Source organism: Drosophila yakuba, chromosome X, assembly GCF_016746365.2.
Source record: "Drosophila yakuba strain Tai18E2 chromosome X, Prin_Dyak_Tai18E2_2.1, whole genome shotgun sequence".
In the NCBI taxonomy this organism is placed as follows: domain Eukaryota; kingdom Metazoa; phylum Arthropoda; class Insecta; order Diptera; family Drosophilidae; genus Drosophila; species Drosophila yakuba.
The window spans coordinates 10477857-11588381 of NC_052526.2; the positions used below are offsets into that span (position 1 = coordinate 10477857).

General features: G+C 42.4%; 141 protein-coding genes, 9 long non-coding RNA genes and 1 pseudogene across 326 annotated transcripts in view; 69 read left to right on the forward strand and 82 right to left on the reverse strand.

The window, feature by feature from the left end:
• Positions 1–12416: 12416 nt before the first annotated feature.
• On the reverse strand, positions 12417–43506 carry LOC6524934. Of its 6 annotated transcripts, none has more exons than XM_039370121.1 (5): positions 43302–43506; positions 41330–41668; positions 23161–23291; positions 15586–17659; positions 12417–15398 (listed from the first exon to the last, which is right to left on the reverse strand). In XM_039370121.1, exons 4-5 carry the CDS (start codon positions 17539–17541, stop codon positions 13368–13370), a joined length of 3987 nt encoding a protein of 1328 aa, XP_039226055.1. In that variant the 5' UTR covers positions 17542–17659; positions 23161–23291; positions 41330–41668; positions 43302–43506; the 3' UTR covers positions 12417–13367. The 6 variants fall into 6 exon arrangements, with proteins under 6 accessions (XP_039226055.1, XP_039226053.1, XP_039226071.1 ...); XM_039370119.1 differs by having other exon boundaries at positions 43276–43506; XM_039370137.1 differs by lacking the exon at positions 23161–23291 and having other exon boundaries at positions 43276–43506.
• On the forward strand, positions 23328–27096 carry LOC26534856. 3 transcript variants are annotated; one of them, XR_005559960.1, is made up of 3 exons: positions 23328–25541; positions 25748–26318; positions 27022–27096. It is a non-coding gene; the product is annotated as an uncharacterized LOC26534856 (long non-coding RNA). The 3 variants fall into 3 exon arrangements; XR_005559959.1 differs by having other exon boundaries at positions 23328–25304; positions 25373–26318; XR_001453824.2 differs by having other exon boundaries at positions 23893–25541; positions 26085–26318.
• Positions 43507–104470: 60964 nt separating the features above from the next.
• LOC6524940 (protein disconnected) lies at positions 104471–110738 on the reverse strand. The gene is made up of 2 exons (XM_002100744.3): positions 110206–110738; positions 104471–107333 (listed from the first exon to the last, which is right to left on the reverse strand). The coding sequence occupies exon 2, from the start codon at positions 107247–107249 to the stop codon at positions 105501–105503; it is 1749 nt and encodes a 582-aa protein (XP_002100780.2). The 5' UTR covers positions 107250–107333; positions 110206–110738; the 3' UTR covers positions 104471–105500.
• A 79954-nt stretch (positions 110739–190692) lies between these two features.
• Positions 190693–192008, reverse strand: LOC6524942. The gene is made up of 2 exons (XM_002100746.3): positions 191470–192008; positions 190693–191329 (listed from the first exon to the last, which is right to left on the reverse strand). The coding sequence occupies exons 1-2, from the start codon at positions 191937–191939 to the stop codon at positions 190873–190875; spliced, it is 927 nt and encodes a 308-aa protein (XP_002100782.1). The 5' UTR covers positions 191940–192008; the 3' UTR covers positions 190693–190872.
• A 383-nt stretch (positions 192009–192391) lies between these two features.
• LOC6524943 (katanin p80 WD40 repeat-containing subunit B1) lies at positions 192392–201829 on the reverse strand. Its single transcript, XM_002100747.4, has 10 exons — positions 201456–201829; positions 200617–200744; positions 200334–200551; positions 195477–195818; positions 195212–195347; positions 193644–194711; positions 193455–193582; positions 193305–193394; positions 193170–193244; positions 192392–193104 (listed from the first exon to the last, which is right to left on the reverse strand). Exons 1-10 carry the CDS (start codon positions 201487–201489, stop codon positions 192870–192872), a joined length of 2454 nt encoding a protein of 817 aa, XP_002100783.1. The 5' UTR covers positions 201490–201829; the 3' UTR covers positions 192392–192869.
• Positions 197066–199936, forward strand: LOC6524944 (peroxisomal multifunctional enzyme type 2). Of its 2 annotated transcripts, XM_002100748.3 has the most exons (3): positions 197066–197209; positions 197518–198310; positions 198647–199936. In XM_002100748.3, the coding sequence occupies exons 2-3, from the start codon at positions 197602–197604 to the stop codon at positions 199732–199734; spliced, it is 1797 nt and encodes a 598-aa protein (XP_002100784.2). In that variant the 5' UTR covers positions 197066–197209; positions 197518–197601; the 3' UTR covers positions 199735–199936. The 2 variants fall into 2 exon arrangements, with proteins under 2 accessions (XP_002100784.2, XP_039226099.1); XM_039370165.1 differs by lacking the exon at positions 197066–197209 and having other exon boundaries at positions 197508–198310.
• A 303-nt stretch (positions 201830–202132) lies between the features above and the next one.
• Positions 202133–203401, forward strand: LOC6524945 (proteasome subunit alpha type-7-1). The gene is made up of 3 exons (XM_002100749.4): positions 202133–202350; positions 202428–202657; positions 202724–203401. Exons 1-3 carry the CDS (start codon positions 202249–202251, stop codon positions 203139–203141), a joined length of 750 nt encoding a protein of 249 aa, XP_002100785.1. The 5' UTR covers positions 202133–202248; the 3' UTR covers positions 203142–203401.
• An 807-nt stretch (positions 203402–204208) lies between these two features.
• Positions 204209–213203, forward strand: LOC6524946 (ethanolamine kinase). The gene is made up of 5 exons (XM_015190493.2): positions 204209–204389; positions 206843–207245; positions 211247–211818; positions 211908–212357; positions 212595–213203. The coding sequence occupies exons 2-5, from the start codon at positions 206844–206846 to the stop codon at positions 212674–212676; spliced, it is 1506 nt and encodes a 501-aa protein (XP_015045979.1). The 5' UTR covers positions 204209–204389; position 206843; the 3' UTR covers positions 212677–213203.
• A 325-nt stretch (positions 213204–213528) lies between these two features.
• Positions 213529–216020, reverse strand: LOC6524947 (vesicle transport protein GOT1B). The gene is made up of 5 exons (XM_002100751.3): positions 215863–216020; positions 215709–215800; positions 215446–215624; positions 214709–214790; positions 213529–213712 (listed from the first exon to the last, which is right to left on the reverse strand). The coding sequence occupies exons 1-5, from the start codon at positions 215885–215887 to the stop codon at positions 213668–213670; spliced, it is 423 nt and encodes a 140-aa protein (XP_002100787.1). The 5' UTR covers positions 215888–216020; the 3' UTR covers positions 213529–213667.
• Positions 213843–214557, forward strand: LOC6524948 (cytochrome b-c1 complex subunit 7). Its single transcript, XM_002100752.3, has 3 exons — positions 213843–213999; positions 214116–214163; positions 214229–214557. Exons 1-3 carry the CDS (start codon positions 213960–213962, stop codon positions 214474–214476), a joined length of 336 nt encoding a protein of 111 aa, XP_002100788.1. The 5' UTR covers positions 213843–213959; the 3' UTR covers positions 214477–214557.
• Positions 216021–216234: 214 nt separating the features above from the next.
• On the forward strand, positions 216235–220972 carry LOC26534649 (RNA-binding protein cabeza). 5 transcript variants are annotated; one of them, XM_039377825.2, is made up of 7 exons: positions 216237–216399; positions 216473–216604; positions 216670–216763; positions 218462–218496; positions 219369–219529; positions 219610–220085; positions 220368–220972. In XM_039377825.2, the coding sequence occupies exons 1-7, from the start codon at positions 216393–216395 to the stop codon at positions 220666–220668; spliced, it is 1206 nt and encodes a 401-aa protein (XP_039233759.1). In that variant the 5' UTR covers positions 216237–216392; the 3' UTR covers positions 220669–220972. The 5 variants fall into 5 exon arrangements, with proteins under 5 accessions (XP_039233761.1, XP_039233762.1, XP_039233759.1 ...); XM_039377827.2 differs by lacking the exon at positions 216473–216604 and having other exon boundaries at positions 216235–216399; XM_039377826.2 differs by lacking the exon at positions 218462–218496.
• A 329-nt stretch (positions 220973–221301) lies between these two features.
• On the reverse strand, positions 221302–223866 carry LOC6539986 (endoplasmic reticulum resident protein 44). Its single transcript, XM_002086820.4, has 7 exons — positions 223623–223866; positions 223360–223444; positions 222678–222769; positions 222167–222560; positions 221830–222096; positions 221562–221760; positions 221302–221494 (listed from the first exon to the last, which is right to left on the reverse strand). The coding sequence occupies exons 1-7, from the start codon at positions 223677–223679 to the stop codon at positions 221350–221352; spliced, it is 1239 nt and encodes a 412-aa protein (XP_002086856.1). The 5' UTR covers positions 223680–223866; the 3' UTR covers positions 221302–221349.
• A 90-nt stretch (positions 223867–223956) lies between these two features.
• LOC6539987 (myotubularin-related protein 4) lies at positions 223957–230299 on the forward strand. Of its 5 annotated transcripts, none has more exons than XM_002086821.4 (15): positions 223958–224107; positions 224979–225102; positions 225167–226152; positions 226310–226500; positions 226559–226754; positions 226825–227010; positions 227077–227241; positions 227308–227434; positions 227497–227602; positions 227669–227997; positions 228052–228622; positions 228707–228857; positions 228920–229024; positions 229267–229469; positions 229948–230299. In XM_002086821.4, exons 1-15 carry the CDS (start codon positions 224093–224095, stop codon positions 230141–230143), a joined length of 3651 nt encoding a protein of 1216 aa, XP_002086857.2. In that variant the 5' UTR covers positions 223958–224092; the 3' UTR covers positions 230144–230299. The 5 variants fall into 5 exon arrangements, with proteins under 5 accessions (XP_039233757.1, XP_002086857.2, XP_039233756.1 ...); XM_039377822.2 differs by having other exon boundaries at positions 223985–224223; XM_015189338.3 differs by having other exon boundaries at positions 223985–224199.
• Positions 230300–230799: 500 nt separating this feature from the next.
• Positions 230800–233353, forward strand: LOC6539983. Its single transcript, XM_002086822.4, has 3 exons — positions 230800–231058; positions 231169–231891; positions 232075–233353. Exons 1-3 carry the CDS (start codon positions 230906–230908, stop codon positions 233116–233118), a joined length of 1920 nt encoding a protein of 639 aa, XP_002086858.1. The 5' UTR covers positions 230800–230905; the 3' UTR covers positions 233119–233353.
• Positions 233354–233765: 412 nt separating this feature from the next.
• Positions 233766–235265, reverse strand: LOC6539988 (lambda-crystallin homolog). The gene is made up of 3 exons (XM_002086823.4): positions 235080–235265; positions 234630–235008; positions 233766–234385 (listed from the first exon to the last, which is right to left on the reverse strand). Exons 1-3 carry the CDS (start codon positions 235115–235117, stop codon positions 233855–233857), a joined length of 948 nt encoding a protein of 315 aa, XP_002086859.1. The 5' UTR covers positions 235118–235265; the 3' UTR covers positions 233766–233854.
• A 1551-nt stretch (positions 235266–236816) lies between these two features.
• On the reverse strand, positions 236817–239737 carry LOC6524949 (IWS1-like protein). The gene is made up of 6 exons (XM_039370641.2): positions 239522–239737; positions 238164–239456; positions 237951–238107; positions 237528–237891; positions 237063–237470; positions 236817–236991 (listed from the first exon to the last, which is right to left on the reverse strand). The coding sequence occupies exons 1-6, from the start codon at positions 239538–239540 to the stop codon at positions 236869–236871; spliced, it is 2364 nt and encodes a 787-aa protein (XP_039226575.1). The 5' UTR covers positions 239541–239737; the 3' UTR covers positions 236817–236868.
• A 470-nt stretch (positions 239738–240207) lies between these two features.
• LOC6524951 (WASH complex subunit 4) lies at positions 240208–244127 on the forward strand. Its single transcript, XM_039371661.2, has 9 exons — positions 240208–240345; positions 240410–240912; positions 240972–241178; positions 241233–242333; positions 242393–242645; positions 242701–242855; positions 242909–243335; positions 243396–243601; positions 243660–244127. Exons 1-9 carry the CDS (start codon positions 240321–240323, stop codon positions 244101–244103), a joined length of 3321 nt encoding a protein of 1106 aa, XP_039227595.1. The 5' UTR covers positions 240208–240320; the 3' UTR covers positions 244104–244127.
• A 368-nt stretch (positions 244128–244495) lies between these two features.
• Positions 244496–246847, reverse strand: LOC6524952 (peptidyl-prolyl cis-trans isomerase). Its single transcript, XM_002100756.4, has 2 exons — positions 246575–246847; positions 244496–245065 (listed from the first exon to the last, which is right to left on the reverse strand). The coding sequence occupies exons 1-2, from the start codon at positions 246830–246832 to the stop codon at positions 244640–244642; spliced, it is 684 nt and encodes a 227-aa protein (XP_002100792.1). The 5' UTR covers positions 246833–246847; the 3' UTR covers positions 244496–244639.
• Positions 245311–246568, reverse strand: LOC120320837. Its single transcript, XR_005560420.2, has 2 exons — positions 245790–246568; positions 245311–245726 (listed from the first exon to the last, which is right to left on the reverse strand). It is a non-coding gene; the product is annotated as an uncharacterized LOC120320837 (long non-coding RNA).
• Positions 246848–247987: 1140 nt separating the features above from the next.
• Positions 247988–249751, reverse strand: LOC6524953 (27 kDa hemolymph protein). The gene has a single exon (XM_002100757.4). It carries the CDS (start codon positions 249477–249479, stop codon positions 248571–248573), a length of 909 nt encoding a protein of 302 aa, XP_002100793.1. The 5' UTR covers positions 249480–249751; the 3' UTR covers positions 247988–248570.
• Positions 249752–249818: 67 nt separating this feature from the next.
• Positions 249819–251848, forward strand: LOC6524954 (XK-related protein 6). 2 transcript variants are annotated; one of them, XM_039372339.1, is made up of 5 exons: positions 249819–250212; positions 250274–250429; positions 250602–250732; positions 250916–251068; positions 251714–251848. In XM_039372339.1, the coding sequence occupies exons 1-5, from the start codon at positions 249983–249985 to the stop codon at positions 251800–251802; spliced, it is 759 nt and encodes a 252-aa protein (XP_039228273.1). In that variant the 5' UTR covers positions 249819–249982; the 3' UTR covers positions 251803–251848. The 2 variants fall into 2 exon arrangements, with proteins under 2 accessions (XP_039228273.1, XP_002100794.1); XM_002100758.4 differs by lacking the exon at positions 251714–251848 and adding an exon at positions 251143–251594 and having other exon boundaries at positions 249821–250212.
• A 249-nt stretch (positions 251849–252097) lies between these two features.
• Positions 252098–254609, forward strand: LOC6524955 (calpain-C). Its single transcript, XM_002100759.4, has 2 exons — positions 252098–252831; positions 252894–254609. The coding sequence occupies exons 1-2, from the start codon at positions 252101–252103 to the stop codon at positions 254203–254205; spliced, it is 2043 nt and encodes a 680-aa protein (XP_002100795.1). The 5' UTR covers positions 252098–252100; the 3' UTR covers positions 254206–254609.
• LOC6524956 lies at positions 254509–256916 on the reverse strand. 3 transcript variants are annotated; one of them, XM_015190502.3, is made up of 4 exons: positions 256787–256916; positions 255977–256321; positions 255598–255913; positions 254509–255490 (listed from the first exon to the last, which is right to left on the reverse strand). In XM_015190502.3, the coding sequence occupies exons 2-4, from the start codon at positions 256315–256317 to the stop codon at positions 255194–255196; spliced, it is 954 nt and encodes a 317-aa protein (XP_015045988.1). In that variant the 5' UTR covers positions 256318–256321; positions 256787–256916; the 3' UTR covers positions 254509–255193. The 3 variants fall into 3 exon arrangements, with proteins under 3 accessions (XP_015045988.1, XP_039228296.1, XP_039228288.1); XM_039372362.2 differs by having other exon boundaries at positions 255598–255910; positions 255977–256719; positions 256787–256904; XM_039372354.2 differs by having other exon boundaries at positions 255977–256719; positions 256787–256901.
• A 298-nt stretch (positions 256917–257214) lies between these two features.
• LOC6524957 (HIG1 domain family member 2A, mitochondrial) lies at positions 257215–257883 on the reverse strand. The gene is made up of 2 exons (XM_002100761.3): positions 257647–257883; positions 257215–257564 (listed from the first exon to the last, which is right to left on the reverse strand). Exons 1-2 carry the CDS (start codon positions 257789–257791, stop codon positions 257401–257403), a joined length of 309 nt encoding a protein of 102 aa, XP_002100797.1. The 5' UTR covers positions 257792–257883; the 3' UTR covers positions 257215–257400.
• A 2653-nt stretch (positions 257884–260536) lies between these two features.
• LOC6524958 (high mobility group protein DSP1) lies at positions 260537–267146 on the forward strand. 3 transcript variants are annotated; one of them, XM_039372333.1, is made up of 7 exons: positions 260537–260554; positions 261194–261306; positions 263118–263573; positions 263657–263818; positions 263894–264057; positions 264189–264363; positions 264430–267146. In XM_039372333.1, the coding sequence occupies exons 2-7, from the start codon at positions 261283–261285 to the stop codon at positions 264610–264612; spliced, it is 1164 nt and encodes a 387-aa protein (XP_039228267.1). In that variant the 5' UTR covers positions 260537–260554; positions 261194–261282; the 3' UTR covers positions 264613–267146. The 3 variants fall into 3 exon arrangements, with proteins under 3 accessions (XP_039228267.1, XP_002100798.1, XP_015045991.1); XM_002100762.4 differs by lacking the exon at positions 260537–260554 and having other exon boundaries at positions 260576–261306; positions 263097–263573; XM_015190505.3 differs by lacking the exon at positions 260537–260554 and having other exon boundaries at positions 260576–261306; positions 263121–263573.
• Positions 267147–267780: 634 nt separating this feature from the next.
• On the forward strand, positions 267781–273864 carry LOC6524959 (1-phosphatidylinositol 4,5-bisphosphate phosphodiesterase gamma-1). The gene is made up of 4 exons (XM_002100763.3): positions 267781–269378; positions 269670–270141; positions 270199–271052; positions 271109–273864. Exons 1-4 carry the CDS (start codon positions 268074–268076, stop codon positions 272177–272179), a joined length of 3702 nt encoding a protein of 1233 aa, XP_002100799.1. The 5' UTR covers positions 267781–268073; the 3' UTR covers positions 272180–273864.
• A 156-nt stretch (positions 273865–274020) lies between these two features.
• Positions 274021–276287, reverse strand: LOC6524960 (splicing factor U2AF 50 kDa subunit). Its single transcript, XM_002100764.3, has 5 exons — positions 276132–276287; positions 274982–275545; positions 274825–274913; positions 274642–274764; positions 274021–274568 (listed from the first exon to the last, which is right to left on the reverse strand). The coding sequence occupies exons 1-5, from the start codon at positions 276142–276144 to the stop codon at positions 274107–274109; spliced, it is 1251 nt and encodes a 416-aa protein (XP_002100800.1). The 5' UTR covers positions 276145–276287; the 3' UTR covers positions 274021–274106.
• A 198-nt stretch (positions 276288–276485) lies between these two features.
• On the forward strand, positions 276486–278604 carry LOC6524961. Of its 2 annotated transcripts, XM_002100765.4 has the most exons (8): positions 276490–277289; positions 277353–277461; positions 277519–277654; positions 277715–277859; positions 277912–277988; positions 278045–278160; positions 278214–278328; positions 278400–278604. In XM_002100765.4, exons 1-8 carry the CDS (start codon positions 276643–276645, stop codon positions 278498–278500), a joined length of 1446 nt encoding a protein of 481 aa, XP_002100801.2. In that variant the 5' UTR covers positions 276490–276642; the 3' UTR covers positions 278501–278604. The 2 variants fall into 2 exon arrangements, with proteins under 2 accessions (XP_039228261.1, XP_002100801.2); XM_039372327.2 differs by lacking the exon at positions 278214–278328 and having other exon boundaries at positions 276486–277289.
• Positions 278605–278810: 206 nt separating this feature from the next.
• Positions 278811–287444, forward strand: LOC6524962 (protein no-on-transient A). Its single transcript, XM_002100766.4, has 5 exons — positions 278811–279252; positions 280129–281410; positions 281611–281913; positions 281982–282037; positions 283112–287444. The coding sequence occupies exons 1-5, from the start codon at positions 278902–278904 to the stop codon at positions 283217–283219; spliced, it is 2100 nt and encodes a 699-aa protein (XP_002100802.1). The 5' UTR covers positions 278811–278901; the 3' UTR covers positions 283220–287444.
• A 1271-nt stretch (positions 287445–288715) lies between these two features.
• On the forward strand, positions 288716–297059 carry LOC6524963 (furin-like protease 2). 6 transcript variants are annotated; one of them, XM_015190509.3, is made up of 16 exons: positions 288716–288867; positions 290521–291454; positions 291523–291627; positions 291689–291764; positions 291837–291946; positions 292245–292379; positions 292436–292595; positions 292649–294176; positions 294235–294422; positions 294496–294652; positions 294709–294983; positions 295114–295399; positions 295472–295671; positions 295736–296023; positions 296088–296311; positions 296375–297059. In XM_015190509.3, the coding sequence occupies exons 2-16, from the start codon at positions 290651–290653 to the stop codon at positions 296798–296800; spliced, it is 4962 nt and encodes a 1653-aa protein (XP_015045995.1). In that variant the 5' UTR covers positions 288716–288867; positions 290521–290650; the 3' UTR covers positions 296801–297059. The 6 variants fall into 6 exon arrangements, with proteins under 6 accessions (XP_015045995.1, XP_015045993.1, XP_015045996.1 ...); XM_015190507.3 differs by having other exon boundaries at positions 291837–291937; XM_015190510.3 differs by having other exon boundaries at positions 291689–291946.
• A 519-nt stretch (positions 297060–297578) lies between these two features.
• On the reverse strand, positions 297579–300709 carry LOC6524964. Of its 3 annotated transcripts, none has more exons than XM_002100768.3 (5): positions 300373–300707; positions 298810–298997; positions 298417–298678; positions 298137–298355; positions 297579–298074 (listed from the first exon to the last, which is right to left on the reverse strand). In XM_002100768.3, exons 2-5 carry the CDS (start codon positions 298995–298997, stop codon positions 297775–297777), a joined length of 969 nt encoding a protein of 322 aa, XP_002100804.1. In that variant the 5' UTR covers positions 300373–300707; the 3' UTR covers positions 297579–297774. The 3 variants fall into 3 exon arrangements, with proteins under 3 accessions (XP_002100804.1, XP_015045997.1, XP_015045998.1); XM_015190511.3 differs by having other exon boundaries at positions 298810–299011; XM_015190512.3 differs by lacking the exon at positions 298810–298997 and having other exon boundaries at positions 300373–300709.
• Positions 300710–301141: 432 nt separating this feature from the next.
• Positions 301142–304596, forward strand: LOC6524965 (trimeric intracellular cation channel type 1B.1). 3 transcript variants are annotated; one of them, XM_039372377.1, is made up of 4 exons: positions 301142–301216; positions 302932–303250; positions 303303–303575; positions 303644–304596. In XM_039372377.1, the coding sequence occupies exons 2-4, from the start codon at positions 302973–302975 to the stop codon at positions 303921–303923; spliced, it is 831 nt and encodes a 276-aa protein (XP_039228311.1). In that variant the 5' UTR covers positions 301142–301216; positions 302932–302972; the 3' UTR covers positions 303924–304596. The 3 variants fall into 3 exon arrangements, with proteins under 3 accessions (XP_039228311.1, XP_002100805.1, XP_015045999.1); XM_002100769.4 differs by lacking the exon at positions 301142–301216 and adding an exon at positions 301331–301565; XM_015190513.3 differs by lacking the exon at positions 301142–301216 and adding an exon at positions 301332–301569.
• Positions 304597–304694: 98 nt separating this feature from the next.
• LOC6524966 (negative elongation factor D) lies at positions 304695–307308 on the reverse strand. The gene is made up of 5 exons (XM_002100770.3): positions 307153–307308; positions 306324–307036; positions 305817–306263; positions 305268–305749; positions 304695–305202 (listed from the first exon to the last, which is right to left on the reverse strand). Exons 1-5 carry the CDS (start codon positions 307213–307215, stop codon positions 305171–305173), a joined length of 1737 nt encoding a protein of 578 aa, XP_002100806.1. The 5' UTR covers positions 307216–307308; the 3' UTR covers positions 304695–305170.
• Positions 307309–307570: 262 nt separating this feature from the next.
• LOC6524967 (serine/threonine-protein kinase ATR) lies at positions 307571–315627 on the forward strand. Its single transcript, XM_002100771.4, has 5 exons — positions 307571–307865; positions 307926–310137; positions 310190–310483; positions 310551–315251; positions 315310–315627. The coding sequence occupies exons 1-5, from the start codon at positions 307639–307641 to the stop codon at positions 315433–315435; spliced, it is 7560 nt and encodes a 2519-aa protein (XP_002100807.1). The 5' UTR covers positions 307571–307638; the 3' UTR covers positions 315436–315627.
• Positions 315628–315717: 90 nt separating this feature from the next.
• Positions 315718–319358, reverse strand: LOC6524968 (phospholipid-transporting ATPase IF). Its single transcript, XM_002100772.3, has 7 exons — positions 319058–319358; positions 318872–318997; positions 318266–318812; positions 317794–318208; positions 317120–317711; positions 316270–317062; positions 315718–316204 (listed from the first exon to the last, which is right to left on the reverse strand). Exons 1-7 carry the CDS (start codon positions 319257–319259, stop codon positions 315718–315720), a joined length of 3162 nt encoding a protein of 1053 aa, XP_002100808.1. The 5' UTR covers positions 319260–319358.
• A 1683-nt stretch (positions 319359–321041) lies between these two features.
• On the forward strand, positions 321042–329761 carry LOC6524969 (phospholipid-transporting ATPase IF). 5 transcript variants are annotated; one of them, XM_015190514.2, is made up of 10 exons: positions 322338–322510; positions 325260–325467; positions 325548–325673; positions 325734–326280; positions 326346–326760; positions 326827–327578; positions 327641–328137; positions 328197–329010; positions 329071–329397; positions 329456–329761. In XM_015190514.2, the coding sequence occupies exons 1-10, from the start codon at positions 322475–322477 to the stop codon at positions 329667–329669; spliced, it is 3936 nt and encodes a 1311-aa protein (XP_015046000.1). In that variant the 5' UTR covers positions 322338–322474; the 3' UTR covers positions 329670–329761. The 5 variants fall into 5 exon arrangements, with proteins under 5 accessions (XP_015046001.1, XP_015046002.1, XP_015046000.1 ...); XM_002100773.3 differs by lacking the exon at positions 322338–322510 and adding an exon at positions 323664–324691; XM_015190515.3 differs by lacking the exon at positions 322338–322510 and adding an exon at positions 321042–321226 and having other exon boundaries at positions 326346–327578.
• A 554-nt stretch (positions 329762–330315) lies between these two features.
• Positions 330316–332494, forward strand: LOC6524970 (TNF receptor-associated factor 3). 3 transcript variants are annotated; one of them, XM_015190518.2, is made up of 6 exons: positions 330316–330373; positions 330952–331380; positions 331447–331595; positions 331652–331911; positions 331966–332081; positions 332137–332494. In XM_015190518.2, exons 2-6 carry the CDS (start codon positions 331027–331029, stop codon positions 332443–332445), a joined length of 1188 nt encoding a protein of 395 aa, XP_015046004.1. In that variant the 5' UTR covers positions 330316–330373; positions 330952–331026; the 3' UTR covers positions 332446–332494. The 3 variants fall into 3 exon arrangements, with proteins under 3 accessions (XP_015046004.1, XP_002100810.1, XP_015046005.1); XM_002100774.4 differs by lacking the exon at positions 330316–330373 and adding an exon at positions 330404–330880; XM_015190519.2 differs by lacking the exon at positions 330316–330373 and adding an exon at positions 330711–330822.
• Positions 332485–337434, reverse strand: LOC6524971 (annexin B11). 3 transcript variants are annotated; one of them, XR_005560294.1, is made up of 9 exons: positions 337336–337434; positions 335338–335401; positions 334469–335059; positions 333934–334315; positions 333630–333859; positions 333363–333572; positions 333230–333298; positions 333054–333171; positions 332485–333011 (listed from the first exon to the last, which is right to left on the reverse strand). XR_005560294.1 is itself a non-coding variant. In XM_002100775.3 (8 exons), the coding sequence occupies exons 2-8, from the start codon at positions 335347–335349 to the stop codon at positions 333106–333108; spliced, it is 1560 nt and encodes a 519-aa protein (XP_002100811.2). In that variant the 5' UTR covers positions 335350–335401; positions 337336–337434; the 3' UTR covers positions 332485–333105. The 3 variants fall into 3 exon arrangements, 2 of the variants coding, with proteins under 2 accessions (XP_002100811.2, XP_015046007.1); XM_002100775.3 differs by having other exon boundaries at positions 332485–333171; XM_015190521.3 differs by lacking the exon at positions 334469–335059 and having other exon boundaries at positions 332485–333171.
• A 617-nt stretch (positions 337435–338051) lies between these two features.
• Positions 338052–353529, forward strand: LOC6524972 (zinc finger protein hangover). 3 transcript variants are annotated; one of them, XM_002100776.4, is made up of 8 exons: positions 338052–338857; positions 344446–344775; positions 345982–346125; positions 346281–348060; positions 348631–349595; positions 349664–350284; positions 350540–351884; positions 351968–353529. In XM_002100776.4, exons 1-8 carry the CDS (start codon positions 338525–338527, stop codon positions 352096–352098), a joined length of 5649 nt encoding a protein of 1882 aa, XP_002100812.1. In that variant the 5' UTR covers positions 338052–338524; the 3' UTR covers positions 352099–353529. The 3 variants fall into 3 exon arrangements, with proteins under 3 accessions (XP_002100812.1, XP_015046010.1, XP_015046009.1); XM_015190524.3 differs by having other exon boundaries at positions 350540–353529; XM_015190523.2 differs by having other exon boundaries at positions 338053–338857; positions 346281–348072; positions 350540–353529.
• A 333-nt stretch (positions 353530–353862) lies between these two features.
• Positions 353863–356322, reverse strand: LOC6524973 (cell cycle control protein 50A). Of its 2 annotated transcripts, XR_001453825.2 has the most exons (7): positions 356162–356322; positions 355674–355942; positions 355229–355424; positions 354839–355174; positions 354609–354774; positions 354440–354528; positions 353863–354307 (listed from the first exon to the last, which is right to left on the reverse strand). XR_001453825.2 is itself a non-coding variant. In XM_002100777.3 (6 exons), exons 1-6 carry the CDS (start codon positions 356220–356222, stop codon positions 354262–354264), a joined length of 1074 nt encoding a protein of 357 aa, XP_002100813.1. In that variant the 5' UTR covers positions 356223–356322; the 3' UTR covers positions 353863–354261. The 2 variants fall into 2 exon arrangements, 1 of the variants encoding a protein (XP_002100813.1); XM_002100777.3 differs by lacking the exon at positions 354440–354528.
• Positions 356323–356573: 251 nt separating this feature from the next.
• On the forward strand, positions 356574–360429 carry LOC26535301 (protein DDI1 homolog 2). The gene is made up of 4 exons (XM_015190525.2): positions 356574–357177; positions 358494–358977; positions 359038–359323; positions 359388–360429. The coding sequence occupies exons 1-4, from the start codon at positions 356940–356942 to the stop codon at positions 359766–359768; spliced, it is 1389 nt and encodes a 462-aa protein (XP_015046011.1). The 5' UTR covers positions 356574–356939; the 3' UTR covers positions 359769–360429.
• Positions 360430–360543: 114 nt separating this feature from the next.
• On the reverse strand, positions 360544–361897 carry LOC6524974 (eukaryotic translation initiation factor 2 subunit 1). The gene is made up of 2 exons (XM_002100778.4): positions 361092–361897; positions 360544–360945 (listed from the first exon to the last, which is right to left on the reverse strand). The coding sequence occupies exons 1-2, from the start codon at positions 361784–361786 to the stop codon at positions 360612–360614; spliced, it is 1029 nt and encodes a 342-aa protein (XP_002100814.1). The 5' UTR covers positions 361787–361897; the 3' UTR covers positions 360544–360611.
• Positions 361898–362825: 928 nt separating this feature from the next.
• Positions 362826–363543, reverse strand: LOC6524975 (histidine triad nucleotide-binding protein 3). Its single transcript, XM_002100779.4, has 3 exons — positions 363276–363543; positions 363022–363212; positions 362826–362948 (listed from the first exon to the last, which is right to left on the reverse strand). The coding sequence occupies exons 1-3, from the start codon at positions 363463–363465 to the stop codon at positions 362910–362912; spliced, it is 420 nt and encodes a 139-aa protein (XP_002100815.1). The 5' UTR covers positions 363466–363543; the 3' UTR covers positions 362826–362909.
• A 268-nt stretch (positions 363544–363811) lies between these two features.
• LOC6524976 (eukaryotic translation initiation factor 4H) lies at positions 363812–368850 on the forward strand. Of its 2 annotated transcripts, none has more exons than XM_002100780.3 (5): positions 363812–363962; positions 365091–365396; positions 365549–365835; positions 366644–366928; positions 367266–368850. In XM_002100780.3, exons 1-5 carry the CDS (start codon positions 363931–363933, stop codon positions 367430–367432), a joined length of 1077 nt encoding a protein of 358 aa, XP_002100816.1. In that variant the 5' UTR covers positions 363812–363930; the 3' UTR covers positions 367433–368850. The 2 variants fall into 2 exon arrangements, with proteins under 2 accessions (XP_002100816.1, XP_015046013.1); XM_015190527.2 differs by having other exon boundaries at positions 363813–363962; positions 365549–365736.
• Positions 368851–374160: 5310 nt separating this feature from the next.
• On the reverse strand, positions 374161–442807 carry LOC6524977 (sodium channel protein para). 50 transcript variants are annotated; one of them, XM_039375248.2, is made up of 32 exons: positions 442679–442807; positions 436884–437509; positions 434651–434739; positions 434276–434463; positions 431381–431413; positions 426577–426732; positions 426282–426487; positions 422133–422261; positions 418062–418153; positions 417688–417964; positions 417260–417569; positions 415728–416036; positions 412207–412269; positions 410387–410567; positions 410114–410325; positions 409938–410037; positions 409635–409703; positions 406760–407013; positions 404901–405074; positions 404539–404701; positions 402186–402373; positions 401843–402047; positions 399093–399274; positions 398102–398584; positions 396758–396931; positions 392795–392917; positions 390957–391079; positions 389764–389958; positions 388897–389142; positions 386551–386821; positions 381716–382020; positions 374161–380031 (listed from the first exon to the last, which is right to left on the reverse strand). In XM_039375248.2, the coding sequence occupies exons 4-32, from the start codon at positions 434420–434422 to the stop codon at positions 379027–379029; spliced, it is 6375 nt and encodes a 2124-aa protein (XP_039231182.1). In that variant the 5' UTR covers positions 434423–434463; positions 434651–434739; positions 436884–437509; positions 442679–442807; the 3' UTR covers positions 374161–379026. The 50 variants fall into 50 exon arrangements, with proteins under 50 accessions (XP_039231182.1, XP_039231153.1, XP_039231124.1 ...); XM_039375219.2 differs by having other exon boundaries at positions 401804–402047; XM_039375190.2 differs by having other exon boundaries at positions 401804–402047; positions 406760–407037.
• Positions 442808–448855: 6048 nt separating this feature from the next.
• LOC6524979 (ileal sodium/bile acid cotransporter) lies at positions 448856–450710 on the reverse strand. Its single transcript, XM_002100783.4, has 2 exons — positions 449405–450710; positions 448856–449342 (listed from the first exon to the last, which is right to left on the reverse strand). The coding sequence occupies exons 1-2, from the start codon at positions 450428–450430 to the stop codon at positions 449007–449009; spliced, it is 1362 nt and encodes a 453-aa protein (XP_002100819.1). The 5' UTR covers positions 450431–450710; the 3' UTR covers positions 448856–449006.
• Positions 450711–451117: 407 nt separating this feature from the next.
• Positions 451118–456737, reverse strand: LOC6524980 (actin-related protein 2). Of its 3 annotated transcripts, XM_015190535.2 has the most exons (8): positions 456580–456737; positions 456164–456364; positions 455343–455453; positions 454488–454502; positions 453223–453438; positions 452947–453156; positions 452451–452879; positions 451118–452386 (listed from the first exon to the last, which is right to left on the reverse strand). In XM_015190535.2, exons 2-8 carry the CDS (start codon positions 456209–456211, stop codon positions 452216–452218), a joined length of 1200 nt encoding a protein of 399 aa, XP_015046021.1. In that variant the 5' UTR covers positions 456212–456364; positions 456580–456737; the 3' UTR covers positions 451118–452215. The 3 variants fall into 3 exon arrangements, with proteins under 3 accessions (XP_015046021.1, XP_002100820.1, XP_015046020.1); XM_002100784.3 differs by lacking the exon at positions 454488–454502; XM_015190534.2 differs by lacking the exon at positions 456580–456737 and having other exon boundaries at positions 456164–456500.
• Positions 456738–459586: 2849 nt separating this feature from the next.
• LOC6524982 (serine/threonine-protein phosphatase 2B catalytic subunit 2) lies at positions 459587–462991 on the reverse strand. The gene has a single exon (XM_039375387.2). It carries the CDS (start codon positions 462312–462314, stop codon positions 460569–460571), a length of 1746 nt encoding a protein of 581 aa, XP_039231321.1. The 5' UTR covers positions 462315–462991; the 3' UTR covers positions 459587–460568.
• A 650-nt stretch (positions 462992–463641) lies between these two features.
• LOC6524983 (serine/threonine-protein phosphatase 2B catalytic subunit 3) lies at positions 463642–491027 on the reverse strand. 2 transcript variants are annotated; one of them, XM_002100787.4, is made up of 2 exons: positions 490752–491027; positions 463642–471300 (listed from the first exon to the last, which is right to left on the reverse strand). In XM_002100787.4, the coding sequence occupies exon 2, from the start codon at positions 471047–471049 to the stop codon at positions 469280–469282; it is 1770 nt and encodes a 589-aa protein (XP_002100823.1). In that variant the 5' UTR covers positions 471050–471300; positions 490752–491027; the 3' UTR covers positions 463642–469279. The 2 variants fall into 2 exon arrangements, with proteins under 2 accessions (XP_002100823.1, XP_039231316.1); XM_039375382.2 differs by lacking the exon at positions 490752–491027 and adding an exon at positions 490249–490398.
• Positions 471321–477597, forward strand: LOC26534860. The gene is made up of 4 exons (XM_015190536.3): positions 471321–475268; positions 475315–475470; positions 475535–475702; positions 475755–477597. Exons 1-4 carry the CDS (start codon positions 475206–475208, stop codon positions 475908–475910), a joined length of 543 nt encoding a protein of 180 aa, XP_015046022.1. The 5' UTR covers positions 471321–475205; the 3' UTR covers positions 475911–477597.
• A 442-nt stretch (positions 491028–491469) lies between the features above and the next one.
• Positions 491470–492539, forward strand: LOC6524984. The gene has a single exon (XM_002100788.3). It carries the CDS (start codon positions 491715–491717, stop codon positions 492411–492413), a length of 699 nt encoding a protein of 232 aa, XP_002100824.1. The 5' UTR covers positions 491470–491714; the 3' UTR covers positions 492414–492539.
• A 90-nt stretch (positions 492540–492629) lies between these two features.
• Positions 492630–496976, reverse strand: LOC6524985 (structural maintenance of chromosomes protein 3). Its single transcript, XM_002100789.3, has 5 exons — positions 496848–496976; positions 496657–496771; positions 496439–496578; positions 493258–496377; positions 492630–493194 (listed from the first exon to the last, which is right to left on the reverse strand). The coding sequence occupies exons 1-5, from the start codon at positions 496860–496862 to the stop codon at positions 492982–492984; spliced, it is 3603 nt and encodes a 1200-aa protein (XP_002100825.1). The 5' UTR covers positions 496863–496976; the 3' UTR covers positions 492630–492981.
• A 236-nt stretch (positions 496977–497212) lies between these two features.
• Positions 497213–498751, forward strand: LOC6524986 (ubiquitin-conjugating enzyme E2 G2). Its single transcript, XM_002100790.4, has 4 exons — positions 497213–497512; positions 497575–497656; positions 497738–497997; positions 498129–498751. The coding sequence occupies exons 1-4, from the start codon at positions 497470–497472 to the stop codon at positions 498245–498247; spliced, it is 504 nt and encodes a 167-aa protein (XP_002100826.1). The 5' UTR covers positions 497213–497469; the 3' UTR covers positions 498248–498751.
• A 1368-nt stretch (positions 498752–500119) lies between these two features.
• LOC26535661 (inositol polyphosphate 5-phosphatase K) lies at positions 500120–502081 on the reverse strand. 2 transcript variants are annotated; one of them, XM_015190537.3, is made up of 2 exons: positions 501888–502081; positions 500120–501820 (listed from the first exon to the last, which is right to left on the reverse strand). In XM_015190537.3, exon 2 carries the CDS (start codon positions 501813–501815, stop codon positions 500289–500291), a length of 1527 nt encoding a protein of 508 aa, XP_015046023.2. In that variant the 5' UTR covers positions 501816–501820; positions 501888–502081; the 3' UTR covers positions 500120–500288. The 2 variants fall into 2 exon arrangements, with proteins under 2 accessions (XP_015046023.2, XP_039231322.1); XM_039375388.2 differs by having other exon boundaries at positions 501883–502081.
• A 572-nt stretch (positions 502082–502653) lies between these two features.
• LOC6524987 (nuclear pore complex protein Nup153) lies at positions 502654–513544 on the forward strand. 5 transcript variants are annotated; one of them, XM_002100791.3, is made up of 8 exons: positions 502654–503888; positions 503955–504470; positions 504529–504773; positions 504997–509431; positions 509494–509649; positions 510422–510562; positions 511453–511520; positions 512607–512735. In XM_002100791.3, exons 1-8 carry the CDS (start codon positions 503742–503744, stop codon positions 512698–512700), a joined length of 5802 nt encoding a protein of 1933 aa, XP_002100827.2. In that variant the 5' UTR covers positions 502654–503741; the 3' UTR covers positions 512701–512735. The 5 variants fall into 5 exon arrangements, with proteins under 5 accessions (XP_002100827.2, XP_015046025.1, XP_015046026.1 ...); XM_015190538.3 differs by lacking the exon at positions 511453–511520 and having other exon boundaries at positions 502659–503205; positions 503292–503888; positions 512607–513544; XM_015190540.2 differs by lacking the exon at positions 510422–510562 and having other exon boundaries at positions 502656–503888.
• An 869-nt stretch (positions 513545–514413) lies between these two features.
• LOC6524989 (serine/threonine-protein kinase PAK mbt) lies at positions 514414–518561 on the forward strand. The gene is made up of 3 exons (XM_002100793.3): positions 514414–516079; positions 516154–516425; positions 517207–518561. The coding sequence occupies exons 1-3, from the start codon at positions 514915–514917 to the stop codon at positions 517681–517683; spliced, it is 1914 nt and encodes a 637-aa protein (XP_002100829.1). The 5' UTR covers positions 514414–514914; the 3' UTR covers positions 517684–518561.
• Positions 518562–518658: 97 nt separating this feature from the next.
• Positions 518659–524975, reverse strand: LOC6524990 (nucleolar protein dao-5). Its single transcript, XM_002100794.4, has 3 exons — positions 524697–524975; positions 519323–519837; positions 518659–519225 (listed from the first exon to the last, which is right to left on the reverse strand). Exons 1-3 carry the CDS (start codon positions 524711–524713, stop codon positions 519077–519079), a joined length of 681 nt encoding a protein of 226 aa, XP_002100830.1. The 5' UTR covers positions 524714–524975; the 3' UTR covers positions 518659–519076.
• Positions 524976–527299: 2324 nt separating this feature from the next.
• LOC6524991 (rho-associated protein kinase 1) lies at positions 527300–541555 on the reverse strand. Of its 5 annotated transcripts, XM_002100795.4 has the most exons (12): positions 540941–541554; positions 540607–540883; positions 540400–540539; positions 536648–536793; positions 536333–536589; positions 531377–534011; positions 531025–531299; positions 530731–530924; positions 530471–530664; positions 530300–530405; positions 530014–530238; positions 527607–529685 (listed from the first exon to the last, which is right to left on the reverse strand). In XM_002100795.4, exons 3-12 carry the CDS (start codon positions 540459–540461, stop codon positions 529601–529603), a joined length of 4179 nt encoding a protein of 1392 aa, XP_002100831.2. In that variant the 5' UTR covers positions 540462–540539; positions 540607–540883; positions 540941–541554; the 3' UTR covers positions 527607–529600. The 5 variants fall into 5 exon arrangements, with proteins under 5 accessions (XP_015046033.1, XP_002100831.2, XP_015046032.1 ...); XM_015190547.3 differs by lacking the exon at positions 527607–529685 and adding an exon at positions 527300–527497 and having other exon boundaries at positions 540607–541555; XM_015190546.3 differs by having other exon boundaries at positions 530731–530897; positions 540607–541554.
• Positions 534264–536301, reverse strand: LOC26535700. Its single transcript, XM_015190549.2, has 2 exons — positions 535637–536301; positions 534264–535584 (listed from the first exon to the last, which is right to left on the reverse strand). Exons 1-2 carry the CDS (start codon positions 536031–536033, stop codon positions 534353–534355), a joined length of 1629 nt encoding a protein of 542 aa, XP_015046035.1. The 5' UTR covers positions 536034–536301; the 3' UTR covers positions 534264–534352.
• Positions 541556–542007: 452 nt separating the features above from the next.
• LOC6524992 (40S ribosomal protein S19a) lies at positions 542008–543066 on the forward strand. Its single transcript, XM_002100796.3, has 3 exons — positions 542008–542096; positions 542396–542466; positions 542551–543066. The coding sequence occupies exons 2-3, from the start codon at positions 542396–542398 to the stop codon at positions 542948–542950; spliced, it is 471 nt and encodes a 156-aa protein (XP_002100832.1). The 5' UTR covers positions 542008–542096; the 3' UTR covers positions 542951–543066.
• An 848-nt stretch (positions 543067–543914) lies between these two features.
• Positions 543915–544520, reverse strand: LOC6524993 (probable small nuclear ribonucleoprotein G). The gene is made up of 3 exons (XM_002100797.3): positions 544374–544520; positions 544162–544309; positions 543915–544099 (listed from the first exon to the last, which is right to left on the reverse strand). Exons 1-3 carry the CDS (start codon positions 544403–544405, stop codon positions 544049–544051), a joined length of 231 nt encoding a protein of 76 aa, XP_002100833.1. The 5' UTR covers positions 544406–544520; the 3' UTR covers positions 543915–544048.
• Positions 544521–545049: 529 nt separating this feature from the next.
• On the forward strand, positions 545050–554563 carry LOC6524994 (probable G-protein coupled receptor Mth-like 1). Its single transcript, XM_002100798.4, has 2 exons — positions 545050–547619; positions 551960–554563. Exon 1 carries the CDS (start codon positions 545557–545559, stop codon positions 547615–547617), a length of 2061 nt encoding a protein of 686 aa, XP_002100834.2. The 5' UTR covers positions 545050–545556; the 3' UTR covers positions 547618–547619; positions 551960–554563.
• Positions 554564–555644: 1081 nt separating this feature from the next.
• On the forward strand, positions 555645–556160 carry LOC6524995 (uncharacterized outer membrane protein YpjA). Its single transcript, XM_002100799.4, has 2 exons — positions 555645–555816; positions 555879–556160. Exons 1-2 carry the CDS (start codon positions 555769–555771, stop codon positions 556158–556160), a joined length of 330 nt encoding a protein of 109 aa, XP_002100835.1. The 5' UTR covers positions 555645–555768.
• Positions 556161–556199: 39 nt separating this feature from the next.
• On the forward strand, positions 556200–557620 carry LOC6524996. The gene is made up of 2 exons (XM_002100800.3): positions 556200–556341; positions 556398–557620. The coding sequence occupies exons 1-2, from the start codon at positions 556255–556257 to the stop codon at positions 557484–557486; spliced, it is 1176 nt and encodes a 391-aa protein (XP_002100836.1). The 5' UTR covers positions 556200–556254; the 3' UTR covers positions 557487–557620.
• On the reverse strand, positions 557549–559411 carry LOC6524997 (nuclear envelope integral membrane protein 1). Its single transcript, XM_002100801.4, has 2 exons — positions 558529–559411; positions 557549–558461 (listed from the first exon to the last, which is right to left on the reverse strand). The coding sequence occupies exons 1-2, from the start codon at positions 559261–559263 to the stop codon at positions 557808–557810; spliced, it is 1389 nt and encodes a 462-aa protein (XP_002100837.1). The 5' UTR covers positions 559264–559411; the 3' UTR covers positions 557549–557807.
• A 313-nt stretch (positions 559412–559724) lies between these two features.
• LOC6524998 (CAD protein) lies at positions 559725–573472 on the forward strand. The gene is made up of 8 exons (XM_002100802.4): positions 559725–559986; positions 560991–561762; positions 561839–565096; positions 565163–565267; positions 569903–570042; positions 570800–572627; positions 572697–573080; positions 573147–573472. The coding sequence occupies exons 2-8, from the start codon at positions 561004–561006 to the stop codon at positions 573354–573356; spliced, it is 6684 nt and encodes a 2227-aa protein (XP_002100838.2). The 5' UTR covers positions 559725–559986; positions 560991–561003; the 3' UTR covers positions 573357–573472.
• On the reverse strand, positions 565468–569884 carry LOC6524999. Its single transcript, XM_002100803.4, has 2 exons — positions 568495–569884; positions 565468–568408 (listed from the first exon to the last, which is right to left on the reverse strand). Exons 1-2 carry the CDS (start codon positions 569109–569111, stop codon positions 565759–565761), a joined length of 3267 nt encoding a protein of 1088 aa, XP_002100839.1. The 5' UTR covers positions 569112–569884; the 3' UTR covers positions 565468–565758.
• On the reverse strand, positions 573459–580774 carry LOC6525000. Of its 3 annotated transcripts, none has more exons than XM_015190550.3 (4): positions 580423–580774; positions 574647–574725; positions 573918–574047; positions 573459–573865 (listed from the first exon to the last, which is right to left on the reverse strand). In XM_015190550.3, exons 2-4 carry the CDS (start codon positions 574720–574722, stop codon positions 573679–573681), a joined length of 393 nt encoding a protein of 130 aa, XP_015046036.1. In that variant the 5' UTR covers positions 574723–574725; positions 580423–580774; the 3' UTR covers positions 573459–573678. The 3 variants fall into 3 exon arrangements, with proteins under 3 accessions (XP_015046036.1, XP_002100840.2, XP_015046037.1); XM_002100804.4 differs by lacking the exon at positions 580423–580774 and adding an exon at positions 577177–577416; XM_015190551.3 differs by lacking the exon at positions 580423–580774 and adding an exon at positions 576189–576343.
• A 1155-nt stretch (positions 580775–581929) lies between these two features.
• On the reverse strand, positions 581930–587797 carry LOC6525001 (protein rhomboid). Its single transcript, XM_002100805.4, has 4 exons — positions 587268–587797; positions 583193–583554; positions 582776–583118; positions 581930–582702 (listed from the first exon to the last, which is right to left on the reverse strand). The coding sequence occupies exons 1-4, from the start codon at positions 587505–587507 to the stop codon at positions 582394–582396; spliced, it is 1254 nt and encodes a 417-aa protein (XP_002100841.2). The 5' UTR covers positions 587508–587797; the 3' UTR covers positions 581930–582393.
• LOC6525002 lies at positions 583745–584688 on the forward strand. 2 transcript variants are annotated; one of them, XM_015190553.3, is made up of 2 exons: positions 583745–583881; positions 584007–584688. In XM_015190553.3, the coding sequence occupies exon 2, from the start codon at positions 584055–584057 to the stop codon at positions 584598–584600; it is 546 nt and encodes a 181-aa protein (XP_015046039.1). In that variant the 5' UTR covers positions 583745–583881; positions 584007–584054; the 3' UTR covers positions 584601–584688. The 2 variants fall into 2 exon arrangements, with proteins under 2 accessions (XP_015046039.1, XP_002100842.1); XM_002100806.3 differs by having other exon boundaries at positions 583753–583881; positions 584028–584688.
• Positions 587798–588123: 326 nt separating the features above from the next.
• LOC6525003 lies at positions 588124–589181 on the reverse strand (annotated as a pseudogene).
• Positions 589182–589202: 21 nt separating this feature from the next.
• On the forward strand, positions 589203–591515 carry LOC6525004. The gene is made up of 2 exons (XM_002100808.3): positions 589203–590937; positions 591000–591515. Exons 1-2 carry the CDS (start codon positions 589232–589234, stop codon positions 591277–591279), a joined length of 1986 nt encoding a protein of 661 aa, XP_002100844.2. The 5' UTR covers positions 589203–589231; the 3' UTR covers positions 591280–591515.
• Positions 591516–591540: 25 nt separating this feature from the next.
• Positions 591541–592120, reverse strand: LOC120320554 (kinesin-like protein Nod). Its single transcript, XM_039370464.2, has one exon. The coding sequence runs from the start codon at positions 591880–591882 to the stop codon at positions 591541–591543; it is 342 nt and encodes a 113-aa protein (XP_039226398.1). The 5' UTR covers positions 591883–592120.
• A 1215-nt stretch (positions 592121–593335) lies between these two features.
• Positions 593336–594212, reverse strand: LOC120320985. Of its 2 annotated transcripts, none has more exons than XR_005560532.1 (4): positions 594132–594212; positions 593853–593894; positions 593724–593800; positions 593336–593574 (listed from the first exon to the last, which is right to left on the reverse strand). It is a non-coding gene; the product is annotated as an uncharacterized LOC120320985 (long non-coding RNA). The 2 variants fall into 2 exon arrangements; XR_005560533.1 differs by having other exon boundaries at positions 593853–593866; positions 594132–594209.
• A 193-nt stretch (positions 594213–594405) lies between these two features.
• Positions 594406–596350, reverse strand: LOC6525007 (transcription factor grauzone). Its single transcript, XM_002100810.3, has 4 exons — positions 596133–596350; positions 595396–596066; positions 595142–595339; positions 594406–595085 (listed from the first exon to the last, which is right to left on the reverse strand). Exons 1-4 carry the CDS (start codon positions 596256–596258, stop codon positions 594449–594451), a joined length of 1632 nt encoding a protein of 543 aa, XP_002100846.1. The 5' UTR covers positions 596259–596350; the 3' UTR covers positions 594406–594448.
• Positions 596351–596568: 218 nt separating this feature from the next.
• On the forward strand, positions 596569–597110 carry LOC6525008 (enhancer of yellow 2 transcription factor). Its single transcript, XM_002100811.4, has one exon. The coding sequence runs from the start codon at positions 596725–596727 to the stop codon at positions 597028–597030; it is 306 nt and encodes a 101-aa protein (XP_002100847.1). The 5' UTR covers positions 596569–596724; the 3' UTR covers positions 597031–597110.
• On the reverse strand, positions 597076–599443 carry LOC6525009 (transcription factor grauzone). The gene is made up of 4 exons (XM_002100812.4): positions 599227–599443; positions 598024–599162; positions 597580–597964; positions 597076–597520 (listed from the first exon to the last, which is right to left on the reverse strand). Exons 1-4 carry the CDS (start codon positions 599350–599352, stop codon positions 597179–597181), a joined length of 1992 nt encoding a protein of 663 aa, XP_002100848.1. The 5' UTR covers positions 599353–599443; the 3' UTR covers positions 597076–597178.
• A 109-nt stretch (positions 599444–599552) lies between these two features.
• Positions 599553–600487, reverse strand: LOC6525010 (receptor expression-enhancing protein 6). Its single transcript, XM_002100813.4, has one exon. The coding sequence runs from the start codon at positions 600370–600372 to the stop codon at positions 599647–599649; it is 726 nt and encodes a 241-aa protein (XP_002100849.1). The 5' UTR covers positions 600373–600487; the 3' UTR covers positions 599553–599646.
• A 202-nt stretch (positions 600488–600689) lies between these two features.
• LOC6525011 lies at positions 600690–601423 on the forward strand. The gene is made up of 2 exons (XM_002100814.3): positions 600690–600947; positions 601010–601423. The coding sequence occupies exons 1-2, from the start codon at positions 600704–600706 to the stop codon at positions 601357–601359; spliced, it is 594 nt and encodes a 197-aa protein (XP_002100850.2). The 5' UTR covers positions 600690–600703; the 3' UTR covers positions 601360–601423.
• Positions 601424–601531: 108 nt separating this feature from the next.
• On the reverse strand, positions 601532–602343 carry LOC6525012 (transmembrane protein 242). The gene is made up of 3 exons (XM_002100815.3): positions 602184–602343; positions 601839–602080; positions 601532–601778 (listed from the first exon to the last, which is right to left on the reverse strand). Exons 1-3 carry the CDS (start codon positions 602248–602250, stop codon positions 601647–601649), a joined length of 441 nt encoding a protein of 146 aa, XP_002100851.1. The 5' UTR covers positions 602251–602343; the 3' UTR covers positions 601532–601646.
• Positions 602344–602627: 284 nt separating this feature from the next.
• Positions 602628–610239, forward strand: LOC6525013 (DNA-directed RNA polymerase II subunit RPB1). The gene is made up of 4 exons (XM_002100816.4): positions 602628–603052; positions 603666–605909; positions 605974–608218; positions 608336–610239. Exons 1-4 carry the CDS (start codon positions 602972–602974, stop codon positions 609433–609435), a joined length of 5670 nt encoding a protein of 1889 aa, XP_002100852.1. The 5' UTR covers positions 602628–602971; the 3' UTR covers positions 609436–610239.
• Positions 610217–611138, reverse strand: LOC6525014 (peptidoglycan-recognition protein SA). The gene is made up of 3 exons (XM_002100817.3): positions 610790–611138; positions 610558–610676; positions 610217–610496 (listed from the first exon to the last, which is right to left on the reverse strand). Exons 1-3 carry the CDS (start codon positions 611092–611094, stop codon positions 610312–610314), a joined length of 609 nt encoding a protein of 202 aa, XP_002100853.1. The 5' UTR covers positions 611095–611138; the 3' UTR covers positions 610217–610311.
• A 2057-nt stretch (positions 611139–613195) lies between these two features.
• Positions 613196–616447, forward strand: LOC6525015. Of its 2 annotated transcripts, none has more exons than XM_015190554.3 (4): positions 613196–613327; positions 615423–615585; positions 615654–615839; positions 615903–616447. In XM_015190554.3, exons 2-4 carry the CDS (start codon positions 615469–615471, stop codon positions 616080–616082), a joined length of 483 nt encoding a protein of 160 aa, XP_015046040.1. In that variant the 5' UTR covers positions 613196–613327; positions 615423–615468; the 3' UTR covers positions 616083–616447. The 2 variants fall into 2 exon arrangements, with proteins under 2 accessions (XP_015046040.1, XP_002100854.1); XM_002100818.4 differs by having other exon boundaries at positions 613240–613333.
• A 2041-nt stretch (positions 616448–618488) lies between these two features.
• LOC6525016 (death-associated protein kinase related) lies at positions 618489–672373 on the reverse strand. 2 transcript variants are annotated; one of them, XM_039372051.2, is made up of 6 exons: positions 672223–672373; positions 671544–671835; positions 620970–621182; positions 620734–620909; positions 620341–620659; positions 618489–619890 (listed from the first exon to the last, which is right to left on the reverse strand). In XM_039372051.2, the coding sequence occupies exons 2-6, from the start codon at positions 671675–671677 to the stop codon at positions 618720–618722; spliced, it is 2013 nt and encodes a 670-aa protein (XP_039227985.1). In that variant the 5' UTR covers positions 671678–671835; positions 672223–672373; the 3' UTR covers positions 618489–618719. The 2 variants fall into 2 exon arrangements, with proteins under 2 accessions (XP_039227985.1, XP_015046041.1); XM_015190555.3 differs by having other exon boundaries at positions 672155–672372.
• Positions 672374–673853: 1480 nt separating this feature from the next.
• LOC26534630 (protein PXR1) lies at positions 673854–675412 on the forward strand. Its single transcript, XM_039372061.1, has one exon. The coding sequence runs from the start codon at positions 674037–674039 to the stop codon at positions 675303–675305; it is 1269 nt and encodes a 422-aa protein (XP_039227995.1). The 5' UTR covers positions 673854–674036; the 3' UTR covers positions 675306–675412.
• Positions 675413–675594: 182 nt separating this feature from the next.
• Positions 675595–676597, reverse strand: LOC6525018 (signal peptidase complex subunit 2). Of its 2 annotated transcripts, XM_043206921.1 has the most exons (3): positions 676421–676597; positions 675695–676298; positions 675595–675624 (listed from the first exon to the last, which is right to left on the reverse strand). In XM_043206921.1, exons 1-2 carry the CDS (start codon positions 676457–676459, stop codon positions 675738–675740), a joined length of 600 nt encoding a protein of 199 aa, XP_043062856.1. In that variant the 5' UTR covers positions 676460–676597; the 3' UTR covers positions 675595–675624; positions 675695–675737. The 2 variants fall into 2 exon arrangements, with proteins under 2 accessions (XP_043062856.1, XP_002100857.1); XM_002100821.4 differs by having other exon boundaries at positions 675620–676298.
• Positions 676598–676779: 182 nt separating this feature from the next.
• Positions 676780–678384, reverse strand: LOC6525019 (ubiquitin-like modifier-activating enzyme 5). The gene is made up of 2 exons (XM_002100822.4): positions 677970–678384; positions 676780–677796 (listed from the first exon to the last, which is right to left on the reverse strand). The coding sequence occupies exons 1-2, from the start codon at positions 678245–678247 to the stop codon at positions 676863–676865; spliced, it is 1212 nt and encodes a 403-aa protein (XP_002100858.1). The 5' UTR covers positions 678248–678384; the 3' UTR covers positions 676780–676862.
• Positions 678385–678638: 254 nt separating this feature from the next.
• Positions 678639–685053, reverse strand: LOC6525020 (cytochrome P450 4g15). The gene is made up of 6 exons (XM_002100823.4): positions 684366–685053; positions 683576–683773; positions 682893–683075; positions 679697–680424; positions 679345–679636; positions 678639–679241 (listed from the first exon to the last, which is right to left on the reverse strand). The coding sequence occupies exons 1-6, from the start codon at positions 684562–684564 to the stop codon at positions 679078–679080; spliced, it is 1764 nt and encodes a 587-aa protein (XP_002100859.1). The 5' UTR covers positions 684565–685053; the 3' UTR covers positions 678639–679077.
• A 570-nt stretch (positions 685054–685623) lies between these two features.
• LOC6525021 (TWiK family of potassium channels protein 7) lies at positions 685624–702984 on the reverse strand. Its single transcript, XM_002100824.4, has 8 exons — positions 701974–702984; positions 687512–687673; positions 687326–687449; positions 687121–687270; positions 686713–686904; positions 686532–686647; positions 686373–686465; positions 685624–686311 (listed from the first exon to the last, which is right to left on the reverse strand). Exons 1-8 carry the CDS (start codon positions 702217–702219, stop codon positions 686156–686158), a joined length of 1239 nt encoding a protein of 412 aa, XP_002100860.1. The 5' UTR covers positions 702220–702984; the 3' UTR covers positions 685624–686155.
• A 453-nt stretch (positions 702985–703437) lies between these two features.
• LOC6525022 (serine/arginine repetitive matrix protein 1) lies at positions 703438–707094 on the reverse strand. Of its 2 annotated transcripts, XR_006245140.1 has the most exons (5): positions 706724–707094; positions 705287–706609; positions 703974–705119; positions 703656–703899; positions 703438–703591 (listed from the first exon to the last, which is right to left on the reverse strand). XR_006245140.1 is itself a non-coding variant. In XM_002100825.4 (4 exons), the coding sequence occupies exons 1-4, from the start codon at positions 706836–706838 to the stop codon at positions 703817–703819; spliced, it is 2667 nt and encodes an 888-aa protein (XP_002100861.1). In that variant the 5' UTR covers positions 706839–707094; the 3' UTR covers positions 703438–703816. The 2 variants fall into 2 exon arrangements, 1 of the variants encoding a protein (XP_002100861.1); XM_002100825.4 differs by having other exon boundaries at positions 703438–703899.
• Positions 707095–707646: 552 nt separating this feature from the next.
• Positions 707647–731690, forward strand: LOC6525024 (ecotropic viral integration site 5 ortholog). 4 transcript variants are annotated; one of them, XR_006245112.1, is made up of 10 exons: positions 707648–708195; positions 723054–723498; positions 723831–724866; positions 724937–725051; positions 725276–725293; positions 725724–726391; positions 726454–726571; positions 726643–726741; positions 727377–727677; positions 728805–728940. XR_006245112.1 is itself a non-coding variant. In XM_002100827.3 (9 exons), the coding sequence occupies exons 2-9, from the start codon at positions 723267–723269 to the stop codon at positions 728940–728942; spliced, it is 2424 nt and encodes an 807-aa protein (XP_002100863.2). In that variant the 5' UTR covers positions 707647–708195; positions 723054–723266; the 3' UTR covers positions 728943–731690. The 4 variants fall into 4 exon arrangements, 2 of the variants coding, with proteins under 2 accessions (XP_002100863.2, XP_015046045.1); XR_006245113.1 differs by lacking the exon at positions 725276–725293 and having other exon boundaries at positions 707647–708195; XM_002100827.3 differs by lacking the exon at positions 727377–727677 and having other exon boundaries at positions 707647–708195; positions 728805–731690.
• LOC6525023 (sphingosine kinase 1) lies at positions 716480–719579 on the reverse strand. 2 transcript variants are annotated; one of them, XM_015190560.3, is made up of 2 exons: positions 719420–719579; positions 716480–718557 (listed from the first exon to the last, which is right to left on the reverse strand). In XM_015190560.3, exon 2 carries the CDS (start codon positions 718476–718478, stop codon positions 716553–716555), a length of 1926 nt encoding a protein of 641 aa, XP_015046046.1. In that variant the 5' UTR covers positions 718479–718557; positions 719420–719579; the 3' UTR covers positions 716480–716552. The 2 variants fall into 2 exon arrangements, with proteins under 2 accessions (XP_015046046.1, XP_002100862.1); XM_002100826.4 differs by having other exon boundaries at positions 719298–719579.
• Positions 727575–728794, reverse strand: LOC120320655. The gene is made up of 2 exons (XR_005560177.1): positions 728010–728794; positions 727575–727948 (listed from the first exon to the last, which is right to left on the reverse strand). It is a non-coding gene; the product is annotated as an uncharacterized LOC120320655 (long non-coding RNA).
• Positions 731691–731925: 235 nt separating the features above from the next.
• Positions 731926–738192, reverse strand: LOC6525026 (glutamine synthetase 2 cytoplasmic). Its single transcript, XM_002100829.4, has 5 exons — positions 738030–738192; positions 737712–737896; positions 733261–733601; positions 732965–733156; positions 731926–732899 (listed from the first exon to the last, which is right to left on the reverse strand). The coding sequence occupies exons 2-5, from the start codon at positions 737893–737895 to the stop codon at positions 732507–732509; spliced, it is 1110 nt and encodes a 369-aa protein (XP_002100865.1). The 5' UTR covers position 737896; positions 738030–738192; the 3' UTR covers positions 731926–732506.
• Positions 738193–741199: 3007 nt separating this feature from the next.
• LOC6525028 (odorant receptor 10a) lies at positions 741200–747301 on the forward strand. Of its 6 annotated transcripts, none has more exons than XM_039370907.1 (6): positions 744348–746104; positions 746224–746411; positions 746471–746760; positions 746818–746970; positions 747024–747093; positions 747160–747301. In XM_039370907.1, the coding sequence occupies exons 1-5, from the start codon at positions 745566–745568 to the stop codon at positions 747087–747089; spliced, it is 1236 nt and encodes a 411-aa protein (XP_039226841.1). In that variant the 5' UTR covers positions 744348–745565; the 3' UTR covers positions 747090–747093; positions 747160–747301. The 6 variants fall into 6 exon arrangements, with proteins under 6 accessions (XP_039226850.1, XP_039226841.1, XP_039226839.1 ...); XM_039370911.1 differs by having other exon boundaries at positions 744350–746104; positions 747039–747093; XM_039370916.1 differs by lacking the exon at positions 744348–746104 and adding an exon at positions 741200–741491 and having other exon boundaries at positions 747024–747163.
• Positions 747302–747357: 56 nt separating this feature from the next.
• LOC6525029 (gustatory receptor 10a) lies at positions 747358–748775 on the forward strand. 2 transcript variants are annotated; one of them, XM_002100832.4, is made up of 2 exons: positions 747358–748430; positions 748546–748775. In XM_002100832.4, the coding sequence occupies exons 1-2, from the start codon at positions 747363–747365 to the stop codon at positions 748702–748704; spliced, it is 1227 nt and encodes a 408-aa protein (XP_002100868.1). In that variant the 5' UTR covers positions 747358–747362; the 3' UTR covers positions 748705–748775. The 2 variants fall into 2 exon arrangements, with proteins under 2 accessions (XP_002100868.1, XP_039226856.1); XM_039370922.2 differs by having other exon boundaries at positions 748550–748775.
• Positions 748776–748918: 143 nt separating this feature from the next.
• LOC6525030 (putative gustatory receptor 10b) lies at positions 748919–750485 on the forward strand. Its single transcript, XM_002100833.3, has 3 exons — positions 748919–749212; positions 749278–750000; positions 750110–750485. The coding sequence occupies exons 1-3, from the start codon at positions 748973–748975 to the stop codon at positions 750266–750268; spliced, it is 1122 nt and encodes a 373-aa protein (XP_002100869.1). The 5' UTR covers positions 748919–748972; the 3' UTR covers positions 750269–750485.
• Positions 750485–752284, reverse strand: LOC6525031. Its single transcript, XM_002100834.3, has 3 exons — positions 752018–752284; positions 751751–751945; positions 750485–751683 (listed from the first exon to the last, which is right to left on the reverse strand). The coding sequence occupies exons 1-3, from the start codon at positions 752091–752093 to the stop codon at positions 750608–750610; spliced, it is 1347 nt and encodes a 448-aa protein (XP_002100870.1). The 5' UTR covers positions 752094–752284; the 3' UTR covers positions 750485–750607.
• A 585-nt stretch (positions 752285–752869) lies between these two features.
• On the reverse strand, positions 752870–792639 carry LOC6525032 (disks large 1 tumor suppressor protein). 35 transcript variants are annotated; one of them, XM_039370798.1, is made up of 20 exons: positions 792491–792633; positions 787922–788609; positions 785248–785379; positions 780404–780528; positions 779357–779533; positions 774529–774702; positions 768167–768190; positions 766605–767156; positions 765842–766544; positions 764517–764604; positions 764246–764459; positions 763758–764171; positions 763593–763695; positions 762629–762703; positions 761619–761663; positions 759684–759764; positions 757084–757233; positions 756650–756932; positions 756496–756587; positions 752870–756429 (listed from the first exon to the last, which is right to left on the reverse strand). In XM_039370798.1, exons 2-20 carry the CDS (start codon positions 787938–787940, stop codon positions 756323–756325), a joined length of 3558 nt encoding a protein of 1185 aa, XP_039226732.1. In that variant the 5' UTR covers positions 787941–788609; positions 792491–792633; the 3' UTR covers positions 752870–756322. The 35 variants fall into 35 exon arrangements, with proteins under 35 accessions (XP_039226732.1, XP_039226733.1, XP_039226734.1 ...); XM_039370799.1 differs by having other exon boundaries at positions 792481–792602; XM_039370800.1 differs by lacking the exon at positions 792491–792633 and adding an exon at positions 789368–789408.
• Positions 780831–785071, reverse strand: LOC120320651. The gene is made up of 2 exons (XR_005560175.1): positions 781108–785071; positions 780831–781048 (listed from the first exon to the last, which is right to left on the reverse strand). It is a non-coding gene; the product is annotated as an uncharacterized LOC120320651 (long non-coding RNA).
• Positions 792640–793097: 458 nt separating the features above from the next.
• LOC6525034 (mitochondrial import inner membrane translocase subunit Tim8) lies at positions 793098–793833 on the reverse strand. The gene is made up of 2 exons (XM_002100837.3): positions 793639–793833; positions 793098–793571 (listed from the first exon to the last, which is right to left on the reverse strand). Exons 1-2 carry the CDS (start codon positions 793726–793728, stop codon positions 793395–793397), a joined length of 267 nt encoding a protein of 88 aa, XP_002100873.1. The 5' UTR covers positions 793729–793833; the 3' UTR covers positions 793098–793394.
• Positions 793834–794162: 329 nt separating this feature from the next.
• LOC6525035 (tyrosine-protein kinase hopscotch) lies at positions 794163–800992 on the forward strand. The gene is made up of 10 exons (XM_002100838.4): positions 794163–795883; positions 796117–796277; positions 797024–797230; positions 797438–797757; positions 797826–798288; positions 798413–798762; positions 798846–799282; positions 799405–799583; positions 799647–799811; positions 799983–800992. Exons 1-10 carry the CDS (start codon positions 794822–794824, stop codon positions 800170–800172), a joined length of 3534 nt encoding a protein of 1177 aa, XP_002100874.2. The 5' UTR covers positions 794163–794821; the 3' UTR covers positions 800173–800992.
• LOC6525036 lies at positions 800968–802654 on the reverse strand. The gene is made up of 2 exons (XM_002100839.3): positions 802348–802654; positions 800968–802277 (listed from the first exon to the last, which is right to left on the reverse strand). Exons 1-2 carry the CDS (start codon positions 802554–802556, stop codon positions 802118–802120), a joined length of 369 nt encoding a protein of 122 aa, XP_002100875.1. The 5' UTR covers positions 802557–802654; the 3' UTR covers positions 800968–802117.
• Positions 802655–803088: 434 nt separating this feature from the next.
• LOC6525037 (segment polarity protein dishevelled) lies at positions 803089–805845 on the reverse strand. Its single transcript, XM_002100840.4, has one exon. It carries the CDS (start codon positions 805387–805389, stop codon positions 803530–803532), a length of 1860 nt encoding a protein of 619 aa, XP_002100876.2. The 5' UTR covers positions 805390–805845; the 3' UTR covers positions 803089–803529.
• A 604-nt stretch (positions 805846–806449) lies between these two features.
• Positions 806450–810950, reverse strand: LOC6525038. Its single transcript, XM_002100841.4, has 2 exons — positions 810300–810950; positions 806450–809852 (listed from the first exon to the last, which is right to left on the reverse strand). The coding sequence occupies exon 2, from the start codon at positions 809837–809839 to the stop codon at positions 807065–807067; it is 2775 nt and encodes a 924-aa protein (XP_002100877.3). The 5' UTR covers positions 809840–809852; positions 810300–810950; the 3' UTR covers positions 806450–807064.
• Positions 810951–811044: 94 nt separating this feature from the next.
• LOC6525039 lies at positions 811045–811537 on the reverse strand. The gene has a single exon (XM_002100842.3). It carries the CDS (start codon positions 811430–811432, stop codon positions 811124–811126), a length of 309 nt encoding a protein of 102 aa, XP_002100878.1. The 5' UTR covers positions 811433–811537; the 3' UTR covers positions 811045–811123.
• A 222-nt stretch (positions 811538–811759) lies between these two features.
• LOC6525040 (uncharacterized protein C1orf131) lies at positions 811760–812464 on the reverse strand. Its single transcript, XM_002100843.4, has one exon. The coding sequence runs from the start codon at positions 812353–812355 to the stop codon at positions 811807–811809; it is 549 nt and encodes a 182-aa protein (XP_002100879.1). The 5' UTR covers positions 812356–812464; the 3' UTR covers positions 811760–811806.
• A 263-nt stretch (positions 812465–812727) lies between these two features.
• LOC6525041 lies at positions 812728–813466 on the reverse strand. The gene has a single exon (XM_002100844.4). The coding sequence runs from the start codon at positions 813359–813361 to the stop codon at positions 812744–812746; it is 618 nt and encodes a 205-aa protein (XP_002100880.1). The 5' UTR covers positions 813362–813466; the 3' UTR covers positions 812728–812743.
• A 229-nt stretch (positions 813467–813695) lies between these two features.
• On the forward strand, positions 813696–816956 carry LOC6525042 (mannosyl-oligosaccharide glucosidase). Its single transcript, XM_002100845.3, has 2 exons — positions 813696–815465; positions 815534–816956. The coding sequence occupies exons 1-2, from the start codon at positions 813707–813709 to the stop codon at positions 816427–816429; spliced, it is 2655 nt and encodes an 884-aa protein (XP_002100881.2). The 5' UTR covers positions 813696–813706; the 3' UTR covers positions 816430–816956.
• A 12-nt stretch (positions 816957–816968) lies between these two features.
• On the reverse strand, positions 816969–821830 carry LOC6525043 (transmembrane protein 68). The gene is made up of 4 exons (XM_002100846.4): positions 821201–821830; positions 820968–821106; positions 817836–818502; positions 816969–817771 (listed from the first exon to the last, which is right to left on the reverse strand). Exons 1-4 carry the CDS (start codon positions 821244–821246, stop codon positions 817652–817654), a joined length of 972 nt encoding a protein of 323 aa, XP_002100882.1. The 5' UTR covers positions 821247–821830; the 3' UTR covers positions 816969–817651.
• Positions 821831–822156: 326 nt separating this feature from the next.
• Positions 822157–827439, forward strand: LOC6525044 (kinesin-associated protein 3). 2 transcript variants are annotated; one of them, XM_002100847.4, is made up of 9 exons: positions 822157–822507; positions 822933–823050; positions 823796–823961; positions 824013–824321; positions 824385–824521; positions 824585–824773; positions 824837–826312; positions 826382–826638; positions 826704–827439. In XM_002100847.4, the coding sequence occupies exons 1-9, from the start codon at positions 822203–822205 to the stop codon at positions 826846–826848; spliced, it is 3102 nt and encodes a 1033-aa protein (XP_002100883.1). In that variant the 5' UTR covers positions 822157–822202; the 3' UTR covers positions 826849–827439. The 2 variants fall into 2 exon arrangements, with proteins under 2 accessions (XP_002100883.1, XP_039226112.1); XM_039370178.2 differs by having other exon boundaries at positions 824022–824321.
• Positions 827440–827523: 84 nt separating this feature from the next.
• Positions 827524–835965, reverse strand: LOC6525045 (receptor-mediated endocytosis protein 6 homolog). Its single transcript, XM_002100848.3, has 7 exons — positions 835822–835965; positions 833303–833471; positions 833099–833245; positions 829290–833032; positions 828389–829237; positions 828219–828315; positions 827524–828154 (listed from the first exon to the last, which is right to left on the reverse strand). The coding sequence occupies exons 2-7, from the start codon at positions 833447–833449 to the stop codon at positions 828014–828016; spliced, it is 5124 nt and encodes a 1707-aa protein (XP_002100884.1). The 5' UTR covers positions 833450–833471; positions 835822–835965; the 3' UTR covers positions 827524–828013.
• A 66-nt stretch (positions 835966–836031) lies between these two features.
• LOC6525046 (protein BUD31 homolog) lies at positions 836032–837183 on the forward strand. The gene is made up of 2 exons (XM_002100849.4): positions 836032–836242; positions 836314–837183. The coding sequence occupies exons 1-2, from the start codon at positions 836149–836151 to the stop codon at positions 836652–836654; spliced, it is 435 nt and encodes a 144-aa protein (XP_002100885.1). The 5' UTR covers positions 836032–836148; the 3' UTR covers positions 836655–837183.
• Positions 837184–838623: 1440 nt separating this feature from the next.
• LOC6525047 (protein sisterless A) lies at positions 838624–839768 on the forward strand. The gene has a single exon (XM_002100850.4). The coding sequence runs from the start codon at positions 839051–839053 to the stop codon at positions 839618–839620; it is 570 nt and encodes a 189-aa protein (XP_002100886.1). The 5' UTR covers positions 838624–839050; the 3' UTR covers positions 839621–839768.
• A 1898-nt stretch (positions 839769–841666) lies between these two features.
• Positions 841667–843542, reverse strand: LOC120322134. The gene is made up of 3 exons (XR_005561886.1): positions 842105–843542; positions 841998–842030; positions 841667–841919 (listed from the first exon to the last, which is right to left on the reverse strand). It is a non-coding gene; the product is annotated as an uncharacterized LOC120322134 (long non-coding RNA).
• LOC6525048 lies at positions 842658–844777 on the forward strand. Its single transcript, XM_002100851.2, has 2 exons — positions 842658–843441; positions 843515–844777. Exons 1-2 carry the CDS (start codon positions 842705–842707, stop codon positions 844602–844604), a joined length of 1827 nt encoding a protein of 608 aa, XP_002100887.1. The 5' UTR covers positions 842658–842704; the 3' UTR covers positions 844605–844777.
• A 5087-nt stretch (positions 844778–849864) lies between these two features.
• LOC6525054 lies at positions 849865–928654 on the forward strand. Of its 10 annotated transcripts, none has more exons than XR_006245091.1 (8): positions 849865–849968; positions 854390–854779; positions 855195–855257; positions 913499–913690; positions 917585–917658; positions 923385–923597; positions 924235–924460; positions 927228–928654. XR_006245091.1 is itself a non-coding variant. In XM_039372680.2 (8 exons), exons 1-8 carry the CDS (start codon positions 849911–849913, stop codon positions 925357–925359), a joined length of 2067 nt encoding a protein of 688 aa, XP_039228614.1. In that variant the 5' UTR covers positions 849865–849910; the 3' UTR covers positions 925360–928654. The 10 variants fall into 10 exon arrangements, 3 of the variants coding, with proteins under 3 accessions (XP_039228614.1, XP_002100893.2, XP_015046079.1); XM_039372680.2 differs by having other exon boundaries at positions 924235–924324; positions 924373–928654; XR_006245087.1 differs by lacking the exons at positions 849865–849968; positions 854390–854779; positions 855195–855257 and adding exons at positions 887433–887590; positions 902916–903884; positions 904361–904402 and having other exon boundaries at positions 913499–913699.
• On the reverse strand, positions 854658–858113 carry LOC120321388. Its single transcript, XR_005560997.1, has 4 exons — positions 857609–858113; positions 856549–856788; positions 854848–855607; positions 854658–854787 (listed from the first exon to the last, which is right to left on the reverse strand). It is a non-coding gene; the product is annotated as an uncharacterized LOC120321388 (long non-coding RNA).
• Positions 858025–862807, forward strand: LOC120321216. Its single transcript, XR_005560839.1, has 2 exons — positions 858025–859281; positions 862579–862807. It is a non-coding gene; the product is annotated as an uncharacterized LOC120321216 (long non-coding RNA).
• Positions 901628–902327, reverse strand: LOC6525052. The gene has a single exon (XM_002100855.4). The coding sequence runs from the start codon at positions 902176–902178 to the stop codon at positions 901744–901746; it is 435 nt and encodes a 144-aa protein (XP_002100891.3). The 5' UTR covers positions 902179–902327; the 3' UTR covers positions 901628–901743.
• An 18392-nt stretch (positions 928655–947046) lies between the features above and the next one.
• Positions 947047–947627, reverse strand: LOC6525055. Its single transcript, XM_002100858.3, has one exon. The coding sequence runs from the start codon at positions 947494–947496 to the stop codon at positions 947134–947136; it is 363 nt and encodes a 120-aa protein (XP_002100894.1). The 5' UTR covers positions 947497–947627; the 3' UTR covers positions 947047–947133.
• An 18983-nt stretch (positions 947628–966610) lies between these two features.
• On the forward strand, positions 966611–967508 carry LOC6525057 (spidroin-1). The gene has a single exon (XM_002100860.4). It carries the CDS (start codon positions 966818–966820, stop codon positions 967286–967288), a length of 471 nt encoding a protein of 156 aa, XP_002100896.1. The 5' UTR covers positions 966611–966817; the 3' UTR covers positions 967289–967508.
• Positions 967509–968291: 783 nt separating this feature from the next.
• On the forward strand, positions 968292–969379 carry LOC6525058 (farnesol dehydrogenase). The gene is made up of 2 exons (XM_002100861.4): positions 968292–968909; positions 968974–969379. Exons 1-2 carry the CDS (start codon positions 968334–968336, stop codon positions 969148–969150), a joined length of 753 nt encoding a protein of 250 aa, XP_002100897.1. The 5' UTR covers positions 968292–968333; the 3' UTR covers positions 969151–969379.
• A 3007-nt stretch (positions 969380–972386) lies between these two features.
• On the reverse strand, positions 972387–982444 carry LOC6525059 (cytoplasmic dynein 1 light intermediate chain 1). The gene is made up of 8 exons (XM_002100862.3): positions 982209–982444; positions 981651–981833; positions 975671–975861; positions 975206–975606; positions 974913–975142; positions 974745–974856; positions 974494–974679; positions 972387–974434 (listed from the first exon to the last, which is right to left on the reverse strand). Exons 2-8 carry the CDS (start codon positions 981740–981742, stop codon positions 974165–974167), a joined length of 1482 nt encoding a protein of 493 aa, XP_002100898.1. The 5' UTR covers positions 981743–981833; positions 982209–982444; the 3' UTR covers positions 972387–974164.
• On the forward strand, positions 975883–980259 carry LOC6525060 (armadillo repeat-containing protein 2). Its single transcript, XM_002100863.2, has 7 exons — positions 975883–977479; positions 977550–977748; positions 977819–977956; positions 978027–978652; positions 978714–978897; positions 979015–979245; positions 979314–980259. Exons 1-7 carry the CDS (start codon positions 976884–976886, stop codon positions 980133–980135), a joined length of 2796 nt encoding a protein of 931 aa, XP_002100899.2. The 5' UTR covers positions 975883–976883; the 3' UTR covers positions 980136–980259.
• Positions 982445–983094: 650 nt separating the features above from the next.
• On the forward strand, positions 983095–983991 carry LOC6525061 (protein quiver). Its single transcript, XM_002100864.3, has 2 exons — positions 983095–983267; positions 983486–983991. The coding sequence occupies exons 1-2, from the start codon at positions 983207–983209 to the stop codon at positions 983875–983877; spliced, it is 453 nt and encodes a 150-aa protein (XP_002100900.1). The 5' UTR covers positions 983095–983206; the 3' UTR covers positions 983878–983991.
• On the reverse strand, positions 983949–987637 carry LOC6525062. The gene is made up of 4 exons (XM_002100865.4): positions 987216–987637; positions 987098–987133; positions 984897–986385; positions 983949–984710 (listed from the first exon to the last, which is right to left on the reverse strand). The coding sequence occupies exons 1-4, from the start codon at positions 987351–987353 to the stop codon at positions 984568–984570; spliced, it is 1806 nt and encodes a 601-aa protein (XP_002100901.1). The 5' UTR covers positions 987354–987637; the 3' UTR covers positions 983949–984567.
• Positions 987638–988093: 456 nt separating this feature from the next.
• Positions 988094–991698, forward strand: LOC6525063 (GTP-binding nuclear protein Ran). Its single transcript, XM_002100866.3, has 3 exons — positions 988094–988218; positions 990345–990844; positions 990966–991698. The coding sequence occupies exons 2-3, from the start codon at positions 990410–990412 to the stop codon at positions 991179–991181; spliced, it is 651 nt and encodes a 216-aa protein (XP_002100902.1). The 5' UTR covers positions 988094–988218; positions 990345–990409; the 3' UTR covers positions 991182–991698.
• Positions 991699–992033: 335 nt separating this feature from the next.
• Positions 992034–992733, reverse strand: LOC6525064. Its single transcript, XM_002100867.3, has 3 exons — positions 992582–992733; positions 992349–992511; positions 992034–992231 (listed from the first exon to the last, which is right to left on the reverse strand). Exons 1-3 carry the CDS (start codon positions 992673–992675, stop codon positions 992150–992152), a joined length of 339 nt encoding a protein of 112 aa, XP_002100903.2. The 5' UTR covers positions 992676–992733; the 3' UTR covers positions 992034–992149.
• A 393-nt stretch (positions 992734–993126) lies between these two features.
• Positions 993127–994251, reverse strand: LOC6525065. Of its 2 annotated transcripts, XM_002100868.4 has the most exons (4): positions 993999–994220; positions 993730–993932; positions 993485–993617; positions 993127–993425 (listed from the first exon to the last, which is right to left on the reverse strand). In XM_002100868.4, exons 2-4 carry the CDS (start codon positions 993821–993823, stop codon positions 993305–993307), a joined length of 348 nt encoding a protein of 115 aa, XP_002100904.1. In that variant the 5' UTR covers positions 993824–993932; positions 993999–994220; the 3' UTR covers positions 993127–993304. The 2 variants fall into 2 exon arrangements, with proteins under 2 accessions (XP_002100904.1, XP_039228847.1); XM_039372913.1 differs by lacking the exon at positions 993730–993932 and having other exon boundaries at positions 993999–994251.
• Positions 994252–995078: 827 nt separating this feature from the next.
• On the forward strand, positions 995079–995734 carry LOC6525066. Its single transcript, XM_002100869.4, has 2 exons — positions 995079–995392; positions 995450–995734. Exons 1-2 carry the CDS (start codon positions 995094–995096, stop codon positions 995556–995558), a joined length of 408 nt encoding a protein of 135 aa, XP_002100905.2. The 5' UTR covers positions 995079–995093; the 3' UTR covers positions 995559–995734.
• A 130-nt stretch (positions 995735–995864) lies between these two features.
• On the forward strand, positions 995865–996422 carry LOC6525067. Its single transcript, XM_002100870.3, has 3 exons — positions 995865–996008; positions 996071–996179; positions 996254–996422. Exons 1-3 carry the CDS (start codon positions 995942–995944, stop codon positions 996342–996344), a joined length of 267 nt encoding a protein of 88 aa, XP_002100906.1. The 5' UTR covers positions 995865–995941; the 3' UTR covers positions 996345–996422.
• Positions 996423–996476: 54 nt separating this feature from the next.
• LOC6525068 lies at positions 996477–998626 on the reverse strand. The gene has a single exon (XM_002100871.4). It carries the CDS (start codon positions 998435–998437, stop codon positions 997586–997588), a length of 852 nt encoding a protein of 283 aa, XP_002100907.3. The 5' UTR covers positions 998438–998626; the 3' UTR covers positions 996477–997585.
• Positions 998627–999441: 815 nt separating this feature from the next.
• LOC6525069 (kinesin-like protein Klp10A) lies at positions 999442–1007662 on the forward strand. Of its 3 annotated transcripts, none has more exons than XM_015190596.3 (5): positions 999442–999619; positions 1000396–1001614; positions 1002892–1003138; positions 1003205–1004017; positions 1004079–1004340. In XM_015190596.3, the coding sequence occupies exons 2-5, from the start codon at positions 1000581–1000583 to the stop codon at positions 1004130–1004132; spliced, it is 2148 nt and encodes a 715-aa protein (XP_015046082.1). In that variant the 5' UTR covers positions 999442–999619; positions 1000396–1000580; the 3' UTR covers positions 1004133–1004340. The 3 variants fall into 3 exon arrangements, with proteins under 3 accessions (XP_015046082.1, XP_002100908.1, XP_039228853.1); XM_002100872.4 differs by lacking the exon at positions 1004079–1004340 and adding an exon at positions 1005585–1007662 and having other exon boundaries at positions 999444–999619; XM_039372919.2 differs by lacking the exons at positions 999442–999619; positions 1004079–1004340 and adding exons at positions 999670–999783; positions 1005585–1007662.
• LOC120321164 lies at positions 1004478–1005459 on the forward strand. Its single transcript, XM_039372947.2, has one exon. The coding sequence runs from the start codon at positions 1004482–1004484 to the stop codon at positions 1005322–1005324; it is 843 nt and encodes a 280-aa protein (XP_039228881.1). The 5' UTR covers positions 1004478–1004481; the 3' UTR covers positions 1005325–1005459.
• A 272-nt stretch (positions 1007663–1007934) lies between the features above and the next one.
• LOC6525070 (signal recognition particle receptor subunit alpha homolog) lies at positions 1007935–1010124 on the forward strand. The gene is made up of 3 exons (XM_002100873.3): positions 1007935–1008154; positions 1008218–1008862; positions 1008947–1010124. The coding sequence occupies exons 1-3, from the start codon at positions 1008038–1008040 to the stop codon at positions 1010036–1010038; spliced, it is 1854 nt and encodes a 617-aa protein (XP_002100909.1). The 5' UTR covers positions 1007935–1008037; the 3' UTR covers positions 1010039–1010124.
• Positions 1010125–1010211: 87 nt separating this feature from the next.
• On the reverse strand, positions 1010212–1011795 carry LOC6525071 (26S proteasome regulatory subunit 6B). The gene is made up of 3 exons (XM_002100874.4): positions 1011636–1011795; positions 1011495–1011578; positions 1010212–1011436 (listed from the first exon to the last, which is right to left on the reverse strand). Exons 1-3 carry the CDS (start codon positions 1011669–1011671, stop codon positions 1010315–1010317), a joined length of 1242 nt encoding a protein of 413 aa, XP_002100910.1. The 5' UTR covers positions 1011672–1011795; the 3' UTR covers positions 1010212–1010314.
• A 558-nt stretch (positions 1011796–1012353) lies between these two features.
• On the forward strand, positions 1012354–1024488 carry LOC6525072. The gene is made up of 3 exons (XM_002100875.3): positions 1012354–1016081; positions 1016141–1021304; positions 1021368–1024488. The coding sequence occupies exons 1-3, from the start codon at positions 1013399–1013401 to the stop codon at positions 1023988–1023990; spliced, it is 10470 nt and encodes a 3489-aa protein (XP_002100911.2). The 5' UTR covers positions 1012354–1013398; the 3' UTR covers positions 1023991–1024488.
• A 72-nt stretch (positions 1024489–1024560) lies between these two features.
• LOC6525073 (heat shock protein 60A) lies at positions 1024561–1028401 on the reverse strand. The gene is made up of 3 exons (XM_015190597.3): positions 1028243–1028401; positions 1025464–1026834; positions 1024561–1025399 (listed from the first exon to the last, which is right to left on the reverse strand). The coding sequence occupies exons 2-3, from the start codon at positions 1026832–1026834 to the stop codon at positions 1025049–1025051; spliced, it is 1722 nt and encodes a 573-aa protein (XP_015046083.1). The 5' UTR covers positions 1028243–1028401; the 3' UTR covers positions 1024561–1025048.
• Positions 1028402–1028706: 305 nt separating this feature from the next.
• Positions 1028707–1029929, forward strand: LOC120321165. Its single transcript, XR_005560752.1, has 4 exons — positions 1028707–1028773; positions 1029015–1029299; positions 1029366–1029727; positions 1029802–1029929. It is a non-coding gene; the product is annotated as an uncharacterized LOC120321165 (long non-coding RNA).
• LOC6525075 (apyrase) lies at positions 1028750–1032612 on the reverse strand. 2 transcript variants are annotated; one of them, XM_015190598.3, is made up of 8 exons: positions 1032238–1032612; positions 1031819–1032044; positions 1031561–1031758; positions 1031099–1031501; positions 1029551–1029708; positions 1029392–1029491; positions 1028959–1029310; positions 1028750–1028905 (listed from the first exon to the last, which is right to left on the reverse strand). In XM_015190598.3, exons 1-8 carry the CDS (start codon positions 1032369–1032371, stop codon positions 1028806–1028808), a joined length of 1671 nt encoding a protein of 556 aa, XP_015046084.1. In that variant the 5' UTR covers positions 1032372–1032612; the 3' UTR covers positions 1028750–1028805. The 2 variants fall into 2 exon arrangements, with proteins under 2 accessions (XP_015046084.1, XP_002100914.1); XM_002100878.4 differs by lacking the exons at positions 1028750–1028905; positions 1028959–1029310; positions 1029392–1029491; positions 1029551–1029708 and adding exons at positions 1029811–1029977; positions 1030040–1030394; positions 1030481–1030577; positions 1030633–1030790 and having other exon boundaries at positions 1032238–1032490.
• A 1185-nt stretch (positions 1032613–1033797) lies between these two features.
• LOC6525076 (lanC-like protein 3 homolog) lies at positions 1033798–1036281 on the reverse strand. Its single transcript, XM_002100879.3, has 2 exons — positions 1035891–1036281; positions 1033798–1035753 (listed from the first exon to the last, which is right to left on the reverse strand). The coding sequence occupies exon 2, from the start codon at positions 1035671–1035673 to the stop codon at positions 1034414–1034416; it is 1260 nt and encodes a 419-aa protein (XP_002100915.1). The 5' UTR covers positions 1035674–1035753; positions 1035891–1036281; the 3' UTR covers positions 1033798–1034413.
• Positions 1036282–1036507: 226 nt separating this feature from the next.
• Positions 1036508–1038295, reverse strand: LOC6525077 (growth hormone-inducible transmembrane protein). Its single transcript, XM_002100880.4, has 6 exons — positions 1037882–1038295; positions 1037709–1037820; positions 1037436–1037577; positions 1037015–1037351; positions 1036759–1036885; positions 1036508–1036692 (listed from the first exon to the last, which is right to left on the reverse strand). The coding sequence occupies exons 1-6, from the start codon at positions 1038099–1038101 to the stop codon at positions 1036611–1036613; spliced, it is 1020 nt and encodes a 339-aa protein (XP_002100916.1). The 5' UTR covers positions 1038102–1038295; the 3' UTR covers positions 1036508–1036610.
• Positions 1038296–1038469: 174 nt separating this feature from the next.
• LOC6525078 lies at positions 1038470–1039346 on the reverse strand. Its single transcript, XM_002100881.2, has 3 exons — positions 1039180–1039346; positions 1038977–1039115; positions 1038470–1038913 (listed from the first exon to the last, which is right to left on the reverse strand). Exons 1-3 carry the CDS (start codon positions 1039259–1039261, stop codon positions 1038658–1038660), a joined length of 477 nt encoding a protein of 158 aa, XP_002100917.1. The 5' UTR covers positions 1039262–1039346; the 3' UTR covers positions 1038470–1038657.
• Positions 1039347–1042027: 2681 nt separating this feature from the next.
• On the forward strand, positions 1042028–1056317 carry LOC6525079 (protein sevenless). 3 transcript variants are annotated; one of them, XM_015190599.3, is made up of 12 exons: positions 1042028–1042184; positions 1043775–1044595; positions 1048145–1048219; positions 1048684–1048749; positions 1048885–1049280; positions 1049352–1049591; positions 1049647–1049975; positions 1050032–1054689; positions 1054752–1055029; positions 1055093–1055287; positions 1055346–1055794; positions 1055873–1056317. In XM_015190599.3, the coding sequence occupies exons 2-12, from the start codon at positions 1043900–1043902 to the stop codon at positions 1056189–1056191; spliced, it is 7701 nt and encodes a 2566-aa protein (XP_015046085.1). In that variant the 5' UTR covers positions 1042028–1042184; positions 1043775–1043899; the 3' UTR covers positions 1056192–1056317. The 3 variants fall into 3 exon arrangements, with proteins under 3 accessions (XP_015046085.1, XP_002100918.1, XP_039227003.1); XM_002100882.4 differs by having other exon boundaries at positions 1055349–1055794; XM_039371069.2 differs by lacking the exon at positions 1043775–1044595 and having other exon boundaries at positions 1042039–1042184.
• Positions 1056318–1059809: 3492 nt separating this feature from the next.
• LOC6525080 lies at positions 1059810–1061575 on the reverse strand. Its single transcript, XM_002100883.4, has 3 exons — positions 1061284–1061575; positions 1061097–1061211; positions 1059810–1060149 (listed from the first exon to the last, which is right to left on the reverse strand). Exons 1-3 carry the CDS (start codon positions 1061402–1061404, stop codon positions 1059999–1060001), a joined length of 387 nt encoding a protein of 128 aa, XP_002100919.1. The 5' UTR covers positions 1061405–1061575; the 3' UTR covers positions 1059810–1059998.
• A 2758-nt stretch (positions 1061576–1064333) lies between these two features.
• On the forward strand, positions 1064334–1065457 carry LOC6525081. Its single transcript, XM_002100884.4, has 3 exons — positions 1064334–1064866; positions 1065016–1065148; positions 1065213–1065457. Exons 1-3 carry the CDS (start codon positions 1064701–1064703, stop codon positions 1065319–1065321), a joined length of 408 nt encoding a protein of 135 aa, XP_002100920.1. The 5' UTR covers positions 1064334–1064700; the 3' UTR covers positions 1065322–1065457.
• Positions 1065458–1067920: 2463 nt separating this feature from the next.
• LOC6525082 lies at positions 1067921–1070733 on the forward strand. Its single transcript, XM_002100885.4, has 3 exons — positions 1067921–1068268; positions 1069784–1069904; positions 1070451–1070733. The coding sequence occupies exons 1-3, from the start codon at positions 1068028–1068030 to the stop codon at positions 1070572–1070574; spliced, it is 486 nt and encodes a 161-aa protein (XP_002100921.1). The 5' UTR covers positions 1067921–1068027; the 3' UTR covers positions 1070575–1070733.
• Positions 1070734–1074745: 4012 nt separating this feature from the next.
• Positions 1074746–1076062, forward strand: LOC6525083 (uncharacterized protein CG1552). 2 transcript variants are annotated; one of them, XM_015190600.3, is made up of 3 exons: positions 1074746–1074928; positions 1075142–1075295; positions 1075486–1076062. In XM_015190600.3, the coding sequence occupies exons 1-3, from the start codon at positions 1074781–1074783 to the stop codon at positions 1075736–1075738; spliced, it is 555 nt and encodes a 184-aa protein (XP_015046086.1). In that variant the 5' UTR covers positions 1074746–1074780; the 3' UTR covers positions 1075739–1076062. The 2 variants fall into 2 exon arrangements, with proteins under 2 accessions (XP_015046086.1, XP_002100922.1); XM_002100886.4 differs by having other exon boundaries at positions 1075142–1075256.
• Positions 1076063–1078735: 2673 nt separating this feature from the next.
• On the reverse strand, positions 1078736–1087874 carry LOC6525084 (SET domain-containing protein SmydA-8). 4 transcript variants are annotated; one of them, XM_039370161.2, is made up of 5 exons: positions 1086454–1086621; positions 1080016–1081061; positions 1079736–1079858; positions 1079215–1079408; positions 1078736–1079156 (listed from the first exon to the last, which is right to left on the reverse strand). In XM_039370161.2, exons 1-5 carry the CDS (start codon positions 1086544–1086546, stop codon positions 1078939–1078941), a joined length of 1674 nt encoding a protein of 557 aa, XP_039226095.1. In that variant the 5' UTR covers positions 1086547–1086621; the 3' UTR covers positions 1078736–1078938. The 4 variants fall into 4 exon arrangements, with proteins under 4 accessions (XP_039226095.1, XP_002100923.1, XP_039226096.1 ...); XM_002100887.3 differs by lacking the exon at positions 1086454–1086621 and adding an exon at positions 1083036–1083403; XM_039370162.2 differs by lacking the exon at positions 1078736–1079156 and adding an exon at positions 1087724–1087870 and having other exon boundaries at positions 1079323–1079858; positions 1086454–1086657.
• A 306-nt stretch (positions 1087875–1088180) lies between these two features.
• LOC6525087 (E3 ubiquitin-protein ligase HUWE1) overlaps positions 1088181–1110525 on the forward strand; it is a 104474-nt gene continuing 82129 nt past the window's right edge. The window contains exons 1-2 of the mRNA XM_002100890.4: positions 1088181–1088278; positions 1090424–1090711. Coding sequence (XP_002100926.2) covers positions 1090471–1090711 — 241 coding nt within the window. The 5' untranslated portion in view covers positions 1088181–1088278; positions 1090424–1090470. The remainder of the gene's footprint in view (positions 1088279–1090423; positions 1090712–1110525) is intronic.

Sequence of the window (1110525 nt, forward strand, 5' to 3'; positions counted from 1 at the left end):
TTGTAAAATGGTATAAATTCAATAGAGCGTTTAGAACGTTTTTTTGACAAGGCTTTTTCTAAAAATATTGCATTTTCTTAATATAAGATAGTACGGCTTAAAAGTACTGTTTAAGCAAAATCAGTTGGTATGGCAACGCTCGTAAGCCATTTACACCGTGCGTCGATTTCCTGTAGAAAACTGCGTAGAAATCCGTGAAGCGCCATCCAGCGGAAGGTATAGTTCTGCAAGAGCGCTCCGCATTAGCAAGTTTTGGAAACATTTCACCGCCATCTGTTGTTGTTTATCCAAAACACACTTGAGAAAGTATGTTACAAAAAAATATTTTTTTATTAAATTACTATAATTTTAGGGTTAGCCGAAGTCGAGAATCTGTCACTCCAACAATTTTGCAAAAATTATTAAATTTCTTTCTTGCTAGCTGATTAACGCGTATCTGATAGTCAACATGAATACGAATGAAAAGCTATAATGTTTTTAAGTAGTTTATGCAGGCAAATAAGTCAAAGAAATGTGAAGCACATGAGAAATAGAATCAGAAACTTTAATTAATATGGGCATACCTAACTCGCAAGTTTATAATTAGTTATTTTATTTTCACTAATAAATCACTATGAAATGGAACTCAATTGAATTCACTCTGGTTGCATTTGGTTTCTTTACATAATATACTTATCTAGTAATGACCCCGATTGTAAGCAAGCAATTAACCAGCATTTTACAGAGCTATCCTTGGATTATCGGCTTGCATTAGTGTGAGAACTGTTCCAAAAGGCGATTTTGTGGGCATGCCCCGCGGAGATCCGTGGACAATGCCAAGGGCATGGCCTCCGTTCGCTTAACTGGCAATCTGCGCGTAATGATGGTTCCAGGATTTAGTCGGCCAATCAATCGATGGTCGCATAGAGTTTAACATTTCCCTGGCGCGCTTAATTCGGGGGTTCGGTTACGGTACTCGAATTGCCCGATTTCGATGGCGAATGGACTTATGGACTGAAAGTACTGATGAACTGATGGACTGATGTCTGGTTTGTGGTGTTTTAGGTGCCGGCGTATCGCATCAGCCTCATATGCATATATACTCTTTTTTATTTCACAAGCCGGGAATTTCGTTTTTCGTCTTTGGCTTTAGCTTTACCTTTGGTATTAGCAGCGACTTTGACTTTGGCTTTACCCACATAATTGGTCTTGGGGTTGGCCTCGCCATGGATGCTCCATGGATATGCTTACATATTGGTATCGGATCGCTTCGCATCGCATCTCATCGCATCGCATCGCATCGTATGCCGACCAATTTAGGTGGGCCCCCAATTTAAGTGATAATGATTATGCGTTTGCGTCGACTTCCCATATTCTCCCAGTTAGGAGCTTCAGTTCCCAGCTAAAGTCTGAGCCAAAACGCAATCTCGCAGGTCCCGAATCTCAAAACTGAGAGCCATGGCCAAAGCCAAAGCCAAAACCGAAACCAAAACCCAAGCCAAAACCCAAAGTTAAACCCAAACCAAAACCAAAACCGAGCCCATGCTATGGAGTTACTGTGATTTGTGGTTAGTTGCAGCTTCTGTGCTACGTTTAAGCCATTGGAGCTGTCAGGTCTACGTTTGACTTTAAGGCTCATTACGTCAAAAAGAGGCAGTGAAAAAGTATCGTTAAAACCTTTGGCGATCTGTGGGAAAATTCTCTTCACCATAATTTGCATTGGGCTCAATTAAATTTGCTTTGCTGTGCTGTGGCTGATGCTGTTGCTGTTGCTGTTGCTGTTGCTGTTGCTGTTGCTGCTGCTGCTGCTGCTGCTGCTGCCTTGTACCCCCAATTCATAATATGGACATTAACAGGAAATTGATGTTATTGTCCCGAGCCGCATGCATGAAGTTCGCATTTTGCACTTTGCATTTTGCATTTGGCTACCCATATATGTATGTGGACACAAAGAAGCTACCTGAATTATCCAAGTGTCCTTCTAATTGCATTTGGTTGCGGGCTAACATCTCCTCACCACAACTTATTATTTTAATGGCCTCAGTTGCCCTGTTTGATGTGCTACCAAATTTTCGTACCTTTTTTTTTATTGCATTTCTTAACCAATAGTATTGCAGTTTAATGCGAAATTTGCATGATTAGAGTATAAATTTATTTGCATGATTACCAAATTATTAAGTTCATTTAAATTTCAATGAGTTTTTTTTTTTAAATTTGTAATCTGAATATACAGTAGCAATTTTTAATCGACAATATCTTTTATGATTCGAGTTAAATTTGTAATGCGAAGAAAGCCAGGTACTCATGAAAATAAAAATATAATCAAAGAAGCCGTTGCTCAAATGAATGCTAAAAGTGTGATTAGAAAGTGCAGATGCACTTCATCCATCTTCTTGCTTTAATTTCCCAACTATAAACACACTTCCGATATGCTTCATTACCAACTGGATGGCCGTTCACAGTGATAGTCCATTTCTATTGCCAATCAAATCCATCTTCGGAATGATCTTGCGATTTTCCCAACCGCCAAATGGGCTACAGATCTGAAAAGCACCTCTAAACGCAGAGTTTAATATCTGCATTATTACATCCCAGGAGAACCGTGAAAAAACCATAAAAAAATGAACTTGTAGCCAAACCCACGAGTCCCACCAACGCCATTTCAACGCCTCTCCCCCGATCCAGAATGCAGTATTCGCCACTGAGTATCCAGTATCCAGTATCCAGTATACAGTATACAGTATCCACTACGAAGTACCCCAATGCACCGTGGCCAGGCACACCGTTCAGGTTGCATTTATGCACATAGAGCGCCAATTCCCGCTCCACCCAGTTCAGACGTCTTGGAGCGGCAGATGGAGCTGCATAAAGCGGTTTGGGGGCCCAGCATTAAAGCTCCCTAAGTTAATGAATACTGTGTTTCATAGCCTGCCGCAGAAGGCCGAAGTAGTCTTTTACAGCTTCCGACTGGAATCCGTTTTGGGCACTGAAAATCAGCCTTAATATAGCGCACAGAAGACTGCACTGAGAGAAAGAGGGGTTGGAGATAGTTGCATATGCTATTTTAGATTACATCGTTTACAGTTCAATATGAATCTGCTTTTGTCAAGCTTATTTGCATTTTACATACAAACCTAAAAATGCTATTAGTAAAATTATCAAATTATCTGTCTTAATCTTTCAGAAATTTCAGCCTTCGAAATCTCGTTTCTTATGGTTCATAAAGGTAAGTGAATAAATGTGAATTCTAAGGCCAAGATCTATTTCTCTATTAATATTTTATTTAATATTAAAATATTTTAATCATTGTGCAGTTCCTTATGTATTATATTATTTAGAGAGATTTCCAAGAATGTTATTCCTAATTTGTAAGGTGAAAAATCAATTTGAGAGTGTTTTTTTTCACTGGACCTGATGCTTTCTAGCAAATGGATTCCAAGGAAGGTCGTGCAGTGCAAAAGTGCCGCCGACCGATCTCCTCCACAACCGCATCCGCACATAATCATCATCATCGACATCCACATGCAGCGAAAAAATGAGGAAAAATTGAAAAAAAAAAAAAAGAAAAACAAAAAAGAGGCAGCAAGCAAGTGTAGGCGTAATTGTTTTATGTTGATCGCTTCGCTACCCAAACTCTTTTGCTTTTACCACGATTGACTGCATGTGACGATGTGTATGTGATATGATCTATAGTAAAACTGGATATGGCTTTCAGCCATTTAGCATCGCAGTTAAATCAAACTGCACTTGATCCGTAAAGCGTATTCGTCTCATTTCATTTCCTCTTCTTTTCCCCTTTTTTTTTTTGTTTTTGTTTTTGTGCTGTAGTCAGCCAAGTAAATGCAAGAACATTTTCAATTTTATGCTAATTAGTTTGAATTGGCTTCGGCTGAAAGGCAAAAGGGCCCAATGCAAAATAATGGCCAAGTTGAGAGCGCCTTCAGTGGCAGAATGGCTGTGAATAAAACGCCTACCTACACAGATAAAAAAGGGAAACAACTCGATATCAATTTGGTATTGGATATGTATTTGCATTTTCTTTTGATCTTCTTGAGGAGATGGAGTTGGCTGGGACATCTTACCATTGGAATTGATAGTAAAATGGTGACGGTCAAATGTGAATCTTTAAGCATTCGTAGCTCTAAGGTGGAAGACATTAGGTGTACTTTAGTACATTAGGTGTAGATTAAATCAAGAAAATCAGTTGCTGAACTAGTTAAAGCTTGTAAATGCACAACTTTTTCATTCTACATATATAGTTTGATCCATCGATCCATCATTAAATATGCTGCAGTATATTTTGTATTATTACTCGGCCAAATAAAATAAAGGAAACACGGGTCGCATCTGCGATATGAGGGCCACTTAAGAAATCAACAATAATAACTCTGCATGAAGATAAGCCTCAACATCGACAGCAACCCTTTGTCTTTTTGGGTGACTGGTGAAAAACTCTGGTTATCCGATGACCATAATTCGACCCGACTGGTCCGCTCCACCATCCATCCATATGTATATACACACACACACACACACACACATATATATGTTTATATAATACATATATAAATGTTTTCGCAACCTGACCCTTCGCTCTTATCGCTGTAATTCCAACGGCATACAGCGAATTAAATGCTTAGTTGAACAAAAAGGTTCTCGCACAGCCTTTTCAGCAATGTTAAAGACTTTTAAAACTTGCCAAAACAGAGGGGTCGCATAAAATATCGACAATTTGATACCCTTTTGCAAATATACTTACGCAATTATACTTGTGCTTTTCTTTTTATACCTATATCATATATACTTGAATTTCATTGTTTTTTAAGAGTTTTTAATTACAATAGACACTTTAGAAATTGGCAATGTTCTGCTCCATTATATTTCTTTAGTATTTAGGCTTTGGCTGCTTTTTTTGCTCTCTTGCTCTTTTTTAAAAGAATTGAGCAGCAAATGTGAATAAGAAATATTTAATACATCACCCGTGGCTGTGGCAGGACAATAAAAGGAGTCGGAAGTGCTGGAAGAAGGGACCTGGGTCAGGTGTGTAAGCCTTAGCGGTTAAAATCGCATTGACGTGTGTGCCAAAAGAGCGTAAAACCTCAAACACGTTGTTAAACTTTTATGCGTTACTGTTGAACCGGAAACGGAAATCTAATAGACCAAAGCATGCATAAGTGATGAAGCGAGAAAAAGTGGCCCAAAAACCCATCAAATCGAAGGGGACGAAGATGGAAAAGGAAAACCCTTTTCAATGCTGCCCAAAATCTTATCAGCGGCCAAAAGTTTTGCACGTCACGTTTCCCACTTTGCCAAGCTTGGGATTTTCCATTTTTTTGTTGCTGTTTTCCTGTTTTTTTTTTTTTGCTTCCATCATTTTTGGTTCCCCTTTTTAAGCTTGACCTTTGAGAAAAGCAAAGGGTCGAGCGAGAGGCGTCTTTGAGGCAAAACTTTGCCACAACCTTCCAACCTTCGCGCACTACCCATACGGTTAAAGGCAGTTAAAGGATGTGCAGATAGCCGGAGGATGGGGGCAGGATGTTGGGTGGCACGGCCTTGATATTGTGAACACATGTTACGGGGTAGATTACCTTGTCAATCGCTTCGTTGAACGATTACTTCTCCAACGTTGGCAACTGAAAGCCATGCAGAAAACAAAAAACTAAAAAAAAAAAAAAGAGTAAGAGAAAAAAGCTAAGACAGGAGACCAAAGTCATCCGGTTTTTGGGGAATAGATTCATGACTTCCTTCCTGTTTTATCTGGTGTACAAACTAGAAGGCATATATTTCACCACCTCGAGGATCTGATCGCGCGGGACCAGACACAAAAAAAAAAGAAAAAAGGAAAAAGTTCCAGCGATGACATTGTTTTATTTCTCATTTCACAGGCTATACAATAAAACCCACCTCCCTGCGCTCCAGCGACGGTAAATGCTTTGGTTTGGTTTCGTTTCTCTGCCGAATCCGCATCATTGCTTCCAGTTGCACCCCGTGGTGCAAACATTGGCGCCCGAGAATCCAATTCAGACCGTTTTCGCTGCTCCTCTTCCTGCCAAGGTGTAACACCAAATCCTCTACCATTTCATGATTTTACTTCCTTGTCAAACGAATAATTCTTAATTCTTAGTCTATCGCCAAAGTAGTTACTATTTTCAACTCTAAACTCTAATGCTGTTCATATATTAAACACAACCCTTTATACATGTTATTTTTAGTTGCGAAAATTAAGAGCGAACCAAGTTAAATAATATCTATATAAAATGAAACTGGTTGTTCGATTCAAAAATCTGAAGCTCATTGGTGAGGCGACGTGGCGGAACCAGCGAATCGCGATGCAGGCAAAAGGACCCAGGTCATTTGACTCGCTCTTATGCCATTTAAATGAATGTGACGACAGGATGCCAATGATCGTGGTCGGCCGGTGCTCGGTGCCATTTATTTTCGAGCAAGTCAATTATAAATTATGATTACAGTGATCACAACGTTTATGGCATGTGGCTGTGACATTACATTCCCATCGCGTTTGCAATCGCATTCAGATGGGCTTACCTCTTTATTCCATCGATTAGTTGAGCATTCGAGTTGAGGATTTTTAGTTAGCACATAGATATACGAAATATAGGGGTGTAAAGTTCATTTTACATAGCCCATTAAGTATCGCCGAGTTAGCCGGTCGGTCACAACATTTTTGTCGTTAATAATTTAAAATGAACTTTGTTGGGCTGTTGTTTGTGGGCTGCCTTTCATTCGCCATTCGCCATTCGCCATTCTTCATTCTTCAACGCCAAGTGGCCGTAACGATTTTAGACGATTGACAGCTAAGAAGCGGGTGTCCACACACAGAGAGAGAGCCTTTTGCCCTTTTTATCAATGCCGACAGGTTTGCAGCTGTTGTTGTTACCTTGCCGCCAATGTATCTGTCTCTGCTGCTAGCCAGTTATGTTTGTCATATTTTATGGGCCGGTTACCTCTGGCAGCTCACTGCTGCGACCCACGTCCAATGACCAGCGTATCCAGCGTATTCAGTGTGTCCAGTGTGTGTCCAGTGTGTGTCCAGTTTGTGTCCAGTGTGTGGAGTACCCATTGTCCCGGTCGTAGCCCCCGAGATTCTCTTCCTGTGGCCACTGGCCAGCCACATAACCGCAAGTCCGCCCCCTTTGCTCGAGTGATATATATGACAACGGATTTTGTTTTAGTGGCATGGGTGACAATCCCTTTAGAAACCTTAATTTATTCACGCATGTCGGCGAAATGTGCCCCTTACACGCAATTCAAGAAGAGCGGCTAGTCAGTGTGCAAGACGTCTTCCCAGAAAACAAGGACGGCGATAAAGACAAAGACAAAGACAACAATAAGGCAGACAGTTCTCTCTAGAGGCATCCATATAAATGCTACAATATTGTCGTAAACATGAATATTTACCCTTAAACGTATTAGGTTAAATGTTTTAATATTCATTGGCAAACCAAATGCTGTTTTATGAATCATTTTCTACGCCTACGTTTTGTCTTTGACCAACATGGCGGATGAGTAATATTAGGGTGTTTAGGATTACACTTTTAAAATCGCCTCTAAAGTCACTCACAATCTTGAATCAGCAAAACAAATAAAACAACTCATTGCGGGTTCTTAAGGAACATGACTTTGAGAACAGACTGAGATTTTCCCCCACCATGCCACCTTTGTCTCATGCCATTTGTATTACCTTTATTAACGATACTATTCACTATTAAGTCAACTCCTTATCCAACCCATTCCAATATTCCAGGGTAAGGGTGTGCGTAACACATTCGCTTGGCCTAATTGACTGCATTATTTATGAGATGTGCCCAAGACATGGGATTCTTGGTCGGACATGCAGGAACCACAGTGGACAACTCGAAAAGGGGTTGACATATACATATGGTGGGCCACTCGCCCGTTGGGTTCAATCACTGGTCGGTGGGGTGGTCAGTGTTGGGTGATTGGAAGTGGGAAGTCGGAAGTCGGAAGTCCGGACGGAAATCGAAGATGTGGGTGCTGGGATTACACTATTTCGTCTTTTTTTGCGGCCATAAAATATGCACGAAGTCAATTTACCATAACGGAATGTTGCTGCTGTAATCCTTTGTGATTACACTGTTCAATAAGTTTGGCATATGCTGCAGAAAGTATAGAACCTCAACATCATATTTACTATATCAAATATAATTTCGAAATTAGCTTTGGAAACATATTACAAGTAAAGACATAAAAACATGAGATTAAATCAAAAATTGCCTATATTATGCTACATTTTTGTAGGAGTGTAATCAACTGACTTGGCGATTGATTTGCGAGACAGCAAAAGTAGTGAGGTCCATTAATTAAACGAAAAGTTTTGTGATACACGTGCTGCCCTCTTCTTGTTAACAACAAAATCCTTTGTCAAAGCCCAAGACCATTGAGCAAGTATTGTACGTGTATATCTATGCTGTGTAATATTACGCAGAGGCGATGGTCCCTGAGATTTAAATTCAGATACGAATCTGAAAGTTACTCGCACATTTGTGATATACAGCCATTTTCGCGCCGCGTGAATCTCAATCCTGGACAGGGGAAAATAAATTACTTTAAACGGTTCCGAATAGCAAATTGCTGATTGTCATTTCAAAAGCCACACATATCAGTGTCAATGACTGCGGACCAGGAACCTGGAGCCTGCAACCTGGAGCCTGAGACATTGGACGCTGGACGCCCTGCATCTCTGCTGGGCCCAGAAAGATTATGGTCTTGGGGTCTTCAAGATTGGGAAACCGGACGCTGTGTGTGTGACTGAGCGAACTTTAAATGACGAATGACCACAGCAAAACGCAGAGTGAATCGGGATCACAAGATGTGAGACCAGAACGGCAATAATACGAGCTTGGGACTTGGGACGATTCGCGGGAATTGAGATTGGGATGAATTTTTATAATTGAGCTGAGCAGATTTTTTAATCCCTTTCTGTGCTCCACTGCTAGTTTCGTTTTGGGGCAAGATTGACCCACGGCAGAGGCAATTCTCGGGGCAGAAGTGTTCCCCTGAGGCGGAAATCTTCCTTTAGCGGGTCAACAAAAAAAAAAATCGGAAATTGTAGATCATTTAAATCGTTTATCAACCGAAAGTATTCCCTTGAGCCTTACAGTTTAATACTATTTAGCTGATTTAGCCATTTGCAACCATTAATAACCAACTCGCTAGCTTAATCAGCGATTCAAGTATTTTGTGCAATCTATCAGAACTTGACATGCAATGTTCCTACGTTCTCAACGTAAAGTGCAGTTTTTGGTTTTTTTTTTGTTTCCTAGAGCATAAATATCAACAATTTTCTTCACCGATCTGCGCTTGAGATTGACCAAAACTATTCCAGTGGATACAGTAAACCACCGCCATTGGCCTGAATTATTGACATCTGGTCCCATGCCATCAATCTCGCAGAAGATTATAAGGACTATTGGTGTTGTTGCTGCTGCCGTTGCAGTTTGCTTCTTTTTTTGTGCATTTTTTTTTTTGTCTGTTATTTTTTGTTTTGTATTTTTTTCTTTTTTTTTTTGTGCTTCTGAGCCAACCTTCTATCACACAGGTACACTGCATTCGTGGAGTTGTTCGGGGTCCAACTTTAGCCCCGGCCAAAGGCAATTTCACCGTCTGACCATCGATCCCTTCTGTTTAAGCCGCATGCGGTGCACTATACTATGCCATACAATACCATTCTATACCAAACCATACCATACTATACCAATATGAAAGAAGAAGTTCGGTTGACGATGCTGCCAACGTCAATCGCTGGACTTCAGTTGGGATGTTGGATGTTGGGGCGGTGGAGAACTGCCATCGTATCGAGAGCGTGTAGCAAAATTCGTGCCGTGACCGCCCCTTTCAATTCTGTATTATCAGATTAGCTTTTTTTTTCTTTTTTGTGTGTGTGTGCGGTTGTTGTTGTTGTTGTTGTTCATAAGCCATTTGTTGTTGCAGTTTTTAGTAGTTGGTGCAACAGCAACAGCAGCAGCAGCATCAACGGCTGCTGCACTGCAGTAATGCTATTGACCGCCAGCATTAAATTACGATTGGGAGTCGTGGCAGCCGGCCACAAGATGCCTATGATGCCGATGATGACACTGCTCGTTTACGAGAACTCTGGGGCTGCTGGTATGCGTCTTTGGGGTCTTTGAATGTGAATTAGAGCCGGGTTAACGTTCACTCCACGACAGGTGCACTTAAAGAAGCACTGAGGCCAGACCGTAAAAAAAATACGAAAATACCCACAAACGAACGAAATCGCTATCTGGAAGTGAGGCATATGACCACGGATGAACTTACTGCATCAGATCAATTAGACAGTTTCCAAGGAGTTCTTCAGTGGTTATAGAGCAAAACAATCTGGCCAGATTTTTACTTGCATTAGAGGATATTAATTGGATATTAATGAGATTTAGAAAAAACTATAATATTTTCCTATTTATTTATATGTTCTATATATTTCAGCTGAAGTTCTTAGTAATCACTAATATAACAGTTTATATATTCTATATATTTCAGCTCAAGTTCTTAGTAACCACTAATATAACAGTTTATATATTCTATATATTTCAGTTCAAGTTCTTAGTAACTACTAATGTAACAGTTTAATTTGGAAAATGATACTGAAGAGGTTGCTGATATGTTGAAATTCAATTAAATTAATTTCAGGTGGTACCTTATGTAAATGATAAATTGTGCTGCTATGCATGACATTATAATTATCTTAAATATGCGTATTGACAGTGAGATTAGGCAAAGTTTAAAAAGGTTGAGAAGCATTTAAAAGGAACAACACATTCGCCGTGCCCCCTGTGTGTGTTGGCCGTTTTTGTTGCCATTTGCTGCTTGTTTTCTGCGTGTTCGCTTCGGGCTGAACGATAACATTGTGGCAATTTTATTTACCCACAATCTGTTGTTTTTCCTCATAGAACTCGAGACCGGGGCGCCAAGAGCCAACAGGATAGCCAGGATAGCCAACTGCAGGCCTGGCTAGGAGCTGTAGTTGGAGTTAGAGTTGGAGTTGGAGATGGAGTTGAAGTTGAAGTTGGTTGGAATATAGTCAGTGGCACAGACAGGGACCCAAACCGAGTACGAGTCCAAGTCCGCATACGGGTACGAGTCCTGGCAAACAGGAAGGAAGAGAGCGGATTTCAGCGGAAGGAAACACTAAAATGTTACTTTAAATAAATTGCACCACACCGGAGGCTCGGTTCGGTTTGGTTTGGTTCGGCTCTGCTATTTTCTAGACACAAAAACCTCTCCTTTACTGTCCTCGAAAAAGGGGGAGGTCATTGAAATGTGGCTATATGGCTGTATAGCTGTATAGCTATATGGCTATATGGCTACATGGCGATATGGCTATATGGCCATGCCGATGGCAATGGCGATGGCGATGGCGATGGGGATGGTGATGGTGATGGCAATAGCTAGATGGTGTTACTACCAGTATACTCGTGCCAATGTATTCAGCCTGGGGTTGGTGGGTTTGCCGGGTGTGACATGGCCAACCACACACATGGATTCGGATGGGATGGCACCCATGTGTACTTCTATGTATCTACATATGTCTGTGCATATACTATATCCCTACGTATGTATATATCCATATAATAGATAGGAGCGAGCGCACACCTTCCTAAAAACCCGGACGGACTGCATGTGCAGTATCGTATCTACTGGCGCACCGCACCGCACCGCACTGCATTTATTTATTTGGACACTAACGCCCTCGCAGCCAGGGCAGCAAAATTTACGAGCTTCCCTTAATCGATCTAAAATTAAACGGCTTGCTGGAATCAACCCTTTTTCGTGTGGAGTAAGGCAGCAAAAAACAGCGAACTTCCACTTTCCACCTTCATGCATTTTAGCTATCTGCAATCCTAATTGTTATCAACAATTTGCAATTCTTCTTCCGCAAAACTATCGCTCCAAAGCGCTCAAGTTCATGCGAATTTGCCTTTTTCCTGTGCAATTCGTTTATGTGCCAAATTTATGGCTTGAATGCACATTACATTGTCTAAAAGATACGTGCATAACATTATATATGTATGTGCAGATAATGAAGCAATGTCAAAGTACCATCAATCTTCTTAAACTAGGCTCAGAACAATGGAAAACTTGTTTTTTCTAGAGAAAATTGGATCCATTTATACACAAATTTATTCTTAAAAGCCAAGAAAGTATCTAAAGGAAAACAAACAAAATAAATATCAGTAATAGAATTGCAAAACAATAAACAGGAGATTAACTTAATAGAGAGAATAACCTAAGTATCGGAAAATTCTTATACAAATTGCGTAGCCATAAAAAAATTGTTTTACTTTGTTTTCTTTTTTAAAGCAATAGTTGTCAGTTTTAAAACTATACCCCGATAAATGCATCGCAGAGTGAAGTTCCAATTCCCAAAACACAAACAGAGATTTAAGAATTTTTCAGATATTTTATTGCAAACATATATAGCTTAAATATGAGTTGAAGGTATTTGTCTGGTTACTGTTTCAGAACTAACTAACCGACTACATAATTACTTTAGGATTTGTTTGTAATAAAAAAACAACAAAACGGTTCATATTTCTTATTTTTTTTTTTTTTTGTTTATTATTTTCGATGTTGGATCTTGAGGACTTTGAATGAGTGATCCTAACCCAGCAGTTCGGTAAACGGCAATCTGTAATCAAATTTTGTTCGTTTCCTCATATCAAGCGTTTCGTCGTTGGTTGACTCATATTATTTGCATTTGCATTTGCATTTCCATTGCCATCGTCATATCATCATATACAACACACTTAATATTTCAGTTACAATAAAAAAAAAAAAAAAACGTTACTCACGATACCAGTAGGCGCTGCTTAGAGGCTACTTAACTTACATAATCGAGTATCACTAACAATATGTATCGTTATTTATTTATTTAGTACTTGTTATTTCTTTGCCATTTATAAATTCTCTACAACACGACGTACTTGTACACAAAACATCAGTTTTCATAAGTACAATTTAAAAAAAAAGGGACTCATATATATAGTATATATATGTATATATATATATTGTATGTATATTTATGTATAGAAAAAAAAAATGCTAGTTGATCCATCTAAATATTTTTATTTTAGCATTAGCCTAAGTGAAAGTGTTTTCGTATTTATGAGCGGCAGACGATCTTCGATCTTCGATCCTCGATGTGAGCATGAGCAATGCAATTTCCATATATATAAAAATTAATATATATATATATATATATATAGATGGATGAAGATATAAACCTATCCATAGGGATCTGCATATCTGACTTCCAAAGTGTGTGCGCCGCATGACATGGGGGGCTCTTAGTGATAAAATGCCAACGCCTTGGCATAGTACGAGGTACATGGTCATGATATGCGATCGGGACTTTGCCGCTGGCCCGAATCCTCGGTGATGCCGGTGGCATCGACGGCATGCGCCGGATGTGCACAGTGATCCGGTGATCTGGACTGCGAACGTGATCTCTTCGGCGGTGGCGTTATCGAGTGCTGTGAATTTGAATCGGAGGAGGTGCGTCGACAGAAGGGACTGAGTCCGCCCATTCCGGCGGCAGCGGCGGCTGTATTGCCAGCACTGGCGGCCAGCATGTGGGGCGTCAGTTGGGGGAATCTCGGCATGCGCGGCAGTCCGGCAAAGAGAAGCGGACTCGCTGCGCTGCCGTGGCTCAAAAATAGGCGGGGACTGGGTGGCGAACCATCGCCGGCGATCAACGGATAACCAGCGTGGCCATGTCCAACGGCGAAACGATGCTGCAGTGCCTCGAAACAGAGCGGTACATTCAGTCCATGGGCATGGGCACCGGCGCAAATGCGTGCCAGGATCTCCGCCTGAATGCTGCCCACCGCCGCCGGATTTACTCCACCAACACCACCACCACCACCGCCGCTAGCCGCTGAGCCCACCATCGCCGAGTGATGGAAGCCGCTCTTGTTGTTATTCAAATTGAGACTCATTAGCTCCAGGAGCGGATCGGTTGCGGGCATCACGGGTGCATGGAGTAATCCATGATCATCGCTGGTCGACAGCAGCTTGCGATGCAAATTGAGATTCGAACTGTGACGATCGCGGCTGCGTTTCGAGGGAAATGCGGCATTGCAGCCATCTATATTGCACTTGTGGTGCAGCTTGAGGTGGACGCTCTGGTGGTGCGTCTTGAGATGAAAGTGATTTTGGAATATCTCACCACAGGCGGTGCACTTAAGGGGATTCTCCTTATCGATGGGCACTTCGGGCACCTCCACTTCCGTTTCCGTTTCCGGTTCCGGTTCGGCTTCAGCTTCGGGCTCTGTTTCAGTTTCCGGCTCCGGTTCGCGCTCCTCGAGCGCACTGGCACTCAATCCGTTGCCACTTTCACGGCGCACACTATTGTTAATATTATTATTATTGTTATTATTATTATTGTGATTGGCAGTCTTGTCGCTGGACTCCTCCGCCAGGGACTCATCGCCGCCCATCAGCTCCTGCTTGATGCGCACATAGCGATTCTCATCCGCCTCATAGTTGATCTCCTCCAGGGGCTCCAGTTTGATGGCGGCCGCTGCCCGTGACAGATCCAGTGTGGTGTCCGCCGGCGATGACTCTTCCTGTTCCTCTTCCTCGTTGTCGTCCTCCTTGTCAGCTGGCCTCGTTTCCTGCTCCTCCAGTTTCATTTCTGGCTTGGATGCCGAGCCAACAGGATGTGTTACAGGTTCCTGCTCCAGCTCCCGCTCCCGCTTGCGTTCTTGACCCTGCTGCTGTTCCAGTTCGGCATCGTGATCCTGATCCGGATCCTGTTCCGTCTTAATGCAGAGACCCACCGGCCTGAGATCACCGTAGGGCGTGAGGGGTGGCGATGGTATCGACTTGGTGGACTCGCCCACCTCCGATTCTTTGGCGGATGCGGCGGCCTGCGCGGGCAGACGCACCTTCTTAATGGACAGATCGGCGGCCACATCGTAGTCGATTGAATTCTCGCCCGAATTCTCATCCGATTGCACAGGACATCGGACTGGATTCTGGCTCTTGCGTTTCCGTTTATTGGCCGCCATTTGGGCGAGGGCATGGGCGTGCCCAAGCGAGTGGGCGTGTCCGTGCGAGAGGGCGTGGGCGTGGGCATGGGCGTGGGCATATGTGTGGCACTCCTCAAGGCCGGACTGGACAACCTTGCCCGGACTGGATTGCTCTTTGGTTTGACTCAGGCTGGATACCGCCGATGTGGAGCGCTCGTCGCTCTCCTCGTTCTCATTCTCATTCTCATTATCGTTATCGTTCTCGTGGTCCAGCGGCATGCTATCGATCTCATCGCCAACCACAACGATGCCATCGGGATCATCGTCATCTTCGTCCTCATCGCCGTCAGCCTCGTCGTCATCATCGTCGCCGGCCATGTGGATGCCAACCTGCAAAAGAACAATGGAAAATGTAATTGAATACTTTGTTGAAAACTATAAACAAAGTTATATGTCTAGTCTAAGGCAGACTAATAAGGATTTTAACCGAGCTCTAAGATATCGAAATACTATAACTTATCTGGACAACATGTCGGATGAGTAATATTTATTTACTCAAAAAGATTTTGTAACTTACCTCCAGTATCTCGTCGTCGTCCTCATCCTCAGTGTGCTCGTTCTCCAGCGCCAGCTTACGTCGTTGTCCCTCGAAACGTCCGGCATCCAAGTAGGATCTCTGCAGATAATCCTGTCCGTGCTTCAGCTCCAGGGCACCGACTCCCGCACCAGATCCCGCACCCGAGCCGCCCATCGCATGATGCCGCATATCTGGTGGCGGCGTCAGCAGCGGGAAGCTGCCGAATGGTGCCAGTCCCGCCATGAGACCGTTGGGCGCCTGGAGCAATAGCGGATGCGGTTGCGCACTGCGTCCATCGTGCGGCGAGATTTTGCGTCGCAGATGCGGCGAATGGAGCTTGGGATTCGGATTGGCGCTATGGCGATTCCTCGATCGCCTCGAGCTGAACATCATGCTGCATCCGTCCACCGTGCACTTGTGCATCTCCCTGAGATGCACCGCCGAGAAGTGAATCTTCAGAGCGCCCTTGTCACAAAAGGTCTTCAGACAGACATTGCACTGTACTCGCTTCTTGCCCGTCACCGGATTGATGAACTGGGTGCCCAGATTTGCGGGCATCGAGCCCCATTGCCGCTTGCCACCGCCAACAGATCCTCCATTTCCACCACCCCCACCACCACCACCACCTCCTCCGCCCGGTGAGTGTGGCGTCTTTCGACTCGCCCGCATGTTGGAGGATAAGGCCAGGCGGGTCATACGCTGCGAACTGGACCATGAACCCGAAGCGGATCCCTTATCGCTGCTCCGTTGCTGCTTGCCGCTTGATTCCTCCACGGATCCTGCACCCGAACTGGAGCCCGAACCGGACCCAGAACCTGAGCCAGAACCCGAACCCAAACCCGCCTGATGCTGATACTGGCCAACACCTGATGGCGGCGATGGTGGGGATCGAGAATCGGGCGGCGGTGGAGGCGGCGGCGGTGGCGGTGGCAGGTGATAGGCCATGGCCATTGCATTGAAGAACTGGTTCCGATGCAGGTGGTGCTGATGCTGCTGATGCTGCTGCTGCTGCTGCTGCTGACTGTGGTGATGGTGTTGTCCGAATTCCGTGGGACTCTGCGGCAGCGGCAAGGGACCACCAAAGGCACCCAGCGCCGCCGCCGAGCTGATTTTCCGAAAGTCAAACGGTTGCATGTTCTGCAAATCACTCAGCGGATTCATGGGATTCGGTTCGTGCGTGGGCGTACTGTTGCCCGTTCCAGTGCCCGATCCGGTGCTACTACTATTGTTATTATTATTATTGTTATTATTATTCCTACTTGCCGCCGCCGATAGCTTCTGCTGCAATTGATTCTGCAAATGCAGCTGGGCATGGGCCAGCTGCGAGAAGTGAACGCTCATCGATTGCGCCGACGATTGTGCGTGCGACGATGTCTGCTGGACGCTGCCGGAGGAGCGGGACGGCGACTGGTGACCACCGGCGTTCGCATTCAGGGCGAGGGGATGGCGCAGCGGTAGCGCCAGAGGCAGCGGATGCGGATGCGTATGTGGATGCGGATGCGAATGCGAATGCGAGTGCGGGTGGATGGGATGCGTCGTCAAGGGCAGCGGCGGCAGGGGCGGCGAACTGCGGCGACTGGGGGTCATCACCATTGAAGCGGGTGATGATTCGCGGCTCAGGTGCACGTTCCCTCCACCGGTTGGCAAATGTGGGTGGTGCTGATGGTAGTGGTGGTGGTGATGGTGGTGCTGGTGCTGGTAGGGGAGGTGATGCTGGCTCTGTTGCCTCTCATGACCTTGCAGTGCGTGGCGATAGGAGGCGGTTACTGTGGCGGCGGCGGTGGCGGGCAGGTGGTATAACAACGATGACGATGACGACGTCGACGGTGGTGGTGGCGGTGGCGGAGTAACCGAACCGCCGGCGGCTAAACGATGAACTTCAGAGGCGGCGGCGCGTGGATGCGGTTGCGGATGCGGATGATAGTGCGGCGAATGCTTCTCGTGGCCAATATTCATCAAGCGGCGGCTTAGGAACAACAATTAATCTGTAGACTTTTGACGATACATTGGACTAGATGCGGCATTTAGGTTTCCAGGTGTTGTGGGTGCTGTGCTTTGGACTTCTGTCGATTCGCTGCAAGAAGAGAAAAATGCAAAATATGTATTAAATATTACAATGATGCGTATCGAAATCTCGGAATATTTAACTATACTTTAGTCTTTTATATGTCTACTCCAAAAAACACAATGAAAACCTAACGGAAAATATGGAAAAAGTACAAATTCTTGACAGTAAAAGCGTTTCGTTTTCATTTTGAGAAATCAATCATTTATTAGTAATAATATTTTTGTTTTTAATGCACGGTACTTAAGTGTTATTTATTTCTGTTATTTATTTACTTAATGTCACATTGGTATTCTTATTTGCTGCCAGCAATAGTTTATCTTCAGCATGAAAGTCTGGCAAAAGTCGAGTGCCAAAACGTATATACTTATGTATACTATATTTGTACACTGCCCGTACCTGTGGCATTATAATTTCAATTAATTTCGCCCGAGTTTGTGGTGACCAAGTGTGTGTGGCATTTAAGCGATCTGGGGAGCAGCGTGTCTGAGCGCCTCGCAGCCACATATCTTCGACCATCTCAAACATTGTCAAGGAGTTTCCACCGAAACCGCCTAACGAAGTGGCCACAACTCGATGGAGCGGACCGCGGACCACGGACCACGGACCATCAAGCCATCATGCCGTCATACCATCGGACCTCCCAGACACCACACATCATCCACAACCACACCGTGCATACACGAGTACAGATGATTATTGAAAATAAAAATAAGAATAATGATGTGACAAATTCTGAGTGGTCACTTCACGTCTCTAGAAGGAGTGATGGCAAGGGAGCTGAAGAGTCGTCTTATGGCAGAGGGACACTTGTACACACACACACACACAGAGAGCAGCGGCGTGACATGACAATGTGATAGTGTGTGCAGAAGACGCTCTTCGCGCTGTCGTCTACGGCCACTTGAAGTCCCCATGTCACATTCTTCTGTGCCGGCACCACCACCACACAAGAGCCAGACTGAAGACTCAAGACTGGCGATCTTCGATACGTTACGATACCTTACGATACGATCCTATACAATCCGATACAAAACGATCCAATCTGATGGCGACCCGACTAGATCCGAGTTCGAATTCGTCGCCGAGTTTCCGAAATCGAATTCAAATCGATAGGGAGGCCTGTGATCGTGATATTCAACTCAACTCAACTTAACTCCACTACTACTGCCACTACCACTACCACTAGCACTTCCACTTCCACATCAAGATGAAGATCGAGGCCGAGAGATCGCGATCATTACGCGCGACCTCTTGATGATCCCATGTGATGAGTGCCGTGCCGCTTGCGACGAATACTTAAATATTCAAGAAGGCGGTTCAGCGTGCATGCGAACAAATCCGAAGGATTTGGATTCAAAACAAACAGAATTCAGTTTTTGCAATGATATTGTAATACCAAGCTAAAACTTAAACGTTTTCTGCTTACTCAAAATAGGAATTGCACTCTCTTTCTTCGATGTCGTATTATATATACATTTAACAAATAAATCCAATGGGAAAGAGTAGAAGTAACAAATTCACCCAGGGCGACATGCAATGATATATGGCAAATGACAAATTGTGCGATTAAATGTGTATCAAAAATTGCAGCTATTGAAACTTTCGCTGCTATTATTATTATTTTTTTTCCCCATTTTTTTTTTTTTTTTCATCTCTCGCCTGACTTTGGACAGTGCCATGTGGCATTGGGGAACTTTTGCATGATATATGTCATCTTGGCAAGTCATTTAAATGGTATACAAATTGTTTTTTAATTGCCACCTGTTCGGGCTGCTGTTGTAACGACATTTATTACGATTACGTTTCTGTTCGGTTCGGTTAGGTTCTCTGAGTATGGAACTTTTTTTTTTTTTTTTTTACCGGCATTTAGAACCGGAGATGCACGACGCGGCAGCTTTTAATTGCTTTCAGTTGATATTTAATTTGATATTTTTTTTCTTACTTATTTTGCCTTCTATATTTGTGATTTGACACGTTCCGAATCTGAGAGTTCTGTTCTGAGTTCTCAGTTCTGAGCAAACCAGTTTTACATCGCCATCATATGTATGTTGTGCGAGCTGTGTGTATATGAACCCATCTGCTCTGGGCACTGATTGCATAAAAGTGACAGTTTGCAGCGAGAATTATTGGAGCTTTGTTGTCTGCCTGTAATTGGGGTTCATAGTCCAAAGTAGCTGGACGGCATTTTCATTGTATCTATATTTTAAAGATTGATATGTCAGATATATGTAATCATTATTGTTTCTTTCATTGCTAACCAAAAATGAAGACTATAGAATTGTATGCTATTTAAATAGCATTACAATTAAACATTGCAGTGCATCAGATAAAGAAAGATATATTTTCCAATTGGGGTAAATATGCTTGTTCAAAGATTAATTTGTATTCAATTTTTTGGAATGCATGACGGATGCATACCTTAGTGCTAAGACCTTATTTAAATCTTATTTTGGGATGAATTAAATAAAAAAAGTGGTTAAGTGAGATTTATAAGCCAAATTTGTTACGGATGCCTAACTGAAAGCAAAAAAAAAAACTGCAGCTCAGCCAAATACAGCAATCATATGTTTGTTAGCACCGATCGATGCTGTTGGGCAATTTGTATCCGAAGGTTTCATCGACATTTATGAAGCTCTGGCGAGAAGACAGACGAGAATCTGTCCGAGATGAGAACTCCTTTTAATTTCGTATTTCACATGAAACTCATTTTCGTCTCATAACAAAATTGCCGCTAAGCTGCGAGCTGTTTACTCCGTGTATCCCCCGAAACGAACAAAGGAGAAGAAAAATGGCATTCCAGACACCAATCATGATTATTATTGGCTTTATCGCATAGAATCGGCGGCGGCAGCCGTCATAAGGAACATTTTCTTAACGCATTTCCAAAGTCATAAAGCAGCGGCCGGTCATAAATGCGTGTTAAAGTCGAACAACAGAACGTTTTCTCTTATTATTTCCTCTTTTTTTTTTTTTATTTTTTTGTTGAAATGTCAACCATTAAACATGAAAAAACCGATCCAAAGCGATTCAAGGCGATCGTTCTCACAGATCCAATCCGATCCCACAAGTTTCAACAAAAGAGCCCGAGCCCCATTCCCCGTGACTCTATACACTATTTTGTAAAAATTTATTTATGAAACACATTAAAAGTGTCAACACGGCTTGCCGCACATGAGATATGTTTGGCAAGTTGCCTTCTCTGTCAAAGCCGCTGTTTAAAGCCAACCAACCGCCCTGCCCCTCGATATTTTTTGTCCAGATCCCCAGTAGTATACCCTCCTCCCACCACCAAACCCGAAGACCGAAACCCCAATCCCAATTCGAAACCATGGCACCACTTCAGTTCTGATTATGAACGCCTCTGAATCGCCCCGACTGCTGCCGAACAGGGCTTAACAAAGTGATTCCAACATAAACTTACTACTTTTCTGTTCTCTGTTCTCGTTTATATTTTTTTTATGTTTTTTCCTTTTTTTTTTGGTTTGTTGCTCTTTTTTTTTTTGCTGTTAGTATGCAAATCCCCGGTGGGATCGTTGACGAAAGCCGCTGGGCTGCCCCGCCGGCAAAGATTCACAGGGAGAAGAGCGCCAACATGGAGCAGTGTTCAATGGCAGGACACGAACATGAACATGGATCTGGGACCTAAATCAGGGATTCTGGGGTCCGCAATTGGTACTGCAACATCGGGTTGGGCGACAAATGCGGCATTCGTGCAGAGAAAATATTTATTTTCATGGAATTATAAGTGATAACACTTAAACTCTTGTAATTGCTGGCTTGTTCATCTTTTATTGCATCAACACTTGTGTCTAAATCATCTGAACTTATAGTTTTAGTTACAAATAATATGGTTTGTTATGTAGTCAAACTTATTCCACCTAATGCACTAATAGAATTCCACTTTATTATGGGATTGGCAAATGAAAACGGAAACTTCTTGATCGTTGAGCAGGTGAGAAACCAAAATCTAAATTACACTCACAAAAAATGTTTCTCCTAACCTAGCACGTGCCTATAAAAATCAAACCAGGAAGAGAACCAAGACTTAACCTTACACAGAAAGAAATAACACAGTATTGAACACAACAAATTAGGGAAATTTACTAAAATAATTTGGTGCGTGCCACTTGCTCTTGAATTCTAAACAGTATTGCTAATAACTAGAAAAAAAAAGGATTGTGGCGTCTGCATTTTGCATGCACTTTTAAGTACATTTGAATCTACCTACTATTTTCTTACGGTGCATGCTCTGGCGCTACTTGGAACCTCGGCCGACTGTCGCTGCCGATCAGACGTGATGTTTGGGTTTGGGTCGCCTGGCAGGGGTCCGCACTGAATGCTCCCCGGATCTGGTTCCCCGTATCCTCGACCTGATTCAGTCGGCCAGAATGGTCGTAATCCGGGGCTTAGACTGTGTTTTAAGTGGATAGGTCGGTTAGCCCTCAAGCGCAAACACGAAGCCGCATCAACATCATCGGATGGAAAGTGTGATGTTGGGGCTACTGGATCTATTGGGGTTTTCTGACTGCAGCATCTGCTTTTAAACGCTCTTTTTTTTATTTAAGAATTGAGAGCGTTTAAGTGGAAGAATCAGTGGTTTTCAGTTCAATTTAGCGAATTTCAGCTAAAGTTGGGGCTGACAGCCTTTGAGCCTTTTTAATGTGACAAAAAGTTTAGGTATTTTAAAGGATAAAGAAGCTCTCCCGAATTCAAAGGTTTACAAATTTTTCAAATTTAAAAATAATATTTAGTAAATAAAGCAAATTATGCTTGCTAAATAACATTTTTCCAGCAATGGAGTATATTTCAAGATATTTTATCGTTCAAGAGACACTAGTGATCTGCCTGTTTGATTTTTTTTTGTATTTTGTGCTTTTTGTTTATTTACTTATCGGTTTTTTTTTTGTGGGGCGTCACCAAGTTGATGTCCAAACTGCGACTTGAAATGCGGACCATCCAGCCAAGTTGGCACAGGCTATTCAAGCCATCTCATAGGCTTGGCCGTGGCATTTTTGGTTAAAAGAGCCTCTACCGAAAGTACGCCGAACTGATCTCAAGTGAACCACAAAAGCCATTCTTGTTTGTTGCCGGGAGCAAAATCAACGATTGATTGAAGGAAAGGAAAGGCAAGGAGATTTGAGGCTGTGGCCACAAAAACTGTGGCCATAACCATCGAGGCTAAAATAAAAATACAACAACAAAAAAAAAAACTAAAGCTAAAAACTGATGATAAAAACCGAGGCTGAAACCGAGGCGGCGGCGGCTTTGTTCATCTGCTACAAGCATCGCATTTAATGAGATTTATATCAGTTTTTAATAGCTTTGTGACTCTATTGTGCCCGGGCCGTATCTAAAGCAAATCTGGAGTCATCTTGTCGGGGCGATAGAGATATACAAATTAGTCTGCCGAGACATTGTCGAAATAATGGCCTAAAAGTGACCGCTGGTATGAGGAAGTCAAGGAAAGCGAATATCATCTACTCGCATACTGGCATACTGCAACTTACGTCTTTTTGTGGCCGTGAACCGACTTCCTGAAGTGCGTTGTATATGGATATAGATATATTTATATATACAATATATAAATATATAAGTCTTCGGCTTGGTATAGATCGGAGTATAGAGTTCGACGGCAGATCTAAAAGAAAAAACAAAAAAAAAAAGAGAGGAAGGCGATGAAAAACGAGTGGTTAGCTATAGCCGATCACGATCTAACAACAAGTTTTGATGATTTATGCCAACACGTCCGTCAAAATGTCAAATTCTTGGGCACACATCAACAATTCGACACATTTCACACATCGATGCCAAAAACCATATCTCTTCGAGATTGCCGCAATGTTAAAGTCAACGTTATTTGTATGTTTCAGCCCCACCCCACCGCCAGTCCACCGAAAATTGTGTTAATTTAAATCAAATGACAAAATATAATAAACGACCATAAAATTTAATCCGAGTCTTCTCTAAAAAGGTACGAAGAATGTGTCAAGTGATTGAGCACACAAAAGTTGTCCCAATGATCATATAGTCGACTAATGTAGTCACTTTTTGGATAGATAAAAAACCGAAAATTTAAACCATTACAATCATATTGTATGCGTACTTATTCAGAGTAAGTATTACTTTACGAGGCTCACTAGGCGTATACGCAATTATATTTGAATTACGTTACTTTTGCTCATCAGCTGCTATTTTTAACAAAGTTAAATTTCGAATTGAACATTTATTTGAAATCAGAACAAATGCAACCGGAAAAGGTACAAAATGTGGTGTGTAATGTAGAGTGCTTGACATAAAGCATGTCTACGTATGACACAAAAGCGAAAAATGAAAACCAATTAAACAAGCTAATCATTTTATTGTCATTAGCACCGGCAGCAACAACACTTACAATGAAAAAAAAGAAGAAGTCAAATTTAAACGGCTTATTAGCATTACCATTTAGGTGTTATCGTCAGTTATGGCCATTGTGTGTTTGTAAAGAGAAAACCAGTGCCCATGAATGTGCACACTTTGTATATATACCCTCAAAGTACGTAAACAGCATAGCATCTGATACATGTATGTTTCTTCGAATGACTGGAACACGCATTTTATTTATCTAAAAACCTATTATTTTTTTTCAATTTGTTCTTTTTCTTTGTTGTAAAAGTAGGCAGGGTATTCTGTACATCGGCATGCATTCACTTGCTTATCGTGTTTACTTTACTTAAGTCTTGGACAGTTAACAGCTTTAGCTGTGCAAACATTGGGTCAACCTATTAGCGGAATTATCAGCTTCGTACACGTATTATACTTGTGACAGCAGCGCATGTCAACCAGGCAAATCAACATGCTTTAAATATATAACGCAATAGTCTGATAACAGTGTAGCATTGCATCACCTCGCTTTTTGCAGGCCACATTATTTTGAAAAATTCACTTGAGTTGCAGCAAAAAGTAAAACTTTAAAACCTCTTCACTTTCCATTTCGCAATATAAATGTTGCATTTTTTCACAAGCAAACAGCAACCCCGAATTAAAATCACGCAAACATAAAAGTCGCTTATTTTAGGTTTGGAAAAAAAGGAAAAGAAATATATGTATATATAGGCGGAATACCATATAGTTGGGTCGCTGAAGTATTGATTGATTAATGAACTGAATATTTCATGTGTCCGGTGGTGCCTTTTATTTTCCCTTACTGGTGGCATTATCCTTGGCCAGAGCGCAACGTCTGGGTCTTGATCCTTCCGCCCAGCACGACTATTGCTGCCCCGTTGACATTGTAATTGAATCAATAATAAAATCAAAATGTACGACGATGACAATGACACTTGGATTTCGATTTCGATTTCGACTTCAACTCCGACTTTCCGTCTCCGTCTGGACAGAAACCCTTGTTCTCCGTTCTCCGTCCCCCGTGCTCCGTCTTCCGCGTTCCCGTCTGTCTCTGAATCCATGTCCGTGTTCGTTTCGCTGTCCGTGTCATCGTGTCATCATTTCAGCATTTCAGCACAAGGAACGGGAACGGGAATGGCAACGTCACCATCGCCGGCTCTCGAGTGCCGGACCCCCCTTTTTGAAATCCGCTGGGTATAGGTGTAGGCATCGAACTTGGTTTACGATTCGGTCGGGTCAGATCTACTCCATATACATATGTGGGTACACAGTAAGAAATTCGATATGACTCAAATAAAAAAAAATTCGATTGAGAGCTTATTCATATTTGGTCCACAGGCTTAGACTTGTTTACTGATCTGGTACTTGATTGTAATTTATTCAAAAGATTGTGAAAATACTAGAAGACACCAAGAGTTCAGATGGGAACTCAGACTATCACTGGAACACTAAAAGGGTGTATTACATTGGAATTGGAAAGTGCCCAGAGACATTGTGACATCAAGCGGTGAGTAGTGAGCTCTTCTGATATGGTTGTTGTTTGCAGCGCGAACGTCAATGCTCAATCAATGACTTCGACTGGCTGACTGGCTGTCTGACTAGCAGACTTTCCTCGCCGAGTGCATGTGCTTGTGCCTGTGTCTTTCGTTTTAGAATTTGTTATAATGTGTTCGAGTATATACATATTTCATTTCTGAACTGTCTCCCTGACAGCCCACGAACGTTTTGAGTGACGTACAAAACGATGTCGTGTTGTCGTGCCACGGATTCGACTTCGCGTCCGACCAGGTTGACTTTTTGTCGTTTCTCCTCCGCTTTTGGCGTTTAAATATATATGGCATATAGTATATATAGTCTCAGTCGCAGTCGGAGTTGAAGTCGAATCGACCGACGGACATGGCAATGGTGACTTTGACTTGAATGCGCCAAGCGAACGATTTCTCGAGTGGGACGTCAAATCAGCTGAACTTTTCATTAAGGCCTTTTGAAATTTCGGCATTAACCCTTTGGTGAACCGTCCCTGTCACCCTGTCGTTTTATTATTATATAGCCGGTGCTGTTGCAAATGATCAGGGAACCCATTAGCAGTTGATCCGTGCCGTGCCAAACCAAACCGAACCGAACCCACAAACTGAAGAAGCTCCTCGGCAAACGACTTGACTTTGTCAGCCAAATGACAACACGGTATAAATCACAATAATATGTTCTATGTCAGAAGTATGGCAAATCTGGCGGGCTTTCGACCACAATCAGGATCTCTATATAGAAACAAAATTGGCAGAAGGTAATCCAAACTGGTGATCTGAGAGGATACGGCGCTCCTTATTAAAGTCACCTAATCTGTTGGCAATAGCCAATAATATAGCCTATAACATAAATATAATAGCCTATAACATAAATATAATAGCCTATAACATAAATATAATAGCCTGCATATTCACTCATACCTGAGTGTCTTAACCTAATCATAATATAATAATAATAATAAAAACTTAATTATATAAAACATAATCATAACAAACTTAACCGTATAAAACTTATCATATAAGATATTTTGAGAATATATATAATAATATAATAATATAATATAATATAATATAATATAATATAATATAATATAATAGAATATAATATAATAATATAATAATATAATAATATAATAATATAATAAATAATAAAATAATATAATAATATAATAATATAATAATATAATAATATAATAATATAATAATATAATAATATAATAATATAATAATATAATAATATAATAATATAATAATATAATAATATAATAATATAATAATATAATAATATAATAATATAATAATATAATAATATAATAATATAATAATATAATAATATAATAATATAATAATATAATAATATAATAATATAATAATATAATAATATAATAATATAATAATATAATAATATAATAATATAATAATATAATAATATAATAATATAATAATAATTTACCTCCTAAGTGTGGACATACCTAGCCAGGTCCATGATGCACTGCATCCAGAATGACGACGGGATACCCACATGGCCTCTGGAACCACTATCACACACACCCACACTACTACTTTTTCTATCACATCATAACTTCCGGTCGACTGATCTATGAGCTGTGAGAGCGGCTATCCCATGAGGATTGAGTCAGAACTGGTTGGGAATTATAAGTATTGGTGGACGAAATTTTTGTTACATTACATTTATTATGTAAATTAAGTAAATTACAATGTATACAAAATAACTTTTGATATGTTTAATGTTTTGCGTTGAATGTTACCTATGTTTCAATGTTGCAAATTCATTGTTGCACATTCAATGCTGCAAATTCAATGTAAAATGTTTTTTTTTTGTCTTTCAAACACCTTGAGATATGCAAATATCTGTGTCAAATATTTTTACATTGTTCTTGATCAATTTGAGTTAAACTTAATTTTGTATGTGACTACGAGGATATTTAAAATGTAATCCTTGCTAGCCAAGAGTTCAATCTCAACCAACTTAATGATACCATTTCATTATCAGCTTACGTCTGACTTCCAACTCTTTTGTCAACACTGGTCCCGAGGCTATCAGGGGAAAAGCGACCAGGACAGGGTCTGGAAATGGGACTGCAATTGGGGACCTGGCATTGGCCTGTGCGCGTTTGTTTTTTTTGTTTTTCTGCCAGGTTTTTTTTTATTTTTTGAAAGGCAGCCGTCATGGCGGTGTCAGTAGTTTTGCCGGCCGGCCGGGCGAACAGAGCCGAGCCGAGTTTTGCTGAGCGGAGCTGAGTCGAGCTGAGTCGAGCGACCAGGCCTCATACTGGCAGACAGTCAGTCAGCCAGTCAGTCAGCCAAGTCAGCGATTCACAAAGGAAACACTTGAGAAGTGAACATGTTAACGGGAGAAATAGTTCGTCGCCTCCTCCAATCCAAAACCGAGGCCGCAAAGGAGCCGGCATGGGATGGTATTCAGCATGGAGTATGGAGTATGGAGTATGGAGTATGGAGTATGCAGTATGCTATATATGCTATATGGTATGGGTATATGTGCGGCCATATATGGTGGTGCTTTTATAATGCTGCAGGTGAGGAAGAAGGTGCATTGTGTCGCCCGAACCCGTACCTCAAAACTCAAACCCGAAGCCAAAAACACTTGCGAGAGTCACTCGAGAGCTGTCAATCCGAAAAAGCTGAAATAAAAACAACAAAAAAATGAGGAAAAACGCCAGCGAATAAGGTAAATACAAATGGGCGGCAGACGACGTCGGCGAGAAGGCAAAAAAAAAAAAAAAAAAAATAAACACACAAGCCGAAAAAGTCAAGGGTAGCGTCAAGTCGAGTGGAGTCAAAAGGCCCAGTTCCCAGTTACCACACTTCTCAGTCCTCAGTTCTCAGTTCTCGGTTCTCAATCCTCGCTACTCAGTCCCCCAATCATCCAGTCCCATTCCCATTCCCATTCCGAATCCCAATCCTCATTGCCCAGAGTTCCCATTTTCGATCCGAAGCTGGATCTGCTGGACACACTCGTAGCTGGATCGCTGGATCGCTGGATCGGTGGATCGGTGGATCGCGGCGCAACGTTATTAGCTCTCGTACCAGTTTTCATCCAGGGGCGTTCCGCTCGGAGGGCATTAAATGATTATCTGGCTCTGTCATGCCACTGAGATCGGTCTCGAAAATTATGCGAATTTCATACTTTAGGGGGCATGTTCTCCTTGTTTCTGTCTGGTCTGTCTCTTGTGTTTATGTTATTTCTCGTCTCTACCGTACACCGTATACCGTATCGTGCGTTCGCATTCATCTTACACCGTGTGTCCCGTGTCCCGGGTCCTTTACGTTTCAGTTTCAGTTTCGACTTCTTCATCTGATATCGATATTATTACTACTCGCTCGAAATGTAACCGAAGCGATTTGATTAAGAACCACATTCGGCAGCAGGTGTAACTGAAGAAACGCCATCGTTTGTGTTTTGGTGCTGAGAAGTTGTTTTGTAGAACACTGTGCAATTTAGTTATATCTAATGGTCAAATTCACACTTTAACATTTTATATAAATTCAAAAGCTTGTGCTACCAGTTTATAGATTTGCATAGAAAGATGCCTGGATGTGGCCATCGCGGAAATGGCAGCTGAAAGGTTTCCTAGGGGGCAGCTGCTGATCGAGGATGGATGCATCCCGTAGATGCCCGTAGAATAAAAGATAGAGCGAAAAGCTCTTTTTATCGGACTCAAGATCGTGGCAACCAGCCACTAGCGGCACTATCAAAACGAAAAGCCCTGCAGTGTCCGGCAATAGGATGCGAATATGAGATGGCAACAAATTGCCATATGGCCATGGCAATGGGTGTCTGTGATCGTCATATTCGGGTAATATTCGCTCGTAAAAGTATCACCGACCATGTTTTTCACAATGAGATAGATCCTCCGCCCTGGAAGTGAAGACGCCACCGCCAAAACGACCATATAATGTGAACAGCAACAGAGGGCTGTGAACCGAAAACAGCAGGAATATACCTCAGTCCATGACCAAACCATTCGAATCCATTCGAATCCATTCAGCGGGGTAGACCTCATACGGTGCCAAAGACTCGAAATACCCAGACTCCAAATGCAAAGTCAGTCGCAATTTCAGGGCTCACCTGCCTGCCACATCGATGCTGTGCATTTCCATTTGCATTTCCATATACCCCTCGGCTCCCCCGCGATTCCTTTGCCAAAACACTCGAATCCATTCAGATCTCGGGACGCATCAAGCTTGTCGTCTAACACGACACCTAGTCCAGGTGAATTGTATCATCTGGAGCGGGGATTTCTGATTTAGGAAAGGTTATTCAAAGTAAAAAAAAAATTATTTTCAATGAAAGGGAATATTTGGCGCATTTGGTTGATTAAATTGCCTTACTATCATTTAAATACACTCGAATTAATTCGAATGAGAAACAACAAAATGTGTATGCGTCTGCACACAGGAAAGAAATCACATTGTTCATATATAAACTTAGAAGGCTTTAGCATAATAATTCTAAGAAATTTATTGTCATTTTTATTCACGTGGTTCATTGCCAGCCAAGCTGGGAAAGATGAGAGCGAAGTGCCGATGTCCCTCTTCCAAGTCAGTTCAAGTCCACGTCCAAGTCCGCGTCCATCTGCATTCCCATGGCCTTTACCTTTCCCGCTCCTGCTGACAGGTTGGCTTATTGAGCCCGAGACAAGATAAGTGCTTTTGTCTCTCCCCCCTCCCTCCCTCTCTCCCTCCGTTTTCGTTTTTGATGCCTGCTGATCTACGGCTCTGCACGCGGATGCGAATGTTAGCGCGTTTACATCCACATTCACATTCACAGCCACATTCACATCTACATTCACATCCATACATCCATACTCACAGCCATACTCACAGCCATACTCACAGCCACACTCACAGCCAAGGAAATGGCGGGTTCAGTTCTCATTCGCACATTTTATGATGGCCCGAGATTGCCATACTTTCTAGCTCTGCCTCCGTTGAGTGATTGAATTGGATGGGTTAGGTTCTACCATATACATATATATATGTAGTATACATTGGTTAATACTAAACAAAAATATTAAAAAAAAAAACAGTCTCTATGGCAGGTGTCTCGTCTAACTGTTTGATTTCGTTTGCCATTGTTTTTCTTGCTCGTTTTTGTATAAACCCCCTTGTTTTTTTTTTTTTTGGCATTATCAAGCCGCAGTCATGGACCCGTCGCATCACATTGCTTCGCCATTGTGCAACGGCGGTAACTGGTTTTCCAACCATCCATCCATCCAGCCAGCCAACCATCCAACCATCCAACCATCCGTCCAACCGTCCATCTGTCCATCTGTACAGCCGCCCAGGCCATCCATCCATCCATCGGTCCAGCCTTCCCCTTCGCTTTATCTTTTAGCGAGAATTGCCAATCATTCGCAGCCGCAATAAAATTACATGAGTAAAATGTGTCCGCGAGCATTCGTGGTACTTGATCGTTTTTTTTCAAGAGTGCGGTAATCGGTTTCAATTTCATCTTTATAGTGTTATGAAACCCAGGGTTCGCACACAGCTTTTTAGTCGCCACCACCTTCTCAACGGCCAAACGCAGCTCGACAAAAGGAAGAGTGCTTCGGTTCGGTTTGGTTTTTTTTTGTTTAGTTTGAATTCAGTTTGGTGTGGTGCGGTGTGGTTCAGTGCTCGGTGGGTGGACACTGGCGTTGGGTGGATGAGTATCCATCTTTTAATCGGTAACATCTTGTAGCACACTGTACCGAATTTGGCAACAAGTATTGGATGGAATCGAATGCAATGGTGCAAAAATGGTGCACAGGATAATAACATATTAATTAATTAATCAAAGCCTCTAGCAAATCTAACAAAAACATTCCTCATAAAAATGCTTTCAAATCCTTCAGATTGGTTTTATTATAATGTAGTCTTTCAACTACGTAACTTCTTTTTATATATTTACCATTTACCTTCAATGGAAATCAGACTATTGCTAAGCCTCTGCCCAAATCTAATGATTTCAGGCTACACAGCGAGAAAAACCAATCTTTAACAAGCAATACCTTCTTAATACACCTTCTTTTGGCCATGCACAAGATCACTATTCCCAAATTGGTCATTTTGCTCAGTGTGCTCCACCCGCTCCTCCATATTCATTTGACCGTTCTTGCCGTCCATGCCGCTGGGCTCTGCTCTATTGCTCCTCCATTTATTTAAGTTGGCTGGAGCTGGGCTGGAGCTGCAGCTGGAACTGGAGTTGGGAGTCAGGAGTCAGCAGTCAGCAGTCAGGAGTAGAGAGCTGGGATCCCGGCCTGCGACTCGGACTCGGAGTTGAGCCTGTAAAAAGCAATTCACTGTAATTGCTTTGTGACTTATGGCCCGGCCCAACTTGCGCGTTCATCGCTTTACCGATTGCTAGTCGGCAGGTAGCTGCCGACTCCACTCAAAGGCCCCTCCTCCTCCACCATCACCACCACCACCACCAACTCCACCTCCACGTCCTACTCCTCCAAAGATTTCCACAGTGTCCCTATTTTTGTGCTTTGCGGTCTTCGCTTGGAGAGGCTGCGTAGCCTGGCCAAGTGGTAGTGGTAGTGGTAGTGGTAGTGGCGACTTGACCTTGTCATGCCATTAAATAAAATCAAACAGAAACTGAACTTGGTCCGAGATGTTCCCGCCAGTTTGCCAGTTTTGCCAGTGTGTCCGCCCTCTCCTTCCGGCGACCCTTTTGGGGTACCAGGTAACGCCCTCTTCTCTTCTCGAGGAATCGCTAATCCCACAGTTCCATCTACGCCATCGTCTTCTCTCCATCGCGCCTCCATCGTCTTGCCACATAACGAGTTGCTATATTTTGATGGATTTGCCCGTTCGAGGTGTAAATATTAAACAACAGCCAGTGCGAAAACGTACAGTATCCACCGAACCGATGTCAAGAATGCACAGCATGCACCTTGCCCCTCTTGGCCACATCTTGCTAACTGGTTACTGCTGCAGTTTGCCGTTTGCAGTTTGCAGTTTGCCGTCTGCAGTTGTTAAACTTGATGACTGATGCTCATTGAATCTAATGCAAACGAATACCGCCTCAAAAGCGCACTTTTCTCTGTGGAAAATCAGCCTCTATTGTCATTTGCAGACAATTATTATCTAGACCTTTCTTTTATTTGGGCCTTGGCTTCGGTATGGGCTAATAATAGTTCAAAGTGATATATTGTTGGTACCTAATATGGTATATGGCATATTATAGGCTTTAGTTTCTTGATCTGCACAAAAACAAGCGTGTCGATCCGGACATGTCCATTTGTTGGTCCGTATGGTTAAGTTTGCTTAAAAGTGGCCAGCCACGCCCCATTTAGATGGTCCCATCGTTCCTATGACAGCCATATATTATATATGTATAATTAAGAAATCGGCCCTTTTTCTGTCTCCGTTTTTTTTTTTTTTGTACTCAAGCGACACTGCACACTGTGCAAAAATGTGCAAATGTACTAAAGAAAATTGCACTTTTAACAGTTGTGTTAACTGATGATATTGGAAGGCTACAATATGAAACACAAATGCAATTTAAAGACAAATTACTCTTGTGGTGTGTTATACATACTTCAAATCATGAAGGTCGCCACAGCATAAGCCAATCTTTGATTCATATACTGAATTTAATATGGATTGAAAGTGGAAACTCGGGCTAATCAACATATCAACGAGTATTGTGTTCGTGTGTTGTCCCATGCGGTGTGCCAATTTTCAGCAGATAATGGCGAAGAATATTGGCAATACAAGAAAAAAAAAAAAAAAGAAAAAAGGGAAAGGGGAAAGGGACGGCGATAATAGGAACATCGGGATACAGAAGGGAAAAGCAAAAAAAAAAAAATAATAAAAAAAAAAACAAAAAAAGCCCGAATGGAGTGCGGATCACGGGCCAAAGTTGGGATCAGCTAATACGCTTTGCTTGGACTCGGCTTGTCATTAGCTCACAGCTGCCAGCGTGAGTTCAATTACAGGCTGGGTCCAGACCTCGAAAGCCGAGACGGACTGGACTGGTTGTGCAGGTCGGCAGGAAATCGCATGCCATTACAAATTGTCCACATCAATAAATGGTGGCGAACGAGTGTGCACCGTGCGCTGCACAGTGGGGCAAAGTGGTATTCAATTCAAATTTTAAAACTTAATTAATAACTTTTGAATGATCGCAACAAATCGCTTATCAATGCATCACCGAGAAGTGGCTTCATTTCTGGTTTTTATACATTTCGTTTTGTTTACCAAAATTAACATTCTTTGAACCACTGTGCTCTGCACTTGTCACCATGTTCTCACCAAGAGAGCGAAAAGAATTTGTTTCACTGTATAAGGATCACAATAGAAAAGCTACCTTGTATTCGAAAAAGAGTTCCTCTGAAAACAGAAAACACTTTTAAGATTCGCATCAAAAACACGAGAGTGGCGTTAATCCTAACAAATAGCTTTTAAGGTGTCACAACAAATAATTAAAATCAGTTAGGGCAATATTTTAAAGAGCTGGCATTTTGTTTCGTCTTTGGGATTATCTCTTCTTAACATTTGTGAAGCTTATAATCCAATAATTTCTTCATTGCCCTGCCAGATTTCTCTAAGTGCAGACCTTGCTCCAGGCGCGAACTTAGTCTTAAGGAAAATTTGTGGTCAAGTGGGGGAAATGTCTGGGGCAATCGAAAATCTTTGGCTTTATGCCTATGGCATTCATCAGTTTGCCTCGTTAAGAGCGGGTTCCTTACTTATCTTTGATTTGCCAAAAGCACAGCGAAATTCCATTAAATTCCATTAAAATAAGAGTAGAAACATAGATGTATGTATGTATATTACATGTGAAAATAAGATACGTTTGTGACCTTAAATATATTTTGTAGATTTCGGAAAAGGTGACTATACCACCTATAATTCACATAATAATATCAGGGCCAACAATGTTATTAGTGTGTGAAAATAAAAGCTCAGTTTTACGGCATTTGCGTTCATGGAAACTGTTTGGCATGCGTGTTAATTTGAATATAAAAGCATATTAAAAACGCGCTGCAACGCGCTTAATTTCTCAAGCCACAAAATGCATGATTAATTCATTGCGCGACAGCCAGTTTTTCCCAGAGAATTGTCAACCGGGCAGTTTGACGATGGAAAATGCACTTGGGAGACAATGATTTTCTTTTCTTTCTTTATTTTTGGTTTAGGTCTTTTTTTTGTAGAGATAGAGAGAGAGAGAGCAATTAAACGCCGAGCATGCCGAGGTTTACTATGTGAAAAGAAGCCATTAAGGTCGCGCATGTCACAAATTAGCCGAAATTAAAAACATTTAATCTTTCGTGCCCAGGCAAAGTGAAGACGACAGAAGATCGAGACGCAGCCGCCATACCGCCATCAGTCGAGAAAAACCCACAAAAAGCTACAAAGCAACACAGCAACAGCAACATTCGGCAGAATAGAGACAAAGCCATCAGACAGCAGCCACCAGACAAACAAAAGCACACCGCCCGTCACACGAATAGCCTCATCATCTAGAAAGCAAATCAAACCGAAGCAGTTAACCCAGCTGGCAAAATGAATGCGTCATTTAGATTGAGCTGATAGATAATGTTGAAATATTGTAAATATAAATATATATAGATTTCCGCTGTAGAATATAACATGTTATGTTTCCCATCACAATGTGATGTATATAAGCTGCAAATTCCAGCTTAAATTTCAAATTACTTAGACTTAAAGAACTGCTACTTTTTAAGTTGCGAAACTAATGGGCTAGTTAACTCACTATTTATCTAATTATTTATTATAAGCTCAAGCCACTATTGAAGCAACCAGAGCTGTGCGTTTGGGCCACTCACGCCACTCAGTTGCTACAAATAGATTGAGTTTTACGAGGAACAGAGATGGCGATAGGGAAAAGAAGCCCTCACGAGATAAGTTAAGGCCATCGTGTAGATTCCCAAGTATTCTGTTTGGATCACTGCTCAGATGGCGATATCAATGCCCGACAGACAAGAAGCCACCTGATGGTAATTGAATTGCGAGCCGCTTCCCTTCCCCTCTTGCCAAAAGCAAAAAATACAAAAAAAAAAAACAGAAAACAAACAAAAAAACAACAACAACAAGTGGGGCGCTGGCACACGATGCAGTGGATCTTAATCAAAGGAAGGCAAAAAGCCTTGATTTGGATGTCAATTCCATGTACGAAAACTAATCACCAAAGCCTCAATTCCGGCATGAATGCGATATGGCAAGAAAGGGGTATAATTGCTGGTTAATAAACACGGCCGGTGTACGGGGATAGATTAGTTGCAATGTATGCAGGATAGTTGATAGTGGGTAGGGGGAAGGGGGTAGGGGGAAGGGGGGCATTTCCTTCGACCCCATAAAGTACCGTTGCAAGGCAACATGGCCACAAAAGGGTCCTTTGTGCAGTTAAAAGTCTCATTGTACTCGTGCATGGGGTACAAGCAACCGTTTCCTACCCCATAAAGCGTATAAACTGATGTCCGTCCGTCTGTTTCGGTATAAACATTGGCAATTCGGAACCCAAAATGGCCAGTTTTCATATTATGTAACAGACTGGCAAATAATTGCACTTATATATATATTTTTTTTTAAACCACCTATTTAGAACTCGAAACTGAATTGCTAAAAATAACTATTCAAAACTTGATATTTAAATGCTAATAATTTGCGGCAGTCACGATTATTTAGACGCAGCCGTATGGCCACTTTGCTATAAATGTATATACATATATATGCAGATATATATATGTATATATTGATATTTTTCAAGAAAAAATCAAAGTGTTCCATTGTCTGAGGGAACCGATCACAGTGGCCAGCCAGCCAATCTCGAGGCCGTGAAAGATCTTTTGAGATCTGAGAACTGAGATCTCTGACCAGCCAGACGGCAAGGTCGACACCATGCCTTAATTATTAATACACATAAGGCTATGTAATGGCTTAATCGAAATGCGGGAAAGGAAAAAAAACAAAAAAAAAAATCGATTAGATCGAAAAATAATGATCTACTATTTTGGGTATTTTGTGCTTATAAGCAAGTTCGGCCTAAGTTTCCATTAAGACTTCATTCTTAATCTCTATAATAATTACTGCGAAGTAAAGAAGATAAATATTGAGAGTGTGAACCCCCTAAGGTTTTGAGTTAGCTTGAGTCTACACTGAGCCTTGTTAGCAATGCCATTCATTTGCTTTCAACATTTCCTGTACCAATACATATAGCTCTTATATATTCGACTGATTCGCATCATGCTTGCATCAGCTGGTAATAACATTGATATTTTGCCACTTCTTTTTGGGCGCCGCATTGCCCCATTCAACAGTGCCCTTTAATCGGGGCTTATTTCTGAGTTCGTTATGGTAATGAAAATTGGACAATAAGTGGCCGTACGGATGAATACAAAACTGAAGAGAATCTTTTTGCAAAGCAGCAATAACAAGAACATGAACAACAGCAACAACAACAACAGCAACAATAATAATAACCAAGAAGCCGAAAACAACTTGAAGTCGGTGGAAAATTCAATTTGGTGCCAGCAGCAGCAGGAGCAAAAAAACGAAAACAAAAAAAAAAAAAACAAAAAAAGCGGCAAGAAAACACTGCAAAAGCGAGTGCAATAAATTGTTACATTCGCGGCACGACGCGCACCTGACACATAAGCTCCAAGTTGTCGTCTTCATCTGCGCGTCTTTTTGCCGCACAAACCCAAAGAGGAGAACTCGACCCGAAGGAGTTCAAGCTATACCTTACCTTATACCAAATACATATGCACATATATATCGGATATATGTATACATATGTACATATAGCCAAACCGATGGAGAACCGAGAGACGATTACGATCTGGCCAAAAACTGTTGCCAACTCGATCGAGCACTTCGAGCGGAAGATTGAACATCTGGTGGCTTGCTGTGAGGTAGCGGAGGCGGCGGCCCATTGGATCACAGTGGGCTATTTTGATCGTTATGATTTCTGCACACTCCAAGGTGTTATTACGGCGAATTTGGCTGGTTTTCCTGGGCCACTTTCAGCATGTTTTGGCCATTGCTTGATGTCTTGGCATCAAAAAACAACACACACTTGCCAGTAGTAAACCAACATTCGTTCTTGAAACAAAATCATTTTGCGCAGCCTGGGCTCAAACTCAAGTCTGCAGATGATCGATTTCTCAAACATGCAAAGAAATCATTCATAATATATAGTTTACGATGCTCGGCTCCATCCAAACTTTCTGGTTTCTGGCTTGTAACTTATGGATCAGCGTTGTAATAAATCGTTTTCGAACCACTGTCCAGCGGTGGCTGCTCTGCAATTATACGCTGGCATGGCTGGCGGGGGTGGTGGAATGGAATGGGTTAAGGTGGGGAATGGGAATGGAAATGGGGATGAGGATGAGGATGAGATGGTCAGCGGATTATACGAGCCGGCGCTGGGCAGCAACAATTACGATGACGAGGTCGGACTTGGCTGTGGATGTGGATATGGATATATATGCGGTTGATGTGGCTGTGGATGTGGATACCTTGACTCTGTGGCTGTGGATGTGAGAACAATGTCCCATGTCCTCCATTATTGCATCTGCGCGGATTCGTGTGTTTTGCTGTTGCCGCCGCCTTTGCAATCTTATTTTATTTTATGCCACCGCGGGCAAGGGATCATCGAGTCGCATCCATGCATTCTTGGTGTCTTCAAAGGTGGAGGCAGGCACAAATCGAGCAAAATTATTACTGTCCTGGCTAGTGAAGGAGTGAAGGAGTGATTGAGATCATTGGATTGCATCTCTATATGCCCCAATTTCCCATCTTTTCTTACGACCACTAGCGTTGGGTGTTTCAACCTCATTTTAACTTGAGTTCGCCTTGGGCACTTTGCGTTGATGCATAGAAAAGGGGAGCAAATACTTAAGGTACAAATGACCAAAGGATGGGAATTGCCGATATATGGGTAGAAACCATTTTGGGCCAGGAGAAAATGTTAAATTCCTTTGATTTTACTGAACGAAAAGTTTTGTAAAATCGTTTTAAACCAGTTGATGCTTTTGATTGTAATTACGCCAAGTTTTATCAATCTAAACATTCTACATTTTGTTATGTTAATTAATATAAAATTACTTCTGAACGAATAATATTTTCTACAAATTATCTGTGTTAATTCAACAATGATATAATGAAATCGTAACCCATTCACTTGTAACACTGTAATCAGGTGTCAGAGGGTCTTTAGCACTGTTTACCTTGCGGTCGGATCGGCCATTCGGATCGGTCTTACCAAGCTGGAGTTGGAGCTGCACCTGGAGCTGGAGCTGGAGGCACTGAGCCATAGGCCTCCGTCTCCGTCTCCATCTCCATCTCCATCTCCGCCTCAACTCAAACTGGCGCCCATTGTGGACGCCTGAGCGACAATCTTTGTCGTCAGCCAAGCATGAGCCCAGTTGCTGGGAGCGGGAGAGGCGGAGTGGGCGGAGGTGTGCCTGTCATTCGGTCTTTGTCTCTTGACTGCCTTCCCCAATAACACTGAGAAAAATCCGTATTTCTTTGCCCAACAAAGCAATATACTGTGCTCACACATCACCGCACGAAATATCCCTTAAAAACATCGATTTAAATGTAAATCGCTGGATTGCAAAATGTAATTGCGGATCAAGTGAAGAAAACCACACAAAAACATTTTTATAAATTGAAATTTGCGATTTACAAGAAGTCATGTTACATGTAAATGTATGCAGATTAATAAAATAATTACGGATAATGTCTGCACATTAACCCAGAAAAGTTTCATTTAAATGTAAATTGTGAATTAAGTTGCTGAAATGGTGTTGCACCAGAGAGTTGCAGTGAAAAGATGCGAATTGAGTGGAAAGGTGTCTAGAGGTTGTGGCTGGAAAAGTCAACTGCCGTTCTATTGCTAATTATAAGCATGGTGTAAATTTACAATGCTTGTGTTTACAGCTCACGAACAAACGATTATATGACTATATAGTTATGGCCTCCGCTGTGACTCGCCACTCGCGTACATACGTATATACAGATATATATATATATATATGCATATATATTTCGTATATAGGTATACATTTGACAAAGGTTCTTGGTTGCGAAGACAAAAGGCGAACGTCGGAACCATTCAGGTATATTCCCATATATTCATTCACTTGCTACCGTTCTGAATTCCTTGTGTCGTCATTTGTCATTTTTAAAATGAAGAACCTAGATACGTGCACATTTCACTTATTACTTATTGTTCATCACTTCTGCGAATAGGAAATCAATGTTTAGGCAAAAACCTCCACCAAGTACAAACATACACGTGCTCACCAACACAAATGCACACAAGAACACACACACACACACACTCGCATACACAATTTAAGTATTATATGCGCGGAACCGACCTTGAGATTGAATAAAAAAAAGAGAATTAATAAAACCAAAATGACCTGTTTAATTCATGAGAAAATCCAGATGGAAGATATGGCTGGGAAAAAAGCGGGGAGTGCTCCTTTGAGGGAAAATCAAGGCTGAATGAAAGAGCTCGGAAATCACTGGAAAAGATGGGCGCATAGCGCTTAGGGGGAAATTATCGTTCAACGCCATTTCAAAATTTGCTTATTCTTTCCATTTTTTTTTTTTCGGAGAACATGTTGAGCAAATGATACAGTTTTCAGCAAGTGAAAACTAATTGCATGGCAATACGTTAGTTGCCCAATAAAAAGAATGAATATTTAACATTCAAATTTCATTTAATATCAAGTAAACTTTTTGTATTGCCAACTTGATAGAAGAATAGATCAGTATGATCTTTAAATAATTCTAATTGGCCAAGATGGTTAAAGGAATTACTTTTTTCCGAAGCACTTTCAAAAGAAACATTAAAATCAAGCTCAACATTAGTTAAGCATAATTAAAAAAATTAGTTACTGTCAAAAATATATGAAAAACATAGACTAGAAGTAAAGGAAAAATTAGAATGTATTTATAACATATTTAATCGAAATTCAAAAGTGTCATATACATTATGACACATTCATAGATCCTGGTCACTTAGCGACCAATGCTCAAATGGCAACATTTTGACACACACAGATCCTGATAAGCAGGTTTGCCGGCAACAACAATGCGCAATCTCACTTACAGATAGGCTAATTAAATCGCACTTCATCAAATGGAGATAGTGAAAAGTTGACAGGGAACACGGAACCGGTACAAGTGGCATGATCGTAATAAATACGAAAGTGCAAGTCGCTTTGCAGCTCTAGCAGCCAAATTAAATAAATTTATGCTTATTTACTATTATGATAGTCCACATCCACATTTATTTATTTAAATTATCATTTAACACAAGTTTGCTATGTAAATTGGACTGCGTACTAACGTGTTATTATTAATCCAACCATTGATAAGTTCAAATCAAAGCTCCTATAATTTTTAATGAAAAACACATTTAGTCAATTTATTTCTGCAGGCAACATGTTAAGAATTTTTTAAACCTTAAATAAGAATAGAGTATTTTTTTATTCATGTAATAGCCTATTCACAAAATTACGTATACGTTAAGTAAGCCCGCAACATAAACTAGCATGTGTCACCTAAAAATGGCATACTATCTATTGGTTCAATAAAGATTGCATATTAAGAAATAGTATAATAAGGATATCCTTTTTTGAAAAAGGATACAGTACTTCCAAGTAATACAGGCAATGTCCTTTTGATAACATTTCAATGATATTTAACGATAATTTCTATGGTATGTTTTTCAAATTTCTTTAGATTTGCTTACCTTTAGAATCGGTGTTAGTGTGCGTTTGGTGTCGGTGCGTTTGTAGCTGCAGTTGCTTTTGCTCAGCTTGTAGTTGTAGTTGATGCTGTTTTAGTTGCGCTCACAGACACACACACTCACACACACACTTGCATACTCGCACACATGCAAGCCCACGTGCGTGTGCACGAGATTTATTTGTTGTTCTCGAAATGCTCTCTCCGCCTTATTTGTTGTTAGATCTGTTTGATTTGTTGTTTCAAATTCGTATTTTGTTTTTCTTAATTGCTGTTATTTAAAATACGTCTTCTTCCTCCTTTTCGCTGCTGCAGTTCATGTTGTTCAATTTAATTAACTGGGCTAAAATACATAAATGTATGGCATATTACGTTTTATTCCGGCACTGAATTTTGGTATTGGTTTCGATTTTGCATAGCGAAGTGTTGGTCATTTTGTACTAAAGTTCTTTTGGGTATTTTTGGTGTGCTATATATCATATATATATATTTTTATTTAGCTTTGATTTTTTTATTTCTCGTGGGTGTCTCTTGCAACATTCTGAATTTCCGTGCGAAGAGGACGGACGACAGGCGGAATTCGCAGTGCCGCCGCTTTTGAAAACGGTTATAAAATCGCGCGACAAACGAACGAGAACGCTGCTTGCTTTTTTGGACGGCGAGGCGAAGTCGCGTTGCGTCGCTTTTAGCTGCTACTGCTGCTTCTTCTTGCCCGTTTGCGACCCACCCGATGTGTCGCCATTTTTCGCTGGCCAAAAACTTTTATGCACTTTGCACTCTCGCTATTGCCAATCGGTCGCTCTCTCGCTCTCGCTCGCACTCGCGGGCGCCAATGCACATGCAGTTGTTGCTATCTCGCTCGCTCACGCCCTGCGACACAAACAAACCAGCAACGCAACACACACACACACGTACAAACCGAGTCATACACACACAGTTATACAGATAGAGGGACACCCACACAGACACACACACACACACAGAGACACCCGCGCACGACGACACACAATCAAAAACCCATTCGGCTACTATCGCCCACCACCACCACGCCCCCTTTTGCCCACTCTCTCTCGTTCTAATAAAAGACCCCCCCGCCCCTCTGCGCCACCCTCCTCCCATTCGTTTGCCTTTCGACCAATGACACTCGACGACAATATTAGCGAGCACACACATACACTTACGCACTCTCGCACTCACACACACACACACACACTCGCATACACGCACACGCAAAAAAACGAGTCACAAAAAACGAATTGTCGACGCCGACGCCAACAGCGCTGCCGGCAGAGATGCTGGGTATGTCCCCAAACGAAGGAAGGCAAACGAAAAAAAAAAAAACAACAAAAAGAAGGCAGAAAAAATATATCAAAGAGAAAAAGGAGCGCGTGCATGTGTATATGTGTATGTAATCCAATCCAAGCAGTGGGCGTGGGTGGGTGTAAAAAACGAAGGCACAACGCACTTTGTGTGTGTGCAAAAAGCAAGGAAACCAATCCAAAAGACGCAACGACAAGCGACAAAACGACAAGCGACAAACGACAAACGACGACGGGCGACACTTGGGCGTGGGTGCGAACGAGATGGCGCGACTCGGCAATTGGAATGCAAGGGGAAGAACATGAAGCAGCTGGGAGCCGAGGTATAAAAAAAGTAAATAAATAGGAGGCACACGAAGCAGGACATTCGCTGTTATCCTGGAAGACAGCCCGAACACCCCCCACCAACCCAACCACCCACTCCTCCCTTCATTTTTTTTTTTCTCACACCCACACACACAAATGTCCTGCGAGGGGCGGAGCACCAATACCAATACCAATTCACTTGAATCCTTTTTTAGTTGTTTTTTGTTATTTCTTTGGTTTTCATATTTTTTTTAATGGGTAGCACAGTAGAAACAGTTGTGAAAACAATAAAAAAAAGTACAAAACTTAAAATGTATAAACTAACGGTTTTAGCGACGGCAAAACACATACGGTTTTTCGTTTTTTTTTTTACGTTTATTTTTACTTTTTATTTTGAATTTTTTTAGGTTGCTTTAAAAAACGGCGACAAGGTATTTTGTTTATGCGAACGCTGGGTCTACAATTCCGATTCGATTCTTTTCCCAACCGATTCCCGATTACCGATTGCGGTAAATGTGCGGTGCGATGCGATGCGGCAGCGGCAAGTCGACTTCACTGTTTGAAATCACGTCGCCGCCGCTTTTGCTGCTTTTGCCGCTTGGCGCTCTGCTCAAAAAAAGTACAAGAAAAAAAAACAACAATACCAACAACAACATCGAGAGCAACGAACGAGTCTGGGAGCCAAACAAAGCACGCACACACACGCAGCGCCTCTATTTACATGTGAATTCTCTGGACACTCGCACACCAGCGCACAGAAGCGTACACACACACACACACACAAAGCACCGTACACACTCTAACGCGCTGTCCATTCGCTTGTATCGCCGGCTCCCTCGCACTCGCGCGGAGAGACCCAAAAGGCAAGCAGTTGCAAGCAGTGTTCGCATCTTAAGAGCGACAAGAGCGCGAAGAGAGCGCTAAGAGAGAGTCCTGCGATTTGCTTATAATATTTTTGTGTTCTTCCCTATCATTTGGGTACAATTATTTATCAGTTCAAATTATTAATGGGCAATTGCCAGTTTTCCGTGCGAAATGCTGGTTTAGCGGCTTATTTTTTGGTTTAGATAAAGATAGATATATTTTTTTTACGAAGTATATGTATAAAAATGTATATTGTATATAATATACAATATAATCATAGATTGATTATAAGTCTTTAAAGGAGCCATTGCTGATATATTTCCAAATAAGTTTGAACTTCTAAATCTTAAAGCTTTAAGTAGGAAATTGTATAACTTAAATGCCCTTGATTTGGATTTAAAGTGACATTCTGCTAAATCATTATCCAATTAATCAATTACACCTTTCATTTCCATTTTGAAAGACTTCCTAGTTAACATAATAATAACAAAATTACACAAATAACTTGTGTATTGCATGAAAATAACAATAAATGCGTTTTGGCTGCCAATTAAATGGATTTTCCTTTGCTTTAGCAAGTTTTCCAACAAAAGGAAGTTTTATGGCTTCATTTAATTTACGTCATAAGATTCTAAGTAGGATAATTTCTAGCATTGTAATATCAACGGTTTAATTTTTGACTTAAATAGCGGAAATGCCTTGGTCCAGATGAACATTTGTCTTGCATGCCGAATTTAATAGCATCTATAAGTGTGGTAAAATTACCGGGCAATGCTAACTTATGTACGGCTGCAAATTGGCGAAGAGCCTTGTTATACGCCTTAAAGCGCTTAACTGCAATCCTTTGCGAAACTCTGGGGAGCCCCATTTGGGGAATTGAATGCAGGAACCAAATGTCAATTGCATACAAATGGGATAAATTTATACCCCCTCCCTATACACACAGATATATAAAGATACATATATATGTATGTATATATACCCATATATACGTGTTCTTGGATTTGTAGACACATTTTGTTTATTGGATGCGAAAGTAAATACGTGAGTGGTGAGTGTGTATCCCCATGTAGAAGTTGCACATGGAGCTGTGCCCACAAGATAGGCACTCACACACACACACACACACACACACACACACACAATTGCTGGGAATATATATATCAGTGTGTATGTGTGGGGTGGGGGGGGGTCAAATATCCTTAACCAAAAAGGACCTGCCCCACGTCCATAGAGCGCTCCCGTTCCCCCGCACAAGCACCCAATCCGAATCCAAAGTCCGACAGAGTGCGGTGATCTCGAGGGAGGATGGGGTTGGGTTTTGGTTTGGTTCGGTTCGGTTCCACAGGACTCCGTGTGACACATGAAAATGTGTCGCCAGGACCTTCCCTCTCTCTTTCTCAATGTCTCTCGCTCGCCGTCGCTCTTGCTCTCTCTCTCTCTCTCTCTCACTCGCACTCGCGCTCTCCCGCTCTCGCTCTCTCTTTCTGGCTGTCGCTCTTTGGACCAGGTGCACCTACTCCCCGCTTTATTGGTCGAAAGCGGAATGGATGGTTGCGCATGGCAAAGAGAGAAAGTCTATCGCTCTCCCTGTCGCACAAGGGGCATCTTTCGCCTTTCGCCGTCGGCTAAGCAGTGCGCCACCACCCATCACCTATATGGCCACCCACCTCCCACCACCCACCGTCTCCTATCGCATTTCGGTGACTACTGCCCAGAGGCTAGGGTATCCGATTTGCGTCCATCATTGCCTTTTTATCGCGCATTAAAGCTAATCTCAGGTAATCCCAAGGTCGTTTCCAATTAGGTATATTGTTTTCTATTTGTTCTATTAAGTTCAAGCTAAATGAAGCTTATTATTTTTATGGTGCAATTAAAAAAATATAACTGTGGACATAACAATGCAGGTTCTGCTACAAAATATATTTAATATATAAAAACTTTTTAAATTAAAAATACATATATTTGAGAATTGAAACTATATTCACTTTATTGGTTATTAGTTATTTAAATCAAAGGGAAAATGTATTTTTCTAAATGTAGGTCGCCGCAGCATACCCAGTTTCAAATTGCCAACTGTCGATGGTGAGATAATTCTCGGTCCTATATTGACAAGTGTCTGGAAGAGCCAGCAATGCTCCTCCTTCAGGTGAACTCGACTGCGAAAAAGGGCCAGAGCTGAAGTTAAAGGTAAAGCTGGGAAATTACATGTCTCGGTATCTAAACGCACATTAACCATCGCTCTTGCAACCTCTCTGCAAAATCTTTTCCACAAGCCACTTTTTTTGTGGGACCAGTGCGCAGCGGCTGGGCATTTTCCTCCTGCCTCCTCTTATTTAATTTCGATCGATCACTTAGGGAGGACGAATAATAAAAAATAGCCTGAACATGCCGCGGGCCAAAAACGTAGCTCTTTTCCTGCAGATAACACGGATACGCATATATACATATGTATGTATGTATATACACTCGTTCTAGGCAGCTCCAAAAAAGTTCTTAAGCACTCCGAAAAAATAGTTGCAACTTGTACTGTAATTAAATAAAAACCATAACCATTTATAAAACCATATAACCATAACTATAAAAAACAATTTATTTGGCTGCGAGTGAATTTCTTTTTTATTTGAGTAGTGGTAACAAAAGTCTTTCCTTAGCACCGCTTTTATTTTCTTTTAGAATTGGTACATTACTTTTCAAGCCACTCTTGAAATTCCCATTTGCATTGTGAAAAAATCTCTGCGGAGATTGCCTCAGATTTGTGACGGTCATGCGTGGCATTTGAACTTGTGCAATCCAATGCTGCCCCATATGTGGCACTCAATGCTCCGATACTCAATACACAACACTCACTTGGCCAAGCCTGTAGAAATCAATTAAGCCAAGTTCTCACGATCCGCAGTGACTTAGTTGAGGCCCCAAGCTGGGGTTTTAGCAGATGTGCACATCGTCGTGTTAATGGAGATTTCACAAGGTGACGGGATGTGGTGGGCTGTGGTGCTTTCAAGGATTGTCTTCATTCTATTTGTTGACTACTTATTCAAAGATTACTTTCTCTCTTCAGCCACGAAAGTTTATTTGTCGTTTGATTGGTTTAGTACAAGAAACTGAGTTGTTTTTTTGATATTAATTATTATAACTAACACATTGCTGCCACAATCGATGTGGTCCACAATGCTATCGTTAGCTTTGCAGTGCAATAGCTTAAATATGACGTCCAGTGAAGTATCATATGTAGTGTAGGAATGAGTGAGTATCAGCAGTGGGTGGCTAGACAGGTGGAGCAATCGAGGGGAATTTGGCCAGGTGCAATATACTTAGGGCGCAATCGATCGACCAGCTTCGAATGCTTTTATCGGCAAAATAATCGCGAGGGAGAGGGTATGGTTCGCTGGTTGGCTGCTTCGCTTGGGGGAGGATCAGGCTGGGACTTGGAGGAACTGGAGGTTCAGCTGATGCAGCTGATGACCTGCGGCGATTCGAATTTCCGTCTGGACCAGCTTCGATTGCATCTGCGTTCCGTTCCGTTTCGTTCGACCTGTAAGCCAAATCCCAATAAACTGGGCCCAAATGTGAGATGAGATCTTGCCGCGGATGAGGCAAGAGTTAGGGTGAGGGTAAAAAACGTAGAGAGTGTGCGGTAATGGCATTTCGAGTCAAGTGGCTGAGCGAGGATTGACTTAGGGCCAGCGACAAATGACAAAAATCCCGCACCTAGCTGTCATCTGAAGACCAAAAGGGATCGGAATTGGTTTGGAAAACGGGGGGTGTGTGCTCTGCTGCAGGTCCTCAAAAAAACAAGAGAAAAAAGAAGAGAAAAATAATAATAAGAAAAATAAAAACCGATCTGGCACATATGTATGTATGTCTACCTTCACCTTCACACAATGGGGGGATTAGTGCCGTAAAACGTTTACGCAGGGCAATGGGCATTCTTTGAAATTCGGCAATCTCATTGTTTTGCCAGCCTCGGTGGCGCATCCTTTTATTTTAGCTGTGTGTCCTTTTAAGCTCCTTACCCTCCGATTTTACCCATCACCTTTTCTCAGGTTTGGACACAGTCAAGTGCGCAATTCACCGAGGTGACAACGCTAAAAAATCGGAACATAAATACAAATAAATCAACAATTTGTTGACTCGTTGTCTCGTCCCTACTTAACCCACAATCCAAAGTATATTTTTTTCCCCAACTCAGCCACTTCTTTTCCATTTCCATCTATCGCAATTGCATTTCAGTTAAGTTGCGTTCGTATCGCTCTGGAGTCGATAGCGTTAAGTATCTGGGCAATTGGCAAATTTACGAGAATGTTGATTGGGCATGCTTTAGTTGAAACTGTTGGGTTCATTCTATATTACACAGGGAAACTTACGTTAAGTTCAAAAATATAAAAATATATATTCAACATCAAGTCTATATATGAAATAAATATATAAACATACAAACAATATTGTTACGATTTTGTTTGATTTTTTAAGTATTTAACTAAGTTGGTTAATGAAATGTTAAATCCGGGGTATTTCTTTATTTTTCCTTCCAGAGTAAAATCTGTTTGCTATGCACTTTTTTCACAGTGCAATTGAAACTTAATTGCAGATAGATAACATTCAAAAGTCCCAAAGTATAGGTTTAGGTTTAATTGAAATTACGCGAATATAGTATACCCATTAGTAGCAAAAATAAGATGGTAAAAGAAACCCTAACTTGGAAATAAAATTTCTCTAGAAACAACAATGTAGAGAGTTATAGAGAGTTTGCATGTTCAAGCCAAATTCGATTTTGAAATGCGAATACTACCCCATAAGTGCGATATACCCTTATGTTTAACAAATAACGAGTGTAATTAACAGTAGATAAATTAATTGACGGCACGGCCACACAAATTGTGCTTAATGTGGAACCGATATAGTCAAGGCGATGGGCGCAATTTTGATAAGCGATTAAACGATTACCCATTAGTCGCGACTTAACGGTCCCAGGCCCCTTTTTGTATCTCCTTGTCCACGGATCTTGGATCTACCAAGGGATCTCTACCCGAAACCCAGTCAAACCTTCATTAGCGGGGTTTCGGGTGTGTCACATCACATGACGCTATTACAACGAATATTACGAATTAACCCTCGTTCGCGATCCATGCCATATGGGCCAGCACTTTCCCTCCACGGCCACAGCGACTTTCCTCAATTTCTCGGTCCTTGTCCTTGAGGGTCAGTTGGGCTGACTGACCAGACTTGCCATTGCCCTTGCCCAACCACAACTGTTGACCACAACTGCTGAACAGTGTTGGCCACTTTAATTACACCACAAAAGAAGCCAAGTGACTAGCTAAATTTGGCGGTAAAAAGTAGCAAGAACTTAAATTCTATCATAAATAATAGCCCAAACTGTTGATAATACCAAAATGATGCAGTATGGGGTTTATTTATAAACATCATTTTATGTTGGTTTCATTAAAATTACAGTATTTATTTATATACATATGTATTCTAGGTAGCTGTTCATTGGAACTCTATTGCCATAGGGAATTAATAGTTTAAAATAAACATGACTTAACTTCCCTGTTTGCAAAATATCTGAAATTATACAATCGTCAATTTATAACTGCAGATGATACTTGAAATACTGCTAATTGGAAACTAGCCAACTTGGCATCACTGTCAAGGATCCGCCAGGCAGACTTCTAAAGCGAAGCTCAATGAATGCAATATTTGTCATGGTCATTATGAGTTATAAACGATATTTTGATCCCTAATCACTTTTTCACCGCAGGCACACACGGAGACACTCTCAAGCTGTCAACGCATTCGTTTCACGTGTTACCAAATGTCTGTGTTGGGATCCGACTTTCTGTGCCATATACATACATACATAGGTATTGGTATTGGTGTTGGTGTTGGTGTTGGTACTAAGGTATTGGTATTGGTGGTGCACCCTGTCCTTTATCCGAACCCTAAAAACACCGAGGATGCCCATCCTTCCAGCCTTCCTGCCGCGACACTGGGACAGATTGTCTTTGTGGTTTTTGTTGTAGTTTTTCGTCGCCGGCGGTGGAATTAAAGGAACAATTGTTGTAGCAAGGGCAATTATAGATTATCACCTGGTTGCCATCCCGCTCACTCCCGCACCGGAGAATCGGAGAATCGTCGAAAAAAGAACCATAAAGATGACACCACATTGTTTTATCTTTATCGCATAATTGCGGTCAATTCTCCTTCGATCGCCGAACGCTCTTTTGCCTCTTGACTTGGATTTCGGCATTGACTTTGATCATTTGCCGTGGCCACATTCACCAGGGCTCGAACTCTAACTCCAACTCCAACTCCAACTCGAGCTCTCGATCGGCTTGGATCGACGAACGGGGGAGGGCTATTGCCATGGCTATATGGTTGGCTATATGTGGCATGGTTGTATAGTTGTATATGGTGGTACCCCCACATTAGAACGATGAGAAGGCGGTGCGGGGAGTCAAGCCACCGAGCGCACACATTTATCTTCATGTCAAAAATTAACGCTGTTGAAAATCGCCCGGACTTACGAACAATACGCCTTTCTATTTCGTTTCGCTCAGAGTCTCGGAGTTTTAGAGTTTTGGAGTTTGGATGTTTGGTACTTTGGTAGTCTGGTAGTTTGGTGGTTCAGAGTTCGGAGCTCGACGTCTTGTTCTCAGGCCCATTTCCCATTTCCATTTCTACTTCCATTTCCATTCCCTGCCCCAAGGTCTATTTTCATGAAGGGCGTAACGAGTCTGTTCCAAATGGTCCACTCTGCTACCTAAACACCTCATTTGACCTCAGAGTTCTGTGTTAAAACAACAAAGTAAATCTGCATTTGGAATGTTAGTAAATTATGACCGGAAATTGAATAGATAAATTGGTTAAAAACTTATCTAATTTCTTATACATTTATTGTTTACGATAATAGTTTTTAAAACTGGCCAGTTAGTTGTTATATGCTAAAGTTTCGTTCTTCTGAGTAGTTAAGCAAGTAATTATAGATTAGAATTTTAAATACAAACGCTGAGAACTGCACTACTAGAACTCCACTATTACAGCATACCCACGATATCGCGAAATGTGAAAATACATCGATTTGTTGGCTCAGTGCTGTGCTGTGTGGTTGGTTATGCGGCATGACAGTTTTTATGGTGAAGCGACTTAAGTTAATTAACGAATCAGCAGATCTGTGATGGGGACGCAAGAGCGACCAATGCTGGGAGTCAAATTCACACTCGCCACAAGCTGCAGTTGTTCCCATTGCAAAGGGTTAAGCTGCGGCCAGAACTCGATTTGGAATCTAAAAACTGGGACTTAGGACTGTGCAAGTTGGCAGTTGGCAGTTGTGAGTTGGGAGTTGGGAGTTGGAAGTTGGGAGTTGGAAGTTGGATGGGATGGACACCGTACTAGACACACCATCGCAAATTGTTTACAATTCGAAAATTGTTTGTTGACTCTTATCGGCGAGTGCATCTTAACGAACACGCAACACCTGAGCAACCAGGCCGTGTGTGTTTTTTTTTTCTCTCTTGTATTTCGAATTTTTGCGCTTTAGGTTCTCTTTCATTTGGCTTCATTCATCGTGCCCAAATGTCATGCGATGGCCAAAAGGACCCTGACCGCTAATTACAGCCTCTTGTGCGGGAAATCGCCTCACGTGATGCTGATGGGGATGGGAATGGGAATGGGGATCGGGATCGAATGCTATAGATCACCGATCCCACATAAGGTGGCCCATCTGCAGATGCACAGGGAAAAAATGCTGCAAGTGCCGTTTTAATAAATGCATGTGGCAGCTTATAATGTGCCTTGTGGCCTTGAAAATATTACACATATGTAGAACATGTTTTTTAATAACGAACATATATTTCTGAATGTAAGAAAATGGTTACAAATTCTATAAATTACATTAAATATATTTTTGGTCATAAGAAAAAGTAAATAATGTAAATCTAAGATGTTTCAAACATCCCCGTTTGTAATTTGTAAGTTATTATTTTTTTTTGTTTTTTTTTCCCGCTTGCAGAACTCGGTCACCCGGTGCATATTCCCAGTTTTTAGCAGTGTAGCTTTCGCACACAACCCGAACTTATAAAAAGGCACTGAAGACCACACAGCGATGGAAAAGCTTGCTTCCATTTGCAGTTTGACAAACTTTTTACATAATTAGTGCGTGTGGAATGCACATTAGGCACAGTTCAATACCAAATGATTTTCTTAAACTGAATTCGATTTTAAAAAGCCTTCGTTACGTTTTTTCAGTAAAATCTCTTGACACTTTAAAAACCCTCCGCGTGGTGTGCTTATATAAGTACGCACTGTTTGTTATAGAGTAGAGTAGAGACATGCAACATATGAGCGGGATAAGTAGTTAGTCGAGAGCCTCGGCGATGAAGCCTCAGATCCCGAGGGGTATTCCAAACTCCATGCCATGGTCTTCAGTCTGAAGAATGCGGTGGTGGCAATGTCTCGCTGTCATGCGAAAGCATTTCGCCTAGGTCGTCGCTGTGCGTTGACATTCGTCGTGCCCAGTGTAACATCAAGCGAACTAACCAACTAACCAACAACTAACCAACCAACCAGCGAACCAACCAACCAGCGAACCATCAACCGTCAACATCGCGGCCCTGTCGCATAATATGATAATATGATAATATGCAATCGCCCCAGGTAGAGACAACAAAGGGATCTGTATCTGTCCGCGACAGATACTACTTCTACTACCAACTCAACTCAACTCAACTCAACTCAACGGCGAAGGCGAAAACGAAGGCGAAGGCGAAGGCGTTTGCGTGTCGAGCGACATCATTTGCATAACAATGCTGGAGATAGAGACGATTCAAATTTTTGGTCTCCCAGAGCAATTTTCACGACGATACTGCGACTGTGACCGCGGCTCCCTGAGGCACCTGTTCGCATTAGTACACCCGGTATTAGTACTCACACCTGTACTCTCTGTACAGTATGTATGTACATGTGTACACGGAGGAAATTCCATTGGGGACATTACTTTGTTGTCATCTTTTGAATTATTCCATTTGTACACTTTAATAATCAAACTGAAAGTGAATACTGTGCAACATCTTAATGAATGCGAGTAGTTAATATCGAATATCTCCGCTGACTTGGCACTGAACTCGAATGTAGCTTACAAATGCAAGAAAACGTTTATTTATAAACCAAATATCCTTAGCAATAAATGAGTAGTTTAGGCTGATATGTAACTATCTTCAGAAAGGGTGTACAGTGATAATGGAAGAAGGTAAAACACAATGCTTAATCATGGTATTGGTATAGTTTGTCCGTTTCCAGGACCTTTTGTTATCATTAATTTGCTTGTTTTGAACTTGCCAAAATGAAAATCAGCTGTTTTCGGTGAGCTTAGTACCAGTGCCCCTTGATCTCGATATATGGTCTCTCCACTCCGCTCCACTCCACTTCATTCCATTCCATTCGATTCTACTCCACTCCATACCACTCCATACTCCACTCCATACTCCACTCCACTCGGATCAACTCGACTCGGCTACGTTGCGTCGCCAATGCGGAACGGACCGAGGGCCGAGTCGAAGTCGAAGTCGAAGCCAGAGTCGGGAATCGCAATTGGAGGGCCGATCAGCAGGCCAGATTGGCCCAAACCACACGACACACCAGCCTAGCCAACCAGTTGTTAAATAATTTATGCGCCACCTTCACCGTCGCCGACAACGTCACCTCCTCCACGGTGCACTGTGCGAAAATACTGGGCGATTTCACAAAATTCTAAACTTAATGCAATACCAAATTGATCAAGTTCAATTACTCATCTTTTAGGAACTACAAAAATATTTACTAATAATTTGTCCATGAAAATACATTTATTTTGCTCTGCAGATTTCGCGTTTATGTTTTAGGACGATTTTGAGTCAAAATAATTTAGATATTTTAGAGTTTTTCTCAGTGCTAGCGACTCTGAATGCTTTAAGACGCAACTGCGCCGCTCTATAGGGAGAATTATTTGCGTTCGCCTCCTTGCGTTTACTAATTAAGCGAGAGAAATATTCAAAACCTTTTCCATTGTTTCAGCGATTTTCAAGTTCAATTTACATAACATTCCTAACCGCCGTCGCCCCATAGCATTCAGCTTTTTCATTATTTTAAATTAAGATCGGTTGCCCCACAGACTGCAGCTTTGACTCTTTTTTTTTTTCCTCTCCCGCGTTTTTCCATTTTGCCAGTTTGCCATTTTTCCAGATGCGAGTAATAACGTCGCAGTCATGAATTGATAATCGGATGGCAATGCAAGAGGGCTCAAGGGCATTGCAAAAAAGGCGGGAAAGGTCACTGCCGAATGGTGGACCCATCAGAGGAGGAGGGTAATGTGTCAAATGAGCACCCTGGGGTACCGATTTTCCCAGGGGATTTCACTGTAGCGATCTCATACTGCCGCTCAACTGGTGGCATTTGCTTCTGATTACACTCAAAACAGTGTAAGTAGATACTAAGCTTATTATCTTTTACCTGTAAAGAGATAAAATACGTACTAACAGTTGAAAACGAGACAGAGTATTTAAAATGTACTCATCATACTTTGATGATGTGTGCCTTTTGTTTGCGCTCCGTTCCTTTGTTGTTTGAATATGGCGTGTATCCTGTTTAGCAAACAACAATTGGCAGCTAGACAGGCTGCGGTTCAATCAAGGAAGCAACTGTCTCGATTCCCAAAAAAAAAAACATTAGATGAAAAGTGAAGAGCTAAGTAAAGTAAAGTGAAGTGAAGCCCCTCGTAAAAAAAAAAAAGAAGACCGATGAACCGGAGCGCCCAGACAATGCATCGCCAGACGGACGGAACGGCCTTCTCATAAATGATAATAATTTCTGTAAATAAATATTGTGCAATCATCGCAGCGTCAGGAGCGTGCAGGAGCGGTATCGAAAGCAAATCCCCTCACTCCTCACTCCTCAGCCCTAACCCCTAACCCCTAGTTGCCATTATTATTATGCTGTCATAATTCCAAATAGAAATCCCAATCCTCCTCGCCCGCGATCCCTTAATCAAGCAGAAGGAGCAGCCCCTAATGACGAGCACAATGTCGAAGACAGCGAACAAGCGCCATCTGTTTTCTCCTGGTTCTTCGAGTTCTCCGGGCCAAAGTCCCTCCAAGCAGGAATCGGATGGCATCGAATGGAATGGAATCGGATGGCATCGAATGGAATGGAATCGGATGGATGGATGGATGGATGGATGGTCGGCCCACTCGGAAACTGAAGATACTCGTAGAATGGATAGAATGCCAGTGCGAGTGCGATTTCCCATTGTTGCCCTGCACACTGGCCGCCTCCTTCATTGTTTGGGCACTTACGCAATCCTGGCCAAGGACATGGGTACCATCGATACACATATTCCTATCCGGGTGGTGGATTGGTGCCCATTTCGCTCTGCTTATATCTGAGTAAGTATGGAGATATTACATAGTTTGTTAGGTGTATATAAAGTACCACATGAATATGTTTGATTAAGGAAGCAATACCCTGAACGTTTAATATTTATTATTTTCCACCGCTTTTTGTCTTATTATTCAAGCTTTCACAAGGGAAACAGAAGCAATTTAAAGGATAACAATAAAATCGACTTTGTGGCTATTTTTTCGGTTCTACAAAGCTTTTTTTTTTCGACTTAAAGCGGATTTTGAACTCTTGCTAATCCTTTTTTTATAGGTCGATAAATACTTCTACTCCATTAGAGTACGATTTTTGTAGCCCTTATTTTTGTCGTTAATGATATATAAATTTGAAACATTGTATGCAACATGAAAGCAGAGTAATAATACCAAAATGCATTTCGGTGGTTTAAAGCACACTTTAAACGTTTTAAATGAAATAAATGATAAATTAAAGTAACACATTGTATCAGAAGAAAATCAACAGTTGAATTGGTATAGCGTAAACCTGGAATCTGGACAAAACCACTCATTAACCGCCACGATATACATCCTTAACGATGTTCAGCGAACTGGAAGGCCAATTACTCATGATCCACGAAGAGTCGTAGATGGTGATTCAAGTAGTGGAAAAGAACAGTACACTGACCAGATCGGCTCTATATAGTATGGCCTGTATATATCTGCGAGCAAGTGTGGCATGACAAAGACATGCCAATGATAGTGCAATGCCTACAAGCCTACAACCATATATGTATATATTTATATACATATATATGTGGTGTTTCTTGGTCCCCTTCCATTGCGGCCATACCAACGTATCTAATTAAGTCAAAATTTATGCGCGTGTTCAGTGAGGACGATGAAACAAACGGCAACTGCAGAGCTAAAGACGTTAGTTTTTCTTTCTCTTCTGTTATAATTTTGTTGTTTTTTTTCTTTTTTAGTTTTTTTTTTTCCCCCGCTTAGTTGCTGTTGTTAAAGCTTTAATTGCGACTGGGCAGAGTAATAACTGCGACTACGAAATCGTAGCACTCGCCACACTGCCGCGTGACAGGGGCGCCGTTGTGAGGGGGTATGTTTGAAAAAGGGGCTGCTGTGGATGGGGGATAGGCCTTCTGCCGCTGACAACCACTTGTGGCCATGGTCCATGGCTATGGTGGTGCCCATGGCGAATATCTCGGAAACTGTCTAAAATGTCTGGCTGGGATTTCATCTTCTAGGTTGTAAGCCCTTTTCAATGATATCATTTTTAAGTCTTTGCTGCTATGTTCCATATTTTTAATAAACATCTCAGTTTTTTTTTTTAATCTGTAAATCACATAAAAATCAAAGTGAATAGATTTGTTTGCTATTGCTATGTGACACCATACAGACACAGGCATACAAACACATATAGACACAACGGTCAAGCACTCCGAATTGGCTCCTCCCATTTGAACATTTGGCGAATGTATGTATATCTGCGGCAAGACAATCTCTGGGCATTATGAATCCAGTTAACATATTATATTTAAACCGTTCGTTATGATCTTAGCGCTCGCTTTTGCAACGCCCTGATTGCTTCGCTATTAATGCAACGGCCAGCGAGCAGGTGGAGCCATCCATTCATTCAGTTCACAATATGTATGTGGCTTCGACTTTGGTTTTGGCTTTGGTTTTGGCTTTGGTTATACCCGTAGTTTTGTAGCTTTAAAGTGGAAGTCTTGGCCAGCCATGTTTTAGCTTTAGTGGCAGCACCTCATATCGGTACCACCGAATCCAAATCCAAATCGGAGTCGGAGTCGGAGTCGCACTTAGTTACGCTCAAGTGCATCGCAGCCAAAACCGCTCGCTGTTTCGCTGATTATAGGACGAGTCTGTTGGGTTTCTTGTTTGTTAGAGGCCCACTCCTCCCCCCCCACCTCAATTGTTGGCGAATTAATCCTACAATTAGGAAAATTCATTTCAAGAAGAACACACAGAAAAGAGACGCTCTATCAATGTATAGCAGCTCAATGTATTAAATACTTAAAGAGTACTGCTTAATAGGTTAACAAACTAAGTAGTAAGGTCTCAACTTAAGGGCAAAAGACTACTGACTGGTACTTACTATATATACTATATATAATATATTATTTAATATTAGTATTAAATTATTGATACATCATAGTTACTTGGGTCTTATTACTTTTTTTTTAAAGCCTTGTTAGCAATTTGTGACACTTGATATGCACTTGCAAGCTCAAATAAAGCAGAGTAATAAAAAGATCAACAAATGGCTGGCCCGTTTTTTGTTTCACTGCTGTTTGTTCTGTGGCTCCCCCTTTCCTTTTGTTTGTTGTCAGTTGGTTGTCCGTGGGTAATCCTTGTGGCTGGCGCAATCATGGCAATCATCTCACATGTTGGGCCCAGACCGCGCGGCACTTGACTGGGATTCGAATTGAAATGGGCATCGGAATCGGAATCGGCATGGCCATGTACATGGGCTGAGCATTGGATTTGGAATCGAAATAGACAGAGGAATAGGAAGGGCAGCAGCAGAAGCAGAAGCAGCAGCAGCAGCAGCCCAATATCATAGCGAACATGGCAGGCAATCCAACAAACTTCAGTTGCGGAAGCCGCAGGCAGTGCCATCGGAATTGACAATGGTAATTGAAACGCGTACGGTGAGTGGGTGAGTGAGTGAGTGCTCTCGGGGAAACTCTCTCGCTTATCGTAATAAACCACTTAGGGCCAAAAGTATTTCAATGTGCTGTTAGTTTCGACCCCACCAATAGAGATCCAAAAGTGTGCGCTCTTGGCTTTTTAATCGCATCGGGATGAAGCAAATGCGAGTGTTATTATATTGGAACGGAAGTAGCCGATTCCAAATTAGAGAACCCAACACAGTACACAGATGTTGTACGCTGGACTTTTGGGCTGCAGATTTACTTTTCTGTGGCGTTGGGGGGTTGGGGGCTAATGAGTCGCTTGGAGTGTCGCACGTGCGTCTACTTTGGCTCTTGATTGCCGGAATACTTAAAGACCGAGGTCTCAACCCCGAATCTCCCTGCACCATTCCACAAAATTTGTTTTCCCTATTAGGCGAGACATTAAGTAAATGACCATTCAAGAGCCGGAGTTCTTTTTTTCCTCGTTTTTTTTTTTTGTCTTTTTTCGGTGGGCTGCTGCACTGATAATCAGATAAGCAGACCACCGGTGGTCTTTTTGGTATTCTAAAGCAGCACATTTCAGTTGCATTTCAGCGGAATGTCGAAGTTCTAGCCCCTCTGCGTTGTCAATCTTTTCTGGGTAGCAATTCCGAATAAATGATGTTGAATGCCACACGTGGGCCACATGCGTTCCACTCTGGGCAACATAATCTGGCGTAGGAGGATCCCCCAACCCAATGGAGCTATGTGGCCAATTCGGGATCTCTGGCAGTACATGGAAATCGGGCGGTTGCAGCCTAGAATGCATAAAGTACCTCTATGAAGCAGGGTAATTGAATCGTAAAAGTCTAATCATTTGGGTGTTTGCATTTTGAAATGGGAAACAATGCTCAAAATATTTTAGCTTGAAGTGCTTGCAACCTGTAATTAAGATAATAAAATTCTTTTTATTTAAAATATTTTTATGCTACCAACAAGTCATCTCTAAAAAAGTTTTCATTCACTTGCCGCTACTTAAATTAAGTAATTGAAGTGTAAATTCCTCGAGATTGCAAGATGCCCTTCTGTTGCTAACATTTTTATTTGTTTTCCGGTTAAATGAGCTAAACTCCACATTTTGCACTGCATGTTACACTGCAACATTTATGTTGAAAAATGTATCTGTCGCTTAATGGCTTAAGTTTACTTTGAAATAATATTAATAGAACTCCAAGGATAACTGCCGTATATGCAAGTACCAAAAGCATTCGATTTATCATAGTTGAAGTATACTTTAGGTATTATTTTGAGTGTAGTCCAGTAGTGTGTCTAGTTCCGTAGTGCTAAAGTAGGCATCCCCGCATCCAAAACGCATTCAATGACATTCGCAGACATTGGCAAATCAATGCCAGAATGCACTCGCTCCCATAAACATGGAGCGTAAATTGATTTTAAGAATTTTCGCGCGTGCATTTGTTCTGCCCTTCATGCGTTAAGTGAACAACAGTGTTTACTGCTTAATGATCAGCTGGCGAGCAGAGGAACCACAACCAGAACCACAACCAGAACCGGCACAAGAACACCAACACCAATCCTTTCGACTTTGACTTGGACTTCTGGTTGCCAGCAATTATGACTATTTGCTCAGCTCAACTCAACTCAACTGAACTTAGCGTCGAGATCATTGTCTTTGGATCTGTTACGTTATGTTGGCACTTTGGCAGAAGTACAGAGACCAAAATGCTCTGTGTTGCATAAAAAAATGGGCCAGGTCAATTTACTACTTCCTTACTTTCTTAAGTTGATTGCAATAGTACGTACTACAATTACCAAACATATTTGCAGAAATAATTGGCCACAAGCAATTTAAAGTTTGTTTAAAGATCGCTAAAACCCCATTCTGAAGATCTTAGCTCAAACAACCATCTAGTTTGTCTCAGTGTGCTCAACTATACGTTTGGCTTAGTTGGCTATGCAGCTGCTGGCTCGAGCAGCGCAGCAAGGGCCTTATGGGCTGGGTTTATAAATACACATATTCACACTTTCACGTTCGAATTGAGCTAATTGAAACGTATCTTCATTAACTGCATCGGCAAAGACCTCCGGCCATCTGGTTGTAGTGCCACCAGCAGGCGCAGGTTATGGCCTGTATTAAAACAAAAAAAAGAATAAATATACAGGAAAACCAAAATAACAAGAGACACAAGAAGTCAGTGCCATGGTCGTGGGTCGTGGTAATGCCCTGCCCCCTTTTTGCGATTTTTCCTCCCGGCCAAGACAAACACTCGTAAGTTTACTCGCACTTGTACTTCGTATTTGTGGCAGGTTGCCAGCGAGGAATGAGAAATGGGGAATCAGGAGCCCTGAAACGAACACCACACAGAGTCAAATGGAAAGCCGATATCAATAATATAGCCCCGCATTGCTTGCTATTTATTTATGACTGAAAAATGAATTAGAATTAAGGAAACTTCAGTCTTAGGCTCAGTATGAATGATTTGAGAACGAAAACTTTAATGGGTTTTTACATAAAACATTTGACTATGTTTAGTTAGTCCAGAGCACTGCATAATATATTTTCGTGTATTTTTAATTAATTAATTCCGACATTGTATTTGTAACAATAAAAAGCGATTTCCGGGTGGTATTTCTGGTGATTTCTGGCGAAGAGCTTTCCGCATCCTTGTTGGCAGGGTTTTTGGCGGCCATTGCCCACAGGTATGTACCTCGTACTGTAGCGTTTTGTTAAATTATTTTTATGAATACTATGCACCATGATGAGGATGAGGAGGCGTGGGTGGTTGCAGATCTGAATGCCCAACGTCGAGGTCAAGTTTCCGAGTGTCCGAAGCTCAGAGTTCACGTTTGTTTCATGTTTGTTTTTAACGCAATGGCGACGACGGTTTTGATGTTAGGCCGCTTGTAGTCAAATTGGTTTGCCTTTGTTTGGTCCACATAATGGTCTGTGTAAGGTAAAAAAAAAAAAAAATACAAAAAAAAACCAAATCAAAAAACCAAAAATACAAAAAAAAAAACTCAAGCGGAGCCAAATGAAAAAGGGGAAAAAATTCACAAATTACTCTCATTTCGTTAAAAGGGCACAAAGGCTTCGGCAGCGGCGGCGGCGGCGGCAGCAATAATAAAACGACATAATCATCGTCGCCGTCATCTTATCCGTGGTTAAAAAATTAATAATTTAAATTTATGGAAAAAGGAAAGAGAATGAAGCGACGAAGTCATCGCCAAAACAACTTCAAAGCTGTAGTCTATTATAAAGCAACATGACTCAAAACGGACACGACGACGACGACGAGCTCCGTTTCTGTTTCTTTTTCGTCGGTTTTGTCGGTTTCGTCGCAGATTGGATGTGTCCGTGGCACAGTGGGAGATTTGGCCAGTTTGGCTCGGAAAAAGTCAATACTAATTGTTATTTTGAGTGAGCAAAATCAGCGAACAACACATATACCGTGGTGTAATCAGGGGATTGAAAGATTTGAATGAATAAAGCCCTTTGAGTTATTATACTTTCCAATTAGTCAAGTTATGGTATTTTTAAGTGCAGCATGTTTTGCAGATTTATGCAGATGAAAATAAAAACTTTTCGAGACAACTTAAATATTGCCATCGAATTGGCCAAGTAATCTGCACTCGAAAAGTGCAGTTTGTGCGCTGCTGCCATTGAAACTAAACCACTGTGCAGTGATGGCCAATAAATAAAGGGAATACTGATTGCACACCTCGGTTGCGGCATTCCCAGGCTCCCACATTGGAACCTTCCTATTTGCGATTAGATACGAGTCTTCAAGTCTGCCTTCGCGTCGTGGACATGGGGTGCTCCCATGGGCGGCTTATCAACGGGTTTTTTTTTATATTTTTGCGGAAACTTAATGACAAAGTCACACGCTTTGATTTCGCATTAAAACATTAAAAATAACAAAGCTGGTGATGGCGAAGGGGGGAATATAAATTAAAGAAAATGATTAATTGGTTTCGACGAATCAACGTAAGGCTACCAATAGCAATACCAATTTGGTCTGGTTTCATCTTGGGACCCCAGCCTTATCTCAAAATGAAGCTCGGGTTCTCACACGAGACTGTCCTGAATGGGCAGTTATGAAGGCTTAAGACAGCATACATAATGGGAAATTGGGGGAACCTCTAGACTAATTTTCAGAAGAACATCACAATAAATTAACAAATAAAAGTCGGCCTTCCAAATGGATTTGTCCATACGTGTGTATCCTTATGTACAATCAAATAAAGGCAAATTTTTTTGTGGCCGTGTTCTTCCTTTTTGGCCTTGTCTCCATGTCTCCGTGTCTCCGTGTCTCCATGTCTCGGTCCTCGTCCCAGTTTCTCAGTTCCTCGTTTTCGGACCAACTTGATTATTCCTCCAATAATACGAATGTGGCCAACGAGCAAAGGAAACAATCTGGCCAACATTTACTGTCGCCGACGTCTCGAGTTGGTCTCCTCCTCCAGTTTTTTGTTTTGTTCTTTATTTCATTTTTTTTTTATTTTTACCCTGTGCCATATACATACGTAGTATTATTCGCCGGTTTTAGGGACTCCATTAAAATAAGTGCCTAATTTCATTTATCCTTGCTGGTTTGTCCGTTGGTTGGCTCTTTGCTTGATTGACTGGATGGCTGGTAGGATGGCTGGCTGATTTTCAGTCAGTCTGTCTGTCTGTCAAGTTATAAGTTACAAAAATCGCCAAAATGGATGCCTTTTTACGTGAAATCCGGACGCACCACCATCACCATCCGCACATCACAGATAAGCAAAAAAAAAAAAAATGTGGATCGACAAAAAGAGCAACATCCGTTGCATTCGAGGACCTCGTGTGTCTTGGTCACGAGAATATATCAAAGGGGACGCTATGGCTAAATCTGCCTGCTGCCTTCGGGGCTCATAGAATGAATCTTAATGAATTTCGATTCGAAATGTGCAGGAGTCGCCGCTCGACTGCCGGTGGGTGTTACCTTCTGGCAGTAAAGTCCAAAAGTGGCATCTAAAAACCCCAGACACATATGAGTATATATATGTGCATACATATATGTATCTGAATATATGCACATTGGTGGACACAGTTTTTAAGCGCTTTTCTCTGGCTCTTTCATCTCCCCATCATCGTCCAATCTGTGGGCCTTTTGTTGTCCTTCTTATTGTTATAGCTTGGCTTTTTTTTAAGTGTTTTTGTTGCTATTTTTTTTTTCAATATTTTTTTAAGGCACTTCAACCTCGTAAGCGCCGCCGCCGCCGCCGCCGATCGATGATCGTTCCTCACATTCACACGGATCAAACAAAGACACCACGAATTGAGGAGGACGAGTTGAAAACCTACCAAAAACACGCAAATTGCGAATGAGTATGAGTATGAGGATGTCTGCTAACCATGGCCAGGTCACGCCGTCTCCTTTCTCGTTTTTTGTCGAGTTTTTGGCAACAAACTTTAACAAAATCGTCCACTGCACGCACTGCTCGGGTTACCCAAAAAACCAAAAACCAAACACCACAAAAAAAAAGGAAGAAAACAAAAAACAATCAAATTAGAGGCAGAAACTCCGCGAACATTGTATCTGATGGCAAGTCTATCGGTGGAAGGAAATTAAAATGGGATGGGAATATGAGAATCTGCATCGATGGCATTTAAAGTTAAATTCATTATTTACGCCCTAAAAAAAGGGGCAGGAAATGTGAGGAAAAAAATAATTAAAAGAATTCAAACGGTCTGCAGAAAAATGTGCCGATCCAATATAGGATATTAAAATATCCTTAGAAATGGTAAATAATATGTAACAAAATAATACATAATATGTGTAACGAAAAGCATTTAAAAGAAGCTTGTTTATATGAAGATCCCTTCAATTTGTTGAAGGCATGTTATTTACGATTTTTTGGTGATATAAAGAAGTGCTGTTCTGTTGAAAATGAAGAAGCATGCCACGATGTTGCAAGCCTTTTGTATACATGTCGGAATTAATGTGACTAGCCATATATACGAGTATGAAGGTACAAAATTGTTTTGTCGGTCGGTCGTGTGTACGAGTTAAATTTGAAGTGTTAATGGCGCGTGAGTCAACGTATTCCTTGAATCAATAAACATACACGAAAAAAACAACAGAAAGATTAGGAAAAGAAATCATTTGCGTTTTATATAAACGAGCTACCGAAACGATTTGTAACGATACATTCCTGCGTAGCAGTAGCAACTGTGTATGAAACAGAATGTCTACATTTGGTCGCAAGTACCGACTACCAAAAATATCTTTAAGTGTCTTGTATTTGTTTACTTCCAGCTAAATGTTTACCCAAAATCGAAATAAAAAATGTGTAGTAGGCATTAAAGTTTTGGACCGCTATTTTTCACGTGGCATATCCCCACACACACTCACACACACAAAAATCTCCACTAACTCGAAGACAAGTGGAATGGGTCTATCTGGACGTTTGGACGTAAAGTTTGAGGGAAGTGAGACGATTAGATACATTCGTGAAGATTCTGGCAACGCCTGGCCACCACTGTGAAAAGAACCTGGCCAGATTGGCATTTACTGCTGGCACTCGCTCGCATTCACCCGATCAATCCCTGGCCATAAACAAAAGTCCAACACTCCAACATTCGGCTAAAAATACAAATGATGCTGCCCAAATGTACACATCTTAGCAATGCCCACTTTGAACTCGTTTTTTACATATGCACATTTACATAAGGGAAAAATCACCATCAACCATTGGAATGTGCAGTTCCCAAAGAATAATTAACAAACTGATCAAATTGCTGCCATGAAATGAATGACATTCATAGGCTGTGTGTGTGTGTTCTTATTGGCTTGGGAAATTCAAAAGAGATTTTCAAAATCCATCATTGCAACAGGATATGAGTGGCCTTGTTATTATTTTCTAGTAAATTTCCATTTTCGAAGGCTCTTTCAAAAGTTAAAGTAATTTGTGTGGCACATAAATACCCATTTTGGTTGCTTATTGTTTATTTTTTTCGCAACACTCAAAACGAAAAAAAATGATATTCTCTGTCAGGTGATAAACCGATCAAATTGTTAACAGAAGGTATTTCTAAAGTCCCAAGCAAATGCTATTGGTTCTCATGATTTTCATAATGTTTTTAACATGAATTTCAATGCTTTGTATATTTCTACCTCTGGAAAGCAGATGAAAAGGGTATATGGTAATCTAAGGAAAATGTGGAAGAAGCTCAGAAGACTACACTAGGTTGATATAGCCTAAATGTTAACTTAAAGATCTCTGATTCAATCGAAAATTAAAGAAATTTTAAGGAGTTTACCACATCACGCCTTGAAGTAGGCAACACATTTTGCAGCACTAGGTATCTTTTGTTCGGTAAACTCCACAGTATTGTTCCTTCTCCTGTTTTTATTGATGATTTTTGAATATTGGCCGAAAATTGTTTTTCTGTTTTTGTCAACTATAAATATAAGTATTTTGATCAGAACATTCGAAGTATTGGTCCGAATATGGAATGTCATACCTCGTTGAGCTCGTAATTAAATTTCCAATCAAACTGTGTTAAAAAATGAAAGTTGAATTTAAAAATTTTTTTTTTCAAATTTTTGACCACGATTTTTGAATGTTTGCCGAAAATCGTGTTTCTGCGACTATAAATATCAGTATTTTGATCATAACTATTGAAATATTGGTCCAATCATGGAATGTCATACCTCGTTGAGTTCGTAATTAAATTTCCAATCAAACTGTGTTAAAAAATGAATGTTGAATTAAAAAAATTTTTTTTTTCAATTTTTGACCATGATTTTTGAATGTTTGACGAAAATCGTGTTCCTGCGACTATAAATATCAGTATTTTGATCATAACATTCGAAGTATTGGTTCGAATATGGAATGTCATACCTCGTTGAGTTCGTAATTAAATTTCCAATCAAACTGTGTTTTCAGAAAAAAATAAAAATTTTTTCACATTTTTTGCAAATTTTGATGATGTTACCCCTTACAAAAAATGCGAAAATTTGGCCAAAAATTATTTTAACAAAGTCGTTCAAAAAGTGATTTGGTTGGTTAGTATTGGTAATTAGAAGTACAAAAACGTAATTCTTTTAACTCTTTGACCATTTTTAGCCAAGTTATACTGAAAATATCAATCGTAAATATTGCATTTTTGCTAAAAGCGTTTTACCTTTTTTTTTGCGATTATTAATATCAGTATTTTTTCACTGCCAAGCCTCTAAGAAGGCTTAAAAGAAAGGCTTTTCCCAAAACAATTGGACAGCTTTAGAGCCCCCTAGATGTTTAAGATTTTGTTGTTAGTACTCCCGCGATAAGTTAGAGGTTTGGTTATATTAATTTTAATTGCAGTTTAATTGCAATGTGATGGTACTAGTATCGTCGCTTCAATAAAAGTAAAAAAAAAATTGTTCCTTCTGGCTTTTCATTAGAATTGGGATTTATATTTTTCTTTAAATATTCGTAGGGTGTGGGGGTGGGCCAAAGAAAAATATAAACATATTGGAAAAGATACAAACAGCGTATTCTTTTGCCTGGCAGAACGAATGCGTGCACGTACTACGAGTATAATAAAATCTCATCGGCAATGACTTGAGGTGAATTCGCGTCGAAGAAGGGATATGGCGTACTCTATGTATATAAATACATATATATCTATGTTCAGATATTTCTTCTTCTCTACTTTTTTTTGTTTGGTTTGGTTTTTGGGGGTGTTGGGGCTATTAGGTAGAGACCGCTATTTGCGGCGTTTTGTTTGCTTATTCATAATTGTTATTAGAGCACATTTTTCATCGTAATTTCTTTCACGCGAAATAGTAAAAAATAAAGACATCTAAAAAGTTCCCCACTGTGTTTTTCTGTTGATATTGTTTTGTACGTTGTACATTGCCGTTCTTTGCCGTACTTCTACTTCTGCCGTTGATGGTGTTTTGCTTGAGTTGAGTGTGCGGCATTTGGCTGCAAAGGCCTATTAGTGCGCCTTGTTCGTACCGCTCCTATGATTTTATTTTCCACGTACTATGGCAACACATTCCCTATGATTTCGATTTACGCAGACCTTATGTCCATTATACTCCGTCGCCGACCTCGAGCGTTTTTCATTTTTGCTTTTAATTCATTAATGACTTTTGTAAGTGTATCCCTCGCAATTAGTCACCCATATATGCATGCCAGCAATCTCTGCGGTCCACCCGTTTACGATTATACTATATATATAGAGAGAGATATCTGTGTATGTATAAATATCCCACCTAGTCGAATCGAATCGAATCGAATTGAATCTTACAATCCACTCCGATTCACCGGACACACGTATAGTATGTCTGTATCTGTATCTGTGCGCAACACCGTGTGCAATTGCCTCAAAACAACAAAAGACAGCAGAGCACAATACCTAATTGTTAAGTATCAACAAAGTATAAATCTAAGATGCAAAGCAAAGCAAACCGAAAACCAAACGAAGACGATTTAATTATATGAAATCCACGCATATTCAAAATTGCCTGCCGCGGAATAAAAACAAAATAGACAAAACACATTCAATCCAAAATGTATACAAAAAGTAAGATATTACCATTAATATAGGGCAGCGCGCCGACAGAGACCAAGTGCGAATGATGTGCAACAGATGGCCCCGCCGAATTCTCGCTGCTTGCGTTGGCGACGTTCATGATTTGGTGCACTCGAAGAAAATGTGCCCAACAAGGAGTTTGCCAACTTGCAGTGGCTTTCTTTTAGATACCTACCTACTTAACTCTAAAAGATTGAAACACTCTTAAATAATGTTTAAGATAACCAAAGCATAATTACCCTCATACTTATCGGTTATTTAATAAATGCAAAAGCAGGAAATCGATTTTTTTTTCCAGTGCAGAACAGCAGAAGATGGCGGGTATCAGTGGTTTGAGAAAAGTCCGGTAGCTTTCACCGTTCGCATGCATCACTTTGCCACTCCGCCCCAGAAAATATCCCCCATTTCCCCAATGGCCACATCCACATCCACATCCACATCCAGATATCCAGAATATTGTCTGTCTAAATGCGAATGTTTGGATCTGAATGCTGATTCTCGAAAAGAACGTCGGCGATATAGAACCGAAACTACAGAAGCATCGCCAGATCAGCAGGGGAGTACAAGTCGTGGCATCGATCGGTGAGCACTTAGACACTTGAGTTGTCCAAAGATCCATATCCATGCGTACATATATGTGGATGCATGGGCAGAAGGGTTGTGCGGGGAAATGGATCTGAACTGTTTCATCTTGAAATGTAAAATGTACGAAGCCACAGCAGGTTGTCTTCAGGCCAGAATCGGATGCAGATATAAACATACCCACTCCCATTTCGATATTTATACACTTTCCGATTGCCCTTCTATTTCTACTTCTCCACCTATAGATGGATAGATTTTTGGGCACACTGGGGATAAATTGTTTGAGAACTGACTTTTTATGTAAGTTATTTCTACTGATTAAATGGGAAATCACAAAAATCACAGGAGTTAAGGCACGCGAGTCCAGCCGACTTGCTTGCTGTTTTCAGCATTTATATTGTATTTTATCCTAAAGTATATTATGAACACTTTAGTTTCTTTGATAAGCTGTTGCACAATACAATCATGATTCTTACAAAAGCGGGCATAATCAGCTGTGAAAATGCTGAGATGGATCTGCTGGATCCCTTAAATTCCATACGCTGTGATTTTTTTTGTTTTTACGCAGACCGGATCGTAAAAAGGTGGGAAGGTTGATAAATTGAATTGATTGATCGCGCTAGAAAGCGGCATGAATAACAGCAGTAACAAGCGGTAATCACAGAATAGTTTCCACTGATTTTGAGTTATGGGAACTTTTTCGATATTCCAAAACGAAATTACGGCTCAAATATCATTAATGGTGCGATGGTCATTCCAAAGCATTTTGGGCCTGGCAAGGTTAGCTCCCATGCTAACACTTAATCAAGGCACCGACCGTTGAACAGTGGGCAAAGAAGGCCAAAAAGTGCACAAATCAAAGACTTATTATTCGATTTTAGTTCAGTAATTTGGTTGTGTTTTTTCAGTGGACTTACTGCACTCATTGCCATTTCAAACAATATGCTGCCTACTTAAAAGGGCAAGGGCTAAATGTACATTTGGTTTGTTTTAATACTTTGGGTAAAACTTCTTAGTTCATAGAGGTATTTAAATTTGTCTAATATAATATGTATAAATATAAGAACTTAACAAATATTCCTACCATTCCACAGTTTGATATTAGAAGATACAAACGGCAGAAAGTCGGGTTCTCCCAAAACTCAATTTTTGTTGGCCATTAAATGTAATGACAAGAAAGGAAACTTATATTTCCCTTTAGCTATAAGTCGTATTTTCATACATATGCTAAAAAAAGCCTATGCCCACTATAGTATTTCTCTATGATTAAAAGTTAGCAACTAGTTTTTGGAAATAAAATGCTGGAAAAGAAAACTCTAGTACACTTTTGAATTACTTTAAAGTTCACACAAAATGATGTTTCCAAAGTGTAACCCCCTACCATTTCGTGTTTATTATCACCGCCAGATCTACAGACTCCTGGGGCCAAATTCTACCTGACAAATCTGTTGATTTATCAAGCGGACACATTCGACATTTGACAAAAAGCCTTTGCGGTCGCAGCTGAGTCTTAATCACCTTGTAATAGCTGGTAAGTGCATGACTTCCAACATTTTTATCTGGATTTCCGACACGTCCCCATCATCTGCTGTGCATTTTCTTCTCAACCGACAAGCAACAACCAATTCACTGTGACTCTGTCGGGTTTTTAATTATTTTGTCACTAGCTTATCGGCGGGGCCATCGACAAATCTTGACAAAGACATGACATGGAACAATTTGTTCCGAGCGCCGTGCGATTGTGACAAATTATTGACAACAGTATCAGCGGTCTGAGAACGAAGGCGCCAACGCAGACCCCGGCCATCCAATCCAAATCATGCCGACCATACCAATCCAATCCAATCCAATCCCATCCGATCCCATCCGATCCGATCCGATCCGACCATCCAGTCAAATAGCCACCGACCAAGCCCGATTCTTGAGGTATAAGCCATCAATCTCAATCTGATAATGACGCCGCTGAAGCGCCAGAGTGCCCGATTGTCGGGCTAAAATACAAAAAAAATTCGAAAAAAAAAATAACACAGCCAAACTACAAGAAAAAAACACACTGACGCACTTTGAGATGAAATCAAAGTCACTCACTCATACACATGTACATTGTCGGGGATCTGGGCTCTGAGATCTAAGTGTTCTATAAGGAGTGATTCCCAAGTCGACTCGTCTGGGATTCCGTCTCCTAGAATGAAACCAGTGATGGCAATTTATTGGCCAATATTGGTAGCCTACTCAAAAGGCCAATAAAAAGTGTGTGCACATTTTCTATGATTTACTACGAATTTATTAAAATAAATATTTAATAATTATGTCACAGTAATTATGCCTGTTTTTAATAGTACACATAGTGAGACAACTTAATATCGCATTTCGTGCTTTATAGAACAAATGTAGTTGTCGGGAAAATGGCCATATTTTCAGTACTGGCTGCGATAGCTACTGCAAACCACACAGTACAGGGGCGGGCGATTCTTTACATAATTATTACGTTTTTCCTTATGCGGGGAAAAAAGTGCTCGCTCATACATAGAATAAATGGGCGGAGAAGGAGAGTCTGAGTTGCAGACACAATGCCATCATGCCAGTGGCCACCATCCAGGTCCACGTCTCAGCGTTGTCCAGTCGAAAAGAGTGTGCGCCAAAAGTAGAAAGTAAATGCCGATGACTATGGACTAATCTTAAAAATGACGGGAAAATGTCAGTCACTATCACAGATCAAGCGTAGAAAAAATCATTAATTTAAATTGTGACCATCTACCTCGACATCGACATCGACTTCGACTTCGACATCGACATCGACCACGGCCCAGAACATCGGCAATGCCAAACAGCTTGGCTACAACATCGATACCAAACCGACCGACCAACCAGCCAACCAACCGACCAAAAGACCCACCAACCAGCCAACCACAACTACAAAGGCCAAGAGACGGGGCCACTGAAGACCGTCGATTGCCATATTGTCGAAATCAAATTGACCGACGAGGCTGGTTTTTTGGGGCTGAAACCTGGGACTGGCACTGCGATTGTGGCCGAAATGGTGGGTCTGCTGCTTTTTTTTTTTTTTTTTTTGCCTTACTTCTTTTTGGAGAAAGGCGAAAGTGTGTGAGTTCAATTTGGTGCGCGAGTGTGAATGTGATTGGCACGTAGTGGTGGTCAGCATGTCCCATGCTGAGTCTTACTTATAAACAAATCTAACAAATCGATAAAAAATCATTTACGCAAGTATATACTAGTTATCTGCTAAAACGACAGTCGTGAAAGTCTTATTCAGATAGCCATCTGGGGGTGAAAGATACAAAAAAAAACCCATATAGATATACCTAAGAATATAGGACAGAATATCGGATCGAATGTACAGAAATTGATGCGGGCCAATGAATAGATATATAGATATAGACAAACGGACGTATAAACGGACAGATCTTTATGTACAAATCTTGCAAATCTTTGATCTTGTTCCATTGCGAGTGATACCCAAGACCTACATTGGTTATATAAATGGAGTTCTCCTGCAGAGAGATCAACCGGGCTGGGGTCACCACTCCATTCTCTACTATCATTAGGAGGAGCGTTAAAATGAACCTGGCTCATATAGATACGACAAAGCCGAAACTTTGCATTCGATGGTGGAGAGGGGAAGCGAACACAACTTGTACGGCAAACAGGGCGCACAAGTTGGAGAAAAAGATTGCGTGGTATGGGTATGAGTTATTGTTCGTGGTGCTTCGGTAATCTGGAGGACTGTGGCGATAAAACATCAAAACAAAATTCCGAAAGAAACGATTAATCTTTTGGTCATTTTCATTTGATTGACGGATGGGAAGTAAATACGAGAATGAGATGGAAATATAAATGAAATATGCGAGATTTCAAGTGAGCCATAGTAAGACATATTGGGTTGGATTGGATTCGATGGGATGGGATGGTATGGTATGGTATGGTATGGTATGGCAAGACGAATTATACTGGAGCCCAGCAACTAGCACAGATGATCAAAGGGGGTTACGCGTCTGCCAGAAACAAATGCATTTTGGGCAAAGATGCTGAATGGTAGTTACCATTTACCATTTACCATCTACCAGTTACCTGATCTTTGAGACCAACCGCAACCCAGTTTCTAGGCTTTGAGTATCGTGTGTATCGTCGATATACTCGTAGATGATCATAAACGACTATACATACATATATGTATGTGGATTCCACGTAATCCAACCCAAAGCGAACGAAACTAAAACAAATTCAAGTCAAAGAGAAAAGGAAAAAGGAACGCCTACCGCGGAAGCAGACGTTTGACTGCCCGAACCCGGCAATTATCAAAATATGTGCATTAATAATGCGTAGGGGAATGAATCAGCTGCCGCCGCGGTGATCTTAGGTGATCTTACCTTACCTCCGTTGTGAACTGAAGGAGGTGAGGAGGTGACGACCTCAGGAAAGACACCGAACTATCACTCTGGTTCGGGGTGGACGACGTCACCGCCATAGCCGTCGGATACGCCCAATGCAGATAGCCATCCGAGGGTAGACACTAACCGAAAATACTGTTGCCCAACGCCGGCTATAGCCCTTCGATCCTGTTGTGATTTATGATGGTCTGCAGGGAATACTTCCTAAAGCCATATCCGTTTCTTGATGTTGGACCAGTTTGGGGACTCTTTTAATGGCAATGGGGATAATAATATTTAAAATGCTTCCTTTTACGGTGCCACACTTCAATTCGATCACCTAACTCACCTGGTTACTGATCATCCTATTTAAAAGATGCAGGTACGTTCTATTGCGTGCCTTAGGTTTTGTCAAGACCAAATATAGCTTAAACTAAGGACAAGCATGGGTTTTTTTCTCAGTGCAGAGAGGCCCGAAGGGCAGACCTTGTCTGTGTCCCTACCTTCTTCGCCGACTAAAAGTTCCACGGTCACGGCCATGGTCACGAAAACGTCTGCGGAAGGCATTTCAATCTAGAGACTCTACCCGCTGTGAATGCGCTAATTAAAAATGTCCTTCGACAGGGACTCGCCGCAAATATTGGTGGGCGTGGTCAAATATTGCAACAAAAAAATCAAAAAAAACTTTAACGAAAACAATAAAAAATAATGTGGTTTTCTTTTGAATACTGAGACGAGTTGCAAATTATGACCAAATAAAAGGGCATGCATTTGAATTACAAAATGCACTTTTTAGCCATGAAAAATTAGTAAACATCAATCAAATAATGTTATACACTGTTCTTTTAATCAAAGTTGAAGAGGAAATTAGTAGACATATCTAGCACAACGTAGAGAAAAAGAAACCAAGAGTAATTAAACAAATTCAAGGCTCTGACTTGATTTTTCTTTGTGCACCATTGTACTCTGCGAATTTCAATAAAGTAGTTTTCGTCGTTGATTAAACCTCATTCGTAAGCTCATATAAAACCCATAGTGGTGGCTGCCAACAAGATACAATATTATTAGTCATCGAGTAGCACATAATCGAATGCCTTCGAAACGCTAAGGTCCCCTGTCAATTAAAGTTTTTACATATCTACATACATATTTGTACTGGACGCAGACCACAACCCCCACTGGGTCGTCAGTTTCGCTGTGGTTAGATCATTTACTTGTCCAGTGTTCGTTCGGTCATCAGATGACAGCCTCCACCCTCCCCCCCCCAAAAAAAAAGGAGAAAAAAAAATATCAAAATCGAAACCAAATCGAAAATCCGAAAGACCGAAAATCAAAGGAAAATGAATTTTTATACGAGTGAGTAGTACGAAAGCAGCGAGTCATGCGGGCCAAAAAGTTTCGGAGCTCTCCGTTTGATAATGTGGTAATGATGTAAATGATTAATTTCTTGAATAATTCGAAAAATCACGAAAACGTAATGAGAACAAATTATGTGGCGTCCGTCTGAGGCGAGGAGTCTCTGTAGAAGCCCCATTCCCAATTCTTATAGCTGTTTGCTTTTGTGGTTTCTCTGGAAGTTCTGGTCAACCGAGAGCAATGTCTTGGGCTGATTACGAATGTAAATTTTGTTCGTATTAAACACATGTATTTATGGACCGTGACCGTGACTGAAAAGGGGGTAGGGGGGTGGCTGCACCTGCCAATAAATATATGCAACTTCATAATATGGGTGACAAAAGTCTTACGGTGGCAAGTGCAATGTCTTGAACTTGAGAAAGAGGTCATTATCCACCAAAAGACCCCGCCGACTGTCTGTCTTTTTGTGCAGGGGTTGACAACATGGGCCAAAGTAGAGCTGCTGATTATGTATTCATGCATAAGTTAATATGCCTCGCTGGAGGCATATTACACCCCCTCATATTCCCCCTAATGCCGACAGGCTATATAATGTAGTGGGCTTATGTTTATGCGCCGATCCCGAGCGTGTGGTTCGAATTAAAAGTCGTTGGACGCTCCCGTTGCCGTTTAGTTGGAAATGTTGCGGCGTAAAACGAATGCGCGAACTACTGCGGCATGAAATTAAATCCAACTTGGTACCAAAGTATACCACTCCATATGTATTTGTATCTCAGACGACCAAGACCAAGACCAAGACCAAAACGGCGACGACGAAGAAGACGACGACGTCGTCGCTATCTTGCATATCCAAGTGGACTGCAGTCCAGATCCGTCAGATATTCAACAGATGCACATGCATGTGTGTCCGAGAAGCCGAAACCAAGCCAAAACCAAACCAAACCAAACCGAACCGAAACCGAGACAAAGAAAACTTTTCTCTCCAGTGCCGCACAGTTGTCCAACCGTGCCATCATCATCATGGTGATGGCGATGGCGATGGTGCTGATGATCATATGGATGTGGATGTGGATGTGGATGTGGATTGTCCATGTGTCCATGTGCATAGAGAGGGCACTTGTTCAGTGCCCCAGAAACGAACGGAACGCAATCCGAACGCAAACGCAAACGCAAACCAAAAACGCTGAAAACTTAGCGCTAAAACGCTGTAACGCTGAAACGAGCCAACGATGATCGCCACATTTTCTTCATTTTTCGCTCGCTTTTTTTCTACTTTACGTGCCCGGCCAACCCTCCTTCTTCTTCTGCTGCTTCATTTTTTTTCTTCTCTTTTTTTTTTTTTGTTTTTCCTTATTAATGAGCATCGTGAAAAGTGCGACCAAATGTGACGTTTAAATATTCATGAATCACCAACTATATCGCACAGCCAGTTCCAGTTTCTTCACTCGGGGTTCCAGTTTATCTACCCAACGACTTCCGTCCACCGGACTTCAGACTTAAGAGTTCAAACTTTACATATTAGACCAAATTGCCGAAAGCGTTTTCTTTCTTTTTTTGTCCCCTCTCAGCACTCTCAATTAACTTCACGACTATATTGTCTTTCAGATAAGCTAATAAGGCATTGAGAACTTAAATTACTTAAGATGAAGCCATCACCCAGGCAGTGATAACTTTTCCCATGAACATAGAACAGTAAGCTATGGTCATCGATATGAATATGACCTGCAATTAACTCAGCATCTTGTCTTAATTTATCAGCAATCTTGACCGATTTGGCTTAAATTGTAAATAAAATGTGCTGCAAAGGGGGAAGGGGGAGGGGGCGGGCAAATGTTCTAGATGCGAGTATATGCTGCGATTGACAGATTCGTTTACGCAGCCAGAGGCTTGACATTTTGATCGCTATCTTATATGCAAAACAAACAGGCCTTTGATTGCATTGAACATTATGCACCCCGACCATAAAGTCGGCTACCCCAAATGCCCCGTGGATGTGGATGTGGCTGTGGATGTTGTTGTGAATATGAATGTGAATGTGAGTATGGATATGAGTGCGGATGTGAGTGTGCTGGTGCTGGTGCGGCAGGGCTAATGACTGCGGATTCCGAAAGCGCCCAAATTAAACCATCATAATTTGAGTAATGATTGAAAACCCTAGGGTATTTCGCGCATATACTTACTTGCGTACACACACTTACCTTGTAGCGAATTTTTGTTGTTATATTCATATTTTTCATATTTTTTTTTTTTTTTTTTGGTGTTGTAGCGAAGTTGAGTCCTCTGCGTTGGGTTAATTTGCATATGTAAATGTGCGTTGTCCTCGTCGTCGTTTGTCCTCATCGCTGGCTGCACTGCCTTTGAAGTTCCCAGGCTGTGTGCTCGACTTTTCCCTAAATGAATTTCGTAATTTGCATCGCCCAAGTGTTAAATAAGTCGTTTATTGCGCATTAAAGGACAGCCAATTTCCACTAAATTATATTTGCATACCTATATACGTATATACATACATATATACAAGTTAGCCAGGAGCCACCGGTTGGCTAACAAGATGATGATGGATCATGTGCCGCGAAAGTAAACAATATTTTGCATCGTTTAAGGAAGCAAATGACACACACCCTAGGCCATGAATCTAATCTGTTACATACGAATACCAATAATAGCGCATGTAATATCTAAATGGAGTAATTAAACAGCTGCAAAGGCATTTGGACTATTGACTTTATAAGTAAGAGGACCACCAACTAAGTCGCATGAGTTCAATGAAAAGTTGTTAGTGGCCAGTTGCTAGTTCATTTCATATATCACGCCAATATCGGTTGGCCAACACCCTTTCCTGGCCTGGTCAGTTGGCACACCGATTGCGTTGGCCAGCTCTATTCGATTGTATTCGCCACCGTGTCGCCATCGCAATCGCCATCACCATCACCATCACCATCGCGATGTTGCATCAAATTCGCTGTAATATACTGACGTCTTTTGGTGTTTGCTGCGATTTTCTGGCGATCCACTTGAGTTGCAGTGGGGCACAACTCCCCTGAGTTTTCAGCCGGACACTTGGTCTGGTGGTTACTCAACCTCTGACGACTTTCCGACTCTTTGACTTGCCAAATCCCCCCCATTCGAGCAATTAATGCTTTTGGGAAATGTATCCAACAATTTGGACACCCACATGAGCTGACAAAATTCGAAATATATGTACGTATATACCATATGTGTGTGTGTAGTTTTTGCGGAATCCATCGGAATAGTTGCGAATTGTTCGGTGAGATGCGGAATTAATCATGGCAGTGATTCAGCTCGGTTCTGTCAAACGCAAATGTCACATTGATGAATGATTATCGTAATTAAGCGGATAACGATGCCAGATACTTAACAAGGACTCTGATATTGACTTCCCTGGAATGGTGACATGTGAAACAATCCCCTTGCTGTTCTCTTTCTTCCCAATCAAAGGTCACAGGCTGCTGCGTCTGTCAAGTCTCTTAAAGCCAGTGGCTTGGCCGAAAAATTCAAGACAACTCAAATCACCCCGCCCTTCAAGTTTCATTTGTGAATTAATCTGGCTGCCTTTTCGGCTGCATGCATACCAACATATACAAACTAGAGCGGAACGGGCCGGACATTGATGTCTAAAAGTCGGAATTTGTTGGATGTGCCATTTTACGGGTAAGCAGCTAGCGGCAAGCAGCAAAGCCATCTGCAAATTAAATTGTAAATTTTCAATGCTCCTGGGACAAATTTCAATCTTTTATGTGTGTGTGCTACACGTCTGCGGCAAAGGCAGCACAACACGGAGGTTTCCAAATATGCCAGCCACGAGATACAACGACAGCCTTCCTCGTTTTGAGGTGCCACTGCCACTGCCACTGCCAGTGGCAGACTTTCGACTTTCCACTCTTCAGTGGGTGGGATGCATCCCATCGCAACCCATCGCATCCCATCGCATCCCATCGCATCCCATCGTATACTCGTATGCATTGTCTCCGCAGATCCAGCCGGGGACTCACTAACGGCATCTGGCGGAGTCGCGTTCTCCCGTCCGGATGAGGAACTATACACAAATTAGTACACTGTGAACAAATGCAACTCCATTCAACGGGCTGCGTTCTATAGTTCTTATCAAGTTATCAAGTTATTAAGGAAAGATATTGCAGTGTTGCATTTGCTTTTTTCTCAGTGCAGACATCTGGGCACGACGCCTTGGGTGCATTAGTGCCGGCGACGGAGACGAAGACGAAGACGGAGACGGAGACAAGCCAGGCGGATATGCTCGGAGGCTGATGGTGGTGGCCCTATCCCTGCACCTTCAATATGCTCCGCATTTTCGGGGATCCACGGGTGGAGGGGGGAGGGTGCGGGGGGCCTCTCGACAAATGCCATGCAATGTGCGGGCGCCAATGGCAATAGCATCGGCATCTCCAGCAGCATCAGCAGCAGCAGCAGCATCAGAATATCTCGTTCAGACACAGATGGAGGGGCATGGAAGGGTTGTAAATGTTTATGGTAGTGTCTTGACATTTGACAGTTTGTTTATTTTATTTCGTCACATTTTTGTGATGATTTGTAGGCGGTTTAGCGCCAATTACTCCACCAAACTTTTACAATGCAGACTGGTAAACGGCAGTCTTTAAAAATAACACATTTGGCGCCAATTACCAAATGACCTAGCCACCGCCGAATGTTCTCAAATGTCAGGGTACAAAATATCGCTACCTTTAGCTAGCTAGTTCATTTTCTTTGGAATAAACGCAAAAATATTTAATTGGAGTGCAAAGAATTTGTGGACATTCAATGGGAAACAAAAGAGTCAGCCAAATGGTTGTCTTGGCCAGGCTGTCAAGTCGTCTTAATGGGAATTCCAGCAGTGAAGTTGCCATTTCGCCTAATCCACCTTAATGTGGATAAATATCTCGTGTTTTTTTTATTTTTCGACTGGGGTGTGCACTTGATCGTGTCAATTTATCTGTCAAACGCGTTGTCGTTTAACTTCTGTGACAGAAACGCGATTACTAACGTTCCATTGTCATCCATGGAGTGGAGGGAGGACAACAAAATGCCTCGATTCCTCGTTGCTGGTGGCGTTGACGAGCCAGTTGGCCTGGCCATTAGAGATTCGATTCAATTCGTAGCCGAGCCAAAGAGAAGAATTGGTTGAGGTGACACGGCCGAAACAAAAAACAAAAAAAAAAGAAATACCTTCACGGCGTGTTCAAGGCTAATTCTGTCACCTGTCAGCAGCACTGTCTAGAGTCGTAATCGCACTCGAAATCGGGCTAAAATGGTACGGATATATATGGTATGCGGCATATGGCATATGGTATACACGTATGTATGTATATGTGTGGCGATTCTTTAAATTGTCACCGTTTGATGACTTTGACGGACCCGGCCCGAACGCAATTGTCTTGATTTTTGAGTGGCAGTATGGAATGCCGACTGAAGTGCTCGACATTTTGGGCGACAAAACAGGCGGTTTGTATGGGGCAATTTAAGATCTCTCCTATATGGACATCTTTACAACTGAAATGTGGGTCGAAAGCAAACTTTTTAGTTTATAAATTATAATTAAGAAGCGATTTATGTGTAAACCACATCAATTTAAGTGAGGAAGCAATAGTTTTAGTAATTGCAAAATGAAACCTACTTAATCAAAGTATATAAGTCACTCATATAACTAATTAACGTTTAGGCAATATATGAAACTCACTTTGACAAGCCATTTCAGAGTTATGTATATACTGACCTCCTTATTAGGACTCACCCTAAACTGTGAAGACGAAAGTCCTGGAAGTGCGCAACCCTTAATCACGTTTTCCTTTTATTTTAAAAACCAAATGAAATTTATGAGAACGTTTCGTACAGCATTTATTTCAATTTAAGAACCATAAAATATAGTGCCCACCACTAGCTTCGATTCCGGCATACACTTTAACGATCAATCGCGTTTATTTGGCAGCTGCTCACGGAATTTAAAATGGCCTGTATTTTGCTTTCTTCCTTTTTTTTTTACTTTTTATCTGAGTAATATGCGGCAGGGCGAGGCCTTGGCAATCTGTGGTCAGTCCGACAATCCAATAAGATAAAAAGCTACTGGAAAAAAAAGGAAAAAATAAGAAAAGGACATGCTGCTGCAGGACTCGGTCCTTCGGGCTAACTATGCAGAAACCGAGCTTAACGTTCCGTCCGAGCTTACGACACCCGTGGGAGCAGCCAATAATTTCAAATCAGACATACACACACCCACACACCCGCACACCCACATCCTCCACCGCACACGAACTCATAAACACGTAAGAACCCTGCCCCACCCCCCACTCGTATATATAATACGTATATATATATTTTCCAGATCTCATGAATCAAATGGCACACATCGGGCATCCTTGAATGGGACCCCCTGTTCGTTCGTTCGTTCGCATCCGAATGGAAGGATTCTGAATTCTATATTTTATTAGGCACGTAACGTAGCTCAGAAGTTCTGTAATGCTTTCCAGCATGTGGGAGATTTTTCAATTGAAATTGAAATCGGTTTATCAAAAGTTTTCATTCAGCATATTTATACGTTATACTCGTACCATTGCCAAGTTTTTCACGTACCGCATCCATTTCAATGTATCGATTATGGTGGGGCTTTTATTTCATCCAACCACCTATAATTTCGGTCAAATTTAGCATCGAATGCTTTTTTTTAATGTCCGTTAATGTATCCTGGTTTTCAAGATACTATCGTTTATGTATCCTGGTTTTTAAGATACTATCGTTAATGTATCCTGATTTTTAAGATACTATCGTTAATGTATCCTGGTTTTTAAGATACTAGCAGTGAACTTACCCTTGACATAATACAAGAAACAAACAACCATTCCTTTAAAGGTTTTTTAAGTTACTTTATTTTTTAATGTTAAATATATCCCTATTTTGTATAGTTGTTATAGTTTACTGTATTATTTAATGTTAAATATATCCCTATTTCTAAAGTTGTTGTTTTATTTTATGTTGACCTTATGAATTAAGCATTGCTTGCTTCTTTAATCTTTTGATTTTCAAATTGCAAAGCCGGTTAATCCTTCAAAAAGGACGAGAATTTCAAGTTGTGCTTCTGAAATGGAGCTGCATTGAGTTTTTTGAAGTAGTTTCCCCATCTGCGACTGCTGATCCATTGGACTCTTTGAGATTGCGACTTGCCAAAAGCAAGTGAACTCAAGCACATGTATGTTAGAGTTTGCAGGCATTCATTGTTGCCCAAGATGGGCAAATATGGTCAAAAAATCATTTGAATGGGCGGTGGTCCAGGAGTAACCACAAGTAACCAAGTATCTAGAGGTAACGAGTCATATATTGTCTTCTTGGCATTCTGTGGCCTTCTGTGGCCTTTTGCGGCTGCCGTCCGTTTTGTCGTTACACCTTTTCCCCGAAGCGAAATAAAATAAAATATTTCAAATGACCACGTCTTGGCTATTTTCCGTTACATTATGGTAAAATATTGCCCTGACTTACGGTCGATACAGCCGTCTCGGTTTTCGACTTGGGTTTCAGTTTGTTTTTTTTTTAGTTTTTTTTTTTTATTTTTGTCTTTGGTTTGGGTTTTCAGTTTTTGGGTTTTTGGGAATGTGGGCAGTCAGTCTGAGCTGAGCTGAGCTGAGGTGGTCTCGTGTCCGAAAAGCGGAGCGGTAGAGCGGATCGTTCTCCGGCGGAGGGAAAGCGTGAAGCGTATAAAGTCATAAGGGTTTATGCATGAATTGATTGCATCAGCGTGTGCTGGTGGTAGTTGTAATAACGAAATAAGAATTATATGCCTTGTGTAGCAATTCGCTTTAATAATCTATGAAGTGGATGGGCAGTGGCTTCTTGCCACTTTCGCCTCAAGTGTGGCAAGTGGCAAGTGGCAAGTGGCAAGAACTTTGTTATACTCCTGCAAAATTTTTTCCGCACCCCCCACCCCCCCTCTATCCAGTCTGTCTGTGGCTTTCCATTGTGTGCGCTTCGGTCAGTTTGGAGTTGGGAGTTGGGAGTTGGGAGTAGCAAGTCCCAGTTGCATTGACATGTGAGATATTTGACATAATTAAATTTTGATACGAGGCCATGGAACTTGAGGGCATTCCGAATGGACAAGTTGGACAGATTTACTCCTTGTTGTTTTCTTATGTCGTCCTTTCTTAAGACAATTCCCAGTCTCACGTACTAAATGCCACATACTTCATACGGACAACAGTACTTCAGTGTGCTGCTGCTGGTAAAAAGGAAAAACGACAGCGGCATTCCACTTGTCATTAACCTTGTTATTAAAACACTTTTGTTTATGACCATAACATCTGATGTCCGATGTCCAAAGGGCGTTTCCTCGATGACGGCACGGGGATGGTGGCATGGTGGCATGGTGGCACGATGGTCAGTGGTCAGTTCGGCGAGGGGGACAAGTCGAGCAAATAACTTACGTGCCTCTCATTTGTCTCTTTGTCATTGGATGTCCGAGGATGTGCGGCGAAGTCCGAGGATATTTGACCAGCACGCAAGCAAACACTTGGAGAAAAATCACTGATTTAATCGTAAAATTAACAAAAAAACCAAAAAAACCAAAAAAATTGGGGGATTAAGAATTTCAACAGCCTTTTTGGTATGCGCCCAGTACTTAACAGATATTTGTGTAAAATTTCGAAGCTTAATCTCACAACTTTCTTGCGGTGTACCGATGGCAGGGGACATGTTTACAAGCTCTAGTGCGGGACAGGACAACACCTTGCGCCCCACTTCTGGATCTCAGGACTCTGAGTCCTGTTTACTGCGTCCGCCGTTGGGTCGTGGGTTCTGTGTTTTGGGTTAGGGGCTCTGGTGTTCTGGTGTTATGGAGTTCTGGGGTACTTGGTCCTTGGGACAGGACGTGTGGCCGGCTTCCGTCAGTCGGCGACCATTTGTTTTCCGGTGATCATCGCAATGTAAGCGAAATGAGTTCAATTTGTTAGTGCTGCAGACACACACGTACTAAACACACTAATTTGCGGCATCGCTTCTGGACATATCAGCAATTTGTTTCCAGCAGCTGTCCTCAGCCGAACTTTTACAGGACTTTCGTAAATTTCTGTTCCTGTTCCTGTTCCTGTTCCTGTTTCGGTCAGTCCAACTCAAAGTTGATCCGTCGAGCGTTGACCATATTTCATCAACTCGACACCCGCCAAGCAAATCGACAAAACCAATAAAACAAAACAATTTTGCGGCCAAAAAGCGAGTGAGCTTTTCTGCCCCGGAAAATACATAGGTGTGTTTTTATTGAGGGGTTGTTGAGGTTATTAAATGAGCACACACACACACACACACACACACACACACAGCACATACATTTTAACCATCAGAGAGATGAGTTGATGTGCCGCATGGAATGTGGCTTTCAATTTGTGGCTACCGACTCATTATGGCCCACTGGCAATGATGATTTACCCAGTCTGTCTGTCTGTCTATCTGTCTGTATAGACTATCTGTCCCATTGTCCATTTGTCGGACAACCACTGAAAGGGTCTTGCTCCAGATAAAAGGAATATTGTCTCCATTGTCGCCCAGTTTCCGAACAATGAATGCTCCATGTCTTGGCTATAGAGCTTGAAATCTGACCCGCTCACGACCAACTTCCAACTTCCAAATCCAAGCCCAGGAGCTTGGGCAACAGAAAAGAAGATGAAGTCGGCCTTAAAGCGTCTCATGGACACCCCAGCCACACGAGATCTCTCGAACTCGGCAAAAAGACGATCATGCCAGCAAACTAGGGAATACCCTGTAGCTTGTCAGTTCTCTAGATTCTCACAAAGAAAATCGAAAATCTTGACTTTAAAGCGTTATGATAGCAGTTAACTAAACCATTGCAACTTTTTTTTTGTTGTAATATATAAAGTATTTTTATAGTTGAACGCAATGAAATCTGCGCTTTTGCTAAAAAGCAGCAGCCACGTTTCTGCTCTACACCAAACTCATCAAAGTAATGTCCGCGAATGTAGCGAGTACCAATCTTATCTGCGAAATGCAACAGTTGCAGCAGAAGTCAACCGAATGGTGGTCCCATTTGTTACTGTCTTGAGCTGGGGATAGTGGATACTCATAATGGAAACGAGCAGGTTCCGCGACAAAGTGTAATATGATGCCACCGTTTTCGCTGGCTTTCGATCAGGACAATGACAAATCAGATATGTAAGTGGGTCTTCACGAATCGGTCCTCGGATCAGTGACAATTCCCTGGGAACGGACAACGATTTGCCCAGCATCCGAGGCCAATGGACATTCCCTCTTTATCTCTTGATACATTTTCCTAGTCTTACCTTCTCCACAAACGGCTCTTTCAATTCCAATATTATGCAATTAAATGTTACCAATATTTTAATTGGTTTCTTTTATACTATAAAATTGTGTGCAATAAATTACATCTTAAAGGTGATTTTCTTACCAATATAAGGTTGAATAAACAATGAGCTTTAAGCAAATTCTACCCTTTTTCAAGGCCCAATTCGTTCAGTGTATAAATTATAATTTGTGCTGCGGCCTTTAATAATTCCGGCACACGAAATTGCGTAGAAACTCATTAGCGGAGCTGCAGAAAAAAGGGCTCAGGATCAGACAGCGGGCTCAGCTTCTGCTCCAACTCCAACTCCAGCTCCAGCTCCAAATTGAATTCGTGTACGATGGGCTTTAGTAGTTGTTTATGCAGGAAAGGCTGGGGAAGGGATATTATTTATGAACCCGATGGGAAATGGGGGCGAATGTGTCGCAATGCCCGCCCACTTGAAAGGCAGGGAAGGGTGCCAGTGCCAGTGCCAGTGCCTGAGAACCCGTAAGCCCAGGAGCCCGGGGAAGCAGGATTCCGGATACGGACAACTCCGCCACCCTCCCTTTCGCCTTTCCGGTGGCACAAGTGGGAATACGGCGAATACCCCGAGCACGGCTGCAATAAACGAAAGTGTTTTCCGATATAAGGAGCGCTTTTAGCCTATAATGTGGTAATCGCTCGCGTAAAAGGCGACAAATCATTTAAGCCCGGCCCAACCCTTTTATCCATGCCCAAAACTGGGCAGTGAATGTGAAAGTGGTTGTGGATGTGGATGTGGATGTGGATGTGGATGTGGATGTGGATGTGGATGTGGATGTGGATGTGGATGTGGATGTGGATGTGGATGTGGATGTGGATGTGGATGTGGATATCTGGAGGCGGTGGAGAATGGCCTGGTCCTGGTCCGAGAATATACATAAGCAGCTCACCGTCACAAGGGTGACAACATCAACATGAAAAAGGGGCAAGGACTCTCCACCCTCAGGGATCTCGATTCGGGAAAATGTATATGAGCCAACCCTTTGAGCCTGCCCCGTAGCTGCTAATTTCAATGTGCCTCGATGTTGCGAGTCCTTTGAAATTGGGCATCATCGCTGGTAGCATCATACTCGTTTAATGCACAGCGACAAATAGGAGGTGACTTGATACCTAGTTCTTTTCATGCAATGGATTATTGCACTAGAATTTATTTTTGTATACCAGTTGGACAAGAGAATAATATATCTAATGTTCCAATGCCTGTTGTGGTATTTAATATATTTTTGTAGTTCGTAATTCCATATTATTATGAATAAATACACCATTTTTCGCTCAGTGGAGCAACCCAATTGCGATTTCTGCTAAGGGCCAATTCGATTGGGCCATGAATCTTTTCCGCCCGGTGGCCGTGCCAAAACATAAAAGTGGAATTTGTTTTTTATGACATCTTTATTCGTGCTAAATAAATACTAAGAATGCCGGGGGGACATTTGTCGAACCCAATTGACCCTCAACCCATTCACCCAAAAAAAAAAAAGTAAAAAGAAAACGAAAACGAAAAAAAAAAGGAAGAAAAACCCCAGCCACATTGATTAGCAAGCCGTTCATGATAAATATACCATTATGCAGTTATCGTAATTGCGGGTTACAAATATCCAATCCATTACCGCACCGAGGTCGATAGCCACCTTAATGATTTCACTGAATATAATATATTATATATGTGCCCCACATATCAGGCCATAGAAGCCCAGAAGTAAATTATCCGCAACTGGGCCTCCCTTAAGAATTCAAGTCAAGGAGTTTTAGTTCTTTAGCTTTTGGCTTTTATGTTTACCGGCATCAAATGTAACATAAATAGATAGTTCATGTGTCCGGTTACCAAAACACTTGTTAAACAACTTTAAGTTTGAATAATTAACGACTTAATATCGATTTAATAAACACTTCCATGCTACAACCTACAATGTTTGTAGTATTAACGCTTCAATTTTTAGGATTTGTTTCTAAAAGTTACATAGTAAGAATGGTAACTGGCAGTTAACTTGTTCTCAATATTACTCCTATTCCAAAACAAGGACTAAGACAGCTCTGCCGGACCATTGGAACCTGGATAAGGCACTTATGAAAGGTACCAATGAGCCCGCAGTGCTGCAGTAATCAAAGCTCAGATTGCCGGCAGGATTTAAAGTCTTGAGGATTAATGAGAAAAATTCCTGTCAAGCCATTAGGGGATTTCAGGTTTGTCCTCTACTTGAGGACATCTAGAAATATTATTTTAGTATGTTTGGACCACTCTAAGCTCACACATTTTACCAGCAAAACTGTGCCATCGAAATGAAATTCGTTTTACGATAATTTACTCAGCTCCTTTCCGAACAGGAACCACTTTTATACTGAATGGCATTGCAAAATATGTTTCAAAGGCTTTGATATTGAACCGCCCACCTACCATGTATTTTTTACATCCCAGTTATGTATATTTGCCTTCTCACGGTGACCAGGGAACATCTGTCACCATTCTGCGATGGGAAAGACAAAAAAAAAGTGGCCAAAATGAACACAAAGCCTTGTATGTCATCGTGAAAATATAAATAAAGTTATCCAAGTAAAGCGATGGAATCCACCTTCGAGCCTTTGAGTTTATGAATTTTCGATTAATCAACGCTTGAATTTCGTGCGTTTAAGCGCGGCAGAAGTAGCGATGACATATCTGACAGGAAGAAAGATTGTGTAAAGTGCCGGCCGGGCTGGCTGTTTCGACAATTTCATTAATGGTAATTTGCATGTTCAACAAAGGTTGTGAAATAAATAGCGACAAGAAATCAGGAACAGGCGTAAGAGCCATGTAAATTGTATCTGCCGCCCTCTGGTAATTGTTCCCGGTATCCGCCCCTCCGGGAATCAGATGGCCCGAGTCCTTCGCATTCGCAATCGCATTTGTATACTCGTACCTATATATACGGGTGGGCTGGTCCTGGGACACGCCCGTAAATGTCGTCGAGAAGGAGGTTGTTTGCCGGCTGTTTCAAATAAGCGAGGAGTAGCAAGCACACCAAGTACACCGAGGTCCCAAGTCCCAAGTCCCATGTGAGCAGTGAAGTTTTTTAATCAAGCCTCCTGTCAAGTGTTTGCAAAACAAATATCGCGCTTATCCATCAATCAAAACACGCAATATGGCAGCGGCAGCGGCAGCGTAACTTTCCACAACTAAGCGAGGCACATCTACTACGTCCAGGCAACAGGAACGCCAGCTCCGGCCCAGAAAAGCAAGTGGTTCTGCTACTTGCTTGCCCTTCACTTCACTCCACTCCACTCCACTCTACTCCATCCCCATGCCCAACTCCATCTCCATCTCCATTGCCGACGACCAAGTGCCAAACCAAATGGAACGGAGCGGAACAATAAAGCGACACTGTCAAACATTTGCATACACGACACCAGCAACACCAGCAACAGCAGCAACATCAGCAACAGCAGCAACAGCAGCAACAGCAGCAACATCAGCAACAGGAACAACATCGGGATATCACGAGGGGAATCCCCATTTGGAGTTGCAGTACGGGCTCTATTTCGCCTCCCCCCGGAATCGAAACACTCTCACGCAGATTTTGCCCTGTGATGCCACGGATAACAAAAAAAAATAAAGCACAAAAAATATGAAAACAAAAAGAAAGGAATGTGGCACACACACCGGCTGACAAAGGTAATAATACAGAGGGAAGGGGAAGGGGCAGTGGAAGTTGGGGTATTGGGATTGGCAACTGATTGAATAATTTAATTTAGTTCTCATAAATTTATGATGCGCGGCTGATTGAGTTTTTCCAGGTGCCACAATTTGGCGGTACTGGTGGTGGCAATTATGATTTTATCACGATGCGAGATCTTATATTTATTAGCTAAATTCGGGGAGTGGGAAAGTCATTTTACAGGTGTATAACATTTACACACAACTTTTTGGGGGTATATTTTATTAAGGAGTATGTTTTATTTTTAATCAAAATGGTACGCTTGATTTACCAGGTAAATTGGGATAGGGGTGTATAATTTATATAATTTATTTAAGAACTGAATGTTTCATAGTTCCGTTTAAACAAGGAAATGTGGCATTTAGCAGGCTACTAAAAATCGTTAAAAATAATATAAAAATGATACAATCTATATAACAAAAAGGTTTAACATTGTATAATTTCTCTTTATTATTAATAAATACAACTAATACTGTGTGTTACTTTATTTTTGTGTGCAGTAAACAAGCATATTTAAAAATTATTTAACATTTTGACAACATTATTTCGCCTTTTTGTAGATCTTGTGTCATTAATATGAGATGAAACTGCGACTTTGCTCAACCTGCGAAATGAGCAGAATGAGTTATCACGGCAGCATGATGTCAGGCCTCACTTGTTATTAAAATCCGGAACGGCGCCTCACATCCCCCAGTTGCCCTCCCTTCCCGCCGTTTTTCAACAAAGTGAAAATTTATTAAACTTCTAAATAGTGTTGACAAAGATGTACGAGAGTATGACAGGCATGACAAATAGTTTACCACTCCCGGTGCCCAAAAAAGCACACAAGGAACACCCCGTAACACCCGGGAACACCCGGGAACATCGCTGAATCTCGTGCTCATACTCACACTTTGTCGCTTTGACAGCAGCAATTTAAAGTGATGCCGATGCCAGTTTTTCCCCCCCCCCGAACCAAGTTCCCATTTTTCGCCGTAGTATTGTGGGGGGGGGTTTCATTTTGTACTCGGTTTGGGGTGCCACCAGTGGTGTGGCACTGGTGTGACAAAGTGGCGTGAGATTTTTGGGCCAAGTGGGCGGGACAAAAGAGCCGGGGAGGCGCCACCAGGCCACCCACTGCGGCAGCAGCCTCAATTTGAACATCATTAAATGAGTTAATGCAATTTAAGACTCTCGACATCTGTACGTATCCGTATCCATATCGCCATCGCCATCCCCATCTGCAACTCCTTTATCTCATATACACATACATATATTTAACGTATATTTTTGAGCTTCTGGTAAAAAGGGTGGGCTGCGGTTGGACCCGTGGCCCATGTTGTTGTGGTCACTTTTTCCACATTGTTTTCCTACTGCCAATATGTATTCGTATCTGTACCCGCATCGGTATCTGTATCTGTAGCTGAACGTCTATCTGTATCTGTATCTGAATGTGTATCTGAATCTGTATCCTTCAAGCAACACATTTTTACACTGGCATTTAAATTTTTTTCGATGCTGTTTAATGGGCTTCGAGCAGCAGTTGTAGTAGCCCCCCCTTCAACCCAATAACCACCCACTGGTTTCACCATCCCCCCAGGAAAATATTGCTTTCCGGCAGCATCCGTTCATCTTCCTGGTTTTTTGGGTTTGGGGTTGGATGAGGACCAGGAAACCAGGGACCGGAGACCGAGTCAATCTCGCATCATTCTTCACAGCGTTTAAGAATCAATTTCCAACACAATACAACCGACAAGTATCAACAGCACATTTTCCCATTTTTCCCACAACCCCCGGTTCGGAAAAACACTTTCCGCAAAAGGGGTTTCCGTTTGGCAAATGCAAATGGCATTGTATCAATTTGCGAAAGCGCCGCTTTCTGACAGAGAGTCCTCAAATGTGTCTTGAATGGGTTCAGGATTATTTTCGCTTTGTGCGTCAATATCGTTCTTAAAATAATACCAAATATTAGCTAATTCTATCAAACGATGGCTGTTAAACTCAATAAAGTATTTGGTAATTACATTTGAAAGTAAATATTCGAAATACTTTCATAAAGTACCATAATGCTTAAATGAATTTATTTTTAGAAAAGAATCACATAAACAATTAGTTTCAATTTGCAAATTTGGAGGTTTTTCTCACATAACAGGTGCATATCAATTGAAACAAGCCAAGTGCATTTTTCAGAAGATTTTTTTTCGTAATTGTAATGGTAATTGTAATTGGGGAACCGGGTCGTTTTTGCCATTTCACTGAAACCAGAGATCGTAGAAATATTTTGCGAGGGAAACTCGCGCTTTGTAACATAATTGAATGCACCGATTGCATTACACAATTGCATGCGAACTGCAAGCGGCAGGATTTTTGCCGTTGGGGTCGCAAGCTGCATCCAAAAATACATCTGTTCGTGACTAAAAACTGAAATATATCAGAGGGGCCGTCGATTGATTCTACACCCATGTGTCCAAAGAGTCACGGTCTGGAGTAGCCGACCGATTCGGGTTCGCTGGAAATAGTGTCCAGTCGACCCGTTTGCAAATATATCTGGCTCAATAATAATCGAATCGAATCGGATCGGATCGGATCGTATCGTATCGTATTGTATCGTATGGATCGCAACGCATAGCTGAGAAGACCACCAAGAAGGGGTATGAATGGAACTTTTAGGGGGAATCCGTATCCGTATCCGTATCCGTATATGTGTGTATGTACGAGTTTGTAGTTTAGGGGTCATAAAGTCGAAAGAAACCGCACGCAGTTTGGATTGACCGGTTTATGTATTTATTCAGCCGCTCGATGGCAAACTTCGCATTTGGTGGTCCCGATTCCGATTCCGAATCCAATTCCAATTGCGATGCCAAACCCCATGGCATCTAGCAGAAATATATATTTAAAGTTCGAGTACAACATACTCGTGGTCCGCAATGCACACATGTCGATTTAAACGGAACAACAAATTGTGTGTCCGATGTGGATATATGAATGCGACGACACGTCTAAAATCGGCGACTGTGACTAATGGAAAAAAGTTCGATAGTAAATTGATTATATTGACAAGATGGGCGGCATGCCTTCAAATCATAAATTCATAAGCTATTAACACACAAACAAATTGAAAGTCGCATTCGATGTCAATTGCTGGTGATTCACGGCCAAAATGGAAATGGGAATGGAAATGGGAATGGGCCCCAGGTCGCCGATGTGTGGCGACACTTTGGTAAAAGCCTTCTGTCACCACGAAATCGCTGAAAAGCATTTGACAACTAATTTCTCAAGGTGTCGACACCTTGCCAACACCCAAAATCCACCCGAAAATAAGCCCCCAACCACCCACAAAAGCAAACCAAAGCAAACAAAACAAAAGGAAAAGAAAAAGAAAAGAAAAGAGTAGAATAGAATAGAAAAGAAAAGAATAGAATACCCATTTTCAGTCTGACATCGCATCGCACTCGCACTAACTAAACGCACCGCAATCTAATTGTTGTAGGCAGCATCCACGGTTCTTTAATTGAACACATCAACACCAGCTAAAAATACGATAGATGTGTATGCTGCGAGTAATCGATGATGGCTAAAATGGAGTGGGTGGTGTTCGTTCTGTGGAGCTCGGTAGTTTGGTAGTTTGCCAGCTTGGTGGCACTCATGGGGGGCGGGGGCAACTTGCACCATCTTCGACGTACTGCTGCTCTTCTGCCTCGTGCTGCAGCACTGAGAGAAATGACTACCAGAAGGAGCTGTGTTTAAATAAAAGCAAGGGATTGTTACTAGTATGTTAATTTATATTTTCAAATTAGTTTGGTTATCTTAAGTACGAAATCAAGTTGCGCTATTCAAAGAAAGTTAAAGCTTAACTTCTTAGAGAGCTCGACCAGAGTTCAGTTCCCTGAAAATGCAGCCAAATAGGGAACTTATTTTGTCCAGTGTAGCGCGACGCAGGCAAATGTGGTGTGCGCGGAAATGTATGACATCGCTGGCAGGAGGAGGGTTAGGATTTGGATTTGGATTTGGATTTGGAGTTGCAGTGGGAGATGGTATTGGAGCTGGAATGGAATGGGTTGGAGTGGGATGGGATGGGATGGGAGCTGGAGGATCCCCGATCCGGCCGTGCGTTGTGGTGAACGTGCAGTGCAATAAACTGTTATTTGATGGGAGTTGGGAGTTGCGAGTTGGGAGTTGGGAGTCGTTGCAGTCCAGATGGTCGACGCTTCGTGCGATTCGATTTACTCCACTGGCTCAGCCGTTTATCTTTGCAGAGCGCACTGAAAGAATTGGGTAGGCGTATCGCGGGTCAGGAACATGTCAATATAATTTACATGACATTCGGTCATGAAAGCTGCTAATTACTTTCCAAACTTGTGGATATGTGCAAAAAGTTCTTTCAAATGGCAGACAAAACAACTTGCTTAATATATGAAAAATTGCAGTTTTTCCCACTCAAGACACTATTTATTGGCCATCAATTGCAATCATTTCATATTTATTAGAAGTCAATGTCCTTTACATTCTTTATTGTTGAACGGGGAAAAAAGATCTGTGTTTAGTTGCCCATCGGTTGTTTGTCACTTTCGTTCATTTTTAAATGACAGCAAACGTAAACTTTTGTCGCTCGTGGTGTAAACACACACAGCCCAGTATGAGAAAACAAATATTCGTATATCTAAAAGTCACATTGTTGACGTTGTTTTTGTGGATGTCGTCGGTGCTAAAACTGGGAGCTATAGTGCACAGAGAGAAAAGGGTAGTCGGTTTTAATAAAGTGCAATCAAAAGTATTTTATAGATGTTAGTTAGTACTAATGCGCTCTATAAGCATTGAAGTTCGATTGCATTTACATATACGCAGAAACCAAAAAGTGGCAAAAGTCGGGCGCCAGGAACTCGTAATCCTGCGCTCCTCCTTTGCCACGATAATCGATGCATAATAAATGGCATCACTGTCCCATCGGAGAGATCATTATCAGAAGGCCAGAAAACTACCACTAAACGTCACTTTTTTTAAGATCAAAGTGCTGTTTGCGCGATTTAAGTATGCGCGCACGCATCTTCAATTAAAGCCATCGACGCTGGGATCTTCTTAGTTGGATCTGAAGTTGAAGTTGGAAATTAATCTGCGGCTGCGCTTTGCTGCAACGCGATTCTTTGCCAGAGAGTTGTGGGTCGGACCACCGAACCCGATTCTTCGCCAGCGATTCTTCTCGTGGCTCTGCAGATCTTGGATCTCGAATCTCGAATCTCGGATCAGCTCAGCTCAGCTCCACTGACGACAAATTAATTTGGCAGAGGGCGGTCGAGTCGATTCAGAAACTCAATCTGAATCGGAATCGGAAACTGAAACTGAAACCAAAACCAAAGTCGAAAAATCGAATGAAAGGGAAGTCTGGGATGGAGAGACAGAGTGGAACCAAATGCACTGCAAGTGGTTGTTGTTGTTGTTGTTGTTGTGTGTGTGTGTGTTATCTAAATATTGTCATTGTCACAAATTTTTAAAAAGTTACGCTAATGGATTACACGATTTTCGCATTATCGCTTTGTTACCGCGCCGATCGCAATCGCATGCGATCAGCAGCGAGTGCTGTTGCTCTGTGGTGAGTGCCCACCGTACAGATGCATCGGATGCATCATCGGTAGCAGTGAGATGCTTCTGCATCTCCGCAACTCCGCATCTCCGCATCTCCGCAACTCTGCATCTCTTTGCAGCATGGCATTGTATGTAAAACTACTACTGCCGCAGGACAAGGACCGCCACCAGCACTTTGCGATATATATTCCTCGTCGGTTCGGATACGTGCCGAAAACCTCCTGGTGCCGACCTCCACTCGAATCGCGTCCAGATTAACGGGGGCCAACTTGAGCAACTTGGCTTTTGGATTACAAGCAGGAAACGCTGCTGCTGCTGCTGCCGACTCGTTTCGGCTTTTAAAAAAATAAAAAAAAAAGGCGAATATAAACTGCCCATGAGCATTATGCCAGACACTTTGTCTTTGACAGCACCCAGGTCTTGGCTGCCCAATTCCCGATCCCCCCATCAACCGATCCCCGATTCCTTGCCAAGTGGAGGTGCGAATCCAGTCCTCTCTTATCAGCGGCAAACAAAAAAAGGAAAAACTAAAAAGTAAAAAAGTAACTGGCGAAAAAAAACACAGCACGTTCCATTGTCGCTCCGCGTCGATCTAATCTGCAAATTGCGGCCACGCCGGCTTGATCTCTCTTTATCGGTTCGGTTTGGTGGGGTTTTCGGTGGGGTTCCATGGGGCTTGGGATAGTACACGATCGTAAACTAGCGATGCCGATGCCCCAATGGAAACCATGTGTCATACAATCTGCGTAATGGTCTTCTAGGACTCGCTTTTCGTGAGATACGAGATGTCAAGTCACTGGGAAACAAGTATTCATGTGCATTGAACTACGTGTATTGCTGAAGGAATGCAAAGTACGGCTAATAGATTGCTAAGAACATAGTACTTACATATATTTTTTTTTATGTATAAGAACTACTTTTATTTAATATACTGTACTCCACTGTATGCGTAATGAGATAAATGCAAAAAGGAACTTTGTGTGCAATTGCTTTACAATCTGGTAGTTATTTTTAACTAACTTAGCATGGGAGTGCTTCCAATCGCTAACAGAAACAAATCTAATCGAAATGACATTACTTAACCCTAGAAAAACCCTTTACTGGCAAAGTACTCCGACTCCATTTAGCACATTTGCCAACAGCGGATAGTTGGCACCATTAAAGTGGAGTTGCTGCCTAGTTTTGGTGGCAATTCTCAAATGGAAAACTTCTACTTGGGATGCCGACATATGGACCGAGCTGCCAAATATTGCCGTTTTATGCTAATGAAGTGGTTTAAGTAGCCACGAAGGGGTTAAACCCGCTACTAATCGGTTAAAAGCCAATTGAAGGCCACTGACATGAATCAATTGCCGGGTGGGGGAAACTGTTTAGGATGATTAAATTTGTGATAGAATTGATTTCGGTCAGGCTCGTTTTCTTTGTCGTCTGGCAAAGGCAAGCGAATGCCACGCCCCCCTTTTGCGAAAAATAGCATTCAAAGATGAATAAACCGAGTGGCTTCTCCACTTTAATGTTGCAAAAACAAAAAAATGGGGAAAAAATGTTAAAAGGGGAAGACGAAAGGCAGGAAATAAAAAGGGAAAACATTTCGCATAAAAAGCAAATACAACGCGGGGTAAAAAAACACCAGTAATCACGTGTGTACATAGAGAAGGACACGGCTTGGGAAATGGATGTTGGGATGTTGGGATGCTGGGAAGCTGGGCAGGATGCCCCAGGATTTCCGGCAATCCTTTGGAGGAGGGATAATAGGGTGGTTAACGCCACATATACAAATAGGCATAGGTCGCCGGCGTCGTTGTACATTTGTTTCTTTTTTGTGGTCAAATACTTTAGCATGTAAATGTTAATTCATTGATTTTTATAATGCGAATCCGTATCCATCCATGGATAATGCCCACTGCCCCCATCCACCTCTCCCAACATTTTTTGAGTGGCCGGTGGCTGTGCAAACATTACGAATCCAGCAACAACCCAACTGCCCAACAACCCAACAACCCAACATCCCAACATCCCAACAAACAAACAAACAAACCAATAAACCAAAGTGGGTGGAGTTCGGTGGGGTAAGGACAAGGCAAGCATTTGGCTTTGATCTTCCTTACTTACTTACGTTTCATCACCAAAGTCGTTGTCAATAAAGGCTAAAGTTAATGGGTAAACACACGGATTCGGCTATTCGAGGACAGTTCGCAGCACAGAGTTCAGAGTTCAGATTTCAGATTGGACTGGCGGCATTGGGGAAGAACTCGGTCTCCGTTTGAGTTTAGTTTCGAGAGTTCCAGCTCGAGTTCGAGTTCGAGAGCCGCAAAAACTAAAAAAAAACGCCAAACTTCTGACAAGAGAAACATTGTTGATGCGGTCGACAGTCAAATATTTGTGGCTTAAGCATTTTCCTTTGTACCGTCAGCTAATTTTCCTAAACGAATGCCCACGCCCCTTATTTCAACAACACAGATATTCTCGATTATTTTACGATTTTGTGTACCACTCCTTTTCGAAATGTTTCGTATATTTGCAGCTCAAATAAATTCTAACAGCTACATAAAATACGACTAATTAAAGATTATTCTACAGATTTTATAAGTACAAGTAGTAAAATGTACTCGCATGGCAAAGTTATAATATTGCCATCAATCACAACATCGCAATGTAATCTAATATTAGTAAGTACTTTTCGGATTGTCTGCTTTACGCATTGCGGCAATCACAAGATTAAAACTAATGTGTTTTGGTTTTTTAGTTATAATATGTATATTTATAAGTATCACTTTAAGACCTGATATAAATGCCTTGAAGACTTTCTAATCAACGTTAGCTTTATTATCTGAACTTAATCCCATATTAGTTGTCGCTTTTCCGGCTTATGCTTTGTGGAGACCAAGTTAAATGAAGTCATATTTGGCTGTCAGGCCGCATTTCGTGGGTCTTGAGGTCTTGAGGTCGCGTACGCGGTGGTTCGCTTGCCACTCCCCCACACTCATTTCCACCACCCACTTTCGGTCCATTTCCCTGCGGCTTCCGGCATTTTCAGGTAAACCAAATACAAGGCGACCTTACCAACGTTACCAGCCAACGTTTCAACCACACTCACACTTGCATTCACACTCATTCACCCACACTCATACTTATACTCACACTCACACTCACACTCACCTGGCCGGCAAGCTTAATGAAGCTTGTGTAATTGATTTTATGTTTGTTAAAAACGGCAGAAAAAGAAGCAACGCGCTTGCACTCGGTTTGCCCCGATATTCATGGCATTCAATTTGAATTGAATCGCTCAAAAACATTGCATACACACACACACACACACACACACACACACACACACAGGCCAAACAAAAAAAAGCAAAACTTATTTTTACTGAACTCTGGTCAAGCGAAAATGCCCGCAGCGGTCAAAGTGCATGAAGTACCCGGCTGCCAGATGCGAAAATGGAAAAACACAACTTAGACTCATTCGTCTGGCCAAATGGAGGAGGCTTTCCGAGGACCAAAACCCCATTCAGTTTCCATTCCATTCCAGATCCCAGTTGCCAGTTGCCATATCCCAGTGCCCACTGGTTGATGGACTCGCATTCAAAGCAACGAGTTATGAGCGGGAAAAAATAGCATTTGATACGGCCATTGCGTCAACAAGATGATTTTTTGATTTCTAATCAGGATTCTGATAATCAGGAATGTGAAGCACAGGGTTGGGTAATCGCAGAGCTTTCACGGCAATTGATTTAAGTGGTAATGGGTTAAAAGATATTGTAAAATGAAGAAAAATTGTAGTTTATATAGAACATACATATAGAGATCGATTTTATCGAACCATGTCTGGTGTACGTGTATGTTTTCCGATACTTTGAAGGCAAGTTTGTTTAATGAAATACAATAGGAAGCACCCATCCATTTCTCGTCTGCCAGCATGTGGCGATGGATGTATTATTGAAACGGATGCCCGGACAGAAGTGACATTGATGTTGGATGGAATTAGGATCTATTACAGCATTAGCTATCCCCAGTCGCCAAGAAAATAACAGAATCTTAAGAACGCAGCTGAATGCAGCCCTTTCGAATTTCGTATAGCTATGGATATGGATATGGATTCGGTTTGGTTTGGTATCGGTTTCTGGCAAAGCCAATTAGCACTTACCCACTACATTTTCGGGCAGGAATCAAAGGCACCGTACTCATCAGTCTATATCTACATATATATACGAACTTGTATATATGTATTTGCGTTTGTTGATATAACACACAGAGATCCTTTAGCGACACATCCGAAATACATGACATCCACAATGCGCACAGATCACATTATCGTTATCAGTCGAACCTCGTCCCTCGTTCCGGGATCCTAACACATTTCTACTCCGCCGAATGTGTTAATTGCACTTGGCTGTGTTTTTCCTGAAAAGTGATCCTTTTGGCCTCTCCGGCCAGCCATTTGTCCCTTTGGCCAGATGAGGTATCCAGATAAAACGGCACTGCCGCCAGCGCAGTAAACCTTGGACGAACCTAAATCTTGGCAAACACAAACAGTAACCCAAAAACCAGAAGAAGAAAAAACACCGACACACAATATTGGGTCGTCGTAGGTCGTAGGTTGTAGTTCGTAGGTTGTAGGTCGTAGGTCGTTTTGTCGCACTATTGTAAACTGAAATTCAGTAGCATGTTTTCACAACATGTCGCCCAATTTACCCTTTCACGGTTTTTCTATTTATCTTTTACTATTCCACAGTATTTTGTTGTTCTTTTCCTCGTTTCGAGGCTGCAAGCGTGTGGAAATCGAAAATGCTGTTGGAAATCGAAATTGAAATTGAGATGGAATTGAAAATGGAAATGCATCGTTTGTTGGCACGATTCGAATGCACAAATTGATAAATTCGTGCATGTTTACGATCACATGTGTTTACACACCTGACAAGTATTGCTTAATGAAAAGATGTCACTCGAATTTTGTGATAATCACACTATATGAAATTTGTGTTCCTTACTAGCATGAACATGTGACGAACGCACATTCAAAACATCATATTTCGTCACGAAATTTGAAATCACATCTTTTGTATATTTTTTACCTCGTTGGGAAGTTTTGTGTTTGTTTTATTTAGCCAAATGCCAATTTCTTAGATATATTCATATTAGGTATGTGGGTTCTTTCATGATAGATCTACTCCTTATCAGTTTTGGTTAGGCAGTCTGACCGACGGAACCATGGGGATCGTACACACATCCGATGCCCTTTTATTTCGAGCCCGGTTTGTTTGTAGAGCCGCTCACACTTTTATCCAACGCCGTTTGTTTGACGTGTAGTTCGGGGCTACCGACAACCGGCAACCGACTACCGACGGGCATTTCTTCAGTAGCTGTTCTCAGTATTGAGCATTGGTTCCGGAAAAGATCAGAGGCGCAGCAGTTGGCCAAGTCTTAACTAGTAGTACGCGTATGTGTGCATTGCGTTTTTATGGTTCTGCTAATTAGCATCCGAACAGACGTTCGATATGCGAGTGTGTGGTAGTTGGAAGGAATCGTGGAGGGCTGCCTCCTCCTTCACCATCCACTCGTGTCTAAATTGATATTTTCCCAATCCTACAAACTCCGAACTGCGTGTCTTGTTATCTTGTGGCTGGTAGATCATCTCACCTTCCCCTTCGAACAACAAACACACATCGTATTTAGCCATCCGATGATGCGTATGACAGGCACACCGCCTTTCGTCATCGAAGGGGATGAATACACATGGAGAACGGGGGGGGCAGATAATGTCTAATGGCTCGATAAAAGTCCTTGATGGCGATTATGACAAGGTAACGTAATACCAATTATCTGTCTCGTTTGGCATAGAAATTATGTGGGCTCTAATTATATCACCTGTGTTCTTTTATAAGTGAATAATGTGGAGGAACTTTGATAGTCTTTAAATATTTTAAATCATTTGTAAGTTTAATTTCTTTTAAGAAATGTTTACTTGATACTTTTCTTAGATAAAAACGTTGCCATACTCGGTTTATGTGATATATTGATCTGCAGCTTTGTGTAGTTCGCATCCTGTGTTTTTCTCAGTGCACGTAACTCCTGATACTGCTGGGGTGGACCCACTGTTGTTGGGGTATATGTTATTGTTTTTGATGTGGCTCCTGCTCCTGTTCCTGCTGCTGCGCCAGTTCCTTGAGGATGAGGATGAGGATGAGGATGCACACACTGAGCGACGGGCAACCGTTGATGATGCCGCGCGGCCGTTGCACAGAGTGTGTGGTAGCTGCAATTTGCGCAATGTAATTTAATTAATGACAAAAAAAAAAAAGCCAGCGAAATATGCAAATCGCTTTCCATACACACACACACACACACACTGGTACCATATTAAACCACGCCGCACCAAACCCAGCAAAGCCACCAAACCATGCCCCTCGTGTTGCAGCGTACGCACAAAGGGAGGCAGTCGTGGAGCTGTGGAGCTGTGGAGCTGTGGAACTGGAGACGGCCAACACCTTTGGCTGCCCCAACTGGCCACGCTGGCCGGGCTCAATAATGGCTTGGTGGTGCGCGGATGATGGGTGCAGTGGTGCAGTGGTGCGGTGCTGCTGTGCTGCTGTGGTGCAGATTCAGGGGATTCTGGGGATTCGGGGGATGGGGCGCCATTGGCTGCTCGTGGCGCTGGCGCTGATGTTGATTATGTTGTTGACAACGGGCGTTACGCACTTTACGTGACTCACTCCCTGCCTCCGTCTGTCTGTCTGTCTGTGTGTGTGTGGATATTACGTAAATATTTATATATTGCAGCAGGTAAAATAATATATACATATATGTATATATATATATACATTTAATATATATATGTATGTACCATATATCGAAGAACATGCGTGCACTGTATGCCAACACACATTCATCCGTGCAAATGCACACACATGCCCGCGGGTATTACGCGCCAGTTGCCGGCGTGTTTAAATTGTTGTTCGCAAAATATTTGCATTGCTTCCTTGCCGGCGAGGCGTACGCAAATAGCCATTTAAGTAATTACTGCACTTAATTTTTAATATTGATTTTTCAAATTTATTAAAACTTAATCAATTGTTTAACCAGATAATGCCCCATGTGTGTGTGTGTGTAAAAGCAAACAATCGGCCAGAAATCCATGTTGTTTGCCCCACGACAGGTGTCAAAATCGCCCATGGGCTTTGATTTCAACTCCAACTGTTTGTGCACCGAATGTGGGTGGTATTTAACCATTTATTAACCGCATATTTGCAATTTGTAGCACTTTGGGTAAGTTATCAGATGGAAACATGCGTATGAGCTACGCATTATACTTTAGTAATGCTTTGGATCGACTCTCTCCACAAATGAATAATAATATTTAACATACTATATATTTGCATAGCATTTAAAGCCACTCAGATGGCATGCAAATCGATGTAGTTTGGCCCTACAACAAAACTATTAACTGGGTAATTAAGAGGACTGGAGTAAGTGGTCCTAGAACTCAAGTTTCCCGGAGGTCCTAGCAATGTGACAACATGGAATAGTTGTTCCCAGTTAATTGGGATACTGCCTCCAGGGGCAACTTCGTGTGCTCATGTGAATGTGATGGTTATAGTGAATGTGAGTGTGGTTGTGTGCGAAGACAACCCATCATGTTTCCATGAAATGTAAATTAAAATGTCGAATTTACTGCCCAAGTACTGAGGTCGTTGTTAGTTGTTGTTGCCCCATTGTTGTTGTTGTATCTTCCAACCGAGTGGACAAGTGAGTAAGAACTGAAGAACTAACGAGATTCAATCAGCGGCCACTTAAGCAGCGGTTTCTTGTCATTAAAATTAAGTAGATTTACTTACTCGGAATCAAAGTTAAAACCCAACTACTGTCGTCTGCTGCTGATCGCAAGATTGTTGTTATTTCTCCTTCGTTTGCCTTGTGATATGTGTACAATTACCCAAAATCGAAACAAATTTTATGCTGCTCCCAGGCAGTAATTTCATTTATAAAACGATCTATTTAACGATTGCTGGCGCATCCAAAAAAACCAAAAAAAAAACCCAAACAGAAGCACATGAATGAAAAGTCACCAAAGTCGTCTCGTAACACAAATCCAATTACTACTCTGTCAACTGGAATGGAAACTATAATGAGCACTTTGATGGAAATTAGGTGGCTTTTTATCCGATCGGGTTCATTAAAGGTGACACTCTCTCTCCAAATATGTTCTTAGAATAATAAATGCGTTTAAAAGAAATGCTCTTTCAAAGGAAAATGTTAACTTGCACGTCTTTGAATCAGCTTTAAGAACTCAAACTTAAGCAGCGTATTTATGAACTGTCAAATTGTGAATTACATTCGCATTAGGGTAACACTATGCTGTCAATCCTTTAAGCACTTCCTCAGAAGGGTGGTGCACCCAATCCCTTGCCAAAAATGTTGATGCGGAAGAGTCGCATGTGTCACTCGGATGTCATATGGATCGCGTGACGAGCATTGGACATTGCGATTTTGGGCCATTTCTGGATTCGCGTCAGTGTGGCCAACGTAAGCAAGTTGATCATCCTATTTCAAACGTCAAGTTACTCGGCTCGACTGCTCGACTCCAACTACTTGACTGTCACATCTCAATAACCCTCGAGTGGGTTTCAATTGTCTCCAGAAATAAACGTATTTGCATCCCTTACACACACACAAACACACACACACACACTTGAGTCTATCCCAATCCCATTTTAAATGTTAATTTTTAACGCATTGTGAATTTTTCTAATATTTCATAAAACCAAAAGTCTACAAAACGGCAACAGAAAAGATTTGCCTAACGCCACAGCGAATATGAAATGCACTTTCTTATAAGTTTCAAATGTGTAAACTTGAAAGCTAGTTAAAAGTTTTATGATGGCATAAACATATCACACTTGGTGGGTATGCATACGTAATTTGTGGCAAAGATTTCCACTGCGCATCCCATGAATATGTGAAAGGGTATTTCAAAGGTTGACAGGCATGAGCAAACCTTTTTTTCGGTTTGCCATTTCCGTTCTGTCTTCTCCACACAACGCAAAGTACTTGAAAAAAGTTACACACCCCAACCCCATAGCGTACATACAACACCTCCCTCAACACCCCGCTGGTGAAGCCATCTCCAAAGGCATCTCAAAGGCTGCCTCGTGACATCATCCAATTGAAAAACTTAAAAGTAAATAGATCCCAAGAGATGAGACCGCACCATTCCATTCCTTTCCAATTGCCATTGCGTTCCGTTGTCTTTGCTTGACTGTTCTGTTTGTCTCAAGTGACATCGTTGCCAAGGATCATCTCATAATGTGGCAAGCGTTTAGCTTCATCCACCCCTGCACCATCGCTCTCCATCAGATTGGGAATGGGCATGAAAATGGGTATGGGTTATGGGTATGGGTATGGAATGGGTATGAGATGGAGATGGAGGTGGAGATTGGGGATTGGCTTAGCTCAGCTCAGCTCAGCTCAGTTTAGCTCATGTTTTTTTCGGGATCCAAATTCTCGAGTTCTTAGCTGGGAGCTGTGCGCTGTGCGCTGTGAGCTCTGCATTCAGAACGCTGAGCACGGAACTCTCGACTCATATCCTTCGCTTCAAACCACTTGACATTTTCACAGTCTCGCATCCATGTCAATTTTGCGGTTTCGGTTTCATACACATCATACAAACATGTGGATGCGAGTGTGTGTGTGCTCCATTATCCACATGAATGTGGAATTTTGAGCTTGGATTTTGTGGGCAAACACCGACAGCAATGATATCTTAAGCGTTCTGTATAATAGTTGGTAAATAACTATACAACTATGTAGGTCTGAATCCTAAAACCCAGACTATTTTGCAGTTTGGGCAAATGACTGAAATACTATTTGTACGATTGCATTCAGCTTTCTATGGCATGTAAAAGATAGAATAGAACAATATTGAAACAAACCGAATTTGTTTTTTTAATCACAAAACCATTCTTTGGCCATTATAGAGCTGAACCGCATTTTGAGCAGGCATAATTAGTCTCTTTAAAGTAAGCCGTGTCCGAGGTGATTGGAAAAATAAGTCAGAGAATTTTGTGGTAGCGAAGAGCGCGGTGTTAATATCGTTGCGTTGCGTTGCGTGTTTCATAGAATCGTAAATTTGTGCGAGAGGCGAACGAGAATGAGAATGTGAATGTGAGGTTCCTACTGCCGTCTACTTAGGGTCTTTCTATTTGGCCACTTCACATATACTACACCCGATGTATCCGTATCTGTATCTGTATCTGCATATACATATTCGTATCAGTATCTGTATCTGTATCTGTATCTGTATCGGTGTGCGTGCGCCTGAGTGTGTAATCCGTCCATAAGTGGCCTCAAATGCCTATCCATAATGATGATGATGATGTGGTTGCCGCTGCGACCAATAGTTGGTCATTCATCACGACGATTCGCGGGGGGAGTACGACGATATGTACAAGTATTCGAGTATTCGAGTATAGGAGGAGTATGCTATGCTATGCTATGGTATGGTATAGTATGGTATGGTATGGTATGGTATAGTATGGTATGGTATGGTATGCTATGCTATGGTATGGTATGGTATGGTTTTGGAACCGTAAAGTATGGTTTGTGTTTTGGTATGCTATAGTTGCGGAGCCGAAAACAATTTATGCCGCATGTCACGCCTTCTCGAGAGTCCGTCGGCATTTCGGATACTCATTTGCGCAAACGGGAGGGACAGACAGACACTTTCGAGGGCGTTGCCCATTATAGATCTCATCAGACCAATACCATATACTACATTTGAATCTGAATTCGTTGAGACAAACAAATTCGTATGCTTTTCGCCGGGCAGATGCGTTAGCTTGGTTTCTGATCTAAATGAGCTACGCACATCAGTGTTTTCCTTTAAAAAAAAAAAAAAACATTACCAAATGATCTCAGATGGGCAGTAACATATCTGAATTAAATGGCATTTAACGAAAATAGCAATTTGGTAAATATTTACCAAAGGTCTTTTTATCTTTCCATTGCGAAAACAAAATCGCCATAAAACCGATGACTCACATTATATGCACATAAAGTACCTGATTTATTTTCATAGCACTTCATCTAGTGAAAACATGAAAATTATGTATCCGCCCGGAGAACCAATGAAAAAGGCATCTTTTGATTACATGTTTCTTCAATTTTGCCGTTGTTTATTTGTTAATAAAAAACTTAAAATCTTGTTGTAATACAGTACACAATCGTCGGGAGGAATTTTCGTTTGCGATAGCAATAACATTTTTCATTCACCTACGATCTATCAACCTTTTCGATGGATTTTTATAATTTTGTGTTTAGGGTTTGGTTTTTTTTTTTTTTTTTAGGGAGCGGGTGAATCTCTTCTGGGTTTTTTTTTTTATTATTTTTCAACACACGGGATATGTTTCAATAGAATTTGCTTGCTGTGTTAGTACATCCAAGTTATACAATACAATATAGTTTTATTGGCTACGAAAAAAATTGTCTTAAAACTATTTAATATATGCATTCATAATATATATTTCGTTATAAATATCAATACTTCGTTGTACACCGATAGAGGGGGCAGGGAAACGGAACCCGTTCCAAAATCCCCGCTTCTGCACTGCCCAGCCCGCTTTTCAGATGACAGACTTTTTCTTTTCTTTTTTTTTGGATCCGATCCTGGGATCCCACACACACACACTCACACACACACACACAGTCATCCATCTGCACATGCACACTGAGGAACGGATTGAATACTATACACTTAGATGTCGCACTACAGTATACATTATACATAATACATTATACATAGGTTTTTCCCAAAAAAAAAAATCCATATAACACATGTACGAGCAGAAAAAGCTTAGTTTTGGAGCAATTCCAGTTTTCAGAGGGGTGGGGGCATTGGGTGTTGGTGGGCACACATATGTATGTATGTATGTATATGTATGTAGGTGGGTGTTGCGGGGTCGCGCCTGAGGAGGAGTGCCCGCCATTTAATGGTCAAGCTGTGGCACAGCCCCACCACCTAAAGCTCCACTTGTTTTTTTGCTAATGCTGCACGCCAGCAGACGTATTCTTCTTCTTATAATACGTTTTACACAAAAAAAAAAAAAAAAGAAAAACAAATTTGACTAAGGAAATCATCTAGATATCATCGCCATGGATCAGCAGTCTGTTCTTTAGGTTTAGACGGAAATCGGCGCATTTGTGGCCGCCGGCGATTGCTGTTGCGGCTGCTGTTGGTGGTGCTGATGGTGGTGGTGGTGGTGGTGGTGATGACCCATGTGGTGACCCAGATGATGGTGCTGCTCCTGATGGTGGTGGCTCAGGGTCAGGTGATGATGGGGCTGCTCCTGCTGGTGCTGCTGCTGAAGCTGATGATGGTGGTTGTATTGCTGGTGCTGCGTCTTCAGCAGCATGGAGCGGTACATTTCGGAGAGCAGGCTCCACATGGGCGGCGAGTCCTTGGCCAAATCCACGGGCGAGCTCGCCGGCAGGAAGGCGGTGGGCGGTGCCTGACTGGTGGCAGCGGCAGCAGCTGCGGCAGCAAACATCTGGGTCTGCAGCAGGCGCAGATGATGATGCTCCTCGAGGTCCAGAACGGGCAGTGGCAGCATTTGCCGCCGGCTGCTCAGGTAGGCACTGTCGCTGTCCGGATCCAGTTCCATTTTGATGCTCGCCTGTGGTGGATTGGCGCTGGCGCTGGCGGAGGAGCTGGAGGCGGAGGAGGCGGCGGCCGTGGAACAGGCGGAACTGGAGGCGGTGCTGTCGTGACGCTTCCGCTTGCCCAGCAACTGATCCATGGAGAAGGCATCGCTGGGCGAGCGCTTCTCACGCTCACGCTCCAGGTCATGCTCCTGCTCGGGCTCCTGTTCCTTGTCCGATTCCACGTCATGTTCCTGCTCCTTTTCCGCCTCTTGCTCCCGTTCCCGTTCCCGTTCCTGCTCCTGCTCCTGTTCCCGATCCTGCTCCGACTTGCGACGCTTGTGCAGGCTAAAGTCCAACGGCTGGTCGGCTCCTCGCTCCTCGTCGGCGGCGGTGCTACTACTGCTGGCCAGGCTCAAGCTGCAGTGCATCTCCTCATCCTGCTCGTGATCGCGTTCGTGATCCTCCTGATCCTCGCTGGAGGCCGCCGGACTGGAGCTATTCGCCTGCATGTCCACGTACACAAAGTCGTTGTCATCCTCGGGATCAGCATCCTGCTCATTGTCCACCGATGCGGAATCGGCATCCTGACAGCCGTTGGAAAGCAGACTCAAGCCATGGAGACCCGCCTGTCCGCCGAACATGACGTACGGATGGTGGCCATGATGCGGCGGCGGCGGTGGCAAAAGTCCGGGAAAGGCAACCGGAAGTCGTCCGGCGACAGCGGCCGCTGCCGCAGCAGTTCCGGGCGAGAAAACCGGAAATTGCTGGGCTGTGCGGCCATCGTGCGGCGAGATCTTGCGCCGGATGTGCGGCGAATGGAGCTTGGGATTCGGATTGGCACTATGGCGATTCCTCGAACGCCTCGAACTGAACACCATATTGCAGCCCTCCACCGTGCACTTGTGCATCTCGCGAAGATGCACGGCCGAGAAGTGAATCTTGAGGGCGCCCTTGTCGCAGAAGGTCTTGAAGCAAATGGAGCACTGCACTCGTTTCTTTCCCGTCGCCGGATTGATGAACTGTCCAGCCAGATTGATGGGCGGCGAGCCCCAGCGACGTGGCTTCAGCGAAGATCCCGAACCGTTGCCTGATCCTGTGCCAGAACCGCTGCCCGATCCTGCGGCCGATCCCGAACCAGAGCCACTGGATCCGCCGGGTGAGCTGGCCGGAGAGGCGGCATTTGGCTGCGGGTGTGTCGGTAGATGGGTGTGCACATGCTGGTGGGAATGTGGGCCATGGCCCAGCAGATAAGCCGGTGACATGAACGGATTCATTATGTGCTCCATGTCGTCTGTGGTGGATTTTGTTTCTATGGTGGCGGTGGCTGTGGCTGTGGCTGTGGCTGTGACTGTGGCGATGACTGGTGGTGCCTGGCAAATAAACAAGAAACAGAAACGAATCGTTAGAAGTGTCAATCAGGGAGTGTCAATCAGGAAGTCACTGAATCGGTCAGTCCTAATCGAAAACTATTGCCAGGGTGGCTGGGCAAATCCGATTGCGCAACTACAACTGGGAATCGGCAACAACCTTATCGCCGCAAGTCAGCAGGGCAATTTGTGGAATGGTCAGTGGTGTCGGGGACATGGACATTGGCTCCTGGACCTGGGACATTGGTCACTGTGGTCATTGATGCGCAATTAGAGTGCTAAAAGTCAAGACAGTCGAACAAGTCAAGGGGAGCAAAGTTTATTTTGGCGGAAGGGGAGGGCTCAATTAATCAGTGGATTACAACGATTAGCGGCTAGTTGCTAAAAGAAACAAAATCCCAATTTAAAAGGAAGTGTTTAAAGATGCCAGCCGTATGCTTCAAAAACCAAAACAGATTGCTAATCAAATGGATTATTCATTCAATTCCGTGTCACTCGAATGATTATAATCGATACACTTACGATATAGATTAATATCGGCAGCGAATGTATGTACATAATATATATATATATATAGATTTGTGCATTGGAAAGCATCGAAATTCCCAAGTGAAAGCTCCCAAGGAGCTTAGCCAACTTTGTGCAAATCTTGGCCAGATTTATTGGTAAGACACACACTACTTGCAATAACTCAGGCAAACGAACATTTATATCGGTGACACCAACGGCGGCATATCTTTCATCTTCGACCTATTAATACAGTAGAGCAACTCAAATTGACTATATTACCTACATATATAGTCTTGATTTGGCTACGAAACTTGAACTCCCTAATGAGCCTACGCCGTTTTTATATGATTTAAACATTTTGACTCCAGTTTGTTTGCACTTTTGCTTTGATCTGCCGAAGAAGTGCAGCGTAGCCAAGACCCACTGTACACTCACACTGGCGCAGTGCGCGTGTAAGTGCACATTGCCTCATTTACTTGAGCGAAATCTTTTACAGCTTTTTCGGTTCTTCTGGCCATTAAAATCGCCTCTGACAACGTCGACGGCGACGACAACATGCGGCGATCAGTGTCGGACTTCGACTTTGGATCCGATCCGATCGGATCGGTCGGAGTTAAAGCCAAAACCAAAACCAAAACCAAAGCTAAAGCCAGAGCCAGAGTCAAAAGAGCTAGCTCTTTTTTATTGTGGGCTCCGTTCGCTACCGTAATTGTGAGCAGTCGACTTGACGTATAAAAAACAGAAACAAATCAGGGGTAAAAATACAAAAAAATACAAAAAAAAAGTAGTGAACCGAACCCAGGGGCGTCACAAAACTGGGGACAATTGCGGTGAGATGCGGATGACGATGTGATGATCGTGTGTGCGATGTCGTGGCTGGCTATCTGGATTCGATCTCCAAAGTCCAACACACATTCGCATTCGCTTGCCCAATGCCAGTTAAAAAGTTAAGCCGAAAACCACATACGACTATGGCTCACACATACAGACGCACGCACACACACACACACACACACACAGTTGCAGAAAGCCAGGAGATGGTCGCTTTTTATGGGGCTCATTAGTAACGATGACAACAATAGCATTAAAATGAGTGTATGTACACACGGCGAAAATGCGAAAAAGCGAAAGAATAAAAAAATACACAAAAAGAGCGAAAAGGGTAAAGAAAAAACTTAATTGTCAAGTACTTGGAAGTAATAAGTTTCTGACTAGGTGCCGAAAATATTGTTACCATATTCGTTGCCATTCAGGAAATAGAGAATGACTAAAGACGTTGAAATCATTTTCTAGATCATAATAAGTTCACTATATCATTTGAGTTAAGATCTACATAAATATAACCAAAGTTCTAAGTATCATCACTAACTTGCGTACGTGAAGAATGTGCAGTCGAGAACAACAAGCTCTTTAGTTTCTCTCAGTGCATGCGGTCGACAGATCGAGGTGAGTATGCATGTACATGGGTAATTATTTTTGTCAAACGCTTAAAATGTCTTAAGCCACCGATGGCGAGAGGGGGGTGATGTTGGGCAGCTGGGGAGGGGAAAAACCAATCACAACTTTTGATGGCTCTCGGACGAAACGTTTTTTGATTATCGGCAGTGGCAGTAGTGGCAGCAGTGGCAGCAAAATGTTGAAAGTCCCCAAGACAAGAAACGACAAGATTGAAGAATTCCAAGACTTGGGAGACGCTATAGATGGTGGATCCAAGATCGGCGGAGTAGATGGGGTTGGAAGATGCCGAGATGTGAGCAATCCGGCGGGTATAATTGCTGTTGTAGTTGCTGTTAATAGTAGTACATTATAATAAGCAGGAGCCGACGGGCAGAGGGGGGGCGTGCAAGGGGCTTGCGATGGTCCGAAGATGACAACTCCGATGGTCCGGTCTACGGACCTCAACGAGAAAAACAGAGCTCGAAAACCGCAGACAAAAATCTTAATTACAACTTTGACATTTCGCGTTTCCCCGAAGACATCACTTTTTTTATTCGTCGAAGCTCACGCAGAAAATAGACAAAAATGGGATTACGAACATTGGGAGTAACACGCTAGTTTCAATTTAGCAAAGTTTGGATATTATAGGAAATCCTATCAAACAGCATCTAGTTCCCCACGAAAATATACTGCAAGTTACTCAATGTCACTCGCCTATTTGATCTGAAAAGGATCGTGTTGTACTATCAAAAGAATCCTTTTATTGCAATCTAATCTATTAAATAATCCTTTTATTTGTAAAGAACCAGGTTTCCTTTTTTGCATATAGTCCACTGATCTCGAAAAATATTCACTGCGTCTTCACTTTGATTGGAATTCTTTGCTTGAAGTGCCGACGGCAAACCAACTTTACTCGAACTATACATACCTCTTGCTAATTTAGCAGCTAGTTGCGGATATTTTATTGTATTTTGGTGTATTGCTGTTTTGCGTTTATTTTTTTTTTTGATTTGTTTTAGCTTTTTGTCACTTTGTCACAGGTTTGTCATTTAAAAAAAGGGTTGCTTCCGAGTCGTTGTTTTGTTTTGTTTTGATATTGTGTTGTGTAAAAAGTTGTTAAATTCAGTTGGTAGAATTCACTGTTCGAGCTGTGTGCTGCTGCTGTTGTTGTTTTCATGCCCGTGGTGCATTTATTTTTGTTGCATTTTGCCGAGATATTAAAAAAGTTGGTCGTTCACAGTTGACGATGACACAGACACACACACACACACACACGCGCTCGTACGCACGCACACTAATGCACTGGGGCGCGCGGCAGAGTGAACTGGGCGCGGATATGCGGATGCGAATATGTGGAGTGGCAAAGTGGCAAACGAAGTAGCGACGAAGATGCGGATGTGCGGAGAGCAGGGACAGCAGAGATCCACTTCTTCGAATGTCGTGGGTGACACTGATTGTCGATTTGTCGTTTCACCAACGAATTTGTGCGGCGACTGCGACGCCGGCAGCGCTGCGGGCAGAGAGCGAGCGACAAATGCGGCGACACCGACACCGACACACCAACTGACTGACACACACAAACACACACACACAGCGTATAGAAAAACACACACGCACACGCGGGGTGGGTGACATTTGGCTCTCTCTCTCGCTCGCTCTCCCGCTCGCTCTCGCTCCCTCTCTCTGTCGCTCTTGCACCTGGAAGAGTGTGAGAGAGCGCGCTATTGGAATTGGCCTTCGTCACATTGTCGTCGATGGGTCATTAGGCGCTCGCTGAGGTGCGAGCGAGAGATCCGCCCTCACTTGAGGCCATCCCGCTCGCCCAGTCGGCAAAGCAGTGCGCGGCAAGAGTAGCCACCGCTCTCTTACTCTCGCCACAAAAGAGCGCCGTCCAGTGCGTGCGAGCGGTGCGGCACGCTCGTGCGGCTATCTCGCGCCCGCTCGCACACTGTCGTCTGAGTGGACGAAACCGTTTCGTTGGGTTGACACATGCGACATGCGACGTGTGTGTGTGTGGTCAGTGCGGCACACACATTTACACGCACTGCCGCCAGCCAAAGAGAACGCAGCGCTCGCTCTCGCCGCTTGCTGGTATGGGTGCCCTGGTTCGATGGTGTGAGTACATGGCCGGGCACACTATAGTGTGACAGAGCGAGAGAGAGAGAGCACGAACGCAAGAGCGCAAGAGGGAGAGAGCAACGAGAGTGAAATGGCAATGGCCACAGTATACAGTATACAGTATACAGTACACAGTACGTAATTTGTCGCTGCTGCGACGTCACTTTTTGTCTTGGGCTTCTCCTCTCTGCTTCTCTTCTCGAAGGTTCTTTTGAAATTTTTGTCATTTGATGTCTTGTCCACTCGGTGCTGTGCCCTCTCGCCGTCCCTGTCGCACCCGCACAAATGGCCGCATTGAGCGGCTCTCTTTGTTTTGCGATTGCGCTGTGCATGTGTGTGTGTTTGCGTGCGCGTTTGTGTGGGTGCCAGTGTCGCTGTGTAGGTGTATCTGTGTATGGGTGACACTTTGGCAATGGGGGCGATTCGCTTCGATTTTTTTTTCCCTGTCGCCCCACAGCACCAATGGAATTCGAGCACTGGTGACAAAGAAGCGTCGCTGCTGCTTCCTCTTTGCACCCCCATCCCCTACCGCAGCCCCTCTCCGCCCCTATCTCCATGACCGCCCCCCACCCCCGCACTATGTACCTATGCATGCATGTATTACTTATGTAAATCGCACAGCTTCGGTGTGTAAGTGTCTTATGTGATAGGAGCACCTACACACGTACACGTACATATACAGCTCCTTGTCGTTTCATTGTCCTTTTCATTGCAGAATTAAAATAATTCCCACCCAACCACACCATCCCATTATATGTAGCTATTTGCTAGACGTTGGAATGTCCCACATAAGGATACAAACGCACACAAACATACATATGTACATGACCACATTTGTGCTTCAATTTCTCCACACAAGCGTCCGAGAAAAGTTCTTAAAGCGAAGCAAAAGCTTAGAGATCCAATTCATTCCCATTTGCATTAATCACCCAAAAAAATAGAACAATAAGGACCGCAGTATTTTGTTGCATACCCACAAGGCGTTAGCATCGATGTTGGACTTTCAGGAAATGGTCAGGACATCACCATTCATATACATATACTAAAAAAAACACTCTCGGAACATTATATTTGATTAAGTATTACAAATTACGCATTGCTGCAATGATCCATAAGGTTTTGACGAAAATTTCTTTAAACTTTATTTCCTATTTCTTAAACCAAATCGAATTTTAGTTTTTGCATCTATTCTACACCATATAAAAGCACTTTTTTGAGTTTATCTGCTTAAATTGTTTTCTTGAAAACTTAAAAGGCTGCTTAAATAGAATGCATTATTCATAACAACAGCCTTAATGCTACATTTTATCTACTATTTCCTAATGATATTATTTTACACACTATAAATACTTTTTTCTTAAACTTAAGGGCACAATTTAGGTGATGTAAAAATGGTTCAGAAGGTTTATAAGTAGATTAGTCATAAAAATCATTTTTCAAAGAAGTTTTCACAGAATGTACCATCAATTTCAATGACAAGTGCAGTCCCCTTGGTGTTGCCTGGATTTTATTCAACAAGGTGTCCTCAAATTGCCTGATTTGAGAATAATATCTGATAATATTAATGTGTGGAGTGCCTTTATAATCGATTCCCCAGTGCTGAGTGTCACTCTTCAATTCGGCGCCGCCAACTGGCTTTTGTGATTTGATTGATGTGAGTTCGAAGGTGAAAAGTCAATCCTCAAAGGTGTTTTTTTTTGTTTTTTAATTTTGTTTGAAACGAATGGAAATGTCTTGTCGGGGGTCATCTCGATGTCGCCCCCCTTTTTTTTTCATGTTGGACAGTGCTAGTCAACACTTTCGTTTTTCCTTTCTCTTCTATTGTGTAGCGAAATGCTTTCATTAATCAAAAATCGGAGAAATAAATGCTCATTTCTTTCGATTTATTTTACCGGCCCCCTGCCAGATTTGATAAATAATTGCTATCTTATTATGTCGATTGTCGTTGCTGTCGCCGCTGGAATCAAAATTCAGGGACTTCAGTGACTTCAGTGACTTCAGGGTCCCACAGATCCACTGTCACCGGGCTAAAGTCAAGAATAAGATACTGAATCAGAATCACAATCACAATCACAAACACAATCGTTCAGAATCGTTCAGAATCGGGCACAAAGTTCTTTATTAACACGGGGATAGCACGGCACCCTTTGTGCCCGAACACCGAAATCGAAACGTAATCGAGGTCCGAGAGCCGAGACGAAATCGATCAATCATTTTTCACACTTTGTCGTCCAGGTTCTCATTCTCGTTCTCATTCTCCAGCCCAGTGCCATTACCATTACCATTCTCCGTCCTCTATCCTCTATCCTCATGCCCATATTCCATCCAGATCGAACCATCAAGTGGAGGCCCTGTGGATTACAAAGATCCAACGACTATATATATATATATATATATATATCTCATCTCTTTCTCGCCGTACTTGACTTCAGGTCAATAAATCGTTTCAGATTTTTTGTTTCGGTTCTCTTTCCTCTGATTTCTTTAAATACGATTTACGCTGACACAAATGATATTAAAAATCCATTAATAATTTTTGACCCTGCATCGATTTCGATTCCCGATACCCAGCTATACTCTTTTTACCCACACACAAAACAAAACAAAAAATAAACGCCCTAAGCCCGAACCAGAAACCCAAGCTAAATATCAACCTGAGTAACCGACTTTTGATACTCATATGGAACTGCAAAAGGCCATGGGAAGTTGGCCAGTTTGCTGGCTTTGCTCTCTTCAGTTCAAACAAAGGCGTCACAACATCTCACATTTAATTACATTTTTTCTCTTTCCAGATCAGTTTGCTTCCACGCCCCCAAGCTCCCCTCCAAAAATACGAAAAAAATACAGAAAAAGTCAGGACAGCTCATTAGTTTTGGGCGATTTATCCGAGAAAACTCAAGCAACTGTTCAGCTAACTGATGATGTGTGGCTGGAAAGTTAGATCTTCAAATGGTTGTTTGTCGAGTGAAGGATTTTCGAAACGAATCAACATGGCACAGTTAATATAATTATCCTTGGTAAGCGAAAAAAAACCGGGGCATAATAAATAATGTTTGTATATATATAGAGCATCTGTAAATTGTGAGTCTGTTTTGTGGTCCAGCATTTTAAATTAATTGCTTCTTTTGCTGTTTGAACTTGGGCGATCCTAACGATCTAATAATATCTTTTGAATGTAAATAACTGATCTTGGAAATTGTGGGTCTATCAATATAATTTCGCCTTTATTTGTGAAGTAAAATAATGCCACTAAATAGGAGTTAAATATTCACATAACCTACTAAAGAGTCGATTATAATTGTTCGCAAAAGGTCAGTTCCGTTGCGATTTAAGCCGTCGACTGTGTGAATCCTGTGTGAATAAGTCCTTGCTGGGTCAACCCGCATATATAATTCACAGGCAGTGCGATTCATTAATGTATATTGAAGTGAGGCAACGACGACGGCTATGGCGAAGTTGAAGGTGAGGTGGTGCAATTATCGCACAATCCTTCGACAATTCCTCAATGAATGCGTGAAATCCGCGCGGGATGGTCCGCACATGAGACATAATAATAATGGTAGATGGTAGATGGTAAATGGTAAATGGTAAATGGTAGATGGTGAATCGGTGGCGGTGGCTCTCTACTCGGGCCCTTGGATATTGCACAATTGCAAAATTCAGGTAGAGTGGGAACCTGGAAATGGGAACTGTGAACTGTGATACGGGGAATTCATAAAGGACACGGGTCGGGCCAGTAGTTTCCATTGTGAGTACTCAATATACTCCCTTTTAGCCGGCGCGGCGGTTGCCATGAATATGGTACATTATGTGCCCAATAATTAAGTGAAAGGGTTACAATGCCTTCATGAGAACTCTGCTAACCGGGTGATAAAACTCTGTTCAGCTTGGAAGGGGTTTCATTGCGTTGCGTTGCGTTTCGTTTCGTATCGTCTTGTTTTTGCTTCCAACATGTCGGCGAAATATTTCATAATGGCCGATCATAAAAATCCAGAAGAACATTTCAGGTACAAATGCCAGGATGCAGGACAATCAGGACGAGGAGTTTGTTGAATGGGAGTGCCGCCAGCGATGGGAAGGTCGTTCAGTAAGCTCGGGAATGGAATGAATAAGTAAATAATTGAACTACACAGCTCCGGTCACCCACGAGTCCATAATGAGCTGGCATAATAAAAAGGACCTTCGCAGGCACGAAAACATATTGTGTGTCCATAAACCTAAGGGAATTATTGAATCAGACGAGAATTCTTTTGTAGACTTAATGAAAACGTAACTGCCATAAATTGGGTTGAGTTTTAATTTGTCATTAAAATGAGTTAAGAAACGACAATGTTTTGTACTAATTGTACATATTTGTAAATACATTTAAAGTATATCAAAAATAGTTCAGTGAAAGAAATCTTTATACTTTCCGTTGGTCAGTGTCCTGAGATAAGATTTTTGCAGACCACAAATGATATCAATATGGTTAGTGTATTTCACCTATTTGGTTGAAATGAATATGTATCTGACAATGCTTAGCAATTACGCCATAATTACAAGAGATACTCAAGCCCAGATACTCGAGCACAATGAGAACGGCAACAAAGGAAGGTTCCTTAGGTAATACTCGGTGATTTTTGGCAATCCATTGTGTAGCCCAAGAAATATATAGAGAGATATGGGATCGAATCTCATCTGTTGTTTGACTTGGTGGAATATTATGATTTCCCATATTTTCTGCAGATGTTTGACGGAGATTATCCGTTGATAAAAATGGCTGTTCGATCGTATTTCCGCTATTATACAATGCATCCATATTCATACAATGGGCAACGGGATTAGCAATCGATCCTGGCCCACCCACATCTGAAGGACTCGAATCCCGTATTCTGCTGGCTGATCCAAGTCGTTTCAGATGCCAGATGACTCTGACCAGCAAAATATGTTTAGGTCATCGATATGCCAGGTTTGAACCCGCTTTATTATGGAATTACTGGTGTTCTTTTCTTAATTAATAAATATTATTTACAAGCAAAATTACAACAAATCGTTACCCAATATCTAATTAAGTATACAGTATATTGAGTTTCAAAGTTAAGTTTTAAGATATTAACAACAAAATGGCTAAATGGCATTAAAGATGTAATAAGAATATTATGAAGCGCAAATACACATATCAAAAAAATATATTTAAAAAAAAATAAAACAAAAACAAGACAATGTCGTTAAAGCAGTTCTTTTATTATACATATATTTTTTTTTTTCGAAATATTTTTATTACAAACCCTAACCAAGCGAAAATCAACGAAAGCTGTCCAGTTGCCATTTTGAATAAATTTGTTTGCTCCTTATTGAAATTGAGCCTTGCCCAAAATCTCAACAGCTTGAATCCTTTCGGGGTATATTTGATATCTGGAATCTGGAATTCATTTAGAGGCATGGGTTTAATACATTTTCCACTCACACAGATGCCGACAAGCCACACCCATACTCATGAGTAAATATCCAGGAGAGACCTCACATCGAGCAATAATTATGCATTTTTTGGGGTAGGTTTTCCGCAGATTTTCTATTCCCTGCTACTGTGTATTGTATCTGTATGTGTGTGTGTGTATTGCTGTGTGCTTGTGTGTGTTTCTGTGTGTGTGTGTGTGGGTTTGAGGATATGTTTAGTAATTGCTCGTAGGTCGGTACAAACTATTAAAGGACATTAGAGGTTGCACCCTCGCGGGCACATCAATGTATTATGTATGTACGAAACACACAAAGTGATTCAGTGATTCGGGCACAAGTTTCATCAAGCGCCCTAACGATGGAAACCAGATGAGATACCATATCCAACTACCATGTACCATCTACCATGTAGCATCTACCATCTACCATCGAAATGGGTACTGCCACCCCAGATGCGGAATATGGTATATGGGATGCGGGATCTGCTGGGATCTGGACGCACTCGTCCACTCGACTCTACTATCTGGGGATTATTTGTGTGGTTTACAGTTTTTAATTATGCACCGCGACATGCGGATGCAGTGGTATTATAATGGCCATGGATCCCCAGACCGCAAGTTTGACGAAAAATTCAGGGGAGTGAACTGAACTGAAGTGGTTTTGGTTTGGTGTGGTGTGGTGTGGTATGGAACACAAATGGAATGCATCATCCAAATCACTCCCTGCTTTTTGGTTTGGTGCCCAGTCACAGGACTCTCCATTGTGTACGATGTCCTGGTAGAGTGGGACAATTGGGGGATATCTGTACCATGTAAAGGACACAAATGGGTTGAAAGGGGCAGCTTACTTTGAAAACCAGTGCTTCAACTATGGGGTTTTTCAATTTGCACAGAAACATGATACAATTTTGACATGCTTTCAATTGGGTTTACACATTTCTAAATATCTTTATGTATATATTAATGTATTTTTCTGTTTAGCGCAATGCTTGAGAGTTAGAAAGTATTTCTTTGAAATGAAGTAGGTACAAGTTAACAAGATATGATGTTAACTTGTACCTACTTCAGTTGATATCTACTAATATTTATGACTTGCATTACTGCTCTTTTATAATAAAACTGGTATAAAATAAGTTTTGAACTCTATTTTTTAGAGCACAGCTTTCAGTTTTGACTGCAGTTTTCAGTATGGAGTCTGTAATACATATTTTCTAACACATTGACTTACTTTTGCAGCCTCGCATATGCATATTAACCGCACTACAAAAGTTTCTCAGAACACAAGTAGCTGAACCAACGGACTTGTATCTTCTGTAACTTCAGATACAGATGCACATTAGAAGGGCCCTATTAGCCTCTACTACTCGAACGGCGTAATGAAATTAGATTCCGTTCAGGGGGGAAACGCGCGGGGGGATTTCATAATAGTCTAATAGTCGGAAGTGGAACTCCTGGCGCACGACAATTTCACCTAGATGGGGACAAGGCTAATTTAAATGAGCGAACAGACGCTTTTCCGCTTTTCCGGCGACCGCTCACTTCCGCTTTTCTTAGTCGACGGGAAAAATTATAACAATTTTGTAACCGAACTCGGGCGAAATTTCCTTTTGGGAATTCATAAGCAGAATATTCAGTATATATTTATATATATATATATATATATATATATATATATATATATAGGAACAGAGGGGAAGGGGGGAGAGGTTGGGTGGGGGTTTTTTATCTGGTTTCTGAGACACAGAGACGACAGAAAGGGTTGCGCTATTCTATTATGTTATTCTACGGCTGTTTCCTACCGCCTGTATCTAATTTGGCCATATTATGAATTTAACCCTTTCGTGTTTGCTGGATATTTAAACAACTGTTTGCACAAAAGTTTAGCCTAGAAGGTCGTCGCTGGCGGCAGTCGTAACGGTAATGTTAACGGTAACGCAGCCTCCTCATAATTTCCCCCCACCCCCCCACCACCCAAACCCCCCAAATTGATTCTACGTAATGCGTAGAGACAACCCATCCCCCATCCTCATCCTCATCCAGTGGCTGGAGCTTAGACCACCACCCCGTTTTACTGTCTGGTGATTCAACTTTAGCTTCTGTCTGCCAGAAAGTGAACTTTGCTTTTGGCCTTACTTTTGCTACACTGACAGAAACGAAAACGTAATACAATATGCATGTCAATAAATACTTGCTGTTACAGTCATTGAAAATCCTGGGAAAACTAAATGCAAGCATATACAATTTAGCTTAAATTGCATGTAGATATGTAAACCATCAACTATACTTGGCTTTCATTATGTAATTAACGTATTTCATTCTTTATTATACCAAAAGAAATTGTGTGACATATTTGATTCGTAAGTTTTCCATCTTTACCTTAATTATTGTATGTTTAAGCCTCGTTTCTTGAATACTTTTATAATACTTTGCTTATATTCAATGGGCAAATAATGATGGATTAACCAAATAAGATTTTTGGTTTATAACTTATAGATAGAATACAGTTGCTACTATATGGTTTCCAACTATTAAAAAACACTTATGCCCACTTATGCATAAGTTTGTCTTAAGTTTATTAATTAAACGCTTGTGGCTTAGTGTGTGCCAAAGATGATACATTTATTTTGTTTCGCTGTATTAATGGGTTGACTGCGATTTCCAATTGCTATTGCGACCCATTACCGTGGGGTATTCGAGCGGTGTTTTCATTTACTGGGCCTGTGTTTTCGCCGAGCTTCCTTTGTTCTTCGCCGGAGACCTCCTTTTGCCAGGATCTCTTGGCTGTGGACGTAAATGTGGAAGTGGATGTGGATGTGGATGTGGATGTGGATGGTCTGTGGATACCCGATGCTGGATATGTCGCTGATGCTCCTTTCAGTTGCTTCGCTGCTGTTTGCTCCTTTGGCAGTTCGCGACTTACGACTGCTAATGATGCCTTTTCCAGCAATTTAATTGTTAAACAATGAAAACGCTTTTGATTACAAGAAAAACAACGGGCTTTCGGGCAACCATCTGGGGTTTTTGGGTTCCGGGGCTCCAGAGTTCGGGCTCCTTTTGTTTTGCTTCGGTTTTGCACCCCATCCCAGTCGATTTCATTCACAAGAAGAGGCGGGGAGATATTGTCTTTGCCTCCCGCGGCAATTTCATAACGCAAAGGATGCAGGACGCAGGACGCAGGACGCAGGATGAAGGAGTAACTGGAATGGACCCACGGACGGAAGGATGTTTATTAATTTTTACCTGAGGTTATCTATTTGTCGCGCTATGCTCTGCGTTCGGCCTTTTTTTGGGGTTGAACCGCGTCGAGATGCTGGAAAATGCCTAAAAGGGGGAAAAGTGAAATAAAAAAAAATATATATATAAACGAAAATATGAAATTATAAAATGGTAGCGTTGCTGGCGTCGTTTTCGCTGCCCCGCAATTTTCATGCTCATTAAATAATTTCTACTCATGAAAGTTCCTCCTTACCCCAAAAGTATCCCCATCCACCATCTGGATTTCCATCCGCTGTTCAGAGGACCAGAATCAGAAGTATCATAGAAGCATCTTTCTGAATGGGCTCGACTCTGCGCTCGGCGGCTCAGAAAGGTGGGCGTTAAAAAGTTTTTATTGAAAGTTGTAATTTAAATTTATTAGGTTTCACATTTTAATTAATGCACACTTCTGCGTCTCAGCCTCGTTGCCGCGTTATGAGCTGCCAACAAAAAATAAAGAAGAAAATTATAAACACGGAATCGTGGTGGATATTCTGCAAAGACAAATTCATGGATTTTTTGCCCAAAAAAAGTTATAATTATTAAAGCAGGCTGCTTTCAATGCCACTTTAGATACCAAATTGTATATCTCTGTTGTTTTCGAAAGTAGCTCAGAGTTTGTTCGTCTTATTTCAGAAACAAGGCAAACCAAATGCTTTAGAATAAACTATTATTTACATAATACCAGTTTTTAAATATTACATGCTCCTTAAGTTAGTTAATTATCAAGCAGAAATGGGTGTATCTATTGTGAAATCATGATAAAATAAATCGGTAATTATAAAATGGCGATAATGCACCGGCGGAATCAACCGGAAACAGCGGTCTAACTTTCCGAGCAGTCCAACAAGTATTTATTAATACAAATTAAGATGTTATCGACTTAAATTGAATTGTGTTTGGCTTGGGGACCACCCGCCCAACAACAAAAACTGAGCCGCTTAATTTACTCGAAGGGAGCAAACGAAGGCAAAAAAAAAAAACAAAACAAAACAAAACAAAAGGGCAGCAAAAAGCGCAGACGCCCATGTAACCAAAAAGGGGGGTGGAGAGGGGGGCATTCGAGATGATGGGGCGAAGGACACGCGGATCCAATTGCAATTCCCAATGCCAAACAAAGCACAAAACACAGAGCGGAGCGAATTATAATGCGAACACAAAAGTTCACAAATTAGCAAATTTAAGATTCTTTTCGTTTGGAGGGGGTGAGGATGGGGGATGGTGAAAAAAGCCAAACAAACAAGACCAAATAAAGCGCAAACGGACTGAATTCCTTCTGCAAGGACTTGCCGTCCACTTTGCACACACAAATTTACAAATGTTTTCTCGTGTGGAACAGACATAAAAAATGGGGAATAAAAGCACACAAAATACACAGCCAACCAACAGAAACACCAGTGAGAATTGAACCGCCGACGACGTCTTTGTCCTTGTCATTTTGGCTGTCATTGTGTGGGGGGAAAATGCTGCGGAGGGGGGGGAAATTCTATGGCGGGGGGAGCGGTTGAGTTTTCCAGGAGCCAGTCCAAGTGCCTCAAGAGGCAAGCGGAGAAATAAAAAGGCCATTGAAAAGCCCACCAAAATGAGGGGCGAGCTAAAAAATAAAAAAATAAAAAAAAAAACAAACACCAAAATGGGCCAGCAATAATAAACAATTGTGCGATGGAAATCCGCGATTGTAATCCGCAATTTTTACGGCTTTTGGATGGGATGCCCAGAAGGGGGATTGCTCTTTGGTCTCTGGATGTTGGATACCAGATTCCGGACTGCCAGAAACCTGGATTCACGTCATTTCCGTCACCAGGAGGCGGCGGCTAACGGTGGCAAACGATGGCAAACGGTGGCTATCGCCCAAACACCATCTTTATTCATTTTTGAAAACAATCGCATCGCAATCTGTTAACAACGAGCTGTGGTGGCAACAAAAGTAACAGCAAATAATGCCGCAGAGCAGAACGGTAGAGCAGTTGACTGACTAAATGACTGCGAAAGGACGAAAAGGACGAGCGGATTTCCCCGCTGCGAAAAGGACAAAAGGCACCTGTACAACAAAAGGTGCCCGCTGATCTGGCCCAGCAACCAAGTAAATCTCCATTTCCACATCCGAACTCGATGCACCAAAAGAATCCTGCGTCCATCGGATGCAAAGAACCAAATGGATGTGTTGTACATATGTATTTGTGTGCAATTAACCCCTTTTTTTTTGGAAAAGGGGTCGCACGAAAATCCCGAAAACCAATCGGAAGTCAGAGAGCGAGAGCAGGGTTAGAAATCAGATACAGCCCCTATTTGCCCCCTATTACAAGCTTGATTTTGTTATCAAATATTTAAATATATCAGTTTTATCTAGTTGGGAATATTAAATGTATCTATTCAGATTACCAATGTATCTATTATACATATGTTCCCTATAACAAGCGTGTCGAATATGGAGATGGTGTTCGTTATGACAAAATTATTATTAAAAATATTACCCCATTCAATAATAAATATTATTGTTATTGTATTAAATAATTTACTTCCATACATATAACTCTGCTTGTTTTAACTGTAATACAAAACTTTTTAATATTTTATAATACACTTTTAATAAGTTTTGAGCGCAAAATAAGATAGAAAAAACAGTTGAATCCTCGGGCGCAATTAATGATGTAATTATCCCGCATTAAGCGCTTCATTTGAATAGTAAATATCCTCCCAAAATATTCCCACGCTGATAATGGCACACTAAAATAAAGATAACATTTTCACCTGCGTAGCCCGCATATTGTAACACTGACAAATACGCATTTATTAGGCTTATATATGTGCATGTGTACACGGGTATATATACATTTGAGCCGACATCTCTGTATATCCGAGCTGTTAACAGTCCGCAAAAAATGGGCTTTTGACACGAGAACATCCATTATAAGCGGTACTTAATTGTGTTGTGCTGTGTTGTGTTGTGTTGTGTTCCCCGGCACTAGAAAAAAAATAAAGGAGGCATGTGTGCATGGACCACTGGGGGTCACATTGGAAGCGTGTCCTGCCACACTCTCGCACAATGTCCTTTGCCCTCTGAGCCCCAAAGGCCCCTTTTTGCCATCGGTCAAGGATAATGGCAACGACATTTCGATGAAAACGCCACTCGTGGGGGAGAAGTTACTATGTACGCTGCTGTTGGGCAGCCTTTAATTTGCCGTTTAAGTATGGAATTGTTAATGGCTAGACAAGGGAAATGTATTCAAATGTGTGGGAAATTAAATGAAATTGTTGAAATACATCTAAATTCGTACACTTCTGCACTTCTTAGGAGGAAGAAGAACAGATTACCCAGTCGATCTTTACAACATATAATTCTTTATAATTTAAAATGTGTAAAACCATTACAAAGCTATTATCAGTCGAAAAAACAATTATTTTATATAAAATATAGCGATTTTTCTTAGTATAGTTACCCAAAAACTTAATGATTAAGCCATGAAATGAATCCTTCATTTGCCGCCGATCAATCAGGGCTACTATCCTGTTTCATTCACAAAAAAAGTCGGCAAAACAGACTGTACATCAATGTGTGCAATTGATGGAGGATTTGTTTCCTGGCCATTTTCGAGCTGTTCAGGACAGATGACGTCGAGTTGAGTGGCCAAGGGACCCAGGCGAATTGAACTGAACCCCCGCAAGGAGCGCGGGATCATAATATATGGGAATCAGTTTGGAAAATGTTTCACATAAGTGCCTTTCGTACATAAGGACTCTTTATGAGGACCAAAGCAATTGTGATCGGCGGCGTGCTTGTTGAATAGAGCAAAGAAACAAATCTCCCAGCTCATCATCATCGCTATAATGGTAATCATCATCATCATCATCCCGGTATCGCAGTCTTCTCAACATTTATTTTTTAGCTCAAGCTAATGTTTATTTAAGCATTGCGGGGTGTGTTTCCATTTTTTCATTTCATTTCATTTCGTTTTTTTTTTTTTTCCTTTTCTCACTGAGATTGGCAATGGCCGATTTCTATATCACTCCATATTATTCCCATATAAGGACGACGATGGTTGTGACAGCGCGGCAGGATGACAGCTAGGGCGATGAGGATCCTCGAGAGATTATAAAACTGTTCGTTCACCCTTGCTCTGATTTCGAGTGGCTCACAAAATGTCTCCCATGGCAGGATGTTTCCTCATTTTGTATGGCCCTTTCCCCTCGAAACTCCCAACTGCCAACCACCCGATGTTTTGTTGATTCAATTCACATAAGTCCCTGCATTCGTACATATATTTGATTGCATTCCCTTCTTCCATGCGAAGCACTCGTCCCAGTTGGCAGGCAGAACGACTATAGCATAACGCGATTAAAGAGGTATATAGCCAGATATATAGCATTCAAACTGAACATAACACCCCCTTTTTGACTTATAATAGTAGGTATATTGAAGCTATATTATATTTCTGTGAAACTAATCTTGTCTAATTGTCAAATCTTTGCACAGTTTTGCACAAACTTTTAGCACACTTTATAATTATTAAATGCAATGACATAATTCAAATATTCGAACTGCAAATGGCCTTAACTTGTATCTTTCTTTTGCAAATATCCAGGGTATGCTATAGGCGAACTTCCCCAGTAGCTTTAAGGTTATGCACGATTTTATTTTTGAATTCATTGAGGCTACTCTCGAATCGCCACTCGTTGCCAGTTTTTCTGGAAGCCCACAAAAGGGATGGGCTGGCAAAGAAAAGGCAGCCCTGAGTCAACTACGGATTAATTAAATACTCATATACGAAAATGTTTGGCTGTATACATTGGTGGACTGAGACTGGTACTGGGAACTGGGAACTGGAAACTGGGAACTGGAGTTGGTACGGGGACTCCCATGAATGGAGTGGAATGGACATGGTCGTCCTGGCCATGGTCCTGCAGCATGGTCCGTGCTCTTGTGTTCTAAAGCGAATGCCATTGTTTTTTATAGCTCAATGCACATCAGTCCGTCGTCCTGCACAATGGCCAACACACACACAAACAGGCAAACACGCAGGCTCAGCCCCAGAGTCCTGCAATTCCCGGAGTCCTGGAGTCCTGGAGTCCTAGGGCTCTGCTCTTTCTAAGGACACATAGACACACAGCCCCAACAAACACACACACACACACACACACCCACTCAACCCACTCGGCAATGCACATGAATTCCAATTATGTGTATGATTTGCAGTGTTTGCTAATATTTGCATTCCCCTGTTTACCTTTGGATGCAATTTTGTCAGCTTCTTTCATTGGGGCTTTTCGAATGGTGGTGAATAGTGGTTGGGGTGCATCTTCTATTTAAATTGTTTTTAAAGCGGCGCACAAATGAATTTATAAAATCTATTAGAATGAAAGCAAGCCCCGGATCTTTATTGCGATTACAGACTAACGATTTGTGTGCAAACGTATAAAAAGGTAAAAAATATAAAAAAATATTTAGTTCCCAACTGAAAATGAATATGCAATGCTTAAGGTGGATGCACTTCACCCAGAATCCACACATTTCCGATTCCAGTTAAACATCATGGAAAACTAGGGACAAAATGCCAACCATCTTAATGCACGGAGTGCGTTCGTTGACCATTGAAAAGGAAGTCACGCGTTTTTTTAAGAGAGATAATTTGATATGTGACCACAAACTGGGGCGCATGACGTTGGTCAACTTTAATTGCGGATCATCAGCTCTGTGATGGCTTTTCGGGGCGATCTTAGCTCATATAATATCTAGGGTCGGTTCGAACACAAAAACTAGTTATGGAACACATCCCGTCTGGGTTTGGTTTGGCGTGACCTGCAATTAAGCGCCTCAGATGTTCTACAGCTCTTCAAAATGACACGAGTCTCTTTGTCGCCGTCCTCATTTCAGTTTTTAATGGAGCTTTCGGCTCGGGGAGTGCAGACCCTAATTGATCTGGTTCCTATTAATAATGACAGCACAGAGGGGCTTAAATCTGTTGACCTCCCTCGGCACAGATTTTAATTCAATTAGTTTACAACGTTCTGTGCACTTGCGTCTTTTGCTTTTTCACAAAAGGAATGGATTCTCACTGGCACATAGGTTGAAATTTAATTAAACGATATTTATCATTAGAAATGGTAAATCTATTTGAGGGCGTTCAATTCCATCTACGCGTATGTAGCAGTGATTTGGCAACGATTTTAATAGATTTTCCTAGATTTTCTCATACATTTTCGAGGCGGACTTGGGATCGTGATTAATTTGAGAACGGCGGAGGCTTCGCCGGTTGCTTGGCAATGCTTTTTACCTAATGTCTGATGGCCAGGTGGCACTCATCTCCTCCATCTCCTCCAACTCCTCATCTGCAGCCTGCTGCCGCTACCCATTGATGTGAACCTTAATTATAACGCCATCGAGCTGCGTCATCATTTACAAAACGCCACCAACCACAAGACCGAATCAGGGCAGCCATTATTATTATTATTATTATTGCTATCGCTATTGCTATTGCTATTGCTATTGCCATGGACGGGGCTGTTTAAGTACATAAGCCAGGGAAAATTTCCATACACCCATCCATACACCATACCAACACGATACCAACCATATATTGCCTTGCCCTTATGTGCGACCCCGTGCGAGGGTTTGATTTCCGTATAGATGTACATTTTTCGCCCCTGTCCCACTCCAAATCAAAAAAATTGGGTTCAACTCGAGTTTCAGCGGAGGTCCAAGCGTTCAAAAGGGTTGAGATGCGTTCCCAACCGGGAAGAGTCCAGGAATGGATTCATAGTATTCTATCAATTAATTTAATTGGACCCAAGTTCTAAGTCACATTTTAATAGTTGGCTCAGAGTGTATAACTTGGATCTAAGCTTAAAAATAAATGCTATTTCGATGGTTTTCCTAACAATGGTTCTTCACTCTAGTTCAAATAGAAACTTCGCGGCGTACTTTGAATTCTGCATATTTATTATTACAACTTTTCATTGCACAGCATACAGTTTTGCTTTCAAGTCATCCGCATATTTGTAGTAGGGCCCATTGTACCTGGCCGATAATCTATGTGTTTTCCTAAATTAAGACAATTATAATTTTGCCAAGTTCGGGCAGCGTGGAGCGGAAAAACAATGCGGAGATCAGAGGGAATGCAGGTGGGATTAACGTGGAAAAGTTGAGATGCGGGGAAATGCTAAAATCGTTCGGTTAACACAACAGATCGGAAAAGAGAAAGAAAAGCCATGCGAGCCGACCATACCAAGGGCCATACAATGCCATCGATTTCTGTCGACAACAATGGCACAGTGTTGCGAATGAATAATTAAAATAATAGGTCAAGCGGGTCGAACAAAGGCCAACAATGCCGATATCCTTGCTGATCCTGTTCGTGGCCCTCTGAGATGGTAGCGCCATGCGCTAAGGCTAGGCGCACCGAAACAGGTTGGTTAGCCTGGTTATCCTGGTTATCCTGGTTATCCCGGCCATCCTGCCCTATAGACGTATGCACATACGTACCTACACCTAGGCCAACTTACCTTCCCCCTAGGGGTTTAACTGCCAAAGACAAAGGACTCGAGGCGAACAAACGCAGCAGGCAAAACAATGCGGCAAAGCGTTAAATACGTACGTTTTCACCAGCCAAATGGCAAAGAGACGAGAGAGGGAGAGAGCGAAAAATGAGCAAGTGAGCAAGTGAGCAAGTGAGCAAATGAGCAAAAGGACACGGTAGCAGCGGCAGGACAAAGGACACAAAGGGGCAAATACAACTAATTATCCTATTCACCTATTCACGTGCGTCCCTTCGTGTGCGTGTAATTACTCAGTCTGCATCCTGGCCAGTATCAGTGTGGCACGGCCAAAGGACCTCGATCTGCACTTGTCAACCGCGCAGCTTCGATCTCTAATCCTGCCAGGTCCTTTCACTCTGTGTTCCTGCCGCTGGTCCAATTGCTCCTACTCCTGCTGCTGCTGGTGCTGCTGGTGCTGCTGCTCCTGGTCCCAAACCGAGAAGCCAATTACCGATTTTATCTGGTAACCTGTAAACGGTTGCCCTCGAGTCCTCTTGTACTTTTTGCGCACAGCGGAGACACTTGGATGACACTCGTCCTTGGATGATCCAAGCGGCATATGGTTGTGATCATCAATCAATCATACAGTGCCTCATCAAGTACCTGTTTCCAAATGTCGAGCTCCAGCCGTGTCCAAAATTGAGTAGAGAAATGTGGAAAATCAAAAAATCAAATACATACCTATCTCCTCGAATACGAAATTCTAAAGACAAAGTGCCGAGGTGACCTGGTACTCCCAAGATGAATCGACGGTTTGTTCGCACCCCGTCGATAAGCAGTTAATTATATTTACTCCCATCCTGTTTTTAACCATCCAAAAGGGCGTTGCAACTCGGCGGCTTTGCTTTGTTTCCTGCTGCACATTATTTTCCAAGTAGTAGTTGTGTATAGTACGCGTGTCTAGTTGCACTTTTTCCCAAGTTTCGGCGCCAAGGAGCATTAATCAATGACAGTCAATACCATCCATCCAGCCATCCATCCATCTATTCGAACTATCCATCCAATCTGTCCGCTCAACACGGCGGCATTCATTGCAACATTACCGTAAAATTTTAGTTTTATCCACATATATATTCATATATGTACATGCCTCTTTTTTCGGCGATCGGAGTGGATCTCTGCGGAGCTCAAAGGGAAACCGTATAAATCATAATTACATTTCCAAATTATTCATCGTCAATCAACATAATGAAATACGTTTTTGGGCTCTCAAACTTAAGTAATCTATTCCACGTGAGCCAGCACTTTCGATCAATTCCGTCTTATTCGATCCAGTTGCAAGCCAAAAAAAAAAAAAAATATTTGGAAAAAAAAGTGGGAAGTGTCGCAGCATGAGATTAATTACAAAACCCATGCCTTTATTCAGTTTTGCCCACTAATCAACGAGGATATGACCAAGCTGTTTTCACGATCATCCAGCGGGCTTTTCGTGATCTGATTTTGGAATCTCCAAACTGGGCGGTTTATGAAATTAAAGTTCATATCGAATTCTTATGAGGAACACACGATTGTATTCCTATCTTATCGATTATACATTTCTGGTAATTACTTATAAAGATCGTTTCAAATGGGAAACTCTCAATCTCTGTGGCATTCACAGTTTTATTAAAGATAATAATTCCAGAAAAATGTGTATTCTTTATATAACTTTTGATTTGAATATTTGTGTATATATGTATAGTGCCTATTGAAAGCATTACTGACTTACAGAAAAAAAAAGGCCAACAAGCTGCAGAGGAAAGAGTTTTTACCCCATTTCCCGTCCATTGGCGCCATACAAACATGCATTTTAAAATAATTAGATTCGAACTCGAACCCTTCGCCCTGAACCACTCATTTTGGATGAAGGGTATACAACGTACGGAGCGAATAATACGCAATTAAATTGAGGGGTGTGGCCAGTGTCCTCATCCCTTTTGCCCAGACGAGTCAACGAAAAATTTCATTAACGAAATCACTGTCGACGCACTCGCACTGGCATTCAAATTCGAATCTACGTTCACATCCACATCCACATCGTTCATCGTATGCATACAATGATTTTTAAGAGCCATTTACATTTGAGTAATTTCATTGGGGTGTGTACATATAGCGCACAGATTTTGATTCAGCCCCTTTCCAATAATCGTCGAGAATGTTTACATAGACCCGTTGAGTTCAAAGAACCTACATATGGGCCATTCTTTTCTCTGGTTAGATTATTCATTTGCCAGCAAATTTGTCGGAAATAACTATGTGTTCACCAAAATCAGCCAGCGTTTCAACAGCCTATAGCTGGTTTGTCTTCAAATTGGCTTGCGTACTCTAATTTAATGGAAACATAAATTAAGTAAATTTTAAAGAAAAACCAGAGGTTATTGATCATGTTCAAAAATATATATGCTTTATTAAACAGTAATGGAAATATTATATCAACTTATTCTAAACATAGTACAAAGTTTAGCGAATTTACCATTGTAGGACACCATCACAGCCTGAAAGTAGGCAATTTAGAATGAGAACAACATATCATCTCGTGGCGCCATCTGTGGGCAGATAAGTAAACAACCGCTGTGATCAGGAACGAACAGATCGCCACCTATGTTTTGACAATTGAACTTCAATTAGCCACTAATCGTCATATGATTTTAACTGACATATTAAATTTGCCACAATGACTGATGAAACAAATTAAAGGCAATCATATTTTTGGGTTTGAGGTGACCATTTCCACGTACCCAAACAAATGCAAAAAGTGGAAAAACAGGAAAAAAAAAGAAACCATCACACACACAGGATCTGTCTAAAACAATCAAACGTTCTAGGTTACTTCCGCTTAATTAATTTCGAAACCCTAAATTCAGCTGTGCCAACAGAGTTTTCCGCTGCCCCAGCTCCCGGATCCCAGCTGGAATGCCCCTGGGCAGTGCACACATTTCCGTAACGCATGGAAATGAGTCCCATCCGGACCAGAATTGCCGTATGGAAATTGTTTAACATACAATTTGCGAGTGAAAACTTTTGTCACTGAGCACCCAACTGCCCCACCCACGCACACTTTTCATAATGCGCAAATGAAAATGTAATTAAGCAATTTGGTGAAGCCAAAATCAGTCGCCAAGTCCCAGAGCGATAAGCAATCAGCTTAAACATTCCACAAAACCAGTGCCAAAGACCAGTTTAATCGAAAATCACAGGGGTCAGAGGTCAGGGGTCAGTGGAGTGTCTGAAGTGGCTGAAGTGCGTGCACGGACATTCCTTTATGCAAATTACGTTCAATTGATTGCGCAGGAAACAGTTTTTATTTCGATATTCCGCTGTCGCAAATATGTATACATTTTACTTAGATGGGCCACAATCGCTTTGATGTCGCTCATGTGAACAGTGCCTGGCATAACATTTTTCTTTCGCAATGGGTTACTCAGGCCACAAAAGTTGCTCCACTGCCTGGTGCCTTAAATAATTTGTGCCACAGCCAAAGTAGGAAACTTTCTGCTAACGAAATGCGAAAGCCTTAAATCTGTAAACTATTAGAGGCTAACTACAAATTAAAGCAATGCTGTCATGCTCTTTAATCCGGAAATCCATTAAAGCTGGAGTATTTGTGGAATTTTTAATATTTACACCCGTTAATAGACACCCGCGCAGAAGGGTATAATAGATTTGTTGACACGTATGTAACAGGGTATCTGATAGTTGAGGATGATGGTTTGGTATTTAATTTGATCAGAATAAATAAATGGCTAAACCTATGTTACTGCATACTTTAAGAGACCTTCATAGGTGAGTTCAAATAGCAGCATTGACCACATTCCTTGGCCCAATGTACGTTCCTAAATTCCTAAAGTTGCCATCGCTAAAAATGGGAAAAACTGGCCAATATTTGCGCTCTGCACGACTGTTGGCCAAAAACATGAAGAGGGAGGGAGTTGGGGGGCCATTGTATTGGCCTTGTTGCTTCCTAACCGTTAATCGTCCTCAATTGCCTCTAAAAGCAACTTACACACGCTTTTCACGCACAAAAGACGCCGAAAGCGTTCCCTCATTGGCAAAAGCCCACAACAATATTTGTCTTTGACCCTATTATTTACTAAATTACCTTTTCCTTACGGCGAGGGCTTATGAACCCCAAGACAATCCCCCCCCAAAATACCAGACATATGTCGGCCTTTTCGGGGGTGTGAGCTGTGCAAGTGGAGTCGCAAGGCACTCGATAAGCCACTCGCCAGCATCTGCAGGTGAAATTATTTATTTTGCTCGGGTTAATCCACTACAAAAACAACTGAACTGAACTCAACTCAACTCAACTGCTAAGTTCAACTCTCCGCTAACGAAAACGAAAACCGAAGGGTAATGAAAAGGGGGAAGGGGGGGAAAGCGGGCGGACGGGAAAAAGCGTCGGAAAATTCGAGCTGGCAATTGAGAAAAGCGAGGAAAGCGATGAAAGTGAGCAGCCCCGAGGAGCTAAGCGTATGTGTACAAAGTGATTATAATTTCTTTAAGTGATTTCAGCCTTACCTTGAGGTATTTCGGCTTAATTGAAAACATTTCGTTAAATGGCTTCGAAGACCGTGTTTGTGGTTGAATGCTCCACACTTTTGAACCACTGTTTGCAGTGATTAGCTTTATAAAACACTCATTGTACGAATAAAACGAGTCGTATGGGTAAGCTTATGGGTGTAGGTCACGGAAATTGTAGTTTTAAAAGGACATAAACCCTTAATGGTTGTGTAGGTAAAGTATAACCATAACAATCTAAAAATTGTTACCTTCTCACTTCTATCAATGTAACCGATTGCACACGACGACTTTTAAATTATTATTCATCCACTAATCAGTATTTTAGCCATAACAATGCAAATAATGTTCCAAATATGGAATGGCATTATAAATATCAATATTTTGATCAAAACTTTCGAAATATTGGTCCAATCATGGAATGTCATACCTCGTTGAGTTCGTAATTAAATTTCCAATCGAACTGTGTTTAAAAATGAAAGTTGATTCTAAAATTTTTTTTTTTCCAATTTTTGACCATGATTTTTGAATGTTTGCCGAAAATCGTGTTTCTGCGACTATAAATATCCGTATTTTGATCATAACTTTCGAAATATTGGTCCAATCATGGAATGTCATACCTCGTTGAGTTCGTAATTAAATTTCCAATCGAACTGTGTTTAAAAATAAAAGTTGAATTTTGAAAAATAAAATTTCCAATTTTTGACCATGATTTTTGAACGTTTGCCGAAAATCGTGTTTCTGCGACTATAAATATCAGTATTTTGATCATAACTTTCGAAATATTGGTCCAATCATGGAATGTCATACCTCGTTGAGTTCGTAATTAAATTTCCAATCGAACTGTGTTTAAAAATAAAAGTTGAATTTTGAAAAATAAAATTTCCAATTTTTGACCATGATTTTTGAACGTTTGCCGAAAATCGTGTTTCTGCGACTATAAATATCAGTATTTTGATCATAACTTTCGAAATATTGGTCCAATCATGGAATGTCATACCTCGTTGAGTTCGTAATTAAATTTCCAATCGAACTGTGTTTAAAAATAAAAGTTGAATTTTGAAAAATAAAATTTCCAATTTTTGACCATGATTTTTGAACGTTTGCCGAAAATCGTGTTTCTGCGACTATAAATATCATATTTTGATCATAATTTTTGACCATGATTTTTGAACGTTTGCCGAAAATCGTGTTTCTGCGACTATAAATATCAGTATTTTGATCATAACTTTCGAAATATTGGTCCAATCATGGAATGTCATACCTCGTTGAGTTCGTAATTAAATTTCCAATCGAACTGTGTTTAACAATGATTTTTGATTTTTGAATGTTTGCCGAAAATCGTGTTTCTGCGACTATAAATATCCGTATTTTGATCATAACTTTTGAAATATTGGTCCAATCATGGAATGCCACACCTCGTTGAGTTCGTAATTAAATTTCCAATCGAACTGTGTTTAAAAATAAAAGTTGAATTTTGAAAAATAAAATTTCCAATTTTTGACCATGATTTTTGAACGTTTGCCGAAAATCGTGTTTCTGCGACTATAAATATCAGTATTTTGATCATAACTTTCGAAATATTGGTCCAATCATGGAATGTCATACCTCGTTGAGTTCGTAATTAAATTTCCAATCGAACTGTGTTTAACAATGAAAGTTGATTCTAAAATTTTTTTTTTTCCAATTTTTGACCATGATTTTTGAATGTTTGCCGAAAATCGTGTTTCTGCGACTATAAATATCCGTATTTTGATCATAACTTTTGAAATATTGGTCCAATCATGGAATGCCACACCTCGTTGAGTTCGTAATTAAATTTCCAATCGAACTGTGCTTAAAAAAAAAAGTTGAATTTTGAAAAATAAAATTTCCAATTTTTGACCATGATTTTTTAATGTTTCCCGAAAATCGTGTTTCTGCGACTATAAATATCAGTATTTTGATCATAACTTTTGAAATATTGGTCCAATCATGGAATGTCATACCTCGTTGAGTTCGTAATTAAATTTCCAATCGAACTGTGTTTAAAAATGAAAGTTGATTCTAAAATTTTTTTTTTTCCAATTTTTGACCATGATTTTTGAATGTTTGCCGAAAATCGTGTTTCTGCGACTATAAATATCCGTATTTTGATCATAACATTCGAAATATTGGTCCAATCATGGAATGTCATACCTCGTTGAGTTCGTAATTAAATTTCCAATCGAACTGTGTTTAAAAATAAAAGTTGAATTTTGAAAAATAAAATTTCCAATTTTTGACCATGATTTTTGAACGTTTGCCGAAAATCGTGTTTCTGCGACTATAAATATCAGTATTTTGATCATAACTTTCGAAATATTGGTCCAATCATGGAATGTCATACCTCGTTGAGTTCGTAATTAAATTTCCAATCGAACTATGTTTAAAAATAAAAGTTGAATTTTGAAAAATAAAATTTCCAATTTTTGACCATGATTTTTGAACGTTTGCCGAAAATCGTGTTTCTGCGACTATAAATATCAGTATTTTGATCATAACTTTCGAAATATTGGTCCAATCATGGAATGTCATACCTCGTTGAGTTCGTAATTAAATTTCCAATCGAACTGTGTTTAAAAATAAAAGTTGAATTTTGAAAAATAAAATTTCCAATTTTTGACCATGATTTTTGAACGTTTGCCGAAAATCGTGTTTCTGCGACTATAAATATCAGTATTTTGATCATAACTTTCGAAATATTGGTCCAATCATGGAATGTCATACCTCGTTGAGTTCGTAATTAAATTTCCAATCGAACTATGTTTAAAAATAAAAGTTGAATTTTGAAAAATAAAATTTCCAATTTTTGACCATGATTTTTGAACGTTTGCCGAAAATCGTGTTTCTCCGACTATAAATATCAGTATTTTGATCATAACTTTCGAAATATTGGTCCAATCATGGAATGTCATACCTCGTTGAGTTCGTAATTAAATTTCCAATCGAACTGTGTTTAAAAATAAAAGTTGAATTTTGAAAAATAAAATTTCCAATTTTTGACCATGATTTTTTAATGTTTGCCGAAAATCGTGTTTCTGCGACTTAAATATCAGTATTTTGATCATAACTTTTGAAATATTGGTCCAATCATGGAATGCCACACCTCGTTGAGTTCGTAATTAAATTTCCAATCGAACTGTGTTTAAAAATAAAAGTTGAATTTTGAAAAATAAAATTTCCAATTTTTGACCATGATTTTTTAATGTTTGCCGAAAATCGTGTTTCTGCGACTTAAATATCAGTATTTTGATCATAACTTTTGAAATATTGGTCCAATCATGGAATGTCATACCTCGTTGAGTTCGTAATTAAATTTCCAATCGAACTGTGTTTAAAAATGAAAGTTGATTCTAAAATTTTTTTTTTCCAATTTTTGACCATGATTTTTGAATGTTTGCGGAAAATCGTGTTTCTGCGACTATAAATATCCGTATTTTTATCATAACTTTCGAAATATTGGTCCAATCATGGAATGTCATACCTCGTTGAGTTCGTAATTAAATTTCCAATCGTGTTTAAAAATGAAAGTTGAATTTTGAAAAATAAAATTTCCAATTTTTGACCATGATTTTTGAACGTTTGCCGAAAATCGTGTTTCTGCGACTATAAATATCCGTATTTTTATCATAACTTTTGAAATATTGGTCCAATCATGGAATGTCATACCTCGTTGAGTTCGTAATTAAATTTCCAATCGAACTGTGTTTAAACATGAAAGTTGATTCTAAAATTTTTTTTTTTCCAATTTTTGACCATGATTTTTGAATGTTTGCCGAAAATCGTGTTTCTGCGACTATAAATATCCGTATTTTTATCATAACTTTCGAAATATTGGTCCAATCATGGAATGTCATACCTCGTTGAGTTCGTAATTAAATTTCCAATCGAACTGTGTTTAAAAATGAAAGTTGAATTTTGAAAAATAAAATTTCCAATTTTTGACCATGATTTTTGAACGTTTGCCGAAAATCGTGTTTCTGCGACTTAAATATCAGTATTTTGATCATAACTTTTGAAATATTGGTCCAATCATGGAATGTCATACCTCGTTGAGTTCGTAATTAAATTTCCAATCGAACTGTGTTTAAAAATGAAAGTTGATTCTAAAATTTTTTTTTTTCCAATTTTTGACCATGATTTTTGAATGTTTGCCGAAAATCGTGTTTCTGCGACTATAAATATCCGTATTTTTATCATAACTTTCGAAATATTGGTCCAATCATGGAATGTCATACCTCGTTGAGTTCGTAATTAAATTTCCAATCGAACTGTGTTTAAAAATGAAAGTTGAATTTTGAAAAATAAAATTTCCAATTTTTGACCATGATTTTTGAACGTTTGCCGAAAATCGTGTTTCTGCGACTTAAATATCAGTATTTTGATCATAACTTTTGAAATATTGGTCCAATCATGGAATGTCATACCTCGTTGAGTTCGTAATTAAATTTCCAATCGAACTGTGTTTAAAAATGAAAGTTGAATTTTGAAAAATAAAATTTCCAATTTTTGACCATGATTTTTGAACGTTTGCCGAAAATCGTGTTTCTGCGACTTAAATATCAGTATTTTGATCATAACTTTTGAAATATTGGTCCAATCATGGAATGTCATACCTCGTTGAGTTCGTAATTAAATTTCCAATCGAACTGTGTTTAAAAATGAAAGTTGAATTTTGAAAAATAAAATTTCCAATTTTTGACCATGATTTTTGAACGTTTGCCGAAAATCGTGTTTCTGCGACTTAAATATCAGTATTTTGATCATAACTTTTGAAATATTGGTCCAATCATGGAATGTCATACCTCGTTGAGTTTGCCGAAAATCGTGTTTCTGCGACTATAAATATCAGTATTTTGATCATAACTTTCGAAATATTGGTCCAATCATGGAATGTCATACCTCGTTGAGTTCGTAATTAAATTTCCAATCGAACTATGTTTAAAAATAAAAGTTGAATTTTGAAAAATAAAATTTCCAATTTTTGACCATGATTTTTGAACGTTTGCCGAAAATCGTGTTTCTGCGACTATAAATATCAGTATTTTGATCATAACTTTCGAAATATTGGTCCAATCATGGAATGTCATACCTCGTTGAGTTCGTAATTAAATTTCCAATCGAACTGTGTTTAAAAATAAAAGTTGAATTTTGAAAAATAAAATTTCCAATTTTTGACCATGATTTTTGAACGTTTGCCGAAAATCGTGTTTCTGCGACTATAAATATCAGTATTTTGATCATAACTTTCGAAATATTGGTCCAATCATGGAATGTCATACCTCGTTGAGTTCGTAATTAAATTTCCAATCGAACTATGTTTAAAAATAAAAGTTGAATTTTGAAAAATAAAATTTCCAATTTTTGACCATGATTTTTGAACGTTTGCCGAAAATCGTGTTTCTGCGACTATAAATATCAGTATTTTGATCATAACTTTCGAAATATTGGTCCAATCATGGAATGTCATACCTCGTTGAGTTCGTAATTAAATTTCCAATCGAACTGTGTTTAAAAATAAAAGTTGAATTTTGAAAAATAAAATTTCCAATTTTTGACCATGATTTTTTAATGTTTGCCGAAAATCGTGTTTCTGCGACTTAAATATCAGTATTTTGATCATAACTTTTGAAATATTGGTCCAATCATGGAATGTCATACCTCGTTGAGTTCGTAATTAAATTTCCAATCGAACTGTGTTTAAAAATGAAAGTTGATTCTAAAATTTTTTTTTTTCCAATTTTTGACCATGATTTTTGAATGTTTGCCGAAAATCGTGTTTCTGCGACTATAAATATCCGTATTTTGATCATAACTTTTGAAATATTGGTCCAATCATGGAATGCCACACCTCGTTGAGTTCGTAATTAAATTTCCAATCGAACTGTGCTTAAAAATAAAAGTTGAATTTTGAAAAATAAAATTTCCAATTTTTGACCATGATTTTTTAATGTTTGCCGAAAATCGTGTTTCTGCGACTTAAATATCAGTATTTTGATCATAACTTTTGAAATATTGGTCCAATCATGGAATGTCATACCTCGTTGAGTTCGTAATTAAATTTCCAATCGAACTGTGTTTAAAAATAAAAGTTGAATTTTGAAAAATAAAATTTCCAATTTTTGACCATGATTTTTTAATGTTTGCCGAAAATCGTGTTTCTGCGACTTAAATATCAGTATTTTGATCATAACTTTTGAAATATTGGTCCAATCATGGAATGTCATACCTCGTTGAGTTCGTAATTAAATTTCCAATCGAACTGTGTTTAAACATGAAAGTTGATTCTAAAATTTTTTTTTTTCCAATTTTTGACCATGATTTTTGAATGTTTGCCGAAAATCGTGTTTCTGCGACTATAAATATCCGTATTTTTATCATAACTTTCGAAATATTGGTCCAATCATGGAATGTCATACCTCGTTGAGTTCGTAATTAAATTTCCAATCGAACTGTGTTTAAAAATGAAAGTTGAATTTTGAAAAATAAAATTTCCAATTTTTGACCATGATTTTTGAACGTTTGCCGAAAATCGTGTTTCTGCGACTTAAATATCAGTATTTTGATCATAACTTTTGAAATATTGGTCCAATCATGGAATGTCATACCTCGTTGAGTTCGTAATTAAATTTCCAATCGAACTGTGTTTAAAAATGAAAGTTGATTCTAAAATTTTTTTTTTTCCAATTTTTGACCATGATTTTTGAATGTTTGCCGAAAATCGTGTTTCTGCGACTATAAATATCCGTATTTTTATCATAACTTTCGAAATATTGGTCCAATCATGGAATGTCATACCTCGTTGAGTTCGTAATTAAATTTCCAATCGAACTGTGTTTAAAAATGAAAGTTGAATTTTGAAAAATAAAATTTCCAATTTTTGACCATGATTTTTGAACGTTTGCCGAAAATCGTGTTTCTGCGACTTAAATATCAGTATTTTGATCATAACTTTTGAAATATTGGTCCAATCATGGAATGTCATACCTCGTTGAGTTCGTAATTAAATTTCCAATCGAACTGTGTTTAAAAATGAAAGTTGAATTTTGAAAAATAAAATTTCCAATTTTTGACCATGATTTTTGAACGTTTGCCGAAAATCGTGTTTCTGCGACTTAAATATCAGTATTTTGATCATAACTTTTGAAATATTGGTCCAATCATGGAATGTCATACCTCGTTGAGTTCGTAATTAAATTTCCAATCGAACTGTGTTTAAAAATGAAAGTTGAATTTTGAAAAATAAAATTTCCAATTTTTGACCATGATTTTTGAACGTTTGCCGAAAATCGTGTTTCTGCGACTTAAATATCAGTATTTTGATCATAACTTTTGAAATATTGGTCCAATCATGGAATGTCATACCTCGTTGAGTTTGCCGAAAATCGTGTTTCTGCGACTATAAATATCAGTATTTTGATCATAACTTTCGAAATATTGGTCCAATCATGGAATGTCATACCTCGTTGAGTTCGTAATTAAATTTCCAATCGAACTATGTTTAAAAATAAAAGTTGAATTTTGAAAAATAAAATTTCCAATTTTTGACCATGATTTTTGAACGTTTGCCGAAAATCGTGTTTCTGCGACTATAAATATCAGTATTTTGATCATAACTTTCGAAATATTGGTCCAATCATGGAATGTCATACCTCGTTGAGTTCGTAATTAAATTTCCAATCGAACTGTGTTTAAAAATAAAAGTTGAATTTTGAAAAATAAAATTTCCAATTTTTGACCATGATTTTTGAACGTTTGCCGAAAATCGTGTTTCTGCGACTATAAATATCAGTATTTTGATCATAACTTTCGAAATATTGGTCCAATCATGGAATGTCATACCTCGTTGAGTTCGTAATTAAATTTCCAATCGAACTATGTTTAAAAATAAAAGTTGAATTTTGAAAAATAAAATTTCCAATTTTTGACCATGATTTTTGAACGTTTGCCGAAAATCGTGTTTCTGCGACTTAAATATCAGTATTTTGATCATAACTTTTGAAATATTGGTCCAATCATGGAATGTCATACCTCGTTGAGTTCGTAATTAAATTTCCAATCGAACTGTGTTTAAAAATGAAAGTTGATTCTAAAATTTTTTTTTTCCAATTTTTGACCATGATTTTTGAATGTTTGCCGAAAATCGTGTTTCTGCGACTATAAATATCCGTATTTTGATCATAACTTTTGAAATATTGGTCCAATCATGGAATGCCACACCTCGTTGAGTTCGTAATTAAATTTCCAATCGAACTGTGCTTAAAAATAAAAGTTGAATTTTGAAAAATAAAATTTCCAATTTTTGACCATGATTTTTTAATGTTTGCCGAAAATCGTGTTTCTGCGACTTAAATATCAGTATTTTGATCATAACTTTTGAAATATTGGTCCAATCATGGAATGTCATACCTCGTTGAGTTCGTAATTAAATTTCCAATCGAACTGTGTTTAAAAATAAAAGTTGAATTTTGAAAAATAAAATTTCCAATTTTTGACCATGATTTTTTAATGTTTGCCGAAAATCGTGTTTCTGCGACTTAAATATCAGTATTTTGATCATAACTTTTGAAATATTGGTCCAATCATGGAATGTCATACCTCGTTGAGTTCGTAATTAAATTTCCAATCGAACTGTGTTTAAAAATGAAAGTTGATTCTAAAATTTTTTTTTTCCAATTTTTGACCATGATTTTTGAATGTTTGCGGAAAATCGTGTTTCTGCGACTATAAATATCCGTATTTTTATCATAACTTTCGAAATATTGGTCCAATCATGGAATGTCATACCTCGTTGAGTTCGTAATTAAATTTCCAATCGAACTGTGTTTAAAAATGAAAGTTGAATTTTGAAAAATAAAATTTCCAATTTTTGACCATGATTTTTGAACGTTTGCCGAAAATCGTGTTTCTGCGACTTAAATATCAGTATTTTGATCATAACTTTTGAAATATTGGTCCAATCATGGAATGTCATACCTCGTTGAGTTCGTAATTAAATTTCCAATCGAACTGTGTTTAAAAATGAAAGTTGAATTTTGAAAAATAAAATTTCCAATTTTTGACCATGATTTTTGAACGTTTGCCGAAAATCGTGTTTCTGCGACTTAAATATCAGTATTTTGATCATAACTTTTGAAATATTGGTCCAATCATGGAATGTCATACCTCGTTGAGTTCGTAATTAAATTTCCAATCGAACTGTGTTTAAAAATGAAAGTTGAATTTTGAAAAATAAAATTTCCAATTTTTGACCATGATTTTTGAACGTTTGCCGAAAATCGTGTTTCTGCGACTTAAATATCAGTATTTTGATCATAACTTTTGAAATATTGGTCCAATCATGGAATGTCATACCTCGTTGAGTTCGTAATTAAATTTCCAATCGAACTGTGTTTAAAAATGAAAGTTGAATTTTGAAAAATAAAATTTCCAATTTTTGACCATGATTTTTGAACGTTTGCCGAAAATCGTGTTTCTGCGACTTAAATATCAGTATTTTGATCATAACTTTTGAAATATTGGTCCAATCATGGAATGTCATACCTCGTTGAGTTCGTAATTAAATTTCCAATCGAACTATGTTTAAAAATAAAAGTTGAATTTTGAAAAATAAAATTTCCAATTTTTGACCATGATTTTTGAACGTTTGCCGAAAATCGTGTTTCTGCGACTATAAATATCCGTATTTTGATCATAACTTTCGAAATATTGGTCCAATCATGGAATGCCACACCTCGTTGAGTTCGTAATTAAATTTCCAATCGAACTGTGTTTAAAAATAAAGTTGAATTTTGAAAAATAAAATTTCCAATTTTTGACCATGATTTTTAATGTTTGCCGAAAATCGTGTTTCTGCGACTTAAATATCAGTATTTTGATCATAACTTTTGAAATATTGGTCCAATCATGGAATGTCATACCTCGTTGAGTTCGTAATTAAATTTCCAATCGAACTGTGTTTAAAAATAAAGTTGATTTAAAAATTTTTTTTTCCAATTTTTGACCATGATTTTTGAACGTTTGCCGAAAATCGTGTTTCTGCGACTATAAATATCAGTATTTTGATCATAACTTTCGAAATATTGGTCCAATCATGGAATGTCATACCTCGTTGAGTTCGTAATTAAATTTCCAATCGAACTGTGTTTAAAAATGAAAGTTGAATTTTGAAAAATAAAATTTCCAATTTTTGACCATGATTTTTGAACGTTTGCCGAAAATCGTGTTTCTGCGACTATAAATATCAGTATTTTGATCATAACTTTTGAAATATTGGTCCAATCATGGAATGTCATACCTCGTTGAGTTCGTAATTAAATTTCCAATCGAACTGTGTTTAAAAATAAAGTTGATTTTGAAAAATAAAATTTCCAATTTTTGACCATGATTTTTGAATGTTTGCCGAAAATCGTGTTTCTGCGACTTAAATATCAGTATTTTGATCATAACTTTTGAAATATTGGTCCAATCATGGAATGTCATACCTCGTTGAGTTCGTAATTAAATTTCCAATCGAACTGTGTTTAAAAATGAAAGTTGATTTAAAATTTTTTCCAATTTTTGACCATGATTTTTGAATGTTTGCCGAAAATCGTGTTTCTGCGACTATAAATATCCGTATTTTGATCATAACTTTTGAAATATTGGTCCAATCATGGAATGTCATACCTCGTTGAGTTCGTAATTAAATTTCCAATCGAACTGTGTTTAAAAATAAAAGTTGAATTTTAAAATAAATTTCCAATTTTTGACCATGATTTTTGAATGTTTGCCGAAAATCGTGTTTCTGCGACTATAAATATCGTATTTTGATCATAACTTTTGAAATATTGGTCCAATCATGGAATGTCATACCTCGTTGAGTTCGTAATTAAATTTCCAATCGAACTGTGTTTAAAAATAAAAGTTGAATTTTGAAAAATAAAATTTCCAATTTTTGACCATGATTTTTTAATGTTTGCCGAAAATCGTGTTTCTGGGACTTAAATATCAGTATTTTGATCATAACTTTTGAAATATTGGTCCAATCATGGAATGTCATACCTCGTTGAGTTCGTAATTAAATTTCCAATCGAACTGTGTTTAAAAATGAAAGTTGATTTTAAAATTTTTTTTTTCCAGTTTTTGACCATGATTTTTGAATGTTTGCCGAAAATCGTGTTTCTGCGACTATAAATATCCGTATTTTGATCATAACTTTCGAAATATTGGTCCAATCATGGAATGTCATACCTCGTTGAGTTCGTAATTAAATTTCCAATCGAACTGTGTTTAAAAATGAAAGTTGAATTTTGAAAATAAAATTTCCAATTTTTGACCATGATTTTTGAACGTTTGCCGAAAATCGTGTTTCTGCGACTATAAATATCAGTATTTTGATCATAACTTTCGAAATATTGGTCCAATCATGGAATGTCATACCTCGTTGAGTTCGTAATTAAATTTCCAATCGAACTGTGTTTAAAAATGAAAGTTGAATTTTGAAAAATAAAATTTCCAATTTTTGACCATGATTTTTGAACGTTTGCCGAAAATCGTGTTTCTGCGACTTAAATATCAGTATTTTGATCATAACTTTCGAAATATTGGTCCAATCATGGAATGTCATACCTCGTTGAGTTCGTAATTAAATTTCCAATCGAACTGTGTTTAAAAATGAAAGTTGAATTTTGAAAAATAAAATTTCCAATTTTTGACCATGATTTTTGAACGTTTGCCGAAAATCGTGTTTCTGCGACTATAAATATCAGTATTTTGATCATAACTTTGAAATATTGGTCCAATCATGGAATGTCATACCTCGTTGAGTTCGTAATTAAATTTCCAATCGAACTGTGTTTAAAAATGAAAGTTGAATTTTGAAAAATAAAATTTCCAATTTTTGACCATGATTTTTGAACGTTTGCCGAAAATCGTGTTTCTGCGACTATAAATATCAGTATTTTGATCATAACTTTGAAATATTGGTCCAATCATGGAATGTCATACCTCGTTGAGTTCGTAATTAAATTTCCAATCGAACTGTGTTTAAAAATAAAAGTTGAATTTTGAAAAATAAAATTTCCAATTTTTGACCATGATTTTTGAACGTTTGCCGAAAATCGTGTTTCTGCGACTATAAATATCCGTATTTTGATCATAACTTTCGAAATATTGGTCCAATCATGGAATGTCAACCTCGTTGAGTTCGTAATTAAATTTCCAATCGAACTGTGTTTAAAAATAAAAGTTGAATTTTGAAAAATAAAATTTCCAATTTTTGACCATGATTTTTTAATGTTTGCCGAAAATCGTGTTTCTGCGACTTAAATATCAGTATTTTGATCATAACTTTTGAAATATTGGTCCAATCATGGAATGTCATACCTCGTTGAGTTCGTAATTAAATTTCCAATCGAACTGTGTTTAAAAATGAAAGTTGATTCTAAAATTTTTTTTTCCAATTTTTGACCATGATTTTTGAATGTTTGCCGGAAAATCGTGTTTCTGCGACTATAAATATCCGTATTTTTATCATAACTTTCGAAATATTGGTCCAATCATGGAATGTCATACCTCGTTGAGTTCGTAATTAAATTTCCAATCGAACTGTGTTTAAAAATGAAAGTTGAATTTTGAAAAATAAAATTTCCAATTTTTGACCATGATTTTTGAACGTTTGCCGAAAATCGTGTTTCTGCGACTTAAATATCAGTATTTTGATCATAACTTTTGAAATATTGGTCCAATCATGGAATGTCATACCTCGTTGAGTTCGTAATTAAATTTCCAATCGAACTGTGTTTAAAAATGAAAGTTGATTCTAAAATTTTTTTTTTCCAATTTTTGACCATGATTTTTGAATGTTTGCGGAAAATCGTGTTTCTGCGACTATAAATATCCGTATTTTGATCATAACTTTTGAAATATTGGTCCAATCATGGAATGCCACACCTCGTTGAGTTCGTAATTAAATTTCCAATCGAACTGTGTTTAAAAATGAAAGTTGAATTTTGAAAAATAAAATTTCCAATTTTTGACCATGATTTTTGAACGTTTGCCGAAAATCGTGTTTCTGCGACTTAAATATCAGTATTTTGATCATAACTTTTGAAATATTGGTCCAATCATGGAATGTCATACCTCGTTGAGTTCGTAATTAAATTTCCAATCGAACTGTGTTTAAAAATGAAAGTTGATTCTAAAATTTTTTTTTTTCCAATTTTTGACCATGATTTTTGAATGTTTGCCGAAAATCGTGTTTCTGCGACTATAAATATCCGTATTTTGATCATAACTTTTGAAATATTGGTCCAATCATGGAATGCCACACCTCGTTGAGTTCGTAATTAAATTTCCAATCGAACTGTGTTTAAAAATAAAAGTTGAATTTTGAAAAATAAAATTTCCAATTTTTGACCATGATTTTTTAATGTTTGCCGAAAATCGTGTTTCTGCGACTTAAATATCAGTATTTTGATCATAACTTTTGAAATATTGGTCCAATCATGGAATGTCATACCTCGTTGAGTTCGTAATTAAATTTCCAATCGAACTGTGTTTAAAAATAAAAGTTGAATTTTGAAAAATAAAATTTCCAATTTTTGACCATGATTTTTTAATGTTTGCCGAAAATCGTGTTTCTGGACTTAAATATCAGTATTTTGATCATAACTTTTGAAATATTGGTCCAATCATGGAATGTCATACCTCGTTGAGTTCGTAATTAAATTTCCAATCGAACTGTGTTTAAAAATGAAAGTTGATTCTAAAATTTTTTTTTTCCAATTTTTGACCATGATTTTTGAATGTTTGCCGAAAATCGTGTTTCTGCGACTATAAATATCCGTATTTTGATCATAACTTTCGAAATATTGGTCCAATCATGGAATGTCATACCTCGTTGAGTTCGTAATTAAATTTCCAATCGAACTGTTTCTGCGTTTCTGCGTTTAAAAATGAAAGTTGAATTTTGAAAAATAAAATTTCCAATTTTTGACCATGATTTTTAAACGTTTGCCGAAAATCGTGTTTCTGCGACTATAAATATCAGTATTTTTATCATAACTTTCGAAATATTGGTCCAATCATGGAATGTCATACCTCGTTGAGTTCGTAATTAAATTTCCAATCGAACTGTGTTTAAAAATGAAAGTTAAATTTTGAAAAATAAAATTTCCAATTTTTGACCATGATTTTTGAACGTTTGCCGAAAATCGTGTTTCTGCGACTATAAATATCAGTATTTTGATCATAACTTTCGAAATATTGGTCCAATCATGGAATGTCATACCTCGTTGAGTTCGTAATTAAATTTCCAATCGAACTGTGTTTAAAAATAAAAGTTGAATTTTGAAAAATAAAATTTCCAATTTTTGACCATGATTTTTGAACGTTTGCCGAAAATCGTGTTTCTGCGACTATAAATATCAGTATTTTGATCATAACTTTCGAAATATTGGTCCAATCATGGAATGTCATACCTCGTTGAGTTCGTAATTAAATTTCCAATCGAACTGTGTTTAAAAATGAAAGTTGATTCTAAAATTTTTTTTTTTTTTTTTTTTTTTTTTTTTTTTTTGAACGTTTGCCGAAAATCGTGTTTCTGCGACTATAAATATCAGTATTTTGATCATAACTTTCGAAATATTGGTCCAATCATGGAATGTCATACCTCGTTGAGTTCGTAATTAAATTTCCAATCGAACTGTGTTTAAAAATAAAAGTTGAATTTTGAAAAATAAAATTTCCAATTTTTGACCATGATTTTTTAATGTTTGCCGAAAATCGTGTTTCTGCGACTTAAATATCAGTATTTTGATCATAACTTTTGAAATATTGGTCCAATCATGGAATGTCATACCTCGTTGAGTTCGTAATTAAATTTCCAATCGAACTGTGTTTAAAAATGAAAGTTGATTTTAAAATTTTTTTTCCAATTTTTGACCATGATTTTTGAATGTTTGCCGGAAAATCGTGTTTCTGCGACTATAAATATCCGTATTTTTATCATAACTTTCGAAATATTGGTCCAATCATGGAATGTCATACCTCGTTGAGTTCGTAATTAAATTTCCAATCGAACTGTGTTTAAAAATGAAAGTTGAATTTTGAAAAATAAAATTTCCAATTTTTGACCATGATTTTTGAACGTTTGCCGAAAATCGTGTTTCTGCGACTTAAATATCAGTATTTTGATCATAACTTTTGAAATATTGGTCCAATCATGGAATGTCATACCTCGTTGAGTTCGTAATTAAATTTCCAATCGAACTGTGTTTAAAAATGAAAGTTGATTCTAAAATTTTTTTTTTCCAATTTTTGACCATGATTTTTGAATGTTTGCCGAAAATCGTGTTTCTGCGACTATAAATATCCGTATTTTGATCATAACTTTTGAAATATTGGTCCAATCATGGAATGCCACACCTCGTTGAGTTCGTAATTAAATTTCCAATCGAACTGTGTTTAAAAATAAAAGTTGAATTTTGAAAAATAAAATTTCCAATTTTTGACCATGATTTTTAATGTTTGCCGAAAATCGTGTTTCTGCGACTTAAATATCAGTATTTTGATCATAACTTTTGAAATATTGGTCCAATCATGGAATGTCATACCTCGTTGAGTTCGTAATTAAATTTCCAATCGAACTGTGTTTAAAAATGAAAGTTGATTCTAAAATTTTTTTTTCCAATTTTTGACCATGATTTTTGAATGTTTGCCGAAAATCGTGTTTCTGCGACTATAAATATCCGTATTTTGATCATAACTTTGAAATATTGGTCCAATCATGGAATGTCAACCTCGTTGAGTTCGTAATTAAATTTCCAATCGAACTGTGTTTAAAAATAAAAGTTGAATTTTGAAAATAAAATTTCCAATTTTTGACCATGATTTTTGAATGTTTGCCGAAAATCGTGTTTCTGCGACTTAAATATCAGTATTTTGATCATAACTTTTGAAATATTGGTCCAATCATGGAATGTCATACCTCGTTGAGTTCGTAATTAAATTTCCAATCGAACTGTGTTTAAAAATAAAAGTTGAATTTTGAAAAATAAAATTTCCAATTTTTGACCATGATTTTTGAATGTTTGCCGAAAATCGTGTTTCTGCGACTTAAATATCAGTATTTTGATCATAACTTTTGAAATATTGGTCCAATCATGGAATGTCATACCTCGTTGAGTTCGTAATTAAATTTCCAATCGAACTGTGTTTAAAAATGAAAGTTGATTTAAAAATTTTTTTTTTCCAATTTTTGACCATGATTTTTGAATGTTTGCCGAAAATCGTGTTTCTGCGACTATAAATATCCGTATTTTGATCATAACTTTCGAAATATTGGTCCAATCATGGAATGTCATACCTCGTTGAGTTCGTAATTAAATTTCCAATCGAACTGTGTTTAAAAATGAAAGTTGAATTTTGAAAAATAAAATTTCCAATTTTTGACCATGATTTTTGAACGTTTGCCGAAAATCGTGTTTCTGCGACTATAAATATCAGTATTTTGATCATAACTTTCGAAATATTGGTCCAATCATGGAATGTCATACCTCGTTGAGTTCGTAATTAAATTTCCAATCGAACTGTGTTTAAAAATGAAAGTTAATTTTGAAAAATAAAATTTCCAATTTTTGACCATGATTTTTGAACGTTTGCCGAAAATCGTGTTTCTGCGACTATAAATATCAGTATTTTGATCATAACTTTCGAAATATTGGTCCAATCATGGAATGTCATACCTCGTTGAGTTCGTAATTAAATTTCCAATCGAACTGTGTTTAAAAATAAAAGTTGAATTTTGAAAAATAAAATTTCCAATTTTTGACCATGATTTTTGAACGTTTGCCGAAAATCGTGTTTCTGCGACTATAAATATCAGTATTTTGATCATAACTTTCGAAATATTGGTCCAATCATGGAATGTCATACCTCGTTGAGTTCGTAATTAAATTTCCAATCGAACTGTGTTTAAAAATGAAAGTTGATTTTAAAATTTTTTTTTTTTTTTGAATGTTTTTGAACGTTTGCCGAAAATCGTGTTTCTGCGACTATAAATATCAGTATTTTGATCATAACTTTCGAAATATTGGTCCAATCATGGAATGTCATACCTCGTTGAGTTCGTAATTAAATTTCCAATCGAACTGTGTTTAAAAATAAAAGTTGAATTTTGAAAAATAAAATTTCCAATTTTTGACCATGATTTTTGAACGTTTGCCGAAAATCGTGTTTCTGCGACTATAAATATCAGTATTTTGATCATAACTTTCGAAATATTGGTCCAATCATGGAATGTCATACCTCGTTGAGTTCGTAATTAAATTTCCAATCGAACTGTGTTTAAAAATGAAAGTTGAATTTTGAAAAATAAAATTTCCAATTTTTGACCATGATTTTTGAATGTTTGCCGAAAATCGTGTTTCTGCGACTATAAATATCAGTATTTTGATCATAACTTTCGAAATATTGGTCCAATCATGGAATGTCATACCTCGTTGAGTTCGTAATTAAATTTCCAATCGAACTGTGTTTAAAAATGAAAGTTGAATTTTGAAAAATAAAATTTCCAATTTTTGACCATGATTTTTGAACGTTTGCCGAAAATCGTGTTTCTGCGACTATAAATATCAGTATTTTGATCATAACTTTCGAAATATTGGTCCAATCATGGAATGTCATACCTCGTTGAGTTCGTAATTAAATTTCCAATCGAACTGTGTTTAAAAATGAAAGTTGATTCTAAAATTTTTTTTTTTTCCAATTTTTGACCATGATTTTTTAATGTTTGCCGAAAATCGTGTTTCTGCGACTTAAATATCAGTATTTTGATCATAACTTTTGAAATATTGGTCCAATCATGGAATGTCATACCTCGTTGAGTTCGTAATTAAATTTCCAATCGAACTGTGTTTAAAAATAAAAGTTGAATTTTGAAAAATAAAATTTCCAATTTTTGACCATGATTTTTGAACGTTTGCCGAAAATCGTGTTTCTGCGACTATAAATATCAGTATTTTTATCATAACTTTCGAAATATTGGTCCAATCATGGAATGTCATACCTCGTTGAGTTCGTAATTAAATTTCCAATCGAACTGTGTTTAAAAATGAAAGTTGAATTTTGAAAAATAAAATTTCCAATTTTTGACCATGATTTTTGAACGTTTGCCGAAAATCGTGTTTCTGCGACTATAAATATCAGTATTTTGATCATAACTTTCGAAATATTGGTCCAATCATGGAATGTCATACCTCGTTGAGTTCGTAATTAAATTTCCAATCGAACTGTGTTTAAAAATGAAAGTTGAATTTTGAAAAATAAAATTTCCAATTTTTGACCATGATTTTTGAACGTTTGCCGAAAATCGTGTTTCTGCGACTATAAATATCAGTATTTTGATCATAACTTTCGAAATATTGGTCCAATCATGGAATGTCATACCTCGTTGAGTTCGTAATTAAATTTCCAATCGAACTGTGTTAAAAATGAAAGTTGATTCTAAAATTTTTTTTTTTCCAATTTTTGACCATGATTTTTGAATGTTTGCCGAAAATCGTGTTTCTGCGACTATAAATATCCGTATTTTGATCATAACTTTCGAAATATTGGTCCAATCATGGAATGTCATACCTCGTTGAGTTCGTAATTAAATTTCCAATCGAACTGTGTTTAAAAATAAAGTTGAATTTTGAAAAATAAAATTTCCAATTTTTGACCATGATTTTTGAACGTTTGCCGAAAATCGTGTTTCTGCGACTATAAATATCAGTATTTTGATCATAACTTTCGAAATATTGGTCCAATCATGGAATGTCATACCTCGTTGAGTTCGTAATTAAATTTCCAATCGAACTGTGTTTAAAAATAAAAGTTGAATTTTGAAAAATAAAATTTCCAATTTTGACCATGATTTTTGAACGTTTGCCGAAAATCGTGTTTCTGCGACTATAAATATCAGTATTTTGATCATAACTTTTGAAATATTGGTCCAATCATGGAATGTCATACCTCGTTGAGTTCGTAATTAAATTTCCAATCGAACTGTGTTTAAAAATGAAAGTTGATTCTAAAATTTTTTTTTTCCAATTTTTGACCATGATTTTTGAATGTTTGCCGAAAATCGTGTTTCTGCGACTATAAATATCCGTATTTTGATCATAACTTTCGAAATATTGGTCCAATCATGGAATGTCATACCTCGTTGAGTTCGTAATTAAATTTCCAATCGAACTGTGTTTAAAAATAAAAGTTGAATTTTGAAAAATAAAATTTCCAATTTTTGACCATGATTTTTGAACGTTTGCCGAAAATCGTGTTTCTGCGACTATAAATATCAGTATTTTGATTATAACTTTCGAAATATTGGTCCAATCATGGAATGTCACACCTCGTTGAGTTCGTAATTAAATTTCCAATCGAACTGTGTTTAAAAATAAAAGTTGAATTTTGAAAAATAAAATTTCCAATTTTTGACCATGATTTTTGAACGTTTGCCGAAAATCGTGTTTCTGCGACTATAAATATCAGTATTTTGATCATAACTTTTGAAATATTGGTCCAATCATGGAATGCCACACCTCGTTGAGTTCGTAATTAAATTTCCAATCGAACTGTGTTTAAAAATAAAAGTTGAATTTTGAAAAATAAAATTTCCAATTTTTGACCATGATTTTTTAATGTTTGCCGAAAATCGTGTTTCTGCGACTATAAATATCAGTATTTTGATCATAACTTTTGAAATATTGGTCCAATCATGGAATGCCACACCTCGTTGAGTTCGTAATTAAATTTCCAATCGAACTGTGTTTAAAAATAAAAGTTGAATTTTGAAAAATAAAATTTCCAATTTTTGACCATGATTTTTTAATGTTTGCCGAAAATCGTGTTTCTGCGACTATAAATATCAGTATTTTGATCATAACTTTTGAAATATTGGTCCAATCATGGAATGCCACACCTCGTTGAGTTCGTAATTAAATTTCCAATCGAACTGTGTTTAAAAATAAAAGTTGAATTTTGAAAAATAAAATTTCCAATTTTTGACCATGATTTTTTAATGTTTGCCGAAAATCGTGTTTCTGCGACTTAAATATCAGTATTTTGATCATAACTTTTGAAATATTGGTCCAATCATGGAATGTCATACCTCGTTGAGTTCGTAATTAAATTTCCAATCGAACTGTGTTTAAAAATGAAAGTTGATTCTAAAATTTTTTTTTCCAATTTTTGACCATGATTTTTGAATGTTTGCCGAAAATCGTGTTTCTGCGACTATAAATATCCGTATTTTGATCATAACTTTGAAATATTGGTCCAATCATGGAATGCCACACCTCGTTGAGTTCGTAATTAAATTTCCAATCGAACTGTGTTTAAAAATAAAAGTTGAATTTTGAAAAATAAAATTTCCAATTTTTGACCATGATTTTTGAACGTTTGCCGAAAATCGTGTTTCTGCGACTATAAATATCAGTATTTTGATCATAACTTTTGAAATATTGGTCCAATCATGGAATGCCACACCTCGTTGAGTTCGTAATTAAATTTCCAATCGAACTGTGTTTAAAAATAAAAGTTGAATTTTGAAAAATAAAATTTCCAATTTTTGACCATGATTTTTGAACGTTTGCCGAAAATCGTGTTTCTGCGACTATAAATATCAGTATTTTGATCATAACTTTCGAAATATTGGTCCAATCATGGAATGTCATACCTCGTTGAGTTCGTAATTAAATTTCCAATCGAACTGTGTTTAAAAATGAAAGTTGAATTTTGAAAAATAAAATTTCCAATTTTTGACCATGATTTTTGAACGTTTGCCGAAAATCGTGTTTCTGCGACTATAAATATCAGTATTTTGATCATAACTTTTGAAATATTGGTCCAATCATGGAATGCCACACCTCGTTGAGTTCGTAATTAAATTTCCAATCGAACTGTGTTTAAAAATAAAAGTTGAATTTTGAAAATAAAATTTCCAATTTTTGACCATGATTTTTGAACGTTTGCCGAAAATCGTGTTTCTGCGACTATAAATATCAGTATTTTGATCATAACTTTCGAAATATTGGTCCAATCATGGAATGTCATACCTCGTTGAGTTCGTAATTAAATTTCCAATCGAACTGTGTTTAAAAATAAAAGTTGAATTTTGAAAAATAAAATTTCCAATTTTTGACCATGATTTTTAATGTTTGCCGAAAATCGTGTTTCTGCGACTATAAATATCAGTATTTTGATCATAACTTTGAAATATTGGTCCAATCATGGAATGTCAACCTCGTTGAGTTCGTAATTAAATTTCCAATCGAACTGTGTTTAAAAATGAAAGTTGAATTTTGAAAAATAAAATTTCCAATTTTTGACCATGATTTTTGAATGTTTGCCGAAAATCGTGTTTCTGCGACTATAAATATCAGTATTTTGATCATAACTTTTGAAATATTGGTCCAATCATGGAATGTCATACCTCGTTGAGTTCGTAATTAAATTTCCAATCGAACTGTGTTTAAAAATAAAAGTTGAATTTTGAAAAATAAAATTTCCAATTTTTGACCATGATTTTTGAACGTTTGCCGAAAATCGTGTTTCTGCGACTATAAATATCAGTATTTTGATCATAACTTTCGAAATATTGGTCCAATCATGGAATGTCATACCTCGTTGAGTTCGTAATTAAATTTCCAATCGAACTGTGTTTAAAAATGAAAGTTGAATTTTGAAAATAAAATTTCCAATTTTTGACCATGATTTTTGAACGTTTGCCGAAAATCGTGTTTCTGCGACTATAAATATCAGTATTTTGATCATAACTTTCGAAATATTGGTCCAATCATGGAATGTCATACCTCGTTGAGTTCGTAATTAAATTTCCAATCGAACTGTGTTTAAAAATGAAAGTTGAATTTTGAAAAATAAAATTTCCAAATTTTGACCATGATTTTTGAACGTTTGCCGAAAATCGTGTTTCTGCGACTATAAATATCAGTATTTTGATCATAACTTTTGAAATATTGGTCCAATCATGGAATGCCACACCTCGTTGAGTTCGTAATTAAATTTCCAATCGAACTGTGTTTAAAAATAAAAGTTGAATTTTGAAAATAAATTTCAATTTTTGACCATGATTTTTGAACGTTTGCCGAAAATCGTGTTTCTGCGACTATAAATATCAGTATTTTGATCATAACTTTTGAAATATTGGTCCAATCATGGAATGTCATACCTCGTTGAGTTCGTAATTAAATTTCCAATCGAACTGTGTTTAAAAATAAAGTTGAATTTTGAAAAATAAATTTCCAATTTTTGACCATGATTTTTTAATGTTTGCCGAAAATCGTGTTTCTGCGACTATAAATATCCGTATTTTGATCATAACTTTTGAAATATTGGTCCAATCATGGAATGCCACACCTCGTTGAGTTCGTAATTAAATTTCCAATCGAACTGTGTTTAAAAATAAAAGTTGAATTTTGAAAAATAAATTTCCAATTTTTGACCATGATTTTTGAACGTTTGCCGAAAATCGTGTTTCTGCGACTATAAATATCAGTATTTTGATCATAACTTTGAAATATTGGTCCAATCATGGAATGTCATACCTCGTTGAGTTCGTAATTAAATTTCCAATCGAACTGTGTTTAAAAATGAAAGTTGATTTAAAAATTTTTTCCAATTTTTGACCATGATTTTTGAATGTTTGCCGAAAATCGTGTTTCTGCGACTATAAATATCAGTATTTTGATCATAACTTTTGAAATATTGGTCCAATCATGGAATGTCATACCTCGTTGAGTTCGTAATTAAATTTCCAATCGAACTGTGTTTAAAAATGAAAGTTGATTTAAAATTTTTTTTTTCCAATTTTTGACCATGATTTTTGAATGTTTGCCGAAAATCGTGTTTCTGCGACTATAAATATCGTATTTTGATCATAACTTTTGAAATATTGGTCCAATCATGGAATGCACACCTCGTTGAGTTCGTAATTAAATTTCCAATCGAACTGTGTTTAAAAATGAAAGTTGAATTTTGAAAAATAAAATTTCCAATTTTTGACCATGATTTTTGAACGTTTGCCGAAAATCGTGTTTCTGCGACTATAAATATCAGTATTTTGATCATAACTTTCGAAATATTGGTCCAATCATGGAATGTCATACCTCGTTGAGTTCGTAATTAAATTTCCAATCGAACTGTGTTTAAAAATGAAAGTTGAATTTTGAAAAATAAAATTTCCAATTTTTGACCATGATTTTTGAACGTTTGCCGAAAATCGTGTTTCTGCGACTATAAATATCAGTATTTTGATCATAACTTTCGAAATATTGGTCCAATCATGGAATGTCATACCTCGTTGAGTTCGTAATTAAATTTCCAATCGAACTGTGTTTAAAAATAAAAGTTGAATTTTGAAAAATAAATTTCCAATTTTTGACCATGATTTTTGAAGTTTGCCGAAAATCGTGTTTCTGCGACTATAAATATCAGTATTTTGATCATAACTTTCGAAATATTGGTCCAATCATGGAATGTCATACCTCGTTGAGTTCGTAATTAAATTTCCAATCGAACTGTGTTTAAAAATGAAAGTTGAATTTTGAAAAATAAAATTTCCAATTTTTGACCATGATTTTTTAATGTTTGCCGAAAATCGTGTTTCTGCGACTATAAATATCAGTATTTTGATCATAACTTTGAAATATTGGTCCAATCATGGAATGTCATACCTCGTTGAGTTCGTAATTAAATTTCCAATCGAACTGTGTTTAAAAATGAAAGTTGATTTTAAAATTTTTTTTCCAATTTTTGACCATGATTTTTGAATGTTTGCCGAAAATCGTGTTTCTGCGACTATAAATATCCGTATTTTGATCATAACTTTCGAAATATTGGTCCAATCATGGAATGTCATACCTCGTTGAGTTCGTAATTAAATTTCCAATCGAACTGTGTTTAAAAATAAAGTTGAATTTTGAAAAATAAAATTTCCAATTTTTGACCATGATTTTTGAACGTTTGCCGAAAATCGTGTTTCTGCGACTATAAATATCAGTATTTTGATCATAACTTTCGAAATATTGGTCCAATCATGGAATGTCATACCTCGTTGAGTTCGTAATTAAATTTCCAATCGAACTGTGTTTAAAAATAAAAGTTGATTTGAAAATAAAATTTCCAATTTTTGACCATGATTTTTGAATGTTTGCCGAAAATCGTGTTTCTGCGACTATAAATATCAGTATTTTGATCATAACTTTGAAATATTGGTCCAATCATGGAATGTCATACCTCGTTGAGTTCGTAATTAAATTTCCAATCGAACTGTGTTTAAAAATGAAAGTTGATTCTAAAAATTTTTTCCAATTTTTGACCATGATTTTTGAATGTTTGCCGAAAATCGTGTTTCTGCGACTATAAATATCGTATTTTGATCATAACTTTCGAAATATTGGTCCAATCATGGAATGTCATACCTCGTTGAGTTCGTAATTAAATTTCCAATCGAACTGTGTTTAAAAATAAAAGTTGAATTTTGAAAAATAAATTTCCAATTTTTGACCATGATTTTTGAACGTTTGCCGAAAATCGTGTTTCTGCGACTATAAATATCAGTATTTTGATCATAACTTTCGAAATATTGGTCCAATCATGGAATGCCAAACCTCGTTGAGTTCGTAATTAAATTTCCAATCGAACTGTGTTTAAAAATAAAGTTGATTTTAAAATTTTTTTTTTCCAATTTTTGACCATGATTTTTGAACGTTTGCCGAAAATCGTGTTTCTGCGACTATAAATATCAGTATTTTGATCATAACTTTCGAAATATTGGTCCAATCATGGAATGTCATACCTCGTTGAGTTCGTAATTAAATTTCCAATCGAACTGTGTTTAAAAATGAAAGTTGAATTTGAAAAATAAATTTCCAATTTTTGACCATGATTTTTGAACGTTTGCCGAAAATCGTGTTTCTGCGACTATAAATATCAGTATTTTGATCATAACTTTCGAAATATTGGTCCAATCATGGAATGTCATACCTCGTTGAGTTCGTAATTAAATTTCCAATCGAACTGTGTTTAAAAATGAAAGTTGAATTTTGAAAAATAAAATTTCCAATTTTTGACCATGATTTTTGAACGTTTGCCGAAAATCGTGTTTCTGCGACTATAAATATCAGTATTTTGATCATAACTTTCGAAATATTGGTCCAATCATGGAATGCAACCTCGTTGAGTTCGTAATTAAATTTCCAATCGAACTGTGTTTAAAAATAAAAGTTGAATTTTGAAAAATAAAATTTCCAATTTTTGACCATGATTTTTGAACGTTTGCCGAAAATCGTGTTTCTGCGACTATAAATATCAGTATTTTGATCATAACTTTCGAAATATTGGTCCAATCATGGAATGTCATACCTCGTTGAGTTCGTAATTAAATTTCCAATCGAACTGTGTTTAAAAATGAAAGTTGATTTTAAAATTTTTTTTTCCAATTTTTGACCATGATTTTTGAATGTTTGCCGAAAATCGTGTTTCTGCGACTATAAATATCCGTATTTTGATCATAACTTTCGAAATATTGGTCCAATCATGGAATGTCATACCTCGTTGAGTTCGTAATTAAATTTCCAATCGAACTGTGTTTAAAAATGAAAGTTGAATTTTGAAAAATAAAATTTCCAATTTTTGACCATGATTTTTGAACGTTTGCCGAAAATCGTGTTTCTGCGACTATAAATATCAGTATTTTGATCATAACTTTCGAAATATTGGTCCAATCATGGAATGTCATACCTCGTTGAGTTCGTAATTAAATTTCCAATCGAACTGTGTTTAAAAATAAAAGTTGAATTTTGAAAAATAAAATTTCCAATTTTTGACCATGATTTTTGAATGTTTGCCGAAAATCGTGTTTCTGCGACTATAAATATCAGTATTTTGATCATAACTTTTGAAATATTGGTCCAATCATGGAATGTCATACCTCGTTGAGTTCGTAATTAAATTTCCAATCGAACTGTGTTTAAAAATGAAAGTTGATTTAAAATTTTTTTCCAATTTTGACCATGATTTTTGAATGTTTGCCGAAAATCGTGTTTCTGCGACTATAAATATCCGTATTTTGATCATAACTTTCGAAATATTGGTCCAATCATGGAATGTCATACCTCGTTGAGTTCGTAATTAAATTTCCAATCGAACTGTGTTTAAAAATAAAAGTTGAATTTTGAAAAATAAAATTTCCAATTTTTGACCATGATTTTTGAACGTTTGCCGAAAATCGTGTTTCTGCGACTATAAATATCAGTATTTTGATCATAACTTTTGAAATATTGGTCCAATCATGGAATGTCATACCTCGTTGAGTTCGTAATTAAATTTCCAATCGAACTGTGTTTAAAAATAAAAGTTGAATTTTGAAAATAAAATTTCCAATTTTTGACCATGATTTTTGAATGTTTGCCGAAAATCGTGTTTCTGCGACTATAAATATCAGTATTTTGATCATAACTTTTGAAATATTGGTCCAATCATGGAATGTCATACCTCGTTGAGTTCGTAATTAAATTTCCAATCGAACTGTGTTTAAAAATGAAAAGTTGATTTTGAAAAATATTTTCCAATTTTTGACCATGATTTTTGAATGTTTGCCGAAAATCGTGTTTCTGCGACTATAAATATCCGTATTTTGATCATAACTTTCGAAATATTGGTCCAATCATGGAATGTCATACCTCGTTGAGTTCGTAATTAAATTTCCAATCGAACTGTGTTTAAAAATAAAGTTGAATTTTGAAAAATAAAATTTCCAATTTTTGACCATGATTTTTGAACGTTTGCCGAAAATCGTGTTTCTGCGACTATAAATATCAGTATTTTGATCATAACTTTCGAAATATTGGTCCAATCATGGAATGTCATACCTCGTTGAGTTCGTAATTAAATTTCCAATCGAACTGTGTTTAAAAATGAAAGTTGATTTTAAAAATTTTTTTTTTCCAATTTTTGACCATGATTTTTGAATGTTTGCCGAAAATCGTGTTTCTGCGACTATAAATATCCGTATTTTGATCATAACTTTCGAAATATTGGTCCAATCATGGAATGCCACACCTCGTTGAGTTCGTAATTAAATTTCCAATCGAACTGTGTTTAAAAATAAAAGTTGAATTTTGAAAAATAAAATTTCCAATTTTTGACCATGATTTTTGAACGTTTGCCGAAAATCGTGTTTCTGCGACTATAAATATCAGTATTTTGATCATAACTTTCGAAATATTGGTCCAATCATGGAATGTCATACCTCGTTGAGTTCGTAATTAAATTTCCAATCGAACTGTGTTTAAAAATGAAAGTTGATTCTAAAATTTTTTTCCAATTTTTGACCATGATTTTTGAACGTTTGCCGAAAATCGTGTTTCTGCGACTATAAATATCAGTATTTTGATCATAACTTTTGAAATATTGGTCCAATCATGGAATGCAACCTCGTTGAGTTCGTAATTAAATTTCCAATCGAACTGTGTTTAAAATAAAGTTGAATTTTGAAAAATAAATTTCCAATTTTTGACCATGATTTTTGAACGTTTGCCGAAAATCGTGTTTCTGCGACTATAAATATCAGTATTTTGATCATAACTTTGAAATATTGGTCCAATCATGGAATGTCATACCTCGTTGAGTTCGTAATTAAATTTCCAATCGAACTGTGTTTAAAAATGAAAGTTGATTTAAAAATTTTTCCAATTTTTGACCATGATTTTTGAATGTTTGCCGAAAATCGTGTTTCTGCGACTATAAATATCCGTATTTTGATCATAACTTTCGAAATATTGGTCCAATCATGGAATGTCATACCTCGTTGAGTTCGTAATTAAATTTCCAATCGAACTGTGTTTAAAAATGAAAGTTGAATTTTGAAAAATAAATTTCCAATTTTTGACCATGATTTTTGAACGTTTGCCGAAAATCGTGTTTCTGCGACTATAAATATCAGTATTTTGATCATAACTTTCGAAATATTGGTCCAATCATGGAATGTCATACCTCGTTGAGTTCGTAATTAAATTTCCAATCGAACTGTGTTTAAAAATGAAAGTTGATTTTAAAAATTTTTTTTTCCAATTTTTGACCATGATTTTTGAATGTTTGCCGAAAATCGTGTTTCTGCGACTATAAATATCCGTATTTTGATCATAACTTTCGAAATATTGGTCCAATCATGGAATGCCACACCTCGTTGAGTTCGTAATTAAATTTCCAATCGAACTGTGTTTAAAAATAAAAGTTGAATTTTGAAAAATAAAATTTCCAATTTTTGACCATGATTTTTGAACGTTTGCCGAAAATCGTGTTTCTGCGACTATAAATATCAGTATTTTGATCATAACTTTCGAAATATTGGTCCAATCATGGAATGTCATACCTCGTTGAGTTCGTAATTAAATTTCCAATCGATCTGTGTTTAAAAATGAAAGTTGATTCTAAAATTTTTTTTTTCCAATTTTTGACCATGATTTTTGAACGTTTGCCGAAAATCGTGTTTCTGCGACTATAAATATCAGTATTTTGATCATAACTTTTGAAATATTGGTCCAATCATGGAATGTCATACCTCGTTGAGTTCGTAATTAAATTTCCAATCGAACTGTGTTTAAAAATGAAAGTTGAATTTTGAAAAATAAAATTTCCAATTTTTGACCATGATTTTTTAATGTTTGCCGAAAATCGTGTTTCTGCGACTATAAATATCAGTATTTTGATCATAACTTTTGAAATATTGGTCCAATCATGGAATGTCATACCTCGTGGTTCGTAATTAAATTTCCAATCGAACTGTGTTTAAAAATAAAAGTTGAATTTTGAAAAATAAAATTTCCAATTTTTGACCATGATTTTTGAACGTTTGCCGAAAATCGTGTTTCTGCGACTATAAATATCAGTATTTTGATCATAACTTTCGAAATATTGGTCCAATCATGGAATGTCATACCTCGTGGTTCGTAATTAAATTTCCAATCGAACTGTGTTTAAAAATGAAAGTTGATTCTAAAATTTTTTTTTCCAATTTTTGACCATGATTTTTGATTGTTTGCCGAAATTCGTGTTTCTGCGACTATAAATATCAGTATTTTGATCATAACTTTTGAAATATTGGTCCAATCATGGAATGTCATACCTCGTTGAGTTCGTAATTAAATTTAATCGAACTGTGTTTAAAAATGAAAGTTGATTCTAAAATTTTTTTTTTCCAATTTTTGACCATGATTTTTGAATGTTTGCCGAAAATCGTGTTTCTGCGACTATAAATATCCGTATTTTGATCATAACTTTTGAAATATTGGTCCAATCATGGAATGCCACACCTCGTTGAGTTCGTAATTAAATTTCCAATCGAACTGTGTTTAAAAATAAAGTTGAATTTTGAAAAATAAAATTTCCAATTTTTGACCATGATTTTTTAATGTTTGCCGAAAATCGTGTTTCTGCGACTTAAATATCAGTATTTTGATCATAACTTTTGAAATATTGGTCCAATCATGGAATGTCATACCTCGTTGAGTTGTAATTAAATTTCCAATCGAACTGTGTTTAAAAATGAAAGTTGATTCTAAAATTTTTTTTTCCAATTTTTGACCATGATTTTTGAACGTTTGCCGAAAATCGTGTTTCTGCGACTTAAATATCAGTATTTTGATCATAACTTTTGAAATATTGGTCCAATCATGGAATGTCATACCTCGTTGAGTTCGTAATTAAATTTCCAATCGAACTGTGTTTAAAAATGAAAGTTGATTCTAAAATTTTTTTTTTCCAATTTTGACCATGATTTTTGAATGTTTGCCGAAAATCGTGTTTCTGCGACTATAAATATCGTATTTTGATCATAACTTTCGAAATATTGGTCCAATCATGGAATGCCACACCTCGTTGAGTTCGTAATTAAATTTCCAATCGAACTGTGTTTAAAAATAAAAGTTGAATTTTGAAAAATAAAATTTCCAATTTTTGACCATGATTTTTGAACGTTTGCCGAAAATCGTGTTTCTGCGACTATAAATATCAGTATTTTGATCATAACTTTTGAAATATTGGTCCAATCATGGAATGCCACACCTCGTTGAGTTCGTAATTAAATTTCCAATCGAACTGTGTTTAAAAATAAAAGTTGAATTTTGAAAAATAAAATTTCCAATTTTTGACCATGATTTTTGAACGTTTGCCGAAAATCGTGTTTCTGCGACTATAAATATCAGTATTTTGATCATAACTTTCGAAATATTGGTCCAATCATGGAATGTCATACCTCGTTGAGTTCGTAATTAAATTTCCAATCGAACTGTGTTTAAAAATGAAAGTTGATTCTAAAAATTTTTTTTTTCCAATTTTTGACCATGATTTTTGAATGTTTGCCGAAAATCGTGTTTCTGCGACTATAAATATCAGTATTTTGATCATAACTTTTGAAATATTGGTCCAATCATGGAATGTCATACCTCGTTGAGTTCGTAATTAAATTTCCAATCGAACTGTGTTTAAAAATGAAAGTTGATTTTAAAATTTTTTTTTTTCCAGTTTTTGACCATGATTTTTGAATGTTTGCCGAAAATCGTGTTTCTGCGACTATAAATATCCGTATTTTGATCATAACTTTCGAAATATTGGTCCAATCATGGAATGCCACACCTCGTTGAGTTCGTAATTAAATTTCCAATCGAACTGTGTTTAAAAATAAAAGTTGAATTTTGAAAAATAAAATTTCCAATTTTTGACCATGATTTTTGAACGTTTGCCGAAAATCGTGTTTCTGCGACTATAAATATCAGTATTTTGATCATAACTTTCGAAATATTGGTCCAATCATGGAATGTCATACCTCGTTGAGTTCGTAATTAAATTTCCAATCGAACTGTGTTTAAAAATGAAAGTTGATTCTAAAATTTTTTTTTTCCAATTTTTGACCATGATTTTTGAACGTTTGCCGAAAATCGTGTTTCTGCGACTATAAATATCCGTATTTTGATCATAACTTTCGAAATATTGGTCCAATCATGGAATGCCACACCTCGTTGAGTTCGTAATTAAATTTCCAATCGAACTGTGTTTAAAAATAAAAGTTGAATTTTGAAAAATAAAATTTCCAATTTTTGACCATGATTTTTGAACGTTTGCCGAAAATCGTGTTTCTGCGACTATAAATATCAGTATTTTGATCATAACTTTCGAAATATTGGTCCAATCATGGAATGTCATACCTCGTGGTTCGTAATTAAATTTCCAATAGAACTGTGTTTAAAAATGAAAGTTGATTCTAAAATTTTTTTTTTTCCAATTTTTGACCATGATTTTTGAATGTTTGCCGAAAATCGTGTTTCTGCGACTATAAATATCAGTATTTTGATCATAACTTTTGAAATATTGGTCCAATCATGGAATGTCATACCTCGTTGAGTTCGTAATTAAATTTTCAATCGAACTGTGTTTAAAAATGAAAGTTGATTCTAAAATTTTTTTTTTTCCAATTTTTGACCATGATTTTTGAACGTTTGCCAAAAATCGTGTTTCTGCGACTATGCGACTATAAATATCAGTATTTTGATCATAACTTTCGAAATATTGGTCCAATCATGGAATGTCATACCTCGTTGAGTTCGTAATTAAATTTCCAATCGAACTGTGTTTAAAATAAAAGTTGAATTTTGAAAAATAAAATTTCCAATTTTTGACCATGATTTTTGAACGTTTGCCGAAAATCGTGTTTCTGCGACTATAAATATCAGTATTTTGATCATAACTTTCGAAATATTGGTCCAATCATGGAATGTTATACCTCGTTGAGTTCGTAATTAAATTTCCAATCGAACTGTGTTTAAAAATAAAAGTTGAATTTTGAAAAATAAAATTTCCAAATTTTGACCATGATTTTTGAACGTTTGCCGAAAATCGTGTTTCTGCGACTATAAATATCAGTATTTTGATCATAACTTTCGAAATATTGGTCCAATCATGGAATGTCATACCTCGTTGAGTTCGTAATTAAATTTCCAATCGAACTGTGTTTAAATTGGTCCAATCATGGAATGCCACACCTCGTTGAGTTCGTAATTAAATTTCCAATCGAACTGTGTTTAAAAATGAAAGTTGAATTTTGAAAAATAAAATTTCCAATTTTTGACCATGATTTTTGAACGTTTGCCGAAAATCGTGTTTCTGCGACTATAAATATCAGTATTTTGATCATAACTTTCGAAATATTGGTCCAATCATGGAATGTCATACCTCGTGGTTCGTAATTAAATTTCCAATCGAACTGTGTTTAAAAATGAAAGATGATTCTAAAATTTTTTTTTTTCCAATTTTTGACCATGATTTTTGAATGTTTGCCGAAAATCGTGTTTCTGCGACTATAAATATCCGTATTTTGATCATAACTTTCGAAATATTGGTCCAATCATGGAATGCCACACCTCGTTGAGTTCGTAATTAAATTTCCAATCGAACTGTGTTTAAAAATAAAAGTTGAATTTTGAAAAATAAAATTTCCAATTTTTGACCATGATTTTTGAACGTTTGCCGAAAATCGTGTTTCTGCGACTATAAATATCAGTATTTTGATCATAACTTTCGAAATATTGGTCCAATCATGGAATGTCATACCTCGTTGAGTTCGTAATTAAATTTCCAATCGAACTGTGTTTAAAAATGAAAGTTGAATTTTGAAAAATAAAATTTCCAATTTTTGACCATGATTTTTGAACGTTTGCCGAAAATCGTGTTTCTGCGACTATGCGACTATAAATATCAGTATTTTGATCATAACTTTCGAAATATTGGTCCAATCATGGAATGTCATACCTCGTTGAGTTCGTAATTAAATTTCCAATCGAACTGTGTTTAAAAATAAAAGTTGAATTTTGAAAAATAAAATTTCCAATTTTTGACCATGATTTTTGAACGTTTGCCGAAAATCGTGTTTCTGCGACTATAAATATCAGTATTTTGATCATAACTTTCGAAATATTGGTCCAATCATGGAATGTTATACCTCGTTGAGTTCGTAATTAAATTTCCAATCGAACTGTGTTTAAAAATAAAAGTTGAATTTTGAAAAATAAAATTTCCAATTTTTGACCATGATTTTTGAATGTTTGCCGAAAATCGTGTTTCTGCGACTATAAATATCCGTATTTTGATCATAACTTTCGAAATATTGGTCCAATCATGGAATGCCACACCTCGTTGAGTTCGTAATTAAATTTCCAATCGAACTGTGTTTAAAAATAAAGTTGAATTTTGAAAAATAAAATTTCCAATTTTTGACCATGATTTTTGAACGTTTGCCGAAAATCGTGTTTCTGCGACTATAAATATCAGTATTTTGATCATAACTTTCGAAATATTGGTCCAATCATGGAATGTCATACCTCGTTGAGTTCGTAATTAAATTTCCAATCGAACTGTGTTTAAAAATGAAAGTTGAATTTTGAAAAATAAAATTTCCAATTTTTGACCATGATTTTTGAACGTTTGCCGAAAATCGTGTTTCTGCGACTATGCGACTATAAATATCAGTATTTTGATCATAACTTTCGAAATATTGGTCCAATCATGGAATGCCACACCTCGTTGAGTTCGTAATTAAATTTCCAATCGAACTGTGTTTAAAAATAAAAGTTGAATTTTGAAAAATAAAATTTCCAATTTTTGACCATGATTTTTGAACGTTTGCCGAAAATCGTGTTTCTGCGACTATAAATATCCGTATTTTGATCATAACTTTCGAAATATTGGTCCAATCATGGAATGCCACACCTCGTTGAGTTCGTAATTAAATTTCCAATCGAACTGTGTTTAAAAATAAAAGTTGAATTTTGAAAAATAAAATTTCCAATTTTTGACCATGATTTTTGAACGTTTGCCGAAAATCGTGTTTCTGCGACTATAAATATCAGTATTTTGATCATAACTTTCGAAATATTGGTCCAATCATGGAATGTCATACCTCGTTGAGTTCGTAATTAAATTTCCAATCGAACTGTGTTTAAAAATGAAAGTTGAATTTTGAAAAATAAAATTTCCAATTTTTGACCATGATTTTTGAACGTTTGCCGAAAATCGTGTTTCTGCGACTATGCGACTATAAATATCAGTATTTTGATCATAACTTTCGAAATATTGGTCCAATCATGGAATGCCACACCTCGTTGAGTTCGTAATTAAATTTCCAATCGAACTGTGTTTAAAAATAAAAGTTGAATTTTGAAAAATAAAATTTCCAATTTTTGACCATGATTTTTGAACGTTTGCCGAAAATCGTGTTTCTGCGACTATAAATATCCGTATTTTGATCATAACTTTCGAAATATTGGTCCAATCATGGAATGCCACACCTCGTTGAGTTCGTAATTAAATTTCCAATCGAACTGTGTTTAAAAATAAAAGTTGAATTTTGAAAAATAAAATTTCCAATTTTTGACCATGATTTTTGAACGTTTGCCGAAAATCGTGTTTCTGCGACTATAAATATCAGTATTTTGATCATAACTTTCGAAATATTGGTCCAATCATGGAATGTCATACCTCGTTGAGTTCGTAATTAAATTTCCAATCGAACTGTGTTTAAAAATGAAAGTTGAATTTTGAAAAATAAAATTTCCAATTTTTGACCATGATTTTTTAATGTTTGCCGAAAATCGTGTTTCTGCGACTATAAATATCAGTATTTTGATCATAACTTTTGAAATATTGGTCCAATCATGGAATGCCACACCTCGTTGAGTTCGTAATTAAATTTCCAATCGAACTGTGTTTACTATAAATATCAGTATTTTGATCATAACTTTTGAAATATTGGTCCAATCATGGAATGCCACACCTCGTTGAGTTCGTAATTAAATTTCCAATCGAACTGTGTTTAAAAATAAAAGTTGAATTTTGAAAAATAAAATTTCCAATTTTTGACCATGATTTTTGAACGTTTGCCGAAAATCGTGTTTCTGCGACTATGCGACTATAAATATCAGTATTTTGATCATAACTTTCGAAATATTGGTCCAATCATGGAATGTCATACCTCGTTGAGTTCGTAATTAAATTTCCAATCGAACTGTGTTTAAAAATAAAAGTTGAATTTTGAAAAATAAAATTTCCAATTTTTGACCATGATTTTTGAACGTTTGCCGAAAATCGTGTTTCTGCGACTATAAATATCAGTATTTTGATCATAACTTTTGAAATATTGGTCCAATCATGGAATGCCACACCTCGTTGAGTTCGTAATTAAATTTCCAATCGAACTGTGTTTAAAAATAAAAGTTGAATTTTGAAAAATAAAATTTCCAAATTTTGACCATGATTTTTGAACGTTTGCCGAAAATCGTGTTTCTGCGACTATAAATATCAGTATTTTGATCATAACTTTCGAAATATTGGTCCAATCATGGAATGTCATACCTCGTTGAGTTCGTAATTAAATTTCCAATCGAACTGTGTTTAAAAATAAAAGTTGAATTTTGAAAAATAAAATTTCCAAATTTTGACCATGATTTTTGAACGTTTGCCGAAAATCGTGTTTCTGCGACTATAACTATCAGTATTTTGATCATAACTTTCGAAATATTGGTCCAATCATGGAATGTCATACCTCGTTGAGTTCGTAATTAAATTTCCAATCGAACTGTGTTTAAAAATGAAAGTTGAATTTTGAAAAATAAAATTTCCAATTTTTGACCATGATTTTTGAATGTTTGCCGAAAATCGTGTTTCTGCGACAATAAATATCAGTATTTTGATCATAACTTTTGAAATATTGGTCCAATCATGGAATGCCACACCTCGTTGAGTTCGTAATTAAATTTCCAATCGAACTGTGTTTAAAAATGAAAGTTGAATTTTGAAAAATAAAATTTCCAATTTTTGACCATGATTTTTTAATGTTTGCCGAAAATCGTGTTTCTGCGACTATAAATATCAGTATTTTGATCATAACTTTTGAAATATTGGTCCAATCATGGAATGCCACACCTCGTTGAGTTCGTAATTAAATTTCCAATCGAACTGTGTTTAAAAATAAAAGTTGAATTTTGAAAAATAAAATTTCCAATTTTTGACCATGATTTTTGAACGTTTGCCGAAAATCGTGTTTCTGCGACTATAAATATCAGTATTTTGATCATAACTTTCGAAATATTGGTCCAATCATGGAATGTCATACCTCGTTGAGTTCGTAATTAAATTTCCAATCGAACTGTGTTTAAAAATGAAAGTTGAATTTTGAAAAATAAAATTTCCAAATTTTGACCATGATTTTTGAACGTTTGCCGAAAATCGTGTTTCTGCGACTATAAATATCAGTATTTTGATCATAACTTTTGAAATATTGGTCCAATCATGGAATGCCACACCTCGTTGAGTTCGTAATTAAATTTCCAATCGAACTGTGTTTAAAAATAAAAGTTGAATTTTGAAAAATAAAATTTCCAAATTTTGACCATGATTTTTGAACGTTTGCCGAAAATCGTGTTTCTGCGACTATAAATATCAGTATTTTGATCATAACTTTTGAAATATTGGTCCAATCATGGAATGCCACACCTCGTTGAGTTCGTAATTAAATTTCCAATCGAACTGTGTTTAAAAATAAAAGTTGAATTTTGAAAAATAAAATTTCCAAATTTTGACCATGATTTTTGAACGTTTGCCGAAAATCGTGTTTCTGCGACTATAAATATCAGTATTTTGATCATAACTTTCGAAATATTGGTCCAATCATGGAATGTCATACCTCGTTGAGTTCGTAATTAAATTTCCAATCGAACTGTGTTTAAAAATAAAAGTTGAATTTTGAAAAATAAAATTTCCAAATTTTGACCATGATTTTTGAACGTTTGCCGAAAATCGTGTTTCTGCGACTATAAATATCAGTATTTTGATCATAACTTTCGAAATATTGGTCCAATCATGGAATGTCATACCTCGTTGAGTTCGTAATTAAATTTCCAATCGAACTGTGTTTAAAAATGAAAGTTGAATTTTGAAAAATAAAATTTCCAAATTTTGACCATGATTTTTGAACGTTTGCCGAAAATCGTGTTTCTGCGACTATAAATATCAGTATTTTGATCATAACTTTTGAAATATTGGTCCAATCATGGAATGCCACACCTCGTTGAGTTCGTAATTAAATTTCCAATCGAACTGTGTTTAAAAATAAAAGTTGAATTTTGAAAAATAAAATTTCCAAATTTTGACCATGATTTTTGAACGTTTGCCGAAAATCGTGTTTCTGCGACTATAAATATCAGTATTTTGATCATAACTTTCGAAATATTGGTCCAATCATGGAATGTCATACCTCGTTGAGTTCGTAATTAAATTTCCAATCGAACTGTGTTTAAAAATAAAAGTTGAATTTTGAAAAATAAAATTTCCAAATTTTGACCATGATTTTTGAACGTTTGCCGAAAATCGTGTTTCTGCGACTATAAATATCAGTATTTTGATCATAACTTTCGAAATATTGGTCCAATCATGGAATGTCATACCTCGTTGAGTTCGTAATTAAATTTCCAATCGAACTGTGTTTAAAAATGAAAGTTGAATTTTGAAAAATAAAATTTCCAAATTTTGACCATGATTTTTGAACGTTTGCCGAAAATCGTGTTTCTGCGACTATAAATATCAGTATTTTGATCATAACTTTTGAAATATTGGTCCAATCATGGAATGCCACACCTCGTTGAGTTCGTAATTAAATTTCCAATCGAACTGTGTTTAAAAATAAAAGTTGAATTTTGAAAAATAAAATTTCCAAATTTTGACCATGATTTTTGAACGTTTGCCGAAAATCGTGTTTCTGCGACTATAAATATCAGTATTTTGATCATAACTTTTGAAATATTGGTCCAATCATGGAATGCCACACCTCGTTGAGTTCGTAATTAAATTTCCAATCGAACTGTGTTTAAAAATAAAAGTTGAATTTTGAAAAATAAAATTTCCAAATTTTGACCATGATTTTTGAACGTTTGCCGAAAATCGTGTTTCTGCGACTATAAATATCAGTATTTTGATCATAACTTTCGAAATATTGGTCCAATCATGGAATGTCATACCTCGTTGAGTTCGTAATTAAATTTCCAATCGAACTGTGTTTAAAAATAAAAGTTGAATTTTGAAAAATAAAATTTCCAAATTTTGACCATGATTTTTGAACGTTTGCCGAAAATCGTGTTTCTGCGACTATAACTATCAGTATTTTGATCATAACTTTCGAAATATTGGTCCAATCATGGAATGTCATACCTCGTTGAGTTCGTAATTAAATTTCCAATCGAACTGTGTTTAAAAATGAAAGTTGAATTTTGAAAAATAAAATTTCCAATTTTTGACCATGATTTTTGAATGTTTGCCGAAAATCGTGTTTCTGCGACAATAAATATCAGTATTTTGATCATAACTTTTGAAATATTGGTCCAATCATGGAATGCCACACCTCGTTGAGTTCGTAATTAAATTTCCAATCGAACTGTGTTTAAAAATGAAAGTTGAATTTTGAAAAATAAAATTTCCAATTTTTGACCATGATTTTTGAATGTTTGCCGAAAATCGTGTTTCTGCGACTATAACTATCAGTATTTTGATCATAACTTTCGAAATATTGGTCCAATCATGGAATGTCATACCTCGTTGAGTTCGTAATTAAATTTCCAATCGAACTGTGTTTAAAAATGAAAGTTGAATTTTGAAAAATAAAATTTCCAATTTTTGACCATGATTTTTGAATGTTTGCCGAAAATCGTGTTTCTGCGACTATAACTATCAGTATTTTGATCATAACTTTCGAAATATTGGTCCAATCATGGAATGTCATACATCGTTGAGTTCGTAATTAAATTTCCAATCGAACTGTGTTTAAAAATGAAAGTTGAATTTTGAAAAATAAAATTTCCAATTTTTGACCATGATTTTTGAATGTTTGCCGAAAATCGTGTTTCTGCGACTATAACTATCAGTATTTTGATCATAACTTTTGAAATATTGGTCCAATCATGGAATGTCATACCTCGTTGAGTTCGTAATTAAATTTCCAATCGAACTGTGTTTAAAAATGAAAGTTGAATTTTGAAAAATAAAATTTCCAAATTTTGACCATGATTTTTGAACGTTTGCCGAAAATCGTGTTTCTGCGACTATAAATATCAGTATTTTGATCATAACTTTTGAAATATTGGTCCAATCATGGAATGCCACACCTCGTTGAGTTCGTAATTAAATTTCCAATCGAACTGTGTTTAAAAATGAAAGTTGAATTTTGAAAAATAAAATTTCCAATTTTTGACCATGATTTTTGAATGTTTGCCGAAAATCGTGTTTCTGCGACAATAAATATCAGTATTTTGATCATAACTTTTGAAATATTGGTCCAATCATGGAATGCCACACCTCGTTGAGTTCGTAATTAAATTTCCAATCGAACTGTGTTTAAAAATGAAAGTTGAATTTTGAAAAATAAAATTTCCAATTTTTGACCATGATTTTTTAATGTTTGCCGAAAATCGTGTTTCTGCGACTATAAATATCAGTATTTTGATCATAACTTTTGAAATATTGGTCCAATCATGGAATGCCACACCTCGTTGAGTTCGTAATTAAATTTCCAATCGAACTGTGTTTAAAAATGAAAGTTGAATTTTGAAAAATAAAATTTCCAATTTTTGACCATGATTTTTTAATGTTTGCCGAAAATCGTGTTTCTGCGACTATAAATATCAGTATTTTGATCATAACTTTTGAAATATTGGTCCAATCATGGAATGCCACACCTCGTTGAGTTCGTAATTAAATTTCCAATCGAACTGTGTTTAAAAATAAAAGTTGAATTTTGAAAAATAAAATTTCCAATTTTTGACCATGATTTTTGAACGTTTGCCGAAAATCGTGTTTCTGCGACTATAAATATCAGTATTTTGATCATAACTTTCGAAATATTGGTCCAATCATGGAATGTCATACCTCGTTGAGTTCGTAATTAAATTTCCAATCGAACTGTGTTTAAAAATGAAAGTTGAATTTTGAAAAATAAAATTTCCAAATTTTGACCAGGATTTTTGAACGTTTGCCGAAAATCGTGTTTCTGCGACTATAAATATCAGTATTTTGATCATAACTTTTGAAATATTGGTCCAATCATGGAATGCCACACCTCGTTGAGTTCGTAATTAAATTTCCAATCGAACTGTGTTTAAAAATAAAAGTTGAATTTTGAAAAATAAAATTTCCAAATTTTGACCATGATTTTTGAACGTTTGCCGAAAATCGTGTTTCTGCGACTATAAATATCAGTATTTTGATCATAACTTTTGAAATATTGGTCCAATCATGGAATGCCACACCTCGTTGAGTTCGTAATTAAATTTCCAATCGAACTGTGTTTAAAAATAAAAGTTGAATTTTGAAAAATAAAATTTCCAAATTTTGACCATGATTTTTGAACGTTTGCCGAAAATCGTGTTTCTGCGACTATAAATATCAGTATTTTGATCATAACTTTCGAAATATTGGTCCAATCATGGAATGTCATACCTCGTTGAGTTCGTAATTAAATTTCCAATCGAACTGTGTTTAAAAATAAAAGTTGAATTTTGAAAAATAAAATTTCCAATTTTTGACCATGATTTTTTAATGTTTGCCGAAAATCGTGTTTCTGCGACTATAAATATCAGTATTTTGATCATAACTTTTGAAATATTGGTCCAATCATGGAATGCCACACCTCGTTGAGTTCGTAATTAAATTTCCAATCGAACTGTGTTTAAAAATAAAAGTTGAATTTTGAAAAATAAAATTTCCAAATTTTGACCATGATTTTTGAACGTTTGCCGAAAATCGTGTTTCTGCGACTATAAATATCAGTATTTTGATCATAACTTTCGAAATATTGGTCCAATCATGGAATGTCATACCTCGTTGAGTTCGTAATTAAATTTCCAATCGAACTGTGTTTAAAAATAAAAGTTGAATTTTGAAAAATAAAATTTCCAATTTTTGACCATGATTTTTGAACGTTTGCCGAAAATCGTGTTTCTGCGACTATAAATATCAGTATTTTGATCATAACTTTCGAAATATTGGTCCAATCATGGAATGTCATACCTCGTTGAGTTCGTAATTAAATTTCCAATCGAACTGTGTTTAAAAATAAAAGTTGAATTTTGAAAAATAAAATTTCCAATTTTTGACCATGATTTTTGAACGTTTGCCGAAAATCGTGTTTCTGCGACTATAAATATCAGTATTTTGATCATAACTTTCGAAATATTGGTCCAATCATGGAATGTCATACCTCGTTGAGTTCGTAATTAAATTTCCAATCGAACTGTGTTTAAAAATGAAAGTTGAATTTTGAAAAATAAAATTTCCAATTTTTGACTATGATTTTTGAACGTTTGCCGAAAATCGTGTTTCTGCGACTATAAATATCAGTATTTTGATCATAACTTTCGAAATATTGGTCCAATCATGGAATGTCATACCTCGTTGAGTTCGTAATTAAATTTCCAATCGAACTGTGTTTAAAAATGAAAGTTGATTCTAAAATTTTTTTTTTCCAATTTTTGACCATGATTTTTGAACGTTTGCCGAAAATCGTGTTTCTGCGACTATAAATATCAGTATTTTGATCATAACTTTCGAAATATTGGTCCAATCATGGAATGCCACACCTCGTTGAGTTCGTAATTAAATTTCCAATCGAACTGTGTTTAAAAATAAAAGTTGAATTTTGAAAAATAAAATTTCCAATTTTTGACCATGATTTTTGAACGTTTGCCGAAAATCGTGTTTCTGCGACTATAAATATCAGTATTTTGATCATAACTTTTGAAATATTGGTCCAATCATGGAATGCCACACCTCGTTGAGTTCGTAATTAAATTTCCAATCGAACTGTGTTTAAAAATAAAAGTTGAATTTTGAAAAATAAAATTTCCAAATTTTGACCATGATTTTTGAATGTTTGCCGAAAATCGTGTTTCTGCGACTATAAATATCAGTATTTTGATCATAACTTTCGAAATATTGGTCCAATCATGGAATGTCATACCTCGTTGAGTTCGTAATTAAATTTCCAATCGAACTGTGTTTAAAAATAAAAGTTGAATTTTGAAAAATAAAATTTCCAAATTTTGACCATGATTTTTGAACGTTTGCCGAAAATCGTGTTTCTGCGACTATAAATATCAGTATTTTGATCATAACTTTCGAAATATTGGTCCAATCATGGAATGCCACACCTCGTTGAGTTCGTAATTAAATTTCCAATCGAACTGTGTTTAAAAATGAAAGTTGAATTTTGAAAAATAAAATTTCCAATTTTTGACCATGATTTTTTAATGTTTGCCGAAAATCGTGTTTCTGCGACTATAAATATCGGTATTTTGATCATAACTTTTGAAATATTGGTCCAATCATGAAATGTCATACCTCGTTGAGTTCGTAATTAAATTTCCAATCGAACTGTGTTTAAAAATGAAAGTTGATTCTAAAATTGTTTTTTCCAATTTTTGACCATGATTTTTGAATGAATTTTGAATCGAACTGTGTTTAAAAATGAAGGTTGAATTGAAAAAAATTTTTTTTTCAATTTTTTAATTATGTCAAAAATGCGAAAATCGATCCAAAAATTAAGCATTGGTTATTAAGTGCACAACACAGTAATTATATAAGCTTTATCATATTTTTATGATTATGAATTAATGATAATAAGCCTACTCAATTCATTGTGAGTTCTGAATTTATATTTACGTATACGTATTTCTTTATGTGTAAAAGGTAAAAGGCCATAAACGAATGGACATTCCATAGAGGTGACCCTAAGCGAACATTTTCAGCTAGACCATAATTCCTTGACAACGGTTTGCATTATTCACATAAAACTTTATAGCTTCGGCCGGTTTCAGGATGGAGCTCCTTTCTATTTTCACCCGTTTCCTGGCCGTCTTGTCTCGGTCTCGTCCTGTGCCTGTGCCAGTTCGTCGTCCTGTGCCGACCCGGCATTTGCATTTTAAACATTAATAGGTGCATAATTTACAAAAAAAAAAAAAAAAGAAAGAAAAGAAAAGGCGAAGCAAATGAGGCCGCTGTGGACTAACAACGGGTTAATTAATAATTTCCAGCCTTAAAACACGGCATGTACTTATTCGGAGATCCATTCGACAAATAGCCACTCTTTAAAGAGAGGGTTATGTCGTCTTTAAGTCGCAGCCCTTCATTTTTTTTTTGTTGCTGTTGTTGCTGTGGCGCCCCCCAGTTGCTCATCCTTTTTTATATTTTAATTATTATGACGAGAATGTCCAATAAGGCGCGTCAGGACTTTTAGAATCCTTCCCCCTGGGTGGAAGTAGATGCGGAGTCCACCGAGCGGGTTACCCAAATCCGAGTTCTTGAGGGCAAAGTTTTCGAGTCGCCAGCGTTTACTTACTATCCCGCTCCTGATGAAGCCTCCCGTTTCCGGCCATCCGAAACTCACATTCGCAGCCAAGTCCTTTTGGAGTCCTTGACTTGGTGCAAATATTGTCTGGTCTGGTCTGGTCTGGCATGGAGCTGGACTGGTTTTTGGTCTGGTTGTTGGACAAGTTTGCTCTGCTCTGCCGTCAGGAGATTGTCGTTTTTAATCTGCAGCGCGGTTTTTGGCTGGAGTTGGGGTGGCTCTTCATTTAAGGTAAGGGTAGGTATGTAGGTACATATCTCTGGGTGGGTGAGTGGGTGTGTGTGTGTGGTGTGTGTCTGGGGTGCCAAAATGATTGCGAAATTGAATTTTCAATTTTATTTTTCGAATAAAAAATTCAAAAGCCAAAGAAGCAAGTGTACATGGCTGCTGTCGAGGCAAAAAGGCAAAAAGGCGAAAAGTGAAAAGCAAAAGGCACTGGCCTGTATCCAAAAAAATATTTATTGCAAGTAAACTTTTATTACAATTTGTGTTTATTTGCTCAACCTCTTTTCAATTAGAAACCAGAAAGTCGAGTGGATGGCATCGTAAAACAAATCAAACGAATGTTCGGAAAAGTGTAGCATCTGAAGGATAATAGCGATCGAAGTGACTTTTCAACTACGTCTGGGTATTCTATTGGTTTTTCGGTCAGCAGACTTAACACCCTCTGGGTGTTTACATACAATTTTCTACCAAAAATCTTTATTAAAACGTTGGCCAGACAAATTGAGTCGATAATATACATTTAAACACATAAAACCTTTATAAATTTAATAAGTAAGTAATAACATCGGTCCGAGCAGACATGAGATGGCGGAATTGCATCGATGGAGCTGAGGTTCAACCTTAAATCCACTGAGTCTGGTGCTTCCTGGTTTAATTAATGAGAGTGACTTGTGCTACTGCGCCCACTGCCCATTGCACAGTGGTTCGAGACCACGGCAAAAACTGGTTCAAAATGTTGTCACATGAATAAGCAAAATAAACATAACTATCTTTTTACATAGAAGAATGTTTATGAAGCCAGCAAAATGAAGGCTTAAAACCACAGTACATTCTATGGATTAAGTCACTTATACAAAGTTTCTCTTTTGACCAGTTTATTGACCATTTGACCACTGTCCGTTGTGCAGAATCAGGGTTTTTGACAAATCATTATGCGAGAACAGGGATCCATATTGCATATTGAGACAGACCCCTCACATTTCCCCAACACACTGATTGTTTGCCAACACTTAGCGACTGGATTTCCAGGACACACGAGCAAGCACCCAGCACCAATCACCAATCACCAAGCAGCAAGCAGCAAGGACCAAGGACCAAGGACTAACGAGCGCATAACGAAATGACAGAGTGTCCGCGACACGATGATGTGGCAAAGGAAAAGCAAACAGGATCGAAGCAGGAGGAGTAAAAACAATGCAAATCACGCAAACCACTGCCATGTCGAACCAATAATTGAAAAGTCCTAACGCCAAATGGCCACGACAGTCATCAATCTTTTAGGTGTGTTAGATGTGTTTCCCATTCTGCGCTACTGCTACTACTTCTACCACTGCTGCTCCTCCTGTTTTCATATTTTCGCCACATCTATTGCGTGTTTTGTGTCTTCGAATTGGGAACGTACATCCCCGAATGGGACCGGATTTAACACGGAATCCGTTGCACTTTGTACTCCCCAGTGCTACTCAAACTTCCTCCTCCGCCGGACACTCCCACACTTTCATGTGAATATGTTTTGTGTGGCTATGTCTTTCGAATCCCACAATTCGAAACTACACTAATCAGGTTAACTACACTGCCATCGGCATTATGGATGTCTGAACACAACGCAGTACGGAATGCCAGTCAAATTTCATTGATTTTACAAACACGGAAGGTGGATTGTCATTCTCAGCAACTTATAAACATTCCGCCTTTGGCGTTTGACAGCTAAACGCTTTAATTAGAAAGAAATATGTATACTTTTCTTAAATGTAAAAGTAGAAGAAATTCCATTTTAACTGCAGCCTTCTAAGACTTTAGTTCGAAAGCTAAACTTTAATGTGTATTCCAGAAAAACTACCCGATTGGCGAAAGTTTGATGCCCGGCCATTTCCGCACTTAGTGTCCTTAGAGTCCTGCGGCCGATAATGTCCAGTTACGCGAGTGGAATACGGATATTTTGGGGCTGATTGAAAGGGTTGGCCCCCCAGTCATTTTCGCTATAGTGTCTCCACTATTGATTTTCTCTAACATCTCAACATTCTGCTACCACCGTGTGGTTGTATATTTTTATATTTGGGAAAAAAATCCCGGTGATTTACCGCGACTTCTAATGAAAACAGCAAAGTTAAATCGTAGGTAAGGAAACGCGGTCATCCCAAAAGTAATATTTTGCTTATGTTTTTAATGTACAATTTTGTGGCTTTTAGCGTCTGTCAGGTGGTGGAGGCAAGCCCAACTTTTTATAGTCTGCGACGGTTGGGGTATACATCTCAAATGGTGGTTGTGAATGGGCAAAACTTGTTCTTTGATGCACACTTTTTTTTCTCAGTTTTTTTTCCTTTGTTTTTTTTTTTTTTGAGTTCTACAAAGGAACTTGCGGCACACAGCAGCTGTGTGTGTTGTGGGGAATGGGGAATGGGGAAAATCCTGGTTGGAGGTTAGAGGTTGGAGTTCTAGATGGTGCGACGGACATTAAGTAGTAGAATGTTGTCTTTATAACACTGTGAACACAAGCAAACACAAGAAAAGCGGCGGCGAAAAGGTCACAGCATGCCCCCCGGTACAAAAAGCCAAACTCAAGTCAAACCGACACACACCCCAAGAAACAATTTTTCAATAAATTAGGTTTCTCAGCAGATTCCGCGCCGTTTGCCCCACACCTCCCACCTAAGTACTATGGAGGCCAAGCCATCTATAGCTCCGCTCTGTCCATCCATTTACATTCGGGGGTCCAAGTCAAGTCAAGTAAAGCAATTCACCCCATATTTGTTTTCTGGCTTTTTGTACGCAAACGAGGAGGTAACTTCCTTCCACCTCGACCTTATCCTGTCATCTTGTTAAAAAAAAAAAGAGTCCTACGGGTATCGCCGAACGCCCGGGGTCGTGGAAATATGCTTTGCTACTGACGCCGCTGATTTATGCCCTTTTTAATGTGGCCAAAGTAAATGTCATTTAATTACACCCGATTTAATGGAATTTTACGCATTATCGGTACATTTTTCGAAAACTTCCTGTCCGCAGTAACTTCCGCCTCTCTCTCTCTCCATCTCCATCTCCATCTCCACGATGCCTCGTAATTTTGTGCCTTCCTTCCGTTTGGCCGAAAGTCAAAGCAAAATTAAAGTAATGCAAAGTAATGCTGCGGGGCAGGCCAGTAATTCGGTTGAAACGCTTTCGGAAGGTTACGCAAACAAAGACTCAAGTTGAATGGAAAACGCGACACACTTCAAAGGAATGCCCAGAATTTTTGAAAAGAAAATATTTGTGCCCATCGCAGTGTATTCAGATTGTATCTCCATCAACTTGTTTTGATTACCATTCAGCGAAGGCAATAGAAATTTATCTATTCACTCAAATCAGATTGCAAATAGTCGGAAACATGACAAGTTAAATGCGATTTCAAGCGATTGGCAGTGATTTTATCATTAATAATATTCAATATCTTTTCGTATTCATGTGGCGTGTGTTTTCAATTTGAAATGACATCGATTATATCTATGGTTGGTTATAGCTATAGTTGAAAACAATATATGCAATCAACTATTTCTGCTGGCCGGATGTGATTTAGTTCGATTTATCTGACAAATGATTCATGCTCTAGTTTAAATACGAAAGGAAACAAGAAAACTCCCACAAAGGACACAATGCTAAACTCAACTCATTCCCACACATTTCCATTTCCAACTTTTGTTTTTCTTTTGCATTTTTCATAAAAGGAGGAGAAAGCAGAGAGGCGAGTTCTGTGGACATTAAAATGCCACAAAACGTTTTATAGTAATTTTTCATCTTTGTCGACGGTCTGCCAGCCCCAACCGCTGCCAAAAAATACCTCACATCGCAACGTTTGCGATTCAGTTTTCCAGTTTTTCACTTTTTCCATTTTCAGTTCGGTGGAAGGAGTTATGTAGGTGGGGGGTTGGGTATGAGGATGAGGATGAGGGTTACACGGCGCTATAAAGCCGCCGACATTTATGTTGATCTCGTGCGGCGAAATAACACCGCGCTCCGCACCCATTTGCTGATACATTTTTATCTTTGTATGACAAGTTAATAATGTGTCAGTCCAGGCGCCTTTGTCGTCCTTTAAGGATGGACACGGAAATGCGGAAGTACGGAAATTCGAAAGTACGGATATAGGAAAAACCCGGGGTTGCTATGTAGATTGCTTCGCATTTCGTAACTTCACCCACGGCATCAAATAAATTCTGGCACGCCTGTTGGTTTTTTTTTTTTTTTTTTTTTTTATTGAAATTTTGTTGCGTCCGGAAAAGCCTTAGGTCCAAAAGTATTTCCTTCAAGTTTTAACGGATTTATTGTGATTTTTGGGTCACGTGTCTGCTGAGGAATTTGTTGAGCCTCGTTCGTTGATAATTGATTTTCATTTGATTCATTCGCTGGAGGTTCAAAATGGAAACGAAGGGATGCAAATGGATTAGGGTAAGAAAATGGGACAGTTTTCGATAGATTGCTTAAATATCATCCACCAGCAGTGCACAAATAGATTTAACTACATGCTAATAAACTTGTATTTTAAATTAAGATACATCATTTGCATTACATTATTATTATTTATAATATACTAATTAAAAAGATAGCAGAAAATGCATCCATTTGCAACCCACTTATTTTCCGCTCAGTGTTCAATATTGATTTCGTTGAAAAATTATCGAGAGGCTAACAAATTATAAATCTACCCACATTCGACAGTTTCGAGGCGCAAAAATTATTTCACATTCATATCTCGAGAATTACGACACCCCTGGGAAATTGGTGTTGGTCAGTTTGCGACATCTACCCCAGGATACCAAGGATACCCGGGATCCCAATCCCGATATCCTCGCATCCGAGGGTCTTCGAAATGCCATTTTCAGTTTGTATAAATCTTGCATCTGAATCACTGGCCAAGAATGCTTAATATGCAAGTCACACGCGCGAAAATGCGATAAATAGATTATGGATATGGGCAGGCAAAGAAAAATAAAATAAAGGGGGCAGTTTTCTTTAAAATGCTGGACTTTACCAGTCGTATTCTTCTAAAAGGAAAGAGTACACAAAAAATATTCAAACTGCCAGAATTTGTATTTTGTATATACTAAAATCATCTAAATTCTAAAGTAATTAATAAATGTTCTTAGTTTATTGAGAATTATTCCGGTAAACCACCTTGGTATTTTCCAAAAATATTAAATGACAATTTGTTAAGTATTTTAGTGAGCTGCGCCTTTATTTGATATTCTTTTGCCACCTTCAATCTCTTTCATCCAACGAATATTGTAAATCCCCTGCTCCACAAATCGTCAAACTATAAAAGCGAAAATTGTTTTTAAGCTCAACTCCCCGGCGACTGCTAATCAAAGGAGCATCTTTGATGTTATCTGCCAACCGCCTTAGCCGTAATCCAATTGGCAAGCCGATTTGGCCATTTGGCCATTTGGGGGAGGACAAGTCATTTGTAAATTGGGTTGGGCTATAAAATGTTCATTTTTACCGCTGCTTCATTGCCGTAAAAGAACTCATTTATTGAATGCTCAGCCACACTGAGCTCAGTTCCGTTCCCTGTCTAAATTAATGTAAATTTGCATTGGCCAAGGCATTTTGCGCCAGGGGGATATCTAGAAAATATGGTATCTACTGGGATCCACGAGGCCAAGAAAAACACAAAAAAAAAACGAACCAGGAAGCTGCTGTGTGACCCTTCTAAACGTTCTATAATTCGCTTATTATGCGCTCGATGCTGCTCACTTTTATGTTTTGCCACATTTCCTGGCACCCAAGTCCTCCTCCTGCAGCCAGGACATAAAGTTCGCACCCTCGCCCGCTTTCTGGTGGGCACCCACTTCCTCAGCTTCCTCAGCTTCCTCAGCTCCTGCAGCTTCCTCAGTTTTTTTGGCCTAACCCTAACCCAATGCCACTGCCACTGCCAATGCCAATCGCTATTGCGAGGGTGGAAGTGAAGCTGTGCCCTGTGGTCACGACCCCGTCCCCCCATCGGCGGTTCATATTTAGTCATAATTTATGTCGCTCTGGGTGTGGAGCTCTTCCGATGCCCCGCTGATGATGCTCTGCATCTTCTCGGTTTCCGGCTTTTTTGCTTTTTTGGGCCAGAGGCAGAGGAACCAGCAGCGTGGAGAACACCTTCTCGGCGGCAGCGGTTGATGTGCTTGCAAATTTATTAAAATTCCACCGCCAGATACATTTTATGGCGGCAGATCTGTCAAAAGTGCGATGCAAGTGCGTAGCCAGAAGAAATGCGTTAAGTCGACGAATTCGCACTTGAAACATGGCAGGAATTTCACGTTGGTTGGGCGCAGTTTATACTGGCTATGTATACAAATAAATACTTACTGACAAGCCGGGCAAACAGTTTGATTATTATCAAATACAAAAGAAAAACAGATTTGTACTTTAAATGGTTCTTATATTTATTACATTTATTTAGCTTGTAAGCATATTTTCTTGTGCACTGCGACACAAATGCACTTTACCTTTAATTCGACCATTTCTATGCAGCTATTTCGAGGCTTGCGATTGTTTAGTAGCCATTTCTCTCAGTGCAGCAATGTGTGTGTCTGGTTTTGCTTACTGTTGACTGCCAGCAACAAAGCAACAAAGCAACAATGGCAACATTGCGTCCCTGCGTGGCCCGCATATTACGAATTTCCTCTGGGATTCCGGGGCACCAGACATGAGGCATCAGGCATCAGGCATCGGGCCCCGTTCGTTTGATATTGTAATGCGCATAATAGGATTTTTATGACACCTTCTTCATTGGGGCAGCCGTTGCCAATGGCACTGGCTGCGATTAAACGCCATCGCCATCCGTTTCCGCTTCCAGTTCCGCCAAAAGCGAAAAAAGGAGATGGAAATGCAGATGGAGATGGAAATGGAGGTGGAGTTAGAGGTGGAGTTGGAGAAGTGGAAGGACGATGCCGCTTGTCACCAAAGTTGTGAATTTTATCGGCCGGATGTGTGCGGCATGTGGTTTCGGCTGGATTTGCATCAGATCATGAATTTCGGGTGATGGTAATGGCCACATTAGCATCGACTACACGCGTTTATTGGCGAGGTAAGTGCATGTGCTAAATTTGTAATATGCAAATTTCGTTTGAGGGGCGGCAGAGTCCTTGAACCACCCGCCATCCGCCATCCGCCATCCACCATCCACCACCCACCATTTACCATTCACCTATCACCTTTGGCATTTCATTTACACTTGTGCTGCATATTTTATTTCCATATTTTGTGTTGTACCTACACGGCATTATTGCACACAAATGGCCAGTTAGGCATTAAGGTGTATGCTTATGGCTGTGACTGTACGGCGTCGCTTCTCCTGGGGGAGATTTGAAATCCGGATGAGACTGAGACCAAAGCTGAGGATGAGGATGAGGCTAAGGATGAGACCCAGATCCCAGTTAGGAGCTCCCTCTGCCGCCAGCTTTAGTCTTTCTGGGGGACTGGGACTGTCGTAATGGGCCTTTGGAATTAATTTTGGTACGTTTTTTAAAGGTGTCGCCCCATGACACTGAATTTTAAGCAGTTGTTCTTCTGCTTGGTTTATGCCACGCAATCACTCCATGAAAATGAAATGAAGTGAGTGCTCACAAACATTTTTATTGCCCTAATGGCGTTTGGAAATTTCAAGTTAACTTCGGAGTAGAAAGTATGGCTTAAATAACCTACAACTTTGGAACAAGAATACTTTTTTAAAGCACATGCACAACTTCTTTGGATACTGCATTATTTAAATATGCATCTTATTTGAAAAATGCGAATGATTTCTCGCAAGCTAAGCTGCAATTTAAGCGCAGATTTCCTATCTTTAATTAGATATGAACAAGCTCAATTGATTTGGTCTGATATATACCTTTTAATATAACCTGACAACACTTGAAGAGTTGAGTTAACGCAGTAATTAGAAATAGGTATTTGCAGTAGCTGATGGAAGGACTTGTGACAGTTGAGACACTTGATATTTCGTCACTCCTTGGGATTCCTTGCAGCTCCCCAAAAAGGTTGCCCCAAAAACTTCGGCTGACTCCTTGAGGAAAATAAATCGGTGGCAGGACTTCTTAATGTTACTTTTTGATGGCCGCGCCGTCCAAGCGAAAGGACTGAATAAATATTTTTGCTGTAGAACACGTAGCGGAGGGAATTACGCAAAATGCGGTTAACAATTGTAAAGAGGGTGAAATCAGTCCTCTGTAAATAATTTCACTTTACATCGAAGCCGAAGAAAACGAGGCGCGGCAAATTATTTTTGGGAGCGTACAAATTGTCGAGTGATAAATGGTCTTAACAGGATTCTATTTATATTTATTTTTCGCTGTGCTATGCGAACGGGCAAGTTACTCTTCATTACATTTTCTCGCCGGCTTTGTCGTTTCAACAAGAAAGAACAGCAAAATAGAATGCCAGCCCGGCGTCACTTTATTTTGGCATAAAAGTGTACATAATTTGACATTGACAATGCACGGGGACAACAACAACAAGTGCGCGGGTGGTGTGTTTGTTTTCGAAGGTCCTGAAAGACCTGAAAATCCTGAAAGTCCTTTAAACAGGAACACGGAACAGGAACAGGAACAGGAGCTGTGGCCAAATGGGCGAAGCTCTCGGGCGCAAATTGATTAATTGGTTTGTGAGCGTCTAATTAAATAAAGCGGTTCAACGCCCGCTACCAAATAGATCCGGCTCGTGGGACCCACGTCACTATGCCCTGCTTTCGAGCAACAGCAGCCCATTTTTTTTTTGCTGCTTTTGTTGTTTTTTATTAATGTGACGGCTATTTGTTTCTAGTAAGCAATTACAAAGCAATTTTATAGCAATTACCTTCTTCTAACAGCTTGGGACAAGGCCTTTTAAAGCTATATTTTGCGGGTGAAGGGGCCAAGCTAACCACACCCAAAATCCCCCTCCCCCCCACCCCCTCCAACTTTCACTTCGAAAATGGGAAATTATTGCCCGGCTCCTTGAAATATGCAACTCACCCCGCCTGTTCCCATTTTCCGCCTCCGTTCCTCTAATTTTGTAACGTAATTTTGGCCTTATTGTGGGACAGATGTGACCAGGGCATGTGCTGTGAAATATATCTTCTGTTTTTGGCGCTTTTTCTACACAGATTTCCGCTGTTTTTGTTTTTGGATCGGTAAGCGGGGAAGGACATTAGCCGCATCACCTGTAGGTAAATGTTTTCCTTTAATATCTCAGTGATTTTACGGTTTAGGTAGCTTAAAATATAGTACTATGTGTACTAATGATGTGACGGTATCTTCAATCTTAAAGTTCTTACGCTGTTTTTCTCGAATAGTGCCGAATAGTGCAACAAGGCACTTAAGATAACCTGAGTTAACATTTCAGAGTTTTAATTAGCCAAACAATATTTGGTACAAACATAAATCGCTACGGTTCATTTGGTTGGTATGAAACTGATAATTGCTCGTTGGTTTTTATGGCACTACAATTAAACGTGGCCCGTATGTTTAAGAGCAAATATCGGCGATGAAATGGGCAAAGCAGGTCACCGGAATGGCGAAATCCAAGCCACTTGTCTTGGCCAATTCTGGCACATTCCACTTTGCCACTTGCCACTTGCCACCACATGCCACTTGCCACTTGCTACTTGCCACTTGGCACTTGGCAGTCCTCATTTGTATGGACAGCGGCAGATTCCCGCAGGCAATGAAGGCGAAATCAGGCATTATTCATTAGTCGCCGCCAATCGATGGATGCCGAATAATTTTGTGGACAAACAAACGGGGCAAATACATATGTAGAGCTCACAGAAGCGAAGGAGTGAGCTGATTTTTGGTGGCAGGGGAAAAGAACATTTAAAGAGCTCTACGCCAGCTACATTTTGATCGAACTCATTCGATGCGGATGGGTTGGCCCTTGTCCATTGTCCATTGCCTGCTTAATTGACACACACAGAGTTTTATCTGTGGGAAAACTAATTTCCTAGGCGTACTGTCTTCGGTGTGCGTGTGGGGCGAGTTTCGTTTCCTACGCGAAAAACTGGCTGTGTACATTTAGAAAAATCTGGGCTATGCAATAATATAAACTATGGCATTTTCAGAAAACAACTCAAAGTCTTCTCCTCCAACTGAATGAAAAGCAAAGTACGGAGTTAGCATGTAGATGCATACTATGAAAGGCTAGTGAGTTTAGAAAGCTAGTTGAGGTCTGGTCGAGTTTTTCTCTCAGTGCACGTGAGCTATGCCTGTGCCTGCTGATAAGCATTTCATGTCACATCCTTAAGGGCTTCCACTCACTCGCACCACGCGGCAGACATCGGAGTTCACATGAGGACGACATGGTGGATATGGAGGATATGGAGGATATGGAGGACATGGAGGACATGGAGGCAGTGGCTCGGGCACACCCTCCCTTTTGTCTTTACTGTCACCGTCAGCGGCGCTTAAGATTGCTTTCAACGCTTAATTGCTTTTTTTTGTGCGCTGTGCGATGTGCGAGTCCTTTTGATGTGCCAATGTGGAGAAGGCGGGCTTTTGTCATGGACCCGAACGTGTTTCATATATATATATATATATATATGTGGGTATAGTATGGTGTACTATAGTGCGTAGCATTTTCGCAGGAAGGACGTTATTTCAATTTCCGCCTTGCCGCTTACTGCTTTCTGCTTTCTGCTTGCTGCTTTCCCTCCATTTTCGGTCAAACATCCCAGACACGCCATTATTGTTTGACGTGTCAGTGTTAATGAGTCATTGTCCATTAAGTTTGCTCATTTCAAACGGGCAATTAAATTCGACTTTATTGCACTTCACTCACCCACTCGCCCACTCACAGACGAGATCGAACCCCAAAAACCGAATCGAATCTGACTAACGACTCGCCATTCTGCTCGCCAGTGGAACTGCTGCTCTTGGAATGGTTATGGATTTGGATTTGGATTTGGATTTGGACGAGAAATGGCCGGACAATAAATCAGTTTGTTTATCTAAATTAATGCCGCTGCTTTGCTATGCAGCACTTGTCATCCAATGTCACATGTCATGCAAGTCCCCAGGCAAAACTAGCCATAGTTTTTGCCAGAGGCCATATAAATCAGAACGCAAGAAAACAAAATATGAGGCATGGTCGACATAAATAATTAACAAACTCTGACACAAATGATAAATTTTTTTCGCACAGCACAGACGACGGAATATTTATGACAAACCAGCAGATACAAACATACACACTACTTGTTTCGTTTACTCGCAATGCCCATGGCACTTGACACTCGAGTGGCCAGGGGCATCCTATCGCCTATCGTCCATTCCCTGCCCTCCTCTAATGCTCTTTGCCTCTAATCAAGGAGCAAGGGATGCGATCTGCCCCTTGTCGGTGATTTACGAGCTCCCCAATCATTCGGGACACATAGCCAAACAAGTAGATACCGAATACTATCCGTACAACCTACAACATACAACATACAACCAACAACCAACAAGATACTCGTAGTAGAGAGAACATGGCATCATAACTCGTCATTGCATTTGATTTTATTTCGGCGTTATTTATTTGAATTATTTATTTATCCTATTATTGGGACGTCGAACAAGTTTCGCTTTCTTCCTGGGGGTGGTAATCTCTACGCTGCCTTCGGTATCAGTAGGGTGGAGTTCCAGAGTTCCGAAGTTCCACGCCCCGCAAATTTGACATTACGAACGAAGCGTTCCCTGTGCATGAATATTCGTAATATTGCCCAGCATATGTCCATATGTCCATTTGCGTGTCCTGCGTCCTGGTCACAGTGCCAATCAATAATGCGGACTGGGCTGGATAAAGATTTATAGGTTTTGCATTTGCCCACCGCACGCACCACTCCTTCCACAATTATACTTGCCCCACCCCTCGCAAATCCCCAACCAGCCACACCCACACACACACACATGGCATCCAAAGGACGAAGGATATATCTGGCATATTTGCACCACCCATCCAGATGGGACACCGCTTTGGGACAGACTGGCCAACTGGTAATTACAAACAAGAATAAGTGAGCAGTTATTCATGCTGGATGTGCACGAGTATCCGAAAGATACGAGGATACAAAGGCAAGGGCCAAACAAACTGTTTATCCCACCGAATTGTATTTATCAAATGAGCAGTATTATTAATGAGCTGGCCGGAATGCAGAAGGTCAATCATAGGTGTTATAATACGCTTTTCCGGATAAATGATACATATTTAATTTCACTTTCATTTTACCCTCAGTCCACTTTCGCTTGATTTAATCAGAAAGAAGGTTTGTGCCGCTTTGTCAATTGTACCTCAAGAGTTTTTCATTCAAGTTCTAAACATGAAGAAAAGTATTAAAACTTGCTAAGAGAAACCCTAGTTTACTGAGAATCTCCTAGAAGTTCTTTAAAGTTATTTCTTAAACAAGGAACTGGAAGTTACTCCGGCGATGATTAGCTTCCTGGAGCACATTGGGCGCCCCATCGCATTGGGCGCCACCACATCAATTAAGGGCATTCAACTTGGCCACTCCGCCGTTGACACTCTAATAGGGAACTGGAATTTTTATAGGTTTCTTTATGTCGTTTGTACCTTGGTTGCCTAATTACGTGCAAGTCTGCCCCGGGGTAGACAAATAAATTTTCGGTGATTTGTTGACATGTGGATGCGGAAGAGAAGGCATTACTCTCAACTGTGTTCGCTCCACGCAATAAGTAACTAGAGCGCATTTAACTATTCGGCGATTACAGCTGAAACACTCCGCAAGGAGTGGAGAATGAATGGCTTCATCCGTACTTTATGTCCCATCAAAAGTACGCCTACTCCATGAGGTGGTCAAGAATGGTTACTCCACAACCGTCCAAAATCAGTAGCATCCAGATGGAGAAAGTGGCTGTGGCAGTGGCAGTGGCAGCCATGTGGAAATACTGGCGAGACCGGGGCCATAAAGAAAAACTTCATTTATTCGGAGGGAAATAAATCTTTTAATGCACATCGGAGAGTCGTTATTCGGGCATTGTTTTCTCATTTGCCACAACACCTCCAAATACGCCCCCAAAAATCATGGGGCATATGTCGTGCCATTTGGCCATCGAGGTCCTTCAGGTAAAGGAACATCCTGCACATCCTGAACTAAAGCATCCAGCGCTTGGGCGAAAAAGGCCGACTTCCCTGTCAGAGCAAATGAACGTTGAATGGCTATTTCAATGATTCTAATTATGGAGCCGCCCGGCGCAAAAGTTTGTTAAGTATCGCGTGCATCATTGTTATTGTTTTTCTTGCCAAACCCGAGATCCACAAAGCAGCCGAATTGCCTTGTTCCTTGGATATATGTGCGTACGCACAGCAGCGGGCAAGAAGCTAGGTGCCTATGGGTCTTAGAAAATTCTAGGGGCTTTTGTCGAACATTGGGTTCATTTGTTTATTTGTAATATAAATACATGTTAAAGAAACGGGTTTAAAAAATATATAAACGTAAGAAAATCCATTGAAGTTTTCCATTGAAGTATTACGTTGCCCTGCGCTGTGCGAATCCATCCTCGCCTGTTACATTTCATTCGATGGGTGGTGTGCGCTCATTAGGTGGCCATCCCTGCCACCCTCACACTCACACTCACATCCATTTCCAATTCCAGCGCAAGTCCTTCGCATAGTCATGCAAAATGTCCCACAAGGACGGCAATTGTCCTGCGCTCCCGGATCCATGGGTGTGTGCCTGAGTTCATGTGTGCGTGGCTGTGACCTGTGAAAATGTCCGTGTCAAGTTGTGAGTAATAACACGGAAATGCCGCAGGAAAAGGACGGCGAAGCACAGCTCGTAAAATGGACAAACGCAGGACAGACATTCGCGCGGCTTCAATCATGTAGTAGACCCGGAAATACCCTGCCTTCAACAGCACAAGAAACACCATTTTGGTATATCTGTATCTGTATCGCTAGGAAGAGTGGGCATAAGTAATCTATTCATAAAGCACTTAAAAAAGGGCTTAAATGGGGAAGGGAAAATTGAATGTAATTTTCAGCTTGTATTGCTGTTTTAATAATTGCTCCTAAATTAATTTGTGACAAGAGCTATGTGAGTTTTGATTGATGACATAAAAGGAAGAGTTCAGTTTACGCCATTTGGCAACTACATTCGCCGATTCTGCCCGACAAATTTCGGGGCAAAAAAAAGGACATTAATTAGCAGTACGTGTTCATGCATTACAGAAGTATTTGTTGTCGCTGGTATTGGGCACCATAATAGCTCTTCAGCTCCTCTTGTGTCAAAACGACGAGGAGAACAAGGAGAACAACGAGAACAAAACCCAAACACACATAAAGCTCCAGGATGAATGGCCTTTTCGACCTTCCATGTACGTAGATATACTCGCAGCGAATTTGCCATAGATATATGCACGTTTGTGAATAATTACGAATGCTTCTCTTTACATGCAGAGACAGCGAAAAAGTTAAATTACACAAATCGCAAACTTTAATATCCCCCCAAGTCCGCAACGAAACAAAAGTCAAAGTCAAAGTAATGGCGTTGCGTAATTAACGAGACTCTGGGGATCTCGAACCGATGAACGTCATTTTGCCGGGTCTTCAATAAATCCATATCCGTAGATGAAACTTGGTCAAAAGGAAAGCAAACCTGGGAAGTTGTGAATGGGCTTTATTTGCTTTGAAAGTTTTTTACACGTTCAAGTGATGAAGACTATCTAAAGATTTCTTTCAGTTTAAGTGGGTGAACTTTTGGATTATAATTGATTTTGTTTGTATAATTTGTTTGGATTTAGAATTAATATATGCTTTTTGAAGTTAATTTCTTGCCTAAGTCCGTTTAACATTATGGAATGCTATAGCTTATGCACTTATATTTATCCTATGAATCGACAAAAAAAAATACCTTATAAGATAGGAGAAGTGAGTGAAACAATTTATGTTTAAATATATGCGAAATCATCAAAATTGCTAATAAGCTTAATTTTAAATTAATGTGGTGTAACACTGAACTGGGTGCTCATTTCCATGGGTGACAGATACAAATGCAATCGAATAATGAATTACAAAAAAAAAAGAAGCCTAGAATGTAAATGCCCTTCTACAACGTCATTTTATAGGTGGTAGAATTACTCGCTAGGGGCCGCTGAATGTTTTTGATTTTCTTCTTGTTCTGCTTGTAAGGAGCTGAGTTCCGATCCTCTGGCGATCCACTGTCATGGTATGGTGTGCGCACAATCTCCGGCAGGTGGGCGTAGTATACGATTCGTTCGTTACGAACCGGAAAATTCAGATCTGACTGCTTCGAAGAGGCGTACTTGCTGCTGCTATAGGAATCGATGGGCGGCGCCATGGGTGCTTCACCGATGTATCCGCGGCGCAATTTCGGATAGTCCCTCAATGGTGGGGCATCCGGATAACGGTCGGGATACATAACGTAGGGTTCCGGGTACTGCGGTATCCGGGGACTGTAGCTATCATACGGATCGAAGCGCTGGCGGTGCATATACATGTCCTCAAAGTACTGTGGATAATTCCTATGGTATTGCTCATCATATCTGTAAAACAATAGATAGTTTCCAATAGATAATCACAAATTATAGTAATAGAATATTTCAATATTTGTTTATTGTTTTTTGTTGAACTTCTTACTTAACACAGATCTATATGGATCTATCATTTTGCGATCGTGACTCACCTGTCGTAGCGGCGGATATAGGGATCGTAGGACCTGGATGGGTACATTGGCGGAGCACTGGCCAGCAGTTTGCCGGAGTAGTCGCCGTACCAGGGCAGTGGCTTGTGGGCGGCGATTCCATTGACCGGCCTGTTCAGCGAAGCCAAATTCCCCTCGCCATGAATCTTAATGGCCGAGGAGGCGCTAAGGTCGTTATCGGCCGCATAGGGATCCGCCATTCGTCGCGGCCCCAGATAGTAATCGTAATCCTTGTAGCCCAGTGGTGGCTTCTGGTAACTCATCTGCTTCGGTTGCGTGGAATCCAGCATGCCCATGCCCATGCCCATAGTGTCCACCACGCTGCTGTCCTTCGTCTCCAGATCCGGACTGCGGTCAAGGTCCTCGAAACTGGGATTCGCCGCAATGCAGTTGGCCAGCAGCAGTGGCAACAGACAGCGCATCCAAACGGGGATGACTCTATTCGCGGACATCGTGCAGAAGTACAGCCGATGCGCTCGGAGTGCCAGGTCGAAGTGCTCCACTAATCGCTGCAAAACTCTATTGAAAGGTTGGGCATTAAACGCTACAATGATTCGGCGACATGGTAAGTTGAACTTCAAAGCCGTTTGTTCTTGCTGCTTTGTTGGTCATCATTCTATTGGAGCAGTGAACCGCAATAGTACATTCCCCGATTTCACCGCTTGCACAAAAATAAGCATAATAATATCAACAACCACCCTATAGAACTTCTCCCAATACACAAGTCTGTGTGCTAAATACATGTAAACCCACAAGTTTAGTTGCAATTCGTCAAAGAGATAAATCAGGTAGCTTTTAACATATGTGCCTTGGATAGCCATGAACTTTTTTAGATTAGTTGTAAGCGCTGAAAAGTGTACTTACGTAAAAGAATATTTGATCCGAAACCAATAATAGAATCCACTTATGTTTTCTTTTATATATTTTCAAATTAGACTTAGGTGTAGGTAAATAAGTATTACATAAATTAGTTTGCATAACAAATTAATAGTACAAATCATTAAATAACTGAGCCCATTTTCTAATCATCATGGCCGGCTGAAATTAGCTTGTGGCGTAGGAAATCATAACTTCGCAGTGCTCAAGTAGACTTCATCGCAACATGATGATGAAAAGAAGGCCGTAGGGTTAATGTTTATGTGGTGGATAAACAGCGTTCGGAATAGCTCGTCTTTGAGCAGCAGTTCCGGAAACGATTGTTTCAAATTCCTTAGTTTGGCAGCTTAGAGCGACAAATGAGGCCACTCCCCACGACACTGGATTTCGTAATCAGGTTTTGGGAAGCTGGTGGTTTTCTTCTGTTGACGATCTTTGTTGTACCGTTCAAGTTGTACCGCTGATTTGAACGCCGAGGAGCATTTACAGCCGGATATGCGTAGCCCTTAGAAAATAATTATGTTTTGTAATTGTGACAGCGTGGACCCAAAGTGGGTGCTCTCGGGCAGGTTCTTGATTTGCAGCAACCACCGCTGGCACTCGGCACACTTCCTCTGTCGATCCTCGCGGGTCACATCGACGCCCAGGCCATTGGCAGCCCAGGAATCGAGGTTCTCCTGAATGGTTGGCAAGAAGTTCGACAATATAATACGCAGGGTATCACAGGCTCTCGTAAAGTGGCTAGGATAAAGATTGAGGTTAATTTGGTGTTATCTGTACTATACTTTATTGGTATCTATACTTACAACTTATGCTGGCTTTGCAAGAGTTCGTAAATCTCTGGCAGCACAAACATGCAGAAGTCCAAGTTCCACGAGGACCTATAAGTGGATTTTTAACTTCAAATGCTATCGCTTTAATATTTACATTATAACGCTTACGGTTTCTCCAGAATGGCTCCGAGTAGATCTATGAAAATGGATTTGCCACAACTCTTTGCCTGCCTTAATGCGCCCAGCACATCGTGAGCCCTACGTGATTACAAATCGATTGATACTATTCTTGAAATCTAACGTTCATTCAATACTTACCTTGTTGCATGCCGCAGCAAATCCAGGCTAGACTGGCGATTATTCAGCTCTTGCAGCACAGCCTCGTGTGATCTCAAGAGCATATCAAAGTCGTGATCATCCATTATGATGCGATTGTTCATTGGTTGCTGTTGGAATAATACAAAGTTGATTAATGAAGTGCACAAACCAGAGCTTTAAAACACCCACATTAATTGGCTTTTCCTGAGTTTTAGCCTGGTGCGACGTACGCATGTCCAGGGTTGTGCGCGATCGCATCGGTGGCTTTGTGAAGATTTCCACGTTGATATTTTTCTGTTGATTGTTCTCCTTGCTGAACTGGCTCTGGGCGGTGCCCATGGGCCGTTTGTTCTTATTGACGACATTCGAGGAGGAGGACTTTTTCAGTAGCATGTTGTCGTCCAGCTTGTGCAGTTCCATGGAGCTAACCGAGGAGACCTGGCTTAGTTTGCTGCTACCAAAGATGCCCGTGGACGTCTGCTTTGCGCTGCCCATGTTGTTCGTTGTCCTCTTGTGCAGGGTGGTGGTAGTGGTCTTCTTGATCGACTTGGACGAGGCGTTGATCGTGGAGGTGGCGGGCACTGGCTTATAGTTATTGGTAATGTAGTTCACGTTCTGATTGACCGGAAAGTCCTCGGCCATTTCGTAGTTATCATAGTTATTGAGTATCGGCGGATTGCTATCGTTCAGATTGAACTCCAACTGCTGCACATCCGCCTCCTCGTTCTTGTCCAGCGAATAGATGTTGTAAATGTCCGGCTTGTGCAGCGAACTGGGTTCGTTCAAGGACATCAGGCGGGTATCGATGGCGCCGTAACTGCCACCATAGCTGGCCATATTATCGGGCACTCTGGAGTACTTACCCTGCCGCAGGGAGGAATCGATTGCACCGCCATAGACGACATGATGCGGCGCCAGGTCCGACGACGATCCTGCTATCGATGCCAAGTGGACAGGTGGCAGCGAGGACATCGGAGACGTTTCCGCCGACTCCAGCACCGCTTCATTCACAACCTCCAGACTATAGTTGGGCGAGGACAGTCCACTCTTGTTGTCCTCGTGCTCCTCCTGCACCTGAGCCGGCTTGGCGCCGCCCACTGACAGCCTGAACTTCTGGTTGCCACGTGTGAAGCTCTTTCGGTTCGTCGAATTGTGCTTAAAGTTGGGTAGAGAGTTCGGCGGCTGATAGAACGGTATCACTCGATCCAGACTGATGGTGTTGATTGAAACGGTGTCGACCTCATGACAGCCACAGATCTGCAATGGGAAGGGCAATGGATGTGATTGCAAGTTCTATAGTTTCTACAGCTATTTGGCTAAAACAGACCAAAATTTACGCAAAAAATCAGAAAAACTATTTTCGCCAAATTTCAATATTTACGATTGGTATTTTTTGTATAACTTGGCTAAAAATGATCAGAAAGCTAAAAAAATTACAGTTTTTTACTCCTAATTACCAATATTAACCATCCATATCACTTTTTGACCCAATTGGTTAAAATCAATTTTGGCCAAATTTTCGGATTTTTTGTAAGGGGTAACATCATTAAAAATTGCAAAAAATGTGAAAAAACTGGAGTCCCCATTTTTTTACACAGTTCAATTGGAAATTTAATTACGAATTCAACGAGGTATGACATTCCATTTTAAGCCTATTATTTTTAATGTTATGGCAAAAAAACCGATTATTTTTGATGGTTAGAAACGCAGGATAACGAAATTGTTAATTTGCTTGAAGAGTAGGTGTTTTCACTTACCAACTTATTGTTGACCACTTTCATGTCGGCCAAGGAGGACCAGGTGCTTTTGATGTGGTCTAACTCACGATCCGGTTCCCATCCAATAACCGAAATACCCGAAGAACTGCCGACAAAAAGGCACTCGCCATTGTCACTGAAATAAATGAAAAAGAACATCCAGATTGTAAGAATTTATGCACTGTTTGGCACAATAACGAGGTTTTCCAACATTTGTTTCATACATTAATTAATGATTAATGATCAATTTGATCGCGGGACTCACCTGAAGGTTATACATTTGATGGCCTGGCCATAGAAGTGCGTGGTCTGCGAGACGAGCTGCTGGTGTTCCAGATCGTAAATGGACACGGTGCCATCGACGCGACCGGCGGCCAGCAGGAACTCGAACGGATGGAATTGTACGCATGTGATGGCCGTAACCGGCGGATCGGCTATGAACTCCATTATCTGTTTGCTCTTCCGTATGTCCCAGATGAGTATGGAACCCTCCAAACCAGCAGAGGCGATCCAAAGACCATCCGGGGAGAACTTCACGGAATTCACGTGCGACATGTGACCCCGACACACCTTAATGCAGTTGTTCTCGTTCTGCACGTCCCACAGTCTGAAATGCAGAGATGTGAAAGTTATTTAGTTGGTTAGCCATCGATTATTTAAATAGGATGAAACAGGATTTTATTAATTGCAATGCTTACATTTGAATGCTAAATCGTTGTATTTTGGTTTATGCCTATGCGACCATATCTTTAAACTAACACAAAACCACATATTACTTCTTACTGGGCCACCAAGAAATAAAATATATACATAAATTTATTATTTTTGAAAATAAATAAAAATTAAAAAATACTAAATACCAAATAATACTAAATGTTAAGTAATAATAAATACCAAATAATACTAAATCCTAAGTAATAGTATATACTAAATAATACTAAATACCAAATACTAAGTGATACTTAATACTAAAAATTACCAAATAATTGGTGCCCTTCTCTGCGCTTCTCAAAAGTTCTACTTAAGCAAACAACCTTTTCAGGGTTTTTTTTTAAAATACCAAGTGAAGGTTGTGATTTTAGTGGCCGCAGAAAATATCAATAATGTGCATTCGACAAGTTAAAGTGCCTGAGCCAGCTATTTTTGAGTAGCTTCGACCAGCTGTGAGCTCTGACGTGGAAAGAGAAAAGGAGCTGGGCAAAAGAGAGAGACGCTTAACTTTTGGCGGGAGGAAGAATCCGACGTAACCCAAGGTAAGAAGAATTATGATATTATTTTTGTTTAAAGATACGGCCTTCAAAATACATAACTTTTAAGATCTCAAATGTAAACGTGTAATTTTAAAAATAGCTGCTTTTGCGGCAGAATTAGTTATGAATTATCAAAACTTATTTTAAGATTTGATTCACTGTAAACAAAACGCGATAGTCGGAGTGTGCTTGATAGTTTAAGAAATATATACAATTTCGTATTTCGAAATATTACTGTTCAAAGACTTTGAAAATTTTGCCACCAAAAATTGTGTGACACCTTTTTATATGAATTCTTTTTTATTTTGAACGCCGGTTTTCTGGATACTAGACCTAAGCGCTAATTTAAGATAATTCATCACTCAATATGTATTCCACCAGTTAATATCTTAATTTCGTGTTGTTCTGTGTTAAATAAAGAGACAAATTGAATTGCAAATGCTGGAGTTAAATATAATTTTCCTAATTTCCCATGTTTAAATTTTAACGTTCGAAATACAGAAGTGGTTGGAGACACTGCTACCGCCTAGCAGAGTTCCGAACCGAGGTTTGTGTCTGCGATGCAGTGCTTTCTAGTATTGTACTACTTTACAGTGCTCGTCAACGTAAGTATTTTTTAGTGCATTTTCGTGGAATGAACCATTGCAAAATTATCTTGCCAGCAAATAGTAATGCACTTTGTACCAGTGATACTAAGTTAATCTGTGCATTTGGGCGTACTTATCGCACGGTTTAATCTTCGCAAATTGTAAGTGAAGCGTGGTGACTTTCCGAACTGCATGTGTGGGTGTGGGCCACTCACACAGTATCTGTGTTGTCGTCACTCTGCAATGTATCTTGTATCTCGGCTTTTGGGGCTCTGGGGCCATCCGCAGCACTGGCGTTGAACCATGAACCCCTGGACTTGGACCATATCACCAGGGTAACGTTCTTCAGCCGAAGAGCCCAGAGTTACACTCACATATGCAGTGGTTGATAGCATTATCGCTTGAGATTAAGCCGATTGAATAGTGCTCTCCATCCATTTTCGATTATAAACCAACCAGTTATTTTCAGCGTTTCATTGAGAGCGGTGCCCCAGAGACCGGAGTTGTGCAACGAAACCAGAAATTGCGACTGCGATTGCCCAACAGAAAGACCATGTCCTCATCCGATGGAAAACTTCGATACGACGGCCGTGTGGCGGTGGTGACGGGAGCTGGCGCCGGTTTGGGCCGGGAGTACGCACTGCTCTTCGCGGAGCGTGGCGCCAAGGTGGTGGTCAACGATCTGGGTGGCACCCACTCGGGCGAGGGTGCCTCGCAGCGGGCCGCCGACATTGTGGTGGAGGAGATTCGTAAGGCCGGCGGCGAAGCGGTGGCCGACTACAATTCGGTGATCGATGGGGCAAAGGTCATTGAGACGGCCATCAATGCATTCGGACGCGTCGATATCCTGGTCAACAATGCCGGCATTCTGCGCGACAGGAGTCTGGTGAAGACCAGTGAACAGGACTGGAATCTGGTCAACGATGTGCATCTGAAGGGCAGCTTTAAGTGCACCCAGGCAGCATTCCCGTACATGAAGAAGCAAAACTATGGCCGCATCATCATGACCTCGTCCAACTCGGGCATCTATGGTAATTTCGGACAGGCCAACTACTCCGCCGCCAAGATGGGTCTCGTCGGATTGGCCAACACGGTGGCCATTGAGGGAGCCCGCAACAACGTTCTTTGCAACGTCATCGTGCCCACAGCAGCCAGTCGTATGACCGAGGGGATCCTGCCCGACATCCTCTTCAACGAGCTGAAGCCCAAGCTGATTGCTCCCGTGGTGGCCTATTTGTGCCACGAGTCTTGCGAGGATAATGGTAAGTGGGATCGGAAGTTATCTCAGAATTGACTGTCACCTACACGTTCTTTGTAACCTACCACTTCACTAATAACAAATTCCTATCGTCTGTTGCACATCATATGAATTTGTATCAGTTTATCCCTTTAAGAATTATGAAAATTATGCAATTTTTGGCCAACCACTCCTAAGGCATCTATACTATGTTCAGTAGTCCAATCCAAAAGTTTAACTTAATCTGCCTGATTAGGGAAATTCATACTGATAGCGTTTAAACTTAGCCCGTTTATCAGGAATATATGTGTGTATGTATATAAAGTCTATTAATTGATTTCTTCTCTTCCCCGATCCACAGGCAGCTATATCGAGAGTGCCGCCGGCTGGGCCACCAAGGTGCACACCGTTCGCGGACAGGGCGCAGTGCTGCGTCCCTCGCTGGATGACCCAGTGACCATTGAGTACGTGAAGGATGTGTGGTCCAAGGTGACCGACATGTCCAAGGCCAAGCACTTGAACGCCATCGCAGAAGCCTCCGGCACCCTGCTTGAAGTGCTTGAGAAGCTCAAGGAAGGCGGCGGCGATGCCGTGGAGGATACATTTGAGTTCAATAGCAAGGAGCTTATCACCTACGCCCTGGGCATTGGGGCATCCATCAAGAACGACAAGGACATGCGCTTCCTGTACGAAAACGATGCCGATTTCGCCGCCATTCCATCTTTCTTCGTTCTGCCCGGTCTTCTGCTGCAAATGTCCACCGACAAGCTGGTCAGCAAGGCTTTGCCCAGCAGCCAGGTGGACTTTACCAACATTCTGCACGGTGAACAGTACCTCGAAATCGTCGACGATCTGCCCACCAGTGGCACTTTGTTGACCAGCGGCAAGGTCTTCGATGTTATGGACAAGGGATCTGGCGCCGTGGTCGTCACCAATTGCGAGTCTTTCGACGAAAATGGTCGCCTGTTGGTGCGCAACCAGAGCAGCACTTTCGTTGTCGGCGCTGGCAAATTCGGCGGCAAAAAGGAGCCCATCGCCGGAGTCGTTCCGCTGCAGCCGGCTCCCAATCGCCAGCCGGACGCATCCGTTCAGTACGCGACGAGCGAGGACCAGGCGGCGCTGTACCGCCTGTCCGGCGACAAGAACCCCCTGCATATCGATCCCCAGATGGCCCTGCTGGCCGGCTTCAAGACACCCATTCTCCATGGACTCTGCACACTGGGCTTCTCGGTGCGCGCCGTGCTCGCTCAGTTTGCGGACAACAACCCTGCTCTGTTCAAGGCTGTGAAAGTTCGTTTCTCCGGACCCGTGATACCGGGCCAGAGCTTGCGCGTGGACATGTGGAAGCAGGGCGCACGCATCAACTTCCGCACCGTGGTGGTGGAGACAGGCAAGGAGGTCATTTCCGGCGCCTACGTCGACCTAAAGAGCTCACAGGCCAAGCTGTAAACTGATCACCAAGAGACATAGTCTGCCTTAAACGCGATGCATCATCATTGACTTTATAATTCGGTTTGCGTCCGTTTACTTTGTACATACAAACAACAAATATGCCTAGACATATGCAATTATTAAACACCCGTGGTGGTAGAAGTATTGTTTTTCTTACACTTTTATAAAACTCCCAATAAAACATAAAATAACTGACAAAGCAATGTGGTTTTCAATCATGGAAATAGATCTGAATAGTTACCAAGATAAAAGTCGATAAATAATGTAAACTTTAGCTTAGCATCCCTATTATCTTTGTCCGATTCTGTGCAATGTAGTAAATCAAATCGCTTTACTTTTATACATATGTCAAATAAGATCTGTGCATTATTCCGATATATATTAATTTATACGCAACCACCTTATTTCGTTTCTGTAGATTTAAAAACCAAAATTAATGTATTCTATAGGATTTAGCACAGCTAAGAAAGGGAGAGAGAATATCGCCTTCTCTTTTCAATCTACGAACATACTTTAAATCTGCAGTTGATAAGCAAACTAGAGTTTCCTTCTGACTCATGGGTGATTCAGATTATTTATATCGAGTCTTGGCTCACCTGACGGTGGTATCATTGCTCCCGGACACCACATATTCTCCGGATGGGTTAAAGTCGAGAGTGCGAACACTCTTCATGTGGCCATTCAACGTGGAGTAGATTTTCTGTGAATTCAGATCCCATCTTCGGATTATGCCGATGTCGTCGGCGGAGTAGACAAAGTTATCCTTATATGCAAAACGCACACAATCGATGGAGCGATTGTGGCCCGTCAGAGACTGAAAGGAAAGGGTCACAGATTAGTTATGTAGAAGATAGTAAGGTAATAACAGGTTGAACTTACCATAAAACACTCATTCTGGCCAATTGCCCAAAGGTTCACATTGCGATCCTCTCCTCCGGTGACCAGCACTCGTCCAGTTTCGCCAAGATCCAGGCTCGTGACCCTGCTATCGTGTGCCTTAATATCATCTGCAATGGATAACCGTAGAGGTTAGATCATTTTGCCCAGTTTTCATAATATAATATGATATGATGATATTCACGTTAAACTACAACAGCCTTTTACTATTTTTTTGGCATAGTAAAGGATTCAATAAATAAATTTATAAATATCTTCTAAATATCTTGTGCGTTATCGACATTTATGAATGACAACGATTACTAACAATTTGAATAACAAACAAAATAGATAACGTTAATCTATGCTCATACATATGTATGTATTTATATGTAAACGTACGCACTTCAAAGAATTTGAAAACATATTCCCTGATTAAAACCTTTCTGAACTTTGTATTATTTGAAACGTTGCAAAAAGTATAACAATTATTTTAAAGTTTGAAGAAGCCGTAAAATGTTTAATTGATATTGATATTGCGTTGTAAAGTGGGATATTAAATTTCCTTAAAACGAACCACTCGCCTGCAGCTGCACTTTATTTACTTATTTATATACAGATATTTGTACATATGGGAATTTTCCTATTGGATACTTGCATTGTTTATGAGAACGCGTGGTAATGTTTTAAAAGTGGCAGAAGTTGCATGCAACAATAGAACTTACGATACTATTTCAAACAAGCACACACACACACACATACGCGCCGTCTTATTTGTATGTTCGTGTGCGTGTCGTTTGTGGGAATATACAACGGTACTTTCGAACATTCGGTTTACTTACAGATCTTCGATATCAGTTTTCTGGGCAGCGCCATAATCAATCAAATTGTTGTTATATAAATACGCTGGCAGCTGCTAAATTCGGCCCGAATGCCAGGTTTTCGAATAATTATTATCTTTTTGTAGCAGGTGTGAACCAAAGTCTCTGTGATCAGCTGTCTGGGCTCCCGTCTTTTTTGGGCAAACAGAAATTCACTTATTTACGAAACGAACAACAAAACGCACTGAAACAAAATCACACGGTGTGTAAAACCTTTACGAGCCGATATCACCGCGATCGCATTGTATAAAAACTTATAGTCTAACTGTTTAATCGGGCGATTCTGATTGACAAAAACAAATGCACATCACATTGTAATTACAGTGACGACGAGGGCTGCAGCAACTATCGATGAACGCCGATTACCAGGGCCGCAAGTGCGAGTGCATTTTGTGCATTCAATGCGATAGTTTTTGTTAATAATTACTAACAGACAATTGAACTATATTTGGCATATAAGAGAACAATTATAACTTTGAGAACTTGAACCTGTAAAACAACTTAGAAACGTATTATATTGAAAATGCATAAGTATTATGATTGAAATAAAAACTATTGAATTGTTACTAAACGATAGTAACGTTATGGCTTTCACACCGAAATGGTATTATTTTGGTAGTTTTCATCGCACCACTGCTGCGGTCACACTGCGGCATTTACTCAAAAAAGCATCATCATTGCCTGCAAATTCGAGAAGCGAAGAGCTATAAGTTTATATTCTGGAAGTACCTCAGCTGTTGAATAAACCAACAAGATGTCCTCACGCTACGATCGAGCTGTAACCATATTCTCCCCCGACGGTCACCTTCTGCAGGTGGAGTACGCCCAAGAGGCCGTCCGCAAGGGATCCACAGCGGTAAGTGCAATGTAATCCCAGTCGCAGTGCCGCAAAACCGAAACAAACCTGGACATGTTCACTTTTTTGTCTCGCAGGTCGGAGTTCGCGGCGCCAACTGCGTGGTTCTTGGCGTGGAAAAGAAGTCGGTGGCCAAGCTGCAGGAGGATCGCACAGTGCGCAAGATTTGTATGCTCGACCACCACGTTGTGATGGCTTTTGCCGGTCTTACGGCCGACGCTCGCATCCTGATAAATCGCGCCCAGGTGGAGTGCCAGAGCCATCGTCTCAACGTCGAGGATCCCGTGACTCTCGAGTACATAACTAGGTAAGTATTTGTGAAATAGTTGCGCGCTAAATTGGTTCCTTTACGGTTTTTGGCCTTTAATTTCAGATACATTGCCCAGCTGAAGCAAAAATACACGCAGAGCAATGGTCGCCGTCCCTTCGGTATATCCTGCCTCATTGGTGGCTTTGATGCCGATGGCTCTGCTCATTTGTTCCAGACCGAACCGTCGGGCATTTTCTACGAGTACAAGGCTAACGCCACCGGGCGCTCGGCAAAGGTTGTGCGAGAGTTCTTCGAGAAGGCTTACGACGAGAAGGAGGTGGCCACCGAGCACGGAGCCGTCAAATTGGCCATCCGTGCCCTGCTCGAGGTGGCGCAGTCGGGCCAGAACAATCTGGAGGTGGCCATCATGGAGAACGGCAAGCCACTGAAAATGCTGGACACCAAAGTCATCGCCGATTACGTTAAGATCATCGAGAAGGAGAAGGAGGAGGAGCTCGAGAAGAAGAAACAGAAAAAGTAACACTCAGCAGCTGGGAAACTTCTTCGATGGAAGGCCTTCGCATTGAACTGTTTTCCAAATGTATCCGGCGAACCAATCTGGTATCGCCGCCCACATTTTGTCTGCTCCTTGTGGCAGGCCTGATTTGACTTGGAAAACGGTTCAAATCCAATTCGGTAAACCGAATGCATACTTTTTTTAAACTTTCTATTCTTCGGAACCCTGTATAATGGTATGAAACTATTTGATTTGTATAAAATACATGCGTCATCATACATTAAGAGAAGCTCCAGTTGGATATTCGAGTTTGGTTCTTGCACCTGGGGTTAAAGACTGTTCAGGGAAGGCTTATGGGCAAGTTATAAAGTAAAGTTTTAAAAAAAACATTGAAAATACTCATGATTTCCGCAAAACAATACCAGTATGACAATGCATATAAAAGACAGCTCATCCGAGACAGTAAAACAAATTATATTGCTGTACATTCCGAATTTAATAGATACTACAAAAGACGAAAAACAGACAAATTCGGCTTGAGAAAAAAAAGGTCCCTTTGCATTCAAATAAAATTTAAAATTGGCGGGCTCTTGTGAATGGCACTTGCATTTGAAAAACGCAACTAGAAATGCAATGACAGTCTGGCAACGCCGTATATACCGGTAGCTCCATGCTTAGGCGATTTTGTGAGAAACCCCTTTATAAAAAGACTGCTCAGATAGAAAGCTTTGAAATATTTCCCTAGTTTGAAAAACTCAAGATCTAGTAATAGAAAACACGCCAATAAAGTGCCGGTTTGACAGTCTGGCAGCACTGTTCTCGCCGAAAAATTTGCCTGCAAAGAAGGGAATTCTATGTTTTCAATCAAAAATCAACTAGTCGGCTAGTTCAGAGTCCCCACTAAATCTATTCATCATAAGAAAACCACTAAAACGCGATAATTTCATTAAAAACTCTTTGCAGTTCAGTGCAGTGTGACCAGTTGGTGGCTAATCGCAAGTGCCCTCGTGCGCGCGCCAGTTCACCAAGGCGTTTTGGTATTCCCGGCAGACGGAGCGACCGGTTGAGGGATCCGATTGTTCCATCGATAGTTCGGCAGCTATATATTCCAAGACGGAACCGAATCGTTTACATCGCCCGCAGTTCGTTCCCCAGTCAAATTTGTGTGTTGTGTGCGCCAATTTCAGCGGGGGCCAAAATCAATAATCTGGTTGTGTGATTTTCGCGGCTTTTTTTTTGTGTTTTCTTTTAAAAAACAATCAATACCCGAAGGTAACGTGTGTAGACAACTAACAATTCACCTCAGTGTGCGTTTGCATTCGTTGACGCTTGACATATTGGTACACATTTTATTATTATTTTACCTTGTTTCTCGTTTTCAAAACTGAAATTGCATGCGAAACACGAATCAAATCGAATCGAAACATTATCTGAATTCAGAACCACCGAATCAGAATCGAAATCGGTATGGGAATCCTTTAAATCAACCAACAAATATCGCACCGGGTTCAAAAAAGGATGCACGGTTTGTGGGAGGGGTCGTCGTGAGGAAGGGGCCGTGGACAGGGGGTTCTTAACCCAGAACGCGCGTAAGGCCCCTTTGCACGACCTAAATTCCGAATGGAATCTTCGATTTTGAAACTCAAAAGACGTATATTAAGTAACTGACAAAGTATATTAGCTTATCTGTATTTTAGTTTTATAAATAACATTTTAGTTTCCGAATTGAAGTAGTATTAAGGGATGTAAAGGTCCTATCGGAAACTTTGCCCGTGCAGGTGGGCCCTAATCCCACCTACTATGCACACACATGCAGTTGTACCCTTGCACGTACATATGTAAATTGCCACTGTATGCGTAAACTATTGGCCTGGCTAAAAAACCAAAATAAAGATGAAAGAATAAAGAAAGTGCGAAACAAAAAACATGTTAATATTAAAGCAAATGTCGCGTGCTAAATTATCCCCGCCCACCTGTCTTATTGGGCACCGGTTTTTCACCTGATTTCCGATCTTACATACGTTTGCATGTACATAATGTACACTTGCATTGCTCAACACATGATTTGCGTGGAGTAGGTACACATGTATGTACATATATGTACATTCACATATTCACAAGATTAGCATTTTACGCCCTAATTATTTGTGCGCGAGTGTGGGTGCATTCCCCTGCTCCAGGAGCGGAGTCAGGGGGGTCATTGGAAGGGGGGTTTTACCCCTAAAGAGCTCTGATTGCAACCAAATTAAGTAGATACAATTGAATTCCGATTTCAAAATGCCTTGGACCAAATTAAAAACGTAGCCACCCCTTCGTTCCGCCCCTGTATTTTAAGACATTGGCTTAGCACTGCGATCTTATTGACTTATTTCGACCCCCTTACCTTATCCCATGCAAATATACGTATGTTGTCTCGTTACCTTCTCCGATTTATAGTCATCGCCTTACGCACCTTCGTGTATTTCGAGTACACACGTCTACGTGTACTTTTCGCCCGGCTGTGCCGAATTCGAATACATTTACAGTGCGGGCCATAATAATAGTACCTTTAGCGTAAATAGTTGGTTTTTGTTCCAGGTGTCAGTATTACCAAAATGATTCTATCACATTACTTCGAGATGTTTTCTTAAGGTTTTCTTAACATCGCAGTTGCTTCTCATAAATGGATAAAAAGTTTATATTTAAATTAGCGTTTCTTGATATAGTCGAAAATGAAGACAAGATGATGGATCTAGTTAGTAGATAATGTCAACGATAAGCTCAAAAAAGAATGGTAATCAAAATGCGCACGTCATACCTACATACATACATCATACACTTGCATGGATATGTAATTAGAACTGCATTATGTATTATTATTAACTATTAACAAGTTATTAGTTTGCAAAACGTATCTTCCATCACATTACTGATTAAAGTGTATCATTAAGGCTGCTTTTATCTATGTATATTGCGAATTTTGGTGTTTAATGAGGGTAAAATAGCATGGTATCTATTACTGGAATAAAGAACTTCCTGTATCAAGTCAAAACCAGTTAACGAAATGACTATCAAAATTTCAAGGTTTCCGTAACCATTTTATATGGACTATATATATTATTTGCTTGACAAATTAGCGGACATTTTCTCGTATAATTGTTAATTGCACATTTGGGACTCTAAAAGTGTGATCGTTATGTAGAATATTTTTATTTGACTTTGTGATGGGATTTTCGTTGCATATTTGGCATAAAACTAGCTTGAAATCATTTTTTTAATTTCCAATGCCGTGTCGAATCCCCAAAAGCTTTAGTTTATTAACTCTCAAATGGCTTATTGAGATTACATTTAATGTTAGCTTTTCAAATACGATTCCACTCAATGAATGAGAGTTTCACTTGAATGAAGTGGAAGTGTTTGGGCTATTTGCCACATGACACGCAGATCCTACTAACTGGGTGCGGTCTTCTCCATCCAAAACTCTGGTTTCGGTGCGCATGAGTGAGAGGACATGGGCGTAGTATACTTACTGGATGCGGCTACTGGTCGAGGCTGGTTTTTGGCTCATTTCGCTGTGGGTCTTTGGGGGTTATCATGCTGGTTTGGTTGGGTTCTCGGTTGGTTTTGCATTCGGATGATTAGCTTTTAACTAACGCTACCTACTCATTTTACATGCTGTTGTTATTGTCGTTCTATGTGTATGACCCGACCTGACACTTTCGTATTTCACATATATAATACAATAGAATGGGCACAGAAACCAAGAGCAACAGTTACACAGGACAGATTTCAACAAGTGGCGGCAACCCCAAAGTGATGAAAGATTCTTTATCCTTAGTTCGTCAGACGGTCAATCAGCAAACGCTATCGCAATCGAACCAGGTCCAGAACCAATTGAATTCACATTCAAATTCCAATTCGTATCCAAATCCAAGCGAGAGCGAAAACAAAAACAAAAACCAAAACGAAAACAACGAGCACGAACAAAATACGCGTGATATTCGAGCAAAACAGGAGGATAAATCCAGAAAAGAGGCGATTGTACCCTTTGTCCCCATATTTGTTGAGGAGGCTGACGTGATTCAAGGGGCCAAGGAACTGTTGAAGGTTATTCGACCGACCTGGGACCTCAGCCACGTCGAGTTTAAGGTAACGTAAACCCCATCAACCTTCGAAATTACCTTACCTTACCCCCACTACAATATCATAATCCCAAACGAATCAAATCAAATGAAATCACAGAACAATGCAAAACACTATACAATGCAAAAAAACGAAACCATCAATGTCATATTCTCTACATTCTCCATCAGATCAGGGTAGTTCGCAGATCGAAGATCGTTATCCGGCCCAAGAAACGATGGTGATGACGACGCTGTATGTTTCCTTATCATTTATTACGATCACTAACTGGTGTGCGGAACGTGGGATATTATATAGTACATACATATGTATATAGAGATATAGAGTCGTAGTAGTTGCTAACATTGTTTGAAACAGGGTTATTGCACAACAACCAACCTTCCAATTGTAATAATTATATAATATATGTACAGTGGCGTGCAAGTATGAGTACATGTTTGCAACTTTTGACTGTTCGCATAAATAAAAAAGGTATTAGTTAAGCAAATGAACCCAAAATTTTACTGTTGATTCTTTGATTATTTATTTACAAATTCGTAAAAAAAAAATAACAATAATGTAATTCTTTTCGTTAGGAAAAAAATAAAATTTAAATTAACTCGCATGTACTCAATTATGCTCAATTTGAAGTTTTCAACAAAAGTTGGACAGCTCATTCAACTGAAAGTTTAATTTTAGAATTTACCGTTTGTTTTTAAGAAAGTTTAATATAAAAGTATAAATATAAAAGCTTTCAACCAAAAAGGTACGAATCTCCACGTGTTTTTGGCTCTTAACTATTAAAACAAATAATATGAAGAAATTGCCAATAAATGTTGAAGATTCAGTGATAAACCTTACTGAAAATGGATTTTCGACGCGTATAATAGCTGGGAAGTTAAATATAAGCCAATCAGCAGCCATTCGTGTTCAAAAAAGGCGAAACGCGGTACCCAAAATTCAAAGAAGAAGTCCACGTCGATTGTTGACCGATGCAGATGCGCGGCTAATGATGCAAAATATTAAAAAGGATAACAATTGTAGACCCAAGGATGCGTCTGCAGCTATAGGCAAGCCTGTCAGCCAGTGGACAGCGTGTCGAGCACTTAAGCGTATTGGATTCGTTTCCGAATTAAAAAAAAAGAAACCGTCCTTGTCCGATAAAAATATAAAAGCACGGCTAAAATTTGCGAAGGCACATAAAAATTGGCAAGTGGACGACTGGAAAAAAGTTATATGGTCTGATGAATCAAAATTCAATCGATACCAGTCGGACGGAAAACAATATTGTTGGAAAAAGCCTGCAGAGTCGCTGCAAAGACGGCACCTACAGGAAACAGTAAAACAAGAAGGAGGAAATGTCATGGTCTGGAGCTGTTTTACCTGGTGGAGCATTGGACCAATAAAGAAAATAGAAGGAACTATGAAAAAAGAGGACTATTTAGATATTCTGCAGACCCATCTTTGCGATTTTGTTGACAAATGCGTTTATAATGAGAGTCATATCACATTCCAGCAAGATGGAAATCCGAAACACACGTCCAAAATCGTGAAGGAATGGATCGGAAATCAAGATATTAAGTTAATGGAGTGGCCAGCTCAGAGTCCTGATCTCAATCCAATCGAAAATTTGTGGTCGATTGTGAAAAGACGATTGGGACAATCCGAATCGGTTGCAGCAAACCAACACGAGTTGTGGCAACGAATCCAGCAAGAATGGAAAGCTATTCCGAAGGAAATTGTTCAAAATCTGGTGGAAAGTATTCCAAATCGAATAAAAAGCGTCATCAGAATTAAGGGTCTTTGGACTAAGTACTAAAAGATAAGCTTTTGTTGAAAAATTCAAATTGAGCATAATTGAGTACATGCGAGTTAATTTAAATTTTATTTTTTTCCTAACGAAAAGAATTACATTATTGTTATTTTTTTTTTACGAATTTGTAAATAAATAATCAAAGAATCAACAATAAAAATTTGGGTTCATTTGCTTAACTAATACCTTTTTTATTTAGGTCAACAGTCAAAAGTTGCAAACATGTACTCATACTTGCACGCCACTGTATATATACAGAACAGCGTACCCGCTGCCGCCTTGATAATTGTAAATAGACATTGTTATATCAATGGAGCGAGACCCATAGGATTGTTATTCGAAATTAACATTAACAATTACGCTGGTGTTGGTGTGTTAGGACTGCGAGAGTTTCTGCGAGTCTCTAAGCAAAACTACAAAGACAGAGACTTCAGACCCCGAGTCGCAGTAGAAACTTGTTTGCTAATCTAGCCCTCGACTCCGGGGGATAAACAATAAGTGTTCCCTGCAAAACGGAGCGGGGTAGAAGGTGTGAGCCAAGAAGTAGGCCTTCGTGCCAATTAGTAGTCGTCGGTTCTAATGAAATCGCACAATACTTTACTTTACTCTATACCTTATATGCTGGCAGAGAAGGTGTCGAAAGCAGGTGCATTGACTCGAGTGTTTTTACAGATAACCATTACCGTCCGTCCGTAATTTACGGATGATCCAAATAACCGATAACCGTACGTTGTACGTTGTACGTTGGTATTTTTCCTTTGCGTTTTAAGGGGCTTGATTTTGTTTGTCCCAATTTGATATTGGTACGCCGTCCAGTTAGAGTTAATGTTGTACAAATGCCTGAGGCTGTTTTAATCACTCCGGTTTCGAAATGGGGCGTTCTTGCCTTATCGGCACCCACTTGTACGCCTTGACCTCGCTATCTGTTGTACACGCCGCACCACAAGCATGACGTCTAATTGGTGTACACAGCTTGTCCGTAACTCACTTATCAGCTTTATGGCAGCTCCAGTCGGAATTGCCAAGTGCTGAGTCTTGCCAAATCGCTGCTGCTGGTGGGCTATAAAACGTGGTTCATCCCTTGATCAGCGACTAGTGCATAGTACATGGTACATAGTCTAAATCATGTCGTGTCCGTTTTTCAGATATGTATATGTAGATACTTTAGTAGCCGCTTTTTGGTCGAGTGAAAAGGACTTAAGTAGGGGAAGCATCCTTGTGGAGGCTCAAAGATTTGGCGCCAGTCAGGCGATTTACATATCGTCAAAGTAGAGATAATAAAAGCTTCATAATGAATACTTGTTGAAAAGGGGAAAACTGAGTTGATTCATGGACCATGGCGTCATAGTTACGGTTTCTCAGCAATAAACAAAATGTTTGAGTTTTACTTAAGTCGCACGGTTATTTATGCCGCACAACTGTCATGGTAGTAATGGGTTAACAAATATATACAATTATTGACATTTTCATAGCTGCTAGAGTTTAAAAGCTATATTTATGAAGTGGAAAATTTACAATATCGCAACGATCTAAAACACACGTGTTTGTACTACTACCACTTTAAACTTAAGTGCATTAAACACTGAGTAAAGGAAATTAAGTGGAAAATATTGATTACTTTATTCAATTAACTTTTCAATCAGTAAAATGACTAAAACTAATAGTTTACGTAGATGGAAGTGATTGAACTGAACTAATTACTATATTCCTACTATTATTTCCTTCGCCCACACATTGTGGGCTTTTCGCTTTGAATATTGTGAATTTAAATTGTTTAGCATTCCATTATCTTATCTGTTTCTGTGTTTTCATTATAAAAAGCACCGTATGCGTATATTTCAAGACGAAGGTGGTCTTTCTGAGACGCTTAGCACGCAAATAGCTGGTGTCACAAAGTTTATCACCCATGTGCTTCACTCTTTTTTATATACGTACATAAGAAGCATGTGGAGACGATAAGGAAGGTGCCTTAAGCCCTTTACTGTAGCTCTTGAGCTGCGGCTTAAAAATCGAATTCCCGAAACCGTTCCATTGAATGCTACTAATGAACATTTCCATATAGCAATTGGTATTAGGTGATGCAATAACTTCACGTACATAATCAAAGCACACAAATCACGTAGCTTCCACTGACTAGTAATTAATTCTAACCCATTCACTTGATCTTGATGTGTATGTACACGATTTAATGATGTTGTTCTCTGGCTTATTTTAGAGTTTTACCGATGGCATCACAAACAAACTGGTCGGATGTTTTCATAAAGAGATCTCCAAATTGAGCGATGAAAACGGCGGACCGTATCTACCTATCAAGACGAAGACTCAGGGTCTGTCGCCGGTTCAGTCCGAGGATCCAGTCATCATCGAGAAGGACGATGATGACTACACAGACGATCGGGCAGCGGACGATGGCTCACCTGTACAGTACTCCGATAACGTAGTGCTGGTCAGGATATACGGCAACAAAACGGACCTACTGATAGATCGCAAGGCGGAGACGCAAAACTTTCTTCTACTGCATACGTATGGGCTAGCGCCATCGCTGTATGCCACGTTCAAGAACGGTCTCGTCTACGAATACGTACCTGGAACCACCCTGAATACGGACAGTGTGCTCTGTCCAGAGATTTGGCCCTTGGTCGCCCGTCGCATGGCCGAAATGCATCGCAAGGTGAGAAAGCACGGGGAAAGTTCGGCGACCAAACCCATGCCGATGATTTGGAAGAAGACGCAGAGCTTTCTTGATTTAGTACCTGAACGTTTTAGTGATGCTGAAAAACACAAAAGGTACGACACTTGATCCTTCGTCTCATATTCTCTTGAAATTCATTCATTCGTTCATTGTTTTATTGCCGGGTTTATCCCTTTGATTGCAGAGTGAAAGAAACGTTTCTACCTATCGGCCGCCTGCGCGAGGAGTTCAATAAGCTATATGAATACCTTGAGGCTCTGGACAGTCCGATTGTCTTCTCCCACAACGACCTTCTGCTGGGAAATGTGATCTACACGCAAAGCCTGAATACGGTGAACTTCATCGACTACGAGTATGCCGATTACAATTTCCAGGCCTTCGACATTGGCAACCACTTTGCGGAGATGTGCGGCGTCGATGAGGTCGACTACTCCCGCTATCCCAAGCGCGAGTTCCAACTGCAGTGGCTGAGGGTCTACCTCGAGGAGTACCTACAGCGCAGCCACATTCAGAACGATGAAGTCGAACTGCTCTATGTCCAGGTCAATCAGTTTGCGCTGGCATCGCATATCTTCTGGACGGTGTGGTCCCTGTTGCAAGCCGAGCATTCCACTATCGATTTCGACTACGTAGGGTGAGTATTGCAAAGTATATAGACTATAGCATAAAATTGGGAATGCAGAATGTATTTAAAAGATATTTCCTTTATACATATATACCATATATGTATCAGTTTTGTAAATGAGAGTAATCAACATCTATTACACATCCATTATGGATTTGTTATAGTGTACCCTGCAATACCTGATTTTCCCCCAATTACCGCCATTACCAATCGATACTAATGACCAATTTCTCTCTTCCCATGTAGCTATGCATTTCTTCGCTATAATGAGTACTTGGCTCGAAAGGTGGAGTTTCTGTCATTGACTGCAGCTAAGAACAATAAGTGATTTCTCTCTCCCGGCCACTCAGCGCATTGGGAGTTACTAAATTATGTGCCCAGTGATATATGTATAAACTAAGGCTGGAACGGCTCTCAATGTTATACATATGTATATATATAACGTGTGTTCAGAAATCAGAAACAAAACCGAAACAAACTTAAATTAGTGTCGTGTTCGTGCCAGCCTTAGTGTATGTACAGTGCTCACTCGAAACAGTGGACTAATGAGAACCAAGGGTGTGCACTGAATCGAATTTGTTCACTATAACGAATCACAACAATACAAAATTTAAAATATTAAAAAAAAACACCTCGTTTTCGAAAACACAAAATTTGATTTTTTTTTTTACTAAGTTAGAAAGTTTCTAAAATTTCATAAAATAATCGTTCACTTTTACTAAAAGTTCACATATTCGAGTGTTCACTCTTAAGGGAGGGCACTGTATATATAAAGAATTTGTATATGTTCTTTAATTTGTATAAATTGATATTTTGTAGTCATAATAAAGCGAAGGTATGTACTTTAAAATAAAAGCACTATCAATCATTTTAATGAGGGGTTTACCGATGGCAGAAGCTTATCGCAAAAAATTGGGGAAATAATATTAAAATGAAAAGTAGGGACTTCCGCTTGGTAAAGCACTCCGCTAATTTTCAGGTTTTCAGTTTTTAGTTAACTATTTTCGATTTATTGAGGTCATTAATAATATACAATACCCGATTTACAAGTTAAGTAAAAGTTGTATCTTCAGACCATTTTTAAGATTCAATTAATTAATGTTTTTTGTTAAAATAAATAAAGCTCAAATTGAGCACATTTCCATAGAGATCCCCATAATAAATTATAAAAGATGAATCATTCGGTTTGATAAACTAGAAGTATTTTGTTTATGAAGGCGGATTTTTACATGGACTTAAATGGGTTTACAAGAATTTGAATTGATTTTATTTACTTTATACAAAAAGTCTTCGCAACATGGTCCACTTTGGAGATGGAATTACACTGTAGTTCGGTTGCCGTCTCCTCCAAGTTTTTGAACAATCTAAAAAAATACAAAAGGGTAAAACGTTAACTAAAAAAACAAATAATTTGAATGCGATGTATCGATAACGCATTGCAGTGTGTCTGTAGAATATTACGAAAATCGATTTGTGCAAACACAACCATAGTGCATGTTGATCGATAACTGGGTGCGATAACTATCGCGAGGCACATCTCCAACGTTCTCATACCTAAAATAAAAAGGTTGGAGGAATATCTCTTTCCCGACTTCTAATTTTACGTAAACCATGTCGAACTATATTGCCAGAAAGGGACCCGCAGTTCTCTGTAAGTATTATGAACGGGTAACAATCGGACACGCGTTGAATGCAACAAATTCCGTAGCGCAATAACCCGGAATATTATGATTACGTAAATATCTAATGCGAATTTTTTCCCCACAGCAAATCTGGGCAGATGGGCCTACAATCTCTCCGGATTCAACCAATACGGTAGGACTACTATATAACCTAGTGATTTCTAACAGCTGAACCTTGGTGTTTACCGATTTCTGCAGGTCTGCATCGGGATGATTGTCTGTATGAGAACGAGGATGTCAAGGAGGCTGTGCGCCGATTGCCCAGGAAGTTGTACGATGAGCGCAACTACCGCATCATGAGGGCCCTCCATCTGTCCATGACCAAGACCATCCTGCCCAAGGAGCAGTGGACCAAGTACGAGGAGGACGTCAAGTATCTGGAACCCTACCTCAAGGAGGTCGTGAAGGAGCGCGAGGAACGTGAGGACTGGGAAAAGATCCACTAAACGCGCCACTAAATCCCTATACTTTGGACTTGTAAATGTTGAAATACATAGCTTAGATAAATACCAAAATTGGCTATGAAATCGAGTCTGCGTGGTCGTTTGGGAATGTGGACCCTTCAGTTTATTCAATGGGCATTCGCGTCAAGGCGAAATGAGCTCGTTAAATGATCATGAGTATGGGCTAGTTGCTATGTTATATTTTTTTTTTATGTGAAGCTCCATGCTACCTTACCTTTTGCATAAATGGCAAATTTAACAGCGATCCTAAAACCGGCACTCGGCCCAGGAAATTAATAGCCACGGGGAAGAAGCCGCTGAAAAGATAAAACAAAAGAACATTTAGAAGAAGTGTCAGGGTGTTTAAATAAACATAGGTCTAAAAGTAAAAGACAAATCCCTAAAAGAAATTACTTCCTCTTGTAATTTGAAGTAAATTTCTTATGATATTCACTTAATATTTGCCGTACTTTGAATAGATTTCCATTGATTATTAAGATATATAAGAAGCTGGTCTTTAACATTCATTAGAACGGTATTTGAATTGATGAAAATACGTAAATATATTCGGGTAATTCTTTAGTTGTTCCATTCGTTGGTCGTAACTTTTTTAAAATCTTGCCATGCACAAGGTAAAAAGAGAGAGATATACATAGGCAAAATATATAAAAACACCGTAGAAACAGCGAATAATTCCTATTTCTGCTTTTTCGAGCATCTATAGCATATGATCGAGCCTACTTCTAACGCCAATCTAAAGAATTAAACTTGTTAGTTGCTCTTTTCTATGAAAGACATGAAATCGAAATCCGTATGACTTGCAGTTTTTCAACTAAAATATAAACGAAACTAAACCCTGATTTGAGAATGGAATATTTAAAGCGGGTAGACCATGTGGACTGTGTAACCGGTTAGCCCCGCTTAAATGACCTCGGACAAATCCGACTGAGCCTTGGCCAGAGAGCTACGAACCTGAAGAGTGCGAAAAATCCATAGGATTCAATAATCATGCCGAAGATGGGGAATCCCAGCAGGACGATGACGATTCCACCGAAGAAGGCCGTTGTGCCTTTGACTTTGTGCCGTTGGAAGAAAAAGCGCAGGGTGCGCTCCACGCCAATGACGCAGCCGAGGCCCGATATGAATAGAATCTGCGGGAAAGAGGCGATTGCTATTATTATAGTGCTCGAAGGGTGTGCTACATGGGGTGCATTATGTGCATGTGACGAACGTACATTGCCAATGGCGAGCAGGCCTTTATCGAACAGCAGCAGCATGCCGAGAAACAGAAAAGAAATACCAAAACCAGCCAAGCCGATGCCAATTTCTGCGGGAAGATTTCAATAAGCGGTTTAGTTGCGCTGATGGCTATCACGTATCAATACTTACTCTGCAGATCTGTAATTTCGATCATTTTGTGTTTGGCTCTGATTTAATTTGATTTCAGAAAAATTAAATCCACGTAAACACCAATTTAATTTCAAAGCACGAACAGCTGATTGCCACTTTCATTCAAAGTTAAGTGCTAACGAATGTAAACAATGTTTGCAGGGCTGCAATCGATTCAGTGTTGTAAAGCGATCAAAGAGTCGATCAATTATGAAATACCTTTTGGGTTCAGTTTATTTGTATCCAAATTTAAATTGTAATATGTTAAATTAGGATACAAATATATGGCATATTTATGTTCCATCCCACACATTCCGCAATATCGATATCTATCTCGATAGGAGCTACGATACACGCATATACCAGCCTCCGTCAACGCACATCCCTAATTAATTTTCACACGCCATTTTACAATTAAATTTGTAACGATCTGACGCTTTATTTTATTCGGGCAGTTTGTGCGCAGCGAGTTATTGAAACTCCTGTGATTCTATTTATTGAAAAGAGACTGCACACATAGTTAATTGGTCATGGAGCGTAAGTAGAGTTTTAAAACGCGCACAAGTCGCACCGTGAATACACTGAAAACACTGAAATATGTGCACTCTAGGTGGCGGTTATGGTGGTGGTGCCGGACAGGGATATAACAATTTCGCTGTCCCCCCACCAAACTACCAACAAATGCCAAATAAAACGGGTAACTACAACGAGCCACCTCCGAACTACGGCAAACAAGGCGGTGGTAAGGCGTGCATGTGAACTCCATGTTGCGAATCACGCACCAATATCAACACATTTATGTTTAAGGTTATGATTCCGGTTCCGGTCATCGTGGTTCTGGTGGAAGCGGCGGCGGTGGCGGCGGCGGCTCATGGAACGACAGAGGAGGCAATTCTTACGGGTATGTTATCCCCTTTTAGTATTTCGGTACCGATCAGTTACAGGATTTTCAAATCATGGGTAGTAGACTTCTACGGGGGTTTTTTAAGTGTTATAAGAGAAGTGTATGCATATATAAACATTTATCAATCAATCCAGCCAAACCGATGAGAAAAAAAGACCGAGCCAATACTTAAAACACAAAGCGTAATGTAAAGATGTTGTAGAAATGCAAGCGATGCACGGTGCTGCATCAAAGTGTGAAAATGCTCATAGCCATTCCTGCAAATAACTTGTTCGTACTGGTTGAAAGCGCAGAAAACATCAAATTACAAAAAATTTTAGCCCACAATTTGGCTATTTATTATTTACCCCCATGACTGTATTTCATGTACGTTTTTTTTTGTCATCGAAAATTTCTCTAAAAATATTTGAAACTGGTATTCAAATAATGATTCAAATGAGTCTAATGGTAAAAAAAAATGACCCCCTGGGGAAGCCAATATTTCTGCAATGAATAAATAATACTGGTGGTTCGACAGCCGTTGAAATTCGAATAATAATGGTCGCCTAATGAAATCTATGATGAATTCCTTGATATTTGCATAGAGAATCGCGCACATTTTATTATTATCGTTTCACATACCTATGTACACTATATCATCCATTCCTGCGTAAATACGATATAGAAACAGCATCAACATGTTCAAAATGAACATTCAAAAAATGTGTGAGTTTATGACATGATGGTAAAAAAAAAAAAAACAAGATCAAACATGACACAAGTGTAATCAAAGATATAATATAAAGCTATGACCTTTGAAAAACTATCATATTACCCAATATCAACCAGCAATCATATAATCTAAAAATAAATAAATGTCGCAAGAGGCAAAAACAACAAGAAATTCAGTAAAATAATTATTAAATGCAAAGTTCGGAGAATTGGTGTGGTTCTAAGACTCTAATCATCTTAAGGTATTTACGTATACTCAAATAATTCAACAATTTCAATTACATACTATATGGTCAATATATATTTATATACATAAGAAAGCAATGATTTCGCGTCTAGGATAGAGCTACCTCTAACAAACTAAATGTAAGATAATTTTAAACACTTTTTTTTTAATCGCATTGACAGATTTAGTTATTAATGTTGTTTTTTTATCACATAATAAACCTGAAACCTCCCCTAATCTAGGTCCTGCCTCGTTTTAAGATAAATTATTATTTTTTTATAGTAGATAAGCAAATAAACAGGTAGTGTTTTTGGTTTGATAGCGATGGTATCTAGGTGTAAGATATTTTCTACCTAAGTGTATTTAAATGGGTCGAACGTCTTTCGTCCCTCTCATTTTTGAGAATTTAGTAAATAGAGTCTGTTTCGGTAGTAGACTAATGCAAACGTTATTAAATTAAGATTATGTGGTTAAGAGTACATGTGCCAACATTACGTTGTCCTCCTTGGCAGTTTGATCAGTGATTGCCGCCGCACTTGGTTCTAATTATTAAGATGGAAAGCAACAAAATGGACATTCGCTGTTTGAACGTCGTCGTCACTGACCGAACTGCGCCGGGTGCTCTATACATGGCATTAGAATGCCATAAAGTCGGACAAGAAATATGTATTGTAAAGGGGTCCTAGGCGTATACCTCACCATACTGCATTAAAACCAAAATCAAAGCATTAAATAAGTTATTCAATATCCTCTTTTAGAAATGGAGGCGCCAGCAAGGACAGCTACAACAAAGGTAAAAATAATGCAAATAATTGCAAACATATCGAGTAATGTATACCAATATTTTTCTACATATTGAACTTGAACCCAAAATCGAAATAGAAGAAAAAAAAAAACCCAACCGGTTAGAACATGAAAAACAGAGTCTAATTCCAAACCAAAAAAGTAAAAAAAAATGAATATGCATAATAACAAACATGTTCCTTTCCTGGCGGCATTCTTGGTGGGGCCCAATTGCCCATTTGAAATTCCGTCGAAAAGTCCACGCGTCGTGGCCTTTAAAGTGTATTTAGCGTACTTATATTCAACTCGTTGATCTCTGTTTGATCAATAATGGTTAACGACCGACTCGGCCTGCTAGGTGTAATTTAATGTTTAATTTCTGTAAAGTGTTGTATACATGTCAAAGCGTTGTCACGAATCAAAATCAAGGTTTCCTGTAAGGTGCATTATTGGTCGGGCTAACTCCTGGCAATTTGGGGTCACCTGTTTGTGTTTTTGTGTGCCAGTCAGTCAGTCTGGCTTTGAAAGCTCAAAAGCCGACCGAAACCTGTTCAAAGTGTTATCATGTTACCATGTTCTCTCCCGGAGTCGTCCACCCACAGAAGGTTTTCGAAATACACCTCAAAATTCTGGTTTCCACATATAAGTATAATCCTGGTTAAAATATCACTGAACAGCCAACTATAGGAGTATCTGTACCATATGCGGGCGTGTACCTTGGCCCTCACCTTCGTTGCGTTTTTGGTGGTTGATGTGAGGGGCTAAATTCTAAAAAGAAAGAAGAAAATACAAAAAATAAAAACAATAAAATAAAGTAGCAGTTCCATTCTAAGCTATACCCTGACTTGCCAGCTCGTCCTAATATCCCATTCGTATTTGTAGGACCCGGAGGATACTCGGGCGGCGGCGGTGGAGGAGGCGGGGGCTCCGGTGGCGGCGGCGACATGATCACCCAGGAGGACACCATCTTTGTCTCTGGCATGGATCCCTCTACCACCGAGCAGGATATTGAAACTCACTTTGGAGCGATTGGAATCATCAAGGCAAGTAGTCATCACATTATCCGTCTGTAGACACGTTTTAACATTTGAATCGTTCTATCCTTTTTCATCTGACTTAACAGAAAGATAAGCGTACAATGAAGCCCAAGATTTGGCTGTACAAGCACAAGGAGACCGGCGCCTTCAAGGGTGAAGCCACTGTCACCTACGATGACACTAATGCCGCACAGTCCGCCATTGAATGGTTCGATGGGCGCGACTTCAACGGCAATGCGATCAAGGTGTCGCTGGCCCAGCGCCAAAACAACTGGAACAAGGGCGGCGGTGGTCGCGGAGGATTTGGCGGACGTCGTGGTGGTGGCGGCGGAGGAGGAGGTGGCGGTGGTGGTGGCGGAGGCGGTGGTGGAGGACGCTTCGATCGAGGAGGCGGCGGTGGCGGTAATGGAGGTGGCGGTGGCGGTGGCGGTGGACGCTTTGATCGTGGAGGAGGCGGTGGAGGTGGTGGCGGCGGCGGCGGCAATGTGCAACCGCGTGATGGCGACTGGAAGTGCAACAGCTGTAATAACACCAACTTCGCCTGGCGCAACGAATGCAATAGGTGAGCAGAGTTTAGACATACACTTCTAGACCAACTTCCATATTCCATCATATCATAATTCTCAAAAAACCACACATGCCTACAACTATGATTGAACTCAAAAAGTAGACGAAACACTAAAAGTGTTTGAGAGGCAATCGTAAAGCAATTTTTCCTGATAAGGGGCACATAATTGCCACATGAGTTTATCTGATGGAGTATGAGAACTAATTTTGCTTTGGGGAATCACAAATTGAGCAATCTTTAGTATGTTACGATAGTAATAATCACTCCCATTTCCAGATGCAAGACTCCCAAGGGCGACGACGAGGGATCGAGCGGTGGTGGCGGCGGCGGATACGGTGGTGGTGGCGGCGGAGGCTACGACCGCGGAAATGATCGCGGATCCGGCGGCGGTGGATATCAGAACAGAGATCGCGGCGGCAACTCGCAAGGAGGAGGCGGCGGTGGCGGCTACTCGCGATTCAATGACAATGGCGGAGGACGGGGTGGCCGAGGAGGAGGTGGTGGCGGCGGCGGCAACCGCCGCGATGGTGGTGGACCCATGAGGAACGATGGCGGCATGCGTTCTAGACCATATTAAGCGCATGGCAGCCGATGGAGGCACCTATTTTTTTCACTTTTACGTATTAATTGTAGCGAGTACCCCTTTAAATGTACTTTTAAATTTACCAGTCAGAGCCAATTATAAATTATAATTGCCAGCACACATCTTCATTTTAACCGATTTTCTAGCCAAACCGGTTATTGCTCGTTTTGACTGAATTATATTATATAATTATGTAATCTAATTTAACAATTGTAACTGTAACATGGTACATACAAATAAATATATATATATTTACATATAGCTCATATATATGTATATGTATATATATAAAAAATCAGAGACCCTGCGGCGACTTTGGGAATTACCATTTAAAGATAACATTCTAGCAATCCAGCTTTTCTGACTAAAGGGATTTCTAAAGAACTCGACAAGTTCGCCTTGCCGAAATATTATTCGTATTCGTTGAAAAGAAATGAGGAACTTTACAAGTCACGCGCACAAGGCGTGTATAAGTGGGCAACTGCTCTCGCAATAACCCAGGTCGATAAATCCAGACTTTTTATTTTTAGAATTGTATTAAACAGAAACGAGGTTGCACCCGCTGTTTACATGCTCGATTGATAGCTGCTCACCTTCATCTGCTCGCGGAGAAGGTTGTTTTGTACATTTTTGTATTATTTTCTTTTATTTTCAATATACATTATTATTATTATATTACAGTTCATCTTTTTCTAGCAGGGTGTAGCGATGCTTGGATGGTCCAAGTTCCTTGAATTTTGACTCTGGAGGCGAAGTACCCTTGCCAGTGTGTGGGTCAGGTTCAATTTCATTTGAGGGATCCGGCCCGTAATGAAATTCCCTGGAAAGCAGAGGAGATCGTTTTTAGTTTTTGTGCCTTGGCTACCACTAGGTTCTGGAGTAATTACCTGTGCAGCTTGCCACTGTAGAGATCCTGCAGGAACTGCTTTAGCTTTCCCGGCGAGTACATGTCGCTGAAGTGGGGGAACAGATACATGTGCTTGAACGAGTCGATGGCAATCAAGGGCAAGTCATCCTCGGATTTACCCAGATGGTGTAGAGGATGCGCAAATCGTTTGCCATCAGCGGTCAAAAAGTTGACGTTCTCTGCAAAGTTTTAAAAATTCATCGTCAAATTAAATGCTCATATGTAAACAGAACACCTGCACATCTTACGTTTCTCATCCAGCAACTGACGCTCAATGATCGACTTGTAATCCTTGATTGAGTTATTATCAGTGGGGTGATGGAAGAGAATTAGGAACGGCAGACCCTCCTCCGTAAGTTCCTCTGCATTCTCGAAGGTAATTTCTCGTACCAGTGGTACACACTTCTCTTGGACCCAAATTTTGAGTTCATCGAAATTTTGTAGGCTTCCAGTGTAGGTCTCATCGTTTTCATGGGAGAGAGCTACATCGGGCCTAAATACTATAATGGGTGTGCCTGAAACAAACCAATCAAAAGTTGGCATCAGTATTGCCTGGCATATCGCAGTGTCTTTGATGGATTTTACCAGGAGGATGCATGGCCTGGGCGGCTTCTCCGAAGCCGACGTGAAACTGGCAGTCTTCCTTTAGGTTTGTCGCCACCTTGCGGAATATGTCGTACTCGGGCTGGTCCCTACGATCGAAGTAGCCCAGGATAAGGCGCTTCTTGGAGTCCAGGTTCTCCAGATCCTTCAGCGATTTAAACTCCTGGATGGGATCCTCCAGCTGCTTCTTAACGAACTCAAGGAAGGCTTCGGCCGAACGCTGTCCTCGATATTCGCGCTTGCTGAGCTGCCCATTGCGGACAATTTTTAAGGTTGGATACTTGTTTATGTGGAACCGGGACGCGATGGCCGTTTCCTTGTCGCAATCCACTTTTCCTAGCACCACCTTTCCAGCCTCTGGGAACTCCTCTTTAATCTGCAAGAGATATCCAATCCAATTGAATGCCACGTATTTGTTCGATATAAATTAACTATAGACATATGTAAGCATCGCATTGTTTGTAAGCTTTTACTGCGCATCCATTTGACTCACCTTATCAGCAGCTTCCGCGAATATAGGTGCTAAAATATTACTAAACCGACACCACTCCGCATAAAAATTAAGGAAAACCAATTCATTAGACGCTGCAAGAAAATAAAGCGTGTTTAATGTAAGCAACAAACTGTGTGTGAAATTGTTGTCTGTGTATTCCAAGTGTGGAAAACAAGCAAATGCATTCAGATAATAATATTAATAATATCGTAGTATAACTTCGAAGACTAACTTCAAAGTTTTGTAATAAATTGATATCGCCACTATTTTTAACAATAATGCAAATTTATATTTAAAAAAATTTAACCAATAGGGCTATGCTAAAATATAGTTTTATTGCAAGATTATATATAGAGCATATCCCAAATAAAATAGCCTTTTAGGCAAGGAACTTTTTCGGGCTAGTGCCCATTTTGGCGGACTATCGAACCGATAGATCACAGTGCAGCATGGAAAATAAACCGCCCTAATTAAGTTGTATCCAAATTTCGCACCTTGTCCTTCGCGAAACCGCATAAAACTTATCTTACCACGTTGGCAGTGCCGAATTGAACGAGCCACTGATTTTGTTTAGTGACACGTCAATGGGGCAGTCGGCTAATTGATTCCCACTCACGCTGGCGGCGGGAATGGCATGGGGAATGGTGGATGATGGGGATGAATGGCTGTGGACATGTCTTACCTAGGGTCATATCGATATTATCACTGGTCATGGGTACGGCTCCGGCGCCATCAGCCGGCTGTGTGTGCTGGAGTAGCTGTAGAATCTGCGAATTCCATAAGATGTCAGTTCTGGTTAGTTAGTTATTTGGTTAGGGGGAGCCAGAAAAGCCGGGGCTGTCTGGCCGGCCCCTCCCCACAATGAGTCCCCGCCCGCTGATTGAGCGGGTTAGCCATTCCAGTGACCAGAAACATGACCAGACAGAACGGAACACGTCGACTCACCGCAACTAGGGCCACACAGGGCCCAAGCTTTCCGATTCCGATTCTGGCTCCAAACATTCTCGTTCGGCTTCCGAATGGCGAGTGCGGCTGGCGAGGAGTGGGCGTGGAATTGCGTGCACCGGCAGAGAGTCCAAGCGATCGGTTCTCTTTTTTTTTTGATTTCAGTTACACATCAGCTGGAATGGAATGCAAACGTACGCACAATTTATAAGTTTTAACAATTTTTGGTTGATTTTATCGGCTGGCCAGTGTTGGTTAGTCTCGAACCGCACACTTCATTGCCAATCGACTATGGCGATAGCTTAGTCACATGACTTGGCCATCGCTAGCAGCAGCGATAAAAGCGATAGCAGCAAACAACGATAACAATTTCAATGGAAATGAAACAAAAAGTGTCTAAATGAATACATATGCACACATATGTATGTGCAACAACATTTGCAAATCTTTGTTTATAATAGCTGACGCTTATGGATTTTATGGTGGTAAATAGAGCGAGAAAATCTAGAAGCCAAGCGCGTTTTCAATTCGGCAATAAGTTTTGAGCTAAATACCCTGAAAGTCTGCTGAGCGAACGGTTTGTGGAATCCAAAAACCAAATGTGTGTGCATACATATGTACGATTGTAATGTGTTATTGTTGCTCCCCAAAATATCGAAACATATACATACCTACATATACGAATATACATATGAGTTTATGTAAACATACACATGCGTAAATGTTTAATTACTTTGTTTATGACAACATATACGGCCATTAGAATACGTTGAGTACGATAATCGGCCATTTTTCGCCTATTGGCTATGGAATCGTGATAATCTAGTCTATTGGTATATATGTGAGTGCGTATGTAATGCAGCAATATACATATATGTGCATACTATGTATTGCGCACCTTGTCGAACTACAACTGTGTGTGCTCACATAAATGTATGTGCATTGTACATTGTACATCCATACGTGCATATATGCAGTGCATTATCTATATTGCCACCACGACACTCAAAAACTCAAATATTAACTTCGATTTGTTCTAAAAGTGTTGATTGTGCCCAAATTATCATCCCAGTGACATTTATTTGGCTTTGTTTGCGCACTGCCTAATGCACATGTCCATAAGTATGTACATAGTATTATTTATTTATTTATGGTAGCCACTATACTATAGGTATCGAATCGCCCCAATAACGTCGCACACACACTGATGTGCGTAATTATGTATTCGGATGGTGGATATATGATATATATGCACCTATAAGCGATAACCGGATTTCCAATGACACCCAAATCGCCTTGCCTAAATATAAGCAAATAAGTAATTTCGAATACGTTACATGCTAAGTATTCTTTTAGCCGATTCACACAATGTCCGATGGATCGCCGCCTCCATCGATTTGCTTTATCCGTGCTGCCGAATCGTATCCAAAATCACAAATGGAGAAGGAAGACTCCCAGCTGCTCGTCCCGTTTCAAGAGTGTAGGTGCTCCCCCATATACTGTAACTTAAAACACCTGCTAATCCATAGTATATATCCCACCAGTGGCCGGCGAATCGATTAAGTACCTGGGACGCACGGATGATGGCATTCTCGCCCTGTCCAATTACCGGATATTCCTCTCCAAGCTGTCAACCGGCTATGAGACCTACGTTCCACTGGGCCTAATCGAAACCGTACAGGTGCGGGATTTGTTCCAGCTGATTGTCAACTGCAAGGATGCCAGCACTGTGCGGTGCTCCTTTCCGTCAGCGGAACAGTGCTCCGACTGGCAACGCCGGATCCATCTTATGATCGGGGTTCCCGAATCACTGGAAACACTCTTTGCCTTTCCATTTTACTCCTGGACCTGCGATGTGATCGGAAGTGGTAATGGAAGCGGAATCGGAAGTGGCCAGGCGAACGGAAACGGCCTAGTGGCCAAGGATCGCGCGCTACACAATGGCTCTGCTAAGCCCGCAGCCACCGTCACAGCGGCCAATCCTTTGCCCGATCCTGCCAGCGATACCATCTCTGCCGCCATGAGCAACCGCCTGCAACGATCCGTGCGCTATGAAAGCGACTTTAAGAACGAGGTTGCCCGCTTGGGATTCGATCTGAAGGGCTCGTGGCGCATCTCAACGGCCAATGCCGATTTCAAGCTCTGTCCCTCGTATCCACCCAAATTGCTTGTGCCCTGCTGCATCACCGATGAAATGCTTCACAACGTGGCCAACTTCCGGGGTTCGCGAAGGCTACCGGCTGTCGTCTGGCGGCACCAAAAGTCGGGTGCCATCTTGGCCCGGTGCAGCCAGCCGGAGGTCGGTTGGCTTGGCTGGCGCAACACACGGGACGAGCAGCTCCTCAAGGCACTCGCCGATGCATGTGCCTTTGACAGGGGCGAACACGCCAGGCATTCCAACAGCGCCAATGCAAAGGCGCAACCAACAAAGGGCTCCAAGGAGACCAACGGCCAGTCGGGTTTATCCGGCAAGAGTTCGCCATCTCTGGACGATTCCTCGCATGAGGAACTCACGCTGGATGAAATCAAGGTACGTTTTGGCGTTTATAACCAGATTAACCGGGTCTCCTTGGTATAAATAATCACGTTTATAAATAAACTACTTAACACAAAGCAGTAAAGAAGTCAAAATGCCAAGTGCTAATTAAATAAATTAATCCTTGTTCTTCAATTGTATTTTCTTTCAGAAAATCCTCATTGTAGATGCTCGCAGCTACACCTCCGCAGTTACAAATCGTGCCAGAGGTGGCGGATGTGAGTGCATCGAGTACTATCCCTGTGCAGAGATAGAGTTTATGAACCTGGGCAATATCCACGCCATTCGAAAAAGTTTTCACGCTGTCCGACAGCTTTGCGCGTCGTCTTCAGATGATCCCAAGTGAGTTTACTAAGGGTAGTTAACTGCTATGTGTACATATGGAATCATTATTTTACAGCTGGTACGGACAGTTGGAGAAAACCATGTGGATGCAGCACCTTTCGGGCCTGTTGGGAGCCACCATGACCGTTGTGCATACCATCGAGAAGAATGGACGTCCCGTCCTTGTGCACTGCTCAGATGGTTGGGATCGCACTCCACAGATCGTGGCCACGGCACAACTGTGTTTGGATCCCTACTACAGAACTGTCGAGGTACAGAACTGTTGATATACATATTTTCTGTTCTATAGTTTAAACTTTACCTACTTGCTTCTATTTGCAGGGGTTCCGCGTTTTGGTCGAGCGTGAATGGCTGAACTTTGGGCACAAATTCGCCGATCGTTCCGGAAATGGTCCCAATTCCGATGAAGTTAACGAGCGATGTCCAGTTTTTCTGCAGTGGCTTGATCTGGTGCATCAAATACACAGGCAGTATCCATGCAGTTTTGAGTTCAGTATAAGCTACTTGGTAAGCGTTGCAATGAAATTTCGTATGGTGTAGTGCCCATTAAGCCTTTTTTTATATATCTTTTAGATCAAACTGGCGCAACATTCGTTGTCCTGTCTGTTCGGCACGTTCCTATGTAATTCGCTCAGAGAACGCATCGAGAATTCAGTTTTCGACCGAACGTTTTCCGTGTGGCCATTTTTAGCGGAAACTATGTATAGAAATCCTCTCTATAAGCATGAGACTGAAAAGGTAAATATCATTTTGGTATGCACTGTCAAATTGAAGGGCGATGCTAATGATTTTTATATTTTTTAGGTTCTTTGGCCGGCGCACAGTGTGCGGTTTTTATATTTTTGGTCTGATGTATACCTTGGTAGTTTAGGGAACAAAAATGGAACTGATCTGCCATTACTAAGTAATGAAAGACAGAGCGGACACAATGGTGAGTAACGATGTACCCCTAATAGAAATGTACTCACTTTCATTTACTTAAATAACCAATAGGCCTCATGGCGAAGACACGATCTTCAGAAGACTTAACAACGAATGAGTTGGGACAGAGCACCATTTCCAGGAGGTCTAGTGATCCTAACCTGACCGTTGAATCCATGTAGGTCAACTAATGATTATTTGATCGGACAGCAAAATGAAATTCGTTTTTTTCCGTTCGATTCAGTGTTACAGATTGCTTCAATGCAAACAGCAACTCAATGTTTGACATACGATCTGAGGCCAACAACAGTGTTAGCGCAAACGTCCAAGAATGTCCAAGTGTTAAAGACTCCAAAGAAGTAGAGCTGGACGTAACGGATGCAACTGAAATAGGTCCATGTGGCCGTTCAAATAATCCCATTCCAGAGTTTCATAACGACCAAAGCACAGCTTCTAACCGTGATATATTGGAAGTGGAAACACAATCGCAAAGGCGAAGTTCCTTGGAGTTCTCACATCAACAGATACCTGGATCCGGGCGACCTGTCTTCATTTTCGGTTCATCCGAAAACGGTAAGTGATATTAGCAAGAAAGAGAACTTAACTTAACTATCGTAATGGTTTCAGATCCAAATCCAGTTCCTTCAAAATCTGAAGACACAAGTGATATTTGTCGCGCCCTATGGCATGGCGCTATTGAAACCAGCACTGATACCCTTATTCCCGCGGAGCCCGTACAAATACCAAACAGCGACAATAGCAGTAGAGACCACATAACACCCCCAATGGAATTGGTTATTGGTGATAAAAAGCTGGAGCCGACTACCACTGTCCAAACCAGTAAAATCAGTCAGAGCTACAATAATTTGCCCAAGGTACACATAAGACCGAATGCCGTGATATGCCCGCAGCGAGTAGACGCTTTTCCACATCACCTGGACCTACAAGTGCCAAGGGAGACGACGGGAAACCCGGACCGTTGCAAGCCGGATAAGTTAGCCAAAGATGCGAATTCCAATGGAGCCCTGCTGGCATCCGATGGCTACCACGCAGAGGAAAGTCTCTTCATGTCTCCCGACCTCCAGCGATTCGTGGGCCAGTCGCCATTCGATGCTCCCTCTACGGGCGGACGAATACGGCGAAATACCTTCGGCTCGAGCTACAGTCGCGACATGAAATTCACAGCAGAAAACGGCAGGTGAGTTGTGTACCGTCTCACCTTATGGCGCTTCTTCAAAAGACAATAAGTGTATACTAAAAATACAAAATCTACTTTCTACAGCGCACACCAATTCCCTTCGTCGGGCATCATATCGTTGCCCCCAACACCATTTCAGGAGAGGGCGCAGTTCACTATATCCTGTCCAGATGGCCTGGCTCATGGACTCAGCGAACAAAATATAAGACTCCACCAAATCGTACAAGAACACAAGGTAAAATCCAATATATCAACTGGTTTCATTACATTATTTAAAATACCAATACTCGTTTTTAGCTACGTGAGGAAATGCTTCTGCGAGAAATTCACGGTATGCGGCTGGCTTTGTTGGAAAAAGGTTGCCCCAGTTGCAACAGCATCGTTTCGACAAATATGGAACATGTAAATAATGATCTATTTTGATACTCGTTTTAGATATAACATGCGTGCATATATTCTTGAGAAGCGTGGTTGATGTTAGATATAGCCCCTCGTAGCAAAGTGTGTGCAAATACGTTTAAAATAGGGGCATATTCTATAAAATAACATATTGTGATGTTTCAATCGAGGGCAATATTGTATTCTAATCATAAGTAACAATGTGCATTTACTTTCAGTCGTCTAATTATTTAACTCTTCTTTAGGAAAATGGATCGGATATCGTTGAAAATGCTTCAACATGTTCCTGGGAAGCCGTCGAAGAACGTAGCGGTCCCCCATCGTATGCACCTTCCTCGATCCAAGAGAAAAAAGCCTCCAGTGTCCTATGGGTACCAGATCATGCCGTTTCACGTTGCTCTAGTTGTCAAACTGAGTTCTGGCTTGGACGAAGAAAACATCATTGTCGGTGCGCATCCAACACTTGAAACCTTACTGTTTTACTCTTAATAGATTTTCAATATGTATGATTTTTAGCTTCAGTTGAATATTTCCATTTTTAGCGATACTAAATTCCTAGACCTTAAAGTCAGTTAATAAGACTCTCGTACCTTCTTTATGACTGTGCAATACTACGATTAAATTGGACTATTCAATTCTTTTGATGCTCATATTCAACTTAAGTTGAATGCGTGTTATAATTTTTGTTATTTTACTGGGATACATGACTATACTAACAGTGTAAACTATGCTAATCAAGAATATATAAAAATCAAATAACAATTCATTTAATTTTTTAAGTTATTTCATTGTAGCTTAAACTATTTCAGCAAAACAACCCAGTCAGTTGATAAGCCACTAACGTATATTATTTAACTATTTTGTCTTATACACAAACGTATTTTTTGAGCAGTTAATAAAGCAAACACTATTTAATTCAATTACAGATCATGTGGAGAAATTTTTTGTGCTGACTGCTCGGAATTTTGGGCGCCGTTGCCAAACGAAAAGCTTTTTAATCCAGTTAGGCTATGTGGATCTTGCTACACGACCGTCACAACAAATGTCCAAGAGTATGCTGCAGTACCTGCAGAATCCGAATCCCAGGTGAAGGACGAGGAGGCGTCTTCTGCGAATTCCTAAGAGCTTTTCCCAATTAACTTAAGTCTCCTCTGTTGTATCAATATGTACATATTATTACTCAAAAATATTTATTGCATATGTGTTAGCACCATAATAGCGAAAAGTTCATCTGTGCGTTTATATAGAACACGAAATTATACAATTTTGTTAGAAATATATATGTGGATATATGGAAACAATTGTAAATTCAAATACAATCTTTAAACAAAAAATCAAATTCATTTATTGAATTACCAATGGGTCGAAATGGAGTATACGATAAAAGGGGTTTTCAAAATTACCAAAAGCCTTTAGAATATCGTAAAAAAGGAATTAAATAGTGTGAAAGGTGTGTTTTCTTAACATTCCGATTAAATAAACTTTAATGCTCCTTGGTGTTTTTTTTTTATATTTCTATACTGAAGACTTATTTTAAACCAGAGTTTTATTTTACATAAAAGGACAGAAAGTCTTTCCTATTTTCTGTACAATTGTTGTTTTATATTTATATTTTATAAAATATCCTAAAAGAATAGTTTATATAAAGTTAAAAAACATTAAAAAAAAACATATAGACGTGGTTATCGTTATCGATACTGAACCGGTGTGAACAGACCATAAAAGCTGCAGGTGAAATCCTCGGCTCAGGTAACATATGTATATCGATAACTATTAACCCATACAGTCGTAGAAGCGCCAAACACGGCGTTGTTTCGAAGTTTTTTTTTTGTATTAGTTTCCTTTCTTAAATTGTTGATATTTGTGTTCGAATTGTGTGCGAAGATGTGTGATGTCCGAAATCTAATTGACTTGTCCGAATGGGATGAGCCCACCAAGGAGCCGTTGCACGAAGAGCCGGAGGACTCTGTGGTGGCCACGAACTTTGAGGTGCCCTACGATCCCTTCGATCTGATGGAGAAGGAAGCTTGCATCAAGGTAAGGTTAGGTTGCATACCACTGGGATCCCCAATGCTTTGGGTATAGATCTTTACTGGTCGTATTTATTCATGCAATTCACTTAAAACTCCTTTTTCCACCAATTTCAGGGCATGACCTTGACGTCGCAGATCAAGGAAAAGGTGTCCAGTGCCGAACGACAGTATCCGGATCTTGAGAGCGAGAGTCCTCCGGTTTGCATGCAGACGGATGCAGCGACTGCGTCCGGACCCGGATCAGGAGAAACAACTCAAAAGCGGCGCTCGAACAGCTCGTTCCAGAAGCAGCTCCTTAAACTTAATGCCTCACGATCCGTGGTGAACACACCAACCCATAGTCGATCCAAAACAGAGTTTGAGAGAACAATTCTGAACGAAAACCTGCAGATGCTGGCGGCAGAGTCGCCATTGAAGCTTATCGAGGACGACGACGTCCTGTCGAACAGTATCAACTTCGAGGAAGACCTAAAAATGCTACGCATTCCGATCCTAGACGCGCTTAACAATGCAGAACCCAATGCAAAAGCCGAAGAAAATCAGGGAAACGTAAACAGAATGGTTGACGTGCGGCAAGAAAGTCAGGAAAGTCCACATACCCCAATCGAAGACCGATCAAATGGCAAGAGTTTGAGCCAACTCCTGGAGCAGCTGAAGATCTTGGCACACGAACACGTCGAGAGGTCCAAGTGGCATCTGTTTGACACGGCAATTGAATCCATTGCAGCGGTCATCTTTGGACCCGGTGGCTCTTGTCCGGAAGGTAAAAAGGGCGAAGCAGCTATATCATCGCCGTACTCATACACCCGCCAAGGAACATTTGATCTCGAACTTCAAGTAAGTACTACATTTAGTCCTTTACTGAAAATAATTGTTAACATTTGAGGTCTAAAGCAGAAGATACATCTTCATTGCTATTTATTATAGGAATACGCATGTTTCCTCTAAGATATTGGATTGTGTGTCGTATAGCTTTTTAACAATAAAGCCTTATTAAATTGTTTTATTTCTCCAATTCAGGGCAAGAAGACAAAACGTTCCTTGGATGCTAACCACATAGAGGAGGAGGAGATCGATCCACCAGGAAGTGACGTTCAAAACTTTCCCGATGCCATGGTCTGCTCAACAGCCACATTTGATGGCGAATCTCGTCTAAATCCATTTGATAGGGACTCGCTTCCATCCCTACCATCGATAACTTCGATACCGTCCGTGTCAGAAGCCAGAAAGGAGCCGTTTATGACGGAGTTGGTTGACGAAACACTCGCCCAGCAGATCAACCAGCTGCTGGAGCGGCACAAACTCGCAAACACTGGCATCAGCGATCACGAACAACAACACGGAGTTGATCCCAGGACAGTCATACTGTTGGTGAACCCCAGCAACTACAGCAGCACTCAGGTAGCATGCAACGTTTCTACCAACAACGTTGCCAAGACCAAACCAATGCCTCTAAGTGAGTCCAACGCGGCGGTCTCCATGCGCCGTCGATCATCGTCACTTTCCATTCAGGACAAGTGCAAGTTGCCCAGGGAAGTCCTGAAGTCCGATCGCCAGGTGGAAAATCTGCCGCCGCCCAGGGAGGTCAAGAACACAGCCACTGTTGGGCCAATGGCTGCAGCAGCTGCCTTCCGCCAGCGGAGCAACTCCTTCTCCACGCCCAGTAATCCGTCCACAAAAGCCTACGAAAGCAGGCGCACACTAATGAGCAGTCGCTTGAGGAATCCATCCATTAACGAATCGATGGGCAAACCTAATGGAATGCTTAAAGTGACGAAGCCCATCAAGCCGGTGGTTCCAATTATGAAAGTGACTGCAAGCAACGAGTCCACCTACCTGAATCCGGTCCATCCACGTATACCTGAGACGCCCATATCAACTAGGACCAAGCCTATCCAAAAGATATCCTGCACGAGCACACCACTGCCACAAATGCGCATCCAGCAGCGCAGATCCCTGAAGCCAATGGCCATGACCGCAGGATCGGGATCCATGTCAAATACCTCCTATTCAACGCCCAGCATTAGGGGGCCTAGTTTCTGCAAGAAAACCGGCTCCGGATAGACAATGCATTGCGTAGACATGGGGAGCACTTTCTTGGCCCGTGGGCGGTGGCGCAATGTCGCCTGAAAGTGAATTAAAATGTGATGTCTGAGGTCAAGTTGGTAACCTTGAAGATAAACCGACAGTGTGAAAACGGCTTGGCTATCTCCCCCCATATTTTTGTTTCTTCCATTTATTTTTTGCCCGACGTCACAAGATAAAGCGAACTGATATGCAGTCTGCACTCAATACTAGACTTTACCAAATTAGTTTGCGTTTCGAAACGGATTAGCAGTGTTGCCTGTCCTGTATATTTACTTTTCACTTGAACTGATCGAACTAATTAGTTAAATTATCTTTGTGAATGCCCACCTATCATCCACTTAGTTACCTATCATCCACTTAGTTACCCTAATCCAAGTCCTTATTGTTTCGGAATCACACTAAAATAGAATTTATCAACCACGTGTTCGCCAGCATATCACAGGACAACAGCGTTTAAGACAGTTTAAGTCGTTTGACCACAAGTATCCTACGTTTTAAGGATTTGTCTTTTATATATTACCTAGAAGTAGCTAGATAAGACGCTTGCAAAGCACACTCTCTATTATTTTCCCATCTCACAGCTGTCTTGAGAAAGCAGTGAGGAATAATTCAATAAAAAGAGATTATCAGTTAAGAAATTTCCGTATATTTAACGTACATATGTGGCGCTAGCATATCACAACAAAAAAAAAAACAGCAAGATAATAATGAGTTACTGGTTGAGCTTGTTCTTGAGAATGCTCAACTGGGTAAGGCAGTTGTCGCGGTAGTTGCGGCGTTGGGCCAACTGATCCAGCGGCACCATCTCGCCCAGCTGCTTGGCCACCTCGACGGCGACGGGGCCCTCCATTTTCGGTGTTGGTCCCATTGTCTCGCTGACGGCATAGATGGTCTTCGAGTAGCGCTCGAAATAGTTGGCCATGCCCTCGGCATTCAGATGGGCCGTCTCCAGGGGACCCAGGAAGGCGTAGCGCGGTCCCAGTCCATTGCTCATCACGCTATCGATGTCCTTGACGTTCAGGATGCCGGCCTCGACCAATCGCCATGTCTCGTTCAGGATGGCATACTGGATGCGGTTCAGGGCGAAGCCCTCGATCTCACGCGACAGCGTAACTGGTTTCTGGCCAATCTCCTCCATCAGGGCACGGGTCTTCTTCACCCATTCCGGTTTGGTCCACGGTGCGGGCACGATCTCGACCAGGGGAACGTAGTACGGTGGGTTGACGGGATGCGAGACCAAAACCTGTTCACGAAATCAAGCGTAATTGGTCTTAGTCATTGCGTTCTCATCGAAACCAAAATCGAAATAAATGCGAATCTAATTGGGCACAAGGACGGCGCAGCTTTAAAGTTATCAGCGGCGGGAATTTATCTCTTTGCTGAATGTGAACTATTCTAAAACATTGCCATAAACGACCATGGCACACTGTTTACCAACCCAAGGTGGAGATACCAATTGGTTTGCTAATCTAAAGAATTCAACTCACATTGGCCTTGTTTTTCAGATCCGCGCTGAAGAGAGAGGGCAGAAAAGTGCTGGTGGAGCTGGACAGGATGGTGTTGGGTCCGACGACGGCATCCAACTGCTTGTAGAGGGCCTTTTTCAGGTCGAGACGCTCGGGGATGCACTCCTGCACGAAGATGGCGCCCTTGACCAGCTCCTTGATGTCGTTGGTGCCCGAAATGCAGGCGAATTGCTGGGCGGCGGTCAGCTTGCCACGGAGCAGTCCCTTGGCCTCCAGATCCAGCAGCTCCTTCTGCGTGGCAGTCAATGCGGTGGACACCTGCTCGGGCAGGATGTCGAACAGCACCACCTGGTAGCCCACCGAGGCGAACAGCATGGACCAGGAGCGACCAATCAGACCGCTGGAAACGAAACACTGCCAGTGAGCACCTGGATATCCTCGCGAATCGCCTTTTCGTTATGTCCCACTTACCTGCCCACAATGCCAATTTTCTCGTTCTTCTGCGACATCTTTGTTTATTTACTTTTCCGATTTACTGCTGCTGCGGAGTTGGAATTGAGGAGCTATGGAGGAGCTATTGCTGTCGACCGCCACTTGGCACAGCGTACATGCGTTTGAGCAATTAGACGGCAGCGCAACCGGTTTAATATTCGGCGATAACAACCGCCAGAGGTGAACCCAAAAACGAGAACGAGAACCCAAGTGCTTGTGGGGTGTTGGGAACGCTTGATGGGTGTCGGTGGAGATTTCCGAGGAGATAGTGGGTCGTGCGATAACAATGCCACCCCGATGGGCAATTGGACGATGCTGCCACGCCCACAGCGGTGTATACACATCTTGGCAGCTGCCTTGCATGTGGTCTACTTGTCTCTTGCTCCCAATTTAGAACCCAAATGTGTGGTACTTCTTGTTACAAGAAATATGTATTAAATGCAGATGGTAAACTTGAAAACCAAGAAATATGCATCTAATTGATTTATAATTCCATTTATAATTAAATGGAAAGAAACTTTGTAATATACTTAAGAAAATTTGATGTAGTTAAGCCCACATGCAAACCATGGTACACTTAATGTTGGTAGCTAAGGAGCTAGGTACAAAGTACGGGTACCTGTACCTCTTGCAAACGGTATTTTCCACGTGGGGGAGATAATCCATCGAGGAGCAACCGATTTCCTAGCGGGTGTCACTCGGCAAAACTGTGCCAAGATGCCCTTAATTTGACTTTTATTAATAATGCCATTTTATAATGTTAGCTACTACGGCGAGTATCTTTGTGATTGTCCATACGCTTATGTACTTGCTACCGGCACAAAAATAACCCCGCAAATTGTTTACTAAGCTTTTTGAGCTTTCGCCGTCTTAAATATAAGGCAATTGAAATTATAAATATGTTTGTAGAGCAATTGGAAAAACTACGTCAAGTATATTAATCTGATTCAAGCTTAATCAGCATTGCAAGTGAATTCGTTTTAAAACTAGTTTTAATGTACGTTTCTTTTTTCGCTACTCTCCTGCTTAAAATGGAAACCATCTGAGAATCTTTTTGGTTGGGCGATGCGGAAAGCCAGTCATAATCTCCACTGACATATTTATCATTTACTTTCATGTGCTACGAGCTATTTCTTACGGTAAAAAAATTTAACATTTAGATTCCTCAATCTTTGTTTTTTTCCACATAATAAATTAAACGCGAGTTCTTAAGATAAGAATGGAAAACATGATCTTTGAGTATATCATACGGTTTCTTCGTGTGTTATTTGTACAAATGGACCACCCATCCCAAAAATATAATAACCTTTTCAAGGGTATACAAAAAGTACTATTCTTCTTTAAGGACTCTTAGTTTTTTTTTCGTTTAATTAACGAATGGAGATGAGTGTATTAAAAGTGCAACTTGTATTCTCATTTTACTGTTTCCAAGTTGTTTAACTATTTTATTTATTTAATGTGCTTTGCTGAAAGCTGCAATATCTAATCGGTAAATGCACATTACTTCTATTACACAAGTGCATATTTACAACTGATTTTGTGGCTTCCTGATAAGATTGCAGCATACCTGATAAGAACAGCCTACATGGCTCTCCCATCTCTTTCCTTTTGACTTCGAAATCTAGCTCATCATTTTAATTGTCTCAAGTGGACCCGCATAATACAAAAGGCTAGCTTTCTCGTGTGGAGTTATATTCAAAAATATATATTTTAAAATTTTGTTCTATGATTTCGATTTTATTTAATTTAAAGTTAGCTAGAATGCTGCTTACAGTGCCATCTTTCGACCCTCTATCGATATCTCAACTGCCCTTCGGCTCTCCTTCAGTCGTTTTGAGTCCAGAAAACGTTTCATATGCTTCTCGTAGCGGTTTGGCTTGCGCTTGGTTGACTGAAATGTCCAATGAGATCAATGATTAAAATAAGGAATCGAAAGCGAGAGCTTAATGCTGGGCAACTAACCGTGGAGATTTCACCCTCGACGGTTGACTTAGGGCGGATGACATAGTCCTTGTTGGAGGGCATGGGAACACGAGCGCGCGCCACCCAGCCGGGATCTCCAGGACGCAGCAGCTTGTCCTCGTTGGAGAAGGTCTGATTCAAGGTAGGTGCTTTGCTGCTGGAGGAAGGCTCTGGATCTGGACTCTTATGCCGATGACGCGACATCTGCGCCAAATCACGCTCCTGACGCTCCTCCTTGCTCATCGCTGAGAAGTTGCAACTGAGGTTGAATATCGGACGGGCCCACTCGGAAATCAGGCGACCAGCGCGATCGCGATTCGTCTTGGTCTCCTGGGGGTGTTTGTACAAATACATTACAGCCTTGCCAATGCCCGACTGTTTCAAAAGTCCCTTTTCAATGGTAGGAAACTAAAGGAAGTGATCACATGAGAATCCATAATACAACAAGACTAGCATGTTACTCACATCTGATAATAGTTTAAGAATACTCTCGCGTATCTGAAGACATGGCAGACTTTTGTTTGGCAGGGGCGCTAGCCAATCTGTAAGTACATTGAGTATATTGTGCTCCAAGAAGGCCAGCTGCAAGTGCTTCTTGATCAGCTGTGACATCACTTGCTTCAGCATTGAAATCTTCTTCGTGGCCGGCTGACCCATCATGTTCAGCTGACGGTCATCGTCCGAGGCGTTCTTCATACTGATGATAAGCTGATCAATCAGATCGTCGTTGTCGTTGATCAGATCAATATCGCGCTTGCGACGACGCACTCGCTTCTCTTCCTTCTTTCTCAAGAGCATAGCATCAAAGTCCGAAATAAAGTTACTGTTTCTGCAATAGACGTAAATGTGGGCTTAAATTATATTAATTTGAAAGAAATAAAGTCTTACTCTGGTTCATTTGAAATTGGTGTGTTCTCATCGTCAGAGCTCTCTGTGATTTTATCTTGTGATTTCTCTTTGCCTAGGCCATTTCCCTGTTCATCCTCCTCTTCATTGTCTGTGTCCGTGATTTTTACGCGCTTCTTTGTCACCTTCGGTCCTTCGTCTACATTGAAATCACACATTAATTACGAGTCTCTAAAAGTTGTAGCCCATATTTACCATCAGAATCGCTGACGGCCAGTCTTTTTCGCCTGGAAGCAGTCTGGGATGTGGCACTACCGGACCGAGACCGAGATCGGGATCCCTTTCGCGAACCACCGCTAATGGAGCGACTGCGGGAACGGGAACCGCTTCTAGAGCGTCTCGATCCACTCCTGGAACGTCTTGATCCGCTTCTGGAACGTCTAGATCCGCTTCTGGAGCGCCTGGATCCGCTCCTAGATCGCCTAGATCCACTTCTTGAGCGCCTGGAACCGCTTCTAGAACGTCGGGATCCACTTCTGGAGCGCCTGGATCCACTTCTGGAGCGCCTCGATCCACTTCTTGAGCGCCTGGATCCGCTGCGGGATCGTCTTGATCCACTTCTAGATCGCCTGGAGCCCGAACCACTGCGCGAACGCCTGGATCCGCTCCTAGAACGCCTGGACCCACTGCGGGAGCGTCTAGAACCACTGCGGGAACGGCGAGATCCGCTACGTGAGCGCGCCGATCCACTGCGAGAGCGCCTGGATCCGCTCCGTGAGCGCCTGGAGCCACTACGGGAGCGTCGAGAGCCACTGCGAGAGCGCCTCGAGCCACTTCGAGAACGCCTTGATCCCGATCCACTGCGAGATCTTCTAGATCCAGAGCCGCTTCGCGAACGTCGAGAACCGCTCCGCGATCTATTTGAGCGTCTAGAACCGGATCTACTGCGAGATCGCTTAGAGCCGCTGCGGGAGCGACGTGATCCACTGCGGGATCGCTTAGATCCACTGCGTGAGCGGTGCGAGCCACTACGTGATCGCTTAGATCCACTGCGGGAACGCCTGGAGCCACTGCGGGATCGTCTAGAGCCGCTGCGCGAACGTCTGGATCCAGCAGGCGAGCCCGGAGCTCCGCCAGAATGCCGGGAGCCGCTGCGGGAGCGAGCGGAACCGCTCCGCGAGCGCCGGGAACCGTTCAGGGATTGCTTAGAGCCACTGCGCGAACGCCGGCCACTGGCTGCCGAGTGTGCGGATCCGCTACGAGACCGATGGGATCCACTTCGCGAGCGGGAGACGCTCTTCCTGGTAGCACTGCGACTACGACTGCGACTACGTGAGCGGTCGGCGATGGCCTCGGCATTATCATCACCATTCTTGGGTGCTGGCGAAGGGGACTTGCTCTTGCCCTTTTCTTGCAATACTGAATCCAAATTGGTTGCGTCGGGATTGGAATCTGGGATTTCCTTGAGCACCGCTTCTGCGGCCGTGTCTGTTGCGGTCTTCTCGAGAGCCTCGGATATGGTCTCGGCTTCGTCTCCGCCGGCCTTTTCTGAAAATGAAGTTTATAAAATGGTTTAACTAGAATTCCAATAAAGAATCAATTTGGTAATCAACCTTTTTCAGACGTTTCCATGCCGCGCTATAAACTATAAAGGAAAAATTTTGAAAAACACGCTTCACAACTAAATTTGCCAAATCAGTTGGGCAAACGGCTTTTGAATTCAAAGATAATACATTAACGCACTAACTAAATATTAATTCTTGCAATGACTTATAAAATACGACGCGATTTGATTGCTCGGCATTTGACAGGGCCAGCGGAACGAATGGAATTGGAACGGTAACGTTTGTGTGTGTACACATACACTCATGCACACACGCTGTTTGGGGCCCTTACACACGGCAAATCTTTATAATCGATAACAAAACTTATATGATAAGAGTTATACAGACATTTGAAATAACTTATTTTATAAAAACATTTAAGTCCATACGTAAAAGATTGAAGAAAAATAAATAAAAGTATAAAATTAAGATAAATGCTTTGAATCCTCGGCAATCGATAACCAACCGAATTCCCTTTGTAAAAATTAATTTTATTAATGCATCAAGATAAAAACTAAATATTGCATGTAATCGTAGTCATTACGACTATGTATTTGTACCTCTATGTCTTAAATCGAATTATATATGCTTTAACTATTATACAATGGTCTAAAGTTAATAAAATATATATATCGATATCGCAATCATTTGCAACTTCTGATGAAAAAACGTAAGGTGTCACTAGCTTGTTGTAACAAAGATATCGAACATTTACCGTTATCGAATCGGAATCCACCCACTTGAAATGCCCCATCCCTAAATTACTAATAAGAAAATCAAAACAATAACATTTTCAAATTTGGCAAACATGAAGGAAGAGCAAAGCTCTATGTGTACGCATGGAACGCCGATGTCAGCTATCTAGTATTATTCTAATCTATATATTTTCCATATCAGCTATGTTTGCCGAGGATATCTTAAGAGATTACGGCTCCTTCATATCGGAGCACGATGGGAAATTGAAATTATTGCGGGATAAAGTGCCTAATTCAGATGTTTTGGAGCCTGCACCGTGTATATCTATGTCGCCAGTTGTCGAGGTGAACTTTATGGGCAATGACTTCAAGGTTCCGGACAGAAGCTTTGAGGAATCGGAGCTTGTGGCCAATAAGCCGCTGACAACTCTGGCAAATCTGTGCAATCAGTGCAAAAATCTGTCCAGAAAGGCGAAACGGTTTCAGCTGGCATTCCTTTTCATCGACTTTCGATTGGATGATTCCCCAACATCCGAGGGTTCCTCCGGCTTGGAGGGATCCTTGGTCCGCATGAGCAGCTCCATGGACTTCTTTTGCCAGGTCTATTTTCTGCTCAAACGCATGATTGTGATACTCCAAAATATTTGGAGACAAATAGCCGCATCTGTTAGCATCCCCATGGACATCAATGAAGTCCACATATTCGTAAGTTAAAGATCTAACTCAAATGAAGTGCATTAACCAGTTTAAGTCGAATCTAACAGGCTGTCTTTGATGCTATGGCTGAGTTACTGGAACACATAGTAGTATTCAATGAACTGGCGAATCAATCAAAGATTTCCACCATGTGGGCGCTGTACAAGAAGTGGCTAATGCACCTGTCCAATAGCCAATCCACAAACTTGGAGCTCAATGGCCTCAGTTCATCTCTAGTGGATATAGAGAATCTGATCACCAAGGATTTCTTTCGAGTAAGTTCAAGGGAATCGAGAATGGTACCGCTTAAATGCATGTTTCTTTAACAGATTCTACTGGACAACCTGATGGAGTTGAAGAAGCAATTTAGCCTGAACAGTGTTAGCCCCATCACCCAGCATTCCAATGCCTACATTCGTAAGAAGCTTCTCGACGTCGATGTGAATCAGAGCAACGAATTTAAGAACTACGAGGATCCCAAGCACATAGTTCGCCTTACCACCTTCGTGGTGGTGGTCCATGAGCTGGGGATCCAGATGGAGGGAAAACTGGTCAAGAATGCTGTCGACTTGGTGGCCAGGCATAAGCAGGTGCCCCTCAATCGAAGCGTTTTCTGGTCGCCTGCCGGATTCCTCTTTCTACATGCCAAAACCCTGATGAAGTCATCAGCCCGATCCCAAGATGGACTTGCCCCAAAAGTGCATAGCACAGTTGTGGAGAAGTTTAGGCTTAGCGATCAGAAGATGTGTCGCCAGTTGGGCGTTCAAATATCGCTGTGGTCCATCAGAATGCAGAGGGTATTCGATGCCGGAGTCTTTGGGCATCTCAAGACTTTCATGCAGTTGATTCTCAATGGTCACTCCTATGCCGATCAAGTTAGCCTGCTGGCTGTCTCGCTGATCAACCGGAATGTGGCTCTGATGACGCCAATGACCAGGAACGATTGGTTCGTCGTTGCTCGGTTGCTGCAGTATCTGAAGGTCATTCAAAAGATCTTTGAGTCAAACCAAATCAATTTCGTGCGCTTTATCAGCTCGCTGATACAGTGGCAAAAACAAAAGATTATTCACCTGCTACACACAACGAAAAAGAAGATAGTTGACCTCAAGTTGCTGCAGCGCAAGATGAACTTTTTGGCCACAATGAAGCTGGCCGAGAGGTCCATCATGGGATTTCCGTGCAAACAACGATTGACTTTCATAAATCTAGCCCTAGGAGAGTTTCTGGATAATCGCCTCCTGCCCGCCGACAATCAAAAGTTGATCAAATCGATCCTGCACCGAGTAAATAACATCAGCGACTTTATGCGGAATATCGGAGGACAACTGAACACGTCGGACTCCTCGAGTCTGGTATATAATCACTGGTTCCTGAACACTTCGGTGCTTAAGGAGTACACCGAACTGCAACGCAACCCCTACTCCTTACAGGTGAGTTTTTAACCCAGTATGTAGCAAAGCAACTTCACATGCTTACCATTCATCTGCAGAACCTAGTATCCGTGAGCCATCACCTGGACAAGATCATGGCTATGTTCAGGGGTTCAAGGTGTCCCAAGCAATCAGCGAATGACTTGATCATCGAGTTTTTGAGCAACCACCTGGAGTTCTTTCTGCGGATGGAGGCTCTTTCGCATCTCTTCCAGAACCAGGATCAACCATTTCAGCAAAGTGCCTTGGACTATCGCCTCTGCATTAATGCAGTTTCGGTTGAAAATCAAGGAGATTACCATGTTATAAGGGGTAAGATAAAACCATGTGTTTCACTGATCAATTTATAATAGCTTGTTTATTTCAGATCACCTAGAGAACTATTTTACTGCCACGTTCTACAATTTAACGACAATCGCTCCGCACGACTGGAAATCGTACGAAAAGATGCGTCATTTGGCCAACAAGGTGCTGCAGCTGCGTCCCATCGATGACCACCTGCCCAACCAGATAATTGACCAGGTAACCGATCAAATCCCTTCTATTAACCATATTAACCTTTCTTGCTTTGAAAGGGCATAGACGTGCTGCAGATCATGCGGAATATACACACTTTCGCCTCTTCCTATGCCTACAATATGAACCTGCAGGTGTTCGTGGAGACGCACAGCAGGAGCAAGCACCTGGACATCATAGGCACCCGGCACGTGGCCAACTCGGTGCAGACGCACGGCACCGGGATTATCAACACCACCGTCAACTTCATATACCAGTTCCTGCGCCAGAAGTTTTACACCTTCTCCACCTTCCTCCACGACGAGCAGATCAAGTCGCGACTGCTCAAGGAGCTGCGTTTTCACTCGGAGCAAAAGTACAGCAAGACCTACCAGTCGTATCCCTACGAGCGCGCCGAGAGCTTTCTTAAAAAGATCAGAAGGCTGGGCTGCTCCAGCAATGGCGAAACTTATATGGATCTGTTCAGGAAGGTAATCACACAAGTCGGTAAGTCTATGGCTTTAATTTAGCGAAATGGTTAAATATATTAATAAATATTGCTTTTAGGTAATGCTGTGGGCTATGTGCGCCTTCTGCAGGCGGGCAGCAAGCATGCCAACTTCCGGAATCGCTCGTATAAGACCAGATTCGACAGCAACTTTAGTTGCGGAGGCTCCAAAGTGCGCGCTGCCACGGAGGGCTCCATTAAGGAGTACGAGAAGAGCCTGGGTCACATGAAGGAATGCTACTCGGATAGCACAAATTACTTCAAGGTACAGTCAACGATCTTACCACATTACTTAGCAGCTCAATCCATGATTTATTTTGCAGCTTCTTTTGCAAGGCTTTCAGCCCTTCCTGTGCAATCCGCATAACCACCATCTGCGAACCTTCTACCTCATCACACCGGCGCTCATCATGAACTACATTGACTACCGGGTCAAGCAGAAGATGAAGATCCACAAAAAGGACCAGACCAAGGTCTCGCTGTTCGAGGATGGCTTCGCCATCGGCCTGGTCTACATCCTCAACATGCTGAACCAGCAGACGGAGTTCCATGAGCTGGGCTGGAGCCAAACGACCACGCAGCACCTGTACGCGGAACGCTGCAAGGTGCGCGACATTTTGGCAGGTCAGCAGCGGTCGGCGCCGGAGCAGCCGGACGAGAAGCTCTTCCAGACGGTGGCGATAACCGAACGACATGTGAACGCCTACGAGCATGAATACAATCTGCTGTACGCCACTCTGAGTAGCTCCGAAATCTTCTTCCAATAAACAAATATCCCATATACCACCAAACCAAAACACAGAATTTAGTAGTTGGTTGCCGTTTATTTAGATTTATTAAGACGAAAATACAATTCCGATTCCGGTACATAGCGTAGAACGTTGTTATATATGCAATTAGATAATCAGCATTACTATTACTATTATTAGTAAGCCAACATCAAAAGATCAAACACTTTTCTAAGTCCCCTGATGTCTCTCGTCTCATTGTTTTTTTTTCTTTCTCAATGGAAATGTGAAAGTTACAGATTCAATGCATATCTTATATAGCCAATTAAACGCTGTCTGACATTGGGAGGCTCTAATTTAATTCAATTTTGGCCCCCACATACAATTGAATGGCCAAAAACAAAAGCCCATTGGGAATATAGTTAAACATGTCTATTGAAAATATGTTGGTTGTATTGTATTTTTCTCGTAATATTACAGTAATTGGTAAAAAAAAAATGTTTTGGAGAAAATGCAAATGGTTTTCGTCTTAACAGATTTTTCTTCTTGTAATGTTGCTTTTGCATCGCACATTCTTAAAGAGAACCAGAGTTAGCCACCATGATCTTCTTGGAGGTCTTGCCGGACTGGGATCCATAAGATTCAATCTTCTTGACCACATCCAGACCCTCGACGACCTCACCGAAGACGACATGCTTGTTGTCCAACCAGGCGGTCTTCACGGTGCAAATGAAGAACTGGGAGCCGTTCGTGTTGGCGCCAGCGTTGGCCATCGACAGGATGCCGGAGCCGGTGTGCTTCAGCTCGAAGTTCTCATCGGGGAACTTGTTGCCGTAGATGGACTTGCCGCCAGTGCCGTTGTGGTTGGTGAAGTCGCCGCCCTGGCACATGAAGTTGGGGATGACGCGGTGGAAAATGGAGCCCTTGTAGCCGAATCCCTTCTCGCCGGTGCACAAGGCGCGGAAGTTCTCGGCGGTCTTAGGCACGACATCGGAGCGCAGCTGCAAAAGGCAAACAATATGCAAAACTGGGTTAGTAAATAAGAAATTAATATTGGCAAAATACACAAACAAAGCACGACTTTCAAATGGGTCAACCATTAAGTTTCTTTTTGTTTGTTTATCCCGAGCCGGACGACCTTGAGACTATTTACATTTATCTTTTTTTTTTTTTTGAAGACTGGACACTTTTTTGTTTAATTCATGTTGAGCGGGAATAAACAATCAGCTGTTTTCTTGACGCCGCAGACGCCGCAGACGCCGCGTTTTTGTCTCGTTTTTCGGCGCCATTTTTAGCCCTTTGATAAAATAGCACGTTTTTGGTATGCTTACACATACACCCATAAATGTGTGCATAACTATACCAATGGAATAAATACATAAATATGATGTACGGAACTTGCAGTGCACTGGAATTTGAGCAATTTTCCAATTCATGCAGTAAGAGAGACAATTGTGTAAATTAGTCAAGATTAGTAAATACTTTTTCTATTGCGGCTTCTCTATAAATTTACAAATTTTTAGTGTAGAGATTTGGCGTAAAGTACAGACTTTTTCTCGCACTGTACACATATACATATGCGTACATATATCCTATTGGAAGAAAAATCCTAGACATGTGGGCTTGGTTTACTTCGCGGGCAATGACTTTATTCCCAGGCCACTAAAAATACACATAAAACATTTGCTTTTCTTTTTCTCTATTTAAACATGATATATACATTACATCATCGGCGGAATTAATAGTGAGTTCATGCTTGGAAACGGGTTTACAGAACTCGCGCATTCACACCCGAATATCTCTGTGTGTACACTGTACATCTGCGCGTACATACCCGCATACACACATGTACATATGCGAGTGACCGCTTGGAGGTTATGTTCGTGTATTGATCTGCATGAGTGTATGGGTATGGGGCTACACACACAATCAACACGCCGGAATGTACATATAGCACACACGCGCATATGCATTTAAAATACCGGTAAAAATTGCACACCATTTCAGCCAAAGTTTGCCGACACGTCAATTAAATTAAGGAAAATTCCATTCTATAAAGATAATGCCACCAATCGGCCGATTTGCGGGGGGTGGTGGTGGTGGCTGCTTGTCTGCCTGCTCGAAATTCCGCGATGTAGATATAATTATAGAGATTTTCCGATTAAACGCGCCTGTCCAATTGGGTTGGAAAATTCAAATTCACCCAGAGCGCATTGTCATGCAATTACTCATGGAAAATAATTGCACTTGTCGCTGGTAAATTAGAGGGCGACTTTGCGCTGTGTGTGTATATATTTTATTTTACAAAGTTCTAATTCCGTAAAAAAAAGGGAAAAACTGTATGTACTTATCACCCGCGGCATATAATGTAAAATACATAGGCTTAATGCGCGAGAAATGGCTTTATAGAAAATCACGTGTTTTTCACTTTCTGCTCAAATTTTACAATAAAAAAAATAAAAAACTCAACTTAAGTTTTAAATTTAAAAAAAGAAAAGCAAATAACTCACCTCCATGATGATCCGACCGAGGGGCTCGTTGTCGGCCGTCATATCAAAAAATACCCTAGGCAAAGTACTCATCTTCGACGCTTTCGAATATTCGCGAACAATCTGAATTCCAAATTGCAACTGACCCCTATTCGCACTGCACGCTGACGAAGCTAGGGTTATAGATTTTTTAGCTAAAATGGCGGACTCCGCAATCTGAAATGCCGCTGCCGACCTGTGCCGAAACTGTCGAATCAGAGTTGCACCGAAAGAGACCATCGTGTATGGCGTGCGGCCGTATGTACGATACTACGATACCGTTCCATGCGTTCTATTCCGCCCGTTCCGCTGCTGCTGCTGCGGTCGCAGCTATTGTTACATCACTTTGCGGCGCCCATAAACGCACTTTTTGCGGTCCATTCCCCGCCCAGCACGCATAAATGGTCGCGTTCATGCGCCTATTAATAATTATTATTATAAAAATATACATTTATTTACACTCATTTGCAACCTTTAATTGAAACAACACATACGCTTTTATTCAAAAAATATCGTGCAAAAAATCACAGCGTCGTGATCAGCGCCTATGAAGACTTTTTATTATTTATAAAGAATTATTAAAATATAAAAACCTATTTTTAAAACTGTGCCATCCTGCATCGGCACATTTGTCACGTTTTGAAAAACAGTTTAAAAATATAGACAATACAGTAGTCAATGAGAAATAACCGAAAACAAAAAAATTGTAAACTCAAAAGTCACAGTGAAATCACGTAATCATTTTAAGCATTTTTTAAAGCATACTAAATGAAAGCCCTATATGTTATTTAATGCATATGTAAACTTAGATGTAATAGTAAATTTAAATTGTTATATTATTTTTTAATATTAATTAATATTCGATAGTTCAATTAAGCGAGTCACATTTTCAACTTTAACATTTAAAAACTATGTTTAGGCCAACACTATTGCTTTTATACATTATTATAAATAAAAATAACTAACGCTGCTAATAAAGTGCAATTATTAGCGATATAAAGAACTAGGTTTTTATAAAATTAATATTAAAATTTCATTTGGAGAAACGATGGAATGATGATGAACAAACTAGATGAGAAAATTGCACGATAAAAAAACAATTGAACTAACAAAACAACGTTTAAAAATACTACGGTCTTTTTTAAGATTATTTTTCGATGATTTTGAATGATTACTCTCAAAAAAACATCAATTATCGAAACTATGTTTTCAAATTTTGTTCAACGTTCTGCCGCGAAATTCAAAAATCGCGCCCGCAGTGAAAACTAGGTGGTGATTCATTACTGAAAACGAAATGAATGGAATTGCATGGTCTCTACTGCTCTGAGTACTTTTCACCACCTAATTGACCTTTAACTCCCAAGTATTAATGAGCTCGTAGTACTATCAAATAAATTTATTTTCAAATTTATCACTTTATTATTACAGTAATGATACGTATATTCATTTACAAAACTTTTCCATTCATTTTTCATACATATATAGCATTTCATTTCCAAAACCCATACCCAATCCACTGTGAAATAGTGAGATTACCATAGCTGCCCTCAGAGAAATACGCGATTTAATACAAACCCAACTCGAATCAGAACCATTAAATTTATATAAAGCATTGAGATGAACGCACGACAAAGGCCAGAAATTCAGAATCAGACTCAGCAGTAGAAGCAGAAGTATAAGCATCGTTTACAAATACTACACATAGAAAAAGGCAATTAATTACATAAATTAGAAGCACCAAACCACAAACGACATAGCTGCCTGTCTGGCCTGTAGTACCTTGACATGCGCATCGACGAAAGCGGTTGAACTATGGACACCTGTTCCACGGCAACATGCATACATATTAATATAAGCGAAGCAAAAGCTTAAAAACAGTGATTATCGCTTTGGAATGGGACTGCCAAAGTCGAAGCATTGAGAAGGCATTTTAAAGATTCGGATTCGAGATATATAGCGGACTAGCCTAGACTTAGAACTAAGGAGACTTTTGAAAAGCGAATCGCAGTATAAGCGAAAAGATGCCCACAAATGATGGCCACATTTGTTGGAATGCCCGACTTCCTCCGCTGGCCGCAGCCGCAACGAGTGGCGATTTCTGATTGTCTCGGCACAGTGTTTGGTTCCTGATGAAGGTGAACATGGACTCGACGAGATTCGCGGGTGATATGTCCGAGCATTGCTCCAGTTTTTTGACCACACAGGCCTGCAGTGTCAGCATTTCGTCGCACTGCTTCTGCCCGACCGTCAGCTTGGGCATGCTCTTGATCCGGTTCTCCTGCAGATCGGAAAGGTTCAGGTACTCGGAGAACGTGTCGTTCACGCACTGCTGGATGTTGTCCTTCTGGGACTCAATGCATTCGGGTCCCTTTTCGGCGATGAAGAGGGCTATCTTATCGCCATCCTTGTGGCAGACAAAGTTGAGCACACTCTGGATGATCTGCTTGATGACATCCTGACCCTCGCGCTCCTCGGGCACCAGACATGGCACCAGTTTGGCCGTAAACACATCCACACACTCCACGGCATTCGAACGCCGGCTGCAGTACTTGTTAAAGACCACATCCAGTTCGCCCTTGGGCGACGCCTCCTGTATCTCCTGCTGCATCGCCGTGTAGTTGACGATGCCATTGAGGCACTCGGTTAGCACCATAAATCCGGATTCGATCTCGCCGAACGCCTCGCCGCCCGCCTCCTCGCCGGCCACCTCGATGCATTTGTTGCGGATTAGCTCCTTGGCGTCGTTAACGCTAAAGTTTGACTTGCTCAGCTGGTCGGGCAGTTGGGTCTGGATCTGGTCCAGGTCCAGCTGGGCCATTATGCCAGCCGCTGCCAGTACCACCAGCCAAATGGCGCATATCGCTTGGCTTACATATGTCCTGTTCATGTTGGCTGTATTTTTTGCTCTCCTCTTTGTGTTTTTGCCTTTTGCTCCTCTTCTATTCTCCTTTGATCTGCTTTTTGCACTTTTCTTTGTGGTTTTATTCGCATCAAACCTTTATATTATTGTTATTATTATATTATTGGTCAATGTCAATCCGTTTGGCAGAATGTGCATTTGGGCAATTGGAAAAACTTAATTTAATTAGGAAATCACTGGATGGAATTCCCAATTGGAGATTCTATCCCACCCGTTAGGCTAGAGATGGCACTTGGGCGATGACCCTATCGATGCACAAACTATGTACCGATAACATCGAACGATCTATATCCAGTTCAAATGAACAAGTTCTTAAAGAATTCAGTCTTTATTCTAATCTTCAATGTTTTAAATCGAAAACCTGACTCAACTCAACAAATTGCAGTGCAGAGTAGTTTGAAGGTCGAGGCCTTGGATATATTGTGGAATAGGGTGTCACATGTGCAATATCTCAGCTGGAAGGAGGAGTTATGGCCTCCGCGGAACAAAGAACCGAGGTGGACGCCCTCAGGATGGAGCCGATCTCAAAACTAAGCATGCTGCTCACTCTGGTGTCCATTCTGTGGCGGTTCGTCTCGATCTGCATCAATTGGAGCCTGGCGTATACGTACTTTATGGAGGAGTCGTACGGCTACTGCGCCTGGACCATTGGCTCCATTCTGGTGCCCATGACAGTCACATCGGTCATATATATACACACGTACGAAATCGATAGCGTGTACTTCCCCCGAAATCTACAGATCACGAACTATGCATTTCAGCTTGAAATACACCCATTCGGGTGAGAAACGCATCGTGGAACGAGGGATATACTCAAATGTTGTGATCTCATATCTCTTTCGCGATGTCTACGCCCTCAACTATGCTCTCAAGTACTCGATGGCCAAGGAGCGGGATGACAAGCAGGAGGAGATCGGGTGAGTACTGAGTGCAATGTCAGCTTGTCGGTCTTGTTTACCCATATATGTAGTATGTATGTCTAATAGTTTTCAGTAGATTTATGCCCTAAATGGGTGTATTGCCGATTTAGTTAGTCGAATGGCCATTTGATCTTTATTGAAAACGAAAATCGAAATTCGTATTTTGCAGATACTACCAAAAACTCATGACGGAGGAGTGCAATGTTAGTTTCGTTCGGCTTTTCGACTCGTTTCTGGAATCAGCGCCGCAGAAAATATTACAACTGGCTATTGTTTTGCAATCGACAACGGAGTTCACATGTAAAACTTAAATAATAATACTACATCAGCAGTTCTGACGTTTACTTTCGGAAATCAAAGTCAATTCGGGCAGTGCATTCGTATTTTACCCTAGCATTTTGATTGTATGCAACGAAAGTGAAACTCGGCGTGGAAAGTCAGTGGATGCAAGTAGCTATTAACCATTCAAATTACTTTCCTCAGACTACCGCCGGATTGCGCTCGTCGTCTACTTTGGCAACATAGCGTGGTGCATCCAGGCGTACAATCACTCCAATCGCCTGGCTCAACTGGACAAGCATGATATCGCGGCAAAGGGACGATTTCTTCAATTTCTCTTCCTGCTCTGTCTCACTGGTAAGTGTAGCACTTGGCAGTGGTGCTTAGCATCGGTAGTAGTATGCCTGTAGTTATTTGATTTTGTTTTGTAGTTTCGAGAACGCTTTGCATCGCATATGTGGCCAGTTTGTTTCCCATCGAAACAGTGATCATCTGTGCGGCACTCGCTTGCTTTTGCGGCACCATTGTATTCCTTGTGGACTCGCCAATGATCGCCGAATCCCGCCTCATGAACTACCTGTACTGCCTGTGCTTCGGCGTAGTCTACCTGTTTATATTTACGCCCGTCAAGGATGCGCCAACCAAATACAAATACGCCTTTTATCTCACATTCTGTTTGTTGCAAAATGCAATCGCCTGCGCCTTGTACATTCCTCTATACCTTGCCACCACCATTATTGCCTTGTATATTGTCGGCATTGCTCTGCTGATATTCTACTACACGTACTGCCATCCAAATACCGTGCGAACTTATTTTTAATGTACTGTAGTACCATTTTGTATAATAAACGTTTGTATGCCACTTTTGTTGCGCCTTTGAAAATAGATTTTTCTATCGATATTTCAGTCTCGATTACAAGTAGTTAGATTTTGAATTTAGTTAGTATCAGTCGTTGTTATTTAACAATGTTCACTAACTTCGATGATTGTCGGGCGAACTAGTGCCCAGATATTGGCCAGCAGTGCATCATTGGCCATTCCAGCTGCGCATGCGCAACAACGAACCCAAGATGGTGGAGTTGTTGGAGTAGCTGGAACCAGTTGGCGGAATCGGAATTAGGAATCTGGAATCGGTGGCTGTGAGTTGAGCTGGGAGCCCAATTAAAACGGTTCCCGCTGATGAACCGAGCGGAACCGGTTCGGGATCGCAGCTAGACTTGGCTAAGCTAGTTGGCATTGTATATTTCATGCAGCTCGTTAACTTTCACTTCGGCTACGAGGGGCGGAGACCAAGGCAAATCGCAATTGAGCACTGGGACTTGGAGTAGCAGCGATCAGGATCGGGTTCACGAAAGCGGGAGTGATGTGAAGGATATCAACGCCCAGAAGATGGCATCCAAATACGAGCGCATACTAAGCGATTGCAGGGCGAAGAACGTGCTGTGGGAAGACCCCGATTTCCCCGCCGTCCAGTCTTCGGTCTTCTACTACCAAACACCGCCGTTCACCTTCCAATGGAAGCGCATCATGGATCTGGCGGATGGTGGCTCCGGTACGGTGGCTGCAACCAGTGCGGGACCAGTGTTCCTTAACGAGACGGCCGAATTCGATGTGGTGCCTGGCAAAATGGGTGATCGCTGGCTGGTCTCCTGCCTGGGACTGTTGAGTTCCCTGAGGAACCTCTTCTATCGCGTGGTGCCCGCCGATCAGACCCTAGCCAGTGCCCATGGCGTCTTTCGTTTCCGGTTGTGGTGGTGCGGCGAGTGGGTGGAGGTGCTCGTCGACGACCGTCTGCCCACCATCAATGGGCGATTGGCGTTCATGCAGCCGCAGGCATCCAATTGCTTCTGGGCCGCCCTGCTGGAGAAGGCAATTGCCAAGCTGCACGGCTCCTATGAGGCGCTCAAGTATGGCACTCGTTCCGACGGACTCACCGATCTCCTGGGCGGCGTGGTGCGGCAAATGCCCATATTGGCGGACAACATTCGGCCGCAGACGCTCAAGGAGCTCCTCACCACCACCTGCATTGTCACCTGCTTGGCGGACAAGAGCGGCACCGTGGCCAAGAAGAATCTCGCCGAGCGCATGCCCAACGGTATCCTGGTGAACGTTAACTACAGGTAAGCCATGGGCAAATCTATATTTTCCCAACTACAACGACCTTTTCTCTTTGATTCTACAGACTTTCCAGCCTGGACAAGGTGAAGACCCTGATGGGTGACTCGGTGCAGCTGGTGTGCCTGAAGGACACGTTCTCCAGCAAGCCCTTTGGCGAGAAGACGCACTTCCTCGGCGACTGGTCACCGATGTCCAAGACGTGGGAGCGAGTGTCGCAGGTGGAGCGGGCGCGTCTCATCCGGCAACTGGGTCCCGGCGAGTTCTGGTTGTCGTTCTGCGACTTTGTGGAGATCTTTAGCACCATGGAAGTGGTGTACCTGGACACGGAGACGTCCAATGACGAGGAGATGCTTAAGAGTCGTCCGCTCCACTGGAAGATGAAGATGCACCAGGGCCAATGGAAGCGTGGCGTCACCGCCGGTGGTTGTCGCAATCACGAGTCCTTCCACATTAATCCGCAGCTGTTGATATCGGTGCAGGATGAGCAGGATCTGGTGATTGCCCTCAATCAGCACACGGCCGTGGAGCCGAAGGTGATTGGCTTTACGATGTACACATGGGATGGCGAGTACATGCTCAGCGAGTGCCTGCAGAAGGACTTCTTCAAGAACCATGTGAGCTACCTGAATTCGGACTACGGGAACACGCGGCACGTTAGCTATCATACGCACCTGGAGGCGGGTCACTATGTCCTCATACCGACCACCTATGAGCCGGCGGAGGAGGCACATTTTACGGTCCGCATCCTGGGCACCGGATCGTTCCGACTCTCCTGCCTGGAGACGCAGACCATGATACTGCTGGATCCGTTTCCGGCACTCAAGAGCACGGATGCCGAGCGATGCGGCGGCCCGAAGGTAAAGAGCGTGTGCCAATATGAGCCCGTGTACATGCAACTGGCCGATGAGAACAAGACCATTAACTGCTTCGAGCTGCACGAACTCCTGGAGGCGTGCCTGCCCAATGATTACATCAAGGGATGCGCCAACATCGACATCTGTCGCCAGGTGATCGCACTGCAGGACAGGACCGGCAGTGGCCGCATCACCTTCCAGCAGTTCAAGACCTTCATGGTCAACCTGAAGTCCTGGCAGGGCGTCTTCAAGATGTACACCAAGGAGAAGGCGGGCATTCTGCGCGCGGAGCGACTGCGCGATGCCCTGTGCGACATCGGTTTTCAGCTGAGCACGGACATCATGAACTGCCTGATCCAGCGGTATATCCGCAAGGATGGCACACTCAGGCTCAGCGACTTCGTTTCGGCCGTCATCCATCTGACCACCGCCTTCAATCAGTTCCATCTGAAGAACTACGGCCAGGTGAACGTGATCGAGGTGCATCTGCACGACTGGATTAAGAGCATACTGAGCTGCTAATCTCAGTGCTGCGGGCGCGGAACCCGCTCCACTAAATTTCCATCAACACTCTCTTTTTTTTTAATCCTAAGATTTATATACTGGTTAAGGATGATGATGATGACGATGCTGCTGGTCAAAAGCCAGTTTCGCTTGAAAGATTTCTTAGTTTCTTCCATTTGAAAATCAAAAGAATGTCTTTCTTAATCATACTCTATACTCTTCTTTAAATCTCCTAATTTATAACTAGTTTCTGGAACTAGAGTTTAAACCCATATCAATATTATTTATATGGAATCGAGCGAAATGGGCAATGCGATCGCAGATGTTTATGTACTACTGAGAATTTTATTATTATTTATTGTTCTTATGGCTAACAATTAAACGAGCGCTGAAGGCGAGACGTGTTCAGAGTATTTTCAAAATCTATGTATGTTTATTTATTCCTGACCCCAAACCGGGTGAGAAGGACTCCAAGTGATAGGTCTATATGCAGATACAATAGTTGGCCTTTCCGATCAGCGTTAGTTGGATTATCTGATATAGTTATAGTTGCGGGTATTATTTATAAAAGACGTGTGTGTAGTGTGTAGTGTGTAGTGTGTAGTGTGTAGTGTGTTTACAAGCGAGTATTTTGTGCACGAGTATTATACATGGTACACCAGCGGATACAATCCATAGTAGGCTTAAAAGATGATCGCATGTGCGTGGTTCTCTACAGTAAAATGGGTAACGATTCCAGCGCAGCTGCAGTCCGGCACTCGGGATGCTCATGCTCCTGGCTCGATAGCTTCATGTGGCCAACATTTGTGTTCCTCGAGAACAGCCCACACTTGTGCCTCACTCTTTAAAATAGTCTAAAATATCAGCGTGTAATCACTACGATCTGCAGTTAGTGATGTGGACGACATGACCGGATCTCTCCTCCATCCCCGAGCTCCGGAATCCCAATCCCAATCCCAATGGACTCCATCCAATGAAAATGTACCATACCCAATTGACAGCACATTTACATGGAGGTGCCATTCTGGGAGGAGGCATCGCTGATGCGACGAGACAGCGTCGTCTTGCGGCTGATGGACTTGGAGTTGCCGATCTGGTTGGCGCTGGAGTGGTAGTTTGAGCTCGATCCTCCACTGGTCGGGGTGTCGTTCAGTGACTCAACAGTGCGCATCGCCGACCGCTTCAGGGAGCCAGTCACCTCGTGCGGCTCCTGGTAGCCCGAGTCCATGTCATCGTGGTAGGAGTCCATCAATGGCGTGGGATCCTCGTAGTCGTAGTCGACAAAGCCATTATTGTCAAAGGACTGCAAATCAATCATAAGTAGGGTTTTTCCAATAAGTTTTTCTTTCACAATCAAAGACGCCCTAAAATAGGCCACGTATTGTGGCCACTATACTATACAATCCCTACCTTGACAAAGGACTGCGAGTGCTTCTCGTAGCCACGGAACACCTGGCTGTGCGACTTGCCGCGATAGTCTACCGATTCGTAGTGCCCGTCCTGGGAGTTCTCGATGATGAAGTGCCGGGTGCCGTGGGGCGTTAGGGTGGCCCACAGGAGACGGCTGTCGTTGACCAGCTGGCTCTGGAGGAGATCCCGACTGTTGGCCGTGGCGCAGGGATACAGAATTCCGCCGGATGTGAAGGCATTGGATTTGGTCGCCTCGCCCAGGGCATTAATAGCCGTCTGCTTGATATTGGCGTCATGGTACGAGAAGAAGGAACTGCTGGAATCCCCAAAATAGCTGTAGAAATACAAGCAACATTTTGGTGCAACCATCAAGACTTACTCTCTGCATCGCATCACAATGAGGGCCAGGAAGCAGCCGAACACGAAGATCCCGATGCAGGAGGAGACGAACAGCCAGACGCTCTCCAGACTCTTGGAATCACTCCTGACCAGCTCCATCAGCGCGTTCCCGCTCTCGTTGTGCTGCATCCCATGGCCGCACATGAAGGCGGCGAAGCACGGCTGCGACTCATTGGAGGGCACCAGGATGTCCACCGTCGCCGGCTTGGAGATTAGGAAGGACGGCAGCGGTGGCGGCGGCATCGATAGTATAAAGTCCGGCGGTGGACCGGCCAGCTGGTCACAGCTGCCGACACAATTTCCAAAGAGCATGTTCATCATGAAGCTTAAAATGCGTCCAGAGCACACAAATATGTAATTACCATCGAATCAATGGCGCATACCCCAATCTAAACCCGCCGTATAATCATGTGTATCTGTGTTGTGTTCTTGGATTCACAACATCGTTTTTGGGGGTAGGTTTTCAACTACTAACTAGCAAACGACTAATCGCAACCATAAACCCGTAATGAAATAGTTTTTATCATTTCAGACCAGACTCTCTAGTAGGTGCTACTAAAAAAAAAGGTGCTACCAATAAGTTTGGTTCGAATACACAAGTACAAACAAAGCCATTAGCTGGAAAATTCCTTTGCATCCCCACGGGTGTTTTAAAATCCTTTTTTGGCCCCTCGATTGCACCAGAGACTTTCGGATTTTGATGACAGCAAGAATGTAGGAGCCCTTTGGGGAACCCATTAACAGGAAATTAACTATACTGCAACATTTGAGACTGAAAACACTTTCGTACCTTTCAACACAATGCCCTGACTTGTGTCAAGGAAATCCCAGTCAGAACTGAGTGGTAGTAACTATCCCAAATACTTGGCTCTCCTCTCCAGCTCCGTCAGAGGTGCGCGCGCATCTCCCCCGCAGAATGGGAAATGCCAGTAACTCGACGATACCTTCGAGTCCGGGACACTTACCCCCGTGCCTTTGGACACACCCAGGTATGCTCCTGTATATGCATGCACAACTCTAAGGACCTTTCAACATTAAACCATAGATCATTAAGTGAACTAAAAAATCACTAAACATCTCTAAACTCATAATTTACATGATATGTATTATTTATTTGAATCTATTGTTTCATCACAGCTAAAACTATCACATAAATAGTAGCCCCTTAAGATTTTTGGTTTCCCACATTTCAGTACAACAAATTGAGACATTATAAAATTATCATCTATAGGTATCTTTTAGATACTATCTATATACAAGTTAACGTATATTTAAACATTTATATAAGTTTGCTGTCGTAGGTGGTAGCTTTTTGTAACATGGGACTCAAAAAAAAAAAAACAGAATACAACTGAATGAAAAAATTCAGCCTATATATTTAGAATCATAATAATATTGTTATAGTTATTTTTTATCAGTGTATGTCATGACAACGCCGACAACTAGGGCCATAACGGTAAATCCCTGAGCAGCAATACGAGTTCGCATCATCAGCTGCGACATCTTCCGATTGCCAGTGCGAAAGTTGTATAAGCCAGCTGTAAGCGCCGCCGTCGTAGCCAAACATCCTGAATGCAAAAATAATAAACAATTGCAGCAATAAATGGATGTGTACATTGTTTGTTTACATAACCCGGCAAACACACTCACCCAACGGAACCAGCGGATTCTCCTTGATCTTGCGCTGCAGCTTCTCCTTAGTCGTTTCCACCTCGGCAACGGGTCCCAGATCCTGGCGTAATTGTATCCAATCCAGTTCCTCCTCCGGAAGCGAGACTTGAATTTTGTTTGACATATCGCGTTTAGTTCCGGGAAATATTAGGAAAACGGCATCAAACAAGTCAAATTCTATTATTCATTTGGAGATGACACCGACGCATATGATGTGCGTGCGTTCACACTATTTAGCCGATAGTTTTCGCACGGCGATTATATGAAAATGAAACCAGCAATACAAAAACGTTATTTTTAAATTACCAGAGATCTTTCCTACTTCGCATTATTAAAATGAGATACCTTAAAAAGGATTATATTTGTCATTATGTAGCCATATTTAAAAAAAATTTTTTGATTTAAAGAAGCAAGAAAATGGATGGTATATTAAAGGAGCCTTTCTTGGGAGTCTATAAAAATATAAATCAAAAAAATATAACGGGTGTTTTTTTTAGAGGTATAGAACTTTAAGTTGGCATTACTGTTCAAGATGGCGACCGATTTAATAGCTGTCAAGTGATTTATTCTCAGTTTGGTTTGGCAATTCGTCATGAATAGACTCACGCCTGAACAACGCTTGCAAATAGTGCAATTTTATTTCGAAAATAATGGTTCTGTGCGGAATACGTATCGCGCACTACGTCCATTTTATCGTCGACAAAATCGTCCATCAGAGCAGTTAATTCGATTAACCATGGACCGTTTTCGCACCGCGTTTACTCTTATTGATAACTCGCATCCCCAGAGACGCCGTACGGTGCGTACAGAAGAAGCTATTGCTGCTGTAGAGCGTAGCATTGAGGAAGACCCGAATGAGTCCATCCGCCATCGAGCACAGGAATTGGATCTGTGTCCATCCACTTTATGGAAGATTTTGCGGAAGGATCTTGGTTTGCGTGCTTACAAAATCCAACTCGTGCAAGAATTGAAACCAAACGATCATCAAGCAAGGCGTAGATTCGTCGAATGGGCCCAAAACGAGATTGCTGTTGTTCCCGATTTTCATAAGCGAATTTTGTTTAGCGATGAAGCGCACTTCTGGTTGAATGGCTACGTCAACAAACAAAACTGCCGCATTTGCAGTGAAGCTAATCCTCAAGTGTATGTCGAAACACCGTTACATCCAGAAAAACTGACTGTTTGGTGCGCTGTATGGGCTGGTGGAATCATTGGTCCGTACTTCTTCAAAAACGATGATGGCCAGAACGTTACAGTCAATGGTGATCGGTATAGAGCCATGATTACTAACTTTTTCATTCCTGAATTGAACGACCATAATGTCCAGGAGCTGTGGTTCCAACAAGACGGCGCAACGTGTCACACAGCTCGTGACACAATCGATTTATTGAAAGACACGTTTGGTGACCGCCTAATTTCACGTTTTGGACCTGTGAATTGGCCTCCAAGATCTTGTGATTTAACACCGCTAGACTACTTTTTGTGGGGCTATGTAAAGTCATTGGTCTATGCGGATAAGCCACAAACGCTAAACCATTTGGAAGACAACATTCGCCGTGTTATTGCCGATATACGGCCAAATATGTTGGAAAAAGTCATTGCAAATTGGACGTCCAGATTGGACTACATCCGAGCCAGCCGTGGCGGTCATACGCCAGAAATCATATTTAAAATGTAATGCCACAAGATTATCTTTCATGTCAATAAAATTCATGTCAATCGAATAATCCATCGTTGTTTTATTGCAATTTAAAGTTCTATACCTCTAAAAAAAACACCCGTTTTTTTAATCGTTTTAATCGTTTTAAGCAAATCTTTTACAAAAACTAAATACATTTCTGAAGTTTGCGTATACGTATAATAAAAATCAAATTAAAAAAAAAGAAAATATTTAAATGGCCAATATAATTGAGAATTTTGTTTTTTGGGTTTTTGTGACCTCATACATTACATTTGTACATACACATACATATGCATTATTGGCTCTCTCTGTAAAACTAAACTCACGAGAGCAAAAGAGAGAGCGAAGTACAGTCACACAAAATGAAAATGTGTATGTAGCGGGTCGCTGCGATGTACATATGTTTGTGTGTTCCACACGTATGTACATACAGCTGCGTTCGTGGGAATAGTAGTGCGAGAGCATCAAACGGTTTTTTCGTATTCCCTTTTGTTAATTAATCCTTTGCTTTGTCTTCTGTGTCGCAAAAGGCGCAATGCAGTTATACTACATATTATATTTTAATCTTTCAGTTTCTACTGTACTTAATTCTTTTTAAGAGAACATCTAATTTTCAGTCGATCATATGAACTAATCATTAAAAAAAAAGAAGCATTTTTATGATGGAATATTTATATGAAACAATCAATTTAGAAAGTAGCGGTCATCTGCACTGCTATTAGCATGAACACAGTTGTATATGCTTGGTTATGTATCAATGTGTTTGCATTGATGCATATCGGTTTTGTAGAATTCGTACAGCCAGGCGTACATGCATACGTCGCATTAACGAATGTAGCTGGCAGTTAAAAATAAGATATGTATGTTTAAAATAAATTTTGGCCCTAAGAACTGTATAATGTACATATGCATACATACAGTTCTGTATTTTTCCCACACTCCACACGCTCCATAGTTTGTATGTTTGGCACGCAAGCGTTTATGTACATACCCGTGTTCGTATGTATGTACGAAAGTAACAGGCCAAAATGTTTTATAAGGCCTTTTCCCTCCACCACGTGTATGTACATATGTATGTATGTATGTATTGGCTCTCTTCGTGCTCTCACTCTCCCGCACACAAGCACAGAATTGCGCACACAGTCCAACGCAACGCAACGCATACACATTTATCCGCCCGTTTGAATTTGGAAGCACAGTAAGAAGGTAAGGCAGAGACGGCAATTCAATTCATTCGTTGTTGGTACGAGCGGCGCGCGAACGAACATCATATATTGTATTTTCCGCATTCGCATTGATACGATACCATACTGTGTGCTGTGTACTGTGTACTGTATAGCATATATACCATACCACACCAACAAAACACAAGCGATACGATACGATACAATAAAGTCAGCGTATGCAGCGCTGTTTGTTTATTTTTTACAAGCTAAAAACAAACGACAAAACAAATCCGCAAAGCCGCCCGCGTTCCGCGTTTTGCCAACTAAAAAACAAATAAAATCAAACAACAAAAAAGGCAAAAAGGCCTAGACGCAAATAAAAAAGAAGTACAAAAAACAACGTGCACTGTGAATTTTTTAAATTTTCAAAGTTTTGGCTTGTGCTGTGTTCCTTTTTTCCTGCTAACGTGCATCGCACATACATTCGCATTCGTATCCGTACATACATACGTGCAATAATCAATACAATACGACGTACAACAAACTGCGTAGAACAGTATTAAAAAAAGGAAACAGAAAAAAAATCTGGCTTAAGACTCGACTCCAATTTGCGTTGGTGTGCTTATTACATACATACGTATTTGTGCTAAAAGTAAATATATATGCTTTAACCATTTAGGACTAAAAGTGAAGGATATATTACGGAAATCCCAGTATAAAGCCAATCCACGATTAAAACATTCGGACTAGATCCGAAAACTCACAGTTATGGAACACTTTCATCAAATACAGGTAAGCTTGTGTGCAGGTATACGGCGTTTTATTTAAAACACACATGCACACATTTATTTACACTCATGGCACAACACACATACAATCATGGCCGCGTTTTTTGTATAGGTTGCCGCGTTTTAATCATTTTCCCGCCAAACGACAATGTATAATTAATAAAAAGCCAGACGCTTATTTATTAATTATTTATTTGGATATTTCCGAACCTTTTTGCCTTTACTCAGCCACAGTGGAAACTTTTTGTGAATATATATGCTGCATACATACTTACATACGTACGTATGTACATGCAAGCGTATGTACATCCATTGCGTCTCGCTTTTGTTTTTAGTTATTAAATAAATAGGCATGTAACTAAATGCTACAAGAGTACGCCTTTGTATGTGCAAGTATGCATACAAACAAAAAAAACGACGCTGTACAATCAAAATTGTATTTTGCGTGCGCATCCAAGTCCGCCATTTTTCTTATTAGTTTGTATAAATACACAAATATATTTATACCAAGAATCGTGAATGCGTGCATGTAAACGGTAAACCGCATTGCATTTCGTTTCTTTTAAAATATGCTGCCTTAATGCGATGTACGCACGTTTGTTTGCATGCATAGGTACATATAATATGCAAAAAATAAGGAGAATATGATGTACATAAAATAAAAATACATACACATATGAAAACCTGTACGTGAAACGGCCCAAATCGCAGCTTGCGTAATCCGAAATTGGCTATATTTTTACCCATGTGTGCATAAAATACAAATGTATGTATGTATGTGCAAATACTTGTCTATGCAAATATTTATGCGCACATGTATATCTCTGTACTCACATATGTATCTACGTAAAATGGCTCTCTAAAATACAATTATTATTATTTTTTGGCAGTGGTAGGAAAGTGTATTATGCTTTTTTGCACAATTGGCAAGCAGAAAGGGGCTTTTTTCGGCAAAAAGAATAATGAGTTCATTCATGTTTTGTAACTCTGACGCCCTGGTTTTGCACTTTAAGCCCTGGAATCGGAATCGAAATAAAGACAATCAAATCCGATTCACAAAACGGAACCGGTGCTACTCGCTCTGCTTCTTCTTCCCCCAACAATAGTTCCATTGCCTTGCCCGATTCATGTAAAAGCTTTCTATCTATGGGCTCAACAGCTGGTGCGATAATTACTATTAATTTGTAAACAAAACAAGCTAGATTATTGACATTGAAATTACGCTTTCAATGGAAAATAAGAGACTATCTTTTGGTCAGGATTTGGTATTATATTCTGGTATTGACATCAATTTATCGGTATCTGTAGATAACGAGTATCTACACGTTTATTTACATGGAAAGTAAATGAAAAGGATAACGCCCCAATTCCGACAGATACTTTTTATATCTTTTGATGATTGCTATTTAGATTTTTGGCTTTAAGTAAGACTAAGACTCTTCAGACTTAATAATTATTAAAAATTAGTAAAAAAAAAACTAGCTAAACTTTGATAAAGTTAAAGAACTGTTAAATATTTTCACAAATCAGCAAAATATTCTAAATGTAGAGATACGATTGTTAAGAAATATCCAATTTTCTGCACCTTCGATTCTTGGCGCTCATTAAACCGCAGAACTCACAATAAAAAAACGCACAGTTTTCACTATCGCTAGTATTAAGGACTATCTTAGTGGTTAGTGCGATGCCAGACATCGAGAATCAAGCCAAATGATTGTAGTGTATTGTTGTAGCCCAATCGACTGGCATCGCACTAATAATGCTAATAAACATCATCAACCAACTATTGATCAGCAAACAATTCAACACTATCAGCAGCAATTGGCTGCTCAGCAACAACAACAAGTACAACAGCAACAGTTGCAACAACACCAGGTGGTGGTGCAGCAGAATCAACAGCAGGCGCACCAGAACAGCTCCAATACCACAGCCGGCGTGGGCACCCAACAGCTGTTCACATACAAAATGGCCAGCAGTTTTCCGAATCCGGCCACGACGATGGCCCAGGTGGTGGCCACATCGAACGCAGCCGGCACCACGGGCTATGACTATCGTCTAAATATGGCACAGGCAGCCGCTGCAGCAGCCGTACCCGGCTCCCAGTGGTGGTATTCGGCCGCAAATCAGGGCCAGGTCGATGCCAATACAGCGGCGCAACTGCAGCACCAGCAGCAGCAACAGCAGCAGCAACAACAACAGCAGCAGCAACAGCACCAGCAGCAACAACAGATGCAACAGCAGCAGCAGCAACAGAATGTCATCAATTCGGCGGTAAGTTTGAATACGAGAATATGCCATTTTCATTCCCTTCAGCCAGCTAACCTTGTTCCCATTTCCGTTCCTCCAATCCACAGAGCCCCATGATCAGAGGCGGCAAGGCCGATGCCAAGCCCAGAGGCCGAATGACCGCCTACGCATACTTTGTACAAACTTGCAGAGAGGAGCACAAAAAGAAGCATCCCGATGAGACGGTGATATTCGCCGAATTCTCACGGAAGTGCGCCGAAAGGTGGAAGGTAAGTAATGAGAATATTAATTGCCCTAAGGACTCCTTGTTTTAAAGTGGTTTGCCATCTATCCCATCCGTCTAGACAATGGTGGACAAGGAGAAGAAGCGCTTCCACGAAATGGCCGAGAAGGACAAGCAGCGATACGAGGCGGAAATGCAGAACTATGTGCCGCCCAAGGGAGCGGTCGTGGGACGTGGCAAGAAGAGGAAACAAATCAAGGACCCCAATGCTCCAAAACGTTCATTGTGAGTTCGTAGCAAAGTCAATTATCATATTATGCTATATTGTATACACAATTGTGACTGCAAGATAATGAAGCGAATCAGATCAATAATGATTTACTCTGCCTTATTCCATCCCCTTTTTTTCCGCCTAGGTCTGCGTTCTTCTGGTTCTGCAATGACGAGAGAAATAAGGTGAAGGCACTTAATCCCGAGTTCGGAGTGGGCGACATTGCCAAAGAGCTGGGACGAAAGTGGTCCGATGTGGATCCAGAGGTCAAGCAGAAGTACGAGTCGATGGCCGAGCGGGACAAGGCTCGATATGAACGCGTAGGTTTTTTGATATGCATAACCACTTGGATATCCGATTAACATGTGAATTTTTGCCTTTAACAGGAGATGACCGAGTACAAGACGAGCGGGAAAATCGCCATGTCCGCACCGTCGATGCAGGCGTCGATGCAGGCGCAGGCACAGAAAGCTGCGTTACTTGCCGCCGCTGCCCAGCAGCAACACCAGCAGCTGGAAGAGCAGCATGACGATGACGACGGCGATGGAGATGATGACGAGAACCAATAGGTTTAGCAGTAAATACTCTTCACTATTTATACACACGATCGTTGTCGCGATGGAGGAACAAACATGATAACGTTGGTCGATCTATTATCAGGTTGGCCAATGTGTGTTGAATATATATTTATATATATAAGGGTGTGCCCTTTTAGAGGTTTCGCTTTCCGGTAACAGAACACTGTCACAATTTGTTCAGGATCATCTGGCAAAGCTATTATCAATCGTGTTTTGATTAAAGACAGGCTAACATTCATGGTGGAAAGGTTCTTTTTTTTTTGTTTTGTTTATTTTTTAAGCAGCAAGGATGTGCATAGAGCTCTTGTGAATCTCTTTCCCTTTTTTTTTCCATTTGTAGCACCCCCGAATGAGCGGTGTAAGTCCTTTTCAGAAATATTAGAAATATAGAACCAATGTCAAACTAAAAATCCAACTATCACAGAAATCTCTCGAACTTTCAGAGAAGGTTTTCATAGTTGACCGAAGGGGAGACCATTGTTCCTAGTGTATTTCGAAACAATACGAAATCTCGTGAGATTCTGTGAAATTTAGGGATTTTTCAAGCGATTTCCATGCCAGGCGTGGGCAAAATGTCTGCAGAAGATTTCTGTGATTGGCAAACCAAAGCACAAATTGTTTTGTTTCATTTTTCTGTGACAATTTGATGGTTATCGGGAAGTGGAATCTCTAAAGAAAGCACCTATTATATATATGTAAATGCATATATATAAATAATATATAATTTTTTTTTTTAACATAAGTAATCAAATTTCCATGAATTATGAAGATAAATCACAAAGAAACCTTTTATAAGTTCTATGTTAAGATGATTAAGATGAATACGATTAAGTATGGTTAGATTAAAATGACACTCATCTGTCTGCAAACCTTATTTGTGCTTCAGTGCTAAGTTTCTCCTAAAGTAATAAGAAGAATTATTTTATAAATTGAAGAAATTCATCATGATGTCATTCGTTCTCAGCAACTATGAAGGTTACCACTACATTTATAAATATTGGTACATATTTCCCATTTATTAAAGTTAGATTCACCATAATGAAACTATAATTAATGCGTTCGAGTTTATATGTTCCCCACACGAAACAAACTCAATGAAACGTGATAATGTGAAATACTTAACTCAGTGGCGGGTGATATCTCGATCTATTTATTTTTGCCGCTCTCACAACATATATATCCTCCAAATTCCATTTCATTCAACACATGTTTACTTAGTTCATTTACCAGTTTACCAGTTTAGTTTGCGATTCGTGAATCAAAAGATCCTTGGAGATAATTGGGTTTGTCCTCATTTGTAAATAGATACACATCAACTATAATAGTCACGATCATAAGATACGGAAAGTTGGTCTTCGGTTGTTCGGCGATTCGAGAGGAGGAGCAACCAAAACGATATCGGACATTGCAACAATTGTTGTTGACTTGGCCATGTACATACTATTTGAAGTATTATTTAGATGAGACTACGTAGAAATTAACGAGAATCGAGAGCAAATTACAACATACAAGCCTAATATTAGAGTAGATTTCAGCGGGACTGCAAAGTAATGTAAAAACTAGTTTTTGCGTCGGCCTTAAAAACGCCCAAATGTTCCAGGCACAGAAACAAATCAGAAACAAAAACAGAAACAGAAAAAGAAACAGAATGAAAATGATAATGAGAAAGTGTTTATGCAGATGTAAAGGGAGACGTTCCTCCGGCCTTTGATAGATGGGTATGCATGAAAAGAGATCACCACCCGTTGGCCACAACGGCTGGAAGGATGTTTTCCTTTAGATCGCCTGTATAAGCCAAGTAGTGGTTAGATTATAACGTGATAAGAGAGGAGCTGAAATTATTACCATGGATGCGTCGATGGTCAGTTAACCAGGACGCCTCTAGCTGTACGCCTAACTTCGCTCTCGCCACGTTATGAGTGCGAGATATGCGTGTATATGCATGTAATTATATATATATACATATAAATAAACATATATATTTTTTAGCATGATTTTGATAGAGAATAACTCGCCACCGAGATTATATTCATAGAAGTGTGTCTAGGTTAAACCTTTAATTCCTAATTTTCTACAATTTGACGGTAATCCATCCCCTACATAATAAATTACTATGAAAATTCCAGTTCCCTGTGCGCTTTGTTATAAGAACTAAACTATTATAAAATAAACTTTTAGAAATGAGATTCCCTTTTTTTTTTGTTCTTAAGATGGAATGATGATGTTTTCTTCAGAACCATTTGTCTTTATCTTTATTTTTAATTAATGCTTGGTATACGTAATAGATGAAGAAGAACTTTTATGTTAAAAATCCCAATAATGAACAGCTTTAGCTTTTATATTTGATAGACACAACACTCGGTTGGAACCACGACCGAGTTCCTAAACTTAAAATGTGTGAATTACATTAGCAATACTATAGTAGCCACTAAGTATTTGTTTTTTTTTCCTAAGAATTTACACAATACTGTAAAAATAGTTTGAAATAAATTTAATTTAGCTAGATGTACGCTTGTAAAGGCAAATCAGAGAAAATTTCTTATGAGTTGTTTTGCGTATGTGCGAGTACTACGAGTGGTACTGCTGTGTGCCAAAATGGTTTTGCAGGGGCAGATATATGCATGTACATATTATTATCGATGGTTCAGATGATTTCGTCCAAATAATATCCAAATGTTTTTCCCAGGGCCACGCAGAGCTTCCTTATTCAAATGTGCGGTTTTCAAAAGAACAGACCTAATTCACTACTGAAATTTAAACTGAAATATTGCGCACTTATATCTAGGGAAGATGAAAAAGCTAGAATGAATATATCCGATATGGAGCTACGTAAAGCAATCAATTGCCTAAGCTTATTAATTTGTAAACATATTTTAAATACAATAACAAGAAAACTTACGTTTGTTTTGGTTTCGAGAACTTTATCCACGAAAGGTAAGTTATAAATGCTTTTAGCTTCTTCCATCTGGTTAGTATGAATAATTTCCCTCTTTAGATAAGCAAACCAACTTTTAGAAACATTTTTTCAAATGAAAAAATCGTTGTATTTTGACACTTCCAAATACACCGCAGTGTGTAAAGCCCATTTGCGTGGATTTGGTAGATTTTTTACTACACTGCAGTCTGGCAACACTGGCGGTTTCCTCAACAGCTGGCTTATCTTATCTGCCTCTGTGGTATTTTTTGGGTACATTTTAGTTATTGCATTGTTAAACTCGGGTTTTTGAGTCCAGTGGCCGTGATTTGTGCATCAAATCACAATCAAAGAGAGGGAGCAGTTAACCTGCGAATAGTTCCACGCGCTGGAACCCATAGTTTGCATGCATTGCATTTAGTCTGGCGATCGGTTGGCGAGGCGTGGAACAACCTGTGGCAGCCAGCGGAATTCGAAAGGAACTGGATTCGAATAGGAATCAAGACGTTTGGACGTTTGCACGTTTGGATCGGACAGGATGAGCTGCTTTAGTGCGATGAGTGCCCCGCTGCTGGGCGAGATGGAGCAAACCATTGGGATGCTGGAGCGCGGCACCATTGTGACCAAGTTGTATGGGAAACAGCGTCGTCCAGATCGTCGACACCTGATGCTCATCCGAGAGACCCGACAGCTGCTGTGGGCCACGGTGGCCACCCAAACGCCACGCACCGACTACGAGGGTGCCATACAGCTGCGTGAGATTCGCGAGATACGGGTGGGCAAGCACTCCAAGGAGTTCCGCCTGTTTGCCGACGACTGCCAGCGCTTCGAGTCCAGCAAATGCTTTGTCATTCTGCACGGCAATCACTTCAAGCTGAAGAGCTTCTCTGTGGTGGCTCTGTCGGAGATCGAAGCCGATAACTGGGTGCGGGGATTGCGTTACATGGTTAAGGACACTCTGGGAGCACCCTATCCCTTGCAAATTGACCGCTGGCTGCGTCGCGAGTACTACCAAATCGAGAATGTGAACTCGCATTCTGCCAAGGCCACGGAACAGTCGCCAGCCCAGGTGACTATCAAGGACTTTAAGCTCTTTTTGGCCGGAGTTAGCTGTAAGATGACCACCGGCAAGTTCATGGAGCACTTTACCGAGGATGTGAGGCGCAAGCACGATCTCAAGTTTGACGACTTCTCGCGGTTCTATCAGAAGTTGCTGCTGCCTAACGGATTTGCCAGCGTCTTGTCGGGATCGGGAGTGGCCAACTTTCCCTATTCGGAGGACCAACAGGTGGTGCGACCGTCTGAGCTAAAGCAGTTCCTGGAGACGGAACAACGCGATGTGAGCGCCAGTGAGATCAGTAACGCAGCCATTGCCTCCTTCATTCGGGACTTTGTTCAGGATGTGGAACGGGACGTCCAGGAACCGTATCTCACCATTTCCGAGTTTGTTGACTTTCTCTTCTCGAAGCAGAACGACCTGTGGAACAGCAAATACGACCAAGTGTTCATGGACATGAACTTGCCGTTGTCCTCCTACTGGATCGCATCGTCGCACAATACCTACCTGACGGGGGATCAGTTCTCTAGCGAATCCTCCTGCGAGGCCTACGCCCGCGCCCTTCGCATGGGATGCCGCTGCATCGAGCTAGACTGCTGGAATGGGCCCGACAACCTGCCCTACATATTTCACGGCCACACCATCACCTCCAAGATCAAGTTCATGGACGTCATCAAGACGATCAAGGACCACGCCTTCACCAGCTCCGAGTATCCGGTGATACTGTCCATAGAGCAGAACTGCTCCCTGGAGCAGCAGCGGAATATGGCGCAGGCCTTGATCGAGGTTAGTTGACCTAATCGAATCTATTAATAACAACAATTTATATATGCCATACAAACAGGAGCTCTGCATGATTGCATTTTGATTAATTCGCTGTAATAACGAGTTCTTTTATAGCTTTCTTTGTGAATGCTTTTCATTGCCAAATTCAATAGATGATTGAAATAGGTTTAGTAGATTGGGACAGTTGCTAATATGTATATGTATTTCCTTTGAATCTAACTTTAAATATATCGGAGCAATACTTTAAGTTATTAAAGCCTATTGACCTTTACCTCCTATACCACATTACAGGTTTTCGGCGATATGCTTCTTACGCAACCTTGTGACCGGAACGAGCAGCACTTGCCATCGCCGTACCAGTTGCGTCGCAAGATAATCCTGAAGCACAAGAAGTTGCCGCAGTTTGACGACATCACCAATGGGATTTCTGGCACGGGTTCACTGGGCCATAGATCTTCGCTGGGAGGAGCGGGCGGTGGGGAGAACGATGGCGAGAATGTGCGCAAGGTGTTCAAGGAGGGATTGCTGTACTTCAAGGATCCGGTCGATAAGTCCTGGAATCTGTACCAGTTCGTTCTGACCCATCAGGAGCTGATCTACTCCTCTGAAATCAACGAGTCGCGCAATGGAAACTCTGAGGATGACGACTTTGGGCTTTCTTCGTCGTGTTCCCTAAACAGCAACATGCAGCAAAAGCAGAAGGATACCTCGGCCAACGATGAGCTGCACTTCGGCGAGAATTGGTTCCATGGCAAACTGGAAGGTGCGTTTATTGATTGAATATTTAATGATTTACTTTCTCTAATTATTTACTTTTTAGGTGGCAGGAAGGAGGCGGATGATTTGCTGAAGAAGTATAAACATTTTGGCGATGGAACTTTTTTAGTTCGAGAATCGGCCACGTTTGTGGGTGACTATAGTCTCTCGTTTTGGCGACGAAATCGCCCGAATCACTGCCGCATTAAGTTAAAGCATGAAAATGGATCAATCAAATACTATCTAGTGGAGAATTTTGTGTTCGATTCACTGTACTCACTGATCGTTTACTACCGCAAGAATATGCTGCGTAGCTCAGAGTTTTCGATTATACTAAAGGAGCCTGTTCCGCAGCCGAAAAAGCACGAGGATCAGGAGTGGTTCCATCCAAACACCACAAAGGAGCAGGCCGAACAGGGACTGTTTAGGCTGGAAATCGGTTCGTTTCTGGTGCGGCCATCGGTGCAGAGCATTAACGCTTTCGTCATTTCGTTTACAATCAATCGGAAGATCAAGCACTGCCGAATTATGCAGGAGGGACGTTTGTACGGCATCGATACGATGAATTTCGAGTCTCTGGTCTCGCTGATCAACTACTATACCCGAAACCCACTCTATCGCAATGTTAAGCTCAGCCATCCGGTCTCTCAGGAGCTGCTGCGTCAGGCGCTAGCGGAGGCCGCCCAGGGCGATCACAGTGGCAGCCACGACGACAACGGTGCCTCCAACTACATGGGCTCCAACTTAGAAGAGCACGTCACCTGCAAGGCGCTCTACAGCTACAAGGCGAACAAGCCAGATGAGCTCTCGTTTCCCAAGCACGCCATCATAACGAATGTGCAGAGGGACAACTCGATGTGGTGGATTGGGGATTACGGTGGCATGATAAAGAAGCACCTGCCGGCAAACTACGTTAAGGTATGATGCGAATCTTTATTTTAAATAATATTATAATTGAATATTTCAAAATCTAGGTTATCGATTCGACCACGGAGGACTACAACTCGTTGAACGAAGAGGGTACAGATGGACGCACCGACTCCATTGAGATTTTCGGAGCTGTTGCCTCGCTCTTCGAGTCCAACGATCCGGGCATTATCTTCAAGCTGCAGATACAAACGCCAACGATGCAGAATCCGTTTGTGATTGGCTTCGACAACCAGGAGACGGCGTACGAGTGGATAAAGGCAATCCAGGAGGCAGCCCTCATCGCCAGTCAACTGGCATCGGAGAGACGGAAAAAGGAGCGCACTGCCCGTGTGGCCAAGGAGATGTCCGACCTGATCATCTACTTCCGCAGTGTGCCGTTCCGCGAACACTCGTGGATATTTCAGGAAATGTCAAGTTTCCCAGAAACAAAGGCGGAGAAGCAGTTCTTCCAGCAGAACACACAACTGTTTCTCTCCTACCATCGCAATCAGATTAGCAGAGTGTACCCGAAGGGTCAGCGCTTGGACTCGTCAAACTTTAACCCCATGCCATTCTGGAATATAGGATCACAGATGATCGCACTGAACTATCAGACAGGCGATAAGGCCATGCAGCTTAATCAGGCCAAGTTCCGAAACAATGGGCAATGTGGCTATATCCTAAAGCCGTCGTTCATGAAGTCAGATAGCTTCAATCCGAACAATCCGCTGTGCGATGGCCTAAGCGAAGTGAAAGTTAGCATACGGCTGATAGCCGCACGTCATCTATTTCGGGGCGGCAAATCGAACAATCCGCAGATCGTGGTCGAAATAGTTGGCGCTAGCTATGATACAGGCGTTAAGTACCGCACCAAAGTCAACGAAAATGGTTTCAATCCGGTGTGGAATGAATCGTGCGAGTTTAACGTGCGCAACCCACAATTCGCGATTCTTCGCTTCGAAGTGCAGGACGAGGATATGTTCGCCGAGACGCACTTCATCGCCCAGGCGTGCTATCCGCTGACCTGTATTCGCCAAGGTTATCGCAGCGTCATCCTACGAAATAAGTTCAGCGAAGAGCTGGAACTATCGTCCCTGCTGATTAACATCAAGGTTGCAAATGCCACTTCCCCGTAGGAGGATTGTGAAGTTGGATCATTAATATGCTTAGAGTGCAAACTATGATTCCAAATCTATATGTACATGTGAATAGGTGTCGTCGAGTGTTTATGAAATCAATTGCTAGAATTGAAGCAAAGCGCAGCTATTTCACAAAAGCAATTTATCGAACACTGTACATACCATTTCACTAAACTATGACCTGATTCTCCCACTCATAATAATCTTAAAACTTAAGATCTGGTAGTTCATGACAATGAGTATTCAAATAGTAACTGAAAGCATAATTCGGAACTCCTGGAACTGAAATCAAGTTTTTGTAATCCCTGCGAACTCTAACGTAGAAGTTTTATTTATACGTGACATTGATTCAGGACAAGAAAATATTACGGATAAGGTTTAACTATCCGTCACCTCATTTAATAATAAGCAAAAGTTTTACATTAAGTTGATTCCAAAATAAGAAACAATCCGAAAACAGCTCAAAGGGAATCAACTGAATGGACATTAGATATTTGGTTTCAGGACTTCTTTAGTCCTTTTACAACAACTGATCAGCTTTTTATAAGTATTATAATACATTCTTCTCTTGAAAGTCTTGATTCAAATGAAGAAAATAGAGCACTTAAGCATGTTAATTGGCTATCATTTGTGACCACTCTTTCCAAATATTATCCAAAAAACTATTTTCGACCCATTTCTTAGCACAAATACTCAAAAAGCATTTTAATCATTCACCTTTGCTTTCCTTCTGATGCTTAAAATAATTATACAATTAATGAAAAGCAACCATTTCTGCTAAAGGATCTGGTCTAACAAAACTTAAACCTCTTTGATTACACAAGTCTTCCAGTTGTTTAACAATTACGATATCCCACGAATTTGTGTCTTTGTTGTTTTATCACGATTGTTGTAGTTGATGTTAAACTCCATTAGAAAAACTAAAAGTTTGGAAACAATATTAAAACAAAATTAATACAAAATGTAATTGTACCTGTGATTCAATTACATTTATTTGGAAGTGCCTAAAAATTCTAAATTATCAAAATTTTAAACAATAATTAGTTTTAAATCGTGTTCTATGTGTGTCACTCTAGAGAAATTTTTAAACGTCGAATTATACCTGTTGTAACTTAAAGATATATATTTTTACAAAATCCAAGTTTTAAAACATATCGTGAAATGCAACTTACCTTTTTCTCTCTACTAAACTGCGAAATCTAAATATTAAAACACTAAGTTCAGTAGGCGTATTTATTATTGAATGCATAATGTAATTTATATATTAAATATCCATAAAATGCAGTAGTCGATTTAAGAAGTGGAAAATGAGTTCTCTATGCGTATCAATAGATTTTGAATCTGAAACTGATTGCATTCCATTTGAATGCCCACTGAAATGATCGATACGTATCTACAGAAGTCATTTGTCATGCATTTGCATTTAATTATTTAATTAACATTCTGCGGTTTCCATTCGCACAATAGATCGCTTTTTGAGCATTAGCAAATCATGCTTAGTTTATGTACCCAAAATGTATTTAATTTGTACGTTCCGTTTTTAAGTGATTTGTATGTACGTCTAATAGATATTTGCAACTCTTTTGTAATTGCCTTATATTCAGTAAACACACAATACGTATACATTCATAATTATTTAATGCCAAATAAATGTTTACCGGCGTTAGCTGTCTATATACAAACTTGTTTTTATGTTCTATTTTTGAGGATTAATTTATGATTTTATATTCCCGAAAAACGCGCGTACAGTTCCACCCCATTACAAGCATTTTGAGTTTAGTTTCGTACTCGGACTGCTCACATCGATATAATCGACTATCCCTTTCTATTTCATGGTATTTTCGTAGTCAAATCGGAAATTGTTACTTTTATTGTGATATTTATTGGACAATCGGTGAATGTGAGAAATATGATTTACTTGTATTTAGAATTCGCGTCTATGGTACTTGTCAGGATCGAAATATGATGTGACCACAACGCGGTCGCTAAATTTGCGTCCGGTAAGTGCTTGCTGCGCCTTCTGACAGTCGAGAACCGAGTTAAATTCGACAAAGACCTTGCCGCATCCCGGAACTTCTACGCCCTCGATGGGACGCGGGATTTCCACGCTCCGCACAACTCCGTATTTCGTGCACTCCTCCTTGATATCCTCCAAGATATCCTCGTACTCCTCCTCGTCCCGCAGTTCATCGGGCGTTACCATGTTGAGCAAGCAGAGAACCTCGGTCGGTGGTCCAGAGGTCACCACATTTGACAGGCCCGGCACTTGTAGCATTACCGACTGCGTGGTGTTGGCTGCGTTCTGGGCATTCTTGGCGCCCACACTGGCTCGTTGAACAATCAGTTTCTTGTCACCCAGCTGCATTCCGTTCAGGCCAGCAATTGACTAAAAATTGTATTGCGAATTAAAGAGAGAGAGTTAATATTGTATTTGTTTGCAATTTAAAATAGTTTCATACCTGATCTGTGATGCTAAGATCCACATATTCACAGAAAGCATAGCCTTTGCTTAACCCAGTAGCAGCATCCTTAACAAGGTTAAAAGCTCGTAGCTTGCCAAACGACAAAAGCAGTTCCTTAACCTAAAAGAGAATACATGTTTTTAAGAATACAAATAGAAACCCTTAATAAGTTGAACCAACCTGATCGTCGTTTAGATAGTTCGGTAGACCTCCAATGAAGATTTTGTGAGGCGAGTCCGGGACCACTGTCGAAATAACACCACTGGAAACTGTTGTGGGATGGATTTGATTAGACCTTGTAACAACAAAGTGAAAAATAGGGATCTTGGTTACTTACCAACAGCGGGCTTTATTGCCGGGGTGTCTGTAATACCCGGCATGGGCTGGTAATCATGCGGACGCCTAATCTTTAAGCTCTGCCCCTTTAAATTGATGCCATCGAATGCCATTGCCTGGGTGGTTTCATCAATCGAACGGAATTCGAGGAAAGCAAAGTTTTTGTCCAAGTTGATCTGGCAGGCCAAGACGGGACTGCCGGCCGCCTGAGCGAGGCCAACTAAATGCATCTGTTGGTTGAAGAACTCCATCATTTCCTCCTCGGTGACGCCAAACGGAATGTTGCCGACATACAAGCGGCGCGCCTGTCGGGTAATCGTCGATCCGACAACGGGCACCGCCGTCTGTGGCGTATCCGGCACAACGCTGGCCGGGATCTGTCCGGACGCCTGCATGGCTTTGTACTGCATTGGGGTGATGTGCTCGAATCCCGGCGGCGGCACATCCCAATAAAGCGAGGGCTTGCGCCTCGAGTTCCGGTGGTGGCGACGATCCCTGGAGCGTTCGCGATGGCGGTCACGGGAGCGGGAACGATGGCGGCGTCTTTCGCGATCACGTTCACGGTCTGCGAAAATGATATGCAAGCATTAAACAAATTGATTCTCCAATCGCGATTTTCGCAAATGTGTCCCCTAAAGTGCACGCAAATGTTACCAGCTGCATACACACTGATTCACGTACACACACATGTAAGACTTATACATGAATATATTTTGGTGTATGTTTTCTGTGCTTAAATGCGTTTATGGTCATAAAAACTTCACTTTATTGTTTGTATGCAAATATTTATGGTTGAAATTTATTCTAATCTCAAAATGCACTGTATTTCATTAAAAATAGACACAAAAATCGACGTTTGTACATATGTATGTACATATGTATGAATGAACAAACCGCCGAAGCAGAAAATAAAAAACAACCGGTCTAGAATGAACGCGAATATTATTAAAAACCTAATCCAACAGACCTTTTTAACATATAAAGTAATGTAAGAAGGAGGAGACTCTAATGCCGTGATAAACAAATTCAGTTGCACATTTTTCCCTTTGCATAAATTTATAGTTGTATGTATGTATACACATACATCTATTTATGCACACTTGGGCACCAAATACAGTGCGACCATTTACTGCACTGTTAATTGAACTCACCATCATAGCCCATTGTTGTTGCTGAATCAAATGTAAATCTCTTTTAACGAAAACAATTTTTACTATATAAAATGCTGATGAAAATTTTATTCCTCTATTGCGTATATTAACACAGATACCAGTGAAACGACTTAAAACAGAACACGTGAAAACTGAAGAACAATGGAATGGACCACCGATGGCAGAGTGCTTGCAGCTTATCGAACTGTGGCATTTTCGGAAGTATCGCGAAACGACTTATCGACATGACCTTAAATTGTAAGGTGTAAAACTTTGGATTAAAATGGATTACTAACACATAAATTATTTTTGTAAATTGTTACACAGAAAAATACGTTTAAACAATAACATAGAAAAATCTGTAACTATTTTTATCCCGAAATTCTCGTAATGAAATAGAAAACTGTGACGTCACGCTCAATTGTACACCACCTTCTCAAGCATGCTGCAATTGTTTTGTTTTGATTGAGAGCAGAAATACCGGTGTTTTTGTCATTGAATAGATTATATTATGAGCATTAAGATATATCTACCGTGCAACCATTATTACCTTAAGAAGCCCACCAATTTGTATGGACAAGTGCAGATAAATGAGGATAATGTTGTATCGTATTACGTTCTGGAAGCATCCGATTTGGAGTTCAGTGATAAGGCCATACATCATGAATCGGGCAATATGCGTTTCCTGGGCTCCATTCTCAACGAGGATTTCAATGCAGATCAAAACCAATATCTGAAGTTCAATATGCGACTGTGCTTTACATACAATAGCAGTCAGGCAAATATAACCCTGGTTTACCTCGGCATTACACCCGAATATCTGAAGCACATTAAAGTAATCCTGTACGATAAGCAAATGGTACGAAATCTGTTCGTATCTGGGGAATCTGTGAAAAGCCGATCCTTAGAATACAATGATAATGATAGCATTGATTGCGACTTTCTGGAGCTCTCTAGACTGAATCAACCCACTGTTGAGACCCCAAACTATCCAAAGAATAATGCCAAAAAGAGTATCCAGTATGGGTTCACATTCATTACCGATTCTCCCATTAAGATTTTTGAATATATTGCTGAAAATGTATTTGTTAACAGCATTATGGTTCATACAACTATTTATAAGCATTTTAAGGAATGGCAGGCAGCATGTGATAAAGGGTAATTAAACTAAATCGATGGTACTACATTTCATATTACTATTACTAGTTTTCTATCACGCAGATCTCGACCGGCTAATATAGCACTTGATAGAATACTGGGGATTATATTGATGTTAATACTATTTTCACTTGCCACACAGCCAGGTGATTTTCTAATACAAATATCTCATGTAAGTCCGCCTTCCAAATTCGTTTGTATTTGACATTTATTTGCTGATTTATTCTAGTATGTCATTGACGAATTGTACAGCCTGTTGAAAGTATTAGAGGGCAGCCCCATTGGCCTCAAGCTAAATATACATTTAAATAATTTCTTTCTCGACTGCTTTAAATATCATATTGAGCTGTGGTCAACATTTTTGGGTAAGCGTTCCGTCTACTTCAAATCAAGATGAGATGGTTAACATTGTTATTTTACTACAGATTTCATCGAACCTTTAGTGCGACAAGTTTTCTTGGCCATCGGAGTGATTGGGTGCTTGGGTTTCACATTCCAGATAGCATTACTAGTGGATTTAATATCCATTATTGGGTTACATTCGCATTGCTTTTATATTTATACCAAAGTGTAAGCTTGTGTAACATATACCGGCCTCTTTTAACCATTCTTATTTTAACAGCCTTTACAATGTGGAAAGAAGAGGTCTTTCTGTTCTATGGCAAGTGGTTCGAGGCAACCGTTACAACATTTTAAAAGGCATGTTTGCTGATATAAGCACTAGGTTCAGTTTAACAAATTGATATACCTTTCAGGCCGCACAGAGTCCCACAACTATATGAATCGGCAATTATATCTAGCAACAATATTTTTCTCGGCCATTCTGTTTTTGTTTCCGACTACCCTTGTCTACTACATAGTTTTTGCTGCTGTAAGTTTGATAGAATCTTGTTTAATTTGATTATAATACAAGTCTCTTTATAGCTAAAGGCACTCACATTTGCCACTCTTAGTATATTTGATTTTTTGCGAAGAAAACTAATGTATCTCCCGATTGAAGTCTATATAAAACGGGTTTTAAGAGGGTGTAATGATTTAGGTAATTGTAAGAAGAATGTGGATGGATGCATAAATAGATATTTATATCATGATTTCTCCATTGACTTTCAGATTCTATTCAAATCAAAGATGTTTCACACCACGAAAACGCTTTTCTGTTGCACAAACAACAGAAAACCAACGTGACAGTGTATAAAATTACAACTTCTTAATCGTAGCAATAAATAAACTATAATATAAGATGATTTTAAAATACATGTAAATATTATATATTGTGACTTTATTTGCTCAAGACATAAAAATAGCCTATAAATCACTATGGTACATTAACATTTTTAATAAAAACAACGAAATTAGCAACTATAGTTTTGTTTCGCATTTTTAACAGCAAGCTGTACTCGACATCTTTGTTTTTATTATTTATTTATCGATATCATTATTGTTCCATTTCACACAGACCAAAATCGGCATTGTGCCACCACCTTTGCTGTATACGTCTAATCGTTTCAAGTGCTTTGTTCCTTTACATTCAGTTTTTCAATTTTGAGGACAGTTGTCAAAGAGTTGTAGCAAGCACTGTTTTAATACAAAAAAAGGATATAATATTAATAAAATGGAAAGTGCGGGGAAACAGGACAATAACGCCACACAACCGTTGCCCCAACGCCAGCAGCGGGGAAATCAGCAGGCCAACAAAAATCTCGGAAAGCACAATGCTCAAAAACAAAATGATTCCGTGGATGGATGCCCGGCTGAAAAGAAGTCGAGATTCGGTGGTCCAAATGCCCAGAATCAGAACCAGAACCAAAATCAAAATGGTGGTGGTGGTGCAGCTGGTGGCCCCAATCAAAATAAGAACTTTGGAAACAACAAGGGTGGGTTCGCTGGAAACCGCAATCGCAACAACAACAACAATCGGGCTGGAAATCAAAACCGGACTTTTCCAGGCACTAACAATGCCAATGTAAGTTATCTTAATTTAATATATTTGATTAGATTGCCGGGAACTTAGTTGTATACAAATATTAGGTATTATTCACTTTTTTCGGGTGTACTTGCCACATACATATTGAAACAAACGTATACATACATGCATATTATTGCCGTTACTGATAATTGTTGCAAATTTATTTATGTACAAATGTGCAATTATTTAGCGATCATATGTGTGTGTATTTGTATCGAATACATACAAAATGAACATTTGTAGCCAAATATGCAGGTGAATGTAAATACATAAGTTCATATATGTATATGTGCGACTTTTCTAAATAAAAAAAAGTGACATATTTTATAATGGTTTGCTTAATGGTTTGCTTATTGAAAAATTGATTAACCACAACCAATTTTGACTCGTATAGTAGACTTTGCTAGGATCCAAAACTATCGCGTGCTTATTGAACTACAAATAGTAAAATTGCGCAAATTGCTTACCTTAGTCTATAACCTGTTTACCCTGGCAGTTAAAGCATAAAATCAATCGGATAATTGGTGCTAGATAGTTTTTATAACAACCAGCAAGAGATTGTGAATTGTATACATTATAATCTAGCATCTGTTGACCTCTATCCCTTAGCTGCTAGGGCTTGTAAGCTTATCACATATTAATGCTGTATCTGCTGTACATGTATAAAAAAAAACTGCATTTATATGGGGGGATAGTAAATACCTCTACGTTTTAGTGGCCCGTCTGTAGCACCAATTCAATCGATGTTACATCAGTTCGTATCCAAATTGTGTAACTTGCACGTCTTTGGCTAGATTGAATTGACGGTACTCCAGATGTGGCTCACATACCAATCTCATTTTGTACTTATTCAACTGTATAACACAAATATAGCAAAAACCCAATAACGAAACGTCAAAGGCGGTCGGTGCTAATGCACCTGCTAAGAACAATGAACCGCAAACTGCAGCTGCTGGCCAAAATCAAGCGAATCAGAACGCCAACAAGGGCCAAAATCAACGGCAAGGGCAAAACCAAAATCAAGTCCATGGTCAAGGAAATCAAGGAGGACCTGGCAATCAAGGAAATCAAGGAGGAGCAGGCAATCAAGGAGGCCAAGGAAATCAAGGAGGCCAAGGAAATCAAGGAGGACCAGGAAATCAGGGAAATGGTCAAGGATTTAGAGGTCGCAACGTTGGTAACAATCAAGGTGGCGGTTTCTCCGGAGGTCCGCAGAACCAGCAGCGTGACAACAGAAACCGTGGTGGTCCACGGCCTAGCGGAGGTCCTGGTGGTATGATGAACAACACCAATATGGGTGGTGGAGGTGGTGGTGGTCCGCGCGGCGGTGAGGACTTCTTCATTACCCAGCGGTCGCGCGGCCTGTCTGGACCAACCTTTGAGCTGGAACCGGTAGAAGTGCCCACGGAGACCAAGTTCTCTGGACGAAATCGTCTCTATGTGGGCAACCTGACCAATGACATCACCGACGATGAGCTGCGCGAGATGTTCAAGCCATATGGCGAGATCAGCGAGATATTCTCGAACCTGGATAAGAACTTTACATTCCTAAAGGTCGACTATCATCCCAATGCCGAGAAGGCCAAACGCGCCCTGGACGGATCGATGCGAAAAGGTCGCCAGTTGCGGGTACGATTCGCACCCAATGCCACCATTTTGCGGGTGAGCAATCTCACACCGTTTGTGTCCAACGAGCTGCTGTACAAGTCCTTCGAAATCTTCGGTCCGATCGAGAGGGCTAGCATCACCGTCGACGATCGTGGCAAGCATATGGGCGAGGGTATAGTTGAGTTTGCCAAGAAGTCATCCGCCAGCGCCTGCCTGCGATTGTGCAATGAGAAATGCTTCTTTCTGACTGCCTCCCTACGGCCGTGCCTGGTGGACCCGATGGAGGTGAACGACGACACCGACGGACTGCCGGAGAAGGCGTTCAACAAGAAGATGCCCGACTTTAACCAGGAGCGGAGCATTGGTCCCCGCTTCGCCGATCCCAATTCGTTTGAGCACGAGTACGGATCGCGCTGGAAGCAGCTCCACAATTTGTTCAAAACCAAGCAGGACGCACTCAAACGCGAGCTGAAAATGGAGGAGGACAAGTTGGAGGCTCAGATGGAGTACGCTCGCTATGAACAAGAAACTGAACTGTTGCGTCAAGGTTAGTATATGCCACGATTTAATCAGATTTTCCAAAGACCAATGCTATTTTAACAATTTGCCCATAGTAATAATACAAATAAAGTGTTAAAATGGTTAGCGCAACATATTTAAATTGCTGCTTAAATGTCAGCTATCAGAAATCTTCGGGCGATCTAAAATGAATTTCTTCTCTATTAAATACATACATTTATCTTCCAGAGCTACGAAAACGCGAAGTGGACAACGAGCGCAAGAAATTGGAGTGGGAGTTGCGCGAGAAGCAGGCCGAGGAGATGCGCAAGCGCGAGGAGGAGACAATGCGACGCCATCAGACCGAGATGCAGAGCCATATGAATCGGCAGGAGGAGGACATACTCCGTCGGCAGCAGGAAACACTGTTTATGAAGGCGCAGCAGCTTAACTCGTTGCTGGATCAGCAGGAGGGATTTGGAGGCGGCGGCAACAACTCCAGTTTTGACAACTTCGGCGGAAACAGCAATTCGCCATTTGAAGTTTTTAGAGGTATGCGATTTAATATCTATTTTTCAATGATCCTCTTTTAATATAACCGATATTTGCTTTTGCAATAGGCAATAACAACAACAATTCCACAATGATTGGAAACAATTCTGGCCCCAACACACAGGTATGTCCAAGTCCAAAATACTATACAACGAAATATTCAGTGCCACCAGATTTGTGGTTGAACGACTGTCTATAACCCAATACATAATATACTTTATGAAAATTCATATAAATTACATACTTCTCGGGCAATTCTCCAGATCGGGTCAATTTCGAAAAGTTATAACCGTTTTTCGGGGAGAATGTAGAGATTCTAATAACATTATAAAAGGGGCGGGTAGCAACTTTATTAAATGTAACACAGGAGGATTATTCTTTAAATGCGCTGATGCTTTTGCAATTATTTCTGTAAATCAAACTTCAAAACTGGGATTCGCATACTTATCTTCTCTTATAAACTCTATATGTTTTGGGTGGCTGAAAAATAATGAAAAGTCAAAAGATGTCGCTATTCGCCGCGAAATAATTCACCATCTTTATTCTTAAAGCTAGGGATCATCGAAATGCAAGTTTAACTCTTGGGTTTGTGAATTGTGGTAGCACTTCTCATTCTTAACTAGAGGTTAAGTATTAAAACCTCAGATCAAAGTTGTGTTATCATCTAATAAGTAAATCTGTCGAAATCGTTGGAGTGTTTCGTATGACAGCAGTTATAGCTTCTTCGTCTAAGGTCCATCTGCTCAAAGGTGAATCTTGAAACCATATAAAACTATGCGAGTTGCTTAAATAGAAAAGAGTTATAAATAATCTCTGATAGCTGCTTTCATCAGCCATTTCGTTTATATCTGCAGGTTGGGAAAAATATAAATTATATATATTGTGGGATACATTTAGGATTTTTATATGTATTTTATTTTGCGTTGTGATTAACATGTTTAATCATAAAACTCATTAATTTATTGTGCTTAAAGTGCTTGTAAACAAAGTCAACTCCTTGTGCATACGAATCAGAAGTTGGGAATCGTGATTTGATCGGTATATTCGTTTTGGGAATTTGCGGTTAGTTATTTAATAATGGGATTGGGTGTGGTGGGGCCACAGACACAAATATAACATAATTCCCCTCTTTTTGAATTGGGCTCCACATGGCTAATGCAACACTCAATTGAACACTTGTATTTCCTTGCTTGAATAGGACTCCTTCGCTTTTGAATTTGGGGTTAACAATATGAACCAAGGCGGCAATCAACGTGGAAATAATGGCGGAGGAAATAATGTCCCATGGGGACGACGACGTTTTTAGACACTGGATCAATCAAACATATGAGGATGAGATTTGACGTACTCTCAAATATTAATAACATTTCACATTTTAACTTTGTTCGCTTGCGAGCAAACAGAACGAACTTGCTTAAAAGGATCGTCTTGTCGAATGCACCCAAATATGATTTGATTTAATATTTAGTCAAATATTATCAATCGTCTATCGGTCATACATTTTAGAGGCAACTAACAAACTATGAGTAATGACACGCAAAGGATGAACCTTACAAAATATTATACAATTTGAATCCCAAAATGATTGCTTATAGGTGCAACGCTGCACCAAAAAACGAAATCATTACGTACATATGCTTATTCATATCTATAATTTAAGATTATGTATGTGTCGACTACATTCTCCAGTAATTTAATTCTTTTTTGTCCATCATTCAAATGAAATATATATAAAGATATATTGCTAATCGACTTATTTGATCATAAAACAAAATATAAAATAATTCAAAAACGTAAAAAAATACTTCGAGAATCTGGTGAGTATTCCGGATGAGCGCATGGACTTGATCTGGTCTGGATCCTTCATCTCATTCGATGTCCACTAATGGATCTTTAGGTTGTGCAGAAATATTTTAAGCATTCCCAGTATTTTGTTGATCCCTTCATTAATTTATGATTAACAACTTTGTTTCTGGAAGTAGTCAATTACAAGACTAAAAATTTCTTCAGTCTAAATTACATATAATTTTCTGTACATTTTTGTCAATTTTAACTATTGATCTGGAAAATAAGAACTTTTTCCGCATTTCTAACATTAAGTTTGGTAATCATTTTATTTTGCTTTTTGTTACATTTTTTTATATGTTTATTTATGTTAATTTTTGTCTCCTACCCTTTTTTTTTTTGTAAACTATCCTTGCTATTCTACCAAATAGGTAGAAATATTTATCAAAGCTGAGTATTTTAGTAAATGGAATTTTCGGGAAATGATTTTCGTGATTGGGGAAAATGTAAGGGAAAAACATTCAATGGATACATTTCTCGCCGATTTTGGATGCTACTGGAAAACACTTCATTCCTAGACCTAGATTTTGGTCATCTACGCCGTTTTCTTGCAAAATCCCAGACCGCTATGAAAAATTGCTGATTTCTATGTTAACACAAACACTGTGTTTGTGTTTTATATCCTTTAACCTTTCATGTTGCTTAAAAATACATAGGCAGACCCACACAGCAGCAAATTAAATGTAGATGTTATTAATTGTCATACAAATCATTTTAATATATATATATTAGAATATGGAAAAGACTACTTTTTAATCAAACAAACACTGATCTTTGAAATCAAACATGAAATATTTACATTTTGATTAATTCTGGGTGTTGGCACAGAAAATTAATAATTTTAATAAATTAATAAACAATGCCGTGTATAGCATCTCTTTCATTTTTTTAATTTTGCCGGGATGAAAAATAAACCGAAATGGACTTCCAAAGTTCCCATGCGAACGTTACAATGTCATATTGGAATGAAGATGTCAACTTATGTTATTCGGGATTTACCTGTACTTATCATATTAATATTCTTATACCCTTACAGAAAGTATTTTTGTCACAAGTTGCAACGCATCAATGGAAAGAATTCTTAGACAGCATCTCACCATAGCAATTTAACTTAACGATTGTTATTTCAACAATTTATTCGGGCCAGTATTTTTTTTTTAGTTTTAACGAACGCTGTATTCGAGTACCTCGACTATAAAACACCCTGTATATTTAGGGGTTTTATGGTATACAAGCAGCAGGGACTATTTCCGCGCTGCTCAGCCATCTGGAATCTGTCTGCTTAATCTAAATTTTAATCTATAGTTTCGCTCAAGATACGGACAGACAGTCGAGTCGACAAGAAATCCCCATCTCAATTAATTACAGATATCAACAAATCTAGTATACTCTGTTACTCCGCAAGTAACAAGTATATAGACTTCCAAGATAAAACTAAACTATCGGATGGGTTGCTGGTTTTGACTACCAATTGACCAACAAGTTGGGCACAGTATTGTTAACATTTGAGAAATGTTTTACTCTCGCATCGTAATATTTATTTGGCTGAAAATCGGTTATGAAGAACAAGGCATTGCATATGGTTTTTAGCAATCAAAGGCGATAAATTTGTGTAGTTATTGTGGTTTATGGGAAAAAAGGGGGGTATTGTGAAATGAGGAATGTGGGTTAATAAAACAACGTCTCGCGATTTCCCATGAAAAATGCTCTCTGAGAAGGATGAATATTTCAATGCCATGGCGATTGGGAAAAGGTAATGCCTGCCCTTGTGAAATTTTTATTAATTTACCTCCATACAGCTTAAATAATTTAATTATTTTCATATTCAAGTTCTTTTACAGGTTTATTTAATGAATGTATGATGACTTGCATCGTATTGCATGTACAATGACATTGGAATCTTTTTAGACGGAACGTCGCTCTATTGCACTTGGTGTAATATTGTGAACACGATTAATATTTGCACTTTTGGGATAATGTCTTTTATGGCACAACTATACATTTGGGGATCAAAATCGATTTCTTCTCACAATGAGCAGCTTTGCTGTACTCTTACACAATTTATTTTGAAGAGGCCTGAACTTCGGGTGCATTTTGCTGAAATGTAGGGTATACTACCTTTCGACCTTAGGGAGTAGTAGCTTTTCCCTCGCTTATTTCTCATTTGTCTCCTCCTTCCAATCTTTCAAAACAATACTGGTTTCAATAAACTATACGTTTATAAAACATCTAACCGCTACTGCTTCTCGCCTATTGTATAATTTTATCACAAAAAAAAACATCAATGAATGATTATTAAATGTTTTAAAGCAATATGTTGTGGCCATTCATATTGATTGAAACATGAAACTTTCAGCCAAGTTCATTATCATACGCCTAAATTATGCAAAATAATGCACATCAGCACATTAGTGGGCGAATGTCAAGAGTAATCTATGTTTATAACGAAAATAATGGTTAAATGGATAAAACACGTCCAAATTGAAGTAGGAATTGGCAACGGATATCTGTTAAGTTACTAATCTTTTCTTCTAACTTCCTAAAAACAAAACAGTGATTCAGACTTACTTCAAAGGTTTAAAACTACAAAACTGGATGGTTTCCGTCTCAAAAAGTAAATTGGTAAAGCATTTTATTTGTGATTTTTTTTTATAATAAATGGTGGGTAGTCGGTTTTGAATTTTTTTTAATATGGAATGACTGCTTCTATAAGCTCACAAATGAAAAGTTTATCTGAATTGGTGCGAACTTGTTCTTTGACGCATTTAAATCGATATATTTATATATCAAATCATAGATTAATGTTCTTAAATCAGTTGGATAACTCACAACTAAATGTATTGCATTTAAATATGCATTATATGTATATTAATATACAGAAATACTTTGGTTATGTAGTACTGTAATAAAATGCGTTCGGCGATCAATCAAACATACGATAATCAAGTACGAGTATGTTTATTTATTTTAATGCATTCAATCGAAAATAGATTATTGCCTAAGACTGGCTATATAAAATATCTACTAAATTGTAGCGACTGAAATATAAATTAAAATGTTTGTTTTGTGGATGAGATTCTTTCTAAAATATTTGCGTGTGGATTTTTGGGTTCGAGCCAGCGATTAGCTGTTTTTTCGATGAAACTCTTCAGCTTTGGCCGAAGATGATATATTTTCAAGATCGCAATACGGTGTCTTTGCTCGCAAATGAAGTCCAAATCGACTGGCAGCAAAGCGCTAACTTAAATCAGGTAATCTATGTTAAAAAGCCTCCAGCACTTTTAAGCTATAAAGTGTTTCTTAAAGAAAATTAGCATTGTTCGATCAACGTTGCTTGGTTCTAAGAGACCCTGCAACGTGGGCCTGTTGTCGATTTTCCGTTTATTTTTTTTTTGTATTTATTATGCAGCACTTCCTTAACTGAGCTGCATTATCAAAATACTCAAACCAGAATTGTTGACTAATCCAGTTTATGTTTGCAGGAGATCAAACGTCTTGACGATCCTATAAATGGCACTACCTCAAACATCACCCTACCAGATTTGGATTCGCATATAATGGCTTTCATATTGGAACAGTTCTCGTCTGATGTGCTTTATACAAAAATTGTACAAATTGTTGGTGGCAACTTTAAAAACCACACTCAGCTGGATAAAATATTATTAAAAAATGCATATACAATTTCATTTGGCCAATTGTTTTATAATTATTTGGGACGGACCTGCGATGGGCTGAAATGAAGAGCTGATTTAAAAAGTATCAAAACAAATTAATTAAAATAAATAACATCACTTAATTTGTCTACCTACTGCTTTAATTTAACGTGTAAATAATATTATTTAACGGTATTAATCACCGGCTGTTTACTTATGATACCAATCTGGCAACACTGCAAAACTGATCTAAAAATATATTTCAACTGCATTTTACGCAGGATAACTGGCATTTAAAACTATAAAGAGCAAGCAAAAAGAAAGCTTATAATTTAATATAGCTGAATAACAGGCAAGCTATTAATTTTTTTATTTATTTTATGGCGAAACCAGCTTGACTTAATGGCTTGCCATATTTCCGGCAACATAAAATAATGCGCCGATAAGCCTAAATTAAATAGGACTTCATTATAATGTTATTTCCAGTGCGGTTTTATTACAGTGTACCTTCAATTTGCGTCTGCTTAAGGTTTGTGTATTACTTCCCATTGGAAACAACCATAACCTGTCCTAACTGCTAATAATTGTTTAATGGCGAAGCAGCAGATATTAAAAAGTAGCGCGTTGCCTTCGCATCTATTTGTATTTGCGTGTGTGTGTGAATACCGGGGCTTAAAATGCATATATACATACATTTCGGATTTGCCAAAATCTCAGGCTTATATACATACATGCAAACATATTTACGGGGGATTTTGTACGACTGGATTCATTTGTTTTTCGGGTCATAAAAAAAGCGGAAAATGGAAACGCTAATCTCGGCTAACCAATAACAACGAAAACCTTGCGCTGCCGCTAAATGTTATCTCTTGTTTGAATGTCAGCGCTTAGAGAGCGTCTTCGCACGTATGTATGTACGTTACATACATACGTATGTATGGATGGATGGACAAGCTTCCAGCGGTTTGTGTGTATGTATGTACTTGGCTTGCACGAAAGTTTCAGTTTCCTATCGAAACACGTCTTAAATGTGTATTTATCATCGGCTGTGGTACGAAATGCACGTCGGTGTATGCGTGCGTACGTAATAGTTGATATTTCTCTTTTTTTTATTGTTACAGCACGGTTGCGTGTTATGTTTTGCATTTTGTTTTGAAAGCTCCAAAAGCTGTGCTTTATGTAAAAACATACATACATACGTACTCTTGCCAATGTACGAATGTTTGATTGCACGATTGTATGTATGTTTGTACGTGTGTTAATACTTGGCGTGTGTTTGTGTATGCGGTTAGCACAAATCCAGCGAGAAAGAAACAACCAACGTTGGCTATATGTATTAACTTCAAAATAAAGTTCAGTTTAAGCTGGAGCGCAGTCGAGGTTGCGTCGCTTGTTCGTTCGGTCGGCTTTTTGGTCTTTCGGCTTTCGGCTAGTTCCTATATTGTATGTACGCATGGTAAGCACGCGTTCTCTTTCGCTTTTCAAGTCTCAGTTTCCGTTTTCAGTCTGTTCGATTGCGCTTGCATTGCATTGCATTGATTTAACAATAAATAAATAAAGCTTAAAGAGTGTATCTGTGATTTATTTCTAAATGTGACTACTTTGAGCCAACATATGCATAAATATGTATGTACATATAATGCTTGGGATTACATGAATCGCTGTTGCCATTTCTGATGCACAATGATGTATGTATGAACGCAAAGAGCATACAAATGCATGCTTGCATTACGTGATTTTATACATCTGTGATGTATCTATGTATGTATGTATGCACCATCGAAATGGCAACTCTTACGCATAAAAATTGCAAATGTGTATAAAGCCCCACGGACACACACAGCCACACAAACATTATCAGACCCAAATGTATACATACAAAAATAAGTTGGCTTGGTGGCTTAATTGTTGTTGTTTTTTTGTTGATAGTGTGCACACAGTGCGAAATTAGTGTGATTAAATATGGAGATGTGTGATTAAATAAGTGTGTGGGAATCACAGCGAGAGTGAGTGAGGTGGAAAATGGGAGATGTACAAGCTGAACTTGCCCAGAAACATACAAAAGTACATACAAACATGTTTGTAGGATTATGTTCGGCAAAGTGAAGTATTTCCTTACAAGCAAACACATCCATATACGTTTTTAGACGAATGGCACAGTAAAACAGAAACCGGAATCGATGTTGTATGTACATATGATACTGTTGATATGATAGTGTAGCCATAATTTTATAGCCTTCTTATGTTGCACTTGCGTCTAGCTATGCAATCACTGGCATGCATAACTACATATCCTATGTATGTTCATCGGAAAATGGGATAAACGTATGCATTCATACATACATGCGTATGCACCCATAAAAATTTAAAGAAGCGTGCACAAATTTAAACATCGATAATATGAATTTACATACAGCGCCGTGTGCAGGCATACATACATTATTTTCTTATTGGCAACGCATTGGGAATGTCCAATTGGTTTGATTATAAAACTAAATTTCTTCGTTAATTTGCGTTTTTGGGCTATGCCTCTGATTTAATAGTGTTTTTATATAAAGAAACAGTTTTTGAAGGGCTAGTAACTACTATCTAGTTTTCCCTTTATTTATTCGTAACTTTTTAGTTTCATTGTGATTTTAATTGCTATATGGTTCACTAAAAGTTCGGGTTTCTTAATGTGTTAGTTGGATATATGATTAGAAGGGTTCTTGCATAATGCACATTTGGCAGACCAATTGCATCTTACATTTTGGGAAACTTTCCGGCAGAAAACAATAGAATCAAACGATATGTGGATATATGTACATAGATATACATATACCTCATGTACAGAGATATATGGCTTACTCATTGTTAACACTTACCTGTAGTTCCCCCCAGATGATTCTGTTGTGTCATCCCACGAACAATGGAACATCGCAAATAGGCACCTCATTAATAAGTAAGCACAAACCATTTCGGCCAGAAATATCTGTGATATATGAATCATTTTGGCATCTCTGGTTATAAAACAGCCCACGTTTAACCGGTCCAAGGTTTTAATTTGGGTCTCTCACCCAACTCGAATTCAATCTACAATTGAAGTGCTTTTTCGTGTTCTCTTTTGCAGATACTAGATCGTGAGATACGATATCAAAAAAATAGATTCATGAGTACGACAACAGGAAAGGGAAACGTCGCAAAAGGACTCTTCGGGAGAATCAAACTACCTTAATACCATTAGCTAAACTTAGTTAAATATGTCAAATACGGGTTCCAGCCGAGTTACCATCGGTAGAATTGGATCCACCTCACAGATCACAGATCCATGGTCGTCCGGCTTGGAGAAGAAGCGACCTTCCCGCTGTGGGGGTCCCAAATCTCTCGGAGAGCCAACGTACCGAAAGATCGGACGGCGGAAGATACTCCAAATGCGAGTCCATGACCCTGGAACGACTGCAACACATAGAGCAACAGAAACGGCAACGGCAAAACTCAATAGAATCTATTTATGTACAATTAACCGAATGGCACAGAGCTGTATATATTTTGTATTATTTTTAGTAATCCTAAGCCCAAATACTAGTTGTGCTCTGCGGAGTAGTGCGGGTGAGACTCAGAATTATGCCGGAATACTCAGCAACGATAGTGCATCGACCACCACATATGATGTGTCGTCGCTGCACAGCAGTAGAAGAACAAACTCCCCATCATCACCTGCTAATGATGATGCTTATGTTGATTATCATAATGATACAGAGCTCCACAAGGTCGACTCAGGCCTTACGGGAGGTGATAGAGCGGGTCAAGCACAAGCCATTAGCGGCGGCAAATATGATTATAACTATAAAAATACTCACACACATGCCAGTGCGAAAGATGAAATTGTCGACCCGCTTGAACAGCAGTCGAATAGCCTCGACTTCGACGGGGTCGATATGTTTGGCGCCTTCAGCATTCCCGAGGAGGCGATATACACAAATGAGTTCGCCGTCAACATTCCAGCTGGCAAGCAAATGGCGGATGTTATAGCTTCCAAACATGGATTTATCAACAGAGGACAGGTAAGTAAACATCCTCAATCATTCAGCTCCTAAATGGCATTAGGACTCACACTTTTTCTTCATTTTAGATCGGATCCCTGGACAACTACTACCTGTTTCAGCACCATCATGTATCGAAGCGTTCGCTGCGCTCCAGTCGCAAGCATCAGGGCGCTCTTAAATCAGAGAACGAGGTGTGTACTATTCAACAGTTATCCAGTTGGAGCAGACATGCAAGTCTTGATTGCCTTACAGGTGAAATGGATGCAACAGCAGCACGAGAAGGTGCGCCGAAAGAGGGACGGCCCCTACCAGGACTTACCCACCTACAGTCCGTATAATCTTTTACGCCAACACGGCGGCTACGTTGTCGATCCGAATCCGCATCTTTCATTCTCCCCAGAATCGATTTCGTTAGCCTCGCACTCACAGCGCATGGAGTACCGGGATGTCAGCTCGCATTTTATCTTTCCGGATCCGTTGTTTAAGGAACAGTGGTATCTGGTGAGTAAAGTATGTAATCATCTCTCATTTAAATGCATGCTTCATGAATCCATATATTTTATAGTCCATTAGTTCGATTGTCTTTCCCATCTGCGTAGTTTCTGTTGAAACATTCAATTATGTGCTACTAACCGTGCGATATGTTGATTTCCAATACTTTATCATTGTATAGTCTTTTTTAACATGCCTAATTTGTAAATGTTTGGATTTTTTTGTTGAGTGATTGCCTGTTTTTGCATATGTTTATTTTCTTACTTTTTACTCATCGCCAATCAATCTATTAAATCCCACGATAATCGCTTTCTAGAATGGCGGCGCCAAGGATGGCTTGGACATGAACGTGGGCCCCGCCTGGCAAAAGGGTTACACCGGCAAGGGCGTGGTTGTGTCCATTCTGGACGACGGCATTCAGACAAACCATCCCGACTTGGCCCAAAACTATGTAAGTATCACTCAACAAAAAAGTCAATTAATTGTTAAAAAACTATTTAAACACAGGACCCCGAAGCCTCTTTCGACATAAATGGCAACGATTCGGATCCCACGCCACAGGACAATGGTGACAACAAACACGGAACCAGATGCGCTGGCGAAGTGGCCGCGGTGGCATTCAACAATTATTGCGGAGTGGGAGTGGCCTACAATGCCAGCATTGGTGGTAAGTGATCATGGTTAGTATCAACTTTACTCTATTAAACTGTCCGCTATTAGGAGTACGAATGCTGGACGGAAAGGTCAATGATGTGGTTGAGGCACAGGCATTGAGTCTCAATCCCTCCCACATCGATATATACAGCGCTTCCTGGGGACCGGAGGATGATGGCTCCACCGTTGATGGTCCTGGTCCGTTGGCCCGCCGTGCTTTCATCTACGGAGTGACCAGCGGTCGACAGGGCAAGGGCTCGATTTTCGTTTGGGCCTCTGGCAACGGTGGGCGCTACACCGACTCCTGCAACTGCGATGGCTACACCAATTCGATCTTTACCCTATCCATTTCGAGTGCCACTCAAGCCGGGTACAAACCCTGGTACCTGGAGGAGTGCTCCTCCACGCTGGCTACCACCTACAGCTCCGGAACGCCGGGACATGACAAGAGCGTTGCCACCGTCGACATGGACGGCAGCCTGAGGCCCGATCATATCTGTACCGTGGAACATACGGGCACTTCGGCTTCGGCACCACTGGCAGCCGGCATCTGCGCCCTGGCGCTAGAGGCCAATCCGGAATTGACTTGGCGCGACATGCAGTACTTGGTGGTGTACACCTCAAGACCGGCGCCACTGGAAAGGGAGAACGGATGGACGCTGAACGGTGTGAAGCGAAAGTACAGCCATAAGTTTGGGTACGGATTAATGGATGCTGGAGCAATGGTGTCGCTGGCGGAGCAGTGGACATCGGTGCCGCCGCAGCATATCTGCAAATCGCGAGAAAACAATGAGGATCGCAAGATAGATGGTGCATATGGATACACTTTAGCCACGCATATGGACGTTAATGGTTGTGCGGGCACCATCAACGAAGTGCGTTACCTAGAGCATGTGCAATGTCGGATTACGCTACGGTTTTTCCCGCGAGGAAATCTCCGCATCCTGCTCACCTCGCCGATGGGCACCACCAGTACCCTGTTGTTGGAAAGGCCGCGCGACATTGTCAAGTCCAATTTCGATGACTGGCCCTTCCTGAGTGTTCACTTTTGGGGCGAGAAGGCGGAGGGCCGCTGGACCCTGCAGGTGATCAACGGCGGCCGCCGGCGCGTCAATCAACCGGGCATCCTGTCCAAGTGGCAATTGATATTCTATGGCACTTCCACACAGCCCATGCGGCTCAAGTCTGAGCTGCTCAACAGCAGTCCCCAGCTACGCAGCCCCAGCAGCTCCAATCCATTCCTCTTCCCATCGGCCTCAAACATTGGCCAGCCTGCCAACGAGGGTGGCAACTTCAACACAGATAGCTTTGCCAGTTACCTTAACTACCAGAACATCTTTAGCAGCGCTGGCTCTGATCCGGAACCGGCCACAGCTACGCTTGACGGCCAGAATGTGACCGCTTCGATTGCTTCCGGTTCATCCGCTGATACCCTTGGTTTTACCGCCTCTTCTGCCCAACTGGTGGTGGCGCCCGAAACGAGGGACGGCGACAAAAAGATCCTGCACTCCTGCGATGCCGAGTGCGACTCCTCCGGCTGCTATGGCCGTGGACCCACACAGTGCGTTGCATGCAGTCACTACCGCCTGGACAAGTAAGTTGTGCACCATGCAATGGGGAAGCTGTGGCCTAATGGTTTTCTTTTTTCACAGTACTTGTGTAAGTCGCTGCCCCCCGCGCTCCTTCCCAAACCAGGTGGGAATCTGCTGGCCCTGTCACGATACCTGCGAAACGTGCGCTGGCGCCGGACCCGACAGCTGCCTCACCTGTGCTCCGGCCCACCTGCACGTCATCGATCTCGCCGTCTGCCTGCAATTCTGCCCGGACGGATATTTTGAAAGTAATACGCGCTGTTCTGCAAATATCATAAATTCTGTTGTTAAACCAATATTTCTTTGTAATCTCCATTGCAGACAGCAGGAACCGAACCTGCGTTCCCTGCGAGCCCAACTGTGCCTCATGCCAGGACCATCCCGAGTACTGCACTAGCTGTGATCACCATTTGGTCATGCATGAGCACAAATGCTACTCGGCCTGTCCCTTGGATACGTACGAAACGGAGGATAACAAGTGAGTATAAATGGCAACTGGAATAAATATATTGTTGATCCCACAACCTTAAATAGATGTGCCTTCTGCCACTCGACTTGCGCCACCTGCAATGGCCCCACGGACCAGGACTGCATCACGTGCCGCTCGAGTCGATATGCCTGGCAAAACAAATGCCTTATTAGCTGTCCGGACGGATTCTATGCCGACAAGAAACGGCTGGAGTGCATGCCCTGCCAGGAGGGATGTAAGACCTGTACCAGCAACGGAGTTTGCTCCGAGTGCCTTCAAAACTGGACGCTGACCAAGAGGGACAAGTGCATCGTGAGCGGCAGTGAAGGCTGCAGTGAATGTAAGCGCTAAGCTGCAGTTAATATCCTTGCTGATTAACCAGTACTATATTTGCTTAGCATCGTAAGCTTCCCTTATTTATAATTAATGGCGTTTATGTATATTTTGTCCTATTACTCTCCCATCTACAGCGGAGTTCTTTAGCTTAAGTGAGGGACAGTGCCGCCCGTGCCACGCATCCTGCGGCAGCTGCAACGGACCGGCGGATACGAACTGCATGTCCTGCCCCCCGAATCGACTGCTGGAACAGAGTCGCTGTGTGAGCGGCTGTAGGGAGGGCTTTTTCATGGAAGCGGGCTCCCTTTGCTCACCATGTCTGCACACATGCAGCCAGTGCGTCTCGCGGACGAACTGCAGCAACTGCTCCAAGGGTCTGGAGCTGCAAAACGGCGAATGCCGCACCACCTGTGCCGATGGGTAAGCTCTACAAGTTCCACCAGCGTCCTGGAGCTGCAGCTCAATGTATGCCGTTGATTTGTGTCATTATAGTTACTACAGCGATCGTGGCATTTGTGCCAAGTGCTATTTGAGCTGCCACACCTGCAGCGGGCCGAGGCGCAACCAGTGCGTCCAGTGCCCGGCTGGATGGCAACTGGCTGCCGGCGAATGCCATCCCGAGTGCCCTGAGGGCTTCTACAAGTCTGACTTTGGATGCCAGAAGTGTCACCATTACTGCAAGACGTGCAACGGTATGATATGCTTATCTAATTGGCGATTTTCTTGTTTATGTGTTTGCTCCTATTTCGTTTCCAGATGCTGGACCATTGGCCTGCACTTCGTGTCCCCCGCACTCGATGCTCGATGGCGGCCTGTGCATGGAGTGCCTGAGCTCACAATATTACGATACCACGTCGGCAACCTGCAAAACGTGCCACGATTCGTGCCGCTCCTGCTTTGGACCCGGCCAGTTCTCCTGCAAGGCCTGTGTTCCGCCGCTCCACTTGGACCAGCTGAACAGCCAGTGCGTGTCCTGCTGCCAAAACCAAACGTTGGCCGAAAAGACTTCGTCAGCGGCGTGCTGCAATTGCGACGGAGTAACCGGTAAGGACGCAATTCAATTTGTGTTAGTAGCATATAGTGTTATTTAAATCGAAACTCATTTCAGGCGAGTGCAAGGCCACGTCGACGGGTGGCAAGAGGCGCACGGTTGTTGGCAGCGGGAGTGCGTACAAAAGCAGCGAATCCAAGCACGGATCCTTTGAGAGCGATGGCAATGCCAGGGAGTTCGTCCTGCGACTGGACTCTCCGCTGACGGCGATCACAGCCATTGCTGTGGCCATATGCCTGCTAATAATAACAATATTCTCCATAATTTTTGCTGTTCTACAGGTAAGCGAGAAGCAGAGGTAATTGAATGGCATTATAACGAAATGTTTCGTACTTTTTGAGCAGCGCAATAGCAACCATGTGTCCAGAAATTCAGTGCGATATAGGAAAATAGCGAACACGTCGTCGGGAAGGCGAAAGAACTTGTCAGCTAAGCCCACTAGCGATGCAAGATTCATTTTTAACATTGGCGAAGACGAAGATACAGATGGTGATAATTCCGATGACGAGATCGACGGCAACGTGGGCACGGATATAAACAGGATCGTCTACGACCGCAAAGGCAATGAACATGGACACGAATTTTACATTGAGAGTACAAATGATATTGATGCGATCGAGTTTCACTGCAAAGGAGCCCAGAAAGTAGAGACCCAACCACGTAGGTGCAATGCGAACGGAGATGATGATATTCTTCAATACGATAGGAATACGAATACGAATGCGGACAGAAATCCGTCAACCACAAGCCGTACAAACATCCGTAGCTGATTGATTGATCAATGGACAACGCGACAGCGAACGTAATTGTACCAACCAACCAACCAACCAACCATCAAGAACTTTGATCTTGGCTTTCTTGCTCTGGACTAGTAAATTGTAACCTTGCTTTGAGGAATATAGCGAATCGAAATATTTAACATCTGAAAATGATAAAAATTTATATGTGATTGTGAATTGTTTTTATATATATATTTGTAAATTTAATGTTTGTATTAAATTTTTATGAAAAATGTTATGTCAAGTTGAATAATGACAGTGTCTTTTTTATTGTTCCAGCCATATCTTTTCTATTATAGGGAAGATCAAATGGTTTTGAGAGAAAACGGCAAAATAAATTTTGATCGATTTATTGGCAATCCGAGAACAAACAAAAAAATCGCTTTTGATACAACAAAATTAGTCTTAGGATTTATTGTTTTTAGTTTAATAAATTTTGTAATAAATGTAAACAATTTTAAGGATCTGAACCGATTATTTTGTTATTTATCGTTATTTAATATCAAATATTTCTTGGACGCACGTAAATGAAAGAGAAGGCAATATGGTTTTTATTTTTTCCTTTTAGTTATGTTTTCAGGTTATAAGTTAACAGCTTTGTTACCACAACTCCAAAGATGGCCCAACCTTCCCAGTGAAATAGAGCTTTTGTTGGTAGAAAATGTTTTATTTACAAAAATAGAAAATATCTACATATTTAAATATACATATGCTTCGATCACTTATTCAAAATCAAGCCAAGAGTGCACTACAAATAGTTGTAGCAATGTAGTTTTGGATTTCGACACATTTATTCGAATGTTCATAATGTTAGTTCCATGTAAATCATTATAAATTCGTTAATACTTCTGTTTTCTTCTGTCTTATGCAGATGCGTACGCTAAGTATACAAAATCGAATATATATTTTTACATAGTTCCTTGAGAGGTATTTTACATGGACGCGGATCCGTATTAGCGATCCATTTAAGATATAGTACAGTCGCAGCACATCAGTGAGTAGTACAAACATTTAACGACTTTCTCATCGTTGTCGTCGGCTTCCTTGCATTTCAATTTAGCCTTGTCATTGTCGTAGCCAAAGGATTTGGCATCCAATTGGTCGGCGTCCAGGCCCTCCACCTTCTTAGACTTCTTTCGCTTATTCTTATGCATCAGTTCGTTGCAATTGCGCTGTTGCACCATCTCGTCGATCCAATCGAAGTCAATGGCGTTTCCCTGAAACCTTGGGAAACTCGAAATGCTTTCAATCGAATTGATATCCTCCTGATTGTACAATAAAAAGATTTATAGTTTAAAGAACATTATAGTTTACAACAAATATATACCTGATTGTTGTTGTGGTTCTTATATCTACTTTTCTGTGGCGTAGTTTGCTGGGAATGGGATGCGGGCGGCGACGAGCCCGGCTTATGGTTGGCCAGTGGCGAAGAAGTGGTTGCTATCGATGCTGTGGTTCCCGCAGAGCTATTTAGCACCACTTCTGTGTCCTGTGCTGCCGGCACACTTGGCACTTTGGGCAAGTCCTCAGGGCTTACAAAGTTGTGCTGCACCAGGACAATGGTTAGAATTCATTGAATTAAGCGGACACAACATAACGTAACATACCAAGTCCTGTATTACAACGGTGGTAATCACGTTGGGCGAAGTCATGGCTCGGGTGGATGCTGTTGCAGTCTCGGAAGTAGGACTATCTGGGATCGGTGAGTTGGGACTCACAGGCGTGGTTGGCAATGTGGCAGTCTCCGAAACGATGACCAAGTCATCAGACGACGCTCTCTCGCTGCTTGTACATCCTTGAACCATCGAGCAGGTGGCCACAATGCTCAGCGACGATGATGGTGAGTTGCCAGACAAATCGGGGGAGGGACTGAAAAGTGGTTAATAATTAGATTTCTTATCAATACAACAAATTAGGTTGGGTAATGCCGTTTTATAAATGTTTTGTTAATACAACTAAATCTACTTTAGTGACATATTACGAATCTCCACCGTACTTACAGGTCAATTAACTCGGCCTGAGCCTTGCTGCCGCCCAAGGACCATACTTCGCTCTTTTTCTGAGGACCCGAGTACGAGATCTGCTTGTTGGTGGTATTAAACCGACCCTTGGAATGGGACTTTCGACCCGGTATCCACAATATGCGCATACCGCTGGATTTGCTTTTCTTCGTTGAATTGGAAGCCATCTGAAAATCGTATACTGAATTCAGAAATTGAATGGTTATAATAACCTGTCTTTTGTTTATGTTCTTGTGTTGCTATCAATTCTTTGGTCAAGTGTCATTTCAAAGTTTTGATAAAAATATTGGCCAACTACGCTTGAAAGTAAGTCTGAATACTCAAAATACTCTATACATAATTATATTTAAATTTTAATATAAAAACTAATAATTGCTAAATATTTTCTAAATCTATCTCTAAACACTTGAAACAGTCGTTGAGTTCGTAATTAAATTTCAAATTGTTTTCCAATTTTTGACCATGATTTTTGATGTTTGCCGAAAATCGTGTTTCTGCGACTATAAATATCAGTATTTTGATCAGAACTTTTGAAATATTGGTCCAATCATGGAATGCATACCTCGTTGAGTTCGTAATTAAATTTAAAATCGAATTTTTTGTTCATTTTTTTGTTCTTGTGTTGCTGTCAATTCTTTGGTCAAGTGTCATTTTGAAGTTTTGATATAGATATTGTCTTTAGACATAATTATATTTAAATTTGAATATATATACTAATAATTACTAAATATTTTCTAAAACGGTCTCGAAACACTATAAACAGGCTTTAAAAAGTAGGAAAATTAATACAAATATTTTTAATTTTTTTCCAATTCGCTAATAGGATTCTAATCAGATCAAGTTTATGAATACTATACATACATAGATACATCATTCCTCAACATATCACAACATTGAGGGTGAGGGAATTGCGAAAATTACTTGCTAAATGAAGTAAATATTTATTTTTCTAAAAGTTAAGATCCTTAATGGGGTTCTTTTAGAATGAAAACATTGATTAAAATATACTCAATGCAAAGATACGTCTATTCATGAACACAGTATAACAAAGAAGAAGTAAATATTTATCGTGGTAAACAGCATGATATTGTTTGCTTACTATTTAGAAGAAATAACTGTTTACTTTAATTTCTTGTCAAATTGGCACTATGAACGAAGACATTGTACGGCATAAAATACGTCAACAAACGCTTGAAAAGGTATTTTCCCAATTGGAATTTGTTTTTGGGATTACGTTATCGTCTGTATGTACGAACATACATATATATGTACGATGCGAATCGCGAAGACGTGAATAAAATTGAAAAAAGCGGTTTACCAAATAAACACATACAAATGTACAAAAGTCGAGATTCACAACACCACGCACATTTACTCCGCTATTAACATATACAACCACACATATATTTACTGCCTACACATATGTACATATTTTTGGGTGACAAATAAGTAGCAGAAGCACAAAAGCGAAATAATGTTAGTGGTTTAAACAGAAATTAGTCTATTCCTTTAAAATTACAAAAGAACTTGGAATGCACTCACCTTTTCTCCTCAGATATTGACCTCAATATCACAAGGTTTTGTGCAAATAAAGCATTTGTGTAAGCCAAGTATATACATACGTATATATACTATCGTATGTGGGCTTCAATATATGCACATATAAACCGTGATGTGGTTTGAGATTCACAGTTAGAAAGTCACCGAATTTCTTTGAACAATGCCGTTGTTATGTTTATACCATGGGAACTTTTTGCAGCAATTGGAAGGGGGTCATTAAATTCTAATGATTACAAACTTCGCGTTACATTATTTTATTTGTTTAAGGACCCGAGCGCATGTATATATCGAATAAACAAAACTCCGAATTGCTAGTGTTGGAAAAAACAGTGAACTCGTCAATAGCTTTCTCTTTTTCTATCGCTAATCGTAAAATGCGTTATTCACACCGCAAACAGTAAGCTATCGATATTGTAGTCGGAGGCAACCATTTGAAGAAGTGGAATATCAATGGCAATTAAACTAAATTACAAATAAAATTAGTTGTTGCCGCCTTTGTCCCAGCTATGCATAATTTATTTTTATAATAATTCAGTTGTGAGCCCTAAACATCGATTGACTCCATAAGCGGAAAAATATCATTTAAACATTTTAAAATATACTTTAGGGTCTATGTATGGGGTAATAGTATCAGGTAATATACCATTTGAATTATCGCATTAATTATATTAATATTAACACAAAATTAAAAGTAGTGGATGAGAAGCATTCTTGAGTGCCCCTCCATGAGATTTATGAACGCGAACGGTCACATTTAACACGAATTGTTTAGCTTCGCGGAGCTTTTATCTGTTTGTTTACGTTTAGCCGCAATCAAATTATTTATGTAAGCAGCCAACGAGCGTAAACAGTAGTTTCCCCAATAATAACTCCAAATGATGAGCATAAGCCACAGGAGTTTATCCCATTTTATTTTTACTTAGTCTGTAAATCGGTGGATAAATAAGTGCCACATAGTGCGGACAATCAATTTCCGTTGAGTTTGAAAGAGCCGTCAGATTTCAATAATAGCAATCTGCTCGCGAGAGTTTCGGTTCTCTAGAAAGTCGGACATTCTAATAATATATCAGGTTCTCGAGAGCAGCCCCCATACAATATAGTATAATATCTGGCCCAGTCTCCCAGTGTTCGTGCTGCACTCTGCTATCCATTATCCGTTTGCTCGCGTGTTAGACGTAGGTAATTTCCTGCTTAACTTGATTATTACTTACAAATATTTTCATTTTTCCTCACCGCGTGTGTGTGCCCGGATTGTAAGAGTGGCAGATAACTCCACTCACCTTAACCAGCCAACTATATAGATATAGATTTGTACCATCTTGTACATACATTATGTGCCTGCCGCCGACAAATCTCTTCCAACTTACGCCGCTCAAAAATAGCCAGGAGGCAGGCAATATATAGTATATGTACATAATAAATACAGCTGTGGCTAAAATATTAGCACTTCTAGCGAGACCCATCCCATACATGTGTACATAAATATTTGCCAACTGCCAGGCATTACAAACTGAAACTTCGGTCATTAGCCCTCGTCAATTTTGCAATATTTCGCTTGGACTACTTTAAAGTTTAGTACGATTAGATAAGATTAGGTGCCACTAGTCGGTATATGAATCAAATGGTACTAAGTGCCTTTTCTAAATGAAAACTCAATATGCCGATTAGAAACATGCATATCCTTTGAGGACATTTGTTTTGACATTCAAGATTGGAAACTTGTAAACTTTTTTCCAAGTGCCAAATACTCAATTTCCAAATAGTCTTACTCTTGCGAACGACTATTTTTGAGTTCTTGCTGGGCAGCAATCAATCTTCTCAAAGCTGAAATCCTAAGAAACCATCCTAAAGGTGCTATTATCTTGGCCCCCATTGTCGGTATAAACAATCGTACGTTTGTATATATGTACCTATATGTCAGGCCCGACCCGGCGCGCTTCTTTTAACAGCCCTCATGGTGAAATTTATTTTTGGAGGTGCGGCAAAAACAGCGCAATTTTAATTCGAATTTTTTCTATGTTTCGTCTGCATGAACACACAATCTGACAACTTCTACAACACATCCCCTGTGCATCCGTGCACCGATTGCGCTGCAGTTAGAAAACCGCTTGAATTGCATTTGAAAAACAGCCCGCCAATACGTCGATATTATTGGGAATGTAAGGAAACACTAGTTGAGTGAATTGGGAACCGGTTATGAGCATGGACTCATGGGTATTTTTTGGCCATTATCCCCAGAATTACAGAGAATTTTCGAAAATATTGAAACACGAGTTTCTACTTTTCAGTTATGTAACGTTTTACGAAGCATTCATAGGCTGCGAAAGCATTATTAGGTTTTGTGGAACAGCGTTTATTTGCACAAAATAATTTTATTCATTATTAAAGTAAGCGAAGTTCGGTAGACTACATTTTATGATTATTATGAGGTGTGAAAAAAATCTAGGTGTCTAAAAACTTAATGGCTAGATGCATGTTTCTGCAATATTTGTGAATATTTTGTTGGATAAGTTTGAAACATAATGGAACTGCCGCTTTCAGATTATCATCCGTGAAGGCAGGACACAAGATCGGCTGTGATCATGGACCCGGAAGCATTTTTGGACGTGGCCAACCAGGTCATCAAGCTGAAAATGTTTCCGTTCTTCGACATCGCTCACAGTCTACTTGCCGCGCTGGCCGTGCGTGAGGACTTGGGCGCCAATGCTCAGGCGTTTTCGCGGAAGCATCCGCTCGCCTGCTGGCTCTCCACCATGCTGGTGATCTTCGCCGGCGGTATGGTGGCCAACGGACTGCTGGGCGAGCCGATATTGGCTCCCCTCAAGAACACGGGGCAGCTCCTCGTGGGAACTGCTGTGTGGTAAGTTAATACGATGTTTGGTCATTCAAGATCTGAGTTAAATGTCGCGCAGGTACGTCGTCTTCTACACGCCATTCGACATCGGTTACAAGGTAGCCAAGTTCCTGCCCGTTAAGATCGTTGCCAGTGCCATGAAGGAGATCTATCGGGCAAAAAAGGTGTACGATGGTGTGGGACATGCGGCCAAGCTGTATCCGAATGCCTGGATAATCATGATCATCATCGGCACCCTGAAGGGCAACGGAGCGGGATTCACCAAGCTGATCGAGCGACTCATCCGTGGAGCATGGACTCCAACGGCCATGGAATTCATGCAGCCCAGCTTGTGAGTACTTCGCTTGCTTCTTTTTTTTTAACTTGGAATCCGAAATGTTGACACTTTTTGTAATACAGCTACACCAAGGCTTCCCTGCTGGCCTCGATCATATTTGTGCTGGACAAGAAGACCGACTGGATCTCAGCGCCACATGCACTCGTTTACTTTGGCATCGTCATATTCCTGGTCTACTTTAAGCTGTCTTCCATCCTGCTGGGCATCCACGATCCCTTCCTGCCGCTGGAGAACCTTTGCTGTGCCATCTTTTTCGGCGGCATTTGGGACAGCCTGGCCAAGATCCTGGGCCGCGGGCAGGCCAAGGACGGCGATAGCAAAGATGTTAAGAAGAGCAACTAAACTATTTGTAGTCAGCCCTTCCCACGACAAATAGTACTTAACGCTGCCAACCAAAGCTAACGCCTAAACCGCACACAATTTATACATAATTAGCAATTTATACATAACGAACGAGATCTTCCCATGTGATTCGATTCAGAAGCGCAAGCCAAAGACATTTTTTGTGAGGCGTGAAAGTTTGCTCTTGAGGATCAGCACTTGGTTGGGTGTGCCAGCTGTTCCTCGACTCCGATTTCACGCCGAGTGTAAGCCCTCGAAAAATTTGTATTGTTTTACGATTGGTAGGTTTTTTTTTGTTGTTTGTGAAAAAGCAGCTGCAGAAAGCACAGACTTATTAAGATGCCATGCTTAAGCGCTTTAAACATGGCCCATACAGCTCATCTACTACTAAGACGACAGCCAATAATGATTTTAGACAAGGAGCACGCCGAGTCTTGTGACTTTTGCTGCAAAAGCGCGTGCTCAACGAACGAAATGTGTAAATATTGAAGTCGTTTCCATTGTAACCTTTTTTTTTTTTTGTATACATTTTAAGAGATTTTTTTGCCGACGACCCATTCGAAAACTGAATGATAGATCATTGCTTCAAGATTGTGAACACGTATTCAAGCTGAATTTAAGGCAATTGTATGAGGTGTGAATGTTTATTGTTTGCAATAAAATTAAACTACGATTTGGGTTGACTTTCTTGTTATCTTGTGCAACGAAATGGGATTTTATGGGATTTATCCTGCTGCCAACATTGTTGTCAAATTTGTATTTTGCAATATATTTTGTTATAACGTACCATATCAGTAGCTTTATTATGTTTGTCCTTAACAACTAAATGTTTATACAATTAATTTTTTCTAAGATCTATACAATTTTTATGGATTCGAAAATATTGTTTTTGGAAGCATAATAATGTAGGTATGTTAGTTCAAAATGTTGAATTAAATGCGTTTTTTATAAATGTTAAAACAATTAAAAAGCACAGGCAATGGGCTTTTGAGCATAATATAAAAAAAGGACGAAAAGTTTTTAAAGCCTAGTGAAAGTTTACCAGTATAGATGTTATGTTTATAATTAAATTTAGATAGATACATTGTAAATTTGTTTCATTTTTTAGCTTAGTAGAAAAATTGCGTACTTCTCTTTGAAAGACTCTTCTTAAAAAAATGTGTATTTTAAAAAAATGTACTTGAAAATTGGGCTTTTAGGGGTGTTTGAACAAAAGTCGCCTGTAAAGCACGTTCTATTGTCACTATCTATACAGTCGTGTAATGCGCCTTGCAGTGAACTGAAAAGGAGGAAAAACGTGGGTAAGCAGGTGGTGTGGCAAGAAGTGGACTTCCAATAACATACCAATAAACTCGGACACGGGATCGTTGTCGCCCTCGCCGCGCATTGTGCCGGTGATCTCTTCGTTCTCCACCATCGGCAGGAACAATTGCACGAATTCCGGCGAGTACGGATGTGTAATGGTCTCTAGCACTTCGGTGACAAAGTATCGGATTAGCGAAATGTCTGTGTCCTCGATGGCGCAGCACTGCTTTATGTATCTGAGAACAGGTACAACGCAGCCGCGTGTCAGCAGGTTAACCATCCGGTCCAGGATCATTTTCTTCATTTCCAGTTGAACGAGAATCTCCAACTCATCCTGCTTTGACTCAAACAAACGGATGAGCAGGAACAGGATCTGCTGCTGCAGGGTGGGATGGACAGCGGCCACTTCATCGAGAACCGCCAAATGCGTGGGACAGCTGTCGGTGGAAAGCTTAAAATACGAAGGCTCCATGACCACGTTTTCGATCCACCGAATGACGCCAACGCCCACCACAGGATATCTTCATTCAAAAGAGACATCCTAATGTTAGAGAAACCAATCATTTTCAGTCATATCGGTCTACTTACTTGATGCAATTGTACAGCGTCTGCAATTCGGCGATTAGCTCGGTGGATCCCTGGTCAACATTACAAATGGTATGTGCCTTTTCAATTGCCTGAATGGTGCTCTTAAGCTCCTCCTTGTTTAGCATGCGCTCAGTCATTGGTCGCTTTTTAGCCGGCTGGTCGATAACCGCGGACGCGTAGGCGAGCAGAAACATATACTTCGGCTTGTGCTCGGGATTAATCTTTACACCGGAACGAAAGAGGGCGTCTACCAGCAGCTCCAGAAACTGGGGGTTTCGTATCAAGTCAATGGGCGGTGGATCGGATCCGGAGTAGTTGCGAAACAGCACGGTGATATCGGCGGGATTTAGTGTATTGCGGGTGAGCATGGATGTTAGGGCTTGACATGCCTGCGGGTAGACCGCCGAACCATTCAGGGCCATTGTAATAGGCGTCACATTTTGATTGCTAAACAAACAAGGAGAAAAGGTTTTATGTTACGTATAAAATCATTAGATTTTTCCTTACTTCTGCAAGGCGTATTTAATAATTTCCTGGGAGAGACGCTTCATGTTGAATCCACCCTTCTGCTCCTGGCTGAGGACCTGGATGAGCACCTGGGAATAGACGTAGGTGTGCTGCCCATGGCAGACCATGCGAGCGCACTCCTGAATGGCGCCATGCACGTCATCCGGATTGTTCAGAAACTTAACGATCGAGGTCTTCAGCACCCGCGAGAAAACCTCAATCTGCTGTGCCGCCGTCGAAATGGAAGTGATCTCGCTCTGGAAGCCCGCGTCCGAGATCAACTTGATTGTAAAGTTGAGCATCAGGCAGTCGGGATACTCTTCGGCCAGTCGGTAGATTAGCGAGCGCCACGTATAGTGGTCGATCATCTCGGTAAGCCAGTCGGGCGTCTCACCCTCCTCCGTGAAGATGGTGTCCGCCTTCTTGGGATCGAAGGACTTAAGGATCATTTCCTTTAGATGATTCTCCACCATGGCCTGCACCTCGGTCACCTTGACGCCCGCCAAGATTAGCCACTCCGCAAGCAGGTTTGCCATCTGGGCCACCGCCTTGTAGTTCTCCGATAGCATCGATATAACCTCCTCCGGTGATCCGCCCGACTGGAAGTAGCGCTTCAGCTGCGTAAATATACCCGGCTCCATGATGTAGTCCGGTGTGAGGAACTTCTCCAGGCATTCCTGTATCGTCTTCTGCGGATTGTCCTCGAGCATTTCCTTTGATTGGTATAGGAAAACATTGTCTTTAGTTGTTATCTTTTATGGTTTATCTAGTAGCGTCATCAAATTGCCGGGATTGCCTGCCACGCCGTACACGCTTTATACTCAATTACCTCCGGATTGGTTTGTCCTTTGGCGCGGCCCTGCCAACCAGAGTCGTCATATTCCACTTCCATATTTTCTTAAAAACTTATTTACAATAACATAAAAATATTTCTCTTATTTTGATTAATTCTGCATTTTTAGTGTGACTGTATATTGTAAACGCAAAAATGACGCCCACAATTGAGCGGGTTATGCGCCGCTTACACTTGACAAACGCTTCAGTTAATTTGCTAGTAGCTTCTCTTTTTATTCACTACTATATTATTCCATTTATTTATATTTATATATATTCCTTTATTTATATTATATATATTATTATAAGTTATATTTGTAAATATATATATTTGTATATATATGTAAATGCGTAGTTGGAATGTGGCTATTATTCAAGAAGAAGAAGCGCACCAAAACATATCGATAATCACAATTGCCGCGAATGCCGGTTTTCGTAAACAAAGGTCGTGTTTTTGCGGGTTTTTAATAAACTTGGAAAAATGTCGACCCAACGGAAGGATATGTGGAAGTTGCTCTACAACCACGTGAATCGGAACGTAAGCAACTTTTCCGGGGTGTACAGCGTTATCGAAGACATATTGTGCCAGGAGCCGAGCCTGATAAGCTGTTCGTTGGTGCGGGAGCTGCACAACAAATTCCAGGACACGTTCCTCCTGTGGCTGCTCAACAAGCTGGCCAAGTGCCTCAGTGAGTCTCCAGATAGCAGGTAAGATTGGCCACAAGCATTGGGCGCCAAACTTATGACCCATTTTATTTTTTGTTACAGCGAGTGCATCAATCTGCAAAGGAAAATACTCAGCTCGTGCTGTTCCAATCATCCAAAGCTTTATGAACGCCTTGTACTGGCCTATGTGGAAGCCATCGAGGAGACGCACCTGCAGCTGAGTTCCCTGGACTTTGGCAAATTGTCTAATGAGCCAAAACCCACCATAACTGTCAGGATTTTCCGATGCGATGTGGAATGCCTGCAAGAGTTCGATCCGAACTGCGCCATCGAGGACATCAAGGTACTCCTTGAGCAAGCCGACATGTATGCCAAAAGCCTACTGGAGGTCCTCCAGCACGCCCATCACATTGGATACGCCACGCACGGCGACATCTTCTCGGGCAGCCTTCATCAGGCCCTGCTAATCCTCAAGGAGTGCGACATGGACACAAAACTGGCCAGCTTGAATTACTGCCACAGTGTCTTACGATCACAGTCGGCCAGCAGCTGGATAACAAATCCGGATGTTGAACATTATGCACACTTAACGCTAGAGGCGACGGCAATCATGTGGTCTGCGGTGGTCAAGTGGCTGGAGATGGGCTGTATGACGCGCCAGGAGTTGAAGCGTCTTAATATAACCACCAAGCTACTACTGGAAGTTATGCAGATGCGTGCTCGTCCAGCCCACCATCTTGGCTACCTGCTCTTGAACGAGATTCTTAGTTTGCCGACTTCCATTGAACTAGACGTTGGATTGCTGGAGACCTTAAGTTCCTATATTCAAGGCCAGCTAGAGCATTCGGTTGTACCATTGGAGCAACTGGTGCACTTGCAGCAGCTTTTGTTAAGCCATTGGCACTGCCACCCCACACATTTAGTGCCCTTATTGGCGCTAATGGGCTTGAAACAGGCTGAGATGCGCTCAGAAGTGGTGCAAGTCCTGACTCAAAGCCTCGTTCAAATCATGCAGAAGGAGGAGATATTGACGAAGGATTGGCAGAAACTGATTGCTATTTTACGTGGCTTTAGGCACTTGGAGCAACTCGTCCTGTCACAGAGTCAGCATAAAATAGCTGAACACGAGGGTCACATCGATTTCTCAGTTCTGGCCATGTTACCGCTGCAGTGTGAAATCATAAAGGTGGCGGATACCAACTGGAATAGCTTTTCAATGCAGTTGGTTGAGTTGGAATCAAGGTGCCCCTCAGACAAAAGGCACATATACCTGGAAATCTGCTCTCTTTTGATGCAAATCACATTTATTCGGCACTTTCTCAAGACTCAAACGCAACACCAGCTGCTGGCCATTCTTCAGCGTCATTTGGAGCTGTCCCACCTTTGCGCCATTCGCTTGGAGCCACCTTCTAGTGTACATACCCAAATGCAAGGCTTCTATGGCCAGCAGTACATGAGTCTTATTCAATCCGAGGAGACACAGGAGACGTTTTGTAACAACCTTTCTCTGCTGTACGTATCGGGTTTTATAAAGCCGGAGCAACTGATGAAAGCTCTGCCCACCATTATCAATCCAAGTGGACGTGCTCAAGTTATTCGACTATTGCTCTGCTCACAGCCAGGTACTTTAAGTGTCTTTAAAGTCCAAGATCGCATTGAGCTATACTGCCCGAAATGCATGCCACTGCCAAAGAAACTGCCTGGTACTTACCTCGGAAAATGCAAGCAACAGCTGCCATGTCCAGACTTTTCAAGCACCTCCCTCGAAATGATAGCAAAGGATTTTTTATTTCATCCCGATTTTTCATACATTGCCCAGCACCTGGATCTTCTCAGCCTTGAACCCAATGTGATTCTTGGTCTGCTGAGTGAAACGGAGGCACTGCAAAAGGTTAACATTAAGATCGTCGGCCTGCTGGTCTCTGCGATGCGTGTGCGTTCGTCAGAGTTCTTGGAAAAATTGGCCAACCTTGTCCTAGCTGCTATTAAAGCAATGCTAGAGAAGCCGCTAGCAGAGCAAAACGTACTGCAGCAAAGACATATGCTCAACGTACTGACCGCCATTGCTCACATGGAGGACGATGAAATCTGGCTCTTTCACTGGTTCAAAATGACGTTCTTCTTTTTGGTGCACACTCGCTCACTGGTGGCACAAGAAGCTGTGCTGGCGGCCACCGAGATGTGTGCCAGCCAGGGTCTGCAGACGATTCATCTATGGAACTGGTACAAGCGAGATGCTCTCGACCTCGCCGTTCGCCTGGCATTGAACGTTTATCTTTCGGATGGCGTACGCTTCACCCGATCCCTCAGAGCGGTGAGTAATTATATGAACTTTTTAGCACCAAATTTGACCGGTCTGTTTGCAGCTTACGAAAATGTTGGGATTCACGTGCGTTCAGGAGTTCACCTGCAAGTACCATCGCCTTTTGACGACCATGGTCCTGCCGCATTGCATTGTGAATCCGCGTTGCAAGGGTGTTTTGGTATTGATAGCCAAGCAAATGCAGAAACACATTGGCACCCTGTTCTCCATCTCGTTCTTGCGGATCTACACGCACGTCTTCCTGACCGAGGAACCGGAGCTGGCCAACAGTTGCATTGAGCTGGTGGTCAGTTGCACACAATCCAGCCTGCAACAGCTAATGAATGCAGATGTCAAGGTTGGCAGCAGTTTATTTATATTGTTTTTATTATTTTCTTATTATTTTATTTGGTTATCTTTTGTAGCAAACGGTGGCCGAGCTGCTTATTTATTTCAACCGGAACCCCACATTCGTTATGCGATCCTTCCAAAGCCTCCTGCAGTTATCAATCGGTTCCGTGGAGGAGTTGTCAAGTCAAACCGCCAATGCAGAGTTTGCGAATTTCATTGCTGAGCGTTTCCTTGGTGTGATCACCTACTTCGAGAGCTGCCTGAGCGAACCATCTTTTGAAAAGCCATTGAAGGAGGAGACTTTGTACAGTTTGGGCCAGATTATGCGATTCGTGGGCTCCCAGCATGTCACCCAGTTTCGATTCAAAATCATTGCCATGCTGAGTTTCGTTCACACCCTGCAGGAGCCACGGCTCCAGCGAATTTGTCTAAAGATCTGGCACATATTTCTGCATGTTGTAAATGTGCAGGAGCTGGGACCCTCGCTGGGCAGAATTGTGGCCACCTTGCAGCCGCTGCTGGCGGACAGCGAGAGCGTGAAGCAGGTCAACGATCTGTATGAATTTATAATCCTGCGCAATGCCTCCATGCTGGGCACCTTTATAACAGATCTGTACTTCCTAGATCGCATGGAGAATGTTTCGCCCTCCATTCAAAAATGCATCAGAAGGCATACATCACACCTAGACCTGAAGGGATTGGCGGAGGAGGAGGAGGGTCAACCGCCACCGTTGGTGGAGCAGTTACGTTTCCTACAAAAACACATAACCGATGAATGCCTCCAGGTGCGCGTCTATGCCCTTCAACATCTTGGCGAACTCTTCGGTAGGCGACGATCCCAGCTAAACAGTACGATTCTTAGTGAACTTCCGCTGGAGCCACTGCTTGAGCAGATTGTGAATGTTCTAATGGCCGGCTGCCAGCACGATGACAGCCAACTGCAAATGGCATCGGCCAAGTGCCTCGGAGAACTGGGAGCCATCGATGCAAGCTACCTGCCATCGAACTATAATTTTGCTAGTCCGCAGCAGTTGCCGCTCAACATTTTATCGGATGATTTTGCGGTTTTGGCGCTGAATTCGCTGTGCCGCGGCTATCAGTTCCAGCAGAAGACAAAGCATGTGGATAGCTTTTCGCTGGCCATCCAGGAGACGCTAGCCATTTGCGGCATCTCGCCCAAGGAACAGAAGAAGGTGCAGCTATGGCAATCGCTGCCTGCACGAATGCGCCAGGTCATGGAACCGATGCTTCATTCCTGTTACACCTGCGTTCATCGACCCAGCACCTGTTTGCAGCAGCCGCTCTTTGGGAGCCACTACTCTCACAACTTTTATGAGGAATGGGCGTTTCTCTGGGCAAGCCGATTGATTGACTACATCCCATCCTCGGATACGCGCCATCTGCTCAGCTCCTACAAGCCGTGCATCAAGCGGGATAGTAATATGCTAAGCACATTCTATCCGTACATTCTGTTGCACGCACTGATTGAGTGCACGCCGGAGCAGAGGAATCACATCCAGGAGGAGTTCATGGCGGTGCTGCAGGCAAACGAGGAAAGCTCGAGCTCAGTCAGGGGCCGCCAGGAACTTGGAGCCATTAAGGAAAACGCCTTCAAGCAATTCGAGTCTAAAAAGTACGCCGCGGGAATCAAGCCACTGGCAAGCAATTTGGTTTCGGAGCGAAAGGAAGATTCCAGTCGTGTTCCACGCTTGGCTGGCAAGCTGTGCGCTGAACTCTTGGATTTCCTGCAGCGCTGGCTGAGGGAGTGGCAGCGAATTCACGGCCGGAGCACCGGCGGAAAGCCACCAGAAACGATAGATCCTAACTACCGAAAGATCCATGAGTTTGTCAATCTGATACCCAAGCTATTGGTATCTCGCGCCAGCTACAATTGCGGCGAATATGCTCGTTCGCTTAGCTACCTGGAAAGCTATCTGGAGGAAGGCGAGGACAAGTCGAAAAGGCTGTTGGAACAATTTACATTCCTCGTTGAAGTGTACGGCTCACTCAGAGATCCCGATTCTGTGGAGGGAGCCGTGCAGGTTCGCAGCTACGACATGAGTGTGACGCAAGACATTCTCGTCAATCGGCTGGTGGAGCGGCAGCAGGACATGATCACCTCCTACGAGCAGCTGCTCTCCAGCACGGACCAGATGCAGCCGGATCACGTGCGCGCCATGATCGATGCCTACTTGAGGGACACCCCGAAAACAGCACAGCTAATCGCCGATGGTCTGTGGCAGCGACTATCCGATCAGTACTCCGATCAATGCTTTGCCGAGTGCAAATCAGAGTTACTCTGGCGCCTGGGCAGCTATGATGAGCTGGAGGAGCTGCAGTCCAACTGGCCAGCTCAGTGTTCGCAAGGCTGTCTTAAGCTGCGCAAGCCACTTACCACGCGCACCGAGTTCGACTCGTTGCTGGACGAGATGCGCGAATCGGTGCTGGAGGAGCTGCGTAGCTGCTCGGCTGTTCAGCAGCATTCATATGCTAATGCATACGATGCCGTGCTGAAACTTCACTTGGTTCATGAACTCCACTGCAGCCTGGAGCTCGTGGAGAAGCTCGAACAGGATCAGGATCGCGACAAGCAGGAGAAGCTAATGAAAACATACTTCGAGGACTGGCAGCATCGCCTCCAGGTTATACAACCGCAAGTACGCGTCCAGGAGTCTATATACAGCTTTCGGCGAAATATACTCGCCGAGCTACAACGCCGCCTGACACCACAGCGCACCCATTTGCTGCCCCATCTCAAGACGGAGCTGGCCAGAATCTGGCTGAACAGTGCCCAAATCAATCGCAACGCCGGTCAACTGCAGCGTGCCCAGCTTTACATACTCAAGGCGGCGGAGTACCAGCCCACGGGGCTCTTCATCGAGCGAGCCAAACTGCTGTGGCAAAAGGGGGATCAAGTGATGGCCATGAACTATCTGGAGGAGCAGCTGTCCATCATGCGATCGGGCTGCCAGGGCAACGTAAAGCAACTGGCACCGGAGCAACGGCATCTCTTCTTTCGCGGAAAGTACTTGCAGGCGGTGTATAGCGCCGAGTCCATGCACCTGTGCGCGGATGCAGTGCTGAAGTACTTCCAAGAGGCCATTGCTGTCCATCGGCAATCGGAGAGCTGTCACGTACAGATGGCGCAATTCTTGGAGAAGATACTCGAGGCCAGGCAGAGTGGCAAATCGGAGCACACTGGCGAGCGCGACGATATGCTGATCAATGTGATGGTCAACTATGCCAAGTCGCTGCGCTATGGCAGCGAGCATGTCTACCAGTCGATGCCACGACTGATCAGCCTCTGGCTGGACACCACCGAAACCTCCACCAACACAGAGCAGGTGAAGAAGATGAACGATTTGCTGACAAACTGCTGCACCGCACTGCCCACGGCTGTGTTCTACACGGTGTACTCCCAGATGCTGAGTCGCCTCTGTCATCCAGTTAACGATGTGTTCACCGTTCTACGTAATGTGATAATCAAACTGGTGGAGGCGTATCCGCAGCAGTCGCTGTGGATGCTCTTGCCGCATTTCAAGTCGGCCAAGGCGCACAGGATCAAGCGCTGCAAGCTAGTGCTCACCGACAGCCGCCTGCAGAATTCCACGTTCCAAAAACTGCTGCAGGACTTTAACTCGCTCACAGAGCGTCTCATGGATCTCACCAACAAGGAGGTGGCCCTGGATCGCACGTACAAGTTGAGTGACCTGGACACACGCCTCTCCAAACTATGCAAACAGCCAGAATTTTCCAACATACTGCTGCCGTTTGAGAAGTACATGCAGCCAACACTGCCACTAAATTCCGATTCCAATTCATCTGCGGTGCCGCATCTTTCGGCAAGCACATCGACTGCCAACTGGTTTCCCTACCAGCAGATCTACATCAGTGGCTTCCAGGAGTCTGTGCTGATCCTGCGCTCGGCTGCCAAACCCAAGAAGCTGACCATACGCTGCAGCGATGGCAAGGACTACGATGTGCTGGTGAAGCCCAAAGATGATTTGCGCCGCGATGCTCGCATGATGGAGTTCAATGGCCTGGTCAAACGATATCTGCACCAGGACGCACCGGCCAGGCAGCGGCGCCTCCACATCCGCACATATGCCGTGCTGCCGTTCAACGAGGAGTGCGGCCTGGTCGAGTGGCTGCCCAATCTGGCGTCGTATCGAAGTATATGTATGAGTCTGTATGCTCAGCGCAGGCAGGTGATGTCCACCCGAGTCCTGCAGAGTCTGGCTGTGCCGCTGCACGAATCGATAGAGCGCAAGCGAGAGGTCTTCACCAAGCAGCTGATACCTGCCCATCCGCCGGTCTTCCAGGAGTGGCTGCGTCAACGCTTCGCCACACCGCACAGTTGGTACGAGGCGAGAAATACCTACATTCGTACCGTGGCCGTCATGTCCATGGTGGGATATATACTCGGGCTGGGCGATCGCCACGGGGAGAACATCCTGTTCGCCGAGGGCAACGGCGACGCTGTTCACGTCGACTTCAATTGCCTGTTCAATCAGGGCGAGCTGCTGACCTATCCGGAGGTGGTGCCCTTCCGTCTCACACAGAACATGATCGTTGCCATGGGTCCGCTGGGCGTGGAGGGCAGCTATCGCAAGTGCTGCGAGATTACGCTGCGTCTGCTCAAGCAGGAGACCAAGACCCTGATGTCCATCCTGCGGCCCTTTGTCTACGATGTGGGTGCACAGACGCGGAATGGCGCCGCCACTGCCAAAATCACAAAGGATGTGCAGCGCATCGCCGATCGCCTGCAAGGACACGTAAGTACAGTGCCTCAGCTATGTTGTTTCAAGCTAATGAATGCTTTACTTCTTGCAGGTTAAACGCCAGCAGGCGAACAGCATTCCTCTCTCGACCGAAGGACAGGTGAACTTCCTCATTAACGAGGCCACCAAGGTGGACAACTTGGCTGTCATGTACATTGGCTGGGGAGCGTTTCTTTGAAGCGTTTCTCTGTTGTTTTTATACATATGTATAAATGATTCATGTTGAATTTATATAAGTCAGGGAAAGTAGATATGCACAATTATTGCCTCGACTGTTAATTGTTACATATACATGCTGTTGCATTTGACAATAATTCGTTCTGTTACACAAGTTAAAAAGCACATACTTAATTAAATACACCTCTGTTAACTGTTTTGTACAAAGCACTAGTATTAGGAAATATTCACAAACTGTCCATCGAATTCATTGCCTGCTTTATTAAAATCATTTGTAAGTGTCTTAGACTACTGGCCCACTCTTGGGTGGCACCTTCCTGTACATATCATTAACGACCTTGATAACAAAGTCGGGCAGCAGGCAAGCTGCCGAGCAAATGATGGTGAACAGCCAGATGGGAAGCGAGCTGAGGAACTGGTTGTAGACATCGTACAGCTCGCCACTGGCGTACAGGTTGTAGAGGTACGTGGTCAGCATGAAGGCGGCAATGGAGGCGAGGATCATGGCAAAGTTGCGATAGGTCATGTAGCGGGCAACCAGCAGCAGTTTCAGGTTGCCCACAATCACGATGATGGTGATGAGCATGGTGCCAAAGGTCTGGAAACTGGCCGTCTGTCCGCCATTGAAGAGGACATTCGCATCGTTGAGCATCGCGTAGGTGAAGTAGAAGATTATAAAGCACTGGACAAATCCGTTGAGTATCCACAAACTGAAAACTCCCATCGAGGCTTGCCTGTTGTGCGCTAGTGGCTTGTATAGCTCCGGATGACTGTAATGGCAATGGAACTGGGTAAGATGATGCACTTGTGTTATAAGCAATATTCCCATCCTTACCTGAGCAGTGTCTCCTCGCTGTAATCCTTATCGGAAATGGCCAGAACCGTGAAACTGAACGAGATATAGACGATGTCGAAGAGCCAAAGATACAGCGAATTGTAGACATTGGTGGCGGAGTATAGATCGTACACCTGGTAGAGAGCCATGCACCCGGTGATGATTATGTTCTTGTAGCAGTAGAAGAGCACCAGGAAGGCCAGGCGCTGTGAGTTGTAGTGCCCATGGACGAGCAGCAGGCGGCGCAGCATTTCAAAGCGGGCAATCGCAAAGTCAGCACATCGGGCGGCTTGTTTTCCCTCGCGACCCGTGATCCCAATGCCAATGTGCGCCTCCTGGATCATGGACACATCGTTGGCGCCGTCGCCAATGGCAGCCGTAATGTGCTTCTTGCGCCGCTTGATCAGCGTAACAATCTCGCACTTTTGCAGCGGACTTAGGCGGCAACAGAGTACCGCGCGGCAGCGCAGGGCAAGATCGGCAAACTGACGTGGTGTGTGCGCCAGCAGGGCGGCTATAGTGGTTCCATCTATAATCAGCACCTCCGGATCGTCAACGCCAATCATTTCCAGTCGTGCCAGGAGCTCTGCTGGCTCCGTCATATTGATGATAAAGTGTTGCTTCGATCCCGGCGGAATGTGGCGACAGGCGAGTCCAATGTTGTAGGCCGTTTCCACTTTGTCGCCGGTGAGCACCCAGATCTTTAGGCCAGCCGCTTGCAGCGCCTCTAGGGTCTCGCCCACGTCCTCCTGCAGTGCGTCTTCCAGGGCAGTGGCGCCCAGCAGGTCCAGCTCTGTGGAGAGTTAAGAATTCTTACTGCTGAAAGTGGACCATATTTGCTCCTGCTTACCATTCTCGACTGCTTCATAGCACTCTGATATTAGTTCGTTCCTGTTGCTCAGCTGGGTGTTGGCATTCCGGTAGAGCTCCTCGAAATGGGTTAACTCTGCATCGGTCAGTGTGCGTCGTGCCACTGCCATGGTGCGCAGCCCATTCTGGGCGTACTTCGTTATTTGGGCGTCCGTTTGCTCCACGAGAGGATTCGGCTTGCAACGTGGAAAGATGGCGCTCTCCGCTCCTTTTGAGTACAGCCAGATTGTGCCGCTCTGATCCCTGACAATGACGCTCATCCGCTGGCGCTCCGAACTGAACTCCAGAATGTGCAGTCTTTGGAACTGCAGCTTCTCTGCGCTCGGATACCGGCAGATGTGGAGGACATCATTCCGCTGACCCTCATACACTAGACCCAGACTGGCACAGCCCTCGAGGAGAGCCTTCTCATCGGGACTGGACGCCTGGTAGCGTTCAACAATGTTCCTGCTCATCAAGCGACTGCGTTCCGACACGGATTCCGACGACTCCAGAGTCTTCTCTCCCACTTCCTGGAGCACTTCTACCGTGTGGCACACGGCCAGTGCCTCGAAAAGCACTGCTGCATCAGCCTTAAAAGGAAGGCGAAGTAAAAGGATATTCTCTTCGATAGTAAAAGGATATTTGCTTCGATAGAAGAAATGCGGCACTTACATCGAGATTTTGCAGTTCAAACGTTTCACCGTTGCCCTCTGCAATAAGTTGGGTATTTTGGAGCTGATAGTTGATATTGGACACATAGCAATTGACGAACTTCATGAGGTTCTTGGTGAGTGTGCCTGTTTTGTCGGAGAATAGAATATTGACCTGACCCAGTTCCTCGTTCAGATTGGACGCGTTGACGCGACATGGCTGATCGGTATCCTCATCGTACAGATGCAGATCATTGTGCATGAAGTGCATACCGAATATGCGATACACTTCGATGTTCATGTACGCGGAAATGGGCACCATGTAATTGAAGAGCAGCAGAAATGAGAGGAAGTCCTCGAAGATTTGCCACGCAGAATTGAAGTTTGTGGGTGGCCCCATATACGGCATGGTGGGCACAATCTTCGCCTCCTTATGACTGCAAAATAAAAACAAGATTTAAAAACAAGATCTCTCATTCTAGATATACACCCACCGTTCGATGAGATACAAAACCACCACCACCACGATCATTCCCACGATGAGGGCCACCATGAACCGGTTGATGTACTTCTCGCTGGATGCCGACTTGTTGCCGGTGTAGCGGCTATTCAGCTGCAACTTGGTGTGCATGCCGGTGTAGATGGCACAGCCCACCACCCGCTCGGTGCTCTTAACTCGGACACCGCGCAGGAGCAGATTATCAATGGTCAGGGGCAGGGCGTCGGCAGGGTCATTCGTCCCTGTCCTCAACTCCAGACGGCCATTGAAGCTGTAGAGATCAGCGGTGGAGGGTTCGCACACAATGTTATCCCTGCCCTGCAGTTCCTGATGCACATAGTTTGTCGGCACGCAGATGGTCTTCAAATTTGTCTCTCCATCCAAATTGGCCGTGGTCACGTAGCACTTGCGATCCGCACTGGACGATTGAAGCAGTACCAGATCACAGGGCACATCCCCGTCGTTTCGCACCACCACAAGATCGCCTGGCACGATGTACTGCGAATCTATGACTTCCTCCTTGCCGTTCCTTATGACAGTTACTAGATATGGAGAGAGCAGTGTTTATTAATCAATACCCAAGCTAAATAGATTTCCTTACCTCTCGCTGTATTGACAAGTTTATCGCTTTTCGCTCGCGAATAGTCCTCCAATCCCTCTTTTAGAGCCGTAATGATCATGACAAAGAGCAGCGGCAGCAGGGAAACCAGTGGCGATATTGTTTCATCTAGTTGTTAAAATTATTGTTAAATAATTGCCCCATTGCCGAACCGCAAACCGTACTTACTTACGAAAAACGATACAATTGTGATGATCAGAAAGTAAAAGTAAACGGCGCGCCTAAACTGCTCATAGAAGTTGAGGGGCAGGAAAGTGAACCATGTGTATTTGGTGGTTGTCACCCGGTTGAGTGGCTTCACTTGGCGACTCTCGATGCCGCCAATCCTAATCCGCAGCGGATCTGCGGACTTCTTCTTGCCAGCTGCCATTTTTACCAGTGTTTAATGAGCTAATGCTGCCTTTCGGAGCAGAAGTTAGACTGAACTGTAGTTGGCCCACTGAATTAGCCACATAAATTGGCCAATGATAAAGATAATGTTCCATTCCCGGCCACTTATATAAAACCCATTTTGGCTTCCAAGTGGCCCTGTCACAATGGGTGTCCCATTGAAAAGTAAGGAACTCTTGTTTCCGTCGTTTTCGCCGATGACAGATTAGTTCAACCCAAGTTGTGGCTATAAGATTAGACGCAATCGTATCATGTCAGATTAATAATAAAATTGAATTTTAATATTGGCTGGCATGTCTTTGATTTGGCCATTTCCTTTAAACACGTCCCACTGCTGTAAGCATTCAAGATTACTTCACAGCAATTGTGATAGCGCTTTTCCTTTACTGATTATTTCTATCGCCTGCCTAAAATTCGCATATCTAATCCAGCTGATATCGGTTTACATACTACGCTAATCACCGCTCTAATCAGCGAAGCACTTCGATTATGGCACTGCCACTTGGCCACTTTTAATAATAAATGGAGATCTTTGAGCTCTGGACTCCCTGCTCCTGTGCATTTCTAACAAACCATAGACCCGACTAGACGATATCCTCTAATAACTTATTGTTTGTTAACAGCTTAAAAGCTAACAACTTAAAGCTTTTGCTCAAGTTGAAATGGTTTACCTCCTCTGGCAAAACTAAAATACTTATAAACAATTTGCATTTTTCGTTTATTGCAATTATATTCAAAATTAACAGTTCGTCAATAAATTTGAAATACACTTAAATTTAACATTAATAGTAGGATTTACCTGCAATGACAAGTGTTAAATTGGCAAAATATTAAACATGTTTGTAGCTTTAGATATGTTTCAAATATTACTCATCCGCCATGTTGGCTCATTCTTAAGATCGTTGCCTCTATACTATACCCATATACCTTTGTTTACAATATAAAACATACTGTTTTCTAAGGTGTGATTGCAGCAAGGCCTTAATAACTCCTTAGAAATCCAGCTTAAATCGAAATCGAAGCGTAGAAAGGACTCTTATGGTCTTGATACACAATGCTAGTTCCATTTGCATATAGCTTACCTTTGACTCATCGCGTGGCCAGTGATAAGGTGATAAGGTGATAGGGTCATGGGACATTCGCATTTGCATAGACAATGCAGACTTGTTGGGCGGGATGAGTGAGTGAGTCAAGGTGGAAGTTGGAAGTTGCACGGTTTCAGATAGGCTTGTCCGTAAGCCCCGAGGGATATGTGTTCGTTTGTGGAGTCCGCTCAATGCCGAGCGATAAGATATTGCTATCGACATTATCTCTTCGACGGATGGCAAACCCGCGGGCTTATTCGCTCGCGAGAGCGCCATGTGAAAGGGGCTACCAATAAAACAAAAAAAAAAACAAAAATACAAATAAAAACAGCTAAGAGAGCAGCTCTGAGGATCGTAGGAGCCATCATGGCGTTACCAACTATTGGAGAGTGCAATGCACTGGCTGCGAACTGGCTGGAAAGGGATATCTGAAAGTTGGTAAGACCCCGGTGCGATATGGGTACGGTATGGGTTTGGCTATGAGAATAAATAAATACATTGTATGTGTATATGAATATGAATATGAATATACATGAACATGCATGGAAAGGTCCGTCAGGCTGTGAATATATGTACATATGTATGTATGGCGACTTTGTTAGTGGTATCGGTATCAACAATTCTTCGACAGTTTGCCGATTGATCAGTTTGCGCGTGGAAGGTCTCTCTTTCCTTTCGTTTCGGTCTACAATAATCTATATATATATATACAGTAGTCTATATATACGATATCTGTGATCCCTAGCGATCTTATATATACTATTTCGCCCACTAAGCTCGCCGTTTGTTTACTCGTTTGTTTGGCTCGAGGACCTCGGAGCACTTCAAACTCTTCAAACTTATTTAAGTCACCAGAAACATGGTAGGTTTGCCCATCGCAGAGATATCACAAAAAAACACACATCCTGGCATTCGTTTATTTTTACAATTTGCACAGTTTCATATGAATTTGGGTAACGTGTGTGTGGATGATGAAGTTTTAAAAAAATTCAAAACCAAGTTATTAAGTTTACAAAACTATTTGCAATACTTAAGACCTAATGCGCTAATTAAATTGTGAAATACGAGGTGGTAAAGCCATCTTTCTCCAGTGCATGTGGCCTTTGAAGTGATAAAGCTTTGTGATAAAATTACTCCCCCTCGAAATCCGTATCTCTTATCGAAATTTATGGACCCTAAAATGACGAGAAGATGTTGAGTTTGGCTAGAAATTTACCTCGATCATGGTGACGAAATTCTGCATTGTATATCCAACATACATACGAGTATGTGCATATATATCTATTGCTCGGCGCTACAGTGAACCCAACCCAAGTGGGAAACATGCCATCCAAATGCCGCTCAAATGTACCCCGATTAGTCAGCTGAGGTGCTCGGCAGCCCAGATATACCCATAATCTTATCAGTTATTTTTTTGGCAGTCTACACATAGGCGGTTAGATATGGGTGCGTTTCGCTGCTCCAGAGAGCTTCATACTGGCTGTATTCTCAAGAAGAGAACACTATCGCCATATACTACTGGCTGAGGATATGGATATGGGATGATGGACCCGCTACTCCGGCACGGATATCAGTTTGCCACACGGAGGCTCTATGCACGTGCACGTTGCTCGTTTGTGAACCTAACAACCAAAAGACTCGAATGCCAATGCATTCAGCCATCTGATAACTTAACTAGCTAAACAATCATATAGTAACAATGCAACAATCATGGTAACTCGATGGAACAATACTAGGCCCACCTCGGAGAGGATTGGTCTATCCTGAAGGCGAGAGTGTGCGAGGTTCGGCTTTTACAGAAACGAAACTGATCGGAAATACCTTACTCATCGGAATCTAGCAAAGAGATTACCTGGCTAGTCGGCTATTGGTTTCAAATAAAAAAAAAAAAAGAAAAAAGCAAAAAAAAAAAAAACTGTTATTACCGATAAGCAATACGACGAATTCGTGGTAACGAAGTATTTTAGAGAGATACAGAAATCGGTCAGTTTTAGTCAGTTATGCTATTGTTTCGCGTCGGTGTCACATTGTCCCCAAATTGCCAACGTTTGTATATGAACCTCGTGAGGATTTAGGCCCCAATCGCAGTGGATAAAATCAAGGCAACATCATGGGCAAGTTCTTCGAGAGACTTTTTCAGAAAAGGGTGAGTCCTCCGGCACTTTGGCCACTCCATGTTGTGTAATATCGACAGGGAGAAACAGAGTGAACATTGTTAAGGTTTTCTTGTGTGTCAGTTATGTGAGTGTGTCGCCATATCCATCAACGAATTTCTATATATTAGATAAGCGGCTATAAAGCAACGTCGTTTGTCGATATGCGAGTGAAAATGAGATAGCGTCGCTTAGATAAAGTGGATTGCAACTTTATTAAACTTAGAACTCTAAGTGTGTTGAAAATCCAGCGTCTTTCAAATTGCTTTTTAATCTACCCCAATGGTTGGTTTTTCAAAATATATTTGGGTTATACCCTTTTTTAAGCCAGCTGATCGAGTTTTATGGTCATCGTGTGAGTCATTCTTCAGTGCACAGAAATTACGTATACGACGTGTTGGCTTTGCGCTGTTATATTATTTAAACAATTTATGGGAAAGCTTACGCTCTTTGGAATAAGAATCTCAGAAAATGCCCATTTTTAATTGCTCAAGGGAGTATTTAAAAACTGTTTGGCAAAACTTAATGGAAAACTTCCATGTTTAGCAGGGTAATACGTAAAAGTGAGGTGTTTGTGAATTAAAATGGGGTTTGTTTTGAAATAAAAAGACTTTATCAGTGCTTACGTACTACATTAACTCATTTTGTAATCTATCAACATTACGCTTTTCAATAGAACTCATTTTTATTAGCTCTAAAGATAAACAATGGCTTTCGAGTACCTAACAAGCACATAAAGCTATGTTTTCTAAATATGAACTTCCTTCTGTAATAATGCACAAGTTGAGTAAAAGTTGTTTAATGAGAAAGTCAGTGCAAGATCTTAAGCAATTGAATTTGATGAGATTTGATTTGAGTGGGACGTCATCGAATTGACAATACGCCAAATTAACTATGCACTTTGAACCTATTAGTTGCCGAATGTGTGAATGTCTGAATGCCTGAGTGCCTGAATTTCATCGTGTGTCGGTACATGGCAAACTTGAACTGGCGACGTCAATAAGTTTTCGAGCTTTTTATTGGATGCCCGAAGCTGAATGTGAAACTGAATGTGAAGCTGCGCCAGTACGACCGATTTTTGAAGCTGTGAATGGGGAAATGGAATGGGAATCGGAATGGGAATGACTATGGCTATGGGTATGGGTATGGGTTATGGGTATAGGTATAGGTATGGCATCCGAATAGCCATAGAAATGCAGATCGAATTCTCAGTGTGAGAACGGCTTTGCACTGGCGCACATCAAGCGGCTCTCTCGCGATCCACTAGTTTTTAAACTACACATAGAATGTATCTCGGAAGGACATTGAATGTTGTGATATAGTGAATAGATACGCAGTGTGTGTGTGTGAAGTACAAGTGGAGTGGATATTCTAGATATTATCTATGTAAATTCGTATGCAAATACGCACTGATATAAAGTACAAAGCTATCAAATACAAAATCAATGTGTATAACTACATGTGTGGATTCAATGGTCGTGGATGTGCACCATAGAACTGTTCAATTGAAGTGTTAAAATTGCCCACTTAACATCGTTTTAAGGTTATACACTTAAGTGTGCTGAGAAAAAGTCGATAAATATACAAATGGGTGTATGTGCATTAGGGTGGACCGTAACGTTATTGGCTACTTGGCACAGTGCTTAGACTCCACTTCGTTTTCAACATTCTAACATATCTAGTTAGATAGTTAGATTTGTGAACAAAAAAGCACCCATAGATACGTACATCATAGAGGTCCGCTCCATTGTGCATACAAGAGCTATGTGCGATCGAATGTCGATGAATAAACAATAATTAACAATAGCCAAATAGCAGGTGTTTGAAAATGTGATTGCCCCAAAACGCGAGAATTGTCGTATGCAATAAAAAACAAAATAAAAAAACAAGAGAAAACAAGAAAAAGGAACAACTATTTTCCCTCATCCGGAAAAATCAGAGCTACCGGCGTGAGTCTGAGGCAAAAGCTTGGTGAGCGATGATCGGGCGCGTCAGTGGTCACACCGCTGCCAAGTGCGCCAATCCTAGAATGAGGAACCATGAATCTCTTTGGCCATGACCATCTGAGCGGATTTCGACGCATTGATCGGCTAGGAGACCACCACCGCCAGACACCGTGGGCCGATCAGGAATCCTTTCATCTCAAGGACGCCTTCCTTTGGAATTGGCATAAGGTGTGTGTGTGTGGTTAATGAAACGAATACTCCCCAAAATGGCACTTTCCCATTACTTATTGGTCACTACTTGGAATTATCAGTTTTGAGTTTAATGTAGCGATTCTTTGCTATAAGATTACATCTGGCTTATGTGGCGTATGCGTGATATTTACTTAAGTTGCTAGGCGATTGCGCAAGCTCTTCACCAACAAAGTACATAGTATAGTGCTGTCATTTTTTGCTCTTTTGTTGCTAAAGTCGTTAAAGTTTATCCCTGAAAGAATTGATATTCTGAGCATCTCTTCAAATTACAATTTAATAGAATATTCGGTTAGTTAGCCGCTTTTCTATCGATCTTTTTAACTGTAGCTTGCTGCATAAACAACTTTTTCTGCCGGAATAAGTTAATTAATCTTAATAATAAACATTTTAAGGAATTCGACAATCAATGCCATCAGGCAGTGGCCAAAAATGGACGCTGATTCACTAGCAAAACTCATAAATACTTCGATAATTCGAGTTCTTATCTCTAGAGGTCTACCATTTGTTGTTCCTTGTCATTTATTTATTATCAATTATATTCCAGGGCTCCAGAGTTAGTACAGCAAATGATTGGCTGCAAATACAAATCGGTGGCCCGCAGGATGTCAAAAAGAAAAGGCCAAAGGGCCAGAATCGCATCAAGTCCACCAAATACACACTTATCACATTCCTGCCACAAAATCTACTGGAGCAATTTCGCCGCATTGCGAATTTCTACTTCCTGGTGATGACAATTATATCACTTTTAATTGGTAAATAATACAACAAGTTTATATTACACTATTTCTTATATATATATATATATATCTATTTCATTTTTATTTCATTTCAGATAGTCCAGTGTCGCCGATGACCTCACTTTTACCTCTAGTATTTGTAATTGCTGTGACCGCTGCTAAGCAAGGATATGAAGATATCCTGCGATACAGAACTGATAATGTGGTCAATTCTTCGCCAGGTGGGTGAACAAATAAACTATGATAATACCAATTAATTAATATATTTCTTAACACTTTAGTTACTGTCATCCGCGATGGCAAGGAGGCGATAATCAAGTCGCAGGACGTGATACCCGGCGAACTGATCGTCGTGGAGCGAGACTGTGATGTGCCGTGCGATCTGGTGCTGCTGCGTTCCACCGATCCGCATGGCAAGTGCTTCATCACCACGGCGAACCTGGATGGGGAGTCCAATCTAAAGACGCTGATGGTGCCGCGTGATCTGCCCACCGTCGATCTGCCGGAGATGCACAAGCTGGGCATGATCGAGTGCGAGAGTCCCACCACCGATTTGTATAGCTTCAATGGCAAGATCGAGCTGAAGGGCGGCGATGGCCGTGTGCTGCCCCTCTCCGCCGAGAATGTCCTGCTCCGCGGATCGCGGGTGAAGAACACGGAGTGCGTCATCGGTTGCGCCGTCTACACGGGCATGATCTCCAAGCTGCAGCTGAACAGCCGGCTCACCCGGAACAAGAACGCCTCCAGCGAGACGTACATCAATCGCTTCCTGATCGTCATTCTACTCGCCCTGATCGCCATCGTCACCCTGCTGTACTTCCTCAAGAGGTTAGTTCATACTCCTAAATTCATAATCGTAAATTGATTAAATAAACAATCTATTTCATATACAGGTACAACGAACTATTTGTGATACCCAAGCTGACCTATCTGGGGGATGCGACGGATAGCTACAGTGTGAAGCAGTTCCTGCAGGACTACCTGTCATTCCTCATCCTCTTCAACTACCTGATACCCATCTCCCTCTACGTGACCATCGAGCTGCAGCGCGTCATCGGCAGCTGGTTTATGGAGTGGGACCTTGAGCTCTACGAGAATGAGACCGATCAGCCGTGCGTGGTCAACACCTCCAATCTGAACGAGGAACTGGGCCAAATCAATATACTGTTCTCGGATAAGACGGGCACGCTGACCAAGAACGAGATGAACTTTCAGCAGTGCTCCATAAATGGCAGCAAGTTCCACTTCAAGAAGACGCGGCTGGAGGATGAGGAGACCAAGGCGCTTCTGGACATCAATAGGTTTAACGTAAGTCTCTTGTTACACCCTATAACTTCGATGCCTTTTCTAAATGTGACCAATGACATCCTGCAGGCCAGTCAGCGTGTCTTCTTCCAGGCGTTGTCCATATGCCACACTGTTCAGGTGGCCTCCGGATCTCTGGAGGAGGCGGATGCGGGCACGGCCAAGCGGGAGCCGGTGACGGCCATCAAGTCGGGTCCGCCGGAGATGTACTCCATTTCGGACATCACCGAGGAGAGCCACAACGCTAGTCAGCAGAGCGAGCTAAATGTGAGCCACACCATCGATAATTCGGTGTCGGCGCATCCCAATGGCGTCAGTTCCACGACCACTTCATCCGATGTTAATCCACTCTTGGTTTCCGACGACGGCTATGGCGTGGAGCGTCGCAAGCGTCCGGTGGTGGTCAAGAGGAGTCCCAACTTTGCGCGCTCCAATCGGATGCACAATGCTGCCGCCAGCGACCAGAATGTCAGCCAAACGGACCTGAATGTGGCCACCAACGGTGTGGCGGATGCCACACCCAACTTTCGACCCATTTCGCTGCAATTCCGACGCTCCACCTCGGAGAAGGATCTGCAGCAGTCGTGGGAGGCGCCCAATGGCCAGGCGCCGGGTCACCGAAGGGCCCACTCCTATGGCGCACCCAATGCCTACCTCACCAGCCCGGTCACCGCCAGCACTCCGCCCGCCAGCGTGCTCTTCCGCTCACCGAGCACCACCTCCCGGGAATCCTACGCGGCGCCCACCTTCACCCGACAGCCCACCATTCTGGTGCGGGCTGAATCCCAGCGCCGGAAGAACGAAATCCGTGACTTTATCTTGTAAGTGAATCTTAGCTAATCATTGGAGAAGCATCCTAATCCCTCACCATCCCTTTCCGCAGCACCTTGGACTATCAGGCGTCCAGTCCGGATGAGAAGGCCTTGGTGGAGGCGTGTGCCAACTTGGGCATGGTCTACACCGGCGACGATGACGAGACACTCCGTGTGCGCATTGTACCGCCGCACATGGACTACAAGCGACCGTTTGCGAAGCCCAGGGAAGAGACCTTCCAGCGGCTCCATGTGCTGGAGTTCACGTCGGATCGCAAGCGCATGAGCGTGATTGTCCGGGATACGGAGGGCAGGCGATGGATCTACACCAAGGGTGCCGAGAGCTATGTCTTTCCACTGTGCGCCAACAGCTCAGCGGATCTGGTCACGAAGACGGATGCGCACATCAGTGATTTCGCTCGACTGGGATTGCGTACACTGGCCATTGCCAGGCGGCTGATTGGCGAGGAGGAGTACCAGGACTTCCTCGTGGAGCTGGCACAGGCGAACAGCTCCCTCGAGAATCGAAAGCAGCTCAGCGAGGAGTGTTATGCCAAAATCGAAAGCAGTGAGTATTAGTGCTTAGCTTTCAAAGGCCACGTTATTTAATTTGTGTTTCTTGCAAAGATCTGGATTTGCTGGGTGCGACAGCGGTGGAGGATGCCCTGCAGGACGACGTGGCCGATACGTTGGTGTCCCTGCAGGCGGCTGGCATTAAAATCTGGGTGCTAACGGGCGACAAGGTGGAGACGGCTCTGAATATAGCCCTATCCTGTGGGCACATACCACCCGATGCCAAGAAGTACTTCATTGTGGACTGCAAGAACAGGGAGGAGATGCTGCTCCACCTGAACGCCCTGGACCGTGAGATCATCTTCGGGATTGGCCAGCAGTGCGCCCTCCTCATCGACGGCAAGAGTTTGGGCGTGGCCTTGGCCGAGGCCAGCTCGGAATTCCGGGATGTGGCTGTCAAGTGCACGGCGGTGCTGTGCTGCCGCCTCAGTCCGCTGCAGAAGAGCGAGGTGGTGTCACTGATCAAGTCCTCCAATGAGAACTACAATACGGCCTCCATTGGCGATGGCGCCAATGATGTGTCCATGATCCAGGAGGCCCATGTGGGCATTGGCATCATGGGACGCGAGGGCAGACAGGCGGCGAGATGTGCGGACTTTGCCTTTGCCAAGTTTTGCATGCTCAAGCGACTGCTCCTCGTCCATGGACACTATCACAGTGTCCGATTGTCGCTGCTGGTGCTGTACTTCTTCTACAAGAACATCGTCTTCATGGGCATCATGTTCCTGTTCCAGTTCCACACACTGTTCTCCTCGTCCTCCGTCTACGATTCGCTGTTCCTCACCCTGTACAATGTGATATACACCTCGCTGCCCATTCTGTTCATCGCCATCTCCGAGAAGCCATACACCGAGGAGAAGTTGATGAGGTAACCATGGCTCTGCTATATATCTTAAACTAAAACTAAACTAGAACAACTTGATTATAGAACACCACAGCTGTACAAGAAGAACACGGACAACAAGCAACTCCACTGGCCGTACTTCCTCATGTGGGTGCTGTTTGCCATCTACCACAGCGTCATCATATTCTACTTCGCCTTCTGCCTCTTCTCCTACAACAACGTGATCCTGAACTATGGCCAGACGGTGGCCTTCTCCTGCTTCGGCACCCTGCTCATGTGGACGGTGGTGGTGGTCGTCAATCTTAAGCTGTGGCTCGAGTCCATGTACCTGTCCTTCTGGTACATCTTCACCATTATCATATCCATTGTGGGCTTCATAGTGACAACGGTTATCTACAACGTAATCAATCTGTAAGTGCAAATGTTCCCATTTCACTTTTAATATAATATGGAATATTTAATATTCCAGGGACTATGACACGGACATCTACTGGGCGTACAACAATCTGTTGGCCTCACTGCCCGTCTGGCTGTGGATCACATTGACCTGTGTGGCCTGCCTGGTGCCCGACTATACCATCCGAATGCTCCAGCGGGCGCTCAACATCAAGAGTTTCAGCATATTTCCCGGAAAACAACGACAACTTAAGATGCGCCAAAAGTTCGAGTCCACATACTTGTAATCGACCAAGCGATAGGCTATAGTTTTTATACCCCTAATTTATTTATTTCCCTATGTATACACTCTTTTTTTTTTGTTAGATAAACAAATTTTTTGTTGAATCTTGCTTATTGTTTGATTTCTGGCCACCTCAGAGGCAGGAAACTATCTCAATTTTCCTAAAAACAGAACCTTGAAATCGTATGCTATCAACTGGAAGTACAACATGTTATGCTGATAACATTTTTATCATAATCTCGGCGACTTATTGAGGGCAAGTGCAACTACACTGGGAAAAAATAGTTAGTTTTCAAGTATGCAATCGATAAATACGATTGTGGCATGTGGTTATACCTAACTTTTGTAATATTGCCCCAGTTTTGATGCCATAAAGTAGGGCGAGCCCAATCTACTCGTACGTAGGGCACCTGTTGGTTCGACCATACCCAGTGCCACGCCCACGGCCAGTCCCGCCCATCTCATGGTTATGTGGCTGATGGCGTCGTTACCATTTTCATAGCTGCTGCAATACCGAAACTTTTGATTGTGTGTCCGTTTTTCATTGATAATGATATCTGCCTCGCATTCCGAATATGTTTGCACAATGGGAGATATGAGCGTTTCGCAGGTACATATACGCATATAGGCATATAGTCGCATTCGCTGCGAGATCTGGTGACGGTTGAGCGATTTCAGTGGACAGTGGATCCTCTGGTGGTGCGCCAAGTTAGTAGTGGTCAATAGGAGTGCTGGTCGGTGGCTCTCGCATTTCGAAATAGAAGTAATCACACCAAATGGCAGTGCTATCAGCTCGAGGTTGTCGTATAGATTCCATGGACGCCCTAATGCTAACACATGTGCAAAGCTATATCTAAGCCACGTCTGTGTGTGCTCTGTGTGTGCTGTGTGTGTGCTGTGTGTGTGATGTGTGCTGTGTGTGCCGCGTATGACTATGCCGCAGGAAATTCTTAATCATTTTCGGCTGAGTTTAGTGTGCATAGAGGGCGGAACTTGTAGCGCCAGAAAATTCGCTGATCCAAAGTTGGATATTTCTACCTTCTGGCCCGATTTCGTTTTCCATTCAATACAATGTCACTGACCAAGTCGTCGTCGAGAAGAGACCTAAGTGAGCAGAATCAGAACGGAAGTCAGCCCAAGTCGACGACCATAGTCAAGTATGAGAAGTCCTCGTGCCTCTTCTGCAACGAATGGTTCGATGCCCAGACATTCACGGTTATAATCGCCCAACTTATCAGTTCACCTTTGATTACTATTACATTACTCCCCTTTGGATGCGACTGCAGGAACACCTGATCCACTGCGGCCAGGTGCTGGAGGAGTGTCCCAACGGCTGTCAGGCCTTCATCCCACGCATACGGATGCGATCCCATCTGAAGGAGTGTCCCCGCAACCAGCACAATTTGAGCAGCCAGCAGCGGATGAGTGTCAGCATGGATCGCCTGGATCGGCAGTCGGATCAGCGTCTCCTGGTCATCGAACAGGACGTGGGCACCATTCGTTCCGTTCTCAATGAGGAGATACGACAGCGTCTGCACCTCATCACCGATGTGGGCAACATACGGAAGCAGAACCAGGTCGTCGAGGATTGGACTCGGGAAACCGAGAAGGCGATGGACGAACTGCGTCGCCAGATGGAGGAGGAAACCAGCCGCAAGGCCTTTGCCATCGAACAGAACCAGCTGGATGTCCAGTACTGCTGTGATATCACACAGGTGAGCTAATGCTACTTACATTTTCATATATCTACACTTTAACATACATATGTATATGCATCGTAGTCGTTGAAGGAGCAAGTGGAGTCCAGGCTGGATGAGGCCACCAAGCTGGTGAACCAACTCTCGGCGGACGTGACCTATCACCAGAATCAGCTGAACGACAACATCCTGAAACTGGAGGAGCTGATCTTTGAAAACGAGCGGCTCAATCGGTAAGTGCCTGCTACTCAAATATAACTATGAAATTCTAAATCCTTCAAATCCATAGGGAAAAGTTCTTTCAGATCGAGGAATTTCTGCAGCAGATCAATGAGGACATCAAAACCAAACTGGGCAATAGTGACTATGTGACTTCCAAGCAGGCCACACTGGACTACGAGGTGAAGAACGTGAAGAACATTGTGTGCGAAACGGAGGAGCGTTGCGATAAATTGGATAGAGCTCTGCATCAGACCATGCAGAATATATCCGATTTGGAGACCCAAATGGCCATGCAGCAGCGGATTGCCAGTGTCCAGAATATAAGGGGTATGTTTCGATTTAATATACATAGTAATTGAAATATAATGCCACGCTTTGCAGGACACTTGATTTGGCGCATCAAGGACTACTCGAAGAAACTGGAAGAGTCCAAGCAGTACGACACCATACTCCACAGCGCCATGTTCTCCAACAAAGCCTTTGGCTACGCTCTACGGGTGAGTTGAGATCGCATCTTGATTGGACACACGATTTATACATATGCCTCAACAGCTGGACATCTACTTGAATGGCAAGGGCACGTGGAAGGGCAGGAACATGATCGCCTGCTTGAACGTTCTATCGGGGGAGTACGATCCACTTTTGGCCTGGCCCTGCCGCCTCCAGGCCGAGATCATCATTCGGGATCAGTGCTCGAATGCGGCAGATGCCGAGGATTATGTGAAGACCATCTTTGTGCGCAAGAAGAGCGATGATTTTATCCAGAGCAACCAGTACTTCCATATACCCCACAAGGTGATCACCAGTCGCAACTATCTTCGCAACGATTCCATGTTCATCGAGGTACGAGTTCTCAAATAAAACCCAGAATCGATCGAAAAGGAAAAATGCCATTGATGATTGCCACAAACATGTATCATAATTTATTCCATTGAGAGCGAACTAGAAGTTAAAAACCCGCTTACAAGCACGAGTATGTGTATATAGTGTATAAGTGAATACAAAACGATTCATCGATTCAATATGCGTATATTGTAGTGTATGTCATTGCAGTTTTAAATGCTTTTTTTTCGAAGTAGGCAATATAGTCACATTGAGGCACTGTCGAGACGAAGTCGGTAGGTAGAAAGCATAGCTTTAATTGCAACATTTCCGGGTTCACTTGGTAAAATATAAGCTACTCTTTTGGTTCTTTCGATTTAACATAATTAACAAGTGTTTTCCGCGAGGAACTTCCATAATATTTGTCTTTGCGAACGCGTTTAAATACAAAGGTCTTTTAATAAACCACGTTAGGTATCCATGTTCATTTCGTTTAAGAGGTATCAAATGTCTGATCCCGTTCAGGTATTACTTGTGAGCACTTATAGTCTACGTTGTGGGTCATAATTGTCTGGCTCCGTTGGCGTGTGTGTTGTATGTATGTGAATGAACGAATACATAAAAGAGATAATACATATTCGAATAATTGATTTCACGTCGGATTTGGTTTGAATAATACATATATATATGCGGAGATTCTTAAGAGGAGCGCTGTTCACCCACCAGGGCGTAAAGGGCGTGCTTGTAGTGGCCCGAAGTATCGCCCTGCAAGAAAGGTTTCAAATGATTATAGACATCTGGAAAGGAATGGCATACACCTTACCTTGATCCAGCTCTTGAGGGACTTGCCGTACAGACGTTCAAAGGCCGCCTTAATGTCCGTCATGTCAATCTGAAAGAAGTTGCAACAACTTAGCGACGTTCAACTTGAATAATAGTTATATAGATGTGCCTACCTCGCTGCGCGTGATGATCACACGGATCAACTGGGTGTCATTGGTGCCGATTCCGGCCATCGCCTTGTGCAGACGCGAAGCAAAGTATTCGGCCTTGTTGGTGACGCACTTGTAGATGGCAATCAGGCCCTCCATCACATCGCCGGAGAACTCCTTCTTGATGGCCTTCTCCAGCGAGTGGCCAGTCATTCCCTCGTACTCTTGGAATATCTGCGAATTGTTAGGATTAAATTGGCGTTTCAATTACTTAAGTAGCGAGCAGCATACCAGTTTCAATTGTTGGTAGTTCCTCTGGCAGAGGATCATGTTGAACATGCTCTCATCGGTGCCGACGCGCAGTTCTCCGGCTTTCAGCAGCTCCCTGGCATCGTTCTTGGCCGCCACGGGATCCACGCGACCACTCTCATCCCGCGCCGCCGTGCACAACGAGGTGAGCAGCCGCTTGAAGTTGCCCGACGTCTCCGACTTCAGTTCAGACTCCAAATGGGCGCCGTACACTGTGCACAAAGTTGGCAAATCAAAATCTCCATTAGTACAGTGAAAAAAGGATATGCCAAATGGGTGAACTTACATCGTAAGTACTGGTTTTTGATCGTATTGATCTCCATGTTGGACAGCGTGCAGAGGATCTCGATGAGGACCTCCTCGTCGGTGCCCAGGCCAGCCATGGCATCGTTTAGCTCGGCGCAATAGTAGTCCACAATGGGACGCAGCAGGCCGACGAGGAGCTTTTCAAAGTTGCCGCTCGTCTCCGACTTGATGTCCTCGATGAGGTCCTTGCCGAAGTGGGTCTTGAACTGGCGCTGGATCTCCTGGCGCTGCTCGTTCGTTCGCCGACAGATGATGTTAATCAGGGCATCCTCGTCCGTACCAAAGCCCTTCATTGCCTTGCGCAAGTCGTGAGCATCCTTGACGGCATCGAAGCCGGCGGCCGGCACCACAGTGGGAGTTCCCTGGAAAGAACAATCAAAGATCATTCAATATAAGCTCAAATCTCATGGTTATAATGAACATGTTATTTTTAGACCCGCCCCAAAACAAATTCTACTGAGGATGTGTGGGAGTGTGGTTGGTGTGGACATGAGTCCAAATATTTGATGACCAACCTCTCTGTGAGCTGGGAGTGACCGATGCGCGTACAACTGACCATTCCCATGTCCCTGTCCATGCCCATAGCCCTGCCCATGTCCATGCCCATATCCATGCCCATGTTCATGTCCATGTCCTGGCCCATGTCCGTGCCCATGTCCATGTCCATGTCCTGGCCCATGTCCATGTTCATGTCCATGTCCATGTCCTTGTACTTGTCCGTTTCCGTAGCCATAGCCCGCATCATATCCACGATCCGTGGGATAGGCACTGTTCGCAACCGGTGGCTGCTGGTAATGATTGTGCGATGGAGGAGCGTATTGTGCCGGGTAAGGATTCGAGGTGGGATAGGGTGGATAGGATGGGGCGGCGGACGGGTACGGTGCCGACATGGGTGGATACGGAGCAGGAGCTCCGCCTGGATATTGCTGATGCTGCTGAGGATGCATATGGGGCGATGGCTGTGAGTGCGGGTGTGGGTGTGGCTGGGAGGGTGGTGGGTATGGCGAGTTCTGCTGCGTCGGTGGCACCCAACCAGCTCCAAAGGGCGCCCGTGGTGGCTCGTGGTGGTTAGTGGAGGTAGGGGGGTGCGATGGCATTCCAGAACCCTACAAAAGTCAGAAAATGTACATTTCAAGTTGCCTCCATGGAGCTGTTTAAACACAGAAGTCACACAAATGACATCTATCGCCAAGAAAAATGAATCAGACTAAAAGCGAACTCATGCAAAATAATCATTACAATTTTGTAACAAAAGGGATGTTAAACAAAATTTTTATAAAATATATGGTGAATATAATATGATATTAAATAAAAAGAAGCACTTATTAATATTATGGGTGTTGCTTTCATAACTAAAATCTACAGGATGTGTTTCAAAACTTACGAAGGGATACATTTTGATGGGAGATTCTATTCTGTGGATAATTTCCGGTGTTTGAGATTCAGTACTGGAAAAGAATAAAACAGGAATAATGGGTTTCATTAAATTGAAAATATTTACACACATGCACATGTACATGTATAGTTTTAATATTTAATCAGCTGTCATGATCAACACGCTTATGTGGATACCATACACATGGGAATATGCAAAAGATTGGGGCTCACATAAAATGTACCGAAACTTTAGATTACACTGCGCAACACAACGTGTTAATGAACAAACCAAACTTCAAGTTCTACTTTTCTAACTTTCATACATATGGTGTATACTTTGAAATCCCATCAAATGGGTTCGACTTATCGAGAGTTATTTGTTGATTGCTTTTGTGGATAAGAACAGTTTTATAATTTGAGCGGGAACTTTGAAACTAATATACTGATATCAATGGCCATGTGAGGCCTCTCTGAAATATGCAAATGCGATCCAATGGAAAATTTAACTTCATCAAGTTTCTGCCCATCCAATAAACTTATTAAACTCAGCGATAATAAACCGTCCCTAAAGACCTCATAATGGTCCCAATGAAATGTCGCCAAAGTAGACTTTCGCCACATGTACATATGTATGTATGTAGGTATGCTACACCCATTTCTGGCTCACAACTCACTGCATACATTCATATATATAAAGTTTGGGTTTTCCCTTTTACCTACACATATTATATATGCACAATATAGCTGCGGGTCATGCGTGTTACTTGTAATTCGTAATTTTTTGCTTCAGACAGTGGGACGCCGCCTGACTTAATGGGAACGAGAACAAATGTTGGGCCTGAATATATTATATAAATACGAGTTTATTTGCACAATGCTCTTTGTAAAACCTTTTTTGAAAACTTTTTAATTGGTAAATACAAACAATTCATATACGATGTGTTCAGGAATGCTACGTAAGTCTACCACTTGGTAAATATTCAACCAAAAAGCTCGATTTGTTTGGACAAAATTTCACAATGGCTCCTCGCAGCGCAAATAATCAGAACAATGATTTCTGCGGTCCATTATCAACGAAAAGGGCTTTTTCCATGGCAACAGAACATTTTTGCTCACTTCGAGATGATTCATCTTACACTCAAACCCACGTCAACAAAGTTTACCCCTGCGCATATATAAAGGCATATCTATGTATAATAATTGAGTCATGCTTTAACAAATGGATCAGGCGAAAAGTTTCCTGCGAATTTTCGATTCATAGTTACATCGTGCCGAAAAGCTTAACATTCATGAAATAGAAAAGCCTTCTTTTTCTATTTATTGTTGTACATTTCAACTTAAACTTTCTTTCTTTTTTATCCTTTTTGCACCTTAAATTCAAGGTAAATTAATTTAAATTTAGAAAATGCCTCTCTGACTCGAAAATGCCTTTGCAATGATCAAGATTCCGGGAAAACTATGAGTTTGATCGCTTTCACTTTAGTACAACCTATTAAAAGCGCACATGAAGATTGGCATTTTGGCATAAAAATTGACCTTATGTGCACACTCCTACATAATTAGATACATGTGTGTGTAAGTGGGTTTCCTATTGTGTATCATAATTTATTAGATGGTAATTATTTACTAGCAAGGTCGCAATCAACAGATGGGTAAAACGCACACAAGTGCAGCACATCAACACGTGTCAGTGCCGGTTTGCGTGTGTGTGCGTGTGCATGTGTGGGTAGTTGCATTTTGAGATACAATTGTATCTTAGTATCTGAAGATACCAAACGAATGTTTCTATTGCTGGTTACCCCGCTGTCAGTCGTACGATATATATATTTTTGCTCGGTAGATACACACACACAGGCACACAAATACGTTTGTCTTGGAGAATATTTGGGAACAGAGTCTTAAAGTTAAGATTTCACAAGTCTACGTCCCACTTAATGACAATAAGAACACGCATGTTGCGAGGTAAACGAATACACACAAAAAAAAATATAATGCTTTTAATTACTTTAAGTATCTGAAAACGCGATGTTAGCACTCTGCGGGTATTTTGTAATGCCGAGGCGAATTTATCAACTGACTTACCGCCAGGGCGGGACAACTACCTGTTGTTACTTTGATTACTCGATTTTAGTCGATAGGCGTGCCCTTTTGAAATCGGAATATCGGTCGTTATCGAATAGCCGGTGTAGTCACATCTTTATTGACCTGTGCTGCTTTACGTTATGTGTAACGCTTAGTTTATTACTTAGTTTAGCACTCACACTTTAAGCTTAATGAATTCAGATTCAAATATAATAGTAACAATTGATTAAATTATTAATTACATCTTGAGAAGAGGTTAACCTGATATCATAGTTTTTGTACGACTTTTACAAAAGTACTTAATTTTCCAATAATAAAACTAAAGAAATTTAACGGTTCACACTAAGGTATATAACTTGCGTAGTAAAGAACTTGTTTATAACTTTTAAGCACAGGTTTTTATAATTTTATTTTGAAAAACTTTATCGCCGCGAAGCAAAAAGTCGAAAACATCGAATAATCGAATGGAAAATACCTTTTTCGATGCCTATTTCCCAGTGTGACCAGACCCTCGGCCGCTAAGAAACACCGTCCTACATGGACGAGAGTGACCGCATCTGCGTGCGCCACAAACGACAGCGATAGTATCGCCAAACATCGGCAGGCGTGCTCATCTCCAGTCAAAAGCGACTTCTATCGCCAGAAACCGTTTTACCGTTTTGCAGCCCGGCGGAGCACGTCGCAGATACGCAACCGCAATCCGCAGTCCAGTGTAGCGTTCATTTTTTTTCCAGTGCGACTCCTCCACTCGTTCCAAACAAAAGCGAAGCGGAAAAGGAGGCGAAGATAAGGGAAAGCCGAAAGCTAAACTCCAAATCCCGAATCAGCGCACAGGATCATTGGAGGCAACAAAATAAGTAAAAAGAACCAGTGCGAACAATGTGCGAAAAGTGGGTGACGCGAGCGGCGTGGTCGATTCCGTCGGAGAGCGGATAATATAGCAGTATAGTTGTATATTGTAGTAGTGGATGGTGTGGAACGATTGCGAACGGACGCAGACCGAAACAAAAGTGAAAACGTGCAAAAAACAAAACCCAAAAACAAATTCAACCAAGAAGTAGAAGCAAGCGGCAAAGAAGAGAGCGAGAGGCGACGAATACAAAAGCGACAAAATGTGCGACGCTGCGGCGGCAACAGCAACAACAACATCATCAGCAGCAGCAGCAGCAGCAGCAGTAGTCGCAACAACAACATCAACGGTAACAGTGGAGGCCATAGCGACACAGCCTGGAACGACGACGGTAGCCACTGCGTCAGCGGGAACCACATCCCCTGAAGCAGCCATTCCAACAACAGCATCGGCCAGAAACAGCGAATGGTCGGCGCGACAAAACTGCTGTCGCCTGTGCATCGCCCCACAAACCGAATGCATCTCGATCATCAATAGCTATGCGGCGGACAAGGAGCCGCTGTCCACCAAGATCCACAACTGCGTCGGCATCAAGGTGAGTGGCTATTGGGTATGGGTATGGGTATGGGTATAGGTGTGGGTATGGCTATGGCAATGGCTTGTGGGCACGGGCACGGGTAACGGGTGCGGGTATATACATAATCCGGCTGTCGCCATCGCCATCGCCATTGCTGCCGTCGGTGTCGTCATCCCGGGTCTCCGAATCCGATTCCGAGTCCGAGTCCGGCGCTCTCACTGAATGCTCTCTTGGGTGCTCTGGCACTCCCGGTGCTCTGGTGGTTGGACACCATTAACAGTTATACACACAGATCCCAAATGGCCAGTGGAAGGATGAGGCGGTGGCCACACCCGTTCGCTGGACAGTATGGAAAAGTGAGGTTACGGATGATGCCGAGTAGCTATTGGGCATTGGGGCATTCGGCCCCGGGGTTCAAGACCCATCGAAGTGGGATTGTGCAAGCACCAAAGATGATGGCCACATCCAAAAACGAAAGACCAAGCAAACAGAAAATAAAGCGAACGAACCGAAAACCAGCCATACTCCGCCTCCTCCACCTCCTCCTCCTCTGCTTTGGTATGGGTGTGTGGCTAGCCGCATGGTCCGCTTTTTGGGTTTCCAATGTTTCCACTGGCAAGTCACGATGCATTGGGAATGGAAGAGAATGGGTATGGGTATAGGAGGAAGAGGAGGAGGAGGAGTAGATGTGGAGCTCCATTCTGCCTGAAATCCAATCACGACCACAATCTTTAGCTCATAATCAAACTTGAACTCTACACTTTTGCTACTCCTCCTCCATCCATTCCATTCCATTCCTTCCATTGCCTACCCGCTTTGAGGTTAGAACTGATCCTGCTTCCTTTCCAAAAATCTACAGCCTGCTCCGCTTGCTCCTCTTCTTCCTCCTGCGGTTCATCCGTTTCCTCCTTCTCCTATTCATCCTCCTCATCCTCCACTTCTCGATTGCCTCTTCCCAGCGGGCGAGAGCAGCTGCGAATGGCCAGCACAAAGCATAGAGCCCGATGAGCGCGCCGTCGTCGCCGCCGCCGCCGCCGTTGTTGCCTTGGTATTTGTGTGCCTGGCTGCGTCTGTGTCCCCTGGCTGTTTGTGTGTTGGTGTGTATGTGTGTGCGGCGGACACACAGAGATTCAGAGATTCCAGGCCAGAAAACCGAAAAACCAAAAACCCAAAAACCCAGGCCAATTACATATAATTTTGCGCTGTGCTGCCTGCTGCGTACCTTTTTCAAGGAATTTCGCTTGGAGGGCAGCAGTTGCTCTCTGCTCCGCCGCCGCTCTCTCTTTGCGCGCGCGCATCCTTGCGAGGAAATGGAAGTGGCGGAGACGGAACAGGCGGAACAGGAGGAGGACTTGGACTGCGGCTTCGCTAGCTTCGTTTATTGATTCTTTATACGGGCTCTTGCATGCTTGCTTTTCCTGTTTTTCCGCTGGGTTCCCCCGGCATTCCATTTAGTATGTGTATCCCCAATATTCCATATCCGTTTGGTCTGCTTGGTGCCCCCAATGGATGGATGGGTCCAATGGTGCTCGGTTCTCCGCGATTCTCTGTTCTTTTCCCTGGGCTTCGATTCGATTTCATGGCAATTGCTCTTCACACAGACACGGGAACATGGCCACATGGACACACGCACACCATGGCACGCCAGTTGGCTCCGACAGAGGTGGTGTATATGTACATATATAAGTTGGCGTCATCGTCGTCATCGTCGCTAGCTCGACTGCTTCTCTTGCTGTTGCTCTTGGCTCTTCCTCTTCCACTGGCACTGGCACTGGCTCTGGCTGTGCTGGCTCTTGCTCTTGCTCCGTTCTCGTTATCTGGAGGCGGACCACATGCTCGCCATGGCATACACACGCACACAGCACCACAGGCACACGAAACAAAGACACTGGCAAAAGAGACCGGGAAACGGGAATGGGTATATGGGTATGGGAATGGGAATGGGTAGGCATGGACTTGGGTATGGGCTCGGGCTTGGGCATGGGCATGGGCTTGGGCTTGGGCTTCAGCATGGGTATGGGCATGGACATATGGGCACGGTTATGGAGAAAGAGCAGGGGTTGGCGGTAAGCGGACAACGGTCAGCGGCGGAGACCCAAAACCGGGCACACAATTTCGTCGAGTGGTTTCACCTTGGGCACACCAGATTACCTGGCGGGATGTTGATATATTTCTGCTTTATGCCTTCTTCTGCTGCTTCTTTAACTGGCTGGATGAGCTCCTCCTGCGGCCCGCATCGAATTTCCAACAACAAAAGCAACAACAAACAGAAGCAGCGGGCAGGCAGTTGAGCGGCGTCTCCATTTTGTGGCTCTTGGTCCCCAGGTGGACCAACTTTCTCCCCTTGGCCAAAAAATGCGACGACGACGACGATGAAGATGAAGCGACGTGACGAGATGACAAGCCGATAAAAGAGGGATTCCGAGGGGTGCGGAGGGCTTGGGGATTGGATTGGATTGAATTGGAGAGGAAGCCAACAAGGGCACACAGCGAAGCAGTCGAGGCATCCGCACATTTCCTTCCATTCCCTCATCCAAGATGGCGGGTAAGGGCGGACTGGTTGGAATAGGTAGCCGGGAATCCGTGAATCAAGGATACACACTTGACGGATACACAAATGTCCAAGGATGTGGCCCTGCTTACCCAGAAGAGGAAAAATGGCTTGCGATGAAGCGATGTTCCAAGATAAAATTAAACGACATTCTAAAATTAGGAGCTAGAAACGTTGTGCTTAAGGGAAGTAGTTAAGAGAGATAATATAAAAATTATAAAAAAATTTAACGGAAGTGCAAAGATTGTTGAAATACCATTAGGGTTTCTTTGAGAACATGTACACATTTAAAGAATGTAATTAAATGTTTTATATTATATTTTTTCATAAATCATACGTCACCATAACGAAATCTTTTGTCTCCAAAATGGTAAACTTTGAAACGCTTTGAATTTGGAGATAAATGTGTGGTTTTTAGTTCCTAGAATCCATTGCTATTTGCTCTTCCCCCTCGCCCCCCTTGCAACTACGCCGAAGGTTCAAGTCCGTCGTCTTTATCGATAACTCATTCGCATTGATCTCCGCAAGAACGATAACAGCTGTTCGGAAGCCCTAGGGTGGACCCTGTTGCACTTGCGTTCTTATTTGTATTTTGTTTTGCGTCTTGCGTTTGCCTTTGCTTTTGCCTGCGACGAAATTCAATATGCCCGAAATGAACCCTGATTCCGAATCCGACTCCTCATCGTCCTGCTCCTGCGTTCTTGTTGTTGTTGTTGCTATGTTGCTGCCCTCAAGATCTCCGGTCTGCTAAATATGAGGGTTACTTTTTGGTTATTTCTACGTCTTGTTGTGCGTGGAACGGACAGGACAGGATGCTCTCTTTCTCTTGCCCACAGGCACACATACACACCAGTGTAGACATATATAGAGATATCCATATAGATATAAACAGCATGGGTTTGGAACGAATAAGGACACAAAAAGGAGAAGAACTTGTTCCACGACGAAGGAGCTAAGGAGGCGGGGAATGGAATGGCATGGCATGGCTTGGATGGATGGTCCATGCTCCGTGGCTGGTGATTATTGCACCTGGTGGCCAGCAGAAAACGAAGGCGGCAGCTGGTGGAATCGCATCTGCAGCTGCCACAAGTCTTTCTGCATTATATATGTACATACATACATACGTACACCATGACCACTATGTATTTATATGTACATACTATGTATATGTACATAACTCCTGCCCTTTTGTGACTTTCTAAAATCTCACCTTATTGCGTAGCATATCGCCACAATGTGGATAAACTCAAACCCAAATAGGTTTCCAATGTTGTCTCATTAAAGTGCAGTCCGCGGAACATGGGAATCCTTGCATCCTGTATCCAATTGCATTGGGAAACATGGCGGCAATAAAGGAAACGCTGGTTTGGGCGAGGTGAATGAACACAACATATTATCGAAACGGAATGGAGTTGGAGCGCAGCTTGAAACGGAGATGGAGCAGCTCACTCGAAATCCCCTGCTGGTAGTGTGGGATAATTGTACATAAGGATGCAGTAGATATTTACTACTATAATACATATACATGCATATGTATGTAGGCCCAAAATTGGAGGCGGGTGCCAGTGTATGCGTGTGTGTGTGTGTGTGTGTGAGCATGTGAGTGTGTTTAAAGGACCCTCTGGACTTTAATATCCTGAGGTTTCAATTACACTGGCACAACAATACGAGCAGCAACAACAACAGGCATTCGATTATTAAATTAAACACACCAACACAAACAAACGCATGTGCACACATAGCTAAAGTCGAAAAGACAAATGCAAAACAAAACATTTCCATCGTTTGTTTTGATCACTTTCATTCGCCTTTCCGATAGCTAATTATTGTTGTATTGCTATCGATATTTAAGTGAGGAAAGTGGAAAGGGGGAACATAGCTGATAATTAGGCGTTTTTCAAGCCAGGTATTTCAAGCTACTGATCGGATTAAGTTTAATAAAGTAAACAGATTTTATTCGACGTAATTATTGGTCAATTAAATTAGTTACTAATATATAAATATTTAGTTTTGAAAATAAACTCATACATTCAAAATTCGTAACTTATTTTGCTATTAGAAATTCTTTTTAAGTATTTCGATAGGATTAAAAAAAAATTATCAAATATGTGCATGGCACTGCTTTAAACGAGAGATTAAAATAGCTAAACCGTTATAAATTTTTTATATTACATATGTAATATGGTATTTTGGCATACTGTCTTGTCATCACTGAGAAACTGAAACTGCTGCTTCGATAAGCGATTACGATAAAAGACGGCTAACCGCGGACTTAGATAATTGAGATTTAATAGATTTTGCGGAGGGGGCGACCAAGATGTTTTCAGCCTGGTTTCCCGGCGAAATCGACCCATGTGCTGTGTGTTTGTGCTTTGCGGCAGGACGGGCGTACATAGTTATGTATGTATATAAGGGCGGACATGGACTTACATACATAGGCTTGCAATTCAAGCGATACACACAGTCGTACACGCACACAAACAAACATGCGCACACACTGTTATCAGCCAGCAGGACATTTGATATGATTTGCGCAGTGTTCTGTGTTCTGTGTGTTTGTATTGGTGGAAGTGGTGAGAGGTGGGTGGGGGTCTAAGGGGGTGGTGTGGGATGCTGTCGCAGTATTGCATATAATTATAAGCAGGTCATTGACATTAATAGGATAGTTGGTAGCCGGGGACTGCTGCCACTGCTACCTGCCTGCATTCTCCGCATCGCTGGACACACACAGAAATCTCCACTGTTGTCTCCCTTCCCCCAAAAGTCCGAAGGAAATGACCATAAACCGAAAGTGTGGGTTATCTATACTTTAAATAACGCACTTTGCATCTTATAAAGGTTATTGTCTTGTAAACTTGTATACAACTGAGCTTTATTTGCCTTGTGAGTTATACTGGTAATATCTACAAGCTCACTTTATGTACATTGAATTGCAATTGTCATGTTATTGATTTGGTATTATAAGTTGTGTGTTTACTGCTGTTACCTTACATTTCTTTGTTCGAAAGCAAACCATTTAATTAACGATCCACAATTTTTTGAAAACTATTTTCAGGTTACACCGCAGGATCGGCTGTCGCAGCAAATTTGCCACGCCTGCATCAGTTACCTGAACTCATGGCAGAGCTTCAAGAACCGGTGCTTCAGCTCGCAGGCGAAGCAGCGCCAGTGGCTGGATGCCAACAAGAGCAAGCTCCTCAACTACCTGGACCTGAACAGCGCCGAGAATGGGGGAGGAGGTTCCTTCGATCAGCAGCTGCATCAACAACAGCAATCGGAGAATGAGCTCGAAGCGGAGAAGGCGACGCCAACGGCCGCATCGACCGCGGCCAACATTTTGGACGGCATACACTCGCTGAAGAAACGCAAATCCCTAACAGTCTATGTGAGTCCTAAACCGCAGCAGATGCCACAGCATCAATTGCAGCAGTTGCAGCTGCAGCCACCGGCCCGAATGACCGCGACGATCAGCAGCGCACAGCAATCGCTGCAGACCCTTCTCTTGCAGGTACCAGCATCGGCAACGTCGGCGGCTAGCTGCTCATCCACATCCACGTCCACCACATCCGCATCCCAGCAGCGGGAACAGCAGCAGCATCAGCAGCGCCAGCAATCTCACCAGTATCGCAGATACCACCATCATCATCATCATCAGCAGCAGCAGCAGCAGCAACATCAGCAGCGTGGCAAGCAAATGTTGCCACATCATCAGCAACAGCAGCACAGACGCCAGCGACAATTTCGCCCACAGCGTCCAGCTCCAGTTCCGGTGGTCAATCCGGCTCCAACATTGCGCAAATTTAAACCAAAGCTGTATTTGCCATTGGACATAACAGTTCCTCCGCTGCCACCGCTGCCATCGATACCAACGATACCAACTTTGCCCCCAGTGGCCCCTGGATCCATTGCTCCGCCTCCTGTTGGTGCTGCTGCTGAACTGCTGCCAGGGATTTCGGGTGTGGCTGGAATGGAGAGCCTGTCGCTGTCGCTGCCGCTTGATTTCAGCCAGAGCTGCAGCAGCAGTGGTCACGTCCAACATCAGCAGGCTGGTGGTCTGGCCACGTCGACGACTACGTCCAATCCGCCGGTCAGCGTCGTTTCCGCCACGCCTTCTGCATCTGTATCTGCTTCTGCTTCTGCTTCCGCATCCGTGTCAACGGCTCCGCTGCTAATGCCGGTGACGCTCCAGAGCGCCGCCCAGCAGCTGCGCTTTTTCAGACGCTACTCCTATAATGTAATTGTATCGTGCATTCGAAGCGTGAACCAATCCCCTGACCCAATCCTGTACAGCGCTCTTCTACCTGTTATCCCGAATGCGAAATTGTGCAAAATCATCAATGTCCGTCTGGATTTAGTCTTGCTTTTGCCGGTTTTCTTTGGAATGCATCAATTTATAATACCAACTCGGCCATAGCTCTCTGGCTAACGGGTATCAATGGACGTACTGCAGCGTCCATGATCGATGTTATTAATTTATCTCACTATGCCATTTACGAACTTGCAAATGTTGTATATTCGATATAAACTAATTTCCGTTTCGTTCGGCACTGTTTGCTCTTTCATTTTTGGTTGAATGTTGGATTCCCTGCAGCCACTGCCTGCGATTCCAATCAAAGATGAGCCAATTGACACGGATGACGACTACCAGATGAAGTCCATAGACGAATCCGATGACATGGTCGATCCCACAATGTTCCTAGAGCGCTCCGAGCACGAGGGCGATGTCCCGCTGACGGTGAGTCACCATCTATACTATTAAATGTATTTAGGTATCTTTAATATCCATATTACTGATTAAATCATTTTAATTAAACAAAATGGAAGACTTACATAAAGCAAGATTTCCCTGTCAGGCAGACAATAATTTATATTTCATTTGTACACCCGCAGGCCTCGGACTACGACTACACTGCACAGCATGGCGTGAATGCCTCGTCGGTGGCTGCCGCGCTGCCGCCGAATGCGGTGGCCAATGTGGCAGCCGCCGGGGACTCCAAGGTGGCCAGCTGCAGGGCCTGCAGCCTGCAGTTCTCCACCCGGGCCAACGCCCGTCGCCACGAAAGGAATCTGCACCCAAACCTGTTCCAGTTGTCCACAGACTCTCCCCACAACACACCCATCACGAAGCCAACGCCCGCCCTGGCTGCCGCCTTGGAAATCCAACGGGCAGCGGCAGCGGCGGCCACCGCGGAGGCAAATCGGGCAGCGGGCGCTGCTGGCGGGAATATCTCCACGCAAAAGTACCGCCAGGTGGTGATGAATGCGTTTATTAAGTGCGAGGGCGGCGGCTACGACTACGATAATCCCGAACAGTACCGACCACTGCTCACCCGCGACAAAGTGGAGTTTATTGAGCAAAACGACGAGTTCCTTGAGCAATACCAGACGATGACCTGCCGATGTTGCAACAAGTACTTCAGCACGTACAAGAACTTCATGGCGCACGTGCGCAAGAAGTATCCGCAGCTGCCGCGCAACCTTTGCTTCAATTGCCTCAAGATGAACGACTCCAAAGCGCTGTTCATCTCGCATCTGAAGAAGCGAAATTGCATAAATCTCTTTAGAGTGTTGAATGCGCTGCGTGGTAAAACAACGACAGTGATAATGCCCACTACCGAGGATATGACAGACGATGGTGCAACAGGAGTTGTTGCGGTTGCCGATGCCGGAGCTGGAGCGGTGGCCATGAATAGTCCCACAGTGACAGCGAGCGGTGAAGTTGTTACACCCGGCGGTGGCTCCGAGCGGCCAGAGAAACTGCGCGCCAAGGAACTTCTGGTCAACAAGCTGTACGAGTGCAAGCTCTGTCCCAAGGGATTCCGCACCAAGCACGAGTTCCGAACGCATGTCTACGACAAGCACGCGGATGTTCAGCGCAAGGATAACAACTCGATACAGTGCAGCTTCTGTGGGCTGGATTTTGCTGATCCCGTGGACAGACGGCGGCACTACAACAACATGGACTGCATTGTCCGGCTGCGCTGCATGACGTGCGATGCCAAGCTGGAAACGCACCAGCGGTTCCTCGATCACGTCTATCAGGATCACTTGGGCGGCGTGGGTGGTGGGGCGGTCAGCGACAATGCCTCCACCACTGGCAGCGGCATGGCCAGAAGCAACAGCATGGAACATTCGCCGGGCAAGAGGAGCCTGCTCGGCGCCTTAGGTATTGGTGTTGGTTCCTCGGCGGAGGAGTCGCGTAGCAGCAGTGCGGCTCCGCCACTGACCTCCACACCAAAGCCGGCGGGGGCTACTCAGGTGGGTGGCGGTGGATCCACCAGCGCCTCTGCCGCCGCAGCCGCTCAGAACTCAGCGAATCGGGATGCATCCGCACCCAAATCCCAGTACTTCTCCCGTATGCCGCAGGTATGCCCCATTTGCGGCCAGCAGTACAACAACTACAACAATGTGCTGCGCCACATGGAATCAAAGCATCCGAACAAACTGCCAGAGACATACAAGTGCGTGCGATGCGGACTGGGTTATCCACGGATCTCCTACCTACGCGAGCATATGATCAATGTGCACGGCGTGGACAAGAACCGACACTCTGGCGGCTTCGAATACATCGTGAACGCGGATGCCGTGAAGTTGGCGGACGGAAGCACGCCGAACGTCTACACGGGTCGCTACGACTACGTGATGAAGGACCTGATGTCGATAACAAATGGTGGGACACTCGGTAATTAGGCTTAGATTGTAGACGTCCCCCCGCTGTGCCTGTTTCACGTTGCCTCTGTCTCTGCCACCGTTTCATCTCCATGTCCATATTTATTCAGATATTGTCCTTTGAATATAAATGAAACTTAGCAAATTAAATTCACGACTAAACAGTTCGGTCACAGATATACGGCCTCTTAAGATAGGTTTTGATTAAAAGTATCTCAACATTCGAGTCAAGCAGATGTAGTCCTTCTGAAGTCGATGTGATCTTAAAGTAAAATGTACTATATTTTCATCGATTGGTCTTTAATGTTGCAAATTTTCTAACCACATATGTTGTCATGTTAGCAATTCTATTTGTTGTTCCCCCCGAGCTCTCATCTAAATTTTTGGTGAATGGTAAAGCACCTCGTTCAACTTAAATGAGATAAAAGCTCTACCCACATTGCAAATTCATATATCAAAGGCTTCAACATGCTGGTATGTCTCGCGTTGCCTATAGCTTAATTTTTGTTCTTATTTCCGAGTATGATAACACTAGAAGTGTCACATTAACGCGCTCTACCGTCAATTCCAGATGATGAAGAGGAGGAGCCTGGCAGCGTGGCCAAGAAGATGCGCCTGGATGACAGCAGCAACAACAGCAGCCTGGTGGGCGTGGCTAGCCAGCAGAAGGAGTGCCCCATCTGCAATGCGGTGTTCAGCAACAACATTGGCCTGTCCAATCATATGCGTTCCCACTATACGGCATCGAATGCAGTGAATGCAGCTTTGGCGGCTGCCAATCGGATGACACCCAAATCGCTAACGATTACCGCAACACCAGCAGCGGATTCGGAGCTGGGATTTGGAGGAACAATATCAGAGTCGGCTCCAGCAACACCTGCTGCCAATGTGCCACCGGCAATGGCCAACCAAACGCCCCAGGAGCAGGCAGTTTTTCGACGTAGCCTTGACCAGGCAGCCGATCGACGCTTTCGGCGAATGCGCTGCCGCATCTGCCAGCGTCGTTTCAGTTCGAAGAAGTCCTATCGCTACCACATGCTCACCGATCATCAGGTCCAGAATGTGCAGTTCATCAAATGCAAGCTGTGCAACGCTGAGTTTGCCTACGAGAAGGGCCTGAAGGTGCATCTGTTCAAGGTGCACGGAAGGGCCATTAAGGATGAAATGATTATCAAGCAGTTCGAATGTGAGGTTTGCTCGATCGTCTATAGTTCAGAGACGGAGCTACAGCAGCACAAACGCAGCGTTCACAAGCTTACTTCCACATCGGCGTCCACGTCCTCTAAGATTGACGATGACTCTCTAATGGACGAGGTTAAGCCTACAGCAGCGGATCTAGCTGATCTCTCCACCCTCGCGACCGGTGCATCCACCGCATCTGCTCCACTGTACTGGTACCAGTGCAAGTACTGTCCATCAAACTTTAACACCAACAAGAAGCTGGCCATCCACATCAACTCGCACGACGAGTTTGACTCGAACGATTATTCCTGCAAAGATTGCGGAAACGTCTACAGCGGACGCAAGAGTCTATGGGTAAGTCTGGCTGGGATTAACCAGTTTATTCGGTTCAATACAACTACTATTTTGATATTCGTCCACAGGTTCATCGCTATAAGAAGCATCCGCAAGTGCCCAATCCAGCTGAGTGCTCGCTGTGCCGCAAGGTCTTCTTCGACCGCCAGATGCATGACAACCACACGCCCACCTGCAACCGCAAGCCGATCACCTCGACAGGTGCCCACCAGCAGCAGGATGCACAGCTGCAGCAACAGCAGGCGCTCCAGCCGGCCAGAAGAACAGTTTTCCGGCATAAGACCGGCGATGACGATGACGAGGATGATGACGATGAGCAGCAGCAACTGGAGGAGAGGGGAAACAGCGATGGCAATGGCACAACAGCCGGAGTGGCGTCGGGCAGTACTGTAACTGCGGGCACGTCACTAAAGATCCGCATTCCGGAGGTGGCGTGCACCATTTGCGGTGCTCGTTTCACCGACCAGGAGCACTTTAGCAAGCACATCCAGAAGCACGAACAAGAGCTGTACGTGGACAATCCACTGGCGGCGATGTTCGACGATGGGCCGGCGGATGCCGGTCAGTTCCAGGTGGAACGACAAAACGAGAACGGGGAATACGCGTGCGATTTGTGCGCCAAGACGTTCCCCCAGGTGATCGCACTCAAGGTGCATCGCAAGTGGCATTTCAGAGGTGATAGCAAGCAGGTGAGCGTTTTTGGGCTTGTGCAGCGAGGAGGACAAGCGACGGACGATGGCGAGGATCGTCGTCTGTCGCGCCACCAACAACTTTTGATGTGCTGATGATGATGATGATGCCTCCGCACCAGTCGCAAAAAACAGATATCAACATCTCGTCATTGCCAATTGAATTTGTACTAATCTTTATTTTCTCTTTTTTCTTCCCCACCAACCCAATTCCCGCTGTATCCTGCTATTTCCCGGGCATATTAATCCTTGCAGAACCCCATCGACGGCGAAGCGACACAGTTGACCAACAACAATCACACAACCAACAACAACAACAACTCGATGCTGCACCTCCGCGAGCTGCATGCGGTGGGCCTGATGCCCAACCAGCAGCAGCAGAGCCTCAACAACTCGTGCAACAGCAGCATGAACCACAACAACAGCAGCAGCAACCGCAGCAAATCAATGAAGCGGAAACGTGAGCTGAAATGCGAATACTGCGCCTCCACCTTCATCAGCAATAACAATCTGCGTCGCCACATGTACGAGCTGCACAAACACGAGGTAAGCAATCTGCCCGAGCCGCCGGTGATTGTGGTGGACGATCACCTCACCTGCCGTCGCTGTCAGTTAACGTTCGACACAAAGGAGCTGTGGATCGAGCACAAGCTGGCCGATGCTAAGGTGGTGCGACCCTTCTGCCCCTTCCAGTGGGGCTGCGATCTGTGCGGCGAGTATCTGTCGCGCAAGGAGAAGCTGATGAACCACATTAATAACCATTTAAAGGAGGAGGTCATAGTGCCAGTGGCCACTAAGGCGGCCATGGAGAGAACAGCGGCCATGGAAGCAGCGGCAGGAGATGCAAACACATCGGCGCCACTATCAACATTAGGCGAAGGAGCAGAATCTGAAGATAATTTTGTAGAGAAAGGTGAGGCTGCAGGAGCAACAACATCAGAAAAGATGTCGAATCCCGACGAGGATGATAGCGATGATTTGGACGAGGATAGCTCCGGCGACGAGGATGAGAGTTCAGGCACCGGAGATGATGACGATGACGACACGGACGATGAGGATGGCGAGGGTGAAGATGAGGACGAGGAGGGAGATGGTGGCGAAGGCGAGGACGAAGAGGGTGTGCAGCCTCCCGCTCAACTTTTGACACAGAAGCAACACAAAGCGAATCTTAACCAGGACGACGATGATCTTGTCGAGGAGGTCATAAGCTCCGAAGAAGACGAGGACGATGATGGAGAAGTGGAAAGCGACGATGACGATGATGATGATGACGATGAGGAGGACGATGTGGAGGAGCCGGAGCCAATGGCATTGCCGGTGCGACCGCTAATGAATGGCAAATCAAAGATGCCGCCGCTGATAGTGGCCAGTTCGGAGGATGAGGACGATGGTGTGATGCCCATAGAGGACATCATCGAAGAGGAGTTCGATGAGGATGCCGATCCAGATCCCGATCCGGAGGATGCCATTGAGGAGGTAGACGACGATGATTTAGATGAGGGGGATGTGGAGGACGAGCCGAATGTGGTGTCGAGGGCCTCCTTTTCGGAGAGCGAGTCCACCACAACGACCACGTCCAATTCGCATTCGCATTCAACGGGTGAGCGGCGTAAGAAGGCCGACGATCAGTTGAATGATCCCGGCTTTACCTGTGATCTATGTCAACTTTGTTTCGATTCTCAGGAGCTTCTCCAGAGCCACATCAAAAGTCATATCCTCAATGGGCCAAAGCTCTCAACAGCGCCAGCAGCAGCGGCAACAACAGCAAGCAGCACGGCAACCGCATTAGTAACGGCAGCCAAGACGAAGCCTGACTCCAAGTCAGCGGTGCTGGCCAACAATAACAATAGCAAGACAAGCAGTAAGACTGTTGCTGCCACGGCGGCAGCTGCAGCAACTGCGACAAATTGAGTGATCATACTACCACCACTCCCACTACCACACCTCATCATCTCAATCCAAAATCACTTGAAATGTACAAAGTCAATCCACTCAGACACCGCCATCATCATCTCATCATAATCATTCGAACAATGAATACATCAGCAACCACATAAACATCAGCAACGCATTCCATCAACAAATCAGCCACGTTTATGTATAGCACGAGATGCGTGTGTGTGCGTGTGTGTTATATAAACCTTTTTTTCTTGCTTCTAGTCTTAAGAACCTAACTAACATATATGTACATCATATATAAGACTTTTTTTTTTAAATGTTAACCTAGTATGTACCGCGCACACACCCAAACACAAAGCAAAATATGGGATTTATATACACATCCCCTTAGTGGTAAGTTTCGCTATTAAACTATATATATATATATACATACATTGATATAGTAGGCTTAAGCATAAAGAAAACTACGTCTTAATATGTTATACAACAATTAACAAGCAAACAGTTTACGACGCACCAAAGCAAGCGACAGAAAACGCAAGGGAAACCGCTCAGTTAGAGTTAGTAAAAAACCATCAGGATTTTCAAGTATTTCACACAACACCATGACACTCCCAACCACACAAACACAACGCGGCAGTTGTTGAGGCGTTTTTTTTTTTTTCAGATTTAAGCCTTGGTCTTCCAAAAATTTTGAATTCAATTTAAAACTTTCATGAGGACCTTCAAATTATAACACTTTAATTTCCTTACCAGTAATTTTTTATAGAAGTCTGAATACTGAAATTCTATGACAGGGCCACAATGACTACCCTTCTTACCAAAATGAAGAAAATGTAACTAGTTTTTTTTTCTCCCGATACGTATTTTTAATCCATTGAGAAAGTTTTGTTTTGTTTCACATTTTTTACCACGTTTATTAGAGCAGAAAATAAGTTCTTGGTCGGAAGTATTGGAAATGTATACACCGTCTACGCATTCGAAATCAAGTTGATGTGCACGGAAGACCAAGGTCAATAGTGGATCCATACTTAGAACCGTATTTACATAGATTGAGATTCATTCATATGGCTTATATAAAGATTCAGCATAATATGTACATTACTTATATTTCACACCATACACCCACACGCATGCGCACACAACTTAAACATTTATAGACAGGACTAATAATGGCGGCATTATAAGTAAAACTAGCTTAAGCAAACTTCTAAACTGTAACTGGAAATGTAGTCTAAAACGTACAAAATAAATTAAAACAAATGCAGAATCATATAAGCAAACTTTTGTCCCTCACGCGTTGAAGAATCGAAAAGAAAGTAATAAAAGAAATGTAAACCTAAAAATATATATAGGAATTGAAAAGTATTTCTTCTTTGGTGGGGTTTGCAGATTCCGATACCACACTTTTAAAGGTCTTATCTGAAATCAAGCAGGAAATACTTAAATAGCGCTGATAACCACGTGATTACGAGTTCAACTCGTTCATACTGTCATTCAATTGTATTCATGCAACATGAATACGGTTGTACCTTTGCCAAGAACATCACAAATATCTTAACGACTATTTAGAAAAATGTAAACAGAATCCTAAACCTAAATATTACAGTCCCATATAAGCAAGGAATCTGGAATAATTTGAAGTTGGCCCCATTTACTTGCCAATAAAACAAGGGAGCTATGCCATTAACAATGTTTATTTGCGCGTATAAACGTAGTAAAAGGCAATACAGATTGGGTCAGGCACAAAGTATTACTTTGCAGTTTGTAAAGCAATGGTGGAAATTCGTGTGGATGTTGCGAAGGGCGCCACTTTTGCTGGGTGTGATGTGCGGAATAAGTTATACAAAAAATCACAATTTGGGTGCACACATATAGAGTCAAAGACGAATAGAATCAACAAAAGGCACTTGGCCAGCACATTGCATGGCCAAGAACACACAGTTAAACATAAAGAATAGAGCAGTCGAGAACACGGTGCCATTTGGTTAATAGAAACTATTTTATGCTGATAGGGCTTAAACAGATGGATCTACTAAAGCTAAGTGAAGCAGCCCGGAATACTGACGGTGCTCGGTCTAGGAGTACTGCGTGTGCGGATTCACGTTGATCATCTCCATGTTGCTGCGGGGAAACCAGAAATAAAACCATGATTAGTTCAAGAGCCCTTCGAAGGTGTCAATCATTTTGGTCAGTGCCCGATAAGGTATAAAGCTACTATCAAACGCTACTTGATTGTCAATACTTATCGCGCACCGAGCAAAGCTAATTTGGCCATGAGAAACGATTCGGCTTCAATGGGATATGAAATACTCGACTCTTAGCTGACCTAATGGACTATAATGCTGCGGGAGTAGGAATAAGGGCAGGATGGATGACGGTACAATGAGGATGAATTAATTTATGATGTGCGAGAGCAACTCACCTGCGACTGCATCGCATATGGATAAACAGCAGGGCCAGACCCAGGGTGATGCATATTGCGCCGACCACAATGTACGCAATGCCCAGGAACGGATTCTTGCCACCGAGCACGGATGTGGTGGAGAGGATCATTCGCTTAGTGCCGTCAAACGACACCACCGGGTATTCTGAAAGGCAAAGCGAAAACACATTAGACCCAGCATTCGGGATATCCTAGCCATTGGTACTTACGGTACGTAATGTTAAGCGTATAATTGCCAGCCTTGAGGCCGTTGGCATAGTTGGTGTTCGTCTGGTTAAGCCGGCGATAAAGCTTCCGGAAGCTGGGCAGAGCGGCTGTGCGCATCCACACGATCAGATCCTCGTTCTGGAAGCCGTTGTTTTCCGGATTCTCTGGGTCTAGGTCGGCCAGACCATTCTTCCAGAATATTGGCTTTGAGAATCCCTTAAGGGAGACGTTCAAGTTACCCTCTGGGTTGCGGAACTTGACGCGCTTGTCCGATGGCCAGGCTATGCCCGTCTTCAGCAGGTTGATCTCGGAGCCACCCTGCAACAGGGTCAACGTGTCTGGAAGGGATTAAGGTTAGTTGCCGTGCAATTGAGGTAGTTTGTGTACCGCACCATTGAACAGCGAGTTGGCAATGGCACCGCACGGCGCGATGGGCTTTCCAGAATCGGGATCATAGGCGAAGGGGGCACAGTCTGTGCTGGGCGTTTGCGACAGGTGACCCAGCAGCTGCTCGTCGTCCCGTGATTTCACATAGCGCCGATGGTTCTGATAGTAGTTGGTCAGTCCGTAGTACATGTATACGACACCCTTAAAAAAAAATTAACGAAATACCTCAATGAAATTCACTGTTTAGTTTGTTAACATTTTAAGTATTTAAAAATCCAAATCCACTAGTATTTACTATCAAAAATTATCAATATTCCGTTCAAACCAATCTGCTTGATAAATACTTTTTAGATTATAAAGGCCACATATAGCTTTTTATGTGAACTACTTAACTCTCAATTGATTACTTAAGCTGGGCATTTACTTATGCTCTGGATCTCTTTAACTCACATTAAAGTCCGAGGGCAGGACGAAGGGCACCTCGCAGTTGCACTGACTGCCGGGGTTGGCCTCCAGATACTCCGCACAGGTGGCATTTCCGCCCGAGGGTCTGCACTTGGTGTAGTCGATGATCAGCTCGTTTGCGGTGTTGCTCAGGTGCAGCAGGACCACGCCGATGGGTATGAAAAGAACTCCGATCACAAAGAAGGTGGGCAGTACGGTGCGGGCGGTTAGGACTGGCTGCCAGGCGGGCAGGCGCTGCTGCTTGAAGGCCGAATCTGTGGGTGAAGAGGAGTGGAAAGTGGTAAACGTGAGCGACTAGGCGTGACCTCATGCTTAATGCAGGGCAACCAGGATGGGCCCCGAAAATCGATTTGTGATTGGACATTAGTCATTCTCCTCCTTATCACTTGTTACGCGTGTAAGTGTAGGTGAGTTTGTTTTTGGGGTTTGGAAGTTTGAAGGGGGGGGTGGCTCTCAAAAAACTGGGCTTTTACCTGAAGGTCGCTTGGACTTCGCCGCTGCACTCTCCTCATTCTCCGCTGGCTGTGTGGACATGGTGGCTTATCTGGTTTCTCACTAGGCACCTCGAAAAGCTCCTTGGTGTCCAAACGCTGCAAGTGACTCCAATTGAATAAAGTAAATACAATAAATTTTCGATGACAGCACATGAGTCATCGATAAGTATCGCTATAGTTTACTGATAGTGGGTGGCAGATATCGAAGAACTTATAATTATTTATTTTTCAAATGTGTAATATTTTTGTATTCTTTTGGAAACACAATTTCTATAATTAAAAAAAGTGCCTTTCAACGAGTAAGTACAGAGTCCAACGTTCATAATTAAGACATTTTACTTCTTTTTTTAGGACCTAGGGTCTGCTTTGGGTAACATGTCAAACATAGGTAAATCAAAAATCATTAGTCCCTCCAAATTTGTCGTAATACCTTCATAAAAGTAATGGTCTAAACATCCCATTCAACCATCGATAGGCAAACCGCGAATAGTATCGATAAGGCGCCGCATGCAACTGCGTGGAGGCGGCGTTTTCGTTGTTGTGTCAAAACAATACGCGAGCAGCAGAATATCAGCACACCACCCAACCAGCCAGCAAAGATAAAGGCGAAAAAGGCTAGGCCAGCAGAGATTGGGATTTACCTTGCCACTCGCCAGTGCAATACACACCCGCGCCCACTCATCCGATCCCCCGAACCCACGCAAACAACAACAACAAAAACGCTAACACACACACACACATACAGCACACATCGGCTATGAAAATCACAGTGACGACCAGCGATGACAAGGTCTTCTGCTTGGACGTGGCCCAGGATCTGGAGCTGGAGAATCTCAAGGCTCTCTGCGCGATGGAGATCGGTGCAGAAGTGGCCCAAATAGCGGTCATATTCAACGGGCGGGAGCTTTCCAGCGACAAACAGACGCTGCAACAGTGCGGCGTCGGCGATGGCGACTTCATCATGTTGGAACGACGCAGGAGCGCCAATCGCTCAGGTGAGAGGGAGTTGGAAGTAGGCCTGGAACATCAACGGGAAGGGGAGGGAAAGGGGTAGTGGTCGAAGAGGAGTGAATGAGCGAGAGGAGAGCCAATAATCCTTATGTGGGTCACGTCTTGTGGGAGTGGGGGCGGGGACGGATCTTGAGTAGGGGTTTGGGGAGTTTGGTGAGGGTGAAAGGGGTTCATTGGTCAGATAACGCGAATTCACACAATAAAAATTCGAATTTGTATATTGATTATAATAATGATACCTAAACACGTAAATATTTAAAGGCTGTAGCAACATTCTATTTGGGACGGGGGAAACCCCAGTTACGTAGTACGTAAGGGGGAAAAAATCATGTATGCATTAAAAGCTAACAACACTTTTGCAACGTGAAATTTGAACTCTGCACACTTTTTTTTTTTGCAAATGCTTGCGTTTTTTAGTTTCTGTATTTTTATGGAAAAGCACAGACCGAGCACAGCTCATCTTTTTGCGGCGCAATTGGTGTTAAAAATAAACGCCTTGCTTCGTCTGACTTTCTTTTTGCGAATTCCAAAATAACAGCGGCACACAGACACGGGAACACTGGAAGTGGCTTATCTGTTTCCACTGCAGCGCAAGTGGCAGAGGAGCGGGAGGGGAATTCCAATGGAAGAAGAGAAGCAGCAGCTGGTGCGTTGCCTCTGCCTCTACCTCTGCCTCTGCCACCGCCTCCGCCTCATGGATCCACCCACTTGGGCCGCCCACTGTGGCCCACTGTTTTGTTGACCCCTGAATGCGCATTTGGCCTTGTCAGTTTGTCCATTGAAATGGGATCGTAGCATATATAAATGTTTTGCTATATATTTACATATTCATGGTATTTCTGCACACATGTATCGTACATACACACTTTTTTTGCCACTGCAGACAGGTGTGGGCGGTGAACAATTTTCGATTTCATTTACCATTGCACAGCGCTTTGGACTCCATGATTCGCATAACAGCAATCACATTTTTGAGTATAAATCCAAATTTCAGTATAAATGAACCCGACTATATATCATCTATTTATAAATATGTATTAACTAGTTAACGCAGCTGCACTTGCATGTTTTTTTTTTCGCTTGCCTAATATTTTTAATTCACAATTAAGCCATATTTTTTAGGTATTGCTTGCTCTTTCTTTCTCAAGTTTTCCCTATTTTACATGCTTATGGGGAATTAATTCTTATTTACTAATATACATACATAGTTCAATTTGAAAAAATATGGACAAAGTAATCCTGGAAACCACCTCATACGTCGGATCCCTCTAACCAGATTGCTTTCTTTCAATAAATTCAGGTGGCGGAAATCCAGCAATCAGCACGCTGGACTTCAGCAGCATCGCCGTGCCGGGCACGAGTTCCGGCGGCAGTCCACCCTCGAGGAGTGTGCAGCAGCAGGGAGTGCAGCAGGCGCAGTTCAACAACCTCACAGACATCCCCATGACCGATGAGTTCAATGTGAACTTCGACGACGACCCAGAGACAGTGCGACAGATGTTCCTGTCCAGTCCCGAGACGCTCTCGCTCCTCCGGCAGTACAATCCCAGCCTGGCGGAGGCCATCGATTCCGGCGACAGGGAAACCTTCGCCCGGCTGCTCCGCGAACATATTACGGAGCGGAAGAGGAGGAACGAGCACCGCATGCGCATGCTAAATGCCGATCCGTTTGATGAGGAGACGCAACGTCTGATTGCCGAGGAGATCAAGCAGAAAAATATCCAGGATAACATGGCGGCAGCCATTGAATACAATCCGGAGATCTTCGGTACGGTTACAATGCTGTAAGTTATTGAACAAATTATTCATATTTTGGGAATGAGTCACTTTTTGTGCATCATTAGGTATATTAACTGCAAAGTGAATGGAATTCCTGTGAAGGCCTTTGTGGACTCTGGCGCCCAGACGACGATCATGAGCAAGGACTGCGCCGAACGGTGCCACGTCAACCGGTTAATTGACACGCGCTGGAACGGTGTGGCCAAGGGTGTTGGCACACAGCCCATTCTGGGTAGAATACACATGGTCCAGTTGCAGATAGAGAACGATCACCTAACGTCCAGCTTTACTGTTCTGGGCCAGCAGCCTATGGACATGTTGCTGGGTTTGGACATGCTAAAGCGACATCAGGTAAAGCAGTCAAGATTAAATCAGGATCAAATCATTTAGTTGGCTAATTAATTGGTTGTTCCAGTGCCTGATTGACTTGCAGCGAAATTTGTTGATTATCGGCACCACGGGAACAACGACACCCTTTCTGCCGGAAAGTGAGCTGCCGGTCAGCGCCCGACTCACAGGACACTCGGAGGAATCGATGGAACAGGAGGCAATTGCCAATGCAATCGAGCAAAGTAAACGGGAGAGCGGTGGCGGCGGAAGTGGCGCCGGTGGCGGGCCCAACACGATTAATCCGCAAGACCGATTTACCGAACAGGACGTCACCGATCTCATGGCCCTGGGCTATCCTCGCAGCGATGTGCTTACCGTGCTGCGGCTGTGTGGCGGTAATAAGCAGGCGGCCAGCTCCGTGCTGCTCCACCGCAACGATGCCGCCTCGGGAGGCGAACTTAGCTGAACGCGGCTAGACCCACAGCTCACACCACCTAAAGCCGAACTCCCCACAGCCAGAAACAGGATTGCAACAGGATGATGAACAGACTTGGCCCCACTAACTGGTTGCCGTTCCAACGAAATACTCCGAGCAATACCAAAAAGTACGCAATACCACGCCGCATATAAAGTCAAATAAGAAATAGTAAGGACTACACACAACCACAAAGCAATGAAAACAGAAACGAAAACCTTTCTAATTTAGTGAAATTTTTATAAACTGAAGTCACTTCTTTTATACGAATCGTTTGTTACGATGTACAATATCTAATTATGGTGCTCTCCAGCACCGGATCATTTTTAAAGCAGAGCAGGGTTGGTTTTTTCTAGAGAATATTGAGAGATGGAACAGAAAGCGATATAATCTAAAATTTAAGACAAAAGTAACAAAGTATAATGGATGGAAATCTGGACGGTGATGGAACCAAGCCGCATCAACGAAATATTAAACAAGTAATTACAAAACAAAAACAAAAATAAGAACGCCTGACTATTAAATAATAATACAATTATACACATATAAAGATTATACACAATTTGAACTAGTATTAAGGGTCTGTCAAGCAAAACTGAATTGGGTTCAATAATAAATGGTCGATAGTATTGTTTTGGATTTGAAAAGGAAAGATGAACAAGCGCATTTTGATTTGTCTTCTTGGGCATCTCGCTGTTTTCACTTTTATAAATCTTTAATAGCATTCGTTATATGTTATGTATATAAATTATAAAATTACAACTTCTGATTTTTGCAAAACTCGTTTAATCGTTTGTTACAGTTGCTATAGTTGTGTCTGATGCTGTTGCTACGCTAATCCTCTTCCTCTTCCTCATCATCCTCCTCGTTCGCACGACCCGCCCCCGATCCCTTGTGATTAAACTCCTTCTCTGGATCGAACTGCATGCCCTCCTGGTCGGCACCATCCTCCTCGTCATCGTCGCCAGCCACTTGGGCGTTCTCGGCCTCAGCACGCTCCAGGCGTCGTGCTAGATCCGCTTCGTCGATGGCCGTAACGAGTTTGGGCGCCATGATCACCTTGAACTCTCCCTCGTACTCGATGATCTTGGCCCGAATGTGCTCTATGGCAACCTCCAGAGCCTTTAAACCGTCTGTCTTCTTGGTAGTGGATGTGGTCATTACATAGCTAAAAGGATTAGGGTGGACGACGATTACTTTTACGCCCCAATACACTAATTTTTATAGTCAAATATTTTAACATTTTTGTTTTTTCTATTTCACAAGAAGTTGTGAAACAGCTACAATATCTTTAGGTTATCGTATTCAACTTACAGTGGCGGTGCTATCAGGTTGATGCGGATGGGCAGCTCCTCGGTGCTCAGCTCCAAACCCTTGGTAAGCGATGCCTTGACAGCGTCGATGCCCTCGTAACCGTAGCAGGAACACTCAATGTCCGCACGGATCTTGACAGTAGGCGAGACCAGCTTGCGCTTGATGTTGCTCAGTAGGACCTCCTTGGTCTCCGCGTCCAGGTTGCACTCATCGAAGACAGACGGATCGGTGACCGATTGCTTAAAGATGTCGTAGGCGACCGTCTTGCTATTGTACTTCTTCTCGAAATGCCAGGCGGTTTTCTGGTAGAGCTCCTCCAGCTTCTCGTTGCCCTCGTAGCCGAGTATGTCGGCGACATGGCGGAGCAATGAGTTGATGGCCTTGGCCTTAGCGAAGCGCTCCGTGCACTTCTCGACATCTTCGGGCGAAACACGACGCTTCGACAGATCGATGTAGCCCTTCTCCTTGTCCACACGGATGACCACCACCGGCTCGGTCTTGCCGACACGGATCAGCTTGTTGATGGAGCGGATGCGACGGCGGGACAGCTCCGACAGGAGAATCATGCCCTCGATGTTGTTGTACTCCAGCAGATGAACGTAGGCGCCCATCTCGGCGATGGACAGTACGTTCACCATAACGACATCCTCGATCTCCGGATACCGCTCGTTGTAGAAGCGCGACGTGAGGGCCATGTTCAAATCCGTGGACTCTGGCCAAAAAAATAGGGAATTCGCACTTTTCGAAATGAAAAACGTGTACAATTTCTGCCGAGCGGGCGTAAGAAGAAGAAGCGTAAGGTATGAGAGTGGTGATATCGATAATTGATTGCTGCAGCCGGCAATACATCGGTAGACGCTTGCAGCTGGTCACACTGAAAAGGTGGGGTAGTGGAGGGCTATCGATTGTTTTAGCCATTACTAAAATGTTCAAAATAATCAAAAAATTATTTTTTTTTTGTTGATTTTAGGATTAAAAATAATCATTTTTTTTCGATAGCAACAAAAATAGTTGTCCAAAAGTGGAATGCCATACCTCGTTGAATTCGTAACCAAATTCCCTATCCAAATATGTTTACAAAAGGAAATTCTAATTTTTTGCCATTTTTTGCAAATTTTGATGATGGTACCCCTTATCGAAAATGCGAAAATTTGTTAAATTTTTTTTGTGTTAATTTAAAAAAGGAGGGATACACATAGTTAGATATGTTTATAAGCGGCACAAAACAGTCTTTATTTAAGCTGTGCGGCCATTTTTGGCCAAGTTATGGCAAAAAGGCCTATTGAAAATATCCGATTTTTTTAAAACATTTCTTTTTTCCATTTTTTGATAAAAAATAATTAGTTTTTTGTCGATAGCACTAAAAATAGTTGTCCAAATGTGGAATGCCATACATCGTTGAATTCGTAACAAAATTCCCTATCGATCCATGTACATACTTTGAAATGCTAATTTTTTGCCAATTTTCGCAAATTTTGATGATGGTACCCCTTATCGAAAATGCAAAAAATTGGCAAATTTTTTTTTTCAAATATCGAAAAAGGAGGGATGGACATAGTTAGCTATGTTTAATAGCAGCACAAAACAGTCTTAATTTTAGCTGTGCGCCAAATTTTGGCCAAGTTATGGCGAAAACGCCTATTAAAAATATCAGACTCCCCTGATTTTTTTAAATCCATTTTTCAATATTTTGCCAATTTAATTAATTTCATTATAAATTACACTTTATAATAGTTATCAGTATTAGTTGGCTCCGTTTATTAGTTATGTATACATACATATGTAGTAAATCTAACAATTGTCTATAATAGTCCCGATCTATTCCTTCTCAGAAATGTAAGAACGCGCCTCGTCCGCCTATAATTGAATAGATTAGATTAACTGCAGTGGAGCGGTAATGTAATCAAAATCAGTATAGCCAAATACGTACGGTTTTGAACCAAACGGAGGGTCTAAAGATCAATCTCGATAGGAAGGTCATTTGGGTTCGAGGGGCAATGGCGTGCATGTGAAGGTGCTTCACCGTGATGAACGGCGGCAGATGGAATCCGAAGAGGGCATCATCGATAGGAATCCCCTTGCCCGCCAGGAACTCCTTCAGGGCGCTCTCCATGCGCTGCACTGCAAGGTATCCAAGGATATTAGGTATGTGCATGGCCTGATTGGCGCAAATTCAAATCTTACCCAGTTGGTCATGCGTTTTGTTTAGATCCTTGAGGCTGGCATAGTGTTTTTTGGTCACTGCTAAGTAATGGTGCTCGGAAGCGGGTTTAATATCCTGGAAAATGACAAACTCATCGGTTTCCACTTCCAAAACACTATTGGGGTCCTGCCCGTCGGATATTTGGCAGAAAATGCAGTTGTCGTCCGCCATGACTTAATTTTAAGTTTAATCTATATTAAATATAGCAGTTTGTACTTTCACAGCTGATTAGGTGCACTGTCGATAACGATAAAAACTAGCCTAAGGCCCAAAAATAAATACCGCTAAATGCAGTTTCAGTATTAAAGGAAAACCTATTTGTGTCCCAAAATTAGAATTTCTTAATACTACTACTTATATATTCCATTTTATTTCAGCTTAAACTATGTTTTATTATAAAAAGAACAATAACACTATGTTAAAGCTAGCAATCGATATCTAAAAATCGGTTGCAATTGAGCACGAGTCGCTGCTAACGCATTAGGGTGTATCGCCAACGACAAAAATACCAAAATTGCGGCAATCGGTGAGTTGGTGTGGTGACACTGCCGGCCCAAATTCGCCGCGATAGTATTTTTCGCCCGTGTGTTCACACTGCGGTTTGCAGCGAATTCGCTCATTTGAAAAAAATAAAACATGGCTGGAAGAGGTGGTTATGAACACGCTAGGTAAATATTATTAATTATTTTTGCAATCGCGTACGCTCCGCGTTGACCGCGACGCGCCGGTGCCTGTGAAAGTGGACGCGATGCGATCGAATTGCGCGAGTGCCAACAATTTGCTCAAAATGTGTAATAATGCACGCGGTTTTTGGGGTTTGGGCAAAAAAAAAAGGCAACACCAGCCCACCAACACACGCGCACGCTCTCGCCTCGCCGCTCGCACACCTATACACCCATATGTGCATGTGTATTGTACGTGTCGGTCGTTGGTCGCCGCCGCCTTTGTACGTGCGTGCGTGTGCGTCTGTGTGTGTGTGTGTGCGGGGCAGTGTGCGTGTATTTTTTTTCTTAACATTCTTTTTCGGTTTTTATTTTGTCGATTCTTTTCATCGCCTGCGTTGTTTTTCTTGGAAAATTCTGCTACAGCCGGCGTCTGCGTCAACGTCGACTGCGGCGCAAACAGCACACCGGCAGATTTCAAATTAAATTCCCCCTTCCCCGGACAAAAAAAGAAAAGGAGAAAAGAATATGAACCCAAAAATAGTTGCAAATTCCGTGTAAAATGCAGTTTTCGCCAAAAAGCGCGCGCGATTTTTTTCCCCCTCACCATTTGACACCTGTCCCATTGCATTTGTTGTTCTTCGGTTTTGTTATTTGTGCCTGCATCTCTGTTGACTGTTCGCCGGGAATCCGAGCCAGCGTTACCCGCCCACACAGATAAACGGCAACCATGTGCGTTTTGCCCCAAGGGGTGGCGCCACACACACACCCTTTCCCCTCCCCCTCCCCCGCAAGAAGGAGGAGAAAGAAGCGGAAGAAGCAGAGACAGACACACCCCCATTAATTGGATTCGGTGTCAAGGTTCCCAGGCCACGGAGTACTCCGGCAAACAAAGGGGCATAGGAGATACCAGGAGCACAGAATCGTGTCCACGATTTAGATGGTTTGGTTGGCCAAATCTCTACATATAGGGGGATCTGAAATCGAACTTAAGACGCCTTCTTCAGAACGCTTATTTCCAGGATTCTTTAGCTTTAAGGGTATTACCTACTCCCGAGAAGTTTCGGAACATATTTTGTACAAGAAACCAAAGATGTGCACTACTAACTATCCATTTCTGTTCCTTCATTTCAGAGGCGGATTCGGTGGGGATCGGGCATCCAAGCAGTTGCCCACGGAACCACCTTTCATCGCATTTGTCGGCAATCTGCCACAAGGCCTTGTGCAGGGCGATGTGATCAAAATATTCCAGGACTTTGAGGTGAAGTACGTGAGGCTGGTGAAGGACCGGGAAACGGATCAGTTCAAAGGCTTCTGCTACGTGGAGTTCGAGACGCTGGACAATCTGGAGCGGGCGCTAGAGTGCGATGGTCGGATCAAACTGGACGATCTGTCGGCGCCGCTGAGGATCGATATTGCCGATCGGCGGAAAAATGATCGGTGAGTTGAGGCTAGATAATGTATTCTTTAGATTGGATCGATTGGAACTCACTTAATTATGCAGTGACGATTCCCCCAATCGATCCACACCCACTACCATACCCATTTACCATTTGACTAACCATATTTCTGTACTCTGTACTTTCTTACAGCCCTGGTGGCGGTGTTGGCGGCGGCAACGGCGGCATGACCCGCGGCGATGGCGGCAGAGACGGTTTCCAGAAGCGCGGCCCACCTCGCCAGGGCGGCAGCAGTCAGTCCTACAGCCGGGGAGGTCCTGGCACTGGCGGCGGCGGTCGGGAGGGCGGCGGCGGTTCGGGTAATCGCGGCGATAGTAGAGGTTCGTACAATGATAGTTATGGTGGTCACAATGATAGAAGTCGCGGCGGCGGCGGCAGCGGCGCGGGCTCCGGCGGTGGCATGAATAGAGGATACAATGGTAAAGCATTTTTATCTGCCGTCCAACCAACCAACCAACCAACCAAACAACCAACCAACCAACCAACACGTAGCTGCATCCCTCGTAGTGCCGCCAAAAACCAATTGATTCTGATTACTTATAACGATTACGATTCAGGCGCATGGCTGGAAGACACATCCATGCTGCAATCCTCGAAAGTGATCCTAGAATCTCCCCTTCTGTTCTGTTTCGATTTTCGTTTCTGCTCCTCCTTTGGAATCCTCCTGCGGTTCTACATCCTGATCTTGAGTTGGTTTTGCTTTATGTTTCTTTGGTGTGCTCCACAAAGAGTTTCCACAAGACAAACTATACAATTCATTGTCCATTTGTAAGAGTAGTATATATCCTTAGGAAAGGTGTAAAAGGCAGCGGTGTTTTCATTTCCATTTATTTAGTAGTAGTATTCATATATTTGTTTTCTATGCATAGATGCGCATAGAATAATTTATGTCTTTTGTTTGGGAACTTGGTTATTTGAGAAATTGATTAATAGGAATCACAAAATTACTTTTGAAGTGGATTTGCTGCATACTGACTACTCCTGGACTGCTAGCTGTTACCTCTTATTTCCCACCTTCTTTTGAGCTTAGTTTGCGTCCATTGAAACGTCCTCCCCGTATAGCTCCCTTGTAGCAGTAGCCTAAGCACACACACATTGATAGACTTGAAACGACTTTCCACCCGCACGCTTTTTTACCTTCAACTGCATTTAGCTAGCATGCTGAGCCTAATCGTAAGCAGGTTTCATCATGACCAACAGACACTAATCCAGTTGCTTCCGTTGCAGATCGGCCGGCAAATCGTGGTCGGTACGGCAATTTCAACAACGACGATCGACCATTCGATCGTAACCAGGATCGGGATCGTGGCCAGCGGGAAGGCAGCTATGGCAATCAGTCGCGCGACGGCGATCGCTACAACAACTTCAGCCGGCACCGCGACCGCGAGCGCACCCACTACAACCCCAACCAGCAGAGCGAACGTCCCAGTGGCGGCATGAGCGGCCTCGGCGGCGGCTCCGGCGGATCGGGAGGCCTGGGCGTTGGCGGTGGTTCCTCAATGGGCGCCATTGGTGAGTTGCATAGATAAGAACTACATAGATGGAACTAGGGAAGTTAGACAAACAAATATAACATTAGTAGCATTTTATGTTATGTAAATGTTTAATAATTTATTTACCCTTGCCCACAGACGTTGTAAATTGTTTCAAGATACCGATTTCAAGATAATTGTCCAATGTTTGAATATCAAGAATATCAAGAATACAAAATTGAGTATTTGTCAGTTCAAAATCAAAGAAGATGCAGGATTTGGAAGTATTTGATTGCATTTAATTGAGTTTTAAGAGTATTAAGTTTGCCCAACCGTTCACCTACTTTAACATTAACCTATCCGTTCCTTTCCCGCAGACGATAATGAGCGGCCACGTCTGCAGCTGAAGCCACGGACCATTGCCGCGCCCATCAACGCGGTGGCAGAGACCAAGCAATCGGCCTCGATCTTTGGCAACGCCAAGCCGCGCGAGGAGAAGCTGAAGGAACTGCAGCAAAATGTCAATCACAACGGCGATAACTAGAGGGCAGGAGTCGGTCCGCAATACAATATGCCTGATATGATATTTTGGTGTGCGAGAACGAGGGAAACCGAGATAGAGCGAGAGAAGGAGAGAATATGGAGGAGTAAGAGGAGGAGGAGAAGGAGAACAAGAAGGAGAAGGAGGATGAGGATGATGACAAGAAGGAGCATCAGCAGCATGCATATATAAACACATACATTAATTAATAACACTACGCTACATACCTATTATATACGAAAGATATGTACTACATTACAAGATCGAAGATGAAACAACAGGCTGGCCTCTGTGTCTCTGTGTCAGTGTCCAGTGTCAGTCAGCAAGCAAGCAAGCAACTTAACAGCAGAAAGAGCAACAGCAGTAACATCAGCACAGCAACAATCAACATGCAATATGCAAAATGCACCATGCAACATGCAACATCAGCAACAAAGCCAAGCAGCAATTATGCAACCATTCTAACTCTTTGCAACCACAAAAAAACATCCGCAACAGCAATGGAAAGTCTATAAATGTTAGTCCTTAAGCAGCGATAAACTTTAGTCTCGTGCATATGGCCTATATATAGTATATATACGGTTATGTGCGATTCATGTACAGCAGCTGTATGCACGCTGCTATTTGTTAGTTAAGTGATGCATATAAACCAACAAAACAAAACAAAAGAAAAGTTCTACCATTAAGGTATAAATAGTAAACAAAAAACAAGTAAAACAAAACAAAAAAATGAAAAGAATACAAAACAAAAAAAGCAAAAAACTCGAAAAACAAAGCAAAAATCGAAAACAAAAACTTTTTGACAAAACGTTCAGCGTAGCAGGCAGGCAATTTATACAGTTTATATAGCAAAAAAAAAAGAAGAAAAAAAAAACGAAAAACCCAAAAAAACATAACGAAAACAATTATTGAACATATATACCTTATGAAATTTAAAACACCAACAACAGATCTTACAAAACAAATCGCAGAGAAGCAAAACATCAACTACGTACGTAAAATACAAAAAAAAAAGAAAAGAACGGAAAAGTAATCGTTGAAGATTCACTAAAAGAAATGCGCAGAAACTTTATATAGCTACCAAGAATGCAATCAACTACATAGGTCTTATGTAGCTGAAGATAAAGTTAAAGTCTAAGCAGACCAAACTATGCAAATATTATTTTGATATCCACCCATTATACACTTTAACCATTTATGTCAGTTTCATTTACAAACTACCTTCGGTTAAAATATTTCTTTGCCTATATTTGTACATTTACTTTTCTAATATTGAATTGTCGTACACATAGGATCTGATTTCTTTGTAGATACCCTTGATATAAGTTGAAAAAATTATGGAAAGCAATGTATACATTTTATTGTTGTTTGTGTGTTTCAATTATTATTTGCATAAGTAAAAAGCGTTTTTCCCTTCTTAACGACCTCTTCTTTGTTTCCTCACCAGTTTTTTTAAACAATTTTTTTGATACCTTGCAAGAGCTGATTAATCGCGAAAGTTGTAAATTAATTTGAAAATAAAGCGAAAAAAATTAAATAAGAATGTACCGTATCGGTTTGGTGTTTTCCTTCGGACATTTCGGAATTCGATTTTTTCGGAGTGCGGCTCAAAAGTTAAAGGCTCAGCACTTTGTATATACAAAATAATCAAATCTTAGCCCGTTGCCGCAAGTAAACCACTGTTGTGTAGTCCAGTCCGAATCGGCCATGTCCTGCTCCGGATTCCGATACCAAGCCCTGCCCAATCCAATCCAATTTAATCTAATCTAATCTAATCTAATGCAGTGCAGTCCAATTCAATATCCCAGAAACACAGGAACACAAAAGCCGAATTGACCGACTTAACCGACTTGACCAGCAGGCGCAGCAAAGAAGCAAATAGGAATACAGATCAGAGTGTGTGTAGCAGTTAAAGTAAAGTAAATTACGTTTAATATACCTTTAAAGCTAAAGATAAACTTAAAATATATAATTTTTAGCACCAATACCGTAAGCAGTCAATGATTTACACTAACGAAAGCGGACAAACAATATTTGTAACTCCTCAAAAAAAAAAATAAATAACAAAACAAAACAAAACGAAAACAAAAACAAAAATAATTGAAAGTAAATGAATGAATAACTTGATCGAGTTGACAACTTAATTAATTGCTGCTCTATACCTAATTAAGAACTTTGATATGCATTTTAAAACGCCCATAAAGACAAAGACAAAGAATTGTTTAAATTATTAATTAAACCAAAAGCAAAGTAACACTAAAACGAGAATTTATACAAAGCAAGAGTTAGACATTAACGTACATCATAAAACATCTATATATACACAGATTATAAATAAATATACGATTGTGCTATGATTAATGACGAAACTGATCGAGTAAGCCAGGATTAACTAGCAATTCTACTCTTAGCAACCGCAATAAATTAAAACAAAATACACAAATGGAAAACTAACCGAAATTAGCAAGCAGTTAGAGGAAACAATCGTAGACGTGAACGAATTATATACATTTTTACCAATTACCAACATCAGCAGAGATCGCAAAATGCTAACTTCATGTAACTTACATAACAAGAAATAAATATAAACAAATCAACAAAGTCAAATCTACAGACAACAACATGTTTAATTAAGTGAATAATGAACGAACGCTAAACAAATAATTCACACACAACATTATAACGAAATATATAAATATATATATTTTTTGTTGTTTGAACATTTTGTACGATACGTATATATACAACATATATATACACATAACTAAATAAATAAATAAAACAAAGTATAATAAAAAACTCACCTCGTTTTGATTATTTCCAAGGGAATTATTCGAGTATTCAGCTAGCAAATAAAACACGAACAGATTTTCATTTGCATAACAAATTCAATTAAATCTCATTTTATTTCAGTTTTGTTTGTTTGTTTTTTTGTATTTTTTACAATTTATTAAGCTAAAGTGTGAAAAAATTTCGCTTTTAATTTATATATATATCCTTTTGTTTTTGTATTGTTTTTTTTTTTGTTTTAATTTATTAAATTACAATATTTTTAGGTTGCCCCTTTATTAATTTGATTTATTTTGGTTTGCATTATTTTAAATGTTCGGTTTTTTTTTTATAAATTATACATAAATTATGCAACTTGTTTAAGAACTAAAAAAGCGTTAATTATTTATATATAATGAAAATAAAAATCGTTTACTTTTATCTCATTTTCTTTGGGCTTTCCTTTGTATTTGCTTTCTTTTAGTTCATATTTTTACATTTAGATGTTATTGTGCAGTTTTGGTTTCCTTTTTTGTTTTTTTGGGTATGGTTGCTTTTTTTTTGTTTTATTTTATTTGGAATTAACTAATTATAATTCTTTTCTTTTGCGTAATAAACTAATTCAGGCGTTTGTTTTGTTTTGTTTTCTTTTCTTTTTTTACTTTATTTTAAATATATTAATCGAATATATCTTTATAAAAACAATTTTCGTCTGTCCGTGTGTTTTACGAGTGTTCTTTGTTTTCTTTTGGTTTCCGGTTTGTATTTTCCCTTTTGGTTTTCCCTCTTTTCTTTTTAATAAAAATGAATACATACAAAATTTGTTGTTGTGTTTCATTTGTCCCATACAGATTTCCCATATGTTGTTATAAAAAAAATATATATGCAGGTATATTTATATTAATATGTGTGTTTCTGGGCAAACTTAATGGATTATCATCTGTGGTTGGTAGTAAATACACGTATTCTATCGACAAAAATTGATAACAAGAGGCTGGCTTCAATCGAAAATCGAAGGTTGTGCCGGCGAAAACATTACAATGTATGACAGCGATGTCCCTATTCGTATTATTTTGCAAGATTTAGTTATTAAGAGTATCGCTAGTACAAGTTAATGTCCCTTTAAAAAACTAGAAAACAAAATGCAGATCGTGTGCCTGTCTGTCTGTGTGTGTGTGTGTGTGTGTGTGTGTGTGTGGTGTGTGTGGTGTCTGTGTGTATGGTTCTGTTTGTCAAGCAAATGGACAAAGTGTTATACTACACATACTGTTATACTGCTACATAAATATACTCATATTATCATATATATATATTTGTATATATATATACAGTCGATTTCTTTTTAGTAGAAAAGTGGCGGGTGTCATTAATTTTTAGCAATTTCTTATTTGGTTTTTCGGTACTTTTTCTAGCTGCTTTTACTTGATCGCACATATATATTCTATACATATACATATTCATATGTATATATCTTTATCATCTTTAAGGGGAGAGAATTTCAGTGTCTGTGTGGGCGTGTGTGTGTGCTTGTTTATATGTATGTATGTATGTACGTGTGTCCGGTTGTCCTATAGCCATCTGAACCACTAAGAATTTGTAGCCGGGGAAGTTGCTATCAAATAGAGTTGCTCAACAACGGCTCTGGCTCGGGTTTGGGGGATCTAGGAGGTCGAGGGGAGCCAACGACACAACGCAGGCTCCCCCCCCAAAAATAAAAACTGGCTAAGAAATCAGGGTGGGCTAATGAAGTACAAAGCATACAAGGGCAAGAAGAAGCCTGAACACTTTCTTCGGCCGGTACGTGCAACCGCTGCATCGTTTACAACCAGTCCATAGTGCGCCTCTCTCCGCGCTTCTCATCGAGGGCAAGTCGGCCCTTGTTCCGGATGATGTGAATGCACTTACTCAGGAGTTTGTCTGTCTGTCTGTGTGTGTGTCTTGTCTGCACAAGCGAGAGCGAGAGAGAGAGAGAGAGTGGGAGAAAGTAGGGGAGGGAGAAAGTGTCGAGTTCGTGTCTCAGTGTTTGTGTTAGAGTCAGACAGCTAGGCAGATGTAGGCATATGGCAGGCATATATAAAGTCTTTACAAAGACATCATCAGTTGCTTCGGTTTCTCACTAATAAATTACTTCAATTTGTTGATTTTCGTATTCGTTTGCTTAAATTGTATTTGTATAAAAAAAATATGCTAACTGTGCCTGTGTCTCCTCCTCGCAAACGTTTTCATTGTAATCTCGCTAATATTTGCTTTTGTCAGTTTCTGCTGTTGCTTTAGTTTAAGACGTCCTTTAATATGTATATTTAACTTATGCTTCTCATTAGTATCATGTATCCATTTTTTGCTAACTTGCTGGTGTATAAATATAAATACATATTTCCCTCACATCTCAATCTATTCATGAGCTACTCAATCGCCAGTGTGTGTGTGTGTGTCCGTGTATCTGTGTGTCGTGGGTGGGCGGTCTTGTGGGGCGTGGCAGGATATCCGGCCCCCTGTGTGTGTGTGTGTGTGTGTGCGAGTGAGTGGATGGGGCTCAGCTCTGGATGCATGTAAAAGCAGCTTGGCAATTTGTGATTCTGTTCATATAGCTTGGATGCACTTGTCTCTATTGGCTATCATTACATATATATAAATTTTCTTGTTAAATAATTCTCATTTTCTTCAGTCTGTTTTTGGTTTTCTTCTCTTCACTTTTTTTTTTTCGTTTTGTTTTCGTGTTCAACGGGCTTTATATAAACGGCTATTAACTCTTGCTCTCAATATAAATTGCAAATACTTCGCTGGATGGCAACTTTCGTAATTGTGTGTTCTTGTGTTCTGTTTGGATTGGTTTCGGTTTCGGTATCGGTATCGGTATCGTATAGGCTTGGATTGGTATCTTAATCTCTGCTGCTTGGCGTGGTTTTCCTCTTATCCGGGGTCTGTCTGGTAATGTGTCTCGTGTGGGTCCTTAATGGCGTCTGTCTATGTGGCTGAATGGCTGGGTTGGCAACTGATAGCACTCGAAATCAGGATAACGACCTATATTCACAGGTCGCCGGAAATCAAATTGTACTTACATACGGATGTATTCGGGAATGCGCATGTGTGTGTGTGTGTGTTTTGCTTGTGTGTGGTTGCATATGCAACCTATGTTTTACTAAAGATCTCGAATTTTTTATGTAGAATATCTAATTGCAATAATTGTTCTTATTTCCTGCTCCTGCTCTGTATTTTGAATTTTATTAGCTATGCATAATAACTGGCTGTTTTACATTTAAATGTTTTCTCTTTTTTTACAGTTCGTTTTGGGGTTTCTTCATTTTTTTTTTTATGTTTTGTTTCGATTTTTGTACGCTATTTATGAATTTACTTTGAATTTCATTTGCTATGCTTCGTTTGATTTGGTTTTTTATTGATTTTTTTTTTGCGTTTTTTTTATTTGTAAAATTTTTTTCGGTTTTGCTTTTGTATAATTATAATTTATAATATATTTTCTATTTTTCCTTTGTTTTTATGTAATTATCTAGACTTATGTAATATATTACAAATGTACGAGTATAAAGCTAAAGTTTTTGTCCATCTTTGTTTTCATTTTAATATAGTGAGTTAACAAAAAAGGAATTTATTATTAACTAATATAGAAATTTCCACGCTTTGATTTTTGAAGTGTATCTAAAAATGTTTAATCGCTTTCTGTATCCGCAACATCTCCTAGCATTTGCCATTCCACTTGCATTTGTTATTGGTATTCGAGAATGCTGCTGTCAGTTTCCTGGTTGCATACTTTGCGACGCCACTGTGCGAAGTGTGCGAGAGCAGTGAGGAGCGCTGTTCGGCCCCATCTCGCTCTCTTTCGCTTACAGTGGCGGTGCAAATATTCGCCAAACTTCTGTGATGAGCGTATGTGTGTGTGTGTCTGGGTGGGGGTATGTGTGTGTGAGTGTGGTTTTATTGCTCAAAAATTGTTAGAAATTTATATATGTTTTATTGTTATCATGTTTTTTGTTGCGTTGTGACTTTCTTCAGCAGCACAAAATATGCAGTTGTTTTGTTTTGTTTTCTTTTTATAATTATTAGTGGTAGTTTTGTTCTTGTTTTTGTTTTTGTTTTTTTTGTATTATTTTTAGGCATATTGTATATATAATTAATTTTATTTTGTCTAATGGCAATGATGCGCGTGTTGCTTCGAACGTAACTTCGGCACAAAAAATATGTTTACACGTATGCTAAAAATATGAAATAGATTTCCTTATCAACATCGTTATCATCCATTCACGACGTCGTCGTCGTCCTTTTCGTCATCGAGTTCTCATATATAATTTTCAACTTTTCGATTTCGATTTGCGTTTCGGTTTCGTTTTGAATTTACCGCTTGCTAAAATTCATATCCCTCTCTCGGCATTTATTATTGTAAATTTACACGTATATTATAGTATAGTATCTCTTTCTCGACTTCTTGCTAAGTTTTTTTTGTTGCTTTTCATCGGTTTGCTTGTCGCATAAGCTTCATGTGTGGCTGTTGTTTTGCATATGATGTTATTCACACATTGATAGTATAATATCTTGAAGTATATACCATTATAATGTTTTGTTTTTGTTTTTCTTTTTCGTTTGATTCGTTTTTGTTGTTGTTGTTGTTGTTCTTGTTGTTTATTTAATCTCGCCCCGCCCCTCGTTTATAACAGTGCACTCAGTATAAGTAGATATATTATGCGTTAAGTTCTCTCAGTATTATATGCTTTTTTCGTTAAACTTATGCATTTTGTACGGAATTTTCAAACTTAATTTTCTGTTATTAGTTTATAGCATGTTTCGTTTATTATTCTCGACTAAGCGATTTATCGTTTTGCGTTATTTCCATGTGATCTATTATTCATCAAAGTGGGTACTCGTATTATTTGTCAAACAGCCAACAAAATGTATATAATAATGAAGCTACATTCAAGTCGTTACAAAATTGGCAATCGGCAAGCGTTAAATCAATGTGGGATTAAAATACAAATACGTAATACGATGATTGTAAGACGAACCAAATCGGAGTCTGTTCGAGTCGGGTTGCGTTGCGTCTAGGTTCAGGTTTGGTAAGGGGTTAAGCGGTCACGGGGTCAAGGGGTCACGGGGTCAATCTGATCTAAACGACAAAGCTCTTTGGTAAAAGCGTGCGCAAATAAATAAACACTTAATTTTTGGGCTTTAAGGCAACGCTTAAACTGGTCCCCATAATATACACAAGTTATTACTCTACAATTTTTGTTGTTTGCGTTACTTTTTTGTGTTGGCTAGGATAAATAGTGATTGATCGCGTTGTGAATTGGGAACGGTCTAGTATTGGGAAGCTATTGCGGAATACTTTCTATATGTTTTCTATATTACTTGTTTTTGCGAACAAATTAAGACAGCTGATCGATGTTAAGTTGCCAAATGTAACTGGACTTAAAAAATGGTCAAATATGTTATACAGCTGCCAAACCGTTATACAAATGCCTTACGATTGACTTATCAGCTCAGTATGACAGAGATTAAACTGTTATAAGCGTGTTAAGCTTCTAATGTAGGACTGTCATGTAACGGTTATAATACTGTTATACATTTACTACAGGTATCCAACACAGAAAGTAAATATAAACACTCTGGCCACTAAATGAAGAGAACTGTGAACCGGAAATTGGCATCTACTAAGAAACAAAACTTAATGGAACAGAATTTCATATGTCCAAAGGGTCCAAATCAAAGCATTGGTTGGCCGAGGGTCATTTGTCAATTTCCCAATGTTGATTAATTTTGTACGATGCTGTTTACCTTTTAGTGGGTAGATGTGGATGTGCTTAGAACAAGTTCCGCATTTGTATTTGATTTAACAGATAGTTAGAAGTCAAGCGGTGTGTGAAAGCATGTTTCGTATAACAGTTTCAATTCGTGTTGTGTTGGAGAACGAGTGAGAGCAAGTCAGCGAGAAGAGGATCGTTTCGTCACTGAAAGAAGTTTCTCCTTTCAATGCCCAAGTCTGTAATTGTGTATGTTTTCTCAAAAACGTGAGTAGTGTCAGTGGGTGAATTGGTAGTTGTTTTATTGTTAAAACTAAAAAACGCATTGATCCCAAAGTATTCGTTTCTCATTCACCTCCCTACGATTGCAGCAATTTCAAAGCAAAAGCAAAGCATTTACATGTATCTGAGAGTCTATATGTTGGGTGAGTGTGAGTTCGGGCAATGTGGCGAGTGTGTACTGTACTGTGTACTGTGTGCGCAGTGGAACCTCACATATAATTATCACTCTGGTTGAACTACTCCACAACCATCAGTGTAGCGGGGCCATTCGATGGAGTTTTATTGAACGTTATCGTAATCGGTATCAGTTATCGTTTGTTTGTCGATACATAACTGAACAGCGGCGAAAAAGGCATTGCTAGCTAGTAAATCATACGACAGAGAAACCAAAGAAATCAAATGCAGTAAAGCTGTTTCAAACAAAGCTTAGCTTGGCAAAATTGGGCACAACTGATCGAAATACTTTCTTTTTTTGTTTTGTTTTTTTTTTTCTCTTCATATTTTGGTAGTTTATCAGTTATCGATTTTCGGTTTGCTTACATCTCCATCGTCTATCGTTATAACGCGATTGCGGCGGATACGGAAATGAAAGCGAATGCGAAGGCGACTGGCGCTGAAAAGTATGCTACGCTTTTAAGCGGTCGGGCTAAAACTTTGTTTGAATTCAATTCAGTATTAATATCGTATTTTAGTTAAATTAGTTATGTTATAATTATGTGTAATATATATTCGTTTGGTATTTACTCTCCTTGCTCATTGTGTAATTAACCATTTATCTCGGTCTTTGCTCGATTCTACTTGTAGGTTAAAGATAAAAAAAGAAGTATGTGAAAATAGAGCACTTTGAAAACAAAAACTTGTTCAAATTTGTTCACTCGTTTTCGTATCTCTATTTGCAATATATTTTTTTTTTAATTCCGTGCTATGCACAAACGCTTCTTCTGCTATTTTCCGAATTGTTTTTATTTTCTCGTCTTTTAGCACTTGTTTCGCCTCGCTTTAAACTTGTTTCGTTACTGGGTTCTCTTTCACTTCACATTCTCGGCATTGTTCGTTTCATTTATTCACTTCTTGCGCGTTTTCTACGTTCTTCGTTCGTCATTCTTCGTTCAGCGTTCTTTGTTAATTGTTTTTGTTAATTGGGTTTTGACTGATCGAATTCAAATTTGAATTGCTAAGGTCTTCGTTGAAGGTTTCACTCGTCTTCGTCTCACTTTCCGCGGCTCCATGCGCCCCAACTCCAAGGATTTGTTCGGTACTGTTGTCGCATTGTGTCCGTGTTTTGGGTGTGTGCGTGTGTGTGTGGGGGTGTGTATGTAGTTGAGGACATAACCTCAAAGTGAGAACATAACCTCAAGGCGAGGACATAACCTCAAAATGAGACATAACCTCAAATATGCGATCGCTATGGTTAGAATGTTAAAATGTTTGCTTTGAACTCTCTTGCTGACCCATTGGAATGGGATGTTATCGCCTGAATCGAAACTGCAAAGGGAATGTCCGATTATTTAGTTCGATCGTATCTGAGAATGTGAAATAACTCTGTCTGCTTATTACTCTCCTGGTGACCTTTTCCCCTCCTTCTGTGTGTGTGTGTGCCTGAGTGTGTGTTTGTGTGCGTGTGAGCGGGTGTTGGTGTGAGTGGATGGTGTGTGGATGTGGTGTGTTTATACTTTGACATCTAGCAGCTTTCGCTATTGTTTGCCTCTCTTGGTTGTTCTCATTTGTTTTTGGTTCGTATTGCTTTCAATGGCAGTTCAGGCGGTATTTGTTTATTTATTGGTGTCGCTTTAGTTTCTAGTTGTTTTGGGTCCGCTTTTGATTTCAACCATTTGGCTTTTCATTATTTAGCTGGATAAATGTACATACAATACAAACTATGCAAATTGGTGTTGTTCTCATCTCGTTTAGAATAAGTTATAGAATGTTGCTTTTGGGGTATTGATTATTTTGTTCTTCTGGATTTGCTTCTGCTTCCTAACCATTACCATTATTTGGTCGCCATTCTCCTCTTTTGTTATTTAGTATTTTGTTATTAAGTTTTGCAAGTAGGTAATTAAATAAAGCGTGTTTTTTTTGGGTTCTCTCACTACTGGCAAATACAATTTGTAGAGCTTGTTCGTCGTTCTTCAATTTTGTTATCAGTGTTGGTTTTCTTTTTGGTTTTTGGGTTTATAATTGTTTATGGTCCTGTTGATGTGGGAGTGGGTGTGTGTGTTTGTGAGATGCGGTGTGTTTGTGTGTGATGTGCTGTATTTGTGTGTATTTATGTGTATTTATGGGTTTATTCATCCACCTGCCTAGGCAAATAGTTGTTTGGACATAACGCCTATATGGATTGGACTACGAGCTGCTTACAAATTAATTAGACATTTCGGTTTAGCTTAAGTATGATTGTTGTTGGTTGCTGACTCGTTAACTGAATAATGCGGGTATACAAATATGTATGTTTCAAATCAAAGACGTTACTCTGGTGTTCTTGTTGTTGTTGTTGTTCATCTTCTTCGTTATATCATCGGGTTTGTTGTTGTTTTTACTTGTTCTTCTGATGTTGTTTGTTTGTTTGTTTGTTTCTGTTATTGTTGTTGTATTTGTTTTGTATGGTGTTCTTTCATTATATAGCAGAAAATTATGCTTGTTGTTCGCCTTGTTGCTGTTGTTGTTAGCTCACTGTTGTTGTAGCTGCAACGCTGCAACGCTGCTGCATACGCTGCTGCATGTGCTGATGCAACGTGCAACATCCAACACGTACTCATGCTAATACTCGCGTGCATCTTGGAGGGGGGGGCGAGGCCTGGCTCAGACATCCGCCGTGCGCGACGTGATGCTCGGCGATCGCGAGTGGATGACCACCTTGTGGCCGTTCTTCGTCACGAACCCGTCGCTCTCCACGAGAACGGCGGTCTGTCTTCCGGCGCTACCCGCTCCGGGACTTCCCGCCGTCGTTGTACCCGCCGCCGCCGCTGCTGCTGCTGCTGCTGCTGCCGCTGCTGCATCCTCTCCCGGACTATTTACATTATTCTCGTCGGCATCGGCAGCTCCATCTGCAGTACCGTTAACACTACCATCTCCACCAGCGGGCGCATCGCCGTCCGTTTGGTCATCGGGCGCCGGTTCACCGGCATCCGGATCACCGCCATCGCCCTGATCCGCATCCGGCTCGAAGGAGCCACCACCCTCGCCGCGCGCCTTGTGCTTTCGCCAGGCGTGCTGGATGAGCCGGGCACAGTACTCCTCACGCTGACGCCACAGCGTTGATGAGACGGGCTCGTAGCCCTCCGTATCCGGCCGGGCCGCTATCTCACCGATCTCACCCGTCTCCTCAATCGGATTGCCCTTGCGCGCAAAGAAGTCTTTCGTAAGGGCGTCGAGGATGTCGACGCAGTACATGAGGTCGCCGCGACAGATGGGTATGTCCATCGATATGATCTTGTACTTGTTCGGTTTGTGGATCTGCAGCGGGGGCTCCAGTACGTCCAGGAATTCGGACAGCTGATCATAGCGTATATACTGTGTGCCCTCCGGATCGAATTGCTGCCAGATCTCATAGTACATGTCGTAGTCGTCGTCGGTCAGACCCTCTTGCACGTCCTCGGTGGCCTGACTATAGTTCTCGAGAATGACAGCAATGTACATATTAATAACTATCAAAAAGCTTATAACTAGGTATGAGAGGAGAAACGTTATTCCAACGGTCGCTGAACCACAATTGCCCGGATAGCCTTTGTCGTTGTCGGGTGGATCGCATGCTTCCTCATTGATAATGGCGTCCAGTACACCATCCCAACCGGCTGACGTCGACATCTGCCAGTTTTGAAAGGATTTCGATTGGGGATACATAAGGATTATTGGGAAGTGGGATTTTGGTATTATCGAATCGGTTTGGGGTTTGGATTTGCGTTCAACCATTTAAATGGGATAATAGTTTTCGAGTCGCAATGCGAGCGTTATCGATTCGCAATCGAATACAAATTTAGTGGATAGGTTTGGCAGTTGTGCGATCGGTTGGGCATGGTTCGATGCATCGATATTTATAGATCGATATTTATCGATGCATGTCAGGTCGTTCGTTCGTGGTGTGTTTTTTTATCGGAGTGTTCGTATGTGGGCGGTGGGAGAGAGAGAGAGAAGTTTAAGACAGAAGATACAATAACAAGAAGAGTCATTATTAGTCAAACGTTCGGCACCGGGATCACTGGACTAAGCAAACTAGTTATGGCATACGGTAGGTGGTTAGTACAGTTACGGCTATAGTTAGTAGTTAGTTATACATTGAGTGTGTAATCGGTTTTGCGGTTACTAAACGGATAGTTGGCTGCTTTGCTTTGATCCAGCCCCGAAAACGAGGCAAGCTGGTGGCAAGCCATATGAAATCCCCTCTGCCCAGTCGAAGGGGCGATCAGGGGCGTGGCTGAAGGGGGGGCAGAGTTGCGGGCGACTCTAGCCCCAAAACTAATGGGATTCAAAGCGGTAAGCGTGGCAAGCATTTTGTAGCAGCTCGGGAAGTCGGTAGACTCCCTATACACCCAATGGGGTTAGATTGAAGGAGTTGGATATGTTACTTAAAGCAGTTGCAATAGTATGATAGTTAAAAAGAGAGATAGAAATAGAGAGCGCGGAATAAAGATATATAGAGATAGGTGTGGGGCTGTGTAGCCTGGATCTTAAGATCGAATCTATTGTTTCGGTTTGCCTTTAGTTTTATTTTGCATATATGTAAGTAGCTACGTATGTATATATAGTAGGTGGCGAGACTTTGGGGGGTGGTATTGTTGTTTTCTGGACAGGAAGGGGGTGTCTTGAGGAAACTTAACATTTCATTTGGTGTTTGTTGAAAGAGCTGAATTAGATTTGTTTTTTGTACAATTTACTAAAATTATTAAATACAGAGAAGCGTATACGTTACGTACAAGACGATTGAAAGAAAAATAAGCGCAAAACGATAATTGAAAGCCGTTTTTACATGACTCCGGCGTGGGACCAAATCACTTTTGGCCCTTAAGTTGGGTCATGGTGCAAAGTAAGTAGGTAAATAGGTGAATCGTTTAGATCTTTAGTTGGCGTACTTTGTACAGAGAACGTAAAAGAGTAAGTTGGTTAAACGATGATAGGCAGACAGATAGACAAAGGATTTAAACAAATTGATAAATGAAATCGTAGGTTTATCAAAAAATCGCACTAATTTAGCTTTTACCAACAACTACCGCAGCTTTAATCAACATTGTGATGTTGCCACTAGACTGAACGCATAATGGCCGCCACAAATGGCGGCCCCCCACTTCCGTTTCCGGCCATCGATCGACGCCCAAACTCCAGCGATAGAGCGTCGCCGATCGATGGTCAGAGTGGTATGGGTTTTGCTATTCGCTTCTCGTAGTTCTTCTCGATTCTAGTAGTTTTTTTTAGCAGTGGGTTGTGGCAACATCACCCAACGACAACAACAATAGACAACATAAACCGTCAACGGAATTGTGGCTGGGCCTCTTACCTGAAAGAGCAGGATCATGCTCTGGCCAAAGGTCTTGAAGTTGTAGACGTCGTTGATGCCGCTCTTCTCCTTCACGTGCATGAAGAACGACATGCCGAAGATGGCAAAGATGAACATGACCAGAAACAGCAGCAGGCAGATGTTGAACAGGGCCGGCAGCGACATGGCCAACGCGAAGAGCAGTGTCCGAATGCCCTTGGCTCCCTTCACCAGTCGAAGGACACGGCCCACTTTCGCCACACGCACCACTCGGAGCAGGGTCGGCGACACGAAGTACTTCTCGATAATATCGCTAAGTACGAGACCTGCGGCGAACATTTGGCAGCGGATTGGGGATTGAGTTTGTGAAGAGAAATCAGTTGAGTAATGATCACAGAGTCAAAGTGGGGATCGTGGTTGGGAATCTTTGGGGATCTTTGGGAATCTTTGGTGGGATAATGCGGATTGGGTTTCTTGTTTCTTTTGCTGGCGACTAAAGCTCCTGGAGCTCGAGACATAAACACTTGACATAGCTGAAATATGGAAAGCATTAGGTTGTCGGGCACGCTCCGCTCCTTCATTTTCTCCAACGTCAGTATACATTTACAGACAGACATACATAACATATACGCACACACTCAGTTGGGTTGGGAAATACATAAATGAACGCAAAAATCGTATATGTACAGTTGGGACAAAAGAAACAGGTACAGTTGACACAAAACATAAACTGGCCGAACGGATATGGGAAATAATAACAGGGCAACCGAACAATTGAAGAGCAACTTCAATCGTCATGGAGCGAAGAATATATTACAATTAGTTTTACAATTACATATACAACATAAACATGTACATATACAGTTCAAGGTACAGTTACTTGTTACGTATACGAATTAGCAGTACAGTTACAGTTAACACAAAGTATTTAAACGACTTTACAGCTGGCCTAGAACAAATAAGAGAGAGAGAGAGAGAGAGATTGCTGCGCAAAAATCAAAACGTAGAGAGAGAAAGAGTAAAACGATTAAAAAACGAAACAATAAACAATAAAAGATTCAAACAAAAGAAGTTACGGTTAGAGTAAACGGTGAAACGCTGAACGCTTAACGCTTAGCAGCAAACGGTTAACGGTTAACAGTAAACGGTTAAGCAGCTTTGGTAGCTTGGTAGTCGATATCCTTCGGCTGTTAGCGAGCAGCTGGCGCAGGAGCAGGCGATCTTTGGCGTTGGTTTAAGCAGCGACAGCGAAATTTTGAATTAGCATGAAAACAAAATCTTGGAGCCCGGCATACGTCTCCCAGTATACCGTTATCGATATTACAAAATTAATTAAATTTGTTTTTGTTTGGTTTTGAATGCGTGGTTACGTTTTCTTTAGCGATAATCCGCAGCATATTTTATATGTGCCAAATACTATACTCGTACACTGCAAAGTTCGTTCGCTGCCCGGTCGATCAAAATGTTCATTGGTTCTAATTTTGTTTTGTTTTGTTTTCTTTATCTCCGTTTGATGGCGCTAGCAATGGCATAAAGGGGGCTTGGAAGGGGGCGTGGCGGAACGAACTATTTGCAGGACTTTTCTGAATTTAGATTGATTGAGCTGAGAGCGAAATTACAGCGATCTCGAAAAAGGATTAAGAAAAAAGTTAAGAGCAGTAAGTAGGGAAAAGCTTCTTATAACTAGGGACAAAAAGAGTTGTAGAAAGTAAGAATAGGGTATTGGATGGGGGGGGGGGGGTTTAATTAATATATGTGGGGGATATTGGCAGGGTCGTTTGGTTATTCAAGTCTCGCACTAGAAGGGAATGGCTTGGGAACCATTTGGAGGGGTACTCATCTATAGAATATACAAAGTTATATGCTTTTTACTACGTTCATAGTAAAGTACATAATCTCCATCGTAGATTGGACCAAAACCATTAAGAAGATTCAGGCTATTGCTACGGTTATCCATCCATTTGCTTTGCTTTCTCATTTTTTTGGAAAACGTTTCGAAAATCGAATCGAAATCGAAAATTTGCCGAAATCTTGGGCCAAATTGTGGGCGGAACCCTCCGGCATGGGCGGCTACAAACTACATATGCATGTATGTATAACAACGGGGCTCGGAATACGGGTGTTCTTTGTGGGGATGCTCGATTCGGGCTGGGTTGAATTGCCGTTGGGTCCGGTCCGATCCAGTTCAACGGCCTTGCAGGATCTGCGCGCTAAGACAGTCCGCATGGCCGTTGTCCTGGCTGGGGCCCCGCCCTCAGAGCCAGTGGCTCTTGGATTGCTGGGGGATTGAATCCGCTTGGAAAGAAGATACCCAGCTGGAATGCGGTATGGATACCATATGCAGTAGCTAACAGAGTTATGCAACCGACAATCGCACAGAGTGGAATGCTTGTGGAATGCCCATTGACACCTAACTCTGAATGAATCTTGTGTGATTGGATTGAGTTTATCTTGATATTCACTTTCATTTCATTTTGTTTCTTTTTTTTTTATACTTTTTTATGCGTTCTTTTTGTGCAAGCCATTTAACGTGTTCAAGTAGTGGTGTAGGTGTGTGTGTGTGTGTGTGTGTAAAAGTGTGTTAGCAATTGCTTTCGTTTATATGATTTTTTATTGTTATTCATGTTATTTTGTTATTTAAAGAATTTGCATTTACAAAAGCTCGTACGTCGTTTTCTGTTTTTTGTTTTATTCTTCTTTTTTTTTGTGGATTGTTTTCGTTTGCCTTAAGCGTGTATTAATATATTCGTCTATAAGGATATCACTTTGCGTCTGTCGCAACATCGAAGCCAAATAATGAAGCATACTTTAGAGCGTTCGAAAAAGTTGTAAGCATTAAAGTATCGTTTTGTTTTTTTTTTTCTTTTTGGTTCTTGGAAAGTGCGCTTGAGAACAAGTTTGGGGCGCGTGAATCTCTTGCGAGTAGTAGTAAACAAATACAGATATAGATACATATGAGATAAAGGAAGCGTAAGCAACATTTAAAGTTTGGCAGCTCTTAAATAGTAAGGGTTTACTTGAAGCCTCCCTCGCACAAACTATACGTATTTCTTAAAGTGAAACGAAAAGCTTGTAGATGTAGGGAGTAAAACACAATACGTTCGGTTTGTTTAGGTTCCGATTTTGTTCATTGGGGGAATAACTTGGTTAGTGGTTTTGGTTCGGTTCTGGCTTGGAGTTGGATAGAGGTTTGGGGTATTGGGTTTTCTGGTTTTCTGGTTTTCTGGGGGGTATATTTCAGGACTTTCGCTAGACAAAATATTTTTTTGGGCGCATTTCGAATCGGGGTAACACTTTCGACAGCAACAGATCGTTTGAAAGCATCCTTTTCAACGCACTCGGGCACTAAAAAGGAAGCTCCCTGTTGCATTGGTCAATGTAGTAAAGCATATTTTAAGCCATCTTTTGTATAGTTTATCGTGCTCGTTTCTCGTTTTATCCAAAAGCCAATACCTATTTGATGTTCAGAATATAATTGGACCCATTTTCAGTGGGTAATCATTAGCCTTAGCTCTTCCATTTGTTCGTTCTTTTTTGTGCTTACGTATACGCAACTTTTCGGGCTATTAATTGTAGTTTAATGTTAAATAAAATTCAAATAAAAATAATAATAATATAAATAAAATACATATTCGGGAACGGGTAATCGTACCCTTAAAGCTTTAAAAAAAATATAAATATTTTTTCGACAAACTTCAGAGGAAATCTGCCAATTCGTAGTATTTTTAGATTGACAACGAAAAAATGTATCAAGTTTATGGTCAAATACAAATATTTAGAATTTAACGCCAGCTACAAACGACAACAAGTACTTGAAAAATACAATCAAAATAACACCAATATTACGTTTACGTTTAAACTTAGGCTTAAATAAAAATTCAACATTAATTTACTTATTTTATACATACAAATTTGGCAATAACAACAACAACAATTAAAGTATTTATCACATAAATTGATCGATTACGCATTTGCCATATTAGCTGAGATTCTGTAAAGCTTTTAAGCGGCAAAGCCAAACAAAAATATTGCAAAATACATTTAAGCATGTATAACAGTTTTGAAACCTTTATAAATTATGCCATTGGAGTTAAATGACAGCTCTAAAAAAACTGTTACTTTAGAACGGTTACACACCATTATTTAATTGATTAGAAAAATCGTAGCTTGTATAGTACTTTTCAGCTCGTATAGCAAACGATTTGTATAACAGTCTTGAGGGTTAACAAGCTTAGAAGTTTTTCTTTTGAAAGTAAATTTATAAAGCATTATTCTTCTCAAGCTAATTATGCAAATGGCAAGTGCGTCGAAAGCAAAAACGAAAATATTATTTGGAATACGTTAAGCACAACAACATGGAGCTGCTCATAAAGTGAATTTGATACCGTCATAAGCATTATTAGTATGTATAACAGTTGAAATCACATCTCAATATGAACACTCGCGATACAACAAGTTTTTGTACACAACAAATCGGTAAGGAGGGATAATTACATTGCTTTTTTCTATAGCTGGGACTGGGGAAGTTCAATACGAATCAACATCGAACAATGGAAATACGCATTATAAATACGACAACAAATTAGCAACAGTTATTAGAAAGTACAATACGTAAAGAGAGAGGAGCGTACTGCAGCAAAGACAGACAGGATTTTACATCAAATAAATGCATATAGATAGAGGTGGGGGAGTGAGTTTGCGACTCAAGGATCACAGAACTGATCCTGAATTCAAGAAGTGTTTTTCTTAAGGATTTCAGAGCATTGGGTTCGATTTGCATACTTTGGCTATTTGGTTTGGCGGTTGGGTGGTGGTTGGTTGGGTTAATTTGGAAATTGATTTTCGGTTTTACTTACCTAAGATGGATAAAATGACAACTACTACATCAAATAAATTCCATGGCTCAATAAAATAGTGATATCGTAAAGCGAATATTTTTAATAGACATTCGGAACTGAAAATAACTACGAATATCGCATTGAGATAGTCTAGGACCGCGTTATACGTGTCCGACGCATCGTAACGATCGAGGGTCATGGTGAACATGTTCAGACCAATGAATAACATAATGATTATATCGAATTTCTTATCGGTTACTATTTCAAAGACTATTGCTTGTGGTCGCCACTGGAATGGTAAAAGAAGTCAACCAAAGATCAACACGGAAATCAAAAGGGAAATGATAAGGAAAGGTAAGAACAAAAAAAGGTTCATCAATCGTTGGACACCGACATAACACATTGGAGAGAAGAGAGAAAAGGAATAGAAGAGTTTTGTATAAGTACATTTGTTTAAATACGTCGCATTTGCTTATTAGTTATATTAGTTATATGTATGTATATAGCTATAAGAGTTTTCAGCTCAGTTGATCGCTTTATATATGTTATTCGGTTATGGCGTTTATATGTTGGTTATTTTCAGTATGTATTACATAACGGTTGTAGATCTGTGCCAATTGCAAACTTTTTTCCATGATGTGATCTTCTGTGGATCGTAGACCGCACCTGCAGACGTACAGAGTTGGCGTATAACAGTAGAACAGTTGGGTAAGGTAACATTGTTAAACAGTGACTCAGTGTGCTAGTAACATTCATTCAATGCATCGGTTAAAAGTTAATAGTTAACGCTTATGTTATGGCCAGAGCACACTACGCGAGACAGAGACGGATACATTTACAGAGCTATGATCAGAGAGAAAGAGAGAGAGAGATGGCAGAAACGTGCAGTCAGTCAGTCCGTCTCTATTCTCCGTCAGCATGCTAGACTCTAGCCGTTGCCTCGCCCTTCTAATTTGTTCTTCTTCGATTGTGATACAACTTTCGATTTAGTTTTTGATTTAGTTTTCTGTTATCGATTATCGGCTATTTGTTATCGTTCTGTGACTATCACTAAACATGCCCAGAGTATTGTAGAGTAGAGATAAAAGAGAGACGTGCCAAGATGTATGCTATGTACACATCCAGATTAGGAGTAGTAAGTAGTAGTTGCACGAGAGTAGTAAAGAAACATGCATTGGTTGCCATATCTAAGTTAGGAGTGTTGCGAGTGGGGTATCATAGATAGGTTGGTATATACATATATAGATAGATTGTAGTTTTGCTTTGCTTTTGGAATTTTAAATTTGATAGAACGAACGTCCAGCTGATAAATGGCAGACATAAAAATGTTTAAGTACAGACGAACCAAACGGACACAATACTTAAATACAGCTAGTGGAAATTAAGTATTAGAGTAGAAAAGAAAACGGTATGTTGCGACCATATCGTCGTCGCACTCGCACTCGCAGTCGCACACAGGAGTCGCTCAATGGCAACAGTGGCGTTGTCTCTCTCTAGCACCACGGCAGCCATTCCAGAGACTCGACTTGGTGCGCTGCCTTCATCTTCTTGTTCTTTTCGTTTTCGTAATGTTTCTCTTGTTGTTTTTCTTGTTTTCAAAGATCCGTCAATTAACTTGACAAAATATTGCTAGAGAACAGGGCCTTTCACATACGTACATACGCGCGTAAGTAAATATGTGTTTAGTACATAAATATACTCAACGGATTGCAAGGGTTTTTGGTCAACGTTCCAGTCCGTATAACAGTTTGTCTCTCATTGGTATTTCATCGGATATTAATCGAAAGCATACAAAATACAGAAATAAATATCGAAATTTATGCATTTTCATTTAATTTCAACAGTCTCGTTTAACAGTGTGTTTATCGGTAGCACAGTTCGCCGTTTCTTTAATACAAGTTAACATAGAAAAAAGTTTATCATATATACAAAATGTTATATATACAATACAGATACGATTGGCACAGATTACGCGATCAAAAGCTTGTTTCTCTTATTGTTCTGATTTTTATGTGATAAGTTATATTACTTATTGTTTCATAGTTAGTTTTATATAGGGTTTGAGTTTGATTTCGCTTGTGGGGCATCATAGGACTTGAAATCGGCTATAAGCGAAAAGTTTGAGAACTTGGCAAGTATTTGACTTGAATAAATTGGCATTTCTTCAAATGCACACTATGAGCTTTGATAACCCCTGTCAAGAGATTTTTGACTTCATTTTATGGTATTTAATGTTTTTATCTCATTCTTATTGTTTTATATCAAGTTAAATTTGTTTCAGCTTATTTATTGATTATAGGTATTCGGGTTTTTACATTATGGCAATTTGTTATTATTATTTTGTTGTATTTGTTGTTGTCTTACCCTTGGTCTTGGAATGGCTTTTAATGGTTTTTTAGAGCCCATCTTTTTCATAGCATTATAGTACTTTTTCTGATCTTCTGTCATGAACATTTCTAATGATCCACCTGCTTTTTTCTTTTGCTCATTAAAATTATCAATGATAACACCAATGAACAGATTGAGTGTGAAAAATGATCCAAATATGATGAAGAATACGAAATATAAATACATGTAGATGTTCGTTTCACGAATTGGTTGCTTGTCCACCTGTTATCGATCATTTGGCCAGTTCGAAGTCAATCGATAGCAGCAGGAATCGTTGTTGAATTTTGTGTTTTGCGTGGAAATTTAGTAGAATGGCATCGTTGGTTTCAGTTTCAGTTTTAGTTTTCATTTAATTTTTTTTTGTTTTGTTTTTTTTTTTGGTGAATGGATCATTTTTAGTGTTGCTCGTGTGGTTGTTGTGGAGTGGGTGTGGCCAGAGTTTTGTTTTGGAGGTGGTGTGACCATATTTGTTGTTGTTTGTAGATGTTGTTATAGTGTCGAGTGTTGTTGTAGTTGTAGATTTGTCGATCATATATAAAAAAGAGAAAAAGTTATAGATAAAATTGGTTGATTAATAAAAAGTATCATAGACTGGACTTAGGTATATATTATAGACATTTCGTTACATTTACAAGTATGTATGGATAAACTAGCTATTCGTTTGCAACATATGTAGCTTTGACATAGCGGCTTTCTGCTCTATATTGCGTGTTCAATTATTGACTTATCGGTTAACTTTTTTTTTTTTTGGTGGTTGGCAAAGCGCATTGACAAACATAAATGCAGTCTGATGTGGTTGTGGGTGTCTGTGGTGAGATATGGATTGAAACGGTGGTACATTACCTCTCGTGAATCGATAGCATCGTTCATGATTTGTATCCAGCCTTTGAAGGTGGCCACTTGGAAAAGGCACAGATACGCGTTACCTACATGATCGAAATTCATTGCTGAATTCACCCACGTGTAGTTCTCGCTCTCGCAGGCATTGCGATTTGGTATGATCTCGTGGCTGAGCTTCGTGCCGTTCATGTCCTCGCACTGTTGGTTGGTTATCGATCGTCGTTATCGGTTTGGCGTTCATCGGTGGTTGGCGTCGATGGGTTTGGTTTTGTTTATCGAGTTGATTTCGGAAAAATGTATTTCAGTTATGCGGGATTTCACATTCAGATATAGATATATATAAAGTATATAGAGAGTAACAGATAGTTATATGGACGGGGCAGATTACATAGGGAAACAGCTATACATAGATGCTAACTAAATTTGTAATAGTGTCAGTGGCTCTGGAAGTGTGTGTGTGTAAGTGTTTGAGCAGCTAATTAGCTTGGCCTCTTGACTATACGATATTTGAAAAGCTCAGCTTGAATTTAATTGATTTGAATAGGATTATATTTGATAGTTCTTAAAAAGATTTGTTGTTTTTTTTTTTCAATTTTCGGTGCGAAAGGCAAGTACAAACTAAGGCTAGTACTAAGGAGTGTTCTAAGAAACGGTTTTAGTGCAGCAACTTTCGCAAGGTCGCATACTCGTATAGTTATATAACGTTCGATAAGCATGCCCAAGCTGAATCGGATTCTGCATCTGATTCCGATTTTGATTTTGATTCCGATTCTGGTTATCGCTCAGGACTTGCATTGGAATGAATTCTGATCTGATATTATGTACAGTCTGCTAGGGCTTGTCTCTGCTTTTTATGGACAAGCCCTTCGCTCGTTACTTTTAAACTTTACTTTAAACTCAACTATTTACGAAAAATAGATGCAAAGATACGCATTTCTTTCAAGATTGATTCAATAGTTCGATTAAATTGATCATTGCTAATTATGGAATGCTGCTTGGAATTGTATTCTCTTATTGAACTTGACCCATTTTGCAGGCAAAGTGAGCACAAGTATGTAACTTGTATTCATTTTACCTTCAAAGTTTGGCCTGTTTAAATATGTTTCGGTTTCGGTTTCAGTTTTTGGTTTTAGTTTTGTTTTTGGCTTGGTTTCTGGTTTTGGTTCAGGTTTTAGTTTGAAACATTTGGCACGTACCTTAAAATATTTTCCAGCAAAAAGCTGTACACCCATTATGGCAAAAATTAGCCAAAATATTAGACACACCAATAGCACATTGAAGATGGACGGTATAGCTTGTACCAGCGCATTAACGACGACCTGAATTTGGTTTGGTTTGGTTTTTTGATTTGTAGAATTCGTTGATTGATTGATCAATCATTCGATCGTTAACCGATTGGGTCGTCGTTGGCAACGTCGATGATGATTGGGAGTTGAGTTATCGATGGATTGGTTGGTTGGTTGGTTGGTTGTTTTATTGGTTGTTGTAGTAGTTGGGATACATGGGTGTGTGGGTGATGCGAGGCAAGGCGAGGCGAGGCGAGGGCGGGGAGAGGGGATAGAATATAATACAATAAATGCAGAGAGTTATTTAGTCAGTTGGGAATATATAGATATATTTATCAGTATACACTAGTTCAAGTTAGTATCAGACTTAAAAGTAATGATGTTGATGTACAGATGTGTGTTATTGCGTGTACATGATTGTTTGTGAATGAGTGAATTATTGCTTTTATTTTCTCATTGTGTATGAGATGAAAGCGTGCGAGTGTGTGTGTGCAATGGAGATTCTCGCGGTGTGTTGACTAACACTACTTGCAGGCGGCGTGCGTTTCTCAACACTGAGCCAAGCCAAGGCAGCCGTTTACTTTACAACACTACATATATAACAGTTAAGCATATCGGGCAACAGCATAACAGTAAATTGCCGAACAAGCAAGCACATGTCCAAATTGAAATTGTTAAGTATATACGAGAAAATTAGCTAAGAATTAACCTAACCTAGAGACTAAGTACGTGACTAGATGAGATGGTTTAAGTACGAGTAGAATTAAAAATTTGTGTGGTTGGTACATAAGACGATGATAATTCTAGTTGTAAGTTCGATCGGTTCTACAGTATTTGGCAGGCATACGATTCGATTCGTCGATTGAAGCTAGTTAAGCGAATTTATTCATTCTGATTAGCCAATTATTTTCTAAGTGTGAATCGAGTGGACAATCAATTAAGGATGTGGATAGTGGGACAAAAAAAAAAAGAGAGAGAGGTAGAGAGAGAGAGATAGACAGAGCGAGCTAGCGAGAGCGAAAAAGAGTTCGAGCAAGACGCAACTTGTGTGTGAGAGAGAAGGCAAGGCAAAACAGTTGTCTAAGTATTTATAACGATATGCATAAGAGTAAGTAATATAGGAGTAACGATTAACGATAGCTAAGATTAACTCTAGTACTTGGAGTGTGGTTTTTGTGTTCGGCTGATCGATGAGAGAGAGAGATTTGAGTAAGTTGTTGGGCAGTAGTAAGTAGCATCTAATCAGTCAATCAATTACGATTTATGTTGATAATTTCATTAGGTTTACAAATTACGGATGCAACAAATGAATTCAACTGCTGCACTATGTGCAGATGAACATGGTTATGAGACCATTATTTCCAAATGGTTAACTGTAAAGCTATGTACGTTTCAATTGATCTAGCTACACAATTCGGATCGGTTGCTGTTAGTTTGGAATGAATGGCTGGTGTGTTAACGAGTTCGAGTTGAGAGGTTAAGACGGCGTAAAGGAGTCGCCAGTATTAGTTATGATGATTATTTGGCGCTATTTGCTGGATTGAGATACGATTAACGATATGCAGATACTGATACTGATACTGATACTGTTACTGTTACTGATACTGATTGATGAAGTTGTTTGTTTGTTTGTAGGTAAGTATTTTTGTTGTGGTAATTGGTTTCGATTTGATTTGATTTGATTTTGGTATTGATACTGATATTGGTTTGGTATTGGGTTGTTACGAGTATGTATGGAAAGTACGTACCCTCATGCCCTGCATACGGGACATGGCACGTAGTGGTCTCAGTGCTCTTAACGTTCGCATAGTCTTGAAGGCTTGAATACCACCAGCTCCAACAAGTGAAGCAACGAAGTTGATAAGCGATACCTAGTTTCGATATAGTTCGAATAGTGCCAAGTTTAACATATTTAGTTGCATACTTAGAGATTCTTTGTAAATAAAGCAAAAGTGATTGATCTTTCTTTTTTTTTCGGTACTTTGTTCGGTTTGGTATCAGGTTTTTGTACTTTTTTTAAGTTTTTGGTTTTTGTTTCTGTCTGTCTAACGAAAAGAAGCTTTAAAGAGATTTATCCGCGCCGTTGTTGTTTTATTTGTTGCTGCAGCTGCTGCTCGACAAAAAGGGGGCGGGGCGGGGCGTGGCGTGACAGGGGCCCTATGGGTTCGCAGAACTTACTTGCGTATTACCAATGCGCTCTTCTGACTTAGACAAAACATGTTCTTAAACAATAGCCTAGTGTAGTACGATAGTTGATACATTATATAGTTGGTACGATTATATGTATATATTCTGGCAAATACATAGATGGTAACACTTATAGACGTAGACACATACACACAAAAAACAGGTTAACACATATGCATATATAGTACGTATATGTAAATTACTGTGGGTTCATTTACGATTGGTTTTCGGATTGGTTCGATGTGTATTGGAAGTAGTTTCGGTTCAATCCAAGGGTATATTAGTAGGTATACGATAACTGCTCTGGGTGAGAGACACATACAGAGACGAGAGCTGAGTGTGTGTGTGTGTTTGGTTAGATACGGATTACTAAAATCGGGAAGGTCCTTTTCAAATCTTTGGGGGGTTGGGGACGGCACATCCAGAGAGATACAGAGGTTAGAGAGAGAGAGAGAGAGAGAGAGTTATGACTTTGGGATCTAAGCTAGCTCTGTCTAAATCGATTGTTTCCTACAACGCTTGTTTGCACCACCAGCCGCACCACACTCCACAATGGACCAACTCGGCATGCATGCGCCATGGACGAAACGAAACGATAGACGATAAAGGATAGACGATAGACGAGAGATCGAGAATGGATGTTCCATGATTCGATAGATTCTTCTAATATATACAGACATTACTTTATGACGAACTTGGTGTTGGTCGCGGCGTAGGCAGGAACCTCAATGAGTCCATTGTGCAGTCGTGCGACCTCATCACTAGGTTCTCATTGAAAAATGGCTTATGGCTTTTGGCTTTTGGTTTTTGGTTTTTAAACTGTCTTGATCTGTCTCTATGTTGACACATTTTTGCTCAAACTTTGCTGCCGGACTCGATTGGGTATTGTGGATCCCAGTTTGCATTGGGGGTTGTTGTAGTTTAGCCCCAGATGGAAAGAGAGCTCAGTTAAGTTAGCCCAGACCAAGCGATATCAGTTGGTGTGAGAAAGGGACGCGACTGGAGCGTCTTTGTTTGTTGTAAGTAAAACACTGCCACCACTGCGTATGAGCGATATATCGAATTAATCGACATCTGGTTGTTCTGATTGTACTGATTGTGTTTGAATATACAGTATATATACATATACGAGTAAACGATTTCGATATCTATACAACTAACGACTGAGCGTCGTGAAGTTTTCAAATTGTTTTGGATACATTTTGGTTTGGTTTTACTTCTTTACTTCTTGTTTGTACAATTCAGTGCAGTTGTGGCCCTTTTGCGTAGTTCGCTTGCAACAATTATGGGGATATACATTTGGTATGTACATACACCTATACAGATGGATATATAGTTTCATATAGTTTATAGTTTTGTGCCGCTAAGTTGGAGGCCGTGGCGAGGGGAGGGGGTCCAGTTCCGGTTCAAATTCGTTGTGTTCATGTGGACGTGGCATTGGAGATGGGATTCAACTAGGACTAACTGTCTAAGACAACCAAAACGATCTAGGGGGGTTCGGACTTGGCAACTGGGAGTGTACATGGGGTTTCGAGGTACTGGGAGCGCTAAGCTATCTCTAGTTATTGAACCAAACTACTTATACACAAGTTATTATACGCTTGTACTCGTATAACAGCTACGTCAGCTGACCAATCGTGTTACATGTTTTGTTCCTAACTCTAATTTCAATAAATACGTAGGATTATTATATATATAGTACAGTTTAAAAGCTATGACTGACCTAGGTAAGTATGTATCAATGGTCCTAGAATACTTCTTTAAACTATAACCGTATGCAGCTAAGCTGAAGCGCGCGACGGTAGCAATGGAATACATTGCCTACAAAGCTTCTTAAGGATATTGCGGTTGAGCTGAATTGGCTTGTACATTTTACATTAACTTTATATTTACGCAACAATATGGGTATACGAGTATTGGGGCAATGGTATAATTATATATGTATATAGTATATTTGGTAGGTAGGGACAAACATATGTATGTAGGAGTGATTACATCAACATTAACAGGCAGCAGAAAATGTACAGAACTGGCCGGTATAACACTTAGCATGGCGCTGCCCTGGGCGCAATGTGAGCGATTCGGCTTGGACGGATAGTAGCGTATAACACACACATATTGAGCGAAAGAAATCCAAGTACACCCATAGATACACACGCACATAGATGGCTTAAATATCGATATATGTATGTATGTAGGCTCAGAACACAAAATTGAGAATTGACTGTGATTGATAACATTGCTCGAACATGTATTCAGTGTGTGTATAACAGTTTAGGAGGCGAGGATTTAAGCGCTTTGCCAACGAAGTTGCGATCAATGTGGGTTCCCGAAAGCTTTCAACCGTTTTGTGTTAGTTGTAAACGGCGCTTTGCATTTATTCCAATAGCCGCTGCACCGTGTACAACCAGCTGAAGAGATCGTAGCGGTTGAAGTATAACAGTTTTTGATAGATATGTGATTGAAGATTGTAGAGCTCGCCATTTAGATAGAGCGCAAGAAGGGAACTCTGTTTGTTAGTGAAGCAACAACATTTAACGAATGTATATAGCTATTGAATATTGTATTAGTTGTATATTTAGCACACATACACACATACACGCACGCACGCACACATACCCACACTCGCACACACATGGAGACAACAGTGAATGCGAATGAGGGAAAGTTACACAGCGAGAAACATATATAGGAATTTATTCTGACATTAGATTAGATTAGATTAGAACTTTTAAGGAGGAGAAAGAGCGAGAGAGACACACAGAGACAGCGAGAGAGAGAGAGAGAGAGAGAGATAGAGAGGCTGTGGTGGACGCTACTTACTTTCATGCCCTCCCAGCGCGAAACTGCCCGCAGAGGTCGCAGGGCGCGCAGAGTTCGCATCGAGCGAAAGGCGGGCACATCATCGGCCCCGGACCAGACCGCGGCCAAATTAATTAGCGACAGCTAGATGGGCGATTTAGATTGGCGGGTAACTCAAAACGAAACTCAAAGTTGGATAAGCTATGTCTATAGGGATTATCTATGTTGTATATACGCGTATATGTATGTATGTATGGAGGGGACTTATCGTACTAAGCTAATGTGTTTAACTATGCTAGCCTATGCTAATATCAAACAAATTTATTAAGTTTACTCTTTACTGTTTACTAGTTACTAGATATTTGTTACTAGTTACTTGTTACTTGTTACTAGTTACTTGTTACTTGTCACTAGTTACTTGTTACTAGTTCTTTGGCTTTTTATCATACAACGGTTCGCAATATACAGTTTAGATACAAACTCGGTATGAGCTGGTTTCTCAGGAGTTCTGTCCTGATTTCGGGACGGGGATAAGGCATACAGACTAAAGGCTCAACCGAAAAGTCTTAAATCGTCATCAAGTAACTCAATTCATTTCGGTCCAGGGTCTTGTGGTTGGTTGGTTAAGTTTTAATACGGTTTCGATACGTTCGGCAAATAAAATATATAGTGGTCCGAAAGCTGATTGGGGAGCGATCTACTTGGGTAACCGGTGGACTTACCATGACAATCACGAAATCGAGCCAACACCACGCGTTGGTGAAGTACACTTTGAAGCCGAGCGCCAACCACTTGATTAACATTTCCAAGAAGAATATAACCGTAAATATTCTGTCCATATAGTATAAAATATCCTGCAGTATGGGTCTTTGTGGCAGATGTACATCTTCTAATGCCTGTTCCAGTTCGAAGAGGAATTTCGTCGTATTCGTAGAGTATCGATGAGTCGGTGGTACGTTGATTCGTTGGTGATTCGTTGGTGTTGCGTATTCATAGAAGAAACACATGGACATTTACATTGGCGTTATAGAGTGGTTAGGTGAGTATGAGGTAACATTAGACGAGAACGAGTTTAACAATTATCTAGAAGCAGTATAAGAAGCTATATAACATTAATGAGTATTAAAATGGTATTTAAAGCGTTGCTGCATTGCTGTACAACAGTCGGCTTTTCCATCTTGGTGTTCCTCTTTTTCATTTTTTTTGCCTTTTTTTTCTGATCTTCTTCTTGGGCGGACAAATTAAAGTCAAACGCAATTAAAGAAAAATTTTCAAAGAAATTGAAGACAAAATTCTTGAAATGATACGCACAAAGCGTCTACATCTAGTTCTATATCGAATATCTAGGTAAACAGGAACATCTACAACTAACACTAGCCGATCTACAAGATAATCCAGTAGATCTCTGACCAGGGTTTGCGATCTCACGCGGAGACACAAGCCGTTTGACAGGAATGTGCCTAGGCATAAGAGGCAAACCATTAAAGCTAACAAAATACAATAGTATCTTCTCTCAGTTGTGGATAGTGGGGAATAATATTCAATTTAAGCTTAATGCCGATGGAAAATCTTGATCAGCTCTGTACTGGGAGGCAGAGTAAGAAGTGCCATCGGTTTTTAGATACTTGAAACAGAAAAATCAGATCAAATTGGGGAAGAGGTCTACGCTATAACTATGCTATGCTATATACTGGGTGGATTCTGGGATCGAACTCAAAAGTTGGGTCGGTTGGGGGCGGGGGGTTTTTTTTGAATGAAGCAATCAACTTTGGTAAAGTTTAAGCATGGCTTGATTAACTACATATTCAATTGTTTTGCTTATTTTGAATGCATTTTGAATTTTGAATTAAATTGATAAATTTAGTGATCTGTTGCAAGCTACGATTTGCGTTTTTAGCATTTTAAAAAAGCAAATGACACAAATTTGCAACAATCGAAATGGCAAACAAGAGTCTTGAGTCTGCTTTGGAGTCTTTTGGATTAATATTAATTTTCTTTAAAGGTTTACTTTTTTTCTCGATAAATTTAATTTAATTTAATTTAATTTAATTTTGTAGTTGACTTACCAAAGCTAAGCTACTCATTAAAATCATAGTGATAACAGCTGTTTCAAAATATTTATTTTCAATTAATTGAAAAGTTTTCAGTCGTAAATTGCCCCATCCTTGCCAGAACGGCGAGTCATCGTCACCGGCTAAGATCGGAAATTTCTTATAGTACGAATCGGGGCAGCAATCAGCTGGATATTCATCGAGTATATCCTCGTCGTGTGCATGAATAATGATATCACCGTCGAGCGGGCCCTCCTCGCATTCGCCCTCCTCGTCCAGTTCCTCGTCGAGACCTAAATCCTCCTTGCTGGCGTCGCGCTTCTCCTCGCCCTCCATCGTCTCGGCGCTGCCCTTGTGGCTCTCGTCCTTGAATGGTCGATTCTTATGGCTACCATATGAGTTAATGCTGGCAGTGTCGTCGTCCTGTAAGGACAAACCTCTATGGTTTAGCTCGTGTTCCAGTCTATTGTCTTGGTGGTTAATTGAGTTGCCAATCATCTGTATAGTTATAGTTATACATATATATATTTATATATATCGGTATAGATATTTTTAGTATTTGTTTTTTTTTTTTGTTTTTTTCAGATTTCAGTTCATGTGTTTCGTTATTTTGTTTTCAGTTGGGTTGGTTGTTTAAGTTTTTAGGATTTTTTTTTTTTTTTGTAATTGGATTGTTAAAAACACATATAGACAGAAAAAGTGTCAATTTAATGAACGAAAAAGAGGAATAAAACAAATAATGTAAATCTATGAAATATTCGACAAGAAAGTATTTCTGGGAGAAGTAGTAGGGGTAGTACTTGTAGTTATTATTATTACTCAATTGTGTATGGGAATCGGGTTGGTTAGTAAACACAAATAAGAGAATGCGCACTTGAGCTCGAGTACCATTAACAAAAAATAAAAAATTAATAAATTAAAGAAAGTGACCCAAGCTCAAGTTCCAGTCGAAATTGAAATTCGATAATTTCGATAGGCGATTCGCGCTCGAAAGGATTGTATTTACCGTTGCGTTATTTAGATATTTGGATTTCTTCGGCTTGTTGTTCTTCATGTCGCCGTGTATCGTGAACTCCATGCCATCCCCGATGGCCACCTCCAGTTGCGTCTGCTCCTTGATCCCCTTCTTGATCAGGCCGTCGGCGAGGATCTCGTCGTGGCCCAGCTCCAGTTCGTTGTCACCATGCTCTGCAGAAATACAACGACAAACGCCTTTGCCTTTCGTATCCCATATTCGATCGTAATAGGTTTATAGATAGTGTGTTTACATAATCGGTTCGATATATACATATGTAACGTAACAGAGGTATGGCATTTATATATATATATATATGTTGTTATTGAGTTGTACGGATGGGCAATGACGATTGTTGATCGGTTATCGATTATCGATGTTGGAAAATCATAAAGAGCGAAACGAATTCATAATTCATACAAGCAGTTGCCGTTCGCATTAAAGTTGTTGTTGTTGTTGTTGGTTGTTTGTCGATCGTTTTTGGTTGATTTGAATATTTCAATTTGATTTGAATTGAATTGAATTGATTATAGTCGATTTGGGATGAGTCGAGATTCGATTTCGTTTAAGCGTTGTTCGTTACGTCGGCCGATTCAAATTTGGGTTGATTTTTTTGAATTTTTGAATTTGATGTTTTATGGGAAATCATGACAAGCCATTTTAAATGAAAAGAATGAAGATAGATATTACGATTAATACTTAATTTTGGGTTCAATTTGTTAAATCGATAAGGGCACAGAAAAGGAACACAAAACACACACTTAATCAGCGTCTTCGCGGTTCGTTTTAGTGATTCGTGGCGGTGTCAGTGATTCACATTGCATGGATCTTGTTTCGTATAGGGTATTTAAGGTGTCGTGTGATTGGTTGGGTTGATGTTAAGTGTCTGGAAACGAACGGAGGAGGTGGAACGCTCACAACACAACAGCGAACAACACAAATCGCAAAATGATCAATGAACTCAATAAACTAGTGAGCAATACGTAACTAGGGCGCTTCCACTAGTCAGCATCAATGGGCAAGCAGTGCCTTTTATGCACTGCTTGCCGCATCGCTGTTGAGAATTGAACTAAGGTGTTTCCACTACTCGGCAACAGTGGGCGGCTTGGGTGATTTCCACCGCAACCGCACCAGAGATGCCAACTAAGGAACGTAACTGATCAATTAATTGAATAAGCTGGTGAGCCGTAAATAACCAAAGTGTTTCCACTGGCTGGCATCAGTGGAGACAAGCTGTTTCCACTGTGCGGCAGTCAGTGGATGCAACTTTAAGGTGACGGATGATTCGAGTTGCTAAGGTATAAACAAAAATCCATACATATTACTAATACATAGACAGTAAATCGAACAAATAATAAATTGAATAACGAGAGTAAGAAAAGTTCATAACACTATGAAGGATCAAATCCACTGTTTTACTTTCAATTTATATAATTCCACATTACAATGCGAGTCTAATACTGTTTTCGCTTATTTATGTTTCGTTTTCGGTAATGTCAGCTAGACACATAATTCAATTTGCCATGTGGGAGTTGCTTTTTATTCGAAATATTGAAATCTTCTTTTTTTGTTTCAGCTCGGCCAATTAATCTCCGCTTGCGCTGCCAGCGAGGAATATTGAAAATGCAAATGTACAAGGATGTGGGGAAGTGGTTGTTGTGAAACCAAAACCAAAACCAAAACCATTAACCTAGGTCCGAAATCAAAAGGGTGATGTTAAACAAGGCTTAGTAATTTTATGCTAGATTCAAAGAACTCAACCAAAGTCATAAATACTCAATTGCTAACAGTATTGACGACGAGGATCAAACTAGTTTATAAAATGTTTAGAAACTTGAATAATATGTATCTAAGGAAAATACGTATTAGAGAACAATATACTTTTGGTTTTTGGATAACTGGTACTGATACTGATACAGATACTGATACTGTTACTTTCGGTTCAGCTAAATACAGACTATCTAAGTAATGCTACAGATTATGACGGATACGGATACGGTTACGGTTACGATTTGTTTTAGTTGTTTGTTGGGTATGATGTGATCGGAAATGGCACGACACGGCACAGTTCCCTCAGCGCGACTCACATTGGTCAGAGGATGTCTGAGGTCTGAGGTCTAAGGTCAGAGGTCAGAGGTCGCAGGATCAGTGACCGGCTGAAGAACAACAACACTTAGGTTCAAATCGAACGGGAACCGATACAAACAAACCAAAGAAATGGAAGCAATCTCTCGATCGACATGAATACCAGGATGAGTCTTTTGGTTTTTTCGCTTTACAGATACAGATACAGATAAATGTTTCCGGTGAGTGGTTTGAATGGCTGAGTCTGAGTCTGAGGTTGAGGTCGAGGTTAAAGGTCTAGGTCTAGGTCTAAAAGGGGGGAGGGAGAGGTATACTTGAAACTAACTAAAGAGAATTTTTGCAAATTGTCAGCTAAGAACGTATTTTAAGTTTGGGGATTTCTCCTTTTACAATTAGTATACAGAATGCGAATTGGGTTTGATTTGATTTTTGGTATTTGTAATTGATTTAGATACTGATATTGGTTTTAGATCGATTACACAATTCAATTACTGGCCAATAGTGAGTTGAAGTTAACGTTAACGGTATACGCAATTATATCGTTGGCAATATACGAGTATTACGATTATCATATAATTAAAAGTAGTTTAGTAATTGGAAAACAAGTGGATAAAAACCTTCGCTCCAAATCCAACTGATCTGGTTGGTCCTCTCACCTGATGGTTGATCACTTATTTGATTTGTCAATTTGTTACGTATTAACTTGAAACAATCAGCAATATTACGCTTAACCCAACTTTTAAATCGGCCAATTCGATTGAAGGCCTCGGCTATTTTATTCGTATCGTTATCGGCAGTCGGCGCTGATAAGCTAGATGAGCCAAAATTGGACAAAAGCAAGGCTAAGAAAAGGTTAAGTACCTGCAAGTATACAACATCAATTAGTTAACTGCCCAATGCAATACTTTAAGCTTTTATTTAGGCGATGTATCAGCATTAATTCCATAAGCAGGAAGCAAGCAGCTGCATCGTTTACAAGCAGCTTTATCGAATACTCACCACAAGATTGCCGATGACAACGGTGGCCAAGAAGAAGGGAATGCACGAGACGTCGCCCACGTACATGCAGTCCCACATGGACTCGATCCATTCTCCGCAGAGCACCCGGAACACGATCATGAAGCTGTGCATGAAGTCGGTGAAGTTCCAGCGCGGCAAGTCGCCATCCGGAAAGCGGTCCTTGTGATCTGGTGATGGTTTTGAGATGAATTAGCAACAGTTACTCACACTCGTTCTGTTTTCTATAGTTTAAGTTCGGATATTTGGATAGTTGGACACAGTTTCAATTGGTGTTCTTTATTTCATTTGCATTGGTTTTTGTTTGGTGTCAAGCCACATACAAAAGCGTGTGCAAAAAGTGTTCAGCGCAGCGGGCACTCACAAAAAACGGTGTGTGGTACAGGTTAAAAATGCCATTAAAATCGTACACAAAAAGGAAAAGTAGGAAACCGAAAAGTAACGCACGCCTCATCTCCATCAACATCATTTGATTTTATTGAGTTTTTGAGTTGCTTTTTTTTTTTTAGAGTCAGGCTAGAGCTACGAAAGTGTGTAGCTATACAAAGTTTACGCTTGCGATCGCATATACATAATGCTTAGGAAGGAAAAAATCAAAGAGACGAGCTTGGAGTAAATTAGCTAGGAGAAAAGTTAGTTGCCGCACTTTCGCTGGCAGGAGTACTTACGGAGGACACGGGCACTCAATGATCTTAAGATCTTTAGATCCTAAGCTCCAAGTAAATCATAAATCATTCTTTTATAGTCGCTAGAGAACGACTATGCTGGATTGCTTAGGATGGGGCTTGGTTTTTTAATACGGATACACGGACTGATGAGCTAAGCAGGCCGCAAAAGTAACGAAAACTCATTGGGTGTGGAATAAATTATAAGGTAGCATGGTACGATGATATTGCTTATATATCTCTCGAAGGAATCCAAATGGATGGGGTGTTGCTTTAATCTACATATTTGGATTCCCCCAGTTTGGTGGGCACAAACAACGCAGTAGCAGTACAAACAGACAATGAACAGGTTGATCGAAATAAATAGGGAATACTGGGATTAATGGCTCCCATGACACATAGACACGAATACGATTACGAAAACGGATACGAATACGTACATTTAGTGAACAGAAACACACATAACACACAAATCGAATAAAGTCTGGTATGATAGTTGGTAGTTGGGGATGCGATCGATCTTGCACTTACCATGATAATTCTTTCCGAACAGTTGCATTCCCATCACCGCAAAGATGAAGATGATAATGCAAAGTACAAATGTCAGATTACCCAAAGCGCCCATGGTGCGTCCCATAATCGAAATGAGTAAATTAAGTGTTGGCCAAGATTTCGCCAATTTAAATACACGCAGCTGCAGTTTGCGAATTGATTTCGATTCGATTCGATTTGATTTGATTTGGTTTATTTTTTTGGGGGATCATTCACAGTTCAATTGGCAATTGGTGTATGGAAAGTTGATTCAATCAGATTGGTTAATCGATTATGTTGTTTATTTAGTTAGGAGGATTTGGTTCGATTCGATTGGTTTTGTTTTGTTTTAAAAGCCGGGCAAAGCATTAGGAAAATATAGTGGAAAAAAAATCGTATTTAGGTTATATAGAATTAATCCAAAAAACAATCGCTTTTAATATTAATGTAAAATATCAATTTATATCACACCGATATCAATGATTTTTGAGCCCCATAAACGCTTAAGTACTTGCTATATATGTATACACGTAATATTTTTCTTACTTAGGGTATTAGTTCATTAGTTCCAGTCCTATAAAAGGAGTCTTATAGCGTAACATTCGCTTAAGAATGCTAAAATGTTAAGGATCTCTCTAGGAAAAAATGCTAAAGCAGACATAGTCCGGGCATGATTTTCCGCTAGAATTTCTTGATAATTTTTCATTTGGCAGCAAAAGCAGAATCGTAAAAATATTGACTAAAATCAAACTGAAACTTGTGGTTAACTTAAGATAAAACCGTGCCCAAAGCGTGGCTCTCTAAACGTGTTCTCGGATTTGGCGAATTCTTGATCTTACGTAGGTGTATTTTCAAGACTATGGCTAAGAATTATTATAGGAATTAGGAGCATATTATATAGAGTCAAAAAACGTATGTAAGTTGAATAAGTTGAAGGCAAAAAGTTGGAGAAAGGTTGCACTAAGAAAATAGTTTCATTGCACGCTAGAACTTTGCTTTTTGAATTCGAGGCCTTTTGGTTAACGATTTTGGATGTGGGAGTTGGATACTTGGATAGTTGGATAATTGGATGGTTGAATCTGGTTTAGGATCAGGAGGTTTTTGAGGTTCTGGAGGCTCTGAAGGTTCTCCCAAAGTACCTGTGTAGTTTTTGCCAAACAGCTGCATGCCCATGACCGCGAATATGAAGATAATAATGCACAGGACGAAGGTCAGATTGCCGAGGGCGCCGACAGTGCGGCCCATAATCGATATGAGCAAATTCAGTGTCGGCCACGATTTGGCCAGCTTGAAAACACGCAGCTGCAAATTGGCGGGTCAGAAAGGAAGATCAGAAAGGGGTTTTTATGCGAGCACGAGTACGAGTTAATTACGATTCGATTAGCGCGGATATCACAACAGTTTTCGCCTGCTAAAGTTCGAGATTAGAGTCGTAGTAACTTACTAACTAACTTACTAACTCACTAGACTAATAGAGTTGCATTAACGAAACGAGGCTTACCAATCGAAAGGAACGCAAGACGGACAGACCCTGGACACCCTCGAGTCCCAGCTCCAAGAGTGATAGGGCCACGATGATGAAGTCGAAGATGTTCCAGCCCTCCTGGAAATAGTACTTGGGGCTCATGGCCATCAGCTTCATGGTGGCCTCGATGGCGAAGGTGGCCGTGAAGAACTGGAAGAGTGAAGCATGGATGTTGTAATTATATCACATATATGATATACGTTTTATTTTATTTTATTTTTGTTTTTCTGTTTTTTTTTTTTGCCGAAAATAGATTTTCTCTATAAATATCAGTATTTTGATCAGAACATCCGAAATTTTATTTCTACTTTTCTTCCAATTTTTGATGATGATATTTTGCCAATAACCGTTGGAAAAAGATTGAGATTCTTCCTCTCGCCAAAAGTTAAGCGTCTCTCTCCTTTTGCCCAGCTCCTTTTCTCTTTCTACGTCAGAGCTCACAGCTGGTTGAAGCTACTCAAAAATAGCTGGCTCAGGCACTTTAACTTGATCGAATGCACATTATTGATATTTTCTGCGGCCACTAAAATCACTACTTTCACTTGGTATTTTTAAAAAAAACCCTGAAAAGGTTGTTTGCTTAAGTAGAACTTTTGAGAAGCGCAGAGAAGGGCACCAATTATTTGGTAATTTTTAGTATTAAGTATCACTTAGTATTTGGTATTATTTGGTATTTAGTATTATTTAGTATATACTATTACTTAGGATTTAGTATTATTTGGTATTTATTATTACTTAAAATTTAGTATTATTTGGTATTTAGTATTTTTTAATTTTTATTTATTTTCAAAAATAATAAATATATGTATATATTTTATTTCTTGGTGGCCCAGTAAGCATAGGTTAAACCAAAATACAACGATTCAGCATTCAAATGTAAACATTGCAATTAATAAAATCCTGTTTTATCCTATTTAAATAATCGATGGCTAACTAACTAAAAACCTTTCACATCTCTGCATTTCAGATTTTGGGACGTGCAGAACGAGAACAACTGCATTAAGGTGGGTCGGGGTCACATGTCGCACGTGAATTCCGTGAAGTTCTCCCCGGATGGTCTTTGGATCGCCTCTGCTGGTCTGGAGGGTTTCATACTCATCTGGGACATACGAAAGAGCTAACAGACAATGGAGTTCATAGCCGATCCGCCGGTTACGGCCATCCCGCGAAAAATTTATCATTAATCATTAATTAATGTATGAAACAAATGTTGGAAAACCTCGTTATTGTGCCAAACAGTGCATAAATTCTTACAATCTGGATGTTCTATTTCATTTATTTCAGTGACAATGGCGAGTGCCTTTTTGTGCTCAACAATAAATTGGTAAGTGAAAACACATACTCTTCAAGCAAATTAACAATATCGTTTTCCTGCGTTTTTAACCTAAAATAATCAGTTTTTTGGCCATAACATTAAAAGTAATGAGCTAAATACGAAATGTCATACCTCGTTGAATTCGTAATTAAATTTCCAATTGAAATGTGTTCAAAAATGGGGACTCCAGTTTTTTCACATTTTTTGCAATTTTTAATGATGTTACCCCTTACAAAAAATGCGAAAATGTGGCCAAAAATTATTTTTACAAAGTCGGTCAAAAGGTGATTTGCCTGGTTAGTATTGGTAATTAGGAGTACAAAAATGTAATTCTTTTAACTTTCTGACCATTTTTAGCCAAGTTATACCGAGAATACCAATTGAAAATATTGAAATTTTGGCGAAAATCGTTTTTCTGTTTTTGTGCGTAAATAATTATCAGTATTTTGATCACAGCATTCGAAATATGGACTGCCATACCTCTTAGAGGTATGTGGGTGGGATGTAAGATGGTACTCACATAGTTGCCACTCTTGAGCACGCGCTCCATCTCCTTGTTCATATCGTGGTGATCCATCGCCATGAACATCGTGTTGACCACAATGCACAGCGTGATGAAGAGCTCGACGAAGGGATCGAAGACGATGAGCGATACCCACTCCTGAAATTTCAACCAAACCCAGCAACAGTCCCACACACAAAACACATCGATGCCTTTGAGGATCACTTCGAGTGCCTTGTCTTTGAACGTCGGCCCATCCTCGTCATCGTCCTCTGTTGGGAAATAGTAAACGGAGACTGAACCATACAAAAATTTGTTATTAGTGGTGATTTGACCAACTTTGACTCAGCCAGATTGCTTTTACTTTAGATAGTTTTCATTCGTTTTCATTTTTTGTTTTTTTTTGTATTTTGCTTTTTTTTTTTTTGTTTTTAATTAATTGTATTGCTGTTTTAGTTTGTTGAAGCTCATTGCATTGGATATTATTCGTTAAGCGGTTCAAACGGTTCAAAGTTTGTGTCTTGTGTGAAAGAGAGGCTTTGGCTTTGAGATACTGATGCTCAATTCTTGCTTTGCACATTGCACATTGCGATAACGAAAAGTTTGTACGTAGGATTGCGAATTTGTTTTTACATTTTAGAGGTACTATATAGGTATTAACTCAACTGAACTACTTGGCTGTGAATGATAGATATTCATTTTTAGAGCTGGCAAGCTATCAACAACTACTATATAAAAAAATATACTATCCTTCCAGCTTTTATAATACAACACATTTTTAAGAGAAATTCATTTCAACACAGTCTATCATTGTTTAATTACTACACTAAAACTAATATATTTCGACCTTTTGCCACCTTTACGTTGGGAATATCTTGACTTCGGCACCCGAAGATTTTAACGCCAAACATGTCGGCACTTCTCTACTAAAAGCTGATCGAGATCTATATGCGGCCAATTCTGGTAACGAACTACTTTTTGACTTTCAGCTGGAATAGGTTAGTTCCTCTTCATAGGAATCCATACGGACATTTGGAAAAGTCACTAATAAAATACTATTCGAATCATATTCCAATACAATCGTTGTTCGGCGCTTCAATTACCAGTTAAATTAGTTCTAAGCATATTGTTTATAATCATGAAATCATTAGATAAGAGTGAATGTGATTGGACTAAATAATGATCTACGAACTGATCAACAGAAGCATGCTCTTGTATTAACAAATATACTGTTGTTTCTTATGCACTCTATTACGCCAAAATTCAAAATAACTACCAAATACGACAAAATGTACTTAAAAAATATAATTATTTATCTAGTTAGGAAATTCTCTAAAATATACAAGTAACTAGTTTAGGCATGCAATAAAAAAATAGTTAACGAAAGTTAAAACATTTAGCATTGTAACCAACAAGGGAAGAAAATCGAATTTTGCGATTTACTTGTTTTACTTGAATTTTATTAGAATATTTTTGAAACTTTTTGTCTAATTGAGCCTCTTGAAAGAGCAGCCTTTGTGACGACACACTGTCGTGACTGGCAGGAAAGGAGATTTCGTCACCTCTCCGGCTGCTCAGTGTGTGTGTGTGTTAATTGTCTGTGTGTGGGTGAGAGCGGCAGCAGCGTGCGAAATGCGAATTCTTAACGTTTCTGAGAGAGAGAGAGAGAGAGAGAGAAAGCGGAGAAAGGCTTAAGAGAGCGCCTGCTCTTCCGCAGTACGCGTGTGTGTGTGTGAGTGTGTGTGTGAGAAAATAACTCTAATTATTTATGGGTGTGTGGCTGTTTGGCTGTGTGAGTGTGGCTTGCTAACTGCACTTCTTAAAGTTTTGGAACGGACTGTTGTTTTTGTTTGTTTTTAAACATTTGCTGTATTGGTTTTGTCATTTTTGCTTGTTCGCTTTCTTCTGTTAGCATCAACGGCATTAAATAAAATGGACGAGTCAAAGAAGTCATTCATTGGAGTATATATATATATATATGTTTGGATATATATGCATAGGTATATATATAAAATAAGTTGCTTGTTTTTTCAGCTTAGAACAAAGGAATTTAAAAGAGAAATCAAAAATATTTATATATATGTATATATAGGTATGCACGCGAGGAAGAGTTTAAATGCAGAACAGAACACAAAGGATAATAAAATATATATGTATAAACAAAGGCAACGCATCGTTCGCTCTTCGCCGGCGGAAGTGGGGCTATCGGTTAATGGTTATTGGTTATTGGTTATCGGCTATCAATGGAGGGATGCACAGGATGCACACGATGCAGGCCGCATGCGAGCTCTAGGAGCAGGACACACTGGCACATTCGCTTCAGTTATCAGTCAATCAACCAATCAATCAATCAATCAATCGGCCAAAGGACTCGGCCAGGCGGGGTCACAAAACGCATGCGAACCGATAAAATCAAAACATGACTGCAATCAAAATGCAAAATGAAATGCATAAAACATGAGGGCAAATTAAATTAAGTTTTTGTCAGGACTGCCAAGTTGGCCAGGTCAATGAAACTGTCACTCCATTTGTTTTTTTTCTTCTATTTATATATTATTTTTTTAAGAAATTGGTTTGGAGATGATTTTAAGCTATTATGCTGTTTTTTTTGTAAAGCCAAAAATTGAAATTGTTGAAAAGACAAGAGATTGTTGGGGAAAATCGACTGGCAATCTTTATTTCCCGCAAGGCTGGTTTACAGTATTGTATTTACATGATAACGAAACAGGAAACGGAAACGAAAACCAAATCGAACAATGCACATGTAAGGTTAACACAAAAGAGACGACGATCGATATCGATTGGGATGCAAGAATGTACAGAATGAACGGAATGGATATTAATCGATAGTAAACAATTACAGATATCGGTAAGCTTGTATCAATGCACTTACCACCGCGATCGCTTGCCCGACTGTGCCGACCAGCGGCCTGTTCGATTATGTCATTCAGGACCATCACATCTGAAAGGAGCAGAAGGCAATGGGGGGTTATCGTGTGTGTAATCGGAATAATGGATGAAATTGCATTTATCCTTGAATCGTTAGGCATTGAAAAGATTTAAGGGCATTACCTATATAAAATATGAAATCGATATTACCTTCAAGAAAATCAAAGATTAAATATATATGCTTCGAAACATAATACTTATCGCATATACATATATTAAACAGGTGTGTATATCGAGCATATCCTACCTTTCATGTCAACCACCGTTTGTGTCTGGACGGGCTCGATAAAAGGATTGTCATGATGTTTAATCTTGCCAGCTTCGTCCGTGCACTCCAGGCCAATTTCCTGAAATTATCCAAAATAATCGGTTGTTCAGATCAATAACAATCAATTGTCTGTAAGTGGGGCTAAAGAGGCTTACGTAGTCGCGATGATCGAGCTTGTGATTGGTGTCCAGGCAGGTGGTGCCGCCATTGGTGGCGCCCACTGATTGATTGCGTGTGTTGCGGTTGCGCAATTTGCTCTCCTTGGTCATTGTGCTGACGCCCATGACGGCCATGCCGCCGAGTAGATCGCCATGTGAGGTATACGATATTCGGGACTGATGCGAGGTATACGATGAGTGCCGAGAGCCTGAAAGGAAACCCTTGTTACTGTCATGCGTTTAAGGCAGAACAGCGCATCTAGAACTTACCTAGATTGCCATAGTACACGGGCACTATGATGGCCCCATTCTCCTCGGACATCGGGGTGACGGCATTCGAGTCGTCGGCATAGGGCAAGTGCTGCTGGGCATCCTGATATGTTGACAATACCAATGGCTTACGATCGCTACCGGGTATACCAAAGCGGCCACGCCCGTTCCGTATCGTGTACTGGACATGGTTACATGGACATGGAATTGGGTTAGGTTAGTTCATCTGATTTGGCCCCATAGCATCCACTTGCGCACTCGCACACACACGCACCCACTCGCGCATTCAGTGAAGCCACACAGCAATGTATATTATATATATATAGTATATATTTATATATAAATTGATATATAGAGTTATTACAAAGTAGTTATACGGCAGAGAGCAGTAGTAGGAGTTGGTATTAGGTGGTATTTGCCGAGAGTGGTGAGAGTTATGACGCGGGGTATTCTTCGCCATACTAGACTAGACTCGTTATCGATGTGATTGAAATGAACAATTATAGACAAGAATAACGAAATCAAGAGCGGAAGAACAAATCAAATGATCTGGCCACGAAATCAATGCAGATTGCCATATCTGAGCTGATTTCGGATATTTTCAATTTGGTTAAAGAACGTAGAGTGAGAACGGACCACAGTCAGACTTCAGAGGATTACTGTGTCATTTCTTGCTTTATACATAGGTATTTTATTGTGGTTTTGCGTATACATAGACGTAATACTTACAGAGAACCAAAACGAGAAAACAAGAAAACAAAGAAAACTGATAGGATAATAAATCAAAGGGCAAAACGATCAAAAGAATGCATATCGAGACATGACAGTGAGGGTGATCGTGACAGCGACAGTGACAGTGACAGTGAGCGGTGACAGTGACAGTGGTTGCGATTGTGGCAGTGACCGCGTAACAGTGACCGCGAGATGAGTGACATCCGGACGAGAACTGTTCCCTTCGACGCCCACTGCTGAGATCAAGCTAATCAGGTTTAAAAGTGTACAGGTGTACAATGGTATAATAGTACAATGGTACAGTTGTACAGAGGAGGTACAGAGGACAGAGGTACACAGAGACAGACACACTTACAACCGAGTACAGTTAAGAGCAGTACAGTTAGTTAGACGACTATACGTTATAGATGGATATGCACGATAGTATACATATATAACAGTATATATATATTGAGGGATATGAAGATACAGCGATACACAAAACAAGGCCAAACAAGGAAACACAATTATCGAAGAGTAGAAAACAATAGAAAACATGTAGATAGTAATAGACGATTAGGTGAGCATGACTATGTGAGTATGGCTATGTATGGGGCTATATGGTAATGCAAATGCGAAAGCCTATCGATATGCTTAGTGCCACATATGTATATGACTCTCGTATCCAAAGATGATCGGGTATTACAGATGTTTCAGATCGGATGCTACGCTAACTAGTCGCTTTAATGTTGTTGGATTGTTGCATTGTTGGATTTGATGAACCAAGGACATCGTTCAGTGCTGAATGGAAACCGATCCGAAAACTATAGATATGTACGGTAGATACTGCCTACGAGATACGATTACTTGGCTAAGACTAAGACGGTGACTTTCAGTCTCAGATGATCGACGAGTGGAGTGTGGCTGTTGTGATTTGTGAGCTGTGATCTCTGATCTCTGATGATCTATGGCCAATTCCACGGATGGCCGATGATGTGGGGTGTATGTGTGTAACGCAAATCCGTGTCTGTGTTCGTGGAGATGGTGTATCTGTGTGTGGTGTGGGGCGTTCGAGTGTGTGTGTGAGTGTGTGTGTGTTGGGCGCTTACCTTGTGAGAACTACGTGATCCCCTGCGTATGTTAAACGGTGAACCAGGTAAGGATAAGGATGTCTAAGTTTTGTTTTTTTTTCGATTTTTTTCGGTTCGTTTTCATTTTTCATTTGTTGTACAAACAAAGTATAAATAGAAGAAGAAAAAGAAAAAATGAATCAAATAAAATATATATATTTCTCGATTGCGATTTTATTATCTATGGATAAAATTGTATATTTATATTTTGTACAAAAACATTTTTGTCGTTTTTGGGTTTGGCATAAATTATTTGGCTTGGTTGTCTACGATTTAAAGGAAAAGTTATTACTTGGAGCGTTTTAGTTGTGAGAATAACGTGTGTTTTGTATGCGATTGTGTTTCTGTATGTGTACATTTTGTGTTAATATGTGTGTGTTCCTTTTAACATGATAAGATAGCAACTATTTTACATTTTGTAGTTTCGTGAACGGTTGATTTGAGTTTAAAATTTGTGGTGTGATTTCGGTTCTACTTCAGCGTAGCGTTTGATTAAAAAGTTGATTCGTTTAGCTAGATATTTAAGGGTCGGGTTTTGGAGAACTAAATAACATAAATGTTCCAAACAGGGTTATATACTTATACAGTTCTTAGATCAAGAATATCAAGTCATATTAACCAACAAAAGAGAAAACTTCAATGGAACAATACGAAAAACGAAAGGATTTGTATAAACGTTGATCGGGAAAATCGGTCCCACTGGCGTAAAAGCCGGCCCAATAATGAAAATCATAATAATCGAAAATCAGAAACAAGTGTTAATCGGTAAGTTCTACAATCAACTCTAGGCAAATCTCTTCCAAACTTCGTACGGATGCATTTCTAGTTTCAAATCACAACTCTACTGCGCTTTTGATCTCTTTTTTCGTTGCATACTCAGCGGGGCGTGGCAAAAGGGGCGGCTAACAGATCGAAAATGGGTATATGGATATATATATCATCCACACGATATGTCTGGACGGATTTCAGCGAGTCCTAATCAGACTTTGATTTTAGTTTTTGGCTGTGTACGCGTGTCTTGTTTCTTGTCTGTGTGAGTTCGCTTTGGTTGGTTTAACAGAGCCAGACAGAGAGAGAGAGAGAGAGAGAGAGAAAGTTGGAGAGAGAAAGAGTGTGTGTGTTGAAGAGAGAGAGAAAGAGAGTAGGAGCGAGAGAGAGAGAGCAACCTACCTGAGGCAACTGGGGACTTATCGATATACGATCAACGGTCAATCCCAAATAGTTTCTGCTCTCATCGAAAACTATCTGAGGCTGCCCTGAGCAAAATTGATGGTTGGCAAGAACGAGCTAGCGAGCGAGCGAGAGCGAGATAGCGATAGCGAGTTATCAATCAGTATATCGGTTAGGTACATATATATTGTGTGAAATAGTGTTTTCATTTCATAGTTATTCAAGGCGGTTCATTGCTGTGTTAGCGGGTTCATAACTCAAACGGAAAAGCCGAAAACTTTATATTTTGAGCACCCGAGCGTTTGCCGCTCGACAAAGGGAACCGCTTACTATCGGTTATTGGCTATCGGTTATCGCGGAGATCCTCCAATTGCGCGCGTGTTTTGTGTAAGTGTAGCTGTGCTGAAAAGCAAACGCTTGCCATATGCCAAAAAGTCCGTGTTTCGTGAGAGGTATATAGCTAGCTTAGCGATGAAGAGAAAAATCTATGGTAATCGCAATTGGTTATCGCTCGCCCGATAGGTATAGTGATCGATTGGACTCGATTCGTTTTGATTCAATTTTATTCTATTCAATCTGGTGCTACAAGCACAAGTGGCAACTTTTCTCCAATCAATGGATTCTAATCATCGGAATTTGATTGTGGCGTGTGTCAACTGTTATATTTGTTATACATTTATAGATGCTATAACGGGAAATGTAACGTTCGATCAATACATGCAATGGTTATGCAGCCACAGAAATTATCAAATCCGAAACTCTATCGTACAATATCATAACGGAACGTTAAACAAAAACTTATATTGATACAGGAACTGAACATCAACTCAAAGAAACCATTGATCGGTGGCTCCTTAGCCAGGAATCGAGGATAGAATGCAGACCAACCGAAATCGAATCCAAAACAATAGTCGAAAATAAAGTCAAATCAAAAAACGAAAAAGCACGGTGGTTTTTGTATGGGTTCAAAGCCTTTAAGCGCAGGTCCAATAGTCAAGCCAAGCTGACGAATCTGAAGCTTATGATTTTTATTGGTTTTCTTAGCGTTGCAGAATGCGATACGAAGCCAATTGTCAAAGCATCCATAATATATGTAAATACTTTGATAAGGAGTTTTCCATTTTACCTAAAGCATTCCGAGCAATGACCCAACCAAGATCGAAACAAAAATGATAAGGATAGTACAAAATAACTGGAAATTAAGAACAAAACTTAAACAAATTTGAATTTAAATTTGAAGCTACGCAAATGGAAAATCATTGTCAAAAGCTCCTACAATAGAACTTGAAAACTGTCTGGGAATCTATGTATTATCCCACCGACACACACGCACACACAGGCACTCGCATGCACAAAACGAAACGGAAATCATAGTGGGAAACTAAAACCGAAGTATGATTAAAGAGTAAGAGTTATAGATAGAGGTTTAGATAGATAGAGATAAGTAAAAAGGTCAGAGTACATACATACATATCGACACGCACTAACACTATTTCCATATACAGGTATGAAAGGATTCAATATCTAGTTGCATGATCATACGGGTAAATTTATACAGCATATAAGGCACGAAATGTACGATCCAATCAAAAGAGGGAGAGATCCAACAAAATGAACAAACTAATCCAACAAAAATCGACGAGAAACGAGAAACGAAATGATAGGCGATAACTGGATAACTCAGGTTCGATAACAATGCAATGGCAATGTAACGATAGCGGTAACGGTTACTATAACTGTAGCTTTTACTGTAGCTCTAACTTTATCGGTAGCGGGGCGACGCAATTAATCGATAGCTTTTGTAGGGAATCGAGGCTGCAACGCAAGCTGAAAGTGGAGCCCAGTGATCGGTGATCGATAGGCGGCGATCGGAAGACAAGATCCTTGCAGGGGAATCGATTAGAATAAAGAAAACGCAACGGAAAAGCAACCTAACCGAGGCCAAAAGCAACGCAAGCCAACATATATGTATGCACATATGTATGTATATAATAATCGATGGGCCGTCGGGCCAACCAAACACAATTCAAGTACAGTTAACACATCTAGGTCTAACGACATTGGGTACAGTAGAGCCCAAAAACGCAAAAAGCTAAAGGGAAACTGAAAGGAACCGAAAGCAGTATCGAAACGAATAGGATTTGTATGGAGAAACGGAATAGGACAACGATAAACGAAACGTAAGGGGAAGCTCGTCAAATGGAATCAAACGCAAAAGAAGGTAAACGTAACGTAACGTAACGGAACAGTACGAAATGGAACGGAACACAAAAGACTGGAATGGAAAGGAAGGTAAAGAAAAATGCTGCGCCTGCGCTCGGAATACTTACCGTGCTCACTTTACGAACTTTGGTAGCTTGGTGTGCTGTGGTAGGTGCTGGTTGTCTTTGTATAACGCTCACCGACTCCGACTCCACCTCGACGCTCCGAATGGACATCTTCTCCTTGTTGTTGTCATCGTTGCCCTTCTCGCCGCCAACAAATAGCTCATAGCTGATGCAAGAATACGTCGGACTCTTGGCCATCTCCGGATGCAGTGCAGCCTCTTCGGCGGCAGCCGCATCCGCTGCTGCCTGAGCCTGCGCATTGGCCCGCTCCTCCAGCTTGGCCGCTTTGGCGGCGGCAGCTTCTTCCGCTTCCTACAACAATTGTGGTATTTGTGGTATTAGCGATTATGTACAGTCCCATCACTCCGCAATCTCACACATCCGGAGGATTGGAGGATTGGTGGATTGGTGGATTGGTGGATTGGTTTTTGGGTTATTTTCAGATTGGGAATGGGATTTCTCAATTGGGGTTTTCGGAACTGGTACATTACGAAAAGCAAAACTACGAAACTACTTTGATCGGTTACGGTTGATACATAGGTATACAGATCAAATAAAACCATAATCAGTAAGGTGCTGTGCTGGGGTTGTTTAGTTTTTGTATAGGATTTGGGTTAGGATGGGTTGAGGTCTCAGGACTGGAGCTTATTTGATACATATTTATATGGATATTAATATATATATATATATATAGAGAGAGAGACAGAGAGATAGTAAGTATAGGTTGTGAGTAATTTGATTTCTTCTTTTGTTATTTCCGTTAATCGTTTTGTGATTAGTGACAGGATCGGAACTAATGGTGCACTAAAATCATAAGTAAGTACGAGTATATCTCCAAAGAGTTTACATACAAGATTATAGAATATATAATAGTATACATGGAGAGATAGAAAAGGGCAAGTTCCAGGAACTTTGAAAGCTAAATGGTTTGTGATTAGGACCAGGTCCTACGAGTATAACAGTTACTGGATGACAATATCAGACGGAACCGAGCTCGACATTTTATGCACAATGATTGAAAAGTACAGGATAGACAGAGTAGTTTTGATAAGATGTTGCGATAGTTTTGATTAGTTGATTAAGTTTCATAGACAGTTAGCTAAAGCATACGATATTAGGGCATACGATATACGATATACGATATACATACGAGTAGTCGATTCAAATTCATATTCATACTCATAATCATATTGATATTGATATTCACATGGTACATACAAAAGAAAAAAGCAAGTCTGTTGTGGTTGCTGCTGTTTTCGAGTCATTGGTACGGGTAGATATTCTCAATATTCGATCGAGTTCCGGCAGCAATCGAAATTGAAATTATCTACCGCAGCTGTTGTAGTTGTGTATGGTAGTATGGTAGTATGGTAGTAGTATGGTAGTAGTTAGCGGTTCTGTACTGTACTTTTGTCTGTTCTTGTCCCACTGCTTGGCACTTGCATTGCTGCAGTTGCAGTTGCAGTTGCAGTTGCAGCTGCAGTTGCTGTTGCAGTTGCAGTTGTCTGGGGCAGCTGGTCTGGGTGTCTACTTACACGTATCGCCTCCTCTTCGGCAGCCTCCTCTTCTTCGGCCTTCTTTTGCAATTCGTCATACGACATGGCAACAATGGCCAAAATCAAATTCACAAGATAGAATGAACCTAGGAAGATGATGACTATAAAGAACAGCATGTGCCATGGTCCGGCGGCGCGCAACACCAGCTGGTACAGGTCCTCCCAAAAGTCCTGCGTCATCAGCCGGAACGCGGACAGGAATGCCCAACCGAACGAATCGAAGCTGGTGTAGCCGTAATTTGGATTCGGACCAAACCCCTGCAGGCACACGTAGTCGTCGTCGCATTGCCTGGTATCGCATGGTATCGCATGGTATCGCATGGTATCGCATGGAAAGTGGATAGTTGACAAAAGGTGTTTAGAATTAGAATTTGATAAATGCAATTCGATTTCGATATTGTACTTACCCCGCACCGGATATATTGCCGCACAACGGAAATGAGATGCCCTCGTCCTCGGAGTACCAATTGGAGCTATTGCGATTGTGATAGTCCCAGTTCTCGTCGGTCAGATTGCCCCAGGAGCCGTCCAGCGGGAACTTCTTGATGCACTTCTGCGTGAGCACGCCCATGTAGATCTGTAGGCCCATCAACGCGAACACCGACAGGGAGAACATGGTCAGGATTATCACATCGCGCAGATTCTTCACCGATTCGATGACGGCGCCGACGATGGTCTTCAAGCCTGTTTATGGGATATTTCATTGAATGATAATGTATATTTAATTTATATTCATATACATATTAATATTTATAAGCTAGTTAATAGGCAGATTCCATACCTGGCACAATGGCTACGGTTTTAAGCGCTCGCAACACCCTAAACGTTCGCAGGGCAGCTAGATTACCTAAATCTATACCCATGGTCACATAACTGCGGTTCGGATATAGATCGTTGATTTGTTGGGGCAGCAGTTACGGCAGGTTCAGTCAGATACAGATACGGATACGGATGTACACACATAGAATGTCATCGAGTATTAGTAATTAGAGTGCTATAGGCATGCAATTAGTTTATTCAGTTTATTTATAGAATTTGCTTCGATTTGATATTCGATTCGATATTGCATTCGATATAAATTACAAATGTTGTGGGTTCATTATTCTTTCGTTGTTCTTTGCAAAGCAATTAACTTAAATAAAACGAGTGAGTGTGTGTGTGTGTGTGTGTTTGTATGAATGAAAGTATATGTTTGTATGCCATAAAAAGCCCAAATGAATGCGAACTTTGACATATGCCTCTAAGCATAGGTACTAAAATAAATAAAGCTGCGACCCGGCCACGTTTATTACACATTTTGTAAATTAGCTTCACCTGGCCCACTTCCCATTTCCCGCTGTCCATAGCTCACTTTCCATTTCCCATTTCCCACTTTCCATTTCCCACTTTCCATTTCCCGCTACCCATGTCCACCGATCAATTTTCCTTCTCCGTGGCTGGCCATAAAAAAGCATATTAATAGAGCCTGCTTAGCCCCCGACCAGAAAGTGCTTCCCAGTGACCCGTCGTACGTCATCCTTTGGGAATTCTCTCGTTGCTACCTGGCAGGTGGGTGGGTTAGTAGGTGAGTGGGTGAGTGGGTGGCTTGTGCACCACACACACCTACGGAAAGTGCCACTAGCAACAGTGGTTCCATTTATTTTTCATGAATATTTATCGATTTGTCTGCCATTGCGTGCACTGCTGTCGTATAATTGACCATTTTTTTTGTTGTTGATAAATACGGTGGGCAAACGGCCAAAATGTAATAAAAAACAAGAGAGAACGCTATAGTCGAGTTCCCCGACTATCTGATACCCGTTACTCAGCTAGTGGAAGGGAGAAGGAGAGTCTTAAACACAGTTTTTGGCGGTTTGTAGGCGTTATAGTGGGCGTGGCAAAAAGTTTTTTGGCAAATCGATAGAAATTTACAAGACTAATACAAAAATGAAAAAATATCAAAACATTTTTCAAAAGTGTGGGCGTAGCAGCTTTGGGCGGTTTGTGGGCGTTAGAGTGGGCGTGGCAAAAAGTTTTTTTTGGCAAATCAATAGAAATTTACAAGACCAATACAAAAATGAAAAAATATCAAAACATTTTTCAAAAGTGTGGGCGTGGCAGTTTTGGGCGGTTTGTGGGCGTTAGAGTGGGCGTGGCAACATGATTCGACAAACTTGCGCTGCGTCTATGTCTCTGGAGTCTGTATGCTTAATCTCAACTTTCTAGCTTTTGTAGTTCCTGAGATCACAGCGTTCATACGGACGGACAGACAGACGGACAGACGGACAGACGGACAGACGGACAGACGGACAGACGGACAGACGGACATGGTCATATCGACTCGGCTATTGGTCCTGATCAAGAATATATATACTTTATATGGTCGGAAACCCTTCCTTCTGCCTGTTACATACTTTTCAACGAATCTAGTATACCCTTTTACTCTACGAGTAACGGGTATAAAAAGTTCAGAGATCTTTCGATTGGATCTGAAGCTTAATTTCGAAATTTATGCTTATTAACATGGCTTTCATTTTTTCAGATCGCCTAGAATTGCATGTAGTTTTATTTTCAAACATTACACATAAATCGCCACCCCTTGCGTATACGTAATATTTAAGTAATTTGCACCAAATTGCGTATACGCCATGTTGGCCATGTTTTTAAGATGCAATAACACGTATACGCAGCGTGGTCGGATAGCTGCTAATTGGATAGACAGTTCGATTTAACGAGCTTGAAACCCTATTTCTGGCTGAATCCTGGGCTTTCGCGGAAAGTGGCCTGCATTCGCCAACTCTGGCTCTCCGCGAGAAAAAATAGGCGGGGGGAAAATGGAAAATGGGAGGAAATGCAGAATGCTTTAAGCCGGGAGCTTTAAAATGTCGTGCCTGGCATTGACGAGCCAAGGCTGCGCGTCCTGGCGGCGCCACCAGCCAAATGTGCCGCACGACATATAGTCGCCTCCTCCTCCCTCGCTCCCCTCGTTGGCCACCCAGAAAAATACAAAAAAAAAAGGAAATAAGAAAAAGAAAAAAGTATGGCAAATAGACAGCTCCAATAAATGCTTAAAATGAAGCAGAAAGCAATGAAATGGAATTGTCACGAAACGACAAAAAGAACAAGGCAAAGCGGCAATCCCAAATACAAAGAGGAAAACAAAAAAAAAAAGGAAAAATGGGAAAGAAGAGAAGAGAAATATAAACCAAAAGCTGGGAAATGGAACAAAAATTAACTTGAGCGACCAAAAATTTGTTTATGGCATTTTTATGTGTGCGTGTGTGTGAGTGTGTGTGTGCCTGGGAAATAATCGCAGAAAATCCTGTCATGTGCCATTGTGTGAGTGTAAGTTTGAGTGTGATTGTGTGTGTGATTGTGAGTGTGAGTGTATTTGTAGAAGTATGTGTATGGTTGGGCGCGTCATTAGAAACGGCAAAAATAAATCAATAAAAATGCTCCGTTAACACGACTTTTTTTTTGTTTTTCCCCCCATCGCGTGTAACGTATAATTCTATAGAATTTCTATGGCCATAGCTGCTTTTCTTGTGGCTGCCCCTTCTTTTTTTCCCTTTTTTTTGTTTTTTTTGTTTTGCCGTTTTTATTATTTTCCAACTGCTGACTCTAATGAATGTAATTCCATTTGCTCTTTGCTCCTGTGGCCCCGTTCATTTTAATTCGGCTTGAGTTCCACTTTTTGAATACTTTCGTTGGCCTCTACGCTTTGATTAATTCGGAAAATTCCCCCGTTCACATGTACCTGTATTTATATTAATTCATTTTATTATTGCCAAGTCAGCCAGTAATTGCTGCGCTAACAGCAATGCACTTTACTTTGCATGGTTTCATTTATGCTTCTATCCTTTGGCATAAGTTAAATTTTTTCGTATGAAAAATCCATGACATTCCTTGTCCCCAGGAACATATGCACATTTTTGATGCCCCATGAGTTCTTTACGATTTTCAACTGTGCCGTTAGCACAGTTTGAGCTCATTTCTGGCATTACAGATGCTGATAGAACACACAGCAGTCCCTTTGATTGCATTTAATGGGCCAGAAGCATGTGCATGTATGCAAATGCCTGTAAATGTCTGTAAATGCCTGTAAATCGGTTAACGCCGCATTCCGCCTTCTTGTTTTTTTAATGTATTTTTCACTTTTTCGCTTTCATTGATTGACTCAGCTGGATGCTGCTAATTGCCCGACTCCCACGCACACTTGTGCATGGGTATATACATGTACATGTGTATGTGTTGGTAGTACGAACACGATTATGTTAATGAAGTGTGCACGTGTGTGGGTGTGTGTATGGTTTGCATAAATTGATAATAATAATAAATATTATAAGCAAATAGCGCTAATTTGTAATCAGAAGTCAACTGACTGTAAACTTGAAACGGAAAATGAATAAAAAAAAATTCATAGAACAGAAAACATGGCGTGGGAAAATGGGTAGAAAATTCGGATTGAGTAAGTGTTTCGGCTTGGGTGGGCTGCTATATTCAGATTCGTGTGACTACGGCTTATACGATGGATGATTCAGTTATACGATACGAATACGAAAGCAAATCGTAAGTCAAAGGCAACGCAAAAAAGAAGAGCTGCTCCTCATCGATGATACATTGGTGCGAAAGATACGGCTAGGCACCAAAAAAATACATTTATTTACAAATGATTTCGTTTTAATAAAAGTACTGCCTCATGACTTAAAAATGGTTATAATTTCGTTTATATTTCAATATTTTGTTGGTGCCTAATGCGGTAATGCAATGGATAATTGTAAGCGTGATATACGACGAATGGATGATAATTCAATGATATTATTCAATTGAATTAGGTAATATATAGTATTATATATAGGTTTATATAACTCACGCTAAAGCTATTACTACGAAGTCCAGCCAATTCCATGCATCTCTAAGATACGTAAACGGGCATAAAATGAAACCTCGTGCCATCACTTTAACAGCTGATTCAAATGTGTAGATTCCGGTGAATATCACCCTAAAAACGAATTGAATTTCGAAATGCAATTTGTTGTTTGTTGTCTTCTTGGCTTTTATGCACTTCAAATGTAGCTTGAAATGTTGATTTTTTTTTTTTTGGATTTTTGATTTTTTTGTTTAGACTGCCTTAGAGCCTTAGATGATGGTAAGTAAGAAAAAAGAACGTGAACAACAGACACACAAAAACTAAAACCAATTGTTAAAGGTTGACCAAGAAAATAGAAATAAAAGTTGTTTGCAAGTGGTGGACAAGTTGCGCTTAAAAGTAGGCTACACTTCTTCTGGCTCCCAATTTCGCTGCTCTCCACAATTGCATCCAACGTTGTCGTTTACCATTTGCATTTCGGTTAGTTGTCGTCGTCCAAGGATTTACCGAAACTTCATTGTTACACGTACTCGTTAAAACTAACTTAAGTGATTAGCCTAGCCATTTGCATCAGGTTGTGCGAATGATGCCACAACCTCAACCAGCGATAGTATCTGCATTTTAGATTCACAAATTGCCTTTGCTTTTGTCCTAGATTTATGTGCTGTCCTACAACAGTCACCTTCACTCACCTAGCAGTTCAAAGAGTCAACACACACACACCAGGAAAATGTATCACAACAAGTTATATCCATACTTATTCAAAAACTTTTGCTAAATAATCAGTAAATTCACTTAGAAGTGCGTAACAAGTTGTTGTACTTTCGCTAATGACTTAAAAACAATTGCTTCCTTACTTTAATAACTTAAATCTGCTACTCAAACTATTAAAACCGAAACTTTGCTAATTGAGTTTCTGAGAAGTATTCCAAGTGATTGAAATTAACCCATTATATTCCATAATCACAGCAGCATTGCCTGGGTGCAGAGGTACTGAAAGAAATGCCTAGCATTTCGCATTCCACATCAAAAGGACACTTGGACTATACAAGTGCTCGAGCGTCCTAATTACTGAATTGCAGATGCAGATAGACAATTGTCAATGTCAATAATGGTTAATACTTAACCACAAACCGCTTGTGTGTTTGTGGGCGATGCTGTTGTGGTGCTGTGGTGCTGTGTGTGTGTGTGTGGAGATCAATAGGCCGACCTTCGGCCAACTGGCCACCTCACCTTACCCTCACCCTCACCCCCTGCTGTTATGCCCCCCGCTGCCCGGTTAGCCATTTGACAGATTTCAGCCAGCATTTCAGACACTGCTCGTTGTCCTTTGGGCGCCGCAACTAGTTTAAAGTCGCTGCAGGGGGCGGTTGCTGGGAGGGTGGGGTTGTGGGGTGCTGGGAATGCGTCTGACCTAGGCCCCAATGCCTGTGAAGGACACTTGAGCTGTGTTTTAATTGCAGGTATTATGTCTTTCTTAGGGGCCTGCACAAGTGTGACCCCTGCACCGTGGAAAACAATGGAGCAAATGGTATTCAATCGGTGGGGTAGCCAAAGAACAGGAGCTTTATATAGGCTTTAATTTGGAATAACTCATTCTATCTTCTAAAATCAGCATTTCTGATTTAGTTGGCTTCTATCTGATATTTAAGTTTGGTAAGTTTGGCTTCTATCTGATATATAGAAAGCTGATACATGGGAAGTTCAGTGGAGAATACAAAATGGGCCTGCAAATACACTGCTGTTAGTTGCGGAATGTATTTCTCTCTCTGCATCACTCTCTCCCTCTCTCTCTCTCTCTCTTTCTCTTTTTCTCTCTCTCTCTATCTCGCTCCCACTCTCTCGACCCACTTTGAGAAGGGGTCCTCTGGCTTTCCTTTCCTTTCTCCGGTGGTTCCGCACATTCATACTTTCCCTTTTCCCGGTGTGTGTGCGTGTGTGTTTCCGTGTGTTGCAAGTTATGCAGCACCTGCTGTTTAGGCATACCATACAATACCATCCCATCTCATCCCCTATTTCCTCAACCCTCCAGTGCGTGCAGCCCTTAGCCAAGTTCAAGTGGCGTTTCCGCTTGCACTTCCATCTGGCTATCTGCTATCTGGATATCTGGCTATCTGCTATCTGGCAGCCATCTGCTGCTCTTTATTCCTATGTCTTCAGTCTGTAGTCTCTCTCTATCTTAGGGTGCTCGATTCTGATACCAAATCTGCGACAATAACTTTGATATCAGCTAGAAAAATGACGTAACTCTTTTCACTTTACATATTGCTTGATTGGCGCTGTGCGCTCTCATCAAAGCATTTTTGCTCGCTTGGCTTTCCTTAAGTTCTTTTTTCGCTAGAGTTTACTAATATAGTTAACCTATGTACAAGTTACGGCTACGTATACGCAATGCTTTTCAATTGTTGTTCTATGATAAACGACTTCTAGATGAGCACTAATCGAATCGATTCTAGCTAAATGTCAAATCGATTGCGAGTCGACTAAGTGAATAGAGAGAGACAAATGTCCTGTCGAAACATGGAAGTTCTATCTATTTATAATTTTATTATTAATATATGTATCAACTGTTCTAAGGATATGAGTTTTCTAAGTCAGCTAATTACCACACAAAAGTCTACTTTACTTTTACCCCAGAGCGATTGGCAAAAAGTACGATACGAACCCCTTATGCAAAATGGTATATTCTCTAGAACTAAATTCGATTATACGGGGGATCTTAACTAACTTTATATAGTTCTAAGTTTACAATGATTTACATAGATACGATGATCGAAACGAACTAAGTTATTTTGCTAGTTGGAATAATTTTGGGGATGTTTTAGTTTACAATAAGGTATACTTAATACATATTCTTGAGCAATTTACATAAGTTTCATCTATGGATATAAATATATAAAAATTGAAGTTGTATGATCTAAGCGTGTGTGTGTGTGTAGGGTAAATATTAATAAACTAGGTAGCTAGGAGTTAACTACGGAGCAAAGTTACTTCGTTTACAAATGATATAACGATTGAATTTAATTCGAAACGTGAACAAACCAAAACCAACCAGCTCGACTGGTTCGGTCCCAGCTGGACCTCTACGAGTACCCGATGTTCGGGATCGGGATCAGGATAGTCGGTTATCGGTTCTCGGTTCTCGGTTATCGGTTATCGGAGGGATTTCGATTTGGATGCCCAACCGCGGATGGACTAGCGAGGCGAATTTACAGTTGAAATGAATCATTTGAATGGATCTGAGATTGTTATTGTTGGGACGCGAGTGGTGGCTCTATGATCGAGTTATCGAATAGTTATCGAACGATCGAATATTGTTACGCAAAGTTACGCACGACAGAAACGAGTACGGATATGAGCATATACATCGATACATATGTATAGTATATAAATAGTTAGTAGACTGAAGTTAGGTATGTATGCAGTTTGATGCGATAGTGGTGTCATATCATACAAGAGCAAATGCACTCAACGGATCTCGGTTCCCAATGAACTGGTTCCCAATCGCTGAGTGTTCGTACCACTACTAGAATGCATCATGATAACAAGGTTCTCTTACTGGAAATGCCTTTAGCTACCTAGGAAAACTTTACTTTACTCGACATCGTTACCTTCGCCAGCGTGGGTCATAAAGATTAATTAGACAGTTAAATGGTTTGCTTTTTTTTACATATAGTTATAGTACATAGGTTTGCATATCGATTGCACTTTGGTTTGTTGCTGTTTTTCGATTTCTTTTCGTTTGGCTTTTGTGGAAATCATAGAGGAAAGAAATTCAAGTTTCACCTAAATACACATCTCCATAAATATCGAAAAAGTTACATATAGTATATATTTTTGTATAATATATCGTTTAAATATAGTTAGGTATGTCGATTATATAGCACATAGGTATATAGATGTTTATATACTTATATGACTAGTACAGCGTATAATTAATAACATTAATCATAAAAGATTCATAAACAAAAGACGGAAAACAGAAATCAAACGAAATAAGTTTCGAAAATCAAATGTATCTAATGTAAAGGGAACCAAATCAAGTGTCTTCGGTTGGGAATTACACTTATACGTACATATAGTAGTATGTGGTTAGATAAATTAGATATATGGGTATGCATATAGGGCGGCTGACTGGCTGGGCGTACTTACTCAGTGGACTCAACCGTGGGCGTTGTCGGCATTATCATCAGGATGCAGTTGACGAGAATTGTGGTGATGATGAATAGGGAAAATAATGGATGCACTAGAATGTAAATGGCCACACGACGTATCGGATTGAATGGATCGAGCAGCCACATTGCTTTTGATGCAGAAAAGCGAAAAATATCTTTTCCTTTGCTTACAACTACGAATGTCTGCAAGAGAGCGTTGATATATATTGCATGGGATCAATATCGTTGGCATACGCTTGGGTTATCTATCAGATTGGAGTACGGAAACTTACCAGTACATTGCTGTAGTAGGGATCGATATCCTCGAGAGGAGTGGAGGCCAATTCCGGCGGGAAGCTGCCCTGCAATCGAACAGGTATTGGCACACCCTGTTCAAGTGTAGGATCCGGTTGTGGACCTTCATCCTCGTCCTCGTCATCATATCGGATCTGCACAGAATGTTTTGGTCAACAATACATTAGCAAGGACTTTCGTATAAATCGCTTATAACACCATTATCACGCGGCACGACAACTGAGCCCCGAATTGATAACTCAAAACTCAAAAACGGAATTGAAAGTATCGACAAATCATAAGTAGGTTGGGCAACATCAATTTCAAGCGCTTTGGATTCGAATTGAAAAATTTCGCGATGGTTTCAGTTTTGCATATCATTTGCTTTGTTTCTATACATATATATTTATATACATATATGCTATAAAGGGTATTGTTACTATATATATATAAAGTATATATACACGGTGATAGAGAAAGCAAAGGGATGGGAGACAGTTTGGAGTTTTGGGTTTTTTTTGGGCAGATTGATTTAGCAGATTGGGTTGGTATGCAAAAGTAACACCAAGTCGCTTCGACCAATATATCTGGGTTACACATTTTTTTGGGCGCTTCGCCATTCGAATCGTTTCATCTTCATTCCGATTCATCATTGTTTTTGCTTTTTTGTCAGGTTCAAAGGTACGGAAATAAAATGGAACGGAAACGGAAATGTTCATGGAAACGGAAAAGGAAACTAAGGTAACCAGTGTTGGACAAGGTCCTTTTCCAAGTGTGTGTGTGTGTGTGTGGAAATACATATGTGGCATGCCCTTTAGGAACTAAAAGGTGTGTCCAGTGTGGGAAAACGATTAGCTAGAGTGCAAAAACACTAGACACTATACTACGCTTTACGTTCTACGTTTTACGGATTGGGATTGGAAATGGGAATGGGTTACATAGAGGATCACAAGCAGGATTCTTGGGTGGATGGTACTCAATGTCGTATTGGGTTTTCCCACTTCCATTTCTGATTGCCCAGACAAACATTATTGTTGCATGTTGTGGCAACTTTTAATTGCCGTATGACAATATTTGGCCCCAGTGACGACTGCCTTGGGTTCGTGGGCTACCATACGATACCATACCATGTCATACCATGTCATACCATGGCATACCATATACCATATAGCTCTCTATCGATTTCGGTCAGACGCGCTAAGTCGCAACTGAAACGTAGCAGTTTTACTTTCCACGGATACGCGGACACGTGCAATGCCAAAAGCAATATTAAAGAGTCCAGAGCCAAAAGCACAAGAACTCTAACGTCACTTTATGAAACGTACGTATCGTTCGATTCGCCCTCTCGCTCTCTCTTCATATATATAGTATATATAAAACATATATAGCTATAGCTATAGCTATAATATATAGCTGCGACCCACTATATGTACGCGATAGAGAACGAGTATATGCCACAGGCAGAAGAGGGAGGAGCAGGCCAGAAAGCGAGAGGGAGAGGTAGAGCGAGAGGGAGAGTGAGCCACAAAAGGAAAACTAAAGGAAAAATTCCATAATAGTTGGCTTGGCGTGACAATTAGATTGTCTGTGTGAGTGTGTGTGTGTGTGTGTGTGTGTGTGTGTGTGTGTGTGTGTGTGTGTGTGGTGGAGCCGTGGCTTTGACGCAATTGCGGCACTCTCACCACGACACCAAAACCACACGGACGACACACGGACACGGAGTTGGTGGTTCGATGGGCATACGAGGGGCGGTGGGCGTGCCTCTTTAAACAGCCAACTGGAGTCTATATTTAAACTAATAAAAGGCAAGCCGCAAACTGGAGCGACAGAGAGGCAGAGCGACAGAGAGGCAGAGTGGCAGAGTGGCAGATGGTTGGATATGGCAGCCGGTTTCCACCGGACACAAGTCGTCCGTCCTCGCGCTTTCGCCATTCCGCGTACCGATTACAAATTTATGACGCATTCCGTGGACGCAATGGTTCGCCATTGAGGTTAGGTTGCGGTTAACTAACCGCCAGTTAAAGAACATTATCTTGTCCAGCCATGGAAATTAGATGGGAAAATTCAGGATTTGCTAGGTTATATTAAAAGCTAAGGGGGTTTATAAATAAAGAAATATTAAATAAAGGGTAGAGCATTTAAGCGAGAGCTTGGGAAATCAATTTTCCACAGTGGATATTCAAAATAGAATCGGTATAGTATCGGATACATAGATACATAACGATTGCAATTGGAAGAGTGGGAGTAGAAAAGGATTCGTTGCGTGGGAGGGGGGGGGGGGGGGGGGGGGGGGAAATAAAGGAATTAGAGAAAGTAGCTATGAGAGAGAAAGTTTTTCATGCGCCATGCAACGTCAACCACAATCACAACGACATGCACACACTCCTTAAGCACACGCACCTTCACACACACGTAGGTACATATGTACACACACAGGCACACCTTTAGCGAGATAGCAAGTGGGGGGTTTTTGTGGAGTAGAGAGGTATACTGGATTTGGAGCTGGATTTCTGGGGTTCGGGGTTCATTCTACAGTATGTCTGAAGCCAACTACAAATGATAGTTCAAACCGAAACGTAACCGAAGCTGATAAACCTATGATAGTGATATTCATATTCATATTCATCTAACGCTAGGCAATAACTAACGCAAAAGGCCGAGCCCCAAGATATTGCTGGGGAAATGGGTCTATTGTATTGAACTACATGCTTTGTGATCGATTTGGGTTTTGGGTTTTTAATCCCAGCAATATTTGGGGGTTGGGTTGTTTGTGGCCCTAGCTCCGAATCAGGCTGTGGCTGTCCTTGGATGAGATACTTTTAGTTACTTTGCGTTACTGTGAGATACTTTGACATAGTTTTAGTTACTTTGAGATACTTTGTCTGGCACTTACTCGATTCACCACCCACAACTTACAGTACGCTGGCCATTGGTTGACTCATCTGTTTGCTTGACTTCTCCTGCGTTTCAGTTTCAGTTTCACTTTTAGTTGAAGTTTAAGTTTCTGTTTTGTTTTTAATTGGTTTTCATGTAATCGTTTCTATCGTTCGGAATTTACATACGAATTTCGTCGGATGCGTGGCAATGCAAAAATTTGCGCTTAAGGGAAATCTTTGCGTATTGCTCGCCGCATTGAAAATCATCAGACATCTGCATAGTATGGTCAAAAGAAACGAGTTCCTAGCCCTGCATTTCAATCCCTAGCACCTAGCAACTAGCATTTACTTAAAGGGTTCGGAGCTGCATGTGGTTTTGGGATCGGGTGGTTAAGTGTATATATATATATAGGCATATATGTCTTACATCTGCTCACATTGAGAACATCAAATAGTACGCATACACACACAAATTACTCAAGTATTAGCCGGCAAAAACATATACAGATACACATATAGTAGATACGGTTACGGATACACCTAGTTGGGGTCCTTGTTTTGCCATTAATATTTCTCGATGCACCCAAGCCAGGACATTATGCCGTATCTTTGCGTGTGTATTAGTGTGTGTATTAGTGTGTGTATTAGTGTGTGTATTAGTGTGTGTATTAGTGTGTGTATTAGTGTGTGTATTAGTGTGTGTATTAGTGTGTGTATTAGTGTGTGTATTAGTGTGTATGAGTTTGTGTGTTAGCGGCTTTGATTCCTGCCTTGGGGCCCTTAAGCTCCTTAGCCACTCGAGGCACTCAGTGATTGCGGCGACTCCACCTTGATAAGTAATTGAAGCCGCCGGGCAGTGTCAATAACTATGGCAATGCCAAATGGCAGGCGGCGGGAGACAAAGGGATATACTATATACTATATACACATGTATCCTGAAGCGGTATATGTAACAGCAGTAGTGAAAAGTAAAGGAAAAAAGCCAACGGTCAGCCGAAGTACAATGAAGGTCCTTGCGCGGTTTCTGCTCTAGCTTCAATGTTTTTGTGGAGAATCGGAGGTTAGAGGTTATAAGCAAACCAGATCTTCATTATATACAAGTTCCCTTATTCGATCCTGGGCAATAATCAAGCTAAAAGGTTGCACAAAAGCACAACTATCGGACTGTGAATGTTATAAACAAGGAATAGCGAGCTGCTGCAAGGATCCACAAGCAAAAGCTGAGAAAGGCAATAAAGTTGAAAGCGTATTTCCAGCTGCATGGGAATTGTTGGTCTTGTTTTTCTATTGAAGGGTGAGCTTTTGGGTTTTCTTTCGCTTGGTCTTATTCGATTTGCATTAAGATATAGAATGGCAAAGATATAGTACGAGCTTGCGATATATATAGATAGATAGGCTACACTTATAGAAGGGATACAAAGATACATAAGTTGTAGATACTGGGTACGAAATTGGTAATATACACAGATACATTTATATTGAATCTGGGGTACACACACACACCAGTGTGTGTGTGTGGTGTGTGCTGAAGGGACGGGGGGCGGGGGGTTCTGGATCAAACTGGGCTAAGTGGCGTGGATTGGCTGGCTTGATTGGTAAGTTGCAGCAGTTGCACAAAGGAAACGAGGCAACAACAACAACAACGGAAAATGGCAAACGGAAAATTGTTCGGCTAAAGGAAAACGATTTGTGGCAATAAAATCGGAACTGAAAAAGCCACCAAAATAAGGTGAAATCATAAAACTTTTCCTTCGATTCAGATTAAGATTGAGATTGAGATTCTCTCCCGAGGCGTATGTGTGTGTGTGTGTGTGGGTGTGTTTTTCAAAGGTCGGGAAGTGTTGGGTGGAAAATTGGTGGGTGGGTTGGTGGTTTGGGTTTTTATTTGGGTGGTTTCTAGTTTTTTTTGTTCTGAGCAAAATCTTACTTCTTTTTGTTTTTTCTTGCGACCATATTGCGGCTGAAAGAAGATTCGGATTTGGTATTTGGTTTAGGGCATTCATTACGAGCATTTATCAAGTTCAAGTAAAAAGTAGCGTAGTAGTAGAGTAAAGTTCACATTCATGTTCGTTTTGGATTTAGATTTGGATTTTGATTTTGATTTTGGTTGGGTATTTCGTAATTTGTTTTTGATTGCATTATGCAAGCGCCGAATTTCGAATTTCGCATTTCGTCATTCATTATTGATCGTTTTTATACAGTATATTGATATTTATAAACATGGTAATATTCATTTTTTTTTTTTTTGGTCCAGACAGCGGCGCGCAAAAGTTTCGTTGAGAGAGAGCGTTCAAAAAGTAGAGAGAAAGTTGTAAATGAAACGAAAGAAGAGTACACGAAAGAAAAAACAAACGGTAGAAAGTGGTTATGTAGGCGAGCAGTTTTCAGTTTTTCAGTTTTTTTTTTTAGTTTTTCAGCATTATGTCAGGGGATAATACATATGGGATATCGTATACGATATTCGAATACGATATCTAACAATTTCATTTGCGCATCCTCGCAATGCAAAATGCAAAATGCAAAATTCAAGGATCATGTTTATCTGTATATCATGTGTTTTCACTGTATTGATTCTCCATTGATTTCTATATATTTCTATAGCTAGTGTTGGTTGAGTCTGTGTTTGCATTTTGTGACTGTTTGTTTTTTTAATGGGTGCTCAGAGGTCGAAGGTCGGAGAGGGACAGCGATAGAGATAGAGACAGATACAGATACAGAGACAGAGACAGATACAGAACTAGACTTAAGATTGAAAAGTTGAAAGTTAAAAGTGGAAAGTTTGTTGAGGTGCGCATGGGCTAAGTCGTGGCTTTTCTATGTGTGTGGGTGGCTTATGACAATGCGCTTGAATGGTTTTTACAAGATTTCATAGCTACGATCAGTTTGGGTCGATGCAGCTATACTCTTTAATGGATCCATGATGGCACATATCCTCGTTGGCAATTGCTGGTGCTTCAACTACAATAGTTGGCATTTCGATTTTCTGATTCATGGAATTTTGGTGCTTTGCTTTCTGCTATGAGTGCTGCAGCAAATAGAATCCTTGCCTTCATTCATTTACATAGTATTTATTCATTTCTTGCCAGCCTCCATTATTAATAGCATTAGTCTATACATCAGTATATATTTTTGATTGTCGACTCCATTTGTTTTTGAGTTTTTGATGATTCGATTGTTGATGGTCTGATATTAAAACTGAATACTGGCACTAATGATTGGTACACGTATTCACAGGCGAGTAGACTATTTACAGGACGGAATACCAGAAGATTTGCTGAGTGTGCTGAGACAAGGAGGACATGGGTTTCATGGACATGGACGCAGACTTGGCCAGTGGTTTCTATACCCAAGCCATTGAAGCTGGTTAAATGAAATCGAAAGAAATCGATAATTGATAATCGAAACGAAAATGAAGAATATAACTAAAGAGTTTGTAGCCGTCGACAAGTAGAATACGATAACGCTAACGATACGACAATGATAATGTAAAATCGTTTTTGGGGTTGCTGGCATTGAAAATAATATATGTATATGTTTACGCAATAATACAAAACAATTGATTAGGTAATCGGAATTAGGATACACATTAGAACACATTACGAAGCCAATGGGTTACAGAAAACACAGTTCTTACTCTCCAAATAGATAAAACAAGTAAACAAACCAACAAACGAACAAACACATACAACGATTATGGCAGGAAAGAATTTTACAGATTCGATAGTAATACGACGTTACGATATCGGTACGTACAGAGCATATAGGTGGTTGGATTTTTGGGTTAGATTTTTGGGTTATATTATGCTGAATACGAATACAAAATACAAGGAGTACATACAACCAAAGAAGTAAATCAGAAATCAAAAATCACTGTACTATTCTTTTAGACACTTTTACGTTTTGGAATTTTGTTGAACATAAAAATGAAGAAAATGAACTTAGAATCGAAACAAAGTTCGTTAGGTGGACGGTTATGCTGTTCTATGTTCATGTACTTGAGTTCAGTTGTAATGGGGTCTCTTAGCTACGATAAAAGATAAGAGTGGGTGAAATGATGGCTGAGATTACGGAAAACAGTAGACAGTAGACAGTTAATAGTAGAGGTCCAGGTAGATGGGTCAGAGAAAGATACATAAGATCTGCTTGGTTTGCATTTGGGATTGTTCGTTTACGGATTGGATGGCGGGGCTCAAGCACAGTGGATATTAGGGTGACGTGACTCTGAGATACATACGTATAACGATCGATGGATTCAATGGGTAGTAGCTGAATTTACAGAGGCGGATATGAGATACTGAAGGGGTTTTTAGATGGATATACGAGTATAAAGAGAACTGTAGACACAGAGGCATTTGATATTTGATATTTGATATACAGATACGTATACGGAGGATGACTGCTTGTGAATTGGATGCTTTCTTTTCATGTTGATAACTTCGGGTGGATATGTGTGTGTATGGGGTTGGTAAGTAGAACATATTCGAGTATTTGGTATATATATATATTATATAAAATAGACGTTCAGGCTTAAGTTGAAGCACGAACAAAAGCGCACAGTAGCGGCAATCGGTTATCGGTAATTGGTTATCGGCCATCGCTGATCTTAAATCGATCTGCAATCAGCTTCGACCGTTTGGCATTCGATCTCAATTGGAAGTCAATTCACTTAAGACGTAGAGAGAGAGATACACATATTGATACTGATACGAATACGGATACGGATACAGATACAGATACTGATACAGATACAGATAAAGAGTAGTAGAGTAGGCACACAAAATGGAGAAAGCTAAGCGCACATTCAGCTAGAAATAATTACCACCTCTCCCTCGGCTCTCTTTCTTTCCAGCTCCTTCTGCTTTTCATGTTCAGCGGCAATGCGTTGTTCGATTTGCACCAATGATTCGCGGGTAAAGGGACGGAACAAACTGCGTTCTTCCTCAGATATCGAGTCGGAATCTTCTGTCATTGTCTATGCGGCCAACGATGAGAGCCTTAGATTTCCAAGGCCTGTGAAAGAATAGAGGGAAAATATTACTAAACAGAAATTACTTCATTAATAGTATCTTATAGCAAAGCTTACAGTGCTATTATTAAATAATAAAAACTTCAATGCATTAAGTGCGTAATTAATATGGGTTCATATAAATAATGATATATATTATACTTCTATAGGGTATACATGGGGTTTACTTACATGAGGCACATGGATGTCGCCTGCTACATTAAAGCTACAACTATATCCGAGGCGCCATGTTCGATTAGCGCCCGCCGCTTAGCACGATGCTGCAAGTAGATAATGGGTAAATTAAACGCATTAGTTAGAGCCAGAGCCACGCTATTAAAAGTTAGTTATAGATTAGCGAAAAGGTTGCGACCTGAAGCTAGCACATTGATCCCACGGAGAGTGGAGAGTGGAGAGTGGATGTCGAAACCTCAACAGCTGACTAATTGGATTACCGCAGGCGGCGATTCGCATTAAATGAAATGCAATCAAAAGTGAAATGCAACAAACAAAAACAATGGCCAATCAATAAACGCCAGCACGCACACGCACGCACACACACACACACACCTGCGTTTTTTGATATCGCGACGTATGCAGCATTTAAACTACGGGAGACTTTTAAGCTAAGGATTTGAGAGAAAAAAATGGGATGTAGTGAATTGAGCTTTATACTTATGACTTTATTTGCGCCGCTCGCCTGTTTTTGATTTTATATTAACTTTAAAGAAATAATACAAATAATATGAAATACGCGTTAATATCCAATGGGATCTAGATTCGGTTACTACGGATGGTCCCGCGGTATTCGGATATTGGGCTTACATAAGCAGCCTCCGCTAAGGTCAAAGCACTCTTTTTCGATTTGCCAATCCGGCTGCGTGTGTGTGTGTGCGCGCCACTGTGTGTATGTGTGTGTATCGAGCATAAAAGTAGGTCAGTTCGATATTTCGCCACACTCACTCACACACACACACGCTACACACACTCGCACACACACAGCCACAGAGGCATGAAGCATAGGCAAGCGTTCTCACACACACACACAGAGAAGCAGTGGATGTGGCAAAAGGAGCATATATTTATGTGTGTCTGTTTCCATTCATGACACTCGCAAAATCCTGTTTGCCGAATTAATTTTTGGTCATTCGCTGGGTCGATGAGTCATGCGGAAAACCGCAAACAAAAATTGAAGTACAAAAGAAAAAAAACCCCGAGCCGGAATTTGTGTCAATATGCAAATGACACATGGCAAACACATGAGCGAAACGCGCTGAAGTTTTCCTTAGCCCACCAAGGTATCGATTTGGCGTTGGAACACAGAATATCTGTTAGCTTATTAATTGTTGAACAAAATTCCCATGGAGAAAAAGGACTAAAAAGGCCAAAAAAACAAACAGCAAAAAACTGAACGAAGTTTGCATGTTGTTAGTCAATGAATTTTGCATGGGAGAGCGCAATGGGCTGGCGAGAGAGAGAGAGAACCAGGACTCTTACTCTCTTTCTGCCTGCGCCGAGAGAGCAAGTGCTCCAGCGCTCTCTCCTTCGCACTCTCTTTTGTGTTTGCCGCCAACAAACACGGACTACAACAATACACTTTTTGGTTCCCTTTTCTCTTAACGAACCTCCATTCCATGTGTGCGTGAGCCAAGGAATTCCGTTAGGAAGTCCCCCTCACCCTCTCCACCTCCACCATTCATTTTTTTTCTCTTTGTCGGTTCGGTTCTTTTTTGTGTTTTGTGGCAGCTGAAAGTTTGCCCTCCAAAAGCCAGCAAAAGGTTGTAGCCCAAAAGCAAAGGGGCGTGCCAGTGGGCGGGACAAAAAGGGGCGCAGATACCCCATTGATATGGTCTTGAGGTCGGGCCTGGTTAACTGGGATTTTCACCAAGGACCAAGGACCAAAGAGGCATGACATAATCGAGCCAAGTTCATCAAGTCGCCCACTGCTCACAGCTCACACTTTTCTAGCTTATTCAAATATTGAAATACATGCGAAAGACACAATTGATTTCCAAAGTCTCTTTGCCATGCAGCGTAAATTGCCCATTTCGGTATGCTACATTAAATGGCAATCGATGGGAATCCCAAATGTGGGTTTGTAAAAATCTTTCGATAAAAAATAAGTAAATGAATTGCTTAGCTCTAAAGATTAGTCCAAAATAAGAGTTGAGTTTATTAGCCTGTTTGCTTTAACATTTGCAGTATATGTTAATTGTAAGAATTCATCAGAAAAGTGGTTTCAAGACTCGAAAGAACGTTTAGTTTTAAGAATTCAAGATTATTATAAATGAGAGTGAAATAATTGAAATTCAACAAAATACTTTATCTGGTTGGGTGTAATTATTATTAGCGGAATTACAAATTCCATGAAAATGATCGTAAATCGCCTGTGAAATCGATTTTTTCATTATTTACGATTACTCACCGTTAATCGATGTCTATCGATGTTGTGCCTGGCTGCTCGCTCTATCCGCTGATGTTGTTGTTGCAATAGTTGCTATTGTGGTTGTTGTTGTTCTTGCTGCTTTTGTTGTGAGGGTGCTTGCTTGTATTGTTGTTGTTGTTGCTGCTGCTAAGAATTGTTGCTGCTGTTAACTACTGTTGTTGTTGTGGTTGTGGCTCTGGCTGCTGCTGTTGCTGTTGTTGTTGTTGCTGTGGCTCACACATTTACGGGCACCAACACACACGCGACGCACTCACACGCATATGCATACATATACATAGATATATATATATATATATATATATATATGTATACTTTATATAAATATTTATTACGGAGACGAAGACGAATAAAGTTGAAGCGGTAGAACAAGTAGAAGATGAATTTGTTGTTTGTTTTGTTTTGTTTTGTTTTTTTTTTGTTTGTTTTTTGTTTTGTTTTTTATATTTGTATTTTTGTTTGCTTTTATTTGCTTTGGTTTTGTTTGTTAAATCTGTATTATCATTGGGTAATTGAATTGGTTTTTTATATAATTTTTTGTGTGGTTAACAAGACGACGCGACGTGTTGCCAAAAATTTTCATCAAACGTTGCGTTTTGTTCCCAGAGCTGTTTCAATTGATTATTGTTAGTATTAATATTATTTGTTGTACTAATACTACACCCTACTACTTTCTGGCTAATAGTATTATTATTATCAATATTATTTGCGGTTTCTCTTGCGGATTTTGTTTCAATATTGCCAGCGAACAAGTTGTTGAAACCCATAAAAGGTGACAGAAATAAAAACAATATTATCGGAAGGACAAATTTCGAAACATTTTTATGGCACACTAAAAAAAAAGCCTAGTATTGTTTGAATGCCTTTAAAGTATTTGTAATATTTAATATTTATTTCTATTTATACGTTGGCTTTTTATTTGTCCTTGTGCTCATCATTTGGATTATTTCATTAGTTTATTTGTTTACTTCCAATAAACTTGTTATATTTCTTTGATAAATATTTAATATTGGCTTGTAAATTGTACATGCTTCTCATTATGTTTTAGTTTTACACACTTGATGGCTTTCACTGAGACACTCGAAAAAAAAACGTTAAATGTGCACACTCAATTTGGCAGCATAATGTCTCACTGGTTTAGATGCACTGTAAAAAAAAAAAAGTGAGGCAGCGCGTTGCGAGTTGTTTGTGTTTATGCAATTTTCGCGCGCACGTGAAACGCAGAGCACCATTCGAAAGGACACAAAGGACTCGAAGGATACGGGAAAAGTCGAGCACTGAGCACTGAAGTAAAGTTCTTACATTGTGGAGAACTCCGTTTTTCGGGCGAATAAGGCAGCTGTGCGCCGTTTCGCCGCGACTTTCTTTGATTTTTCGAATTTGCCGCAAAAAGGAGCAGAGTGTGTGTGTGTGTGAGTGTAAGAGGTCCTTTCGCCCTAAAGCATTTGCCATGATGAATATATGTATGTATAACCACCCAAGTTGTTGTCAACACAGGTTTTGTTGTGCTACTTTGCCACCCTGTTTTTCGCTGCTTATCCTTTCGCCCTTCGCTATTCCTCGCCATTTACCACATACTCCTCGTACTATTCGCCTTCGCCGCCACTTGTTTTTTTTTACACTTTGGTCACTTATTCTATTTTTAGGTCATCACACAGCGCTGCCACCCGAAAATTGCAACAGTGGGCGATTATTTTTGGGCCTTTGGCACCAGTTGGACTGGTCAAGTCCAGTCCAGTCCGACTTGCGTTCATAACTAATGTGGCCCGAGTATATGGAATATATGGAATATATGGAATATATGGAATATATGGAGCAGCAGCTATAATCGCAAATCATGCTGACCCGCTTTTGGACGCAGACCAATCGATCCGATCCGTACTTTATCCAGCCCAGCGGTGGCGGGGTCACCAAGTCACCAAGTCAGCAGTCAGTCCACCCATTTGCACACACTTAGGAACTGCGTTTCTAATGTCCTTACAAATGAACATGTATGTATAAACAAATTGAAAGCAATGGAGTTTCAGTGTGTGTGTGTGTGTGTGTTAACTGGATTGGGGTCACCAAAGCGGGCAGTTTTTGTAGGCATTTTGGTAGTAATGCTTTTCAGCGAGAGCTTTTCTTGAAACTGCTATAACTTGAAAGAATAGTAGCACTTAAGAAGTTACCATTTGGTTACCTTACATTCTAAATTATTAAATGAAATGTTTGCTATAAATCATCATTTCTGGGTAACCTTTAATGTGCCAATTTCCCAAAATCCATGAGGTAGCCAATGATTTCGAACTAGTTTTGATCATGAGCCTTGGCCTTGCTCCTAATTGAATTCGCAGTGAGGATCTCCGCGGACATGCGACATTTATCACAGGTCGCAGGACGCAGGACGCATATGGCAATATTACCGAGAGAGCACAATCTCCTTATTGGATTGCGTCCTGATTGCAAGCCCTTGGGATTCGCACAATGGAAGCCAAAGGCCAGAGCCTTGCACACATGCCATTCGACTTGGGCTTGCTGGTTTGCTTTTGACCATTTGCACGTCACGTATTTAATAATTTATTTATGCAGCAATTTGGGTTATGTAAATTTTTTATACCGAAAACCCAACAAAGGCAAAGGGCGAGCAAAGAACAACAATGAGCCGAAAGCCAATTGAACACGCACAACCCAGGGGCAGATTGAACTGCCTGGTGACTGCTGGTATTTGGTGACTGGCTGGTATTCTTGGCTCTGGGGCATGGGAACACCTACCTCTCCATGGGATGCAATGGTATGGGGGTCCTGCGGAGCCTTCGCTCCGGGACAAGCTGGTGGGCAAGATGGAAGGCTGGTCTAACCCGCTGGGCATTGGACGAGCCGCTAAGTTATTAGTAACACCCATTTGAACTGGTCTTAATACTCCGGCACTTTTGGGGAAGGGGGTTCCCCACGCTATTTCACTAGATTTGCAACTTTTTGGCTTTCTTTAGCGCCCAGAAGTCGCGAACACAACACAAATAGCCACACGAATGACAGCTAGTGCGTTTTATAAACGAAAGTTTATAGATTTTGGCCAAGGAGGGTAACGTTTTCGCTTTCGATTCTGGGCCACAATTGCGTGTCCTTTCGGTTTCGACGAGGTCCTTGCAAGTTCTCGGCTAAAGGCACAAACATAGCAAAAAGCTGCATTTCAAAGTTGCAGCCATAAATGTTTAAACCATTTAACAGTACCTAGGTGTCTTCTTCTGGCAATACAAGTTAAATAAATAAATAAATGTATAAATCAATTTAGCATTTAGTTACTAACAAAAACTAGTTGAAAAGAGTTGAATAGGCAAACTATGTCCATTATTAGCTGCAATCTAACCTCACCGCTCGAGCGATTTGCAAAGCACTGAAATATTCTCTGAACGTTAATCGTTAGTAATAAACTTTGGAACCGACTACATGGTTTCCACAATCACGACAGCACTTTCGTGACAATAACTGCTTTAAATGACTGTCGTAAATCAAATATGAACAATTAGAATTATCCGCTTTTCGGGCAATTAACCGCCATGTCCTGCACGTACCTAGTACTTATGCATGTATGTACATGAGTGAATGGCTGTATTTCTCATCAGACATCAACTTCAAACTTCGCAAGCGTTGCACAATTTCGTATTTTAGTTCAATTTTTTCTGTTTTTTCTTTTTCTGTTTTTTCTTTTTTTTTTTTGTGCGCTAAGCCAAGGCAATTTGAGACACCCTTGTCCCTTTTACGCCAATCTCGCTCTCATCGTCGCTTGAATTTCGTCGCTCTCTTGAATTTATTTGCTCTCTCTCTTTTTGGAGGGCTCCTCGTGGCCTCGTCCTGAGTTCTTCGGAACCCGGTAAGCATTACCCAAAACCAAAAAGAAGAAAACCCAGTTCCCAGTTACCAGTTACCAGCTACCAGTTCCCAATCCCCAATCCTCAGACCCCAAGTCCTTTGCAGCTCGGCTCTTTTTGCGCACTGCACGAAAACGAAACGCGATATGGCACACGCGCGACTCGACTCGAATCGAATCGAGCAAAAAAGCACAGCAAAAGCAAGGAAAAAGCAAGGGAAAAGCAAGGGAAAAGCAAGGGAAAAGCAAAAGCAAAGGCAAGGCAAGAGGGGGTCCTTTGGCTCTACCCAGTTAGCAAGGCGCCCAACTGACTGACTGACTGACTGCCCGAGTTGCCCCACACTTACACACACACACAAACACACACGCACACATAAACAGCTCGCCCCCCATCAAAACCTCTCTCTCTCTCTATCTCTCTCTCTCTCTCTCTGTTGATTTTCGGGGCGAGTTAAGTTGAATTGTGTTGTGTTGTGTTGAGTTTCGTTTCGTTTCGTTTCGTGCTAGCGCATATGCGCGCTCCAAAAAGGAAAAAGGCTGGCAAAAAAGGACATGCCAGATACACATAACCTAAACAGCAGGCGATATCCACACGGAGTGTGGAGTTCAAAAAGCGGGTGGAGGGGGGGAGAGTAAAGGCTGTAAAGGGGGGCGACATCGCCAACAGCAACAACAACAACAACAACAACAAGCAAAGGAGCAGCAACAAAGGACACTCGAGAACATATACAAGAAAACCGACCGAGTCACGAAAAATCGAAAGTCCGCGGCACACACATAGTCAACTTTAGTTTCTTCTGCTTCTTCTATTCCAAAATCAATGTGTGTGTGCGTGTGTTTGTGTGTGTGTGTGTGTGTGCCCTGCAATTTGTTGTAACCATTTTCGTTGCCTACTTTTCCGGGCACTTTGCTCTAAACAACAAACCAAAAGTTTTCAACGACTAAACGATGAGTTCGAGCGGGATTTCGGGGGGGGGGGGGGGGAGGGGGTTACTCTGCGTAACACGTTGTGTGTGACGCACACAAGCACAAACTCGCACACACACACACACACACGCACACACAGACACTCAGGCACGAAACACAGAGAGGCGCACTAGGCGTATACGCAATCGTTGCTGGTTGCGGCCACATCAAGTATACGCCATGGCTAACACGCGCTTTAGCACAATTAAAAAAAATTTTACCGAAAGTTGGGAGTGCAAAAAAAAAGAGGATTTTTCAAGTGAATTGCAGAGATTATGCTGAGCTTTTACACACTTAACACACACTCGCTGACTTCCCATGCGCCACTTTATATACATTTCTTTTTATTTCGCCAATGCAGCCAAGTGAGTAGTTCATTTCATTTTTTCCTTTTTTTGACTTTTGTGTTTTCCTGCTGGCTGGCTGCTGGTTTTTCTTATTCTTCCTTCCTTGCTGCCTTTTTGCTTCTCTTTGATTATTTTGGTTTTTTGGGTCACACTCACGGAAAAAAAACTATGCAAAAAAATGGTGCCTGATTTGAGGAGGGAGAACTTATGTAAAACTTTCTTTGGAATTGGCTCCTCGCTGAATCGCCTGCCTGCGCACAGCTCAAGGCACTTCTATATATTGCTTATACATATACATATATTTAAATATATATATATATATATTTGAGTGGCATGGCAAGTGTGTGAACTTTGTTCAAATTTTTTGTTCCTTTTTGGTTTTAAAACAGGGAACTCAGTGCTCGTGGTTTTCTCGTCTGTGGCAATTTTCATAGCTCTGTGTTTGAAGTTCGAGGTTTCTCATTTTATTATTATATTTTTTTTTTCGTTGGCTCCTGCCTTTTCTACTTTTCTACTTTTTTTTTTTTTTTTTTTTGTGGTGTTTGCTATTTGCTTGTTTCTTTTTTTGTGATTTTATTTTGTGGCTGCTGCTGCCACTGGTGCTGCTGTTTCGTTACCCGTAATCCGTTCGTCTCCGTGGTTTACTGAAACTGTCAGCTGCCGCAGCGCGTGTGCGTCCGCAGAGTGCGACTTTCGTTCAGTTTTGCTCGGCCCTCGGTTCGTGGCGCATTCGTCACGCCTTCGGCCTGCGACGATGGGCATTCGTCACAGTTCGGCGACAATCGGCGACAATCGGCGACATTCGGCGCTGTGCCACTTTCCACTTACAGGACCGCGTAGTCGTCGTCACTCGAATTCGGATTCCGGATTCGGAATTTCTGCGGCTGAGAGCAAGGCGCGCGACATTCCGCCACTCGGTCATTGGGACAGGCCCAAAAGCAGCGCAAGAACAGCCCAAGGAAGCCAAGAAGAAGCCCAGGCCAGAAGGGCTGCGAAAGGGACACGCCAGCTATGCCATCCACGCCAGGATAACAAACTGGGGGTTCGGCCATCGGCTGGCGGGGATTGGGGATTGCCGATTGCCGATTGGGGGGTAACTCGGAACAGGGAACCGAGAACTGGAAACTGAGAACTGGGAATCGGGGCGGGTGGCAAGTGGCAAGTGGCATACGTCAGGCGGACTGGCAAAGCAAAGACAAGGCACCAAAGACGACGAACAGGACGAGGACGAGGACGAAGACGAAGACGAGAAGGAGGACGAGGAGTAGGGCAAAAGATGAAGGATGGCGGGGGCAAGACCAAAGGAAACGAGCAAACCATGTGGCTTTGCATGGGGCATTCGAAAGTGCAGCTGCACTTAGAGCTCGCAGTCAAATGGGCAGAAATGTTTGAAAGGTGCCAAGCAGCTCCTTTAAATAAAAAATATTTTGCCATAAATATACTTAAAAATAACTGCAAGCAACCAACATTTGATAGAAAGAAACTTAAGCGTATAAATTACTAATAATATTTAATTGGGACATGACAAGAATTACTTTTGTACGCAAAGAAACAACTAGTAATTACCCAGAAAGTTTAGACTTTTCAAGTAATATATATATAAGTTAAAAGTAAGTATATTATAAGTAAAAGTAAATATGAGAAACAATATTTATTAAAATCATTTAAAGGAAGAAGTTTGAAAATAGTATTCAAGCCATCTCGATTTTAAAGGTTTTCATAACAATGCCATTGTATTCCATACATATTCCTACTTGACTTTTATTAGGTACAAATACATCTTATTTATTTATTTATTTATTTAAATAATATTTAAAACTTTGTAGTGCTTTATGGGACCTTTAGACACCTTTCAAAATAATATGCGATTGTGGCAAGCATATTTGCATGACTGCCCCAAATTTGTGGAAATTAGTTTCGCTCTATTCTCGCGCTATTCTCGCTCCATCGCATTTGGCCGACTGGCAATTGCGGCTAGATGGGCTAAATGCCGCAAATAGTTAATTGTTTTCTTTGTGTGCGCCACTTGGCCCCCTCACCAATTAGCCGGAAGTGCTAATGGGCCCCAAGGTGCCGGCGATCGCTCGGTACTCGCCCCCCCTCACTGCCAGTTGATCTACCTAATTGCAGGCAAACATTCGAATGTCCTTTAAGGACTCCTGTATATATATATGTATATATATATATATGTGCATATAAATAATTGAGTGTGTGTGTGGTTGAGGGAATTTGAACAGCGTCAAACGGACAAACAATAACTTCAATGTCGCAACAAATGACAATATTTACGCCAACAAGCAAGCTGCCCCGCCCACAAGATATTAGCCCCCTTTCTCCTTTCTCCCCACTCCCCACTCCCCGCTCCCTGCTCCCTGCGTCCTGCTCCCCGCTCCTTGCTCCTTGCTCCATTATCCTGCCCCATGAGTGGTTGCAGATGATGTCAGCGAGTGTGGCGCAGTGTGTGTGTGCATGTGTGTGTGTGGTTGTGCCACACAGTCGCATGTCCTCGCACACACACACATCCTCCTCTCACTCCCTCTTTCTCCATTTCTCCCTCTCTCTATCGCACTCTTGCTTTCTCACTCCTCTGCTTGGGTTCCCCTTTCTTTCGTTTCATTTTGCGGCCATTGCGGTTGTAGCAGCACTCAGAGAAAAACCTAATAAAAAAGAAAAATATATTAATTAAATAATAAGTAAATCTTTACAGCTTATATACATCATTATAAATAGTAAAATGTGGTTTTTTCTAACTAAATTAATTTGACAAATTGAAAGCAGCTAAGAGGACATATAAGAACATTTCTATTTGTATATGTATATTGTTTGTATTGAGCTCTTTCTCTTACTGTTGTTGGGTAAAATGTAAAAAGGCGCACATTTCATGAATGAACAATGACGACATTTTGACAGCGGCAACGTTTACGTTTCCCCACTCACCATCTACTCCAAAAAATATACCTCTGCTCCCACAGGAACCTCCATGCAATGTCATACATCAGCATGTATGTCTATATAGCTACTGCATATATATATATATATGTATATATTTATTTATATAGAGCGGAAAGAAGAAAGGGGGAAGAGGGTGCTGAGTTGCAGCGATATCTGTCGTTCATCATCTTGTCAAGTGCAACTAACTTTCCCATACCTCTAGTATTTGGAAAAAGCAAATAAGGAAAAATGGACGAAGAAAGTTACTTTCCTAATCAATTTTCCAATTCAGATATAGATGGCGCCTGTTGATGCGCTGCATACATTTCTGCAAATGCTTTTAGATAATAACTCATTTCTCATTAGAAAAAGTTGCCTACATAAAATTGAGAAATAACTAAAGGATAAGCTGCTTTTCAGTTATTAAACAATGCTAATGACACCTATTACCTTTTGGTCATTTAAGAAATAATCATTTTTGAATCAATTTTCGTATTTATGATTATCAAATTTAGCAAAAGAAATCAAAAATCTTAAAACTTGCAACTTGCAAACTTGAATGTCAATCGAGTTAAACTAGAAATTTTCATAGACACGTATGAAGTGTGTATCTTTTAATTAAACATTAAACGGGCGTGAAATTGTTAACTACACCGTAATTAAACTGTTAAATAGAATCAAACGTGATGTTTCAAGGAGAATTTGAGCAACATTCTTCGCTGCTGGCCGATCTCGAATATATCCGGCTGGGCAAAGGAAATTGAATATTTAATTTAATCGCTCTCGGTTATGGCAAACACTTTCCACTCTCCACTTTCCACTTGCACTTTCCACTTCCATGGCGAGGGGGGGGTGTGTGTGTGTGGCAGGACGACAAGGACGAGGATGCGGATGGGGATGGGAGGTGGGGGGGTGTGGCCATGGAGCGGTACGGACAGGCGACCCCCATAAATGCCAAAGCAAATGCAGCGAATGTGTAATGTACACCTGTGCGTACCTGCACATTAGCATAACCTTACATTATTCAACTGTGCGTTTCCTTTTTGCACTTGCCAGTGGGCGGTGGGCGGTGGCAGGACTAAAAAGGACTAGGGGACAAGCGAAAGGACGAAGCGAATTTGCATAAATTTTGGCTCACGAGACGCGCATGTTTAGCATCCTGGCAAACGCGTCGTTTTTGTTTTAAATCGGATACCAAAATATGAAGGGCATATCGCCATATATAATTACTACTTTTATATGAAATTCATATCCTTAGGATAGTTATTAGCAGCGCCAAAGATATAAGTATATTATATATTACTTATACGTTAAGCTATTATTATTAGTCATTATATTTTATTATAACTTTGTTATCTTTGCTATAATTATGATTATCAAGTTACAGTTCAGCTGGGTTTCTTTTTGGGTAAAACTACAATTGCTTCGAACAGAATATATTAAGTATATTAAGGGGTATCAGGGGTGTTCATACCCTTTGCTCGCTGGCACTTTGAGGTCCATAATAACCGAATACACAAGTAACAGGACTAATTATGCCATCGCCATCTCTCCAGCGCCATAATTACGCATAATATTTAAGTGCACGTGCTGGGGATAATTGACTTGGAATTTGTTTTTATTTTGGCTTTTTTCATATATATATATTTATATATTTATACATTTCTTGCCACGCATTTGAGTGGCGACGACTGGCGTGCAAGTGAATTTCCTGGCTGATTCTTTCAGCGCCTTGAAATGGAGACAGGAAATGAAGAGCAGCGAGAAGCGATTTGCCAACGCACCTTCCTCGCTTGCAAATGGTTTAGATGCCACCCACTCGCACCACCCAGAGCCACACAGAAGCACCCAGAACCACCTAGCAGCACCCAAATCCACACAAATCCACACAAATCCATCCACCAGCCCACTGAATTCACCCACTGCTCTTTTGCAATGCATTTGCAGTTCGTGTTGTGTTGCTGTGGCAACCGTCAACTGAAAGCGACGAGCGTTAAAATGTGCGCCAAGCACGCGATTAAAGTCGGCCAGCGGGTTAAGCATGGGTTGGTGGTGGCCTTTGGGTGGTGGGTGCTTCTGGAGTGGGTGGTGCTGTGTGTGTTTGGGGCCAGGAAATAGGCAGAAATCATCCAAATGTCACGAAACGAAACCAAATGCTCTGCTTCGACTTGTGGCAACTGCCAACGCCTGCCACTACTTCCCCACTCCTCCCCTTCGCCCACTTCACCCACTTGCACCGCCCACTGGCACCACCCCACCTCACCGCCCCCCCCCCCCCCCCCCCTTCGCATTCGCTCAAGTGCAGTTGCACTGGCATTGGGGCAAAAGACCAGCCGAGAATGAAATTGCCCCATCGAAAGACTGCTGCAACTCCTTTTCAAAGTTGTCTTGGCACGGCCCAAAAATGGAGCACTATGGCTGCACTGAGAAAAACCAACTGCAAGTAAGTGCAAGTACAAGTTAAACCATTATTAAAGATATTCAAACTGTTGGTATATTTAATTTCTGGTCTGGGAAACAACTGTATTTAACTACTTTCATATAAGTGCAACCTTGCTAACGTTTTCCAAATACTAAAGCACTGCGTAAGCCCACTGCCTTGAAACAGTTTTAATTCTCTCAGTGTATTGCTGCATTGTTTCTTTCGGGGTTAACTGCAATGCGCAGCAGCAGGCCAAAACGGTCAATGGAGTCGCATATTATGCTGCACAGGATGGCAATGGATGGGAATAAAAATGGGGCTACGAATAAAAATGGGGCTAGGAATAAATGTAGGGATAGCACGAGGTATTGGACGAGATCCTAGTTCTCTTACCTCGCAATTCAGACCATCACGAGGCTAATGAAATCTCAAAAGTCACCGAAATCCCAGCAAAGTGTGTCTTAAAAAGCGACACTTTTTCAATGGGCCTCCAGAGAGAGAACGTCGAGTTTGGCTTAACCAAGGGTGCACGCACTGCGTATACGTTATTTTTGGGCATTGAAACGTTCAACCTTAAATTAGTTGAATATGTTAAGCAGTTTCTTATTATAATTGTAATATAAGTATAAGGGCTCTACTATCCAGTTCAAAAGTAGTAACATTATATTTGGTAACATATCATCGACCCTTGTAAATAACAAATCCTTTTGAAATAATATTTTTCATTCCAGTGAATGTTACTTTACTTCCTGTTAAAGTGTAGTGCACGTTATGTCATTTACCACCTTTGAAAAATGTATTTATAACCGAAAAAAAAAAAAACATTGTCAGGACTGGCTAACGAGGTCGGTGGGGCAATTTGGGGCGGGATTGGTGGGTGGCTAGCTTGGTGGTTTAGTGGGTGGTTAAGTGGGTGGGTAATGCGTTCCGCGCGTGAACCGTTAGTTGACCACGCACACACGTGTGCAGTCGGCAAAGGTAGCACTTATTTTTATATCTTCTTCGCTACACAAGCACGTGTATACACGAATATACAAAACATATACAAATATATTATATAAATATATATATATATATATATATATATATATATATATAAAGAGGTACTAAGTGTACTATATACGCCATGTTCGTGTGTCGTAATTGGCAGTCCTGCATCACAGCGAAGTGATGACATCATGCGCCTTCCTTGTCCAGCGGCCAATGCTCCAAATTCCTCGCACATACGCAGTGACCAACGGCCGACGTTGACACACTATTTAATTTTATAGCCCCCCTAGCTGGCTTGAAACCAAAAATTTGCATGTGACGACACACGCACACACAAAACAACATTAGAATCGAGCGAATTTGATTTTCGCGCGCTCATCAATTAGCCAATGCTGCCCAGCAGAGTGATGCAGTGATGCCCATATCCGCAAAGCGGAAATACACTTTGGCGCGCTTTTGAAATGTGTGGATCGAATCTATGTAATATTTAATATATTTGCAATCCTAAGCTTAAATCGTTAAATCTATACATACAAAAGAAATATATAAAGCTTGTTTCACTAGGTTATGGGGGAAAAAAAAGGATTATGTAAACCTCTGGCTTAGACGTCAGCTTCTTGCTCTGCGATCAGCTTCTTGTGATCAAAGCCATCCGCATCCTGTTGCCTATTGCAGCCCAGGCATCGCCGAATGCCGTAGTACAGGACGACCAGGACGAGGGAGATGAGCGCGGAGGCAATGGGCACGACCAGGACGAGATCCAGTTGCGGCTGCTGCAGCTGACTGGACTGCAGCAGCACAATGGGCATGGTCATGTTCAGCACGCTGGCCTCGATGGACAAGGTAAGCGCGTCGGTGGGCGAGCGGCAGAGGATCTTGGCCAGCAGATAGGTGGACAGGTAGCCGGCGAGGGGCAGACAGATGGCAGCCACAAGAACCTACAGGAAAATAGATCAAACATATGTGTTGTCCATTAAATTGAAATAGTGGGCGTACTCACCTGCCAGGTGAACTCGTCGAAGACGAAGGCGTTAAGACCCACGGTCAGGCCGACGAGACACAAGCTGAGCACGACGGACAGTGGCTTCAGGAAGCGGAAGATGAACCTGGTGGTGCGCGGTACGCAGAGTCGCAGCAGAACGCCGATGGCCAGACAGGCCACCAGGGCAGCTGCTCCGCCGGAGAGCTGGCCAAACGGCACAGTCAGCTGATCGTCCTCGTAGAGTATGCGGCCCAGCACCAGTATCCAAATGGGCAGCAAGGCCAGGGCCAGCAGGCTATTGATCGTGGTGGTGGCCACCGAAAGATTGATATTTCCCTTGAGAAAGACGGCGCACACATTGGCCAGTCCGCCACTGGGCGCCAGTGCCGTGTAGAAGAGGGCCAGCTGCAGTGGCCAACTACCTGGCCACAGAGCACGACCCAGTCCGAATCCCAGGGCGGGCATCAGCACAAATCGACTGACCACACCCACCACCGGACCCACCGGTCGACAGATGATCCCCGCCAGCCGTTGCATATCCAATACGGTGCCCAGATTGAGGAACATCAGCAGTGCCAAAGCGGCGGACACATAGGTGGTCACCCGTTCGTCCACCACTTGTGTTCTGAGCACGGTAATTGGCAGCGGATTGGGATAGACCTCCGTCACTGCGCCGTACTGCAGTTCCACCTCCAGCGAACTGTATCCAAAGCGAACGCCACTCACATGCAGCGCTCCCCGCCAGCTGCCCAGGAGATCGAAATCCTCCTTCTTGATCGCCAGCGTTGGCGCCGTTGCCCTTCGTTCGTCCTTGGAGTACACCACAAAGTGGTAGTCCAGCGACGAGTCCTTGGGTATCACATTGTATATCTGCAAGTCGACTCGCCAGATCGAATCCTCCCCAATCTCAAGCTCATCTCGACCGAAATCCACCAGCCAATCGCCGGCCAGGTCGCCATACTCCGATCTGACTCCTTGGAGTCCCAGAATCCACAGCACGCCCAACGCCACCAACTGCCGTTCGATATTTCTCACATTGCCCATGCTGCGTCGTTGCACCAACTGGCCACTCCAGCGAATCCGGAGAGCTGAGTGGGATCGTGGATCACAATGAGGCGTTATCTGGCCATCGAGCAGACGGTTTGATTTGCGTTTATCAGGCGACGGCCTCAGGTGCGCACCGAAGGTGTGAATAATATTAATAAATCAGGCGGCGGGTTTGTAAATGTAAAGCTCTTGGATCGAATTTCTAATTCCATTGAGTGCAGCTTATCATTGTAGTTGATAAGCATATTAACTCATTGGAAACTCGAACAATGTGTCACTAGAAATTAAATTAAATTAAATTAAATTAAATTAAATTTTTTGACACCTCACACTGTACAGAACCGCTACCTGCTGATTTGTTGATTTAATTTTATTGGGAATTTCCTTTGTTTGTTCTTACTCTTCGTTGTACTGCATTATATTGCACTTGGTTTAGATGGGGCTCTAAACAATTTGCTACTGATTATGGCCACAAAGAAGGCCGAGAATGAGAACCTGGTTAAAATAACGTTTTGATAGTGGGCAATAAATTGCTTAACTTGGCTGTGGGAACTTGGAAGTCAAACGGTCGTAAAACACTGAAGATTGGGTTTCATTCTTTCGTTCTTGTTTTTATTGTGATTCATGTTTTGTTTTGTTTGTTAAGTTGGTACAAAAAAAAAACCATAAAAAAGTCGTATGCGATTTAGCTTTAGACTACAGTATACATCATACATAATTATGTTTATTGCATTCACTTAGATAATTGGCATTCCACATTCATTTTACATATAGGGATATATATGGATCACACATCTATATATGCATACTAATCAAATGCCTCCGCTTTGCCCCAAAACAATCATCAAATTGCAACTAACTAGAGAAGGCAGTTGGGGAAATGAAATCAAATCAAACACTGCGGCTGATGGTACTTTCGATTATGGGGCAACGTAAATGCGTTATTTGTATCTGTATCTGTATCTATATCTGTATCTGTAACTATAGCTGTATCTATAGCTGTATCTGTACCTTTATCATTATCTTTATCTAGTTGGAGATGAGCCAGATGTGGTTAGTTTAAGGTCGAGTGAATCAATCAGTGTATTTAGTTAACGAAAGCTGGATAACTCCGACCGAACTCGCGCTTTCTCCTTCTGTGCTATGCAACTTTCTAGTAATATATTTCCTTCTCTGTCTTAAACACACACGATTTTAATTGCTGCTACAAGCAGACTTGGCCTAGTTAATACTTAATGTGAAATACTCGCTGGAAATGAAACATTTTGCGTTTACAAAAATATCGCCGCACTCTTTTTTGGGTGCATTGAATTTATATATGTATATATATATATATATGTATTCATCAAAGAAATGTTGAATTTTTTGGATTTTGAATTTCAGACGTAATCATAATCAATTAAACATACTAATGCAAGGTGGTTACACAAATTAGGCGACTAACGAATTACACTTTTAGCGCTCGGCACGCGGCCAATGAAATATTACAATTTATTGTACGGGGGAATCGACCAGTGACGGCATGTCTGCGATTTATGGTAATCTAAAGACAAGTGGACCAATCCTGCTCAACAGACACGCCCACTCGCACAGGCACACAGAAATCAAAAAAAAAAAAAAACACATATAGACAGATATATCACGTAAATCTGAAAAGTTTCAACTTATAAAAAATAGAGAAAAGAAATGTATCACTTTTTTATCCTATTTCTCACGGTCCGCTCACACACACTGACTCCGCCGCCATCGCCTGATCTTCTGATCTTCTGATCTTCTGATCTTCTAGTGACTGATCTTCTGCAGCTTTTGCAACACTTTGAGACCCTGTTCCTGGTACTCCTGCTTGGACATCCAGAAGCCGTCGCGATCCTTCGTCACCTCCGCCAGAACAGCGCCGCCGATGAAGACCATGTCCTTGCGTCGCGGTGGATCCTCAATGCGTATTTTGAATTTCTACAAAGCAATCGATTCACTTGTTAAGTGAAGACATTAAAACGCGAATACTGCAGCAACTTACCGCCAGCTTTTCCGTATCGTTCTTGAGTACCCGCTCCAGGTACAGCTGCTTGATCTCTCGCTCCAGCCGACTGGGAAGACCCGGATACATGGTGGAGCCGCCGGACAGGACTATGTGCTTGTAGAGTTCGGGCCGGATGTCGATGTCTGCCGCCTGAATGGTGTTGAAGGCCAGTTCCGCAATGCCCGGTCCCTCGACGTTGATTAAATGCGGCTGGAATAGTGCCTCTGGCGCCTCGAATCTCTCGCCGCCGACCTTGATAACACGGCCATCGGGTAGCGTGTATGACTCCACCAGCACCGTCGTCTCCAGGGCCAATCGCTGCTCCATTTCGATGTCGTAGCCGATGTAGCAGAGCTTCTCCTTCATGATGCGCACCGTTTCAAAGTCGGCGGAATGATTGAAAGCGTAGCCACGTAGTAACAGTAACTGATGATGAACATAGACGTGAAAGTATAAGTGACAGTTTGCAAAATGCTATTGTGAGCAAGCGAACCTTAATCAAATAGCGAGTGATATCCCGACCGGCAATGTCCAATCGACGCGTCAGATGGGGCAGGGCAAACTCCTCGTAGACGGGACATATATGCGTCACACCATCGCCAGAATCGATCACCACGCCGGAGATCAGACCCTGGGCATATAGCGTCAGCACGGCCTGGATGGCAATGTACGCGGAATCGAAGCCGTATTTCTCGAACATCACCTGTGAATAAAAAAACACACAGCAAAGTAAGTTTGATGTTGGATTCTAAAATATGAAATTACTTACCTCAATCATCTTCTCGCGATTCTTTGTGGGATTCATGGGCGGCTCTGTGAGCAGGATTTTTGTATTCGTCGGATCGATGTCCATCTTTTTGGGACCGAACGTGTAGTCCCACACGTGGCACATGTCGTCCCAGTTGCGCACCACGCCGTTCTCCATCGGATAGGAGACCTCTAGCAGGGATCGCAGCTGTGAGGCCTCGTCGCCGACCATCAGATCCTGCAAATTCGTTCGTCAGAGGACGCAGCGTTAGTGTCCGTGGCTTGGTCAATGGGTAACCATTGGGATTCGGATTGGATTGTATTGGATTGGATTGGATTGGAGTGTTTGGTTGGTTGGTTGGGTTTTTGCTTAGGGGCTGGGATGGTTAGGCATTAGTCTGGGGGACATTCACAGGTGGTACAGGTGGTACAGGTGGTACAGGTGGCACAATAACAGCGAGCACACTACAAGAACGCAACTAAACTAGGCTAAACAACGATCAACGATCAACAAGAGGCATCAGTAAGCGAGTGGCTCCGGGAAAGGACTTCCCACAAATGCGTGCAAAACAAACTGGGTGTTAAATTGGACTTAAGCAGACACAGGACATCATGCAGACGAGAACTTAACAATTTCAGATGGGCAAGTAGACAAGTAAAACGAGGAACAACTGAATTTTGGTAGCCATAAGATACATATGTACAAAAAACCAAAAGGTATAAGCTTGGAAACAAAAAAAAAATACATATTGTTTTGGTATAAAAACAGAGGAGTAAAAGTTAAATAACAAAAATTATATTTACGTAAATTTGTAATTGAATTAAACAGTTTCGAGTTGAATTCGGTTTTAAACACGCCTCAGATTGATCCGATTTGAGAATTAATAGATTTGTATTTTTGTTACATTTTTTTTTTGTGTGTATTGTAAATTGGAGTACAATTATAGATGGTGGCCAAAAGGAAGCAACAAGATAGTTGGGCAGGGCCGTAATAAAGTTGGGAAAATATTCAAGGCAAACAACTAGTGAAAAATGTGAACAGTTAACAGTTAATTGAATTAATTAATTAAATCCTAAGTGCGCAGCTTTAACTTCAAGAAAATTTCGCAATACTTTGTCAAGCGTGTGTTGTTTTTTGTTTTTTCGTATTGTGTCAATAATCGTATACAAATTTTTATTATTTGATGTTTACTTGGTGATTAGAATTCATAGTGGTAGTTTGGATTTTGGTTTTTCGGTTTTTTGGTTTTTTGGTTTTTTTTTTTAAACTATACAAACTTGACTTACATCGACATGTAAATCCTGCAAAATATTTGTTTTCAAAAAAATATGTAAAAAAAGAACAGAAAAATGTATAAGAATATTAAAAAGAACAGAAAGATTACAATTTTAAAAATATATATTCTTTGTATCGTTTGGTTGTTGCTATTCAAGATGTGTTCATAATGATTTCGATGTTTCTTCTGTCTAAACTAAAGAACTTCTAAGAAATATCTATACAACAGGAGATAAATGTGTTTTTTTAAATATCGAAAATCAAGTGATGCACTCAAAAAAGCTTAATGTCCTCGGGGTTCAGCCTCCATATCCACAGATCTTTGAGCTACGCCTAAACCTGGGCTAACATCAGATATCCACGGACCAACTTTTACCATAATATAGTACCATAATATGTATAGATCGTATGCATGTAAAATATGAGGACCCACACACCGAGATCAATGCAACTCAAGCAAAAATGCAATGTGGGGATAAGTGAACCCGTGATGAAATCAAGATGGTAAATGAAATGATATGTGATTGGGGTAGATCGAAAATAAATTATATAGAACTAAGTAGATATGCCACACTAATAGACAGAATAGAAAATAGAGCCATTTCACTCAAAAATCAGATGGGGTGGGGGTGAAAAATATGCTGGGTGTTTTGGTGGATAGTGAACTTCTATGCGCTAAATGTATTTCTTGCCGTTTAACTAGTCATGGAGTAGTTACATCAAAAAAAAAAAATGATATAATAAATGTATATTCATGTATTTGATGGCCTGTGCACAATTAAATGTGTGTAGTGTTTGGTTGTACTATCTCATCATGTTGTTGATTAATTTTAGATACTTCAATTGGTAAGTACGATGGATCATACCTTGACTTCGATATCGCCGATTTTGTTAACCGCCCGAATCATGGGTCGTCCCACCATCGAGGGGAAAATGTGGGTGGGAAAATTGCTGCCGGCATATCCGCACTTGACGAACTGAAAAATAAATGGAGATGTCATTAGTATATGAAAATATGTTATAATGAAAATGGTATATTGCTTATATATGAAATAATTGAATGTGTTAATTATAAATAATTATTTTCAATTATTTTGTTCAAGAAAAGCCATATCGTTTTTCTCAGTGTAGCATTTCTTTGCGCTTTTACTGCTGTGGTTTATCGAACGCTTATCGAAATCGGACCGTTATCACAAAACAAAAATTCTGAGCCTTGCGATAAGAACTGAATGTTGAACTGAAATTATGTGGCAGTGTTGGTGTGCTGGTGTCGCTGTTTTCGACAAATAGGTGTGGGAGATACTGAGTAACGCTGGAATCGTGAGTAATCCACTGATTAGTCAAGCGCGCAGAGCAAGAAGAAGAAGAAGAGGAGGAGGAAGCGGAATATGAATGAGTATGAGAGGAAGAGGCAATCGCTTAATTGCAACTGCTGCAACTGCTTGGCTAGCCGCAACGTCAACGCCCGCTAGCCGGCAAGCAGTGGATTTAGCAGCAGCACCAGAAGCGCTGCTTAGTCCGCAAGAAGAAGAAAACGAAAGAAGCGCAGCAAAGAACTCTCGAAATGTGTGTCACACACACCAGTCAATGTTGATGGTGACGGTGTAGGTGTGTGCGCTCTGTTTTCTCCGCTTGTGGGGGGTGTGGGCGATGTGGGTGGTGCGGGTGATTTTCTCCGTTATCTTACCCCAGTGCCGTTATCACAGACGATAACATTTCGACCCTTGCTGTCCATGCTTGAAGGACTCAAAACCGGAGCTGGAAAACCACTGCTTCTCCCGTTGCTTCTGCTGCGGCAACTGCCTTTCCACTTCCACTGATGACGCGACCAGGTTGCCTTTTTGGGTGTTGGTTGTGATTCGGTTTTATATCACTGCTTGCAGCGCCTCTGCTCGATGAAACAAAACCAAATAATGCACATCAATTTCTGAGCCCTCTATCAAGCACTACTGTTAATTGATTCTTTTTCGGTTTATATTTTGCATTTGGACCGCCGGACAGCGATTTGACGACTTAATCACATCACACACTTTCCTCTTCCATTCGCACACTCTCACAACACGCGGGCGGGAACACTGCTCTCTTCGCCGCTCTCTCGCTTACGTTTTTCGCCGCTCCGTTGGCCGATTATTGGGTATTTAGCTCTCAATTTGGACTCGCTATTTAGTTTGGCCAAACGGTTTGCCGCTACCGACTTTTTAGACTTATAATTTAGCTATACTGCTGTACAAAAACTCCTCTTCACTCCCTAGAGTTGAACAAAAATAGATTTGTATTCGATACTATCGGCGTTGCGATAAAGTGTACAAAACACCGAAAATAAATACCAGAACAGTTTAGATACTAGATTTCACAGATTAAAGAATTAAAAATGTTTACTTTAACTTTGCCTTTCTGTGTGCCATTATTAATCAGATCCAACAATATAAGTGTATAGACAAACATGTATTTACTTGCACGAGATATACACAAAACAATTTAAATAAGATTATGACAGAAGTTAGTAAATTAATATGTTAAAGGTTTAGCAATTTGACAACCAATCACAGCGGCTTAAAATAATGCAATTCAAATGTGTAATCGCACAGCTTCAAAAATACTCACATTGATTTCTGGTATTTTTTGCTTGCGCTCTTGCCTCTCGCTCACTCCCATACAAGGAAAATATGCTCCTGAATTTGATTTTCCAGCAGGGATTCCCCAAAATCCAAAAGCGGGTTCAAAATTGGGCGCCAAATACATGTGTTTTAAAAAAATGATCTTAGACGGCTGTTAAACTATTATCGAAAATGCAAACTTGCAATGACCAAGAGTTAAATGAACGACCGCCATAAAATGGAAAGTTTGTTGCTGATTTATTTTATTCCGTTTATATAGTATGTATATGTATGTATAATTTAATAATATAATAAACGTTACTCATTTGTTATCTTTATAATTGCTTTAAGAGGCGAAATGTCTTATATATGTATATATGTACCATGCAGCCGTCTCGTTCCCGCATTTTTGATTCTGCTTTTGTCTGGATATTATGCGTTATATTGAACGTTTTAATGCTTTTTAATAGTTCCCATAAGTATGTTGGTATGGCCTTGACGTATTATCAAAATCTACTCATCTCCCTAGCCGCTGCTCTATTCATTTATTTACTTTTACTATGTGCCAGGAAGTTTTTGCCTATGCCTCATCATGCGGTAGTTACTTTCATTATCGAGGGAACTATGTAAGCAAATGTATCGTTAGTCATACATCGTACATAGTGTAGAATTATTAATACTTCTTAGCTGTATAGCTTTATACTTTACCATGGCATTTGATACACTCGGAATGCAAATCGCCTTAAGAATCCAAAATGTACAATTCATTTATTTCAGAAAGCTATCTGAATATTGCCCTACGTTTAATGGCTTAAAATGTATAGTTCCTTTGGTAATTAAACTATATTTAAAATAAATATTAAAAGTTAATAGTTGACCTAGGAATATTTTGATATTAACAATTGAAATAAATATTTATCGCATTTCAAAAGTGTACTTCAATTATACCTGAAATGCTGTCCATCAAAAACATTTGTTCATAGGCGGCTAACAAACATTAAATGTAGTTTTCAATTGCATTATTTTAGAAGGAAATTTGCGTACTTGTTGGACATACTTTCGACCGATTGGTTTTCTGAGTGTATACAGTCATTCTTTGGTGTTGGTGTTGGTTTTGCTATTCTTGCGTTCAATACTCGAGACTATTGCAATTTAAACGGATTTGGGGGGAATCCCCATTTTACTCGGCTCTAACTAAGTATTTGCATTTTGCGGTACAACAACATTAACAATTTTAACCATACATATAGAGAACAGAAACTTTGAAACTTAAACGTGCCTCTCCTCATCACCATTGTCAATAACTATATATGTAATTTTGGTGGCGGATTAAAAAAAACGCTATATATATAATATATGTGTATGTGGTGTATCTCTCAATTAGTTGAGTAAGTTGTTTCCATTTTTCCATCTTTTTTTATAAAAGCTAAGTTTCCCTTCTAGACTTGCCGCTCATCCTTGATTTGTTTCTTTTAGCTATGATTTTTAATAATCTTGGTATTGTTGCGATACGTGCATAGATCACTAAAACTAACTGTTTTCCAATGTCAACTCGGTATATAATATATATATATATATATATATATTTATATATCTGTATAAGTATTTAGATTAGAGTTCAATGCAATTATTGGTGGTGGTTGAAGAATCGAATCGAAGCAAAGTACAGCGTAAATATTCTGAGGATGTGGCTAATGTGATCTGGATGAAGGCATTTCTTGCGTGTCTATATATTTTGATTTAATTGAATTGTTAGTGATAGTAAAATAGTGATGGTGATAGCGATAAAGGAGAAGCTGATATCATCAGTTTGGGGAACAGTTTGGGGTGCAGTCGGAAATTGAGAAATTGATTGCCATCATTATCATTGAATTGATCTGAAACGCCGAAACTCATCCGTTTCACATGTGTTCCATGCCTTATACTTACTTAAATACATCTCATTCGCTTAATCTCAATGCAATTAGCTCATTCTAAGTCAAAGGAAATTTGTTTTGTGTGTGTACTAGCGCTCTCTCTCTCTCTCTTTCTCTCTCTCTCTCTCTCTCAACAAAAATCGATTCGCTAAATTAGTTAATTAGTTAAACTTTTAGTTCAATTTACACGCAGAAATATATTATACGTTATTAGGTTTTACACAGTAATTTAATAGTTAAATATTTGATTTGCTATTTAAATGGTAAACGAACCGTCTTCTTTCAGTGTTTAAAATGCATTCACGTCAATGTAAATCGATCCTATTCATCAATTGATTAATTAGCTAGACTGATCCTCAAACAACGATTATATGATCTTATAATCTTATGATCGCATGGCATTTTTCTCTGCTTTTTGTTTGCTATTGATATTTGGTTGATTTTTGTTCGCCAAGCAACTGATAAAACGCAAATAGTTATACACACACATGGTCGTACACGTAAAATGTAACATATTAAGTCGAAAGTTAGATTATGCAACAATTATACATATATATATATATATTTTAGTATATATTAAAAAAAAATAAACTCTGATTTCACTTTCAATGTTTAATTCGTATAAGGAACATTTATGGACTATTGCGGCACATATTGCAAATGGTTTCGAAATTGTTTGCTTGTTTCCTTTTTTTTTTTTCTTTTGTTTTCTATGCAAGATTACATTTCTAGAGTTCAAGGATTACGATTATTACAAAAATGACCTTTGCTCATTTCAAATTTCATTACACTTTCGGTTGCATCTCGGCACTACGCTTCGATATCTCTAAATAATCATATGTATACATATATGTACGCTTCTTTTTGGCGCTGCTAAATGTTTGGAACAGATTAGCGCTGGATTTTTTCCCATCTCTTTAATTAGATAAGTGCTTCCTCCTTCTGGGGATTTGGGTTTCTTTTTTTTTTCGCATTTTCTTCTTAAATTATCGCAGGGAGGGGTTACGGTTTGCTTTGTAGCTTTTTAGCTTATTTGCGGTTTTGTTCATTTTCCATTTTTAAAATCTGCCCATTTTCAGTTTATACATTACAACTTAAGCTAGGTTATGGGTTACGTTATGGGTTGGTTGGTTTTCCGCTATCGAGAATTGGGAATTTTCCTTGGGTGCCGGCGCGGCAAAGTATGCCACACATAATTCTAATATCCAATGTGCGCGCGCCTGCGTAAAAACAAATCTCTGCTCCGTGCCGTCGGTTTGGAGGCTCTGGGCCATGGACATAGACATGGGCATGGGCATGGGCAGGGAGCTGGTACGGGATCACATACGAAATGCTATGACAAGGTTATGACAAGTACTTAGAATTAGAATTGGTTTTAGTATTTAAGTTGTTGCTCTGCCACATTAAGTTTAATTAAGGTTCCGTTCGGTTGGTGTTCTTTGTGTTGCCTCCGCTCCGCTCCGCTCCACTTAGCCCCTCCTCCAGACCAATCCTCGCCAGACTCCTCCGTGCCGCATCTGCATCTGCATCTGCATATGCATATGCATCCTCGTCCTGCAGCCACACTAGATGGCACTGCTTACCCATGTCCTGCCCCATTGTTGCCGCCCTGCTGACTGTGCAGATTGGGATCCTCGCTGGGCGTGGGCGGCTGGTCCCGACGCGGCGGCATCCGTTCGTTGACGGCATCCAGGCCCTTGGCCTCCGCGAACGAGGTAATCTTGTGGTTGGGCGAGAAGCCCTGCATGGCGTTCTTGAGCGACTGCTTGCCGCCGGAGAGGGCGCCGAGGGGCAGGGCGCCCGTGGGCGTCAGGCCCTTCAGCTGCAGCACCGACTCGGACTCCTCGCGCAGCACGGAGAAGACGCGCGCCATCTTGCCGATGGCACGGATCTTGTTGCGGATCACCTCCTTGCGCAGCGCCGCCTCGTCGTCGGAGAGCGGCTCCTCGCTCTCCTCGGTCATGAGCTCGTCGTCGGAGCAGATGTTCAGCACGTTCACCAGCATCTCGGTGACCTTCTCGCCCACGAAGGGCAGCGACCAGGTGAACACGTCCATGAAGTTGGGCAGCCAGTACGGGTGCGGCGAGCAGTTGAACTGCCGGATGTTCATCACGTTGTTCTCGTACTTCAGCACCGCCGCCTTGTTGTTGTACACGTCGAGATAGTTGGGCGCCGAGAAGATGGTGATCAGCGAGGGGAAGCCGGTGGTCTGGCTCTTGCGGTACATGCGGTAGCCGGCGTCCTGCGCCTCGTGCGCCCGGATGATCGACAGCAGGTTGTTGTTCTGCAGGAAGTCGCAGCAGGCGGCGTAGCTGTAGAAGTACGAGCAGCCGCGCACGGAGTTGTGCGTGTAGAAGTCCGAGTTCTTCTCGTTGCCGAAGTCCTCCAGCGGATCGGACCACAGCAGGTCGCACATGGGGCCGAAGGCGGGCGGCTCCTTGAAGCGGTCGAGCCGCCGGATGTCCTCCAGCTCGTGTATCTCGGGCGACAGGCCGCCGTGCACGCAGAGGAACTGCTGGTTCATGAGCGCCGCCAGCGGCAGGCAGTCGAATGCGTCCATGCAGGCGTCGTACACGCGCTCCGAGTACTTGATCTTGCACTCCTGCTTGAAGGTGAAGTACTCGGTTAAGTGCCGGCACTCGTGGTTGCCGCGCAGCAGGAACAGCGTCTGCGGATAGGTGATCTTCAGCGACCACAAATACAGGACGCACTCGATGCTGAAGTAGCCCCGATCGACGTAGTCGCCCAGGAACAGATACTTGGTGCTCGCAGGCGATCCGCCCACTTCGAACAGCTTCATCAGGTCGTAGAACTGGCCGTGAATATCGCCGCACACCGTCACCGGTGCCTCGATATCGATCATCGTTTTCTCTTGACGCAGCAGGGCGGCTCCGTCCTGGATGATCTTCAATGCGGGCGCCTCCTCGATCCGGCCCTCCAGGATGAAGTGCTGCTTGAGCAGCTCGTGGTTGGGCTTGCCGGTCCGCTGGTCGAACACCTCCGCCAAGGTCAGCTTGTGGCTGGGCGGGAAGGGAACGCTGTCAACCACCCGTTCCTTGGTGTTTACTGCCGTGTGGCCGCCGTGCAGCTTTCCAGTGCTCGCTCCTGTGCCCGTTCCCGTTCCCGTGCCTGTGTCCGTTCCAGTGGTGGGACTGCTGTTGTCGCTGTTATTGCCCGCTGCAGCGGTACTGCTGCTATTGTTGTTGTTGTTGTTGTTGTTCGAGGCGGTACTATTGGCATCTGTGGCTTCCGCTGCTCCGGCACTGGCGGTGCGGGCACTTGTTGCCGCCTGGGCAACGCTGCTGCTCTGGTTATTCGAAGACATGGTCGTGACTTCTGTTTCGGTTTCTGTTTCCGTTTATGTTTGGGTTTTGGTTTCGGTTTCAGTTCTGATGCTACTGCTTCCCGTTCCTTTTTCCTGGTTTCTATTCCGGGATTCGGAATCGGACTGCTCCTCTCCCGCTCCCACTTCCACTATGGCTCTCGCTCTCCGCTCCTCTGTCCCTCGCTCTCTCTCTCTCTCTCGCACGGCTCAGTTCTGTTTCCACTGCCCACACACAAACGCACACACACACACACACGCACGCACGCTCACTCACTCACTCACACTCTGGCACTTTCCTTGGCTGCTGCTGCTGCTGCTGTGTGGTTGTTGCTGCTGTTGTTGTTGCTATTGTGGTAGTTGTTGTTGTTGTTGTTGTTGTTGTTGGAGTGCCTGGTGAGCCGCTTTATCGCCTTCCAGCTTTGATTCGCTTTCCTTTCCTTTTGCGCTGGCTTTGCTTAGCTTCGCTTTGATTTTCAAGCGCTGACTCCGCTGCTTTCTTTCGTGCCCTGCGCCGCTGACCTAGCCGTTTCCAAAAGTGCTGCTTTCACTTAACAACAATCATATTCACTCTGTCTTTAGTATTCGCTGCTTTTTTCGCTACGGCCCTGCAGACGTCGTAATTTCTCTCTTTCGCTACGTTTTTTTTTCTCGCTTTTTTTAATGGAATTTTCAGCAGTGTGACCGTGGCTCAAAAGCTCAAATATACTGCTGGCCCGCTGGAATGTGTACTCTAGCCGAGACGCGAACCTGGAAGGGCTTGGAAGTTGTACACTAAAGCACACGCACCATTAAAAATTCCCCTCAAATATTTAATCTATATCTTACTATATATATCTACGTTCTTACTATATATTTCTTTTAAATATGCAGATAACGAAGTAAAACTAAACACTTAACAACTACGGTGAAGCAATGTACCACAAGGTGCTGAACTCTGATAAGATACGATTTAGGTTTCCAATATCCAATTGGATTTGGGACATTTTCAAAATGCTAACTAGAAAAAAGTTATTTTCTGAAAGTAAAAGCTTCACTTCTTGAAAAATTAAAACTTAGAAAACGAAATATAATTAAATGATTAAAAGTGCGAATTTTAAAGCACAAATGCTGAATGTATCATCCATAAAAATAGAAACAGCTTCGTAAATGGAGTTTTTGGCCACCTGTCGGTTTCGCCCCACTTACCTTAATTTCCTTAATTTCCTTAATTTTCGAGCAAATTTCGAGCCTTCTGATGGATTTGCTTCCCATGACTAAATATGTACATACATATGTATGTGTATGCTTGTTCTGAAATTCCCCGGTGGCGAAATCGACTCAAACGAACTTTTAGAGGAAATAATAAATGTGCGCGCATTTTATTCTCAGGATAGGTACTTGTATATTTTTTTAATGTTTTTGTATTTGTTTTTTTTTTTTGCTTGTTTTTTTTCTTTTTGTTAATATTAATTATGTTAATAACATTGATAATCATTTTGTTTTCATTGGGTTTCTTCATTTTGTTTTGCATTCACTTAAGGTTAAAACTTGTTGTCTGCATTTTGTTGTTGCCTTCATTTATTCTCCATCGTCAACATCGTCAACATCTCCATCATTATCATCTTTATCTTGTAAATTAATTTGTTATCTTCCTTGGATTGCATACAATTTTTGTCACAACGGCGCAAATTGTAATGTAATTTTTGCCAGCCAGCTGCCCATTTGCAATACGGTTTATAAATTTGTTAATCCATTAACTTTTGTTTCGGTTTAATAATAAAATTGAAAATTTTTAAGAGATTTATCTAGATGTGATGTTTTCTTGTTTGTTAATTTGTTATGTTGCATTCTTAATATTATTTATTTTGTTTTTGGTTTTTGGTTTTTCTTTTCCCATCTTTCATCCATTTGTTTTGTTTTTAATATAAGTATATAAACTTTTTGCTTTGACAAAGTTTTTTCAACTTATATTTATCATACATGTTATATATAAATAAATGTTTAAATATATATAAAATATGCATTTAAATTGATTTATCCAAAAGGTAAAGTTTTAATTGTTTTTTGGTTTTTTCTTCACTTGGTTTTTCTTGTTTTTTTGTTTTTGCTTTTCTTTGTCCATTTCTTGTTTTTTTTTTTTTTTGTTGTTTATAATATATATTAAATTGTTTTCTTTTTCGTGTAAAGTTTTAAAGCATTCGAGGGCAGGAAGTAGATGTTGAAAAATACATGTATCAAAAAAATTAAGGTAACGTATATAATTACATACATACATACATATGATGAAAAGGTTTTCATTCGCATTGCAATGGATGAGATGAGTGGAAACGAAAAACAAGAAATCTTCCCATTTTCTCTTTATTCTCGTTAAATTTAATAAGTGTATATACGATTATAAAAAAAAAAAACAATTGGTTAACAAAATGGCTTACTTAAAGCGACTTAAATATTTGATTGTACATAGTAGTTCAAGCTAATCGATAAACTAACAGTCTAACGGAAATTCAATAAAAACTCTAAAAACGTTTTTGTTCAATTTTTTTTTTTTTGTTTTCTCGATATTAAACTGAGTGTGAAATTGATTGTAATCGGCCAATCTGATTTTAACCTTCGGCTGAAATTTGAGTATAGTTTCTTATGGGCATTTTTTCATCACGTTTGGCTATCTTTAAATATCGTTTTCACACTTCAAAAGCTGCCAAAATGTGTGCTACGTTTCTTTTTCATACCATATATATGGACAGCTTTCGAAATGGTTTTTAAACTCAAGCGATTTGTAAACGGTGCCGAAAGTCGAGTTCAAAATGGGACCCCATTCGTTTTGAATATTGAAATTGCGGTTTGCTGTAGTTGGTAATTTGGTTTTAACTTTATATTCGCTTCTTCTTCATCTTCTTCTCTGTATTTCCTATTCATATACATATGGTGTAGTAGAAAATGTACCGATAAAAAGTGTTATTTCCCTTTGCTTTTGGTTTTGGTTTTCGCATTTTTGCTGGCTTCTCTTCTGAGGTCACCGAAACGACAGAGAGAAAGACATAGAGATAGAGAGAGAAAGGAGATAAAGGGTCAAGGTCGAAGTCGAGTCGGGAGTTTCACAGTGCGAGAGAGACGGAGAGAGAGAGAGAGATGGAGAGGGAGTATTAGAAAGAGAGCGAGAGAGAAGAGCAGGACAACGGGAGATTGGAGAGGTTAGAGCGAGAGGGGTAGTCGTTATTATAATTTTGTTTCGCTTTTGTTTAGTTCTTAGGCTTCGTGTATATAGTATAAAAGTATTTTTTATATATTATTTGCTTACTCGTAATATGTTATATATTTTGGTTTTTGGTTTCTTCTCATATATGTGTATATTAATTAAATGTACTTTGGTTTTGCATTTGCTTTTTTTTTATGTTAGAAGAGCGCGCTAATTTGTAATTTTTCATTTTTTTTTTCTTCAATTTTTTTTTTATTGTGGGAACGTTGGAGGAGAGAAAAGTATTCAGTTATATGCTATACATATGTATACGGGTTGCGGTAATTTGTTAAAAAGTTTTCATTTACTTTAAAAATAATAGTAAGAGCTTGCTTGCTGTAATCCTTTATTGTAATTATTGTTTATAATATTTGTATTATTCGTATTCTTGATTTTTCATTGAATCGAAATGCATAAACGTCTTGTAAATTGTTGTGTCCGTGTGTGAAACGCTTAACATTAGATCCGTTTATATTGTATATGGATATATATATATATATATATATAGGTATATATATATATATATGTAAATATATATAAATCTAAATCATCTGTAACCATTAACTGCTTGATGACGTAGCCGCTGATGCGCATGGGCACCCGCGCAAAGGCAAAAAACACGCGAGGAAGAAGCGGAAAGTGGAAACAAAGCCGGAGCCGAAAGCATGCTTTCTTCTTGCCGCTCTGCTCGCCGAGCATGCTTTCGATGCTTTCCCTCCCCTCGCTCGCAAAAAGCAATGCTGCGGTATGTGTTTCTGTGTGTGTGTTGTTCATTTTGGGTGCCTATCAACATAACAACTTGAGTTTGTCACCACCGACTTTTAACTGTTTTTCTTCTGATTGCTGCTGCACTTTTGCACTTTTGCACATCGCTTTCGCACTCTCTGTTTTCTATGCTTGTGTTTGTATCATGTTCGATTAGCTGCTGCTCGCTCTTCGTCTTCGTCTTTGTCTCCTTCTCTTTTCGTCTCATACTTGGCCTATACGCGCACGGCTTATTGGCCAATACAAAGCGAACTAACTCAATTTGCACGTTAGTTAGTCACAAAAGCTATTACTACACTAAAACCTTGTTTGCAAATTGAAATCCAACGGCTTACACTCGAAAAAGTGGGCTGGCGTATCATTTGTATTCGCAAATGAGCCGTGCGCATAATCATATTGTACCAACTTCGACCCTTAACTATTTCAAATATATATATATATGTATATATATATATATATATGTGTATATACGTTCTCTTAGGCGTATGTATGTATATTTGTTTATAAAGTACTTCAAATTGCTATAAGTTTGCATTTTGTATTACATGTTCTTTAAACTTTAAATTGGGTTTGTTTGTTGTCTTGTCGAATTTGAAAAATTGTTATAAGTTTTTATCTTTTTTTTGTGTTTTTGCATGCTGCACAATTGTTTGCTTTTTTTTGGTTTCAACATATTATTTTTGTTAATGGTTGTAAACGTTATTTGGTTTAATTTTCATCTTGTATAATTTAAACTTAATAGTTAATTCACATAGTTCGGTTTTTGTATTTGTTTTTTTCTGTTTTTGTTGTTAATGATTTTTCCCTTATGACTTATTGTAGAATATAATTATTTTTGTTTAAGAAAACGTTTCGCCATGCCCTTTTTGGCTGCAGGCGGTTTTTTGTTTGTTTAAATTTTCATTTTATTAAATTCATTTAATTAAATTACTTAACGCTTATAGAAAAAGGTGTAGTAAACAATAATGAAGTAGAAACAACAATTTAGTTTATAAATATATATTTATGTATTTATATTATGTGTGTTGCTGATTGTGTGTGTGTATATATGTATATATATAAATAGTTTACAATAAATACAAATTATAAAAAAGATAACAAGAAATATAAAAAAATTTAAGAAATAACAAAATTCCCTTTGCACACGTTAATTACATCTTCATTAGTTAGGCTTCGCGTTTTTAATTATTTTTTTCTTGTTTTTTTTTTCAGCTCTGCTCTATTCTATTCTCTGCATATCCCCCTTTAATTCTCCTCTACATCTTCTTCTCTTTGACTTTAAAAAGTAACTAAAATTCCATTAAGTATAAAAAGGATTTGCACACGACCACGAAGACGAAGCAGACGCAAATGCTGGAGGGAAGCGGGGAAGAGTTTTGGACAACAGCCTATCGACGCGCCTTGAGATTCGATTATTTCGATAGGTTCGATAACGATTATTTTGATTGCTGGCAGGCTGCAGGTGGAGAAGGAGGGTGGGTTGACTCAGCACTGGCGCCTGCATCGCTGCAGCCCATGCAAGTGTACTAATTATATATTCAGCTAATGACTACGACAAAGATGGCACGTATATAAAGACCACATACACAATCACCAGATGAGAGAGTGTGAGGCGACAATGGCGACGATAAACAATTACCGATAAACGATTGGCAAGGGACGATCAACTTTGAGTTGGATCATCGCTCTGCCTGTTGGTGTATGTATGTTTTGTGTGTGTGTGTATGTGTACGTGTGCTTGTGGTGTTTGATGTTGTGTGTGCGAGAGAGAAAGAGTCGGATAGTTAGATAGATAGAGAGAGATTCAGTCGTTTCTTGTTCTTGTATTAAAATATTGTAGTAAAATATTGTTGCTGCTGTTGCTGTTGTTGTTGTTGTTGTTGTTGTAGGAAGTTATTCTTGTTTCTATCGTTTTCTTTAATTTGAATTTGTTTTTCATATTTGTTGTTGAGAAGAAGTCGCCGCAGACGCCACACAACGAAAATAGTAGAATTCGCCTCAGCTTTCGCTTCAGCTTCAGTTTAGATGCTAGCTTTAGTTCTAGTTTGGTTTTGTCACTTCGTTTGGTTTGACTTTACAGAGATGAAGGATTGGTTTTCGATTCGTCTTACAATTTGTTAGCAAATAATTTAAATTACCTAATTTGCTTTTATTAAGTGTTTTTGGTTTGCCTCTTTAAATCTTTCTATCTTCTTCTTCTACATATTCTTCTTCTTCTTCTTCATGTTCTTCTTGAATGGGGAAATGCGCGCAACTGGCAACTGCTTCATATCTACTGCTTTCTTGTCAACTGCTTGCCAAAAGACAGGCGCGCATGCGCACTGTAATACTTTTCTGCTTAGCTTTTACATTTGCTCTTTTGATATAACGTTGCACAAAAATTTTGATATATATATATATATATATATATTCTGCTATATATATATGTAATTCTATAATCATTCAACTTTATAATTAGCTTCCATTTTAGGGGGTGTTGTTGTTCTGCATTTAATACCAATAAGTACTCGTTAACGCTTGCTGTGTTGCTGCTGCTCCTCTTGTTGTTGTTGTAGTGGCTGATGTTGCTGCTGCTGTTGTTGTTGTTCTTTGTTGTTGTTGTGGTGGTGGTGGTGATGGTGGTGGTGTCTCTGCTCTTGCTCCCTACTATCCTTGATCAATTTCGCCTTCTATACTATAAAGGATCTTGCAATTTGTTGTGTTCTATGTCTGTATGCCCAGTGTTTATCTTCTTTGAGCCGAACTTGAGACTATTCCTATGTTCCGAACTGTATTTGCTGACTCCCTCCCACCGTTCGCTGCTTAACTGTCGACTACCAACTGACTTTGCTGCTCCTCCTCCTGCGATACCATCCATGATCCTCCTCCGATCCTCCGATCCTCCGATCCACCGGATCAAACGGATCCCTAGAGGAACCATCGATCCGACTGACTAACTTGACTGGTTATGTAGCTGCAGCTGTGGCTGGTGCTAACTGACTTAGAATTATCCATTGATTGAATTCGCATTTGCATTGGCCGCTGCTGCTGCCGCGGCTGACAGTGATTTCTGACCCTCCTCCGCCGGCGAGGGCGTTGCATCCCGACGCGGCGGCATCCGTTCGTTGACGGCATCCAGGCCCTTGGCCTCCGCGAACGAGGTAATCTTGTGGTTGGGCGAGAAGCCCTGCATGGCGTTCTTGAGCGACTGCTTGCCGCCGGAGAGGGCGCCGAGGGGCAGGGCGCCCGTGGGCGTCAGGCCCTTCAGCTGCAGCACCGACTCGGACTCCTCGCGCAGCACGGAGAAGACGCGCGCCATCTTGCCGATGGCACGGATCTTGTTGCGGATCACCTCCTTGCGCAGCGCCGCCTCGTCGTCGGAGAGCGGCTCCTCGCTCTCCTCGGTCATGAGCTCGTCGTCGGAGCAGATGTTCAGCACGTTCACCAGCATCTCGGTGACCTTCTCGCCCACGAAGGGCAGCGACCAGGTGAACACGTCCATGAAGTTGGGCAGCCAGTACGGGTGCGGCGAGCAGTTGAACTGCCGGATGTTCATCACGTTGTTCTCGTACTTCAGCACCGCCGCCTTGTTGTTGTACACGTCGAGATAGTTGGGCGCCGAGAAGATGGTGATCAGCGAGGGGAAGCCGGTGGTCTGGCTCTTGCGGTACATGCGGTAGCCGGCGTCCTGCGCCTCGTGCGCCCGGATGATCGACAGCAGGTTGTTGTTCTGCAGGAAGTCGCAGCAGGCGGCGTAGCTGTAGAAGTACGAGCAGCCGCGCACGGAGTTGTGCGTGTAGAAGTCCGAGTTCTTCTCGTTGCCGAAGTCCTCCAGCGGATCGGACCACAGCAGGTCGCACATGGGGCCGAAGGCGGGCGGCTCCTTGAAGCGGTCGAGCCGCCGGATGTCCTCCAGCTCGTGTATCTCGGGCGACAGGCCGCCGTGCACGCAGAGGAACTGCTGGTTCATGAGCGCCGCCAGCGGCAGGCAGTCGAATGCGTCCATGCAGGCGTCGTACACGCGCTCCGAGTACTTGATCTTGCACTCCTGCTTGAAGGTGAAGTACTCGGTTAAGTGCCGGCACTCGTGGTTGCCGCGCAGCAGGAACAGCGTCTGCGGATAGGTGATCTTCAGCGACCACAAATACAGGACGCACTCGATGCTGAAGTAGCCCCGATCGACGTAGTCGCCCAGGAACAGATACTTGGTGGTCGCCGGCGAGCCTCCAATCTCGAATAGCTTCATTAGATCGTAGAACTGGCCATGAATATCGCCGCACACCGTCACCGGCGCCTCAATGTCGATCATCGTCTTTTCCGTGCGCAGCAGCGTGGCGCCTTCCTGGATGATGCGCAGGGCGGCGCTCTCCTCGATCCTGCCCTCCAGGATGAAGTGCTGCTTGAGGACATCGTGCTGCGGCTTGCCGGTCCGTGCATCAAACACATCCGCGCAGGTGAGTTTACGGCTTGGCGGAAATGCCACGCTGTCGATCACACGCTCCTTTGTCGATATTGTGCTGCGCTTGGTGGGACTGGATGGACCGCTCGAGTTACCAGTGCCGCCCTGACCCTGCTGCTGTGTGCCCGCCGAGCCTGCCGCTCCGGCTGATCCTGATCCCGAACCTGAACCCGATCCCCCCGCTGTCCCCGTCGTCGCCGCGGCATTCTTGTTGTCGTGTGTGTTGTTGACATTGGCCTTTTGATTCTGCTGCTGCTGCTGGGCTGCGGACTGCGACTGGCTGCTGCTGCTGTTGCTCTGAGCCGCCGGCGAAGACATGGTTGCCCGATCCTCCGACTGCCCCGCCTGCGTCCTCGACTGCTGACTGCTGCTGGCTGCTGGTTGCTGGTTGCTGGTTGCTGCTAACCTTCCCACCTGAGAGAGTTGATCACGTATCACTGCCCCAGACGCGCCAGCTCCTGCTCCACCACCTGGTGCTCTGCTACTGCTGCTCCTTGTGCTTGTCCTCCTGGTTCGTCCTGGATCGTCCGCGGGATTAGCCTCTCTCGCTGCTTGCTATTGCACGCGCTCTGCAATGAGAAATGTTGACACGCAGTTAGCATTTGCTTTTATATTCAGTACCTGGCTGGTATTCAAAATAAAAGAGTCCCGACCACCAAATGTGGTACATAGTATGCATCTGTATTATTTCCTGTTCATAGCAAGCATATGAATCAGATACGTTGTGGTTTAAAAACATTATGGAATAATACAAACATTTTGGCTATCTTCACAGAAGCACAACAAAACAATGCCATTTAATGAGCCAAATTATCCAAATTTGTGTGTAAATAATTTTATGTAGAACCAATTTAATACACTTTATATGTTATTAAGTTCTATTCTCTTGACCGCAACTGTGTTGCACACACACACACACACACAGCGATTTTGCGGGTGTGTGGGTGGACATTTACAGTTAAACAATTGCAGCGAAATTGCAGCGGTTTATTAGTCAGAAATGAGGAAAGAGAAATCATTTTATGGCAACTGCAACAGTAAATCAACAACCGAATTAGATTCAAAAATTATACTATTTGTTTAAATTGCATATATGTCAGTGTGTATGTATGTATGTATGTATGTATGAGTGCTACCTGCTGAAATTACAATAGAAAATACTATCTATACATTGTCAACGGTGATGTTAATAACAAAGTGGCACAACTCGGAAGGTATTTAGTTCTAGACGCCAGAAATACATTATTTATGTTATTTATACGCATTTTAAATGTCAGTGGCTGTAATGAAACATGTTAAAAAGGGCATTACAAATTCTGAAGGTTAAATCGAGTGACGGAAACCACATATGCATACTATACATACTATATGTACCTTCAGGGTGTTGTGTAATTATTGCAAGCTTGTAAACTGCAGTAATACGAATTCCTAAAGCTGAAAACTACTGATGGAATATTCAAAGTCTATGTAATGTATTTTTAATCGTTTTAAGCCACAGCAAAAGAGGCTAGTGACGAAAGCCACACGACGGGTGTCAAGTTACAGTTAATATGTGCATGGCCGACCGTACTGGTCACAACCTGTTACCTTTTTCACACACTTTCGACGTTTTTGGCATCGTTTTGGCTTTTTTGATTAATTGCAGTGTTTCGCAATTGTGCATACATACATATGTACATATGCATGTACATGCATATGGCTGACTACTGGCTGTCATTCCTTGCACAAATGCAAATATGTGCGGATAAATTAGAAAAATAATCAACGCCGTCTGAATAAATATAGCGCTAACAATCACCGCAACGGTTGCACAAACAGACGGATGGACGGACGGACTAACTGACGGATAAGTACAGTACAGTAACTGCTACCAGTCGTCTGCCAGAGACGTATTGACTGACTGACTGACTAACTGACTAACAGATAGACTAACTGACAGACTGACTAACGGACAGACTGACTAACGGACAGACTGACTAACGGACAGACTGACTAACAGACTGACAACTGCAGAGTGTGGCGGAGTAAAACAATACGAGCCAATAACACGTGCGTCCTGCCAGGCGAACATCAACCATCCGCCCCGTGGTACCGCCACATATACACATACATATGTATGTACATACATATATACAGCTGCAAATTAAAGTCAGCTGTCGCTTCCAAATTGAACAGGCGATGGAATGACGCAAAAAATTAACCTGCCGCCTGCTTTTAAACCAATGCGAATCTAGTTGAATACGTAAACGAACCAGAACGAAGTCAAATGGAAAATTCTTAAGCGATTCTTTAGGAGAGTTGAAAACAAGTCGCCATTTTTGGGTTTAATCTAATCATAATGTTATTAGAGTTTATATGTAAGGAAGTTTAATTTTCAGCTCATAACACACAAAATGAAGAAGTCAGCGTTGTTGCGTTCTCAAAATCAATTACTTGCCAACAAAGTCAGTTAACGACTCAGTTTCATGTTGGTTCAGTTCACGAAAAGACATTAAAATCACTCGAAGACAATTACAACCGAAAACTGATTACAGTTTTATGGTCAACACTTTGTGCAACTTTGAAATTGACAGTAACAGTCGATAGTAAAACGCTGAAAAACATTCGCTGAACAACGACGATTCTGGCATACTGATATTTTAATAACAAAGTTGCTTTTATGCAAATATAAATTTGATATACACACACATGTGTGTGTGCTAATTTTTAATTATTAAACGAGTTTCGCGAATTGGAGAGAACAACATTTTATCATTGCCTACACAGCTAATTTCATGCATATAATTCATTTGTTTGCCTGTTGTTGGGTTTTTATGGCTTTGCGCATATTTTTGCGTTTACACGATCGCATCAACACACCCTCAACCAGGGGCTAAATGTTCGACATTCCTGGCCGAACGTGTCCCCCATCTTACACTCGACGAAATAGGGAGGGCCTTCCCCCCTTCCAACCCACCGGGAAAAAAAAAAGAGTATGAATGCTTGGTAGAAGACAACGGAAATTGTAGGTGAAACATCGCCAAGCGGGCTAATGAAATACAACTTTTTGTTTACAAAGTCTGTGCTACTTTTTCGCCGATATCAGAACTACAGTGGGCACTCGAATAAACGAACTGTCTATTATTGTTTCTAGCTCAAAAAAAGATTGAATTAAAATTTAGTTATTGTGTTTATCATTGATTATAAGCTAGAATTAAATAATTAGCTCTTTGAAATCATTAACAATTCGTATTCAGTTTTTAAAAGTTTCCGCGGTGACCACAGCCACCTGTTGCGATCTGTTACACATCTGGTATATATAGAAATGTATATTTACCTAGAATGTGTATCTTTGACTGCTTATTAAAAGGCAATTATGCGAACGATTCGTTTTTTTTTGTGCGTTTTTTCCGCCTGCGTACTGCAGCCTTGTATTATATTGTTTAAAATCAATTTAAATATATAAAGATACTCCTCCAGATCGTGTGTGAGTTTCTCTACGAATCTGTTTAAGTATCCAAACAACATGAAAATTTCCACAATAGTTTCCAATCAATTAAATTAGACACCAATTAGACAACAACGGCGTCTTGTTTCATTTAATACCTTAATTAATGGCACATAAAATGTTACGGATTTTATTGAATTAATTCCGGCTGTCAGATGAACGATATGTGTGCATTGCACTGCCATAATAGAGGGGCTCGTCCCCAATGTGCAATTTATTGTGTGCCACGTTGTACACACACATTAATGTGCATAAATGGGCATGTCTTCATTTTGTATGAAGCACGGCTCACATGTCGGCGTAATTATATAAGCACTCGTTACTGAAATCTCCCGAGTGCAATAATGTGCAGAATGTGCAACGGTGGGCGCCACAAATCGGTAGTTGTGCGAAAGTGAAGTCAGTTTATGGTCCGTCTTGTTTGATCGTAGCTGGTTTGTGACTTTTTCAGTAATAAAAACTTGATCTTATAAGTATTAGTACTATAGAATATAATAATGAACCATATTTATTGTTCAGCACCTATTTATAGTTTTATGCAAACCGTTGCCAACCGATGATCGTTAACCAATCAAATGGATTTTTGGTTTATTCATTCATATGGAAACCAAGTTTTAGATCGCAATATTTGGCTGGTGGATAATAACAAAAAAAAAACATTCTAAATAAATAAACCCATTAAAACAGATATACTATTTTAATGACAGTAAAAATATTCACGATAATAACAGACCAATTTTGGAATAGTATTATCTATTTTAATTGATGGTGATGAAACGTTGTTAATGTATACATCAATAATCTAACCACCAGCAAGCTTTGTTTTTCCACTGTCGTTTTCCTGCTTATTGCCGATTTGGTCGTGGAGTTTATAGCCTGAATGTAAAATGTATTGTCTGTGCTGAACCGATACTCCAAAGTGTACAAAAATTAATACTTGGAAAACAATATAATAACTGCATTTTTCTATATACACCAAAATATATAATGACAGTCAAGTGGCATTTTTTCGTCGCTTTTCTAATGTTTACTACATACTACTTGGCAGAGGTAAGTTTGTATCGCTGAATAACCATATTTAAAAAGCTACTTTTAGGTTTATGCCCTAGTGGAATTTACAAACGTACAGTGCGAGTCTCTGGATAAGGACTTTGCCTTATTTGAATATTGTTATCTGAAATCTGTGAACCGATCTTACAAATATTGTTCCCTTAAAGTTAAGCTCCTTCAGCTACCCGTAACCAAAGTTAAGGTATATTGAATATTTAATATGAATATTTATATTTAATAATTTATATATTTTATTATATATTCAGGTGCGTTTTGGCCTCTATAAACGTCTAAATGGCTATATCCCATTTCTCTACAATATGACTTTAGACGCGTGCAGATTCCTAAAATCGGCGAATCCCAATCCGATTGCTAATTTCTTTTATAGTTTTTTCAAAGAGCACTCCAACATAAACCACACTTGTCCCTATACCGTAAGTATACCCGATGTTTATAAAGTAAATATTGAAATCATAATTATTTCAGCATGATATTGTGGTGGATCAGATGTTATATAATCATATAAATAATAAGGTCACCAAAATACTGCCGTTTCCAGAGGGAAGCTATATGTTCGAAGTGCACTGGCTTGCCTACGACATTGATCGAGCTATAACTAAGTTCTATTGGTCACTTACTTGAGAAGAAACAGCTAACAAAAATCAATGACAAAACACCATAAAAATACTATTGTAATGCAAATAATGTTTCGTAATTCTTTGTATCTGAAATCTACTTGCCTAATCTCAACTTAATAGCTTTTACAGATCCTTAGATCATAACGTTCATACGGACGGACAGGAGTATCTTTAAACTTTGATGGCGTAGCTTCCGATTTCGGAAGGTTGAAAACCAAAAACGAGAACCTGCAGAGGATTCAAATTCAAATTAGCACTCAGCCAGAGAGCGGCATTAATAATTTAGTGGGCCGAATGCCGTAATGACCAAATGATTGGAAGGGCGACGTCACGTCGGTGGTTTTGTGGCTGGTTGTTTGCGCGGTTGCTAATCGAGCATTTGACGCATCAAATTGAACGCAAGCGTTTTAATGGATATGCATTGACAGTTGCAATAAATTTGCGACATAGTTATTAACCTCAATTTTAATGCAAATAAAACAGTTTGACCGCGTAATGAACACAGCCGCGCACACACGGCATATACTGGCACACATGTGTTTCTGCCTCCATCGCCATGTCAATTGTAATTTGTGCTAATGTTTTTGCACAATTTATGGCAATAAATATATATTGGCACGCGTTTATACGCCTCCATTAAAAGTCGCAAACGTGCAAACTGTTGGCATTCAACTATAAAGTATTTGTAAGGAAAATATTCTCCCTGCTCTTGGCCTTAGAAGTTCAAGTTTAGGGACTTTTAATAACAAGACACAAATAATCGAATGAGTTGGACACTTTATCTATTTTGTAAATAGACTCACAAATGGTATATTATAATGTTTAAAAGCTAGCTTTCTGTTGAACTAGGCAGTCATTGTTATCGCATTTATCGTTTATTTGCTTATCGGTAGCACAAGTTCTTGGAATAAATTATTATCGAAACCAGTAATTCATAAAAGGCTTGGCCGTTTGCGCAATTCGCACTATTTTCGAATATATAATCATTTGATCTTGACCTTATCGTCGATAAGGTAATTGGCCTAAATTCTCGCTCTTATCGCAAACTCGCTTATCGCCGGATTTACATAAGTTGTTGGCCACACAAATTGAATACCCACACATAATCGATCAGACGACTGGCGGGCATTTAATGCATTTTATGCGTCTACTTCAAGCGAAGCGAAATGAACAACAGCGGAAAATAACAACACCAACTGGTAAAAACAATTTGTTCAACCCATTAACTTGGCATTTAATAGCCCACTTGGCCTCACTTATTGACGCTTTGTACAGGTGTCAGTCCTATAGAGACAAACTTTTTCCGCTTGCCTTCTGTTTTTTTTGTTTTTTTTTGTCCATTTCTCTGCAATTGTTATTTTCGTTCACGTTCCGCTTCTTTGGTATTTATTTTTCGTTTTAGACGGACATGGCTAGGCGGGGATTGCGGTTTAAAATTCAGGCTGGCATTGTTGTACGTTGGTCGGTGGTTTATATCATGCGATAAACATGTGTGCCAGGTCTGGCCACCCACAAAAAAAAAAAAACAAAAAAAACCAAAACCATAAAGGAGGAAAAAAAAACTGCCCAACCACCCACACGTTTGTAATATTTCGAGCGAAACTGAATGTGAATCCATAAATTCAGCATTCTGTATTCGCAATGTTTATCCAACAAGTAAATACATGCATGCCTGCATCTTTTGCGTTCGATTGTTTGTATCACAATTTGCGGGAATACAAATATGCAGGGGAGGTGTCGGTGTTTTAGGGTTGCCATCGTCACAATTAAAGCAGATACGGCTGCGTTTCAGTCTCGCAGCTCTCGGCAACTTAATTAAAAACAAAACAGAAAAAAAGGAAAACAGCAAATGTGTAAATATTTACTGTTGAATGCAAATCAAGCGATCCGAACCTTTAATTAAAGCGGGCCAAGTGCTGTGTTTGCTCGAAACTATTTGCGATATGTGGCAAAACTAATTAAAAAGTGTGTCGAATGCCAATGGCAAGAACAAAAGGCGAGACACCGAACTACATAAGCGAAACCAAACCAAACCAAGCCGAAACGAAACGAAGCGAAACCAAATGAAACAAAACAAACTTAAGAGGGTCAGCAAAAAGCAGCTGTTTGCTTCCATGTTTATGTGTTTGCTTTGCGGTGTCTGGTGGTACAAAAAAAAAGAAAAAAAAAAAAAGAAGTTAAATATCAACATTCGAACTGCCGCCAACAACAATTGCTGTTTGCATTTGCGAACAATGGAGCGTTATTGAAAACAGAGCGACACGACAATAATATTTGTGTGTTCGATATGCAATCACAAGTGGGATACACTGAGTACTAGGTGCTGCTGTTTCTTAATGGTTATATAGAAGTTAATTCTGGTCTTAGAACTTACATTTGCAGTTTAATATTGTTATATTTTACCCTAAGTTTTATACGGACGGACAGGGGGACTTACGGACATGGCTAGTTCATAGATTAATGTTGTAAGCTTATGATTACTATTAAATACATTGCATCCGATGCAGTATACCCCTCGACTCTACTCTAGTATTAGGTGGCCTCAAACTGGAATGGAAATGGAACACGGTCCCCACGACAGAGCGACGGACAAAAGCTGACTGGCACAGCAGCCAGTGCGAAACTGTTATGCTATCCGCGTTGATGTTCTTGGCTTACTTTGCATTTGCATAATTCCGCTTTCATGCGCACAAAATGGCTTAGCAATTGTTCTTATTCATTTTTATAAACAAACATTTACGTGTTATTCTTTGTTTTAGCTTTTTTACGTTTTTTCACTAGTATTACGCCATCCATTGTCTCTGTGTGTGTGTGTGTGGCATTGTTTGCCACACTGGAGCACAGAGCAAACACATGAAGGAAAACGGCGTTTATAAATGGTAAATTATTCAGCTAAACTGGAGGCTTTTGTCGCCTGGCTGTAAGAATCGCGCCAGAGCGTTAGAGAGAGGCTAATTTAAATGATTTTCCTGCAAAGTGGTCGAAAAATGCTGGAACATTCCAGCCATTTTCATTCATTTTCGCCTGTTGAACTACATTTCGCATAGCGTATAGCGTATAGCCCACTTGTGGGCGTGTTGCGTGTTGCCCTGTTCGCCTCTATATGGGTTTTATGCCCCCTTCGGCTCAGTGGTTGTTCCTGCCGCCAATTAATTATAATAATTAAGTTAGAAATGCGTTGCGACTGAGCAACAGTAACAGCGGCAACACACAACAGGGTGAGACAGTACCAAATGAACCAAAAAAAAAAAAAAGAAAGAAAAAAAAAGAGGCAACAAATTCATAAAGCTAGCGACAAAATGGGGAAAAATGAAACTGTGTGTGGCTGACACACGCAAACGAAAAACGCATTTTACGGCCGAAGCCAATTTGCCGGGCAATCCTTCGACGTTGCTATATGGCTAGAAAATGTTTGCACAAAAAACCGCAGAAGGGGAAACAACGCTCACATGAGCACACATAAATATTCATGCAATTGTTTTTCACGTTACGCAGTCGTCGACAATGATCATGTTGTATGATGATGAAGTCACGTTGTTGCCAAAACGAAAAGAAAAGCCAGGCAGCATACGCGGGGGGGTGGGGAAAAAAACGTCCGAAACAAATAACCCAAAAACAAACAGCTCCACCAAAAAAAAAAAACCCACCTCCTGTATGCACATGTCACCCACAAAAGAGCCTCCCACCACCCACCACACCCCTCCAAAACCACACACGCACACAAACACACACATGGATACACACGACAGACTGCGCGACGAGTAAAATTTTTATTTTCACATAAATAAAATGGAACGGAAGGCAAAAAAAAAAAATAAAAACAAAGCGAAACACATACGGGCGTTAAAAACATATTTGTTCGAAATTTGAAGCGGATTTTTTTGTTTCATTTTCTTGTTTGGTTTTTTCCCTTGCTGAACCAATACCAATGCACTCTGTCTCGTTCTGTCGCTAGCAATTATTCTACACGCTGGTCGCACGCCATTTGGCCAATTTTTACCGTTAGGACGCAAACAGAGTGTACAGTTACCCGCGGCATAAGGTTCACAGACACACTCACACATACACATGTCAAAAAATGCCAAAAAAAAATAAAAGAAAAAAGCATTGGACACACGCACGAAAAAGGCTACAGTGAAAATCGGTTATGGATAAAAGGGCAGACGCACATTCTGCGTGGCTAGATTACTCAAAATAATAATAAAAAAAAAACAAAATTTAAATGGAATCCTTAAATCGCTTATAAAGGCGTTCAAAAGTAGGCAAAGCAAATATAACTACTTTGCATTGCATTACATTTTGAAAGGAACAAAATATTCAAATAACCACAGCATAATAAAGAGCAATTTTAAATGGCATATGCAAATGTGTATGTATCCTGTTTCATCAATAATTTCAACACTTACTGATGCTAACCTGTCTTGACACAGATTTGAAATCCGTTTTACCTTTTCACTTAATTAATATATTGTCGCTTTATTCTACAAGCACCCGGCTATACAAATTATAAATGCCAATTCAAAACTAGCTGCACATTTATAACAGCATCATAATTTCGGACACAAACATGTGGCACGCACATTCGTAGGCTTTAAAGAACCAGCTTTAGCTTTTAAGATACACACACTCTCACGTGCAGGTATATTATTCAAGTGAATGCTTAACTTAATTTATTGTTTCTAAAGAGCGAACAAAAAAAAATGGGCGACATCAAAACCAAAAAAAAAAAGAAAGAAAAACCAAGTCCAAATCAACGCCTCGCACTTTTTTGGTGTCCGTTTGATTGACAGCTCTCGGCATCCCGACTTCCCCCCGATGCCACCGATCTTGCCACCACCCAGAGACCCCAACGCCCCCATTCATCTTATAAACTAAGCCCCCCACCCAACATTCAACCCCCTTATGCACCCCGCCCCTCTGCGGCTGCCTGCTCCAATAACTCAAGTACTTTTTTTCACTTTGAGCGATTTTTCATATCCTATGAGTGTGTGTGTGTATGCATAAGTATTTGTATATGTATGTACGTATGTATGTATGTATGTATTGTTTGTTTGGTGCATGAAAATTGTCGCACAGCGAGATTATTTTCGGCAAATTGTATTCTACTGGCTGTGCTGCTCTGTTACTGCTCGACCTAATTTTAGTGTGTGCTTCGTTCTATGTGCTTTCCACCCCACTCTTGCTTTTGCTTTGCTTTGCATTTGCTTTTGCTTTCCACCCGGCAATTAGCATTAGTCCACTGCTTGCTGGCTGCTCAACTGGCGGCGGTTTCAAGTGTATGTGTGTGTGTGGGTGTGTAGTGGATGGGTGGTGGGTGGCACAGGTAGAGGCAAAGGTGTGCAAAGTGGCCAGCTAAAATGCGCATGCAATTGTTTATAAATAAATCCCTCCTATTAAGCAGCAAGCAAAAGTGGCGACACAAATGAAGTTCTCGGTAAACTAATGTCCCAATCTACTCAAGCTAGTTAGCAGCAAATGTCACTAGACGTCGTTCGTGTGACAGTTACTTTCCAGCAGTACCGATTATCAAGATACATTTGCATTTTGCATAGTTAAGTGCAAGTACGTCAGGACATCAGTGGACTGCAGCTGTTCCTAATCTACAATGAACTCATCGCTTACATTCGTAAATCAAAGGTAGAGCAGTTTAATCAAATCCAGGCATCTCATGCTCTTTGAGCTACCACTGACCGTATCTACTTTGAAACTTTAGCAGGAATTTCTAGAAGGAGTCGTAATGAAATAGAGAAATGAAAACATAGTTAAGTTTAATTAAATGTATTCAGCTGGCTATGTTGAATGCAATCATAGTGGTCCTATCTACATAAATTAAAACCTTTAACTGACTCAATCCATTTATTTACTCTAAATTGCTCAACAAATATATGCACATAGTAGAATCTAAACCAAATATTGAACGAAATACCTTTCAGATTGAGGGGATTTGGCACTAATATGATTTTGAACACCGCAAATGCGGCTTAACTCGGTGCAAACAGCTGATGGCTGTATCGTGACCACATTTAAGCAATCACCCAACACACACTCACACACACTCGTGCAAATCTTGTAAAATGCTTGCCATAGGTGTCAACGACAGCAACAAATTACCTATAAGCTATTTAAAAGCATTAACTTTAACGAGTAACCGTAAAATGCAACATCACGTATACGCACGCAGCAACACGCACACGCACACGCACGTCGAGCAACGAGCATCGGAAAGAGATAGCGAGCTGAATTGGATGAAAGAGAGGGGGCGAAAAGGACATGTCATTCACAAAGCCAACGGAACGAGGATAAACGGCCAAGGCAACGTCATCATCATTGCCATTATCCTTGGTCGCACAGTGGCCGTCATAAAAACTGCAACAGCTTTGCCAAATTTTCTTCTTACGCTGGTTTTTTCCAGCGATTTCTCCTCTATTTTCTTTTGCAGTTCTTTTTTTTTTTTAGTTGCCCGCTTTGTGTGTGCAAATTTATGCAAAGCAGCTAGCAAAACAAAAACACAGCCAGCCAACAAAACCAAAGCAACCGCCTTTGTTGCTGGCTAACGGCATTGTTTGCATGCTGAGTGCACTCACACAATCAAAGCGAAGGGAGGCCAAAAGGAAAAGTAGCTCCGCCACTCGATGGCCAAGAGCTGAGCACAAAATCAAGCGGCATGACCAAAACATGTACGAAAAATGGCACCGAGAAAGCCAGGATGCGACTTTTCAATACCCTCTGGGATCTAGGACGCAGCATAACCCAAAAAGCATGAGCTTATGTGGGTTTCTTAAAACAAATTGTTGGAGTATTAACACTGCATTTGTGAGATAATATGAAAACTAAGTGGGCACAAGGGTTCCTACTCGATAAATATAAAATACATACTATAAACCATTAATCTATAATAAATGTGCATAAATGGCTTAACATCATCTGAAAGGGTATCAAAATGAGTGAAACAACAACACTTAGCAAAGTTTCCGTCGTACAGCATAAAATACTTTGGCCAACAACTTTGCAAAATACTGCCAGCAAAAAAGGTTAAGTAGCACAAACGCAAAGCACAGAAAAGCAGCAACACCAACAGTAGGCGAATAACAACAGCAACAGAAACAAGGAAGCAACTTTTTACTATGCACTCGACTGGGGCAAGAACCCACAATAGACGAAGGCCAACACGAATACCCTAACTAATCTACTGAAATATTCAACTTTTGTATGCAAAAATGCCATATTTCCGGTTAAAAAAAAAGTGGGTGGCAATCTTGGATTGGTTTATTTTAACCATTGGTTTCCATTTTCGCCAAGTTCTTAAAACTCTGAAACCTAAAAAATCTGTTAATAGAATCTTGACTGTTTGAGTATTACTTGATTTGCGGTGCGCTGCGAAGGGTTAATTTAGGTAAAGTAAGTAGCATAATCTTTAACCTGGATTCCCTTTGTTCGAAATTCTCGACCCACTCACACACACACACACACACATACACAAAAACACGCACGCACACACAGGGAGCCCCAGAACGGAATTCCCCAAGTGGTTTTTGTTGTTACATTCATTCGCGTTGCGGTTTTTATGACCGTCAGTGTATGTGTGCAAAAGTAACTGTAACGAAGCTTCGGGAGAGTGCGTTCAAAGAATACGAGGGGGGTCTCGGGGGTGCGAAAGGAGGGGGGAGAATGGTAACGGAACAGGAACAGGAGCGGGAGCAGCTGTTTAAAGTGCGAAGCTGAAAGCGAAAGGGCGAAACAAAAGCATGCAGAGGGAAAACACACACACACACATACACTCAGCTGGAGATGAAGGAAGAATGGGAAAAAGTCGCTTTTGAATATTTAATATTTATAACTTGAGCAACGAACCGAGAGATGATTTATATCCCCACCGGAAGCTAATCTCGAGTTGGTCTAACTGGGACGAAGGAGCGGGCTAAAAAGAGAGATAGACAGAGAGAGAGAGAGCGAGAGAGAGAGCAGGATAGCGGAGCTTTTGATAGCGCAGCCATAACGCGGTTTGAGGTTATGTGCGGTGGGGTGACCGAGCATATAACGCTGAAATATGACACACCGTGCCCACTGGTCACACGGAAAGAAAAGCTACGCTGACAAGTGCGCAGGTCAATTAAATAATTACATTTCCACAGAAATCACTATGGTTATTAAAATCACCATAAAGATGTCTAAAAGTATGCAAACAGTACTTTCTTAATCCGAAAGAACGATGAATTCATTCCAGAAGATTCCCTTTACTGCCGACTTTCAAACACAAGTGATTTAAAGTATCATGGTATCGAAATTGGAATTGCCTCGTTTACTCGTTAAAATGGTAAAATGTAAATGTTTCTTTCTGTGCATCTCTTGTTATTCTGTATCTGTAGCTGTGTCTGTTTGTGTGTATACGAAGTTTAAAGCATGTTGCACCAAAAATCCAAATAAGTATGCTTTATCGATTTCCCAGCACAGTGACACACACACACACACACACCCACTGACATACACATACAAACCCACCCGCCCACACACTCATACAAATGTAGAAATCCAATAAGACCGAAGAAGCGAGCGGATTTGGCTGGGATTCAGCTTAATTTCGTTGCCGTTGCGCTGGCTTGAGGGTTACAAGGGTTTCCGTGTGGCCACCAAGGGGTGATTGCCATTGCCTGGGCTCCTGGGCTCCGCTCTGAGTCCTGAGCCCTGAGCCCTGTATCTTCCTCCATTTTGGCTGCTTCCTCCTGCAAAAAGTCAACCCTGACCGCCGCTGAGGCGCATGCACGAACAGAGAGATACGATACAGGCGCATTTAGAGCCTGGCAGCAAAAAGAAAAAAGAAAAAAAAAACAACAAACACACACGCACACACGCCCAGGATCAGGATAACAGACGTACGCAGTCACTCAGTTAGTCGGTCATTATGACGAAAACGATGTGAATGTGGATGCCTATGCCACCCACTGTTCCTGCCTCTATTTCCTCTGTTGCTTCTGTTTCTGATTCTCCTTCTTCCCCTGCCGTTCCTGTCTGTGTGTCCTGAGTGTCCTGTTGCTGGCACACGAGCAACAGAACAACAGGATGGCAAAAGCCATAGCAGCAGCATAAGCAACGCAGCAGCGGGAAAAACAGCTACAACGTCACGCCGATAAAAATGAAAACAATGCAACGTCCTCATCATGAGAGGAAAACACCGAAAAGCTTAAACAAAAATAAACGTGATGGGTAGTTGCGAACGTGTGATGTTTGAAAGAATAACATTTTTCTACGCTCGCAAGCTCGTAAACTAACTAATTTGATGCATGTATATCTTAATTTAAAATAGCATTTAGTAATATTAGGGTTAAAAAGAACATAACGTATATTCGATAAAACAAATAAAATAAAATACAAATACACAATTAGTAGATGGTTTTTATAGATTATTCTATTTGCAAATTATTATTCGTTTGCCAATTTTACTCGATTGCTTTAATTGCTTTTTAAATGTGCCGAAAATTTGAATTATGATTGAGCAAATAATTGCTTTTTAAATGAGGTACCCAAATTTTTCATTTTAACTTGGGCACTTCATAAAGGCCAACGTGAGTTTCCTTTTATGTTTATTTTGGTTAGTGCCTTTTCCTGTGCCGACTTTCATCAGCACGCATCCTTTTTCTTGGGCCCGAAACGTCATCTGCAGCAAAAAAGGATGCGAAGGATGAAGCAGAAACGGCAAAAAATGCCAAGTACAATGGGTCACAACGGGTTTGGTTGGCGTAAAAAAAAAGATGCTGATGTCATTGACAACAAGGAACTAATAAAAAGGCAGCCGGAGGTATCGCGAATCAGGCGGTCGCATATGAGTTAATAAGAATTAAAAATACACTGCGCTCATAACAATATAACAATATAAAATTAACACATTTATAACCATTTCCAATTTTGTTATTTTACTGTGTAAATAGCACTTCTTCTGTTGAGAAAGTGCAGGCCCACGCATACCCTAAAATATTTATGGATATTTTAAAGAGGTGCGCGCTTGAAAACATTGCTTAAACTCAAGCCAAGGAGCGTTGCGAAATCAAGGCGCAATGTTTGAGCTTATCACGCCCACAGTGCGGTGACGTTTGGGTAAAACGGAGATAGAGAGAGTGGAAAGAGAGAGAGAGAGAGAGATAGAGACAGCAGTGGGCAGGTGGTGTTAGAGGGAGGGAGAGTGGGAGTAGGAGAAGACGTGGACAAGGACGAGGGAGAAACAGTGCCCGAGCCTGTGTGCTCCTATATACACGCATACACCCACACACACATGTATCTGTGTGGGCTTAGGCTTTGGCTTTGGCTCAGGCGATTTGTTGCGTGCGCTGCCGCTGCCTCAGTCGACGTCGACGTCAGCAGAGTTGCCGTGTTGCTTTTTACTTTTTGCGAGCTTTTTCCTTTTTGCCTGCGCCTCTGCTCAAACACACACACACACACAGCAGCGCACCCACACAACGCAAGCAAAACCAAACGCAGAGTTGTATGTGTGTGTGTCTGTGTTTGCAGCACTACACTAAAAGTCAATTGACCCGAAACTGTTGGGGATAACTGTATATATGTACATACAGCTGTGTTCACAATAATAACACTGCTACCTCCCTTCAACTGCGAAGATCCTTTGTGGTGTTATCTATTTTTGTTTCGAAAGCAACAGAGAACAAGCGAAATATTATTATCTATGAAATCTAAGAAATTTATAAGTTTTTTACATTAAAGATATATTTATCGTTTCTAGTTTATTGAATGCGAAAATGGATTTTGTAATGTCCTAGCTCTCGTATACGTAATTTTTTCTACTGGCTTACTATACGTATACTTGATTTTTTTGCTTATTGTGAAAACCAAATCAAATCTATCAAAGGAAAGAAAAACGAATTGCCTCAAAAAATATTCAACATATTAAAAATATGTACATTGTTAATATATCATTATTATGTTCAAATTTCATGTTATCATGAACAAAGTTGTACGAACAGTATATTAAACGTACGCCAGTGCATGGCCAACAAAAATATTGACATAACGTGGCAAGCAAGCGTTCCTTTAAACTTTACTCAAAATTCAAATGGGTTAAATTAATATTTAATCAGCATTCCGAATATTAATAAAATGGCATTCGTTCATGCAATCCAGGTCAAACAAGTTTCTCCTTATAATAATTTCAAAAACGAAGGTGGAACAAACATTTTACGGAATTTCAAGCCTTGTTCAAACAAGCTATATATGAAATGTTATGTTCCTTGCCTTTTTTAACAATGCAATGCCCACAAACAGCTCTCTTTTAACTATTTAAAAATAACCTACATTTGATTGGATTTTTTTTATGTTCAAATGAATCTAGATTGATAGTTTGATTTAATTATTTGATGTACGAAAAAGTAAAGCTCTTTCATTTGTGGAATGCAGGTCAAAGTGAAATATATTTCCCTTTTAATTTGATTAAAAAATGAAATGCACATGCTATCTAGGTGCGATATATAGGTATTTCTGTATTTCTGCTCTTTTTGTACGAATTTAAATGATACAAATAAACAAATTCTCTTGTGGTGATTTAATAACTGAAATCCCATTCGAGTTCTAGCATATAAACTTTAAAACTTTAGGGTTTAATTGTAACGAGCTTTATTGTGACCATTTCAATAAAAGTTTAAGTACTGACGTTAGTGAACAATGACTTTTTTTATTGCCATTTTTGCAGTTTAAATGGCAATCGTTGTTTTTTTTTAAGTGCAACAGGGCAAACTGCATCCGACTTGACTTCATATTCTTATTCACGGAACATTTCCACCGAGTATACTGTGTGCTTTTCTAAGTATTCCGATTCGTGTTGTTATGCTCGCGTTCCTATTTTTGCGTTTGAAAAATAACATAAAAAACTCTCTGTACTTCTAATAGTTTCTTCTGCCGCCTTTTTTTCGCTATTATTAGCGCAATTTGTGTGTACGAAAAGAGAAAAAATCACACCGAGCGAGCATCTTTTGTGTTTGCTATTCGCTTTGAAAATTCTGCGTGTTGGCGGCTGCTTTACTATTCAATTCTATCTGTGCTTTGTAGTTTCTTATTTATTTTTATGTTTTATATTTTTTTCCCTCATTTTTCACCGCTCGTTTCAATTGTATTCCACGATACAATTCTATCTGGTTCTGGGCTGTCTGTGGCGATTCGTGTGACTCATTTCCCATTGGCCATTCCCACACAGCCTCTGGTTACCACTTTCAGCAATTGTCGTCCAGCTAATTGGTCAAAAAAGTGCCAACATCCCCACATCCATCTATTTCACCTGCCATTTGCACCTGTGCGGGGTTTGTGCCAGTAATTAACTGGTAAATATTAACCGATTGCCGATTAGCTGTCCAACTGCATATTTGCATAGCTAATCACTCAAACGGTAGCTCATTCAATTGGTGCATTTTAAAATGACAGAAAACGGAACTCGAGTCGAAACAAAATGCACTCCGCAGCATTAAAATTGCGTTAATGTTTATGCGAAGCATTTGGGAATTTTTGGTTGGAAAGAAATTAAACAGCTCACGCTGACTTTTAATAGAAGCACCTGTTCCATCGAACGATCGATTGAAAAACATTCAGTGCTCTAAACATTTAGGCACTTTTCTATTCTGCACACAAAAATATTCAGACGAAGAAGAGAAAAAGAATTAATGATAGAGAAAACACTTTCAAAAGAAAGGTAAACAACTCTCTTAAAAAGTCCATATACATATCTAAAACAATTTCAGAAACTTAATATTCCAGAAATTTACATGATTCAGAATGAAGTATTCAAAATTCACAAATTGCTTGGCGCATGAACGTTGTGTTATCAGCATTTGCTCCTTAATTAGGGGGAATGGGAATTCGGAATTCGAAATGCGGAGTGGCGGAACGTCAATGGCGAATCGCTTCGATTGGAACGCCGATGGAGCAATTATTGGATGATTGCATTGGACGGACGCCCCGCAATTATTAATGAATTGCAGCAGTTTTCCCGGCAGCAGCTCGCCACTTGGCACCTTTTGGCTGCTCCTCGTGGGAATTCGTGCAGTTTGAGGAGGAATGCAAGCGGGAATGCAGTGGAATTCTCCTTTATATTTATTTTGGGGGCGGGAGAGTGGGAGTTGAGCGTGTGATGTTGGGGCAATAAGGGGATCATGGGGAATTCTGAATAAGGAAAAATAATAAGGAATAAGAAATAAGAAATAAGGAGCAAAAGTGACGAGATGAGCCAGGGACCTTGGGTCTAAGCTCTCGGAACGAAAACACGCGCACAGTGGAACCTTGTGGCATGTCCCTGGAGTTAAGAGCTCAGGAGTCGAAGGACAACAAAACGCAGGGAGGCTACAAAGAGAGAGGAAAAGAGACAGGGGACTCAACAGAGAGGGAGAGAGAGAGATCTGGGAACTAGAGAGAGAGCGCCAAATTGGACAAACAAATTTCAAAGAAACGCACAGAAAAAAACACGGTTTTTATATTCATTCATATTCATTCATATTTAATAGATAAATAGTTTTCTATAGTTTGCTATGTAGAATATATGATACCCATGCTGCCTAACATTTAAATTTGATAGAAAAGAAATGATAGAAATGAGATATTGATCTGAATGAAAGCATAAAACAAATCAAATTCATTACAAGGATTTACCAACTCTTTGAAATCTTTTAAAAATACGATTAACTTTAATAATAAACGTCTATTAAAAACTTCAACGACATATCATACTAAAATAGTTAAAATTCTTTATTTAATCGTAATATTTTTCTGACTGTGTATTCAACGTCGGCAGCGACTGCGCAGCAGCAGAGCAAGGCAAAAAAAAATAAAAAAGGAGAAAAAACAGAACAGAAACATACACACACCCACACACACACACATTGAGAAAAGCGAAGGAAGAACCGTTATGTGCTGCTGCTACAGCATGAAAATTTTCGTAGCTTTTGGTGTCCTGCCGCTCACACACACAAGCACACATACGCAGGACGAGGAGAACCGTAATTTACGTGCGGCTCTCTTCGAGAAAATCTCTTGTTTGCACACACACAAACACACACACATAGGCACACACGAAAGTTTTCTTGTTGAATTTTACTGATATTTCCATTTCAGTTGCCTTTGGCAGCCTTTTTTCGATTATTATTTACTTGTTTCACTTGTTCTTGCTGGTTTTTGCACACGAAAAAAATTTGTTTGTTGGGGATGTACGTACGTACAGCTTCAGCTGAAATTTCATCGCTTTTCATCACACACACCAAAGATGACTAATAAGAGAAAAAATGTTGCCTATGTATACATATATAATGTACACACACACACACACACACACATGTGTTGTGTGTATCATGTTATTTTACCCGTTGCACTCGCGTATTTCGCTGTTGTTTTTCCTTCTTTTTTTGGGGCCCAAAATCGACAGGAAAATTAATTGAAACGGGCATGGGCGGACATTGACATTGCGCTTTTTTCCTCCTTTTAATTTCAATTTTTTTTTGTGTTTTTTTTTTGCCCGTTTAATGCAATTAATGTATGTATGCACACACAACAAAAAAAAACATTTCACGTCTTTGCCCGTTCTTATTGGAATATGTACACATACAGCTGTATGTATGCATATGTATATCGGTATATGTATATGCGCGCGTGTGGCTGGGCATGTGTGCGTGTTTGTTGGTGGTTTGAAACTGCTCCAAGCCTCCCATTTGCGTCTGTGTGCGTGCGTGTGTTGCACAATTGTATGGGGGCGGGGCGGTCGAGGAGAGGGGGGCGGGGCATTGGTTTAGTGGGCAGGATGCGGGAGGAAGATGAGAAGTAGAAAATAGCACGAGAAAAAAAAAACAGAGACTGCTTGCAAATTTACCTTAGCTTCGCTTTGCTTTTAGCTTGAAATTTTCACACTCGACGGTTTAAGCTTTTGTTTTTCGCTATTTGCAATTCCTGTTATACTTTTTACTTAATTTTGTGTGTGTGTTGGCGAAGCGCGTTCGAAATGCACACGGATATCTGATTTATACGGGAGATTATTAAAAAGTGCACGCGCGCAGCAGGGCAAATCGCAAATGTTGCACTCGATAACACGCTCGTTCGTTTTCCTTTCTTATAAGAAATCGATAGAGGCGTGATTAGTCTGGTCTTATCGAGGAGCGATTCCGATTGGACTAAACAGTGCGGTGTGACCGTTTTGCCTTGCATGAAAATATAAAAAAGCTCTCCTGGAAAAAATACCATAGGGATGGAACAAAATACAACATTATTTAAAATGAGTTCAAAAACTTAAACAAACCAGTAATTTAAGCTTGAGTACCAACAGTAGTATTTTCACAATCCTATCAATGTTGAGCATTAAATTGACAAGAACATAAGTCTTTAGCTATATAATCCAAAAGTACTAGAACATAAAAAAATGGTATTCGTTTTTGTCTACTTTATGGCTTACTTATTTACTTATTTATTCGCCCTAAATAAAACTGGACGTTTTTAAAATAGATAGATGGATTTTCTTAGACTCTGTCCACACTATTGCCGAATCCGTTAAATTATCGAGAATCTACGTCCAGAAAAAAAAAAAACTGCCCAGAAACAACCTAAAAAATCCATGCAAATGTCAGAAAACGATACCGATTTAATATCGACGAAAATCTTGTTTATTGTTTTGATTCAACAAATAATTAATAGAATTTGACTAAAGACCCTTTAACTGCCGTTACATTGGCACTGGACTTGGCAGAGGATTAGAAGTCGGGTGTCCAGAACGTGGACAAAAGATTCATTACATTGAGGTGGAACAACCGGCAACCGGCGTGACCGCTATCAAGTCAAAACAATGGTGACCAGCAGAAGACCTCCGCTGAATCATGGCCCCTTGCCCGGGTCCAGTGGTGGCACCTCCCGCCTAGCCCTGTGTCTGATCCACTTCGTCCTGGCCGTAATCTCTGGCTTTGGACTGAAACGGAGCACCGGCAGCAAGGCAATGGCCGCCTTTGGAATCTACTTTGGCCACAGCCTGCTCTGCCTGCTGCGGCACACCCATCCCAATCCGGGTGCAGTGCAGCGGCTGTTGTGCGACAAGTCGAGGCGTTACTCCTGCGTCCTGTTCGTCACCCTGGTGGTGGGTGAGCTGCAGACCGTGAATCCGGCCACCCGAATGGGTGACTTCTTCGGCGCCGACTGGGAGCGACTGGCCTTTGGACTGTGGAGCGCTGTACTGGCACTTGCAGTCACCAGTTTGTGGTTTGGCAGCACTCGCAGTCCATTGGGTGCCACATTCATAAAGCTGGATGCCGCCCAATTGGGCCTCTGTGTTCTGTGGAATGTCCATTGCCTTTGGCGCATTGCCATCGTAGACGAGCACTGGTGGTCACTTGGCCTGGCCCTGCTCGTTCTCCTGAATCACTTTGTCCTGTGGCGACTGCCGCTGCACTACAACATCAGCCAGTTGGAGGTGGCTACCGTGGGCATGTGCTTCAGCACCATCTTTGCGCTGAATGCCATCCAGGAGCAACTGGACGCCGTGATCAGCTGAGGGCAGCTGGTCGGGTAACCAGGGACGGGAGCCCTGATTGCCTAGATCTAAAGCACTCAATTAATTATTAAATGCACGTTGTTGAACAATATTTTTCGTAATAAACCAGACTTCTTATTTTAAAAAGATTATTCGAATCATTCAAAAATGTGGAATTGTTTTTAAGAGTTTCAAAAAACCTTTTCTTCTATTAGCTAATCAGAAAAGAAACATAGATTTAAAAGGTTACGTTTTGCATAAGTTTTTTAATACACACTTTTATTTTAAATATAGTTTAAGTTACTTCTCTATGCTCTTTATTACATATTGATCTGGGGTTGGAGTTGGTCTACTCTCCATTTTTTTTCGGCAGCTCGATGTGTTTCACGCAAACGAGGACGGTCCAACCGAAAACTAATTTCATTATTAAGGAAAATTAATTGTAGCAAGTATCGTTAAAGGGAAATTATATATATATGTATCCGATTCAAATGAATGTGTAAATAAATCTTAGGCCTAAGAAACTAATAATTGGGACGAGGGATGATTGTGGTGGGTTAGGGGATGAGGTTTTGGGCGGGAAAATTTCCTAGGCGTGGGTGCTGTCGTCCTCGACAAAGTCCTTGGCCTCCTCCCTGGTCACACAATCAATGTGGCTGACCTTATTTCGGAATCGCACGCCGTAGAACTTGTGCGCGTTTTCCAGCAATTCCGGCCGGAAAGTTGTCGTAATGAATTGGGCAGTGTCGCTGAGCTCGTGGATCATGTTCGCCACCGCTTTTCGATGCATTGCATCCAGGGCCTGCACAAAACAGTAGTAGACCATTAGTCAACGAAACAATGTGATGGGCAATGTTTGACTTACCTGATCTATCTCGTCAAAGAGATAGAAGGGAGCTGGATCGCACTTTTGGATGGAGAAAATGAGGGCCAGGGCGACAAGCGACTTCTGCCCACCGGACAGCTGGTTCATCTCACGCATCTCAGCCTCAACGCCGGTGAACGAAACCCGAATGCCGATCCCTGTGAAGGCATCGGAGTTTTCCACCTCCTTTTCCATCTCGTCGCCTTCGTTATCCTTGGTCTTTAGGATCAGATAACCCGCACCCATGGGCACCAGCTTCTTAAACACCTTGGTGAAGTTCTGCGCCACTTGTCGGAACGTAAACTGTATGGCCTCAACCTTTTGCATCTCCAATGACTGGATAAGCATGTGGATCTTCTGGTCACCGATATCGAGCTCCTCTTTGCGCCGATAGAGCTTCTCCTTCTGCTCGGAGAAGCTCAGAAACTGGTCCAGGGCTTTTTTGTTCACATGGTTATACTTCTTGAGGTGCTGGTTTGCCTTCTCCAGCTCCTTGAAAATGTTTTTCAGAGACATTCGGGTGTAGGCGGGATCAACTTGCGGCACGGCGCCCAAACTGGCGATCTTTTCCGTACACTCGTCGATTTTCTCGTTGAGCATGTTCTCCTTGGTGGACCATTTCTCCAGCTGCTTGGAATCCTTGTTAAGATTCTCCTCGGCATCCTTCTCCTTGCGCACATGCGTTTCAAGCTCCTGCTGCAGCTCCTTTTGCAGTTGCACGGCCTCCGTTACCCGCTTTTCGATCTCCTCCAGATCGGCGTTGACCTTCTTGATTCTCTTCTCGGCGGAAACCAGTTCCGTTTTGCAATTGTTAAGCTTCCGCTTGCGATCCTCCACGGAAATCTCCTGCAGCGCCTGGATCAGTTCGTCGCGACGCCGGAACAGATTGTTGATCAGCAGGTTGTCCAGCTTGTTCTTGCGCACCTCGAACTGCATACGCTGTGTAAATGCTTCCTTGTTTTCCTGGTTCAGTCGACGGATGTCGTCGTTTAGCTGGTCAATCTCACGCTGATCCTGCGACGACAACGTGGACATCAGCTCCTGCTTTAGCTCCGCCTCCAAACTAGACTTGGTGCTTGTCATGGACTCCAATGAGGCCTTGCACTGGGCCAGTGAGCGCTCCTTGGGCGCCCGGTACTGCTCGATGCGCACCAGCTCCTCCTTCATCAAACGAATCTCGCCCTGGACTTTTTCGAACACATCTTTCGACTTGCCCTGCTTCGTTTCTGTCTTTTGCATCTCGGATACGATTGAGTTAATGTTGTTCTCGGTGGACTTGAGTTCGTTTCGCAGCTTGCTGAGTTTCTTTTCGAACTCGGCTATCTGGCTGGTGTATTCTGTGCGCTTCTTTTGCATCTCCAGACGGGAGCGTGATGTATTGAAATAGCCGCCGGTGAGGGATCCCTTGGAGGACACCTGATCTCCGTCCAGCGTAACGCAATCCAGCCCTGTGCTCTTGGCCAGCTCGGTGGCACGCTCCAGATTTCTGCAGATTAGCGTTTTTCCAAAGATATACCTCAGCGCTTTATCGTGCTGTTCATCGTACTTCAGCTTGGAGATCATGGGTATGGAATCGGGATCATCCGGATAATCGTGTACTTTCACCTGCAGCCGGTTTAGCGGCATGAAAGTCACCTCACCCGGTAATTTCAGCTTATTCATCTCCTTGAGGATTTGCGTGCCCTCGTATTCTGACTCAACAATGTGATGGAATAAACGATTGGCAGCAGTTACCTCCACGGCCGTGTAGATGGTCTTGTCGCAGCTGAAGTTCTCGATGACGGGTCCATAGTAGGCTCGGGCAATCTCCGCCGATTGGCCCCCACGTTCCACAAAGCTGTCAAGAACCTTGCGCACAGAATCGCAGCCGTTCAGGATCGGCTTGCCAGCCATGCTGCGCAGCGCCTGGTCCGCCCGCGATAGCTCCTCTTTGTGCGTCTGCAGTTGCTGCGTCATCTGTGTCTCCTTGCGCCACAACTCGTTTCGCATGGACTGGTGCTGGTCCTTGGTCTTCTTTAGCTCGTAGTACTTCTTGTTGTGCTCGTCGATCTGCAGTCGAAGTTGCTCCAGTTCCGACGAGTGCTCCTCGATCTTCTGACCCAGATCCTTTTCGGAGGTAGCGTCCTTCTTAAGATCCTCCACGAGTTTAGCATGGTGAGCAATTTTATCGCGCGTCTGTTTGCTAATGGACTTCAGCTCGTTGGTGATCCACTTGTCGCGATCTTCCCTTGAGGAGAACTGAGAGCCGCGACCCTGCTTGGCGTAAAGCTCCTTACGCTTTTGTTCCTTGAGCTGCAGCTCCCGGGAGCAGTCCTCTTCCTTGCGCTTCATTGCCTCGTACTTGGGCTTTACGTCGTCCAGTTCCTTTTCGCGCTCCGCAATTGTTACTTTAAGATTCTTAAGCTCCTGGTCGGCCCGCTCCTTGGACTTGTTGTCGCCCTGAACCTCGTCATTAAGATCGACAATGGTCAGGTCCAGTTTCGTCTTCTCGCGCAGCAACTGTTGCTGCTCCGTCATCAGCACAGAGCGCTCCTCCTTGGTGCTCAGCACTTTCTTCTTCGCCTCCTTAAGGTTCTTTTGCACATCCTTGATCTTCTCTTGTGCCTTCTGAATCTCGATATTGTAGATTTTCTTTTTGTCCGATGAGGATTTGCGCTGCAGCTGGAGTTCATCGAGAGCCTTTCTGGTGTCCTTTAGCTCGGTTTCGTAGCGTATGTACTCTAGGGTGCGCCGCGTCTTGTCCCACTTCTGGTACTCCTTTAGCTCTTCCTTCTCTTCTTCGAGCGTCTGGAGCCGATCCTCGATGGTCTTCAGGTACTCGCTGATTTTCTCCACCTTGCTATCCGTCTCCCGCAATAGATTTAACGACTCCTCCTTCCGTTCGTCGTAAACACGCGTTCCCGCGACCTCGCGGAGCAGCTTGAGACGATATGAATCCGCTGCAGTTGCCATCTGATTGATTTTGCCCTGCTTTACAATGTAGTAGGGATTTGAACTGGAAAAACCAGCCGATTCCAACAGATTGACCACCTCATTGCGCGGCACCACCTTCTTGTTGAGGAAATACTGGTCCTTTTTGGCGCCAATCACGCGCCGCAGGAAGATCTCCTCCTTGTCGATCTGTAAAAGAAGCGTAGCGTAAGAGAGTGCTTCGAAGGCACTACTTGGTTTGACTACTCACTGGAACTCGGTTGTCCGAGTTGTCGAAGATGATCTCCACATAGGCGGAGATGACGCGGGCACCTGTTCCCTCGTGCAGAAGCGACTGGCGCTGCTCCGGCCGCAGGTGGGTGAACTCATCGCTTAGCACAAACTGGATGGCTGCAAAGTGGAAGAGGGACAGCATTAGGACCGATTAGATATCAATGGCGGAACAGACTGGCCGAAGCAGATACTCACCGTAAAAGAAGTTGCTCTTCCCGGAGCCATTACGTCCAACAACAACGTTATGGCGCTTGTCGAATGGTTCCACCACCGTCTGGTCCTTGTAACTCTTGAAGCCTTGTATAATAATCTGCAATTGAGTGTGGATTTCAGATCTCCGGTGTCCACTGGGTAGGCAGGAGCTTGCCTATCAGTTCAACACTCACCTGCTTGATGTGCATCTTATTATATACGATTTTTTGCACAAAATCGCGCTCTTTTTGTTTTACAACAAATACATAAATAATATCGACTCGAGCAGCGATTTATCGATGTTCGCATTTTACTCTCGATGTAATCGATATCGCACTCTGAACAGCATTCGCTTGCAATCGAACAAAAAATTAAATAATACCTCAAAAACAATAGTAGTTTTTTTTTTTGAATGTTATAATCGGATCATTGTTATTAATTTAGTGTCAGCTTACAAAAAATAAGTTAAGTTAGATGCTTAAGCCTGCCGTTATCGAATCGAATCGATTACCCTTGCCAGATTACTCAGTACAGATATATTGCCATAGAAAACTAGTCGATATATTCGATATAAATAAACACGAAAGGTTTGTGTTTATTATATTACGACGTGTCTGCATTTTGACCCGTGCCCGAGGATCTGGAAAGTGCGCGATCGCCGCCAAAACAAGCAGGACACCATCTGGGTGTAGCAGGAGCAGGAGCAGGTGGACAGGACACGGCGGATCAGTTGAAGGAAACGCAAAGGAAGTGGTCACAGTGGGGAGAAGGAGCAAGTGAACTCAACCATCATCATTACCATTGATCACATCCAGGATGGCTGGGTCCGCACTGCGCCGCCTGATGGCGGAATACAAACGTGAGTCGAAAGTCCACAGGGCGAGAAGAACTTTCCCTTACCACCACTTCAATCCTCTCCAGAGTTAACACTTGACCCGCCCGAGGGCATTGTGGCCGGCCCCATCAGCGAGGACAACTTCTTCGAGTGGGAGGCATTGATTGCGTGAGTTAAGATCACCATACGATCGACATGGACACGGATAATGTACAGTTTCACCTATATATTGCCCTTTGCCCTTTGCAGCGGACCTGAGGGCACTTGCTTCGAGGGCGGTGTGTTCCCCGCCCGTCTCGTCTTTCCGACCGACTATCCCCTGAGTCCGCCAAAAATGAAATTCACTTGTGATATGTTCCATCCCAACATATTCGCCGACGGGCGGGTCTGCATATCAATACTACACGCACCCGGCGACGATCCCATGGGCTATGAGCTATCCGCTGAGCGCTGGAGTCCTGTCCAGAGCGTGGAGAAGATTTTGCTTAGCGTGGTCAGCATGCTGGCGGGTAAGAAGAAGTTAACAATAATAGGCATAATGTTTATTTCTTAGGTCATTAATTTGTTTATTTGTGTAGATTTTTTGTTCCTGACTTAATTGCTTCCAATAACTACTATTGTCTTTAATTTTTGCCCACAGAACCCAACGATGAGAGCGGCGCTAATGTGGATGCAGCCATTATGTGGCGCGAGCAGAGAGATGAGTTCAACGCCATCGCCCGACGGCTGGTGCGCAAAACACTTGGTTTGCCGCCGTAAATGATCAATGCGCACTGGAAACGAACCATGTCCGCCACCGTCGACACATACCTTCTACCCTGAGCAACACGATTCCAAGATTGCGCCCTCAACAACATGCTAACCCATTATTTCCTCAAAACTCCCTCGTCGAGCTAACCGACAAACACGTTTCAAATTAGCAAAAATAAAGAACCTAGCATCAAAATCGACTATCAAGCACAACCAGGCAGCAGATCGCACCCTCTCAAGTATATCCAGCACACTGGCTGCTACAGCGGACTTAACAGGAGGGCCTATCACCTAAAGTACTTCACTGGTAGTTAGTCACGATGCAAGGTGCAAGGTGATGGCAAAGTGAGGAGTTGGCAAGAAAAATTCAAATGCTTATATTTCCTATTAATAAATGTTTATTTTTTTATGTTTACATTTTTCGAAAGATATATTTTGTATACACGAATTATAAAGATGCTGTATTGAAAAGTTAAATATGAAGTACGAACAATCAAGTGCAAATTTAAAGTATGATTGAAGCGTTTTCAACTTGCTAGTTTATTTTTATTAGGCTTTATATTTGGTTTATATAGTCACTAGATACTTAATTAAAACTAATTTCATCATTTTCGACTGATCACTAACTGAAATCCCACTAGCAAATGATCGCCAGCCTGAAATTGCCCTATGTATTCATAAATTACTACACAATTGTAAATGTTTTCATTCGATTAAGTAAATTGATTAATGTTCACTTTGATAAGGCATATGACTGTATATATGTATGTATATTTATATGTTTATAGGTAGGTGGTAAATGCACTCCCATACATTGGTCAAGTGTCCACTGGTATGAGGGTAATATAGTTATCTAATAGTTGTTGAAGGTTACTAAGCCACACGAATTTCAATTGACCGAGCCCGCATAAATGGGTGCTCTCATTTTTGGCTTTCAGACCATAGATGGGGTCGAAAATGTTCACACCATTCGATCGTTCGAGTACAGTGGGCACCGGGCACCAATGGCTTTAATGGCCCCCTGTTGGTTGCACCAGCGCATCAAAATATTGCCAATTTCAGGGCTCCGCCAGCTCGAATTTCAAATGACCCACTGTACGGTGGGTGAAAGTCAGCGCAGATTGCTTCAATTGTCTGCCTGGTGGTCTATTTTGGTGCAGTCCTTATCTAAACTATCTTTATAATTTGCTACGACTTGGTCAAATACATTTTATGGATTATTTACCAATTAGGTAATGGAAAAAGATCGTAAGTAGGTATAAATTGGAAGTCTTCTTTTTATACAAGTCTACGTTTCCGGGTAAAAATCTTTTCTTTTTGTTTTTTAAAAATTCTAAATTGAGCTGGGTTTTTTGGAATCATATTAATTTTAAATTTTTGTTCTTTTTCAATATTAACACGCTATAAAAATATTAAATAAAATTTGCCTACATTAAATAGTTAAATTAAAGTAAAGTAAAATTATATATATACCTTTCTACCATTAAATAATAGTTTTCTCTATATTTGACTTAAGAGGCATTCAAAAATATCACTTTTCAGACTCCGGGTTTTGACTAACATGTAGATTCATTTAGCTTACTTTCACTTAATTCGAACTGAAATTTGAATGGCGGCCCCATTAAGAGCTCTCACCTGGATAGAGATTCAATGAGCTTTTGCTCATTTCTGGCCCACTGTGCGCGGGTGTGTCATAGTGTAAATATGTGACAGTGAGTGGCGTAATTAACCTTTTGCAAACCGGTTAAATACAAATATCTAGTGCCATGACACCGTACAAATAAAAATAACAAAATGACAGCAGAGCAATTGGAACATATGCAAACGAAAGCGGGATTTGGGCTGGGAATGGGTGGTGGGAATGGGTAGTAAACACAAACATTATTGGTTCGATAATTGTATAATTACATATTAACGTATTTGGGGGTGGGTGCTGAGTCAACAGCCAACAAGCAAACTTAACACATTCACATAAGGTCAATAAAATTAGATCGGCACGGCAAATACGAAACGAAGACTAAAGAATAAAAATGTCCAGAGCCTCGGCTAGCTAGTCAACATGGTACTCCGTCCGATGGGGCGAGCCGTGTCGCTTCTCCGCCACAAAGACGTCGCTGACGCCGGCCACACTGGTCACGCCCCTGACTCCGGTGGTGCGGAAATATATCAACAGGTACTGCTCGCCGTGTCGCAGTTCCACATCGTCGGCGAAATCTAGTCGCACCTGCTCTTGGGCATTGGCCTCCTGTTGGCGCCGCAGTCGCTGGCGATTCCTGTGATGATGACGACCACTTCGGTGATGCGAGGGCGTCTCAAACGGATCCGGTGCGTGATTGGAGTCTGAGGATGTGGGCGACTCAGCCTGGTTGACATACTCGTAGGCAACGAAGTCCGCCAAACTGGCGTACTCAGCCGAATAGATGCCAATCCAGTCGTTGGGACACTCATCGAACTCTGCCTGCTTGCGGTACTCCACTGTGTTCTCGTCCCCAATCTTCCAGAGCGACAGGGGCAAAAATACCACGCCGGGCGCCCGTACATTCGGGTAGAGCTTGAGGGTAAAGTCACTGGTCACCGGCTTGTGATCACTGATGGTGTACAAAGGATGGGACTTGTACGAGCACTGCTCGATGGACAGCTGCATGCCCGGTTGCCTGTTCAGCGGCTGCACAGCGTACATGATCCGATCCGTCCAGGCTGGCCGCCGCTTCAGGTCGTACTCGGAGGTGCCCTCGCGAAACTTGAAGGTGGGCGGAAAGGCGGGCAGTCGCTCCTGCAAAACCTGAAAGGCCTGCTGCGACTTCTCGCGTACCTGGTACAATTGATCCCGCTGGATAAGGGCCTCGTGCTGGGCCTCATCGCGTAGCAGCTCGCGCACTTCCGTCGAAGAATCGTTACCCTGCAGTCGGAAGTTTAGATCGCCAAACCAGAAGACATAGTCGTGATCGTAAATCTCCCTATACCGCTTGACATGGTAGTGATGATTCTCCAGGATCTGCTTGTAGTCATCGATGCGCTCATCCAGCCGTTCGTCATGGGCAGCCAGATGGGCCACCACAAAGGCCAAGCCGCAGCCATAGAGAGTGAATCGGACACTGACGGCGCCCTTGTTGCCCCAAATGCCACCGAAACCGGTCCTTGTGAACTCCGCCTCGATGTCCTGCAAGTGCTCAACGTGCTGCCGCCTCACAAACATGCTGAGAAGCAGTCCCTGCATCTGCTCGGTCTTTACGGCCACATAGTCGTATTTACGGAGCAGTTCTTTAGCCTTGTGCGTCCACGGATCCTCCTTGAACAAGCCCAACACCTGTTGCTGCGGCTGGGCATTGACCTCCTGGAGGCCCAAGGCGTAGATGTCCGGCATGTGGGCATTAGTCTCCTTCGTCTCCTTGTCCATCGTCACATCCTGCAGTCCCAGCAGATGGCGGAGGGATATGTTCTCCGGAAAGCGACTGCCCACATTCCAGGTGACCACATACACCCGATAAGTTTCCAGCTGTTGCTTCCCTTTGCCCTTCGCTCCATCCGGTTCCGAGTCCGGGATCTTGGGTGTCTTGCTAGCCTCCGTTTGGCTCATTATTGCTGGACTTGACAAATCGAAGAGATTACTCCAGCTGGCTGCCCACAGCAATTAAATTGTTTACCCAACCGATTATGGTTTTATTGTGTAAGTCGATTCTTTTTGCCTCTTTGGATTTTGTTGCTCCAATCTCGGTTACTGCTTAAGTTGGGTGGTGAACAGCGACGAGGGCGATCGGTAATTGCTGAAAATATTGCAGCACAAATAGGTCTTAACACTTGTTTGCCCAGCAGCAGCAACAACAACTGTGCTACAACAACGAGACACCAACAATAACAACACCTAGGGATGGCAAAACTGACCTGATGACGTTATCGATGAGCGGTATTTATTTTGCAGCCCTAAAAACGTCAGTTGCTTAGGCGTTTATAAGGTATATGGGGCATTTCAGATTTGGCGCCAAAAATGCACACCTTTATTTACATTTTCTAGTATTTGTTATGCTCAGCCTATGGTCACACTAGCACTCGCTGCATTTTGACTAGCTAGAAATACTTTTTAGGACAACTATCGACTAATATAAGTGCTATATTTAAACTTTAGTATCATCAAAAAGTTAATGATATATTTTAAAAATTCGCACTTCAACTTTTAGACATATAGGAGATTTTTTCTTAACCACTACAATTCCTTAGAAATCAAATAAGAAAACAATAGAGTGATGTTGACATATATGTCAAACTTCAAACTCGACTGGTAACAGAGTAAATCAGTATTCCTATAAATTCTACTTGATAAGTCATACCACTAGCAATCGAGTGATGTTGACATATATGTCAAACTTCAAACTCGACTGGTAACAGAGTAAATCAGTATTCCTATAAATTCTACTTAGTCATACCACTATAGCAGTTCATTCCCATTTAAAAATAACTTAAGACTTTCAAACCGTAACCGTGAATGTAATCGACAACTGCTGGAAAAGTATCGATTAAGACACGCTGTCCGAGACACCGATAGTATCGAGCAAACATCGATTTTGGTTCCAGCTCTACACTGTGGCCACACACGCGTTTTTTCCCAAATCAAATCGTGCTTTTTTTTGTGAAACTCCGTTTGTTGCAAATCGGCGTTGCATTATGCTCGCGCAACAATCTAAAAACTGAACACAACCAGTGGCAAACGCTAAATTGTAATCAAAAGCGTGCTTTTGACCGCTGTAAAATGCCAAAATTGGTACCGATTCGCAGCGCGCGTGTGTGTGTGAGCAGAGCGTGAAGAAGAGGAACGGAGAATTGCGAAAGCAGTGTGTGCAAGCGGAAGAAGCACAAAGACAAAAGGAAGGTGATAAAATTAAAAATATATATCAAATCTGACAGGCGGCGGTGTCCGGCAGATACGAAAATTGGGAAAATATTAAAGAAAGCGAGCGGCATGCGGGAAAGCGGTAAGGGCAAATCCAAAAGCAAGAACCTCGGAACGCTTCGCCCGAATTCGGTATTCAATCCTTTTTTCCCGCCTCTAATTTTGCAGGGCTAGTGCCCAGAATTTGTTCTTCAGTGGTGGTCAAGAAGCCAAATCCTGAGCATACGCTGTCAGTTTGTGGCGCCAAACAGAATATTATTTAAAAATATCGCCGCGTGTGTAAAATCTCGGCGGTACGAAAAAAGAGAAATAAAAAAAAGAAAACCACGACGGCGTGCGTAAGCGCACTCATACGTTTACACACGCACAGACAGACAGAGCAGGAAGGATAGAGAGCGGAGCGGTAGTGTGAGAACGAGAGAGCGAACATTATACACGCACACACACAAACTCGCTGGCAGGAATTGCAACAGTGTGTGCTTTCTTTTTTTTTAGTTTTTTTTTTTACTTACGTTTTGTTGTTGTGTGTGCGGCGGCGCTTCTTTTTCGCTTATTGCATCTCCCTTTTGTGCCGTTGCTTCGCCGGCTAAAAAGGAGAGTCAAAACTAAAGTGGCATAATGGAGGATGGACAGGAGCAAAGGGAATCCTCGCAAGCCGAATTGGCCAAACTGCATCCTCTGACGCCGCTCAAGGAGCTGCCCGAGGAAGGTGAAGAGGAGGAGGATGAATCCTCGGCGGGAGCCCTGCAGTCTGGCAACAACAACGTAAGTACAGTCGACAACAACTTGGTTTCCATCAAATAGCACACTCCCATCCAATTCCAATTGCAGTCCATCATGGGCAAAATGAAGATGCGCGTGTCCAGCATTCTGCCCGCCTCCTTAAGCGGTTGGTTCTCGCCGTCGTCCAAGGGTGGCCCCGAGGCCTTATCCTCCCCAGCTAATGTCCGCCAGTCACAGCCACGACAATCCAATGGACGCTCTACTACCAAGCGAAAACGTGGACGCCGTCGGATAATGCTCGCAGAAGCGGATGCCGATGCAGCCGACGATCTTGACGATGGCTCCGATGCCAAAGGCCTTAACTACGAGGAGGTGGCCCTGGCCGACAACATAGCCGAGCACGACCTGGCCGCCGAGGATGAGCAGACGCGGCGCAGCGAGTACAATGTGTTCCTGCTGCGCAAGCGAGCCGGGGCTGTTGCGGCTGCCGGCGGTGATGAGGACGAGGCCGAGGAGGATGAACTGGAGGAGGACGACGACGAAGGCGATGAGGAGGATGACGATGAAGAGCAAGAGAATCTCCTACAGTCCGCCGCCGTACAGCCCAAGCGTCGACGCCTGGAGGTAAGGTCACATCTTAAATCCTGTCTGCATTTCCCATTTATTCTTAAATCCCTTCCAGCTTGAGACCACCGTCAATTTGCCCAACATGCGTCGTCTGCCCTTATTGTCATCCACGCCTGCTGCTCCGCTCGCGGCTGCCACCACCTCCTCCACCTCCCAGATGTACAAGAGTGGCAGCCAGTTGGCTCCACACCGGCGCAACCACCTCAATTTGTATAGCAGTCAACGGCAGCGCGAGCCCGCGTACAACTTTTTCACGGGCAACGAAGCCGCCGAGGGAAGCACCGGGGATCTGCCACACAGGTTTGTTAAGCTCATGCGTGATACAATTGTTAATATGGAATGCCAAAACACATTCCTCCGAACTTGATGCCATATTACTTATTTCACATTATCTATAAAAAATATTCTTACACTGGATCCCGGTTATATCCACAACTGAATATAAAATAAACCGCCATTTTATAAGCTTTTTAAGATTAAAACATATCACAATCTAACAATGCAATCTTTTAAATCATTTTAGCATCCGCCGTTCGCTGAACATACCTTTCGGAGGCAGCAGCAACGCCACCAGCCACAACAGCCTCTCCAGCCTTCCTAACCACAAGCGACCATCGCTTATAGGCCAGCGAACCCATCGTCGGGATCTTACAATGGATGAGACGGGAATTGGACTGGCCATTAGTTCGGAAGATCACATTAATCATTTGCTGAGAATAAGCAGGACCAACAACAACACTAGCAACAATAACAATAATAACAACAATGTCATTAAGTCAAAATCAAGGCGAACTGAACTGTCGGTGGCCGCCGGAGCTGGTGGAGATTCGCAGTCCGAGAGCGATATGAACGAATATCATAACAATGGCGAAGGCCACGATGGACTGCGGCCGGCGCATCATAACAGCAACAGCAATTTAGAATTTTACGGAAATCTGCAGAGCTCCAAGTCAATATTCAACAGGAGCAGCTCCGCCGCACAGCCATCGCACCGGAATTCCACGTGGTCGCTGAATTCCCTTAACCAACGACGTCGCTTCAATGCATCCATATACGGCAGTACGTCGGCGCTAAGCGACAGTCGTCTGCTGAGTCGCAGTGCCTCAAACTCGGGCTCTGCATCTGCCTCCAGCTCGCCCTTTTACCAGGGACGCACCACCTTTGGCGGCAATTCCGCCAACAATCGCATCTTCAGTCGCAGCAATCTGAGCTCCTCCGCTGCATCCTCAACGTTGGCTCTCAATTCTGCCGGCAGTTCACCAGCGCATCCGCTGCAGGGTTCCTTGACTGGTGGTATAGGATACGGTATGAAACCGGTAGACATGCGACCTTCCGACTCCGCCAGCCATTCGGAGACATCTGTGGGCCAAGGTGGCAGTAAGAATCCCGGTTCCGGGCTGTCGAACACCACACTGCGCATCCTCAACCTGCTGGACAGCTACTCCACGCCATTGATCGATGCCAAGCGCATGGGCAGCACCCTCAAGGAGCACCAAAGCAGTCGTCAACTGCGGCAGGGTACGTCCGCCACCCCCTATTCGTGTAACATGATGGGCAGACGCAATGTTCCGGCGCCCACTCTTGCGAACGAATTAGCTGAACTGCGCTCAAACAAATTGCTGGTGCCGACGATGCAACAGCTTCTGGAACGCCGTCGTCTGCACCGCGTTACCCAGAACTCGCGAGATGTGGTTCACAGCCAGAACATTCGTGTTCGTGCGGAAAACAACCAGGAGAAGCCCAAGCAACCTGTACCATATGTTGCTCCGATAGATCAGCCGGCTAGCCATAGTCACCACACAAACAAGATGCGTTCGCGTCTTTCGCACCAGACGCGCAACAAGGAGCCGCGGACGGAGCAAGAGGAAGCACCCCCGCCGCTGGACCTGCCACAGATCAGCTTTCCAGACATGGCAAGCGCGCCAAAGTTTGACTTGGTCATTAAACCCACGGTGCCAGTGGTATCAAAGCCATCTTCCACCGTCCCAATCCCAAGTAGCAAAAGTAGCAGCAGCAACCTCTCTACTACAAACTCCAAGCAGCTGCAAAATTTCCTGGCTAATCCGCAGCCTGCGGCCCCAATTGTGAACTTCTCTGCCAATGGAAACGTTTCCGCAATTAGTAAACCAACTGGACGCACATTCACCTTCTCGGCACCCAAACCCTTGACGCATTTGCAGGAGAACTGCATCGCCAAACCGAAGATCAGTCGCAAATATACCTTCCCGGCACCGGCTTCGTTGGATGATGTGATTACAACGAAACAGTCGCAGCCAACTATAAACGGAACACCGTCTCTGGGATTCGGTGAGCAGTTTAAGAAGTCATCCAAGGAGTGGGAGTGTGATGCGTGTATGGTGCGTAACAAGCCCGAGGCCAACAAGTGTGTGGCCTGTGAGACGGCCAAGCCGGGAGCATCTGCTGCTTCTGCCCAAGCACCACCACCCACGGCAGCTATTGTGGCACAAAGTTTCGGTGGTTTTGGGGATCGCTTCAAGAAATCAACCACTGCCTGGGACTGCGATGCCTGCATGCTGTCGAATAAGGCTGAAGCCAGCAAATGCATTGCCTGCGAGACTCCAAGGAAAACTGCTGCACCAAAGGTCAACAGCTTCACTCCGCTGATCACAAATGCGAAAAGCAACGAGTGGGAGTGCTCTGTGTGCCTGGTGCGCAACAAAGTCGAGGTCAGCAAGTGTGTGGCCTGTGAGTCAGCCAAACCACCCGCAGCTCCCACTTTCGGTAATCTAGGTGTTGTGCCTCCACTTATGGCTACGGATGGCTTTGGGGATCGCTTCAAGAAATCATCGGCTGCCTGGGAATGCGATGCCTGCATGCTGTCTAATAAGGCCGAAGCCAGCAAATGCATTGCCTGCGAAACTCCCCGAAAATCTGCGGCTCCAACAGTTAACAACTTCCCGTCGATCAATAACAATTTGTCTGCTGTATCCGGTTTTGGTATGGCCTCCAAGCCAAGGGCCAACACGTGGGAGTGCCAGTCGTGCCTGGTGATGAACAAGTCGGGTGTTGCAGAATGCGTTGCCTGTCAAACGCCAAACTCACAGGCGAGAAGCAACAATAGCGAGTCCGCCCGGAGTCCATCCTCGTGCTTCTCCTCGACATCGTCCTCCGTATCTTCATCCGGATCCTCATCCGGATCCTCCTCAGGATCATCATCTGGATCAGTTGCTTCGGGATCTATCGTCAGCATTAGCTCCACGAGCGAAAGCTCTATATATGGCTTTAAGCCAGGACAAGCAAGTAAGGTGCCCCAACAGGATGCGGCATTTCAGCAGCTGGTAGCAGCCCAAAAAACAGCAAGTTGGGACTGCGATGCATGCATGGCACAGAATGATATGTCGCGAACCTCATGCATCTGCTGTGAGCAGCTGAAGCCGGGAGCATCCAGCCTTGCCGCCATATCAACAACCATTTCGTCTGGCTCCGGCAGCAGCGGAACGGCCAACTCTGCAGCCATTTCGGTACCCAAGTTTAGTTTTGGATTTGCTACTGTAAAGGAGGTTGTCAAGCCAACTGTGGAAACGACTACAGCTGCACCACCTTCCACTCAATTTAGCTTTGGTTTCGGCCAAAGCAATCAGGGTAAGGATGTGGCGGACAGTAAGAACACGGAGGCCCCGAGGATCTTTTCGTTTGGAGTGAGCAAAGTGGAACCCAAGACGGTGAGCTTTAAGACAATCACTAAGGAAACAACGGCCACATCCAGCTCAGAGGCAACAGCTCCAGCTGCAGCACCAGCCCTCTCGTTTGAATTCAAGGCTCCAACTACCGCAACTACGGCCAGCTCAATCACTACCACAACTAGCACCACCAGCACCACTCCCGCTTTGGGTGGCTTCAGCTTTGGCGCTCCATCATCATCCTCCACTGTTTCCAGTTCGACGGCCAGCTCCAGTGCGAATCCCACGGCCGTTAAGCCCATGTTCAGCTTTTCCGGAGCTGGCAGTGCCGTAAGCAGCACCAGTAGCCAACAGCCAGCGGCCAAGGCGCCAACCTTGAGTGTTGGTGTTTCTTCCAGCACCGTAACAACGACGACAACCTCTACGACAGCCTTAGCTTTCACCCCGGCATCTACTCCAGCTCCAGCAGCAGCCACCACGGCACCGGCTCCAGGTGGCGGCTTTAGCTTTGGAAGTCAGTCAAAACCAGCGAGCACACCAGGCACTGGAACCTTCTTCTTTGGCCAGACAACAGCGGCCGCACCAGCAACGCCAACGAACTCTAGCGTGAGCTCCATCTTCGGAGAAGCAGTTAGCACCACGACAAACTCCAGCTCCAGTGTGAGTGCCACCACCAGCACCACCAACGCCATTGCTCCCAGCTTTGCGTCCACCTCGACCCCTCAGGTCTTTGGCAATTGGGGTGAAAGTAAAACGGAGACGACCACCAGCAGCGCAGCCAAGCCATTCACCTTTGGTGCTTCCTCCGGTTCGGAAACGACGGCAACATCCAGCTTCGGCTGGTCAAGCAATGGCGCTGCGGCTAAGAGCAACAGCATTGCGGTCACCAGTGCGGCGGTGCCTTCCACTTCGGCCTCGACGATGGCGAATCCGATATTCGGCAGCAGTTCCATGTTTGGACTTTCCAGCAGTAACACCACCAGCACCACTAGTCTACCATTCGGATCCACGGCGACCACTACCACTGCAGCCACGCCGGCGGCAGGCAGTTTAGGCGGCAATGGAGCCCTTTCTGCGGTATTCGGTAATGTTGGCAACTCCCTAGTGCCAGCAGGAACTCCTGCAGCTACAACACCCGCGGCAACAGCCGCTGCTCCGTTGGCCAGCATCTTCGGTAATCCCACGCCAATTGCTGCGGCTGCGCCCGTCTTCGGCAGCGGAAGCACCATCACAAGCGGAGGATTCGGAGCGGCAGCAGCTGCCACAGCGGTACCAGGAGCATTTAACTTTGGCGGAGCAACTGCAGCCACGCCAGCTGTAAGTACATTTATACGAATATTATTCTGTATTTATCCAAACCGCTTTGTTACACGTTACAGGCCTCAAGTGCTCCATATAAATTCGGAAGCAGCACCAATGAGCCACTAGCCAAACCAGCGTTCAACTTCACGGGCTCAGCGGCGAGCTCAACAGCTCCTGCGCCAACCTTCAACTTCTCGGCCAATACGGCGGCCACTAATCTCTCCAGTGGCGATGTAAGTATACGATTTGCACTTAATTTCCAGTAACCACCCACCTGATCAACTTATAAAGAATTTAGAATAAAAACAAAAGGTGATCGATGGGAGCTGACCTTGAGCCTGAGCTGAGATGATGAAGTAGATCGATCACACACTCACTCACTCACTCAGTTTCATCCATGCAAATTTGTTTGCGGTTGTTTGTAGTCGTAGCTGTCCGTCATATTTCCTTTTAATTTTCCGACTTGCATGCCCCCGTTATAGCGATAATAACAATGCGCTCAATAATCGATCGATCCCTCCTAACATACCTGACCGATTTTCTATATTGATTTAGAACTACTCACCGTATTGATTTTACCTCTTAACTTGTATACATATATACATATATCTCTATATATATATATATATATATATTTATTTGTATTCTTCTCTCCTTTTCTTTTTTATCTTTTTCCACAACCCTTTCTACACAAAAACGGTCGTGCGTGTTGTTACTGTTAAAAAATATTGTCGTATACCACGTAATTTAATGTATACACTACCTTAACTACGCAACTTCCGTAAATCTTCTATAATGTACACCCTTTGTACTGAACAAAAAAAAAAAAAACCAAAACTGTGGGCACGGGCACGAATCAACTTTACTACCATCCATCCTACTACTACTACCTATGATTATAATTACCAAACCACCTAAATGCTAAATGAATATGAAAATGAACTGCCCACAAAATGAACATGAAAATGAACCGAATGGATCTGAAAATGAATTCGAATCGCAAAGCAGTCGCAGCCGCGCATCTTCCAATTCGGTGGTCCGCAACCGGCGGCCAGTAACCCAGCCAGTGGTGTGGGCGGGGCAAGCAACTCCTCCGCCGGCGGCATGCCCATGTTCAACTTTGCGGCCGGGGCGCCGCAGATGCAGGTAATGCGATGTGTCATGATCGATATCCAAAGAGTTTCGCCGACTCTATTTTAACGATACCCGATTGCTAATACTCAGTACTTTGTGTCATGCTATAGTTGTACGTATACTACGGGGAATGCCAAAGAAATCTGCGGAGAATCAATTGTATATAACAAATTCTAATCGAAGTTCTATCAAAAATAATACAAGATTTTAAACGTAGACTTTAATCAACAATATATTACTTCATTAGTACATATTACTGCAGTAGATGTTAATTTTTGACGTTATTATATGGTTTTCGAGACCACAGAGTATAGGATTCTCTGAAATAAAGTTAACCCACAATTTCTTTGGCGCTCGCCGTGTATGAAACTCACAGAAAACCCATTATTTGTATCTAGCTTTTCTCATCGTGCTTCATTAGCTTTAGCATTAGCATTAATTTAATACGCATGCTTAGTTTAACGCATTTCTGTAGTTCTAAGACGTTGGCTTGAAACGCATGTGTCGCAGGGCTTGTCAAATGATACCAATTGAAATCAAAAGTAGAACTTTTGCAACTATGTAGTTATATTCTGTTCTATGTGCCAATTGTTTCAAGTGTAGTCTAGCATGTGTTTACGGTATATTTTTGACAAGCTCTCACGGATGCACGCCAGCCCCCACCTCCCACACACACAAACACACACACACATACCATACACCACGCACAGCAGTTTTCATTCTTCATATAGCAACTTCCATCCAATTTCCAAGTTGTACATAACCAAAAAGAAGCAATTAATACCCATCAACCATCGTGATCCGTCCAATAAAACAAAACAAAAAAAAAAACTCAACCAAAATTACTTGCTATACAAAACCAACTTACCAAGGAAAAAAAAACAAAAATATTCTTCTTGCAGTCCACGCCGAATGCCAATGCACTGTTCCAATTTAGCGCCGGTTCCCAAGCGCCAGCCAATATATTTGCGTAAGTAAGACAGAGACGGATGATCCGTTGGCGGGTGGCTGCCATACATGCGAGCGAGACAGACACATGAGCGGCTTCAAAAGAGAACGAGACAGAGAGAAGATAACGCTCTTGCTGTTGCAGTCTCCCTTTATCCGTACTTTGAATTGGTCCTTTTACCAACACAATCGAAGAAACACACGCGCACACACACGCACACACACACCTACCCACACAGCTGCATTATAATTGCATTTGTTTAAATTATTTTTTAAGGCTTTCGTTTAATGTGCGTCCCATTTGTTTCGTTTTTGTTAAGAAAGAAAAAAGCGTATTACCCTATAATCCATGATCATATTTACACATGCGTAACATAAACATTAACAAGATTGTTCATGCATACCGTTCTATATCCCAATTTTAATTTTAAAAGCAGTTCCAACAGGCTAGAACATGTTTCAAATCAATTGGCCAAAAAAGAGATTGGTTTTGTCACATACATTGGCACTGGTTTAAAATCAATCGATTTAATTAAAATATGTTTTTAAAAAATAATATATTTGCAATTTAAGTTTAAATCATTCTTAAAATCATTAGTTATCATATGTTTTCGTTTACATATACATTTTATGTGCATAAAAACCTGGTTCGAGCTGATTTTTAAAAAGCACCTATTGAAAAGTATTTAATTTAATCATTTTTATCATATTGTCATATATAGAAACTGGCCTCAACTTACAACTTGAAATCGATTTGTATATTTTATAACGATTTTAGTTCCCAACGCATCAATTTCCATTTCCCCCAAGGCATCGAACTGCATTGTACAATGTTTTATGCACCAAGTGTAAATAGGATATGGGATTTCCTATATCCTGTGACTGTCATATTGTTTATTGTGTTCGTCTTATTTGTGTGTTCCGTTTCATATTGTTTCGTTTTGTTCACAGCATTTCGTATTCATATAATAATTTGTTCAATTTACGTTTCTTGCCCACACTGCGGTTGTGTGACAACATATGTATACTTGCTCCGCAGCAGCAGCCGCCCGAGGGAGTCTCGAAGATCGGTAGCCAAATTTGATACTAATCCATTGTTAATCCGCAGCTTCAATCCGCCAGCCGCCGGCAATTCGGCGCAGAATTCCCAGATGGCTCGCCGCAAAATCCGCGCTCCCGTGCGCCGTCTGCCGCCCCGGTAGAAATGGCATCGCAGTCGGCCATCAAGATAGCAAATGCATGTACTGAGGCCGCCGTCGGATTAGGATTAGGATTGTGGGTGCCAGTGGGGAGAACAGCAAGGGCAGTAGAAGCATCAGGGGTCGATGGGGAAAAGCAGAACACAAGGGACACCGGGGGCAACAGCAGGATCAAAGGCGCGGTCCACAGACAAAATCGCCAGGAACTAGATTTTCAAGGATTATCGAAGATGTTCAAGGATAACCGCCAGCCGCCAAGTTTGAACAAATACCGCTTCGTACGCCGCGATAGCCGGCACGCTAAAACCGAGGCTGACTCCTCCATCGGAATCAAAGGACGAAATATAGGGGAGCAAAATCCAGCAAGAGAAGAAGGAGTAGGGTATCATGTTTCACAATTCACATTCAAGCCAATTCCGCAGTGGACGACACAAAATGAAAGCAATGGCGGCGATGTCCTTACATGCACACCAACAACTGGCGACCAGGAGGACAACCAGACCGGAGTACAAGCATTAGAATCCAGATCACAGGAACGCATTGTAGTAAGGAGTCAATACAAGATAGTGCGCCGCAGAAGCGACAGCTGGACACCAAATCACAAGCCTCCGTCTGACTCTCAAAATCCCTACTAAGTTCTTTCCACATCCTTCTCTGCTCTCCGATGATAGGGAGCGCGCCACGAGTACGTCGCTCATACGCATAATGATTGATTATGATGATTGCAAATTATAAGAAAATTCGTTGAACTTACACGCGCATTGGTCGCACCAAAAAAACTAAATTTATACTGTTCTAAGTTTAATTTTTAAAGTAATTTTTGTTGAATATAATACTTAAATGATAATTATGTAATAATTATTTTGCGAAATTGTAAAGAAACTCGTCATGCTGCAACGGAGATACGAGGGAAAGTAATAGCGCAAAAATTCAACCACTATATAATGTAGTATACGTATATTCAAGTAAAATCTGTTTAGACAATTTTCGAACGCTGAGTGATTGGCCGATGAGCCGAGCAGATAATGCTTGCAGTCAGATAAGAGGCGGCGAACGATTGCATTAAGTCTTTAGTTTTGTTATTGATTTTAGCGTTTAGATACACACACACACACACACAATTCATACGAGGAGATACCTGCAACCACGTTGTGTGCAGCAGCAGCCAAGGTGGAAAGCCAACAAATTAAAGCAAAAAAGCAAAACAACTATCTAGCAACGTAAACAAACAAAACCTATAGCTAACAGATAGCAGATAAGATGAAAGGTTTAGAGAGAATGGTGGCAAACAATGGAAAGCCGAAAAAGTTACGATTATGTGCATGTTTTTTATATACATATATCATAAAAAACATTGAATATTTTATTATAATATTAAATTGAGTCGAAAACAGAAATGGAAATCAGAAGTCTTAATGTTGAGAGAGAAACGGTATCATAATGTAAATAAGTAAATATATGCGGTATGATAATTTAAATTTTGTGATGTGTTTTTATTTGGGGTTTTCAGCTGGAATTGCAATGAATTGTGTAATTTCTGTATGGAAAACTAGCATATTGCATTATTAAGCTAGACATGATATTTCTTTATAAATAAAATAACTTCACAAGCAAATTTGAAAACGAATTGACCACAGGCAAATTCACCATACCCCGCCAAACGGTCACACTGCCACCCATCGATACTCTCCATTGCGATAGACATCGATTGACGTTCCAGCTCTAATACTCACGATAAACACCACCACTATTTCTGGCATCGGCAATTATTTCCCTAAGTTTATTATTTTTTGTTAACCGAATTGCTTGTGCTCGTGCTGTCCGCCATAAATGCAATGAGTGCCGACCAGTGGAGCAACTGGTGAAGGTGTATCGGCTGTGCGGATTTCGATTTGGCCACCCAAATCCAATTGAATCCCAGTTTCCCAGTCGCGTCCGCTGCTATGCCTGTGTGTGTGCCTGCGTGCCCGTGTCCGTGCGTGTGTGTGTGTGAGTGAGATCGGGTAGAAGTTGTGTGTTGCTGTTGTTGTTGCTGTTGCTGTCGGAATTGCCGTTGCCATCGTTTGTTGTTTGTGCATTTTCCATTGTCGGGCGACGCAACAAAAAAAAAAAATTAAATATTAAAAATAGAGAGCGCGAGCGAGAGGGAAGGAGAGGAGAGGAAAAGGGCGGTAAAAGGGCAGAAATTTGGAGCACGGGAAATCCGAGTCGCTGAATATGTTCTCGAAGAAGAAAAAGAAACCGCTGATCTCCATGCCCAGCAACTTTGAGCATCGTGTGCACACGGGCTTCGACAAGCGGGAGAACAAATATGTTGGCCTGCCCCTCCAATGGGCGTCCATTGTGGGCAACAATCAGATCCTCAAGTCCTCCAACCGCCCGCTGCCGCTGGTCGATCCCTCGGAGATTACGCCCACCGAGATCCTCGATCTGAAGACCATTGTGCGACCGCATCATAACAACAACAAGGCGGACACCACCTCGCTTAACAGCAGCAGCACCATGATGATGGGCTCCATGCCGCCGATGAATCCCATGGCACCTGGCGCCCACCCGATGATGAGCCATGGCCCAGGAATGATGATGCCACCCGAGGCGGGCGGCATAGTCCTACCGAAGACCTCTCATGTGGCCAGATCCAATTCGCTGAGGAGCTCCAGTCCGCCGCGAGTGCGACGGGTGGCCAATGTGCCGCCATCGGTGCCGGAGGAGGAGGGTCCACCGGCAGCAGGAACACCAGGAGGACCAGGAGGTGGAGCTAGTGGCGGTGGCTTTAAGCCTCCCGGTGCCCATCCCTCCCTCCTCTATAACAGTCAGCATGCGCACGCCAATGGAGCAACAGGACCACTGGCCGTGCGCACGGATCAGCCCAACCTGCAGCAGTATCGCAGCAATCTGGCCCCGCCATCCGGCGGCTCCATACCCCAGCAACAGCAGACTTCGCCCGTCGGCTCGGTGGCCAGTGGCACGCGATCCAATCACTCGCACACGAACAACGGCAACAGCGGCGGCAGCTATCCTCCCATGTATCCCACAAACCATCAGCAGCAACAGCAGGCCAAACAGGGTGGCGATCAGAACCAAAACCCCCTACATCCGCATGCTCATCCGCATCCGCATCATCACCAACACCTGGCCAAGTCGGCATCCAGGGCATCCAGTTCCAGCGGGGGAGCCAGCAGTGCTGCCCAGCAGGCGGGCGGCGCCAGTGGAGGAGCGGCGGGTCAGCCAAAGCAGGACCAACGCCTCACCCACGAACAGTTCCGTGCCGCCCTCCAAATGGTGGTCTCCGCCGGAGATCCGCGCGAGAACCTCGACCACTTCAACAAAATAGGCGAGGGCTCCACGGGCACCGTATGCATTGCCACGGACAAATCCACAGGCAAGATCATCCACCCACTCAAGTATTGACTGAACAATTGAATTAATGGCATTTGGTTTTCTCTGTTCTTGCAGGTCGCCAGGTGGCCGTGAAGAAGATGGACCTGCGCAAACAGCAGCGGCGGGAGCTGTTATTCAACGAGGTCGTTATCATGCGGGACTACCATCATCCCAATATCGTGGAGACATACTCCAGCTTTCTGGTCAACGATGAACTCTGGGTGGTAATGGAGTACCTCGAGGGCGGCGCCCTCACCGATATTGTCACCCATTCGCGCATGGACGAGGAACAGATAGCCACCGTCTGCAAGCAATGCTTGAAGGCTTTGGCCTATTTGCACTCACAGGTGCGTGACCAGCATGACACTGCCCCCGCTCCCATTTCCTTGTTCCCCCCCCCATCTGGGTGGTTGCTTCTCTTCATTGGCTGGCCAAACTGGACAGAGTACAGAGTACTCGTCATCATGCGATTCTTTGTGCCATTGCCTTGCCATTTGTGGCGCTTTCTTCGGCCTCCGCTTTCCCGTGGCTTTGGTTTCAATTTCTAAATGTTGTCACCAACAAAAGTCGTTGGCCGCACAGTGGGCCAATCAGTTGCGTTGCACACCCAAATGGCCAGGTGAAATCGCACGTGCATGCCCTACCTCAAATCGTTAGGTCTTCGGATGGATAGTTATTAGTAGTTTATAAAGAAAGAAGTGCTATGACTTTTGACGTTAGGTTTTTAAACCCATCTAGTATTCGATTTTAGAATAATAGAATATAAAATGTTTATTAATTCAGCAAGTCAAATCGAACATGTTGTAAGCCGCAACATTTCGCAATTCTAAGAATTTAAAGTATTTTACACATAAGCTGTTTAATTCAAATTAGAACTAGAACCCAACCTGTTCTTTCCAACTTTAACGTTAGGGAAACCAGCGTTCCCAAGAGCAGGAAATTCTTTTTGGGCGTTGCAGGGTTGAGCTGGTTTCTTTTGTGCATTTCTGTCCCACGTTGGCTCGTGTAATGCGATAAGTGTCTGGGAGAAAGGGCGTTGGGTGGGGGAAAACCGCAAACTGTGAACGCTTTTAACCAATTTCCCTTCTCTCTGTCTTTACCGACGTTGCTTCCGATGGCGGTAAACAGGGCGTCATCCATCGCGACATCAAGTCGGACTCCATTCTGCTGGCCGCCGATGGTCGCGTGAAGCTGTCGGACTTTGGATTCTGCGCCCAGGTGTCCCAGGAGCTACCGAAGCGCAAGAGTCTGGTGGGCACGCCGTACTGGATGTCGCCGGAGGTCATATCACGCCTGCCATACGGCCCGGAAGTGGATATCTGGTCACTGGGCATCATGGTCATCGAAATGGTGGACGGCGAGCCGCCCTTCTTTAACGAACCGCCGCTGCAGGCGATGCGTCGCATCCGTGACATGCAGCCGCCGAATCTGAAGAACGCTCACAAGGTCTCGCCGCGCCTGCAGTCCTTCCTCGATCGAATGCTGGTGCGGGATCCGGCGCAACGAGCCACCGCTGCCGAGCTACTGGCACATCCATTCCTGCGCCAGGCGGGACCGCCGTCGCTGCTGGTTCCGCTGATGCGCAATGCGCGACACCATCCGTAGATGGATTCCACTGCGCACACTCGATGGACACCAGACGATGGACACCGGCTGTTCGAGGAAAACAATCAATCATTCCCACAGACAACGATCCCCGGCCCGTGGGCATCCATCTATTAATTTCTAGTATTATCATTCAGTTTGGCAACTGTACTTAAATTCCCGAAACGAAATCCCTCGAAACGTTGTAAAGTCATTTAAAACAGCAGCACACCCACATTATAGCCACTGCTCAACCACACTCCAACCAAACCCACTAACGTTCCAGAAGAGAACGCAATGTGCCTTTTTACACGCCTCCAAAAATCGCATCCAGGAACCGATGAAAACGGATGAAAAACGACGATATAGCATTTATCTGCCCGAGAACCACATTTATATATATGTATATCCATACGATTATTTCAGCATTTTGCTCTCTCTTCTTGTCAATATTGATTTGTGTGCGTGTGTGTTTGATTTTTTTTAACAAGCCCATAAACATTGTTCGAATATACATATATACGCTAAGAGCTAATGTTAAAAATTTATACATATATATATATTATACACATATATTTTTTATAAAAACAAAACCTAATTCTAAGCAAAGCGAAACAACGAAGATGTGAATCGAAAAGAGACAGAAGCGTGTACGCGCAAAACGAGAGAGAATGAGAAAGAGATAGGCGGAAAAGTATATTAAATTTGGACATATTTTTTAAAAAACATTTTACATTGGCCACGTGAATGTGGCGAAAAGTTGTACGCTCCTATATCCAAACACATTCCCGACTTCGAAAATATTTTAGATCTTTTAGCTTACATTCTTTGTTCTGTTTTTTTGATTTAACCCGTGTAATTATTAATTAATGAATAAACTTAAATGCGAAAATGTTCAATTTTGTGGTTTCTTTGAACTGGGAACTTATAGCCCATAAATGGCTTATTTTTAAATATATCTTCTATTGTTATTAGAAACTAATTGAAAAATGCATGTTTTTGATTTTGTTGTTTTTATTATTGGTTGATTGATTGATTGATTGATTGTTTGATTGATGGTTGTGAAGAATACATAATTGTGCACGCGTAAATACTCGCACATATATTCGCGAAATATATATGCGTATTTATCGCTTGCATGGAGGATAGTGGGCGTGGTCTTGGTGGCGGTTGTGGTGGTGGGCGTGATTGAGTAAGTGTTGTGTGTGTGTGTGTGTGTGTGTGCGTGTGTTTTTGTTTACAACATAAGATTACAAATATATTACATACACGAAAAATCAATTGCGAACTAAGAACTAAAGGGCAGATCGGGCTGCCACATAGCTAGCCATATGATTCGATGGGCAGAGGGAAATGTAAGTGGGGCAAGGGAGGGAATAGGAGTTGGAACTCATTGATAATCAAATCCCATCGCTTAGTTGCGCTTCCGCAGGGCCAAACGACCGATGGGGCGCTTGGGCTTCGTCTCCTCCTTCTGCTGCTGCTCCGATTCCTCGGCGGCGGCATCCTCCACCGCCTCCACGGGCGTCGCCTTGGCGGGCTTCGACAGCTTGCGACGGCTCACTGGGGATAGTTAAGATGGGGATAGTTAGAGATTTAGTCATTTGTTATTCCAATAAAATGAAACTCTAATTCAATAAGTGAGTAAGTTAACACTTACATGCTGAGTTGCCCTTGTAACCCTTGGCGGGACTGGCTGCTGGGGCGGGTGCTGGCGCGGATGCCTGCTCCTCCTGCTCGCCGGAGTTGGACTCGTCGCTCTTCTTGGCCGGCTTGCTGGGACTGGGTGGCTTCTCGGCGCGGTGCTTCTTCGCGTTCGCCTGGCGGCGTTTCAGCGAGTTGAGGAAGTCATCGTTGGAGCGGAACGGCCGGATCACCGGGCCGACCTTCTTGGGCGCCTCCGTGGTGGTGGTGGTGGTGGAGCTGGCAAAGGCCGCCTCGTCGCCCTCCTCGCCATGATCGCCATGCTCGCCGGCCTCCTCGTCATACTCCTCGCCCTCGCCGCCGGCATCCGCCGGTGCTGGCGCCGGTGTCGTCGTGGTGGTCACCTTGGCCGCCTTACCGACCGGACGGCGCAGGGCGGCGATCCTCTTCGCCGGCGACACGGCGGGACCACCCTCCTCCTGGGCGGACACCAGTCCGTAGCACAGGGCGCAGACGATGAAGAGCAGGCAGCTAAGTGGAAAAAACAAACGAATATATAAATTAATATAAATAAATAATAGGTTATATTATATATATTAGATAATATATAAATTAATATAAATAAATACGTTATATTATATATATTAGATAAATGTATGTAAAGCTTCTAATTTAAATATTTAAATTTCTACACCAAAAAAGCTTAATAAAATCCATTTGCCAAAAGTGGAGCACTATTTAATTACTGAAATAGTTAAAAAGGCAAAATGCAGACTTCCGTATGTTTGAATTAATATTCTGAAGGTTTCTTAGAAAATCCAACTGTCCATTCATATTTGTACTATTAGTCAGTTACCAGTTCTCCACATGGCTTTAAATAACATTCGGATTTCATTTCAAGCGCCTATTTGTAGTATTGATTAAGCGCTTAAATATACAAATTTTACTTAAATCAATGCTGAATTATTGGCGTAAAAAACCCAGTGATCGTTTATACAAACAATGTTTCATTAATTACGAGAATTTACTGGAAAAACTTGATTTTTCAAGACGCTGGTGGAGATTCGTAAGAAAGTGCAATGTACTGCACGACATATATGAAATATGATCATGAAACGGATCAATTGGACTGGATGCAGGAATGGAATAGCTTCTGGTGAATCCCCCGGGCAAGGTTGCCCAACCACGCATCTAATCCTCGTGACTTCCAGCTCGAGCACAACTCTTGGGCGAGCGGACAGGTCTGGTTGGACGGGTTATTCAATACAGAACCTGAAGTCGTAAATATTGTGTACATAAATATGTGCCCGCCCCAACATATACAGTGAATATGGGCTAGGAGAAACATTTTGAATGACACAAGAAGAATATGATAATTAACCGAATAAGAAACATGAAATTATAATAGATTTAGCAGTGTGAGGATTTAATACAGACATGTTCATTCCAATCATCCCAATGCTTTAACATTAAAAGATAATGCTTTAAGTTTACTACTACTATCTACTTTGTTTAGATTTATTAAAATGGGCAGTGGGGAACCAGCAAAGGTCGCAGTTGGAACTGAAACGGGCTAATAGTTACTAATTATTAAACTTTAAATTAAAAGTAGCCGCCGCTTGAATGCCATTCGGTTTTCCTGTAAAATTTGCTAGTATTTTTTTATATTTTATGTCGCTTACCGACGGAGGACGGAGATGTGCTAACAAATATTAATGTGTAAAGGTCAGGCAAACGGGTTTGTTCACTTTCGATTTCGATTTGGATATGGATTTCGCCTTAATGCCAAATTCGAATGCGAATGAATGTTGCTCCGTTTCGGTTGTTTCAGTTTCAGTTTCTGTTTCTTTTCTTTTTTTTTTTCTTTATTTCTTGCTTTAGTCAACTACTTTTTATTCCTCTTTGCCGCTGGCGACGGCTTTAGTGGCGGCGGCTTCAGTGAGTCAAGTCAATTGCTCATATTTTATGCAAAACAAAAGACTTAGGCAGCGAACTCGTTTTGAAATTCTTTCCTAGGCAACGCTAAAGTCGAGTGTTTTGTTGTTGTTGTTGCTGTTGTTTCTGTTGCTGGAGAGGGGGTGGCCAGAGGCATGGAGAAGGGGGGGGGGAGAGAGAGAGGGGAGGGTGGCTGTGGAGGGCGTTGCGGTGGGTGAGTGGCCAAAGGAAACAGGTGCTTATGCAAAAGGCAGTCAACAGCACCGAGTGGGAAACCAGTTGGCAGCCAGCAGCACCACGCCAGAATATATTTAAGTGCGCGCGCTCACACTGCTCACAGTTGGCTAATAACGGTAAAATGTGCAAGCCAAGTTTTATTTTTAGCCAACACACAGCACCGTTGTTCATTTTCATTATTTATATTCGATTATTGTATTGCTCGCTTACTTTGCATTCGAGCATTCAAACATACATACGAGCATGCTGCATTTCCCCCATTGGGATTTATTTGCTTATGGGGTCAGCTGATTGGACATACGGCTTTGCATGTGGATATGTGGATATGTGGATGTGGATGTGGCTATGGATGGCCCAGTTAAGCGCCAATTATGCAACTGGCAAAGGTGAAAGGCGTGGGCTACACTTGTGGGTGCGTGCCTGGCATCTCCAACATCCCAGCGACTCCAAACTTTAGTTGTGCCCAGGGGCGTGGACAGAAATATTTTTCAAGGGGGTTGGGCCCCTCATTTTCTCCTTAGCAAAAGATCTCGCCTTTTCGATCAATCACGTTTCGGATACAACATAAAAGTTTGGCTTCACTAATGATGTTTTACTTTGTTGCTTATAATTCATTTATTGTATGCAATACAGCTTCTAAATGACTAAATTGGAAAAATTCAGTTCCCAAATTAAGTGTCCCCAAGCGGTGGGTTTTCCCAACAATCTGGGCATGACATTTGGCTAGGGACTGGGCTTAAGCATCTAGCAACCGGTTCCCCATCGGATTGGCCAACGGGAAGAATGGCAGGCCGCAGACGCTGCACAGTCCACACCCACAACTATGCCGTTGGGTGGACAGGTTGATGGGTAGGCACATGGTTACAGGTACGGAGCTTCACCGGTAGACGGGGGCACATTTCTAGCCGTGGGCTTGTTTGTAAATCGTCTTTAGTGCCAGCCGCCAGTTGGTTATATAAGCCGACATTAGTTGCGAATTTATGATGAGCATCGCGTTGGCGAGAATTTCGTGGCTCAGGCGGAACCACTTATTTAATGCAGCCTCATCAACGGCATCATTATCATCCTCTTTTTTAAAGAGCTTGGTCAACAAATTGGTTTGACTCTTAATTTATTTCATTTCATTTCGCTTTTGTTTGGTTTTTTGGTTTTCTTCTGTTTTCTTTAATTTTTTTTTTTGCACTCCTCTGTTGGCTTATGCTACTTATTTTGTTGTCTTTTGGTTCGACTTAATGGATTGACGTCATTGGGCCTACTGCGGATATGAAAGAACTTCCACAGTTAAAAGCAATTTATGCAGCATAAAAATGATTGCTTGTCTTTAAACTTTAAGAAGCGGAAGTTGCTGTGCATTCCGGTTTTTTTTTTTGTTAAATAAAAAACAATAAACTGAAGTTTTATGCTTAAAAGCGCTTAGTGAAGTTCTCGAAAGTGTTGATCTTGAGCTGCAGCTCGAAGTTTCCAAACGAAATGCGGCACCTGCCCCAGTTAATCCATGCACGTTTTCTAATTGCCCGAGAGCCCTCATTACGCGTCCACCTTTGCCCCCTTTGCCCCCTTGCCACGCCCCTTTGGGCCATATGAGTAGATGTGTGGATGTGTAGGCACTTATTACAGGCCAAACGTGCACATTCGACACCGAATCGGATTCAAATTCGAATTCAATTTGATTGTAACTGCTTTTATTGCTGCCGCGTTGGATCAAGTTGAAGTCAGCAAGCCAGTTAAATTGGATGGAGTGTGTGGGGGGGGGGGGGCTTGGCTTGGTGAGTTGAGTTGAAATTAAGGCGAAAAGAGCCGAGTGGCTTATGGCTTATGGCTTATGGCAAGTGGGTTCAATAACGGTGCATTGTGTCGTTGTTAGTTGGCCAAGTACGTGTTTTGGTTGCTTTGGTACGTGTTTTTACACTACTGCTGGCTGCATGCCAAATCGATCGAGTTCGCTGCCTAAGTCTTTTGATTTGGCCCACACAGTGGTGGTGTTTACGTTTTTTGTCTCGCATTGAATTCGCTGTGGCCTATGAAGTGCAGCATATATTACTCACACACACACACACACACACACACTGCCGCCAATTTGCGACTCGAAAGTTCTTTGAATCTTGAATGTTGAATGTTGAATCTGGAAGGCATCGCCGTGTATTTTCTTTTATTTATTTAAAATGTATTGCATAATACACGCATAAAGGGGAAATGGAACGGAAAATCCGGATTTAGCCGTCTGCCTGGCTACCACTCCTCACCATTTCCATCTCGATCTCGAATTCGATCTCTGGTGATTAATTCCATGCATACAACGCAGCGTTTAACACATATAAAACTGTGTACATACTCGTATATGTTACACACACCCGATTCGAGTGGTATTGCATTTATGCGACGATAAATGCATGCAGATATGCGGTCTGTCTGTCAGCTCGCATTAAAAATGCAACCGTTAATTTATAAGACAACCGCGGTAATTAATCCAATATACTTAATTTGCTGCAGCTGCGAAAAGTCCAGGAAAGTGGTGATCCGGCAGGGGACTGAGGCGCTGCTCACATGCAGCTTCAAAAGAGGAGCCACTTCACTTGGCGGCGACCTTGAAACGTGGAACAGCATCTCTCCCCCCCCCCCCCCCTGCCGCGATCTGAAGCTTTAACTTTTGCCATTTCTTTGCCGGCAAAATGCCAGCCTCACATCCCGTGACAACTTCATCAGCTTGAACACGTATCGTCATCATCACCACGATGGTGATAATGTTGATCATCGTCATGACCAAACTTTGGCATTTTAGCTGAGCTCAGCTCAGTTCCAGTTTGAAGCCACGGCGTGTTAAAGTTCAAATTGGCATTAAGAAGAGCTAACATGCCTGCCTGTGTTCGTGCCCCATAAAGGTTGCATGTCAACGTGCTGCATGCAACCGCGTCGATTGCCAATTCATTTCGACGCTTGGCAACTAAGTTGCAATTTCGACAATTAATTATACCAGAGAAATGCAAATGAAGCGCAACGTGGCTCGTTCAAAATATCCTTAATATTTGTTTCTAAAAAGTGCAAATTATAACATGTTTCTATGGGTAAATAATGGTTGTTTTCTCTCAATTAATGTTCTATTTAATTTTATGTCAATCACTTGAAAAAAAAAAGAAAATGTTCTCTTCTCCTCGGTCACATAATAATATTTCGAAAAAAATAACATACAATAATGGGTTCTATATTTATGGATCACTCACATGTTGAAGTACTTCATTTTGTCGTGATGTGTGTGCTTGTGCTTGTGCGTGTTTTTCAATGCGTGGGGGCTTTGGCGTGGACCAACAACAAAAAGAACTCGAAACGCGCGCGTCTTAAACTTAAACTAGAAAAAAAACACTTGTGTATTTTATATTTGATTATCTTAGTTGAACGGAGGGGAGGGGCGAGGGTATCGGTCTCGGCTTCTCGGCTTCTCTGCTAGCGAGCGGTACTGACTGGCCACGATCACGATCGACTTCTAGAGGCAGACTGAACGTTACTTATGCCGTGTGCACACAGTTAACCTACGGCCATCCAATATTTTGTGGCAGCGACGGAGACTTCGACGGCGGCAGCGGCCGCGCAACAGGTTCAGACCGCCCTAGCCAAACCGCCTGCACCTCCAACCCGTGGCCACCGCCTCCTCCTCCACCTCCTCCTCCTCCTCCGCCTCTGCCAGCGACTTCGCCCCTCCACTTCCATCGCCGCCTGCGCTCAAAGCTCTGCTTTTGCACAGCAAGAAAATGTGGTAAGAAACTGCTGATTCTAGCCATTTGTTAATCTAGGTTTCATTTTTGACACATGATTAATTTACTTTAATCTGCAATTGTATCGGATTACTAATGTGAATTCTTCAGTGCTTCCTAGTCACCTGTACAACTGCAGTCGTATACAAGAATTCCTTAGCCTTAACATAAAATTGGGCTACAAAGAATATATTTAATGAATTTTTATGAATATATAGAATTCCTTAGCCTTAACATTAAATTAGGCTACAAAGAATATATCAAATAAATTTTTATGAATATATAGAAGTTTTTGATATGCCAAGTAATTTAGAAACTGACTACCGACTTATAAAGTTTCCAAAACCACACTTTTTTTGTGGATCTGAGCAGAAGACATTCATTTATGCTGACTTATTTCAAATATTCCCTGAATATTTCCACTGAAAATGAAAATACGTATGCCTCTTTAGTGACATCATTGATTAAATTTAAGCTGCTTACGATGCTCGTATAATTTAAGATTATTTACACGCCAAACGGATGTTAAAAATGTAAATCCTGATTTTTTCGCGGTGTGGCCAAGCGCCTCGATGGTCGATCTATGCTGGCAGGAGCACTTCTGGTTTTTCGGAGCCAATTTGTCACGGGCCTGGGCTCTGGTTATGACAGGTTTTTCGAACCCAATCCACTCCACTCCACTCCACTCCAATCCCAGCCAAGTTAAGTCAAGCCAATCCAATCCGAGCTGAGGTGAGGTGAACCGAACTGCGTTGAGCTGAGCGGAGTGAAGTGGAGTGGAGTGGAGTGGAGCCGACTCAGCATTCGCAATTTGTATATTTTATTAATTAATTTATTGATTTTAGGCCAATTGTTGTTTTGGCTCTTTGCCGATCTGGTAAATCCCGATCGCGATGCCCATCCCCCGATCCCCGAAAGCAACCACCCCGTTGCCCAAAAATATACAGGGCACATCTGTCCCGCATGTAAATCTCTTAGTTCGCGTTCAAAAATCAGCCAATGGAACACACAAAAATCAAAAAAATCAAAAAATCAAAAAATCAAGTAAGTGAGCAGACCAGTCAGTTATCGACGAAATGCAAATACCCTAGAAAACGAAATGAGTTAGTTTGGAACTCCGAAATCCCAATAACATCTTGGAAAAAGCCTAGTAACTTAAAAGGCAAGATAAGATAGCATTTTAATGGTTATACATAGCTTTCAATCTGAGAATCTCAATTCAATGGCCACCGCATCCGACCGAAATCCATCTGCAAGTCTGGGGGCCCTGAACCAATTCAAGGTATGGAATGGCACCAAATTAAAATGCCGTAAAAGCTGATAAAGCCAGAAATATTTATGCATATTTAGTGGGTTCGTCGCGGCCTTGAACTGATTGATCGGGGGGGTGATGCGGGGAGGGGCAAGGGGGCAGGGGGCACGGACATGGGCGGTGTCTGAAGGGTGATGGCTGCATATGTTTAACGGGTGACAAAGCTGATGGGCGCTAATTAATCTTCCACACCCAACCATTCAACTAACCATCCATCCATCCATCTATCCATCCATCCATCCAATCAGCTAACGATCAAAGCGATTTGAACTCTTGCAGATGTTCTGCGGCCAGGTGTTGATTTTTTGGCGGCACTTGGCTCGCTGGGACATACTAATTAAGCGCTGAAGCCGTCTGGCCAACTCACCTTGAACTACAAAATGTCAGCCAAAATGGCAAAATAAATGTTATAACATATGAGCGAGTTAAACATACATTGATGGCCGATATGCCAGATACAACGCAATGCTGCAGAGCATAAACCAGAAACTTGTTAACAAAAAATATTGATAAAAAAGAAAAAAAATATATATATACGCAATGGGACAATGGCCGCCATTTCCATCCCAGTTCCATTAAGATCCAATCCAAATGCAAATAACCATGCAAATGGAGCTAATGGACCCAATGATTCCGGCATATTTCCATGCCCATCACGTATTTAGGGGCCAGATTAATGCCGCCACATGGAGATTCAAGATTCAGCTACGGATACAGATACAGATACAGATACGAACCCAAAAAAAATAAAGGCAGTTTTATGCAAGTTTTCATGAACCGAATAACTTTAGTTTGCATTTGATCAGACTTTTCGTTTTGGGCTTAGCTCTAGTTAAAGGTACATACAACATACAAATGATTCTATTTTCATTAATTGCTTCCGATTCCTGTGGATTATCGCGTACGCTCTAAGGCAGTAGAACAGTCTCATCGTTGGATCTTATATGCTGCTCCAGAAGATCTATAATATAGGGATAGAAGGGTAGTATATACATACTTATGTGGGGATAACCAAACCAAACCATAATAAAAAAGAAAAACACAACATAGATGAACAGAAAACAAATGAATACTGATTTTATACACATTATAGTTTTATTTCCTTGACGCTTGCAATTCCATTTGGATGCCAGTCGATTTCGAAGGTTCGAGGACAAATGCAATTACAAACGTGGTTAAACTAGAGAGTACAATTAAACATAAACGTAATACGAATGATCATCATCATAATAATAGTGCAAATAAAATACAAAGTAAAAATGAAAGCAGCGCTTCGATTTCCATATCAAAGTTCGAACTTTACGGCGATCGATAGACGATTAGAGCGATGAACAATAACCGACTACCGATGTTCACAATGAAGGCCCATCAAATTCCGAAATATCGCTATTATCGTTACTTTTAAATGCAATCCGCTGGCGCGCCTCTCACTCTGTACACTCTGTACTCTGTAAAACAAACTACTACTACTACTGCTACTACTCAAATTACAAAACTCAAAACGGGTTCGAAATCATAAGTAAAATCAACATTAATGGAATACAAATCATACAAATTGTAGAGTGCTAAGCTGCTGCCGTTTCTGTTGTCGAACGCTAGATGGCGCCATCGAACAATGATATAAATAAATAATTTGCTTAGCTTACAACTAGAACATATTGGATATTTAATACTTAGACGTAGCCTTTTTTGCACACAACTCTGTGCCGCTTCTTTCGTTTTGTATAGTTAGGTGTACTTCACTTTACTTTACTGTACTCTACTGTACTGTACTTTAATTTAGTTTAGATTAGTTTACTTTCGATTCATGTTTCGCTCTGTCCATGGCTAGAAACCCTCGATTCCGTTTCGTTTCCATTTCCGCTTCCTATCGGTAACATAACATTGCATAACATTTCTGAGTTTTACTTTCCATTTGCCTCAAAGGCAAAATGTTTAAAAACTGTAGACCAATTTAGATCGGAACTGGAAACTGAAACAGGACAGTATATTTAGTTGCTTTCGCGTTTTCTATTTAAGTAACTGATTGGTACTCGCTTCAATCGATATCGCGCGATTAGTTCCATCTGGTACACGTAAATCTACATTATTTATTTAAAAAAAAAAAAGAGTGCTCATTAAATGGAATACAAGCTAAGGCTTTGTAAAGTGGCTTTAACTTAGTTCTGGTTTCTTGGTTGCTCGGTTCGTTTGTTGTGTTAGCTGGCATGTGGCATGTGGCTTACAGGATATGCTCTCTATGTCTCTACGAATGTATTGTATAGCTCGGTTTCAGTTTACAACTACGAACAACGTTTGGCCAATCGGATTCGCTACTCAACAACAACAGGTATATGTATATATGTATATGTATAAAAAAATGGAGTTCTTACAAGGCATCAATATGTAAAGAGAAGGGAGATGATGGAGAAAACAATTTCTTCGAACTTTATCTCCCTTTCTGCGACATGGATTGATTCACTTAACTAAGTACAGCTTTCATCGTTGTGCAGGGCGCGGTGACAGAATACAATAGCAAGCCGTACAATACCATGCGTATTTATATTCATATATATATTAATATAGTATATAAAGTACAACGATGCGAAATATCCATGGTTTATCTGACCCGCTTGACGTTGCCACTTCCGCTATAGGTTTTCTCACCATCCAGTTTGATGTTAGGTAAGCGTTAAACGAGTTGCATTGGCTTTACACATGTTCTTTAAGATACAGTTATAGTTTTAGTATTAGGTTTAGTTTTAGTTTTAGTTTTAGTTTAGTTGTAGTTTAGTTTAGCTTGTAAATTACTCAAAAAATATTTTTGTAGATTACTTTAGCATGTATGTTTAGAGCGTATATTTAGGATAGTAGTTGCAGTTGCCATTCAAGTTGCAGTTGCAGTTGCAGTTGCTCTCTCTCTCTCTTTCTTTTTCTCTCTATATATCAGTATCAGTTGGCAAAGCGCTAGTTTCGTTGGGGCTGGAGAGTCGCGGCTCCCGGCTCTAGCTGCATTGCCACGCCTGCGATTTGGCATCTGGCACCTGGCATCTGGGATCTGGGATCGCATTGGATCGGTTGGCGTTCATTTCAGCGACGAATTTGCTGGCAGCGTGGCGGAGCGTTGAACATTAACCGCATACGGCTTGTAGGAGGAGCGCGTCGATTGGCTGCCAATTCGGTTCGGTTGATGAATGAATGGTGATGAGGTGATGAGGTTTGATGATATGGATGGTCATAATGGTGGTTAGCAGCGACAGTGAGAGGGAGAGAGAGAAAGAAATACCAATCGAGATTAGAGACACACAATACAGATACGGTGGGAAACACAAAAGCCATGGGATTGACATAATTTAGATCAGTTAGTAGGGGAGGATTTGTTTAGGATTCGGAAACACTCTGACTGCTGCTGACTCCCCGGCAACGTCAAGGGTCTTGGTCCTGGGCCTGGGTGTGGGTCTGGTTCTGGTTCTGGTTCTGTTTCTGTTTCTGGTTTACCTGGGCGATATCTTGCTGCCATCGGTGCTGTTGTTGTTGGACGAGGTTGGCTTGTATCCACTCTTTTGGATACGCTTCAACAGGCGCGCCACCCACTGCGACTGTTCCTCGGGCGTGGCGGCCAGCAGCAGCATGTCTCGGGCGCTGCGCGGATCGTGATTCAGCTTGCAGGGCGCCAGCGGGTCGTGCTTGTCCACATGCTCCTTGTGTATCTTGTTGCGGCATCTGGCAAACAGAAGCAATTCAATTAGATGATATAGAAGTGGTGTGGTGTGGTGTTACTGACCTCTTGCATTCGTAAGCCGCCGGCGGCTTGAACATGTGCCACAAAGGCTTCGGGCACACCTCGCAGGCCGTGGGCATGTGGTAGGTGATGTGAACGAACTCGTGACCTATCCAAATCAAATAAGTTTAGTCACATGAAGCGCGTCATTGTACCGTAAACGTGTCAGCTTACCTTTGTGGACAATGGTGCCCGGGCGCTCCTCGTTGCTATTACCGTGCAGCACGCTCACATCCAACTGGCTCTGCTCATCGGGACGATGGGAGGCGCCCTCGCCGGCGTACAGCAGCTGGAAGATGCGTGGAATCTCTTTGGCATCGGCGCGTATGACATCGCCCTGAGTGACGCTACGAACGTGGTACACCTTGCTGCATGATTTTAAAGGAAACAACAATGAAATGCATATTATTTTCTTAAATATTTAGAGCACGCACCTCAGGTCCAGGATGAGCACGGCATCCGTGGTGTTGTGCTTGTCAATGTCCGAGTTGTAGAAGATGATCTTGCGCGACGACACAATGACGTACTGCCGCTTCCAGCCGTGGCCACGTCGCCGGTTTTGCTTGTTGGGCACACTCAGCCAGCCCTCGAAGACCGAGTCCTGTGTGAGGGAGAGCAGAGAGGAGTGCTAGAGAGGTCCGGGAGGAGTGGAGGAGAGCGTGTGTGTGGTGTGAGTTCTGTGTGAGTGTTCTATGTCCCAGCAGCCGGGCGCTAAAAATAATGCTCACCTGGCTATCCTCGGGATCGTTGTCCGCCGATGAGAGCGACGCCGTCTCGTTGAGCTTGCTCTGCAGATTCTCGATCTCGGTGGCCTTGCAGTCGATCTCCATGATCATCTTCTGCTTGTGCTGCTGCTCCTCGGCGCACAGCTGCTGTAGGTCCTGGTGCTTGAGCAGCAGCTGATTGAACTTGTCGCGTTCCTGCGACAGTTCCTGCTGCAGCCGGCGCATCTCCTTCTCCTTCTTGCGCAGCTCGGCGGTGGAGCGCGCCTTGTTCTTTTGTTCTGCGGTTTAGAGATTTCGGTAAAAGATTTGGTAAAGGGATTAGCCCAAGCAGGCAGTGTGTGCGAATATAACTTACTGGGCAAGTCCGAGTCGCGACGGTTCATCACCTCAGCCAATTTGTTCACTGCCACCTGTTTGAGAAGGACTTCGTTCTTGCACTTATCCAGCAGCTTGTTGATCTCTTCGTCCTTGCTGCTCCTCATCAGCGTGAGCTCCTCCTGCTGCTTCTTGTGCTGCTGCACAAGATCCTCGTACTCGGCTGCCTTCTGGCCCAGCTTCTTGTGCAGTTCGTTCTCCGCCTCCTTCAGCGTGGCTAAGGCCGCCTCCTTGACGTTGATCTCGTTGCGATGCTTCATGACAAAGTCCTTCAGCTCTAGCTCCTTGATAGTCTTCTCCTTTTCGAGATCCGCCACAGTCTCTTCGGCAATGGAGCGGGCCAAAGCCTCCGAGTCTGCGCGGGCAACGGCCACCTGCACCTGGTGCTTCAGTGAGACGCGTTCCTCCTCCAGATCCTCGATCTTCGCCAGCCGCTCAGCGCTCTCTTCGCGATTCTCGTTGGCCTGTGTCTTGTACAGCCGCGAGAAACACTGCTCCGCCTCGAGTTGGGCCTGTAGCTCACGGTTATTGGCCAGCGCCTCGTGATGCGTGCTCTTCAGCTGGGTGAGGTCCTCCTCGAAGCGTCGCTTTGCCTCGCGTTGGGTAGACAGCTCCTTTTGCAGCTGGTTTTCGCGGGATCGCAGATGGGCCACCTCAGAGCTGTGCAAACTGAGTTCTGAGAGCAAGGCATTGCGCTTGCTGTGCTCCTGGTCGAGCTGCGACTGCAGAGCGGCCACCTTCTCCGACTCCTGACGGCACTCGCCTTCAAGCTTCTGCAGACGTAGCTGAATTTGGCGATAGTCAACGGACAGCATGCTCAGCTGACGCTCTTTTTCCTGAGAATGCTGATCGGCCTTGATGCGAGCGGACTTCTCCTCGTTGAGCTTGGACTGCAGTGCCTTTACCTCCTGCAGATTGGCCTCCTCGCGGGAGACGAGGCGCGACTTTTCGGTCTCTTGGTGGGCCTTGACCTCCTGCTGGTAGCGACCCTGGGCCGCCTTCAGTTCGAAGTCGAGACCGGCATGGGCCTTCTCCAAATCGCTGATCTTCTCCAGCAACGCCCGGTTGTCCTCTTGGGCCTTTTGTTCGCGACTCAGAGTGCGTTCGATGTCGTTGATTAGCGTCTGCATCTTGTTCTCGGCCTCCTTGTGCATCTCCTTGAGCTGCGATCGCAGATTCTTCTCCTGCACCACAAGCGCCTGCAGTTCGGCATTCTCCTGGCCCAGCTCCTCCTTATGCTTTTGGAGCGTGTCAATCATGTCAACCATGTCGCGCACCTTCTCCTCCTGCGACTTGACCGTAAAGTCCAGCTCGGCATTGTGCTTCTTCAGCTTTTGAGTGTGCTCCGTTTCGGTTTTGTAGCTCTGCTCCATCTCAAGCAGCTGCTTTTCCAGTGAGACCACCTTGTCGTTGATGTTGAGGTCGCGGGCTCGCGTCTTTTGCTCGTTTTCCAGATTGCGCTGCGTCTCCACGAGCAGTGCCTCCGTCTTCTTGCGCAACTCAATCTCCTGCTCCACCTTCTGCATGGCCACCTTGTAGTTGTGCTGCCGCAAAGCCAGATCCTTCTCGTACTCTGTGGCAATCCGCTGCAGCTCCGCCTCGCGCTTTGTTATCAGCTCTATCTGCTGCCGCAGGCCAGCGTCCTGCTGCTCCAATGCCTCCGACCGGCCGCGCTCCCGCTCGAGCAGCGCCTCCAGCCGCTTCAGCTCATTGGAGTTCGACGGCCGATGGCGGTGATTGTGCCCATGGCCGTGGCCGTGATTATTGCTGGCCGCCCCGCTGTTAGCCACATTGGTCTCCTTGGACTCTGCGTCCACGGTGTCGCTGGACAGCAGCTGATAGTCGCCCGTGTACGTGAAGCCGATGAAGGGCAGGTGATTGCCATCGAAGCCCTTGGGTATGGGAAACACTTCCTCCGGTTTCTCGTCCCGCTCAATATCCTCGAAATTTCGCGTATCATCGTCGGAGGAGAGTTCGGGCACCACTGGCGGCACACTCTCGCGAATGTTGTCGAACGACCAGGTGTCATTGCGGAAAAATGGATGCGCCTTGATGTCCTCGATGCCGTAGCGACCCAAACGTTGCGTTCGGTCCGTGAGAAAGGCGCGGATCAGGGCCTTGGCCTGCTCGCTAATCTCCACCTCGGGTGGAAAGCTGAGCGAGTTCTTGTGGTCCATGATCTTGCCGTAGGTGCCCACCAGCGAGTCGGCGTAGAAGGGTGTCTCGCCGAACAGCATCTCGTAGAGGAAGATGCCCACCGACCACCAGTCGCACTCGCGTCCATACTCGTTGTCCACGCCCTGCGACTGCAGCACCTCCGGGCTGATGTAATCCGGCGTGCCCACCGCATTGCTGGACACCACCTGGCCGTTGGCGCCCATTCGCATACAGGTGCCAAAGTCGGCCAGTTTCAGGTGGCCGTAGCTGTCCAGGAGCATGTTGTCCGGCTTGACGTCCCGATGCACGAAGCCCATGTTGTGAATGGTGTCCAGTGCGAGTACCACCTCCATCGTGTAGAAGATGGCCCACTTCTCCGGGATGTCGTAGTCACCCATTAGCGAGACGATGTCGCCGCCGGGCATGAAGTCCATCACCATGTACAGGTATTTGGCATCCTGCAATCAAGGATTTAATGATCAGTCAAGTGAATTAATCAGTCATCTATTCTTAATATACAAAATATATATATATATATATATATATATATATATATATATATATCTATATATAATATATTTTAAAAATATATAAATCGGTGGTTTCTTTGAAGGAAAAGATAGTATTTCCAATTTCCATTGGGCTAACAATTTATTTTATTATCTAGAATGACATAACTCTAAGTAAAATGAAAATGAAAATGAAAATTGAAATAGAAACAGAAACTGAACCACATCGAATACAAATCGATACAAATAAAAGTCTAATAAGTTGTGAAGAGTTGTGAATGCTCATTAGATCAATTGCGCAAGATTTTAAGACTACACAACGCCTTGATATTAGGATCTTCAAGATCTTCGGGTTGCGGTTCCAACTTCAGCAATTCCTCAATACTATAACGTTGCACGCTTGCTTTTTTCATTTGACAAACTTCCTGTTGAGCTGCTTTTTGCTGACTCTCCATCTGCTGATTGATAACGATTGCCATTATCGGAGCTTTAAAAGTCTTGCGATTTGTCCAATTAATAATCGTTTGAAAATAAGTGATATTTCCTTTGCGTTTCTCCGCCTCGAGTTGTTTAGTTGGCTGTGAGCACGATGGTTTGGCCGTGATGCCAGGATCAACCTTCTTCACAAACACCGAAGACAGCGATGTGGTGTTATAGGCGCCATTGGATTCCTTCAAAGGCAACTTGGTTATAGCTGGAATATTTTTCTTTACGCTCAAAGGCAACTTGGTTATAGCTGGAATATTTTCCTTTACGGTCTCCGTTTTAGCCTTGAGCTTGGCCCGAAGCTTTTCGTCCCATTCCTTGTTGGTGGGTATATATCTATTGGCGGTCATGGTGGCCACTGGTTTCTCAGGAGCCACCGGGATCACGTCATTCTTTTCCGGTTTCAAGAACTTTAGTCGACGTTGCTCGTTCCACTCCTTGGCGGTGGGTATAAATCTTTTGGTGGTCACCGTGGCCACCGAAGCCGCAGTCTGGATATTTTCGCGCTCTTTTAGTTTGCTGACTGCACACTTTCTCTGCTCCTGCAGCAAGTGCATCGATTGCGCCATCTTCTTCTCTTTAGAAATTTCCAAAAGAGCACACTCGATGCGCTCCTTCTTGGCGGCTCGCAGACGATCCACTTTAATACGATCCTCCACTGAAAATCTAATGGGCGATCGAGACAGATGCACAACCGGCTGGGCCTCACCGAAATTCTCCTTGCCCGGATCCGAAGAGCGTACCAAAGGAGCCCTCATGCGTCTTTGTTCCACCAATTTCAAGGCTTCCAGAGCCACCTTTCTATTCTGCTCGCAACGCCTCTCCCTGGCAAGCAATGACTTCTCATGGGTGTACGGACATAGCGGTGGGGCTTCGGAAGGATGTGGATCCTTATTCTTCTGATCTTCATCTTTCATGTAATCGGCTGAATTTTTCAGAAATAGCTTCTCTTGCTGTGACATTTTCTTTCCCTTGCTGCGAGGTACAAGCACGTACTCCGAATCATCGATCAGCACCACCTGTGCACTGAGAGAAGCTAAAAGGAGAAAGTAATTAAAGCATACCACATAGATAATCAGCTCCCTTACGTCGCTCGTATCTCTTGGGAAATCCTTTCCATGGCACCACCATAGCCGACGACTTATCCTTATCCAGAGCCTCAAACATTTTCTTAATTTTATCCATATCGACTTTGTCCGCAGCAGCAGCATTCGTTTTCTGCGCATCCAGAATCTCGAACCGTTTCTTTATTTCGGTCAAATCCACAGCAAACTCATCATCATCATCATCATCATCATCGGAACTCTCTTCCTTCTTGGAGCGCGGTACAAATTCTTTGGCATTGACACTTAGATGCCCTGCCGGATTGCTGGTATCACCTTCTGAATTCTCCTTATCGCCGTCGCCATCATCATTAAAATAGTTTGGCGGCAATGGCTTCTTTAAGATCTCGAAGAGGGCACGGCTCTTAATCAAATTGTGCATGATTATTGTTTGCGTTCAATGATATTACTCGGCTATTTCGCGGTTTGTTGGCTCGTTTTGTCTGGCAGTTAGGTGCGTATTGTTGGGTAGCCAGGTAAAAGTGATTACGATTTGCTCGAAAGTTAAAAGCAACGTCCGTCAGGCTAAACAAACTGACTGACAGAAATAGCATGGGTATCTATCCCTCTAACAAGCGAATAACTTAAAGCTAATCTTTAATAATATGTATATCTATGAGTTGATTGGTTTCCTTTTCAAATCAAAGTTAAACCACGTAGAACAGTGAGAAGCCAGCTCACCTGGAAGGCAAAGTGCAGCTGGACGATCCATTCGGAGTTGGCGTGCGCCATGATGTGTCGCTCCTCCCAGAAGAACGCGGAGTCCGGTCGCTTCATCATCTCGAATTTGGACAGCCGCTTCATGGCGTACACCTGGCTGGAGGACTTGTGCCGCACCAGCTGCACCTCTCCAAAGGCGCCGGCGCCGATGAGTTTGATGAAGTGGAAATCCTCGACGTTCATGCGCAGCTGATTGATCTGCATGGCCAATGGTTTGTCTGCAAAGCAAGAATACGATTCAAATATCGATGAAAGCCATGGATGGCAACCACTCACACTTGGCCGCATACTGCTCGATGTTCTTAAGCCGCCTCAGGGAATCGTGGTCACAATCGCTGACCAACGCCGACACCGTGTCCAGCAGGCAGTCCACATTGCAGATGCTCGTCGGATCGCGCATCTCGCGCTCGAGCGTATTCGCCCTGTGAAAAGGGAAATCAAGGAGGAGAAATAGGAAATTAGAGGTGTTCCAATATGCGGATTAATCATCTGTTTGCATTGTGTGAGTGTTTGATGGTTCAACTGTTCTTCCGTTGGTCGTCATGCAAATCGCTCGCATAAACAAACAAAAAAAAATGAAAACAAATCAAATAAAATGATACGAAACGAAACGAAACGAAACTGAAAAACGAGCAAGAACTATGAGGGGAAAGTGCGCAGATTACTCATGGACGTGTAAACAGCACTTTCCGGGTACACCCCATCCCCAAGACTACAGCTGCGGTCCAAGTAATGGCATTAATAGGATTGCACATCGTTTCTAAATTTAAGATTTGTTATTATTCCCGATTCAAGGAATTTAAGTGGCCATGAATTGGATATAAACATAAATATGTGCCGGTCTCATTATTATGGCAGGGAGTTGAACCATTTAATTTTTCAGAATTTCCTCTGCATTATGCAAATTCTAGCAGAAGTGTTTTTCTTTTTTCTGAACTATTTATTGAATGTATGTGCTATCACATTGACCGCAAGTGTCAGTGTAAACAGCAAACAGAGACAGGGTTTCAGATCTTGCAATTGAAGTGGCGGTGTGAGTCAGTGGAGGAGCGGACACCGAATGCCCCGGAGATTTGTCCCAATCGGGTGATTTCAGCGGCAGACAAATGGGCGGCACATGGCCGGATACAGATGAAGGCGTTATCGCAATGGAAACACTAGCCTCCATTGATAACCTGGCAAAGTGGAGAGCTGCCTACTCGGATGTACGGCGACTCCAAAGTACAGGCGGAGTAGGAGTAGTAGCAAGGGGAGAAGGAGGAGGAGGACTGGACTTTATCACCCAACGCTCTGTTGACTCTGATAAAATGGAATATGCAATGCAAGGAATGCAAGCCATGTGCAGGCCACTGACAGCAACTTGCAGTTGATAGGGCTCACTTGAGCAGTTGGAGCTGCCACGATGATGAGCACCATGGGGCTTCTCTCCTCCCCCCTCCGAATGCAACCATCTAGCAGCTACCTCCGGATGGACACCCCTTGGAAACTAGACTTGTGCACACAGATATGAAAGGCCAAGTGGACAAGGCGAAATCAAGCTGATAATTATCTTGCGGTGCGTTAGAACTGATATAAAAAGCCAATTTATAAAGGTTTCGTGGAATATTAAATGGGTTAAATGGAAAATCTATAACTTAAACGGAGGTACTATCAACGAATTGAAATACATTTAATTCCGTCACAATAACTTTCAGTTATGCATACATATTTATCAACAGAGCATTCAATTTATGCATTTTCATGAATGAGAAATTCGCGTAACTATAGTATAGTAAAATACATAGTACGCTAATTTATTTTATCAGTAACTGTGTGTAATGCTCAAAAAAAAAAAAACCTTGTGTTGTGATTCATCAAGTGCTTCTCTCTGTATAATTAATATCAAGAAGATAACATATGAAAATTGCTTATTTACTTTAATTGTAAACAAAAAGGTAAAGTTCATTGCAGTGAAGGCTGCGGCTACTTGGGAAATAGATTAATCATCGAAAATAAAATCATGCGAATGCAAATATAGAACATGAACTGAAGCACTACACTTGGGAAATTAATTACAAGAAATAGGTATTTGCATACGAGATTACTAGACCATGGGAAAAGCGCTCTTCGAAGTGGAATTTCTCGGCAAATTAAACTACTTATTCGGCAAAGAACAGAACAGAACAATTAAATGGGGCTTGGCGGTTGGTGGTTGGATAATTGCGAATTTAAAGGTATTTTCGGCGAATTTTCCGGCTAAAAGCTCGCTCCCTGCCCATGTGGGTTGGCCCACAGTAACCAAGAGATTTATATGCAATTAGCTGGCAGAAAGGCAAATATTTGCAAAATAACAAAACAAAACACCCGAGATGTCGAAGGAGGAGGAGGAGCCAGTCTGTCAGCGATTGGGAATCGAATCTCGAAGCCAGCTAGACTCTGGCTCAGGCTCAGAGGCGCAGGCAAACTGCGATGACAGTCGGCGCTAAAAATTGATACTAAAAGGTGTTTGAATTGTTGTGATTTCATCATCGCCACTTACGGCATGACAGAAAAGCCAAAAACAAAACGTTCAAGCAGCGGGTAATAGCAGCACACACATCACACACACACCACACACACACACGCGGCACACACCGCACACACGGCAAGCGCAAAAGCAAACAACTTGGGAAAGTGGAATTTTCAAAAATGCTGCGATGAATTTTCGTTGCCGCTGTTGATTTCGATTTGGCTAAAGCGGCAATGGCAACAACAACATAATTATGAACAACATTATTGACAACAACAACAAAAGCAAAAGCAATAGCAATAATAATACATAATAACCAACGACGACGACGACAACATTATCGTCACCTATAGACAATATAATTTTCAACTTAATTTATACAACGTCGCCAAATTCGATCTGCCTCTTTTTTCATCCAGTTTACAAATTGAACGCTTCACATTCGACTCCACACACAGAGGTAGATCATCTGCATCTGCGTTGCAGAATCTCTTCACACCTTATTAATTCTAATAAATTATTTTTCTTTTTTTTTTTTTTTTGCCCAGGCAACACAAAGGAACTGTTTGGCTTTTATGAGCAAATGCGCATTGCAATTGGCAATTCGCAATTGGCCGTTGTTAGTACGCAAATACCTTTACGTTTGCGCTTATGACTGCTTACAACAGATACCGAGTGGATGGGTAATAAAATTTAAGAATTTATATGCATAGTCGACGCTGCGAAATGGCTGGGCTGAATGGTTGAATTTTCGGAATTTGGAATGCTGCAAGCGAACCAGGACAACTGGGAGAGCTGAGAGCTGTCAGCTATGAGCTGGATGAAGCTGGTAGATGGTAGCTGGGAGCTGGGAGCTAGAAGCGTGGAGAGCAACGTACCGTTCCGGCTCGCACGAATGGAGGGCGGCGGGCATTAGCCATGTCCACATGCCCTATACCGTCTACTGTCCAATGGGAGAAACCGGCGGGATGCTAACAATCCGACTGAGGGGGGTGGATGCTGACAACCTTTTTGGCCCAAAACGATGCAGCCGATGCAACGCGACGCCTGCAACTGACAAACGGCGGCATCGGCCACTGTGCGTTCGTTTCAGTTCGCTATTCGTTTTGGCTTTTGGTTTGGTTACAAATTTTAATGCGAAAATGGCAAATTTATTATAAAGTCGCCCCCCGTTTTGTTCACTCGCTTGTCAATTTGATTGCCGCGCTGTCGCTTTGAACATGAGATATGGAAGGTGTTTGCCAGCGGTGTATTACTTTTTGATTTGTTTTGGCCAGGTCCGTTTGGCTTGCGCTGAATTGTGCTAACTGGCTGGTTAGCTGGCTGTTTGGCTGCTTGGCTGCTTGGCCAGTTGAACAAATCACAAATCTGTCTGTAAAAACCGCACGTATCTGTGCGATGGCTACTGCCACTTCTACTTCTACCTCTACTTCTACTTCTACTATTGCTGCTGCTGCTGCTACTGCTACTGGGGCTGCCATTCAGGTGACAATTAATTGAGTGGAGCAGTCGCTTTTGGGCCGCCATCTCGAGCACTCACCGGCGCCGTCGTTCCACATCCATGCTGCGCTGCTTGGTCACAGGTTCTCGTCCAGCTGGCATGCAAATGCAAGATAACAAGCTGATACTGCTGCTCCAGCTACTGCTTCCTGGTGGTTAACTGCTGCTCCGGTGCTGCAACTGAAAGCGAACAATTAAACAGAATTTTCTTTTGATCACTCTTATATAGATATATATATATATTTACCTGCCAGGAGTTGGCCGTCTGTCTATGCTGGGAATGCTAATGGTAATGAGAAGGCACGCGTCAAGCGCTAGCTGTTTGCTGTTCTGGCGATGAGGTCACGAGCGTTTGGTTGGATTTCTGGCTAACTGCTGCCACTGAATGCGATTCGAATGCGGATAGGGACGTGGATGGGTATGGGAATGGGGATTGGGCACTTGGCGCTGGCTTCTTTTGGTGGAGTGCCGCCAACGCCACATGCGGACGCAGCCGAGCACCCGGGCGTTCCCAGGTGCGTTTCCTATACGGCAGACAGGTGTGCTATCAATTCCCGGAAAATGCTACTCGGCTACTCTACCTTCCTGTGCAAGTGCAATTCCCACCGATCACGATCACCAGGATGAGCAGGTTGACCAGGATGCAGGATGTTTGTTGGGTAAACAAGGGGACAGGGATTATTGGCCGAGTCCGCTTGGCATGCAACAGTTGTGTCAACACTTGTGGCCAAAAAAACCTGGCCAAAAAGGCGAATCTTGCTGATGGGTGGTGTTGAAGGTAGGCTTTGTTTCTCGGCTTTTGAGTTGTGTGTTTTTTGTGCCCCAATCTTGTTGCTTTTTCCTTCTTTTTTTTTTGTTAATTCCAACGATACCTCTCTGCGCACACACTCACACAAGCGCACGCACACCAGCGCACTGCGAACGGCGAACGTAGCAAGCGCTACAACAACAATAACAAGGCGCTCCACACACACACGCGCACACACCGATGTGCGTCACACCGACGTGCTGTCCGTCGGCAGCGGGGGAAACGCGCGGGGGGGCGGGACGGGACGGGGGCGGCTGACCGCCCAAATTGCGAATGTCCAGTTTGGGCCGCGGCCAAATCGATCAATTTGGTTTCAATTAGACGCTGCGCGTTGCACTTATTTTATTTCGGCTCGGTGCTGGTAGAGATGGCAATTGTGTTTACATATCGTCGGTGAAGTATCGGAATAGCAAGTCGCCGATGAAAATACTAGAAAATACGAAGGCCAACAGGTGGCGCTTCAACTGGCGCTGGTGTTGCGAAAATATCGATTGCTTGCGTGATCGATAGGTATTTCGTTATTCGATAATTTCACAAACTATCTTCGTGAATGGTTATATCAATTGACTGCTACTAAAATAAAAAAATTAGCTATCAACATAAAACCATAAAACAAAAGGTAAATATCTTAATATTGAATTTCTTACAGAAATTGAAAATAAATTCATACGAACATGCCAATTTAAACAAGGTCTTTAAGTGGCAAAGAATCTACATTATCCTGGTTTTTATGTTGGTTCCTGTATATTATACAAATATCTGTAAATTAGTTACATACATTGCCCAGAGTATCATTAATCGAAACCTTGATAGTTCGCTCCACAAATATTCGATTAATCGATACTAACGGTAGTGACTGGCCCAGCTCTATTAACCGCAGCCAACTTCACGCGCCTTGTTCTTTTTTCCGGTTGACTTTAACGAGAAAGGTTGTGCACGAATTCTTTTCAAGTGAATTATCTTTTTTTTATGTTTTGAATGGGTGAAATTAAATGAAAGAGCCTACGCCAGATGGCAAATGATACAATGGGGAGGCCGTAAACACAAAACGAGTGATTTTTACGGGTTAAAACTCCGACTGGCAATTTTTTGTTGTGCCCCTGCATGTGTGTGTGCAAGAGAGAGAGAGGGAGTGTGTGTGTGTGAGAGAGAATCGTGGAAATCGCGACAACGTGTTTTTGGCAGCATTTTAAAAGATTACCATTTGTTTTTCCCGTTTTCCCCGCAGATGCCAGGCGTCACAGTGAAGGATATTGACCAGCACGCGGTTACCAAGGCGGTCGCCGTCTTCTTGAAGAAGTGAGTATTTAACATCAAGTATATTTCCACCACATAACCTCACAATCCATTTGTTTATCACCCGAAAACGAAAAAACCATATAGGACTGGCAAGTTGAAGGTGCCCGACCAGATGGACATCGTCAAGACCGCCAAATTCAAGGAGCTGGCGCCCTACGATCCCGACTGGTTCTACGTGCGTTGCGCCTCGATCCTGCGCCACCTGTACCACCGCAGTCCCGCTGGAGTCGGTTCCATCACCAAGATCTATGGCGGACGCAAGCGCAACGGTGTCCACCCCTCGCACTTCTGCCGCGCCGCCGACGGTGCTGCCCGCAAGGCTCTGCAGGCCTTGGAGCACGCCCGTTTGGTCGAGAAGCACCCGGATGGTGGTCGCAAACTGAGCTCCATTGGACAGCGGGATTTGGACCGTATTGCAAACCAGATCGTGTTCAAGCAGCGCGATGCCGCTAAGCAGACCGGGCCCCTTGTTATTTCCAAGTAATCACACTGCGCCCCTTCGAATTCTAAAAACACATTTTTTAGACTTCTATTGTAAGCGCTTTTTGTTTGCACGAGAGAGATGAGAAAATAAAACCAACCACAATTTGTAAAAGTCTACGAAACAAGCGTTCTAAGGATGCTAGAAACATTTTTTTATGCGGTCTGTCTAATCAGGGGAATAGCTTTTAGCTAAAATGATGCAAAAAAAAAAGGCGATTGTTTTATCAGAGGAAGCTGTTCATATTAGTTCATATTCATGTGCAGAGAACAATGTGGTAGGGATAGCAACTACATACATATCTATTTTAATAGTTTCCTCAATATTGGCCATGATATACTATTGCCGAGCCTTTACGTTCATCACATGAGTGAGTAGGTTCCATGTTGGGTTGGGATTCTGTCTTCAGAAGGTACCTCGATTTATTAACAATCTAATGTGTGTTTGCCTCATAAAATTAAACTTTTTTAATCTATACGTACTGCTCATGTGCAACAGCATAGTTTACCAAAATTTAGTCGTCATGTATTTAAAGTATTCCGTTTTTGTAGAACATACACATTTATTGAGGTGTGATAATAAACAAGTTTCTGTCTTACCTTGAAATAAACATTTGGGTTTTCAGAAGACTAAGAAAAATAGGGAAATTTCTAGGTGGGTACACTTAAACCTAGGGCTGCTTTGGAATAAAGTCGATCAACCAGAATAAAGCATATTTTAAAAGAAATGGCTAAAATCGTTTAACTACTGAGTTGCCAATAGGCATATATTTGATTCAATATAGTTCAAATTAAAAAATTTCTGCCAATGGGGAATACAGATCAGTTAAAGGTAAGTTGAGGGAGATGTTGTGTAAAATCTTGGACACCCATATTAATTAGGAAATCAATAATGTGTAAACTGGTTTGCATTGCTAGGAATATATCAATATATATATCATATATATCAGATCAAAAAGAGATGAATATTGAGTTCTTGGTTTAATTTATTTAAGAGTTTGTGTGGTCCTTCTGACGGGGTACAGCGCATGAATGTTACGGAGCCTTAAGACTAGACACTACGGCTAACGATGCTCGAGGAGATCGGGTTCCGAGGCGGGTGCTAGACCCTGTCCAGAGCCTCCACCATGACGATGCTGTTGCCGCGGATAACCTGGCAAAGGTGTAAAAACTATTGAGTCGGGTCCTTTAATCAGAGATTGATTGCCATCTTACCACCATGCCGATGTTGTTCTTCGTGTTGTCCTTGCACTCCTCCACCGTGTCGTCCAGGACCACATTCATAAAGGGATCGAATCCTCGCAAAATGCCGGTCACCGCGCGTCCTCCGTTCAGTTTCAGCATCATGCGCTTGTCCATGTATCTGCAATTATTATTGTTATTCGCATATATGGATAGCTATAATCTGTACACTTGGTTTCACTTACTTTTTCAGCTCTGGGGGATGTGCCTTCGACATTTTGGTGGTTTAATTTGCTAAAAACGCGAAAATTAAGTAAAAATGCGGACCGCAAAGTAGAGATGTCACTATTAACTGGAGCGATACTATCGTTTTTGCCACGGCAACTGGTCACACTTTTCGGGCGGAAAATTTTTTATTTCCCACCAAATTTGCTGTTTTTAACATGCTTACGAAAAGGTTTTCGTTAGCAAATTACATATTGGGTTTCCTTTAAAATCACAATGAAAAAACATATATACAACAAAGGAAATGGTTTACTGACAAATAGTAGGCAGTAGTCTATTATTTCTTTATACCGACAGCGCAACTGCATCACCTACTCTTTTTGTTTAAGATACACATTTTATAAACATTTTTTATAAAAAGTATAAAAATAATAGAAAAGATAGTGGGCAATTAGTTTTATTTAACCAATTCAGGTTCAATATACTATTTCTTTAATAAAAAGTGGCAATTTTACATGTCTAATTTGGGCAGTGCGAACGCACCGAATCAACGCATTTGTTATTGGGACTTGAAGCGGCTGTGTGAAAAAGGTATTTGTAGTTGGCGTAGATCTGCACTGCAGTGTGACCCTATCTGCAGGCATTTCGAAATCGCACCGGGTCACACTCGCCCAGGCACCCGTATAAAATCCCCGCCCCCCTGATCGACGAGAGTATTACCAAAAAAACGCGAGGAAAAGTCTGATGCGCGTTGAAATCGGAGCGCAAATCGTGCACTTATTTTTTTTACACATCGCGCGCAGTGTTTACGACTGAGAAGTGAGACAAAAACACCTTGGCACCGAAATGAATGTGATATTGTGATATATTCGCTGATTCGCTGACAACACTATTTCATATTGAATGCATTTGAATTCGAATGCAGCGTGTGTTTACTTAACGATTTTCTGTGTTTGTTTGCCCAACTTACGGAGGTGAAATTGAACATTTCTGATTTTCCATTTTCCAACGCCGCCGAAAGAGAGGAAAAGTGAAAAGTAAAAAGTGCTATTCGACGAAGCGAAACCAGCGATTCGGAACGCCAAAATCAAAAGAAAAACAACATATCCAAAGATATGTGTACATAGCACATAAATTGCAGATTGAGGCCAAGACAAGAGAACCTGAAATCAACGCAGATTCTTGACGAGAGAGAGAGAGATCATGATGGACAGGAGTCGGAGTAGCAGAAGTGCTACTACCACTACTCCAGCTGGCAACCAGTTCGTCAGGCACTGTGGCCTACTGACGACCGCCATCCTGCTGCAGGCGCTGGTGGCCACGAGTTGGGCCATCGAGGAGACATCTCCGCCGGCCGCCCCTCCCAAAATACCGCCACCGCCCACCGTGAAGCTCAACAAGTGCTGCTCTTCGGGAGAGTATCTGAATGAGGGCACCTGCATCGCCGGCAGTGAAGCTCTGTGGCTGCCCATGGTGTACATGGTGCAGCAGCAACGCTTCTTCGAGCCCCATGGCGGCAGTCCGCGATTCCTAAAGTTCCTGCCCAAAACGATACCCACCTGCCGCAAGGATCAGACCATGGAGACCTTCCGCAGTCGGGCTGCAAATGTGATGCTCTTTCCCAATGGCACGCTCTATGTGCGGGAACGCGCACTAATGGTCCAGCCGGCGGACTACTGTGTCGACTGGGAGGTGGCCGTCGTCTGCGTAAATGGGCAGCCCGCCAACGCACTCGAGGATCCCGATCACGCAGCCAATCCCCTGGTGCAGCAGGAACCGCCAAAGGCCAGCCTGCGATTGAGTAAGTGCTGCGGCAAGTGGGGCAGCTATAACACTCAGATCCAGAACTGCGATCTGCAGTCCAAGCATCAAACAGCCGTCGTTGAACAACTTCGACTCGCGCCCCAGCTGCCCGAGGGCAGCTATGAGACCAGCTACGGCCTGCCCGACTGCGCCCAGCCCGGTGGCTACTCCATCGCCGGGGATTGGCAGGATGCCAAGCTGGATCGGAGCACGGCCATGCTCCAGTTGCCGCACAAGAACCTCAGCGCTGGCCAGTACTGCCTGGAGCACACGCAGCGCGAGGGCGAGGTGAAGATCATCGCCTGCCAGCATTTGTTTAGGTCCGCTGCCGAAGCGGGCATCCCAGCGGGACCCAGTGGAGGCGCCATCGAGCAGGCCAATGGCCAGAATCTGCAGAAGGCTGTCCTGACTGGTGGCATACTTGTGTCCATTGTCTTTCTGTTCGCCACTTTGGTGGCCGGCTTCCTGCTGCCCGCTGTGCATCATGCGCTTCATTGGCGCTGCCAAATCTGCTATGTCACCTGCCTGCTATTCGGCAAAATACTGCTGGCCGTCGAGGAGCTGAGCTCCAGCCTGCAGCCGGGCAGCGCCGCCTGCCACACGCTGGCCATCACCATGCAGTTCTTCTTTCTGGCCGCCTTCTTTTGGCTGAACACCATGTGCTTCAACATCTGGTGGACGTTCCGGGACTTTCGGCCCAGTTCGCTGGAACGCAATCAGGAGGCGCTGCGTCGCTATCTCTACTCCCTGTACGCCTGGGGCGGTCCGCTGCTCATCACCTTCGTGGCCGCTTGCGTGGATCAGCTGCCGGAGACGACACTACTGCGTCCGGGATTTGGACAACTCTACTGCTGGTTCGACAATCGCAATCTCTCGATCTTCGCGTACTTCTACGGACCCATTGGCCTGCTGCTGTGCGCCAATATAGCGCTCTTCGTGTCCACCACCCATCAGTTGACCTGCGGCCTGTGGAAGCGGGACGACGTCAAGTCCTCCTCGGAGAAGTCCGCCCTGGGTCGCGTCTGCCTGAAGCTAGTGGTCGTAATGGGCGTCACCTGGATAGCGGACATTCTCTCCTGGCTGGTGGGTGGACCACATGGCGTATGGTTCTTCACCGACCTGATAAACGCCCTGCAAGGCGTCTTCATCTTCATCGTGGTCGGCTGCCAGCCGCAGGTGTGGACCGCCTGCCGCAGGATCTTCTGTCCGCGCTTGCGTCACGACATCACCAACACGACCAACGGTGTCCAGCACTCGAGCAGCTCGCAGGGCCTGCCCTCGTTGGCCGCCGGCACGGAGATCACCCAGAACACCACCACAACCACCACCACTACCACCACCACCAACCACATGCCCAGCAGTCCGGCGGCGGCGGCGGACAGTGGTCTGGAGGATGAGGTACCCGAGAAGGCTCCCATTGCCCCCGCTGCACCCATCATCAAAATGGAGACCGTTTGCTAAACGTAAGTTGAACACCCGATAGCCAGTGAAGTGTGATTGTAAAGAGATAGCTCTGTTTGTGCGGGTAAACAAAGCGCCTGCTGTTCCCACTCCCAACACAGTTTGCCAGTTTGACAGTTTACCAAGTGGCTTACAAAACGCGGCTTTAAGCATACACTCGCTGATAGACTTATCGGCCTTAATGGGCTTTAGGGCCAGCCGGGAATGCAAAGTATCTCAATGAGCTGGCTGTTGTTTGCTCGCCGGTTACGCCATGCATCGCAGCAGCAGGTTCGATGCCATTAAGTACACGTACAGGTGGGGCCACTTCAATATCACTAAGCAGCTTTACCTCCAATGGGGCTCAATCAGAGGGAGCTGATGGAGGAGAGGGTGGTGCATTGTTTGGGGTTGTTAGCCTGCTTGACACCAACATATTACGCAGAACCTATGTATGTTTCTTATTAATTAAGTTTTAGTCTTTTACAAAAGTTTATTCGTGGAATGAAGAACTGAATTAAGCGTCTTAAATTGACCCGAAAATGAATCAGAAGCCGTGTAAATTGAATGGATCAACACATTAGCTGGATTTTCCGGTATATAACCAAAAATGTAATGTGATTATTACATATGTATATGTGCCAGCGTAGAAGATAGTGTGATAATTGCTCTGCCTGTGCATTTAACCCAAATACCAATGATGTATTTACAAAATGTGGAAACAAATAGGAAACTCCGGATTTGTCATGGAAATAGTGTGTAGCTGACAACTTTCGAGAACCAACCACCATATGACACAGAAATGAAGAGGGAAAAACTAGTTTGCTTGTCGAGGGTTTCTAGGGGGGGAAAATGCGGCGAACTTTTCAATTGAAAACCTTTGGCGTTTCCATGATCCTTTTGGACCATGTCCTTTGGAAAATACCCTTCGCTATAGGACACCATTCACCCCCCATGTGCATTGTGTGTACTATACGCCATCCAGATGAAATTTTAGGGTTTGAGATGAGGTTTCCTTGCCGGCTACCTGAAGCGTTTTTCCAACCAGGCGCCGTTTCGTTTTATGGTTTTATGGGGGAATTCACGTAGGGTGATGAGAATCCCACGATGGTCAGTTCCATGATTCCCAAATACCATATTGCATATTCCATTTGCATGACCAAAACTGCTTTACAACATGCGCCAAGTTTACGATTTCGCGTGCAGCACTTGAGTTCAAGAATATGGCCATAAAGATGAAAATGTTGCCGCTGTGCCGTTATGTTTTTCATTGGAAAACTCTGACGCCGGGTCAGCCGGCCGGCCGAGTTTTGAATCGATTTTCGTATTTCCTGTCGATTTCCACATTTTCACATTTTCACATTTCCACATGGCCATAAAGTAATCAGCGCAACCCTTGACACACACGCAAGCGAAGATAATGGAAAACCGGCATCGAGCATCGCGCATCGCGCATTCGAATCGGATTTGGGTTTCTGCTTTCTGGCATCCGTATCTGCTGGATCCAAAATGTGTGTGCTCAACCCGAACCCGAACCTGAAAAATCGAGGGAAAATCGAGTTTAAATTGGACTCACCGGCGACGACATCGTTGTCGATGGTGATAAGCACACACACCATCGTCTTGTTTGGGTTTCGGCCTATTTACTTGTTACTTTGTTAGTTTGGTCGCCTCAAGTGGTTTTGACACATCCCAAGATCCGAAGATCCCAAATGATCCAACTACAGACAGGTCTCGAACTCGGCACAATCTGCTATTTGAAGAGAAGAAGAAACCTTAGCACAGAGCTCATAAAGTTTTGAAAAGTACAAGTGCAAGTGCTTACCCATCTTGAAATCGAGCATTAAACATTAACCTGCTTGCTTAATATTCCTTGGAAAAGATAAGGATTTAACAATTAAAAAACAAAATCTTTTTATGTGCGGCAGTGCATGTTGATAGTAACATTATTTTGGGAAGCTAATAAAATGAATTCTGTTTTTCTATATTAATAACAAATGTCTGCTTTGTATAGGCTATATTTGTGTTATTTGAGTCCAAAAATATTGGCTTAGAAAATGTGTGTAATTACTGCAGTTTGTAACATTTCTGAGTGTGACAGCTGGCTGACTGGTAGCACTTATTGTTGTACGACTGTAATTCTTTGCCCTCGCGTTTTATTGTTTGTTACTTTTTCAGTTTTTCAGTTTTTCACTTTTTACTTATTACTTTTATTTTGGGCCCTGATCGCGTCATACTTTTTGGGATCCGTGTCTGTCCGGGCAAACAGATGTGCTGTCTGCTGTCTGTGGTATATGTACGATATGTAGGTCCGAGTTCGAATCAGAGGTTTTGCCCAAACGAAAGAGAAAACAAAACAAACACTGGGTTTTTGGCCCATGGGCCCATTCCATGGGATTGCGCAACCGAGTTAAATGGCCTGCCTGCCTGCTTGGCCCCTGAAAAGCTGAAATCCGAAAACAGAAAACTGAAATCAGAAATCTGAAATTGTGGCTGGCACACGCAATAATCGGACAGAAAGGGGCAGTCAGTCGCCTTAAAACTATGACCTGCAATGTGTGTGTGTGTCGCAACTGCAGACTCAGCAAACTGCATCTGCAACTGCAACTGCAACTGCAGCTGCCGTGCCATTTGTGTTCATCTGCATAATCCCAGAGCAGCGTATCCACGTCACGCTCATCATCCAACAACGCGACGGTGCAAAAATGCAGCGAAATTGGAGTGGCGTTCTTCGTTTGTCAACTGAAATGGCACACAAATGGATGATGCACACAATGCAATGGAGGGCAGATGCTGCAGGAATTCACTAGAATCGAACTAGCAATGCTATCCTGGGATCATCAGTGCAGAAAAAGGCCAACTCCAAGGGCTAAAACCAGTTGGATACAATATTTTATACTATTATTAAAGAGTATTTATCGTACCTGAAAATAGGGCTACCAATTTGAAGAGGAAAATACTTTTTCTTTGGATACGATTGTGTGCCAAAAAGTAAAAACGAAAGTTTCCCTACAATTACTTTTGGCATCAGCCGAAAAACACTTTCTTTCATTAGCAATTTCTGTGATTATCTCGTTTGGTAACCAAGCGAGTGATCAACATAATCACACAGCGTTAAACTATTCAGCAATTTCCAGCTCGTTATGAGAACTAAAAGCTTGGACACGCTTGAGTTCCACTTTTTATCTCCATCAACATTTAATAATTAAGTGATTTCGCTTATGGTTCTATTATTAATTAACATTACTTGTTTGACACGACTAAACACGAAGTGCTTACTAATTTTATAAAGTGCCTGTGACCATGTTCGTTGGAATGCTGCCGATTAAATAATAGTTTTAGTTTCATAAATGTAGATTGCTTTTGCTACGTGACCTGTACTTCCCCTGCAAGTGAGCTATCTAGTCGAAATATGGTTGTGTTTTCATATCTGGGTCAGCTTTTATCTTCCCAGTTGCCTGGCATTTTCAAGTTTTCAACACTTGGCAGCGTAACGAATTCCTTCCTGTCGACTCCACCACACAAATTGGCACCAATTTCGCAGTAAGAATACTAAATGTCCAACTTCAGACACAATCGCAATCGCAGTGGCAATCGCAGTGGCACACGCATACATGCTCTGCGTTAATTTGAGTTTAGCGGCAATTTTTAATTTGAACGTTCTGCAGTTTTTCAACTTATAATTGCACTGTGGCCCATTTACATTTTACGCAGGGCATTATTTTTTTTAATTTGTGCCTGCAACGTCGCTCGACATCTGATTCCTCGTTGGAGGCCGAAGGAAGGCATTACAGTTGCGGTTAATGCAATAGCTCTAAAATAGATTTTAATACTTACAGTTTCTTGGATGGAAAGCTATTTTTCTAGTTTTTATTAGCACAACATTGGCATTTGTACATGAATTTCATTGGCAAATAATAAGTATTTCATCTGCCAGCAGTTCACACCTCAAATCATAACGCAAATGCCACCTTTTCGCAAGAATTTGAAAACACAACAAATCTGAGAATTCCTGATTACGCTCTGCCTAGAAATCTAAACAGAACATGAGTAATCCGCAGATGTTTCAGCAGAGATAGATGAATAGAACAAAGTATCTTCTAAGAAAAGTTATAAGAATAGTCTAATTAATTGACTTTTCACTATAACAACTTTTGTAAAATCGAATTCATTTTGGTTATGAACTTTTAGCAACAGAGTTACCATAGCGAAGTAAATTAAGATTGGAACTCAGAGAACTAAAGCCGTTTGCAACACTGCTTCTACGTGCTAATATCTTGAGTGCACTGTACCCACATGCGCACGCATATCATATGAAAATTTGTACTTATTTGTGCCCCTTTTCTGTCTTATTTTTTTGCAGACAACTGAGACGACGAGCGACAATGCAAAAGTCAGGCCCGGATACAAAAGTCCAGACCTCGAACGAGCGAAATAATGGCAATGGGCAGCTCAGAAATAAGAAAGAAAGAAAGAATGGAAAAAAAACACGAAAAAAAGCTGCCAAAGCTGGAGTTTCGAGACGAGCGGCACACACTTGCGCAATCGCAGCAACAAAACCAAGCTGACCAGCTAATTGTGCGAGTGTCCGAGCGAATGAGTGTGTATATGTGTGTGTAAACGACTTGCGCGTGATTTTGAAATCGGCCAACAACCGCTGAGGAACAAAATGTACTCGGTATGCCAGTATTCAACTTCAATTTGAGCCAGCACAAAAGAAACGTATTATTTTATTCATCATCATCACCGTCATCATAATCGTATCGCATCGCATTGTATCGCATCGCAGAGTAACGGTTAAGCAGTTCGGGTCACATTAACACGTTCTAATTGGACACTCCGGTCAGTGTTGCGAAATGGAATGTGCAGCAAACGAAACTGGAATTCAGCCTAGACAAAACAAAGCAGCGCTTTTGTTGCTCTTACTTCTAAGCACTTTTAGCCAACAGAAACAAAAACAACAGGGCTGTGGGCTGTGCGCTGTATGTGTGTGCATCTGTGTGTGTGTGTGTGGCAACCACAAGGAATTTTGTGTTGAGGCACTTTTGTTGTTTAGTTTAGATCGCGTTGCTCTGCTTTTTTTCTGTTTTCTGTTTTCTGACTCAAATCTCAAGTGTGAGAAAAACAGCAGGCACCCTCCACACACACACACACACACACGCATGCACATATCGGATGTTTAACATTTAAATTAGCAGCTTCTGATTTGTATTTCTCGATTGACACTGCTTGCATCCAGTTCTTTTAGTGTGTGTGTGTGTGTATTCATGTCTTTGACGTTTTTATTGCCCAATCACTTTTTTTATTTGCACTTTACTACTGCAATGGTGGAAGAAAAACGCTGACTGGAACTATTTTTATGTTTGCCCCATAATGTTTTTCAACCGAAAAATTGTTGTATATTTTGTTTTTACGGCTAGTGTAAACAATTGAAATTTATTTACTTGAAGGCATAAACAAAATCGTTATGCACACACTCTGATAGGCGGAAACAATCAAATTGATCATCGAAAGTTCAACGATACGTATCGATCAAGGTTAAATGGTAAAAAATGAAAGCGCGCTAAATTAAACAATGATAAAGCAGTACACACACGCACGCACTCACACACACACACACACACGCCCATGCACTTGACTTGCACAAGATATTCAGGCAAGCAGTGCACTTGTCCTGCATCCTGTTGTTGGGCGCCAAATTTGAAATGTATTCCCCCCCCTATTACAAAACGTATTTTTAAGTATTTAAGCTCTTGAAAACGCAGAAACTACAATGCAGTACAATTATTATTTCGCATTATATTTATTTAATTTTTTTTTTGTAATTAACTAATATTAATTTATTGCTCAAGTTACGATGGCGCGTTCAACGTGCCCCTGTGACTGTGAATTGTATTATGTAGTAGAACTTCCAAAGTGTTCAGGCCAAAAGTAATTCTCCCCGAACTAAAGAGCGATCATACTAAGATGCTGGTACGACTCGTTTGTTTATATATATATATATATTTACATATTTGTACATATTCAATACTGCGTATTTTCTATGTAGCTTACATATATGTATAGTTTTCTTGATCTAAGCAACGAATCGAATATGAAATTATCGAATGACTGAGACAAAGGCAGCGAATACTTTACACCAACATAGATTTTACATTTTGATACTAACTATTACCTATTGACCATTGTATATAAACGTAATTTGTACACACCCTATTGGCTAAGCGATTGATATAAAATATATACACCTAAATGTGCATAAAAAACGATTGTTAACTCGAATCCCCGTAACGCCACAACGAATAGCCACTAAGTATTAGTCCACCCATTGATGCTAGGTATCTACGAAAAACGAAACTATTGTTAGCTAAATCTGAAACTTTAACTAAATCACTAATACGATCGAACAAGTCTGCAAGGCAAAGCAAAATGCCCACTTAGTCAGCTGCTCCACGCCCTCAAAAAGGCAATTTCGAACGATTTCCCTCGAGAGGAAGAGTGAGTATTTTAACGATAATTATCATATAATGTGTGGCATTCGTAAGGAATATATCAATAAATCGCCTTTGGAGGCGTCCGCATGCCCCTCCCCCTCCCCCTCCCGCTCCATCCATATATTCATTGCCTCGCCTCTGTTTGCTATTAATTTATGGCGCAGAGCGGGAACATTTTATAGATAAACATGCGGAACAAAATTGTCTGAAATGGCAATTAAATGAAACCGAAACTGAAACTTGGCATAAATGTGCAGCTATACAGAATAGATATATACATATACACAAGATACCCCGATATTCACAACAACACAACAACACAACAACAATGCACCCGCAATAGTATAAACACAATACACGAATAACGAATATATTGAGCAAACCACCACAGAACTATTTATATTTACATTGTACCGTACAATAAAGCTTTTTGGCAAATATCAATGAAACCGAACAAACAAAGAACCAGCTAATAGCGAATGTCTTTCAATTGGTGGCCAAGGGTGGCATCTTGGGTGCTCCTGCGGACTGGCATTGTGGTAATGGTGACCCATTTCGGATGCCTCCAAGTGGATTAAACCTTTGTCGTCGTGGGACTGAAACCACAATCTTCTATCGCCGCCTCCAGCAGTTCGTCCACTTATCCCCTTTTGTATGCAAATTAGCCACCGGCACAGTGGGTCTCACAGTTGCATTTCGTGGGCATAATTAATGCTTCAGGACCTTGTTCTTCAGTGCCGTACTTTTACTCCAATCTGCTTAGGTGCAAGCAAAGCAAGATTACGACCCATTTCGAATACTCCACTTTATTGCAACGTCTTCAGTGGAAATAATTGGTAAAAGAAAGAATCATTTCGATTCCATGGTGTTCAGGTGTGGCTTATATTTACAGTTTGTGGTGCAATCAACCTTTAAGGCGATGTTAAAAGAGAGGAAAAACCGGTTAAATATTTCAAATACGCAAGCGTATTCAATTCAATAACACCGTCATCACGTCTGCAAATAGCTAAATAAATAAACGAAGTGTGATGCGAAAAAATCGTTGAGCTTGCATATTGGCTATGTTACTGACCCAAAATTGTGCTTAAGTCGATTGCCAACGGAATGAATCAGCACGGCTAAATGCTTGGGAAAATTTTTCATTTCGAAACTAAAATTAGAGTTAAATTGAACATCTAAAGGAAACACACTAAAGTAATGCATAATAGTTTTATGTGCTGAATTCTTTGATTTTAGTGTATGTATTTGTTGAAATAAGTAAAACAACACATGTATAAAGCTCTTGAAATAATATAATTACATTTTAGTTTTTTCGTAACATTTGATATTAAAATGGATGAGAGATTTAACAAGACAAATATCACTTTAGAAAATCAAATATCCCGCCAAAAGTGTTGTAAAGTGTCATTACATGGCCACATATCGGTGTCACCAACCGCATGTAGCGGATACATACTCCCTTGGTATTTTGTGATTAATACACTGAGGTTGATTAATACACAGTCGTAGCATGTACGACTGGAAAGTTAACCTATCGATAACTGATACATATCTAAGAACGATAGGTTCCGAAAAATACCGCCTCGTGTTATCGAAACTTTTGTTGATAATTTATGAAGTTATATTAAATTAAAAATATAGATTATTTTCATATTATTATAAAATATTTAAAAAAGGAATGGACCTGGACCTATCGCGAGCTGATATGTTGGAACAGCTCAGAAATGTGACTAGTTTATGTGAATTGGAATAGATCACTTATTTTAAATATTTTTGATAAATTTTTAGAGGCAAATATTTCTGCCCGATGTGGAGCATCTGCCGCTGAATCGTCTGGAGGAGATCTACCGCAAATTCGTGGTACCCAGGCCAAGAAGAGAGCGCGAACCACGCGATCGCTCCAATCCAAATCCCACTCCGAAACCCAATCCTAATCCCATTCCCATTCCCATGGAAATGGAGCAGCTGACGCAGCGCATCAAGTCGGTGGCCATGGTGGGACAGAAGCGGCCGCTGGCAGAGAATGCGGAACACGATCATGCCAAGCAAATCAAGATGGACCTGCGCTGACCTTTTGCTGGGTGGCGATAACCCAACTGGGGACCACAACGGACTTCCAATCACAATCCAATCCATGCCAGAACAGTAACAAGCGATCGGCAAGATGCATCTGTTGCTCCAGTTGCTGCTATGTATTCCACTCGTTGTGGGCGAGGTTCTGCCCCTGCAACCCGACTTGGACAACATTCAGGTGTGTTTGTCCAGTTTCATTCCAATGAAGCAAATAACATGAAGTTTCCCTGTTAGATGACCATCCGACGAAGTGCCAGTCGCGGTGACAAGCTGCAGGTGTTCCACAGCATCTGGGGCGCCATTCGCTCCGACTTCGCCACCGATACGGACAAGGTGAAGGGCCTGTACAGCCAGCTGGGCATATTTGTTCGCGACGAGGTGCAGTGCAGCAGCGGCTCCACGGGCCAATCTGCCTGCGAGCTGCAGCAGGAGGTGAGACGCCACCTGAGGAGTCTCATGGCCCAGCGACTGGCCAATATGCTGAACGCCGAGGAGAGCATTCAGACGTACGGCATGTACATAGCGGCCAGTGTGGAGCCCGCCCTGGTCAGGGACATTCTGGTGCACGCCATTGAGGACGTGTACTTCCATCGGCCGCTGGAGAAGCTGGTCCAGCAGCTGGAGCAGCTGTACGCGGATCGCGACGAGGTCAGCTTTCGCATGATGATCGAGGCGCAGTTGGCGCTCTTCGGGCGCTATCAATCCATGCATGACAACAGCGAGGCGTTCCTGTTCAACGTGGCGCACGTGGTCAGCAAGATCCGGAGCCATCATATGTACGCCAGCGTGGATGCGGGTCTCCAGAAGCGATTGGAGGCCATGGGCAAGCGTCTGCCACCAGTCCTTGGCCTGCTCTTCGATCCGCAGGGCTTTTGCCTGCTGAGTCGCTCCGATCGCGAGTACATCTACACCACCATAACGGACGACTGGAACTACGGGCTGAATGGCCGGCAGGTGTTCACCTGGCAGAAGAAGAACTTCACCGATTCTGCGGGCCAGATACGCGCCTTCGTCCAGGAGCAGCACGCCACACCGTTGTTCACGCTGCGCAGCGAGCTCTTCAAGTGGTACTATTTCGTGGATCCCAGCGAGGGCAATCGCTTGGCCGCCCTGCGATCCGGCAGTCCCAGCTCCTCGACCAGCACCTGGTCCATCGCCTACGTGGAGGACGCACTCATCTTCCGGCAGCGCGAACTCACGCTCTGTGCCGCCGAGAAGTTCGACGACGTGCGTCGCCTGGTAAAGATGTTGCCCGGGCAGATGCACACGCCGCCATCGGATGCCTGCCAGTGGCTACCGGTTGCTTGTGCTCCGCCAAAGTGAGCGGGATGGCTGCACCTTGGAACGTTCCCAGCAAATAAATCCATAGCATCATTGCCATCATGTAGAATGTATGATTTTGGATTTATTCCTAGGCAGTCATGACAAAATAAGTACAAGTTACAATTCAGTAGAAAGTCGAAAATGTGTATACAAATAATAAATATAAGAAAAGGGGAAAAAACTTAAGAACACACAAAAAGTCCAAATGTTACAGAATGACACTTTTAAGCACGTGGTGGGAAGTTGAAGACGACATACACACTGCGATGGTCTGAACTTAGCCTAATGAGTTATTCTCTTTTTGGTTTAGCTGCTCGGCAGCTACTGCACCTCCTGCCGATATCCCGCCTCCTGCTCCAAGTACTCCTCCTCGTTATCATCGGGCTCCGAATCGCGGGCGGCGAGGCGATGACGGAACTGCGAGCTGGGCAGCGGTATGTTGACGCGGTGACGCGAGCGATTGACCAAACGACCGGCCGACGGGCGATAGTACATGCTGCACTGCAGGAACTCCTCGGCATCCTCCTCGGATGCCGCCTCCATCGACTCCTCGATGGTGCGCGAGTAATCCTCGATCTCCTCGTCGTCCAGATGCGGTGCCCCATTGGCGAACGAGGCGAAGCGCATGGGATTGCGCAAGTTGCTCATCACCGCCCACTGCTTGCACTCCGGACTGTTGACGAACTTGCGCAGGTCCGTCAGCGATTTTGAGGTCTCGATGGCCGTCTGCAGTTGGTACTCCTCCTGGGTGAGCAGACGCCTCTTTGGCGGAAAGCGGCGGCGGTACATGATCTTCGCCTGGCGCGCCCACGACCTGGGAAAGTAGTGGGCCACAAAGACCAGCACCGTGATGAAGACCAGGGCGCTGGTGTGCCAGCTGCTGAAGTAAACCAGGACAACGCCCATGGCCTGCAGCACCCACATGATGATGTTTTGCGAGCGAGGATTCTTGGGCGGCCCAATGCGATAGCAAACCTGAAATATAATGGAGGTTTAGGCGGTAAGATGATGAAGAGGGCTCGAATATCATGTGGGTACGCACCAGGAAGGAGATCAGTCCGGTGACCACCAGATACCACACCAATTGGTCGCGGTAGGTAAGCAGGATCAGCCGCAAATTGTCCGCCAGCTGCTTGAGCACATAGAATCCAATGGTCCAGCCGCCTATTAGCACGCCATACATTATGGGACGGCGCGGGAAGAGTTTGGCGGCCAGATAGATGACCACCAGCAGGGAGGCGCAGATGCCAATGACAATGCCGGCCAGATAGTAGAACACACTGTTCTTGGCCAGGCGCCGGGCGCTCCAGAAGGTCAGCATGCCAGCGGAGAAGAGTGCGAGACGCCACAGATCCAGCGGTATGGTGTTCAGGATGACGGTGTACGGCTGGCGGGAGGAAATGCCGATGCACTGCTGCTCGAAGGGCGAGAGCTGCAGGCGCTGGCGCTTCTGGGCGAACAGGGTGATGCTGAACAGCGATTGCTGCTCCTCGTAGTGCTGCAGCACCTCCTCCGGCGTCCTGCCGCCGTACTGGGCATAATCGTCGCTCCCAATGGCCAGGATGAACTCCATCGTCTCGAAGAGACTCACCACCGAAAGCCGCTTGCCCGGATAGCAGTACGTGCGCAGGGTATTTGATCCGTAGACGTTTTCCGTCACATTTATGTAGGTGCCCGGCGTGAGGAACGCTGTATCCGAGGATGCCGCCAGATGCCGAGAAGTCCCCGCTGTGGAAATCACTGCCACAGTCAGCAGAATGAGCCCTGCCCACTGCATTTTGAACGGTCGCAAAGGGGAGTCTCTTATCGCTGGCCTCAGTCTGTTGTTTTCGCTATGCGCTCGTCTTTTAATTGATGATTTGTTTATGTTTATGTTTACTCTGTTTTGAGCAATCGCATGAAAAAGCAACGCCGGTTGTGGTTTATGTCCTGACTACAGCTACAAATCACGTATAGAAAATGTATCGATAGTGTGTGGTTATCGGGGCGGTTGTGAATTCAAAGTTGTAACATACCATTTCATTTAGTTGGGGAACGAGAATATCTGTTGTTTTTTAATAGCCCTGCAAGAACCCCTTTTAATGCAGAGTTCTAAAATTATTATCAATACGTAATAAGTTGATGTATCAAGTTTCTGCATTTCCAGCTAAGTTCCCAACCTTCAATAATATTTCCAGCAAAGTTCCCCTCCGCTGAGCTGAGCTCTCGCTGTGGCATTTTTTAGCACATGATGCATGCAGATTCCGATTTAATAAGGCGGTGAATTCAGTTGTGCGACTTTGATTTGCCAGACGTTAATTGGAGCCAATTTGCAAGCAAACACAGTTAAATGCTTAGCTCAAACATATCGGAGGAGTGCGAAGTTGCCCAGCTCTGAAAGCGGTGTCGCAAAGTAAACAAATCAAAAAGCAAATCGCATTTGAGTCAAAACTAAAACGTGTTCACAACTACAAGTGCAGCAAAGAGAGAGCTTTGCTTGAAAGTATACGGCATAGGAATCGTAAGTGTGTTGTAATTGTAATGTGTGCAGAAGGGAAAAGGATCATTTAATGGCGATATAAATGCATCGCGTAGCTTAGAAATTCTCAGTTGGTTTTTCCACAATTTCCTGCCCAAAGGCAAAGCTAAAGTCAAAGTCAATGTTATTGTTATTCTCATTTGCTGACCGAACCGGTTTCCAATTGGAGCCAAACTTCTCACACGTGCTTACGCACACACACAATCGCTCTTCCTCTTTTATCTCCGCCGTTAGTCGTCGTGTAAACAAACCGTGAATGACAATAACAAATGACAACAACAAATTGAGTTGCTTGATAAGCAATGTCCATTCCCAATCAGAAACATATTGTGCCCCGCGCAACATGTTGCCAGACGGGCAAATACATGCATACTTTTAACTATAGCGGCTTCTTATTGGATTCTTACTATAATGATTTGCGCCGGCAAACTGGTGCGTGTGCGTGTGTGTTGAGGAACACATGTTGCTTTGTCGGCGTATAAAGTATTTTGGTACCCTGCAATTGTAAAGTCAAAGAGCATATATATATTTGTATTTAGGTAAAAATAAATATGTTTTGGTACCTGTAATAAAGATACTCCCTATAGTTGTGTAAATTAAAATATTTTATTTGGAAGTGCAGAAATATCCTTAAAAGAGAATTTATTTAATAAGTATATGTACAATATATATTTTTATAAATTAAACATAGCATAAAATGTAATATTTAATTTATAATTATTGGGAACAACGTGCTTTTTAAGCATTACAATTACAATATTTTAAATAAAGGGTATGCACACACACCATACACATGTATCATATAACTTATTAATTAAAGTTCCCAAAGTCGTCGAGTATTGTTATCAGATTTTCGCCTCAAAATTGTTGTCTTCTTTCCTTCGAAGAGATATTATCTCTTAATTAATTAACTTTGCTCGTTTATTTAAGACGGGTTACGAATGAAAGGTACTAAAGAATACCCTATGGTTTCCAATCCTCCCCAGCAACTCGTCCAATATGGAATCTGCGAACTGTTACCTCGCACTGGAGGATGGCACTGTGTTGCCCGGCTACTCCTTTGGCTACGTTCCCTCGGACGAAGAATCCAAAGTGGGTGTTGGTGGCGAGGTGGTCTTCCAAACTGGCATGGTCGGCTACACGGAGGCGCTTACGGATCGATCGTACAGTGGTCAGATCCTGGTGCTCACGTACCCACTGATCGGTAACTATGGGGTGCCGGCTCCGGATGAGGACGAGCACGGACTGCCGCTGCACTTTGAGTGGATGAAGGGCGTTGTCCAGGCCACCGCCTTGGTGGTGGGCGAGGTGGATGATGAGGCATCGCACTGGCGCAAATGGAAGACCCTGCCCCAATGGCTGCAGCAGCACAAGGTTCCCGGTATTAAAGACATCGATACCCGAGCCCTGACCAAAAAGCTGAGGGAGCAGGGAAGCATGTTGGGCAAGATTGTCTACGAGAAACCGCCGGTCGAGGGACTGCCTAAGTCCAGTTTCGAGGATCCGAACGTCAGGAATTTGGCCCAGGAGTGCAGCGTTAAGGAGCGACATGTGTACGGGGATCCCAATGGCAAGGGACCCCGGATCGCCATTCTGGACTGCGGACTGAAGCTCAACCAGCTGCGCTGCTTGCTGCAACGTGGCGCCTCGGTGACCTTGCTCCCCTGGAGCGCTCGTCTCGAGGATGAGCAGTTCGACGCCCTCTTCCTGTCCAACGGACCTGGCAATCCGGAGAGCTGCGACCAGATCGTCCAACAGGTGGGTGTCTTAGTGGGTTCATTTGAGTAGAAAATAATGCTAAAGAACTAATTTTTACCTAATCTTTTGCTCCCAGGTGCGAAAAGTGATTGAGGAGGGTCGAAAGCCCGTCTTTGGCATCTGCCTGGGTCACCAACTGCTGGCGAAGGCCATCGGCTGCTCCACGTACAAGATGAAGTACGGCAATCGAGGCCACAATCTGCCCTGCTTGCACCGAGCAACTGGACGCTGTCTGATGACGTCGCAGAATCACGGATACGCGGTCGATTTGGAGCAGTTGCCCGACGGCTGGTCGGAGCTGTTTGTGAATGCCAACGACGGCACCAACGAGGGCATTGTCCATGCCAGCAAGCCCTACTTTTCGGTTCAGTTCCATCCGGAGCATCATGCTGGACCGCAGGACACGGAGTTCCTATTTGATGTTTTTCTGGAGAGCATTAAACAGAAGGACCTGACCATCCTGCAGCTGATCGAGCAGCGATTGCGTCCGACTAGGATTTCCAAAGAACCGGCTCCGGTGAAGCCGCGCAAAGTCCTTATCCTGGGATCCGGTGGACTGTCCATTGGTCAGGCTGGCGAGTTTGACTACTCCGGCTCGCAGGCCATCAAAGCGATGAGGGAATCAAACATTCAGACCGTGCTCATCAATCCGAACATAGCCACCGTACAGACCTCCAAGGGAATGGCCGACAAGTGCTACTTCCTGCCCTTGACACCACACTATGTGGAGCAGGTGATCAAGTCGGAGCGTCCGAACGGAGTACTCCTCACCTTCGGCGGCCAAACCGCCCTCAATTGTGGCGTGGAACTGGAGCGAGCCGGAGTGTTCTCCAAGTACAATGTCCGCATTCTGGGCACACCCATCCAGTCGATCATCGAGACGGAGGACAGGAAGCTTTTTGCCGAGCGGGTGAACGAGATTGGCGAGCAGGTGGCGCCATCTGAGGCAGTATACTCCGTTGCAGAGGCACTTGATGCGGCCAGTCGCTTGGGTTATCCGGTGATGGCCCGTGCTGCCTTCTCTCTCGGCGGACTGGGTTCCGGATTCGCCAACAACGAGCAGGAGCTGCAGATCCTGGCCCAACAGGCACTGGCCCACTCGAGTCAGCTAATCGTGGACAAATCCCTGAAGGGATGGAAGGAAGTAGAGTACGAGGTGGTGCGCGATGCCTACGACAACTGCATTACCGTTTGCAACATGGAGAACTTCGATCCCCTGGGCATTCACACGGGCGAGAGTATAGTGGTGGCCCCGTCGCAGACCCTCTCGGATCGCGAGTACCAAATGCTCCGTAGCACCGCCCTGAAGGTGATCCGTCACTTTGGCGTCGTTGGCGAGTGCAACATCCAGTACGCCTTGTGTCCCCATTCGGAGCAGTACTACATCATCGAGGTGAATGCCCGACTGTCGCGCAGCTCCGCGTTGGCCAGCAAGGCCACCGGCTATCCTCTGGCCTATGTGGCCGCCAAGTTGGCTTTGGGAATGCCCCTGCCAGATATCAAGAACTCGGTGACGGGCAATACGACGGCCTGCTTTGAGCCATCCCTGGATTACTGTGTGGTCAAGATTCCACGCTGGGATCTGGCGAAATTCGTGCGAGTTAGCAAGCACATTGGCAGCTCCATGAAAAGCGTCGGTGAGGTGATGGCCATCGGCCGCAACTTCGAGGAAGCGTTTCAGAAAGCCCTGCGCATGGTGGACAGCGATGTGCTTGGCTTTGATCCGGATGTGGTGCCGCTTGACGCTGGTCGGACGCAGCTGGTCGAGCAGCTTTCGGAGCCGACTGATCGTCGTCCCTTCGTCATCGCCGCTGCTCTGAAGTTGGGCATGACGATCTCTGAACTGCATCAACTAACCAATATCGATTGCTGGTTCCTCGCCAAACTGAAGAGGATCATCGATCTTCAGTTCGAACTCACCAAGGCTGGCAGTCGAATCGATGCCCCACTGCTGCTGAAGGCAAAGCGTTTTGGTTTTTCGGACAAGCAGATAGCCAAGGCCATCAAGAGCACGGAGCTCGCTGTTCGCCACCAGCGGCAGGAGTTTGGCATCCGTCCGCATGTCAAGCAGATCGACACGGTGGCCGGCGAATGGCCCGCCAGTACCAACTATCTGTACAACACGTATAACGGAAGCGAGCACGATGTGGACTTCCCCGGCGGTCACACCATTGTGGTGGGCTCGGGCGTCTACCGAATCGGATCCTCCGTGGAGTTCGATTGGTGTGCCGTGGGCTGTCTGCGCGAACTGAGGAAGCTCCAGCGACCCACCATCATGATTAATTACAACCCGGAAACGGTGTCCACCGACTACGATATGTGCGATCGCTTGTACTTCGAGGAGATTAGCTTCGAGGTGGTCATGGACATCTACGAGATGGAGAATAGCGAAGGCATCATTCTGTCCATGGGCGGCCAGCTGCCCAACAACATAGCCATGGATCTGCATCGCCAGCAGGCCAAGGTGTTGGGTACATCGCCGGAGTCCATCGATTGTGCCGAAAATCGATTCAAGTTCTCCCGCATGCTGGACAGGAAGGGCATTCTGCAGCCGCGCTGGAAGGAGCTGACCAACCTACAGTCGGCCATCGAATTTTGCGAGGAGGTTGGCTATCCCTGTCTGGTTAGGCCATCCTATGTGCTCTCCGGCGCGGCCATGAATGTGGCCTATTCCAATCAGGATCTGGAGACGTACCTGAACGCCGCATCGGAGGTGAGCCGCGAGCATCCGGTTGTCATCTCCAAGTTCCTCACCGAGGCCAAGGAGATCGATGTGGATGCAGTCGCCGCCGATGGACGCATCCTGTGCATGGCTGTTTCGGAGCACGTGGAGAATGCCGGTGTGCATTCTGGTGATGCCACGCTGGTCACTCCACCGCAGGATCTGAATGCGGAGACCTTGGAGGCCATCAAGCGGATCACTTGCGATCTGGCCAGCGTACTGGATGTCACCGGCCCCTTCAACATGCAGCTGATTGCCAAGAACAACGAGCTGAAGGTTATCGAATGCAATGTCCGGGTGTCACGATCCTTCCCCTTCGTCTCCAAGACGCTGGACCATGACTTTGTGGCCACGGCGACGCGAGCCATTGTGGGACTCGATGTGGAGCCGCTGGACGTGCTCCATGGTGTCGGCAAGGTGGGCGTCAAGGTGCCACAGTTCAGCTTCTCGCGTCTCGCGGGCGCAGATGTTCAGCTGGGCGTCGAGATGGCCTCCACCGGCGAGGTGGCCTGCTTCGGGGACAATCGCTATGAGGCGTATCTCAAGGCCATGATGTCCACCGGCTTCCAGATACCCAAGAACGCCGTGCTCCTCTCCATTGGCAGTTTCAAGGTTTGTGGTGCACAGAATTCCCAATCTCTAGTATATTGATGTATTGGTTACTCCATTCCTCTGCAGCACAAAATGGAGCTGCTGCCTTCTATTCGAGATCTGGCCAAGATGGGCTACAAGCTATACGCTTCCATGGGCACTGGCGACTTTTATGCGGAACACGGAGTTGATGTGAGTACAAACAGATAGTAGAATAATCATTTAAGTCTTAATTGATTGCACGATCATTGTGTCCTTATTGTGTATTATTGTGTACTTTTATCAAAGTGCATTGGAGATGTGAGTCAACAACGTCGAGTAGCTCTAATACTCATTTCCCTCTATTTATTTTCCAATCACCTGTTTTCCAATGACTTATTTTACACATTGAATGGCTTTCATGTTTATTTTGCATTATTTATTTTCCATAACTGTGACTTTGGTTTACAAATGCAACAGCAGTATTGTCATAGAGAAATTACATCGATGTCAAGATTATATATATGGCCCACAGTTCTTTATGGCCCATAACTATCTATCTACACATATTTCTATCCCTATCCCTATCTTCCTATCGCCCTTATCACAACTGGTTTATCTGGTATCAAAATATCAATATATCAATAATCGCCTGGGGGATTAGGCAATTTGGCTACTATATGGTAGTATTATCTTTATTGTCTCTAGTTGAAAGCGCCCTTGAGCTTCTGTGTGTTGCGCTTGAGGATCTCCTTGAGCTCCTCCCGCTTGGCCTCGGAAGGGGTTACTTTAAGGACCAGTTGCTCCGTTTTGCTGCCCAGCACTTGCAACGTATCCCTGTCGATGGGAAATCTCTGCAGGATTCCGTTCAGCGAGAGGAGTGATTCCTCTTTGGCTGTTTCCTCCGATTTTGATTCCTCTTCCGTTTGGGGCTCTGGGTTATCCACTTTTGGGGGATCCATTGGTTCTCTGTCCCTTTGTGCTGTGGGTTTCCCATCAATGCGACTCTCTATTTCCCGCAGCAATGCGCTCTTGCTGTCCTCCTCCGGCAGGGACTCAATGGCGTTCGTCTCCTCCTCCTGGTGGTGAGCTCTTAGAATGCCATTGAGCTGGTGGTTTTCCAGATGGGGCATATGCTTGGGCATGGTCAGGGGATCTGGAGAGTGTATTTGCACGACATGCTCCTGGAACTTGATGGATTTCCTTGGCGCTGGCGGAGATTCATCCTCTGCTGTGGGACTTCCGCCGGCTATGCTTGGTATATGCGATCCACACATACGTTCCATATCGCTGGCTGCGCTCTGTAGTTCGTGGACGAAGTGCTGTGCCTGCTGGGAGCAACCGAGGTGCTGATAGAGGCGGCACAATCTTTGGCCCTGCTCCAGATAAAGCTGTGCATGGGTACGGTTGCCAAATCGGGTGGCACACGCCAACATGGCCAGCGAATGATCCAGCAGCAGCTCGACCAGATTGCTCCTTCGCAGGATCTCCAAGCCGTTGTTCAGTTGAGGCTTCGCCGCTTTCTGGCTCCTGGAACTCTCCGGATTGGAGCGTGCCAGTAGCAGTTGGCGATCCAGGGAGTCCAGCGAGCAGCGCCTTTGTTCCGCCTCCGAGATCTGCCGTTGCTGAGTCGTGGCCCTTAGGAGCTGCGTCTTCCTGCGCAGCTTTCCTCTCGAGCGCTCCTGGTGCTGAGCCAATCCCAAGAGCCCCTTGGCATCGGTGATCTCTCCTCTTTCGGCTTTTTTCTCCTCCACCTGCTGTCCGCCGTTGTTTTCATCACGGTTCTCTAAAGCGGGAAATCCCTGACGGGGACGCGAGAACTTGCCCCGTCCGTGCAGCTCCAGGTAATCCTGGCTAAAGAGATTCGCCAACAGTCGCTTGTACTCCAGTTGCGGGTAGAATTCCGGCGCGTGCTGAAGATTCCTTAGTGCCTGGATGACATGCAGCAGTGGTTGCTCCGCAATGCCAGCCATTATGCTGCGCAGCTTCATCAGCGTGTCCTCTGGGACGTGCTCGAAGAGATTCCGCCGCTCGATGAAGTAGTCGCTCAGGTGCTTCTTGGCCAAACAGGCGTCGAAGGAGCGGATGAACCGAACCAATCGCTCGCCCAGAAACTCCTCTGGCCAGTCATTGCTGTGCTGCTCACACTGCCAAAACATATGGGCTCTCAGCTGCTCGAGCAAAGCTCCCGGTGATTGGTCACTGGATAACGATGAGGATGAGGATGAGGATGAGGATTCGTCTACAAAGGTCTTGACCAGCAGCTTCATCAGTTGGAACACCTTCAGTTGCATGGGCGTCAGGCAGTGCCGCTCGAGAAACTGCTCCGCCTGGGGAAAGACAATGCGCCACTCCAGTTCCCTGAAGGGATTTCTCGAGCGCTTTGGCGCATAGCCCACTGGTACGACATGGAAGCCCATGGATCGGATGCGTTTCTTCATCTGCTCCGTCGGCCATTGGAACTGCTCGGCAGTATGGATGTTGGTCAATCGGGGACGTGCCCTCATCCAGAACTCGAAGGCGCAATCCGGCCAGAAGTTGGGCACATGGATGGCGGGCACCAGCTCCTCGCGAGCGGTATAAACACTACAGCCGCGATACGAGCACGCGGCCAGCTGAGACTGACTGATGCCCAATTGGTTGGCCAAGTGATGACGGAGCACCTCACCAAAGTACAACATGAACTGCTGCGAACTGAGGTAGCACTGCTGCAGTTGCTCCACATGACACTGGCGTAGCACCTCCACCGTTTCATAGCCAGCCGGTGGATATCTGCGATTGTCGATACTCGCCTGATCCTTATCGTCCTCATCACCGCTGGATGCGGCGGAGGAGGATGACTCCTCGTCGTCGGTTTGCTCCATCCAAGGTGGCAAACAGTTGGCCAAACGGCGAATGCAACTCTCCGGCAGGACATTCCTACGGAAATTGAACTCCCGCCCAAATCGCAGCTCCTCCAGCGGACGCGGAGTATTCAATCTGGCCAAGTAGACATAATCGTAGTCGCCCGAACTGTAGCCCGACGATGGTGAGGATCCCACATCCGTGTAGATGCACTCCTCATCGCTGCTCGCCGGCAAGGGTGAGCTGGAGCTACTGCTCGTGTGCGCCTGCGGATGTGGCAATTGGTCGCGCAGCTTGAGGCGCACATAGCCCATCCACCGGGTCATCTCCATCAAGTTGACCAGCTCGGAGGGGCAGGGCGTTGTCTGGTAGTAGTCCGTCTCCAGGAGCACCTTGCACAGTGATGCCACGGTGTCGTAGTTGGCATCATGTGGTCGCGCCACGTCCACGTTCTCAAAGACCACATAGGTCACGGGTTTCTGCAGCAGCTGTGGCGTTGCCTTCGAAGACCTGGAACGGGACATAGATATAGGTGTACATATGTACGGAAAATATCAAGATAAAAATGTAAATGTATAGGATGTGGATGGACTCACGGCGGCTTGAAGAGCAGATTCCTGGCGACAGCCGCATCGATGGCGCTACTCTGGAGCAGGCTGTGCTCGGCCAGCTTCTCGGCGGAGCAGTTGCGCCGCCTGGCCGCGATTTGGGCATCGATCACGGCCATCTCGGCCTCGAAGTGCCCAAAGAACTGGACACCCAGGAGCAATTGGTTCAGCAGGAAGGTGTGCAACTCGCGGTCCAACTGGTGCAGTGTCCTCTGCTCCACGGTTCGCTGGAACTCCTCGCGCTGCTGCTCCAATGTCCTGGCATACAGAGCACTGACACACTCGGTGGCCGTGCTACCATTGCTGCCGCCCAGCAGACGCAGTTGCAGGGCAAGATCGGGATGGCTTTTTGCGCTGATGTTTCGCCTGTTAATCGATCCACTCCGACCGGAAATAGGTCCTCCGGAAACGGCGGAACCGAATCCTGCGCCCCTCTTCCGGCGACGTTTTCGTGCGTTGCGCTTTTGCAGCTTCTGCAGCTGGCGGTGATGCTTCTCCTCCCGGCGACGCCTCCGCTGGAGACGATGGGCGGGAATGCCCGCCTGCAGGGCATTGGGCGTGGCACTGGAATCCACCTGCTCGGATCGCGACCAGGAGCAGCCCATACTCGACGACCGATTGCTAAATTGTGACTGAATTGCGGCTGATAAAATGTGCAATCTGCGATCGGAGTTCACCAATTACCAATCTGCGATCTAGTAATGACACTGGCAATCGGAAAGATAAGAGCCGGACGACTCTTCCGGCCACCACCTCCTCCGGCCCAATTATCCATTATCAGCCAGTTCCTGGTGCTCCAACGAAAACGGAATTGATTTCCACTTCACTGTGCTTCAAAAACTTATGAAAACTCAAGGAGTTGCCCAAATAAGATAGCCTCACAAGGAAGTATTATATCAAAAAGTGATATATGAAATTGTTACTTCTCTTACAGTATGCAATCATATTTCGGATGATGAAAAAGCTATGTCACCTGTTTACAACTTATATATTGTATATTTTGTATAACAACTACATTGCACAATGGAATCGATACATTTTTTAAGTGCCAAACTCACTTAGTTTACTTTTAAGTTTTTTACAAGATCGCCTTGTATCTTGCGTTATCTTTACCTCAGTGTTCATACCAAGATCATATCTGCACCACTGTGCCATCGATATGGCCTGTTGCTCTATTGTTTTCGATGTAGACATGAAAGATCCATAAATAGTGATATCTGTATAGTGTACTCTGGGCAAACAATTGATGGAAAGTGGAGTTAATGGCGCGGATGACGATGACGATGACATGTGGCCTTGGTAATGGTCGATCGCATTCTACTCCTTACTATATGAATATATATGATATACATAGGTACGAGTGTATATGCATGCATGCATGCTTTTGCCATTGCAGGTGGAATCCGTGCAGTGGACATTCGACAAGACGACACCCGACGACATCAACGGGGAGCTGAGGCACCTGGCCGAGTTCCTGGCCAACAAGCAGTTCGACCTGGTCATCAACCTTCCGATGAGCGGCGGAGGCGCCAGGCGGTGAGTACTACGCTACTACTCTACTACGCGGTGGTGACCAATCGATAAGTTAAGGCACTGGATCGTTATAGATTACATACCACTAAATTGGTGATCCATGGAACTTGAGCGAGAAGTGCAAGTGCAAGTGCACTTGCTATTTGCATTCTAATTGCATTGACTAATGAGTGTTATATAACAGAGTTCTTTGAGGGCTTTATTTTTGTCTGTTTCATAGCGAATATATATAGAGCTAACCTATTTAGATAAAAATTCCATTTTCAGTGCTATTAATAATTCAATACTCACACCAATATTAGTCATTAGTCACTTCATTGTCAGGCCTTGAACAGTTTGCTGTGCCAAAAAAAGAAAATAATAATAATTTGGCGTATGTATAGTATTTTAAGTTATAAAAGGGCTTGGCTTACTTCCATTTCTTATCGGACTCAGACATCTTAAATGTTATTTATTTATTTATATAAAGCCCACTTGGTGTGCAAGTACTTAGAACTGAATACCAAGAATTTCTGTTTGTGTGGGGTAAAACTGATATTCAAACGATCCACTTTCAGCTTTTATCTTTGCTAATGTTATTTAAATTCCTGTCACAAAGTTGCAATTTCCGATTATATAAGGTATACCTATTATCAGCATTCCTCGTGTCCGTATGTCAGTTTGTCCGTCCGTTTTTACGCAAACTAATCTCTCAATTCTACGGCAACCTTCTTGAATCTTTTTCTTAAATTGATTATTGATTTGCCTCATATTATCCCAGGGTCTCCTCGTTCATGACCCATGGCTACCGCACCCGTCGCCTGGCCGTGGACTACTCCATTCCGCTGGTTACCGATGTGAAGTGCACCAAGCTGCTGGTGGAATCGATGCGCATGAACGGCGGCAAACCGCCAATGAAAACGCACACGGATTGCATGACCTCGCGGAGGATTGTGAAGCTGCCGGGTTTCATCGATGTGCATGTGCATTTGCGGGAGCCGGGAGCCACGCACAAGGAGGACTTCGCCAGTGGAACAGCCGCCGCCTTGGCCGGCGGAGTGACCCTCGTGTGCGCCATGCCCAACACGAATCCCTCGATCGTGGACAGAGAGACGTTCAACCAGTTCCAGGAGCTGGCCAAAGCGGGAGCACGGTGCGACTATGCGCTGTATGTGGGCGCCTCCGATGGGAACTGGGCGCAGGTCAACGAGCTGGCCAGTCAGGCGTGTGGCCTGAAAATGTACCTGAACGACACGTTCGGTACCCTGAAGCTGAGCGACATGACCAGCTGGCAGAGGCATCTCAGCCACTGGCCCAAACGGGCGCCCATCGTTTGCCATGCGGAGAAGCAGAGCACAGCGGCTGTGATCATGCTGGCCCATCTGCTGGACCGTTCCGTTCATATCTGCCATGTGGCGCGTAAGGAGGAGATCCAGTTGATCCGTGCCGCCAAGGAGAAGGGCATCAAGGTGACGTGCGAGGTGTGCCCCCATCATTTGTTCCTCAGCACGAAGGATGTAGAGCGTTTGGGTCACGGAATGTCCGAGGTAAGGCCATTGCTCTGCTCGCCGGAGGATCAGGAGGCATTGTGGGAGAATATTGATTACATCGATGTGTTTGCCACCGATCATGCGCCACACACGCTGGCCGAGAAACGTTCGGAGCGTCCGCCGCCGGGATTTCCGGGCGTGGAGACCATTTTGCCGCTTCTCCTGCAGGCCGTGCACGAGGGTCGCTTGACACTGGAGGACATCAAGAGGAAGTTCCATCGCAATCCGAGAATCATCTTCAATCTGCCCGAACAGGCGCACACCTATGTGGAGGTGGATCTGGACGAGGAGTGGACCATAACGGGCAGCGAGATGAAGAGCAAGTCCGGCTGGACGCCATTCGAGGGCACCAAGGTCAAGGGACGTGTCCACCGCGTCGTTCTCCGCGGCGAGGTTGCCTTCATCGATGGCCAAGTGCTGGTGCAGCCCGGCTTCGGCCAGAACGTGCGTGCCAAGCAGGGGCAACTCACGTCGGAGGCATCGCAGGATCTGCTGCCCAGCGACAGCGATGCCAATGACACCTTTGCCCGCCTCCTTACCACCGGCGGAGCAGCCGGTGCAGCCGTACATGGCACATCGACAAAGGTGCACTTTGTGGATGGAGCCAACTACCTGCGCCCCACCTCGCCAGCGCCACGCGTCCGTCTGGATTCCGCCAGCAACACCACGCTGCGGGAGTACTTGCAGCGCACTTCCAGCCCAAATCCGGTGGCCCACTCGCTGGTGGGCAAGCACATCCTTGCCGTGGACATGTTCAACAAAGAGCACCTCAACGACATCTTTAATCTGGCACAACTGCTCAAGTTGCGGGTGACAAAGGATCGTCCGGTGGACGAGCTGCTGCGCGGCAAGATCATGGCCAGTGTGTTCTACGAGGTCAGCACGCGGACGCAGTGCAGCTTTGCAGCTGCCATGCTGCGTTTGGGTGGCCGAGTGATCAGCATGGACCAGATCACGTCGTCGGTGAAGAAGGGCGAGAGCCTGGAGGACAGCATCAAGGTGATGGCCAGCTACGCAGACGTCATGGTGCTGCGTCATCCCACGCCCGGTGCTGTAGCGGTGTGTATAAGTCGAAGTAGTCTTCCAATTGCCTTTTTTGATTCATGATCTTCACTAAATTTCCAACAGCGCGCAGCAACCTTCTCCCGCAAGCCGCTAATCAATGCCGGCGATGGCGTCGGCGAGCATCCCACGCAGGCGCTGCTGGACATCTTCACCATTCGCGAGGAGTTCGGCACGGTGAACGGGCTGACCATCACCATGGTGGGTGATCTGAAGAACGGACGCACCGTGCACTCGCTGGCCCGCCTGCTGACCCTGTACAATGTGACCCTGCAGTATGTGGCGCCGCCCAGCCTGCAGATGCCCAACGAGGTCGTCCAGTTTGTCCACCAGCGCGGCATCAAGCAGTTCTTTGCCAGCGGCCTTAAAGACGTGCTTCCCGACACGGATGTGATCTACATGACGCGCATTCAACGCGAGCGTTTCGAGAACGTGGCGGATTACGAGAATGTAAGAGGGTCGCATGGCCTCCATTATACTTGATGCATATTGATACCCATTGCTTTACTTTCACAGTGCTGTGGCCATCTGCTGCTGACGCCCGAGCTGATGACGCTGGCCAAGAAGCGCTCGATTGTGCTGCATCCACTGCCGCGTCTGGACGAGATCAGCCGCGACATCGACTCGGACCCGAGGGCCGCCTACTTCCGGCAGGCGGAGTACGGCATGTACATCCGCATGGCATTGCTGGCCATGGTCGTTGGTGGACGCAACACAGCGCTCTAGAGGATCTCCCCATGGAGGACCTGCAATCTTTGACTCTCTACTATTTTTTTGTATACTATCTTTTTTACTACACATGCACGCAGCTGCATACGAATATATTGATCCATTTGGTTAAATTGTGTATTTCTTTATATATATTATAAAATAGCATATATTTGCACATATATTTTATAGAATATTTTAACAAGCAAAAAAAAAGGTGTCATATGTGGTATACATAGATAAAAGATGGTGATGGAAAGCCTTAGGCTAAGTGTCAGTCTCAAACGTTTACAATAAACATCACGTGCCCGTGCGCTGCTGGTTGGCGGCGGTGGTGCCACTAGTACCGCTCCACCACCACGGATGTGGGTCGCCACTGGTCCTCTGTGCCCTGCTTGACCTTGTCCAAGGTCAGAGTGCTCTCAGCGAACGCTGCGTTCAAGTTCCCAGCCAACTGGGGCTGATCCTGCGCCACACTGGTCATGGCCACCACATTGGCGGAGGAATTACTCTTCCGGCTGGCGTTGCTTTAAAAGTGCAGGGTCAGTATCAATTTTATATAATGCGTTAATGTGTTACCTCTTCTGCTTGCGACAGGTCACCATGGACACGAGGACGGCCAGAATGATGATGGCCGCCAAAAGGCCGGACAATCCGGCCACCATGGTCATCATGCCGTGCGGCTCCCCATCGGAAGTCACCTTGGTAACTGCAAAAACAGAGAGAAAGTGAGTAAGCGAGTGAGTGAGTGAGTGAGTGGATGATTGATTGGAGGTGACTGGAGGTGACGTGCTGCTCCAATTCGGCAGGTGTGAAATGTAAATTGACCCAAGGTCAACTGTAAAGCTAAAGCAAACTCTAGAAAATATACATATATAAACATGGATAAATAGTTCGCCTTTTAACTGCACCGCACTGAACTGCCGTAAATATAAATATTATATTATCGAGTTTCGGAAAGGCGACCCTCTATTGATACAAAGTTTTAACGTATGTATCTTATTTCAAAATTATATAGATCCAAATATACCAGGTTTATAAAAGGCTAAACATTACTTAATATAAAAGCAAACTTTACAATAAAATTCTAAGATTTTCCTAGCAGCTAAGTACTAGTTATTTCTCTGAGTGCTGTGAACTTCAACTTGACGGCGATCTGATTGGAATCCGATCAGAGGCGATTTAAAATGCGTGGAGCGGCGGGCAGCAGGTTTATTTAACTGCCGCTGGCAGGCCGACGCACTTCCTCGACTTTCTAAACCGGAAGGCAGCCCCCCCGGGCAGGGGGTTCCCCTCGCCATCACTCACTCGAGTCCTCCACGACGAAGCGCTTTGTGTTGGGCACGGACTGGATGTAGCCGCCCATTTCTGTTCTCAGGTCCATGTTCTGAAATGAATTCAAAAGTATTTGATGTCTTATTTAATGCACAAATATTTAATGATACTTTATAATACTGCAGCAGAGGTGTCGGTAAACTTATTACTTTTAAAAGTTCAAACTCGCAATAAACATCATTTTTTTTTTTTTTTGGGTACACAAAGTTGGGTAAAAACAAGAGGAGGCCGTGAAACATCTGTGTAAATGCTGTTAGCTAACTGCAGTGATCAAACACTAATTAATCGAACTACAGTGCAGCTTCAATAGCGCACGAGCTCAGCATTTACAAGTGCTCCTAGCATTGGGATTGATAATAAAATAAAAACTTGATTAAAGGGAGCTCTTGTGCAATGTAATATGATTCAACGCCTATATAAAATGTTGTGCCTTATATAGACCCTATGTATAGGTAATACCTATTAGGTATTGAATTTCAAAATTTCGAACTGTGAAATATAAATTTTCTCTGATCAGTGCGTTTTGCGGAGTTTCTACTGTACTGCCCTAGTTGCAGAAACCACAGACGCATTGCGCATGCGCAGCGGCAGATGAAAAAGCGCAGAGCTCAACTTCTCGCTCGACTTCACCGCTTCGGCATCGAACTTTGGTTGGCCAATAGTCGCTGCTACCGCCGCTGCCTCTGCTACCGCCGCTGCCTCTGCTACCGCCGCTGCCTCTGCTACCGCCGCTGCCTCTGCTACCGCCGCTGCCGGCGCACTCATTAATTGGCCGGAGAAGCTCTGCTAAGCGATGCGATGCCATGTCGCTTATCAGCGGCGGAGGGCAATAATTCTGCCCCGAGTTCGGATGCCAGTGATTTATTTGGCCATAATTAATTTGATTTTATTGTTTACAGACAATTTTCGACGGCGCTGCTTTGAAAGCGATGTTCTTCACTTAATTGTGAGTGACAACTCACTAACTTGCTGGCAAAACAGCCAGACTTCCTTAACTCTATGTACATATGCACATGGATATCATATATGAATACAAATCCAAACTTAAATTTGGTCAAATACTTGTAGGCAATATATTATACGTTAATATTCTTCATTCCTTGGCTTGGTTTTATGTATGGCAAGTGGGCGAGGTTTCACTGTAGACGTTGATAAGACATCCATTCAGAACTCAAAAGCTGTGCAAACACTTTGGAAATAAATTTAAAAACTAGTTTCCCCTTAAAAAAAAATATTTATATCAAGCCAAGTGCGGAAGTGAAATGTATAATAGGCACAAAAACCAATTAAAATTTTCCAAGTAAATATATTGCTTGTTTCTAAACAAAACACCGACTGTAAACTCGGTGATGTTTCCAAATTAGAGAGGAATTTTATCTGTCACGTTTGCCAATTAGGCGTTTGTTGTATCCACCGAAAAAGTGTAAGGAGAATCGTGTCTAGAACAGTATCTCAAATAAGATAAGCACTAAAACCAAAAAAAAAAAAAAAATGGGGGATATCACCAGCTCTCACCTTTTATTTGGGGTTTCTTCTGGGAGCAGCGATTGGGGGGCCCAAAAGGGAAATTAATGTGGGTTCATGATTGGAATTCAAAGGCCCGTCTGATTAGCACAGAATGCTTGTTTTCTAGAGGCCCCCCCACATGATTTGCATGCGAATCGAATAACTATCGAAAACTAAACGATATAAAGCTAGCTGGAAGTGTAAAAGATACACCGAGAGAAAAGCTCACTCTATTCGTTCAGCCCACAAAACATTTATAATTTGTGGGGTTATTCCATTGAAGCTGAGACCACATTTTCTGAATATGCTTTTTGCATTAAAAACATAAAACAAATAAAACTGCAATAAGTAAGCAAAAGTAAGAAGAAAGTATGAGTCTCATAGAACTAAGCAACTTTCGCATTTCTCCGCTGCACTTATTATCATTTTAAGCATTTTATTCTCGCAAGTCATGACAATTAACCAATTGTGGGCACTTCATTTTTAGTTATTATTATATATGTATAGTTTTATCGTGGGATAAACCGGAAGGAATGGGATGTGGAAAGCGGGATTGCATGCAAATTCGCTGGAGAAATGCTATCACGATTTTCAGCTAGTTTCATATGTATGTACATACATATGTATGTAGACAACGTTCTACGAGAGTATGTAATTAATATACTATAGTATATGATGTATGTAGAGTCGCATCTTCTGTAGTTGTTTGGACACCGCGCCATTAATAATTTAATTAATTTAATCATTTGTGGTGGCAACAATTTGCAATTTAATGGCACAAATTACGGCTTATAAATGGCACTGCGGCGAGATTTTCAAATTAAAATTCGGCAATCATCTAAATTTGCACATTAAAATGAATTCAGAATCCGCCGTTCAAATTCACACCAATCATTTGATTATCCACTCAGAGAGTTTATTCAGAGATCAGCAATTCGATCCACTCGATTTCGCCGCACTTTTCCAGATATTCCCTAAGGACTTTTCATCCACTCACTTGCAATGTCTGTGTCTCCAAGGTGCACTTTGTATATGTATCGCAGTTGAATCGTATTTGGGTATTGGGTATTGGGTATTATGCTCGTTTCTGGGACTTAACTCTGAACTAATGCCGCCGACAATCGGCGTTCGACTAATGCGCTCTACGTAAAGCCCAAACGTAACTTTCGATTGCGCCAAAAGCGGCGGCTGCGACGTCGACTGCGCAGTCGCGAGAACGCCGAGAAAGGCGGCTTAACCCTATACTGGCCAAGCACCTTGTCTGGGCCCAGAGAGCCCATTGTGAGTGGGCATGGTCTCAGTTATGAATTAGCAGGAGAATCTGAAGCTATTTGAAAGTATTCTAGCAGGAGAATCTGAAGCTATTTACAAGTATTCTTGCTGTGGTGGAAAACTCAACAAATTGCACAACTTTTAAGCAATTTGGAGTTTCCACATTCAAGTACTTTAGCTTGATTTGCTTAACACCCAAGTAGATGAAACAATGATATACATTAACTTAACTAAATGCACACAGGAACGCTTTAGACGTCCATCACTCATACGCACTGTTGGCCGAAGCGTGTTTGATTTAATTACCATTAATTAAAATGAATTGATTACTTATTATTTTATCACTTCCACGAAATCGTCTACAAAAATGTAAATAAAGCCATTGGCTCTGAAAGGAATCAATTTTAAAAACGTAGCAGTTATACTAGAAAAGGAAATATTTAAAACTATATAATAATTTGAGAGAGGGTTAGATTATTTTAGGGGTTAAACAGGAGGAGATCGGAAGCGCGGGGACGTGATCTCTGTCAAGTTGAGCCGGGTCTACTTTCTATACGATACAATACGATACGATACGAAAATGATCTTAAATCTAATTAAAATGTAACGAGCGCCATGGAATTGAAATTGAAATTGTAGCCAAATGAAAGCGATGCCAGCGCCTCAATGCCAGCGATCAAGTCAGTTACTAATAGAACGGCTAGTTACAGTAGATCAAGGTGGGGGAAGATCTCCATCGCCATTGCCGAACCCCTGGGAACATGATTTATCGATTTGACGATACCAGATGGCTGATAAGCAGCATAGAACACGATCCCCACCGGGAGGCATTGGGAAGGCATTTGAGGTACTCTCGAGCGCATGTAAGGGCGCTCACAGCAGCGGCCAAGATAGTAGAGTAGCTAGTAAATATAAGGAAACTAAACGACTTCTTTGAAAGCAACTTCTGTACTTCTTCTATTATAAATCTATAAATATTACATTTAAAAGAATTTATTGCGCGAATAATAATGATGCCTAGATCAGCTAAGATAACATTTAAAGTTACAGTGTACCCATAAATACGGTTTTATTTTTAAAAAATTGCTCGTATTATTTCGCCCCCAATTGCTTGTGTGTCAGCACAGCTCCGGCCACGCCCACTTCGCTAACAAGTGGGCGACAAGTGTTTTCGCATTGACGCAGATGGACAGACTGGCAAACTGTTTTTTGTTTTTTGTTTTTTGTATTTTGTTCTCTCCCGCAAATTGGCAATCCCAAAGTGGCTTCTATTCCGGAATTTTCCGTTCCGGATGGGAAGATTCTTCCGCTTTGCCTCCATCAGTGGGTGAATCATCGATATTCGATTAGATTAAGAACGGAGTTTAAAAGAAAACCATATCTGTAACTATTTCAGATCACAATAAGTCCCGAGAACATTATAATCAACATTTTCCTATCAACCTATTTAGTTTTCAATTAAATGGCAATGACGATGACAAAGACTATTTGTTTGGCAAGAATATATATTCAGTAATTAAACTTATGAGTACTGTCGTGTTAGTCTTCAGAGATAAGATTTCTGCGAACTATTTCTGATCGCTGATCATGTCAGGCAATCATCAGCTATCAGCTATCAGCTTATCACGAATCCAAAGGATTTCTGCTCCGAACTGCAGTGTCACTCCAGCAGGGGTTTTCCCAGTTTCCAGTTCCCAGGCAGCGTTTGCAGAAGATATAGTACATTAACATAGGCGGGCCATGTGATCTTGGACTTTCCAATCGATGGCCAGTGCGGACAACTTGTTCACATTCTGTCAACTCATCTCCGGTGCGGGGCACGCGGTAAGTAGTGCACTGAGAGAAACTAGCTGTTATTTCAAATTAAATATCGATAATTGTAATTTATGAGTGTGTCATTTTAAATATGCACACTTAAACTTCAGTGTTATTAATTGTATTATTTAGCTTTATTTTATTCGATAACTACATGCCTACTTAATTAGGCACATACTTAGTTGCACCTATACACTTTTTTTAATGTTGGAAGAAAAAGCATAGTTAAAGTGGGGCACACATTTTCTAGCGATCTAAGTTCGAGTGTACTTGATTTACAGACTTTGTGGTTTCGGCATAAGCGTGCGTTCAAAAGTCCCCAAGTTTCCCCTCTACGTTGTCAGACTTCCAAAAATCATGACAATAGCCAATGATAGTGACGTCGGGGGGCGGCAAACAAATTGCTATTAATAAATCGCAATCGCAGGCCCACTTCTGGACTAGGATCGCATTGGATCGGATCGGATCGGATCGGTCGGCTATATACGCAGTGTGTGGGTATATAATAGTCAATCAGTGTGCCAGACTGGCCAGGCACTTGGCCATTATCTACGTTCGATGTTGGCCCAGATAAGGCGTTTTGTTTACGGCCCTTCAGTGCGACTTTCGCCCAAGAAATGAACCCTTCTTCAGCTTGTTGTTGCCCCATGAATTTGCGTTTCAGCGAAGAAATGGAAAAATATAAATGAAATGTATCAAACACTTCTGCTATTTGTACTTGTGCCCACCCCACTTGTTGCTTTACCAACATTAAGTTGGGAAAATATTAGCTATTTGCCAGCACGTTGTTGCCAATTGACAGCTGCATTTGGCTGTTAATGGGGAAAAGCGATTTGTTTGGCCAGCCAACAGTTGGCGATTGTTAAAGGGCTTCTTACGTGGCGAAATTCCAAGAAAACCACGTTTTTCCACTTTCAAATTGATCAGAACAACTCATTTGATGTGTTTTAAAACAGATACTTTTTTGACCATCTCATGTGTGGGATCTTAGGAAAACATTCTTGAGTGCGTCTCTGTTATGTTAGTTAAACTACTATTATACATATATGTGTTTAATTATATTGTTGATAAATCTGTTGATGTTCTTAGGGATTTGCCAAATAGATCTAGAATTTGTGTATAAAAAGCTTTTGGCCACGATTCCCATCATAAATACCGATTTCTCAGATGATTTCAATTGTTTCCTGTTCTGTGTTGTGTGTTCTGTGTTCTGGGTTCTCTCGCCAGATGGGATCTCTCGGAGTGTGTGGATATAGTATAATGTCCGAATGTCTGATATAATGTCCGATTTGGCGGCTGGAAATAACTGGCCGTTGACTGATGTTTGCGATTTATTTAATTAAATGCCCCGTTGTTGTGTACGTTTTTTAACGGCGATTCGGAGATTGTCAGGCGACCAAAATTAAACCGACACCGAAATAAACAAATACAAAACTGAAAACGGAAAATGAAAATGAATGCGAGAATTTGTCGCACTTTTAATTTGAGTCAACAATCAGCGCACTGTGCCGACTTTTTGCTTGTTTTTTTTTTTCAGTTTTTAGTTTCAGTCTTTCAGTCTTCACTCTTGGCGCAATTAATGACACAACAATTTACAAGTGATTTTTCAGTGCAACACGACGCGATGCGAATTATTTACAGCCCTTGTTTGATCGCTTCTTCACTTCAACATTTAAACATTTTAAAATTGTTTTCTGCTTTGTTGCTGCAACGTCAGAGGCATTCGCCCCAATGAAAGGCAGACAGAGCTTTCCCATTTTCTGGCTGATCGGCGGATATTATATTATTATATACATATCTTTAACCGTAGACGCCTATGTACATCTGTATATACATATCTTATCGTATTCTTGACTTTAAAAATAAACACGAGAGCATAACGAGATATACGCCGCCCTCGTCGTCGTCGTCGTCGTTGTTTTCGTTAGGAAAAACCGAGGAAAATCCGAAAATCGGAAAATACTCCATTCAACAATTCGAAATGGAGGAAATTGAACGAATGATCACTAACTAACTCACTCCAATGACTTATGCACGTGCGAAATTCGTGCCGAAATTGGCAAATTCCTAATTGCAGATTGCAAAATTCCCGCGGGGCAAACGATTTATGCAAATTCTGAACGGTTTCACCTGTTACAGCATTTCTGGAGCGTCATCGTTATATGTGCATAGCAATCTTCCATTCGCGGCTCACTTTAAACCATTTTTTAGAGCAAATTAACAGAAAACAACTCTGATGTTCAGACTATAGCTTTTAGCTCCATTCTTGGTGTCCATTGCATACTTTAGTAGTGCGAAAGTATAGAGTTCCAAGGTCAGCCGAGTTTGACTGGCTCTGAAACGATCTTAAATAAAGATTCGAGCACAGACTTGGGCAACTTTAGCTGGTAAATGTAGATTTAGATGTATATGTAAATGTAGATTTAGATGTATATGTAAATGTAGATTTAGATGTATATGTAAATGTAGATTTAGATGTATATGTAGACGTAAACATAGATGTAAATGTAGATATAGATGTATATGTAGACGTAGATGTAAATGTAGATATAGATGTATATAGATGTAGACGTAGATGTAGATGTAGTTGCGGTGCATCTACATAAACTTAATGAAATGAAAGACACAATTAAAAAATGAAATTCATACGAAAACACACCCAATTTCTCCGTACAAAGGCATCGTTTTTATTGCATTTAAACATTAGATCTTAATAATAAATCTCCAAAAATATACAGTACACTTTGTATAAAAATCTTTCTCGTTATTCTTGACAAGCAATCGTTGCTTTGTGAAAAAAAAAAATTTACGAAATGTATAATACAAATGCGCGCTGAGTTTTGTTCTCCGTTGACATTTCGTTGTGTCGCGTCATGTGGATCGAGAATACGTGTATACATATATAAATATATCAAAATACGTACATCATGTGTGTAATACGTACGGATGGGATGAAGCTGACATGGCAAGGTGTAAGAAAATAAATTATGTTTGCAGCTGGCATAGGCACATGCTCGGAGTTGGTAGGGGAAACCTATAGTTAGTACTGTGCGTACTGCAACCTCGGCTCAATATCGAAGTGCACTTTGGACATGGTCTAGGCTAGGGCTAGGGCTAAGTTCTAGGGCTAGTTGTACTCCTGTTTCGGGAAGTAGTCGGGCACAAATACGTGAATGATAATACCAGTGGTCATGAGGGCAAAGTAAACGATGACAGCCACCCACCAGAGTATGCGCTCCCAGCGTCGCACCTCCAAATTGCGCAGCACCCCGATCCCCACCAGCAATCCGGCCACGGCACCGGACAAATGCGCCACATAGCCAATCTGGTCGTGCTGGTCGGTCAAGTGGCGGTACACCGAGGTACCCAAATCGGTGAAACAGAAAACCAGGAAGGCCAGCAGCTGAACAATGGCGTACTCCATTTCCGAGTAGTTCTATTGGCGAACAGAAGGTAATGAAGGAATTTAAAATACATAGTATAACCATGCAAATCTGACAACCACTTACCATAATAATCGTGGCAATGTGAGCTGTGATCAGTGCATATACTCCACCCGATGCGCCAGCCAGAAAAATACGAGGACTGGTGAGCGACGTGCCCATGGAACCAGCTAACACGCCAGCCAGATAGACGAGACCCACGCGCCACCAGTGATGCACCAGTTCCAGGGCGATGCCCAGAAAGATCTGGATAATCAGATTCATCATCAGATGCATGATGCCCACGTGGACGAACATGTAGCTCACAAAGCGCCATCCCTCATAGCGCTTGTACGGATTGTAGATGAACAGGGTGGCCGTCGGTCCACTTGTGCTCTCGCCAATGCGATCCTGGTAGTTGGGATCGTCCCTAAACAAGACAGAGAAGAGGGAGATTAGTATTGATAATTAGCATATGCAATCAATAATGCCATCGCATCTTACTGGAAATGAATGACGTCCACGAGGAACATGATGATCTCGATGATCGAGAAGAGCACCATGGTGAGCGGCGGCGGGCAGATGGACATTTGCTTCTCGTAGGCCCCGTCGGGTTCATCACCTTCCAAGGGCTTCGGCGGCGGCACCACGTAGCGGCAGTAGCGGGTCAGCATATTGCGCACCATCCACTTGTGGCGCAGGGACATCGCATAGAACTCATCGAAGTCCAGGTGGCCATCGTTGTCCTGGTCGCTGCGCTTCAGTATCTGGTCGGCGATGTAGGCGGGAATGTCCCGGCAATAGCCATCAGAGATCAGTTCCTTAAGCTCGTGCGTGTTGATCAGCCCATCCCTGTCAGAGTCGTGCTGTGTGAGAGGCATATATGTAATTTAGTCATCTTGGTTAATTTACATTGACACTTTACAAAGCTAATTTAGATTATTGAACATGAGAGTCCTCTGCTTGTGAAGACACTTGTAAAATCATCAAGTAGAAGTCATTAAGTTTCTCTTTTTGCATGGAAAATCATCTTTTTAATCCAGTAGGCTATATACTAAAGCGTCATTGTGGCTTAAACAAATAAGGGATACAAACTCAGTTCGTAGCAGAAATTCCAAGTGGGCGGACAGACCCGCACAGAATACAGAAATATTTAACACCGTGGAAACACCGGCTAAGGACAAAAAAATTGGGCAAGTATTAGCTTCGTAACAAAGCAGTTCCTTTAAAAAATAAGGAAATATTACGTTCTTTAGTTTTTCGTCTTCTAAATAACCTAAATCAATACACCTGATATGATATATATTAAATTTTAAAGGCTACACACTGCTCATCTTAGTAATCATTCAAGATTTAACCGAGAACGATGCCTCAACTGATGCAGATGACCCGTCACGTGACCTCTTGGCTGGGCTGGACACCGACGCCCCCATGCGACGTCGAGGAGGAGGAGGAGCCGCTGCAGGAGTCCTCCGGCATTGTGACCGTCCTGATTCTCTACCTGGGCATGGCCGGTCTCTTTGCGGCCCTGAATCTCTGCACCAGTACCAACGACGACCAGGTGCGGGCCCGGGCTAAGCGGGAACTGGTGGCCATGGAGCGCCGGCAGTTGCAGCGCCTGGAGCTGCGGGGCAGGACAACGGGCTTAACGCTGCCACCATCCTGGCCGGCCACCATGCCATCGCTGATTCGCGATGTGGCTGCCCCAAGACGTCCTGCCGTTCTACTGCAAGAGCAGCGATTGCGGATGCGTTTGCTTCAGCAGAAGGAGCAGGAGCTGCAGGATTCCCAGCCTTGGCACGACGCTGTGGATATAGATGAGGAGGAGCATGTGCAGCAGCAGGCCTCCAGCTGCCTTGTCCCAAGGAGACAGAAGTCCACATTCTTTGACCTTCCTTCAGACCCCGAATAAGCCAATCCACCAGAAGAACTATTCCAAATCATAGCGTAACACTCAAACTGAGGCATGAGCTCAACAATATACAAGTCCCCACAATTTATTATGTTTGTTGACTGATTTTTCCCACTTTTGGTTGCTCCACCAGCACTTGCAACACAACTGCGAATGCAGTCGGGCTAAAAAGTGGCCATAAATGGCCAGGAATGAATGCCACAGATCGAGACGAGAAACTAGAAATCCAAAACGGGGCTAATCGAAAACAAATCGAAAGTCACTCGAAGTTGCACAAACGTCTCCAAACTTAAAGTAATCTAATCGCAAGTAATGGTTTTTGCAAAGGTCAACCGGCATTACTAAATACAAAATCCTCAACTACGATTTCGCTAATAGGAAGTTATGGTTATGGAAAGTCCCTATATGGATGTTACTTTCTTATCTTTGATTCCCGATCATAAAAAACATTTGTCATAGATAAGCTCTGCACTGACCTTTTAGGTATGGTCTAGGAATAGTATAGTAAATAACTAAAAACTGGAGGATTACAAAGAAAACGCGGCGAAATGTCAATGCTCGCACTGAAAACTTAGATTTACGCAATAAGAAAAGACATATGTAGGTACATATATACTATAGAACATTTGGTTAGGTGCACATGTACGTAGCTCTCTTCCCAGTCGTAAACTAATGAATTACACCTTTAAATGTTCTAAAAAAAGAAACCAGAAAGGCAAAAACAAGACCAAAAAGTTGGATAACCACGCGATAAGCTGCGAGTGCTCATGGAGTCTCGAGGGGATTGGGACTTAGTCATGGTCGACAAGTAGTCATAGCATGTTTTGGCTCACACAAAGGCCAGTTCGTCAGGTTGTAAAAATCACTTTAATATGATATAGGGCTTTGAAAAATCCATTGAAAGACGTCAAATTTCAAAACTTTCCTATTTAAACTAGCAGACAACTTAAGATTTACTCAAAGAAAATGCTCATCTATCAGGTATTTTCCCATATCAGAAACGCTCTTATCTGCGACATATCATATCAAACATGATTTTTCAAAGATATCATAATGACACGGACCAAGTTCAAGATCCGTTTCATTAGTTTCTAACGAACCAAGTTAGTGGTAAATAATTCAAAGAGGTTTAATGACCAAATATTTTATATGGTGGCTATTATTTGTTCTGCACTTTATTTTAGTTCTTATATCATGGCTAGATTATTGAATAAACGCTCCAGAAACTCAAACAGAGTAATTTGGCCCTCCTTTTGGCCACTTGAATGTTTGGAGCGAGTGAATTTAGATAAGATTGCCAACCGAAAGAGGGAGGAATGTGTCTGGAATGCCGATTTCCAGCGGCATCGAATGGGATAGGATTGGATTGGATTGGATAGGATTGGGTTGGGTAGAATGGGCAGCTCATCTTGTATGCTAATCGAATGGTTAGCATTTCTGTATATTTACTGAAACCAAGCAAGAGAGTGCTAACCAAACTGGAATCAGGCCTACTGAAGCTGATGAAATCGTAGAATCCCCGTGTTGCCGGGTGCCATTGACTGCGATATAAACGCGTAACGCTTTATGGCTATAAACAAATGGTGAATCAAGAGGAGTATGTGCACATTGAAGCACTCGCGGTGCCAGAAATCGAAAACAGAAATCCAGAAATTGTGGAATCGTGGAATCGATAATGGGTAACACTCGGGCAAACAGGTGGGCGGTGGGTGTCCACGGGCGACGGGGGGCCAGTTGGGAGTTAAGTGACTAACGCCACCAAAGTATAAAGCAACAGCAACAACAACGACAAAGACGAAGACAGAACTCAAAACGAGCAAACAATAATTTATAACCGGTTTTTTTTTTATTCACCGACCCTCTGTCACGATAAGAAAACTCACTCCCCATCAGTAGCCCCCCTCACTTTTTGCACCACACACGATTTTTCAATGTTAAGAAAACAAACTGCAGCGGAAAATAGCTCATAAAATATGATATCAAATTCTACGAAGGTGCAAAATTGAGTGACTGCCGCGCGGTGATAACCCATAACCCAGTAAAACAAAAAGTGTTATTAACCAAGTCAAATTTGATAGTAGTTGATTCTGTAGGCATTCTTAGCTCATAAGTGTTAACTTATCCAATCTCACGCTTTAATTTATATACATTGTTTCAACTAATTATATGGTTTACACTTTTAGCGGAGAGATACATGTATACATATGTATGCACATATATACTTTACCGTTTGACCTTAAGTTTGTCCCAATACTTGAGATGTTTGCAAACACAAGCTTTTGAGTGTGTCACATTTCGCCGCCCGCCCATTGATGGGTTAAATTGCATGGGGTGCATCTTATGGGAGTGTGAAGAGCGAAGATCGATACACAGATGAATCATCAAGCTCAACTTTCACCAAGGGCGAAAAGAAGACGGCAACAGGGCAGCAACTATAAACAAGCAACTCCATTCACACGCACTTGAGTGAGTGTGCAAATGCACGTATGTGAGAGAGTGCCTCCAAGTGCCGGCTGAGTATGGTTTTAATTACAGTCTCTCTTCTGTTTCCCCTAATTTCCCATTAATATGAGCCCCGCTCGTTGGGGCATTTTTACAGGATCTCAGCATAAAGCATCTATTTATTGGTTACTAGCCACTGTAACTTCGCGAGTATATTAACCCTACCTTGTCGAATATCTCGTGCATTTTGCGACGATCCTCGGGCTCCTGGCTGTTGATCTGGTTGAGCGGTATTTCCTCCATATCGATGGTGTCCTGTCTCAGGGTTTGTGGACGCGAGGGGGGAGATCGACGCTCAGGCGGAATCGTGGGATAGAGGCCATTCTCGACGTCCCGCTGCTGTTGCAATTGCAGTTGTTGGGCGGGCGTTTGGCTCTGCTGGCGATTCACTGTTTTCACGGGCATTTTGTTTGCGGATTCAATCCGTTCCAATGCGATGCGATTCGATTTAATTCAATTTGAATTTGAATTCGGAGTGCGGATTGCGGATTTTGGTGCAGGTCCCGTATATCACAAGTGTTGGGCCAATGTGAAATACCGTTACCGTTAGCCAAGAAGTGCAATTACAATGCTCATTGGACGCGGTTTGATTTGCGATAAGATTAAGAGCGGGCCATAAAACGCGAAGCACCTGCAAACGGAGGAGCGAACTAAAAAAAAAACAATGCCACCCGTCCACTCTCACTAAAAAAACTAAACTACGCGACTGTGCAGTGTGACCAGCTGCTCGAATGGCACATTAGGCCATAGAGCGATGAAGAGTTGTTACTAAAAATAACCAACTATTGCGTGCAGCCCTGGTAACTTCGAAAGGCGGTTATATTTCGGAGTTGCAGCCCTGGCAACGGTTTTATTTCAAATAAATTAATGAACGGTTACATTTCAAATAAATTAATGAACGGTTATATTTCAAATAAATTAATGAATATTATTTATTTTGTTAATGGGTAAATGTAGTATTTGCCACTACTAATAAGTCAATTATTTTAAAGTTCTTCTTGTTAGATTAGTTTTTGTTTTTTCATCTTTTTACAATCATTTTGTGATTAAATTAAAAATGTGAATTTCGTTCGGTAATTTAATTATTATTTTGATCAGAACATTCGAAATATTGGTTCAAATATGGAATGTCATACCTCGTCGAGTTCGTAATTAAATTTCCAATCAAACTGTGTTCAAAAATGAAAATTGTATTTACAAATTTTTTTTTCAATTTTTCACCATGATTTTTGAAAATCGTGCTTCTGCGATTATAAATATGAGTACATATATATATATTGATTATATTGTATTGATTGGCCAACCATTCATTGGGTTCTACGTTCTGCGTTCCATCATTAACTCGCGGCGGTTGGGTGACCGTTTCGGTTTTCACAGCAACGGAAGTGGCATGTTCCCGGAATGCCGCCAGGCGGCGCCGCAAATTCATTACACGTGGAACGACGCTGCTTTGGCGATTTGCTATACGCGCAGAGCGACGAAGGCATGATTGCATTGCCAAAGGCACTGTTGTATCCTCCATTGGCTGGAGGCCGCTAACTTCCCGCTGACTGCTGGATGCCCGCAAACTAATGGGGCTGATGTTCGTGTGGAAAAGCTGGTAGTGTGCTGCGGTGGAATTTATTGGTTGTTCCACTGTGGCCGGCTCCTCGGGCTCGGGTTCGATCTCTTCGGCAATGGTCATTGCGGTGGGGGCATCAGATCCCTATCTTGATCGATGTCGCAGTGGAAGCCTAACAGAGTTTGGCAGCTGTCCGTGCTGTGAACGGACGAGGGCTCCAGCGTGGTCTCCTCCTGCTCCAATATCATGCGAGTCCTATAAGAAATAGAATTATCAGCTTTCCCGGCAAATTTGCGTTGCGTCCAGAGTGTTACTCACCTTTTCTTGGCTTTGGGCGTCATGCCAAGTTCGGAGCGGGTTGATTTCGGCGTCTGATTGCCGGTGACCGTCGAGGTGCTCAGCACCTGGCGGAAGACGTGTGGTGTCCGTGCGGCCAGCAATTGCTGCAATCATAGCAAGATGGGAGCATGAAACTCGAGTAACTGCATCGTTCGACTTGCGGTCAGTGCGGTTGGGTTTGTGTTCTCTATATAAACGACTCACACTCGCGGCGGTGGCGTAGTGTGCAATGGAGCAGCCCAGCGAGAAGCCGCAGGAGGAGGAGCAGATAGATGGCCAGAGTCAGGAACTTAGAGGCCAACTTAAGTTGCAAAACTTAGCAGAAACTAATCTGGATGTCGAAAAGAAGTCCCTTAAACAAGCTGATGATCAGAAACCAGCAAATACTTGTACTGAAAGCCGCGAAGCAGATTTAGAGGATAATTGTGAGAAAATTCAGGACTTCAAAGATGAGTCGGAGAGACCGGGAAGTGCTGAAGTGGAGCACATTAAAAAGAACGGGGAAACTAAAAAACAGCTAGCCGCAGAGATTGACGAGAAATTTATCGAAAAACAGGAGCTCAAAGGCATTGAGGAGCTTGAAGAAAGTATTGCCCAATTGAATACATCTGGAGATCAGTTGTTGACAGGAGAAGATGAGTTAAAGGATGAGCTGACAGAGAAAACGTCGGAAGATCAGCAACTGCCAATTAATCTGGAAGTTCGATCAAGAACTAATTCCCTGGGGAGAGAAAAGTCTTCCGAAAATGAAGAAAAGCCTCCAGAAATCTCAGTGAGTGCGATTCAGCACACTGGCAACGTTGAAGCTCCAGCACAGCACAATGATCAAATGGAAGCCGAACCAGATCCAAATGAAGACACCCAAGATGAACTAAACCAGGCGGAGAATAAAGAGTGCCTAGACAGCGCTGTGAAGCAACACAAGATTCCTGTAGAGCAACGCGAAGATGCATCCAAGCATCCAGAAGAAGATCTGCCCAACGAGCAGGTTACACAGTTTCTTCGTCAGCTGGTCAGCCAACTGTGGCCGGAGCTGGGCGCCAATCCAGAACTGCGTCTAGAAAGAGCGAGTGCCAAGGGTGACAATTATTTGGGCGTGGTGTGGCGTCTACAGGCGGCCACCGATTCGAAACGCAGCCTGGTGGTTAAGCTGCCGCCACAGAATCGCGTGCGCCGCAAGCAATTCTTTGCACGACCATGTTTCCTGCGCGAAACGGCAGCATACGAGGTCTTTCTGCCGCTAACTGAGATGATTCAGGAGAAGTGGAAAATACCCGAAGAAGATCGTTTTCGGCAGCACGCCCTCTGCTTCGGAACTCGCCAGGATGAGCCAAATGAGTGCATTGTTCTGGAGGATCTGTCCTGTGCCGGGTTCTTTCTCCACAATCGATTTCTGGACCTATCCGTCGAGCATGTGCGTCGCGTAATGCTCACCTATGCCAAATTACATGCCATATCATTGGCCGGAAAGTGCCAGTTCCCCGAGAGAATGCAAAAACTGCAGCAGCTGGTGGACATCTTTGAGCAGCGATGCGATGATCATGCCTTGGGTGTCTACTTCGAGAATCTCAAAGGCAGTGCCCTATCTGCACTGCTCGCACCGGAGGATGACTTCTACAGAGTCCGTCTGGAGGCGTATTTTGCCAAGGGATCGTACTTTCAGTTGCTGCTCCCTTTGGTCAGCGGATCCAATTGCGAACCCTTCGCTGTCATGTGCCATGGCGATTGCTGGAATAACAACATTCTTTACAAGAGTGCACAGCGGGGAGAGCTTGAGGACGTGCGCCTGATCGACTGGCAACTGATGCGATACGCTTCACCGGTCACCGATTTATCCTACTTCCTCTTCACCTGCACTTCGCGGGAATTCAGGCAGAGCCACCTCAAAAATATGCTAGAGGATTACTATGAAGAGTTGGGCCTGCAGCTGATTAGGTAAGTGAAAGAGTGACTCCTAGATCTTCGACTTTTCTAATGGTGAATTTTCTTTGCAACAGACTAGGCGAGCAGGTGGAGCAACTTTTTCCCCGACCAGCATTCAATGAACAGGTGGCCACAAAGTCGGCTGTGGGCCTACTGCTCGCCATGATGGTTCTACCTATTGTAACGATGCAGGGTCAGGATGTGCCCGACCTGCAAGCGATTAGCGAACGAATCGAAGCTGGGGCCACCACGGACCTCCATGGTGCTGGTTTCCTGGGCGCGGGCAACGAGGCTACTTTTAAACAACGCATACGCGAGGTGATCCTCGACTGTGTGGACTTTAACTACATATAAAAAGCTCACCTTCTGCTGCGCCATTTGCATCGGATTCAGGCGAAGCTTCTTGGCACCGGTACCAAAACGCAACGTGGACAACGGTGAGATCGCATCGATGCGGACTGATGCAGGCCAGAAAGGTCAGATACGACTGCGCGGTGAGCGACTCTGAAAAGAATTAAAGGAAACAATGAAAGTTAAAAGAGAAAATAATAGTAATTAATATGCTAATCAATAAAGATTTTAACCCAAAATGTTGTATGAGTTGTTATTTACTAATTAGACATAATCCATATCCAAATTTATGCGCTTACCCTGTAAAACTGTGGTGAGGACGCTGTCGCGGTATGGAATCACCATGTGGCCCGCCGCCAAGGCCATCACAACCTTGTTGATGCTCAACAGGCCCAGATTGATATTGACGCCCTCCTGCCTGGCCACGTCCTCGTGCCCAGTACGCCTCACGCCTTCCGAAGCGGCCAGATCCACAATATTCATCCTGGAGTGATGGGTTTCACTCTTCACATGAATGGTGACTATGGCATGAGATCGAGAACTGTTGGAATTCATATTGGTGGGACGAACGCGTCGATTCCGAGTGCCCAATTCCCGTTGCTCCATGGCGGAAAGTAAATGACGCTGGGCTCCCGACGCCCCAAAAACTGGCGGTACGGCGCCTCGCGGAGCGCAATCCGAACGGCGCTCAATTTGGCCGCATCCATGCTAATCGAAGTTGTTTAAAAACACAATATTAGTTTACATTCACCAAAAATGTTCTGCTTTTTCGATGCAGCTAAGCGGCGTTTATATTTCAAATTGTATTTGTGGCAGTGTGACCGTAGAAGAGAGCATTAAAAATGGTCTGGGTTGATAAAATGGATGTCATTTACATTGTGGTTTGTGGCCTTGCTATCGGCATGTTCCAGAGGCCTTTACATTTAGCATAGGCAGCTGTTAAGGGACTTAATGGCGCTTAAATATGGTATATTATATTGCAAACATATTGTGCATATAGGCGGACCAGCGCGCATAGTTGTTTATACCCGTTACTCGTAGAGTAAAAGGGTAAAGGAAGCGTTTCCGACCATATAAAGTATATAAATTCTGGATCAGGATCAATAGCCAAGTCGATCTGGCCATGTCCGTCTGTCCGTCCGTCGCCTATCTGTCTGTCCGTATGAACGTCGAGATCTCAGGAACTATAAAAGCTAGAAAGTTGAGCTTAAGCATGCACACTCCAGAAACATAGACGCAGCGCAAGTTTGTCGATTCATGTTGCCACGCCCACTCTAACGCCCACAAACCGCCAAAAGCTGTCAGTGTTGAAGACTCCTCTTCGCACTTCCACTAGCTGAGTAACGGGTATCAGATAGTCGGGGAACTCGACTATAGCGTTCTCACTTGTTTTGGTCTGTTGTCCTAGTATCTTTGCCAGCCCTGGCTAACGTTGCCACCCTAAATAATTATCGACACACACAATCGGGGAGGATAGGTATTGCTAACTTATCAAAGATAAAACGATTCTAAAATCCAACAAAATTGATGATAAAATAAAACAGTTGAAACTTTATTTTCAATGGCAATTAAGTTTTTATTTGTAATATATATTTCAAATGGGAATGCTGGTCACCCTAAAAGACAAGATGGCAGCCTTAAAAGCACCTCGAATTTCGAATTTAGCGCCAACAAAATGGCGGATATCAAATATTTAAACGTATTTGTTTTATAGAGCAGGTAAGTAATATGGCCATCTCACTCTAATTCAGCACGGTTCGCCTTCTCTTTTCATTCAAGACTCGTATACGAGGGAGATCACCTCTCTATTGCCATCTTGCTCTAAATAGATCTGGATTATTTGACAATTGGCAAGTTTCGTATAACATTTCACTAGTTATATGAAATTTGCCAATTTATTTAGTGTTTTGACTGGTTAAGGCGCGTAAAACGTTACCCATATATGCATATATATTTGCTTAATTTGCAACATTTTACACGTCTTTTAAGACTTTAGTTCTCATTGCGACTCGTACAATGTTGCCTTCATAGATTTGCTTTTTGTATTGTATTTCTTTCATTTTGTTTTGCAGCTTGACAAGCGTGTCAATCATGAAAACAATTCGTTTGTGATTTCCAAATAGTCGTACTCATCTTACTGTCCGTAAGACAATTCAACTTCAACATTTCGACTGTTCGGAAATCGTTACTTGTATGAGTTTTTGCTTCGGAGAACGTTTCGCATGATTGTCAATGTGATTCGAAACGATCTCTAAAGCTATAACACCAATTTACCCTTTAGATGGCCATCTGTGCAACCTAAACGAAAGAGAAGAGACTAGAATTAGGATTGTAGTGGATGCAACGTGTCGAAAATCAAATTCAATGTATGCTACTGGTAAGATCTAGATTTTTTTTGTATTTTGTTTGACAATAAGAGGAGCGGATCTTGGAAGTAACGCACTCACTTGCAGTTAGTTGGAGACTGAATGGAAAAGCGAGGGAGAATTGGACGGATGTTATTAATAAGTCACCACCATTTTGCCTGTCACAATTCGAGTTATGTGTGTATACGTTGCACTGCGCGGAGTACTCACCAACTGAATGGGAACTGTACCAAGTGAATAGAACACCCCACACTTAGAATAGACGTAATTTCTCGTTAAATTTATGTTGAATGCAAGACAATGGGACAAAATCAAAAGAAAAATGTCAATTGAATGCGTAATCAGTGTGTATGTATATCAGTAAATAATGAACTGAACTGCAAAAGTGGTTTTGAGTGTATTTTGGATCAAAGAAAGTGAAGTTTACAATTTGAAAATCATAGCAACGAAACTAAAACCTCTTACTAAAGCTCTTTTTGTGTCGCTTACCTTAAACTCTCGATTTATGATATAAAAAGTAGCCCTAGCTCAGTGTGACCAGGCCGAAAATGCTGCAACATCTAGCGGCTCTAGCCCTTGATATTTTCGAGTTTTGGGCACACTAATGCGAAAATACCGAATATCATATATAAAGGGAACATTTCGAACATAAGTACGAAAATAGCGGGACTTCCCAGTCGTTCCAATTGCAAAATAAATTTGTAAATATAAGTTAATAATTCCCAAACTAATTCGGTATAGGATTTAACAAAAAGACATTTGGTTTCATATCATTCCCATCTAGTTTATTTGGTTTTTAGAATCAATCAGTCATTCATGTGGCCCACACCCATGACCCGGTTTACTTCCTTGCCTCCGGTGGCCAGGACGTCGAGTAGAAGATCACCCTTGTCCTTGCGCTTACTGGGTGGCACTTTCTTCTGCTGCTGCAGGGCGGCCACCTGGGCGGCGTGCATCTGGCGGCGGTGCTTGTGCATGTTTCCCGAGTTCTTGAAGGTGCGCTCGCAGAAGGCGCACTCATACAAATCCTGGCCGGTATGCGTGGCCGTGTGCTCCTCGAGGCTGCGACTGCTTTTGAACTCCTTGGCGCAGTGCGTGCATTTGTGGTACTCCTTTGGATGATGGTAGCGTATGTGAGCCGCCAGCTTAGCTCGCGATCCCTTCTCCAAGCCGCACTGCTCGCACTTCCACTGCCGCAGCGAGGCGGCATCGAGATGCATGTACATGTGCTTGCGCAAACTGTTCTCGTCGGACAGCCACACCTGGCACTCCTGGCACTGTACCTCCGGCAGCTGGGAGCCCTCGCGATGCACGGTCCGCTTGTGCACTAGCAGGTTCTGCTTTGTCTTGAACTTGGCGCCGCACGAGTCGCAGATAAAAGGCACGAAGGCTGGGTCATGAGTGCGTCGCATGTGCAGTCGCAGATCAACGGCAGTGCGGAAGCTGTGGGGGCGCAATAAGGCCATCAAATCACTCTTCTACTTTTTGCATTAACTTACGATCTGTCGCAGTGCTTGCACTGCTCGTTGCGCTCCTGCTGGTGCACCCTGGAGTGAATGGTGAGAAGGAACTGCTTGGAAAACCGCTTGGAGCACTGATCGCATGCGAAGCTCAGGTCGTCCTTGTTGGGGTGGAAGCGCAGCATGTGTACATCGTAGCTAATTCGGCTGACCAGTTGCTTGGAGCAGATCTTGCACCTGCACAGATCTTTCATTAGTAGGGATTCAATCAATTGCCTAGGCTGGCCAAGTACCTAAAGTAATTCGGATCGTTGTGCATGTGTAGATGGTCCACGTAGAGGGCACGCTTCTTGTAGCGCCGCTGGCAGCAGACCACATATCCAAGGGACTGGTGATGATTCCGGAAGTGCCGCTTCATCTCGGCAAAATTGGGAAACTGATCGTCGCCGCCGCAAATGCAGCACTCCAAACGGCCGTGCAGAGCGATATAGCTGTCCATTTCCCGGCTATTGGTGCTGCGGCTCTCCGCATCGCCCTCGGCATCCTCATCGTCGTCGGCCTCCTCTTTGTGTGGCTTCGTCCTGGCCTTGGCCTTGACCGCCTGCGTTTTGGGTGCTGTGACTGCCCGGGGTAGACGCATGCTGCGTCTAATGGGCGAGGGCAGGCGCATTCCCCGTCGCGATGTTGTTCGGACGCTACTGCTCCTACTGCTGCTGCTACTGGCGTCTCCGTCGATTTCGTTACACTCCTCGTTGTCCGCGGCCGCAGGACTCACATCTATCTCCGGTTCGCACAGGATCTGTGCCTTTGTGTCCGCATCCTCGTCCTCAGAGAACGGCTCCATCTTCAGTTGCTGTAGGCCCAACTGTTTCTTCATCACCATGGTGCAGAACTGCTCGAAGTCGGCCAACTGCTGCCAGCATTGGGTGCAGAGGCTCTTGGACACCCCATCGTTGGGCAGGAGCTGGGAACAAGGATTGAATCTATCTATTGGCAAATGTTTATGGTTTAAACGGAATTCACTACTTACCACCAACTGCAGGTGCTTCTCAATTAGCTCCGCCAGATTGGAGGGCACCGGCTGATCGCCGGAGTCTTCCTGGTCGAAGATTGGCACGCTGTGCTCCGCATCGTCCAGGCACAGGCGGCATATCATTGCACTACGGCTGTAGGAAAGGAAATTAATTCAATTAATTGCCTCGCAAATTCAGTTTAAGACGTCGCTGCGGCGTTGCCAGATAGCAGGCTAAGTAAACTTCGAGCGACAGAGATGTCAAGGTGGGGGTATAAAAAAAGCTAGCCTTAAAACTTATCGAGCAAAATTAACGATAGCATACGGATTCCACTTAAAATTAATTACCATTAAAACTATATATATATTTCTCTTTATTAATTCTACTTATTTTATGGTTAAAATCTGCATTTGAAAAACTAGCTAGAAAGCAGTCAGACTGTTTGCGATGACCACAGTGGCGACATCACAGCAACAACAAATCGAAAAACAAAAAGATTGACAGAAGCAGCGAAAATAAGCGAATGAGCAGACGAAGCTAAATTGACAAGGACTCGGAAAAGGAAAATTAAGTTAGTAATTTGCAAGACTAGATTCTCGCGACACTAGGATGAGCGTTTCTGCCGCTGTTGACCAGTACACGGTGCTTACTGGGGACCGTTCCAAGATCAAGGACTTGCTCTGTAGCCGTCTCACGGAGTGTGGCTGGCGGGACGAGGTGCGCCTGATGTGCCGCAACATCCTGCTGGAGAAGGGCACCAACAACAGCTTCACCGTGGAGCAGTTGATCACTGAGGTGACGCCGAAGGCTCGCACCCTGGTGCCGGATGCCGTCAAAAAGGAACTGCTAATGAAGATTCGCACCATTCTCACGGAGAATGAGGAGGAGGCCGACGAAGCGGAGGAAGAGCCCTAGCTTTAACTTACATATACATACATTTTATGTAAGCGCAATAAGCTCTTTATATTAATAAAGTTTATTTGTACGATTTTATACATAAATCCCGACCAGGGAACGTTTACACAAATTAGCAGAGACAGACACCAAATACACACACAGAAATTCAGTCGGGCGTGGGGCACACGGAGCTGTTGCTGACAAAGTCGAAACCCTCGGTATCGGGTATTTCAATCAGCGACTTGGCAATGCCACCAAGTGGCGGCAGCATGTGTCCGGCTAAGTTGGCTGGAACTGCCGCTGGAGGAGCAATCTGGTTAGGATGATTGGGGAGAGCAACTGGAGCCGCTGTGGAGGTAATGCTACTGCTGGGCTGCGAGTACTTTCTCACCCAGTCGTTGGGATGCATCTTCTTCTTGTGGTTGTGCATGTTGGCGTGAGACTTAAAGGTGCGTGTGCAGAACTGACATTGGTACAGATCGATGCCTGTGTGAGTGGCCATGTGCTCCTAGAATAAAAACGGTCTGGGATTAGCCCGATCAGAATCTTATACTCCGGTCAACTCACGGCTAATGCCCGCGGCAGCTTAAACTCCTTGTCGCAGAGACTGCACTTGTGCCGCTTGGCGGAGTGATGGTACCGCATGTGGCTGCTGAGTGCGGCACGGGATGACTTCTCTGCATTGCAGAGCAGGCATCGGTACTTGGTGTCGCCGTCGCGGTCATCGTGGCGTGCCAGATGCTTGCGCAGGCTCCGTTCGTCCCGCAGCCAGCGGCCGCACAGGGTACACTGCACCTCCGCCACGGGCCCGTCCGGATGCAGCGCCTTTTTGTGGATGAGAAAGTTGGCCTTGCTCCTGAAGTGTGTACCGCAAATGTCGCATATGATAGGCGTAAAATCCGCCGCATGCATGCGCTTTACATGGGCACTTAGCTCGAACTTGGTGCGGAATCTGCGAAAGTGAGAGAGTAACGCATTAGTGGATTCGCCTGCCAATCTAGTGCCACTCACGTCTTGCTGCAGGTGTCGCACACCTCGGGACGCTCGGTGCCCTTGTGTCCCTTTAGGTGCATGGTCAGCAGGAATTTCTTGGCAAAGCGCGCCTCGCAGATGGCGCACTGGTGGACCAGCTCCTGCTGCTGCGAATGGAAGCGCAGCATGTGCATCACCTGACTGTTGCGGTTAAGGAAGTTCTTGCGGCAGCTCTGGCAGCTAAAGTACTGGGGATCCTTGTGGCAGTGCAAATGGTCGACGTACAGCGTCCGCTTCTTGTACCGATTATTGCAACACTTCACATAGCCGGTGCAATCGTGCTCCACGCGAAAGTGGCGCTTGAGATCGTTAAAGTCCTCTAGCGGGGCTGCGCAAATGGCGCAGTCCAGCTTAACATTGGCGGCTATATAGTCGTCCATTTCCTTAATGCTGCTGCGCTTGACGGGCGCCTCCGAGGGATCATCATTATCGTCGCCAGTGATCAGTTTCTTGGTCTTGGGTCGACCACGTTTGCCGCGCGGCTTTGGCTGTTCATCGGCATCTGGAGTTAGCTCGCCCCCGGCATCCTCTTCCTCCTCTTCGTCTTCGTCGCCATCCTGATCGTCCTCTGCTCCAGCACTGCTGCGTTTGAGCTCCCTTTGCCGGGCCCTTGATTCCCTCAATGATAACTCTGTGATCTTGGCCTTGTTCTGCTGTTTGCGCTTCTCGTACTTCCTTTTGATGATCTGATGCGTTTGCTGCAGCGCCGTTTTGCGCGGCCTTCCTCGGGGGCGTGGTTTCACCGGATCCGGCTCGGGCTCTTCTTCATCCGGCTGCGATTCCGTCTCAAAGTCCGGCTCAAAGGTGTCGCCATAGTCACTGTCCTTTTCATCGCCCGCTGACAAGGCGTCGATGACGGGCTCGCACAGTATGTGGTCCTTAATGTCATCGCCCTCGTAGCTAAGCTTTGGCTCGATCGGAGACTCAGTGTTCCACACAACTAGGGCGGGCTCCGGCTCCGTCAGTTCGGGCAGCTCCGGCAACTCCGTTTTAAGCTGCAGGGAGCGGTGCAGCGACCGCTGCTTCTCCGCCACCATGGAACAGAAGTGCTCGATTTCGACCAGCTGCCGCCAGCAGCGGTTGCACAGGCACGTGGACACTGCATCGTTATCCGCCAACTAAAAAAGATTCAATTGAATTAGAAAAAACGTCTTTCGGGTAGGAAAGTCCAACTCTACTCACCACCAGCAGCAGATGTCGCTCGATCAGCTCGGCAAGCTGGCGAAGCGCCGGTTGCCCCACTGGCGATTCCTGCCCGAAAATGGGCACCCCGTGCTCAGCATCCTCCAGACAGAGTCGGCATATCATCTCATAAAAGGAAGGACACAAATCCCGAGTCGAATCGCGTTAAATGCAGCTGTTTTTGATTCGTTGCTGAGTTTTGTTTTGTGGGCGTTGCCGGACCGCGAACAGAGACTGCCGCATATGATGTTACAAACAAAAAAAAGCTTAAAAACTAGCTAAAAAAAAATAACCAATATTTTGTAACTGAGTTCAATCAAATTGAATATACTTTTATAAATTTATTGCGGTATGATTAGCTTATTTCTGAGATGTACGATATTCGAAAGTTCTTAATTCTGATATTGACATCTATTGCTATTACACAAACTGCGGCTGAAGATTCATTTCTTGCTGGTTGCTCGATGTTGGCTGACGCAATGGCTTCGGCGGCGTTTTAGGTTTCTCCTTGGGCTTGGAAATATGCTCCTTAAGGACCAGTACATCGGATTCAGATCCGTTAAGCAGATCCTTACTTAAATCGGCCTTGTCTCCCATAATCTCGGTGATGGTATCAGATAGGTTATCTATTTGTTTCCGCTTCTCTTCCAGCTGTCTCTTGGCTATCACATCGTTGACTAGATCCTCGATGCTGGGGGTAATTTGGAGAGCAGGACGATGCCCGCGGGGAAGAAGATAGGTATCTGCCAAGATCATCAAATGGCCAAGAACGGAGCCAACTAGATGGCCCACCAGTTCACTGCCAGCCAAGGTGACACGGGTGAGGACCTGATCGAAGGACTCGTTGCAGCTAAAGAAGGATCGCAGGAATTCCTCGTAGATCACCTCATTGCCACCGCCCACAGTAGGCAGCATCCAGAGCAGGAGGAGCAGCTTGAACTCGCTTAGAAATGGAATGAATGAAACCAGACCCGCTGTGAAAAAATCAAAAGCCACGTAAACTCCATAGGCGATCCAGTAGGTCAACCACCCGCGAAGATCATTGTCGTTACGCTTCTGATTGTTCAGGATCTTGTAGGACGCGAATGCTGGATAGAAACAGCCCACCAGCAGGGACACTATGTACACCGCGTTCGCATAAATCATTTTTTTACAATTTCGAAATATTTTTCAATTTTGGATTTCGAAAAAAGTATATAGCTTGGTTTTGGTTCTTGACTTGGTTGGTTTGTGTTGGCTACTTGAACATACACAATAAACTGATATATGATTGCTACGGATAGGCCTGCTTTGCATTCACAAAATGATTAATTCCTTACAGCTTTTTCAATGGAGTTTTTTTGTCTTTTTAATAAAGACAGAGCCATTTTCCAATAAATTAATAAAATGAATAAATTTGGCTTGAAAGAGGCTATAAGCGTATTACGTTGAAAAGAAGTGGCATCACTGGTTATACAATTAGTGTTGACAAGCGATTATGGATTTAAAAACGCAATATAAACGAAGCGACGCGATGGAGCCAGCCGAAAGTGCAGAAAAACTAATAAAATCCGTACGCCGTAGTGACGTACTGAAAAACGTGAGCAATATGAGTGCCCACGATCTGTCGTGCGGTGATCTCTCCGACATCGATCTCAAGGACGTGCCCGCCCAACTGGAGGCCACTTTGAAACCGCGTCGCTACGAAGCAAGCACTTTGTTTAACATTGACCTGGACGAAAGTAAGTGGAATCCTGGTGGCTAATTAAATTATTTTTTGATTGATGTACGTATGCACTTTCAGTCTGGGAACCCAGCTGTGAGGAGAACGAGGTGCAGCAGTACAAGGAGCGCGCCCAGAAGGAGCAGCAAAAGTTCTTTGACTTCGTGATGCATGCGGCTCTGGACACGGACAACCGAAAGGTTAACTTCCAGCCCAACAAGGAGCAGCAGCGCCACCTAGATCAGGGCCCCAATTTGCAGAACTTCGTGCGAGGCTCATTGGCTTTTACAAATGCGGCCATCCGATTTCAGGCGGAGCACGAGGACATGATGGAGCTGCAGTGCAATTTGGAGGATCATTACCTGTATATGCGAAACACCATGATTAACAACGCTATACACCAGAATTTGGCCGGCCAACGAAGGTCCTAAGCTATCCATAGATATAAGTAAATAGTAAATGTCGATAAAGTAAATTAAGACTGCTAAGATTGTAGGAACTTGCCTTATATTTATTTCTACCCTAATATGTATTTCCCCAAGTTGCAGTTCACATGACTTCTGGATGCCTTCGAGCCTGACAAAAAGTAATGAAAACCGATCATACATCTTGAAAATATTGGCTGTATGTAAACTGAAGTTAACAAAGGTTTCGTTTCATGATCTGAGCTATTTAGGCGTAAAGTTTAACTTAAATTGTGTGTATATTTGTGAGCTGCTCATTCTTTGTTCCAGGCTGCCAGGTATTTCATGAGGTCCGTGAGACTCTCGAAATCGGTGCGGCTGGCTGGTGGTTCGTCCTTGGTGATTCTTGGCAGTGCATTGCCCATCTTGAGGCGAAACTCCTGGAACTGCAAAAGAAACGAAAGAGTTAAAGTGGAATTCTTTGAACAAACCTAGACAATGCCCACATCTTTGGCTCCAGATAGCTTCCAGAATCCGTAGCAGAAGGCGCCGGTGCCCATCACGGCGTACAGTGTGCCCCAGCCCAGTGCCCGCAGGGCTAGGGTGGCGCCCTCGTCCATCAGGATCATGCCTTGCCGGGTTCCAGCCTGCTGGAGGACCTTGCTATCCGTCTTCTTGGCGGTGGCCAGCGTGCGCGAGAAGCCAAACAGAGCGGACACCCCGCCCACCAAGCCCAGAAAGGCGGCGGCTGCAAAGTGGAGGATGAAGTGAAGGTGTACTCCAGTCAGGTTCTGTCTAATATGTGTGTGTTTGTATGTGTAACTGCCTGACGGGTTTGGACAATCACCCACCCTGGATGCGAAACTTGCGCTCCTTCTCGGCCGCCACTGCATCCGCGTTGGTGCCGGCCTCGCTCATCCTTCTCAATTGCAATTTATTATTGTCGTAACTTCTGCTGCCCAAATTGGATCGCACAACACAGCTGATTGCTTGACCGCTCTTGACCGCCAACACTGTTGCCAGAGTTGCCACCTGACCCTTTCTGGGAGGTGCTAAAATGGCCAGAAGGAAAGCTAAAAGTAAAATGCTGGAAGTTGGTTCAAAATTATCAACCGTTGCTAGCTTTTATTATAGATTATCAAAGTCAATTGGATTTGAATGTGTTGCAGCTAAATTACTTAACAAATTATTAAATGCTAAACTGAATATAGCTGAAATCGGCCGTTTCAAACTAGCCGGCAGCACGGTTAGCATGACCGTATTCCGCTGCGGTATTATGCCGCTGCGCCCCTGCAGTCACACTTTTCGGTCGGCGTTGTCCGCGTTTTCACATCGCATCGCGTCTAAAAAACGGGGTAATTCGCATTCGCAACCGCCTGTAGCGACCGATAGTTAAAGAATGCACGGCCTGGGTGCCAGCAACAAACTGTGATTGTTTACCCAGCCTTGTTTTTGGCCATCCGTGTCGTGCGATCTTCTCCTTTTCCTCTCCCAGCCGTTTCGTTTCCCTTGTCTTTCGCACGAGGTGAAAAGTGTGACGACGCAGCAGAAAACGCAAAACCAAAGTAGGGGAAAAAACCACTTTCTGTCGCCAGTGGCTCTGTCGGTCTAGTGGCCACCACCACCGCCGACGACCAGGATGAGCACCACCACGGATTCGAAGGCGCCACTGCGCCAGGTGAAGCGCGTACAGTTTGGCATTTTGTCACCTGATGAAATTGTAAGTGCAGCTCACAGATTCCTCCGTTCGACGCCATATTGAAAAATTGAACATTTTTGTAAACGCAAAAATAGCACTCTATTAAATTGGCAAACGCATATTGTGCATCTAAATAAATGGGTATTATTTCATGTACACATGCATCCCAGTGTATTTTCTTGCAAGGTTACCCTAAAATGGAACAGGAACAGGAGGTTTTATATTATAAAAACGATCAAAACTACAAACAAACACAGATAGTTCATGAATTGGAGTGTTTATCTAGGTGGAAAGTAGTCCTCGAAGTAGTCCTGGTATAAAATCCAGCACCACGATGAGCGAACTACAATTTACTGGTGGAATATTATTATTAATTGTCAATAAAGCATAATAAACATATTACATAGAGTAGGTATACTTGTTATTTATTTCCTGGGATATTGTTCGTACAAAATATATATAACCACCTTAAGTATAAGTGACTAAGAATCGACAATTACTGTCAAATATCACAGACATCAAGTTTTTATCAAGCTATGACCCTTCAAGCACCTGTTTATCAAATCAATACGGCATACACTTTACGAATTCCACCGTTGTTAACCCACATGTGTTGCTTCCTTCCTGATTGCAGCGTCGAATGTCCGTCACCGAAGGTGGCGTCCAGTTCGCGGAGACGATGGAGGGCGGACGTCCGAAGCTGGGCGGATTGATGGATCCGCGCCAGGGCGTCATAGACAGGACCTCGCGCTGTCAGACGTGCGCCGGCAACATGACCGAGTGCCCCGGACACTTTGGACACATCGACCTGGCCAAACCAGTGTTCCACATCGGCTTCATCACCAAGACAATCAAGATTTTGCGATGTGTGTGCTTCTACTGCTCCAAAATGCTGGTCTCACCGCACAATCCGAAAATCAAGGAGATCGTGATGAAGTCCAAGGGACAGCCGCGTAAGCGCCTGGCCTACGTCTATGATCTTTGCAAGGGTAAGACGATTTGCGAGGGCGGCGAGGACATGGATCTCACCAAGGAGAACCAGCAGCCGGATCCAAACAAAAAGCCCGGCCACGGCGGTTGCGGTCACTACCAGCCGTCGATCCGGCGAACAGGACTGGATCTCACCGCCGAGTGGAAGCATCAGAACGAGGATTCGCAGGAGAAGAAGATTGTGGTATCGGCGGAGCGTGTTTGGGAAATTCTCAAGCATATCACCGACGAGGAGTGCTTTATTCTGGGCATGGACCCCAAATATGCGCGTCCCGATTGGATGATCGTGACTGTACTGCCTGTTCCACCGTTGGCCGTGCGACCCGCAGTTGTGATGTTCGGTGCAGCCAAGAATCAGGACGATTTGACGCACAAGCTGTCCGATATCATCAAAGCAAACAATGAGCTGCGTAAGAACGAGGCCAGTGGAGCGGCGGCGCACGTGATCCAGGAGAACATCAAGATGTTGCAGTTCCACGTCGCGACGCTGGTGGACAACGATATGCCCGGCATGCCCAGGGCTATGCAAAAGTCGGGAAAACCCCTCAAAGCCATCAAGGCGCGTCTCAAGGGTAAGGAAGGTAGGATTCGTGGCAATTTGATGGGCAAACGTGTGGACTTCTCCGCTCGTACTGTCATCACACCCGATCCAAATCTGCGTATCGATCAGGTCGGTGTACCGCGTTCCATTGCCCAGAATCTGACCTTCCCCGAGCTGGTCACTCCCTTTAACATCGATCGCATGCAGGAGCTTGTGCGCCGAGGTAACTCACAGTACCCGGGTGCCAAGTACATTGTGCGCGACAATGGCGAGCGCATTGATCTTCGCTTTCATCCGAAATCCTCTGACCTACATCTGCAGTGCGGCTACAAGGTGGAGCGGCATTTGCGCGACGACGATCTGGTGATCTTCAACCGACAGCCCACGCTGCACAAAATGAGTATGATGGGTCACAGGGTGAAAGTGCTGCCCTGGTCGACGTTCCGCATGAACCTCTCGTGTACATCGCCCTACAATGCCGATTTCGACGGCGATGAGATGAATTTGCACGTTCCGCAGTCCATGGAGACGCGTGCCGAGGTGGAGAACATTCATATCACACCCAGACAGATCATCACGCCGCAGGCGAACAAACCCGTCATGGGTATCGTGCAGGACACTCTGACTGCGGTGCGAAAGATGACCAAGCGCGATGTATTCATCACGCGCGAGCAGGTGATGAATCTGCTCATGTTCTTGCCCACGTGGGACGGTAAAATGCCACAACCATGCATCCTGAAACCGCGTCCCCTGTGGACGGGCAAACAGATCTTCTCCCTGATCATCCCTGGCAACGTGAACATGATACGCACGCATTCCACGCATCCGGACGAGGAGGACGATGGACCGTACAAGTGGATCTCGCCCGGTGACACCAAGGTAATGGTGGAGCACGGCGAACTTATCATGGGCATTCTCTGCAAGAAGACCCTGGGTACTTCAGCCGGATCGCTGCTACATATTTGTTTCCTTGAACTTGGTCACGACATCGCTGGCCGGTTTTACGGCAACATTCAGACCGTGATCAACAATTGGCTGCTACTCGAGGGCCATAGTATTGGTATTGGTGATACCATTGCCGATCCGCAGACCTACAACGAGATCCAGCAGGCCATCAAGAAGGCCAAGGACGACGTGATAAACGTTATCCAGAAGGCCCACAACATGGAGCTGGAGCCCACGCCGGGTAATACTCTGCGTCAGACATTCGAGAACAAGGTGAACCGTATCCTAAACGATGCTCGTGACAAGACTGGTGGTTCGGCCAAGAAATCTCTCACTGAGTACAACAATCTAAAAGCTATGGTGGTGTCTGGTTCCAAGGGTTCCAACATTAATATCTCACAGGTGAGTTACTGACTAGCGATTTCCTTTCGAACTCATTTAATGTGCTGGCATATTTATATTTTAGGTTATTGCTTGTGTGGGTCAGCAGAACGTGGAGGGTAAGCGAATCCCTTACGGTTTCCGCAAGCGCACTCTTCCCCACTTTATCAAAGACGATTACGGTCCTGAGTCCCGTGGTTTCGTGGAGAATTCGTATCTTGCCGGCCTGACTCCCTCTGAGTTCTATTTCCACGCCATGGGTGGTCGTGAGGGTCTTATCGATACTGCTGTAAAGACAGCTGAAACCGGTTACATCCAGCGTCGTCTTATAAAGGCTATGGAGTCGGTGATGGTAAACTACGACGGTACAGTGCGTAACTCCGTGGGTCAACTGATTCAGCTGCGTTACGGCGAGGACGGTCTGTGTGGCGAGCTGGTAGAGTTCCAGAATATGCCCACGGTGAAACTGTCGAACAAGGCGTTTGAAAAGCGCTTCAAATTTGACTGGAGCAACGAGCGATACATGAGGAAGGTATTTACGGACGATGTGATTAAGGAGATGACCGACAGCAGCGAAGCCATTCAGGAACTGGAGGCAGAGTGGGATCGTTTGGTTGGCGATCGCGACAGTTTGAGACAAATCTTTCCCAACGGCGATTCCAAGGTGGTATTACCGTGCAACCTGCAGCGTATGATCTGGAATGTACAGAAGATCTTCCACATCAACAAGCGCCTGCCCACGGATCTCTCGCCTATGCGAGTGATCAAGGGCGTCAAGGGATTACTAGAACGGTGTGTTATTGTCACGGGAAATGATCGTATTTCCAAGCAAGCCAACGAGAACGCCACGTTGCTATTCCAGTGCCTAATCCGCTCGACACTGTGTACGAAATACGTGTCAGAAGAGTTCCGTCTGTCCACGGAGGCATTTGAGTGGTTGATCGGAGAAATCGAGACGCGTTTCCAACAGGCGCAGGCCAATCCCGGCGAGATGGTGGGCGCCCTGGCTGCCCAGAGTTTGGGTGAGCCCGCTACTCAGATGACACTGAACACCTTCCATTTCGCTGGTGTGTCTTCAAAGAACGTAACACTGGGTGTGCCGCGTCTCAAGGAGATCATCAACATATCTAAGAAACCCAAAGCTCCGTCGCTAACCGTTTTCCTTACTGGCGGTGCTGCCCGCGATGCTGAGAAGGCCAAGAACGTATTGTGCCGCCTGGAGCATACCACGCTGCGCAAGGTAACAGCCAACACGGCTATTTACTACGATCCGGATCCGCAGAGAACGGTGATATCCGAGGATCAAGAGTTCGTAAATGTCTACTACGAAATGCCGGACTTTGATCCCACACGTATTTCACCCTGGTTGTTACGTATTGAGTTGGACCGCAAGCGGATGACGGACAAGAAGCTGACCATGGAGCAGATTGCCGAGAAGATCAACGTGGGCTTCGGGGAGGATCTTAATTGCATCTTCAATGACGACAACGCTGATAAGCTGGTGCTGCGCATTAGGATCATGAACAACGAGGAGAACAAGTTCCAGGACGAAGACGAGGCCGTCGACAAGATGGAGGACGACATGTTCCTGCGCTGCATTGAGGCCAACATGCTGTCGGACATGACACTGCAGGGCATCGAAGCCATCGGCAAGGTGTACATGCATCTGCCACAGACCGACAGCAAGAAGCGTATCGTGATCACTGAGACCGGAGAGTTCAAGGCCATTGGAGAGTGGCTGCTCGAGACGGATGGCACATCGATGATGAAAGTGCTGTCTGAGCGTGACGTGGACCCAATCCGAACATCCTCCAACGATATCTGCGAGATTTTCCAGGTGCTGGGCATCGAGGCGGTGCGAAAGTCTGTCGAAAAGGAGATGAACGCCGTGCTGCAGTTCTACGGCCTGTACGTGAACTATCGTCACTTGGCCCTGTTGTGCGATGTGATGACCGCCAAGGGTCATCTAATGGCCATCACCCGTCACGGCATCAACAGGCAAGATACTGGTGCCCTTATGCGTTGCTCCTTCGAGGAGACAGTGGACGTGCTGATGGATGCCGCCGCTCACGCAGAAACGGATCCCATGAGGGGCGTATCTGAGAACATTATTATGGGACAGCTGCCCAAAATGGGTACCGGCTGCTTTGACCTTCTGCTCGATGCAGAGAAGTGTCGCTTTGGCATCGAGATTCCCAACACGTTGGGCAGCAGCATGCTGGGCGGCGCCGCTATGTTCATTGGCGGTGGATCTACACCGAGCATGACGCCACCGATGACGCCGTGGGTTAACTGCAACACTCCTCGATACTTCTCTCCACCCGGCCACGGTAAGTACTTTCAATATCTATTATTTTCTTGATCCAGCAACGCTGTATCGCTTGTTATTTATCTTTTTTGATTCGCTTGCCGAAAATATTTAATCTTTTTCTTTCTTGTGTTTGCAGTGAGTGCCATGACTCCTGGCGGTCCCAGTTTCTCGCCCTCGGCTGCGTCGGATGCGTCCGGAATGTCGCCTAGCTGGTCGCCGGCACATCCGGGTTCATCACCCAGTTCACCGGGCCCTTCGATGTCGCCGTACTTCCCAGCCTCGCCGAGTGTTTCTCCCTCTTATTCACCAACAAGTCCGAACTACACGGCATCTTCTCCCGGTGGAGCCTCGCCCAATTACTCGCCCTCAAGTCCAAACTATTCGCCGACATCGCCGCTTTATGCGTCTGCAAGTCCGCGTTACGCCTCGACAACGCCAAATTTCAATCCCCAGTCGACGGGCTACTCGCCATCTTCATCGGGATATTCGCCAACATCCCCGGTATACTCGCCAACGCCGAACTTCCAGTCGAGTCCGTCGTTTGCGGGCAGTGGTAGCAACATTTACTCGCCGGGCAATGCGTACTCGCCCAGCTCGTCCAACTACTCACCAAATTCACCATCCTACTCGCCGACATCACCATCGTACTCGCCGTCGAGTCCTTCGTACTCGCCAACGTCGCCTTGCTATTCGCCCACATCGCCTTCGTACTCGCCAACGAGTCCGAACTACACGCCGGTGACACCTTCATACTCGCCGACAAGTCCGAACTACTCAGCGTCGCCGCACTATTCTCCAGCCTCGCCAGCTTACTCGCAGACGGGTGTGAAGTACTCGCCGACATCGCCGACGTACTCGCCGCCATCACCGTCGTACGATGGGTCTCCAGGATCGCCACAATATACGCCAGGATCGCCGCAGTACTCGCCTGCCTCGCCTAAGTACTCGCCGACCTCACCGCTGTACTCACCCAGCTCGCCACAGCACTCACCCTCCAACCAGTACAGCCCAACAGGATCGACATATTCGGCGACGAGCCCACGATACTCGCCGAACATGTCCATCTACTCGCCGAGCAGCACCAAGTACTCGCCCACCTCTCCAACGTACACGCCCACGGCCCGTAACTACTCTCCCACGTCGCCGATGTACTCGCCAACGGCGCCATCACACTATAGTCCCACGAGTCCGGCCTACTCGCCCAGCAGTCCAACGTTCGAGGAGAGCGACGACTGAGGAAGGGAGGACGGGGGTAGCTCCCCCAGCACGGCCCGATCCCCGGGACGGTCGAGCCGTAGTTAAGCACCGACTACGATCAGGCGGTCGATCGTAGCGGAGAGGGTGAATTTAACAATATCAAGTCTGCATACAGCTGATAGGTCTCTCATAGATAATTCATTACTGTTGGCATAAGCAGTTTCAAGAAATTTGTATAAACAGGCATACAGTTTTGAATTTGGTTTCTGGTTAAGCGTTTAACAGAAAAGTGAATTCGAAGCCCTTTCTACTTGCACAAATTGACCCAAGCTACAATGCTTACACGGTAATTGATGATTCCCACACCAAATGGATGCGAATGTAATTCTTGGCACTACCTATTGTATGCAATTGTTTATTAACTGAAAGTACTTTCACTTTTTTTTTTTACATCCCTAAACTTATGTGGCCTAAAGTTAGAAGCAAGACCCTAGTTATTAAGGACAACCAGTCGGTATAACTTAAGTGCGGGATTTAAAAAAGTCAAGACCAAACACTATATCTAGCGTTTTCCAAATACCATAATACCTAAATCCTAATTAACCCGATCAGTTGTTTTCGTCAGCAATATGTTATCGCTCGCACCCAAAAGTTATGCCTGCTGCCCAGAAAGTTGCGTAACTACGCATAAAAGCATAAGACCGAAGGCATGCATACACTACCTATATATTCATATATATTTTTATGACCGAAACCTTTTTGTAAATTATGACACAAAAAACAAAGTAGAAAAATATAAAAAAATAAAAACAAAAAAAAATACTCAACAACATAGGGATTTTATATGGCGTTTTTTCATAACTAAACTGATGTGTTGTTCATGCTGGCGTCTAACTGGAATTCTTCGTATTCGATTTACGGATTCGAGAGCCAGTGCGGCCACTCCTGGATCTCGTTGTATAGCGTCAGTCCGGGGCTCTGGGTGCTGATCACCTGGGAGCCGGCTATCAGGGCGTAATCCTCGCTCAACTCCCCCTGTTGCACTCCGCAGGCCAGCAGATCCTTGGCTGCCTGGAGAGCTGCATCCGTTGGCAGCTTGTCTGTCGGAGATTATGAGCATGTAGTGCTACACATAGAGGATAATATGAACTAACAACTTACCCACAAAGTTGCCGATAAAGGCTATGCCCGTGCCATTGGCATTGTATCCATAGGTGTGGGCTCCTCGCAATCCCCAGCCAGTGCCCTCGTATACAATTCCGTCGCTGCCGATCAGAAAGCTGGAAGGGATCGTTATCAAAATAGTAATAGATAATTACGAAATTTACATCTTCTAAGCGAAGGTTGAAACTGTTCTTCTTGACATACGTATGTAGTATAGTAGCATACTTACTTGTAACTAATATCGTTGTAATCCAGGTCGTTCTGATGATAGGCCTGCATGTTCTGCAGAATCTCGGCGCACTTGACCAGTCCGCTGCACTCGCCGGTGACCGTGTGATGGATGACCACGTAGCGGATGGGACGCACCTGGTAGTGGAGTCCCAACGATGGCTTGCCGCCCCACTGCCGCTTCAGCTTGATGGTGGGGCAATTGACACGCGACCGATGACGCGACTTTCCGGCGGAGACGAGTGCCACCAGAAGCACCACCACGACGGCCACAAGCCAAGGCGATCTGAATCTAACGACCAGCATGATGGTGATGTGCTAACATCTGTGGCTGGATGAGCACTGCTCTCGGTGGCCTATCAGCCGCATTTATCAGGGCCAACGATCTGAGCTTACGAGCTTCTGGAGCTTACGATCCTCTACAGCCACAGGGGACTCCCAACCATTAGCCATCTCCAGATCTTCCGATCCGTCGATCTCCGCGTTCTGTGTTCGGTTCTTTTTTCTTTGCATCACTTTTGATAGGCGGCAAGCAAAAAGCCCAAACAAGCATTCAAAACGGGTTGAAAGCCGATCTGAGTTGTCATTTCCGCTCAGCTAGTGACGAATGCTCCTACAGAGGCAATAAACAAATGTGAAATGCACATACATAGAAATACTGGGAATCAATCTAATCCACAGATTAGCTGAAAGTCTCTAGAGACGTTTACTGATAACGCACACAGAGACTGTTTGTTAATGGACTTAGAAATATAACAAATAAATTAAGTATTACTCACGAAACTATGATACATTTTACTGTGTACAAAAAAACCCTCAAATTTTTAATGAAAAGATATAGAAGGCTTGCATGCCGACATGTAGTACGTTGATTTACTTAATGGATTTAAAAAAAAAGGGCGAGGAAAAACGTATATGTATGTACATTCCTTAAATAGAACATAATGGTAATCGTTTTTGCTGAAAACAACAAATAATACATTTTGTAGGTCAATGAAATGCGCGTACAAGTATCTGTCTTTCCTTTTCGTATTTAACTTCATATTCATGGCGTTTCATTGGGATGAATGGGTTTCGGGAAAAGTTAAAAGTTCTTTCACAAAGCGGATAATAATTGACCCCCATGCGATGAACTTGATTCCGATGTGCAGTGTCTATAAATTGTGAATTACTCATGGCGGGCATTTGCATGTCTCTGGCTTAAGGTTCTCCTCCGAAGGCGATCCGCATTGCAAATGCATTACGCTACACCAACTGGATGCGATGCGCTTCAATTTCTCATTCATTCATTGGATTCTATTAGTGGTATTGATAAAAGCCATTTGCCCGATAACTACCACCCACTGGGGCGGGGCTACGAGTAACCGGCGTCATCTCCGCCACAGAAGCATTACTCATCATCCTTCCCTCTCAGTGCTTTACTACTGCACGGGAAGAAAATATGTGGTATCTATAAATAATGTATCTTACATTATGGTAACGTGCATATAGATAACATATGTAGTTGAACTTAAAAATTCTGTTAGTCGAAATGTAAATGTAACATTGTAATGTAATGAAATACATTGCAGTACCAGATAAAGTACGTAACGTAATGTAATACATTGCAGTACCATTTAAGTACGTAACGTAATGTAATACATTGCAGTACCATTTAAGTACGTAACGTAATGTAATACATTGCAGTATCAGATAAAGTACGCAAGGCTTCGTATATAGTGAGCGTTAAAGCGCACTAGTATTTCTTCCAGTGCACTCCCTATCGCCTTCACCCACTCTTCTCACGCTTCTCACTCTCAGGTGGCGGTGAGTCAGAGGAAATGTTTGAGGAGCTTTCACGATGGTCCGGTCCACCACCACTGTCCACTGGCCAAATGGCGACCAAGTTTAATTCCTTTCTTTTTAATTGCCAATCCGTGGGCGGCTAATGAACAGTGTCGGGCGGGGGCGTGGCCGGGGGCCTAGTTGCACTTGAAGATTACAAATATTAAGGTTGGCCGCTCCGCTGCTCCGCTGCTCCACTGCTCCGCTGCTCGGCTGCTCTGGCGCTCACTCGATGACATCATGACGTCAGGCGTCATTTATACCGCGATAGCCAGCAGTCAAGTCAACTTGTTGGCGTTGTTGGCTGAATTGCCTTGCTGATACCCTGGATGAAAACGCCCCTGGGTGGCATCGACTCGCCCAACGCAAGAGCTTTCTGTGTTTCATAAACTTTCAGTTGTTTCAAATTTTCATTTGCATGGCTTTTACCATGTCTTGTCAAGTTAAAGTTAAAGTTATTGGAAGTAGAGAGTATCCGCCGCGTCGAGTCGCAGTAAATCAGTCTGGAAGGCTTCTGCTGGGTCTTGTTTTGTTTTCGTCTCGGCTGCGTCGACTGCGACGCTGAAAATTGAGGCAGAGGCAGTGGGCCAAACGCTTCTATTTTTCAGTTTCGGTTTCAGTTTCGTTTGCAACGTGCGCGCGAAAAGACGCAAAAGTCGAAAGAAAAGTGCTAGAAAAACCAGTTGGCCGAGTCCTACGCCGAATTTTGAGAAAAGTAAGAGTAAGATTCACACCGAAAACTTTAGATATACAGAGAGGTACACCTACCAGCTACCCCTGGGACTATATGTGTTTTTTTTTTTTTTAAATTTTTTTTGTACATTTCGAAAAGCACGAGGAAATGGAATTTTCGGTACTTTGCTGTGAATTAAAATTGTTGTTCATATTTTTCGACTACAAGTATTTTCACTGCCTGGGCATTAAACTGCATTATTATTGGCGGCGATGATATCATTTCCAGAGCGAAAAGTCGAAAAAGCGAAACGAACGTGAGTCGCGTTTGCTGAAGGAATGCAGTGGGGAAATATTCTTATCAGCAGACTGCTGGTATGCTTTTTCGTATATTGATTGATTGTTGTCATCTAGGAAACGGCCTAAAGCGGCCTCTTTTATCATCTTTTCCGGCCAACGAGAAATGCGAGGGGGCCAAACAACAACCTGTTGCCCAAGTTGGTTAGCATGCGAATTACACTTTCGCATACCATAATACCATAGGCATGATATCATACCGCTTTTCAGCGGAAATCCGCCGCCTAATCAATATTCGGAATGTATTTTGTTTTATTTTGATAAAATGTCGCACATGGTTCTTGTTATTTTGGCTTTGGTTTCGGTTTTGCTTTGTTTTGTTTTCCGATTTTTTGGTTTCTGGGTTTTGGTTTCGGTATTACGCTTCGGAATTTGGGCCACACCCCTTCCATGCCCCTGGGATATACGATGTATATACATATACATACATATGTATGTATGGACCTCTACCACCTTTGTGAATTTCGATGAGCATCATCAAAATTGTCTGTAAACTATTGCGTCACCGGTGGCGTCATCGTTTTTGGACCTGACTAATGCGCCGCCGATTTTGAGGAAGGTCCAAGTTCTGAAATCCAACCCCATTCCAATTCCCATCAATCGTGTACAAGCACATTTTCGAAATCAGCATATTTCGCTGGTCTTGTTTACTTTTCGCTTTTTTAAATCGTATTCTTCTTTCCTTAGTTAAATGATATCAAAATAAATTAATCTTTCAAATTTATCTTTACTCCTATGGATGTTAAAAAAGGCTTTTATTCGATTCACGTTTGCTTTAAACCATATATAGAATATGCATTTCGAAAAGCAGTAAATTTGATGGTTATCCCACTATCCTTCCGTTTGCTGTTTGTTTTAAGCTAATTATTTGTTACCAAAGCGCTAAACTGGTTTTATTTGTTTGCCTACATTGTTTTTCGGCTTGATAACCAATCAAATCATATCAGTCAGAGTTTAGTCACAATCAGACTTCCAGATCTGGCATGGAATTTGCGAATACCCTCCATTATGCCCACCCACGGGCATCTGTACACTTAAAGTGTGTGTGTCCCAATTACGAGCGCGGCGCTTTTCTTCAGTTTTCCTTCAGCTTTTCCACAACGAACAGCAGGCAGCAGACCATAAAGTTCATGACGTTTATGCATATGTACATATATGTACATACATATGTACATTATTATATCCAATCCTAGGCGAACATATAGACGTGAGCGATTCATCCATTTCGTTCGCTGCCGATCCCCGAAAAAGGGGGGAAATTGTATGGGGGGGAGGCATGGGGCGGGTTTGTTCTCTCGACGGTCAAGTAAATAGATTTTTCCGATTCTCCCACTGCTTCAATAACGCATTTGGCGCTTTTTCGCCTGCGAGGCCGGCATTGAAAATTGTTTTAAAATTAGACAAAAAGCAAAAATCCAAAACAAATACAAAAACAGCAACAAATGGATGGCCAAAAATACACAAACATTGTATGGATACAGTGCAGATCGATGGGCGTGGCAAGGGCGTTCGATCTGTAACAGCTGGCCCAAAAGTACAAAAAAATTCAAAAAAAAAAAAAACCTACCATATGAATTACGATATTCGGGGGATATATGTAAGTGAATCATAGATGGAAATCATGTAGCCTGAATCACGAGCGAGCTTGTTCGCTTATCTCTACGAATTTTAAGCATTTAAATAATATGTGCTAATTTATTCTGTATTATTATTTAATTTGTGGCCTTATCAACGCCGTTTCATTCGCCTTTATATTAACCACTTGTGCTTGTTTTTTGCAGACCCCACCTTTAACCCCCCGAAAAGAACCACCGAAGTAGAGCCAAGATGTCGCACTCAGTGACCATTACCCGCACCACCACCAGCACCACCAACACCTCCTACATTGTCCTGAACACGGGCTATCTAAAGTCTTTCCCCGGAATCCTCAAGCTCTTCGAGCTGGTGCGTTCATACTACCAAAAGGCCATCTAAACTTTTCATTTAATTTAACTACCATTGGTTTTGCGCAGATCATTGGTGCCGCCATCGTGGGTATTCTGGCATACAACTTCCAGGACTACCACAGATACTTCTATGGCCAGCAGGATCTGTTCCATTATCTAATGGCCGTTACCTTTATGATAGGAACGTTCTGTTTACTCCTCGCCTGCCTCACGTCGCTCAGCACGGGCGGCATTATTGCCAAGACAATCTATGTAAGTATAATCTTAAAGAGCTTTAATTGGCTAAACAATTTTATTGGTCAATACTTTTTGCAGGAGCTGATTTACCACAGTGTGGCCGCCATCCTGATCCTGGTCTCGTCCACCGTCCTGCTGCTCAAGTTGCGCGACGTGAAGCACGACGCCTACATGGCAGCCGGTGTTCTCGGCCTGGTCAATGCGGTGCTGTACTTCATCAGCGCCTTCCTGGCCCACCGATCCTATCGCGGCATTTAAGCACTAAACCACCCAAAAACCCACCGCCCACTCGGCCATCTCCCAGTGCCCCTCAGCGAGTGTTCAAGTGGATCAAGCAATCTCAAAGCATTTTGGTCCTTCCCCACATCCAACCATTGTAACCATTGGCCATGCGAAGCAGAAAGAGGAGGCGAAAGCCCAGGGATATACATACATAGATGTAAGGGAAGTGGGTGCCAAGCGGCGGAATCTTTGTTGTACTGTGAAACGTTCTTTGGCGCTAGTTACACTTACTTATACTTTTACCGATATATACAAACTTTTTTTTTTGTCTCACTTTCTTTTGTACCAAACAGATTGTCATGTATTCGAATAAAGATGTATGTCTATATGTTTTTTCTAAAGGTGCAGTTTAAATTTTAGCTGCATCATGGTTTTATTTGTGGATTATATTTTGTAGGCCAGTGTACTTTAGGATACGATTCGTTTCATTCGATCGGCAAAGTGTTGCATACTTATGGGCCGTACGGAAATGCTAACAGCTGTTAAGTTGCTGTTAGCAAATAAATATTGGTAATCCTTTCGGAAAAACAAATATTGAAGCCAAGTTAGTTCTATTACCCATATTTTATATACCATAGCATATCAGCCAACTAAAGAGATCCGTAAACAGACAACACATTGTGGTAATTTTTGTGGTTTTTATTGAATATATTTTAAATTAGTTATCTATAAAATAATTACTATATAATATAATATATAATAGAATTTGCATCTTTGTTTGTCTTCTCATAGAAATAGATTCTCTAAACACAAAAAATCAATTGAAATTACTAATCACTAATAATAATTAAAACACACTTCTCGCTCCATCTGGCGCAGCTTTTTTTTTTAATATGTTGGTGGCCACAAAGCCCTTTCCTTTAACTACTAATTTACATATACAGTAAACACAAATAAGTGGTTTAGGTGTATTAAAAAAAAAAAATCATAGTAATTAAGAGAAGTACACGCAAGTATTAAATATAAAAGAAAGGGGTAATCGATTACGATAAATTAAGCATTTTTCTTTAACAATTAAATTACCCTCCTTCGATCGCCGACCACACAAACGTTTTGCCTAATAAATACAACTCGTATATCAAGCTCTAAGATATGATTATTGAAAAAAAAGAATTACATTTAATTATATTCGCTGCTGGCTGCATTTTGCATTCTGCTGGCTGGAAGTATATACAAAAACCGACTTAAACGAGGAGAACTGGGGAGCTGGAAACTGGATTTGGATCTGGATGTGGATGCGGATTTGGGTCGACATTGGAATTGGAATCGGGTTAAGGATCGGATAGATGGTAGACGGTTGTCCCTCTGTGATGTCCTCCTATATGATCCATGCGGCTCACCTCAAGTTATGTAATGTAATGTATTCTAGGCAACATTTATGCAACGATTTGAACGATTGAACAATTGAACACACACCGAGACACACGATTAACAATTTTGCTTGGCTTGTAACATTTTCTAAATTCTGATTCCCTCTAGGCGAATAACACTGTATGCTATGCTATATGATTGATTATCATCTGATTGATGCACTGATTGGCCGATTAACAAACGCTCTACATAACCAATGGCGGGCACTCAAATGTCGTTTCACTTTACTTTTTGGTACATATATATGCTATGTATAGTCTATATGTGTATGCATATGTATATAGATAATGTAGTTGTATAATTTATGCTAGGCCAAAGGGCTTACTTGTTTGCCTTGTGGGCCAAAAATTGACATTTATATATTCGTTGAAACAATGAACACTATCCTCGCCTTCACTCTTCACTCATCACTCCTCTGATATGTCTACCAAAAATTCCGTTGAAATCAGCTTACTCTAATACACCTAACGCTCGGTTCGATTCCTTAATCTTTCATCTCTTTCGTTTAGCTTCATTTTTCCCCTCACATTTCGCATTCTCGTGACTTTATCTAAGTTGTTTTTCGTTTTTCTAGTGTGTGTGGGGTGTGCTGCGGGTCGCCCACACACACGGTTGCCACCGAAAAGGTCCAATATTGTAGTTTAACACCACATTTATGTTAACAATTATTAAAAAAAATCAATTTCAATAACTTATAAAACTGTAAAGTTTGGTATGAATATGAAAACTTTGAAATTGTCTTTATCTAATTAGAGGTTTTCACATGGCAACCGTGATCTTGTGGGACACCCAGATGCTAAGGCCATAAAAAAATTAACTAAATTAAGCTCAAATCAAAATCAATGCATCATCGTCGTCGTGCCAGTCTGGCGGATGATCCCCTCTCCACTTCCACTTCCACATCCATCTCCCGCTGCAGCACCAATTCCAATTCCAACTCCACCTCCAATTCCAGTTCAAGTTCCCGTTTTCTATTCCGTTCCATCTCCACCGGTTTCCCAACGCTGATCCTTTTCCGTAGCCATAGCTCCTCAAATCGCCACTCTGCCACCTAGTGATCCTGCAGCTAGGTGACTCGCAGCCACTCCTCTTCTCCTTCTGCCAGTGGGCGGTGGTCGGGGGAGGAGGGTGATGCGTCGTGTTAGTGGTCGTGGTGGTAGCCATGGCAGCTGGTGGTTACATGCAGCACAGAAAGCGATGAAAGAAACTTTTGGCATTGCGGCTGGCCCGGCTGGCCCTTAGCTAACAGATGATACCCTGATCCAGGCTCAAGTTGTTGGTGGCGGCCACGGCAGCGGCATTCTTTGCCGCAATCACCACATGATGATGGTGGTGATGGTGATGGTGGTGCATGTGATGGTGGTGCAGATGGTGGGCGGCACTTGCTGACTTTCCTGAGCTGCTGCTGCTGGCGGAGGAGGTGGCTGTGGCTGTTGCTGGAGCAACGACGCAGTGGCTCGCGGGCGCTGTGCTGCTGCCCAATCGCTGGCTGTGGATCAGCAGTGTGGCGGTGCTGCCGGATGTGGTGGGACTGCTGCCGGGACTTGGGCTCGGATTCGAAGTGCTGCTGCATCCATTCTGTGGCGTCTGCTTCTTGTAGACCGTGGTCAGCGGCTCCGAGGCCCGGCGAATGCTGTTCATTCTGACCGATGTCGTCGTTGGCGAATGCAGACCACTGCTGCTGGTCACCGATCCTCCACTGCGCCGTGCTACTGACGAACCGCTTGAGTCCTCCAGCTGAAATTTCTTCACCAGAGCCTTGACGGACGTGGCCGAGCCATTTGACTCACCCGTCGGCGTCTTGCGAATCACCTTTGGTGTGGTGGGTGCGTCGGGAAACAGTGTGAGTGTGGCCACCACCGTGGCATCCTCGATGCCATTGGAACTGCCCAGCTGGATTGTGGCGACTGGCTTCTTTACAAACGTGGCCGTATACGTGTTCTCCTTGTCTGAATCCGAGGCTCTTCGCGTTGGCGTCACAATTTGGGTGGGCTTGTGAACGTGACCATTGCTGTTGCTGGTCAGCGTGTGGATGGCTGTGGTGGTCTCGGAGCTGGGACTACTCTGCAGCTTGCTGGTTGCAATTGGTATCTTGGAGATGCTGCCGCTACTGTTCGCCCGATGGTGGCCATTGTGCGTCGGCTTGCTGTGCATTTGGCCGGATTTGGCAAGCTGATGCTGCTGGACAGGTTGTTGTTGCTGTTGTGGTTGTGGTTCTGTCGCTGGCTTCTCCACGCTCTGTGTCTCCTCCTCCACCTGCTCCTCCTCTTCCTCGTCCTCCACATCGTCGTCGTCATCCTCCTCTTCCTCCTCTTCGGCATCGCTCTGGGGCTGCAGATAAATCTGTCTGTCCAGGGAGCAGTCGTCCTTTAACCAAATGTGCTCCAAGCAGCCAGTGGCACTCATGCGATCGCTGTAAGAATAGTTAAACAAACACCATTATAAATAAATATTACTATAACAGTTTTACATGCAGTTTGTAAAAATGATAGCTATAATTGACACGTACAGGAAATCCACTGACTGTTTTATGGAGATAGAAAAATTTTGAATTCACAGCAACGGAAGTTAAAAATTCCTTTCGTGTTGATAAAGAAATTGTTTAATAGAATCAATTACGTGAGACAGAAACTTTACATTAATCACTCTTACGTAAAAACCCTATTAATCTGCTGACCACAAAATTAAGAATGAGTTCTGTTCAGGAATTATTCATATTCAATTGAGAACTATAAACCAATACGTGGATTTCATTTTAGATTTGTGATAGTTTGGTAAATTCATAACAGCATCAGTAGTTTCCCAGTGCTCGCTCATAAGCTGATAACTGATGATAAACTGCAAACACAAAACCGACACTTACTTTGGCTTAATTCGCAATGCGCGACGGATGAAGTCGATGGCCACCGGCGAGACGCCGCCAAAGAGGTTGTCCGGAAAGGTGAGGGCGCACTGCGAGATGTTGAGGAAGGTCTCCTGCTTGGTGTCGCCGCCGAAGGGCGAGAATCCCGATAGCAGCACGTAGGTGAGCACGCCCACCGACCAGATGTCCGTCAGCAGGGACAGCGGCTCGTATTGCAGCACCTCGGGGGCCACGTAGTCCGGTGTTCCGGCCATTTCCCGCACATTGATGCCCTCGCACACCACCCGCGAGATCCCAAAGTCGCACAGCTTCAATCCATCTGTTTTGGATGTACAATCGATTAGTACAAGCCATTCATTCATCTCCTTATTTGTTTTCAATGAGAATACGCACCTTCTATGCGCTCGCCGGCGAGCAGGATGTTCTGCGGCTTGAGGTCCAAATGGGCAATGGAGCGATCGTGCAGGAACTTCAGGGCCTTGAGCACCTCGCGCATGCAGTGGCGGGCCTGCGCCTCCGTCAGGCACTCCTCGTTGTCCAGGATCGTCTGCAGCTCACCACCAGTGGCCCTGCACCATGAAATGCATTTAGATTCGATTTTCGTATGCGAAACAATAGCGTTTACTTACAGCTCCAGCAGGAGTGCTGTGTCCGAGCGCGTCTCGTGGACGGCATTGAGGTTGACGATGTTGTCCTCGCCCTCGCAAAGCATCAGCACCGCGATCTCGTGCTTGATCTCCTTGTCGCTGCTCTGCGCCCGGCGCCTCCGCTTCAGGAACTTTGCCGCAAAGTGTGAGCCCGTGTTCTTGTGAATGGCGCGGCGAACGGCGGCGAATTTGCCCCTGCGAATGGAGATGGGAATGGTTGGGGATTAGAGTAGCCATTGGTTTCTGTTACGACCAGCCCACACAGTGCGTGAGCCAGCTGCGATCATTTTTCATTCATAAGTTAAGTGGATTTGGGCCGAGTTGCGGTGAGAAGAAGGAGGAACGCTGGTCAGATAATTAACACTACACGAAAAAGCTCAAAGTCCCCAAAATGTCTGCATTTGCTTTGAATCTAGGCAATGTTGTTCCTTTGCTTAGAGGAATTTTCTAAACCTTTGATTTACGGAAATATTTGTATTACAAAATTGGCAATCTTAATGTTTGACAATATACAGACAATACAAAATATTTAAATTGTTTTTTTTTTTGTAGTGCACAAATCGAACGAAAAGTGACTCAACGCGACGCCTTTTGACAAAGTACGTGCCATAATGAAGCAATTGCGCTTCCGGCAACAGGCAAACTACTAAACAACTAAAACAGCAACGCTATTGCCAACACTTAAAGCAACACAACAACTGGCGAGCCGATGCGATGCGGCAGCCAGAACAGGAGCCAAGCCAGAGCGGTGGCCGGAGGAAAGAGGCTTTGGTGACAAAGCTGGCATACCAAATAGTTGACCAGCTGCTTCTCGTTCAGGGGCCTCCTCCTGCCCCTTTGGGAACCCCACCACCCACCACCCACCTCCCACCTCATCCTCATCCTCACCGCAGCCAAGAAGACGATCACGCAAGCCTCGATCGGTTAAATGGGTTGGGGAATGGGCAATGGGTAATGGGTAAAAGGGAGGCGCACTTGCTTCGCTCACAACCCATTTCAAATACTCTTAGTACCAGGAGAACGTTTAATTATCGATATTCTCGATAATAGTCATGTTCTATACGACTACTACAATTATTGGCACTTATTTAGGCCTCTTAAACGAAATGATTTAAGTAGGCTTAAGACTACTTAAAACATTAAATACAAATGAAGCTAAAATAGGTGACACACTTAATCGATGGTTTTGTCGATTTTTTCGATAAGTTAAAGATATTGCGATAATTTATTTATTTAAATGTATTTGTCTAAAAAGGGAAGTTAAAGCATACGTATAGGCAGTTTTCAATCATAGAAAGCGCGCAATATAAAAATTCCCACAGATTGGTTCTCAATTTTGATAGTCGTCCGATGTGGTCCATTGGCGTCACTTAGCTAATGAGCTCCTACGATCCCAAAAAGGGGCTTTGGCTGGCCATCAATAATGAGTAGCGCTTGGACGTCGTCGCCTTTGCCGGACTGGTTTTCTAATTGCCCCCTCTGGCGGAGATGGCCCCCACCTGCCCCTTTTGTGAGGGGGGGGGGGGGGGGGCTGTCAAGTTCTGTGTCTGCGTTCCGGCAGCCAAAGTTCTGTGGACCCCCGCCCCCCTTCCTGGCTCACTAAACTATTCGAGCCCCTGGTAACTGTCGCTGTCTCTTTCTCTGACATTGACAGCGGACAGACGACAACAACAAACATTGACTTGGACTCGGGCGCTCCTGTCTTTCTATGTCTATTTGCACTCCCGCTTTCTCCAGCTCCTTCAGTGACAGTTGTTGTCTGGTCTTACAGAGAAAGAAAAGTCTGGCTAGAACTATTTAGGCAATATTTTCTGGGATTAATGCTTAAACGAGAATGTAGACTGTGCGATAATCTCATATGTGCTACTAGCTACTACTTACTTACTACCTCAGTGTTACTAGCTTTAGTTTTTAATACGATTAGTATCATTTACAGTTTTTATTGCAGTGCATCCATGACTAGAATCGGCTGCCGTGTTTAGCATTTGGGCCAGTCTGCAGTCTACAACTAAACAAACAACACAACATGCCTGTGTAGTGTAGTGTTGCGGGTCATAAAATAAAAGTTGTCCCGGCATCAAATTGAAATATTTAAAGCCTGCAGAGGCAACAGCAACAGCAACATGAACATATGGAATATGGAAGGAAGTCTGGGCCACAACTCAATTTCGCAATGGTTTCGTATTCATGTTTTTCGTTTGATTTAATTAGCCAGGCGATTTGCATACGCGATGAGAATAAACAAAATGCAACAATGTTGCGGGAACCTGGGATCATGTGGGAACATTTTTTCTTTTTTCTGTTGTTGGGGGGCGATAAGTTTTCCTGTCCACATATAAGGACTATTTTTATGCCGGCTAGAGGGTAATTAAATGAGGTGTATTGCTATTACTGGTCATATAATTAGATGCTAGCCTATGATTAATTCAATTTGAAATGCCCCTGTGTTTATTTACCCCACTTGCGACAGGGTATCAATTGTTTCGACCATCCACAGCAGTCGCAAGTTGGGGCTGTGCATTAACATAAATTTTAATTAAATTACAATTTTTGCACTCCTCACTGGCCGGCAACAACAGAAACATTGCCTAATTGGGCAAGGTCTTCTCTGATCGTAATAAAGTTATTGCCCTCTTCTACTCTCCTTTTTGGAATTTTATCTGCTCTTCTGTTTCTGTTTCTGTTTTTATTTCTTTTTATTTTTTGTGGATTTTGTTTGCTCATTGCTGGTCGTCCGTTACGTAAGACAGTTGAAATGCTTTTGGCACGACTTTATTGATTGGATGGACATTTTTTTAAGGGATTTTTCAACTTCATTTTGTTTACAGTTGGGAGATGACAAAGCCATAACTTAAAGTTAATTCTTAAATACGAAAAGAAATAAATCAAATTTCAAATATAAAAAAGAGTAATGCATTGTGACTTTTTATCCTATTTAATTACTTGCCTTTTCGAATTTATTATTCTGACAGCAAGTGTTTTTCGTATTTATGGGCACTAAAAAGTGTCCAGCACTTGGTTAACTGAACTTTAAAAGGTCAAGCCCGATGACGATGATGATGATATAGGGGCAAAATACGGTGGCTATAGCCGAGAGTTCATGGTTGATCGGTTGCGTAGAACTAAACTGGACACACCCACGCAGCTCTGCCCTTTTTTTTTTTTTGTTTTTTTTCCTATTTTGTTGTATTTTTGAAAGCTCTCGACAAAACATAATAAATAAATAATAAACGCTTTATAAACAGATTGCCAAAAAATTCGAGTGTGAATTTTGTTTGATTTGAAGTGGTGTGGAATCGGAGAAGATTCTAAAATTGGTCAGCTTTGGCGTTTTTTTTTTTTTTTTTTTTGGCTTTTTGGTTTGATCGCCTCAAATGATCGTCAATTGATCGGATCTACATACAAACATGGCATATACAGCCCGCCCCTTTAACCCCTTAAATGCTGATTTCATGATTCGATCCACCGAGAAGAGAGGAAACGACAAGACGAGACTCAAACAACTCAACTGGAGATGGAGACTCTAAACCGAGGGCCAAATAAGGTGGCGTTTAAAAACGCGCACAAAACGCGGCGCGTGCACGTGTCAAGATAATACCAGCGGGATTATAGAAAGAGGGGGGTTCGGTTGCGAGGGAGATTTGTGGGGTTAAGACTTGATGATGGAGGCTCCAACCAAACACACAAAAAAAAACCCAAAAAAAATACTGCGCAATATTTACATTGCCCTTTTCCAGTCATTTACCGCCAGGCTGAGAGATCGAGAAACAATAAGCAAAAAACGCCAGAAAATTGGGAAAATAATCGTAAATGTTGCAAAAGTTTTGTGTTTGCCGAAGGTGGCGATTGAAGATGCCCAGAAAGGTACCGTAAACAATTCATTGATTTATTTACTTATCATTTAATATTGCCCAATTGCGGGAAAAAGAATGGTACTTTGTTAACTTCTTTTTGTTTATAACGAGAAGCTCATCACCATAATGCTTTCAAACTTGATTTTTTTTTTTGCTATTATTCAAAGTGCCATTTATTTAAACATAAAATTTTTGTGAATTTTCCGATGAGTGATCTGTGTGATGGCCTTTTCGCTTGAATCTCTCCCTCATAAAACAAATCACCCGCAAAAATGTGCAAATAATTTTCAAGTACCCCCTCGTCTTGCTTGTGGCCCGTTTGGATTTTTGTTTACTCGCGCGGCTCAATTAAATAAACAGCCACACACGGAGAGCCAGAAAAGCGTTGCCTCTTTAATTTTTCCTTTAGCAGATTGCAGATCGAATTGTTTCATTCGGTTTCTTTATTCGTTTTTTTTCTTTTCTTTTTGATTGTTTATGGCATTTTAATTGTTTTCGCCTTTCGCTGGGGCGCTCGTGTTTACGCATTCCACCTCTTGAGCGGGTCAGTTTTGGTTTTTGGTTTTTGCTTTTGGTATTGGTTTTGGTTTAGTTGTTTAGCTTTTTGACTTAGTCGGTGGACTAGCGATTAGGCAAATATGTAAACCAAAATCCAAACAAACAAATAAAGGAATAAACAAACCAGCAAATAGAACACATCAAACAGAACAGCTAGCAGCTGCAGTCGATTGGCAAATCGCATTGAGATCGTTGTAATTTCAAAACTCCCCCACAATTCGATCCGATCCAATCATTTCGATTCTAAATCCAATTCCAATTCCAATTTCAATTCCCATTCGAATGCTAATGCTAATGCGATGCAATGCGATGCGGAACAATGTCACCAGCATTCATTAGCTAATTGGGAATTGCAAATTGTGAATTTAAGAATTTGTTTTGTTAACAAGGTGCAAATTGTTAGGCGGGTGCTGTTTGTTCTATAGCCAAAAGGTTAGCCAGTCGCCCAAAAGCGGCAAAATGATCATGGGAAATGGCTGAAGTATTCGATTCATAACGATTTTGAAGGTTTCGCGCTTTCCCATTCGCTTTAATTAAATAACAATTATGAGAGTTTCAATAGTATGGTAATTATAGTTTGCGGACTTTGGTGTTACAGTTACATACAAATAGTGGGCCCAATTTAATAGCAAAGTAATTGGCTTAATTTTATATTTAATATATTGTAATTGCTTTCTTCTATGCATTTACCAATTTCTGATGTCCCTTTAAATTTATATAGTTTAGTGTGCTTCATCCCATGTCATTTTTAAACCAACAACTTTAGCGCCATTAGGTTGCATTTTGAGGAATCGGTCTCTTGAGAAGTCTGGCTATATACCTTTCCAGGTGCCCAGATATTTCCTTCTTGTGGCTTTACAATAACATTTTTGCAACTTGCACTTCTCGGCGGCCTGAAGAATTTCAGCTTCCTCTTCTTCGTTTGGCCAGCATCTTCGACGTTTTCTTTTCTTTTCTCGAGGTTTTTCTTTTCTTTCCCTTTTTTTTTTTTTTATTTCTGCCTTTGATGGTCTGGGCCCAAAGTGCATCTAAGTGTTGTTGTTGCTGTTGGGCTGGATGGATGCTTTTAGCACAGTGCAGCGAAAGAAAAGGACAGGTATGTGCACATGGAGCAGAAAGAGAGAGAGAGACGGCGAGTGCAATGAACCAGGAGTGAAGTGCAGAGTGGAGTCATCATCGTCATCGTCATCCACGTCCTCATCGCCCCGTACCCATACCCATACCCACACTATACCCATACCCATAACCATTCCCATCCACATCCACATCCACATCCCCATTCCCAATCACATTTAACGTCAGGCCAACTAATAGTTTTCTTTTTTGACTGACTGTTTGAAAGGTGACTAACGAGACAAGAGACATTCATGCACACAGCCAAAAATTGTCACTGAAGTGCTCAACGAAAAGCCTATCCGAAAAGGATAGGATCTCTATGTAATAATCAAAAAAGTAAACGAGTATCATATAAAACTACTTTATGAAAAGGTTCAACTTCATCATTATTAATATAATTACTATATATTTCATTATATTTTATAGCTGCGCTTGTTTTTTCAGTGTGCTGGATTGCTTCTAATGTGACAATTAAATTTGTCAGGAAATCCAAGCAGTGCGAAGAATGTGTGCAAGCAGTGCATTGCCCAGAGGAGAAATGCAAGAATGCCGCGCAAAAGAGACAGCCTGCGGGCGAGCGAAAGAGACAGACCGTCGTACTTACACATGCACATGCTACATATATGGTATATGTTGTATGGAGGAGCAGCGCTGACACGATGAGGGCCCATGCGTCACGATAATATTATTAAGCTGCAGGGCAGCCAGTGCATCCACAGTGCTGGGCACGAGAATGGTGGGAGATGAAGGGAGGATGGGATGGGATCCCTGGAGGCGGAGGATGAGGAGACAAGCCTCTTGTTATGCAAATAACAACACAAGACAAGCACCGAAGCGGTGGACGGGGCAGCGAGGTGGTTCTGATTAGGTTTTTGACCCACAAAATGTCAACAAACCAAGGCAAGGGCAGTTTCCACTAAAGGGAAAACGTATGTTACAGACAGGGACAAGCGACTAGTTCTGAGTGTCGTGTCGAACCACAGGGATAAGTCAATATTGTATGCCGAGTTGTTGTAAGCAACAAAAGGAAAGGTCACTTTGCCCAAAAAGGTATTAATTAAAAATACAAATTAAATGCAGTATCAATTTTCGTGTTATTAAATCTTTTCAATTGTCAGGTAAATGTATCTGCTCAGTTTTTTGTTTTTGAAAATTGGTGAGCCATCTAAGAATTTAATCGCGTCTTTTCATTTTTGCTCGGCCTTTGTCCAAATCATATTTCATTTCCCGTTTGGCTTCAGCTATCAGAATAAATCACAGATCGAAACCCACTCGAATATACGATTTTGCATTATACTGTGCGATGATTATGATATTGAATTGGCTTTTCGTCGGGCACTTTCGAATTTGCAAATTGACATCAATAATTTCCGTTAAATGTGCCAATTGTTAATGCGTCTTAGAGCCCCCGGTTGGTGGCTTTTTTCGACGATCGCTTGGCCATTTTTGGTCAGCTTAAACACAAAAAAAAAAAACGACTATGACTGGCGAAGCGGCAAAAAACGCGCACAAATCGCGTGGGCGTCGCGCGCGCTTTGTTTTTAATTGTGGACAAATTTGGTCAGAGCTTAAAGGCAACCAAGCGCGTGTGTATGTTTGCTTGTGTGTTTTTAATTCATTTAATAATTTTGCGTTCATTTTTGCTGTTATTCGAGTTTGTGTTTGAGTATTGCCATAGTCAAGGATTAATTTCTTTGTGTTATTTCATTAATTTGCAGCTTTGTTTGCTCTTGGCACACACATAAAACACAAAAGACAAAAACGCAGAACACATGACAGACAACATGCTCTGCATTTTTTGCGCCTTGCATTTGGGATTTTGCATTATGCATTTCCTTTTCAATTAAGAGCGTGTCAAAGCCCCCGAGACGAGGGTTTGTCAACAGGGACAGGTTCATAATCGGGTGTCCTGGGTGCTTTTGTTGTTCCTGCTTTTGTTTATATTTAATTCATGTTTTTTCCTCCTGTTTTTTTTTCCTGTTTTTCTTTTTTTGTTTATCTGCCCGGGCGGAGAGATTTTGCCTTCGCTTTAAGCACTTGACATTATTACACACAAAAAAAATCGCACACTCATATGCAGACTCATGCAAAAGAGCTTGCAATGTAGGTGGTGTAAGTACAGTAGGTGCCAAAAGTAAGGGATCTCTAGGAGCCCACTTAAATAATATTCCATCTATATTATTTCATGTGCACATAGTTAAGACGTCATGGCAAATGCAAATCGATTTTGGACGTAAATGTATGCAAATGTATATTTGATTAAGTGGGAGAAGCGCTGAATTAATATTTGGCTAGCCGATTTCCATTCGAATGTTAATTGGAAATCATAAAAATAAATATTTGATAGCCTTTGCCTTTGCCAGGTCCGAACGTAGACTTTAGCCACCCACTGTACAGTATCCATGCTATTCTAGGCTCACAGCATGCAGTCGTATCCTTTTTCCACCCACTTCTCTACACCCATTTCTGTTGCTGTTTCCGTTTCCATTTCCCATTTTCCACTTCAGCTTGACACATTCATTCAGTCAGTCAGTCAACGGAAAGAGAGGGCCATACGTGGCTAGAAAGAGACAGGCGCTGGGCCATCGACACCCACTTGAAAATGTGTCAGGCTCGTTAGCTTAGTTGGTTTGGTTTAACCCCTGTTTGTTGCCTTTACTTGCATATATCCCTTTTCTGCTTCCGTTCGCTCACCTATTTTCGAGCTTTCACAGCGATTTTTAAGCGGCTTTAATTATGATAAATTAGCTTAGCAATTGCCAATTGGCTGATATGGCACACACAGCTGCCTGCTGCCTGTTTCTCTTGCTCCACTCCCCACTTCGATTTCTGTCGCTGGATCCACAGTCGCCTCCAGTTCCCCAGTTCCCCAGTTCCTCAGTTCCCCAGTCGTCTCACACAATTGATCTGAGTTGGCTTTTGGCCTGCCTGATATCCTTGAGCTGCCAGTGGCTATTTCATTTCATTTCCATTTGTATTTTTCTCTGTATCGACTGTGATTGGCTGGCCATTGATAAGACGACGCATTCCACGAGTTCTTTGGAGCCGGATCACAAGACATGTTGACTTGTTTAGCGACTGTCGACTGTAGTTGATTGCAGTCGAGTGCGAAAATTGAATACGAACCTAGTGCCGGGCAGTGAACTGTGAAACTTGTGGAGCCGCGGTTTTAGATTCAATGCAAGATCTAAATATGGAGTAGGAGTAGTAATAAGGGCTTATATCATTCTTATTTATTGTATTTTAAGGGCTAATCTTGGACTTTTCCAACCCAAACTCCACGGGGGAACTAGTTCCCAGTTGTTCTCCAGCATCCAGCATCTAGCATCGAACACTCCACAAAACTCCCATTCCATGTGGCAGCTGTGGGGCTAATCTCGGGGCACATGCCACCAGACAAAATGAATTTATTGGCAGCCCCAAGAATCACAGCACCATGGACAAAAAACAAAGTACAAGAAAATGAGACTGCAAACAACATTGCGATTTGTTTGCCGATATATGTAAGTATGTATGAATTCATACATATATATATATAGTATGTGTATGTATGATTGTATATTCCTGCACTCACATATGTTGACCTTGCCAATGTAAAGAATAAGGCGCCCAAGAAAGGGAAGACGAATCGAAGAGCCATATCTCTTTGGCTCTCCAGTAGAATATCATCGCTCGTTCCTGGGGCTGGAAATCATTTTGTCGCCGTTGTCCGTTGGACACGTAAAAACTGCTGTCGCGGGTTGCAGATAGCACGAAGTGCACGGAACACGCATTTAACATATTGTATATGGTGTACTGTACGTGTCATCGGTGCAATCAAGGCCTCGACTCATGCCCGATGCAACCAGAGAACGATATAATGCCCTTGCAGGGGTGGTGTATTGCACAGACCGCACTTCGAGGGTACTAGTTCCTAAAATCGGAGAGGGATTACCTTGCCCCTTCACCAGAAGAATCATACCTATGCTGTTGAACAGTAATGCACATACAATGGAATTTAAGCTATGATCAACTTTGTCCATAACGCTTGTCCGTTAGTTATATATTCTTTATTCTAATGGACAGCAAACAATGTCCTTAAATCCTATCTCCTTTGGTTAATTCATTTAATAAATACATCTCAGCATTGTTTGTATTTTGCATTTGACCATGATTTTTGAATGTTTGCCGAAAATCGTGTTTCTACCACTATAAATATGAGTATTTTGATCAGAACTTTCGAAATATTGGTCCAAATATGGAATGTCATACCTCGTTGAGTTCGTAATTAAATTTCCAATCGAACTGTGTTTTCAGAAAAAATTATATTTTTGAAATTTTTTTTTTCAATTTTTGACCATGATTTTTGACCATCGTGTTTCTGCGAGTATAAATATCATTATTTTGATCATCTCCACAATACGACATAGTTTAAGCCACCATCAAGTTAATTCATTTGACCAAAACTTGATTCTGCTTTATATTAATGTACACATTAATCTCAGAGGGTATTTAAAGCTTCAGCTCGCTTCAACTCGAAGGTACATTTATTTTCTTCTCAAGTTTATGCTCATTTATGTGGCATGTTTTACTTGTTGTTTTCCTGTTATTATTGTCGCTTCTTCGATATGCGGATATGCAGCAGGAGATGAGGAATTATAAAAGAAAGACGGGCTGATTTTGCATGCAGGGCACAGCGAGAGATGGGAATTTCTTAGGAAATCCAACTGGCAGTCACCACAAATTATGATTTCTCGTGTTTAATTGTCGTGGCAGCTGGCGACGAAGGTCGCAGTCCGGTTGTTGTTGTTTTCTTTAAGCCGCTTAAGAGGTTACATAAAAATCGGAATTGAAACTGAACCAAAAAAAAAATATAAAGCAGAAAAATACGAAAAAAAAAAAACCATATATATGTATATATAAATGAGGAAAATAATAACAATAGCATTAAATGATATGTGGACTAACGGCGTAAACTAGTTTTATTTCTTGGTTAATTCGACTGGTTTTTGCGGCACAAGAAAAGCGCAGAGAAAGGGTTTTCCTAGAAGAGTGTTGCTCAAGTTCGAGAATTAAGTCAAGTCCCCAATTTGTTACCGCCCTTCTTTAGTCAACTGGTTTTCTTTTCGTTTGGTAGGCCGCGTGATTCATTTGTGTTTGTGCATGGACATGTATGTTTATATTTTATTCAAAGAGGGGGGGTTAAATACGAAATAAGTTGGTTAAATCAACACTTTGGGCTTAGCCCTTGACCTCAACTGCAATTTGATGCATTTTCTGGGCTTTTGGACCTTTCCCTTTGGCCGGCTGGATGATATGGCGGCATTGCTGTTATTTCTGTTGCCTTAGCTGTCATTAATACTTTGACTTTGGCCTTTTGTGGTTTAACATTATCCAAACAAAACGCTTTGGCACCCACAAAAATACGAGAGCTTGGAAAAAAAAAGATTGCAGTTGATTGACAGAATTGGGACGACAACAAAACTCTTACATCGTGTGGCACATAGCAACAATATGTAAGGCGAACAACAAAAAAAAAATAAATAAAGTAAGCATTTGAATTCTGCATGCGTGAAACCCAGCGAAGCGTTAAAGTTCAAAGCGTTGGATTACACGACAAAGTGGCAAAGAGCAAAAAAAAACAAAAAAAACCAGGGGCGACTAGGGGTTAAACCAAACTGGGTGGGGGTGTCTGCCTTGGTTTTTCGCTTTAGTCCAATACAAAAAACACCCATGCAAATGCAGTAGACCAATCAACCCACTCGCGGTTAAGGTTAACCCTTGAAAGCTCAAGATTTCTCAAAATGCGGTTTTCAAAAGACCAAACTCCAAACATTTGCGATCACATCATGAAAACAGCGCAAAGACCACGAATCTTCTGACTCGATTAACGGCTGAGCAGCAATCCTTCCCTCTGCCAATCCGATGATGATTCATCGACCAGGAACGCATCACCTCCTCAGATTCTTCATTCAAGTTTTATCTTCTCGCCGAGAGGCAGCGGAATGAGTCACACAGTTCAATTAAACGAAAAGGCGGGAAAGATGGCCAGGCCAGCAAAAGAGTCGGGAATATTGGCACGAATTTTGTGTTATTGAGTTTAGAAAAGGATGATGATATTCATATAACTTTTCTAAAAATGATAATATTGCTACATAAATAACTGTTCTGTGCAGCTTTTAACTTCTTGGCAATCCATATTTAGACCATTGTTTAACGTGTTTTGGCCAATGTTTGCAGTGGCCAACAAAAATTAATGTAGTAAATAATTGTATGAAATTCTTTAATTTATTTCCTGTTTGTCGCTGAGATATTTAAATTTTTTTTTTTTGTATATATTTTAGCTGAGAGCAGTTCCGCTCTCAATTGAATGCTAGTCAATTATGCTAATTTGCCTCCCCGCTTTTCTTTTTGTTTTCTAGAGCTCTTCTTTGCCTGCTGCTTGCATTTCTCTGGGAAAAAGTGGAAATGTTTTCACACATGAATGCGAATGCATTTTCTGACGACAAGGGGGGCGACGGCACAGGGGCGCATCGAAAATGGGGGTGGGGTAGATTGATGGGGGAGTGCAGTCGATGTTGGATGGGCAGTGGGAAAAGCGGGGGAGGGGGGCTTACAGCTTACAGCCGCCAAGCATTGAAAGTTTTTTCTTTTTCCATTTTTCCCTGCCACTGCCGGCAAGGCAAACGTTTTGATGAAAACTCGTTTTCCACAGCAGTTCGCAGTGGGAAAATTGTGGGAAATTTCATGGAAACAATTTTTTCGTTGTTAAAGTGGGAAAAGGCGAGACAGAGACGGCGACAGAGGGAGAGACAGAGAGAAGGAGAGCAAGATTGTGCAGTGGCATAAATGAAATACAAAAGCTCCATTTTATAGAGTAAATTTAAGTCTCCAAATTCTTCGCATGCAGTAGCAAACTGCCCATTCGACCGATTCTTCAGTCTTTCTTCACTCTGTTGCTTTTTTAAAGGTTCTCACGTCTCGCTGAATCAATGATACATATATGTATATGCCCAGCACTGCCCATTAGCGTGTCTGGAGATCTTCAATCCCCAGCCTAATCCCGTCTACAATTATAAAGAAAATGAATCCATTGAGGGATTTGCAGAACGAGGAGTACGATTTCAGTGATTTGAAAAGAAACTTCTTGGGGATTCTTTGCATGCTTACATTGAGCGCACAATTTGATACTCTGTTTCGATTACCCTGTTGGTCAAGGGTAATCACTATTACTATACAACTTCTCTCATGGATGACACCAAAGAATTTATGATTGCCATGTGACTTCATCTTACAAACGCTAAATTCAAATTCATTATACTTGCACATCAATCTATGAAATCGGTTGGGCTAACAATGTGACGATTATTATTTTCCCTATCTCAGCTCATAAGTCAAAGCTAGAAAATAAAATAGAAGAGACAACAAACGAAAATCTTTAATATGTAAATGTTGATCGTGTTAAAACTGTTAATAATAATAATAATAATCAACAAACTGCATTATGAGCGTAAACTTGGCACTACTGGCCGCCAAAGTGGAAACGAAATGCAAATGGAAAACTAATGAAAAGCTGCCACTCAAAAGAAATTGTGGGGAAAAAAATGCATATATCGTTGTTTCATTTTTTTTTTTTTTTTGCGCTCACATTAGAGAATTAAATACGAAAATAATCGAATCGAAATCCAAGCACGCAAAGCCAGTCTGCAGATTGGTAGAAGGGAAGGGGGGAACTAGCCGGATTGCCTTGGCCAAGTGAAAGAAAGAGTTGAACAGAAATAAATAAAACCCGCCTCGCATGTGAGCGACAAGGGGAAAAGCCGTGGAAAAGCGGTGGAAAATGTCTAGAAGAGCCAGCCATTGGGGCCATGCAAATGCCTGCATTTAAGCGATGGGGAAACACACGAATAAAAATGAAATGATGGTCCAAAATGGTTTGTTTATCGATGACGAGCATTACAAATAAGACCTTATCAAATAAAAGCAGCTAATCGGAATGGTTATCTATCCCCAGTATCGGAGGCATCAAAAATGCATTAAATACGCGCGGATCGGCAGAGAAAATATAAAATGTAGATTATGGCAATGTCTGGGAATGCTGGGAATCAGTGAGTGCAGGTGATAATACTTAGAAAAAACGTGTTAAAGCCTTTATGTGAAAGATCAATGATAACACTTCATTTTCGATATGCTTCAAGGGAGATAGAGCACACTTAAGAAGGTGCTTAGAAGTAAACCCTTCAATTTGATGGTAATAATTTATAGTTCTAAGCCTTTATCTTTTTGCGTTCAACTTGGTTTTCTTACGCTCGCATATAAAGGTAAATATGGTCTGTAATGAATTTTATTATGGTTCTCATCGAAATGAGTGGTGTCTTTAATCCCTGACGAGGACATTCGTCGATTTATTTCCAACTTCTAGCCATGAACCCATAGCTTTTATCCCCACAGATCTCTCTTTCTATATATCATGGCGATGCTGATTTTTATTTAGTCATGCCACCACACCTTGCGTGTGTGAAATAAACAATTAATTGGCAATTAATTATTTTTATAACTTTTTAGGCAGCAGTCTCCTTCGTCTGTGTGTAAATATTTTTACAGTTTTACGAGGAAGTAGTAAATGGAAAAATACAAAATAACAAAAAGAGTAATACCCAAGATGGCAGCAACGATATTAGACCGAAACCTCAGTGCAAAGTTGTAATTTTTTTTGTGGCTCTTTTTATTTTTTTTATTTTTTGGGGCCGAAAAATGGGTCAAACATGTGACGCTGAAAATGCAAGCTTTTACTTTACAGGTTTGCAGCATCATGGCAACCGGCTAACCCAGGGACAGGAGGCAAGGGGGATCCAGAAGACGGGGGGGCCGCCAAAGGGGAATTGGAGAAAGGGGCATGCAATATATAAATACAAATTCAGGAGGGGGAAAGAAAAAAAAAACTGACTAAAAGGGGGGTTTGCTCTCGTCTGGTGGTCGAGTGAAAAGTGAAGTTTCATTTCGGTTTCAGCAACTTTCCTCTCCTCCGGTGGGTGGTTTCCGCCCGTCCGAAACGAAACGAAAGAGAGAGCAACACCGCGCCAGAGGGAGACAGCAGCATGAAAGCAGGATTCCAGAGAGAGAGAGAGAGAGAGAAAGAGAGTGGGAGAGAACTGAACATCTCAGAGTTTTTGCTAATTATTTATTTTACTTATTTAAAAGTTATTTCATAACCCCTTTGGGATCACGCACCCATCTCTAAGGCTCGACTTGGCATTGGACTCATTTTGGTTGCAAGGGCGCAAAGTCTTTCTAGTGGAAAGCATTGATGGGGGGCACCGCATTAATGCCCAGCACGTACACCCCTATTGCCCCCGCCCCTGGACAAGCACACCACGATCCACAAGCCAATTGCAGCGGAAGAAGAGCAGCCTAACACAGGGGCGTAGTTAAATAATATAAAAAGTATACTAAAAGAGCGGTTGTTTTGGCAGAAATACTTTCAGTTTTACCACAGAAGACTGGTAAATGTTTTTGAAACTAATGTTTCGGTATGGGCATATTTATATGTACATTAATTACAAACTCCCTCTAGACTACGCCCATGTGGCAAGGGAGCGACATCAGGCGTTGCATTTTTATGATTCTTTTATACTATATATACATTTTGTTGTTTTCTTTTTGGAGGGGAGCAAACAAAACGAGGTAAAATCATGCGTAAAGATTTTTTTATACAAGCATGTGAATGATTCTATTTGTATGACTACTTCCGCTAGAAAGAGATGGCCTCAGCCAAAGAGCAAAAGAGCAAAAGAGCAAGAAAGCAAAGGGAGCAGAGTGAGGAAGTTGGAGTATACACTTACAATGCTGACCACCTAAATGGGCCAGGAGGAATCAAAAAGAACGAAGTAAAGAAAAGGGGAAAAGGATTTGTACCCCAAAAGAATTTAAATTAACTCTTTTTGGACACATAAAATCAACATGTTTCCTGTTTAATTAATTCAGCAATCGGTATTCATGAATTGATCGATCAAAGTTACAACTTGTGAATCACGCCATGCGCAAGCAAATTTCCCTACATCACTATTATTTCATTTGCAGGGTTACTCATCTGGCATCAGGAGGATTTTGGCCATTATTCATATTTAAAATATTTACCCAAGAGAGATACTAGCCAAATACATATATTATTGGGCATGATTATCTTGGACTACAACTTTTTAAACACCTTTCCCTTTCTATTGCAATTGATAAACATTGATTACACCCCCATGAATGAATTGCTGGGACATTTAATAGCCCATCGAATATATCAATTACCTCACCTTATTCGTTTGCAATTCATTCATGCCGACGCCGAAGGGCTGAAGGGAGGGGTGGTGTTGGGAAATAGTTAACAGAAATTCAGGAAGTCGTTTCATATCGAATGACAGCTTACGATCGAATACTCAAACGATGTACGATCTTTCTGCATTGATTGCAATGGGGAAATGTGTTGTATAATGCAAAAGGTTGGTATTAGATGGGTGAGTGGCATGGAAATTGATTTTGACAGGCACAAACTGCAGTTTTTGAAACGTGCACCTAGTTTTTTGCACACCATTGTATGGATCAGAATCAACAAATTTAACTTCAATTACGGACAGACACACACACACACAATCGCACTTTTAATTCATTGATCTCCCACACCCAGTCTCGCTCCCTCTCTGTCTCTCGCCCTGTCTCGCTCTCACCCTCTTCGATGGCCTTTTGGTTTCATTCATTCATGCGTGCGATCATTCATTCACTCAGTCACTCAGTCAGTCATTCATTCATTCATATGCACAAATTAAGCGAAGGAAAATACGATTGTTTATTTATTCTTAGCTCGCCGCCACGCTTCTTCTTCTTCTTCGATTTCGTTTTCAGTTTTCTACTCGTTGCCATTTTTCAATTAAATTTCAATTTGAGTTTCGCTTCCTCTTCCACATTCCATGTTGATATTATCGATTGGTAAAAAAAAAAAAAAATGAAAGCGTAGGAAGCGTTTTTGACTAATTAATACCAACGAATGTTTATAAACTTCTGAAAATGTCAAATAAACTTAAGAAAAATTTGAAAAAAAAATTATCCATGGATTATTTAGACTTATAAGCAAGATAGTTTGTTAAAAAAAAATCACATTAAAAAACCTCAAGGCCGCTGCTTTAAATGTTGGCGAATTATTGCACTCCAGTAGTAGAAAAAAAAAAGACGCGATGAAAAACAAAGTATAACAATTTCCCCTCATAAATTATGCAACTCCATTTCCTATGTAAAGGGAAGCTTGCCACTCACATACATACACTTTTTGTCGTTTTTTCTTTTCTCCACTATTTTGCATTCGCGATGAAGATGAAAATTTAGATAAAGACGGATTGGATTGTATTGGCCTGGAAGAAGTGGCAAAAATGCGGACGCGGCTGCGAAAGTCGCGTCGGAGTCGCCTCGAAACCGCAAAGAAGACAATTGCACACTCCACACACACACACACACACACATAGACACGGCACACAAATGCGAACATATACACATGGAGAGTGTTGGTGTTAGCCAACTCCATTTTGGGCCGCAACATTCCATTGTCTATTTTGTAGTGCGCTTTGTTTTCACCTCTCTTTTTCGCTCGCTATCTGCTGCTTTTTTTCCCTTTAATATGTAACAGTGCAGCCAACAAGAAACTTTTCCTTGGCCAACTCAGAAAAAAAAAAAAAAAACAAAACAGAAAAAAAAACTGCAAAAATCCGGCTGCATATAGTGCAGAAAATTAAATAAAGTCGCAACCGCAAGGGTTTCGCTATCTCGTCTTTCCCCTCAAGTAAATGTTGGCAAACTTTCCACTTTCTTCGAGACTTTTAGAAGTTTAAATAGCTAACAAGTTTCTGCAACACTTAAAAAGGGCTTCTCATAGTTGTGCAACTATGATTGGGCTCTTATAATGGGCAAAAGCAGTGAAAGATATCCTTAATTACCACTGAGTATATTTTAAATGCTAGATAGAACGGCAAAATACTCAGTACACTGAGTTTTTAAAACAATCAAAAGCAACAGTTGAACTCTGGCAAATGTAATCGCTAAAAGCCAGATAACGTATGGTTTAAAGGTACTAGCCATGTTCTCCCCTTTAATCTGGTAATTGTCTTTGCAAATTACATGTGCATAGTGCAGTCGAAGGGGGAAAATGCAGGAAAAACTGGCGCCAGCAGCAGCGGCAATTATGTTCGCAAACGCCAACGCGTTTTGCTGGCGATTTCAAAAGTTGGTTCTCGAATCGAACTATAGTTCGCCAGCAGATTATATAGATTGGAGGCACTAGTACACACACAAACACACACACATGTGTTGTGGCATGTGTGCGTGGTGGGCACCCCTTTCTAGGCACCCCAACCCACCTCCTGAGATTTGTAATCTCCGTAAACAAATATGCAAATCAATTAAATTCACTTTTGCTGTTTGTTTTTCACTCGCCGCCTGCCCGCAAACCGCTGTTTGGCTAATTGGAAATGCCGCAGGCGTCCGCAGAGTTCTGAGCTGTCACGGCCCCCTTTCAATATAGTATATGTATGTATATACACGTATTGTATATATCCAATATACCCCACCTATCCCTCTTCATACACCTTGCAAAAAAGAGGTAATCTCTCCAACTTAGAAAACACCAAGATTATGCCAGATAATCGGTTTAAAGGGCCAAGTTCTGAGCTTTGTCTTCTCATCTTACTGTCAAGTCAAAAGTGCACTTTAAGCTACAAAATGAGGTACTTTGGAATAGGCATAAAGCTGGCCGGTCAATAGAAAGCAGCTTTCTTGCGTTCCCTTCTTTTCGCCCAGTGTAAGCCCACTCTCGAATCGCCGCCAACCGACTGACATAATAATTACCGCAACTTGGCGACAAAACAGTTTCCTCCCCAAGTGGCCCACCACCGCCCCCTTTTTTTTCCTTGCCTCCTAGACAAGTTGGCCAAGCGTTTAAAACTAATCGTCAGCTTGGATGGCTGGGTACTGGGTCTAAAAAAAAATCCAAACAAATAAAAAAAACTAGCAAACTAACAGCAAAAGAAAAGACTGTCTTCTGTCGCAGAAAACGCGCCGTCTAAGTGGTAACACGAAATGTTTCCTTTAAGGTTTTTTTCTCTCTATTTCGCTTTTGCTTTGGCATTGAACCATGAAATGTTTTCTACGCTTCGGCTGCAATTTTTGTCCCCTCCCCGGGTTTTTCAATTTTTTTTTTTTCAATTTTTCCCATTTTTTTAGTAGTCATTGTGCGTCTGGCTTTGCGGTCTTGGCTCGGACAATGTGTCCCAGTCGCCGGTCCGCCCATTAGATAATAATATATAGACAAAAGCCGCCGCCGTTTGTTAATTTTTTTCCTTCTATTTTTTGTTTTTGTTGTTATCTGTCTTTGTATATTTGTTAGCCCCTTTGGCGAGTTTTATGCAATTTTTGTTGCCTTACATTACCTTGAAAATTGGCCAAGCGGGTGGCTCGAAAATCATCTCGCATTCAGTTGGATTTGAGCCACGAATATGCCGGGTTTTTTGTGCGAATTCACAATTAGCGAGGGTATTCCAAAATGCTGAACTTCAAGTAGTTAACTAACTTAAATTTATGTAAATAGCTACATTTGGTAGCAAATACTTTCAGCACGATTTCTTCGTTTGTAGAATGAATGCACCGAAAAGAATTTCAAATCTGTGAATGAAACTCGAGAGAAAGAAACGAAAATCTAAAGAAGAATCAAAAAGAAACTCCATTTAGGTGGTATGGCCAAGAATGAGGAAACACATTTGTGGTTTATTTGGCCGTACATGTTTCCGATTCTCTGAATTACCAATCTTCAAGGTGGTTCTTTTGGCCAACAGAAAGTCATTTCTTCAGCGACTTCTTCTTCTGTTTTTATTTATTTTTTTTGGCTTGCCATGGGCTTGGTTTCTTCGCTCTTTTTGTGGTTTCTTCTCGGCTACTTTCTTTTTCGAGTTCAGCCGGCTTCTTCTCGATATAATGCAATCAACTCTTCTCTTTTCCACACACACACACATATACATTTTTCGCGCTTTTCATTTCTTGCAATGTTATTTAATTTTTTCCTGCCCGCGGGCTTTTTACCTGACGGATCTTGGCTTCTACTTTGTCATCTTCGCTTTTAGCTTTTATATGGCTTGTCAATTATTTTATAATAAACGAGGTGGAGAGAGAAAGCAACAACTTATTTGGGCCAAGAACGTAAATGCTTTGGCCAAAAAGGTTTAATTTTTGTTGGTTTTTTTTCTGTTTTTGTTTTTTGTGTTGTTGTTTGTTGACAGAATTGCTTGAAAATTGCGGGTAAGTGAAAAGCGGTTTGTCCACAATAAAAAAAAAAAAAAACAACAACAAAATAACAACAGCAACAAAGAGCCGAGTATTGCTAATTGGTTAACTGCGATTGGCAGTCAACTTTTCAATGAGCTGACCCACAAAGCAAAAATGTTGGCCAAAAAGTGTTAAACACATTTTGCGCAACCAAATGTGAAGTGGCACGAGGGTTAATGGTGTGCCGCGGGGGTTAAAGTGGGCGGTGGGTGGCTGGGGCGTATTCATACACAGCAATTAATTTTAAATTGCAATTAACACAAAACTACACCCAAAACTATTGGCCATGAAAAATTGCTTTATTTAAACAATACTTTCAAAATTGCTTATACAAAGTTAGATGCATACTTTCAGTTTTTTAATGCATTTCCAATAAAACTAGAGTGTTTTTCCCTGTGCAGAAACCAAAAACGTGACCGCAAATGGCAGGCAAATTGGCAAATGGCAGTACACCAAAATTGTAAAATACACCCAAAAGAAAAAAAAACAAACAACAACAAACGAAATTCAATTAACACAATTTTGGGAGTGGATACGAAGCGGTAGGATCCATGAGGGGGGCGGCAGTGGGTGAACGGGGCGTGGCCGCCACTAATGTTTAAAATTTATTTACTGCCTCTTTTGACAGGTGGACAGTTGGCAATTTTCCCGGGAGCAAAATTACCAGATAACTCACTTAACGCACAGTTTTCCCTAAACTTTAAAGACCTGCAGAAAATACAAAAAAAATTTAAGCTGGCAATAGTTTAAGTAGTTCAATAGTACGATAGAGGATATATTCTAAGCCCTATTAGTTGACATTTCAAAGCTTAGTTTCCGTAACAAATATGTCATCATTTAGGCAAACATTGTCCGCCAACAGAGATAATTATACGGGTAATATGGAGCAAACTCACACAACTCGGTTCCAACGAAATTTCCACACTTCTTCTTTTTTTTTTTATATTTCTATGGATGGGGCAAAGCTTACCTGTAAAAAGAAGAAAAAAGAGAACACAAACATTAATTCAATTGCTCATACAGGGGCGTACGAAAAAGGTTTATTTGAGACAAATTATAACAAATAATGCATATAGAGTGTATGGAGATAGGCAAGTGTACTATATTATATATTTAATTGATTAAGTTGGGGATTCTATATGTGAGCATTGCACAGATTTGAGTCCCATTTACAGGCACCTTTTTGTCTACCCTCTTTTCAGTTGCTTTTCAGTTCTGCCGGGCTAAACGTAATCATGGAAAATGACAATTTCTTATCGACTAGCAACACCACTGCGAGCAACAACAACAACAACAACAAAAACATGGAGCCCGCATTGCGTGTATTGGTATTGTTGTAGTACTTGTTTCTTTTTTTTTTTCGTTTTGTCCTCAATTTGCGTAAAATAGCACAACGAAATAAATTAAAATGCAGTAGCAGTCTCAAGTCGTTTTCCACCGCCCTTTCCCCGCCCGATTTCCCTATTCTTCATATCGCACGCAGCAAAATCAACATTTGTGGACAGGGGCGGCGCGGAAAAAAGGGGTCGCGGGGTCAGAGGCGTGACGATAACAAAACAAACGAATGCCGGGCTGGGAATTGTTATCGAAGAGTCAGAAACACAAAATAAAGAAAGAAAAAAAAGATGAACTGCAAGCGGAAAACATAAGAAATTAACTTCGCAAATTGTATCACAACGAATAAAGAAATACACTTCATGGCATCTATGATATGGGTCACTCTTTGGAAAATATTCAATTAATAGATCAGATTACAAATAATATAACAGCATTACTTTTCCAATAAAGTAAATAAAAATATGTTGCATATGTGGAAAATGTAATTATTAATATTTTTACCAAAAAAGGGTATATTTTTGTTAATAAATTGTAATTTTTTTCCGTTTTTATGGCGTGAAGAAAAGGGGTCGAGTGATAAGATGGAAGGCCTATGGGTGCTAAAGTTGTATATCTCTGCCCAGTTTTCTTCTGTGGCGTTCTCTTTTTATCAATTTTTTTTTTTTTATTATATTTTTCTTCTTCTTGTGGGTGGCTGTTTGTTGCACTGCATTTATTGTGGTTGTTGTTATTCTAGTTGTTGTTTTTTGTTGTTCTTGCTGCCGTTTTAATTTGCATTTAGCAACGACAGCGGTCCGCTCGTTATGGCATCGGCAAAAGTTCAAAAGAGTTTGGTTTTTTGCTTTTGTTTTCATCAAGTTTTTTAGTTTCAATTTAAATAAATAGGAAAAAAAAACAAATGCATGCACAAAAGCAAAAAATATCAGAATGAAAAGAAATCTGGCGGCAATTGCGAGTGAGTTGGAAAATCCCGCAACGAAACCCATTTAAGCATAGAAATATATGTGTACACATGGACAACTGCACGATTTCTGTCGCATTTCGTTGGTGTTTTATTATTTTTATTTGTAAACTTGAGCACAGCAGGAGCCACACCCCCGCCACGTGTGTCGACTGGCTTGGATTGGATTATTACACACACATCCAGCGGAGCCATCAAGCTGTTGGCCAAATTGACGACCACCCGCAACAAAAATAACAGAAGAGAAGACAACGAAATTAGCGACCGAAAACGCACGCGAAACGCGGCCAAAACGCAGCGGGCGGTGGCTGCAAAAATATTATACATAAATGAACTTAAATAATAAGTACAGTGCGTACCTTGGAGTAATCAACATGGATTGTATTAAAAGAACGCATGTCCATTCAACAAAAAATATGAATACAAGTAAAATAATTAGTAAAATAATTTGTATTAATCAAATAATCATAAGATCCAGATAGATATCCAGATAATTGGTTGGGAATGTATATTTATTTTTAGGAAGGCAAAATAAATGGGTTACAATGCAACAGTAGATGTGAAACACTAAAATAAGAATGCAACTACCCAGTACATGGCTTCACTCAAAGATTTGCATTTCGTATTTTAGACTTTTAGGAGCACGAAGTCGGCGAAACCTTCAGATCAGATCAAATCGTATCGTATCGTATGGATATGGATATGGATATGGAAATGGGATCGGTGGCACTGGGTGAGCGGGTGGTTGTGCAATCGGCTGGCTTTCTAGCGGAGATGCAAACCACTTAAGGTCATCGCAGCAACAGCTTCCGCAAGTGTGTGTGCGTGTGTGTGTGGGTGCATTGGTGTATGGGTGTGGGACAGGGACAGACAGATAGAGAGAGAGAGGAAGAGGGAGAGTGGCAAAAATATAATTAATGGCACCACTTCAGTGCAATTATTGCATAAATATATTGTTAAGACAATAAATATTGGCTGCACATTAGTGGCTTGTTTTTTGTTATTGCTCTCGCCTATAGTTGTTGTTGTTGTTGTTGTTGCAGTTGTTGTTATTATTGCTGGAATTACTGTGGCATTTTTGTTGCTATTGTTGTTATTGGCGGCAATTTAACAAAGGCCGCAGTCGCAACAACCGGCAAAACGTTTCGCTTGTTTAGACGCCTCAACATCGCCCCCAATACAGCGAGGAAAAAATGAAAATAAAAAAGCAAGTACTTAACCGACTGTAAACGGTAAAGCTAATGTCGTAATAAAATCATAGAAATGAAAAGAAATACAAGCTAAGATGAATAAAACGCGCACTCAAAAAATGCACACACGGAAAAAGGAAAAAAAAAAAACCAATTTAAATGGTGGAGAAAAATCACTGTTTGCACGCGTCGAAAAAACAAAAAAAAAAAAACAAAGAACGTCATAAAACATTTGTTCTATTATTAAATGGACTTCTGGGCAAGCTGCTCGTTAACTTGGCTAATGAATGACTTTCGGCCAGAACTTCAAAACGAACAAGTAACTGTAATTAACTGCCAATTGATTTGGATTTGTGGTGAGATGATTCAGAGAACGAGTTGTTAGATAAATGATTCACTTGGTTTTTTCTCTTTTTTTTTTTGTTGCTTAACATATTTCATTGTGTCTTAATTTCTTATTAATTTTTGTCCGTATGGTTAGCAAATTCAAAAGCTTATAATTATAAAGACATTTTGAACTTCAGAATCGGTTCTAAATCAATATAATATTCATATTAAACCTTTTTTTACCTATTAACAACAGTTAAGTAGCTAACAATTAGCCCATTCAATGCTTTTTGATTAAATGATTAGATTAATAAAAAGCTCCTTTCAATTATTTCTTTAATTCAAGTATGAAACATTATTGTTAATTTGTTGCTTATTTATTATGCACATATTATTTAAGTTAATTCCTTTATTCAACGATTTTTGAATGCCAAACAAGTGGTCTGTGGTTGCCTCTTCTTGGAATTGATTCATTCGTTTAACCATTGATTCATTCGCTCGCTAACACATAAATCATACGCCTCGTTGTCCCCATTTGCATGCTGCTGGGTTTTCCTCGGATCGCCGGCGCTTTTCCATTTCATAATTGGGTCAAAGTTGTCCCCAGACAAATTGTGGCTATCAATGCAAGGCACCGCCCCCATTCTCCTTTAATTCAGGGACTTTTACAATCCGGCCGCGTGTGAAAATTCAATTCCAGCTACATAACTACAAACTACATTGGATTTTTCTCGTATTTTAGCCTTTGGGCTAATGCAAATAATTGAGCATTCAGTTGGCAGAAGGAGTAGAAGTATACCACCCATAATCAATCGATTTATTCGATAGTACAGTGGAATAGCTATGCATTCAAACTCCGATTGTTAAAAGTCAAGTGAACGGAACTGATTTCGAGTAGGATTTATTTGCATTGCATTTTAGATTCAGATTCGTTTGTGATAACACTACATTCTTGGCTACTTAATTTTCAGACAGGCATATTTCTATTCGTGAAACTTGCTGAGTTACTGACTCACTCCATTTCCTCGTTTATTATTTCTGGCTTTGCATGCATAAATCAATGCTTGAGATTAGCTCCGGCATCATGGGCGTCGTCAAGGGGGCTTTTAATTAGTATAGAGAATATTATCTAAAATCTAGATCCACACGCAAATTACCGATCCAATATGTACAATTGTATTTTCCCCCCTCAAGTGACCCCCATTGGCAACGCCCCTGGTTTGAGCCCCACTCTAAACGTGTTTAGCATCGCTGTCCGTTGGACTTTTCTAGCCGTGAGTTGTTGGTATTCGTTGTTAATTTGCCAAGAAGGGGGTGGTGCAAGCGCGGCGATCACAATTTATTGAACGTTTAAGTTTATAAGTTAAAAAGCTAATTGAAGTTTGACGCTGCCAACAAACTGGGCAACTAAAAACCGCATTAAATCATGAGCTGGCTGCTTTTGTCGCGAGCTCGGGTTTGTTGTTATTTTTTTTTTGCGGCGCCACTAAACGCAGAAACTTATAGAAAACTACAGAAAACAATATATAAGAAAAAAAAAAATAAATAATATACAATAGCTACAAATGTTGGCCCGTTTTGGCGGCGAAACACGGAAAAAGGCAATGATCAAGCGTTTGGGGGGCTCCTATCTACATTTGGCATCTTTTTCTGGACCGGAGGAGCGAGAATCGATTCGAATTTGGATTTGGATTTGGATTCGGATCGTATCGAATCGCGTTGCCTTTGATCGCGTTTTTTTTTTTCTTACTATTTTTTTTCAAATTGCGCGGGTGGCGGCGCGCTGGAATTCACGCGCCAAAAACGCGGTTTGCAAAATGGCAATTACTATATCGCATTTAATATTTAATACGTTTTTATAGCTGCGTTTGGGTTTATGATTTATCATTGTTATTACAACAACCCCCGACCATCATATATCCACAGCACCACCACCACCTGCAGTCGTTTTAATGGCGGCTAATTTGACACTGGAACACGCCCGATATATGGTCTTTGTCATCATCATTATCACCATAGTCATCACAGTCAGCGTAATCGTCATCATCTCGCCTCTCGGCTGTCAAATCAAACTTCGAAACCACTCGACACATTTCACAATTGAGCCAAGCCAAGCCAAGTTAAAGCCAACTTAAAGCCAGCCAGCTATTCCTATTCCCATTCCCAATGCCCGGTTCTATTTAGCATTTGCATGTAAATTATGCTAATTAAAACTAGACAAAACACGTTCATAATACAAGCTTACTTAGGTGTTTCTCTTGACTTGGTTCGGTTCAGTTCGGTATGGTTCGGTTTAGTTTGCATCGGAAGATTTCTTTCAAAAGGGGGGTGCGCAACTGGGGTTTTGCCATATTCAGAGATTCTGGCAGCGGCAATATATTTACTTGGCGAGCGAGGCAAGGAAGTGAATTTGTCACCAAGATAATGGTTACTTGCTTGGTTTTCCTATAAGGCCTGCATATCTTTGTATGTGTCAAAGTAACCATTATATGTTGATATATTTCTCACTATAATGGCCGTCATGAGCATTATTTCGTCAACACTTTCCGTTTGTGAAATATCCGAATGATTCACTGCGGGTATTGCTAGGTAATTCGTATATTCGCTTTATGCGAACTTTATGATGCCGACTTCAATTTCATTCGTCGCGTTTGTCTTCAATGATTTGCATTTCAAATATTTCCTAGATCGACAGAAATATTTAAACATTTCTTAAGTATCGCTGCCATATATTTACTTCAATATTTCATTAGTACAGTTAAATTGTTGAACTCCTTTGACATTTATCGATCTTTTGCCATTTTAGAAGAAATAAACTGGATTTTTCATTAGCATTTCAAATGCATTTTGCTTAAATATTTCTGGACACTTTTGGCATTTATTCACTCAATCATTAACATCGTCATCAGAGTTGAACTTGATTCATTCAAGCTTAAGTCTCTACCAGTTTTAGGATCGCCACCTTAAATAGGTTTTAGAACAAAAATGTTTCTGTTTTCGATTTGTAATAAGCTGCTTTGCGGTGCCATTTTCATTTTCCGCATGTCGCTAGCCAAGTTTTTTGATTGCCAAATCAAAGTCGGGGTGTCGTTGTCGTGTTCGCTCCATAAACAGTCAAAACAGTCAGGCAATCGCGACTTGTCAGTTTTGCTCGATATATAGAGTTTTTTCTTATTTATTTTTTATTTTTTTTTTTTGGGTCTTGGGTTTTCAGTTTTCTGCTCAGCCAAATTGTTTGTCACGATTCTTTGAGCTGCGTGCCAAAGTCTTTTGCAGCGATTGTAATTAAATATATGGATATATAGTAAATGTCTGAGCTTGGCCAAAAAATAAAAACATCAAGTTCAAGGTTGGTGGTTGGCTCAAACGAATCGTGCTTTTAGCTTTGGCCAATAAATATATTTTTCTTCTACACAGCAGCTATATGTATTTACTGTAACGGTTAGGCAAATTTTCTGTTGCCATTGTTTTGGCGGCGAAAGTCGGCATCTTTTCGCTAGTTCTTAACCTAATTAAGCCATTTGTTCTTGGTCTATATGGCATTGGAGCGCAAACCGTTAAGTCTGTTGTTAATTTAATGCCTGTTTTTCTGTAAATAAATTGTCATTTGAATAATGCGTTGAGGTGGCTGAAATTGTGGGTATTGTGGCTGCCGCAGTGAAATTGTAGGTTTCACCAATGTTTCTTCTGATAGACGTTAACAAGGACGGTTGTAGGCCTGGTCGAAAATCGAAAATCAAAAATCCATGAGTCAAACCACCGTGGGCGTCGTCGACGTCGTTGGACGTCTTGATTTTATTTTATTTTATTTGATTTCGTATTTTATGGCTGGATTTTTGGTGCTGTGGTGTCAATGATGACACCATATCATCGTCACAAAAGTTACTGACCAAAGTGCAGCCCACACGCAGGTTCACAAAAAGATCGCTGGAAAAGGCCTAAAAAGTGGTAGCAGCCATCAGCAAGCAGCAAAGCAACAACACCAATGCGTAACCGAATAATAATGAAATAGTCAGATACAAATGTGGCCATACATAGTGTAGGTATGATGTATACACAGGTGCACAAACCACATACTCAGATCGAACCCAAATCAAAAATCCAAATGAAACGACACGACACGAAACGAAAAGGCTACAAAAATGTTAAGCGCGACTCTCGTGCGGTTTTTTGTTTCGGTTTCGGTGTATTTCGATTTTGTTAATGCATTTTGACCAAGTTTGTTTAGCGGGCGCCTAAACGGCGGCAAGGTCGTTCAAGGTAGTCCATAAAAATGCTTTTGTTGTTGTGGCTTTTTTTTCCGTTAATGCCAAAGGCGGCACATGCTGCGTATACGCAATGTGTGAAATTAAAAAAAAAAAAAAAAAAACTGGGGGGGTGAGAAAAGAGTGTTAAAGAAACGACGTTTGAAATTTGGTTTTAATTTTGGACTGATTCGCTGAGTGCACTTTGTCTATACTAACCAAATACCATAACTACTCATTAACTGCTGAAATATTTCTGCAAGTATTAAACTTGTCTGGTCTTCAAGTTCGAGCACTTAGCCTTACATACTGCTCGTAATATTTCATTGACAGCTGATAAATATTTTCCCTGTCCATTTCCTGCCTCCCACTCATTGATCTTTCCTTTGATTGGCAATTCCGTAAATTATCTTGGCCTTGTCCCACATTTTTTCTCCTTTTTTTTTAGCCCTTTCGCTCCATCGGCCGCTGGTACCTTAATTTTCTTCCTGCTGATTTTGGCCTTGGCCTGGAATTGAACTTTCCTTCACTGATTGCTCATTGTTTGCTTAATGATATTGCATTGCGATCTGGCACTTTTTGTTTTCTTTTGTACCTTGTTGCTAGCTTTTTTATGTGTTTATGTTTTTTTTGAAATCGTTTTTCAATTGCCATTTATTGCAAATATGTATTGTGAGTGGTTTTTGGGTCAATAGTTTTGAATTCCGAGAGGTTTGTTGAACTCTTTTGCGAACCAGATCTCCGATCCGATCCGATTCGAATCTGTATCGGTTACCAACAATCCCCCATTGAGTGTATTGTAGCAGTGTTATACCTTTCACAAACGGCAAGCAAACAAAAGTAAAACATCGATATTTTTGATTATGCAATCGGCTGGGATCCTTATAATGAGCAGTAAAGTATGAAAGTAAGTAAGTAGCAGCAGTCGAGCGGCAGTGCGGGCCAAATGCAAAATGCAAAATGGAAAATCAATTAATTATGAATAATAAAGTTTTGCAATAAAAAATCTATCAATATATCTAATGGCAGGCGATGGCGATGGCGGTGGCGGCGGTGCCATGTATCTGTATCGCTGAGATACACATTACAAGACTCGCAATTGACAGACGATAATTGATGGTTATTGCCGTTGCGCCAAATGGATCCCTGGGTGAGTAATGGAGCGGAAATCTGGAAGTACGGGTGAGTATCTGTGCAGATAGAGCTCAACGCCCACGCCGACGCCCCGAATGGTGTTTTTCTTTATTTTCTACCTTTTTTTATTTGCTTATATATACTTATGTGTATATATATTTTAATTGTATCATAATGACTAAGAGCAGGCAGAGATAATATGAGATGCAATAAAAATAGTTTTCAAGTTCATTTGCATAAGAAATAAAAAGTTATTGTTGTGGCCGTCTTCTTATTATAATGATTATGGCAACTCCCCCTTCACCTTCGAGCATGTATGATTATCTTAGAACTATCTGTAGTTGCCATTGTGTTTTAACCACTATTTTTTTGTTGCAGTTGTTGTTCGACAAAGGTCAATGTAAACTCGTTTGTGCTGATTGATTCATTCGGTCGATCGGTCGGTCGGTCGGTTGTTCAGTTGTTCAGTTGTTCAGTCGCTCAGTCGTTCTCGCCGTCAATCTCTTCAAGTTTCCTGCTCTTATATAGACGTATCTTTTAATTATTTTCTATGCTGTATTGATGACTAATTAGTCACAATTAACGCAACATTTCAATTGCGATTGCCCCGCTTTAAAATGATGCACTGCAGGAGGAGATGGCAGGTGGAAGGCGACGACGATCCCCTGAAACGATGACAGATGATGATAATGCTGTTGATGATGAGTTGGTGCCGAGATGTTTATCAAGAAATCTGCATCCATGTAATTAATGGATGGGAATCAATCATCATTTAACTTGGGTTTGTTTGCTCGCAAAACAAAGATATTTTCATTTCGTTTAAATTAGCAAAGATGATGCCAAATTGAGTTGTTTAAGAAAGGATTTACATCGGGTTAACAACTAATTGTCTGTATTTTTTCCGATATCCATAAAAATATGGTTTGTCTGATATGAATATTAAATCATTACATCTACCTGTTGAGCACAAATGGGTATAGCGATATGACTAAGATGGTAAACTATAAAATTATCATCCATTCATCTTAAGAGTGGACACACCGACCATTTTTCAGTCCCTCATATCCTAAGCCCACCTGTGGAGTCCCTCTCAAAAGTGCCATCGTGTTCTTGGGCAATCAGCTGATTTCCCACACATAAATTTGGGTCGATTCGTATTTGCTTTTCCCCCCTCTAAACCAAAAATGACAACAAAAAGGTTACAATGGGGCACTTGGGCACTTTTGCCTCGAGTTCAAAGCCTCCGAGTTGACAGTTCAAGAGGCTATTGAACTGCGATAGACAAACTGCTTTTGTTTTAAACTACAAAAGGAAGAAAATAATAACAACAACAACAAAATGAAGAAATTATGTAGGTATATGACCGCTGACGACGGAACTTTATGGAAATTATTTTGACCGAGAAGTTTGTGTATTCACGTCAGCGGCATAAACCAAAAAATTCTATGTCAATTAACGGTCTTTTGTTTACAAGAAGCGAGCGGGACGGCGAATGTGCGACAGGGAGGGAGCGAAGGTAAGAAATGAAATCAACTTTTCGTGTGGAGCAGTCAGTCGTCAGTCAGTAAGTCAACATCAAAAAATGCAAACAAAAATAAACACACGACTTTGCAAGAACGTTGACTTAAATACCCTGGAAAGAAATAAACATTTATGCAAATTGCAAACAAATGTTGGGGACTTAAAACTAGCAATCAAAGGGGGATATTATCAATCACTCAAGTTTCCGCGAATTCGTAGCTTTTTTGTTTTTTCTTTATATGAAGAATTACTGGAGCTTTTTAGAAATTCGGTTTGTAAGTTTTGAGTACTTGAATTATATGTGTTTACTCTGTAAGCCTCAGTACCCTCTTTGCAGTTAGGGTATTAGTGTTTCCACGCAAAATGGTTAACAAGCCGCCATTGTGCGAAGTTCATTCTTCATTCTGCAGTCTGCAGTCTTCCCTGCGTCTTTCGTTAGCAGTCAGTATATTATTGCTGCTCGGATGTTGGATGTTGTGTGCGATGTGTCGAGTGCTAAGGTCAGTTGGTGGTTGCACACACTCGCGGTCATGTGCATATGCATGTGTGTGTTACTTGCAATTTGTTTGCATGTGCGAAATCTTTGGAGCCACAAAACGAACTTTGCTTTGTTGTTTTCTTAGTTTACGATTGTTTTTTACAATTCTCTGCAAGCGCTTTCTGTTGTTGTTGCTCCTTTAATGGCGGTAATGGTTGGTTTATGTGCCGGTCTTCAAGTCTTCAAGTCTCCGGTCTACGGTCTACGGTCTACGGTCTACTGTCTACAGTTTACAATCTACAGTCTTCGGTCCGCAGTCTTCAGCCTTTACTCTTCCAGTCAGTGTGCCATGGCAAAAGATAACGCAGTTTGAAATACGGGGAGTGGGGTAAATTTAAAGCAAAAGCAGGTCAACACCACACTGAGATATGCCAGAGTTGGCCTTGCCAAGAGATTTTACTCTTTCAAAGGGATTCCGTTTTTTGTACAGCACCCCCATAATGTATCCTCCAATTTGAGATGGATTTGTTTGATTAATTACAATCGAGTGAAATAAGCTTTCAATTTAGACTTTTTGGTCATCGTGTAATTTGTATTCCAAGATTTTATACAATCAAATAGTTTGAGCCATAAATTGTTATTACACAGAGGTCATTGTCATGAAATAGGAAAATTAAAATGCGTCGAAGGGGGCGTAAAACCTTTACTTGAGCTCACATATCACCGCGAGGATTGGATTACCTTTCTATATATGGGCGACATATCGAAAAACTTTCCAACACAGTTTCATTTACTTGCCACAATTTCGTTGCCCGTTGGTAGTTGTTAATGTTGTTGTTGTTGCTTTTGTTATTATTATTAGTATTACTCTCTTTTTATTTATGCGGTGACATTTCAGCGTGCGTGTGTGCGTTAATTTCTTCGCGGCACAACTCCATCATGTTCATGATCATGATCATGATCATGGCCACGATCACGATCATAATCGCAATCATGATCACTTCTAATGCTGTGCGCAAGCGGCGCGCGTTTTGCTAGCGTCTTTTGCCGCTGGGCTGTCGCCGGCATCAGGTGAAAGTTAAAAGAAAAGCAACAGAGAGAAAAAAAATAAATACAATTTCTTCTTTCAGTTTTCGCCTGCACTTTTCCAAGCGACGATTACTTTCGGTGGCTCTCCGGTCTCTGGTCTACGATCTCCGATCTCCGGTATCCCCTTCACACCGCTGATCTTACACCACATCACACCACCTCATCAAAGTTAATGTGACATTTTTGGATGAGTGTGACAATGACGATAATGACGATGGTAATCATGATCTCCAGCCGGATGCAAAAAAGAAGCCGCAACACTGAGTGCCATAAACCTTGTGATTCGTTTCGTTAAGGTAGTAAATTTGTAGTCACAAAAGTTAAAAACGCATTGCGTAGCATTTACTTAATAAATAAATGTATTAATTTATTGCTTAAAACTTGGTATGTAATTAACAAATATTATTACTCGAATTCTTTAATTCTGTCTGCGACTTGAGACCGTAAGAATTAGTTGTCGAACCATTACCATTCGCACAACTGCAGGCTTAACATAATTTTCTGATTTATAACTATCTAGTTAGTTGTGATTTACTCTGGCCCGACAAGGGAGCTTTGACTTGGCCTAGTCTGCAATGCAGTGAGTAGTATCTGCTGAGCGATCCAATTGGTTTGGCTATGATCTGATCTGGTTTTGCCTCGGCGTTGTCTCTTTGCCGCCCACTTTTGGACATGGCAACAAAATGAGCCATTGGCCACAATAACAAAAATGCCTGCAAAGGTCGTTTCCAAGTCGCACAACAAACAGTTCAGCTCGGTTCAGTTCAGTTCAGTTCAGTTCTCTCCATATCGCTATATAGCCATATAGCCATATATCGCCTCTGCCCCGCGAGTTTTTGATATACAACAAAGTAAACCTGAAACTGGCTCGAAAAATAAAATACTTTTAAGAGTATTTGCTGAGTTGGCATTTATGTGTATCTGTGTGTATCTATCTGCCAATGTTTTCCAAGAAGTTTTTGTATTTCAAGTTGAAATATTTGTCCGCTGATCGGCGAGCTTTATATAGATATATATATATACATAAGTATATATATATATATTTGTATACGTGTGTGCATGACTAACGGCAAAATGCGGCGCCAAATTGGAGTTGGAGACTTGGTCCCAAACAAAAAGTATCTTTGGCGTGTGTGTATCTCTGTCTATCCATATTTGTATCTGTGGTATCTGCATCTGTATGTCGTCTATCTGTATCTGTATCTGTTGCTCTGTTTGCTCACATATTTCGGCTGCTTTTCTGACAAATAAAAAGAAACTCGTTCATAGTTCGCCTTAATTATGTTCTCAAACCAAGCCAAAAACTTTTCCTACGATCTTCTATCTCCCAGATGAGCGAAATTCTTAATGCACATAAATATCCTTTTTATCAGTCTGTAAATAAATGCTATCAACAAGTTGAGGAATTTCAACAGATATTTATAAATTGCTGTTATCAGAGTGTGTTCTTCTCACAGCTATCTTTGAATTAAAATATGAATCGATTAAAAAAACATGTTTTGTAATAAAAAAAAAAAATGTAAAGCCTTAAAAATCTTTAAGATTACATGAATCGATCAAAAATCATTCCATTAAAAACTAATCACATTTTTTGGGCTTTTCTTGTCGCTATTTATTTTGTTGTAAGTGCACAGTGAGGGGAAAAAAGTTCAATAAACTGTTCGAAAAAGTGAACGAAAATCTTGACATTGAACTTTTGTGAGCAATTTACCTCCACGGTCCGGTCCGCCCCCCTTTACCTTCTAAAACACGCACATCTCTTGACAAATGTCTCACGCGCTCGACTAATAAACCTTTCCCAAAAATACAAAAATAAAAACAAAAAATTGCCTCGCTCAAACTGAAAACAGTTTTATTTTCTGTTGCCGGGCTTTTCGCAATTAGAGGTGCTTAACAATTGGAGAAGAGCTTCGCGACGACAAGTCGGTCTCTTTATTTATGTATTTTTATACCCGTTACTCGTAGAGTAAAAGGGTATACTAGATTCGTTGAAAAGTATGTAACAGGCAGAAGGAAGCGTCTCCGACCATATAAAGTATATATATTCTTGATCAGGATCAATAGCCGAGTCGATTTGGCCATGTCCGTCTGTCCGTCCGTCTGTCCGTCTGTCCGTCTGTCCGTCTGTCCGTCTGTCCGTCTGTCCGTCCATCTGTCTGTCCGTATGAACGTCGAGATCTCAGGAACTACAAAAGCTAGAATGTTGAGACTAAGCATACAGACTCCAGGGACATAGACGCAGCGCAAGTTTGTCGAATCATGCTGCCACGCCCACTCTAACGCCCACAAACCGCCCAAAGCTGCCACGCCCACACTTTTGAAAAATGTTTTAATATTTTTTCATTTCTGTATTGGTGTTGTAAATTTGTATCGATTTGTCAAAAAACTTTTTGCCACGCCCACTCTAACGCCCACAAACCGCCCAAAGCTGCCACGCCCACACTTTTGAAAAATGTTTTGATATTTTTTCATATTTGTATTAGTCTTGTAAATTTCTATCTATTTGCCAAAAAACTTTTGGCCACGCCCACTCTAACGCCCACAAACCGCCCAAAGCTGCCACGCCCACACTTTTGAAAAATGTTTTGATATTTTTTCATTTTTGTATTAGTCTTGTAAATTTCTATCTATTTGCCAAAAAACTTTTGGCCACGCCCACTCTAACGCCCACAAACCGCCAAAAACTGTCCTTCGCACTTACACTAGCTGAGTAACGGGTATCAGATAGTCGGGGAACTCGACTATAGCGTTCTCTCTTGTTGTGTTATTTTTTTGTGGGGTTTTGGGGGTATTCCGTTCTGCATGACTGGACAACAAGTCGTTGGACTGCCTGGCTGGGAATCAATCAGCGATCGGCGAACAATGTTAAGGTTAAAGAAATTATATTCGATGCCCTAAACTGATCGATCGATCGATCGATTCAAGCAACTAACTATCATCATCATAGTCATCATCCGCTCTTTCTCTTCAATCAATTACCGTTGAGTTTCTTTACAATTTCAACAAATCGAATCAAGATATAGGCAAAAGAGAAAGAATAACTTCGGTTGGGGGAATTCGTGAATCAAGGTTAACGAATAAGCAATACACTTTTCTTTCATAATTACTAATTATATTATATACAAAATATTGCATTTTCTATCTCTACATGGAGTTAAACTGGCCTAGTCTATTTTAAGGATAGTTAAATTGTTACCAACAATTTGACCACTTTAAATTCGTATTCAAAAAAAAAACCTTATACCCTGCGACCAAAACGAAAGATTTCAATTGTGCAATAAGTTCAAATAGAAGATAAAATACCGTTTTCCGTTTGCTTTCCACAGCATTTATTTATTTTAGAATTCTTTCCTATTCATTAACCAACTGGGACTCCATTCCGACCGTCTCCCATCTGTGTTGCCCACAATTTGTTTTACAAACACATGTACTCAGGCTGCACACATTACGCTATATAGAGATATAGAGTCGTGTACTGTAAAAGTTCAAAGTGCTCTAAAGTGCTTTGACTTCCCACCGACCGACCGACCGACCGACTCTACTCAACTCAACTCAACTCGCCTCGATTCTATCTGACTCCGGCTTTCTGACTTGGGACTTTCGTTTCCCTCTTCTAGCCTCATCCAGAACTTGTTCATCATCTTTTCATGCTTTGCCGATCTCGCGCTGTCTCCGGATTTCCCCCATTTTCCCCGCCCGGCTTTTCATGGCATTCTCATCTCGGAGAGAGCAGCTGGCTTACAGGTTGTACGAGGCACAAATTATGCAAGGCCCTTCACAGTTTGAAGTTTATAACCTGGAAAAGTGTGCTCCTCGTAAATGGGGGGAAAAAAGAGCGAAGAACTAGTCAGTCTTTGAGGGGGAAAAACGGAATAACGAACTCTGATCGAAATGATCGTTGATCTTGAGACAAACTGACATCCACACACAATTCCTATTTGTGATTTGTGATTCGATCCTTGTTTTCTTGTCCGCCATCACGATTAATTAGGCAATCTCTGCTCCGATCGCTGTGATTGCTGCAGTTGATCATTGGTCGAACTTTTTTTTTTTTGCAAATTATGGGATATCTTGGCAGTGGATCGGCTTATCAAGATCATACATACATATACATACCACGCTATAATTAAATATTCAATTCCAATTCCCGTTGAAAGCCACTCTAAATTTAGAACTTTTCCCACTTACACAAGAATTCTGCGGCCTAGCCATTGCCCGTCAATTTGAATAGTTATCATAACAATAACAATTATCTTAGCATCTCTTACCTGCAAGTAAACAAAGAAATATAAATTATTTTTGGAGCGAACAATGAAGGAAATCATCAAAAGATGTAGAAGCAATAACAATAATATTTAAATAGTAAAAATGGCCCATCATATATGGGATGTGAGAAGTTCTCGCTGCTCCAAACAATAAAAATTTTAATTTATGCCAAAAGAAACAAACAAAATGAAAAGAAAAGAAATAGAATGAACATAGTAAAAAAAATAACACTGGCCAGAAAATTCCACACCCAAAGCTGCAAGTTCCTTCTCCGTACTAAATCTATAAATACGATTCTCTCCATGTGGTTACGATGTTATTATTATGATTTTTATTTTCGTTTGCCGAGTTATTTTTAAAAACGCCACAGGCAAATCAGAATAAAGCACATGAAGTTCGAGTTCGGGAGATATATCTCATTCGATTGCTGGGAAGGTTGGTTTCCAAAGACATTGAACAAAAAAATATAGCAAGACGCCAGTGCCAGTCAAATACAAAAATATAAACTGCACAAAAGTTCAAAAGTTCAAGGCTTGGACGAAATGTGAGAAAAATCAATAAATCTCAATAATTAAAAACAAATTAACGTGGTTGAGTGTTAATTACCTTTTAAGGAAAGAAAAAACACAATAAAAATGAAATGAGGAAAAAACCTAAGCCCAACAAAAGAGGAGCCTACAAACAATGCCAACGAAAAATGCGAAAATATTAACAATTTTTCAAGTTTTCAAGTTATCCAATCACAAAAAGACCTTCAAGCTGGTTAGCTAAGGATAATAAATGTCATTTAATTAGTCAACAGAAGTGGGTGGAGAGACGGGGGAGCAGAGAAAGGCAAACGGAAGGTTGCAATCTTTAATGATGTACAACAAGTACTTTAAAATATATGATTTAAAACTGAAAAAAAATTGACCTAGGGCTTTGAAAGTTTTTGAAACCAACTATGTTTGAGCCAAAGAAATTGCATACATGGTTTTGTGAAATCTAAAGTTATAGCTTTATAATTTAAGCCCTTCTTTATATATTTCTTCGTATATTTAAATACCCATAAGGTGGCCTTGTTCTTTCCCAGTTTCCCAGTCCATTGAACTGTTGTTAATGGATCGCTTTAATTTGTCTTGCTTTTCAGTTTTTCAGCTTTTGGGGAGAGGTTCAAAAAACCCTTTCGGCTCAAAAATCTTTGAAGCGTGCAAATTATGTAAAGAGGAGACTGCGGTGGAAGACGTTGCCATTTGTCAGATTTGTTTGGGTTGTGATTTAGCGGACAGACTTTTTGGGGGATCCATCAACATCATCTTCGCATCATGATCATGAGCATTTTTCGTGGTGCTTGCTAATTAGTCAAGTACTTTTTTGTACTTTTCATTTTTTTTTGCGCTTCTTTAAAGAACAATGGGGTTTGGGTAAGAGATGGTTAACAGGAAGCCGAGAAAGAGACGGCACGATGCCATCTCCGATTCGCCGCTCTTCTTGCGCTTTGCTTGGTTGCATCTTCTTGCAGACTGACCAGTTTTCTTGGCAGTTCCATTCGCTGCATCTCTGTTGTTGTTGTTGCTCTTGTTGTTGTTGGTTTCAAGGCGAACACCAACGACCTTGACAGCATCTTCAGACCCCCGCCCTCTCTCACTATCAACCCGTCTCGCTCTTTCATGATCGTTAAAGCCGCATTCCTTTGGTTTGTCCATTTGATTTGATTTGCCTTTTCCTGCATTCCTCGTTATGTTTTTTTTATGTTTTTTATGTTTTTTTTTTTTTTTTTTTTGTATTTTTTGCATTTTATAATATGGTTTTGTATTTTACTTGCGGGTGCGGTTGGATTCATCTCTCCTCCGCAATCCGTTCTTGACTCTATTCTGTTCTCTGGTGTTCTCTCTTTTTTTCAGCAATTTGTATACTTGACATGCCACGTCGTTTATAGTGCGGAACGTGCGTAAGTGAGTGTGCTGCGGGGTGTCTGTGTGTGTGTGTGTGTATGTCTGTGTGTGTGTGCTTTGAAAAGAGTTTTTGGGTCTTTCATCGTTGATTCTATGGGTAACTTGCGACTTAGTTAGCCAAACGATCTGAATTTTGGTATGCACTTCTTAAAGGATAAAATATTAAGGTTTCTAGACTTTCAAGTTTATTCCTTAAAAAAAAAGAGCTGCTATTACACAAAGGTGTTCATGGTTATGTAGTGATCGATTCCAAGGGTTTAGAGGTTCTAGTAGTCGCTCTTTTGACTAAACAACAATACTATTTGAAATTGTAGAGCATTAAGGTGTCGAATCATGTCAATTCAACGCGCACAATTTGCCAGGTTTTCTTAGCAACAGCAGTAAAGCAAATGTCGCCTTGAAGCGAGTACCGAATGCCGCTTAACCCCTCCACGCCCCCAACGCACGATCTATCGCAATTGCATATTGCACTCACTCAATTATAACAAATTGCAAAATAAGCCATAAGCCATTAATTGTCTCTGTTGGTGGGCAAATTTCATCGAGAATCGCGAATCGCGGTATCAAGGGAAAACGGGCAGTCGGCGCATTTCTTGAATAACAATTAAAGCAATTACATCGGCCAAGAGAAGAAAATGCAACCAGAAAACTACGCAACAGTTGCAAAATAATTCTTGATTAATTTAATATGAAAAAAAAATAAATAAATACAGAAAGCTAAATTATAAAACGAAAAGCCAACGTAAAACAAAAACGAAACAAAACAAAAAAAACCAAGAGATATGTAACTAATTAAAAAGTGAAACACATTTCCACACATGTGGGCAATGCTGTTTTGTTTTCCTCTGTTTCGTAAGGGGTTAAGAGTGAATGAGTGTGCGAATTATCAATGAATGAATGTAGAGATCATTTCAATGGGAGCAAAATAAATATATTGCCAGCCAAAGGAATTCGCACAAAGTGTGGCAATAAATAAGCAAATGTAAATGCAATCTTGACTACAATATACGAAGCAATTCGAATCAGGGAATATTCAGTATGAGATAATCAAAGCCAGTTGCATATTAAACGTTAGGAAAACTTCTCAATATGGGTTTGAAAAAATCCTAATGATAATTATTTCTCAATTAAATAGGTAGTAACCAAAAATCCGTTTCGGATGTAAAGCAATTGCAGCAACAATTTCCCATAAAACCCCCGAAAAAAACTCGAAATAAAAACCGTAAAAATTAAAATTTCAAATTTGTCAAGACCCCGAAGCGGTACAAATAAAAAAAAAAAAAAGAAAAATATTGTTGCCATTTTCAGTGTGTGGCAACACACAAGGCAAAAGGTGAGTGAAAGAAAGGGAGACGGAGACAGGGATAGAGGGAGCGGGGAGCAGGGTCAACATGGGTTAAAGCCTTCAACAAGAGACGACAGCAACAGCAACAGCAGCAAACCAATTTTGAAGTCCCAAAACGATGTCACGTTTTTTGCCAACAATTTTTGCTTTTGTGTATTGTTGTTAAGCGAAAAATTAACATAAGCATACGAAAATTATAACAAACATGAAATGGAGTTGGCTTCAGTTAGATGAAGATTACACACCCTAGATAATACATTAAAAGTCATACATTTGTTTCTAACAGTTTTAATAATTGGTAAGCAAAGAAATGTGTCGTTTCCAACAACAAGGGACATTGCCAACCCTTGCCCATGTCTGAAATACCTTATTAAAGGGTATATATAAACCAGTCGTAAGAACGGATCAAAAAAAGGCAAAGAAATGGGGTGGGTGGCAGGCAAAAAGTTGGTAACAAACGAGACAAGAAGGGGGAGAGCAAGAGACGGCCCACGAGTAATAAGAAGTTTATTTACCTCTTTTTTTTTTTGGATTTAACAGCAATAAGCAAAAATAACAACAAAATCGGCTCTTTATCTGCTTCCACCGCACAGGTTTGCTAACTTCTGATTTTTTGAAGTGCACTTTTTCGTGGGTTTTTTGTTCGACAATTGTTCACGCAAATCACGTAAACTGTTTTCATTGCTTGGCTGGAAATGTTGCGCATACGCCGTGTTGACCAAAAGTTGTCCAAAAGTTGCTGCCCTGTTGCTTCGGCAATTAGACAATTTCATTTGCTGTTGTAGTTGTTGCTGTTGTTGCTGTTAGCGGCTTCTGATGCAACGGTAAATTGGCTTTGCCAGCTTTTTTCTCTTTTTTTTTTGTTGTTTTGTTGTACTTTTTTCGAGCGTGAAGTGCGGAAATTTCGTCGCCAGATTGCACCGTTAGCATTTTAAAATTAGTCATCATTTTTTGTGCTTTGCTGTTTGGGTAGGGCAGCTTATATTGTCTTTTTTAAATTAATTGTTGATAAGAATTTTGCCCACAACAGCCGCTCACTAGAACATTAAGTGGTTACTGTTTTGCAATAAACTAGATCACTAGTTAAGAAACTACTAACTTTTCAAATTAAGTTATCGATTAGATCGATATGTAATCAAAAGCATTAACGAAAGAAATACATTTCAGAGTTTGTAAATATTTTTCATAATTACAAAAGTATTACATTTTATATGTTAACTACCAATAAAAGTTATAAATTATATTAAATTCTCGGTACTTTTTGCTTATCCCTTATAAACTGGCCCTATATTTTCACCGAGCACGTATCGTCTATATAAAAAGCACTGCAAAAATAAAGAGCTGAGTAAACTGCATATATGCGGCATAGCATTTTTGGAGTGCTCGTTTTCGTATTATTATCGGCCAACGTTTTTATCGCTTTGGCGATAAGCAGACTAATTGCCCTGACCATCGATTAGATATCAGATGGGTACAGTTTTCCCCGCTGCTCTTGAGGGTTAAATACATGAAAATGTGAAAAACGCAGAAAAATCGAATGCAGTGTGAATGTCAAAAGTAAGGGGACAACTTGACCATAAACTTGGCTTTTTGCTGGCTTCCAATTCTGTTTCAGATTTTATTTGTACTTTTTTCTATGCTTTGCGGCACGAGGTTTGGTTTCTATTTCTATTTTTTCTTGATTTATTTTTATTCTATTTCTCTTTTTCATGGCTTGGCCCAATGCCATTTTGGCATTGCACTTGTGCCGGGATTTATTTCTTTCTCTTTTGTTTGTTGGTGGTTTGTTAGTCACTCGAATGCATTTTTAGAGACAGCTTCCCATTATTTTTTTCCAGTTATAATTAATTCAGCGGAAATGTTTCAATCTTCCCGCCGCCATCGTGCGTCATCCATTCCGATGCATTTTTTTTTTTTGTTAGCTTTAAATTAAAAGCCCGCCTCATTGTCACCTTTGTGCCTGGCCAATTTTGGAATTGAACTCTATATAGTTGAAATATATTGTATGTACAGATATCGGTCGGTCTATCGTTTCGATTGCTTTTCATTCGTGTGTGTGCGGCTCATTAATTTCAGTGTCAGTTGATTGATCGATTAATCGCTTGATTAGCTTCGTAGTTTTTCCTCGATCAAGCCAATGTCAAATTGCCAGTTTCATTATCAACGCCAGTCCTGTTTCCACTATCATCGCCCCTTATCAACTGAACTGAACTGGACTATATACGAAAACAGGGAGATATAGTAGAGCCCTTAAGCTCCGTTCCGTACCGTCCCGATCAAAGTCCCCTCGTCGTCATATGGAAATTTGTTTTCTCATGCGCAACACAACTTTGTTGTCGGCGATTGAATAACACCGCACGAAACAACTAACTTGCATCATACGCTGTGTGCAGTCGGCAAACCGAACTAGTTCTCTAAAAAGTGCTTGAAAAAAGTGGAAATCTGTAATAAAATGCTAACAAAGTGCTAGATGAACTATGGTATATACCAACTTAAGGATTTTTACAATGATATTTTACGAGGTATATTACATCGAATAGTGCACTTATTATTAGCTAATATTACTTGAAGCCAAGGCCAACGATCTATCCATTTATTTGTATTTTTCTCCGTTTCAAGTACCTATGCATGTACATATGTGAGTCAGTTCCAATTGAGGGACAAAGGAATACGTCCCAAGCTCCCTTCACTTTTGAACTTTTCAAAACGAATCCACTGCCAACTTTTGTTCCTTTCTTGACATCCCCCGCAGAAAAAATAAAGCCAAAAAATGACTCCTTTTGTTGCCCATGGCCATGTCAATGTCAACAGGCCACGGCTTTTTATTTTGACTTTTGCATTTGGCATGGCACAAGGAAAAAAAAAACGTACAAACAAATATTATAACAGAGACAAGAACCAAATTGTTTTCCCCCCAATGAAATGCGTCATTGAGCCGAAGAATTAGGAATTGTGAGCCATGGAAACGCGAGGGGCGGAGGGCGAAGGTTGGGCGGCAGGAAAATGCAAAAGCACACGGGCTTTGTACGTGAAAATGCGACTCAAAATATCTACATACAATATGTATATATATTTACAAATGTAGAGCAGAAATATAAGCTGACCGGCTACAGAGAGAAATACTCAGCAGTGGGTTTGAAAGGCAAAAGTCTTTGGTGTTTGCTATTTAGATATTTTAAGGTCTGCAGCGTTTCTCGCTCTGCATTCACAAGTCGGCGAATAAATTATTCGAAAAATGTCTCGCGTTGCGGAGTCGCATTTTATTATCTTATCATTCTCACCGAAGACAGAGACAAAGGGAGGCGACGATAAGGCGATGATAAAGGGGTAAAAGGGGGCAAATAGTCGGGGGGAAAACACCAGCCACCCATTCACCACCCAAAAACCACCCAGTCGAGGTATGTTGTTTGTATGCCTAGATAAAATTCCGCTGGTCTGTACAAATATTACGAAAAGAAGGTGCTGTAATCACGAGACTTGAAGACCAACTCTTTTGCAATACCATCTTGATGTAATGAACTATATGTGAACATAAAATCTGCAGGAACCACCACCACTCAATTGATGGGGAGGGGTACCGTCCCCCTGTCAAGGTCATTGCACATTCAAACTCGTTGGCTTTGCACTGCGGCCTTGAATGAAGTCAACTAACCACAAAAAAGCAGTTAAAAACATATATAAAATACGCCAAAAACAGTGGGGTAACAAAGAATTCATAACTAAAAGGTTAAAGGCCAGCTAACAGCGCGTCAAGCGGAAATGGAAAAAATGGCCTAAAAATTGCTCAATACCAAAGCAACTGAAGCCGAAAAATCAAGCCAAACAACATTAACAAAAGATAATAATAATAAGCGGTGCGCAAAAAACCAAACGAATTCATTAGGCCAAAAGGAAGTTTTCAAGTTGTCCTTGACATTCGGACGATGGCATAAACTATATGTGGTATTTTCAGAACTTTAACAATGATTTTTGGCTAAAATTCATTTCCTAATTTCATGGCTTTTGTGGCTTGACATTAGGGTCAATATTTCCAACCCTCCTTCATTGATCACCCTTCTGTTTACCTTTTGCCTTTTGCCAAATTGTCGTGCCATTTGGGCATAGTTCACATTGAGCTGTCAGCATGACTTAGTCACCCTGTCAATGACCCTGCCCCTGCCCCTCTTCTACTCCCCCTTGGCAACCATCCCCCTGGCCCATGCCCATCCCCATCCCCGTCGAAATGACAGCCAAAAACCTCATTAAATGCAGCTGCAGCTTTATCAACAAAAGAAGAGAGCCAGGGGCGTTGGGCGGCACAGTGGCAGGGGGTTTTATGGGAGCAATTACAGTTCAATGCAGCGGGCAAGTGGATGAGGAAGACAAACACATGTCACATGGTGTGGGAAATGGATCACTAAACAAAAGTTTCGTTGTTTGGATCACAAATTTCTAATGGAAACTAGTAAGCTTTAGATTTAGCTCATACTAAATTCTTCGTTTTATTTCAGTAGCGCACACTTGAATTCCATTTTTCTCAGTGCATTGTAGCAGTCAAAAAGATCCGAAAAACAAATATTAAACGAACGGTGGGGTGGGGGCGTAGGTGGTTTTCCATTTCCACATGCCAAGGGTTGCAATCCCTGGCCATTTATTTAATGTCAATGTCCAGGGTTGTCGACATCACGATTTATTTTTGGAAATACTTTGGAGTTGCTAACATTTCACTTTGGTCGAGAACATCTCCTCTAATTTTTATGTTTTGTCATCTATTTTATTGTCCTTTCGTTTTTAGTTGTTCGTTTTATGGGGGGTAAGGTTTTCATCTTTCCTCCGTAGTTTTTCACCCAGTGAAGTTCACTGCTGGCAACAAGGAAATGTTTACAAAAACACATATTTTCTTGCATTTCTTTTGATAAGCAGCTTTTGTTTCTCTGATATCTGCCTCTCACGTCTTTGCTGTCGCATTTTACCCCTATTTTTACTGTGCCACAGTGGACACTCCAAACAGTCAACCCCAAAATACGTTTGGCAATGCTAAGAATTTGTGTAACAAATACAACTTAAACCTCCTAATGTAAATGCATGGTAGGGCAACTGAATTGAAACTCCCTTATCATTGAATGGTTCACTATATTGAACGTGCCCTGTAACGGCGGCAAATATGTTGATTGCACTTTCTTCAAGCTTTGCTGGTGATTATTTTTGTCTCTTTCTACATATCTAGCTCCGGCTCTTCGGCGTCTTCTCCTCTCGATTTCTTGTCTTCTCGCCTGCGTTTTATTATCTTCAGTCTTCTGTTTTCAGTCTTCAATTGTTTTTCTTCGGAGTTGTCAACGCGGTAATTATCTGAAGAAAACACAATTTTTTCTTGTTTTCGAACGCAAAAGTGTTGATGCTTTCGCTTCCTGAAGCGGGTGCGTTTTATTATAACATAATTACATATACTAGTATCTTAAAACCAAGCACCACACCATTTGCTGTTTATTCACCATGGAAATTGGTCTGTTTTGGTCTGAAGAGTGTTTGGTTTTCATCGAGTGTCGATGAGTTTCCATGTCCCGTCGACATTTTCCAGAACTGATATTTCCATCATTCCCCAATATAAAACCAAGGTCGCATTCCCAGTAAACTACCCCAACACTCACATTTCGAATGTTGCCTATTGACTGCTGACTGACACTCCCCCCGAGGAACTTGGCAAGAGCCACTCGGTTGGGCATATTGAAAAACTCAATTAAAATGAACTCATCATCGACAGTTCTTCTTCAATTTTGCAGGCCATAAAAGCGATAATCAAAACTGTATCAATGCGAGGCAATAAATTATTGGCAGCGTAGGCGTCTCGTCTTGGTTTCGCTTAATTAGCCAAAATGGCAATTTGAAAAATTAATTTGCAAATAAAGAAAAGGCACAACGAAAAGGAGCAACGGCCCCAATGGGTTAATGTGGGTGGGCATCATCGGGCAGTTAAAGTTGAATTTTAATGCGTACGTTTCAGCAAATAAACAAATGCATTAACACAAACCACCAAATGCAGATAAACAAATAAAAGCAATTTTTCATTGAATATCCAAAGAGAAATAATTTTAGGGAAGCTAAAGCAGCTATTAATATTTTCCAGAATATGGCTAAACTTAACTGCAACATTTAACAGAGTTTCAACCGCAAGCCACTTAAAACTGTCCCCTTTTATAAAGTCTTTTCTTCAACTACCCCTATATCTTGTTCCCCACACACATGGTAAATCTCGAGTCCTGTTGACTTTGTCAATGGGTCCTCCAGCCATTTAAGGACACCAAGATGTGCGATAGGCACATCCCGACCTGGGCACCCTACTCTCAGCCCAAGCCCCATAATATGATCGATATTTATTCCCCCTTGGGCGGCGTCTAAGATTACGAGAAAACTTTGACTGGAGAATAAATGATGTTCGTGTGCTGCAGAAGGGTGGCTATAATAGGCTTTTATATTATTTTCCTGGGGGCTGAACCTCGCCCACGCACAAATTTGTTTGTGAGTCCAGCGGCAAAAACATGACACACACAGGGCACCAAACCGAGAATGGGCCCAAAGTCATCTATCAGCTGTTTGGGTATGTATTTGTTATTGTGTGGGCGGCCTGCCTGCTCCACCACCTTTCCATTATCCCTGGTTTTTCTTCGCTTTGGCTGGGATTCTGGGGGTTGATTTTCCCGTGACGTCAGTCACACTCATTGAGGTTATGTTAGGTCTCAGAAAACGGGGCAAAAGCATTGGGGGAAAATTCGCTTTTCAGTGGGTAAGTCCATCTACGCAACTTTTAACACTCACTAAAATTTCATGCATCTATCAAGAGATTTAGATAGATGGATATCAAGAGATAGAATATAAGTTTTTCTGAATTGCAATTGTAATTGAGAAACCTCATTCGTTAAATAAAAACATTAAAGATAACTATTTAATGTTCGCCGCATGGGCAAATATCCAATTTTCAAACATGTAAATAATAAATGTACAAATAAATATTCCAAGCTCAATCCAACGTTAATAAAGGCCTCCCAAAGGTGCGACTTTCCTTGTGTGCGAGCTTCAATTGAATTGTAATTATTGTTATTTATTATTGATTCGCATTCTCTGCCGAAAAACGACGTATGTACATGTATGTACATTGGGCACACACATTATATTTTTGCACAAAAAATTGAATAAAATTTCCATTATGCAAGCGGTCGACTGCCCACAAAATGCGTCCTAATTTCCAATTGAAAGGCCAAACTCCGAGCTCCGAAAAAACTGGACAATGTGCCAATGCTGAAGTCAAGTGGGCTTTGTGAAGTCTTGTGGCAGCCACAACAGTCCAACAACTAAACAACCAAACAACCAAATAGCCAAACAGGCAAACACGGCCAAAGACAACTGAAAAACCAGCAACCAAATCCAAAACTCCGGTGTCCACAACTTCATTTGTCTCGCTGTCAATTTGTATTTCTTTTTCTTCAATTTTTTTTTTTACCATATAAATTGGGCCATAAGCCACCAACAACAGCAACATAAAGTTGATTTTTTATTTTTCCATACATCATCATCCCATCCATCCAAGTCCAATTATGCACAGCTCAAAAGTTATAAGAAACATTGTATACGTGCGTCGCCCAATTGGCCAACATTTTTTGGCATTCCGGCTTGCAGAAATCAGGAATCCCCCTTCGTTCCACCACCACCACCACCACCACCACCTCCCCTATTCCATTTGCCACACGCATTGATTGACGGCTTGCAATTGTCAAATGTTTCCATTTTGGCAGGTTTCTTATATTTCACTGGTCATTAGGGTTAAACATTTTTTCTTTTTTTGGGACGAAATTCATTGGGACATTGGGGGGCTAATTTAAATACGCTAAAAATGTGTGATTTGTTTAGCAACTTTATTTACATTTGTATGTTACACACATTCTGTGCTTAATTATATTACATCGTATTAAATACTTTTCTGGTGGGTGATGTACCACATATAATATATCAAATTCTTCTTCTAAGCGTTTATTAAATTATTTATTTATTTATTTATTATTCTAGTTGTAATCCCTTTTCTGCGGAAGATTTTCTGCTGGCAAATAATAATGATATTTATCGCACTGCAAACGAGTGATTAAAGAGGCTTTCTTTATCTCTGTGCGTCTAAGCAAAACAAAAAAAAAAAACATTTTTAGCAGCCTACAGAACGCATTTCTTCTGAAAAACATTTAAAAATTATGCTTTGATAGGGCAGCAAACGAACAAAAAAAAAAAACAATAATAAAAAGTATAAGGTGTAAAAGAATGAATTGAACAAAGTGAAGACGAAAGCAAAAGCAGCAACAAGTTGGTAGTAAGCGAATACGGAACCAGAGAATCATGAGAAACCAAAACGAAATGGCTAACCAAAAAAAATGAAGAAAAAAGAGCACTATTACCAAGGAAAAATAACCCGTCTGCGGCAGAACATTTAGTTCTGCTAAATAAGGCAATTTCGGCATCGGAATTCCAAGGGAGTTACATTATAATATATGTATGTACATACAATAAAAAATATATATGTAAATTACGTGCCACAGAACTAACATTTTTTATGGAGAAACACCGAAATTATGAGTGAAAATATACTAACAAAAAAATTGTATAAAATAAATAAAACATAATAAAAGCACATTAGCAAAATCAAATCTGTTATAAAATAGAGAAATTTGAAGACTTCAGAGTGATCAACAAGAAATAGCAAACCATAACATTTATGAGAAAGTTGCATTTATTATAACAAATTTGAATCCATTAAATTTTGGCAAACAACAAAATTAGAAAATTACAGTTAATTGTTGCGATCGCATTTAATTTTAATGTGATATGTACGCCTTTAAAATGATTATGTTTCCCAAACTACTTTTCACAAATATTTCCCCATCTCATACGAGTATTTGTACGGTGGTTTACACAGCGTTTTAGTTTTTACAACAAACACTTCGGGGAATCGGCGACCTGATAAGAATTACGATTTGAGGACCACAATCGATGACAGAAAAATTGAATTTCATGCGCCTGACTGCTTACGAAACTCAGAAAACGTCGATTGGGATTTAGGTTTTATTATTAATTTTCGTTATTTTTTTTCCTTCCTTTTTTGGTTGATAACAGAATGCTTATCAAAGAATGGGGCAAATATGATGATAGATGGGACCCGGGCAGCACGAAACCACGGCGTTCGAAAGCAAACGACCTTCGTGGGGCGAAAAGGGGGGTGTGGGTGTTGTGGGTGGCGGAGTCTGAAGAACTCTGAAGAAGCAATGAAATGCAAAACTAATGAGGCAAAAACACGGCGCAGAGCAAAATAATTATAATGAAAAGGGGTACAAAATGCAAATCTAGCTGAAAATAAAGGTAGTCAAAGGGCATTCGAGACAAGGAGAGCGATACTTGGCAGAAAGAGATAGTGCTGCCGCAACCATATGGTGGGGGAGAGAGAGGGCCTGAGGGACGCAAAAAGAGACGGTGCATGAGGGTCAGTTCGCCAGCAAACGGTAACAGCTGCTCTTTGGAGAAGTGAGAAAAAAGGGAGAAAAGGCAGGGAGCAGAATGAGGAAGATGAGTGAAGAGGGAGGAAGATGCGGAAGAGGGAAGCAGGCAAAGAAACTAAAGAAGAGGAAGAAACAGAACGAGGTGCACAGTGGTTGCACAAATCTAAAATTCCACATAATAAACTGGAAGGCAGAACCCTTGAGCCGAAATCAGGTAAGTAAGTGAACTTAGATCTCTTGATACATACACAGTGCATTAGAAAGATAATCGCAAAACTGACCATTATTCGTACCAATTAAAAGCGTAACTAACTGATGGAAAATATATATATAGTTTTTAGAATTTTAAATGCATTTCAGAAAAAGCGTACAAATTCGTAAATTTAGGGCACAGAGTTATTTCCAAAACCAAATCGTACTGAATAGATACGTATTTTTGTCAAATATTTCGATTTTCATAACAAAACCACTGTGCCGTTATCCACACAAAACTCTCTTTTTGTCTCCCGTTCACATGTCAATGTGTGCGTGTTGAGTAGAAGCTCACACACACAGGCGAGTCGCAAGAAAGAAGAAAAAAGTAAATAAAACAAGTTTTGAGACGCAGAAGTTTTTCAGAAAAATAAAACAGACTCGCCACTGACTTTCTTTAACATTTTTAGCTTTGTTTCGGTGGTTTTGGGATTTCGCTTTTATTTTTTATTGTATTTGGCAGCTGCTTTAACACAAAAAGAAAAATATACATACATACATATATATAAAACGATGATCAATTCGCTGATTTGAACTGTGATTTTGAAGCAGTAGCCTTCATTTGTAATCGCAAAATAAGTTAAGGTTCTAAGTATTTGTCATGAAGATGCATAAAGTTATGCATATTTATCTTGAATTAGTTTTGAAAATAAAATAATACAAAAGATTTTAAAAAAAATTTAAAACTGGTGAGTATTTCACTCACTTTTGATTTGATTAGAATCCAATTGAAGTCGAGCTTATAAAATCAAATTACACGAGCAACAAAAAATAAAAATAGGATCAAATTATGGTATTTAAGCTAATAATTAAAAGTCCTAGTTTTATTTAAAGAAATAAGAGAAGAAAATAAGAGAAAGAAAATTCTTTGGAATTATGTAGATTGTCTTTAATTACATATATCTGCGATATGGACTGTATCTATGGATATGGAATTCTGACCAGAATTCCCCACAAAAAAAATATGGTTACCTTTCTAGCTGATTTTTTTTCTGTGTGGAGATGCGAGAAACTTGTTTTTTGTGCTTCTTATTTTCGGTTGTTTTTTGGCAAGGGAAAAGGAGAATAATACTGCGAAACTCAAAACGGAATACTGAAAACTAAAAACTCACCTGGCAAACGGCGTCTGTTCCACCTCGTAGATCTCGTTGATGTCGGGACACGAGACGAGGAGTCCCTTCAGCCGATCGGCGTCCACATCCAAAAGTCCGTCGCCAATGGGAAAAATTCCCTTTTCGGTGAACATTTTGTGTGTGTGGGGGTTTGTGGTGTGTGTATGTGTTAGTGTGTTTGAAGATCGAATCTTCTTTCGATTTTTGGCTTTATTTAATCCTTCGTTTGATTGGCTATTATTTTTAGTGGCAACTTGTTATTTCTTTGAGGGGCGAACAATTCAAATCTCAACTGCACAGAACCGAAAAAAAATTGTAGTTTAGTGATAAAACACACGCTTCCAAATTAATCAGCGGATTACGTTGCGCGCGGGAGAGCGACAGAGAGGGGAGAAGGAGACAAGATTCCAGTACCAAACAACAACAACAAAAACACAAATGAATTAAATGAAGTAAAGAAGCAAAAACTATGCAACTGCAGCACAAGCACACACACACGCGCGCAAAGAGAGGCCCGAAAAATTCCCGCGTGTGTATGTATGTGTGATGCTGTTGCTGCTGCTGGTTATGTTTTTGTTTTTGTTATTTTCGGTATTTCGCCAATTAACTACCGTTCTCTCCGAAGAACTCCTCCTTAGCTTCTTCTTCTTCCTCTTGCTCCTTTCAGAAAGGGTTTTACGCGAAAAATGGCTCGCAGATTTTAACCAGGCTTTATTTTTTTTGTTTTGCTTTGCGGAGGCACGGAGGTACAAGAAACTCGCAGCGGAGCAGCGCGCACGAACCGTTCGTTGGCGGATTGAAATTTCAATTACTCGCGTTCGCGTAAAGTGAACGCACACCATGAAAATAACTCTGTTGCTCTTGCCTGGTATTTTTTGAAAGTGCCTCTGGTCACGCTGTGACCAGCCGTATGACGCTTGGGACTTTGGAATATACTGGAAAATACCGAAAGCCAGTTAACAGCACTGATTCGTAACAGTACAGGTTTATTATTTATCTAAGTTGATAAAAATTAGAAATTGGTTAATATAACTTGACAGATTTCATTTTAAGTATTACAACTTATATAGAACTAAGAAGACAGTTCTATGAACATCTTTCATCTTACCAAATTAGGCGTGAATCGTTTCTATTTTAACAATTTTTATGTTAAGCTTACTTTTCTGCACATGGTCACTCTGTGTCAGATTCAAAGCATGTTTTCAATTAATCAATTAATGTTATAAGAAGAAACCTGCTCTTTATTATTTTTGGAATCCAATGTGCATTTTGTGTGGCGCCTATTCTCAGGGCGTGTGGGCGTGGCACGGCCCACAAATAGTTGGCACCTCGCGTCTTTGTTGAATTCTCAATTTTAAATGTATATTTATATTTATGCTTGCAGTTCCCTGGCTTTTCCTCGCCCTCCAACTTTTCCCGCCTCGTTTTCCCGCCGTGTGTAGGTGTGAACGCCTGCACGCCTGTGTGTGTGCTCCACTTGCGAGCCAGTGCACATTTTTCGTGCACTTTAAACTATTACTCATGTTTAAAGTATAGCTTAAGCCAAGTTTAAAAAAATAATCATTAATAATTCAAAATAGAATATCCAAAGGAAAAAATGATATTTTTTTATTTTTATAGATGCGTATAGTTTAAAAATTATAATTTTGATATTTTCTTGCGGTGTAATCGGATTGGATGGGATATGCAGTGGATATGCGTTATGTTTGCATTTCTCGTGTGCGCTGCATATATTTTTGTCACCACGGCGGCATGTCAGGAATGCGGAGCACCAGAAATAAACCAAGTGCAAAAACCTTTAGCATCCGTCTATTAATAATGTTGTCGTCTCCGGATCTCCTTAGGTTGTTTTTTTTTTTTTTTATGTTTCGAAATGTTAATTTTTTTGGCCGGGCGGTGGATTTTCTTGCCGCGAACTCGCCAAAAACTCCTCTTGGCAACCATTCAAGTTTAGCAGATCCGGCTTTTGACCTACGAAAAATGCTTGGCCACCGCGAAAATAGAAAATCGGATCGCGAGGAACCTGAGAAGAATGGTGGAACATAGGGGAGGATCACCAAAAAAGGAGTATTTCCTATTTAAATACATAATATGGGAATAAAGCGCAGTACGAATCTACTAATATTAATTGAATTTAAGTTATAGATTTGTGTGGTACTCAACACATTTAATCGATCCCCATGTGTTCAACTCGTTCAAGTGGAAACCGAACTTTTGCATTTGTGTAGTTCCCCAAATTGGAGGCTACCCTATTTTGAGGTAGCCCTGACACTTCGAAAGTATCGAGTACATCAAGTTGACTCTTGAAAGTTGACATTTGAAGGACCTTTCTCGATAAAATTTCTTTTCACAGAATCATTCACCGGGTTACAACGTCGGAGCGCAAAACCTTATTTTTGCCAAGTCATCCAGAAGGTCATAACCTCAAAACGAACCAAATTGCATTCATTTCCTTTTCATCTTCATTATTAAGAGAAATTACGAGAAATAGACATGAAATTTAAAATCCTGATCGATGGCAAGAACATTGTGCGCGTGGAGTGTCCTGGCTACGCAACTCAGCGCTTTTGTGTGAAAGTCCATGCTGGAAGAATCACTCTGGAGAACGTCTTCCCCAATCGTGGAGGCTTCACCAGGGGCGGGGCTTATATCACTGCGTCGAAGCCCAAGACTGTGGCCTCCAAGAAGTCCGTTAAGCGCCCCGCGACGGAGCCAGTGCGTCGTCGTCCCATTCAGTTCAGTCTGCAGGATGGAGTGGATGTGTGGATGGACACGGAAATGCGCCAGCCTTCTGAGGGCCAACGATTTGGTTCCCAGGGGTTAGGTGGCTATGGCGATAGACTCTTCAAGCTTGATGTGTGGCAGCCAATCCCGGCCAGCCGTGAAGTGGCCAAGAATGCTGCATCGAGGCGCAAGACTTTGTCCAGAAAGAAGGAAAACTTTCCCTTAAGGGCCACCATTACCAAGAAAAAGCAATTTGACGAATCCTCGATGCCGACTGCAACCTCAACGCCTCACCAAAAGCGTAGGAAGACCGGATTGTTATCCGAAACCACGGAGCGGAAGCCGACCCAGAAAGTATACAGTCCATCTCTACGTGTGGACCAAACGATTATACTCGGCAAACGCAATGCCGATGGATTGTCCGCCAAGGCATTTAGCATGATGACGATCCGTCCAAGCCTGGTGAAGGCAGAGACGAAGCAGCGATCTCAGGACTTGATGACCTCCCTGAACGACCTGGGCAAGCACCAGGTAACCACTTCCAATGGGCAGCGTCACAGCGCCAGCTTAAAATCTTTGGAAAGAGAGCAGAAGAGGCTGACAAAGAAGAAGATTGAAAAAAAGATGGCAAAGAAGAAGATCGAAAAAAAGATGGCAAAGAAGATAGAAGAAATGAAGATGGCAAACGAGAAGAAGGAGAAACGGGAGATGCTAAGACAGAAGATGGTAAAGGAAGAGAAGGAGAGAAAGATGATGCTAAGGCAGAAGATGGTAAAGGAAAAGATGGCCAAGATAGCCAAGAAGATTGCAAAGGAAAAGATGGCCAAGATAGCCAAGAAGATGGCAAAGGAAAAGATGGCCAAGATAGCCAAGAAGATGGCAAAGGAAAAGATGGCCAAGATAGCCAAGAAGATGGCAAAGGAAAAGATGGCCAAGCAGATGGTAAGGAAGAAGATGGAGAAAGAGAAGATGGCGAAGCAGAAGATGGCAAAGCAACTTCGCGACATAATGAAGAATCTGAACAATGGGAAGAATTGAAAAGCGTTGAAACTGCAGGGCCGCAAGAAGTTCTAAACACTGGGTGTTAACAAATTTCTGGATAATCGTTTATATAGAATAAATATTATTATATTCTTCAAAATGCATTTAAGTTAATTTTGCTGTTTATCTTCTGCTTAAATGTGAGTCTGGTGGAGGCTTCGACATCGCCCCCGGTTTTTAGACAAAGCTCATTTTTCTCCGCCGCCACCGGAATTCTCGCTTTCTTAACTTATGGGTTTTTTTTTTTACTAAGCACTTCCAAATAAGCCACAAATCAATGGTAAAGTTACTATCAGATTCAGACATTTATGTTAAGCTGTAAATCAAAGAATTTATTTCATATAATAGTTGTTCCGCTTATTACAAAAGACAAACAGTCGGCTTACCACAAAAGCTACAGTTTAATGAGACATAAGTGGGGAATTTGGTTTAATTAGAAACAAGGGGGCCTGCGCTCTTTTTGTCGGCGGCCAAGGCGTTGAACAGGCGGTTGACCTCGTTGGCCACCAGGTTGTCCAGGACAATGCCATTCTGATCGATGAAGGCGGCGCAGGACTTGTTGCTGCTCTGCTCGCGTCTCTTGCCATTTTTCGAGTCGCGAACACTGAGGGTCAGCAGGTACTTGTCGTCGTACTTGCGCATATCAGAGCTGGCCTCCCACAGGCGCTCCCGCTCCTTGTCCTTCTGCAGGGCCACCGCAAAGGTGCCCTTCTCGCGGAAACTGGAGTGCAGGGTCAAAATGCCCAGGAGGGCAAAGTAGGCGAGAACGCTGAACAGGAGCACTGGACGGGATTCCGGGAAGGGGTGGGTGAAGTCCCACGCATGAGCCATTATGGCCACGGACACGGCCAGGGCGCAGAGGGCCAAACGGGTGTTGACCAGGCCGAATTGCTCCTTCAGCTGGGGACGATCGCCAAGGAGGCAGGTTTTTACCGCATCATCGAGGGCGTGCTTTACCGCGGATCCATCCCACTTGTTGACCTTTACCAGCTGGCAGGGTATATAAAACAGAATCAAGTTAGTTTATGTACATATAAACTGTAAACTAGTTTACAATGACGTGGAACACATCTCAATGGACCAAATGCCAAGCCGGCATTTGGTTAACTCACCTCCTCGCCCTGCTGTGACTTTTCCTCCTTCTTGCCCATATTTTATCTGCTTGCTATAGCCTTTTCCTGCCCTTGATATCCAAGAGAAGCGCGTGAAATGCCCAGAAAAACTCTTTTTGCAGGAGTTTTCTTCCTTTTTTTTTGTGACAACGCGACAACAAATTTGTCTATCGTTATCGCTGCGAATCGATAACGCGCTAGCGCCGGTGCTGCCAGATAGGGCAAGCTTAAAATACTGACGTACTAAAAATACCAGACATTAGCAAGCTGTGACCGCGTAATTTAAATAAATGTAAATCATTCGAAGCACAAAGCAGGTAATTCGATTGACTAAACTACATAAATGAAAAATTACTTGGTTTACACAAAACAAAGCGGACTTTATACAAAAAAAATATGTGTTTTACAAAAAGTGTCTATAAATACAGAGTATGGAATCAATTCACATCGACTTCATTTGCGCCATCAGGTCTTCCAAACTGGTCTCGTCCGCGGGAGCAGTAGTTACGGTTTCTTCTGAAGTTTCGCTGGACCTTTCAGGAGCTTCGTAGGCGAGTCTTAGGCCTTCACCCACCACTGGGGCTTCAGTGGGCGTTGGATTACTTTCTGGCGCATCCTCGGCGACCAATTCAATGCCCCATTCGTTGGTGGCATGCAGCGGCTCTTCGCTGACTGCCTTCTCTTCAATAACCACAGGTTTGGGCCTGGCTTGGAATTCCTTTTGCCGAACTATACAGTTTCTGTCATCGCACTGCGGATTCGGCTTGAGCGTCATCTTGGGGAAGAAATCGCTGAGGGCATTGTAGCCCAGATAGTCGGAGACCTCGCCGAAATTCAGCAAATACTTCAGGGCGTTCTGGACGAGGAAACCAGCCGTAATGCCCATAGTTGTGGGCAGGGAGGCGGCGCACACGCCCTCCCTTTTTAGCGTCTTCTCGTCGATGTTCTCGGCCACCACCAAGGGTGGCGCACAAGCAAAACAGGCGGTATCGCCAGGACGGATAAACTGAATGTGTCCCGAGACGGCATTCTCCGAAACGCCCGACTCAAACCAGTTGAGATTACGCTCATTGCACGCCGCATTGATGGCCATTCGTGCCTCAAAGTTGTCCACACAGCTGAGCACCAGATCCACCGGCTGGCCAGCTATCCGTCCGCCCTGCGATATTGTGTCCAGGAAGCGATCAAAGTTCTCCACCGTTGTGATATTGTAGTTGTGCGTCTCAATCTCCACGTCCGGATTGATGAAGCTCAGCGTGGCGGCTGCAGCCTCAACTTTGGAAAGTCCCGCCTGATCGGGTGTGAAGAACAGCCGATTCATGTTGGCCAGCTCCACTTTGTCGTAGTCGAAGAGAATCAGTTTGCCAATGCCGCAGCTGCAAGACATCAATTATGATCATTAATACAGGGACATTATATACATTATGAATGGTATTATGTATCGTAAGTAATCACTTAAGAAGGTTAGCTGCAATGCGAACTGCTTGTTGTAAGTCTTTAACCGAATTATTATACCAAATGGATTACGCTTTTCTCGCTGTGTACGCACCGTGTTAGCATGTCGGCAGTGACGCTACCCACGCCGCCCACGCCCACAATGGCCACCGCCTTGTCGCGGATGCGCTCGTAGTCCTTGACTATGTTCATCCGCTGCAGGGCCATCAGGCGGCTGTAGGGATTGGAGTCCACCACCTCGGCGGACATGCGATCGATGCGATCGCGTGCCAGGCGACTGTTGGTGGCGACGCCGCCGGTGGCCTTCGGCTCCTCCAGCTCTGTCTTCAGCTCGGCGATGATCGCCTGCAGTTCGTCGATGGCGTGCGACATCCTGGCGAATGGGTTACTCCAGTTACTGACTCCTGTGTTCGGCAATGGACGCCAGCAATCGCTAATTGTAAACTTTCGCTTTCAAGTTCGCTGTCGCCGTGTCACTTTTGGCCAGTGCTGCCGGATGGCCAGATTAGGTTGCTGCATATGGGTTGGGCAACGCCGCGTTAGTGACGGCCGACGGTCGATAGATAAATACCAAAATATACCACATTGCCTGGCCTGTTGGTACAGTGTTGGTTAATGCTGCGATGGCGCGCTTATTTGAATGTGATGGATTTCAAACTAAAAAACATAAATTAGAAGACGAGTAAATCAAATCAAATGCCTTTCATCTGCATTTGTTGTATCATAACTTTTCAAAGACTAAGTTCACAAAAAAGGCCAGTTGTATAATTACACAAAAGATTTATTGTCAAAATCATTACACAAAAATAGGTATTATAATTATTAAATAACCAAAAAAAAAAAAAATATAGTAGAACAATTAAAGGAAGATGACGATAGTTGTGGTTGCTTTTCGTGTTAAATGCGACAAAAAAATAATCATTATACTATTCAATAAATCGAGTGTGGGAGCACATTTATTATTTAATATTATCAATATTACTGTATAAACCGGTGACTATCACTTGCCAACAAGTGGAGATATATGTATGTATGGATAAGTGTCCGTTCTGTGTAGCTTATTGTGTGTACGGTGTACGGTGAATACGGTGTGCTGTCCGCCTGCTCCGCCTGCTCCACCAGCACCACCAGCACCACCTGCTTCACCTGGTCCACCTGGTCCACCTGGTTTGCCTAGCTCGTGTTCGTCGCGGTCACCGGGTTCACCTGGTCCGCGGCTGCAGGCGCACGCGGAATCCCTCCTCCCGCTTCAGTATGATGTCCGCCTGCAGCTTAAAGTCCGATTCGGTCAGGTCCGAGTAGACACGGTAGTTCCGCAAAATGGTCGACAGAAGGATCTTCAGCTTGAGCATCGCGTACTTGCGCCCTACAAAATATACAACCCATTAATGGCATTTATTACAGATGTTTGGCTTCATATCCATAACTCATAAATAGTTTTTTTTTTCAGTGTAAAATCTGTGACTCACCCACACAGCTGCGTGGTCCCGCAGAGAAGGGCACGAATGCGTAGTAGTGGCGATTGGCCTGCCGCTCCGGCAGGAAGTTGTCCGGATCGAAGACGTTCGGATTGGCGTAGACCTTCGGATTGCGATGGAGCAGGACAGTGGCCACCGTCACCGTGGCGCCCCTGGGGATCACGTAGTTGCCCGAGTTCAACTTGAGGTCCTCCTGCAGCTCGCGGGCGATCAGTGGAACTGGTGGGTACATGCGCAACGTCTCCATCAGACACCGCTCCAGATACTTCATCTCCAGTGTGTCCTGCAATGGATGGGGGGATTTCGTAATTACAAGTACAACTAAGTCTATGGAATTGCCCACCTGAAACGTGGCCGGTCGCTGTGAGTCCCCGAAAATGGAGTCGAGTTCGGCTAGTACGCGATCCTGGATGTCCTGGTGGATGCCCATCAGCGAGAGGAAGAACGAGGAGCCGGCTGCCGTGGTGTCGTGTCCTTCGAACATAATGGTGTCCACCTGCTCCTTGATTTCCGTGTCCGTTATCAGTGCTCCATTCTGGGCACTTTCGAGCATCAGATCGAGGAAGGCCAGCCGTTTCTTCTCGCCAATGTCATTGTCCTCCACATCCAGGTCATCCTTGAGGCCAGCCGACTGGCCGTACGACAGTCCCGCCACCGGAGTCGCCTTCTCCTTCTCCCTATCCTTATCCTTCTCCCTCTCCTGGTCCTTGTCCTTGTCCTTGTCATCGCTGCCAGCCATCAGCTCATCACGACCACCACCACCACCACCACCAAGCTGTTCGCGTTCCCTCTCCAAGGCGGCTGCCTTCAGCTCGCACTGGGCGAGAGATCCACGGGTGCCCTGCTCGAAGGCGGCCTTCTTGCTGCGGATCACCTTGGTGGTCAGGCCGTGGATGATGTTCAGCAGGCGACCCTGCTCCTTGTAGTAGCGCGTCAGGGTGAACACGAACTCGTTGCGCAGGAAGATGCTGCGGTGGCGGGCGTGCAGGATGTCGCACATCCGCATCACGGCCATCGCGTACTCGAATCCGGACTTGTCCTGCGTTTTCTTCGACACACCCATCGCAGTCTCTGGAATGGGAAAGAGTCTGTATTTATACAATTGTATCTAAACAAATTGAATATTAAAGAAACTAAAGATAATAAACCAAACAATATGCAATTACATTTGAATCGTACTTTTCCTTTCAGTGTTTCAGTGCAGAATCTCGGATCTGGATTTGAAGAGCAGATTGCGATCGAGATCGGATGCGAGGAGATCGGATGGGATGGCATGTGGATGTGGGGATGTGGATGTGGATGGACCCCCAGCACAAATGGGGGGAAGTGGAATGCACTCGCCTGACCCAAGCGCCAATTGAACTTAACAAACAGACAACAGGCGGCGGAGGTAGCCCCCGGATTCCGGATTCCCCGCCAGCTCACCATCCCGCCTGTCTAATTGTAGATACAATGCATAAATAGATCTATAGATGACAGCATAAACGAGCTTACGGACAAATCCGCTTCGTGTGTACAATGTTTTTGTGCTGTGGGAAAAATGCGAGCCTGGAATTTGGCATTTGTTTCGCCTTAAGACAGCTGGCTAAAGGAGTCTTTATTTATTTATTTATTGATTTTCATTTAAATCAGTACGTTGTCAATTGCAGGGAAATGCAATAAACAGTCTATAGCTGAATAGAACTAAAGAAAATGTACAGAAAATGTGAGCACAATCTCAAAAACGGCTGGAAATACTCAAGTTTCGAATGGGATAGGTCAGTGAATTTCATCGGCACGCAAATAACTATTACTACATATAGTTATATTTACCAGCAATCTATAAATTATAGTGCACTATAAATGAATTGAAGGAAAGGCTTATGCAATGGCACATTTGGTTTTTGCCTGGCTACGGATTCCTGTGATTCGAATTGTGGAAACTTGCCCGGTTTTTCATAGGCATTTCGCTTGGCATTTGTTGTTTCGTTGAGGTCTTAATTGCTAATTGCAATTGCCCGTTTGCGTCAGACTCAGACTCAGACTCAGACTCAGATTCAGACCCATACCCCATACCCCATGCAAGAGTAATAATCGCCGTGAACAACAACCTCAGTCGTTGCATTCAAATTTTCCTGATTAAATGCTTAATGGCAGTGCGACGTGCGGCTTTAATTGCAGCCGAGTACGAGAATCCCACATTCGTTGCATTTTCATTCGGTTCGCCTAGGTCCCAATCCCAAACCCAAACCCAAACCCAACCCAACCCATTGCATCCAATCCAATCCAATGCAATCCAATGCAATCCAAGCCAATTGCATTCTGCAATCTTGGCTGCATTTCAATTGTGTTGTGCAGGGCTCGCATTATTATGCAATGGCCTACAAATCAATCCCAAATCGGCCGAGCTCTCCGATCCGCAATGTCATTAACATTGGCCGCCTGCCAAATTGTCTAGGCTCTTCAAGTCGTCGGTTTCACTTTTTTTACCATTTTCCAGGCCCAAAACGTGTTTGGCCTTAAGCGAATTGCCGTCTGGGTGGCATTGGCATGGCATGGTATTAAACAAGCCCATTTGGGTGGTCCAAAGTTATGGGGATTACCTAGGATTACCTTAACCTGCATTCAGAATTATGAGGTTGTTTCTAATAGTCATTTTACATACCATTTTTACTCGCATTCCCCATGAACTATCTTCAATTTTAACTAAATTATTATTAGGGGTCTATAAATATATAATATATTCCCAAATAACTTTGGCCCACTTTGAGTTACAATAAGTTACTCAAACTTCTTACTTACTTCACATTTATACGCCATATAAGGAATCTATCTAGTTAGTTAGTTAGTTAGTTAGTTAGTTAGTTAGTTGTAGCTTGGAAATATCCCCTAATTATGGAATTTTCATAACTAAGCCACATGATCGTTTAGGGGACAAATCCGACCGGTTTGCATCAGTTTGGCCGCTTGCGTTGGCATAATTCGGTTAAATCGGGGGGCCGGGATCTGAAATATATATATACTATATATACATATATATATATATATATATATATATATATACATATAGCTCATTTGCTCCCATTGTGGGGCCACAACAAAAGCGGCAAATTTTTGATTTGTCAGTATATAGGGAAATGGGTCTGCACTCAATTGTGTGTGGCATACAATGTGTCCATAATCTGTCCATATCCACGTAGTGTATGTGCTGTAGTACGTTTCTAGCGGGGATTAGGCGGCTTGGGCGCACGCACAGTGTCCGCACTGAAATGATGATCACCAGATGGTGATCTGTATGGATTGTATGCTCATGGTATGCTCATGGTATGCTATGGTGTGGTTTGGCATGGTATGGGTATGGGTATGGGTATGGGTATGGGTATTACGGATGAGCGCTGCGATCGCGAGTGCGTGTGGGTTGACTGTACTTTAGTGTAATCACGGTTTAGCTATCCCTATCCCCGTATCCGTTTATCGCACCTATCTCTACATCTCTATATGTGTATATCTCTACATCTCTCTATCTGTATATCTGTATATCTGTAGCTTTGCTCACTTACCCAATAGAATCTCCACGGTTGCCTCGCTCATGTAATCATGGCAATCAAACGTGCGTCCATCCTCCGCACGCAGTTTCCTCACCACATTCCGCGAGTTCTCGTTGAACAGCTCGATGAAGCTCTTCAAGACGTTCAGATGGAATGTGGGTGCGATCAGTTTGCGGTGCGATCGCCATTTTTGACCTGCAACAATAGATGGAGCAGAAATGTACAACCGATACTAACTACTCTTCAAAAAAAAAAAAAAAAAAAACTCAAAATATGTTGGTAATACAGAATATTATTATACTTCAAATTCCTTCGTTTAAGTCCGTAAATCAAACAGAAAAGTTTAACGAACAATTGGAATTTTTAAGTGATTCAATACAATATCATATAATTTCTTGAACATTTATGTTTAAGTTCAAAACCATTCCGCTAAGCAAGTCAAAAATTTCTATTATTATTCATAATTTTAGAACACATTACAACGGAAATTCGTTAAGCTTCACTTCAAAAGACTGAGTAATTTTTTTTTCCGTGACTTTTCTGCGACGTTGATTTTATTTATAGCGGCATTGTTGTGCCAACTGTCAGGCTAGCGGATCGCTTAATTAATTTATGATTTCGCAAATTGCATTAGTGGCAAGTGGTACCCCCCTCCCCCCTCCCCCTAAAATGGGTGGTGTTCTCCTGCCCCTCACCTGTGCTGATCAGGAGTCCGTCGCCCAGCCAGGGCTTGAAGAACTTGTACTCGGAGGCCTTGTCGATGTAGACATGGCTGCTGAGCAGCAGCTCCACGTCCCGCGGATCGTAGATGAAGACCACCAGCTTGGGCCCGATCCACATCTTGGCTATGTGCTCGAAGGGGGCGCTCTTGCGGATCACTGTTCGGAAAACCGCTGCGGATGGCGGGGATATTTGGTCAGTAAACTTCATTGGGATTCAATTGGATAGTGGATAGTGGATAGTGGTCAGTGGATAGTGCAGAATCACGTATATATTATGGTAAAAGGATTAGTGGTGTCCTACTATATAAATGTAATGTATTTCAAGTTCTTTTTAAATCAAGTAAATATTCTTTTTGATAAAGTGGCTGTTTAAGTTGACCTAACTTGCAATCAAGTTTCAAATTGATAAAAATGACGATTTTAATGTTTTATTAAGCATTTACGTTTTGTTGAGCAGCAGTCGAGAAAAAATGAATTTAAGTAAATTTGTGCTGGCAGCAGTGTTTATAATATAACTGATAATCATAACTGATTTTACTTATATTTCCCTTAAGTTCCTTAAGATTTCTCAGTAGCAGCAGGATTATTTCGCCAAATCTATTTTTCAAAATTCAAATGAAATATTTCTATGCGTTATCCATTTACATATATACCGTGTTAACCCCATAATCCATAATCGCAATTTTCACTGGCTGCTTAACCCTCATATCGGATAGAATGAAGGGTGAAGTAGTGGCAAAGGGACTTAAGCTAGTTGATTTACATGAGGCGGGTCCAATCACATCGAACAGGTGGCCCACGATGGGCAGGCCCCTGGGTCCCGGCAGTCGTCCGGCCAACCTGTACAGGTGGGCCCGCGATAATCGCCAGTAGATGTACCACAGCACCAGGGTGGGCAGCAGCAGTAAGTAGAAGACGCTGCTGGGCGAGCCCAGGGCGGCGTCCTTCTTCAGCACCTCCATTGCTCTCTCTCTCTCTCTCTCTCTTACACTCTCCTCTCTCTCTCGCACACACTCTCCTTCTCTCTCTCTCTCGCTATCTCTCTCTGTCGGTTTCACCAGGGCACCAGGGCAAAAAAACACCAAAACAAAAAAGAAAACCAATCGATCGTCGCACACACACTTCGCACACAGTACACACGGATCGATCAGCTATCCATGGGCTGGATTGGATTGGGTATTGCGGATCGGATCGTATAGGATCGGATCAGATCGGATCAGATCGGATCGGATTGGATCGGTGGACCGGATGTTACTCGCTGCTCGGCCAGCGCACAACTAAACGGTGACAGCCCCTCGCCGAGGTAACCAGCGCGAAATGATCACGAAAATCAACCCACACACAAAGGGAATGCGATGGGATACTATAGATGGGGATGTTGGTGTGTTGGGACCGGACGGGACGGGTATCGGATGGCGGAGTTACGGACTCGGAATCGGCTTGATATATATATGTATATAAATCAGAAACGATGGCACCGCACTCGCACTCCTCGCGCCTCTTTTCCAGCGACTAGACAGCGTCGACGGTGCGAACGACTTTTATAGCCAACAATGTGCAGCACAACTGCACTGGGCGAAAAACTTAGCACCTGGCAAGCAAGCAAATGCATTAATACTTCTTTTTTTTAACACTCAATGCAGCAATGCTCAACATATGTATGTGCAACAGAAATGCTCTAGAAATAGTATTATAGAAAAGCTGAAATTAATCCATTTCCATATAAGTAACTACCGCAGGGCATTTGTAACGATGAAAGCGCAAAAAGGGTGTAAACTTTTCTCACAGTGCTTGCGTAAATAAGTGCGGGGTGGATGCGGTGTTCTCCGCAGAATTGGATCATGTGAATCGGAACTCAGGTCTTCGTCTTCTCTAAGCTCTCGGTGAAAGTTCCATTCGTCACGAAAACTGAGCTTCTGCCCGAGTAACGAAATTAGTCAAAGCTTTTAGCGCAGGAAAATAAATGATTACTTAAAAATCCCATTTCAGCTTTTCCCATTTTCCAAGTTCAAAACGCCTGCTGATTGTTGAAGTCTTTTTCTGGGTTTATTTTTAAGATGACATTTATGCATGGTATGGACAAGAGTTACGATTAAGATTACCAATAACTTAAGCTACCTCATACGGTTAGAGTTCCTCAAAAAAAAAAAAGAGATTTTCTATTACTATAGATAGTAAATCACCTGCCGTGCTTTGCATGTATGTGTGTGTGTGTGTGTGTGTGTGTGTATGTATGTGAGTGTGTTTGTGTGCGAGTTTGTGTTTGATGTGACCTCAGTACGTATGAGCAATGTTATTGCCTAGACATTTGACTATATAATAGCTATAAGTACGGACACTAACTTATGGAAGTCGGACAGTGCTACAGTGCTACAGTGCTACAGTGCTACAGTAGCCAGTAGGCAGTGTCCACTGTAACATGTGCTTGACGATCGGCAGCCTAACTACATTTGATATTTCCCTTGATATTTGTTGCCCAAAACTATGCAGCACTTTTCATCATCGATGGAAGCTCTCTCTGTTTGCCTATTTCTTCTGTTTATTTCGAGCACTTTAAACGGAGGACTCGTAGATGACGATCTGCAGGACCTTCGGCTTGTTGTTCTGCGCCTCCTTCACCTCCTTCAAAATGGCATTTGTGATGGCTTCCAGGGCAGCAATATCTGGACTGTGTTCATTCTTCTTGCTGTTCCACTTGGGCATGGACACCTGTTGGCACAATTTTCGTTTATTATCGTATGTTTGTAGTAATGGCATTGCGATTTCATACCGTAAGGACCTTTTGCAGGGCTGTGTAATCGAGTCCTGTGCCCGCTGTTTCGCCCAAGCGACGTAAAGTTTCCGCCATGGGACCAGATAGCTCCTGGAAAATAGGAAAATTCGAATATTGAGTATGCTACTCAAAAAATGAGTACAAATTTGAACTTACCTGCAGTTTGGCCCAACTGGTGGCATATTGCCGTCGCACCAGCTCAATGATGGTCGATGTCAGGGCCAGGCCAATGAGGATGTACAATGTGCAGAGCAGCATGTAGTTGGGTTTCTCTGGAAAGTATGGTAAATAAATATGGTAAGTAAATGCAGTAGATGCACACTTTACAGCACCATACTTGGCACCAAATCACCGAATCCGATGGTTGTCATGGTGATGAAACAAAAGTAGAAGCCATCGAAGAATGTCCAATCATCTTCCCACAGCAGGAGAAGACCAGCACCGGCGGCCAAGTAAACGCCGAGAAAGCCCACGGCCAAAATGGCATAGAACCAGGTTTTGCCAATGAAATTGGTAAACTTTGGTTTGCCTAAAGGGTTTATTTTGTAAAAATATGTGAGTATATAAAGTAAAATATTCAGCAGTAAACACACAAATGAAGTATGCTCAGAAAAAAAGCAACGGTGCGCATGAGTAATGCTTTTGAATGCAGCCGCATTAATATCACGCATACGCACTGTGCGCGCTTCTGTTTTCAATTGAATTCGCAGTTAAATAGGCAATTGTTTTTTGGTATATTACTTACTGGGCATGTGTTTGCCAAACACAGAGACTGCGGTAGCAAACAGTCGACCCCAATCGGCAATCACGGTGAGTGTGAACGGGATGCCAATAAGGGCGAAACAAATGCAAAATACCCGACCACCGGTCGTCACTGGCACAATATTGCCATAGCCTGAAATAATTCAATGGTAATTAGTTAAATATTCTGTTACATATTTATCGCTCACCTATGGTGGTTAACACAGTCGATGAGAAGAACACAGCTTGCAGAATGCTCCATCGCTCGTAGGGCTCTGGAAAGTCTTTATCGGCCACAATGAGTAGCCCCCCCTCAGCCGCCTGTTGAACGGCCTGCAAGAGAGCGGATTGGTTGAGTTAATATCAAGGATAGCCTGGAGTGGGACTGTTCCAACCGCTTCGTATTTGGCCAGCTCGAAGGACAACAGCTCGTCGAGATTGTGCACTTCGGTGTTGTTCAGTATGGTGTGCAGAAAGCGCTCTCTGTGCGTTTTCACAACATCCTTCAGATGCGACAGACGCTCCACCTCCGCAGGACGTTCCAAATGGCGAAATATCTGGGTGGGGGGCGGGAAATAGTGAAAAGTTATATACAAATCATTAGTACTTATTTTAGAGTATTCCTCAATTCTTTGATTGGCAAGCAAAAGTTTACACTATGCTAGGCATTAATAAGATTTATGCCGGGCATTTTCACATTTCAATTCCGATTAATGCTGAACTTCACCCTGTGACCCTCACCCCGACGACTAATTATAATGATGAACAATAACTTAACGATTATTTTTAATGAGCCAAACAAGAACAACAAATAAAAAAAAAATGCCCATTCAGTGGAATTCGAAATGCTATTGTTTGATGTTCCTAAGTGATGGAAAGAAACGTAAATACAACAGAATCCAATCTTCATTCAATTTCTCGCACATCATCGCTGGAAATTTGTTTAACTTGTAGTATGTTGTTTTCGATATAAAAATAGTTTGTACAAATTGATTTCGAGTTTTATTTTTAACAGCAAATCGAGCGGCGAGCCTGCAGGCGAAATGTTTGCGAAAAAAAAAAAAAACAAAAAAGCAGAGGAAACCAAAATGAATTTGGAAATTCAATTTAAATGTGTCAGACAATTTTTCTTCGGCTCACACAGACACACAGACACACACTGAAAAGAAAATGGGCTAAGAAAGATAGATATATGGGCGGCCTTGAGTGACTCGTAAGTGTTTGCATCACTTGTGACTTTGACAGAGTTGCAAATGCTTTCAATTCCTCGCACGTCTTCATTTTGATTAATTGAATTGGTGGCTGTCCATGTCCTTGCTCTTCCCCAGTTGCACATTTTTGCATTTGCTTAATTAATTCCTGTCCACCGAAATCAATCCCTCGTTCCCAGTTCCCTATTCCCAATCGAAAGAGGACAAGTTGTAGAATGGAGTTGTTCCATCTCATACTCATATAGATACTATATGGTATATATATAGATAGATATATCTGCGGCAGGAGCAAATGGACAGATCTGTGGACAAACCAGCAGCTGAAAGTTTGCGTCTGGGTTCATTTGTGTGCTGGCGCATAAATTATAATTATTATTGGACATGGGGTTTTCCTGGGCTCCTCTGCTCCTTTGGCTGCCTGACCACTCGGCAAACAGGGGATTCCCCTGAGTTATGATAGGACAGTGGCTGTGGGTGATGTATTCGAAAACGGTGACTGCTGTTGGTACTCTTAAATGTATCTACATATATGTATCTATATAAGTTTCCCTCTTCACTTCAGCGAAGTATATAGCTTGTCTTTCTATTTGAAGTTACATTATAAACTTACACAAAACTATAGCACTTGATAGCGCAGCATTTACTTTGTAAAAATGCGTGTGGCTGTGTTCTACAAAATATCAATTTGGGTTAAGCCGCAATCCAAATTCATGACAAGTGACTCGTTCCACCCGCTTTGCTCATAAAATCACTGTTTCGCAAAGTGACTTCCTGCACACAACTCTTTGCTTATACTCGTAGTACTTGTCACTTTGTCACCCCACTTTGCACACCATAAATCACACGCAGCGGAGCCAGAGTGTGGAATCCCCAATCCCCAATCCCCAAATTCCAGAACCCAACAACCACTGACCATCCTGACTCAGGATCTAGCCAGCCACCATCATACGTGTGCCGCAATTAACGCACGACATATGGAAATAATGGAGTGGCCCCTTCGGTGTATACACCACACAAAAATGATTAGCAAATAATAAATAATTAAAAAATAGTAAAAGTATATAAATATGGAGATTTATGTTGTATAATTCTTGATTAAATTTAACAACCTTAGGCTATAATTATTTTCTTAAAATACACATACGATTTAATACATATGTATACTATTTAATCCATCTATATAGCATGTAAACTATATATATACCATTTTAACTATATATATACCATTTAAAATATAGATATACCATTTAAACTATAGATATTCCATTTAAACCATATATATTCCATTTAAAATATTTATACTCCATTTAAACTGTTTATGTATGAATATACCATTTAAGCCACCTAAGATTTAAATATCTCTGAAATATGTATAAAATGCCATAATAATTACTATGAAGCCACCTTTTTTCCAGCGTTATTCTGGACATTTGGGGAGTGGCATTTGCAATGGAAGAGGAGGGGCAGGGAGCACAGCTAATCCAGATTGACAAGACAGACTAGAGACCGGAAGCAGTTTCGTAATCCGCGCCTTTACAGCTGCTCCTCTTTTGCTCTTTTTGAATGCCCCACCGCATTTTCCAGTGTCCAGTGCGATTTCTCTTCATTACCAACAGAGATAACAAAAAAACCACAAAAAACAACAGAAAAATAACAAAGAACAAAGCCAAGGGAGAGAAAACCCATCTAAAATATTGCTGGGCTGCCGCTATGGGTAAATAAGTATAGCAATAATGATGTAAATAAGTATAGCAATAATGATGTGCGCGCCCATTTAGCGAGCGATAATTCATTTCCGCCGCGAGCGCCCCGAAAAGCGGGCTACGGTCAGTAAACAATCCGCAGACTGAACGGCGGACTGATTTTAGGGGACAAGGTCACGGATTGATTCCGAACACCACATCCTTGGAAGGACTCATAGGGCGTCATATTTCGGGAACTGCGCGGTTGGGCAAAGATATAGGACCCAATAACTTAGGCTTCATGCGAGTTACATACGTGGCCATGAAACTAAAGAAGTCGAGCAGGCAGGGTTATATATTTTAAGAATTATTTACTTATATGTGGCATATAAGCATATAACACTCAGTGGGTCAAAAGCCTTGTTAAAAGGCCCAAAATCAAAAGATTTATTGGCAAGCAAGTGTAAAATGCCCAAATAAACGAAACGTAGACGGGTTCACTCAACGCACTCTGCAAAATAGCAATAAATCTTAACCACTCGTATTTATGATTATTTACCAGAAGCGCACTGTGTTACGCGGGAAGCAAAAACAAACGGCCAACTGCATAATAAATATAAATTGGTATTATTTATTGAAAATTAGTTCCATGGGCGGCAATGACCGCCAGTGGCAGAACCCTGACCCAAACGCAGAAAGTCCTGCCAAAACGGAAGTGTTGTGAGAATGTGGAAATTGTGGAAAATGTGAAAATTGTGGAAAATGTGAAAATTGTGGAAAATGCAGAAAGTGCGGAAAATGGACAACGGCGTCCGTTGGGCGCCCTTCTTGAGCTTCTGACTTCGCACCAACCTTAAATAATGTTTCACTTGCCCGCAAAAAAAAAAGAAAAGAAAAGTAAAGAAGACTTGTTTGTTTATGGGCCGTGGAAAGCGGGAAAGGCAGGAAAGGCGAAAAACACTTTTGCACATTTTCCGTATCGCCGCGCTGCTGTCGTTCGCGTTTATAGTAAATCCGCGGGCGGCTTGTTGATTTTATGAGTTTATGATTTGATACCAAATTAGACATAATTTCCACAAAACTTGTTGTTGCACGCATAAATCGCTGTCAGTCCATTAAGTTTTGATTATTTATTGAGTGCGCTTCGCTCGTCGCAATAAAACCGAATTGCCCGAGGGCTCTTGGCCCAAAAGATCTATTGTAAGATTTAACGATCGCACTTGTTAAGTGATTTGATGGCAGTGCTGCCAAAATTGCCAAAAACTCGGCATCTCTGCGTTCGCATAATAATAACTAGCTGAAATGAAAAGGGAAATGAAAGATAAAATCCAGTATTTGTTTCATGGGAATGTGCAATTTTACAAATTGTTCAAACCAATAAAAGGGAATACTTTAAACAAATCAAATCACGCTGCATAGTATGACTATTATTTTATTAAATGGCTGGTAATCTGCCAGCGAGGCGTAGTAAATAATTGCTAAGCAAAACAATCACAGCACGAGGCACTTGTAACAACAGTTGGACTTCCAGGCAAACACTTCAAGGAATCACCCAATCCCAAACCCAGCCAATTCAAGCCAAGTTAACTTGGCTCGTTGACACACGGATTGCCGGAAGAAGGCCCAATTATGATGGTAAATGTATAAACGCTTATGGCTTTTTATTGCCAACAGCACAGCAGCCCGAGGAGCACCGCCCGCTGTGGGCCACTCCATTCGCACTTTTGCCCACTTGACATATTTATGCGTACTTATTATGGCCAAGGCCGCGAAGGCACCGAAATATGGCCAGAGTTAAAAAAAAAAACAATAATAAAGGGAATAAAAAGAAAGAAAAACATACAAAAAAAAAAATAACAGAAGACTGAAATCAAATTAAAGTCCAAAGGAATGATAATGCCGGAGTGAGCTGTAGCCCCACCTGCGGTTAATTAACCAATTCCGGACACAATGGCCGGCGGAAAGCGGCTAGAGCAAGTGGCATTCCTGGAGCGCCGCCGTCTATTTGGATGTTCATTTTATGGTAATGCCATCGCCTGACCCAGATAACCAAACGCCATCACCATTGCCATCGCCATCGCACAGTGCTCATCCATGGACTGGGCGTGGTGGTGATTCGCTGGCAAACGCCAGTGATTGCCATCATTGTCGGGTCTGGACACAGCCAGTCACATGGCCAGATGACCACGTTGCTGATTAGCGGCGAGTTTTCGTATGAAATGGGAAATCATCACAGGAATTGGAAATCAGCAGCAATATAAAGCTCTTCTGGAAAGAAATGCTGATTTGTAAGCCCAAATTGAACCTATACTGTTAATAGTTAGAGATGTTTTTAATAATGTAATGGTAATATTACTATGAATAAATGGTTCAGTTTTCAATTGAATTAGTTGTTTATAAATTCAATTATTTTTAAAAGGCAGTTGTATGAATTAATTTTAGGAACTCCCAGAATCAGCAATCACTTCACTCAATCTAAAGCCGACTTTCAGTTCTGTGAGCTGCTTGGGGTACAAAAAAAAAATCATAACAAATGCGACGCAAGTGGAGGCCACACTCAACCTTTGACCCCGGCGCCCCAGAATGACCCACCCTCTTTGCGTGTCCATCAGCACGTGATAAGCGAACGGAGGCGGCGGAAAACCCAAAGCCCAAATAAAAAAGGAACAGGAAATCGCAGAGGTGGCTGCCATTTGCATGCCACGACAACAAATCAGCTGTTGGGACTAATATCCATATATATATATATACGATATGTACATTTTATACACTCCAACACACACTTGCCCCCGCCCCCCTCCCCCATCCACCTGACTGACTGGCTGTTTTCGCATGTAAGTTCCGCCTTTGATTTGTGCTCGTCTGCGGCGCGTTTTTAACCGCTCCGCGATTTGCGATGTGCGAGTGAGCCAAACATGGCAGCGCCATCCAGAAGCAGAAAGATTACGTCCGTCGGATCGAAACGGAGCTCTTCGGATTGCGTGCCACATGGCAGGGCATGTCAGGGGGGTGAGGGGGGGTAAGTAGGGGTAGGAGAAGGGGAAGGGGATGGGCATGTTCGCGGGGGCGGAGGCTGGCGATGTATGCCACTCACGACAGCAGGCGATAGTATCGCAGAGATAACTCCACAACATAGATTGCATTCCCAAGCTGTATATAATATACGGAATATGAATAAATAATATACCCATAATATAAATAAATAATTATAATAAAATAATAATGTAAATGCTGCTCACAACTAACAACTTCGCGTGTCTAAATAAAAGAGATTCGCGGAATAAATATGCAGTATTTAAAGTTGTTATATGTACATAATTCTAAATAATGCGAGGAATATAAAATGAGTCATGAATTCGGATGGGCCAAATTAGGAAGATTCCTACCCTGAAAAGTCACCTGCTCTCCGCTGCCAAATAACTCGAGATTCCAACTGCCCAACTTCTCAAGTGTCTTAATGAGCGAACGATACAGCGAAAATGAAAACACACACATCACATCGCATACAATAATGATGGCTCGAACATAATGAAGTGCTAGGCAAATTTCGTGGACAGCCAAGAGTGATAGTTTTTTAATTTTCTCATTATGAGCTGGGTTATTGTAGCCATAGCCTCCACCTCCACCTCCACCTCCACCTCCACCTCCACCTCCACCTCCACCTCCACCTCCACCTCCACCTCCACCTCCACCTCCACCTCCACCTCCACCTCCACTTCCACCTCCACTCATTCCTCTTTTTTGGCAACTGTCCATGGGCAAAAGGGGGGTGATGGACGCTGACTTTTGATTGACACTGTGTTGTGGCCAGCTGCCGGATGAATTTGTTGGCTAATGAGATTGCTGTTCTTGGCTGTTCTTATTCTTGTTCGTGGGCCACGATGATTTGTGGGTTTCACTCGCGCATATTTCGCTTTATTTCACACATTATTTGATTTTATTTTCAATTTGCAAGCGATGGCATCATTTCAGTCATGAAACTGATAGCTTTTGCTGACGGTTGTGGGAAACACTAATAAGTTGGCCTTAAGAGTCTTGCATATGGCTGTCCATATAAATCTCGCGTCTTGTTTGAATCTATATGCATGTGATTGATTGTAATTTAATAAATAAACCAGCAAAAGGTTAAAGTAAAAGCAAGGTAGCAAGCTGTAAAAAACTTAATTTAACTTAACAAAGTTACACATAAGTCCGGTGCCAAATTTGTTTTGCTTTCGGCGTGGTAAGTCCAAGTACCACCAACATTGTATGAACTTTGGAACGCTGGCAATTTACATAATCGACTTGTGTAACTTTCATAACTCTGGTACCCCCTTTTTCAATAAGTTAAACTTTAATGCATTTTGCCGCTTGTCAAAGTTCAGCAAAGTATTACATCCATCTATTTACTCGCTGCTGAAGTGCGTAAGTGTTTTTATCGTTTGCCGCTTGTCGCTCACATTTCTTTTGCGGAAAATATGCTGAGTTTGCCGCGAAACTTTGAACCCCAAACCCCGTCACACGCTGCGTATGCGCATTATGTGCATTTAGCGCACACTCGCGGCCACACACAGCAAGTCATCATCAATCAACGCCAATTCGACATGCAAAAAATGTTGCACGCAACTTTTCCACGGCAGCGATATCGTTTTGAATTCCTATCAACTTTAAGTTACCCATTGAACTTGGAAAAATGTTATGTGGCATCAGTTTGCCATTAAATAGAAAACTATTGGAAAATCTAGTCTTGCAATGGGAATTTCTATGAATATCTGCAGCATTTCCCATGGACCAGCATGCTCTATTGATACCGCGGGAAAAGCTTTTAAGGATCTGCTGCTGCCTCTGCGTTTTCCGTTCGAAATTGAGTTGCTTCGACTTGGAATCGCGTGCTGCCTGATGTCTGAGATTGTGTCGACTTGCGACTTGCGACTTGCGACCTGCGGGCAAAGAAGTAAAACAATCAAAGCCGCGTCAATGCTCAAGTGAGAGGAGGGAGTGGGGGGGGGGGTTGGGGTTCGAATTGGCCCAGTTGAAAGTGGAGGATGGAGCTGGAGCAGCTGGAGGTGGGTTAATGGGACTGGCTGGCTCGGATTTTGGCTTAGCAGCGATTCTGGTGCAGCACGCAAGGCGCCACAATGGCCGGGTACAAAAAGTTGACCGAGTTCTAGTTGCCTCTTTTTTTTTTGTTTTTTGGCCACAAACTCCTGTGCGCTGGCTTCTTTTGCTGGCAAGGCTCCTAACTTTTGGTAATTGGTGCGGTGCAAATGGGTGAAAGTGTTTGCAGTGTAGCGGTGGGAAAGGAACTTCGCACTTTGAATTCCTCCTATTTGAAAGCTAATAAACAATAATCTTTTACCAACACATAAACAAGTGTTTTTTTTTTTTCACTGAAATCAATGGAATAAATATGGGGAACTAGACATGGCAAAGAGCTCATAGAGCAGAGATCAAAGTCAGTTGCTCATATAGCTGTCTTCTAGTGCGAGCTATCATATGGAAGAAATCATAATGAGCATCTGGATTTGATCACACGCCCAACGATTCTTGCTAATAAAAATGTTGCAATTCTATTAATAAATCGCATTTAAGCATTAAATAAATTCCGGTATAAAATTTAAATACTAAAGATATGAAATACCCTTTAGTGTCGAATAAAAAATCGAAGAGCATTGATTTAGTCTCTATGCAAATTGTTGCATGTTTTCCTTTGCTTAACTGGAGTACTTTCCCCAACTCCTGTTCAATTATGCTAATTCGCCGTCGAACGTTTTGTTATAAGCCACTTCCACCCACTTCCTGCCCCAATTACACCCACCCACATAAAGAAAAAAAAAGTGAAAATAACAAGACTTTGAGAAGAGCAACAACAACCTTGACATGCCAACTCCACATAAAATTGCTTGCTTGTTTCCATGTTGGTTTTTGTTTTCTTTTCCTTGTTGCCAATTTAAATTTCACACCACAAATTCGTAATATTCGAAGAATGAAAGAAGCAACGATATAATGCAAAGAAAATAAATAAATCAAAACAGCGGCAGCGGCAGCAGTAGTTTATTATTTTAATTTGCTAATAAATTGTATAAATTATTAATGCCAGCACATTTTCTATGGCCAGTTTGTTTTGGCAGACATACGGCCAACAATCATCATCATAATTATACTGCGATTCTGCAAATAGTTTACAAATGATTTTCAATTTATTTCCGCGAGCTGGGAGCGTGAACGAGAATTCTTCAAATTTATTTGCTTCACGCTTAAAGATAGAAACCGAAACGAGCGGCGAATATGCTACATGGTAGCATACAACAGAAAAAAAAAAGAATAAAATCACGCATACGCATATTACTCATACGCCTCGTGCGCCGCAAAAAAAAAAACAAGCATAACAACAAAAAAAAACAGCAGCAGCGCCGAAAAAGAAAATAAAGGTGAGAATGATGCGAGCAAGCAAACAATGCGGAAAATTGAAAGTGATAGTGATGCTCGGGGGTTAATTGCGTACCGAGTGGGTTAATTGTCGCTACTCCCAAGGGGCGTGTGCCCCGCCCACAAAACAATGACGTTTCTGCCAGCAAAAAAAGTGTGGGATGAGCATAAAAAAAAAATGTGTAAGAAAGCACGAACGTTTAAATGGCAAATAAATAAAATGGCATATGTAAATAGTGTCCGTCTGGCGGAAAATGCAATGGAATTTCCTTGGCGACGGAAAATTCTAAATGACTGGCAAAAAAGTTTATAAAATCTTGTAGCAACAATTTGCCTTGCAAACGAAACAGTTCTTTGTGGAAACAGTTCAAATAGAATCAGTGAATAGCTTTCAAATAGCTAGTAAGAAAGAGGTTTTCCAATCACAAAATGATACAAATGTTTAAAAATATTTAACGCTGAAATCGTTTGTTTTGCAAAAAGTTTGCGAATAACTTTTGCATCACTTGAAATGATTTGCGGAAAAAGTTGCTGCGAAAACATGCGTGTCAAATGGCCGACCATCAATTTCTCGCACTCCCAAAGTACATAAATTCGCCACATTCTGACCAGACTTATAAGCGAAATATGTATAAAAAAAAAAGGAAATATAAAAAAACAATTAAAAGTAAAAACTGATAAACGCGATGAACCAACTGGCTGGGACATTAACGATTGATTGATGGACCCAGCTTCCAGCGGATCGGGGCTAACTGCTCCGTGCACTTGGTGACCTGGATCTGCACTATATGAATATGTACACACATATATCAATGCCATATAGATATATACTCGTATGCCACACATTCGATGTGAGTGTTTCCCCCAAATGAGTCAATTCGATGCTTATTCATTTCGTATTTATGAATGCAGGGCTGGCACACGCGACGCCGCAGAATCTCTTGATTTTTTGTTCAATATAAATACATTTCACAGTTGGCGAGCTGCCGCATAAATCTGTCCCATACTTGTCACCTGCCTGTCGCCGCATAATTTGTTAATCATTTTACGGCTCTTCAGCGCAAACCAACTCGCACCACCCACCCACTTGATGTGCTGTATTTTCCTGGCCGCTGGCCAAAAATAATTTGTATCTCGTGCCACTTGACACATGTAAAACAAGAGGCAAAGAGGCAGGCTCGCTCCATTCTTGCGTGTTAAATTGCTGATGGCTTTCCACTTTTCGCCCTCGAAACGTTTCGACTATGACTGGCGATATCTGTGTGATCTGTGTGCCCTTTTCGGTGGCAAATTGAATGGCGCTTGGTATGCCTCATGCGTTGCAAGGATGTGAAAGTGCCGCTTAATACACTTGAAACACTTTGGTCCGACTTTGTTTATTTCCCCCATCTTGTGTCGCATGTTTCACTGTCCCGCATCGAATCGCTTGGATTGTCATTGTTTGGATTGTTTGGTGAGTTTGGGTAAAGTTTCGGTTTCGGCAAATGGAGCGTACATGATTGGAATTTGCAAGAAGGTTGCCCCAAAAAAAAAAGTGTTTGGGCGCTGGACCATCGTGGTTTCATTAGCAAACCAAATCAAATGGACTTTGGGTATTTCATCACTTGTGGTCAAAGGATACAAAGCAAATAATTTAATTTACGAAGCAAAAATGTTAAATTTATTATAAACATGTTTTAAATTGAACTTAAGCTAAGGCCTATGAGCTTAGCCATCATTTGTTTATTGTTATCCAACCTTTTGTGTGCTTGATGGCGGGCAAAAAGAAAATTGTCAAAATAAGCTACTAATGTGAGCCTGACGTGATTTTCCCGCGTTTCCCTCCTCGCGATTTTTGCCCTTTCGCTCCTCTTCGCCTTTGCTTTTCCTGCTGCAAACATCCACGATGGAAATGCGGAAAAGCGAAAGAGCGGAAAGCGTCTATGGGGCCGTGCCTAGTTCCTGACTTTTGGCTTTTGGTTTTTGGTGTTTTAGTGCTTTGCTGTTTGGATTGCGTTCAAGGCCAAGAAGCAAATTGGCCTCGATATGAAAAATCATTTCTGGGCAGGCTTGGATGGGTCAGTTAATCAGATAACACCAGCACACACATGCGAAAATCCACATATAAGACAAGACAGCCGGCGTCAAGCATATATATTTTCCAAAGATCACTTAAACATAATGTGAAATATGGTAACTATTTAATGTTAATGATTTATATCATTATTTATCTCATTATATCACATCATTTCATTTTTCGTTGTTCTCTTGACTACTGTTAAATTTTCTCTAATGCATACATCATTACTGCTGCTGATTGCTAATAAGTTGGCCTTTGCTGTCTCTGTCCACTGGCAAGAAAGGGAAGAAAGTGGGGAAATGGGCTGGGTTGACTCGAGTCTAATTGGCCGTTTTGTTGTTTTGGCCAGCAACTTAATTCACTCGGCCTCTAACTTTTTCCGCTGGACAACTTTTGACAAAGTGAAATTTTTCACTCACACTCACACACACGCAAACACACGGAGACAGAAGCAGATAGAAAGCACACACACACACACACGCACACAAGCGTGAAGGGAATCGACGACGCCTTGAAGTATGCTACAAAATGCTAATTAAAATGATTTATGGCCACTCATCCCACTTTTCCTCTTTTTTTTTTTTTTGTTTTTGCCATATGTGAAAGGGAGGCTGTTGGCTCGTAATTCGAGACCCACTCCTTTTGATCCCCTGGGAATTTGGCTTAATTAATAAATAAACTTGCTCATGTCGGCGGAGGAAAATGGAAGCGAACCCATTAAATAGATAAATGTCAATTGCTTCATGGCCAGCTCGTCAACAAAAGCAATTAAAACTTTATGTGTTTGTGCCCCAAAAAAATAAGTGTTTTCACTTTAAAGTGGCTTATCTCCGGAAAAAAGGAGACGGCCGAAAGGATGACGCCATGAGCTTAGTACTATTGCTGCAATATTTTAAAAGATTTCTAAATAAATGTTTTTTATAAATTAAAGTTTAAGTTCTTACTTAAAGAAGACTAATTAAGAAATAAAGAAAAAGGCTATTTTAAAACACATATTGGTGTATTTTTACACAACACCCAAAGATCATAGTTCAAAGCTATTTATGGAACCAAAAACTTTTGTTGAAACTTACACTCGCACTGAAGAAAACGCGATGGGGATCAAAAGTTATTGTCGCTGGCCAAGTGGCTAAAACTGATTTCCGGCATCCGAAAACATTGAAGAAAAACTGTGAGACAAGTTGACTGACATGTGATATGCTGATGTGGACACTTCCGTTCACGTCCCAGGATTCATTTCCGTTTGAAGGGTTAAGTAAGTGGCAAAAATCAAAACGTTAACTTTGAAGTTGGACATTTACTGCCACGTGGCACATAAATTAGGAACTATTATGATTGGTAAACGGTCAAAATGTGTGCCTAATGAAAAATACCTCGTTTATATTTTTTTATTCTAAAAACCATTACACATTAGAATTTCAACAGCTTAAATGCATTTCTTTTTTTCAGTTTATGAGGTTGAGGAAAAGATCAAGCGATTGAGGCCTCGGGAAATCGGAACATAAAACAAATGCCATTCACCGTGTGAATTTGAATTTGAAATAAATTTGATGAGCCATTTAAGTGAGCAGTGCGCATAATTGGCCAACATGTGGTGTGTGTGTGTGGCCAAGAGATGGAAGGGTCGGAAAATTGGAAAAACTCGAGAAGGGTGCTTTGGGTGGGCGATTCCTCGACAATCCATATGAATGCGAATGTGTTGCCTGATTAATGCAGGGCTTTAGTTGCCAGAAATCTGCGCAAATCGCACGATATTTCAGCGAGGTGTTGATTGGGCCAAGATAATGCTGCGCGGATTTCCAACTTGATGTGGCCCAGATAAATCGAGGAATTCAACGCACCATGAATCATCATTAGTTGCCAAGGCAGTCAGTCGATGGAAGCACGAGTACATAAGAATATAGTCAATTTGCCCCATACACATGCTTGAGTTTTCACGATTAATTCAATGAATAATCATTTGAGATTTGTTAACTAAGCCCATTTTTTGACGCACTTAATAACATCGTAAGGTAAACATATTTGCGGCTTCTTGGGCACTGATTTTCCATGTCAATCTAGACACAACAAATAGCCAGCTTTACATGCCCTTAATGATGAGTTACTTCAGTGCATATTGGTCCAATTATGGAATGTCATACCTCGCTGAGTTCGTAATTAAATTTCCTATCAAACTGTGTTTTCAAAAAAAAATTATATTTTTGAAAATTTTTTTTTTAATTTTTGACCATGATTTTTGAGTTGTTGCCGAAAATCGTGTTTTTACGACTATAAATATGAGTATTTTGATCATAACATTCGAAGTATTGGTCCAAAAATTGAAAGTCATACCTCGTTGAGTTCGTAATTAAATTTCCTATCGAACTGTGTTCAAAAATGAAAGTTGTATTTTAAAAAAATTTTCTTTCAATTTTTGATCATGATTTTTGAATTTTTGTGTATATATATCAGACATCCTCGATGAGCTTCGACATCCCTTCATTTGGCTCATTTCGCCCAGCACCCACACCAACGCCAATTGCTGGAGTCCGCGGAAATTGAGAGGCAATGTAACAAATACCTTCCCGGCACGACACTTGGCCATATGTCAAGTCGTGGGACACAGCAATTAGGGCTCCCGGCTGCTATTGCCATCTATTGGCGCGGATTAACTGCAGCTCGTGGTTTGCAGTCATGGACAACTGACGGCATCAGTTCCAAATACCCATATATAAGTACGAGTATATACACACACATATATATATGTTGGCCAAGAGCTGAAACCGCGACGTCATTGGCGAAAATGTAAATGTTTAGACAAGGCCAAAAAGGCCTGGACGTGGTCCGCATGATGCAGTGCCTCCTGCTCCGCCGTCCAGACAGATTTGGGCGTCTGGATGTGTGGATATGTGGATATGTGGATATTTGTGTGCAGTGGCAATTAGGGGAGGCGGGGCACTTAAATGTACAAAATAGTTTTATGACTTAATTTTGGGCTAATTTTTACTATTTCCCACTGCAATAAATTTGCGCTCTGTTTGGGTTATTGTTTTTATTCGCATTCGTACAGTACGCGTTCGATGCATTCATAATTTATATTCAAATATTCAATGTACTACTTTCAATATTTCACATTTATTTCAATGGGACAGCATTGTTGGTTTTATGTATTTCAAATTGTAAATTAAATAGCTTTCTTACACTGTAAGTGTTTTGAAAAAGAGCGTTTTAGTGGTTTGGAGTATATATTAGGCCCCAGTTAATTCCCCACTTCGATGCGGCACTGTATTTGTGTGTGTTTTGCATTTCTTCCTTGCCCCAAACAATTTGAACGCCAGCAGTTTTCGGCTTTTGGCCCAACAACACACAAATCATTTTGCATGTTCGCGGCAGCCAATAGGCAAAAAAAAAAACAAAAAAAAATAAGAAATAAATAAATAAAAACATTGAAAATAATTAAATATTTGCTTAGTTATGTTCGGGTCTGGTGGCTGCCCATGGAACACACGTTCGCTTACCAATCCGCCCACGCCGCAGTAAATGGACAGGGAGACGAGCAGTCCGATGTGATTGAGCGCCGACTTCCACTTCACCGACTGCCAGCAGGCGGTGCTCCTCCGCCGTCCGCCGCCCGCTCCCTTGGCCACGCCCCCGCCCTCGGCGGCATCCACACGGCGGTCCAGGTGCTTGAGCTTCTCCAGCAGCTCGGTGCTGGCCTCATCCTGCGAATCGTACTCCTTCACCGTCACCTTCTTCATCGGCATTCTCCACTCCGCTTTTTTTTTTTGCTTGATCTGGCTTATGCCCAAATTACTTGCACTATCATTTAATTATTTAACATTTAATTATTTATTGATATCTATTTCAATTTCTCTTTTGGTTTTCAGGGGCCCGGCCCGCCTTGATGCAGTGCGTCCAACATTTTTCGGGCAGCTCTCTCACGCAAATGGGGCAATTTTTGAAATGTTTCGCACTCGCGCCAAATGCTCGGGAAATCGACGCAGCCCCAGAATCGCGAGGACAACCAACCGTCAACAAGTCAAAGTTGCGACTGTTTTGCTTTTGGCGCTGCATTGGATACTTGGGGCTCCCCACAAGAGGTGGCCACTTTGGGGGGCCACGCAAGTGGCAACATGTGGCAACGTTGGTCGCAGTGCTCACAAATACTTAAAATCATTAAATAATTGAAATGGAAAAGCCGCGCGAAAATTGTTAAAATATAGAAACATTTGTATTAATTAAAATAAATAAAATAATAGAACTTCAACGTATTCTTATGGCTATATAAATATTAGAACATGGTAAGGTCAGTGTTTTTAAAGCAAAATAAAATAATATTATGTTTAACTATCAAAACTAGTCACAAAAAAGCTCATTCCAGATAATAAAATGTATTCAATCTGTATAATTTAATTGGAGAATATTCTCCGATAATATAACAATCGCATTCTTATGTTTAGTAATATAGTATTATTAAGCATTATTACAGCATAGTACAGCAGGATATAGTGAACTTTTAAAGTGTAGCTTATAATTAAACATTCCTACAATATGTTTGTAGTGGCAACTTTAAAGTTCAAATTGGTTTATTAAACGCGCGCAAGCTACAAAAAACGTGGCAACGTCTCACAACGCACAAAACCACAAATAAATTTAAAAAAAAGGTAATCAGTTACATAAAGACAATTCCATCAAAAACTTGCAACATATTTGATCCATTTTTAATTTGTTTCTTTTTACATACATACATTATATTATGTTGTACATTAATACGTTGAATTTACAATTATATTAAAATGATCCATACTTAAATATATATTTATATATATATATGTGTGCATGAACGCAGCTTTAGTTTTATAAAATCTAGGTTGTCAAAAAAAAGGGAGAAAAGAACAATAAGTATTTTTTAAAGTACAATTAACATAACGATCTGTTAAGTAGCTTAAACATTGAAAATTGATTCTCTGATTAAATCTTAATTTGCCTTCCAACTGTCCTTACTAATTTTATTCCACTGTCTTAACGCACATTCGCAAATTGAGTGAGTGAGTTGTGTTGATTTATGTCCATGTTCAGCTGACTAGATCAGCAATCATTCAAGTGCAAAATGCTCAAGCTTGCACCCTTTGCTTTCTGTTACAAAAAATACTTGGGTATTTAAGCTACAAAATGAAGATGTCTTTAAAAATAAACGTACGACTATTTCTTGATCAGAGGGAGAACGCATCATAATTTCCGTTGAATGTAGAAATTAATCGGTTCCTTATAAACCATTGTGTGTGTGTTTGGGTCTAGGCCTGTGTATGCTTCGGTTTAGATGTATCTGTACTTGGTGCGTCTTGGTGTTCTGCCCGCTTTCTAGGATTCTAACGCGGTCATTATTTCGTCCAGTGTACCCCTGGAGATGGCATGGCGGCTGGAGTTCAACTGAAAGTCGGGCTCTGAAAGGCAAAGCACAAAGTTATTCAAATTAACAAGTAAAAGATGGAGATGGAGCAGTTCGTGTCGCACTTACCGACTAGCTGGCCCAGGACCTCGTCATCCAGCGTGGCCATGGTCTCCATGGGCGAGTAATATGGCACCGTTGCACTGGATCCGCTGGTGGGCTCACCATTCACAGTCGTGGCCGCCATGGGCGGGGTCATAAGCTCGGCAGGAAGTTCGGCTGACTCGATGGGGTCGTCGATGATGGTTGCTGCTGGTTGTTGATCCTCTTCTTCCGCTGGCTTGGTTTCTTCTTGCTGAGCTTCCTCTATTGCTTGTCCAGTTAGCTGCTTGCCGTGATCGCTGGCGGACTTAAAGCTGCAATCGGAGTCAGCAGAATCGAGGCGGACGCGGGGCTTGGGCGTACTGAGGCGGGATGGTGGCGTATGCAATTGACGGACATCGTCCAAGGACGTCTGGATCTCCAGGACGTCGTCTTGGTTATCGTCAGTTGTGGACGGGAGCTGTGGTGGTGTCGGCATATCACTAAAATCCTCAGTCTGCTCGACCTCCTTCTCCACTTTCTCAAGCCTGTCTTCGGTCGTTGGTTTTTCCGGAGACTCCTTGGGGCTTTCAGTGGTTTCAACCGCATTTTCGTCCACATTTTCCGCATCCTCGTCTTGCAGAACTTCCTCTTGAGCAACTTCCGTTGTTGTCTCCGAATTGTCGGCCTCTTTTAGCTCTGGCTGATCTTCTTCTAGTTCCTCCGCCTGCTGCTGAGTAGGTTCATCCGAATTTTTCTCTGTTGCATCCACAATTTCTTCTCTATCTCTTTCTACTTCATTTGCTTCAGCTTCGTGTGCGTGTGCGTCTCCCTCTCCCTCTTCCTCTTGTGATTGGATTTCCTCCGCTAGTGGTTTGATTTCCTCTTTCTTGGCGGATTCAATTTCCATTGCAGGTAGCGGAACTTTTTCCTTAACAACCTCCTTGGAGTTTTCCGTATTTTTCTCATTTTCCGTGTGCGTTTTCTCAGTCGTCTCCTTTTCCTTTAGCGTGTTGTCCGTCTTTTTGTTTGTGCTTTCTTTGTGGGGTTTTGCCTGCTTTTTTTGTGCATCCTTCTGCTTTTTTGGGACCGGCTTTTCGTCCTCATCATCACTGATGGTCGTCGTGAAGGATATTTTCTTTTTCTTGGGTGGAGGCGTTGCAGATCTCTGGGTTCCCGGCACATCGTTGGGCACTGGACGTGAAAATGGATAGAATTGAATTAGTTAAAGCTCAATTCTTCTTTAATTTCATTTAATCAAATCCTGTCATAAAAATAACGAAAACATGTGATAACAAATGTGACATGATTAATGCAATTACAATCAAAATGATCTAAGTTCGATTATTGCAAGTACATACCGATATACTCCTCGTCCTCATCATCGCCACCAGACCTGGAGCTGTCATCTATGCTCAGGCGGGCTATCCTCGAGAGCTGCAGACGCTGGTTGGAGCGCTTGAGACGTTCGCCCATGGGTGAGCCGTTGCATGAGCGGCGCCTACCCCGCTCGCGGGATCCTCCAGAAGTCGATGTGCCAGCGGATGGCGTGAAGAGCGGCGTCGAGGTCAGTGCTATGTCCTCCAGCACATTGCCGGTGGCATCCACGCGCTGCAGGCGTGTTGGTTTCGGAGTACCTTTCGATGAAATCGAACCAAAGGTCGCGCGGCGGGAGGGGCCCTCGGGGCTGCCCAGAATCTCGACGGCCTCGCTGAAGGACACCGCCTTCTTGGGATGTCCCTTCCTTAGCCCGCCAATGGGACGCGGACTGCAATCCGGCCATTTGGTGGGTAGGCGCGTTCTCTTGACCTTCACCACGCAGCCAAAAAAACGCGCGCCATAACGCTCAACCAAAGCCAGATCGGCATTGCGTCCCCGACTTGATTCTCTCTTCGACTTGATTTTGGGCTTGTTACTTCGCTTCGGTGAGGACTGTGCGTTCCTAGCCCTCTTGGCTAAACTGGGAGGTGGTGTATGGGTGCGCGACGCATGATTTACGGCACGCTTCTTGGCGCCATTCTGCAAAGGAACTTTGATATGGAAATTGGTCCGTGTTGGTGATGAATTGGGTTTCTGGGGTGACGAGTTCCTCTTTCCTTTTTTGGGCCTGCCGCGTCTCCTTATGCCGCTCTGGTTAGCGATCTCGATCATATTGACAAATGATGAATTGGCCAACGATTCGACGGCCGAATCAATTTCCGGCTGCCTCAGGCGACGCATTAGCACCCGCAACTTCCTATTAAAGTTCGGCGACTGCTGATCGCTGAACATCTTCTGCTGCGCCTTCGTCTTGGTTGGATTGACCAGCATTAATTGCTGATCCTCTTCGGCGTCCTCGTCATCTTCCCTAGACTCTGTTGGGCTCCCCTTGCGCGGCGTGGATGCCTTCTCCGTCACAGTGGATTTCTTGGTTTTGTTCGGTTTCGAGGTGGACACGCTCTTACGCCTCTTCTTGGTCGGTGACTTGTCGATATTCTCATCGGATTTCTCCAAATCCAACAAATCTGTGCCGTAGTCCTCGGACTGCTCGATTTTCTTCGATTTCCTCGGCATGTTTAGGCGTATTTCTGGGTCTGTCACTTCACAGATGTCGTCTGATTTTCCCCCGGTGATTTGATCATCTTGAATCGCTGGCTTGCTGTGCAAGTCATCCTCGCTCGATTGGTTTCCACTCTCCAGGAGGTCTGATTAATACAAATATAAACAATTATAAGTGGGGGAAACACAGAAAACAATAGTAGTTATTATTTTTGGATTGCAATCCAAATTGCAGGCAAACAAAACTATGATTAATTTACCAGTTGTGTCGATTGGCGAATCGGGCGGTATCGGTGACGGAGTGGAGATCTTGGTGTTCACCGGATTAATGGTTTGGGGCGGCGGCGCCGCTTTGACCATATCAAAAATATCCATTATTGCAGGATGCCGCCCGTTCCGATTTTCCCACGGAAATGAAAATTGGCAAAGAGCGCAAGTTTGGCGCACGGTTTATATGCGTTCTGAGCTGTGTTTGGCCCCAATTCCACGGACAATTTGTGTGGCGAGGAGCACTCGGTTGGTCCACCTAATCAGCAGATGCGGCTTCAAAAATCGCGTTTGCATTCAGACAACTTTTCTGATAACTTTTGCACACTCTTAAAGACGCCATCCAGCCGGTGTGACCGTAAGCATATACTGCAAAAATACATCACAGTCGCGGCGCCTTTTTGTGGCGCCAAAAATAATTAACCATACAATTTAATTGTTTATTTATCAACAAATAACATATTTTATATATCACGCAGAGTAGGAACAGCCTGAAAGATTAAATGAATTGGGTGAACGACACTTTATTCAAACATTTATGCAAACAACAAGCGTTTTCTATTATTTTTGGAAAATATTGTGCATTGTGCATTATATGTGCATTGAAGTGATAAATAACCAGTTATTACTCTTTGAAATCTCAGTTCCTAAAAATGCATACTTTTCGTTCAACTTGCGACCTACAAAAACTCATTCCAACAAATTCAAACAAATCCAATTAAAAACGGCATTTGCAGCCCACTGTGCCGTAAGTATCGATGGTTTGAGTCCGCGCTAAATGGCTAGTACTAGTACTTTTGGTATTTTTTGGATATTCGATAATACAATAGATACTTATCTATCGGTTATCAGCTATCTGCTCATTAGGGATTTGAAGAATATGGTACTAGTACTATTACGGCTAAATTTAGCTTTCGCGCGACGGTCACACCGCCAGTGGGCGAAAAAAAACATTCGTACATTCACCGTCGTCGAACGAACGCTGTATTTTTTTCCAGTGCAATATTCGGTCGATGTATAAAGTGTGATTGAATTAAAGTACTCCCCTTACTAAAAAGTACTAATAAATAAATAAAGTCATAAAGAACAGCATAGGGAGAGAAAGAGAGAGGGCGAGAGAAAAAAATTGCTGCTGCTGAGGTGTGTGCAATTGCATGTGCGTGTGTGTGTGTGTTTGTGTGACGTTTACAGCAGCAAAAAGTTCGGTGGTGTCGTCAAAATTGTCGAGTATTTTAGAGTTAATGCAAACGATTCTCGATCGGAAATGAGTTGATCGCGACTCATTGATTTGGTCGGATGTGGGAAAGTCTAGCTGATTCAAAACAAATCGCGTATAAAAAACGATAAACAACGGCAATTTGTTGCTGCCGCAACAGCAACAACAACAGCAGCGCACTAACACAACCACCACCCCCTGTTCCAGCCTAACGGTTCATTCACAGTGGCCGAGAAAGAAGCAGCAAAGGTGAGTTCCAGCATCTTTATTTATATTTTATGCGCGGTTCTTCTTTTTCGTCTTCTTCCGTAAAATAACTCTACGTGTGTGTGTAAACATTATCAACGAAAAAGGTGGAGTGAGAAAAAATACAGAAACTTTCTTTCGCTGTCTGTGTGGGTTTCTGCTTGCTTGTCTGTGAGTTGCTACTCTTTTTCTTTTTTTTTACAAATTAGCGAAGCAGCAAAAGAAAAACGGGTACAAATTTTGTATGCTTTATTTTCGCGCATTAATGTAATTAAAAGCGTCCATTGTCCATTGTTCATCGCACATTGTCCATCATCATTCATCATCGTACATCATCTCTTTTCGCAGCTTCGCTGAGCAACAACAACAATGACAACAGGGCAGTCCTGCGCTTCCTTCATTTTCCATTTCTATTCCTATTGTCATTCCCATTGCTCATTTCCCACTGCCCACAGACCACCTCCCTCTTCCTTTCCCAATTCCTCTTTCCAATTCCCTTTGCTCTTTCACACCCACCGCATCAGCTGCTCCTGCTACTAGTTGTTGTTGTTGTTCTTGCTCTGTTGTAACCTTGTCTTGCTCTCCTTTCCTTTCCTTTGCTTTGCTTTCCACCCACTTTTCGGCGGCCCAAAGCACAGTGGAAAATTTCGACAAGCGAGGGATGAAAAAACTATAAACTATTTATCTGAGGTTTCTTTAAGGCAGTTAGCTTTTGTAAATTGTAAAATTAAATATGTTAATAGGATATAAAGCATTATAGAAACTGTAATTAAAACACAATATATATTAATTACGTTTTAAAGCTCAGTACATTTAAGCAAACATCTTTTTTCCAATGTCCACTGTGCTTCGCTCCATCTCGCTCTAGCCCGCTCTGCGCCTGCGCATTGCCAACTCGGCGACACCTTGCACGCAGCGTTGCCACCTTGCACACAGCCCACGTAGGCGCAACGGACAGTGAGGGTGAAAAAATTAGTCATGAATTGGAAGTAAACTAGTAATTTACTAGTTTATTTTAACTCAAAACCCTGAGTTGTTTGTTTTATAGTAATACGGCCAATGTAACAATTTTATTGCATTCTAAGCAAACTTGATTACTGGATTGCTGGAGAGAATTTCCTTGAAATCAGCTTAAAGATTGCTGAACTCTTGTTTATCTGCCGGCTGTGATAAGCTTTATATCCGTATGTAGATTAAATCTACGTGCAGCTGAGGGGTTTGTGCAAAATGATATTGAGATCTTAAAGATGAGTAAAAGCAGAAAATCACAGAGTTACGCGGAGTTTGCTTGGGAAATGCAGCCATAATCCTTTGACCTCTGCTGTACTAGACCCATCGCACTCTAATCATTTGTTTTTGTTGTTTTGTTGTGCGCGGCAATGTTGCGTGCTTATTCAAATTTCAGTTGTGCTATTTATTTAAATCACGAGCATTAAAACTAGTGGAGCACATGGAGCAGAAAGTCATCGTCATGTTAATTATGATCATAAATTTCCATAGCGCGTGGGTGTGTGGGTGTATCATCCGTCATTATCTGGAGAAGGTTGGGGCAGGATAGCCTTCATTCTGCCTTCTCTGGCAGAAAAAAAAACAAGAAAAATGATAAATAACAAAAGTCAAGATACTTTTTTGGTTTATTCCAAACGGAATTCTTTTTGCGTTTAGCGGGTTTTTCAACTATCTGCTCAAGTGTTTTCGCCATGTTTCATTATTTGCATTGTTTTACGATATTTTGGCGGCTGTTTGCTGGTTATTATGTTGCCCATTTGGATCGCAAGCTTTCGACCTTCGCCGCAAAGCCGCAAAAAATATATGTCAAAAATAATTTGCACTTGAGTGTGTTTCCCTATCGGCATTTATTTTGTATTTATGCACATGCTACAAACATACATATGTTAATATGTACATATATTTTTTAACGGATCATAACCAAGCGCTTGCCAACACGTTTTCGCGCAACCCAACTAAACGCAAATTAAGTAAGCCAACTGTGAAATTACAGTGATCACTGTAGAAAACTAGGCTCCAAAATACTCCGAATTTGTTTACATTTTAAGTGCATTTAAATTATAATTTAAACATATATAATATATATGTATAATTACTTGTTTAAGCGAATACTAATTTTTTGAGTCAAGTTCATGCTCGAGTTGCAACCTTTCTTGCAACTCAACCAAATATCCATGTAGCTGGGCTTTACTTTATCGGCATTTGCTTACTTCCTCTGAAATTTGTTTTTCAAACAATTTTACAACCTCATGCCGTCTCTTGCGCTTGCGCAGCTACCTTTTGTTAGCCGTCCCTTTCTCACGAAGCAAAAAGTGCAGTTATGTAAAAATCAGGCAATAGCTTCCACAACATAAATCCCATACATATCGAAAATAACAACAATGGTGCGGAATCCAGCATCCACACAGTCGGAGCCAAGCCATTGTGGCCACTTGGCCAACTGGAGGCTTACCTGATTTACCTGCCCCAAAGCATAGAAAATCAGGTAACAACAGAAGCGGTAATGGCGATACCGATATGTGTGCCAATCTCCAATGCAGACGTGCTGGTATTTCGGGGCACAGTGAATGCCCAATAACGCCGAAATAATTATAATGTGTTTTTCTCTCACTTTAAACACAAATGTTGTTTATTATTTATGTATCACCAAATAACTAGGGTATTTCTATATTTGTTATTATTCCCTGTATTTGCTTAAGCCAAAACCCACCGTATTTGGTCAAATTTCAGATTTCAAGCAATGAATTTACAGTTTCGCCAACAATGTCGGTTTGTTTGTTGTTTTTTAGCCAGTTGTCTTTCCTGACTGGTTGAAGTTTTTTCCCTGTCATTCCTTGTGCTGTTTTACTCAATCATTCAACTGCAATTGCAGACACATATCGTTTTTGCTATTTATTATTGCTGGAAAGTGAAGGAGTTTTGTCTGTTTCCATTTCCATTTCCACTTCCATTACCATTTCAATTTTCAGTCTCGGTTTCGGTTTCGGTTTCTTGCGGCTGTTGAAATCCAAAACGGCTCAAATACTGCGTTGAAAACACTTTTTATTGAAGCACTTGTGAATGCTACTGGGAACTTATTCCAGCCAATGGCAACTGAAACAACACTTGTATAGGTACACTGTGAATGGAAATGTATTATTATATATCGTGTGGCAAAAATCCCTTGCGGAATTGAACTTGACATTTAAATTGATTGCTAATTGAAATGATTAAGTTAAAAGGTCATTGGAATTCGTGATCATCTCGTTAAGTACTGAAATAAAAACGGCTAAAACACCAAAATTACTTTCTAGCATTGCCATATTACTCTGCGTTATCTCAACCGTTTCTCCAAGTGTACTGGCAGCATACAGCATCATGTGCTGAATAAATTATGTTAATGAGTTGGGAGTCAGTGGGGGCTTCCGTGGGCTGGCTAAAAAACTCTGGGGAATCGTATTTCATAATTCCATTTGGCCGCTGCCTTTTGCGTTTGTTTCATATTTTCCGCTTGCCGGACTTTATTTTATCGTGCCGCCCCTTTTATATCCACTCAAATGCACAACCAGAGTGGTTGAAATAGGGCTTTTGCTAAAAATAAAAAATTACTAGGAAATAGCATGGTAACTTTAAAATGCAAATATTTGGCAAACTGCACAATAGTTCTGACTTAACACAACTATTAAGCTGTTAATATCGCGTAAACTAACCTCGTACCCATTTTTCTGACTGCATCTGTAAATGAAATTTGCGCGATAAAGTTTCATTGTTCTCAAATCTTGAATTGTGCTCGCGTACAGTGCGTCTTTCGACTGATTGAAGAAATCGTCGAATTCTTATCGAATAGGCCTCGTACTCCCCTCCCCTGCGCTTCCTAATTCGCCCTTCCTGCTTCTGGTTTAAACGAGTACTACGCCCTATCAGTTCCACTGTTGCACTTGTTTTCCACTTGTTTAGAACTCGTGGCGATAGATGGGAAATTGAGTTCGAGTTTGGGGCGACACTTGGGTATTACATTGCTACATTGGCATTTCCACTAATTGTGGTAAGCAGACAGGTAAATGCATTTTGTAATTGCCACCCACAGACAGTGGTCGCTCGTTAAGCGTAACCACCACCTTGCCTTTGAACTAACATTGTTTCAAAGCAAAAGTATTCTTCAAACCTATTTTATATTTACCAAATGTTTTCACTAAAAAGGCTGCAAAAAGATGCCAATAAACTTGTTGTATATTGGTTTTGTTGACTAGCATTATCGAGTGTTTACTGTGACTGACGTCACACCATTGCCAAGGGCTCGATTGGCGTGCGTGGGAGCGAGATAGCCAGCGAGTCAACAATTCAAATTGGGTTAATGAGAGTTGGCCAACTCAGGGCTTGGTTCTATATGTATCATGGTTGTGTATCTGTATATGTATCTGTAATTTTATGTATGCACACACAAGTGGGCGGTGGTTGGGTGTGGGGTCGCGTGGGCGTGGCACTCTTGAATTTTCGATGATTTAGCTTAAATTACATTGGGGACACAGAGCCAAGCACAACTACTTGCTCTGATATTAGGGAACATTCATGTATGGGCCAGACGTATGATTAGGATTCTGCCATCCCAAAGGATTACTTTCAGATATATACAAATATAATACTTTGAGAAATTTTGGATACTAGTTGTATTCAATTAGCTTGAAGTCTAGCCTGCCTTAATCTGCAAATTCATATTTCAAACTCATGAATGGATAAATTTGAAAAGCAACTAATGTGCTCTATTACTGATGCGGCTAATCTGCGCACTGCCTGTGTATGTGCCTTATAACCATGGACGCGAGTGTGGCAAGTGGTATATGGCTCTGGGGGCGTGACTAAAGATGCATTAAAAGATGCAAATGCAAATTGCAGATGCAAATGCGGCGTGTGTGCGTGCGCAAATTAGCAAGACAGCAAATGAACTTCGCTAAATGCTATCGTCCCGGTCACCCATGTATTATTCATTATTGTCCGGCACAAAAAACAAATTGGAAAAAAAAGGTAAAGAAACAAAAGCACACAAAAAAACCAAACAAAACTCGGTAACAAAACAAAATAAAATGAAAACACGAAATAAGCAAATTGTGATTTGTTCGAAAGTAGCAAGAGTCGAAAAGAGACGGACAGAAATTAGCTAAAGCATTCACCATCAGGTTTCTGACTAATCGCCCCGGTACAGTGGAGTCCATTGCAATAGGTCATACGCACGACAGGCAGTCGGCAGAATATGTGGAGCAGATGTGACTGCGGTCGACAGTCTGCGGCAGATGTATAATTTAAGCAAACCGCGGAGATAAAGTCAAATAACATTGCCATGAGGCTGGCACAATATTTAACTAAAGCTTATTATTTGCGAATATCCAATGCTCTATGTGGAAAAACAATGTATCGAAATAGTATTTAAAACCGAATCTGTTTCAAGTTTTAGTTTATGTATTATATCTTCTTCAAATAATAATGCAATAGCATGAAATTTATAATTTATTTTTAATGGCTTTCAAAGAGTGTTTAATATTCTTCCTAACAACAATGGAATTCGGTTTTCAAGTGAAGTTTTTGAGTATGAACAATATTTATGGAAAATATGATATAATGCAATACAATTCTGAATTAAAAGAAAGATATTTTAGAAATCGAAAGGGAGAGCAAAACAAGTTTTTTTTTTTGAATATTTAATACGCATCCCAAATGCCATGAGTCACAAAATCTGACTGCAAATGTTTACCTGCGACAAAGCGAGCGGTTGGATTGAAATACCCCGAATCGAATTGGAAATTGTGATGGTGTTTTTTATACTTTTTGTTTGCCTTTTCCATCTGTGGGTTGCCGACTTCTAACGGTCGTGCATATATAATGCATATATAATGCTATAACCATGAGTCCGCTCGGAATTAACGATTCTCATAAAAGCCACCGACTAGAGCGACTTCAAGCCAAGAAGCAGAAGTAAAAAGCGAAATGTGAAGAACTTCCTATGAATGAATTAGACTGGAAATAGTGCAGAAATATCTGCCAGCACACACATGCCAGTCTGCTTCACTCTGTATGCTGGCATATATGTACATATATACACACATTCATATTTATATTTATAATATATATATATATATGTATGTATATTTTGCCTGCACTCAAGCTTAAGGCTGTAGAAACTTGAGAGGTCTTAGAACCCACAGTGGGCGTTAATAATTAAGGGGCCCAACTCCACAGACCATGCAAGAAATATATATGTGTATATGTGTCCTCTGTCGTTTAAGCTGCAAACTCAGGGAGAGCTTCTTCTGTCTAATTTAAGATCCATTCATTAGTGTCCAGAGGCTACTTTTTGTATCGCCGCCAGCGAAATGCAAACATCTGTTAACAGACTGTGACTACAATTAGTTATCGTTATTCATTCCATCTATATGTGCATACATATGTACATATGTATGCGCACTTGTCTGCTGGCAATATTTTTGCTCAATTTGTTGTTGCCGCAATTATCTTTGCGTTGAATTGATAGTGGCAGTGAAATAATGTCACTGGATTGCCAATTCAGCACAAAAATATACATGCTGGTGGTACAGTGGTCTCCAGCAAAAGGTTACCGCTTAGATGTAGAATCCAAAGGTTTATTTGGTGCTTTGTTAAATTATTTGATTAAATCAATATTAGTATCATTTACTGCTGCTAAATATATGTAAGCAAACTTGTAGGTTTCCAAATGCCCTGTCCACTGTCACGAAAATTGGCCCGCCTAAAAGTATGACGACTTTGAATTGAAGTAAACTCATCGCACATACCTATTGATTTTCATTCATCGGAAATCAGGTTAAATTTCTCGTGTCTTTGTGACGTCAAAGCCTGTGACTGTGTCCCAGATTTTCCAATAAGTGAAATACGCTAACTAGGATGGCCTAAAAGTATACCTCAAGTTTCTGAATATTGCCAATCGTTTAAAGTGTGTGTGCGTGTGCGTGTGTGAATGATAAGAGCTCAACTTACTATCTTCTTATCAGTGTATCCGCAGTAGACTGGTCTACATAAGCGGTTTTGAGCCAAATATCAATGAAGACCGAAAACCGCTCTGCAAGTGTGACTACCATTTTGGTCTTTGGTCTATCATATAGTTTATTACCATTTTCGAATGTTGTTTATATCAAAGAGTTTTATTTGCTCAACTTGTTTGAGTGCCTGTCAAAGATAATCCCATCTGATGTGTGCGTTAGAATGAAAGGCTGGTTAATTACAATTTACTGGAAAAAATGGGTCACATCTATCACAGTTTGTGATGGGCTTTTGTGTTTTACAAATTCCGAATCGATAGTCTTGTTCCTATGAGCGGTTAATGGTTAGGACATGTATATTTTTATATAATTACTATATTAAATAGTTAATATTTACAGATGTTTTACAGCCTGATTAATTAAGTAACCAACTATGAACTTCATGATTAGCGCTATCATCGCCATCCAACTTGACCTTTAGTGTTTCTAGGTGTTAATTTTCCATCTGGTTGGGTAACCGTAATCCATTGCAATCGCGTTGTTTTTGTTGTATTTTGTCAGGGTTAATCTGGCCAATCGGTGTTTGTATTAACACATGTGTGAAGTCCCCACTTGAACATCGACCAGGTGCCTTCGTGTAGGTGCTTTCGTGGGCCCCTCAAGTCCCCAACTTTGGGGTCCCATATCAATAAAGATCGCCATGCAACCGGATGAGCGGCGAATTCCCGCTCCCTGTCGATTTTTTTTAATGTATATTTAAGAACTTGCATAGCTATGGTTTTAATTGGCAACAGAATCTGAATAGTTTCCACGGCAGCAAAACACCTGAAAAGTACCAGTAGCCCTTGTACCCGCACAATCTTTTGCACATTTTTATAGCATTTTGGTTTATTTTTCTACGTATGGTTCTTAAAATAATTAACACTATCGACCGATTAAAAGCGACTGAAAAAAAATAATAGAAAACAACTTAACCAACAACTTAAGTGCATAGAGTGAAGTTCTTTTTCCGTTTGATACATGGGCGGATGGTAAAATTACAGATTGCGCTTCAGAGTCATGAGAATGGGGTTTTACTAATAATAGAATCAGAGATAATAGAACTTTTGTCAACTTTACTACCTAATAATGTCAAAATGTGTGTACTTGAAAAAAAATATTCTTTCTATTCTTGATTTAAAATGGCATCGATTTAGTAAGAATTATTATAGGAAAGGCCACAATTTTGACTCTACAACTTCAGTAATTGAGCTTCTTTTACACTAAATTTGATGTAACGAAACTATTACATGTTGACATTCTCTGAATGACCCTAATGCGCTTTAAACAGCATATGGATTTAATATTGCACACACGATTGCTACACTACTGACCCATGGTGGTCATCACATTGATCAGGCCGGGCATCACCTCCGCCTGAATGGGTCCGTAATCCACCCGCTCGCCGTCCACCGCCAGGATGCCATCGGTGCTGCTCGGCTCGATGCGGAATGCCCGACATGGCACCACCTTGATGAACGGATCCTCGCCGATGGGCAGATGGGTGCCTGTGTTCAGGCTCAGCATGAAATTGAGCAGCTGATGGCGACTAACGCCACTCCGGATTATCACCAGGTAGATGAGGCCATCGTTCAGTCGGGAATCGGGGGCAAAGAAGACGTCGGAGGAGAGATGGGTGGTATAGGCGGCATGGACCATCACAAAGTCACCATCCTCGCAGATCCAACCCTCGCTACTGGGCAGCGGCATCTGTAATCCGGGAATGGTGCCCGTTGGCACCTTCTCTGCGAATTCCGCATTGGCCGCCTCGATTCGCTGGCTAATGCTCATTCGGCTGCGATTGGATCGCATACTGGGTCCTCCCACGGAGTAATAGGCCGTTCTCCTGGACATGGCCGAGTGCCAACTGTCGGCATGCTGGCGATAAACCGAACGATCCAGGGATATAGCGTCGGCGAACTGTTCTCCATCCAGATCCCCCTCCTCCTCCTCGGGTAGATCATGGAATTCCCCGGCATTCAATGGCAAAGACGGTCGCTTCTGCTGGTCTGATTCTACGGGAATCTCTCGAGCCTCCTTTGCCGCTTCCACTGGTGGTTCCTTTCTGTCCTTGGCCAGTAGGTAGGACACCCGGCCCTTGTAGCTGCGCAAGCCAATTAACCTCTTGATGGCCCAAAGCGTGAATCTCTGCGCTCCAATCGATCGCAATCGCTCGCTTTCTATATCGATGTCGGCTATCAGGCCCCAGCCCACCGACAGGAAAGAGTACATCACAAAGTGCTTATCCCCCGGTGCCAGTTCCACTCTGACCACATCCATGGGTGTGCTCTTTCCCGCCATGCAAGTCAAGGTGGCGTGTAGAATGGGCTTCGGTTCATACGGTTCGTTGCAGTGATGGGCCACACTTTTTGCCAAACCATTACCGGAGCCACATGGAATGATGCCAAGTGGCAGTTGCCTGCAGGCTCTGTGCCAATCCATGCGCTCCATCAGCCCATTGAGCACTTCGTAGAATAGACCATCGCCGGAGGCCACAACAATGCCCGAATATCGCTCCAACAGATCCCTTCTGGTCCGCACGAACTCCTTGGCAAACTGCGGATGTGTGGTGATCTGTAGATCGTATTGCACCTCGGCTTCCGTCAGCAAAGGTGCCACCTGCTTCTGGAAGAGCTCACGACCCTTGCCAGAGCCGGATTTCGGATTCAGGAGTATGAGCAACGGTTTGCCACAATCGGCGGGCGAACTGCTGCCATTGCCGCGCTTGTGCTTCCGTATCGTCAGATGCCACAGCTCGGCGGTCTGCAGATTCACGCCATAGTCATTGCTCGATCGAAAGCGTAGAATCCTGAGCGTTTGGACACGCCGCAGCGGCTTCTCCTTCTTCAGATACGCATAGATGTACAAATAGGCGCTATTATCGCTATCCGGTTCCGGATCCGCCTCCTGGCCCGGTACATTTGGATTCCGGCAGGAGTTTAGGCCACCACGCGCCCGCTTCTTCAATCGCGGACCGTAGCGCGATCCAATGATATCATCGATCCTGATGAGCTGCTCATTGATGTGATCATCCTCGTCGGTCTCGCGACGCAGGTAAACCCCTTCCGGGCAGAGTTTCACCTGGATTTTGATGCTCTGCTTGCGCCGGCTGTTGTCCACGAAGAAGATCTCGCTCAGTTCGTTGGGCGTGCCACCGCCCACTTCTGCATCCGAGGTGGGCGTGGAGGGCTCCTGCGGCTGTCCGCCACTTCGCAGCAGATTTTCCTCCGACGTCGTTGTGTTGGCCGTCATTTTGCTGGTACTTCTGTGTCTATTTCGACTTTACTTCTCTTCTATTTTGTTGTATTTTTTAGCGCTTCTTTGACCTTGTCTTCACATGCAAAAAAATTCGAAACAAAACAAAAAACACAATGGTTATTGGTAGTGGAAACAAAAAAAAAAGCAAAATAGTAGAGCGCTTGCAAAAAATATTATAATTGCCAACTCGAAAACTTGTTTATTTCGCTGTTTATTGTGCGTTGGCTTTTACTATCATTAGTTGTATTCCATCTATGTGAAATTGGAGTTTAAAAACAGGTTTTCGTTTCAGTAAATAATATATATATATGTGTACAATTATTTCTATTTGCTTTGGATCTGTGTCGAAATTTATATGCACCGCGATTGGTGATGATTTCACTTGAATGGTAACCAAAATAAACTCCTTAAGACACACTTAAAAAAATTATATTTCGATTGCTTAATTTTTGTGGATTTTTGCAAACCAGTTTATGATTTAGTTCATTTCCTTACGCATTTGTTAACAACAAATTTTTCTTTGTTTTATAATTTCCTTTGTATTGCTCAATTGCTAAGTCAGATATAGCACAATAAAGCAACAAACAATATAGAATTCTGTTTTCTTATTGCTCATAAAAAAAAAAAATGACTCAAGTGTTTGTAATACATTTTTTTTTTACCAGAATGCACAAAAGAATTTTTGTTTTCTTTGTTTGAAATAAATCGGTATTAGTTATTAATTGTATATAATTTAACTATGTATTAAGTTTTGATAGCGCTGTCTTGTTTATTGTTTATTTGTGGCATGCAAAATTGGATTAGTTTATTTACGCTTTATTTGGCAATTTCCATTACGATGTTTACGTGTTATTCAATGAAGGGCTATATTTTGTAGATAACTCGAGCCGAATGCTAGCCGATTATTACTATTTTTGTTTGGCGTTTGGCATTACATTTAATTGTTTGTCCACATGCGATCGTCGCTGTTCACCGTAAAGTCTGCGATGTATATATAGTACATATGGCGGCTCAATCCGGCCGATCCAATCCGATCCGGGTTGCGATCGCTTCCTGTGCGCTTGACACGACAATTCGTACTGAAACTCTGAAACGCGAGGGTGAACTAACCTTATTTTCAATGGAGATTTGGTTTTACGATTGCACTGTTGCTGTTGCTGTTGCCTTTGCTTTTGCTTGTGCTTTTGCTGTTGTTGTTTTGGTTTTGGTTTTTTTATTTTTTTTTACTTTGCTTTTACTTTCTCACACACACCAACGCACACAGCGCACAAACACTTGTTGGTTTTTTGTATGTCATGTCGAAATCTAATCAACACGTATCGTATCGATGAGATATTACCTGTGGCTGCCTTTGCGCCATGTCTTTATCTTTTCCAGTTGGCAGCTCTTCTATTTTATTATAACTTTGGTTTTATTTCATTTACTTCGCCCCCGCGGCGGCATTTCTCTCAGTGCACCTCGGCAATTGAACAATTTGCCTTTGACTTTGGAACGCGAGCTTTTCGGCTGGCATTGCCTTTCGCGATTTGAAAATGTTGCATTTTTTAACTCTCTTTTGTGTGTACAGTGATCAGTCGATAAATTGTATTTGCCTTTTGGGTTTGTTATCCGAATATTGCAAATACTCCAAGTACTTTTGGCTGTAAGCTTACAATTGATTGGCATGCCATATAAATGGAAATACACGGAAAAGTCACGAATTTCTTTGGCCAAAATGTAGGACCACTGTACATGTGCCGCCTTTTTGCAATTTACCGACAATGCAATTGTTTGCTTACATGGACAATAAAACTTAACCCCAACAGTTCTATGTGTGTGTGTATGTGAGCGGGTGTTGTCTATTGTTTTAATCGATCATTTTGCGTGGGATAAGTGAGTAATAAATGGTGGAAGGGTTATTGCGGCACACGTTGCGTATACGTCATGTTGGTCTTCAGACCTTATCGCTTATCATGTGTTCTAGTGATAGTTGGAACATCCAGTGACTCACCCAATTACAATTCACATGAAGTGTCACATTTAACGCTCTTAAATGGCAAACCAAAGAAAAACAAAAAATGAAATTGATCCATTTCGTTAGAATCGCTTGGCAGGTGTTCGTTTTGGATCTACTTGATATGGTTATGTCAATTTGCAATTTAAGGGCTTGCCATAAATGAATCGCAATTCCTTCTGCTTAATCAAATTTGTTTGTTGTTTGCTTCTGCCAGGTGCACAAATTGTATTTTTTAATATTTTTTTATTTGCTTTGGCACTGCGCGTTCGTTGATATCAGTAAGCGAAATAAAGATTGTACAGTGTATTGATATTGGCCACGGTCATTCTTGGCCACATACAAAGTACAGTGGTAACACAGAATAGGTTTCCGTTGTCTTGTAACATACTTTTAACAACAAGGAAATGACAAGTATTTGTTTGTAAAGTAGCGCAATAATATAACATAAAATTTGCTTTAAGATTTCATCTTTTGAATTAGTAAGAAATGTGTATGTGTGTTTCTTTGTTTTTCATGCAATCGCGACCATCCCTTTGGTTGAAACAAGCCCTTAAAATAGGCAATTAAAATGTGTTTCGTTTAACACATTAAACACACCTAAGTTTACCATAGATTCGCAGCTAAATTATTGACGCAAGTAGACTTACCTACCCGTATTTTACTGTAGCTAAATTGAGAGATACGCCTTGTAGGAGAAGACACGCCAAAATGGAATATTTAATGGGCTTAAAACGTTTTCTGACTGATTCATGAAAGGTTTGCGTTCGCACCTAAGTGAATCAGACCAAAAATAAAATAAGCAATGCAGACATTGCAATAGGAGCACTACCATACACTTCATATACAACCCCACTTTGGTAATTATAACTCGTTCATTAGTCTCGGCAACTTAAAAACTTTGATTTATCATTTGAAAAGGGAACCACTCAAGTGGTTACCCACTGCATCATACAAATATCTATAAACATTTACCATGTACATACGTACACGCAGCCATCTGAATGTCTGGATGCACTTGCTCACGAAAAGTCGAAAAGTATTTCACTGGCTGCTTGTTTATCGTTTCCTGACCTACATATTTATTTGAATTTACTTTGCCTTTCAATTCTATTGAGACCACACAGACTGGGGCAGGAGCAGCCATCTGTGGGCAGGCGGGGGCGTTTGTGAAGGGGGGTGTGGCATTGTCTGGCCAGAGGAATCCATTAGATAATGGCCAGACAAAGCAGACGGAGCAGACAGAAGCCCAAAGGCGGCTCAGAGTGCCTCCAGATATGAACAGCTGGTTTGGAAGGGGTTAAGAGCAAGCTGATGGACTACAAGTGTATCCATTAGTACCCCCAAGCAATATGCATTTAAAATATGTTACTATTTAGTATCGAATGGGATATTTTTATAAATGACAGCTTTTGCTTATCAGCCGAATTCTGGAAAGTAAAATTTTGATGCCTTTAGATAAGATCACATTGAAATATCACATACCTTCTGATGCAATAAAATGTGATAAATGGGAAATGATCCAGCTCAATAGATCCACCAATTGCTACATTTTCGTAGAATCGCCTAATGAGGAATGTCGGATTAATAGAAAAAGGCAACTGCGGCAATAATATTCGATTATCAGAAGGTTGATAAAAGCGTGGCTACGTTTCTACTTCCACTGAAAATAAAAAACTTTCGCAGTCGTTTACCGCATTAGAAACAAACTGATTGATTGAAACGCCAAAGAAGAATGTGGAACTTATCAAAATTGAGTAGTAATAATTACCAATCTAATATTACGTCTTTTGTGGTTTTTTTCCTCCCGTCTTCGACTATCATTTCTCTCCAAATTGATAATTGTTGTGTTTTTTCTAACAAGCTTGAACTTCCATTGGATTTATAATGTTTTTGTTGAAAGAGCCAAAAAAAAAGTTTAGAATTCTTGATAAATTTATGGGATTCTCTTAGAAAATACTTTCACAATTATATAGTGATGTGTCCAAAATAAGCTCTAAACTACTTTATTTTTCATATCCAAGCTAAGATGTCTGCATTTCTAAGATCGAAACAAGTTCCTTTCTAATTCAGTTAATTACCTAATTTGTGAAGCATTTTGTGCTGCCAGTGAAAAAGAAGAAAGTTAAACTTGATCTAGTTGCGTGGTAAAGTTGAACATACCCGACGCTATGAAATTGCCGCCTAGGCAATCAACAGAAAGCCCTGACAGCTTTTTCCATTGTTCAGTTGCAGGTCCGCCCACTCCCCCTGTCCGCCCCCTCCCCCTGTAACCCCCTTTATAAGCACGGGTTTTGTAGGGCGCACGAATAATAAACAAAACAAGAGGAAAACAAAAACACAGAGGCTGGCAAACAGAGTGGAATACTTTGCACTCGCTTCTATTTGTTTAATATATGTATATAGTATTTTGTAGTATTTCCATTATGTGGCACATGCCAGATCTCGAGAGGAGTTCATTTCGCTGGTTCCTCGAATTCCGGTAACTTCAGTTTCGCCAGCTACTATACTATATCTCAATTGATAATTTTGCTAAGTACTATATTTATTTTACCTTCTGTTCTGTTCACTTGCAGTGTGCGAAACTGGGAGCATCATGTGGCGGTTTTAGAGGAACACGCCAGAGGATTATTAATCACTAATCAGGATCTGGATCAGAAACAGGAGCACTACAGATCGAAACGGTCGAGTTCGAGGGAAAGGTTGACCAGGGAACAAAGATTCTGAAAGAGGGAGTATAGACTGAGATCGGAGATCGGAGATAGGAGAACGTCGTTCTGCGTCAGAAGATGACCCTGACCACAACGACCACTGCCTCATCAGCCGAGAGCCAAGCGAAAATGGACGTGAAGGGCGGCGCACTTCCCGGCGAAGAGAACCTGCCCACCTCCGAGATGGATCTGCTGGCCAAGCTGGAGGCGGCCAACAAGCTCATCGAGAGCGATGCCAAGTCCCTCAACTCTCTGCACTCCACGCACAGTCGCAAGAACTCGGACACGAGTCAGATCAGCCTTACGTCGAGTAAGTATAAGTATTTCAATTGTGTATAAAACACAAAATACAATACAAAAGGTTAGCATTTTATTCGAATGACCAACGACGGAAATCGCTGTGTAGTTATTGTGTAGCAAAATTAATTTAAAAAGATATTATCGATAAGGGATTCGACATGTGATAGCTAACTGGTGAAAAGGCTGTGACTAATATTAAATCCGATTCGGTCGCAAAACCATGACTAAACAATGACCAACATGACTAAATTACAAGCAAAAAACAGATATGTATGTCATAAAATGTAGTATTAAGTTACTGAACAAGTAGAACTCGATGACTAATTATTGTCTTCGCTTCAGGTGGAAACTCGGTGGCCGAAGAGGACATCTGGACGACGTGGGCCACCATCCTCAATGACTGGGAGGGAGCACTGAAACGAAAGAATCCCTGCGTGAGTGAGCTGGTGCGCCGTGGAATCCCACACCACTTCCGAGCGATCGTGTGGCAGCAGTTGAGTGGAGCGTCCGATGGCGATAAGAAGCAGTATGCGGAGTACATTAAGGCGACCAGTGCCTGCGAAAAGGTCATACGACGGGACATTGCCCGCACCTATCCCGAGGTGGAGTTCTTCAAGGAGAAGGATGGACCCGGACAGGAGGCGCTCTTCAATGTGATCAAGGCCTATTCCCTACACGATCGCGAGGTGGGCTATTGCCAGGGCTCGGGATTCATCGTTGGTCTGCTGCTGATGCAAATGCCCGAGGAGGAGGCATTCGCTGTGCTCGTGCAGATCATGCAGCAGCATCGGATGCGACACATGTTCAAGCCCTCCATGTCGGAATTGGGTTTGTGCATGTACCAGCTGGAGAATCTGGTGCAGGAGCAGATACCCGACATGCACATTCACTTCCAGCAACAGGGCTTCCAGACGACCATGTACGCCTCCAGTTGGTTCCTCACCCTATACACGACCACTCTGAATGTCAATCTGAGTTGTCGCATCATGGACGTCTTCCTCAGCGAGGGCATGGAGTTCATCTTCAAGGTGGCATTGGCCCTGCTGCTTACCGGCAAGGAAACGTTGCTCTGCCTGGACATGGAGGCAATGCTTAAGTTCTTCCAAAAGGAGCTGCCCGGCCGCGTGGAGGCGGATGTCGAGGGCTTCTTCAATCTGGCCTACTCCATAAAGCTGAATACCAAGCGTATGAAGAAGATGGAGAAGGAGTACCAGGACCTCAAGAAGAAGGAGCAGGAGGAGATGGCCGAGCTGCGGCGACTGAGACGCGAGAACTGCCTGCTGAAGCAGCGCAATGAGCTGCTGGAGGCCGAGAGCGCCGAACTGGCCGATCGCCTGGTGCGTGGTCAGGTTTCCAGGGCTGAGGAGGAGGAAACTAGGTAAGCAACTGAAATATGGTTATATTTGCCAACTGTAGATATTGATATATTTTATTATATATTATTATAGCTATGCCATTCAGACGGAGTTGATGCAGCTGCGTCGGTCTTACTTGGAGGTCTCCCATCAGCTGGAAAACGCCAACGAGGAGGTGCGCGGCCTGAGTCTTCGTCTGCAGGAGAATGTAAGTATTGTTGGGTGGCCCACCCATTAACTTTGGCGATACTCGACCCCATGTCTCGGTCATTTGTCCTGTAACTAAAACGGAATCTGTTGCTAATCTTCTGTATTCTTTTCTATTTTATTTGATTTCTTATGGTTGTGGTGCTTCAAAATACACACACACAAATTGTTCGCTTTAATACAAAAAAAAAATAAATTCAAAATAAATCCCCAAATCACATACAGAATGTATCCATCGACAGCGTAAGTATCTCGTGAGTTGTTCACGCAACCTTGCTTCGTAGTTTGAATGTACAATACAATAACTCCGCCGTTCTGTTGTTTTGCATGTTTATTGTTTTGCCCTAAATACATAAATAGAATATCTAAACACATATACGTATTTGTGACCAGTACGCCCAGAAAGTGTTCAATAATATTTAAGTTGGAAAGGGCACTTCCTTACAAATTTATATCAAGCCTGCAACGTACAAGGAAAATTCAGCTTATTCATTTATTTCGAAGCTTACTGGGCGCAAATAAAGAACTATAATCTAGGATAAGTACATAATGGAATTCCTAACCCTTGTAGACTGGTTTGTCTCATAGCTAACAACTCACATTCTGCATGCCCAAAACCACTCACTGTTCATATAAAACAGCTCAACTAATCCCATTATTGATCAACATTTAGAACAACTCCCGGCAGTCGTCCATTGACGAGCTCTGCATGAAGGAGGAGGCGCTCAAGCAGCGCGACGAGATGGTCTCCTGTCTGCTGGAGGAACTGGTAAAGGTGCGTCAGGGTCTGGCCGAAAGCGAGGATCAGATCAGGAACCTCAAGGCTAAGGTGGAGGAACTGGAGGAGGACAAGAAGACGCTGCGTGAAACGACGCCCGACAATTCGGTGGCTCACCTGCAGGATGAACTGATTGCCAGTAAACTTCGCGAGGCCGAGGCCTCACTATCGCTTAAGGATCTCAAGCAGAGGGTGCAGGAGCTGAGCAGCCAGTGGCAGCGGCAGCTGGCCGAGAATCAGCGCAGCGAAAGCGAACGCACTACCAACGCTGTGGATTCTACGCCCAAGAAGCTGCTGACCAACTTCTTTGACAGCTCCAAGAGCAGCGAGCACACTCAGAAACTCGAGGAGGAGCTGATGACCACACGCATTCGCGAAATGGAGACGCTCACCGAGCTCAAGGAGCTGCGACTCAAGGTCATGGAGCTGGAGACGCAGGTACAGGTGTCCACCAATCAGCTGAGGCGGCAGGACGAGGAGCACAAGAAGCTGAAGGAGGAGCTCGAAATGGCCGTCACCCGGGAGAAGGACATGTCTAACAAGGCGCGTGAGCAGCAGCACAGGTCGGTTACATTGCCTTTACAAAGTAGTGTCACGTATTATAAACATTTAAATTCATTTCCAGATACTCGGATCTGGAATCTCGCATGAAGGATGAGCTGATGAACGTGAAAATCAAATTCACCGAGCAAAGCCAAACGGTGGCTGAACTGAAACAGGAAATTTCCCGACTTGAGACCAAGGTATTTATTCACTGCATGTGGTTTATAGCTTGGCACATGTTTTAAATTGCTGCGTTTTTTGCAAATTACAGAACTCGGAAATGCTCGCCGAGGGCGAACTGCGCGCGAATCTGGATGATTCGGATAAGGTGCGCGACCTGCAGGACAGGCTGGCCGACATGAAGGCGGAGGTGAGCGCGGGATGCCATTTAATGCCCACAGCATTTGTCGCTAATCTCCCACTGCTTTTGGTTTTGGTTTCGGTTTCGGTTTCGGTCTCGTTTTAAGTTCATTCAAATGCCAGCAGCAGAAGACATTCAATAATTACACCTCCACCCACTTTATGCCTCACCCAACTCACCCAACTGACTAATCCAAAGGTCAGACAGATCAGAGACATGTTTCCAATCTGGAGGCGCACGCTGTGGCCTCCTGTTACCGATTTTCACTTAAAATATGCTTTGTTTGCTAGCTAAGAAGCTCAAAGCAAATGCGCTCAAATCACATCTGTTCGTGATAGATAAGAAAACGATTTATTCTCACAAATCGTCAAAAATACAGATTTGATTTGAAACAGAAGTTATAAATTTAAAAAACCAAAGAATTCTTGAGTTTGTTGTGCTTAACTGTGCACCCTTATCGATTTCGCTATTCAGGGATTTTATTGTACGCTTTGTTTATAATTTTGTTGGTTCATTTTTGTTAACCCATTTCGTAACCCATTTGCTGTAAGCCAATACAATAATCTTGTATTTCTCATTGAATTTCTTTTTCACACGCAAAAAACGAAAAAAAAAAACAATGCGTTGTTGGTTTCGCTCTATAGTATCCCACGCCAATAACCAGCCCCGACACTGAACCGTGGAAATGGATAAGCTAAACTAATTTTAACACAACCCCGAAAACGAAAACCAATTGATTGATAACGAAACAAAACGATCAAAATTCTGAAAATTACAAAAAAAAACAAAAACAAAAATATTTAAAAAGCAAATTACCGAAACCCAATTTGAAAGTCAAGAAGTCACAATTATCCTCTAATTTCTATTGCCATACACACTCCCGAACTCCCGAAAACGTAAAGAAAATCAAAAGTCAAGCAGCAGGCCAAGCTACCAACTATCCAGGTCTCTATGAAACTGCTAAAAACATCTCAGTATCTCAGTACTTTTTAACCATTGCGTATTTGTAGCATCTGTTGACCTTGCCATCCCATAGTTCGCACGATCTGTAGCCTCTAGACCCTCGCCATTTAACCCATTACTTCCATAATTGAAAAATGCATGAATGAATCCAGTTTTCACACTTAACCATTTTTGTATTGCCGGTTTTCAGCATCCCTAGTAAACTAGTAGTTCGTCAGTGAAAGAAATTCCATTTAGTAAGCCATATTTAGTTCTGCATAATAACATTAAGAGCTCAAAAATATACATTATAAATAAATATATTAATATTGTACCTGAAACGTGCTGCATAGTGTACTTCTCTCCGAATTTCCAAAGCTTTCTGCGAGCTTTGAGCTTGTACGCGAACCTTTATATTGAATGCCTTCTAGTTTTGATCGTTTCTATGCCTTATTTCGATGTGGGTCAATGACTCCTAGTAGCATTCGTATTTAAGATTGACTGATGGACATGGAAGGTGTCTGGTTTCTAATCAGAACCCGCTGTTGTTTGTTTGTTTTGCATACTTGTAATGACGTATTGTAAGAATGTGGCATCCGTTGATGCTGTTTTGACATGAGTTCGTTTCGACCTTGCTATGGATTATTTTTATTCGATTGTTAATTGAACTGTGAAAGTACATGAGGGAGTGTTCTAAATCTATAATTTATAGCAAATGCATTTTGTAATACTATTAATTTTCTGCACGCTCGCATGCCTTCTTATCTAACAGACACACTCACACACATAGCAACTAATCAATAAGGTATTTAAGACACGTTTCTCTACACGGACATTTAATAAGATTTATCTGTACTCGAATCTATGTTTCTTGTTTTCTAATTACTCGGTTAAAGCACTTCAGGCGGCTTTTTTTAAGTTTTGTGATACTTGGTATTATTAAACATTAAACTTATTATTATACATTTAAATGTAATTTTCATTTGAAGTAAAAATGTCGAATTCTTCTTAATCGCCGCATGATCAAAATTAGCAACTGCTTTAGCCTTGTAATCGTATTTTTGCGTCTATCTTTATTACTAATATTTTTAATGAATAACAAACTAATGAATCTCTTCGATTTACTGCAGCTGACGGCGTTGAAAAGTCGTGGCAAATTTCCGGGCGCCAAACTGCGCAGCTCCTCGATCCAATCGATCGAATCCACCGAGATCGACTTCAACGATCTTAATATGGTGAGGCGCGGGAGTACGGAGCTGTCCACATAACGTACAGGTGGATCAGATCCTCAGCATATCCTCACCAGCCAACGACCACAACCAGGAGAAAAGCAGAGAGTGAAAGGGGAGGGCAGCATCAGGGCAGTACAGGATACACCCAATTCTATATGGGTGGGCAAGCTGGAGGCGATTTATATAGATATATATATATATATTTAAATATATATATATAGATGGATATATATGTAGTGCCTGTGATCATGAAACGGAAACGGGAGGAGGAGCATCGTGAGAAGGGGGGAAGTAAGAGAAAGTTGGCAGAATAATTGCAATCCCATTACAATATTATTTATGTATAATATTCGTTAAAAGTTTACTATTACGATATGGATATATCATTACGATTATTATTATTATTATTTTAATCAATTTTTTTTGGCAATAATTTTATTACTGTTATGTTTTGCAATCGAAACACACTCATATTTATTTATTTTAAATCCTAATTGAAACGATATTGTGAGAGTATTTTACACCCCTGTACATTAATCAATACGGCAACTGATCCAATCCAATCCGATCCTATGCTATGCGATGGATTGGAGATAGGAGATTGGCATTTGGATATCCCCTAGATGTATGGCACATATGCAATGCAATGAATTTTATGTAAATCCCTGAGGAAAAACAAACCCATTTCCCAACCCAGACATCCTGTAAACCACTTTTAATGTAAGTTTTAAGCGAACCCAATTGTTCTTGGCTAGTAACCGATTTTAATCAACACGCACATCGTTTTAAAGTGTGCGGAAAATGCTTGGTTAATCGATTTGATTTATATTATGATTTCATCCCTGTAGAATGATATTAACACTCAAACACACCGTTGTCTGGAATGAATTTTGTAACTCTCGTATAGTAAGCTAAACCAATCTAAATCTAAAACTAAAAAATAAAACCAAGTGCGAAAGACAAAGTAACAAGCGTGGCCAAATGCAGAGAGAAGTGCAAGATGAGAAACTGAAAAAAAAAACCAATATACAACTATTAAAAATAGTTTAAAACGATATGTGAAAGAACCACGAAAAAAGGGGTCACCAAATTCTCCCCGTTTAAGAACGATATTACGATAACGACTACGATATTCACAATACTTACGATATTCTACTTAGTTAACAGTAGCGCTTGTCTTTATCCCTAAACAAAAACCCATATTTTCATTTCTATGGTTAATGTAACCATCTGAAACGATTTGGCAGCTTGTCGCGAAATCCGATTTCGATTTGGACATCGACTTTCGAACGATTAACAATTATCCACAAACAATATAATTATTCAGGTTAAATCATGTTTTCCATGTGCAATATTATACATTTACTTTTGCAACTATTGAGTTTCGTATTCTATGACAATTTTTTATTATCATTTGTTAGCATGACGTCCTCAGTGCTTAGGTTTGTTACTTATCGCGACTAAGACCGATTAACTTAATTAACTTAATTTTTTGTAATTCCATTGATTTGCCCATCATGACAAACGGATAAGAAATCTATGTAATATGTTTCGTAGCTTGTAAGTATATCGAAAACGATGTCACAAAACTTTGTTATGTAAACACTTAGTATATGTAATGCTTAAGTTTTCGTCCCGACTTTGGCAGAACGATTAGAATTTTTTGTTCTACGCAATAATTAATGATTATGATTATGTAATGTATGTACTATATATAAAGATATTTTTGCGGCTGAAAGACGAGGCTGCTGGGGGGCGCAGTATTAACAATCAGCAGCAGTTAACAGACATTTAAATATAGAAAACATTCCCGAGAAAGTCAAAGTTCCCCCAAGAAACGAACAGAAATGAAAGAAAAGAAACAGAACAGAATCCCTCAACAGCCTCGAGTCTTAAGAAATTGGCAAGTCTAGAGTTAATTGCGTATTATGTTATGGCAAGCAAAGGCACAAATTATACGATATCCAAAATAGTTTATACAAATTTATACAAGCATATGGAGCATTATTGTTGGCCAAAGTCTAGACTTGGCCCGCGCATACAGTTTGGTGTTAACCGTTTGACCAATAAGTGTGTGGAACTCGTGCAAATTGCCGTTCAAACAATTGCCCCCACTTAAGTGACTCATCGGGGGCGTTGGTGGTATAATGAACCCCCTCGTCGATAGCAGCTAATTTCAATGCCCTGTCAGTTGGATTTGATAAATGTGGAAATGTGAAAAGACTCTTGGCGTTTATCAATTCAGCGTGCGAGTGGAGTGCCAATGACTTTGGGCCCAGACATAAAGCAGACGGTAACGATTTGTTGACCTTGGACGAGAATGGTCGAAACTCCTTTGAACGCAATTAATTAGCAGGCACATTCGCGTATAGCGTATATTTAATTCAAATAAATCAAGTTCAGCTTCCATTGAGCAAGAGTCTACAGTCTACAGTCTTCAGTGTTCATCTTGATTTGCACTTATTGATTGCGTTACTCGTTTCATTCATTGTTGATCCATTGAGCAAAACCAGCAAAACCAAGCGATAAAATTGAAATCACAAGAACTGGAAAGTAGTTGACAAAATACCACAACAAATAGTGTTATATACTTTACATATACCTATAACTATATCAATATAACGATAAAACTGATAACTGAAGAGCAGTGAAAAGCTCGCAGGGCAACCGCATGATAGAAGTAAAATTCTACTAAAACTACAACAAATCAATAAAATTAAACCGATATACAAAACGAAATCAAAGTTACAATTTTTAGTATTAAATAAATCAAATGAAAACCAACATAAGCAGCATTTATATTGTGGTTCACATGGCTTATCGGCCAGTGGAAAAACTCAACCCCATCAATGAACTCTCGCCGAACTGAACTTCATCCTTATCTGCCTGCAGTCTATATGTGTACTATATAGCCATTATAAATTCAGCACGTGCCGGCGACTCAGGGGAAAGAAAGTCTAGAAGTTCGCTGGAATACAAAGTATTCTTTTTCAAAGATGAAATAGATATCACCAACCAATTGAAGGAAATCCCCATTTTGTATTGTGTATTTTTTTTTATTTTTTAGTGCATTTACTTAACTAGAGAGTATATGTATGTAGTTTAGGATTAAAGTTAATTATTTAATATCATTAACAAGTAGGGGGCTGGGTGTTTTTTTTTTTTCAGGGTCTCAAGGGATTTTTTTGATACTAGAGCTTTGTTTTCTTTTTTTTTTCGTGGGGATGTCTTTTTGGGTTCTTGCTCCTCTTCACTTCATCGCTGACCATATTAATATATTTTATTGGTCACAAAAAAAAAACTCACACTAAAACCTAAATAACAGCAGCTACAAAAAAAAAGAAAAAAAATCGTTGGAAATATCAGTAAGAGGAGGGCTGCCTTAGGATTCTAGTTCTGGGTTTTGTTGTGGGGAATACGTTAGGTAAAAACTAAGTCTACGTTATGCATATAACTTCGCGTTCGGTGTTCAGGTGTTCAGGTGATCGGGTGTTCGTGGGTCAGTGGATCATTGGATCATTGGATCAAAAGGTGGTTTAACAACAAGCTATAAATCGATAACAACAATTCTGGACATAGGTACACATGTATGCCCCCGTCCTATTCGTCCAGGCAGATGGTGCGCAAGATGGCCTCCACCACGGAGTAGGGATCGCAGTTGGAGCTGGGCCGGCGATCCTCGAAGTAGCCCTTGCCATCATCGTTGACGCCGCGGGGAATGCGTATGCTGCATCCGCGATTGGCCACGCCGGCACTGAAATCGTTGATGGAGCTCGTCTCGTGCTTTCCGGTCAGACGACGGGCGTTGTCCTGGCCCTGCTTGGGATCGTATGCGCGAATGTGCCTCTCGTGGCACTTGGACAGCTTGGCCACCGCCTTCTCGATGTCCCGGATGCCGCCATCCTCGCGCATCGCCTTCGTGGACACATTGGTGTGGGCACCAGCACCGTTCCAATCGCCAGGCATCGGCTTGGGATCCAGAGTGGACACAATCTGTGATAGTTCAAATACAATATAGTCACATTTACTCCATAGAGATCATAGCTAGTGAAACTTACGCCAAACTCCTCGGAGATGCGGTGCAAGAGGAAACGGGCCATCCAGAGATCATCGCCAATGGAGATGCCCTCGCAGGGTCCCACCTGGAACTCCCACTGGGCGGGCATCACCTCGGCATTGGTGCCGGACACCTTGATTCCGGCGTACAGACAGGCGCGGTAGTGGGCATCCACAATGTCGCGGGCGTAGACCTAAAAGTCATGATTAAAGTATGAAAAATTGAATTAGGAATACAAATTACGTATACGCCCCATTGGCATGAATGGCAATGAACAAATGGACTTGTGGAACTCACCTTGTTGGCACCAACGCCGCAGTAGTAGGGTCCCTGTGGTCCGGGGAAGCCGTTCTTGGGCCAGCCCAATGGATGGCCATCGAAGTCGAGGAAGGTGTACTCCTGCTCAATGCCAAACCAGGGCTCCTCAGCGGCGCACTTGTTGGCCACCTCCAGGCAGGTCTTGCGCTTGTTGGTGTCCGTGGGGGTGCCATCGAACTTGTAGGTGTCGCACATCACCAGGATGTTGTTGCCGCGCCGGAAGGGATCCTTGTAGATGGCCACCGGGTACAGGTAGGTGTCCGAGTTGGATCCCTCGGCCTGGTAGCACGAGCTTCCATCGTAGTTCCAAACGGGGAGCTCTGCAATAACAGCAACCGAAATGGGGGGTTAGTCGATGGTCATTAGTCCGCGATGGGGGTTAATTTGAAAGGGGTGACCTCGTCGTTCACTTAGCATGCGATACCCTCGAATTAAATATAATTGACGGCAATTGACTTGCGATTGCGAGGGGTTCCATTCGAAAGTTCACATCTCTCTAATACCAGCCCCTATTTTCGAAACCAAAACACGTTAGCGTACTCTTGTAAATCCAATAGAAGAACGCTTGCATGGAAAACATGTACAGATTAACCCCAATTTTGCCATTAAATTCAATTCAAACACCAGAAACTATTCTTTATGGCTTTTATTTCTTTTTTAGTCTATTGACTTTAAAAAACCGTCGAATTTACATTGATTTACAACTAACTTTATGGGCTCACTGTAAAAAGTTAAGTGGTGGGTGAATAATAGTTACTAATTAAGTAAATTTATGAACAAAAGTTTGAATGCTATTATCAACTGAAAACGTATATTCCCAAGAGAGAAAGTTATGTATTTAGTTCTTAAGTTACATTTCATCTTTAGTATAACTTGTTTATGTACATAAGTGCAAATTCAAATGAATGAAACAATTGTGCCTATTAGGTTTCAAAACGCAAGCTGCAACCTCTCCCATTTTTTTTTTGCTTTCCAAATCTCGCCTTGCATTTTGATGATCCATCACAAAAAACGAAAAAAAATAGTGGGGCTTGTGTGTGAGAATAGAGAACAAAAATTGAGATAATCAAGAGGTGTTGGGTGACGAATGTTTGTTTACTTGGCAACCCGTTTCCCCATTGCCTGTTGTTTATTATAATAAATAGTTAATTCCCCGCATGTAAATAATGCTAATGAAAATATTTCACTTATGCAAATCTTCTGTGGCTGGCAAAGGGGATGCGGGGGGTGGACTGAAGTGGGGGCGTTCAATTGTTGTAACAGGCGGGGGGTGACCTTGAGCCAGCGTTTTCATTTACAATCTGGTATCTCGTGTTGGTCGTCTCTATCTCCGCTCCCCGCCCCTCCCCCACGCGCGTATCTGTGTGCCACTCGAATTGATAAACAGCTGTACATTTTTCCACACACACACACATGCAGAGCGACTGGTTCTCAGCGCGCGAATGTCAGTGTGTCACTGTGCCAGCAGCACTACAGTTATTAGCCTTGCTCTCCAACCAGCCACCAGCCACCCACCGCCCACAGCTCCCCCCTCCTCCCCTTCTCGTTACTGAACCCCCAACAGCTACTGTTGCTATTTGCTTCCGATTTCTGTCCTACACAGAAACAAATACATACTGCGAAAGGCCGGCTTCTATCAGCCATTATCAGTCGTTGGAGATTGCAATCCTGAGATCATTGATCTTGAAACCCGCCACTTGGGCACTATAAAGTAATTCATTTGAACAATTGTAATCTCAGATCAATTGATCTTAAATCAAAAAAAAAAAAGATGATGAACTTATTCATTGAGGACTATTTTATGTACTTTCAATCCCAATTAGTGCATATAGTTAGTAATGCAATATGTTTTCTTTCACTTCCCAAATCATTAGATCGTAAACTATTTTCCTATGATGATTGTTTACTACCATTAACATAACTATTAACTCAATTTGGATATTTAGTTTACTAAATCCGAAGATTTCTTGTATATGTTGAAGCTAAAACCTTTTTCCCAGGTGTACTTTCCTAGGTTCTACTTTGCAAACTGTACTTTTCTACCACCACGTACCGGCATCTATCTCTTTCTGACCTGCCCATCCTTGTGGTGACTGGTAAATTTGCGACTCAAGTGTTTATAAATGCAATCGGGTTAAAAAGTTTTCAATTACTATTGATTGCAACTGATATGCGCGGTTAAGGGGCAAAAGGATGGGGCAGCAAAATCGATTGTCCTTTATGGAGAGAGACACGCCTCAACGATTAAAGGTCAATTCCTGGCAATTTTGCTATTATTGAATTATAATTTGACTTTGAACTTGAACTTCCTTCTTTTTGCACTCTTTAATCTTTAAAAGTAATAGGAATAAACACTGAAAAGATGCTTTCTCTCACACCTACGCTTCATATATACCCGTCCTCTTCCAACGCCCATTGCACTTGGGATGCAGCTAGTGCGAGTGGGACGGAGTGAGTGTGAGTGCGCCTAATTAGTAATTGTGCACATTAAGGCATTGAATTCTGTTTGTGTTTTGCTTTTGCTCACAAGTGCAAGTGGAATAATTAAGATGACAGCTTTGCGTGCTGCCGATCGCGGGGCTTCACAAAGTTGGGGGCTATTCTCTTGAGTTGGAGCGACAGCTATCCGTCCTTGTCGCACAGCTGATTGGGCCTGCATTACAGTTACAACAGTGCCAACTAGATATTTTCCAATTTGAATTTGGAATTACCCAAGCTAGACTGTAACAATTCAGGTAATCTTTATATCTAAATGCAATGCCTTAATGTAGTTCGATTCAAAGTATACAAAGTTGTGTGTGAAGCTGATAAAATGATAAACTGATATGTCTGATTGTTGTTATATTCTAGTGTGTGATAAAATTCACGTTTTTCCGCGTAATTAAAACACTTCAAGCGCGTGTCTCAACAGCCAACGTTAGAGAGTTTGAAATTAGTTTACAATCCCCATTAGCCATAAGCCGATATCCCTAAACTGCCTCCACTTTCCATGCCGCGCGTAATTGCACATTAAAACGCAATCAATTAACGCCAAGCACAAAAAACCTCTTTCAAGTCCAAACGGTCTGTTAAAAAGCCCCTACGTCCCGATTAAATCGCATTATCAGACGCGCGAGTCGTGAAAATGCTGTTCTGTTTTTAGACCATAAAGCGACGCGAGCACTTCCCCAGACGCTCGAACTTCGAGGAGCCCAAATACCGTCGCCAGAATCGTGCCAAGGCAAAGGTCATCCCATCGCCGGGTTGCCTTTGTTGGGGTTATATAACCCCGTGAGAGGGATCAATAAAAATACAAAAACAAAAACCGCAACAGACGTCGTTCATTGCCATACCATTTTTTGGGTCGTTTATGGGCTAGATTTTCAGACGATCGTAAAATCGCACAGATCTACTTGAAGTACGTCTGTATATATAGCCATATAGCATATAGCTATTGCGTAGTAATTGCCGCCAAATGCGAATTTAAGGCGATTTAAAGACTGAGAATTTGCAGGCGGAAGATTGTGGATGACACGTACATTTATATAGTCTTTAATTAGGAAATGATTATTATCTATGCTAAGCTGGTTTGCCTTATGGAAATAACATATACAATATACATATATACAAGACTATATAGACTTATGATTTATTGGTCTACCCTCTTCAATTATTTGGTCCACAGAACTGTGTGAACTCGAGCGGTTGCCGAAATTAGAAATTTACTGAATAAGCTTCTAATTTAAGACTGTGCCTGTATTTCTGATCACCAAAGGCAACTGACTAATTTCGAAATTAGCAGAAATTAGCACCTGGCAAGTAAATCTTATTTTCTGCACTTTCTTGCATGTTTTAAGCTGGTTAGCTGCCTTTCTTTGATTTAACTGTAACTTAGTTTCAATCGGACTAACATTTCTGTATTAAAGTTCATTCACACGCTACCTATTAAATGCCCATTACCATTTGCAGCTGGCCATAAAACCAACGTGGATCGGCTATTCTAGCGAATTACCGCGATAAATCTAGCAAACGCCTGAGACGGAGACAGTTTTAAGTCTGTAGACACTTCAGATAAGATTACACTTGCAGAAAATCAAGTATTTCGCACATAAATCAAGTGCGTACGCGACCTATGTTCCGATAACTTGGAAATTATTTATTACCGGCCTTTCAAGTACTTGATCCAAGCGCTTTTTAACTCGAAACTAATCGGGCATTATAATTACTGTTCGGTTCTAATGCGCTGCATTTGAGTTTCTAATTTATATTTCACTGCAGTGTTTCAAGTGTATTTTTAATACAATGTAGAGACTTTGAATGTTATTTAAGAAAGGTTTGTAAAATGCTCGAAATTCTAATTGAATTTCATTGATAATTTGATAAATCGAACACTAAGAACTCATGATCACATTTCCATTTCCATTTCCACTCAGCTTAGCTTAGCTACTCACCCTTGGGACTCTGGGGAATGAAGTCGAGGGTGCGGTCCTTGCAGCGCAGATCCTCGCCGGTGCCATCGATCCACACGTAGGTGGCCTGGACGATGTTCTCCTGCAGCGGCAGCGAGAGGTAGCGATCGAGGATCGTCTTGTTGATGCGCGCGTTGGGCGAGTCCTCCAGGATCCTAGCGGACATACTGCTCATGCGATTAGGGCACCCAAAAAAATAATGATACAAATCGAAAGCGGATCAGAAATAAACAATGTTCGTTTGGCAGCACACTCGTCTCCCTTCGCTATTTGTCGTCGTGTGGAACTTAAGATCTGCACCTGATTGTATTGAATGCACTTCTGATTGGACTTGACTATCTGATTGGTGGGGCGGGACGACGGCTGTCTGCTGCGTCCTTACGCTGATTGGGATATTGGTACTGAATTGGTACTGAATTGGATTTGGTGTGCGCGGAAGCGTTACTGGAACACGACTAAGCTGGAGCCCCTTGTTCCAACTCAATTTATAATGACCAACAATAAACAACAAAGCAAAACAAAAGCAAAAGCGCCCGCTTCGCCCCCTTGTTGTTATTGCTATTGCTATCGTTGTAGTTGTTCTCACTGTTGTTGCCTTGTTGTTGTTGGTGCTGTATATACACTACACTACGTACCCCATACACTACACTATACTATAGTTACAACAAACTAGCAGCGGCAGCGACGCCGGCAGCGCAGCGGGCAGCTCGCCATTGAAAACAAAAGCAACAGCTGTTGTCGCAGCGCAGTCGCCGCACGATCAACGCCTCCTCTCTCCTCTCTCTCCTTGTCCCTGTCCCTCTTCCACTCGCACCGCCCGCCTCCCACTCCCACTCCCACCCACTGTCTGATTAGACGCTTTGCAGCTTGTCGCCGCTGAGTGTAGCGGGCGCGAGAGCGAGAGGGCGCGAGAGCTGCTCTCCCAATTGGATTCCTGGCTGGCGCTTCCGGTAGCACGGAAAAAAATAGTCGAGCACTTCTACCACTTGAATTCGGTTAGGTTTAATTTTGAAGGAAACTAAATTGCACTTCAAAAGTATATTTAACACTCATGAAATTGGGAAAAAGATTTCACACTTTTATGGATTTTGTAACTTTCTTGTAATCCCAATTGCCCTTCATTGCTCGCTGTGTACGTTAACAGTTGCAGGTGAGTTGCCAAATTGTTTTGTTTATTTTTAATTCACTTTTGATGTGCCAGCAAATGCGTGTAAATGAGTAAAAGTCGCTTATCAGCTGGATCGCCAGCAAATGAGCTGTTAATAGTATTATTTATTTATTATTATTATTTTTTTTTTTTTGTTTGGCAAGGACAAGGACGGTCGGCTGATGTAATGATGAACAACTTACGCTGAATGCATTTTATTGTGTGCTTGTGTTTTCAATGATTTGCCAAATGCTGAATATGTGTAATTTCACACGCGAACTTTGAACTTGACACTTGCGTAGAATGTTCTCTTTGCTTTCGGAATGCGAATCCTTTTGCTCTAATTCCAATTGGGAGTTTCGATCTTCGAGCTGATACAGTGGACACTTCTTAGGAGCGATTGCGCAGATCCAGCGGCGATTGATCCGCTTTTATAGGCTCTCTGATCTCCGATCTCCGATCACCGATCACTTCGCACTCGGACCACTGGGGGGATGGGATGTTCGTATGTGTGACTCGATTTTTTGATTATTTTTATGGCGCATAAAGCAAACACGACCATGTGCTAATTACCTTTTCAAGATTCTCACATTTTTATTATTATTTCTTGTGCGCTGTGTGCTGTGCTGTGTGCGCTCGGATTGTCGGGTCGAGAAACGAATGTAAATAAGCCCCCAAAAAGGGAGCAATTCCTTTGGCCCACAAAAGTGACAGACCCCCGCCGAAGCCCCCTCTACAATAAAAAAAAGAAAAAAGTGCCAATTGCAAATCCTTAACCCGTACACACACCATACACCACACACCCAACGCAAAATGTTGGCCATGTTTGCCGGCCGAAGGTGTGAATTTGTTAATTGCAAACGAGTTTTGCACAAAAAGACTAATTGTTCGCTTCAAATTTGTATGGCTTCGTCTAGGCGGTAATGTAAATTGTCCGGAATTTACAATTTATCAGTGCAGTTTTACCATATTTGACAAGCTACTGCCATGCTATACCTAAAATGCTATGTGGGAATACGTTTCTCATGGAGTTGTTCCTACTTCCTATACAGGTGCTACAAAGACAGCCGACGGCATTCTATTCTCTTACTTCAAATTAATATCAATGTATATTTCTTATAGATTTTTAACGTGTGCAATAGATTTATTGATAACAATAACTAATTTACGCCTTTTTTATTACATTTTAATCTGTCAAATAGAATTTACTATATATATGTAGTTTGATAAACTCATTTTCTCTTCGGGTGTAACCCATTCGCCAGCTGATCTAAATTTAAACGCAAATAATACGCAAATATTCTCTTACTTCAAATTAATATCAATGTATATTTCTTATAGATTTTTAACGTGTGCAATAGATTTATTGATTACAATAACTAATTTACTCCTTTTTTATTACATTTTAATCCCTCACATAGGTTTTATAATATATAGTTTGATAAACTCATTTTCTCTTCGGGTGTAACCCATTCGCCAGCTGATCTAAATTTAAACGCAAATAAAAACGTCTGGACGGGCAGACGGTCAAAAGAAACAACAATTTTACGTATCAAATAAATTGCGACAAGCTACATTTTATTTCAATTTTAAATGCACAATTAACATATTTGCCGGCCAGTCGCAAACGCACGGACAAACATAAAATTAAACAAACAGGCAAACGTGAAATAATTTTCTATTAATCGTCGGCTGCGTCTTCGATTCGGCTCAGAGATGGCTAAAAAAAAAATTAACAAATTCAGCTTGAAATTCCTCAAGTACTTCCTTTTCTTTTCCATTAAAGCGTAATTTCAGCGATGTATCATTTAATTGTTCATAAATCTTGAGTTATACAGTCATTTTGAGTTTCTCACAATTTTAAGTAAATTAATCACAGTTTCTCATTTAATCATTCCAAAGATACGAATGATAAGTGTGTAGTTTATAAATAATGCAATTTCCGTGAATCGATGCAGACGACATGGCGTATGCGTAATATTATTATTCTGTAGAGAAACAAACATTGATTTTATTAAATATATATAGTTTAGAAATTCCAGTAAATATTTTAATTTCTTAAAATACTCATTTAAATGAAAAAGCAATAATATTTATTTCCAAATTTGTTGGCTAACAAGCTGCGAAAAATGTCCAGAACATCGGCTAATTTGCCAACTCTGACTATCTGGCTATCACGTGAACTGCGCATGCGTTTTCCGCTGCGGTCATCACCCCACTCCGTCCACTGCCCCCTGCCTTTGTCCACCTCCACCTCCGCCTCCGCCTCCGTAATCCGTCCGTCCGTCCGTCGATCGTCGATTGTCGTCGTCCGTCTTCTGGTGTTTGCTCGCATTTAACGAGGCTTTTTCGCGAGCCTCTCTCTCTTGCCGGCTGCATTCAAATTGGCTTAGGCGACGGCCAGGCAATCGCAGGGCCATAAAGCCCGTAAAGTTAGAAACAAAAAAAAATTAAAATAAAAACAAATAACAGAACAGAAAGCGAAAAACTTTGATCTGCGATAGCGCCACGAACTTGGCAAGCTGGCCAAGATTAGGGGCCCAGGAGGTGGGCCACCGTAAATACCGGGCTAGAAGAAGAGCCCGAGACGCGTGGCTTCGATAACCGACTTAGCGGTAAGTAGGTGAAGGCAGCGGAAACTATATGGTCTCCCATTTATACACATATATATATGTATGTATATATATGACTAATTGATTGGCGCAGACTGTGGTAATTGGTGGTAATTTGAATTGGCATTACCACTTCTCATATTTCGCATTAATTTCGCCACTTTAATTGACGATCATCAAGCGGCACAATTTATCATCGAGGCCCATCACCATCATCATTGGGCATTTGGTCTATTTTTAGGCCCCGCGTTGGGCGCCAGTTTTCCGATCGACCAGCGTCAGTTCATCGGGGTCACCAGTTCGGTTGGATCCGATTCTGGACTAGATCCCCGGCGGTGTGAATTAGTTAGCGTCACATTTAGTAATGTTTCGTTAGCTTTACTATCTGTTATATATATTTACAACTAGTTATTTATTTTTTTCCTTACTGTATAATTAATAAAAGCAGCTTTGTTTGTTATTAGAAAACGTGTCATTTTATTTGTCATATTATCTGGCTTTTACATCTTGCTTGCAAATTTATAGATTTATAGACCGAGTTTCTGTGAATTCCACATAATATTCTGGAATCGTTATCAGAACCCTAATGGGGGTCACCGAAATAATTGGCGCCATTTTCTACATACATATGATTATCGCTTGATCGAGTGGATTTTGTTCTTTTTGGCATTACGTTCCTTCTGTTTGGGTTTTGGCCACTTGTGGACCGTCATAAAGTTGCATAACTCATCGCCGGATGGACGATAGCCTCCGCCAGTCAAAGATTGCAAGTTCCACCAGCTTTGGTGCTTCTATTCGCCGCCGGGAACCCTGGACATAGCCAATGTTACGTATTTCTAGCCTTTCTTATCTGGAAAGTCTGCTCTAGGCAGTTGGGATGGCCGTCTGCAGTTGGAAAAAGAAAAAGAAGAATGTGAAAAAAAAAACCGAATTATAAAATGCGACACTCTTTATGCCCCCAATTGGCGTAAAAACTCTATTAAACAATTTATGCTCTAAACTGTCTGAATTGCTTAACTTCTTTATGGCACTCGCATTCGCATTTCGGTTCAGTTTCAGTTTCGGTTTCGTTCCCCCGAACGCTTATTTATTCTATAATAAACTTATCTAATAGTCATGTGCACTATGTATGTATATGCCCGGCGTATTGCTTTCGGTTCTGGGGATGTTTGGGGTGGCAGCTCAGTTGGGTTTGCTTTAGATCGGCTTGTCATGAAACAGAACGGGTGATCGGATATTCTCGTAGCCCCAAACCCGTGCCCATGCCCCTCATCCGAATTAAGGCGGCTCCCACCGCGGATTCAGCTGATTTGGGTGACTTTTCCGAAACAATGTCAGGCCATCTCAATTGAGCTGAGTGCTGGCAAAGCTTCCCTTTTTCTCTATCTGTGCAGGTACAGTGAACTCTGCGCTTGTTTTGACATCCTCGAAAGGATAATAATCCTTGTATGAGCATTAGTTGTAAAGTTTCAAGTACTAAGAAATCTAAAGTAATATTATGCATATGTAAATGCTAGTATTTCAAAAAGTTTTGCCATTTCAATTCATTTCTTTATTCTATCAGTTTTCTAAGGACAAATGAACTGTAGCTTTGATCCTATTATTCATTTTCGAGGCCTTACTGTATCTCTGTTGCGTGTTAGGCCGTGAGTGTGCGTGTTTAACGGATTGGGGGACACCTACCTCAGTTGCTAGGAAGTTGCGATTTGCTGATGCTAAGCCAAGTAATAATAATACAAAAAAAATACAAAAAATAACTAGCAAATGCATATGGAAAAGGGGCAACTACTGACGGCTGAGCAATTGGCGTTGATTCAATTTGCTAGCCATTTGCGGTGCTCGGCACTGCCGCTGCAATTATGCCCATCAAATCTATCCCAATCCCGCGAATCAAGCAATTTACCCATCATCATCATTACTATCATCATCCAGTGTTTTAAATCAATTTGATGCCCTTGCATTTGCGCGGGGGCTGGTCACTAAATCTCCAAATTGGCCATTAATTCGGCTATTTTAAATTATTATGCATATTATGAAAATGTCTTATTTTGATTTTATGCTAAGTACCATACACTTACCTAAAGGACATACCAAATTATCTGTACTTAAAGTGAGTGTAAGAACCTTTTTGAGGGCTGAACTTGTGGAGTGACCTTATCGCTGCTCTAGATCGACCTTCGATGGCGTCGCGGCTTAGTTCAAACTCAATCAAACCCACAGAAATAACAAGAGAGAACGCTATAGTCGAGTTCCCCGACTATCTGATACCCGTTACTCAGCTAGTGTAAGTGCGAAGGACAGTTTTTGGCGGTTTGTGGGCGTTAGAGTGGGCGTGGCCAAAAGTTTTTTGGCAAATAGATAGAAATTTACAAGACTAATACAAATATGAAAAAATATCGAAACATTTTTCAGAAGTGTGGGCGTGGCAGCTTTGGGCGGTTTGTAGGCGTTAGAGTGGGCGTGGCAAAAAGTTTTTTTGCAAATCGATAGAAATTTACAAGACCAATACAAAAATGAAAAAATATTAAAACATTTTTCAAAAATGTGGGCGTGGCAGTTTTGGGCGGTTTGTGGGCGTTAGAGTGGGCGTGGCAACCTGAATCGACAAACTTGCGCTGCGTCTATGTCCCTGGAGTCTGTATACTTAATCTCAACTTTCTAGCTTTTGTAGTTCCTGAGATCTCGACGTTCATACGGACAGACGGACAGACGGACAGACGGACAGACGGACGGACAGACGGACATGGCCAGATCGACTCGGCTACTGATCCTGATCAAGAATATATATACTTTATATGGTCGGAAACGCTTCCTTCTGCCTGTTACATACTTTTCAACGAATCTAGTATACCCTTTTACTCTACGAGTAACGGGTATAAAAACTAAAATCCAAATCGAAACCCGTGAGCCTATAGGTGTGTGCGTGCCATCGCTGACGTCATCGGGTTGAGGAACGTGCGCTGCCAATCTAAGTATATATACTACATAAAAAAGTGGTATAAAGAGAACAAATAACTTAGACTCGTCTGTGGCGTTGACAAAAAAACCTCAATACATCAATGGTCGCACTCGAAAACCAAACCCAAACGCACAGCGGCGGACAGGTTTGCATGATTTATGACTCCGCAGGTGACAGGCAACGGGCGCCCAGGTGCGGATTCCACGGCGGAGGGAGGTTAAGGTGTTTCTAAGCTCCAACTACAATACAATACAGTTTGGCTAATACAGGTATTTACAAGGATTTAAACCACTTCCACAAATACATCACTGCTCCCACTTAAATCACGTGACACAATCGCATCAGGAACTTGTTTTATATCCAACCTGCTTTCGATAAGGCCAACTATTACGACATACGAGTTATTACGCCCCTTATCAATGTGACTCAACAAGGTCTTCATTTCTAGATTCTAGATTACAATTCTTCTTAGTTGTAGTTGAAATCGCGAATATGCTAAACTCGATGATAAAAACACTGACATTGCTGTGCATAAGTAGCAGATGCACGCCGAGAGCAAACAAAACAGCAGTTACAAGAAAATAGATACGATAAGATGATAAACTGCAAGCCATAATATTCACACACTGTCTATGGCAAAATGAGAAGCATTACCCATTTTTCTGATAATTTCCAATAGATGGTATCCAGAGCTAGCCGAATCCGCTCCTGGAACCTCATGCTGTGCGTGAGTGGGCTAGAGATTAGTTAAAAACGCACGAATTCGACGAGTCCGATGTCCGAGTGTCTTAATCTTGATTTGTTTGTATTTTGATTACTGAAATTAGCGGCTAGCGCTAATTGATGCATTAGCTCTGATTGCGACTCGTTCCCGGCTACTTGTGCCTGTCGTCCCAACTGATCCACGTATAACAAGTGGTGGAGCTCACGAGTCCATGGAGTTAAGAAGGTGACCCCAATCACATGCACCACTTGGCGGCACCACTAAATCAGGACCAAATTGCAAAAGTTACTGCACTTAACTTGGCCAAACTTTCATCGAATAACAAGTCAATTAGCTGGGCTGCCTATATAAGGAGCATTACTGGCCAGGATGTGTTTCAAAAGTAGTATCCACCATGTCCAAGTGGTTTCGCTTTCTGCAACGCGATCAACAGCTGGATGTGTACTTTTTTGCAGTGCCCCGCTTGAGTTTAAATATAATGGGCTATTGGCCGGGAAAAAGTGGGGATACGTTGCCCTGGAGATCGCTGATTCACTTCGTGATCCTGTCGATTGGCGTGGCGACCGAACTCCATGCTGGTTTGCGTTTTCTACACCAACAGCAGATTACCTTGGCCCTGGAGACCCTCTGTCCAGCTGGAACCTCGGCGGTCACGCTGCTCAAGATGTTCCTCATGCTGCACTATCGCCAGGATCTATCGACCATGTGGTACCGCCTGAGAAGCCTGATTTTCGATCCCAACTGGCAGCGATTGGAGCAGCAGGACATCCGGCTCAGCTACTCGGTCATGGCGGCCCGCATCAACTTCTGGCCACTGTCGGCCGGATTCTTTACCTGCACCACGTACAACCTGAAGCCCATCCTGATCGCAATGGTCCTGTGCCTCCAGAAACGTTGCGAGGAATTCGTCTGGTTTACACCCTTCAATATGACGTGAGATCAGCTCATTCACTTTCTAACCCATTACCTTGACTTACCTGCTTGAATCCTGCTTAATTATGTGGCCTAATATTCTATTCTTTAATCCATTAATTACTATAATTCTTTTTTAGAATGCCCAACGTTCTGCTCAGCTCTCCGTTCTTTCCCCTGACCTACATATTTATTGCCTACACGGGCTATGTGACCATCTTTATGTTTGGAGGCTGTGATGGATTTTATTTCGAGTTCTGCGCTCACTTATCAGCTCTTTTCGAAGTGCTGCAAGCGGAGATAGAATCAATTTTTACGCCCTACAAAGGTGGCTATGTATGCACAAGTTACTACAAAATACTCAAATTATTCCATTTATTTTTGAAGATCTTTTGGAACTGTCGCCAGTGCAGCTGTATACGTTAGAGCAGAAGATGCGCTCAGTAATCATTCGACATAATGCCATTATCGATTTGGCCAGATTTTTCCGGGAACGCTATACTGTTATCACACTGGCTCATTTCGTGTCCGCCGCCATGGTGATTGGATTCAGCATGGTGAATCTCCTCACGCTGGGCAATAATGGTCTGGGTGCCATGCTCTATGTGGCCTACACGATTGCCGCTTTGAGCCAACTGCTGGTTTATTGCTATGGCGGAACTCTGGTGGCCGAAAGTGTGAGTTTCAGATACATTTCACATTCTATTATGCAGCTTAAGCTCCTTTGCTTTTAGAGCACAGAGCTGTGCCAGGCTATGTTCTCGTGTCCGTGGCAACTTTTGAAGCCTAAACAACGTCGCCTCGTTCACCTTTTGATTCTCAGGTCGCAGCGTCCCATTTCGATGGCAGTGCCCTTCTTTTCCCCCTCCTTGGCCACCTTTGCTGCGGTAAGTTTCTTCAGTTAAATGCTTAAATTAATCTATATATTAATCTATTTAAGCGAACTCTCTTGCAGATTCTTCACACTTCGGGCTCTATTATTGCGCTGGTCAAGTCCTTTCAGTAAATTGGTAATGCTGTTTAAGTTTATATTGTACATTTTGCTATAAAATGTTACAATACGCCTTTATTTTAAGTGAATGTATCAAGCGCTCTCCTATGCAATAGAAACTTAGCAGGAGGTAATCTACCCCTAATCCCTTTTCAAGCCCACCATATCGCACATCTCCAATAATCAGGCGCTGAGTCGACCAATCCATGTGCACTCTATCAACTTCCTAACTACTTTGTAACCGGACACGGAATCAGGCAACAGTTTGCTGGGTGAAGCGGACCCGGAATGACATCGCCGGATGAGCGCAAGAGTTTCTGGGAGCGACATGAGTTCAAGTTCTATCGGTACGGACATGTGTATGCCCTGATCTATGGCCAAGTGGTGATCGATTATGTGCCCCAAAGGGCGCTGAAACGTGGCGTCAAGATGCTACTAATTGCATATGGTCATCTATTTAGCATGCTGCTGATTGTGGTGTTGCCCGGTTACTTTTGCTACCACTTTCGCACCCTAACTGATACCCTGGATCGGCGTTTGCAATTGCTGTTCTATGTGAGCTTTGCCAATACGGCCATCAAATATGCCACCGTAATTGTGACCTATGTGGCCAATACCGTGCACTTTGAGGCCATCAATCAGAGGTGCACCATGCAGCGGATGCATCTGGAGGATGAGTTCAAGAACGCACCACAGAAGCCCAAGCGACCGTTTGAGTTCTTCATGTACTTCAAGTTCTGTCTGATCAATCTGATGATGATGATCCAGGTGTGTGGCATATTTGCCCAGTACGGTGAGGGTGGCAAGGGTTCGGTTAGCCAGGTGCGAGTCTACTTTGCGATCTACGCCTTTGTGCTGTGGAACTACACGGAGAACATGGCGGACTACTGCTATTGGATCAACGGTTCGGTGCTCAAGTACTACAGGCAATTCAATCTCCAGTTGGGTTCGCTTAGGGATGAAATGGATGGTCTGAGACCCGGTGGTATGCTGCTCCATCACTGCTGTGAGCTGAGCGATCGCCTGGAGGAGCTGAGAAGAAGGTGTCGGGATATCCACGATCTGCAGCGCGAGAGCTTTCGGATGCATCAGTTCCAGCTGATCGGACTCATGCTGAGCACGCTCATTAACAACCTGACCAACTTCTATACCCTGTTCCACATGCTGGCCAAACAGTCGCTGGAGGAGGTCAGCTATCCGGTGGTTGTGGGTTCCGTCTACGCCACAGGCTTTTACATAGACACCTATATTGTGACCCTGGTCAATGAGCACATCAAACTGGAGCTGGAGGCGGTGGCCCTGACCATGCGCCGATTCGCGGAGCCACGGGAAATGGACGAGCGACTGACCAGGGAGGTGAGTCACTGAAAACCGCACATATCATGCTCCAAATATGTATGGTTTGCCATACCTCGTCGTAGAGCTTGTATTTGTATTTGGCTTTGAAATAAATTGCATAAATCTTGTTCAGATAGAACACCTTTCGCTGGAGCTGCTCAACTACCAACCGCCCATGCTGTGTGGACTTTTGCACCTGGATCGCCGACTGATGTACCTGATTGCAGTCACCGCCTTTTCCTATTTCATAACCCTGGTGCAGTTTGACCTCTATCTGCGCAAGAAGTCCTAGTTAATGTTCCCCAGAACCGAACCAAAGAATCCGAATTTAGAATAAATGTTAATAGTATGTGAAACCACAAATACCTTTTTATAATATAACTACTGTAGCGGTGGCGCTGCTTCTCTTGAATGAGGTGTGTCCTTTGACGATAGCAGCTCAATTGTACATGTGTTCAGATAAGGATTTCAAAGGGTACTCGTCGTTTTATTACTTTCCGAACAATGAACGATGGACGATGGACGATGCCATATAGCCAGCAAGTTAGTTGCCGGCCACAATGCGACTGGGCAAGTTGAGCCGCTTGGCTCTGCGCTTCTGGATGGGATTCATCCTGGTACTGGGCTTCTCCAGCCACTACTATAGTCCCACTCGACGGAGCCTGGTCCACTCCCGAATCTTGCAGACATTCGACTGGCTGCTAATGGCCATCAATTTGGTGGCCTTTTACGCATACTATAAATACGCCCAAACGTATTTCATGGAGGCCACGTTTAGGCGGCAAGGATTCGTGATACAGGTGCAGGATACAGTGCAACAGCGGGATAAGGGAATATTTTTTAATTAATTATAAACAAATTGCAGGTGTCCACTTGCAACGTATTTCAGCAGCTCATGATGACAGTGACCAACATTGTATGGCACCTCCTATTTGAACGAGAGGTGTGCGAGACGTACAATGAGGTGTCCAGGATATTGGAGCAGGACCTGAAGCTTGAAGAGCACAGTCGCTTCTACTGCCTGGCATTTCTGGCCAAGATACTCAACTTTTTGCACAACATGAACTTCGGGCTAAGTGTCATCATCCATTGGGGCTTGCGACCATTTAGTGCTTGGGATTTGCTGGCCAATCTGTACTTCGTCTACAACTCGCTGGCCAGGGATGCCGTTCATGTGGTCTACGTTCTGCTGCTTCTCAAACTGTCGGAGGCACTGCGTCTGAATGGCCAGCAGGAGCACGGCTCCTACAGCGGCCTCATGAAGCTGCTGCACAGACAGGAACGATTGCTGGGCATCGGGAGGCGGGTGCATCAAATGTTCACTTGGCTGGTGGCGATGGCCTTGTTTTACCTGGTGTTCTTCAACACGGCCACCATTTACCTGGGCTACTCGGTGTTCGCCCAGAAGCACGACCCCTTGGGCTTGTATGCTACAGGCTGGAAATTGCTGTTCATGGTCTTCTCCTTTTTGGTCATTCTATGGGACGTCCTCCTCCTGCAGATCATCTGTGAAAAGCTGCTGGCGGAGGAAAACCAAGTCTGCGCCAGTCCGAAGGATGTGGCTTCTTCCAGGACAACTTACAGGCAGGTAAGGTTGTTTCGGCTACTCCTTACACCCTCCAAGTTGGCAGCTTGAGAAATATTAATATACTATCAAATTTTATATAAATATATTGATAAATTAGTATTTATTTCAGTGGGATATGTCCGTTTTGAGGCGAGCCATTAGAAGAGCATCGCCGGAGAACAATGTTTTTGGCATGTTTAGAATGGACATGAGATGTGCCTTCGCTTTGATAAGCTGCAGCTTGTCCTATGGCATTATAATCATTCAAATTGGATATATCGCAGACTAATTTAGCTGTCCCAAAGCAAATATTGCACTGCTGCAATCAGCACTCAATCAGCAGGTTGCTTCAATTAACTTAATTACCAGGATAATCGAGCAGTTTTGGTGAGAGATCTGGTGAAATGAGAACCAAACTCGTAGCTTATGGAATCATTGTACGAAAGGCCGTGGAACCTAAAGGTATTAAGCTAAGAATAGAAGTAAGAAATAAATGAATTGGTAATTATGGCCGTTTTTGATCGATTTTATTACATTTGTCAAAGCACAAAAAAGTAATAAATTCTTGAAATTGCTATTATTTTAACAGGCTATTTTTGGGCTATAAAATAGTTTAAAGAATGCGATTTCATTGCGGCAAAAGTTTAGCAGGTTCTTTATGTGACTTGGTCTCTGGTTTTTTTGTCAGTGCCTTTGAGAAGACATCTGGATTTTCCACGGTGTCCAGTGCGAAATTATTAGCCTGGCCAACCGACAGAACCTCCTTCTTATCCAGCACTTTTGTGAGAAACGATTTGGGATCAACAATTAAGGAGCTCATGTCCAAATCTGTTGGTATGCAGGAAGCGGCAGGCCTGGCATTCCCTATATTCCTTTTTATAGAACCCAGTTTTGTGTTATCCTTGGACCCAATTAACTGCACCTTTTCCGCCACCAATCGATCCAGGCGCCGCTGCTCCTCCTTGATGAGACTGGCGGCTATTTCCTGAGCGTTGGATTTGATTTTAATTTCCGATTTTGGCAGAGGAATGGGGATGGGGCTCTTGGTGCAGCGAATGCGCATGTTGTAGGCTTGGTAGGACTTTGGTTTCTTGCCACTGGCCAGGGAATCAACGGAGCCGCAGCAAGGATGCAGGCCATCGATGTCCAGTTTGGTCTGCATCCTGGAAATCCTCACATCCCTCACATCCCTCACCTTCGAGTGCTCCTCGTGGCCGAAATGGACCAGGGAAATGGCCCTCTTCAGCAATTGCACCACCGCCTTGTCCGCCAGTTGGCGCTGTTCCGGCACCGCGATCTTTGATTCGGAAACAGTGAAGTCATCCTCCGACTGCTGCTCCTTTGCTTCCACCTTTCCGCCTTTCTGTTTCTCTAAGAGCTTCCTAACGCGCTCGTTCAACATCCTGGCCTCCGATTTGCGCGCCATCCTCTCCATATTCCTGGTCCTCATCGCATCAATTACCAGCTGTGCGGACATCGTTCGATCCCTTTGGGTCATTTCAAGAATCTTAAGCGGTATAGTGGTGCTCGGTGAGGGAGTGCCACTTGGATCCTGGGATCGCAAGGTCCTGCCCAGCTGCTCCTCTCTTCTGTGCGCATTATGTAACCTCATTGTGGCTGATTTTTCAATGGGAAGGCGTCGCTTATGTTTGTTCGTCCTTTTGTCCTGATCTCTGACTAAAGGATGCAATCTTACCTGGTTAGCTACGATATTTGTACGTATATTATTCAAAATTCCAATCACTATTGATCTTTTAAATAATGCGCCTACCATTGCGATATGTGTTGATCCTAAAAGGTGTTTGTCGTTGGGTGTATGAAATTTGTTTGTTATTGGGCTTCGGTTTATTGGTCTTCAGTCTGCGGGGTTCATTGCCACCGGAAGTGCTGCTCGAGTTATTCCTGGTCAGTCGCATCAGGCGTTTCCAGGGACTCTGGGTGCAAATCGGCGTCTTACCATCATCATCTGGCAAGGATTAAAAAACAACCCTTTTAGAATGTGGTGGTACTTGTTAAATAACCTAATAATGGGCCTTACGCATTAGACGAGATTGTCGTGAGCCACAAAGGTTCAGGATCCTCCTTATCCAGTCCAACTTGATGGTGTGGGCCATTGCCAACTCAAGCTGAAACGCAAAACAGGAATAAAGGAGAACTCAAAAGCGAATTTTGAAACCGAATTTCACGTTGGCCTTCGTTTAATCGAGCCCATTACTTAATTTGGAAGGCAAACCTAAATAAAACGACAGCTGATATGAGGCCTGCCCAGACCAACTGTTAAACTTTTAAATATTTGTTTAGAATATAAAGAAAATAGTAGCAGAACAGGAAGTTTCAAATGTAACCTGAAAAGTATGCTACAGAAAATGAAGACTCCTCTTGAACTGGCTAAAATCTGAAATCGTTTTAATAATAATAATAATCCAGGCTATACAAAATAAGGTTGCAAGACTCATCACCGGATGCGAGTGGTTTGTGCGAAACACCACCCTGCACAGAGACGAGATAAACCAGCACTCGAGCAGATACCATGACAGGTTGGAGCGCCACAGAAATCGCCGGGCCAGCGCTCTAAATAGATCTCGCCCACTAAGAAGGCTGAATAGAAGACAACCGAGGGATCTCACATCCCGATCTCCTGTGACAAGGGTCAGCAGAAGCTGACGCCTATCTTAATTCCTATATGTTATCTGTGATTGTTATGTAATTGTAGTGAAATCATTGTAAAATAGAAAAAGCTAACTGTAGTTAGCCGGCGCGCCCAAATGGACTGAATTAATAGAAAAGAAGGACACAAAGGGGCTCCAAGTTTCCCCGTATGCCTTAATAAATAAAAATTATTATTATTAAAAAAAAGTTCATGAAAACTAAATAGTGAAAATGCCAGGCATATGATTACGTATTTTTATTACGGTTTATTTCGAGTGTGTTTTTGGGGTGTGGGCGAGTGTTTCATCCGCTGATGAACAAATTACATTTGACATAATACATAATGAAAACGCATTTGAGGCCGAATGGGGTCTCTAATTTGTATTTCGCATATGAACATGAGTATTGTACATATGTTGGGTGTACTTGTGTGTGTTTTTGCCCATATGTTCATATATCAATCAAATTCTCAAAACTCTTTGCTATCCATCGATTTCTCATTGTTCTCATTGTTTTCACTTTTGTTTTTATCACTATCGTATTTATATGTATTGCATATGTAGCTCTACTGCCGATCTGTTCGCGAACTTCAACGAAATTGAATTTGATTTACTTTCTTTACTGATCGCTAAGGCTAAAGATTCCTTCATCTTTTTTTCTCCCAGTTTTTCGTGGGTGTATGACTAGCGAAAAACCATTTCCTTGGTTTTTGTCCATGGTATAAGGGGTGGCAGTGGGTCAGGATGTAAATGTGATGTAAACGGGATGTACATACATAAGTGTTAGCGGAAACCATACGAAAGCTGCCCGTACATGTGTCTATGTGTGTGTATATTTTCATCGAAATTCGTTTCGTTTCGATTCGATTCGACAACAACAACAACAAAAAGAAAAGGCACAATTTTGATGAAACGCTTTCCCATGCTTTGTATGCGCGCGCGTGTGTGTGGTGGAGAGGATATACATATATTTATCATCTGGGACGAGGAGGTTATAATTTTTTTCATATACTTTTTTTTATAGGGTTTTTGTTTTGTTTTTAAGAAAAGAAAGTCGCCCGTCTCAGCCACGCCTGGCTCTAATTTAAATATATATTTTCTTTATCTAGTCGATAATTGCTTGATAGTTAGTTCTCGAGGGTTTCATGTTTGTTAGTAAAATCTAAGGCTAGTTGGAAAAGTGACTTGAATTTGGTATAGGGTTTCGTTTACTGGGTGCCCCACTTGTCGGAAGAACCGCTTGGAAAATAGGCTCTACCCAGTGATTTAAATATTTTTGTTTGAGCGAAAAAAAATCACTTGCTACGAATAGTCACCCTGTTTAAGCGGTTATCTATAGTTAACTCCTTTGCACATCGTTTAATGTTAGTCAATGCAATGTTTTCCGTATGCTAGTTGGATGTATCAAATTGATTAAGAAGTTCGATTTTTAAATAGTTTATTACACTTAGAGTTCCTCAGCTTCTTCGATTTTGTTTTGTTTTGTTTTCTTTTGTTTAGAGTGAAAATTATTCGCATAGGTTTTATTTTGTTTTTCATTGTTTGTCCTTTTTTTAGGTTTTAGGTTGTTTATTAAATATAACAATGCTCTCGGCGCATACATTGTGAAAATTATAATGAATTTGTTTTCTCTTTATTCGTATAATAGTTATATGTATATATTTTTGAAATAATATCCACAGCTGCTGCTGCTGTGGCGTCGTCAACGGTTTTGCAATATACAATAAAAAAAAAATGTGATTAAAAAAAATGTTTCAAGTAGTTCGTAAGATAGCGAGCAAAAGAGATGGAGAGTAAAAAAATAAAATATATGCATATTCGCATGAATAATAATGTTAACACTCAACTTGAATTTTGCTAAATTTTTTCGAACAAATGTCGTATGTGTTGTTTTTGTTTTTCATTTCTGTGCGTTGGCTATAAATCGTATATTGGTTTACATAAATTAATCAGCAAATATATGTTTAGTTATCTAATTTGAGTTGATCTCATCTCCAGCTCTGCTTCTTCATCGTCCCTTCCTTAATTATTTAGTTATTTATTTATTTGCATATGCAATTCGATTTGTCTGGTGTGTATAAAATTAGACCGCAACGGTAGTCCATGTGTGTTTAGTATGGGCTCGTGTGTTTGTGTTTTTGTGTGTGTATTATCTACATACTATATTTGTTTTATAGATTGTTAAATATACAATATTTTACTCATTATTTAGATTTAAATCAACGCGACAACAAATTCAATTTCTCCTTCTCAATTCCATCCAATCGATTGCTGCCGTAGTTTACATTATGCGGGTGTTTTGTTTATATAGTAAAATGACTTTGTTTTTCGACGATCTCTTGCGGACTATGGGCTAAATGGTACAGATATATAGTAAGTGGATGTGTGAATGAATGTCTGTGTGTTACTATATGTAACTTTTCCGCTAGTTACTAGTGTTTATCATACGCATGTTTATTAATTTATTCATTATCCGTTTTATATAGTTCTTGTTTGTTTTAAATTTTGTGTTGCTTTTAGGCAAAGGCGAGTGGGAAAAATTACATACATCTAACAACAAATGCACCAACGTTTTTCATCTCTCAATCGTTATTAGCGTCAATATTCATCAATATATATTTATCATTATCATTATCATTAGATCGTAATCGTAAATCGTTATCGTCATACTCTGACTATCCGCTAGATCCGCAACCGTAACCCCATTCGCATTCACATCTGCATCTGCGTCCCGTCATCGTCGTCATTATTTGTAGTCAGCTACTAAACATTGTCGTACTTAAAGTTAACCACCATGCAATGCAATGCACTTGTGCCTCAACATCACTATCACCGGCAAAACATCGGTGTGCATGGGTGGGGTGCCTGTGCCTGCATGTTTACATATTTATATAGGTCAATATATATCAAAAAAACACATTATCGTCAACATAACTAACTCGCTATAACTCTTGGCTCTCGTATATAAACATCAACATAAACAAACAACACTCTAGCGCTTAACGAACTCCTGAAAGCACTCATCTTCGCTCAACTCTATGCTTTTATAATCGGACCTTAGTCTATATAAGTGGTGTATATATATATTGATGTATGTATATAATATATATATATATATATATATATATTATATTATATTTCGCTTCTTTTGTTTATATCCAACTTTGTTCTAACTAAAAACTATACACCTTTGTCCGCTACAGTTTGAACACCCATCATCTCATCTCATATGCCAAATGCCAAATACTTTACTCTGATGTTCGCTCATTTTCATCATTGCCTAGCTGGTGGATGTACGTTCTCCTAAACTAATCGTACATCAATGAGTGCATCCAAAAAAAATTGCTTTGGACAATTTGCTACATTAAGTTGGCTGCTGCGGCTGCGTCATTATAAATTTGTTCTGTCTGTGGTCAAGTTTTTTAGTCCGTGGATACGTATCCATATCCGTATCCGTTTTCTGTTCTTGTCACTGTTGTTGTTGTCGCTGTGGCTGCTGCTGTGGTTGCTGTTGTTGTTGTTGTTGTTGTGGTTGTAGTCGTATTAGTATCTGTTGTTACTGTGATGCATCATCAGTGCGGCGTCTTCTGCTGCGGCTGCTGATTTGTTGCTGCTGCTGTTGCTCCTATTGTTGTTCTCGAGACCGGTCGACATCGAACTCGAGGCGGCAGTGTCCAAGTTGTGGTGGCTGTTGGTCATAGAGATTCCTTGGAAGGTACCCAAATGGTTGGTCCCGACTGGGACCAAATCATCGATTTCACTTTGCTGTAGATCTCCTCGATGGTATCGCCCTGGACAACGCCTGTTGGTTGACAAATAAAACAATTATTATTAGATGTGCAATGTTGTTATATTATTCTGACTATACCCGTGAAGTATTCGCCGAATTCCTGCTCCATTTTAATCGCACGCTCGTAGGTCTTCTTGGCCTGGTCTTCTGTCATGCGACGATTCATTTCCCTGTGAAAACAAAACCATTATTATGGGGAGTCTTTAGTCGCTTTAGTCTGTGGAAAACCTACATCACTGAGTCCACCGACTTGGGCTTGATGAACACGGCGACGGGATACAGCTGGGCCACTTGGAGTCGCTTGATGGCGTTCCCGGACACGTCCAGGATGCAGTGTTTGCCCTTCTCTGCCACTTCGCGCACGCTGGCCACGGATGTGCCGTATAGATTGTCGTTATACTGGCCCGCCTCGATGAACAGATGGTTCTGGATATCCCGCTCCATTTGCTCGCGAGAGGATACAAAGTGGTAGTCCCTACCATCCACCTCGTACTCCCGCTTGGGTCGGGTGGTGTCTAAATGGGAAAAGCATAAGCACTTAATTAAAATATCAATGTATTTCTAGACAACATATAATATCGTTCGTCCAACCGGGGGCGCCACAAAATAAATACAGTACAGTAAATACAATAAAACAAGATTGCCCGCCCAAAATGCATTACTTACGTGGCACACAGGAGCCGAACTTGTCGGGATACTCTGATATTAGGTCATCGTTGATGCGATCCTTCAGGGGTCCCAGAATAATAACCGGGCGCGTGTAGTTTATGGACAAACGCTGCACGGCCTCGTAGGACAACACGTTCTCCTCGGAAGCTGGAAAGTAGGGTAAGCATTTGGATTAGGAACTTGACGTGCAGGTGCTCTACATCATCGCAAAGTGTTCTAAATGAGTGGGAATCGGAGGGGGAATGGAAGGTGGGACATTTGTTGTAGGACAAATATATCTTGGGGTTCAGGGACTCTACAAACAAACTTCTAAATCGGTCTATATTGCAATTGGAAGTTATTATTAAAAGAGATCCATAAAGATCAAGGCATGTTAGTAAGGATTAGAAAATGTGTAGACTATGGTTAATTTAACTAGTTGGCAGTTGTTTTCTACGAAATTTAAGGGTATATTGGGTTCGTTAAATTAAAGCTCTCGCACACAAAAATGTACAAACAAAATTTCAGTTGATAATATTTTCCGAAATGAATTGCGAAATAAAATAGTAGAAAATCAGTCAAATCACTCAAGTTACACTTTACTTATCAAGCATTCACTGCGCTTGGTGGATAACTGAGAAATCGAGCAAAAGAAACATTCGAAGGAAATCAATAATGTTCAATGTTCAATCGGGGTTCCTAAGAAGAAGTCACTTAAAACATAAAGGTACAATACAATGATATGAAACGTAATGTCGAAATCAAAGACACATTCAAATGTAAATGCCAAATGCGTTATGGTAATCAAAGCTACTACTTTACCAATGTATGTCTTGGGTCATATACATATATAGGATATAGAAATGATAAATATAATATGTAGGTAGTACATAGAGCAGGCGATCTACGAGCAAACAGTTAACAGACAGTTGGCAGACTTGTCTCACATGGTTACATACTACATACATGACATCATGATGTTACATACATGGCACACATAAACTTGGACAACATGAAATCAAAATCTGTGTGTCGATTGTTGTGAGTGAGTGTATAATTACGTTTAGATTATTAGAACTAGCTTAGGTGATTAAATTTGTCTATGGATGAACCCGGTTATTGGATTTTATATATTTTTCTTGTTGGCTGCTGAGGTTCTGGGAACGCAGTCGCACTTCCTCTCTACCAGGTGGGTTATGGGATTTACTCACTTGACGCCTTGTAGAACTCACAGATCAACTCTTTTTGGGACTCATTTACAGAGACACGAACGTTGAGCGCTACGGGGTGGATTAACAACTGATCGATTAAGCCAAATAAAACTCCCTCGATTTGTACAATTCCTTTATTTCAGTTTCACTTTTGGTTGGGTTTTGTTTTGGGTTCCATCTTAAACCGCAATTAATTCACAATTATCTCTGAACTCTAAGACGAAAGGTTTCGAGGAGCGGTATTAAATCTGATTTAATTCTTTCAAACAGAAACAGATTTTGCGGTGGTTCGGTTGGGGAGGGTGGCACATGCAAAAGACACGACACTATACAAGCAGTACATGAAAACATCAACAAACCAACTGAATTTGAATCGGTCTAGAACTCTATATATATTTATATAGAGGGACGTGTGTCGACGAGGTGAGTAGGTGTGTTGTTTGGGCTAACAAAGAAAAGGACTGGGACAAACAACTAACTATCCAGGCAGAAGGAGAAGGCTCAGCTCATTTGGTTGGGGATCGGATAGGATCTTTTTCAGATCCATGGGTTAACTTCTGTTACTGCTCGGGTGATGCTACGCAATGTGGCAATCAAAAAAAAAAAAAAGACAAAAAAAGGAGAAGAGAAATAGGCAAACGATACAGGGTGTGGGTGTGTCAGTTGTGTAATTCTGGTGGGTTCACAAAATTTGCTATCATCATTCGATTCTACGCAACTATCAACAATTCACAACATTTGAAGAACTTATGAACAAACTATAAGGTCTAATATTAACAAAAAAAAAAAAAAAAACACGAAGTGTCCAAGGAAGTTTAATGGATGGGTTTGGAATTTCACTTCAATCTTGAAGAGAGTTTATTTGCACCACTTGCATGGTCTTAAATAATATACAAAAATTGTTCTACCAACAAGAATGGAGTTTTTCACTCATTAGTTAATACTCCGATACACAAAATGAATTTAATGAAAGGAAGAAAAACAAAACTCTACTGAAAGCCTTTGCAAAAAGTTAGTTTTCAAATGTATTCTCTTTGACAAAGCGCCATAGAGATAGATATATAGCAGAGAAAGAAACAGATAGAGAGAGAGAGATGGAGTGAGACAGCATGAGTGAGAGACAAAGCAAGAGATAGGCAGAAATCAAAGAAAGAACGAAAAATATAACCAAGAGGAATAGATTTTGCAAAAATTTGGTTTCCTTGTATTCATAACTAAATATTTAACTTTCATTCTTTCGTTTTTTTTTTTTTTTTTTTTTAAGTTTAAGAAAACATAAGCTTTGTTGTATTTTTCACTAGTATTACAAAAAGAGAAGAGACTTGTTGCATTTTTTTTTTTTGCTGTTGATTCTTGTGGTTGTTTTATATTTTTTGTGATTGTTGGTTGTTCAGATGCTCGACTTACGATAGTCAGCATCATTATTCTCCAAGTAGATCAGAGTTATCTGCTCCATATCGGGTAACTCCACCCTGTAGATAATCTCGCCTGAGCAGTGATTAGTCGATAGCGATGATAGCGTAGTTTTAGAAGAATTTAGTAGTTGGTTGTTGTCGCAGTTCGTGAGCGCATGGTTATAACAAATATATATGTATACAGAGTTATATATATCGGTGGTCATATTGTTGGTTTCAATTTTTTGTTGTTTGGTTTGTTTGGTTTGGTTTGGTTGATTTGAGAAGTTAAATATTTATATATAGAGCGATATTGATATGTGTTGTATGGGATATTGTGTATTTAGAACAAGAGAAAATATTGTGAGTTAAACAGAGGTTTACAAATTAGGGATATGTGTAGTTTCGGTGTAGTTCCATCAAAATATATAGTTCATATATTCATAAACAGAGAAACAGAGAGAGAGAGAACGATAGAGAGATGGAGTGACGTTGCGTTTGCGCGTTTTACGCACAGTTATAAATCGGTAGTAGATATAGTAGTAGAATAGTAGTAGATTCGAACGGTAGTAGATGTTGTTGTCGTTGTTGTTGAAGTAGTTGTAGTTGTAGTTGTAGTGGTTGGTAGTAGTTGAGTAGTAGGCAAACAACACAAGAATTCAAAGTAGTTCACAGACACAGGGGTTAAATGTAAAAGAAGAACAAAAATATCAAAGGATTAACAACAAATCGAAATCGAAATCACCATTTACTCATGTCTGGTACTGTCTGTCTGTGGCTGACTGAGAACATAAAAAAATGGAACTCGAAGAGGAAAATGGGGGATATTTGAGTTTGGGAGTTTAGTTGCGAGTTCCTTTCCTGTGTACGAGAGTATGGTTATTTCGTGTGCATCCCGAACTGAGAATTGTCAAAGAAAAACTTTATTTCGGTTGTCTGTATCTGTATCTGTATCTGTATCTGGGTGGTGTATCTGTATGATTATCTGTTCTGTATTCACACCAAGTACGCCATTCTGATTACATTTATATGTACAGTATATATCGCTTCGAGTGTGGCAACATTGAAACACGACGTGTGATACAAGCGGAAATTAATAGAACAGCAAGTTGAGATCGAAATGGTTTAAAGTTTTGATTTCTGTCTGCATGTTCGTATATGTACGTATACGCTCTGTAATGTGAACAACCAGGGGGATCCAAAGTATGAACTTAAAAGATAAACTTAAAACAGAAACCCCCAAAAAACAGAGATTTTCTCCCTGGGAGTTTCGATGTATGGTCTTCCTGTACATCTTTTTGTGTCTTACGGCCAGGTCTATTCAGATATCCTATGCACATCAGACGTACATCCGATTTAGCATAAAAATTTAACATATTTCCTTTTTCTAATGCCTTTATACATTTAGTGTACATTTAATGGACATTTACATGCATATGATAGAGCGCTTTCGAAAGTTACATTTGGACGATTGATTTATTCCGCAATAGTCTTGCGGTTAGATATATAGAAGATAGTGGGCTATATATATTTGGATAGTCTTGACATGTATTTATAGCGATAGAGAGTGATGTACGAGTAGAGATCGCCAAATACATGTGATGTACAGATGTATTGATGCAAATAAAAAGCGCTGAAAACAAAAAATTCTAACGGAACCAACGAAAAATCATAGTACAGTAATCACATGTGATGTTTTGATGTATGCATGTATGTAAATAGGTATGTTATGTATGTATATATGCAGGTAAGTGGTTAATCGCATGTGTTTCTGCTGAAACTGTGTTAGTTCTTACAGCAAATGCATTTCTATGTATGAAAATCGAAAATTTTGCATGGTTAAATGTATGTTACGTCTTTCATATGTTCAGTGGATTTACTCAGATATATAGATAGATTGTTATGTATAAGTAGATATGTTGGTAAATTGATCTGATCGAGTACATACCTCCTTCAGCATTGGCATCGTCTTGTGTGTAGCAAAGCATAAAGGCTAGAAAACGAAGAGAAAACAAACGAGAAACCGAAAGGGAAGAGAAAAGAGAGAAAACAGAAGAGAAGAAATCGAAAGAGATATGTTTGGTCAGTTTAAAACAGAACAGCGTTTGAATTCGGTTCATTTGGGTAGGCCCAACATTATACATTATTATAATTGGTTAAAAATGTGATCTTGAATGGTACTTTTAGCATTGTAATATCTTTAATTTAATGGTTAAGAAATATAAACTTGTATATCCAATTAAAAAAAAATTGACCTAAGAACCATTCAAGATTTTAGTAGTCTGTAAAAACCATCAAAATGTTCCTTCTTCTTCTGTATATATTATAATAGGAACAGGATGGCAAGTAGTTAAAGGTTGTTGCTGGTTTTCAGAAAACTGTTTGGAGTCGTAGTGATGTAGATATTTGATGAAAGCAGCTGGACTCAGAGATTTAAGGTTGGATATTTTTTATAGAGAGAAGAGCGATAAGAAGATAAATGTACTGTCAGTAGAGAGTTGCGGGAGAAAAAGCTTTTTAAATTAACTAAAGAACGAAATCAACTTGGTTTCATCTCGATGGGCTGTTGATGATGTATCGTAAGATGTACATTGATGTAAAACGTGCAACCCTGCCGCTGAAGAACACTCTTCGGATACAGATACGATTATCTTTAGCTTAATCCAAGACTATATACACGATGGATGGCCATGAGCTATAGAACTCCCCGCGAGGACTAACTGTTAGTAAGATCGTGTGACTATAGCTTACTGTCTAATATGTGTATGGGTGTGTTCGTTTACAAGGCTTTGTATGTGTGGGTGTGGGTGTGTGTGTGTGTGTGATTGTTAACCAAGACTAGACCATCTGAGAAGCCCTGACACCTGGATACATTTACAAGCGGATACATCTCGACATTTATACCGCCAACTTCGGCTCTGTTTGGAAACATTTTCACCTGACATAGTCGGCACTTACGTTGCGGTTCATTCGACTGGTTGTTGTTGACATTATTGATGTCAATCTCGCTGGTGCTGCTCACAACTCCATTGGCTAAACATATAGTTTGGGATCGGGGCACACACAAAATAATACAACATCCAACATCCAAGCATATCGAATGGGACAGGAAATGTGTGAGTATGTGTATGTTTCAGTGATTCGTCGGTTCGTCGATGGATCCGATCGGTTCATCCAGAATTTGGTAAATGTGGGTAGAATGAGTGTTTGGACATCACGGATTTCGGCGGGGAAAACATATGGAAATAAACAGAAATGTAAATCATATAAAATGCATAAAACAAAACAAACAAAAAATCGGTTGGGGCAATGGGTAAATCTCTTCAAACAGAAACATCGAACAAAACATATGTCCAATTAATTTTAATAAATTAAAAACACCAACTCAGTACATAAAACACAACGAAATGGGACATGAAGAACTTTAAGCTTTTGAAGGCTATTCTTATCAAATGTTTCCTGTGTGTAAAGAAAATTTGCAACCTTTCATTCCCACAAGTTACAAGGTAATTAACGAGTTTTCTGAATCTTATGATACGTACACTTAGGATGATTAACATAAAAAACATTTATTACCTCATGAAAGACTTAACTAAAAAAACAAAAACGGGACAAGGACTTTGACAGTGAGTTTTAGGTGATGTTCGCGAAAGATGTTTCAACAACATTAATATCTTGTAATCATAAGCAGAAAATACACAACCACAAGTCAATCAAACACCCGCCCAAAAGCACACACTCTCATTCAGACAGAAATTCAGTGGAGAAAGTCATTGAGCCTTAAGACTAGGACTAAACCAAAAACGCCTTGATTTTGAGTTGCTTGATGTTCTCCCATTATTGGCCATCTCCGAAGAAAGAGCGAACGATCGAGACTGTGACAGAGTCGGACTGCTGGCTTCCCTTGACTTGGTCTACTTACGCTCTTGGTCGCTGCCATCTTCATTCTTCTCATCGCGACTCTTCATAAACGGAAATTTGCGCGAGAATGTGAAATTCTTTTTCTTTCGATCCAATGTCGATTGCTGGTAGATGAGAAATGCAATTGGTTAATGAGATAACTTTATAACTATTGCTCACCACTCACCTTATCCAGATTATTATTAGCAGCCGCATGTCCCTGGAACTTAACGCTGCGGTCCCTAGCTCGCATTTTGCGCTCCCAACGCCTTTTCGATGGCACAATACCGATTTGCTCGTCCTCGTTATCGCCGAGGACTCGACGTGCCTGCCACCATTCATCGTCGGAGGCATTGGTCACGTGCAGGATATCGCCGTGCTTGAAGGGCAATCCTCGCGAGGGCAATCCATCATCTCGATTGGGATCGTAGTCGAACAGGGCGCGCACATACAGCGATCGCTTCTGCGTGGTACGCAGCAGGGTTCCCGATCCACCGGCACCGAGGGCAGCCTGTTGTTTCAACTCTTGGATGCGTGCCTCGAAGCGGTTGTACTCCTCTGGGCGGTACTGCGCCAACAGGGTCACCACACCGCCAGAAGTCTAGAATATAAAAATACGTTTTTAATAATTGTTCAATTTCTCTTACGTTCATCTGGAACATTGCTTTGACTCACCTTGAGCGCCTGGGCCGCCTCTTCGTGGGTGGCGTGCGTGAGGTTGACATTGTTCACGCTGAGCAGCTGATCGCCACGCTTCAGCTCCGAGCCAAGATCCGCTGGACCGCCGGCCAGGATGAAGGACACATAGATACCCTGGCCATCCTCGCCACCAACGATGTTGAAGCCCAGGCCCTGCGGTCCCTTCTGGATGGTGATGGTGCGCGGTTCTCTGCGATATCAAGTTATTAAATACCCAAATGCATGGAAAAGTGATCGAGGCACTCACCTGGTTATATCCTCGGTGCTGACTGCGCGTGGAGTTCCTGGTGGAACAGCGGCTAGGACATTTGTAGAGGCGTATCGCGAGCCGGGCTCTAGGTTGTTATCAGAAATTTGTGATTTTGGTTTTAGGTTTATCGGTCGTTTTTGTTGCACATTGAATGTAAGTTATTATTATTAAGACATGACAGAGATAGATAGATAGATAAAGAGGGAGACAGAGACAGAGAGAGATAGAGCGGTTAATAATGCCTTGAGAAATATAATGTTTTCTTGCGGTTTCAGCGCGTCCAGAGGAGTCCAGACAGAGACAGACAAACGCAAAAGGGACAGAGACAGCTGGCACCGACGAGAAAGAGATAGAAACTGTTTAAAGTAAAAGACTGCGACAAAAACTGAGGCCAACGGAAACAGAAACGGAAGACAACAGAACGGAAACTGAAGATTGCACTTGATTTCCCCGCACAACACAAACACACACTATACACAGGCATACACGATCCCCAGGCACACCAATAACGCCTTTTAACACCTTAATACCTTAATATACAGCACAACAAGTCAACATAGATTTGGGTATCAAACTCTAATGGTCTGATCCAGAACACAATTCTAAAACACTAGGCACAACTTTTGAGGGCAGGATGTTCAAATCAACAGCATGGCGGTGGAGGAGACTACAGGGAAAGGCGGGAGAGCAGCTTCCAGCGTGTGAAAATGAAAGCCATCTTTTCTAGAGCCTCAAATTAACTTGGCACAGCAGCAATAGCAGTAAGCAATTGGCCGGCAAAGGAGGAACATATTGAAAGGATCACATATACGAACGGGATGTACTTAGGGAAGGATTGGAGTAAGGAATTGGACCCGCTTCAAGTGCCTTTATTGGACTGTATTCCATAAATGCACTCGAGCAGGTCGAAAACAAATGCACAAAATAGTTAAAGTATAAACATTTGAGATGTAAAAATAAACTGGTAATTAAACACAGACATAAAAGAGGGTAACATATCACATATTATATCAATATATAATTGGTATGATAAAATTTCTCAGAGCATGATTTCGAAAAGTATTAATAGGAAAAGATACGCAGATGCGAGGAGAAAGAAAATATTTAAATTAGATACGCAAATAATAGCAATCAAAAGTCATATTAAACGAAATGTTATAGAAGAGAAAGAAGGGAAACAAAGTGATGGGGGGGCCCAGCACAAGTGCATTTATTGGAGAAGATCGCAGGACCTCCGATAAACACCCTTGACCGGGACATTGATGAGCATATATTAATTACAACAAAAGTTTGGTTAAATAATAAACAAATGAATCGCTTACGGCGCGGCTGGGGTGATTGGGATCGGTTGTTTGTTTGATTGGATTCGACAGGCAGGGCGGGCATGGAAGCATTGTTATAGAAGGAGTTGGCGGGTGGAGATGCTGCTGCTGCTGCTGCAGATGCTGCTGCTGTTGGTGCCGCTGCTGCAACAGTTGCCGTCGTGCTGCTGCTACTGTTGTTGTTGTTGATGCTATTACTGTTGTTGATATTATTGCTGTTGCTGTTGCTATTGCTATTGCTAATGCTAATGCTGCTGTTAGCGCCAAGCGACGGCGGCAACTTGTTGCTACTGTTGGTGGCTGTGGCCGTGACTGTGGTGACTGTGGTGTTGCTGATTGTGTTGTTGCTTGCAATGACTGATGCAGATGCAGATGCATTTGCTGCTGCTGCTGCGGCTGCTTGTGGTATTGATGGTGAATCGACAACCGTTTGTCCCATACTATTTAGCGCACCTGTCGACTGCGAATTGACCATCGGCGTCGCATGCTGCTGCTGATGCACCTGACTTTGGCTCTGGCTGGTGGCCAATTGCGATTGGGACTGCGACAACTGATGTCCGGATGAAAGGCCTCCTCCTCCGCCGCCGGACGCACTGGTGGTCAGGTGCTGTGTCTTCCCAATGATCAGCGTCACCTTGTCGGTGATCGACTTCAACGTGGCTACCGCCAGTTCGTGCGTTACGTTCTCCAGATTCTTCTCGCTCTGTCGAAGGTATAAAATAACTAAATTAGGAGCAACCATTCAGTAGTTAATGGAACCTACCCCATTGGTGCGCACTGCAATCAGCTTATCTCCAATGGAGAGACGTCCGTCCACCTGCGCTGCTCCGCCGTCCATTAACTTGGTCACATAGATGCCATTGTCGCCGGGGATGTGCTGGTTGCCAATGCCGCCGGCAATGGAGAAGCCCAGTCCCTTGCCGCCCTTGACCAGATCGATTTCGATGACCTTCGGTCCGCTGGCCGCACTATCGCGTGCATCTCCTGCTGCCGATCCCGCTGCCGGTGTGGTGGCCGTTCCACGTTTTCGCTTCACATGCAGCTTGACCACATTTCCGGCCTTCTTAAGGGCATCCACGGCGGAGGCATGTGGCACATCCACCACGGACACATCGTTCACCGATACGATGATGTCGTTGATGCTCAGCCGTCCATCGGCGGCAGCTGCTCCGCCGGAAATGAGCTTGGTGATGTAGATGGAGGTGTCGGTGCCGATGTGCGGATTATCCGTACCGCCGGCAATGGAGAAGCCCAATCCGGAGTTGCCGCGCTCCAGCTGAATGTCCTCGTATAACCAACTGTCATCGCCATTCACCTGGAGGATATGGAAGGTCATTAAAATGGTTCATGTAGAGATGAGTTCTTTGGGAGTCATTATACAATGGACACATAGTTGGAATAATGTGGGGTAAGTAAGTGTTTTAGTGTATTGTGAATTGTGAATGTAATGAGAGCTGTCTCTATTATGTGAGTACATAAATGAATAACATAAATATTAAATATTTTATTTGTTTACGTCTAAAATAACTAGATGTATGTTGACTTAGGTTCCAAAAATGTATGGAATTTATGGATTTAAACCATTGAGTTTATTATTAAAAAATATTCTTACATAGTTGGGTTAGAAATATGTATTTTTTGAGTACCCATTAGCACTCAATTAAATACACAAATTTAACATATTAGATGAGTGCTGATTTAGATGAAGTCAGTTTCTCTACAAAAAATTGAAGCAACCAATTCATTTGTTTCAGTTGTGAATTGCTTATTTAATGCAGGAAATATCTAGAAATACGCCCCAAAAAGCATTCTTTCGAGCTAATTTCAATAATATGCGCTCCTCAGTTTTTCAGCGACTTGTGATGTCATTGCATGGATAATTCAGTTAGGCAGCGAATACATAAAACAACATGAACGGAGACGAAACACACGACGATCACACAAATAAATGCAAATGCAGTTAAAACGACGACAAACAACGTTGATTTTTTGGCCCGTTTCCATTTTCGATTTCACTACATATTGCAGGAAGTTGGTAGCAAATATACTCTATATATTTCATTATAGACGTAGCATCCTTTCAATTTAATCTTATATACATTAAAAGCCAAAAAATAGTTTACATTTTTGAAAAAGCATCTTTGAATGTTGGAATTTTGTATTTTTAAAAACATTCTATTGTAGAATCAAGTAAATTGCAAAAATGGAAATGTTCGACTGCAATCAAATGAACAATATGAAATGGGCAATATGAAGTACAATTCGACGATGGCAACAGGTGGGTTAAGAATCTAATCTCGTTTCGGATCCGTTTGTGTGGCTTACCTTTGTCGACGATGCCTTATGGAGCTGTAGTGGGTGATTAAAGTGAAAGAGATACGTTTAGAGAGGATCTCCGATCGGTTCAGTGACTCATTAGCATACAGTATTAACCCTACAAAGCCCCCCAGGGCCGCACCCTCGCCGGAGATGGGAAATCGTGTCAATGGCAATGGAGTCTCGAAATATCTTAAATTAACTGGGCCGTGCAGCCAAAACTCTCGTTGCAATTAACAGGCGACCAAAATACAAAAAAAAAACAAATGAAGAAAAACGAAAAAACAAACAAACAACAGTGCGCTAAAAATGGCAACAACAACCACAGCTTGCACAACCCGCGGCGATCTTAGTGGGTTAATGGGCGGAGGGGCGCACGGCGGGGGTGGTGGGTTATGGCATCGTTAAACGAGTTCAATTGATTAGCAGCCCAGTGTAAATGAATTCATCAAGCGGCGACGACAGCAACATTAACCCCAAGAAGATGTACATATGCACTGCAAAAGTGGGCGTCGCTCCACCAATCCTCCCACTTAACCCGCCACAGCCCCGCTGCAGATAAATTCCCATATCGGACGCTCTTGTCTAGCGAAAAATTGCCAATTAACCCTGGGAGTGGGTCAAGTCAAGTGTACGCCTAGGGAGCCTAAGCAGGCGGGCTAAAAATATTAATATGCTCTTTGGGTTAATCGCTGGAGGATACACGCTGCTGCAGCTACAGTGGTGCCTCGCTAAAGGTTGATTTACTTGCTTTGCTTGTTTTTTTTTTAGGTTTGAATATGATACGATTATTCATATGTGAAATAGTTTAAAACATACATATGTTTCAAGGAAACATAAAAACGTGCCTAACGCTCCTCCATTCACATGTCATATAATTTAATGTCTGTAATTACAGCGAAAGACGTGTTACATCTGTGAGAACCCATTAGCGGGCAAACACTGTACGCGGCCACTTAGGCTAACAGGTTCGTGCCGCTTCTGCTTCCGCTGACAACTCTGGTTACACTTTTTCCAGCCCAAAAAGAATTATAAAAAGAAGAAAAATTACATCATAAAGTTAACAATCGGAACTCACTTTAATGCGAGCGGGCGTTTTTACGGGGCGAGGTAATGGGCTAGGAATGTGGCGGGGGGGGGCAGGGGCGTCTTGGGACAAACACACAAGACTTTCAGCCAACTAAGCCCCAAGCAAAAAACAAAAAAAAAATAGGCAACAAAAACCCGAAAGAAAAAAAAACCTCAACAACAGCACGCTATATTAACGGGGCCAACGAGCTACAATCGTTTTTTTTTCTCCCACTTCTAGACTTTTTTTCGTAGGCCTTGTTTTTTTTTTTGTAAAGTTGCACACCCTTGAAATTAGTAGCTGGCACTAAAGCGAAATCATATCACATATATGGAGCGCTTATCTTATCTATGATAAACGTATGCTTGGGACCACAAGCACACTGAAAATGCGGAAAACCGAACCGCAGACGATAAAATTCTTAAGCCATTGTAAGAAAACTGTAACTGAAACAGAATTCCAACTGCACCTCGAATTTTGTTAATGAAAAAATAGCGTTGCCATAATGTCGTAAGCGCAAAACCTCAAATCAAATGAATCATTAAATTATAGTCTATTTTAATGCTTATTCGATTACTCGCGTCGCATGCAAAGTGGTAAAGGGAAATTTAATAGGCAATGCACTAGTAGGAAAACTCGAAACGAGCTTTTCAAGGCCTAAACGATTGGGATAACTAGTTAATAGTTCCTAGCAATGGTCAAGGCTCTTTAGAAAGTCTTTTTATTGCGGCCATGCAAAAAGATTGCCCAAAATAAAACACATTTCGCATATGTGATCATAAGCATGTATAGCACGGAATTTGAGTATTTTTAGTTAGAAAAACCTGAGACCCAATTGCTCACGATAAACAAATGTGAGTCACAGGAGATATGTAGATCTATATGGATATTGCCATAAAAGCGTAAAGACTACCGATACCCCTTTACCACATAAAACGCACCGAAGATTATAGCATAACCATATACATATGTATATGTACATACATATGTATGTAGCTTATTAATAATCCGCAAATAATCCACGGCCAGTGAGAAATTTGAATGCGTCAAGCTGCGTTGCACTTCATTGATCAAATCGAGTATAGAAATGTTGGCACAATGCCCAGGGGTTTACTGTATGAGATCGGACGGGACGGAAATGGACGTGACAACGATCGCGGTCGTGGTCGAAACACCTGCGAGGGAAACGAAATCGAAACGGAAATCCAAAGCCATATTCCATTATTATATTATTACGGCCCCCAGGGAGCCCAGGTGGGTAGTACTAAAATTATGGTTCAATATGTAAACCTGTCCTTCGCGTCCATTTGTTGTTGCCACTGCCGCGACAGACGCGTGATGTGTTTATAAGTTTTTGCGGAAAAATCGGGTGAGATATACTGGGATGCACAGAGAAAAACACCTTCGATTTAACAGTGAATTTGCGGAAAAATAGTTGAAGCGATTTTATAATAGTCATAATGCCAATTATAAGTTATCACGCTCTACGCGTGGATTTTTAGGAATTACATATTGGCAGCCTTCTCATTTAGCCAGTGTCCACTGTAAATTCCTTTGTTTGGTGGGTGGTAGAATTCACGAAAATAAAACGGTTTTCGTCAAAAATTAAGAGTGCGAGCGAGAGGGCACATCGAATTGGGGACAACAACAACAAGTACGTCTGTGCGGAATATTAAGGGCAACAACAAAAAGAAACAAATCCAACAAGAGAAGAACCGTTGATCGGAGCATTAGAAAGAGACGAAGGAGAGTGTGTTCTTTCTATTACTTTTTTTCTGCGAAGGCAATGCAAAGACGCTAAAATGATGACAACGCACCCAACTGTGTGAGTGCGAGTGTGTGTGCACAATGGAGGGCAATAGTATAGTTCCCATTTAGAGTTGCGCTAAAAAGATGTAATAGTCAACCAATAGGAATAATAGTATAGCCATTATAAATAACTTTGTGCACAACTGGCTAGCAAACAATTAACTTGTATACAATTTGCTCGATTTGCATGCAATTCCCTACAATACTTGAAGAGTAAACAAAGCCCAGAAGCTGCGTAAACAAATACTTAAATGTGCAAGTAAGCCGTAAACAATTCAACTTTTTGAGACCTGGCGCACCTTTACATCGCACCACATTTAAATGGAAGTAATAGAAGTAAATTTGGCACTAAAAGCATGCCCCCAGCTGTTCGCACACTTGTATATGGTTATTGAATCGAGGAAAATCGGCTAGCTTTCAGTCCGTCTGCGAATTTGTTTTGAACACCAGAGAGAACACTATAGCAGAATCTCACGACTAGTAATTACCCATTAGACGGTGAAGCACTAGACAGATTAAGATATAAAACAACTTTTTGCGATTGGTGGGCGTGGTAACGTTCAGAATCGAACGAAATCAGAGTGACTTGTCTAGTAATCCTGATCTAGAACTTTATAAAGTCCTTCTTGCTGTTACACACTTTTCAACGAATCTAGTATACCCTACGACGAGTAGAGGGTACCACAAACCATGGAATCATCGCGCACTATATAGAGCGCAGATGCCCAGCTTTTTCTACATATATCCAACGGATATTTTTCATATTGGCCATATATATATATATGTATATACATATTTATATATATATATATATATATATATATTTATCTACATATGTACGCAGACATGATAATGGATAGTAGTAAGACCGATTTTTACCGAATCCAGATTGAAGAGCGACGATACTTTCTTGATGAATCCGCCGCCGCTGCCGCCGCCGTCGCGCTTCTTTTTCCTCGTTGTCATATTGCAGCGGCTTTTGTTGAATTGATTTTATAACTTATTGTTATACTTGTTTCTTATTCTTATGGCGGTTCAAGGGTTCAAGGGTTCAAGTTACAGCCGCGCACAAGCAACAACGACAACAACACACGGACAAATGCCGGCGCTGCTGGCTCTGCTTCTTCTTTTTCTTCTTGAACTCGATTCGTTACAATTTTATTTGCCGCCTGTGGTTATCCAACTTTTTGCACTAGACAAACGAAAATGCACACAATTGCGAACTTAGTGGTTTTTCTTTTGAAACATCTATATATTTAAATCGCACGCACGGGCGTGTTGTTTGTGTTTTAGCGATCGGGAAACTGAAAAGAGGCCGCCGCCGCCACCGAAACAACAAACACAACACAACACACGGAGACACACTAACACGCACGCACGCACGCACACTCTGTGCGAGAGAGGGAGAGCGATTTTTTTTTTTTTTCGGTATACCGACTTAAAATTTTTCTCACTCTCTCTCTCTGTCTCCTTGTTTTGCTGGCATTTTCCCCCCTCCGTGTCGATCGATAGGCGGCGATCTATCGTTATCGCTTGCGCTGGCAATGCTCGCTCCCTTTCGCACACTCCAGTTATATGTCACCGTCGTTGGTAATGCAGTACCAATGACTCATAAACCATTCACTCATATTAAATTACTTGTGTTCACATATCCATTGCACAAAACAAAATAAACAAACAAAAAAATAGAGCGAGGAACCGAGCGCGACGAAAACAACACACCCAACTATTAGAATCGATTTTTGCAGCTAACTCGGCCTATCGATTGGCAACAGAGTGACCGCTTGGTGATCGTCGAGTTATACCAAAAAATACTAGATACGTATACGTATGTTAAATTTTTAAAAGCTCGTTTTTAAAAAATGATCAACTGTTTTTATGATGCGCAAGAATATAGCGCATTTTAATCGAACCAATGTCGTACAATACTAAAAGTCGATAACGATAATGGCATTTCGAATTTTTTTAAGACTGGTTTATGTCAATGCTAAGCATTGATATAGTTAAGCTGCATTAAAATATTTTAATCGAACTATTGGATTTTTAGCCTGCAGAAAGAATCATAATAAAAACTTAAAATAAAAATCAATACAAACCATAAATCAAGGCAATAAAAACGAACAAACAAGTCAAATAAGAAGCGCAAAACGTATGTATATTTTTAATGGGGTTTCACATGGTATGTTTCTTAAATCAAAATCAAATTTCTTTTGGCAACTTAAAACAATAATCATAACCAAAACATGCATGAAACTTAAGCTTAAGATCTAAATATGCTTGATTATATATTTTTTACAATGTACCTCATTGGTTTCTAAACACAAATCAAACAAAATCGTGCACTAAAAACTTAATATCAACATCGTAAGCTTTAATATAAAGAAAATTTGTTACGCCGGGCGTTCTCGTTTCTATATGTACTTTTGCCATCTGGCCAGGTTAGCTACAACGAGCAACAACAACACACCGGAAACGGAAATGGGCGACGCTTGGCCCACAAAAGCGAGGAGGCCGAGCGCCTTAAGCGTCTTAAGTAAGTAACGATTCGTTAAAAGGCAGGAAAATGGGTAAAAATGCAAAAAGGCGGATAAATACACTGGCGTGCTCCCAATTACACTGGCTCCACCATTGGCGATTTCAAATTGTGGGCGTTCTCGCCTTCCGTGCCACATGAATAATTAAGGTGAAAATGCGGTTGCAGTGTAACATGCAACTTAAAAATCGAATTCAAATTCCATCTGTTGTCTGAATATGGCACTTAAAACGTTCTTTAAATCGATTCCTAACAGAAAACTAGATCAATGTATTTATTATACAGCTACGGAATGGTAGTAGAAGTTGGTATCCTTGTACTTATTGTGGTCTCTTCTTCATAGTTTAAAAAATCTTAGTAAAATGTATTAAATTAAGCTTAAACTAGCGATAAACTTTAAGAGATAAACTGTGGCTTTGTCGTTTATAAACTAATAACAAAAATTACAAATTAATTTTTCAACCTAATGATTGATAACATATACAGAAAATATTTCATTAATTTGTCGTTAATAGCCTGTTTAATTCTTTAGTGAAACCGCCAAATGAAGTGCGAATGAGAGCAGCTTCGCAACTGCGAACTAATGAATTCTCTGAGCAGGGGGCTAATTACACAGCCAACGGTTTTCCACCTCCTTGGCTTTTTAGCGAGCTGGTTGCTCTGCCCTCGAGAACTTCTCCACGCCGGGAAAATGGCAGGGAAAACTAGGTGGACTCGAAAGCGCGCTTGAGCATTTTGGCTTGATTGCCGTTGTTAAGGCGAAGTTGGTAATGGTGTTGTTGTTGGTGTTGGCTTTGATGTGGATGTTGATGTGGATGTGGATGGAGGCTCACGAGGACTCGCTTGCGCTGGGGTGCGTTTGGGTATGTCTGTGTGAGTGACTGTATCTGTATCTGTGATTGCTGGCAGGGATTTTCAGCTAAGGCTGTTGGCGCATATGATTAAATTGCAGGAACTTACAGTCTGGGACCCGCTCCTTGATTTGGATCCCTGCTGCTGCGGCTGCTGCGGATTCTGCTGCTGCGGGGAGCGGGAACTGCGCTGCTGCGCCTGCTGCTGCTGCTGCTGTTGTTGCTGCTCGGCCGTTGGCTCCTTGGCATTTTCCGTATCCGATTCGATGCGCATGCGCTGATTCTGCGAAAAGAAAACCGAAGGCACCGCGATCAGTATTAATATCGAAATAATCGAACAGTGTATCAATTTTATTATAACATAACAAACACTTTTAGCCATTTCTTATAATACGATTCTGCCAACCATCCCGCCAACTTATATTTAAGCCTTTCTCATACGTATTGGCTATGGCTATTACAACCAATATATATATCGAAAATCGCTTTTTATATATCGATAGGATTCTACGTTACCTTCCCCCACTTACGTTGGCACAACAGCAGGCATATCGCGAACCGATACCACCCCCCGATTCATTGTCCTTCTCGCTTTCCCTTTCCTTCTCCTTATCTTTTTTCTGCCGTTCCCTGGATTGATGTTGATCCTGTTGATGTTGTTGGTGGTATTGTTGTTGTTGGGGCGGCGGCGCCGTCAATTGACGTCGACGTCGACGCATTCGCACCGGCGACCGCGAGCCAACATAATTTGAAAATCGGCGCCTCGAATGTCGCACTATCGACACCCAGTCGATCATTTTTCACAGTGTAGTAGTGACCAAGGTACCCCAGCGATATGTCTTAATTTTGAATTTAAATCAAATAAAGCTCTTGTTTTATTCAAATCGGTGGGATTTGTTTGGTTTTCAGTGGTTTACTTTGTGCGCTTCATTTTATCTTAAAAATTGAATTTCAAATAGTTGCAAATTATGGTATGTGTAACACCTAAATGGATTCACAATTCATCTTGTTTGGTTTATTATAAATTAATATTCATATTAATATTATATATTTTATCTATAAACTATTATAATTGTTGTGTTGTAATTTACAAAAAACACAGTAAAAACATGTAAAGTACTCAGCTTTGACATTATAATGGGATGCCTACTTTTCCACTGAAGAGTTGCGATAGCAACAAGTTGAGTGCAAGCAGCCGGAAAAGCGGAAAAGCTGGAACGAATGGAATTGAAATAGGCACCCTCGTTGTCTTTGTTTGTTTTTCACCGGTTACACACACACAACAACAACAAATAAAAATCTGATTGCGATTTCTACATTTGCTAGTCAAAAGTGGGACAAAAGCATTTATGTACATGCAATGCTTTTTTATAAAAAAAAATGTACAATTTATTAGCCGGAATTAACTGATTTCGTTTGGTGCTGCCAAATATTTTCCAAGCTTGCCATGAGTAATTAATCAAAATCATTTATTTTCTGCGAACCTTGTTTATTCCATTTTCATTGAGAGAAAATTGATTTGTGATCACATTGTCAGAATCAATATTTACATTTCAAATTTATTATTTATGATTTGTGGTTGCATTAGTTTTGATATTTTCAATGTTGAGATATAAAACAGCAACTCTAGCAGATTTTTCAGAAATTCTGTTAGGTTTTCAGTGGAATCTTCATTGTTATGGAGCAGAAAGTTCGTTTGGCATCAGCTTTTTATAGAGTGTGTGCGCCAAGGTCCAAAAAGCGAATGCCGAATACTTTTTGTTTACAGTCGGAGCGAAGAAACATGTGTTCTCATGTGCGGATGTTCTAAATTCAAATAATTCTGGTAGCTGTACGAAAATGCTCTCGAAACTAGCAGCAGAAAATCAAAATCCAAAGCGCCTTTTGGCGTGAAAGAAACGCAAGAAACGCCAAGCGATGCGAGCTGCCAAAATAAATAGATTGATATATTGCTCGTCTCATTTATGTTGTTTTTCTTGTTGCTCTAACGATGTTTTCCAATGCCAGACGGCCATGAATGAAAAACTCGGCGAGTGGCAGTGAAAGAAACCGAAAAAAATCGGAAAATAGCAAGGAAACAGAAAGGGCTCGGTGAGTTCAAGTGAAAATGTGTATATTCTTGGTCTAATAAGTAAATACTTGCTACCATACCAAAAATTCGTATTAATTTTGTACGGAACTTTGCGCTAAAACAAAATGTGTCAACCGTATGGCTGTGAACTATCACAAATTCCAGTAATTAATTAAAGTAATGGCTCAATTAACTGCTGTGCGGTTTTAATCACTTTTCATTTGTGCCACCTGGTGGTGCTTTTAATTGGTGAGCGATTGCTGTTTGGCACGTGGGGCGTATACGTAATATTTGGAAGCATGCCTGATGTCGTTCATCCGCCCCGTTGTTCACCTGCCACCTAGCAATGCCTCAAAATGGGTCTGGTTTTGTGTACCTTGTTCGCTCTTTTTTCTTTCTGCCCTCGATGTGTACATTCTGTCTTACTATTATGTAAAATGTTTGTTTTTTGGCGCCAAAGTCGATGAGTGATGGACACGCATGTGGCAGTGAAACACCAGAAAACTGGGGAAAATATTAGCCGGCCAACGACTGATAACAACGCCAAGGAAAAAACAGAAATATTGACTTGATCACGATAGAGCACACAAAAAAAATGGAAATAAACTACTTTAATATCTGTATCGAAGATATGTTGAACGATTTATGAGCTGAAAATGCACAGTTTTAGAATATTTCGTATTGTATATGTTTACTTTTCTTTTTTTAACATCCCATGTGGGCATTAAATAGACTTATTATGCGCAATTTAACACATGCAAATTTTTTAATTTATATTTGGAGTTTTCTTTGCAAAATGCCAAACAAAAACAATTCGAATTGTGAACCACAAGTGTTGGTGCTCGTTTCGTTGTTCGTTTATATTTTGTTGTGTGTTGTGCCTGCCCACGTTTAACGAGGGTTAAACAGCGTCTGGAGGTTTAAAGGGTATTCCCCGCACCCACACACGCACACGCACACCCACCACCTACACACACAAACACACAGGCACACACTTTGAGAAGCAGACAGACACGCGCCGCTATGCAAAATTGTTGTGCGACTCGACGCGTCAACGGCACGACTGTTACTACCGCCTTTGCCGTTCCGTTTGCCGCTGCCGTTTTTCCTTTGTGATACGCCGCCCACCGTCGCCCCCCGAACGACAACACCAACCCACCGCCCACCGCCCGGAATGGCCCAGCACCCAGCACCACCCCTAGAGGAATACCACACCACACCAGACCAGACCACACCACACCAGACCCACGGGTCCATGTCCGTTCGCCAAAAACCGAGTGTGTTCGTGTGTTACCGCCTCCGTTGACGTCGCTGCCGGCGTCGCTGCCTCGGCCCGGCCAAACAAAAAAAAAAAACATAATAAAAAAAACAACGAAAAAAAAGTGAAACAAAAAAAAAACAATACAAAAAAAAGTTGGCAACAAAACAGAGAGAGCGGCAAAAGAAATAAGTAATGGGAACCTTGGGCAATCATTCATTGGTTAGCACTGATAACAAACATTTGCCGGCAGCATCCTTCAAACCCAAGACAGATTTTTTGAAAGGCTGCAGTAAGGCCTCGCTAAGTGAAAAATTCCCCAAAATAATATAAGCAAACATAGAGTAAGGTAAGTCAGAGAATGTTTTCAAATATGCAATTCCTCATTAGACACCATTTAAAATACATTGCACATATGCAAATGAAGCACATGGTGTGCCAACTGCGAGGGCTCACTGTAGACGTCAACAGTTTACCGTTCGTCTACCGCCTATCGTTTACCGTTGGCCGATTTGTGACGTGTACCAGCGCCGTTTCGCTATTTCGCCGTTCCGATTTCACGATTTCTGAATTTCACGACTCGACGACTTGACGATTCCCTCCGATTTTTAGTACGCATGTCCCAGGCGACAAACAACAAAAAGCAACAACAATGCGGGCGCGAAAGGACAACAAACAAAGTAAATTGCCGACCGGGCCGTGGGTGCAAGTGGAACGGCAACAGGCGGTGCGAGCGGGACGGCAGGCGAAAGCGAAAGCGAAAGGTTGGAAATCTGAGCCTTTGTGTCTGCTCCTAATTTTTCTTTCCTCTTTTCGTTTTAATGTGTAGGTATCGTATAGCGACAACGATAACCTCAAACACAAACGAACGGGATACGACTTGGGATTACCCCTTAAAGATGCCTAATTTTGGAGTATTCTAAGTACACTTATATACAAGTTATTAACTCTTAGTAGAAACAACTCCAGTTGAAAAGTGGAACTTTGTTTCTAATGCCAGGTTAACTGATACCCTATAGATGTTGCTTAACGAGTGCAGCGTGCCCATTGAAAGGGTTAGTGTGTCCCAGCTTATGTACATATCCATTTAATTTCCAAGTGCCCCACCGGTTGTCACAGCCACTTAAGCGGCAGCAATTTGATGGGGGACATCTGGGCGCAAGGACATTCAACCGCCTCGCTCTCGAGGATTGAGCACCACTCCCGCCCATTTCCATCCACTCACCACGTGCTTGGATGTTGGATCCTGGGACATGTTCAAGAGATTTCAATTAGCTACGGGGCCACCTAATGGCTGTGCTCTCGATTCCTTTTTGCATTAACCGCATGCATGGGGCTAAGTGGGGCTCCACTTTAATGGCACGGATATTAGCATTGCTGAGATTTTCAGTACAATAAACGGGTGTATGAACAATAAACTATACTTGATAATTGCTATAAAAAAATATATGTATAATTATATGTTTGCTTTGGAAGTTGTCATCCCAACGGTATTGTTGAATAACCTATCCCAGAGTTCCCAAATGTGACGATGGCAGATGGATATTAAGCATATGATTATCGTAATGGATCGTAATGGGATGTATGTATATGCAGTGCGTTTCTTACCAAAATCTCTTCCAATTCACTCTTAAATGTTCTGCTGAGGGCCTCGGCCTGCGCTTGGGCACTCACATTATTCGCGATCTGATTCTGATTGAGTGCTGATTGGTTGGTTTGATTGGATGAGGCGTCGTTGTTAAACTCATAGGCGCAATTGCGATTTAGGTTTGAAGATTTGATAAACTGTGCGATTTTCGGGTATAGTAAGTAGTAGTAGTAGTAGAAGTTGTAGTATAGTAGTAGAGTAGTAGTAGTAGTATAAGTTGTAGTATTGTTGTAGGCGTGGAGTGGAAGAAGAGAAGAACAGAGAACAGAGAACAGTATAGAGTAGAGCAGATCGACTGAGATGCGAACAACGACGGAAAGGCAAAGAATATGCTCTTGGAACTGGAGCTTGGATCTAGAAATAATCACGGGATTCATAGGAATCTCAATCTCAAATAAATGAAAGAAAAAAAATTGAAAAACAAGGTAAAATATATCGTTCCATACTTAGGGGCACATAGGAACCAGAGTATCTAAAACTCGTAAGAAAGGCAAAATCTAAGAAAAAAGATTGAACAGATTAATAAAGGATATTTCAAACTAGAAGAGGAGCAGGCCAAAATCCGCGTACTACAGAAATATATATCAAAGAAAGTGCACTCATAGGGAATTGAAACTCAAATGCACACGCAAAAGGGAAAGAATATATTTTAATGAAAGTCAAAACTATCTAAGTTCAAGAACATTTCAGAATAGAGATTACTATAAGACTATGGAGAAGGTATACATATAAACACAAAACAAAACGTGAAACTGGAGCTGGAGCAGCATATATGAATGGATGATGCGATAATAACAATGAACTAGTTGGAAGCATAAGTAAGTATGTAATGATGTTGAAATGAAAATCTAAGATCGATGTAAACAGGTGAAGATAAGTTCTCTAGTTGTGTTACATATTCATTCACATCTCCCCAGCACTAAGTTTCAGCCCAAACCAAAGGATTTATAAACAGTATACAATTGCTATATCAAGTCCTGGATCCAAATTCATTCGATCCTACTTACATCGGCTATTTTGACTGCCTGTCCGTCCTTCTCCCATTTGGTTGCAATCTGCAAGGTCTCGGCTGTCTTTTGTTGTATGCTCTTCGAGTCATCCAATAAGGTCAATTCATAGAATTCTTGTATATCTGAAATGGAAGATAACCACCATTAATATGTGTATTGCAATAATATTTCTTAAAACTAGTTTATGATCGTTTTCGGCTCAAAAACTGTTCACTCTTTTAAGTATATATGTATATTTATATATGTATATTTTTAAATACATTTATATATATGTATATTTGTATTTACATATAATATATAATATCTGTGACACAGATGTCACTACAAACAAGTTTTCTGTTGGACATTCTAATTATAATCAACTCTTATTGAATAAACTTTTCATTAACACTAGCTGGATTTCTCAAAATGAGAAAGAAATACATTTTTAGAATCAACTAAAAGCTCTTCGTCGTTTATTGTAATATTATAAATATATATGTTTCTTTGTGTTTGCTAACTGTCTTTTGATTTAAGATATATCCTCTGTTTGTCAAAGTATTTAAAACATTATTCCGGCTATAATGATAAAGTATTTTCCCGCATCCTGCAATGTTAGTCCTTTCAAAATCCCTCCAAGACTGTGTCGTACTTCCTCGAATTCTGAAATAAAAAACAAGTTAGATATGTTGACCAAATTATCGAAATACAAATTTGCTTACCTCGAAAACGACGTCTTTCCAAGAAGGAACTCCCTTCAGTGCGCAGTTTATTTTTTCAGACGTCGCTTTATAAAGCTCTTGTGTGAGTATTTCCGATCTGAGGGCCTTTAAATCGAACTGCTCCTGTTTGTCTACTCAGCGAAAAGGAAAAACCAGCTCAAGAACGAGCGAGAGTCCAGTAATTAACTTCTTCACACCAGAACGGATTCTTGGATTGTGAAAACAAATAGAGAATAATAAAAAACGGCCACCGCAGTTAATAAAGTTGAGCACATTGAATAACGACAACAAGAAACTGATGTGCAGTCGAACGAATAAACAAACGGATCGAAAGCTCTGTTGGCATATTGCAGTTAACGTGTAGTGAAAATACACTGGAAAAAAAGCAATGGCCAACTGTCCAGAAAAATAGTTGGATTTAATGCAGAAGTTATATATCACCATCATCTTTGATGATATACATATATATGTATATACGAATATTAATTTATCAATGCATAAATATATTTCAGTTTTAATGTTACATTATTATTTCAATTTTGAATTCTTGAACTACAACTCCTTAAATTCACAAACTCCGTCGGTGTGAAAGAGGCTTAATTGTTGGCTGAGTGCAGTGTCATAGAGGCATTGAGCAGCTTTTGCCCGGGAAGCGGAAATCAGAAACTGTCAGAATGCATCTCGAATGCACACATTTCAATGCAAACTGACGCCGCCACTGACAGCGGAAGGGGGCGCGTTTGCAACGGGTAGGGGGCGTGGCAGTGCTTATACGGACACACAATATATCCATATGCCGCTGCCAATATGTTTCGCTTCAACAGCAGTCAAGTGGCCCAAATGGGGGAGACTAAACTCCGACTTTTCAGGGGGAAAGAAAAAACAAAATTGAAACGAAATCCATGGCGCCCATTTAATTTCCTGCGCCCCCAAACAGGACAGCACCGAAAGAGTAAGCGAGACAGCTGGCCGAATGGAGAGAGAGGACGATAAAGAGGAAGAGGGAATGGAGCTTGGAATTCCATGGGGCATTGCTATGCCACCAATAATGCAAGGAAAAGTACGCGCAGTCATTGAAATGTGTGTACATAAAGTACAGCTCACTGGGAAACTAAAGGTTTCCCTCGGGAAGAACGCAAGGCAATTAAAAATGATATATATAAAGTATAGCACCATACTAATGTTAGAGAAGCCAGCATAGTGCTTGCGAAACTTTCATTAATCAAATTGATTAGCATATATGTACATACGAAAATAAAGTTGCTTATAATATTCAAGTCTTCAAAATATAATAGCCTGCCTTCGAATAGTTTGACACCATTTTCCCATTTAATCGGGAGACCACTGTACATGTTATGCAATCGATTCGGCCACTTGAACCTAAAATGAGTTATCGAATGCTAAGGAATGCTTCCTGAAAATGCCCTTTTAAGCATTGTTATTCTTCCCCCCATTATTGTGCCTTCAATTTGTGTTCTGCATGGTTTTCCTCGGTGTTTTTGTGTTTGTCTTATTTTTATTGCGGCCACATTTTTTAGCTGGCCTCAGCTGAATGCCCATGCCGATGAAAAAGAGATGCTAAACTTCAGGTTACGCCATCTCTCTCTTTATCTCGCTGTGGAGAATTCCAGGCAATCGATAGGACCCCTGAAAAGTATCCACATTATATTTGCATACATATGTACATATACAAAATCCACAATTGTAGTGAAATAAATAGCTGCGACTTTAGTAACCATTAAGATTTAATGTTTAAAATAGCCAACAGACTTATAGTGAGAGCAGATAGATTATCAAATTAATAGCTTAAGCTTGTTAAAATTTATTACACGTGAGTTAGCACTATTATTTTAACCGCACTTGTACTACTCGTATACATATACACACGTGCATGTAAGTGTAAGTGTGCGGCAGATGATTCGAATTCTAGGCCAATTAAATTGGGATTTCGCCCGCACATGGCTCTTCATGACCTTTTGCACCCCCCACACAACCCCTGACGCATCCTTATCTCTATCCTACGCTTCAACTTGAGTGCCAATTGTGCTGCCTGTGCTGCACTGAGAGTCAAAACTCTGGAAAAACCAAACTCAGATGAACGTAGAATTACTCATACGCAGTGTTATCCGGTGCATGATATAGGAAACAATTTTTGGCACAATACTTTTGAGCTTAGAGTAATGATTTTAAACGCAAGTAAAAATGTTTTCAGTGTCCTAACGGCATAACAGATTCAATGCAAATATGTTCAACGAAAGTGGGAAAGAGACAGAAGGGGCCTGGAACCTAGCCTCAAGTTTAATATCATACCCAAAACACACCTACACCGTCACTCAAACGTTTCGTGTGTTGGGATGCGGCTAATACCTTGTTAATTATTTCGCACGCACACACATACACACACACACACCTCAAATACCCTAGGGTGGACCTTAACTGCTGCTTGTTTTCAAGGCTGTGAACTATATTTCATTAAATGCAAGTATATCATTAGAAACAATTTTTTTTGCCGTCGCTTGAGCTTTTCTTTGCATTTGTTTAACTTTCTTTGTGAAGGAGCAGAGCTACATGACCGATCATGTTTGGCGCAAGTGTGACCATGGTAGTGTTTGAATTAGGGTCCACCCTCGTGTTTGGCCATACAAAAGCTCCTGTTTTCTAACGTGTCACGTGTTTGGCTTGTTTGCATTTGAGTTTGTGTGTGCTTGTTAGCCGTTTAACATTTCTGACACGCCAAGCACAGCCACTGAAACTGTAACGGTAACGGTAACGGGAGAAGAGGCAGCAACAGCGGGATACGCCGAAGAAGAGGAATAGGGACAAGAAGAACCAAAAGAATAGGAAGAGTAGCAAGTGATGAAGGACGGAGAGGACTCAAGCGAAACGAAACGAAAAGGATTATGCAACTGCCACTGACAGCGGGCAACACAATTTGCACCCAGGGGTCCAATAGAAAGGGGATGAGAGCAAGAGCGAGAGGGGAGCGAGAGGGCCATAGGGGACTAGAAAGAGATGGAGCGCGGCGGTAGAGCAGAACTTTTGCAAATTATACAACAGGCAAGCCCCACAAAACAGACAACTGCAGACCAACCGCCCGTCTCGAAATGGATGGAGACGGACATATGGACAGGGAGAGATGAGCGGCGAGTACGTTACTAAAAAGAAGATGGGCGAGAACAAAAAATGTACAGCAAACAGTGGTGCCAAAAATCCAAAAGTAGCTAAGAGCTAATCCAGACAAAACTGTCAAGTGGGAAAAACATGTTGTCAAATCTTGAGCAGCTAAATGTCAATATAGAAACAGCTTCAAAAAAGTGCCCAAATATTTACTGATTCGAAAACAATCGCAGAAAAATGTACCTTTCTAAAAAAGTAAGCATCTAGTTAACGTGATAATAGTTATTGCTAGATCTTAGACTTCTTAAGCCTCAGACTTTGGGTAGAACATGGGAGAAACCAACAAGTTGCTAACGAAAATCCAAGGTTTCCACCAAAATGCACTCCTTGATGCAACTGGAGAACTAATCAGGCCTAGTATCGACCCTCTTGGGTAACCAGAGTCGTTCAAAAACAAAAAAAAAAAGCTGAATTAGCCGCATTACTATTGGACCCCTGCTGTTTCCATTGCTGCGCTGCCCGGGCTGTTTGACCCAAATCCTATGCAATATTATCGTTTTGCTGTCGCTGTCGCTGCAATTCCTTTTGTGTTGCTTGCTGTTTGTGTGCACTGCTTGTCAAGTGAAAATAATTTGCAGCGTGAAGCGGCAGAGCACAGACAACAAAATCGATAGACGATAGGCAACTGCACAGATAAGAACTACTTTTCAAGGATCTTTCCGGCTCATCAACTACTTTCTAACAATCTTGGCACAAAGTTTTGCAACTTTGTTGTCAGTTTAAAGTTTCCAAATCAATAGACGATGATGATGAGCTTGGTTAAGGCTCTTTCTCTTATCGAACTTGGGCAAACTTATCTAGCACAGTGGCCTATATATGAAATTGAACAAAACATATCACATGAATGCACCCATCTAGTGTTTAATTATTTACATATTTCTAAAGGTAAACTTACGAGCTATGCGTATCTAAGTTATATGACATTTTAATCGATTTAATCGATACATCACAACGATTACTCACCTAACAGCGCTTGAAACAAGCGAGATTTAAATATGCGTATAACGCGTTCGATTGCAATACGCAGCGCCCGATCCTGCGGCTCAGAAAGCCTCGCGTGGTAGTCCTCGAGCAGCTCGAGAGCGCGATGAGCTTCTGCAAAATACAGAAAAAAAATTGTATTAATATAAATATAAAATGCAAAGCCTCCTTTCCGTTTTATTGCCTTAAAATGAATTCAACCCAAAACCCCAAGGCATTTTCTCCAATTCCCCGCTGATCTGAGTCACATTTTCTATATCACTTATGAAGTTTGAGTAAGGCCTACTTTGTATGTCCGCAATGCGCTCCTCCTCATCCTGGCTGATCTCCAGACCCGCCTGTCCGAAGACCGTTGACCAGAAGCCCCTCTCGGAACCCGGATCCGAACCACTTCCATCTGCCGTATCCTGAATATGGGATCTCTGCTTGGGCTTTGGTTTCGGCTTCGTTTTGGCCTTCAACTGCAGCTCGGACTGCGATTTCTCTAGACTTTCCCGCTCGAGCGTCTCGATCATGGTGCGAAATCTGCTCAGTTCCATGCGCAAGCCCTCGGCACTGTGTCGACTCGATGATGAGACGGAGAGTCCTGAAATGCCGGACAAGAGGCGACAACGGGCGGCGCCCGAGGAAGAGGACGACGGACCCTCCCACTCATCGCGCGAGCCATCGCTCTCGGACTTCTCGAAATACCCAGATTCCACATCCGGCGTTCGCACCATCGATGTGGAGGATAGCATGTGTCCGTACTCCAGGAGATCCTGGGCGGAATAGAAGCATTCAACGGACTCGCGGACACTATCGCGCAGGGATGTTGGACACTTCAGTGGTTCGGGATCGGATTCGTTTACGGTAACGGTCTCCATTTGGTGTTCGCCTTCCGGTTGCGATTCCCTTGCCACATCGCTATCTTTAGTGGCTACTGCCAGTCGGGTACTGGTATCATCGATTTCTTCGCGCACTTCTATGGCTTCCGCCGATGGCTGAACCAAGACCACCAAAGGTGGCTGCTCATCCGAACGAATCTGCGCCTTCTTCTGAGGGAGCAGGCACTCCTCCTCGGGCTCCTCCTCATCGTCCGCCGGTGAGGAGTCCTCCGCCGCCTCCTCATCATCATCGTGAAACGTCTTGTCATCGCTACTGAGCAGACCCTCGTTGGGATCGCTGCTCTTCTCCCGCTCCGAGTCCGAATCAGAGTCCATTGTAAGGACCAGCCCAGAGACCTCTCTTCTTGCCCAAGTGCCGCACTCAACTGTCCCGACTTTTGAGCCCTATAATACCATGGTTCGGTGGCTGCTAACGCCGAAAAAAATCAATAAAGATTGACGCTTTTTAAACATTTTTCTCCTTCTTGTCGGGCCCCAGTTATTCCCCCTTTTATGTTTCTGCAAATATTTCCCTCTACTGTGTCATTTGGATGCCTAAAAATGGCATTTAGTTATATAAATTGTCTAAGAATGTTGCTATTATTTGAACTACAAACCAAATTCCAAATGCTAATTGCTTAATTTCGAATATTTAAGAAATTTATATAAATAACTCATTCAATTTGTAACTAATAAGGTGCCAAATGCCTTTGCTTACAAGCCACATGAATTTTCTAACATTTTCTAAGCACAGCTGACGAATTTTCAACGAAACTATAGTGAAAATAAATATGCAAGCTGTGGAAAGTTGTGTTGCGCATAGTTTGATGTCCCCTTTCGGAGAGGTCAGGGGTCAAATAGCATCCTGTCGCTGGTTGTCAGTCGTGCCGGGTTTGCCAAAAAATTAAACACATAATTTATTATTATAATCAAGTCGCATTATTGTCCCAAACACACACAGCATACACACACACATCCCCAAACTATACATACATAAACGAACATTGTATCTGTGTCCGCAGTTTGATGTCCCCAGCACGCGTCAAACGCCGACGTTGACCTTCACTGACCATTTGAGAGGCTGCTGGCAGTCCGCTTTTCCCCGGCCATTTGCCCATGCCATTTGGTTTTCCCATTTTCCGTCTCTTGCATGAGGAGCTCCTCATGCGGCTTTCCCCCATTTCATTTCATCTTTTTGTTGGCCATTTCAGTTGGCCAAATATGATTTGTATGTGACATAATCAAATAAAATTCTTTGTCTGCATTAATTCAACTGTTTTCCTTTTTTTTTTTTTAGTGCTTAGTGCTTCCACAGCAGTTGGACACATTGTTTGTATGGCAAAAGTGCCATCATGAGTAATTAGAAACAGCTTTGCAGTTTTGCAACAACTTTGCGCACCCGGAGAAAGTTAAATGATCTACTAAAATTACAATTGAAAAACTAATGCCAACTTTCCTGTGCAGCCATCTACTATATATGGTGTTTAAAACTTTTCCAGCAAATCAATGCTCCTTTACTTTGGCCTAACTTTATTTGAGTATTATTTGGGCCATTTTTCCCAATTTGTTATGTATATAATTACGTAAATGTGTGATTTTAGAATGTGCATTAAGACTATTTTTTGTTCTATTCTTTGAACCTTTACTATGCTATTGTTATACCGTCCACCATTCATAAGGCAGTCAATTGAATGGATTTCCACGTAATGCCAAAGGCAGATATATGGAACAAAAAACGGGGGAAGGTGAGGAGGGAAAATGCGGGTCGAATAAAAGTGCAATTTTTCGCTTACCTTGCTTTTTCACTGGCATTCTGTAAGCGGTGTTTCTGCTACTATTTATGGTGGTGCTGGTGGAAATGGCAGCGGAAATGGCGGTGGTGCAGCAGCTTTGAGTGTGGTTCAACGCCGCCGAACTGGGAAAAGCGTGGGTCGCAATTTTGAGAATTTACTGGAGTCGCTTTCGAGTGAAAATGTGCGGGGAAATCGCTTTGGCTTTTCCTTATGTCCTCCTCCTTTTTTTTTTTTTAGTTCTGCGGGCACATATATATATTTGATATATACATATACTATCCGTATGTAGTTAGTACTACTATTTTGATGTGTTTTATGTACAAATATTGTTATTCTTTGGCTTTCGAACGAACTTTGGAGATTTTTCTATTTATATTAATTTTGCGCTTTCAGTTTGTTAGTTTTTTTGTTGTATTTGTATTTGTATTTCTCGTTTTTTTTGGGGCAGCTTTGTGGTTACATTGACGTGTGCGTTTTCTCTCGATTTCTATGCGAATTTCACATTTCAATGGCTCCTTGTTCACTTTCGGTTCTATAGCATTTATATTGCACTTTATATTGCAATGCGACTATCATCGAAATGTCGTATTTTCTTCGTCACAACACAACACACCAACACAAAAAAAACTCAGATCGTTTATTTCTTACTTTTCGGTCACTTGATTTGATTCTATATTGCATTCACCATCTGAAAGTCGAAGAAAACAAGAGAAGAAGGTTTGAGAAACAATGCTCCTTTGGATTTTGTTCGTCAGAGCCCATTTTGTTGTATAATCATAAAAAAATTACGAAAATTGCAGACACACACGGGCGCAGTTGAATGCGCTTCCGATTGCACCAAAATGTGGTAATACAGTGGTAACTCGTTGGGAAGCATTTCGTATTTATACTTATTTTGATCAAATTTTAAAAAGTTGGGAACTATTTTTAAGAAGTGGGAACATTTTTAATTGAATTATAACAAGAATCATTTATGTTCAGAAATACATTTGTAATTTTTAAAATGTATGCAATTTCTAAACATTATTTTATTATGAAAAATTACAAATTATTATAAAACCCAGATTTCCGTTATCGAGTGATCACTGTTGCTGTTGTTTTTTTTTCAGACACTCATATTTGGGAAATAAGAAAAATTAAATAGCGTCGCGGCGATGTCGAAATTCTCGTCTGGCCGTTTGTTTCGCGATCGCCATTGTCGAGCTGATTTTATTCATATATTTTCGCCAGTCTGTGTGAGTGGCTGGCTGCTTTTTTGCTATTTCAGCAAAATGTTTTTTATTTCTGCCGTGCAGCTGATCTAGTTTCACTCACAAAAAACAAAAAAGAAAAAAAACATTAACAAAAAATAACGTGAAGAGAAGAGAACACTGAATACACTGAATATAGAGTTGAATGGTCAAAGTTCAGTGTTGTTCAATGCCTCTGGCTCTGATAACTTGTTACATTGGCCAGGTCGAAAGCCCGAAAGTCCGCACACCCGCACCGCACACAGACACACGTCCAACTGAGGCAATAACGGTGCTCTGCTTTTGGCCCTCAATCGCCCGCCTCTCCCCCTCTCCCCTTCGCCCCTCTCTCTCTCTCTCTCCGCTGGCCACCTTCCTCGTTCCGACCGAGAATCCCGAGCGATTCTCGAGCGCCGCTCGACGGACCAACAATTAGTGCCAACACATATCCACCGGATACCATGCCACATAGCGCTAGCAGATGGGCGATATGTATATCTATCTTTCTGACTGCTTGGAATGCCTCTCTTACTCCTTTCAATAGAACAACTGCAGCCTCTTTTGCAGTTTTTGGTCAATAACTGAGCAAACAATTGGGAAATGAGCATTAGTATGCGTAACTGTTCATCTATGAAACAATTTTATATGAATATAAATATGAATTAATAATTACAATTTAATATATCGCATTTGGTGTTTTGCACAGACTATTTGCTTATATATATATATGAACACAAAATATTTGCATTATTTATAAACAAAACAAATGTGCGATACCAAGCTATACTGGCCTACTGCTATAAGCGATTTCATCAAACTCTGGCCAATTTGTTTATAGATAAAACAAATAAGCCAAGCACACAATTCGGATTCAGTTAGGGCAGTCCCGACATTGGAAATCATAATCAAATTTATGTGTGCGTTGAGCGATAAAATAAACTTTGAAATTATATAGAGCCTTGATGTATTGCATACTTTATTTAATTGAAAACAAGTCAAAGGTACAGGTATATATTTAAAAAGATATCAGGGGTATATTTTAAATCAGTTCAAATATATACAACTATGCCATTTTTATCGACAACAACTGACTTTCAACTGACTGTTGAAAATTACTTAATAAATTGCTACAAATATCAGGACAAAGTCCAATGACTGAACGTTGAAAATTACTAAATAAATTGCCATAAATATTAGGGAAATGTCCAAGCCGACAATCCTAATTGCCGGGAGTCCATTATTTTGACAGACAAGTCGGGATCCTCGGGTTTCTGGGTCTCTCTCTATTGCAGGGAAAGCCATCGGGAAAGGGCACTTTGATTAATGTTGTGGACGTCAGTGACGCGAATTACTTAAAAAACAATTGAACAACTAGACGGGTCAACAACTAGACGAAATGCTTGAGGGCGGGGCAGGAAGTGGCAACGGGGGAGGCGGAAAAGCTGAGCTAACGACTGGAAACTAGGAAACGCGCATCGAGAAAGTCAGCAACAACAACGAGCAGAATAATAACAATAATAACCAGCAATAGCAACGGCAGCAACAACAACCACTGTGAGGTTTACGATGACTGCCGGTTCAATCACCTTTAGGAATTACGTACCGGTTATTATGGTTATTATTATTATTATCCTGCCCGCAGTATTCCACAGTCGTACTTTTGCCTGCACACAAACACGAGAGAAACGAAATGAAATGGATACTTTGAGTGGATAATCAAGTGGATATATGTGGATATAATATAACCAACTGAATAATATAATTCTGTAGCAATGATTTCCGAATTGTTTCATTGCAAAAAACCCATTATGTGAAGAATATTTTTGAACAGAAGCCCCTTTTCTTGCGGTGTACCTACGCGCTGTTTGATTTAGTGAGTTAGTTGAATTTCTATACGTTTAATTTATGTGCGTCATTTGTTTCCTATTTTTAATGCCTTTCGGCCGCTTGAAGTACGTATTCCTATATTTTTTTCTTTTTCAGACGCACACATGTCGTATAATTGATATGCATACGTGAGTGTACAATTGTATTGCCTATTTTTGTGGTCCGCGAGTAATTTTTAGTGTGCGTGGTACAGTGAACGCCGGTCAGGCGGAATGCGACAAATGTGTAATATTTTTTATATTTGATACACAATCAAGTATATTATGTTATACAATAATCAAAATAATGTATAAATCCTATATGCTTTAGCTTGCCTACGTTTCTAAACTATATTTATAGATATTTAGGTACACGGTAAATGCGTTTCCCTTGTGCTGTGCGTTCACTGTAGCACGCATAAGCATTGCAACGGACACACACACACACCCACGCATTCACCTGCTGCAGGCGCGAACCCAGAAAAGTATGCAGCAAAAAGGAGAGCATATGCAATAAACACTCAATTCCATGCACGCACACACACACTGCAGCGAGATATTAACCGTTACGGATTGACGTTCGCCTGGCGGATTTTTGACCTTGACATGTCGCCCGTGGTTGTAATTGTAGTTGTTTTCGGTGGACCGGAGTGGCAAGCATGTCAAAAACTGGAGGAAAATCTGAGAAAATCGAACGGGGGGAACGGGCGGAAAACTGGGTCGCAGATAAAGGTGGTCATTAATTATTCAGTCGCAGCATAATTATTCGACCGTTGTGGTGTGCGTGTTATTTATAGACTAGCCAAAACGAACAACAACAAAATAACGAAAAACTCAGATACTACAATAAAATAATACACACATAATGTATGCACAAAGGCGGAAGAGAGACAGAGCAATGGCGAGGGAGAGCAAGTGGAAGGGAGAAAGAGAGAGAGCGAGAAAGAGCGTGGTACCAGTACCACACATTGAACAAAATCCCAGTTATTGAAAATTTTCCCCCCGCAAAACGAATAAAAAAATGGATGCTGTGAATTATGTATGCTCCACACACACACACACACACACGCATACACACTTATTGCAACTGTAGTGTTTTCACACGGAAAAAAAATCAGCTGGCTGCTGTACCGTTACGCGCACACACACACGTGCCCTTTCGGCAATTATTTGACTTTTCCTGTACTTTCTTTATACCATCATCTGTATTTACAACAACATCCCTTGCACACACTAACACACACATACAAATGCAAGCAAGAGGACAACCAACACACAGATAGAAGGCAAAAAAAAAAAAAACTAAAAGGTGCACGGTTAAAAAGTTTAATGTCCCTTTTTCAGTCCTGCAGACAAATCAAGGTAAATTTTCATGTTTCTTCACTTGATCCTTTTTACGTTTTTCGGTTTTCCCTCTGCACTTCACCGACACCGACTGTATTTCATGCCACACACGCACACGTACACACACTCACTGGCAAAAAGGACATGCGTTTGGCACAGCCTTCGGGCATTTTATGTTTAATATAAATAAGAAGCGGCAGCACGTTGGAGAATATATATTACGAATTTCTGCTCTGCTCACGGGAACACTAGTTCTAGTTGGGAACAATGTGACCAGAGGCGCGCAGCGTATTCAGCCCAATCAGAAGTCGTGGGCAAAAGTTCGAAACAAGCGCGGGAAAAAAGGCATGCAAATATTGTTGTCTGCACTTTAGGATTTAGCTCCAACGTTGATTACAATTATAATATAGTATGTTCCGGAAATTGTAACTACATTTGTGGGTTAACGTAGCGTAAATAGCAGTTACCGTTGAAGACTTATCGATAAGTATTTATTAAGTGGCAGCTCTGTAACTATCGATACAGGATAACATTACTTATTTAAAGTTTTAAGTTAAACAAACAAGTAATAACTAAAAAATAGCAAACAAATTGTCAGGGATAACTTCAGGAAACCTAACAATAAGTTAATTAACTGTTCGGAAATTTCTACATTACATTTAGCAAGCTTTTACAATATTTCATCATTATAAGAGCAGAGGGTCAGAATATCCAAGCAAATGATTACAACACAATGCATTTTAAACATACAAAACGAAAGATGTATTTATTTTCGGTACGCTAGCGTCAGGCCGTCCAAACGATTGAGTTGTCGTACAGGATTAAAGGTTGTTTCGGAACTCGAATTACGGATTTCGGGCGGGGTGCTGATTATGGGTCACATACTTCAGATGGCAGCGGCGAAACGCAGCGCGGAAAAAAAAGAGCTTACATGATAATTTTTTGTTTAAAAATAGCTTTAACAGTAGGACAGTAGTGGCGGAAGCCCCCCCGGATTCGGATACCCAGATCCCGGTGTCGGTGATGTGGACACATCTACAGGTCGCCGCCGCCGCGTTTTTGAAGCATCTGAGCAAATCGCTGGGTGATAAGCAGCGAGGTGTCGATGAAGCGGTCGACGCAGTTGCTCAGGCACGTCTCGGTGGCGTGGTCCAGCTTGGTGCTCGGCTTCCCGATGCACTTCTCCCAGCAGATCTCGTTAAACTCGTGTATCTGGCGGGGATCATATTGTTATGATTACGCACCGATCGTTAGCAATTGGAATTTGTATGGGACTCACCTGCGCGTTGACCTGTGCCTTCTGTTTCTCGATCATGAGGAACTCCTGCAGCTCCTTGTCGTTGCCGGAAAGGTTCTCAAAATCGGACATCGTGTGATTTTCAGTGAACAATCTACAAATTAACCGGGGTCCGGAATTTCATATATTTTAAGGTTTGAGGTTATATAAACGGCAGTGACAGCTGTGAATAGTGGAGTAACAGAAAACGATGTGTATTCGATAGAAAATCCTATCGATACTGGAAATTCTAGAAATAATGCACTGTTTGCACTGCTGATATAATCAAAAAGCGAATGTGTGCCTATAAAGGTATACAATTTTGAAGCGTTGTTACATTTGTTAAAAGCGAATTTTTTACGAAATTAATTATAAAGAAAGGTTTTTAATATTTTTAGTGCGAACAGTCGAAAAAGAACTAGGACATCGCGTTGCCAACCATTGGTTCACAGGGTTCGATAGCACAAACAGGGTTCGAATGGACAATCGATGACAGGGCTACTAAGTGGCTCGGCCGTAAGGCAATCGATATCGGGAGGTGCAAATTGTCCGATAAATTTCACTTATTCGTGGCTTGTATTGTAGCTTCGCAATTGCATCTTCGTTTCGGCTGCATATCCACTTTCAAATCGAAGGCGACTGTAAACAAAGTGCGACTACATCGTCGGCGGTGGCACACCGCTAGTCCAGTGTCCCTGTCCCCCCAACCCGCCCAAATTGTTGGTTCTTGCTGCCGTTTCGGGTGTCTAATTTCGGACCTGTGCACTGTGATTTTCGATTTCCATTGCTTCGCTGTTCTTGGGAGTTGGCACATCGAACACGATTGCTGGATCGGCGATCGACGCCGGCTAAGGAGAAGAAGCAGTTTGGGTGATTCCCCGCCAGCGGCATCCATGGAACTCCCGCTGCAGTTCGGGGCATCCTTGCAACTGCGGTGGTAAGAGAATCGCGGATTCCAGGAGCACTTGAAGTACACCCAAAAGTAGCAAAAACTGAGTGCAACTCAAAAAAGTCACGGTGGTCAGTGGGCAGCAAGGATAAGACGGAGCGCGGAAAATTCCTAGAAAAGTTCCCATGATCTAGCTGCAGTAGGGCCGCAAGTGGAAACTGCTCCAGCCGAAAACTGGGCTTGCAGGAGGAGCACAAAGCGCCCAGCCCAGAGGCACCACTCGCCGACGATCCTCTCATGGCCCTGGCCAACGGGGGAGAGGATAAAATGGACGACAGCAGCAGCGGACGCACCTCGCTGGCGGATAGCGCCAGCCTGACGAACTCCTCCTTGCGCAGCGGCACCTCCTCACAGAGCATCCACACCAACGATGGCACAATCCGTGTGTTCAACTTCACCACCAGCGAGTTTGAGCGCTTCCATCCCAACATGCTGTGCGAGGAGATCTGCAATACAATGTGCCGCCAGTTGGGCATTGCCCCAATTGCCCAGCTGCTCTACGGGATAAGGGAGCACTCCACATCGCGACGTCCGTCGCCGCTGGTGCGTTTGGATCTGACGTGGTGCCTGCCCGGCGAACGACTCAACTGCCACCTTGTCTACTGCTTTCGTATGCGGTTCCGGGTGCCCGAATTGGACAGCCAGCTGGAGCTGATCGACGGACGGAGTCACAAGTTCCTTTACCGCCAGATGCGCTATGATATGCGAACTGAGCAAATCCCGGAGATTCGATATCCGGAGCACAAGGACAAGTCAACGGGACTGGCGGTGATGGACATGCTGATCGACGATCAGGAACAGACAGAGGATCAGCATGCGATGCGCTCCATCGAGAAGCTTTACAAACTGTATTTGCCACCGAGCTTGTGGCGCGCCCACAGCTTCTTTGTGGGCTCCAAGATACGCGAGGTGTTCCGCAATCTGAAGGCGAATTCGCCGAGTGTGGAGCGCCTGAAGTGGCACTATGTGCACCAGGTCTCCCACCTGGCGCCCACCTATATGACCGAACAGTTTACCTGCACCGTTCAGTATCTGCCCAACGAGGAGGTTGCCCGCGGCAGCGGACCCATCGGCACCAGTCTGGCCCACTCCACATCGACGCTGGCCAGTTCCGGTTCCACCAACACCCTGTCCACGCTCACCACCAACACCAATTCCGTTGCACTCGGCGGCAGTGGCAAGAAGTCGAAACGACGATCCGCCAGCGGGGTAATCGATGTCTATGTGCGAGTCTTTCCACACGACTCCCTGGAGCCGGGACTCAAGGTGGCCAGGGTGACCTCCGAGGCCACACTCAAGGTAATTATAGACCATATAACGCCTCAATGATTTACGATTATGCATATGAGCTATTTGGCTGGTAATATTTAGTTTAGAAAAACCCCAAATATTATTTCAAAAACATGTTCATTGATCCCAAGTAGTAAAATTCCTTATCGTTGGCAAATTGTGGGTATTTCTTGGGTATTCATTGTTCAAGCATATATATATATATACCAGCAGCCCATTGATAATCCTACTTTCGTCTGCAGTGGATCCTCGTTGGAGCTGTGGAGGGAATTTTTATGATCTCCAAAATTAACGACACCTCGGTGCGGCTGGAAATCGTGGGTCTGCCCAAGGGCTACGAGATGCAGTTCCAGACGGAGAAGGAGATGAAGTCCTTCATCTCCTACCTGGGCATCTACATCAGGTGAGTTCTCATCCAGATCCAAAGCAGTGGCTTTCCTATTGCATTTCAGTCATTAATCTTATTCCATGATTCCATGAATTCATTACTTAACATAAGAAACAAGCAAACACTAAATGTTTCCATTTAAAAGCTATTACACAGTTGATTCTTTCATAAACAAGACATTTGATAACGCGATTAAATGCAGTGCTTGAAATGCTTCCCCAAAAGGCAGCAGATTCAGTTTGATTGAGCCTTTGGTTTTTGTTTAAGTCGACAGTTAAACAATTTCGGTTTGTTTAATTTGTTAAGTACAAATCATGTTACGTTTGCAATGTAAAAACCAGACAGTTTTTGTTATCAGGCTAAAATAAACAACAAATTTGAGTTCCGAGCTAAACTAAATGTTTAGTTTTATGAAATGATTCAATGTAATGTAATGCGTGTTATCTTTCGTAATTCAAAAATGTTAAATTGATTAAGTAACTACGCGCTAATCGAGCTTAAATTATGCGTGCTACATTGCTATTTATATCGTAATGTAATTCGAAAAGCCTGCGTCAATCTTTAGTTCTGTGTAAATGATTCTCAATAAAGTTGATTATTTGCCTGCCCATTTTTATGAGCCATACGCAATGAAACAATTGAAGTAGCAACTGTAGCTGATTCTGACCCATGAATCACTTGCCAAATGGAGAACAATAGTAGTAATGCCATGTCAAAGCGCTACTAACTCGTATTTTATATATATTTATTTCCACCTGCAGATTGTCCAGCAAATGGATGCAGGACCTGTGCCACTCGTACCGCACGCCCTCCCTGGAGGAGCTGAGCTCCCTCCACTGCCATGGCCCGATCGGCGGTGCCTACTCGCTGATGAAGCTGCACGAGAACGGGGACAAGTGCGGCAGCTACATTGTGCGCGAGTGCGACCGGGAATACAACATATACTACATTGATATCAACACCAAAATGTGAGTACACGCGCCCACACTATCAGATACTTTCTCGCCTCTTATCTGGCTTGCAAACTGCTCGGTATGCGATGCTACATAAACGCTGCGTGCCCTATGATCTAATGTCAATTTTTCCGCTCATTGATTGGCTGTGTCTCTCTGATGATTCCAATCCAATGCCAGGTGCAAATGGCAAGAGTATAATCGGTATATTTCCTCTTTCAGCATGGCCAAGAAAACCGATCAGGAGCGCTGCAAGACGGAGACATTTAGGATCGTGCGCAAGGACTCGCAGTGGAAGCTAAGCTACAACAACGGCGAGCATGTGCTGAACTCGCTGCACGAAGTGGCGCACATCATCCAAGCGGACAGTCCCGATCGGTATCGCATACCCGCCTCCAAGTACGACAAGCCGCCGCTGCTGCTCCTGCTGCTGCCAAAGAACCTCAAGGCCAAAAAGACTGACCTGCAACTCAGCGAGGCGGAGCTGCAGCGCCGCAATCCGCAGATCTTCAATCCCAAGACGGATCTGCAGTGGTATCCAGGTGGGGCATACAAACCATTTTCTTGATTTTTCGTGACTGAGTTTATTTATCGCTCGCCCTTTTGGCAGATTCGATTTCGCTTAGCGACGATGGCATGATGTTTACGATGCGCGGCGATTGGATCCAACAGAGTCCCGTGAAGGATGTCTCCGTGACAATGAAGATGCTGAAGAGCGACGGCAATTTCATGGAGTTCTTTCGTCTGGCGCAAACCTGGAGCCTCATCCAATCGCCGCAGTTCCTCAAGCTGTACGGCCTAACGCTTGCCGATCCCTACACGATGGTCATGGAGTATTCGCGCTACGGCCCGCTTAACAAGTTCCTGCATTCGACGCCCAATGTCACACTGCATTGTCTGCTGGACCTGATGCACGGATTGGTGCGCGGCATGCACTATTTGGAGGACAATAAGATCATCCACAACTACATACGTTGCAGCAATCTGTACGTGACCAAATACGATCCAAATTCGTACGTGCTGGACGCAAAAATCAGCGATCCCGGCTATCCGCGTCCCTTCCAAGAATCCGAGTGAGTAGTCCCCCAATTTCGCTTTATCTTGTCCGTCGTACTGTGTAAGAGTATTTACGTGAACAACATCATCACTTCGCATGTGCTAATCAAGATCGATCTATGGCATTCTTTCCACTTGCAGCTCGCCATGGATACCTGTTAAGTATTATCGCAATTTGCAGGCGGCCAAAACGGATCAGTTTGCACAGCTGTGGGCCTTTGCTACCACCATATACGAGATCTTCTCGCGCTGCAAAGAAGATCTGAGTAGCCTGCGCCAGGAGCAGCTAATCAGGCAGAAAAATCTCGATGGCAACATACTCAAGATGCTCGACCAGGACCTGTGTCCTGCGCCGATCTTTGAAACAATCATGGATGGGTGGTCCGATGATGAGACCAAGCGATTCAGTCACCACGACATTTTCTCCCGCCTCAACACGATCAAGTCGGAAATACTGCCCACTTATATGCCGCCACCCGAAATCGCAACGAGTAAGTTGAGTTCAGCGTGCGAAATCCTCCAAAAATGGGCATACATTTCAATTGTGGCAACGCTTTTCTTTGTTCTTTTCCAGATGGAACTGGGGACGAGGAAGTGTTTGATATAAGCGACTTACCGTTCCTGCCCTTCCCGCGTTCGAATATGTTGATGGTAATACCGCTGACCAGCGAGTGCCGTGTGATCTACAACATGGAGAACATGATTGGGCGCGGTCACTATGGCACTGTGTACAAGGGTCATCTGGAGTTCAACGACAAGGATCAGCCGCGGGAGCAGGTGGCCATCAAGATGCTGAACACCATGCAGGTGTCGACCGACTTTCACCGCGAGATCGGCATCATGCGAACGCTAAGTCACCCCAACATAGTCAAGTTTAAGTATTGGGCAGAGAAGTCACACTGCATCATCATGGAGTACTTGCAATCCGGTTCCTTCGACATCTACCTGCGCTTCACGGCACCCAATCTCAATAATCCTCGCCTCGTCGGTTTCGCCTTAGACATTGCCAATGTAAGTGGATGCGCACATTTGTGGCTTAAGCATTGTAACTGAACAAGTCACAATGCTACTACTAAGTGAATGCATCTAATTAGCAATACTAACACTATCACTATTATCTCTGCTCGCCGCAGGGCATGAAATACTTGTCCGACATGGGACTGATCCACAGGGACTTGGCCGCCCGCAACATTTTGGTGGATCACAACGGCGATGGCGACTGCGTCAAAATCTCAGACTTCGGCCTGGCGCAGTTCGCCAATTCCGATGGATATTACTTTGCGAAAAGCAAGCGTGATATTCCCATTAAATGGTAAGTATTAATACGTTGATATAAGCACTATACGCAACTAAATAACCTCGCTTTTATAAACAGGTACTCTCCGGAGGCCATCTCCACCTGCAGATTCTCATCGTATTCGGACGTTTGGAGCTATGGCGTAACACTGTTCGAAATGTTCTCCCGCGGCGAGGAGCCCAACCTGGTGCCGATTCAGACGTCGCAGGAGGACTTCCTCAACCGCCTCCAAAGCGGCGAACGGTGAGTTATCTTGAGACTGGCGTTTGCAGGTTATCACCAAGTTCAGACCTGCGATAACCTTTTCACAGCGTGTAGCCATAAACCAAATTAGACAGCTGTGTGAAGCTAGATTAGTTTCCCAAGAGTTCTTGAGCATTCCGGAGTAACAAGAAATCCCTCGTTTGCTTACAGCTTAAATCGACCAGCCAATTGTCCAGACTTCATTTACGACCTGATGCAGCTGTGCTGGCACGCCACGCCTCGTTCGCGTCCCAATTTCGCCACCATCGTGGACATCATCACAAAGGAAATAGCCACCAAGGTGTCGCACCCGACCGATGGCCACCAGTTGCCGCCGAATCAGCCGGCGGATGCCGAGTGACTCGAGACGAGAGTTGTGCAAGCAACAACGGAATGATATACACATACTTAGGCATAAGTTCTTTTAAGCTGTTAGCATTTAAACTGTACGTTTTTAAAACAACACACAAGCATGCACCCAAGCCCCCTCAGCAGTCCCTAAAACCACTTGACGCAATCCTTGGCTTAAAGCGCTTTCGGAAGAATCACAAATCACAAATGCTCTGCCCCCCTTATACCAAATCCAGAACACTCACGCCTTCGCAAGCCTTTTTGGATTCTCGCCAGAACTTAGTTTTATTGTTGTGCTTACGCCCCCCTCTTGACTAAGCGGAAGTCCCGACTTTATATATATATACTTCTATATGTATGTGTATAAAGAAATTCTCAAACCTACTTTGTGTTATACATTTTAGCCCACTTTGTTAAATATTGTTAAGCTTGAGCATCAAACCTTTTTTTTGTAATGCCCACGCATTAACACTAAACTAAATATAACGTGTAAATAATAAACTATGTAGTTAAGGGTTTAAACGAGAACGGCAACACACGGTAATTTACACTGGATGGACGTTCGGCGGTTTGATTAAGTTAAATCTACAACAAAACATGTGCACATATAGTCCTAAGGTATGTCAATTAATGTTGATCAAATGCCATTTAAACCTACAATACTTCGAAACAGAAACGAATTATATATTTACATGCTATACAAGCCACTATACAAGCCGGTATATGCACAACCACACACCCGCAGGCACAATAACTTATTATTGCTGTTAACGAGAATGGATATTTCCGAAATAAATCAATTTTCTTACGTGTTTAAATGCGAACGTTTATTAACTGCGTTTAACATTTCATTAAGGGTGTTTAGTGTTGGGATTAGTCGTAGTACTTGGATTGAAGCAACTATTCTATCATTTCCGTATGGGAATTCCTATCTAGAACATCATATGCGCTAAATATACATATATAATGGTTACCTGCAGAAACGAAAGGGATAGAGAACATCTTTTGTTCATCATGGCGCCTAAACTATTTCCAGTTCATCAGGAGCAAAAGACAACAAGTAGATATAGGTTAAGATTGTTATGTGGAATACCTGTGCTGATTTCAACAGTTTGCATTTACTTTCAGACACGATTTTAACAGCTTTTTGTGAAATTCAGTTCTTATTACTTTTATGTACAGATGCTTACTTATCTTAATTTGCCTATGCTATACCTATATCTATCGGATATCAATCCTTATCCGGTCTATCCTAGTATCCTATTCTTCAAACGTCGGTTTTTGGGCAATATTATCAAGAATATTGTCATAAGATATTAAATAAGGAATTGATTATCATTTATAATATATATCTAATCTTATGATCTAATCAAGGATCAAATACACTTCCCTTTGCTTAAATATAAGTTGGTTTGTTCTTGAAAATCGTTGAATTTACAAGATCTTAAATGAAAAACTGAGCAATGGAATGCCAGTTAAAGTCCTTAGAAGCTAGTTATTGGGTAATTGAAGTTTAAACTCTCTAGGAGTGTCAGTTAGTTGGCAACTATCTCCTACTTTAAACGAAACTCTCAGAAGTTCCATTAAGACTGCTCCAATTTATGGAACAGACTGGTCTGCATATGGATTTCTTACAATTCAATGCAATTTCTTACAAGCTAGTCATACGAATGTTATGTTAATTAAAGTCCTAAGAAGCCTGTTATGTTGAATTTGAAGTGCAAACTCTCTCTAAGTCCTAACTAACTAGCAGCTATCTTCTACTCCAAACTTCTAGGAGCGCCCTAGATTAATTCGATTTGCAGTACAGCTGGGTTCCTCTTGGATTTGGCAAAAGAACGCTCCTTAACCTTACTCTCGATGGCTTAAAACGATATAGACTAATCCGCATGGCGATAGAGAACGATCTGCAACTGGTCACTTCGACGAGATCGGCATTAGAATTTTGGCGGGTGCTATGAGCTCTCCGCGTTCTTCTTCTTCAGCGTCTCCATGACGCCGGCAAAGTTGGCCGTCTTCTTTTTGGCCGACTTGGGCGTGGAAGTCTGGCTGCGAACACGCATTTGGGTGGGGGCCACATCGTCGCTGAAATCAAAGTCGTTGGCCTTTTGCGGTCTGCAGAATAATGAAGTTAAGACATAAGTTATGTATTCCACTCTTTAGCTGGAGGTGTAAATGATCTTACTCCTGCTCAATGGCATCGGTGGCCTGCTCCAGCTCCTTGCTATTGCCGCCAGATCCTGCCTCTGGGGATGGAGCCCTGCGTCCTGGGAATTGCCACTGCAGTTCCGGAATATTTCCGGCCTCCAGCATTAGATAGTAGCTCTCCAGCTCCTCCGCGTTGGCGGAAAACTTGTCCGCCGTATTCGCCACCGGCTCCACATCCGTTGCCATCTTTCTCTTGTTCTCTTATTCAATAGATCTAAATTTACTCGGAATTTGCGTGTTCTTTGCAAAGTAAAATTTTTAGTCTACACGAATTTTCTGGCAAGAAATCGATAATTCGCTTTAGATTTGATTTTCGATAAGGGCTCTATCGGTTTGTGGGCTCAGTGTTGCAAAATATCAGAAATGGGCGGTACATTTGAATGCGTTTGCTGCACGAAATGGATTTTTCTATTTATAGGTTTCATTATTCTTTTCTTTATTAAGTGCACACCCATGCCCGGAATATTTCCGTTCCGGGTGCACACGTCTTCGTGGCTTGTTCTTGATGGCATATTGGCTGATTTAGGGGAAAGAATAATATTATCTTGTTTAAATTTCTAGAAATTTGTATTTAAATTTATGAAGAAACTTTTAAAACTTTATTTTAAAAACGTCTGCCGAATTAAATGGCAACTTATATTAGACTTGAAAGACGCTGAAAACCAGCGCAGAGATAAGAGCCCGACCTTATGCACAGGGAAAAGCCATCGATTATTCATTTTATTTGTATTTATTTACTTTGTGATTACTAAATTCTTAGAACTTTATTCAAAATCATCCTCGTCCGTCGTGCTGCCGTCTCTGCTGCTCCGTTCCGTCCGTTCCTGCACACATATATATATATCATATATCTCAGTTGATCTGATCTGATCGGGTCCACAACCGATTGCTGCCGGACACGGATATCCCTGTGGTGCTCCTCGCTCCTCACGAGCCCGCTGATCCTTAACTCGTTGCGGCTGGGTGTTTAGCGTTCTTTTCTATGACTTACACGTACCATACATATACATAAGTATTATTATTATTATTATTATAATTATAATTATTATATTGTTGTTTGCTGTTTGCTTGCTTTGTATACTCGTATATAAAAAAGAATAATCGTACATATTTAATTTAATTAATTAAAAACACAATTTGATTGCAAAAAGAAAGGTTTCTACAATACGTAATTAAATACGGATACGTCCTGATCGTTGGTATTGTTGCCGCCACCGCCGCCGCCGCCTCCACCGCGATTGGAGGAGCCGGAGGATTTGTTGGAGCCGTGGGCGGCGATGGTCAGCTGGTTGGCCTGATGGATCACCGAGGTGATGTCGCTCTGCGACGCCGAGATATCCTTGCTGGTGAGCACATCGCTGCTACTCGATCCCGACGAGATGTGTCGCTCGGCGATGCCGTACTGAATCGGCTGATAGCCGTGACTTGGATTGTACGTGGCCGAGTATGGCATGTATATGGGCGGGTTCGGGAGCGGCCCGATATCGCTGGTGATGCTCTCGGTGTCCGCATGGCTGAGGGCATGGCCGCCATGTCCGTGCGGCAGCTGGTGCGGATGCAGATGTCCTCGGCCGATCAGATTGGGATTGCGCTCCTCGTTCACCACGTAGTAGCACTGCTCCGAGAAGGTCAGCTTGTTGACCGTATGCTTGATGTAATTGCTGCGCAGCATCGCCGAGACGATCCTTCGCGCCTCCCGCCTGTCCTGCACATCCTCCACATTCTCCAGCACCCAATTGACCGCATCGGCACCGATGAACGCGTTGGGGATCGTAATCTTTAGCCACATGCGATCCCTGATCTCCAGGCCGCTGTCCGGCTTCGTCATCGCCTTAACGATCTCCTCGAGGTTGTTCTGGTCCAGTCGCTCCTTGATCGGCTCCGCAATGTCGGCAATAATACTGTCGTGCGATGTGAGGGCCTGGGTGTGCGCCACCCAGGCACCGGGATCGATGGGTCGCACCGGCTCCGTGCGCGGAATGGTGAAGTAGCCCTTGGGATTGGGATCCCAGCACTTGGCCACCACCAGCTTGATGGGCCCCGGCTTTTGGACCACTTCTCTTAGCACCCTAACCGCCTCGTCGTTGGTCATGTTCTCGAAGTTGACATCGTTCACCTGCAGGATCATGTCGCCCGGCTCGATGCGTCCATCGAGTGCCACAGCGCCGCCCTTCATGATGCTGCCCACGTAGATGCCGCCGTCGCCGCCGCGATTCGATTGGCCGACAATGGATATGCCCAGAAAGTTGACGGCCTCCATGTTGATGGAGACGGTGATGATATTTAGGGACATGGTCGAGTCGGTTATGGAGCTGTACGAGGAGGTGCGAGACATGCTGGGCGCCCGTTTTTTACGCCTCTGCGGCTTCTTGCGCACCTGCAATCGCTGTACGCTGCTGTAGTCGGTCATGTCGCGGTCCAACGTCAACTCCGATTCGGTGCCAAAGAGACTGGTCGAGTCCAGATCGCTGGAGAGCACGGATGCCGACTGATATGTGAGCGGTGGCGGCTGCAGCAATGGATTGCCCATCATCTTCTGGTGGTGGAGCACCTGCTGCTGTTGCTGCTGCGCCAGCTGGACAGGCTGCACTTGCTGCTGTTGCTGTTGGACCTGCTGCTGATGCTGTTGCTGCTGTTGTTGTTGCTGCTGCTGCTGCTGCTGCTGAAGCTTCCTGTTGGTCAAACCCATGCCCAGTTCGCACTCACTGGTCGGCAGCTCGGAGCAGTTGTCGGACTGATTGGTCCCATCGGCGGAGACCAGCCAGGACACCACACGCCCATTGAAGCAGGGCAGTATGGTAGAGTCGTCGGCTATCTCCTCCTTGACCACACCAAAATCGGCGTCCATTGACTTGAAGAAGTACTTGTAGTTGTTGTTCTGCTTGTTCAGCACCAGCTTGAAATCGCGCAGCGTCACCTGGGCGGATGGAATGGGGATCTTCACCAGATACGGCGTCGTCTCATCGTCGATGTGGTATATCACCTTCGTCTCCTGCCCGCCGCCCCTGTCCGCGTCCATTTTTGCTGCGCCGACTGCGGAAATCCACGGAAAACTCGACGAAAAACACGATCAAGCCAAATGCGACGGTATCAACGCGATGGGGAGAGGGGGGGAGGAGTGGAAAGCACAGGAAAAACGAAATAACTAAGGGAAAACCCTTTACAAAAATCACTCAATTCTGCTTTTCTCCCCCTGGTCTCTCTAGCCCTCTCGCTCTCGCACGCGTTTCTTTTCTTTTTCTTTCTCTTTTTTTTGGGCTGGGTATTTCGGTTCAATGGCAGCGGCGGCTGTGAATGCGTTTTGAGCGGTGTCGATATTGCTCCATTAGCTTGATTTCTAGCGCTTTAATGTCGGTGCACGTATCGGGGGCGGGGCGAAACGAGCATATTGCCAGTTTACCAATAATTTTGTTAGAATTTTGAGACTAAAAAAAAACAGTGTGTTCGCCGCTTTTCACGCACGGAATGCCAAAGTGCCGGGCACCTGGTCACACTGGCAGCGATGCCAGACCGTTGCATTCCGCAATGGCATTTCGATAGATTTATCTTCATTTCCCTCAAAAGAATATTCCAGAAAAACGCCAACGAAAGCATTTTAAAGTCCAATGGGGTTTATTTCTAGTGGCAAGACTCTGACTGTCGAAGTTCGTTTTGCAACTTGAAATTAGTTTATGCGCTTTTAAAATAAAATACCAAAGTTATCGATAAACATTGTTAAATTTCAAAAAATTATTCAAAATAAAGTGTTCATGTTCTATTTATTGTAATAAGCCAAAAGGAGTAATTCTTTTAAAATATAAGAGGACATATCTAGCTTTCTTTAGTTATAATTCGATTACTTACTTTACATTTTATTTAAAATAAAGTAGTAGAAATGCTTTTTTGCTTACAAATTAGAGTCTATGTAAATTTCTTCTTTAATGTTTATTTCACCAAGGAAACCCATCCACTTGGACCCTGTGTTCCTTATCTTTCCTTATTTTTCATACAGAAATCTCCAGCGTTGGCTGCCGCAGTTTATTTTTAGCTCCCCGATTTCCAGATAACCCCGCCTGCCATTTATCACGCAATGGCGCTCGTTATTTAAATCAGTTTTCTCTTTTATTTGTATGCTTTGAAGGGGATCACTTAAATTTACACTCGACTTAAAAGCTAGTCCTCCACGCGGGCGTAGACACATATACGCCCGGCTTAACATAATTAAATGAACTACGATAATTGCCGTTTTAAAAAAGGGGTTCCGAAAGTGTGAACTTGTAGGGAAAGGGAGTTGGGAGAAGGGGGGGGATATATTCCAACGTAGTTAAAATTAAAATCAGGATTGATACCTCGGCCGCACGGAACTTTGCATTCCCTTCGAGTTCGGCGAGCATTTTACGCAATATTGTTTAATATTTATTACATAGATACACCTGCCGTCTGTATTTATGTATGTCCGTCTGCTGTTTAAGATATACGGTATATATATATATATATAAATTTACGCTACACTAGCTATTACAACTAAGTTAATGGTTTTACAAAAAAAAACTTGTATAGTATCCGTTTACTACTGCATAAAACAAATTATCGAGTGTCCGCATTGTGTTTGTGTATGTGGGTGTTTGCGTGTGTTTGTGTGTGTATAAGGGGGTGCTGTGTGTGAATTATTTTTACAATGTGATAAGGTGTATCCAGCTGGGCCAAGCTCACGCTCACTTGGTGTTGACCATCTCCACCAGGGCGCTGCTGAGCGTCAGGCGGTCGACGATATCCAGCAGGATCTCCACATCCTTGATGGAGGTCACCGTTTCGGGGGCGCCCATCAGATTCACATGCTTGCCATCGATGTTCGCATAGAAGCACTTGTTCTTGAAGATGATGGCCCGATCGTAGGGCACCCGACACTTGCTCCTGTCGACGACGGCGCGTCGGAAGAGCACACACGACGGCTGATACTTGTGGCGGTCCTCCTCGGGTATGTTGTACGCCTTGAGATCGCCCGTGAAAATGGTCATTGTCTGGCGGGTCATCAGCGATGGCGACACCTTGTACAGGGTCACCTTGCTGGTCCATTTGACGGAGGGCACCTTAATCCTGGATGCCACATTGGCCAGCTTGACCAGCGCCAGCTCCAGGCAGGTGCGCTGCTGGCGTGTCACCTTCGATGGCGTCTCCTTGGGCGTACTGATCACGTGCCACGTCTCGTAGCAGGTGATCTTCTTCACCACGCGCCCATCCTCCTCGCAGAACGTGGTGGTCTCGGGCGGAAAGTATTTGGGACTGCTGGCATCGTCGGTGCCGCCACTGGTGGGCAATAGCTCACGCAGCGTAGCCTCCTCCTTGTCGCGCTGCTCCAGCTGCAGCAGATGATTCTCCTTGCTGCGTCGCTGGGGACTGAGGCTCGGCTTCTTGAACACAGGCTGCTCATCGACATCGGCCAGCAGATGGCCCAGCTTCCTGTCCGCTCGCGAATTCACCGTCGACGCTGTCGTGGACAGCACATTGCGGCGATTGCTGGTCCACTTGTTAAGTGCGGATGCGTGTCCCCCGGCTGCTCCAGATGATGCTGCTGGTGCGATTGCCTGTTTGGGATTCTTACGGGTCACAATCGATGCCGGTATATCATCGTCATCGAAGTCCAGATCTGGATCCGGATCGTCCTCCTCGGTGTCCACATCCGTGGGGCACAGCTCCTTGCCCATGCTCATCAGCGGCTTCATCGACTGCGTCTTCTTGCCCATTTCAGTGTTGAGTATCCTGGGCCGGGGCTTGGTCTGTTGCGTATGACTCTGATGACTCTGGATATGCACGGGTCCCATTTTGGTGTTAACACTGCTGTTGCTTGCCAGGATCTTGATGCGTTTGGCCTGATTGCCCACCGTGTTGTTGTTTGCAGCAGCGGGCATGGATTTCTCCGAGTTGACAGTGATGGATTTCTTATCGCCGGCTCCCAAATTGCTGGTGTTGATATTCTTGGTACGGGGCCTGCCCACAGGGAGCTTTTTGCTAGTATTGCCGCCGGCTGCGGCGGCCATAGCATTGTGTGATCTGGTAATGAGCACATCGTCCTGGTTGATAATGTCATCGATGTTCACAATGGTGAATGTGGGCACGTCCTCCGACTCGGATTCGTTTTTCGCATCGTGGCTGGCGGCACCACCACCAGCTGAGCGCGTTGCTGGCGTGGAGCTGATCGAATTCGAGTTGGAGTTCGTCAATGAGTTCACCTTGTAGCTGCTGCCCCGACGCTGTGGCAGCATCCTGGCTGACACACTGCCCGCCTGGCCCACCTTGGGTCGCGCCGTGGTCGCACTGTGCGCGCCCGCCTTGCCGGTGGCACCGTTCACCACGGGCACGTTGCGCTGTTGGGAGCCACCGCCGCCGGCGGATGAGATGATCATGCGCTTGCGGGCCACGGGACTTTCGTTTTCGCTGGTGTCCAGTTTGCGTTTGGCCGTGGCGGAACCAGATCCGTCCGTCATGCTGGCATTGCTTCGTGCCATATTCATGGCCATGGTGCGACGCATTTGCTGCAGGCTACTGGGTGCATTGCGGCCGCCGCTCGAATTGATGGATATCTTGGAAGTTGCGCCGCTGGAAGTCAGATTGCCGGCGCTGGTCGCGTTGGCATTGGCATAGCTCGCCTTCGGTGGACGTCCACGTCCACGCTTGACGGGCGGCGGCTTGCGTCGCAGCTCCTGTTCGTACTCGGCCTCGCTCATGTCCTCGTCCTCGTCATCGTCGTCGTCCTCGTCGGACTTGTGCAGTTGGGGATTGAAGGCGGCGTCCGCCAGCTCGTCATCATCGTCCTCGTCCAGTTCCAGCAGATCACTGATGTCGTCGTCGTTCGTAAACAGCTGCTTGGCATGCCGGCCGCGGCTACCGATGGACTGGCTACCGCCATCGGCCAAGGTGGCCAAGTACTTTGGCGTCACCATATCCTCGCTGGCGTACTTCGGATTCGGTTTGATCGACCGCCGTGACCGACTGGCCGCAATGGTGGGCGGCGGACTCTCCGATATATGCTTGGCGGCCGGTTGTTTGTACATCTTGGGCGACTCCGCTTGGACGGAGCGCCGTTGCTGTGGCTTGAGCAGACCCAGCTTGTGGTGACTACCGGGCTGGGGATGAGATCCGCCTCCCAGCAGGAGATTGCCGCGTCGCTTAGCCAGATTGCTGGATTGCTGTTCCTTGACGGACTCCCTGATGAGCTTGGAACGCGCCGACGGCGGTGATGGTGATGGCGATGACGCTGGCTTGACAGCCTGGTGCCTGGTGCGCGGAGTGGGCTTTTCCTGGACCACGGAGCGACGTCTTGTGCGGGTCTCTCGCAGCTCCTGCTGCGCCTCCCGCTGGTTATCTCTCTTCCTCAGTTTGCCGGCTGGCGTGCCTCCACGCGAAGGCGACTCCTCGTGCAGATTCCTCACGTAGACGATGCAAGGACGTGTCTTGACGCTTTCAGCTGCCTGTTTTTTTCCAGCTCGCATCTTTCATGGGTAGCTGAAATCGGAGGTACAGACGGAATGGATTATTAGCTACATTGTGACCATACATACTAGTATACGAGTACGAGTACAGTGGGTCGTGGATCCTGAGATCGGCTGATTTACTTGTCAACTATTAGTAGTTTTTCAAAATGTCACATTGATTTGAACATAATGTGATTGAATTGGCAATGGGAATTGCCAGCACACTGCGTTACTTGTCCAGGCACAACAATGCACACCGTATCGCACAGCCAGGGCCCACTGTATTCAACTGATATGTGTGTGATGTGCCGCTACTCTGGCAACTCTAGCGCCTATTTTCGTCACTTTTTCGCGCGCCAGTCGTTGCACACACACACACATGCATCCGCAAGCGCACGCACACACACAAGCTACACGCACACACACACAAATATGGAGCGATGAGAATATCGCTTGATTGAAATTCAGTAGAGCTTACCTTTGCAAATCGCTTTACATTTTCTCGGGCGATTGTGCTTGCCTTCAATTTAATCTGACTTTTCGCTGGCACTTTCACAACGCGGCGCTCTCTTTTGCTTATTGTTCTCTCGCTGCAACGCTGCTGCTGCTGCTGTCGATGGCCACACTTAATTGGCTATTATTTTCGAGCTGATCGTATTTGGGGTTTTGGGCTGCAAATTGCCTTTCTATTTGGTATGTTTTCAAAACGCCAGGATGCACAACAACAATAACCGAACAACTGAGCTGCAGAACAGAAAGCAGAGCAGCAAAAGTGGTGGCAATAGTGGCCACACTGTTGGCGCAGAGCAAAGCAAACGGCGGAAAAAAAGAAGGAGAGAGGCGGCAGCGCAACCAGGTGGCAACGCGCGATGGCGATGTTTTTCTACCCAACTGTACCACACACACACATGCACGGCGGCCCTGTGTGTTGTTGCTTTTCTCGACGGCTTTTTCGGCGTTTTGCACTTTGAATTCCACTCAATCGCCGACACAAATCGTTTGACTCGACTGCAATTGTGACAGCTAGATGTGCGCACCGAATTGTATTTGCTTTCTAAGACGATTGTCACAATTATGCTTCCCGCGCTCGAAATTGTTCGCTCTCGATGTGAAAATGGAACTGGACAGAGAGGGGAGGGCATGTGTTGGAAAGCATCGGCGGGCCAGTGTTGCGAAATGTTGCATTGACTGGGCAAACGGTCACACCAATTAGTCAACACCGATTTTCTATTTCTCAATAGGCATTTCTTTTTAATAGGCATTTTTATTTAACATAAACAATTCGGTTACACTCGCATCGATCTATTTAAGGGCCGAGGGCTGTGGGCAGCGGTACTTGGCCATCTCCACCTCCGCCTCGGCGTAGCTGAAGCGATTGAAGCTGTAGTATTCGGGCACCTTGTAGCCACCGGTGGCGGAGGCACCTGGTCCCACGGGTCCAGTGGTGGGCTTCACGCAGTTGCTGGTCAGTCCCACAACGGCTGGCGAGGATGGGGCTCCAGCTGGAGATCCTGGGGCGCTGGGTCGGCCACCGCCGGAAACTGGTCCGCCCTTGATCTGGCTGTAGCAGCGGCTCAGGGCCGGACGTAGGGCACGTGAGGGCGAGAACATGTTGAACTTGTGGGTGGCTAACTTGTATCGTTTAATTTGCAAAATAATTCACGTAATCACGTATCAACAAAGTGGCCGTGTTGAGTAACGCCAAAAGTGCGCTTATTGGCGAAGAAGCTGGCAAGACCACTTCGAGCGTGAAGCTGCCACCTAGCCGGAAAAATAAACACTTAATTAAATGGTCAGCTTTTTTTTGGTTTAAATATTTAAATTATTTTTATATAAAGTTAAAAAGGCTGTGGCGTACAATTACATATTACATTCTTTAACCTGACGTTGCGGTAACGTTTTGGTTGCTAAATGAAGACATTATTGAACAGTGCCATCTTTCGACTAATCTAGTTTTATTAATAGACTAAAAGCTATGTAAACAATTATTTTCTCGTCTTGAATTTGGGCTGCGCCTTGCCGTAGTGCTGATCGATGTGCGAAACGGGCGCCCGCTTCTTGTCGTTGCGCTCCTTATGCGATTTTGTGCGGCATTTAACGCTGGCTGCGCCCGCTTGATTTTTGCCCAACTGATGGAACTTCTTGCGCTCCTCGCGAATATTTTTCAGCCGCTGGCGTTCATCCTTCAACTCCTTGTAGTTCTTGGACGCCTTTTTCAGTGGCTTGGCGCCCAGTTTAACCAACTGAAACATTTCCATCTTGCTCTTGTTTTTGATCACCCTCTGGTTTTTGATCGCAAAGTTAAGGACCTCGTGGCGCGCCTTCTTGATGTCAAATTCGGGATTTAGTTCGATGCCGCCCTCCTTGGTTTTGTGCGACTTCTGGGTGCCATCGTCCTGCTTTTTTGGTCCATTTTTCGGCGGAAACTGCGGCTCGTGGAAAACAAGTGCCTGGAATTCGGTGTTCTCCTGCTTCTTCTGCAATGGCAATGCCGCTCGCGTGGGCACCGGCTTAAAATCCGTGCTGACGTTCATTATTCGGTCAGTTTTTCGATTGTTTTTAACAATATTAGAGTAAATAATGTGAAATCAAAATATTGGATGCACATGTACAGTACAAAAATGTACTAATTCTTACGTAGCGCCTATGCCCATCTGGCAGCACCGGTTGGTGTGTGTGTGGCTTGTAAGGTGGCGCTGTAAAAGAATTTGTTACGTCACAAATTGTCTGTATTTCAAAAAAAGCTTTTTTTAGAAAAAACTTTTATATTCTGAATTTAGTATATTTTTAATTTGTATACAGTTTCTTTCTTTTTAGTAAAATCTTATCGAATTAACAACTGAACACCAATTATTTTCAACAAATTCTGCAGTTGTCCAACATTTAATATATAAAAACACATTACATTCACATTATATTTATTTATTCATATTTAATATTCACTTCCGAGTCCGATGTCGCTGACCAAAACTCATCGGGCAGGAATATCGCATCCCATCCCACTGAGTCCGCATCTTCAGCAATGGAATCCAGCTTCCGATTGGTCTGGTCATCCAGATTGTTGAATGGATTGGCATTCAAAGGACCCGACCAACTGGGCACGCGAGTTACTGGCGGTGGGATAACATGTCCGTAATCCTGTTTCCGATGCCGTGGCGCTTTCAATTTGATTGCTGCGTTGGTGAATTGCGGCACAGACTCCTCCTCGTCGTGGGATGAGGCAGAATCAGCCACATTTACTATGTAGCTGATGGGATCCAAGCCGGTGTTGATTTTCTGGGAGGATCGGCTATGGGGTCTCGGCAGGTGTGGATTCTCCTCTCTACGTCGCCGTGCCTCTCTGTTTTCCAGCTTTAGCCTTCCGTTTCCCAACCTGCCGCCGTTGATGATGCTCCTCGTGGATATCTTCACCTGGGGCAACCTGGGCCCCAACTGAGATGAACGCCTTATTGCCGGCTTTCTTGGATGGGGCATGCTGAAGCGACCATTGGCGTAGTCATTTCGCGGATTGGTGAAGATTCCCGCCAAATATTTAAGCATTTTTGGTTACTAACAATTTGTGATGAATGGAAACGGCTTAGAAACTCGGATATTTTATTTTTTTTAACTACGATGTGACAGAAAAATTTCGAAAGATTTAAAAATGTGCAGAAAAGGTGACCCAAAATGGTATTTAAAAAGCCCATAACGTACTGATTTTAAAGTGGCTTTTAAGCTGTATTGCTTGAGTGCAAACAAAATTGTTGCTATTAACTAACGTACAAATATTTAATAATAATTAATTAATTTCTCTTATTGAAATATATATGATATACAGCAAGGACACAAACCCTTGGCATGACATATATATAGATGTTCTACACACTCGGTTGGAACCGCTCGGCGATGATCTGGCAACGTTGCGCGGATCGAAATAAAAAAGAAAACAATGCGCTGGCAAGAAAAGTGAAGCAACAACAAATAGCCGATAGAGTAGAGCCAAGGGAAAAGCGCAAAATGGCCAGGAACACGGGTAGTTCCTCGGGCTCCACGCCCGCTGCATCCTCATCCGGATCTGGAGCAGCAGCCGCAGCGGCGGCAGCGGCAGCAGCAGCGTCATCCAATGCCAAACAGAAACGCAGCCCGGGATTCAGTTTATCATCGAATTTGATTCTGGACAAGTGGAAAACGATGATCGGATGCGTCTGCCTGGCGATAGCCTCGTACTTTGGATACCTGGGCTATCTGGAGACGCGCGTGAACACGCCCTTCGATCACCAGAAGATGGTGGTGCATGCCGGCCTGGAGCAGCCGGATCGCTACTGGGGCTCCTACCGGCCATTGACGTACTTTGGGATGAAAACCAGGGATCCGCACTCTCTGGTCATGGGTCTGATGTGGTACACGCCCAGCAATCTGGGCCCCGGTGGCCAGGGCATTCGTCACTGGTGCGAACAGGGCGATAAATTGGATTCGTACGGCTGGACGCATCACGATGGCCGCACTTTTGGCGTTCAGGAGATCCAGGATCTGCCCTTCGAACTGAAGACCTCGTTCGTAAAGTATCCGGAGGGTAAGCAGTACGGTGGCGACTGGACGGCCAGGATCTCGGTGAGGAATACGACAAGAGCGTGGGACAAAAGCATCTCGCTCATCTGGTACGTGGCATTAGATGAGCGCACCAATGGCCATATTAAGTACGTGTCGGATGACAAGAGTCCGGAGCCTGGCGTCTATGGTGAGGCGCAGGGCCTGGGCGAGTTTCAAGTGCGTTTTCATGCCGTCAAGGGTAAGATCCTGCATAAATCCTACCTCAGCACAGTGGCTCCGTCGCTGGCCAAGCTTAAGGATACGCTCTTCTCACACTTTCGCGCCTTCGCCGACAAGCGTGGCAACCGCTTTATTGGGCTGCCCGGTGAGATAGTCTCGCAGAATGGCCTGCCCTCGTCCAATCCGGAGCCCAACTTCATAGCCATACAGATAACGGCGGAGGTGGACTTCACGCTGGACATCACCTACCAGTCGACGTCGGGCTTCTCCCTGGGCGAGTCCATACCCAAGCCACCCACGGGCAGAGCCTATCAGGAATCGCTGCAGGCGAAAATATCCCAGTTTGAGCAGCGATTCGAGGAGCGTTTCCAGCTGAAGCAGAAGGGTCACTCCCCGGAGGAGGTGAGATTTGCGCGGAACGCTTTTAGCAATCTGTTGGGCGGCATTGGCTACTTCTACGGCTCCAGTCGGGTGCAATCGGTGTACACCAAGAATCCGGTGCCCTACTGGAAGGCTCCACTGTACACGGCCGTGCCGTCGAGGAGCTTCTTTCCCAGGGGCTTCCTGTGGGACGAGGGCTTCCACGGCCTGCTGATCAGTGCGTGGGACGTGGACATCGAGCTGGACATCATATGCCATTGGTTCGATCTGCTCAACGTGGAGGGCTGGATACCCAGAGAGCAGATCCTGGGCGTAGAGGCGCTGGCCAAGGTGCCCGAGGAGTTTGTCACGCAGCGGAACAGCAACGCCAATCCGCCGACGTTCTTCCTCACGCTAAAGAAACTGCTGACCAGCCACCGGGCGGAGTTGTCCCAAAACGGAAGATTGGCCACGCTGGAGCGGTTGTATCCGCGTGTGCAGGCCTGGTTCAATTGGTTTAACACCACGCAGAAGGGTAAGTTATTAAGTCACCTATCCTGCTATCCCTGTCTATGTGGTGTTCATTGCGGCGTTCTGTTTCAGGTGAGCTGATGGGCACATACTTGTGGCGTGGAAGGAACGCGACTACCATGCGTGAGCTGAACCCCAAGAGCTTGTCCTCCGGCCTCGACGACTATCCGCGCGCCTCGCATCCCACGGACAAGGAGCGCCATCTGGACTTGCGATGCTGGATTGCCCTGGCCGCTGGCGTGATGGCCGAGCTGTCCACTCTGTTGGGCAAGGACGATGCCAAATACTACGAGACGGCATCCTATTTAACCGACAATGTGCGACTGAATCGCCTCCACTTGGCGCCGTACAGCGAACAGTATGCCGACTGGGGTCTGCACACGGACCAGGTGAAGCTGAAGCGTCCGCCGTCCATGGCACCGCAGCAGCAGCAGCGGCATCATCATCAGCACTACCAGCAGCCGGAGATGAAACGTGTGACCGGCGAGGAGCCCACCTATCAGTTCGTGGACAGTACCTTCGGCTATGTTAGCCTGTTTCCGCTGCTGCTGGAGCAACTGGATCACGATTCGCCGTATCTTACCAAGTTGCTACACGACCTGCGCGATCCGGAGCAGCTGTGGACCAACTACGGTCTGCGTTCGCTGTCGAAGAGATCACCACTGTACATGAAGCGCAACACGGAACACGATCCGCCGTATTGGCGCGGCTCCATCTGGATTAATATCAACTATTTGGCGGCCAAGGCGCTGAATCACTATGGCAAGATTGAGGGCCCGAATGCGGCACTGGCGCGCCAAATTTACGCCGAACTGCGCGACAATCTGGTGGCCAACATCTTGAGGCAGTACAAGCGCAGCGGCTACTTGTGGGAGCAGTACGATGACACCACCGGCGAAGGCAAGGGCTGCAATCCCTTCACCGGCTGGACGGCTACCGTCGTCCTCCTGATGGCCGAGCAATTCTAGATCCGGTTCGGGTTCGGGATTCGGTTCCGGTTCCGGTCTGCCTGCCAAATCTGCTGTGAGTTCCTCAAACGAACATCCCATGCCCGGATTCCTTGAAATGATCAATGCGTTTGTGTTTGGAATAGCTGGGTTTTCTTTTTGGTCCCAATATGGGTACCAAATAAATATACTTTAAATGTAGCAAAACTATGGAAAATCCTTTAAGATTCTTGTAGTTTTCGTGTGTCGGTTCGGTTGCTTGTGACCAACACTATCCAAAGATTATGGCTCGCAGTGGTTTTAAGTAGTTTCTATGTTAGTGTGCTAAGTTAATTAATTGCCAGCAATGCGTAGCTTTTAAAAAACATGTGTTTGGCGATTCCGCGTCGATGAAAACCCATCTATTCCTAGTTAGACTGCCCCAATTGCGTGTAGTTCTTAGCATTTTCACGTTCCAGTTGCTGTACGGATACTTAAGAAACTTTGACAACAAACCGAGTGAAAAGTAAACATTTCTAGCGTTAAATAGACGAATTTTAAAATTACAAGCAAATTTGTAGTTTTATTTCAAGTTTTTTTTCCGCTTTTATTCCATAGATCTTTTGAAATTCCTGTCGCTTGGAATACTCCGATGCTATAGCTATATTATACACGATTTCCTTAACTATATAGTACACACAATCGCACACACTTACACTCACAGGCAGATATAAATCGTCTTTTCTTCGTTTGCATTTCACTTGCGTTTGTTTTGTTGCATTAAAAAAAGGTACAAAAATGATATATGTATTCACGATATACCTAATGGAAAACTAACGACATAATTGCTTAATGTGTTCTACAATTACGCTAAAAGGAAGGAAAACGAGTTCAAATATGAAAAATGGTCAGCGAACGTGTCTCCTTCGAGAAGACACGGCATATACAAAATATTAAGGTGGAGTTCCTCTTTGTTCGGTGCTCGACTCAAGTGCTTAGTCGTACTTTAGTACTTTAGGGCTAATTGAAACATTCGGATTTCAATGAACTCGAGATGTGACTAACGAACTGAAAGCAAAGGGCTGGGAGGCATTTACAAAGTTGCAAAGTGGTTTCAGTTGCATGGTTAAGTATGTATGGTCTACAGAGATATATGTATATATGGCGCTGCCTACACACATCATGAAGTACATGGAACAAAGTCTTTATATGGCCAGGACCAAGCTCAATCTGTTAATCTCTCTATGCGCTAAACGCCACTGGATCACTCCTCCTTCTGCCGGATGCGTCGCCTGAACGTGGGCAGTCGGTCCAGCAGGGCCAGCAGAATGCTGCCGGGCAGACGCTGGTGCTGATTGATCAGATCCTCGATGGCTGTCGCCACCTGTAAAAAGAAAAAAAAAGAGCAAGCATTAGTCAAGTGTAATGGAAAGTAGTGCTGCAGTCACCTTAATCTGCAGATCCTGCGGCGTTAGGCTCTCATCGTAGGGTATGGGCTTGCCCAGGTACGTGCGGAACTTGACGGGAAAGCCGCCGTAGATGGGATAGACCGGAATGCGCACCTTGTTGTACAGGCGCATGAAGAACGTGCGAAAGATGCCCACCTGGCGGAAGCCTTCGCGCAGATTCTGCGTGAAGCAGGGAATGATGGGCGCCTTCGCCTCGATGGCCACCTTGGCGAAGCCGACGCGATTCCGCCACAGCAGCTCATAGTAGTGATCCCCGAACTGTGCCTCATACACGCCGCCCGGCGAGATGGCCAGCAGATTGCCATCCCGCAGTATGCTCACGCACGACTGCACCGTGCCGGGACTGACGTGGAATGCCTCCGAGATGGTGCCCCATCCAGGCAGCTTGAACAGGAACCGATCGCCAATGGTGTAGATGAGGCGCTCGCGCTGCAGCAGCATGCGCGAATTCAAGTAGTACATGTCAATGGGTATGGCGCCATGGTAGTAGACAATCAGCGCCGGTCCCTCCTGCGGCACATTCTCCAGTCCGATCACCTCGTAGCCATGGTAGATCCGCGCATGGGCGTCCCAGATGGCGGCCACTATCTTGCGGCCCACCCGCCAGAAATTGCGATCGCCCTGCACCGCGCGCATTATCACCTGCCTGGAAAAAAACACAGGTGAGCACTAGTAATTCATAGTTATTATGGGCAATCGACAGTTGGAATGGGAAATTACATATTTACATATCACATATCTTTTCACAAAGAAACTGATATGATATGACTTTACTTATGTAGATATATACCCCAAGTTATCTGAATAGAACCCCAGTAATTCCAGCTTATTCATGAGCAAATTCGTGGGCATAGTGCCACAACATATAGAATCTCATTCTGGAGCTGATCGGAGACGAAGTACTGAAGTTCGAGAAGGTCATGCGGGTTTGCTCAGCTCAGCTCCCGTGGAAGACGGGGGGAATGAAGAGGAGCAAGCGGCCACTGATAATTATGTTTAAATTTAGTTGGCTGTCCGCAGGTGTTATCAGCATAAAATGGTCGTGTCTCTCCATATCAAAGAACTTATAAATCAATATGCAACCACATGTACATATTTTTATAAACAAAGTTCGCCTCACCTTGGCAAAACTGCGTTTAGTTGGGCACTGATAACAGGGTTCATTCACAAATCTTTTGGCCCCTTGGCGACCAAAACAAAGTCGGTCCGGAATCGAAATCGCAAAGAATCCCAGTCATTTCCAGGGAATAATATTCATATACATATGTATATCAAAAAAGATATTGGCATTTAGTCAGTGATTTTACAAGCGAATCTCTAATCTCTGGATCCAACGAGATGCCATTACTTTCTATGGATCAAGGTCGCTGGGCAATTTCGTAACTCTAAAAATGATAGGATAATTATCATGCGATTAGCACGACACAATAAAAAGAACACTCTTTATGCATTGTTAAGCTTTTATTGCAAAACTTGTCCATTAAACTTGTCCGATTAAACATGAGGTAAAGAGCTACAGCTATCTAATTGCATTCGATTTATTGTGGCTTCATAATTCCCGTGATTAGAAGGGGGGCAATTTGGGGGCGGGCTCTTCGACGACCATGAAATGATAGGCAGCGGTACAGTAAAGCCTCGGATCAACAATATACTGCCAGCCAGAAGGAACTGGTGTTTGGGTTTCTCATTTCTGTTTCTGTTCACTTCCACCGACGACAATTGAATTGTACTGAAATAAGGGCAGTTTCCACTGAGAAAAACCCAACTATAGTATTTCCCTTTAACATATAAAAAGTTTTAAACATGCAACATTGTTTAGCATATAAGCACTGTATATATTTTATGACTTGTAATGCATTTTAAGCTCAAGTCTGTCATAAAATATAATCTTGTTTGAGCAACGAATTATCGTCGTACAAACAGAAGTTAAATGTTTGCATGGCCCTCTTGAACTTGGAACTGCTAACAAAATCAGGCTATTGTAACGATTTTTCTCTGTGTGCAGTCGATGGGCTGCAGAACTCGCTCGCCAATTTAGTTATAGCCATTAGGGCTTCTCGGCCAATTAGCATGGCCAACCGGTTGGGCTTTAGAGAGTTGGAAATGTATGTAGAATAAATAGAAGCGCGCCAGTATGTGTAGTATGTGAGTATATATGCATATATATTCATAAGCTGAGTAAAAGTTGGCCGTGTCGATCACCTGCCGTTCAGCTTGGCTTTTCAGTATCGGTGCAATGGTCGAGGGTGTAATGTTCTTCAAGGGTCAGTGTTTCCAGTGCCACCCAACTTGGCTATTTTCAAGTCTATATATCATAATTATATATATCTCTATTTGGCGCATGTCACAATTAGCCTGATCTTAAATCGACTGAAATACAAGCCGAACTGACTATTAATGCTTTCAAAACTGTTTTCGAGCTGGGAACAGCATTATTGATTAACACATGTAGATTATTATTATCGGCTGATTTTATGTTCGTATTGCCTTAATATGCAGAAAGTGGTCAATTATTGCTGAGCACCTCTTTTAATACCCACAATTTCGCTGATTCAATACATATTTGGAGTTTATCAAAGTGGTAATTTCAGCATTTTAAGGAACAAACTGCATTGCGATAAAATGAATATCAGAAGTTTCTTTGAGAACAGTAAAAACTAAGACGACAGCTTTATTCACTACATTAAGTGGCCAGCTTTTTTGTAGTGTGACATATGGAGTGTGCACTGTATTCTCGTTCTTTGTTTTATCTAGCTTTTTTTGTTGGCAACACTGGCTGCCCAACTCCCTCTCTCGCTCTCTGCCCCTTCTGTCTTCTCTCTCCACCACTCTTTGTGTGCCCTTTTAATTACAGGTGCAGAGCGGGACGGAAGACGCCGGTTAATGGGAGGTGGGTGGTAAAGAGAGAGGGAGCGAGAGTGAGGGGGGAGACTTGGCTGCAAAAAGTGCGCGATCAGCATGAGAGAGTTCATTAACAGAGGAAAGGGAGCCCGAGAAGCACACTGTAAATGGTTGTAATTTTAATTTCCCACCGTTTGCCCCTTCATTCTACCCGCTTTTCCCACAATTTCCACATTTCCAACATTTTCATTTCGCACTGCTTTCGCTTACCTGTGCAGCTTGTAGATGAAAAGCACCAGAAACGAAATGTAGATGAGGGCCACGAAGACCAAAGGCAGCAGAAAGGTGACAATTAGCGGGGTCAAGAAGCGATATAGCCATAGCGAATAGTCCAGATCGATGTAGGAGGCTAAAATCACAGGGTATGCAGATGGTGCGCAATGGCGCATTTGTAAGTCAGCCAATGCCCATTATCGGGCCCCAAAATATCTGATATTACTCACACAGCAGGGAATGCAGCGTTTTGTACAGGTTCTCCAGAAATTCCATTTTCAGGCGCTTCCGTGCTTCATTTGTTGTTCTGGTGCGAAAGAGAAATGAAAACGCAACTGAAGCCGCACACCACACCACAACAAAAAACAAAAACAAACAAAAAATAGAAAAAAAAACGAAAGAAGAAAAAACAAATCGGTTTGGCCTGATTTTGTACACTTTCTTCGGCTCGCTTTGCGTTTCTTGAATTCTTTTCGATTCTTCCTGCTTGGCGATTCTTTTAAATGGTCATCGTGTCGTGCGTTTAATTTGAATCATTTATTTGCGCCGCTTGAAATGCATTTTATTTGCATGTTATTGTTATTGTTGTTGTTATTATTGCTATTGTTATTGTTATTGTCAGACGATACTGTTTGTTTGCTTGTTGTGATTTTTCTAGCAGAATGTAAACAAATCGCACCGCTGCGCTCCTCTCAGCTCACACGCAGTAAAGACAACCGACGCCGTTCGCAGTCAGAAACATTGTGATCGCGCCGCACTTTTGTTTGGTTAATAATACTACAAAGTAGCGATTCATTTATTGTTGTTCCTTCATTTCATTTCGTTTGCTTCTCTGTTGCTCGCCTACGTTCTTTACACCTGGCAACGCCAGCCCAGCTGTTCTGGCTGCGGGCGCTGCCAGACTTCGGTTCTTAGCAGCAAGAACAGAACAGTGATGCTCTAATGGCAAATTACAGGTTTTTCTAGCCGGGCAAGAAAGTTCGAAAAATATAAAAGCGGTGATGGTTAAACTTTCGTTTGCATGTTATGGACGTAAAGTTCTTGATGAGTTATATAAAAACTATGATACCGCCAACTTGAATTTTAAATTTTCGCTAATTGGATGATTATCGATTGAAAGCTATCGATGGTTGCTGGGTGCCGTGACGCAGTCGATAGTATCGCCTGAGCACTGACAGTTGTGCCAGCTCTAGCACTTATCGACGTTAAATCGGAAGTCGCATTGCAATCGCATGCAATTTGTTTTGTTATTAATTTTCCAAATAATCTCGGGCTTGGTGCTGCTGCCAATTGTGATTCACTACGTCTATTACATAATAAATGCGATTGCCGGCGATTTGTGCGAGCAGAAGAGAGCGCAAAGAGAGCAGCAGCTGCAAGGGAGTCCCACTCCGCGCCACCAAAACCGCCACCCCGCGCACCTGCCGCCTACCGAAGAGGAGCCTCTGGTTTTCATAAACAATTTGACAAATTCTAGTCGCTCTCCGCCAGCAGCAACAACAATGCAAACAAACGATGACGCCAAGTTCATTAAAAAGTGCGTATGTATGGGATTAGATCGTGCTTGCGTGCGTGTGTGCGTGCGTTTGTTTGTTTTCATGTGTGGGTGTACAAGTGGCAGAAGAACAAAAGAAATAGCAAAAACAGTCGTCATACGTCAGAAAGAGAGCCACAATCACCTTGCGCTCTCTATTGATTTTCCACTTTGCTTTCAAGCTTCCTCTTTTTGTTTTTGTGGCTTGCAACCGTTATTCATTAGGTTCTTAACTTTGTTGGACGTTTAAAGAGAACGAACGTATAAGTTAATCCACACTCAAAAGTAGAATATTCCCCAGGGGATTGAAAAGCCTATTACCTCACTACGCATTGAACCGCATAATTTATGATTGATCCAACAATTTGTCTCGCTCTCAATCCAAAAATCAAACAATATGCAAAAACCACAACAAACAAACGACGAAGGAGGTGGAAAGGCGGCTCCATTGAACCGCATCCCACGGATAAGGCGCTGATTGTCAACTACCAACTGGAGGCCACCGTCTTCGGGGAGCCCAACAATCCGATGATCGAGGAGAAGAAGGTAAGAACGCATGTTTACACATCGCTGCACTGGGAGAAAATGTGGGTAATGCAAGGGTATTGAATTGCACAAACAGTTTCGGTAGTTTTAGGATGTTGATAGAGAGAGTCATGATTGACTTAGTTCTTAATTTATGCTAGCTTCTTAAAACTGTATACTATCTAGTTATATACATATATAGCTTATTAGCTCGAGTAACAGTTTTTACTCTACAAAAACATTAAACAAATAGGTAATTATGAAAGTTACTTCTGTTTTTTCCGGTGTACCCCAAAAAGGGTTAGGGGTGGGGGACAGAAGCTGACATTGAGCGGCCCAATCGATAACGCAACAACAACGGGGTCGATGACGGGTTGCGCTCCAAGTAGTGAGTACAAAATGTAAAACAACAAAAAAAAAAGATACCCAAAAGCGGTTGGTTGGCCGGGTCTTTAACCTCAATTCACGTTTTTTGGCCGAGCGACAAGCTCATTTTTCGTCGATTGTTCACGACCATAAATAAATAGTAAGTCTCTTTTTTTGCCGCTTTCGGCCAGAAATCTTGGCGACCGTAAAAGTTTTTAGTTCAGTTCACATGCGAAGTGAATAATTGGCCACTGAAGTGCTCCTAAACTAGTTCCTCAAGTTTAAAACCGCCTTGGTAATTACTCGTTGTTTATAAATAGCAAAAGAACTGCGAAGCAATTAGCTTAATAGCACATTATTTCACTCATTACTAATGTATATATTGTATTTAATCGCACAGCACTGTCAAAAAATCATTCGACTCCGCTCGCTAAACGCCAAAACGGATCCGGCTGCCTTGGCACGAGAAGTGGTGGAGAAATGCGATCTCATTCACAAGTCCCAGCTAAATGACGTCGAGCAGATAATCTTCTATCTGAAGAATCGCAAGGATAATGCCAGCAATGGTAAGAAGTTCGGTTGTAATCGGATATCCACACTAATTGAATACCCATTAGATATTCCAGATAACAACACTCACAGCCGGCGATCGGCGGCACTGCACACCTCGCAAACCCGCTCCTCTGCCCGATCGCACAGCAGTGTGGCGGCCATGAGCAGCAGCACCGGAAGCGGTTCTACAGGAGCCAGCAATGGCGTGTCGAATGCGCTGAGTGCCGCCACGTCCACGGCGGATGTGTCCATCAACAATATCGATGAGTATGTGGAGCTGCTGTACGAGGAGCTGGGCGAACGCATCCGTGGCTCTGCCATGATCCTTCAGATGGCGCGAAATCCCGATAATCTCGAGGAGCTGGAAAAGAATGGTAAGGAAATGTTGCAGTTCTGTAACTTTAAATCTAACACATTGATCTATTCCATTATTTTAGAAGCCTGCCTCAGCGCCTTGTCACGTGTTCTGCGCGAGGATTGGCGCAAATCCCTGGATCTCTCCACCAACATAATCTACATTTTCTTCTGCTTCTCCACATACACAAAGTTTCATCCGCTCATTGTGCAATATAAGGTGGGATTACAGTTTTTTAATTGAGTTCTGAGTAATGACTAAATCTTTGTTGATCTACGTCAGATTGGATCGCTTTGCATGGATGTGATTGACTACGAGTTGCGCCGCTACGAGACAATGCGCAATGAGCTGGACGTGCGCAAGCAGCCCAATGGATCCTCCACTCCACACTCGGCAAAGGCCAGCAAGGAGAAGCTGAACCGCAGCACCGACGACTTCCTGGACATCATGAACGAGGAGAAGCCCAAGGAGGTAATTTTTACTTTTAAGATATTGAGAAATATATTGATAAAATAATCAATAATTTACGTTTAGATGGAGCCGCCGCGACGTCGCATTCCGGAACTAAAACAACGGCCCAAGTCGGGCAATTGGAGCAGCTTTCACGGCTCAATGTCATCGTCGCTGATCAAGAGCCAGATCCTGAACAGCAGCTATCACGAGTCTCTCTGCGCCGGCGGGTCACCTGCCGCCGATCCTCCATCTGTGCCCGCTGAACTGAAGGCCCAAAGCAACGAGTCGCTGGACAGGAATGATCCCAAGGTGAAGAAGGAGGAGATCGATCGGTTGAACAAGCAGCTCAAGATCTTCGCCAAAAAGCAGGAGCAGCTGCTGCGCGTGGCCTTCTACCTGCTGCTAAACATGGCCGAGAATGTTAAGCTGGAGGAGAAGATGCGCCGCAAGCACATTGTCAAGATGTTGGTCAAGGCGCTGGATAGGCAGAACATCGATCTCCTGATGCTCGTCAGCACGTTCCTTAAAAAGCTATCGATTGTGGGCGACAACAAGGACGAGATGGGCGCCCTGAACATTGTGGCCAAGCTGCCACGATTGTTCCAGAGCACGCACACGGATCTGGTGCAGGTCACCTTGAAGCTGGTCTTCAATCTCTCCTTCGACGGCGGGCTGCGTCGCAAGATGATCGCCGCCGGCTATCTGCCCATGCTGGTGATGTTCATTAACGATGAGAAGCATCACGGCATTGCAGTGAAGATACTGTACCACATGAGCTTGGATGACAAAGTGAAGGGCATGTTTACGCAAACGGAGTGCGTTCAAATGGCCACTGATGCCATTATCCTAAACCTCAATGTTAAAGTCGATCTGGATCTCATTGCCTTGTGCATTAATCTCTCGCTAAATCGCCGTAATGCCCAGATTATGGTGGAGGGCCAAAGGTTGCATAGCCTGATGGATCGAGCCTTCAAATACCAGGATGCCTTGCTGATGAAACTGCTGCGAAACTTGTCGCAGCATGAGTCCCTGCAGCTGCAGTTCATCGACTATGTGGGGGATCTGGCGCGCATATTGACCATCTGCGATGACGAGGCCTTTATAGTGGAATGCCTCGGTATTTTAGGAAACCTGGCCCTCACCGATTTGGATTACTCGCAGATCTTGCAAAACTTTCAGCTGATTCCATGGATTAGGCAGATATTGGTGCCGTGTTCCAGAATGGACGATCTTGTGCTGGACACCATTGTTTACTTGGGCACCTGCGCCTGCGACGAGCTGTGTGCGCTGCTCTTTTGTCGCGCCAAAGTGGTTATATCCCTGATCGAGCTGCTCAAAGCCAAGCAGGAGGATGACGAGATTGTGCTGCAGATCATCTTTGTGTTTCAGCAGATCCTTCGGCACGAAAGCACCAGGGAGTATATGATCAAGGAGACGGAATCGCCTGCCTATCTGATCGATCTGATGCACGACAAGAACGAGGAGATCCGTAAGGTGTGCGACTATTGCTTGGACATTATCGCCATTAGTGACAGCGAGTGGGCCAAGCGCATCAAGGTGAGTTGCTTGCCAGCTTAAATAAGGCATGTCTGAGAACAAACATGTTTTTTTTGCGTTACATTGCAGCTGGAGAAGTTCCGCAACCACAACTCACAGTGGTTGTGCATGGTGGAGTCGCAGCAGGACCAGGATAATGAGCAGGACTACGCCGACCAGGAGGACGAGTGCGACAACGATCTGGACACGTATCTGCGCTCCGAGTACTTGGACAACTGCGATCTCTACAACGACAATGCCGATAATGACAGCAACAGCAACAGTAACCATAGCAACAACAATCCGGCCAGCCCGGCCATGTCCACCTACAGCAGGCCACTTAGCACGTGAGTTTCGCACGTCAAGTTTTCAGTTCGATTTGAGTCTATAAGTGATTATTGCCATTGCACAGCTATCGCCGCAGTCAGGATCTCGATGATCTGTACAACATGACCTCCAGTTCCAAGTCGCAGGGCTCCAGCGACAACAACTTTATATTCAAGTCTAACAAATCCCTGGATACCGATGGCCTGCACGAGGAGCTGCTGATGGCTTAAATGTGGACAAAGCTCTTGCAGGAGGTCAACCCGAACCGATCAAATTTGAATTAAGAAGCTTCTGCTGTTTGCCCCCCGTGTACATGTTTAGTCACTATCTATCTATTACCGACCTTCTGCTTGGATTTATTGCATATATATTTATATATATATATATATATATATACGACACCTTTCACGCTTGTTAGTCAAAGACGTTAAATGATTTTAGCGACGCGGCAACTTTGTACTCAAGACATTCAAATCAAGCAACGGCGCACAGTCACAGATTAATTTAAGTTTGGTTACTTACTTATTGGTATGGTATTTTTTGTTATTTATTAATATTTAATTTATTGAGGCCTTGTATTAGTACGATTTATCGCTTAGCTTCCCCTTGGTTGCTCGCAATGCAATTACTGTGCAATAATCTCTCACTTAAAGTATTACGTCAAACGTTTTTAGTTGTACTTGTTTTAGTTTACCGAACCTTAACTTTTCGTTGTTTCGAATACCTTACGAACAAAAGTCAAATTGTAATATTACACAACGGGCGACAAATGAACAGAATGAAACGCCGAAGAATATATACAAAGCTAATGTAAATGTTCACCAAGTTTGTTTTGTTTTATGCCTGGTAAAAGGGGTGAGTAATTTCCCAAATCCGTAAGTTGTTTCGCCATTAAAAATACAATCTTTTGAAATAATATTGGTTTTTAATTTTGTGTTACACAATAAGGAATATTAAGTTGCCGTTCGTTTCCGAAACATACTTATGACAGTGGCTAGACCGATCCAATAAACATGCATATATCTATGTACGTGTATATATAAATAGAAGAATATGTTCTCTAGTTCACTATATATCGTGGATATCCGTAAGGCGAGGCCTTCTAGCGTTCAATGTTAACCTTAACCTAGCTCTCTTCTTCAGCATTGGCATTTCGCACTGATTGGTGTTCCGGTAGCGGTTCCGATTCCGGTTCGGTTTGACTTGGATCGCGTCCCACCCGCCGTAGTTTTGGACTTACACTATGGTTTTAACAAATTTTTACACAAATATCAGACACAGATATACATATAAATATGGAAAATATCGACTGGAGAAGTGGGATTGGTGTAATGCCTACAACAAAGCGATAAACAAATCTACAGATACACCCACCTAAGCCCTAAACAAATACCGCTAGTCCAGATAGTCCATGGTCTTGATGAACTTGACCACGGATCCAAAGAGCGTCCAATAGAACTCGTCCTCGCCCTCTAGCTTTTTGCCCAGGAAGCAGCTGATATACTCCACGGTAGACAGCAGATACGGGGGATTGGCCTGCAGCAGACGTCGAAAATATAGTTATTAGTTACCAAATGGAGAGAATCCAGAGGTGACTCACCATTATCACTACGTATATAAGCACGGGCAGCAGATCATCCGCAGCGGGCACCCGACCACTGGACATGCGTAGCAGGCTCATGATGCTCGAGATGCAGCTAAAATTTTGATGGTATGATGGTAAATGTAAGGCAATTAAACACAAAAACGAATAGTTCACAAATGACTCACTTGATGATGCACTGCAGCTTTTCGCGTGGCGTCTTGTAGGCGGCCATGTGGCACAGTTGCTGCTGAGCAAACGTCCACGGTGCCTCGCCCAAATACTCCTGGGCAATGCACAGCGCCGGATGGGCGGGATGCACGAAACGCTGAAGTTTCCCAATGTGCGCGGAAAGCACCTCATCCCGCGACACATCGGCATCCTCATTGGGGAACATCACCTGCTCGTACATCTGCTCCAGTAGCATTCTCTCGATGGCCACGCGTGCTGCATTCACCTGCCACTCGTCCTGGAGATCTGCACTGGAGCGCAGCTCCTGCAGCAGGGACTCCACAAACTCCTCGGTGAGCTCAACGCGTTCATCGCTGGCTCGTAGCTGGGCGAACTCCGTTTGAAACTGCTCCAGCTTCTCCTGCTGACGGGCCCAAGCCAGATACATTCTGACCAGTGCCTGCAGCAAACATCTCTGGCTGCTGCGCGCTTCGCCACGCAATCGCGCCTCCAGCTGCTCCAATTGCTCCGATCGCAGCAGGAGTTGTTGCCTGTGTCGCATCAGGTACTGTAGATAGCTTTGCCGTCGCTCCAGATCCCGCTGCAATTCAGCCAACAGCTGGCCATGCTGGGGTCGCTCCAATTGGGCCAAACAACGCAGGGCCTCGGCCACGTGCGAGATTTGCGGTAATCGCTGCAGGCTGATGCACTGCGCCAGCTGGATCTGCAGGTAGATCTGTAGCGGGGTGGCCATCGTTGTGGATGTGGTCGAGGTTTGGCGGAAATCGCCACTATGCAGATCCGTCCGGGAGAGCACAGTGCGTAGCTTCTGCTTCACGCTGCCAAAGCACACGCCGGGAATTTGCCTGAAAGATGGATGCTTTAGAAGGTGGGAGATTAAAAGCACCATTTACTCACCCTCCATTCATGTGCTTATGCAGATGGGTAGCAGCTGCTCCGGATCCCGTTGCTCCTCCTCCATGGCCATTGCCCGTGGAATCGGAGTTGGTGGCCTCGCTGGAGCTGCTTACCTTGCGGCGGTACTTGGCCAGGATGTCCTCGCTCGTATCACAGTAGTGGGTGCCGAAGTTATCGCATCCGGCACTGGGATCGAAGCTAACGCTGCGAATATCCGCTTGGACACTAGAAGGGTTGGCTGCCGGATTGGCCTGGCTACTGGAGTTGTTTGGACTCTTGGCGCTCGTTCCCCGGCGATTCTTGAAGATGCCCTGCTTTAGCTTGTTGAATATGCCAGCGCCGTGGTGATCTCGTTCCCGATCCCGCTCGCGATCTCGCTCCCGATCTCGTTCTCTATCACGTTCCCGTTCCCTGTCCCTTTCGCGATCCCTTTCCCTGTCCCGATGATAGGGCTGCTTGTCCTTGTCCGCGCTGGCGTCGAAACTAATGCTCTTTGGTATGGCTCCGGTGGCTTTGGTAGGCGGTTTTAGGCCCGATCCTCCAGACGCTGCTGCTCCGCCAGATGCGTCCACCTCTGGCCTCAAGCCGGTGGATCCTCTTCGCTCCTCCAGCTGCAATTGCTGCGTCTGCACACAAAGTAGCATCTCCTGCTTGTCATCGTCGGTTTTGGGCAACATGGAGTTCAGCATAATCTCGTGATTCTCGTAGTTCAAGCTCTGATGGCGACGCATACTACCCGCCAGAATGCCATTTCGACGACCATCTATGATGGCCGAGCGTTGCTCGATGGAGATGCGTCGATGTTCCACATTGGGTGAAGAACTGGAAACTCCTCCGGTCTGTTCATCCTGGCTAATCATGTCCAGCAGCTGTTGCACCAGGCCGGGCGGCTGCTCCTCGTCCCTATTCCTCGCCAGCTCTTCTTTGTCCTCGCTGCAGTCGCTGAAATCAATAAGATCGCGATGTTCCTTTTCCTGCTGCTGGTGTTTCTTTTTCTTAAGTGCTGACCGCTCCCTCTCCCGGTGATGATGATGGTAGTCGCGATGATGGTGCTCTCTGTGATGGTGATGATGCTTGCCCATGGGCGGTGGCGGTTCCTCTAAGTTCAGGCTCTGATTACTAATGCTGCTCTCCGCGGAAGTTTGGCGACGCATGCAGGATGTACCCATCAGCGGGGTGGTCTTTCGACCACTGGAATCGGCTCCGCTGCACTTGTACTGCTGCTGGAAACTGCTCTCCCCACCCAGAACATGATAGCTGGTCCGCACCGAGCTTCTGGCCAACGAAGAGGCGCCCTGGTACAGATTGGCATCCTCATAGGAGTTGACGGCATCAAAGAAAGCCGAATCTTCCTGGCTTCGCTCACTGCCGTTTCCCCGATCCGCATCGGGCTCACCATCGCCACTGCTGCCGGGCGTCTGCTCATCCTCATCATCGTCGTCGAGGACCGCAGCCTGTGGCGCCGTCGTATCCGATTTGGTCGTAATGGAAACATTGTCATCGGTATCTATTTCAGCCAGCTTCTCCGAATCGCTGGCCAAGACATCAGTGCTCCAATTGCTTTCCGATCGCTGATCGGAGGCATCCAGCTGTGGTCCGTGGACGCACGGAACTCGACCAGCTCTAGCCAAAGCCTCGACAACGAAATTGTTATCGCCCGGCAGGACGACGGCGGAGGGTATTAGGGGTGTGGAGAAATTCCTATCCCTGTCCCCGCGTTCGCTCACTGTGGCATCCAAAGTGTTCTCCGAATCCGAGGCCAGCACATCTGTGGACCATGTATCGGATATGATGCTCACATTCTCGTCTCCTTCGAACTTTTTCAGCTCGAATTTGCAGAACTTGTCCTCGATGTCAGATCTGGCCTTGGATAGCAGCATCTTCTGCATTTGGGGATTGGCAGCTGCTCGGGCGTGAACACCATGGTGATGGCCCAAATCCCCGCCAGCTCCATCACCATCTGTTACTTGCGATGAGGGTGTATCCCGACCACTGATGTTGGGTGTTCCCCTGCCCGACACATTGGCTGAAACCATATCGGAGAGGTTGTCCTCGTTTTCATGAACATCTCGCTCCTGCTGCTCTTCCAAGTCCAGCGAACTGGCAACTGAATGAGCCGCTTCACTGATAGCCTCCAGATTATCCGAATTCCCAATCGATGCGTCATCCTGCGGCCTCCGCATTGCCTCCAGACTACTCACATCATCGTTGACCGATGAGGGCGCCAAAGGAGCAGTGGTGACCACCGCAGGCAGCAGATTGCTGCCATCCTGACCGATGCTGTTCATCTTCAAGACCTCCTCCTCTGTCAGAGGTTTCAGCTTGCTTTTTGCTCCCGCATTATAGAGGCTAAATACCAGCACCGGATCCGATGAAGCGGACATGTCTAGAGGATCATTTACAGTCGGCATATTAGCTCCGCAGGAACTTAAGCTCGTATTGCTGCCGCTGTGCGAGGAACAGTGCTCGAGATCAGCTCCCAGTCCTCCGCTGCCATTCGAAGTGTTGGCCTGGCCATTGGTCAGTGGCTCTGAGACTGGAACCGGATTGTGGTTGTTGCTGCCACTGCTAAAGCTCATGCTATTGGCCAGCTTCTTTTTGGCTTTGCCGAGGTTTATCAGACTCTTGTTGCTTTTTTTGCTCTTCTCCGGACTTTCGCGGGAATCTGGCGTATCCTTAGGTATTTGCTGTTGCTGCTGCTGCACCTGCTGCTTGGGTATCCTGCCGAGAATCCTCTGCAGCCGCTGTCTCTCCTCGACGGATATGTCATATTCGTCTCGGGCAGTTAGTAAACGAAAGAACTCTACAAGCTGCGCCAGCTCCCTTTGATTAATGGCCAATTGGGAACGCTCAAAGTCGCTTTGCTGGGGCAATATGGCCACCACATCTTCGCCAGTCTGTCCCAACATTAAGAGCTCCATCAGCTGCACCAGTTCGCTGTCCTCATCGTTGAGGGCCAGTCGTTGGAGCAATCTAACAATCTGATTAAGATTGTGCCGCATACGTTCACTCACATTAACATCGATTATGCCCAGCAGATCAGCACTGGCAATGGCTGGTGAAATAAAGTGTGTGAACACCAAGTCGGTGAGCAGCTGACGGATCTCCTGCTCTTCATGGCGCAACGACTGCCGGAGCTGTTGGCTCAGCGTTTGGAGTAGCCATCTGAGAGAACTGGGAAACAGCGCCCAACTCTGTTGCAAACTTTTCACAAACTCCTGGACGTGCGAGTGCAGTTTTCCCAATGTTTCCGCATGAAACCGTGCCACATTGCGCTGGTATTCCTCATCGCCTTCGCAACCAAAGCGCTTCTCACGCTCCTTGGGCGTGAAGGTCTGCATTAGCTTGTGGGGATCCAGATCCAGCCAAATCTCGTGCTCACTTAACACACCCATGAGCGGAGCGTGGAGGGCGGCGGTAAGAAAAATTCTCGCGGAGAACAGACTCTCAACCAAGCGCTGATACAGTCGGGCAAAGGAGCTGCTATTGGTCCTAAGTAAACGTCTGGGCTGTTCGCTTGTCAGCAATTGGATTTCAATCAGTTCCCGCAGCAATTTAAGCAGCAGTTCCACATCCTTGGTATTGATGGCATTGCCATACAGTCCCGTCGCTATGGTATTGATTATTTGGCCAAGCTGGCTGGCCGAGAGCAGGGATAAGCGATCCGCAGTGGCCAGGGAAAGGGCCAACAAATAAGGTGTATTATACAGGTAGTTGAATAGATCTTCGTAGGCCAAGGCGTGCTGGAAATTAGGTTGCCAATCAACTTATTAGCAGACAGATACTGGCATTTCTCTGCCAATACTCACCTCATAGGGAAGCAACTGCTTGGCGTCCACAAACTGGGCACTATCGTAGGCACTTGCTCGGCGGCAGAAGAGCAGGGGATCCTGATCTGTTCGCGCCAGGAGCAGCTCATTGAGTATCTGCCGCTGCTGGGCACACACAAAGGCCAACTGCGAAAAAGCCAAAGTATTAATTGGTGTTGGAACTAGTGATATGAGAATACTCACCTTGGTTATGGTCCCTGCATTGGTCTCGAAGGCTCCAGTGAGTTGGGCAAAGGCCGCCTGCTCCTGCTGGATGAAGAGCTGCTCCTGGCGGAGAGTACGGGCCAGGTCCATGATCTCCAGAAGATTTCCAGCAGCTGGGGGCTCCATGGCTAGGTGCAGCCTTCGCTGGCTGCAAAAAGAGAGGTGAAAGGTTAACAGGAATTCAAATATACATACTTTTTTTTGTTTAATTTACATATTAATGTGTTGTAAATTAATTAGAATTATCTATTTTGCATTTATTTCCGTACGGAAGAATACATCAATTGCTTATCCATTTCCGCGAATGCTTATTTATAATTCCGACAACTGGCTTGAAATTGATTTTGAATAAGGGATAGTTCCACTCTGTGAATTCAGCTTAATTTTCATTCTAAACTGCAATCATTTCCCCATTCCCATTCCCACCCGCTTTTCCGATTTTCCCTGCCTTGAAAACTGCGCATTGGCGCAATTTAAATTGCTTTGCATCATTTATGGAAATGTGTGCCATTTGATATCAGTTTGTTACTTGCGACTCAAATAGATCCAGGCTGTCATCTAGTTTAATGGCTGAGCGCCACTTAATTGATGAACATAAATAAATTCTAAACATTTGATGGATGACAATGGGGATTTTAAAACACATCGATTTTTAAATAGGCTGTCATATCATTCAAGCACTGAAGCCATTGCTTATTTATTTATAATTATATATGTATGTAGAATTAATTTGTTGAATGTTTATGTTTATGTGGGTGTCCCCATGATATCATATCCATTATACCCTTAAAACAGCCCATTACATATGGATGAACAAAAAAGAAACTATATCTAGTTGGGTGTGTTAAATCGTGATCAGTTTATTCCAATGTGACTGGGCATCTTTGTGCTCGGATACGCTAAAAGTCCCCATAGCCTGACCTTATTTCCATTGTCCACACCTGTGACGTCTAAAATCGCTGGGGGAAAGCGTATCACGCGGTGTAATTGACGTCTCTCGAATGATGTGAGCCCAAGTAAACTGAATAACTAGTGAAACTAAGTGGAACCTGATTACGGAATTCCAGAGCACAAATTAAACTATATAATACATTTAACTAAATCTTATTTGAGGTAAAACGTCAACATATTATGAATCTGAGTTCAAATTTCTTGTATGATGAATTTTGATATTTTAATATATTTTTTATATATAGTTGTTCTATATGAACGCCCCGCACTGTTCCTGTGCGCAAATAAGCATTGCAAAGAAGTCAAAAAAAGTAGTTAGATATTGGTTTTTAGACGTTCGAGTGGCATAAGTCTTGCACGAACAATGGCTTTGCTTGTGATCGCGGTTTCTATTCCAGTGACGCGGATTTCGCCGTTGTTTTTAGGCCTTGGTCAAGGGCAGACGTCAATTACGAGAGCCAATGCCCTGTCACTCGGCGCTCCACCCCGCTGCCCCCCGCGCACGAAGCGCCCCAAAAAGGGGAGACAACTACAAATATTTGCGCCTCAATTAACGGCTGTTGTTATGCAGGTTACAGCGGTGGTCAGGATTGTAGTCGCTTTGGATTGACTCACCGCAAAACCTACGCAAATACACAATATCACAATGTAAAACAGAGAGCATTTCAGTTAATGACTTATACGAAAAGTATTTTATTTGTTTATACGCATGTCTGATATACTTTGTCACCAATTGTTGGCTCTAATATGTTGACTGCAACTGTTGCATTTGGCGAGTGAGAAAGGGATATCTACTAGCCATTGTATTTGCTTTCAATTTTATCTTATCGATAAGTGTGTGAAAGTCTTTGGCTTTTCTTAAGATAAACAATGGGTCATACGTGGGAATAATGTTCATTGGCAGTGACTGTTATTTTATGTGTATGTACATTCAGAGCACAAAAACGGGGAATTTGTAAACTGAAAAAAAAATAAAACAAAACAAAACACAACTGATTTGTTGCGCTCATTACACACAAACACACACACGTACATGGCGAATTGGGGGGTGGATATGCAATTGCAATTGTGTGGGTGGTTTAATAGTTTAGTTTATTTGGTGATTTGTTGTACCGAGCACTAAATAATACAAAGAATTTGGGGGAGAATTGCACAAAAACACATGCAAAAAAAGCAAGCAACACAAAAATGAAAAGTAAAACCAAAACGTAGGTCCGTTATGTGGGCGCTGATTGCACGAGTGTGCGTGTGGGAGCAAGAGGGGGCTAGCAATAGGCGAAGGCTAAAATGTTATTGATGTTATTGTTGTCGCTGATCCTTCTTCCCTGCTTGTCTCCTCTCCATTTCGGCGCATCTTTATGTGCTCCTCTTCTTTCAACGACCCCCTTTTTTTGTTGCATTTTTTATGAATGAATCTCTTGCTTTTTTAAACCAATTTTTAAGTGTTACACTCACACACGGATACGCACACAAACACAGCACTTTTGCGCACTCACTTCAACATATTGTTACTCGTATGTTTTCGTGTTTTTAATTTTTTTACTTACTCCTGCGCCTGTGCTAAAAACTGAACTTAAATTATAGTGCATAAACAAACGGAACGGGAAAATAAATAAATTATCACACGCAAAACACACACACGCGTCTCCAAAAAGGAAAACAACAAAAACAATGAAGTGATATCGCCAATCGGCTTAGACATGACTATCGATATTAAGTTCTCGATAACAGTGTGCGACTTTGGCCAGCTCTTGTGTAAAGTGTCATCGCTAGTAGCCAGCTGTTTGCGAAAAAATGCCCATATTTTTTAAGTGAAACTAAGCATTTTCAAGAAAAATATAACAAATTGGAAGTTAATAAATTGAATATTGAAGATGCCCAAGGTGCGGCGCAGTCGCAAACCACCGCCAGATGGTTGGGAGCTAATCGAACCAACCCTCGAGGAGCTGGAGCAAAAAATGCGGGAGGGTATTACAAGCGTGGCGTCTCTGAAAATGAAAACAATCTTATCATTTTATACAATATCCCTTCTCAAACAGCCGAAACGGAACCACATGAGGGCAAACGCATTACGGAATCCCTATGGCCCATTTTCAAGATTCACCACCAGAAGACGCGCTACATCTACGATTTATTCTATCGCCGAAAAGCAATTAGCCGGGAATTATACGACTACTGTCTGAAGGAGAAGATCGCCGATGGCAATCTAATTGCCAAGTGGAAAAAGTCCGGCTACGAGAACCTTTGCTGTCTGCGCTGCATTCAAACGAGGGACACCAATTTCGGCACGAACTGCATCTGCCGGGTGCCCAAATCCAAACTGGAGGAGGGTCGCATCGTTGAATGTGTCCACTGTGGATGTCGCGGCTGTTCCGGTTAATGTCCATGTGCACTGGTCGATTTTAAAGAAATCATCCTCATATTACGTAGGTCAGTAGGTACCATTCTAGATTCCACCTGGGTTTCTCCATAGTATGTAAATACATTTAAATACAAGCCACAAATTTAAAGGCATGCTAAACGTCTGTAAAGACGATGCAATAAACCGATTATGTAACCGACAAAGCGTCGTATTGAAATATTTTCCGATTGTGTATGAAAATGTAGAAATTATAGAAAAATCAGCAATAGTAGAAAAGCGTCTTTTTTGTATTACAATTTATAGAAAAAATAAATAATATGGAAGACAAATTGCAGTTTATACGAATAAACAAACATTGTAATTTATAAAAATGTTTAAAGTGCAGACTCAAAGCATTTAATAAATTAAATTTCACACATATGTGGGTGTTTCAGCTTGTACTTAAAATGTACTTACAATTTCTACTCTTAAAGTTATAAGACAAAATTAACCTAAATCTGTTTACTGGTTTACAATATTAGTAGTAAAAAAGCAATTTAAGTGTGTACGTTCTCCTAATGTTTTTTTTTCCAGCGTTCCTTTAAAGGATATCTACTATACATACATATATTTTAATTTAATGCCTCGGACAATTTATTGCTGCGCTGACATAATTCAAACTCAATGTCGTTTTGGGGGATGTGGCGAAGTCTCCTTCATGTGCGAGTATTTATGTTGCCTCGATTTGCAATACCCTCGCTGAGGAGTGTATAATGCCCTTTAATTGTACGAAAAGGGCAGCCTTAAAGCAACTAAAGGCAGTTACTTGGATATTTAAGTATTTACAAATAATAGTACTTATTTTTTCAAGTCGCTTAATTAAGCTAGGGTATTCCGGGCATAGACATTCCCAACTCATTCTATTTCATTCCACTCTCTGGAAGCTGTCAGGCTTCAAGTGTTCCTGGGGGGGTTTGGTTTGGTTTGGGTGGCCAATTGGGATTTGGTCGAAAATGATTATAAATGGTTTTTTAATTATACTTGTCTGCATATTTTCTCATTTGCCAACCAAACGCAGCGTTGTCGATTTTATTGTTCACATGGCAAATGCACAATGCTGAATGGAAAATGCGAAAAATGAAAAAATTATTGTCCGCCTGCCGCTGACAGCTTGACCCCCAACTGGCTGAAAGGGAGATTTCGAATTAAAACTGCTTTCGGTCGCTAAAAATACTCAATTGTTTTGCCAATTACCCAGCGGAGTTATTTATGCCATTTATGTATGTAATTCGAGTGGCAATGTGCGGGGTTGTAAATTGAAATACATAAAACGGGGTTAGTGGAAACTAGATTGGGTACTTGGGTTTACTTGGTTTGGGTTATAACATTTTACTAACCTACTTTTGAGTTGATTAGTTGTACAACACACACATCACATCATTTACATCTAGTACAAATTTATGGAATCGATTTGGAACTCTGCGCCCTTAGACATTTATATTCAAAGTAAATTGAATTCTTTGTAAAACTCTATTACATTTTATTCTTAGCCAAAGGAATTGCTGGTTTAACCCTTTAAGGTCTGCTAAGCAGGTCGCTGAACCCCTCATAAATTAAAGGGCTGTTAAATTAATTAATAGACTAAATGCGGTCGGTTTGGTGGGTTAATCCCACTGCAGCAAGCCACAACTTGTTTGACACCATATCGAAAGTAGCCCCTTAAAATGGCTACCTGTTTTGGGAAACCCACTTCCAGATGGAACCACTAATCCGGAGTGGACAGATAGCAACTTTCCCAGGTAGAATGACAATCGATTTGGCCTCTTATCTCATAACGCCGGCTGATCCCCCAGTTGGCATATGTATATACTCGTATTTGTCTAAGCAGGTTGATTTTCCACAATGCCCAACATTTGTTGACACATTTAGGCTAGATAAGGGCAATCGGCCATCGGATGACGATAAGCGGGTGGTAAATATAGTAATAGTCCAGCTTGACCTTGGGATTATTGTGGATTTATTGACCTTTATCGGTAGAAATGAACTGCATTCAACTTATCTCGTGGCTTCGAATATCTTTTATATACTTTAGGGAACCACAGTATAAACCTGCATATTGCTTCACACCTGATCTTTGTTTTTAAAATTCGCCAATTACCAGGTAAATTAAATCCTAATCCCTTTGTTTACATATTTGCCATCCGTCGGCCAATGGGGATGCAGGTAGGCGGTAGCAATGCAGCAAGATCGACGAAAACAAGATCATAAAACCCACTGACCGCCATTCATGAAGGTAGCACCCTAGAATAACCCACCAATGGCAAACTACCTGCAGAAATGGTATAAAACTGAGATGACATGACCTCTATGACAGCATTAGCATCCGAAACTTTGACGAGAGCAGACCACGTCACACGTCACATCGAAAATTCGCCATGGAACGGAGTCATCTATACTTGCCTACCCTGAGCTATGCGGCCATGGGTCACGTATACGCCCCGTATCACGGGAGCAGCTCACCCGCTCTATCAGCAGTATCGTCAACATCATCATCGAAGCCGGAGCAAATCGAGGAGCTGGTGTCCCAGCAGCTGCATCATCTCAAGATGCACTACGCCGACGAGGAGCAACGCTATGTGGACCAGATGCTCCTGGAGAATCCCATTGTTGTGGAGCGCCGTGCACCGCCGCCGCTGAAAACGGAGATCGCCATGGAACGGGGATCGGGTTCCGGATCAGGTTCCTGCTCTGGATCGGAGGTGAAGGATGCCCAGCGCCAGAGGGCCGAGTCCTGCCGCAAGTCCCGCTACAACAACAAGATCAAGAAGGCCAAGCTGCGCTTCCGGCACAAATTCGTTAGCGGACAGCTGAAGAAGAGCGCCGTCATGTTGGACACGATGCGGGATGTGATAGCGCAGGCGGAGCGGCAGCTACTCGAGCGGGGATTCCCCGCCGCCACCCTAGAGCGCATGCGTGCCACCTTTGGCCTGGAAATGGAGCAGTGATATTATATCATTTAGTGTAGTTATGTGTCGTAGGAACGGATCCCTGACTAGTCCAGCATTAGCCATACCACTTTTTTTTTCTTGTTGACTATATCTAGTATTTATCTAAGCATATTATTAAATTTTTAAATAAAATTAAGCAACATATTGAAAACGATCGCTTTCTTATTTGTATCAACATAGTATATATGGCGGAATATTTGTTAAATGTACTTTACAAGAATTTCCCCTACTTGAAGGCCACTTTGGAAACATTTATTCCGCATTTAACGCATCGGCAGTCCGGAGGATTCCTTCGCCTGGCCGAAGGTAATCCCATCGAAATTGGGCCAATGCAATGCACCCATTTCGAGTTGGTTAAGTTCAGTTCATTTGATCCGACATGATTGCACTTCGCTTGCCCCGTTTCACGTTATTTCCCTTTCTTTTTTTTTGGCTTGCGAACAATTTGCGTTGCCAAAAGCAGCAAATGCAATGGAAGTAATGGCCTTAAGAGCAGGTTTCTGTAAGAGATTGTGGCCAAATTTAGTGGGGCTACTACTACAAATAGCTCCCCACTTTCTGGCTGGTTATTTCATTTAAGAACTGCGAGCTGCCCCATCACTTGGAAGCTTCACCAAATATTCGCCAAATCCAATAAAATTATATATACAGTTTAAATAAATCGATTCTGCATATATTACAGCAAAAGTTATTTGTTTGTATGATAATTTAATGTCTGCGTAATGATAAGAATATTTATCCCTTTTTTTTAGGTTTCATTTCGTATTGTTATTATAGCATAAAAAGTTATAAACAGTTATTCTTTATTTTCTGACTCTTATTAAGCTACTAAGGTATCTGTTAGTCGACACCACTATTGAGACAAATTTTTTTAATAGTACAACATTAAGAATGAATGCAGGAAGCAAATAATAGCAATGTAAAAACGTGAGTATAAAACGCATTTCGCCACAATGGCCAATCGAATTTCAAACTGATGCTCGCTCAAAAATTTCATTTTCACGTGCCAGGTTACAAATGATTTCATCGCCTCCTCGCTGCAGTTTTCCTCGGATTTTCCAATCCCCCTTTTCCAACTTTCTGCTGCTCTTCTTACCTACGCACATCTCACTCTTACTCGCTCACTCAAGTGCACACAATTCAGCGATTCAACGTCATCAGTGCGGGGAAAGGTACTTTTTGTACCTAACTGGGGTACAACATTTTTTTTGGTACCTAAGGGAGATGCTATAATTCCAATTAGGTGTATATCAATTGGAATTCAATAACTTTATAATCATATTATATCACCATGCAAAAGATGATTTTTTTCTGTTTTAAAAAACTCAAAAGCTTAAACACAATTTGCAATATTGGCTCACAGTAATTCACCACTGATTGTCATAATACTTAATGGGTAAAACGTTGCACCCACTTTAGCCATCTCTTTCTTCCCGTTCATCACTCTCTCTTTCACTCCCTCCTGTGAAGTGCCGGAAAAGAACTTCAATTTGATTTTATCGCTCGGCCATAAAAGCTCAGCTCGTTTGTGTTGAATGCAGTGCGCGCGGTCGAAGAGTTTCAGAAATGAAAAGGAAACCGGGAGTGATGAAGGTCATCCAGATGATATGGAGAAAATGGTTAACTGCAGCTGACGGTATAACCAGTGCCAGTAGATGGCGCTACAAATCAGATCGGCATTTTGGCATATTTCGTATTTTATAGGAAAGTATCTTAATCATGTAATCACAGTAAAAATATTGTTGCCTACTTTCCAGCTGATTGATGAAACAGTACCTTCTATAAATAGTACCTAATATCTGGACTTAACCCAATATTTTCAAGGTATCCCCGAGATACAGCACTGCAGAGGTCCTGGCGGGTCGGACCGCGTCCTGGTCAAGGATGCGTCCCACCGCACCGCGTCCATTGTCTGGCGGACGCACCTGGCACAAAGACGATAAAAAGACGGGGCATTGTCAATGGGCATCGCCGACGCTTCGGGGCGCGTTGGTACCACAACATCCACCTCCTCCATTCACTGCACGTTCCTAATGCGATGAATTGCTTTTTCAATTTTGCAATTTATTTTTCATTTTGAAAACTACCCAAGACGAAGTTTATTGATGCTTTTTGTTGCTCTACCATCTAACAGCCAACAGCCAACAGCCAGCGGTTATCGGACATCGGGCACTTGGGCACTCGGTGTCCATATACAAGTGGCACTGCATGAATATCAATATATATGTTGTGTATACGGCCGATGGGGTCCTGAACAAGGAAACGGCGAGTTCAACACGAAACTTTTTAGTGGAAGCTGAAAAAAGCGAAACAGTGGTCCATACAATGAAATCAGCCGGTGAGTAACGTTAATTAATAAAATATAAACATCTACCTAGTGAATTAGTGCGTTATTTTGAGCTCTTCTCTGCAAACATATAATGTTTATATTATAAAAGAAAAAATTAGTTTAAATATGCTACTTTCAATGCAATAAATTACCACTGTATAACTGTCGCTTCGCTTAGCTTGACCAGCGGAAAATCTCGCTGTGGGAAAAATCGTCGTCGAGTTTCCCCTCGGCTTCTATTTTGATTTCCGTGTTCAGGTGAGTCTACTTGATTTGGCCATGAATGAAAAAGCACAACAATGGGAATAGAGGATACAAAGGTGGCCCGATATCCTGCAATAACGAAGACTGCTCTCAGTCACCTACAAATTTAGCTATAATGAATCGAGTTGTTAAATCAAAGATTAAATTATTTCTCCAGTTAAGCTCTAACGTTGAGCTCTTAAATCATGTTGTAAATATTTGCACTGCTATTGTTCAGGGACTTGTGATCTAGATTTAGGATCTAAATGGTGACTCCAAGAAAGAGACGCCCTGGTAGCCAACCCCACCAATGGCAGGGTATAATAATAATGTTTGCTTAAGAGCTGGACGACCCCAGACAGCTGACATAACGAGTCTCTAATTGTGAGCGGGCAAACAAACAAAATCACAGGTGTCAAAACAGGAATTGGCCGATTTAGGTGGTGGATGGGATTGGAATAGATACTGGCCAACTTCTCCAGTCATTTGTGCTAACAAACGCCGAACGAATGGCGGTGCTTGGATCGCTTTTGCTGCTCCTCATTCTGGACAAAGGACTGAACTTGACCCAGCTGGATGGACTGCTGGTGGAACCCACTCGGGATTTGCACCAGCTGGAACTTTGGCTGCGCGCGGGTTTTGACCATCACGACGTGGAGAATCCCTATGTCCGGTGGTTTTTGCATCGTATGGAAATGCCGCTGAGCATTGTCACATACCAGGAAAATCGCTATTGGATGGACGTTCCTTTTGGTGGGAAAAATCTAGTGATGGTGATGAGTTTAGATCTACTTTTGACCAATCGCGGAGCGGCTGCACCGATTCAGAAAGCCAGTACATTCTTTTACATCCTGGCGAATCAAGACAAGGACCTTTCACTCGATGAACAACTTCGTTTGGAGGGCAGCTGTCGAGAGTTGTGGATGCAGCACAAAATCTACAATCGCTTTTTCCTAACCAGAGACGGTATTTGGATCTATGATCCTTTCAAGCGACACGATTCCGCCTTTGGACGATTGGTGCGATATTTCGGCTCGGAGACTCTGGATAAACTGCTCTTCCGCGACATGGCTGGCTATCCACTGCGGATTCAGATGTTTAAGTCCGTCTACACTCGCCCGGAATTCGATGCAAAGTCCGGTTTGCTGACGAGCGTCACTGGCGTGGACTTCCAGGTGGCCCAAATGCTCAGGGAGCGATTGAATTTCACCATGCTACTGCAGCAGCCGGAAAAGAACTATTTTGGGTAATTCTCTCAGCACAAAGTTTATCTGCTTTAATGCCATTTATATTTTATGCAATCATTTACTTCTGAACAGTGAACGCTATGCGAATGGGAGCTACAATGGCGCCATAGGATCGATCATCAACGATGGCCTGGACATCTGCCTCACGGGATTCTTTGTCAAGGATTACCTGGTGCAGCAGTACATGGACTTCACAGTGGCCGTTTATGACGATGAGTTGTGCATATATGTACCGAAAGCCAGTCGTATACCGCAATCGATATTGCCCATATTTGCAGTTGGCTATGACATTTGGCTGGGATTCGTGCTGACCGCATTTGCTTGTGCTCTGATTTGGCTAACATTGAGATTGATTAATCTAAAACTGAGAATAGTCAGTCTGGGCAATCAGCATCTTTTGGGACAGGCATTGGGAATTATGGTCGATACATGGGTGGTTTGGGTGCGACTTAATCTGAGTCACTTGCCAGCGAGCTATGCCGAAAGGATGTTCATTGGAACCCTTTGTTTGGTGAGCGTGATTTTTGGCGCCATTTTCGAGTCGAGTTTGGCGACGGTGTACATACATCCGCTGTACTATAGGGATATAAATACCATGCAGGAGTTGGATGAAAGTGGCTTGAGGGTGGTCTACAAATACTCCTCCATGGCGGATGATCTGTTCTTCAGCGAAACATCACCATTATTCGCCAGTCTTAATAATAAACTCACATGGAATCGAAATTTACGTGCGGATGTCATCGATGAGGTGGCCAAATTTAGGAACAAGGCCGGCGTCTCCAGATATACCTCCTTGATATTGGAATCGTCGCGTTTCACGCTGCTCCATCAGATTTGGGTGGTTCCAGAGTGCCCCAAGTATTATACCATCTCGTATGTGATGCCGAGGGATTCGCCATGGGAAGATGCTATAAATGCGCTGCTGCTGAGATTCCTGAATGCTGGACTGATTGTCAAATGGATTCAGGACGAGAAGTCCAGGGTGGATATTAAAATGAGATTGAGCATCCTTCAAGCGGATGCCGAATCTGAGCTTGTGAGGGTCCTAACCATTGGGGATCTGCAGTTGGCCTTCTACGTGGTCATTGGCGGTAATTTGTTGGCTTTTCTCGGCTTTCTCGGCGAACATTTCAGGCGAAAATGGCAAAAGAAAGAGTTATAGATAACTAGTTCGATAGCTTTTAACTTCTTTAAATACTCTTTAAACATAAATTCTAATAAAGTTTGTAAAAACCTAATGTTTTATTAAAAAATCAATTTAAATAAATATTAAATGGTTTTCAAACTGCTAACTATAAGTTCTGAAAAGTCCAATCAAACGACAATAAAATCAACAATTTCACGCATTTTTTTGTTGATATTTATTCTTTCGATTTGGCAAAAGGAAAATTCAGCTAACATTTCATTTTCACTTGCACCGTTTGCAAATTTCATTTTCGATAGGCCAGCGGCGAAATTGAGGCAGCAATTTCAGCACACATGCAGCACAAAAAGGGCCAAAACGGCCAACACATCGCTGATATAATTTGGCCAAGTTAACAATGATACGCTCCAGCGGCGATTGCAATTCTGGCCGAAACCAGTCACGGTTCAAATCGAATTGGCAGCCTCCAAAATGCAATTGGCGGTTCAAGGTTGTCATTTGCAATGCAAAGCGACAGTCGCTATTGGCGTTACGCGATTTTAATACCACAAATTTATTAAACACTTTTATTTTAAATCATAAATACAGGTTGTAGACTCTGCTTAAAAAAGAAAAAACAACAAAAATATTTTAGGAATTAAACATAAAAGAGTAAATATGTAATGTAAATATTTGAACTTTGAGAATCATTTCCATATCTAGTCTTGGTAGCTTTAAATGGTTTTCAACCAACTTTAATTACTTATAAGAAAAGTATCCTAAGTACAAAAATATATATTTTTTTATGGACTGAAAATAATTGGTAGCCCATAGCAACCACTGTGCTCATCTCACTCACACACACACTTGCACGTCAATCGGTCGCCTGCGTAAACTTGTGTTTATTTGGCATTTCGGTTGCTGCACACGAAATGACAATTAAACAGCCGCAATGCGAGTGACAACAACAATTTCAACAGTACAACAACGCATCAACACAACAACACACCAGTGAGCAGTTTATTTAAATATTCAAATCCGCACGGAGATGGTCGAATTCGGCGAAAGCGGCAGTCACATGAAATATGCGCGAGCTCAAGTCATCTTATCGTGACAGGAACAGCAGCGTTCAACAACAACATTTACAACAATCCTGACCAGCAAGGACAAGGACTCCCCAGCTGCAGGATGCGGCGAGTGTGCCTCTGGTATTTTGAGCAATGCAACAATAAAGTGTAATAGGTACTCACAACAATGTTACCTTTTTTAGATGACTAATGCGAGTCTGTTAAATATATATCTAATTCTGCTAGTTTTTTCTTAGTGTGGAAATTCAGGGAAATTGAAAATTCTTCCATAAGAAGTTTTCATTCTCCTTTTTCTCTTCGCTGAGCTTATGATGCTCGGAGGTCAAATAATTGCTATCAAATAACATTCTAGTGCGGCGCACATGTCGTATGCGTGATATATGCGAAAATGTTGCAATTCTGAGAAAAACGACAATTTCTAGGAGTCAAGCTGATTTCTCATCACCTTTGTAAACTCAATAATTTGATGGGTCCCAATTCTAGAGACAGAGAGAGAGAGAGAGAGAGAGAGAGAGAGAGAGAGAGAGAGAGAGAGAGACGGGTAGAGCAAAGCAGAAGGAGAGGGAAGAAACTAAGCAGGACATTGGCAAAAACACGTGACGAGCATGCAAATGAACTGCGAGCGACCTTTTCCGGATTTAAATATCAGCAATGCTGAGAGCATCGGCACTTTTCCACTGGAGAAAAGTCGAATTTGATGATCTCGTTAATGGGAAATTGAAAAGCACGTAGTTTTTGCCGCTCCGTAGTTTCGCTTAGTGGTCATTTATGGTTAATTAATGGCTTTGATTGGCTTTCAGCTTTGTGTCCAGATGTTTTATACATTTCCATAAATGTTTTTCAACACAAAGCAGCAATATTTATGACCAAAAGCGCAAAAACCAGAGCCCATCAATTTTTATTACCAAAAACAAAACCAAAAACCAAATTCCACGGATTTTTTCTTTGCACTTGCGGGCCACTCTTTGCCAACAGTCTTCATTCCATTTGATGAACTTGCTGTTGTCAACGGTTTTTGGTTAGTTTCTCAGCTGCTCAAAATTTAATACAAATTGCGCTCGACGAAACATAAACATTTTTCCTAAATTTATATTTTTTATTTAAAAATTTCGACTTTGCATATTGACTGTACAACTTTGCGCATATTTGTTTGCTTTATTTTCACGAGTAATGCAGCTTGAAGAAATCGAGTAGTGAAGATGGAATTCCAGAGAGCGACCACCCACAAAAACTGGAGTAGCGTTGCTGTTGCTGAAAAAATTATTCAAATTCCAGCTAAAAATAACCAACACATTTGAAAAAAAAAGTTGAACAAAAAACGCGTTCCATACAGAAACGCAATGAAAACTATTTAAAAAAAAAATGTAAAAAAAAAAACAGATTAAAAGCCAAGGCACGCGCGCTCATTGAGTAAGATCCAAAATTTTTGGTTTATTTCCAACTCATAACTTTTGTTTATCTTTGGTTGCTTTTTTGGATCCGCTGCCGCTTCTTCCTAATATGTTTCTTGCTTTTCTCTCTCGCTGCCCTGCATTTTGTTTTTGTCCGCTGCCGCGTTCGGTTCCAAAATAAAAAAAACTCTGATAAGTCGCTGAAAATCAGGAAAATCAGGAAAATCCGTGCTATAACTCATGAATTTCTGATTCGCCGGCCGAGTGATAAATCTTAAAGTAATTAATATAGCTTGCTTTGCAGTAAACTATTTTGTCTTTTGTATCTTACAACACGAACGTAAAAGAACAGCAACAAAGCACTCAAAATTGGCACATAAGCAAATACTGCATAGCAGGCATAAAGTGTATTTCATTTTCTATGGTTTTTCCTTTGTGATTTGCATTTTGTGTGTAAATAATATAACAAGTACATATATTGTAAGCCTTAAAGAGTCATAAATTTCAACGCATTTACCCACATATTTTTGTTATTGTTTTTTTTTTTTTTTGCGGTGAGTAGCTTTTCTTGCCGCTGGCTTTCTGTCTATTTTCCAGTTTGGTTTTTCATACTTTATTTGTTTCGTGTTTTTATACAAAACGTACGATTTTATTGCGCTCGATAGTGAAAAATTATGGCAATTTATTTCGCATGCATTTTAAAGGGATTCCAGTGATGTGACCGAGTATTTGATACCCTAAACGATATCAAACCATTTTGGAAGTTACTTCTTTGACAATTTTTGGATTTAATTAAAAAAACATTTTGTATTTGATAAATTTAAGAGTTTATTCTTATGGCTGTAATGAAAACATATCTAGTAAGATAATTTAATTTTTTTTAGCTATTTAAAGCTAGCCTAAGCTACTCCTAGTTTGCAGGGTATCCCAATTACAGTGACGCCGCCAGGAGAGCACAGTTTTTCAATTAGTTTATATTGAGTCGATCATGTTTTTGTGTTATTGGCTTAACTTGCTTCTGTGGCGTCAGAGATTTCGATTCGAAAATTTGCCTGTCCTTGTTTATTTGATTTGTTTTTCCCCCATTTTTTTTTTCTTCGCCTTTCGTTGCCATTTTTAAATATCAACAGCCACTAGTGTGTTTAAGGAAATTATTCAATGTGGCCTGCTGGTTGAATGCGAAGGCATTTTGACACCTCGCATAAGTGGAGGCGTGGTTACGCCCACCGGCGTTAAACTTAATTGCCAATCATAATAATTAATGCTGCAATTATCTGCGTTGAAATTATATTGGGAAATGAGATTCGGCATGGAGATCACACATTCGATGCTATAAACATTTCAAACACTATAGACTATATGAAATGCGATTTAAGATACCATATGGTATGATATGGTATTGCGGAAGTTAAATCAAGTAAATGCAATTATTATATAAGATTAATTGATGGACTCGCATAAAATATTCATTTATACCTATTATATAAATGTCTTTCATATTTTGTAGTATTTTTGTAGCAACACACTGTTTTAAAATAATAAAAGATAAAATAATAAAGTTTCGGGAATACGGTCGTTATTGAAGTTCCGTAGAAAAACCCACAGACAACAACACAAGCAGCTGGCGATCGACTGCAGCATGTGTGAATGGAAAACCATGGAAAAGCTCGGAAAAGTCACGGCACTCTCTGAACTTTTTCAGCAGCGCTCTCTCTGCGTTCTGAGTATGTGTGCATTTCTATTGGCAAATTTCGTAGTTTTCAATTTTCCATTTAATGTTGGCGTTGTCACAGCCTTGTCAACTGCAAATGTGAATTGATTGCAATTTTTCATAAATGGTGGTGTTGGAAAATCAATAGAAAACGTGTCAGTCTGAAGAAAATTGAATGATATGAATTTATGATTGTTGAGCGGAAAGCTTAAGTTGTTGCATTCATATGTGTTGAAGAAATATTATACATAATGAAATTGTTATTTAAAACATTATTGGAAGTCTGTAGATATTTCATTATTATGTTTGACTAAATTATTTTATTTTGTCTTTTGAATATATGGAGCATTTCTTGCATATATCGAAAACGTACTGTATTGATCTTATTTGCTTTATTTGTAGTACAAACGATCTACTTATTTGTAACTTACTTACATTTCTGAAGTCTCCTTTCGCCTCTCTCCATTTTCCATTTTCCAAATCGGCAGTCAGCCGAGCGGATCCGAATGTGAAAACGAGCGATCGCAGAGTGCCCGCAGCTCTTGTAGTCTCTTGGATTTTCCGCATTTTCCTTCGGCTCTCTCCCACGCGAAAATTCCAGTTTGAGAGCAATTGAATGCGAGGCTGAGGCCGCAGCTAAATCTGAAATGGAAAGTAAAAGAAAACATTAACCGGACAGCCGTCAGCGCAAACAGACGTGATCGAGAGTCCGGGAAATTCAAAATATCTGCGTACATTTGATTTAAAAAATTTTAAGTTATCAATTGCCAACTAAGTGAAGCTTACAGTGAAAATTGAAATTACAAACAACCATAAGGGCAATTCCAGAAAATACTGAGTGCACTTCTTATTGCCCATCATATTTCACCTTTTGTCACAAAGTTTTGCGTATAGTTTTTGGCTCGGTTTTACGCTACAATTTTTTTTTTTACAATTTCTTTTCTGTTTTGTATTTTGGATTTGTTTTGGTCTTGGTCTAAAATTAATTTTAGCCTTTTCCGAATGCAGTCGACTGCGGGCCAAAAAAAGAAGAAACACCTGCAGTGTGCGCGCAGTGAATAAATTTTTTTTATTTTGGTTTCGAAAAGGGAGTTTCGGCCAGCACATAAAAATAATCGTAAATAAACTGAAAAATTGAAAAAGTGTATAGTCGAAATGCCGGAAGTACTGGATGCCATGGAAATGGAGGCGCCATCCGATGTTGTGGACATCTGTAAGTTTATATTTACGTTGGCTTCTCGATTCTCGAGCTTCAAATTGAAAGTCCCAGTACTTATGTAGAAAATGAAAAATTATTGATTTTATATGAAATTAATTGTATGTTTTTCTGGGAAGGGCATTTAAACCTACTTGCATATCCAGCAATTGCTCTTCCGATTGATTGGGTTCACCCTTCATAATCGTTTAGTATTGTTTTTATGGTCTAATTTTATTCATTTACTTGATTTACCAAATGCAAAACAAAGAAGATCGAGAGATAAACAACATTTTGGATGAGAACTTTCGCAGTCAGCGGATTTAATTTGATTTTGACCAATTGTTTTTCGTATTTGTTTGATTTTGAGTTTGCATCCGAAATGTTGTGTTTGCCCACAAAATTTAGAGGGGCGCAAATTCTCCGGGCTAATTTCAGTTTGTTTGTCCAGCAATTTCGACAGACCGGAATTGGACGAGGAATTCATTTAATTTCACTTTCACAATTTCAATTCAAATGAACTACCATCCATACTTTACACTTTTATACGCTCCTGCCAACATGCTACCTGCGAACATCAAAGCGGATTTTTACAAACGTAAGAAAGAAAATGTATAAAGAAAAGCGAAATGGAAACGGAAAAGGGAAAAGGGAAAAGAGTTTTCCCCGAAACCCTGAGGAGTATGACCACCCATGGCGCCTCGAATGGCCTGCGATTCGCATTTGGAAATAGATTTCGAGCACCGAGAATGCGAGCATCACATGGCCCCATACCAAACATAATCGCTGCTATATAGCGCGATTATCAAAACTGAATAAATAAATATAAGTTTCATGTTAATATCATCTAAAACACCTCGGCGAAACTTTTCCGACCATTAATTGGCCCAGAGCAACATGTGTTCTGGTCTTAAAAAGCTAACCAAATATTTTATTTGTGCTAAAAAGAGCGCACCGAAAAGGGAAGCAGTTCTAGGGATATAAATTCAATCGAAAAGTCACAGTACCACCCACAAATTCGCCTTCAATATTTCGTTTTTTAGCAATCGCGTTCAAAGCCACCAAATAAGACGCAATTTTTTAATAAATATTCATAGATAATTACCATTTAGTATAGGTGCTTGACTACCACCCACAATTTTCCCCGTAGGAAATGCCAAAAATGATCAAGAACCCCTTCGAAAATCTTTGATGTTTTCCCATTTAATGACTCTCTTCGTTTCATTGGAACGGAACCAGATTTGCTCGATCGAAAACGGAAATCGGGCAAAGAACGAAAAAAAAAAATGCAAAGAAAAAAAAAAATCGAAGGAGGATCGAATGTGTTTTTGGGAAAACAATTTGCCAAGTTTTTCGCATTGCGTATCTGTGTTTATTATTGTTTATTGTCCTGTACTCGCGCAAAGGGAGGAAAATGTGCGGGAAAATGTGATATGTGAAATGTGTTCATTTAACTGTCAGACTGCGTTGCCCAAAATTTGAATCTCAATCTCAGCCGACTGCTGTTTGATCGATTTGCAATGCTGCAGAAGATGGAAATGGGGCCAATGACAGAGGCAAAAACAAACACTGTGCTGCACGGAAATTGTTTCCCGGAAAAACGTGCAGTAAATGAGGTCACTGGAATTTTCCATTGATAAGATAGATATAATTAAATAACTATTTACTACTATGGCAATGGAAACATATCTGGAAAAAAACATTTTGAAGACATACATGTATTTAACTGAGGTTTTTTTCTTTCTAAAATACATTTTAAACAATAAAATGAGTAATATTTACCTAAAAGTTTTGTGTATTTCTGCGGAATGTTTGAAAATTTTGCCTAAGCTCGATGGTCAATATTTTGGCTACAGAAGCAGTGAAAAACTTTATGACTTTCGCCCACACGGATAAAATACCCATTGCATACATTCAAATTGCTATTCGATTGCCACTAAAGTTAAATACCATTTTTGGATTGATAACTGGGTTATTGGCTGTGGAATAAATCTTGGCCAGAATTATATCCGCAAATGGAATGGCCTTCGGTCGGGACAATTTACGGCTGATCGGTGTAGTTTATTCATCAAACTGCAATTGCCAGAAGGCTGAAAACTTGAAAGCCTAAGACCAAAACCAGCGATCTAAACAATGTCTGGAACATGTTTCCATTGCAAACGGCGATTTTGTTTAGATTCGGTCTCGTTTTCTCGTCATAAACATATTCCGCAGCCGATCTGCAAAGTTCAGATCTTACAAGGCGGCGGGGTATTTATGCATATCATTAATATAAATATTTTGGCTCTGGCTTCTCGTATGCGATTTTATGAGTTTCAGTAAGGATTGTGTTTAAATGTTCGGTTATAAAATCACTTGTTTTTCAAGCTAAATTATAACAATAATAATTTCTTTGCCCATGCACATATTTATATACACATATCGCACTATTTACAGATTTTTCGCAGGCCGCTGAAAAATGCTTTTCCTTTGGCTAAAGAAACTACATATTTATTTTGAGATATATTAAAATATTTTTTGCAACGTTTGTTATGGTTTTCAAATCTTTTATGCTATACTTTTGGGGTTTGACTAACTAAAGATTTTTAAAGCTAGTTCTTTTTTTAAATTATCGATGAATAAATAGCAATAAATGCATAAAGTTATTAAGGTATTACATTTTACTTTTAATTTATCTGGAATTTAAAATAAGACTTACTTTACTTAAATTTTATGAGAATAATGTTGTAGAATTGTAAATTAGCTTGAAGCTATTTTTGAAATATTGACAATATTCAAACTGTAAGCTTGTTTATAGTTTGCTGTCCAAGTTTTAACGAGGCGTAAATTTACGATTGCCAGTGCTATGTGCCAATAATCATAATAACAATTATTCTAATTGCAATTGGCATGTGTAGGATCTGGAAGCACAATTAACGACACTCGAAATAGTGCATTAAAAGTGCCACAGAAATGCAATTAATTGAGTGGGCTTCATGGCAAATAAACCGATATTATTTATGATTTCTGTGCATCATATTCCAGCGTAAATGTTCCTCCCCGCATTTTTTTTTTTCTTTTTTTGGTCCACGCCCAGCCTGTTGAATGGCCATTGTGCGACATTTGTTGGCACTTGGATAGCAGTTTGAAATATGCAACAAATAAACACGACCAACGACACCGAGCTCCGAGGAGCAGCCAAACCCCCAACCCAAAGGCACCAGGAAGACCCAGTTGCAGTTGGCCATGAGCCAGAAATTAGCCAGCCGAGTCGGTGGGACAGGGATGTCGTCCAAAAGGGGCTTTGATTTTCACTAAAGGGTTAAGAACATGGTTGTATTAATGTGCTGGAAAAAGTTTGGTTATTCTACCTAAATTATGTGCATTATTGGGTTAGTTGTGCAAGAGACCGAACCAATTCATTTAACTAATCAATGTCGCACATATCTTATTGGCAAATGTTAAATCTAAGTTTAGTTGGTAATACAAAATGTACTAAAAACATCTATTTAATATGCTAAGTAATTGATGTACCCCTCTTTTCCAACGACACTGGCATTTTTCTGAGCATCCCCAAAAAAAACTTGAAGCGAATGTGTGTGTTTTTCTCACTTGCAAGCCCAAAGTCACGGCAACTCCCCGAATTTCCCAATTCAAGTTGGCTCCTTCATTCGCAGTGCAGCTTCTTTAGAACTTGAAAATAGCTAAGCAGCTGGCAGGGCAAATAAATCAAATGAATTGCATTTGAGTCAAATGGAAAAGGGCTGTCCAAGCTGTTGAGATGATAAGTGAGCGAGCTGAGATTCGTTTTGCTATTCGTTCGTATTCGTTTGTATTCGTTGGTATTGGTATTCGTATTTGTTGAGCACTTTTCCTTGTGTGCTTTTCCTAACACTTAATTAGCTGGCAGCATTTTGATAGATTTTTCTTGCAATCAGTATGTGAATATTATTTACGATTGAAGAACACTCTCCAGGACCTTTTCTTTTTGGCTGAGAAAAACGCACTCTGTGAAAAGTGCATTTTGCTTCACATTTACCAGCACTCAAATGCATTTTAAGCAGCAGCACCAATTCGATTCCATTGACAGGTACATGACAGCAGTGGGAAAAATTGAAATCCCCCAGTCAGCCAGCTAGCCACCCACACAAACCATTCTAGGTTGCTTTTACCCTCGCTTTCGCATTCATCGAAATGATTTACGAGATGATGTGTGAGAGGAAAGAAACGAATTTGTCAAACACACATATCCCATTGACGTAAACTGCATTTTTATGGCGAATATCTCCTCTGCGGCTGTAGTTAAATAGATAAATTATATGTCGATTATATAAAGAAACACACTAAAAACAATTAGCTCAATTCTTTAGCATTTAAAGATGAAAAGCTGGGTACATTTTTCTTTTTCTATTTACCAATGGCACCTTTCTTTATAATAATTGTATGGCATTGTATTTCAGCGGTGCGGGAGACAGCTGTCAACGTCATAACCATCATCGATGCCAGCAATATAAATAATAATAATAACAATAATAATAGCAATAGTACAACCAATAATAACCACCACAGCAGCGGTGAACCGGAAACGGAAAACGGAGCGGTGGAACAACTGCAGCAGCAGCAGCAGCAGCAGCAACAACAACAGCTACATCTGCAGGCGACATCGAATTTCGTGGCCATTCCATTGTTGGAACGACGGCGTCGCAGTCGCAGCCACAGTCGCAGTCACTGCCGCATCGCGCCCTTGGCGCCGATCATCTGCATCCAGAACGGATCGCATCCGGAGGAGCTAGTCCGCCTGTCCCGCTCGCGATCCTGCTTCCTGCGCATCCGCAGGACCTTCATCAAACGTGAGTAGCTGTTGGAAATGGGAAAATCATTAGTAATGTATAACATATATAATTACTAACTAACTAACAGTCTTTAAGTTTTTCTTAAAGTCTTATTTTGACTTTTCGACCTCGCCACGTAATGCCCATTCAAGCTGGCAAGAGAAGCGTGGCTTTTCGTAGCCCAAACTGCATTTCCATTTAACCCTTTTAACGTCTATTTTCGTTCGCCTCAATCTCCGGCAGCTTTACTTCGATTTTCACGCTTTTCCCCACTTTGAGTCTGTGTCAGCGATTTTAATTGAATTGCTGCGATTTTCCTCGTTGTGTTAGTATTGTCCACGTTGTTGTTAACCCTTTGGTGGCAGCTCTTAAATTGTTTTCTTGTTTTTTCACCCATCCGCTTGTCGTATTTTTGTTTTTTATTTCTCCACAGTTTTTGGCAAAATCATGGGCAGCAATAATCCCAGCGAAGCGGATCGATACGACTATTATGACTGTGAGTAAAATGCAAACTCATTTCCATATCATATTTTTCTTACCTATTTCTCCTTTTTTCGCTCGTTATCGTACACGAGAATATACATATATATATATATATTTATTTCAAGCATTTTCTTTGTTTTCGCGGGGAAAATATAAAATCGAAAGGGTGGGTGGAAATCTGTCAGTCATTTAACATCAAGTGCGCAATTGATGGGGAGATAAATGAATACTTCTTCTACATACGATATATGTTCAGTTTATGTCCATACTGATTTAAATATTTATAATTTTTAATTCACGTGAAGCGGTTATACGGAATTTATAATTAACTATTTGGGGAGTGCCAATAAAAGCCACTTTTGTCTGAAATTGCAGAAATTAACAATAAATACGAGTAAATACGAGTCCATGATTAATTATCGTTATTTATTGCGAATTGTACTGATTAATCAGTTTTTAATTAATCTTTAATATTATCAGTGGGATTTTAGCATTAATTTGATAGCTGTATTATAAGTAAGCACAATTATCTGATGTTTGAAAAGTTTGATTTAAGTGTATAAACGGATTATCATTTAATCTTAAGCTGTCGAAACCTCTTATTGGCGTAATTTCAATTGAAAATTTATCTATTCTAAGCCTTAAACTCACAATTCTCACCGAACTATTGATTGTAAACTAATTAGTTTATTTCAATTCGATTATACACTTTGCCACTAAGCCAAAGTATCTGTCGAATATCACAGTCTTAGGATATAATACTTTCTCAGCCGCAATCAAAGTGGTTTTATTGATTAATTTTTGGTTAAACGAGCTCTTCGACATTTGTCACAGCCCGCAAAAGTATGCAATAGATTCAAGAGCTCGCCGAGTGCCTTGGAAAATCGCTAAGGGGAAATCTCCGTTCGTCTGTGGTGAGCTTTCACTGTGGTTTGCCGTCGGTGCGGCTTCAGCGCTCCATGGATTTTATCGAGCATACGCCCGAGTGGCAAAGGGAACCAAATTGGTTTTGTATGCGCAGATAAAGTGGTAAAACAATCAAAAATATGCAGTCGACAATTTTTCGTTATTTAAAACTGGAATTTCTGCAATTTTTTATTGATTCCTTTTAGATAGAATTGAATTTGTTTCCTATATTTTCTTGAAAATTCCACATTTCCAATAAAAAAACCGTTAAAAATTATATGTTAATTTGTTATGTTAGTCATTTACAATATATTATCATATTTTTGGTTACTTAGAAATATGAAAATCAGCAGTTCCATGGAGGAGAAAAGCATTTATCCATCAAAATATTTACTTACTTTCGATTCTTTTCGCCTCATGTCTCTCTTTGTGGTTTATTCCTCTCGTTGCCTTCTTGGTGGCTCCGTTTTCATCTCATTTTCGCTTTTATGCGTGCCCGCGTCTGTGTGCGTGAGTATCTGTGTTGGTGTGTATGTGGCACTTCAAATTGCGGCAAGTGAAAGCTATAGGAGAAAATCAATAAGACACCAGAGACACTGACTGCGGAGGAGTCGGCAAACACTGGAGAATTCGGAGCACTGCGGGAAATTTGTTTTATCATATTTTATGTATTATTTCATTAAAAATATAAAAGACAAGAACACATGCCTAAAATAAGAGCTAGATTAATTATGCATGCATAAACTGCCCTTAAACCATTTAGTTGTACAATCACAAGAAAGTACACAACTATCCACTAGGCTGAATAATTATGCTCAGTGTAGAAAAGGGGGGCCGAATATTAGGAATTGGGCGGCATCTAGGAGGCGGACACAAGGAATGGTTGCACGGGGTGGTTTCCCAAGGCATAAGTAGTATTTATGTTGGTATCTAAATATCTACACTCATCTGTCAAATATCACGTTTCCTGTTTACACTTCTGCTGCCTTCAATATGCCCTGGGATTCCCCTTTCCCCAACAGCCCCTGAAACAGCCACGCCCCTTTGCCGCCACCTATTGCCACCTCACTCTTGTTTCAGTTCTATGTTTGTATTTGGCAAGTTGAGTGTTGAGTGGCATTTGCCATTCTTGGTCCCACTCTGGCTTTCCTTGGTAGTTTCGCCGTTGCCATTGCTGAACGGAAACAACAAATGCAAGCTGAGCAATAAAAACAAAATAAATTAAAAACTGTGCGAAATTTATATTATTTGAAGGTTTTTTTTTTTTAAATATGAAATTAAAAATGTGACAAATGCAGATAAACATACTATCTATGGAATAGGATATACATACATATTATAATAAAATTCATTTTTTAAAAACAGCAAACATAGAACATTTTATATAAACGGGACTGCCACTTGAAGTCAACAAAAAATATCTTCGTTGTAAATATGGTCACTTAAGGACAGACTTACCCTGGCACTTGAAGAGGGTCACCAAGACATGGGAATGGAAAATCCTCCGCCTGTGCAAACATATGGCTCCTTGTTTTCGTATGCCCACTTAGGTTGCCTTCGACTGTCAAAATATCCAAATGACATTCGGCAAATTCACATGTAAATGAGCTCCCGATGATAGCATTCAAGTGGGGGCAATACGCCGGTAGTCGAATCAATTGCAGTCAGTCATTCGGATACCAGCTGGGGAATTATAAGCCATCCAAGTGCTCCCTCGTCGTCTTTTCCGCACACGAATCAATTAAGTGCCAAGTAATTTGATGAGTAACACTGCTGAGAAAGAGAGAGAAGCTGATTGAGTGCGATAAATGAGAAGCGCGGAGAAAGGCAGGTGATTTACTATTCACTCGGTTTCATTTTTATAGTTAATTTAGTATTTATTTTTTATATTTCACATAAAATTGTATATTTTCCGAAGCTGCTTAAGTGCAAGCAATGAGAATCGCGGAGAAAGGCAGTTATTTTAGTATTCACTTGGTATTATTTTTGTAGTTAATTTAGTATTTATTTTTTATATTTCACATAAAATGTTATATTTTCCGAAGCTGCTTAAGTGCAAGCAATGAGAATCGCGGAGAAGGGCAGTTATTTTAGTATTCACTTGGTATTATTTTTGTTGTTAATTTAGTATTTATTTTTTATATTTCACATAAAATTTTATTTTTTGCGCAGCTGCTTAAGTGCGAACAATGAGAATCGCGGAGGAGGGCATGTAATTTTGCATTTAATCAATTTTATTTTTTTAGGTAATTTATTATTTTGTTGAATACTTGGCATATGTAATTGATTATTTATCATATAAATTATTAATAATATATTGTGCACATGCGATCTAAAAGCCTTGTTTTCATTTTTTTTTATGTTATATGGTTTACAATATTGTAAACAAACTTTGTGAAAAACAATGAGCCTTGGTATCATTAAAATATTATCATATTTTACACGATTCAATTGTCTTATTGGCAACAGCTGGCAGTAAAACAAAATTCGAACTTTTTTTTGGCACCCCGACAATGAAATAATGAGTGCTACACTACCTACCCCAAGCCAATCCGCGAATTGCCAGTTCCCAGCGCCCAGTTTCCAGTTCCTCGCTTTTTAGCCGAGTTGCTAAGCAACAGGTAGGCCCACAATTTGGCCAAAGAAAAAACGAGACCGAGTGATGCTCTCTCTTTGGCCAAATAGGAAATCGGCCCAGATGAAAAGCAGTCAGCCAGCCAGCCAGCCGAACCTTCAGATTCGCTTTCGTTTGCTGCGTCACAAGGGAAATTCCGTGCGCCCAGAGAATTTCCCAGAGCCCCGATAGAAAATCTCGCATGCGAGATGGTCGGAAAAGCGGGAAAATCGGTGCCCGCTCTCCTTTCGCCGCGCTTCGACTCACTTCGTTTCGCTTCTCGCTTTTCGGCATCGTCCATCGCATTTTCTGATTCTGATTTCAGTTCTCGTTCAGCTTTGCCGACGACACGACGTGCTTCACTAGCGAAAAGAAAAACTAGAATAAACTGGGGAAAATCTGGGAAAATTACTCGTCGTCTTGTGAATTGGCGCGGGCCAAGAAAAGCTATCTTACAAAAAAAAAACATTTTCAAAGTTATAATAAAAAAAAAAAGAGATAAAGAACAATTTCTGTTGTGAGTTTTGGTTAAACCTTTTTTTTCTGTGATCAAATGTAAAACGAAATACCATTGGAGCTGTTCAAGTTCGGCTGTATTTTTTTTATGTGCTGAAAAACATTTAACCTAAACAACATGAAATGAATGCATAATTTATCAAATACCCCATAAAAAAGTCGTATTCGGAAGCACTAAAAATGCATTAAAATTTTAATATTATGACCATGAGAATTTCCCGAAACATTTTTGAAATTGCTCGCAAGTGTCTGTGGACATTTCTTAGATTTATTTCAATATTTATTTAAAACATTTAAATGTCGGAAATAGCTGTTTTTAGTATCTAGGAAGAAATGAAATCATTTTAAATGATTTTCCCAAAAGTAATTCACTTAAGAGTACCTGCAAAAATAATATATTTATATTGAATACATGTAAACATGTTTTAAAAATGCTTTAAATGGTTTTAAAAAAAAGGGAATAACATTAGTTAATTCCTGCTGAAAACAATAAACAAATTTTAGAGACTAATATAATTTCAAATTCTTAGTAAATGAATTCGTTAAAACTAGATCCAAATATTTTTCATATCCAGCAAAAGTTTGTTAATGTATTTCTTACAAATACTTCCTAGTTAAAAAGCACTTTTGATTCCGTTTAAACAACGTAAAGAATAAAGGGGCTTTCTACTAAAAATTGGCTTAAATGCGCTGCATAAACAAACACTTTGAAAGTAGTCTGATGGCAAATTAAATAGTGTAAGCCTATTCAGCAGCCAAATCGGCTTAGCACCTGGCCGCAATCAGACAGCATCGGCTGTGGGAATGGACCATGGCTCAATTCGCTTGCTGTTTGCCCTTTGGAATGAAACCATTTGGGCTTAAAGTGTTCAGTCCCCGCATGTTTGACTCGCACCTCAAAGTTTTTCCCCCGAGTTTCCCACTGACTTTCCCAGCCGTCACTGTTGCATGTGTGTGTGTGTGTGTGTGTGTGTGCTCCCCGGCGATTTGCTTTGTTCGACAAACAAAAAACTAAGCCCGTGTCTCTGTGCCAAATTAATTACAAATGCTCGCCGGGCACGCTGCCCCTACGGTGTTCAACGGATTAGGCCGCAATATACCCTGTAATTGAGCGTGGTGTGGGCTCAAGTTCAGAAACCCTGTCAATTGGCTACTTGTAGTCAATAATAGTTTGCTTATATGACTGGCATGAATGATATGATTTAAATAAATTTCCTTTTAGCTTAAAGACCAAAAATAAAAGGCAGAAGATAAAGAGCAATATAGGAAATACTTTTAGACCTGTCTCACACCCTGTAAACGTAGAATTCGCCCAGCACTCGCCAACTCCCGCAAGTATGCAATGGCATTTGCAATTCGCATAAAACGTAATTTCTTTTCCCATAAAAACTGGCTGCCACACGCGCCAGCCACGCCCCCCTTGCCGCCTCCGAAAAGCATTTCTAATTGTCTCCGCATGGGTCGTCGCTTAACCCCCGGCTGCCCCCAATCCTTAACCCCATGCACACACACACACACACACACCATTCCTGCTCACTTGTTAAATATTTAAGCTGCTTGGGCGCTTTAGTTTCAATTTTTAATTAAAAAACGAAACAAAGTTGAGAATGAAAACACGAAAGGCAAGGGTAAAAACAAATCCAAAAAATACAGAAGAAAGACGCCGGAAATTTGCCAAAAAACAAGAAAAAAAAAATTCAGCGAAAAAATGTTGGGCAAAAGAAAACACAGTTTGAAGCATTTAATTGCATTTGGCGTGTTTAACTTGCAGCTGCCGACGCATAATTATAAAATGTTGCTCATACGCCGTGTGTGCGCTGGAGCATTTTAAGCGCATTTCATTTGGCCAGTTGCAGCGCTGGGGGATGGAAACCCTTTTGGGCATTAGAAATATTACACATACGCCGCTTGGGCCGCAGCTGCGGTGCGAAATGCTGCTATTCGAAATGCTGCAATCCGAAATGCTGCAAATATTTATGAAAATTTCTGCATTAAAGGCATTGCCGAGGAATGCGAGATATTATGCGATAAAGCTCTGCTTAATTGGTGGCCATGTTTTAACTTAGCTTAATGTTCTCAACTAGTACTGTGCAATTGCATAACAATATTGATTTGCATTTAGCAAGGCATCAAGGCATATTTCAAGTTCGTTAAGTAGTTTTCCATCAGATGCCCTTGGTAGTTGACACATTTTGGTCCATCTTGTGAGTGGGGATTTTAGCAAAAGTACTGCGCGTTGGCCTTTTGCACCATCGGCTGGTTTTTGCAGATACTGTCCAGTTGGCTTTGCCTTTTCATCTGTCGCTTTCCCTTTGATTTTTCCATTTTTCTTTCGCCATTGAGTGTCGCTCAAGTTTCGAATGAAGGTAATGCAAATCTGATTGGCTCAAAGGAGCCAGAATCCCAGCTGAATCAAAGGCTCAGCGTCGAGTTTGGCGTACGGATAAGGGCAAAGAAAAATCCAAAGGAATCTCGTCAGAAAATGTGAGTGAATCAAACTGGCGGCTCACTGTTCATGTAATCGATAAACATTATTTGTTGATTTTCGTAATGTGTTTAAAGCGTCATACAAAATCAGAAATCAGCCCAAAAATATATAGACAGAGAGAGCGACACTCATTCACTTCACTGGCCGTTGATTTCATTCCATTCAGAAACCATTTTTGTTTAGCATTTTGGGCAGTTTTTCATCGTTTTTATGGCATAAACAAAAGGCTTTTTCGTTTGAAAAATGCATTGCTTTGGTGAATTTAAATTTAAATTGCTTTGATTATTCTTAGCGCTTGTAATTCGCGTGTAATTCACTTTTGGCCACCAACATTTGGCGTCGATTTATGTGCATAAATATTTGGCACCTTCACTCGGTGCTTATTGTTATTATTATTACAGTTTCGAGATTAGATCTATGCAGGCAATGACAGCTCTTAAGCAGTCAGGCATTATTCATGGAAGTGCTTTATATTGGGCAGCTATTATAGAAGTTATTAAAAACATTATGAACAAACAAAAATGTAGTTTTTAACGCAGACAAGTTATTTGTTGGTTTACTAGTTGTTTACTCTAACCAAGTACCATGTTTACACGTGTATTTAACGGCTGGATCGAAATGTTGCATTTTTTTTTATAATATATTCTCCTTTCTTTGCCACTTTTCCCTGACTAAATAAATCATAAATGATTAAACAAACAGAGCGATGCAATGAATAAATGTTTAAGGATATAAATTATGAAATAAATTTATTATTTTACCCATGACAAGAGCAACAAAAGTAATGTATTTTTGTGGCATAAATCATAGATGCACTGAGAGAAACAATGCTAAGAGCGAATAAGTAAGCAGAGAAAACGAAAAATAACAAAGGAAATCTATAGAAAAATACTTAAATATATACAGATCCATAAACAAACTGATTTATATATATTTGAGTCGGACGTTTGATTGATTTGTGGCAACTATCAAACAACAAACCAACAAAACAAAAAACAAAACAAAAATACCAACAGCAGCAAGTCAGCAAAAACAACAAGGACAACAACAACTACAATAATAAAAACAACAACAAGAACAACGATAGCGGGTGAGTAGCCAAATAAATAAATAATTAATGAAACCGTGCGCTGCACAAACAACAAAGAAAACAAACAACAGAAAAAAGCAAGTGGAAAAGCCACGAAGGAAAATTCCAGCAGCAAGTGCATAAAAATGCTCAGCACACACAAACACGCGCACACACACACACAACACACACACTAACATTGCATTAATCACTACTAAAAATTCAACAATCAACAACAGCAAAAACAACAGCAGTGTTGTCGTCCTTCGCGGTGATTTATTTATCTATTTTTTGTTACTACGTATTATTTGCCCTTTTTTTTTAACTGGCTGCAAAAGTATTTGCAGCATTGTGACATGGCAAATATTGGCTTTGGTACGATGAGCGGCAGCCCCACAACAATTTTGCTGGAAAATGTGGAAAATTCGATTCGGAAAACGATTTAAAACCAAACTCGAAATTCATTTAAATTCATTGGGTTCGCCTTTGTGGCAATTTAAATGGAATTTACAAATAATAAAGCCGGCTGCAAAAGCTTAAGCTAAATTAATTTGTTACTACTCAAAAAAACTCGCATTTATTCATGCGTTTATCATTAAATTAAGTTTAAATTATTCCATTTCGGCATACGCTATCTAATATGGAATACACGTTTTGCTAATGGAATTTATAACGAGTATTTATTGGGACAAATTTTCGAATAAGTTTTAATCATCGAACATTTTAAAGAGTTAAAAAAAAAATTGGCATGTATTATTCTAATTATTATATAATAATAATAAAACTAATATATTCCTTTTGCTTTGCTTGTGGAAAATGGTTAACGTATATTCGAATTTGGCGAAAACAACATTTTGTCAACGACGTAGGGCACAATAAAATAATATAAATAATAAATGTGTCCAAAGTGGGGGAGTGGATGATAATATGCCCAAGAGATTTCTGGTATATTATTTATTAAAATGCCAAAGACATGTCAATGGGATTGTTTTTGTAGCCCCTCCATTTACTCCTACTTTGTCTGCATTTCCTTTACTTACTCTCAATTTGAGGACTTTGTTTTTCCACGGAAAACAACATTCTTAATGCTGCCACAGAAGACAAGCAAGTAAATACACGAAGCGAGGAATTGCGTTGAAAATAAAAAAAGAAAGAAGCGAAACCCGGTTGCATTAAAACTTTTTAAAACCCCGTTTCAATTACTTTCGACGCACCTTAAAAACTTCCACAATTTAGGGGAGATGAACTGAAAGTAAAAACTTTTTCGCTACGAGCTACAGTTTTTTAAGTTCATTACGTTTACAACTTGTTTACTTCGCTTTCACTTATTATTTAAATGATGAGTCTTTCTGCTAATTTTACAGATAATTTACTAAACGAAAACTTTATTGACTATGCAGACTAGACACTTAAAAATGTATTAAAAGTTTATTTAAATACGCAGCCAACGAATATTTTTATTATTCTTTAACAGATACATGTGTACATTTTTCAATGACCCTGTGATTTTGTTGCAAAAATAGGTCATAAATAAATTAATAGATTACAATATTTCTTATCATAAAATAAAATTGGCATATTTAGGCAGAAAAATTACCTGTTCAAGGGAAAACATTTTTCCCGTCTATTACCGTTATGTTAGCACCATTCACATAACCGTTACCCATATTGCGCCATTTCCACGAAACAGTTTTCTTTGGCTTTTCCCCTGTTTTCCCCCATTTCTCAACATCAACATTACCAATCGATGGCAGCGTAAAGTGAGCAAAGAAAAATAATTGACAATACCTTTGAGTACAATCTGTTGACAATCTAAGACAAAACAAATAAGACAAAAACATAAATAAAACAAAAATGAACGAAAATTTGTATATTCTTACCATTGCAATGGATCTGGCTAGAAAGAGATGGCAGAAGGAAGGAGCAACAGAGAGGGGAAGAGTGGCGGCAACAAATTTAATTTCGTAAGTGACTTTTGGCAAGACAGGTGAAGGTGTCTATAAATATAGGCGATGTCGGCATAAATTTCCCCCGACTAGAGTGCAGAAAAACGCACGCTCGAGAGAGGAAAGAAAACCCGGGAAAATGGTGGGTTGGATTGGGCTGGGAAATTCGGGCGAAAAATCAAAGCAGAGAAGGCTGTAAAATAATCAAAGCACTCGCGTCAAATCGAATCCAATGAGAAGACACGCAACGAAACGAGTCTTTCACATAAATAACTTGTGACTTTGTTGCTAACGAATAACCAACGCCCCTTGAAAATGGAAAAGGGGGCGTGGCAACCGGCCGACTTGTCATTGCCTTTTGCCGCTCGGTAAACAATGCAATAAATATAAAACTACACAACATCAGAAACTACAAACTACAAAATGCGAAATACTCACTACGAAATATATGATACTACCGCACAAAATTCACTTGTTCGTAAATTTTCTGGTGCTTTTTGGCTTGTCAGCAATATTTTCCCCCAACGCGCCACGCCCACCTAGCGTGCGCCCACATTTTCTCCATGTACCATTTACCTGGAGGCGGGATTTTTGTATTTACCGGGGAGTTTGTTACCCAATCTGGAGGATTTTATGTATTCATTTGGGTTGAACATTTGTATAAAACGAAACTGTGGTGAAACTGTTAGTTTGCTTTCTTATTACGAAAAATCTCATCAAACTCAAAATACTCTGTGTGTTATAAATGTTTATGTTTAAGCTAATTAAATGTATTTTATTGTTAGGCATTTAAATTATCATTTGGAAATCGGAAACTGAAAGCCGTTTTGATCTTTTCAACTGACCTTGCAGTTTCCTGAAGTTATTTTGGTCCTTTGCGCGGGGCTTATCAATAACAATGGCTACATTTTTAGCTGAAATTCCCAGTCTGGCGACTTATTTTGTTCGAAAGATTTATGCGTTGGCTGCACTTAATTGTGTTTTCCCCCTTTTTTCCACAATTCATGTTTCGCTCCAGCGAAAAAGCACTGACAAATCCAAGGACATTCCCGAAACTGTTTTGAAATATGAGCGGCATTTTGTGCGGTTCTGGGCCTCGGGTTTTCCCACCCACTTTTCTTGCCCAAAGTTCCCAATTTTTTGTTGTTCTTGTTTTTACGAAACCGCACGCATTTTTTTATTCCTCGTCTTGCTTCACACGCGGCGACTAAAAAACAAAAAAATAAAAAAAGAAAAAGGAAAGGAAAAAATTGACACAGAAATTGATTTTTGTGCCTTTATCATGTTGCTCAGCATCCCTTTTTTTCCCCTCCTTATGTATGTATGTGTTCTTGCTCGTCACTTTTTATTTGTCTGCCTTTCAATTTTAGTTGTTGCTTTGTTGCCAGAGCTGCCTTTTCCCATCTCTTACATTTCTCTTCCCCCCACCGCACGCCCTCCTTCATCATTTGTTGCCTTGTTTTTCCTGCTCTGCTTTCCCGCCTTTTTCCACAAGCAATCCGTGTGAAAACGGCGAGGTGTTTTAGAGCAGGTCGGGTGCGAATTCTGGGTTATATTCCTTTTTTAAAGTTTCTAGCCTTTAAAGCTGTTTAAATGAGTCTTCAGTGAAAACAACGGTGCGTATGAGCAATCTGAATGCTAAGTATTACTCATACGTACTGTTGTACAGTTTCTAATTATTATTATTGTAATTTAGTTTGAAAGTTATATTTTTGTAATTTGTATAACTTATGGCAGCACAAAATGTGGTTCCTTATAATAAACTGCAGCATCTCGGCCACAAAAAGTGGATTTTCAGGTTTTTCGCACCCCATTTTCGTATTACTACTGTTGCCTCCCCTTTTTTCCCGTTGTATGCCCACAACACCCACTGTGCCATCACAGTAAATATTGTGGCTTAGAGGATTTACAGGCGTTGTCGCTGTCATCGTTTCTGCCGTTATTGTTGTTGTTTTTGCTGTTGTTGTTGATTCGTTATCCTGCCAACGTTGTTGTCATGTAGTTTGGCTTTTTGAATAAAGACATTCTACTTTGCAGGCTTGTTGCGGCCCATAATCAAAACGAACTTTTTTGCTTTGGTGGTGGGGGTGGTAATGTGTGCGCGTTATACCACATAGTGTCATACATCACAAGCCTAACTAAGTTATGTAGCGTAATTGAGAGGGCGCAGCTTCCATTGAAAGTCAATTAGTTGTTGGTGCGGGCCCAAAAAATACACACACAAGGGGTGGCGAACACGACCACGAACAGCTGTTGACCAAGGACAACTAGCCTTGGGTTCGAAAATGGAAATCCCCGCAGAGATCCACAGAAATACTATAATGATCGTTCATAAATGGTATAATACCAATTAAGGCAAGCAGTACTAATCGATTTCAATAAGAAGCGTTAGCATAATGCTTCTCGATAATTTATATAGTGAATATATAAGGAACCTAAAGAATTCGCATAAAACACGAATATGTCTTTTTGGCGGCATGGAAAATCAAAGGAATGGCAAAGGGGGAAAATAACGATAGGAGGTTTCCTAGCAAATTGCATTACACAGGCAAATGGAATGCTCTCACTTCGCCCGTCGCTCACCAACACACTGCCACAAATGCTGACACTCCGTTGAGTTCACTAGCACACACTCACTCACTCACGCACTCACTTACTCACTCTCTTACTCACTCGCACACTCAGCTAGTCGCTCACGCACACAGCGACATTCTTATGGCTTCCATTGTCATTTGCAGGCAAAATGGGGCTCTGTATACCGTTACTTTTGACATTCAACAGGCGGCTGAGCGCATTGCCCTTTGTTATCCTCGTGCTCCTCCTGCTCCGTCTTCTCCTCGTTTTCGCACTCCTCTCCCCCTTTGGTCTCCTATCCTTCTGCTCCTCTTCGTTCTGCTTTCAGTTTTACCTACCTCCCTCCTTCCTTCTTTTTTTTTTGGTAATCAAGCAGGCGTCGGTTGCTCTTTGACATTTGTCCTTTCACCTCCCTGCCGCTTTCTCCACTTTCTTCTTTCCCCCTTTTGTATGTGTACAATAAACGACATTTGTTGCCCGCTATTTGAATGCCTGCCACACACACATATAGGACACACACGCACGCACACACACACTCCCACACACACGCACGCACAAATCGAGAATCGATAATTTTTCAGTCCTTTGTTAACCAGACTACACAATGACCCATAGATATTAATCGATAGCAGTGAATGCAAGTGGAAAAAAAAGCACAGATGTCGGGGAAAACATTCAATGCAAAGGCTTTTACTGGTAATTGCTGCATTTATTCACAAAGGATAATTAAACGTTTGCGACGATAAATCAATTTCTTTGGTTTCGATTAGCGATTGATGTGCAATTAAGCACGATATGTTATCACCTTGAATGTATCGTAAGGGGCAGTTAAATCGAACGTACAATTTAATTGCAATAGTTCTAAATCGACCTAGAATCATTTAGGTGACTTTAAAATGTAAATATGGATTACATTTTTATTTAAAATACACTTACTTGTAATTAATTTACAAATATCTTTCATTTGCCAGAGGAATTTTAAGAAATTATGGGGAGATTGTTTTTGAAATGCTTTACTAATTTCTGGCAAATAAACATTCAAAGCCGCACACATTTCTGTCCCTTTTATATGCTTACATAACTTATTTCCATACCATGATGATAAATTTTGCAGTTCGCAATCAGCTTAGTACAAATTTCAGTTTGAAAATGAAAATGGCAAAAATATGGAACAAAGTGCAGCAAAGGGCATACATTACATTTTGCCATGGGAAAAATGATTACTATTTCACTTTGCCATTTGTGGTGAATAGAAATTTAAATAAATCGGTAGACATTTTAATACAGGCTTAAAGTGTTGAAAACTAATCAAACAACGCTTTAAAATGGGAAAAGTCTGTTATGCGAAATATGAAATGTCATTTAAAGCACATTAATTTTAAGGTTTGCCGCTTTCCCTTTTATTTTTATAAATAAGAAATTTGTGTAATTCTTTTTGGTGTCCGGAGAAAGGGCAGTCGATTCTGTAGGGTACAGAATGGCGCATTTGTCTGGGTTTTATGCGAGCATAAAAGTGGAAATGTCTTTAACAATAAAATGCAATAAAAAGCATTTCTTTTCGCCTTGTACTTTCCGCTGAGGCGACAATATTTTTGTGTGCCACAGCGGCGGTCATTAAAGTAGGCCCACTGGGCGGTTTCCATGTAAGTGTGCGTCCATAAAGCATACATTTTGCATTGTTGTGCAGCGCAAATTGTTAATAAACCATACAAAATATAAACCGATTGGCAAAGGGCGTACATAAAAAGTTGGGCGCGGGTGTGTGTGTTGTGGTGTGGTGTGGGGGCAGGGGTATCAAATATGTGTAAGCACACTCGTAGAAAAGTGTCGCACTTGAGTGAGATTATAAATAATAAACTTATGGGTAGGCATGGGCATAAATAAAGTAAAATAAAATAGGAAAAAGCAAAAAGCAATGCCAACAAAGCCCGAGTGAAAGCAGCATGTTGGGGATGTGGTGGGTGAATGGGGGGATGGAGGGAGGTAGCCCAGATAAAGGACGACAAGAACAAGAACATGTCCCTGCGTTTGTCCCAAGATATTGCGTTTGACATTGTAATGAATATTAACGCCCACACACTTGCTGCCAGTGAGAAGGGGGCGTGGCAGAGTGGACATTACACTGAGAGCAAATCCTGTACAGCAGTGGCCAACAAAATATTTGCATACTTGTATTATACAACTTTAAACTTGTTTATTACTCGCCCTAAACAAAATACCAAGCTTTGGGAAAATGTAAAAATTATTTATAGTAATATCTGAGTACAACCATGCTATTCACTGTTCCAAATATGTTTTCAGTGCATAAAAAAGAGAGGTGCTAGACGAGCATGTTCGTTGAAACTAGCGGACCCAACAAAAGCTCTTAATATCGCTAAGCGAAACAATGACGCCAAAAACAACGACAACAAGACCAGCCACACACACACACACACCCACAAACACACACACAAACGCAAACACACAGCAATTTACAAAAGGTTCGCCAAAGTGAAAAAGGAAAACTTAATGAAAAATAAGAAGAGCAAGTCTCTGTAGGAAGAACAAACTCAGTTTTGTTTACACAGAATGTTGAAAAGTTTTACACAACGATATCTAATATTTATCAGCGAAGTTTTATCCGAAGCCGATGAAATTAAATTTCATAATTAAAAGCCAATGTCAACACTGCGCTGCTGTATTATGAGCTAATCGAATTTAATATACTTATTGCGTTTAATAGCATTAATCAAGCAAATAAAATATGAGATTTTTCCTTCTTCATGTCGATACATAGAATCCTGCAAGCCGATTGAATGCTTGACAATTTAGCACAAGTGACATGAATTCGAAAGTGTTGTGCAAAATAAATTACACTTGATTCGCATCACGTCGGGGTCACCGATTTCAAAAGGCAATCCCCTTCAGCCAATCCCCGCCCATTTTTTTCTTCTCTTGTTGGCATTTGCATGAATATCTACATTATGCTGGGGGGAACAATTACAGGGTCGATTACGATTGCGATAACGATAACGATAATGCCATAGCATCATTGAGTTTGCTACGCCCATTGCTTGCATAATTAGCGAGCCATCGAGCGTAGGGCGAAAAATTCGCAAATCGCAAGGAGTTTCTAGAATCATGCACTGCGCGAAATAATATATGTGCTTGAAAATATAAGTTATCCATCACGGAACAGAATTTAAAAATCTTTTCTGGATTATCCAGATCTACTGCATGTTGAGTTGTGACACTGTGCCATGTATTTTCTCGCAGTGTGGCTAATAGAAAATGATATGCAATGGCTGGTCTGCCAGCACCCGAACGTAATCACATCCTTCCCGCGGTCGCATATCGCGAATCGCTCGCGGCGAAAGTGGCTGGCGATGTGGGAGTGGCGCCAAGTGGAGTCACGGATGAAAGGAAGTGGGTGGGTGATGGGTGGGGCGGGTTGGATGATAGCGTGAATTTGACATTGTAATCTTTTTAAATCGTAATTAAAGGTTAAATCTTAATTAAATGTGCCAAAGGTTTTTGTATTTGACTGCGGGCTAAATTCCAAACAGATTACAGGGCACGCAAAGCTCGGGCAACAGAGCAACAGAGCCCCCGAAAATCACCCAAAAAATCGTGGGGGGAAATTATGTGCGTTGGTGAGCGAGCAGCAGACATTCCGACACTGGCATATAAATCCAAACTTATCTGCAGCAATAAATCAGTTTTAATGCGTTTCTTCGTCATTCGCGCCGCTTTTCTGGCCAAGACAAAGCTTGAAAGTCGCTGGGGGTAAGGGCGAAGGCTACTGGTTTTGGGTGCTGGGGCGAAAAAGTCTTAACGGATTTGTTGGCGAAAAAAAAAAAATTTGTTGGCTTTATGACCTTCAAATCGGATCATAAAATGAAAACGAGTTGAAATGCCCATAACGATGATGAAGATGCCAGGCAGCAATGACCATAAAAATTGGAGCTTGGAACAGCTTGCAAGCATCTTAAAATTATGAAAAAAAATTACATTTATTTTTAAATAAAGATTACCATACATTTTTCATTTACTAAGTTTGGTGATCCATTCAGAAGGTTAACAGAAAATAATATGTATATTCCTAGAGACTTTTAAACTTGCATTAAAATTACTAATAGATTTAGGGACAAAGTGTTTCTCCTCCTTTCAGCAGAAAATTGAATTGTTTTTCTGCTTTGTAATTATTTTCATGTGCATCAACATTCATTAGAACAACTTTTTGAGCGCGACGAAACATGAGCATAAAAAGCAAATGTTGCGAAATTTTGTTTCGGCTCTTCCTCTTGCCAGTGCCTTCCGTTCCATTCCGGTTCGTTTCGCCCCATTTCGTTCCTCGTTGCCTTCAAAATTAACGCAAATTTCTGTTTTTTGTTTTTGCGTGCTTTGGCAAAACTTTTGAAATTTTTATGACGCAAGTTTATTTTAAAACTTTCTGCCAGCCGACGCCAGAAGCAGCAAACAAAATAAAATAAAACGCAAAACACAAAGCACTGGGGTTGCGTTTGAAGTGCGGGGTTGGAAGTAAAGGAAAATAAGGAATAAATAAGTTGGCAGCTGATTCCCGCAGGCCTTCAAGGAGCAAAATGCCTGGGAGTGAGGGAAAGTTGCTGCTCATTGTTTAGCAGTTGATTTTTTGACGCACTTTCCCGGCTTATTATGTGACACACAAATACAAATGCAGAAGCAGTAACGCACACAAACACACACACATACACATACAAAAAGGGGCGGGGCTGTCACAGTGCCAGGAGAAATTGTAAACTTTTTTAATTAAGGTAAAGGAATTCGCACTGTCTCCACGCTCCAAGCCCGAAAAAAGCTCACCAAATCGATGGCGAACATTCAAGCCCAGTTTCTCTCTTCTGCCTTTTCCACTTGGCCATTGCCTTCATCATCTTGGCCAATTCCTGGGAGAGAGTCCTTGCACACTTTTCATACACACAACTTCAAGAATATTTGCCACTTTTTGCGGCAGAAAATGAAAACGATCTGGGGAGAAATTTTAATAAAATTTTAATTTTTCAGCTCAACGAAAACTGCCATTGCTCCAGGGGCCAAACAAAGAAATTTCTTAAAAATGTTTTATGACAACCACTTTGACCTCTTTCTTTGCCAAAAAAAAAAAAAAAAACTCTAGTTTTGAGACAGGGAACTTGAGTGAAAATATTTTTAATTAAATCAGAAAACGCAAGCTTATGAATTTAAACAATTGCATACTAACTATTAATAAGGTTACACTCAGTAACACTCCATAAAACGCTTTAATTAGACATTTAATGTGTAATTAGAGTCGACAATTAGTGGATGCATATTTGGGTAAATTGTTTCGTGAGATTTCTAATAGTTACATTTCGATGGCAAAATGCCTGAACTCGGTGGGAAAATTAGAAACCATAAACTGTCAGTTTTCCCAGCCGCAAAATTGTCAGGCGATCAAAGCGAGAGCTATTGGAATTTTCGGTTTAAGGAACTGTGCGCTTTAGGCCATGGTAATTAGGCTTAATATGTGTGAGTGCTGCAGTTGATGGCCAGAAACGAGAAAGAGATGGCACGAGCGAGAGTGAAAGAGAGGAAAGCGTCAAATGAAATGACACTTAGCCGTGCAATTTTGACAGCGTTTTAATATGCAGACAGCGCTTCAGATACGAGCTGCATTTGTAGCTGTGCATGCGGAAAATCTGACATTGAGTGCTCCAAATTTGAGATGAATCCAGCGAGATCCCTTTGCAGTAAAATTGGTTTATCCAGCAGCTGGGGAACTCAAAGAATTAACTGCAAATTTAAGTTAATTATACTCAAGTAAAGTTGTTAAAGCTTTAACTTTTGGCGGAACAACTTGGTAGAAGTTTAACCTTTCTCTCATTCTCGTTCAAGGGACCTTTTTATGGCCCACATACGCAAATAAAAAACTGGGCAGTTAAATTAAAAATTTAGGCTACGTCTGAGATCCTTTCTCGGGCATTGTTTGCGCAAAAGAAAAAATATGTAAAAAAAACAGGATGGCCAAAAAGCAGGAATGGCAAATGAAGGCAATTCTAAAAATAGGAAATAGCTCTAAGGGGAAATTTAGTTTGGCTAACAAACACACACACAGCGACACAATTACGCACAACAAGGCGTCAATCTGTCGTCAAAGTTGAGGGCTCACAAAAAGATACACCAGCTAAAAAGATACATTTGATTAGATGTTGAGCAAAAGGACTGCGACTTGGAGATACTTTGATGTGCCCATTGCAGAGGACGAAAACCAATAATGTTCACGTTCAAATTGAATATTAAAATGGATTTTAATAACAGTTATTCTGTATTTATCACAAGTATACCCACTGTAGTTATGCTTTTACTAAGGAGTAAGCTGCAATACTACGCAATATGTTGCATGGCGCGCATCTCGCAGATACAGATACATTCGCCGTCGCCATAAACTAATGTCCTTTGTCCTTTGTCCCTGGCGCGTCTTTCATGGTGGCAGAGGTTGAATTTGTAGTCATTATCAAAGCTTCTCAGTGGCCAGCATGGCTCCCAGCTTCATGGCTTCCTGCACTTATCCCTTCTTATCCATTTCCCAGCCCTCCCAGCAACTCGTCTGGCATCCAGTTCCTTATTCATTTCACCATCCCATTGTCCAATCTTCGGGCTTAAGCTGTTCACTGTTGTCCTTGGCTCGCAGGATTTGCAGGAAGATCAACTGCAGCGACTGCGACATCGTTATGGCCAATAAAACGGAAGCAAGATACCGCCTATTGTTCTAGTTTTAGTTAATAAGTTTGTAAATTATTCCGCTTTACTTGGATATTCCAGAAAAAGATTAGCTATCGGAGTCAACAGCTGGGAAGAATTTCAAGGGCTTGAATGTCGAACATTTATAGAAAACTCAAGTGGGAACTTAATGTTAAAATAACTTTAAATAGCTTTAGGTTAATTTTACTCAGTAGTACAAAAAAGGCCTAAGAAGTTTGAAACAAACTTGTAAAGTGAAAGGCCAACATAAAATTGAAAAGAACTGAAAAGTCAAATATATGGATACCCCCATTTGGCTTATGCTCGTAATGAACTCCTATAATTAGGTAAAATTCTGTTTCCTCCAATTATATCGCCACCCTATTTTAGCCAGTGGCCAGAAACATAATCAGGCCAAATCAAGGCTGGGAATCTCAGTTAACTGCATTCTAATTGGGCTTTGGCCACGGGCGAGTGCTTCGTTGAGGGCCAAAAGGGTTGATCTAAAATTCACTTTCGCCAGCATTCCGAATAGATACCTAATTATGCCGCTTGGTCGTTATCCATACACGTGTACATCCTTTAAATTCACATATTTCGATTTGATAAAACCAAAAAAAAAAATGAAAAAAAAGAGAACAAATTTAGGGAACTGCTCGCTGTTCAATAATTCAATAAATTCCGGCTACAAAGTTTGATTTTGTTTGTTTTCACATACATAACTAGATATATATCACTTTCTGTGTATCCGTGTGTCTGTGTGTCTGTGTGTGTGTTTTTTTTTTACTTTCCTTTTGTATAACCACGGCTAACATTTCCATTGTCCTCGACAGATCCATGGCAACTTTTTCGCTTTATTTCTATTTTTCGGTTCACTTCGGTTCGGTTCAATTCAGTTCAGTTCAGTTTTTGTTCCTGAAGGGGAAGCTGCTATAAATAAAACTTTTGGCTATGTTGCGTGTGCGTCAGCAGCCCCAAGCCCCCAGCCATCCCCAAATTTGGATCCTTCCCTCTGACAAGGCACTGGGTCACCGGCGTCCACCCTCATCAATTATTATTTCGTGGAGTTAATGCCACATACGTATACGTAATCTAATTTCTAGGGTACGGCCTTGGCGGTAAGTGGGGCATACCGATCCGCAGATGCTCTTTAAAAGTAAATTATATGTACTGATTGCAATGATGAAAGTATCAGTAATAAGCAGTGTAGTTAAGCCCTTTCACACTCATAATCCTTTGAAAGCCATCAGCCTTAATTAAAGTAAGCTTTTACTCGAGCACATTTTTTTTCCCAATACTTGGAAAATTCGTGGGGAGCTCCGAAATCACCTACAGCTGGCCTTTTCCACCTTTTCCCCAGTTTTTTCCCACTTTTTCTCCGTTTTTTCCCAACTTCTTCGCATTAACTTAATGAGTGAAATAACTCTGTGGAGTGGAATGGAGAGGATGGAGAGAAAGAAGAGGGAGAGAGTGAATTAAAATATAATAAAAATTTACTTTTAATTATGCTGTAATTAAGATATTCTACTTGCTGCCCCCTGCCACATTCATCCACTTTTTTAATGCAACTGCAGCGTAAGCAGTGGGGCATGAAGCCGTGAAAGAAAGAAATCAGGGTTGGGCTAAAGTGAAAGCATTTATTAATTGACTGGGTCAATTATGGGGGGGGGGGCAAAAATGCAGCAAAGTTTTAAACAAAGAGCCAATGGGTTAATGGCGAACAGGGGTTAAGAGCCCTATATATGTATGTGTATATGTGTGTGCGAGATGTGAGTGCCAAATGGGAGTAAATTAAAAAACAAAAAAAAAAATGAAAACTGAAAGCCAAGCGAAATTACTTCCACGCCAATGGGGTTTCAATTTGATTTCATATTTTCTTCTTTTACTACGGGGTATCAAGTAACAAGCGGGTTTATTTTTAAGTTACAGAAAGGGTACCTAAAAGAATATCCTTTCGAAGAAAAGCTAGTGAATAGTTACAAAAGTGAATAGAAGATATTTCTACTCACATACATTGTGGGTATACTCTTAGATGCTTTTAAGGGGTATCAAGTGTTTGTAACACCATACCAGTTATGTCCATCAATTAACGCTTTTGGTGAGTGCGGCTGCCCTGGCATTTGGCCCCTTAAGGGAGCAAAAGGCATGGATAAAAACGTATTTTCAAATTGATTTGGCCCACCTGCTGGTGAATAATTCAGAGTGGACGCAACTATTTTTTATGGCTCCCATTGAAAGCACCGGCCACGCCCACCAACTAGGTCATCCCACAATCTACCGAAGCATTGACCTTCCCACATACATACATACATACATACATATATACATATATTTTATGGGCGGGCATATGAAAAAACCGCAGAATTGCAAGTTTTTTTTCGATGACCAAAAAAGCCACCCAGATGGACAGTCTCTCATTTCCATTTGCTGCCAAAACCGAGCACAGTAGTATGTACTTGTATTTGCATAGCTTCGTGTGAGTACTGCTACCCATTTCAGACTTCTCTCCGGCTTTATCTCTTCATAAAATATTGTCTAGGCCGTCTGGACGTCTGGCTGCCTTGCAGCTCAATCAAGTCAACGCCAACGGTTGAAACTATCTTAGGGATACGTATGCACTGGAAGGGGGCGTGGCATCGTAGGCTAAGAGGGGCGGGTCAGTGGTCAGTGGTCAGTTTGCTGGCAATTAATGGTCATGTGTTGGCTGGCCATTAAACTGGGCCATGCTGCCAACTCGGCTGTCAGGCTCTCACACACATGCATAGAAAAGAATATCATATTCTTTGAATTTCAACTGCATTTGCTCTGTGAAAATCTCAAAATTTAATAAACAATCTAGTCATTATTAAAAAATTCAACAAAAAAATGATATGGTATCATGCGAGTTGTTGTAAGCACATAGATATAATGTTTCTGAAACATCCTTCAACGCAGACGAGTTGTTTCATTTATACAAGAGCGCTCTGTGCTTTCTATACAAATTTTTAACGCATTTTAAAGTGTTTTTTTTTACTGTGTATCCGCCCACTTTTCTCTTCCTTCGATGAGCAACCATCCATCAACGTGCTTTTTGCAAAAACAGAGACAGCGAAAAAATAAACTTTCAGCGAGACAGAAATTCAATTAAGGCTCAACATGTTGGTCGAGTGTTAATTCTTGAAAACATTATACGTTCTCTAGCCAAAATTGGTTAGAAGTCACAAAAATATGTAAAAAAGCGGGCTGTGTATGAAAATAATACGTTTTTTATGTTTTAGTATATGCATTTCACCAATTGATATTAAATAACCCATTGAGTTCGGCGAGAGTCAGACTTTTTGGCAACAAACTCCACTTCTCTTCGCCAAATTCTGCTAATAAATGACCCTTTAAATCGCTTTCTCTTATATTTGATTTCCAATTTTTTGTAATTTTGTGCCGTGTACAAGTTTCAGTTGGTATTGAATTATTGATTGGAGTTTAATAAATTTAATTGCACGACTCATGGCCAACACTTTATGCATTCAATGATTTAGTTTCGTTTTGCAAGGAGTGAAGTTCTTTGTTAATTTATTTGTTTGCCTATTTCATTTCGGTAAGAACAAACAAAAAAAAAGAACACAGCCCAGATTCTTGTCAACAGTGTTCGGTTTTTCAATTTGTGCGATTCATTAAACATATTTATGGCCACCTGTCCGTGCTCGACCGCAATGCCAATGCGAAATAAATAATACAAATATTATTAAAAACAAGCGGAGTGCACAAAAACCGACGGACGGCGGAGCAAATGTTTTTAATTTCCGCAAAAGGATCAAGCGGACATAATGCAGCGTACATAAATAATGATTGGCAAATTATGAAATGGTCAGCAAACAATTGCCGATTGCCGTTGGTCAATTGCAAAATGGCCAACAACATTAATTGCATACGAAAACAATGCGAAAATCAAAAGGAATTTATCGAGAGACAGCGTTAATACACAAATAATTTGTGCGGATATGGCCGCATCGCAGATACCCTAAAAAAGTTATCATAAGTGGTTATGTAGGAAAACTTTAAATTAATAATATTAAACTCTATCTCTAGCATTATTTAAAACTTTTATTCATTGCATTATTTACTGCATACGAAATTTATATGAAGAGCAATTCATTTATTTTTAATTCTGTTTAATGCAATTTCCGCAATTTGTATAATGACAACACTTTGTTAAGTTGGCGGCCTCAATTGTTAATTGCTTAAATCGCATTAAGCTTTTTAGAGACTATTTGGTTTTCGAATTTTACTCCAAGTTTAAGCAAATTAAATTCAAGAGGGTTTATTTTCATTTACTCAAGTGATTCTATTGACTCGCTTGTGTTGTCTCTTTGCTATTCAACGAGTTCCATTCAATTAATCACTAAATACAAATGCAAATAGTTTGTTTTGCCGCTCCATTAAAACCCAACTTGTTTTAGTGGCGAAAAATAATGCAATTACCAGGCTGGCAATTTCAATTGCGAAAGTGCCAAGAACACGCCCACTTTCCACACAATTCTCGAAAAAAAAAATCAAAAAAAAAATGTGCTCATTGTTTGCGCGATGTGAAAACATTTGACAAAAGGTAAAATGCAAATTGCTGAGCCATCTAATAAGGCGCTTAACGCAATAAAAAGCTGAAAAAGTGCAAAAACCAAGGGGAAAATTGCGAGGAGCGGGGGCGTTGGCCATAAAACAATGCCAAAGTGCCCAGATAAAGCCAGATACAAAGCGAACAGAAGGACAAACAATTAAATGCCCGTCGGCTGTCTGAAGGGCGAAAAGAATGGAAGAACGCAAAGTGAGCAAAATGAAGACAACATCGAGGGTAGCCTGTTTAAATATGGGCTACTCTCATGCTCGATTTTTTTTTTCTTTTTTCCTTAGGGTCACTTTGCTGCGAAGTTATCAGCGGCTTTGATCTCGCCGACCGTCTGGCCGCCCACCAAAAATTTCGTACATCGCGTTCTTGACGCCATTATCAAAAACGTTTTGGCCCGCCAGACATTTTGAACCCACTCTCATTCTCTTGCAGCTCATGGAAGTCTCTTAAAAATAAACCCAAATATGAGTTGGGAAGAAGAACTGTATGAAAATTATGACATAAATTAATTAGGATGCAAAACGTTGTAAAAATATAGCATTTTTCTAACGTTTATGTTTAACGGCAGCTTAAAAAGTTCAATCAAAATGACAAAATTATCAGCATGCCGCATTTTTGGCCAAATTATTGTGATCGTGGGAATGTCTGTATTCAATGTATATTTCCGCCTGTTTATTATTTTCATTTTCCAACCACTTTTTTAACTTGCCCGCTTGTTTGTCTATTTGTTTGGCCAAATATTTGTTGGCCCTTCATTGGGTTGTGTTTATGAAATAGTTGTTGACTGCCGGCATGTGAGAAGGTCAAATGGGAGTTCCGAAAAATCGAAAAAATTCCACGCATGTTGGTCGTTGGAATTTGAGGCGCAAAGTATGCTATGAAATGGCAAATAAACTGGGACTTCATGGCTAAATTGTAACTAAACTTAGTGATAATTACTATAATGCGGTGTCATCACAGTTTAACCAAGCTATAAATAAAGCAAACAATGATTTGTGTTTTTAAATATAAATTAACCCCCCAAGAGCACTAATAAATAGTAATACATTGCCCGGTAAAGGCAATAAAATGAATGGCTTACCCTGATTATGTACAAACCCGGTTCAGACTTGATATTATTTATTACTTATGACTTCATTAAGAGCCACCAATAAATAAATGGAACAAATTAACGTTTGATATGCCAGCTCATCGCCAAATCCCACTTATCCTGTGCCTAATCTATGTCCGTCCCACTCTCCCGTCACTATAGCCATCTCTTTCGGTGGCACAGTTGGCTCTGCAAGCTATTCAAATATTAATTCGCATATAAAAGTCAGTTGGACAAGGCGGCAGCTCCATAAAGATAAATATCTAAATAGCTAAGTAAATGCAGGTCCTTGGAGGCAGCTAAAAGTTAAGTTGCTGGGTTTTGCTTTGGTTTGGCTTGGACGGCAATAGACGGAGTTGAAGCTGTGAAGAACACACAAAAGCCGCAGAAACCCGATTTCCAGTGGCAAGGACAACATGGCTGCTTCAGAAGTTAAGTGCCCGCCACAAAATAAGCCAAAATGTGGATGTGGATGTGGATGTGGATGCTCGAATGCCGGGAGCGTGAGATGATGATGCACAAGACAACTAAATTTGCTCGGTAGTGCAATTATTACTAATAGGGCTAATAAGCACGTCTTAAGTGCCCTTCGCCCACTCACACAAACACACAAAAAAAAAAGAGAAAAGAAAAAAAAAAAAACAAAATTATACGATAAACTCGATTAAATTTCGTTGGCCATAAAAATGCGCCATCATCTCAATTGCAGAAGCGGGAAAAAGCTGAAGCAGGCATGAATTGCAGTTTAAGGATACCACACTCACACTCACAATCACAAACACATACACTTACACACCCACTCTTACACGTATATGAACGCACACAGGCACACCTAAACTTGACCATTAAGGTCGCCACAATGGCACGGCCCGTCAACGCTTGATGATGATAAGAATGATAAAGGGCGGCCCAGTGAGTCAGACAGAGATGGGAAGACCAAGCACACACACTTCCAACCACTATACACACACACACACACACAGTGCAGGTCAATAAAGTAGTGGCGCTAGCATGGAGAAAATGAGGTGATAGCATAGGCTTGTGGATGCTTCGTTTTATTTCAATCATTACTATTATTTGTACCTCTGCTGTCTAAAGCGCAACAACAACAACAAGAACAACAAGTAGAGGAGCAGTAGAATGAACTGAACAACAGAAGTGCCTTTAAGGGAATTTCAAATATGCATGAGCCAAAGAAAAAGGCGGAGGAACGCCGGCAGGATGGGAAAAACTAAGTGAAAGAGGGGCCAAGATGGGCCAAAAAGAACAGGGGACAGAGGGGCAGAGGGGCAGGGCGGAAGCTGGCAGGACACACAACAATACAGCGGCAAAATGAAGTGAAATACGTATAAAATAAAAGGAAACCCATAACACACATACACATACACATACACATACACACAATGCACCACACAGATGCCGGCACTCACACACATGCCAAATGGAAATCTTGGTGGCAAGTAAAAGGGAAAAGAAAATGGAAATGGAAATGGTTGCCAGATAGATAGGTTACGACTGAAGGATACTTGCTATCAAGGAAAATTGATCAATGCATTTCCAATATACAATTACCACCATATTTCCAATCAAATTCTGCAGTCTCACATCACATAATTATCCTATAATTCAAGTGACCAATTACCAAAATCAGCTTATTAATAAGCGGTACTTAAATGCCTTTGGTACATTGATACATTTATAAATGTATTTATCATATAGCTAAGTAAATGCTTATAGTTTATTATATTGTTATTAAAGCCGCCTGTCGTTCATGCCCTCTGCCTCCGAAATTCCTGGCTATTGAATATAATGAGCTGATGGTGGAACTCCACTTCTAGATGGAAGATGGGGCCCGAAGGTAACTTCTTTGCATGTGCCATATGACACATAATCGGGCTCCTTTGGATGCCAGCCACCACTCCAACTCCTTCGACCAGCAGCTAATGTCCTCCACCCTTTTTGGCTTTGGGTTTTTGGTTTTTGGGTTTTCGGGTTTTCGGGTTTTCGGGTTTTGGATTTGCCTTTGGGGATGGGGATCTTTTTTTTTTTCTGGTATATTTTTTGGGTGGAAAAGTCCTTGCACGGTTAGCCGCAGAGCCCAACGCAAGGGGCAACAAAAATGTTGCAATAAAAGAAAAGTTAAATTGTAATAAAGCACCCTTGGGTGAGGGAGAAAGCCGGTGAAAGTCGGCGAAAGTCGGAGAAAGTGGGTGAGATGCTGGGGAGGGCAACTATGTAAAAGCCGCGAAAATAAGAAAAGTTTCTGTGTTGTGCAAGGGCTAAACAATTTACCCTGTCTCCTGGTTAGACTTAACCCCATTTTCCAAACTTTTGCATGCCCAACTGAAAGATGGGTGGACGTGGACGTGGACGTGGACGCAGTGCGTCAAGGATTGCCAGAATCCCAAATGCTGAGCGACTGAGACAGATGGCGGCACATTAAATAATTGAAGGACAGCGAATTAAGCGAGATATTGATTTAAGGCCAAGGAGGTCAAATTGGGCGCAAACTTTACTTAACGAACTTGACTTAAACGAAATGGAAACTTGAGTAATCACTCGGTTTATTTTGGTTTCAGTGCTTTGCTTAATTTATCGAATGCATATGCATGAGTAATCATGGGTTAAAATTATCATTTCAATTGAATCTATTCAGCAGGAAGTGTTACAATCAACAAAATAGTGTTTTCACAATAGTATTGCTCACACTTTCTTAAAAGCGCACGCCTGAATGAGGACGCAATCATTATCATTTCATTGCAGTCTTCGCGGAAAGTGTTACAAATTATCACTCATACGCCACGTTGATTGCCCAGCGAGGACCGCAATCAAGTGGTTTCCCCGATTCTCTGTCATTACTGTGCATCTGCCCGTCTTTCTGTCTGTCTGTCTGTCTGTCTGTCTGTCTGTCTGTCTGTGTGTATATATATATATATATACATTTTATATCCATCTGCTTTATTCTGTGGGCGTGACAGGCGCGTGACAAGCGCGTGACACGCATTGCGACAGATCTGACAAATCATCAGCGGGAATCAGAGGGCTGACTTTTTAACCCATTTCCTGGACTTGTCGGAAAGGGAAAAAAATATATCTCAATTTCTGGGAATAAGCTCGGTTGGAGTATGCTTAAACGGGGGTCCACTGTTTGATTTGAGGATTGAGGCCTTTGAGGTTTGCGTAAATTCTTCTTTTAATTAAATGCGAAAAAGTTTACACTTTTCATTTGCCTTTCTTGTCGGCGACTGTTGATGCTGTGGCTGTTGAAACTCACGCCAAGGACCTCGAGTCCTTAAAGTAATTAGTCTGGGATCCTCACGCAGCTCTGCCATGCATATGCCACAAATTATTGCCCTTTAACCTAATATTAACTTAATATAACACTTTTTGGGAGTTAAGAACATGCATTGAAGAACTGAATTCCTCAGTAGGAATGGGAGGCATATTCATAAATTTATAAATTCAAAAGAGTCTAGGATTTTTGAAAGACATTTTCGTACGCTCGCCACTAGTTGTGCGGACGCAGTAGTACCTCTAATGGAGTTAACAAGTTCCCGCCAATCTCGATTGTCTTTGCTTAGTGGGGAAAATCGGAAAGATATGAGCTGCAGCAGATGGCACTGCAGCTTTCCGGCGACCGCCCGTCGAGTGGCCCAGTTGGTGGGGCAAGTGGTGAAAGTGGGCAATGTGGAGGATGTAAAGGATGTGGAGGATGTGGGGAAAGTGGCTGGCATGTGCATGTGCATGTGTGTCAACGACTTGGTCAACAGTTAAAGGCTTTTGGCGCAGTCTCTCGTCTTGGGCGCAATGGGGGGACCCTTCGTCGAGCTTGTGCTGAGTTTGTAAAGTCGGCATGTTTGTTTAATCCTTGCCATAAGTAGCTGCCTGTATTATGTGCAATCCTTATGGAATTTAATAAGCTTATGTCGCCGCCTGGCACTCGTAAGGCCATGAAAACTTGCCCCGTTACACACGATATATATATATATTTATTTGTGTGCTATATATATAAATGTGTAGTACTTAAGCGGTCTTAAAGACAATTGCCTGTAAAGTGAGTCAAGCGAAATGGATTTTTCATGTCAATTTATCGCTGGACATCCAGCTGAGCACGGTGCACATGGCGTATACTTGATGCGGCTTAAAAAAAAAAACAGGATTGTGCCCTCTGGCCTTCCACTTAATTACACTAATCAATCAAATGCAGTTTTGGGTGCAGTCAGCAGCAAATTAATTGCCCACCAGAGCGGAAAATAATATTCCAAATTATTAAAGCGATGGCGAGGTCTTCAATGGGTTGCATGGAATCAACATCAAATTTAAGAGTAAATCTTTAAAGTTATCGAACAATTTAAGAATGTAATGAAAGGAGAATTTAGGAATGCAAAGTTCTGGAACAATTCTTATATTTTTGCATACAAAAACTTAAACTTAAACTGCGTTTTGCATTTCAGAGTCAGAGTAAGAGTTGAAGTTTTGGTTGGAAATACACTGAATAATGTCCATCACCTGACCCAGCTATTTATTTTTATTTTCCAGCGTTGTTCTAGCTTTTCTCCATTCATTTCAGGGGAAAATGCCCTTGTTTTTTGTGCCGTATTTATGACAAAATTTTGCATATCACAACGCAAGAGTCTGGCAAGTGACACACAAACCCAGACGAGGAGACAAAAGTCGGACAGATAGCAAGTTAACCCATATAAATATTTGTGCACATAAATGTCTGCATAAATTTTTAAGCACAAACGCTTGCGTTCAGTGGCCATTAAAGTGCTGGTATATTTTATTAATAATTTGATTACTTGGGGAATAGTTGCTGTAAGACAAGATAGGATATTTGCGCTTTTTAATGAAGACGTATAATTATAATTGAGTATAAAGTGGATCAAGTGCTGCAATAACTTTCTATCGATAATAATCTCTCTGTGCAGCTTGGACTTTCACCAGTTTTCCAGCTTTTTCCCAGGAGTCTCAGTATATCCTGCCTTTTTAATACCGATACCTTGAGTGGGAAAATATCAGGCTTACCTGCTGTTGGTTTGTGGCTTTCCATTTCCGTTGCCATTTTCCTATTCCCCCCTATTTCGTTTTTTTTTTCACCACACTATTTTTCTTTTGCCGTACTATTTTGCTTTCTTTTTTCTATCTTCATTCCTTTTCTTTCTTTCTTTTTTGCAAGGTTTGACGTAATTTTATTAGGACTGCTTTCAGGTGGCCTCTATGAAGCAGTTGGCAATATGCCTTATAACCTCATAACTAATTCATGGGGATCCCACCTAGCGCTTTATGCATATTCATGTTGTTGTTGCCGGAGGGTCCAAAGCCCTCGAAAGAGACAGAAAATCGGCGGAACGCTAGAAAGAGAGGGGGCGAGTGCTTTCCTCGTTCATTGGGGCTCGTAAACACGTTTGTTGATGTCGAGCATGAGTTGCACGTTTCTCGGATGTATATATATTTATATATATATATATATATAGATATATCTATATACATATACCTCTGTCACAATTTCCAAGTTTGAATAATTTACATGGCAGAATGGCAGAAAGGAAATGCCAAAGCAGCTAGAAGAAAAAACCAAATACAAATATTTATTGCTACATATATGTATCTATCTATCTAAAAGTCCCCACGGAGTGTCAAGTAAAACCTAAAACATTAAAAGTTGCCCTGCCATCGGAATGCCAATTTAATTGCTTTGGCGCCCTAAGCCCTTAAATCCTTCATCGATATTATATCGCTAAGGCCCTCAAATTGACCAAAACTGAAAATCCCTCATGGGTATATGGCTCTGCCAATAGGTAATAAATCCCACGGTCGGGATTACGAGGATGGCGTACTGGGATTAGTCGGCGGCGTTACATTTAATATTTTAGATTGAAACCTTTTCGGAACTCCTCTGTTCATTGTTGTTCCCAAAAGTTAGAAAAGGTATTTCAAGCTACTTACCAAATAAAGGGTGAAATGTTATAGTAGAAAAATCGACGAATACAAAAACAAGATGTATATACATTGTATTTACTCAGTTGAAGAAGAAACTTGAAACATTTTCCTTATTTTTTCAGTTTTGCCAGAAGGGACAGAATTTGTCAAAATAAAAGGACACCATGTGTGCCACTTTTGTGCTCCATTTGTGTTCCTATTTATGCTCACATTTCTCCCCCATTTTTGCCAAATTTGTTTCGTTTTGTAACTGATATATATTTTCCCATCCCCATACCCATCGCCATCGGTATATGCTCGAATAGTGGCAATGGTTTTCGATTTCTCTGCACATACATGCGCCAAAGAATCGGTCTTGTTTTCACTTCTATATAGCGCGCTATTATCTGGCAAGTCTATAATATATACCCCATCTCGTTGGCATTCATGTCCTGCTATCTTTTCGGCTATCAATTCGAAAAGTTGACACTTTGCTGGCTTTTGTTCGATGGTACTGCAATCAATGAGCCGGAAATGTGTCCGTCTTTCAAGAATATATATATATATATATATATGTGTGTATATATGTGTTAGCCAGCTGAAAGCGAGGAGCCAAGAAAATATTGAAAGAGAAATAAGAAGATAGAGATTCATTTTGGGCAGAACAAAAGGATCCACACATGTTGGTCTCGTCTTCATTACCGGGCAAAGGAGCTCATTATGAGTTGATCTGGGTGGCCTGATGAAAATGTCAGTTAATTGGCATTTGATTAATTCGAAATTCACGCATCTCAGAGAACTTAATTAGCCGAAAATCAAAGGAGCAGTGGAATGGTGGTTGTGGTGCCCCCAAAGATTGATGCATGCCCCCTTCCTCAACTTGGATGTCTGCGCATCCTGTCTGGCTAATTGAATGCGATCCATTAGCCAGCGGAATTTATTTAAAATTCCACCCAAAAGTCGCCGCGAGTTAAAGTTCATGGTCCGTGTGTTGTGTCCTTCAGCGTTTTTCCCCTCTTATTTTCGCTTTTTTTTCTTTGCATTTTTCGTCCTGCAACTCAATTAAGCGGCAACGTCTTGCTTTCCTGGGGTGTCAGAGCTTGTTTTTCCAGCAATTCACGGATTGCTTGAACAGAGGAAGAAATGGCAGATAAAGTATTTATTTAGCTAAATCGTCTTAAATTTTGCAACATTGTATTTCCCAGAAAACGTTTATGTCGCATAATTATGCTAAATATTAATATATGGAAAACAAAGGCAACAATTGATGTTTCACAATTATTCATTAAATTTCAATGAACCACAAATATTTAACAAAATCAACAATTATAACATGCAACAATTCAGTGATATATATGTACATATGTGACATGTAACACTAAACATACAAAATTAAAAATGCAACATTACATTTGCAACATTGAATTTGCAACATTGAATTTGCAACATTGAATGTGCAACAATTAATTTGCAACATTTAATTAGCAACTTGAAATTTGCAACATTGAATTTGCAACATTGAATTTGCAACATTGAATTTGCAACATTGAATGTGCAACAATGAATTTGCAACATTGAAACATAGGTAACATTCAACGATAAACATTAAACATATGTTGTATACATTGTAATTGACATAATTTACATAATTTTACATAATTAATGAAATGTAAAAAAAAATTTCGTCCACCAATACTTATAATTCCCAATCAGTTCTGACTCAATCCTCATAGGATAGCCGCTCTGACAGATCGTAGATCAGTTGACCGGAAATTTAAGTGTGTTAGTAAAAGTAGTAGTTTGTGTGTCTGTGTGTGTGATAGTGGTTCCAGAGGCCATGTGGACATCCCGTCGTGGATCTGGATGCAGTGCACCATGGACCTGACCAGGTATGTTAAGAGGTAAATTATTATATTATTATATTATTATATTATTATATTATTATATTATTATATTATTATATTATTATATTATTATATTATTATATTATTATATTATTATATTATTATATTATTATATTATTATATTATTATATTATTATATTATTATATTATTATATTATTATATTATTATATTATTATATTATTATATTATTATATTATTATATTATTATATTATTATATTATTATATTATTATATTATTATATCTGTAATATTATTATATCTGTAATATTATTATATCTGTAATATTATTATATCTGTAATATTATTATATCTGTAATATTATTATATCTGTAATATTATTATATCTGTAATATTATTATATCTGTAATATTATTATATCTGTAATATTATTATATCTGTAATATTATTATATCTGTAATATTATTATATCTGTAATATTATTATATCTGTAATATTATTATATCTGTAATATTATTATATCTGTAATATTATTATATCTGTAATATTATTATATCTGTAATATTATTATATCTGTAATATTATTATATCTGTAATATTATTATATCTGTAATATTATTATATCTGTAATATTATTATATCTGTAATATTATTATATCTGTAATATTATTATATCTGTAATATTATTATATCTGTAATATTATTATATCTATAATATCTTATACGATTAAGTTTGCTATGATTATGTTTTATGTAATTAAGTTATAATATTATAATTATGTTAAGACAGTGGTGAACTCAGGTATTAGTGAATATGCAGGCTACTTATTTATATTATAGGCTATTATATTTATATGAATATCTCTTACATTTACTTATCTACTTCTAAACATATTTTGTATGATTAAGTTATTATTAGGTTAAGACTAGTGGTGAACTTAGGTATTAGTGAATATGCAGGCTACTTATTTATTCTCGAAAGATATTTTATATGAATAAGTTCTCTATGATTAAGTTATTAACATATCTCTTACATTACTTGTCTAAATATTTATTCTCGAAACATATTTTATATGATAAGCTTTATATGAATAAGTTTTCTATGATTGAGTTATTATTAGGTTAAGACTAGTGGGGGAACTCAGGAATAATGCGTAGTTTATTAAATTACATATTTAAGTTCACGTGCGCCTTGGTGCTGGCTACATATTTATTCTGAAAACATATTTACTTAATAAACCTACATATTAAATGATTAAAATAAATATAAAGTGTACAATAAATATATGGGAAAGATTAAGCCAATCATTGAATATCGAATATAAGCTATTTCTCTTTGTGTAATAATATCAAATGCAAATAGTGTGAAATAATAGTGTTTTGTTTGCTTACTTATTTATGTACGAACATTTCGTGTATTAAAGATATCTAACTAGACAAGACTTTGTTCCCTTATTCGGTCTTACCATTGTAGCAATTTATTCCCAACATGTTATTTATTATTATATTTTTTTTTACGAGTCTTTCTTACAAAGCGCCTTGAATGCCGTCAACTGCATTGCAGATCGGCTAAATGTAGGATTAAGTAATAATATGTTATAAGTTATCATATGATTAAGTTAAATATAAATAGGTTAGATAAGTGAATAGGTTAAACCAGTGAATAGGTTAAACCAGTGAATAGGTTAAATAAGTGTATAATATATAGATCAGACAAAGCCGATTTCAGACATCTTAAAAATCCCCACACACGGAAATTTTCAACACTTACTTAAATTTCTGAAAAAAGCTAACATAATCCAACTATTGTAAACATTCTTTCGTAGTACAAAGCATATTGCCGTAATCTCAAAATTATTAATCACTGTATATATTCATATTGTAAATATATGGTAAAGTCCGGCTGAATAGTATAGTATATATAGTATATATAGTATAGCTGCTGGAGCCGCTATATCCGATATCTATTGTAGCATAACTTTAAAATTTTTGTCTACAACATACAAATAAATAAATAAATTGTGCGATTAAATGGCTTTGGGAAATGGATATTTAGTGTAATGAGTGTATTGAGTGCCGGGCTTTATTAATACGCCCTAGTCATATCCTTTGATGCAATCCATGTCACACTTCGCTCCAGCGCCTTCGACTTTGTCTGATTTGTTCAAATTAATCGCAGCTTTGGCCCTGCTATTGGCATCTCTTTTTTTTCTGGCTATTTGCATCTCTTTCGCCCGCAGTCGACTTAAGCTATTTGTTTCTCTTTTGGCATTAATCAAATGCCTAAACATCTGAGAGGCAAGGACCTGAATTATCCTTCCCAAATCTGAAGCGGCGAGGCGTGAAAGCTCCTTTGATTCTCCTGCCCCCTCCGTCTCTTTCACTCGCCCATCTTCCCTCCCTTTCTCTCTCTCTCTCTGTCTCTGTCTCTGTCTCTCCTTCTGTCTGTCAGTAGAGGAGCCTCCAGCTGAATCAGCTCACTTCATTTGAGATTAATTGCAGTAAGTCGGCGGCCACAGCCCAAATACCGAATGAATTATTTCAATCTATTGATTTCCATTCCAAAACCGAATTTCCCCTTGCTCAGAAGCATTCGGGAATTTTAATCGGAGATAAAATGTTTGTCCTTTTGTATAAGGATTTTGTATAAATTTAAGTATTTTAATTAAATTATATATGGGGAAACAAATGTGCAGCTAAGTTAAAAAATTTGAAAGCGTGCCTTGTGAGCTTCCTTTTAATTTGGGACCCTTTAAATGTTCTTATTTATGACAAATGGTAGCTTTTTGCACACAATCCTGCGTATGTCGTAGGTATCTCAAGGATTTTATATGTATATCAGATGGAAAGTGTTTCCGCAACAATGCGAAGCCGAAATCCTCACTTGGAAAATTGCTCACATAATTCAGCACACGCAGCAGTGATGGAATGCATTTATTCCCCTCTGCCTTCCCTTCCCTCCCCTCTCCTTCCCGCCTAGGTACGCCCACATTTTCCACCCATTTTCCACCCACCTCCTGCACTAAATCCAGCTTCCCAGCAACTCGGTTCATTTTGCTATCTGCGCTTAATTATAATATTAATTAAATTGGATTGCCTTAAGCATTGTGGCAGCAGATGTTGCTGGATCTTAGGTGGAAAAGAGGTCGGCGGCGGGGGGTGGTTGGGGGTGGTTGGGGGTGAGTGCTTGGGGGCTTCAAGGGGTTAAGATAGTGGCTGGGGCGCAGGGAATATAGTATATATCCATATCTCCATATCCCCATATACTCGCTATATGCATGTGGCCGCTGTTGCGGTTGCTGTTTGTCGTTTTTGGTTAATCGGTAAATCAACTACGAACATGTGCCTCAGACACAGTGTCCTTGTTCTTGGGCTGGCTGTGGTTTACCCTGAGGTCCTGCGGAGCTCCTGGGTGGATATGTTTCCCAAGCAGCGAAAAAAATGCACACTTTTAGCTACATGTTTATAAAACTGAACCATATACATAAGTGCATTCAATATAGTTTTCATTATACGACAGCAAGCAAAGAATTAATTTTATAAACATTTCTCAACTTTTAAGGACTATTTACTAGCCATGCAATTTATTATTTACGCAATTTTTTTAAATCAGCATTTGTAATGAGAATATTTTGAGTATACCCCATAGCAGCATCCTTTGAGCACCCCCATGTTTTGGCGACATGTGTCCACCGTCGAATGTCCTGCAAATATCCTCAAACAGATGGACTCATTTCGGTTGCTTTAATGCCTGCCTGCCTGCCGTCTGTGGTCTGTGGTTGGTTGTAGTCGTGGTCAGCTGAGTTTCATGGGTTAATGAATCGCTGTGCGGCAGCTCTTAACCCCCTTTTACCCAGGCCATCAAACACACACTTAAAATTGGCCATATGCAAATTGCGGCAATTTGAGCTCAACGTAAAAATAAGAAAAAAAAAAAAAAAGTGCAGCGTAAAAAAGCATGAAGAAAATACATTTCAGATGCGGGCTTTGTGTTGCACCCGTCAAAATGGCAGAAAAAAAAATGGTAATATACGTGCTGTGACCATTTAGCTAATAGCCAATTAAGTAATTAAGTGGTGGGCGCAGGGGGCGTGGCAGTCGGCGCACGTGACAAGTGTAAATTGAAGGTTAGGCAAGAGTGTTTGACGCTCGAAATCGTTTTGTCGCTGAATTTATGACTTGGCCATCGATTAGCGAAGAAAATGTGAGGAAAATCGGTGCGAAAAAAATGGGGAGAGACCCATCGTCCTTCGTCCTTCGTCCTTCATCCTTCAGCCATCGCCGTCTGGCCGACGTCCTTGGCTCCTTGGTCTGTGGGTAATTAAAGTCACGTCTGCCGTCTAATTAGTTTTGACCCAAATTACCCAACGGAGCATTAAGGAAATGAATTGCACAAAAAATCCAGCAACAGCGGCAAAGTGCGAAAAGAAATTGAAATTCGTGAAAATGTGATTTTAATAAATGCTGCAGATCAGCACACGGCTACAAAAAGCTAACACATATTTGTTTAATAATTGCCAAACTACTTAAAATACTAAAAAAATATTTCCTATTTAATATTTTCTGTAATATTTGAAATAGTAAGAAAACAACTCGATTAATTTGCAGTTTTCTAACATGTTGAATATTTGTTTCCTGTGCATTTTCAAGAATCAAACGAGAAGTGGCACTGTTTTTTCACCCGAAATTAGAAATTACAATTTGCGGCTGGTGTTGGGTCACGACATGCATTGCCTTCTGCAATCCTTATGCCACCACGCCCCTTTTCCCTGCAAAAAGGGGCGGAGGAAGGGCGCATGAAGTGCTGAGGTGGCACCAACTACCACAAAAATACTCTGTTTTCCAGCATTTTGAAAACGTAGCACATTCAGCAGTTGTTGGATAATTTCGTTTAATTTCCGTACTCACAAACCAAGTAATCTTCAATCCAATTGTAATTAGTTATGTTGTAACATTGTTAGGAATTCCTTTCTGTAAGCTATCATTTGGCAATTTGTGTTTGACATCAGTGCCAATTGTCCCACTGTCCCCAGCTTTAAAATTCAAATTCGCATTGCAAAAACGCAGCTGTCGCCGCAAAGGCGTGTGAAAAACTTGGGCAGGGCCAAAGGGCTGTAATTAAATCCAGCTTCAATTTATGATGGGATAAAGGGGTGGCCCCCAGCCATCCAGGGTGGACCCAAATCGGACGGTAGTTCGGGTGGGAGTGCTTGGTTGCCATAAAGAAATTACACAAATCCATCAAGCCACGCAATGACATCAGAGGAGGCGATGCGATGGACTCGTTGGACTCCTTGGGACTTGGGGGCCCAACCCGACCACATGACGAGGCATTTTCCGGGCGGTCGCTGTAGGAGATTGGAGATTGGAGGAAGTTGGAAGATTGGAGTGAGGCAGGCGGTCAGGCGATAATTACCCGAGTTGGCTAAAGGAGGAGGCATACGTTTCCGGAAGTCGTTCACCATTCCGCAGTCGTCTTCTTGGGCTGTTTGGCTGTTAATTCGGTTTCATGTTTTCCATTTGAGGCGCCATTTGCCCGGCGGCCATAAAACTCAACAGCAACATCAATGCGGTGGATAGTTCCACTCGCAGGCCATCATCATCATCATCATGAACAGCAGTAGCAGCATCACCATCAGCCGCAACAGCAGGATTCCGCCTCTCATCTCATCCCATATCATCTCGTCATCGGATGCCCTCATCTTTTTGTGAGACGCCTGTCAGCGGCATGGTGTCCATTGTCCGGATAACTTGTGCCTGTTGTTGTGTTCCACAATCCGGAGTTCGGAGTACGGAATCCGGAATCCGGTGTCCGGGTGTTCGGGTTTCCCTCTTTAAGCCCGGATTGTCGAGACCTCTGGCCGCTGTCTTCGATTTCATGTCGCATTTAATCGCATTTCCATTGCGACTCTACCGCAATTCACTAGTTATTTTAAGTGGTATACCAATTCTAAATTCAAATAGTTTCGCCAGGATAAAAACCTTGTGTTATGTAGTATTTTAAAGTGGTAAACCAACTTCTAAGAAACGCCCAACGCCTTAAAGCAACGAAACGCGCTGTCCTCGCCTGGAGATGAGTAATTCCTTTGGCATCCTCAGCTGAGTTGTGTGTCTACACTTAATTTCACTGCAAATTAAGTTGGCTTTGTGGGTTAAATGGGGGGCTGGTGGGGCTGGTTGTTGGGGGTTTGGGGTTTGGGGTTTGGGACTCCTCCACACCAAACGCAGACAAAAGGCAGATAAAACTACAAGGATTCTGCTGCTCCTTCCTCAAGGCTTTGTGTCAGGCATCAGGTGCAAAAGAGTTTCTATTTTCACAACTTTTAGTATAATTAATTCAAATGCTTTCCATAAAGGCAACTGTGGGCGGGGGGGGGGGGGAGGTGGTACGGCAGCAGCTGTGGCATTTATGCAAAATAGACGTAGTTACCTAGTCCTTCGCAGGTGAGCTGGTGTGCGTGTGTGTGTGTGTAGGTATTGCATGTATGTGTGTGTATATCCGGAAGAGTTTGTCTTTATTAACAGATTTTTGTTCCTATTTTTCTTTCGTTCGTAATTTTTTCTGTGTCGCTGATCATAATGTAAGCCGAGTGTGAAAGTGTGAGCAAAGGCAAACCTTCTTATATCAAATACACTGGGAAAATATAGTTCTTGCTATATGTAGTTATTTAAATTATTTAACACAAAGTAATTGTATGAAAACTGTATAAATAAACATACAAGAAAATTGAATGTATAGTTTAAGCCAACTTATTATTCTGAGAGCCACAACCTTTATGCTGATATAAATGGATTAAATTCGTAGGAACTTCTTACTATTTATATATATTTAATATTTGCTGTTATTACTTAAGATACAAATAATTGCGAAATATGCATGGAATATACTTCAACAAGTACAGACATCTCTGCCTGTGCGAAACTTTTGCCCGATCTCATTCCACATATACCATACCATACCATTTACCGCCTTACCCTTAGCCATAATCGTGATGAAAGCTTACACAGAAAAGTTGTTAAGCTGCGTGTGGCTCCCGGGGAGTTTTCCTGGCTGGGATTGGCCATGGCATTGGGACTGGGCCCTTGGCTGGTGGGCGAACTCCTTGGCTCTTAATGGCCAGGCTGGAATGGGAACAGGAACAGGAACAGCAACAGCAACAGCAACATAACCAAACACAAGAGCAGGAACAAGAAACAAGGGCAATTACATTGACCGAGGGTCGGTAACGAGGGAACCGAGGTAACCGAGGGAAGCGGGAGTTGTGGCCAACCCGCGGTGGTCATGAAATCGGGCCGATAAGCTCTATCTGAGGTCTACGGATTTTCCGCCCAGTGCCACCTACAAGTTACTCATTAGTATGCATTGATAGTTGTTGTTGGAGTGTGGGCATCGGAAAGTAATTGAAAGGGATATAAAAATTAATTTACGAGCTTTGCACGCGAATCGAGTTTTCTCCCACTCGAATTCAAGTTGCGCCACGTGTGTCTTATGTTTTATGTGTGTGTGTGTGTGTGTTTGGACTGTAATGTATATACACCTGTCATTGGATATACATACCTTTAGATAAGGTTTACCCATGGGAATTTTGCAGCCTTGAGAGGCGAATGAAAAATTAAGAAAGGAAAATTAACAAATAGATTTAGCTAATTACAATGAGAAAATAATAAACAATTAGCTGCAATGTTGATATATAAGTTACAAATATTCCAAATCGGAATATGTAGTTAATCCTTTTAATTAGGAACATCTTTTGAAAGTATTGCACTGCTTTTTGGCTCACTGTATGGCACTCGCGCCACTTGTTTACCCATGCCAAATCGGATTCAAATCAATGTGAATCTCCTGAGCGAAACAATTGAAAGCATTTTTGTTCGTGGCCAAGTGAAGTGCTTTCCTCCGTGCTTTTCACCCCCTGCCCCCTGTCCTGATCCTGCCGAGTATCCTGCGAGTAACTGACTGGGGGCATCCTTGTCGCTGACAGTCCAACCATTTTGCGGGTGTCCATGTCACGGCAGCAACAGCTGAAAAATAAACGTTCTCTTCTACAACAGGCACACACACCCACCCACACACCCACCCACACACACACATCACACACACATCACACACACACACACACACACACACACCTACATTGGGCCACGTGAAGACAAACACTTGAAAATGAAACCCCACTCGGCAGAAATTTTCTGTGTGTTTTTCTGTTTTTTCCAAAAGATGCTCAAGCTGCCACAATGGCAACTGGCGCGATGAGCACGATGAGCACGATGATGACGATGATGGCAACACTGGCAGACTGGCAGGAAACACGTGCAAACCCATAAATACAGGGCCCAGATAGGAAAAGGCCAGGTGAAATGCGAGCGGAGACGAGAGAAAGGGGGGTGGGAAGGCTAGGAGCTAAAGGTACATAAGTTCGGTGTATCGGAGCTTCGGGTTTTCCACTTTCTCGCTTTGGCAAATAAACGTGCGAAAAACGCAGCGAAATAGAAAAATTAGACAGCTGGAATGGACCCTATAGATACCCTAGCAGAAAGCAATATGTCCTGCCAAATATAACTGGGAAAACAGAAACCGAACGCGAGGGGTTTCATGTGTAATATACACCGCACAAAATTAGTCATACGTATTTATTTGGAAAATATTAGTACATTAATGTTAGTACAAAAATTTTAGGTCAGTTCCTGCATTAATTTTAATTTAGATTTTAGAAAATAGTTTGTTTATTGTCACATAAATATTTCCTCAAGTGCACTTATGCTATCCAGTTGGGGTTATGAAAACAGTTAGCTGACTTGGTTGGTTGCCTGCATTCCAGCTGGTGTTATTTCAGTGCCTCCTTCCATCTGCCACTTTCCACTTTCCACCTTCCACCTTACCCATTTTCCGCAACGCTGTGGAAAAGCCGAGAAAATTCTGTGGGGGGAGGGGCGTTGGGTGAAAAGCTGTAGCTGGCATTTTGCGAAAAGTGTGCCACAGATTGCAGCAACTCACGTGCATCCCGAGCAACCTTACAACCATGTGTTTGTGTGGCCGGAGCTGAGGTGAGGCATCCTGATGACGCTTGAGTCCCATATTTTGCACTTTGACGGCTGCCAAGCCAACACGAACGCACCGCCGCCACCCACACTGAGTGCCAAAAGTAAGACCACAAAAAATGACACGGCAAAGAAATGATTTTTCAGGGGCTTCAAATAAAATTCGCCTGCCTGCCTTTCATTTAAGCCCATGAACTTTGGGGCTTAAGTTGGCTTAGAGGATCCATTTACGGGAAGATGGGTTTGCATTATAAAGGCCATAGTATTGAATTCACTTAATTTGGAATAGGTAAAAAATAAATAGTAGTATTTCTAATGATTGAAGTTATTATAGTTTATTAAACTATACATCATTTATATTTTCAATGGAAGAGTGCTACTTTTGTTGCTACTAATTGTGGGGTACACCTACTTTTTGCCACCACTGTTTAGTTCTAAACACATATTTGCGAAGATCAGTATAGTGTTGTGTTTTGTGGGCGTGTCATTACCTCTGCGCCACTGCGATAACCAACCTCATCAGCGTGCAATGCCTGCGGCGATTTGTTTTACATTCTGTTGCCACCCGAGACCAAAAAATCCAGCCACCCCCTGACCCACTCAACCACTTAGCCACCCACTGCAGCACCCAGATCACAGCACCACCCATTTATCCGCACCACCTAGTTTTCAGGCGTTGCGTGTGTGTTTGTCAGTTCGTTTGCAGTTCACAAAAAATGGCAGTTCCCACGCTCTGCCACAAATAAGAAGTGAAAAAAATAAGTAAAGCATATGCAACACAATATTTCATGGAATATATCAAACATGGAAATTTGATTGGCTTCTGCTCACAACCAGATGCACCAGCATTCGAAGTGCTTTTGAGCTGCAATTTCTCCTTGAGAATGCAAAGAGTTGTAGGGACTAACAGCTACCCTTTCGTGCTCAAACTAGGATTGATCTAGCGTATAGCAGAACATAATGATTTGGTTGTAAAGTATTAAAGTACGATTTAATAGGGTATCCCTTCTGTCGATTTAGTATCGAACCTCTACCAATAACCCCTTCATATTCTGCCACTTTGTCTTGGCCGTTCGCACACAGAACGCAATTTATTATGCAAAATCAAAATATGTTTGCCAACAACACACACACACACACATGCAAAGGGGAAAAACTGAGTAAAAACCAGAGCAGATGCCAGAAGGAAAAATGTGCACATTTCTGTTTTTCTGTTTTTTGTCAAGGGGCAGGAACTTTCGATGAGTTGAGAATTTCTCTGACCAAGCTGACATGACGCCGCCAAAAGTCCATTGTTGTTTGGCTGCTTGGTTAAGGGAGTCCGGAAATTTTGTTTTTTTTTTCTTTTCTTTTTTTTTATTAAATAATGTCAACAAAAATCCAATTTCCTTTTACCTTCCCGTTTGAATATTGCGCATACTTATTGGTATGCAAGGACACCGGGAATCTACGAGTCCAGGAAGTCGCGAGTCGAGTCCTTAGCCCATCGGTATTAGGGCTGCAGGATGCAAGGGAACTGGGGAAGCTGGTGGAATGAAGCATGGAGCTCTACCGAAGTGCACTTGACATTTTACTGGGATTTCGTGATGGTGGAGCCGGCGATATGCAACCGCAGCAGCGAGTGCTGCACTGGAATGCATTTCCCGCCTGACTGCACGTTTTCTGCTTGTTTAGTTAAGCGCCTTGGCGTGCGGTGTACGTGAATGCACTGCGAGAAATTCCCACGCCCCGCCATCGATTAGCATTCGGGCGTGTTTGTCCTTTGCGGAAAGTGAGAAATTGCCGGAGGATTTTAATTTATTCTGCGATTGCATGCCACTCAACTTGTTGAGCGTGACTGCCTCGAAGTCATAAAAAAAAAACGTGTTATTGCTGGTGGCAAAAATGTGAAAGCTCAATTTAGCTATCATTTAAATTAACTATCATGGATATAGTTGAACAATGTTTAAGATGTTTAAGTTGTTTATTCAAGACATTAAAACGTATGAAGAATTTATGATAAAGAAATGCTCTTTAAAGTCGAAATATTTATTAAGAAACTGTTTATTAAAGGGCATCTAGGCAGTCGATCATTAGCTTCGTCGGCAGTTCGCATGCAGGAGGAGATTTGTATTTGTTTTCATCATAATTTTGTGCGGTTTGGCTTCCGTTGCAGTTTACCTTTCGAGCGGCATATCCGCTTTCCGTTTTCCGCCGCACTCCATCATCATGGCGAACGGAAAATCAGGTGGAGGAAACTCGAGAGACGTTGCTGGCACACGATTATTGTGTATTGTTATAATAAAGTTCAGCTTCATTTCCTCTGCCGTTCGGCGGTGGTGCCTCCATTTTTCATAGCCCCCTTTCCCATTCCATGACATCCCATGCCATCGCAAGCCATCTTTTGCCTCACGCTCAAGTGCGTCTAAGTATGCGAGTCCTTTTGTTGTCCTCTCTCGCCGACGTCCATGGCCATGGATCCATGGATCCTTGCACTTAATTTCCCCTCCATGTTCACATGGCTGCTCCTCGACCATGTCGACCATCTCGCCATCGGAGAAGTGTTTGCCCTGCACTCCAGTTTTTTTTTGCTCAAGACCCGAGGAGACGGCCACCTGACCTTCGGAATCGAATGGGGAATGGGGAATGGGGAATGGGATAATGGTTATGGGATTGGGAATGCGAAACGTAGGAGACGTTTGAGATGCTTGGCATTAAATGGCCTGGGGAAGGCGTGTCGTTGGGCCATTTCCCATTTGCCCTGACTTTCCCTGTCTTTCCCTGTAAATTGTAATTTATTTCAATCTCATTTTAATAGATATTTATGCTTTGTTTTCCATTCGTCGCCGTGCGGCGCTTTTAATGCTTACATTTCCGGACATTTCAATAAATTAAGTTTCTTCCTCTGTTGTTGTTATTCCTTTTCTGCACTCGATTTGTTGACAGTTGGAAATGGAATTGCTGAAATGCGAGTCGGATTTCAGGTTGTCTTCGTGGCTGTCGTTTTTGCATGCACACGGTGCGTATGATCGATATTTTTGGGTTACTCAATTTCAAAGCCTTCAATGTTTTATTGTCTGATATTTTCGATAACGTTTTTCCTTGTTGGAATTTCCCTCTCGATCTCTTGAATTACTCGTAATCTAAACAATTCGCCCCACTTTTCTCATTTTAGACCGGCAATTGTAAAATTTTCCCACGACTTTTCGTTAACGACAAGCACTCAAAAAAAAATAGAAGAGGTCGTTTAAGAGCTTAACAAACTAACGACTATTAAGGGGTTCGACAACGACGAATAAAAACTGGCAGCAAAGTGCTCCATTTTTCTTCGCGACTCCACGCGACTCGACTCAACTCGCATTTAACAAGAAAATCACATTAAATGTTGTTGTTATTGCCGGCGGGTTGCACATGCATTTGTTGCAGTTTTTGCAGTTGTTTGCTAGTTTTGTTGCACGTGGCAGCGTCGACGGCAAAATGGGTGAAATGCATAAATCATTTGGCAAACAGGTGCTGGCAAGGAAAGCAAAAGCAAAAGCACTGGCAGCAGCATCGACTGCAATTTTGCCAAGAACCAGGACGAGTGCACACACACACAAGCACTTACGCATCCACACACACAGGCACACACACACATGCACGATGTCCTCGACAGGGATGCCAAAAATAAAATAAAATCAGAAAAAAAGTAATCAGAGAAAAGCTGATGAATGCATTCACACAATTCAACTAAGATTTAGTTTAATGAAAGTTTACTTCAATAGCGAAAAGGATAACTTTTTGGATAGGCGTATAAACATTAATTTAATTATAAGACAGATGACATATTCGTAATAATAAAAAAATATATAAAAGATAAAATATAAATAAAGGCATTCCGCTATTTTTCACTGCTATTTTCACTGCTATCGAAAAAAAACGGGGTTTTTTTTTTTAAACTCGAAAAAAAATGTTTTTTAAAAAAATCGGATATTTTTAATCGGCGTTTTTGCCATAACTTGGCCATTAATGGCCGCACAGCCAAATAAAGACTGTTTTGTGCTCATAAGAAACATAGCTAACTATGTATATCCCTACTTTTTCGATATTTGGAAAAAAAAAATTTGACAAATTTTCGCATTTGCGATAAGGGGTACCATCATCAAAATTTGCGAAAAATGGCAAACAATTTGAATTTCAAAGTATGTACATGGATCGATAGGGAATTTTGTTACGAATTCAATGAGGTATGGCATTCCACTTTTGGACAACTACTTTTTTTGCTATCGAAAAAAAACCGATTATTTTTGATCAAAAAATCAAAAAAAAAAATGTTGTCAAAAATAATTGGATATTATTAATCGGCGTTTTCGCCATAACTTGGCCAAAAATGGCGACACAGCTAAAATAAAGACTGTTTCTTGCTGCTAATAAACATAGCTAACTATGCCTGAAAATCTTTGGCTTAAAGTAAAAGGCAAACTGGTTCGAAAATGGCCAACTTTGCAGCACTGTTCGTGGTGCAAGGTTGGCGGCATAAAGCGTTCAGCTCCTTGTTGCTGTTCCTGCTGCTGCTGTTGTGCAGTTGCATAAGTCTATCAATAAATAATACATTTTTACTTCATTGAATTTGCAAAAGCAATACGTTCGATAGACTCCAGGCCGAACGCACCGCACTCCTGGCCCCAAAAGATTGGGCCAAAGGATGATGTGCATGTGAATGTGGATGTGGATGTGGATGTGGATGGATGCTGCTGCTCCTGATCCATTTGCCAGTTGCCAGCGAACCATAAATGATGCAGCTGCAGCTGCAGCTTCAGCCTCAGATGAAATCCATCGCAACGGCTTGCAAATGTGCGAACGAATTTCTTTCCAAAAATAATACTCCCCAAATGGGATTCCACTCGAATCGTTTATTGTTGAACGGTTAACGAAAACGCCCTTTAGCCGCCGAAAATCGTAGTAAGCAACTGGCTTTCTTTAAAACGGAACAAAAATGGACAAACAATTGGGAGCAACACTTAATTTTATATACATATACATATATATATATAGAATATAGAAAATGTACGAATGAATTGTTTTTCTTTCATTTATTACTGTTTTTGGGGCTAACTAGGTGTTGCGTTTTAGTCAATTTAAATAGCCAGTTGGTGGAACATTGTTTCTCCATCCGATGTGAACTTCCTCCGGTTTAACCACAGCCAGGACTATCGCTGCGAGCGCCCTCCATGCAGGGATACGGCTTGCATATGGTGTTGCTGGGAGCCGGCGGACCCTGATCCGCTCCAGTGACCGCTGCCGCTCCCGTGCCGGCTGCTCCGCCCATTCGAGCGGCGGCGGCCAGGACTTCGACGGTGCTGTATATGTTGGCCACGCCCACGATTAGCATGCCGCCCGCAGTACCGGTGGGCACGCTGTTGGCATCCTGTAACTCCGTGGGCGAACCATTGCTGGCCACTGCTCCGGTTGGTGACTTGTTTGTCGTCGTCGCCGCTGGTTGCACCTGTTCCTGACAGTTGGGCGAGCACTGGCGGCCGGGAATCTCGGGAATGGCGCACGCCTTGCTGGGATGCGGGCCAATGTAGAAGGGATTGAAGGGCTTGTCGTCGGACTCCAGGGTTTTCATGGCAACGCTTAAGGGGCAACAGGTAAAAAAAAAAAGCAAAAGGAAAAACACGGAGTTATTCACACGGAGAAATTTTGAATTTATTTGGCTAGTTTTCCGAACTGTTCGGTGTAAGGTTGGCCCCAAAACTGATCGAAAGTCCCATACCGATGGCCTCATCTAACCGAGTTTCATTACGTGGCCTACTGATTAAGAATTTTAATTGTTAGCTGTGTTAGCTGTTATATTTTGTATAAATTATTGGCTTACAATTTTGCAATACATTTACATGTCAACTTTGCTAGCCACAATTTGCCGAGAAGGCAGTTGTCTAGTTAAGTGTACCATTTAGTAAATTGGATCAAAATAGGTTAACAAGCACACTTACAACAGCTTTATAATTCGCACACGCACACAAACGCACAATAGCACACACATGCACGCACACTAGCACACACAAATGCAACGCTGCTGGCAAATGGAATAAATGGAAATTCCTGGAAATAGTTTTCTTTGTTACATACTCTATTCCGATCAAATTAAGATAATTGAAAATAATATGGAAAAGGATAAAGTTTCAATCCTTGTTTATAGAAATACTTTTAGCAAACACATGTGTTTCTAATTTAAATAATTAAGTGCTTTAAACTGCTTTTTGCAATATTAATATTTGATATTAATATTTGATCGGTTTAGAAACGAATGCCTTAGTATCTCAACTAATATATATTCTGCTCGATTTTACTCGCTTCTCGCAGATGCCGCGCCGCTTAACCCCACTCTGCCTAACAAAATCACCGCCGTAACCATGTAACTGTCCAACATGCTACTAAAATCACTAAAACCACTAAAACCAGCCAGCTACAAGTAAAGCCAGCCGCTTTAGAGGATCGGGAGGAGGAGCAGGAGCAGGATCAGCTGACGGAGGAGGAACTAGCCGCTCTAGCAGCACAAAACATACACTGAGAGAAACAGCATGGCCGGGCCGCAGGTGCAGCACAGTCAGCGACCGAATAGCGCCTATTACACGGGTCTGAATGGTGGTTCCGGCGGCGGCGGAGGAGGAGGAGGAGGAGGAGGAGTTGGGGGATCCTCCGCCGGAATGTCAAGCAGTGCATCGCACACCGGACTGCATGCCCTGCGCCAGGTGAGCAACGAAACGGAGCTAATCTACCGTGGAAGCCACAGCAATGGCACCGTCAACGAGCTGCCCTCGAGCGCCCAGCATCATCTGCTCACAGGACGAGCGGCCCAGCAGCAGCACCACCAACAGCAGCAGGTGCATCACCAGACGGTGAGCAGCATCGCCGGCACCGGATCCAGTGTCACAGACGCCCTAATCAGCACCATTAATTCTGGCGGCGGTGCCGGTGGTAGTGGTGGTGGTGGAGGTGGAGGTGGAGGTGGAGGTGGTGGTCCCTCTGGCAGCAGTTGCTCCACGGCAGCATTGGGCATTAAAAAGTCGAGCACGCAGCGCAGCATCGAGATAATTGTGGACGCCAGTCAGTGCGGCAAGGAGCTGGTGGCCAGTGGACCGGGATCGGGTGCAGCGGGCTCTGCAACAGCTATTGTCTCCACACTGGACGTGGAGGATGTGGAGCAGGGCGGCGGCGGTCAGGAGTCCTCCTCCTCGCATAGGAAATCATCGCGCCATCGCCATCGACCGCTGCACCGGCGGCTGATCACCTATCTGCGGAACCTCTTCCAGGGCAGCACCACCCAGAATGGTAAGGCAGCTTTTGTTTGCGGAGCAACTGCATCCACTTGGGCATTTCATACATTTTACTTAGGTTCTAGGGTTAGGCGATAGATAATTTATTCGGCTTTCGGGGGAAGAAGAAAGCCTAAAACTCTCAGATTGTATGAAGATATTTTTCTAGATTTGTCTGTTTCCTAAGAATTTAGTTTGAAATATTTCATTCAATTATAAATATTATTAAATTACATGTTTCTTGCATTTTAATATGGTTTCTTACTTTAAAGTTAACTTATGATTGCATTTTAAATTGACATATTTTTACCAAAGCAAATATTAATAATGACCTTAACTATTTCTGTTTTTTAAGGAACAATTTAATTTTTATAAGCACTTTTCGATTTCCATTTGTCATAGCTGCATCCTTTGATTTCTTCTTTTTTTGTAAAGTACACTCTGATATTTGATTTTTATTTTTTGTTTTCTGTTTTCTTTCTTTCTGTGTAGCTGTGAGAACTCTGCTGGTTGCCTGGGGCTGCATCGCAAAGCGTAAGCGGCAATGTCTGTTCTTCACCCACCCCCCTAGTAACCCTAGAGGCCCTAGTGCTTCTAGACCCCCTTAACCCTTACCCTAACCGCGCCGCCTTTAACCCGATTGTTTCGCCGTTGGCCATGACTAACCCCTGCCAGAAACGTGCTAACCGTTTTCAGTTTGGGTCAATTCATGGCCATGAATCCACAGCCGTTGGCCTGGCCGCGTTGCAGATATATTTTTTGCGCATCTTGAGGTTGACAGGCGGGAAAAAACGCTCGTAAAACGCGCCTGCGGTTCCGCGGCTGTTTTTGTCGCCTGGCCGAAATTTATGCATGGCGAACTTTTTCTTTTTTTTTTTTGCGCACGAAAAATCATCACAGCGGCCTTGAATGGATTTTCTATTGAAAATCTATTAGTCGTTTGTGTTGAATGTATTTTTTTTGTTTGCCTGTTGTGGGTGACCCCTGAAGATGGAAATTGCTTGGCCGTTCTATTGTGTTTGAAATTTTATTTACGAGTGTTTTGGGAGCTGTGAAAATGTATTTTAAGATCTAAGGTGATTGTCACAGCCCGAAAATAACTGCTAACTCTTACGTTGCGGTAATGTCATTTGAGAAGTGTTATGTTATAGTTTCGCCACAAAAAATTTACATTGTCAACATGGCGTATGATTAACAACATATTACTCATGCGCTGTGTTGCCATATGGATAGCATATTAAATTTCTTAAATATTTTTAAGTACATTCATGAATTTTAAGGCACAATCAATCAAACTTGTATAAGTTCTTTTATTTTCGGGAACCCTCAACGGATTGTCGAGGAAAACTTTTGCATTGTTACTTTTCAATTTCATTTGATTTGGTTTGATTTGCTTCAATCTTAAGAGCAACGAAAGCTTTCGCTTAACCCTTTTGTGTCTGCTGTGTCTTGCATGATTAATTATGGAAATTGATGGAGCTCCGGCTGCTTGTGCTACCCAAGTCGAGATTGCATTGATTGTTTACGACTGAACTATGCGAGCGGATCCCTTTTGCTGCTTTTGCTGCTTTGGCTCCTTGGAAGTTCACTCAGCCATCGAGTCCTTCGAGCAGCTTCTTTTGTCAGTTGGCCCGCCCTGAGCTCTCCGCCTTCATCCGGGCTCATCCTTGTTTTTTGTCTGTTCCACTTAGTTCCCTGCCATTCAGTATTTTCCCTATTCGATTTTCCCCGCCCAATTTCCATCACCCATGGAAATCCTCCCCCCCCCCCCCTTTCTCCGCCGCACAAGAGCAGTTGGCAAAATGATGAGCTCAACATAAAAGTTGCATGGCTCATCCTGAAAATTGAATGCAGGAACGGCTCAAGAGTAAATCGATATGGAAAACAATATAATATTTGTTTGTCAGTTCTTCGATTCGAATGTTTCACACAGCGATAAATATGGGGTTAATTTCGTGCCAAAATGTAAAACAAAATTAATTATAAAGCTTGTTGACGTTTGAAAGGGAATAACGAGTACTGCACTAATGGATTGAAAATATTCCTGAATCATTTAAAAAAGTCAAACTTTATTGGTAATTTATATAATTTATTTACTAACTAACAGACAAAACTTTTCATTATGGAATTATATATAAATATATTTAAAAGTAGCATAGAAGATAAGGTTTTTATATATTACAATTTAATTGTATCTGAAATTGATTCCGATGCCAGTTGTGGCAGTGGATCAGGGTAACGGGGCCATGGGTAACTGTTGACAATGGCAGTAGACAAGAAATCGAAACTCTCAACTGAAATTGGACGGTTGGACCACGGGAAGTTTGCATCTCACTCGCCCACACTTGACTTTCACCACTTTCCGAGAAAGTATTTTTTGGCTTTTGCAATGGGCGACGGATTTGCAGCTTGGCCAGCGATGAGAAGCGGCGCAAAAGTTTTATTGAAAAAGTTTGATGAATGACAAGTTGGCTTCCTGCGAAAACCAGCGACTCCATAGCGCCAGCAACCCCAAAATAAGCGCCCCAAAAGTCCACCCAACTTTCGGCACTCCATTTCTCATACTTCGGCCCGCCAAGTGACAAATCGCTGGCTTATGTTATCAAATGACATGGCATTTAAATGTTATTTAAGGCTCGAAACTTTAATTGAGTTTAAAACGCGCGCAAATTGAATCTAAATTTGTTTTAGTGGGCAAACTTGTTGGCGGCGAAATAACGAGCATTTGTGGTGGTCGTTTGGCAGCAAATTGTGTACAAAATTGTTACAAATCAAATAAAAGTATAACAAATGCCTTTTATTTGATTAGTAATCATTTTGGGTAAATTATTTTTTGTACTAATCTAACATCTCTAATTGGTCTTGGGTTTTTTAAGTTGTCCAATATAGTTCTCGCCCATTCCATGGCTCCACATACGAGTTCCAAAGTCAAGGACACTGAGTATCCTTCGTCAGCCTTGGCCGCGACAGGCATTTCAATTAATTACAAGAAGGGCGGTCGAGAGAAGGAAGGGGGGGGGGGTTTCCATGGCCCAGGGGCCACGAGGGAGATCAGGAGGTCCCAAAAGGGGAGCACAGCTGAGTATCCTGGCAAGGCTAAAAATATACTGACTCAAATGAAAGCGAGCAGAGCTGCAATCAGGCAAAAATATAAATTACTGCGAAGCGTGCTTCTGACTTTAGGTGCACTGCATAAATCTCTCAAAAGAGGAAAGTCGCGCATTATATTTGTGCATACAAATATATATATATCCAAAAAAGAAGTGTTTCGTATTAAGTAACAATATTGCAGACATGCTGGTATGAATTTCTGTTTACTTTATTTGTGTATAAGATTTCCTTCGTGAAGTGTATAAAAATAACACAAAAACAATTATAGCGCGTGTGTGTGCGTAGGTTGAAAATAAATTGAAGCCACTGCTCGTTTTGGCTTTGGTAATTGGCTTACTCCACTTGCTCGTCCTGCGGATTTCCCTTCGTGTTCGCTGAATGTTTTGCTCCTTTTCCATTCGCTTCTGTTTTTTTTTTTTTTTTTTGCTCTCAGTGCCGCTGGCTGCATTTTATTGTCCTGTCCTTTGCCATCGCCTGCTGTCTTTTATTTTCTCCCGTTTTTCTGCTGCCTTATCCTCGCGGCAGCTCAATCAGTGTATTCGCCTTCCTTCGCCCTTTTGGCCACGGTTTTGTTTGCCCTATTGCCTTCTTTGCCTTTCTGCGCTTTAATGCACTTCATAATTTCTTCATTATGCCACGCCCATGCCCACGCCGACGTCTACATTTTCGATGGCAGAATCCAGAGCCTGGAAGGTAATTGAATTCGTTGTCTGCATTTTGTGGTCGCTTCATTTAGTGCACTTGATGGTCTTATTTCGCCCGGCTCTGGCTTTAATTATGATTTCATTATTTGCTGTTTGTTCGCCGTCGCTGCTGCTTATTGCATATAATTTTTAATGGCCACCGCGATGTTTTAAGTGCAGCGAGTCCTTTGAGACCCGCTTTACCCAATGCCCCGTTGTCAGGCCCCACTTCCAGCTCCCAGCTCCCAGCTCCTGTGTCACAGTTTTGTTTGACTGTCTCTTGTTACTCGCTTCTTGGCACACTTTCTCGCCTTTCACCGTCAGCCAAGCGAAAGCGGAGGTGGCAAGGACGTCGCCTGTCGGCGGCGGTAACTGTGTCGCAACTTGGCGTTCATACCCTGTAAATGCGGCTCAATTGGTCGTCTTCGAATAACACAATTCATTCGTGTAAATTTTGTTAAATTTTAATTGAAATATGTTTTTTTTTTAATAATTGCCCTTGTTCTTTAGGAAATTTTCTTTTAAAAACTTGTACCCCCCTAAACAGGAAACACGTATACAATAGTCATAAAGCAGTGCACAGGAAATGTAATTGGAAAGCAGTTCGCACACTGCACTGCTTTGGCGTTTTAGAGCCCATCTTGGGTAATTTGGCAGAAGTAACCAACATATGTGAACATTTTAAAACTGCAATACTTTCTTTTTTAGTTTTAATGTGTTGTAGGGCACCAAGCCGTTGATGCAGATGCCCGACTGCATCGCCTTGCCTCGCCTTTCGTGTGCATATGCATTTAAGTGTCAGGGCCTGCCACATTTTAATTTATTTAAGCGCATTCGGCGCGGCCGTAAATGAGTTAAGTGCATTTCGTCTCTCACATTATCTGGCCCCTCGCACACCTAGTGTGTGTGCGCTAGTGTGTGTGTGTGTGGGTTCTTATCAGGGAGTGTGCAGGGATTTGGACACGCCCCCCCTTTTGTGGGCAAGCAATTTGTTTTGGCCATTGTCTGAGGCAGCGACTGCAACTCGGATCCAACAGTCGCGACCGCAAAAATGCGCAATAAAACAAAGCAGAAGCCGAAAAAGTTTTTTCATTAACCCCCTCCCCGCGCCGAAGCCATCCACAAACGTCTGCAACAATGTGATGGAAACATGCTACAAAGTTGCACTGCTTTCATTGCATGTGTGTGCCAGTGAGTGAGTGTGTGCGTGTGTGTGTGCCGCCTGAGGAGGAAAAAATTATACGAAATTAAATGAGATAAGTGTCGGAGCATTGTCTGTGCGGCAAACTTGCAGTCCAACTTTTTACTCGCCTTCTTTGCTAGTTTTTTCCATTCTACTTACATTTCTGTGTGCTGTCCATGTGTGGATAAATCTGTTTTTAGTGGGATTTCATCTTGACGAAAAAACGAAAACGGAGGAGAAGGGAAAATGCGGCTAAAGTACACATTTCTTTATACAATAAACTATTTTCCAGGCTAAGCCCAGGAAATGAAAATCCTCCGGCTTGAAGTGAGGCTTTAAAATGTGAGACCAAAGAGCTTAGGTTCCATTGAAAAATACATACGCAAGTAATTTGACCTCTTGAATATTTAAACACTGGTGCATGCGGATCAATTTAAAGCTTGGGAAAATAATTTATAACTCAGAAGTTTTGCATGCAAAATGCGTAATTTTTTTAAGACTGTGAGCATAGCTAATTTTCTGCAATTGAATAAAAAGCTTAGCTTGCTAATAAGTACTTCCTCACTAAAATTTAATTACTGCAGCAGGCCAATTGAAGATTTTGCATCGCCCTGAAGTAATTTTAATTTTTTGAAAGTCATAAAGAAGTTTAGCTTTCGAAACCGCTAAAAACCTTCAATAGCTAGCATAAAATTTAATTTTCTTTAACACGCGAATAACGCTTATACTCCAACACATCTTTTATTTGTTCGGTTTGTCGATCGGAAAAGCAGAAAGAAAGCGGAAAACCCAGAGATAAAAATGAAAGCAGTAAAATCAGCCAAAGGCATTTGAAGATGTTCTGTGTGCATGTGTGCGTGTCTGAGTATCTGTGAGTACTTCGATTGAGTGAGCATCTTCAAAGGCATTCCACCGCCCAGACGAATAGCCCATCTACCGTCCCTTCCCCTCCCTTCGCAATATAAAATACATATATATATATTTTTTATTAATTTGCACTTTCATAGTTGACAAAGGTGGGGGCGTGGCTGTTGGCGAGGTAAACATTTGGAAAAACTGCAGTCGCTGGCACTTATCGACATGCCGCACACTTGAAATTGAACGAAAGCAAATATTTTTATTGCACAACAAAACGGAAACAAGAACTGCAGCGCATACCTAATAAAAACCAATGCCACACCCCCAAAATGCCAAAAAGGGGGCTGTGCTGGCTGCGGTTTTTCACTTTCTGCATTTACAACTGCAGTCGAAATAGAAGGCGTGTTTAAAGCAAACAAAAAAATACATACATATGTATATGAAATAAATTTTATTTCTTAAAATTGAATATATTTTTCGATAATTTACACTGAATTAAAAGTGATTTTAATACACACGAATTTTTCGTAATTGACCGCTATTATTTTGGGCACAGCTGTTTGTGTGAGTTTGTGGGGTGGAGCATGCAAAAATATTTGCACTTGAGTGGCGGCTGCTGCTGCTGCTGCTGCCCCTGTTGCAGCGGAAACGGAAACATGACACCTGCGCAGCCACACACACACACGCGCATACACACTCATAGGGGAAAAGGATGGGATAAGGGGGGAGCAAAGGGCTAAGCGAGGCGAATGCAGACAACGTTGGGCAAACAAGCGCAAACCGAGTCGAGATAAACAGGAACTTATTATGCGAACTCATGCAAGATGAGGTGAGTGGGCGGTGGGCGGGGGCGGCAAATAAGTGGGCGTGGCACGGCGTGGTGTGGCACTGCAATTGCAGTTGGGTTCGGTTGTTTTGTGCTCTATCTGAAATTACACGGACAACAATGGCAATCCATGCAACAACTGCCCGCAAATGCCCTGCCACTGTCATCCTCTTGTTTATTGTTATGTTTGCCAATTGCCAGACCACAGCTGCCACGCCCTCCGCCCGCCGCCCAGCATCGCAGCAACCCAACCACCCACAACAAATGAGGCATGTGTTTTCACACCTTGACCCCAGCAGGTGGCATCGATATAAAAACCAAAACAAAAACCACAAACTAGGACCAATGCTCGAAGAGACTAGTACTCAGTAGTTCGAAGTGAGAGTAAATTCAACGGTTCTCTATTTGCTTTGAATACATTTTCTTAATATTCATACTCATAAGACTTTAAAAGGCATAAAATAGAAAAAGCCATCAGTGGGTTTATGTCACAATATCAAGTGGCCTAGTATGCACTGCTTTCACAACCGCTTACCCTGTTCGGCAAGCAGTTGCCAAAAAAAAGCGTTGCCTGCATTTGGGCGCTGGTTGCGATTTATTTTGTTAGAAATTCGTTTGTTTTTCGCCCAACAGCTGTCGCATCATCAACGCAAACCGTTTTGTTTGTCGCACAAATAATTTAGACATTTACGTGAGAATTCCGAGCCAGCAGCTGATAATAAAGAGAGACCCAAATAAAAAATGAGGCCAAAGGACAGGGGAAAGCGAGAAAAATTGAGGGACAACTTTTTTGGTATATTAAAGCCAAACAAAACGCCAGATGCCAGCTGCACATGAATATATATTAGACTTAATGCATTTCGTCAACAATTTGCTCACAATGTGAGAAAGATGCAAACGATGCCAGAGACATAAAACGCAGAACCCCAAAGAATGCGAATGCAAATCCACTCGAGTGTAACGACTGAAAAGATGGCAATGGAAATGGGAACAAGAAATAAAAAAGAAGCCATAAACAGACAAAATGAGTGTCAGTAGTAAAACCGAAAGGAATGTCCAAGGAAACCCCAAAAAGAAAAACCGAATGCTGTAAATTAGTTAAACTAAGAGGAATTTTATACTGCTGTTCTCTTGTTAAAAACCCTCAAAATTATATACATACATACATACACATATTCGAATAATTTTTAATTTGTCATAAGCTACTTTACTTGCCTTTAGCTTTTCTTTTTTGATAGCAGTTTTTCTAGTAGGCAGCGGATGTGAAAAGTAAAACGAAATATATAAGCGCTCGACTTTGACTCTCCAATTTTTGGCCAAAATGAAAATGCATTTGCACACATGTGTGTGGCGTAAGCCAGCAAGCAAATTAAAAACTAACGCCAAAGGCAACGACAACTGCAGGCCGTCGTCTGCAGACCAAAAACCACCCATCATCCCACCCCTCCCACTTTTCCCATCCCCCCGCCCCCATGCATTTTTTACTCTTTACTTTCCCTTTTACCCTCCGCCACTCCTTTTGTTTCTAGGTGGAAACCTGCTTTTCGGGCGCTTAGCATGGCCAACAATTCAACGCCCTTGCCTAGAGAAAATGTACAGCCTCCCTCCCCCTTCCCCCCCCCCCTTTCCTGGTGCCATGACTTTCCCACGCTCTTCGCTTTTCCCCCCATTTTCCCCGCTGCCTGGTCTCATGCATTTTTAAGCAGCCATTTGTCAAGCGCGTGAGCTCAACTCACAAAATTTTCTCTGTGTGTGCAACTAACTGCATGAACACTAGAAAAAAGGTTTCATTTCACTTCCAAATAACAAAAATGAAAGCTAAAAATATTATAATAAACTCGACAAATATTTTGGCCAATAATTATAGTTATACCTAGTTATACCTTCATTGAATAAATATTACTTGATTACTTTCTATAAACTGACAACTGGCTTCACTGTTCCTCTGACTTACAACATTGTATATAGAAAGTATGCCCCAAAATGTTTGAAGTGCAGTTAAAAGTAGTCGCTGTGTGCGTGTGTGAGGTTAAAACTTTTAATTAACTAAAATTGAGGCGCCTCAGCCACAAAGAGCACCATTGAAAAGGAACCACGCCAACGCCAACGCCAACGCCAAAGTCAAAGTCAGACCAAGGCACAACAAAAACTCAAGCGGCTTTTACCTTTTTGGGCGGAAACCAACCAACCGCCACTGATAAACCCCCCTTTGACACCAACACGTGCCACGCCGCCCATGAAGGCAGCTCGGCGAAAAACTTTCGACAGGCAAAGTACAAGATACTTAAGGCAACTGCCAAGTCAATTCAAACACTTCGAGCGACTCAACAGATCAAAATCGCGTGTGTCGCTTTTTTTTCTTTTTTTTTTTTTGGGGCAAAGGAGGTGCAGTGGAAGGGACTTTTGAGGGGTTTTCTAGGGGCCTTCTTATGGTGGTCTTGTGGCAATAGCAAGCTGGGACTAGAACATGCCCCAAAGGCAACGAACGTATTCATGCTGCGGATTTGTCGTACATCAGACAACTGCTCCAGAAAATTTAAAAGAATTTGTATTCCCAGAGTTCTGCCTTTGGACGCTGTTTCCAAAGTTAAAAGACGACACTTTTCTCAGAAAGCTCTCAAATTATACTTCGTTGAATTTATATCAAATATTTTGTTGTACTGAACCATTCGAACCTATGAAGATTGTTTTAAATAACATTTAAGATACTTTAAAAGTTGTACAGCGTCATTGCTTGGTGACTTTCAATTTGTAAACTCGTGAAAAAATGCTGAGTATCATTGTCAACGAAAAAGTGCGCAAGATTCTGGCCAACAACATTATAAATTAAGTTAATTTGATACCTTCCTTGTTCAATTTCGCTAAAGTATGATTTAATTCTATAAAAAAAACATTTAAGCTGAAACATCTTTTTCTCTACAGCAACATAAGCTTTGTAGCCCATTTAATGTGTTCATTTACATTTGCAGATTCGGAACTGGAGGAGTTCGAAACGCCGGCAAGGTACAGGCCCGACTCGCTAAGTGCGCTAAGCCGCGCCACACGCTTCACGGAAGACGAGATCAAACGAATTTACCGGGGATTTAAGGCTGAGTGCCCGACGGGCGTCGTCAAGGAGGACACCTTCAAAGTGATCTACTCGCAGTTCTTTCCACAGGGAGGTTCGTGCGGTACAGTATACTTTGTTTCGTTAACCCTTCTGACTTGAACTAGTGATTACTAACGCCTGCCTTACTGTATTGTTGCTCTTACATATCTGCATTAGCGCCATTTCAATTGATAGCGATTAGCCGATAGCACTTATCGGTCTCACACGCTAGCCAAACAGTACAGTCACCACCAAAACATTGTGTAGTTCGACTTGCAACATCCCGATCCCCGATAATGATCCCGATAGCGATAACGATATCGATATCGATCTAGATGTGTGTGCTCCAGTTCCGTGTCGTACTATAATCTAGAATTTAATGTTGACTTATAGTTAATAGTTATTTGTTGCATTTGTTTTAATGTTTGTTGTTTGTGTCAATATGTTTTGTGTGTGTGTGAGAGTCACATCATTATCAACACTATTAGGTTGTTTTTTCTATATTTTATATTTTATATCTGTTGCTTGCCACCTAACAATTCACTTTAAAAGGAATAAATTAAATTCGCCCCAAAACTGGAATTCGTTTCAAACGCTTAACTCCAATTGATTTGGTCGAAAGGGTCGAAAGCGGAAACGGAAAATGAGAGAGCGGAACTCGAATGGAACTCGAAGTGGAAATGAAAATGAGAGTTACGATTAGCAAAGGACCACAAAACAAATGGCAATTGACTGGAGATTTCCCACCGACCCAAGCACTTAGCACTTAGCCCCCTCCCCTCCCCAAACGTCGTGACCAGGAAAAGTGAACCCAAGGCAAAAGCCATTGATGAAACCGTATGACCCATGGGCGGGGCTACCAAAGAGTTGCGGATGATCATCGGGGAAAGCCAGTTCATCACGACGACGATGATGATGATGATGATGATGATAGGAAAGAGGATGGACTGGGAGACTGGGAGACTGAAGACTAGTTGGGAAGGGGAAGGATTGGGAACCCGAGGATGATGCTAATGACGATGCTCGGCTATATTCAGACTGGCCAAAAGGCGACTCTTTGTTTGGCTGGCCCGGCACAGGCTGGCCCTTGGCTTCTGAAAATATGAAATGCAGAAAGCAAATTAGCAAAAAAGCATAAAAAGCAAAATCATGTTTCACAAGTCGCGGTCGCAGAGGGGGCGTGCCAGCCAAGCCACCCACTTGACCTCGTTTGAACAACAAGTGAAATTTTGTTCTGCATTTTTTACTTTCTTTTTTTTTTAGTTTTTCTTTTTTTTTTTTTGCTTTTGGTTTTGCCGAGCTTTTGGCCTGTGCACAATTTACATTTACATTTGCAAAAGCTGAAACTGAAGATGAGACCGAGAATGAAAAGGGGATGGATTCTTTCAGTGGCCGGTAGCTAACTGAATTTCTGATAGATTGGGCAACGGTCTGCTGCGGGCTGGGAATTCGGTTTGGGATAAGGGTTTGTTGCCAGCAAAAAAAAATTCGAAAAAAATGTATGTCAAAGAAATGAAATGTAAAGAAAACTCGGGAAAAGGGTTGGTTCGTAGCTAATTTTCTTAAAAGCAAAATGAGACTTTATTTTGACTTCTTTCTATTAGATTAACGTGACAAATCTTTGCATTAGATTAACGTGACAAATCTTTGCATTAGATTAAATGTGACAAATTCTTGGAACTTATTTTAAGCAATTTAACAATTTAAATAAATGGCTGATTAAACATATTAGTTGACTGAAGGACTTGCGTTGCATTGACCTATCAGCTAAACAAGTTAAGCAATTCCCATGAATTTCCTTTGAATCGCACAAAATGGAGAATTCCTTTGCACCTCGCCATTCAGCCAGACATGGGCCATAAATTCCGCTAAGGCCGCTTGAATCCAGTTTGGGAAAAGTTATTGCTACACATGCTGGGACACTGAATTATTATAATAAACCTATTTTGACTAGCTACAATGGTGGCCAACACCAACGCCAATTGACAGACGGAAACGGAAACAAGAAATTCGCAGTAAACATGGGGCTTATGTATTTGCTCCCAATCCCGGCCATGCCTCTTATTCTTCATCATGTCGGCCGTTATCTGATGAAAAATAAATAATGAAATCATTTTTTATTTTGATAAGCTGCTTTGCCACATACACACACACACACATACACAGTCACCCACACATACCCACACACACACACGAGACGGAGAGAAAAAAATCATCATCAAAGTTGGTGATTTATCACTTGGGCTGTTTTCCTCGCTGTATTTTCTTTTGCTTTGTTTTTGGCGCGGCTTCTTTTGGCAAATTTTTGCGCAAATTTTATAACAATTTTTACATGGCACATTTGCAGTCATTTTTGATTTGGCACAACGCACAAAAAACCCAAGGAGCAGATGCCATCCTTGCCATTGAGCTGTGACCTTGTGGGCGTGGCTCCCTGCGTCATGCGTCATAAAAGAACATTAAGCATCAAATAGCGACAATAAATTTGGACAAATAAATTTATACACCCGCGCGGTACGTGAATACAGTGCGACTCACGGCTTTAAAGCAGTGCAAAGTTTAAAGGTCAAGCCCGTATTTGAATTGGAACTTTTGAGTAGGAGGAATTAACGAGGAGATCTTGACTTCAGTGTGTTATTTTATGTGTGTTGAATATTACACAATTTTTAAATTTTTAATCATAATAATTCAATAAAAAGCCTATTAACTTACAACTCTTTGCACTTAGCAAGCTGTCAATCTAGTAAACTTCTTCCCAAATTGACTTATCGACTGCAAACTGTAAATGCAACAAAATTCGTGAATGGTCTGAACTTTAGCTTTATGAGTTCGCGTTTTTAAAATGACTTCTCGTTGCCCTGAATGTCATTTGATGGAGCTTTATGAACTGACGTCTTGCCAAAAAGGTGTAAACGTTGTGTGCGTATAAAGACATAAGAAAAAACTTTGGCATCAAGCCATAAACATAAACGCGAATCGTAAAAAAGTAGCTGAGCAAGTGAGCGCGAGCGCAATAATCAAAATGTTATGTGATGGCCAGATAAAACAATCTTTCTGACAGCGAAAAAAGCGGCGGGGACACTAAGTGCGCTAAGTGCTCTTCGTGAAAGCCGGAAAGCGCGATAACAAGGAACATCTAGCCGAAGGGGAAAACTCCCCTAAACAGGCAATGCCCTCATAAGTAGGCAACACTTTTTCAAAATCAGCTTCAAGCAGTGTCCGCAAGCAGTTCTTATCAGCAGAAACAGAAGACACTCGCATAATTAGCTGCAAACTGTTTCCCGTCCCCCTTTAACCCCCTTTGCCATCCAGTAAAAGTTTCGGCTACCCAGAGACCCAAAAAATGTTGAATTTTTCACTGATAAACAGCAAAGACAAAAAGCACACATACTAACAAATAATAGCAGCAAATGGAACGAAAACATGGGAAAACTTTTGCGGTTGACAAAACTGAAAGGAAAAGCTAAAGTTTCCGCAGTGAAGAGGACCCACATAGAAGTTGCGAAGCAGGAACAGACTTCAAGAGTCATATCCTTGTACCATCTAACTATCGAACCGCTATCGCTTCCTTGCACTGAACAAAATCAGCTGGAATTTTGTATGTTTTCTTGACTGCAGACCAGGACTTAGTTTTATTTTCCTACATATTAGATTGGACAATATTTATATTTTTCACAAATTTATCATTTCTATGTTTTCATTAACTTTTATTCTTCCCATTTATTTTTTCTGGTGTTTGTGGCATCATATTTATTCACCCAAGTATATGTGTGTGTATGTGTATTTGTATGTCTAGCGTTCGTTTGTTAATGTTACCAAAACCTTAACCGCTTCAGTTGAGACCTAATTGGTCGACTTTTGCCAGCATTTGGCAGCCAACCCGCTGAATGTTCTTATTTAACGCCCCTCTTTTCTTGTTTTCATTCAACCAACCACGTCGAAAATGCGCCACAACCAACATAAACAGCCAATCCAACCTTATACGCGCACTATGTATTTAATACACTGGATCAGGATCACAGCGGCATTGTCAGCTTCGAGGTAAGTTAATGTTACCAGAAAAGCTATAGATACATGTCTTAATTAGCAACCATTTAATATATACACACATGGTATGTATGTGACTGGATGAATTTTGCAAATTCTGTGAAATATTTCCATATTGATTAACGAAACCTGGCCTTGGCCCTAATGATATCCCCAAATTCTATGTGAAAAGCACCATGTCGCCAGCACAGCTTTTCACATCTGTGGAAATTTCGCAGGTCCCTTGCCCTTCGTGCGACATCAAAGTGTGGCCTGCGGCCAGAGACAAGCATGAGAAATGCAATGGGAAGCATTTGAGCAGCTCATTTCCGTGTGCGATGTGTGAGTGTGTGTGTGTGTCTTGGATCCTGACCAGGTCTCCTCCTCATCGCAATCTCAATTTCGGTTCCAATGAAGAGCAACTAATGGAGTTCGGCCGTGTGCCCTGGATCCTCGGGCCAAATTGCGATTTAGATTGGACCATCGGTAGGAAATGGAGAAATTGTCTTAGGAATCAACTTTTGTACAACAATTTGTGGCGCCCACTTCTTTCTGTGGGTGTCATATGCAATTAAGGCAACGCACTGCCATTCGAAGGGGCTTACATATGCCCAAATAGCTGGCCATTGCTGGGTGGTTACACTGCGAAAGAATATGGGATATTAGAAGGCAAATACAAAAACTTCAGTGCTTGCAATTTGAATAGAGAACAATAGCTGGAGCTGTGGCTTCAGTTAATTATAATTTTTTTTGTTTAATTTTATTATGATTACCCGTGCGAATGGGATATTTATTTTTTTATCCCAGCGTACCTGCACTCAATTTCCTTCAGATAATAGAGCATTGGTCAAATTTATGGACAACTACATATATAACTGAGGGGAGATGAGTGTGGCCATAGTTGTGATTGAATCGCAACCCTGCCGCTCATCGCCGACTATCGTTATCGATAATTAATCTTGCCAATTGAATGGCCAGGCAAATGCGTAGGACTCGACTCAAGTGCACGGACGGACATCTAGACATCTAGAGGCTCAAGCAATTCAATTCAATTTAATTTACTCGGTGCGCCTCTTCTTAATGTCCGCACGATGATGCGGCGCAAAGTGAAATTGTTGAGGTCACCCGGTGGGTGGAAGTGGTGCGTGTGGGTGGTGTTCTGTGGGTGGTGCGTGAAAGGTGGTGCCACGAGATGCTGGTGAGAAAACGAAGAGGACGGTAGCAGCAGCAGCAGCAGACTCTGCCGACTTAAGTACAATGAAATTACTTTAGACATTTTAAGTATAAAATATGGCTGACAGCCGAGTCGAGTTGAGTACAGTTTGCTTTGGCTTGGTTTGAGGCAGCTACACTGCTAGAAAAATCTAGCAAAAATTGAACTACTGAATATTTTATTGGGTAAAAACTACTTTTTTGTATTCCCAGGCATTTATATACAAGTAGAACAACCTTTTTCAGTAAAATACAATTTATGTACTTTTATATGTTCTAAGAAATTGTAATTTTGTTTCGTTGCTGTGAGCAGGCAGCCAAACGATTTTTCGCAGTGCAGCTTAGAAGCAAAAGTTGTGTGCCATCGTGAGTTTCTAAATGAAGCTGATTTGGCTCAGAGGGGCGGTAAAATGGGGGCTCTGAAAGGGGGATGGCGCCAAATGACGCTGCAAAACGCCTCCAAGAACAAGAAACAACAACAACAGCAGCAGCAACAACAAGAAGAAGGACGAGCTGAGGTCAATGGGGCAAGTTCTTCTCGGCCTGGTAAGCGCCTTTAGTTACGGTTTATTAGTGACAGCGACCAGGGAACAGCAAGTCGGGGCAACAAAGAGTATCGCCAGATAGATGTTTAGCGCTCTATTAACTGGCTCAGCATAAAAGTTGTAATACGCAAAGTACACACTCAGACGCCAGACGCCCCGCATTAAAATGCCACGCCCCCCCATCCCCCTCACAACCCATCCATCTTAAAGGACATTAAAGTTTTTGGGTGCCGAAAAGTGTTTGGTCATTGAGGGTAGTGAGCCAAGTGAGTTGGGTCGCAAAATAAGTAACAAACGCAGAGTTTTTAAGATTTCAACATGCTTTGTTTATAATTAATATTAAACACACAGCCTGTTTAGTATCTATATTACAGTACATTTGAATATCATAGTTTCCTAAAAAAAAAAACTGGAAAGTCGAAGCTTTATCGATGATATTATTCTAATGAAAATTGAAACAAAATTAGCATTCTTTGAGGGCTATGCTAAATTATTGTTCATCAAAAATGGGAAAAGCTGCAAGCGGTCATGGAATATGGAAAATGCATTTCCGCCTGCATTGGCTGGAGGGGAAAATAGACAAGATAGCAAAAAATATAATGCTCGAAATTCGGAAATCAAAGAGAAATGTCTCGAAATTGAAATAAAAATGCTCGCGGCCAGGGGTGAAAATCTATAGTTTGCAGCGCATTCGCGTGTTTCTCTGCTGTCGCCTGTCATTGTCAACGTTTCTATTGCAGCCCGTGGAATGCAAAACAAAAGCTGGCACAATAAAGAAAAATAAAAAAAAAAAAACAAAAGCAGGAGCAGGAGCAGAAAAGTGTGGAAAAAACCGAATAAATTTTCGCGAATCAAGAGGAAGAGCCTCCACAGCTCCCCCATGGCGCATGCAAATTGCGAATGATTTTGTGTATTTTTTTGTGTGCTTCTTGCATATTTCGCTTTATTCAGAGACTTGCGACTGCCCCTGCAATGTCCGAGCATGAACTCCACTTCCGGTTGTCAACGGAGCAAGCAGTTGGGGGCAACCGGAAGCTCACAGACACATGAACACACACTAACGCACACACACACACACACACACACACAACCATTGAAACGATGAATTATGGCGATTTTAACGCCAACTTTGTCAGGCACTGTGACCTAATATGGGCAGGGGATCGGGAATGCGGGAAATGGCGAGGAAAAACAATGAAAAACATGAGCAGAGGCGGAAAAATAGGAGTAGGCGAGCAGAAGACACTGAGACAGAAGACAGAAGTGCAGGAACGGAATGGAAAGGAAATACCGGGGATGGCAGCTAAACAGAAACGCAAAACCCAAGTCAAACAATGGGACAGTCCTGGGAGAAAATGATAAACTCCAGAGGAAATGTGCGGAGATCGTGACACGGATATAAGGCTTTAAGGGTTCTGTCAACTAGATAAAATAAATTGGTATATATTACTACACTTCAGCTAAAACGAATAATTTATAACATGAAATTAAGCCATTTGATAGTTAATAACAATTATAAAATTTGTATGGCAAAAACGACATATTAAATGGCTTATTGCAATCAAAAGAGCTCAGCCCACTGAACACAGTAGTGGGTCATAAATATTGTATTGGATAATTTGCAAGCCTTCGCTCGCATTTATGAACAGTAGAGTGCAATTTAGAAATCAATATTGCACTGCAGTCAGCGTTACATCCTCGAGTGTCTGGCTGGAAATAATCGCAATCACGTCAGCCGTCCATCTCAAAGCGTTCGCTCCCTATTTTGCCCACATTATCCCCCCCCCCACATTCCCCGGCTTTTCCCCCGCTTTCCCACTTTCCCACTTTCCCACTTTTCCCGGCTTTTCCCCTACCACCGACAGCTTATCTTTTGCGAGCTCTTGCCTTTTTGCCTGCTCGCCATTTTCGTTGTTGAATAATGACCTCAAAATTGTAATGACTACGAGGCACGTACTCGATATAAAGCATGTACAAAGAAGCGCCCTTAACCCATGATGCCCCCATACCCCCATACCCTTAACCCCCATAGGACATCCCACTCGCACAGCAGTAATTCCGTAGTTTTGTGTGTGACGTTCTGACTAAGTAGACTTCCGCTTTTCAATTAAGTTCCACATATTGTTGCAAGGTGTTTTATGCGCGATTTGCATGACAGTCGCGTTTATTAAACTGCCAACCAGAATGGTGGCAGAAGTAAATGGCTCCAGCCCAGCTAGGGCAAAACAAAAAAAAAAAAAAATAAGAAAAGGAAAAAGCAAAAAGCACAAAACAGGATAACAGCAAACCTGTCAGGGCCATATTGAAATTGTGAAATTGTGAAATTGTGGGCAGGGCCAATATGCCAGGGGTAAAACGGCCAAAGAGTGTGTGACCTGTTTACGCTGGCAGAAAAGATAAATTGCTCAAGTGTGCGAGATAAAAGCAATCGAGTGGCGGTGGCCACGAGGGGGTGAAGGGGTGATGGGGTGATGGAAATAAATATAAAAAAACATATAGACACACATATGCTGGCATACACACATATACAGATGGCATCCAGCAGGAGTGCATGGCAACTGCGTAGAAAGGATTGAAAAAGGACGCCTTTGGCAAGCAGTGAAGTAAAGCAACCAGGTTAACATGACACTTGAGTGCTGCAGCCAGCCAGCCAGCCAGCCAGCAGTTTGTTTTGATCACTTAAACAAACCCTGAATTAAACGACTGGAAACTAGAACCAATGCCGACCTGCTGGTCAATTCTCACAAGCCATTCGAATGGCGCAAATGAAATGGGAATCTTTTGATTCCCCTCGAACAAATTAAGGCCTTTGTTCGATGAAAAACAATCTCTAAAAGCAATAAAAAGCAAAAAATTCTTAGAAATATGTATGTTAAGTTTTATTTTAGAGTACAGGGCATTAAGCATGCATTCACATCAATATTGTCAAGATATTTGAACGGATTCTCCATCAATTCGAAGGATTATTTCTCAATTTTGTGCGACTAACGTTGCCATTGGGCTAAATCGATGAGGATAACAAAGAGAAGCTCAAAGTCACTCGATTGCCTTGTTAGCAATCCACTCAATGGACCATCCCACTGCCATTAAGCAGTGCAATGCATTGGGCAGCAAGGAAAAACTATCATAAATCCGCTTAATCACTCAGCCAGAGTGCAAACTTCACTTCGAATTTTCAATTTTCAGCTTGTTTTGCCAGCTTGCCACTTGGCAATTTGTCCACGTCGAATAGTGAAAGTTTCCTGCTTCGTTTCCGTTGAATTTCGTACAATTTTTTGTGCCATTCTATTTCGGTTTGATAAATTAGTCGGACGCTGCAATTGCCCAAATGGCCAGAGAACAAGGCACAAATGATGCTCCTGTCCGAATTCGTATTCCTGCCTCGCTTTTTTCTTTTGGTTTTTTTTTTTTTTTTTTTTTGCCCCCCCCCAGACTTCGCCCATTCGGTATGCAAAAGCAAGATTCAGTTCACCGTCAGCTGTGGCCTTCCCAAAATGCCTCAACACCTCCTGGGGCACAGAAAAGGGGGCCTGGGGGATCGTAAAAACTTTCCCCATTCTCCTTGCAAGTTCTTATCTAGGTACATTTGTCATACAAAGCATAGAAATAAATGTCCACTTCAGCAGCGGCAGTAACAGCAGCCGGAAATGAGAAGGAGCGTAGCGCACAGTCGAGGTCAAACTAATAAAGCTATCGATGCTAAATAACATGTTTAGTTTAGTAATTACATGAAAAAGAAGCAAGAATTGCTGGTAATATTAAACGGTTTTTACAGAAAATGCTAGATGATTCCTTAAATTCCTTACTGTCATAGTTTATGGAGTATTTTGTGAACGCATAGAACTAGAATGCTGAACGCAGGTGTACTTCACTGCGGTTTACGAGCAATTTCTTAAAACATATTTTCAATTTCTTTTATACCTGTAATTCCGCCACCACTCACACCACCGTATTTATACCAACTTATTTCTCTTCCTGTCACAGGACTTTGTTCAAGGACTTTCGATACTGTCGCGCGGCTCCGTGGAGGAGAAGCTGCGCTGGACCTTCTCGCTGTACGACATCAATGGCGACGGCTTCATTACGAGGGAGGAAATGACTGACATTGTAACTGCCATATACGAGCTGATGGGCCGCCTGCCGGACGAGTGTCCCGAGGAGGAGAAGATCAAGGGCAAGGTGGAGCAGATCTTCCAGGTGAGTCACTGCCGCCAAATCCTCCACTGCCGCCAAATCCTCGAATTCCAAAAATACCGGGCAATTCGCGCCCATTATTTATGCTAATTACGCGCGTACAATTTGAATTTGACTCGCGAACATGAAACTTATTTACTTTGCATTATGCAAATTCAAATTGTCTATTTCAATTTGCCGGCCAGCAAACTCAGGCCGGCAAAATGGATGAATGGTTGGGGTAGCCATCCCATCATCTGCAGGACATCGTCCTGTTTGGCTTGCCAGTCACGCGTTGTCATTAGCGGTCGTTGGCATTCCGAATAAATTGAGCGCATCAAATGCGACCGGCGAAAGCTCTTAAATAACGGCATGCGAGAGTGAAATTGATGATAGATGGCCAGGATCATTCATTGGGGCAATCCGACAACCGACGCTCTAAATCAAAATTCCATAGCACGCGTTTGGGGGCCGGAAACGGAAGCAGTTCGTCAAAAGCAGTGCAAAAGCCATTGGCAAGCAGTTGGCACTCAGCGGTCTGTGCCAGCTGTTGCTTCCTTTAAACTATTGACATTTGAATATTTCTATTAAAGTTATTCTTGTCTTTAAAACTGTATACAATTGATTAGCTCACTATTTCTACTTGTCTTCTTGTCCGCAGAAAATGGATACCAATCGCGATGGCGTGGTCACGCTGGAGGAGTTTCTGGAGGCCTGTCGCAATGACGACGCCATCTCCCGGTCGATGTCCGTGTTCGATACAGCGTTCTGACCATATCCGACGGACAAGGGCGATGAGTACACGGTGCCCCGGCGGCGGCGACATCAGCAGTCGGCACAGCAGCAGCATCTGCAGCATCAGAAGCATCAGCAGGAGCCAGAGAAACGTAAGTCCAACCACAAGACGAAGAACAAGCAACAGCAAAAACAGCAGCAACCACATAGCACTAGACATCAAAACTGTTGTCACATAATCGACATGGATGGCGATAGCACCACCAGCACCACCACCGCCTCGGCGGCCACTGGAACCACACTCAATTGCAATAATGTCCTATATGATTACGGAGCGGTCGGTGAGGATGACGGGGAGCAGGACGAAGAGGATGATGAGGACTCCGAGGAGGAGTACAGATCCTTTGTCTGCCGCCACTGCCAGAGGCCGCAGCAGGCGGTGGTGCAGCAAACCAGATCCGGTCGACGATCGCAGTCGCAGTCCAAGTCACGCAAGCGCAGCAAGAGCAGGAAGCGCCACCAGAGCAAACAGGGTCACCATCAGGGCCAGCATGGCCAGCAGGGTCACCATGGTCACCATGGTCACCATGGTCAGCAGCTGACCCGGTGGCCGGAAATCAATGTGGCCAACGAGCAGGCCATTCGCTTCCGGTGTCCGCAGGTGGGGCCGCAGGTGGGTCGCGACCTTCACACCCCCCAGCCCATGCACTTCCATCACCCCCAGTCGCAGAGCCAGAAGGCCAAGAGCAGCAAGTCCCGACCGCGGAAGCAACGGGCATGCCCAGCTGCTCCGCTATCGAAAGCAGCAGCAGCAGCAGCAGCAGCAGCAGCAGCATCTGGCCCATCTGCACCACCTGCGCCACCAGCAGAGCCGCCACAGCTAGCGCCCTCCGAACTGCACCCCCTTCCACCCCTCAACGTGATTGTGGGCGGGGCCGACGAGGTCGAGGTCGATCCGCAGCAGCCACAACCGCCCACCACCCCCGACTCGCCGTCGCTGGTCACCGTGAGCACCTGGTACACGGTGGCCAAGCAGGGGGTCTCCTGCTAATCGCGGTGAGCAGTGAGTATCCTTGCCATCACCACCCAACCACCCAACCACCAAGCTACCCAACCACCAAGCCACCCAACCAACCAATCACATTGCACCCCAGTGAAAGGATGGCATTGATATCTCTAGATGCCTAAAATCGTTTTCAAATTGATAAGCAACGTCTAAGAGTATGCATACTGAATACGCTATCGGTACTTGTCCATAAAATGCAATTTTGAAACCAAAAGGAGACTTTAAATTATTTTAAGCCCCTAGAGATCTGTGTGGCATCCCCCAGTAAAACGCTTTTCCGTTTCGGTGTTTGAATATATGTATACAATATATATATTTTGTGCTTAAATAATTATATATGTGTGTTTCAGGGTGGATCTCTGAAAAATTGAAATTGGCAATAACTAAAGTTGTTACAAAATTGTATCATTATTAAAAATAATATTAATTGTCTTTAGTAATTAAAATCAAATTTGTCTTTAATTTTAATAGAGCTTCAACATAAATTTTAGTTTCCTAACTGTTTGTTTACTCACCTACCAAAAAAGAAAACATTGTAAAAAAAAAGCTGAAAAATTGTAAATAAATAACTTTAGATATTGATTTAAACGTATATTTTAAATATAATTGGTTAATAGAGCTGAGATCCGCCCGACTGTGCATTATGTTTCCGATTTATCATATAATTTGTACTATAATTAGCCAAATGAAGTTTACAAGAAATTTAAACCGTTCTCTGTGTGTATTGATTGATGTTGCAAACTGTCAAATGTGTTATAGTCTTAAATACGTATAAAAATCTTTAGAAAATGTAAGTGAAAATGAACCAAAATGGAAAATATATGAAAAGCATTAAAACGTGTTCTTTACGTTTCCTTCAGTTATATTATTTGTGCCCAGAAAAGTCTTCTTAGAAATGTTGTTAGATGTCCTAGAGTTAAATAAATTGCCGTTAGCTGTGATGGAAAACAAAGTATATTAAACCACAAAAAAAACTTTAATATTAATTGTAAAAATATGGATGATTCCATCAAAAAATGTGGGAGATAATTGCTCAAACAAAAATGCTTGCTATATATTAAGTGTGTGGGTGTGTTTTGAATGTGTGTGTGTGTGTGCATTGAAAAAGCTGGAGAGAACTTTTTTGTCAGATTAATTTGTAACATTTTGAATGCTTCACTTTGAGGTTTTTTCTTGGAACTGTTCCGACTAAAAGCGAAAATTGAAACGGTGTCGTTTCGTTAATTAAATTTTGTAAAATACCCAGAAATCATATTAAATAAACATATATGCAGATATGCAGATTAATGAACTGACCAATTTTAGCCAATCATTTGGCTTTAACAAAAAACACTGTTGGCATTCAAATGCAAATTGAATATTGAATTGGTCTATGACAAAAAATGAGTGAAATAACCAAGTTGTTTTAATTGAAAGCAGCTTTATACTTTATTGGATAAATGTAAAAGGCTGCCAGTTGAATTCAATTCGATTTGCATTATTTCACATAGAAATTCGTGTTCTTCAAACTGTTGAAGTTTGCTGAGCGTTAACTTTTTTGCTAACTGTTATTGCTTGTCATGCTTTTGTTGTTGTTTTCATTATGCCACATTGGACACACCAAGGAGACACACGCACACCTGCACACCAAGACACCAACACACCGACACCCGCATACATGCAAGGCAAAATCAACAAGGATGCAAACGCATGGGAATTGAAATTCGTGTATGGCAATTAAAATATCTGCTTTCTTTCTCTCCCTTTCTCTTTCTCTCTCTCTCTTCTCTTTTTCTCTCTCTCTTTCTCTCTCATCCTGGCCCGCACACACATTACTCACACACTCGCTTAAATAAACACACACACATGTGCAGAAATTTGCATAGAAACTAAATGAAATGCGTAGCAAGAAAGACAACACGAATCTGCCAAAATAAAAATCCAGGTACCGCACGTCCATTAATATGCAATTATGGATGTGTTTGTGCAATTGTGAAAATAATGAAAGTGTGCGGAAAAATTGGAATGGCCAACGAAAACACGATTTTATCGGCATAATTGTCTGGGTTGCATTTAAACGGACGCAAGCAGTGCAGCGCAGTTCTCAAGTGTAAGTAAATTGTCGCACCGGAAGTGCCACTACTTGCGCCCAAAAACACAGATACATATGTATATGGAAATTGACAGTGTGTGAGTGCTCGCAACTTACACGGAACCCATTGAAAATTGAAAATGTACGAAACGAAAGCTTTACACAATGAAACTAAAACTAAAACTAAAAAACTTACTCTTAACGATTTAATGAAACATAAATAGAGAGAAATTTAATCTACACAGAATCTATATTTATACGAAATGAAAATAGCAAGGAAAAATACTAATTACATTAAATTGGAACCAGTTTGACTTTCTATTTGAAATATATGTAAACACACGACACACACACACACACACACATACATGCACAAGCAAATGCCTGTGGGTAAATAAATGTGTAAATCAAAATAATAGCCGCAAATACAAAAGCGACGTGAAGGAGAATGGAGAATTGGAGAAATGCTCCCCAGGGCGAATACGTAATGTTGAGTGTATTGTTTCTGCGCATATATTCTCCATTAGCAAATTAGTGACAATGATGAAATGTCATCAAGTCGGCCGGCAATATGTACAATATACATCTGGTGTGTGTGCCTGTTGTGTGTGCGGGTGTGCAAGCTAAATCAAATAAAAACAAATGTTTGAATCAGAAATTGGACCACAGCAAACAAAGAAGTAGCATAAAATGATATCCACTGTATATGCATATTATATTTACATATGTATATATATAAATATATATATATATATATATATACAAAGAATATATATTGATATATACCAGGCATACAGTATCTATCAAGTGCATAGGTGTGTAATTGTAATTTTTTGTAGCTAGAACTAAGGGACACACAGAAAATAAATGGAGAACTATTAGAAATAGATAATTGGAAATTGGATTAATTGGACATCTTGTTGTACATAGTTAGTGAGTGGTTTTTTTCGCCGTTAAACCAACTACAAATCTTTCTCTATATTAACTCTAAACTCAAAGTAATTGTTGCATTTTTAAGCCCTTTAAATACATAGCTGTGTACTTAGCTGTAGTCTTCCAGAAGTAATCGAACAAAAATCGAACCGAAATGCAGATGATAACTCTATTCCACTTAGATTGAACCTGTAGCAAATTTGTACCTTAGCCGAAACACCCACAAAAAGCTTTCAAAAACAATAAAACTCTCTTCTTAATAGACAAAAAACCAAACAAAAAAAAAAAAACCGAGTCCAATAAATAGAGCCCATATATACAAAACTGTTGCTGTCCTAGTTGAAGAGGAACTGTATTATTTTTTGATAAATGTTATCGATTTTCTGCCCACTTCCAAGGTTATTCAATGTTAGATCCTTCGAACTATTGGTTTCCCACTGCATATATGTATGTACATATGTATGTATGTAGTATATACATATGATCGGTCTGATCAAGGGCACGACAATATCGAAAAGGAGCCACAGAAGTACTAAATGACATATATAATACCCTCCCACCCCAGACTAACACACACACCCAATACTTCCCCTCTCTCTCTCTAACTAACTCTGTCTCCCTCTATCTCTCTCTCTCTTTACTTGTCTGTGTGTGAATTAGCAATCAAATACTAATGCAAAATCTTTTTCAAAAACAAAGTGTCAAATTTTGAAGTAAAAATACATAGAGAAACCCCCAAGAAAATATTGGCAAATTGACAGAGACAACAGAGACAAACAGAAGGAAAAGCTGAAAAAAATTGATAAATTGGAGGATTGCCAACATAGTTGCAAGTATTTTCCAGGCCTAAGCCTTAACGATTAGACAAATGCAAATAATTGTAAACACAAAGAAATATATGCATATGAAGTGTGTGTTTTTTCCTAATTTATAAGCTGTTGAAATCAAATTTTACCAATGAAAGTAAGTATTAAACAAGTATTGACGAAGAGAAACTCTCGTTTTAGAGAACCACTTGAATTTTCAGTTGTTAATGTAAAAACTGTATTAGCCATATATTTGTGAGCGATATACTGTGTGTTAAAAACCAACAAACAAACAAAAAAACTAACAAGAGTAAACCAAATACAAAGAGCAGAAAATACATGTCATAGCATAGGCCTAAGTGCGACATTTATTGGGGGACTCCAGAAGACCTACGGAAGTACTATACAAGTATATCAAAAACCGAATTGTTATCGGCCGAACCACGACGTTTTTAAGCCACAAAGAGAGGAGAATTTCCAGTGTTATCAATCGATCGATGTATGTACGTCTTCTGGGCCAAAAAGCGATTGAGCCACGTTATAAACACAATTACAAATTGATAAACTTACGAGTATATACACAAACATATACTAATGTACTAGTCGTAAAAACATAGCTGATCTTTTTTGGTGTAAATTTTAAATGATAATACCAAGCGAACAAACTTTCCATGCAATAAAAACAAAAAGAAAAAAAACAAAACAAAACATTGTTTCAAAACTACAAAGAAGTGTCGTTTAAATGCAAAACTGCATAAACCAAAAAGAAAATGAAAGCAAACGAAAAAGCGAAAAATCGAAAAATCGAAAAATATGAGCATGAAAACACTTAATTAAAAAAGAACAAATATTTTTTTTGTGAAGTTAAAATATGTATAAAAAATAAAAGGTATAAAGAAAAATAAAAAACCAAATGAAATATAAAACGAAATGCTGCCCAGGCATTTTCCTTAATGAAATGGCAAACCAATCACAGAAAGCGTAAGTTTAGATATTGATACAAAATAAATTGGTTGCCACCTGTTTAAACAACAAAACTCTATCCTATGCTGTATAAAATATCTTGACTTGCGGTAGCAAGCAACTTTTGTAGGTTTCCGGATGGCTAAAGTGCTGCAACTGGCCAAGTTGAAGTGGAAAAGTTAGCCGATGCATGCAGAATGCAGCCGAGCGGCTAATGGAATCGCAATGGCCGCATTGCATTTGTATGCCGATCAGAGCGGGAAATTAATACGGAATTAGCTGGTTATGCCCGCATCATGGCCATGATGGCCATGATGGCCACCCCCCAATTGAGATCGAAGCGCCACTCGACCGGCCACGTCCTGCAATTATAATGCGGTCGGTCTACGGGCACGCACACAAGGAAACCCACTTAATTGTTACATAAAAAATTGGCCAAGGATCCAAAGGGGGACAGAGGCAGCATGGTAATCGTTAATTAAATCACGTTGTACCGGAAATGAAGTTATTGACAGGGCCAAGTGTGGGACGTGGTGTAATTGCCTTGGCCCGGAGTATCGCCTTCATGTTCCATTAGGGACACAACGGTGTGTGCAATTTCATGGACAAACGCAACTTTTCAATTTGTTTCAATGCCAAAACGCCGCTCCACTTCTCCACTTCTCCACTCCTTCGCCACAAATACCAAATGGCCAGCCGCACACGTACGCGCTCCTGGCCACCATTTGACCATTGTCCATGCCCGTTGGCCTGGTCTGAACTGAGCTTGTGCTTCGTGCTTCGTGCTGGCCAAAAAAGGAGTTGGCCGGGACAGCGTGACAGCAGCTAGTGTGTGTGGCTTTCTACTTTACAGATTGTTGGGGATGTGCTTGCTACTGGTTGCTCTTAAGATTCTAAATAAATATAATAAAATATATATATCAGTTGCTTAAATATTAGTTTGGATTGCTTTGCCTAATGCACTGTTTTAATTTTCAAATTTAGCACAAAAAAACTAATATAACTCGTTGCTATTACAATTAGTTTATTCCTAGTGCAAATGCCAAAACTTAACCCATATCCCTGGCATATGTGCCACTTTAATTCCCAGCAAGCGCACTCATGTGGGTTTGGCAACTGGCTCAAATTCTCGGCAGATTACAAGGAAGTTAGCACAACATTGGCATTGAGTTTGGGCCACCTACTCTGCTGCTCCTCCGTTGACTGCCAGACTGCCAGACAGCCAGAATCGTATATTATCGATTGTCATCGAGATACATGGACGATGTGTTTTCGAGTTGAGTTAACAGTAAAACCATTTATGCCATTGTTGTCATCAGCTGCTGTTCTTTGGGCCAAACTGCGCATAAATATTTACGGGATTATCCAAACTGTTGGCACAGACATTGACGGCGATTAAAGTGGATTGCCGCCGGTTCAAGTTTGGCTAAGCCAATCGAAGGACCCCGAACTTTGGCCCGGCATCGCATCCGATTCGGAATCGGAATCGGAATCGGAATCCGGAGACCAGGTGCCTCATCTGCATGCCTTGAGGGGCCAAAAGTCCAAGAGTGCAATAAAACCATTTGGCCATAAATGCATTCGGTTTTGAGCAGCGCAATATTCATGGTTTTTTCTCTTTTTTTTTTTTATTTTGCATTTTGGCCTGACCGATAATCAATCGATAAAAGCCATCAGGACTCGCATTAAATCCTGTTTCCTGTCCAACTATTTATTAACAAGCCACCATCGACCCTCTATATCATTCGGGATAATCACACTCGGTGACAGTTGCCAGCAAAAGATTTCATAAGTTTTTATGTCTTTATTTTGTGTGCTTCGAATGGCCGGAAAATCAGACTTCGTGGCGAAGGCAGATGAAAGTGGTTTCATCGGCGGAGGCGGATACACAGAAAAAATCGTAACAATTAATTTAGATTATTGGTTATATTGCCATCATCACTGTTTATAGCTAGAGTTGCAATAAAAGAAGGAGAACTGTAATAGGGTCAGTAGTGGTAAGGAATAAATGTGGTTCCGTGTTTCTCCCAGTGTGGCAGTGCCCCTTTTTTGGACATCAGTTGAGTTGGCGTAATAAATACGGACACAACGACGGCATCCAGAGCGGCAGGGGCAAGGACACGGACACGGACACGGACACGAACTATGACCGGGCAGTAAACCAGGACACATTAATGCCTCCAGATCGAAGAACTGAGAACGGGGCACTGGACACTGGACATAAATGTGACACAAATGTCACACACACTTATTGATTCCGTCGGTTAAAAGGGGGGCCGTGATGAAGTTGAGCAAACCACTTACATCTCGAGTCGACTTAAGACCAAGTCAGAGTCCAAATTGAAAGGCCGTAACCGAAAACCGAAAAACCAAAGCTGTAATCGAACACTCTCAGATTTTGGCCAACGGTTGGAGAAAGTGGAAATGGGTGAAAGTCCGAACGGAGGAGAACGGATGAATAGGACACGACGATTTTGGCCACAAGAACACATTGTGTCCAGGAATCTGAGTGTGTGTGTGTGTGTGTGTGTGTGTGTGTGTGTGCGTATCCTTTGATAGCAGCTCCTTTAATTGCTACTCGGCAAGTGAGCGATATTCCAACTTGATGGCCAGACGACCACATTTAACTTTAATTGTGCGCTCTTATCATCGTTGACAACACAATAGTGCGCTAAATGCGAAAGTTATAGCCCAAATCCAACAGTTAACCCCTTGAAATACATAGATGAAAAAAGTAACAAAATAATTAAAGTTCATAATGCCTCATCAACTGGAATTCTCAATTGAATACACCACATTAACATTTAATTAGGTTTTCGTGGCCATTCGGGGTTTGTTGAAATCAGTGACGCGCCTGCAGGAATGCCATTAAATTGAATTCAATTAAATTCAGTTTAAGCGACAGCAAACAACGCTGCAAACAATATAAACATAAACTTCATTTTGTTGTTAAGCGATATATTTGATCCAATTATGCGACTACGGATAATCAGCAAATGCAACCAGCAAAATGCTGTTCCACTCGCAGCCGAGTATTCATTTTTCTACTTAACGCCCGGGAGTTTTAAATCTCTGAGGAAACTCTCTCATCAAGTTGACAACTTTCCTTTTTTTTTTCCTTTCGTCCTTTCTTTTTTTGCAGCTTAGTGGTAACTTTGTTATTTATTTATTTTTTTTTTTTTGAGTTGCCTTTCCTTATTTTGCTTTCTGTTTTAATCACTTAATAAAAAGCGCGCAAAACATCATCAACGGCGAATTCCTTTTGGGTTTTCTCCTTGGCATTCTACGGGCTTTTGTTTCCGGCTGGGTGGGGGGTTTAGGAAAGCCGGGAAAAGCGGGGAAAAGCGGGGAAAAGCGGGAAAAGCAATGGAAAAGCGGCACAAAGGAGGTGGGAAAAGCTTTGGCGAAAGATGGCAACGCTCACCAACAATTAAGTCGCATTTGTAGTAAACTTTTGGATTACGAAAATATGTTAAGACTTTTGTTAAACTTGTCCGGTTGCAGGAAACTTTCCACACACCCGCGCCGCCCCCCAACAGCCACGCCCCTCCTTTATCCTGGCTGCTAATTTGTTAGCTTTACAGTTTCAGCTCCGCCCCCCCGCGCCCTCAAACATCTACTTCCCCTTTTCTGCTTGCCCTCAATAAAGTTATACATGTGAATTTGGCAAGACCTCATCCACACACATGGAGGAAATTACTATAATATTATAGAATAAATTAAAAATATAAGGTTTAGGAAAAACAATGGTTTTCGTTTTTAAAAAAAGTTTGTTCTTTAAAGAATTAACTTCTATATAAGAAATTCTTAATATAACATTTTTTATAGTTTCTTTTAAGCACTTCAAGTATTTTAAACATACCTTAACCATATTTAAAGCATATCTTAAACATAATTAAATCATCCACACATTTTATGATATACGAGTATGCTTCCGAAATAAGTGCATACCCTGGAAATTGAAAAAATGGATTTGATTTCTCCATGTGCAGCTGCCCACATTGGCAGTCACGCAGGACACTGAGTCAACATTTATGACATTTCTTGTGGCTGCCCCGGGACACGAATTCATCCAAGTCCTTCCCAGTGGATTTCCCTTCTTCTTTTTGCCAACTTTTCAATTGCATTTCAACTTTGTCTATTGTCTGCTGCTGGAATGTTGCCACCTCTTGCTTTCATTTCCTTTCCTATTTATTTTTTCCTTTATTTCCCTTCCTTCTAATTTACTTTTCTTTTGTTCTTTACATGTTTTTTGCGCGTTTCTGCGTTTTATGATTATTAAAACTTATACGTGTGTGTGTGTGGGTTGACAATGTTGTTGGCCAGTTGCTGCTTATTTGGTTTTTATCGCCCAAAAGACCAATGCCATAAAATCCACGGGGTAGGAGAAAGCACACACACAATGTTGCCCGACTTCTGGTTTCTAAATTTCATATTTATTGCAAATTAGTTTATGTGCGAGTGTTTTGGGGGGCGAGATTTCGCTGACATCATCATCCTCGAATCGTTTGACATGTGCAATGGCTTGGAAGTGCACTCAAAGTGCCCCCCGATTGCCAAGGTCACTGCATCCACATCATCCACAGCAAACCATGACCTTGGCGGTAAAAGTTCAGCCACGTAAGTATAGGTTGAATGACTAATACTAGGATCCGTTCCGATTATTCTATGTGATAAGGATAAGTGAGATACTTAACTGTTTACAACCAGGTTATATTTGATCATAATCCAAGGCAGCCTTTAATATTCTGGCATTCATATTTGTAGCTTTCACTTATCGCTCGGTCTTATAACTCGGTCTTTTGAAGCCATTATGCGACCCTAATGTTTTTGATTACATATTTTTGTCTGAGTTATGAGTGTGGCTATAACATTTAACATATGCGCATAAATTACACACCCACAGGCCATATCAAATGCCGGAATAAAGGTGTATATATTTGTGCTGGAATGGACAAGAATGGACATTGTTCGCTAGTCCTGGCTTCGAGGATAATGTGCCGTAATTAGAGGTGCAGCTGGCAAAATAACGATTCTGGGTCCCCGAGGACGATTAAGGACGATAACAGTGCGTGACAGTTTCTGTTCCAATTCAGAATGCCGCATTGGACACTACACCACCCACCGCAATGGCCATCAATCGCCGTGGATTTCATGACATTCGTCTATTTAACGCTCTTCTATCTATATACATTTGAAATTTGAAAATTACAAACGCAAAAAGGTTTTTCAATTCAAATTGGCAAGACCACACTACCAAAAAGAATATATATTTTGTTTTTCATTAAATGCCGTGCATTTGCCACTCGTTTTGCACACAACCGTTAACCGGATACAGCACACACTGCCATCCAGCAAGCGGAACTCGTCCACTACTGTCATTATGCCGTTAGAAAGTAATGCTGGTTATTAAGCATAATAATTTCGCACAATTTGGCATTTAGCTATTGCAATTGCACAAATCAGAGTGGTGGATTTCGAGGACAATGGCTGCATGTCCAATTAGTCGATAAATCGGATGCATTTACTACGGTGCACTGAATGTTTAGTTTCAAAGTATAGCTCATAATGCAATGAATGAATGAACCAGTATGGTTCAAACGAAACTATATGCAATCAAATATTTAGCTGAGAGTTATTTTAGTTTTTAACACTCCACGGGGTCAAGTAAATGATGCGCTATCATAAAATGACCTATGTTTTCATAAGACAAGAAGTAAACTTTAGCTTGGAGATTTATTACCGCATTTATTTCGCCGACTGTAGATCGAATAATGGATGCTGGAGCCAAATAAGCCCGAGGCATTATCAGCTCGGACTTAGCTGACTGACCTGACCTTTGCCCGTTTGTATCTCCCATGTGCATTTTGCGGTTGATGAGTCCATAAACAGCTGCAGTTTCAGCGGTTGCACTTGGCCAATTCTGCTGATTTCGCTCATTTATTGCGGCTTTGCGCGAGCAAATGGGGCGTATGCGTAATAGATTCGTTGTCCGCTCCAGAGGCCACATAAGCACATAAATCAAGATTAAGTGCCGGCGCCACATAAAAAAAGATGCAGCTGCTCTAAACAATTTCCAGTTAGCAATCCATGGCAATGCAGGCCATCGAGTTTTAAGAGCCAAATTTATCAACAGGATTTTCACAACCACTGCAAATGTGGCATGGTGCTAACTGCTTTGCGATAACTCGAGAAAAGCGCAATATTATTAAGTCAAACACGTTCCTAATTGCTTAAAACTATTAAATTAATTTACAGTGGAATTCACTTACATTTTTGGGCACTACACTTTTGCCAAAGATATTTAATTGGCATTTTCATTTACTTCGCTTAGACTTGAGAATCGAATTCCAAGCTGAACTAATAGACCTGAGTGGATCCCAGCTGAAGTAGATCCAAAATCCTTTTGGATGATTTTTCCCTTACACACTCTTCGCCATTTTCCACTTTCTTTTCCAGCGTCCCTTTTTTTTCGCAACCCATTTTTGCGGCAGTGAGTGGGGGGCTTAAAAGCAAAGTTATGTCAGGACTGGCGACTCAAATGCATTGCATCAATTAGGTGCCCACATGTAGACAGTAAAAAGTCAACGACTGACTGACTGAATGGTCATCGAGGGGCGTGGCAATGCGGGGAAGGGGGGGTGGGGTGGGGTGGGGTTTAAAGCTTAGGCCTAATCCTCGACAGGATTACAAACACATGCCACACGGACTCTAACGACACTCGATGCAATTGAATTGAAATCCAAATCTGAGCCGAAGTTAAAAGAGCGGCAATTTATATGCCACGACCCCAACTGCGAAACATGCACACATACACACACTGGTGGTCAAGAAATTAGGGAAGTCTTTTTAAATATTTTATTTAAAATGAAAAACAACTGCTTCACCTGAAATTCTATTGAATATGTGTTTTTATAAATCCCAGCTGTTTCAAAATAGCTTCATGAGTAAGCTATGTATATTTATTGCTTAAAAACAGCATATTTTGACCACGACTGTGCCATCTACTATATGTAGTATGAGGGGGTCTCTCCATTTTTGTGGACCGGTGGCAATCAGCAAATGGCAGCTCAAGCAAAGCATTGAAAACGATAATTTAGTGTCGGGTCAGGAACAAAGCGATGGGGTGAGGGATGGAGCAGGGATGGGGAGGGGAGGGGTGCTTGGGTTGGAAAATGGAGGGAAACACCATCACGTGCCGGCATATAGTCCATTTTCCCCATCGATATCGATAAATAAATGAACACTGCGGCTGCGGTTGGCAAAAAAAAAAATCAAAAAAAAAAAAAAAAGCAAAAAAATAATAGAAAAGGAAAACACAAAAAGAGCAACAAATCCCCGTCTCAAATCGAACCCAAAAGCGGAATAAAAATTACCCGGAAATGGAGTGCGAACTGCTGAAGATGCAAATCGTGTGCGAATTATTTGTTTGCCTCGAAATCGGGCCTAAACCAATCACACAGCGATTTGCATGCGCCAATCAGGCATGTTAATTAACCACTTCGATTCATTTGTGAGGCAACTTCGATTGATTGCCATCCATTAGTTCAAAAGTGTGAAAATTGCGAGCAATGTATAGAATATATATTACTTTTAACTGACTAATTCAGCGGAATTTTTAAGTATTCCAGTCTCTAATCATAATCAATCTATCGAAAGTTGCTTAAATGCAGTTAGAATATAACTTTCGCCTTATTTGTGAATGTCTCACTCAGTCGTGGCCAAAATTCCAGCAGGCTCGACGGCCTTTAACTGGGCCATAACCATCGAGGAGATTGACTTAAGTCCCGGCCCCCACGCCCCCCAAAAAACAACTGGCTGAGCAAGTGGAATCAATGTCCTGCCCACCTCCACGTCAGGTTGGGATAGAAGGCAAGGGTATTTCGAGTTTGGCCGAAAGAAGGACATCTTTTTTATGGCCTTACAAGGTGGTAACATAAACCCCGCAGAAGAACCGGGCAGGACGAAGACGTAAACTAAAATGTAAATGAAATTGTCGTCTATTCCAGCAGGCCATTTTGTGCCCATTTTGCGCCTTTAAGAGCCAAGTCCTTCGTACTCATCCGAGCGGCAGTCGTAGTTGTCCTCCAGTGTCCTCCATGTCCGCCTGGCGTTGACAAAGAAAATGTCACGGAAATAACTGGGGATTAGATTGATGAGTTTTCCCAGCTAAGCCAACTGGCTTGCCCAAAAAAAGACCACCCGCCTGTCATAAACTAGGCGGCAAGGATACTCCACATGGATCCTGTGCAGGACTCCTTGGATTTTGACGATGTGCCAGCATAAGTTTATTGCGACCCGCCATGTTCCATATGTGTTATCTGCGCCTGCCTCTGACAACTGTAATTAATTTAATTAGAGATGTCCCCCCGGATCCCTTACCCCCTTACCCCCTTTAGCACCCCTTTTCCGCGCCGATAAGAACTAGGATGGGTGAAGAGACCGGGGGGAAGGGGGTAATCTTGGAGAGAAATTCATTTGCCAGGCGGAAATGTTGACAGGACGCAACAAGAACCGAAACTATGACAAGGTCACCAGGCGCTGCTGCTCATCGGATGGCAGGGGTAAGTCTATAGAGATGATCCTGTCCCAGGATACCCTGTAAATAAATTGTTAAATTATTAAAAAAAATAATAGTGCCCATCTGCTGAAAATGAAAAGTAAACAGCAATACATAATAGCATTATTTTTGAGCACAAAGCTAATTTAACAATATTTTATTAACAATTTTTATGTGCATGTGCATGTCGTGTGTAGTACCCTGTAATTCCGAACGCACACACCTTTTGCCTACGTGTGTGTGTGTGACCCAAAGCAGAAGCAGATACACAGATACACAGAGATAGAGAGTGGGGGAGGGAGGGGGCGGTGAGAAAAGGAGAAGAAAAAATAATGTTCAACATTATCGTTGACATTTATTAGCCCCAACTAAGTGAAATTGTTTGCTTTTGCCCCTGTTTTTCGTGTACATATGTATGTATGCACGTACATATGCATATATGTGTGTGTCGTATATGTATATGACAACACCCTTCCGGATGGCATATGAAATATTCATATGTGTTGGTGTTGCTGTTATAGGTGTGTCGGGCTTTGTCACGTTTTCGGGACTTGTTTTTGTAGCCCAGCGAGTTTTTTTTTTTTTTTTTTTTGGCCCACCCCCTCTTCTCCCTTTATTTGTCGCCAAAGTTTGCGTGTTTATGTTATTAAATAATTTCAATAATATTCACACATACACACCTCGTCACCCACACACACACACAGCCACACACCTACGCATACACGCATACACGCACACAAGTGCCGAAAACTGCTTTGGGGCGATTGTTGCGCCTCGTACAAAGTTCAGCTATCAATTACAAGTGATTGATTTGGGCCTGGTTAAAGGCTAAAGGTATTCAGGAACACCAGACACTTCTCGTCATGGGTTAGGGGCAACAAACAGCAAATAGTTTCTAATTCACTTTATTTAATAACATATAATATGCATATTCCAAAGATGCTGCATTGTATATTAAATTTTCAAAGGCAAATATTAAATATTTGCCTTGCCTGCAGATTGGCACACTCGTATTTTGTTCAAGGCCATTTCCATTGAATTTTCATTTTGTGCCTGTTTATTCACCTCACATCTCCTTCTGGGAAATATCTCCCAGTGAAGTCAGTTGAAAACGTACTGCCATCTTGGCCATATCTTTGGTGCCTTAGTTCATTTCCCGGAAAACTCTTCGCCTCACTCGACGTTGTCCTGGAAGTTGATTTAAGGCCAGTTGTACATCAGATTGCATTCGCATCTACTTGACTCCACTTTCGAGCGTGACCCTGACCCTGACCCCGAATCCTGGCCACACTCAATGCAAATGCCTGGAGCCCCCCCCACACTTGTCTGTATCTCTGTGAGTCTCTTTGATACAAATGCGGATGTAGTATCTGTATCTCTATCTGTACATCGCGGTCTGACGCCCTCAAGGGTGTCATACAGTGCGACTCATAAATAGGTGTTTAAACGAAACAATTTCAGGCGAGCATGTTTTCTCAGTTAGTAAAACATATTCTTTGATGTTATTTTCAGCTAAAAGCCCCCAAACATTTATATAAGTAAAGAATTTACACACCCTACAATCATTAAACGCACTGTACCACAACTCGAGCATTTCGGCAAAGTTTTGCTTCTCGCAACGAAGTTGGCCCAAACAGCAGACGTACGTAATATGGCTTCTGGTTTTGGGGTGTCTAAGCCCATTTTCCGGAAAACTCGAATCCCACTTTCATCTCCTCGGATTTGCAAGTGCAAGTTCGCTTTAAGTGCAACTTTCTTTTTATGAATGAATTCGCAAATGAATTGTTCAATGAGTTGGCCACCTAGAGACGCCTTCTAATTTGTTTGTTTTTGCTTTTTTTATGTTTGGGAAATAGCCAACATTTTTCAGCGTTAGTTTAACTTTCTGTTGTTTTAAAGTTTTAATGATATAATTTGCCACTGAGTTACAGTTTTGGAAAATAGCTGCATTTGTACGTACGGTTGGGTTTTCATCTGAGGGAAATTGAGAACTCTTACACTTTTCCATTTCTCTTTCCATTCTCGTTATTCTGTTATTCTGCGACTATAAATATCAGTATTTTGATCAGAACATTTGAAATAAGTATTGAGAACTTTTACATTCTTATTTGCGACACCTTCATAAAGAAATGACTGTTTTGCAACGGTAATTATCCATATAAACGATATATATTATTTTATTTTTTTTACAACATCATAACTTTTAGCGATTTCAAAGGGAGTCAGCTATTCGCCATTTCGCTTTTCCACATAACTTATTATTCGTTGACCTTTTGCCAACAAGGGAATTGCGCAATTGTGTGCGTTAACTTTTGGCCATGTCCATGCTTTTGGCCAAGCGAATTCCCCAATTACAGCTTAGTGTTTTAAACCATCGCCGACTTGAAGTCTAAAAATTGTTTGCTTGCTTTCAGATTTGCTTTGTCCACTGGGAAGCAAGTTGTTTGATATGTTTAGGATATAAATCTGTTGGGAAAATATATTAAAGTTTTTCTACCAAAAAAATATTACAGTGCGTGTAATATATTTTATTTTATACATATATATTATTATAATACGAAATGCTCTTCAAAGTACAGTTCTTATATACACATTTTCCTGATTTAAACTAATGTGAAACTACAGACAAATGCCTGACCATACAATTTGCGAATTTTAATGCAAAGCACAAGCGGCTTCATAATTTGAGGGCACATTCATACATATATTCAAAAACACGCAGACTGTGCATAGAGCTCACCTCAAATTCGGTGGCGAAAAAAGAGGAGGAGGCTAGAACAGAAAAGGGAAAATGAAAAATTTACTTGGCAAAATACGCGAAATTACGCGAATAAAATTTACATAAGCAAATTGCATAAAATCAACAGGACCAAACAGGCTCACACAGACAATCGCATTTTTGGACATGTGTGAGTGTCGTCTGTGTGCACAATATAATTATGTTGATTCATTTATGTTTAATTAACTGCGCGCCGCGTATTTATAGATATAAATGAAACATTCATTTAAATGCCAGCACTGCAAATTGGATTTGTGTTCGAATTTGAAATTGAAATTGAAACAGGACGAAAAGCTCTTGATTGATGTTCGCTACAGTCCACAATGGAGTGGCCTTTTTTTGTGCCACCCACTTAATGGCCAAAGAAGTGTCAAAGAAATGGTAGAACAAAAAAAAATTGGAATAAGTGTCCAAATGACTAATGTTGCCGCACAAAAGAATCACGAATAAGTTTAAGATGCTGAGCAGGAAATTAGACAAATGCGCCAACTTTTTGAATATGTTAAATGCAAAAAATTCAAGACCATTTAATTTGGGTAATGCACGTTCTCTTTGATTTTTCATTTTCTCTCACTGGGATGTACTGGTACGTTGACTAATATATTTTTATTGGCATAAACGACTTCAAAGCCAAGCAAAGTAAACTTAAAGGTGGTAAAGAAGTAAGCCCTAAATGCGAAAATAAACATTGAACTGTTTGTGGCCCCTGCACAGCAAATCTCGTATTTGTGCGTGGCATTTAATAAAAAAAATATTCCGACCTAATGGCTTGCAATTGATTTTGACTTATTACCATCTGTCAATATTTGATGGAGATATGTAATACGGCCGAGAATCTGTGGAACTCTCAGCAACGTCTTAATGCACTAAACAATTTCACGACCGATTGAAGACGATTGACTTTTGCATAGGATAAATCAGGCGAACTCCCGACATAGCCGAGTTTATCGCAGCTCAGTTAGCATAAGTTCGATTCGGTTCGATTCGGTTCGATTTGGCTCGATTTTTTGTGGCCATGACGTGGGCCAACGGAAATGTGGAAAATGCGGAAAGGGTTTTGTGCGGCTCAATTGACAGATGACAGAAGGAAGGATCTCCCTCTGCGGACCTCCGATTCGTTGTCCTTTGTCTATTTTTGCGTCTGAAGTGAGCGCACGTGTTAAGTGGCAATCAATTGAGAATTTCTGCTCTGTAATTGCCACACTTTTGGTGTGTCACTCGAAATATCTGTTACCATTTCACTTGATGCCTTTTTGCCCTCCACTCCTGTCGTCCTGTCGTCCTGTCGTCCTGTTTTTGGCCTGGCCCTCAGCTCAATCATAAGCAAAAATCTGTGGTGCTGAACGCACAAAGGGAAATGGGAAAACGGAGTCGGGGCAAGCCCAGAAAATTAAAACGAAAATACCTACCACTCACAAATCTTCAAGGCTTTCAAGGACTTTCGTGATTTAATTTAAGAATGGTAAAAATCGTTTTAAACTAGTTATCTGCATAAAATAGTTAACATATAAATAACTTACTGAAGCTGAAATGGATTTAAAAAATAATGTTAGCTATATAGTCCTGCTCAATAAGTCAGGCTAATCTAATTTGTTGTGCAAGTGGGCAAAACCAAGTGGTGGCCCAAAATTAAGGACTGGAACCCCCCAGCTCATATATCAAAAATCAAGAGCCATGAAGCAGCCACCAACCACAGCATCAACATCATAACTCACACAGAGATTTCTAATTCTTTTGGGCATGGCGGCGAAAAAAAAGCGATTACCAGTGATGGAATAAAAATAAAAACGACCGACAAAAAAAAAAAATGCGCTGATTCGTTGAAAATTCGATGACAATTAATTACAGTTACGGGCAAGGCGTGAAAATGGCCAAGAAAACGAGAAAATGAAGAATCGCTGGCGAAACGAAGGCGGCATAAATAAGCGTCAGCAAATTATAAATTAATTCAAACGCATTTAATGAAGAAAAACACCAAAGCAAACAGAAGGCCGCGAAAAAACACTGCGCAAAATATTGCAAGCCATTTGATTTCTTAATCTCAAGTTATTCAATATACATACATATATTCAATATATTCCAAGATATTTAAATTCAACTTAATACACATATATTCAATATATTCCAAGTTATTTAAATTCAACTTATTCAATACACACATGTTTAATATATTCCAAGATATTTCAAATCAATTGAGGGATTCAAAACAGGGATATTTTTAGTCATTTCATAATTACACTAACCATTTCGCCACAATTTTCGTTTAGTGTCCAAGGAGAAGGACTCGCCAAATGCAAATTCCGGCCAAAAAACTAAACAACGGACCAAAGACCATTTCAAGGACAAAGGACGAAGCGGGGGGGCGGTGGCGCCGAAAAGGGGGCGTGGCTACACAGCGCACAGAGCGCACAACTCAGTCAGACGTTTGAATTAAATAAATGAAATACATAAATAAAAACAGATGAGCTGTTGCCGTCGCTGCCGCAAAAGTTGGCCAAAAGGGAAACGACCAAAGTAAACAGCTTTTGGCGGGTGCAAGTAGAGGGGGGGGCGGCGGGGTAACAAGTTGCCGGGAATGTCCTGCCTCCAGGGTTCGATTAAATGTTACCCTGCAGGCAGGAATCACGCACCCAAAATGACCCCTGACCCCACAACAGTGCCCAACTGTTTGTTTGTCCAGTCCCATTTGGAAGGTCAGCAAAGCAATCGGCGGACGGAAATATTCAAGGATAGGAAAAGCCGAAAATTACCAAGGATTTCTCTGCGATTTAATTGGGCTAAGTATTATGTACCCTATGTGTGTTATTTGTATATTTACTTGCAGTATTTCTGTTATTATGTTCATTTTAGAATGATTGTTCTTTGAGCAGTAGTTAGTAGGTGTTTTAATAAATCCTCACCTAAGTTGAAAGCCCAAACTACCCAAAGTGCTAGCCAATAGTATCTGGAAATACATAAAATTACCAAAAATAAAAACGAAAACGAAAACGAAGAAGGGACCAGTTGGCAAAGGAGGTAATGCTACCCCAGCAATTAATCAGTGAAATTGCAGGCGGAATATAATAAGAAATGAGCCGCCAGTGGGAGCGAAGGCCTTATAAAGTCAAACCACAGACAGAGTTAATGTTTTTGTTATTTCCCCTTTTGGCAAAGTGTCGAGAATTTCGCACAATTAAACCGCTGAAAGCATTTAAGGTCACGTGATCTAATTTGCACGCGCAAGCAACAGAATAATAAAAGCAAACCTATATACATATGCATACATATGGGAAATTAAACAAAAACTTTTGAGATCGACATTTCATGGCAGTTGGCATTTAAGTTATCTGCTCAGCTGACAGCCATTTTCATCCTAAATTCATTTCAGCCTCTAACATTGAGCACAAATAAACAAAAAACTTTTGCCAATTTCATATATCAAAAGCCAAAAGCAATCGAATTGGAAGCGATAATGAAAACGCAGCAATTGTAGCGCTATTTATTTACATACAGATACGTATTGTTTGCACAGGGAAAACTCTTTGAGCGAACTAATCAAATGGAAATGGTTATGGTTGAACATTAGACTAGTGCGGATCGACTTTGAGTGGAAAAGTAATTAAGCACTGCACTGAAGTGCACTTCGACTTGAAAACTTTATCAATTTAGCTGTGCACCAAAAATAAAGGTAACTTAATTTTATTAATTTTAAAGACTAATATAGACGGAAATAACTGATTTTAAGTTAATCTTATTAATTTTAAAGACTAATATAGACAGAAATAACTGATTTTAACTTAATTTTATTAATTTTAAAGACTAATATAGACAGAAATAACTGATTTTAACTTAATTTTATTAATTTTAAAGACTAATATATACAGAAATAACTGATTTTAACTTTATGATATTAATTTTAAAGACTAATATAGACAGAAATAACTGATTTTAACTTAATTTTATTAATTTTAAAGACTAATATAGACAGAAATAACTGATTTTAACTTTATGATATTAATTTTAAAGACTAATATAGACAGAAATAACTGAGAACGAGGTGTAACAAATGATTATAATATAAAAAAAGAATAGACTAAAAGATGATTTATTGCGGGTGTTCACTGTACCGCAGTATCATGCATAGTACAGATGCGACTGCCTGTAACTCCTGTGTGATATCTGCATTCGTGTGGTCGTAAATCGTTTTTGCTCGTCGGAACCGCCTCCTCGCCGCTCAGCGGCCGGGATTTATGATACAAAATGCGAAAATCTCTTCCATCTGCCAGTCGCCTCCCGATTTGCCACGCCCCCCTCCGCCCCCCTCGCAACAGTTACCGACATATTTGTCAGTCGCAAAATGGCTGCTAGATGGCAAGTCTAACGCTTTTTACGGCTGTCACTTTCTGTTTTGCTGTTACTTTTCAACGCGTTTTTGACACAGCCAGCAATGCGATGGACAATGGATGGAGCAAGGCGGTGACAAGGGGGGAGGGGAGAGGGGGCTCAGGAAAAGCGAACGGAATTTCCCTGAAGCCTTCCATATATACACACACATACATATATATATATATATTTTTATATATATGATTGTGTATGTGTTTCAAGTTGAACGCCTTTTGCGCTTGGCCATTTCCTTTCGACTCGCCGCTTTTCCCATTGCCGTTTACATTTTGCAGCCAAACGAGTGAAAACTCGACTGAAATTGTTGTTAAATACTTTTTGGGTTTAATTGCATAGAAGAACAAACAATAATTAAGCCCATTAGTTACCCCTTAATGTGTGCTTTATTTTAGGAAACAAATTAAATTTAATCTTTATACACAGAAACACTATTCCATTTTTGCTAAATTAAATCTCGGTCCACCAGATACATATCAATTTTAAAAAGCAATCGTTAATCTTGAATTGAGCTGAATATATGTTATGCCGTAATCGTTTTGCTACAGGGTACGACAAAGACGCAATTGAAAAGCGGACATTAATCAAGTTTTACTTGGCCCGAAATTGCCGTAACGGCAGTCCGCCTGCAGTCCTGCTCTTCGATCCGTAAAGGAAACCCACTCGGCCACGCCTACCGTACCGCCGCGCCCTCCGGCGAAGTACTCAGTCAGGTGAACGGCTGATGAAAAGCTGGTGAAAGGCAACGTCGGCGGTGGCAGTGGCAGCAATCGTCTGGACAAATGCTTGTGGCCAGGCCATTAAGTGCTGCAGTGCAGCCAGAGATCGAGGCATCCGGCCATCCGGGCATCCGGGCATCCTGGAGCCGGACAACTGTTTAATTATAGGAAAATATTTGCGCAGGCATATCAATTAAGAAGGAGCCATGACAGGCCACAGGCTGCAGGCTGCCTGTCCGTAAATGGGAATTGCAGAAATATGAGATGCCCAAGGAGGAAGGCCATCGAATCGAATGGAATCGAAATGCAACGACTGTTTTACGACTTTCATTTCGGCAAATTGTAATTGCACCTCTTACTTTTTCATTTGCGATTTCGACACATACAAGCAATATATCACAATATATACACTTGCACTTGCAAAACGAAAAAAAGATTTTCAGAGATGGAAACCAACAGGTGAATACTATTCAATAAAACATTTTAATGGTTCCATAGATCAAACGCACAGAAAGTTAAGAAGCATACGCCAATAAATGGTGGACGGATAACTACCAGAAATCGCCCCGCCCTCCAGATCCTGCACCTTGACCAGGTCGTGATCCACCGCCATAGGCCTGATTCACATCCATGCCGTTGTAGGCATAGAAGGCATCTACATCATCCAATCCGGGCTCCCGGAAATGAGGACAGTAGTTTGGCATGGGACAGCTCATCTGGCGAATGTCGCCCATGCCCATCCGTTGATAGTAATTCTGTGGCGAATGGGTATGGGTATGGGTATGGGTATGGGACTGAGGATGATTGTAACGCTGGTAGCCGGAGGTATTGAGATTCCACACATCCCCCATCTGGGGATACACCGGCGAGGTGACTGGCTGACCGTCCCAGAATGATAGCGTATTCCACACCATAGTGCACAGTTAAATTTGAACGGAATTGAAAATGTTCCCTATTTTTTTTTATACAAAAATTTATTTGGAATTTTGTTAGTTTTTTTTTTTTTGGCCACGATCCGAATGGTATCGAGAATGGATTTCAACTGACCATCGCTCTCTCGAAATCTGTACAAATCGAGATGACAGTGAACACAATGGCTACTTTTGTTGGAACTTTTTTAATTTGGTTTACTATAACAAAGAATGCGGCGCACTAAAACTCCAACTGAACTTAAGCGCTTATTTTTATGCTCGATGGCTAATTTGTGGCTGGTCATAAAGAGAGATTCGCATTGAAATGCGCAGTAAGCGAAGAAACATTTTATGATGTATGCACTTCCTTTATGGCCTTTTATGCCAACTTAAAACAAAACGATTAAGCTCAGTATCGGGCCATTAAGCAAAGTGGCATTGTAAAGGGGCCGCCGAATCCCAGTTCCCAGTTCCCAGTTCCCCGTTTCAAGTGCCCAAAACTCAAACCCTAATCCGTGTTCCACGTTTATTTCCACTTTTGTTTCGCAGCTGCCAGCGCCACATCTTTCGACCTTTCGAGTGGGAGCAGCAGGAGGAGTAGCAGGAACGAGGAGGAGGAGGAGGAGGAAGGACTTGTCCAGGACGCCGCCCAGGGGAGCAATAGCAATCCGCTGGCTGGTCAAACTTTTCTAGTGTCAGCTCCGGTCCGGGCCGCAGGCCACAAACAAACACATGCCTAATGAAGCGCATCCCGCCCAGAATATGCCAACCCCGCCATTTGCCAGCACAGTGGGTTGGGTCACTACACTCCTGGGGATGGCGAATCCTGCGACCCTGCAAGTTCGCCCCTTTTTTTTGTTTCTCTAACTTATCTTATGCCATTTGCAAAAGTTTAAAGACTGATTAATCACAACCCTTTCTCCACAAAGGATTCTAGCACATTGGGTATTTCCAATTAAATATTCTTTATCTTCCACTTGGAAGTTCCCTATCGTGGAACTTGGAACAGCTCCACTGAGTTGCACACATTTCACGCCTGTTTTAGTTACACATGCATTAGGCGGCGAGTGCTCCCTTTTATGACTATATCTGTTGCAGCAATTTGCGGACCACTGTCGACCACTTTCGACCTTCCCCTTACCATCCCCTTTTGGCCTTTTTAGAGGTACATGTCCTGCTCCTGTCATCATGGCTGCCATTGTTGTTGCTGCACCCGGGGCGACTGTTGTTGCTACCAAGTTGGCAATACCCACTAATTTATGCGTATTCAAGTTTAAATTGGAAATGCGTGCTACGTGCTACGTGTGGAACAGTGGCTGGGGGTCAAGTTACGGGGGTATGCACCATGAAAAAGATTTATATACGATTTTATATTTAAAAAACAAACAAAAAAAAATTTTAACAATAGTTTGCCTTGATCATAAATATAACTTCAAACCATTTTCTCATATCTTCAGCTTCATGCACAAAGTTTGAAAACAAAGCTAGCACACATATATCAAAATACTTAAATAAATATTTATATAGTTATTAAATACAGTTAGTATTATTAATAGTTATTGTTAGTAATATTTGTAGTTGGTTTTGGGATTACCCCTTTGTTTTTTGATGTGCTGTTGCCTTTGGCCTGTAGACGCTTCAAAACGTTGACCAAATTGGGCATTTTGGTCAATGGCTTGTGAATGGGTTGAGTAGCAGTTGGGTGGGTGGGTTGCATGGTGGGTGGGTTGCATGGTGGATGGTTGGGAAAAAGTGGGTGAAGCGGCTGATGATGTGGTGTATTCTGCAATCACGCACTCACACACGCGGGCAGGCAGACAAGGCGGGGCCAAAATGCATTCCATGTTTATTGTATTGCATTTTGCTGTACTCAATGTCGCTTTGCGCACACTGAAATAATTGCTGTGTTCTTATCAAATTCATAGAATAAGTAAGAATTGTATGTGAATTAAGTAAGTAATCAAAACTACTTTGTTTCGGTGATACTTTTTATTGCAGCGTAAACATTTTTGCTGTGCACTTCAGTTTGTCAAATTTCGTTAGGTCACCCAAATTTGTTTCTGTGTATCGTTAGCATGCACGCACTCTCACTCACTGCCCGTCCCCCGGCCACGCCCACAATTTCCCACCATTTAAATGCAAATGCAGTGGACATGTCTCTGGATATGTGGATATCTCGCAGTGTTTCTGCTCTTTGTTCTGTCATATGTCTGCCCTTTGTTTTCTGTGTTGGCTTTTATTTTTATGCCACTTCAGTACTTTACTGCCGTTTCACTTAGCGAAAGATTTCTCTAAGACAAGTGAGACTAAATAAATAGTTTACAAGACCCCAAAATATTATATCAATAAATTGCGCAAGCAATAAATACTGTGATTAATAAAACAATGCCTTAAACATTTAGCTAATTATAATAGTTTCAACTAGGAAACATTCTACTGTTTTGTATGATTCTTTGTAGTTTGATGAATTTTTTGAGCCAAAGTCCAAAGTCTTGACCATTTTCACAGTGCTTGGCTATTGGGGCTGCTTTCATTGTTTTCCTTTTGGCGCTACTTTATGCTCCGCCCCCCCCCCCCCCTCGCGCCAGCCCCTTTATCCACCCCCTTTGAGCGTAATTACATAGCCTAATTGTTGCTGCTGCCATTCTTGCTGTTGCTTTTGCTTTTGCTGTTGCTGTTGCAGCTGGCAGTGTCCGTTACTAACAATAAGTGCTGCCGTTCGGCCTGCATTGAAATGAGCCGAGTTAAGCACTTGAACTGCAATTTGCCAATGCTGCATGCTGCAGCTTAACCCCACACAGCCCTCACTGCATTTTCATTGTTGGCCGATTTTCAATTGCCAAACAATATATCAAAGTTATCAATTTGACCCGCCACTTAACTGGGATACCCAGCAAATTAGGAGCATTTTGGAAACTGTGATTTAGCCAAGTGTGTACTGCTTAACCCTAAAATGGAGCCGTATAATATTTGTGACCGCAACATGGCGTATGAGTGATTAATGAAAATGTATTACGCATACGCCATGTTGTATTTGCCAAGTAAATCGTAATACAATTGAATTAATATTTATATATGTTTGCACTTACAGAGAATATTATGTAGGTAGAGATCATTTTTCATCTGGACATTATCCCACGAATTCCAGTCTTCTTTTATTTTTGTTTGCCCCTCAAAAACCATACTCCTTTGCCAACCAACGTAAATACTAGAAACTGTCAAACTGCTGTCGTTGCTGTAAAATGTTAAACATGAAATCCAAAACAAGCCCACACCAACAAGGATATATGATATGGGCTATATAGGATATATAGGACAACAACCACGCCGGTATGACATATGAGTACCGCTGTCAAACGTCGTTGGAACAGGAAGATTTATGTGCCTCTAGCTTGGCGGGTAAACCGGCCGTGGAGCCACGTGTCCCGGCAGCAATCATAAAAAAATAAAACAAAAATACAGATATACAAAAAAAAAGAAAGGGTAGAAAAAAATAAGAAAAAGGAATAGGAAAGAGAGGAGCCGACGAATAATTGGAACGGTCTCGTTTTGCCGATTCGCCAGGAAAACTGGCTAATGAAAACTCCGAAGTGGCGAAAGTATTAAGATTTGTACGAGAACTTGTGCTTCGCTGGCTTTATTTTTCCCCCCGTTCGTGTTATTGTTTCAGCCAACAGGCGACACATGGTGCCGTGTGATTGATGCGATTTATCCTTTGACAGGCTCGCACCCAAACCCCATTTCCCCATCGCCATAGCCATCGCCATTGCGATTGCCATTCCCTCCGCACCGAAAAAGACGCTTCATCAATGCGACAATGTCCTGACAATCCTTTGACAGTCGCAAGTGCAAGACAAACAAGCTGCACTTCTCGTACAAATGCGTCTCCATCCCTTCCCTTTCCCGCCACGCCCACTTTTCCAGCAGCTGCATGGCCTGATTTTCCGTTACGCCCACACATTTCACCGCACGCATGAGAAACATATGCAAATGCAGGCCAACGTGGTGATCAAGTCGTTGGAAAATGCTGCAAAACTCAAGGTTTCAATTACGACGCATTATTAAAACATAATTCAAATATTTGGAAAAATAAAGAAAATATTTTAATATTTAATATTTATTTTATTGCAGTTCCTTTGGACCATCGGACCACTGTAGAAGCGCCAATCTGGACGGGATGTGGGCAAACATGTGCACCCTCAATATGCCAAGAACCGAATGCAGCTGGGAAAATAAAAGAGGAAAAAGGATTCTCATTCCATCTCCAATTATGGGGCAACCTCAGTGACCCACATCTGCCCGTAGGGAAATGACCACATTTCCCTGGAGGAATCCTCAGTGGCAGTGCCGGCAATAATTATCGACAAGCATCTTTCTTGGACCAAAACTCATATTTCAGCCATCTGCAATCTCGACATTTTCGCAGGCAATTTCAAAAATTGAATGTTCAAGCGGGCCCGTTCAGTGGGCATAAATTTGCGGCTCCTCCGGCAATCAAAGCGGGCTCTAAACCAGGACCTGCTGTTGGCTTTGATTAATGGCCAGGCCCATAAATCCGATGGCTGGAGGGAGGGGTGGGGTGTCAGGTGAAAGCACAGGTAAGTAACTTGCATAAGTTAGCCGCATGGTCAACGGTCAACGGGTCGGCTACTTGTTATGGCCGCACGCTAATGAGAGGAAAGTGCTGTGCGGCGCGGCGGAAAAGCGAAAAAATTTTGGGAAAGTGGGAAAATGGGAAAATTCGGTGGGGGGAGGCTGAGGCTGAGGCTGTCCGGTTTCCGTTTCCCAGGGAACAGGATGTCTGTCATGTCAGTGGCGCTGCGGCGCCTGTCATTTTTCAGACTTTGCCCGCCAACCGAAAAAAAAACAAATGACACTAATAAGTTGAGCGTGGCCAAGCAGCGGGAGTCGTCCAAAATACAGTGGAAAAAAAGAAACGTACACTGTGTTTACACTCGAAACTATTTCGAAACAATACATTCATTCAGATATTCAGAATTAATAGTTAACAATCATTGTAGATTTAAGATTTAGCCATTTCCTATGCATCTAAGAACGAATACTTATTACAAGAATATCAATACCATTTTTCAATTTAAGCCTATTTGCTGCTCCATACGTTTATATATATATATACGTTTCAAAAAGCAAATAAATACTAAATATGCCTATTTTTCAAGTGAACAGAAGCCCGTAAGGGTCGCAAAATATTTTCCAATTACCAAAGAAATATCCCCATTCATGCGCTCGATAAAAGGCAATTAAAAATGACTTATGCCATTGTTTTGGCTTCTGCCGGTCGAACGCTCAAAGTTTTATGGGGTCACCAATCGGCCACGCCCACTCATGCCACCGCCTCCACCCCCTTCCCTCCCCTACAAACATGTGTGTGCAATGGGCAAAGTTTTGTTTTGGAAAACTTCTTGTTCAAAATGAAATTTACTCGAATGCAAAACGAATACAAAATGTGCCGGGAGTGCAAAACAAATCGCAGTACAAATTTCTGATAAGCTGCGATTGCAGGACATTCAAGAAAGTGCGTTGGCCTATTGCTACGCTTGTTACTATATCCTTTTTTTTCCTTATCAATTGAAAGCCATTACAACATGCCACAGGCAATTTCATATCGATTTGATCGCCGGCGGGGGCATTAATTCTCTATCGTGCAGCTGTGGAAATGAAATCGCAACAGAAGTTAAATAGTCAACGTGCAGAGAGGAATTTCATTAAATATATTTTTTAAATAAGAAAAAATTGATGGGCAAATGGAATTGTGGCCGCGGCAAGGGGCAGGTGCCATAGTTGGGCCATAAATACTGCACACACCCATAAAAAGCGAACGCCAATGCCATCGGCATGCAAAATGCATGGGCGCTGTGGGTCGGAAAAGGGGGCGTGTTCCGCCATAAACATTTGCATTTGATGGCCTTCAAAAGGAGCGGGAAGTGGCAAGGAGTTGACATAAAATAAGATAATATTCGCAATCAAACGTAGCCGGTGGCTCGCCATAAATTTGTAGCCACGGCAAGGATAATGCATCCGATAGAGGACACAGTTGCGGTCAGGACTCCTACTTAAATACATTTTACTATGCGAAATTCTGGAACGCTTATGTCGGTAATAGATATAAATTGAGCACTTTCTGCGTCTCACAATAAGTTTTATTAGAATTGGAAATTGATATAGCTTTACTGCTTTACTACACGTATTTTCTCCTCCTAACTGGTTACTTTAAGCACTTCAAAGTCAGTAAGCTCTTTCACAAAATTGATACTTTACTAAGGCATGTAGTATTCTTATTTTTATCAATTTATAGACGCTATTATTTCGAATGCAGTCGTTTGTCAAACGACAGCTGTGCGAAATTGCAGTGAAGTAAAACATAAAATTTTGTAATGATTTGTATTCCATAGCTAAAGCTGGAAAGAGCGTTCCTGGGTAATCTATAATTAACATCTTGTTTTAATAAAGTTCAATGAAAAAATATATACCATATATAGAAAAGATTAACTTTTTCTACTTCTAAGCACACTGCCCTCGCTTCTTTCCTGTGATAAATGAATTGCCTACTTTTGAGGGCGATTTTTAATTGACAGTTAAGGTCGCGCTTTCTGTTGATTCATAGCCATTCTCAGCCGCTTCTTGGACAGGACATGGCAGCCTTCGCAATCTGGATTAGATGGCATGGAATCGTTGCCTTTTTTCCGCCCACATCAATCGCTGGAATGTTAATTAGCAGCTGACCGAGCATTTGGTTATGCCACCCCCACGCCGCCCACTTCGATGGCAGTCAATTAGCCGACATCAATGGACACGCCCCCCTGGACAGGACAACGCCCACTCCCCACTTCGCGGGCCAGGATCACTTGCCGCCTGCTGTTGCGTGCATTTAATGCGCATTAATTGCGCATAATTAAATTTTCTACAATTTTATTATGCACTTTACATGGCAAATGCTGAACATTAAAACCAGATTAAAGTGGCAGAAATAATGGCATACTGATAGTTTTAATCCAATTTTCCGTCTTCTGTCTTTTTCTTTTTTTTTTTTTTTTGCGGCGTCTTTGTAATGCTGGGAAATGGGAAATCTGTTCTTTAATGAATAATTAGTAGACATAAAAAGTGCCCACGAACGCCATTTGACTTTTCTCTTGTTTCGCGGCCATTATTTTCTGTCCTTATTTTTGCATCTGTCATTTAACTGAAATCGTGTCAGTTGCGCTGTCATTGTTGTCAATATTATTATTATTATTATTATTATTATCATTATCATCGCTTTTGTTGGCCGCTTTCCTCTTCCTTTTCGTGTTTGCCAGTTAAATTTCAGAATGAATATTTAATTTCATTTTAATGCGGCTTAAATTCCATAAAACTTACCAACACACAGAAGCTTTTCCGTGGATATTTATAAAATGGGTGTGTAATTTAAAGTACAGAAACAATTTGAAACAAGTACATATATATACAGGAAATTCCTTATTAAAGCTGATTTAAATTCTTCTTTAAATCACAACGCAAGCTTTAATCCTTTTAATTAATCCTTAACGTTTCTATTTAATCTCCAAAAATTTCCAATTTAATTAGCTGCAAAAATAAATATGTCTAAATTGTTATTTATTTGTTTAATAAAACTATCTTATATTTCTACAAATCTACTGCATATCTGTGTTATGTCTGACATTTTGCCTGAATACCATTTAAATGCTTTTCCCAGCCAGTTGATGACAAAATCTCTAGCATGCGAGAAGTACAGACAATATCGCACTCTGGGAAATTCTCTCTACAGAATGCTTCCGCTGGCGACGTGGAAAAGTCCCAGGCGCAGGATATTTCCTTTTCGCTTTCCTAATGCGGTGCCTAGAATAGCTGCTGGGTGCGGGGGTGCGGGGGTGCGGGGGTGCGGGGGTGATTTAAGCAAGGGAGGAGAGAGGGGATCAAATGCTGCTGCGTTGAAGCTGTTCCAGCATTTAACGCATATTTTTGGCGCCGGTAAAATGTTCCGCTGTCTCCTTGTGCACCCAGAAAAATGTACCCATTACTCGTAGATGAAAAGGGTATACTGGATTCGTTAAAAAGTATAAAGTATATTTGTATAGTTCGGCATATAAAAAACAATTAAATCAAGAAATTGCATCACAGTTCATGATCACTTCCAGTTCATAGGTTATTCTCGCTGTGTATTGTGTCGTGACAAAGCTGTCTCCTTTGGGGCACTGGAATGGCTTCCTTGGCGAGCGAACGAGCGAACAAGCGAACGAGTTGAGCTTGTGTTCGCTTGGCTAATTAAACATTTGACAATTATTAATACATTTCAAATGGTTGCAGCGAGAACGAAAAAAGAACTGAGCAAATATTTAACAGCTGCTCAGCGCGCACACAAACACACACACATATGTGCACACACACACACACACACACACACATATGGAACGCGTGCGAGCCACCACTCACCACGCCCCCTTTTGTGCCAAGTGGGTCGACGCCTTCCGAGTGTTTGCCACTGCGTCATTAAAAGCGGGCAAATGGTGGCAGGATCACTGAGAAAAGCTGCACTTACCTATTTGCATTTTAAGCCATGAATATTACCAATTACTTATAAAATACGTAGAGGTAGTTACTAAATCCAAAACCCTTTTCCACCATAAGTTTTAGCTTAAAAGTACTGGTTGAGCCACGATTTCGTGCAGTGTAATGCCCAAGAGAGGTAAGTTTAGAGAATGAATGACGTCTTTTCACTTCTGTTTTTATTTTCATCACATTTCTATTTGTTGTTGCCGCCGTTTTAATTGCTGTTGTTGCTTCTGTTTCTTATTATTATTATTATTATGCTAGCCTTGCCTTACCCCACCCCACACCACCCCCCTTTATCACCAGCTCATGTTGTCTTTCGTCCTCATTTGACTGGTAAAAATCCCAGGCCCACAAGGCGTATGAGTAATAATCCTTGCATCCATTGTAAGGCAAAACTGTAGATAAGTGAATTAGTTTTTTCTTAGTTTTTTTCATAATTCATAGATATTTGTCCCTAACAACTCAAAAGTATGATATGCTGGCAACATAAGCTAAACAAAACTAATTTACCTGGGCCATTTGGAGATACGTAATTTCCTGGTTCATACCCACTTCCAATTATTGTTTTATCTGCCCGTTTCCATGTCTGTTTCCATTTCCGAGAGCCACTTTTATGGTCGCGCTCTTTTGCTTGACTTGACTTGGCCCCGCTCCAAGACCGGTCCAACAGCAAGGTCACCCAAGCCGAGCCACCGAGCCACCGAGCCACCGAGCCACCGAGCCACTGAACCACCATAACACCCAACCACCCAACCACCCACAGCCAGCAACACCCACTTGCAACCACATGGCCACCACGCATGGGCTTAGGCATACTTGGAGTCTAATCAAGCCCAAAACCTAAACAACAAAGGCCCTGGAATGGACACTGGTCCCTGGGAGGCGGAAGGCGGAGTGGGACTGGGAGTGGAAGTGGGAGTGGGTGGTGAGTGGTGTCCAAAGGACAGGTCGGTCCTCTTTGTCAAATGTGTGTCACGACCTTACGCACAAACGGACGATGACAACTGCCATGGCGATGAGACGCCACCCAAAACGAGTCTTCAACATTGAATTAAGCCGGCCACAAAAATAAAAAAGAAAAAATCCAACGGAAATTATATATATTTTTTTTTATAAAGATTTCATACGAAAAGCATGGCTTTTAAGCGATAAGTGCTAAGAAAATTATTTTATGCCATATTTCTGCACTAAATAAAAAGGCATTTGCGTTCAATTAAATCAAGCAAATTGAAATCACTTTTTGTGTTTCAGCCTTTCAATAAATAATGGATATTTTGCTTGAGCCACATACAAAATGTGCGTAAAACTAATTTAACTAAAAGCATTTTGAGCAAATAATTTGATGAAATTGATATGCCATTAAAATTGAATTATTTGTTTTAACTTTAGATAATATATGATTATTTCAGAAGAGAGGTGAGTGTGTGAGATAAATTGAGTTGATTAAAAAAGACAGAGGAATTAAATGCCATCGAGATGTGAACGAAGCTTGCATAAATTTTGCTTTGACTGATTTGTGATTGAGGCTGAAAATGAAGAGCGCACACACACACACACACACACAGAGGCAAACGGGAACAAGGACACCTAATAAAAGAAATCAAGTATCAAGTATTCAAATATTCAAACATGCTGCCATTTTCCTCACACGGCTTTGCCGCCACCCAGTTTTTCCGCCAAGCCAGGCAAGTGTTCAACCGCAACTAAGATGGCACTCAGTTCTTAGACGTCTTAGACGTCTCAGCCGCATCCTTGCCGCTTTTCCTCCTGTCCCACATGAGTGTGCTAGAGATCCTGGCAGAATGTTAATCCAATCCCAATGCGGTTGCTTTGTAGTATCTTTGGCGAGGTGGGCGTGTAGGCGTCGGGATGTGTTGATTTAAGCTAAACAAAATCCAAAGCCACGCACGCTTTAACCCTCGAATGCCCACGTTTTCAAATGTAAGTTAGCATGGTAAATGATTTTAATACAATGCAAATATTGTTTTGAGAAGTCATAGTCGTTTTTGATATATATCAATAAGAAGAGAGATTTTTTACTGCTTTAAATAGATAGCTTTTTGTCATAACAATTTAAATAATTTGGAACATTGAATGTGCAACAATGATTTTTAACATTGAAACATAGGTAGCATTCAACGCAAAACATTAAACATATCAAAAGTAATTTTGTATACATTATAATTTACTTAATTTACATAATTCATGTAATGTAAAAAAAATTTCGTCCACCAATACTTATAATTCCCAATTAGTTCTGACTCAATCCTCATGGGATAGCCGCTCTGGCAGATCGTCGATCAGTTGACCGGAAGTTCAAATGTGTTAGTAAAAGTAGTAGTTTGTGTGTCTGTGTGTGTGATAGTGGTTCCAGAGGCCATGTGGACATCCCGTCGTGGATCTGGATGCAGTGCACCATGGACCTGACCAGGTATGTTAAGAGGTAAATTATTATATTATTATATTATTATATTATTATATTATTATATTATTATATTATTATATTATTATATTATTATATTATTATATTATTATATTATTATATTATTATATTATTATATTATTATATTATTATATTATTATATTATTATATTATTATATTATTATATTATTATATTATTATATTATTATATTATTATATTATTATATTATTATATTATTATATTATTATATTATTATATTATTATATTATTATATTATTATATTATTATATTATTATATTATTATATTATTATATTATTATATTATTATATTATTATATTATTATATTATTATATTATTATATTATTATATTATTATATTATTATATTATTATATTATTATATTATTATATTATTATATTATTATATTATTATATTATTATATTATTATATTATATTATTATATTATTATTATATTATTATATTATTATATTATTATATTATTATATTATTATATTATCTATTCTCGAAATATCTTATATGATAAGTTTTATACGATTAAGTTTGCTATTTAAGTTATTATATTATGATTAGGTTAAGACTAGTGGTGAACTCAGGTATAAGTGAATATGCAGGCTACTTATTTATTCTCGAAACATATTTTATATGAATAAGCTCTCTATGATGGAGTTATTATTAGGTTAAGACTAGTGAGGTATAAGTAGTAGTTTATTAAGTTACATATTTAAGTTAACGTGCGCCTTGAGGCTGGCTACATATTTATTCTGAAAACATATTTACATAATAAACCTACATATTAAATGATTAAAATAAAAATAAAGTTATTCATACATATACATATTGAAATTTTGCGGAAAATCGTATTTCTGTTTTTTGCGACTATAAATATCAGTATTATGATCAGAACATTCGAAATATTGGTCCGAATATGGAATGTCGTACCTCGTTGTACGCGGCATAATACTTGCTTTCTTTTGGCATTGACAGTGATCAATGGGTTAAGCGAATCTTCGCCTTGGGCTTTCGCTAATGAAATAGTCCCTTGTTTTCCAGTATGTTCGTGTGTGTTTGTTTTTCAGACCCGGACAAACAAAAGCATCAGTCGAAAAAAGGGTTACTCTGCTCCTTAGCCATGTCTTGCTCTTATGGCCGCATTAAAATTCAAAATACGTTCGCCAAAAGGCAAAAGCCAATTTCAACCTTCGCTGCCTGACAAAATTCATTTGGCAATCGACAGCGAGGCAGGTCCGAGTTTTTCGTGGGTGGCTTTTCGTCGGCCAAGGGTTTTCATTTCCCGGAGTTTCCCGGATTTCTTCAACTGAATTGCGGTGTCTCCGCCTCATGCATAGTCAACAAGCGAATGTTGCTAGTCCTTTCCCGCACTACTCAGCCACATTCACATTCACATTCTTCGCAGCACACTGAAAAAATATGTGCAATTTTTGTGCCTCTATGCTATTTGAATAATTATAGTGTTCTTCTAGAATATTGATTCAAATATCATTATATTTTATATTTAAGTAATTGATTTTCAATAAGATTTATTTTTATTAAGTTAAAACAAATTCTCAACTCTCTCTCTCATGTTTGTAGGAAATGTATAAGTCCTTAAAATGCTAAATTAAACTTCTGAATTTATTAAAGTCAAACTTTCAGCTGTTCTTATTAGGAAATTATTAAACATTTTGTGAATTTCAATGTCCCTTTGTGTTATATTCCTTTTTCCTCCGTTGATTTTCCTCCTGGCTCCGATTTCCCCGTTTGATTCGATTCGTTTGCAGTCCACCAAATTGTTTGGTTCGTTTAGTTTTCCCTCTGTAAATGTAGTCAGCTGACAGCTGTAAGCTAAAAATTGCACGCACCAGCGGAAATACCAAGTGTTAAGTTTTCGGTAGGGGAAGTTTCGACTCGAGGGAATTTGGAAATAATTAATATAATATTACTATAATATATTTACACTCGTTAGTAAATATAAGACAACTTCACAACCAATTGATTGATAAATGTGGTATCCACAAATATTTATACAAAAATGCACTCAAAAAACGACCATGTAATATAAATAATATTAAATTGATTTCAGTCTATGCTTTTTTAACAGGGTATCAGTTAGGAGCAGCCCCATATTCTCGACAATGCATGTGTGTGCGTGGGGAGCAGGCTTATCTGACATTTACGCATTGCAAAAAATAAAAGCGAAGGCGATGTGAAAAAAGTTGGCTATGCTTCATGAAGTTTTGCCATCAATATTCCGCCCACCACCCCCTTCTTGCCCTTCATCCCCGCCCCCCTCCCCTTCAGCCTTTCGAACTTGTAACCCCTTGAACCCGGCATATATTTGCGCTTTGATTGTGTGGGTGCCGCTGTCCAAAAAGTGTGTGTGTGTGTGTGTGTGTCTGTGTATGCGTGTGTTATGAACACGTTGTGGCGATAAATTTTGTCATGCTGCGTTATTGAGCCCCTGAACCTTATAAAAATTTATAAATGTCAGTAAACTGTCGAAGGTCAGCAGGCAGACCAAAACTACGAAGAAATGTAGTTGAGTGACAGGATGCCCCACTAAATGAGCTGATGAGCCGCCCATTTCCCGAATCCCGAATCCTTTTTTCTAGCCCTAAATAAGTTTAGACGTGTATATGACACTATGTGGAATCCTTGGGTAATAACACATACATTTAATTGAAGCAAGAGTGAATGACTCTAAGATAAGATAATCAAAGATCAGATGAATTAAATAGAAATTGTATAAAACAAACTATTTAATTGTATTGAAGATCCTAAAGGATAAGAAGAAAATCACTTGACAAAAAGCTTGCGAATGGAGGACACTCAAATTCATTGTTTGCCGGCCGCCATGGAAATCGAGTAATTTCTATGCAAAAGTGACCAGAGATATTCAATTTGGCTAAGAATGGCCGAGGATAACCAGGCACTCCTCGAACACCCTGGAAACCTTTTCCCCGCTTGGCAAAGCCGGTCAGCTAAGCTAGTTAGAAGCTATTTCAGAAACTATAAATATGGAAATACTCACTTTGGTGCTGCAATGCCAGGCAAAAAGAGCAGAAAGTTATATGTATATACACTGGTCAACAAACTAGTCAACCATATAGCTGCTATCTATAGCTCATTTATTATTGCAGGTAAAATGCATTAGATATCATTGAACTGCATTCAAAATATTAGATTCGTAAATGCTCTTAAATGCTGTCACATTTCAGCTACCGATTAGCCGTGGCATTTCTTTCTCTGTGAATCTAAGCCCGGCGCGGGTTTCCAGCCAACAGGGGGGACTGGATAAAGAGGACACGGATGCGGATGCGGATGCGGATGCGGATGCGGATGAGGATGGAGATGGGGATGGGATTGGGGACGAGGATGAGGTTGAGGATACGGCACAGCTGCCGCACCACGCCACTTGAATGCGCAAACACAAAGACTCGCATATGAGGCGAGGTCGGACTTGGCTTGGATTTTGGAGCAAGTTGGGTTCAGTTTTTGAGCAGCACCAAGAAGACTGATGGCGATGAGGACGAATGAGCTGCGACTCGAACACAATTCGCCGTCGTAGTCGTAGTCGTGGTCGTAGTCGTGGTCGTAGTCGTGGTCGTGGTGTCCTTGACGGAATCCTCTTTAACTGTAAGCTGCCCGGAAGACCAGGACAGCCCAAACAGCTGATTATACATGAGCATACACTCTGCGAAAATCGTGCACACTTCTTGCATCTATAATTGGATATTTGAAATCACAGATAACCAAATATCTTTCAAAATGTAGATTTTAATGAACAAGTTTTCGATAGAGGAACAACATAATATGTATCCGTGAATATAAAATACTTTAGAAATATATTTGAAAATAAAATATTTAATTTATTGTTGAACCATATTATTGCTTAAAATAAATACATTATGATAACTCCTTTAATTATAGTTCCTTACAAAATACACTTACTGTTTAATTTATTGTTGAACCATATTATTTCTTAAAATAAATACATTATGATAACTCCTTTAATTATAGTTCCTTACAAAACACACTTACTGTTTCAAAAGTGCTGTGAAAACCGTTTTGTTCAGTCCATTAGAACTGCCAACAATACGACTATATATGTAAGTTTTCGTGCCCAACTGCTAGTGCATAGGCTTTGGTCAGCGAAGGACCTCACATGTCGGTCTCCCCCAGAGGCTTTGGTTATTACAAATGGTCGGACAGTTCGGAGTCCTCTTGCTGTTCCTGCGTTCCTGCAGTAAATTTTTTGCACTTACTTTTTTCGCCGGCACATCGTTCACATCGTTAAAGATGTGAAACCGCCTGCTTAAGCTCACTCAAGTGAAAAATTTGAAAACGTCCAGTAAAATGAAATGAAATGCGAGAAAGTAAAAACACACACAAGGCCATTGAAGCAGGCTGGCCAGGATAAAAAAAAGGAAAAAGAACGAGAATCAGATAGTCAGTGGCCATAAACGTGGGCTGAAGAGCACGGTGGTGGAGCAAGCGGAAGCTCACGTACGGCATATTAAATAAATTGGCATGGCTATGTGATGCGGCAAGAATCCCCGTTCCAAGGAGCCCACAAATCCGCCCAAGAAAGTTCCCCGAAGCGAAGTGATTAGACGGCAGTCATTAAGCGGTCCACCGCAACTTGCCGTCCGGTTTGGGGAGAGCTTAACTACTAACCCAATATTCAGAATCACCGGATTTTACCACTGCAAATTAACATTATCGAATGTTGTCTCTGACTTGACAAACGACACTTGATATATACATTTTTTTTTCGGCAGGACTATATCCTCAAGACCCCACTCAGTTCGCTCGAGTTCAGTCCATTCGAGGGCCATCAATTGACGCAGAGAGCAGCAAAGTCAACTGGTCAGTGCAAACAACCAAAAAAAAAAAAAAAAAACTGGGAAAAACTGGTGAAAAGCCTGTTTGCAAAAATCCAACGCCGAAGGACTGAATACTCTGAGAATGTATATCAAAGAAATATATTTGCATATTATAAAAATCACTACTAAATCAATAAAAGAGTTTTATAAATGCATAATGATGCTGCAAATTCCAGGAAATTATACATTGAAGTAGCATTAAAGATTTCTTTTCAATTATATTGAATAATTTATAACAACTTTATGCGGAGCCAAAATATAATGTTAATCCTTAACTTGCGAAAAGCAGAGCATAGCCTGCGGGAAAACTCAGGATCGCGGGCGGAAAATGGGAAAGTGTGGGGGGGAGAGACAAATCGGTTTAGCCTAACTGCACTGACAGCCAAACACAAACACACTCGCAGAGGCGCACAATTGAATTTATGTAAGCCAGAGTTCTACAAGCGAAACACAAAAAGAGAAGGAAATCGAAGTAGTTGCGGGGGAGAGGGAGGGGGGGAGCAGGAAAAGCGATGTGGAAGAGCGCGGGGGAAAACGCGATGGAAGGATGGAAGGATGGAAGGGAAAAATGGCGGACACACGGAAAAAAGTTCAACCGTTCGGAATCGGTGCCTGGGCATTTGTGTTATCGGTAATTATTTTGCCACTTTTTCAAGTGCTCTCACCACTTTCGCCACCACTTGCCCTGCAACTATACCCGTCCCACTCCTGCCATTTGCCATCCCGCTCCCACCCGCCGAAGTGCCCACTCGAAGTAGAGTTGAACTAAGCTTATTTACCCATTTTTGCTAATGGCATAGGAGGAAACCCATGGCGAGCAGACAGAGCTGGAACGGGAGAAAGAAATAGGTAGATGTGGATAGAAAGAGAAGGGGCAAGTGGTCCAGCAGCTGTGGTAATGCGATAAAACTACACTACGTTACAGTGGTAAAGATTTACGAAGAAGCAGTCATATAAATCAATAGGTTGGTTCAATCATTTATAGGGGTATTTTTAGAAATGCTAGATAATATTCGAAATTTCTGCTAATTTCTGCTAAGTACACACACTAACTAATCAGTAAATAAAATATGTATTAAAATACTCATTTGGGTCCACTGTGCTGGTCCTTTGTCCTCTGCCAGCTACTTGAATGTTTGCTGTTCCGAGCCAAAACAGAATGCAACTGCTAACATATTTGACCCAAGTCGAAGTCCCATCCTCCCATCGAGATGCTTCGCCTCCTTGAAGTCCAACTGTGGTATGCGTTTGTTTGCAAACTTGATGAACTATGCACTGGCTTCTTTGTCTTTCCCGCTTTTCCTGCTTTTCCCGCTGCCATTTCCATTTTCCATTGCCCATCAGTCTCCCATCCGGCATAGTTGGCATCACATAATTTGGTATGGCCCAAGGTCAGGCGGTGAAATATTAACTCAGTTGATCACTCACAGAGCGTAAAACACAGAAAACCCGAGGAATTCCAGCATAATTTATATTGAGACAAATTCCATTGCAGGAGGTATGCACAGTGTGTAGTCATAAATAATAATAATAATATGGGTGTTATAAATCAGCTTAGCTAAACTAGCAGCTTATTATACTTTTAAGGCAAGAGTTATCTTACAAATGTGCGCATTTCCGTTAGATTTTTCTCGCTGTGCAGCGAAGCTATATGCTGTTATTTTAATTTTCGCACCCAGCATTTCGGTTAATCTTTGCTGTGTTTGTAATTTTTGTTTTTTCTGCGCACTTGTGTCGCACTTATGTATCATCATTTGTTTGGCTCTGATTTAATACTAGCAATGACACAATGTTGACGCCGGCCGAGGACAGGCAATTTAACTACGATGTCGCCACTGCAGCGCGTCAAGGACGTGGGCATGACAGTCGGATGGTCACCCGGCCTTACAGCCATCCAACCATCCAGCTATCCAACCATCCAGCCATCCAGCTATTCTGCCATCTTGCCTTCCTGCCATCCGGCCACCGCCTCATCATCGCCCTCAGTCATTCCGTGTCCCATTAGGCGTGGGCTTTTGTCTTTGCTATCATTATCAACACCCTGCCATGTTGCGTTCTTTTTTTTTTATTCCTCAGCTTACTGAATAACAGTTAAAAAAACAATACGGCTAACATTGCGTATACGCAATATCAATATTGAATATTAAGTATACGCAATGTTGAAACCTTTAATTCATTTTTCTCAACCAGAACAATAGAGTGATAATTGTTTTCATACTGTGCATTTGTAATGTATACTTTTAATTTACTGCTCATGGGAACCACCAATTTTCTGTCAGTGCATCTGTTGGTTTATGAGACATTTTGTTGTTGCTTATTTTGCTTTCGCCTTCGTTTCCACTCAGTTCAAGTGTTTTGCATTTTATGCTTGGCACAAGAAACAAGTGGAATGTGAATGGCCAGGAGGGTGAGAACCTTAAAAATACCCTATTTAAATGCCAATCATGTGTGAATCAAAACGTGTTAGATGAGTTATAAGATCAAGTTTTAAGTTGACTTGCAGAGCAAAAGGAAAGCAAAATAAGAAAGCATAGATGTGTTATTTTTATTTCCCAAGAATGATTTCAAGCTGTGAAAGAATTTAAGGCAGTATTTTAATTACTGTATAATAAGCTAGTTAATTATAAGCACAGCATAATACTTATAATTGTTTTTCACAGCATAATCTGATTAGTGATTTCTTTTTTATCGTCTTTAATACCCATTTAGTACCCATTGTGTAGACAATCGTTTGTTGCCGCGTCTTCGTCATTATCATCTGTGCTGCATCACGGCAGTTGGCGTCCTTTTTCAAAAATTAACACAACGCTGGCCACGCCACGCCCCTCAGTCGCCCACCGCCCCTATTTTCAGACAAGGCTAAGCCAAAAAAAGAAAATCATAGAAATAAGAATCAAGACGGGAGAGCAAAAAGATGAAATGCAAATGAAAAGTAATGTCATTTATCACAATACAAAATTGTATGCTAAATAACACGGAATGACCTGAATTAAGAGCTCAACAACTTTATGCCCATTATAAACATTCTTATGTCAGGTTGATAAATCAAATATTTTAAGAGCTTAACTTAAAAATAAGTCAATCTATGGCATACAATTTCAGGTCTTATGTATTGTCATGGCCAACTGCAACCAGTCGAGGCAAATTTCCAAAATTTTCCATCTATATAGCCATGAAATCAAATGTCAAGGCGAAAAATCGAGGTACCCCAGCCAGAGCTCCTGATTATCAGTTTTACTTTAGAGTTCACACCGTTAACACCGTTCGGCGGAACAAAATTTGTTCAACTTTTTATTTGGGCAAACAAAAAAAAAAAAAAATCCAAAAAAAAAATTGGTTTCTAACATTTTCGAGTTCTTGAATTTTCTCACCAGTTTCCCAAATTTCTACCAGTTAGTCATTTGAGATTGAGTCGCTCCGCAAAACATGTCGAACACGTTTTCCTACTGGAATGGACAGCCCGTGAATGCACCCGTTTATCCGCAGATGGGTGACCTCTCGCAGCACTCGGCCGCTGGAGCAGCAGCAGTAGTAGCAGCAGCAGCACCAGGATTAGGATTAGCTTCGGGATCTGGTGCCGGCCTAGGAGGTTGGCCTGGCCAGGCAGCAGCTGCGCCACAGTCCATGCTTCCCTTTGCCGGAGCAGCCGGAGGAGCCGGTGGCATGCAAGTGGGAGCCGGTGGACCGCGCGGTATGCCCATGCCAGGTGCCCAGCAGATGGGCATGGGTGACCCTGGATGCATGGGCGGCAACAACACAATGCTCTCCTTCTATGGCCAGGGAGCCAACCAATTTGAGCCATGCATCGACAATGGCGAAGCCTTCTGTGCCTACAACGGCATGGACATGAGCATGAACTACGGCGGAGGCAGTGCATCCAAGGGCGGCTTCTGGTAGGACCCTTACCTACCCACCTTACCTACATTGCTACTATGAACAATGGCTACATGAGGATATCTACTACTAGCATCACAACACAAAAATGGCACTAAACGGCAAAACAGAATCTAGGGCCACTCTTAAATTTACACTGGCATATATGTATATGCACGCATCCATTACACTTTAGTTTAATTTGTGCAGTTGTACAGTTCAATTATATATTTTGAGTACCGCATTTTATTAGGTTTTTTTTACAATGGCATGCGTCCCAAAAATATGATAATAACGCAAATGAGAGGGTGTGTCCATGCGAATGCTTAATTCTATTATTGAAAGCCAAGCTGAGTAAACGTGCGGCTAATTGTAAGTGAGTAGCGTTGGAAACTCGAATCGCATACAGTTTATATGCTAATTACGAAAGCAGATAGGTGGTATTATTATTATTCACTCGGTAGCAAGATTTAAATAATAAAGGTGCTAAAATATAACAATACAAAACAAGCTTACCTTCAAAATATATTTTATAAGCGGCATAAGATCAAATGTAAATAATTAGGTGCAGGCCATTTATCAGATTAATAGACCCAATTTTGCACGTATGATTATCCCGTGCACTAGGTATAAATACATGTGCTTGAGATTCGCATTCGAGTACTTGGCCAAAAAACAAGAAAAACTTTCGTTTGCGACTATGCAAATACAACGCCTGCCGCCCCTTTTGTCGTATCAAGGGGCGTGACTGGTTGTCACAGTGATGAGACGGCAATTTCTCAACACGCTAGCAAGATGCACTGCAAGAAATGGGTATTCTTAACGCCAAAATCTATCCTTTAATAAAGAAACAATTGCAACAATACGACGATTAATCTGTTTGATTTAACTAAAAGTATTTGGATTTAGCATAAATATATATTCTATTGCTTGGGCCCGCCATTTCTCTCAGTGTAGTCTAGTCGACTAGAACGCGCTGAGAGAGCGCACGCAACCATCCCAACGATATAAAAGGTGGAAGTTCTGGCCGAGATTCGAGTAATCATCGTTGAATTAACAAGCAAAAATCATGGAACGCTGGCAAAATCGCGTGGCCGTCGTCACTGGCGCCAGTTCGGGCATCGGATCGGCGATAGCCAAGGATCTGGTGCTGGCCGGGATGACGGTGGTTGGACTGGCGCGTCGCGTGGATCGCGTCAAGGAGCTGCAAAAGGAGCTGCCGGCGGAGAAGAGGGGCAAACTCTTTGCCCTCTACTGTGATGTGGGCAACGAGAGTTCCGTGAACGAGGCCTTCGACTGGATCATCCAGAAGCTGGGCGCCGTCGATGTGCTGGTCAACAACGCGGGCATCTTGCAGTCGGGCTACCTGGTGGACATGAATCCGGCCGCAATGCAGCAGGTCCTGCAGACGAACATCATGGGCATCGTTTTGTGCACCCAGCGAGCGGTGCGTTCTATGAGGGAGCGCAAATTCGATGGCCATGTGGTGGTCATCAATAGCATCCTGGGGCACAAGACCATGACGGCCACGGAGGGCGTGGCGCCCGATGTCAACCTCTATCCGCCCAGCAAGCATGCGGTCACGGCCCTGGCCGAAGGTTATCGCCAAGAGTTCTTCGGTCTGGGCACCCGCATCAAGATCACGGTGAGCTTTCCCTTTGTCCATTGAAATCAAATTAATATATTTCTTGCAATCAACCACATTTTAGAGCGTCAGTCCGGGCGTGGTGGATACGGAGATCCTGCCGGACAGCATTAGGGACGCCATCAAGGACCGAATGCTTCACTCCGAGGACATCTCGCAGGGAGTGTTGTACGCCATTGCCACGCCGCCACATGTCCAGGTGCACGAGCTGATCATCAAGCCCCTTGGAGAGACCATGTAGGCAGCTCCAGGAGCTTTGAATTTTTTTCAAATATTTTTTTTTCATCTCAATATCTTTACCGAGGCAGAATATATGAAGCACACAATTCACACAATTTAATTCATAATTTATGTACACACGTTACAATAAAAAAAAATGTTGAAAATTAAACTAAACTAAAATCAAATTGCCTGTCTTAAGCAGTAACAACACAGTTGAGCGCACATAAATGCATGAATGCGATAAATAATTGGGAATGCATTGTCATGGGAAAATTGAAAATACTATGCTGCCGTAAGTGAAAAACTATGGTAAACAAATGACTTTCCGCATAATGGGGCTGGCAACTAATTGCCAATGGCCCTAATGGCTTTAATTGACAATTTCTGTTGGCCGCCAGCACAGGGTTGTTGGTTCCCCAAAAAGAACACAATTGAAATTTTACACAGAAAAGGCGAGCAATAAATGGGGGAATGTCAAGAAAGGCATCCGGCAGAAATGGAATTCTCTGTGGTCAAAGAGTGTCATGTGCAATTGGGCATCTTCGAGCAATAGCTTCATTCGAGGAGGAAACCGAGTCATTAGAGCGTCCCGCTTCTTCCACCTTCCTGCACACTGCGAGAAAATACTGCGTGCTATGCAATTTTCTTATTTGAAAACTAATCTGATATGCGAAGTGCCTGAAACTGGTCACAGCTAATTTTCGAAAATTAACAAATTCATAAAAAAAAAAGCATGGCTAAGAAATTGAATTAAATGCGTAATTACTATATAGACTATTTATGTTCGTGTGCATTTCTTGCTGCCGGCCACACACTTGATTTTATTTGCGCTTTTTCCGAGTTGGTGTCCGTCCGGAAACTCAATTTGTCAGACAAATGCGATGGAGCTGCAGCAGAAGAGCATAAAACAGGAGCCTCGGTTGCTCCAAGGACAATGGAGCATCCTTGGCCAAGTCTATTAAAGCCAAGTAAACACTGCTCTCAATGAATGACAGCTGCAAATTCCAATTGACTTCAATCAAAAGATGACCGCACCAAATAATTAAATGAAACGATTTGCTCGGCCTTTGGCTGGCTGCAAAATATCCTTTGAAAACTAATGAAATGTGCTTCAAATGGTTGAAGCTATTATTTGGAAAATAATTTAATAAATTGGAAACTTTTCTTAAATATGCGTAATTCTACTCTTTTTTATTTTTAAATATGTAATTATTCAAATGAATTTCATTTTACTGGGGATTCTATTTAGCTAAAAACCAAGTTTTCTTCTTGCAAATAAATGGCTGTGCTGCTTCATAGAATCTTCCTACTCTCGTCCAAGATTTATTCAGCCACTTGTTTTTCTTGCGAAACTTGAGATTGATAAATTTTCATCCGGCCGCGCATTTATTTGTTATTTGTTATTTGTTTGCCTCGTTCTTTGTTTGTCTGTCTTTTGGCGCTCTTTTATCAAAGTTGTTTTGATGGCCTCGACAGCTGTCAAAAGTTTTACATACTACGCCCTTCCAGAGACGCCAATCTACACATCCCGCGCGATTGCGAATCCAAATTCGAATCCAATTCCAATTAAGCTGTCATTAGGGAGACTTAACTAGAAAGACCCGTTTGTGTCGGAAAAAAAGCTTGGATGGATATTATTGTAATTAGTTGCGGGATTATCGTATGCTTATCAAACGCAAATTGATTAATCAGTTTGACGATTCAACCCAAGAGACATGTGCTTGAAACTTCCAGTTTCTTTCTAAACAATCCAATATATATTAATATTTTTGCGTTAAAGATTTTGCACAAGAATTTATGTAAATGCATTTAGTTCGATTAACCAACATTTCTGGCATGCTTAATTATTATTAGATTTGTATCGAACAAGGCAAAAAGCGAAAAATGCAACTTAATTACATTGTGTAAAATTTGATTTGCATTTTATTCGATGCAGCTACGTTTGTGTATGCATAAATTATTTGCCAATTTATTCGTTGTCCATCACAAAAAAAGGCAGCGCCAATGGAAAAAAGTGCAAAAAAATTTAATGAATGAAAAATTTAAATAGCTGGCGAATCTTTATCAAATTAAACGTCAGTTTGCATTAGAACTGAGGCGAAAAATAATGTTTACATACATGGGAAATCTATTTATATGAATCCATTATGCATATTGAAAGTCACAAAAGTGGAAACTACATTTTAATTCAATCATAATTAATTGACAAATTACTAAAATATATTCTAGCACCCACTGAAGTGGAAGTATACGATATGATATACTTGCACTATAATTAATATATTTACTTATACTTGTAATATATCATAAAGTGATGTATTTAACTAAAGTGCTTGCAGTTGTGCCAACTTTAAGTACACGAAAATAGCGTAAGCATTGAAACTCATATAATTTTAATGCGAAAAGTATCTTTGATCCGAGTTTGCAGCTAGCCCGAGGCATTTGGCAGCTGGTGCAGCAGAATCCTTTGTTACTGTGTGCCACATAGTAAAAAGTAGATGGTAAATGGTAAATGGTTGTTGGTAGATGGTATGGCACATATAGTATATGGTACGTGCAGGAGGCAAGCCATCAAATCGCAAAAAGGAAATCAAAATCAAAATCAATGTCAATATTTTTTTGAGCCAAATCGAGGCTGGCAGAAAAGGCGCTAAGTCAGGCCGGGCAATAAGGAAAATGAGCACGTGCGATGGAAAATGCGGGGGGGGGGAAAGCAGAAGGGGGAGGGAAAAGCGGGGGGAAACTTGGCAAAACTGTCGCCGGGCACAAAGGATGCGGGCTGAAACAATAAGTAAGCCAAAGGACCCGAAAGGGCGCAGAGATTGAGGTAGACTGGCGTCATCATTTATCACGCGCTCTCTCCAACACACACACACACGCACACACATGCACACACTGGGAGAAGGTCAAGCCAAGTGTTATCCTTGAAGCCATCAAAGCAATGCTGGAAGAGCAGGGCAGGGAAGCACAGCCAGCTGGCAGCTGTCCCGCTCGGTCCTTGGATCCTTGGACAGACGCATGCACTCGGAGGAAGCAAGCAGAGGGAACTGGGACCAATGGGGAATGGAAAACCCAGAGGAGCCACTGCCTCATCATCACTATCCAGAATCGCTTACCTTTCACATGCTAAAAAGCTAATTAGTTACTAATGAAAGTCGGAAGTTATTCAGTAAACCAATTGAAACCACCTTTTGTTCGATTGTTTTGTTGTGTTTTTGGAAAATTTATTTAAATTATTTTACTTTTTTGTTGCAATTTTCGACGCTGATTTGTTGCCTATATTTGTTGTTTATTTAATTTACATTAAGTTACTTGTGTGTGTGTGTTTTTTTTTAGCTTTGTTCTTTGTTTGGGAGTTTTCGAATACCGATCAATTTGTTTAAATAATTCGCTTGCTCAAGGTTTAATTTGCTCTGGGTTTTCTTTTTATATATTTATATATAATGTTATACAATATATTTAATATAATTATTTTGTATTTATACATAAAAATAGTTTCTGTAGCACAAGTTATTCAGTTATTTTTTCGTTTTTTGTTTTATTGTTAATTATATTTTTTGTGGTTGCTTCTGACGACACACGGCAAAGAGCGAGAGGCAAAGAGTTGAATGCGGGAGCAAGAGAAGTTGAGAGGATATGGAACATTTTTGGAAAATTGTTGAAAATTATGAAAATTATGGAAATTATATCTCCCGACGAGAAGAGCATACATACATTTTGTGGAATACATATGGCAAAAGGAAAGCTTCTTCTCGATTCAAATTCTAAATATATAAATCATAGTAAAATAGAGTAATCTTCGCCTGGGCCAAGGACGAGCTGCGATCCAGCCTTGTTAACTTGGTCTCCTCACTCAGGACACATGCATGCGCAACGTTCGTGGTCCGCGCTCGTTTAAAATGGCTTAAATAAAAACTGGCTTTAAAATGGAGACGGACAGCGGTTTCCCTTCTGGAGCGGATAACGAAAGAGGTCTACATTAAAATCAAAGGGATTGAGGCATAAAATTAATTACAATGGGCTTCATTGATTGGATTTGGATTTGGGTTGGAACAAAAGCAAATAAAACGCAAATCGTGGGCTAACTTAAAATGTACACACGACAATGGAGGAGCGCCTCGAATTCTCCTGGTATAAATACAAATGTAAACGTCTCGCCTAACGAATCAACACAAGTGTGAGTGGGTGTGTGTGTGTGTTAATAATTAATATAATTAAAAAATACATACAGGCTAGGAGCAAACCATACGCATCGCAAGGATCGTGAATTGTTCGAATCTCTCGTTTGTCTGCCGTTTGTTAATTACATTTTACAGCTCTTTAAATAATTTATTATACAAATGTGTGTGTGGACCCGCGAACGAAAAAAAAACCTACTTCACTTTATCCTTATCCTTATCATAATCATAATCATTATCATTATCATTATCATAATCCTCTCTCTTTCACCTTCGCCAAGGCCCCTTAAACACATGCAGAGCGGGGCTAGCTGCGCAGGGAGGAGTACAAGATGCCTCGCAGACAATATCCCTTCTTCAAATAGAAAACATTTTTTCTAAGCTAATCCATTAGGTGGCGAATGTCTCAAATGTTTTCATTTCTAGTTTCCGTTTTGTTTCGTTTTTGTTTTTTGTTATATTTCCTATCGAAAGTGTTTTGAGTATAAAGCAGAAGGCTCGTAAAAAGGATCACTAGTGGTTTTGGGACTCATCAAATGAGTACCAGAAAGATTTGAAGTGGGTAATAAAGAACAATCTCTGGGCACTGATCACTTTCCGGTGATTTTAACAACTTAAGAGCAACCACCCGAAACTGATAAAAGCCCGTACACCAACTTGCGGACCATTGGATGATCCTGCAGCTGTTCCAAATTATGATCTCTTTCGTGGCTATCCAGCGCTGCAACTGTCTACGAGTCTCTGCTCTTCACTTGATGCTTTAATAACGTTTTCATGTTGTTGTGGTTCTCTTGTTGCTGCTGCCGCTCCTGTTTTGCTGTGGTGTCTGTGTTGCTACTCCTGGTTGACTACGGCTCAACACTCACTCTGCGACATGTCGATCTCCTTTTTTACACTGCGCGATAATCGGTCCAACTCGGCGGCCGCATCTGTGCGCACGGCCAGCTTCTCGGGCGTCATTACTGCATCCGTACCGTTGGCAGTGCGACCCGGACCCGCCGGATTACCGGCTCCACCGGAACCGCCGCTCGCCGGACTGCCCGACTTTTTGTGCAGCAGCGAGTTAAAGAAGTTGGCCAAAACGCCTTCGGCGCCGGGCGTGGCTGGCGTCAGCTTGGGATCAATCTGCAAAAGGAGGGAACAAATGAATTAAATGTGTACGTTGGTACATTAAGTGTACCCACCTTTTTGGGTGAACTCTGTCCTGCGGTGCCGGGCGTTCGGGGTCCGCTCTTATTGCTGCCCACGCCCTGCGATCGCAGTGGCGACTCACCGCGCACCTGGTCGCCCTGCTTGAGGATCTCCTGCTGGCGAGCCAGGAATGCCTGCTCATCCTCCGTCTGCACTTCCGCCTCGCGATTGGAAACCGCCTGGAAAAATGCGCAAATAAATTAGCCATGCCTTATAGTTTTTGCGTATGAATGAAGTGACATACCTTTCTAATTGGTGGCGATTTAATAATATCTGTGTAGGGATTCTCGGCCTTGACTCCATGCATATTCTCGTACAAAATACTAATCTTCTTCAGGCTATCCCAGCCAGCCGGACTGTTGGGATAAAAAGATAAGTACATAATTGATAATGACACAAAAATGACACCTACATGAGTACCGCATCCTTCTCAACGACTAGCGCTGGCGTACGGAATGGTAGACCATAAATTCGATGCGTCAGATACTTGTAGAGGACATCACAGTTCTTGTCTTCCTTGACGCTCGTGTAGAAGAGCGAAGTGCCATGCCGCAGACAGAAGTTACGTATCCACTGTTGGATGAAGTCAAAGTGCTCGTCACGATACTCGTACTCCTTTTCCAGCGTGGTCATGTAGTCCGTCTGTAGTGGGAAATCGATAGATAGAGATCATAATAGTATTCAATGATACCATGCCGCACTCACCTTTGTGACCACAACAACGATGTCGAGGCCCAGATTTGTAATTAGTGCGTCCTCCGTCAGCGGCAGCAGGTCATCCTCGTCGATCGAGTTGTTGCGCATCGTCCGCTTGACTGGGGAGCCCGGATCCAGATCATCGCCCACCTCGCAGTAGCTCTGCCACGTGGTGGCCAGTCGCTGGCGGGCCGCCTCCTTCTCTTTGGCGTCCAGCTGCAGGCTCTCAATGTGCTGGCCCAGGACCTTGATCCAATGGTTAAGCTGCTCCAGCCAGCCCCACGGCTGCGTCATCGAAACGGTGAGGATGACGAGTGTGTGTGCATAGTTCGTTTCGTTGAGCGCATAGTGTAGCAGGTTTGTGTGTCCTGGATCGCCGTCCAGGACCCAAACGCCCAAACGCGTCATGTCTGTAATGAAATGAATCAACATAAGATTAAATACTATTTGTAATTTGGAATCTCAATGACGTACCGTCTCTGTACTCATCCTTGACATCAATGTAGGCATACTCCAGGCCGGAACCCTTCTTCGGATCCTCGACGCCCTGCAGTTTGGCAATGAGTGTCGTCTTTCCGGTGGCATTGTCGCCTAATACTAGTACAGATTTGTTTGATGGAAGTTTTGTGCTGCCTTGTGTTTGTACTTCATTCAATATCGCTGACCTGCAAGAAATAAGTTCGGATTTTATTAATAAAACTAGCTTAGTTTGGTAAAATCAGCAAAGTAAAGATCCCCCAAAAACATAGTTATAACTAATAAAATTCTTTAATATCTAAAGAGTGAAAATATAGAGTTAAGTTACAGGTCTCCCATGACTTTTTGACTCCAGACTTTGTGAAACTGCCCGAACTACACTCATTTTGGGAGCTTTTCCGCTGACACACGTAATCGAATCTAGGTCAGAACTCCGTCACTCATTCGCATTTCCCTTTTCGCAACATTCCAGCCATCAAGTTAATTGGCGGACGACCAAATGGAGCCCCCAGCACCATTATTATATGCTCAACCACGCCTCTCATATTCTCATATTTCCCCAGCCCACGATTCGTGCTCGATTTTAGTGTTTCGGAACTGCGTCAATATTTGATATAGTTTTGCATGCGATTTTCGAAACGTCGCTGCGATGTCTGCAAGTCAATTAGACCAATTAAATAATTTTTCAATTGATGTGGATGTGGATGTAGATGTAGATGTGGTAGGGAATGCTGGTGCTTCAGCCATCCTGACGGACAGTATGTCCCGTCCTGTCTGTCCAGGACATGCAAATCGACCGCAGGACCTGCGGTTGCTCCGTACGTTGCCTCCGTATCTCCCGGTTTCTCCACAAGACTACGACTATACTATGGGGAATATCGATTGCCCAACCGAACAGCACTTTTCGAGTTCGTCGCGATTGTTTTGCTTTGGTCGGTTCCTTTATTGAAAGCGGCGCTTTCTCATTTACCTATGAATATGGCACAGTGGTTCGAGATTTATTATATGGCACAGCTATGGCTTTCGATTATTTTCGAGAACCAATTAAAATACACATCCTTCACTGCAATTTCCAAAACCTTTTGCTTTGCGTTGACCCACTTTGAAGGAAAAGCCACCTGCGTCCCACTGTGCAGTGGTAGGTGAACGCTTGAACGTTCTCCATTTGGTGGTGGCTATTTGGTTGGCGGGTGCTTCGTGGACTCCTTCGATGGGGCAGAGGTGTTGGATGGGGTGGAGTGCTTGCCCGTTGGCATGGTGCACGCGAAAAAGCCAAACGAAACGTAAATTTTCCAGGCAAACCATCTCGCTGCCTTCGAGGAGTCCATCGAGAACTGTTGGTCGCGGTGGTCGAGCGTTGCACATTTTTCAATATTACCAAATTGGAGTATTACGTTCTAGGATGAGTTTGCTATTGCGGCGACGTTCGCGCAGCGAGACACGTCCTCAGGCGAATCCGGTGGAGAAGACCAAACAGCCGGACTCGGATAAGTTGGACAAGCAGCAGCAGCAGGCGAATCACCACCAGATGCGCCACCACCAGCCGCATGCCAGTGAACAGAATCTGAACAAACTGGGCCTGGTTTCCAGTGGCTCCAGTGGCAATGGAATGGGCAGACGCAAGACATCCGCGGAACTCATAAGCGAGGCCAAGATGTTCCTGGGCGAATCGGTAAACGCTGTTCCACTGATGGCCACCGGTGGTGCTCGCTTGGTTAGCACTCGACGACCTATTACGCCCCGCGAATCCGGACGAGTTTTGTACGGCAAAGTTGCCCTGGCTGGACGTCCACCAAGTGCCTTTTCGTAGGTTACCAATTGCGAGATTCCATGCCACAGTCATTATTTCACACACATTTCTTTTGGTTTCACATAGCATGCGGTATCTGCAGAACGAGAAACCATCAACGCCCCGCCAGTTGCCGGCTCTATCTGGTTCTGGTCCCGCCACACCCATGCCCACCCGGAATGGAGCTCTGCTCTGTCAATCCAGCACAGAAACGCTGATCGAACTGCTCAAGCAGCACAGTGGTCTCAAGGATTGCAGCGACGAGACAGTGCAGCACATTAATGCGGTTAGCTTTCAATTATTTCATCATTTTGTTCAATTGGAAGTAATCTAACTAGGATTAATACTGCTTACAGATCCTCCAGGAGCTTTATACCCGTGTCAGAAAGCAGGAGCGCAACTACAAGCGTGGCTTCATCCTAGGCGGACTCTATGGTTTGGTGGAGTGCAGTTCGCCACGCGTTCTTTTGGCTGTGGCTCGCGTAGTTTTGGCTGTGAGTCATTCATTTAAACATTCCACTCTGGATTTCCCGCATTCATTTGAACACTTTTAAATCGCTTTAGCTTCGGGTGACGGGCAGCAATCTCACGGGTGCCTGCAAGCTGATCTTCAAGGTGGCCAGGCATGAGCAGCACGATGCCCTGTTCCACGAACACGACGTGTTGGAATTGCTCATTGATGGTTTGGGACACGCCTCGCCACTGGATGAGCCGGAGGCTTGCATTTATGCCTATGGTTGCATACGTTTTCTAACCGCCAGCAGTGCCCAGGAGCGGGATGATGCCCTCAACCGCAATTGGATTGGGCTGGAGAGCTCCGGCGAGAGTCACTCGCTGCCCATTCCTGCTCCAATGCCTCCGGCTCTGTCGGCCATCTCGACTTCGCTTTGTCCCAGGAAATTGACGGGTCAGCAAACGTTAGTGTCCCGCCTGGCTCGTCATGGAGCCGTGGAGCTGATGATCTTGCACCTGCAGATGTTGAATGAGGCTGGGGCAACCAAACGGCTCCAGGGTCCGCCGCTGCACACACTCTATCAACTGTCGGCGGCCATGAGAGCTCTGGCAGATGTTTCCCAGCAACAGCAGCGTTTGCAGCTTCAATTGCAACTGGCATGTCCACATCTCATCCGAGCGGCCGAGGTATCAATGGGCGAAATGGAGGTCCAGGCCAATGTGGTGCGCACTCTCAGGTGGGTTTTACTTCTATCCTATCGAAAGATTTAACAGAGCTATGATTCTTCCAATTTCTAGTGTGCTTTCGGAGGACTCGGATTGCTGTGAAACGCTGCACAACTATGCTGCCAGGATTGGCCTGCTCCTGGGTCCCTCGTGCGCCGGCGGTGGGCAGTGCAGTGAACGTCTCCTGGCGGTTCTAAGTCGTTTGGGCTACATGCTGGGCAATATACTGGCCAAACACGAAACTGCACGCATACAGGTGGGTTTTTAACTTCTTTAAGTCACTATAAAATAAGCAAAGTGTCATTTATATATCAGTCTTTAGTTGAAAATGTAATTGCCCATTTTACTTATGAGATGATCTATTGCTTTTCAGTACTTTCACAACGATGTGGCCATGGAGTATCTTCTGAATATTTTGGAACAGCTGAACGAACGCTCACCCAGCAGTGTGGCTCATTTGGATGCTCAAATCAAGTTGATACGAGTTGTGGCCAATATGAGTGTGAATCCCGAGGTGGGCGCCGGTTTGGGAAATGTCCGTTCTTTGGGCGCTGTGCTGCTGAAGCTTTTGAGCAAGACCAGCGAGGAGTTGACCAAGAAGAAGGTGAGTTTTTGATACATAATCCTATCTAGATATTGATATCCTTGTTTGTTTATGGGTTTACGGGTTAGTCGCCGGAACAGCAGGAACTTTTGCATGCCACCTTGGGAGCCCTGCACAATCTGTGTTTCTACCAGGACAAACAGGCAGCTGTGCAGCCTTTGGCCAAGGGATCTCTGCAGAGTCTTATTGACGACTTGTCCGCCTCGTTGGCCAAAGTGTTGGGCAACTGCCAGACGTCGGTGACCAAAGTGGAGTTGGCCCGTGTGCTGGGTAACCTGACGAGGAACGAGCAGGCACGTCGTTGTTTCTGTGCCGCCGGAGGATTGCCATTGATGGTGCAGCAACTGACGAAACAGGCAGCTGGCCAGGATTATGAGCTGCGCACCTGTGCCATTGGTGTCCTGGTGAACCTTTTGGGCGATGGCGAACAGCGAGGTCCTTTTCTGCAACTGCGAGGAGCCGAACTGCTGTCGCTACTCCTGCGTGGATCCCTCGAGCAGGAGGACTGGTTTCTGGCCAACATTGTTTGCCAGGCCCTCTGGAATCTTCTCATCGACGGCCATTGTGCGGCTAATCTCTGCCAAAGCGGTCATATACTCGATGAAGTTAGTGATCTGCTGGCCGATTATCTCGATGAGGATCGATTATCACCCGGCGATGACGATAACGACAACGATGAGGATGATCCTGAGCGGGAATCGGAGAATTTGGATGTAACTGAAACGGATCCAGAAGCGCACGATGCCTTGTGGGAGGATTTCGCACTGGTGGCCACCGATCTGCTCGAACGCATCCAAAACAACTTCGATAGGCAGCAGCAATCGCAGGCATTGTTACCCCAAAATGCCGACAACGAAGATGATAACGATGTATTTATCGAAGAAATGTAGTTGCAGTTCGTTTGATAGTCTATAGTGTTTCTATGTGGTTTGCATTATTATTCGATAAATATCTTAAAACAATTTATCAAAGCCAATAAAAAATGTTTCGAAATTAAAGATTTCCCTGGGATTATGATATGCTTTTTGTAGCACCATTACCAACTAAAATCATTACCAACTAAAACATTGATGTTTATATGACAAGAAATTTAGAAGCAAAAACTGATTAAGCCCCAAAACATAAACAATGATGACTATTTCAAGATCTTGGTGTTTCGTGACACTATGCTGCAAACTTCGGCCATTCAATTGAATTTTAATTTTGAATTCTAAATGGGTCGGAATGCAACGCTAATACTGATAGCTTTAAATCAGTAGTTAGTTTTTTGTAAATGTGCAAAACCTTTACTTAACTGCTTTTTAAAGAAATCTCAGTATCAATTGATTTCTTGTGCTACAGTTGTTCGGTGTCTTACAGGTAAATTATGTTAACTAGTGTAGTTTAAGCCAAACGACATATTCAGGTGATGACAACATCGTTTGCACTCACATACCCATGCACACACACAAACACACCAGCGGAAACCAATACACGCACATCTTAGAGCCAAGTTTGGGTTCCAATTGGAATCAGTCTTATTGGCGGACGGCCCATTAAGCTGGGCTTTATTTATAGGTATGAGTGTAGAAAAATTGATAAAGCGAAAAAAATGGTAAACGCTGCCCTCGATTTGTTGCTTTTTCTTGTTGTTTAGTGAATTCATGAATCATCCCCGCACATTGTTGCTCTTTTCGCCCTCTCTCCCTTCGTTTTCCTCTCTGTTTTTCTTTTTGCCCCTTTTTATCTGGCCTACCGCTGTCTTTCCCGTATTTTTGTAATACTATTTATTCACGCATTTTGTTTATTAATTTATATTTGCCAAAGCTTGCAAGTCTTTGTGCAACATTTGAGGTTAAGTAGAGAAATATAGGTAGAAAAAGAAATGACAACATGCCAACGAAATCAGCTGGTTTGCGGCTCCAGAAAAAAAAAACTGGGAGTTGCCGGCTATCGGAAAGCAAATTACAAAGTGCATGACAAGATATTGAGAAGTATTAGTTACCAACGGGCACAAGTTGAAGATATAGTAGTAGTAGTGGCGAAAAGCAGCTAGCAAACGTCATTTAAAGAAAGTTATCAACAAATTGAAGAGAAATATGGAGCGCCCTCTCTTCACCTTTTTTTTTGTTTATCTTCTCAGATGCTCTCTTCTGGGGTATAATTGTGTTGCACAGTCTAGTTTTGCTTAGGAAGTTATAAAATACATATGATTTGTTAAAATCATATTGTATTAAAACGAGTTTCATGCTTTGACAGTTTGGCACATTGAATCTTCTCATTATTATTAATATATCTCATTTCGACCTACCTATGCCAGAGTTCTTAGTGGCTTTTCGAGGAATTACGCATATATTCCTTTTACTTGATTGATTTTAGGGGGTTAACTTTCTGAAATACGCTACTACAACTGCAATTGCACTCACCATAGGTTCTCCTTTTCCGCTGCCGCATCCTTTTTCTTCGTGGTAAAAGATGATGTCAGCGCATTCGTTTGCGTCCCACTGTCCAGCGCCATGTTGTTGTTGTTGGGGCTGCAGCTGCGGTACTCCTATTGGAACGCTCTCCACTCCTGGCTGTGTCCAATTGGGAATCGGGATGTGCTGGCGCTGCAACAGAGAGTGTGAAAGAAAGAGGGGAGAGAGGGAGGTGGAAGATGAGAAACAGTTGGCAAACAAAAACAAACACATGCGCGACAGAGCGAGACGGCTGCCAGGTGTCGGCTGCATATGATTTAGCAGTCTATTTAAATAATTTTACTGCAAGGCTGCACACTTGTATTATTTTTGTTTAATTCCCTGTGCATTTGTCACTGCGCTCTCTCCCACCCACTCTCACTTGCTATTTTGTTGCTTTAGTTACGACGCACAGCTGCTGACAAATTCGCAAAAATTCCTCTTCTCCTCACTCTCTCGCTCACTCTATTTTCTTTCTTTCTTTCCTTCCTTCTTTTGATTGCCCACTTTTTTCCGTTTCGTACGTACGCAGTTTCTCACGCTCTTCGCTCTCCTCTCCGGTGAAAACTCGCGCCCTGGATTTTCACGCACGTCCTCTCCACTGGACAGCCTTTCGATCGCTCCAATTAGACAAAGCGAACTTAAATAATATAATGCGTATTTATGTGGAGAAGAGCCGCGTCTGTGTGCGTTTCCACTGGAGTTTTTTCAGCGCCGTTGCGTCGTCTAATCTGACTGCCTCTCTACACTGCTCTTCTTCTTTATTTCTGCTTTGCTTTGCTTTTTCTTTCGCACCAATTATTCGTGCAAAAATACTGCCAAAAATACTGATACCAAAAGGCCAGACTGGTATGGTCACACTCTGTCCTACAGGTGCTGAAAATACTGTTTCTATACCAGTCACTATCATAACTATTTTCGGTTTATTTTATTGCTTTTATGGCTGTTTTTATTTATTTATTTAGCTAGTAAAATCGGGAACAGGAAACGCTTTAGTCGAGGTACTGTCTTTCAGATACCTGTTAATTCACTACGAATAACAAGGAAGGAATAATTTTAAAAATTTCAGTAACGATTTGACGCTTTTTATAGATGTCGCTTTGTTGTGAACTTTTTTCAGATTTCCAATAGATGGCGCTGTGGTAAAAAGTTATAATTTTCAGTATTTAGCAAAATTCTATTAAACATCGATAGTTGCAATACCATCGATAAATTATTTACAGTCTGCTACCTAAAAATTATTTAAAAATAATGTGCAGTTAAGCTTTATCTATGAATGATATAACTTTTATGAACAAATAATTGTTAAGATCTAGCAAACATATATTTTACATAAAATATTTTTTTGTATTCAAAACAATATATATCTATAAAAGCTTTTTACTCTTTTAGTGCTATTGCGATTTCTTCGTCTGGTAACACTTATTTACGATTGATCTTTCTTGATCTTAACATTTGCATATTGTTACCATTATTCGTTATTATCATTATTGATTAGTAAGTAGGCGAAATAGGAACAAGGGATCATGCACTCCACTAGCCTCTTTTTGTCTGTGATTTTCCTCATAAGTCTGGTCTCAATCGATGGTGAGTTCGTGTTCTCGTTGAAGTCTTTTGTTTAAGCTGCATATGTGGTATGTGTGTGTGATCCAATTGGATTTTCACATGGGGAAAACGGCCAAAATCAATTAAGAACAAAATTTCCGTTACATTGTTTTTAAATTTGCCTAATATAATTGTAAAATAGCATAATTTAAATTTTGAATTATACAGTGTTTTTAATATTTTTTATTTTTAAATTGTAGGCCTCCTGCGCCGCTGCTATCAGTGCCGATCCCGCGGAGAATTGGGCAGCTGCAAGGACCCCTTTACTTTCAATGCGACGGATGTGGAGCAGGAGCCGGGAGTGGCGGCCATCCCATGCGCCAGCGGCTGGTGCGGCAAGGTGATCGAGGGCGGCGGCGCCTATGCCATCGATGACTACGACCTGGCCATCCAGCGGATGTGCGTGCAGCGCGGTCCGGATGACAACATGGACCGCTGTGCGGACACCATCTACAACTACAAGAAGGTGTACATGTGCTTCTGCCAGGGCGACCTGTGCAACGGCACGAGGAGCTGGTCCATTGCACCACCGATGATGCTGATCCCCGTTCTACCGCTGCTCGCCTGGCTGCTCCAGCGGATCCGAAACTAGACTGCTTTCTGTGCTTTTAGCCGGCAATGTATATACATTTTTCAATACTCATCAACACGAAATGCAATATCTACTGTTCGAGAAATACAAACTATATTTTGTTAATATTTAAAATCGAATGTTCTTGCTGTTTAAGATTTTATGCCAGTTTTCTTGGATCCACGGATCCTTCACTCAGGCAAGGCCCAGTCCGACCTCAAACAAAGGAATCACCACGCTTATATGCATTTAAGATGTACCCATGATTACATGGAATTAAATGTCACCTATGCCCTGCAGACGAGATAAGACATAGATCCCGAGTTCGGGTCAATCTGCTATCAGTGAAACAGAGAAAGAAACGCCACATGCTCGATTCTTCTCGAAAAGAACAAAAATATAATATTCATATATTTAATTAAATCACTTTTGCGTATGCACATGCATATACAAACTTAACTAAGACTTTAACTTTAATTTGAAAGTGCAGGAAAAAAAATTAAATTCAATATTATCCCTCGTCCTTGCTCAAGAAATAGAAAAAAGTGTATATAAGCCGAACGTAAAACTTTCAACTGGCGGAGCCACAACAAGGAGCAAAGGGAGGCGTCTAATAAATGCCCATGTCCAGTGGACTGAGGAGGCAACTAAATCATCCAAGAATTCACATTCCATTGTGAAAACCCGACATCCTGTCTACTTGGTATCACTCTACTTTTCCAACTTATCTTGCTCCCGCAAGCATGGCGGACAGCGAGAGTTCTGCAGCTGGATTTGCTGGCGATTTTTGGTGGCCTCGTGGCAGTCCATGTGGTAAAATCCGCTGCATAAGTGGCAGTACATCGCTTCGGGCTCTGGAACACACGCAAAAAGAAAGGTAATTACAATTAAATAAATAAATAAATTAACCAAAGATCTTAAGTATTTTCAAATATATCTCAAATTCAAGAAAACTAACTCAAATAAACAAATATTGAGGTCATCGGAGCAGTTGACGTGCCATTCGAGTGGCTCATAAAATAACCAAGTTGGTGACTCACCCACACGCCGTTTGCATTCCCTGCACTCGCGGCACTTTCGGCATTTGGAGGCGCCGCCATCTCCATGCTGACAGGGTGAGACCGCAGTTCCCGACGCGGCAGAACCTCCGGCTGCGCTGCTCTTGTCCGTAACCTTGTCCGGCGACTTGCTCTTGCGTGTGTACGCCCTCTTGGAGTTTGCCTGCAGCCGCTTCTCATTCGGCGATAGCAAGAATTCAGACTTCTCCTTGGTTTTTTTGTGACCACGAACGCCCAGTACCAACGTGTCCATGGCATTCAACTGCTGGCCATAATGGAAATCCACACCGCTGGCATTCTGAACGGTGCGACGCTTGCGCTTCGAGTGACGTTGGTTCAGCTTCTTGAGCACTTCCGGCGTGTAGAGGCCAAAGAGGCCGAGGAACGTCTCCTGGCCGTACTCTGTCGGCAGGGTGCGGCTCTCGCGCGGCTCATCTCGCCACTGGGCGGCGGATGCGAAGAGCCTTTGCTGCTCCTGCTGCAGTTCAGCACTGGAATCATCGGAGCTGCCGGACGGCGAACCCGCTGGCTGCGGCTGTGTATTGGATGTGGGCGTTGGCGAAGATTTTCTGCTCGTGTTTCTAGTCTTTACAGAATTGTTTTTCGCCGTCCCCTGACTAGGCATTTGTGGCACGGATTTCTTGGCCAGAGCATTGGCTGCCTGATTGGTAGCAGCATTTGTTAGCTCCAGCGATGGCGGTGTCTTCCTGCCCTCGCTGGTCTTGTTCTTGCGACTGTTCTCCAAACTGGTGATCTCCATATCCTCCTCTTCGTCGAACAAACGGGGTTGCTGTTTCGTCTTTCTGGCCCTTTTCAATGCCTGATGCAAGTTCTTGCGGCTCTGCGCCACAACCTCAAAGTCCATCGGAGGATTTTGTGATTGTGCTGGAGGTACTAATGGCACCGCAGCCACTACTGTTTTCGTTATGGGCGCCAAAGGCGGCGGTGAGCTGCAGGTGATATTCCTCCGCTTGGGCGCCGTCGAATCCAGCGACCGTTTTATCAACTCCGACTGTGATTGTGGCGGCGGCACTGGCGCTGGTGCCTCCTCGACTTTGGGCCAATTCACCTGCGGCTGAACGGCGGCGATCTGCTGACCCAATCCCCTAACTGGCGGAGCCAGCATCAGCGGTATATTCTCGTCCAATTCGCTGAGCTTCAGCGGCGGCACACCCGCATCGTCGTCCTGGCTGAGAAGAAAGTGCTTGCGGATGAGCATCTCCTCGTTGTCCCGAGCCATCACCGATTGCGGAGTGATCTTGTAGTTGGAATCGGCGATCAAAGGCACTATCTGGGCGGAAACGTACTCATTGGCCATTTCCGGCAGGGAGGCAATGTTGTTCTCCTTCAGCTTAATGCAGAATCCCTCCAGATCGTCGTTCAGACGCATCAGCAGGAACTGCTGCTCGCCATTGATCTCGTACACCTCCTCCTCCAGTTCGTCCAAGATGCGGCGCATCTGCACGGGATCCTAATGGTGGCAAGAGCGTGAGTGTCACATTAAGTGTCTAGCTAATTGTGAGGTGGAATCACAGGTGCTAATGGCCATTAAAACCGCTTATGGCCAGAAGCACAGAGCAAAATAGGGTATATATATTAATTAAAATTGAGGTGGTGGGTAAGGACGCACGGAGGTAAATATGGAAATAATGCGAAGTAAAAGAATGTGCGGATTAATGTTGTTAAGAAATCTGTAAGACTTGCTTATATAGAGCGTATAATCGGATGGATTTGCTTACATATGTATTGCTTATACATATGTCTTCATGGCAAAAAAAAAAAAAAAAACAAGTTTAAGGTTAAAAAGTGAAAGTAATTGTGACAAAATACTGCGAATGGTGAACGTGGTTCCTGCGGAAATAAATACATTTGACCCAATTATGAGTAGTGCTTAAGACGCAGTTTCCTCTCCAACTGGAAGTTTCTAACCCAACTCTAAACAAAATCCTCGTGTGTACATCAGTTTCTTAAAAATGAAAAACTAAACTAAGAGCTACGTTTCGTAGCTTCATCTACATACAGTTCTTTGTGTTGGAAACTCTGTGGGTGTTTTTTTTTTCATGGGGGGTAGGCATGCTGATGCAGGTGTTCTACGGGTCCACCTTCACCCGGGGGGATTGGGGTTCATGTGGCGATGGGAACAAAGGACAAAGAAGTCTTGAAGTCTTCTTGCGTTAACCCACCGCATCCGCCTGCTCCTTGAAGACATCCGAGACCAACTGCGGAAGTGGAGAACAAAGACAAAGGAAACAAATTAGGTGTGGTGTTCGCAGGGAAGTGATGTCCCCAAGATGTACTAACCCCGTGGACCTTGAGGAAGTCGCGCAGCGCACGCTGGCAGTAGATGATGTCGTTTTTCAGCTCCAGCGGCAGCACGTAGCACTTCTCCATGTAGTACCTGAACTTGGTGTACTTGTGCTCCTTGTGGGTCCCGCTCATCTTGGTCCGATTATATGGCGGCTATATAACGACCGATATCGTACGAATCACGCACGCGACTGATTTGGATGCTTTGCGATTGATTCACTTGTGGGATTTCATTGGCGGCGTTCTGGGCGATGGCGAATTTTGGGGGGGCCGAATTGAAACCGGAAGTGGGTGGAAAGTTATGAATATGGATCACTATATTCGTGACCGATATCTGGGAAGTGCAAGGAGCCTCAGAATTCACGGTTAATTTAATATTCAAAACAAAAAAAAAATGTGTTGCATCAACTGGCAGCGATGCCAGATCGATAATTGAATGATAAGATGTGCTGCACAAAGCTGTTAGCAGGGGGAATCCATAGCTCAATTTACAAGGAACGATTTGCGAATTCTTCAGCTGGATGCGCGTTTATATCTTTATATGTTATATTTAGGTATTTAGGTGCAGTGGGAAATGCAAGGAGACTTTTTTGTAGCAGTGGCAAAGAAGCTGGGTATTTATTGTATTTAAATTCATGACATGTCAAGACCTCATTAATGGTCCTGAGATGAACGACGATATTTGTAAGCGGTTATACAGCAAATATCATATAAAATATTTTTTATGATCAATACAATCATATTTAGAAATAAAATAAAGTGAAAGGTGGGGTATATAGTTTCACACCATACATATGGAATATTGGTAATAATTCAAATTGGTGTGGATGGTATATAACAAAGTGCCTGAATTTATAACTTATCGCCAATCGCACGGTCACACTGCCCGATAACGAAAACATCAAGACAACACCGATATTAAAATCCAATCTGGCAGCACTGCGTTGTGCTTCGGCAAAAAAGAAAGTTGTGATTTGCGAGGAATTTCGAGCAACATGTAAGTAGAACCACAAAATGTGCGTTAAATTGTGTGCAAATTCGCTGGCAGCATGGCCAATGTGCCAGAGTAATGTGAATGAGTGCTGGGCATATGCGGCATGACGCCAATGACGCCCCAAATCCGCGTGCAATATGGACGACGGCGTCGCTTCGCTGGGAATTCTGCGGCTTATTCCCGGGCCTGCGGCTTCTGCTGCTTGTCCAACTGGGCATCGCCCATTCGGCTTCCGGCCACTATATCCAGCCGGCCAATAAGGCAAAATGCCGGCTGCTGTTAAAGAAACCAACTTGCGCACGGAGCTTCCAGAGATTTCCCAGCCAAAAAAGAAAACGACGTGGTGCCGCCTCGTGCTGTTTTCCCCGCTTTTCCGACCATGGCAATCTCGTCAGTGGAAAACGCTGGCCGGTCAGGACTGGCAGCTCCAAAATACTCCACGTTGAATCGGAGGAAATGCCCTTGTCCTTTGGCCATTGAAAGGTTCTCGCCGATTGCCATGCCATTCGCATTTTGTGAGGTTAAACATGAATCGCAAAAAAAAAAAAAACGGCAATGAATTTGCTTCATGTTTCTTCCGCCGGCAGCGACGTCAACGTCGCCGTCTGTCTGCGTGTGTTTGCTACTGTGCGTGTGTGTGTGTGTGTGCGTATGTGTGTTAGAATTTGATTTGTTATTTAGAATTTAAATGCGATTGGCGATTTTCACGTGAATCGCGACTGCTGCGCTCGTCGCCAGCCAGCAAATGAGCAAGAAAACACAGCATTATTTGTATGTCGGCATTTTTTTTTGGCGCGCTTTGCAGCGTCCACAGGTTCTCACCGATGCGAGTGCATGTGTTTGTCTGTGTGTGTGTGTGCTTGTAATTTGCCGGCGTTACAGGCGGCACTCAAAATAAAGAAATTCCCGCATTTACGGGCAGCACTGGTGGTGTGATGCGCAGGAATTTCACAATCTTGCCATCCTTAAAAGTAAATCATATCAGTTTCCGAAGGACTGAGTCACCAATGGCCAATTTCAGAGTTTTACGAAATATTCCCATTCAAATTAATCACTTCATTCCAAATTGGCAAAGGTGACAAAATTGATCTTGTTTAGGCCACAAAATATGCAAATAACTAGTATCCTTATTGACGAGCTTGTTAGTTCCCTCAGAAAGGACTTTATTGTTTAATTTATGTTGATAAATAAAAACATAAATGGTCATTTCATTCTGTTTACCAATAATTAATTAATTAATCTTTGACTGTATTTGTTCTCATTCTGCAGTAAATGATAACTAAATGTGAATATAGTTTTCAAAGTAGATAAACATTAGTTTAACATGCAATTTTTGTTTACATTGTACTCTTCATCTAATATTTTGAATTTCTCCACTTCTACAAAGGAAATTCTACAAATGATGCCAAGCGTTTATGCGCGCAACTTATTTGCGAACAGAAATATCAGCATTTCCTTATTGTGTACTTTTACTCACAAGGTTCAAAAACCATATAAGTTGTTTTTTGCTCGGGTTTAAATTAGTATGCCTATGCCTAGGTCAATTGTGGGTCAGATTCGTGTGTCTTCCGGGTGTCCTTTGTGTGCCAAATTGTTTTGGGCGGCGCATAAACGTGGTGGGAATGTGCGAGGATGTGTGATTGCCGATTGCCTGCAGAGCATGTCCTTCCGCCTCCCTGACATTTGCTGCCTTCCCATCTTCTTCGCTCATACTGTTGTTGCTTGGTGTTGTTTGGTGCGCCTGGAATTTCTGCTTACCTGCACTCGCAGGCAGCCCCTATGGCCATCTCGCTCTGGCCGTCGCCTCGGCTCCTTATCCTTGCGGGCTCAGCGGGAGCAGCAGCTGCAGTGTCCTTTGTCGTTATCCTGCTCGCTCCTCGCCGAACAGCTGGTCGCCGTCCTTGGCGGGCTTTCTCTGGCATCCTTTGTGCACGTCACATTTTGGACAGCTCGCAGGATTCGCAGTCAGTCGCCTGGCGCTCGCCGAACCAACAACATCCTCGCCAAACACACCCTGCTCCTGTGCCTGCCCAAGTTGCTATTTATATACATATATAGCATAGGAATATATAAAGTAGTTGCAAGTTGCTAACCAGCCAAACGCAATCCTCCAATCGTCCAATCTGCAGCTCACTGTTCCGTCGTTGAAGTCCAGAAGTTCCGCGTATAACGAAGACACCGAGTGCTTAGCAGGATGGCTCAGGAAGGTCAGGATATACCCACATTCAAGTGCGTGCTCGTCGGCGATGGAGGCACCGGCAAGACCACCTTCGTCAAGCGCCACATGACCGGCGAGTTCGAGAAGAAGTACGTGGCCACACTGGGCGTGGAGGTGCATCCGCTGATCTTCCACACCAATCGCGGCGCCATCCGTTTCAATGTGTGGGATACCGCTGGCCAGGAGAAGTTCGGAGGTCTTCGCGATGGCTACTACATTCAGGGCCAGTGCGCCGTCATCATGTTCGATGTTACCTCGCGTGTCACCTACAAGAACGTGCCCAACTGGCATCGCGATCTGGTCCGCGTCTGCGAGAACATCCCAATCGTCCTCTGTGGCAACAAAGTCGACATCAAGGACCGCAAGGTGAAAGCGAAGAGCATCGTCTTCCACCGAAAGAAGAACTTGCAGGTGAGTGTTGTTCCAAACCCAAAAGCTGAGCGATCTAATTGAATGCTAGCTGAATAATTCAAGATCTCTACAAAGAAATCATGATCATGAGACTAAATCCTGTATCTTTTTTGTCACACAGTATTACGACATTTCTGCCAAATCGAACTACAACTTCGAGAAACCATTCCTGTGGCTGGCACGCAAGCTGGTTGGTGATCCCAACCTGGAGTTCGTCGCCATGCCAGCCCTGCTGCCGCCCGAGGTTAAGATGGACAAGGATTGGCAGGCGCAGATCGAGCGGGACTTGCAGGAGGCCCAGGCGACCGCCCTGCCCGACGAGGACGAGGATCTATAAGCCTATTTATAGTTAACTGAGAGAGATGGCCGGCTTGCACGAACACACACCACACACACACACACAACACGTAACACGCAACACTGAATCACAACCAACAAACAAACACACACAGACAGCAAGTCAAGCGAGTAAGGGCAAGACGAACAGGAACAGGAAGTTGGAGCAGAGCAATGCAGTCACCTCAACAGCTACGGAATATAGGAGCATCAGCAATAGTATACCATCTGTACACCATTGAAGTGCCAGCAGCTTAAATTCGATCGACCTTTGAACATCAACACGCCCTGCCAGCAGAGCCCTTCTGCCGTCGATCGTAATTAATTTTTAGATCCCCACTCATTGATAAGTCGGTTATAATTGATTTTTTTTTTTTTGTTTGTTTCCTTATGCGTTGGCTTTTGGCAAAAAAAGAAAAAATTAAATTGTCATTGAAATGGTAGAGAAGCGAACACAACATACCCGAAATCCCAGAGCAAATAAAGAGTCGCAACACGTATTTTTTTAAAACTTGCAACAACGATGTTCTTTTCCACTCAAAACGCGAGTAACTTCAAAAAAAAACCAATAGTGTGCATGTTAGAAAGAAGCGAGACGGCATGCTCTGCGCACGGGAGCGAGCGAGAGCGCAACAGCTGGCTAATGAACTGAGTCCCAAAGGATAGCAAAGGAAATAATAATACTACAGAAAACACTGAAAACTATGAGAAAACCTATAGACAGGCCGCCGAATCCACATCCACATGTTATTAATCTAAGAAACTAAAGAAATAAAAAATAAACGTCGAAAAAAACTAAACGAATGGCTGGACTTGCAATGAAAGTGAAAGAGGAGAGGGAAATTATCACAACTTATTATCACTAGTTATTGTATACCCTTTATTTGAGTGCTAGCATATATTCCACACAGAAGTGTCTAATCGTTTACTGTTTACTTTTCACTTTTCTTGATGAAACTCCGCTCGGTGTTAGGGACACTTGAGGCAGCAGCCCGGGAAAACTCCGGTGAAGCGGTCCTTGTTGGCACAAGTGATCTTCTGCTGACCACAGCTGCAAAGAGTCATCAACTGGAGCTTAGAATACTTAACGAAACCATACCCATCGAGATGGCATATGCAAATCGCAGCTGGAACTGCGCATCTCCCAGTGGCACACTTGGGTACTTACTCCTCCACGATGGTCTTGAAGGTATCCGTGCAGATGGCCCGCTTGAGGCACTTGCCATCCTTGCCAAAGTCCACGTAGTCCTGTCCCCGTCTCAGCAGCGGCAGGTACTTGAGAAAGATGGTCTCATCCTCGGAGTTGCGGTAGGTGCACACGGGTTCGCTGACTGTGTACAATGTATATATATATATATCACCAAACGGGGGAGTACCATGGAGACATCATGCACAGCTCACCCGCATCGGCGGTGGGCAGCAGTGCCTCCGGCAGCAGGAGCGCCAGCAGCAGGGCGGCCAGCAGCCAGTTGGATCCGTTTGGGTTGTGCATCATTGGGCGGCGGAGACGAGACTGAACCGAGCGCTGGCCAGTCCGTTACCTATTTATAGGAAGAGCCACTTGGAACGCGGCTCGTTTGCGAATTAGCAGTCGTGATTTGCATTTTCAGCTTGATTGAGTGGGATTCTGCTGGCACTTGCTAATTGCCTAATTGCCCGGGTGGTCAGATGCGTAGTTTCCAAAAAGTGTGTGGCCTTTGGGTTCGTGGAAAGGTGTACAAATGGGTCATGTACCAGAAGTGATGGGTCATGTACCAGAAGTAATGGATCATGTACCAGAAGTAATGGGTCATGACCAGAAGTAATGGATCATGTACCAGAAGTAATGGGTCATGACCAGAAGTAATTAGTGGGCAAGAAATGAGTACTTTCATCTGGGAACAAATCCCAAAAAAAAAAACAGAAAATTTAAGAACAAATAGTTTTATTTAAAGAAAAATCTTGGGGTTTTGTACAAATAGATACATATATATATTTCTGGCAAGCATATCAAAAACATACAACAATAAACCTATCAATATAAATACACAATGAACTTACAGATAACATTTAGCATTTAACGAAATAAAAATATCGATACTATCAAGTAGGAATACTACCAAGCAGCCAGGACAGCATCCTAGCCTAGATGTAGTTGCTCTCGGACTCCTGGCAAACCAACTTGGGACAGCACTCGGGAAAGGTGCGTCGCATATCCGAGGCGATCTTGCACTGCTCCGTGGGCACCAGATTGTGGCGACCGCAGCTGGAGTGAATATGATAATGGTAATGATTAACTATAAGATATATTTCCTATAAACTTACTAGCCAATTTCGAGGACATAGTCTGGTCTGCAGTAAATGGATTGGCAGTAGCCCTCGCGATTGATGGGCTTGTAGGACTGTTTTTTGGGTATGGCCTGGTTGAGCTCCTCGTAGTAGCACTGGCCGGGATAATCTGGAAGCGCAGAGCACACAATGTTCGTTATCATCTTTCGGTATAGTATCATTATCTAGTATCTAGCATATAGATGCCCTGCTATCGAGTATAATATCCAATTCTTAGTGACCTGGATGCACTGCATTGCCGCGGTAGGTGAGATCCGCCCTGGCGGCTCCACAGATGCCCAGGAGCAGCAGGAGACAAGCGACTCCGGTTCGCATGGTCGCCAAGTGAGTGAAGGACGAGATGTTTTGGGGAAAGGAACTGAAGGTACCACTCCGATTTCTCGAAATCCAAAGCCGACTTGGCGGTTGTGCGCTGCCCGTGCGACTGAGTCAATTACAATTAATTGTTGTTGCTTTTATATAAAATTAATAATAAAACCAAGTGCCGTACATGTGTGTGCACAACCAGATAGCATCTGTGGCTTTTGTTTTGTTTGCCGACGACTTAAGGCGTCCGCTCCACCAGCTCTAGTTTAAATTAAAAATTTAAATTAATTAAGCCAGCCGTGAAAGCGAGAGTGAGCTCTGGCTTTGGTTCTGGTTCTGTTTCTGTTTCTGGCGGGGATCGGACTGCAGCGGAGTGGAGCTTGGAGGGCGGTATCCAAGTGACAGCCAAGTGACACGGTTCGAGAAACTGTGGCAAGGTTGAAAAGTAATCGCAGCACGCAAATAACTCTTTTGTGCAACCGAATATCGGCCAGCTACACTGGCAGAAAGCGGGCGAACCCAAAGACTGAAAGAAAACTTGATTATTTACCTCGAATATCATTGTAATAGTTTCCAGTTTTCCGCTTTTAACTAGTATTCCCTATGCTACAGTGGCAGGTGCCACCTCCCACATTCATTTCTCTCAGTGTACGCTGAGCACACAACACTTGATTCCCGGGTACGTAATACCCAGATACATTTATGCAAATTTAATGGGACTCACGAGTGCAAGTGCATTGTGGCTGGGACTAGACTGTATTTGCATTAATTAATCCCACCGTGATTCGATTTGGATGGTACATGGTATGGAATGGAATGGAGTCAAGTCCACGCTTCCCACCGGAACTCGTAATCCAAGTGCTTCTAAGCATGGACATCAGATTGGCTCACTAGTTATGATAGTGCTTATCGCATCTTATAGTTAGCTGGTACAGCAGTTGTAATGATAGACCATTGATAGTTATTAATTTGCGCTGGTAATCCTAGTGGAATTCCCAGAAATTGTTTACTACTTAAGGTTTATTTTTAGTTAACCAATATTTGTTAGTTGAGAAACTAATTACGTTTGCAGCAACCAATAAATACTGATATCATTTGCTCAAGTTATAAGTTTCCTGGTCTAGGCCAACATCCTCGAGTGCCAGCAGTTCGATAACGTGGCGCACCACTTCCTCCGTTTCCAGATCGAGAGCAAGGCAAACCCAGCCGAAATCGAATCACGAGCGCGGTGATAGGCAGCTGATAAGACGCGCCCTGCCGGCTGGGCCGCCTATAAGAGATGGCTTCGTCGACGGCCCAATGCTATTCCACAACGAGAGCAACCATGTCCGCAGCACCTTCGATGTCGCCAACTTTCTGGTGCGCTTTTGTGGCCTGTCTGCTGGCGGCGTCGGTGGCCGGCAATGGGTTCAGCACCCAGTATCGTGGTCACACGCAGCACCCAACCATGCCGGAGCACTGCCTCTACGAGGAGCTGGACGTGGCCGTGCCACTCCATGGTTCCGTTCTGCCCTCCGGACAGCAGGGCTACTGCATACGCCTGGAGTGCACCGACGACTATCTGCTGCTGATACACCAGTAAGTGTTGAGATTTGGCCAAAAGCCATCACTATAGACCCCCTTAATCCCTTCCAGCTGCGACAAACAGCCCTGGCCGCGACCTGGCTGCCATCTCTCCCCCAACGACTATGACTTCAAGTACCCCGAGTGCTGCCCCCAACTGGAGTGCTCCGACGAGTACTAGATGTAGGTCATAAACATCGATCTGCTTTGAAATACTATCTCGTTTTAGCCTGGCTATTAGCTATAGGCCATTGATCTTGTAGCAATGTCTGTCCAAGTACTATTCTTTAGTTATAAGCATATAATCTTAATTTAAATAAAACTATCATTTGACAACTAATGAAGTTATCACTGAAACTGCAGCTGTTTTGCTAGCCAGCAGCCAGAACGAATCTATTCGCGACGAGAATTTTCCACCTTTTTGATAAACCCGTGGACCCCTGTCGACGCAATCGCCGGAGCACGGGGATCTTGACCCTTCAGTCTAATCGCTGGCGCACCCCAAACCAGCATAACTATATAGTCGGACAGCTGAGCGATCGCCGGATCAGTTAGCTACCAAATATGAAATCGGTCACGTTCGTACTCTGCCTGCTCGTGTTGGGCGCCCACTCGCTGCTGGTGTTCGCCGGTAAGTGGATTCAGTGGTGTGACACCACCGATTCTAACCCGCATGTCCTTTGTCATCCGTAGCGGATTGCAATTTCGCTGGTCATAAGTTCAATGCCGGAGAGAAGTACACTCCGGAAGGTCGCTGCCTGCAGTACACCTGTGCGGGACGCAATGCGGTAACTGCCGTGGGGTGAGTAGTTAGTTACAGGAAGTGTACATGGATCCCGCCTTGACTCATCCATCTCATCCATCTCTGCCATCCAGATGTCCTGCCGTGGCCTCATTAAAGCCCTGCAAAATGGAAGAGGACCTGAGCAAACCCTTTCCCGGCTGCTGTCCCTATTTCAACTGCTAACAACGCCTTCAACTCGCACTGTAAATGTAAACAAATAACTATGAAAACTAAATATACAATATAGAACTTTGAAGTAGATACCTTAAATGAGTTTTGGGGTTCATAATTAGAATCAAGTATAAGCCAGCTGCGTTTATAAAAACCAAAATTGCGCATTTATTTCGATTTCGGTTTGGTATACAGGCTTGAACTTAGTCGTATTTGCTCATACATATAGTAAATATACAAGTTGTGTTCTATGTGTATACATATATAAATATTCTCGTGTTAATTGCCACTAATTCACCATTCACTTGGACATGCACACTGTTTGCTTGCATAACAAGTATATATGTATACATATATCTCTGCTTAACTACATATATGCATTTGTATAGTTCTCTAAAATAGCGAGGAGCTACCCGGCAGTGACAAACTCGCACACATCCTGCCCTGCATCTCCTCGACGGATCTGCTCCGCCTCGGCAATTGCCATCAGATAATTAATCGCACTCATGACGCAGACACTGGTGCATCTTGCATCTTGGTCTTACGTTTATGAATACAGATTAATTGGTATACGGTAACGATACAAATCCGAGGCGATCAGCGCGAATCGGCTCGGTTCAATAACTTGTGCTGCAGCTATAGCATTGTCGATTTAACCGATTGTAACCTGAGCTAGTCTAAATATTCTTTAACTATGGTCCGGCGGCCCGAGGGCCATTAAGTTGATGGGGGCTTACAAGTTATTACAAATTGCTACTCTTTTATGCTTAAATGGGGACAGAATGGATCTTTGCGTATGCTTTCGGCAATCTTTGGAGCGTTCTGAGCATCTTCCGTGAAAAATCAAAGAACTTTTTAGCCAAATCAAAACTGAACTTAAAACAATCTTCTGTCATGTGAATTATGTTTCAGAGTGTGAAAATGTGATATAGGGAAACTTAAATTAGTGTGATTCATCACAACAATTTGGAATGCCTATCAACAAATTCGAACTTAGAAAGGTAAACTTAAAGACTCTCTTTGAGCACTTTTCTTTGTCTTTAGTTTAAACCTTTAAAAAGCTTTTAAGCTAAATTGTTCCTATGATATCCAAGCGGAATAGGCTCACAACTGTGCAAAGATTACGAATGCGATCCATTCTGTCCGTGTTTTTTGTTTGGGGGAATTAACCTAGTTGCTAGATGAGGATCATCCTTGCCTGCTGGTCCATTTCAATCCGGCGTCGTTAGCTGCGGCACCAGTGACTCCTCCTCTCATTGGCGCGCCGCTCGCTCCGTCTCCATGAGGCATTCACGCACCAGGATGCGGGCATGGACAATGCCCCGCTTGAGCCGCTCCGTGGAGCTGCGCGAGCCCGTGTATGTGGGCCGAATGTCGCGTCCCATCTCCTCGATAACGGCCAGCAGCTGGGCGTACTTTGTCAGCCCATTGCCCGGTCCCACAGAGGGCAGGCTGGCCGTGGAGGTCAGCGGCGTGGTGATGTTGGCCGAAGTTTGGGTGGTCACCACCACGGGCGAGGTGGAGGGTGGCGGGTACTTCAGCTGCGACGAGCTTAGGTTGAGGCCCATGCTCTGGCCATTGCTGGCGGAGGAGGTGGAGGAGACGCCGCCACCGGACCCGGTGTTCCTCTGTCCGCCATTACTGGAGCACATGTTGGCCAGGGATAGGGCCGCAGCTGCGGCTGCGGCCGGCGTGGCCGTTGTGTTCGATTGCTGCTGGAGCAGGGCCAGCTGGGCCTGGAGGAACTGCGGGGAGTACTGGAGGGCAGCGACAGCGGCGGCAGCTGCTGCTGCATTGGCCGCTGCGGCGGAGCTCTGTTTGCTGGACGAGCTGCTGTAATCGTTGGCTGTGGAGCGGTCCCGCTCCCGCTTGCCACCGCTGCTCGTAGAGTAGTCCGTGGCCGCGTTGGATGAATTGGATCCGCCTCCTCCGCCACCGGATCCACGCGAGTGGTGGATGGCCGATATCTGGATTTGGGGCTGTTGCTCGCGCTGCTCCCGCTGCTGCTGGTAATTGTAAAAATTTTGCACTTGACTGCGCGGTATCGGTGTCACCGTGACGTCACTCAGCTTGGACTCTACGGCCTGGATATCCATGATGTCCATGGTGGAGCTGGGTGTTGTGGAGTCTGGTGTCGGTTACTTGATGTGGCAACTTGGCTACGTCCAGCTGCTAATTCCGTTTTTCTGGCAGACAAACTAATAGTTTTTAGCGTTTCTTTTTGGTTTATTGTTTTTTGTGATATGATATCGATATCGATATCAGGAGGCGTTATTACGCTTTCCTTTCTACGTACAAACAAATGCACCCACCACCAACAAAAGTCGATTGTTGGAAAGATAATATCGATAGAGACACACGATGTAAAGTGCGCACTTGTTTGCTTCTGGAATGAGGGTGTTTCCACTGACAAAGAATTTGCACATATGTATATAGAACTTTGTCCAAATGGATAAATGGTTAAATGATTCCAAAAAACCAAAATTTAAAAGTGTAAAACCGAATGAAATCTAATAAAAAGAAGGCAAAGCATGTAGTCTTAATAACAAAACCTAATAACAAAAGAACACCAAACCACATTTGATAATCTCCGGTTTGCTTAACTGAACATTGGTGGTCCGTTAATTTGTTGTTTTAAAACAAAGTTAGCTAAGGGTAAAAAATAACGGACGTTAAGTATGCTAGTGTTGGCTAGTGTAGGGTGAAGAAAAACATAATTGCACCCGTGTGCATAAAATATTGCCGAACCGTTGCACTTTCCAATAAATTAGTCACATCTTTATACATTTTGGGTTATGCCAACAAAAGCGGTCGTTTCTTATTTTTACTTATTGCCAGAGATTCCAAAACAGCTGACAATTTAAACGGTTACTTCGTTTAGTGTTGACCAAGCCATCAAAGTAAATAAGCAACTTGAAAGTTATCACGGTTGTACTTGTATTACTACTTAAAATCATAAATACATCTAAAAACATCTTCGCCAGCAAGAAGCCAGCATGAAATGGATTTTTTGCACATTTTTGGCACGCCAATAATTGTGTTTTTTAAATCCAACGGCTGATTGCCAGCACTGTTCGTGCTGCAGTCCAGTGTTGCGCAACGTGGCCAGGGACAAAAAACAATGGCGAGGCGAAACTAAAAAATTGTGTTGCTGACATCTGGTCGCTTGCAAAACTATTTCGAGCATATTTTGTGATATTTCGTTGTGATCGGTCGATAAATCCCCAAGTTTTTTTTTTAATGGAAAGTGCCAGCACATTGTAGCGGTTGGGAAGACAGTAGGAAAGGTGAGCGAAAGGCAGCAGATTGCGAAAAATTCAATTAAATTTCCGCGACCGTCTGTTTTTTGCATCGGTGTGTGTGCGCGAGTGTGCGTGCGTGTGTGTGGGTGCTCTGTGTATGACGTAAAGCGATAAAGCAAACGCATTTCCCCCACTCTTTACATTTGTGTGTGAGTGTGTGTTGTGTTTTTCTCTCAACATTTTTTGCATCTAATTAGGAGCGGAAAGCATTGATTGGTTGCCAAACGCCGCGGTTTGTTGTTTTTTCCGTTGCATTTCGGCCAAAAGAGTTGCCGCAGCTGCATATGTGTCGCTATGTGTGTGTCAGTGTTGCACAGTGCCGCCAGTGCCCACAAAATGGGCGCACAACAACAATAGCAACAACGGGATTGGGATTTTAGCGATCCTACGCTTGCTTGGAGCTCCCCTTTTCCATTTCCCAGCCAGCGGGTCCCCGTTGTTCCTTTTTGTTATCCGTTGCCAGACGCAACGAAAACGACAGTTGGCATTTAAATTCAGCTCAAACACAAATACTAACGCAGCCCCACAAGCAGCACACACACACACTTCGACGGATACTCGAAAAAAAAAAAAAAACAGACGCTGTCGGCGACCTCGACAAGCAGTTGGCTGCGATTTAGTCGTCACTGCCTTGTATTCGGTTTGGGGCTTCGTTTCTACCTAGATTCATATCTCCCCAGTAGTTTATTTTGAAAAGAACAAACTCATTTTAGACCTACAAATTCCGAACTACATTGTGTTTTTTTTATGTATTTGCACAGACACATTTTGGACTTCAAAACACAACTACTATTTCTACAACTAACGGAACTCCTCCTGCAAGCAGTGGGAGTTGCTGTCCATAAAGCAGTACTAGGAGTTATCGCAGTGTAAGCCGGAAGAAAGGAGAGATCGGTGGAGTAGTATATACCATCTGGAGTCAAACAGGACGGATCGACGTTGAAATATGGACATGATTACGGTGGGGCAGAGCGTCAAGATCAAGCGGACGGATGGCCGCGTCCACATGGCCGTGGTGGCGGTGATCAACCAGTCGGGCAAGTGCATCACAGTCGAATGGTACGAGCGCGGCGAAACGAAGGGCAAAGAGGTGGAACTGGATGCCATTCTCACCCTCAATCCCGAGCTGATGCAGGACACTGTCGAGCAGCACACCGCCCCGGAGCCCAAGAAGCAGGCCACCGCTCCGATGAACCTCTCACGCAATCCCACACAATCGGCCATCGGTGGCAATCTCACCAGTCGGATGACCATGGCCGGCAACATGCTGAACAAGATCCAGGAGAGCCAGTCGATCCCCCATCCGCTGGGCAACAGCAATAGCGTCAATACAAACAGCAACTCTAACACTACGGCCGGCGGAGGTGGTGGCACCACCACCACGAACACTGGATTACAGCGTCCACGGTACTCGCAGACACCGGCCAGCCAGCAGCAGACGAGGATCGCCTCAGCGGTTCCTAATAACACATTGCCCAATCCCAGCGCGGCAGCTAGTGCAGCTCCAGCGGCACAGGCAGTCGCCGCTGCGGCAACGACACAGGGAGCTGGTGGCGCTGGTGCCCGGCGATCGCACGCTTTGAAGGAGGTGGAGCGATTAAAGGAGAATCGCGAGAAGCGTCGCGCCCGCCAGGCTGAGATGAAGGAGGAGAAGGTGGCCCTGATGAACCAGGATCCGGGCAATCCCAACTGGGAGACGGCGCAGATGATACGCGAGTACCAGAGCACGCTGGAGTTTGTGCCACTGCTCGATGGCCAGGCCGTCGATGACCATCAGATCACCGTGTGCGTGCGTAAGCGTCCCATCAGCCGCAAAGAAGTCAATCGCAAGGAGATCGATGTCATCTCGGTGCCGCGCAAGGACATGCTTATCGTGCACGAGCCGCGCAGCAAGGTCGACCTCACCAAGTTCCTGGAGAACCACAAGTTTCGCTTCGACTACGCCTTCAACGACACGTGCGACAATGCCATGGTATACAAGTGAGTATCCAGTATGCAACACCCATCAATAACTAGCTCCAAAACAATTCCGTATATGGCCTGTTTGAATTATTAGTGCTTCTAAACAAACACCAGTTCGTGTTCTCAATATGGTGCCCACAAATTCCGCCGTCTTGGTTATGCATCTTCAATAACAGTTGGGTATCCTTGCTAGAAACCCCCTTTCCAATTGATCTCATCTATAAAAGTCGTATTAATATCTATCAGAACAATACAATATATTTACGGATCACTTTCTATGGCTTTCATTCAATCTGCAACCCAATTGAGAATGATATGTGCTATAGCATACGCTTTAAAGAAATAATTTTCCACCAGCAAGTAAAGAACGCTTATAAACAGCCATTACTCACATTTCGATCGAGTAACCAAAGTGCCAGTCACTTTTTGAGCTTGTTTTGGTGACTGGACAGCACTGGGGCATCTCTGGTGGAGCGACTCATTGAGTCATGCCGACAGAGACGGCAATAGAAACATACATGCATCCGAAAGCGGTCGCTCCCGAAACAGCCAAGTTAGTTGAATGACTAACTTGGAAGCCCAGACGCTTCCCCTGCCACCTGCCCACCATCAGGCGTCGGCCGATCTGCGCCCGAGCTCTCTAAACCCAATTCTCCAGCGGAAGAGATTTCGAAAAGTAACTGCCTTGTGGCCCGGCATTTGCCCATTAGGAATTGTTTGGCTTCAATTGAATTAAAGCTGCTGCCGCTGCTGCTGCTGTGCCCCCTTTCTCCGCCAACTTCTTAGCTTCTCTTTCCGGTTTCGCGTTCGTGTGTATTGTATGGCTCGCTGGAATTGGTAACGCCATTAGCTGCGTCACGGCAACCGCTTAAGTATACCCTATAGTATACCCCATGAGTAATATAGCCGGCATTAATGCCGAAGACTTCGCCGATGATAACGCACTCGTGTTGACAAATTTAGCCATCGATGATTGGTGGTGGTGCATCATGCGTTATCAATACTCAGTAATAGTAGTAAACAATGAGATTTACACATTTTTTATTGCATTATTAATGGCTTCTTTAATTAGTTGGTATTTACATATAATTCTTATCGATACGGGATTATACGTAAGAGGAATAATCCTAAAGATAGTGAAATCATAAGGTTAATACCCATTTGTACTGGGCAGATCATTTCCTAATACCAACTTTGGCTGTAGATCGATGTATTAATCAAGAATTCAAGCTATATAGTCTATATATTGTATATAACCATACTAATATCTGCATTCTTTAACTCCACACACGCAGATACACAGCCAAGCCGTTGGTGAAAACCATTTTCGAGGGCGGCATGGCGACGTGCTTCGCCTACGGCCAGACAGGATCCGGCAAGACGCACACCATGGGCGGCGAGTTCAATGGAAAGGTGCAGGACTGCAAGAACGGCATCTACGCCATGGCGGCCAAAGATGTTTTTGTGACCTTAAATATGCCGCGCTACCGCGCCATGAATCTAGTCGTTTCGGCCAGTTTCTTTGAGATTTACAGTGGCAAGGTGGGTGGTGTACTCTTTGCATTAACTAAGGATCCTTTGTTCTAACCAATCGTTGTTGCTTTGTAGGTCTTTGATCTTCTGGCCGACAAGCAGAAGCTACGCGTCCTGGAGGACGGCAAACAGCAGGTGCAGGTGGTGGGCCTCACCGAGAAGGTGGTCGATGGCGTCGAGGAGGTACTGAAGCTAATCCAGCACGGCAATGCTGCCCGCACATCGGGCCAGACGTCGGCCAACTCCAATTCGTCGCGTTCGCACGCCGTCTTCCAGATTGTGTTGCGGCCGCGGGGCTCCACGAAGATCCACGGCAAATTCTCGTTCATCGATCTGGCGGGTAATGAGCGCGGCGTGGACACCTCCTCCGCCGATCGACAGACGCGCATGGAGGGCGCCGAGATCAACAAATCGCTGCTCGCCCTCAAAGAGTGCATCCGTGCGTTGGGCAAACAGTCGGCCCACTTGCCATTCCGTGTCTCCAAACTCACCCAGGTGTTGCGCGACTCGTTCATTGGCGAGAAGAGCAAGACCTGCATGATCGCCATGATCTCGCCGGGACTGAGCTCCTGCGAGCACACGCTCAACACGCTGCGCTATGCGGATCGTGTCAAGGAGCTGGTGGTGAAGGATATCGCAGAAGTCGGCCCTGGCGGCGACAGCGAGCCCATCGAGATCATGGACGACGAGGAGGAGGAGGAAATCAACATGGTGCATTCGCACTCCCATCAACTGCACCCGAACTCGCATGCGCCGGCCTCCCAGTCGAACAATCAGCGTGGTCCGGCCTCTCATCACTCGGGCACGGGCATCCACAACAACAATAACAACAACAACAAGAACGGAAACGCCGGCAACATGGATCTGGCCATGCTGAGTTCGCTGAGCGTGAGTATACACACCATAAACTGTCCACTTCCCCACATATTGTCCACGCCCCTTTATTTAGAGATGCCCAAAGACAATGCGTTTTAAACCAATGGGACCTATGAAACGATTCTAAAGAACTAAAAATGAAGTGATATGAAATGAAGTAACATGAAATGAGATAAGATGGCTGTGGGGGAATAATTGATACGAACAATCCAAAACTATATATATACGCAGATTTGGTTTTAATAGAAATTTCAACTCTTTTCAATTATTTTTATTTGTCCAATAAAAATTTGTAATGTCATTTTATTGATAATATATATCCCTAGTATCTACAATGTGTCATGTTGTCATAGTGATTGTATACAGCTTAGTAGGCAAATTCCTGGACAAGATAGCTTTGCCTCTCGATTCACCTCAGTCATCGTCTGGTTGTAGCTCAGTTCGCAGCTCCTTTTAGTTCAGGTTACAAGTTATATATGAATACAAGTCAAAAACCTAACACAATGCTCAAGTTTTCGCCCAAGAATTCGATTAGCAAGGCAAAGTCGAGAGCACGCGATAGCCACATGCCAAATCTGGCGGAGTACACCAATCCACGGACCCTGCGTTCCCTGTACAGCATGCTCCCAAATGCGTTGTCCAGCCAGGCGGCAGCGAGTAGAGTGGCAGCCTTGACTTCCTCGGCCAGAGTCAACGAGCAGGTGGAACCTCCACGCGTTTGGAACTGCAACAAACCCAAGAAGACGGCAACTAACCCCTACAACGTCTACTCCAAGCAAAGAAACAAGTTAAGCGCCAAGAGCGGATCCAAGACGAGCATCAGACGGTGGGTGCATCCCCCTTATCCCGTCCATCGTCCCAAGGAGAATGGCAAGAAGCGCGAGAGGTCGCTCAACTACGAGTCCTTCTATGTGCCCTACGAGCAAGACGATACTACAATTGGCAATCAAGCGGCAGTAAATCCCAGGACTGAGAATAAGGAGCCAGCAGAGGAGCCACCTAGTAGATCGTTCAAGCGTTTGCAGACGGCGGGCGTGCGGTATGCCCTAAAGATCGCTGAGATGGCCAGCCTGATTGAGGTGGTCAAGTCGCATCCAAAGGCGGCGAACGACGATAATAATGTGCCGTTGCTACTGCCGCCGTCGGAGTTCGCCGAAGATCCCATTGAGTCCGGGAAGCGCTTCGTCCTGCTCCGCTCCCGCACAGAGATGCGCTTCTCGACTTTGGGTTGCGATGAGTTGCTTTACAAGTACGCCTGTCATCTGCCCTTTGTTCAAGATCCATCGAAACCAGATGTGAAGCGGCCAAAGATGAATTGATTGTCATGTCGGCCGCTGTGCGAAGAAGATCTCAATTGAAGGGAATTCATGCACAACTTAACTTGGCACTATGCCATTATATTTTATTACTTGTTTTTGTTGAATTCGAGTAAAATTCAGAATTCATATGGAAAATTATTGGGTCAGAAGGAAATAGTATAAAGGTTTTCCCGTAGACAAAGCCATAATAAAACCTATATAGCTAATACTACACACAACACGATCGCACACTAAAACACACTGTCCATTGCCATTTGCAGGAACACGAGATGTCCGACGAGCTGATTGTGCAGCACCAGGCCATCGACGATCTGCAGCAAACGGAGGAGATGGTGGTGGAGTATCATCGCACCGTGAACGCCACACTGGAGACCTTCCTGACCGAGTCGAAGGCGCTGTACAACCTGACCAACTATGTGGACTACGACCAGGACTCGTACTGCAAGCGGGGCGAGTCGATGTTCTCGCAGCTGCTGGACATTGCCATCCAGTGCCGGGACATGATGGCCGAGTACCGCGCCAAGTTGGCCAAGGAGGAGATGCTCTCGTGCAGCTTCAACTCGCCGAATGGCAAGCGTTAGTTTTCGAATCCGATCCGCACAATCACCCACCCATCCCCATTCTACATAACGAATTCCCTCTGGCTTCCCAACATTGTTTACAGAATGCTAAATGCACTCTTACCAAAATTTTCAATACTTTTAATTGGGCCCCACGTCTGGAGGCTTTGCGGACGTCCTGGCAAGGGAGCTTCGTTTGTTCACACACACATATATATATATATAAACGTACCGAAGGACGGTCTGACGGGCCAAATGGATCCTTTTTAAGAAACAGACGTGTCTGCTTCGCAGAAAAGGCTTGTCAGCGCACCCAATCCCTTAAACAATCTCTCTCCCCTTCCAAGTCGATGTCGCTGCGAGCTTGGTTTATTAAGTTTTTAACTAATAATTAATAGTCGGGAGCCTGTTCAACATTTGTACTGTACGAACTAAGCACGGGAACAGACCAGACGCAACAGCATTATTACCATGAGAGCAACACAAACCAATAACAACTCACTAGAAATCAGGCAGGCCACGACTTTGTTGGATTCTCCGTGAATTATGATTATATGAATATAATTATAATTGCAGCGCAGTCGATACTTTTGTAAAAGAAAAAGACATTTACTATACTATATTTACCACTTACATACGTTCTACTCTATGCATAATATGAGATTCCATTTAATTTTTAATAATTACCTTATGCGATTCGAAGAGATTCGATTCGAATCGATGCGATGCGATTTGTTTCCCTCATTTTGTCCATTTTGTTCAATTGCTCGTCCAGAGTTGTTTGTTCATGCCACGGCACAAATCTACTAGATTTTAAAGCTACGAACTACAAACTACGAACTAATCGCGCATTGTATTTATTTAAAGGCCACAAAACTGTATTTAATTTGTATTAATTTATTAAAGTACTACTGCACCAAATCCGATTTACATACGTATTCCCCCAGTAACTATAATGATTTTCTTATGCAACCGAACTGCAATTTTAGACAGCGAGTGTTTTTTTGATACTTTTAATCTTCCTTCCTCCCTTCATTTCCAACTTTATCTTTATATATATATACATATATATAATTTACATTATATTTTTTTTGTCATTTTAAGCGACTTCGGTGAAGAATTTAAAATGCAAACTGTCTTTGCTATACGATTATTATGATTTAAAGATGATTTGCATTTCATTTTGTACTAATATTTATTACATATATTTAATTACGTTTACACGACTAAAAACTAAACTATCGAAAGCAAATCAAACGAAACTTAACCAAATCATGGATTTCCACACACTGCTGCTAGTGCTGCGTTAAAAACAAAAAAAAAAGCAAAATACACAGAGAAAAACAGAAATCTGTTCCAAATAGCGGAGAACTTAGTATCTTAGCCTTAAAAAAAGTAATAAACAAACTAAACTAAATCGAAAAGTGAACGAAACATACTCATGTGCTTCTCCTAAAGTATTTATCCAATCAAGACGTTTAATCATTTTGTTATGCATTTCCTCAGAGCACTATAAAAATGAAAATACTACCCAATCCCAAAGCAGGCGAATGATAACCAATTTTTTAATCCACCAAATGCGAGTTTTTAAAACAATGTTAATATGAAAAAAAAACCAACTGAATGAGTGCTTCGATATTATGCGGTATAAATAATGAAAGTGTTAGGACTTGGACTCTAATAATGTATTATTAAATATAAATAATAAATTATATTGTAATAAAAAGTGAACATACACAACTAAATTTAACATTAAAGATGTGTAAAGCAAAAGCCAATGCGTTCTTATTTTTTTATTGAAAGGTAGTTTGATTTGCAACAATATTCGTATATATTAAAAGCAATTGGGGAATCCTGGGAGTTGCTACATGCATATTAAATGCAATGGTAAACTTGGAACAACACTAATTACATGTTATATAGGTAGATATGGTTTTTATATTTATTTTTTGATTAAATGAATTTTGTATATTTAACGGTATTTGAACATTCGAAAGTGACAGCTTTCGATAACGATAACGCGCTGACATATCGAGCGCGGTCCCATCACTAGACAAGTGACGTGGAACGTGTGGCAACTTTTGATTTGATGCAAATGCAATGCAAGTAGATTGCGTCGTTGTTCAAACTGACGGATCGGAAGCGTAGCTAAAATGTTGGACTTTGTGGTGATATTCACCAAGGGCGGCGTGGTGCTGTGGCACTCGAACGCGTCCGGTAGCAGCTTTGCCTCCTGCATAAACAGCCTGATACGTGGCGTCATCCTGGAGGTAAGTGAATGAATGGATTTGGATGTGGCTGAGGATGGGCATTAATGGTTTGTGGGCCTGCAGGAGCGCAACACAGAGGCCAAGTACTTCGAGGAGGACCACCTGGCCGTGCAATTTAAGCTGGACAATGAATTGGACCTGGTGTACGCGGCTATTTTCCAGAAGGTGATCAAACTGAACTACCTGGATGGATTCTTGGCTGACATGCAGACAGCCTTCAAGGAGAAGTACGGCGACATACGTCTGGGCGATGACTACGACTTCGATCGGGAGTACCGACGTGTGCTCAGCGCGGCGGAGGAGGCGTCCGCCAAGCAAGTGAAAGCACCCAAAGCCATGCGCTCCTACAACGAGTCGCAGAAGTCGAAGAAGACCGTCGCCTCGATGATTCAGGACGACAAGAAGCCGGTCGAGAAGCGGGTCAATATCCAAGAGAGCCCGCCACCGGCCAAGTCACAGCCCTCGTCGCCAGCGACGGGTTCCTCCAAGGACGACATCATCATGGAGAATCGGCGCAAGCTGCGCGAAAAGCTCACGCCCACAAAGAAGACCTCGCCCAGCGATTCCAAACCCAGCAAGCCCGCCTCCGAGAAGGCTGGCAAGAAGCCACGCGTCTGGGATCTGGGCGGTAACTCCAAGGATGCAGTCATGCTCGATCGCTCCAAGGATACGCCCGAAGATGTTCAGTACCAGAACATCAACAGCGAGGTGAGTAACTTTCACTTTCTACGGAAAAAACTCTGCTGTTCGAAGTGAAATCATACTCTTTTTTTTTTATTTTTCAAATGGCAGCTGGTGGGCACAATGCAGGGCGTCATCCGCGACTTGGACGTGGAGAGCGAGGCCGAGGCTGAGAACGAGGAGGAGTCCTCTGAGGAGGAGCAGGAGGAACAGGTGCAGGTGTCCAAGAAAAGCAAACGCGGCGGCCTGCTCTCTTACTTCAAGGGCATTGTGGGCGCCAAGACCATGTCACTGGCGGATCTGCAGCCGGCGCTGGAGAAGATGCGCGACCATCTGATATCGAAGAACGTGGCCACAGAGATAGCGGCCAAGCTGTGCGACTCGGTGGCCACCAGTCTGGATGGCAAGCAAATGGGCACCTTTGACAGCATTGCCAGCCAAGTAAAGGAGGCCCTAACGCAATCGCTGGTAAGGATTCTTTCGCCCAAACGGCGCATCGACATCATTCGCGATGCCCTCGAATCAAAGCGCAACGGGCGTCCGTACACGATCATCTTCTGTGGCGTAAATGGCGTGGGCAAGTCCACCAACCTGGCCAAGATCTGCTTCTGGCTGATTGAGAACGATTTCAACGTTCTGATCGCCGCCTGCGATACGTTTCGCGCCGGTGCCGTCGAGCAGCTGCGCACACACACCCGCCACCTGAACGCCCTGCATCCGGCGGCCAAGCACGACGGTCGCACCATGGTGCAGCTGTACGAGAAGGGGTATGGCAAGGATGCCGCCGGCATTGCCATGGAGGCCATCAAGTTTGCCCACGATACACGGGTGGATGTGGTGCTGGTGGACACCGCCGGACGCATGCAGGACAATGAGCCGCTGATGCGTTCGCTGTCCAAGCTAATCAAGGTGAACAATCCGGATCTTGTGCTCTTCGTGGGCGAGGCACTGGTGGGCAACGAAGCCGTCGACCAGTTGGTCAAGTTCAACCAGTCGCTGGCCGACTACTCATCCAACGAGAACCCGCACATCATCGACGGCATCGTGCTGACCAAGTTCGATACCATTGACGACAAGGTGGGTGCCGCCATCTCTATGACCTACATCACCGGCCAGCCAATTGTGTTCGTGGGCACGGGTCAAACGTATGCCGACCTAAAGGCCATCAACGTGAACGCCGTGGTCAACTCGCTGATGAAGTAGCCGCCTTCCTTCCTCCGTCTTATCCTTCCAATGCTCTTTGTTTGCATCCACTCTTTTGAACGAATCAAATACAGTGCTTTTGTCTATTTTGTTGTTTTGTAAATGGAATGCTTTGCGTTTGGCTGCCCGATACCACTGGGTTGGTTTGGATTTGGATTGGGATCACTTAGCACTTCAAATACGAGTTGTTTTTTTTTATTAATGGTATAACTTTAGGCGTACAAAGGAGAGTTTAGTGTGGGGCGACAAATGGGCGGGAAAAGTGTGTGGCTTAATCTATTTGTAGAACTCGTGCTCCTGCTCGTCCTTCTTGATGTTGTTCTTGTAGCCCTTCTCGAAGTCCTTGGCCAAAACGATGTAGCGATTCTCACGCACCGCGTGCATGCCCGCCTCCTGGCAAATGGCGTTGATGTCGGCGCCAGAGATCTTGTCCGGCCGCGCCACAAACTCCTCCAAATCGACGTCCTCGCTGAGGTTCATCTTTGAGGTGATGGTGGAGAAGACGAGTCGCTTTTGCCGGCGATCGGGCAGCGGGAACTCAATCTTACGATCCAATCGACCAGGTCGCAGCAGAGCGGGATCCAGTGTGTCAGCCCTGTTGGTGGCCATGATCACCTTAACGTTGGTGGTCTGATCGAAGCCGTCCATCTGGTTCAGCAGCTCCAGCAGGATGCGCTGCACCTCACGATCGGCGCCCGTCTGCGCATCGAAACGCTTCGTGGCAATGGCGTCGATCTCGTCAATGAAGATGATGGCCGGTGCATTCTCCTTGGCCAGCCTAAACACGTCGCGCACCATGCGCGGTCCCTCGCCGAGGTACTTCTGCACGAATTCCGAGCCGACCACGCGTATGAACGAGGCCGTTGTGTGGTGGGCCACCGCCTTGGCCAACATGGTCTTGCCGCATCCGGGCGGACCGTACATGAGCACACCGCGGGGCGGATCAATGCCGATCTGCTTGTAAAGCTCGAAGTGGGTGAGGGGCAGTTCGACTGCCTCACGGATCTCCTGCTTCTGCATGTCCATGCCACCAATGTCCGCATAGCTAACATCGGGCTTCTCATCCGGCTGCAGCATCGAAATGGAGCTATCCGCCTCTGGCGGCAGCACGTCCACCAGGGCGTTGCTGTGCTTGTGCAGGGCCACGGAGGCGGAGGGCTTCAGCAGCTCCCGATCGATGGTGGACAGGATGCGCACATAGTAATTGGAACCGGTGGTGGAACCCACAATACCCGTGTTCTGATCGACGGCCTCCAGGAACTGGCCAATGACCAGTGGCACCGACTGAATGCGCTTCACCTCCTCCTGGGCGTGAAGGTACTCCTTCTTCAGGTTCCGCTGCTCATCCTTGATGTACTCCTCCTGCACCTCAATGAACTCTAGGGTCTTTTGCAGTTTCTACAATACAATGGGCGATTAGATGGATGATCAAACGAAACACCACTGGACGACTCACCTTGTAGCGCACATAGAGATCCTCCATGTCCAGCTCGTCCAGGGAACTGTGCGCATCTTTCGGCTTCAAGTCGGAGAGCTCATCCTGGCGGGATAAAAGGGATTAGTACGCTGGCCAGACGTCGAAGCACCAACTACGTACCTTCTCCGGCATCAGTACGTCCATGTTGTACGGCATTGTTTCCGTTCAGCAGTGAGTTTCGTTTTATTAGTTTGCGTTTTCTGCGGGGCGACCAAAATGACTCGTCAAAAACAAGCCTGCACCGCGATGTGGTGGCAACCCTAGCCTCTGTCACTCACAGCAATCGATTGTCCGGGCGTGATCTATCGATGTAGCAATTTACCTATCGAGTTGTAAAAATGTGGTGGTAAAAAAGTGTTTATTATTTTGAATCCTTTTTTTGATAGATGCATTTTCTGATAAGAAAGCAACTCCTTATTATTGGATAATAAGATTTCAGACGACAAAACACTAAATACTTATAAGCCAATAAGCCAGTAACACTAAAGTTGCATATTAATCTATATTCACTTGTGATGTTTTTCAATTAAACTTCTGAAGATATTTTTTATTTTGTAAATAGCTTTCAAAGAACCAAGTGGTGGGCAAAATCAGCTGTCTGTTTGGCGATATATACCAGCTCTGATATAAACGTAAGCTGCAAATTAATATAATAATACGAAAAGCTCTTTGATATGCAGGCTGCGCAATGAAAACTAATTAATTCAAAACTTTTTATAAGTAATTCACTTAGAACGATGCCAAAGTATCGCTGCTAGAGACGCAACTATCGATAATTCGAGTACTTTACTGGCCAGCGAGACAAGTGTGTACACACTGGCAAACTCGACCATTTTGACGCGATTTCGATTTCCCATAAGAAAAAAAAGAAGAAAAACACACACATTTAACGTTTCGGTCGCTCCTGCTGCTGTGTGTGCGTGTGTGAACGAACCAAATATATACACACACGAGCGCTGGGAGGACAGTGAAATCGAATTTGCTGTTTATATAGCACAATTCGATGGCTGATAATGCCGCCGCCGTCGCCGAAAAATCGGTTGCCCAATATCGCTAGCATCAGAACGGGAAAGAGAACGAGTGCGAGTGCGATTCCGATTCCGAGTACGTTTCCCACAAAGTATCGTGGTCGTCGTCGTCGTCGTCGTTGTCCTGCTGCCGTGCCCCGCCCCCTTCGCCCGCGACACCGCCCCCTCTGCGCCGTACGCACGCATCGATTTGGGCTAAACGTTAGATACCTCCTAACGCAGTTGTTAGGGTGGAAAGAACGGCCAGGGAAAATTAAATGCGCTACACTGCTGGGCGAGCTGCAATGCCGTGCTTAAATGCAATGCGCTGATACGGATCCGGTGCCGCTCCTGGTCTGGTCCGCATCCAAGAGAAAAACTGCGAATAGAACAAAACAACAAAACCGAAAACAATCTCGTGAAATCCCGGAATACAGTGCAATACAACGAAACGAAACAGAACAAAACGAAACGAAACGGACGGAACGTATCGAAAGGCAGGAGGATAGACCAAGTCAAGACCAAGAAATCCAAGTGGAAAGTGTTGTGTTGTGGAGTGGTAGTGATGATATAGCTATTGGCCAAAACAATACATCCCGATAACAGAAAGAGAGAGATCAATTCGAGGAGTTAAAAATGTTTATTGTATAATTTCCAATTGAGCAGGTGTGCGTGCGAGTGTGTGCGTATGTGTGTGTGTGAGTAGTTTTTGTTTTTCGCTGCTTCTTCTTGCGGTTTATTTGTCAACAAAAAGAAGAAGGAAGAACGAAGCAGTGTGCGTGCAGTAGTAAATTGTTGTTCGCCCCGCACTGCTTGCAGGAGTGGCGAAGCAGATAACTTGTGCAACGCAACCACGGACGACCCAGTGGCCTCCACATGAAGACCATGTCGCGCTTCGGCCTGCGCCGTGGATTCAAGTTCTCGGAGGAGCAGGTCAACGGCAAGAATCCAATTGGACCGGCAACGACTCCAGCCTCGACCGTTGCCGCATCCAATCCGCGCAAGAAACGGCAGACCCGGCAGGAGGAGGATGTGGACGCGGAACAGGAAGAGGTGGAACCGCACGAGGATCAGCCGGAGGCGGAACAGGAACCGCTCTCGCTGATCTGCAGCCTGCCGCTGGAGCGGCTGCCCCGTTTGGTGGAGAAGCTACATCAGATGACGGAGGAACGGGAACGAGAACGGGAGAGGGAGCGCGAGCGGGAAGAGGCCGCCGGCCTGGGTGGAACCGCGCACTCGAAGGTCCTGTGTCTGTACTGTGATAGGAAGTTCGCCTCCGGCAAGCTGCAGGCCAAGCATGTGGAGAAGTTCCACACCGAGCGGCAGGAGCGACGCTGCAGCGGTCGTTCCACAAGCTCCAATTCCCATCCCGCCGGCGGCTTCCCCGGCTGCCAGTGGTGCAGCCAGCAGGGCAATCGACGCCAGGCCACGCCCCCGCAGATCTGCCTGCCGGCCAAGCATCTGGAGCAGCTGTTCCAGCACCTTAGCGAGCAGCATGGGGATAAGTATTTCGGCTGCCAGCAGTGTCGCCTGCGGTTTCAGGATGCGGATCACCTGTTGGGACACCAGCGCCAGCAACATCCGCTGCAGCATCCGGACGATGGTCATGCTCCCAAGCCGGGTTTAATGGGTGCCGACGAACCGGTACTCTTTCGACTCGGTCTTACCCAGAACCGTCTGCCCAGCCATCGGAATCGAAACCAGCGCAAGGAGGAGGAACCGCCGCCCCTGGCCACGCCTAGCAGCAAATCTCGGAGCAGCAGTCGGGCGGCAGCGCAGCGACAGCAACAGAATCAGCATCAACAATCGCAGACACATCAGCAGACCGCTGCGGCGGGAACTATGGCTCTACAAGAAGCTGTCAATCCGGATGCAGTCTTCCGGCTGCCAGCCAGCATGGCCTGCGTCTCATCCTCTGCCTCCGTCGCCAACTCATTGTTCGATGACAAGTTCTACAAGGATGTGATCTTTAATGTGCGCCACAACCTCCAGAATCACCTCGACGGACGGCTGTTCACCTCTTCTACGACGTTATCCACAACGTCATCTTCAACGTCGTCCGCATCCCAGAAGCCAGACCTCATCATGCTGCACGGACCCAGCCAGCTGGGACCTGGCGGTGCTTCCTATCCCACGTTGCTGACCTCGGATCAATTTGGCGGCACGGGGGAACTGCTGCCGCTGGCCAAATTCCGCCGGAGACCACATACGAAGCACAGCTGGAAGTGGAAGTGGGACTACGTGAAGAAGTTCACGCTGATCAACGAGGGCGGGCGGCTGGTGAAGAAATTAAAGCAGCCAAACTACTTGGGCCTGCGCGATCTCTCCAAGCTGGACATGTGGACGCAACTGACAATGCGCCAGAAGCACGATCTCTCGCTCTCATTGGCGGAGGAGCAGAACCAGGAGCAGCGCCGCCTGCTGGAGCAGCTCAATCTCATCCTGGACCACCGCCTGCTGCCGCACATCATCCTGGAGCAGAACGAGCAGGCGGTCATCAAGTGCGAGAACGAGGAGGAGGATGAGGGCCTGGACTCGCATCCTGGTGACGATCTGCTGCCGCAGACTTTTGCCGACGAGAGTTTCCTCTCCCTGCTGCAGCTTCAGCCGAGAAGCGGGACCAGCGAACAGGATCGGCAGCGGGAACGGGAGAGGGACCAGCGAGAGCGTAGCAGGAACCGAAAGGCCGTCGTGCTCAGCGGCGAGTGGGCACGGCCGCGGCTCTACCTCTGCATCTGTTGCGGCGCCAAGTTCGACCAGCGCAAGTCGCTGGAGGAGCACAAGACCTTCCGCCACTCGCACATCTACGCCACGCACTACGAGGTCGTGGGACGCGAGCTGCTGGCCGGCAATCTGCTGCGCCACCTCTTCATCCCGAAACGGGCACTGGGACGCTTTGCCGCCGCGAGCAACTGCATCCGTTGGCCGCAGATTGCGCCGGCCGCAACAGTGCAGCAGCCAAAGCAGGAGCAGGTGCAACCGGAGGAGGAGACCAGATCGTCTGTCTCCTCGCGCTCATCATACGAGGTGTCTACGCCGACTCCGCTCTCGGCACTGGAGCAGCAACAACCATCACCGGCCTCCGGATCGGGCAATGCGTCTTCATCGTCGTCCTGCTCGCCCAGTTCATCCTCCGCCTCCACGCTGCTGTCCACCGCCCGCACCTCGATGTCCAACTCCACCTGCACCTCCTCCGCTGCCACCACGACGCTGTCGTCCTCCTCGTCCGCTCCTTCCAGTTGCACCAAGTGCGGCCGCAAGTGCAGCGGCCTCATGGATCTCTACCGCCACATGTTGGACTGCTCCGGCGACTATGTATGGTCGCTGGCCAAGAAGCGCAAGTATCGCTACTACTGCGGCACCAAAAAGCGACGTGCCTTCTCCAAGAAGCCGCTCAAGCAGCTTTCCGCCCGAAAGAAGGAAAAGCTGGAAGTGGAAGTGGAGGAGGGAACGGGCGATGGCGATGCCGAGGGCGAAGGCGATGGTGAGGCGGAGGGTGAGGAGAGCGTGTCCAGTTCATCCAAGTTGAAGAACTCGCCACGCCAAAGACCCAGCGATGGTGAGTATTTTGTGAGTTTTCGTGTTCCCTTACAACGTTTAAATATTACCCATTCTCAGCTGAATCCATTCGAAAAATGCTAGAGAACCTGCCCGCCAAGCGCATCTGCAAGAAGATCTTCCCCGTGGACAATAAGGCCAAGCGCAAGGCCAAGAACAAGGCCAAGTCCATGGCCAAGTCGCTGGTCAAGTCGAAATCCAAGCAGCAGCGCAGCAGCACCAAGAGAATCTACAATCAGCACCTGCTGCGCACCACCAGATCCCGTTCGAGGTCATCTGTGGTGGCCACCGGCTCCTCGGCGGCCGCTGTTGCCGCACAGCAGCAGCGCAGTCGCCGCAAGCAGAAGCAGCAACAGCAAAAGCAGCAGCAGCAAAAGCAAAAGGCCAAACTGGAGAAGGTCAAATCTCCGCCAGAACCGCCGGTTTCAGTGGAAACAGATCCAACAAAGCCGGAGGCGAAACCGCCCACACCGACAGTCACTGCCAAGTCACGATCTCCCGCTGAGGAAAAGCCATCCTTGCGGCTGGAGCTATCACAAACTCTTTCGGAGGCAGCTGCTCCACCCGCCTCCGTTCATGGATCGGAGCCCGCGTCGCCTACTCCCAGCAAGCAGCTAATGCCCACACCGCCCACTACCCCAGCGCCGGCCACCAAATCCCCGCCAGCTGCTGCAGCCATGGCTTCCCCCTTCTCCGGCACCAATCGACTGGCGACGCCGAATTCGACTGTAAAGCGCAGCAAGAGGATTAGCGACTGCATAGCCATGCTCACCGGCAAACTGGAGGAGAAGCTCAAAACGGAGCAAGTGCCTCCGCCTGCGCCGCTGGATAAGGAAAAGGAGAAACTGCAGCAGGATAAGCCAGCTGAAAAGCACGACAAGGAACCGAAACCAGTGGAGTCACCTGCAGCCGCAGTGGACGCCGAAAAGGAGCGAGTGCAGCCAAAGACGCCCAAACGCAAGGCGGTGTCACGGCGCATAATCAAAGTGGATGCCACACCAGAGTCGATCCAGGTGCCAATCCAGATGCAGAAGGCACCGGCAATGGAGCTGCCAGAAGCAATTACCAAACCACCTGCAGTTCCACCCCCTGCCGTTGCTCCACCCACTTTGATTGCCGCTCCTGCTCCTCCAGTCCTGCAGCCACCCATATTTGCCAGCATGCCAGTGCCTGCGCCTGCTCCTGCGCCAGTTGCTCCACCACCAGTCGTGGCACCAGCTCCTCTGCCAGTCGCTGCACTTGTTCCTCTGCCAGTCACTGCACCTGCTCCACCGCCAGTCGCCGCTGCTTTGGCTCATCCACCGACGAGACGAACGCCCACCAAGGCGGCGGCCAAACAGATGGGTGCCCCACCACCCAAACCACCAGCTTCGTTGGCCGCCCTAAAGCAGTATCCACCGCTGGAACCGACGCTGCCAGTGCCGCCTCCGAATCCAACGCCCGTCCCTGTGGCCGTTCCTCTCGCGCCTGTGCCTGTGCCCGTACCGGTACCCGTGCCCGTGGCAATGCCGTTGGGAATGCAGGGAATGACAGTGCCTGTGAATGTTAACATGCTACCCAAGCTGCCGCTGTATATGCCACAACTGCAAGCACCTGCAAATCCCAATCCCGCACCCACAGCCATGTACGTCATGGCGGATCATCAGCCGCTGAATCTGACCAGTCAGCGAGGAGTGCTCCAAAAGCCATTGATTTCTGGCACCACGGGGGATCCGGGACTCGTCGGACTGCCGCACCATCGTGCTGGCGGTATGCCCGCCAGGCGGCAGACGATCTGTGGTTTCGAGGCCCGAAATCTGATCGGCTTGGACATGGAAATGGAGCCGCTGGATTTGTCAAAGAAGTCGAGCAGAAAGCCGTCACCGGTGCCGCCGCCAAGAATGCAGCAAGAGTTGCCAATGCCACTGGTGCCACTGCCCTTGGTGACGGGTGCAAATGCGCTGGCGCCGCAACCGCAGCCAGGTGGTGCAGCACTTACGACGCCAGGTGGTGTTGCTCCAGTGCCCTGCCAGCTGCCCATAGCAGGCGGAGTGCCGGCACCACTGGCCTCGCACTATTACTCCAACTTGGATCTGCTGAAGATCCCACAGGTGCGCAATCCCGGCACTGGCGTGGTGGTGCCCTCCAGTGGTCCACCACCACCAGTTTCGGTGTCCGCAACAGTTGCAGTGCCCGTTCATCCCGCCAAGAGCTCGGGTGGCAAGAAGCGCTCAACGGAGGGAACGGGCAGCTCCAAAAAGGATCACGGAAAGGGTCAGGCCAAGACGTGTCCTCGCATGGATGAGGTGGTCAACAACCATATCGACGATGCGATCAACTCGGTTATCATGGCTGTCCAAGCGAGCTTTCCGGACGACGATGAGGAGGAGCAGCAGGCCAAAAAGGAAAAGGAAAGAGAGAGAGAACGCGAAAAGGAGAGGGAGAAGGAAAAGGAAAAGCTGGAGGAGCCGCCTCCCAAATCGAGCAACTGCATCATGCCGTTGCAACCCTCCGCAGAGGTGCTGTCGTCGGCAGCCCTGGACAAATCCCAACCTGTAAATGCTGTTCTACCTATTGTCGCTCCACCTGCTGCTCTGGTGCCAGTGGCACCTGCTCCGCAGCCAGTGCCTGTCAAGAATCTGACGCCTAAGAAGCGTTCCATGCGCTCGCGAACCATCGACTGTCGCTCCGCCCTGCTCGCCTTGGAGGAAACTCTGCCGGCTGCGTCCATGCAGCAGTACATCCCGTTGCCGGTGAATGGCGATGCGAAAGGAGAGTTGCCAGCGCTGCCGGATGCAATCCCAGCGCCTGCACCCGCTGCTGTATTGCCCCAACTGCCCATTCAGGTTCAAGCTCCAATACCGAGTCTCAGGGACAAGAAGGTGGAAAATGTAAATGTAATGGCTACCAATCCGACGACAATTTCGGCAGCTACTCCGCCAGTGGAGTCTCCGGAATCGCCGGATCCTGTTATGCCAGTGAGCCTGCCGCAGCCGGAGACGTCTGTTCCTGCACCAGTGCCCGTCTCCGTCATCTCGGTGGCGCCCGCCGTGCCACTACCAGCACGCACAGCGACACCACCGCCCACCACGATGGCGGAGACAAACTGCAGCTCCCTGATGGAGGAGCACTGCAGCAATCTGAACAATAACACCTCGTCGGGCTTCCACAGCCTCGCCCAATCGGAGCAGCCGATTCCAACGGCGACGACGCCAGCTGATGAACCTCCGCCGATCAAGGAGGATGAGGAGCTGCCCGCCAAAAAGAAGCAACGTCGTCGGCGAAAGAACGAACTGGCCGCCATTGTGGCCGATCAATTGCTGGAAAGCTTTAAGATCGACAATGCCCGCAGGGATAACCTCAAGAAGCTGGAGAATCTGGCGTACGAGAAAAGCGAGGATTTGCTGCTCACCGGAATGCTGCTGATGTCCAGCACCAAGCGGAATGCAGCATTGGGACCATCCTCCGCGGCTGCCGCGAAGCTGGCAAAGAAGGAGGCGGCCGAGACAGTGGCAGAGTCACCAGCTAATCCGCCCGTGCGCGGCAGGCCAAAGCGTCGCCAGAGTTGCTACTATCGAAGGGGCAAGGCTGGAGGAGTTGGTGGCGTTGGCAAGGCCACCAATGAGAATATCAGTCTGCTCAAATCCTCGCTGGAGTCCTTCTCCATTGGCATCGAGAAGCAGCTGTTGGCCAAGGAGGCAAGGGAGGCTAAGGAGGCGCAGCCGGCGGGTGGAAACAATCAGGCCCAGCTGCCCGTTAGCTCCATCCTACGGCCCAGCATCCTGAGCAGCGCCGTGGCCAGGGAGCAACAGTTGACGAGGCTGCAGCAGAGTAAGCTGGAGAAACAGGAGCAGCTGCCTCCGGCGGCCACTTTCAGTCGGGATCCGCGGCTCAACAAGAACATACACAAGGAGCAGGCGGAGCACAAGGTGCCAGCCAAGGAGCAGCCAGCGGCGGCGACAAACGAGAGTCCCGAGGAGGATGACAACTACCTCACGGAGATTGCGAAGAACGTAAACGAGAAGATCATGTCGGCCACCACCAACGAGGACTTTGAGTTTGCCCACGACGAGTTCGATGGCGAAGGAGATCCCGACCAGGATCAGGACCAGGACAAATACTATCGCCCGCCCACCTCGATGAGTGTGCGCAGTGCTCCGAATCTGAATGATGAGCACTCGAACTTTGGTTCCATGTGCGACGATAACACGAACACCGAGGTGATGGACATGGATCTGGACGATGAGATGAGCGTGTACACTAGTTACTCGCAGGATCTGGGACGTGGCGGACGCGGCCGCCGAAGAAGGAGGCGAAGGAGTGTGCTGCTCACGCGACGTCCCAAGAAACGGACGCAGCGCAGCGAACTAGATGCCGAAAAATACGGTTGCAAGCTGTGCGGCAAAAGCTTCTTCACCTCCACCTCGCTGTCCAAGCACAACATGACCCTGGCCCATGTGTCCAAGGTGTCTGCCCAGGAGTACCTGCAGTCGCAGACGGCGCCGTCTAGTCCGCAAGTTACGCACGATCTGGAAAACAAAAGGGAACGCCCAGCTGAGGCGATGATGCGGCATGAGGAGGAGCAGCCGGCGGCAGCTCAGCAGCAGATGAGAGCCTCGGTCCTCATGGCGCCCGCTCAGATGGCCCATCAGGAAAGGGAACGGGAGCGGGAGCTGCAAAGGGTTCAGGAGCAGGAGAGGATACAGCTGCAAAGGGAGCAGGAGCATCGCCATCAGCAGCAGCAGCAAGAGCAAGTGCATCATGTTATCACGGAGGCAAGTCTGCGGCTGCACGACAACCAGCACAGTCCCACAGCTCCGACCGCCTCTCGTCTCAATCTCAATCCCGACGAGCGCCTGTTCTACGAGTGCTGCAATATACTGAAGAGCGCAGAGACGCCACGTCCGCATCCCGGCGGTGGGGCAGGTCCAGCCACCACCTCGGTGATCGTGACGGCAGGCAGAAAGCAACCACCGCCGCCTCCAGCATCACCCTCGCCATCTCGATCCTCCTCGCTGCCGCCACCGGCTTCACCTTCGCCATCGCTTCCTCCACCTGCGTCGCCATCGCTATCCCTGCCACCTCCAGCCTCTCCGTCGCCGTCTCCCTCGCCGCCGCCACCTGTCGAGGCACCGCCTCCGGCACCAGCACCTGCTGCTCAGTCAGCGCCAACGGTGTGCCACCAGCCGGTCATCCAACAGCTGTTCCGGAACCCGCCAGCAGTCACGCCCACCACCACGCCCACGTGAGTTACCACTTTGCACACATACCACAGTAAATATCACTCATCGTTGAAACCTTCTTGCAGCAACCACAATCGGCTCTCGCCCAGCTACTCGGCTGTGTCCCAGTTTTCGGCCACCACCACGTCCCGCTTCAAGACGAAGGCCGCCATGAAGGGCTACGAGAACGTGAACCTGCAGATGGACATGCTGGAGCTGGCCAAGTCGGGTCGTGGAGTCTGCAAGCTAACGGAATTGGCGGACATTGCGCTGGGAAGTGAAAAGCCCGGTGGCGACTTTCTGCCCCATCTGCCGCCTGCACCGGTGGCTCCGACGGTGTCATCTCTGCCGCCTGCAAACCAACAGACGCCCACGCCAACACCCACGCCCACGGGCACGCCCACAGTGACGCCCACGGGCCCGATGGAGCAGCAGCAGAGTTCCACATCCTCGAAGACCATCATGCACGCGTCCATTATCAAGGCGGCGGCGGGTGTGGCCAGCTCGGCCACGCTGCCACCAGCATCCGGAAGGATTATCATACCCGACCGGCCGTTCAAGAACATTGGACTGGAGGAGAAGGCGCCCATAACGTTCCAGAAGCCCAAGACGTGCGTGAATCTGCTGCAGGAGCAGGACAACAACAGCGTTTCGACGGCCAGCTACTCGGATCGTGATGACTACGACTTCGGGACCCTGAGCTGCGATGGTGATGTGGATCCGGAGCCAGAACCAGAGGTCAGAGGTGGAGTCGTCGCCGCAGGGCGAGTGGCTCAACCGCAGGCAGGAGGACGTGCCGTTTCCACATCCAGTTCATCGTCCTCCTCATCCTCGTCGGCGGAAAACAGCAGAACGGGCAGCCGGAGTAGCAGCAGCAGTTCTAGTCGGGCCACGGCCAAAACCTTCGAGAACAAGTCACTAATCATGGGACGGATTTTCAAGCACGCCAGCAGTGCCAAGGCCGCGCCAGCGATGGCACCCTCGGCGGCCCTGCTCCCGGGTCCCAGTGTGGTGCCCGGAATGGCGAAGATCAAGGCGCTGCCCAAGAACCAAGCCAATCTCGACCAGATCTTCGATGAGTTGCGTGGCGGCAGCGGAGCGGCCAAGGCATCTGAAATGGAGGCACAACCCACACTGGTGCAGGAGAGCTGGGATCGGCATCATCCGCAGCAGATGCAGCCACACCACCACCATCAGCAGCAGCAGCATCATCATCATCACCATCATCACCACCACCACCATCAGGTGGAGCCCATGGCAGCGCCAGCAGCTCCGGCAGCGCCGGCGGCAATGCCAGCACCCAGTGCATTACCACCGGGCAGGAAGCCGAAGAACTCCACGGCCAACACTGCCAAGAAGGCAACCAACAAATCCGCACCGACCAAGACAAAGGGGAAATCAAAGGTGGAAGCCGTTGCCTCCGGTTCTTCCTCGTCCAATCGCAAACCACGAAAGGATTTGAGCAAGCTGCAGTCCGAACTAGGCATGAGTCACGAAGAGATCGAGCAGCTGATCGACGAGGGACAACGCAAGTCTAAGCGTCGCTGTGCCACCAATCGTCCCAAGAAACTGGTGGAGACTTGGAGCTCCGATGAGTACGAGGAGTTCCTGTCCACCAAGGACATAATAGCGCTGATTGAGCAGAAGGAGCAGCTGGAACAGAAGCGTAAGCGCAAGACCAGCGAGGCAAATACCCAGCCGGAGCCAGTTGCTCCACCTGTGGCCAGCAAAAAATCCCAGACACCTCAGGCGACCACGGGAAAGCGGAAGAATCGCGCCAGCGAAAGGAAACCTGCACCTGTCGAGCCGGAGCAACCAAAACCACGTGCCAGGCAAAGAAACCAGCCACCGCCACCTGCCCCAGCACATGTGCCTCCCCTTGTCCAGCCTCCGCCAGCGTCAGAAGTGGTAACTCCCTCTGCCAGGGGAAAGTCCAAAGCAGCAGCCAGGAGCAAACCTCCAGCGTCCAAGACAACAAACAACCGCCAGAGGCGATCCAATGAAAAGTCAAGGGTGCAGGAAAGTAAGGAGGATGAGGAAGAGATGCCGGTGGAGGTGGAAGTGGAGCCACCAGCCAGGACACGCAGCTCCAGGCAGCAGCCCAAAGTAAAGGCCATTGAACCGGAGAAAGAACCAACGCCACCTCTACCGCAACCACCACTGCCCCCAGCTGCACAGGAACCTCAAAGGGAGAGAAGCAAGGTGCGTCACAGTAATCAGCAGCAACCACTCCCGTCAGCACCGCATCCCAGGAGCAGCTCCGCCGCCACGACCAGCAGCACCACCAATAACAACAACAACAGCAGCAGCAGCAACAAGAATCTGAAGGGCAAGCGGAAATCGCAGACCAGCCGTCAATCGCCGGCGCGAAGAAAGCGGCCAGCCAGCGAGAAGCAGCTGTACTACTGGAGTAGCTCCAGCGACGATGAGTTCGGACGCCTGGACGACGAGGCGGAGGCCGCTGACGGAGCATCCCGCGGCGGAGGAGCGGGCAGCGAGCAAAGAGACGGGGATCGAATGGAAATGGAGCCGGAGGAGGCGTCGCCGTCGCCGGGCAAACACTTTGAGGAGAACGAGCCGTACCAGAAGCACGGCTGGATCGTGGGCGACTCGCACAAGAAGCTCGTGAAGCTGCTGGCCATCGCCAAGGGCAGCAAGAAGGGGGACAACTGCGGTGTCAAGCGGCGCACGCCCAAGCGCAAGTGCTAGGAGTGGGTAACGGGAGCGGACGCGGATGCGAACGCGGTGGACGTGGAGCGTCACCAGATGAAGCAGCAGCTGCAGAAGGAGCACAGCCTCCTGCTGCCAGACAAGTCATAGCCATAGGCCTCGAGGGCGGAGTCGGCGCGGGCAGCCGACTACCCATCGCCGCCATCGATCACATACGTACTGCCATTGTGTCATCGTTAATCGTTAACGCCGGCGCCAGGAGGGGATCACGATCGGGATCAGGATCAGCTGGAGTTGGAGCGGGAGCGGGAGCGGGAGCAAGAGCATGCAATTGCCCACTAACCACTCGCCGGCAGAGGCCACCTCCTGGCCCCGGACCCATTAACCGTATGCGGAGTATATGCAACATATTTTTCTTTCTTTTAAACATCTAAGCGTTACATTATTTAGGTTTTTTTTTATTAAATGTATTTATAATTAATAAACAAAACAAACAAAAAAGCGAAAAAGCAACAAATATAAATTTGAGCACAACAATTCAAAAAAGGCGACAGTCATTCTCATTTTGGGCAACCCAACGAAGCGAACAAAGAGATACAAATGCCCAGGTTTTTCCTCAATTTAACTTCGGATTTATTTAATATATTTTACAACTAGCGGTATCTTTACATATATAACATGTAAAAAAAAAATAGAGTTAAGGAATAGTTAAAAAAACGTGGAGCACAATGGAGGCGACGGCGTGTGGCGGAGCGAACGCTGCAGTCTCGGCGAGCTCACACCCAGCCGGTTGGTTTGTGTGTTGATGTTTCTGCTCTTGCCAAAGGATAAATGCGAAGCAAAACAAAGTTCCATCAAGGATTAGAATGTGTGCGGAGTCAAATGGTGGTGGGTGTGATTCCGGCTGGATGCACCGATGTAAGAGATATTGGTGGGTCTCGCTTCGACTGCTTACTGACTGACTGATGAGCTGCGTTCGCCGCTGGCCACTCGGCGGCATCGTGTCGCATCGTGACTTAAACAGTATGCTGGCTTCGGTTCTCATCACATCTCACTCCCCCTCTCTCTGTCTGTCGCCCACTCTCACTGGCAGTGGCTTACATCATGCCACCCATGCCGCCCATGCCTCCCATGCCGCCCATACCACCCATGCCGGGCATGCCAGGAGCACCATCCTCCTTGGGGATCTCGGTAACCACAGCCTCGGCGGTGGTCAGCAGCGAGGCGACACCGGAGGCGTCAGTGATGGCGGTGCGCACCACCTTGGTGGGATCGATGATGCCCTTCTCGATCAGGTTGCCGTACTCGCCCTTCAGCGCATCGTAGCCGTAGTCACCGGTCTGGGTCTCCACCTTGGCCACCACCATGGCGCCATCAACGCCGGCGTTCTTGGCAATCGTCAAGCATGGCATGCGCAGGGCACGACGCACAATCTCCACGCCGAGTTTCTGTGCGGGATTTCATACAGGTTAATACGGATAACAGAACAGAGAGGGAAAGAGATGTGCGTACCTGATCCTCATTGGTGGTCTGGACACCCTCCAGCTTCTCAATGCAACGCAGCAGAGCGGTGCCACCGCCGGGAACGATTCCCTCTTCGACGGCAGCGCGGGTGGCGTTCAGGGCATCGTGAACGCGATCCTTCTTCTCGTTGACCTCCACCTCGCTGGAGCCGCCAACGCGCAGCAGGGCAACGCCGGAGGCCAAGCGGGCCAGACGCTCCTGCAGCTTCTCCTTCTCGTACTCGGAGGTGGTGTCCTCGATCTGTTCCTTGATCTGATTGGCGCGACGAAGCACATCATCCTTCTTGCCCTTGCCCTTCAGCAGCAGGGTGTCGTCCTTGGTGATCACCACCTCGCCGACCTGTCCCAAATCGCTAACCTTAACATCCTCCAGCTTGACGAGATCAGCATCATCGCCGAAGACAATGCCGCCGGAGGCGATGGCCATGTCGGTAAGGGTGCTCTTGCGGTTGTCACCGAATCCGGGAGCCTTGACGGCAGCCACCTGCAGACCGATCTTGAGGCGGTTCACCACCAGGGTGCTCAGGGCCTCACCATCGATATCCTCGGCAATGATGACCAGGGGCTTGCGCTGGGCGTTGGCCAGCTCCAGAGCGGGAATGATGCTCTGCACGGAGGAAATCTTCTTCTCGGACAGCAGGAGCAGGGCATCCTGGAACTCCACCTTGGCGCCCTTCGAGGAGTTGATGAAGTAGGGCGAAATATAGCCGCGATCGAACTTCATGCCCTCGATCACCTCCAGCTCATCGTTGAGGGTCTTGCCATCCTTGACGGTGATGACGCCATCGCGTCCCACCTTCTTCATGGCCTCGCTGATAAGGTTGCCGATAGCCTGATCGCCGTTGGCCGAGATGGTGGCCACCTGAGCGATCTCCTCGGGAGTGCTCACGGGGCGCGACATGGACTTGAGGTTGTCCTTGACGGTCTCAACGGCCACCATGACACCGCGACGGATCTCGACGGGATTGGCGCCCTTGGAGATCTTCTCGAAGCCCTCCTTGGCGATGGCGCGAGCCAGAACGGTGGCCGTGGTGGTACCATCACCGGCCTCCTCATTGGTGTTGTTGGCCACATCCTGGACCAGCTTGGCACCAATGTTCTGGAACTTGTCCTTCAGCTCAATGGACTTGGCAACAGTGACGCCGTCCTTGGTGATCTTGGGCGAGCCCCACGACTGCTCGATGATCACATTGCGACCCTTGGGGCCCATGGTCACTGCCACAGCATCGGCCAGCACATCGACGCCCTGGAGCATCAAGGCGCGCACCTCAGGACCGAAACGCACGTCCTTCGCATAACCGCGCACGGCCAACTGGCGGCTGATGGAGGAGCGAGCAAGCGAAACTGGCAAACGGAACATCTGTGGATGAGCAGAGAGGATTGGGATTGAGTTTATGGATTGGTGACTGAGAGCCGGCGAATCGGAGCACGTGTTCTGCCCCCAAAGAGTTCCACTAAGATGTGGTTTCTTGCCTTGTTTACTTTGTAGTTTCTTAGTTGATAAGCGATTGCTTCCAGCGGGTCAAAGGTTAGAAATCTTCGTTCTCGAATGTGGAATTCGGAAAATAGCGTGAGCACAGCTTAACACACACAGATCGTTTGAGTTTTCCGATAATCAGTGCGTGTGAGCTACTCAAACAACTGACAGTAAAAACCAATGGATATTCAGCCTACTATATTTGTACATTTTTAGCCAAAAATTAAATATATTTCTGGAAATTACATAAATGTGTATTGCACGTGTTCCTAACAATGTATATACACAATTAGGAATAGTTAAGGAGTTATGACGAATTATTATACATTTTTGTAATAAACAATGATACAGAATTCATCATTAACATAATCACGTGGATAAGACAAATACAGATAATAGAGGTTCTGTTTATAAAAATCATTAGATTTAAAAATTACATAAAGTAATTAATATCTGTGAGCAAATTGCATAAGCCATTTGCTCAGCAAAAATATGTATTTTGAGTTTGTTCTTAATGAAAACAATATAAGGAAGAATAAGATGAATTAGATCAGTAATCATCTATGTTTATTTGTCAAATAAAATGATGAAATGATATTTATAAGGATGAATATTATTTTGAAGAAGGAAAATAAAACCGAACTAATGAGTTTTTACAGCATTACGGTAGCGCGCCCTACTATTATGTAAATTGTTATCGTTGCATCAGCGAGGCTTCACTGTACCGGCCAGGCCCCTGCGTTCAGTGCCCTGCCCACCCCCCGTTGAACGGACAACAATGACATCTCCGCACCGAGCATTCCAGAAGAAACGATTTATGTAACCAGCACTTGGGCGAAACACAAATAGCTACCGAAATCGGAGGGCATGTTATTCAATGAACCCAAGATTTCTGCAAAACGAGAGTGGAAAGAGCAAGCAGTAGAAGCACATGCAATGCCTTCTGATAAATGTGAAATTGCCGGCAAGCAGTGGAAAACATGTGCAACTAAGTTTCCACCAGCTTTCCAATGTACGCGCCTTTGTGTGTGTGTGTGTGTGCGTGGGTAAGGTGAATTTGCTAAATTCTTGTTAGGATTTTATAATTTACTAAAATGCAGACATTGTACGCGTTGCTTAAATCAATAAGCAGAATCTTCTGGAAACACGATTTGCCGGCTATCTGCCAGATTGTTCGCTCTTATATAATCGCCAATGGCACACACACACACTTGCACGCGAGGGCACACAGAAACTTAGAATGCAATTGGGAAAGCGGGAATGGCGCTGGTAATCGAAATTTAGGACTTACTGTGAATTAAACTGGTACTGCGAATTATTGACAAGACAGTTAAACGAACGCTTCCGATTCTATTTGATGTGAAACAACAAGCTCACTTCACCACAGTTTACTCGCTTCGAAATGTGCGCACAGGCGGTCCGAACTTCCTAACCTTATTGTCTATCGGTGTGACCGTTCGCGGGCCATCGGAAATAGCCGGCTATTATCGATTGCCTTTCTGGGCAATCGAATATTATAGGCCCCATTTGGGGGACTCGCATGGCAAGTTAACTTAATAATAGCTTGATCTTTTACCGATAAATTGCTTTTGTTGTATTCATATGGGAGTTCAAAAATAGTTTTAACATATTATTATTTTTATATATGATATGTACAACACAACTATTTATTATCCAATTATGTTCTAGTACCTAACAAAATTGATCGGAATTAAGTACCGAAATAAGCTTTGGGTCGTAATGCTAGAGATGTGTATAATTGGCACGCGATAGTATCGTGCATTTCAGTTTTCGCGCATTTCTGTTTTTCCAAAATAATAACGTATGTATATTTCATGTTAAATGTTGCAAATGCTAAGTATTAACAAACTGAATCCTTTGCTCGATTCCATTGGTAATTGGTCCGATGGAGTTCATGTAGTCCATCAAGGCGTCCAAATCGAAAGGACCAAACCTGGGAAAACAAAGATTATTACTTTATTCAGAAATCGTATTTATCGTACTTACTCTGGATCTTCTGCATTTTCACTGATTACGCTGAAACCGTTCTTGCCACTCGCCAGGTACTCCATGACCACCACGCGGTACTTCTGCTCCAAATCCAGAGCATTGTACCTGGGCACCTGGCACTTGGAGCACCTTACTCGCACACTGAACACTCGCTGATCGGCGTTCAAATCGTAGCGGATACGGAGGCCGGAAACCTGGAGGAATCGGGAGGATCGCGGCGTTGGCGAGCTGGCATTCATGGGCGCCACCACGTGCTCCAGCAGCTCCACAATGTGCCTTCCTCGGAGACTTAGGGCCACCAATCTATTCTGCCAGGGACACATGGCAAACAATTGCTTGTAGGTGATGTCTGTGGGTATATAATACTATTTTAATAATAACCATTTGATTTGGGATACATGCAGTTTTCAAAACTTAGGATTGCACTTACTGCCAGCTGGAATAGGGACTCGAAAAGTCCCTGTGGATGTCAATGCAATGGTCACGTTGCTCCAACTGTCCTCGGATGATGACGAAGCATCCCTAACAAACTAAAGATTCTCGTTGGACTAGGATCAGTGCCAAGTGGGTGGAACCCACCCTTACTTACCGCATGAAGCATGGCATCGGTGAAGAAGTTACCCAGATTGCATTCCCCTCTGCTGCACTGACTCTGCTGGAGATTAACCCGACTTTGGCCCACTATCCGGTCGGCAATGGGTTCCATCGCCAGTTGCCAAGGCACCATGGCCTGCAGAACGATGTCATCTTTAAAGGATTTCGAATGGTGAGTTGTGTCATATTATTATAGCTCCAAACTTATTTCTCTTCAATATTTGCATAATATACTAACAAAAAAAGTCAGAAATGTTTAAGAACTTTCCCTGTTCGTTTTATTGTGGCAAATACAACAATTGAACATTATGGATATAATACACAATCAGTTGAGCACTGTAATACGACCCTCGAGGCCCTGGTAAATGGGATTGACGTGATTGCTGTACGAGATTAGGGCATCCAAGTCCGTGACCCCCCACCTGAAATATTGAAATTCAATTATAACAACATGGGATACAAGATGAGTGTGGAGTGTACGTACTGGAGGTCAGTGCCCTCGGCGAGCATGGTGTACCCATCGCCACCAGCCTGCAGGAAGTTGGGCGATGTGAGGCGGTAGAGCTTGTCGGATACCAGAGGCTCGTACTTGGGCACCTCGCACTCCGCACAACGCATCGATACGGATATAACCCGCGATCCCACGGGCTTCGTGTAGTCGTATTTCGCCCGTATGCCGGAGAACTGCAGATTGATGTACGATCCGGTTACCCCGTTCTCCAGGTCCACCTTGCTCAAGGCCCACTCCATGGCCTCCACTATCTTGCTGCCCGGCAGATTGTAGGAAACCAGCGTGTTCTCGAAGGGCGACATGCTGACTATGTGGGCGTACGTGAGATCTTGGGAGTGCAAAATCATAGCATTATAATTGAGATCGTCACTGCTTATGAACCCAATCAATTTTGTTATGAGTTCCAATACTCACTGCCCCTGTTGAGCGGCACGCGGAGTCCTCCGATGTTCATGAGTCCGGCGGATACATTCGTCCAGATCTTCTGCTCATACGAAGCCATGCCGACGAACTGCAAGTGGGTAGATTCCATATATTTGATCTACCAAACGTTTTTTTCCACTTACAGAATGCACCATGGCGTCGCAGAAGAAATTGCCCAGGTTGCACTCTCCGTCAGCACAATCGTCCTTGGTGAGGTCCACCTTGGTAGAGCCCACCACTACCTTGCCCATAACGTCAATCTCCTCCTTCCATGGCTGCATGGCCTTCAGTACTTCCTCATCTGCAGGGAGCACAATGCACGGACACATAATGAATACACTCTGCAATCAATGACTTTCACATGGCGCACACAGCCAGCAACAGGAACTGATTTTTCACAGTGTACGTAGGAACAATAACTTATAGTTACACAGAAAAAAAATCACTTGCAGCTTTCACAAAGTAACAAACTTAAGCACTAGGATTATCAAGCACGGAAATAATACCATAAATGCAAGCAAATAACTAAATAATCGAGAGTTTAGTTGTTTTGGAAAGAAACGAAAAAAAACAACTTGGGAATCCCCACATATAACCACTCGTACTGACCTTCTGGCACGGATTGGTCCATGTAGAGCGGGTCGCCCTCGAAGTCCAGCACATCGCCGTTATCATCGAAGTAGACGATCAGGTTGCCCACGTAGCGGGCGTACGCCGATGCCTGGACGATGAGCACGCGGTGGCCAGAGCTGTGGATCACCTCGGTGGGATAATCACCGGCGGGCGTGTGCGGACCGGGCGGATCACCCGTGTAGAGGAAGGTGTGCGAGTGGGAGCCCACGATGACATCGATCCACTCGCCGGCATTCGCAGCGATCTGCTGATCCACATCGTAGCCGCAGTGGGAGACCACGATGATGATGTTGGCACCCTGGGCCTTCAGCAGCTGCGCCTCCTCGCGGATGGTGTCGCTCTCGTTGCGGAAGATCACCTTGCCGGTATTGGCCAGATCCTGCAGCATATCCACTGAACTAATAAGCAATCTAGGTGATGGAATCGCCAAAAACTCACGTATGTTGTCTCCAGGATAATACCAATCACGCCAATCTTGCGTCCCGATCGCTCGATTATCATCGACTTGTTGTACTTGCCCTCCATGGTGGGCTCATGCGCGCAGTCCATGTTGGCCACCAGCATGTTGGTCTGCACCGTCTCCAGGAAGGGCACCACGCCCTCCACGCCGTGATCGAACTCGTGATTGCCCAGCGTCTGAAATGGTTGGTAAATGGTGGATGTCCATCCAAGTAGCCCATGGATAGCAGCACTTACCATGACATCAGCGGGCAGAAGGTTCAGCAGCTGCTGGGTGACGTTCCATCGTCCGATGTTGTACCACAATGTGCCCTGGAAGCTGTCGCCAGCATTGATGTAAATGGGATTGAGCTCCGCCTGCTCCGCGAGCAGACGCCTCACGGTGTAGACGGTGCGTGGATAGCCACCGATGCACTCCTCGCCCTCATCGCAGGTGCCACCGGAGGTGTCCGTGGCCTCGAACCTGCGGATGAACGGATCGCAATCGAAGCGTGGATTAGCTATTGAGTGGGCTCGTGTTTGTTGATTTGCCATGGCCGTATCGTTATCGGGATCGGGGAATCGGCATACGAAACGAAATCAGTACGTGGACCTGATAGGCCATGGTTTACGATCATGTGTTGGCCATAAACCGATCCAATCCGATTATGCCTCACCTGGCGTGCAAGTCATTGATGTGGATGAGGGACACGGGAAAGCCCTCCCTGTTGACAGCCTCCGAGGATGACCACATGGTCGCCATCACCACCACGCACAGTGACCATGTCAGTCTATTGCAAGCGGTTGCCATTTCACTCGAACGCAACTGAACGTAACTGCACCTCACCGGAAAATAGGCAACGAAATAAATTCAAGTGTAAACACACCCAACCCGATGGCCGTCGATAAGGCAACTGAATGGCCAAAATTGCGACGCCCGCGAATTCTGAATGGGCCTCGCACCCGATCCGATCTGGACATCGTGGGTACCCTTCCTCCGCTGATAAGAGCCAAGTATGTACTTTATGCACGACCTGCACACGGTGAAAAACTGGGACATATTGCTCTGCACATTCTTAACTTGGATAAATAATCAAATATTTGATGGCATTTTAAACACAAATAAACTTTTCATCTTAATGTTTTATGTGACTACAAACATAATTGAATTTTAAACATTTTATAATATAATTGAACTCCTAAAACTTTGAGTTTCCTGTTAAAAAATGATATATCTCTAATAAATAATTTAAATTATAATATAGAATTAAAACATTGTATGGTGTTCACTTTGCATTGGTTATATAAGCTTGAAATTTATTTTATTGCAATTGCATATATATATTACTAACTTTTTGCCTGCAGTGTATAAATTCAGCTTGTTTTTCCCACTACCCACATATTGTGATTTTCATTTCTGCCGTATTGCTATTTTAGTCAGCAGATAAATTAGCGGGCTATAATAAACGACAAGAAACTGCAATTTTCAATTAAATACAATTTCTTTTCAACAAAAAGCTTGCACTCACACTTTTAATTTGTTCTATGTTCTTCACATTACTCATACGCCGCGTTGCACGTGTTATTTCTCAAGTGGCAAGTAAACTGAATAGCCTGTGTATATGCCCTCAATGGTCGCACTTGCCGGGTATCAAGCACTTAATGATATGCACCTATAGATCCCCGATAAGCAAGTATGGTCGAGATAGGGACATTCGGATACGACGGCCGCTATTCCGGTAATATTCACCGGCTGACACATGTTACTCAGCCACGGCACTTGATGTATGGAGTAAAACCCTTCTACAAGCGATCGTTTATTACGTTCTGGAGCAAACAAAATATACGAGCAGCACAGCCATGTAATAAACAGGCAATCAATTTGGTTTATAGCGCCATTCGGGCCAACAAAAGCAAATTAGTTATATTACAGAGAGACGGAATCCCGAACTCTCAACGGTAGTAACAGTATGAGTAAGCTGTATGGCGATAATGATACTTCTCTATTTTACGGACTGCAAGGTTTAGTTTAGATTATACACGATACAGATCACAAAATAGTGATATACTGTTGAACTTACTTTAATGCCAATCAAGCACTGATGTCAGATGTACATTGCTATCAGGATTTTAAGGCGTTGATAAACCAGATTTCAATCAATTCCTACGCAATAGCAAATCAAACAGGAATAACACTTAAACTTGGCAATCATCCACACAAAAAGCAGTACAACTTGTTTTGGGGTATTCAGCCGTATAACCATGGAGTCGATTGCCGTGGGGTGGATCGAAACTGGCCACGGGATTGTACATATCCGTATAAAATAGTACAATGATTTATTTCATTCTCATTGACAATAGATTGAGAGCTCTTCGTGGATTACTCGTAGGTATAAAGCACACTATGCATTTAAGTATTATGTTTGTCTGTATATAGATGTCAGCGCAAGTATGTATATATATATATATATATATATATAGTATTTATATATATATAATATAAATTGTATATAAATATAATGTATATGTAATATGTCTGTGTATAAGTATCAATGTATTAAGTTAATTGCTTAGCGTAAAGCACAGAGAATTTTGATATGAGAATGACTGAGAACATTCCTGCATGCGGTGCGCTCAGAGATCGGATACGGGCTCCATCAGGACCTGGGATCTTTCCATCCTCCATCTTTCACTCCAACGTCCCAGTCCGCTGGATTAACGCAAAGGCAACAATGAGAGAACTACAACGGAAAAATTCGCAAACAAGTGACTAGAAATTATGATAACTCTCCCTGATTTGAAAGTTGTGTTGAGCATTGGTCGGGCTGGATCTTTCTAGTCCCCCTCCCCGGTTTAGTGAAATACGTCCATGAACGGGAAGTAGGCCTGCTCCGGCTCGAGGAGATCAACGAGGAAGCAAACGGTGCCGGCCACGCCCTCGTACAAGCTATGCGGACGATCTGGTGTCCTGGCGCGCAGCTTAAACTCGGCATTGGTCAGCAGCTCCATGAACTTGTGCGCCCTGTACAGGTACCTCATCTCGTTGGTCAGGCGGAACAGCAGCAGGAACACATAGCCATTGCCGGCCACGCCGTGGCAGATGCCTGGTCCCTTGCGCAGAAAGCCCTTCTTCCAAACCATATCCGCACAGCGACGCAGCGAGTTCAAGTACTTCTCCTCCTTGAAGATCAGATAGGCCTTGGCCAGCACATAGACGGCGCCGGGTGCGCCATGGCACCAGTGCACCAGACGTTTGTCCCTGCCGGAGCGCAGATCCTCCAGTGCCACTGGAAAGTTGCCGTCGCTGTCCTGCAGCTCCAGGAAGAAATCAATCGAGCGCTTGATGTCGCGCAGCTCGGCGGCCGGCGCCGATATGGGTATCGTGCGGAACCACGGGCTGTCCAACAGCATGTGGAGAATGGCGCACAGACCATGGGCCGCACCCAGGTACTCCGTGCCATGGTACTGGTACATCAACGGACACGGCGAATTGTTCTGCTTGCTGTACTCGCGGCCGCTGGTCACGATTAGCTGGCAAATGGATACCAGGTCGTCGTCGGTGATCTTCTTCTCCGGCAGCACGTCGTTTAGCCAATAGCAGCCGGATAGATAGCCAGCACGGCCCACCAGCACCTCATCGCAGCCGTATTTGGTGTGCATGAACTCCTTGCTGGACGGAATGCCCGACTTGAAGTTGGCCAAGTCGTCGGACAGCTCCTCGGTGTCCTTGAGCTCCTGCGAAATGGCTGCCGAGACGGCATAGATTCCAGCATTGCCGCAAAGGAAGGAGTAGCGCTCGGCGGAGCGCTTCTTGTACCGCTTTGCATTCACCTTGGCATTGCGGATGAATGATGCCGCGTGATCCAGTGCCGGATAGAGATCACGTGTCGGCTCGCAGCTGTTGAGCTTCCAGAACATGAAGGCAATGCCGGCATTGCCCACATACAGATCACCACGATTGTCCTCCTCATCGTTGTTTGGATGACAGTGCTCCAGTATGGCGTCCACATAGGTGCAGATCAGGTTCTTGATGTGCTCCTCATCGCTGGCGAACGGTGTATTCTCCCCGCCCGCAAAATCGGCAAAGGGATTCTTCAGGTAGCGGCGTTCCATGGCAAACTTCTGGCCAGGATCGGTGGTCAGTTGGCCTCTCTGCTTCGCGTCCTCTTCGACTGCACTTGCAATGACAGCAACTGAAATTGGGCATGCGATTTGTGGTGAGTGCATGTTAGGAAATCGATTTGCCGGCTTTAAGGGCGCGGCCGGGCGTCTGGCAGCCACCACCTCCTCCTCCTCCAGCAGCTGATGCCATGCCCACAGCAACACTCACCTGTCTCAGGTGGGAACGGCAGTCGGGACTTCGTCGAGCACCTTCTGGCAATGGGACGAAGCTGCCAATGAACCAAAATATGAAATATATGCAGTATTTGGGCAACTTTTGCTATATTATTTCCGATATACGAGACGTGTGTTTGCAGGGACGAGAATGTTTGTCAAGTGTCTATGAAGTGGAAAGCCGGCGAGGCCTATTTTCTCACAGCCACCTAAAATCGGAAAACTTGGCGCTTCTGCGGGAGAACTTATTTCCAACTGTCGAACGGCTCGACTCGAAATATTTAAACAATTCCTGGCAGGAATGCTCAGGTCCTGTCGAAAAAAGCTGAAAGAAACATCGATTCCATATCGATAAGCCGCTGTAGCCCAACTTTATATTGCCATCGCTTTTTGAATTAAAACAATAAATAGTACTTGTATATGATGAGGAGAAAATGTGGTACGACGCAATTCATTAAATAATTAGATAATACAACAGTATATTAATTAAGGTACTTGAGCTATCGATAACAACGATTCCAACTGCTGCAAATATCGGTTAAAGGCTAGCTACATATATCGCTTAAAGCTCAAAATTTACTAATATTTTAAATTGACCTTATAAAAAGTATGTTTTTATGTTTTTTTTGCTTCTTAACTCGATCGGTTTATTTTAACAACAGTATAAATATATATCAGGGGTATTATCCTTGCATCACATGTTTGTCTTCAGTGCTCACTTCCTGCGCTGACCGCCACTCAGAATGGTGACGATGCGAATGAATATGTTCAGCACATCCATGTAGATCGACATTGAGCTAAAATAAAGATAAAAACATATACAATAAATAGGGTTTCAGCATGGCATAGGGGAGTAAACTCACGCGTTGATAGGATCGTAGGGAGCGTAATGGGGAAAGACCTCTGCGCGGCGCACCATGCGCTGGGTGTCGTAGAGCAGGAAGCCACTGAAGAGGACGAGGCCGCCGTACAAGGACATGGAGGCCAGACCTACGAAAAGTGAGTTTAGCGGGTTAAATCGGTTTGAGAATTCATACAATAGGGGATTACGTCCACTTTACAATGATTGTTTAAGACAAAAAGTGGCGGTAGCACCCGTGAAACATGCGGAAAACTCACCTGCGCCCAGCGCCGTGGTGGGCGGCAGCCACATGGAGGCCAGCGAGGAGGCGAAGACCACGCCCAAGCCAATGGCCAGCGGACCACCCATGTAGAGGAACTTATCGCTGGGTGCACACGCGGCGATCGTGGACAAGCCACCAACAATTCCGCCCGTGTAGAGGGCGGCGCGCGTTAGAATCGGTCCGCCCACGAAGCAAATTGGAGCGATCACGGCGCCCAGAATGGCGCAGTGCACCGCCCAGGCCAGGTGCTTGGCTCCCAGACCCGGCTGGTACTCAATAGAACGGGCCACGGCTCCGCTACCAATGACCAGAGCCAGCGAAGCAATGGTCGCCTAAGCGATTGGAAGGTAGTGTTATGTGCTGTTGTGTCTGTTGGTCTGGTACGCAACAACTGCCGATTGTGCAAGAGAACTCACCAAGATGCCGCCACGAGAGGCCAGCTCCAGGAGACGGTGCGAGCGGAAGGTGGCTGCTGCTGCGGCCGCGGTGAGAACGCAAGAGCCACCGAAAAAGGCATAGGTGCTCTGGATGCGATCCTTTACATACTGGGGCCACATGCTAAATGGAATTGGTAAACTCTCAGTTATTGCAATCTCTGAGTTTCGCAAGGAAGAGGCGTATGGTATCATCTCGAACGTATTGTGCAAGAGATGGTGCCATTTGCCTTTGCTTGTCGAGCCCCCACTCACATGGCGTTATCCGCGATACTGGTTTGCTTTCCCAATCCCACGCCGTAGTAGCAAAGGGCGCCCAAACCCACGGCGGCTGCTCCGGCGGCAGCTCCCTTGCCCATGGAGTAGGCTGCAGGCGAGAAGAGGATAGTTATACCACAGGTGTGGATGCGATTACACAAGAACCTTACCATTGGCACTCGGCGGTCCCATCAACTTCTCCTTAAGCGAGGGAGCACGCACCTGTTCCACAGGAGCGCGGGTGCGAACTGGTCCACGGGCGTAACTGCGCACCGCAGAGAGATTGAGATTGGGATTGGCATTGGCACGGAACAGCTGAGCCGGAGACTGGGCCAGGATTTTGATGCTTCCCGCAGGACGGGCGGCGGAAAGTGCTAGACGCAGCAACATTGTGTTGTTGTGGTGAAATTCGGACGGAGTGCAAGTGGTTCTCCTTCGGTAAGAGCTATTCAATTCGGATTTCTATGTGAGGCGCTAGCTCTCTCTCCAACTGATTTTGATTGTTCGCTGCGGTTTAATATTTTGTTGATTCGTTGAAATAGTTTAATATTTTACTGTCTCTTGTGCTTTGATATCGATAACTGGTGCAATCGTTATTCGATGTCGGGGTACTTGAAAGGTCCATGCCTATCGCAGAACGCCATAAATACCGCTAATATCGATAGTATGACTAATTATAATATTTAAATTAACAAGAAAGTAAAATAAACATATAAATTAGCGAACCCTGAGTTTAAAATAAATACAATGTAAATAAATTGCAGTTGTCGAAAATAATTTATTTAATTAGCTTAGTTATCGATGTGCCGTGTCGATAGAGCGCCAAGTTTGAATAACGTGCACAGTGTAAAAAATTACATTCCGCAATAAACTTCCATTTTTTGTTTACATATTAGAGCTGAATTATAGACTAACTATTCCTAAGGTCAGAATACCAGGTCACTTTTCAGACCTGATACTTCCTCGCCGGCGCCGTGGGAATCTCGCCACGAGGGCGTGGCCGCATCACTATCATCTCGGTGAGATGGGATGATCGCAGGGTTCCATAGTGATCGTACGTGTCGGTCTGCTCCAGAGTTCCCCCAGAGTTGGACTCGTAGCTCTTGCACTCGTACTGTGGGCAGCATCGCGGATACTCGGCACGCACATTCGTCGACGGAATGGGCTTGCAATCACCATGCGTAAGTTTCGGCACCTGGCAGCTGGACCATGGATGAGTATTATCTTTCACCTGATGATAGGACATACTAGAGCTGCCCACTTACCTATCCTCCCAAAGTTGCTGCGATTCCAGGCATTGAATGCGGACGCACTGATCCTCTCGCGTGAAGACTTCACCTATATAAAGCTGGCGACCCGTCAATGTATCCATGCAGTACTGCTGATCGTACAGATTCACTGCCGCTAAAAGTAGAAAAATTAACATATATTACATGAAAATAATATGTATTATTTGAAAAAATCGTACGTCGATAGGGAATCGCTTGGCTTCCCCCGATTATCAATGACATCATTGGTACTATATAAATGACGAAGTTAATTGACTCCATTTGGGCAAAATTTCCTTTTTGAAATGAATCAGATCGACAGACAGAATTTAGCCCGACGTTTGCAAAGTTTAGCGCGCAACTGAAGTCCACACGGTTAATCTTCCTTCATTTTTATATTAAACAACCAAGAGTACAGTGTTTATTTGTATGGAATCACACACTTACGACATTTGCGCGCTTTCTCTACAATAAATTTAACAAATTTTACTCGAATCTGCGAAATGTTTATGCGTACAGGCCAGCCAACAGTGCGTTTCATAGGTGTTTAAACAAATGTTTATAATATTAAAATGGATCTCAATACCAAAAATAGATTAAATCATACAAACTTATCTGTATTTTCGGTTGATGAGCCACTTTTACATCTCCAGAGATATACACCTTTTAAGGCCATTACCTTTCAGTTTGGTGAATTCTGTGAATTTCTGAAAATAATAAGCTTGACCTGACAGTTTTGAAACGCACCTTGCGATGTTGTGCTTATCGCCCCACAGCAATATGAGCAAGAAGTTGGAAAGCGATTTATAGCAATTTGCAAAAAAAAAAAACAAATATCGATCTATATTGTGTGTATATACATACTTCCATATGACCGGCCTAATCACCACATTTATATATACCTATATTCGCATGATGGAATTCATAAACATATGTACAACGAACTTTCATTGATTTACATTTACATATATATAATTGCTATTACTAAGAGAATACAAATCTCATCAAAAATTTGATTCAAGAGGAATATCTTAATAAAAGTTTACTTTCAATGAAGAACACCTATTCTCTTGACCGCTGCTGTGTAAAATTGTATAAACAGACGCTGGCTCTTTAAAGTTCAGATTCAAAGAATTGTTTATGTTTTCATGTTTTGGTTCGCGCCGGGCGATCGTGATTATCCAATGCCATTAGGTCCATTATGCAGACACTCGGGCACTGGGCCATCGATGGGTGGTGAATCATCTAAAAAAATTTCCAAACGGGCTGAACAAACCGAAAATGGGGTATATTTCTATGCAAAACTACTTTGTATTGCTTCGAATTTCATTGCAGTTCCTTATTAACATATGTAGTTTCATATTGAAAAGAATTTGCATATGAATACGTCGATTAAAAGGTGCATTTCCGGGGTTTTTCCCTTTTTCAAAAAATGCGGGAATCTGATTTACACGTTACAGTCTGTGTAATAAGTACACGAAATGTAACACCTAGTCCGTATGGCGAATTCATTGAGAATCGCTGGCGATGATAAGCATCCACTTTCCTCAAGTGTGTAATCAGTGTGTCGTCTAATCAATTCCAGAATATTTCAAACGATTAGTGCGAATTCGATGACCCCAACCGATGATCCCATTGGATTGGATTTCCACTGATAATTTCGCCCAAGAAATGTGCGCACGAGTGCAGTTTGGATGTCTGCGGCACAACCTTTCCGGTGGCCGAAAATCCATAGGCGTAAAAAGGATACTTGAACTTGATGGCGGAACCGGAAACGGAAGCTGTCACAAAATCCTTTTACTCGCTGCTCAATTTTTCATCTCGCTGTGTCACTTGAATGAGTCATCATATGTGCCCAGAAAATTGCCTACGCTTGTGTGCTTCAAATGCTCGGAAAATGCTTTAATATATTGCATATTTCTTGGCCCATGAGGCTTCGACTCTACAGAGTAATAAAATACTAAAATGTTTGAGCAAACATATGCATATATTTGACAAATATTCATCAGACAAACAGCTATAGAATAATTAAATATTTAGCAGGAGCAGACTACAAAAATATTGCTGCTAAAATATTTCCATAAAATGTAATTCATTTCCATGGCCTTCCGCATCTCGTTTACTTTTCATAAAAATGCATTTATATCCCACATTGATGGCTTTATTTTCTGATTGTGTGGGCTTGTTCCCGATTGAATTCAATTATTTTCGAGCGTTTACTGCTGCTTGTGATCAATTAGCTTTAATAATCAATTTAGGTGTACTGTTAATGTTTAGTTAAATGTGCTCACAGTGAGTCAGCTAAACGATTTACACAAATTTTCTGCCACGTTTATCTATTGACGGAAAAGCAAGTTGATTTGCTCTATTCATGTGGCGTTATTGTTTTCAATAAATTGAGTTGTATATTGCTGAGTTTAAACATTATTATTGCTGTGAGCAATCGAGTAAGGTATTTTGTGTAGTAACTTGTTGCATTTATTCACAATTTTGGATTTAATATTTTTCAGCCTTTGGTTTTAATAAGTCTAAGGAGGTTATGTAAGCTCTAAATGTATTAAAAGAAAAATCATCAAGTGCAAACCTCAAATTATATCTTAATATTGATTATAATTTTTATACCTTATATATTTACAGTGGCATTAACTGGCATTAACTAAAATGGAAAATATATTCGGAGTAGCACAGTTACTTGTGATATAATCAATATACATACCTACATATCTATTGAAATATTCATAAGGGTATCTGATGGCCCACATACCCACGTGGGTCTCGTTGATCTCCGACCCGGGGAAAGAGGAGCTCGAGGTATCCAGTTTAGGGGTTGCCCTGCCAGTGACGTGATCGTTGCTGCGTCACCGAAAAAGAAGATCGATGGGCTTTTCACTTCGGTTCGGTTTTTGTACGATTCCTCGTTCCTCGTTCATTGTTCATTATTCATCGTTCATTGTTCATCGTTCATTGTTCATCGTTCATTGTTCATCGTTCATCGTATCGTATGGTATCGCCTCGTATCGGATTGGATCGCATCGTATCGTTTCAGTACCGTGCTCAAGTTCTCCAGCTGGGGGTTGGACGTGGACTTGGAGCTTGGGGCTTGGTTAAAAAGCCGCCGGTCGCCGGCAAATCAGTTCTGCTGCGATCGCGCCACTGCGCACTACGTAACGCTTAGGGAATCCAGATATCTGCGACATTTTGTCGAGTGAGTTGTATTGTATTGTACAGATATTGTATGGCACTCACAGATACGAGATATCCGTGTGTGTGTGTACATGAATTTTGGCTATTTAATGCCCTTTTTTTTCGCGTGCACTATGTGTTCCTGTGTGTGTGAGTGCGTGTGTGTGTGTGTGGAGTAGCTTTTCAGTTGGGGCCGCAAATGCAACAATAAAATGCAATTAAGCCGCTCAAATCAACAATAAATTGAATTAAAGCGCGTCAACAGCGCTTAACAACTTCAACAACAGCAACGACGAGTCGCGCGAAATGTGGGTGAGAGTTAAAGGCTCCATTGGTTTTGACTTTCTGATTGTACAAATATGTATGTACTATAGCCATATACATATACATATACATATACCTTCGACTAATTAATGCAAAACGCTGGCCGGCATTTGCATAATATTCTCGGTATAACTTTAATGCAATTAATCCGCTGTGATCTTTCGTGTTTTCACTATTTCGCGCGGTTTATTCAATTTGAATTTCAATTTATTTTCGGTTTTAAGTTTGAAGTTTTTTTTTTTTAATTTATTTTTGTTTATATATTTCCTCGGTCTAGTCAGTTCATCGAGCGATTTAATTAACATTTTCTGTGCTGCTGTGCTGTTGTTGTTGTTCCTGGTAGTTATGAAATTAAAGTGCAATTAACTATTTTATATATACATATGTATGTATATGTATATATCTATGGCTTTTGTTTTTGCGCCATAGTGTAACTGCGGGCAAGGGATTTCCGTTTTTGAAAGAGAGACACCGCTCGATTATTCTCCGTCCGTCGAATGTGTTTGTGTCTTGATGAGGATAAATTTATTATGGCCACTCCCCCCGCCCCGTCCGCTATTGTTGTTGTTTTGGCTGTGTTGCGTTGGGGGCGGTGGGCAGCAGAAGGGGGCGTGACTTATTGGCCATGCATTACGCCAAGTTAATTGAAACTTGTCGCTTGGCTAGCTGATTATGCAGACTCCATATTAATTGGACCATGGACCATGGACCATGGAACATCCATGTCCTCTGGACGAAAGCTGTCACTTTGGATGAGAGTTGGGTGGTGAAGCTGGCCGAAACCGGCTGTGGAGATCATCGGGATTTTGGCTTATCGATTGAGCTTAGATTGTGTGTTTACCCGGTTTTTCTTGCCGGCAATGTACGTTGAACCTTTGAGCTGCATTTGAAATAAGTAAAATTTGATGTATCTAAGCTTTTTTTGGCGGGGTATATTCACTTATCCAGCTTTCCCAAAGTTTCTACTTATTCGAACATATTACTATTTTATATATTTGGATTTAATACTATTGTCAAAAAATAGATTTTAATGCATGTAAAGTTATTTACACATTGACATAATATTTAGTAAAGGGTATTCAACAAAATTGACTTGCGTTTCATGTTTATAACTGACTCGTTTTTTGCTTTTCGAATTTGCATAACATGGCAAGAAGCTTGTGTACTTTAAATTTCCAATTGAATTGGATTTTTGACTCTGTTATTTGAAATCTGATTTTATTTGTGCGTTTTTCATTACCTTGCCTTTCCATTTCTTTTGTTTTTACGCCGGCTTCGTGTGTTTCAGTTTCGTTTTCAGTCAAATGCGGCACTAAAATGTAAATTCAACCTAAAAAAAAAACCACGATAATCGAGTGAAATAAGAGTCCAACACAACCAATCGCGAACTTGGGGTGAAGATCGAGTGCTCCGATGACTATGTTTTGGCACCAAAATGTAGACCAACAGTCGGATCAGCAGGACAAACAGCCGAAAAGTCCAGCTCCCACGAAGAGATTGAACATCAGCTTCAATGTGAAGATCGCGGTGAATGTGAACACCAAGATGTCCACCACCCACATCAACCGGCAGGCACCTTCCTCCTCCAGTTCCAACTCCCAGAATGACTCACCTGCCAGCAAGATTGTGGTCCACCAGCAGAGCAACTCGTTCGATCTCCGCCAGCAGCTGGCCCGTCTGGGCCGCCAGTTGGCCAGCGGTCAGGATGGCCACGGCGGCATATCCACCATACTGATCGTCAATCTTCTCCTGCTCATCCTGCTCTCGATCTGCTGCGATGTCTGCCGTTCGCACAACTACACGGTGCACCAGAGTCCCGAACCCCTCTCCAAGGACCAAATGCGTCTGCTGCGTCCCAAACTGGACAGCGATGTGGTCGAGAAGGTGGCCATCTGGCACAAGCACGCCGCCGCAGCACCGCCGAGTATTGTCGCGGGCATCGCCATAAGCAGCGGACCACAGGCAACGGTGGCCCATCCTCCGGAGGATCAGTATCGGGATCGGGATCGGGATCGGGATCGTAAGCCGCCGGAAGACCAGCACGGTGTCGATGAGCGAATGGTCCTGGAACGCGTGACAAGGGATTGTGTGCAGCGATGCATTGTTGAGGTGAGTGCCAAAATATCCGGAGTGCTATTTATTTTTTTTTGTCCCATTTTTAAGTATGTTTCCCATGTCGTGATGGTGTCTAAATAAAACAATGCAACAAAAAATGCATAAAACATGCATTTCCCCAGGGCTGTACAACATGCATCCATCAAGCGTCAGCAAAGAGAGGCGACATTCGAGTGCGAAATGTTTATTTCTAGTTTTGCATATGTCAACGATATAATCAAAAAACAATCTGAACAAGTGCAACGCGAGTTTGCTACCACATCACGTAGTCCAGTTATACACATACTCGTACTCGTACATATTTTTCCTTGTTTCTAAAAACATTTTTCTGGCCGCTTTTTCCAACTGCCATTCAGTTGAATGCATTTTGTGACCATACCAGTGGCCATTAATCGCTCACTCGCACTCGGGCTAATTAAATGATATGGTACTTGTATAATTGAAGATCGTCGAGTCAAGTCGGTGATTATATGTACATACGAGTGTGGGCTGGATGAAGTGACATTTCAATTTGCCGGCCTGGGCAAACAGAATAGATCGGGACTAGAATCTTCATCATTATTTGGGTTACCTACTCGGCTTTATTGCAATTTGCATACTGAGTGGGTGTGTTTTATCTGGCTTTTGTGCCAAATAGTCGCATGTTTGCACGGCAATGCATGGCACCCAGACCCCCAGTATATATTTCATTTATGTATTCCCTATATTTTTCATTAATTCCACACTAATTAATTAGGCAACCGATTGACTTGTTTTTATTTGCTACACTTTGTTTATGCCTTAATTGCGGCTAAGTGGAGAGGTTTTTGTAATGTGAGCTGTGACACATGATGTCAAAAAGCGAGCCTTTTATTAATTGAAAAATGCAATATATTAAGGAAGTGTAGATATGGTGTTAACTAAAAAATGTATTATTGAAGGAATTTATGCTTAACACCCATATTAACTAATGGTTCCAAACTCCCCAGCATTTCATTTACATATACATTTCTGCGTCAGCACTTCAACTTGCACATGAGTATATATATGCATATATGTATATATCTTTAGCAGTGCAAATTTTCGGACCGTAATTACTATATTATCGCAGATTGTGTAATAGGAGTAATCTGCATGTAACTCAGCGACTTGGCGGGCACTTCATTCATTAGGAAAGCGCCAGTTCAGTAATCCACACTTCGACACTCCAGTTACAACAGCCCCATTGCGTCAATTAAAATTAATGATAAGTGATAACTGATAACTGAGCGCCATTCGGTGTTGGGAATGCGATTGGATTGAATTTAATGACCCATCCATTGATATGCACTAGGAATCTCTTGTTTGCTCATATATCATATTCGCAACTACTAGTAGATTTAAGTTCACTCTTAGGTTGAGCAATGAATTAATATGTTGTATGCTTTAATTACTTGTTTTTGAGACTCTGCATAAAGTGCCATTTAATTGAAAGTCTTGATTACACACTTAAGTTCTTCGCATGACTCCTTCTAATCGCTTAAGCTGGTGGGTGACTTAACCCTGGAATAAACTAACGCAAACCTACATTTTCAACCAGTAACTGGATTTCGCATAACCTAGAAAGGCGAGGCGAACAAAAGAAATTTTATTAAGATGTTTTGCCTTGTTGGAATCGAGAGTGAGCAAAATGTTTAGTCAATTTAAGTGTACGCGTACATGTAGGTAGAACTATAGATGCGGTGCAGTTAATAGTAGTGTTGTTCAGAAAATACATAGTTTAAACAAAAATTGAAACTTACAAATGAGTACGGGAAGTTGAATAAAGTTGAATAGCTCAAGTTTAAAATGAACTTAAAGGCCACAAATTTGTACTAGAATATTGTTTTAAAACACAATTAAATTATTTTGAATTTCTGGTATATTTCATTGAGGTACTATAGTTTTGGGCGCTGCTGTGTGTTTGTCGGCACACAAGTGTATTTTCTTTGGCTCGCTTTTCCAGAGCCTGACGACAGCAACAACAATGGGACAATAATGGTGTCAATAACACACCAGCCCCGTCTGGCGGCCTTCCCCCCTTCCCCGCCCCCTTTCTAATGTGTGTCTCTGTGTGAGTGCATGTGTGTGAGTGTGTGTGTGTGTGAATGCTTGTGTGTGTGTGTGTGAGTGGGTCGGTTTCCGAGTTAATGTAATAGAAATTGTACAACAAAAGATGAGCAATGACGACATGAAAACCCCCAATGCCAATTAGTCTCGGGCCCCAGGCTCAAACTTTCGTCTTCTTCTTCTCGTGGGGGGCTTCATGGGGCTTTTTCCTCGTTTTTCTGCTTGGCGAGGGGCAGAGCTCTCACTCTCACTCTCACTGTGAAGAGCTATTTCTGTTTTTGAAAAAGCCAATCAAGCTAAATTAATAATATATTACGTAGAACTCTAAATTAAATTGACGCGTGTGCGAATTAAATAATACAAAAAAAAAAAAAAAAAAGAGTGGAAAGTGCAAGCAGCAGAAAAGTACACACTTTTGTGTGTGTGTGTGTTTTGAAGTGTGAGGAAATCCAAATCCACGACGGGAAATCCCCTGGTAATCACTTGTCCATTTAGCAAGCCAGGGCAACACAATTAACAAAGTTGGCCACTTTAAGGAGTTTCCAAAGCGGAGTTTCCAGGGGGCAACTCAAAGTGCGCCAAATTGGATTTTAAGTACTGGCTTTCATTTACTTCTTTTTTTTTTTTTTGGGGAGGGGGAAAGGAACTCAAAGGATAGCGGATTTGCGAGATACAAGCTGCAGTAGAGATTTGATTTAAGCTCATGTGAAGTTTAAAGAAACATTTAATGAACCATAGGAGTTGAAGTTGAAGATTTACACGGAGGTCATACTTCTGTTTAGTTTACAATCCATTACATGCGATTATGGTGTATTATCATTTATAGCTACCGTTTTATGACTGATAAGCTTTTAATACCTGGCGAATGGGTTTGTTTTGTATTTAAGTCATGAGCTTATTAGGTTATCAGGTTTTGCATAGATGACCCCGTTTTAGGCCGGCATAAATAACCCTTGGTGGCTCAAAGTCTCGTCTATGCAAATGGATCTTAGACTTGGTAGATCTTCGTGGCTCACGTGGTCAAAAACAAGTTTCTATCAAATTTATGCAGCAACATTCGTTCTCGGAAATCTAATTTCAATGCAAAAACCAAAAATAAACAGAAGGAATATATTATATATGTATATGTATGTAAACACAAGAGCGAACTTAATCGAAACTATGTATTTGTGTTCATTTTATTAGCGTTGTTCGAGGTCTCACTCTCGATGTGCTACCCAATGATAATTGATCGAAATAATTGAACCATCGGCATTGGCACAGAAATCGCGTTTAAATTGTCATTGCTATATGGATGTCATTGTTATTGTGGCTGATATGGACGAGTGTATGTGCTGACTTTAGCCTTTTCCCACACAAACTTACCGCAACTTCCGTTCCCAAGTGACCCAAAAAAAAAAAAAAGAAGGGGGAATAAAACGCATTAAATGCTAATTGCTTTCACATTTTCATTGTAATCGTTTCCCCTTTTTCCAGGAGGATCTGTTTCTGGACGAGTTTGGAATACAGTGCGAGAAGGCGGACAATGGCGAGAAGTGCTACAAAACACGAGTAAGTCGCAGACTTTGGGGAGCCGCTTTTGAAATGGGATAGGGTCCATAGGGTCGGGTAACTCGATACCATCAATCGCGCTCTGGGTTAACCACTCCGGTTACCAGATCAATTGGACACGAACTCAAAGTGCATGATCCGCTGCCAGTCGTTCTCCTTCTCCAAGCAACTGAGGAAGCCATCGAAGAGGATCCTCATGAGCACCCTCTTTGTTGCTGTTGTTGTTGTTTTCGGTCTGCACTTGGACTCCTTTCCCACTCCCCCCTTGGTTGAAATCTTACACTTGGCCATCAATTTAAGAGACAGAGTGACTAAGAACTGGAATTTTTGCACAGCGCTAGTTGTTTTTGTGTTACAAAAATATTGTTTAATGATGCCACATTGACAATTATGCTATTTGAATGTATTCTTCCGGGCTGCTTAAGCTATCACACATATAATCCCGCATTCTTTTTTTTTTGCAGTGCACCAAGGGCTGTGCCCAGTGGTATCGCGCCCTCAAGGAGCTGGAGACCTGCCAGGAGGCCTGCGTAAGTGGCAGCTCATCATCCAACCCTGTACCCCATCCCAGTACCATATCCACATATCCACATATCCATATATCCATATATCCACATCCAGTCTGACCCCGTTCGTTGTTGTCTCCCCTTTTGGCCCGCCCGCAGCTGTCGCTCCAGTTTTATCCGTACGACATGCCCTGCATCGGCGCCTGCGAGATGGCACAGCGGGACTACTGGCACCTCCAGCGTCTGGCCATCAGCGATCTGGTGGAGCGAACGCAGCCGCAGCTGGAGCGTGCTCCGCGGGCGGACGGACAGGCCACGCCACTCACCATCCGCTGGGCGATGCACTTTCCGGAGCACTACCTGGCCAGCAGACCGTTCAACATTCAGTACCAGTTTGTGGATCACCACGACGAGGAGCCGCCTCTCGAGCAGGAAGACCGGCATGCAGCTGGTGAGGCGGTGGCCAGCGCCTGGCTTAACTTAGCGGATTACGACTGTGATGAGTACTATGTGTGCGAGATACTGGAGGCCCTGATACCCTACACACAATACAGGGTAAGTTGAAGTTGGAGTCATTTGATTTCTTTGATATTTATATTTATATTTATTTTTATGCATTTTTGCAGTTCCGTTTTGAGTTGCCTTTCGGCGAGAATAGAGATGAAGTTCTCTATTCCCCGGCCACGCCCGCCTACCAAACGCCCCCCGAGGGCGCGCCCATCTCGGCTCCGGTCATCGAGCATCTGCTGGGTCTGGACGACAGCCACCTGGCTGTCCACTGGCATCCCGGCCGCTTCACCAACGGCCCCATCGAGGGCTATCGCCTGCGTTTGAGCTCCTCCGCGGGAAACAGCACAACTGAACAGGTGAGTTAGTCATTCAATTGAGTACTCACCTTACCATATCCTTTACATTTCACAGCTGATTCCGACTGGACGCGGTAGCTACATATTTTCCCAGCTGCAAGCTGGAACCAACTATACCCTGGAGCTGAGCATGATCAACAAACAGGGTGAGGGTCCGGTGGCCAAGGCATTTGTGCAAACGCACTCCACCCGAAACGATAAGCCTGTCAAGGATCTAGCAGAAAGTGTCCTGCTCGCCGGACGACGCGCTGTGATGTGGCAATCTCTGGAGCCGGCCGGCGAAAATTCCATGATCTATCAATCGCAGGAGGAACTGGCGGACATCGCCTGGTCAAAGCGGGAGCAGCAATTGTGGCTGCTCAACGTCCATGGCGAGCTGCGAAGGTGAGCAGGATTAGATATATATATTTTAAGTATTATAGATAAATAAACCCTTGCAGCTTGAAATTCGAAGGCGGGCAGATGGTGAGTCCGGCGCAGCAGCTAAAGCTGGATCTGGGAAACATTAGCAGTGGAGGGTTGGTGCCACGCAGACTGAGCCTTGACTGGCTGCATCATCGACTGTACTTCGCCATGGAGTGGCTAGACCGAAACCAGTCCAGTTTCCAGTTTATCAGCACGGATTTGCTGGGTGAATCGGCGCAGAAAGTGGGCGAGTCTTTCGATCGGCCCGTGGAGCAGCTGGAAGTGGATGCCTTGAATGGTTGGATCTTCTGGCGCAACGAGGAGTCGCTGTGGCGTCAGGATTTGCATGGTCGATGGAGCCATCGCCTGGTGAGAGTCAGGCAGCCGGGTTGGTTTGTTGTGCAGCCGCAACACTTCCTCATCCGACTGATGCTGCCGCACGATGGTAAATTCCTAGAGATTAGCTACGATGGTGGATTCAAGCATCCACTGCCGCTCCATACGTCTCCGACTGCAGCTGGAACGGCGTCCAGTCATTGGCAAAGCTTTGCCCTGCTCGGTCGCTCCCTGCTGCTGCCCGATGCTGGTCAGCTGATCCTGGTTGAGCAGCAAGGTCAGGCAGGCAGTCCCAGTGCCTCCTGGCCCCTACGGAACTTGCCCGACTGCTGGGCCGTGATTCTCCTTGTGCCAGAGAGCCAACCACTGACCAGCGCTGGTGGCAAGCCGCACGGCTTGAAGGCCTTGCTGGGAGCCCAGGCGGCGAAGATCACGTGGCAGGAGCCGGAACGCAATCCCTACCAATCGGCGGACGCAGCACGCAGCTGGAGCTACGAACTGGAGGTGCTCGACGTGGCCAGCCAAAGTGCCTTCAGCATACGCAATATTCGCGGACCCTTCTTTGGTCTGCAGCGTCTGCAGCCGGACAATCTCTACCAGCTGCGAGTGAGGGCCATAAATGTGGATGGTGAGCCGGGCGAGTGGACTGAACCGCTGGCAGCACGCACCTGGCCACTGGGTCCACATCGTTTGAGGTGGGCCAGCCGGCTGGGTGGCGTTCTTCATACCGACGAGCTGGGCGAGGGCTTGGAAGTGCAGCAGCAACAATTGGAGCGATTACCTGGACCCATGACCATGGTGAATGACAGTGTGGGCTACTACGTCACGGGCGCGGGTCTGCTGCACTGCATCAATCTGGTGCACAGTCAGTGGGGATGCCCCATCTCGGAGCTCGGAGTGCAGCACGTGGGTTCGGTCACTTACGACTGGCGGGGCGGCAGAGTTTACTGGACGGATCTGGCAAGGAATTGTGTGGTGCGCATGGATCCGTGGTCGGGCAGCCGGGAATTGTTGCCCATCTTTGAGGCCAACTTCCTGGCACTGGATTCCCGTCAGGGTCACCTGTACTACACCACCAGATCCCAGCTCTCGCGACATGGTTCCACGCCCGATGAAGCGGTCACCTATTATCGTGTTAATGGACTGGAGGGCAGCATCGCCTCCTTTGTGTTGGACACTCAGCAGGAGCAGCTTTACTGGCTGGTGAAAGGCGCTGGTGCACTGCGTCTGTATCGTGCGCCACTGGCCGCTGGCGGGGATGCGCTGCAAATGATCCACGAGATAAAAGGCGGCTTCCAGGCTGTCCCAGACAGCTTGCAACTCCTGCGACCTTTGGGCGCACTCCTTTGGCTGGAGCGGAGTGGCAGAAGAGCGCGCTTGGTTCGCCTGGCTGCTCCTCAGGAGGTCATGGAGTTGCCGACTCCGGATCAGGCCGCTCCTGCCTCCGCATTGCAGTTACTAGACCCACAGCCATTGCCACCGCCGGACGAGGGGGTTGTGCCCATGACTGTGAGCCCGGATAGCGTGCGTCTGGACGATGGTCACTGGGACGACTTCCATGTGCGCTGGCAGCCATCCACGGCCGGTGGCAATCACAGCGTCTCCTATCGCCTGCTCCTCGAGTTTGGACAGCGACTGCAAACCTTGGATTTGAGCACACCATTCGCCCGGTTAACTCAATTGCCGCAGGCACAGTTGCAGCTAAAGATTAGCATCACACCGCGCACCGCGTGGCGAAGTGGAGACACCACTCGGGTGCAGCTCACCACACCGCCGGTGGCTCCCAGTCAGCCTCGTCGGCTGCGCGTGTTCGTGGAGCGTTTATCCACCGCCCTGCTGGAGGCCAATGTGAGTGCTGTGCTCCGGTGGGATGCACCGGAACAGGGTCAGGAGGCGCCCATGCAGGCGCTGGAGTACCACATCAGCTGCTGGCTGGGCTCGGAGCTGCACGAGGAGCTGCGCTTGAACCAGAGTGCTCTGGAGGCTCGCGTGGAGCACCTGCAACCGGATCAGACCTATCACTTTCGGGTGGAGGCACGTGTGGCTGCCACGGGAGCAGCAGCGGGAGCAGCTAGCCATGCCCTACACGTGGCACCGGAGGTGCAGGCGGTGCCACGCCTACTCTACGCCAATGCGGAGTTCATTGGGGAACTGGACCTGGACACGCGGAATCGCAGGCGACTGGTGCACACGGCCAGTCCGGTGGAGCATCTGGTGGGCATCGAGGGCGAGCAACGATTGCTATGGGTCAACGAGCACGTGGAGCTGCTCACCCATGTTCCGGGATCAGCGCCTGCAAAGCTGGCCAGAATGAGGGCCGAGGTCTTGGCCCTGGCCGTGGACTGGGTACAGCGGATCGTCTACTGGGCGGAACTGGATGCCACTGCACCGCAGGCGGCGGTTATCTATCGCCTGGATTTGTGCAACTTCGAGGGCAAGATACTGCAGGGCGATCGCATGTGGAGCACGCCCAGGGGCCGACTGCTGAAGGATCTGGTGGCCCTGCCACAGGCACAATCCCTCATTTGGTTGGAGTACGAGCAGGGATCGCCGAGAAATGGCTCCCTCCGCGGCAGAAATCTAACCGATGGCTCGGAGCTGGAATGGGCAACGGTTCAGCCGCTCATTCGTCTGCATGCTGGAAGCTTAGAGCCCGGATCTGAGACTTTGAACCTGGTGGACAACCAGGGCAAGCTGTGCGTCTACGATGTGGCCCGCCAGCTGTGCACGGCCAGCGCTTTGCGGGCACAGCTGAATCTGCTTGGCGAGGACTCCATTGCTGGCCAGTTGGCCCAGGATGCGGGTTACCTATATGCCGTGAAAAACTGGAGTATTCGTGCCTACGGTCGCCGGCGCCAGCAGCTGGAGTATACGGTGGAACTGGAGCCGGAGGAGGTGCGTCTGCTTCAGGCACACAACTATCAGGCTTATCCGCCCAAGAACTGTCTGCTCCTTCCCTCGTCCGCGGGACACTTCCTCAAAGCGACCGACTGTGAGGAGCGGAGATGCCAACTGCATCTACCAATGATCACAGCGTCCGCAGATTGTCCACTGCCTGTTCCCGGGGTTAGATACCAACTGAATCTTACACTGGCCAAGGGCCAGGGATCCGAGGAGCACCAGCCGGAGGAGGCGCTGCTTGGACAGTGGTTGCTCAGTGCTGGGGAATCGATCAATCTTACAGACCTGCTGCCCTTCACCCGCTATCGCGTGGCAGGAGTCCTGAGCAGCTATTACCAAAAGAAGTTGGCTTTACCCCAGTTGGTGTTGCCTCCACTGGAGCTCCTTACCGCCTCTGCCACGCCCTCGCCGCCAAGGAACTTCAGTGCCCGTGTGCTAAGTCCCAGGGAACTGGAGGTTAGCTGGTTGCCGCCAGAGCAGCTGCGCAGCGAAAGTGTCTACTACACGCTCCACTGGCAACAGGAACTGGATGGCGAGGAGGTCCAGGATCGCCGGGATTGGGAGGCACATGAGCGGCGGCTGGAGACGGCGGGTACTCATCGACTGACCGGCATTAAGCCGGGATCTGGGTATAGCCTGTGGGTTCAGGCCCATGCCACTGCCACCAAGAGCAACAGCAGCGAGCGGCTGCATGTGCGTAGTTTCGCCGACTTGCCCGAGTTGCAGCTCCTGGAGCTGGGACCATATTCGCTGAGTCTCACCTGGGCGGGAACGCCGGATCCTTTGGGATCGCTGCAGCTCGAATGCCGATCGTCGGGTGAGCAACTACGTCGCAATGTGGCCGGGAATCACACAAAAATGGTGGTGGAGCCACTGCAGCCGCGCACTCGCTACCAGTGTCGCCTGCTCCTGGGCTATGCGGCCACGCCAGGTGCTCCACTGTACCATGGAACGGCCGAGGTGTACGAGACTCTGGGAGATGCGCCCAGTCAGCCGGGAAAACCGCAATTGGAGCACATCGCCGAAGAGGTATTCCGTGTCACCTGGACGGCGGCGCGCGGTAATGGAGCACCCATTGCCCTCTACAATTTGGAGGCACTCCAGGCGAGGAATGACAACCGCCGAAAGCGCAGAAGAAGGCGCCGCAATAGCGGCGGATCATTGGAGCAGCTGCCGTGGGCCGAGGAGCCGCTGGTCGTGGAGGATCAGTGGCTGGACTTTTGCAACACGACCGAACTGAGCTGCATTGTGAAGAGTCTGCATACGAACAGGTTGCTCCTCTTCCGGGTGCGGGCGAGGAGCATGGAGCACGGCTGGGGACCATACAGCGAGGAGAGCGAACGGGTGGCGGAGCCCTTCGTCTCGCCGGAGAAGAGAGGTTCCCTGGTCCTGGCCATCATTGCGCCGGCTGCCATCGTTTCCAGCTGCGTTCTGGCATTGGTGCTCGTCCGAAAAGGTAGTTTAGGATTTTGGAATAGGAGTGAACACATTCTATTGATTGCATTCTATTCCATTCAGTTCAAAAGCGACGCCTGCGTGCCAAGAAGCTGCTCCAGCAGAGTCGTCCCAGCATTTGGAGCAACCTGTCCACGCTGCAAACGCAACAACAGCTGATGGCCGCCAGGAATCGCGCCTTCTCCACCACGCTGAGTGATGCGGACATCGCTTTGCTGCCCCAAATCAATTGGAGCCAACTAAAGTTGCTTCGATTTCTGGGCAGCGGAGCTTTTGGTGAGGTGTACGAGGGTCAGTTGAAAACGGAGGACTCCGAGGAGCCGCAACGAGTGGCCATCAAGGTGAGTCAGTCAGTCTGCGCGGAAAAGGGAGGGCAACTATTGATCCTGGTCTTGATACTCCAGAGCCTTCGCAAGGGCGCCAGTGAATTTGCCGAGCTGCTCCAGGAGGCCCAGCTGATGAGCAACTTCAAGCACGAAAACATTGTGTGCCTGGTGGGGATCTGCTTCGACACCGAGTCCATCTCACTGATCATGGAGCACATGGAGGCGGGCGATTTGCTTAGTTACCTACGTGCCGCCAGGTCAACCAGCACCCAGGTGAAGATTATGTTTTATCAGTAAGATTATTCAATGTACTGAAGTTTATGCCCATCAGCAGGAGTCGCAACCCGCAGCTGGACTCTCGCTCTCCGAGCTCCTGGCCATGTGCATTGATGTGGCCAATGGCTGTAGTTATCTGGAGGACATGCATTTCGTGCACCGCGACTTGGCATGTCGGAACTGTCTGGTCACGGAATCGACGGGTGGCACAGATCGTCGACGCACCGTAAAGATTGGGGACTTTGGACTGGCGAGGGACATCTACAAGAGCGACTATTACCGCAAGGAGGGGGAGGGCCTGCTCCCGGTGCGCTGGATGTCGCCGGAGAGTCTCGTCGATGGACTCTTCACCACGCAGTCGGATGTGTGGGCCTTTGGGGTGCTCTGCTGGGAGATCCTCACCCTGGGTCAGCAGCCGTATGCGGCGAGGAACAACTTCGAGGTGCTGGCCCATGTCAAGGAGGGCGGCAGGCTCCAGCAGCCGCCCATGTGCACGGAGAAGCTGTAAGTCTATCGCTGCTTTTAGTTTCCACTTTCCACATTACTGAGCGATGATCTCTGTATAATCCTGTCCCACACCAGTTACTCCCTGCTGCTCCTTTGCTGGCGAACGGATCCCTGGGAGCGGCCCAGTTTCCGGCGCTGCTACAACGCACTCCATGCCATCAGCACCGATCTTCGGCGCAGTCAAATGGCATCGGGAACGGCGGATACGGTGGTCAGCTGCACCAGGCCGGAGTTCAAAGTGCGCTTCGATGGCCAGCCGCTGGAGGAGCACAAGGAGCACAAGGAGCACAAGGAGCACAAGGAGCAGCCGAAGGAGGAGGAGAGTCTGACGCTGCGAGAAGTGCGGCTCAAGGATAAACAACTGTATGCCAACGAAGGAGTCTCACGACTTTGAAAAAAAAAGGGGAACTCCCACGTCCTTCACAAAGGTCGTCTCAAATCGAGGTGGTCGAACTAGCTTTCCATTTAATCTAAGCTTTAATTTTAATTTGTACGAGAATATAAAATGGTCCACAAGGAAGGCAAGTTTGTATTCTATTTCGGATTAAGATACTTTTTTTTTTATGTCTTCAGATACAGGAATTATGGGCAAGATGTGCCGATAAGTTTTATTTGCACAGCTATTTATTTATATGTAATATTTAAATATATTATTATATTTTTGGTACTCGCTAATGTTTTTTTTTATGTAAATTTCCTTTCGTAATGCAAGCTCTTTATTTATTTACTTTGAAATTTTATTAAATTATATTTATATCAGCGTGCTGCAAAAATGAACAACTTTTCTCGAAACTCATTTTCATTGTAATTCCGAATCTAATGCCACTCACGACTATGCTTAATTTTATTGAATTTGCCGAGTTTTTAATGCGTGTTGGCCAGAAAAAGTTTGCTTCGCCTTCGCTTTTATTTTCAGCATTTTCTTTTTGTGTTTTTTCTTTTGGCGCGGCTTTTCCTCCGTGAAAATACAATCAAATTAAATGCGAGCGTTTGTGAGCAAAAGTTTTGGCGATACTTCGGCGTGGGTATAATGCCCGGGTTTTAGCCAGCCTATAAATAGAGCTGAGTTAAGGTTACGTTCACGAAGGTCGCCATTTAACTAATCACCGCCGGTGAAGGAACTCTGAGCGGGAAGAGTCAAGTGAAAGAAACACCTGACCAACTTTCTTCCTTGCACGCACGCACACCCACATGCAAGCGCACACGCACACACGCACACACCACCACCCACTCACCCACACCCATGGCCATCCATTTACAAACATGCAGATTTGTCAAATGCTTTGACAAACTTTTTCTCCCCGCATCGCATTACACAAAAGGCTGGGTGAAAGTGGGGTTTTTGGGGGGGATAAATCAAAAATTGTAAATAGCAGCACCTACATAAATCGATTACCTTGTGGGAGTCTCGTTAACCCACGAAGAAGGGAACATAAATAAACCATTTTTAATATGCGAATAAGCAGCTTAACTTTATGGTATACCCTGCCTTTGGCTGACAGCGATTTCTCAAAAGAAATGTTTTTATCAAGGGTTTTATTGAAAATTCCCTAAATTCTGTTGCTAGCAGTTACTGAGTTTCAATAACTTGCGGTAGGAAATGGTAGTGGTGGAATTTATTATAAACAGAGACGTCATATCTTATAATAATTGTAATTATGAATTCGGGATTACCCGAAGTTATAAAATACATTTTATTCGGGATTTAGTTATGGCAAAGTTATAAGATACATTTTATTTGGTATTCAAGTAGGCCATAGACTTCAATTTCATTGATCTACCATTTGATAGCGTATTTAATCTGCGTTTAAGGTCGCCTTTATTTGCCAACAATACAGCTTGGTTCTTTTTTTCCAGTTTTTTGCCTTTTGCGTGCTTTTGCTTTTGGCCCGGAATTTTGATTCGGTGGGTGGGCGAGTGAAACGCGAGCTGCCTTCAAGGTGACTTGCCATTGATTTCGTTTATTATTATAGATGTTTTTTTTTGCATTCCCGCTCTCTTATTTTATTTTTTTTGTTGAATGGCAAGGTGCGCCATGCTCCACGTTCAAGGCGCCATTCGCCATGCTGCTTGCCCTTTGAGCTTTGAGCTTTGGAGCGCGGCAAGGATTTAATTTTATGGCCCCGGGAACGTCGCCCCGTTGACTTATTGTGCTGATATGATTAAGTGGTTCGCTGGTTCCGAGCCGCTGACTCTGGCTTTATGACAAGTGCAGGGATCCAAGGAGATTGGCCCTGGGATCCCGGGAACCTGGGAACCTGAGTACTTTTGCCAGCCGATGGTGCATGTGAGTTAGTAGCTCGTAAGTTGTCAAAAAGTTTCGGACTCATCCGCCCATAAGAATGGGACTCTTTAAATGTCGCTTAGATTCGATTTCATATGATTTGAGCCATACACCTCGAAGTTTGGTCCACCATTTAAAATCTCCCCTCCACCTCGACTGGGCAACTTGATTGAAATTAGATGAGCTTTTCATAATGCCAGACCTAAGCCGCAGTTTTCCCTCGGCAGCCATTTCCTCGGATGTGTGTGTGTGTGTGTGCGTGCGTTTTCCATTAGGTTAGACTCGCTTTTCCCACAACCCGATGTCCACAACTACCAGGTAGAAGTTAGCCCACGTCGTGTGCTCCTTGCTCCAGACGCCGTACTGCAGACTACGGCCAACGCTAATATCCCTCAAGTTGCCACCGACTTTGTGCCAAATTGGTTATTAAAAGAGTCCACTAGTGCGAGGCAGAAATAAATTGAGGGGCAACAGCGCAAGGAATTCCCTCGCACAAGCAATTCGAAAATAATAATAATAATAATAAAAATTCGAAAGGGCAACTGCGATGGCCATCAGGATGTGTTGCAACTGCTTTCCGATATTTCTTGAGGGCATTCGGCGAGCGTAAGTATTCCCAAGTATTCTGACAATGTGTTTGCCTCAAATGCAGTGGCAGCATTGTATTTTATTGGAGCCTGAAGCGTTTTGAAAATAATTTTAAAAATGCACAACATTCTTGAATAATTGGCTTTCACAAGAATACAAATATTAGCAATATTATGCTTCAAAGTACAGTCCCAGCAAGTGATTGTAGTTAACAGCTGTTAACGTTAACATACTGACTTTAACAGAAGGACTTGAAAGTAAAGCGCAGCATCAGCCTGATTAAATTAGTAGAAATAGCTCTCACTTTTTTAGGTCACTATCAGGAAATGTAAAACGTGAGCATTTCAATTAGACCATTATAGAAAATAGGACATAAGGAGTGCACCCCCTTCTCGCCTTCACTCTCCCTAATTCAAGGAATTGTCCTGGAAGAAGGTCATTAGAAGCTTTCGAACTAATTGAGTAATTTGCTCACCTTGATTGCTTTCTAGGCAAGTTGTATGTGCATGTGTATGTGCAGTTGTCGGGACATTCGGCACACGGACACGTGCAGCACACACACACACACTCTTGCACACACACACACATAGTTCCTCACACTTGCACTCACACACACACACACATGCTTGCGCCGCCATTTGCTCGTTCATTATTTCGCACTAATTAACGTTTCGCGACAAAAGGTGGCGCTTTATTTTTATTTTTACAACTGCAACTGCGCTTTACTGCTGCTCCTCTGCTGCAACAGTTGATGCACTGAAAGAAATATTGTATTGTCAGCATCACAAGGACAAACAAACAATTTAAATTTTACACATTTTTGTTAAACTCTTTAGTAGAGTTAGCTTGAATCCATAAAATACTTCTGGGAAAGTTAATTAACATTAAGCCAATGGGTTTTTGTGCCAGTGCACTGGTGCTGCTGCTGCCACGGGTATTGCTGCCACTTGGGAACCACTCAAAGGAGGGCGGGCTTCGCCTTAATTGCTGTTTATGAGCGGGTTGGCCCAGTAATTAAACAATTTCTTTTGGCCCGGCGAAAACAGTTTCACTAACGGCGCCAAGTAGTGTTTGTTGGCCAGAGGTTGGTTGGCTGAAGCACATGCGAAAACCAAGAAACACCCATAAAAAACACATCGATTAAAAAAAAAAAACAAAACATGGTGCTTATTAAGAAGTACAAGATGACAAATAAATTAGCAAATTGTTGATTATATGTACTTTGCATCTAAGAAAGATTCATGGCGTCCTTGGCTTCGGTGGTCCTCTACGCTCTACGTGTCCTCCCAGCGGCCAGTGGCTAATCCTGCATAATCCCTGCTAATCCCACTAGACCCTCTCCGCCGTATTCCGCTCGATGTAGTAGGGTGCCGCTCCGATCTGTTTGCACTTGTATCGCAGCTTGCAGCATTCCGGAAAGGGTTCACCCGGAGAAATTCGCTCGCCTCGGTTGCAGTTCTCGATGCGCAGTTTGCCGCATCTGTTAGCGAATGCAATAAAATGTGAATAATTAAAATATATTGAACAAGTATTCAGGGGTTCACAAGTCACGTCGTAATTATATTTCACAGAGTTTACAATTTCATTATAATTTATATTCAAAATCTTAATTATTTCGCTGTGGAATTTTATATGTGTCGCGTTCCAAATACGAGCGACTAAACCTTGAGATTACAAATAAATTAAACTCACCAACTGATTATGATTTAGGCAAACGTGACACATTGAAAGGAATGAGGTCTCTGAATTTCAAAGATTGCGAAAGGGGATTCTACGTAATTCTATTCTAAGTAAACTTTGTCATAGCTTAAAAATGTTACCAAAAAAGAAAGAAAACACTTTACACCTCAAGAGCCAAAGCCATTTCAAATCTGGGGCACGACTTTTAGTTTCCCTCAATTTAGTTTTCTTATCACCCACCACGCCCCCCCCCCCCACGAAATGGCGCAGCCCAAAGGATGTGAAGTGCCCCCATCAACTCTTTAGCTTTCAACTGTATAGCTTTCAACTCTTTGGCTTTCAACTCTTTAGCTTGACCTAGAAATTACAGCCTCATCTTTTGCGCTTGCTACTACTTGGCAAGCTCGAAACTCAAATTGAAACTAGAAACTCGGCGAGAAGTCGCAAGTGGTTGACATAGCGTCATCTTTGGCGTCGCGTTACGTTGGGTGTGCGACTTATCAGCGACTGGGGTGTGCCATAAAATACACTCGAAAACCGCTTGTTAACGAAAGTTAAAATAATGATATGGTACATTTGAAAAGAAATAACAGTTTAAGCTATAAGTTGATCTGCGGACTTATTTAACATTTCCTTGTTAATCTACAGATTGTTACAAAATCCTTTTGGCAGCCTACAACAATTATCCCCATTTGCAATCATGGTTTTTCTCAGTCTATTGACCGGGTCAAGGTGCTCTGAACTCACCCCTCGATAAGTATTGAGCCATCCTTGTTGCACGTCAGTCGCTGGCAGGGCGCTATGCCATTGTTGACCCCCAACTCCAGGACGTCGCCGCGGTACATGCACTTTCCGGGATTATCTGATCAACATAATATGCAAATATATATAAATTATATAGAATAATATATATAGAAAACACAAATCCACTCACCTGCATCCGGTGGAATCCGGCCCGAGTAGCCGCTCACCTGTGAGAGCAATGAGAAAAGCAGGGCGCCTGCGATTACCAATGGTATCGATGGATTTGGACTGGCGCAGCGCTCCGGATGCATTGTGACCGCCTTGGTGTTCAAAACTGGACTGAATTGCTACCGGACTCCGATCGGCGTTCTCTACACAGGGCATACTTAATGGTACCTACGGAGATTGCCGAGCTGAGTCGTCGCCGTTTCAGATTCATCAATTTTTTTCATTCAATATACTCAATTTAAATTAAAGTCTCCCAGTTAATATAGGAGTCACTTCATGGAAGCAAGTTCCTTTTTCTTGTTTAAGTAAAGAAGTGCTAGATTTCTTTATTTGATTTCGGTATTAGTTATAATCTAAAATCATAGGGTATCCCATGGTCGAGCCACTGGCGCTTGTTGGCGTTTTTTGTTTTCGGGTCTGTTGATTATTGTGTATTACTATTTAATTGAAGACGCCACTCCGCGCGGCAACTCATCCCATCTTGATTCCATTCGCGATCCATTGGCGAGCGTGGCGGGGTCAGGCGGTTTATCAAATCGGCTTTTGGGGCGGTGCCGGCCTTTTATTACAGCACTTTACTGGCTTAAATTGTTCTAGAATGTTTGCACAATTAATGGCAAAAGCGGGACAGAGAGCGGCGAATTCGAGCGCCGCACTTGGAGATAGAAATCGAGATAGGCATAGAGATGGAGTGCCGACGCGATGATGGCTACGGCATCACATATCGCTAATCTAGCGATGGGGAAACTTTTTTCCCCGGAAAAACATGATGTTTTCGCCAAAATGTATTTCAAAAATTTTTAACAAAAAAAATTCCTTTTTTTCTCACAGACATTAAGTTATTTGTCCAAATACGGAATGTGATACACTGTTGAAGTCGTCATGAAATTTCCCTTCGATTGGCATTTACAGCTAAAATTTACTTTCTTTCGCAAAAAAAAAATGATTATGAACTCATGTTATTTGGAATTGGTAATGTTTTCTGGGAAGCTTTCTAGTCAGAGAATCGAACAAAGAATATGTACACTGAAGTGTAACATCTTTTTTAATTAATCTGGGTTTTCAGCACCATTCAATCGAGGAAGGACAAATACGACGAATGTATTGGCCAGACTTCGTTTGCGCAATTAAAGAACTAGTTCGGTGGCAAATCTTAATGAAATGCATTCGTTAGCTTAACCCGCACTCACAAGAGCAGACAAATGTTGTGGCAACTTGTGCAATCCAATTGAGACGAGTCCTTCCCCGTTTCCTAACCCCAATCCTCAGCCCATTCGCACAATGTTTGCCCTGCTGGCTATTAAATTTTTAATCAAGTTAAAGTGTTGTCAAACACTTCATTCAGCCAGTTCGTACCATTCAACTGTTCAACTCGGAGTTCCCATTTTTGGCGGCAGTCAGAAGCAGCAGGCAGAACCACACACACACACACACACACAAACGCAGGGATAACAGATATATGTGGTATGTGGTGATATGGGAACATGTAACTTGCCGCTCGTAACACTCCACCCCCCTCCCCCTCCGCCTCTCACTCTGCTACGACCTTCTTTTTCCGTTCATTTGGTGTCGTGTTAGTTATGCATGCATTCATTCGTTCATTCAGCGACATTCATTTCGTTTCATTGCATTTTCTTACAACTTTGCACTGGCATATGCCGCACCACCACCCACTAACCACCACCCCCACTAGCACAACCCACAAGCGCCCACTGTAAGCCACAGCGGCATAACCGCATTGTAGGAACCACTTCACCCACTATCGCTTCCTTTGGCTGCCGCCAATCCCTGTGGACACTTGTTCGTGTACTTTCTTTTTATGACGTAAGGCTTTCTTCTTTGCCGGTTTCTTTTTGTGCATGCTACCCCGCAATGGGTCGAGCATATTGGGTCTACACTCATGTCCACTCCATTGTAATCCATTTTTTCAGGGAAACTTTTAATCATAAACAACTTCGCTTTACTTTACTTAAGTTTATAGCACAAAAACCAGCAAAATTATATAAATTTCGAGGGTTATTTACTACAAAAACTATTCAAATTTCCAAATAAGTGAATAAATCAAACAGCGATTCACCACTCACAAGGTATCTGATATTCGAACCCCATAGTCTCGGATATACTATGATGCCTTTCCTGTTCGCCTTTGTGGTAAATGAAATGCAAATAAATTGTCAACTGCAGCTAAATAAAATTTTAATTTATAACGGGGTTCGACTAGCTTTCCATTGTACAAAAAGGGTGGAAAACGGGGGGCGGAAACGTAAAGGGGGCGGAACTAGCGAGGGAAATTCTGCCCCAAGAAAGGTGAATGCAGCTGAAAACCATCTAAGTAATTGAAACGGAAGAACGATTTCCTTTGTAATTTGAATGCCGTAAATATTTATTGAACACAGGGATTTTTCGAATGCTGTAAACGATTTTACGTTTTTACCAATAAATAAAACAATGTGTGTGCCAATGCATATTACACACAATACTTCAAATTGCTAGATAAATGACAGGTCTTCTATATTTTAAGCTGTGAAATTACAAACAAGAATGTATTAATTTTCGAACTCAAATATTAGGAAACTTTGCTTTGTGTATCCTCGATTTTTACTTGATATAAAGCGGAATTATATCATTGATAGAAATGGAGCTCTTTTGAAAAACCGAGAATTGCGCTCCTTTTTTTTTGGTCTGCTCGCTGGGCAGCAAAGTCGCAACTGCAGGCGTTGGATGACCAATTGACCACAAAGTGCTGCGGGTTCGTAGCCCCCTATTTTGGTTATTTTCAAGCATCAGCTTGAGCTAATTCGCATTTGATTATTTAAATTAGCGAAATGAGTGACAGGCAGAGAGGCAGCGAGTGAGGGAGGAATAACGCGCTCAAATTGAATAGTTTGTGCGGCCGATGTCCGAAAAGATCCAAAAATAAATGGCATCTGGGCAACTGGACAACTGGGCATTTTGGTATATGGGCATACAGATGCGAAGCGACCTGGAGCAAATCGGAGCATCGAGCAAATCGGCGGCAGTGCTTTGTTAGACCGCCGAACTGCGAGACCAGCAAAGCCAGCGAATTCAGATTTCGCATTTTTAGAAAATGTATTCAGTGCAGGGGCGACATTCGCAGCGGCAACGAAAGCGACAGCCATAGCATATCTCTATACCCATCCACCCACACACTTGCACATTGTCACCTGGCACTTGGCACTTTCCACTTGGCATCTGGCACCTGGCACCCACACACATACGCAGATCACCAATACAGACGCGAACAGATAGAAAGTGAGGGAGAGAGAGATAGGGAGTGCGGGAGAGAGCATTAAAGAAAGTGGTCAAGAAGGAAAGCTGCGTGTGTGTGTGTGTGTGTGTTTGTGAATGCAAGCCGGAAATGGCAAAATTAGTGACTTACATCTTCATCGCCAGCTCGCTGGTCCTCTGGTACCTCCTGCTGTTCGGGGGCAGGGGCGTCAGGGGCGTGGAGGCGACCAACGGGCATGGGGGTCAGCTGGAGGGACGCGACTTTCATCACCATGGCGGCAGCCACCACATTCGTCGTAAGTACACTGAGAAGAAAAACGAACCGGAAATTAAGAGTTAACAGGATTAATTATATATAATGAAAGTGCAACTCAATCCTTATCACTCTAGAACATTTTTTTTTTTAGTTATTTGTGAATTTGAATTATCACTTTGAATGTTTTAGGTAACATAAATCACTGCTGGCGCCGCTACGATGGCTACAATCTGCAGAACACTGTGGTCAACAAAAAGGAGCAGCTGAAGAAGCCCTATGGCATATTGTGCAACTTCAAGTGCACCTGGTTCTTCACCGTCAGGTGAGTTCGGCGCACTTGCGTTGTGCAATTGTTTATGATTCATTACTAACGCGAATTGTTGCAGCTTCCCCACTTGCGAGTTCATCTACGATTATAAGTTATCCTGCGTGCTGTTCACTTCACTGCCCGACTGTACCAGCGTGCAGTGTACGCTTATGAATTACTTCGATTAACTAGTGTATCTCTATTTAACTATTTAAGTATCTTTTTTTTTTTTGATAGCCTAAGTCTGATTAATACTAGATTTTATATGAACATGTAGTGCGCGAGCTAGAAACAAAGTATTATTAAATCAAACGACCTAATTTATGACAAAGAACTTATTTATTTCAGTTGGAATTCTAGTTTAATTAAGTTGAATAATATTGAAATGAAATGAATCTGCCTGAATATCGACTTCGAATAAAGTATCACATAAATGGTTAGCACCTTCTTGAGATGCGAATCAAATGCCAATTCCATATCGAACTGGATTCATTTTATGCTAGTTACACATCCGGAGTCAAAGTTTATCTCACTTAATGTTGGCGTAAGGCCAAAGAGTCAACAGTGTTGTTCGCACTCCATTTGATGATGGAAAAGTTGAAAAGCCACAAAAGCTATCAATGGACCCATCCAAGCCAGACAAACTTGCCACGCCCCCCATTTGATATTTGAAGGAGACGGTACGGCCACGCCCAATTACCTGGCCACATACCTGTTAGCTGGCCAAAAAAGCAATCCACTTTTGTAGTAAACAAATTTGAAACACTTTGTTACCGACGTCATTTTTTCCCATCGCTCGCTTCTCCATTTTTGCCAGCTTTCAGCCCGGTTAAAAGCGATATATCCGCTTAACTTGATGGCTAAAAACGTGACTTAAAAGGGCAAGTTGGAGGGGAGTTTTGGTGCGTGGAAACGGGGGAAAAAGTTAACCAAACTTGGTTATTGCATGGCAATGGCAATGGCGATGGCGATGGCGATGCCTGTACCTGAACCAAAACTTCTCGCCCCCGCCAAACAGCCGCAAATAAATCGTTCGACATTTATAAGCCAGTCAAAGTTATGCCAAAGCGTTTCCTGAAAATTTGTATACCTATGTACCAACCTACCTACCTATCGAGTTTCTGAGAGTTCTCAAAGCAATGGACGGACGGGCGGGCAGAGGGTTGTCAGGTGCTGGCTAAAAATAAGATAAATTATGTGGCTGTAGTCAATGGAGCTGTTAACTCGCGCACCTGCGCCGGAGGCCAAAGGGGTTCGCACTCTTTCCCATTCCCCATTTTGCTCAACCCATTCCCATTTCCCATTTCCCCCTTTTTGACCAACTAACCGCTCCAGCAGAATCATTGAGTGGGTTCTTGAAATTGAAGAGGGGCGAGTGGTAGGGGGGCAGAACCAGCAACTCACACGCTTCCATTTCCATTTCCATTTTTGGTCCGGAGCAGATGGGGCCGCACTTTAATGGAATCAAACGAAATGGCATTGATCGCTGAAGGCCAACGGACCCGCACCCGCAGAATACAGAAGATCAACTCGATTCGGCTTGGTTTGGATATGTCACTCGGTATGCGTATTGTCCGCGTATTCGTAACTGGGATTTGGGTCGTGGTCGTCATATACAGATACAGATATATAGATACATATGGGATGGGATTGGATCACTTGGGGAAACTATGCGTAGTGCGTAGTTTGCTTTATTGCATTGGCTGCGTTGGCGGTGGCTTCTATTTCAATGTTGATTGGCAAATTACGGCAATTTCTGGGGGCTGGGAATTAGATTATTTTTTAAATAGTTATAAACAAATTAATTGCGCATTACGACTGAATTGTGCAACCATCTCTATGGGGCAAAATGTAAATGGGCATTGCGTAGTGCCCATGTAAGCAGATTATAAACAATTATGGAAAATCTAAAATAAACGTAATTGTCACTCTTTTTCTAAGTAAGTGCACCAACATACCTTTTAACAAGAGTGTCTTTAATCCTAACAAAGATTTAATAAGATCAACTTTCAATTATAAAAATTTCTAAAGAAAATAAAAACAACCTTAACTAACATATGGAATTATGCAATTCATCTTGAATTTGACGTACATTTTTGTGATTGATTAACCCATTGACTGATTATTCGGAGCTCAAGTGCCCTAGAAAATATACTTAGCATGTTGCATTTTTTGGACTTATGCATTAATAGCATGGCGTCCCATTTCGCAGCCTCTTCACCTGATTTGCCACACAAAGGGTGCCAACCGCCGCAGCTACAATCCCATGAGAGCCGAAACTGAAACCGAAATGAAAACCGAAAACGAAACGGAAAACGGGGAAGGCAAAGTGTGACTGACTCTCCCTATTGCTTTAAGCCTGTACTGAGAAAAAAAAGGTATAAATACAGGATTTAGTGAATGTCTAAAAGGTACCTATTAGAACCTTCTTTGTTTGGTCAAACTCTATTCAGTTTTTGTCTAAATAGTCCTCAAAACATATTAGTGGCGCCCAACGTGGGGCTTCTTTGATGTTTCAGTGCTCTAACATGGCACAAAGTAAGCAAACAATTTTTTTCCCAGTGTGGTAATCACATTCAGAGCAAGAGGTGCTGAAATTGAAGAAGAAGGAGGCAGATGGGGTCGCATACCAACACAACCGCATGCGATAATTTATCAATTGGCATCAATTTAGGCGCACAACAGCTCAAACTCGTGTCATTTCTTTGCCGTTTGTTTATCTGTATCATCCCATGTATATATACACCTTTTTTTCGTCCCAATCTGTTTCGCTGGCTTGGGTGGCGATTTTCGGCACACTCGCGACATCCATCGCTGGCGGCGGTTAAAACCGCGCCGAGACAGACACGTATCGCATTCGAGCCATACGAAGGCGTCCAATAGCCACTAGATACATGGCAGGCTCAGGTTCCGAATCAAATTTATCTACAGATTCTGGCTTAGAATTCGAATCTGATTTTGGCGGCGGCGGTTGTGTTTACGATTGTTGTGCAATGGCCAAATCGATAACAGAAACGAGAACCACAAATTCTACGGCAGCAACCATAACTGCAATACACACTCGCAAAAGCACCACAACAATCGCATTTGTTCTGCTGTTAATCCTCTGCTGTTTATGTGATTACAACTATGGAAGTATGTAGTCCCACCCACCCACCACCCAACACCCTCTCCATTTTTCATTTCTTTTTGGTTTTGATCACGTTTTTTTTGAGTGGGTGTTTGTGGTGAAAATTCAGTGGCAGTTCATATTGCTTATACGCCATGTGGCCAAACAATAATACATAATAAATAAACTGACTTATCTACTTTATTAAGCTCTAAACGAATACAACAGAGCAAATAAACAGTACAACACAAACCATAAATTGTGCCATGCTTCTTTGCTGTTTTTTTTAATCAAAGTGTATTAATTTAAACAAGAGTTTATCTTAAAAAAAAACTATACTAATACGAAGTACCGCGAGTTACATGCAATACATGTTGATGTCGGAGTGTGATTAACTTAAATTTTATTGTACTTTATAAATTCGTATTAAATGAATTTCTCATATATCGAGACTCTTTTTCTAAACTACAAACAAATTATCTTATGGAATATTTTTCAACGTAGAGAGTGTTTTGTTGATCCAACATTTACTATAGTCAATCAAAAGTAATCCAGCTGAGCTTCAGTTTTAAATACGATGTCAAAGTCGCATTAAACTGGCCGAGTATCCCCACAGTAGCAAAAAAGTAAAATCAAACCATTAAGTTGGGGTATGTTTTTGGCTTAATTGGCAGGTGATGTCCTTACGCAACAAGGACCCTAGCAAACCCAGATTAGTCACTTCCATGCAAATACAGCCCTAACCATGATTTTTGAATGTTTGCCGAAAATCGTGTTTCTGCGAGTATAAATATGAGTATTTTGATCAGAACATTCGAAATATTGGTCCAATCAAGGACCAATTGTCATACCTCGTTGAGCTTGTAATTAAATTTGCAATCGAACTGTGTTTTCAAAAAAAAATCATTTTTTTTTAAATTAAAAAAAAAAAAATTAAAAATTAAAATTATTTTTTTAACATTTTTTTTTTTAATTTTTGACTATGATTTTTGAATTGTTGCCGAAAATCGTGTTTTTGCGAGTATAAATATGAGTATTTTGATCAGAACATTCGAAGTATTGGTCTGAATATGGAATGTCATACCTCGTTGAGTTCGTAATTAAATTTCCAATCGAACTGTGTTCTCAAAAAAAAATTCTATGTCTTTCCAATTTTTTGCAAATTTTGATGATGGTACCCCTTACAAAAAAGCGAAAAAATGGCCAAAAATTATTTTAACACAGTCGGTCAAAAAGTGATTTGGTTGGTTAGTATTGGTAATTAGGAGTACAAAAATGTAATTCTTTTCGATTTCTGACCATTTTCAGCCAAGTTACACCAAAAATACCAATCGTAAATATTGAAATTTTGGCAAAAATCGATTTTCTGTTTTTTTGCGTAAATAATTATCAGTATTTTTATCACAGCATTCGAAATAGTGGTCCAAATATAGAATGCCATACCTCGTTAAGTGCGTAAATAAATTTCCAATCGAACTGTGTTCAAAAATGAAAATTGAATTAAAAAGAATTTTTCTGATTCAACTGTTACCCATTTGCAGGCTGGGCATCGCAATGCTGGAAGAAGCACAATTCCGGCTCGATTCAAACGCCAGATGGAGAATTTAAGCGACCCTTTGGCATACTCTGCACATATCGCTGCTTTCTCTGGTTTCCGCCAATGTAAGTTATGCAATCAGTCAACCCACCCAGTAACCATCAGCCATAAAAATTCACACACACACACAGCAAATACACATTGAAATAGCCAAATACCCAGCCAGCACTTGCAATTTGCAATTTATGCATGCCTCTGTTATTTTGTAGTGTGAATTGCATTTTAAAATAAACTTGGGGTTTGCTTTTCGGACTTGAGCTTGGGGCCTTCATACACGTACTATATATATATATACTATAGATATAGATATACATATATAGCACATAGATGTGTGTGGCATTTGAATTGCATAACAATTAAAATAGCTAGCAGCATTGTTTCGATTCGTTTTGGCTCCTTTTCAAGTTGAGCTCCGCCATCGCCATCGCAATCGGAATAAATATTTTATCAGCGATTTCTTGCAAACCACACCGTGCAATGCATCACCTCACCATTTTCACCATGACTTCATAGCATCCTGGCATTCAGGCATCCTGGTATTCTGGCACCCCATTGCATCCAAAATGGCTTGTTTGCAGGCACTTATTGTTTGCCTTCTGTTCGACTTTCAGCTATCCGTACTGCGAATTCATATTCGACCTGCGCTTATCGAGGCACTTCACATCCTTTCCGGACTGCTACGAGATTCGCTGCAACGAGACCTTCTCCTTTTTCGGCAAGGAGCCCCACTACTGACCTCCGCCACCTGCAGGGTCACCTGCTCAGCGTGTGAGCATCCACAGCCTTTGCCCCTCAATTTTCCCCGGCTTCTCCCTTTTTTTTTGTTTTTTTTTTTTTAATACTATCTGTGACTAAGAATTGTATGCTTGAATAAATATGGGTTACTGCACAAAACAATGCATTCGTTTGTCTTGGTCGAAAGTGTGAATATTAAGCGCACTTAAACGTTTTGGTTTCGAAAGAATTATGGCCGCTTTGGTTATAGATTGGTTTGGTGCTTGTATATATAGTAAATGAAATAAATGCCAAGTAAACAGTGCCCTCTAGTCAGGCAATAATTGGGACTGATTGCTTTAAAATCTCACATCTCCTGGTTGTTGATGATAAATGGTTCTGGCGTCCCCTCCTCACAATCCATCCCAAAGGACTAGAGAGATCCTGTGAGAGGTGTTCATTGCCTTGGCGCCAAGCTGCAGGCAATTTCCATCACTTTCCTTTTCGGCTGGCTTTTAGTTTATTTCCGGTTTCGTAATAAAGGACAAACAAATAAATAAACAAAGGGCATGGGACAAAGGACCAGCTACAGATACTGGATGCTAAACACTGAATACTGAATACGGAATTCTGAATACTGAAGACACACCCAACCCGCCCGCCCACACACACAACCTCATTCAATTCACAAATATTTGCATACAAATTAGCATTCTAATTGACTCGGGCCCAAAAATAAAGTAACCAACTGTGCCTTGGGGGCGTGACCTACGGGGGTGGGGCGGGGCATGTGATTGCCAAAAGTGTCAGCGAGGAGGGGAAACGGAAAAGGAGGAGCGGGAGTGGGAGTGGGAGCAGCGATATCTGTTGTCCATTGTCTTGGTTATCATCGTCCATGGTGCCATGACTCCATGGTGACCTTTACACGGTTTGTGAACATTCTATCTTCACCTAAACTAATCTATTTCAGCTCAAGCTTGTTGAAATGTTTCAAGCATTAAATGAAATAGTTATCATATTTTTATTTAGTATTCTATTCTATTGTTATTTCTTTCAAATATACAAAAGTGTATTATTCCCGGTGTAAATTGAGTGCCGCGCACTTTTGCTTGGCCGCTCGAGTTAATTGTTTGCTTAGTGTCATAAAAATACAGTTTACGCCTTCCACAACAACACGTACAGGTGACCCCCGTGCCAACGCACCAAAAGCGTGTGAAGGCAGTGAAACCGCTGCTCCCCGGGTGGCTCGAAAACTCTTCTGGCGGTGGCCTAGCAGCGATGTGGCTTAGTGGAATTGGCCAGGCGGAATGGACCTGGAATGGGATGGAATGGGGATGGAATGGGGATGGAAGGGGCAATGGAAAAGGAGTGAGATTGGCAGGAAGGTGGAGCGAGTGGATAACAGCCACGTGCAAGCAAAAGGTCGTCGCAGACAATGTTGTCGCTGGAAAACTTTTAACTTTTACAAACTTAATTGTTGCCTGCTCTAAATATATAACACAGCAGGATCTACCAGCTTTGGTGGGCGGTGGGTGGTGGGCGGTGGGCGGTGGTTGGTGGGTGTGGCTGGGCACTTTGGTGGCTGGAGTTCGCCTTTGTGTTCTGGCGTTTCTGAATTTATGACACTCTGTTCGCTTAAAGTTATGTTTAATACTTTTACAAACGTATAATTAATAAGAATATTGCAGGCGAGTGCTTAAAGTTTTTTCAATTAAATTAGGAACATCCAATTTAAACGTTAACCAAGCCCTAAACTACTTAAGTTGTGTATATTGGTGCAATTTGTTAAAGAATGCCTTCAATTAAAATGCAATTTTTCAGATTTAATCTAAGCAAATAAATAAATTTAAAGCGTTTACTTGCAGGTTTCATTAGAATACGCACAATTCAATTTGGCCCAAGCATGTTCACCATGGCGTGCTCGTGATATTAAGAACATAACTTCGCAAACAAACCTGAAATATGGTTCATTCCAAAAAAACCGCCGCAAGTATCCACACAGAGTGCATGGAGAGAAGTTCTAATAAATTAAATTAAAGCGTATCCCTGGTGATTTTTGAATGGCAGCCTCACCTGGCGTACTTCACAGCGCAGCTAATTCGGGCGTTTTGCCGTACAACCCTGCGTATACGTGACATGAGCAAAGATGGAAGATTATTCCGCAAAAAGCGTCAGCTTTGAATAATGCAGAAAGAATTCGAAACTGAAGTTGGTGCAACTGTAGTATGTCAAATAAATATTCAGAATGCAATTACGCATGGAATTTGCTAGCACTTAGCGTGTCGTTTTGCCCACTTGCTGCTTTTTTGCCCTTGCACACTGTCGCAGTGCTGAAAACTTATTTAACTTTTTACGATGTCATTTGGGGAAAGTTTGTAATCATTTTCGTTAGTGCATGCTTCAAAAATGGCAAGAGAAAAGAAGCCATGAAATTATTTATACCATTTTCAGACAGTTCAAAGTGTACGACCGAGTATAAATAAAGCCCTGCGTTCCCTTCCCTTCCCTTCCCTTCCTTCCTTTTCACTCCGGACTTTCAATCCGGACTGGAATACGAAGTACCCAAGCAGCTATAGTCGGGGAATTGCCAGTTTTCTCCAACTGCCAGTCGAAGTTTTCAAAAATGTTGTTTTCCACTTCTCCCGCGTTTACTCGCACTTTACCTTTTTTTTTTTATTTTTCCCTTCCATTTTAACTTGTGGATCTCAGCCAAAGTTTTGGAGTATTAGTGCGTGCAACGATTCGAGGCGGCCGAGTTGCAACTTTTACTTTCCATCCCGCTGCAGTTTGTGTGTGGTCGCATCCTGCTGTTCAGCTGCAGATGCAGTGCCTGCCATCCAGTTATCCAGTTACCGGTTCCCAGATGCCGCAAGCCAACTGCTGAAAGCAGCTGCCAGCAAAAAAAAACTTTCGGCTAATCCCAAGTCACAGTCCCCGCCGATAATTTCCGGCATGTGCCGCGGGCACATGTGGCCCAAATAAGTTGAGCAAATGGAGGTAAGGGCTGCAGATTTCTTGCCATTTAACTCTCGGTCTAGAACAGTTACTTACTTATTTGAACGCAAACCATATTGATAATTACAGAGGTATTTTGCTATATACTTTTTTTATTTACCAAACACAATAGTTCAATAATTTTTGCGAAGAGTGACAAACAAGAAGCGGACGCAAAGTAAGACATTATTTTGTAATGCAACGTTGATGTTTTCCTTTGTGCACTTGTGGAGTTCTTGCGTCTTGCAAGGGACAGCTCAGGAAAAAAGCTTTTAAGCTACTTAAGGTTGTTGGCAGGACGCTGTTGCCACAAGAAGCAACTTGGGGATAAAGACCCAGCTAATGAGTTGACAGACCACGCCCCGCAGCACAGTCGCAAAAACGGGCAAAAACAGGCAACGGAAATGAACGGGGTCAGAGGGCAAAAGGACAAGAAACAGATGGGCTACACCACCACAAGTACTCGCATTTTCGAGAATGCAATAGGGAACTTTACCAGTGAACTCTCTTCAAATGGGTCAAAGTGCGGTCAACTCCGAAATAAATCGGCAATGGACTTGTTTATTGAGATTAATTCTGCAGATGAGAGCTTTCTATTTATGCAATATACACGATTTTATTTTATTTGTTTAAGTATGTTGAATACTTTAGCAATGCCAAATTGTATAATTGATAGATTTCTCAATGGTTCTACGGGTTTAATGATCAGTTTCCAAAACAATCACACCCCAAAACAAACAGATCGTCATTTCCATGGGCTATTGCCATTCCAGTGGGTCACACAACTTGCACTTGACATTATTGCGATTGCGGGAAAACAAACGATTATTATGACAAGCTGTTTGGGTCCAATCTGGGTTTGTTTTTCTCGTCGCACAGCATCGCCTCGCATCTACTTGGATTGGAACGGTTTGGATGCCATGCGATGCGATGGGATGGGATGGGATTGGATTGGATCGGGGGCATTAATCATGGGCGAGAGCTTGGGGCATGGACATGGACATCGGCGTGGGCAAAACGCAAAATTTGCATTGCAATTTTATTCTTGATTTAATCAAGTGCCGTGGCACAAACGCCAATTTAACTACCCATACACATACACACACCCATACATCCGCAGGGCAATGAGAATGCCGTCAGACGTTGCGTATACGTAATGCTTTTGGTTTGTGTGGCATTATGGGATGGTGTGAGCTTAGCGCGTAGTTTGCACCCGCCAGTCGAGTCACCGAGATGTACCAGCTGGAGAAGATCTGGGTCCTGCTGTGCCTGGCCCTCGTCGGTGTCCTTGGCTTTGGCCAGTTCCACATGAAGCACTACCAGCTGCAGCGCAACTACAATACGCAGGAGGATTCCGGCGAGAATGACAATAGTGTGCTGCGTGAGTCTTCTTCTTAGATGCAGCTTGGTACACTGAGGAACATTATTTGTAACTAGCAGTACTAATCCAATTTATTAGTTGGCCATCTTGCAACTATGCAACTTATCTATACACTCACTTAAAATGCAATGGTATTGTTAAGCATTCTATGTGGAGTGCTAGCAGTTTTTGAAGTTTCTGATATAATAATAAAGGTTTATCTTTTCCATGCAGGAACCTTTCGCCGCTGCATGTGGGAGCAGTCGAAGTTTCTGCCCCGCCGCCTCGTCCTTTTGAGCCTGTGCTCGAATCTCTTCTGCGAGAACAATCACATAATGCCCCGCTCCAGGTCTATTTTCGTAGTGGAAAAAATGTCTAGGCCGAATGAGTAGTTGACCAATGCAATTCTATATAGCTAAGCATGTGCACAGCCCAACCCAACCTTCTCCGAAAATCCAGCCTAGCATGCCCTAGCATATGTCTACCCAAAACCCCAAAACCCAAATATCCCGCTAGAGGGAACCAGAACTAATGCCCAGTATCTATCTCTCTCTCCCGCTGTTCTGTGTCTCCTCCAGCTGCCTGGACATCCTGCCAGAGCAATGCGAGCAGGGCGATGAGGAGGAGCTGATGTACAAGCCCTTCCCCGACTGCTGTCCGGTTTACTGCAACCTGAAGCGTCGGATGCAGCGCCTGCGCACCATGCACTTCCGCCACCGCCTGCTGCGCAACAAACAGGACGGCTCCGCGGGATCCGCTGGCAGTGGATCCGCTGGTGGCGACGGTCCCAACAACTCGCTCCTCAGCGAGTTTGTCTACAACAACTACTAGGATGACGCACAGGAACCCAGGATGGTTGGTTGCTCGGCAGGATGGCCAACTAGGACGACGCGACGTGAAGGACAATCGAGCAAATCAAATTATTCTGCGATTTGTGAACCGGTCAACTTCTTATACTGCACAAAAGGGAAGTCGCGTCACCTCAACACTGAGCGGAAATGGCTACAAAATTGAGCTATTTGGATTGTGTTAATTTCTATATGTAGGCTATAACTTAGAATGTAATATGTATATGCTGGTATTTACCAAACTGAGCACATCCAATCACAATGAAATTGTTTCGATGCCAAGCTAATGAGCAGAAGTTTATATAAACACATCAGCTGTTTTTAATGGTTTTATCATAATTTTAAGTAATATTGTGCGAAATGCCTATAGTTTTTGTGGAATTAATCAATTAGGTTTATGGTGTTTCGAAGTTTAAGGTTCCCATTCCGCACTTTTTCTCGGTGGAATCTCTCCAATATCCATTTGAAACTGTCACTCTTTGGGAATTCGTCTAGACAGGCTCTCGAAAGTCCAAGTTGATGGACTTTTTTCTATTGCTGTTTTCAGGCCGTGACCAAGTAGCTGCAGCCCTTTTTTTTCCAGGTTTCCTTCATTAGGGCTTTTTCGGAGTCTCAAGAGCTGTGCTCTGCCCAAACTGCGATTTTTTTTCTTTTTTTTTTTTGGGTAAAGTGGGCGGTGTGGTGTGGCGATATATCCTGCAGCCGTGCTTCCTGTTTCCGCTTATCGTTTTAACACTTTTATGGAGCAGATGCAGCTGCAGAGCTGCGGAGCTTCGTGCTGGTGCCTTTGTCTCCATTTTTATCGGCAAACAAGCAATAAATTTTATTTTAATAAGCAACACTTTTGATAGCCAGTGTCGAGCTGAAAGTTCCTTCTCCTCCTGCAGCTCCTGCAGCTCCTGCAGCTCCTTCCCTTCCTTCGTAGCCATCGCTTCCCTTCCTGTTTCTGCACTTGTTCTGCGGCTTGTCCTTGTCCTGGCAGTCGCTGCCTGCCATCCTGGCTGTATCCTTGCTGTGGCGCAGCAGTAAATACAAAGGATACTCGGCATCAACGGCTCACGGTTAGCTGCCATAATGTTGCGGTCCCAAACAGAGGCGTTCAGTAATGGGGGTCAAAACTAAGTGAAGCTTTGTGCACAAACGTATATTCTTTACAAGAATTACAATATTTCTTTAATGTGCTAATTTCTTGAAATTCCACTAAGATAACGAGTCGAAGAGCCAGGAGTTTGTAGCTGAGTCGAATAATACCGTCTATATTAACGATAACATCCCATTTATAATAACAGAATGTGTTTAATGATAAAGTTTTCCATTTCGACGATGAGTCACCGATAAGCTGATTGTCTCTGCCAATCGAGCAGGCCTTTTGTTTGAATAGAAAAACAGATTGCCGAACAACATGAATGGAAAGTTAATGGAACATTGCAAGCAATTTCCAGCCATTTGACAGGATCCTTTTGCTCGGCCTTGCTGGATGCCACGTCAATGTCCTTGGCTTTGTGGCAAAACAATATCCCAGATCCAGTCCAGACTCAGACCCAGACCCAAATCTGGCATCTAGAATCCAGCATCCAGAGTCCTGGGTCTTGATAATCCCCCTGGACCATGTTGGCCACCCACCGCCTCGTTTACTTTGTGTGACTATAGCCTGGGATATATGTACATATAAATATACATATATATGTTCTGGTACCTCCTTTCCCGGCCATCGTCTTATTTTTTATGTGGCTTTATGCGCCAACATCTCATTGTGCCCCATACGCGTGTGTGCCTTTGTATGTGTGTGTGTGTGTGTGTGTTTGTGTGTGGCGCCTTGTCGTCCTTCTTGCTGCCATTGTTGTTGCATCTGCAGATGATGTTGTTGTTTTTCTTACTTTGTTGCACTTTGAAGATTATTGCACAATGCAATTTATATTTATCGTACGCTTTTAGTTCTAGCCGCTTTTTGCCTAGATCCTTGCACTGCAACAGGGCACATGCATTCGTGCAACAGATTTGTGCCGAGTCCTTGGAGAATCAGGAAGAAATGTCGAATGACCCGACTAAATGATTAGGACATGGTAAATTTATCGTTTGTACATTTAGCCACATACCTATATATCTTAAAGTAAGATATATCACAATAAATCCAAACTAATCATTTCGATTTCAAAGGGTATCGAGTGTTCATGCCACGTTGGCCTCTTTGATGTTTTTGTTTCATTTATGTCCTTGCTGATGTCATACACATGCATGCTTGGATGCTCACATATACTGTTGTACATACATGTATGAGCTTGGTGATTTGTGGGGCGTGTCACAGCCCCTTTTGTCGTCATACCTGCAGAATAGTGCGGAATAGTGCAGTTGGGCGTATCTACTTTACCTGCATGTGGCCACATTGCGGATGATTATAAAAATTCAATGCATTCATAATAGTCTTCTTGCTTCTGACAGCAGCCATCCCAGTTCAGCGTTTTCTTTCAAGACAAAGGACTTTATGCACACTTTCTGTCTTTCAGTTGCAAGTTGGACTTTAAATTTTAGACTTTGGTCCTTCGATTTGATGGTGACCTGCGACGATGAAATGCTAAAATGCCCATTAATTAATTAACAGTGGAGTTGAGGAAAGAGATTCGCATCCATTCAATGACGCTCAACTCAGGATTTCAGTTTTCTTTGTTTCGTTTTTTCCTCGATTTTTTTTTGTTTTTTTTTTTTTACTTTGGAGCGTACAATTAGGCGGCGCGGACTTTTTTGGCCTGAACTCAAAACTGTTGAGTTGTCGGAGCACTTTGAGTTTGCCCCTATTGACATTCTTCAACAAAAAATGGCCAAGGCGGATGAAAAGATGGCGAAAGATTAAGTGGGGGAGGGCACTAAATAACTTTCGCATAAAGTTGAAGCTGATGCTTGGAATCAATAATGACGAGACAGATTTGCCGTGAATGGTTCAACTTCGTTGGTTGGGCATGTATAAAATGGAAATACGATGAAATTAATGGTTATATCAAAATGCAGATATTTATTGGGCTATTCCATTTCGTTCCACTTTCAAAGTTATTTCACTTTAAACCTCTTATATGTACTAATAAACCATATCGAACTATCTGGTACTTTAATTGTGAGATACATTTTCGGTTAAGTAAGCTCAGTAAATTTACAAATAGTCTATAAAGTCTAGTCTCTAGTGCTTTTTGACTAGCAACCCATTTTGCTTAGGGCATCGGCAGCGGCCAGTCCCATGGCATTTTCCGTGGATCCTTCGGGTTCCATTAGCAGGATATCCTTGCTGACTTGGAGCAGCTTCACCACCTCCTTCAGCCGCCGCTGGAACTCCTGGCGTGAGATCTGTCCACCTTGGAAAGCCGACTGGGCCAGAACCATAACGGGGGCATGCAGCTCGTACATGATAAGTCCTGCAATGGAAAAAGATTATTTTCAAAATATTCTTTGATCCCTAGAAGGTACACCCACCTCGCAAACGGGTGAGACCCGGATCGAGTACATCTACGATTTCCAGAAACTCGCGGCAGTAGCTCTCCTTGCGTGCAATGTCCTCGGGCGACATCTGTGGCAGTAGGTATCCTTCGGTGCGACCGTAAATTTGGCACAATGAATATTTGGCCGAGAGCAGGAGGTAGTGATTCGGTCGCAGGACATCTCGATATCTGCAGGATAATGATCGATTGGAGGTCACGAAACAAAGATATGATATATTAATCTTCTGCTTTAGCTCTTGTGCATGCGAAAACCAATGAATAAATAATATAATGAAACCGAGGAATAGTTCGTAGTTATTATGCAAAATATGAAAACTGCCGCACTCGCATTAGGTAGCCATTTTTTTTTTCCATTTTGTTACTGTTCGATCGGCCGAATAGGTCTAAAATGATTCTTTAAATTAGTTAAAGCATTTAGAATATGTATGTGAAGATATTTTTTTGGAGTATAGTATATATTAGGAATATTCTGATGACCCATCAATGCAGACACACCTAAGGAGAAAGTTCTCCAGTCCTGGAATATCGTGGACATCAATGTCCTCCAGGTCGTTGTTGATGCGGTCCAACTGGCGCTCCACTTCCGTGGCTCCCATTTTGTGGGAGCAGCGGTCGCAGCTAATTTGAATAATATATAAATATGGTTTTAGTGTACATCCATTTTGGCCCAAGCAAATCACTTAGTGATGGGTGGGATTGGGTCATGTTTTGAAAAGTTTAATTCCAATTATTACGGTGACCCGCCCATCACTGCCCGCTACATTACACTACTCACGCCCAGTCGCCGGTCTGCTCCAGTGGATCCACCGCTCGCACCGATCCCGTCCGACAGGTGGCGCACACGAGGGCGCTGCAATCGGTGCCCAGCTCGCGGGGATCGGAGCAGCGCCGGCAGCAGCACCAGAAGAGCTTGCCCTCGTGCATGAAGGCGCGCCGCTTGAGGGTGCCCTGCAGCGTGTACGCATAGCTGAGCGTCAGCGCTTCCCGCTCGCGCACGCGCCGCGAGGTGCGCAGCAGGATCTCGAAGGACCTCGGGTCGTCCGTGTGCGCCGTGTTCGGTGTGCAGTCGTGCGCGAGCAGGAAGGCGCTCGGATATAGCGTCCGCGCCTTGGCGCCATTCTGGCCAATCTCGAAGCAATTGACATCCAATATGCCGCACACATCGTGCACCTGCTCCGCCTCGAGGTCCTCCAGCTGCCAGGTGACGCGCAGCCGTTGCACCACCTTCTCCTCGTAGTGGCGCCACAGCACCGCGTTCTGGCGCCGCTCCTCCGTGTGCGATTCCATGCGGGCGATCAGAGCGAACTGCTCCGGATCGTGCTGGCGCAGGAGGAGGATGCGCACGATCATTACCAGTTCGTAGAGGTCACGCACTTCCGCCGGACCGGCGCGTTCCGTCAGCAGTTCGCCGGCGACCGCCCGTCGTTCACCGAACAGTTGGCACTCCGTTTCAGTGTGACCATGCCGGTGTTTGAGGCCCGTGCAGGTGATGCCGCAGAGTGGCCAGGCGCAGCCGGGACATCGGTATTGATCCGGCTTGAGGGACACCGGCTGATAGCAGCCCAGGCACACGGGATCACCGCTCACGCATGGCCCAATGGCCAGCGGCTCCTCGCGGATCAGCGTCTCGCCCGCCTCCAGCTGACGACTGGCCACCAGGTAACGGCCATATATATCGGAGTGTTCTATGCGATATGGCTGCTCCTTGCCCGCCTCCGTCGGTGAGGGACTGCTGTGCTCCGTGTCCAGCTGCTCCTGCTTATCCCGCGACTGCTGACCACCCCGTGGGTGTCTGGCTCTGTTGCTGTTTTTGTGGTGATTCTGCGGGAAGCACAAGCACAGGAGATGAGTGCACTCATTAGTGGCGGCTTCCGTTGCTAATTGTATTCTAATTGCTGTCCCCTGCTCTCGCTCATTAATCACCAGTTCGGCCCACTGTCACCCCCCAAAATGGTCCGCTGTCCAGCTGCCCAGTTGTCCAACTGTCCAAGTGTTCCGCTGCCCCAAAGTTCCACCTACCCACGCCCACAAGCGTCAACAGCTGGCAATTAAATGCCACTCAGTTGGCCGCAACAGGTGCCTGTTTGGCACGCCAACAAACACATGAAGGTGTCCCAATCGATTTGACTTGCAACGGGGCGACATGTTCGAACTTTTTCATGTCTTGGCAGGCTTAGTAGCCATCTGCTCGAACCAGGAACCAATAAGTTCCCTGCCAATAGAAGTAACTCTATATTCATATTGTTTTCCCAATAGCTCGGTTTTTTGCTTACATGCGACAGACATTTCTTTGGAATGCTTTACGAAACTAGCCTCACTAGATTTCGCTAGAGATCTTTGTGTTTATTGTGAAACGCTGCCAAATTCTACTTTTAGCACGACAATTGCATTCGATACATATGTAAATTAGCTTATTCCATATAATGAACACTGGATTGTTGCCAATTTTTCGCAATGTCTTTCTTTATTGATATTTCTGGTACACAACAGATTTCAATGAGTACTTCTAATTTAATTAATCCATTATACCGCTGCCTTATTTATATGCTCCTTCATTTTAAGAATTTGTAGGAAAATAAAAAGTAAATATAATATATTAATTGTAAAGCTCTGATTTGTTTAAGGTAATTGGTAAAACAAACACACAGGCTATCTTTTAATCATGCTGTTAATGGACTCAGGACTTACACAAATAAATCTGTACAAATTTATCGGACAATTAAAAGCACTGGTTAATCCACTATAAATTGATTAACTCCATTATTATACGCTTTCTGCGGGTGTTTCAATATTATTTACTAGGTACTATTTACCTGCAATAATCTTTTAAAGGGCTTACAAAGCTCTCGTGTGCAATTGAATCTGATTACTTCATCGAAGTTTGATTTAATGGAATGCCTTCGGTAATTTGGGTTGGATATTTCCTTGGCCATAATGGATGGGAAATCCGGTGAAATATCTTCGCTCAAATCCAAACCGATCGGTTAATGATTCATGACCAGCTTGTCTGAGAACTATGTGTGTGTGTGTGTGTGTGTGTGTGTGTGGGGAAAATCAATTTCCATACTTCTGGCTTCTCTCAACGCCTGCATATCGGATTCATTCATATCCGACTTATTTATAGGCGGCGACTCTTTTGAAAATCGCCGAGCACACATTGCGTTTCGTTATAAATAAAACAAAACATAACAATGTGGCATCGCACCACCCCAATCGCACCACCTCCCCACCAGCAAAACCACTGAACCACCCGGCACAGTGGTTCACTCTCCGATTTCCTTTTCATCACCGCAAAAAACAGGAAAAAACTGAAGGAAAAATGTCGGGGAAACAGCGAATACAGAATATCCAAAATAGATTTCTCTTGTTTTGTCGGGTGGTTGTGGCCTTTTCGGAATTTTTATACAACTTGGGCTCCGATTATCGTGCACCACTCGAATGAGAAGGGCTTGGGATCGCATCTCAATTGCCAGGTCAATAAATGCCACTCCACACATGCATATACATATATAGGTATATATCATTAGTACAGGGAAAAAAAATTCTAGAACTTTAAGTCTCAAATGGGGTATAGCATATAACATACGATTGAGCGGATAAAAAAGATTTCTATAAATGCCCATAGATAGGCAGAAAGATATTTAATGGTCTACATCAGTTTCTTTGTGTGTACGAGTATGTAATGTGCTTTTCATTTCACTGTGACTATTTGCAGTTGTCTCTGTGGTAAATTAATTTTTAATTATGCATTCGCCCGCCAACTGCCACGCCCCCTGCGCTACCTGCGGTGTTTACTTTTTTTCTTCCGGGCATCGCTTTTATTTGTATTTAAATTTGATTTTATTTTATTTACGCGGCGCAGCTTGTTAATTGATTTTAATTGATAATTTTAACGCGGTGCACACGAGTTATTTAAAAGGCCGCTCGCATTTAATAGATATGTTTAACAGCTCGTCAATTAATTGCGCCTGTAAGTCGCGTCGGATAAATGTGTGTCAGCAGATTGTGCACAGCAGCCGAGTGCATGAAAACCAAACAAACAACCAAAATGCGTAAGGGAATCCAAGAATCGAAGATTAAAACAAATACTCGTATATGTATATAAATAAAAACTCTGGCCACGCGTTGTTCGAACCGCGAGGCACAAATTGCAACTGTCGAGTTGTCGTCGAACGTCGGACGTCGAAAATCGGGAGACGGCGCTACGCCCAACTTGTTGGCACACATTCAAATTCAAAATTAACAGACCCGGCCACCCCACACACACACACACACACACACACACGCACATCCACACACACACAAGCACACTGTCACACACTGACAGTTGGTATATATTTTTAAAAATTTATGATATTGAAAACATTTTGGCCACAAGTCCACTGAGAGCACCGCCATCTGATTAAAAGTTCGCGGCACTTCAATGCCACTGTCAAGATGAGTTAAACAGCTTATATACATATATAAACATATATATACATGCATATATCCGCATCGAGCGATCTGTCTGACTTTATTTCGTATATATTTCGAATTTGTTTGGGTCCTCGGGCAGCTCAGAAATAAATCAATTTGATTTGACTCGTCGGAGCACACATTAAACAGCACTATTAAATCGGGGGAAATATTGCATATTGCATTGAATGAAAAAACTGAAATAGTACGCATACACATAGTTTGAAGTATTCTAATTTCTCAAAAATATGTATAACTGATTCTTATAAATGCTAGATGTCTAAATTATTCAGAATATGATTTAAATATAGCTCATTTTTTAGTGCAGCCGCATTTATGTTTGCGTTCAATGCTTTCTACAAAAAGAAAAAATCAGTCCTCGCAAACTAAGATTTTCAGATATTTGTATATATTTTCTAATAAAATAATCCATATGAAGTGAGCTCATTTACTCAAACTAATCAAATGCTTCCATGTCCAAGCCCATCCAAAAAAATTACTGAAAATGCCACGTTTTGAGTACTAAGGTAGTTACTTGCAATTAGCTTTAAATGCCAGCTGGATGAAAGACCTTAGGTTTATTGTGATCGAAAACCCTTGGTTAACACACCCGAACAGGCCGTATTTATGCAGTGGTTGAAGCTTGCGCACATGTCTGGCTATTTAATCATTTATTTTGGCCCGAAATCTGTCATCACCTGCACCGATTCGAAGGCCTTTCCAGCCGCCCAATAAGCCACACCAAAAACAACCACTAACCAGCTGCTAGGCTAGAAATCTGCGTTGTATCTGCGGGGCTAAGTTTCGATTCTCTTTGGCCATAGAGTGTTTTGGTGCGGAGTGCAATGATAAATAAAATTGCTTTTGGACCAACTCGCCAACTTTGGATGGCCCAAAAATTGTGGCTGTCAGTAGCAACTTAAGCCGACTTAACAAAGTCCCGCTCTGTTTCCTATTCATATTGGCCAAAAACTGGCGATTTCTGCAGTTTTGTTTTCATGGTGTGTCAAAAGTGTTCATAGAGTCTCGTCATCGTTATATCCATATAACCCGCACCTCACCCTCCTCCTTTGTTGTTTATCTTTATGTGCGAGGGCATTTCAATTAGTTTTGAAACGCTGCCGCCGGCCAGGTTTTTAGTTGCAGTTGATGATGCTTCTTTTTTGCTGCTGCGGATTTTAATTGTTTTTATTGCATTCGCCTGCGGACAGAATGGAAAAAATCGAAAACAGCATCGCAAATGATCTAGACTCGAATGGGTTTGTCGCTTGGAACTATGCATACCCTATAGTCAGTACAAAAAAATGTCGTATTATAAACAAACATAAAAAAAGTTATATATGTTATTAAAAAATGTACTGTTTTTAAAGTTTTTTGTTGTGATCTCAAAACTAGATAAAACCAGATGCGAAATAACCATTTTATTACAGCTTTTCAATTATAGTAAGTAAACTTATGGGAAGTATAAAAAACGGCCGGTAAAATTTGAGCAGCTTTATGAAAAAATGTAAGCAAACTAAATGGTAATTATATTTTGTAATAATGCCTTTCAAATTGATGTTTACCCAAAAGTTTTTATATTCAGCATTATTAACTTTCCACTAAGAGCCACAATTAATCAAACAAAACTGATTGAAAAGCGAGACCTATTATGAATGATGAGTTTGTATAGTGAAATTTTTGGCAAACATTTTGCGTAATTTATTTGAAATTGATGACCAATTCACTGTGAGATTTGCATAAATTAAAGGATGTTTATTTTCGTATCGAACCCTATAAACTATTTCAGAGAATACCCTTCGCTGCTTCTGAGTTGGAAAAGAGAAGCCGAAAAGTATGCAATGCTAAATGGCCGCAGGTGATGCATCATGATAGTTTGTGTGTGTGAGTGTAAGTGAGTGTGTGTGTGGGCGCCATCTTCCTTCTTGATGCACGTGTATTGGTGACTATGCCGTACGGAATGACATTAAATTTGCATGTATTTATGTACATAACCTCGCACGCGTCCGCTTTGTTTATGATCTGGAGCGGAAACGAGACGCATGCAACATCCATAGGAGGACTCGGCTCGGCATCCTTCCCCTGCCACGCCCCTCCACCGCCCAGGAAACACTTGCCTCGCCCCCGGAGGCGTGTTAAGTGCGCGACACCCAAAAACAAAGTGAACCCTTCGACAAAAGCGGCCGAATCGCAGGCCCACGTGGCTGTGGACGTGCATGTGGATGGAATGGGATGCGATGGTGTGGCATGGGTTAGGATGGCATGTCCTGGGGCAGTGGCACAAGTTTGCCTATGCGGCAAATATTCCTCACTCAGCTGGGCCAGGGTGTTCAAGCCTTTGATGGACCGAGAGAGAAACTTGGTTAACTAAGATTGCTTTCAAATAAAAATGCTTAAATATGCGAGGAGAGCTAAGAAAATCATTCATAATATTTGTTACCTAAATTGCAGTATATATGTATTGCTTTTATAATTACTTGCTTGATAATCCATTTGTTTGACTATTAATTGTAGATATTTTGCCCAAGTTTTATCCATTTCTCACTGTGCACACAGACTGAAACTGTGTATTGTTGCTGATGACTTTCAGTGTCAGCATAAACGTCACTCCATTCCCGCCCGTTGGCCCTCGTCCTGCCCTCGTCCTGCCTTGTCCGCCCACCAATTCAGTTCCTCCAAATCTATGCAAGTATGTCGACCCGAGTCCTGGGTTGTCTGGTCTGGAGCGCAGTTAACTGCACTCCCCAATTGCACTCACACTCAGGCGGAAGGGCCATAGTGCCAAGTCTAACATTAAGTTGGCTGTAATTGACGCAGGTAAATGCAATCCCATTCGCATTCGCATTCGCATTCGTCTTCGGTTTCCAAATGTCACATGGCTCGCCAGCTCTCTGTTTGGGTTTATCTGACACAGACTCGCCACTGAATAGATGAATACGATCTCAAGGACTCTAATCATTTCCTGCAATGACAGAGAGATGCAATTTCGGAGTTGAGTTAAAGGTATACTTCATGTCACAATTACCGCACGTAGGAACGCTATAATCGAGATGAAACTGCAAATAACACAAATATTAAATACAAATATTAAATACAAATATTAAATACAAATATTAAATACAAATATTAAATACAAATATTAAATACAAATATTAAATACAAATATTAAATACAAATATTAAATACAAATATTAAATACAAATATTAAATACAAATATTAAATACAAATATTAAATACAAAAAAAAAAAATACAAATATTAAATACAAATATTAAATACAAATATTAAATACAAATATTAAATACAAATATTAAATACAAATATTAAATACAAATATTAAATACAAATATTAAATACAAATATTAAATACAAATATTAAATACAAATATTAAATACAAATATTAAATACAAATATTAAATACAAATATTAAATACAAATATTAAATACAAATATTAAATACAAATATTAAATACAAATATTAAATACAAATATTAAATACAAATATTAAATACAAATATTAAATACAAATATTAAATACAAATATTAAATACAAATATTAAATACAAATATTAAATACAAATATTAAATACAAATATTAAATACAAATATTAAATACAAATATTAAATACAAATATTAAATACAAATATTAAATACAAATATTAAATACAAATATTAAATACAAATATTAAATACAAATATTAAATACAAATATTAAATACAAATATTAAATACAAATATTAAATACAAATATTAAATACAAATATTAAATACAAATATTAAATACAAATATTAAATACAAATATTAAATACAAATATTAAATACAAATATTAAATACAAATATTAAATACAAATATTAAATACAAAGATTAAATAATACAAAAAAAAATGAAAAAAAACTAGAGTTCATTGCTTTAAGAGCGGCTAAAAGTCAAGACTAGAGATAATTATATTATTGAAGAATATAATTACTTCAAGTTCATAATTATCCAGTTTTTTGTTACACTTGCATATATATAATGCTTTACCTTCCTCTTATCCTTTAAATAAGAAATCTCTGAAGAATGCTGCGTAGGCCAGGACATCCGTATTTAAAATGTTGTTGCATAATTCCCGTGGTCCTTTGGCCTGCCTCATTGTAGCTGGTTTTATTCGGTCGCATTATCGCTGTCGTCATCACCATTTGTTGTGGGTTATCGCGTCAGGTTGTCGCCTGATATTACGGCCATATGGCGATGGCCTGCAGCTCCGAAAAGGAACTCACCACCGGAGCATAGAGGTCCTTGCAGCTAGAGGGGGGCGGCTAGGCTAACAAGTACCGCTCGCAACAAACGGCGCAGCGGCGGCGGCGGCGGCGGCGTCAGCAGCGGCGCAACTGCAAGGATAATGCCGAGCGGAGCCGAAGGATAATGCCGAGCGAAGCCGAAGCAGCGACGTCGCTGCCTTAGAGGCTTTATAATTCACCACGCGACGAGAAGACGGCACAGTCGTCGACCGGCTTTTGCAGCGTGCGCATCTCGTGACCGAAAGTTTTTGCTCAGTGTATTTTAGCCAACCAAGAGATTACCAAACAAGCAACGAACGTAAGCACAAACGCTGTCAACACGTGTGAGGACTTCCCTTTTTGTTTACGTGACAAGGATCGCCAGTTGTTGTTGTTGTTGTTGTTGTTGTTGTTGCTCGTGTGTGCGGCTTATTGGATTTTGATATGGAACAGAATGTGGGATAAGACCGCCGATGTTTTGTATTTCTTTTTTTGTTGTGTGAAACTTGAAACGCTTGTGCGCGCGTAAAGGAGTGAAAAGTTATTAATCATTAAAGGACATTTATGTCGCGTGCTGTCACACACACACACACGCACACACATGGGAAAATATTCGCCGCAAATTTAGTTTGCCTCGTGGTTTTGCGTCCTTTCCTTTTGTTTTGGGCCAACGGGTCGTCGACGCTTACGAAATAATTTATTTGCCCTCCATGCAGACAAGCAGCGCCGCATAATGTTTATTTTTGTACCCTCGTCCAGTCCGAAAGTCCATAGAAAAAATTCATCAAAGTCCTGCGCCACATTTAAAACAACGCGGCAAGTGGGTGTTTTTTTGTGAATGAGTGGGCAAATGAGTGGGTAAACAAGTGACTGTGAATGAATGAATGAATGAATGGTCGAGTGTAGTGAAAAGTGCGCCTGCTTTGTTGTGCATATCTTAAAGACGTTTAGCTGATCTCAAAGTGAATCAATGTGAAGAAAACAGGTTACCAATCAATCAAAACTTTGAATCAACACATTTTAAAAGTATAAATACTTGCCCGCCTTATTACACACTCATTGCAATTGTTTGGCAATCACTCAACTTGCTCAGTGGCAAAGTTACCACTTAAGATATGTGTCAAAGGAAAATTGATTCGAATTTCGATTGGGTCAGTCTGAGTCCCGTGCTCCACGCGATTTTCAATTCACTTTGCAACGCTGCTATCCGCACTTTCATGTCTATAAACAGACCCGGAATCACTCCGATCGAATCCGAATCCCCGCCAGATTGAGTGCGACTGTTTAAATCACATCGCGCACGGTGCAAGTGGAGCGCCACTTTACGAGTGTATTCAATCATCCGGGTCACATGGAGACGTGAAGGACTTATGGGCATCGCGAGTTCCTCTGGGGCACAAAAGGAACCAGGACAGCACGGAGCAAAAAACTCCTTATACCGATTTACTTATGTATATTGTAATCATTTTTGCATATCTTTCGGATTATGCGGAGATTGTTATTCTTCCATAATAGACTCATTGTCCTATTTCTCAAATTTCAAAAGAAGTTACTTTATTTCAAACTCATGTTATAACAACTTAATATTTTAGATGCAGCTAGTAAGATTCATAGTTTTTATAGCCAAAATAAGTAGTGAACAGAAAGTGCGCTTAGCTATTGAAAAGGCGGAGCTCTTACTGAATTATGTGGTACGAGTATTTCTCGCAGTGTGGGATTGTGTGGATTGGACTTGAACGCCCCACTTGGGCGCTGACACAGCTGTTAATATAAATTCTCGCTGTCTGTTGCGATTCGCTTTGGCAACGATTTATGAAAATTGAAGTCTTTGTTTTATTATCCCGGACACGGCAATGGCAACCAAATGGAGGCGGAGATGAATTCGGATTCCGATTCGGTGTTGGAGTTGGAGTAGAAGTAGGAGGAGTTGGGAATTTGAGTCGGAAGTGGAGTTTCTTGCAATTTGCTCAATATTTTATGCAAAGCAGCAGGGCAGCACCCACAACGCCCCCCACTTTTGGCGGCATTGATTTACAAGCGAAAAGGTAGCAGACTATAGGCTTACAGGTCAACCTCCCTACGAACAACCGACCTACATTCCCACCGGCTTCGAGTCGAGTCGATTCGAGTCGAGTTGTGTTCATTTATGTGCGTTGTCGATTTTTGTGTTTCATATCTTTCGTGTTGTTTTGTTTGTTTTTTGCCTTTTGTTTGCCTTTTGTTGGCTTCGATTTGCCCCCCCAGAAATTTCGCTCCATTCGAATTTCTGCCCATAATTCAATTTTAGTTTTAATTTCCGCTGCTGGGTGTAAATTGCATTTGCATACTAATGCATCGGTGGGTGGGTATTTGAGCTTTGTATATCTCAATACATGATTGTGTGTGTTAGTGTCTCTCTGTGTATTAGTGTGTGTGTGTGTGTGTAACACAGCACGGACTAAAATTCGACAAATCAAATACGCAGGCTTAAATCCGGACATAAACCGCACTTCGATCCGATTCGGTGAGACGATGTCGTTGCTGCTGCTCCTTTTGGCCATCGTCCTGCCGCAGCGGCAGCTCCTGCCCTTCGTATCCGGAGGGTCCTGCCGGGAGGCACAGCTCTGCTGCAATGGCCGCGACTCTTCCTGCGTCGTCCAGAAGGCTCCCATCAACGCCATCATCGAGGACCTCAGTGACAAGCCCTGCTACTGCGACCATGCCTGTCTCAAGCTCGGCGATTGCTGCGACGACTTCAAGGATCACTGCGGAGGTAGGTGCTACTATATTAGATTAGGAATTTAAAGAAAATCCCAGAACCATAATTTAAGTATGTGTTCATTCATTGACTAACAACAACAATAAACTTAAATTAAATCCGTTGTAACGAATTTGATTTGATTATTTATTTCCAATGATGAGCAAAGTTTTTATTGATTGGACAATGTTTAACTCTTTGAACTTGCAATTGCAGGGCGGTGAAAAGCAATTTCACAAATTGCAAAGCCAATAAATTCACTCCTAGATCTCAAATTGGATTGAACGTCGTAATTATGTTGGGCCAGAATTGATATATGCAGCTATTCTCTATTCTCTATTGTTTTTTTTTGTTTTTTCTTTTACAAAGTTCATTATAAAAGCCTAGACTTAAGTGATGGGCAAACTAAATATGCAGTGTGGTGGGGTCAGATTGTAGGCAAAATCCCCGACTCGACTGCGGTGCTTGGGATGCATATATTGGGATGGGAGTAGTGGGCATGTCCTGGCAGACAGACATACGCAACATCTAGGACTACTGTGGTCGTAAAAAGCCCAACTTAATGGCCATATCCCGGGCTAAGAGTCTGCATTCATGGCTCGTTGGGTCCACATGGCCTGCTCCTCTGTATACAGATACAATTTGTTCTTTTGCCCAGCATTTGGTTTCTTTTTTTTTGTTGGTCTTTTCTTTTTGGAAAGTACAATAGCTAAAGGGCTTTAATTTTATTACATACAGCAAATAAAGTCAACGAACATGCGGCGGCCTTTCCCAAATTGAATAAGACGCAGACACGACACAGATAGCGACTCGCTCTGAAGTTGGAATTTTTCGTACCAGCTGCGGCTACAAGTTGAAAGATGCCAAAAACCAAAAAAAAAAAAAGAAAAAAATACAAAACTCCTAGCCAAACAAAATATAAAAGTCGCTAGCAAAAGTGCGAGGACAACTCTGACGGTTGGAGTGGGAATCTCCAATGGAAATCCGGAGCTGGTTCCGCCGCAGAAGGCGCCACCGAAAGTTTACTTAATTTTGCATTAAATTTGATTTCACTAGTGCTCCGATCCCCGTTTCCCATTCTTCAATTACGACGAGACTTCAAGTTTGAAAACAAAAGTCCATCCATCTGGCACCCGGAAACTGCCATAAACACGGATCCGTTAAGAATGCAGTTGCAATGGCAATCATTTGATTTGTCGGCAGAACAGCAGAACAGCAGGATGGGATAACTGTGAGGGTCTGGCAGAAAGGATACCAAGAATCCTTTCAAGAAACTCCACGCCCAGCTCCAGACAACTCACACAAGGACCAGAGGCAAAATCAGTGGCGTTCTCACGGATACACTGGCAAAATGAATACAAAATATATAATAATAGTACATATATGAGAAGGAACTAAAAGCGTTGTACTTTGCCTTGATTTATTCCATAAACTCTTAATCGGATATGATAGGTATTTAAACAAGTTCTATTTTTGCTCCTTCAGACAGCCGCTTTGTTTTTATTTAATGGCTGGCCTGCTCGACTCAAGGATTAAAGTTGAACGTCTATAACTACCAATTAAGTTGGTGAGCATATAGTATAATAAACATGTGAAGCGCAGACAGACAGACAGCGAAAGTAAGGCGAATGCGTATGAGGCTATAAATGTCAAGTTAGAAAGGAGCGGGGTCGTAAAGATCCCGACCAAAGGGTCCAGGGACTCGAAAGCCTCCGGCCTCCAGATCCACAGATCCTGATAGTCGTCCATGGATGAGCATTGAGCATCCAGCCGGCTGACTGGCAGTTACATATGCTCCACTCCGCCGACGTCTCAATCAATCAAAGTCGTCTTTGTGTGTGTGTGGGAATAAATGAATGTAACTGTGGCAGATAACATTCGCGTTGCGTCTATTGATTCGGAATCGTCCTCGAATATGTACACGTATATGTCCCTCAATCGTCCATTAATTCCCCAATGTGGGAGTGGTGGCCTTGGTGTTGGTGGTGCTGGTGATGGTGGTGGTGCTGGTGGTGGTGGTGGTGCTGCTGGTGGTGGTGTGCAACAAATGGTCAACAAAACTGTCGACCAGCCATTCATTAGGGCATGGCAAGCAGGGCCAACCCATCAAACTCCCATAATTCACGCTAATTAGTTCGACGAAAGGCAACAGGCAAAGTGCTGGTGTCCAGTGTCCTGCGCCGAGGATATCCTGCACTTCTAGTTTTTTTTTTTCGTCCCCCATTTACAGCCGTCCTTATTTTTCGCTTTTCACGCGTAATTGATGACAACCATTTGAATGTGTCTGTCCGTCTGGTTTTCACTCACTCACCCAAACTCGGTTTGTGCGACCTTTTGACGACAGTTGACCGCATAAAAATGTTGTAAAAACTAACAAGTACATTTGAGTTTCAACGATATTCAACAGTTTTGGGCTGTTGCAGCTTACATGCCATACAGAAAAGTAATGTGTATTTTTAAATCAGCTGAAGCGCAAAGCGTACATTATAAATTTATCATTAGCAGCAACGAAGCTAGGAATAATACAATTAATATCACGGTTTTAATAAATATATGGGAAAAACTTTGTATAAATATATCACACTGGCAAGGCTTCTTTTGAAGTTTTAGATGCTTAAACAGCGTAATTAAATTAATTGGACTAAACACATGCAACACCTTTGCTTCATGATTAATAATATCAAATAAATCATAGGAGAATAAAGCGAACCAAGGACCTTCTTGTTATCTAAGCAGGCAAGTGGGTGCTCAATCTTCGTTTTACGGTTTTCGGTTTTCGGATTGTTATTAAGTAGGATTAGGGATCACATCGCTTGAGCGATGACAGCGATCAAAACTTTCGACAAACCCATCGGCTGAAACAGAAAATTGACAGCCAGCTGGGCGTAATGGATGGAATGGCTTTCAAATTGGGATTTAAGTATTAATTATAATCAAACTGCCAGCACTCGTGACGATGTGCAAACAATGGTGGGTCTATGCTGGGACATTTTGGCATAGATTTTCGGCCGGAATGGGATGGCTTGTGCGCAGCTTAGTGTTAATATCGTAATTATGTATAATTGAAATGTTCGCAAAATGCCATACACGCGACAAGCGATGAGCAGTGGCCCTGAACTAAATATAATACTTGCCCAAGTCGTCCTTTTTGGCCCCGACAAACTTTGAGCAGCTTATTAATTTCATTTAGCGTCGATTAATCGCACTTGATACACCCGACCCATCAATTTATGGGCCATGTCAGTTATGGCAAAGTGCCTCGTTCTGGGTTAATTGCCATTATAGAGATTATATACATTTATACACTATAGTTATTGTCGTAGTTAACAATCGCTTTGACATGCAGCTTACATAAATTTCGAATCTCAGTGTTTTTTTTTTTTGGGAAAGTTTGCCTGCTCTCATTAGCGAAGTTTAAACATGCTGCGTCAAGTAATTTGGTTTCCTTTGTGAAGACATGGGGAATTTGTCGAGTTATGCAGAACTAGGAAAACTTGCATAAGGAAATGCTTTAAAACACTATGCTAAATTGGATTTTACTGAATAGAGCATATTCATACTCACTCCCTGAATTTTCAGTTACTTTTCATGACTATCTACCTATATGTAATTAATTTCAGTTTCAATTTATTCTATTTAACGTCGAGTCACCTTCAGAATGGCCCCTATTTTCCTTGGGGACCTTGGTTCCGGATTCAATTTCGGGATATCTGATCCTCTTAGTCAGCTTCCATAACTAATAACCAGAAAGTATTGCGAGAGAGTAATAGAGCGGTGATGAAGCACTCGTGACTTGGTGGATGGACTTCTGGACCCAAGACTACCAACTACACAGCAATGACTGGCCTCCTTATATTGTTTTTTTTTTCTTCTTTTTTTGTTATATTTGGCTCACCTGGGCCGGCGGGTCGCTTACTCACCTTTTGCGTCTGTGTCAATGTTGATTTTTTGCAACTTGCGCTGCCATCGTTGGCAACGACAGCCAAAGTCAAACCCAATTTAACAAAAAATCAACGTGAATGTAAATTGAAAGTCGGGCTGACTGCCTCGCAATCGAGAGAGGGAATGGGGCGCAAGGACATGGCTACAGCAGGACATTGGGACACCAGGACATGACACTTAAGCCGGCGAACTGCATCACTTTGCACTGTGGTTCCCCCAGAGGCCAAAATTCAAAAAATATGAACCAGAATAGATTTGCGCAAAAAGTAAACAAATCATCTCTAAAATGTCCAGACAATACAAGACAAAACCGGTTTTTTCTAGAAAGCTAACGGGACTTTCTAAAAATAGAATTGAAGTCGCAAGCACAAGCTCATTTGCGAAGCGTAGTTGGACGAATTGCATTCTTCTTAATAACAGAGCGAACTTCAAAAAGGTAAAGCGTCAGTAATACTTATCTGATTGATATAATTTAAAATGCAGTTTAAATTTGAAGGTATTTACTTTTATAAATTCATTATGTTAAGTTAATTTCATTGATTTAACACTTTTTTTGTAATTATATTTGATTTAACCTTTTTTGTGTATTTTGTGAACGTCTTTTTCATGTTTACGTAAAGTTTTAGTTGTGTCCCGCCGATACCCCGAAATAAATGTTACTTACTGAAGCACTATTGGATCCCTGAGGTTAAATTTGAGGTTTCTAACTGCACTGGAAGTATTTATGGCCGCGTCTCCATACAAGAGGAACCACTGTGCTTTGGTCCGATCCCAGGTCCTTGGCCGCCCTTGCGACCCCTTCACGCATATCCCTTCGCCGCTGGGTGAGTGTGCGTTAAAAAGCAATTTCTTGGCTCGTGTGAGAGGATGACGATGATGGTGCTGAGCCTGGTGCATTATTGCCACCATCCCATCGACATGCACTCCCGCATCCGCATCCGCATCCGCATGCAGTGGCACTTGCAACAACCTTTCTCCTTTTCTGGCATAATAAATGATGTCAGATTAATTAAATCGGCGACAGTCGCTGACTGCAAAGGAAGATGCATGTTTGTTTGATGGCATTGCCGGGCAGAGCTGGAGCATCCTTTGCCTCCTGCCTCCTGCCTCCTGCTTCCTGCATCCACATCCTTGTCCTGTTTGCCGCTTATTCGACAGTGTCTCAATTGCACTTCAAGTCGGATATGAGCGCGACTCTGATTAAAAGCAAATTTTATATGGATTTAATTAAAGCGAACAGTGAAAAGCGAAAAGGTTATCCGGCACACACGATCTAAGCGACTGTGTGCGGAGTAGACCATCTCGATAAGCCATGTTCCACGACCACTTGGCCCCCAAAAAGTATGCTACGCTTTTCGCTAGCTTGAGTTAGTGTTTGTTATTGGTAATTATAATAAATAATTTAAAATATTATCAAAAGGTTGACTACCTAAGTACATAACTAAAACTTATTGATAGCTTATTATATTATTACAAATTCTGTACCATCTTTGCAATTGAAAAGAAGCAGGGTATCAATAAATCGAAACGACCTCTTCCATCAGTTTCACATTGTTTGGCTCGGCAGACGCTTAATTGGGAATTTTCTCTAGCAAATGCTTTGACTAATGAGTTTTTGAGCATGTGGGCAAGACAAAGGAAATGCGAAATGGGAAGTGGAAAGTGGAAAGGGCAAGGAAACGCAGAGAGTGAGAGTAAAACAGGGAGATGGAGAGAAAAGGGAAAGCAATGACAATGGTAAGCAGGGATTGAGCTGGCCGAAAAGAAAAGCGGAGGAGCAGTGTTTTCCGCCCATTCGGAATAAAAGTCGGCCGGTAAATGCACACTCACACTCACACTCACACACGTGTGCAAAGGGGGGGCACACATACATATGATGTAAGCACACGAACGACCTTGACTAGGCGCACACACACACACACAGACACAAATGTGGAGATGTTGTTGTCCTTTTTTTGGAGGCAACTTGCTCTACCCTGATGCCCTACATATTGTTGTTGGCGCAGTTGTACTTGTAATTAGTCCATGTTACATTTGAAAGGATATTAATTATTTTGATGGCGTGCCAGTTCTAGGTTTACCACCACCACCACCACCACTCACAACCCCCCTCCCCCCCACGCCTTTTTTTGACATCTGGCCCCCACTCGCAGCTTCCCTATTAAGTGACCCACTTTCTGGATAGCCCCCCCCACCCCCTCTTGGGAGCATGTAGTGCTGAGCATTATTTTCATTAGTTTCGTTATTCTGGCTTCCCGCTTCTTACTTATTTCTTTATTCGGTTATTTGGGCTCCATTTCCGTTTCCGTTTTGGCCCAGCCTCGCGTTGGCACTCGGCCAGGATGCCCGGGAGCAGATCCTCGAGAGCACGTTGTCCTGCCACGGAAGTGGGCCAAAGTTAATTAGGCAAAGCACATGTGCCCGCCAAATCACTGACCAATACTGATGTTTTGAAAGTCTGCGGAAAGAGTTCGCAGAGGATTCAATACGGAAGCCATTAACTCGGTGTAGAAATTGTTTAGATACATATTATTCTTCGAAATATATTTATAGCAAAAGTGAACCTGCGTTTGCTTACTACTTTCAATCAGCGAACAAAGTATTTATTGTGAACTCTTTCGGGAAACTCGTTGCGCCAAGCAATCAGGCAGCCAGCCACTCTAGCTAATGGTCTTTTTATGTTCCTGCGATCCTGCATCCTGCATCCTGCATTCTGCATCCTGCGTCCTGTGCCCTGCTCCTGATTGCGATTCCTGCTGAATCCCGCGACTGTGTGCCACATGCGAATATTACTTATTTGCATCGTACTTGTCATAACATGCACAACCTACAAAATTAAAAATCCACACCGCAATGGCGAACGCAAACAGAGCGGGATGAGTGTGAATGTATGAGTGCATGAGTCCATGAGTGTATGAGTGGATGGGTTTTCAGTGTATGAGTGTGTGAGTGCGGTGGAGTGGCGGGGCGAGATAACGATGATGATGACGACGAGTGCCAGCAAAAACACACGAATAATTGTTACTCAATCGCAATTGGGCAAACACTATGGCGCCTGCCAGCGGAAATGCCACGTTTCATTTGCACATCCCGAACAATTGGGCAAACATTCGCTATTCGATTCGTTTCGATTCGATTCGATTCGATTCGACTCAAATGGATTCGATTCGTTTCCATACGGCTCGAAACCAGTTCGACAGAGACGCAGGTGAGAGTAAACGCAGCACTCAGAAAGTTATTAATTATAAGCAAGTGCTCTGCGGTCGGCGAAAAAGCCGTGCTATTATTAAGGATTATTGCTCGTCTGCAAATAAGTAATTTTCGTTAATTGAAACTTAAAATTCATATAACTGTATATTTAACAAGGTCTTTAGCAAGAAACTTTCTATCATCTAATTCAAATATCTCTACTTATTACTTCGAATATTTAAACGTGGCCTGAAAGGATTCTAGACTACGGTTGCATGCAACTCATACCTTAAGCCACAAAATGTCCTTCTGCTCCTTTGGTTAACTGACTCGCTCCTTTGGATTTTCCGGCTTTTGTCGATCCAAAACCGCATTCCTCCTGGCTTCGAAATAGATAACTATTCAAAGTTCGTTTCGCCATCACATTTCCCAACTGCCCCATTCTAATGAGGTGCAAGTGGCATTTGGTTCGCACTTCTTAGCCTTGGCAGCCCATCAGCCTCTGTCATCGCCACGTTTGAGTGCACAATGCTCCGTCTCTTTTTGCCACCGGTGTAGCCGTCTCTTTCTCGGCAGCCTAGTTGCGTCTCTTTCCAAGGGGTTTGCCGTGTCTTTGCCCTTTTGCACTGATTCCTGTTGTTCGAGAGCAACGATGCGTGGTTGTCGTGATAAAAATAACCGAAAAGTGTCGCCCCCGACACCGAAGTGCGAAAAAAGAAATGGATGCATCCTGCAGGATGCTAGATGCTGAATTCAGGATGCAGGATGCAGGGCTTTCAGTTGGGAGAATCTCGAGTCCTGATTGGGGAGTGTTGCAGCCAAACAACTGTGCAGATCTCATTAGGCGAAACACTCGTATTTGGCGACGCAATCGTCTGGATGAATAATTGAAGTGCCTATTTCACCCACACTTATGTACGTTCACATTCACATTCACATTCACATTCACACACACATTCACAAGCAGAAGCACACACTCTCACATCCACAACATTCACATCCTCCATTCCGATGGATAGCAATAAAGTTGCCGACTCGACGAAGTCGCATTAATCATTCGCATGTGTGGCACACTTTCTGCGGCAAGCGGGACAAACAAACTCACACACTCGCGCACTCTCACACACACACACTTTCACACACACTCACACACACACGAGGCGGCAAATTGGGATGCGGCATTAAATTAATTGAAAACATGCTCGGATTATGTTTGCCCAACCTGCGAACAGCAACTCGGCTCATCCAGTGATGGATAGAGAGATGCGAGTGATGGGGAGTTGGGGCATCAGTATTCGAGAATCCAGCAGGCGAAATAAATGATGGCTGTCTGTGGGAAAGTGGCAAGGTGTCCTCTCAAGACAGGCACAAGTACCAGGACGAGATCAAACGAGTCATCCCAGCCAACTGCCAATTCAAAGCTCATAAGGTTATCCATGTTTGACTTGACCTCTGCTCAAAAGTCAGACTCCTCGCATCTCCTGGCATCTCAACGTCCTCTTATCATAAGGCTATATCATAATGGTTCTTTGAAATTCCAAAGAGCTGAAAATATATTACTTTATCGTAGTACCTATACTAATTTTAAGCTACCGCCATAGTCCAAAAGGATATGGTGTCATGTGACACTAGCTGCAAAGTTTTCAATTCGTAAAAAAAGTTGCCTGGTTTCCCCATAACTTTTTCCTGCTCCTTAATGCGCGGCAAAGAGGACCAAAGGATAGCCAGCGAGCATGACTCGTTAATGGAGAAAAGTCTATAAATAAGCAATTTTCCCTGGCTGCTAAAGGGAAAAGGTCAACTTGGAAAAGTCTTAGCTGATTAATCGGCTGAAGCATCTAAACCGATATCGAGCTAATTCAGCAAAGTGACTGCCCAAAGCGAAAGGTTTACAACAATTAGAGTGAATCCAGCAAAGCAGTGTCCCCAAAGACCTTTTGCCCATGAATCGAACCAAAATGTTTGGGCTGGAATGACCGGGAATCATGAGAGCCGATCTGGTGGCCATCTGCCCATCTGGCCCGATTCTCGCACTTTTAATGGCCAATCTCGCCGATGAGTTGTGGAAAATCACAGAGTACACTCCGCACCACGGGTCAACGTCGAAGGTTGAATGGGGAATATTGAAATGAGGCGTTGCCGTTGGGAAAAAAATATGCCCAGTCAGCCATCTGATGCTCGAATGTCCCGTTGGCCAACTGGCCTGCAAATTTTCACCATCTGCGTGACGTGGCTGGCCAAGATGACCTCAACTCCCTCGCCTTAAGACATAGACATCTTCCGCCTCCATTCGCATCCTTTTGGCCCGGCTGGCCGTCGTTTTCCATATATTAAAAACATCAAAATGCAAAATAACGTTCAGCGAGGAGACACAGAAAAAGTGGGGCCTGCAAACGAGCCGCCGAACTACCGAAAAACAAGTGGAAGCATGGAGTCCTTGCCAAGGACAACCAGGTTACCCTACAAAAATTTAAGATTTTTCACTTTAAGATCTTTAACAATTGCAATTCAAATAAAATATGAATGATCGAAGAAACTCATTGTTGGTATAAAAACGTGTAACACATTCTTCGCACTTACAACAAGATACGCTTTGAGAAAAGCGGAAGTTTCCGAAAGTGCAAACTTGGCCAGCCTTTGAAGAGCACTCAATGCTAAATCCCCTTGACCACAAAAAGTTTGCTTTATGCTGACCGAAAAACCAAAGAAATGGGCTTCAGTATAGCAAACAAAAAAAGAGTGACCTTTGGGTACGAGCCTTTATATTATACACATATCCAATTAGCATAACATAATTCCAGCTTTGGGGCTCCGAAGTCCAACCACATGGCACAACCGATGGACATTGCGGTGGGTAAGGCAGGGTGTGCGTGTGTGAGCGAATGGATTCCTACATATTTATTGTATGTTTACATAGCAACAACAAGGAATAAACGCCCGATATACATACATACTTGTTCGCAACATACATACAATACTTTTCGCCCATCCTTTTCCGCTGTGCCATTCTTGCAACTGCAACGGCATTTTTATGCAAAACAACTGTTTGCTGTCAGCAGCACAGCGGGCGTCGTCAGCAGTTGAAAAAAGGGGGTTACCACGGGGTTCTTCAGGGGGGGGCTTAAAGTTGATGAGGGAGAGGGGGGGGGGGTCAGTAAGGGGGTGGCATCGGGCCAACAACTGAATTGGCCAACACCGACAACAATGCAAACTCCTGCCCAGATTCACACAATTTAAAGTGGCCAATTTAAAGAGCGGGAATTCTTTGGGAAATGTATTGGAAAATTCATTAGCACAACATTCTGGCTACTTTTTTTATTAATATCATATCCAAAACGATCCAAATATTTAAAATTTCGACATCTACATACTTGCAATATTGGTAATATAATGAAATACTTTGATTTCATCAAAGGGAATCAAAGCAATTTGTCGAACCTCAAATGTTGAAAAAATATTTGGCAATCATATAAATAAAAAGATATTAAAAGTTATAAATAAAAAGATATTATATTAGCTGTACACTTCGAAATATTTATCCATTTTTAAATAATTGCTAAAAATCAGACATTAATGTTAACTTTTGATAATTCGCCAATGCAAATTTTTTGGGCAAAACTGGCATTCAACAGTCATTTACATGCACATTCGAAGGATTTGCAAATATTTCATTTCAATTCATCAATGTGACTATTTTCGATTGCAGCAAACCAGGGGAAAATTCTACGGAAAATGGGTGGAAAATTGGGGAGGGGGGATCAAAGAGTCGGGGAAAATTGTGCGAGTAAAATACGAGCTGGGGCCGGTTGCACATGTAACCTGATTGTAATTAATTTCCCAATGTTGCCTCTTAACATTAATTTGGCTTATTTGTTTGTGGGGGGCTCTGTTCTATTCGTGCCACGCCCCAAAGCCCGCCTTTCCACGCCCCTGATTATCTGTACGCTTGTGCAGTTTGCCGTTCGTCAAATGCAAATATTATCGCATGTCGCATGAATGGACATTTGCATAATGTGCAATGCTTAGTTTAGTCAACATTCGAATGAAGTTATACGGATTATCATTATTGTGTATTATTGTTTGCATTTCGATTCCCCCTGCCGCCTGCCGCCTATCGCCCATTCCCCACCACCTCCTTGTGTACTCTTCACCTGCATTTATTTTGGGGGGGACTGTCCAGCAAATATCTCATTAAATACTGCAGTTTGCAGTCTGTCAAATGTAGCAGGTATACCGACTTGTAGTTATTAGTCTGGAAATTCTTGCTAAATGCCGTAAGGTCCTTCGAAAATAAATATCTGTTCAATGAAACAATGAGATGCACCTGCGATCACCTGTGTGTTAGTAACAACAGAGAAATAGTATATATCGAACACACTTTGTTGCTGTAGATAAACTTATCCAAAATGACCTATGCAAATTTAATACAGCGCTACGAGATGTTTATCATTATAAGGCAGGTAATATGTGCCACATAAGTTTGTACTGCCAGTGAGCCATAATAACTTTCTATTGATAAAATAAACTGAGCTTTAGTGACTTTAAGGTATAATTTCGCACTTCACATAGCAGCAAGCCATATTGAAGTGAAACTAATCCATTTCCAGTAAATAGTTGGCAAATTGTCGATCCGGTCTGTTCCTCGGCGCCTTTTGGCCTCTTCGATGCGTTTAAGCCTTCGTAATTGGCTGAAATGTAAGCCAACGCAGGCGGGCCATTAAGAGCGGAAGTTGGGGAAGTGGGGGCTGCACATTAAAGAGCTTATGCTAACAATTAAATTATTTTAAGCGCTGCCAAAGCAAAGTACACACAAAGCGCATAAAAACACACAAAATACAAAAATACGAGCAAACACACACACACACACACAGTCGCTGTGCAGAAATGTTTCCACTGTGCTCGTTTCAAATAATGCGCATACGCAGCGTTGTACGTTGTACGTTGTACATTGCTGGTAAAAACGCGGCCAACGTCAAAGGCAAACGGCTCAAGTGGAGGGCGTTTGACAAGAGCGGGCGTGGCAGTGGGCGGTGGGGGGTGGTGGTCTTAGCCATTGGGTTCATGGCCAAAGCAAATGTTGTTCCAACCCTCACATGTGTGTGTTTGTGAGTCTAATCAATTTGCTTGGCTTGGAGTTTTCCTCGACATTTCTTTTTGTGTGCTCGTCTCGAAAAAGTATGCTACAGTTTGCGACACAAACACAACACACACACACACACACGCACACAGGCAAAACGAAGGAACACCTTCTGACATTTATCGCGACCCCCCGCCCTGCAAATCACACGGTCTTAAGCTGATTTTCAACGTTAATGATAAAAGTTTTAGCGCTTTAAACTCGGTTTGTGCGGGGTTTTCTTTTTTTTGCGGGGGCGGGGTGAGTGGCGGGGGAAATCCAAGAGCAATCTTCATCTTCATTGTCACAAGCACACTCGCATTTTGTTCCCAATTAATTGTTTACCCTTGTCAGTCAGTCGTCACTTGTGCTCCTCGTCCCTTTTCGACTTTTCCGCAAATACCCAGCATCCAAAACCCACGTCACGAGTGGCAAAATCGTATTTGTTTCGATGGCTCTCGCATTTTGTTTTCATTCGGTTTTGTAATGGTCATAAATGACTCTTGGCCCCGGCACGGCTACGTCTCGTATCGGAAAATCCACAGCCACAAGGCCATCCATCACCAGATCAGAATTGAGACATTGGCTTATGCTGCAGAGATTTGCTGAATGTCCCTGGGAAGGGGATGCGTTTCGAGATGGATGACTGCAAAGTTGCCCTGGGATTGGGCAACTTTAAAGAGTGTCATGATATTGGAATGACCTGTAATCGCAGTTATTTTTTGCAAGCCAAAAGCTTATATTAAATTGAAATTAAAAACAGAGACCAGTGGCAAAACATGACTTCCGTGCCTTATCTCTCATTAGCTGCATCTCAACCAGTTTGTTTTCGGGGACTGCCCGCTTATGAAATCCACTTCTCAGTTTCATCAGGTTCCGGTTCCAATTTCAATTAGTGCCCGCATGGGCAAAGTCCGAAAGCTGGTAGTCGAAAGTCCAAAATCTGCTGAATGGCAACCAGACGGCCACAAAGCTGCCAGCAATTGCGATAAACATCTGCACACATCCTGGGGCATCCAGCACCATCTTGGTATCTGTATCTGTATCTGAATGAGTCTCTGCATCCGTATCCGTATCTGCATCTGTATCTGTATCGCAACATCTGTATCTGTATCTGTATCTGTGGTTGTGCAGCACTCTTCATTTGATTCCGTTTTGGTTTCGCTTTTGCGGTCTGTGGCCAAAACTTTCTTTCGATTTTTAATTTTTTTTCTCTTCGCCCTTTATTTTAACAAGAATTTACGGCTTGGAAAAGGGCGCCATGGTGAACATGTGTAAATTTGACAGTTAAATAAACGCCAGAGTGTGTGTCTGCTATAAATTTGCGGTGGAAAGATTAAGCTGTTTGATCGCAAAATCAACAGCCACATAAAACGGATTAAAAATAAAATGCACTTTTTTTTTATTGCGCAACCGACAAACATCTCTATAATTTGTACACACACACCAGAGAACTGCAAGAGTGGCAAAAACACTCATTTATGTCTCGTAAACACTCGAGTGTCTGTGGTACATAATTACCGAAAAACGAAATAGATTATGCCTTTTTTGGATTAATTTTACAAAAATTTAAACAACATGAAATAGACATTTCTTTTCTATATATTTTATTATTTGCTTTGTAAAAATGTTTAATATTGGCTTTCCATATTTAACTTTATAAATGTATAGTTTTTATTTTAAAATGATAAAAAAAAAAAAAAACAAGCAGGTACTCACCCCTCTCCTCAAGCTCTTTCCACGGCAGAGCTGAGAGCAGGTTGTAGCTCCTGGAAAATAGCTCGCTCAGGCTCTTCCTCCAGTTGGTCGAGATCACACTATTGATATCCTCTGCTGCCACATAAAAACACTGCACCACTCACTCACATTTAGTATTTTTTTTTGTAAAAATCGAAAAAGTGGTTTGCTTATGTAGGACTTTTGAGAAGCGCAGAGAAGGGCACTTATATTTTGGTATTATTTAGTATTATTTAGTATTAAGTATTTAGTATTATTTGGTATTTAGTATTTAGTACTTAGTGTTATTTACTATTCAGTTGTATTTATTATTTCCTTTTAATGTAACGTAATACTTTAAGCTATCTTACTTATAATTTTATAATTTCACTTTGAATGCCAGCTAGAAAAATAGAAATATAGTGTTAATTAAGTATACAAATTATTTAATAATATATAAAAACATGGCAAAACACCCGGGTGTTTGTTATTGCCGCAAATAGAGTGTCTACAAACACGCGGATGCTGAGACACTTAGAGTGCCTGTGGCTTGCTGTAGTTTTCTGATACACACACATACATACGTATGCTCAGCTGTCTGTGTATTGGTCATGTGCCAGGATATCGGATAGGAATCGCACTCCGATTGCTTTCTGTGGTGTCCATTTAATGTTCCCTTCCGTCCGGAAAAGGGAATGTGGGAAAATGTGTGTATTCGTGTGGGTGAGTTGAAAAAGCAGCTGCTGATTGCCGGACAGTGTGTCAAGCCGATAAGATATCGAAAGGGTCCGTCCGATCCGGGTGTGTCTGTCATTATCGTGCAGCAAAACGACTGGCAGCCACAACTCACCGACTTCCAGCTCCCAGCTCCCTTAGCAGGATTCCAATTGAATTTCAGTTCGAAATACTGACAATTTGTGGTTTAAAATACCCAAATGGCACCCTGCTGTTATTTGCGTCAGATAAGAGCGGCATAATCACTAGCTATTAACGCCATTTATTGGCATGGTATACATTCAATAATTAAAGACATTCTCTCAGAAACGAAATGCCAATTGACCAACTTGTGACCACATTCAATTATTTTGAAGCGTTCTTTGTCATAATTCCGCTATAAGGTGTTCCAGAAACAACTCTGCTGTACTGCTAATATATATAGCTAGCAATCCCTATCAATATTTGCATGATTTTTAAAATGAAAAAAAAGACTTAACAAATTTTCGCATTTTTGGTAAATTTGAAAGGAAAAACGAAACAATTATGGAAATAACTCGTTTTTACTTAACATAAAATGCTTAAGGGACACTGCAGAAAGAAGGCTAAAGCATTTATGATCCCGAAAATAAGCACTGCAATCTGATTCACCCTCCACCACCGAAGAAACTTACCTCTCGCCAGTTAATCCTTCTTAGTTGAGCAACTCAGAGATTGCCAAGCCAAACAGTCGGATGGAAAGTTGAATGCATAAATCATGATACGCTCAACGCAACCGATTCTACCCCATTCCCTAACCACCCGGATGTTATCATCTGCGTTGCTGTTATCATTATATACAAATTTACATAATTTGTGTTTATATTTTTGCCATCTTGCCATCTGCACTGGCAGTTTTTCCTCCTTTTTTTCCGGGCAAAAACCGAAACGAAACGCAAAGCGGGAAGGCATTTGATAAACATAATCAAAGCGCTCGAGAAAATAACAAGGAAAAATTTGATGCGAAAGTAAGGAACTTCTTCAGTTGCCTCCGTTTTCCCGTTTTCCATTTGTGCAAAAGTTTTTCGCCGAATTAAAAACAAAAACAAAAACAAAACAAACATAGATGAGACACAGAAAGTTGCTGTAGTCAAAGTTGGGAGACATAAAACAAAGCCGGTGCTGCAAAAATATGTTTACTATGGCCGCTCCCCTCGAGCTGCGCCAAAACTGCAACCAGAGTGCCGCCAAAAAGGGTAAAAAATCAAGGATATCCAAGGAAAACATTAAAGAAGCCAACAGAATGGGGTATGGTGGGGGAGGTGGTGCATTATGAAAAAGTTTTTGGACATAGCTTTGTCAATTTGATTGCATTTCAGCGGATTGTTTGCGAGTGGTTTTTGGCTTGTGGGCTGGCATGCAAATTAAAGATGCACCAAAATGTCTATGGCTAATGAAAAGTGCTTTTATATGTGGCCGGAAAATTCCGCCTCAAAGTCTGATTAAGGATGCATTCTGGGCTCGCAGATTGGTTGGTAAATGTAGTTAGTTAGTAGTTTGAATTGCCTGTAAATTCTATTCTAAAAACTCCCTGCCTCCACTGTGCAAAACTTACCTAATTTTACTCATGTGGCTCCTCTCAAAATTAGTAGTCTCACATGCTCCAGACTAGCTTTAAGAAATTAAAATAGCTGAGCTTAGACAACTGCACGCTAGATTAAATTGTGCGATCAAAGAGAATTAGCAAAACAATATTTTAAAAAATGACTTTCATATTTAATTTGCTATAAATCACTATGAAATTCTAAAACGAATTTCGGTTAAATGATTATCGTATTTTCTGCACTTTCTGCATTCTGCATTTTCGATTACAATTTCTATGCACTTAGCACACTGCTAAGTCGCTTCATTTTAAATCCTTTTCCTGATTGCACTTTCAACTTAAGCTTTGTCTTTCACTCCTCGTGGCAATCCAAATTCGTAAAGCGTAAGTGAAAATTATGAATTTTTGAGAAGCTAAGCACTCGATTTTTAGCCAAAAAGGCAAGGAGAAATCGGAGTCGAATGCGAAATAATGCTGTACAACGTTATAGAATAGTACGTATGTATTTATGCTCGCATGGTGAAAGGGACGCAGATACAAATCGTAATCCAAAGGCAACGAAAAATCCGCATAATAAAGTGGATCCGCATGTTTCCGGCAGTGGAATCTGTTGCCAGGATATCCACCTCCTCCTAAGCCTTGGTTTGTCGCTGCCACTGGTTTTGAATGTACCACGAGCATGTGGGAATAAGTGGGAGAAGCCAATGGAGGTGTGGGAGCTGCAGGAAGCGAAGGACGAGACTAACCTCATGAATATTATTACGCATACGCCCCGTGCGCCCGGTTACGTATGTGAAGGATTTTGCGGCGAATCGAATGCGGATTTCACTTTAATGTGCGGCTGCAAGACGCCCCATAAATGGCAACTATTTAACTAACTTGAACTTGCAAATTGAGGCTAAAGTCTGGGCCAAGAAAAAAGCGAAAACTTTTCACTGCCCATTGCCAAAACAAGTGTCAAGTGGTCAGACAAACAGACAAACAGACAAATAGACAAACAGACAAACAGACAAACAGACAGACGACAGGCAGCCGGGCTGAGAAATGGAGAAGTGACTGGCGATGAGAGGAGGAATGAAACTATAAACTGTTTTTGAAAGAGCTTCATCAAAATTTATGTGCTTGCCAACGGAGAGGAGACAAAGTTGAAATGAAATTTGCGCCAAAGAACAGCCATCCACAGAAAGGCAGGCACTCAGCCAGGCAGACAGATAGACAGAAAGACAGAGAGACAGACAGACAGACAGGGCAAATTCACACAGACAGAGAGAGAGAGAGAGAGAGAGAGAGAGAGAGAGAGAGAGAGAGAGGAAAAAGGACTCAGACAGAGGAGCAGACTGCATTGAAGGACAAGGTGTTGACGGCTCTTTTCCGCCCACTTGTCCTTCAGTCCGCCCAGAATTATAGCCATGCCCCTCATTGCGGCATATTTCATAGAGATATATTTACAATAAAGTGGCCGGAAGTCGGGATCAGCATCGGGATCGGGATTGGGATGGTGCGGAAGCCCGATGGAATGGAACCTAGTAAAGTGGAGTGGAGTGGAGTAGAACGAAGTGGACTGGAATGGCAGGGTTTCGAGTACGGGGAATGGGGATGCATCGCACAAACTGGCTTATTTATTGCGCTCATCTCAATTGGCCACTCGTCGTGGGGGAATGCATCCCAGAGATGCAGTGACAAAAGTTGTGAAACTTTCTCCTCCGGCGCACATTACTTCGTAAACTGCAGAAATATTTGAGCTGCTTCCTGAAAATACCCACCCCTTCTTCTGATTTGCTTGAATTATCCTGCTGTTACAGTACTGCTTTCAATCGCTATAGAAATTAGATTTGTAAATTCGTAACAAGTGTTAAGTACTTGTTAAAACGGAAATCGTTCATGCTTAAAGTTGCTTAAAGCCAATACAAGTCCATTGCTATATATAGTAATTTGTATCTTGAGAAAAATTGGGCTTGTTCGGTAGTTGAGCCCGGCACCTCTTGCAGTTGACCCACACCCAGACCCAGATTCTTCGCATTCCTGAACTTAAACATACCTCATGTTTCCAAGCGCTTAAATCCGCTTCTTACGGCTGCAATTCAAGTGCCAGTCTGCCACTCTGAATGAAGGTTGTCGTGGCGGGCGGGAAGAGCTGACAAATGCGCCCAAGGTGGTTGACAATGCCTTTTCTTCACCCTTTATTTCGGCACTTCCAGCTCCCAGCTCCCAGCTCCCACTCCACCATCCAACCCCACCTGGCCCACTTCCATTTCCACATCCGTTCTGCATCCGTTTCCGCTGCTTTCGAAGCAAACTCTGCTCATCCTCGCCGCTTTCAGTGGGCTGTGTGTGTGGTTATTCAGTACACCACCACCCTGAAAATAAACCAGACGTAACCCAGAGAGTGCCATAATCATCGCTCTGCCGGCGGCAGTTTATTGTGTCGCCTCGCACTGACTTTTTATGATTATTGCGCCAATGTCTCATTCAAGGAGCTCCTCTACCTCCTCTACATCCTTATTTCCATCCCAATCGCAGTGCTCATCCTGCAAGCCGCACTTCTTCATTTCCTCTGTAGTTTTTTGCGCTTATGTTTCTGGACGTGTCTGCTTTGGGTTTGCTACCTGTTTTCCCTGTTTACCCGGTTTTCCATGTAATGTTAAGTGAAAAGGTTGAACATTTTCCCTTTCCCTTTCGTTTACGTTCTGTACTGTGCATATTTGAAGACCCGCTCTCAATTGCCGGTAATTGTGTATGCAAACCTGAACCATTTTGAATTACTCGAATGTAATTTGGAAATATTTCAGAGCTCGTTGAAGAACGAAATCCTTTGGCCCCACTATCCTTCCTCTATCCGATAAAAAAAACATGAAACTCTCTAGCTGATTCACATAGAAAAGAAAAATGACGAAAAGGCTTAAACAACAACATTTGCGCAAGCATAAAAAACTGTTGAACATTTAAATTGAATTTCCGCTTAAGCCAAAAAGTCAATATCGGTATAAAAGAAATACCAAAAAAAATAGAAAAAAATATAAAATAAACAACCCGAGAGAGAGAGAGAAAGAGAAATGCGGAAAAAACATGTTCCAAATGCGGCGAACATTTTGCAAATATTCTTCGCCGGAACAACTGTCGAATGTGGCTCGAAAATAAATAAACCAGGCAAAAAATGGAAAAATATAACATTTGAGTTCACAGCGGACAATGCGGAAAGCGCTTAATTTAATCAAATTTGGCATGCGCTTTAATAAAATATGTCAATCCGCAGTGGAAAACGCGACTGCAGGTCTTTCCATATAAAGATTAGTGGATTTTGAAGCGAAAAAAGTTGCTGTCAAGCTAAATATCCGAGTGTCAATCTAGCCAAGATAATCCTTCACTTTTTCTATGCGTCATATATCGCACTTCTATTAAAGACTTGGCAGCAAAATTCAAATGGTTATAAATGATGGTGATAGCGATATTTTTCGATGTCAATTTTTGCAGAATAGCGTCAAATAGATTAGCCGTGAAATGGGCTTAGCCATATAGTAGATTTCTCGTTGAATAAAATGTTTCCTCAATTTGTATGTTTTCTATCTGATG

Excerpts from the sequence above, each read along its gene's own strand:
- LOC6524986 (XM_002100790.4), top strand. The coding sequence starts at position 497,470 with ATGGCTGGGTCCGCACTGCGCCGCCTGATGGCGGAATACAAAC. Across the intron at positions 497,513-497,574 it reads CCTGATGGCGGAATACAAAC|AGTTAACACTTGACCCGCCC; the intron begins GTGAGTCGAAAG and ends AATCCTCTCCAG. Across the intron at positions 497,657-497,737 it reads GAGTGGGAGGCATTGATTGC|CGGACCTGAGGGCACTTGCT; the intron begins GTGAGTTAAGAT and ends TGCCCTTTGCAG.
- LOC6525047 (XM_002100850.4), top strand. The coding sequence starts at position 839,051 with ATGGAACGGAGTCATCTATACTTGCCTACCCTGAGCTATGCGGCCATG.
- LOC26535661 (XM_015190537.3), bottom strand. The coding sequence starts at position 501,815 with ATGAGCCAAACGGAGGCTAGCAAGACACCCAAGATCCCGGACTCGGAA.
- LOC6524997 (XM_002100801.4), bottom strand. The coding sequence starts at position 559,263 with ATGCAGTGGGCAGGGCTCATTCTGCTGACTGTGGCAGTGATTTCCACA. Across the intron at positions 558,462-558,528 it reads CCGGACTGATCTCCTTCCTG|GTTTGCTATCGCATTGGGCC; the intron begins GTGCGTACCCAC and ends ATTATATTTCAG.
- LOC6539987 (XM_002086821.4), top strand. Across the intron at positions 226,501-226,558 it reads TCGTCTTCAGATGATCCCAA|CTGGTACGGACAGTTGGAGA; the intron begins GTGAGTTTACTA and ends ATTATTTTACAG. Across the intron at positions 227,435-227,496 it reads AAGACAGAGCGGACACAATG|GCCTCATGGCGAAGACACGA; the intron begins GTGAGTAACGAT and ends AATAACCAATAG.
- LOC6525070 (XM_002100873.3), top strand. The coding sequence starts at position 1,008,038 with ATGTTGGACTTTGTGGTGATATTCACCAAGGGCGGCGTGGTGCTGTGG. Across the intron at positions 1,008,155-1,008,217 it reads TACGTGGCGTCATCCTGGAG|GAGCGCAACACAGAGGCCAA; the intron begins GTAAGTGAATGA and ends GTGGGCCTGCAG. Across the intron at positions 1,008,863-1,008,946 it reads ACCAGAACATCAACAGCGAG|CTGGTGGGCACAATGCAGGG; the intron begins GTGAGTAACTTT and ends TTCAAATGGCAG.
- LOC6525069 (XM_002100872.4), top strand. The coding sequence starts at position 1,000,581 with ATGGACATGATTACGGTGGGGCAGAGCGTCAAGATCAAGCGGACGGAT. Across the intron at positions 1,003,139-1,003,204 it reads TTGAGATTTACAGTGGCAAG|GTCTTTGATCTTCTGGCCGA; the intron begins GTGGGTGGTGTA and ends GTTGCTTTGTAG. Across the intron at positions 1,004,018-1,005,584 it reads CCATGCTGAGTTCGCTGAGC|GAACACGAGATGTCCGACGA; the intron begins GTGAGTATACAC and ends TGCCATTTGCAG.
- LOC6525040 (XM_002100843.4), bottom strand. The coding sequence starts at position 812,355 with ATGAACGTCAGCACGGATTTTAAGCCGGTGCCCACGCGAGCGGCATTG.
- LOC6524949 (XM_039370641.2), bottom strand. Across the intron at positions 238,108-238,163 it reads GGCCGTCAGCGATTCTGATG|ACGAAGGACCGAAGGTGACA; the intron begins GTAAATATGGGC and ends ATTTCAATGTAG. Across the intron at positions 237,471-237,527 it reads TTCTTAAACTATTATCAGAT|TTTCCTACCATTGAAAAGGG; the intron begins GTGAGTAACATG and ends CACTTCCTTTAG.
- LOC6524999 (XM_002100803.4), bottom strand. The coding sequence starts at position 569,111 with ATGGGCTGCTCCTGGTCGCGATCCGAGCAGGTGGATTCCAGTGCCACG. Across the intron at positions 568,409-568,494 it reads AATCTGCTCTTCAAGCCGCC|GTCTTCGAAGGCAACGCCAC; the intron begins GTGAGTCCATCC and ends GTCCCGTTCCAG.
- LOC6524963 (XM_015190510.3), top strand. The coding sequence starts at position 290,651 with ATGTCAAATACGGGTTCCAGCCGAGTTACCATCGGTAGAATTGGATCC. Across the intron at positions 292,596-292,648 it reads CTACAATGCCAGCATTGGTG|GAGTACGAATGCTGGACGGA; the intron begins GTAAGTGATCAT and ends GTCCGCTATTAG. Across the intron at positions 294,423-294,495 it reads CCCGGACGGATATTTTGAAA|ACAGCAGGAACCGAACCTGC; the intron begins GTAATACGCGCT and ends TCTCCATTGCAG.
- LOC6525037 (XM_002100840.4), bottom strand. The coding sequence starts at position 805,389 with ATGGACGCGGACAGGGGCGGCGGGCAGGAGACGAAGGTGATATACCAC.
- LOC6524973 (XM_002100777.3), bottom strand. The coding sequence starts at position 356,222 with ATGTCCACACAGCCAGCGGAGAATGAGGAGAGTGCAGCGGCGAAGTCC. Across the intron at positions 355,425-355,673 it reads TCCTGCCCTCGGACTTTAAT|GGTGTCGTATACATGTACTA; the intron begins GTGAGTTAAAGA and ends TTTTTTTTTAAG. Across the intron at positions 354,775-354,838 it reads TACGCTTAACATTACGTACC|AATACCCGGTGGTGTCGTTT; the intron begins GTAAGTACCAAT and ends TTTGCCTTTCAG.
- LOC6524991 (XM_002100795.4), bottom strand. The coding sequence starts at position 540,461 with ATGCCAGCTGGACGAGAACCTGTGACCAAGCAGCGCAGCATGGATGTG. Across the intron at positions 536,590-536,647 it reads CGAGCAGTATGCGGCCAAGT|ACAAACCATTGGCCATGCAG; the intron begins GTGAGTGGTTGC and ends CTTGCTTTGCAG. Across the intron at positions 529,686-530,013 it reads GGCAGCAAGATATCGCCCAG|CCAATCGACGCGCTCCTCCT; the intron begins GTAAACCAGAAA and ends CCGAATTGGCAG.
- LOC6525014 (XM_002100817.3), bottom strand. The coding sequence starts at position 611,094 with ATGCTGGTCGTTAGATTCAGATCGCCTTGGCTTGTGGCCGTCGTGGTG. Across the intron at positions 610,677-610,789 it reads TACAACGATATTAGTTACAA|CTTTCTGATCGGCAGCGACG; the intron begins GTAAGTATGCTA and ends GATCCCTTCCAG. Across the intron at positions 610,497-610,557 it reads CTTTATCGGCAACTTTGTGG|ACAAGCTGCCAACGGATGCA; the intron begins GTAAGTTGTTAG and ends AATCTCCGACAG.
- LOC6525004 (XM_002100808.3), top strand. The coding sequence starts at position 589,232 with ATGGAGCAGCCCAGCGAGAAGCCGCAGGAGGAGGAGCAGATAGATGGC. Across the intron at positions 590,938-590,999 it reads TTGGGCCTGCAGCTGATTAG|ACTAGGCGAGCAGGTGGAGC; the intron begins GTAAGTGAAAGA and ends TCTTTGCAACAG.
- LOC6525030 (XM_002100833.3), top strand. The coding sequence starts at position 748,973 with ATGCGACTGGGCAAGTTGAGCCGCTTGGCTCTGCGCTTCTGGATGGGA. Across the intron at positions 749,213-749,277 it reads GGCAAGGATTCGTGATACAG|GTGTCCACTTGCAACGTATT; the intron begins GTGCAGGATACA and ends AACAAATTGCAG. Across the intron at positions 750,001-750,109 it reads CCAGGACAACTTACAGGCAG|TGGGATATGTCCGTTTTGAG; the intron begins GTAAGGTTGTTT and ends TATTTATTTCAG.
- LOC6524945 (XM_002100749.4), top strand. The coding sequence starts at position 202,249 with ATGTCCTCACGCTACGATCGAGCTGTAACCATATTCTCCCCCGACGGT. Across the intron at positions 202,351-202,427 it reads TCCGCAAGGGATCCACAGCG|GTCGGAGTTCGCGGCGCCAA; the intron begins GTAAGTGCAATG and ends TTTGTCTCGCAG. Across the intron at positions 202,658-202,723 it reads ACTCTCGAGTACATAACTAG|ATACATTGCCCAGCTGAAGC; the intron begins GTAAGTATTTGT and ends CTTTAATTTCAG.
- LOC6524944 (XM_002100748.3), top strand. The coding sequence starts at position 197,602 with ATGTCCTCATCCGATGGAAAACTTCGATACGACGGCCGTGTGGCGGTG. Across the intron at positions 198,311-198,646 it reads CGAGTCTTGCGAGGATAATG|GCAGCTATATCGAGAGTGCC; the intron begins GTAAGTGGGATC and ends CCCGATCCACAG.
- LOC6525032 (XM_039370755.1), bottom strand. The coding sequence starts at position 786,464 with ATGGACTCTGATTCGGACTCGGAGCGGGAGAAGAGCAGCGATCCCAAC. Across the intron at positions 764,605-765,841 it reads CCAATCACCCCAGCCGCGCC|AGCCCGGCTCGCGATACGCC; the intron begins GTAAGCGATTCA and ends ATAACAACCTAG. Across the intron at positions 756,430-756,495 it reads ATTCGGCGAATACTTCACGG|GCGTTGTCCAGGGCGATACC; the intron begins GTATAGTCAGAA and ends GTCAACCAACAG.
- LOC6525020 (XM_002100823.4), bottom strand. The coding sequence starts at position 684,564 with ATGGAGGTGCTGAAGAAGGACGCCGCCCTGGGCTCGCCCAGCAGCGTC. Across the intron at positions 683,774-684,365 it reads TGTGATTGGACCCGCCTCAT|CGGTTTTCCGAACAGTGATC; the intron begins GTAAATCAACTA and ends CGCCATCCGCAG. Across the intron at positions 679,637-679,696 it reads AGCGACCGGCCACGTTTCAG|GACACACTGGAGATGAAGTA; the intron begins GTGGGCAATTCC and ends CATCCATTGCAG.
- LOC6525010 (XM_002100813.4), bottom strand. The coding sequence starts at position 600,372 with ATGATTTATGCGAACGCGGTGTACATAGTGTCCCTGCTGGTGGGCTGT.
- LOC6525000 (XM_015190550.3), bottom strand. The coding sequence starts at position 574,722 with ATGGACCTGAGAACAGAAATGGGCGGCTACATCCAGTCCGTGCCCAAC. Across the intron at positions 574,048-574,646 it reads CTTCGTCGTGGAGGACTCGA|TTACCAAGGTGACTTCCGAT; the intron begins GTGAGTGATGGC and ends CTGTTTTTGCAG. Across the intron at positions 573,866-573,917 it reads ACCTGTCGCAAGCAGAAGAG|CAACGCCAGCCGGAAGAGTA; the intron begins GTAACACATTAA and ends GCACTTTTAAAG.
- LOC6525063 (XM_002100866.3), top strand. The coding sequence starts at position 990,410 with ATGGCTCAGGAAGGTCAGGATATACCCACATTCAAGTGCGTGCTCGTC. Across the intron at positions 990,845-990,965 it reads ACCGAAAGAAGAACTTGCAG|TATTACGACATTTCTGCCAA; the intron begins GTGAGTGTTGTT and ends TTTGTCACACAG.
- LOC6525035 (XM_002100838.4), top strand. The coding sequence starts at position 794,822 with ATGGCCCTGGCCAACGGGGGAGAGGATAAAATGGACGACAGCAGCAGC. Across the intron at positions 797,231-797,437 it reads ATTGATATCAACACCAAAAT|CATGGCCAAGAAAACCGATC; the intron begins GTGAGTACACGC and ends TTCCTCTTTCAG. Across the intron at positions 799,584-799,646 it reads CGTGATATTCCCATTAAATG|GTACTCTCCGGAGGCCATCT; the intron begins GTAAGTATTAAT and ends TTTTATAAACAG.
- LOC6524975 (XM_002100779.4), bottom strand. The coding sequence starts at position 363,465 with ATGGCGGACGACAACTGCATTTTCTGCCAAATATCCGACGGGCAGGAC. Across the intron at positions 363,213-363,275 it reads CAAAACGCATGACCAACTGG|TGCAGCGCATGGAGAGCGCC; the intron begins GTAAGATTTGAA and ends GATACCTTGCAG. Across the intron at positions 362,949-363,021 it reads CCTCCGTTTGGTTCAAAACC|GCGGACGAGGCGCGTTCTTA; the intron begins GTACGTATTTGG and ends ATTCAATTATAG.
- LOC6525031 (XM_002100834.3), bottom strand. The coding sequence starts at position 752,093 with ATGGCCCACACCATCAAGTTGGACTGGATAAGGAGGATCCTGAACCTT. Across the intron at positions 751,946-752,017 it reads ACGACAATCTCGTCTAATGC|ATGATGATGGTAAGACGCCG; the intron begins GTAAGGCCCATT and ends AATCCTTGCCAG. Across the intron at positions 751,684-751,750 it reads GATCAACACATATCGCAATG|CTAACCAGGTAAGATTGCAT; the intron begins GTAGGCGCATTA and ends CAAATATCGTAG.
- LOC6524948 (XM_002100752.3), top strand. The coding sequence starts at position 213,960 with ATGTCGAACTATATTGCCAGAAAGGGACCCGCAGTTCTCT. Across the intron at positions 214,000-214,115 it reads AAAGGGACCCGCAGTTCTCT|CAAATCTGGGCAGATGGGCC; the intron begins GTAAGTATTATG and ends TTTTCCCCACAG. Across the intron at positions 214,164-214,228 it reads CTCCGGATTCAACCAATACG|GTCTGCATCGGGATGATTGT; the intron begins GTAGGACTACTA and ends CGATTTCTGCAG.
- LOC6524958 (XM_002100762.4), top strand. The coding sequence starts at position 261,283 with ATGGAACACTTTCATCAAATACAG. Across the intron at positions 263,574-263,656 it reads AGAATGTCATCAATTCGGCG|AGCCCCATGATCAGAGGCGG; the intron begins GTAAGTTTGAAT and ends TCCAATCCACAG. Across the intron at positions 263,819-263,893 it reads AGTGCGCCGAAAGGTGGAAG|ACAATGGTGGACAAGGAGAA; the intron begins GTAAGTAATGAG and ends CCATCCGTCTAG.
- LOC6525075 (XM_015190598.3), bottom strand. The coding sequence starts at position 1,032,371 with ATGGCAACCGCTTGCAATAGACTGACATGGTCACTGTGCGTGGTGGTG. Across the intron at positions 1,031,502-1,031,560 it reads TTATCCTGGAGACAACATAC|GATCTGGCCAATACCGGCAA; the intron begins GTGAGTTTTTGG and ends GATATGCTGCAG. Across the intron at positions 1,029,311-1,029,391 it reads AGTCCCTATTCCAGCTGGCA|ACATCACCTACAAGCAATTG; the intron begins GTAAGTGCAATC and ends ATATACCCACAG.
- LOC26535301 (XM_015190525.2), top strand. The coding sequence starts at position 356,940 with ATGAAAATCACAGTGACGACCAGCGATGACAAGGTCTTCTGCTTGGAC. Across the intron at positions 358,978-359,037 it reads TTCGGTACGGTTACAATGCT|GTATATTAACTGCAAAGTGA; the intron begins GTAAGTTATTGA and ends GTGCATCATTAG. Across the intron at positions 359,324-359,387 it reads ACATGCTAAAGCGACATCAG|TGCCTGATTGACTTGCAGCG; the intron begins GTAAAGCAGTCA and ends TGGTTGTTCCAG.
- LOC26534630 (XM_039372061.1), top strand. The coding sequence starts at position 674,037 with ATGAAATTTAAAATCCTGATCGATGGCAAGAACATTGTGCGCGTGGAG.
- LOC26534649 (XM_039377825.2), top strand. Across the intron at positions 216,605-216,669 it reads CTACGGCAAACAAGGCGGTG|GTTATGATTCCGGTTCCGGT; the intron begins GTAAGGCGTGCA and ends TTTATGTTTAAG. Across the intron at positions 216,764-218,461 it reads AGAGGAGGCAATTCTTACGG|AAATGGAGGCGCCAGCAAGG; the intron begins GTATGTTATCCC and ends ATCCTCTTTTAG.
- LOC6524992 (XM_002100796.3), top strand. The coding sequence starts at position 542,396 with ATGCCAGGCGTCACAGTGAAGGATATTGACCAGCACGCGGTTACCAAG. Across the intron at positions 542,467-542,550 it reads GTCGCCGTCTTCTTGAAGAA|GACTGGCAAGTTGAAGGTGC; the intron begins GTGAGTATTTAA and ends AAAACCATATAG.
- LOC6524966 (XM_002100770.3), bottom strand. The coding sequence starts at position 307,215 with ATGGAAGTGGAATATGACGACTCTGGTTGGCAGGGCCGCGCCAAAGGA. Across the intron at positions 307,037-307,152 it reads AAGGACAAACCAATCCGGAG|GAAATGCTCGAGGACAATCC; the intron begins GTAATTGAGTAT and ends TACCAATCAAAG. Across the intron at positions 305,203-305,267 it reads TCCCGTGTCCGAGTTTATTG|TTCACTGCAAGGCGCATTAC; the intron begins GTATGTTATTGG and ends CCTCCTTTTCAG.
- LOC6525072 (XM_002100875.3), top strand. The coding sequence starts at position 1,013,399 with ATGAAGACCATGTCGCGCTTCGGCCTGCGCCGTGGATTCAAGTTCTCG. Across the intron at positions 1,016,082-1,016,140 it reads ACGCCAAAGACCCAGCGATG|CTGAATCCATTCGAAAAATG; the intron begins GTGAGTATTTTG and ends ACCCATTCTCAG. Across the intron at positions 1,021,305-1,021,367 it reads ACGCCCACCACCACGCCCAC|CAACCACAATCGGCTCTCGC; the intron begins GTGAGTTACCAC and ends ACCTTCTTGCAG.
- LOC6525062 (XM_002100865.4), bottom strand. The coding sequence starts at position 987,353 with ATGAGCGGGACCCACAAGGAGCACAAGTACACCAAGTTCAGGTACTAC. Across the intron at positions 987,134-987,215 it reads ACTTCCTCAAGGTCCACGGG|TTGGTCTCGGATGTCTTCAA; the intron begins GTTAGTACATCT and ends CCACTTCCGCAG. Across the intron at positions 986,386-987,097 it reads TCAAGGAGCAGGCGGATGCG|GATCCCGTGCAGATGCGCCG; the intron begins GTGGGTTAACGC and ends TGCCACCATTAG.
- LOC6524990 (XM_002100794.4), bottom strand. Across the intron at positions 519,226-519,322 it reads TTACAAGGGCAACTCAGCAT|TGAGCCGTCGCAAGCTGTCG; the intron begins GTAAGTGTTAAC and ends AACTATCCCCAG.
- LOC6525083 (XM_015190600.3), top strand. The coding sequence starts at position 1,074,781 with ATGTACCAGCTGGAGAAGATCTGGGTCCTGCTGTGCCTGGCCCTCGTC. Across the intron at positions 1,074,929-1,075,141 it reads GAATGACAATAGTGTGCTGC|GAACCTTTCGCCGCTGCATG; the intron begins GTGAGTCTTCTT and ends TTTTCCATGCAG. Across the intron at positions 1,075,296-1,075,485 it reads AAAATGTCTAGGCCGAATGA|CTGCCTGGACATCCTGCCAG; the intron begins GTAGTTGACCAA and ends TGTCTCCTCCAG.
- LOC6524951 (XM_039371661.2), top strand. The coding sequence starts at position 240,321 with ATGAAGGAAGAGCAAAGCTCTATGT. Across the intron at positions 240,346-240,409 it reads GGAAGAGCAAAGCTCTATGT|CTATGTTTGCCGAGGATATC; the intron begins GTACGCATGGAA and ends TTTCCATATCAG. Across the intron at positions 242,646-242,700 it reads AGATTACCATGTTATAAGGG|ATCACCTAGAGAACTATTTT; the intron begins GTAAGATAAAAC and ends TGTTTATTTCAG.
- LOC6525080 (XM_002100883.4), bottom strand. The coding sequence starts at position 1,061,404 with ATGCATCCGGAGCGCTGCGCCAGTCCAAATCCATCGATACCATTGGTA. Across the intron at positions 1,061,212-1,061,283 it reads CCGGATTCCACCGGATGCAG|ATAATCCCGGAAAGTGCATG; the intron begins GTGAGTGGATTT and ends TATGTTGATCAG. Across the intron at positions 1,060,150-1,061,096 it reads GGCTCAATACTTATCGAGGG|ATGCGGCAAACTGCGCATCG; the intron begins GTGAGTTCAGAG and ends ATTCGCTAACAG.
- LOC120320554 (XM_039370464.2), bottom strand. The coding sequence starts at position 591,882 with ATGGAGCAACGGGAATTGGGCACTCGGAATCGACGCGTTCGTCCCACC.
- LOC6525045 (XM_002100848.3), bottom strand. The coding sequence starts at position 833,449 with ATGGAGCCCCCAGCTGCTGGAAATCTTCTGGAGATCATGGACCTGGCC. Across the intron at positions 833,033-833,098 it reads AGCAGTTGCTTCCCTATGAG|CACGCCTTGGCCTACGAAGA; the intron begins GTGAGTATTGGC and ends CCTAATTTCCAG. Across the intron at positions 828,316-828,388 it reads AAGCTGCAGTGCATCATCAA|CTGCATCTCGAGCATCATGA; the intron begins GTGAGTCATTTG and ends TCAAAATTTTAG.
- LOC6524956 (XM_015190502.3), bottom strand. The coding sequence starts at position 256,317 with ATGATGAACATGCTCTTTGGAAATTGTGTCGGCAGCTGTGACCAGCTG. Across the intron at positions 255,914-255,976 it reads ATTGTGATGCGATGCAGAGA|CAGTTCCTTCTTCTCGTACC; the intron begins GTAAGTCTTGAT and ends TGGGGATTCCAG. Across the intron at positions 255,491-255,597 it reads ACTCGCAGTCCTTTGTCAAG|TCCTTTGACAATAATGGCTT; the intron begins GTAGGGATTGTA and ends ATTGATTTGCAG.
- LOC6524965 (XM_039372377.1), top strand. The coding sequence starts at position 302,973 with ATGGACCCGGAAGCATTTTTGGACGTGGCCAACCAGGTCATCAAGCTG. Across the intron at positions 303,251-303,302 it reads CTCGTGGGAACTGCTGTGTG|GTACGTCGTCTTCTACACGC; the intron begins GTAAGTTAATAC and ends AATGTCGCGCAG. Across the intron at positions 303,576-303,643 it reads GAATTCATGCAGCCCAGCTT|CTACACCAAGGCTTCCCTGC; the intron begins GTGAGTACTTCG and ends TTTGTAATACAG.
- LOC6525066 (XM_002100869.4), top strand. The coding sequence starts at position 995,094 with ATGGCTTCGTCGACGGCCCAATGCTATTCCACAACGAGAGCAACCATG. Across the intron at positions 995,393-995,449 it reads TATCTGCTGCTGATACACCA|CTGCGACAAACAGCCCTGGC; the intron begins GTAAGTGTTGAG and ends AATCCCTTCCAG.
- LOC6525011 (XM_002100814.3), top strand. The coding sequence starts at position 600,704 with ATGGATTTAAAAACGCAATATAAACGAAGCGACGCGATGGAGCCAGCC. Across the intron at positions 600,948-601,009 it reads TAACATTGACCTGGACGAAA|TCTGGGAACCCAGCTGTGAG; the intron begins GTAAGTGGAATC and ends ATGCACTTTCAG.
- LOC6524994 (XM_002100798.4), top strand. The coding sequence starts at position 545,557 with ATGATGGACAGGAGTCGGAGTAGCAGAAGTGCTACTACCACTACTCCA.
- LOC6524996 (XM_002100800.3), top strand. The coding sequence starts at position 556,255 with ATGCATCTGTTGCTCCAGTTGCTGCTATGTATTCCACTCGTTGTGGGC. Across the intron at positions 556,342-556,397 it reads CCGACTTGGACAACATTCAG|ATGACCATCCGACGAAGTGC; the intron begins GTGTGTTTGTCC and ends TTTCCCTGTTAG.
- LOC6524985 (XM_002100789.3), bottom strand. Across the intron at positions 496,579-496,656 it reads GAAGAGCAACTTCTTTTACG|CCATCCAGTTTGTGCTAAGC; the intron begins GTGAGTATCTGC and ends TCCACTTTGCAG. Across the intron at positions 496,378-496,438 it reads ACTCGGACAACCGAGTTCCA|ATCGACAAGGAGGAGATCTT; the intron begins GTGAGTAGTCAA and ends CTTCTTTTACAG.
- LOC6525064 (XM_002100867.3), bottom strand. The coding sequence starts at position 992,675 with ATGATGCACAACCCAAACGGATCCAACTGGCTGCTGGCCGCCCTGCTG. Across the intron at positions 992,512-992,581 it reads GCTGCCCACCGCCGATGCGG|TCAGCGAACCCGTGTGCACC; the intron begins GTGAGCTGTGCA and ends CATTGTACACAG. Across the intron at positions 992,232-992,348 it reads TTCAAGACCATCGTGGAGGA|CTGTGGTCAGCAGAAGATCA; the intron begins GTAAGTACCCAA and ends GACTCTTTGCAG.
- LOC6524968 (XM_002100772.3), bottom strand. The coding sequence starts at position 319,259 with ATGGCAGCTGGCAAGAAGAAGTCCGCAGATCCGCTGCGGATTAGGATT. Across the intron at positions 318,813-318,871 it reads ACTTGTCAATACAGCGAGAG|TAACTGTCATAAGGAACGGC; the intron begins GTAAGGAAATCT and ends CTCCATATCTAG. Across the intron at positions 316,205-316,269 it reads AGCGAGGAGACACTGCTCAG|TCATCCGGAGCTATACAAGC; the intron begins GTAAGGATGGGA and ends TTGCCATTACAG.
- LOC6525022 (XM_002100825.4), bottom strand. The coding sequence starts at position 706,838 with ATGGATATTTTTGATATGGTCAAAGCGGCGCCGCCGCCCCAAACCATT. Across the intron at positions 705,120-705,286 it reads TGAGGACGAGGAGTATATCG|TGCCCAACGATGTGCCGGGA; the intron begins GTATGTACTTGC and ends TTTCACGTCCAG. Across the intron at positions 703,900-703,973 it reads GGTCCTGGGCCAGCTAGTCG|AGCCCGACTTTCAGTTGAAC; the intron begins GTAAGTGCGACA and ends TTTGCCTTTCAG.
- LOC6524955 (XM_002100759.4), top strand. The coding sequence starts at position 252,101 with ATGGCATCCAAATACGAGCGCATACTAAGCGATTGCAGGGCGAAGAAC. Across the intron at positions 252,832-252,893 it reads CTGGTGAACGTTAACTACAG|ACTTTCCAGCCTGGACAAGG; the intron begins GTAAGCCATGGG and ends TTGATTCTACAG.
- LOC6524946 (XM_015190493.2), top strand. The coding sequence starts at position 206,844 with ATGGGCACAGAAACCAAGAGCAACAGTTACACAGGACAGATTTCAACA. Across the intron at positions 207,246-211,246 it reads TCAGCCACGTCGAGTTTAAG|AGTTTTACCGATGGCATCAC; the intron begins GTAACGTAAACC and ends GGCTTATTTTAG. Across the intron at positions 212,358-212,594 it reads ATCGATTTCGACTACGTAGG|CTATGCATTTCTTCGCTATA; the intron begins GTGAGTATTGCA and ends CTTCCCATGTAG.
- LOC6525057 (XM_002100860.4), top strand. The coding sequence starts at position 966,818 with ATGTCGAACACGTTTTCCTACTGGAATGGACAGCCCGTGAATGCACCC.
- LOC6525023 (XM_015190560.3), bottom strand. The coding sequence starts at position 718,478 with ATGACGGCCAACACAACGACGTCGGAGGAAAATCTGCTGCGAAGTGGC.
- LOC6524982 (XM_039375387.2), bottom strand. The coding sequence starts at position 462,314 with ATGTCTTCGAATAACCAGAGCAGCAGCGTTGCCCAGGCGGCAACAAGT.
- LOC6524972 (XM_015190523.2), top strand. The coding sequence starts at position 338,525 with ATGTGCGACGCTGCGGCGGCAACAGCAACAACAACATCATCAGCAGCA. Across the intron at positions 338,858-344,445 it reads ACAACTGCGTCGGCATCAAG|GTTACACCGCAGGATCGGCT; the intron begins GTGAGTGGCTAT and ends AACTATTTTCAG. Across the intron at positions 349,596-349,663 it reads GCGGACGCAAGAGTCTATGG|GTTCATCGCTATAAGAAGCA; the intron begins GTAAGTCTGGCT and ends ATTCGTCCACAG.
- LOC6525042 (XM_002100845.3), top strand. The coding sequence starts at position 813,707 with ATGATCTGGCAACGTTGCGCGGATCGAAATAAAAAAGAAAACAATGCG. Across the intron at positions 815,466-815,533 it reads GTTTAACACCACGCAGAAGG|GTGAGCTGATGGGCACATAC; the intron begins GTAAGTTATTAA and ends GTTCTGTTTCAG.
- LOC6525065 (XM_002100868.4), bottom strand. The coding sequence starts at position 993,823 with ATGCGAACCGGAGTCGCTTGTCTCCTGCTGCTCCTGGGCATCTGTGGA. Across the intron at positions 993,618-993,729 it reads CGGCAATGCAGTGCATCCAG|ATTATCCCGGCCAGTGCTAC; the intron begins GTCACTAAGAAT and ends CTGCGCTTCCAG. Across the intron at positions 993,426-993,484 it reads TATGTCCTCGAAATTGGCTA|CTGCGGTCGCCACAATCTGG; the intron begins GTAAGTTTATAG and ends TATTCACTCCAG.
- LOC6524943 (XM_002100747.4), bottom strand. The coding sequence starts at position 201,489 with ATGGCGCTGCCCAGAAAACTGATATCGAAGATCT. Across the intron at positions 200,745-201,455 it reads AAAACTGATATCGAAGATCT|ATGATATTAAGGCACACGAT; the intron begins GTAAGTAAACCG and ends TATCCATTGCAG. Across the intron at positions 195,819-200,333 it reads AGCAATGATACCACCGTCAG|ACTGTGGGACGTGCAGAACG; the intron begins GTGAGCCAAGAC and ends TCTGCATTTCAG.
- LOC6525028 (XM_039370907.1), top strand. The coding sequence starts at position 745,566 with ATGTCCAAGTGGTTTCGCTTTCTGCAACGCGATCAACAGCTGGATGTG. Across the intron at positions 746,105-746,223 it reads TTTACACCCTTCAATATGAC|AATGCCCAACGTTCTGCTCA; the intron begins GTGAGATCAGCT and ends ATTCTTTTTTAG. Across the intron at positions 746,971-747,023 it reads CCTTGGCCACCTTTGCTGCG|CGAACTCTCTTGCAGATTCT; the intron begins GTAAGTTTCTTC and ends AATCTATTTAAG.
- LOC6525048 (XM_002100851.2), top strand. The coding sequence starts at position 842,705 with ATGGCGGTGCTTGGATCGCTTTTGCTGCTCCTCATTCTGGACAAAGGA. Across the intron at positions 843,442-843,514 it reads CCGGAAAAGAACTATTTTGG|TGAACGCTATGCGAATGGGA; the intron begins GTAATTCTCTCA and ends ACTTCTGAACAG.
- LOC6524947 (XM_002100751.3), bottom strand. The coding sequence starts at position 215,887 with ATGATCGAAATTACAGATCTGCAGA. Across the intron at positions 215,801-215,862 it reads CGAAATTACAGATCTGCAGA|AAATTGGCATCGGCTTGGCT; the intron begins GTAAGTATTGAT and ends ATCTTCCCGCAG. Across the intron at positions 214,791-215,445 it reads GGATTTTTCGCACTCTTCAG|CGGCTTCTTCCCCGTGGCTA; the intron begins GTTCGTAGCTCT and ends TTATCTTTTCAG.
- LOC6525077 (XM_002100880.4), bottom strand. The coding sequence starts at position 1,038,101 with ATGTTGCTGCGTCTAGCACTTTCCGCCGCCCGTCCTGCGGGAAGCATC. Across the intron at positions 1,037,821-1,037,881 it reads GGGACCGCCGAGTGCCAATG|CCTACTCCATGGGCAAGGGA; the intron begins GTAAGGTTCTTG and ends TCTCGCCTGCAG. Across the intron at positions 1,036,886-1,037,014 it reads CACCACGGCGCTGGGCGCAG|GTCTGGCCTCCATGTCCTTG; the intron begins GTGAGTTTTCCG and ends CACTTTTCGTAG.
- LOC6525067 (XM_002100870.3), top strand. The coding sequence starts at position 995,942 with ATGAAATCGGTCACGTTCGTACTCTGCCTGCTCGTGTTGGGCGCCCAC. Across the intron at positions 996,009-996,070 it reads CTCGCTGCTGGTGTTCGCCG|CGGATTGCAATTTCGCTGGT; the intron begins GTAAGTGGATTC and ends TGTCATCCGTAG. Across the intron at positions 996,180-996,253 it reads AATGCGGTAACTGCCGTGGG|ATGTCCTGCCGTGGCCTCAT; the intron begins GTGAGTAGTTAG and ends TCTGCCATCCAG.
- LOC6524989 (XM_002100793.3), top strand. The coding sequence starts at position 514,915 with ATGTTCTCGAAGAAGAAAAAGAAACCGCTGATCTCCATGCCCAGCAAC. Across the intron at positions 516,080-516,153 it reads TGCCACGGACAAATCCACAG|GTCGCCAGGTGGCCGTGAAG; the intron begins GCAAGATCATCC and ends CTGTTCTTGCAG. Across the intron at positions 516,426-517,206 it reads TGGCCTATTTGCACTCACAG|GGCGTCATCCATCGCGACAT; the intron begins GTGCGTGACCAG and ends GGCGGTAAACAG.
- LOC6524976 (XM_002100780.3), top strand. The coding sequence starts at position 363,931 with ATGGCTGGAAGAGGTGGTTATGAACACGCTAG. Across the intron at positions 365,397-365,548 it reads GATCGGCGGAAAAATGATCG|CCCTGGTGGCGGTGTTGGCG; the intron begins GTGAGTTGAGGC and ends ACTTTCTTACAG. Across the intron at positions 365,836-366,643 it reads CATGAATAGAGGATACAATG|ATCGGCCGGCAAATCGTGGT; the intron begins GTAAAGCATTTT and ends CTTCCGTTGCAG.
- LOC6524957 (XM_002100761.3), bottom strand. The coding sequence starts at position 257,791 with ATGTCAAACAAAATTCAAGTCTCGCTTCCGGAGGAGGAACTGGATTGG. Across the intron at positions 257,565-257,646 it reads GAATCCGCTGGTTCCGTTGG|GATGTTTGGCTACGACGGCG; the intron begins GTGAGTGTGTTT and ends TTTTGCATTCAG.
- LOC6525021 (XM_002100824.4), bottom strand. The coding sequence starts at position 702,219 with ATGCCGATGAAGAAGGTGACGGTGAAGGAGTACGATTCGCAGGATGAG. Across the intron at positions 686,905-687,120 it reads GTTTGGCAAACACATGCCCA|GCAAACCAAAGTTTACCAAT; the intron begins GTAAGTAATATA and ends TAAACCCTTTAG. Across the intron at positions 686,648-686,712 it reads ATTCGGTGATTTGGTGCCAA|AGAAACCCAACTACATGCTG; the intron begins GTATGGTGCTGT and ends CATACTTTCCAG.
- LOC6525068 (XM_002100871.4), bottom strand. The coding sequence starts at position 998,437 with ATGGACATCATGGATATCCAGGCCGTAGAGTCCAAGCTGAGTGACGTC.
- LOC6525073 (XM_015190597.3), bottom strand. The coding sequence starts at position 1,026,834 with ATGTTCCGTTTGCCAGTTTCGCTTGCTCGCTCCTCCATCAGCCGCCAG. Across the intron at positions 1,025,400-1,025,463 it reads AGACCACCAATGAGGATCAG|AAACTCGGCGTGGAGATTGT; the intron begins GTACGCACATCT and ends AATCCCGCACAG.
- LOC6525039 (XM_002100842.3), bottom strand. The coding sequence starts at position 811,432 with ATGTTCTCGCCCTCACGTGCCCTACGTCCGGCCCTGAGCCGCTGCTAC.
- LOC6525084 (XM_039370161.2), bottom strand. The coding sequence starts at position 1,086,546 with ATGCGAATGCGAATGCGAATGGGATTGCATTTACCTGCGTCAATTACA. Across the intron at positions 1,079,409-1,079,735 it reads CTGGAGAACTTTCTCCTTAG|ATATCGAGATGTCCTGCGAC; the intron begins GTGTGTCTGCAT and ends ATTATCCTGCAG. Across the intron at positions 1,079,157-1,079,214 it reads GGGTCTCACCCGTTTGCGAG|GACTTATCATGTACGAGCTG; the intron begins GTGGGTGTACCT and ends TTTCCATTGCAG.
- LOC6524993 (XM_002100797.3), bottom strand. The coding sequence starts at position 544,405 with ATGTCGAAGGCACATCCCCCAGAGCTGAAAAA. Across the intron at positions 544,310-544,373 it reads CATCCCCCAGAGCTGAAAAA|ATACATGGACAAGCGCATGA; the intron begins GTAAGTGAAACC and ends TAATAATTGCAG. Across the intron at positions 544,100-544,161 it reads AGAACAACATCGGCATGGTG|GTTATCCGCGGCAACAGCAT; the intron begins GTAAGATGGCAA and ends CACCTTTGCCAG.
- LOC6525036 (XM_002100839.3), bottom strand. The coding sequence starts at position 802,556 with ATGGCAACGGATGTGGAGCCGGTGGCGAATACGGCGGACAAGTTTTCC. Across the intron at positions 802,278-802,347 it reads ACCGATGCCATTGAGCAGGA|ACCGCAAAAGGCCAACGACT; the intron begins GTAAGATCATTT and ends ATTATTCTGCAG.
- LOC6524998 (XM_002100802.4), top strand. The coding sequence starts at position 561,004 with ATGGAATCTGCGAACTGTTACCTCGCACTGGAGGATGGCACTGTGTTG. Across the intron at positions 565,268-569,902 it reads ATGCGGAACACGGAGTTGAT|GTGGAATCCGTGCAGTGGAC; the intron begins GTGAGTACAAAC and ends TTGCCATTGCAG. Across the intron at positions 570,043-570,799 it reads AGCGGCGGAGGCGCCAGGCG|GGTCTCCTCGTTCATGACCC; the intron begins GTGAGTACTACG and ends ATATTATCCCAG.
- LOC6524974 (XM_002100778.4), bottom strand. The coding sequence starts at position 361,786 with ATGGCCCTCACGTCGCGCTTCTACAACGAGCGGTATCCGGAGATCGAG. Across the intron at positions 360,946-361,091 it reads AACCTGATAGCACCGCCACT|CTATGTAATGACCACATCCA; the intron begins GTAAGTTGAATA and ends TAATCCTTTTAG.
- LOC6525016 (XM_039372051.2), bottom strand. The coding sequence starts at position 671,677 with ATGTTCACCGAAAAGGGAATTTTTCCCATTGGCGACGGACTTTTGGAT. Across the intron at positions 620,910-620,969 it reads ACAGCACTCCTGCTGGAGCT|GGCCACTGGTGGTGAGCTGC; the intron begins GTAAGTAAACGC and ends TTCATGGTGCAG. Across the intron at positions 620,660-620,733 it reads CGCCGGCGAGCGCATAGAAG|ATGGATTGAAGCTGTGCGAC; the intron begins GTGCGTATTCTC and ends CATCCAAAACAG.
- LOC6539983 (XM_002086822.4), top strand. The coding sequence starts at position 230,906 with ATGTGTGATGTCCGAAATCTAATTGACTTGTCCGAATGGGATGAGCCC. Across the intron at positions 231,059-231,168 it reads AGAAGGAAGCTTGCATCAAG|GGCATGACCTTGACGTCGCA; the intron begins GTAAGGTTAGGT and ends CACCAATTTCAG. Across the intron at positions 231,892-232,074 it reads CATTTGATCTCGAACTTCAA|GGCAAGAAGACAAAACGTTC; the intron begins GTAAGTACTACA and ends TCTCCAATTCAG.
- LOC120321164 (XM_039372947.2), top strand. The coding sequence starts at position 1,004,482 with ATGAATACAAGTCAAAAACCTAACACAATGCTCAAGTTTTCGCCCAAG.
- LOC6525034 (XM_002100837.3), bottom strand. The coding sequence starts at position 793,728 with ATGTCCGATTTTGAGAACCTTTCCGGCAACGACAAGGAGCTGCAGGAG. Across the intron at positions 793,572-793,638 it reads AGGCACAGGTCAACGCGCAG|ATACACGAGTTTAACGAGAT; the intron begins GTGAGTCCCATA and ends GATCCCCGCCAG.
- LOC6525052 (XM_002100855.4), bottom strand. The coding sequence starts at position 902,178 with ATGAAAACCCTGGAGTCCGACGACAAGCCCTTCAATCCCTTCTACATT.
- LOC6525043 (XM_002100846.4), bottom strand. The coding sequence starts at position 821,246 with ATGGAATTTCTGGAGAACCTGTACAAAACGCTGCATTCCCTGCTGT. Across the intron at positions 818,503-820,967 it reads TTCATCTACAAGCTGCACAG|GCAGGTGATAATGCGCGCGG; the intron begins GTAAGCGAAAGC and ends GTTTTTTTCCAG. Across the intron at positions 817,772-817,835 it reads CGCAGGATCTGCAGATTAAG|GTGGCGACAGCCATCGAGGA; the intron begins GTGACTGCAGCA and ends TTCTTTTTACAG.
- LOC6539986 (XM_002086820.4), bottom strand. The coding sequence starts at position 223,679 with ATGTTTGGAGCCAGAATCGGAATCGGAAAGCTTGGGCCCTGTGTGGCC. Across the intron at positions 222,770-223,359 it reads TAATATCGATATGACCCTAG|CGTCTAATGAATTGGTTTTC; the intron begins GTAAGACATGTC and ends ATTTTCTTGCAG. Across the intron at positions 221,761-221,829 it reads TCAGTTGCTGGATGAGAAAC|AGAACGTCAACTTTTTGACC; the intron begins GTAAGATGTGCA and ends AAAACTTTGCAG.
- LOC6525029 (XM_002100832.4), top strand. The coding sequence starts at position 747,363 with ATGACATCGCCGGATGAGCGCAAGAGTTTCTGGGAGCGACATGAGTTC. Across the intron at positions 748,431-748,545 it reads ACGAGCGACTGACCAGGGAG|ATAGAACACCTTTCGCTGGA; the intron begins GTGAGTCACTGA and ends AATCTTGTTCAG.
- LOC6525002 (XM_015190553.3), top strand. The coding sequence starts at position 584,055 with ATGCCTCAACTGATGCAGATGACCCGTCACGTGACCTCTTGGCTGGGC.
- LOC6539988 (XM_002086823.4), bottom strand. The coding sequence starts at position 235,117 with ATGTCGCAGAAGAACGAGAAAATTGGCATTGTGGGCAG. Across the intron at positions 235,009-235,079 it reads AAAATTGGCATTGTGGGCAG|CGGTCTGATTGGTCGCTCCT; the intron begins GTAAGTGGGACA and ends TTTCGTTTCCAG. Across the intron at positions 234,386-234,629 it reads ATCTGAAAAACAAGGCCAAT|GTTTTGGTCTCGCATCCCGT; the intron begins GTGAGTTGAATT and ends TTTCGTGAACAG.
- LOC6525008 (XM_002100811.4), top strand. The coding sequence starts at position 596,725 with ATGAGCGTTTCTGCCGCTGTTGACCAGTACACGGTGCTTACTGGGGAC.
- LOC6525007 (XM_002100810.3), bottom strand. The coding sequence starts at position 596,258 with ATGATATGCCGCCTGTGCCTGGACGATGCGGAGCACAGCGTGCCAATC. Across the intron at positions 596,067-596,132 it reads AGAAGCACCTGCAGTTGGTG|CTCCTGCCCAACGATGGGGT; the intron begins GTAAGTAGTGAA and ends CCTTGTTCCCAG. Across the intron at positions 595,086-595,141 it reads TGCAAGCACTGCGACAGATC|CTTCCGCACTGCCGTTGATC; the intron begins GTAAGTTAATGC and ends GCGCCCCCACAG.
- LOC6524953 (XM_002100757.4), bottom strand. The coding sequence starts at position 249,479 with ATGAACAGGACATATGTAAGCCAAGCGATATGCGCCATTTGGCTGGTG.
- LOC26535700 (XM_015190549.2), bottom strand. The coding sequence starts at position 536,033 with ATGCACAATTTGATTAAGAGCCGTGCCCTCTTCGAGATCTTAAAGAAG. Across the intron at positions 535,585-535,636 it reads TCCCAAGAGATACGAGCGAC|CTTCTCTCAGTGCACAGGTG; the intron begins GTAAGGGAGCTG and ends TTCTCCTTTTAG.
- LOC6525044 (XM_002100847.4), top strand. The coding sequence starts at position 822,203 with ATGCAATTTGTTTTGTTATTAATTTTCCAAATAATCTCGGGCTTGGTG. Across the intron at positions 823,962-824,012 it reads CAAGGATAATGCCAGCAATG|ATATTCCAGATAACAACACT; the intron begins GTAAGAAGTTCG and ends AATACCCATTAG. Across the intron at positions 826,313-826,381 it reads AGTGGGCCAAGCGCATCAAG|CTGGAGAAGTTCCGCAACCA; the intron begins GTGAGTTGCTTG and ends GTTACATTGCAG.
- LOC26534860 (XM_015190536.3), top strand. The coding sequence starts at position 475,206 with ATGACAGTCAAGTGGCATTTTTTCGTCGCTTTTCTAATGTTTACTACA. Across the intron at positions 475,269-475,314 it reads CTACATACTACTTGGCAGAG|GTTTATGCCCTAGTGGAATT; the intron begins GTAAGTTTGTAT and ends AGCTACTTTTAG. Across the intron at positions 475,703-475,754 it reads ACCACACTTGTCCCTATACC|CATGATATTGTGGTGGATCA; the intron begins GTAAGTATACCC and ends TAATTATTTCAG.
- LOC6524959 (XM_002100763.3), top strand. The coding sequence starts at position 268,074 with ATGAGCTGCTTTAGTGCGATGAGTGCCCCGCTGCTGGGCGAGATGGAG. Across the intron at positions 269,379-269,669 it reads TGGCGCAGGCCTTGATCGAG|GTTTTCGGCGATATGCTTCT; the intron begins GTTAGTTGACCT and ends ACCACATTACAG. Across the intron at positions 270,142-270,198 it reads GTTCCATGGCAAACTGGAAG|GTGGCAGGAAGGAGGCGGAT; the intron begins GTGCGTTTATTG and ends TTTACTTTTTAG.
- LOC6524952 (XM_002100756.4), bottom strand. The coding sequence starts at position 246,832 with ATGGTCTCTTTCGGTGCAACTCTGATTCGACAGTTTCGGCACAGGTCG. Across the intron at positions 245,066-246,574 it reads TCGGTCGGATCATCATGGAG|CTGCGCTCCGATGTCGTGCC; the intron begins GTGAGTTATTTG and ends TGCCTTTTGCAG.
- LOC6524964 (XM_002100768.3), bottom strand. The coding sequence starts at position 298,997 with ATGGCTTCCAATTCAACGAAGAAAAGCAAATCCAGCGGTATGCGCATA. Across the intron at positions 298,679-298,809 it reads CAGGCCGAGTTAATTGACCT|TCCCTCCCCCGATTTGTCTG; the intron begins GTAAGTACGGTG and ends ACCACTTTTCAG. Across the intron at positions 298,075-298,136 it reads AGAACCACAACAACAATCAG|GAGGATATCAATTCGATTGA; the intron begins GTATATATTTGT and ends TTGTACAATCAG.
- LOC6524984 (XM_002100788.3), top strand. The coding sequence starts at position 491,715 with ATGGTGACCAGCAGAAGACCTCCGCTGAATCATGGCCCCTTGCCCGGG.
- LOC6524942 (XM_002100746.3), bottom strand. The coding sequence starts at position 191,939 with ATGTCCGCGAATAGAGTCATCCCCGTTTGGATGCGCTGTCTGTTGCCA. Across the intron at positions 191,330-191,469 it reads TATATCCGCCGCTACGACAG|ATATGATGAGCAATACCATA; the intron begins GTGAGTCACGAT and ends ATTGTTTTACAG.
- LOC6525071 (XM_002100874.4), bottom strand. The coding sequence starts at position 1,011,671 with ATGCCGTACAACATGGACGTACTGATGCCGGAGAAG. Across the intron at positions 1,011,579-1,011,635 it reads ACGTACTGATGCCGGAGAAG|GATGAGCTCTCCGACTTGAA; the intron begins GTACGTAGTTGG and ends TTATCCCGCCAG. Across the intron at positions 1,011,437-1,011,494 it reads ATCTCTATGTGCGCTACAAG|AAACTGCAAAAGACCCTAGA; the intron begins GTGAGTCGTCCA and ends ATTGTATTGTAG.
- LOC6525009 (XM_002100812.4), bottom strand. The coding sequence starts at position 599,352 with ATGATATGCCGACTCTGTCTGGAGGATGCTGAGCACGGGGTGCCCATT. Across the intron at positions 599,163-599,226 it reads AGCGACATCTGCTGCTGGTG|TTGGCGGATAACGATGCAGT; the intron begins GTGAGTAGAGTT and ends AATCTTTTTTAG. Across the intron at positions 597,521-597,579 it reads AGCTGCCGCGGGCATTAGCC|GAGCACATGGCCACTCACAC; the intron begins GTGAGTTGACCG and ends TTTTTATTCTAG.
- LOC6524971 (XM_002100775.3), bottom strand. Across the intron at positions 333,573-333,629 it reads ACTACCAACAATTGAAACTG|ATATTCCAAGAGTACGAGGG; the intron begins GTATGCTGCTCG and ends AACAATTCGCAG. Across the intron at positions 333,299-333,362 it reads TGATCATCACGCGCAGCGAG|ATTGACATGACGGACATTAA; the intron begins GTAGGCACATCT and ends AACTTCTTTCAG.
- LOC6525060 (XM_002100863.2), top strand. The coding sequence starts at position 976,884 with ATGGGGCAGAGGTGTTGGATGGGGTGGAGTGCTTGCCCGTTGGCATGG. Across the intron at positions 977,480-977,549 it reads CGTCCACCAAGTGCCTTTTC|CATGCGGTATCTGCAGAACG; the intron begins GTAGGTTACCAA and ends GGTTTCACATAG. Across the intron at positions 978,898-979,014 it reads ACGAAACTGCACGCATACAG|TACTTTCACAACGATGTGGC; the intron begins GTGGGTTTTTAA and ends ATTGCTTTTCAG.
- LOC6525019 (XM_002100822.4), bottom strand. The coding sequence starts at position 678,247 with ATGTCGCACGCCATCGACGAACTGCAGGCGATCATCGCCGAGCTGAAG. Across the intron at positions 677,797-677,969 it reads ACTGCCGACATGCTAACACG|CTGCGGCATTGGCAAACTGA; the intron begins GTGCGTACACAG and ends GATGTCTTGCAG.
- LOC6525046 (XM_002100849.4), top strand. The coding sequence starts at position 836,149 with ATGCCCAAGGTGCGGCGCAGTCGCAAACCACCGCCAGATGGTTGGGAG. Across the intron at positions 836,243-836,313 it reads GGAGCAAAAAATGCGGGAGG|CCGAAACGGAACCACATGAG; the intron begins GTATTACAAGCG and ends CTTCTCAAACAG.
- LOC6525082 (XM_002100885.4), top strand. The coding sequence starts at position 1,068,028 with ATGGCAGGCTCAGGTTCCGAATCAAATTTATCTACAGATTCTGGCTTA. Across the intron at positions 1,068,269-1,069,783 it reads ATGTGATTACAACTATGGAA|GCTGGGCATCGCAATGCTGG; the intron begins GTATGTAGTCCC and ends ACCCATTTGCAG. Across the intron at positions 1,069,905-1,070,450 it reads TTTCTCTGGTTTCCGCCAAT|CTATCCGTACTGCGAATTCA; the intron begins GTAAGTTATGCA and ends TTCGACTTTCAG.
- LOC6525041 (XM_002100844.4), bottom strand. The coding sequence starts at position 813,361 with ATGCTTAAATATTTGGCGGGAATCTTCACCAATCCGCGAAATGACTAC.
- LOC6525078 (XM_002100881.2), bottom strand. The coding sequence starts at position 1,039,261 with ATGGAGTCAATTAACTTCGTCATTTATATAGTACCAATGATGTCATTG. Across the intron at positions 1,039,116-1,039,179 it reads CCAAGCGATTCCCTATCGAC|CGGCAGTGAATCTGTACGAT; the intron begins GTACGATTTTTT and ends TTCTACTTTTAG. Across the intron at positions 1,038,914-1,038,976 it reads CAGCAACTTTGGGAGGATAG|CTGCCAGGTGCCGAAACTTA; the intron begins GTAAGTGGGCAG and ends TCCATGGTCCAG.
- LOC6525054 (XM_002100857.4), top strand. The coding sequence starts at position 903,134 with ATGGCCGGGCCGCAGGTGCAGCACAGTCAGCGACCGAATAGCGCCTAT. Across the intron at positions 903,885-913,498 it reads GGGCAGCACCACCCAGAATG|ATTCGGAACTGGAGGAGTTC; the intron begins GTAAGGCAGCTT and ends TTACATTTGCAG. Across the intron at positions 923,598-924,234 it reads AGGTGGAGCAGATCTTCCAG|AAAATGGATACCAATCGCGA; the intron begins GTGAGTCACTGC and ends TCTTGTCCGCAG.
- LOC6525081 (XM_002100884.4), top strand. The coding sequence starts at position 1,064,701 with ATGGCAAAATTAGTGACTTACATCTTCATCGCCAGCTCGCTGGTCCTC. Across the intron at positions 1,064,867-1,065,015 it reads CGGCAGCCACCACATTCGTC|GTAACATAAATCACTGCTGG; the intron begins GTAAGTACACTG and ends TGAATGTTTTAG. Across the intron at positions 1,065,149-1,065,212 it reads ACCTGGTTCTTCACCGTCAG|CTTCCCCACTTGCGAGTTCA; the intron begins GTGAGTTCGGCG and ends GAATTGTTGCAG.
- LOC6525059 (XM_002100862.3), bottom strand. The coding sequence starts at position 981,742 with ATGGCGCTGGACAGTGGGACGCAAACGAATGCGCTGACATCATCTTTT. Across the intron at positions 975,607-975,670 it reads CAAGGATGAGTACAGAGACG|ACATGACGCGTTTGGGCGTT; the intron begins GTACGTCATTGA and ends ATTTCATTACAG. Across the intron at positions 974,435-974,493 it reads GACAGAGTTCACCCAAAAAG|ATTGATCCCAAGCTGACGCC; the intron begins GTGGGTACACTT and ends CTCCTTTTGCAG.
- LOC6524954 (XM_002100758.4), top strand. The coding sequence starts at position 249,983 with ATGGCCTCCGCGGAACAAAGAACCGAGGTGGACGCCCTCAGGATGGAG. Across the intron at positions 250,213-250,273 it reads TCGGTCATATATATACACAC|CTTGAAATACACCCATTCGG; the intron begins GTACGAAATCGA and ends TATGCATTTCAG. Across the intron at positions 250,430-250,601 it reads GACAAGCAGGAGGAGATCGG|ATACTACCAAAAACTCATGA; the intron begins GTGAGTACTGAG and ends CGTATTTTGCAG.
- LOC6524940 (XM_002100744.3), bottom strand. The coding sequence starts at position 107,249 with ATGGAGCACATAATGAATCCGTTCATGTCACCGGCTTATCTGCTGGGC.
- LOC6525001 (XM_002100805.4), bottom strand. The coding sequence starts at position 587,507 with ATGCCCGTGAAAACAGTGAATCGCCAGCAGAGCCAAACGCCCGCCCAA. Across the intron at positions 583,555-587,267 it reads TGCACGAGATATTCGACAAG|CACGACTCTGACAGGGATGG; the intron begins GTAGGGTTAATA and ends CCTCTCACACAG. Across the intron at positions 582,703-582,775 it reads ACATTGCCACGATTATTATG|AACTACTCGGAAATGGAGTA; the intron begins GTAAGTGGTTGT and ends GTTCGCCAATAG.
- LOC6525076 (XM_002100879.3), bottom strand. The coding sequence starts at position 1,035,673 with ATGGAACGCCGCTACCTGAAGAATCCCTTTGCCGATTTTGCGGGCGGG.
- LOC6524967 (XM_002100771.4), top strand. The coding sequence starts at position 307,639 with ATGTCGACCCAACGGAAGGATATGTGGAAGTTGCTCTACAACCACGTG. Across the intron at positions 310,484-310,550 it reads TAATGAATGCAGATGTCAAG|CAAACGGTGGCCGAGCTGCT; the intron begins GTTGGCAGCAGT and ends TATCTTTTGTAG. Across the intron at positions 315,252-315,309 it reads CCGATCGCCTGCAAGGACAC|GTTAAACGCCAGCAGGCGAA; the intron begins GTAAGTACAGTG and ends TACTTCTTGCAG.
- LOC6524960 (XM_002100764.3), bottom strand. Across the intron at positions 274,914-274,981 it reads GGCAATAAAGCCCGCTGTTG|TTTCCAGTGGTGTTATTTCG; the intron begins GTAAGTAACCAA and ends ATCCCACAACAG. Across the intron at positions 274,765-274,824 it reads ACTATCTAAACGACGATCAG|GTTAAGGAACTGCTTTTGTC; the intron begins GTTGGTTCAACT and ends ATTCTCTTTTAG.
- LOC6524983 (XM_002100787.4), bottom strand. The coding sequence starts at position 471,049 with ATGTCTTCGCCGGCGGCTCAGAGCAACAGCAGCAGCAGCCAGTCGCAG.
- LOC6524969 (XM_015190517.2), top strand. The coding sequence starts at position 324,557 with ATGAATCTCTTTGGCCATGACCATCTGAGCGGATTTCGACGCATTGAT. Across the intron at positions 325,674-325,733 it reads TGTGGTCAATTCTTCGCCAG|TTACTGTCATCCGCGATGGC; the intron begins GTGGGTGAACAA and ends TTAACACTTTAG. Across the intron at positions 329,011-329,070 it reads ACCGAGGAGAAGTTGATGAG|AACACCACAGCTGTACAAGA; the intron begins GTAACCATGGCT and ends ACTTGATTATAG.
- LOC6524977 (XM_039375174.2), bottom strand. The coding sequence starts at position 434,422 with ATGACAGAAGATTCCGACTCGATATCTGAGGAAGAACGCAGTTTGTTC. Across the intron at positions 418,154-422,132 it reads TTCGTAGTAATAGCTTTAGC|TTATGTGACCATGGGTATAG; the intron begins GTGAGTTATATA and ends TCCGAACCGCAG. Across the intron at positions 409,704-409,937 it reads AACGGTGGTTGACATGAAAG|ATGTGATGGTCCTGAATGAC; the intron begins GTAGGATATGCT and ends TGCTCCTTTCAG.
- LOC6525058 (XM_002100861.4), top strand. The coding sequence starts at position 968,334 with ATGGAACGCTGGCAAAATCGCGTGGCCGTCGTCACTGGCGCCAGTTCG. Across the intron at positions 968,910-968,973 it reads GCACCCGCATCAAGATCACG|AGCGTCAGTCCGGGCGTGGT; the intron begins GTGAGCTTTCCC and ends ACCACATTTTAG.
- LOC6525012 (XM_002100815.3), bottom strand. The coding sequence starts at position 602,250 with ATGAGCGAGGCCGGCACCAACGCGGATGCAGTGGCGGCCGAGAAGGAG. Across the intron at positions 602,081-602,183 it reads GCGCAAGTTTCGCATCCAGG|CCGCCGCCTTTCTGGGCTTG; the intron begins GTGGGTGATTGT and ends TCCACTTTGCAG. Across the intron at positions 601,779-601,838 it reads AGCTATCTGGAGCCAAAGAT|TTCCAGGAGTTTCGCCTCAA; the intron begins GTGGGCATTGTC and ends TTTCTTTTGCAG.
- LOC6524962 (XM_002100766.4), top strand. The coding sequence starts at position 278,902 with ATGGAAAGTGCGGGGAAACAGGACAATAACGCCACACAACCGTTGCCC. Across the intron at positions 279,253-280,128 it reads CAGGCACTAACAATGCCAAT|CAAAAACCCAATAACGAAAC; the intron begins GTAAGTTATCTT and ends ACACAAATATAG. Across the intron at positions 281,914-281,981 it reads GCCATTTGAAGTTTTTAGAG|GCAATAACAACAACAATTCC; the intron begins GTATGCGATTTA and ends CTTTTGCAATAG.
- LOC6525024 (XM_002100827.3), top strand. The coding sequence starts at position 723,267 with ATGACCCTGACCACAACGACCACTGCCTCATCAGCCGAGAGCCAAGCG. Across the intron at positions 724,867-724,936 it reads GCTGAGGAGGAGGAAACTAG|CTATGCCATTCAGACGGAGT; the intron begins GTAAGCAACTGA and ends ATATTATTATAG. Across the intron at positions 726,742-728,804 it reads TGGCCGACATGAAGGCGGAG|CTGACGGCGTTGAAAAGTCG; the intron begins GTGAGCGCGGGA and ends GATTTACTGCAG.
- LOC6525015 (XM_015190554.3), top strand. The coding sequence starts at position 615,469 with ATGTCGCACTCAGTGACCATTACCCGCACCACCACCAGCACCACCAAC. Across the intron at positions 615,586-615,653 it reads TCCTCAAGCTCTTCGAGCTG|ATCATTGGTGCCGCCATCGT; the intron begins GTGCGTTCATAC and ends GGTTTTGCGCAG. Across the intron at positions 615,840-615,902 it reads TTATTGCCAAGACAATCTAT|GAGCTGATTTACCACAGTGT; the intron begins GTAAGTATAATC and ends TACTTTTTGCAG.
- LOC6525079 (XM_015190599.3), top strand. The coding sequence starts at position 1,043,900 with ATGACTATGTTTTGGCACCAAAATGTAGACCAACAGTCGGATCAGCAG. Across the intron at positions 1,049,976-1,050,031 it reads GTCCATGGCGAGCTGCGAAG|CTTGAAATTCGAAGGCGGGC; the intron begins GTGAGCAGGATT and ends AAACCCTTGCAG. Across the intron at positions 1,055,030-1,055,092 it reads CGCAACGAGTGGCCATCAAG|AGCCTTCGCAAGGGCGCCAG; the intron begins GTGAGTCAGTCA and ends TTGATACTCCAG.
- LOC6525018 (XM_043206921.1), bottom strand. The coding sequence starts at position 676,459 with ATGGGCAAGAAGGAGGAAAAGTCACAGCAGGGCGAGGAG. Across the intron at positions 676,299-676,420 it reads AGTCACAGCAGGGCGAGGAG|CTGGTAAAGGTCAACAAGTG; the intron begins GTGAGTTAACCA and ends ATACCCTGCCAG.
- LOC6524970 (XM_002100774.4), top strand. The coding sequence starts at position 330,737 with ATGTCACTGACCAAGTCGTCGTCGAGAAGAGACCTAAGTGAGCAGAAT. Across the intron at positions 330,881-330,951 it reads TCGATGCCCAGACATTCACG|GAACACCTGATCCACTGCGG; the intron begins GTTATAATCGCC and ends ATGCGACTGCAG. Across the intron at positions 331,596-331,651 it reads GAAAACGAGCGGCTCAATCG|GGAAAAGTTCTTTCAGATCG; the intron begins GTAAGTGCCTGC and ends TCAAATCCATAG.
- LOC6524934 (XM_039370121.1), bottom strand. The coding sequence starts at position 17,541 with ATGAATATTGGCCACGAGAAGCATTCGCCGCACTATCATCCGCATCCG. Across the intron at positions 15,399-15,585 it reads ACGACGACGAGATACTGGAG|GTTGGCATCCACATGGCCGG; the intron begins GTAAGTTACAAA and ends GTTCTTTTGCAG.
- LOC6524979 (XM_002100783.4), bottom strand. The coding sequence starts at position 450,430 with ATGGGCAATGTGAGAAATATCGAACGGCAGTTGGTGGCGTTGGGCGTG. Across the intron at positions 449,343-449,404 it reads TCGACGAGTTCACCTGGCAG|GTTCTTGTGGCTGCCATCTG; the intron begins GTGAGTACGCCC and ends ATTTTCCTGTAG.
- LOC6525055 (XM_002100858.3), bottom strand. The coding sequence starts at position 947,496 with ATGGTGTGGAATACGCTATCATTCTGGGACGGTCAGCCAGTCACCTCG.
- LOC6525013 (XM_002100816.4), top strand. The coding sequence starts at position 602,972 with ATGAGCACCACCACGGATTCGAAGGCGCCACTGCGCCAGGTGAAGCGC. Across the intron at positions 605,910-605,973 it reads CCAACATTAATATCTCACAG|GTTATTGCTTGTGTGGGTCA; the intron begins GTGAGTTACTGA and ends TTTATATTTTAG. Across the intron at positions 608,219-608,335 it reads CTTCTCTCCACCCGGCCACG|TGAGTGCCATGACTCCTGGC; the intron begins GTAAGTACTTTC and ends TTGTGTTTGCAG.
- LOC6525026 (XM_002100829.4), bottom strand. The coding sequence starts at position 737,895 with ATGTCCGCTAGGATCCTGGAGGACTCGCCCAACGCGCGCATCAACAAG. Across the intron at positions 733,157-733,260 it reads GCGGCGTTGGTGCCAACAAG|GTCTACGCCCGCGACATTGT; the intron begins GTGAGTTCCACA and ends CATGACTTTTAG. Across the intron at positions 732,900-732,964 it reads GCATCTCCGAGGAGTTTGGC|ATTGTGTCCACTCTGGATCC; the intron begins GTAAGTTTCACT and ends GAACTATCACAG.
- LOC6524987 (XM_015190538.3), top strand. The coding sequence starts at position 503,742 with ATGGAGGATGGACAGGAGCAAAGGGAATCCTCGCAAGCCGAATTGGCC. Across the intron at positions 503,889-503,954 it reads TGCAGTCTGGCAACAACAAC|TCCATCATGGGCAAAATGAA; the intron begins GTAAGTACAGTC and ends TTCCAATTGCAG. Across the intron at positions 510,563-512,606 it reads CCGGGGCGCCGCAGATGCAG|CTTCAATCCGCCAGCCGCCG; the intron begins GTAATGCGATGT and ends GTTAATCCGCAG.
- LOC6524995 (XM_002100799.4), top strand. The coding sequence starts at position 555,769 with ATGGACCTGGACCTATCGCGAGCTGATATGTTGGAACAGCTCAGAAAT. Across the intron at positions 555,817-555,878 it reads TGTTGGAACAGCTCAGAAAT|AGGCAAATATTTCTGCCCGA; the intron begins GTGACTAGTTTA and ends ATAAATTTTTAG.
- LOC6524980 (XM_015190535.2), bottom strand. The coding sequence starts at position 456,211 with ATGGACAGCAAGGGTCGAAATGTTATCGTCTGTGATAACGGCACTGGG. Across the intron at positions 455,454-456,163 it reads TCTGTGATAACGGCACTGGG|TTCGTCAAGTGCGGATATGC; the intron begins GTAAGATAACGG and ends TTTATTTTTCAG. Across the intron at positions 452,387-452,450 it reads ACGATACGGAAAAGCTGGCG|AAATTCAAAATACGCATTGA; the intron begins GTAAGTTGCTGC and ends ATTGCTTTGTAG.
- LOC6524961 (XM_002100765.4), top strand. The coding sequence starts at position 276,643 with ATGAGCATTAAGATATATCTACCGTGCAACCATTATTACCTTAAGAAG. Across the intron at positions 277,290-277,352 it reads CAGGCAGCATGTGATAAAGG|ATCTCGACCGGCTAATATAG; the intron begins GTAATTAAACTA and ends TCTATCACGCAG. Across the intron at positions 277,989-278,044 it reads CCGTTACAACATTTTAAAAG|GCCGCACAGAGTCCCACAAC; the intron begins GCATGTTTGCTG and ends TATACCTTTCAG.
- LOC6525061 (XM_002100864.3), top strand. The coding sequence starts at position 983,207 with ATGCACTCCACTAGCCTCTTTTTGTCTGTGATTTTCCTCATAAGTCTG. Across the intron at positions 983,268-983,485 it reads AAGTCTGGTCTCAATCGATG|GCCTCCTGCGCCGCTGCTAT; the intron begins GTGAGTTCGTGT and ends TTTAAATTGTAG.
- LOC6525038 (XM_002100841.4), bottom strand. The coding sequence starts at position 809,839 with ATGCGAGCTGGAAAAAAACAGGCAGCTGAAAGCGTCAAGACACGTCCT.